The sequence below is a fragment of the Periplaneta americana genome, chromosome 3, assembly GCF_040183065.1.
Source record: "Periplaneta americana isolate PAMFEO1 chromosome 3, P.americana_PAMFEO1_priV1, whole genome shotgun sequence".
Classification (NCBI taxonomy): domain Eukaryota; kingdom Metazoa; phylum Arthropoda; class Insecta; order Blattodea; family Blattidae; genus Periplaneta; species Periplaneta americana.
In genome coordinates, this window is record NC_091119.1 from 105,350,332 (window position 1) to 106,503,764 (window position 1,153,433).

The 1,153,433-nt window shown below is 36.1% G+C and overlaps 1 protein-coding gene across 1 annotated transcript; it reads right to left on the reverse strand.

Annotated features, from left to right (window-relative positions):
• Nucleotides 1-26,533: 26,533 nt before the first annotated feature.
• On the reverse strand, nucleotides 26,534-555,939 carry LOC138696357 (uncharacterized). Its single transcript, XM_069821183.1, has 5 exons — nucleotides 555,736-555,939; nucleotides 357,370-357,505; nucleotides 341,260-341,393; nucleotides 45,259-45,451; nucleotides 26,534-30,802 (listed from the first exon to the last, which is right to left on the reverse strand). The coding sequence occupies exons 1-5, from the start codon at nucleotides 555,934-555,936 to the stop codon at nucleotides 30,714-30,716; spliced, it is 753 nt and encodes a 250-aa protein (XP_069677284.1). The 5' UTR covers nucleotides 555,937-555,939; the 3' UTR covers nucleotides 26,534-30,713.
• Between the last annotated feature and the right edge of the window lie 597,494 nt (nucleotides 555,940-1,153,433).

The following is a 1,153,433-nucleotide window of genomic DNA, read 5'->3' on the forward strand; positions in this document are numbered from 1 at the left end:
TTTGTTCTTAATGGGTTGAGGGAAGAGAAAACACCGGAAAAAAAACCTCAACCATGTCCCAATGAGGATTTCAACTCTGGCCCGTTCGTTTCACGGTCAGGCATTCTAACCATTACTCCACAATGGTGGACCCCTATTCCACCTTTACTCATTCTTTCGAATCAAGTGAAAGTCGTTTCAGTGTTGCCACGTCTTCTTATAGACCTATATGTGTAAATTATTGTTTTAAACGGGTTTTACTAATCAATTTTGCTACCTACATAATTTCTCCTGTTCTACAACTTCATGGGTTTTTCATGGTATACAAAACTGACAGAAGTTTCACGTTGCTTACCTACTGCTACAGTACAGTATGGAGGAATCTAAAAGACGGAACATAACATTTAACATTTAACGATTCACAGCTCGAACTTATTGATCTTCAATGTGACCTAAGGGCTAAAGATCGTTTGAATAATACTACTAGCCTGGTTCAGTTTTACAAGACTAAACATTAGCAATAATATCCACGACTACACAGGCTGGCTGTGAAAATGATTGCTATGTTTGGCTCAACATTTATATGTAATCAACTGTTTTCTATAATCAACTTTAATAAAGGCAGACATCGAACATCTCTAACTGATGTATCATTACGATCAGTAGGCTACTGTTCCTTTCAGCTGCCAACAGCATAAAACCTCGTTTTGATGTACTGATAAATAAAAATATAACAAAATGATATTGTACATTTAAGTAGCTATAGAATTTCTATTACTTCTGTAAAATAAATATTTCTTTATTAATTAATAATAGTCCAAGATAGTTTTGCAAACACTGAAAGGGAATTCATTTCATAAACACTCGTAATAGTACTTCCTTTTGTGTATATTTTGTACGAGATCACCCCTTCTTCCAGTCCACCCTTATACAGAGCGCAGCTAATATCTGCATTCCGCTCATGAGCTGTGAGCCGGCTCGGAGAGCTCAAACCTTGTGCAGGCCTGGTCTAGGCAATGCAACATTATTTTTTTTTCTCTACAGTGTAAAAAATTGAGTTACGAGTACCTAGTTCTCGCGTTCAGGTAAGGTTTGATGATGCTGAAAAAGTTTAATCATGCAGAATACATTCATTCATTCATTTATAGTGTTCTGCCCAAGATAAGACCTTTCACTGCATACCCAGCATTCTCATATTTTCCGCATACGATCCATATATCTTAATGTTGTCTATGCAGATTTATTGTATTTTATTTTCCAGCATATAACTAGAAGATGAAACCGGGATACTTTAGCAATCAATGTACGCAAGCATTGACTATAACTTTTGCACACTCGGTACTGGGCCCACACTGAGGACATAAACAAAGGTAGTACAGCCTGGTTATGATTGAAAATAAAGTACATGAATACATATATTATACATGCAAGGTTCCGTCTTCTTCGGTTTCGTTGCCGGCATTATAATGAACGACAAAATACATCCGAAGATTTGCGAACTGAAACGTCCTGCAGCGATCACTCAAACAGTTTTTATATTTTGAGAAGGACCGTTCAACATCACAGGATGTCAATGGTGAATGCAAATAATACGACTGGTGGTTCAACATTGCACTTGTACACATTACCAAATACAGTAGAGCGTCTCGTTTAGGCACAGTGAAAACGTAAACAAAGTGCAGGTAATGTGTGGGAGAGGACGAGCAATTAATATAATTAATTGTAACTAAAACCTTGTGCATCCCTCGTGTTTATCGTACGGCTCGACCTCCCCCACACGTTACCTGCACTTTGTTTAAGTTTTCACTGTGCCTAAACGAGACGCTCTACTGTAACGTAAACACTAAGGCAAACAACCTCGACACTAACGTCAGACAACTGTCCACTATGACTGTGCACAGTACTCTGCTGGCTTCGGTTCGGTTCCTAGCGCAACGGAACGGCTGACAGGTCATTTTGTGTTCTTAACAAAATGTGCCTACAAGAGTAACGTCACATGTCTAAGCTCCGTTTTGCATCAACCTATTGCAGCCGTAAAGGTATCCCAAGCCTGCCGTCTACATATAACGTATAGACGAAACTATTAATGGTTTACTTTGTAAAGAAGGATGTAAGTCTGTCCAAAGGTTTAGGAAAGGAGACATTTTAATGTTGAAGTACTTATTTAATATTTTCATATTTGCCAAAATAAATGTAATATTTCGGCAAAATTTTCTTCATATTATGCCGGTCTCTAATTATTAAACTATAAATAATTAATTTAGAGATATTCACTGGAGAATTTGGAACTCTGGGTCAAATAAATCTCAACAAAAACACAAAGCTACAAACGTAGACTCCAAAAATATATTACCTAGCCTTGGTGAAATGTGAAAACCTCAAGTTTTAAGACTACGAACGCTTTACCTCAGAATATGAAGTTTGTTTGCATCATATGGGTTAAAAATGTGTCAAGACTCAAGTTCGAAGATTTGCTTTCTCTCACTAAGCAACTACAAGCATAGCTCAGGCGGTAGGGGCGTTTGTCTCCCGATCCGGAGCTGCGCTCGGGCGGGGATTAAATTTCCGCATGGGCTAATTAGACCTACCTGATTTGGTTTTTCCCCAGGTTTTCTCCAGCTGGAGACGAAAATCAGATAATCTCATAGTGAATCATCGGTCTTATCTATAATATTTCACTAATTCTATTGATGATAAATTACCTGGTAGTTCGGTAAAGCGCTGTTAATTTACCATTACAACACTACGCTCATGTTCGCCACATTTGTTATTCAACGTAAGCATGCTAGTTTTCCATCCAGTTGGCCGTGGTTCGGTCCCTAGCCTGCTCATAATGAAATTTGTGGTGGAGAAAAAAAAGTGCAGAAAGTTTACTGGGGCACTCCCGCGTCATTCTTTCATTTCATTAACACATTCCACATCCTCTGTCATCCCCTGTCCTGTCATTTGGCATCTGCAATACTTATAAATACACTGTGATGTTCACACCTGCGGAGTAACGGTTAGCGCGTCTGGCCAGGTGGCTCGGGTTCGAATTCCGGTCGGGGCAAGTTATCTGGTTGAGGTGTATTCCGGGGTTTTCCCTCAACCCAATAAGAGCGAATGCTGCGTAACTATCTGTGCTGAACCCCGGACTCGTTTCACCGGCATTATCACCTGGTGTAACATGAGTTTTGGGACTAGCTCTAATTTATCATGACGAAAAGTAGGCAAAGATACATTTATTTGTTGGATACTACGTTATAAAGTTACAGTAAGCCCCGAATATGAGCTTGGTACAGATAGTTGCTCGGTTCTGTGGCCGGCGTAGATTATGCGTGACAGCACCGTTCCTTCCTTGTCTCTGGGCATGATGGTGCGGCCCTTCTACACCGGTCACAGGAACCAGCAACTGACACTAATAAAGCCAACATAGATGGTTCTTCATTTTTTTGCTACCCCTCATGATGAAATCGATTATTAGCTCTGAAAAGTTTGGTAAAAAGTTTGGGACATGCTGCAAGAATCGAAAATGATGCAGAACGCTCCTCGTAGAAGTCTTAAATTAAATTTATGACTTTTTCTAAGATACGTAAATGACTGAAGTGTATGAAAAGTATTATTATTATTATTATTATTATTATTATTATTATTATTATTATTAGTAGAAGTAGTAGTAGTAATAGTAGTAGTAGTAGTAGTAGTAGTAGTAGTAGTAGTAGTAGTAGTAGTAGTAATTGAAACTGATGAGGCAAAATCTTTCACGTTCAAGTAAACTGGCATATAAATACAATATTCATGCTGACATCCCACAGAAGTTCTGACTTATAGAATATAATAGAATAGAACAGAATTTCTGCATTAATTGTCTCTGTCTAATTACTATACTTGCCAAGAGATAAGGGGTTTACATGTTCAAATCTGGTCCAAGGCGATGCAATTCTACAGTATGACTTTTTTTTTACAAACTGAATAAAGCTGGAAACTATCGGAGCTTACCAAGAGCGCACATTGCACCCTTTTTGCCAATTAGAAACGCACATAACCCAAAGTCACAATTATGTTAAAAGCGCACACGAATTTTCCTTCCCACTTGTACAGATTTAGATCTATCTATTGCTTACGTATTTACAAACGAAGAATTAAGTTAGCAATATGTCTGGTTAAAAATTGGTAAGCGCTCTTGTGATTGAGTTAGTTAAAATTAGTTTAAATTGCGTTATTAGCGCAAAGTTAAATATAACTTACCTTCTTTAAAAATTACAATCTGGTAACCTCTCTTCTACTCTACTTTTCCTGACAATTTCAAATGTAGGTATGTGTTTTCTCCTGCTTTGTTTTGCGCTCTTTCTTGCTGGTACCTCGAATTTTCAAATACGTTTCTGTTTGAGTTTTTATGAAGACATCTATGGCTAAGTGAATTATAAAAATTATCTTCAAAATGTTTATGAAAAGATTCTGCTCCATTGATTGTGCATGGAATACCAGAAGTAGAAAAAGCCCACAGTGCAAGAGGAAAGATACTGTCTTCGGCGTCTAAGTTTCTAGAATATAGTCTCAGGAACTGCTAACTCTGTTCATTTCTGGCACATCACTAATAAGGTCTACAAAGGGTTTCTTCTGAAAAGTTGTATCGAGTCTCTTAATGTAGTGCGATTTAAAAAACATCTAAAACTTTCGAAACAGTGCGCTTTCAAAACCATCTAAAACTTTTGAAATATCGACCTTGTGCACTTTTGATGCGTGCTCGAAAATGTGTTCCTGAATAAGAAAACTTTAGCTCAACATAAAAATATCAGAGCAACACAATACGCCCCTAGGCCTACAAGCGGCTAAAACCACATGGTTTTTTTCATCCCTCCAAATGTAATCCATAACAATCGTGATGCTCTATTATTTAAAGTAATTCAGAGCCACAGGCGCTACTATGGTGAAAGACGCGTTTGCCTGTTGGTCTGGAAGTGCGAGGCGTGGGTTCGATTTCCGATTAGGCTCATTGTCTGTTTTTTTTGAGCTCTTGCTCAATTGTGAAGCGAATGTCAGATAATAACATGGCGATTATAGACAATTGCCATCTCGCCATCACCAATTCTAAAAAACACCAAACAATCTAATAGTTGATAATGTCCTTAAGTAAAATAATTCACTGTCCTTGACTACTGGTTCTCAACGTTTTCCTTAAGATCATCAGACCTTCCTGCAATTTTCTTTTCGCATTTATATTGCCTATATTTAAATCCTATAATAATAATAATAATAATAATAATAATAATAATAATAATAATAATAATAATAATAATAATAATAATAATAATAATAATAATAATATTTATTATTATTTATTTATTTATTTATTTATTTATTCTGGTGAAGTTAAGGCCATCAGGCCTTCTCTTCCACTTTGACAGTAGAGTGAGTCTGGAGATTCATAGTTTCCGGTTCAAAGATATAAATTGTGAAGTCTATTCCTACTAGAAATCATTTTTCTGAAATTTATTTACACTCATTACCTAATACTCGAAAATCTCTTTTATGTTGTATGCCAATCCCTGTGGTCTGGATGTTTCCATGATTTCCCTTAGATGATGGGTTCGCTGTTTCAGACTTCATGAGGACGATGAATGTCTATATATTGGTAAGTAACATTTCTTTCAGAAGAGAAGTAAATCTGAATGTTCTGGCCGGGAATTACGGAAATTAGAACACAAATAAGAGTCAAAAGTGAATTTTTCTAGTCATCGTCTTCACCCACAATTCTATGACGGGAATTTATGTGTTGCATTTTAGAGGTTTACCAAGCCGTAAATAAAACTCTTCATACGTCAAAGTAGTAGAAACCAAGCATATCTCTATCCAATATGTATTTATGGAGACTAGAACTACCAATAAACCAAAATTTTATGAAGGTTTTGTATAAAGTTGTTAAACATAGAACATTTACAACAAGATATAAAATTTTAAGACTTGCTACATTCTGTTAGACCATAAAAGAAATGAAGAAAAAATAAAAAATTGCAAATAAAATCGGATGCACACTAAGAATGGATGAAAGTAGAATCTCCCCACAAAATCTGAATTACTACCAATCTGGAGGGAAAGGAAGACTACTAAGACTTCAGTTCATTCATTCAGTGTTCTGCCCCAGGACAGGTCTTTCACTGCAAACCCACCTTTCTCCAATCTTTCCTATTTTCTGCCTTCCTCTTTGTTTGCTCATGTGATCCAATAATGTCGTCTATTACCTGATATTCTACCCCGAACTCTTCTCTCGTTCACCATTTCTTCCAGTGCATCCTTCTTCTCAACAAGTTCCTTTTCCTCTTCATGATCAGTTTCAGCGTCATTCTTTCTTCACCCACTCTTTCCAACACAACTTCATTTCGTACTCTCTCTGTCCACTTCACACGTTCCATTCTTCTCCATATCCCCATTTCAAATGCTTCTATTCGCTTCTCTTCACTTCGTCGTAATGTCCATGTTTATGTCCCATACAATGCCACATTCCATACGAAGCACTTCACTAGTCTCTTCCTTAGTTCTTTTTCCAGAGGTCCGCAGAAGTTGCTCCTTTTTTATTAAAAGATTCCTTAACCATTGCTGCCCTCTTTTTGACTTCCTGGCAGCATCTCATGTTACTGCTTATAGCCTAGATCAGCCGTGGCGAAAAGGCCATGGTGCGCCGAGCCACTGTGTAAGCTGCAACGTGCATAGCACCTATGGAGGGAGGCGGACAACCGAAGGGGAAGTTAATGTTTAGGACGCGTAACGAAGAAAGAAATGAACAAGAAAACATAGGACACATTATCACAACCTAAAATTAACTGTCTTCAGAATGTCTCTGCGACAAAGTTTCAAAATCAGGAATTATGTCACTTACTGCCAATCGTAGTTGATCACGAAGGTATTTGTCTGTCAGTCGTGATCTAAATTTGATTTTTACTATTTTCATTGTAGAAAATAATTTTTCACAAACGTAAGTTACAGCGAACATGGCTTCAACAGAGCAAGCGAAAGAACGAAGCTTCAAATATTTATTTTTTTCCAAAGATTTGAAAAGTTCAATATCTGTCAAGTCCTTACATCTAGCTTTCATTTAACGTCACATTGTAAATCTGTGAATTTAAATTGAAAATCTAACCGCATTATTCGTACATCTGCTGTAAAAGAATCGACGTACAGAGATGATAATGATAATAATAATAATAATAATAATAATAATAATAATAATAATAATAACACTTAACCTTTTAATGTTTCATCAGTAACATGTAGTAACTTATAATGCCGTTTTATGTTATACAACCGTTTTCCTAGTAATACAGGCTGTTTAAAAAATACGGGGCATAATTTCAGGTATGTATTTCCCACATGTAGACAATCAAAATAGTTCATTACAACATGTGTTCGGAAATGCTACATTTCCGAGTTATGGCCTTCAGAACATTGAAATTCACCGGAACGTTTTTCTTTCCGCAGGTCGTTGTCATTACAGAAAATGTTCAAAATGTCCACCTCCTTCTTGAATACAGACCTCACATCGATGTCTCATTGATCTGCGAACACGATCCCAAACTCCAGGAGTATTGCGTATGTCCTCAGATATGATAAGGATACAATTGATACTCTTTCAACAGTCTCCAGACAGTCGTATGAGGAACATTGACTTGCAACGCTACCCTTCGTGTGCCGATAGAAGGAGTCATGTTCACAGCCTCCAGAATCTCCTCCTGTACTTCTGGAGTTGTAGATCTTGGTCGTCCCCTTCCCAAACCAGGAGAGTTAAATTTTCCATACTCGCACAGACGGTAATGGAGACGTACAAATGTCTTCCGATCTGGACATTGTCGCTGTGGGTACCTCTCCTGGTACAAACGACGAGCCAGCGCAGTATTGCCGTCCGCCTTACTGTACATGAAGTGTATCTCTGCCAGCTCTTGATTTGAACACATGTCGCACAGTCTAACGCCTACACAACACTGAATGTAACCTTCGCCTCGGAATGAACTGTCAGAGTGCCCTCTTAATGTCTCCTTTGACGGCAACGACCTGCGGAAAGAAAAACGTTCCGGTGAATTTCAATGTTGTGAAGGCCATAACTCGGAAATAAAGCATATCCGGACACATGTTGTAATGAACTATTTTGATTGTCTACATGTGGGAAATACATACCTGAAATTATGCCCCGTATTTTTTAAACACCCTGTATTTGCGAACAAATCATACATTTAATATTTTCATCATATTGTAAGCAAAAGAATGAATCCTCCCATCCTACTTGAAACTTTCGTTTTTTATAGAGGTACATTGTTTCGAGAGAGATATTGCGACGATACGGCACTCGCAGGTCCGAGACAAATACAAATAGAACGGAGTTTGACACTCCAGTGAGTAAGAGGGTGGGGGTTGTAGGTAGGAAGCGAGAGAAAAGCACTGCGAGCCACAATGTGCTCGTGAGTCGCATTTTCGCCGCGGCTGGCCTAGATCATATATGTAACAGATAACTCATTGCTATGTTAAAATCGGCAGCACTTTGAAGAGAACAACCGCCAGGATCGCCACTCGCTCGCTGTAAACGAACACGAGATGGCAGTACAGTCGCTAATGCAATTCAAATGGGAATTATGACGTGACTCCTTATGTAACAACTAGATGGCAGCGTAGTAAACCTGACAAATGTTGTTAACGTCAAAGCCTATAAGTCCGACCTATCTGGGTATATATGATCTAGGCTTATAGTACACTCCAAGTATTTGAAGCTGTCCACTTGCTCTACTGCGTCATTTAGAATTCGCAAGTTTATCTTCTCTATTTATCTTCCTATGACCATACTCTTCGTTTTATTTTCATTTATCTTCATCCCATACTGCTCACAACTGTCATTTAGCTCCAGCAGCATATCCTTTAGTGTCATTTCCTCTCCTGCTAACAACACCATATCATCAGCAAATCTTATGCACTTTATTCTTCTTCCTCCCATATTCTGAAAACAGTTCTTCACTATATACTCCAAGTAGATGTTGAACAGGGTAGGTGGTAAAGGACATCCTTGACGTACTCCTCTCCCAATTTCATTTCCTTCTGACATTTCTTCTCCTATCCTGACTTTGGCTCGTTGTTTCATATAAAGATTGCTGCACAGTCTTCTCTCTTTCTTATCCACACCTATTTTCTTTAGGATATGCCTGACGAATTCATTTGTGTACGGACACGGATCACATGGTTTAGTATCTTGAAGGATAGTCCCCTGCGGTGGCTGAGTGGCCAGGCCTTGTAGTGTTTGATTATAATTATTTTCTAGGAGTCTCGCAGGCGATCTGGGTTCGAGTCCCGGTCAGGCCTGTAGCGGACAAGGTCACACTTTAAGTTTTTCTCCGGGATCTCCCGTTTCCCTATATCAGGCACGTAGATCATTCCGTCAACATCTCTCCGTTTCGTTGTCATTCCCTAGCATTCATCGAACGCCGACTGGCGACATGCGGAGGGGCTGGCCTAGGGACGAGTGGGATTGCCTGATTGAAACCCGGGTATGCAGCGAACCTTAGTGTAGTAGTCAGCCAGTGTGGATTTCGGAAATTGCTTAGGTTGAGGATTAGCACAATCGATAATGAAAGGTCGTAGTGCTGGGACGTAGTGTCCCTCACTAAATTAAATTAAAAATAGAGGATAAATATTATTATTATTATTATTATTATTATTATTATTATTATTATTATTATTATTATTATTATTACTGTTACTATTTCGTCAATCATGTTACATTTCGTATTAGAGATAAAGATTAATGCTCTTTAGATACTGTATATTTAGGTCGAAGAATAAATTATTTTGAAGGAAAGCTTTTGAAACATATTATTGGGGAGATTTATTTATTTATTTATTTATTTATTTATTTATTTATTTATTTATTTATTTATTTATTTATTTATTTATTTATTTATTTATATGTAGACGCTGTATAAAGTACTGGGTTATTTAGCGCTGTTGGAATTGATGATAGCGAGATGGTATATGGCGAGATGAGGCCAAATATTCGCCATAGATTACTTGACATTCGCTTTACGATTGGAGAAAAATTCGGAAAAACTGAATCATGTAATCAGGTCAAGAGGGAATCGAACCCACGACCGAGGGCAATTCCGGATCAGCAGGCAAATGCACTACCGCGTGAGATACGCCAGTGGCTTTCGTGAGATGTTATATCACACTTGGTGGAAATAAACCTCACGATATGAATTGCTCTGTACGCAATGTTGGGTACGTTAAGATCTAAGGCTGGCCGTCCACTGGAACCGAAAGCGGCCGTATATGGCCGAATGATCCCACAACAAGAGAATGCATTGGCGAGCGTCCATTACACTCGCCCTATTCGGCCGTTTGCTGCCGAAGACGGCCGAATGACGATTGGATCCAATTCAGATGGGATTTTCCGGTCTCATTCGGCCGAACAGAGCAACACGTGGTCACTGTTTCCATAAATTTCGCCATGAACGCCGAAAAATTAATTAGATCTTGTATTTTTTTTTCATTAAACAAGTGAACTAAAACTTTTAAGGCTTAACAAATTATTGTTCATGTACTACTTACTTTAATATCACTGACAAACGTTTCTCAAGTGGTACAACTTCTTTGAAATTTGACCATTTTGAGACTGATGGACGAATTACATTAAAATATATTGAATTGTATCAACATTCATCCGATAGTAATCGAAAAACTTAGCACTATCTTCTAGAAGTTTATTGTGTAGGTGTAGATGATGAAACTTACCCATGGAGATAGTTACACAACGCAGAACTGCACGCTGTATTCCTTACTTACCTGACATAATTAGGAACATTAAATCCAGACTTTGAGATGGGCAGGGCATGTAGAACGTATGGGCGAATCCAGAAATGCATATAGAGTGTTAGTTGGGAGGCCGGAGGGAAAAAGACCTTTAGAGAGGCCGAGACGTAAATAGGAGAATAATACGAGTATTAAAGGATTTGAGGGAGGTGGGATATGATGATACAGACTGGATTAATCTTGCACAGGATAGGGACCGATGGCGGGCTTATGTGATAGCGACAATGAACCTGTGGGTTCCTTAAAAGCCATTTGTATATATGTATGTACTTTTTAGTTGGTTATTTAACGACGCTGTATCAACTACGAGGTTATTTAGCGTCGATGAGATTGGTGATAGCGCGATGATATTTGGCGAGATAAGCCGAGAATTCGCCATAGATTACCTGGCATTCAACTTACGGTTGGGGAAAACCTCGGAAAAAGCCCAACCAGGTAATCAGCCCAAGCGGGGATCGAACACGCGGTCGAGCGCAACTTCAGACCAGCAGGCAAGCGCCTTAACCGACTGAGCCACGCCGGTGGCTGTATGTATGTATGTATGTATGTATGTATGTATGTATGTATGTATGTATGTATGTATGTATGTATGTATGCATGTATGTAAGTGTTAAGTATAAGCATGTAGCACCACGAGGACATACAACTGGTAATTGACGGCCCAAGTGTCGGCTCCAGTGGACGATCGATCGGCTCTTCTGCCGGTTGTCCGGCATTCGGCCGTATACGGCCTAACAAATATTCGGCCGTTCACGGTGCCAGTGGACGGCTAGGCTAATGTGGATAAAACTCTCAACTTTCTGGAATATATTTATTGAGTACTGTGAAGTAAATAGGAACTGCCATCACGTTACAGCGATTTCATTTTGCCTTGAAAAATAGATCACCCAGTAGGAATTACAAAGTAAAAAAGAAACTTCAAGAAAGTATTGATTTCATGGCGAAATTTTGGAACTTTTTTGTATAATCTGTCACATTCTGACACCAGATAAATTTAGAATAACTCTGTGTCTCCAGGAAGAAACTTAAAAAAAGAAAGAAAGTCTACTGAACAAAAAGGATCAGAATCAAATACATGACAATTAGAATATAACACCAGCTCTACACAATGCTACCGCAGCTGGTCCTCTAGATTCTTTATGATATAGCTCATAATGATGTGAGAATACGGCGATTTTTTTTTTAGTGAAATATGTTTGCTGTGCAATCTCTCTGGTTCCCACGGGATTGAGGCGCATGTCTTGGAGGATTCGAGGTGACAACACAATGACAGATGAGCAAGCGAGATGAAACCTGTTTCCGTCCCAAGGGTAGGTGCCCAAGTAGCCCACAACATGCTCAACAGTCTTTTCTGCCCACTTTCCCTCCACGCGCATAAAAAAATTTAACTCATAGCTACACAGGAAAGTGAAAAATATATTAGCATGTGCTGTAAATCATTCTGCAACAGCGAATAACTCAAGAAATATGGATAGCCAAGATATTAAATTATGCAATGGGTCTTCGAATTGCATTCAACACAACATTCTTTCTCTTATGGCCGGTTTCTTCAAATATTGTCACAACATTTAACGAATGTTAAACTCTAAACAGTTTGTTAAGTATAGTTCTTTCATGTCTTCAACAGTAGTTTGGCTTAACAGATTGTTAAGTGTTTGTTAACTTTAAATAAAGGATTTTAGGCAGTTAACTCATTTGACAGATAGTTAAATATGGCAGATGACATCATAGCTGTTCAAACAGAAGTTGTGAAAATAATATTTTATGTCTCTCTTTAAGGAATGTTTCCTGAATGACTGATAATATAAAATTTAAAAGACACTCGGGAAAGATAATATTCAAAAGTGAACTAATTATCATATTGGCTGCTCATTTTGATACTGAGCTATTATACGTATATTGAATATTTAGAAAATATGGGATCTTAACGTGCCACGTTATATACTATGTATGATACTCAATTTGTGATAATATAGATTTTCAAAACAAGTAGGCCTCAAAATTTTACAAGAAATTTAAACCAGACATGAATATCCTACAAACAGAAATAGACCACTTACTCCAATTCAGCATCTACTATTTCCTCTTGTTTCTATGATACTGACTCTTTTCAACTAACTATAGCCAACGTCAATAATATTTCAAAATACACAGTGAGTAGCCTATTATATTAAACCGGTTTCAGCAAAAATTGCTTCCTTGAGAAGTCATATGTTAGCGTTAGTATTATAACCTTACTTTGTAATAATATTACTATTCAATCGTAGTCACCTATAACTTTAATTTTGTCTTCTTCTTTATAGATCATGCCCTCTGTACCAGGTTATGATTTTATACATGTTTCATGACTTACTCTACAATACAGAACTTAAAGAATAATATCAGCCAATAAAAAATTGCCTTACATGTGTAAAATTATTACCAACTGCTATTGAATGTTTAGAATAGTGTTAACGATTGTTATAGTTAGACTAGTGTTGGTTGTTTTAAACAAAATGATGTTGAAGAAATGGAAAATACATAAACAAAACGTTAAAAATAAACAGGCTATTAATTTAACACTAGTTAAGACAAATTAAACATTTCTTGGAGAAACTAATCATTAGTCTTCTATTTGCGTCATTAAATTAAAGCCAGACAACATATTAAAAGAATGTCTCTAATTCTTTTCATTTTATTGCATATTATTTATAACTTGTTACAAATATACTAGTATATGAAGGGGTGAGAATGATATAGTCCTAAGAGAGACAAATAAAATTCTACAGGAGAGTGTATTGAAGTTTAATGCTATTAGGTGCGGTATCATAATTTCTTCGGCGTAGACTTACGTCATTTTTTAGTGATTTTTATAATATTTTACTAGTGGTTGCCTCATATGTATAAGTGAACTCAAACAAAAAACCTTTTTGTTACAAGTGTGGCTTTGAACTGTCTCATTCTCACCCCTTCATATACTAGCCAGAAACGTATCATTTAATGAATTAAACTTTAGTTCATATTAGACCGTATTACGAAGATACTGTGCTATTTTTTACTGTGTGTACTAAGAAACAAATCTGTAGTTTACATGGTGTGACTAGAGTTCTTGTTGTCGTCAAACTGTCGGGCGGTGTTTTTGTTAATCTAAATTTATTTATATGCGCTTTAACCTCGAGGGTCATATTCCCTGTGTAGAATCTTTGGCTATTTTTCAGTAGGTCGTAAACTGTTGTTGTGATTCTGTTTCTATTACCATTTTTTATAAATGGCTTGTATTTATTTTTAAGGCCTGTAATAATTTTATTGTTGTGAATAAAATGTTAGGTTTCTGGCTCTAGCTCAGAAACAAATGAAAGGTTAGAAAAAAAAGACGGGTATGATTTGTGATCCCATTTGAAATGATGTCCGAAGATAGGTGATGCTATTTTAAATTCAAAAGTGGAGATGGAGGTGAAGGGGTCGAAATGAAAATTCAATCAGCAGTGGTTTTGAACTCTCCCCTCCTTGAAAACTAAATCGAACGACTTTTTCCTCAAAATCGTGTCCCCTGCACATCTAAAATTATTCGAACTTATTAAATGTAGAAAATCTTGAAAAAAAAAAACACATCCTTCATGCTTCATTCCTATAACAAGGAATGTATCTTGTCTTCAGTCTTGTGTGTGTTTGGACCTCCGTTGTTTTGAAAACTTGCTAGGTAATTCTAAGCAATTTGTTAAAATTTTGAATTTTGAGTATTAAACCACATTATTTAAGATAATATGTTAAGTTATAACCTAAACATTAAAATGAGTTTACTTGTTCTACAATAGTAGTGAAGGGCAGTCTATCTATATGATGTTTACTTTCAGGGATGATGGCGAAGGGCACATGTATCAATTTGAGATAAGGAACCTTGGTCCGGAAATGACTGAGTCGAAAGTTATAAGCAAAAATAGTTGTGTGGAAATGAAATTGTAATTTGGCACCACGTGCCCTCCTTCCCTTAACTTTTGGAACAGTCGTGGAAAAATGATTTGGGTCGGATGTCTCCTACGTGGGTACTTGTCCCGATACAATCTGTGAGCTTGTCTACTGTTCCCATTGGGTCATCCGTATTCGAAAATCAGGTCTGCTTATTCCGCTCTCGTGATCCTCCATTTCATTAGGACTGATCGACTGGACAATGCATCTTGTACACATACACTGCTGACTACAGACATGCATATCAGGATCGACCATGTCCGTTACACATTACGCTATCTGCATTGCTTTAGTGTAGTTTCCTGTCCCCATCCCTCGGACAGCGCAGTGAATGGAATGCTGTAAGTAGACAACGTAAACAACGTCAGATGAATACAGTATGTCTAAGATGTACAGATAAATACACATAAATAAGGTGTACACAGGAATAAAATTATTTAATTTCCACAGAACTATTTTTGCTTGTAACTTTCGACTCGGCCATTTCCGGACCAGGGTTCCTTATCTCAAATTGATACATGTGTCCTTCGCCATCATCCCTGAAAATTAGTAACACCACCTCGGAAACAGCCTGTATATCGTCTCCTAATAAAATCCCATCCTCACCTTGACGTGGTATAACTCGTTTCTGAACAAACGAGGATCTGGGGTCAAAATCACGGAGGTATAGCCGTTCCATCGCGATTAGAGGAAATGTTTATCCAATTACAGACCTGTCCTGAGGCTAAAGATAGCAGCCTTACAACTAAACGTAGTACTTCTCGGCTAGCAACCGATTGGTAAGACTCGATTTCAAGTCTCCAAAGAGAAAAAGCCGGTCGGATACAAATAATGATAACTAATTTGTAGGTGTGTGATTTGTTGCTAGGATATTATTGATAGTTACAAGGGAGTTCTGTGTTATTCAGTAACAGGATAGCACACTTACAATTCTGAGTACTGAATTTATCTGTTAGGATTATTTTATGGAATATGAGTAGAGTTTAACTGTTGTTTCAATTTTAAGTCACTTCACACTTTTTCAGAATAATGACGGACATCTGTTGTCTTCATAGTTTTGATCTAGAGGCACTTTTTGTTTCACAGAGTTCTTTGTAATATTTTAACACAATTTATTTTTTATAGATGTAGTATTAGGGATTGCATACAGTTCACCATAACTGAAAAGAGCATGAAAAAATGTATAAGAATCCACATTATCTAAATTTCGATCTGTGGTCAGATGTCCGCCTTTGATATTAAGCTACTCATATGTTTGATTCGTTGTTGAAATACTACTGAGAATTATAAGTGGTCTGTACTCTATCCCTTAATATGAGGAATGGGGATCCAGATCATCCGTAACGAATGATTCATCTTACGGACGATTCGTCACATATTACATTTTCGTCACCGGAAGGTTTGTCACAGATTACACTTTTGTCACCGGATGAGTTGTTACATGTTGATTTTTTTGTTAGTTTCCACTCCAATTAACTTTGTTATTGAAGTGGGGTAAAAATAACTAAGGTTTCCATGGATACTTGCTGAAAAATTTTTAGTAATATTTGGCAATGAAGAGTGAAATTAGATCCACTGTACAAAATTTTAGTATTATTTAGCAATGGAGGGTAAAATTAGATTCACTTCAACCAAACGTGCTGGAATGAAGTTCATATAGCCTACAGAGATTTCATATATGAAAATATAGGATGCAAAAAAGGGGCATCGTATGGCGTTGTGACTAGCGTGAGGAATGTAAATCAACGCTGTTATCTACTCTCTCGCTAGGAAGTCCATTGTTGAACAGCTTATTGGACATTCCCATGCTCCTGACTGGGGAAGAGTTCAAGTAGCAGTCAGTGTGTGTGAATTTGATGAAGGCAGTTTCAAGTGCACTACATCGGCAGAGACTACAGCTCAATTCATACAGAGACATCTTGGCAAGGTATCCAGTGAGGCGGCAATGGAACTTCCGAAAAAGGAATCAATTCAGAAAAAAATACGGCAAAGTAGGAGAAAAAACTACACGCAAGAAAATTAAATACCTTGATTTGGATAAAAGTACACTAAGAATCACGGAAAAATAAAACGATTACAAAAATGAAGACAACATATTTTTGAGGGCCACTGGACACGATGTTGCAGGTAATTTCTAAATTTGTCTATATTCAAATTACAAGAGCCATTCAGTGATACTGTGTCTAATTTTTTTATGAAATATTCCCAATCTTTACTGTAACGAACATTTGATATATGAGCAAAAACGGTGACGCAATCGACGTGGGGACGAACAGTCCACACGACGAATTATTGGGGACGAAACTTCACTGTGACGAAACATTTGTGACGAAACGTCCTAGACCCGATGGAATGCATACTTATCTGTGTTTTGATTGGTTTGTTTGTGGAAGTTTTATTCAATGGAAACGGTTATGTCCTCATTAAGGTTACTTGCACTAAATCTAGCAAATATCAGCAAATCTGTGTTGAACAAAGATATTGTTTTTATTATTATTCTGTGCAGCCACCCCCACCGTCACCACCACCACCGACAAAAGCTCGCCAAAACTCCATCACACAGAACACAGAAAACAAACAAGTACATAGTTGTTATATACACAATAGAGTTATATTAAAGAGCACACGTATTACCAAAATAATTGAACTTTGCTTCACAGTACAATTGTAATAGACATTAGCATACAGGAAGACATGAGTGCCTGACAGTCGGTGTCGACCTTGTTTTGTTTCAGATATCATAGACAGTCAAAATCGTTCACGATAATCAGAGACAGAGAGAGGTGCCAATCATCGATAAGAGAAGCTCTCTAAGTTATATAGGTCGTGCAAACTTCACAAGCTGTGTCCCTCTTCTATTTTTTGTAGAAGTACCGGCAAATGCACAGTGTTGTTGAACGTGAAGCCACTAGGTTTAGTCCCATACTTTATACAGAGAACAGCAAAATCGACCACCAATATATGTATAAGACTAAGACACTCTATACAAAATACTTTGCCCTGCTTACCGGTTAAAATACGGGTTTGAAATATAATAATCTATGTTAAAATCCAGATTAAAAGCAAACGAAATCAAAGTACGCCTCAAATACAAAGCTAAACAATCAAAGAAATGGTGAGTGGTAACAACAAAGTCTAAAAATAATTCTAATGGTGATTTAAAAAGCAAACAACCAAATCCTTCCTATTTGCCAGTGTTTTATAGCTCTCAAGGAAGCTACTCTGTTTGTTTCTATTACTGTTTATTTTTTTCCAGCAAGAATTATATCAACATCCTCATATACAAAACCATTAAGGCGCACAACATTGAACGAATATTGTGGTTCGAATCCCCTTAAGTCACAAATTTTTCTGATGGAAAACTGAATATGTATATACTTAAATAATGCATATATTAGCATGTGGCAGCAGTGTTGCCAATTCAACGGTTTTCCCGCTAAATCTGGCGTTTTTCAGTGTTATTTAGCGGGTAAAATTTATGAAATTAGTATTGCTGATATAGGGATTTAGTGGATATTTTTAGCACTTACACAGGCAAAATAATGCCATTTTACATTGAAAATATAGTAATTATCGGTTTCTGCACTGTTTCACAGAGGGTTTTTAAGAATCGGGTTGGCAACGCTGTGTGGCAGTGTTTGTTGTTAGGTAAGAAGAATGGAAAACAGCTCTCAAGACAAGAGAAGTGAGAAAGTTTGTAATAGCAAAAATACTTAAGTGGTTTTCGAGATGGGATTGAGTTACGAATGATTGTTTCACCTTATTGCAATACCGTAATGTTAAGAGGTTAGGCACAACTTACAGCAGTAACATTTTTGGAAATACCATATTCAACATTTTTTTCCTCCAGTACTGCAACTTGTACAATAATGGAAATTGGTATGTGTAAAACACTGTCTTTCTGCTATATGAAAAAAATATTTTTACGATTTAAAAAAATTATTTATAACATTTCTTTTTCAAAATTCAAAATGATGATAGTTCACTGTGCAGTGGTGAAGCGTTTCCCTCATAACTCATAAACTTGTTAACTTCTTCATGTTCTCTCTCTTTTATTTTATTCCTGAAACACATGTTTGCAATATCATGCACTTTCAACTACATGCCTTAATTAATAATATATTTTTTTTTATTTTGTGTTAGAAGAAAATACTAATATTTGACCATTTTTGTTAATGAATTTATTTTTTATCAGACAATCTATCAAAGGTAGAAAAGTGATCTTGCATGTAGATATGATATGCATAAATACACACAAAAAATTTCATCACAGAATGTTGGATAGTTTTTGAGTTATGTGGGATACGTTTCATCACTGCACAGTGAACTGAATTAAAAAAAAATGTAAATAATTTTTTTTAATCGTAAAAATATTTTTTTCATATAGCATAAGGACAGTGTTTTACACATACTAATTTTCATTGTTGTACAATGATACAATAATGGAAGAAAAAAATGTTGAATATTTCCAAAAATTTTATTGCTGTAAGCTGTACCTAACCTCTTAATGTCATTAAAAGGATGGCTATAAGAAGAAGAGTTAAAGATATTTAAGGATCTTCAGGGAATCTTATCGACTGTTTAAGAGAAATGGAGACTATGGGATAAATGTTCCTCATATTCTCCGTTTTCTGTCCTATGACTTTCAACCATTTCTCTATTACCGCTGCATTATCCTATGAACTCTGAAAAGCCACTCTGATAGTTTATCTATAACCACTCTAGAAAATAAAAGTTACGTTCTCAATAAAATAACTATTACTTAAGATACATTAGAATCCAAATAGCATTGTAAAACTTCATGAAGTGATTGTTGAGGTTTCTCATTTAAAACGAGCATGTATCAGGTAGATGATTTTCTATTTGATGGAGTGACCTGGCAGTTGGTCCCAGCAGAGTATCAGTAAATCATTAGGGCTACTAACATCCATTTCCCTCCACAGAAACTTAGACCAAAATCGTGCAAAATTTAGCACTTTCATTTGTACTATTGCTATTCATGCACGTAATTGCTGGAGTGGGTATATTTACAAGGTACACATTCTATACTATTTAGAGTCCGGACATATGCTAACAGCGTGCTGTACATAACATTCCATAAATTTTGAAAATGTAATATAATTTAGTAATATGATTTCATAGCTAATTTTAAGTTCAAATTGTTGTGCGTGCAAGTGTCTATTTACATGGATAACAGATTACTTTATACACATTGTCATTCAAAATAACTTATTACTAATATATTATCTTTTAAAATCTCAGATTATTGACCAGCCTTATGGTCTAGTGGTCAGAGCTTCTGACTCATGAGGTCCGGGGTTCGATTCCCGGCTAGAGCACAGGAATTTTTCCTTTAAGGGGATTATTCCTGTGTTCGTCCTTGGTCTGGAATTTAGGTTAAGTTTAGATTTAAGACCTCTCCTGGCACCACATTATCATAATTATCCTATCACATCATCGCTTTCCAGGCGCCCCAAACTCAGAAGTGGGTTACAACTAAGCCACTGCCAGGAGAGAAGACCAGAAATGTCGAATAGACAACCTGGTGGCATTGGATTAAAAAAAAATTGCCGCGTTAGTGGCTCGAGTGTTAGCGCGTTAGTCTTCCATCCAGGCTGCCTGGGTTCGATCCACGGCTAGGTCATGGTGGACAAAGCAGACGTTGTAGAGAGTTTTTCTCGGGAGTTTCGTTTCTCTCTCTATCATTCTACCAACACTATCCACCTTGTACTCATTTCATATACTATCTGCAGTAATTAAAATTAGGCTGAGATACAATCTTGTATGGGTTACCGATTTTTATATAGGATGAATTTTAATCTCCGGGCTCCTGAGGTTTATCAGACTATTCATTTGCGGATGGGGCCTGATTATACCAGGGGATGAGACAGGATGACCCACCTGTCAGCATTGGATTCACAAATGCCACCCGGAACACTTGTCGGACTTGGAAAATCATCGCATACACAGGGCTCAAAATGGGTCAAACATGTCTAACAAGCAAAGATTCTGATGGGGACAGATAAAAAAGTTATTTTATTTTCTTTCGCTATGTTAAAAATGTCAAAAGAAGTGCTTATACAAATTTCGGCTACTCTACTACAATTACGAGGGCAGTAAAAAAATAAGTTCGCCAGGACCGTTAACAGAAAGAAAACACAATTTCATTGGGAAAATTTATTGAAACAGACACAGCAAATTGTTGAGCTATTTTTCAACATATTCCCCGTCGGAATTGAGACATTCGTCATATCATGGGATCGACAGATGGTTGTCAAACGCTGGTTCCGATCCCAGGCGGCTGACTTCCACGACACAAGGATATAAAAATTGATCCCATGGTATGACAAATGTCTCAATTCTAGTGGGGGATGTGTTGACAAATAGAGCAACAATTGTTGTATCTGTTTCAATAAATATGTCCATGTAATTGTGTTTTTTTCTGTAAACGGTCCCAGAGGAAATCACTTTATGGACGGCCCTGTAATTGCGGTCGAGTGGTCAAAATTTGTGTAACCACTTCTTTTGATATTATTAACATGGTGGAAGAAAAAAAAGTGAAATTTTTTATCTTCTACCATCAGAAGTGTATGAACCCGTCTCCTCGAAAAGCGAATCCAAACCAAGGTAACATTATGCCTTACTGAAATTGTTACTGAAAAAAATATTATTAACGAAACAGTCGATGCTTGTATATATTTAACATTCTGAATGCTTGCATAAAGCATACTTTCATAACAATAAATCTGTTCAAGGGGAGAGTGACTTTGATTACACATAAAAACAACAAATAAGGTAAATCAACTGATTTGATGACGTTTGTTCTATTAAAATTACATTATGACTAAATGTCAATGCTAAAAATTTTGGTATTTTGTCATGTCTATAACAATAAATGCATTTCATATCCGGACTCTGCTAATAAAATATGCATGAGAAGTTGTTCATGGATGTAGGAAAATTGTAGGAACCACTATAGGCCTACATCGTACAGAATAAAGTTCTTTATTGTCTAACAAAATGTACTTTAGCTTCATTGTGATATAATTTTAATATTTTAGTCTATTATTTTGCAAAAAGGTTTAAGTGAGAGGATTTTTCTTATATTCTATCTTACTGACGATCAATTAAGCAAAACAAGGGACAGGTTGAAATACTTCTCTGTTGCCTAAAATTTCATATTAGTCGGAATACAGTGAGTATTAAGTTTGCACGACCCGTTTGAAAAATGCACTAAACACACTAACGAGTGGCAGCATTCTACTGCTGCCTTCTTAAATTTAAAAATTATCAGATGCAGCAAAGCAGTCTAAGTGAGATAATTTCGCCATTATATATGTATTACTCGACACGACAAGGGATGTACTTCCGGATAAGGTAGCTTCCAAGCTTCAGTTTAATTGTAGGAAATCTTTCTAATTTGGTTCGGTGAGGATTTCAGTGGCGGCTTGTGAGGCAGAGCTTCGTGTATGCTGATTTGACAACGCTCTTACATCAGACACTAACACATATAAGATAAACACAAGATTAGCAACATTATTGAGACTATACATTATGAAATTAAATATCTTTATTACAAGTTCTCTGGATATCGCTTTTAATAGATAACAAATATATAATACAATTAACATTATTTCTTCAAATACTCTCTGAATATCCAACATTTTTGTATACTTAGAGATAGATCATCTTTCTACAACAGAATACTTAAATAGAAATTTTGAGTTTAAAACGTGGCATTTTTTTATTTTAATGTAATTCAATATTATGAATTATGCATCGTTTACAATGACGCGACAGGACACAGCGACGCGACATTGTATAAATTATGGACCAATAGGAATGCAGAATTCCATGACGTCACGACGCAGATCGCGACTCGACGAAAGTTTAAATTGAGTTAACTTTTACAGCGCGACGTTACCGGAATGCGTATGCGTTTTGTTTATGATGGCGTCGTCTGCAGCAAAATTGAATACTTTTTCAGATGAGATGTTGATAGAATTGGTTAAAGGATGCCCTGAATTATACACAATGAACCGAGAGTAATGTTATTAATTTCAAGAGATTACTGTTTAGGATATTTCAAACAAAAAAGTTTAATATAATTTTGCTCGTTTCTACTTCATTTTTGAAAAAAAAAAAATTATGTGAAACATTTCATGGCGTGTTTTGAGAAAGTCATTGAATTAGCTTAATTCCCAACATGCTTAGTCAATTTAAGAGAGCAGTGTATTATGATAAAAATAGTTTTTGTCGTTTAAATATGCAAAAATTTCATCTGAACAATTGTAAATTTTCGTTCTGAAAAGGAATTTTAAAACGTTACATTTGTTAGATCAAATTTCTGCGTATTTATTATCATAATGCAGTGCTCTCTTAAATTGACTGAACATATTGGTAATTAAATCTATGGTTTTTCGAAAAGACAGTAGTTTTGTTTATGAGTATTAATAAGGATGTAACTGTATGTCTTATTTGAACTGTTGTATCAGTGAAGCGTTGTGAGTCAGTGAAGTTATGGTTTTACAGTGTACTTAATAGTTTCGATCAATGATAATTTATAGTGTCAATGAAATGTGTTCTATAGTGTCAGTGAAATGTGTTGTATTGTGTAAGTGAAATGTGTTCTAAAGTGTTAGTGAAATGTGTCATAGTGCCAGTGCAGTGAGTGAGATGAGAGTAAAATGAAAGATTATTATCCGTACCAATCTGAAACTTATGTAGGGCCTATACATATGTAGGTTGTAATGTAAAATTAGGTTCACTTATTAATTAAGTTATTTTATGTATTATTATTAATTGTAATTATTGGTTCGGAATATGTATAAGACTTTCTTGTGTTCAATTCTAACGTACCTTGTTTACATCTTTCAACCTATTTATGGGTCATCCTCAGAACTGGTCGTAGTTGGTCTTGGCGCCTCTTGTTTTGTTTCCTGTGAGGGTGTGTTCGTGTGGTATAATGTAGAGTCAAAGAGTGTGTGTAATTATTGTGTAAAAAATGTTAAAAATGTTATGTTTTATTTAACGACGCTCGCAACTGCAGAGGTTATATCAGCGTCGCCGGATGTGCCGGAATTTTGTCCCGCAGGACTTCTTTTACATGCCAGCAAATCTACTGACATGAGCCTGTCGCATTTAAGCACACTTAAATGCCATCGATCTGGCCTCGGGATCCAACCCGAAATCTTGGGCATAGAAGGCCAGCGCTATACCAACTCGCCAACCAGGTCGACATTATTCTGTAAAATTGTACTGCGTATTCTTACTGTATTGTGTATTCTTATTGTATTGTGTATATAATTGTATTGTGTATTGTAATTTGATTGTGTATTGTTTATATTGTTTGTACCACTGCCACCGGGTGCTTGCCCACTTGCAGTGTAAATAAATACAAATAAATGTTTCATATAAAACAAGTTCTATCTCGGAAAGGAAGCAAAAGGAAAACAATAATTATATTATTTTTTTGTTTAAAATATCTCAAAGAATAAATCTCTGAAATTAATGACATTATTTACGGTTCATTCTTTATATCACGGTTTGTTAACATGAAATACACAATGATTTCCATCCATGGCTCCCATGAAGTTTGGAAAATTTACTTTTTTCCAATATCCTTCTTCCGCCTCCGTGAAATTGTCCTCAGAGAGTTTCCACTTAATGAGGTGCTTTTTAATTTATCCCAGATTACAGGACTTGTTTCTAAAACTATAGGCCTAATAGACATTGTGGAAGTTATAATACGAAAATCGTAAAGAGAGAACATAGAGAGAGAACCAAGTTCTTAAACAGAGGTACCAACTATTAGGGAAACCTAACCTCAAAGTTACGCTTAGACGCTCTGCTGGATGCCTCCCGCATTGGAGGTTTTTGTATTTGAGGGCCAATGATATGCAGGAGATCATCAAATTGCGAAGATGTCATTCGCATATAGTTGTGATATGTTGATTTCTTCTACTTCAAAAATAGAGGAGGCAGGCATCGTTTCATTTTAAGTTTCCTAATCAACACGAACCAGCGATTCAAGTGGCGAATGTCGCGTCATTGTAAATTAAACATTACTATGCATTTCCAATTCAACAAACCGCCACTTCTTACAATGGAAAATAGTGACATAGGTAGTGCAGCAATGAAGACTAGCTTAAAGTGAAGTCAAACTGGTGACAAGTACAGATGTGACATGCCAGTGAAGAAGTCTGGTGTTTCATGTGAGTCCAGATATTCATTTCTTTCGTTTGCCACCAAGTGCAGCAATAGTTTTACTAGGATCCAAAACTGCAAGAAATAGTTAATCTATCTAATTGTGTTTATGCATTATTACAACTTGTCCGGAGAACAGAATATTTCGTAATACAAAATTAATAGTTAAATATTTTCTTTATGTCTTTTGTATCCAGAAACGCACCCTAATCTTGAGCATCATTTAAAATGCATTAAAGCTACTTGGACGAAGCCTACTGATCCTTCATATATCGACCAGAATCTAGGCTACAAGCCGAAAAATGACTGAGTCACTACAATGTAGACGTCAACTCTATGTCAGCTGAACAAACATAAGACTCAAAGTTGACCTCAAATTTTTATTTCATTTATATATAAATCTCTTACACTGTATCACAATGAGATTGCCCCACAAAATCATTCTGATTCACGCTTTCAAGGTAGGAGGAGCTAAGAGACTCACTTGTTCACAAGATACAGTGTCTCTAACAGATCGAGTGCCGACGCGTTCAATTCCAAGGTTGCACGGTTTTTTATCAGAGAAAGTTTAAACTGAAATTAAGGAACATGTGTTTGAAATATACTTCCAAGATTATTTCAATTTCTGAGTGCAGAACATATTAGTTCGTGCAAAAGGATGGAAGTGTAAGAAAGCGGATTCGTTGCTTCAAACTCGGCAATATGTATCTTCATGTAGGAATATTGAATATTCCAGATTGTTACACTTTCGGAAAAGAAACAAGTTTATGAAAGTCTGTATTAGCATCTGGATATGATTCGACGTACATAATGTTCACTTACAATTTTTAGATAAATACTTGGATTTAGTATTATGATTAAAATTAAAGCTATTCAGCTCAACAAGTATAGATAAAGCAATCACAAGAATCAGGTATAACAATGATCATCAGTTGTATCATTTGAGCTTGTAAAACTGTACAGTTTAGGAATTTGATCGAAAATGGGTGAAAGTTTATCACATATCATACAAATGTATTACTTCATATTTGAATATCAGATAGTAATTATTTTATGATGAAGGATGGATAGAACAGAGAAAAATACTCTCCGGCACTGGGACCCGAACCCGGGTTTTCAACTCTACGTGCTGACGCTTTATCCACTAAGCCACACCGGATTTCAGTTCCGATGTCGGATCGAATCCTCTCAGTTTAAGTTCTACCTCTCTGTTCCCCTTTGGTGGCCTACCCTCATATACTGTGTCACAGAATATGTGAAAGTGGCACAATATCCAACGCACTTTGTACAGAGGTGCACTCATTACAAGTGACTAAGTGGCCGGGGTCCGACGGGATGAACGCCGTCTTCAATCACTAAGTGATTACTTACGCGTATCATATTATTATGATGTACCGAAGTCCATATAATATTTCCGTGCAGGAATTTTGCGTTATCATATAATGAAATATATATCATATGTACTGTACTCCGGTTCATCATAATAATATGATATGCGTAAGTAATCACTTAAAGACGGCGCTCATCCCGTCGGATCCCGGCTACTTAGTCACTCGTAATGAGTGGACCTCTGTACATAGTGCGTTGGAAACTGTGCCACTGTCACATATTCTGTGACACAGTACATTAGGGTAGGCCACCAAAGGGAAAACTGAGAGGTGGAACTTGAACTGAAATGATTCGATCCGGCATCGGAATTGGAATCCGGTGTGGCTTAGTGGATAAAGCCTCAGCACGTAGAGTTGAAAATCCTGGTTCGGGTCCCGGTGCCGGAGAGAATTTTTCTCTGTTCTATCCATCCTTCATCATATGATAACGTACAATTCCTGCACGGAAATATTATATGTACTTCGGTACATCATAATAACATTGTAATTATTTGTTTGGTTTTACTAATATATCCATGACATCCTAAGGTATTAGAGGTATGGGAACTGCAATTTGCTGGCTCCCGTATACCTAGAATAAAGTGTACATGGATACCTTACGTAATAACCATTATCATAAATAATACACAGGTTATTTCAAACACATAACACTTGAGCCAGCATATGCAGGACATCATACAATCGAATGTTTAAGACATATTTTTCAAACACACCAAGTTCCATCAAACTCCTCTGAAAAGAGGCAAAAGTCCTTCTAACGGCACTGATCTACCTACCAATTTGTTCATTATTATTGCGAGCAAGATGTTGGTTTTCTAGAATACAACTCGGTACCAGTGAGAATGCAACACTCGTTCTTAGAAGCTCGACATACTAGTCAGATATTAACACCAAGAAATAGAAGGGTCGCCCAGAATGAGAAACCCATTACCAGAGATAGTACTATCAAACGAAGAATGAAGCTATAGTTTGGCGATCATACAACCTCTAACAAGCACATTTTTATTTTTATGTTTTACAACAATATTTTACCCTTTGAAACCAACATATACATGTATACAAAAACATATTACGCACTTCTTAGAATTCAAGGTAGATATATATTCATTTTCCCAAAAATGAATCACTTCAACAACAGTAATGCTCAACACAAATATGATTCAAGAACATTTAATTATCATTTCGAGATATAGCTTGTTTTTCAATTACATAGTATTAATCTTACATTCATTTGCTTTTCATAAGCTCCGACTTATGGTGAAAAATTCCTCGAATTTTTTCACTTCTGAGGAATTCACTTTATGTGTTTTGTGATATATCATGATGGTAACACCTTGTATGATAAACGTTTGTACATTAATGATATTTTTCATGTATGATTGAGTAAAAACGTATCTCTTGTAATATTATTTAGGGTACAAAATCGTATTTCTCCCAATATTTACAGCATTCAAGCAAATTCAACACGTGCAATGTACCTTCCAGATTCTTCACTTTCTCACAGACACACACAAGCACTAAATGATGAGTGTGCTCTATAATTTAAACAAAGGGAACTGTATTACATTCAGAAAATGACTGTTTTGATTACAGGAGCTGCAGCTAAAACATTCATCTTTAAAAGACCTCCGTCTTTGTGGGTGTAGAGTATTCTACGCAAGTCCTATGTACGGGAGAAGTGAACAAACAGATTTAAAAATGAAAATGACACTTGGTAGTAGTGTTATTGGTATTTGCTATGTCAATTGTTACATGAACCACGAAACTGTACTGGAAGAAGTGAAATACGAAGTGTTCGTTTTCTACACCCACACATAACAATGACAACCTTGTACGCGCAATTTATTTTATGAGTGAAATAAATTATTTGAGCAATATTATATCGATGCAATGAACATAATTGTGAATATAAAAGTAACAAGAAAGCACATAGGAAAGAAAAACAGCAACTGTACCCAGCTTCACACTTCATTACATCGAATGCAATCCTCTGTAGTTCTAGATTGACTTCACAGTGTTACGTACAAATATGAACAGAACCACATTTTAAACTCCACTACGAATCAGAATAGCTTTTAATTCAAATGCTGAGAAGGTTATCGACAGCTGAACCCAAGAAAAAATTACAACACATTTATTATATCTAACAGTTTTAACTTAGGATAATTTTAAGACAATCATTAACGATTTCTCTATAATTAATAAACTGTTTATTTTTAATGAATCCCTTGTGTAAGTTATATACTAAATGGGCATGAATAAGGTTCTCAATTTTTAAACGATGCTCTGAAATACGATGAAAGTTCTAAACAAGTTAATTGTTATTAATTTAATTAATCTTAGATACTTTCTATAGTCGAGCAAATTTAAGTAACCCAATTCGAAGATTTCAAAGATTATTTTTTTATATACATCCAAGCTCAACTATGAAAGTTGAAATGAAGTATTCATTCACACAGGATTTTAAAGTTAAAACGAAGAATACATCATCATACAAAATGGATTCACATTGAATGTGACGTATATGAGCATCAATAACATTTCAACAGAAGAAAACGTATTTCTTCCTTGATGTGATGTGATGTTTATGTGTTAAGTAATAGTTTCATACATGTTTCCATTAAAACACAAAAATTAGTAAACATTATTAACATTGCAGTAGGAACCATACCACACAGGGAGTACCTGACTGCTGGCATTTAGATTACGTATATCCAGGCTCTGTTTCCAAATATAATTTGTCATTATCTAATAGACTTTGTACTCTAGTTCTGAAGATAATGTTATCAAAATGACCAACTGGTGGAAGTATATAAACATTTTAGGAAATTTTCCTTAATTACTTAATAAAAATTAACATAACTTACGGTATTGGAAGTTAATATAACGAGCAAATTTATAAAATGAAGTACAGTATTTAACACATTTTTTGCTATTCAACAATTAGTATGATTGAAATATTAACTAATTTTGCATTATCTTGAAACAGCATTTCGTAATATGAAATTGTATATTAAAGAAGGTGCCATTACAATAAAATATTGCACTTGAATGAAGTTAAGTCAAATATGTAATATAAAAATTACTGATAATAAAAAAATAAAATAAATAAAACGATAAGTATTTAAAAAATTACCGTTCGGAGATCATCATTCCTATGAAAGTATCGGTCTGTGAGACGATACATATTTTTTTTTGACTTACAAATTTACGTACGTAGCTCAAGGCAGAATCGTTCGAGGTAGTCTCTGCGAAGATAAACTGGACACATAAAATCTCTTGCTATTGATATTTATGTTCTCCTGCCATACAGTAGAGAAAATTAGAGCTTCGTTACAAGAAAAAACTGAGAATTAATACACTAAATTTATAAATGATTTTAACAATTTTAAATTTTATTTGGAAACAGGGTGCACATTCTGTAGCTCAGTTCCTTGCCCACTTTACTAACTACACTTACAACTCCTATCCTTTCAAGCAAGTGTTACAAGCCTTCACATTTATATTTCGTGAAGGGGTTATTCTGATCAGTTATTCATTTTATACTGAAACAATATGTACAATAGATCATTATACACTATGGTATAATTTATTATTTCGTAATTATGATCAATTGACAATTTCTTAAGTATACATTCCAAAATATTATTCTTCCCATATATAGAGTACATGTCTAAGAACTCAGACAAAATGGCAGAATAATGGGATCTAACAAGATGGCTGAGAATTAAAATCTCTTCTTAGTTGAATATGTTTAATTTAACTATAAACTTTCTCCATAAAGTAATATTGTTTAGTCCAGCTTTATTTGTTTATAATATAATTTCTCATAACATTTTATCTACATTTTCGAAAAAAGGAAGCTTTATTTCCTCTCATCTGCAAAACTTGCAGTAAGTTTCAGAATTAGCAACACTGCATATAAGGGTTTGCGTTTTCCCTAAATAAGTAAGACCTGCTTACTTGAAAATTATTTTCGTCGTGATCATATATTCGTTCGGAATAAATTAGCTACCAGAATTCTGAGGTGAAAGTGAAAATAAGGACATAATCTAGTGTGTAGTAGTTGCAGATCGGAAAGCTTGAGGCATGTTACACTACTGCGTGTTTCATATTTACATTCCTAGTGATTATCCTGAAGTACTTGCAGAATGTCCCGTACGAGCCACTACCGGATCTTCCTCTTCCCGATATCCTTTCCACAGTTCAGTGTCCGTCTCACTTCGCGACGGGGACGTGATTTGAGTTCCGCCTATATGTAAAAAAAAAGAAACTCTCTCTGTCACAATTTGAGTTCGACAGCGAGTGGGAGCTAAACGATCTGGGTCAACATCAAGTTGTAACGGAGCGTGGATCGTGGAGCTGACGTCTTCACCGCAGCAGGATGAAGAGGGAAGCGGCCAGCAAGAGCGCCAGGCAGGAGTCGACCCGGCCACAGGACTGCGTCACTTCTATGTCAACTGCAACACACCACAGAACCGTGATTCTAGCTCATTAGGAGTAACTGTTTTGTGGGTTAAATGTCAACCTCCACAAAGGCTTGTTTGATATTTTTACATTTTCTGAGTTGTTAAAATTCTGTAGCACAGTGCATGAAACCAATAACTCTCACTCAAAAAAAGATAATACTAGCAATGTGATGCTAATCCTTTAATACAGTGATGTCAAAGCAAGCGCATTTTTCTGACCTTGAAGTCGTGCGCGGGCATCAAGCGCTAAGAATGGAAAGAGGAAGGGTTGTGTATAATAAATAAGTAGCCTGTTGGGTTAAGAAAACAGTGGTGCACAAGCTTCAGACGGAACGTGAAATTTTTATGTCTTTTTTTATATGACTTCTTTCTGTTTGATATTATCTATATTGTCTGTAAAACAAAAGTACAAACACTGATTTCTTAATATTGCAGTTGTGTTTCAAAAGTTAATAACATAATAAAGAGTTAAGAAGGAATATTTACATAAATTCCATAGTAGTACAACTATACTGTACTAAATCGATGAAACACATCATTCATAAAGAAAGTGATATCTCAAAAAAAGAGACTGAGTATGACATGATAAGTTGGAATTGATATATTCTGGTACCTTTACCCTTATAAAAGCAATCAATAAACTAATCAAAACAATATTACAGTACAAAGCAAAGTTACCTAGGTGCTGTATATGTTTTAAGTGTAACTAATATTACATAACAAAACTCTTATCGCATTATGCTTTTAAGGTGATATTGGTGAGCAACTTCCTATCATCAGAATATTAAATTATTTTCTCGAAATGTGCTGACGCTATAGAGCTGACATTTTTACAACACGTGGATACGTATATTTTGCTTCTGATGTAACAGCAGTTGCTTTGTTAATTCATTTCCTTACAAACAATTTCCATGCGAATATTTTCAAAATTTTCAATACACTAACTTCAGTAATACGTATTTACGGTATATTATATTTACGAAAACATTCTGTAAGGCTACTAAATAAATATACCTATATCTGAAAATTTGACTTTTCTATAAAAAAGTTGAGAAAATATTTCTTTTGAATAAAAAAATCAAACTTTTGAAAAATGAGCATTAAAATTAAAACTTACATTCTTATAATGCAGTTATACTTCTCAGACAAATCTAAAAATTAACATGGACACATTTTAATACGTTCTCTTTCCTTTATGCATTGAATCAGTGTTGGCCATCCCTGAATATAGCTCAACCAAGCGGCATATACCACCTCTTTCGTCTGTCTCTTTCCTTTACGCTGTAAAGCTCTCAGGCACTCCTGAGCTCTAAAGCGCGCGCTTGCTCCTATGGGCATCAATTGACATGACTGCTTTAATATATCATCCCTCAAATTGTATTATGTACAGTAGTGGCAAAAAAACAGGACCGACGGAATAAACAAAGTCCCCGAAATGAGCCACTGCGCATGCCACGCCAGCATTCACAAGATAGCGAGTAATCTCTTGAAATTGTTGTAGTTTCGACTGCTGACGTAGCCCATTTCTAAAGCCATTAGAACATAAGCTGGTACAATTCATGTTCTGGGAATAATAAGTTAATTAAGTAGTAAAGTATCGCTGCAATCGAAAAGTATTGGGAATACATTTGATGAAGGACCAAAAAAAAAAGTTTCCTTCCCAGGCAGGATTCGAACCACGAAAGTCTTAGGGTGCTATTCATAGACATTTCGCAGCACGCGCTACGAGCGTACTAAGCTAGCCCCGGCTATCCACTGGTTACTACTACAGAATTCAAATCATATTCTATCGCTAACACTGGTTTATGAATACGAAAAACGCTGATCATCCACCGGAAGCCCGCGCTAAAAATGTCTATGAATACGGCCCTTAGTTACCAGTCTATCGTGGCTCTGGAGTGAACAAGGCTCTGAAATCAGCTACAAGGGTCGGTCCGGTTTTTTTTTTTGCCACTGCTGTACAAATTTTAAGTACCCTATATAAGGTGAATGATGACCTCTGCACGAAAATGTAAGAGGAGATTCTACATGAGGAGCATCGTTTCAAAACGTATTAAGTCCCCCAGTGGACGAAATTAAATTTCTTACTTTCTATTTATTTATCTTTCATGCTGTGAAATGTGATGGTTCCAAGTCGTCATATTTGTAAACTGTGAAACCAGTACTTAAAAATAGTTTGGTGTAGTGTTTTGAAAACTTCTCCGGTTTACGAGTAATCCAGTTTTTCGTCGTTCGTGTAAAAAAATTGTAAGTTGCACATAATACGTTTTGAAACGATGCTCCTCACATATTAAGGGATTAGGTACAGCTTACAGCAGTAAAATTTTGGAAATATTCAACACCTTTCCTCCGTTACTGTATCTTGTACAATAATGGAAATTAGTATGTGTAAAACACTGCCCTTCTGCTATATGAAAAAATATTTTTACGATTTTAAAAAATTATTTACGTACATTTTTTTTTCAAAATTGAGTTCACTGTGCAGTGATAAAGCGTTTCCCACATAACTAAAAAACTATCCAACATTCTGTGATGAAATTTTTGTGTGTATTTATGGATGTCATAATGATGCAAGATCACTTCTCTACCTCTGATAGATTGTCTGATAAAAAATAAATTCATTTAAAAACGGTCAAATATCAGTATTTTCTTCTAACAGAAAAAAATATTTCTTTAAGGAATGTAGTTGAAAGAACATGAAAAAGTTAACAAGTTTATGAGTTATGAGGGAAACGCTTGATCACTGCACAGTGAACTGCCAACATTTTGAATTTTGAAAAAAGAATATATAAATATTTTTTTAATCATAAATTTTTTTAGTTTTCATATAGCAGAAAGAAATTATTTTACACATACTAATTTTCATTATTATACAAGATACAGTAATGGAGGAAAAAATGTTGAATATTTCCAAAAATCTTACCGCTGTAAGCTGTACATAACCCTTAAATATGTAACAAAACTTGTATTCCACTTTTCTTCGATGAAGCACTTTAAGCAGAAAAAAATATCTTTGTCCAATGTTTGCAGCCGGGAGAAATGGCTGATTGCTGTACAAGAAGATAGGTAAATCTAATCTGAACAGTTAATCTCGTGAATGTTTGTTTGTAAATTAAACCGTTTAACCATTAATTTGAATTGAATAATTGCGAAAATCGTTCAAACAAATCTTGCAACGCAGTGCACTGTCGCGTCCCACCAACTAAGTATAGCAGAGGAGGAGGGGAAGGTAAGTAGTGCAGGCCGCGCTTGCTTGCATAGTCGTGATGTTGTCAAATGCTTTATGGAAACATAACGATTTCCTTTAAATCGGTGAATGTTACAGAAGAAAACTTATTTAGATTTTTCAAATCTCTCCTTATTATCTATTACCAGTTTCATTTTGGTGAAGAGGTTATCATCCACTTTGTATAAGGATGGCAAGCATACTGTAGGTACATTTAAAACAAAAGACTTCCGTATATTTGTTCAGAACGAGTTAGTGAGGATTATGGATTTCATACACAGCGCCACAGAATTTCAATATACAATCATCTATAAAGATGTTTCAGGATTCGTCTAATCTGGAAGTGCAAATCAATCGATTTTAAATAGAGCACACATAAGGAGATTTCAATTGTTCTCTTACGGTCGGGTGAATGTCGTACTTGTCACTGAAATCGTAGTTCCTAGGCTCAAACTCGTCGGAAAATGATGGATTAATAAGTTATAAATCTTTTACAAGGGAAATTAAACCAGAAGTTTTTCTCGTACATTTATACCACGCGAAATCGAATCTAGATAGAATTTTATTATCAAAGCTATCATTAAGCTGTTATCCCACCAAGTTCCCTTCTGTGAACAGGTATAACTATAGGGTAACGTCTCCATTAAGAGTGCAGATATCTATGCAAGACAATGTCATATGAGACATGATAATTCTGGTGGATGAAACAGCAAATATAGAAAATAATAAATAGGCAACGGATTTTTAGGTACTAAACGCTAATATTCCAAGTAGTTACAGTATAAACAAGCAAGCAATGCCTTCAAATAATGCCGCTGGGTTTGCAAGCGTTAGCCAATTGCAGTGAAAGATAAAACTCTGTTTTCGCTGTTTTCATGCTATTAGCTACAGGTTCTAATGATTTAGCCTTGTGGGTAATTTCAGTAGGCGGTACTCGCGTTTCAAATGCAAATTCAAATGAACAGTCACAACCGTTATTTACAAATAGCAAGCATACTTCGCTAGAATCATTACTCTCCAGCTTTTGTTCAGCTCTTCTCTGATTCTTGTGGAATAATTTTCACTCACAGTATAAGTTAGTAATGAGTAATAAGTTATAATTATGATATGATATGATATGATATATGATATGATATGATGAGGTAACTGATATGATATATGATGTGATGTGATAAATTTTATTTTATTTAAGTAGGTTATTTTACGATGCTGTATCAACATCTTAGGTTATTTAGCGTCTGAATGAGATGAAGGTGATAATTCCGATGAAATGAGTCCGGGGTGCAGTACCGAAAGTTACCCAGCATTTGCTCAAATTGGGTTGAGGGAAAACTTGCCCCGACGGGATTCGTACCCGGGGATGTGGTAAATGATATGATATGATATGATATGATATGATATGATATGATATGATATGGTATGATATGATATGATATGATATGATATGATATGATATGATATAATAGGCCTATATGTGATATATGATATGATATAGGATATGATATGATATATGATTTACGATACGATATGTGATATGTGATATGGTAAATGATATGATATATGATTTATGATATATATTTTATCACAGCATTTCGTATATGTAATGGTGGACCTCACACTTTCCTGTATACAGAGCCACTATTAACAATCATTACAAATAACACTTCTTTTCAGAACACTATATTAGAACTATCTTATTCCCACTAGCTATCTCCCCTCTTACTGGTCAGTCTCTCATATATTTAATACTTATCCTACGGTACCTTTGTTTCGCTATTCATTAGTTCACGTATACTTCGTACCTTACTGTGTATATCAGTTCACTTTTATAGTCGATTCGTTATATTCAGTTCGTTATTTGCTATAACAACTTATTCCACCATCAAATAATTCCTATTCACACCTTCGTTACTCTGATGCCACTAGACAGTTTCTACTACTCTTATCTTGATCTTTTACTAGTTAACTAATGCTAGTCACTCGTTACTCTAAAAATACTATTCATTAGTCTTTTTTTTTTCCTAGCAAAACAAGTCCTTATCAGCATTGATCTCTTCCTCTTTCACTGACCACCCACCCCTCTTCGTAGCTTGCACTTATCTTCCTTATCGCTATCAAATCTCGTCTCCTCCAACACATTTTTCTCGCTTTTCGTTATTTCCATCGTCTCATTTAACTTTTCAATTAATTTCTCGATTTTTTTTATTGCCAACATGCTTCTGAAATGTTCAATATCCCCAGTAGTCATTGGACTTAGTCTTTCAACCCCAACTTTTGAACCACTTCCAATAACTCTTTAATTTTGTCCTTAACTGTCTGATGGCAATAATCTACGTCGAATATTTTTTCATTCATCAATACCGCAAAATGTCCATTCGCTCTCGCTTCTTTTAGAAACAGCATTAACGTCTTCCTCTTGTTTCTCGTTTCCTTGCTGTAGCCCCAATCGATTCCTATCCTTTTCTGTTTGATATTTCTCAAATTATTCATGATGAATTCTATTGAGCTTTCGTATCTAAACTTGACTAGAATTGGTCGACAATTTGCTCCATTTCCTAATCTAACTGCTTCTTCAAACTGGTTCTCATTCAGGTTTAGCCTTAAGCTGTAGCACTGCATTATACGTTCCCCTCTCACCTACTCTCTCTATTCCTTCATTCCGAATATAATAAAACTATGTTTTTCCTTCTCTGATAGTCTTCCAGATTTTTTTACCCTCTTCTGCTATCCAGTGTTGTCTTGTTGTAGTTTCCTAATTTTATCTTCTTTTCCTTCCATTTCTTGTGTTAGTCTTGCTATTACTCGCTTCATATCATTTAGATTTTACATCTTGATTACACAACTTTTAACATTGTATCACTTCGGAATATGTATTATATGACTTTCTTGTGTTAAATTCTATCGTACCTGGTTTACATGTTTCGACTTATTATGGGTTATCCTCAGAACTGGTCGTTGTTGGTCTTCGCGCCTTTTGTTTTGTTTCCTGTGAGGGTGTGTTTGTGTGTGTAATGTGGAGTCAAAGAGTGTGTGTGTGTGTTCTGAAATTGAGTTGTGTCAATTTCAGAACACACACACTCTCTCAACACACAACTCAATTTCAGAACACACACACTCTTTGACTCCACATTACACCACACAAACACACCCTCACAGGAAACAAAGCAAGAGGCGTCACGTCAAGACCAACAACGACCAGCTCTAAGGATGACCCATAATAGGTCGAAATATGTAAACCAGGTACGATACAATTTAACACAAGAAAGTCATATAATACATATTCCGAAGATTTAGATTTTGTTTAAATTCTTATGGTCTTACTAATAAAAACTCTATATATAGACTTTTAACTGTCTTATACAGTGAGTAGCTCGTTTTAAAAAACCGTGTGTAAATTCCTTACTAATGATCACTACATATGTCGTGTATAACAGTATAACTGTTACACAGCTACGTCATAGTTTCGTCATTACTTCATTACGAAAGGTAATAGAATATCTGAGGTTCTCTATTGCATCCGGTAGAGCGCTCTAGTGTGGCGTGTTAAGTATCGATAGTACACCTGGCTCTGATCGATTACCACACTATATTTTGGTCAAAGAGTACAAGTTACAGCAATATTATTCTGATTATTCTGTGCTCTTTGGTTTGTTCTTCTGTGGTTACAAGGCAACCATCATCATAAAATGACAGTCGGTACGAACAGCTGTTAGAGGGGCGGCCATTTTTTCTCTATATACAACGCTTAAACAAGGGGTTAACTACTGCAAAGCAATTCCCATTGTATAGTTACAGACTGTTTATACTTCCTCGCTTATGCATGGATATTGATAATGTTATCTGCCTCAACTCTGCATAAGTCTCGTATAAAAACTGTACACGGTTTATTAGTAAGACCGTTATATTATTGATTTAAAACCCTTCTTCATTTCTTTTCGCAACATTTATAACATCACTGTCTCTGCTCTTTTTGTCGGCCTTGGGTTAAGTTCGACGCCTCCAATTATTATCAATAGTATTGTCAGTATTGCTACTATCGGCCATGTTAGTATATCGTCGCCTACAGATCGCTATATCTTCGGCATTTCCGCATTTTTGCATTCAGTCTTTCCATTCTTGTTATAATTATGGACACATATATCCACACCCATCTTGTTAATTATCTACACTTTCACACTTTCAAAAATTACTTCCTCCTTAATAATATCCTCTCTTTAATAACACAAAATCTTCATAATATTATGCTCTACCTTACGTTGAATGAACCTCCATTGCAGCGTCAGCGTCTGATTCGTGAGAGCTCCGCTACATGTCTGTTACCTTCGATCGGTACTGGATGAATGGTGTAATAGATTATGCATTTCAGAATAAAATTTATAATTGAATATAATAATAATAATAATAATAATAATAATAATAATAATATGCATTATTTTTGTTATTATTTTCATTCTATGTACTGAATAATTTGAATCAAATTCTGATTTAAACCGAAATTAATAATTTCTTTACATTCAATACTTTTCTATTCATTAAAAAACCGAAAGAATTAAAAATGGGTAATGAAATTACTGTCTGATTCGTTTGGGTATGGATAATAATTTATTATTATAAAGCTAGTATGATAATAGGAAATATTTCTTGCTGGTTATATCATGATTAAAAGATGGAAGTTTCCATATTTGACAATCAACAATGCATAAACTGAAAGGACAAATGAAAATAGTAGTTGATTAAAATGGCTACTACAAATCAACGGCGGGTACAATGTGTTCTTTGGTATGCTAAATTTGAGAGTGTTAAAAGAGTTCAAAGGAAATTTCGACGTGAGTATGGTGTGCGTAATATACCTAAATATTATTCCATAATGTTGTGGTATCAATCATTTGTATAAACAGGTTCTGTGTTTAAAAAAACAAGCTGGAGGTCGTAGGCGAAACCCAGTACGAGAAGCAGCCATCTCTTGGCTTGGCCCCCAAACTCACCAGATCTAACCCCTCCTGACTTCTTCGTGTGGGGTTTGTTAAGGACATTGTCTATTCACAGAAACCCAGGAACACTGATGATTCTGAGAGTAAAAATTACTCAACAAATCACCCCTCTTATGTTACAACGGACTTGGGCTGAATTGCATCACCGTTATGAGTTGTGCAGGATGCGCAATGGCGGTCATGTTGAGCTCTGAGGAATCTCCCATCTTTCAGTGTTGTATGCACAAAATTTCAACAAATAAAGTTCAGTAGTAAATGTTTTACGGTGTTTTTATTTTAGCCATACCCAAATGGATCTCCCTGTATATATTTTCTCCCTTAATAGTCAAAACGTTCTGACATGTATGTTCGGAAGTATTTCCCAGAATCAGAGCTACAGTTCTTTAATGCTCTAACATTAATGCTTATTAGCCCAGAGCGTTTGAAGTTGTATAAGACTGATATTGTTTCTCACTCAAAAGTTGTATGTCTTTTTACCCTTTTACACGTTTCTGAAATTTTGAATGAGTCGACATATTATTATAATTTTTGAAGTTATATTATTTTTAATATTTCTTAAACCAAACATTTCAAAGAAATCCTGTTGTGACATTTAAAAGTTTGACGATTGGCAACAGCAAACTGAATCACTGTAGTAGGGTCTTGTCTATTATATTCTGTATATTTGAACTTTCTCTACTAACTTCGCTGTTTGTAAAATCCTCTTTCCAGTTCCTTTCTGATATGCGCATGTTGACAAATGGCGAAGAGAGGTGTGTACACAGAGCCACCGCGTGTGACTTTACAGGGATTCCGCAGCTAGAGAGATTCCCTGCATTACGCATCATCTCTTCAACGAGGCGGGGAGTAGGAGGGACCTCCCGGAACTTTTGTTTCCACTCTCGCGGAGAAGATAAGTCAACTCGGCCGAGTCAGAAGATAATAACAGCATCTGCAAACTTTTATTGCATACGTCAAGAGCATAACTCAAGTTCTGCGTTCAACTTCCAAAATAAGTTCGGATGCTCAAATTTCCTTTTGTCGAGTTTAAATTGCTTTCCTTGGTTCGTGGGCTCATATGATTCGATCATTTACATATCCATCTGGGCACACGGTGTAGTAAGTAAGCCAGGGGATGGGCTGACCAAAAAGTAGGATGTTAAATAAGATAAAAAGCAGATTTCAATGCACACAAATTATGAAAGAAATTTAGTGGGTTACTGAACGACACTGTATCAAATACTGGTTATTTAGTGGCGATGGTGATAGCAAGTTTGTATTTGACGAGATAAGGCCGAAGTTTACCATGAGATTATCTGGTATTTGCTTTAGAGTGAATTGAGGAGAACCTAGGAAAATAATCAACCTGATAATGAGTTCAAGTGGAATTATAACCCAACTCTGGACACAACGAAGCCTTGAATACACACAGTTTCTATCAAACGTTTAAGAACACTCCTTCAAAAGTGATGTTTCACTTCTGTCTTCATACTTATATGAAACCCCCTGATGTTCATAATGGGACCTAATGCCTGTGAAAAAATTAATTTTGGGATACAGTTAGAAATATCTGAAAGGTTTCTTGTGAAAATATGGCTTTTCGTTTAAGCAAATTGTGATACGTTGTTTAAGAATTAAAATCCACATATTTCTATATTTTCTTTAGGAAAAAATGTAATTTTCTAAAATTCAAATTGACCCGGGACCGCTACCGCCTCTTACATCATAACATTGGGAGTTGTTAATACTAGTCAATCAGCGTAGTCCCTCCAATTTAGTAAACAGTTGTGGAGTTTGCTACAAACGTGGAAAGGTTAGTTGATTTCTTGAAAAAAAAGTGACACTGGGTCGAAATTCAGGATATATTATTATTGGAATATGGAAGAATGACTACAGATCTGCAGTACTCGGGAAAAGTGACATAAGTCAGTTTCCACAAACCTTTTTTGAAAATTTATTGACAACTTACACTGGTTTAAGTCGATTTGATTTTTTTCTGTATGAATTATTGTAATGGGAGGAATACTTATGTCTCTTTTTTCAAGCGAGCAGATGTTCCGTAAGTTGTCAATAAATTATCAAAAAAGGTTTGTGGAAACTGACTTGTGTCACTTTTCCCAAGCACTGCAGAGATAATATCTAACTCTATCCCAAAATTCATTCATCTAAATACATCCATTCTGGAATAATGATTTTTTTCCTAGAAAAATGTAATTTTTCAGTAATTTTTCCATGACAGAAAAATTGTTATGTAATCCACAGTTTGAAAGAGAAAAATATTAGGTTTGCAGTAAAAAAAAAATAATTTTTTCACAGGCATTTGATCCCTTTATGATCATTAAAGGATTCCACGTAAGTATAAAGCTACGATTTGTTTACGGCGATTATCACCGGACGCACATCGCCGGCGATTATAAACGCTGGCGATGATCGTCGGCGATGATCGCTATAAAGCAGCGTTGACAGACAGAGACTAAACGGAGTCGGGCACTCCACTATGACTCCTTGCGTGCTTCGGTGCTTCCACAGACATAAGTTCAAAGCATAGCTGCGTCCACAGCAGGAGCGCTGGAAGAATCGAGCTCAAGTTCTAGTTCCTTCTTTGACCCAATCTGGGAGAACGTGTTTTTGTGCACAAAAGTGAGGAATAATGTATAGTGCAGTGTCTAATTTTGTAAACAGTTTCTGTCAATGAAAATACTCAATGTGAAGCGTCATTACGAGAGAAAGCATCAAAATGATTACAAAATGTAGAAGATGAGGAACGTGCTGATCTGGTAAAGCGTATGAAATTGGAAAGTGACGAAGATGAATGCAATATATTTAAACTCTTTTCACTGGAGAATACTATATTACAGTATTATCTGACCTTCGTCACGAACTTAGCAAACTTAGGCAGCCTTGACACTTACTTACTTACTGGCTTTTATGGAACCCGTAGGTTCATTGCCGCATTCACATAAGCCCGCCATTGGTCCCTATTCTGAGCAAGATTAATCCAGTCTCTATCATCATATCCCTCAAGTCCATTTTAATATTATCCTCCCATCTAAGTCTCGGCCTCCCCAAAGATCTTTTTCCCTCTGGACTCCCAATTAACACTCTATATGCATTTCTGGATTCGCCAAATACGTGCTACATGCCCTGTCCATCTCAAACGTCTTTATTTAATGTTCCTAATTATGTCAGGTGAAGAATACAATGCATGCAGTTCTGTGTTGTGTAACTTTCTCCATTCTCCTGTACAACAATCATTATAGTAATAGCAACAATATTATCAAAAAACAGATTGAAGACCGAGAAAAAAGATCACCTTTTGAATACGGATTTTATCCAAAATCAAGAGCCCGATTACCATTTTCACTACGATTCTTCTTAATTGCAGTAATCTTTCTAATCTTTGATGTAGAAATTGCACTATTATTACCAATAACAATTATCCCCCTTAGCCCCAAATATTTTCCTAAGCACCTTATTCTCAAACACCCTTAATCTATTTTTCTCCCTCAAAGTGAGAGTCCAAGTTTCACAACCATAAAGAACAACCAGTAATATAACTGCTTTATAAATTCTAACTTTCAGATTTTTTTACAGCAGACTGGATGATAAAAGCTTCTCAACCGAATAATAACAGCCATTTCCCATATTTATTCGGTATTTAATATCCTGTAAGTTCATACTTTCGTTACGAGAAAGGTCTAAAAAACAGAAATCAAGCGAATGCCGCATACAACTGCATCTGATGTTCAGGATACACTGTTGAACAGACCCAAGCGGAGAACGTAAACAACGGAGCTCACGCTCCGACTGCAGTCTCCAGCTCCACAACCTGTTTTGGAGCTTACAGCTCTGACACTACTGCTATAAAGAGACCGTGCGCATTCATTTTAACTGCTAGCAACTCCAAGCGACAATCGCCAGCAACAAACCGTAACTTAAGGACATGAGTGAAACATCTCTTTCGAAGGGATGTCCTTAAACTTCTGGTAGAACCAGTATATGTAGCTACAGATAATAACTATAGGAAGTAATTTTCATTAGAAAGCATTTTTGACTCAAAAGAGTAATCTATTAAATTGACTGACAAGAAAGAATATACTAATGTACAATAGCTAACAAATTAAAGTGTTGTAAATTTTTAGCATAGTTTTTAATTGTCCACAGAAGGTTTTGGAAATTGCGGCACTGACATCAACGAAGTTACGAAAGTGAAGCGAAGTGTTTCGGTGCACATCCAGGATATATTGTTGTTGACATGAATACACACATCAAGGACACATTGTTGATATCTAACTCGTTGCCACATCCAGGACACAATGTGGAAGTCTGACAGGATGCTATCTAGTACGCACTATTCACATATGAAAGAGTGCCTAATCAGGACGCACTATCTTCAAAAATTTTACATTCCACCGGCATAGCTCACGCTGTAGCTCGTTTGTTTGTTGATAGGGCGTGGGTTTGATTCTCGGTTGGGCAGTTAGGTTTTTTCCGAGGTTTTCTCCAACTGCAAGACGAATGCCAGTTAATAACATGGCAAACATTCGCCTTCATCTCGCCGAATACTATCTCGCTTACATCAATTCCGCTGATGCTAAATAACCCAGTTGATTTGGTGTCATTAAATAACCGATTACAAATAAGAGGCCAGTGATCAGCATTTACTTATGTTTATAGAAGATTTTGCAGCGGCAGTATCAGAGAGTAAATGGTCGCATAATTTGTATGGCAAATAATTCGAGGGCTTAATGTAAAACTAATGTAACTGCAATCGATGTTTTGTTCATAACAAAATTATTAACAGGCAGTACGCTTATTCCACATGAACTGTACCATCATGTTTACCCGAGCACGAGCATATGCTCATTTCGGGTATCTATTCATATGTATTCAATTCAAATGTAAATTGTAAATAAATTTGAATTTGAATGTTTTGTAGTTACGAATTGTATTAGCCTATATACAAGACTGTTCGGAATTGAGTTATAATTTTTTGTGATCAAGTAGAAGAACGAATTTGTTATCGATTTTTGTAGTTACATTAGTTTCACACTAAGCCAGGGCTGGGCATCGGGAGCGGAACTAAACTCTAAACGGGGACGCTTAATATTCATCCGTCACTGCATCAACGCTGCGCGGTGTTCGGAGGAGAAGAAAGGGGATGAAGAGAAATCATATGGCTCCCCCCGCTCTTGCTGCCCAGCCCTGCACTAAGCCCTCGAATTTCATGTTTACTTCTACTCTCAAAATTAAAACAATATTTCAAAATTCAATATTTATTGTTTTCTCAAAATTAGTTCTCTCATTACAGAAAGTGTGCAAGATTGAAATTTTATTAATTCTTATAAAACTATTTTTCGTTAAATTCCAAAGATATGTGAGAAAAAAGCAAAACAAACTTTCGAAGATTGGACCTGTCACCTTCATCAGGCCGCAATGAGGCGGGCTGACTAGTTTTACAATGCTGCATCAGGGACGGGTCAATACACTTGCACGCTTTGGCTCATTGTGCGCCGTATTTAAATTATATGATTGTTGAAGTCCGACAGGTGGCTTGGGTAGTATTCATGAATCCAATGCTGACAAATAGGCCATCCTGTCTCAGCCCCTGATACAGCCAGTCTGGTTTTGCGGACGAGTAGTCTTATAAGTCCCAGAGGTCCGAAGTCTCAACCCTTTCTGTCATCGTCGACTGACAAGTGGGCCATACTGCCTCAGCCCCTGGTAAGCCCTAGGGGTTTGTAGCCTCTAGCCCTTCCTATATCAGCATCGGACATTTTTACTACCCCCAAGATTATGTTTACTATTACAGATGATATACAGGGCGTTTCTAAATTATATCGACAAACTTTGGGATCGGATAGATAATCCTCTTTCGAACAGATTTTGTTAAGGAACCCATGGGTTGCGACACTTCCTTTCCGAGCTTATGTTATTATATGGTTCGATCGTAAAGGAAAGGATTGAAGTAATTAGTTACGTGAAAGCTGAATAAAGAAATCATTAATGTTACATGCACAAGTTATTGATCCCAACATATAGAAAACACAAACAAAACGAACGAATGAAAAGGAAAAACACTCACTTCAGTGTTAAATTAGCAGTATGGATCCATTGCTTTACTGTTTCATTACTACAGTGCTACAGTTCTGCAGGCCTGATAATACTTATAGACATGGCTCGTGTTCTTCACACGTAGTATAGTGATGGAAACATCTCACTTTAAGCACAATTTGGACTATGGCTCGTACCTATTACTGAACTCGTCCTCCTATCGGCGTACTCGGTCTGGTCCGGTCCCAGGAATGCGGGGATCGTGGAGAGACAAGTGAGCTCCAGTTGGCGCTCGGGTCCGACGTGAAGCTCCACTATCTCCAGGCTGAGCTGCGCGGTCAGCCGCTCGCGGTCCCGGTGAGGGAAGATCCTAAGCTGGCTCTCCTCCACCTGCGGGCAACAACACAAGTCACTCAAATAGCCGACTGATACCAAGGAAATACGTGACATTCTGGAAAGCTTCAAACAGAATACGAAAGCTTCACATTTATTTTCCTATACAATATCTTCTTCTTCTTCTTTCTCTACTACTACTACTACTACTACTACTACTACTACTACTACTACTGTCTTCCTCCGACGAGTTTAGTGCAGAGACCTGAGGCATCCTTGCCATCGGTGCGGGGGGGGGGTTTCAGGTTGATTCTTTTGTTGCTACAGCCAAGCCGAGCCGAGCGGAGTGGGAAATATTAATCGTCCAAAAATATGCAGTCTTCAGTTTGTAGTAGTGTGTGACTGTGTGCACGTGTTAGGTACTCTATATACGAGTGAAATGTTTTCAGTATGATTGTACTTCCTTCCAGACTGCCGCTATCACTGTTCTCTCCCACTCCAGTACCGCTCTAGGCTAGTCGGAACCGCATTCCTCTCAGCACTAAACTCCTCAGAGGATGACAGTACTACTGTAGGTCTCGCAAGTACAGATTACCGACGGAAGGAATGCGAATCAAACACTGCGATAAGGAAGAGCGGGCGAGAAGAAAGGTCACGAGATAACTTGAATAATATTCAAGAGTACAGTCGGAAGAGAAATGACATCGATAGAATCAGTCTTGCGTTGTGATAGTTACATTACGACTTTAGTTTGTTCCATTGCTTGTGAATATGTGTCTTGCATCGCACTGTATTATTAATTCATTCGTAAAAATATGTTGCGCATTTAATTAGCTTCGAATTTTTCTCCTGCTACGATCTTTATTTTCACAGCGATGTCCTCATTTGTTCATCTTCTTGGAAGAGACAGTACTTCCATCGGCTCGCACCCCTTCCCCCTCGGCGTGCCTACATACACACATCAAAACAGACAGCAACGCCACCATTGGTTTTCGGTAATCGTTTCTTGCGCGAGCTATACCATACCACCAGGATGCGAATTAACAGAGGGATGGGGAGATTTCTCCCCCTGTTGGAAAGTTATCCCCCTCTCATAAAATTCATATTAACATCCCTACCAGGGATAACTTCTATCACCCCTCACAAAATATAGTATTACTATTTTAATACGAATATACTTTATAAAGTATAAAGTAAGCAAAGAAAATAATATTAATGTATTATCACCACTGACAACCTGACAACAATGAATAATGAATGGATTTATTGAGCAATATTATACATACAGATATTACATTTTCTCTAAAATCCACGCACGGGTCTTCTGACCGTACGTGCTTTGTAACTGAAACAAGTCCTACTTTGTAGGTTTCTCTCCCCTCACCCATGATTATATCCAACCACTCTCTAAAAAGAACATACATATCAAAATGAAAATGGCACAACAAAATACATTATATAATATATCTTAACCTAAAACAGACAAAAGTGTATAATTGGGTAGATACCATTATCCCTTCGTCAGTTCGTATCACAAACTTCCACAGATGTACTTCTAATCTGTGTCGCCTTCAAGAGAAACAATCCAGTGTTTTGTTCGTAATATCTATTCCCCATGAGGTCAAGACATAGAAATTACACATCTTATCTTAAGCATGCTCATAGATACAATTATTATTATGATCAAGATTGCAAGACAAGCAACTCAATGGAACCAAGCGTTGAGCCGTATCGAATGAGGACAGTAATTTTATGTATGGTATTCTCTATCTAGGATTCTATCCCCCCCATCAGAAATCTTAATTCGCACTCTGACTATTGCTATAACAAGATAACCAACATATAAGTTCAATCGGCTGGCGCTTGCCTGCCGATCCGGAGTTGCGCTCGGGCGAGGATTCGATTTCCTCTTGGGCTGATTACCTGGTTGGTTTTTTTCCAATGTTCCCCCAACCGTAAGGCAAATGTCACGTAATCTACGACGAATTCTCGGCCTCATGTCGCCAAATACCATTTCGCTATCACCAATCTCATCGACGCCAAATAGCCCTGTAGTTGATACAGAGTCGTTAAATAATCAAGTAAAAAGAAAACAAAGTTAGATTAAAAGTTATGTTCCGACTCAGAGCGTGTCCTACCATCTCACCATAGGACGGGCAACAGTATGTCGTCTTCTAGGTTTCTATTCTAACATTTGTTTGGCCAGTCTTCCTGAGTTCATCCGGTCTATATGCTAAAGCTACTGTAATTTAAAGTTTGCTATTTTGTCAACCAAAATATAATATTTTGAATTCTTCTGATGCGGCGTGATCTCTTAAAATAGGTACCTATGTATATCTTGGTATTCGTCTTAGAAAGAACATTTCTGCAGCTTCTATTCTTCTTTTATTAGATAGACCTATATTCACTGTCCAGTATTTACTTCCTTTGTTAAAAGTAGAACCTCCAGTATCTTATGCGTAAAATCTCATAATTGTGTCTCTTCTAGTTTTATTGCCTAGTGCCCTCTGAATAGTTCCCCAAATGTGCTGAAATATTGCAAGTTCATTTTCTAAATCTTTTCCTTGTCCAAAGGATATAAGATATAGGATATAAGATACTCTAAATAACTTTAACAACTCACTTTTTTAATTATGTGATTATAAACAGCTAGTCAGTTCCAAAATAGTCATAAATAATTATATATGACTATTTTGGATCTGACTAGCTGTTTCTCTCCACAAACCATAGTTTTAGATTTTTGTATTGACTATATAATACAAAAGTTAAAAATCTGCAGCTTACTTTTACTTGTTAGGGCCTATTACATAGATGGCTGGAAAGGTAGAATGTATAAAACGGAATTTAATACTTCAGGCAATTAGGGCTTGGTGCAAGACGGAGGTAACTCCAAAATTAAGAATAAAAAAATTTTTCTTTTGTTTATAGGCTATATAGGGAAAACATAATGGTACACGAACGAAGTAAATCCCCTGGAAATTGAGAGTATCACAAGAGACTGAAACTTACCTCGCTTATGTGTTTGGCGCAAGAGGGAGACACTTAATTGTCTCTCCTGAGAAATATGGTAAAATGGAGTTACACCCTTCTTGCACCAGACCCTTCAATTATTCTAAAATCCCGAAATGCAGTTTTAAAAGTGACTCTGAAACATTTAATTATATCAATACAGAAGGTATATACAGAATTAGAAAAAGTTTTGTCGCACAGATACTTTATATAACTCCCAGAAATTAGATAGTGCGCATGATCAGAGGATGAGCGATCTGGTTCACATGAGAACGACTAGTTGAAGTAATAAAATTAGTTTTGTTTCGTTGTATGTCTGATCATGCGCACTGCCTCTTTTCTGAGACATTCATTCATTTATTATATTCCATAGAGCTTACATGAGCAATCAAGCTTTAAGATGTGGAACGAGTCAAAATTTTACAATATTACAATTACAATTTTTACAAGTTTTTACAATATTTTACAATTTTTACAGTTTTACAATTTAGTCATTTTCTACAATGATGAGGTGAGATCTGAGGATTCGCCAAAATATTACCCGGCATTTGCCTTTTGGTTGGGGAAAACCGTTGGAAAAACACAACCCGGTAATCAAATCAAAGGGGTGAAATGAAGTGATGCCGAGGATTCGCCATAGACCATCCGGCTTCAGTCCCACGGCTGAGGAAAACCTCGGAAGGAACCATTCAATCAAACCAAACGGGGGATCCAACCCAAGCCCGAACGCAGCTCCGGATCGGCAGCCCAGCGAGCCTGCCGACTGAGCTACATCGATGGCTCTATTAAAAATATACAATACATAGCCAATCAGATTATTAAATTTACAAACGCAAACGATCATCAGTTGATCTATATGTATAATACAAAACAAGTAAGTTAATTAAATTTAAGGCATAAACAATTCAATCAGGTTTGATATACAGAAATTGATAATACATATCATGCAAACAACTTCAAATTACAAACACAAACAATTTATCAATAGAGCTATACAGATTACTATTCAATTTAAAACATATACAATTCATCGGCCAAAACTATACCAACATATACAATACAAAGTAAGCAGATTAATTCAATTTACAAGCATACTTTCATTAAGCTATACAAATTTGTGCAATTAATATCAAGTAGATTAATTCAATTTATAATCATAAACAATTCATCCGTTGAGCTATACAGACTACTATACAATTTACAGCATATACAATTCATCAATTGAGCTATACAGACTACCATTCAATTTACAGCATATACAATTAATCAATTGAGCTATACAGACTACTATTCAATTTAGAGCATATACAATTCATCAGTAGAGCTATATAGACTAGTACTCATTTCAAAAGCATATACAATTCATCAGCCAAACTATATAAACATATACAATCATCATAAAGTATCTGTGTGACAAAACGTATTTCTAAAACTGTACATACACAGAACATAGAAGAAAACTTTAAGGATACTGCACAAGATGTGGAAACAAGGCAACACATTGGCTCAGTATTAATTTACATAAACATAAATTGACCGAAGAATTAATTGCCCAATGCATATCGGCTATCTGTTTATGGCACACACACACACACACACACACACACACACACACACACACACACACACACACACACACACACACACACACACACACACACACACACACACACACACACACACACACACACACACACACACACACACACACACACACACACACACACACACACACACACACACACACACACACACACACACACACACACACACACACACACACACACACACACACACACACACACACACACACACACACACACACACACACACACACACACACACACACACACACACACACACACACACACACACACACACACACACACACACACACACACACACACACACACACACACACACACACACACACACACACACACACACACACACACACACACACACACACACACACACACACACACACACACACACACACACACACACACACACACACACACACACACACACACACACACACACACACACACACACACACACACACACACACACACACACACACACACACACACACACACACACACACACACACACACACACACACACACACACACACACACACACACACACACACACACACACACACACACACACACACACACACACACACACACACACACACACACACACACACACACACACACACACACACACACACACACACACACACACACACACACACACACACACACACACACACACACACACACACACACACACACACACACACACACACACACACACACACACACACACACACACACACACACACACACACACACACACACACACACACACACACACACACACACACACACACACACACACACACACACACACACACACACACACACACACACACACACACACACACACACACACACACACACACACACACACACACACACACACACACACACACACACACACACACACACACACACACACACACACACACACACACACACACACACACACACACACACACACACACACACACACACACACACACACACACACACACACACACACACACACACACACACACACACACACACACACACACACACACACACACACACACACACACACACACACACACACACACACACACACACACACACACACACACACACACACACACACACACACACACACACACACACACACACACACACACACACACACACACACACACACACACACACACACACACACACACACACACACACACACACACACACACACACACACACACACACACACACACACACACACACACACACACACACACACACACACACACACACACACACACACACACACACACACACACACACACACACACACACACACACACACACACACACACACACACACACACACACACACACACACACACACACACACACACACACACACACACACACACACACACACACACACACACACACACACACACACACACACACACACACACACACACACACACACACACACACACACACACACACACACACACACACACACACACACACACACACACACACACACACACACACACACACACACACACACACACACACACACACACACACACACACACACACACACACACACACACACACACACACACACACACACACACACACACACACACACACACACACACACACACACACACACACACACACACACACACACACACACACACACACACACACACACACACACACACACACACACACACACACACACACACACACACACACACACACACACACACACACACACACACACACACACACACACACACACACACACACACACACACACACACACACACACACACACACACACACACACACACACACACACACACACACACACACACACACACACACACACACACACACACACACACACACACACACACACACACACACACACACACACACACACACACACACACACACACACACACACACACACACACACACACACACACACACACACACACACACACACACACACACACACACACACACACACACACACACACACACACACACACACACACACACACACACACACACACACACACACACACACACACACACACACACACACACACACACACACACACACACACACACACACACACACACACACACACACACACACACACACACACACACACACACACACACACACACACACACACACACACACACACACACACACACACACACACACACACACACACACACACACACACACACACACACACACACACACACACACACACACACACACACACACACACACACACACACACACACACACACACACACACACACACACACACACACACACACACACACACACACACACACACACACACACACACACACACACACACACACACACACACACACACACACACACACACACACACACACACACAAAAAAAACTGAATTCCTTGATTAGGAAAACAGAACAGTATGCAGATTACACGAAATCTCAAGTAAATCTAATTTGAGAATTTCGTCAGCGAAAATTAAGGCCTTATTCTTTGTAGGAATTGTTCCCAATGAAAAATTGTAATAAATGGCCTCATATCTTCACAGATTATTACTTTAAATTGCTTAGGACGCAATAAGTTTCATTTTACCGCTACAAACTTTGACAATAAAATTTCTGATAACAGCGAGCACTGTCAAAATAATCCTTGCGAAAAATATGACACCATTTAAAGTTCATAAAATATTAATGATACCAATATTACTGCGTGGATTTGAGATATAGACACAAACAATCTTCCAGCTTAGTTCAGCAGAAGACTTAGAAATGAGACTCTTGGGACCACCGCCAGAACATTCATTACTTGATCAACGAAGACGTGAAGCTGATAGCGACAAGATGTCGTCCTCGGTAATCCAGCGGTTTCATTTCATTTGATTAATTTGATTCCACAGATGTTACATCAACATTGCATCTTTGAGATAAGCAACAAGCAAAAAATTATACCTACCGAATATACAATAAATAGTCAGCAAATCAATTGACTTGTAGGTGTAAACAATTCGTCAGCTGAGTAGAGGGTACGAATGTGGAGACATTTTGTTAAGTCAATTCTGAACTTTTTCTTTTGGCCTTTCAAAGCTTGAGGTCAATATTAGGTTCTGTATTGAAGATTAATACATGAATACTGAAATTCATTTTACAACAGCTGATATTAACAGAGGGTAGATGGACATGTGATTTGTTCTGTATTAAAATTGCGAATCTTATGGTTATTACTAAATAAGTATTTACTTTTTAAAATATAACAACTTCAATGAAAGAATGTACTCACAATGTAAGGTCAGAGTTTTTAGTTTTTGGAAAATAAAATTAGCGTACGGAATAACTTTTCTTCTGTAATGTGTCATTATTCGTAGGGCTTCATTTATGAAACAAAATCATTTCGGAAAACGTGTCATTTGACTTTCTTGTGTTAAATGTTACATTACCTCGTTAATATGTTTCAGCCTGCTATTGGCTATCCTGCCATCCTCAGAACTGGTTGTTGTTGGTCTTGGCGCCTTTCGTTTGTGTATTCTGTGAGGGTGTGTTTGTGCAGTGTAATGTGGAGTCAAAGAGTGTGTGTGTTCTGAAACTGAGATGTGTGTTGAGAATTTCATTTTGATGTGTTTTTGTGTGCCTTTATATTTCGTACTGTTCTAGTGTGTTTAGTTTCTGGCTTTTCGGTTGAATGTGTAGAATTTCCATGTTTGTGTTGATGTCTCTGTAGGTGTGGTTAACATTTGTGATGTGCTCCGCATATGTGGAAATGTTCTGTGATTTTGTTATGGCTGTGATGTGTTCTTTGTAACGTGTTTGAAATGATCTGCCTGTCTGTCCTATGTAGAAGTCGTTGCAGGTGTTGCATTTGAGTTTGTATACGCCTGTGTGACTGTATTTGTTTTTTGTGTTGTTTGTGTGTTGAGATGTTTTTGTAGAGTATTATTTGTTCTGTAAGCGATGTTGTAATTTAATTTCTTGAATGAGGTTGCAATCTTGTGTGCGTTTGTTTTCGTATGTTAGTGTGATGTATTTTTGTGTTTTTGTGTTCGTGTTGTACTCTTATGTTTTTTGTGATTGTGTTTTGTCTTTCTTATTATGTTGTCTATTGTGTTGGGGTTGTGTTCGTTTTCTTGTGCTATGTATTTGATTGTGTTTAGCTGTTCTTTGTAGTCATGTTGGTTCATGGTATGTTGAGTAATCTGTGTACCAAAAAGCCAGAAACTAAACACACTAGAACAATACGAAATATACAGGCAAACAAAAACACATCCAAATGAAATTCTCAACACACAACTCAATTTCAGAACACACACACTCTTTGACTCCACATTACACTACACAAACACAGTCTCACAGAATACACAAACAAAAGGCGCCAAGACCAACAACAATCAGTTCTGAGGATGGCCAATAGCAGGCTGAAACATGTTAACGAAGTAATGTAACATTTAACACAAGAAAGTCAAATAATACGTTTTCCGAAGTGATATAGTGTTAAAAGTAGTGTAATCAAGATGCACAAAAATATTTTTAGCTTCAGATGAGTTTCCCCCGAACATTAATCAATATTTCATTCTATAATGACATAATTATATAAAGTATACCATCTGAAAGATGTTTATATCGCCAGAAGAAGAAAATGATTTTAATGCATAACAGGCAGAATTCAATTTAGGATTAATACATTTTATGTATGTTTTCAATTCAAGTGAATATATGCAGCTCCTAATGATTATTTGAGATTAATTCCATTCATTGCAATATCGTATAAAAAGTGAGCACTGTTATGTATACTAAATTTTATTACTCTGTTCCCATTAATATTAAGTGCTCGTGAAATTTCGGCCAGTGTATGGGACCGGTGCCCACCCAGCATCGAGATGAACTTGGGGAGCTACGATAGGTAGCGAAATCCGGTTACGAAAGCCAGCTACTGATACTCACTATCATGAGATGCTGAGCTTACTTCGAAAACGTCCTCTTGAGCTTGAACCCACGCTCTTCCGGTCCGTAGTATGTTACTAATGACAAAGCTAGCTTCGCCACTAATCCTTGATAGGGTCTCTCATTTTATCTCAATTACACCATTCTTGGATGAACAACTTGGTAATACTGAATACGAATAAATTCTGTTCAATAGTTAACGAGAAGTCTCTGTGTACAGAGTCTATCTAGGAATAGAAGCAAAAAAAAAAAAAAAAAAAAAAAAAAAAAAAAAAAAGTACTTTTGTGAAAACCTAAAAAATATATTTCTTGCATATTAAAATATAGTATCTTTATATTTGCTGCAATGATAAATGCACTTTATCCAAACAGAAAACATAATACGTCGTTTGTTTGCTCGTGGAAGATTTGTGGAAACAATCTCGCACTTTTCCTGTGGGAAGGATTACGCCACGCCTGAGTCAACACTGCTTCTGCACTTTATTCATGTTCAGCTGTGTAAACATTTATGGACCATATTAAAGTGTGATGGGTTCAAGTCGGCCTTGTTATGCAGCTCTCCATACGGCACGAGGGAGACTCCAGCCCATTGTTTTCGGGACAAACGGCCTGGTCTTTGTCGAGATTTGCGCATCACGAAGGGGGTTCCTGCAAAATCTCCCGATCACTGCAGGTGGTGGGAATGCGAATGGCAAACTTCAGGAAACGAGTAATTTTATTTAATGAACCTTGCTATCTATGTGGGGACAATGAAAATGTTATTTTATTTTATATGGCGGAGGCGTACCGTTAGCAAAACAGATAAAGAATTAGTTTTGCACGCCAGAGACCCAAAGTCAAATACCAGGGAGTGGAATTATGGTAGATATAGGCGGTGTTTTGAATAGATTTTCCAGGGAACACCCCCGATGGAACTCCACCGATTCTTCCTTAACCGAACTATAATCGTCTTGTCATTAATATAAACACATCCCCTTCAACAACAGGGGCAACATCAATGTAGACTAAGTGATGCACAGTTTTGGCACTTTATTTCTGGAACAAGAAGTTAGATTTCAATCTATGAAGATCAAAGCTATCGTTTTTAGACAAAAGATACTTTCTACAACGCTTAGAATCTTTGAAGTGCCTTAATTTTAATTTGTCTAGATCTGACAAACTTTATGAACACATGGCGCGACTAAGAGATTTGGGATAAACACGATGCTCAACTGTAATATAAAACAATATACTGAAGAGCATTGACATCAGACACTCATGGTACATACACGACTCGGCCTTACAGCAATGATTTCCATGCAAACTTAAATATGATAAGATTATAACCCATTACTAGACTTCGTGGAATTGCCACGAGAATCGCAAGGTTTACTGCGCACGCGGTATAGACTGTATGAGAAGGAGTCGTGCAAAGGATGGAGTATGCCTCTAATGTAAACACTGAGCAGTATACTGCGGTTACAATAAAACCTGTATCCTGCATTCAAGAAATATAATGAATAATCATTGAATTAGGAAATGTCTAAACATGTAGATACACAATTGTTTTATAATGAGATATATTAACTCTTAAAATTTAATGTGAGATACATCATCCTTGAATATGTGCATTGCAATGAAGAGTTACGTACATTTTGAGCGACTGCAAAGTAACCTCATCCTATAGTCACTTAAACAGTTTTTATTTTGGGAAAATGTACGTTCAACATCATATGATGTAATACGTACATATTTGAAGAACGGAAAGTCACTACTTTTTAGTACACTAACTTCAGACGTCGTATCGTGACCTGATGGTACATCATTTATAATGAGTAGTCGTGAATAGACAGAATTTTTAGCAATAATGTTTCTCAACTTACATTTCACTGTTTCTGAAATTAGTGAATTGATACAGACGTGGACAAATTATTAACAAAATTGACGATTTTTATGATTAATTCTATTTACAAAATTTGACTTTTCAATTTAGACTACAGTTGACAATTTTGCATATTTCTATCATTACAGTAGATAGAAATATGTAAAAATTTCAAATGTAGGCTATTCTAAATTGAAGAGTCAAATTTTATATAAAAATATATATATAATAAAATCTTCAATTTTGCTAATAATTTGTAAATATTATGCAAAAATGTCAACTGCAGTCTAAAGTGAAGAGTAAAATTTTGTAAAAATATATAATAAAAATCTTCAGTTTTGTTAATAATTTGGAAATATCCAAAATGTCACCTGTAGTCCAAATTGAAGAGTCGAATTTTGTAAAAAATATATACAAAAAAATCTTCACTTTTGCTAATAATTTGTAAATATGCGAAAATATCAATTGTAGTCTAAATTGAAGAGTGAAATTTTGTAAAAATATAAAATAAAAATCTTCGATTTTTCTAATAATTTGGAAATACCCAAAGATGTCAACTGTAGTCTAAATTGAAGAATCATAGTTTGTAAAAATATATAATAAAAATCTCCAATTTTGCTAATAATTTGTCCACGTCTGTATTTTGGATAACGTTTGTGATACTTTATCCACTATAGTAAGGGCTTCTGAGAGTTATAGTTTAGACGATTCTAACAGGATGATTCTTTTGGACACGATTTTAAAATTAGAAACAATGAACATAATATCTTCCAATAACTGTTCAGAAGGCAATGATTTTACAGCTGCAACAGCAGAACTGTCTGTGCTATCCAATGCATCAGTTACCTCCATTATTTTGCCGTAATGTTATGCATAATAATTAACAGCATCCAACCACGTTCCCCAACGGATCAAGACTGGCTGCGGGGGTAAGGGTATTCCAGGGGCAATTATTTGGAACAGCAACACACTCATTGTAGTATGTTTTACTGAATCCTTGTCTGCACTGAACAAATGTTAAGCTTTGACTATTCCAACCACAGTAATGCAAAAACAAGTGCTTACATAGGTATACATTAGCTGTAGCTGCTCTATCTCTATCTTAACATGAACTGCTTATACTACGAGACCGGGCGGTCGCTCACCTCCTCTACACTACCGTACATCGGCAACCTGATTGCATGCTGCGTGTGGCAATTCAACGAAGTCTACCCATTACATTATTATTTTTTTTTATTTATTTTTATGAGTCAAAATTTTCTATTATGTTCAAAGTGTGGAAACAAACATGTTCAATTGAAATTGTACTGCATATATGGAAGGTATTTTCTACATGAATTCATGCTCATTTATTATTTACTTACTTAAGGCTTTTAAGGAACCCGGAAATTCTTTGCCGTCCTCACGTAAGCCCGCCATCAGTCCCTATCATGTTCTTTTATTTCATATTAAAATTATGAAATTCATATTTTCAAGCTAATATTACAGTAAATATTTAATTGTCCAATGAGTTCACATATTTGCCCTTCACGGTCACCACATCTCAACCCACTGCAGTTATTTTTGTGAGGGCACTTAATGTCGTTGTTGGTGCATTGTATAAAACGTATCCCAAATATTTCGTTCATTCTTCAAGTTATACTGTGGTATACTCGCATGGCTCACGTGCCTTATTGGATGTATTATGGCATATCAGGAGTGATTAAAGTTATAATCAACTAAGATTTATTTCCTTTTAAGTACAAGCATTGTAACAACATGTGTGTCTATTCCTGATGGCATAGGGTGATTCAGAAAAAAAGGGGTATTAGTATGGACTATAATAATCCGTGGCGCTACAGCCCGTGAAGGGCCTAGACCGACCAGCCGGCTGCTGGCCTCACGCCCACGTGCCTAAGCAGAGGTGGACGATCATCCAATCAGAATGGAGGTATTGTATGGTTAGCACAGCCGTAATAGCCGGTATTCGCAACCGGATTTCGCTACCTATCGTAGCTCCCCAAGTACATCACGATGCTGGGTGGGTACCGGTCCCATACACTGGCCGAAATTTCATGAGAAAATGTCTTCCACCATGATGACTCGAACCAGCGCGCATTCCGTAACGCGAGTCCTAGGCAGGATGCCTTAGACCACGACGCCACGGCGCGGGACAGTATGGACTATACTGAGTAAAAAAAGTTATTATAAACTTGTGCGTAAAAGACTGGATTGTTTCTCTTGAAGGCGAGACAGAATAGAACTTCAGCTGTTGAAGTTTGTGATGCGAACGGACGACGGGATACTCAATTACACGCCTGTTTATGTTAGGATATATTATGTAATGTGTTTTGTTTGTACCATTTTCATTTTAATCTATGTGTTTTTTTTTTTTGGATCTAACCATAGGTGAGGGGCGTGAAACCTACAAAGTAGGACTTGTTTCATACAGCACGTACGGTCAGAAAACCCGTGCATGTGATTTAAGAGAAAATTCTGTTAATATAGCACTTTTGTATGTGTAATATTACTCAATAAATCCATTTATCTATCTAACTTGTGTGCAATGTTCAGAGGGTGTGAAGATAGCCTACTGCTATTTCAATGTTATGAATAACAAGCCTTGTAAGTGGAAAGAAGGAAAGTCAACTGAATTAAAGAGTACATTTCCTGCATATTTACATGATATCAATTGATTTCAACTCATTATTCGGATCTTTATAGGCTAACTGCTATAAACAGCTGTTTCTCTACACTCTTTATGAACAGTACTGTCCTCAGACGAACTCATAAGAGAGACATGTACTATTTCTTTCTGCGTAGTCAACAGTACGTAGTTTGTCGTTCCTTCATAACATTTGCAACGGTTGTTATGCGTAACATTCAAACAGCTGTATCTCCATACCCATAAAAAAATCTGACAATGTGTATGTGAACTTTATTACTATTCCTCCTCAATCACTCTGTTTTATAGGCCTATACATTTACGTCCATAACATGGTATTTGAAAGACAGTGGGCGTTCACCTATTACAATAGAAGATATTTATAGCTATCTGAATTTTCTGGGGTTTTGTACATTGTCCAACTGTAGAAACACTCTAACTTCGGAGATATCTTATTTTTGATCAGAAAAATAGAAGAGAGGGAGACGAATCTGTTAGATCCGTGACCAGTTTTCAGGAATAGTGATTGGTTACGGATTCAAGGTTTATTTTCTCTGGATAGGAGCCGTAAAACTTTGATGTTTTCTGATGAAAACACCCAAAATCTTTGCACTCTGATGAACATCAAGAAAGTCCTGAATCATACAGAACAAGAATAGTAACAACGGATGAAACATTCCTACATAGCCGAGGAAGACTCGTGACCGTAGTAGGCCCATCAAAGAATCCAACTGTTGCTTACGACTGTAAATTACAACTGACTAAAAAGAACACATTCTCTTCTTATGTTGGCTTCTACAAAAATGTGAATCCAAAATTAGACATCCATATTAGATATGGAGTTCCTAGCTCAGGTGGTCAATGACAATGTAGTCGTACTAAATAGTCTCAAAAATCGTTTCATAAAGCTAAAAGTTCTACTTACATGCGTTGGATTGATAGCCAATCGACGATTTGTTTATATCAATTTACTTAATTATGGCTTTTACATAAGCCGGAGGTTCATTGGCGTCTTCACATAAGAGCACTATCGGTCCCTAACCTGACAAAAAATAATCTAGTTCCTACCATCATAGCCTTCTTCCCTCAAATCCATTTTAATATTATCCTTTCATCTACATCTCGGCCTCCCCAAAGGTCTTTTCCTCCCTAGCCTCCCAACTAACATTCTATCAGGGGCGGCCCGTCCTTATGTGCTACAGTGCTACAGCACAATGATAATTTTTTGCTCATATAATGTATTTGCAATACCATAGTATTTGATCTGTCATTTGACAATTTCACATGGTTATGTCCATGACGCGTTATAGAGTGTCTAGTCTTCGCTCTTCGCTCTTTGGTGCCTCAGGGGGTTCGTTGTGCTACTCAAAATCTACATGAGAATGTAGACATTTAATGCGCATGTGCGAAGCTGAAATCACTGCTCTGATTGGCTATTTTTACGCGGGAAAGTGCTGTAGTCAGCTTCAGCACAACACAGCTTGGAGATTGCAAAAGTAAAGCATAACGAAAGAATGCTTGTTTGTGGAAGAACTCGGAACTATTTACAATGTATTTGGTAATTCAAATGTCCGACTGCTGCTGCAGTCTACCGGTTTTTTTAGGTTCCTCCTGAATCAGTCAGCAAGCGACGGAAAATGGAAACCCAGAAAATTGATACCAAGGAAGTATATGACCGTATAAATCAGGAAACTACTTATCGTTTCCAGTCTTTAAGCTACCTAGACGCAACAAAATTGTTAAACAGCAAATTTTTTGACAATTTTTCGCATAATTTTCCTGAACGCGTACTTGAAGTTGCTGTCAACAGCTATTTAAAGACACAACTTGGAGTTCTATACGGAAGACCCGATTTCCGGAATATAGATGGCTGTTCAATTGTTACAATATATAGCCTCCAACAATTCACAGGATCCATTCTGTGAAGTAACGAAGTTGTTAAATATTTTGGTTACAACACCAATAACCACTGCTAAGCCAGAAAGATGTTTTTCATGCTTAAAACGCATAAAAACGTTTTTAAGGAATACTATGTCCCAGGATCGCCTCACTGCTCTTGCAATACTTTCAATAGAAAAGAGTATGATAGTAGATGGAGGGGTTTAACACCAGGGTAAATGACAAGTTCTGCAGTAGGAAGGAACGTCGTATGAACTTCATATTTCGTCACTAGGCGAGTCTCAAATTAAGATAAATACATATAAGTGTATACAGTAGGCCAATATAGAGATTGTAGCACACTCATTATTTTGACCACCAGCCGCTACTGCATTCTATATCAGTGATCGTCAACTCGACTGAAAACGGACACGGGCGCTCACCACTGCTTCCGTGCGGAGCAAGCGTGCATTTCCTCGTGCTCGGCATTATACAACCCTAACACCAGTTCAGTAGCGGCTCTTGACAGAAGCTAGCTGCAATGTTGAATAGAAGTAGTAAGTTATGTCTCAACAGTCGTCAGGAATTTCATTCACAGTTTCAAGAGTTAAACGTATGAAGTCAGATTTCAAGATTTTCATAGCCCAGTGTTGGGAAAAATCGTTCTTTTTCTGGAACTTTTCCAAGAGTTTCGTTTCCAAGGAAGTACTAGTTTCAAAGAACAGTTCAGAAATAACAGCAAGCGTCTGACATAACGTAATAATCACCAAGATTTTATATTGTTTCGGAACTAGTTCAGTTTTCAAAAGTCTTAGACCATAATGCAATTCGAACCACGACAGCTGTTACAGTCAAGTGTAACAGTAATTTATACAAACTATAAAACAACGCAATAACTTGATCATTCCTCTTCTTAAATAAGGGATATTACTACTACGTGATATTAGTCTCTAATAAAGCTTCTTAATTTATTTGTAATAAATATTGAAATTAATTGGGCTACATTTGCGCTAAGCCCGCGCTAAGAATGTCTATGAATAGAGCCCTAAATGCTGTCTGTCATCTGATATTTATTTCTGCCCCAAAATCTTCTCCCGTCCACCATTCCTTTCAGTGTATCTTCAGAAGGCAGATATGTTACAATATACAAATCAAATTTTATAACACAATACAGTGCGGTATATAAATTTGTGTAATTTTTTTCATTTTATATAGTAAAACAGTGACTTTGAAATAGTAATAATAATAATAATAATAATGATAAACACAATCTCACAATTTGATTTTCTTTTCATTCTTATTGCTTGCTATATTAATAGCAAATAATATAACTGAAGCTGATTCGCCAGTCAGATTGATTATTTAATATTGAAACGCGCCCTCCAAATTCATTGTAGTAAAATATTTCACTCTCCTTCCAACATACTCAATTCTGAAGGAACTACTGTACATCCAAGGAGAACATTTAGGCAGGAACTGTTATGGTCTCTGAGAGAGTATCTGGAGTGTTTCAGACAAGATACTTGGACGGTACGTTACACAGCACTCCAGTTACTATGAGAAAGATTCTGTCAGAAACTCCTACTGTTATTTTGGAACAAAGTGTTCCGACCTACAGTTCTTTTTCTGGAACTGTTATTTTCTCGGAACTGTTCCGAAAGTACTGTTATGTTATTTTTCCCTACCTCTATCATAGACCCATCTACTGTGGACGTAGATTGTGCTCCTGCTTAGCTTCAGCTAGAAATGACAGACTGATAGTGTGATAATGAACTGAAGGTGATATACTGTATAAAAGCAGGAAAAGGTCTGTGTGATTTTTATTCACATTTTCCATTAGTCAGATTTCTCAGGCTTCATCAGCATCTTTCGACAGAATGTGCATGTTCGGATCCACATACATATACGAACATTGTTTTCTTTAGTGAAAATAAGTAAATCCCACCACAGAACTAGCTAATTCATCTGACTACAATCTACAAAATTTTCTCAGTTCATGCACTGCCCAGATCATTGTGCATAATATTGAGCAAACAGTACGCAATAAAGAGGCTAAAAATCCCGTAAAATTAGCATTACAGAGGATCATGATATATTTTTACTAACGGTCATGCATTAACAAAATGAAAAGAAAAATTAGAATTTTAAATGCAGTATAGTATTTAGTTTTATTCAGCTTTCATTTCATCCATAACTTATCAACCAATTGCTTTCTTAAATGTAAATACTAGTATTAGGCATTCACATTGCTTTAAGTTTAATTTGATCAGTATGAGAAACATTTATTATCACGAAAAAGCAGCCACTCTCGCAAGTCTCCGCTGTGCCCGCGGCAGCGAAACACGAGCGCAGCGGGCTTCAGAGCTGCCTGAGATGACGTCACAGGGCATCGAGTTGACGACCACTGTTCTATATATATATATATATATATATATATATATATATATATATATATATATATATATATGCCCTGCCCATCTTAAACGTGTGGACTTAATGTTCCTAATTATGTCAGGTGAAGAATACAATTCGTTCAGTTCACCAATGTGTAACTTTTTCCATTCTCCTGTAACATCATCTCTCTTAGCCTAAGAACCTTATTCTCAAACACTCTTAACCTAGGTTCCTCTCTCAAAGTGAGAATCCAAGTTTAACAACCATACAGAACAACCGGTAATATAACTGTTTTATAAATTCTAACTTCCAGATTTTTTGACAGCAGACTGGACGACAAAAGGATTTCAACCTAATAATAACACGTATTTCCCATATTTATTCTGCGTTTAATTTCCTCCCGAGTGTCATTTATATTTGTTACTGTGGCTCCAAGATATTTGAATTTTTCCACCTCTTCAAAGGATAAATTTCCAATTTTTATATTTACATTTCGTACAAAGTTCTGGTCACGAGACATAATCATATACTTTGTTTTTTTTTTTTTTTTTTTTTCGGAATATACTTCCAAACCTATGTCTTTACTTGCTTCAAGTAAAATTCCCGTGTGTGGATTTTCTCATAACATATTCACATCATCCGCAATGACAAGCACCTGATGTAACCCATTCAATTCCAAATCCTCTCTGTAATTCTGTACTTTCCTAATGGTATATTCTAGAGCAAAGTTAAGAGGTAAAGGTGACACTACATCTTCTTGCTTTAGCCGGCAGTGAATTGGAAAAGAAGATACACATAATTAATCAAACTCGTTTCTTGAAAACTGTTGTTGTATTATTAAAAAAAAAATCAAGAAGCATTTACTCACTCTTAGCGAAATATAATGTTTATTGTATTCAGTTATTTATTGGAAATACGCGGTGACATAGTCGTAATTCGAATGCTACAGCTTTGATTTGAAAAAAAGGCATAGTGCGAAATAATAAGCGAAAGGATTATGTCTAAATGAAATGTAAGGCGAAGGTATGGTCAGTAGTAGGACGTCATCAAACTTGTGTAAGCGAATCAGTGATGAAGACCTAAACTTTGAAGATAAAAGATCATCTATTCTTCGGAAAGAGTATATCCAGAAACTGTCAAGAGCAATTGCTTGTCAATAGCAGTAAATTGTTAGCAAGACTTTATGTTTGTAAGACCACAGTCTATCGCCACTTTCTACAATCTGGAGATGTGTCTAAGCGATTAAAATCAGATCCGTTTGAAGTGACCGATGAGAGAAAACTTTTCGGACAACCTATTAATAATTTAATATGTATTATTCCTGTTTAGCTCGCTTATGGTATTGTTATGATGTGCTGAAGTACATATGATATTTCCGTGCAGGAATTCTGCGTTATCACATGATGAAGATTGGGTGGAGCGGAGAAAAAATTCTCTCTGGCATCGGGACTCGAACTCGGGTTTTCAGCTCTACGTGCTGACCTTTATCCACTAAGCCACATCGGATTCCAGTTCTGATACCGGGTTGAATCCTTCTCAATTTAAATTCCACCTCTCAGTTTCCCTCTTGTGGCCCACCCTCATGCACTGTGTCACAGATGTGTGAAAGTGGCACAATGTCCAACACACTATATGCAGAGGTGCACTCATTACGAGTGACTAAGTGGCCGGGATCCGACAGAATGAGCACCATCTTAAATCATTAAGGGTGCTATGCATAGACATTTCGCTACCCACGCTACGAGCGTGCTAAACTAGCCCCGGCTGTCGAGTGATTACTTGTACAGGATTCATATCATATCGCTAACACAGGTTTATGAATACGAAAAACGTTAGTTCGCTGATCATCCACCGGAAGTCCGCACTCAGAATGTCTATGAAACGGCCCTGAGTGATTATTTTACGTATATCATATTATTATGATATACCGAAGTACATACATTTGCGTGCATGAATTCTGCATTTGGCTATTATACGATGAAGGATTGGTGGAGCGAAGAAAAATTGTCTCAGGCACCGGGACTCGAACCCGGGTTTTCAACTCCACGAGCTGACACTTTATCCACTAATCCACAGTCCTTCATCCACATGCTTCAGCAGATAATCCAACCAGAACGGAGGTGTCGTGTGGTCAATCCAATGATATTTCAACCGTTATAGCTGATTTCCGAAACGATATTTCGACGTCTATTTTAGCTCTACGAATTAATCATGATGCTACGTGGGTATCGGTCCCATACACTGGCCAATATTTCATGAGAAAAGAGAAAAATACTCAATCGAAGATCGAATGAGGGACCGTACTGTGCACGATAGTCACAAATTTATAGCGACGGAAGAAAGCAACAAATCGATCAAACTTAGTATGGCATGATGCAGGATAAAAATCAAGGGGAAAAGAAGTAAGATTTATAGTAAACATCGAGAGTTTTGGGCTAGGTTTCCTCGGGGTAGTCTGCAGTCTATCTGTACGAATGCTACGGCTAATCAACGACTCTATACTCCTAAATATCATTCTCATCCGACTTTTACGTCCTTCGCTCGCAATGAGCACGCTTCCATGGCTTCGCGAACGCCCATAATCCGAGATCTGCGAGATATTAATTTTCTTCTTCTCCTAGAAGCCATTCAATTATACAGGATGTAAAAAAATAGACTGCACAAAATGATAAGAGTCATACTGGATTTTAACAGAAGTACAGTATTCCCCCAATATCCGCGGAGAATGCGTTCCGAAACCTACCGCGGATAAGGCTAAAATTCACAAAATCGGACAAAATGAGATACGTTTCACAAATATTTTAAATTATGTATTTATTTAGTTTATTTGTTCTGTATATTGTTAATATGTAGATCAGTGTTACATAACTGGTCATGATTATTTAATAAAACTGTTTTGAATTTGTTATCCCTTAAATCTCATGTTGATTACTATGTTCTCATGTTATGTTAATATACACACCCTCATATCTGACTATTAACATAAATCTACATGACACATTTGAGATACTTTACAGAATGTAACTGTCTCAAAACTGATTGATAATAAATATACTCACCGGAAAACAGATACGTATGTTTTTATTTCTCTCATATAAAAATTACAAATCAACCTTTCACTGCGTACTCCTACACTGTGGCCCATACCAAACAACTGAAGAACTGTTCTAGACTGCTGCTGGCATCCAGTAGATACTCATATCGCTTGTGTTATGTGTCACAGACTGACATAAAATATTAGGGATTGATTTAAATAATATTTAGAGCATTAAAGAAACAATTCAATGACTATATCTAACGTCTTTTTTCCCACCACAAATTTGATCTAGACCAAGCCAGAGTTGAAACCCGGGCCACGTGGATGGAAGATCAACGCGCTATTTTAGAGCAAGAAGCGCCAATATTAGCAATCATAACAGGAACAGTAGTGTTATTAGTATTGTAAGTAGTAGTAATAGGTAGTATATACAGTAAGTAGTGATAACTGTAATAATTTCAATATAAGAAATAGTAGTGCAGGAAGTAGTACTTCTAATAAGTTTCAGTAGTAGTAAGAGTAGTAACACTACTGCAACCTAGTAGCAATACTATTTAAGAAGTAGTAAGAGTAGTAGCAACACTAATGTAACCTATTAGCAAAACTATTTAAGTATTAAGAGTAGTAACAGCAATAGTGTAGCCTAGTACTAATACTATTTAAGTAGTAGTAAGAATAGTAACAACAATAGTGTAACCTAGTAGCAATATTATATAAGTAGTGTAGCCTAGTAATGTGTGTAGCCTAGTACCAACAACACTAGGGTAGCCTAGTATCAATACTTTTTAAGTAGTAGTAAAAGTAGTAACAACACTAATGTAGCCTAGTAGCAATACTATTTAAGTAGTAGTAAAAGTACTAACAACACTAATGTAGCCTAGTATCAATACTTTTTAAGTAGTAGTAAAAGTAGTAACAACAATAGTGTAGCCTAGTACTAATACTATTTAAGTAGTAGTAAGAATAGTAACAATAGTGTAACCTAGTAGCAATATTATATAAGTAGTGTAGCCTAGTAATATGTTGTAGCCTAGTACCAACAACACTAGGGTAGCCTAGTATCAATACTTTTTAAGTAGTAGTAAAAGTAGTAACAATACTAATGTAGCCTAGTAGCAATACTATTTAAGTAGTAGTAAAAGTACTAACAACACTAATGTAGCCTAGTAGCAATACTATTCAAGTAGTAGTAAGAGTAGTAACAACACTGGGGTAGCCTAGTATCAATACTTTTTAAGTAGTAGTAAAAGTAGTAACAACACTAATGTAAACTAGTAGCAATACTATTTAGGTAGTAGTAAGAATGGTAACAACAATAGTGTAACCTAGTACCAATACTATTTAGTTAGTAGTAAGAGTAGTAACACTAATGTAAACTAGTAGCAATATTATTTAGGTAGTAGTAAGAATGGTAACAACAATAGTGTAACCTAGTACCAATACTATTTAGTTAGTAGTAAGAGTAGTAACAACGCTAGTGTAACCTAGTAGCAATACTATTTAAGAAGTAGTAAGAGTAGTAGCAACACTAATGTAAACTAGTAGCAATACTACTTAGGTAGTAGTAATAGTGGTAACAACAATAGTGTAACCTAGTAGCAATACTATTTAAGTTGTTGTAAGAGTAGTAACAACGCTAGTGTAACATAGTAGCAATACTATTTACGTAGTAGCACAGTCTAGTATATAGTCACGAAAGCTCAATACGTAGTAAATATGCATCCATAGATAGTTGCTAACCACTAGGATCGCTACTATAGTCTCATTATAGATAACGCGAAATAGTACAGGCACAGTCTATTGTTCCTAGTAACCTCATACACTCAAGCTTCCTGACTGTATATACTAGACTGTGGTAGTAATAAGAGTCATAGCAACACTAGTGAACCTAGTAGCAATACTATTTAAGTAGCAGTAAGAGTAGTAACAATGCTAGTGTAACATAGTAGCAATACTATTTAAGTAGTAGTAAAAGTAGTAACAACAATAGTGTAACGTAGTAGCAATACTATTTAAGTTGTAGTAAGAGTAATAACAGCTTGCTTACTTACAACGCCCTCATTTCAGCCCGCCATCGGTCCCTGTCCTGAGCAAGATTAATCCAATCCCTACCATCATATCTCACCTCCCTCAAATCCATTTTAATATTATTCTCTCACCCCAAAGGTATTTTTCCTTCCGCTCTCCCAACTAACATTATATATGCATTTTTGGATACGCCCATACGTGCTACATGCCCTGTAGTTGTGTTAGGTGAAGCAGTAATAACACTAGTGCAAATAGTAGCAATACTATTTAATAGTAGTAAAAGTATAAATAGTAATAGCAGTATAAATAGCAATATTAGTAGTATACATAGTAAAGAGATTAGTGGTATAGTGAAAGTAATAGTGAAGTAGTAGTGAGTTATAATTAGTAATAGTAGCAATAACATTGGTAGTAATAGTAATATAAGTGATAATAATAGTAGTAATAGTGATAGTAGTGAAACTAAAAATAGTGTTAGTAGTAGTAATAGTAGTGGTAACAGTAACAGTAGTATTAATAATAGCATTAATATTAGTAGTAATAGTACTACCACTTATATCAGCACAAATATTAGTAACATTACCAGTAGTATTAATAGCACAGCAGTAGTGGTAATAGTACAAACAGTAGTAATAGTAGTAGTAGTAGCAGTAGTACTCTATTAAGTGGTAGTATAATAGTAATACTGTAGCATATGTAATAGCAGTGATAGTTGTAGTAGGGGTATTAATAGTAATAACATTGAAAGTAGTAGTAATAGTAGTATCAGCTGCATTTTATTCAACAACGTATACCTTCGAAATTGCAACTGGGCGGCAAATGAATGACAAAATTAACCTGAAACCCAATAATAAAATTACTGACAGAATTCATTTACTTGTCACAAATCTATGACAGAGGGTTTACAGCTTTATTTCCATCCCGGAAGAAGCCATTGTAAGCAAGTATTTTATCGCCCTTGAAGATCTTGTTTGGTTTTAATTCGCGGCATCGATGTATTGTATCCAGTAAACCACTGAAGACCAACTCGTCATTGTGTTGTAATTCTAGAGAATCTTAAGACTTCTACTTTTTCTCATTTCTAGAGCAAATAATATTTTTTCCTTTATATAAGATATCCAAAGTTCACATCTTCTACCATATTTCCAAATTTTCTGTTTTCAGTTCTATCTTATGAATACGCAGTTCATTTTCGTTCCCAAACAAGTCAGAAAAGTTATTGGTTAGTACATCCTGGAGTTTTAGGGTTAAAACTCTGACCCTAATGCTTACGTCAGGACGTTATGAAAGGTATAGCTAACTAGTTCGGTGCATAATAATAATAATAAAAATAATAATAATAATAATAATAATAATAATAATAATAATAATGGAGCATTACAACTGTAAATGGGATTGCTACTAAACTGAAATGGTCGTCCAGCTACTTTTTAACCATATAAACGCACTAATACTGCGAAACTAGCTCCGTACAAAATATTAGTGCTAAATATGACAGAAACTATAATTAGTTCGATAATACTACTGAACTAGTACGAATATGTACAATATATATCAAATTACTTACTGGGTTTTAAGGAACCCGAGGTTCATTGCCGCCCTCACATAAGCACGCCATTGGTCTCTATCCTGAGCAAGATTAATCCAGTCTCTATCATCATATCCCACCTCCCTCAGATTTATTTTAATATTATCTTCCCATCTACGATCGGCTTCCGCAAAGGTCATTTTCCCTCCGCACTCCCAACTAAAACACTAGGCCTATATGCATTTCTGGATTCGCCCATACGTGCTACATGCCCTGCCCATCTCAAACGTCTAGATTTAATGTTCCTAATTATGTCAGGTGAAGAATACAATGCGTGCAGTTCTGTGTTGTATAACTTTCTCCATTCTCCTGTAACTTCATCCCACTTAGCCCCAAATATTTTCCTAAGCATCTTATTCTCAAACATCCTTAACCTAAGTTCCTCTCTCAAAGTGAGAGTACAAGTTTCACAACCATACAGAACAACCGGTAATATAACTGTTTTATAAGTTCTAACTTTCAGATATTTTGACAGCAGACTGGATGATAAAAGCTTCTCAACCGAATAATAACACGCATTTCTCATATTTATTCCGTGTTTAATTTCCTCCCGAGTATCATTTATATTTGTTACTGTTGCTCCCAGATATTTTAATTTTTCCACCTCTTCAAAGGATAAATTTCCAATTTTTATATTTCCATTTCGCATAATATTCTCGTCACGAGACATAATCATATACTTGTCTTTTCGGGATTTACTTCCGAACCTATCTCTTTACTTGCTTCAAGTAAAAAACCCATATTTTCCCTAATCGTTTGTGGATTTTCTTCTAACATATTCACGGCATCCGCATAGACAAGAAGCTGATGTAACTCGTTCAATAACATAATAGTAAACATGATACACATTAACTGTAAATACTATATATACTCGTATACTAACGAAATCAACTCCGTTACGGTGAACAAGAACATATATTCTAAATTATAAAATTCATATCTGTTACTATAACTGCCAGTAAAAATTTGTTTAAGCTATGAAAATTCTCTTCCTAAGTCACATGACGTTACAGGGACAAATAATAATAACAAAAATCAATACATAAATTATCAATATTTACATTTTACACAATATATAGAAACTAATGGCTTGTGCAGCAAATGCTGCAAACTAAGTTCATGAGATGTTCAAATTAAAATTTTTAAAATTTATTTTCAATGAAGAATACCAGACATTTTGGAAGCTTATGCTTCCATACTAATGAAACATACCCCTCTGAATGGTTTTCTTTATACTAAATACTTTTTATGGAGTCTATACATCTTCAGTTCTTGAGTTTCAATGCGAAAACACAAGTAACAATATCAGGACGATCAGTGGGTTTTTCATGTGGGAGTAAAGCAGTAGCTATTTCAGGTCATTGCGAATTGTAGATGAGAGTTAAGAAAATATCAGGTTGGCATGCTTTCCAACGGTAGACATAGCATCTTGGTATAGCTGCTGCATATTTCGTGAACTGCCTTGAAATGTAGAGGGTAGAATTAAGAGATCTTGCTAAAGTGATCGGGACACTACAACATTTTGTAGGCCTCTTATTTTATCAATAAGTAATACCTTTTGGATTTCCTTACTTACTTATTGGCTTTTAAGGAACCCGGAGGTTCATTGCCGCCCTCACATCAGAGTCCTGCAGACTGGCCCTCCGCGCAGCACTGTTAGTCCTAATGCTTAAGCAGCCCAGCCCACCCAAGACCAACACTGCTTGGCGCGGCCGCTTCGTAGCCCATCACGCTGGGTTACACAGCCCAGCTTAGCCCACCGCACTCCTTAGTGCGGTGACATCATCCCACCAGTTGATTGCATTCTACCAGGGCTATTAGCCCTGGCATTCTACTCCTTTCCTGCTTGCGCTTGGCGTGTGGCATAAGCATACAGGACACACTACAAAATTAAAATTTTTCCACTGCTGTCGAACAAAGATTTAAAAACTGTCCCTATGGTACTTTTTGAAATTTTCATCCGACTTTGTATTTTAAACTTTCTAGCAGCGATTTTCTCCTTCACTACTTTTTATCTAGAGAGACTGTATTTTAGAAAGTATGCTTTCACGGCCGGTGTCTGTGATGAAGTTTTTCCGGGCTGCTATTACACTATCAAAGTTTTTTGCGAAGATCTTTTTCTAAAATATATATTATACAATATATGACAGTGTAATGGGTTTTCTTTTGTAAAAGTTCCTTTGATAAAAGATCTTTCATTAAATGTAAGTGCAGCTTGTTATCTTTGATAAGAGATTTCTATACTTTGAAACAAATATGGCGGAACGCAAGTATAACTAGATTGTTGCTACCACAAATATTCTGATATCGGAGTATGAAGCAAATGAAATGTAAATAAATAATTTTTATAATATAATATTAATAGTATTAGGGCGAATCCGGAAATGCATATAGTGTGTTAGTTGGGAGGCCGAGACGTAGATGGGAGGATAATATTAAAATGGATTTGAGGAAAGTGGGATATGATGATAGAGACTGGATTAATCTTGCACAGGATAGGGACCGATGGCGGGGTTATGTAGGGCGGCAATGAACCTGCGGGTACGTTAAAAGCCATTTGTAAGTAAATAATATTTTATAATAATTTGTATTACTTTTCAAGTCCTCTCATTGTAGCTCTTTCAATAAGTTTAGATGTATACCTCTCTTATCACGTCTTACAATCCATGGTTTAAGCCCTGACCAGATATTTATTCATGGTGTTATAAACTTAACGCGTAAATAACAGTGTAAACAAATCGTAAACTTAACGCGTAAATAATAGTATCAACAAATCCACAGAACGCGTGTTCATTGTTGTGGAACAAGTGTTAGGAGAGATTTGTTCCTAATTTTGGGTCATGTTTGATAAAATCTTCTGAAAAGATTTCTTGTAGTGTAATATACCCCAAATCCTATCTTTTATCAAAGATCTTTGATGTAATATTTTAGCATAATATTCTTTGTCAAAGAATTTTGATAGTGTAATAGCAGCCTCACAGAGACTGTATTTTCTTTGCGATGCACCATTATTTGAACTCATCTTGAAAAACAGAAATCAAATGTTTGAAACAGTAGCTGATCGTTGATCGAACCGTACATATAAGCACAAACCCGCACCAACTCAATTCATAAGTAACTGATAGCGGAAGCTTGGGCTCATGCTTTGATACGAACAAGTCCACCGCACTAAACCTCTCCACAAGCAGTCCGCCGCGACCCGTGCGGTGGTTCAGGGTGACGGCACGGGCTAGTTCCGTGCGACACTGCTCAGCCCGTTGCGGTCAGCGGTGGGGAAGCCCGTGGATTTGGACAAATGTGCAAGACTCTGCCTCACATAAGCCCGCCATTGATCCCTATCCTGAGCAAGATTAATCCAATCTCTACCATCATATCCCACCTCCCTCAAATCCATTTTAATATTATCTTCCCATCTACGTCTCGGCCTCCACAAAGGTCTTTTTCCCGCCGTCCTCCCAACTAACACTCTATATGCATTTCTGGATTCGCCCATACGTGCTACATGCCCTGCCCATCTCAAGCGTCTGGATTTAATGTTCCTAATTATGTCAGGTGAAGAATACAATGCGTGCAGCTCTGCGTTGTGTAACTTTCTCCATTCTCCTGTAATTTCATCCCTCTTAGCCCCAAATATTTTCCTAAGAACCTTATTCTCAAACACCCTTAATCTCTGTTCCTCTCTCAAAGTGAGATCCAAGCTTCACAACTATATAGAACAACCGGTAATATAACTGTTTTATAAATTCTAACTTTCAGATTTTTTGACAGCAGACTAGATGACAAAAGCTTCTCAACCGAATAATAACAGGCGTTTCCCATATTTATTCTGCGTTTAATTTCCTCATGTTTGCTTTTCCTTAGGCATTATAATTTTTGCGCTTCCTCCAGACAATAGTGAAGAGAATCGTACATATAAATATCTATATCACTTACTTACAAATGACTTTTAAGGAACCCGGAGGTTAATTGCCGCCCTCACATAAACCCACTATCGGTCCCTATCCTGAGCAAGATTAATCCAGTTTTTACCATCATATTCCATCTCTCTCAAATCCATTTTAATATTATCCTCCCATCTACGTCTGCCTCCTTCAAGGTCTTCCAACTAACACTCTATATCCATTTCTAGATTAACACTTATGTGTTACATGCGCTACCATCTCAAACGTCTGGATTTAATGTTCCTAATTGTGTTAGGTGAAGAATACAATGCGTGTAGTTCTGCGTTGTGTGACTTTATCCATTCTCCTTTAACTTCATCCCTCTTCGCGCCAAATATTTTCCTAAGCTTCTTATTTTCGAACACCCTTAATGTCTCTTCCTCTCTCAAAGTGAGAGTCCAAGTTTCACAACCATAAAGAACAACCGGTAGCATAACTGTTTTATAAATTCTAACTTTCAGCTTTAAATATTTACACCACACCGCCATTAAGTATATGGAAAAGACCCATACCACTTGATTAATAACTATAAAAATATTTCATTTTAATAACAAAATTGTTATCTTACGTAGGCCTAAGTTTTGTATAAACTACTATATAGGCGTCACTCAGTAAATATTATAGCAATGAAGATCTAACTTCAGATATTCCCTACGCCTGCTTACAGTACATAACCCCAAAAAGGTTTCACTTTCATATCGCCAATAAAGCATTAATCTGTGTAATTAGTGACAAATAGTCACATCATGGCATTCGCTATAATAATATTTCATTTTTAATGGTAATAATGTCATCAAACATTCTTAAGTTTTGTAGTTTTTAATATCCAATACACAGACAGCTGTATTCAGAAAATTACACACCAGAAAATCTGACTTTTAAATTCTTTTTAGTAGCCTAAGTCTTGAAGTTTTTAATAATCAATATTAAAGAAACGTACTGAAAAAGTTACACAAATGAAGATTGACATATTGACATTATGTCAGAGAATCTAAGCCATCTGAACTCTAAATATGTGAGCAATCCTGCAGGTCATAGCCTTCGTGTGATATTGATTATTGTAGTATGTTTGTGTGTTTTTTTAATTCCGAAAAGCCATTATTTCTCAAAACTGACAACAGATGGATTTTGGAAAATAGGAAAATGATGTAGGAAAATTGACATTTCACTGAAAACTACTATTTTTCTGAAAAATTTTGAATTCCAAGCTTCAAAATGAGGGGTCATTTATTAAAATCCGTTCAGCCATTTTCCCGTAATTTCCATTACCAGTTCAAATTATATATATATAGATAATTCATTTATCAAAATCTACCCCGTTGCAGTGAACGAAAACATATATTCTGAGGTTATGAAATGCAAATCTTTTACAAACATCACATAAAATTTGTTTAAACTAAGAGAATGTTCTTTCTGCAGGGGCATATTTGTAATACACCACATCATTGTTATTTAATGACCCCATGCGTACCTGCTTGCAATTCACCCTGCTTATGCATCCACGTGACGTAATAGGTGTACCAGAAGAAACTACTCGATCCGCTGGACGTTTGGGAACGGAAATGCGCTGCCTGCTTATGAATGATATAAATTAGGCAAAATTCTAGTGCCGCTGTGATGCACCCACTGCTCTGGAGAACGAAGACAGACGCAGCAGTTACTAATCCATGAAGGACACTCATCAATCTTAACCAATGATCTGACAATAAGTTACGCGCATGTACAGAATTAGTTTGCACATGGAAGTTAAGAACATGGTATTTCACTTGATTTAGGTTGAACATGACATACATTCCCATCCTGGTTGCCTGTTATAACATTCTCTCAGCTAAGACATTAATATGTGCCTTTGTAATTTTATGAACGCAGGTTTTCCAACTCACTCCATGACGAGGAACTAGAAATTCATTTCTTTTCTTTCGAATTTTGTTTCATAAAGCAGGTAACTTGCACCACAATGTGCACAGATACTCGTAGATGAGTGATCATTCAAAGTAAGGTAACAATCTCTGAAAGAAGAGTGCAGCGACTCCGTACTTGAAACATTAAGGACATTAATAAAATTAATATAATCTGCAAGTGATCATTAACGTAACTCTCCTCCTTTGAATCATCAAGGAGTTCTGCCGGCACCGTGAATCGGGTCTCGGCATAGCTCAGATGGAAAGTGCTCTCAGCGCGCATGGCTGAGAGGTATTGAGTTCGATTCCCGGTGCCGGAACGAATTTTTCTCTAGTAATAAGTATATTCATCAGAAAATTTTAACTTCTTTTCAGAGATCTATCTAACAATAGGGCAAAAGAGAATCATGCTAAATATTTATACAATACATTTCTCTCTTTTTTCTGAAGTGGAAAACTTCAATCAAGTTCCGCCTAAAGGTCATCTTCGGTTTCAAAATTCTTTAGCAATTTTTATGTTTTTTCGTGGATATATATTTTAACAAGAGGGCAAAAGAAAACCATGCTTAATACTTCTTTGGCCTCAAGCAAAAACATTACTCTCTGCAATTCTGAAGTCGGGAACTTTAGTTAAAGTCTGCCTAAAGGTCATCTTCCTTTTCAAGATCCATTCAAGATTACTCTCTGCAATTCTGAAGTCCGAAACTTCAGTCAAAGTCTGCCTAAAGGTCATCTTCCGTTTCAAGATTCTTTCAAGATTACTCTCTGCAGTTCTCAAGTCCGAAACTTCAGTCAAAGTCTGCCTAAAGGTCATCTTCCGTTTCAAGATTCTTTCAAGATTACTCTCTGCAGTTCTGAAGTCCGAAACTTCAGTCAAAGTCTGCCTAAAGGTCAACTTCCATTTCAAGATTCTTTTAAGATTACTCTCTGTAATTCTGAAGTCCTAAACTTCAGTCAAAGTCTGCCTTAAGGTCATCTTCCATTTCAAGATTCTTTCAAGATTACTCTCTGCAATTCTGAAGTCCGAAACTTCCGTCAAAGTCTGCCTAAAGGCCATCTTCCATTTCAAGATTCTTTCAAGATTACTCTCTGCAATTCTGAAGTCCGACACTTCAGTCAAAGTCTGCCTAAAGGTCATCTTCCATTTCAAGAATCTTTTAAGATTATTTTCTGCAATTCTGAAGTCCGAAACTTCAGTCAATGTCTGATTATAGGTCATCTTCCATTTCAAGATTCTTTCAAGATTATTCTCTGCAATTCTGAAGTCCGACACTTCAGTCAAAGTCTGCCTAAAGATCATCTTCCATTTCAAGATTCTTTCAAGATTACTGTCTGCAATTCTGAAGTCCGACACTTCAGTCAAAGTCTGCCTAAAGGTCATCTTCCACTTCAAAATTCTTATTACTTATTTTTTGTCAGAAATTTATCTAAGAACATGGTAAATCCAAGTAGTCTTGATTTAATTACGTCCGTTATACAATGCTCTCCATTAAATTATGAATATATATATATATATATATATATATATATATATATATATATATATATATAGATAACATACCAGTTTAGTGGCATTGCAATGGATTTTAAGTGACACCTGTGAGCTTCGCAAAGATCATCAAGCAATTACGTATATTCACTGTCTGTAAGCGTGGGTGTGAAGGATCATACGTCAAGTTCAGTGGAGCACTTACTCGAACATCTACATTGTGTTATTTACTGCCAGTGTCAGAACAACTCTTCGTCAACCTACACTCTCCTGCAATCAGATTCCTTGATTAGTACAAGCAACAGGCTCATTGAATAATTTCAACAGAGTACCGGGTGTTCCTCAATAGTCAGTCTTCCTTCTCAGCACGTTCAATACTGCAGTACTCAATTAAACTTCAAGCCTAATTTTTCCCTAGATTATGACCGCAAGTTGCGTTTTAAATCAAATATTCCAAGTGTTATCAATTTTTAGTTGGTTATTTAACGATGATGTATAAACTACTAGATTAGCGTCAATGGGATTGGTGATAACGAGATGGTATTTGGCAAGATGAGGTCCATGATTCGCCATAGATTACGTGACATTCGCCTTACGGTTGAGGAAAACATCGGAAAAACCGAACCAGGTAATCAGCCCAAGCTGGAATCGAACCCAAGCCTGAGCGTAATTCCGGATCAGCAGGCAAGCGTCTCAACCGACTGAACTATGCCGGTGGCAGTATAGGCTACCTGTTATCAATACACCAAATTTCCCCAATTTAGTGACGCTGATGACAGTCTTAGCTCAAACTAAAGTGAATCTAAATAATTTCAAGGGAAAAATTGTTTTGCGGCCGGGTATCGATCCCGGGACCCTTCGCTTAGCTCACGAATGCTCTACCAACTGAGCTATCCCAGGAACTATACACGACACCGTCACAATTCTTCGTGCGCTAAGCGAAGGGTCCCGGAATCGATACCCGGCCGCGGAACAGTTTTTCTCTTGAAAGTATTCAAGCCTGCTTCACAGGGAGCTTCTACCTGAAAGCCAGATTTGCATAAAGAGAATCTCTCAAGGACTCTCTCAAATACCGAATAGGTAAACATGTAAAATTATAAGCCAGACGTCTTTACAAAGAAGACGGGTGACAGACTAACCAGAATGTTAAATTGTTACAGGCTCAGAAGGTATGCTAAAGAACAACCTTGATAGCTCAAATATCAGAGCATTGACTGACAATAAATGTGGATTTGGATTCAAGTCCAATGATGGCGTAATCGTAATCATGGTGGACTAAGCCAAATTTCGCGAAGGTCTTTCTCGCGCTTTTCTCTTTATCCGCATCATTTCAACGTTACTTTCCATTTCAATATTAATTTATGTTCATTAATCTGAAACGGTGTGTCGTGATGTGTTATGTGACTAGCGTGCAGACAGCATCAATATGAAGAGACTATTACGCATTCGGAGGGATAAAAGGTCATTCTATTGGAACCTTAAGCCTACACGGATGCATCGACAAGTTACACACATAACTGAGACACGATATCTAGAAAGAGCTAGGGAAAGCATGTGAAACCACTGACTGCTGGACTGAGGCCGATGGTATGACTAGAAGTGTTTTTTCTAGAAATTTTGCAGACGTAAGGCAATTCGTAGAGTTAAAAGTACAGTACGATTATTTAGTCCTGAAAGTCGCCGACAATGTGAGCCTGGGTCAGGCGAGTCCATTAAGTTACGCCAAGGGGTGTTCAGGTTAGTCAGTCGCTTGCTTTCAGAGCGATCGGATGCCACGCATTCGGTAGAGCGGTGTGTTTCCAGTACAGTTAAGCTGTACTGTATTTCTTTACTGACGGCTCGCTCCTATCTCTACTCCGAAGTTCTCCCCACTACTCCTATTACTTCCCCTCTTTCGCGTCGCTGAACTGTCAGGACTAAATAATCGGTCTGTAACACATCTGAACTCAACAATAGAAGAATTTATAACGACGCCTATATTGAAGTGTAGCCATTTACGTCTCTGCCTACTTTTTGCGATTATGATAAAAAAATTCTGTTCTGAGTTTGATACACCCATTAGGACGGATTATGTCAGTCCCGTATCAAAGGACGACATGAGTATGGAAGTAGACAGGATAGCTGAACATAAAGGTGATAATGGCAGCGAAATGAGCCTGGGGTCCGGCGCCGAACGTTTGATCTCAATGGTTCAAGGAAAAACCACGAAAGAAAACCCAACCAGGCAACTTGTCCCAACCAGGATTTGATCCCGGGCCCGCTAGTTTCGCAGCCAGACACGCTAATCACTGCTACAAGTAGTGGACACAACAGAAGAATATACTAAAGGGACATCATTTTATTTTTACTTCAATTTTTATTGTACCTGAGTTTTTGAATGTACTTCACTCTCACCCTCTCTACTAGTAAACTTCCAATCGTCCTCCACACAGAATCAAGGCCGCATATGCAAAGTCGCCTTACGGTCATAGTAAACACTACTGAGGTATTGAGTATAGTACGTTCCAGAAATAAGTTCGCGTTTTCCAGTGACGAAAGAGCTTTCAATATTGAATAATATTATCGCACAGGTACTACCGTCCGTTTGCCTACGTCGCATCCCGGGTTCCTCCATCCGCTTCTGCTCGCACCTCGGTAAAGGCTAGTGGCTGGGCTGTCTCAGCTCTTTTCTGAAAACATTAATTTCTCTTAGGAATTGGACGTCTACGTAATATTATACAACTGTTTAAAATAACTTAAATAAAAGGGCCTCGTTACGTAATTAACTGTCACGTGATTTCCCCCCTTTCTACGACTCAGCGACAAAATCACTTGGATGGACAGTAGATAGCATGTCTGAGTAATTTTATCTTTTCGGGTCGGGCAGAAATGAAGATTCAATTTACAGTACGTAAGATAGGCCTACTCTTTTATAGAGTAGGTACAGAATTATTTCAACATGAGTTACTAGTACAAAGGACGAAACTGGTAATTGGAATTAGATACAATAGTCTATGGTGCGATAATATGCACAAAAGAACTGAAGCCTGTATCGAAATGAAAGGCCACCATCTTCAAAAATGTGTTTAAATATCCATATTATGATTGTTTTTCAATTTAACTTCATTCTCTATATTGTACATTAATATGCTGTAGACAGTATAATATACACTGCATAATGAATACGTCCGAATGGATAGGTCAATTATTGAGTAAAAAGACTTATTGTTAATAAAGTACTGTATTTTGTATAACAATAACCTAATGAAAATTAACAAACTCAAAATCGCGATATTTCCTAGTTTACGTAAATGGATGAACGACTTTTCTTCCCTTTTATACCTAGTAAAGTGATTTGTTTGTATTTTACGCCAGTATCATCGAACGTCAGTCGTTGAAGGGGGTAACAAACGGTGTTTTCGGTTCTCAACCGTTAATCCAAATGTATAGCCAGGTTAATATTAGAAATGTTAGTAAACATAAAATGATGTCCTTGCATAAATAAAAGTATGAATGCGTCCAGCGTATGGTTCATTGATAGAGAAGTGTGGGAGACCCAGGGAAGGGATTGTCGGACGCTTCTTAACAGTTCATAATTTTAACAAAATATGCTCTCAATTATGATTTTAAGTTGTAAAGCTATCCGCCCCCAAATATAAATTGAAAGACGTTTACTTCACATCCATGAACGCGTGGAGAAGCCCCATGCTTTCATGACCTCTGCTCTAGATTGAGGTGGTGTGGTCGGCAACACGTTTCAACTGCCTTTTGCCCTCAGATAAAGACCCAGTACTCAAAATGACGTGATAATGAGTAGGTTTCGGAATCGTTTGTAAATTCTAGTAACGAGAAAAATCCCGATACCACCCGGGATTGAATCTGGGACCTTCCAGTCCGTAGTCAGTTGCTTAACCACTGAATTACCCGGTCGTCGAAAATATAAGTTACTTGTCATTTAAATAAGTTGAATAACCATGTTATTATAATATAGCCTATATGTCATGATTGAAACAGCTTGAACGAACTAATCCATTATGAAAATGATGGCAATATGAAATTTTCGGGTTACACAACGGAACAAATTATTTGCAGAGGTTTTGTGTTATTTCAATGTTAATTAAATTTCTAATCAGAGAATGAAAACTGGAAATATGTGCGGACAGTTGGGCAGACAGACGGATATTCGGACGGGCAGACAACGAGGCAAATAAATATGCTGTGACAAAGACACTCACAGAAATGCAGAAAAGGATAGATGGGTGAGTGAATGCAATGATGGAAGATGCCAGTGTAGGAATAGAAGGATGAATGAAGGAATGAATGAATGAATGAATGAATGAATGAATGAATGAATGAATGAATGAATGAAGGAACGAAAAAGAAGAAGAAGATTTTTTTAACGACTCTCGCAACTGCAGTGGTTATATCAGCGTCGCCGGTGTGCCGGAATTTTGTCCCGCAGGAGTTCTTTTACATGCCAGTAAATCTACTGACCTACTGACATGAGCCTGTCGCATTTAAACACACTTAAATGCCATCGACCTGGGCCGGGATCGAACCCGTAACCTCGAGCATAGAAGGCCAGCGCTATACCAACTACGCTACAAGGGCCGACTGAATGAATGAATGAATGAATGAATGAATGAATGAATGAATGAATGAATGAATGAATGGGTAGGTGGACGGACGAACGAATGTATATATGGATGGATGGATGGATGGATGGGTAAATGGATGAATGGATGAGTAAGTGAATTCATGATACATAAAGATACATAGAAGGGTAGGTGTAGGCTGTAGAGAATTCAACAAATGAATGGATTTAATATTTATATAAGTTAGATTGGTATACAGGGTGAACCGTATGTAATATAATTAATTTCGGCAGGTTGTTCTTTAAGATATTTCAAACTAAAAAAAATACACAATTTTGCCCGTTTTTGCCTCCTTTTCGAGATAAAAATTATTTTATATGAAACATTTCATAGCGTGTTTGGGAAAGCCGTTGATTTAATTCCCAATATGCCCAGTCAGTTTAAGAGAGCAGTGTACTATTATAATAAATTATTGAAAAAAAATTAGTTTTGTCCTTCAAATGTGCAGAAATTTGATTCGAACAAATTTAACTATTCGCTCTGCATAGAAATTTTATTTTCAAGTGTTAAGTTCGAAGCAATTACATTAAAGAAGAATAACTTTAACTATTCGCTCTGCATAGAAATTTTATTTTCAAGTGTTAAGTTCGAAGCAATTACATTAAAGAATAATAACTGTGTTTTTAACGTCAGGAATATTTTATAAACATTTGTAAGTTATCTACATGTTTTATTCTTTTAAAGTACTAGTAATAAAGTGAAGTTCCACTGATGAATTTTAGTAACTTTTGCGTCTTCATACCACAAATCTTGTCCATAAAGTTTTACTGTGTTCACAGGAAAGCGTCGCTTTCTAAGCTAGAGGAATTTCAGTCAATCATAATTTGTGTGGTGACAACACACACTAACATATGCGATAAATATGAAATTGAGAGATCGATTTGGTGTGCATGTACTGTGCAGTAGCCCGGGTTTAGGCTGTGCCTGGCCGCGCTTGTTCGGGTCAGACGGAAGCGGTGTTCACGCCATATCGATTGCACCAGCGAGAGGATCGATAGTCACCTGTTCCCTAAATAACTCGACAGCGCAAACAGCTGCAGCTGTTGAATAATGTATTCAACTGGGGGCAGCACCGCTGCTAATAATATTCTGGAGATGAACCAAGGCCTTTGACACAGAGCTACCTATCAGAATTGGTGTCTAAGTGACAGCTGAAAGTATAGATAGTGATTTGTTATTTTAATTAGGACAGTTGAAATAAAGTATACTATTTTCAATTTAGCTAAAGCTTCCACTTTATTAAAAGTAATGTAGTACGATAAAAACAATAAGGAATACGCCTGTATATTTCATATATTAAATTGATTCTACACTTCTAAGGAGAAATTAGAAGCAAATAATCATCAGAATTAAATGCATCCGAATTATAAATAATAACAAGTTTTAGTTTTCTTTTCATTGCCTGAAGACGCATGTGAAGTTCGTGCAGACAAGCCAACTACAATCTACAGTAGTTTCATGTAGACACACTCAGTTCTTCGGAGCTACATACAAGCTCCATCACGAGAATAAGCAATAAAAGAAGATTCCTAAATACGTTTTCCCCCTATCTTTGATGATGGAGCCAGTACCTTGCTCCGAAACGTTGGATTCCCTACATCTATAATAAAGCGAAAATAGCGAAAACCTCACACCAGATCTAACACAGTAAAAATCTCGAATCATATTATTTTTTTTTAATTTTATTATTTACCGACGCAGTATCAACCACGTAGTTTTCTATAATCGTTTGGTTTAGGCTAGATGAGTATGAGAATTGGGCATTACCACGCTTTCTACTTGTAGAACTTGTCAGCAAGAATTTATACACTGATGGACGAAGAAGAAAATAGCATAAATGTAAATCAAAGTCGCAGAAGAACTTCATCCAATTTCAATGATACTGGATTATGCTATGACATCGCACGAATAATGGAGATTTCAAGTCACTAGACTTTTTTGTATTGATTGCACTTTATCTGCATTTTAATTACGCTAGAGGTTCAGTTTATCAAGTTTTCGAATATATTATATTTTCCTGCTAAATTAATCTACATTATACTGAAAAATCCACACAAGTTTCCCCATTTCTATATTGTAAACGGCTAAACAGAAAATATTCCATTTGTAGCTGATAGTTGAATAAATTGTAATACGTATATCATTTGTAACATAATTTGGTCGCTTTAGGCAGTGTAATGAAAGTTTACAAATATAATGGTTTTATATTTAAAAACTTTTATTTTTCTTGTATTTTTCTATGGCTTAGAAGTGGTAGTGGTTTTTTGTCCTGGTACATACGATACCCAGTTGTGGTATTTAGTGAAGCCAAAGTGAGATAAATTGGTTTCTCTTGTTTCGTTTGTTTTAAAAAGATTGAAAGCTGATTATTTTTAACTCTGCCAACTAAGATGAGGTCATTCATTAGTAATTTTACACCCATTTGCAAATCTGCGTTTCGTAAGAGAAAATGTTAATTATTTAAGAACATTATTTTCTAGATATTTGCGCAAGAAGCTGATTTGTTCACTGATGCCGGCTATGTCCATTATAGAATAGGGTACTGCAAATGAAGGATTCAGAGCCATAATGGGCCAAGCGCCATTTATTAAAAACGGAGAAAACAAGGGTTAAAGTTAAGTGAATACCATAGTTTAATGAAGATTGACATATGAAGAGTCCACTGCAAGAATGATGTATGTAATTTGGAATACATTTTGCAGGGGAAGCAATTGAAAGTTTGAAATGCTTAGTGCTCAAAGCTTAACTGTGAATTTCCGATCATTACTGGACAATGACTATCAGTGTTAATGCCATATAACTCTGTATGTACATTCTATATGCCTTAAGCTATGCATTGACAGTCTTGGTTCATTTTCGACAAGAAAGTGACATGCATCATTCTTGCAGTGGACTCTTCAGATAATTTAGTTTTAATGTGTATACTTCATATTACTTGCTATATGTTTCCATTAAATTATGGTAATAACTTCATTTTAACCCTTGTTTTCTACGGATTTAGTAAATGGCGCTTGGCCCGCTATGGTTGTGAACCCTTCAATTGGTCTCTACATGTACGACAGATTATGTAAGAAATATTTTATAAACCGTGTCAAACTTAAAAAGGAAATAAATGTAAAAAGTACTTACAGGAATGGGCGCACTTTATAGACAGGAGCGACATTGTCTTCAATCATTTCAATTTATAGTTCTTAGGTTTCGCACTGCACAACACAACTTCTCTCTGTGTCGTCCGAAAGAACAATAAAGAAAAAAGCTTAGAGTTCGCAGTTGTCAAAGAAAAATGAAAATGTTAGAACTGAATTTATATCAAATCGACACTTCATCTCGAAGATTAATATAACAAGAATAAAACGGCAATGAACTCGAAAACTAACTAATTTTCTGTTTTCCTATTAGTATAATTCCATCGACAGCCATACAAAAAGAGCTAAAGATCGGATCTGAGTCTGTTACTGTGTCATATGTGGTGTACATAGTGGCAGTATCTCCATATTATCGTCATCATAAACACCTTTACTGACTTCATTGATTAAAGAACGACCGCCATGTAAGAATATGTCTTACAATAAAAATATTTTTGTTGCCCTAAATCCAAATAATTGAGTGATATATCATGAGAAACAAGTACAGACATATATAGGGTTACTAAAATGTCGCGAAAAGATATCGAAGTTAAGAAATAAATTTATATAAAAATAATAATAGTTTTGTTCTTAAAAAAAGTGAGTTTTTTCTATATATATAAATCATTTTTAGGAACACAGCATACTGTTGCATACGTTATCTGGTGTTGCCTCGCAACTTGTTTTGTATTATGTGTTTCATATTTTGAGTTTTGTCTAATTTTCTGGATTTTTTGGTAATAGCATCGCAGCATTCTCATCGTTTTCACCGGACATTGTTCCAATACAAAGTATTTTTTTATCTATCACGGAACCAGTCACTTAAAATTTCTTCACAAACTTCTACAATGACGACAATTTTAGGGTCCATATCTCAAACCATTTATAGTCCTGAATCGTCTCAGTGTACTGGAACAATCTCTATTACATTCACAGTAAAATTGAATAAGTCAAATTTTCATTTGTAGAAGCGAAATAATTATTAATTCGTGGTGTGAATTCGCAAAATAAAAGACACATTAACTCACTCAAGAATTAATTGCTCTTTATTCGTTTCATTTCACATACCTAACAAGAATATTGGAACAATTGAAAATCGAGGGTCTATAGGATTCAGCAGATGATGAAAAAAAAACATCGAAACTAGTCAATCAGGCACAATAACATCACTATATAAAATCTTAACGCAGTGAAGTCGTTATTTATTAATTTAAGTAACCTGTCAGTTAATCAGTAATAATTGTAAAAATAAATCTCATTCTTTTATAAAGAAGACAGTATTATTTTCCTATAACTTTACTTCTTGACAAAGTGTTAGACGACTTAAATTTTTCATGAATTCTGAGTAAATCTACAATACAGGGTTGTTTCCGAGCTCTGATAACGAATTTGAATGACATCATATACGTCAGGAGTCACACGACAGCTGAACTGTGACGCGAGTGAGTGATCTCATAGAGTGCACGGCAACCCACAGCAGAAATTCCCAAGAAAATCAAGCCTTTTTGGGAGGGGCACATTACAACCCTTTCCGATGCCAAGTACAGCTAAGTGAAAATAAAAGAAGCCTGCAATAAACGAGGTTTCGTTATTTCCAAGAAAGGCATCTTCTGTGTACTTAATAAGATTGGCAAAGCTCGAATGGAATTAATTTGTATCATTTCGTGGGGTGCGGCGACCTGTAACGGGGGGTGGATTTGCTCGCTTTTTCCACTCTGGAATTAATCCCATCCGAGTTTTGCCAGTCCCATTAGCTACACACAATATGCCTTCCTTGGAAATAACGAAACCACGTGTTTTGCAGGCTCCTGTGATTTTCACGTAACTGTACTTCGCATCGGAAAGAGTTGTTATGTACCCCTCCCAAAAAGACTCCCAAAAAGACTACTGTGATACACCGTGCACTCTGATTATGAAATCACTCACTACTGGTCTATCACCTCTCGCCGCAATTCAGCTGTCGGTGTGATTCCTGAAACACATGACGTCATTAAAATAAGTTATCAGAGATCGGAAACAACTCTGTATATTATATAAGTAAGTTTATGTTACTTCACATGAGATTGCACGCAAAATAAAAGAAGTAAAATGAGATGCTGCTATCCCACAAGTTCCTTATTAACTGTCTTAAGCTAGTATGTTTGTATACTGGTCTATCAATATATTTATGCGGCAATTGAAACGGAATTCCAGTTTCATTATGGTAAGAGCTCATCTCTTCTGTGAATGAAATGTGCGCCCATTTATATACACTGGAAGGAGAAAATCCAAAGAGAAGAAGTTTCCTTGCAGATGGGTATTACACTCATCTTCACTATTCTCACCAAACAATTACGGGAGAATGTTGAATTAGAGGGTTCTCAAATTACTGTCAGTGAGCACAGATATGACAGTAACTGTCAGCATAAGTTGAGGAACGCGTCTTCAGCGCGGGGATCAGGTGCTTGAAAATCCTATTACTGCTAGAGACACTGCATCTCGGAGTAAGAATTAATAGTAAATTGTAGAAGGACAGCAAGTTTTATTGAGGTTAAATTACACATCAATGAAACACTCTTAACATTACATGAATATGCTAACGTAACTAAATTACACAGAATTTTAGAGTTGGCATAAATATTGACTTAATCGTCTGTATAATAATAATAATAATAATAATAATAATAATAATAATAATAATAATAATAATAATAATAACAACAATAATAATAATAATACTTATAAATGGCATTTAACGAACCCGCAGTTTCATTGCCGCGCTCACATAAGCCCACTTAAGCTCGGTCCCTATCCTGTGCAAGATTAATCCAGTCCCTACCATCATATCCCACCTCCTTCAAATCCATTTTAATATTATGCTCCCACCTGCATCTTTGCCTCCCCAAAGGTCTTTTCCCCTCCGGTCTCCCAACTAACACTCTATATGCATTTCTCGATTCGCCCATACGTGCTACATGCCCTGCCCATCTCAAACTTCTGGATTTAATGTTCCTAATTATGTCAGGTGAAGAATACAATGCCTGCAGTTCTGCGTTGTGTAACTTTCTCCATTCTCCTGTAACTGCATCCCTCTTAGCCGCAAATATTTTCCTAAGGACCTTATTCTCAAACACTACTAATCTCGTTTCCTCTCTCAAAGTGACAGTCCAAGTTTCCTCCTGAGTGTCATTTACATTGGTTATTGTTGCTCCAAGATATTTCAATTTTTCAACCTCTTCAAAGGATAAATCTGGAATTTTTATGTTTCCATTTCGTACAATATTCTGATCCCGAGACATAATCATATACTTTTTTGTATTTTCGGGATTTACTTCCAAACCTACCGCTTTACTTGTTTGAAGTAAAATTTCTGTGTTTTCCCTAATCGTTTGTGGATTTTCTCGTAACATATTCACATCATCCGCATAGACAAGAATATATATTACGGTACTTTAATGTATCGAAGTACATATATATTTCCATGCAGATATTCTGCGTCATCATACGATGAAAGAGTAATGTAACGGAGAAAAACTCTCTCCGGCGCCGGGATTTGAACCCGGGTTTTCAGCTCTACGTGTTGATGCTATATCCACTAAGCCACACCGGATACCCACTCCGGCGTCGGACAGAATCGTCTCAGTTTAAGTTCCAACTCTTGGTTTCCCTCTAGTGGCCGCCCTCTGCATTACGTCATAGACATCAGCACGTAGAGCTGAAAACCCGGGTTCAAATCCCGGCGCCGCACAGTGGTCCAGAATGCAAATTTAGCGGGACAAACCAATAACTTTTCAGCTATGTAACAGATTTTTATGAAATTTTGCACAGTAGTTACAGGTATTATGTTTTGTATACCAACTCCCATTACGTTGGTATAAGGGGAACTACATCTTACATGGGGGAGCAATTAGAAAAAAAATAGCAACTTTTCTCCTATCTCAATGACTTTTATGAAATTTTACGCAGTGGTTACAAGTAGCATATATGTTTTGTATACGAGCTCTGATTACGTTAGTGTAAGGGGAACTACCCCTTATAGGGGGCGCAATTAGACAAAATTAGTAACTTTTCTCATATGTGACAAATTTTTATGAAATTTTACACAGTAGTTACGGGTAGTGTATATGTTTTGTATGCAAGCTCTCATTACGTTGGCATAAAGGGAACTACCCCTTATATAGGGGCGCAATTAGACAAAATCAGTAACTTTTCTTCTAGCTAACAGTCTTTTATGAAATTTTACACAGTAGTTACAGGTAGCATATATGTTTTATATACAAACTCAGATTATGTTCGTATAAGGGAAACTACCCCTTATAGGGGGCGCAATTAGACAAAATTAGTAACTTTTCTCCTATATAACAGATATTTATGAAATTTTACACAGTAGTTACACGTAGTACATTTGTTTTGTGTACAAACTCTGATTACGTTGGTATAAAAGGAACTGCCCCTTATAGGGGGATGCATTTGGACAAAATTAGTAACTTTTCTTCTGTCTAACAGATTTTTATGAAAATTTATACAGTAGTTACAAGTAGTAAACTTGTTTTGTATACAAGCTCTAATTGTCTGGATTGTTTTTGTTTCGACCTCATACTTGCTATAATGGAAAAGCTTTCTTGGGCAGCTACGACTTTTTCCAAAGGTAAATTTTCTCTAAATTTTCATTACTATCACGATGAGAACATACAGTAATTTAATAAGTAGTTCGCTAAGACAATGTTCATTTCATTAAAAAGAAAACTCATATTCTTTATCCTCTTGCTTTCCAACGATAAATTATCTTACGGGGAAAATGTATCATTTTAGGTACTGTTGTACTTTTTTGGCACTCGGGAAGCTTATTTGATACATAATTAACAAGCTGCCACCTTGAATTCCCTAAATTTTACTTCGGAAGCAGATTCAGTTTACAGACATTTAAATAACTGTAGCCCTAATCGAGAAAAATTGCACTCCTGCATCTGGAAAGAAGAGTGCGCATAATTTATTACTTCCGCAAATCTGCGCACCTTAAGACTGCATTTAAAATAGAGTTAAATACTCGAAGTGAAAAAAAATCATTTTTGGGACGGAACAAAGGGTGTTTTTTTTTTTCTCTACCTTAGTCAAGTCTGTACTCAATGGTTACATTTATATTTTGTCCCGTGTCCATTCATGCTAATGTGACATGCTATAATAACATTACATGTAACAAGAACAAACAGTGTTACATACCTAAAGAACTACTTGACAGGTTGATACCAAATATGAATGGAATCGACCACTTACAACAGAGTTACAGCACAAAGAAAACGGCAGACTCGCGGCACTTGCTGAGTAAGAATGCTGGGTGGCGAAATGTGGCATGTTACCGGCCTCTTATCCCGCTTTGCAGCCACCTCCGCTGATTAAGATTATCAATTCAGTGTTTCTCAGTTACATAGGAAAAATAATTTAAGGGTTTTATTTCATTTTTTTTACATGTCATTTTTCTACTTTTGTCCTCTTAAATATGGATTCTGGACACTGTGGGACGTAACAATTTGTTAGAAAAGAGGGAAATTTTACTGCCTATCTCCTCTTCCTTACTTTGAGGAACTGTCGATGTTATGAAGACCACCATTTGCTTCTTTACATCTATAGTATTTGCTCGAGAAAGAAGATTTCCGATGAAAAGGAATTCAAACATGTCCATTCGCGTCACTATCTGACTCATGCCTGGCAACGTAAAACATAAAAAATAGTTAACTTCCGCAGACCCACGCACATTAAGAGGGGTCTTATTACATAGATATGGGTGTAATGAAGAATATTAAACAATTTTTAGCCCGAAAGAAAGGGGGTTATTTTTTTCCCATCCTGTTGAATTCAGTTATAAACTCGCTGAGTCGCATTTTCTCTCTTAATCCTAAAATGAATTGTATTATAGTGATAGAATCAAACGATGTTGATAAAAATAGTACAAAATTTACCTGAAGGACCAGCAACCGTGATGACACTCAAATATTCACAATATACTACAGTAAGCACTTGCTATAAGAAAACGAAAAACCAACTGAAAGCGCTGACAATCAGCGACTGACGGCTGTGTATATTTTGTTCCGTTTAACGGTGTTGTTATTGCTCTTTTTATCTCCGCTGATTTTATTAAAATATACTTAGAAGTGCTACGCAACTATCTGGCTATATTTCTACGTCAGTGTTTTACAATTTGAGCAGTTTGAGTTTTAGGGCAAATGTCCCCGTAAAGTGAGAAACAGACCACTGTGCGCCGGAGAGAGTTTTTCTCCGTTCCATTACTCTTTCGTCGTATAGACAAGAAGCTTATGTAACCCGTTCAATTCCAAATCCTCTCTATTATCCTGAACTTTCCGAATGATATATTCCAGAGCGAAGTTAAAAAGTAAAGATGATAGTGCATCTCCTTGCTTTAGCCCGCAGTGAATTTGAAAAGCATCAGATAGAAACTGGTCTATACGAACTCTGCTGTAAGTTTCACTGAGACACATTTTAATTAATCGAATAATAATAATAATAATAATAATAATAATAATAATAATAATAATAATAATAATAATCATAATCATCATCATATCATCGTCATCGTCATCATCATTATCATCATACACACTATTCTTTCTTGGTAATGCAGAAATAATAAAATGGCTGCGTGACACAAGAAATTCCAAAGCTCTCAGAAGAAACATTTTTCAGCATGTTTAGTGCATTTTAAATTTCATAGGAACTGTTGAAATGAAGCCGCGATTTAAATGACAGAAAGAAATATCGCCACTGTAATCGTAAGTGACAAGGTGTACAATTCTTATCTCATAGAACTCCCTTAGTGACAATGCAGGGACAATGAAAACTTAAAATAGCAAGAATAATGACTGGGGGCAACAGAGTCTGTCAACCCCTTGATAGCGAGATGACCGAGGGTGGTTGATGCAAATGCAGCATGCGAAGTTTAAGGAGCGATCTTCTTGCGTGGGAGATCACATTGATAACACAAGGAGAAAGGGCAATAAAGAATATGGAAATGTTGCATTCACGAGAGTACACTCTTTAATTACATTACTGAATATTAACAACTAGAATAATTACAATTATTATAGTAAAATTTTTCACACTGCGATAAATTATTGAAATCAAGACCAACTTTTAAAATATAACTCGATTTGGATAAAAACACCTCAGATTGAGGTTCTGGCTGATATGTACAGTAGTGGCAAAAAAAAAAAACCCGGACCGACCCTTATAGCTGATTTCAGAGTCTTGTTCACTCCAGAACACGATAGACTGGTAACTAAGACTTTCGTGGTTCGAATCCTGCCTGGGAAGGAAACTTTTTTTTGTACCTTATTCAAATTTATTCCCAATACTTTTCGATTGCTGGTAAAATTCGTGTTCTAGGAATAAAAATTAATTAAGTAGTAAAATATCGTTGCAATCGAAAAGTAATGGAAATAAATTTGAATAAGGAACAAAAAAAAGTTTCCTTCCCAGACAGGATTCGAACCACGAAAGTCTTAGTTACCAGTATATCGTGCTCTGGAGTGAACAAGGCTCTGAAATCATCTACAAGAGTCAGCCCTTTTTTGCCACTATTAGAAACGTGTCCATGTCATCAATTTGATTACATAAATTTATAACCTATGTGTATAAATTAATCAGACTATATTATATTTGTATTCCATAATTTTGGAATATATATATTTTTTTTCATAAATTGTCCTACTTTATTCACGTATGATATTATTCTGCTCTATGTTAATATATTATATAATTTCATTGCAGCCGTAATTTTAATTTTAGTTCCTATTTTTTTTTCTATATTCCTCTTATATTAGTATATTATATAATTTCTCTGTAGCTGTAATTTTAATTTTAGTTCCTATTTTATTTTACTTTGTATATTCTCCTATAGGCCTATTAATAATATATCTGAACTGCGACCGAACACGAGAGCTGCTCATCGGTCCTCAGATTTTGTTAATATTATTGTATCTTCTTTTTTATAATGATGGTATTATTTTATTTCCATTTATATTGTAATTATATTCTGCATTCTGTATATTTAAATAAATAAATAAATAAATAAATAAATAAATAAATAAAGTTATTATCAGGCAGTACATCTTACTTGACGATATGTTAGAGAAAGATGTTTGTATGCATCTGAAGTTAATCGGCGATGTATGCATTGTAGGGAGAAAGGAACTGGCCACCATACGCCATTATCTCCTGGCCTAGTTGCCTCATGAGTAATGCCTTATTGGTGTTACTTATGAGGTTCAAACCAGTCTTCGGACAGTTGACTAAACAACAATATTGGATAAAAAGATTACGAATTGTGATATAACTTATTTCAAATTATGATAAAGAGTTTTAAAATATAAGTCAGTAATTTATGATCTACGATACTAGGTCGGACAATAAAGTAATGAGACTGGTTTAAAACACCCTTTTACTTACATTTTTAACCAACTACAATGTGTTCCCTTGAGACTGCACACACTTATTCTAATATTGCTGCCACTGCTGGCAGCAACTGTGAAAATCATCTTTTGAGGCACTGTTTAATGCCTGTGTTACAACCTTTTGGAGCGTTATTTCTACCAATATATATAAAACTGAACTTTACAAAAATGGGTGTGTAGTAGAGATGAACAAAACTAACTGGCGCTCTCGCTTACTGTGTTCTTTGCATTTGTCTTCCGAGTCTCGACTCGTCATTCTCGTGCGCTTCGAGTCTCGCTCATCATTCTCGAAGTAGCATTAAATTTGATAGCGGTGCAAAGATTTCGTAACTTTGAATAACATACATAATTGAAATAGGTAGCATTATAAATGTTTAAATGAGACAAAACGACAAAACAGGACAGTATCTTAGTTATCAAAATGTTCTATTATATATTACCTATGGTTATATAAATAGAAAAAAAATCTCAAATAAATTTGCATTTCTAAGAAACATAAAACATAACATTAATATATTTTTACTTGAGATTACACACTTGATCTTAAACATATGAAAAAAAAAATCATAGCCTTTTAATAAAGGCCTAGTAATTAAGTAAAGACTGGGGAACGGATTATTATAAACTGAAAGGTAGAGATATTTCAAATAGGTTACTTGATTGCTTATACATATGTAACAGTTGTCAAACTAGATAAAAGTTCAGTTAGGTATAAACAACTGTGGCTATTCAAGGCTGCTTGACTTCGGGACTTCGGGAGTCATCAATATCGAGTCTCGGGACACTCACAACTAGTCTTTACGTCAAGGACGCTACGTATAGAACATTGTCGTGCGGATTTTCGGCTTTGCGGGCGCTGTTAGTCTCGCTTTCTCGATCGTTGTTCATCTCTAGTGTGTAGCCTAGTGAAACCATTAAGCTCTGAATTTGCAGTAATCCTTATAAATGTTCAAGTGTTGAGAGACTATAAATTAAGGTTGAATTTAACACTTTTATACCTAATAATATTTAGAGTTTAAAAATGAAACAATATGTTTTACAGCAAAAATAATATATGAAATATCTTCTTTGAAATCGTTCCAAATATTTGATTGACACTTTTATTCGATTCAAAGTCTTTAGATGGTGAATTATAACTTAATACTAAATCATTGATATCAGTTGAATATGGCACTGCACTCGACTGTTTGTTCATTGTTGGCGGTGTAGGAACATTCACTAAATTGTTGACGCTTTGTAATTGAACTCAAAGCGAGAGGTTAGAAAAGGCCTTTTTCCTTGCCCTGCATTATCTCAACAAATTTTTGGTCCAGTTTTTGGTGACACATTTGCCAGCCTTCTTCACTTTCGTTTTTTCAGTTCCTGATTTCGCCATATTTACTAGCATAAACTTTGTCCACAAGTTAATATCACTCACTAGTTTCGAGTATACATATAAAGTCACAATGATACATAGAAGACGAAATGCCCGTCGGCAGTTCCACTCCCACTAACATGCATTAATTTCTGTACATTGGAGGGAAACCGCAAAGTCAATAATGTTATTCACGCGTTAACACAGCAACGTATAAAATCCCATAGTGACAACACGTAAATACCTCTTAAAACGTCCGTCGCAAAATTTTAATTCGCAGTTGTCGACTCGTATCCGCCTGAAGACGTTTCAATTCAATAATATCCCTTCCCATTTTTATATAGATAAGTTACATCTCAACAAACGCTTGGAATAACATGTATTTGACTATACTGACTTCTTATACTCATCCCTTTAATGTTTCTACAATTACTATTCAACAAAATAAGCATAATTCACTCTGAAGCAATTGAACGTTTTTATTAATCACACAAACAAATATATACTCTCTTCTTAGCCAAAATCTTGAAAATAAAAAAACGAAATTCTTTATCTGATTATTACTCTTTAGTAATGGGTATGCTCTTTCAGCACACGGATGAGTTCATCCACACTGTGAAAGCATGCTCTGAATGAGGTCATGAAGTTGTTCTTGAGATAAATGATCCCACTTCTCTACGCCAGTTTCATTAAGTTTCTGAAGATTACCAGGTGGTTGGAACGATCTAAAATGGTCACTTCCAGGATGTCTCCTGCATGCTCAATTGCATTCATGTCAGGGGACTGTGCAGAGAAGTCCATTCGGTTGATGTTGCTTCTTTGAAGGTACCGAAACGCTGCTATAGTATGATGAGGTTTTGCATTGTCATTTGCTATGATGAACTGTTCGCCGACATCAAGTCTTAAGGCCTCACAACTGCTTCTACAATCTCTTAAATGTATCGGAGGCCAAAGTTCCATGGATGGAAATTAAAGTGGTACGCCGTTCCATCATTATTCCTGCTCAGAACATAATACTTCCAACAGCAAACGGATGGACTTTCTGAACATGTCCGTATTTCTGGTTTCGTCCAGAGTTTCTCCATACTCCATGACGACTGGTGTCAGGTCTCAAACCAATTTTAGTCTTATCAGCAAACATCACATTACTCCATTCTGCAATGGCCCAATGTTGAAGAGCAAGAGCTTAGTTTCTTCGATGAGCTTGATTCTCTTGATTTAGTACAAGTATCTAATTGGCATTCTGGAACGACGACCAACCTGGTGCAGTCATCTGCGCACTATTTGATCTCAGATAAGAACCTCTGTTGCCCGACAGACGTCATATCTATGAGCCCTGGCAGTTGATGATGGGCGCATGCGAAGCAACATTTGAAGAAAACCCCCTGAATTGGTGTTGTAACACGAGGGCGGCCAATGTGAGGCCTACAATTCGTAATGTCCGTCTCTCTGAGCTTTCTCCATACCTTAGACATGCCGTTTTGAGAGAAATTTAACCGAACAGCAACATCTTGTTTTGTACGGTCTGCTGAAAATAAAGCCATTGTTTCGAACATATCAAACTATTGTATTCGTCTACGTCGCAAGTCCATGCAAGGCTGAACACAAAATGAATTAAGCTTATGTTGATAAGATGAACTACTCACCGTGTACCACAGCACTAGAGTTCTTTTTAATTAACTAGGATACGAATACAAAGCACGCCAATAGTAAGCACTATGTAATATACTACAATGAATTAAGTGTCCAAGTAAATGAGGCGTGTAATGTCAGAATACACTTCATAACAATATTCAAAACTTTTGTCTCAGCGATATCCAAATTGGCGCCCGTGATATAATTTCCTGGATTTTAAATTCTAATTTTCGTAAGTAGAAACATAGCATTAAATAAGTATTGCAATATGTCTACATTTGTGAAAATGTAATTGCATATATCTATATTTCGGTCGTACCATGTACATATGAAGTGAAATACCTTAAGTCTTTGCAGTTCATAAAACGAAAATTCATCTTCATATCGGCTTCATTCACCCCCACCTCTCTAAAATGCATAAAATAATATCAATACGACGGTTGCTGTTCGTCTGCAATACAACGAACTTCTTAGTGGACTTCTAGTTCTTTTCTTTTTCTGGTTACTATACACTTTTTTTTTTCAAATTCAAATTTCAGATTTATTCACAATTTACATTTGAAATGAATACATATGAATAGATACCCGAAATGAGCATATGCTCGTGCTCGGGTACAGTCCAGTAGTCTACATAAATGTACTTATATAAATTGTGTTAACTCTCGCTAAGTGGTTTTTATATTTATTTTGTCAATCTTATTGTTAATATTATTGTTAATATTAATATTATACTATTATTATTTAATTGGCATTACTATTTCTGTATTATTTTCCTCACTGTTATTATATTGATTTATTATTATTATTATTATTATTATTATTATTATTATTATTACTATCATCAACATTATTACTGACGTCTGTAAAATTTATGTAATCTCTACTGGACTGTACCCCAGGACGAGCACATGCTCATTTTGTGTAATTATCATACCTTTGAAATGAAAATTGTAAATAAATTTGAATTTGAATTTTAATATAAAAGTAATATACAAACTTTACAATTATATATATATATATATATATATATATATGGTGATGCACGAGGATTTACCGTCCCTTATGGAGTTTATTTCCGAAGAAATTCTGAGCAAAAAAATGACATATAAACATGGGTCCTAATCTCAATATTTTCAGAGTTATACTAATTTGAAGTTGTTTGTAAAATACAATTATTCTTCAGATTTAAGGGTAAAAGAACATTACAGACAAAGAATGAACTATTCAGAAGTATCATTTTTTTAATTACGTAGTATTCTGAAGCTAAACATGTGTTGTGAATTCCATAGTTTCTTCGTAGATTTTTAACTACAAAATTACATTTTCTTATGCATTTATCACAACAAATGTTGCAAATCATGCGACTCTTGTAAATTCTTTAAGACTATACATTAGAATGCATGATTAAACTGTAAAGATTCAAGTTTCTAAAGTCGTGTGATTTGTAACAATTTTTGTGATAGTCTAAGTTCATAAGAATGATGTCATTTTTAGTTAAAAATTGAAAAATAAAATCTGTACAAAGCAATTAACAACAAATGTTTAGATTCAGAACACTAGCCAATTAAAGAAGTGACACTTCTGAATAGTTCATTCTCTATTTTTACCCGTAAAACTAAAGAAAAAAGGTATTTTACTAACAACTTCAAATTAATGTAACTTTGAAAATATTGCGATTAGGACAAATGTTTATATGACACGTTTTGTTCAGAATGACTTCAGAAATAAATTCCGTAAGTGACGGTAAATCCTCGTGAATCACCCTGTATATATAAAGTTTTAAATTTACGTTTCTTTTCATTAACAGCCAGCTTATAGCTTACTTCCTTATACAGTCACATCATCCAGAATATGATAGTCAGTGATGTCAAAACTCCTGTATCACGTGCTCATACTACAAGCAATACAGATCCAACAAAGTTCACTTTTCAGCAAGATAAAGTACAGTCGTCGCTCTTAACGAAATTTTGTGCGGGTTCTCGAGGGCACCAGTGTAGGCACTCTGACGTCCCTGTGTTAGAGAAACCGAATTCTTCGCAGAATGTGTAAAACATATTGTGAGAATGTATGTATCAACTCAATGGTGATCGCTGACATAGTCTCATGATAATGAGTGAGACTCTTGGACCGCAGTTACACTCTGGAGTGAGATCGAATCCCCCTTGGGTCAATTACTTACTTGAGCATGTTACGAGTTTCTCTGAATATCAGGTAATTACATACAGAATCTAAGATTCTGATTCACAAATAATCTTTCGCTATCACTGATTACGACGATGCTAAATAACCTCGCTTAATAACAACTATAATTCACATTACGAAACATTCAAAATCGAAATATTCACCTGAAGTCTTTCTTATGATATTTCTTTATTTATTGCTTTCTTTATTTCTTTGTTTCTTTATTTCTTTATTTATTTCTTTTTTATTTATTTATTTATTTCTTTTTTATTTATTTATTTATTTATTTATTTATTTAACCTAGTAGAGATAAGGCCATCAGGCCTTCTCTTCCCCTCTACCACGGGATTACAACTAGAATATTAAGAATACAATTACAATTTAGTACTTTAGTAGAAATTTGTATTTTAATTTACATTATCAACTACAGTTTTACTTATATATTCCCAACCACCGTTTCATGATTTCATACCAACTTGTGTGATAGGCCTACTCAATAATAAAGATTTTGTATTTGTATGTAGTGATATAACCAAACAGACTGAGAGTTTTATACTAACTTCGCAAGTATTTTTACGTTGCCACTTAGCTCTCTTAAGCTTGGTAAAATGGTGAAGCAGCAGCTGTTAATATGTTCAAACTTAACAGATGACAGGACAAACAATCGTTCCATTCTACCCGGTCGAGTTTCTTTCGACTCCAGAGGACTCAGGACTGGGAGAAGCCTTTCAGATGGTCACATCCTGATCCCCCCCTCCCCCACGCTCCGAGCATTAACTTGAAGAACGTGAAAGAAATTCCCAACAAATTCTTTTTTCTCTCTTGCCCAAACTGTTTGTTTCGCTCGCAGTGGAAATGCACTTTTCGGTCCGCCAAAGTCCTATTCTGTCCTTTTTCTTCGAGTCGTGTACAGTTTAGCGGGAGGTCTCTGTAGTCGGGCGGCACATTAGTCACGTGACACTTGACATTTCTAACAGTGTCGGATTTCTCTTAGACTGGATTAGTAAAGTGTATCAAAGAAAATTTAATGTAAGGAAATAATTGTCGAAATGGGACTAATTTTAGACATCGCTTTTACTATTTCATAATTTACGAAATAATTAATGGATTACAAATAATATAATTAGTTATTTTAGTGTAATGTAATTAACATTACTTGATTAAATACAGATAGCTTCAAATTGTTTTATACAGGGTGCGGCAGTGGAATATGACGATTTTCATAGCCCTGTTCTGAGACACTCGGGACGAATTAAAAGAAAACACATTTACTGGAAGTAAACCAGTACAATGCAATTTATTAATGTCTAATTACTGTTTAGAAACCACATTTGTAAGTAGCCTCCACAGAAACGAAAACATTCCTGCAATCTGCTATGAAAGTTCTGCATAACTCGCCCCAACAAAACAGTTCGATTGCATTCATTTCGTTTCTTATGTTCTGTTTCAGCTAGATGATGGTGTGAGGCTTGTTGCGATACACCCTACTTTTGAGGAAGTAATCAACTGCAGTCAGGTCAGGAGATCTTGGCGGCCAGGCAATGTCTCCAAATCGTGAAATTATTGGTCCTGGAAACATGTGTCGCAGAGAGTTCATTGAATCATGAGCAGTGTGCGCTGATTATGTCTATGGGGTTATCTCAAAAGTAGGGTGTATCGCAACAAGTCTCGCACCATCATCCAGCTGAAGCAAAACATTAGGAACGAAATTAGTGTCATCGGACCTGTTTTGTGGGGTCGAGTTATGCAGAACGTTCTTGCAGATTGCAGGAATGTAATCGTTGTCGTGGAGGATACTTACGAAATGTAGTTTTTAAAAAGTAATTAGACATTAATAAATTGCATTGTACTAGATTACTTCCAGTATAAATTTTCTTTTAATTCATCCTGAGTGTTCCACAACAGGGATATGAAAATCGTCATAATATCCCACTGCCGCACCCTATAGAAAGGAAAATTAGTACTCAAAAAACGAGAAATAAAGTTTGACAGAATCTATAGTATATTTTTCGAAATTTCGTTCTCCAGGGAGTGGGTTTAGACGTTAGACGATCAATTTATTACATGTAAATAAATAAATTACTGACTGTTCTAAACAAATATAATAATAAGAAAAGTATTTCAAAGTTTAAAAGTATTGAGAAAATATTAGAACAACGAATATTAGGTCTATCTTAAAATATGAATTCACAAATCCTCAAAGAGAGGAGGAGAAGAATAAGGAGGTCAGTTACGTCGAAGAACCTCAAAATAGTCCCCATGCTAGTGAACATGAAGTGAGTCGGAGACAGTTCAAAAATATTTATTCCAGTTCTTGGTAGAAATATATAACATTTTATTACAGAGGCTTGTACTGGAATGGGAGTAACACGAAGTAAAAATGCAATTTTCTAACTTAAGAGGATTCCGAACTCCCTGGTCCTGCAATTTAAATTTTCTACACTTCATGGCCAGTTTTCCCATAATAAAATATGTGAATAAAAGTCTATTTTTTCCACAAGTCATGACTGTATTTTATACAACTCTGGTATGAACATTTAGTCATTTTATTAAAATTACGTGAGATTTAATTTTTAAATTAATACTGAAATGAAACAGATACTACAAGTGATAATAAATGAGTTTATAGCTTTTTACAAAAAAAATATTGAGTATAAGTGGAAAATGTTAGGTTATGTTTTATTTAACGACGCTCCCAACTGCCGAGGTTATATCAACGTCGCCGGAATTTTGTCTCGCAGGAGTTCTTTTACATGCCAGTAAATCTACTGACATGAGCCTGTCGCATTTAAGCACACTTAAATGCCATCGACCTGGTCCGGGATCGAACCCGTAATCTCGAGCATAGAAGACCAGCGCTATACCAACTGCGCCAATCAGGCCGACGTATAAATGGAAATCCCTCTTTTTTTTTACTTGGTTGTTTAACGACATTGTATCTACAGCAGGGTTATTTAACTTCGATGGAATTGGTGACAGTGAGATGATATTTGGCCAGATGAAGTCGAGAATTCGCTATAGGGGGCCTGGAATTCGTCTTACGGTTGGGAAAAATATCGGAAAAACCGAACCAAGTAATCACCCCACGCGGGAATCGAACCCGCGCCCGAGCGTAACTCTTGATCGACAGGCAAGAGCCTTAGCCGACTGAGCTACGCCGGTGGCCAAAATTCCTATGTTAAAATTAAGAAGAGTTAAAGGAGGGATGTGTGCTGATGGGGTGAAACAATAAAATGCAATTAACACTGGTTTTAAACTTCCGCCTCAATATATAATTTTATTTTTCTTTTTTTTTTATTAAATTTAATTGAATTCAATAATTACTTAGACTGAGAAGTTTATAATTAGAAGCCTTGTACGTGAAGTCTGGTGTACTTCTAAGACATTCCCAATCCTTTCCCATGAATTGTTTAAGGGTATTTAATTTTCTTTCTGCATTATAATTGAAAAATTGTGCGTGTATTGGTGATGGCGCCATGCTAACTCAGCATTACAGAAACTTTGTCATTTATCCACCTAATATTGGTTAAACAGTCGCTTGTACTTCCATGAATAGTATACTGGATCTCCTTAAAGTCTCCTAGTTGACTACTTCAGAAATAGGGGGCAACTGCGAAACAGAAATCATTACCCCGATGTAATGATTGGTGGCTAGCAGTAGTTGTAAACGGGGACTGAACGGTAAATTTTGCCTGAAGTCATTTCAATGTGGAAAAGGATTCCTTTCCATGGCATAAATGCGCAAAATATGACTTGTAGTATTTATTTTCTTTAAAAGACGACTGTAAAATTTCTATCGTTTTTGAAAATTCATCATCCTCTGTCGTGTTTAAATCTCGAAATCTCAGGTCAAATGGACATTTTACCACTCTATACACAACGACTAACCGTCCCTTGTAGATTCCGGCGGTCATGACAGTGATTCGAACAAACACCATAGCTTTCTATCCCTCGCTACATGTTTCCATGGTAAGTAATACCATTGTCCAACTGAAACAATAGAGGAGCTTTCCGTCATTCTGTTGTCATAGTAATGTACTTCTAGTCACACAGAGCGAGTGGGCGACCGTTTTATTCTTGGTCGCTAAGTTAACTTAACTTATTACTACTGTTTATAATTTTATTATTAGAGCCCGGATGTTTAGCCATTTATTTTGTTTAAAATAAGCAGGTGTACAGGCACTAAAAATAGTAAAAATAAGTAGTGAAATAGGCATTTATTATTCATGCAAACAGACAAAAAATAGACAAATACTTAATAAACTATGCCATACGGTACTCACTTTCCTTGGTTACATGTCACAGCAAGATGCTTTTTTATGTTGTCGACTGTCATAGTGAGCCGCCTTTCAGAGAGAACGTTTTTCATGGTGGAAAAAGAACTTTCTACTTCTACGGAAGTGATTGGAGCAAACTTAAAACAACTTATTTCAGAAGGACTGTCTCTACTTTCTTTCAGAGATCGGGAAAAACGGCTGTATATTGTCTCAAAAAGAGGGGTGTGAGAAGGGATAAGAGACTTCAAAGTATGCGTGACTTGTGCGTGCAAGCGACAACAGTAACGGGGCCTGGAGACTTGCTTTTAATACTTCGCTCATCCCCTTTCTTTCTCTGGTAAACCCCGAAGTGACCTAAGCACTGAGGGTTATACTGTTTAAACATCTTTGTTAAGTGGCATAAAAGATGGAATCGGTAGGGGAGAAAAGTTTACGACTTCTTGAAAACATATGTATTGCTGGCGAATAAGATTCTCAGCATATATTTGTGTGAAGTGAATATATATTTTTAATTTGTAGAACCGTTCTTTTTTGTTTTTTGATATAATTTATGTGCGGTTTATTCTAAATGCATTAAAAATATAAAAAACTAGTGGCTTGTGCAACAAATGCTGCAAACTAAGTTCATTAGACGTTCAAATAAAAATATGTCTCATTTACTTTCAATGAAGAATAGGCCTATCAGACATTTTGAAAGATATTTGCTTCCGTAATAATGAAACATACTCCCTCAGAATGTTTTTTTTTTTATGCCAAATACTTTTTCTTGAACCTATCCACTTTCAGTTTTTGAGTTTCAACGCGAAAACGCAAAACAATGTCAGGACGATCAGTGGGTTTTTCATACTATTTCAGGTCATTGTGGAATGTAGGTGAAAGTTAAAAAAGTGTCAGGTTTGCTATGCTTTCGAACAATAGGCATAGCATCTTGGTATAGCTGTTGCATGTAGAGCTTGAAATGTAGAGAGTAAAATCATTTTATCCTGCTAAGAGATCTTGCTGAAATGATCGGGAGACTACAAAATTTTGTAGGCTTCTTATTTTATCAGTACCGGTAAGTAATACATTTTGGTATGTCTTTAGGAACTGTAATTTTTGCGCTCTCTCGAGCCAATACTGAAGAGAATGACGCATATAAATATCTACACCACACTGCCATTAAGTATATGAAAAAGACCCAACCCCACTTGATTAATAACTATAAAAATATTTTATTTTTAATAACAATATTATTATCTTACGTAAATTTTGTAGTTATACTATAGGAGCCGCCACTGAGTAAACTATATAAATGAAGATCTAATTTAAGATATTCTCTACATTTACTTACTTACATAACCCCAAAACGTTTCACTTTCATAAAATCAATATAGCATTAATATGTATAACTAATGACAAATTGTCACATCATGACATTAACTATACCATAATAATATTTCATTTCTAATGGCAATAATGTCACCAAGTTTTGCAGCTGTATTCAGAAAATTACACACCGGAGAGTCGGACCTGTAAATTATTTTTAGTAAAGTTTTGAAGTTTTTAATAACCAATTGAATTTGAGCTCTAAATATGATAGCAATCCTGCACGTCATGGCCTTCGTGTAATAGTCTATTGTTTATTGTAGTGTGTGTTTTGTTTTACACTGAAATGCAATTAGTTCTCAAAACTGACGAAAGATGGATTTTTGGAAAATAGGAAAATTATGTAGGAAAACTAACGCTTCACTGAAAGTTACTATTTTTCTGAAAATCCTTGGATGCCAAGCTTCAAAATGACGGGTCATTCATTGAAATCCGTTCAGCCGTTTTCCCGTAATTTTCATTCCCAGTTCAAATTATATACATAGATGTATAATATCGACGTAAAAAGGCTAAAAAAAAGGCATTTAACCTTAAAATAGGCAACGGGAGCTAAAAAAGGCAAAATAAAAATTGGGTCTATCGTTCCCAAATGTGTGAAAACGTGTTTATCTCTAATAGGTCTTTCATACATACACTCAGTTTAAAAAATGCATTTTGCCTAACATTCGGGTTCTAATAATTATTTAATCCATGCAGAATACCGTTCTGCAGATTGTTGGTTTCGTATGCTGCTTTTGCAATTCAAGCACGGCACCTTCAAGTGACCTACCTCGTGGGACAACGACTTGTATTGGTCAGCTTATCCATGCAGGCACACGACAGGGAAGTGTAGGATCTTAGTAGAGAGGCAGATATCTAGGCACGCAACAGTCACGCCGGTCACAATCACTTCCATCAAGATAAGCTTGTGTGTGTGACTTGAATGTCACATTCCAGATGTTATCACAACTTGTACACGAGCCTCAAGTATGTGCGAGTAAAGGAAATATTTAAGAGGGTAATGGCTGAATATAGAAGCCAGAGTCTGACATAAAAATATAATATATTACTTATTTCTACCTAAGGTGTCCCTAAGTTCACTTGACCAATTCCATGAGTATCCTGCTCGGATGGGTAAATATCACGTTTCTTGTTGACCACAAGTTCCTTGAGAACATCGCAGTAAGAGTAAGACTCTGCCCATTTTTCTCTTTCATGAGTGACAATGAATTAAGGACGGGCATAATGATGAGGGATACGACGAGAGATAGTCTGCTTCGACATATTTGGCCACCATGAAACCACCTGTATTCTCAAATTTAAGATGGATTCTACAGCGTGGAATACCGAAGATTTTATTCTTCAACTGAAGGTACGGCACAAAATGCAACTATCGTTAACATGGACTGACTTTTCCTTTGTGAATCAGACATTCGGACAATCACCCAGTAAGTCAAGCAATTACAAAGTAAATCTGCTAGTAATCAGTCTATCGGTCAACCAATTCGCCTATTAGACAGCTAGTCAAGCAATCAGTCAACCCACCTGTCAATTGGTCAGTCAGTAGTCAGTCATCTTAGTCGATCAATTAGTGAACCCAACTGTCAGTCGAACAATAAGTCAACCATCTATCAATCGGTCAGTCAGTCATCAGTTAACATCTTAGTCGCTCAATTAGTGAACCCACCTGTCAGTCCAACAATCAGAAACCATCTATCAATCGGTCAGTCAGTCATCAGTTAACATCTTAGTTGCTCAATTAGTGAACCCACCTGTCAGTCCAACAATCAGACAACCATCTGTCAATCGGTCAGTCAGTCATCAGTTAACATCTTAGTTGCTCAATTAGTGAACCCACCTGTCAGTCCAACAATCAGACAACCATCTATCAATCGGTCAGTCAGTCATCAGTTAACATCTTAGTTGCTCAATTAGTGAACCCACCTGTCAGTCCAACAATCAGACAACCATCTATCAATCGGTCAGTCAGTCATCAGTTAACATCTTAGTCGCTCAATTAGTGAACCCACCTGTCAATCGAACAATCAGTCAAGCATCTGTCAATCGGTCAGTCAGTCCTCAGTTAACATCTTAGTTGCTCAATTAGTGAACCCACCTGTCAATCGAACAATCAGTCAAGCATCTGTCAATCGGTCAGTCAGTCCTCAGTTAACATCTTAGTTGCTCAATTAGTGAACCCACCTGTCAATCGAACAATCAGTCAACCATCTATCAATCGGTCAGTCAGTCATCAGTTAACATCTTAGTTGCTCAATTAGTGAACCCACCTGTCAGTCGGACAATCAGTCAACCATCTGTCAATTGGTCAGTCAGTCATCAGTTAACATCTTAGTCGCTCAAATAGTGAACCCACCCCTCAGTCGGACAATCAGTCAACCATCTGTCAAACAGTCAGTCAACCATCTGTCAATAGGTCAGTCAGTCATCAGTTAACATCTTAGTCGCTCAATCAGTGAACCCACCTGTCAATCGGACAATCAGTCAACCTTCTGTCAATCGGTCAGTCAGTCATCAGTTAACATCTTAGTCGCTCAAATAGTGAACCCACCTCTCAGTCGGATAATCAGTCAACCATCTGTCAAACGGTCAGTCAACCATCTGTCAATCGGTCAGTCAGTCATTAGTTAACATCTTAGTCGCTCAATCAGTGAACCACCTGTCAGTCGGACAATCAGTCAAACTTCTGCCAATCGGACAGTCAGTCATCAGTTAACATTTCTGTGGCTCAATCAGTGAACCCACCTGTCAGTCGGACAATCAGTCAACCCATCTATCTTTCGAAGACGTGGGAAAATTCAAATATCTTGGACCAACAGTAGCAAATATAAATAACATTGGAGAGAAAATTAAACGCAGAATAAATATTGGGAATGCGTGTTATTATTCGGTTGAGGAACTTATGTCTTCTACTCTGTGAAAAAATTTGAAAGTTAGAATTTCTAAAACAGTTATATTACCAGTTGATCTGTAGGGTTGTGAAACTTGGACTTGAGAGAGGACCATAGGTTAAGAGTTTTTAACTGAGGTGCTTAGGAAAATATTTGGGGCTAAAAGGGATGAAGTTACAGGAGAATGGATAAAATTACACAACGCAGAACTGCACGCATTGTATTCCTCAAATGACATAGTTAGAAACCTTAAATCCACACGTTTGAGATGGGCAGGGCATGTAGCACGTATGAGCTAATCCAGAAATGCATATAGATTGTTAGTTGGGAGGCCGGAGGGAAAAATGACCTTTGGGGAGTCCGAAACGTAGATGGAAAGATAATATTAAAATGGATTTGAGGGAGGTTGGATGTGATGATAGAGACTGGATTAATCTTTCACAGGATAGGGACTGATGGCTGGCTTATGTGAGGACGGCAATGAACCTGCGGGATCCTTAAAAGCCATTTTTAAGTAAGTATTTTTTTTAACCATTGTAATAGGACACCTTTTTACATAGATTTCCATGTAAATTTATAGGAAAAATAATTGTGTAGAAAAAGAAAGCAGGAGAATATAATTGCTTACGTTATTAGACTTTTAGCCTGCTATTCATAGACATTTCGTTAGTCCGCGCTACGAGGGTGCTAAACTAGCCCCGATTATCGACTGGTTACTTGTACGGGATTCATATCATATCATATCGCTAACACTGGTTTATGAATACGAAAAATGTTAGTTCACTGATCATCCGCCGGAAGCCCGCGCTAAGAATGTTATGAATACGGCCCTTAAGTATCCCGAACGTATTAAATTGAAAAATAACGTTGCGAATGATGGACATGAAAAATACATGACAATAATTTGCTATTGTCTATAATAAGACAATATCTATAAGAATAAGCTAAAAGCTCATTTTTCTGGTCTCTTGTCTGTAGAGTTATACGTTTTAAACACATAATTTTTTTGCAACCCATGAATGAGTAGAGCCATAAAATTCCATTCATTCGGTCAAGTTTACGCTAGCCACATTTTATACTACAAACCGTAGGTTGTAAATTACTATACCATTTCAGTGACTCGGACACATGGATAGACAGTGAAGTAACTGCAAAAATGGAATTCGTTTTCTACAGTAATGAAGTTTTTAATTATACAAACATCAATTTCTGTCGCATAAATTGTGAGGTTTACGAAAAACGAAAACTGCAATTTGTGCCTCGATATTCAAACATGGCAATCACAAAATTGCAATCAAGTTCCTCCCACACACAATTAATTGAACCTAATTGCAGTACAATAATTTGCTTCCAATACATTAACATTTCCGTCGTGTGATTTAAAACAAAAACCCGAGCAAGTACCAGAAACACGAGTTAAGATAGCCTATGACATGATCAGTCCCTATAAGGTTTTAACGTTTTAATAATAGTAATACTGTAATAATAATAATAATAATAATAATAATAATAATAATAATAATAATACTTATCGTTTTTAAGAAACCCGGAATTTCATTGCCGCCCTCACATATGTAAGCCCGCCATTGGTCCCTATCCTGAGCAAGATTAATCCAATCTCTACCATCATATCCCACCTCCCGCAAATCCATTTTAATATTATCCACGTCTCGGCCACTCCAAAGATGTTTTTCCCTCCGGCCTTCAAACTAACACTCTATAGGCATTTCTGGATTTGTCCATACGTGCTACATGTCCTGCCAATTTCAAATGTCTGGATTTAATGTTCCTAATTATGTCAGATGAAGAATAAAATGCATGCAGTTCTGCGTTGTGTAACTTTCTCTATTCTCCTGTAACTTCATCCCTCTTAGCCCCAAAATTCTTTCCTAAGCAACTTATTCTCAAACACTCTTAACCTCTGTTCCTCTCTCAAAGCGAGAGTCCAAGTTTCACAACCATACAGAACAACCGGTAATATAATTGTTTTATAAATTCTAACTTTTAGCTTTTTGAGATCAGATTGCATAATAAAAGCTTCTCAACCAAATAATAACAGTCATTCCCCATATTTATTCTGCGTTTAATTTCCTCCCAAGTAATAGTAATAGTAATAATAATAATAATAATAATAATAATAATAATAATAATCATCATCATCATCATTATCATAATCATCATCATCAGCAGCAGCAGCAGGATCAACATAAGCAGCAACTAATATCATCGTCAATTTGTCCTCTGATTTGAGGGTTGGTTGTAATTTTAGTTTCACTATATTCCCATGTTTTCTCCCTTCTATATTTATCTTATTTTCTTCCTCCTTTGTCTAACGTAATTGTAGGATCTGTAGCCTGTCAGTGGTTCCTTTCGCCTTAATTTTCATATTAAAATTCTTACTTAAATTTTTTGTCGCCAGTATTTGTTGTTCACAACAGGATTACTTCAATTCTATTTTGTGTATAAATTATCTTGGTTTATTTAAAATATTTCTTGGTTTCGAACACATATCTGTGTAAGGTTACATTGTGACTTATAAACTAATTTTTATCTTTTCAAGTCAAGTTCATATTGATTTTATTCCCAATTCAATTTTTTTCCATCAGAATCCATTCTAGATGAATGTTAAGTACTTCACATTGTTATTAGGGCTACATTTTCTCAATCTTAATTTTTAGTTTCTTGTCCGAATTCAGTCTCTTGAGGAAAGATAATGGTAACCATCAACTGGTCTTCAGCATAAACTTAGGTTGTCATTACTCATAAATATAATTAAAAATAATAATTGATATAATATGTTTTCCTGGCTCTTAATTATCAATCAGTTCATACAATTCCTGAACATAAAGCTTGTTTAGGCCCACTTACTTACTTACTTACTTACTGACTGACTTTTAAGGAACCCGGAGGTTCATTGCCGCCCTCACATAAGCCCGCCATTGGTCCCTATCCTGAGCAAGATTAATCCAGTCCCTACCATCATATCCCACCTCCCTCAAATCCATTTTAATATTATCTTCCCATCTACGTCTCGGCCTTCCCAAAGGTCTTTTCCCCTCTGGCCTCCCAACTAACACTCTATATGCATTTCTGGATTCGCCCATACGTGCTACATGCCCAGCCCATCTCAAACGTCTGGATTTAATGTTCCTAATTATGTCACGTGAAGAATACAGTGCGTGCAGCTCTGCGTTGTGCAACTTTCTCCATTCTCTTGTAACTTCATCCCTCTTAGCCCCAAATATTTTCGTAAGAACCTTATTCTCAAAAACCCTCAATCTCTGTTCCTCTCTTAGGCCTACTCTTTTGCAAAGACACTTTTAGAAGCAGAAATCTAATTGTGGGTTACCAAGGGACTGAATGGTTTATTAGACTACTTCAAAACTCTCAAGTCTAATGGCCGGTTTCACCAAATAACGTCTCGTTAAATAATTTAATGATGCGTTAGTCACTTTTTGTGTTTCACTGAGCATCGTTATTGCTGACGCATCTTTAAACACATTGTTAATTTATTAGGACCTATTCGTCGAGTTAAAAATGTAACAATGCCTTAAGAAATCGACAACATGGTGGAAGTATTCGATGCCGTTGTAAGCAGACTGACTGCAACGAGACAGAAACTTATTAGTCGCGTATTGGGATTCTGCAGGAAAAGCGAGCTGCTATGGAACAACAGACATCATAGAGTGAGGACAAGTATTGCAGAAATCCTAAGACACCTTCGTTGGGAAGTTCTCCTAAAGAGGTTCATTGCATCTGGGCCGCAGATTCCAACAGGCATGCGGATATCTTATCTTAAGGATAAGGCCATGGTATTAACTATTAGCTTTGCGAGAAGCAATCAAATGGTGCAGTCAGTCTGGTTACAGCGCTTGCGTTCGCAGTGACTCGCAGTCAGCAGTAATATCAATTAATGATAAATATAACACTAACATTATAGCCTCAGAGATAAGAACTTTAGTAATGCAAAGTGCCGTCCATATTTGTATAATTTGGGTCGGAGGGCACACTGGGATAGTTGGAAATGAGAGAGCCGATGAATTGGCAAAGATGGCAGCCAACTATGATGTGCCGCTGTCGTGCAATTTATGTCCGATATCATATATAAAAAAGTAGCCAAAGAACATTATATGCAAGAATGGAACGAAAGATGGGTCAATAGTGATAAGGGAATTCTTACAAAAGAGCTATATTTTCTAACGGTCTATGATTGAAATAAATGTAAAGTAATAACGCCAAATTTCGTACTGACACAGTTTTTGACTGGGCATGGAAAATTCGGGGAATACTTAAATAGATTCCATATTAAAGACGATACAACTTGCATTTGTGGGGAGGAATCTCAAGATGTCAAACATGTATTATATGACTGTCAAGTCTTTTGCCGTGAAAGATACGAGTTTGAGTTGTTACTGAACACTTTAAATTACACATTTACCAAACCGTTAACCAATATATTTACCACCTCTAAATCATATAATTATTTCATGTCCTTCTTGAGTAGAATATTCGTGAAACTGTAAAATGTTAAATTATTCCGGGAAATAAATCGTATTAGTTCTAATCAACTATTATGAAACTGTATGTCATCAATTTCGCATACTATAATATTGTACTATTGTACCTCCTTATTGCCAATTTTTGTTACTAAAATTGTATTTAATTCGTAAATTTTAAGCCATCTCTTAGTATAGCTATTTATTGCTTTTAAAATAATTCGTTTAATAGCTATGTATTTTATTTTATATATATTTCTTCCTATAACCATTACAGGTTGCCATTGACAAAGAGTACAATGATACAATTAATATGGGGAAATGCCTTGAGACTTTATGAAACATATTTTTGTTGTTACAGTGGAAAATAACAAATTGAAATAGATTGAAACTCAAAATAATATACGAAGTAACGTCAAGAAGATGTGAATTAAAGACATGGTCCATGTATATAATGCCTGAAAATAGCTATTGATCCATTGTGTGTTTGTTTTTAAAATAATGTGTTTAATCAGTAACTACAGTCAGTGTATTGATATTATATCTCTTTGTTGTTACCTATTGCTTTAAAAAGAATCTGTTTTACTTGTAATTTTAAGCCAATTTTTCTACTATTGCTTTATTGTTTACATTTGTTTTTAAATCTTTTGTATTGCCCCTACTATTATATATTGCCCTTCAAGAATTTCGTTATTCCTTAGTTATAACTCATTACTTGTGTTATTATTTTAATCACTGTACTTGTTCCTGAATCACGTGTTTAACTTGTAACCGTAAATCATTGCTTGTAATATCATTTTATTACTCTTAACTGTTCCATTGTTCATGAATTAAGTATTCATTTGAAAGTGAAAGTCAAACTTTGTTATATTAATGTACTATTGTTTATCTTTTTGAGGTCATGTATTTACTCTGAAACGGTTAGACATTCTTGTATATCTTTTACATTGATTATTCCTCAAACATCTCATTAATCTTTAACAGGGTTCATTCTTTCATTAAGGTGCATTCTTCTCCATAATTCATGTGAATTGTAACTGTGACCGCAATTTTATATTATAATTTTACTATAGTTTTTTGGTTATAAAATATGTATTTTGATGCCAATTATAACCCTAATATACCTCAGGGTGAAATAGGGTTCATTAAATTGGATAATACATTAGATCCAACTATCCGCTTTGACAGGAACCTCTCACAAGCGGACGAAGTCAACAAGGAAAAACAAGAAATGTATTTGTTTATTTTAGTGGGTTATTTTACGACGCTTTAAAAACATCTTAGGTTATTTAGCGTCTGAATGGGATGAAGGTGATAATGGCGGTGAAATGAGTCCGGGGTCCAGCACCGAAAGTTACCCAGCATTTGCTCATATTGGGTTGAGGGAAAACCCTGGAAAAAACCTCAACCAGGCAACTTTCCCCAACCGGGAATCGAACCCGGGCCACCTTGTTTCGCGGCCAGACGCGCTAATCGTTACTCCACAGGTGTGGACACAAGAAATATATTAACCATGCCTACCTTTAATCTCCTTTTCACCACTTAAAGCCTCTTCAACATATTCTTCTCGCTTTAAGAGTTTATGTTACAGAAAGTTTTGAAATAGTAATTAGCGATATGAACGAGGTGTCAAAAGATATATTATCTAGATATGTGAATAAAGTATCAGACATACTATCAAAAATTACGACCAAAATATATTCATTCAGAAGTTTTATAATAGGTATAGCTAAATTTCCTGTCGTCATTGACACATTAGAGTGTGTACATATTTCAATCGTATCTCCTGGCAGTAATAAGGCAGAAAGATTCTGAAATAGAAGATATCTTATTTTTCATTCAGTATTCAAACAATTTCATATGCAAAGCCTGGCAAAGAGGAATTGTAAATAGATGGCCAAGATCAGTAGATGAAAGTACTGCACAACATTCCAAATACGTAAGAGGAGAATACCCTTTGAAATGGAAAGGGTGCAAAGAGGTTTGCTTTTAGGAGGCAATGGATACCCTTAAAATCCTATTTAATGACACCTCTTCTGAATCCTACTACACAAGCAGAGTGAAATTGTTACAGGGTACAGTATATAAATATATTCATCGTTTTATTGAATGTTATTGGTTTTTGTCTGATTGTCAATTTATATTAAATGTGTCTTTCTCTCTTTTTCTCTTTCTTTTTTTTCTCTTGTGTGTTAGTTGTCGGTCTGAATTAAGTTAATGAGTGTATTTAGTACACTGCCTTTGTAAATTTTATGTTGTATTATTGACTAAGACCACAGCGTACAGTACACGAACTTGGCTCTTGCGGTAGTGGTTAGAAACATTTTTTTTGCATATTTTTGAATTTGTACTTATTTTGCTTACTAGATAAATAAAAAATAAATAAAAGTCCTAATGAAATACAGTGGAAACTTAGTATGAAAATTATGGAGGATGCGGTTTCCCGTCCTAATGTTAGGCCTCAGAACTGTGTCAGGCTATTTCGGTCCATCTTTTTGGGTCACTTTTATTTTTGGTACTAGACCATTTAGGTAAATAAGACATTTCGGTCCCACGAAATTTTTGGTGCAGCATTTGCGGTAATAGGCCATTTCCGTACCACGAATTTTTTGGTACAGCATTTCGATCACTTGGGTCACTTTATCATTTTTGTAATTACTTTGTTTCAGTCATGTTGCTTGGTCATTGCTTATGAAATACATTTAATTTAAATTACATTTCCTAGCAACGGGAAATACGATTTGCAAAATGCAATACAATTTCTGAGAAGTAAAATCATTTTCTAGCAACGGAAAAAACTATTTGCAAAGAAACGTAAGGCTTCTCCTGAAAAAACATACATAAAGAACCAGGAGCAAAGCATGTCCAATGTGGGATGATACCAGGACTACAAGACCAGAGGACAGTTGGATGTTTATTTAAGGGCATTGGCCTACAAACTGAAGATCAACCCCTGTGAGCTTGCGGCTGATAGTGTTTAGTGAAGAGGAAGAAATGGAATACTACCTAGTCAGGCAGCAAATTCTTGTGCCATTGCTTACAATAAAAATAACACTACTCAACAAGGTTTTCATAACATGGACAAGAACAACTATTTTGATGTAATTAGTATGTCCTGATTACGAATATGGCATTGAAAAAGTGCCTACACGTCACATTTTTTCAGAAACTTATATTTTTTAGTTAGCGAATCGTATAAAAATGTGTTAAAACCTAGCCACTTTGAAAGAGGTTCTTTTCTTCAACGTCGATCTTTTACACAATTATGTAGCATTTCCGTTCTTTTAAGGTACCATTTGAAACATACTTTCACTTTTGTGGGTTGAATGAGTGTTACCCTTAGCGATGGTTTATTGTTTTATTACCCTTATTATGCAGTGGCACGGAGGGTAGGTCACATCTGGCTATAACTGACTAAGGGAAAGGAGGAAATACGCTCGCTGTTGCATCGTTAGACAAGAAATGAATAATTTAGCGATCAGTTCTGATTGTGGAAGTGTTGTGAGCGGTACTAGTTATTCTGTAATACTGTTAAATGGATAGCAATCGTCGTTTCTGTAAACATTTTCCGAATAGTTTCTGCTATGTTTGCGGTGAATTAACTTTGAAATCACAACATCGATAAATAACAGACAATGTAAAAAAGACATATTACTTGTATTTTGGCTATAAAGTTGGTGAACAAGATACAAATTGGACACCACACGTGTGTTATGTAACATGTTACGTGAAGTTAACAGAGTGGTTTCGGGGGGAAAATAACAACATGTATTTTGCTGTTCCAATGATTTGGCTATAGACCACCAGTCATCTGGAAGACTGTTACTTCTGCATTATCAAACCACAGAGATTTTCAAGGAAAACTAAAGATAAAATTGTGTATCCTAATTTTCCACCAGCCATAATACCCGTGCCACATTCTCCTGAACTTCCTACCCCTATCCCTCCGCTCAGTGGAGAAGATTATGTCATTCCAGAGGAAAACGAACTATCAGAATCCTCAGACTACCCTTTAACTTCCGCTGATCCCACCTACATTCCCGAACATCATAGAACACCACATCTGATACGACAGCCAGAACTTAATGACCTAGTTAGGGATTCAGACCTTTCGAAGCAACACGCTGAACTATTAGGTTCTAGATTACAAGAATGGAACTTATTAGCAAAAGATACCAAGTTTTCCGTGTTCAGAAAACGAAACGATAAACTGACTAGTTATTTTGTAATGGAAAATTTTGTTTGTGCTTGCAAAAATATGAATAGGCTTATGAATGAATTATATATTCAATATAATTGAGAAGAATGTAGACTGTTCATCGATTCATCAAAACTAAGCTTAAAAGCAGTTTTATTGCACAATGGCAATACAAAACCTTCTACCAGTGGCTCATTCAGTCACTATGAAAGAAACTTATGAAAAAATGTCACTAATATTGAATGCAGTAAATTGTAATGAACGTCGCTTGGCAATTTGTGGAGATTTGAAAGTAATAGCTTTGTTGCTTGGATTACAATGAGGATTTACTAAGTTATGTTTTTTTTTATATTTGTGCGACAGTCGAGCAACAGCACAACATTATGTGGTGAAGAACTGGCCTATCAGACAAGATTATATTCCTGGTGAGCATAATATTAAATATCCTCCGCTAGTGTAACATGAAAAAGTACTTCTCCCTCCAATGCATATAAAGCTAGGGCTAATGAAAAATTTTGTGAAAGCTCTAGATAAGAGTGGAGAAGCCTTTCAACACTTAAAGACTCTGTTCCCTAAAATCAGTGATGCTAAATTTAAAAAAGGCATATTTGTCGGTCCACAAATTAGAAAACTTTTTAAGGACAGCATTTTTGAGAAAAAACTTAACCCCAAGGAATTACTAGCATGGACATCTTTTACATCAAAGGGTTTTTAGGGAATCACAAGGCACAAAATTATCGCCAATTAATAGAGATGTTACTAAGACACTACAAAAAAAATGGCCTGCAATATCTCACTGAAGATCCACTTCTTACATTCACATTAGGACTTCATTCCTGAGAACTTGGGGACTGTAAGTGATGAGCAGGGAGAGCGATTTCACCAAGACATTGCTACAATGGAGCAACGGTATCAAGGAATATGGGATCCAGCGATGATGGGCGATTATTGCTAGTTTTTAAAAAGGGAAGATTCCAGTTCTCATAAGAGAAAAAATTAAGATATTTTTTTATCTTTCTCTATTTTATTGCACGAAGAGTGGCTTTTATAAGTCTTAATAGCTGGCCAGTTATTGATGTATCAGTTTTATCATATCTAAGCTGCCCTTGAAAATTTTCACACAAAAAATAAGAACAAAATAATTTTTAATAGGTCAAAAATCCTGATTTTTCAATGTATCAAGTAAGTGTCTATAACACAAAAACGTGACGTGTTACGAACTTTTCATTGTTATTTTCGTGTTCAGCGCATGCAAATTAGTTAAGATCAGCCTATTTTATTAATGTTATGGGGAAAAAAGTTCAAATTTGTTGAGTAGTGTAATTATTCCTTCCATTTCATTATATTTTGAGGGTATAATAACCGAAGTAGGTACCAATATGCTATAATTATCCAAAACGTCGTTACCAATATACAGTGACCCAAAGATACCAATGACCAAAAAAGCGTGGCCCAAGTGTCAGGTGCCCATATACCAAAAAACGTGGGACCGAAACATCAGCTAATCCTCAGAACAATTGTTGAAAATGCTATGTATAGAATTGTAGCATCAGTTCTGTAGCTGTTCACTTTATCATCTACAAAATTCTTCTTAGACTTCCTTTTGAAGGTACCATTTAATTGCTCTACATTTTTTCTATTTACATTTGGAAAACTAATGAATAAATATTTTTCATATTTTACCCTTATGTTCATATGTTACATAAATCTTTTTTTAACATTATTCCATTTTTATTTTTAATTACAGTATGACAACATTTTTAGAAAGAATATCAAGAAATAAGAACTTTTAAATATTCCTAAAATTACTGCAATTTACCCGTTTGCCTCTCACTGTTTCCGCATGCAAAAACAAAGTGGCAGTGATCATATGTAACCAATGAAATTCGCGATTTTGAATTCGTGGTCTTATGAGAAGTATAACATTCAAGATACGAGCACAAGTACAGGGACATCATTTTATTTTTAATAACATTTTTAATATTAACCTGTCTATACTTTTAGAGAACCGGAAACACCGTTCGCTACCCCTTTCCACGACTGGAGTTCAATGATACTGGCGTAAAACACAAACACATCACTTTACTAGGTATAGGAGGGACGAAAAATAGTTCATCCATTTACGTATCGATTTTGAGTTCGATAATTTTCATTAGGTTTTTGTTTAATCAAAATGCAGTACTGTATTAAGAATAAGAGTTTTTACTCACGAACTGAGTTATCCATGCGAACGTATTCATTATGCAGTGTATATTATACTGTCTACAGCACATTAGCGTACAATATAGAGAATGAAGTGCAATTGAAAAATAATCATAATATGGATATTTAAACACATTTTTCAAAATGGTGGCCGTTCATTTCGATACAGGCTTCAGTTCTTTTGTGCATATTATGGCACTATAGCCTATTGCATCTAATTCTAATTGCCAGTTTCGTCCTTCGTACTAGTAACTCATGTTGAAATAATTCTGTACCAACTCTGTAAAAGAGTACCTTACGTACTGTAAATTCAATCTTCACTTCTGCCCGACCCGCACAGACAAAATTACTCAGACATGCTATCTACTGTCCGTCCAAGTGGTTATGCCGCAGGATCGTAGAAAGGTGGGAAATCACGTGACAGTTAATTACTTAACGAGGCCCTTTTATTTAAGTTATTTTAAACAGTTGTATAATATTACGTAAACGTCCAATTCCTAACAGAAATTAATCTTTTCAGAAAAGATCTAAGACAGCCCAGCTTTTACAGAGGGGCGTGCAGAAGCAGGTGGGGGAAATCGGGATGCGACGGAGGCAAACGAACAGTACCTGTGCGAAAATATGGTTCAATATTGAAAGCTCTTTCGTCACTGGAAAACGCGAACATATTTCTGGAACGTACTATACTCACTAACTCAGTGCTGTTTACTATATGCAGCCTTGATTCTGTCTGGAGGACAGTTGGAACTTCATTAGTAGACGGGTGGGAGTGAAGTACATTAAAAAACTCAGGTACAATAAAAATTGAAGTAAAAATAAAATGATGTCCCTGTATGAATTTCCCACGTTAATAATCGCATGTTAATTTTAAAGAAATGAGACTTGGTGAAACTGTCAACTTTTAAAGGATTCATCAAAATTAAACGACCCGTTTGTTGACAAGTCGTTTGTCCTGATTTAGAAAAGCTTAGCAAAAGCGGCCATTAGTGTAGTAATTCTCTGATTAAATTCCTTCATATCTTGGTTCTACATTAATATTATAAATGCTGTAATAATCATTATACTGCTGCCTTACTCAGATTCTATAATAATCCACGTATACAGAATGTTAAAAAAATAGGCGGCATAATTTCAGGTATGTATTTCCCACATGTAGACAATCAAAATAGTTCATTACAACATGTGTCCGGAAATGCTTCATTTCCGAGTTATGGCCTTCACAACATTGAAATTCACCGGAACGTTTTTCTTTCCGCAGGTCGTTGTCATTACAGAAGATGTTCAAAATGTCCACCTCCTGCTTGAATACAGACCTCACATCGATGTCTCATTGACCTGCGAACACGATCCCAAACTCCAGGAGTATTGCGTATGTCCTCAGAACATGCCACAATTCGATTCCGAAGGGATTCCAAATCAGGCACCGGAGACGAATAAACCAATTATTTTAAATGGCCCCACAAGTAGAAATCGAGAGGGTTCAGATCAGGTGAGCGTGGAGGCCAAGCAATTGGACCACCTCTACCTACCATCGATCAGGAAACCTTCGATCCAAGTACCGGCGAGCCGTACGACTGAAGTGTGCAGGAGCGCTATCATGCAAGAAGTGAATGTGTTGACGATTGATCAGCGGAGTGTCTTCTAAAACATGAGGTATGGTGTTTTCCAGGAAGTTTGTGTACGCCTGCCCCGTAAATCTGTTTACAAGTACATGGGGTCCAACTAATCGATCACCAATGATACCGACCCACATGTTGAGGGAGAACCGCACCTGGTGATGAGATGGAACAGTTGCACGTGGGTTTTCATACGCCCATACATGCTGATTGTGGAAATTTGCTATGCCATCTCGTGTGAACTGTGCTTCATCTGTAAATAATACTGAGACAGGAAAGTTCGGATTTACACCACACTGCTGCACGAACCACTGACAGAACCTAACTCGTGCAGGGTAATCTGCTGGTGACAGGGCCTGTACACGTTGCAAATGATAAGGATACAATTGATACTCTTTCAACAGTCTCCAGACAGTCGTATGAGGAACATTGACTTGCAACGCTACCCTTCGTATGCTGATAGAAGGAGTCATGTTCACAGCCTCCAGAATCTCCTCCTGTACTTCTGGAGTTGTAGATCTTGGTCGTCCCCTTCCCAAACCAGGAAAGTTAAATTTTCCATACTCGCACAGACGGTAATGGAGACGTACAAATGTCTTCCGATCTGGACATTGTCGCTGTGGGTACCTCTCCTGGTACAAACGACGAGCCAGCGCAGCATTGCCGTCCGCCTTACCGTACATGAAGTGTATCTCTGCCAGCTCTTGATTTGAATACATGTCGCACAGTCTAACGCCTACACAACACTGAATGTAACCTTCGCCTCGGAATGAACTGTCAGAGTGCCCTCTTAATGTCTCCTTTGACGGCAACGACCTGCGGAAAGAAAAACGTTCCGGTGAATTTCAATGTTGTGAAGGCCATAACTCGGAAATAAAGCATTTCCGGACACATGTTGTAATGAACTATTTTGATTGTCTACATGTGGGAAATACATACCTGAAATTATGCCCCGTATTTTTTAAACACCCTGTATTTGTATTAATATTTTCAAGTTGCATAATATGTTACTGTGTTCTACAATTTTATTTCGCAACTTCATTTTCAGTACATTAATGATGAAACTGGAAGAATACTTCCTTGTACGTTTTTGGCTGTTGAAAACAGTCGTTATAACGAACGATGCGTCAAAGAATCCCATATATAATTCCTAAAACTGTCTATTTCCTCCTAACAAACAATTCCCAGTTTGTAATCCCTTCGCTCTTTCCAAACTTTCATTTACTTTACACTGTATTAAGCTTGTCTAAAGCCACAAAAATCCGCAAATATGCGTCCACATTATACGAATTATGAAGACGAAGCATTATGATGGTACAAGATTACATTGAAAGACATTAATGGAAATGTGTGATTCGAGCTTGCCTGTTAACGATATTTTTTGCATGTTGTCTATCCTCCTGTCTGTCTATCCAGCCGCAATACCAACGCAGGAAAAAAATATTGTTCGTTACTTTTCGATCCACCCTGATATCTTAATGTCGTCTGTCATCTGATAGTTTCTTCTGCCACGAACTCTTCTCCCGTTCTTCCAGTGCACCGTTCAGTAGCCAGTTTCTTCTCACCCAGTGACGCAATCAATTCCTTATTCTCTTCCTGATCAGTTTCAGTATAATTCTTTCTTCAGCCTATCTTTCCAACACAGCATAGTTTCTTATTCTGTCTGTCCATATGCACATTTCAAATGCTTCTAATCGCCTCTACTCACTTCGTCGTAATGTGCATGTTTCTGCCACCATAAAATGTCACACTACACACAAAGCACTTCACTAGTCTCTTCTTTAGTTATTTATCCAGAGGTTCGCAGAAGGGTTTCCTATTTTCTATTAAAAGCTTCCTTGGCCATTGCTATCCTCCCTTTGACTTCCTGGTAACAGCTCATGTTACAGCTTATAGTACATCCCAAGTATTTCAGGCTATCCACTTGCTCTACTTCCGCATTTAGAATTCGCAAGTTTACCTTCTTTATTTTTCTTCTGATAACCATGGTCTTCGTCTAGTTTGCGTTTATCTTCATCTCATACTGCTTACACCTATCATTTAGCTCCAGTGGCATATCTGCTAACAATTCCGCAAATCTTATACACTTTATTCTTCTTCCTCCTTTAATCACACATCCCATATTCTGAAGACAGTTCTTCACTAAATCCTCCAAGTAGATATTGAACACGGCATGTGATAGAGAACGTCCTTGTCGTACTTCTCTCCCTGTTTCACTTCCTTCTGGCATTTCTTCTCATATCCTGACTTTGACTCGTTCCATATAAAGATTACAAAACAGCCTCCAATCCATACCTATTTTCTTCAGGATCCCCATCAGTTCATTCTAATCCACTTTATCAAAGCCTTTTCTAAGTCTACAAATGCTATTATACACTAATATATTGAAATTCGCCAATATCTCTCTGATGTTTAAGAAAATGTTAAATAATAGAAGCTTTTTGTTTTTAAATATTGCAGCAATGGTCATAATCGAGCGTCGTTGTTTGATGTAGGTAACCTGTGTGTTTCCATAGCAACTGTAATGTTGATGTGATGCTAAACGAAGCTAAATACTGCAGGGTGCAGGGTGTGAGAGGAACTTGATGAAAATATTAATGGATAATACGCGTGCGGTGCGCAATTAGCAGAATGGTCAGAGTCTGGGTTTTCGACGCTGCGGACATGAGTTCAAGTCCATGTGATGCCAAATGAAATAACAGACAGAAACGGTGAGGGGACAGGTTTATTCGGCAGCAGTACGTTCTTTCCCTTATCGTCTTTTCATTATTGATTATTCCCCTATCTGCCATTATCATGAATGAGTTCTCTCACTGTGACGTGCGCGAGAATCTAATGATTGACGGAAAACTGTCAATAGTCCGCCCATACGGTGTACTTCATTCAGAATTCAAATATATCAACTTAAATAGCATAAAGCGAATATGGATTTTAATCTTCACTCAAAATTGGAGTCGAGAATAGTAGGCCTACATTCAGAAATTTATCATGTTTATCTTACGTACGATCTTAAAATATTTACAACCAGAATAGCAATTTAACGTTAATTGCGTGCACATCTGATTGCAGTTTCTTCTTTAGGAGAAAATGCATAACAGGAATTTTGTTCAGGTCTCATTCACAATTCAAATACTAAAAATGACAGACCATAACCAAGAAAAGATGAAACTGTTTATGGTGAATTACAGTGCCCAAATTCTCTCGCTCATAATCGATAACACTACTCGATTATTAATTCTGAAAAGTGTGCTAATAAACGTAGCCAAATGGAGCTAAGAATATCATACACACAAACGCATGAATTTATTCAAATGTTTTATACTCACAGTTATCCTTTTCTGTATTGCACATTGCCCAAGAGACCAATTTCATGAATCTTGAAAGCAATCTTTTTCTTCGTCAAGATTTACATCTTTTGGTCTGTGCTGATTTAAAGAGGTCATTATTTAATCCATCCACTTTGACACGCAATGGCCTCTGGATCTGCATCGCATTTCTTCAAAATTTATGATTAGCCTACTTTTGGAAGTATATTTTCTTACATACTTTATGTTGAAATTTTTGATTTTCTATTTTCTCGGTCAGTAGAATATTTGTAGTTTATTCTTAGTAGTTATCTGTGTTTTTTTATAATAATAGTTTTTCCTGTATTTAACGGAGAAATCTCACAAAAGCTTCTGATATTTCGCTTATGTCTGAACAATTTAAAGTCCCATGTCTATAACCTTATATCACTGTTATAACCGCATTTAGGTTAGGTCTACATCATTTCAGCTGTGTGCTTTTTGATGTCTTCTGTTCAATTTTTATATTATTCCCCATATAAAATATGGGATTTCAGTATTATTTCCGTGCACGATTTATACTGTTTTTGTTTAGTCAACTGTCCGAAGACAGGTCTGAACCTCACAAGTGATATCAACATAGCACCACTTATGAGGCAACTAGGCCAGGAGATAATGGAGTAGAGTGGCAAGTTCCTTTCCCCCTCCATTGCATACATCGCCAATTAGCTACAAATTACACTATCAGACTTCAGATGTACTATACAAAAAGTTGTTATTCATCTGACACATGTAATCAAGTGAGATAACTGCCTGATAAAAGCCAGAACCTCAATTAGAGGTAACGACTTGTACTAGTGGTAATATAATTTTAGCGAATCCTCTATTTATCAATAATATTCACAATTATAAATAATTTGTTCTTGGAGACCCTACCAAACGTACTCTCGTAATCCACAAATAACATAGAAGTTGGTAAGTTATCACCTTTCAATGAATTATTGCATTATAAATAGATATACAGCTGGCGTCAGCGTTTTTGGCGTTTGTCCTAAAGTATAGTGCCCAGTTTGTGAGCATGTTGCTAGTGCAGCTGAGAATGGTACTACTTTCTATACACGTCACATCAGCCATTTGCCAAACACAGTTGTCAGACTGACTACGGTAAAGGTAAGACACTAGCACTTAACATTCCCATTACTTATTTCACACTCCAGAAACGGTGACGCGGACTGTACTGGATATCGCTCAGAACAAGAGTGTCGTTTTCGAAAGCAAAATATTTTTTAAAAAGTGAATAGCCAGGGGATTTTTGAATTAGGCGCTAATCTCTAAATATTCGAATATGGCACCACGCATATGGCCTAAATACAAAGTTCCTCACATCAACGGTGTTGAAATTATACAAATTGCAAAGAACTCAGAGAAAATATTTTGACAGAGGTATTTATCTTAAAATACTAATGAATCCAAATCAGGGACAGAATCCAAAATACATGAATTCGATGTTCTACGAATACCTCAGAGATGCCAGAGCAAGAATTAATTATTTATTAGAATCCTAGCTCATGTAAGTTACAGCAGACGACAAAGATCTGTAGAGGGAGGGGCAGAATTACTTGTGTCTATGGAGTGTTTACTTTAAGGTCACCACTTTGATTACCACTTTGAGCAGTTGTAGTGAGTTAGAAAAGGTTTGTGCAATGAAACAACAACAATCATCGTACCTAACAATGCACAAAGTGTCACGCTAGTTCGTAAAAGTCGTTAATAGTAAAACAGTTCAAATGATAATTCTCACACAATACGATTAATTTCAGCCTTGACTAGACTTTAATAACATGTTTCATTGAAAAGTTTCATTAAGACACAGTTGACCACATGCATACCATGCGTGTTATTTCCGACTTGGATAACATATTTCATTGAAAAGTGTCATTATGACACGGTTGACCACATACATACCATGTGTGTTATTTCGTACAGAGAAAGGTGAATCAATTGCGTGGTAAATGTTTCTCCTCGACAGGCGCAAATTACACAGTAAATGAAATCTGTCTCTATAGATTCAGAGATCGTGTTACTTTGATAACGTTTTCTTATGTTATTCATTGTCTATCGAAGCGGTCAAAGATCCAATTTCACTACAAACAGCATATAATCTAAGCCGTGTCCGTGACTCAGCACCAGCCTTGCTGGTTTTCCCTCAAGGCGCCATGGATTCGACCCGGCCGATCGTGAAGGGACGTGTGGAGGACTAATCAGATGGTTCAGAAGGTAAAGGTACTCCCATTTGTTTCTTTAATTGCACACATATTCTCCACTTTTCCGTCATTTCATTTATCTTTATAATACACCGTGTCCCGCTTAGAGGGATCGAGAAATAAATGCTCCACTTACAACTAGATAAAAATATCGTTGAGATTTGCATCTGACAAAATAGAGAAACTGTCCAAGTTTACGCAACAAAGTCTGAAAACAGCTGCATGCGTAACTTTCGTTTGTTTGTTGCTAAAACAAGCCTGGTGCCATTTTGTAGAACACGCCAATAGTCAACATGTGGACACCACAACAGAAAGTTCAGTGTGTGCTATGGCTAGCAGAAGAAAAATCTGTTAAGCGAGTACAACGCCGTGTTCGTCGTACTTGGATAAGTGGATCGGAAGACGAGGACCCATTGCCTGGCCAATCAGGCTATCCGATCTGACCCCCTTGGACATTTTTTCTGGGGCTTTGTGAAGGATGCTGTGTACCAAAGAGGAAAAGCTAACACTTTGGAGGAACTGAGACAACGCATCACAAATGCAGCTGCGCTAGTGACTCCACAAATGCCACAGAATACTTGGCGGGAGGTTGAATACCGTTCTTTAAATGTCTGCAGGGCAACTCAAGGCGCACATATCGAATGGTATTCAGCATTCTCGGAAACTCGGAGAGTTTTTAAATCAAGTTATGTGAAACGTTATGTTAATAAACCATTAATTACACTTGGAATTATCAATTACTTCTCGATCCCTCTAAGCGGCACACGGTGTATTTCAACATAGCTAGGATGAAGTCTTAAGATGGTACTGGCTTCGATGGGATGTAAGGGCTTAGGGCTGCATACTCTGAGGTTTATCAGGTCTCCTCTGGAGATGGGACCTGGTTCTCTTAGAACTGACGTAGGATAATCCACCTGTCAGCACCGGATTGACTAATGCCATGCAAGTCATTTATCGGACTGGAACAGTAGTCGCACATACAGCGCACAATGGGCCAATATGGACCTAGATCCATCTCGGATCCTGCCGTCTAAAAACACGTTAGCCAATAGATATTCTATAATATTTATTGGGATAATATGTGATTTATTTGTTGTTTAAGAACAATGTGAAATATATATTCAACGCTTGAAACTATATATATATATATATATATATATATATATATATATATATATATATATACATATATATATATACTACTTTACGATCCTCTGATTGGGTTCTGGCTGATATGTACATCTATTATCAGGCAGTACATCTCACTTGACGATATGTGTCAGAGGAAGAACAACTGTTTGTATGCATCTGAAGTCAAACTAGTATAACATGTAGCTAATTGGCGATGTATACAATGGAGAGGGAAAGGAACTGGCCACCCTACCCCATTATCTCCTGACTCATTTCGCTGGCGTTATCAACCTTCATCTCATTTAGACGTTATAGGGTAAACATTGGTAATTTCGTGGCATTGATTATTTCGTGATACTTTTTCTTTGCTCTTTTGTGAACTAACCAATGGTGTTACGAGATCCAAATTTCCGCCAAGGGATTGCATATGTTGTCCAGTTTCCAGAAACATACAGCTAAGCTTTGTGTGACTATTGTAGTTGCTTCAGTGAGCTTTTATGTTTGGAGAGAGCAAGTTTGCGTCGACTTCTCAGGCATACAAATTTTGTGGATGTTTGTAGTTACATTACAGGCTTATTACTAAAGGTAAGCATATGATATTTGGTACAAAGATTTATTGTATCTTCATAAAATTTTAGGAAATGTTTTTTGGAATTTTAGATAGATCTGTAGTCGCCATATAGGCTTAGCTTTACTAATAGAAATCTTAGCTGTTCGAGGCGAAATTTTGTTGAGCATTAAGTGTTACAATTTTTAAAATAGTATAAAATGTATTACAATATGAATTTTAGAAATCTGAAGACAAGATGTGATAACAAAAAAGAAAACGGAGACGCAATTGGTTCAGTGTAGCTTCTGTTTGATTTGTTATCATGCTAAGTTTCAAAGATAAGTGCTAGATGACTTGCAAGAATTGTGACAGAAGATGGAACATGGCTCCACCATTTTGGACCGGAGACAGAGGCAGACAATGGAGTGGCATCATGCAAATTCACCAAAGAAATAGAAATTCAAAAGTACACCTTCGGCAGGAAACGTTATGGCTACTGTGTTTTTCGATTCAGAAGGACTCTTGCTTGTGGACATCATGCCACACGGAACCACCATTAATTCTGACGGGTATGTTGCAACTCTCAAGAAACTTCAAGTTCGACTGAGTCGTGTTCGACGACATCGGGAGAAGGAGGATGCTCTGCTATTGCACGACAACGCACAGCCATATGTCAGTCACAAGACCACAGACCAGATCAGAAAATTCGGATAGACAACTCTGAAACATCCGCCTTACAGTCCTGAACTGGCACCGTGCGATTACCATCTCTTTGGTAAACTGAAGGATCCCTTCGCGGAACAAGTTTAGAAGATGACTCCCTTGTGCACGCTGCTAAAGAGTGGCTCAGACGTGTTGGTCCAGACTTTTACCGTGCTGGTCTACAGGCCCTCGTTCCTAGGTTACGTAAGGCAGTTGAAAGGGACAGGGATTATGTGGAAAAGTGACATTTTGTTCCTTAAGGATGCATCTACAATATAAATATAATTTTTAAACAAACGTTATGCACTGCTTTTAGAGTTACCCTAGTAATATATGTAGGCTATAGCTTAAGAGTGGGAGTCCGTAATAAAAGTGTTCACCCTTTGAGGGCAAAGAAGATCCCTTTTCAATTTCAATTTTACTTTGATTTCATTCTTATTATGTGTTGATATGTATTTCTGTGTTTTCTTGCTATGAATATTAGACTGAATTACTATGTTTGAAGTCTTGTAACAATAAATGAGAATTTCATTTGACTTTAATGAATTTTTCCACAATTCTTCTACCTCTCACGAAATTATCAATGCAATATCACGAAATTACCAAGGTTATCACGAAATAACCAACCTTTCAGCTTAAGTTGTAAAAGTGATTTTTGGTACATATTCAAGAACGTATCCAATCTTTTATGTCTCCAGATTTGTACAGCAAGTTATCGTCTTTTAGATGAAAAAATCTGAATAAGGATATATTTACACATTTGCATTTTAAATTAGTTTCCATGAAATTATCACGAAATTACTAATGTTTACCCTACAGTATAACCATAGCAGTTGAAAAGTGTCGCAAAATAGCCAAAAAAAATATTGGTTGGAATATGTAAAACCCTTGTATATTATTATTATTATTATTATTATTATTATTATTATTATTATTATTGGAAAAATTCAAATATCTTGGAGCAACACTAACAAATATAAATGACACTAGGGAGGAAATTATACGCAGAATAAATATGGAAAATGCCTGTTATTATTCGGTTGAGAAGCTTTTGTCACCTAGTCTGCTGTCAAAAATTCTGAAATTTGAAATTTATAAAACGTTATATTACCAGTAGTTCTGTATGGTTGTGAAACTTGGACTTTCACTTTGAGAGAGGAACAGATATTAAGGTTGTTTGAGAATAAGGTTCTTAGGAAAATATTTGTGGCTAAGAGGAATGAAGTTACAATAGAATGGAGAAAGTGACACAACGCAGAACTGCACGCATTGTATTTTTCACCTGACATAATTAGAAACATTAAATTCATACGTTTGAGATAGGCAGGGCAAGCAGTACGTATGGGCGAATCCAGAAATGCATATAGAGTGTTAGTTGGGAGACCGGAGGGAAAAAGACCTTTGGGGAGGCCGAGACGTAGATGGGAGGGTAATATTAAAATGTATTTGAGGGAGGTGGGATGTGATGATGAAGACTGGATTAATCTTGCACAGGATAGGGACCGATAACAGGCTTATGTGAAGGCGACAATGAACCTCCGGGTTCCTTAGAATCCATTTGTAAGTATTATTATTATTATTATTATTATTATTATTATTAGTATTATTATTATTACTATTATTATTGCTATTATTATTGTTATTATCATCATTATTGCTAAGCATGTGCTCTACACGAAATACAGTCATTTATACACAGTAAGCAGCCTTCCGTCGCAGAGAAGCACACGTTAGTTAAGGAAATTTAGTCGATATACTGGCAACCTGTTGAAATGTCTCCCAGTCATTGATTACCCTTGAATGTTAAAGCGCCAAATGTCGTCCTCTGATCTTAGCTTACTAATAAACACATCAAAATGAGATATTTGTAGTGTCCTTCACATTAGCTCTGTTGTAGCTTTGTCCTACAATTCCTTGAAAGGAAGCAGTTGTCTGTATTCGAGAGCATTTTTCTTTTCTAATCCCTTAATTAATGACGCTGTATTTAATGAGTCTTTATCTAACCTATGTGAAATATATAACTGGTGATATGACATGATATGATATGATATGATATGATATGATATGATATGATATGATATGATATGATATGATATGATATGATATGATATGATATATGATATGATATATGATATGATTATGACATGACATTATATAATATATGATATGATATGATATGATATGATATGATATGATATGATATGATATGATATATGATATGATATGATATGATATGATATGATATGATATATGATATGCTATGATATGATATATGATTATATACTCGTGAGACAGAGGATTTCTTACATTAGTAAAATAGGCCAAATATGTAAAAGAATATCAGGCCAGGTAATCAATAAAAGCTGGATTCAAACCGGTGCCCAATAGAGATTCCTGAGCTACGCCGCGCCGAAGGCTTATTCTTCTTTGCGTCTATGTTAATAGAAGCGTTTTACTACGAGTTGGGTGAATTATATTTAGGCTTTTAAAATCCGTGATAGTTTTCTTTAATATCTTGTTGTAGGGGGATTACACTGAAACTTTTTACATATTGATGGAATATGTTTAGCAACACAGTAGATTTATTTCATTCGATAATAGACCTAAATACAATTCAGTTTCCAAAACTTCTGCTGTTTACAAATTGTAAAATACTTTCTACTCATTTCAGTCCACTCCGGGCAGCCGTGGTTCAAACGACTAGGAAAAAGATATTCATTTTGCGCCTAATTTACTCCTTGCATATACCTTCGTTCTCAATTATTTATAACACCTATAAGAAGGTAGAAAGAACAAACAAAGAAACAAATGAAAGGAGAGGCAGAGGAAATTTTGCACTCGTAACCTCTCTTTTACTGCACTGCCACGTTAACCCACGTTATGGGTTTCCAGATAATAGTTTGAAGAGTCATTTGAAACATTGACAGCAAATTATTCGCAATTTCCCGCTGCATAAAACATACACGAAAGCACGCAAACTTTTCCAAACAGGGCTTTGATATGGCTGCCAATCATTATTTGCAGCAGTCATCACTGGTTAAATAGAAACGTAGCTAGATGATCATACGTCACAATACGTCATAAGCTTGGCGAGTTATCGCAAACTCGGTGAAAGGCGTAACTACAAAACTGAGCATGTTGTCTTATACAAATGCCCATCTTGCTTAATTCTATAGAGGATTTCACTTTAAGGGAAGTGACAGGTGAAAGTTTAGTCATTTTCAGTCGAAAATCACATTTTCGTTTTCTTGTAAAAAAATTAATCAGCAATCTCTTATTTACATGTTAAACAAGTTTCAATGCTCTGCGGCGGATGTAGCCTTGAACGTTTATTCCATGCAAATTTTACAAACTGTTTTATTTTTCAGCACATTTCGTCATGTTCGACATGTAAAGGTTCTTACAATTTTGATGCTAGGAACATGAAATTTTTACCTCATGTTCTATACATTGTGGTTAACAAAACAGCGCATGAGTTATATAATTAAATGAATAATATTTGGGAATAAAAAATCAAAAGTTTATAATGATAATGGAAAATTTCCACTGTAGGTATGCAGTGGTTATAAAAATTGTTTCCCGCCTTTGTTGTAAAGAGAAAGAAAAACTAATGATGATGATGATGTCATTGATCTTGCAAAAAAATTCAAACATTTTACTGAAAAATTGAGCTACATATTTCGTTTTGAAACATGCAAATTTTTAAAAATAATTTTGTTAATAACTCATAAACTATTTGACTCACAGAAATGAAACTTCACTACATCGTTATCTATTACACAGTCATTTTATGTACAAAAAATTAAGGACGCAGCTTGAAAAATGTAGAAAATAGAAATTTCACCCATCACCCCCTTAAGAAAAAAACATTGAACATATGGAGGACTGTTCCATCAGCAATTTATAAGTCTTTTCTTGAGAATTGGGAATTAATAAGTTTCCTTTAATTCACTAAATACAATTTCATGGAGAACTAGATCGATTTCATGTGCTAAAATATTGTTACACCTCTAAAAGTACCATATATTTAATTTGAGAATAATGGGGTAACAGCTAAATTGGTGGAATAGCAAACCGCTTTCTTGCTAAACAGTCCTGCTGTGGAACTTAACAGACAACTAGGGGTGGTACAGTTGAGGCCAAGGTTTCACACTGTTAAAACATATAGAATATTATTATATAGGCTAAAGTGCACAAAATTTAACTATCAACAAAATAATCAGGGAATTAGGTATATAACTGAAGTTCTTGATTGATTATAGTGTGAACTTAATAACGGAAAACGTGTGCTGCATATAATATTAAATCTGTGTTATAAGCGGTTCTTAACAGTTAAAAACGGAAAACGTGTGCTGCACGTAACAGTGGAAGGCAGAGAGGCTAATCACTCCGTCACGGGAGAAGTAGGCCTATTTTTAGTGCAGCATTTGAAGATAAAGTTTAGACTCAAAGACATTGTAATATTTTGGTTGAAGGAATGAAGAAATTCCCGGGAAAGTAACTGGTTTTATTAAGCACTTGAACGGACAGTAGAAATACAAAAGAGTAGTGTCGCGCGGAAAGATGATTTTGCGCTTATAAAGTGATTCTAACAAAAGGCGAAGTCTCAAAACAGAAAATCTAGACCTAGATAATGATTATGCCATGCAAATTATGAATGTGTTAATATAAAATTTATTAGTTTCTAACTGTAATGTAGAGATCTCTGCATCAGCAGACATAGAGACCAATGAGGCCAATGAATTCATTAATAATAAGTTAATTATTCGTAATTTAAGACACGATAAGAATAAAGTTCCTAACCACAATAATATTTTTGTTGTCTTTGTCACTGTATACCGTAATACTTAATATTCACTAATTATGTGCATCGTTACAGTTATTGTAGTTTGAGTGGGCTAAAACATTTAGGTGCCTAAAATCGTATATCTAGTTGGCTGAAATTGTATTTTTATATACCTAAAACTATTTTAATGCCTATTTTTTCCATTAATTTAGATTCTGATTGAGGTGCCTAAAAGTTGGTTATGATCTAAATGTCCGAAGTCGAGTTATAATGTATAAAAAATATAATGTATATGTTTTTGCAGGATTCATTATGGCATTAATAGGATTTTTTATCATTTGAGCGGATTCGACATACCTATCTTGTGCGATAAACTTGCGAGAACACTGTACGTTTACGTTTAGGAAGAGAGAGAGAGACAGAGAGAGAGGGGGAGACGAAATACCACAGTCTAGTATATACAGTCACGAAGCTCAATACGTAATAAATATGCATCCATAGATAGTTGCTAACCACTAGGATCGCTACTATCGCCTCATTACAGACAATGCGAAATAGTATCTGCACAGTCTATTGTTCCTAGCACCCTCAAAACTCAAGCTTCGTGACTGTATATACTAGACTGTGGAAATACTATACCTCACTCTTTCTTCTAACGGAGGCATCTTGCGGCAACAGTGTACTAGCTAGATCATATATATAACAGATAAGTCATCGCCATGTTTATTTTATTGGGTTATTTTACGACACTGTATCAACATCTAGGTTATTTAGCGTCTGAATGATATGAAGGCGATAATGCTGGTGAAATGAGTCCAGGGTCCAGCACCGAAAGTTACCCAGCATTTGCTCGTATTGGGTTGAGGGAAAACTCGGGAAAAAACCTCAACCAGGTAGCTTGCCCCGACCGGGATTCAAACCCGGGCCACCTGGTTTCGCAACCAGACGCGCTGACCGTTACTCCACAGGTGTGGACTTCGCCATGTTAAAATCGGCAGCACTTTGAAGAGAACAACCGCCAGGATCGCCACCCGTCCGCCATAAACGAACACAGCCGCTAATGCAATTCAAATGGAAATTATGACGAGACTCCTTATGTAATAACTAGATGGCAGCGTAGTAGCCTAAACCTGACAAAAGTTGTTAACGTCAAAGCCTATAAGGCCGACCTATCTGGGGTATATATGATCGAGGGTACTAGACAAAACTCATAAGACCAATGTTTTTTCCTTAAGCTGGAATCCTCTATAACATCCGCTCACGATATACTGTGAGATGTGTAGGCTACTCGCCATGGAAATATTATGATAATAACAATTTTGATTGCGGTGAAAGTAACAGTGAAACGACACTAAACATTTGTGTTGATTTCGCCATCCTCTATCGCTTATAAAACTATCTGATCGTAGGCCTGTATTATTTACGCTGAACCGTATATTATAATTGACATAGAGCGTGCCAACCCAAGACAACAAACAAGACTTGTGACGTGATACTAGGAAGGATCGACTGAGCCGCATATCGATCCCTTCCCAACGGTCGCGTGTGGTGCTCGGGGCCGGGAACTGACCCGGCGAAGTCCGTACTCCAGAGCGACAGTCGGTGTCAGTGCCAAGTAGCGCACGCGTGTGCAGCCACCTGAAGGATTCAGACAGCACCAACCAGAGAATTCAATTCGAGGCACATCGCAACTTTTCTTGTAAAACGACTAGGTCGGGTTCCCTTTAAGAAGTATACTTCAGTTTTAATGTTTTGTTTTTGATAGTACAGTAGTTACTCACTGCGGGCTAAAGGTACGTTTTCCTCGGTGCGACTATTGCGATGATCGTTCAACGGTGATTGTGCAACGATAATCGTTGAGCACCATTTCTTTGTATTTTCTAGAGTCGCGGCAGTCGCTCGGAGGAAAACAGCTCCATAGAAAATACAAAGAAATAGTGCTCAACGATTATCGTTGCACGATCATCGTTGAACGATCATCGCAATAGTCGCACCGAGGAAAACTTACCTTAAAGCAAGGAGATGCACTATCACCTTTACTACTTAACTTCGCTCTAGAATATGCCATTAAGAAACTTCAGGATAACAGACAGGGTTTGGAATTGAACGGGTTACATCAGCTTCTTGTCTATGAGGATGACGTGAATATGTTAGGAGAAAATACACAAACGATTAGGGAAAACACGGAAATGTTACTTGAAGCAAGTAAAACGATAGGTTTGCAAGTAAATACCGAAAAGATAAGGTATATGATTAGGTATGTCTCGTGACCAGAATATCCTACGAAATGGAAATATAAAAATTGCAGATTTATCCTTCGAAGAGGTGGAAAAATTCAAATATCTTGGAGCAACAGTAACAAATATAAATGACACTCGGGAGGAAATTAAACGCAGAAAAAATCTGGGAAATGTCTGTTAATATTCGGTTGGGAAGTTTTTGTCATCCAGTCTGCTGTCAAAATATCTGAAAGTTAGAATTTATAAAACTGTTATATTACCGGTTGTTCTGTATGGTTGTGAAACTTGAACTCTCACTTTGAGATAGGAACAGAGATTAAGGGTGTCTGAGAATGAGATTCTTAGGAAAATATTTGGGGCCAAGAGGGATGAAGTTACAGAAGAATGGAGGAAGTTACACAGCGCAGAACTGCATGCATTGTATTCTTCACCTGACATAATTAGGAAGGTTAAATCCAGACGTTTGAGATGGGCAGGGCATGTAGCACGTATGGGCGAATCCAGAAATGCATATAAAGTGTTAGTTGGGAGACCGAAAGGAAAAATATATTTGGGGATGCCGAGACGTAGATGGGAGGATAATATCAAAATGGATTTGAGGGAGGTGGGATATGATGATAGAGACTGGACTAATGTTGCATAGGATAGGGACCGATGGCGGGCTTATGTGAGGGCGACAATGAACCTCCGGGTTCCTTAAAAGTAATTTGTAAGTAAGTATTACAGTACATACACTTGAAAGCAAAAGATTGCAATATAATTATGGACGTATTAGAAGAATTTATGACCACAATTTAACAAAACTATTTGACAGGGTTGGGCGATTAAATTGTTTTTTTATTGGGTTATTTTACGACGCTGTATCAACATCTAGGTTATTTGGCGTCTGAATGATATGAAGGTGATAATGCCGGTGAAATGAGTCCGGGGTCCAACATCGAAAGTTACCCAGCATTTGCTCGTATTGGATTGAGGAAAAACCCCGGAAAAACGTCAACCAGTTAACTTGCCCCGACCGGGATTCGAACCCGGGCCACCTGGTTTCGCGGCCAGACGCGCTGACCGTTACTCCACAGGTATGGACGCTATTATATTGCCTGTAGTTATTTCACACGCAATGTATATGTAAAATACGTAATTTTAAAAGAGTTTCATACATGATAATGTAATAAACTAACATTTAATTGATTTTAACGAATTTCACAATAATCATAGTAATATTTTTATTTTAAGTCCTAAGTTATACATCAGCTGAACGCGATAACAGACTCGAAAGACATTTCGCGTTCTGATTGGATAGCATGGGCAGAGGTGAGAATATTTGTGGTTTGGGAAGAGACCACAACTGTTATCACAGGTTACCTTTATTTGAAGGACAGAAAATGCGTGTATTCTTTAGTGTATTTTAAACAATGTACGCACGTTGGAACCAGAGCGCGAAATAATCTAGGTGGCAATCATGTTTACCTCCACATTCCATCCAGAACGGCTTCGAGGTCGTTCTGTACGCACTTTTTCCATGACTGTCAGTGAAAGAATTTGGTGGTATGCCACTCAACAATAACCGTACGAGAACTCTCCAGTGGAACAGATATGGCAAGATTAGAGCGATGAAAGAATGAGGCAACCAACCCTCTTGTTGCCGGTGGTTTGGCCTCTTTCGACTTTTGTTGCCTTACCCTCATCTGGAAGATCCATTGTGCCGATTGCCGTTCATTTTCTGACTCATAACAGTAAATCCATATTTCCTCACCTACTATGATGTCAAAAATAGAATTTTACCCTTAAAAATTTTCTTGCGCCAATCAACACGTGTTTGTTTCTCAGCTTCTGTTAAATTATGTAGAATACATCGAGCATACATATTCCTTACATATCATTATGAAGCATTTTTTGTATCCCACTAATACCTAACTCCAAAGATACCCGAATATCGGAGTAGGTAGGCTAATTCCATTATATTCGTTAATCGTTTGACAGAGTACATATTTCTGTCTTGATCCCTGTAGTAGGTACCGTGTCAACTGTCGTAGAAATCTCGCTGATGTACGTCCATAGTTGAATTCCGAAATCTATCATACACAGTTCTTTCTGATGTTACTACATCTGCAAAAGCATTTTGAAGTTGTTGGGTTCTCCCTTTGGCGTCAATGAAGATTTAAAATCATAATTCACAGCACGAAGTCTTTTCGAAAGATTGTTAACTTCAAGAATATCTAGCAACTAAAGTAGGAACAAATGTAACTTTCCGTTGTGCAAAGGAATTTGACAATGTTGCATTTGTTCGGACCAAATGTCTGTAAATTTAAAGAACAAAACTAACATTTTTAAACCATTTATTATCATAATACTTTGATATTTTAAATTGGCTGACCGTTTTGGGAATCCAGTCAATGACTTTCCAACATGCTATGAAATGTTTCATATAAAACCATTTTTATCTCGAAAAGGAAGCAAAAAGGATCAAAATTGTATTACATTTTTTGTTTAAATTGTCTCAAAGAACAATCCCCTGAAATTAATAACATTAGCTACGGTTCACCCAGTGTATGCCATTTTTACAGAAAAGCACGTGTATCGAATACTTTCGAAATCATAAGTTGCCGTGCTGATTTCGTGACACCACTGCCGTAGAGCCCTCAATGCAGAAACAAATATCACATGCAAATATTGAAAGTTTGATCGGTAATGGCTTCTTTGCTAGACCCGACATCATATTAGAAACTAAGCTAAACAACCCAGCAAGTCAGCCAACCAATCGTATTTTGTCTTATCTCCAGGAATTCTTTTACATAAACTGAAAATGTGAAGTTCAAATAAATTCTGCATGAAAGCGAATATTATGTCCTATTTCCAGGAATTCTTTTACATAAACTGAAAATGTGAAGTTCAAATAAATTCTGTATGAAAGCGAATATTAAGTCCTATTTCCAGGAATTGTTTTACATAAACTGAAAATGTGAAGTTTAAATAAATTCTGTGAAGGCGAATATTAAGTCCTATTTCCATGAATTCGTTTACATAAACTGAAAATGTGAAATTCAAATAAATTCTGTATGAAATCGAATAAAATGGCATGAGTTGAGCGGAGTATATTAAAATAGCAGGTTGTGATGATATACAAACATAACCGAAAATATTGGTGCAGCGTATTGTATTTGTTCATCTTCAGAGAAATTTTCTGGCTTTTTGTCCTGTGTTTTGACCAGTGGTGGGCAAAATGAAAGCAACCCATAAGACAGGATTTAAATAGCAACTACATGCTGTGGGAGGAGTTGCACTCTACAGTGCAGTGACGGATTTACAGACAGTTGCGCCATTACACTCCTACCTACCATATATAATTAGAATAGTCCATTTACGTAATATTTAATTAATCATTTTTCAAAGCAATTTCTTCGAAATTGGGATTTATATCTGTGCATGCTACTCTCAGTTGCGCAAGGAGATGAGCATCGCTTAAGCGGGATCTGTGGCTGGACTTTATAAATTTCACTTTAGAAAACAGCTGTTCGCACTGGTAGCTTAATGAATACATACCGTCATTTCCCATAACTATGGTCCTTGAACACAACTATGGTCCACGATACAACCATTCAAATGTCATTGCAGAAGTAACATAGACCGTTTTCTTAGATGGCTGCAGTGACTTGAATTCAAACTACAGTACAGCAAGAATATAGATAAACGAGGTACTACGTTATGGAGTACAAAATTTGAATAGTTGTATCGTGGACAATAGTTATGTTCCAGGACCATATTTATGGGAAATGACGGTACACATTGTTTTTGAAGAAAACTGTCTAAGCAGTGGATATGTAGTACTGGACATCTTTTAAAAAATTTTGGCCTCCAGTAGACCTTCACATTCTGCTTTCAAAGCAATTTCTTCGAAATGACGGTACACATTGTTTTTGAAGCAAACTGTCTAAGCAGTGGATATGTAGTTATGTTCCAGGACCGTATTTATGGGAAATGACGGTACACATTGTTTTTGAAGCAAACTGTCTAAGCAGTGGATATGTAGTACTGGACATCTTTTAAAAAATTTTGGCCCCCAGTAGACCTTCACATTCTGCTTTCAAGAAGCCATCATTCTGCAAATCCAGTACCTCTAACTGCAATTCTGGGATAAGATTTTCAATTTAAACATGAAAAGGAGTGGCAAAAATATTGAAATCTTTTTCCATCCTTTGAAAATCACTGAACCTGTGTTCTTTGAACTCGTATAACACGTGATCTATTTTAAGAATGTACATATTTAAGTTCGCGTCCTGAATATTTGTAACTAATCCTAAACATAAGAAATGAAAGAACCGCCATACTTGTAAGTGTGATATCCTCTCGATTCAAATGATTCTGCGAAAGACATTGCATCACTAATGAAGCTCCGAAGTACAGCAGTCTAGTATAATCCGCCACGTACACGCGCAGTATTTTCATGGAGTGGGGGAAGGGGAAAGTAAGGGGTAAGTTTGATACTTCGCTGAGGTCTGACGACACTGCGGCAATGCCGCAGGAATGCCCACCATTGGTTATGACAATTAAATGTTATTATGTTAATCACGAAATACTAAAATTCTGAATAATTAATATAATGAAAAACATTGAGTGAAATAAAGATAATTAGCCTGTAAACTGTGTAAATTTAAGGGAGAACTATAAAGAATGACATTTTCTCCATTTTTGAAGATAGATCTTCCATTTCTGGTACACTTATGTATCATATCAATGTAAGAGAACTGTCAAAGTTTCATTTCCATCATGCTCTTATTTTTTGGGTTATTTAAATTTTAATAAAATATTAATGCAAATTTTGAAAATTCTATTCGTCATGCAAATTTCTTTCAATCTGTCTAAGAATTTTTATATTGGGAAGAGAAATAAGATCGATTTTTAAGGTAATATCGTATTAAGAATAAAAAATATTTTGCAACATAACAGTCAAATTTCTTTAAATTATTTTCTTTATACCACACAGAATTTTTTTCTCTTAAAATCTAGAGACTTAGAAGAAAACTCAAAACAAAACTTTGTTTAGCATGATAAAGTTACTATACAGAAAATAATTTAGCTCCATAGCTATAAAATTGTAGAATTATTAGCAATTTTAATGAAGAGAAATACATAAATTTATACAGGGTGTTTAAAAAATACGGGGTATAATTTCAGGTATGTATTTCCCACATGTAGACAATCAAAATAGTTCATTACAACATGTGTTCGGAAATGCTTCATTTCCGAGTTATGGCCTTCACAACATTGAAATTCACCGGAACGTTTTTCTTTCCGCAGGTCGTTGTCATTACAGAAGATGTTCAAGATGTCCACCTCCTGCTTGAATACAGACCTCACATCGATGTCTCATTGACCTGCGAACACGATCCCAAACTCCAGGAGTATTATGTCCTCAGAACATGCCACAATTCGATTCCGAAGGGATTCCAACAGTCTCCAGACAGTCGTATGAGGAACATTGACTTGCAACGCTACCCTTCGCGTGCTGATAGAAGGAGTCATGTTCACAGCCTCCAGAATCTCCTCCTGTACTTCTGGAATTGTAGATCTTGGTCGTCCCCTTCCCAAACCAGGAAAGTTAAATTTTCCATACTCGCACAGACGGTAATGGAGACGTACAAATGTCTTTCGATCTGGACATTGTCGCTGTAGGTACCTCTCCTGGTACAAACGACGAGCCAGCGCAGCATTGCCGTCCGCCTTACCGTACATGAAGTGTATCTCTGCCAGCTCTTGATTTGAATACATGTCGCACAGTCTAACGCCTACACAACACTGAATGTAACCTTCGCCTCGGAATGAACTGTCAGAGTGCCCTCTTAATGTCTCCTTTGACGGCAACGACCTGCGGAAAGAAAAACGTTCCGGTGAATTTCAATGTTGTGAAGGCCATAACTCGGAAATAAAGCATATCCGGACACATGTTGTAATTAACTATTTTGATTGTCTACATGTGGGAAATACATACCTGAAATTATGCCCCGTATTTCTGAAACACTCTGTATAACAGGGAAAAACTACTTTTAAGATTGACATACATAAAATAATTACAAACTGTTATAAAAGCCTTATATGAAGTTTCTTTCTATATACGTGGGTCTTTCCTTGTAGGCCTAATTTTCCAATTATATGCTATATCCTGTTGCCAAAGATTATAGTTGGAGTGTTTTCATGGTCATTATGATAATTTGAATTTAGGCCTACTTCTTCAGGGTTGCTGAAATTATTTAGGCCTACACCACTATTTACAGACCGATTATTTAGTCCTGACAGCTCAGCGACGCGAAAGAGGAGAAGTAATAGGAGGAGTGGGGAGAGTTCCAGAGTAGAGATAGGGAGAGCGGTCGGCAAGCGAGTGAATAACCCAAACACCCCTTGGCGTAACTAAATGGACTCCCCTGTTTCACGCGCTCATCTCCGACGATTGTCAGGACTAAATAATCGTACTGTACATCATTCTTTTTCCACGTTTTATTAACTATTTCTACGCAATGTTTTCTTACCACTATCTTTCTAGGCATGTTGATATACAATTTACACTAAATATATATTATAAAAATTCTACCTGACTATATTACACTAATTTATGTACATAAAAACTTTATTTACACTAAGAAAGCTAAATGCATAATTCACAATTGAAACATGAATTATCCTCTTCATTCGCACAAGAAACAAGCATTTCACATTAATCAAAACAACAACATAGGAGATGGTTTTAAAAATTGATACCTAACAGGTATAACACTTTGAAACTCAAAAAAAAAAAAAAAAAAAAAAAAAAATCACATCGTGGACCTTTAATTATGACGTTTTTACCAAGATTTTTAATCGAATTTGGCCCTTGAATTTTTGCAAATACGTATAGAGTAGATTATTGGGTACCATTTTCAGAATAAATTGAAAAATATACTTTTTTGTCCAAAAATGGCGTTTTTTTCTCTCTATAGGCCTCCTTTAAATTCATCTAACGTTCTATATCAAACAATAAAATCAATTTTACTAAAAATTTAAAGGACAGATAATTTTCCCATCGTTTTCGTATTGTACGTATAAAATAAATGCATAAAAAACCAATCATTACCTTAAAGGGTATAGCAATCGTATCGTATTCCCTACTGTACGCATCTCGGTCTGTTTATTTACTTAGTTACCACATATTCAATTATATAAATCAATATTTGTGCACTTATCAAGATTCTGAAAGTGAAATTTTATAGTGTGACATGCTTTGTTACGAACTTAGTGCATTAATGATCAATGTATTTGTGAGCAATACAAGTTTGTTACTACCAGTCACGTAACTTATGTTAATGAATAACAGTCAAAATACCCAACGGTGTGAATATTGTGGTAAACTCTTCAAATGTGTAACCATTCATATAAGTAAAGCGCACCATGATGTTCATCGCAAGGTCATTATATCTAAATATTGTGACAGCCACGTGAGATTCGATCTCACGACCGGCAGAAGAAGGGCAAGGTCGGCCGTGGTTCGGCGCAAGTTGCGCATGAATCTGCTTCCTGGGGCATGTGCTGTGGCGTAGAGAGGAGAGGAGAGGAGAGAGAGCGACCGCGGCAGAGAGGGGAGAATTCCAGAGAATTCGAAAGTGCCATCTCTGGACATCCGTGGAAATTTCTAGCATCGTACATTCTCGTAGCAATGGTTTGGTTATAAATTACGACACGCGAGTGAACATGAGCAGCAGTTGTTGTTGTAGTCGTTGGACAGTAAGCCAGCCAGTCTTGTGTAGCAGTGAAGCCAGCTTCGAGACCGGAGTTCGACTTGAGTTGTGTCCGTAACTGTGGGAGCCGGAAGTCCTGAGTTTGAGAGCAGTGGACCGTAGCTGGGGGGACCTGAGTTCGAAATTCAGTGGACTGTCTCTGAAGGTCTGGGGTTCGAGATACTGTGAATTCGAGTGACTGAGCTAGAAGAACTAGCCAAGGCAAACGAACTGTGAGCTGAGAACTGACAGTTTTGATTTGTAAGTAGTGCTTTGTGAACATTAGTTAAAATTAGCAGTGCACTGTTGTTCTCAATAATCCAAGTAAATTGTCATTGTCGTCTGTGGAGTGCAATAACGAATACCGTGTTACTGTGTGGAGTGGAAATCCCATTGTTGACGGGAGTGTTTACATTCAAATTGTAGAAAGGAGTTATTGTTGTGAGAATAAAACTATATTATTGTTTGAATTAAAAAGTTACAATATGATGTAAACAAAGCAGCTAATCAGTTGAAGGGACATTCCTATGCATCTATTTGTGAGAGAGAGGAAAATGAAAATGATCTTCGAGATACTGAGTCACAGTCTTCAGATACAAGTCAACCAAATGGTAAATCTCAAGGTATTGTAGATTTTGAAAATAAGTTTACGAATATTATTAATAACGGTGACGTGGAGGAGTTTGAGAAAATCGTCGTTGATATCATTGAATAGCCTATTTGGCAAATGCTATTAACAACTTGCCAGGTCCTAGACATCCTGCAGTTTATTATAACAAACGTAAAGCCCATAAGGAAACAAGGCATATTTTCCACTTATCTACGAAAAATCCTGCTAGATTAGCTGCAAGAAAACGAAAACAACATAAAGAGTGATATCAATATGAAGTGGCTCAGTATCATTATTTTAATTAACGACGTAAAGTAGTGAGAAACATAATGAATAGCCAGAATAATAAAATGTGTAAAATATCTATTAATAATATTTCTGAATATTTTACAAATAGGTTTGGTAAAACAAATGACTTAACACCACTAAAAATTATTGACCCTATATCTTCAGAAAAGGATATTCAGATGTCTGAACATGATATAAATATAGCAATCTCAAAAATTAAAGTTAACACATCTTCTGGTCCGGATCGTGTAATCATGAGAACAATCAAGGAACTAAAGACGAGTAAAGTACTTTGCTTACTAGCTAACGCCATGTTGAAGTTTAAAAGATGTCCCCATGTTCATAAGACAGCTAGGACAATTTTACTATTTAAAGGTGGTGAAAAGATCAGTTGACGAACTGGAGGCCGATATCAATATTTTCAGTAGTGGGAAAAATAACAGAGAAGATTCTTGATAAATATCTCCGCAATTTCGTTAACTTGCCAAATCAGCAACGGGGGTTTATATCTATACCGGCACTCATATATATATTCCTCAGTTATCAACGGGTGTCTTCAGGATGCAAAACTGGAGAAGAAGAACTATTGCGTAGCTTTCCTTGATATAAGTAAAGCCTACAATAATATAGGACATGAACATTTAAAACGATCTCTCTACCATACGGATATGCCAAACAATCTCAGAGACTTAATTATTAATTCAATGCAAGATAACAATTATCAAAATAGAAACAGGCTTAAATAAAAGTAGTGACATACACCTTAATAAAGGAGTAGCTCAGGATTCTCCTTTATCCCCGGTTCTCTTCAACTTGGCTATTGATAATATTCTTAAGGAATTAATTGAACCTGAAATAGCCCAAGAATACGGTTACCAGTTATCTCCTACTGTTAGCCCTGCCTCAATTCTTACCTTCGCCGATGATTTGGCCCTCATTAATAAGGACCTTGAGTCAGTTTCTATATATTGATGGATTTTACGATTTAAAATTTATCAAAAATTGGTTTGAATATTAAGCCCATAAATTGTAGTCTCATTAACATTAAAAATGGTAATCTCAGCCAAGACACTATCACTTTGAATTGTGGCAATACAGTTAATTCTATTGGACCGGGTGAAATCGTCAAATATTTGGGAATTACATTTTCTGCAGAAATTGTATTTGATCAACCAAGTATTATTCGAACTTTTGGTAAAGATATTGACAAGTTAACCACTAATTTACTGAAATCTGATCAAAAACTGAATATTATGAATCAGTATACATGACCTAAGATCATTTATTAGCTCCAAAGTACACCATTGAATAAGATTCCAAAATCTTTCTTACATGATACTGATAAAATTATCCGGACAGGTGCTAAGAAAATTGTGAGTTTACCGCGCGATTGTCCGAATGACATGCTATATGCTCCGAAGAATCTTCATGCTGAATGGGGAGTACACCTCCAACACTACAATATTGCCAGAAGTCTTCTAAAAGTAAATGACGAACATCTCCATTTCTGCAGGAATCTTGAAACTGAAAAATAAGAAGCTCTTTCACAATTAAGCTTTCCCAACAACGCAGAAGCGCATTCGATGACAGGACGAAGTTTAAGATCTGAGTTACGGCGGAGGTCGTTTAATAATTGGTGTCGTCTTCCAAAAAAAAAAAAAAAAAAAAGAAAAAAAAAAAAGAAAGGAAATTACAATTAACCTAACAGTCGGTCTGTTAAGTCACGTTAGCCCAATCTATGGTAGCGATCAATGATTTGTAAAACATGAAATAGAACTAATGCCGTTAATATTTAAATGCAAATGGAATCGTGTAAAGTTCAATATTAGTTGTAGATGTGGGTAGAGCGCTGTTGTTGTTGCCGCACCGAGTTGCTTTGCTGTCGAGCTCACACAAGCTTCCTAAGGACTGTCTCAGCGGGTCTCGCTTGTTAACGAACTCTCCGCGATGAATAATTCATTAAGACCGAGGGCTCTTTGATGTCGCTGAGTGAATGTATGCATGCATATGCAACTTTATCGCCCACCCGAGGCTCGAAGCCACAGCCCCCGAGCTAGACGGAGCAATTAAGTCGTGTAGCGATCCCGACTAATGGCAATCCCAGGGAGCTGCTAACTTACCCTATTACAACCCCCCGAGGCGTCCATCCTCCACTGCCCGTCACTCATGAATGAAATCAACCCCCCCGCCGGGGGTTTGGGGTAGTAGCACTGATTAATTGCAACGGGGATAGCCCCGGAGCACACATGGACGGCGGGACAGGAAGGGCACCGAGTCATTCATCCGAAAGCGTGAACACAAGACAAGCACTGTTAGTCACTTCGCTACATGTCAAGTGACTCTAAGTACGGCTTAATTTAAATTTCTTGGAACTGCGTATCGCACAGCTGGCTGCTTTCATGAAAGCAGAAATTTAAGAAGGCACTAATAAGAAACATAATTACGCCAAGTAATGCCAAAAGAAGCCCAAGGAAATAAAGGAAACAATAAAGTATCACATTGCGTGGCAACAAATCCTGGGGCGAAGTACTTTTCTACAGTTAAAAGGCTCGTAAGCACTAGTTGAATGATGAGGCAGTTCTCAGCTTTTATGTGCCTCTCCACGGTTAATTCAACTGTGTAATATCCCGAGACTTTTAAATAAATAGTCCTTTCACAGCTTGCAATGAAAGTTGCATTAAACCCCATTACAACTTCGACTAACGAATTTCCTGGAAACAGACTGAACATATTAATAAATTACTTCAATTTTATACAGCCTTAACAATTTCGGGGTCAAATACACCATTATTTGTTTTATACCTCAGTAGAAATTTGTACTAAAATTTTTCATTCGAATCGGCAACCTTAAGAATATACACAGGCGTAGCGCAAAAGACATACGCATTAGCTTGCTGATTGGTAGCTGCGCTCGAGCATGGGTTCGATTCCCGCTTGGTTTGTTTACCTGATTGGATCTTTCCAAGGATTTTCCTCATCTGTAAGACGAACGTTAGTTACAGCTAGTGCCCCCGTTTCTGGTACCTGAAATAAGTAATGGGAACGTTGAAAGCGAGTATCTTATCTTTGCCACAAAATGTGGGCGAGAAAGCCGACAACTGTGATTGGCAGATTGCTGACGTCACATTTGTTTAGGAGGTGGTACCACTCTCAGCCGAAGTGGCAACAGATGCCACTGACTGGACAGCGTACTCAAGGACACATCCCAGAAACGAGAAGTGTGTTTGTCTTGCCTTTGACACAGTAGGCAGATTGCTGACGTGACGTGTTGGGTGGTACTATTCTCAGCTTCACTGGCAACAAGTGCTCACTGAATGGCTTTTTACTCAAGGACACGCGCCAAAAACGCTGACACTGACTATAATCTATAGCAAATTATCAGTCTCATCTCGCCAAATAACATCTCGCTATCATTAATTCTATCGACGCTAAATAATGTAGTAGTTATAGCGTCGTTAAATAACAAACAATAAGAAGAACGGGAATAGACTACTTCTTCTTTCTTATTTTCAGTAAAATTTAAAATGTTTAAAATCTCATATATTACTACATTAGCAACAAATATACATACAGTTTCTTCAATTCTATTTACTTAGCAGTTTGTCTTAATTTAATTGTATCGGGGAATCTCAGTTGGTAGAGCAACTGGGCTACGAACTGGAAGGCCCTGGGTTGAATCTCGAGTGGAGGTGGGACTTTTTGGATGTCAAACCTTCCAGAATGGTCCCGATTCCACTCAGCCTTCTGTCACATTGAGTACGACAGAGTAAAAAATGCGTCGGAGCGTGATGCTGACCACTCAACTTCATTCTAATAATGCTGTCATGAAACCACGGAGCTCTACTTTCGTAGCCTCCATGAGCCTTCATGAAGTCCGAAGGCCTATGCCATCTATTAAAATAATGATGAATATTGAAACAGAGAGTGACAATAAAATGAAGGACGTAAGTGAATGTCTGGTAATCATATGGCGAATCCCCAGCCTCATTTCACTATCATTAACTCCACTGACGCTAAAGAACCTAATAATAATAATAATAATAATAATAATAATAATAATAATAATAATAATAATAATAATAATAATAATAATAATAATAATCAGTGGCGTCACAGTCTTTGAAAGGCCCAGACCGACCAGCCGGCTTCTAGCCTCACGTTCACATACCGAAGCGAGGTGGACGATCATCCAACCAGACTGGAGGTATCGTTTGGTTAGCAAGATGATCCCCCCAGCCGTTATAACTGGCTTTCGCAACCGGATTTCGCTACCTATCTTACGTCCCCAAGTGCATCACGATGCTGGGTAGGCAACAGTCTTATACACTGGCTGAAATTTCATGAGAAAATTTCTTCCCCCATGAGAACTCGAACCAGCGCGCATGCCATAACGCGAGTCCTAGGCAGAATGCCTTAGAACACGACGCCAGCAGGACATACAGCACCGTTAAATAGTAATTAACTAAAAAGTACATAGGTCATTCAGCATCGAAATTCAAAATTGGCGATGTATGGTCAACAAATTCTGCCTGCAACTCTATAGAACGGCAACAATGTTCCATGTATTCTAGTCCGGATAAAATAATATTAATAATTATTATATTTTAAAATTGTTCACACACGGCTGGGTATGAACCATGGAACTTCGGATCTAAATACTAGCAGAATGACCAATTTTCGTAATTTACAGCTAATACTTACACTGGGTCATTCACGAGGATTTACCGTCCTTTACGGAGCTTATTTCCGAAGACATTCTGAGCAAAAAATGTCATATAAATATGGGTCCTATTCTCAATATTTACAGAGTTACGTTTCGTTATTGGAACGCATTGCTGTGAACGCGTGCAGTCAGCAGGCAGCGCGAGCGCTACGGAAATCAAAGATAGCCGTATTCAGTTACGTAGCGCGACGAATGCAGTTCATAAGCGTGCGGCCAAGTGTACTCAAGCGGACGGCGCCATTTTTTAAAATGTGTTGTAAACTCTCCAAGAATGTAAATCAGGATGCAAAATTGAACTGCAAATAAGTAAGTCGGTGGAAGTGGTGTGACTTGTAATAACAGTGTTGTGATAAGTGCGTAAGAATAATGTAATCTCCTAGTTAAAAATAGACAAAGATGTCTGTACGAAGCAACTATGGAGTTCACAGCACATTTTTGGCTTCATAATACTTGCCAATTAAAGCAATGATACTTCTGAATGGTTCATTCTCTATTTGTATTATTCTTTTATCTTCAAACTAAAGGAAAAACGTATTTTACAAACAACTTTAAATTAATGTAACTCTGAAAATATTGAGAATAGGAACTATATTCATATCACACACATTTTTTTTTGCTCGAAATGTCTTCAGAAATAAGCTCCGTAAAGGACGGTAAATTCTCGTGAATCACCTTGTATAATCCATTACTCTCCAAAACATTTTAAAAAAGACGTGCTCCTCCTCTTTTTTATAATCTATAGTAACTTGTGAATTATGTTTAATGCCTCATTAATGCTAATAAGTAAGTCCAACGGGAATTTTTATCAGCATATCTGCATTCTCTTGTTGAATATTTCCATAACAACTTGTATTATAATTTGTCTTGAAATTGCTCTCAGGATGAAACGCAACGTATGTACTTTGCGACGCCTGGAAACCATCTCCGCCTCACTAATGAAGGTATTTACAGAAGAATTAGTTTGAATAGGGAGAGATATGCAACCTGATATCAGCCACTTTCCTGCAGTGTTGACTGCTACGGAATTGTTGTGTAGCAACCATATCCAACCTGTCTCTCTCAATAGCGTTTTCTATTGTTTCTTCTTCACGCTTTTAATTTCAATTCTATTTCGTTTCACATTTCCTCATTTTAAATCCATAATAGTACCACCACCATCAACGCGACTTCATCTACCATCCATCCAACCATCCATCCATCCATCCATCCATCCATCCATCCATCCATCCATCCATCCACCCATCCATAGCTTATATTTTTATTATTTTTTTTTTTACTAAATCTTGTTTAGGCAGACTAAGAGTCAAAATTTATGAAACAAAATTTTGTCACGGATGTTTTAAGACGGTTTTGGATGCTGTTACTATAGGATTGTTTACGTTGCTATATTATCGCGTAAGTAAGCTTGTTGATGTTTACGGTTTTCCAACTATTTACACCAGCCATGTCAACTGATGCCCGTAAGTGCAAGCGCGCGCTTTATTGCTCAGGAGAGCCTGAGCGCTTTACAGCGGAAGGGAGACAGATGATAGAGGTAGTATACGCCGCTTGGTAGAGCTATATAGAGGGATGGCCAGCACTGATTTAATGGATAAAGGGAAGAGAACTTATTAAAACTGTACCCATGTTAATTTCTAGATTTGTTTGAGAAGTATAAGTGCATTATAAGAATGTAAGTTTTAATTTTAATGCTCATTTTTCACAAGCTCGCTTTTTTATTCAAAAGGAATATTTTCTCAATTTTTTACAGAAGAATGAAATTTTCAGATACCAGTATGTTTATTTGGTAGCCTTACAGTTACTGAAACAATGTTTTCGTAAATCTAATATATCATAAATACGTATTACTGAAGATAGTATATTGAGAAATGCTATGGTCAAAATTCTTACAGTGATCATTGATTCAATAGGATAATATTAACATTTATTTATCATCATACTGAAGATAGTGTATTAAAATTTTTGAAAATATTTGTATGGAAAACGTTTGTAAGGAAATGAATTAACAAATCAACTACTGTTACATCATAAACAAAATATATGTGTCCATGTGTTGTAAAAACATCAGCTCTTTTAGCTTCAGCAAATTTCGAGAAAATAAATTAATAATCTGATGATAGGAAGTTGCTCACCAATATCACCTTAAAAACATAATGCGATAAGAGTTTGGTTATGTAATATTAGTTACAGTTAAAACACAATACAGTACCTAGGTAACTTTGTTTTGTACTATAATATTGTTTTGATTAGTTTTTTGTTTACCTTTATAAGGCTAAAGATACCATCAATATTAATTTTAACTTATCACGTCATACTCAATCTCATTCTTAGGGATATCACTTTCTTTATGAATGATGTGTTTCATTCACTTAGTACAGCATAGTTGTATTACTATGTAATTTATGTGAATACTGCTTCTTAACTCTTTATTATGTTATTAATAGACTTCGTGGAATTGCCACGAGAATCGTAAGGTTTACTGCGCACGCGGTATAGACTGTATGAGAAGGGAGCGTGTAACGGATAGAGTATGCCTCTGATGTAAACACTGAGCAGTATACTGCGGTTATAATAAAACATGTATCCTGCATTCAAGAAATATAATGAATGATCATTGAAGTATGATATGTCTAAACATGTAAATACACAATTATTTTATAGTGAGCTATATTAACTCTTAAAATTTAATGTAAAATACTCGCATCATCCTTGAATATGTGCATTGCAGTGAAGAGTTACGTACGTTTTGAGCGACTGCAAAGTAATCTCATCCGATGGTCACTTAAACAGTTTTTATTTTGGGAAAATGTACGTTCAACATCACACGATGTAATAGGTGCATATTTGAAAAACGGGAAGTCACTACTTTTTAGTACACCGACTTAAGACGTCTTGTCGTGACCTCATGGTACATAATTTATAATACGAAGTTGTGAATAGGCAGAATTTTGAGCAATAACGTTTCTCAACTTACATTTCACTTTTTCTGAAATTAGTGAATTCTTATTTTGGATAACGGTTTGTGATACTTTATCCACTATATTACGGGCTTCTGAGTATTGTAGTTTAGACGATTCTAACAGGATGATGCTTTTGGACACGATTTTAAAATTAGAATCAATGACAATATCTTCCAATAGCTGTTCAGAAGCTGTTCAGCTGCAAGAGCGGAACTGTCTGTGCTATTCAATGCATCAATTACCTCCATTATTTTGCCGTAATATTCTGCATAATAATTAACAGCATCCAACCACGTTCCCCAGCGTGTCAAGACTGGCTGCGGGGGTATGGGTATTCCAGGGGAAATTATTTGGAACGGCAACACTCTCATTGTAGTATGTTTGATTGAATTCTTGTCTGAACTGAACGAATGCTAAGCTTTGACTATTCCAACCACAGTAATGCAAAAGCAAGTTCTTACTTAGGTATATATTAGCTGTAGCTGCTCTATCTATTTGGACCTGTCTCAACTCTTAACATGAACTGCATGTACTACGAGAGCGGGCGGTCGCTCACCTCCTCTATACTACCATACATCGGCAACCTGACTGCATGCTGCGTGTGGCAATTCAACGAAGTCTAGTTATTAGTGTTTAAAACACAACTGCAATAATAAGAAATTGGTGTTAGTAGACTACTTTTGTTCTACAGACAACATAGAAAATATCAAACAGGAAAAAGTCATACAAAATGACATAAAATTTCACGTTCCGTTTGAAGTTTGTGTAACACTGTTTTCTTAGTTCACTGCTGCCTACTCATATACATAATCCTTCCTCCTACCATACCTAGCGCTTAATGCCCGCGCACGACGTCAAGGTCAGAAAAATGCGCTTGCTTTGACATCACTGATTTACACAAATGAATTCATAAACTAGTAAGAGTGTAATGGCTGCCCCGCACACCGACCTTGTCTGTAGTATTGTAAAGTTATATAGCATAAACCAGTGAGTGAAATTACATTGTAGAAATAGGCAAAAATCAGTGGATTTACAAACAAGAGTTGTGTGGAAATGAACAGCCGAAAACTGAGCTAAAAATATAAATAGTAGAATGAAACAAATCACAGAATGCAAGAAAAGGAAAAAGGCACTTGTAATCTCTCTTCTGCAGTTTAGTTACAAAGTGTCAACGATGTAGTGAATGTTCCTACACCGCCAATAATAATTAACGAACAATTTACAAGTGTAATATGTGGTCCAGCTGGTGTGAGTGATTTGGAATTAACATCGTAGTTCACCATAGAAAGTCTTTAAATGAAATAAAAGTCCTCATAAAATATTTGAAAAACAATTTATAAACAATCAATTTGATTTTGTGTGTTTCATTTTTCATATTTTATTTCAGCTGCCATAAACATAATCTTTCATTTTTAAATTCTGAAGAATATTCAGTATAATAGTGTTAAATTTAACCCTAATTTATCGTTTCTCGTTGCACGAACATTTAAAAATTTGACTACTGATTTTCGCCTTGAGTTTTACTTCTGCCGCGCGTAGAGGCTGCGTACTCATTTGATTTTACTTTCTGATTATACAAATAGATTTCGACATTATCACGAAAATAAGCGTTTTCGGTATAATTGAAGCATAAAAAGTGCTTTTGGTAACGTCATTCTGCCTGTCTCTTATTTATCCTAAATTATTGAATAAGCTTATAGGGCCTATATTAAATATTTAATTATCTGCAAATGGTTAAAGATCATGTTGCGATGGATATTTTACATTAAAATTATTGATGGAAAAACACAAGGAATTAAACTTAGAAACACATATTGCTTTCATTTATTTGGAAAAAGCATTCGATAGGATGAACAGAAATAAATTATTAAATGTATTAACTACAGACCATGTTCCACAACAACTTATTGCGAACATATATAATATCTGTAAAACAAATCTTATATGTAATCAAATAATTAGAGAATAGAAACAATTACCTCGTGGATATATAGATCTCAATACACATTTACAACTAGATTCATTACTTTTTGCAGACGATTTAGCTCTGATGGCATCCTCATAAGATGAATTACAACGTTCAATTTTTAATTTTAACAAAATTGTAATTAAATATGGTATGAAAATCGATAAAAAAACTAAAATTATAGCCTTCTGCGGAAAATATCCTGTGCCTAGCAAAATAAGTTTAGATTAAAAAATATTAGAAAGCATAAATTATTTTACATATCTCGGATACACATTATCTTTTTTCGATGAAGTAGACATTTCACAGAAAATTTCTAAATACACCAAAACAATGCGAATAATTAACAACATTATGAAACCTTCCCTAGTACAAAGGCATACTAGAATTCGTATATACAAGACCTTGGCGAGACCTGTACTTTTTTACGGCAGTGAGGCATGGACATTGAGGAAGAAAGACGAAAGCAGAATAACGGCCAATGAAATTAAATTTATAAGACATACAGCGGGATATACGAAATGGGATCACAAACGCAATGAAGATGTAATGGAAGAATTAAAACTAGAACCTGTATTTAGTCACGTAAAACATTATCGGAACAATTGGATAAATCATCTGCATCGCATGCATAGAGATAGGATCCCAAAAGTCATGCTCCACTATCGTTCAAACGGGAAGAGATCTCTAGATCGTCCAAAGAAGCGCTGGGTAGAAAATTCGACTGTAAGCTCGTAACAGGCCATATGGGCTAAAACTTGAAGGGAAGAAGAAGAATTTAATGTGAAATTAACAGTTTCTAGTATAATATTAAATGTGTCATTGTTTTAAATAAATACAAAATGACTATGTACTCAAAATAAATCCAGCGATTTCCTTTGGCATATATTAGTGCCCAAACTAGACTATCATATTAAAGTTATACTTCGTATCAAAGAAAATGCGATTTCCAAAAGGAAAAATAATAGTTGTATACTCGTAAAAAGATATTTGAAAACAAAGTACCGTAATATTCTTATTAATAATTTCAAGGAAAAATTTGCTCCGGGGCCGGATATTGAACCCGGTAACTGTGGAATTGAGCCGGTGTCGGGTACAGTTCCTGAGTAGCTCAATCGGTAGAGCGTTGGCACACTCTACCAAAGGTCCCGGCTTAGATACCCGGCCTCGGAACAATTTTTCCCTTGAAATTATTGTAGTCAGTTTCACAGGGAGCAATACCTGAAAGCCAGATTTGTATAATATAATGTCACTGTTCGTTAAGATATAAAATCACAATTCAAGTCACACAGAGTTTGTGCGCGCTCAATGTTGGGGTTTGACGTCTTGTCAGCTCACCTTGAAGTATGTGGATAAAGGAAAAAATTGAGCCAGTATCGGTTACAGTTCCTGGGTAGCTCAGTCGGTAGAGCGTTGACGCGCTGAGCCAACGTTCCCGAGTTAGATAACCGGTCCCCAAACAATTTTAACTAGAAATTATTGAAGTCAGCTTCACAGGGAGCTATATCTGAAAGTCAGATTTGTATAATATTCTTATATTCATTCCATTACAAACCAATATAGCGTATATATAAACATTTATATTCATATTCTTTCTTTCATATGTTTCTTTACTTCCATTTCTTTTATCCGACTTACAGCTCATCCATTTTGTTAAGACACTCCCCCACTCTTCCTACAGAGCTGAGCACGAGATCGGATGAGTCTACTTACGAATTATAGGGGACACACGCCCGACCTTCCCTTCTACTCCTACCCCCTCCACAGAAACGTTGTTCCCCTACTACGCATCGCGAGTGTCTTGACAAAATGCATGAGCTGTACACACCACTGCGAGAAGGGGAGGTAAATGCATCTCATCAGACATTAGGCATCTCTTGGTTATGAGATCGACATGACGCAGAGCCATTACTGTGACATCGGAGGGCAGTCACAAGACAACGGACAAACCCCCGCTCTTTGGAGGGAAGATAAATTTATTTCATTGCCCACTCTAGGAATTAACCTTCCTGATATACGCCCAGCGTTTCAGTTGCGTCGGCTATTCAACAACATGTAACTCGCTCAATTCTACTTAAATATTTATGACGGAACACTCAACATCGGAACTGGCATCGCAAAACTTTTAAATTAGCGCTACAATATTGCGATATATTTTTTTTTTAATCACGGCTAAAGCTGAACCTCATTTTCCAGAATATTAAACTGTTTAAATAATTATGATTTCCGGAACTCAATGCATTACCAAAACCATCACAACAAACTTCAGACAATTGACTTTATTTCACTTCATTTATTGTATTCCATAGATCTTACATTAGCATTGAAGATTTAAGATGTGGAACAAGACAAAATTTTACAAGTTTACAATTACAATTTTTACAATTTACATTTCAATTTTTTACCATTTTTGGGCGAGATGTAGTGAGATGAGGTGAGGCCCACGATTTGCCAACAGATTACTTGGCATTTGCCTTATGCTTGGGGAAAACCTTGAAAAAACCCAACCAGGTAATCAGACCAAACGGGGGTGGAGTGAAGTGAGGCCGAGGACTCACCATATATCACCGGGCATCAGTCCCACGGCTGGGAAAAACCTCGGAAGAAACCAATTAATCACACCAAACGGGGAATCCAACCCAAGCCAGAAAGCAGCTCCAGATCAGCAGGCCAGCGAGTCTGCCGACTGAGCTACATCGATGGCTCTATTAAAAATATACAGTACATAGCCAATCAGATTATTAAATTTACAAATCGAAACGATTATTCATCAGCTGAGCTATAAAATATAATACATAGGTAGTAAGTTAATTCAATTTAAAGGCATAAACAATTCAATCAGTTGAGATATACAGAAATTAATAATACATATCATGCAAATTACTTCAAATTACAAGCATAAACAATTCATAAGTAGAGCTATGCAGACTACTATTCAATTTAAAGCATACACAATTGATCAGCCAATGTATACAAACATATACATACAATACAAAATAAACAGATTAATTCAATTTACAAGCATATTTTCGTTAAGCTACACAAAATTGTGCAATTCATATCAAGTAGATTAATTCAATTTATAAGCTTAAACAATTCATCAGTTGAAACTATACAGACCACTTACTGTACAATTTACAGCATATTAATTGAACTAGTTCCCCGATATCTCCAGTAGAACGTTTCTTCAATGTGGCTTACATCCTCGGAAGTATTATTGTCGTCATCATGATCACCGTTAACTGGATGGTTCAGAGCTCAAGAAGACCAAGTTCAGCAGGTCATGTTTGGAGAAACATGATGATAAAGTTATTAATCCATAATTAATTCTAGTGAGTTTTTGAAAACTCTGTTATTGTAATTACATTTTAGATTTAAACTTAAACCATGATCTTGGTGAAATGTGGTTAGAATTATTTTAACATTAGATTTTTTCATGAAATAGCACAGTTTTGGACTTGGTCTACATGTGCTCTGAAAATTTATAGATTCTGATTCATAGCACTAACAAAACAAATCAAGCATAGACAACAGTAGTATACATGTAATTATTATTATTACTTTATTACAAACATTGTAATTATTACTTTTATTTGACAATAACTATAAAACAGAAACATACAGAGGGAAATGATATTTATAAAATTCTAAACATAATGACATTCATCAGTTTCATCTTCACAGTCTGGTGTAGAAGCACATGATAACCTTGTAGGTTGTGACACACATGGAAAGTGTTTGTAAAAGCCATGGAATACAGGCGGAATATAGGGCAACAAATCCAGCATATCCTTATTTTTTGCCTCTGTTACATCACGTCTTATGGGATAGAGTGCACTTTTCTTACTATTTTGTAAATTAGCCAGCGGGCGACCAGGAGATTTCTTTTCCAAATTTACAGACTGGAATCCAATAAGAGAATTATTCAGCGTTGTTTTAAATTTGAACATGAACAGACAATCTCTTTCGAATCGTAGCCATCTAATCTCTAAGTTACTACTCTCAGTGGATTTTCTCCTATTTGTCAATGAATCCTGAAGTGAAACAAAATACCTCTTAGTCCGCAGTGCAAGGGAAGCTTCAGAATTTACTGTCTCAGCTTTGTGAATTTCGAAGCATGGAGTTGAAGTTTTTGGTAGCCTCACCTATTAGGTGACGTTGGATTTCATAGGCTGTGAATTCCTCGGAGGTAAGTTTCAAAGGTGGTCAAGCCTACAGTTAGTTTCAAACATTGTTTTGTCTCTTTTTCCCAACATAAATAATATGTTTTAGATATAAAAACTGATTGTAATGAACGAAAACTATACGAGATACAACATTAGGTAAGGTAATGCTCAGTGTAGGTGCAAGAAGTTCGGATACGAGAATTTTGCTTCTGCTAAAAATAAAAAAAAAGGCGAATGGACTTGAACATGTTAGAAACTGTTCGTTAATATTATTCATTTGTCCGGATTATTTTTTGAAGTTAGGATGGGTATACAGGGTTGTTTCCGATCTCTGATAACGAATGTGAATGACATCATGTGCGTCAGGAATCACACCGACAGCTGAATTGCGGCGACAGGTGACAGACCAGTAGTGAGTGATTTCATAATCAGAGTGCACGGTGTATCACAGTAGCAATGCCCAAGAAAATCGAGCCTTTTTGGGAGGGGTACATAACAACCCTTTCCGATGCCAAGTACAGTTACGTGAAAATCATAGGAGCCTGCAAAAACGTAGTTTCGTTATTTCCAAGAAAGACATCTTGTGTGTCCCTAATAAGACTGGCAAAGCTCGGATTCGATTAATTCCAGAGCGGAAAAAGCAAGCAAATCCACCCCCGTCACAAGTCGCCGCACCTCACGAGATGATACAAATTAATTCCATTCGATCTTTACCGATCTTATTAAGTATACAGAAGATGACTTTTTTGGAAATAAAGAAATTTCGTTTACTGCAGGTTTCTTTTATTTTCACTTAACTGTACTTGACATTGGAAAGGGTCGTAATGTACCCCTCCCAAAAAAGGTTCGATTTTCTTGGGAATTTCTGCTGAGAGTCGCCGTGCACTCTGACTATGAGATCACTGACTACTGGTCTGTCACCTCGCTCCACAGTTCAGCTGTCGTGTGACTCCTGACGCACATGTCATTCAAATTCGTTATCAGAGATCGAAAACAACCCTGTTCTATGCAAAAAGGAAGGCGAAAGTACTCAGCCTCAAGTTGATTTGGCTAGCCAGACACAACACGCCATATTTTCGAAACGTCAGAAACATCCATACATTACACGGTTGGAAATCCAAAATTATTTTTCTAAACACAATCGTCTGAAAGCCATAAATATCGAATGAATTGCAACAGTCAGTTTCATCTTCGCAGCATGACTCACTACAAAAAAAAAAAAACGTTTTCTTAGGAAACGATCTCGCTGTGGTAACAGGATTGAGAGGTTTGCGACCCACATCGTAGGAACCTGGCATCGGTTCTTTCCTCACCCCGAGGTCGGCAGTTATGTAGGGATTATCGCGGACTTCGTACTTACGAAGGCTAATTTTTAATGTACTCACCACCCCTTTGCCAATTACACTAACACCATGGTAACAAGGAGCGCGGAAGCCGGGCAGCTTATCGCTTAATATTTCTTACACCCTTGCCTGTATACACGCACTGCGAACAAATTAGCTTGACAAAAGATGCAGATTATGCCTTATCATAAAGGAAGAAAACTACACGCCACACATTTCGCAATTGTTCTTCGTCAAATTGTAGATAGGAATTAGAAATCTGGATGATATTTTATTTGCCACCATGTTGCTATTATGTTTCGACAGAAACTCACAGAAACAAAGTGAAAATCCACCATAACATTGTTTTTTAAACACTTGCTTATAAAATAGGGCCTTTCATTAATGATTAATTATAGTGTCTAAAGAAAACCTTTATTTTTGACAATGAATTAAAATAATTTACTTTACTATGTTCAGATAAATAAAGTACGTACTTTATTTCTCTGTTACAATAAGGCTGACCATGAAGAGATTTAAAGCTGTGAAACTATAATAATTTTTCTATGATATGAATCAAAGAAACTATTAATAGTAGTGACACAGCTAGTAGTTGTATTAATAGAGCGCACAATCCATGATTATTACGTTGTCAGATCCATCCTAATTTGTTTCTATATTTTAAGAGATGTGTATGACAGAATTTTCTGAAAGAAACTGCCCTGCCACCCGGGATGTTATCTCTTTATATAGGCCAGTGGTTCCCAACTGGTGTTTGCGACACACTGGTGTGTCGCGCAGCCCCATGGAGTGTGTCGCGAAATTTTGGAACTGGAACATAAATTTTATGCCATCCAGGAAGCCTCTTTACAACGCATTTTTTTTATTTACAACGAAGTCTTTGATAGGGTACATTTTATTTTGAGACAGACATTGCCAATGAAAAGTAAACACCTGCAACAATGCTCAGTTTACTTTTTCTGCGTGGCGATAATTCGAATGAAAGTGAACACCTCCAAAAATGCTTAGTAATTCGTTGACGATTTCCACTTAGTAATAAACAGAGTTTAGAATCGTCAGAACATACAGTATTGGTCAGTTTCAGATATATGTGTGAGCGGGTGATAGTGCGATTATTTTACCAAAAGTGATTTATTAAGATTTTTATGGACAAATATTTAATTAAAAGAACTCAATCTGAACCAAGTTCTAGGTTAGATGACAGCAGTATTATTCAAATAATGTGAGCGAAAGATCCCTTCAAGATTCGCATAAACGTGCTGTTTTCGTTAATATTATAATGATGAATACTTGCAATGTGGTTTTACGTGGCGTGAGGATGAACATAAACAAAATCCCAGGTGATGAAAGAGTAATGGAACGGAGAAAAATTCTCTCCGGCGCCGAGATTTGAACCCGGGTTTTCAGCTCTACGTGCTGATGCTTTATCCACTAAGCCACACCGGATACAACCTCGACGCCGGTTAGAATCGTCTCAGATTAAGCTCCAACTCTTGGGTTCCATCTAGTGGCCGCCCTCTGCACTACGTCATAGATGTCTATGAACGCAGGACCGAAGTCCACACATGTGCTGAGGTGCACTCGATATGAGTGACTAGTTGGCCGGGATCCGACGGAATAAGCGCCGTCTTAAATCACGAAGTGATTTACGCATATCATATATATTATTTCAATGTACCGAAGTACATATGATATTTCCATGCAGATATTCTGCGTCATCATACGATGAAAGAGTAATGGAACGGAGAAAAATTCTCTCCGGCGCCGGGATTTGAACCCGGGTTTTCAGCTCTACGTGCTGATGCTTTATCCACTAAGCCACACCGGATACAACCCCGACGCCGGTTAGAATCGTCTCAGATTAAGCTCCAACTCTTGGGTTCCATCTAGTGGCCGCCCTCTGCACTACGTCATAGATGTCTATGAACGCAGGACCGAAGTCCACACATGTGGCTGAGGTGCACTCGATATGAGTGACTAGTTGGCCGGGATCCGACGGAATAAGCGCCGTCTTAAATCACGAAGTGATTTACGCATATCATATATATTTTTTTAATGTACCGAAGTACATATGATATTTCCATGCAGATATTCTGCGTCATCATACGATGAAAGAGTAATGGCGCTTATTCCGTCGGATCCCGGCCAACTAGTCACTCATATCGAGTGCACCTCAGCACATGTGTGGACTTCGGTCCTGCGTTCATAGACATCTATGACGTAGTGCAGAGGGCGGCCACTAGAGGGAACCCAAGAGTTGGAGCTTAATCTGAGACGATTCTAACCGGCGTTGGGGTTGTTCCGGTGTGGCTTAGTGGATAAAGCATCAGCACGTAGAGCTGAAAACCCGGGTTCAAATCCCGGCGCCGGAGAGAATTTTTCTCCGTTCCATTACACTTTCATCGTATGATGACGTAGAATATCTGCATGGAAATATCATATGTACTTCGGTACATTAAAATAATATATAAAATCCCAGATGTCTTATGTGCGGAAATATTTTGTCAAATCAGTCGATGGTGCCAAATAAATTAAAAAGACATTTAGAACTGCCATTTTCAACGTCATACTTATGTCAATCAATTAGAATTTTCTACCATGAAATTAGTGAACTTTAAACAAAATAACAGACTGCTGCATCTTGAAGATGATTTACGTGTTGGCCTGTCAATCATAAGGCCACATATAGACAAACTCTGTGCAATCCATCAAGCGCAGATCACATTAATTTAAATAGGTGAGTTTCCAAAAATGATAATAAAAATAGACAGGTTGAGATTTTTGACACATATCTTTGTTTATTTCTAATGCCACTCAAGTTGCCGCTTTTTTTTCCATTGCGTCTTAACATCGACCTATTTACAACAATGAATATCTGACACTACATAGAAATTGTTATTAGTGCTCTTTTCTGACGGCACGCTCTGGTATTCCGGCATCTTTTTGTTACTTTTTCATATGTGAAACCGAAATATGTGTAACTACGTTTTTAATATTATTTTTATTTGAATTCCGCTTAGACCTTAAAAGTCTAGTTGGACGAAAAGGAGGTTAAAAACGACAAAATTCTTGTGCAGTGAACAGTAATCATCTCCCCTTCCGCTATAAAATATTCTACATATAGTTCCACCACCTTTCACTCCACAAGAAAGCGCTGGTTGGTATTATTATATCATTTTTAATAAAAACAAATAAGTGTGTCGCGATACCGTGGGCGTTCAGTAAAGTGTGTCGTCATTCAAAAAAGATTGGGAACCACTGATATAGGCAATTCCAACAATAATGATGACATATTAATTAATAACTGAATTATGTATTTTGTTGCTTCTTTATTTCAGTGTTTAATAATTTTATACAAGGCTGGCCGTATTGCTTCCGAAACTTCATTAACAGTTTCATTCTGGCATCATGTTTTAAACACTCATATTCTCTAGCAACTTAAACGTATCCGGTAGAAGTTTTGCAGTTGCAATATCAGCCGCTTCAAGAATTTCTTCAGGGAAATCGTCAAGTTCAAAACATGCACTTATATTTTTACTTATAAGAACAATCCAGTTTTAATTAGGCCTAAATTATTACCGTTATTTTCTATAGTCTTGGAAACACATCACAAATATTCGATGATCAGTAGTTAAAGAAACAGAAGAAAAGCTATTCAGCTTTCGGGTGCTAGACCTAATATTTTAATTATTAGCTTTAATTTATTAATTTAGACATCTGAAAGTGTTGTAAAAAATCATGTGTACAACTAGAGCCTAAAGTATCTCTACAACTCTCATGAGCCACCGACGTAGCTCAAGCGGTATTGCGTTTGCGTGATGATTCGGAGTTGTGCTTGGGTTCGATTCCCGCTTGAGCTGATTACCTGGTTGGGTTTTATCCGAGATTTATTCCAACGTAAGACGAAAGACAGGAAATTTATAGCAAATCCTCGGCCCCATCTCGCCAAAATATATCGCTATCACAAATTCCATCAACGCTAAAAACACAGTAGTTGATACAATGTCATTAAATACCCAAGTAAAAAAACATTCGTGATATGAAGTTACACTATAGCCAGTAGTTGTATAAATTGCTATTTCTACTATTTCATTGTCGCGTTAATATAAAAAGTAACAGAGACAAAATCGTGGGGGTCCACACCTGTGGAGTAACGGTTAGCGCGTCTGGTCGCGAAACCAGGTGGCCCGGGTTTGAATCCCGGTCGGGGCAAGTTATCTGGTTAAGGTTTTTTTTCCGGGGTTTTCCCTCAACTCAATTTGAGCAAATGCTGGGTAATTTTCGGTGCTGGATCCCGGACTCATTTCACCGACATTATCACCTTCACCTCATTCAGATGCTAAATAACCTAAGATGTCGATACAGCGTCATAAAATAACCTACTTAAATAATAATTGTTCTGCTATAGATATGGGTAAAATATAAAGTGAGCCACAGTATTTTTCTCATAATTACAATGTTTTAGGCGGCCTGCTAGCTCAGTTAGTAGAGCAGAAGACTAGGGACTGGAAGGTCTAGGATTCAATTTCTGGTGGTGACAGGATTTTCTTGTTGCCAAGTTTCCAGAATGGCCCCGAGGTTCACTCAGCACCTTACCAAATTAAATACCGGACCTTTTCCGAGGGTTAAAGGCAGTCTGAGAGTAGTACCAACCACACCACTTCATTCTATAGCCGAGATCATCAAAGCATGCACCTCAAGCGCCTTCAAGGCTTGTAAAGGGGACTTCTTTACCTTTATGTTTTAAGAAGGAACATTATTTGAGTGTGCGTGACAGGAAAGCGCGTTGCTCTCATGACATAACAAAGATAAAGTCATTAGGGTCAATAGTTCAACTGCTGTTAAATAAATCCTGCGCGTGAACATGCCAAGATGCTTCTCTTGTAGGGTAGGGTTGCCTAATTCCGTGACATATTTAATAAAGTCCATATTTATGCCAAAATTGTACTAAAAATTTTCAAATAACACCTAAATGACGTTATTTAGACCTTTAGCTACAGTTTTTACAACATTCAGTGTCAACAGTTTCACAAGTTTGATATATAATATATGATACTTCATTGTTATACAGTGGCTCCTAAATCCGTGACAGCGATCCAATTTCCGTGATACCCTATTGTTTCCTAATTCCGTGAGTGATATCCTTATTCCGTGATACTAAAATAATCCTCATTAACTGCTCAGAAAAACACTTTAAAGTCATAGTATATTGTTTTAATATGGATCAAGCAAGAAATCACAACATAGAAAAAGGGCCTAATGACAAATTTTATAGAAAATACTTGTGTAACTACAGGAATACAAATTACATATTACTATATTATAAAAAAATAAACTGAAAGTTAAATTCAATACAATATTAAATTAGAATAAATTGAATTATAACACAATTATTTTTCATTATTTATATTCCTAATAATAGGAATAATTAAGTTAAATACATGCCCTATTATTTTATTATAATTATAATTGATGTTTTCTATAATTTATTTCTATTATTATTTCCACGAACTATTTTCTTTCATAGACATTAATTTTCACAATTTAGCGTTGGCATCACTGGTCGAGTGAGCCAGGAATCAGAAATATGAAAATAAATCCGAAAATGGGAAAGCTCCTGTAGCATTGTTATTGTCTCACAATGTTTAAATACTCATACATATTGTTTCAGCTGACTATAATCTACAGTAAATATCATTTTTATAATGCTATATTAATTCTTACCTCAAATATAACAAACATATTTCTTCAGGAGCGATCACAAGAGAAAGGAAAACTTACTGGTCAACCACCTTTCACTGAACAAACGCTTCTGCAGTCGTCTGCTTCTATTCAATAGGCGGGTAGTCAATAGAATTGAAAAGAAGACATCTCCTGGCATTTGTTAGATATTTCAAAAACTTAAAAGTCAGAGACCACAACTCCATGGCAGTCAATTGAAATTTTATGACGGGATTAGGGTTATCACGGAATTAGGCACCTTTACCCTATAACAGTACCTGCCAATCCTACCTTACAATAAACGTAAAACCACTATCGTCACTGCAACAAAGGGAAAACAAATAGACCCTAATGGAAATTTTTAATCTTACCTGAAAAAAACACACATAAACAAAAGCAGAAGCCATCAATTTTTTTTTTCCAAAATAACATTCATATGTTACTTGAGGGATGTAAAAAAGTAAGTTGCCAAAACTTATGTACAATGCATAGAGCTATGGACCTACAGATCCGGGACGTGCGGTAAACCGTAGATAAGCCATTGTGCTGCAAGCGAGATTGCGGGTTTCATTCCCTAGGACAGCGTTTCTCAAACTATGGTCCGCGGACCACCTGTGGTCCTCGAGGTCTGATCTTGTGGTCCTTCAAAAAAGACAGAAGAAAAAATAAAATTCAAATGAACTGCGTATCACACTATAGCTTAAAATCTCAGAGTTTGGAAATGACACATGGCAATCGAATTTCACTTTTTCTCTCAGTACTACATTTTATGAAATTTATTACCCTATCCGTCTATCGACTTCCCATTCTACTCTCAGCAACAAAAGAGGGATTTAAAGCACCATATACGTGGTATTTCTCGACATCTTTTCCCTGCACATCTGACGCCGCGCCTGTAGCCCAGCCAGGGATCAGCCGAATTCATAACAGAAGACCAAGATACCGAACCTTAATTCAATTTTAAAATATAAATATAGGCCTATTGGTGTTAAAATATGCTACGAAAATGATAAATTTGCTTTCGAAGGGAACAAGAGTAAGGTGGTCCGCGGAACTGTTCTGACTTTAAAAGTGGTCCCCACTTCAAAAACGTTTGAGGAACGCTGCCCTAGGATATCATAGATTTTCTTTATTGATCTAATACATCCGGCTACCCTATGAGCTTGCGATTCACTCAGCTTCTACCAGAAATAAGTACCAGGGGAAGATCTATTTCCTTGTGAATAAAAACGGCAAGCACAAAGGACTGACATCCCTCCTGCCACTACCGTCGGTTGCTTGTGAAGGTGGGACTTTCAACCTCCTGTTATCCGATTCCTCCATGGTCTGCAGTATGGATACCTTTAACTTTATTGTACAAGTCATTGAACAAATTTTCAGTGATATATTATATATTGTCCTAATTGTAATGGTTTTGCCGCCAAATATTTGTAAAATTCATGTTCGGTATTTATGTAAAAGCGAATAACAATGTAGGATAAAGAAATTTACCCAAAGAAGGTTACGGAAAATGAAATCATGACCGACAAGGCATGCAGTATAAAACAGTTTGTACGAGTGAAAAAGGGCAAGCCACTTGCAATTCTGTAAGACGTAAATGGAGTTGGTTGGTGTTCTGTGCGCAGAGACGAGTATGTCGCAAGGGAGCAGTGTTTCATCTATATGGAGATTTTTTCCGGAGCACTGGCTTCCTTCACATGTTCAACATTTATCGCTTCAGTTCAATCATCATCTTTAAGATGAAATTTGACAACTGATCAGTGGTTAGTATACATCTTACAAATTTCATATTTCAATACAATAAATTTGAAAAGTGAGACAAGAGAAAAATGTATATATTCTACAAATATATATCAATACATTGACGTTAAAGAGTGAGGCAAGAGAAAAATATATAGCCGCTGCGCCTCCAAAATCCGCTACGACATTTAAAAAAGATTTTGCAGGAGAAAGAAAAAAGCATCGTTACTTTTAATACCCTTGACTTTCAAAGCTATTTTCGGTATGGAATTATACCGAAAGCAGTTTTGAAAATCAAATGATATAAAAGTGACAATGATTTTTTTGGGAACACATACATGGAAACTGCTATTTTTCGTAACACTTATTGTTTAGAAAGTTCTTCTTTGCTGTACGCTACAGCAAAAACATTGTTAGACTCATTTTTCATTTCGAATACCGCAAAGTTGTCACAGTAATTTAATATAAGTTACGTACTATAAAGCCAATGATGTATTAGTAGGCCGTCACTCCTAGCCTACAAAAATCTCAATAGTCTGTGATTCATTTCACAGGTTAATTAATTCATTTATAATTTCTATCTAGTTGTGCCAAGAAATATTGTACTTAACTAGTCCGAAAGTGTCTTTAGAGCACTCGTCTCAAAATTCCGGACACGACTAATGCCTCGTCCGTAAACGTCTCACTCGTACACAAAAGTATCACTTTCTATCCTAGTTACGTAATAGTTATTTACGATACTAATGTCGTAACGTTTCATTTTACAATACGAGATTGGAAATTTGTCAAACGAAGCCGCAAGTCGAGTTTGATCACCAGTCGAGTATTGTAATATAAAGTTACGATGTGTGTATTGTACAAAGTTTTATCCGCTTTGATAAAGAAATTAATGTAAAATTGTATAACGTTTACATATAAAATTTTTATGGCTGCATGTAAAATTTTTACGGCCGATATATGAGGGAGAGTCAAAAGTACCTTATTAATTGCTTTATTAATTGAATATGTACAATAAGACTACAAACACTTCACCATTTTTCAACATAGTCCCCACTATGTTCAATGCAAGCGTTCCATGTTGTGTGCGTGCGTGTGTTAGTTACTACGATCCACTATGCGAGTCTGATTTTTTATTTATATATTAAGGTCTCTTTTTTACTCAGCCTCGTACATTTGCTTTTGTAGCTGATCGATTCCACCGGTCCCATACACTGGCCGGAATTTCATGAAAAAATTCCTTACACATAAGGACTATAATCAGCATGCATTCCGTTAATGTGAGTCTTAGGTATGATTCCTTAGACCACTACGCTACGGAGGGGGAATTTTAATTGTTATGCGAGATTGTAATTGATGTTCAGGCATTTTCAAAGATTGTACATAATTTCTTTATTTAATAATAATGACATGAAAACAGTTAATTATTTATCGATGAATATTTCATACTTTATAAATGTAACAGTATTGAAAAAGCAGCATTCAGGCGTCGACCTAATGCAGTTGTATAAAAAGCATCATTACTTACAATCAGAGACCCGAAGATTAGGCATTATGAATCATTAAAATAGGCAGGCAAAAAGGCATTATAAATAGCTAAAATAGGCAGGCAGAAAGGCATTATAAATAGCTAAAATACGCAATAAAAGGCAATTACAAAAACCTTGCACTAGACCCACAACCTTGCAATTTCCACAAAGGGATTTCGGCAGCAAGAAAAGCTTTACGTAAGTCGAATGCAAATTGAGATTTTTGACTCGATGTTGCAATTACTGTTGGAAGCAAAGAAATCCTTCCAGTATACTTGAAAAGTGCATTTTTGTGTTTGGTTGTACTGATCTGTTGCGATATGAAATATTTAGCTAGCTACAACAACGTCGCAATGAAAACTGACAGAAAAATAACCTCGGAATATGTATGATAAGACTTTCTTGTGTTAAATTCTAACGTACCTTGTTTACATGTTTCGACCTATTATGGGTCATCTTCAGAACTGGTCGTTGCTGGTCTTGGCGTAACGACCAGTTATGAAGATGACCCATAATAGGTCGAAACATGTAAACAAGGTACGTTAGAATTTAACACAAGAAAGTCTTATCATACATATTCCGAAGTGATACAGTATTAAAAGTTGTACAATAAAGATAAAAAAACCGTTAAAAATAACGTTAGACCCGAACTCATTGTTGCCTTGTCAAATAAACACAAGCGATAATTAAAACGCTTACTGTTTTACATTTTTGCATGGCAGCTCTCATTGTTGCAAAGAGAATATGAACTGACTGAAAGACAATAATATAACATTCGGTGAAGTCACTTTCATTGTAGCGGTTATAGAAATAAATTAGAATATACCTGTAGGCAATTTTTAATAATAAACTAATAAATAATAGATAAATAATCAAATAAAGGCAAAAAAAAAGCTTTTATTTTGTAAATTAGGCATTTATATTTAAAAAGGCAGAAAAAGGCAACATAAAACTGTGACGTTTCAATCACAAAGGTATAATAAATTCGTACAGATTTACTTTCAAAATGAAGATATATTTAACACATTTAAAAAGGCATTCTGCCAAAGGTCCGGTCTCTGCTTACAATTATTAATGCACTTAGTCGAAAGAACGCTGTAAAATATTAACAAATCTGACGGAATGTTCGGGACTAATAAATTTAAACTTGAAGTTTGCCACATTGTTTCGTGTCTCTCTATGGAAGGGCCGTGTTTGTAACACAATGCCTTAGCTTCTGTTATCAGTTGTGGTTCATCTGTGTTTGTGTGGCTACGGATTGGAAATATCTCTCTTGAGGTCTACTGGTAAAGAAGAGCATGGTGAGCGAATAAGCAAGTAGGGCAGGGCTGGGCACAATACGTGATTCTGAGAAATGAGCGCTGTGTGCTTTAAAGAGCTGGTCTTGCGAGCGCTCTGACGTATGCATACTGTACGTCATTCAGTGTCGGTGCAGTGGTGACTCTGCAGTATGATGACGAACTTTGAAGACGGAGCTTCCGCTCATACACTAAAGCGTCCCGCTATTCCCAATGCTTTTAATGTATCATGGGAGGAGGAGTTCTTTTTGGTAGAGAGCAGTGGATTAGCAAAGTGTTTAATTTGGCATAAAACACTCCAACTGATTAAGAAGTTCAATATCCAACGACATTATTCTTTACAACATGCTACTGAATATGACAAATATGTTGGTAATGAACGCCTAAATTAATACAACTTAAAAGTTTCTCAGGTACATTATATTAGAGTATCTATTTGATATTTGCATTGCATTATAAGTTATTATACATTTAGTAATATATAATTTTAAATTATACAAGTATTATGATATATCATAGTACAGTATATTACAGTTCATGATATATCATATATCATATTATATATCATGAACTGTAATATACTATACTATGATATATCATAATACTTGTATAATTTAAAATTATATATTACTAAATGTACTATAATAACTTATAATGCAATATAAATATCGAATAGATACTCTAATATAATGTAACTGAGAAACATTTTCTTTAAGTTGTATTAATTTATGGTCATATAGGCCTATCATATCATATCATATCATATCATATCATATCATATCATATCATATCATATCATATCATATCATATCGTATCGTATCGTATCGTATCATATATTATATTATATTATATTATATTATATTATATTATATTATATTATATTATATTATATTATATTATATTATATGTTATGTATTAACAGGACGACAATAATGCACTTAGTGAATCGGCTATGAGAATTAGCTACGAAATTGCAAAGGAATTGAAAACATTCAACGAAGGTGAATTCATCAAGCGATGTTTAATTATATTAGCAGATGAACTCTGTCCAAGTAGGGGAAGTGGAAGCCATATGCCTGTCTCGTAGAACCATGGTGAAGAGATTGCAGTATGTGCGTATGGGTTATGTACATAAGCCCAATGAAGTGCCTTGCGGAGCGAGAGCAGCTCTGGCCGACTAAATGGAGCCGCTCTCATGCCCGGCCCTGAAGTAGGGTAATATTAATCTGCAAGATCACGGGCAAAGTTTTTTTACAAAACAACTGAGTTATCTGGGAATAGTTTTATTTTTGGACTGGAAAGTAATTAAAGAATTTATGCTTGCTACATTTGACATGGTGCAAAACACAACGATAAACTATTTTGTTTTACACTGAGAAACTATATCTAGTCCTGTAAAATACACATTACTGTCAATTTTTTTACATTCATAATATTACTACCTGCTTCTCATCAGTTTCTCCCTAGCTTTCCATTCAGACTTTACACACTCATTTCTTCATTGTATAACATCTTCCCTTCATTGCTATATAATAAATTTCTTCTTCTTCTTCTTTGTGTGTGTCATTTAATTTCTCTGCTAAACTCAGTAGTATCTTCTTTCGTTGCATGTATAGTCAGCACTCCGAAGACTGATTAGAACCTCAAAACTGACACCAATAAGGCATCACCCATGAAGAAACTAAGCCAGGAGATAATCTCGTAGGTTGGCAAGTTCCTTTCCCCCTACATTGCATACATCGCTGAACAGTAACATAGTTCGCTAATCAGACTTGAGATGTAAGCAACAATTTTATTATTGTTCTTCCTCTGGTAATTCATATATCGCCAAGTGAGATTTCTTTTTCTTGCATGATATTGCAACCCATGGTGGGCCTCTGCATCCTTATGGCTTTCCTCCATTCATCTCTATCCGCCGATAGTTCCTTCCATCTCCGTAATCCAAATCTTCTCAAATCCTGCTGAACACAATTCCACATCTATTCGTAGGTCTACCCTTTGATCCGAGCCCTTGCGGATGAATAGAAAATAATGTGTTTCACTCTATTAGTCTCTCTCATTCTCTTTACACGCCCCAACTACCTCAGTCTAAAAAATGTAATAAAGGTCACTATATCCTCATCCATACACATTCCCATAATTTCACTATTGTACCTGCACTTCAATTCATCTCCGATCCTAACAGCCCCATTTATATTCTTCCAAGAACTTTTCTTTCAAAAACGGCAATTTGTGAGTATATATCCTTATCCAACGTCCATGTCTCTGCACCATATATCTGTGGTGTTTGGGTAAAGGGAGATAAGTCATAAAAATGAGTTCGGAGATAAATGAAAATTAAACTTGGAACCCTTATTACAAATACATTTCTACACAAATAAAACACATCAACTGCTTGTATTCTTTGATTTTTGCACACCCACTTGTATAATTTAACTTGTGTGTTCATCTGGGGAACAAAATTCCACCTGGACAAAAAAATGACTTATACCTCTTTACCCGAACACCACAGATATTAGTACTGGCCTAATACTACAAAAGTTTAATAAATTTTCTCCTTGATTTTCTTGAAATAATTTTATTATTTGTTACAGGTAAAAGTTCAAAAGTCCATACCCGTGGAGTAACAGTTAGCGCGTCTGGCCGCGAACCCAGGTGGCCCGGGTTCGATTCCCGGTCGGGACAAGTCATCTGATTGAGGTTTTTTCCGGGGTTTTCCCTCAATCCATTATGAGCAAATGCTGGGTAACTTTCGGTGCTGGACACCGGACTCATTTCACTGGCATTATTACCTTCATCTCATTCAGACGCTAAATAACCTAAGATGTTGATAAAGCGTCGTAAAATAACCTACTAAAATAAAAAAATTCAAAATATATGTTCTGTTACCTAAATTATTTCCTCTTTAAATTTCATTTGAATATCATTATTGGATGTGAGAACGAAATTCATTAACTCTGTCAAAAATATAATTCCCATTATCAACTGTATCAGTTGAAAAATGTATTCTTATTGACACTAAGAAGTTCTGTTTACCGGGTTGAGGTATTTTCCGGGGTTTTCTCTCAACCCTTTATTACCAAATGCTGGGTAACTTTCGGCGCTGGACCCTGGATTCATTTCGCTGACATTATCACCTTCATATCGCTTAGACACTAGATACCCATCGCAGTTGGTAATGCGCTATAAAATAAACCAATTAAAATTTTGACTTTGAGATGTACGCCTGATACTATAATTTGCGTCAACCAGAACTTTAGGGTGATCAATATTACTACATATTCTCACCTTTTCACTCATTTTTAATCCTAAATATATTAAAGAAGTACGTTGTGGCAAGGAATCATTTGTAATCTGCGGCATTCTTAGCAATAATTATAAGCAAAATATTTCACAAGATAAAGATAAAGATAGCCTATTGTATCCTGTGAAGGGCAAAGGCTCCCTCCTGCTTTTATAACGCAGTGAGCTAATTCGCGTTAGATGTTGTACTTGATTTTGTAAGGAACTTTATTATTTTTTTGTAGTGAGTTTTTAGTTCATGGTACTGTCTTATTGGCTTTGTATGGTTTTATTTTCCACGCAGTGCTCAGATGTCTCTCGAGGTGTTACCATTCACTTCTTCCTCTTGCTACTCGGGACCACTGTTGGCCTACTCTCTCACTCTCCTTGAAGAAGTCCACCCATCTGCACCTAGGTCTGCCCTGAAGCCGTTTGCCTGCACGGGGGTCCCACGTGGTACTCTTGTATAGTGAGGATCACGTAAGAGCAGTTCCTAAAAGGCTAATTTGGCCGTCTCTTCAGTGTTACCAACTAATACCAGATATCACCAAAGAGGGTAAAATCACAATGACATGTACAATAATAATAATAGTAATAATAATAATAATAATAATAATAATAATAACATAATACTATTAAAAATAACGATGTCTTGCTTAGTTACTTATTTACTACATCTCATCTTTATGTAGCAAGTACCTTTTCTAAATGGCTCAATAATTTGTGAAAGAGTAGGCCTATGTTTTCCATCTGGACCTCTCGCACATTATGTTGGAAATTAGTGGATTAATATGATCTAATATTAAAATGTTTTTTGTCTGACAACATGAAATTCATTGCTTTGACTAAACAGTTTACGATGCACGAGACTAACCTAAAAATGTATTTTGTTTCATCACGTGAAATGATTAGTACCAACTCCGAAAACCGAAGGCCACATTAAAATGTATGTTTAAAAATAGTTATTTACTCCTAATAATTTTTCTATTTTAGTTATAATTGCTGTCTCCGTGCGTATTTTCTATCGATCACCCAAGTGCATGCATCACACCACATGTTACATTTATTAACACTTATCAGACTATAATCTTGAATTGTAACCACAACAACACAACACGTATTAATATGATTCCGATATTAATTCATTATTAGCATGTTCGAATTTCACTAGCTTCCAGGAATCGGCCCAGAAATCTAGAACAATTTGAATTTTCATAATTTCAATTACCGACAACAGCTGTTCCTGTTGCCAACATAACAGTTACAAAATCACTACCAGTTGTAGTATTTCTCAGTATCGAAATTCGAAACGAAGTTGGCAAAAGAAAATTCAACCTTCAAACTAGAAAATCACCATAATCCACTAGCATATGTAGTAATGGGGGAAAAATGCTTAGGTTTCACTCTTATGTATTAAGTAAGCTAATCCGGACTATAACTCTGTCGTCCCTCTGTCTGGCGACGTGACGTCTCAATTTCCATTTTGTTCTGATGGCTAGTTGTGTGATGTCTGTCGTTGATGACAATAAAATTCATGTAGTGTCACGTTTGATATTGTATCTCTCAGAGATACACCTAGGATCTTGCGTTGCATTTTTCGTTGATATATTTTGACCGAGTTCTTCTGTTTTGATAAGAGTACAGGTATAACCTAATTTGTAAGAGTATAGAGCACTTGTTTTCTTCCCTCACGCCATTGACACACAACAATGACTTAACACCACCAGAGTTGGACTAAAACTGGTAAGCTGTCGCCTTTGTTAATTATGAATAGTTTATTGAAAGGAACATGACAGCTGTAACACTGGATACTGGTTTTCTTGCAAAGACGCAAATAAATTAGTGTGGCGTGCGTAAGGCGCCGCGCGACGACTGCAAGGTTAATTAATAATGGCTTACATCTCGGACGTTAATGTTGATGTTGTGACGCTTATCTACAAACTCTGGCATGTTAACAAATCTCTACACAAATGCCCCAAAGTCACTGAGTGTTTATCGATATCACAAACGCCCTGAATACTGATCGTGTTATTGGAGTCCACAGAATTTCACAATCCTACTCTCACACACATAGGGTAAACTAGGTAGTTTTTTCAAGTATATTGTGAATAAACCACGATCGTGATTTCACTTTTTGCTACATATACCTCTAGTAACAACCCTTATTTGTGTTAGTTGTCGCTGTTCATCCCACTGTGTTAGTGTCTGTTGTCTGAGAGGACTGAAATCGATTGGAAATGCAACTGAACGTAAACAAGTGTAAGTAACTAGAGTAATTGCTAAGAATAATGCACACATTAATTTATTTATTCTGCAAAGAATACATAAACTCTGGTGCTCGTTTTTACACTCATAGTGTGAGAAAAGGTATAAGGTTTCCGTCCACAGAATATTATTTTGTAAACGTTTTTATATGACATAAAAATCACTATAAAGTGAATGTCCGCAAACTACAGTGATTGGTCGTTTATATATTATTTGTTAGAATAACAACCAATTTGTTCAAATTTTATATATGTTATCGGTTAAATTATGGGGATTTTTACAGGACTGATACTATATTATAATGCCTAAGCCAGGTAAAGTGCATTATACAGAGGAAGCTTTACGGAACGCTATAGAACCTGTCCGCAGTGGAATTGGTTTAAATGAAGCTGCCAAGAAGTTTGGTGTCCTAAAAGCAACCTTAGCGTCCAGAAACAAATATCCCGTTGAAGGAAAAGTGTCCTTTAGTACTCGCCCAGTATTGGGTGAAGTAATTTGTAATAACATCAGAGAAATGACACACACTTGCTTCTGATAAGGCACAAAAGAGAAAAATGGAAAAAGAGGTAAGAGAAGAAAGGAAGCGAATAAGAGATGAAAGAAAAGGCAGCGAGAAGAGTTTTTTTTATTTTTTTTAACTTGGTTATTTAACGAACTGTATCAACTACGAGGTTATTTAGCGTCGATGGGATTGATGATCGCGAGATGGTATTCGGCGAGATGAGGCCAAGGATTCGTCATAGATTACCTGACATTTGCATTACGGTAGGGCAAAACCTCGGAAAAAACTAACCAGGTAATCAGTCCAAGCGGGAATTGAACCCGCCCCCAAACGAAACTCCGGATCGGCAGGCAAACGCCTTAGCTGACAGAGCTACGCCGGTGGCGAAGAGTTCTTAATGAGAAAGATCAGAACAAGAAAAACGAAACAGACAAGAAAAAAGTGAAAACTGTGAAAATGTGTTGTTCAATCATTAATAAGTGAGTATTCAATAACCGTGCAGTAGACGGTCAATCACTAATAAGTGTGTGGTCAATAACTGTGCAGTACAAGGTCAATAACTGTAAAAGTGGACTTGTTTTGTTTATTTAATTTACCTTTGCATTAAAATTTTCTTTTTCTTTTGTTTATTGATTTTGATTTGTTTCTGAATCTTCACTTGACCCATTGCCTTTAAAATTCTCTCAATAAGTCATCATTGTTCTCCGCTTTTTCATTGTTTTATTATTCATTAGCTTAAGTGGTCAATCACTATACAGTTTACACTACATAAATATGAACTTACACGGACTAGATATCTCCACGGGGTCTCTAAACATATTATATCGTGTACAATTGATTTTGTTTCTTGATTGCCATACTTTCCCCTTAGAGGCTTAGGGAAAATGAGAAGTTTTTCAAGTATTAAATCCCCGAAGTGTTGTAGAACAAGATAGTGTTTGCGAAGTTGAACAACTGGGAACGAAATACAACGATGTGTGTTGGCATGGGCTTGATGCTAAGAAAATAGCGAAACGTTAAAACTTCAGGCACACCCTATACGAGACTGTTTTTGCACGGTTTATATCAGCTGTAACGCGCGTGGTTTCTGCTATTCCAATTTAAAATAACTCACAAATTACATCCCAATTCTACTACAATGAGCCAATTATTCAGTCAACAGAACAAATTAAAAAACCTTCACAATCGACCACCGCGGTGTTTCAAAATCGATGCAATTATCTACACATGAGAGAGTGCTCAATGCAGCGAGCTCTGCTCCCAAAATCTACATATAGTCAATGTCATGCCGGTAAAGTAATAGCTTTCCCTTCACCTATTACAAATTTTACGGTGAATTTGCTCTGTTATTTTGTTTCTTCTTAGTGGATGGCATGTTAATAATAGAATTACTGACCGCACTTCATGGTTTCTTTCATGCAAGCTAGATGGTGGTTTACGACTTAATGTTTCTCTGTTCCTTCAATAAATGGTGTCTACATTAACATACTTCTTATTATAAAATTAGTAGAGTACTATAGCTCAAATGAATTTGTTCATGAAATACTGATTCTATTGCCGTTTCCTGATAGAAATTACAGAAACAGTTCATTCTATCAATTTTAACCAATCCAAATTACCTGTTAATCGGAAATTAAATCATTTTTGACGACCTAATCATTACTTCAGCCACAATTATCTAACAAAGTATACTAACAGTGAAAAACATCCAGAAACTGAAAGGAAGAAAACAACTTAAACAACATCAGACACAGCTTCCAATATGAGTCAGAAGCTATACAGCATGATCTCCACTACCTCACCCATCAAAGGAACAAGATGCGGTTATCATACTTCAGGTGACAGTTTATTTTATAAGATATATTAAACTATTGGACAAATTTTCATCCTAAAATAGCAAAAGCTGCCATTAAAAGATATCAGTTTTCTAGAACGATGATTCCTATGTCAAATTAGTGCGAAACTATAATTTTCAAGAGTGTGCCAAAATAACGGGCAGTAAAATTACGTTATTTTCACTACCTGCACAAAACATTAATCACGTTAAGTACCTTGGAGCCATCCTTGACAAACGCCTTCTGTAAACACGTCACACGAAATCTACTACTGCTACTCGTAACGCCACTACTCATACTATTCAGGTTTATTCATAATTTCGATCTCCAGTCCTGAGCTTAAAACAGAAGACAGTCTCCTCAGACCAGACATCTTCCTACATTCATTACTTACAATTATGATGTTTGGTTTTGTGCACCTCGACTGACCTTTAAGCCACTACAAATAATCTTACAATTCATTTTGATTTTTCAGATAATTCAGTTCAAGATTATGAATTTATTTAAATTTTCTCAATCATATGATTTATCATTTGTTGCAAATTAATATTTGCTAATACATCTTACTAAAGAAAATATATGAACGTTTTCGCCTATATGGCATCATCAGATATTCAAATGTTATAACGATATCTAAAACGTAAGTCCACTATAGTATTCACTGTCATAAACATAACAATAAATTTAAATAATTAAAATTATTAGTTATATGTATTAAGAGTCTAACATCGTTGTAAGAAATGTGTTCAATTTGACTAATTTGTACATGATTTTGCTGACTTGCCGAAAATGTAATATGTAAAAATATAAAATATAAATATAAAATACATAGAACTCACGTTACATATTTTGTGTTTGTTGAATAGCACTATTAATATATAAAACATCGTTAAAAAATTTAAAATGTTTGTACTTATGTGCATGTGATACAGTTTTGACATGAATTTTATGCAAATATTACTGATGTTGCAGTTAATATTTACAATGCAATAATGTATGTTTTGTATTTAATACAATTTGTTTTCGTTGGAATCTTCTACGTATCATTGTTCATCAGATGATTCTTGACTTGTATTATGTACGTGTGGGATGAGTGCAATGTTCATTCATATTGATACGTCTGAAAGTATCCAATTTTGATGTTGGTCGCTTTGGATTCGTAATCAGTGTGTACATGCGATGAACTTATGTGAAGGTCGACTCATGTTTAGTATTTGAAGAGATGAAAAAGTTTCACGTAATTATATTATGTGTATGTGTGCATTGAAGCGTTTGATGATACCGTATAGGCGAAAACGTTCATATATTTTCTTAATTAATTGCTAATTTGCAACAAACGATAAATCATATGATTGAGAAACTTTAAATAAATAAATTCACTACAAATAATGTGAAAAAGAGCTCCCCATATAATATATGCTTGCTGCTGGCGAAGCTAAGGAGTAAATACTGGGTAGGCTGAAAAAAATCTGCTGATCGTGTATCTTTTTATAGAGCGTATCTATATCGGCTTTTCTATGAAAAGTTTTTTGTGACACACACAAAAACTGATGGCCACGCATTTTTATCCCCAAACAGACTAAACGTAAAGTAATATGCCTTATTTGTCTCAGAGCACCCTTTTAGCCAAGAATATCTCTTATGCTATGAAAATTTAAAAGTTCCGTTTTGTCTTTCTCTATCCGCTATTTTATTATGTAAATGTGGTGTCGTTTTCCTAACTTTGTAAGAACATTTTATTTCATACTTCCAACTTGAAAACGGTTTCTCTTTCAGTTCTAATGACAAATAATGACCTCAATGTTCTCTCAGTATGAATCGTTTTACACAAAATTAATATGTAACACACTCACGCATGCACTTATGTTTAAACTAACATTCAACAACGCAGTGCATTCAGAGAACATGGATATAACGCGAGGTATTATTGTGATGTTCTATCGTTTCGTACGGGAATGTAGCGAATCGATACCCCCTATCCGGTCCTTACTCAAGCATGCGAGTTAAGGTTTAACCATGCCTTTAGAGGCTTTCTGCCACAAGCCTCGCATTGAACTCACCATACTGTGTTGACTGGCAACAGTGAACTTAATATATGGAAGGATCGGAGTGCAACCAAGTGTTACGATACATTTTATTGCGAACTTATAGGTCTCGTGTTACTAGGTATAACAACTCAATTTTTTTTGTAGGTTAAGCCTCAAAAGTCTCTTAAGAGAACAATTTCGAGGGAAAAATTGTTCAAATCAACTTTACAGGGAGTTATACCTGAAATCTTGATTTGTCTCTTAAGAGCTTCGCCACTGATTGCAATACATAAAACACACAGTTCATAAAGATCTAAATGTTGATTATCTCTATCCGTATCTCCTTGAAGTTAAAGGAAAGTTCCAACAGAAAATTCAGTCAACAAACAGCTCATTTACTCCATCGGTAAGAAATTATGATCCTCGATAATTCAGAAAAAGGACGCTTAAATCTGTCATTACTGCACATATCGTCAATATTTTTCTGCTATTTTTCCCCTCATTGTTTCAATATTTCTCACTGTCGTCGAATGATAATTTAGTGGCTATTGTTACTCTGATATTTTTTCTTGCAGAATTCATATTCATCCATAGCCAGAAAACCTACTGGGAATGATACTTCAACTATAGAGTATTTGATGCATTTAAGAGGAGAGGGTTGTTAAATATGAATTTTTTTTTTTGTAGAAATATCATTGCTGCAACAACTTAAATTCAAGACTTGTGATGTAATTTCTACTGATTTAATTATATGACGGTAATGAACAGCCACAAGAGGTGTGTCGTGAAAAACAAGTCATATATGAGCCTTGTTGTCAGCATCTGGGAGCACAATACCACATCACACATTGGACAGTTTTTTTACTCATGTTCGGTGCCCGAGGCACGATCCCGCGAGAAACTTTAAATCAACTTCAACAATTTAAAATTTCTGATGCAACGATTGATGCCATAGGATCTCATGTGTTAAAATCATCCTTGGCTATAATTAGTAATCATTTGTACCCAAGAAAACTTTATTGTAAATGATTCCCTATGTTTTCTTATCATTTATCTCAATGTTTTTTTTTCTTTCAAATTGTCACATAATTGTTTTTAATCATTGTTCATTATGAATTGATTAGTAGGCTGATCTATTGAACCCTAATTAAGGGCGGCTTTTTTAATTAAAATTCAATAGTAATAGCAAGGGAACCAATTTTTTGTTATAATTTCTTCAATAATTTTTTTTAACTATTAGTTCAAAATTTTTTACCCAAAGTTAAAAAAAAAAGAATACCAGGATACAATAATTCACTAAACTGAATATATGAGAGCCATTTTTAAAGATAAATTCAAAATTTCTATTAAATTTTACTCCTGAAAACTTACAACTGACAATTTATAAATTCATAATACTTCGAAGTTTTAACACTAAGGAGGTATTACTTCCATGTAAAATTTCATGAATTTATCTAAAAGAAAATGTGAAAGTTAAGAGAAAAATGAAATTGTGGAAAGTAAGTTACGGAAAATGAGCGACAAACTTAACAGAGATAAGTTTTAAAATGGCCAAGTCAATTGACACTGTCTCATGTTTTAGATCATAACTGGAAAAGCATTATTAGAGATATTTAAACATTTTTATAACATAATATTGAGGAACGTACATTAAAAAAGAAAATATGCTTCCGAAAATGTAGCCTATATGGAGACTTAATTCTGCCAGCCTGAATTTACTGTTCACTGGTAGAATTCTAGATTATGTATTTTATTCCTGGAGTAAAGAAAATTAAATATGAAAATATATCTATAGTCTTATGATTATACGAACGGTAAAATGTGAACAAGTTTCAGACTGTGTAGTATAAACTCTGGGGTAGTTAGTCAAATATTAAAGAACTCATTCTTCATCCAGAATTATATACAGTATTGTTAGTATACTGTTTTCGCTGTAAGAAAAATCCTCATGTAAAGACAAGCACATGGCTGTCATATCCGTGATTGGCTCACAGTCGAAACACTCAGACGACGTAGGAAAATATAGTCCGTATTTGGAAACTATCATCTTGTATTATTTGAAAATAAAAACTTGAATTCTAGTTGTTAAATACAATGAAACATATAACTTCACTCATATGTAAAACGATATGTAAAGAAAAGCTACTTTTATATTTTGTTATGTACTTTGAACGCGGATGAATACGAACAGTAATACCGAGGCGTCACTTGAGCTCGTAGTTGTTCATGTAAGCACGTGGTACCGAAGTATGGGTTCTGCATCCTCGGTGTGTGTGGTTATTAAACATAAGAGTGGAAACCCTCTCAAAAGAGGAGAAAAACAAGTAGTCTTAAATGTATATAATAACTTATGTGAGTTTTAATTACAGTAATTATAAAGTAAATGTTTCCTAAGCAAATGAATGCATAGTAGTTAGGTTAGGCCTACTTGACGAGTAACTGGAAATGTTTAACATGAAACAGAATGTACAACAGTAGGCGGGAACACGTACTGAGAATCTATGGCGCCAAACAGCGGCCAATGAAGCCTCACTTCAGTCACGTTCTATTGTTTATATTAGGATTTTTCTTACAGCGAAAAGATTACCTATACATTTCTGACAAATAAGACTTTCATAACATAATTACAGTATGTAGTGTAACTCCATTCTGAATAAGTCCGAGACTATATGAAACTCAGTCATTATTTAAAAAAATACATATTAAAATGCTTAATGTTTCTTTATATAATTACGATATTAGTAAAAATAATGTAATATCAGTCACTGTAAAACAGTGGTTTAATAGATAACAATTATAATATAATCAGGTTAGTAGGGTTACTCTGCACATTCCAACGCCCTCTACGATGGCAGTGTTCTTCGACATGGTTACGTTGAAGTCAAATAGGCCACGAGTGCTCCATGCTAGACAATGAAGTTTGTTACGCTAACACATCTTGCTTTAGTCTTTTTCTCGTCCTTTACAAACTCATTTCCGAGGGAAATTGTCTCTGAAATGAGTTCAAAACTTCGATGAACCTGTTGCCCGGTGTGGAGTACGCATACCACAAGATATGGTGTGCAAAGGAATCTGCTTGTTGCTGCCACATAGTGCAGAGAGGAATGGGGAAAGAAAAAAAAGAGTGAAACGGAGAAATTCAGAAGTAAAGAAACAAACAGTAAAGGAAAATGTCGAGTGAAGGCAGAAATGAAGAAAGGAAGTATGTAAGAACTATATAGAAGAAAAGATAGAGAGACAGACAAATGGGAATAAAGTGAAAGGAAGACGAAAGAAGGAACATAGAAAGGGGCAAAAGAGGATATAAAAGTAAAGAAATGAAATAAGTAAGAAAAAAAAAAGGAAATGGATAACGATGAACAAAAACTAAAGTTAAGAAAATGATGTAGTAAAAGAAGCAACGATGAGAAAGAAGTATTACTGAAATTATAAAATGTACAGAATATCCCAAAATTTGTGAACACGAATTAGGCCTGCTTTTGTGAATCCTGGATGAAAATTGAGACGAAAATATTACTGACAAAATTTCGTCAGAAGTTTTTAATTGCAAAATGTGACAACACTGTGTTTTATGAACAAATGTTACTCCTGGGATCCTAGCTCAAGCTATCAGTATGTTATTTTGAAAATAAACATTGAGGATGTAAACCATATCCCTATAGTTTTCTTAATTTAATTTTTATTTCAATTATATTTCTGTAGTATACGAATTATATCTTTGCTGCAATATGTTTCTTCAATCGGAATAAATTGTTTATCCCTTTTCCATCATCTTATTGCATGTTAGTTACAAGTTAAATACAGTAAAGATTATATTCATTCATTCATAGTGTTCTGCCCAAGGGCAGGTCTTTCACTGCAAATCCAGCATTCTCCAGTCTTTCCTATTTTCTGCCTTCCTCTTTGTCTTCCATATATCTTAATGTCGTTTATCATCTGATATCTTCTTCTGCACCGAACTCTTCTCCCGTTCACCATTTCTTCCAGTACAATTTTCAGTAGTCAGTTTCTTCTCAACCAGTGACCCAGCCAATTCCTTTTCCCTTTCTGATCAGTTTCAGCATCATTCTTTCTTCATCCACTTTTTCAACACATCTTCGTTTCTTACTCTGTCCATTTAACACGCTCCATCCTTCTCCATATACACATTTCAAATGCTTCTAATCGTTTCTCTTCACTTCGTTGTAATGCCCATGTTTCTGCCCCATACAATGCTACACTCCACACAAAGCATTTCACTATTCTCTTCCTTAGTTATTTTTCCAGAGGTCCGTAGAAGATGCTCCCTTTTCTATTAAAAGCTTCCTTTACCATTGCTATTCTCCTTTTGACTTCTTGGCAGCAGCTCATATTACTGCTTATAGTACACCCCAAGTATTTGAAGCTGTTCATTTGCTCTACTGCCTCATTTAGAATTCGCAAGTTTACCTTCTTTACTTCTCTTCCTATGACCATGGTATTCGTCTTGTTGGCATTTATCTTCATTCCATACTGCTCACAGCTATCATTTAGCTCCAGTAGCATATCCCTTAGTATCATCTCCTCTTCTGCTAACAATGCCATATCATCAGCAATCTTATACAGCTTATTCTTCTTCCTCCTACTATTATAATAATATTAAGACTTTTTATGTTGTGCAGTTTTGTCCAATTGTGCAATTGAATTTTTTTTGTGCTACATTTTATCTCTAACATTTTCGTCTCTATTTTCATAAAGACTTAAGGCTGGTTCACAATAAACCGGGAACGGAAACGACAACGAGAACGAGAGAAGAAATAATATTAAAATAAATGCCTTTAAATGTGAGCATTCTCAATAGTTTCCGTTCTCGTTCTCGTTGTCGTTTCCTTTCTCGGTTTATTGTGAACCAGCCTTTAGTCCGTGTGCGGGAATTTCGAGACGCTCTTTATAAAAAGACAAAAACAACAAAGAAAAGTAAAAAATGAATACGACCATTATATTCATCTGTTTCCACACAATTCCTCGCTGAGGATTGCTAAATTCCTATGAAGAAAAATGAGTATATGAAGAAGGGACAGCTCAGACTTCAAAGCGAATGGGTTTGGACTAGGCAAGAAGAGGGTTTTCCCGTTGTTCTTAACTATCGTTCCACCAGCCCAGGGATAACATTGGTTCAGTGTAAAGGTATGCGAGACCTCATGCCTTTCTTTAATACCGAATGAGAATTTTGCTTCATCTTCAAGAAACATGCATCGGGTTTCTCATTTCATGAAGTGAATTGAATGCGGTTTGTGGGTGAAACATGAAGCTAGTCGGAAATTCGAGCCGCAATCCGTTAGAGCGCGGATCACTCTTTTGCGTGCTGCTAGAATTATATTTTTAATATTTTCTTCTGTGTGAACAATCTAGGAAGTATAATCTAGAAAGAATTCTAGCTCAGATTTATGGGCTTCTTTCCGAACTGTGGAAACTGAGACAATGATAATGATGATGAGGATAATAACTACAAATCTATAAACAATGCATCATTCCATTTCCCTCGGCGATATTGCGGCTATGAGTCTAGCCTTTGGAAGCCATATTGAAGAGTTCAACCAGGTCAAGTTTCATGGACTTTAAGGACGATAAAATTTTTAGCATGGCTCCATCCGGAACAGAAGTAGGCCTAAAGCTGGAATTTCTGTGTCGTAGATTCCATTACCATTATCTTTTTCTTTATTTTCTCTTCATTTTCTTCCAGCCAAGTATAAGAACAAGTGGTCCATTACGGTCTCATGCCATCTCTTAACCGGACATCCAACTGATCTCTTTTCTCTAGGACGAAATCGCAGGATCTTCATTGGGATTCTTCTTCTATACCAGGCATACTCACGGCGGGCATATTGCCCACTGGGCGCCTGGTGTAGGAGACGGCATGTGTAGGAAACGTGTTATACACGTAAATAGACAGTGTAGCGCTCTCAGACCTATCGTAACCAAGCAGTAACTCTGCCGGCAATTTGTAACATGGATAAGTCTACTGATCCAATATTTAGTATTTTGTGTTTACGATTTGTTTATTTAACCTGGTAGAGATGAGGCCATCAGGCCTCCTCTTACCCTCTATCAGAGGATTAGAACTACAATATAAAAATACAATTACTATTAAAATTACAATTAATATTACATTCACAGTTACAATAATATTAAAGTACTAAAACATCATCTGATTAATAAAGACAGGACAATTTATTATATAAGTTATTATTGAAAGAATTAGTTACTGAAGTACAAATTCAAATTTAGAATAATTATATAGGGATGAAATCACTGAAGATTGAAGTGACCCTTTTTGTTCAAACAGCCGAATGTGCCAAACGCTTAGTTAGTATGTGCATACATTGTCATAGGGAAAAAAATATTACGTTGGGCTACATTATAACATCAGGCATGCTTAAACATTATAATGATACTATTGGAGATGAGCGTATACAAATAATAGAAAATTTAAAGCAATCCGTCGTCAATAAGGTAAGTTGTTTTACAAAAGTACAATATTGTTCCAGACATTTCCCTGCTTATTGCAAAACATAGAAAAAAATACATATAAGAAAATACATAAAGCAAAATCATAATCGTTGTGTACTTAATGTAAATATATTGTAAAACATATCTCTAATTTGAAAAGACAAATGGAAATGAATTAATTAAATACTATTGTCAAAAATCATAAAAGAAAATGCATAAAGCAAAACATTTTGTTGTGTTGATGATGTAAATATATTATTAATACAACTCTCTAATTTGAAAAATTGAAATAAAGTGAAAAAATACTCTTGTCAATCCCACTAGGACAGTGGTTCTTAATCTTTGTAAACAAGGACCCCTTTTAAAATCTGGTTAAAGCTATGGATCCTCTCCCTACAAAAACATAAAAACCAACAAACATTTTCAGATACACTTCTGTTTTTATGTTGAAATAATAGTAATCGTAGTGAATATACACGTTAATTTTTTATGTGACTTCCACGGATCCCCTGAAAATCATCCATTAATCCCCAAGGGGTCCATGAACCCCGGGTTATGAACCACTGCAATAGGAGTTTAGAGACTGAGAGCTCGCCACTAATTCCTCTTGCCTCATACTAAGAGCAATAATTGCCCAGTACTCGCCCATCTTGCCCAAGGCACGCCCGATTCCTCTCCGCCTGATCGTCTATGATCTATTCATCCTTTCTGTCTGATCCGTCGAGTTTTCCCTTCATTTCCAATGTATTTCAGGACCGGCTCGGTCTTTAATTCTTTCAAATGTCCTCGTTCTTCTTGAGATTTCATGCCGCACAACCAGCAGTATGTCTCACAAAACTCATCTCTCACTGCTATAATTCTAGAGGCGTCGCATTCTCTGCTTTATTCCCATAAGCTAAGATTCCGTTATGTTTCTGTATTAAATAAAGTCTTATAACTGAATTTATTGAGCCTAATTTTTGTAATAAATTTTATAATTGTGTATGGAATATAGAATATCATTTCGTAGATTTATTGCACGCAAATGAACCCAGTTCCTAGCAGAGGGCTCTATGGCAAAATTTGTCGGATATTTTCCGACCACTTTTAATTTTGACACGAATAAACTTTGCAATTAAATGCTTTCCTTATTAAAACACTGCTACTAGTAATACTGAGTCATACTTACTTACTTACAAATGGCTTTTAAGAAACCCGAAGGTTCATTGCCACCCTCACATAAGCCAGCCATCGGTCCCTATCCTGTGCAAGATTAATCCAGTCTCTATCATCATATCCCACCTCCCTCAAATCCATTTTAATATTATCCTCCTATCTACGTCTCGGTCTCCTCAAAGGTCTTTTTCCCTCCGGCCTCCCAACTAACACTCTATATGCATTTCTGGATTCGCCCATACATGCTACATGTCCTGCCCATCTCAAACGTCTGGATTTAATGTTCCTAATTATGTCAGATGAAGAATACAATGCGTGCAGTTCTGCGTTGTGTAATTTTCTCCATTCTCCTGTAACTTCATCCCTCTTAGCCTCAAATATTTTCCTAAGAACATTATTCTCAAACAGCCTTAATCTCTGTTCCTCTCTCAAATTGGGAGTCCAAGTTTCTCAACCATACAGAACAACCGGTAATATAACTGTTTTATAAATTCTAACTTTCAGATTTTTTGACAGCAGACTAGATGACAAAAGCTTCTCAACCGAAAAATAACACGCATTTTCCATATTTATTCTTCGTTTAATTTACTCCCGAGTGTCATTTACTGTATATTTGTTACTATTGCTCCAAGATATTTTAATTTTTCCACCTCTTCGAAGGATAATACATTACTTAAAAGTACTCCTTACATCTATCACCATGTTATCTGTATTGAAAGATTTTTTGTCCTTTTCCACTTTACTACGTCCAGATTTTTTAATAATATTATCATGACGGAGTAAACATGATCTCTCTACTTAACATAGAATACCACGTTAATAACTGGCACACATCCCTACCCAGGCGAGATTCAGTAGCAACTATGACTGTGCTTTACTTGTAATTTTAAAGCCGAGCATCTTAGTCGCTGTACTATATTAGGAGCACCAACCAATACTATGGTAAAGTAAAATATTCCCCTTACTCGCCATGGAGTTAGAACTCGCAAGTTCTCATGACCTCGGTACTAGAAAAGACTCCAACCGCTTTTTACCCCCTGGAAAAAACCGATACTCAGTTTGACAGAAAGCTGAGTTAAATGTGTAAAGGCCCATTCACAATGAAAATTAAACATAACCGTAACATAAATACAGAAGTTTGCGTCCAGGCTACCAAATGGGATCATTCACAATGATTCACATAAGCATTGACATAAACATTACCGTAAGACGTTAACATGAAAGTTTGCAAACTCCAAACTTTCATGCTTATGCTTACGTGATTTGCAAACAGAACACAATCGTGGAGCGCTGAAGTATATGACAGAATATGAGGAAATGGCGTCGTTGTTATGTTTCCATGGTTACCAAGTATGTTTGCGGTTATGTTTAGGCTCCTATCGTGAATAATGGTATGACTTCTTGATTTTACCGTAACGTTTATATTCTTAAATTAACGCTTACGTTAATGTGAATGAGCCTTAACTGTCCTGGAGCTTTTGGCAACGAAAAATCACGCTACTATAATCCGGATTGGAACTTGAGAACCAACGAGCTTCTCTACCAACTGAGCTATCGGGTAAGCATTAATAACTTATATAATATAATTACCAAAATCTATCCTACTGCCATGTGACCATTCTTACATATTTGTGTGTACAATACAAAAACTATCAAATTCTTCCCATGTGAACACACGAAGAGACATTACAATGAGCGTATTCCGAATCTCACCGGTGAGCAATCCGATGGTATCACGGTGTTCCGAATTCCACCGATGACGTCATTTTGATGCTTCACCGGTGTCGCACCGGTGCCATCAACTTGCAGAGTTGGTGGCAGTCTCCATCAGCCGCCATCAGTGAATCTGATTGGTTCTTGTATAGGGCGGGAATTAGCAGACGAATGACATCGAGCACTGTTGTGTCATGGCGGTGTGTTCTGCTTTAGTTCTGCTGTATTGTTTGTAATGAGCACAACGTAAAAACAATATGTTAATGGCTTATGAGCGAACATGTCAACGGACCAGTTATTACTACCGGTTGAAGAAATAATTTGTTTATGATCTCTTTTCTTTGAACGAGATGGCAGTACGCAAAATTTCGCAAAATTTTGCTAGCGTAGCACAGATAACCACTTACACATTCGCCATGACAGCATCGATCCTTCCAGCAGTTTTGTTCCTTATTTTCGTTGCAACGTGACGTCACTGATGCCACCGGACCGGTGAGATTCGGAATACGCTGAATGTATTACCTGTTGTCATTGCTATCAACTATCTTTCTGTGGCATATTAAGATAGCCACATAAAGATAACGTGAAACTATAGAAGAGTTTCAAATCCAAATATAGATATTTGTGACTATTGATAAATAAATATATCAATACTAATAATTATTATATTAACTAAACATGAACACAAAAAAGTCACGGGATGAGAGAAATCATTCCTTATTAATAGGCCTACTTTGGTGCAATTGAGCTTAAAATCTGACGATGTGAGGCCGATTAGAAACACTATTTTTGCTCAAATATGAAAGGAGTAATATACACATAATGTGTGTGTACTCTTCTGAACTAGAGTCACCTGCATGAAGAAATCACTCTCTTGTCTTTCAGAAGAAATGTAGGACCGTACAGTTAATTGACTTCGTCCTTTTCAACAAGATAATAGTGCCTCTTGAAGAAAAGAAAACAGCGTACTTTTCAAGAACTTGAAGAGAAAGATAAGGATAAAACAGTATGAAGCATCAGTGGCGTAGCATTTTTCAAATGGGCCCTCCCGCAAGTAACAATATGGGCCCCTTCAGTGAAACTTTTGAGACATTTTAGCTAACCTTTGGATGGCTCGATCAAGACCTGTGCTAGTCTGCATAGAGGTGTCAAAATTTACTCTACTAGAATATGTTTATAGTTATTGGAAAATAATAATAATAATAATAATAATAATAATAATAATAATAATAATAATAATAATAATAATAATAATAATAATAATAATAATAATAATAATAATAATAGGAGATGGTAAAGAACAAGAAATTACACTGAATAACAAGAATTTTGCTCCGACTTAAAACAATGTGTCCCTTATGGTTTGGTGTGCGCTGAATCCGAAATTGCATATTTTTCTTCGTATCACGTAAGATTTTTAAGATATACTATGATTTCACTTTTTGATAAGCGCTCCTCTATGAAACATCTGACCCGGGTTGGGGGTTGTAAACCAAAACAAAAACTAATGCATTTGATGAGTTTATTAATTATATCCAGTATCTTATGGTTGTTGGCATATTCTTTTGTACTTCTAATAAATAAACAGATATTGGTCCCTTCTATTCAGTAAATTTCATAACAGTTCAAAGTGAGGTCTACGCAATGAACAAACAAGGGTGTGGTTTTCAGTATTTAAAAGAAAAGTTTGCCAGTTTGAGTGAAGGCAAATTAAGAGAGGGAATTTTCATCGGTCCACAACATTAAAAAAGTTATGGCTGACTCTTTGTGTGAGGAAAAACTTTCCGTTACAGAAAAACGACATGACGCGCTTTCAAAGATGTTTGCTCAAATTTCCTTGGAAATTCTAGGGCAGAGAACTACATAGAAATTGTTGTGTAAACCATGTAAAGTGCATATGAGAAAATGGGGTGTAATATGTCTCTCAAAATACACTTTTTACATTCTCATTTGGATTTCTTTCCTCCTAACCTTGGAGCGTTAAGAAACAAGCATGTGGGAAAATATTTCATCAAGAAATATCTGAAATGGGAAGGCGATATAGATGAACATCATCATCCAGCATGCTTATAGGCTATTTTTGGTTCCTTGTAAAGGACAGTCCTCGGTTTAGTTATAAACTGAAGTCATCCAGAAAATTCTTTTAATTGCAAGTTTAAATTCCGAGATTATTCTCATTATAGGCGTGAAATATTTTTATTGTTGTTGTTTTTTAAACTGTGTAACATCATTTTTGTATCCAGTACACATTTTTCAAGTATTATGAGGCATTTTGAATCCCTAGTGTGTTGTAATAAAAAAATAAGTTTTTGCATAAGCAATTCAATTCACTTTCGCCGGAAAATGGTACGCGACGGGGCAATTTGGATTTCAAATTCAGATTTAGGGCACACACATTAGTAATATTCACCTATAGTTATTTCGAAGCAAGACCAAGAAGTAAAAATTTGTTGTTCAGTGTTATCTGCGACATGTACACTTGGGCATGACAGTTTTAACAAACGTACACAACGCAAACTGCATTGTTTGAGCTAGATAATAAATGTGAAAGGAACAAAGAAAATGAAAAGTATTCAGACCTCGAGGTCAGTTAGCATATAGACGCTGCGACAAAGGCGTAATTTGTTAGGGGAATTAGTTTCACCTGTTGCGGAACGAGTGCAGTTCGAACCCCTTTTATTGGGGCTGTAAATTTCACTTCTACTTTTACTTTCTAAAGAGCGAAAGTAGCTAGATCCAACTCTGACTCTGAACGTTCTGAAGCAAAATTTCGAATTGTTCTTTTTAATATGAACTTACTTACTTACTTACAAATGGCTTTAAAGGAACCCGAAGGTTCATTGCCGCCCTCACATAAGCCCGTCAGTGGTCCCTATCCTGTGCAAGATTAATCCAGTCTCTATCATCATACCCCACCTCCCTCAAATCCATTTTAATATTATCCTCCCATCTACGTCTCGGCCTCCCTAAAGGTCTTTTTCCCTCCGGTCTCCCAACTAACACTCTATATGCATTTCTGGATTCGCCCATACGTGCTACATGCCCTGCCCATCTCAAACGTCTGGATTTAATGTTCCTAATTATGTCAAGTGAAGAATACAATGCGTGCAGTTCTGTGTTGTGTAATTTTCTCCATTCTCCTGTAACTTCATCCCGCTTAGCCCCAAATATTTTCCTTAGCACCTTATTCTCAAACACCCTGAACCTATGTTCCTCTCTCAGAGTGAGAGTCCAAGTTTCGCAACCATTCAGAAGAACCGGTAATATAACTGTTTTATAAATTCTAACTTTCAGATTTTTGGACAGCAGACTAGATGATAAGAGCTTCTCAACCGAATAATAACACGCATTTCCCATATTTATTCTGCGTTTAATTTCATTTAATTTAATTAATATGAACACTGTGATAAATATAAAGACTATTCAAATTTACGTTCATTATGTGTACTATTGAACTTTTGTCATCAATAAAATTTTCTTCCAGGAATGTATTCTTTACCTTGTTCTATTTCCTTATTTGTGAGGACTTGACCTTTCGCAAGTGATGGACTTCCTGGTTATGTGGTCAGAATGGTGAAAGACGATACGGAGATAAATGACATAATATACTAAGTTGCTACTTAATTGCACATTCGACTCGTAAATGCGATACTGATAAAGAGATTACAATTTGGGAGAAATGTACGTTTCCAGAATCACTTGTAGCCTAAAGAAAATGGAAGTTTTAGTATTCCAGCTATCTGTAAACTTTATTCCTATACTGATGAAAACATTTTGCCCCCCATTCAACATTTCAAGAGAATAAAATACATTAAAGGAGATATGTCACAGTTATATGAACACTTTATAAGTTTATTGAAGATATTATTCAGACATGTTTCAGAGAATGCTTCTCCATCTTCAGTGATAAGTTACATCGAGAAGTGGTTCGGATGTTCGAACTTTGTTTTTGCTTGGCTTAAAGTAAACTGGGTATGGAATGAATGGGACCGTCAAATGCTTATCGGTTAAAACTACCTGCAAAATGAAAATTAAAGTAAGCTGACAACTACTACTTTAAGCCAACCAAGAACAGTTCGAACATCCGAACCACTTCGTCGATGTAATTTATCACTGAAGATGTAAAAACATTCTCCTAAACATGTCTAAATAACATCTTCAAGGTCAGTCTACTTTAAACCAAGCAAGAACACAGTTCGAATATCCGAACCACTTCGTCGATGTAACTTATCACTGAAGATGGAGAAGCATTCTCCTAAACATGTCTAAATAACATCTTCAAGATCAGTCTACTTTAAGCCAAGCAAGAACGCAGTTCGAATATCCGAACCACTTCGTCGATGTAACTTATCACTGAAGATGGAAGCATTCTCCTAAACATGTCTAAATAACATCTTCAAGGTCAATCTACTTTAATCCAAGCAAGAACACAGTTCGAACATCCGAACCACTTCGTCGATGTAACGTATCACTGAAGATGGAGAAGCATTCTCCTAAACATGTCTAAATAACATCTTCAAGGTCACTCTACTTTAAGTCAAGCAAGAACACAGTTCGAATATCCGAACCACTTCGTCGATGTAACGTATCACTGAAGATGAAGAAGCATTCTCCTAAACATGTCTAAATAACATCTTCAATAAACTTATAAAGTGCTCATATAACTGTGACATATCTCTTTTAATGTTTTTTATGGACTTCATGAACACTGTGTTATTGACAAAATATGTGTATTTTACCATTTCAAGAGAAATTGTTAATGTTATGTTATTGTTCCCCATATATTGTGGATCCATATCATCACGGCATGGCGCGTCCTCAGGTTGCAGATGGAGGAGACGGCCTCCAGATATTGAGGGTAGCTGCGAATATATTGACTAAGCAGTCATGGACAGCCGATAAGGGGTGGTTCTCCAGCTTGGGGGTTGGGCGAAGGACTAACAACCCATCAACGTAAAAAACTGAGCTTGTTACGAAACCATACAATAAGCCTTGGAATGGGGCGGGCTTATGTGAGGGCGGCAATGAACATGCGAGGTCCTTTAAAGTCATTTGTAAGTAAGTTATGTTATTGTTCTATGTACGCCAAAGTCAGTCCAAAAGATATCAATAGTTAATTCCCCAAGTCAGAAGGAATTTGTTAATTAGCTGATGTCTAAGACCTTCCTCAAACTGCGTATATTTATAATCCCAACAAGAGATTGAAACATATGAAGCGATTAATGCTTAAGAAACTTAAGTTTGGATGTAAGATTATCGATTAATTGAGTAGCCTCAGAGCGTGAGTATAAATATTTATGGTTCCCACTCTGCTGACACATCGAGTTGAAAAATTTAGATCTCGCATGTCACGTGACAATGTAGTCGTTCATGTCAGTTGGCAGCTCAAATGATATTCGGATCATCAACAGACATTTTCTTGATCTCCTGAGTAGGACATTCAATTTCATGATCAGTAATCCAATACAATTTATTTAACTTATGGCTCTCTTTAAAAAAGACAAATTCTAGGAAAAATGATCTCCTGCGACACTCGATAAGACTGAAGACCGAGTTTCAAGATAAATTCCAGATAATGCATCAAATTCTGAAAGACTGTTATTTGTTGAGCAAAATTTGGAATTACTTAAATAAATCTCTTTGTTTTGCAAATACAAATACACCCCTTGTGCATTATTTAAGACTTGAAACTATATTTCAATTAAAAGTTAAATTTTTTTTTAATCTTCTACATGTACTAAGATGTTTTGTGGTATTATAGGTTAGGGGAAGGTTTCTCAATACCGGACACTTAAGCTTTTTGAACAATTATGGAATATATAAGTAACTCTTTGCAATGAAGGTAATGCAAAGTGATCAATTGGCTTTTACTCTCACAATCTCCATGAATTGAGTAATCTAAATTTAAGACAAATTACATAAACAATTAAAGTTCAAAAACCTTGATATTACAGTACAGAAAAAAATGGATCCCAGTAACGGACATACAGTAACACTATTTGTCATATTATTTAAAACAAATAGAAGCAATTAAAAATAAGGAATCATTAGCATGAAGATATTTTCAATTGTAAGTGAACATGTTTTTATATTTATAAACAGAAAAGAACGGCATCAGCGTATTGAATATACACACAATACAACTTCTTATTAAACAATCTTTGGTAGTAGGTACTATTTGAAGATATTGATCTACGTGGGACAATTATTGGATTTACTAACAATGATCACACACAAAAAACCGGCTTAGAATGTAAACCTGCTAACCGCCAAAAAGAAAAATTTAAAAGGGAAGCAAAATACTGAGTTTAAATTAACTCTGAAACTTTAGGACCAAATCCAAAGTACAGATAAAAATGCCACCTGTACTTTGGATTTGGTCCTAAAGTTTCAGAGTTAATTTAAACTTAGCTTTTTTCTTCCCTTGTAAGATTTTCTATTTGGCGGTTAGCAGGTTTGCACTCTAAGCCAACGCAATATTATCTGAATCGGTACAGTCCAAATGCTCCCAAATGATTATCTAAGCCTATTAAATAATCTCTCTGTAGTTTTTCAGAAAATGTCACATCAAATCTTTCCATTTTAGGCAGCATGATAATAGAATTCACTGATTCCAGTTCCTTAACTGCCCCCTAAGATACTTTTAGGGACAGAGAAAATGAGCAGCCGCCTCTCTGATGGTCATTCTCTCTTCATCACTTTCTGCAATGCACATTTCATATCCTTCCCTCCCCACTTCCCTCTCTTATTCGTTTCCATGTTCAGAACAAAGACCTAGAAATAAGAAATCTTATCCTTAGTGATACTCTCTTGTCCGGTAATAGGTGAACACACACTGTCCGATACTGGGTAACTCGCACGCTAAACTGAAGCCTCTGGTTTCCACAGCATAATCCCAAATCAAAACCAATTATATAGTACGCAGCCCTTTCAATATACAAGTCAAGAACTACTGTACATACAAGAAATGTTACGTTCACCTAAAGAAATAGTAGAGTCCGATCGCAAACTCGCGGCATCTGCGCGAAAGATGGGGGGGGGGGGGGGTTGAACAGTATAAGCTATAAGAGTAAGCAGTCGCCCTCACACACAGAACCCGCCCCTCCCCCCCATTCCGAAGCCTCAGAAAGAAGTTCGCGCAGATTGGTGCCACGAGTTTGCGATTGGACTCTAAAGGGTGTAGAAAACAAGACACAGCACTTAAAAAACATACACTTCGCAGAAAAACACTCATACAATATACTATAAGGGTTTAACGCGTGTCTCGACCTGTCGAATGCAGTGAATGAGTAAATACTCTGTAACGATTCATAGTAGCCGTCTACTATCTACCGGGCATAGCAAGAACTACGTTTGTCCTATAATGGGAGCTGTCCGAGGCTGGGAGAAGTTTCCCTACTTGTAATAAAAGTAAAAACGTAAATTATACGAAATATTTCAATTACTACACCAATTGAACGATCCTCTTGTGTGTCGAAATGAAGTGATTGTGATTTATACGACATTTCCCCCCGATGTAAGGCTAATGCTAGGTAATTACACTACGAGTCAACGAACTCATCAACTACCACTAATACCACTTCACATTAACCAATTAGTTAACAGCAGGACACCGGTATAGTCTCTGAGCAGTAAGAAAAATTCGTGAATCTGCGGAGAACTCAAGTTGCGCGAATGGTCAACTTTGACCATTTTTACCATACATGAGTTGCGCGTAAATATTTCCAAAACGTGTGCACGAATTTCGCGTAATGGAATATAGACCCACTTCTTTCCTGGGTGTCTTTGGCTTGTTAGAAACGTAATTTCTTCTTTCAGTTGTGTAATGTGCCAGGAGCTGGGACTGTCATTCATTTAGTAGGATTCAACAAGCGAAATTGGAGAGTGGTTGAGATCTACTTTTGGAATGATGCACTTAGATTGAAGTGAAGTGGAGAATGCTTTTGTGTACTATTTTATGTCAAGCCAAACATCGGAAATGTCACAGTTTCCAGACTATCTAGTAGACAGTTACATCGGAGATAATGCAGTTTTCCCACCATACTTATGAGCATCAGAATCTCTTAAGTTCTGACGGAACAACGAATGCTTGTTAATCTGTTCATTCTCATTTCAGTGCCGCTTTTAACAATCCGCACAAAAATATATTTACCTGCACAGAAGTAATACAGTAAAATCATTCCTAACAGAAATATAGACCTATGTCAAGATTCAATGCTCTGACCAGCCCAAAAACACCATAAAGGAGAATTATAAAAATGAAATAAACATTTTGACGGAAGCATTAAATGATTATAAACATGGAACGATAACCAAAATGCAATAGATGTATGTAAAAAGAGCTATCACATCAAATATTTTTACAATTTCAGTGTATTGTTTACTTATCTTATATATCTTCTTATACGATAAACTTACATTGTTTTAAATTCATGCATGTAAAACGTATTGCAATTTATGAACCGCCAGTTTCTTGAACATTTTTATTTTGTTTATGAAACTGCTAGTCATAAGCCTAGACGCTCTAAGTTAGCCTTTATGCATAAATCACTACTTAGAGTAAGTGTGAAGGAGAAATTCCTTAAATTTACATTTTCAATGCGCGTTCAGTTACAAATTTCAGTACATTTGTCCTTAACCACTTCGCGCAATTCATAAGTATATTTACATTCCATTTACGCGCAACTCATGTTGTGTTGCCTTAGATGTTTTCGCGCAACTTAGATACAGATCATGACCACAGCACGCAACTCTGACCCCCGCGATTTGAACTTGAAGAATAGCGAATTCTTTGAGACAATTTGAGAACACATAGAGCGGAGACATAAAAGTGAAGAAATCAGAATGAAATAAGTAGGCTTCCTTTTAATTCATAAATTATTGCACTATATCCAAGAAACAGTCACAATCAACTAGAGAAAATGGAGTCAGAATGATAAGTGAAAATATTTTATCCAAAAGCATCGATCTTGAGAAAGAAACAATGAAAGCATAAAGCTGCAAATGTTCACTCTTAAGTTGGACTGATGTACTAAAGCCAGTTTTTTTTAGGTTATGATAATGATGCTGATGATGATGGTGGTGGGGTAATGTAAATTTTCCAGTGAAGGACAGATCAAATCCGGGAACTGAAGTGTAATATGACACAAGAACGGAGAACTAAATAGATACTGAATTATTGTGAAAGAGAAGTGAATCCTCATTTCCCTCGCCGAAATTCGAACCCATCCCACACTGCATATGTAGCCACGTAACTGCACGCATAATATTTCAACCACTATTGTGGTTCAACCAGAAACTAGACGCAGTGTACACCATTTCGTCGGGCTTTCATTTGAAACATAAATGCCCTCGTTGGAATTCGAATGCATAACGCAGTTTCCACTAATCAACAAACCTCATCCTTAATCGTTGTGCACATTATACAGGATGGAAGTGAAATAACCATGCAGATTTTCATGGCGAATAACTGATGTTGTATCTAACAAAAAGTGTAATACCATTCATAGTTCTTTTCTTAACAGTAATCTCACTAGAGGTTTTGATTTATATAGAGGAAATCAAAACTCGAGTGAGATTTAATTAACTATTACACGATTATAGAAGAAGGTATATAAATATTAGAATAAATAAAGTACTCTCATACAATAAATATTAATTGACTTACTAAAATTATGTTTCACTTAGCTTCACCAAAATGTTTGAATGGAACCACCTTTTCAGTTGACTATCTATGCGGTAAACAAATGACGATCGCAAAGCATGTTTTATAGTACAGATTCCTCGAACTAGAAAGCAGTTTCTTTCGCACAGACGCAAAGAGCACATCTCCCCTACCACTGTCCGCCTACTGCTGTGCACTGTGAACTAGAACTGTACAGTTCAGTTTAATAACAGTTGAGAAGGCTGAATTCTGTGTAAGAACGTTTCTATGTGTGGCTGTTGTTTATGATAGAAGTACCTATTTCTTCTATTATGATGAGTAGTACATTATCGGGCAAAGTTCTTCATAGTCAATCGCTGTAATCTATAATTTGGGCACATATAACTAGAATAATGATGTAACATTTAGGTCGGTCATATATTATGCTAATGAATATATGTTTGAAATTAGAAAATAAATCATAAACACCAATAATATTAAACAAATTATTATATATTGCAACACTGCTCAATATATTATTAGAAGAATGCAACTTGAATACTTTTCCAGGAAGTCAACTTTTCAGATAATATGACTATACATGGATATCGGAGCGTAGGTGGACTCCCTTCTTTAGCAGTACTACCTCCCCTCTCCGGCAGCTTCCTAGCTTGAGTTATCTGTACAGTAAAGAATTTGCAGTTTGAAATGTTGGCAAATAAAGAAACAAATGTTAGGAACACGATAAAACAGAAGAATGTACATAAAGATTAGAAAAAATAAAGTACTACAATAAAAATAAATAAATATTAATTGATTTACTAAAATTCTATTTCACTAATGTTACCTTCACCAAAACGTTTCAACGTAGTCGCCATTTTCAGTTGACTATTTATGCAGGAAACAAATGACGATCCCAAAGCATATTTTATATTACCCTAAAGAATTTGCAGTTTGAAATGTTAGCAAACAATTAAACAAATGCTAGGGAAGTGATAAAACAAATGCTAGGAAAGTGGTAAAAATAAACAAATGCTAGAGAAATTATATAATTATAGCGATAAACAGCCATGATTGGTTGAAACACGTCCTTTCATACCGTCATTTCCCATAACTACGGTCCTGGAACACAACTATGGCCCACGATACAACCATTCAAATTTTATACTCCAAAGCTTAGTACCTCGTTTATCTATATGTTTGCTGTACTGTAGCTTGAAGTCAAGTCACTGCAGCTATCTACGAACGTCTATGTTATTTCTACAATGTTCTTTGAATGGTTGTATTGTGGACCATTGTTATATTCCAGGACAATAGTTATGGGAAATGTCGGTACAGTTTTATTGGTCAAAAGTAGTATGACGTAGTAAAAATGTAATAGAAAAAAAATGTTTTTGTTTCCCAAATGTTTAACACACTACTTCGAGTAGGATCGTGATTTATATCCATATCAATAGATAATCTAATAAAGAATAATTTATCCCTCTGGCGTATTTCAATAGCGTTGACCGTTTTCGTGTAAATTTCATTTAAATGCCACTAGGTAATTTGAAGCCACTGACCGATCGACTAGCTTGCAACATTGTAACCAGAAAGAGAGATAAGAGGTAGCTCGCTAAGAGCGTATTCCGAGTCTCAGCGCTGAGCAATCTGATGGCATCACGGTGTTCCGAATTCCATCCATGGCTTCACTGATGCTCCACCGGTGAAGCACCGGTACCATCAGCTTGTAGAGGCGATAGAAGTCTCCATCAGCCGCCATCAGTGAATTTGATTGGTTCTGATATAGGGCGGGAATTAGCAGACGAAAGACATCGTGCACTGTTGTGTCATGGCAGTGTGTTCTGCTTTAGTTCGCTGTATTATTTTGTAATGAGCACAACGTAAAAACAATATGTTAATGGCTTATGAGCGAACATGTCAACGGACCAGTTATTACTACAAGTTCAAGAAATAAATTGTTTATGCTCTCTTTTCTTTGAACGAGATGGCAGTACGGAAATTTCGCAAAATTTTGCTAGCGTAGCACAGACAACAACTTATACAGTAGCCATGACAACCATCGATCCTTCCAGCAGTTTTCTTCCTATTTCGCTGCAGCGTGACGTCATTGTTGTCCACCGGTCCGGTGAGATTCGGAATACGCTGTGAGGCACACAGACCTAAGTTCGTTGATCTCTTCCATCTGCACCATGAGAAGAAAGAGGCGTCTGTTAGCAGCTATGTTGCCAGACTGCTGAAACTTTCAACTTAATTTTCTAATTAACCGTGCATTTAATCACAAAACGTAATATAGATTTTCTATTCATTTAAGTGTACCCATCGTCCCTCTCAATCTGCAGGATTACTTTGCTTCCACTCTGTATAAATAGAAAATTTCGAATTTCATGTGAATTATATTGAGCCTTCTGTTTCTTGCGTTCCTTAAAAAATTGGAAATTTTACATCCTCATTTTTCATCAAGAAGCGCGGGGTGGGACAGTGATAGAGAAGTCTTGTGGGAGATAGACGGGAACAAAGTGCTGCAATACGTCACAAGGTTTTAATGATGCTCCGTAAAAACATACACATCGTGAATTATCGATGGGATTCAACGCGTGCGATATATTTCCTTTAATGAAGTGTAACAAGCTTGTTTTCGCACATCACCAAATTGAGTGGTTCTGTGACAAAGTGAAGTAACCCACAAAAAAATTTTTAGCATGTTACTAACAAGAGAACTCTTAATGGGTTCATGTCGAAACCTGAAACTCTGGACGCAGATCTCTACAGTCGATACACAAATACAACAAATTAGCTGTCTATACTAACTGTAATTGTGCGAAACATTTCCTGGAATCCTGGATTAGAAACAACGCCACGTTAGGCTGACCAGATGCCCCCAATTTCCGGGGACCGTCCCTGGCTTTGAGTTGTTGTCCCCGGGGAGCAAATGTCCTCGTTTTGTTCCCGGAATTTAATTTTGTCTCCAGAAGCTTCGATTTTGTTTCAATAAAATTTTACACATAAATATTTAAGGATCGTGATGGAACTGCTGCGATTCATGCACATTTCTGAACCAGCGAGCACAGTGTGAGATATTCTGCACTCTTTGAGAAGAACATAGCATCTTTATCTTTGGTCATCTTAGCATTCGCGTTGTGTGGAAGCGTTAGAACTGCCGCAGCGTCCATTTGTAAGTAGTTCAAAAATGAGAAATTTTGTGACTAACCAACAGGTGAAAAGTGGTAGGCCTATATATTTTTCAACATTTTGAGAAAAAATTCATTCCGTTTGAAAATCTTCTCAAAACAGTGTCATTAATCATGTGTCTTTCAGTCCACAGTGAACTCAATATGGACTGATAAAAAGTCAGAAAAAAAAGTTGAAACAGTTAAAACTTTATTAGATCTACAAGTGAAAAAAAAGCTTTCATTCCTTATTTGAAGAACTTAGTGTGAAGTTGTATAGGAATGAACAGATCCTTAAAAAGATACATTCTTCAGACAAGTACTTGTAAAATGTGTGTGTTAGAATTCAGTGTGTACAATAGGCCTATCATGCGGAAGATTTCCATGCATACATCAGTACTGAAATTGAATTCTTACTAACTATAAATAATTATCAAGATACAGGAGTTACGTGTGTTTATGCATTTAATTCAAACCTTTAAAATACCATATAAATTTAATGTGCAAAGTTCTATCTTGTATCTACTGTTGCATGCATTTTCTTTAACATTTCAATGGAGAGTGACTAGGTAAGAGTTTGTGGTTTTCCTTGAAATTGCCGATGTCCCTTGCTGGACCATAAAAAATCTGGTCAGCCTACGGTACGTACCTGTAAATTTTAACCCCTTACCGCATACTGGGACAGATAAGGCACATACCGGTTTTATATTCATCTAACTTATAATATAAGCATACAATATTCTAAAGTGTATACTGGGACAGATATGACACACAGTCAAGAATTGGATTTGACCATATGTGACATCAGTTGAGAAAGAAAGAACTACTTAAGTTATTTGAATATAAAATTGGTATGTGCAAGACTGTCCCATGCGGTAAGGAGTTAATTGAGCTAGTATCCTCTCCAAATGCCTGTGCTGTCACGTGACTTTGTATATCCACAAGCTTCGCCAGCTAAATGAGCACTATCCACTTAAGACATGGGGCTTCTTAGTTTCATCCATGCTTTTTTTTTTCAAGAAAATTTACTTTTAGTGTACATATCAAATTTTTTTTATTTATCTATCTGCTGTGGATATTTAACAACGGACGATACCGTTTCGGAACTGGTAATGTGCCATCGTCAGCGTTTGGTGAACTACTGCATCAGATCGTCTCGCTTCCTTTTCAGTGTTTCTTCTTTTGTCTGCGGTGGGAATAGGATGTTTCGGTAACGGTGGGCGTTGTTGGTATGTTACGTAGTATTATATCGAGTAATACATATAGGCCTACATGCATAGTGTTCTGTCAAATGGCAGGTCTTCCACTGCAAACCCAGCATTCTCCAATCTTTATTATTTTCTGTCTTTCTTTTAGTCTCCGCATAATAATAATCTCGAATAATATGTGTATTACATTGTAATTGATTGTTATGTAGGCCTATATGTTGTGGATATGTTAATGTATGCTTGTACGTACATTTCATATTGCGCCTTTTCCTGGAATCACACCATATGCTCCTTTTGGCTAGTCTTCTTCTCTGATTTTCGAGTAATGCATTTAGTATAAACCTAGATCATATATGTAACAGATAAGTCATCGCTATGTTAAAATCGGCAGCACTTTGAAGAGAACATCCGCCAGGATCGTCACCCGTCCGCCGTGAACAAACACGAGATGGCAGTACAGTCGTTAATGCAATTCAAATGGGATTTATGACGTGACTCCTTATGTAACTACTAGATGGCAGCGTACTAACCTGACAAAATTTGTTAACCTCAAAGTCTATAAGGCCGACCTATCTGGGTATATATGATCTAGGGTATAAATTCCAGGTGTTTTCCTAGATCTAGATAATTACTCTGTTTCCTATGTCCTGTGAGTTGTCTCCATTCAGGGCAGTCCGGAAATGTATTGATTACCCCTTGCATGTACAGTACCTGCTATTATTACATTTATATGAAAAACTAAACTAAGAAATAATACACTACCGTATATACATTAACCTCCTTCAAAACACTTAGTCATACTTAAAAAGGCAATCCCTTCTAAGTTCGTTGCTATGAGCAAACTTATAAATAGCTTTCTAGTTAAAATTGTAAATACTCATGATAAAGCGCTTTTCACAGACAACATGAATAATGCCAAAAACCTATCTTATCTCGTGGTGTATTTTATAGTCTGCTCTAAGTTTAGAGCTTAAATCTTGCTGGCTTTAACATCTGTACAATTTTAATGTCTCACACAACTATTACTTCACGATGATTTTAATTCACAGAGAATAATCGAAGTGTGCGAGAATAATGGATATAGATAACGAAGTATGCTTAAATGCCACCCAAAAGTAGCCTATATTGTTTAACATGAAATCTCACATAATTTTATGCAAAATAAACCAATTCATTACATAAGAATTTAAACTTTTAAAGCTCAATATGTCTTTAATAAAAATAGAAAGGGAAACGTGAAACATCTATTTTAAATTTATTAACCTAATTTCCAGTTTTGTAGCACTCCCACTGAAGTGAAAATGACGTGGAATTACGGTATCGATGTTTAATATCGTTGCAGAGCGCGTAGATTATAAAATCACTTTCACTGCTCGGGTATTATCAACAGTACTTCCAGTTTATTTCCATGACACATGTTCCATAAGTTGACGCCACGACGTTACGGGCTTCTGAGAAATGCTAAATTGCAAGGGATAGAAAACATTACAATGCTCTAGTCCCTCATTTCACAAGAAGGCAGAAATGGCGATAAAATGGCAACAGATTGCTTGTCTTTCATGGAATAACTTTCACTTCTCGTCTATAAAATTCTCACTTTGTGTGTTACCTGTAAACAGAGTTACTGAAGTCGCAAAGATTCATTGAATCCATTGAGTAATTTCACCAGTAGTTTCATTCGTATCCATTTAGTTAGGACTGAAATGAGAGAAAGGTGTTAAACCGCCAAGGTGCCAAACCGTGCAGAACAAAAGAGTGAGCTGTGATTTTGCAGTTACAACCTTGTCATATTAAAAAAAATTATCTATTGCATTGCAGATGGTACAGGACTAATTTCTTTGTTTGTCAACAGATAGCAGCAAAAGTCAGTTTCCCATAAAGAACTGACTGAATGGGAGGCTATGAGTACACAGCCTCAATTTCGCTGATTTTGTCAGTTAGAACCTTGTCAAACCAAGCTCGTGAATTGACGAAATATTATGATGACGATTACAATATAAACTTCACGCAGTTTTCCCAATAGGTTTATTCTACTAATCGCCATAAGGAATAGACTAATGAAATATTTTTCTAACAATTCTTGTTAACAATAATAGCGGTTTCAGGTTTCTCAATGTTTAATGGTTATATATATCACAGAATCAATATTTAAATTATCTCATTATCATTATCATTATTATATTATTATTATTATTATTATTATTATTATTATTATTATTATTATTATTATTATTATCACTATTTTTTACCAATGTTTATTATTGTCACACTAACATTACTTATCCAACTTTCATTATTTATTTCATGTTGTTTTATGGACAAGATATTAATGTAATAACTATGTAACCAAATGTATTCAATTAGAATTAGAGTCTGGCTGGGCGGAAGAGAAGGCCTACTGGCCTTAGCTCTGCCACATTAAATAAATAAATTATTATTATTATTATATCAAGTAATTACAATATATTAATTTTGTCTAGTTTGGAGTTAAATTGTGAACATTTCCCTGTAAACACAAAAACCGTTTCCATGTTTTGCTATTGTAGCCGATTTATACAACAATCTGGAGTGTCATATTTACTTTTAGATCCTCAAGACGGCCTACAACCTCAATCCAGACGAAAGCCCGTGGCGACATCAGAAGACATGTAAGAAACCTTGCCTAATAATAGTTTCAGTTTTATATTAAATATATCGTGGATTACTTTCCATTTATTTAGGTGTGGCACACATTACATGAAACCGATTGAGCGGTAGGGTTTCTAAAAATAATTCCATTTCCTAGTCATTGTCTTCCCACTATTGCTCCTTGTTACAACATAATTAGGCCTATATCATTAACTCTGAATAGAGCCCATAGTTTTAAATTCCTTTAAATAAAGAACTGACGACGTCATCCTCTTTAACAGCAAACATGTCCATTCGAAACTCACTGATCGAACAAGGACGCTAATATGCCTTCTTCACAATGTATTTTTCTAGCATTTCCACGCATTGCAGTTGTGATTACATCTGCTTTTATATTCTAAAGTGTTTCATTTAACTACTTTTCTTCTCAAACTATTTTAACAGTTTGATTTATAACTTTCCATATGAACTCCAATGGTATTCTCACTGAAATATTCTGTGTTACGCTTGACTTCCTTTGTACGAAATATGGAGGTCATAATTTTTAAATGAAAGGTACTGAATTTTCTTGTCGGGATTTAATGTCTCCAATATTTCTGAACTACTAACAGCTTCCATTATCAGGGTATATAGTCCACGACCTGAAGGGTAGCCTAGGGTGCGTTATATCCGGCACCTCAAACTGGATTCAAGCCTTCTGAACTACCTCTTTAAATGGCATGTCCATTCTGGCTTATCGATATTGTGAGGGTCAAATGCGCCAGTTAAATAAAAGTAAGTATTCTACATGAAATATCTAATTTACTTATATGAATATAGCATGATTATTTTCCATGGATATTTAACGATGCTTCATCAACTACGAAGTTTTCTAGCGTCAATGCATAAGACAATAAGATGGTATTTGGTGAGCATTCGCTATGGGATTGCCTTACAATTGCACAAGCTTCAAGAGAACTATACTTACTTACTTTACTTACTTACTTACTTACTTACTTACTTACTTACTTACTGGCTTTTAAGGAACCCGGAGGTTCATTGCCGCCCTCACATATGCCCGCCATTGGTCCCTATCCTGACCAAGATTAATCCAGTCTCTACCATCATAACCTACCTCCCTCAAATCCATTTTAATATTATCCTCCCATCTACGTCTCGGCTTCCCCAAAGGTCTTTTGCCCTCCGGCCCCCCAACTAACACTCTATATGCATTTCTGGATTCGCTCATACGTGCTACATGTCCTGCCTATCTCAAACGTCTGGATTTTATGGTCCTAATTATGTTAGGTGAAGTATACAATGCGTGCAGCTCTGTGTTGTGAACTTTCTCCATTATCCTGTAACTTCATCCCTCTTAGCCCCAAATATTTTCCTAAGAAACTTATTCTCAAAAACCCTTAATCTCTGTTCCTCTCTCAAAGTGAGAGTCCTAGTTTCACAACCATACAGAACAACCGGTAATATAATTGTTTTATAAATTCTAACTAAGATTTTTTGACAGCAGACTAGATGACAAAAGCTTCTCAACCGAATAATAACAGGCATTTACCATATTTATTCTGCGTTTAATTTCCTCCCGAGTGACATTTATGTTTGTTACTGTTGCTCCAAGATATTTGAATTTTTCCACCTCTTCGAAGGATAAATCTCCAATTTTTATAGTTCCATTTCGTACTATATTCTGGTCACGAGACATAATCACATACTTAGTCTTTTCGGAATTTACTTCCAACCCTATCGCTTGACTTGCTTCAACTAGAATTTCCGCGTTTCCCCTAATCGTTTGTGGATTTTCTTCTAGCATATTCACATCATCTGCATAGACATGCAGCTGATGTAACCCGTTCAATTCCAAACCCTCTCTGTTATCCTGGACTTTCCTAATGGCATACTCTAGAGCAAAGTTAAAAAGTAAAGGTGATAGTGCATCTGATTGCTTTAGCCCACAGTGAATTGGAAACGCATCTGACAGAAACTGACCTATACGAACTCTGCTATACGTTTCACTGAGAAACATTTTAATTAATCGAACTAGTTTCTTGGGAATACCAAATTCAATAAGAATATTATATAAAACTTCTCTCTTAACCGAGTCATACGCCTTTTTTAAATCTATGACTAATTGATGTACTGTACCCTTATATTCCCATTTTTTCTCCAATATCTGTCGAATACAAAACATCTTATCAATAGTCGATCTATTACGCCTAAAACCACACTGATGATCCCCAATAATTTCATATACATATGGAGTTAATCTTCTCAAAAGATATTCGACAAAATTTTTTGCAATAGAACTATTTGTAAATCAATTAACAAATTTATATCAACATTAGACAATGACATCCAGGAAAAGCAGCCCATCAAAGCAACTAAGACTACCTACACGAGTATAAAAATATTTCGTAGGCTTTTAATAAACATTACATGAAAACTATCCCACTGCTCAACTGAAGGGTTCAGAGCCATAGAGGCCCAAGCGCCATTTATTAAAAACGGAGAAAGCAATAATTAAATTTACGTGAATACCATACTTTAATGAAGATTAACATATCATTTAGTTTTAATGTGCATAGTTTATATTAGTTGCTATATGTTTCATTGAATGATGCTATTCACTTAATTTTAACTCTTGTTTTCTCCGTTTCTAATATATGGCGCTTGGCCCACTATGGTTCTGAACCCTTCAATTCATGTACAAAATTGAAAAAAATATTCTTTTAAGTTTGAAAAAAGACTGGCAGCGACGCGAAAATGATTTCCTTAATGCAGATTTTAACCTACTGGAACTATGATTAGCAATAAATTCTTTGAAAATGAAAAGAAAAAAAAATCCGGGCCATGATAATATTACGTCAGACTTCCTTAAACACTTAGGCCAAGTCGGATTGACAACCTGTCTCAAACTCTAATCAGATTTCTACGGTTCTAGCGACTTGGAGGAAAACGATCATCATACCTATTCTAAAACTAAAGAAACCTGCAAAAGAATTGAAAAGCCATCGTTCTGATTAGCATCCTTGCAAACGATGGACTAAATATATTCATAGAAACCAAAGTGGTGTGTGTCAAGAACAAGCTGGATTTCGAAGACACCATTCCACCATACAACAGATTTCGCAGTTCAGCCAAGAAGATAAAGGTACACTGGGCAGGAGAGAGACCACAGTGGCTGTTTTTGTGGACTTCAAAAGCGCCTGTGATACGGTTTGGAAAGCGAAGCTAATGAGTAATATACACTATTTACCAAGAAGTAATTGGGCACTGTTTCTGCCCCTTTAGAACCTCGTGGTATCACCTCTTGTTGCTATAACAGCAGCCACCCTTCAGGCATGCTCTCTAGTTTGTGTAGGATATCCACTGGAATGCGTCGCCATTCCTCTTGCAACATGGCACTCAGTTGGATAATGGAAGTTGGCCGCATCTCCCGAGGCCTCAATCGCCGGTCCAATTCGTCCCTAAGGCGCTCAATGGCATTGAGATCAGGACTCTGTGCATACCACTGGATAGTAGTCACCGAAACATGGGGCCAACTTCCATTGTCCAACTGAGAGCCATGTTGCAAGAGGAATGGCGACGCATTCCAGTGGATATCCTACACAAACTAGTGGAGAGCATGCCTGACAGGGTGGCTGCTGTTATAGCAACAAGAGGTAGGTGGTACCACAGGGTTCCAAAGTGGCAAAAACAGTGACCAATTACTTTTTGGTAGATAGGATTTTGTGGCAAAATGCTAAGATGGATTTTCTCTTCATTACACAAAGGTTTTGTGCCACTAGATTCACCAATACCACATCTGGATTCAAAAAATAGAAACTAAGACTCCCGGAAGGTGCGCTTTCAAGCTCTACTTTGTTTAACGTTATGATCAATTATGTATCTGCCTCAGTAACTAAAACAGAAGGAATAAAAGCAGCCTTATTTGCAGATGACCTTGTGGTATGGCTTTCTCTCCCAAAGAGACATCACCGTTAACTCTCCATCAAAATGCAGACAGCCTTAAATCAGTTCATTCCAACACAGCGTTTGAGGGCTAGGGCGCTCTGACGCTGCCCTATGTCTGCCCAGGGCGGATCCCCACTCCTCTCTGTCGATGAGGCTGTGATGGTGTACGAATGCATGCGATCATCAATTCTTCTCGTCTGTTCGAGGACATTCAGCAGACATTGCTGGATTATGCGTTCCATCAGTCATTCTCGAGATCTATACATTTGGCAAAAGTGGACAGGAGTAAAAATGAAGGACTTTTGAGGTACACGATCTCAAAAGAATCAATAATGATATCTGAAGACTGTAAGAATAATTCTTATTCCTACCAGAGTTTCTTTCCAATAAAGTAAAACCTAGGCCAAGAATGACAAGAGATCGCATCAAAGTTATTAGACAAAGCATATTGTCAACGTTCCTCTTCGTAGCGTCGTTGTCTGAGGTAGCATAACCGGACTCGCGTTACGGAAAAAATTGTTAGTTCGAGTTCTCATTTCTCAGGAAATTTCGGTCAGTGTATGAGACCGGTATTCACCCAGCATCGTGATAAATTTGGGAAGCTAAGATAGGAAGAGAAATCCAGTTCCGAAAAGCAGCTATAACGACTAGGAGGTATCGTCACGAACTAGTATCTTACTAATCAAGAAATGTAGAGAGAATTAATAAGAAGAGCAGAGAGCAGAAGAAATTATGAGAGCTGCTGTAATGAAAACATTAAAATGCAGTGTATCCAGGCACCAATTGCACACGGATACTGGAGAGGAAAAAATAAATTGAATTTTGCAACCAGTTCAATGGAAGTTGGATATGGCACTGTTTAAATTACGTAAAATTAGCCTTAAGCTGTCCATTGCCGCGTCCGCTGTACATCCATGAGAGTGGAAAGAAAAAATATTTCACTACACATCTATTTACAAGTTGTTACAATAAATCCGTGGCGCTACAGTCCGTGAAGGGTTCAGACCGACCAGCCGGCTGCTGGCCTCACACCCACATGCCGAAGCAGAAGTGGACGATCATCCAACCAGAATGGAGGTATCGTGTGGTTAGCAGGATGATCCCCCAGCCGTTATAGCTGGCTTTCGCAACCGAATTTCGCTACCTATTGTAGCTCCCCAAGTGCATCACGATGCTGGGTGAGCACCGGTCCCATACACTGGCCATGAGGACTCGAACCAGCGCGCCTTCCGTAACGCGAGTCCTAGGCAGGATGCCTAAAGCCTTGGTTTTTCTGAACCGATGCATGCGACGTGCGTGGTGCAAGGCCCACCTCGAACAAATCTGGACTACATGAGAGATAGTGGGTGGTTTCTATGGCTGCGAGGTGCGCGGTCTGCGGAGGTTCGCAGAGAGGTCTCGCTGAGTCGCCTCGGACAGATTCGTCCGACCGAATTTGTGCGAGACGCGCACTGCGAGGCTTCATCAAATTTCTTTTCTAGAGGGAAGAAAGAATGATGGGTTGTATAGGAGAGATGTAGATTGAATTATTTTTACATTGCTTAATTGTAAATGAATTTACAACGTTTCGGAGAATGGTTTTATCTTCGTCATAGGTGAAAAAAGGAGAGTGAGAAGTTGATTAATATGAGAGTTCACATAAACAGATAAATGAAGAAAATAATGAAGTATATAGGAAAATGAAATTATTAAAATTTAGATATGTTGAGTAGAGAAAACTTCCATTCACGTCCACGTCGTGGTTCCCGGGGCAGTGTAATCTGTGGTTACACTGAACAACAAATTTTTACTTTTTACCTTGCTCCGAAAAAAAAATAGGTGAATATTACTCATATGTGTACCCTAAATCTGAATTTAAAATCCAAATTGCCCCATCACGTACTATTTTTTGCGGAAAATGAATTGAATTTTTTTTTTATGAAACATTCCTTGTTTTTAATTTTTCACTGCTTCTGGTAAAATGACAACACACTTTGGATTCACAACGCCTCATAATACTTGAAAAATGTGTACTGAATACAAACATGTCGTTATATAGTTTAAAACAGAACAAAAATAAAAAGTATTTCATGTATATAATGAGAAAAATTTAGGAATTTGAATTTACATTAAACGAATGTTCTGGATCACTTCTGCTTATAACTAGACCCCGTATTGTGTTTTACATCGAACCAACAATAGTTTCCAAGCATCCTGGATGAGGATCTTTCTTTATATCGTCTTTTCATTTCAGATATTTCTTGATGAACTCTTTTCCCATGCTTGTCGCTTACCGCACCAAGGTTAGGAGAAAAGAAATTCAAATAAGAATGTAAAAAGTGTATTTTGAGAGACATATTACACCCCATTTTCTCATAAGCACGTGACATGGTTTCCACAATAGGTTCTATGTAGTTGTCCGCCATAGAATTTCCAAGGAAATTTCAGCATACATCTTTGAAAGCGCATCATGCCATTTTTCTGTAATGGAAAGTTTTTCCTCAAACAAAGAGTCAGCCATATCTTTGTGAATTTGTGGACAGATGAAAATGCCCTCTTTTAATTTGCTTCAGTCAAACCGTAAAACTTTTCTTTTAAATACTGAAAACCACACCCTTGTTTATTCATTGCGTATACCTCACGTTGAACTGTTATGAAATTTACTGAATAGAAGGGACCAATATCTGTTTATTAATTAGGAGTACAAAATAAAATGCCAACAACCATAAGAAACTGGAAATAAGTTATAAATTCATAAAATGCATTAGCTTTAGTTTCGGTTTACAACTTCCAACCCGCGCCAGATGTTTCCTAGGACAACGCTTATCGAAAAGTGAGATCATAGTATATCTTAAAAACCTTATGTGATACGAAGGAAGGAGATGTATTTTCGGGTTCAGCGCACACAAAACCATAAGGGACACATTGTTTTAAGTCGGAGCAAAATTCTTGTTGTTCAGTGTTAGAGCAAACGGAAGAGAATGAGAGAGAGAATCCGTTCCTCACAAACCGGAATTCTCTGGCAATGGGATCATACTACTGGGTGTTCAGTTCAAAGTGTGTCATGGCTCGCTGTATGCCGTCACGTGGCTAGTCGATGAGCCTAGAGAATTCAATCTTCCTACACTTCCGCAGAGGTGTATTACTTATCTGCCAGAGAAGCTGCCTAGCAAGTACGGCGTTCATTCAGAAGAGTACTTACCGATACGTACTGTAACGCCGGTAGTGGCAGGAATGTGAACTGTTTCGAAACATGTACCGAGGTGAGTTTTTTCTTACTGTCGGGATATGAGGAGAGCGTTAAGACAATTACTTACGTATTTGTTGACAATAACTTCGGCGGTCAACATGGACATGGAGCATTTGATTTGTGTTGTGGAATGTTGCCATACGCAACCGATGATAACAAATACCCTGCGTATCATTTGCCCGCGCAGAACACAGTTCTAAAGACGTTATGGTAGCACACAGACCGTACAGACCGCCCTCTGTTCCTACTACGTTCAAGTTATACCGTACACGTTCTCAAGTTCAGATTGAACGCCTTGATTAATGGGCAACTTCTCTGACACAAAAGCTGAAATTCGCTTCAAATCGCTGACTCATCAACAGTGACGACATGACACACTTTGAAATGAACACCCAGTAGATAGAAAAGCAGGCAGGTTTAGAGGTCTTAAGGTGACAGTCCCACCACGAAACTCACTCATTGAGGGACTAATCCCTATTCTGAGGATATTTTCAAGTACTCGAAATTTTCAGGCGAAAAGTCAGAAGCGGTGGAGAGACCAGCTTTTAACCAGCGTTCAGTCTGAAGCGGAACAGACGAGAAGGCCTAATCCAAGATAATTAATGATGAGGACAGTGATGATGATGACGATGATGATGATGGAGGAGGAGGAGGGGGAGGAGGAGGAGGAGTAAGGAAATATTGTCCACTGGATGCAAATAATCGTGAATCTAGTAGTAGAATAGCATAGGGAAGCGTAAATCTGTAGAAAATGTGTAAAAAAAAAACCGGTAATCGTACCTCAGGAAGGTTTAAACTCGGTCGAAATTTTCAGATGTCCCCATCAAGCAACCGAGTTTAAACCTCCCTGACGTGTGCTGAGCTATCATATAGCAATATTAAAGCTAAATAGAAAATATTACAAAGCCCTTCCACGTGATTCGTTTCGCGGCTGGAAGATGTAGGTTAGTTTATTTTACGACGCTTTATCAATATCTTAGTTTATTTAGCGTCTGAATGAGATGAAGGTGATAATGCCGGTGAAATGAGTCCGGGATCCAGCACCGAGTTACCCAGCATTTGCTCATATTTGGTTGAGGGAAAGCCCTGGAAAAACCTTACCCAGGTAACTTGCCCTAACCGGGAATCGAATCTGGGTCACCTTATTTCGCGGCCAGACACGCTAACCGTTACTCCACAGATGTGGACCACAGATCATAGAGAACTACAGTAAGTACATGGGTTGATTGGAGCATGATAACTGGTTAGCAGGAAAATATGCCACTTCAATCCATGGAAAAGAGTGGTCAGAAAGTTGGATATGGATATAGTAAATGGTTAGATTATCTACAGAGAAATTAATGGGCGAGACTCCCTGGACCTATTTGAATTCCGATGATACTTGGCTGTTCAGTATCTCAAGATGTTTCGAACTGCAAGAGAATGGGTCGCTCTATTTCATCACCTCGAGGAGTGAAATTTGATATGAGGTTTGATAATAGAGGTCATTTCATGGCAAATCGACCCTATCAGAAATACTGCCGGATGGAATGGTGTAAATGCAGAACACAGACTTCTTGCGGAAGCAAGAAGTGTGATGTAACTCTCTATCAAAGATGCTTTGAGCCTTACCACACTCGGTAAAGACAGGCATTACTAAAATAAGTGTTTTTCATTACTTTATTTACTCATTTTATTTATTTATTTATTTAACCTGGTAGAGATAAGGCCATCAGGCCTTCTCTTCCCCTCTACCAAGGGGGGTAAATTGCTGCAGAATTGTATTGTTGCATTAATACTTAAATCTAATAAATAAATTTATTTATATTGGTGTAAATGTTTCTCGTTATAAAACATTAAATATACAAAAAATATATTTACCTTATTGCAAATGAATACACAGATATCATAAGTGCCCAGCGGTCTATTTATAGACTGGGTGATATTCAACTACTTGGTGCACGGGCAGAAGAAACAAAATATATTCTTGACATCTTATGAAATAGATACATTCTTTTAGTTTTTTAAATAAAAATAATTTGGGCTTTAATGGGTTAATTGAAAGCAAAATTCTATAGAAGAGGTCCTTTGAGACTCCAAAATAACTTTTGAATTATGTTTCACTATCAATCAGATGGCGGTTTACAAGAATATTGTAAGCATCCTCGCTTTTAATATTCTTGAAGACATCAATCTTCACCAAAAGGAATATAGGATCATTTCCTCTTCATCATTATCTTCCTCTTCCAGCATTAGCAAACAGGTGTCGAGATCCACCATGCGCTCAGCGACTGATCCACGCGATCTCGCAGCTTGAGAAACCACAGGCCACGCAGCGTCATTGTGAAGATGGTTCGCAGCGGCGGCCTCGCATCTCGCACGTCGCATGCGACGGTTCAGGGAAACCAAGGCTTTAGACCACGACGCCACGGCGAGGGACACAAGTTGTTATACAAACATTAAAAACAGAATACTTCACAATTTCTGAAACTATTAATGATAAACTGAAGTTTACAATTGAGAGGTCAGCACAACAGTGGTCTGAGCCACTCTTTTAAAAGTACCAAGCTATATAATGGTGGATTGGTTTATTCCATTTCGTAGGAAGATAGTTCACGTCAAAATCAACAGAAGACTTAATATTTAATTTTTTGCATTAAGGAGGATTAGACCACTATTGCGCTGACCCCCTCAATTGTTTTGTAAAGAAACGCTGAAAAATCATACCAAAACACAGAATTAACCGTATTATCAGTTAAAGAGGATCCTTAGAACAAACCATCAAACTTTTTCATTAAAATCAAATAAAACTACCTCGTGAAGATGGTTTAAACAACAAACTATGAATGATAATCAACCACAACATACGCTGAATTCCAGAAACTGTCCGAATATGAGCCTTTGAAACAATCTATCTTATGTTATGATAAGAATTCAATAAATCAATCTCATGAGGACAGTGTTTATACCAAAAATTAGAATCATGCGATGTCATTACATACTCACATTGGACCGCAAAAATAAAGAGTGAATCGTTGGAACAATCTATTAGACGTTGTCAGAAGGATAAAATATTTAAAAAAAATGGACATCGTTTTAAATACACACAAGACGTAACAAGTCGTATCACAACATATATTGAATTGCATATCTTTTTCACAAATGGATTTTCGGAACAAACCATGATGTTTGATCAAATTTTAGTGTTATCATAGGCATGGATTAAATTATAAATCTCTGAAAAGAACACAACCATAATATCAGCTTACTACATTCTATCTGCATTGCACCAAAATAACATAATGAAGCTTTGAAATAAACCGTTACCTGCTATCAATTGGACTAAATAAAGTGGTATCATATTTATGATTTGCTATATATCTGAAAATAGGCAATAACCATATTTCATACTAAATTGCACCAACTTTAAAAATGGATAATAAACCATTAGGCCTTATTAGAAAAATTAAACAGAGCTGCGTCAAAGACATGATTTAATTCGAAGCCAAGAAAAGCAATTCAGAACCCTTTATTAGGCATTGCTCTTCTTGGAAAAGTTAAACCTTGTACTACACACTCAATATATGTGGCAGAATTCCGGGGCGGGGAATCACGTTTACAGTTCCTTAAGTTATGGTCGGATAGTCCTACTACACTTAATACAAATGTATGATTTTTTAGACACAGTTGAGTTGCCAACCTTGGAGACTTCATGAGACATGCGGTATAGTGGCAAGCACAGAGATGGAAAGAAAGTAGGAAGAGTGAGAGTCACGTCCGCGGAACTCAAGCAACAGTTCGGTCGGGCGGCCCGGTAATACGATTCCCAGCCTCTGCCTCCTCCTCCTCCGCCTGGTTCGATAGAGCCCGGGCAGGCGCTAGCTGCAACCGGCAGCGCACGGGATTTACTTTACCAATTAAATGCTCAAAGTATGAAAAACTCCGGCACCGCGGCTTTCCGAGGGACTCTCTACGCTGCTGCCATTTGATACGTTGTATCAGCACACAATAAAAACAGTTGAAACACCATTTGCGAAGTTTGCAGTAAAGAACTGCCCCAACGCTACATATTACGGCAGAGGAAAAAGAAAGCACATATGCTCGAGTGTATGTACCCATAATACGGCGAAAAACGCTTGGAGCATTTTTAGTTTCTATAGTGAGAGACCCACGTGGCAAGAGGGAAAAGTAGTTGTAATCATATCCCGCTTTCACGCAAAAATACCTCCCGGAAATCTGCATCATCATCATGCTAATTCGGAACTAAATAAGAACTTAGTTCCATTTACTGCTTTTAAAGACAAACAAATCTCTCTTTTGTTTCTCAACGTCTATCACACACACTGCATTTAATAGTTAATTTATTTAGGCCTATCTGATCAAAACAATCAAGACACAAATTTCCCCATTACAAAATTTACAGTTGTCACATACTATTCAAGGTGTACTTTGGAATAAAAAATCTGGGTGAAATTTCGATATTTTTCCTCACCACTGAAATCATAACAAAATAACTTAACTGAACATACCGGTAACCCTAAATTGCAGTATACCACTATAGAGACACGATATTAGCACTGAGAAAGCTATGAACACTCCTAACCGCCCAAATATCTTTCTTTCTTTTATAGGCCGATCAATGAATTCGTCCGACATTTCCACACACAATGTTGAAATAAACCAGCGATACCATCATGATGTTGCACTCCTTTCTTCGCTATGGTCCAAGGTAAATCTTTGATAATTAAAGCTTGGGCTAATTATCTGGTTGGGTCTTTGCCGAGGTTTTCCACAACCGTAAGGTGAATTCCAGGTAATCTATGGCGAATCTTCGACCTCATCCCGCCAAATACCATCTCGCTATCACCAATCTCATCGACGCTAAAAACCTAGTACATGATACAGCGTCGTTAAATAACCAACTAAAAAAATAATTACAGCTTATGAATGTAACCTACTCCTTTATTCTCTATAGTGTAGGGCAGACATGTCAAGCGCGGAAATTTCTAGCTTTTCAACGAAGTGTAACAGTGACACAGAATCTATTTTAAGCATGTGCCTGCATGCAATTCTGTAAGCGGGCGTTCTCTAGACTCCTTCTCAGAGATTACAATATGCCCATGCTTGACATCCCTGGTCTAGGGTAAATCTATTTATCTAAAAAAAAAACGCGTTATATACAAGCCATACCGAAAGTCTGAACAAACCAATCCTAACGCGTTAGTGATCCTCGATCTCACAAAAACTTTCTTATTTATCTTTTCATATATTGGCGGCACTGTGATACGCATTCTGAGAGCCCTCTGCCGGATATTGTCACAATTGTTCCGAATGTAAAGAATAATTTTGTGTGAAATGTGTCTTCTTGGAATTTTGAAAATATACAGAAAGAGTGTAATATAACTGTACGAACGTTAACATCTTATTCCTCTGATAGAGTACAACAAAAAAGAAAATAGAAAATCATATTCATCCCAAATGAATACTAGGCCTATTCTCAGAAAAAATAATTTTCCCCTAAATGTTAACACTAGGCTAATTTATACGATAAGCACTATATGTACGATTCTGATTTTTACTCTTATTAGAGAAACTCATATGGAATGATTTATACCATGGGTGTCCAAATGCCTATAGAATCAGGAGATAATGCACGTCAAGCATGCTCTGCTAAGATCAATAACTTTCCTTATAAAATAGGAAAAACGACCTTAAAGAATATGGGCTGCGGATTGCTTACGCCAGGGGTTACCTCGTACTAGTTACACTTGGACATCTATGATTTATACTCTTGCAGTATTTAAATAAACTTGACGGTTTCCTTACAAATTAAACTAAAAGATTAACAAGTATCTTTGTTTCCTGCCATTACGAAATCTGGCAACCCTACTACAGTGACTAAAGGATGGAATGCTGCTATCCAGACTTGAGGTCATGTGTGTATTGTTAGGTGAGCTGGCGATGCGCTATTGCCAAACCACGAAGACTTTCAACCTATTTATTAAATTATTTTTATTAGTTAAGTTATGACGCTTCATCAACTGCTATGGTTTCCTATTGTCTGAATAAGATGAAGGTGTTAATGCCAGCGAAATGAGTTCAGGGACCAGCGCTGAAAGTTACCCAGCATCTGCCGTTATTGGTTTGAGGGGAAAACCCCGAAATAAACTTCAACCAGGTAACTTGTCCTAACCGGAATTTGAACCCCGGACCGCTCGTTTTACGGTCGGGCATGATAACCGTTAATCCACAGCGGTGGACAATTTTCTAATTAACCATGAACTTAATTATGAAACGCATAGATTTTTTTTTTTACTTTTTGAAATATATTCTACTGTTCCCTTCAATATGCACAGTTACATCACTTCTACCACAGTCTAGTATATACAGTCACAAAGCTTGCGATAATTTTTTGCATTTCTCGCGATAGTTGCTAGCCGCTTGGAGCGCTGTGACTACTAGGCACAACAGACTGTGCCACTGCCATCGTGATCTGATACAGGCCGTAAGGCAGACCATGTAACTCACTTATCCCGATCACGAAGGACGGCGTTTCAACCATATGAATTAGTTGGAATGCATAAAGAGTAACATATCTCTAAAATGTAGTGTAATTGCAATAATAAAAGTTACAACAATGATTATGAGACACTTCAGACATAATTCACTTGCGAGTTAAGATGTGAAAATTACGTTCGTATGTGTAATACCTGCCTTTATTCGAAATTCTTGTACATTCATTTATGCACGATTCAATAATTTTCAGTTGCACCGAACGGATATTTAGATATGTTGAAATTATAGGTTATCTTTACTGTACCAGTTGCCCCTTTCTGTCTCATTTTAGTGGTCTCCAATGCCCTGCCATTCATATGGAAATTATAGGCTCTGTTTACTATATTTAACTTATATTCCTAAATTCGCAATTATAATTAAGCATAATGTCATGTATGATACTCCGCACATTCAATTTGTCTGTATTTTAATACTACAATTGAGTACTGAATTATTGTATTTATCTACTACCTAAGAGACAGGAGTGGCATGGTATATTTTCTGTCTAGTTGTGCTAAATTAAAATCACAATATAAATTATTTTTTATTAAACTTCAAAATAGCTTCCATTCTAAACTTAAAATGTTGATGCGAACATATTATGTTAACATGTAAAATTCTCTTCACATTAAAATAACACAGTTTTGTCATTATTTCTCCAACATTGCAACAAGAAGTAAACGGAACTAATGGACACATTACACTAAATAAAACTTAGCAAAGATACGCAATAAAGTTATAATATTTCACTGAGCTCCATACGCTGGAATAGAAAACCCGAATATACATTACGGCCTAGTCTAGATCGAAAAGGCATTGACTGTGCCGTATTTCGCATTGTTGTGAAATGTTCGTTATCGGTTCTAATAACAGTACATGGCTAAAATATAATAATAATAATAATAATAATAATAATAATAATAATAATAATAATAATAATAATAATATGGGAGAAGGAGACGTTTGTAGTACTATAAATTGTAAGAAAAACAGGTCAGAGTTATCCTTCTTCTGAAAGATCGAGGAAGGTGAGTTTATAAAATATAATATAGGATACTTTATGAAAATAATGTATAAACCTTATGTATTTCATATTTTAGTAGTGGAAGGTTTTCATTTTTTCAAAAGAACACGATATGGAAAGTATAATACATTTTATCGTCTGCTAGGGAAAGTGTCTGTGATGAGGCGATAGTAGCGATCCTGGTGATTAGCAACTATCTATGGATGCAAATTTATTAAGTATTGAGTTTCGTGACTGTATATACTAGACTGTGCTTCTATTTTGTATTTGTAGATCCCTGTTATTCCATCTCATAGGTTAGTTTTATCATTAAATAATGCAAATCAGAAGTCAGGGTCGTGTGTGTCAGGATACCGAAGTTTAAATCGAAATCTGTTATTTATACGATGCATAAAATGAACTTAAAAATTATTTTCTTATTTAAGTTTGTTAGTAGCAGATGTATCCTGAAGATACATAATACTACACAAAATTTTTTCTGATACCACAAAGTAATACTAACTGTGAGGTCCAGTTGTGAGTTAATGATTAAAATAAAATGTACCACAAAGAGACTTCCTCATTTCAGTTTACTATTATAGTAACAGAGTACGCTATTTTGTCAGACCATCTCACTACTATTGCGTCAGTCGTAAGTACGCTTCCTTCATCTTATATTTTGTCAGTACTACAAATCAAGAGGACAAGATGATCCACAGGATGAAAAAGCGTTCTTCCATAACTTGATCCGACAGCTTCTTCTCTTATACGAAATATTGCTGCTACCTGGAAGGTCAAAACTTTTCTATATTTCCTTTGATTGTACCTCCAGAGAGCCACCGTGAGCTATTGAGCTGGACATTGTGTACAGACCTACTCATAGACAATCAGCTAATGGGTTCCCACTCAGCAGACCAAGACTTTGATCCCCGACAGATTTCATGATTGTTGTAATTGGCTAAGTGGATGTGAAAAGGACTTCTATAAGAAATTGAGGTTACTGCTTCAATTTTACTGCTTCTCATAATCATCATCATTATTACAGTGGTGCCGAGGTCACTCCCTGAGGTTAACAGGAAGAGGAGTATCTAATACAACTACGAAGGTCAAGATTAGAGACCGTTAGGGTAGGCTAAACTGTCCAAGTCCTGGGTCTATGCATGCCACAATGATAATTACTATATGTTTCTTTCCTTTTTGGATCTGTGTTGTTTTGAGATCTATTCTGAGAGTATAGGGCAGATCGGGGCAAGTTCGGCATTAGGGGCAACTTCGTCATACCATTTGTTTCGAAGACCTGAGCAAATAAGGGCTTGTTCAGAGGGTAGTGTATTGAGAAAACATGGCCGCTTGCTGTGAATAACGCTTGTGTGATATGGAGAGATAGTTGCAGATCTGACAGGTAAATATATTTTTTTAACTCACGGCTTATTGTAATTATGATATTGAATGTCTTAAAGAACCCGTAACGATAACATTGACGATATTAGTGAGTGGCATCATTATTTAGAACAACTAAATCTGTTTCAGACTATGAGCTTGGCAAGCAGGTTGGAAGCCCCAAGTAAGGGTACTGATTAATAATTTTTTTCTTGCCAACTGGGGCAACTTCGGCAGTAAGCTGCCGATCTTGCCCTATGGAAAAGAGAAAGAGGATAGTGTTTCTGTATTGTTTGTTAACTATATAAAATAAGTAAGTATAACATTTAAAGTAATTTAAAGCAATTATTCGAAGGTCACTCCAAAAATAATGCACAATATTTGAAAATTACATTTTTATCCTATAGCTAAACTATTTTCACAGAACGTAGATACATCCTTTAGGAACAAAATGTCACTTTTCCACATAATCCCTGTTTCTTTCAACTGCCTTACTCCACATTGGAACAAGGGCCTGTATATCTACACGATAAAAGTCTGAACCACCATGTTTAAGCCACTCTTTAGCAGCGTGCACGAGGGAGTCGTCATCTTCAAAGTTCCGCGAAGGGATTCCTTCAGTTTACCAAAGAGATGATAATCGCATGGTGCCAGATCAGGACTGTAAGGCGGATGTTTCAGTGTTGCCTATCCAATTTTTCTGATCTGATCTGTGATCTTGTGACTGACATGTGACCGTGCGTTGTCGTGCAATAGCAGAACATCCTGCTTCTCCCGATGTGGTCGAACACGACTCAGTCGAGCTTGAAGTTTCTTGACATTTGCCACATACACGTCAGAATTAATGGTGGTTGCGTGTGGCATGATGTCCACAAGCAAGAGCCCTTCTGAATTGTAAAACACAGTAGCCATAACTTTTTCTGCTGAAGGCACAGTTTTGAATTTCTTTTTATTTGGTGAATTAGCATGATGCCGCTCCATTGTCTGCCTCTTTGTCTCCATTTGAAAATGGTGGAGCCATGTTTCATCTCCTTTCACAATTCTTGCAAGAAAGTCATCTCCACCATTCTCATACTTGTCCAGAAGTTCCCTGAACACTGTTTTTCGGGTTTCTTTGTGGGCTTCTGTCAACATCCTCGGAATCCACCCGGCACGAACCTTGGAGTGACAATTCTTTCCCTATTACTCGTTTGTCAGCCACAACCATGTTGTCAAAACGCTGCACATTGTCAGGACTTCGTGCAGTGCAGGGTCTGCCGCTGCGAGGAGTATCCCGAATATTGCTTGTCCTCTTTCACCAGATAATCTGCTTGCCCACCGACTAACCGTACTGCGATCGACAGCTGCATCTCCATACATCTTTTCCAATCTCTTGTGAATTTTTCCCACAGTCTCGTTTTCACAGCACAGGAACTCGATAACAGCACGTTGCTTCTGACGAATTTCAAGTACAGCAACCATCTTGAAGGAGTACTATCATGGAGCCACTAACGAGAACGACTTAAATTTAAAATGAATACAAGCGGGAAGGTCGTATCTGTGGCCTCCATAAATTGCAAAGGTGTAGAATAAAAATAAATTTAAAAAATATTGTGCATTACTTTTTGGAGTGAGCTTCATACATTTTAGTTGCCTATTTCTTACCAGTTAATTGGTTCTAAATTGCAAGTGGAAAACTGAGAACAAATATGTCCAGGACGCACTCAAGAAAGCTCTATGTGAGTATAATAAGAGACGATAAGCCTGACATCTGCCGAAAAAATTATGGAGTACCATGAACTACACATCAGTATTCACTGAAAGTAGATCTTTCAGCACCAGGTGTATAAAATAAAGTCAGGTTTAAAAGAGTGTTTGCTTCAGATATGGCTGAAAATTTGCAGCAGCATGCAATAAATCTGCAGAAAATGTTTTTCGAGTGGAATTTCGAAGATTAGCCTTCGGATTCGCAGAATCCAATCATATAGAGCATCCTTTCAACACAAACCAGAAGATGGCTGGATCTGCCTGACTTGAGGCTTTCATGAAGTCAAAAAACTGTCTAAACAAAGATTAGCCACACATATGATGGGCATATGAACATGTACAGATAAGAAAAATTTATTTGGACACTTCATTTGTGATATGTTCAGATATTCAATTTAGTCCTGTGAGGGTTTGTTATGTTGTAAATGAAATCTGAAATAAGTGCGGGGCAACTTCGGCAAATGTAGCGTCTTTAATTTATTTTTGTTTTTAATTCAATTCTTTACTTTTTTATAAATTCTGATCCATATACATAATATAAATATATCAAGTGTATTTATCATTAAGATTTTGAAACATAAATTGTCTGTTTATTGTACTTATGTGAGTGTTTAGCTTAACGTGCCGAACTTGCCCCGACCTCCCCTACCTTATAGGTCTAGAACTTTGCATTATTTGCTCTGTCGATGGTCATCACATTGACAGATCGACTTAATCCAATTACTCCGTTGATTATTATAACGATTGGACAAATGCGCGTAAATTTGGCATTCTATATTGTCCTAAATGAGCGTTTTCACTCATCTGATACTTAAGGACAGGAAAGGATAGGAAAAACTGTTGGATAAATTAATTTTTTTTCTATTTGAAAACTTTACTATTAAAATTTCCTAGTATTTTAATTCGACTGACATTAGCAAACAGCTTGTTTATTTCCCTTCTCTCAAAGTCATTGCCCTTTACTCAATATACATCTGTTGCTGTTCATTTGGCAAAAATTGTTGGATTCGTGGTTCCAATGTTGGTACTTCAAGATGTAATGTGGCATCAACGTCCACTCGGTGCCTATATTTTAACTTCATTGCAGAAATGGTCGAAGAAGTTTTGTTTGTGTTTGTGGTTGAAACATTTATTTTATCAATAATTATGAAGCTTTCCTGCTGCGCCTGTGTATTCTTCATTCACAGAAATTCAGGAATAATTCAGTGACTTGGTTTTGAATCTGGAGGTCAGAGTTACATCAGAGGAAAGCCCAGAATGAATGAATGAATGAATGAATGAATGAATGAATGAATGAATGAATGAATGAATAAATAAATAAATAAATAAATAAATAAGTAAATAAATAAATAAATAAATAAATAAGTAAGTAAATAAATAATTGTGGTGTTTTGTCAGAACATGATAACCCCAAAATAGCCATTTCCTGCTATCTACACTTACCGGTAAGCTACTTAGAAGCTAAGGAACAACATGGGCATATGCATATAATTTTATGAAACAATGCCCTAATCTAGGTTATTTTCATTCACATTTGTACGTAAACTAGAATTCTGATTTTTAAAGGAAAATTGAAAATAAAACTCACGTTCTGATCAAACATCACAGATATAATATATACTGTTATAGCTACTGTAATCGCAATATTTAGCAATAAATATGCCTTTGCGGTTTTTATTGCAAATGAACTGTATAGTCTGCCAACATTTACTAATCTTAGTCGGAATTTCTATAATTATAACTAACAATATCTTCTTTCACATTTTGTTAGCAGCTTATTTTATAAAATCCTATCCAAAGGGAATATAGCAAGAAATGTGCTTTATGTGACAATCCGCTTACTACGCGTCGTGGTGGCAGGATCTTCCATTCTGTTTGAGCGGATTCTTTCTAATTGTTCGGACATAATACGAAAAAAAGCCAAGAAAATGCAACTGCAAAGAGTTGAAAATGGCAGCAGTAGAATCTTCGCAGTAATCCAACTTCTCGCACAGAGCGACAGATGTTGTTTGCCTGTTTCTAAATGCCTTGCGATAGTGCGTTATAGAGATATAAAGTTGCTTGTCGGACAGGACGTGGATCATCCCTGAACATTTCAGCCGAAGTACGCGTTTTGTGAGGCGGTGGTAAATTGCACTGGAATTCAAACTTCCTGTATGTAAACTGCACTGATTTTACATGTGTTAAATTGTACTGGATGTTGTAAATTGCACTTCTTCTCATTTTATTAAGTTTTGCCTCACATTTTTGCCCGGTCTGTACACTCTCGCCTTGCTTGAAGTTGCCTTTTGTAGCAAATGTGAGGAGAACTTTAATAAGAAATTTGAGCCTGCTAGAGTAATTTCAGATCTCGAAATAGCTATTCATATTGCAGTGAAAAAAGTGTGGGAAAATACTGAAAATTTTCTGTGCAGGTTTCATTTAACCAATTCCTGGTGGAAAAAAAAATCAGGAATTAGTTCTGGCGTGTGAATATAAAACAAGGATTCTATTACTGGACAGTGGTTACACTATGTATTCGAGCTGCTTTACTTACACCCGGATGAAGTAGGAGATGCATTTTGTGCACGATCTGATTCTCATATAACCTGAAACTGAGTCTGTAGTACAATTTTCTTTTCATTTAGTTGACACTTATATTCATGATGATGGTGAGCCATTTCCATCGAATATGTGGGCAGCACAGTCTGCAGATACAGGTCGGACAACGAATGGGTGCGAATCTTTCCATTGGCATTTCAACCATTTTTTTTAATTCTTCACATTCCTCTATACATATTTTTGTGGACCAGTTAATTTTATTAGTCTTCAGACCGAAATTTACATAAAGACAGTGGCGTAGCATGAAATTTTGAGCAGGGGAAGCTAATTCAAGTTGTCTTTCATGCAATATGAGAAAACGTATTACAAAAATATAGTCTTAAAATAAATAGTAGTCAATGTCAAGTCAGCAGTCGAAGATTGGTTGGAACCTCGTAAGTAACACCAATAAGGCATGACCTCAAATGGTACGTAGTAAAATATGATTTCACGGTTTACACATCAAATAGACACGTACAGTATAATACTAGCTCACTCCCTGTCATACTTAGAGAAATCACAATATTAACGGTCAATAGATACAGTATTAGTATCATTACGTAAGTATGCGTCTGTCTTTTGGTTGTGCCCTTCATTGACAGCAAGGGAGTCGGTCATTTATTTTTTTAGATCACACTTCTGTTCGTAAGTCAGTCTTGATAATAGAATTGTCCTAAAAAAATTCAAGTAAATTGGTGTCAGGAACTGTTATTTCACTCATTATTTATTATATCAGCCACAATGCACATTAACACTTCAACTGAACACAACTGACGAAAAGGGATAACTCGGAAACTACTTATTTTCAATGTCAAAGCTACCTTCCTGCGAGCCTTGTGACCAGGGTAGTTTAGTTAGAAAGGGATGGAAAATCTGCGGGGTGGGTTACACAGAAGAATGAGTGTAAGAAACCAGTCTGCTTGGAAGCTGGTGTGTGCAGGCTTCTTGTTTACTGCTGCATCACAAATCATCCTGAGCTGCCGCATCAAAATATTTAACGCGTAAATATAAATTCTATTAAAATTAATAAATAATTTTGTCCATAGACTGCAGATTTATTATGAAATTATTATTAACTGGGGAAGCTGAGCTTTTTAGCTTACATTGACGCTACGCCACTGCATAAAGATCAATAGCATCAATACACCACATTTAGGAAAAAATTCACACACTAAGAAACAAATTTACGTTGAAAGACAAATTTCTGATTACCGCGAAGGAAAAATTGATCGATTCAGATTCATAAAAATTGCATGTTATAGCTTTGCCAAAGTGCAGTACAGTATTACTGTTGAACAAGTGTTCGATAATCGACACGCATAATAAACTGAAGTGGTACAGTACAGTATTAGTTTTGAACAAGTGTTTCGTAATCGGCACGCATAGATAATTTGTAGAAACAAAAGCCGCCCTAAATAAGAGTTCGATAGATCGGCCTACTAATCAATTCATAAAAAATAATAAGTAAACAAAACAATTTTGTGACACTTGGAAAGAAAAATAAAAAAACATTAAGATAAGAAAACGTAGGAAATCATTTACAATAAAAATTTTGTTGGGTACTAATTATAGCTAAGGATGATTTTTAACACGTGAGATCCTATGGCATCAATCGTTGCATCAGAAATTTTATATTGTTTAAGTTGATTTAAAGTTTCGCGTGGGATCGTGCCACGGGCACCTAACATGAACCCAAAAACTGTCCAATGTGTAATGTGGTATTGTGCTCCAAGATGCTGACAACAAGGCTCATATAAATGTTAGTACAGTCTATGCAACTCGTCTGAAGCTAAACACGTTTTTGTTTTACAAAAGAAAGCTATAAGAATAATGGCCGGTATGCCTAAAAGGACATCATGTAAACATATTTTCCGAAACTTAGAAATCTTGACTTTACCTTGTGAATACATTCTTTCCCTAATGATTCTGTATATTAAGAACCAAGATAAATTCAGTACTAATCAAGACATTCATCATTTTAATACAAGGCATAAATCAGATCTTCTTCTACCCTCTGTTAGCCTAAGCTGTTTTAAAAAAGAAATTCGCTATTCATGTATAACAGTCTTCAATGGACTGCCTAATTATCTTAAAGATTGAAGATCCACGAGAAAAGGTTCAGAAAAGAATTAACCAAATTTCTACATACTCATACCTTCTACATAACTGATGAATTGTTCATGCTTGTGATTGAATTATTCTACTTAAATGACATGTACAATTTTATATAGCTCAACTGAAATATGTTTTTATATTGACTTAAGCTGTTTACTATGCATTTTATATTTTTGTTTAGCATAAGTGATGAATTGTAGGTATGTGCTGTAAATTGAATACTATACTGCATAGGTCAACTGATGAATTGTTTAAGCTTATAAATTGAATTAATCTACTTCATATGAATTGTACAATTTTGTATAGCTTAACGAAAATAAGTTCGTAAATTGAACTAATTTGATTGTATATTTTTGCATAGTTTGGCTGATGAATTGTATATGCTTTTAAAATGATTACTAGTCTGTGTAGCTCTACTGATGAATTGTATATAGGCCTACTGTAAATTGAATGGTAGTCTGTATAGCTCAATTGATGAATTGTATATGCTATAAATTGTATAGTAGTCTGTATAGCTCAACTGATGAATTGTTTATGATTATAAATTGAATTAATCTACTTGATATTAAATTAATTGCACAAATTTGTATAGCTTAATGAAATTATTCTACTTTGTATTGTATACATTTGTATAGTTTTGGCCGATGAATTGTATATGCTTTAAATTGAATAGTAATCTATATAGCTCTATTGATAAATTGTTTAAAATTGTAGAAAATTACTAAATAGGTCAAACTATAAAAATTTGTAAAAATTGTAATTAAAATATTGTAAAATTTTTACTTGTTCCACATCTTAAAGCTTCATTGTTCATGTAAGATCTAGGGAATAAAATAAATGAATAAATGCATGAATGAACAAATATCAGCTCATAGCTTCAGTGCAATTCGTATCTTCTACTCCTCGGTCATCCATTGCAGTTTTCATGATGAAGGCTGGTTCACAATAAACCGGGAACGGAAACGACAACTAGAAACATTTCCGTTCTCGTTCTTGTTGTCGTTTCCGTTCCCGGTTTATTGTGATCCAGCCTTAAGTGATTAACCGTCCGGTTTCTTTGCGGTGCAGTTTACTATTTTCCAGTGCAATTTACAATCGCCCGTTTTATGCACCCATGCTGTAGAATCATGTCATTCACTCAAGGTAAGTTAAAAAAGGTCGGCTTACAAATTAAGACTACAGGGGAAAAACCTGTGAAGTCACGTTTTAGTGTTTTTTTCAGGAGAGCATCGAGTAACAAGTTTGAACTCCACAACAGAAGATTATAAGGAGAAGTGGTACAAATATGTACAACGTATGGAGACAATATTACCTGATCAATTAATACTTTACACACGTACAAGCAAGAGAATTGGACATCCTAGGAAAATATAGATAGACGAGATATAACTAAAGAGACTAAATCAACTTAAATCTTATTGATAATGTCCATGATGATGATGATGATGGTGATGATGATGATGATGATGATGATGATAATGGGGATTATGATGACTGTACTAAGGAAGAAATCACTTCCATTATTATTCGTCAGACTGTACATTTTTCTTCAAAATATGCGGGAAAAGTTTACTTTTCAGGACGTTCGAAAATACACAATTTCATTTCGATGCAATCAAATTTTAGTGAATCACAAATAACCCATAAAAGTCAAGACTTGAGAACGAAATAGTGACTATGACAATTAACAATGTACATACAGTTTTAATTACTGAACACGGAAATTAATTTAATGTTCGATGTGCGGAACAAATTTTATAACTAGCCTATACCAGTTGTTGATGACAATGGAACTATTACAAACAAGAGTAAAAACCAGTACAACTACCACATATTAAATTCTGCGCTAATATAAATTGTTTGTAGAAAATAAAACTTACGATGTGATTCCAAATGTGTGTAACACCTATTCCAATATCACAGAATTTCCACGAATATGAAATTGAATATCATACCATGAGAATTTACACAACATACCTACCTTTACACACAGAAGTCAAATACAACACGGCTTCATTAGCCATTTCCCCGTATTTCAATTCGCCGATATATAGTTACCTTATTTTAATATATTTAATGCTTTGAACCTATTGAGATATAGCAAACAACAAAATGAAATCATATTCAGTTCTCTACAAAGTTAATTTTGAAACAAAAGTGCTAACCTGCATTTCGATGCATATGTTAAATTACCATTATTCCAAGAATGGCCATTGATAGAAAATTATTATTGAGGTAGATATGTTTTGTATTATACAAAATGTTCGTTTTGCGAGATATTTGCTTATGATTAAGTCCTGCGTTTGCTTGCCTGGAGTGATCAAGCAACCCGCAACAGTGTAGTTAGATCAGTAGCACCAAATAGCACTGAACCCCAGTGTAGATCTGTTGTGCCTCTTGAGTAAAGCAATCAATATGCCGAAACAAAAAAGAAGTTAGTGTACATAATCATGTTTTTCCTGTGTTTTATGTATTACTGTAAGTTCCATCACTTATTTATGTATTAATTAATTAATTAATTAGTTAATTCATTCATTCATTTATAGACGTGTATAAACACAGCCTGTGTCCAGTTGTAACATACACGTGTAAAACAAGTATTCATAATTTATTTCTGCATTCTGACATTAGAAAGATAATACATGGAGATAAAAAACCCACAAAATATTTCTAAATGGATGAAAGTAAAATCATTAAGGCCGAAATACATTTTATATATTTCAATATTAACTTATTTTCAGTTGTGAATATTCAAATTTCAATCCTTTCAATTACTTATATTATTTACTTCTAAATGAATTTTCAATTTGATAAAAATATATGTTTAATTTAAAAAGTACAATTAAAATATTCAAAACTCTGTAAATAGGACAAAAATAATGAGCATTGGTTTTTACTTTTTGGATGAAAAAATATATTATGGAACAGAAAGTAGAGTAAAGGTTGGCAATATTGTGATACGAATAATATTATGATAGTTCTATTTGAGAATTTATGACAATTTTACTGAGCGAGAGGAAGATCGTTTTTTTTTTTTTTGCGTCAACGTATTAAGGAAATGTTCGTGGACACGTTGCACTAAACCAATCCTCCTCTCGCTCAGTAAAATTGTAATAAACTCTCAAAAAGAACTATCACAATATTACTCGTACCACAGTCAACCAACCTTTACCCTATCTAGAATGTAAATGTGGTTTACTTTTGTGAGAATAATCTTCTGTTTAAAGTTTACTTTAAATAAATACTTAGTTTGTTATATCCACGTCACAGCATATTTTATATGTGAATACTATTCTTATTCTTCAGTGCCTACGCAGGCAAGCTCACGAATAAGATGTACACGCGCGAAACGTTCTGACTCGCAGATATCTAACACCGAACTTGTACCCAAAGTAACCAAACACAGGACTCTACAATAGTGGTGAGATAAACTGCTCTTTTGTGATCACTGTTCGACCTGTGATTGCTCATTTATGATCACAATGTTCTTAGACAGTGAAACTGATTGAACTGCGAACTTGTTCGAGGTGAACACAGAACAGTTCATTCTTCCCCGCTCATCACAGCGTCTCACTGCGATGTTTCAATGCTCTCAATATTTCGCACATGGTAGGTGAGGGCGAGAAAGTGTTGAGGTTGTGTGTTTGTACTTCACAGAAGTCAAGTATAAGCACAATACTGAGATGCAAATACAGGCGTTTCATCACTTTAAAAACAGATTAAAGATTTAAAAGTCAGTATTTATTTACTTATTCATTTATCTAATTATTTATTCATTCATTTAATCTAATGCTATAGACAAACTGAAAATTTTTCGTCTGGTTACCCAATATAATGATTTCCATTTGATGTTGTCCACTATTTCTGAAGTGAAATGTTATAAGGGAAAAAATGAAAAATTAGTAATTTTGACATTGTGTGTGTATGTGTGTGTGTGTGTGTGTGTGTGTGTGTGTGTGTGTGTGTGTGAATTCACACATCACTCAGAAGATGAATGAAACATTGTTATTTTTAAATCATTGTCATATTTGATAAAATTTTGTTATTATTGTAATTTTACTGGTTGATTAGTGTAGGCAATTAATAATATCACTGCTTAAAATAATTGAATCAATTAAACAATGTAAAAACCTGCCAGATTTTCGGCTGTTGGCTGACAATAGTATATTTTCCGGCTATAAGAAATTGAAATCTGCCAGGATCAGCCTGAAATCTACTGAGTTGGCTACACTGAATGTATTGTTAAAATCGAGCGCTCACAGTTCGCGGGCGTAGTTGTTCCCAGTGTTGTCACTAGGTCGCATATGCACAGCAGCGCAGCGCACGCAGTAAGTAAAGAACCTGAACTGTTCAGCTAGTGAGCAGTTTAGCTCTCGAATTGTGATCACTGTTTAAAGAGCTGTTTAATCACAGGTGTGATCGTGATTTTTCGATCACCGTGATGAAATCACAGGTCAGTGACTTTCTGCTCATCACTGCTCTACACATGATATGTTGCAATGCTCGGAAATCCGATAGTTTATGTACATCTAAACATGTTCTCCATGCTGCAATTCTCCGATTCTACGAAAGTGGATGGGAAGACATGTAGAGATTTCCATGTATTATTTGAGAGTGTGTACAGTGCACATCGATGAAATAGGTTATTGACATTTACGTCACTTCCTCTCGCATGGGCTGAGTCACTTTCACGACAAAGCAGCCAGAGGTCATCAAGTAATGTCAGTCATTCTATCGCAATCATTTGGTACAGTATTAAGCAAAGATTTGTCCAGAGTCCGACGACGGTCGCAAAAAGAGCCAAAATTAGTGATACTAGACCTGTAGGTATACAGAGTGTAAGGGGTATAAGTGCCATTATTTTAACTGATGATTGTTAATGTTATAAGGAAGAAAAAAATGTCCTCACAATTTTTTTCTAATAGCAGTATTTAAGTAATTATTAAAGTTTACAATATGGCGTTCGGCAACGTTGCTGGATGGGGAGGAGGGAGTTTACAAGTACACAGTAAAGCTCAAGCGGATACAGACATACCGGTACAAAAGAGATGTTCTGTTCTAATGCAGGGGCGGACCAGAACAACTGTTTTTTTTTACATTAAACTTACAGCAAATACAAACTTTCAATTTTATTAATAGAACATTATGGGTAAATTTCCATTTTATTTAACAATATAAGGTCATTCCATACAAAATTTTAAGAATATGCCAGTGATGTCATGAATTTTTGTTGGGCTTTTAATATAATAATGTTATTATGAAAATAAATTAAACTGCCGAGTATGACCGCCATATCATTTATATTTTAGTCATAGGGATGACTGAAAAATGGATGACAATCACATGCTAGCTATAATTTGAAATATTCTAGACACCCTATATGAAGTGTCATCGAAACTAAACAGACGTCATTGTAAACCTGAACAACGATATTTTAATACCTTAAAGACTAATTCGTATAATATTAAGGGATGCCTATAAGAACACCTCATTGAAAAAAAGAAATAGTTTCATATTCTAACGCACCAATTTAAATTCATGAGAATTTCATTCTCAATCCATCTCTCAAGTTTTATGACGTTATCTCAAAAAACTTATGAACAATTAAATTAATAAAATTATTAATTTTTGTTCCGACGGTTGAAAATTGCTTGCTATGTGTGGCGGTCGCAAAATTCGCGAGACTTCGTAACAATGAGTAATCTCAAACGACCGTCTTCCTGACCTTGATCGCGCAACATTCTGTACGACGGGAGAGCTTATCTGCTGAGCTCCTTTGTTCCAGTGAGTTATTTTTATTAAAAAGTGACATGATATTTAAGTGAATATTCTGAAATTTTCACAGAGGAATCAACATACCCTAAAGAATTAAACACATGTTTCTTTCGTCTGTAAAATGAATTGCATTTTGTGTTCCATGTTATTTTGAATTATTTTACGGCGGGTAACTACTTAAAAATTATACATTTTTTTTCATTTTGAGGGAATTTATAAACAAGGCTCTCTTTCGAATTGCATTGAAATCACTTTTTCATCTTCTTTTACACAGTAAGAAAACTTCAATGAATGAAACCGTGTTCCTTGCTAAACCAATATTTTAAATGGTGATTGCTGCCAAACTATGAAGGATATAAATATAATATTGCGTGAAATTCATATTTAGAACATACAAAATAACCTACTACAATATTTTTAACTTTTGAGACAGCATGGTTGAACCGTGCCCGACATCGTAGCTGTTCATCTAGTACGTCACTTCGTCCGACAGAGTGCTCTCAGACGTCATATTTTAGATAGCGCTATGAATCCCTTCATTTTCTTATCCAAATTATCCTATGGGCCGGTTGATTACGTCAGACAAGGAGAGAGGGAAAGCGAGTTTACTTGGTTACGTGAAGTCTTATGTTACTTCACTCAGGAGCCGGAGGCCGTAGGGATAACATCACTCAGGAGTCGGAGCCTGTATCGACAGTTTCATTGAGGCAATCGACGTGCACTCGGGAAATGGAGCTCGAACTGTATTCTACTTTGGTAACTTAAGTTCATCCTGGTAGATTGTTCGAGAATAGTGTGTCATTATATTTCACTTGAGTATTTACGGACTATATGGAACCTTGTTTGAAATGAATATATTTTGGGGTTTAGCGTGGCATTAGTTGTATCAGATGTGTTTCATTGGAGTAGGCAAATTTGGATTGTGATATTCTCATTTTTTGGTTGTATGTGTTTGAGATATTGTGCTGGATCGTGTATTGGAAATCACTCGCTGATGATACGTCTTGGGTTAAGTAATTGCGATTACGTGAAGTGATGTATTGTGATATAGGAGGTTGTATTGTATTAGGGGATTACGTGAGGAAGTATAATTTGATATGTGAGGTTTTGATGTTCCAAGACGGTTTGGGTAATAGCGTAGTGATTACGATCTCTTGGGTTACATGGTATTTTATGCTGTAATGAACTAGAATGGTATGGACCTCATTTACCTATTCTAGTATTTCCTACTCCATTTTGGTTATTATTGGTTTCCATGCCGGTATTCAGGAATCGAGTGCATTGACTTTCCGTTGCTATTCAAATGATCATTGGTATTTGAAATTATTGTCGGTCATTTATCACATATCGTATCTCTCTCTCTCTCTCTTGGGCATTGTTTTATTGTAAAGTACAGAGATTGTTGTTAGTGTTATTTCCACGGTTTATGTGAGACATATGTGCAATTGGTAATTTAGATAGTGATCAGTCATGTGACGGTTTGTACTGGGTAAATTCTTTGTCTTATACTGAGTTCATGTGTACGTTGAGTTTGGTTAATCAGATGTTATGTTATCTGTAATTGAATGGGGCATGTGTTATGAGTTAGTGTACTGACTGGGTGTTCATGTTGAGGTTTATATCTAGTTGGATATACATATATATATATATATATATATATATATATATATATATTCAGAGAATGTTTTAATGACTAAATGATTAATGGGTCAGTAACTGATTATTGAGAGATGGGCGTATTAGATTCTATTACGACCTATAAGTATGTTTGCCCAGTGTAGTTAAACTCTCCACGATTCAGTCATTGCTTTGGTACTTATTCAGATTAACTTCTTATATTTACATTCATTTAATTTCATGCTTATATATTATTTCATTTATCATTCATGTATATTGTTATCCATTATTGTTAATTATATTTGTTATACAAATTCACACTATTTATTTCTAAAAGTCTTGCACTGCGTACATCTAATCCTCCAATGTACCATCCACCTGGCGAATAACAGCCACTATAAGTAGTAGAGGAGAAGATGATCGTACACCTCGTCCATCTCATAGTTCAAAAGCGTATTTTTTGCATGGAATGATCCAATATTGTGCCATTTTCATTTTATGTCTAAAAATAAACAATAATGGTTTACTGCACAAAATCGTACGGACTTTTTTTCCTAATGCAACATTTTAATCCCTCCAGCTTCCTTAAAGCAGTACCATTTTTAGAGAAATTTCTGGTTGTGTGAATTTCGAAACGAGGTAAGAGACTCCTAGTTTCTAATAATCATTGAGAAACCGCTACAAAAGTTCGCCGATTAGGTAACCTTCTTTGCGGAAAATGCTGACCGTACATCTTCTTGTCTCAGTTGAATTACGACGACTATCTCCATAAATTAATAACGTATCGTCGTCGTTCTTGCAATAACTCCTATGTGCAAAATATGAACATTTTCAGTAGGAAGAAAAAAAACACATTTAATCTGCTTTGGAAGTAGTGCATAGGAGATCGTGAATTCTTAAATTTTCGAAAGAAAGAAATATAATTACATATAAGAGAATTTATTATTTGCTTTATCACTATTTAAGTTACTTAATAGAGCAAAAATTTGAAAATCGATAAGTATGTCACGTAGGAGTTATTGCCGGAACAACGATGATAATGATATTCTTAAACTGTGAATGACATTGTAAGTTGTTTATCGAATACCTGTAGCCTACTGAACTGTCATCCGCTCGGCAGTAGACCTATGGACAGGGAGCTTGAACTCAGCTGACCTGTACCTCTCTGCAGAGTAAATTGTGCTGAACGTTGCTACGTCTCTCAAGCCAGAATATTAAAAAATTAAGCAGGCTTTATTATTCAATTTCACGAAAACGTAATAAAACACACAAATATTTATTTAAACTAATATTAACTCTTTGCTAAATATACCTACTGACGTCATTATTTTCATAATTTTACTAACGATATAAGCAGTATAACGCAAATAAAATAAGGAAAGAAATTTTTTTTTTTCTGAGAAAACTATCAAGTTGTGACCGTATGTTGTGTGGACATTTTTTGATCCTGTAGACTGTCCCAGACGACTGTGAAAAGGACGGCACATATAGGCTACTCCTTATACCTGTACACTCTGTCGGAATGTTGGTAGAAGTAGAAAGGTAAGTATTTAGAGTTATACTAGGTTGAAAGCCATAACGAGTATATTGCACTAGTATTATATTTATAAATTAAGATTGAATTCAATATTGTATGACACTGATCCTTTCATATGTAAAACATGCAAAAAATTATGAGAAGTAGAAACTAGTTTTGAAATCTTATAAAATTGATAAAAATTACATTTATGCACATAATAAAATAAAGAGGAGTGGTATCAACATAGTAGTAGTTGTTCACATATCTTTATAGTTCATAATATTGAGTAACAATACAACGCTTTAATGCAGGGATGTCGAACAGCGCTCTGAAACTGTGAAACGATTAATACTGTTTCCTACTGTAGCTGAGCTGAAACGACAGTCAGTTAGGTCGCTGTAGCAGTGTTCTGTACGCAGTGTGTTTATCAACTCTGGCGGCTGGTATGGATATGGAACGACGATTCTATAGTGAGTGGACAGATAAACATTTATTTACCTTAAAGGACGGAAAGGCACATTGCTTAATAGGTAGAAAAGAACTTGGATACATTAGCCATCATAATATTAAAAGGCATTTTAATTCTACACGTCATGCTGAAGCTTATGGACCAGAAAAGTTATCCGGTTTCACTCGTGTAAAGGCTGTAGAAGAATTAAAATCAAGATTGAATTCAGAAAACCTTCCATCATCATCATCATCATCATCATCATCATCATCATCATCATCATCGGGTGTTAGTAGAACAAGCTTGGTTCGTGCTAGCTACAAAATTTATGAAATTATTGCAACGGCTTCAAAGCTATTTACTAACGAAGAATTTGTGAAAGGCTGTCTCATAGCTGTTGCAAAAGGGATATGTCCGGAATACGTTAATGATTTTAAATCTATATGTTTGTCTCGTAATATTGTTGCAGAGCGCGTATCATAAATGGGGGATAACTTGGAGGAACAACTGATAGCAAGAATGAAAACTTTCACTTATTACTCACTATAGTTCATGATGAAAGTATCGACCGGAAAGATACGGCGCAGCTAGCTACAGTATATTCATAAGGAGTGTCGACTCAGATTTTAATGTTCATCTTATAGGCCTAGATGTCATTTCGCTAAAGGATCGAACTGGAGGAAGAGATATTTTTTAATCTGTAACAAAAACTATGAACAAATTTCAAGTCACGCTAAAAGCAATTGAATTTTATACATTATATCAAAACAGATTACGTTTCTGAACTTGAAGTTGCACTGCTACAACACATACACACAAAGTTGATATTTTAAATGTGATATTAACAACATTATTATTATGATTTACCTATTTCCATCACTAACGAACAACATTCACGGAATGACCCAGTAGATAAAACTCTATTATCATTATCATTATTATCATTATCATCATAGTTCATTCTCATGTAGGCTCCATTCTTTGTTTATCAGAGATCGTCAAGTGCAAATCTAAACTGAGTTCCTAATCAATTAGTAAGATGTACTCGTATCAAAGTTATCAAAGTACCAGCCGCCGCAGTTTCGCTTTTGTTTACTATCATTCGGCCGGACTGCCTGCTATCTGTGTTCAACCGTTGCACGGTAAGGGAGGAGTGAAGGCTCTGCAGTTCACAGCTCGAGAGCGCTGTTCGACATCCCTGCTTTAATGCATCAAACGAAAATAGTCCCTTGCAATCACTTGAACTTTATTTCATGATCAAGTTTTTCGGAATCACATGAAGTGACTAGTGTATAGGCCTAACAGAAAATAGGAATATCAACACTATTAGGCTAGTACTAACTTTTTTAGATTTGAAGTCACTGTTGCAAACCAGTAAAATGTCTTTATACTGTAGGCCTATAACACAGAGTTTCATATCAAACGTTTCTATCTAGAATATTTTTTTTCTCACTCATGTGAGATTTAACATGCCAGTTAGCAATATCTTTCGTAATATTATGGTGTTCTAATATTTTCAACTGATTAATATGTCCCATATTTCCAAGAGCGTGACGTCATAAAATTGTGTGTTGGAGTAACTCGGAATTTTAGTGGTTGAACACTATTGCCGAATCCTAGTGATGTGGAATGTGGGAAAAAAGCATCAACATCAAAACCGTTCCGTAAAAATTGGTGCGTCTGGAGTAATTAGGGCTATGCCACAACTACATAGCTCTGCAATTTCTGCCTGATATTAACCAAACTTAATACTTACTACATAATTTTGATTATTCTAGGTCAAAGATTTAATATAATATTTTATGTTAGATAAAATTATTTCATTTCAATTATTATCTCGAGTCCATTAGAAGGAATTCATGCACCGCAAAATGTAACCATAGCCTTTCACCACAGGATTCTAAAGTCATTTGTTTCAAAATAACGGATCTATGAATAAAATTATACGAGTTCGTAAGCTCTTCATTCGACTTCAGTACATTCATTGCTCTAGACCAGTAGTGTCAGAGTTGCAAGCTCCAAAACCGGTTGTGGAGCTAGAGAGTGCAGTGGGAGAGTGAACTTGCTTATGTCTGTGGAAACACCGGAGCACGCAACGAGTCATAGTGGAGCGCTCCGCTCCGTTTAGTCTCTGTCTGACAACGCTGCTCCAGACTTTGGTATCCAGGGTTCAAACTTCGGATGTTTCGGACAAAAAATTCAAAGTATGATTTCTTTGACAGGAAAATAAAGAAAAAGGTTCTACGTGACAACGATTTTTGTGATGTGTAATAATGACCTTCCAGCATTTTACAAATTAATTATTTTCATATCGTCCACCTACCAGTCTTCCTTTCAAGTCTAAGGGCCATATTCATAGACATTTTTAGCGCGGGCTTCCGGTGGATGATCAGCGTTTTTCGTATTCATAAACCAGTGTTAGCGATAGGATATGATTTGAATTCTGTACTAGTAACCAGTGGATAGCCGGGGCTAGCTTAGTACGCTCGTAGCGCGTGCTGCGAAACGTCTATGAATAGCACCATAAATGTCTGCACGACAGAGGCCCCGTGTACAGCCTGTTGCGTCTCCAAAACTCTTTTATGAGAAATTGTTCTTTAGTACTCCATTGGTCGTCCAACAGATTTCCATCATAAGGTTTATATTTGAATACCCCCGAAATAAGGGTCTAAGACACATTGTTTCACCATTTGAGTAAGATTCTTGTTCCGAAAAGTATTCAATTATTGTTCTTTTTTGAGGTATTCTGTTGGTACCCATTCTCATTGAGTGATTAAGCACTTTGCCTGATTTTTGTGTGTTTTGAAATTATTTTCCATTTATATATCTTGTCTCATTTCTTTACTTTCTTATAATTCAATGGAATATATCGCATTTATCTTCCGTCCGCAAGATTTGATGTACGAGTATGTCCTATAGTTTGTTCTGTTCTGTGTTGTCACAGCAGTGGTCCTGTGCCGTGCTGACGACACGACCAGAGTGCCCCGCAATGTGTACCTGTCTAGTGGTGATCAAAATATACGAGTTCTGTTACAACACACTGAATTTTAAATCGGCACGAAAAGACGAGATAAAGCATAAGAAAGGAAGGAAGAAACAAAGGGTAAGATTATGTTATAAAAAGACCTCAGATATTTCATTTCTGCAGAGTTCATTCATTTCTTTTGTTGATGTATCAAAGTTTATGCAGGGTGAAAAGTAATTAAACCGACAAACGCCGAGAGGTTGTATGGGACACCAATACAAATACTTTTTTTAATGTCACATTGTGCTGTGAGGCACTATTTCGCGAGGACACCAGATCTTAGTGTAACACAAACCATTGCCATGTTTTATTGCTTGAGTCTCTTATAAAACATTTACACATCAAAATCACTGCGAAAGATGTTCAAAAACATTTATACACCAAAACCACTGCAAAAGAAGTTCAAAAAATACCTTCATTGACCTGTACACAAAGGTTACATCTGCGGGACATAGATTGCCTTACGCGGTGAAAGACTTCAGGACTATCGTTTATTTCCCCTGCTGCAGGAAATATCCGCACCGCCAGTCCGGTGTAATAAAACACTGCACTGGGTCAAGACGTACAACAAAATGTGAATTTGCAGAGTCGTCATGAACTGAAGAACGCATACGCCTTCTGCCGGTTTATTAAAGCCTCTGAGGAAAATATGACATTAGAGAAAACCGGTTTTTTTTTTTGGTGTCCCATACAACCTCCCAGAGTTTGTTGGTTTAATTACTTTTCACCTTGTATTTAGGAACCGTATTGCAATGTGCTGAATACCACTGATTGTACGATTGTTTTTCCCTTTATCTTTGTCAATAGAGTATTACATTACTCCAATTAACTAATGATACCTACCTATGTAATTTGTTGCTCAAAGGTAGCAATTATATGGAAACTCCTTTGGTAACATAGTTACCGTAATTAATTGCGGTCCTACGCATCTCTGTAAATATTGTGTAATTAATTAATAACAGGAAAAACAAAACACAGTATGGAATTCTTAAACTTCACAATATAAAGGAAACTGGCAAACATACAACTGCATTGGAGTAAGAATTCTTTGACAACATGGAAGGAACGAACAATATGACAAATGAAGTTTTATTGTGAAATGGAACAACACAATTCAGTACACGAATATGTAATGTCAGACATAGCATCAGGAAAATATGTAAAATATCGTGAGTTTTATACGAGGTAGAAACATTATCAAGACTGATTAAAGGGAACTTGCATTCAGGGCACATTTTTCTCATTCGGAATGTAAAGTAACAGGGAAGTCTTCCAACAAATGTGAATGATGTTTTGTGAAATAACAGAGTGAAACAATGCCGAAAGGCGAACTCGCTCCATGTATCTTATACACACACACGTACGCACGCACGCACACACACACACTTATACAGTTTCAAGGAGACAATCTCCATAGCGATGAGAGTTTTTCATGACTTCATCACATTTGGGAGAATTTACCATGCCCCGCCATCAACGCTGTAAAATATTCTTACTACATAGTTCACAACTGCCTGACAGTATATGCAGAATGATCACGGGACTTTGATGGCTGCAGATAAAGTGAACAGTTAGCAATATCTCTGTGTCGTCATAAAAATGCGGGAGGAGTTACTGCCTTGCAGGTTCCATCATAAAGCGCTGCCTGCAGTGTCAACCGATATCGGCAGCACATACCGGCATTCTACGTTGACGTAGCGTGTTGAAGCCTTTGAAGGTCGCAAAAGCATTCCTGAAGTGTAACGGATACTTGATACAGTGTCGATTAGTTTTCTATCTGTTATCCTGTGACATAATCATTGTGACAGGCTGTACAGGTCTATCAGTATAAATGCAACAAAAATAGTTAATATGGTTCCATGGAATCAGTGTGAGAAAACAAAGAATTCGGAATAAGTTTGCTTCGTTCATTTTTAATTAATGAATTATTCAGCGACGCTTCGATCGTCTATTATCAATGAAACTGATGATGATGGTGATGATGATGATGATAAGATATTTTGGCAACTAAATCTGAGATCCGCCTTAGAATTGCCTGATATTCGCTATATAGTAGTGTGAAACCACGATTAAAACCCATCAGGCATTCGAACTACAACCCAAGTAGAGTTCTAGAACATTTTCTCTACTCGCTACTCTTCTACAATACCGGTAGATTGCTTTGTATAGCGATATAATAATAAAACAGAAACAAAAATGAGGAATTTATTCGCAACGAACCCATCACCCATAGCCCCTTTAGTATGGAATTATTATTGGGTGTTAGTTAACTCTGCCAGGTTAAATAAAACCATTATTATTATTATTATTATTATTATTATTATTACTACTACTACTACTACTACTACTACTACTACTACTACTACTACTACTACTACTACTACTACTATTGTAATAGGAAAGGAACTGGTTATATGTAGTTTATAATTGTTATTGGTCTGGTTTACGGTCCTACGGCATGTAGATCGGTCGGCGCTAGTCAACCATCTGGCGCCCATTCTGCTCCCCGATTCCCCTTCACGTTAAGCTCGCCAATCTAAGTTTTGCAATTGTGCGATTGTTGTGAGTGCAGTTCCGTGTGAGATGCCGCGTAGAAAAGCCCGCTATTTGACTCTAGAATGAAGTGAGTTTGTATGCAATACATATAAGTATGAATCGGTTCGCCGGGTCTTTACTGAGTGTATTACGAAATTTCCTAATACTTGACCGCCGATGAGGCAGATAGTGCATAAGTTAGTGAAGAAATTTCAGACCATGATGTTGGTGTTAAACAAAAAAAGCCCTAGAAACGAATCAGTTTTAGCAGTGGCTAGATTTGATCATATTTGTGCTGTTCTCGAACGTTCACCACAAGAAAGTCTAAAAAAATTAACTCAGCAGACTTGGCGTGTCAGTATCATCTACAAGAAACTAAGACTTTTATTGCATATTAAACCTTATCATTATACCCCAGTGTGTACTCTAAAAGAAGGTGACTCACGTTTGATAGTGCATTATTAGAGTTGGCTTTCAGATTCCGTAGAATGTGGCGTAATCGACCCACAGCTTATGTTTTTCTCAGAATACAGTTTCATGTATAAACGGCCGTGTGAAATTAACAAACATTTAATTGAAAGAACTGTGTAGAGTGAACGACAACATATTTATGCGAATTTACACTTGTGTGGAATAAGAGGGTCGACAATTTCAGCATCTATTATAGGTAGAGTCCTGCGTTTGGTTACCTAAGCCTTTCAAGCGACCCGCAACAGTGTAAGTATGTATGAAGTATAGATCGGCGACACCCAACCCTATTACGAATACACAGATCAGGTCTACCGTTCAGTGAACATGCGAAAACAAAACAAAGCTGGGCGCTTGGAGATCAGTGCTCTAATAGAAGAGTTTGGTACTCAGCACTTAATTAGGAAAGAAGAACAAGCATTTTATCAGAAAGCAGGAGACATTTTTCATTTGAAGCACTTGAAATGTTTAGAGTCATTCATCGTAGACACTCATAAAACACACACTCATGATTCGTTTTATTTTAAGTTTTTGCTGACATCTATATTTTTTCATTTGTTAATTCCAACCTTTAATTAGATCTAAAGTATCTTAATGTGTTTAATTATTGTAAAAATCAGGGATAGACAAATTCCGGACTGCATGTAGACATGGGAACTAAATATTTTTATGCGGTGCCTGAATTGTTCAATTTTTTTCAAGACTTCCATTTCTTTTATGTCACGACGACTAATGCATAATGTTAACAAAAGCGGTTGTAGGAAGAAATTCTAATGTGCTCCTTAGGCCCGGTTTCTTCAACTTTTGTTAAAATGTACCTTACATAGCGTTAATTAACTGTAAGTTAAAAGTATAAATTGCTCTCAAAAACATAGAATTTCTTCAACTTTACATTTCACATTTTAACATTCTGTTTGTTAACTCTATGTTAGGACCAGAGCTTCTAGAGTTTAACCATAACCTATAACCAGGTGTAGGCTCAATTCAGTTTTCTGAACTCTGAAAATTGCGATTGTCGCTTGTTTCCATTGTTTGATTCAGAGAGGATAGAAAGGATAGAAGCACAGTAGTATAATTACCTAGTATATACAGTCACGAAGAGTGAGGTGATTTTTTGCATTTCTCGCGATACAATGCTCCAAGCGGTTAGCAACTGAGAGTACTAGGAACAAGAGACTGTGCGATAGTAGCGATCCTAGTAGCTAGCAACTAAAGTTCAACTGTCATTGGATGCATATTCCCTATGTATTGAGCTTCGTGACTGTATGTACTAGACTGTGATGGAAGTTTTTCTATCCTCTCAGGTTCAATTTATACTTCTTTTCATAGCCTGTATCACAGTAGTGTGAAGCGGCGTATTGGTATTGCTGTTGTGAAATGGAAAACACTAGGACAAAAAGAAATCGTGGGACTAATTTCTCTTCGTTCGAGAGAAGCCTTTTGCTGGATATAATTTCGCAGTACAAACCAATTATTGAGAATAAACAAACAAACAGATGTACGTTGAAAGCGAAAAGTAAGGCTTGGCAGAAAATAGCCTACACCTTTGTATGAACTTCTGTTCTGTCAAATCACAGAAATCATCCGCTCTGTTTATGTATTCACGGATATCATTTTATAAATAATCAAGAAATAAAAGTTCAGCATCTAACACACCAGCCATATTGAATACTTCTATGCTAACTGAGAGTTAAATGATTTAACTGCATGAAATTGGGGAGTTAAACTAACATGGGTTTTAACAGCCTGTTAATACTAACAGTAGTTGAAGAAATGCTTCAACTATTGAGTTTACAGTTGAAATGGAATAACACACTGTTATAATTCAACAAAGGTTGAAGAAACCGGACCTTAGATTAATATTGTTACATGTTTTGCTCACCTCAAGATATTTTCACTAAACAGCTTCAGTGGAGATCACAGAGCGTTTCTGAGAGCGTGTGTTTACATTGCACAGATATTTAATATTGTTTAATATGTTTCAGTAAATGCATCATCTTAGCCCGAATGGTTTTCTCATTGCATGTGTGGGCAAAATCTGCCTTTAAATAAATACTTCCTTATTATTGTTATTAAATTCAAGTGGTATTTTGTACACTAGTACTATTCCTGTTGTTCGCCGACTTATAGACACAGGTATAGGAGTAGATGTAAAGACATACAGTGCGTTCGTAGCTCGGCCGGACTGTTCCGCGGCCTTGGACTGGGTGAAGATTTGCGCGCCTGCCGCCAGAGTAGCGCTAGCTACCGCTGATGCGCCAGTCAGGTCCGGCCGAGCTACGAACACACTGTAGTACCGGAGCGAGAGGGGAAAGACTGCAACGTGAACTGTTGATCGTACCAAACGAACCTAATATGATCAATGTACACGTAACTTGTATTCAAAGTAACCAAACACAGGACTCTAATTGTTTATTATAAGTTAAGCCAACATTTGTATAAGCACTTGTTTTGACATTATTAACATTGTGGAAGAAAAAAACAACTTCTTTATCTGTCCCCATAAGATTTTTTGCTTGTCACTTATTTGCGTTCGTTTTCCTCCTAACAAGAACTGCAACGAAGATTAGGAACGCACATCAACATTCAACGAGCCAAATAATGATGAAGTGGTGATGATGGAGGAAGTTTTTAGAGGAAAATAACGGGTACTACAGCACTCGAAGAAACCGTGTTTTGCAGTCAGTGTCTTCACCACACATCTTACAAGGATGGAATATCTTTGAAAACAAGTCTTCAGTTGGCTGGCTGAATCGACTGTGCATGATTTTTTGAGCAGAAACTTGGATAGACTATACTGATATAGTTTGTCCGCAGAGAGAAACCTCAGTTAATATAGTCGAAATCGGGGGTGGAACCAACACGCCACCGCTGGCAATACGCTCAACTAAAAATATATTTACGGTTTTGTGATTTGAGGTTTTCAGGTGGTTGGGCGTGCTTCAAACATACGGACAACTGCATCAGTAGTTTCATCTGCTTGTAACATGCGCGTCGCTGAAAATATTTTTTTTCAATATAGGCTGAAAGGCGATATTTTTACAAGAGAAGGAATATTCCGCATGAATTATTTACCTATTATTATATTAAGGTTTGTATCAAACAATACGAAATCACTATCGAACTACTAGTAATACAGTTATAAAATATATCTTCTACAAAGATAAGAAACATTTGATAAAGACACTGGATTATCCTGACACTATCTATTACGTTACTCAGGTGGCATATAATGAGTTCAAAGGTGTTTCTGTTCCCTAAATCCTTAGGAAGAAGATCTTTCAATTTAAGATATAGTCAAGAATAAAATATTTGTCTCACGGCACTCTCTGTCTCTCAGAATTTTTAACGGTAAATAATTGTTATCTTCGAGCTGGCGCTACACACAAAATGTAAGTCACGCTGGTGCCTAACATCGTTAAATGTCAAAAGCTCAGTACCTGGGAAAGATAGAGACACAGACATAATGTGCAAATTATAGTGTAATCGTGAACTTTCCATCTAAGTAATTCCTTCTATTCCATAACGGATATTTGACACATTGTTACACAATTACTGAAAACGATCATAATTTTCTCTTATTCGCAATTTTCAATCCTGTTACGCCCAAAGTACAAGAGTTTTAACTACATATTGCGAGTGAAATACTTAAGTAAATACGAGCTTTTTCGATGTTAGCTATCTTTTATGATTTCCGAGTTTCAGTAAAATCAGTTAATTAAGTTTTGTTATACTGAAGATGACTATTACGTAGCCCACAGTGACATGCACAGATACGATATCATGTCGACACGAAACAAGCGTGTCAATATATGCGCGAATATACTACTATAATATATCATATAATTCAAAACATACATAGGCCTACAAATATATTACATAACATAATTTCTTCTTGGGTCAATATTAATAACAAGGATATCCACTTCTTAGGTACAGTACTCAATAACATACATTTATCTCTTCTTATAAAAGTTATTATTATTAATATTTTATGGCACTAAGGCACGTATAATAATTTTTGATCTAAAATGGTAAACAGACACTACTTCTTCATAATTGGTGGCCGGTTAGCTCCGTCGGTAGAAGAACAACTGGGTACGGTCTGGGAAGTCCCACATGGTGGAGGAAATTTTCTTGTTGTCAAAATTTCCAGAAAGAAGCAAGTCTTTGAAAGATTACCCACATTATTTTGGGAGTGTTCTGGTGCTGAAAGAAGGACGTCTTTCGGCAAGACTCGGTTATCAGCAGAGGAATGGTTACGGTGTCATTTCCATACAAAAGGAAATCGTATTTGCCTGTAAGCATTAAATTTACATAATACGAGTAATTATATAGGAATCCTTGGACAGAAAAGAGCGCCTTAAAAATCTATCATCTCCTCCGTGAACGTCGGGAATTTTTTTACATGAGTTGAGAACTGCAATAGAGAAATAAAGCAAGACTAGATTCTATAACGACATTTAATTATTACAGAAAATATAATATGTTTTTAGAAATTATTTCCGAGTAAAATAAATATAGATATAAATTACAATAATTACTGAAATAAAAAAATACGCCGTGTCTCGCTTAGAGGGCTCGAGAAATACGTGCTAATTTAAAGTATAAATAATGGTTTTATAACATAACTTTTTGTATAACTTGATGTAAAAACTCTCCGAGTTTCGAAGAATGGTCAGTGCAACTCGATGTGTGCGCCTCCAGCCACCCCTGAAGACATCCAAAAGTAACTGAACCTTCTGCCAAGTATTCCATAACATTTATGGAGTGATTAGCGCAGCTGCATTTATAATGCGTTGTCTCAGTTTTCAACTGTACCACGTTGGTACACAACATTCGTCATAAAGCCCCAGAAAAAGGTCAATGAGCGTCAAGTCGGGTGACCTAGGCGGCCAGGCAAGGGTTCTCCTTTCCCGATCAACCTATTGTGAAAGTTATCATTCAAGAAGCCACGAACTGCTCCATAGTAATGGGGTGGAGCCCCATGTTTCTGAAAAACCGATCCTGGGGCAGTTGATCAACAACAGAAGTTCAGTCCACACCTGTAGAATGCGTTAGCGCGTCTGGTCGCGAAACCAGGTGGCCCGGGTTCGATTCCTGGTCGGGGAAATTTACTTGGTTAAGGGGTTTTCCCCTCAACCCAATATGAGCAAATGCTGGGAAAATTTCGGTGCTCGACCGCGGACTCATTTCACCTACATTGTCACCTTCATCTTATTCAGACGCTAAATAACGTAGATGTTGCTACAGCGACGTAAAATAATCCAATAAAATAAATAATAAAATAAAATACATTTTCCTAAGAAATAAATACGAACTCATCATCAACGATTCACACATTTAGTAGTGAGCGAGTATTCATGTGTCGCAATAAGTCACAAGGCTTAGGAGTGTGCACACTAAGATCGAGATGTTTCATTCTATGAATATCACTTAAATCTGAAGCGGTTTATTTCTATTTTAGATTAAAGCAAAAATTATCCCATTACACGCTCCATACGTCCCTAGAGTGTTGAGATGTTCACTGAGTAGCAGTAGGGATGTCAGTTCCACTTGTCATCAGCCTTTTCTCTCAAGAAAACACCATGGTAATGATTTCTGTTAGATGGTTGGTGAACTCTAGGGTCAGAGTGCGGACGGAATGAATAGGCTAGATCAAAGAGAAGAACCCATGACTCAATCAGGACTCGATCCTGAGGTCTTTCGGCTTGTAGCTCAATTATCTATGACGCTATGAAGCGCCTATTCCACGTTGTGTAATAGCAGTGAGAAACATTTGAGCAGACAGCAAAACATTTTTATCCCTTCGGAAAGTTTAATTTAATAAAAAAGTTTAAAATGGACTGTTTACATCATCATAGCAATGTTTCTATATCTGATGTAATCAAAATGTAAAAGTGAAAATGCGGTGTTTTATTGTTTTGTTACTCGCCAAACCAAAAGCTTCCTGATTTAAGCTAATATGTTGCTCGGATACACATTTTAACACTGTTAACACTAGAAACAAAGTTGCAATTAATATAACATCCACTGTTTGACATAGTGTCATGTACACTTCACTTGCAGGTGATGACACGTGTGAAGTACAACTAGAAAATTTGTCACATGATTCATGTAACGGACACTTTAGATGTCAACTCGAAGTAGTTTTAATAGGCTCACAACATGAGGACTAGGAGGGAGATTTGATGACGTACCTAATTGAAATACAATAAATTTAAACATTGAAACACATTAGTAACAATAAGAATTTATATGGAAATATACTGTAGTTCTAGAGAAGAAGGATTTGGTTATTATTAGAGGGCGGAAAAATGTGCGTTACCACGCGATGCAGATTAGTTTGTTCTGAAGTATGGATGACGTCACAGGTAAAAGCGCAATAACATAAATGCACTACGAGAGGGAGGCTGTACAAGTAGGAACCAACAAATAACGTTGTGTCAACTTCTCGTCGTATGGGAAAGAAAGTCAGGTATTTAAAATATTGTTTACTGCCTTTGTGCAGGTGTTAGCGTTGTGTAAAATTGATTTAAAATACCTACGTCGAAGGATCTGGAATTAAACAGTCAAGTCGACCTGGTTGGCAAGTTGGTATAGCGCTGGCCTTCTATGCCCAAGGTTGCGGGTTCGATCCCGGGCCAGGTCGATGGCATTTAAGTGTGCGTAAATGCGACAGGCTGATGTCAGTAGATTTACTGGAATGTAAAAGAACTCATGCGGGACAAAATTCCGGCACATCCGGCGACATTGATATAACCTCTGCAGTTGCGAGCGTCGTTAAATAAAACACAACATTTTAAACAGTCAAAGAAATAAATTCGGAAGAGAGATTTTGATTCTGCAAGGGAAAATATTTTCTGTTCCGTGCGCAAATGTGAAATTAAAATACATAGAAAATATTACATAGAGCGACATTGTAACAACAAGAAACATACCGAAAACGTACAAATGTCTTCAACATCAAATAATGAAAAACATACACGATCTGAATTTAATGTGGATTTATGAAATATGATGATTTCTGCAAATATTCCGTTCAATAAACTTGATAATAATCCGCGTTTTAGAGGTGAAAAGGTGAAAGAAAAATTCCACAAATTTTGAAAAAGAAAACGGTTATACAGTTATGTGTAACTTTTGAGTGGAGGGGAAAAACGATGATACTACGGCGCTTTTTTCATTTGCACCTTTAACATCTTATGACACGGAAAGAGTCTTTTCGATGTTCAAAAACTGTTCCAGTGAGAGACGTCGAACTTTCTCTTTCTGTAATTTACGGATGTATATTGTGGTTCAGTGTAATGAATCCTTCATCATTCAAGCGGTGGCAGTTAACATTTGAGGTAAGTTTTTAAATCATCACAACTATATTACAATTTCATTCCAGTATTTATAAATCGATTGCATGGGTAATGAGGTTCTCATTACCAGACTGTACTCTCTTGCCACTGTTTAGGTGAATGAATGACAACAGTATAGTCCGTTGACACTAAACGTAAGGCATAACGCAAAATTTTCCGCCCTTTAGTTATTATAATTCCTGGGGTTTTCGCAATATACAGGATGATTCAGACCACCCATAACAGGTATTTATTTCGGAAATTAGTGCATTAAAATTTTCGAGACAAAAATATTCATAACTAAACCACATGTGAACTTTCACTTGAGCTTGGTTTCATCAATTAGCCCTAATAGGAAGTAAGGTCAGTGGCGTATCACTTTAAAATTTAAAATGGGATCAAATAGGGTACCATTGATAGAGTTCTTCAAAACAACTTTCATAGGAAACGTTTTTATTAATTCCTACTCTTTCAATGAGTAAACATACGAGAAGGCAATGCCATAAATATTGAGACCATTATGGATATAGACATCGCCATTGCTCTGGAATGTCGCTTCATCTCTGCAAAGAATACTGCGATGAAACCGACGGTTTTTACCTCACAATCAATTGCAGAAAACCACAACATTCTGAAAATCTTCTCCTTCAAGCTGCTGGTTCATAATGATGTGGTAAGGATGGTATTTATTGTCATTCAGAACCCTCCGCACCGTTGTTTGACTAATATCAGATTCCCTAGCAATTCTCCTGTTCGAGTCGTGAGGATTGACAAGACCGGATGCAATGACATCAGCTGATCTCTCGTCTTGCACAGGTCGTCTGTTACATCTATTTTCATTAAGGTTAGGCTGCAGCTGTCCAGTTGCTGGTACACGAGCAGCAAGACCCATGAAAACATTGCAAGATTGACGAACACTTTGCAGGTACAGATGCTCGGCAGCCCGGAAGTTTCTACGATATTCGCCCAATATCATCAACATATTAAAACCTTCTTGATTTGTGTAAACCATTACTGTTTGCAGTACGTAGGAGGTATTTGTAACCACACTTAACTTTTAGGTACTTATTTTATTAGTCACAAAAGTAATTGCAATACTTGGAAAATGTACATACGTAGGTACAGAGAAAACAAAACACTTTCCTCTTAATGTAGGCCTACATTATTGGGCAATTCCATCTGAGCTTATTACCTGGCTAAGTGCATTGTACAGGGACATCATTTTATTTTTACTAATTTTTTAATATTAACCTTTCTATACCTTTGGTTTTGAGAACCGTAAACATGTTTGCTACCCCCTTCCACGACTGGAGTTAGATGATACTGGCTTAATATGTAAACAAATCACTTTACTAGGTATAGGAGGGAAGAAACGCAGTTCATCCATTTACGTAAACTAGGAAATATGGCGATTTTGAGTTTGATAATTTTCATTAGGTTTTTGTTTAATCAAAACACAGTACAGTATTAACAGTGAGTGTTTTACTCACGAACTGAGATGTCCATGCGGACGTATTCATTATGCAGTGTATATTATACTGTCTATAGCACATTAGCGTACACTATAGAAAATGAAGTTAAATTGAAAAATAATATGAATATTTAAACACATTTTTGAAAATGGTGGCCGTTCATTTCGATACAGGCTTCAGTTCTAATGTGAATATCGCACTATAGACCATTGCACCTAATTCCAATTACCAGTTTCGTCCTTCGTACCAGCAACTCATGTTGAAATAATTCTGTACCTACTCTATAAAAGAGTACTTTACGTACTGTAAATTGAATCTTCACTTCTGCCCGTACCGAAAAGATAAAATTACTCAGAAATGCTATCTACTGTCCGTCCAAGTGGTTATATCGCAGGGTCGTTTTTTTTTTGTTTTTTTTTAGTAGGTTATTTTACGACGCTTTATCAACATCTTAGATTATTTACCGTCTGAATGTGATGAAGGTGATAATGCAAGTGAAATGAGTCAGGGTCCACCACCGAAAGTTGCCCAGCAATTGCTCATATTGGGTTTGAGGGAAAACCCCGGAAAAAACCTCAACCAGGTAACTTGTCCCGACCGCGAATCGAACCCGGGCCACCTGGTTTCGCGGCTAGATGCGCTAACCGTTAGTCCACAGGTGTGGACGCAGGGTCGTAGAAAGGGGGAAAATCACGTGACAGTTAATTACTTAACGAGGCCCTTTTATTTAAGTTATTTTAAACAGTTATGTAACATTACGTAGAAGTCCAATTCCTAACAGAAATTAGTGTTCTCAGAAAAAAGCTAAGACAGCTCAGCCACTAGCATTTAGAGAGAGGCGAATAGAAGCGTGTGGGGGAAACCGGGATGCGACGTAGTCAAATGGACGACAGTACCTGTGCGAAAATGATTCAATATTGAAAGCTCTTTCGTCACTGGAAAACGCGAACATATTTTTGGAACATACTGTTTACTGTGACCGTAAGGCTACTATGACTGTATTTGCGGTCTTGGTTCTGTGTGGAGGACGGTTGAACTTCATTAGTAGAAGGGGTGGGAGTGAAGTACATTAAAAAATTCAAGTACAATAAAAATTGAAGCAAAAATAAAATGATGTAGACCTGGCCGTACCCACTGTAGGTACTGTATTGCGGGCGAGCAAAGAGGAAGGGGTAATTTAAGGTGCTGCCGGCCACCAGGTCTACACTCAGCCAGGTAATTGTGCGTGTGTACTATGTCAACATTAAATGGGCTTATCTGGTTTTTATTTCCTTCTCAATATTAATGGCATTGCCTTCTCGTACGTTTTCTCATTGAAAGAGTAGAAATTAATAAAAATGTTTCCTATGAAAGTTGTTTGTTTTGAAGAGCTCTATCAAATGGTACCTTTTTTGAACTCGACTCCCATTTGAAATTGTAAAGTGAAACGCCACTGATCCTACTTCCTGTTAGAGCTGATTCAATGAATGTGGGTGCTCATGAATTTTTTTTTTGTTTCCAATGATCTGTTTGATCCTATATGGTGACTTCATTTATGTTATATTCTAGATTTGAAAGCTGGAGTGGAGTGACGGTAGAGTCTGTTTTACATACCACTTTAAACCTGTGATTTGTCTGACTTTGGCGTTGGTAACGTTATGCATTCTACCTGATTTAGGATGACGCATATAGTTCTATTAATGCCCTATAGATCTGTTGGTGACTATTTTATTAGTCCAGATTAGTATATTAATATTGATATGGCATAGGTATTAATAGCTTTTACTTTATTAGAGAAACTTGGTTTGGTATTTAAAATCTTCCATAGTCGTGTTTGGAAGATATTATTATTATTATTATTATTATTACTATTATTATTATTATTATTATTATTATTATTATTATTATTATTATTCGAGGATTTACTGTTGTTCATAGCTTATTTCACTTTGTTCATTATATATATTTAAATCTTACAGTAAATTGTATCGATTTATTTTAATTTCTTTACACTAATTCCTGTATAAATGTTAACACGTCAGCATAGAGATTTCCTCAAATCCGCTGTCAATTTTTTTCTTGCAATACGTAATTTACCGTATCGTTTTTCAGTTTGTTCTAGATAATATACAAGGTTCACAAAGAATTTCGTCGATTTGATTGGACTAAATCGCTACTATGTATTTTGCTTTGAAATTGAGGCCCATTCATTTGTATTAAAACTCTTTATATTTCATATGCAACATTCCTAGGTAGATTTACACATACAATATATATTTAAAAATGTTTACAGCAGTATGGAGAAAATGATCTGTAGACACTTGTAGGCCTAGATAGACAGGCAGATGGACTGATAAACAAATAAACAAACGCATCAGACAGACAGAACACCCAATACAATTTTCCGGGCATCAGATACGCTGAAATCATGCAGGTACATTGATGAAATTCCAGAAAAGTACATTACATGCCATCATAATATTTTTCCTTACACTTCGTATATAATGGGACAGTAATAGAAATGTAATTAGAAAAATTTGTTGCTAAAAATTGAATTCCTGCAGAGAGTAGGCCTACTTTGAACATAGAGTAAAGTTTACGAGTATAGTAGAAATTGCGAAGAAAAATAAAACAATATTATGAAGATATTTGTTGTTCAAAAATCAATTTGACTACAGAAGTATAGATAAAACATTCAACAGAAATTTCAACATAAGCTGCTATTAAATGCAGACCAGAAGGTAGTAGGCCTACATTTCAGTGTATTTGAGCAAAATACTTCATTTATCTGGAAGACATGTTTGCAGTGAAGCTGAACCCATCCTTCCACAATGATCTGTGAGACGGGGAATAACTGCCGTTTAACGTAATGTTGAATTAAGTGTTCTTCTTATTGAATTCATCTTCTTGACTTGGTTTTAGTACAGCAGTACGGTGGGTTGCATACCCAAGAGGAAAGCTCTTGTAACTTTCCGCAGTTTTAGCAACTAAGTTGCTAGGCATCTCGAGCAGCGCCTCGAGGACTTGAGAAACGTTCATTGCATTGTGGTTCCACTTCAAGTCTTCAGATTGCTTCCTTAGACTTTGCTTGCTCTCTATTCCTTGGAAGATGTTCTGCGTCCTATATGAGTAATGCTGCATGGAATACTTTTTGTGAAAATCCCCTTGAAATTAAACAAATATTTCCTAAACTGTTCCTTTTAAACATTTATCAGTTTTAGAAACTACCTTCCTAGAAATAAATTCAAACCACTCAGATCATTGTATAAACGTGTGGAAGGACAGGAGATCTTCAAACTTGCATCCGTGCTTCTTCATATCTTTACAATCAAAATGTGTTGAAGGTGTCTGCCGCACACTTATTGTACGTATTATTGCCACCCATTGCCGCGAGAGACTGGGAAAATACAAATTTAGTGCCCACTTCTCGAAGAATTCACCTCTTGAATACTGCATCACTAATGGACATAATATGCTTTCTAAGCCTCCAGTCTATTTTAAACTTATTTTAACCTTAAACATTGGCACACAAATTGATATGTTTTTATACAAGTAATTATTCTAAGTGTATTCTTACTCTATTTGATTGTTTATTTTATCTGATTGTTTTTAACTTAATACTATGTATGATGCCATGACTCACAACCACACTTAGCTTTAAACTGAGCATGCATGGTTTGAATCACGTATATGTTTCAAGCATTGTATTGCTTTCACCTATGCTCAATTTGTTTGTCTGCCTTACTATGTCACCTGAAGATGACATATGAAAAGTCGAAAATATTTGTGACATATAATATAATATAATTTAATATAATAGAATAGAATAGAATAGAATAGAATAGAATAGAATAGAATAGAATAGAATAGAATAGAATAGAATAGAATAGAATAGAATAGAATAGAATAGAATAGAATAGAATAGAATAGAATACAATACAATACAATACAATACAATACAATACAATACAATACAATACAATATAATATAATATAATATAATATAATATAATATAATATAATATAATATAATATAATATAATTAGTTAAATACACTTTTAATGTGATGTAACAGAATTCATTCTGCTTTCACAATTTTGATGCGTTATTGACTGAAAATTGTACAAAACTATTTATATTACAATTCTGTATGACTTCAGAATTTTTCTCGGTGTGGATTCATAATGATGGATTAACGGGCTATCAGCCGAGTTAAAATTGTGGAGTACTCCAAGCTTTCGGCTACTGACTCTATAGCCATCGTCAGGGAATTGATGCCGATGTGTGTGTTTTTTTTACAGAATATATTTCAACATGCCCCATTACATAGGTTGTAATATTACATGTTTTGACATTTCTAAATAATTACATTTTTAAAATTTCGAATTTACCAATTGCGTAATCAATAAATATCTGTGTTATAAGATATACGAGAATAAAATCATAGTTAAATACCATTCCAAATTATGAATCCCTACACCTTCCTACTTACAAATTTACGAATTACAGCAATATTAATTCAAGATTGTTTCCCTAGTTACAATTTTTCAATTACATTTGCAATAAAGATATATAAACGATAGTATACCGATAGAAAAAAAATACAAATATTTAAATTACAGCAGCAACAATAATTAAAATATATATCACTGCTACGTTTTCCTAGTTACAGATTTCAACTCCATAAGCACTAAACATACAAAATGATAACGATAATATGCCAATAAGTTACACAGATAGGTCAAAAGACAATAAGGACATGGACATATTTCCATACGAGTAGTAACAATTTTTACAAATTACATAAGCACCGACTAAAATAATGAAAACTTACCTTTCCATAATTCCAGATTCACCAATTTGAAAAAAAAATATATATATATATATACAAAAAGAAAACCTAACTACATATTATCAAGCCTTACAATTACAATATAATCACCTTAAAATATAACTGCAAATTACCAAGCCATACCTAAGAACAGAAACACACTAAATTACAATTAAAATTATCAAATCAAGACTTCAATTTTCCAGTTTCTTTATCACCTTGAGTTTATCACTACACTTCACAACCCTATTGAGTTGCATAATTTTTGGAAAGCCATGAGATGTGTGGAAACTAGTTGACATGTGTGTGTGTGTGTGTGTGTGTGTGTGTGTGTGACGATATTCAGACATCGGCATCAGTTCCCTGACGATGACTACAGAGTCAGTAGCCGAAAGCTTGGAGTACTCCACAACTTTGACTCGGCTGATAGCCCGTGAATCTGAACAATTCTGTCTTCAAAACACTCATTACTCTGTTTTGGTCTCTACATTAAAAAAACTCTTAAGAATAATAAATATTTTATTTTATTTATTTATTTGTTTATTTATTTTGCTAATAATTGTAACATAAGAATAATTAATATAAACAGAAAAAGAAACTTTAGCTCGCTCCTAAAAGAGTAGAACTCGTACTCAGAGGCGGTTTACTGAATTGAAATTAAGAAGTATATAATACAATTTGTCTTATATCCATTACGCAATAAGAATATATAAATTTAAATTTACTATTTTTAAATTCTTATAAAATCCATATATAACTTTTTAAATTTAATACCATAACTATTAGAATTGGCAAGATTAGGATATTTAAATATAAATTTGTTATATATTCTTGGCCCTAAATTACTATTATGATTAAATACTATATTTAATGTATATTTAAATTTACTTGTCATGGACTGGTTATAAAATATTGTGATCCCTTTAAACATGTTATACATGTGAAGTTTAGGTATACCGATAAACTTCTAGGGATGACAAAGGGCACTGAATTACACAATATTATTTAGGAAATTCCATTCCGCAAAACTTTATTTGCTGAACTACAGTGTGTTAAAGGTCCCAGGCACAAATCCTTGTTTAAGCTATTCACTGCAATGCACCAGTAAAATTACTGCATTAACAGCATAAATACTGTACAGTACATTGATAACACAATTTTACGGCTTGGAGGCGCTATTTACTAGTCTCTAGCAGACACAGTGCTGATACTCATATTTATACTCTGATAAAACTGGCTTTTAAGATGTATTATTAGTAAATGTTTTATACTTTAATCAGTTATTTAAGTTCCAATAAGTTTTGTAATGGTAAGTACATTATAATTTTTGTCCACTTGTGAGTTCATTTTCTTATAAAATTTAAGAAATTTAGAGCCTGGAAATTCTGATAATATCTGTGGTCTTTCACGTACATATACTTACTTATTTACTTACTTTTAAGAAACCTGGAGGTTCATTGCCGTCCTCACATAAGTCCGCCATAGGTCCCTATCCTGACCAAGATTAATCCAGTCTCTATCATCATATACCACCTCCCTCAAATACATTTTAATATTATCCTTCCATCTACGTCTCGGCCTCCCTAAAGGTCTTTTTTCCTCCGGCCTCCCAACTAACACTCTATATGCATTTCTAGATTCGTCCATACGTGCTACATGCCTTGCCCATCTCAAACGTCTGGATTTTATGTTCCTAATTATGTCAGGTGAAGAATACAATGCATGCAGTTCTGTGTTGTGTAACTTTCTCCATTCTCCTGTAACTTCATCCCTCTTAGCCCCAAATATTTTCCTAAGAACCTTATTCTCAAACACCCTTAACCTATGTTCCTCTCTCAAAGTGAGAGTCCAAGTTTCACAACCATACAGAACAACCGGTAATATAACTGTTATATAAATTCTAACTTTCAGATTTTTTGACAGCAGACTGGATGATAAAAGCTTCTCTACTGAATAATAACAGGCAATTCCCACATTTATTCTGTGTCTAATTTTCTCCCGAGTATCATTTATATTTGTTACTGTTGCTCCCAGGTGTTGTGGAGTGGGGCGGCGGTACGATCATCCACTCCTCCTCTTTATCTTTCTTATATTGTCTGCTTTCGCCAGATGGATGGCACATTGGAAGGATTGGTTGTGCGCAGTGGAAGACTTTTAGAAATGAATAGTGTGAATTTGTAAAACAAATATAATTAACAATAATAAGTAACAATGTACATAAATGAAAAATGAAATAACAATAAATATGAAATGGGTGAGTGAAAATAGGACAAACTAATCTGAAATGATATCCCCAAGATATATAAATCATGTAAGTATCACAAGGCTGAGGCCAACACACTTATAAGTGATTAAACAATCTAATGTGGCCGTCTCTCGACAATCAGTGACTAACCTTTTAGCCATATGTTCATGAACCACTCTTTAATATATATATATATATATATATATATATATATATATATATAAACTATCTGAGTATGAATCTGAACACAACACCCAGCCGGCACATTAACTTAATACATGATCCTTTCGAGCATAGATACCACTCAAACTGAGTAACCAAACTATAAATACATATACACTCAATAAGAGAGAAACTCTACCCAGCATAAGACATTACATGACTGATCACTATACATTACCCATTGCACATATTGCTCACATACTCTGTGCAAATTGCACTAACACAAATCTCTGCACTTTACAAAATGAACACCCAACGGAGAGAGAGAGGGATGGAGACAGATACACGTAATAAGTAACGGACGATAGTTCCAATCTCAAGGATCGTTTAAATAACAAAAAAACTCGACGCATATGATAACAAATAGCGACGAAGGAAACCAAAAATCAAATGGAGCAGGGAATACACTAAAACAAAATGTGAGACCGTAACCGCTGCTTTATCACTCTAACCGTCTCGGAACATGAACTCACGTTTCAAATCAAATCTCATAACATAATTCCCAAATATAATTGACCTCAAACACATATATCTCACAAATATGTTACTCGATGCAAATACTAATACCTGCCCCCAAGACATATCACAAGCAAGCGATGTTTCAAACTACGATCCACTAAAATCCCAAACACACACGACGCAATATAACTACTCCACTGATCTATCTCCTACACGTACAAAGCCCGAGTCTTGTCTATATCTGCCGCGTACCAAAATCCTAAGTCTTGTTAAATGTTTCTGCCACGTACGAGAACTTGATTCTGAGCCAACTGTTTCCGTATATCTCCCGCGTACGAGAGCCTAAGTCTTGTTAAGTGTATCTGCCGCGTACCGGAACCCGAGTGACGTTCCGTGTATTTCCATTAAAACAGGTAAACTCTCTCCCCCTCTATCCTCGTGACACGTAATGAACCGGTCAATAGGGTTATTTGGGAAAGAACAAATGAAGGGATTGATAGCGCTATCTATACTGTGACGTCTGAGAGCGCTCTGACGGATGAAGTGACGTACTAGGTGAACGGCCGTGGTCGTGGGCACGGCTCACAGGCATTTGAATTTTTCCACCTCTTCAAAAGATAAGTTTCCAATTTTTATATTTTCATTTCGTACAATATTCTCGTTACGAGACATAATCATATACTTTGTTTTTTCAGGATTTACTTCCAAACCTATCTCTTTACTTGCTTCCAGAAAAATTCCTGTGTTTTCCCTAATCGTTTGTGAATTTTCTCCTAACATATTCACGTCATCCGCATAGACAAGAAGCTGATGTGACCCGTTCAATTCTAAACCCTCTCTGGACTTTCCTAATGGCATACTCTAGAGCAAAGTTAAAAAGTAAAGGCGATAGTTCATCTCCTTGCTTTAGCCCACAGTGAATTGGAAACGCATCTGACAGAAACTGACCTATACGGCTCTGCTGTACGTTTCACTGTGACACATTTTAATTAATCGAACTAGTTTCTTGGGAATACCAAATTCAATAAGAATATCATATAAAACTTCTCTCTTAACCCAGTCATATGCCTTTTTCACGTACATATACCATTAAAAATTATATAATATGGCATGCGACTATAAAAACGGCATGTGTCACCATCACAAATTGAACACATACTGTCACCTGTTAAAATTAGTCATTTAAATTTTATTTAATGCCATAAAAATCTTCATAATACTTGTTTTTCTATTTATTTCATTACTGTTGACAATAATATTATTATTGTTATTATCATTATAATTATTATTACTATCATCAACATACCATGTATTGTGGGTCCCTATCACCACGGCATGGCGCGTCCTCGGGTTGCGGATAGAGGAGAAGCCTCCAGATATGGAGGGTAGCTGCGAATATATTGAATAAGCAGTCGTGGACAGCCGATAAGGGGTGGACCTCCAGCTTGGGGGTTGGGCAAAGGGCTAACAACCCATCACCGTAAAAACAGCTTGTTACGAAACCTAACAGTAAGCCTCGGAATGGGACTGATTCTCCGGCACGACCACAGCAAAGGAAAAAGGTTGTAAGATATGGTACATGGAACGTAACTAGTCTTTATAGAACAGGTGGGGTAACATTAGTAGCAGAAGAACTAGCTAGATATAGAATAGACTTCGTGGGAGTACAAGAGGTTAGATTAGATGGGAATGGCATATCACAAATAGGCGATTACTTACTGTATTATGGGGAAGGAAACGATAATCACCAATTAGGAACAGGATTCTTTGTACATAAAATAATAAAATCAGCAGTAAAAAAGGTCGAATTTATCAGTGACAGGTTATCGTATTTACTACTTAAGGGTAGATGGTGCGATATCGTAGTTATAAATGCTCACGCCCCTACAGAAGAGAAAGACGACCATATAAAGAATAGCTTCTATGAGGAATTGGAACACACTTTTGATCAGTTACCTAGATATCACATGAAAGTTTTATTGGGGGATCTCAATGCTAAAGTAGGAGGGGACGATATTTTTAAACCAACAATTGGAAAAGAGAGCCTACAAGTAAGTATTAATGACAATGGAATTAGGTTAGTCAACTTTGCCACATCAAAAAATTTAATTGTCAAGAATACAACATTCCCCCATAAGGATATACATAAATATACGTGGACTTCTCCACACGGAATGACACATAACCAGATAGATCACATCTTGGTAGATAAATTTGGCTATTTAACGACGCTGTAGCAACTACTAGGTTATTTAGCGTCGATGAGATTGGTGATAGCGAGATGGTATTTGGCGAGATGAGGTCGAGGATTCGCCATAGATTACCTGGCATTCACCTTACGGTTGGGGAAAACCTCGGAAAAACCCAACCAGGTAATCAGCCCAAGCGGGGATCGAACCCGCTCCCAAGCGCAACTTCAGACTGGCAGGCAAGCGCCTTAACCGACTGAGCCACGCCGGTGGCTTCTTGGTAGATAAAAGAAGGCACACTAGTATAGTAGACATTCGAACTCTCAGGGGGGCAGACTGTAATTCTGACCATTATTTGGTAATTGGAGAATTAAAAGAAAGACTATCAGTAGCCAAGCGAGTAGAGCAACAAGATAATATTAGTAGATTCAATATTTTGAAATTAAAGTACGTGGAAACTAAGCAACGTTATCAGGTTGAAATTTCAAATAGGTTTGCTGCTTTAGCAACTGCTGACGAAGCTGAGGAAGAGTTAGATATTAATAGCGTGTGGGACAATATCCGAGATAATATCAAAATTGCAGCTGAGCAGAGCATAGGTAAACATGAAACTAAGGAAAAGAAACCATGTTTGATGACGATTGTTCCATTGCAGTAGATAGAAGGAAACAGGCAAAATTGAAATTCATACAAAAAGGAAAAACTGAATGAGGTAGAAACAAATAGTAAGAACAAAAACATTCGAGATTTATATAAGGGTATAAAGGAATTCTAAAAACGGATATCAGGCAAGGGTAAACGTGATCAAGGATGAGAATGGTGACTTACTTGCAGACTCTCATTCAATCCTGAACAGATGGAAAAACTATTCTGGGCAACTACTAAATATACATAGGCCAAATAGAAATGATCAGGAAGAAATTCAAATACAAACTGCTGAGTCATTCATACCTGAACCCACATTTTGTGAAGTCGAAATTGCGATAGAAAATCTGAAAAACTACAAGTCTCCAGGTATTGATCAAATTCCAGCAGAATTAATACAAAAGGGTGGAAGGACATTATCTAGCGAAATTTATAAACTTGTACTTGCAATTTGGGAAAAGGAAATTGTACCAGAACAATGGAAGGAGTCCATAATCGTACCTATTTTTAAGAAGGGGGACAAGACTAACTGTAGTAACTTTCGAGCAATATCACTTTTGTTGACGTCGTACAAAATTTTGTCGAATATCCTTTTGAGAAGATTAACTCCATATGTAGATGAAATTATTGGCGATCATCAGTGTGGTTTTAGGCGTAATAGATCGACTATTGATCAGATTTTTTGTATTCGACAGATATTGGAGAAAAAATGGGAGTATAAGGGTACAGTACATCAGTTATTCATAGATTTCAAAAAGGCGTATGACTCGGTTAAGAGAGAAGTTTTGTATAATATTCTCATTGAATTTGGTATTCCCAAGAAAGTAGTTCGATTAATTAAAATGTGTCTTAGTGAAACTTACAGCAGAGTCCGTATAGGCCAGTTTCTATCTGATGCTTTTCCAATTCACTGCGGGCTAAAGCAGGGAGATGCACTATCACCTTTACTTTTTAACTTCGCTCTAGAATATGCCATTAGGAAAGTTCAGGATAATAGACAGGGTTTGGAGTTGAATGGGTTACATCAGCTTCTTGTCTATGCGGATGACGTGAATATGCAAGGAGAAAATCCACAAACGATTAGGGGAAACGCGGAAATTCTAGTTGAAGCAAGTAAAGCGATAGCGTTGGAAGTAAATCCCGAAAAGACAAAGTATATGATTATGTCTCGTGACCAGAATATTGTAGGAAATGGAAATATAAAAATTGGAGATTTATCTTTCGAAGGGGTGGAAAAATTCAAATATCTTGGAGCAACAGTAAACAAATATAAATGACACTCGGGAAGAAATTAAACGCAGAATAAATATGGTAAATGCCTGTTATTATTCGGTTGAGAAGCTTTTGTCATCTAGTCTGCTGTCAAAATATCTGAAAGTTAGAATTTATAAAACAGTTATATTACCGGTTGTTCTGTATGGTTGTGAAACTTGGACTCTCACTTTGAAAGAGGAACATAGGTTAAGGGTGTTTGAGAATAAGGTTCTTAGGAAAATATTTGGGGCTAAGAGGAATGAAGTTACAGGAGAATGGAGAAAGTTACACAACGCAGACCTGCACGCATTGTATTCTTCACCTGACATAATTAGGAACATAAAATCCAGACGTTTGAGATGGGTAGGACATGTAGCACGTATGGGCGAATCCAGAAATGCATATAGAGTGTTAGTTGGGACGCCGGAGGGAAAAAGACGTTTGGGGAAGCCGAGACGTAGGTGGGAAAATAATATTAAAATGGATTTGAGGGAGGTGGGATATGATGGTAGAGACTGGATTAATCTTGGTCGGGATAGGGACCAATGGCGGGCATATGTGAGGGCGGCAATCAACCTCCGGGTTCCTTAAAAGCCAATAAGTAAGTAAGTATCATCAACATAATCATCATCATCATCATCTTCTTCATCATAATTGCTCAATGGCAGATCTTTATGACGTTCACCAGACATCAAACGCGCAAACTCTTCTAACATGGTTAACACAAGTTACTTTCTTCTAGATGATGAGCTCTGTTCTTTCTTAATCACATTCAGTGCTGTGTAGAAAATAAAATGAGCATTCTTCCGATTCTTTATTTAAAATATGTTCCAATTATACAAGTAACTTTCAGATAATACCGTATTTTGTAATATATTATGCAAGATTTATTCACTCAATCATGCCATTGATACCAAAATTATACAATAGCTTACATTTAAAGAAGTAACACTGAATGATAGAGTGGAAAATTATACTTAGGCTGAAGGTGTCGTAAGAAATACATTCCGATTTACAGTTGAAAACATACTACCTGCAGTCCTTGCGGGAAAAATAATCTTGTATTACTAAAACTGAAATATTGTCACTACACTGTTATCCTACGACTACAAAACAATGGGGAAATAAGCATTTGCACACGTATGAAAATCTTAAGATGCGTCATGAAGGTTAATTTTATTTCATTCTAAGTAGTTGAAGAAAGGAAGTTATCTTGTATTAAATGTTGCAGAATCTTTAAAGTTAGTTTCAATAAGTACAAACATCAACCGTGACATTTTCTTGTTATGAGTGTTAAATCCCTCCTCCTTTCCAGTGTTTCGCTTTCAATTACAGTATTTCGCTATATTACGCTTTAAAATGCTTATTTTAGTGACAGCCGCAGTCGGTTACTTTATGTCTCCATAACAACCCGCAGTTTTTATAGTCTAGGTTTAGAGGTACTTGTAAGCTACCTCCGTTTGTTTTATATTCCCATTGCTTGTAGTATTTCCCAATTTCGCGTGTCTTAGCGAAGTGTCTGGCGTTGTCATAGCAACGCTTCAAAAGTTTTTGTGGAGGATTATGGCTTCATGATGATTGCTAGGAAACTTCTGTCCACATTTTAACAGACTTTGAGCGTTAAAAACTTGCGGAATAAAAGAAATCCGAAAAAAAAGTTTCCATTTTCTCCGCTCCCACCACCACGACTAAAACTTTATATATTTTTCAAACATAAGGACGAATTTCAGAACGCTGCAGTTAGAACAGTTAGAGAAATTTCCACTATGAATAAAACATTTGCCAATCAACGGGCGGCGTCTTTTGCCGTGCGCTCCCAGCCTTTTTCTTCTTATTCACGTGAGTTGAAATTTAATAACATGAGAAATACAGAATTACTTTTATTTCGCATTCAAGTATTTTACCACATTTGCAACAGTAAATGTCACAAACTACAAAGAAATAGAGATTTTCAGGTGGTTATTATTTAATAACACAATTGGAAATCCTATATAACAGCAAAACTCACAGGGGAAAGCTGTGTGTTCTGAGGAAGCCTGTTCAAAGGTAATTACACTAGCTGAAATCATGCTCGGAAATAATTCTGGGAATCAATCAAGCCCTTCCCCTTTAAATGACAGCCTGCCATCTGCGTGACTAAGCGGGGGATCAGAGTTAAGCTATGGCTTGGTCAGGTGACGGATTTCACACCGAATGTGTCGGACATCGATTCCCGGCTGATTCTATAAGACAAAGCGGTCATGGCGCTAGTGTTCTCCGAGCAACACGTATTATTCCACATGATCATTTACACGGATATTAAAATATTATCGGTCGTGATAACAAGGAAACTGCACATCTTCCACCATGAAATTTTCCTTTCTTCAGTCTTCTTTTTATTCACTGCATTTATTTTCCTTATTATTGCCCTTTATTTCCTTTCCTTCTTCGTGCGCTTATTTTATTATTTCATTTCTGGGATGTTTTAGTTCAAATCGGAATACCCGAACATTTAATATATACAATCAAGAATATGTACAAAAACACAAAAATCAAATTAAATGTTAATAACACTTTAAGCAAGAAAGCTAGAACAATAAATCTAGGAGTAAAGCAAGGCTGCCCAATGTCACCCACCTTATTTAATATTTATATAAATAACAAAAATTGGGAAGACGAATTGCTCACAAATTTTATGATTGACAACTTCCCACTTAACACATTACTTTAAGCAGATGATCAAATAATCGTAGCAAATTCTGAAGACAATTTACAAAGAGCAATACACACACTACACAAGATAGCAAAAAATTATAATTTGGAAATCTCTATAAATAAAACCAGAATCATGGCCTTCCAAGGAAAGAACCATATAAGATCCAAAATTGCAATCAATAACAATTGTATATAACAAGTCAACACATTCAACTATCTTGGCTGCAATTTTCTTATACAGAGTGATTCACGAGGAAAGGTAAAAAATTTAGGATGTGAATTCTGAAGTAATTCTGAGTCAAAAAGTTCATATGAATATAGGTCCGTTTTCGAACGGTTACAGTGACATGGCTCTTTGATTTCACAAAAACTTCTAAGATTCCATTTTACTAACTCGCATTTAGAGACAGATAACGGACAAATTTAAAGTTTATATTCATGTATACATACATACCTAATATTCTAGACATCGGGGTCGATGTTTTCGCACATTTTCAAAGGTACCTCCTTCTGCTTCAATGCACTTTTGCGCTCATCGCGCTCATCGCGCTCATCGCGCGGGAGAGTTGCACGTAACTGTTCTCTATGCCGCATCCAAAATAGGTCGATTATCGCCTCTCTCGTTTCCCCCTTCCTTTGCTATACCAAGTTTTTCATCCAACCCCATAGACAGTAAGTACTCTTCGATATGGTACCCTTCTGTTCGGAAAGCGTCGTTCATATTCAGCGACGGCACGCAAGGAACTTCCATCACAAAAACCATAAACATACACAATATCGGCGTATTCTGTAGTCGAAAATTTATAAGGCATCTTGAAAAACACAACTTAACACTTCCGATAACTGTACCTGTATAACTACTGTACTGTAGGTAGCTGACTGGACTGCTATGAATTGATCATAGTGTAGGCTATTTGTGTTATCTGCGGGTTCTGTGTCATTACATCAGACAAGGGCAGGTGATTGGACATATGTAATGCCCACCACCCGGTTTCTTCCTCTTATCTACATCGTTCACAATGCAGATTCCAATGTTACGTCATTCATTGTGACCTTGACCTTGTCTCACGCCTCGTCTCACGTCAGTAGCATATGGTAACGTTTGATTCACATTGGGGCGAGACGTTTTACAACAACAACAAAAAAAAATGCATCTAGCTCCGCCATCGTTCGAAAACGAACTTATGTTCATATGAACTTTTTCACTCAAAATGACCTAAGATATCGTGTCCTAAATTTTTTACCTTTCCTCGTGAATCACCCTGTATAAACTCCAGGGACGTAGATATTAAACTAGCAAAATTTCAGCAACTGTTAAGAACAATCAAATCAACTCTATTAAAGAAAGTTCGACCAGAAACAATTTTGAAATTCTATAAAGTTATGGCAGTCCTGACATTATTATATGGATCAGAGACATGGTCAAAAAACGAAAGGGCAACTTCGAAGAATAGAAGCTGCTGAAATGCGATTGCTAAGACCTCTTGCAGGATATACTCTTTACGACCATAAAAGGAACGCTGACATCGGAACAGAATTGAATATCACCGCCATTACGGATACTATAGAATATTACCGCAACAACTGGTATGAACATGTATTAAGAATGCCCAACAATAAGTTACCCAAGAGACTATTGGACTATACACCTCATGGAAAGCGAGATATCGGAAGACCAAGCAAGAGATGGAAAGACCAACTTTTTTCTGGAAGCGGAATAGGCCAGGAGGCTTAATCCAAGATTGTTATTGATGATGATGATGATTATTATTATTTCTGTTTCTCTGCCTCCATTTCTTTCTCTCCTTTAACTTTCTTCTTTCGTTCCTGCTTTATACAGAGCCCTCTTCTATTTATTTCTTCCATTCTGTACTTCTCTTACTACCTATATCTATTTTTCACTTTCTAATTTTCTTTAAAACCGTGGATATATTTAGGCCCTAAATATAAATAGACTAATGCTGAACTTTCTTTCTTATTTTTATAGAAGTTTCCAGATGAAAATGATTTATTTTTTAGTTCCTCACTGCAGGTAAGTAAGTATCAACAGAATATAGTTCATTGTGATGTTGCAAGGAAGTAATCTCTAAATTTACATTGGTATAAACTTTTTAATATGCCAGACAACGAACAATATTGGTTTTGTCTATACTCAGCGGGTTTCTCCTGAACTATTGGATCGATATCACCAGTTTTCTGCTTTCAAGGTAGGCCTAATTGGAATATATAAAATTTCATGACAATATCGGGAAATATAGTGTAATCGGTCAAAGATACCGCAGTTGAACTTCTTTACAATTTTTAACACTGTGGACTATGCTATATTTCTGTTTGAATTCACCTGATTAAATATATCACATACCTCTTCCTTTCACCATAACCAACCATCTTTAAGACTTTCATTCTTTCCCTTTCTAGAGATTCTAGACAAGAATGACTTTCTTTTTTGGTTCAAATTATGAAATGCATTGTTGTAGTTTGTTTTGGCAATGGCATTTATGTTCAACAGGGTGTTAAAAAAGGATCCAGTATTTCAGGAGGTTGTAGTATGCATAAAACAAGAAAATAATGTCTCATAAACATGGATCCTACAACGCATACTTTCTGAGATCTGAACACTTGTTCATAGGAGGTGCTCAATGTGACGTCCATTCATGACAGTGCATTCATCTGTCCTTTGGCGTAAGGAATCACGCAGGAAATTGACCTGGTTGTTCTTGATAATCAAAAGTCTAGGGGATTTGGGTTTGGGCAACGAGCAGCCCAAGGTATGAGGCCTCCCCAGTCAATCCAGCGGTCCTGAAATGTCAGCGTCAGGTGTTCACGCTCATTACGGAAAAAATGTACTGGTGTGCATTCATGCATGAATCACATCTGTAGTCTTTGCTGACATGGCACATACTCCAGGAAGGGAGACAATACGTTAATAAGAAAGTCCTGATAACCATCCCCAGTTAATCTCTTTGGTAGCACGTATGGCACTATTAATCTATCACCAAGAACACCTGCCCATAATTTGATTGAGAATCGGTGCTGATGCCTTGTTTCTTCAACTGCATTGGGATTTTCATCAGCCTACACCAAAGAGTTTGTAATACTTACTAGAGACACATACCCGTGAGTGGCAGGCAAGAAAAATGTCATAAATTGAATCGGCTAGCACCCGCCATTAAAGGGAGTGTTTGCGGCGCGAAATTCGAAAACAGTACCACAATACATTGATGTAACCTGGTGATAGACACTGTTTTAAACATCTTTTACAAAGGATGAGTCGTGATGAAATAAACATGAATGGCAGAGGAGCGCTATATTTATTAAAGTATTATAATGATTCATCTTTGGCGATATTCTAAAAAATAAATTAAATCACCATATACACTCGGGATAAGTATGTGAAATATTGAATAATGGCAATGTCAACATTAATTTTCAGTATTACTAGTATTGTTTTAAAGACATAATAATGGATATTTATTGTAATATTTAAAATGATCTATATTTCAGTCCTTTCATGCAAAGGAAGAGGAAGGTATATGGTGCTTACAAAATATTTAGTGGTGAAATATGAGATCATAAAAATTCTGGAAACTGATTAAAAATATAATGAGAATGAATTTTATCATAAAACAATCTATTCATTGTGTAGTTGATGACAACCAAGTTAGAGGTCAGTACAGACTTTTTAATACAATTAGTAGTGGTAATAGTAGGCCTAGTAGTAGTGGTAATAGTAGACATATTAGTAGTGATAATAGTAGACCTAGTAGTAGTGGTAATAATAGGTCTAGCAGTAGCAGTAATAATAGATCTAGTAGTAGTGGTAATAATAGGCCTAGTAGTAATGGTAATAGTAGGCGTCGTATTAGTGGTAATAGTAGGCGTAGTAGTAGTGGTAATAGCAGGTCTATTAGTAGTGGTAATAGTAGGCCTAGTAGTAGTGGTAATAGTAGGTGTAGTAGTAGTGGTAGTAGTAGGTCTAGTTTTTATGGCAATAGTAGGCCTATTAGTAGTGGTAATAGTAGACCTAGTAGTAGTGGTAATAATAGGCCTAGTAGTTGTTGTAATAGTAGGCCTAGTATTAGTGGTAGTAGGCCCAGTTTTGTGGTAATAGTAGGCCTAGTAGTAGTGGTAATAATAGACCTAGTAGTAGTGGTAATAATAGGCCTAGTAATAGTGGTAATAGTAGGCCTAGTATTAGTGGTAGTAGTAGTCTTAGTATTTGTGGTAATAATAGTAGGCCTAGTAGTAGTGGTAATAGTAGGCCTAGTTTTGGTGGTATTAGTAGGCCTAGTAGTAGTGAGACCTAGTCAGTGGTAGTGGTAATAATAGGCCTAGTAGTAGTGGTAATAGTAGGTATAGTAGTAGTGGTCATAGTAGACCTAGTAGCAGTGGTAATAATAGGCCTAGCTAAGCCATCAGCTATATTCTCACTAATTTCTTTGCATTTAATACAACCAAAAACTAGAAGTACATGCTGTACAAAACAGAAATTACATGATTAATTAATTTATTGTGAAACAAAACAGTTTTAGACAGATATAGTCTGCGGATTTTCTTATGCACTCTTCTATTATAATCCACTGTAATGTGATGGCACCTAACCCTTACATACATTGTTGAAATCAACCTTATAAACCAGATTAATGTGTTTCTGGAAAAACTTTATCTAAGAAATATTCCGACATTCTGTAAACAGATTCAAAGGAGGAACTGCATTTGGAACATTCTTCCAAATAATAAGATATGCATGCTTTCCTGGGCATCCTACAATATTTGCGGCGCAGTATTTAACCATTTTCTTATTATTTCCCTTCAAGTGTACTTATATTTATTCGTACTTCTCAATAAGCATGAACTGCTTGCACTCCCGGTGAAGCATCACCTCCCTTTAATTGCGGCCGAACTGCGGTTCAATTTTGTACGCGAAACTAGCGCCGTTGGTGTGTCTAGTTATATATTACAAACTCTTTGGCCTACACATGCTGATCACGAAAATTCACAACACCATCTCTGCTCAACTTTTGTTTTCAGTATTCCACGCCAGGAGTGTCAACAACGGTATTATTATCTGGTAGTCTGCTGTAATGTAGGGCAGAAAAATTAATTGCCATAAACGGACGGTACATTGAATACCACCTATGAACAAGTGTTCAAATCTCAGAAAGTATGTGTAGTAGGACCCATGTTTATTAGACATTTTTTCCTTGTTTTGATGCATACTATCACCTTCTAAAATATTGGATACTTTTTAATACTCTGTATAACTTCTAAAAATTCACAATTTCCTTTCCACTCGGATACTATTGGATTAGTTAACGTCGATGAATTTGTTACAGCAAAATGGTACTTGGCGAGATGAGGCCGAGGATTCGCAACTGTATTACTTAACATTCTCCTTAAAGTTGGGAAAACATCGGGAAAAAAACAATCACGTAATCAGCCCAACAGGGAATAGGACTCACGTCTGAATGCAGCTCTGGATCAGAAGGCAAACGCTATAATGCTTGATCTATGGTGGTGGTCAATTTACAATTTATTTGTCCTATTCATTTTAATTTGCTTTCGCTTAATGAACTTATTCTGGTCCATATTAATAGCTATAAATAACTTTCTACTATACCAAAATTATTACAGAGAACGTAAATTAAATATCCATACACAGATTTGTGCGCAGCTTTAAAAAAATGTAAAAGTAAACATGGAATACTCTTTACGAAAATTGTGTTTTTCGTCATACCTATACCTTAAATAAATGTTATAATTTATATGTATAATATTGAGTGAGAGCCTATATGCTTAATATGCTTTTATTTAATGTTTGTAATAAAATTCAAATTAAAAAGTTACAAACAATATTCAATACTTTTAGTTTAATCTATATATATTAAAAGTATTAATCTATATACATAAAGAAATGAAACCTATAATAAAATAGTGAGTTTAATTTTCGTGACTCTCACTTCTGAATTATATGGTAGTTACTACTGTAGATATCAATGTATTCTAAAGCGACATTATGTAGTAAAATTGAAATGGAAACGTTAAGAATATGCTTAGACGTTGAGGTATTGTTAAGATTATATAGAATAGCTTCCTCTCTCTCTTTCTCCAATCTTAATTTTTTGAAATCAATAATAATACTGTCAGTATTTATTTCTAATAGAATATCCCATAAAGGGAATAAAAATGTGATCTTCATAGAGCTTAAAAAATTGGAAAGTTAATTTCGGTACTTATAAATGATAGCTATTCGTAGTATCAGTCATTAATACTAAGTACTACTGCAAATTTGGTAGTCAAACTTGGTGCCCCATCATCATTTTTCTGGGAATTTATGGGACACTCAGTATAACTAACTCATGCATATTGATAACGCAACTTGCTGCAGAATATTCATCAGATCACTTAGCAGCAAGCAGAAAGAGATCCAGACTCCGTCTTCTTTTCCGGTAATGTGCGACTTTTTCATCAACCTCTGCCCCCAAGCCAGAATTCACGAGATGACGTACGAGAGAGCCTTGTTAGAGGATGAATAAAATTATCGGTGCCTCGAAGGGTGCGCTTCAACTTTCTAGAGGTATTTCAGCTATTTGCGTCGATAACCTCGACAACAAGGTTTGAGGGGTCTTAAAGAAAACACAAACTTACGCAGCTACAGTGTGGTCGAAAAGTACGGCAACCATGAAATTCTTTTCAATCCTGAGATGCGTTGAGGGCTTGTTAGTTGCGAAGGAACTTGTCAGTCCACATATGCCGGTATTTTCAGCCCATGTCACGACACATAGTCATGGTTGAAGCAATTTCTTTAATACGTGAAGTTGTGCTAACATAGATCTACTAGATAGGGTGCAACAGTGGGATATGACGGTTTTTATGGCCCTGTTGTGGTACACTCAGGACGAATTGAAAGAAAACACATATACTGGAAGTAATCTAGTACAATGCAATTTATTAATGTCTGATTACTTTTTAAAAATTACATTTCGTAAGTAACCTCCACGGCAACGAATACATTCCTGCAATCTGCTATGAAAGTTCTGCATAACTCGCCCCAACAAAACAGTTTTGTTTCAACTGAATGATGGTGTGAGGCTTATTGCGATACACCCTACTTTTGAGATAACCCCATAGGAAGTAATCAACTGCAGCCAGGTCAGGAGATCTTGGCGGCCAGGCAATGTCTCCAAATCGTGAAATTATTCGCCCTGAAAACATGTTTCGCAGACAGTTCATTGAACCATGAGCAGTGTGCGCTGATTACTTCTTTTAGGGTTATCTCAAAAGTAGGGTGTATCGCAACAAGCCTCGCACCATCATCTAGCTGAAACAAAACGTAAGGAACGAAATTAGAGCCATCGAACCTGTTTTGTTGGGTCGAGTTATGCAGAACTTTCATAGCAGATTGCAGGAATGTATTCGTTGCCGTGGAGGCTACTTACGAAATGTAGTTTTTAAAAAATAATCAGACATTAATAAATTGCAATGTACTAGACTACTTCCATTATATGTATTTTCTTTTAATTCGTCCTGAATGTCCCACAACAGGGCTATAAAAACCGTCATATCCTACTGCTGCACCCTATAGTAGAACTATGTTATCACAACTTCACGATATCTATTTTCCTTCCTTTTCGACACTTATCATCCACAGTTCTATTGTGAGTGCACCATTACAAAGGACCAGGAGTAGTGAGTCCTTTTATTTACTAGTAAAACATGCATCTATTTTCTTAAAATGATTTGATTAGAATCCTGGAAAGAACAATGTAAAGCATTAGGACTACTTCTGACTCATCATGCTATTGTGGCGGCTATATTTCAGATCAGATAGGGCATGACCTTTACGAATTAGTCTGCAGTGTGACAGTAACTACGTAGGAATATAGCTGACAATGAGAGTCTATACGCGCAAGAAGGGACTGCGCACAACCCTCTTACGGAGTTCCTAAAAATTATTTTCGACTTATCTCGAACATATTGAAGAAAATGCCGAGACATGCATCCCTTTATTTTTTATTCTCTATTTATTTCTGAATTATGTTAAATTGCATTTTGAATACATACGAATGTTAAAAAAAAATTGCTCTAATATATGAAGAGTCACGGGAAAAACGATGAATGTCACATTTCTGTTAAGGATTAGATAATGATCTAATTGAGTCTATAACTGCAAGATGTAGTGCTGTTTCTATAGAAATAAAGAAAAGGATTCTCCTTTTTACTATTTTTCATAAGAATAACATTAAATTTCGTAGTGATCCATTGAATTAGATAATTACATCAACCTTAACAAAACTGTGACATTTATCGTTTTTCCCGTGAATTCTTTATACTTTTTTTTTTTCAGGAGAAGTAAGGCTAAGGGAGAGAACGCTAAGACACGGGTCTTTTCATTTTTAATTTATTTTCACCAAAAAAATCCCAATACAAAACTGTGACATCGATCTGCCAACCTCTCCTTTTGAGCTACAAGGGCGACTTCTCTTCTATTAGTCCCGCTCATGGAGAATGGCATGGGATGGATACTGCTCTCGCACGTAGGCCGCTTGGATGAATCCACTTCATTACCCGGAATGGAATGATGTGCCTGCTCTAACGCCCGCCACGCTTCAGATTTCTCTACGGGCCGTCCCTAAACTCCTCTACAGCCTGGAAAATAATTTTAACTTCCCACATAGGCATCACCGCGGTCCCTTAACCTTGGCCCCATGACGTGGGAGAGCCCACGGTGCATAACATTATCTTCAGCAACTAATGATCATATAGCACGGGGTCCAAAGTTCGGCGACAGCTAGCAGCCGCCTCTATTTCGGACACAAACCCAAAATATTGGTGGGGGGGGTGAACGAAGATGGTGAGGAAAGAGGGGAAATATAATTATAATGGAAAAATGAGTCCGAAGTCCAACGCTGAAAGTTACCCTGAAATTCTGCTTCATTTAGTTGAGGGAAAACTTCGGAAAAAAACCTAAACCAAGTAAGTTATCCTAACCAGGATTTGAATCCGGGTCCGCTCGTTTCACGGTCAGACATGCTAACCGTTACTTCACAATGGTGAACCTAGGGCGATTTAGTAAATTATGTAGGCCTGTATCTTTAATAAAGGTTAATGGACATGCTAATATCATTCGCAAAACGGTAAAATATTTCAGAAGTTGCGAAACGTGTAAAACTAACATTTCAAGAGTAGGCCTACGTGTTATCTTCGTGGCAATCATTGCTTATTCTTTAAAATTTGAATTGCGCACAATAAAACAATAAGCCTAGTCCAGGATCAACCGTATATGTCACTAAAATTGTGATACACCTAAGTACAGCTCGATTCAACGTTATTGGCCCCTGTCCTTGGTTGTTTGGCTAGTGAACGAGCTGTGTGTTGCGTCATAAGAAAGAAATTTAATCACAAATGTGCATATGAGGGGAAGAGGAAAAATGAAGAATGAAAATAATATCTAAGCTCGTAGCTGAGGGACACTCATGTCAAGAAGATATAAGTCATCATGACATTGTTTAGTCAACAGACGTAATAGTTAGTAACGGGACGTGTGGAAGAATGTTGTTTCAAGACGGAGTGCACAGCGACATGATAAGAAGGAAGTGTTAGGTGCTATGACTGCGCGGCCTGACCTGTGTGACCCAGCCCGCCAGTAGTGAAGAGTATACTTCGGATTTTAGGTAAAAACCTATTTTAAACCTTAAAAGATAAGTTCATAAAAACTTGCAACTACACGTTTCATATACGTAAAACTATGCCTAAAATTGGTATTTTAATAGCACCTAAAATGCCTATTCTGACGACAAAGCCTATTTTGACCTATTAAGTATGTTTTATCTCTAATAGGTCAAAACAGCCATTCTTATTTCGAAAATTTGTATTTTAAATTCGAAATGTGTTCCTGGTTCTGTTGGAAATAAAGTAAGGGATAAACTGGAGCAAGTTCTATAGAGAAATGTAGGACTGAACGACCTGCGTACTGCTTCAGATAACCTAGCAGGGAAGAACACGGTTTTACAATGTAACATTCCTGTACAACTAGTGTCAAAATTGAAATACGCTCATGTTACTTCAGTGGATGTGGAGCATTCATTTTCAGCATAAAAATTTGTGTTGAATGACAGACGGCACTGCTTTTTAGTTGAAAATTTAGAAAAAGTGTTAGTAATTTATATAAGCTAATTATGGGCATTAACGGACAAGGCTTGGTAAAATTGAATATATTTGACTTGTCTGTGTACTGAATTTATATCTAAAACTCATTTTTCACATTTAATTGTTTAGTTTATGTATAACTAGTTAGATATTTGTTGTTCTTTTACTTTTAGTAGTAGTGGTGGTAACGGTGTATAAGCATTTAAAATTATTAAATTCTATACGTGAATTCCTGATGTTTTGGAACATGTTTTTAAAGAAAACAACATTTTAGAGCCTATTTTCAATTCTTTAGAGACTATTTCCTACACTTTTAAGGCTATTTTAGGCACCTAAAATTATATTATTTTAGCGATCTAAAAATCCGTACCATAGTGATGAGTCTCGCTCCTAGTCTACTGTTCTCCAACCAGGAAATTAACCGTGAAAGGAATGCGCTTACTATTGCGTCATGTATTGGAGCGAAGTAGATAGATAATATTACCGTTATAACATCAGTTTAAAAACATGCGCTCTCCTGCATAAGTTATTTCTTGCATGGAGGGATTAAATGACCGGAAGATTAACAGTGATCTAATTTTGTAACTAGGATAGTATAAGTATGTGTGTATGAGTGTTATCGTTTGTGTTTTAAGAGTTAGCCAATGGAGATGCGTGTACCCACGTGTGTAACCTTATGACATCAACATTCATGCACAGCATTACCCCGCTGTCTCTCATTCCCCTGAGACTTTCTCCTGGTTGGAGTACAGTATCTCAGTGGTCGTCAGCACTCGCCCAAATGTGTAAAGGGTAAGCGGAGCCGTCCCGTGTGCCCTGTCGTGCAGCAGGAAGAGGTAGAGAGCATACCCGCTAGCAGCTACGAATGCACCATAGTGCAGTGTGTTCTCCGCGGGTAAGAGATGCTAGCCTCAGGGTGCTCTGTGCTGTCTATCTACTTACTTTTTGCAGGTGCCAAAATCCCTGAATCATGCTGTACTTTGCGTTTACGAAAAGCATTTCTTCGAGAATTTAGTTTTCTACTGCATGTCTCATTGCAATACTGCTCTGTTACTGGCATATCACACCGACCGATTACCTGTCGCTGTTCCTGGCTCTTTAAAGGAAAACAATGCACTTTAATCATGCCTCTAAACGCTTCCAACCCCTGTACCTCGCAGGTCTACTTTCACAAGAAGGTGTGTAACTATGTTTTATATGACGCCCTATTTTTTATATGGCTGGCAAGATGGAAACTTCAGCACTCTCACCCCTCCACTTTTTCATCCCACTAGAAACCCAATTCTCTCCTCCTCTCTTCCTCGAGGTCGACCCAACCTTCAAACATTTGCATTTCTTTCGTACACGAACCAGTTATTATCTCTAGCGGAGCTTCTTGCCTGACTCTGTTAACACTTCATCCCTTAAGCCCGTATTTATCTCGTTCTTTAGCAAGACATCATTTTCTTAAACTTACGTATATGAGTGGTTGTAAAAAAGTGAAGTATTTCAGACTGATATGCAATTCAACTGAAATTTTCTCTCTAGAAATAAAGAAAGGGTGTCGAGGTACGTTATGCTACAAGATGACAAGGTGAGATTATGACAGCATAGTGTAAAGGAAATTAACTTTGTTACTGCTGAAATAAAGTTGTCATATCTCAATAAAATAAATGAAAACAACAGTTTGTGTAATCAGGCATTAAGCAAATAGCAGATGAATCTTTGTTATGTTGGTAGAACATAACTGTGAGATGAATATGTCGCAATGTGCATTACCTTTAGCAATAAAAACATACATGGAACTTTATTTTAAGACAAATACATAGGAGCACAGGAGATAGCGCATTTGCCTACTGATTCAGAGTTGCGCTCGAGCGTGGGTGTGATTTCCTTCTAGCCTGATTACCCGATTGTTTTTTTTTCTAAAGTTTCCCCAACTATAAGGTGAATGTCAGATAATCTATGAGAAATCTTCGGCCTCATCTCGTCAAATATCATCTCGCTATCACCAATTCTATCGACGTTAAATAACCGAGTAGTTGATACAGCTAGGGTGACCAGACGTCCTCTTTTGTCCGGACATGTCCTCCTTTTCAGGTCTTTGTCCGAGGTCCGGGCGGATTTAAAAAAAATCAAGAAATGTTCTCGTTTTCGCAACTTATAGATATGACTGATATTTTGAAATTATCTGATTTTACGCCTTTTTCAAGTAATTTCTCTGTAGGTGGCAGCAACATCGACGGAAAAGCCTTCTATGCCCAAGGTTGCGGGTTCGATTTCGGACCAGGTCGATGACATTTAAGTGTGCTTAAATGCGACAGGCTCATGTCAGTAGATTTACTGGCATGTAAAAGAACTCCTGAGGGACAAAATTCCGGCACATCCGGCGACGCTGATATAACCTCTGCAGTTCCGAGCGTCGTTAAATAAAACATAACATTTAATCGACAGAATATACTCTTTGCTAACGATCATAACTCTCTTAGCTTACAAAGTAATATTAAATTCACATTTTGTGCGGTCTTTTTATGTATTTTGATAATAATTTTATTATAGTTTCCTTGGCTTTCATAGTTAGCTAACTGCAAAATCATTTTATATTATTAAGTTTTATTGAAATAGGCTTGCTGTAATGAAATAGATATTGACATAATTTTAAGTATAATATAAGCCTAAGCCTAAATCTAAATAGATATTTTCTGTCGTCTTTAATAAATAGTTTCCTTGACTTTCATATGTAGCTAACTGTAAAATCAATATTATTAAGTTTTATCATGATTATTTTGTAATATTAACATACTTTTATATATGATATAAGCCTAAATCTGTACTGTAATTATTTTGCAAATAAAATAGATATTGGCGTAATTTATAGTATAATATAGGCCTAAGCCTAAATCTAAGTGCACATTTTCTGTCCTCCTTTTTGAAGCTTTGTGTCCACTTTTGTATCGATGTGAATCTGGTCACCCTAGATACAGCGTCATTAAATAACCAAGTAAAAAAAGACAAATAAATGGCAACTAGGAATTACATGGCTTCATTCTTATTCCACAGAATCTTGTAGCCAATCACGAAGCTTAATTTCTGGCATTTAAATTTACAATCGCATGTTATGAATTTCAATTCGTTGTATTTTGAGTTAACTGGTAACACATGAAATGTCCATCGCTGTGGTTAGCGCGTCTGACTATGGAACGAGCGGGCCCGGGTTCAATCCTGATTGAGACAAGTCACCTGGTTGAGGGTTTTTCCGGAGTTTTGCCTCAACCAATTGAAGCAAAATTGCTGGGTAACTTTCGGAGTTGGATTTTTATTTTATTTTAGTTGGTTATTTAACGATGCTGTATCAACTACTAGGTTATTTAGCGTCGAAGAGATTGGTGATAGCGAAATAATATTTGGCGAGATGAGGCCGAGGTTTCGCCATAGATTACCTTGCATTCACTCGGCGTTGGATTATTTTTTTATTGGGTTATTTTACGACGCTGTATCAACATCTAGGTTATTTAGCGTCTGAATGATATGAAGGTGATAATGCCGGTGAAATGAGTCCGGGGTCCAGCACCGAAAGTTACCCAGCATTTGCTCGTATTGGGTTGAGGGAAAATCCCGGAAAAACCTCAACCAGATAACTTGCCCTGACCGGGATTCGAACCCGGACCACCTGGTTTCACAGCCAGACGCGCTGACCGTTACTCCACAGGTGTAGACCCGGCGTTGGATCTCGGACTCATTTCGCCATCATTAATTCACATATCATCATCATCATCATCATCATCATCATCATCATCATCCATACAATAGCTCGGGTTAAGTTCACGGTGCAGCGTGCTGTACTTGTACAAGAGTGAGGCCGTTCGGCTACCCAATCATTCACAGAATAGGAATGGTAAGCACAACAAGCCTAGGATGCATTGTAAGTCTTCGGGTCCCTCCTCCGTATAAAAGAGAGAGGGGCGAGAGAGAGAGAGAGAGAGACAAAAAATAAGGAAAGAACATGAAGTAAGTGTCTGGAAGTAACAAAATTAGCTACAGATTTGCAGCTCACACAATTTTTCAGCCTTGTCCATTACATTAGCTAATAACAACGTAACAATCCCGCGTATATGAACCAAATGGATCAGTGATTCTCTATCTGGGGGCAGCTGCCCTCTGGGGGCCAAAGAGCAGCTAATGGGGGTCCGCGGCCATAATAACGACAATAATAATAAAAACAATAACAATAATAACTATTATTTTAAAAGCTGTTCTATGAAAATTTAAAACAGCCGACTACTTTGATTGAATTGAAATAGTACATTATGCAACGAGCCTATAATGGTAGTCTTTAAGACGCAAGTATGTTTGTTTATGAAACGAGCGCAAGCGAGTTTCATAATTTTCATACGAGCGTCTTAATTACCATTATAGGCAAGTTTCATTCGACTTTTTATGCTCGACCATATTTCTAACTTGAAATTATTCAAAAGTATGTCATGTTATGGTTATGTAAGTGAGTAGCGAACTGACCTGAATTGTGAGATGTGCGCAGACGCGAACGTATTGATTTTTTCCGAGGCCGAATGTCATTGACCTTGATATAACGTAGAGAATAAGATGCACATTAGTCTTGATATAACCTGGCTACTACCAGGTGTATAATTACTACATTTCGGCATGGTCGAGCATAAATATAATTAAATTATTTTATTTTTAAATAGATATACTTATTGTCTACTAAGTTCCCCTTCGCCGCTAGCATACAAACGCAACATGTTTTCGTTAGAACCACTGCCATCGTTATCTAATGCAGGTAGTAAGGCAGACCACTGACTCGCTTAACAGCTGATCACGAAGGGCGGCATTTCAACCATATGAATTAGTTGGAATGCATAAGAACATATATTTCTCTAAAATGTACTGTGATTGTGTTAATAAAATTTAAAGCAATGATTATGAGCAGGGAAAGGAAGTTAATACCCTAAAAATGTGAGGAATATGTATGCATTTATGCCGTAAAAATAGATAAAATATGCTATAAAATATGCATTATCAGTCTGAGATTATTTTAACAGAATAATAAGGTATAGGTAACTTACGTTTAGTCTATGGATTCTGAAGTGCTTGCCTCATTGCTGAATGCTCCATTTAGGCTGTTACAGTTCAAAACTAAGCAGTGACGCATGTTTTCTATTGTCATTCTTCGCCTGTTGTCTCTCAGCATAGCTTTGTAGCGCGAAAAACTTCGTTCTACGTCACAAGAAGTAAGAGGGGCTTGCACAAAAGCTGTGAGCTGTTCTATAGAAAATTTTGTTGGTTTATAGAGTGTTTTCCTTCGAGAATATGTTGAATTTCTTTAAGTTTATAATAGAAAAAAATATATTTTGCTGTTTTCTCGTTCACTTTATCTCCTACTTTTCCTGGAACTGATGTTAAACTGGATATTGTTCTATCGAAATCTGCTAAAGACTGCAGTAAAGGAATACCAATTGCTAACTTAAGACTCTCCCTATGAAGGCGTCATCGTTACGTTCAAAATTCATAAACATAAATTAGTCGTGTTTACGAGGTTACACACTTTTAAAATGAGGTAAAGACAAATAAACACATATAATATTATGCAGTTTTCCTGCATAAATGTTGAAATATGATGCTTTTATAATTAAAGGCAAAATATGCACTTTTATGCACAATGAAAGTAATATCATTGTACTGAGAAATTTGTGATTCATGTAGATAATCTTTCAGCATATTCACAGAACGATAGAGAACAAATATGCAAATGCATGAATTTTCTTTCTCTAGTTATGAGACACTGCAGACATAATTCACTTGCGAGTTTAGGTGTAATATTATTTTTGGTGTGAAAATTACGTTGATGCAGGAAAAGTTCATTTGTGCAATACCTGCTTTTATTTCGATTAAATATTGCGTCCTTTTATGTGCTTAAGTGAATTTTTGGTGTTACAACAGTAAAAATGTGTAACAATATACATGTGAAAGTGGAAACATTGACTAGCATGTAAATTGTGATTAGGCCTAAGTGCAGCGTTACTGATGTTACTATTGTGTAATTAGACCATAATTGTTTACCGTATTTGTTTTATTAAATATAAATTATTCGCCCTTTTTATGTAAGAATAACCTATATTGTAAATAATACGATGTTTGATAAATAATATACGGTACAAAATTTGAACTAAAAACGAGACAGAAATATTATACGAAAAATAAATGCAATGGAGCCGCATAGTTTTCGTTACTGTTGCAGTATCTAATCTTATAATTAATTGAAATAAAGCACGCTTCATTATGAAATTCTTGCACATTCATTTATGCATGATTCAATAATTTTCAATTGTATCGCACGGATATATAGATATGTTGAAATTATAGGTTATGTTTACTGCACTGTACCTTATTTCAATATTCTCAATTATACATTATAATTAAGCATAAAGTTACGTATAATAACTTATAAATGCAATTTGTCTATATTTCAATTTCGTATGTTCACTTCCGATATCACAAGAACTACCTCAGCGCTAGTTCCATCTGTTACTAGTCAGCGATGTACGCAATGGAGGGGGGAAAGAAACTGGCCACCCTACCCCTTTATCTCTTGGCTTATTTGTTTTATGAGTGATGCTTTATTGGCCTTCGGACAGCTGTTTGCACTGTATTGAAATACGGTAACCCCACAGCGCTATTACTAGAGCAACTAGATTTACAACGTTCATGTTATCATGTAGAATGTGAATGTGGTAGTACAATTATTCAAATTGCAGACCATTGCATTAATATATGTTTAAATATATTGTTGAATAATTATTACAGAGTTAAAACAAGCATTTCTATTGAGAAATCTTCACACAAACTAATTATACACACTAATAAAATTTCCGGAAAAAGATCAAGAATGCTTAATGTACCCAGTTTAAATTAAAGAGTTACATAACCCTTTCTGTCTAATGTCAGTGGCCTCCAATGCCCTCCCATTACATAGTTACGTTATGTGATATAGAAATTATAGGTTATGTTTACTGTATTTACCTTATATTCTTATATTCGCAATTATACATATATAATTAAGTATAATATCATGTGTGATACCCCCACATCCAATTTATCTGTATTTTAGTACTACAGTTGGAAACCTGGGTTGAATTGAATTGTATTAATCTATTACCTACCAGACGAAGTAACATACAACTGTACGTACAATAATTTCACAGGAAAATGGTAAATTTTCTATCTACAATTAAAAAGGTAGATCTGCTAAATTAAATTCACAATGTAAATTCTTCTTTATTAAACCTCAAAATAGCTTCCATCCTAAACTTAAAATGTTAATGCAAACAGGTTATGTTAATTTGTAAAACTCTCTTCACACAGTTTTGTAATTACTCGTATTTCTGCAACATATTATGCAACAAGAAGTGAACGGAACTTATGAACACATTAGGTTACACTAAATAAAACTTAGCACTGATACGCAATACGGTTATATATTTCACTGAGCTTCATACACTCAAATAGAAAAGCCCGACTCCTCGAGTGACGTCACGCAACTTATATTACGGCCTGGTCTACATCGAGAAGGCACTGTTAGAACTGAATAAAAGAGGGAAAAGGAATAAATTTGTCTATGGTGCTTTTCATTCATTGCTGGGATCAATTATAATAGAAGAGTTATCTCCAAAGGGCGGAATTAAAGTGTGTAAGGAAAAAGGGATCTCAGTATGAGAAGTTGAGAAACTCTGGTTTGGATAGTCTTTTTTATGTTTGTACGTTTTAAATTAATTAATCAATCATCTGTTAGAATTATTTACTTAACCAACCGACCTACAGCTATATAATTCCTTCCGCTTACATATGCGCTTTAAGTATATTGTTTCAATCAAGAAGGAATGAGTTCCCTAAATATTTTCTTATAAGGACATTGTAACTATGAACTTAACATATTTTGAAGTCACATATATTTTTCTATTATCAGGCAGTACATCTCACTTGACAGTATGTGTCAGAGGTAGAACAATTTTATTGTTTGTATGCAATGAAGGGGGAAGGAACTGGCCACCTACCCCATTACTTGGTCAGTAATTGAGACTCGTTCAGACATGAAGAGGCCACTGCAAGAATGATGGATGTCATTTGGAATACATTTTTCAGGAGAAGTATTTGAAAGTTTGAAATGCTTAGCGCTCAAAGCTTAACTGTGATTTTCCGATCATTACTAGACAATGAATATCAGTGTTAATGCCATATAACTCTCTATGTACCTACATTCTATATGTCTTAAGCTATGCAGTGACAGTCTTGGTTCACTTTCGACAAGAAAGTGACATCCATCATTCTTGCAGTGGACTCTTCACATGGTTTCTTGTAAATAGTTCTCTTAATATATCACAAAATATTTCAATATCCGGTAATTTCATCACTATACAATTTTGTTATTCTAGGTTTAATTTGTAATTCAATAAATACAAAAATATTCTTTGTTCTTAAGTTCTATGATAAAATGTCTAGCTTTCATTAATCAGGTAATCTTGTAGTACTTTAATTTTTATTGTAATTGTAATTGTAAATTTAATATTAATTTTAATTTTATTCTTCATATTATAGTTGTAATCCCCTGGTAGAGGGGCAGAGAAGACCTGACGGCCTTATCTCTACCAGGTTACATAAATAGATACTAAATACTTACCTCCTGGCTTATTTGCATTATAAGTGATGCCTTATTGGCATCACATGTGAAATTCAAACCTAACTTCAGATAGTTGACTAACAACAACAACAACAACAACAACAATGTATATTTTTGCACTTCAATTTCTACATGAAGTAGTGGCAACATTTACGCGAAAACATTATCCTTAAATTGGACGAACTAAACAGGCGATCACAATCATGATTATTGCAGTTACCACGATATACTGTATAACGTAAAGCAAATTAAATCACTCTCCACATCGTATAAAAAACATCAAATACACATCACTGTCATTTAGAAATATTTCATTCATTAACTTTTATCACGCTTCATGGCAATATTGGCTGAGAGTAATAAACGACTAGTCCTGTATGATCCAGTGATAAATAACAAACAACACAAAACATAACGCAGCAGTAATTTTTCTCTTTTAAACACCCATATAGTCCCAGTACATTATGATATTTCATTCCTCTGACAAATATAGAAATGTAGACAAGTTGGTCCGTATTCTTTTTTTTTTACTTAGTTATTTAACGACGCTGTATCAACTATGAGGTTATTTAGCGTCGATGAAACTGATGATAGCGAGATGATATTTGGCGATATGAGGCCGAGGATTCGCTATAATTTACCTAAAATTTGCTTACGGTTGGGAAAAACCTCGGAAAAAACCCAATCAGGTAATCAGTTCAAGCGGGAATTGAACCCACGTCCGAACGCAACTCCGGATCGGCAGGCGCCTTAGCCGACTGATTTACTTACTTTTCTGAAAAACTGGCACTAATCCGAGCGATGTGGCAAAGCTGCTTAATGACTTCGCTAGAAAAAACTGATTTGAGAAGATTCACATATCTAATGCAGGAACAAGATAAGTTCGTTATAATGAAACTTGTGCACTCGAAGAATTGAAAGCTGAAATTCGGGGATTCGAAAACAGGATACTTCTTTCATTTCAAAACTATATGTTATTTCTCATTGTATGCTAAAATATGCTTATTGCACTGTAACTTGAAGTCTAAGGGTCATTGTAGACTACGTACTTATTTAATTTCAAATACGTCCATTTTCGTTTTTTGTCTTCTAACAAAGATTGTAAAAGAACCTAATTAAGGTATATGAAACAGCAGCGGAAAAGAAATTCGAAATAGGCCCTATACTGTTCTTCCGTTCCATAATATGGTATAGTAATACACAAAACAAGCTTGATCATTGTGCATGCGCGCACGAAATGTTTGCGGTGCGGTATTCTGTTCAATAGTGAAGGGACTATCATACAGTGAGGTTGTGAATGTTTCTAGTCTTCAGTAGTGCATCAAACTATAATATTTAAATAGTTCGTTATGAACAGAAATCAAATGGGCACCTGCTGTGGTGTTCCTGTTGCAGAAAATGTAACACCAACCCAGTCAATTTTGAACAGAACATCTAAGGCACGATATTCGTATAAAAAGGGTTGTAATTTATTGCAGTTTTTATGTTAATTTGCCTCTCTCAAAATAATGTTTGTTTTTCTTTTTTTTTAATATGACATCACACAGAATGAAATATACTTTATTAGTTTTTCTTATGCTGATTTATCAAACAAATAAGTATCTAGAAGATATATTAAAGTTACATTATATTACTCAGAACTTTAACTAATGTATATCATATTTTGGAACGGAGGAAGTATATTACTCAATCTCAAATAATAACTCCAGATTATAACCTACAGTGCAGTACGTTTACCTTGAATTGTAATAAGAAATAAGCCATGAGCGTAACTGAGGGCTTGGGTTCGATTTCCGCTTGGGCTGATTACCTGATTGGGTTTTTTCCAAGATTTTTCCCAAACGTAAGGCGAATGTAAGGTAATCTATGCTGAATACTCGGCTTCACCTCTCCAGATAATGCCATATCACTATCACCAATTTAATTGACGCTAAATAACATAGTGGTTGATACAACGGAGTTAAATAAAAAACTAAAACAATAAGAAATAATAATTGGTCGCAGTAAATAACATAGGCTATAAAAGGAAGCACTAAGTACACTGGTCATGAACACTTGAAATTCAGCATTAAATGCTTCAAGCGTAAACGATTCCCTATACTAGACCAAGTATAGTGAGTTTAAAGTCATATATTCTAGCAACTTTATCACACAGCATTGTAGCATCGCTTAAAATTAAACGCCACTTTTCAGGAAAGGCAAGTCTCGGACCGAAATATTGACAAGGGTATTTTGTATATTATTTATTGCAATGTACCGAAGTACATATATTTCCATGAAGATATTCTGCGTCATCATACGATGAAAAAGTAATGGAACGGAGAAAATTTCTCTCCGGCGCCGGGATTTGAACCCGGGTTTTCAGCTCTACGTGCTGATGCTTCAGTCCTACGTTCATAGACATCTATGACGTAGTGCAGAGGGCGGCCACTAGAGGGAACCCAAGAGTTGGAACTTAATCAGAGACAATTCTGTCCGACGCCGGGGTAGTATCCGGTGTGGCTTAGTGGATGAAGCATCAGCACGTAGAGCTGAAAACCCGGGTTCAAATCCCGGCGCCGGAGAGAATTTTTCTCCGTTCCATTACTCTTTCATCGTAAGGGTATTTTGGATTTACTTTTGCACAAGGACTAAACGTTGCGCTATTCTCTTACGCGAATTATGGATCATTCTGTACATGGTAAGGTTGTCAACAGGTTTGACCAAACCGTCAGGAATATACAGGCGATAGAATTGAACATATTCTTATTAAAAAACCACGTCCCCCCAAGTTAACTCAATGTCATTTCAAGGTTTTATCTCAATGTCATTTCAAGGTTTTATCTCAATGTCATTTCAAGGTTTTATCTCAATGTCATTTCAGGGTTTTATCTCAATGTCATTTCAAGGTTTTATCTCAATGTCATTTCAGAGTTTTATCTCAATGTCATTTCAGAGTTTTATCTCAATGTCATTTCAAGGTATTATATCAATGCCATTTCAAGGTTTTATCTCAATGTCATTTCAGGGTTTTTTCTCAATGTCATTTCAGAGTTTTATCTCAATGTCATTTCAGGGTTTTATCTCAATGTCATTTCAGAGTTTTATCTCAATGTCATGTCAAGGTTTTATCTCAATATCATTTTAGAGTTTTATCTCAATGTCATTTCAGGGTTTTATCTCAATGTAATTTCAGGGTTTTATCTCAATGTCATTTCAGAGTTTTATCCCAATGTAATTTCAGGGTTTTATCTCAACGTCATTTCAGAGTTTTATCTCAATGTAATTTCAGGGTTTTATCTCAACGTCATTTCAGAGTTTTATCTCAATGTAATTTCAGGGTTTTATCTCAATGTCATTTCAGAGTTTTATCTCAATGTAATTTCAGGGTTTTATCTCAATGTCATTTCAGAGTCTTACCTCAATGTAATTTCAGGGTTTTATCTCAATGTCATTTCAGAGTTTTATCTCAATATAATTTCAGGGTTTTATCTCAACGTCATTTCAGAGTTTTATCTCAATGTAATTTCAGGGTTTTATCTCAACGTCATTTCAGAGTTTTATCTCAATGTAATTTCAGGGTTTTATCTCAACGTCATTTCAGAGTTTTATCTCAATGTAATTTCAGGGTTTTATCTCAATATCATTTCAGAGTTTTATCTCAATGTAATTTCAGGGTTTTATCTCAATGTCATTTCAGGGTTTTATCTCAATGTAATTTTAGGGTTTTATCTCAATGTCATTTCAGGGCTTTATCTCAATGTCATTTCAGGGTTTTATCTCAATGTCATTTCAGGGTTTTATCTCAATGTCATTTCAGGGTTTTATCCCAATGTCATTTCAGAGTTTCGAATGCCTACATGACATGCCTAATTAACTGGTAACATATTGCATAATTATTACAGTCCTTACATAAAACGAAATTTGTGTCAATTCAATGTAATAGGTACCAGCAATTTAAGACAGGAAACCAAATCAGGAAAAAATGTTCGTTTCAGTTGACAAAGTAACATAAACAGCTCAAATACGTGAAAGTTATACATTTGGACAATGCTAGAAATAAAATTGGTCTGCTGTTCAATATTGGATTATTGTTCGGGGTGAAATTAAAAAAAACTAATCTTAACCCATTAAATTGGTTACAAAAACGAATATTTACAATTTCTTTAAAAACGTTTTGAATATCAAATTAATTTCATTCATTCTGAATTTAATGTATTTTAAATTGAACAAATTTATAAATATACGTTGTTAAAATTTTATCTTACCCGTCGAAGTAAGTATATATGTTGCAGGCACACGATCATAGTATAGCGTTACTCAAAAGTAAGTTACATTTTGAAATAGATATAACATTTTTTAAATTAACGTATGTACAAAATGGTAACACATTAACGGGATTTTTTCATTTATCACACTCATTTGTTTTGGTCAACAGGTTTTGTTTATAATTTGTCAAAAGTAAATTTAAGTTACTTCTTATTGCATTTTTAAATCACTATCACTGATTGTGTTTTAAAATGGTTTTGACTTAACAAGATCGAATTAGTCTTGTTCAGTGTTATTATGAATGTAAAAAAAGTTTAACAAACAGCAATAAAAATGAAGAACAAAACATAATTTATCTAACACCTGGCCAGCGCGTTCCCCTGATATCAATCCAGCAGATTTTTGGCTGTGGGGTTATTTAAAAGACAGAGGTTTTTTAGCTAATGCTATGACTACCGACGAACTAAAATATGCAAATTCACAAAAAATTGAAGATATTCTACCAGATCGATTAGAAAATGTTGTTCATAACATAGAAGAAAGATTGTGCTTGTTGAAGAACAAAATAGCGGACCTATTCAACATTTAAACTGAATCCAATAAACCCCATATCTTTATGAGTGTAAGTGTGTTCTTGTTTTGTGTACATCTTAATTCCTGAAAAGGTTACGACGACGTCAAAATGTAACTTACTTTTGAATAACCTTATACAGGGACATCATTTTATTTTTACTTCAATTTTTATTGTACCCGAGTTCTTGAATGTACTTCACTCTCACCCCTTCTACTAATGAAGTTCAACCGTCCTCCACACAGTACCAAGACCGCATACACAGTCATAGTAGCCAGACGGTCATAGTAAACAGTATGTTCCAAAAATATGTTCGCGTTTTCCAGTGACGAAAGGGCTTTCAATATTGAATCATTTTCGCACAGGTACTGTCGTTCATTTATCTACGTCGTATCCCGGTTTCCTCCACCAGCTTTTATTCGCCAGCTAGTGGATGGGCAGTCTTAGCTCTTTTCTGAGAACATTAATTTCTGTTAGGAATTGGACGTCTACGTGATATTATACAACTGCTTAAAATAACTTAAATAAAAGGGCCTCGTTAAGTAATTAACTGTCACGTGATTTCCCCCGCCCCCTTTCTACGACCCTGCGACATAACCACTTGGACGGACAGTAGGTAGTATGTCTGAGTAATTTTATCTTTTCGGATCAAGCAGAAGTGAAGATTGAATTTACGTAATGTACTCTTTTATAGAGTAGGTACAGAATTATTTCAACATGAGTTACTAGTACGAAGGACGAAACTGGTAATTGAAATTAGGTGCAATAGTCTATAGTGCGATAATATGCACATTAGAACTGAAGCCTGTATTGAAATGAACGGCCACCATTTTCAAAAATGTGTTTAAATATCCTTATTATGATTATTTTTCAATTTAACTTCATTCTCTATAGTGTACGCTAATGTACTGTAGACGGTATAATATACAGTGCATAATGAATACGTCCACATGGACAGCTCAGTTCGTGAGTAAATATTCTTATTGTTAATACTGTACTGTATTTTGATTAAACAAAAACCTAATGGAAATTATCAAACTCAAAAGCGTGAGATTTCCTAGTTTACGTAAATGGATGAACTACTTTTCTTCCCTCCTATACCTAGTAAATTGATTTGTTTGTATATTACACCAGTATCATCGAACTCCAGTCGTGGAAGGAGGTAGCAAAAGGTGTTTTAGGTTCTCAACAAGGTATAGCCAGGTTAATATTAGAAATGTTAGTAAAAATAAAATGATGTCCCTGTATAAGAGGAGGTAATAATTTAACATTAGTAGAACCTGAATTTTTCACAGCTACTGGTTTAAATCACTAAATTAATTTCGGCCCTCGGTTGTATAACTAATGTATACTCACAAATTTTAATACGTAACCCCGAAAGATATAAGATATTTAAAAATATATTAGTATCTTCAATTCCTTTAACTGACTTTATCTATGTATAAATTAATTATATTATATTTCTATTCTCTAAATTCGGAATAAATTTATGAACCTTACATAATTTTATCTGGGCGGCCGGGTAGCTCAGTTGGTAGAGCAGCTAGCTACGGACTGGAAGGTCCGAGGTTCGATCCCAAGTTGTAACAGATTTTTTTTTTCGTTGCCAAGCTTTCAGAACGGCCCCGAAGTTCAGCCTCCTATAAAACCGAGTACCTGGTCTTTCCCGGGGTAAAAGGCGGTCAGTGCGTGGTGCCGTCGATACCACCTCATTCTAGTTCCGAGGTCATGGAAAGCATGGGGCTCTATCTCCATGCCCCCCAAGTGCCTTCATGGCATGTTACGGGGATACCTTTTACCTTTACCTTTTACATAATTTTATCCACTATTTATCTATTTTCCTTCTCATAAATTATCTTAGTTGTTTAACGTACAAAATTATGTAAAACCTTCTTTATAGTTTATTATTTGTGATTTTTTTGTAGCCCTTACCTTATTTTATTAGTTTCTAATTTATTTCTATATTCAACTTCTAATCAATAATGATTTTGGAAGTTCGAACGAATACAACCACTGCTCATTCTCCTCAAATGCATTATAAATGTAATATTATATCCTCTGTGTTTTCTTATATGTATTATCATTATTTTGTTCTATTGATATTTTGTATTGCAGACCAATCTTAGCTTGTGTTTATTTGCTATTCGTTGTATTTCATCTGTACTTCATCAATAGTTCATATTTATCTAGATAATGTTTAAATGTATAAATGAAAAAAATAAAATTTAAAATATGTCACAGTACCGTAGATTCGTATTGCTTAGTGTGTTCCTCTTCAAAAACTCTCCACTCGACTACTGCTGTATGTTTTCGACTCCTGGGTCATCGCTTTAATACGCCCAGAATATACTCGTATCTTGTACACATATAAAAACAAACTCTACTATTCTACTGTTACAGCTGTACTGGTGACCAACGATGAGCCTAATAGACTTACCTGCCATCTAGAATTCAGCTACCTAACTAGCAGACGATATAGATGGGCCATAGGAGTTCTGCATTGTCAGTGCTGCTATAAAAAAAGTTGGCACAGGTGTTATCAGTGAGTTAGTTACATATCGATAGTGTTTAGGTAAAGGGGCTTAACTCTATTTTTTTTAATGTAACTTTCTTGCTATAACTAGTGTAATTAGTTCAAATTTAATTACAAAACGTAAAGATATTTTTTGACAATCATGTTTATGTTCTTTCATGTAAAGTAACTACTAAGAATGTGTTAAAATTCAATTAGCGTATAGCTGTTTTGGAAAATTTTTCTTTTATGGTATAAGCTCTTTTACCTGAAAACCATCGGTATTATGGTCGCTCTCCAATTTTTCCAAACACGAGTTTGAATAGATGCCAGTCCAAACGCTATGTCCTCGAAAACTTTCTCGGGTATAGCTTGGGATCGAACTCGGAATCTTCTGGTTCAGAGTCAGGCAAATTAATCACTTCACCAAGGACGCAGTATATATGTATATATCAGAGCTAGGAAGTTGGTACCAAAATTGTTAAGTTGTGTGAGCTTGGACTATATCTCTACCGAATGAAAAGTCTAGTAGCGCAGCTCTCAAATGTCAGTGAAGCAGAACGACAAACATGTACAGTCGGGTGGTAACCAAACATATGATCCAATCATCCATAGCCTTGGAACAAGAAAATAATAAACGAATAATCAAATAATAATAATAACAATAATAATAATAATAATACTAATGATAATAAAAATAAATATTATTATTATTATTATTATTATTATTATTATTATTATTTGTAATTATAAACTTCATAACTCCCAATCTGAAATAATTATTTACCCACAGGCTCTACATATAAAAATAACATAATGAACATTTTCATTTTATCACAAGAAATACTTTTTTTATGTTCAGAAAAAAATAAAAACAATATTTGTACTCTGAAAATATTCATTCTACGTCACAATATGTTACTGAAGCAAATATGAAATCTGATACAGTATTTATTACTATCATCAGGTGAACAACAACTTTGTGAATCTAATAGTGTATCTCGTATGTGACACATAATATTAATAAAATAAGTATATAATAAATTTCAATCTTAAGACATATCAACTTGCAAATGTTTATTTGCTATTTAATAACATATGAACGTTTTCGCCGTTTAGGGCATCTTCAGATATAACAAAAAAACATGTAATCTGGACCTATAATAGTAAATTATGCAAATGACAAGGAGTAGAGAACAATATATGTAATACATGAGATTCATGAGCTTTATGTAAAATATGACATAATACAGGATGAATATGTTGTTATTAAATAGCAAATAAACATTTGCAAGTTGATATGTCTTAAGATTGAAATTTATTATATACTTATTTAATAATTTACCAGGCATATTGATATATAAAATGAATTGTAAATTACATAATATCAAGCCCATAAAATAAAATTTTTCATTTCTATTGTATTGACAGCTAGGAAGTTCGTATCGTAATTTCGATGTTGAACTTGGATTGTAACGCAACCGAATGCATAGCAGCACGAGAACGTTTAACGAAGAACACAGGCTGGTTCACAATAAACCTGGAACGGAAACGACAACGAGAACGAGAACGGAAATATTGTTAAAATAAATGTATTCAAATACGAGCATTCACAATTAACTTTAACGTTTTCTTTCACGGGGCTCCGGCAAACTTCTCGTTAATAATTGTGAATGCTCACATTTAAATAAATTTTAACAATATTTCCGTTCTCGTTCTTGTTGTCGTTTCCGTTCCCGGTTTATTCTGGACCAGCCTTAATCCGGGAAAAAATAAACGTGTTACGCATTTCTGTTCGCATAAATATTTAATAACAGATGAGTTTATGTTTTCCGAATCATGCATAATATTAATACGAGTAATACAATATCCCGCGCCGTGGCGTAGTAGTCTAAGGCATCCTGCCTAGGACTCGCGTTACGGAATGCGCTGGTTCAAATACTCTTGGGGGGGGGAAATTTTCTCATGAATTTTCGGCCAAAGTATGGGACTGGTGCCCACCCAGCATCGTGATGCACTACAATAGATAGCTTGCATACAGGATACCGAAAATATAATACAGAGACCTATTATATGCATTAGTATAATGTGTCAATCATTGTATGTATGCATCTGAAGTCTGACTAGTGTGTATGTAGCTATTCGGCGATGCATGCAATAGAGAGGAAATGGAACTGGCCACCCTACCCCATTGTCTCCTGCCTAGTTGCTTCATAAGTGGTGACTTCTTGGTATCACTTGTGAGGTTCAGATCTGTTTTCGGACTGTTGACTAAACAACAAAATCAACTTTTTTTAAATCAGAAAATGGATTTTCTTTTGTTAATAATTATTTTGTATTATTGTTGTGATTTCTGTCAAAGATTTTTAGTTTTACATTACCGGTATATTAAGGAATAAACATTTTATGTTCTTAAACTTCCCTTTATACAGTTCTTAAAAGTGAAAACATTGAGTGTGCCAATACGTTTTGGTGTCAGTGTATAACACAACTTTATTGGCACTGAAATAGGCCTACCCGAAAAACAGGTACGCTCTCTTACATACATGCATGAATTTTTAGATATCTACGCGCGGATAAACTTTATTACCGTCAAAACTAACAACCCTTTCCCAATCCTCAAAATTGCAGAGGGCACACAATGATGTCTATCACCATCATAGTAGTTTGTGTGCTCTCTTTGTTTTGTGTTTATAGTCAAAATGGAAAAGTACACATGGCTGCATACGCTAAGCATGCGGATATGATGTAACGTATATACAGGCTGTCCCATTTATCTTGACCGTCCAAAATAACTTTGTACGCAAGCACCAAATGAAAAACTGTTTTATAATAAAGATCTACAACTGAAAGAGGGAAATAATACTGATGGGGAGACAAATCGTAGCGTTATTTACTCGTATTAATGAGATACGAGTACTAACATTGTTTTTTAAATGACACTATTTATTTATTATTCAATATTTCAATTAAGCTCGTCAAGATCTTTTCAGAAATGTATCACAGTGGGTCTTCTAATGAACAGAACGTTAATAAACGGAACGTTATTTGATGCCTTGACGGCATGGCTCCTGTGCATAGTACGTACAGAGGAAGCAGTTTGACTTTAAGTTGATGTAAAAAATACCTAGTAAATGGCAGATACGCATGGTAACCCACTCTATGTAGGCTTGGTTTACAGTAAACACGTGAAACAAAATGTAGCACAGAACACTCAGTCACAAGTCATAAGTAGAGGCAGGATTTTCATGCACTATCAAATCGTAAAATATGCATGCATTCATGCACTATCAAATGACCAAATATGCACAATGAAGGAAAAAAAACATTGAAAATATGAACTATCAAAATTGAAACTTACATTTTACTTTCGAATGGCACAATGTACTACTAACAATCTTTCCAAATTTCTAAGATATTCTTGTCCCTTGATCCACTGTGCCACAAGATCTCTTCTCGAACATTTAATCGGGGGCATTACAACACTTCCCAGATCACCACAGAACACAAATAAGTAGCTAATTCACAAAACACCTGTACATGTAGCCTACTACAGACCTTCTACCTATCTACTTTTCCAGATTAAAGGCTTATTAGGGGAAGCATGTTAGTGCTATTGTCGCCAAACTACAAAGTACTGTATGGGAGGGAGCAGAAGAGGCATCCTTCTAATAATAATGTTAGCCTCAGGGTAAGATTTGTATAGAACAGGAGTGTGGAATTCCAGTGTAACAATACAATGAGAGGATTAGCTAGTAAGGTTCAAAGTCCTCAGGTAGAAACCCTGCAAACCGTTATCATTTCACTTATATTTTTCAGTACATACACTCAAATATTGTAAGCTCAGAAATACCAAACTCTACGAGACAACGTTTATAAAATGCAGTATCATGCAATTTAATATAAAATATGCAATGAAACTATAAAAATGGACGTAATATGCAACATGAACCTCAAAATATGCATTATTAAACTTAAAATCTGAAAAAAAAAAACATGCATTATGCATGAATTTGCCAATAAAAAGACCAAAACATGCAAATATGCACGGAAAAAGTAAGTTATACATATTTCGAATCACTAAGCCATGAAACGGATATTTACAAAGATTGAGAACTGTAGCAAAACATGCAATTGCATGAAAATCCTCTCTAATCATAAGTGTTCAGCGGAATAAAACCAAAGCTACGTGGAATGGGTTATGCGACCCTGAGTATCTGCAATGTACTACGTATTGTTCACACCAGCTTAGTCAAACCACTTCCTCTCTACGCACTATACACAGAAGCCATGACGTAAAGGCATCAAATAACGTTCCGTTTATTAACGTTCTCTTTGTTAGAGGACCCAGTGTGATACATTTTTGAACGTCTCAAAAACTTCAACCTAATTTCTTTCAACTTTAAATTCAGAAGTAACTTACATAACGAAAAAAATATTAGGTTGGTAAAAATATTAATTTCGAATATATTCCGTAAGTACACAATTTCAGCATCCCCTCCCTACACAATTTCAGTATACTTGAACTAAAGAAAGTGTTTTTGGGGATAACGTCTGTCTGTCTGTCTGTCTGTCTGTCTGTCTCTCTGTATACAGAGATGCATTCTAACAAATGCAAGGTTTTCCAAATATTCACCGGGCTGATTACGTAACACCAACCCTCGAAATGTTGTCCTGGCTCCGTCTAGAAGATCGTAGGAAAATCCACTGTCTTTCCCTCCTCTTTCACATATTGCATTTCTCCACTCCTGTCTATCTTGCGTCTCGTTTTCAAAATTTATCCACTCACTATAACAAAGACACACGATCACAACACTCCTCAATATTATCCATTCCCTCCCACCGAACATCCTCATATTCATCTTCTTTCACTGTGACTGTTACTCGACTTTGGAATTCCCTACCGATTAATGTCAGAGACTGTCAAACATCAAACCAATTTAAGAATAGATTAACGAAATAGTTTTCTAACAATTCTTGTTAACAATCATTGCTGTTTCAGGTTTCTTAATGTTTACTGGTTATATATATTACAGAATAAATATTTAAATTATCTCATTATTATTATTATTATTATTATTATTATTATTATTATTATACATTATAAATCTTCCTCGCCGGTCTCCAGATGTATTAAACATGCTAACTTACATGTAGGCGATTTCGATCCTTTCAATGTATAGAAGTATTAGAATATGGCAGTGTCTTCGCTAATATTATTTGCATAATCCTTATACACAAATTGGTACTATGAATCAAATTCTTTCCCTAATATTTTATAGTTTTAATTCTTGTAAATTAGTTATTGTAATCTATGTTCTTTATTTTGTTGTTAACTCAAGTATTTAATTGTATCACAGTTGTTCATTTTAATGTATTAATTGTATCACTGTGCTGGACTTTTATTGGCTAATGGCTGTTGTCCAGCACATAAATATCTATAAATAAATAAATAAATAAATAAATAAATTATTATTACTAGGCCTATTTCATACCCATGTTTATTATTGTCTCATTAACGTTAAGTTACTTATGCAACTTTCAATATTTACTTTCTTGTTGTTTTATGGTCTAGATATTAATGTAATAACTATGTAACCAATTGTATTCAATTAGAATTAGAGTCTGGCTGGGTGGAAGAGAAGGCCTACTGGCCTTACCTCTGCCAGATTAAATAAATAAATTATTAATTATTATATTTGCAATAAATTCTTTTGAGAATAATTTATATGAGATGCTGTTTTTATACTAAAAAATGAAATATGCTAGTTAGGACACAGACTAACTAGAGTCAAAGTAAAATTTTAAAGCATTTTTTTCAACAGCCGTTTCTCCGAGTGGAGACTACCTGCCTTTTCGTCTATCTTGCAGCATGTGAACTGACGGTCGACAATAAAGAAAGAGCTTTTCCCTGTCGTGATGGGACATCTGAAAATGCTATAAGCCTGTCATCACGAGATGTCGCCAGAAATATGGTAACGGGATGAAGGGAAATTTCGCTATACACTATGTTGAAAGTATTGGGTCACCGTAATAATCAGTACTAATACTAAGAGAAAACAGTAATGAAGAGATTGTACACTATACTATATAAGACGGAATGAAACAAATGGAGCCCATTTTATCATAGAGATACATCATATTACCAGGAACATTTGCTACTCTACTCATAAAAAGAAAGGTGATTGTGGAACAAAATTAAGTTAGTATTGACCACACTGGAACGCACACACACACATGGGCATTTCTCTCTTTTGTTTTGTACACCCAACTCTCTTTTGTTTTAGTCATTTCACATGATTCAACGTATACATTTGAAGAGTACGCTGGAAAAACAATCGAAGTCACAATTCTCATAAGAGTGATGTCTAATTCATTATATTACTTCGGTGGTTTTCTTATCAAAACTGATAAGGAAAATTATCCCCATAGGTACAGTCATCCTTTTCTATTTTTTTCATTAGGAATATCAATAAATTTTGCAGTAATATACAGGGACATCATTTTATTTTTACTTCAATTTTTATTGTAGCTGAGTTTTTTAATGTACTTCACTCCCACCCTTCTACCAGTGACATTCCAACCGCCCTGGACCCAGAACTAAGATAGCGTATGCAGTCAAAGTCGCCTTACGGTCATAGTAAACAGTACTGAGTTGGTGAGTATAGTACGTTCCAGAAATATGTTCGCGTTTTCCAATGACTAAAGAGCTTTCAATATTGAACCATATTTTCGCACAGGTACTGTCGTCCGTTTGCCTACGTTGCATCCCAGTTTACCTCACCCGCTTTTGCTCGCCCCTTTGTAAAGGCTAGTGGCTGGGCTGTCTTGGCTCTTTTCTGAAAACATGAATTTCTGTTAGGAATTGGACGTCTACGTAATATTATATAACTGTTTAAAATAATTTAAATAAAAGGATCTGGTTAAGTAATTAACTGTCACGGAATTTCCCCCCTTTCTACGACCCTGCGACAAAACCACTTGGACGGACAGTAGATAGCATATCTGAGTAATTTTATTTTTTCGGATCGGACAGAAGTAAAGATTGAATTTACAGTACCTAAGGTACTCTTTTATAGAGTAGGTACAGAATTATTTCAACATGAGTTACTAGTAAGAAGGACGAAATTGGTAATTGGAATTAGGTACAATACTCTATGCGATAATATGCACAAAAGAACTGAAGTCTGTATCAAAATTACCGGTCACCATTATAATTGTTTTTCAATTTAACTTCATTCCCTATATTATACACTAATGTGCTGTAGACAGTATAACATACACTGCATAATGAATACGTCCGAATGGATAGCTCAATTCGTGAGTAATAACACTTATTGTTAATACAGTACTGTATTTTGATTAAACAAAAACCTAATGAAAATGATCAAACTCAAAATCGTGATAATTTCTAGTTTACGTAAATGGATGAACTATTTCTCTTCCCTCCTATACCAGTAAAGTGATTTATTTGTATTTTACCCCAGCATCATCGAACTCCAGTCGTGGAAGGGGGTAGCAAACTATGTTTGTGGTTCTCAACCGTTAATCCAAAAGCATAGCCAAATTAATATTAGAAATGTCAGTAAAAATGAAATTATGTCCCAGGATAAAGGCATCACCCTTAAGAAAATTGTAATTTTTAATGTTTTTTCCCTTTACGCTTTGTAGTCTAAGAAGAAATTCTCATGCCGAAACTAGGGAATTAACATCAATTATTCCATACAATGTAATATTACATTAATAAACACGTGAAAAATCTCAACCAATGCTTTAAAAATATAATATGGCGGAAACTTCTTTCTCCGACATTACGTATCAATCGACCGTTGCTTAACAAACGAAGTGTTGACAGATTTGCTAAGAATATGTTTAGAGTATAACTTTTAGGGCAGTGAGTCTTCAGATGCAACTCAATAACTTATAGTGCCGGAAAAATATATATGTGAGGGTAGGAAAAGCTCATTCACGTGGAAGTGGGACAGCGATATATTTGTGACGTTGCAATCTATTCTCCATGGAACACAACGACCCGGAGTCGTTCAAGTCTGAGGTTGGTTTTCGCCGATTGCACTGTCTAGCAGGTGATAAAGAAATATACTAGCATGAAGAGAAATTCTAGTTTCCTTTCAGTTCTTATACCATGTGAAGCCCAATTCTACAAGCAGATATCCTTGGCTCTTTCAACGTTGGTAAAAGGTGTAGACCTGTTCGCTATGTTATTGTGAGATTCAGATATGAAGAACTGGTATATTTTTGTGTAATAACATGATTGTGTAATAACATACATTTCAGACCCTCGATTGTATTATTTAATTAACACAAGATTGTTATCTCAAACTGAAAATTACAGGAAAGTAAACAACACAAATGAAAGGCGTTCACAATTAAATATAAAAAAACGAAAGTATATTAAAGTTCACTGACTACGTCACTCTCTCTATATTAAGACTGATTCTGATTAAAGTGGCATACTACCTCACAGATAACGATTAAAAGGCCCTCTCAATTACAAAACGAAAAAGCGAAGGTAGATTGAAATTTATTGGCCACGTCACTCCCTCTATATTACAGCTGATTCAGATTAAAGTGGCGCTCTATCACGGACACATTGATTCCAATTTGTTCAATCCTGAATTGATTTCTGATCTCTAAAACCTACTTTTCTTTTGAAATTAAAAAAAAAACTCTCACATAATCTTCTCTAGTAATAATCGTTTTATATAGCTGTCAAATTTAAAATGTACTACTTACTGAGTAATATGACAACGGTATTCCATCACAGGCGTGTATAAATAGGCCTATGTGTAATAAAATTATGAAAAAAGTGGAAACGTGTTGGACTAGGAAACTTGTATTTTCATTCAAACCTGGAAATAATTACTTTCAATTGTTCAAGATTTAAAGGACAAGGATCGAGTTTTTACAAAAAATGGTCAAAAAATCAATTTTAGTGTTTTGTATTAAAATATTACTTGGCACTTAGGAGGTTTGTAGTAAGAGTTTTATTTCCTCTACATCTACTTTGAGATCCAGAACCGATATGATACAGAGTGTAAGGGATATAAGTGCCATTATTTTAACTGATGATTATTCATGTCATAAAGAAGAAAAATGTCCTTACAATTTTTTTCTAATTGCAATATTTAACTAATTATTAAAGTGTACAATATTAGACGTTTTGCTGGATGGAGAGGAGAAGGTTTAGAAGTAAACAGTACAGCTCAAGCGGGGAGGAGGGTGTTTAGAAGTACACAGTACAGCTCAAGCGGGTACAGACAGATCAGTACAAAAAGATGCTCTGTTCTAATGCAGGAGCGGAACATTACAATACTGTTGTTTACATAAAACGAGCAGAAAATACAAACTTTCGATCTCATTAATAGAACATTACGGTAAATTTACATTTTATGTAACAATATTGCTCCATTTTTTAATTGTAGGTCTAAAAAATAAGCAATAATAGTTTTCTGCACAAAATCACACAAACTATTTTTCTAATGCAACATTTTAATCTCTCCCGCTTCAGTAAAGCAGTATCATTTTTAAACAAAGTTCTGGTTGTGTGATTTTCAAAACGGGGTAAGAGACTTCTACTTCTAATAATCGCTGAGAAACTGCTACAAAAGTTCGCCGATTAGGTTACCTTCTTTGAGGAAAACGTTGCCTTTGTTGAATTACGACGACTTTCTTCATAAATTAATAACATATGATATTCCTAAACTGTGAATGACATTGTAAGTTGTTTATCGAATATCCTGTACTGAACTGCCATCCGCTCGGCAGTAGAGCTATGGACAGGGAGCTTGAACTCCGCTGATTCGTACTTACGTCAGTGCATAGTACACCGGGGACAGAACAACTAAAGACTTCAGTGACGTCACTACAGAAGAACCCACACACAGCAGAATTGTTCGTTGCACTACAAACTGAAAACATTGACCACTTACTTTCACTGATCCAGCTGCGCTCTCACAATACAATAACTTCTGTTCAGAAAATGTTTTGCAGCTGAATGGTACCGTACCTGCTAGTGCGGCAGGAGGGGGTGGTCGGACCGCTTAAAAGTAATCGTCTCCAAGCTTCTAGATGTTCTGTCCCCAGTTTACTGCCTGCTGAACACGTTGCCACGTCTCTCACATCAGAATATTAACAAATTTAAGCATGCATTTTTACTTAATTTCACGAAAACCTAATAGAACACACAAATTTTATTTAAACTAATATTAAGTCTTTGCTAGATGTATCTACTGATGTAATTGTTTTCGTAATTTTACTAACGACATAAGCAGTATGACGCAAATAAAATAAGGAAAGAAAATTATTTTCTGGGAAAACTATCAAGTTTTGACCCTATGTTATATAGATATTTTTTTATCCTGGAGACCGTCCTCGACGACTGTGAAAAGAACGGTACTATACCCCTTACACTCTGTAAATAACTGCTCGATACGCCAATATTGCATCCCCCCTCGCAAATTTCCTTTTTCTCGAAATTACATTTTTAGATATTCAAAATACATCATGAGCATGAAGTTTTCTCAAAATTCAATGCAAATATTCGTACGTGTCCATACATATATTATTTGAGATTTAATATCGATAAATCTTCAGTATCTTGAAAATTAAGAGCTAAAATAGTATTAATAAATAAATGTCTGGTTTAAAAAAATACTGTGCCTAAACGTTAAAATATTGCCCGTGAATAATTGTCCATAAGTAAAATATGTGAATTTGCTGTATTAAACGTAATGCAACCGAACATTTTGATTTTAATCATTAATTTGCATAATTAAAATAAAATTAACTTTCAAACTAGCAGTCGATTGAGCTGAAAATTTGCACAAACCTTATTCGTAATGCATCAAACAAACAATTTAAGAATGAGGAAAATAGGATTAAAATTGTAAAAAAATTCAATATTCAGCTCTAGTGTTTCTTAAATGTGTCAAGTTGAGCAATTTCAGCGTTTCGTAATTTGTGAATTGTGATGTATTTTATGTGTTTAAATATATATCGGACCAGCTTACGAAGAAACAGTCTCAGAAACAAATCGCAATGTATGTGAAAATAGTACTGCACTGTATGAAGGCTTGTAATTCGATAATTCTCAAACACCACAACTAGAAACAAGTATCGGGATATTTCAATGTGTTTTAGATAGCTGTTAATGATAGTGTAGAGAATGAAAAATGGAGTATAGATATGTATTAAACAATACATTTTGTCACCCAAGAAACAATTTTATGTAGGAACTGCAATTTTAATTTCCGCCGACCAAGTTGTTTTAGTCAACCCGGAAACTAAATTACCATTATTGAGTGTATGTGTGTCTAATGCCTATCCACTTCACTTTGCGTGATTCGGGTTAGTGTATAGAAAATAAATAATATAAGAGTTGTAATATGAAAATTCCCATTTTCGATACAAAAACAGCAGTTTTAGAGACTTAAATCAAACACAGAAAAAATCAGGCACATAAAGAATGAATTTATTAAAATATTAAATAATATTCTTTGGCTTTGCATCATTCTACCTACAAAATGAAAATTATTTCAATAGACTAGAATAAGTAAATTGTAGTAATTATGTGGAAAAATCAGAAAAACGCTTAAGGAAAGATGTCAGGGAACCCTTAAGAGATTTTGTAAAATGATGAAGACAGTTGCCCTGCTTTCATACAACTGAATTTCGCGCATTGATAAAAGAGCATGAACAGAGAATACTCGTAGAAACAGTTGAAATTAAAATGTATTTAACAAACATACTAGGCTATAGAAGTTAGATAAGAAACCAATTAGTAGAATTACATTTATTTGAACTATAAAACAAAATAAATAATATAGAGAAAACTTGCTGGATCATGTTAAAAGAATACTATTCGACCGTGTGTTCAACAGTATCGGCAAAACACTGAACTAAACGTCTTATGTCATTCTCGACAATCACAGACAGCATGAAACAGCAAAACCTCCAACCTGCGAGAGGTGAAATGAGGGACATGGGGGCATTTAGTAAGGGATATCTTTTCAACAACAACAACAACAACAACAACAACAACAACAACAACAACAATAATAATAATAATAATAATAATAATAATAATAATAATAATAATAATGGAACGAAAACGTAATATTATGCGATCACATAAACGTCCCAGAGATTACCGTGTCAATACCGGGGAGCGGAATTCGTTAGCTAATTGCTGGAACTCGGGAATTATGCATGAAACTTAGCAGGTCTGTAATTTAACCACAGATTGATGATAATCTTACAGCAGCGACCTGTATCCGATCAGGTAAAAGAGATAAAATCGTTCATAAGACAAAGGAAAGTGGAAAGGATATATTTGATCTAATCCGTAAACCATTAATGATGATAATGATACCATTAATCTTTCCTCCATTTATCCATCCAATAGCTTCCATACTCTGCATCACTTGAATATGCACTTCAAGGTCAATGCACAGTTGCCGCTTCGGTTCAGTCATAAGATGTTTACGGAAATAGAATTTCCAGCGAACTTCATGCATAACGTGCTATACTCCTGAATGAAAACATTGACCTATATATTTTTTACTACAAAAGTGACACCTGCACAAAATACATTAATTAAATTAATTCCCAGTACAATATAACCGTCCTTGAAGAAATGTACCTGTTATGAAAACATTGACCCCTAATGTTTAATACTGTATAATTTGTATAGGGTTATTTTACGACGCTGTATCAACATCTAGGTTATTTAGCGTCTGAATGATATGAAGGTGATAATGCTGGTGAAATGAGTCCGGGGTCCAGCACCGAAAGTTACCCAGCATTTGCTCGTATTGGGTTGAGGGAAAACCCCGGAAAAACCCTCAACCAGGTAACTTGCCCCGACCGGGATTCGAACCCGGGCCACCTCGTTTCACAGCCAGACGCGCTGACCGTTACTCCACAGGTGTGGACCCTGTATAATATATCTGCATAAAATAGTTTAATACTTTAATACAACCATTCTTTAAAATATGAGAAATATGCACATTATGCAAACGTTGGCTCATACATGTTTAACATACGCTTCCACAAAATAGATTAACCCCCAGTACAATACAGTCATTATTTAAAAATCAGAAATACATGTTTTCGAGATATGAGTCCATATAATACAGTACAGTATATAAGATATTGTGAGACTTCTTGGTAAAAGCGGCAATGAAGCAAATGTTATCCAAAATTCCAATTCATTCTATTAATTTCACAGAGTCTCCAGTATCATACTTCAATGCTATAGAATCTTATTAACCAAGTCGTAAATTAAAATAATCATTGTTCATTTCGGAAAGCAACGGAAACCCGGACGCATTAAGGCCCTCGCTTAAACAATAGAGTCGGAATTGCGAGTCCGCTGCAACTGGTGTGATGGGTAGCTACAAGCGTACAAGTCAAGGGGACAGGGCTTATGCATTACGCGCAACACGTGTTACAACTCGGAATGTCGACTGCCAGACAAATGAAGTGCGCCCTCGTTGCTACGGGACGCTACAGTCACTTCACAAGGGAATACATTTCAGACAGCGTGCCTGATTGTCAGCTGATGCACTCAATGTGTGCTGGTAAGTAATCAATGCAGCCTATATTCATGATCTTCTCACACTAAAGGCAGTTCCCTTTTAATAGACTTTTTCCCATCCTATATTTTTCACCCTTTGCGTTAAGCTGGTCGATATAACACTGATTTTTGTTTTTCCTGTGGACGCCAATTTGTAACCTGTTTAACAATCTTAACCTTTAGGAGCCTTGCGACCATTATAGTGGCCAGTTAGTATTATGGTCATGACGTGATATAATATGTTATAAATTATATGTTTATATATATATATATATATATATATATATATGGTCGCTTCTGTCTGGCGAACGTAAGGGGAGCGTCTGCATGCCGAGAGGGAAAGGGGTGGTGCACTACGGCGTGGGGCAAAGGGGGGACGCAAGGCTGGTGGTGCTTCGCTGTGCGAGGTGAAGGGGGGGGACGGACCCTCCCGAACAGAATCGTCCAGAAGTTTGTAGAAGTAGAAATTTCGAGCATCGTACTTTCTCGTAACTATGGTTTGGTTATAAATTACGACACGCGAGTGAACTTGAGCAGTTGTTGTTATAGTCAGTGAACAGCAAGCCAGCCAGTCTTGTGTCGCAGTGAAGCCAACTTCGAGACCGGAGTTCGACTTGAGTGTGTCCGCAGCTGTATGAGCGTCCGAAATCCTGAGTTCGAGTGCTGTGGACTGCAGTTGGGGGACCTGAGTTCGAAGTTCAGTGGACTGTCTCTGAAGGTCTGGGGTTCGAGATATTGTGAACTCGAGTGACTGAGCTAGAAGAACTAGCCAAGGCAAACGAACTGTGAACTGAGAACTGACAGTTCTGTTTTATAAATAGTGCTTTGTGAACATTAGTTAAGATTAACAGTTCATTGTTGTGCTTAATAATCCAAGTAAATTGTCATTGTCGTCTGTGGAGTGCAATAACGAATACTGTGTTGCTGTGTGGAGTGCGAATCCCATTGTTGACGGGAGTAGAATTAAATTGTAGAAAGTGATTATTGTTGGTGTGAGAATAAAATTACATTATTGTTTTGTATAAAATTACATTATTGTTTTGTACAGTACGTTGATATTCTTTAATTTTATATGACATTAAGAAGATCGCACTTGATTGAAACAAAAAAAAATGTAATTTTTTTTCTTATAAAGGAGCAAAATCATTTCAAATGCAGTCAACTGAAACCCCGTTAGCTTCCATGCGTACTATTATACCGATTGCTTTACATGGGCCCTCCCCATCCTTTACCACAGGCTCAATTCACTGCAGTGGCCGGGACGCGAACCTGCGATCTTAGGCACGATATGCTGGCCGGATATACGTGGTGTGTCTAAAAAGTTCGGTGAATGGTGTCATACCTGAACGGCAACTTGGCGCATGTGCTTGCGCATGCGCATGGTTCTTCAGAGACTTGGGGAGAATCGATACACAGCATGCAATGCATGTGACTGGCAGTATAAACACACTGCGACCAGTTGAACGTAGTCAGTGTGAGAGGAAGTATCACAGCGCAATGGAGCAACGTGTAAACATCAGGTTCTGCTACAAATTGGGGAAGACTGCAACGGAGACACATAGAATGTTGGTGCAGGTGTACGGGAGGGAAGCCGTGAGCAGAAATGTGTTTACGAATGGTTTAAAAGCTTCCGTGAAGGGAAGGAAACAATTGAGGATGAGCCACGTTCAGGTCAGCCATCGACAAGCAGAACCCCAGAAATGATCGAGAAAGTGCGACAAATGCTGGCACAAGATCGGCGACTGACTCTAAGATCGATTGCGGAGGAATTGGACATTAGCAAGGACACGGTGCACACCATCATCCGCGATGATTTGGGTAAGCGGAATATCTGCTCCTGATTTGTGCCGCACAAGCTCACAGACGAGCAGAAAGCAAAACGGATGGAAACTTCTGGTGATTTCATTTCCATGTGTGACCAGGATCCATTGATTCTGAAAACCATCGTCACGGGAGATGAGACCTGTTGCTACCAGTTCGATCCGGAATCAAAACGGCAATCAATGTCATGGTGTTCACCGACTTCCCCGCGACCAAAAAAAAAAAAAAGCCGTCTGCAAAAATCCAAGGTGAAAACACCGTTGATCGCCTCCTTCGACAACAACGGCAACATCCACAAGGAATTTGTTCCTGCAGTTTAAACCATTAATGCTGCATTTTACCAGTCCGTTTTGAACCGATTGCTACAGCGTATCCGGCGGGTTCGGCCAGAGTTGCACAGGACTGGAAAATGGATGCTGCTCCATGAAAATGCCCCTGCACACTGTGCGATCCGTGTGCGCCAATTCCTGACTAAAAAGTTCGGTGAATGCCATCAGAAAACAAACAAAATAAAGATACAAACAAATTTTCTTTATTGCCCTTCAAAATAGTCGCCACCCGCTAAAACACACTTTTGACAACGTTCGTTTAGCTTCTGGAAACTATCAGCAAAGGCCTTCTGTGGAATCGATCGCAAAACGGCTGTCACACGATCTTTGATGTCATTCACGTCCGCAAAACGTTCACCTTTCATGGCCGCCTTCAAGCGGGGAAACAGGATGAAGTCCGCAGGAGCCAGATCAGGGGAGTACGGAGGGTGTTCAAGAACAGTTACCATCTTCTGAGCCAGGAATTGGAAAAGTTCAGTGAATGCTATCAGAAAACAAACAAAACAAAGATACAAACAAATTTTCTTTATTGCCTTTCAAAAAAAAATATTCGCCACCCGCTACAACACACTTTTGACAACGTTCGCACAGCTTCTGGAAACTATCAGCAAAGACCTCCTGTGGAATCGATCGCAGAACGGCTGTCACACGGTCTTTGATGGCATTCACGTCCGCAAAACGTTCACCTTTCATGGCCGCAATCGATCTTAGAGTCAGTCGCCGGTCTTGTGCTAGCATTTGTCGCACTTTCTCGATCATTTCTGGGGTTCTGCTTGTCGATGGCCGACCTGAACTTGGCTCATCCTCAATTGTTTCCTTCCCTTTACGGAAGCTTTTAAACCATTCGTAAACACATTTTCTGCTCACGGCTTCCCTCCCGAACACCTGCATCAACATTCCATGTGTCTCCGTTGCAGTCTTCCCCAATTTGTAGCAGAACTTGATGTTACACGTTGCTCCATTGCGCTGTGACACTTCCTCTTACACTGACTACGTTCAACTGGTCGCAGTGTGTTTACACTGCCAGTCACATGCATTGCATGCTGTGTATTGATTCTCCCCAAGTCTCTGAAGAACCATGCGCATGTGCAAGCACATGCGCCAAGTTGCCGTTCAGATATGACACCATTCACCGAACTTTTTAGACACACCACGTATCTTGTGGTCCACACCTGTGGAGTAACGGCTAGCGCGTCTGGCCGCGAAACCAGGTGGCCCGGGTTCGATTCCCGGTCGGGGCAAGTTACCTGGTTGAGGTTTTTTCCCGGGGTTTTCCCTCAACTCAATACGACCAAATGCTGGGTAACTTTCGGTGCTGGACCCCGGACTCATTTCACCGGCATTATCACCTTCACCTCATTCAGATGCTTAATAACCTAAGATGTTGATAAAGCGTCGTAAAATAACCTTCTAAAGAAATATCTTGTGCGACTTGAACTGCTCGGGTAACGAACCCAACACGAATTAAACCGATTATGGATGCGTATGAACCTCTGGTTTAGAATTAGATATTTGCGTGCAATAGTTGCATAAGTTTTCCGGCTTCTAAGGGTTAATGTACCCTACTGCGTTAGTAAGATCTAGTTATTGGCTTGATTGATTGATTGATTGTGCAATTGATTGATTGATTTCACGAAGGATATATCCGAGATATATCCTTGCATCTAGGCCGAATAAGCCCATTGCCCATTCGTGAATCCGACGCTGACATGCGGGCTATCCTGAAGGTACGGTCCCATCATCTACTGACGAGCCCGAACCCAGAGCCCGGAGTCGCTAGCCATTACAATCTAGATCAGCATCGGAAAACCGTACTACCTCCCAGACATTACTCCTGCCTATTTTCATATTACAGATGATAGATGAAATGAGGGAAGTTGGAGAGTATTGGTGGAATGAAAGAGGGGAACGGCAGTACCCCGAGAAAAACCATCTGCAACGTCCGTTTAATCCACAAATTCCACTCAAGCCTGATCGGGTATCGAATCCGGACCGCCTGGATGAAAGGCTAGCGCATTAGCACTTAAACCACAGTGGCAGCAATTAATGTATGACATTAAGATCTCCTCTCTGACGCTTTCTTAAGCGCTCGGACAAATAATGTCGGGATGAGTCAAGAACCTATATATTGTCCCCGTCATAAGTTCAGGCATCTTCAAAATTAACGCGCTCACAAATCAGTACTTTGGTTTTCGCGGGCCTCCTTGCTGACTTTGAATGAACTTACTCAGTCTCCACTCGCTTAGTCCAAAGGTTCGGTTCTCTTCTCTAGCGAGGTAGAGAGCTACGCCTCTCGCCACTTGTTCCGTCTCGGCTAACAGTTTACGTCACACTGCCCTGCTACTCCTTAGACTTGTTACGGACAGTGCTTTACGATCTCTCTTCCCTTCACGTGATACCTTTTACGTTACATACATTTACGGATTTTCCCTTCATAATTTCTCTAGGTTACTTCAAAAGAACTGAGACTAAATGAGTGAGGCAATTGGCCTACTCGCTTGGAGCTCACATATAGATTCCTTCGCTCAGCTCCACATCTCGCTGCAAGGACGCGCGTTCGCGTAACTTTTAGATATATTTCAACCCTTTATTCTCATTTGATTGACTTTTTCATTGCACCCCGGCCGTAAGGGTCATTTTCTAAATGACCATCTTGGGAAGGAAGGGTGATATAAGTTAAGTAATTTTCTAAAAGAGATTTGAACTCCCGAAAAGCCAAACATCAGAGATTGGCATTTCGTGACTTGCGAGTCAACCCCTTAATATACATGCAGAGCAGAGGGTTAAGACATGATCTCCCTCCCCTTAGCCATCACTTGGTAAGCAGTCTGGGGATCCACCCCACCTACCTTCTCCTTTATTGTGTACTGCAAGCAGTCTTTTACATGTCCGCTTTCTTGGTCTTGAGGTAGCGTACTGGACTCCTGATCAAGGTGGTCCGGGTTCGATTCCTGGTCGTGAAGTCAGGGGGACTTAATTCGGACATCTTCACAGGGACTGGTTGTCTGTCCATTGTCCCAGTATGTGTGGTGTCTCGCAGTGGAGCCCGGGTACCCTGATCCAGTAAACGGGGGAGTCCTGCAGTGTGTGCGTGTGTTCAGTAAAGTTGTGGGTCTAGGCGCAATAAGCCTCAGACTGCGGTGCCGAAATTAGTAAAATAACAATTCAGTATTAATTAGCTCGTGACGTCAACCACAAAGCGTTTGCTAATTGATAGACGAAGCGGGAGACAACATTAGTCACCCGCGACGGAGGGTTGTAAGGGATGCTGATACACAGTAACGGGAGGGTAAAATGGTTTTCAATCTATCTGGGCTCTGGGAAGTTCAAAGTGGGTAGCTCATCAATATCTGGTTGTCTGGAAGTTTTGAAATCCATGGCGAGAACCTTTCTTCAATATAAAAACAGACTATAATATTTGTAATCCCAGAATTTGTACGGATAAATAAGTTATTTGATATGTCATCGAAAATAATATCATTAGTTAAGGTCGCTTTGGCTGTGAGGGGTCTAGATCATGGATGTCAAAACGCATATAGAACCAGGAGATATTACACGTCAAGCATGCTCTGCTAAGGTCAATAATTTTCCATATAAAATAAGAAAAACGACCTTAAAGAATATGCGCTGCTGGTTGCTTACGCCAGGGGTTACCTCGTACGAGTTACATTTGGACATCTATGGTCTAGACGGTCAGCTTGTCACACAGCCGGATCGGGTTCGAACCCTGTTCAGGGCTAGAATTCTTCATTGAATAATTCATAGTGACACTTATCCACTGTGGAGTAACGGCTATTATGCCTGATCTTGAAACCAGCGGGCTTGAGTTCAATTCCTACTTGGAACAAGTTATCTGATTTAAGTTTATTCCGAGGTTTTCCCTCAATTAATCACAATTGCTGGGTAACATTCGGCGTTGGACAACGGAATCATTTGGCTATAATAATTATACTTCCCCTTCTTTCATCATCTTCGTTACTTTTCCATATTTCGGGCTTGCTCCGACGTAGAGTCGACTGGGGACAGCCACCGAACTTAAACCTCTGGTATGTGGTCATTAGTTGCTGGTGGCAGTTTTATGTACCGTGTGATCTTAGCTGTGGCTCATGGTAGCTCGTGGGAGCTGGGGTCGGGGGATCGTGGTGTTGCCTATGCTCCAAAGCAAAGGGATTCTGGAGGTTGTAGGGGAGTTCGGGGGCGGTCCGCGTGGAAATATATATATAGCGCGGGAGGTCTTAGAGAATGCACACAACTTTATTTCGGGTAGAACAATGAGCCCACCCAAGCGGCCTACCTGCAAAGACGGTCTCCAGCACGTGCTACGTTCCTTAAGAGGGACAGATAAATAGTGACACTTACAGCGAGCAAGGTCGAATTTGGGGTCTTCTTGGCACTTCTTCCGTTTCCCCACATTAGGCATCAACATTATTCCTTCCAATTTTCAATTCATTATCTTTAGCACAACACTTCCCGATTGTCGAACCTTAGCTTAGGCTGTTGGTATAGATTAGGAATGCGTCTAGGCAGGGGTCATCGTATTAGTTAGGTTTTTATTCTTTCATGATGACAAAAATCGGTACACAGAAGCTGGTTTCATTCTGGGTTCTACAGCGACATTCATCTTTTTCGTATTCATCTCAAGTTACCGGTCAGATAGGAAGCGCAGAGGATAGCCTGAAGCATGTTGAGGGAGAGGTAATAAGACACGTCTATTCGGCCTGGGTACACCTGATAGAAGTACAAGCTTCGGCAGTCTATCCCTTAGGGGCTGAGTGGGCCGGAACATTATGACGGGCGACCGCAACGCTGGAGGTGGTCACCATGGTTACAAGAGTCGATACGGAACTGGCCGAGCCCCCAAGAGATCCCACCGGTACGGGGTGCCTTTAAACCACTTCATTCCCAATGCATTCCATATTTAGTGAGGCTTTTGAAGGAAGAAGCAATACAAACCTCATATAGGTCATGCAGAACAGAGAGGATAGGAAAGAGAGAGAGCAACATGGAAAGAAAGAGAGAAGAAAAGAGACAAAAAGTATTAATAAAATGAGTAAGAGAGAGAAGAAGTGAATATAAGATAAGCCAAATTAGCAACAAAGAAAGTTGGAAGAAGAGATGGAGGAAATACTTATACAAAGAAAAAATAAAGAGACTTAGAGAGAAGAAGTGAAGCATGCAATGCAGAAAGGGTACATGTTCGAAATTTTGCAAAAATGAGTTAATGTCACTAATGTATTTTACAGACTGTTCTCTATAAACTGTGCAGTAAGCTTGTATTCTGCATACACTCTATAGTGAGATCCAGGGTTTTAAAGATATAAAATCATGCAGAAAGGGTACATCATTACATTTTTCATTGTTTTTCTTGCTCGCACTACTCAATATTTTCTGACCTTCAATTTTATTAGTTTATTGTTGAGTGTTGCTTTTAATAATTCTATCAGTTTACTGTTTATTATTAGACTTCTCTAATGCAGTAACATTTTGAAGCTTCGTTCATTATACTGTAGTATATACAAAGTATAAGCTGTTAATAATGTCGTCCGATAACACTAGCTGGAAAAAGAAAATCTCATCCAGAAATGTGGGAAAGGAACCTTCTGAAAAAAGCTAAAAGAAAAGCCTGTTGTGCATAACTGTTCCGTCAAAGACTGTACTGTTGAACATTTTGTGTCAAGTGAAGAGATTGGTATAACAAGATATTTCAATTTGTCTGTCCTTTTATAATTTTCTTGCAGTGCAAGTGCTGTAGGCCTGTTGTGCACAACTGTTCTCTCAAAGACTAACATAATTTCATTTTCTTAAATAATAATAAAAAAAAACAAATTATGCAAAAAAGATACATTTTTTAATTTTTTTAATTTCATACCTGATCAATAAAAATTGTTTTGGATCAGGTTTTATCGTCTGAAGGTATATAAGTTGACTAACGTACGTAAGAGAGTAATCACATACTGTTAAAAATAATAAATAAATCAACAATCAGTTTTTTGTGTCTTCTGTAAAGTTTGAAAAACATGAGATGTACCCTTTCTGCATTGCATGCTTCACGTGAATATAAGATAAGCCAAAGTAGCAACAAAGAAAGTTAGAAGGAGAGACGGGGGAAATACATACAGAAAGAAAAAATAAAAAGACTTAACTAGAACGAAAAATGAAATAATGACAGAAAGCAAAACGAATGGAATTAATAGAAAAATAAATACAAAATAGAAATAACATTTATGGGAAACAAAAAGGAAATAAATAAAATAGTAAGAAATAAAAAAGAGGACAAATAAACACAGAGGAGGCTACGGCATTTTCGACGAACTATTTTGAAATTTATATTACTAAATAACAAAGGTCATGGAAAAAAAAATGTTTAGGTGGCAACAATTAGTTCATAATTTTAGACTTGGTTTGCAACGGAACTTTGGTCGATGCCGCAACACGTTTTTTTGTATGGAGCAGTTTATAAAAAGAGAAATCAATTTTACAAGTTCAACATGTTTATCGAAGAGAGTTCGATGACCAGGATGGAAGTAGACCAGTTCCTTCTCGCAAAACAATAAATGAGTGCGTAGGACTTTGGTGACAAGGTGAAACAGACAAATCTCATCCTCGTAGAGACAGTAAGCACTGCAAAAAATTTCGAAAGAGAAAGGGTTACAGTGCAGCGTAGCCCTGGCAGTTGAATAAGGTGATACTCTTTAATGTGTAGCTTTCAGGAGGAAGTCTTAGAAGAATTCTGTATTATAATTTAAGATTAGATCCTTACACAATCCAGGTAGCTCAAGAATTGACGCAATATGACAAAGATAATTGTAGGGATTGCTGCCACACTTCGTTAGCTATGACACAGGAATATCCAGATTTGTCACCAATCTTTTAAAGAGCGATGGTGCAAACTTTTACTTGTAAGGTTTTGTTAATAAGTAGAACCTTAGATAACGGTTAGTAGAAAATCTAAGAAAGATCTATAAATTGACACTTTCCTCAGAAGTTATGTGTTCGTGTCATGAGTCTTCAGAAGCGAATTCAGTAATGAATTTTAATTGGAGGAGGTCACCTGATTGATGTAATATGTAAAAATTGACTTCAATTGAAGAGGTGGGTTCCAAAGTGTCCTAAGTCCTTTCTTAAGATTTTAACTTGCTTTATTCACGTTTTAATTTATCCTTTTCAACCCAAATCTTATATATAACTCTGTCAGTTTATTTAACAGACTGTCCTAAGTCTAGAGTTAGTCTCTGCATATGTTTCTTCAAACGGATCTAAGGGAGTCTAATTTATGTTATCAGTTTTTGTCACATTTCTCATAACTTGTCAATTTCACTTATGTCAGTTTGAAATCCACCTCTTCAATAAGGCCTATGTATATAAACAAAATTCAAAAGTATAAATAATAAATTAATCAGTTTGTTTAAATACATATTTGATTCACTCACTAAATGAAGAAGGATGGGTGGAGCGGAGAAAATTCTCTCCGTCAACGGAACTCGAACCCGGGTTTTCAGCTTTGCGTTCTGACGCTTTATTCACTAAGCCACACCGGATTCCAGTTTCGATGCCGGATTGAATCCTCTCAGTTTAAGTTTCATCTCTTAGTTACCCTTTAATTGCAAACGCTCATGCACTGTGTCAAAAATGTGTGACAATGGCACAATGTTCAACACACATTTTGCAGAGGTGCACTCTTTACGAGTGACTAAGTGGCCGGGATCCAACCGAATGAGCGCAGTCTTAAATCACTTAATAAAGTTTTATCACACTTTAACAATACTGAATAAAGAGAAAACTACATAAACGAAAGAAGGAAAGAAGTAACGAATAAGCATGAGAGAAAAGAAAGAAACAGAAGATTAAATAATAACTAAAAGAATTGTCTGAAGTAATTGACATCAAATCTAAGGCGATAGCTTTTAGAGGAATACCGCTATAAAGCTAATTAGTATTAAATAATAGTATAATAAAACAGTTATTTGGGCTGTAACATTTCCTACCTTGTGCAAGACACAGATATATTACAAATAGTCGGCCTGGTTGGCGCAGTTGGTATAGCGCTGGCCTTCTATGCTCGAGGTTGCGGGTTCGATCCCTTGCCAGGTAGATTGCATTTAAGTGTGCTTAAATACGTCAGGCTCATGTCAGTAGATTTACTGGCATGTAAAAGAACTCCTGCGGGACAATATTCCGGCTCACCGGCGACGCTGATATAACCTCGGCAGTTGCGAGCGTCGTTAAATAAATAACTTTTTTTTTTACAAATAAACAGGTTACACAATTTGTGTTGAACTATAGGTAAGAAGATCGCTAAAGAACAGAAAAAGGATTGATAAACAATTAAAATTTTATAAGGTGATGGTAGTGGTCGTTTTAACGTATGGTAGTAAAAATTGGGCATTACGAAGAAGGGACAGACGAAAAGCTGAAAACGCGAAAATAAGATTTGTATGAACAGCAGAATATGCCCTCAGAGACAAAGTCAAAATACAGTGTTAATATAGCCTACATGATCTTTCCGATTACAAACTTTAATAACTATCGTTAGGAGACACTTAGAAACATGATATTGGTATCAATGGAAAGAGAAACTCAAATATTTTTTGTTATCCATTCGGTTAAATCACATGTACTATTCTTAAATTAGCAAACATTAGAAAACATGGAATTGGTATCAACAGAAGCAGAAACTCCAACAATTTTCAAATTTTTTTCACTGGACAACATGAAACATGAAACAGAAAGAGAAACATTTGGTTCACAACCGTAAGTAAGTCATATGTGCTCAATGTGAGTTCCTTGTGTCACACGACACACATCAAGCCTGTAGTCAATTTCCTGCCATATACGTTATAGCATTGGACCATCCACCAGTGCAATGGCCTCTGTGACACGAAGATCCTCAATGGTAGGTGGTAATGGTGACTGATACATTTGTTGTTTTATAAAGCCCCACAGAAAAAATCACAAGGAGTGAGGTCGGGGGAACGTGGAGGCCAATGCAAACATTCTAAATCTTCACGACCAGCACGTCCAATCCATCTCCTTGGAAGTCGTTTATTCAGTTGCATCTCCTCACAGAAAGACTGTCACTTGGCTTTGTTGTCTGATTTCAGAGCCTGCAACAATTGCAGACGATATGGATGGAACTTCAAACGTTTCCGTAAAATCTTCCACACAGTTTGTAGATTTCTGTGGACTTCGTGTGAAACTCTCTCTCACACGCTCCACATTTGCCTCACTTACTGACGGACGACCGGTTGACTTCCGCTTACAGATGCATCCCCTCGTACCACTTAAGGATACTGGGCCCACTGGGTGGATCAACACCAAATTTCCTTCTAAAATTGCGTTGTACAGTGACAACAGACTGGGATATGTGAAAATCTGGCACACAAAATGCCCTCCTGTTTTCGTTTGCAGCCATTTTTCTGTTATATCTTCTCCTAGCAACGAAATTAATAAATATGCGACAAGGTCACCAACATAACAAAAATATTTGAGTTTCTCTTTCCATTGATACCAATATTATATTTCTAATTATCTCCTAACGATAGTTATTCAAGTTTGTAATCGGAAAGATTATTTATAGTAACACTGTACTGTTATAAAGGTTACAGTTACAAGTACATAATTTGACCAATAAAACAGACGAATATAGAGAAAACTGGTGTTTAAGTATACTAATCACCAACGAAAGGGCTTCAGCTACAGATATCGCACATCTAGCTTTTAAAAGTAAGTCGAGCTGGGGAGGCCACGTCGCAAGACTGGAGGACGGCCGATGGACCTACAAGTCTACCATGTGGGACCCCGGGCAGACAGGCGGCCTCGAGGCAGACCTATAATCTGTTTTTTTTTAAGATGGGACATGACAGTTAAGCGGCCGAACTTGGAACTACAGTGCTATGTTGCCAATATGGACTACCACGCTGCCAGCTGATGGAAGGTAGCAATTGACGTTAAAATGGCTGACGATAAAACATTCATTGACAATTGACACGAAGGTAAGAAAACAATACAAAAATCGACAGAGAGTCAAAGACGAAGCGTACCAATGCTAACTTTGTGTGTACAATAAATGTCGCCAAGAGAGCTATTAAGCACTCGCCACGTGGGAACTATAAGTTTGGTAACTCAACCGTTGTTACCATAGCAACAGGCCTACCACGCTATGTGACATTCAGTTATTTTTCCGATCATGTCCCATCTTAAAAAAAAAAAAAAAAAAAAACAAGCACAGGAGAAGATGGGGAGACATCTTCAAAGGACACGGAGGTCGACAATGGTCCAGGATAGGAAGAGGAAGAGGAGAGTGGAAAATTCTAGGGAACAGCCTGAACAGTGTCCACACTAACACGGAGTAGCTCGCCGTGTGAGGTATATACTAAGAGCTAAACCCTTAACAGGAAGCCATAAATAGGTTTATCTTTATCTTTATCTAGGATGCAAGATCATACATTTCCAAAAAAATTGAAATAAAATGTGAATCCAGAGGATATTATAGAGAACCTGAACGACCACTAAATCGCGGAATCGAATATGTCTCTACAGAAATGGAACAGTTCAATAGACGTAAACCTTATCAGTACAAGAAGAAGAAAAATAAAAGAGAAAGAGTAACACATACGGAACGAAAAAGGAAAGAAGAAAATAATTTAATAAATATAAAAGAGAAGGAAAGAAAGAAAGTTAAAATGTAGAAAATAGACAGATAAAAAGTAAAGAAGTAAAACTTCTAGAGAGCGAAAAGGAAAGAAACAAGGAAATGGAACATAAAAAAGAAAATTAAAGTAAGCTGGAGAGTAAATAAAAATGAAAGAAGGAAATTACTGAACGACAAAGATGGAGCAAAGGAGTAAGCAAAGAAGGAAATAAAGAAAACGACGCTAAAAATATATAGAAAAATATAAATTGAAAAATAGATCACAATACAAAGAAAAAAGAGAAGGGAGTAAGTTGAATTTTATTTAACGACACTTTCAACTAGAGAGGTAATTCAGCGTCGGAAGTCAAACTGGGAAAGAAATGGTCATCGAATTTTGCCTGGAGCCCTGTATGACGAACAGGGTTCTTTTACGTTGCCCAGATCTACGATATCGGCATTTCAGATTCACTTTCCTGCCTTGAATTTCATTGCTCTTTAAATTCCATCGTCTTCTATAGGGCAAAACATGAACCTCTTAGCCAAAGCAAGAGTGAAGATAAGAAAGAAAGAAAGAAAGAAAGAAAGAAAGAAAGAAAGAAAGAAAGAAACAAGGAAAGAAAGAGAGAAGGAAGGAAAGAACGAAAGAAGGAAATAAAGAAGGAAAGAAAGAAAGAAGGAAGAAAAGAAAGAAAGAAGGAAAGAAAGAAGGAAAGAAAGAAAGAAGGAAATAAGGAACGAAATAAAGAAAGAAGGAAGGAAAGAAAGAAAGAAAGAAGGAAAGAAAGAAAGAAGGAAATAAGGAACGAAAGAAAGAAGGAAGGAAAGAAAGAAAGAAGGAAATAAGGAACGAAAGAAAGAAAGAAGGAAGGAAAGAAAGAAAGAAGGAAGGGAAGAAAGAAAGAAGGAAATAAGGAACGAAAGAAAGAAGGAAAGAAAGAAAGAAGGAAATAAGGAACGAAAGAAAGAAAGAAGGAAAGAAAGAAAGAAGGAAGGAAAGAAAGAAAGAAGGAAATAAGGAACGAAAGATAGAAAGAAGGAAAGAAAGAAAGAAAGAAAGAAGGAAAGAAAGAAAGAAAGAAGGAAACAAGGAAAAAGAAAGAAAGAAATGTAAGAAAGTAGAGAGATGAAAAGGAAGAAAGAACAGAATGGGAGAAACAAGAAAACTGAAAAGATAAGTGGCAGGGAGGAGAAAATATAAATAAAAGAAATAAAGAAATTCAGACCTTGAACAGACAAGAAAGACATAAATTACATAAAATGGAGATAATCTGGCAATAGCGTGCAAAAAACATTGTCTATAGGCCTAATCTGTGTAATAATATTAGAACGGCCAGCCCATCTGGGACTCAATACAATGCTGTGTAGTGCAGAGTCTGGGTGTCCGGCTGTCTCAGTTCGAAATGTCAGAGCCAGAAGAAGCGACAATCGCGTGTTGCCTATAGACAGGTGTGGGGAACTCATTTCTAAATGTCAGCAGCAGCCGCCCCGTTCATTTATCTCACTTCTAGTTTTCCAAGACTCAAGGCTTACGTTGTGTTGACTGGCGCGTTACATGTCTACTGTGACAATGGGCGTCTTCCTGTTATTGTTACTATGTCTGTTTATTAATAATAATAATAATAATAATAATAATAATAATAATAATAGGCTAACAAAAATGACAATGTTATTAGTGAAAATAAACATAGATCGTAAGTCGGACGTTTAAGTGACATTCTAGTAAATGTTGCAACGCTGTAGGGTGTCGAGTTCTGTAACAACAACCACTGCTTCGGTAGCTTGCTGACGTATTGCACCCCTTCCCCTGGTTTTTCTCCGAGCGAACGTACAATATCTTCCTTCGGTCTATATAAGAACTGTGTGAATCGATATTGCTTAGTGTCCTTTCATTATGATATGGCATGTTATATTATATATTATTATTATTATTATTATTATTATTATTATTATTATTATTATTATATAACAGATTCGACAGATATTGGAGAAAAATGGGAGTACACCAGTTATTCATAGATTTCAAAAAGGTATATGACTCGGTTATGAGAGAAGTTTTATATAATATTCTTATTGAATTTGGTATTCCCAAGAAATTACTTCGATTAATTCAAATGTGTCTCAATGAGCCCGTACAGGCCAGCTTCTGTCCGATGCTTTTTCAATTCACTGCGGGCTAAAGCAAGGAGATGCACTATCACCTTTACTTTTTAATTTTGCTCTAGGATATGCCATTAGGAATGTTCAGTATAACAGACAGACTTTGGAAATGAACGGGTTACATCAGCTTCTTGTCTATGCGGATGACGTGAATATGTTAGGAGAAAATTCACAAACGGTTAGGGAAAACACGGAAATTTTACTTGAAGCAAGGAAAGAGGGGCAGAGAAGGCCTAACGGCCTTACCTCTACCGGGTTAAATAAATAAATACTACTAAAACGATAGGTTTGGAAGTAAATCCCCAAAAGCAAAGTATATGAATATGTCTCGTGACCAGAATATTGTACAAAATGAAAACATAAAAATTGGAGATTTATCTTTCGAAGAGGTGGAAAAATTCAAATATCCTGGAGCAACAGTAACAAATATAAATGACATTCAGGACGAAATTAAACGCAGAATAAATATGGGAAATGCCTGTTATTATTCGGTTAAGAATTTTTTGTCATCTAGGCTGCTGTCAAAAAATCTGAAAGTTATAATTTATAAAACAATTATACTACCGGTTGTTCTGTATGGTTGTGAAACTTGGACTCTCACTTCGAGAGTAGAACAGCTATTAATGGTGTTTGAGAATAAGGTTCTTAGGAAAATATTTGGGGCTAAAAGGGATGAAGTTATAGAAGAATGGAGAAAGTTACACAACACAGAACTGCACGCATTTTATTCTTCACCTGACATAATTAGGAACATTAAATCAAGACGTTTGAGATGGGCAGGGCATGTAGCACGTATGGGCGAATCCAGAAATGCATAGGCCTATAGAGGAGTAGTGTCAGAGTTGTAAGCTCCAAAAGCAGTTGTGGAGCTAGAGTCAGAGCTTGAACTTGCTTATGTTGTGGAAGCACCGGAGCTCGGAACAGGCATAGTGGAGAGCTCCGCTCCGTTTAGGCTGTGTCTGACAACGCTGCTATAGAGTGTTAGTTGAGAGACCGGAGGGAAAAAGACCTTTGGGGAGGCCGAGACGTAGATGGGATGATAATAGTAAAATGGATTTGAGGGAGGTGGGATATGATGATAGAGAGTGGATTAATGTTGCACAGGATAGGAACCGATGGCGGGCATATGTGAGGGCGATAATAAACCTGCGGGTTCCTTAAAAGCCATTTGTAAGTATAAGTATTATTATTATTATTATTATTATTAATATTATCATTATTATTATTATTATTATTATTATTATCATTATTATTATTATTATCACCACCACCACCACCACCACCGTCGTAGTAATCGTCATTTCACGGAGAAAGTAATTTTGCCTTTTCCTACCCCATAGTTCATTCCACTTTTTCCTTGGTCTGGCACAAGATGTATATTTTAGAGGAATTTTTGGCAATCTGTCTCCTTACCCAGTTCTAAATGGAATCTCCAATTTGTTTTCGCTAATTTTCATTTAATGATACACAAGGTGAAGCGTAAGTAATGTAATTAATTTCATAGGGTTATTCTTTGAGATATTTCAAACAAAAAACTTAATACAATTTCGCTCGTTTTTGCTTCATTTCCGAAATAAAAAATGTTTTATATGAAGCATTTCATGGCGTCTTTGGGAAAAGGCACTGATTTAATTCCCAATAACCTCAGTCAATTCAAAAGTGCAGTGTATTACGATAATAAGTGATTAAAAGAATTTTAATTCTGTCCTCTAAATGAACAGAAATTTGATCCGAACAAATGTAACAATGCAAACTTATTCGAATCAAATTTCTGCACATTTAGGGGACAAAAATAAAATTCTTTCAATCATGTATTATCATAATATACTATTATCTTAAATTACCTGACCATATTGGGAATTAAATCAATGGCTTTTCCAGAACACGCGATGAAATGTTTCATATCAAATAATTTTTATCTCAGAAAGTAAGAAAAAACGAGCAAAATTGTATTAAACTTTTTTGTTTGAAATATCTCAAATTACTCCCTGAAATTATTGGCATTACTTACGATTCACCCTGTATGTTGACTTAGTTTTTTATTTATTCATTGCTGAGTCTATCTATTTTTATACAACCATCGGTCTTCCCAAAAACACTATTCCTCCCAATTTGAGATTTCTCTTTTATGTTCCAATCAAATTATCAATGCTTTATGTTAGAACTGTTATAGATATGAGCTTATAATATTTCAGTTTGGTTTGTTTTATTATGTATTCTACATTATTCTCTGTATTATTCCATATATTCTGGAAATTTATCTATAGGCCTAGCTTTTTCTACTACATCTGTTTTCTTTTGCAAGTAATGTTGCAGTCAAGATATTTCAAGTGTGTCACTTGTCCCAGTGTTTGAATACGCATCACAATTTTCAATCTAACCACGTTCTTGCTATGAAATTGAATAATAATAATAATAATAATAATAATAAGAAGAAGAAGAAGAAGAAGAAGAAGAAGAATAAGAAGGATAAGACTATTATTTTATGTTTTATCATTATCATTAAGTAGCATTCCCACAAACTCAAGTATGTGCTTCCAGTTCTACAGTCTGGTCTGCTAATCAGCTATTTAACAACGAACTCAATTTATAAAGGTCAACTGCTTGGAGAAACTTGTATCACATTATATTTGGCTACAGAAACTTTCGGCGCCAGTTGACTTTATGGCCACGATATGCCTTATTTGTTTTTGTTTTTAACTTTTGCATGTTCCCAGTTCATAACATGAGAACAACACGTTTCGATTTATAATATCAGCCTGAACTGTGCCAGGATAGCCCCTACACGTGAACCCTAAAGATGGCGGCGTGTCTGCATGCACGTTCAGGTAATGGGCCTCTCTAGTTTTTTTGTGGATCTTTGTTGAATTCTTAACATTAGAGACTGCCTGGCGTCTAGAAGGTAACAAACATTGCAGATGCTGGCATACTTACATGCACAACCGAGACTTTTCAGCTGGTAAAAACTGTCATTCAATCCTATGAAAGCTATGAGTTTAGTAGGAAGTAAGTTATGAAATAGGCTTCCTCCAATCACTTTGGTTTCAATTTATAGAGTCATTTAATTTCAATTATATTTTACAACAATAGACTCCGAATTGTCTTCATACTTTCAAAGATTATCAAGCAAGGAATTGTCGGTTTGTACCCAAAAATCATAGTCTGTTGCCGAGTAAGTATCTTTGAGTTTAATTTCGACACTCATTATTAGGGACCGGATATTTATGTAATTACATATTATGTTCCTTTCAACCTAACCGTATATAAATAACAAATCTGTGCGAATCTTGTAATTACTATTAATATATATTAAAATCTGATACTACATATTTTTACATATTTATCCCACATTACATATTATGGCTTGGTATTACATAAATCTACATATTTAGGAGTTTTATTCATTTTTACTACTCTAAAAGGAAAAAAAAAAGAAAACCTTCTGCTGGGGAAGTTTACAATTTCATATACACAGATTTAAAAAGCCTTTTTACCTACCCAAGAAAGGATATATTTCGGGACGAAACATAACGTCCTTAGTTCCAGGAAGTAATAAAGGCACTCACCCATACCGTCCACTGTAAATACATATGAGTGAACAAAAGGCAATCTTTCTCATACAATTACCTTGTATTGTATAAATCACTCAGAAAGTAGTGTTGCCTTCATGCATTGGAGTGGGACGAGGACGACATGATTTGTCTCGAACTATAATTGTTCTGCACACGTCTTAACAAGCCGTTTCCATGCAATTTGCAACCTTACCTACCTTCGGAAACCCGTGTCAAGTCTGACATGAGCTGCAATAAAGTAGCCGACTTTTGAAAAGAAGCTGGAGTAAAGGAACAAACTGGAAAGATGTTGAAAGATTAAAATAAATAGCCTTTCAGGTTATTGCTTGGCCTCTTTACTTTAAATTTAGTAGACCTATACGGAATACGGAAATGGGATTTTTCGAGCAATTAGAAAGTATGGTTCTCGGCTGGAATAATCCTACCCTTCTGAATAAGACAGGAATGTCACTTTTCAAAGAACAGTTTGTAAATGCCTATAGTTTGAGGTATTAGTAGATACTTTGTTTCTTACAGGGAGCAGCTAAAATGCATGTGTCTCACATCTCCTCTTATTTTCTCCTAATCCAGTAAAGCGAAACAGTGCTTACATTACTGCTGTGTCATTCACTTCACTCAGTTCTCTAGTTTTAGTACTTACAGTATAGACTGCAAGTGAGTTTATCTACTGCTTTTAACTAACTAAAATGGTCCTTGTATCTTCAACCCTAACGACAAAAATAAAATCATGGATTGCGATGGACGAAGCTTTCACTACAGATGGAAACATAGTAATGTGCCAAGTGTGCGGTAAAAAAAGTCGAGTGCTCTATGAAATCACAACTGGAGAGTCTTACCTATCCTATACCTGCCAGATATTAATATTAAATGTTTTCATGATTTTGCATATTTTGGTACATATTCAGCTTATTTTTCTTACATAAATATGTACATATTTCACATCTTGATATTACATAAAAATCCGGTCCCTACTCATTATATTGATGGTGGCCTATAAAATGGGCTATATAAATTTCAATACATGTGCGGGACTATCAAACGTAGCTACCCTTAAACATTAATGTGGAATTACACTGAATTAAAATTCTAAATAACAATGGTCAAAGCAATGCTGATATTATGGCTGTCAAAGCCAGATAATTAAATAGAGCATAACAGACAAAAATTTAAACCGCAGAAATGAAATTTCTAATAAATGTAGCTGGATATAATAGGTCTACAGTGAAAGAATTCAGTTGTCATGACAATATTAGCTGGCCACTATAATGGACGCACGGCTCCTAAAGGTTAATAATGTCAAAACAAGTGCTTATACAAATTTTGGCCACTCGAGCGCAATTACGAGGGCCGTAAAATAAGTTTTCCTGGGGCCGTTTACAGAAAGAAACACAATTTCATTGGAAAAATTTATTGGAACAGATATAGCAATTGTTGAGTTATTTTTCAACATATTCCCCACCGGAAGTGAAACAATTGTCATACCATGGGATCGACAGAGAGGTGCAGACAGCTGGTTCCGATCTCAGGCTGCAGACTTCTACGACACAGTATATACAGTATATGAAATTTTATCCCATCATATGATAAATGTCTCAATTTCGTTGGGGAATATGTTGAAAAATACCTCAAAAATGTTATTGCTGTACCTGTTCCAATAAATCTTTCCTTGAAATAGTGTTTTCTTTCTGTAAACGGTCCAGCGAAACTTATTTTTACGACCCTCGTAATTGCGTTCGAGTGACCAAAATTTGTGTAACCACTTGTTTTGACATTATTAACACAGTGGACGAAAAGAGACTGATGGCCGGTTTCACCAACATTCTTTAAATCAGCACAAACGACTTGTCAACAAACGGATCGTTTAATTTTAACGAGATCTTTAAAAGTTGACTGCTTCACAAAGTCTCGTAGGCCTACCTTCAAAATTAACGTGCGTTTACTAACGTGGGGATTTTGTACTTGTGCATGTTTTATTTCTCATACGCCCATGGCTTCGAAATCCCGAATTTCATTGCTTTACATATGATCATGGCTGACTTTGATTGGCGTGAGGAAACAATCATAGGTAAACGGGTAAGAGCAGCAATTTTAAGAATATCTGAAAGTTCTTAGTTCTTGATACTGTTCCTAAATACATTATGTTGTCATAACGTAATTAAAAACAAGAAGACAGATGCTTCCAAATGTAGGTCTGAATAGGAGAAATGTAGAGCAGTTGAATTGTAACTTTTAAAGGAAATCTAACAAACTTTCCGGACTATAAGGTCGACAGCTTCAAAATTGATGCCACAATTAATTATATATTCTAAGCAGTTGTTCTTAGGCCTAACTTTAGGACGGGAAATCGCCTCTTCCATAAATTAAATATTACTTTTCCACTCTATTTCATTCAGATTTATGTTCCCTGTAACAATTTTGCCATGCTTGTGTGGCAGGATTCAAGACAGCCGTCATTAAATTGGATTTTAAGAGGTATCCATTGTTTGCTAAAAGAAAACCTCTTTGTACCCTTTTCATAAAAAAAGGCATCATCCTTTGGAATGTTGTGCTATCGTGTACTGACTGTAACATTATCTTAAAGCGAGAAGAATCTGTTCAAGAGGCGTTAAGTGGGTGATTTCTATCTGTTGTATTCTAACCTATATTTCGTGTCTTCTAGAATCATTCTTACTACTTATTTCCTTAATATCTAGCTTTCTTGGAATTCTTTAACACTTAAATCTTCAAAATGTTTTTTTTTTCCGAGGAAAAGACTACCAAATAGAGGAGGAGGTCCATGGTTTGTCTACAAAAGGATCTACAAGGGGCATTGACATCATCGCTATCCCTACAAGATCAACAAGCGGATTCATAATTGATCCAACTGTAAGGCTGGAAACGTGTGAAAATCAACCTGCTGAGATACATCAGGAAAAATGCGACATATACGACACCACTATACCATATTATAAGGAAAAATATCATCTAACGTAGATCGAAGTTATTGGATTACTGACTGGGGCTAGAGGGACCATCACAAAAAGATTCGCGCATTTTTGCAAGCAGTTTGGTCTATAACAAACTCTTGCCACTGAAGTATCTCTATCTGCAGTAAAGGGATCTATAAAAATCCTAAGAAACCATCTCTACACGTAAATAGATTGATCTCTTTCCTGTGGCGATCTGCTCACTTAAGTTGGGTCTTGCAACTAGTGCTAAATAGACGACTGTGATCACCTGATAGCATGTAGATACCGTACTAGGAAATTTTATGTTTCTTCTGGAATTAATGATGTTTTGTTTAGTCGTCTTCAATTATTTATAATTTTGTTATTTCTTTTTCTTTTCCTTCTCTATTGTTTTTTTTTCATTATAATTGTGTACCTACCATTTACTCAAAAATAAAAAGAAAACAACAATTTTTTGGTAAGCTTTGTCTTCTAGGCAGCCTTCACTTGGAGGAAGCTGAATAAAATTCAAATAAATAACAACATATAAGTTCGCCTATATGTTGAAGTTCTAAATAAAGAATTTCAGCATCAAATATGTCCGCCATGTTGTTGACTTCTTAACGAGACGAATAGGTCCTAATAAATTAAAGATGAATTTAAAGATACATTAGCAATAACGATGCTTGGTGAAACACAAAAACTGACTAACGTGTCATTTAATTATTTAACGAGACGTTTTAGTGATGAAGGTTGGTGAAACCGGCCATAACTGTTTGATCTGCCCTCATGAGAATGTTTGCATGTTAGATTATTGGATGTCTGTCCACTGTCAATAAGATGACGTTTTCTGAGGTAGATAATCTGCACAGTACTGACTTCACATGTGAATCTGCGGCACGTAACGTTTAAATTGTTTGAAAAGGTAACAGGCCGAACCATAGAAAGATAGAACAAGTAAAAAGAGAAACATGAGAAGAAGCTCTATATATTTTATTGTTGGTACATGTGTTGCAGTGCTTCGAAAGAAAACGTCACATATACATAAATATACTGAATAATTGCAAGCATTTAACGAGTTCACTGTGGGCGTAATTCCCTTGTGTGTACTAGTGCTGTGTGCTACCCTTAGTGGTCCCTCATTGTTTATTTATCTTGAGCAGCGCTACTTGCCAACCTGCACTGTAATACATCTATCACTAGAGTTGCTTGGGACGTCACTATGCAAGTTCACATTGTCTTCCGTTGTCCTATTGTGGCTGTAAATTGAGAACGGGTCTCGCTATCTACGTGATATGGGAATGAATTGCAGACAGGCTACTTCAATTATCTATTTGTCCATCGTGCATGTAGTGATCCAACAAGGGGATGAAAACATAGCTTCCTGTCATCTCCACGCCGCAATAATGCTTGGTCAGTACTTGGATGGGTAACCGAATCACAAATATGTGAAACGTCGACAGAAATACCATCACTCGGTTTGCCTGTGCCGCTGGAGCTGAGGCCACATGCACACAGGGTGGAATGAAACCTTATGCATTTATCTGAAGTGGGGAACCGTTGAGGTAGTGCAAAAAAAGTCCTCTGGCATTTTGTTCATTCGTGCCTGATTTCTGGTTTTCGAAAAGTACATTCTTTTAACAAACTTTTACGATAGGGCAACATATCAGAAAAAAAAAAAAAAAACTTACTTGATGTATTTCACATTACACACTGAATCGTTGGGATATATTTTTTTTCTAAAATGTACAGGTAAAGGCTGGTCCACAATAAACCGAAAACGAGAACGGGAAGCGGAGGACGTGAAAGTGAATATTTTTTATTCACAATAAACCGAGAACGGAAACGAGTATGCATATTGATACTTGTATGTATATCAGTAACGACATGTAAAGTAGATCTTACGCATTCTGATGGTTATTTGTGTGTAATTGACCAATGGCTCTCTCACGAGTACAAGCCAACCAACATAAACAGAGGTTAACCAACTTCAAAATTTATGGCACGGAATATTTAAGAACACAATTCACGTGGTAGTCTGGTCACATATACACGTGGTATACAGGGTGATTCAAAACCTCTGCAACAAACTCTGAGCGGTGATAGATCTAACAATAAGGAACTCTTTTTGTTAAACAACCTATGTCTTTTGACGCGTCGTTTCGAAGTTACCGTTGAAAAAGTTTTTGCGAGGGTGTACGTTAATGTATGCGAATGTGTGCTCCCCTGCATTTCGGTGATATCTGCTACTTAATCAGCATGCCTTGGTGATGAAGTATCAGATATTACCGAAAAGCATGTGTCCTATTGTTGCCAGACTGGTGGCATAATAAAATTCGTGGGTGCGCAAACGAAAGAGGATGTCACCTTACGCCAAAATTGAGTGAAGTTAACATTTCGATAGACAAATGTGAGAATATCGTGTAGAAGAGCTTAGTCATAGCTTTGAAATTAAATATGAAATAGAATTGTGCGTATGGAGTTCAAAAATTGTTTCAGTGATCCTAAATATTTCTTCAAAGTTTTTTTTTGCAATTATCTCAAAACTTAGGTTTGGTAACATGCCCTTTTGTCCGCGCATTCACAAATTGTAGTATTTATTTAATATTACATAATATGAGTAAACACAGCAATTCTCTATAAAATTAATTATGCAAAACAATGTCCTTGAAAAGTATGATGTTAGAAATAAACTGGATGCTTAAATTTACCTCAGCGCTAGACTTTGGTGCAAGAACTGAAAGGCTTTGCAAGCTAGAGTTTGTGAAATTGCACTCAGAGCTCTTTTCAATAGTGTTTCGTAGTTCTGCAAAAAAAACTGATGAAACATGATACCTGTAAGAATATTTTTCATCCACACTTTATGATGATAATACTACAATTACATATAGTAAGACAGTAAAAAATTTAGGGGTATATTTAGATTCAAATTTAAATTTTCAAAGTCAAGTGACCTACATATGTAAGAAAACTTTTTCCATAATTCATTCCCTCAAACACTTAACCAATGTTTTACCTCTCAGCCTTAAAAAGAACCTGATCCAAACTTTAGTGATGCCCCACTTCGATTATTGCGATTCTTTATTCACGAATCTAAATATTGATCTTGCCCATAGACTACAGCGTGTTCACAATATCTGCGTTCATTTCGTTTGTAACATTAGAAAATTCGATCATGTAACACCGTCACTAGAATTGTTGTCTTGGAGTCCACTTAAAGAAAGAAGATTCTTCAACTCTCTCTTATTACTATTTAAAATCATCCACACCTCCACACCCTCTTACCTAGCATCTCGTTTTGTTTACCTTTCACTACCTCGAACCCGGAACATGTACCTTCCCTCTATTCCTCTGCACAGAACATCCTTCCACTCATCATCTTTGAGCATATCTATTCCACGCCTCTGGAATTCTCTCCCTGACCACGTCAGAGACTGTCGGACAATATCAAAATTCAAATTTAAATTAAAAAATCACATTCTAGTTCGTGGAATTGTTTGTTGAACACATGTCAGGTTGCGCAACTTCACCTTAACCCATGACATATATAGTAAATATTGTAATTATGCTGTTGTGAAATTGAAAATTATTATGTAATGTATTTATTATTATTATTATTATTATTATTATTATTATTATTATTATTATTATTGCTACTATTATTATTATTATTATTATTATTATTATTATTATTATTATTATTATTGTCAGTTATCAATATCATCATTGCTATCTCTGTTTTCTTTCTTTTCGTTGTATTAGCTCGATGAGAGCACTATAATGTACTTTTGACTCTGTTGACCCTCTATAGGGCTTTAACTTAATTTGTATCATTTTCATCAGTGTTTGTATTTCTTTTTTGTATTTATATGTGCTATCTGGTAGGATGGAAGAGAAGGCCTTATGGCCTTAATCCTGTCAGATTAAATAAATTATTATTATTATTATTATTATTATTATTATTATTATTATTATTATTATCTCCCAGCTTTCTTTCATCGTTTCTCGAAAGTGAAGTTACTCTTAAATGTATATGTCTAGTAGGAAAGCGTATTTCCAATAGTAGAGAAAGAAAATGAAATTCCAACGCCAAGATCATAACTTCTATTCACAATGTAACTCAAATTAATTGATAGTATGAATTAAATTAATCATGCCTCAGACACAAATTTGTATCAGTAAGATAAGCTGACAAATTAAAAATTACCCACCTCAGTTTTCATTTTGTACTTCTATCATTTTTTCAGAATAAATTTATTAGAACTGATTTACTTTCCAATATTGGACAGTCTCTGAGTGTGTTACGTACATTAGTAGTATGCCAAATGAGGATCGATTTGCTTAATTCATAAGTTCTATTGAAACTTGAACTAATTCACATCTGACAACCACTCTGAACCGGAATGATTTGAGAAATGAATACATCGGCAATGCATCAATCTGTAAATAGAAGTAAATTTAATGCCAAATATCAGATAATATTTCGATAGGACTGGAAATGCGATTTCCCAACTGTGATAAATTAAAGTTTCTCCAATTAGGTGATACTGTTACATTTCTAAACTACTACAATTTTCTCCTGTATTCCATCAATGATTAATGGATAATCATGATGCTTTTTCATTCGAGATCAATTACGTATAGAATTTGAAACAATTTTCTTTCAACAGAAAGAAATAAAAAAGAAAAATACATTTCACAGAATATATTACTTATAAAAATTATTAGGAGTTAAATAATTCAAATGTTTCCTGAATCCTTCAGACTGTTCCATCTCACAGCGACGACCCCTATTCTGTTGGAAAGAGTTTTTCCTGTATATATACGTAAAAAGTTATTTGAGGAATATGTCTCAAGACTATTTATCAGCACTTGCTTGTGTGTCGATTGGAAAAGGAGTCCTAACTATACTTGAGAACTATTGCACATGGCACGATAACATTGAACGACTTTCTGAGAAGGAGGTCAAATAAATATTTTATTCTACAAATAATGATGATCCATATTTACTCCATGCAAAGTCATACGGGTTATTTTTATAAGTGACGCATAAACTCAATTTTTTTAGAAACCGCTCGGTCATGTCAACTTTATAGTTTAGAAAGGAATACTTTTATGCAAATATTTTTGTGACCGTTGTTGTACAAGGTATGATGCAGTCAGAGAAATTAGTTTATTAACAACAAAAGCCGCCCTGAATAAGGGTTCATAGATCGGCCTATTAATCCATTCACAATGAACAATGATTAAAAACAATTAGCATGTGACAGAATAAAAAGAGAACAATAATTTAAAAAAAATTATAAGATGAATGATGAGAAAACATAGGAACTCATTTACAATAAAAGTTTCCTGAATATAAATGATTACTAATTATAGCTAAGGATGATTTTAACACATGAGATCCTATCAATCGTTGTATCAGAAATTTTAAATTGTTTAAGTTGATTTAAAGTTTCTATTTTAAATGTCATCCTATCTTTTTTCATTTTTATAATATAGAATAATTTTAATTTTTTCCATGGATTATTTTACACTTTTATTTGCACTTGGCGTTTCTCTGAAGTTGTTGAATTTACTAACAAGATACATCACACACCAAAATGTTGGTACAAATAATATTTTATTACTTCAACATTTGTCGTTTAAAGTTTAAAATGCAATTGTACTATCTTTTACGCTAATGTAATATATAAATTAGCGAATAACCTAATTTCTCGAGTTTCCATTTTAAAAAATATTTCAATTTCATTAGATATTTGCAGTGTTCTCATTTACAATCTGATAACATCTAAAACATGTTCAATAATTTCTGGTGGTATTTCTCTGCATCCCATCATTACCTTCCTTTTCAACTCGTTCTTATCATCCCTCTTCGTTGTGTACACCTTATTTTCGAGTATCTAGTAATCAACTGGAGAAAGTTCGCTATCCTCTTCTTCTAATCTATCTATACTATCTTCTATACTGCAAAAGAGGGGCAACAGAATGAGAAAGAGCAGAATGTTGTTGATACCAAATGGAATCGTGCCGTTTGTCTGGACCTTGAGGATTTGGAGATCTTCACAGCGATGGACTAAAATTATAAGTTTTAACAGTTGGATATGAAACTACTAAGATAAAACAGAGATTTGTCAAAAAGTTTCGGAACGGTCACCAGATGCCACGTCTGTGGCTCAAGTGCTAGTATCCAGGCGGTCCAGATTCGATGCCCGGCCGAGTCGTGTGGAATTTGTGCATAAAGCAAACGTTGTAGAGTTTTTCTCAGGATACTTCCATTTTCCTGTGTCACTCCAACTCTCTTCACTTCCCCCTCATTTCAGTTAGTGAGGTTTAAAAAGGGCGCGTCGGCTATTATGGCTATTTGCGTCCTTCCCTCATTTCATCTATCATCTGCAATACCGGTATTAAAAATAAGCTGTTGGGGTGATGAAGTCTTGGGGATAGTACGGGCTTTCGATGCAGATATAGAAAGGGCTTGTGATACTCTTCTGTGTATAGGATATGGTTCTATCATAGGTTGAGGCAGGATGGCCCAACTGTCAGCGTCGGCTGATAATGAAGCTCTTGTGGCTACGGATCCTAGGGCTTATCAGGCTACTACTCTGCAAATGGAACCTGGCTCATCTGGAACTGATGCGGGATGGCCCATCTGTCAGCGTTGGCTTCACTGATACCACCCAGGCCACCTGTTGGATTTAGACCAGTGGTTCTCATTACGCGGCCCGCGGGCCGCATGCCGCTCTAAAAGGCATTTATTGCGGCTCTTGAACTAAAATTACTATTTTCTTCTGAGAATTATTTATTTTGATTTCTATAATAATGCGAAACTGGATACAATTTTGCTTGTCCTGCATCATTACTGTAAGTGAAGGTTTTCAATAGTTACATTTTGTGTAACGTGAATTACTGTGAAATGACCCAAACGATAAAATTTTGCTTATAATTACAAGAGAACTGATCGAAAGATGTAGCTATGTTTTGTTATATTCTCTCGTGGGAGAAGATTTATCTCCATTCTACAGGACTAGGAAACACCCTTTTGTCCTCTGATGTCCCGACAGTGGCCATGCATCGTGCCGACCACATGTTAAGGAAGCCCACCATGGAGAGAGTCTAGTGTTGAGCCATTAAAACATCTAGATGATGAAGTAGAGGATCAAGAAAGAGAAGATTGCATACTATGAGCGAAGACAGAAGCAAGAACCAACCAAGTAGAGCGTGAGATTTTGGGATGCTGTGCTGATAGTGATGAGAGTAATACGTGTGTAACTTAGCGAATTTGCTCTGTTTCTGTAATGTAGTCAGGGAGCGACTAGGTGCCTGATCTGTTTATGTAATATACACAATGACTTCTAATATCACGGAAGGATGGTTAAAGCTACGTTAATCTTAATTTTGAGTGAATCTGTGAGTTTAGGTTCCTTTTTCCTTTCATACGGAGGAGAAGTTCGAAAGTTAGCACTGCAGCCTCTAATGGACCTAGTGTGCCTTACCGCTCCTACATTTGGAATGAGTTTTTTGTGTCCGAATAATCGCGCTCTTGTAGACATCGCGACTCAGTTGTGTGGTGCAGCAGGGTTTTTGGTAATTATTATTGAAATGATAATGAATATGGAAATGGACGAAAACGGAAGAACCCAGAGAAAAACCCTCAGGAACCTTAGTTTTATCCACCACAAATAGGACTTCGCCATCGCCGAGATTCCAACCCGGGTCCGCAATCAATGCCCTGTCAACTGAGCTACCAAGGTGGAAATTTACAAAGATAATAAAATTATTATCCTGGTTTAACTCTGATTTGCTTCTTGGGTGGCATTTTCACAATTATCTATCGTCTATACATAGCTCTACAGTAGTCCACAGTAAAAATGATAAACCTTACTTTAACTAATAAAACTTAGGTTTTAAAAACAATTTTATTAGAAACATGATCAATTTGTTTATTTTAATAATGCACATATTACAAGATTAAATTAAATTTAAAAATAATTATTATAATTGTTCTGGAGACAATCAGCTTTTAAAAACTCAAGTTTGCAGTGAAAGCGGAAACAATCTCTGCTTCTGCTGTACTTTAATACCATCTTGATAATGTCTTTTTGTTGCAACAATTTTGAGGTGATCTATAGGTAATGTATTAATCGTATATTTAATATAGTTCGCGCAATTAACGATTACCGAAAAGCAATGGTGGCGTTGCTGTCTGTTTTAACGTGTGTATGTAGGCACGCCGAGGGGGTGAGAGTTACGGGCCGATGGAAGTACTGTCTCTTCCAAGAAGATGAACAAAAAAGGACATCGCTGTGGAAATAAAGAACATACCAAGAGAAAAACTGGAAGCTAATTAAAGGCGCAACATATGTTTACGAATGAAATAATAATACAGTACCGTGCAATACAAGACACGTATTCAGATGCAATGGAACAAACTAAAGTCGCAATGTAACTATTACAACGCAAGACTGATTCTGTCGATGTCATTTCTCTTCCGACTGTACTCTTGAATATCATTCAAGCTATCTGGTGACCTTTCCTGTCGCCCGCTCTTCCTTACTGCAGTGTTTCCGTCGGTATTCCCTGCTTGCGAGACCTATATACTCTATTTTATTTCAAGGAATGCAGTTCGGTGGCTCCTTTGAACACCCACTTACAGATTTATGACTTCCTACGCAAACATCTCTGACAATTCCATCCTGTCCCCTCGTCCCAACATTGCACAGTTGCCATAATCCTGGTGACCCTCGAAATGAGACTGACGGGATTATTGGAATTCGGAAAAGATGCAGCAACTCTGCCTCCACGTGGATTTGACGTGAGCCTGTCTATTCTTCTGAACAAGGGTTGTGATTGGTTACTGACAGGAGAAGACAAGATTTCCGTCACAGTAAGAAAGACATTTGAAGAGTCCACTGCAAGAATGATGAATGTCACTTTCTTGTCGAAAATGAATCAAGACTGTCAATTCATAGCTTAAGACATATAGAATGTACATAGAGAGTTATATGGCATTAACACTGAAAGTCATTTTCCAGTAATGATCGGAAAATCACAGTTAAGCTTTGAGCGCTAAGCATTTCAAACTTTCAATTGCTTCTCCTGCAAAATATATTCCAAAGGACATCCATCATTCTTGCAGTGGACTCTTAATTTATTTATGACAAGCAATTAGTAGGGGGCAGTAGAAGGTCTGTCGTCAAAGTCCTTTCTATGAAACTGCACTCCATGAAAAAAAAAAAAAATAGAGTATACCAGTTTTCTTGTATTCGGAATGTTTTTCTTCTCATTCTTGTTGTGAAGCTAATTTAAAGCTTTCTTTATTATAAATCGATTCCTTTTACTTTTGTTTCCAGTTTACCACAAATATGTTCAATTATATTTCCATTTTCATTTAATTTATTGTATTCTATAATCGTATATTAGCATTGAAGCTTTAAGGTACTATTTATTTTACCAAATATTAAAAATGTTTCGAGTGATTTGGTAAAATATTAACTTTTCTTGAATCTGTAGTTTTTTTTTAGTAAGACTAGCTTCCAGACTGTATTTAAAAATTTTTAAGACAAGCGATATTGTTTTTCCTGACCCTTTACATGAAATGTACTTTTCCCACAACAGACGTTGCCACAATTCCCACACCATTACAATACCATCGCCGTCTCTAACAGTTGAACGTAAATTTGTTTACAAGAAGCTCTTGTTAAGTCCTTATCACACATTGTTACGTCCATCGGACCCAAATAAATTACGTTCAGCCTATTTGCTTTCATCAGCGAACACAAATTCTCCCCAGAATTCAGAATCCTTGTGTAATTGATTTTCCGCAGTTTCCACTTAAGTTGTTTGATTCTTTCTACTGACAGTCTGTGAAAGTTCTTTCTAGCCACTACTCCACGTAAGTTGTATTTTTATTATAGTTTCAGGAGTGACATTGTTATGTAACCTAATATCTATTTCTCTGGTAGTGTTTTTCGCAATTAATCTCGAACTTTTAGAGTTTCGCCTTAAATCCACCTTCCATTCCTCATTATAATCATATTTTCGAGTGCTTCCTTGAGACTAAGTGGCCAGGAGCGGGTTAGGGATGATCCTTCAGAACGTCCAGCGTATTCCGAAACTCAGCGCTGAGCAATCTGATGGCATCACGGTGTTCCGAATTTCAACGATGACGTCACTGATGCTCCACCGGTGTCGCATCGGTTCCATCAGCTTGCATAGGTTATGCAGTATCCATTAGCCGCATCAGTGAATCTGATTGGTTCTTGTATAGGGCGGGAATTAGCAGACGAATGACATCGTGCACTGTTGTGTCATGGCGGTGTGTTCTGCTTTAGTTCTGCTGTATTGCTTGTAATGAGCACAAGGTAAAAACAATATGTTAATGGCTTATGAGCGAACATGTCAACGGACCAGTTATTAGTACTGGTTCAAGAAATAAATTGTATATGCTCTCTTTTCTTTGAACGAGATGACAGTACGGAAATTTCGCAAAATCTTGCTAGCGTAGCACAGACAACTTGTACAGCCGCCATGTTAGCCATTGAACCTTCCAGCAGTTTTGTTCCTGTTTCGCTGCAGCGTGACGTCATTGATGTCCACCGGTCCGGTGAGAATCGGAATACGCTGGTCGGCTCCTATTGTGTACTCCGAATTATGGGAGAAATGAAAATGAGGTGTATCAGCCCACAGGCCGCAGTTATTTGAAAGATGATGCAGTCTTGTACATGTTCTTGTTTTCGTATGTTATTGTGGTATATTTGTTTTGTTCTTGTGTTTGTGTTGCGTTTTCTTCTTTGCGTTTAGTCTTTCTTGTGATATCTATTACGTTGAGGTTGTATCCATTTTCCTGTGCTATGTAATCTATTTGATAGTGTGTATTTCTTCCTTATAGTCTTGTTGGATCATAGGAATGTTGATGAGTCTATGTATCATGGATCGAAATGCTGCGTGTTTGTGTTGCTTGGAGTGATTGGAGGTATTGTGTATGTGTGTTACCGTGGTAGTGGGTAAGTGTGTTACCGTGATAGTGGGATTTCTGTATATTTTGAATAAATGTTTGTTGTCTGTTTTTGTTATTGTTATGTCTAAGAAATTTATGGATTTGTTGTTTTCTGTTTCTAGTGTGTAGTGTAGTTTTGGATGTGTTTATTTAGGCTATGTATTTGTGTAGATTTTCAATCTGTCCTTTTTTTCCTTTGTACATTATTAGCAGGCTTCGAGACTTGGGACCCGATACAATAAGTTTACTGTGCATGTACTATAGGTTGTTGATTCGCTGCAGATAGTGGAAGGTAGAGATGTGTCGAGGTAACAACGTTGCTATTTAGAATAGAGCAGTCATCGCCAAAAGCTGTGTCGCGACAAATGCCTCTGTCTCCACTCAAGCGTAACCATGACATCATACCTCCACCCTATGTTTACAATTTTCACTTCGATATAAGACAAGGCATTTATCAGCAGCGGACGTCCACATGTAATGTTACAAGTGTGTAGGATAATATTATGTTTCGATATCTTTTCCAGAACAGAAACAGGTAATATGTAAAAACTTAATTTTAAGGAGCATGGGAGCAAAAGTATTTCTTTTGTGCAGATAGCAAAAATACGATATATTTAATTTGTTGTAAAATTTCAAATGAAGTATAAAAGAACAATGTACGTTGTCATTATTATTCTTGATAAAAAGACTAGCTCGTCCTTACCTGTAAATTGAATATTTCATTAATAAACGAACAATAAAAAGTATCGGCTTCTATGTCTTAATAGGGATAAAATAATTCGACGTTTTTTTTTATGTATGCAGTGTAATTTGAATATTTCATTAATAAACGAACATTTAAAAATTATAGGCTTCTATGTCTTCATCGGAGTAAAATACTTCGACTTTTTTTTTTTTTTTGAAGTGTGTAGTGTAATTTACAACTTCGTGACCAGCCTGGTACCTTTTTATAATTTCAAATAAATGCTGATATGAAGTACACGTTCTTTTGATGGCAAATAAGAAAATATATCTTATTTTATTAATAATACAAAAATAATGAATAGAAGAATAAAAGATGACATGGAAAAAACTGTGTGTAGTTAATAAGTAGAAGAATATTATATTGTTTTTGGTTTTTGGTCACAATCCGTCTCTGCACTGTTATTCGCTGCATTACCTGAGGAGATACCCACTCCACCCCTCTCCCTGCGACAGTGGTGTGCGGGTTGCATTTCTATTACGTCACAATTTCGTAATGTTTGGCAACCACTGGAATAGAGTATGGCAGTATGGGGAAACATACGCATATGTGTACATTCTGAAAGCAAATATACATTACATATGTGTACATTCTGAAAGCAAATATACATTACATATGTGTACATTCTGAAAGCAAATATACATTACATATGTGTACATTCTGAAAGCAAATATACATTACATATGTGTACATTCTGAAAGCAAATATACATTACACAATGACAATGTCAAAAGAATGTGAAAAGCATTTGTTCTCCTGTCTTTTATAAGCATTTGTGTTTAATTATACACAGTGTTAATGGTGGAAATAAACATGTAGCAATTTTAATTTCTTCATTTATCCTATTGGTCGTCTTTAGGAAGTGCAGTTACAGTACCGAATTGTAATGTACTACAAGATACATTTTCAGTGTCTCAAACGTAAATCTTTTTCGGTTATCTGCCAAACATAGTTTGTACTGTGAAAAGCTGCGTTCTACGTCGCATGACGTAATAGGAGCAAAACGGAAAAACCTAACATCATTGCAGTCTCTAAGAGACAGTCCTTTATTCTCGGGTGACTCTATGTCCACTAATTTGCTGTTTATATTACATATCCGTTATTTTTACACGTCCAGTAACCGGTGTACTTGGTGTCTAATTAATTCTTCGTGTCATTTCCTCAATTAATTTGAAGGCTTCCGGCATCTCTTGCTCCAACTTTTCTAACCGTGTAATAGTTTCAGACACAGTTTGAAAATAGGTTTGTATAAAAACCAAATTATTTGTCAGAACCTTCAAATCCAGAGCGTTTGCCTTTGCGTATTTGTTGGCATTCATTCCACACCACTATATTCAATACGCCGTTATGCGGATTTCCCACTGAACTGTTCTATTGGGTCCGAAGTCTCGAAGCCTAAATTAGAATGTCGTGTACGTATCTGTGCCAGTAAATGATGATGTCTGCATGTTTGCTGTTGCCCTTGTTTAGGATGTGTGTCTGTTATACATTATGTTATGAATTAATATTACCTTAAACTCTCCAGCAATATCCTAATATTTGCACCGTTTTCTAGGCGTTGAATAATATTTACGTTGTCAAAAATACTGAGACATGAAAGTTTTGTGACATGATGCCTTACCGGTATGCGGGGGAATGGATTTTCACAACAGACTACATTGTCCTGTTTTGATGATTTCTTTAGACTCAAACGCGTCTACTAAATCGGCGGAGATGTGTAGTCGGTTTTAATGGTACAATTACTTTCTTCTCTTTCTAATCGCATCGCCCAACACTCAAAACACATTTGTTGACACAACAGAAGTCGTCGAATCGTTTAAAAAATATAGGATAAGAATTATGAATAGAACGGCTAAGGAAAATCCAATATTCAGAACAAAAACATAGAGTTCAATATATGTATATGAAAAGCCATGGCAATGGCCGTAAAAAACATGTTCATAATATCAAGTGCTCTGTACTCACTGGTCTGCCGTTGACAAGCCAGGTGATGTGCGCCAATGGCCGCGCAGGACTGGAAGTACAGTTGGCTTCGAGTGTGTCCCCCACGCGGTACACGGCCCGCGACATCAGCACCTGCGGCGGGTCCCTCTGTTTCTCTGCATACAAACATCCACACAGCTTATTAGTACACTTCTTCCTCACTCCGAGAGATAGGAGTCTACTTGTTAGCGTACAAACTTTTATTGGATTTAATGGCAACCGTCTAGAGATGTGAAGTACATGATTATTTCTAGTTATTGAATGCTGTTCAAATTGGCATTTACAGACAGGAAGTAACATTTTATGAGTATCTAAGACAGCCATCGTCAACTGGCCTGCATACTAGTTCGGAGCGCTGAGACGCTAGCTGAGGAGGTAGTAGTGTGCAGTGTGTCGAGCCAAACCAACGCATCCCATCACAGAAGCCAACTTTCTGACCATAATTTACAATGCCTTCTTCGATTGTGTTCTACACGAGCATTGACACCTAACATAAACCAGTTAGTGAGGGAAAAACGAATTAAAAATCCAGAAAAACCAATGCTAATGATCGGCGAAAATAATTTTTATCATTTGTTATTTACATTGTAATAAAATAATTTAGGCCTACTTCAGTCTTGTAACAGAAACGATAATTTGTTTCATATGTTATACATAATAACAAATAATTGGTTTTGTGATATATAGTGTCAGATAAAAATGGATAATTAATTTTATTTTATTGACGATACTTGAACAAAGGAATAGGATGACATGATTTAAATATTACTGATGGATTCGATTTGTTTAATATTTCATAATAGTGAAAATACATTAGGCCTATAGGTCTGTAAGTTCTCAATTACTTTAATATAAAAAAAAAACTAGTTACTTTCAAAACCGATACAATACACAACGGCAAAATACATAGGGCCTATTGTTTCTTGTCTTAAACTGAAAAGTGGTTTACTTATTACACAGTTCCTTTTAAAATAAATTAAGTACATGCTTCTTTCGTGTTTATTATAATTATTAAAGACTGATTAAAAGAGTTGAACAAGTGAACGGACGCCACTGCCATCACCTGATACCTTCCCCCCCCCCCACCTCCTGAAGCACAGTTGATGTCTAAGGGATAGAACTGAGCAGCGAGCAAACTGTCCCTGCACCATAGTGCAATGAGTTGACGACTCCTGATCTAAGAGGAAGATTCAATTCAAAGTTTACAGAACTATGACACTTGCGGAAGATTTATGTCTGTGAAACATGGACAAGACGAAAAAATGAAATAGAATTAAAATTAGAGGCGAAAAATTAAATGAATAAGGTCTGGATAATGGGAAGATAAAGAGAACAAGGGAAATAGGGGGAGGAAAGGGCTATACAAGGAAAAGAAGAAAGCAAAGAGAAAAGTAGGAAGACTGGAAGAACGAGGGAGATAAAATGAGAATGGTAAGACAGAGAACAAGGAGAATACAACGACGACAAAAGGATGACAAAGAGAATACAAGACAAGAAAGCAAGCTAAATACAAGGAGAGCGAGGAGAATATAAGATGGACACGTCAGAGGGTGTTGCATTTTACGTGACAAGTCAATTCCAAAGTTCCTCTCCCCCATAGTGAGGAGAAGGAATTAGTTTTACTTTCAAATAATGCAAATGCAAAAAGAAAGCGGGAATAATTTGAACATGATCAAGTAGATTACTGTGACTGTAGAGCTTTATACAGAGTGTTAAAAAGTATCCAATATTTTAGGATGTGATAGCATGCATTAAAACAAGAAAATAATGTCTAATAAGCATAGGTCCTACAGCACATACTTTCTCAGATCTGAACACTTGTTCATAGGAGGTACTCAATGTGACATCCAATGCGTTTTTCTGCCCTACAATACAGCAGGCTACCAGATAATCATACCGTAGTTGACACCCCTGGCATGGAATACTGATATGTCGCAAGGAATACTGAAAAGAAAAGTTTGGTTGCGGATATGAGCGGGGTTCAGCAGAGATTGTGTTGTGAATTTTCGCAGTCCGCACGTGTGGGCTGGTGAAAATTCCCATGCACTTGAAGAAATAAGGCATCAGCACCGATTCTCAATCAACTTATGGGCAGGCGTTATTGGCGATAGATTAAGGGCCATACGTGCTACCACAGAGATTAACTGGGGGTCGTTATCAGGACTTTCTTATTAACATATTGCCTACCTTGCTGGAGTATGTGCCATGTCAGCAAAGACTACAGATGTGGTTCATGCATCATGGCACACCAGCATATTTTTCCGCAATGAGCGTGAACACCTGACGCTGACATTTCAGGACCGCTGCATTGTTTTGATGCATACTAGCACCTCCTAAAATATTGGATACTTATTTTTAACACCCTGTATAGATTCGCGAGTGCTATGTATAATGTCACATCCGGTTTTAGATGCGTCACAAGGAAAAATACAGTAATATATTATTTTCTGCAATACTCAGATGTTTTTATAGAGCTATCTACATTTCTACCTAATTATGGGCCAAAAATTCGTTTAAAGGATACAAAATATAGCATATGTTCCCCAATGAACACAGTCTTCAATTACTGACTGTCAGACAGAATTTTACTAGGAGACAAAATAGACAAAAGTGGAAAAGAAAGATTTAGGCACAGAAGATGCTTCAGCATTACAAACCAATTGATAATAAAATAATTTATTGATTAAAGTTTCCATCTCACTCCAGATTGTATTCATTTTCTAAGTATTAACTGCATGTGGAGTTTCAGAATTCTTTTGTAATTCCATTACCAGATAAATGTAACTGTTACTGATCACGTATATTTAAATTACAAATTATGAAATATAAATCACTCAGTTGCCTCTTATAGCATAATGTGTTCTCTTGACTACTAACAACGAACGTATATCAGAAGTCTGTAACAAGGGAATAGTTTGGAAACTGGAGGAAGGAATGGTTCAGGGCGACAATCACAGCGAAATATCTCTGATACATTATTTTGTAAATGTGAAATGAGACTTCAGATGAGGAAAACCTATAACCTATCTCTAACACTGCTCTTGATGTATGGGTTTAGTGATTCAATCGTAATCGTCATAGAACATCTGTGGTCTAGGTCAGAGCTGGCAATTGGGTTCCAGTATAAGCGTTTTACCCGTACGGGCAAGAGAAATCATGTTTGTTCCCTCGCGAGCAGGACTGCTACCCCTCTCTAAGGTAGCGGTGAAGGGGAAACTAGGCAGTGCGTTTCGTACAGATCAGGGGTGAACTATGTACTACGTGTATCTCCATGTATGTCGCAAAGCAGAGACCTGGAACTGAGTTTAACCATGACTGGAAATTGTTATTCTTTTTTAAATAATCAAAGTATGGAGATGGCTTAAAGAAGCAAAGTATGGAGATGGAACAGTTATTTACCGGTTGTTCTGTATGGTTGTGAAACTTGGACTCTCACTTTGAGAGAGGAACAGACATTAAGGGTGTTTGAGAATAAGGTTCTTAAGAAAATATTTGGGGCTAAAAGGGATGAAGTTATAGGAGAATGGAGAAAGTTACACAACGCAGAACTGCACGCATTGTATTCTTCACCTGACATAATTATTAAAAACATTAAATCCAGACGTTTGAGATGGACAGGACATGTAGCACGTATGGACGAATCCAGAAATACATATAGTGTGTTAGTTGAGAGGCCGGAGAGAAAAAGACCTTTAGGGAGGCCGAGACGTAGCTGGGAGGATCATATTAAAATGGATTTGAGAGAGGTGGGATATGATGATAGAGACTGGATTAATCTTGCACGGGATAGGGTTTATCTGAGGGCGGCAATGAACCTGCGGGTTCCTTAAAAACCATTTGTAAGTAAGTAAATTGTAAGTAAGTGTGGACATGGTCAGTATCGTATTTGTAAAATCATGTCAGGTGCAGAAAATATAATGTAAAGCGGCATTGTGATGTGTTCCATGCTGAAAATATAAAGACATCATTAGTGATGAAAGGATGAATTTACTCACTGTACTAAGTGAGGACGTGTAAGGTTCAGTGGTATTATTTAAATTTGTATTTAATGTGCTTAACAATCTAATGTTCGATCCTGGAGCATAAAATCGAGAACGAAATGAAGACAAATTAAAAGCAAGTGTAACGGATTGCACTTCGTAGATTAAGAGTTGTAGGAAGGCTTGCTGTATCAAAGTCCATTACACCATCCGTTGAAAATATATTAAAAAATGAGAGGAAACGAAAACAAATCTAAGACCTTTGTAAATCTGTTTTTTTCTTTTGCAATAAGATATATTTATTATTTTGTATTCTGATTTTCAATGTTGTGTATGAACTTTATGTATTTGTTCCTGTTACTTTAATTTTATTTTTACGATAATGTGGTTGTTTTCTAGGTACGCTTATGTTGTTTATCAAGTTTTACATTTACAAACTGTAATAATGTTATTTTCTTTGACAAGAAATATAATGTAAAAGCTGTGATTTGGTTACTACTACCACTATTACTACTACTACTACTACCACCACCACCATTACCACTACCACCACCACCACAATCACCATACTGCTGTTACCACTACTACTACTACCACCACCACCATTACCACTACCACCACCACAATCACCATACTGCTGTTACCACTACTACTACTACTACTACTATCACCACCACCATTACCACTACCACCACCACCACAATCACCATACTGCTGTTACCACTACTACTACTACTACTACTACTACTACTACTACCACCATTACCATTACCACCACCACAATCACCATACTGCTGTTACTACTACTACTACTACTACTACTGCTACTACTACTACTACTACTACTACTACTACTACTACTACTACTACTACTACTACTACTATTCAAGCATAGCAAATAGTTTTATAATTTAACACGAGTGGTATAAACATGGTTAGTTACTGTTAATTTGCTTTGTTTCTCTAGTTAACCTACTGCTTATTTTATTAGTTACAATTTATTTGGAATCACACAAGCAGTGGTACTACTGACAAGATATAAGCATGACCTTCCAGCGCCGAGCCGCTAATGTACAGCAGAACTGTACAGCCCTAGTGCACATCATCGCACAGTACTCAGCTACTCAGCTGTGTTCCCATACGGGCATTCTCCAGTTCTGTATTGCCAAAGCGGGGAATATTCCTTGCAGGCCCTGGCCTAGGTGTTTATAAACCTTTTCCGTTTGATGTTCGTGAAGGTGGTCTTGACTCTTTCATATTTGTCGAGGAGTTTAATTTACACGAATTTGCGTAAAAAATATTATGTAAATCTCTTAAAAGTGTTAAAAGTATTTGTCTCTAAGTACTATAAAAATTATTGCTTTTAACTATATAGACCTATTATAAAATTTTAAATATATAATACTTCTCCTTTGTCAGAATAAGGATAATGTATAGCATATGTAGCAAAACAAATTATTTTAAATAATTGTGGTCCGGCTTAATTTCATGAGATCCACCATTAAGAGCTTTTTTACATGAAGATATTATCAGCCTTTCGCTTAATCTTTCAGCAATAGGACTTGGTCTTCTTTCTTTTCATTAAATCAATTTAAGGCTGGTTCACAATAAACGACAACGAGAACGGAAATACATTATTTTTAACAATATTTCTATTCTCGTTCTCGTTGTTTACTGTTTATTGTGAACCATCCTTTACTCGTATATAAGAAAAGTTTCAGAGCTCCACCTACCCTTGTTTTTATTTGTATTTTTTTATTTTTTTGCAGTATTCTCTCTTAGCCTTTGACGTTCTCACGTCTTATCGTGCAACGCAGTAGATCTCTTTCAGTTTGTTCACCGATCCAATTGCCCGCTGGGGTTGGTTGTCCAAACTTCCACTGCGTTACTCGGTTTAGTAGGGTCACCACGTGCAGGTGGAAGAGAAGTTTGTCAAAGTCGGCTTTTTGTGGTTTTATGTTTCAATAAAAAGACAACAAAAATCAATGCCTCAGTTAAATAAAATCGGAGAAATGTGGCTTAAATACGAAATTTCCGTATGCAACACAAAAGTTGTGGAATTCCATGGCAAGATTCCGATGACTACAAAAACTGTTACTAAATCGAAGTAGTGGACAAGTCCCACACGTCAAATATTTAAACTGCGATGTACTACAAAATATGAAATAGACTAAGACACAAATAAACAATAAAATTAAATACCAAGTGTCTGTGACACAATCCAGAGCATCCAAACCAGTATAGCAAAAATAGATCATATAGTAGCTTCAATTTTACTCCACTATGGCGCTATCTGTCTTACATTATCATATGAAGAGTCCACTGCAAGAATGATGATGGATGTCATTTGGAATACATTTTGCAGGAGAAGCAATTGAAAGTTTGAAATGCTTAGCGCTCAAAGCTTAACCGTGATTTTCCGATCATTATTGGAGAATGACTATCAGTGTTAAAGCCATATAACTCGCTATATACATTCTATATGTCTTAAGCTATGCATTGAGAGTCTTGGTTCATTTTCCACAAGAAAGTGACATCCATCATTCTTACAGTGGACACTTCATATGTAATGCAACCGAATTAATCTTGTAATAATTGTTCAAGACGTATCAGAATCGATTTAATAATAATATAACATGATATATCCGAATCAGTCATGTGATATTATCACATGATGTGTGAGAATCAATCTCGTAATAATAGAACAAAAGGTACGAAAATCAACATCGTTAAAGCATAACATGGTGTGTGTGCAAATTAATATTTTAATAATTAGATAGCTTACGGTTCATCCAAATTAATCTTGTGATCAGAAACAGTCCCGCAATAATGTAATTTGGTGTATCTGAATTAATCTTGCGGTAATAATAATAATAATAATAATAATAATAATAATAATAATAATAATAATGGTTTATTTTAACTGGCAGAGTTAAGGCCATTCGGCCTTCTCTTCTACTCAACCAGTATGATAGAAAATTACTACAACGCTATGAATATAACATAATTAATACAATACAATACAATACAATACAAAGCAGTACAATACTACAATACAAGGCAATATAATACATAATTAATATAATACAATGACAATTCTTTTCATCTTCACAACACCAATAAAATAATTACGTAATAATAATAATAATGATAATAATAATAATAATAATAATAGTAGTAATGATAGTCATACCTAAATTAAATTAAATTATTAAACTCGATCACAATTTTATAACTTCAATTTGACTGCGCCCGTAAAATGGAATGCATCCAAATTTATCTTGTAATAATAGAACGTGCTGTATCAGAATCACTCATTTAATAATGTAATAAGGTGTATCTAAATTAATATTAATGTAATGGAATATCAGGTATAGAAATTAATCTCGTCATCATGGAACATACTACATAAGAACCATTCCAATAATAACGTAATATTATGAAGTATCAGAATTAATCTTGCGATAATGAAATACATCCAAATTTATCTTCTGATAATAGAACTTGCTATATTAGAATCACTCCCGTAATAATGTAATATGGTGTAACTAAATTAATATTGTGGTAATGGAATATCATGTATTCAAATTAATATCGTGATAATGGGATATGCTACACCAAAATCACTCCTGTAATAATGTAATATGGTGTATCTAAATTAACATTGTGGTAATGAAATATCACGTATCCAAATTAATCTCGTCATAATGGTACATTGTCTTTCAGAACCACTCTCGTAATACTGTCATGTGGTGTAACTCAATTAATACTCTGGTAATAGAATATCATGTATCCAAATTAATCTTGTGATAATGTAATATAGTGTATCCAAAATAATATTGTGATAATGGAATATAGTTTATCCAAATTTATCTTGCGACAATTTCATATGCTGTATAAGAATCACTTCCTTAATAATGTAATATAATGTATACGAATTAAGAATTAATTTCGTAATAATGGAACTTAGTGTATCCAAATTAAGATTGTGGTACTGGAACACTGAGTATCAGAATCAATCTCGTTATTAAGCTTGAAATATTAATGGAGAATGTGTATCAGAATCATTCTGGTAACAAAACATGGTGTATCCGAAAAATCTGTTATAATCTCTACTTAATACATTAATTTTAGTACACAGAAGATTAATAAAAATTTGTCTAACCAAAAATATAGATTACCCAACAAATTTAATTTATATAGATTTTAAAGTATTACCTATTGAAAGCTTATAAAAGAGAAATTCATAAAATTATTCATGATATACAATATTAACAAACGTGTGTATTTTTTACCTTTTATTTCTGTCGACTATATTTTCTCTCTTTTTGTCTTTCTTCTTTTTTTTTTTTTGGCTCTTGTGTGTTATTTATTGGTTTGGATTAAGTTACTTGCTGTATTTAGTAAACTGTCCTTGTAAATTTTATGTTATATTATTGGCCAAGACCACACCATACACGAGCCTGTCTCTTACGGTAGTGGCTAGAAACATGTTTGTTTTATAATTTTAAGCTTTACTCACTAGCCAGCTAGCTAGTTAAATAAATTAAATAAATAAATGGAAAATGGATTATCGAAAAAAAATTGTGATAACGGAACCGTTTATCTGAAATAATTTTGAAATGTGGAAATGGCGTGTTAGAAATAATTTAATATCTGAACGTGGTTTATCCAAATTAGTCTTATGAAGGAGCATAACGTATCGGAATTATTATAGTCACAATGAAGCATTATGTATCCATATTAATGTTGTGATTTTATTTTATTGGGTTATTTTACGACGCTGTATCAACATCTAGGTTATTTAGCGTCTGAATGAAATGAAGGTGATAATGCCGGTGAAATGAGTCCGGGGTCCAACACCGAAAGTTACCCAGCACTTGCTCATATTGGGTTGAGGGAAAACCCCGGAAAAAACCTCAACCAGGTAACTTGCCCCGACCGGGATTCGAACCCGGGCCACCTGGTTTCGCGGCCAGACCCACTGACCGTTACTCCACAGGTGTGTACTAACGTTGTGATAGTGGAACAGAATCATTCTCGTGATAGTGGAAAAAGATGTATCAGCGTTAATTTGTAATAATTGAACATGGCTATCTGAATGAATATCGAAATTATGGAAAATGTTATACAAAAATAAAACTAGTGATAATGAAGCCTGTCCTATCTAAATTATGTTCGCAATGATAAAACATAGTATGCCGGAACAAAACTCGTGACAATGAAACATGTCGTAGCTGAATCAATGTCGGTAATACCTGAACATCTTACAGCAAAATTAATCTCGCAATAATGAAAAATTTATATCTGAATCGATCTCGTCGCAATTGAATATTCTATACCAGAATAAATGTAATGATAATGGAATATGTATAGGCCATTCGTTATCTCGTGAAACAGACCCACGCGTCAGGGGAAGAAGAAAGTGTACTGAGAAGCTTCTCTTCTTCTCTACGCTTCCGCTTATAGCTAGCGAACACACTCCCACCGTAAGATTCTTACTGTATGCTACGACGCATGAAAGTATTTGGTTTCACGAGATAAGTTAACGAATGACCTATATCAGATTAATCTTGTAATAATAGTAACAAGAATAATCTCGAGATATTGGAACATGGGTATCTGAATCAATCTCGTAATAATGAAATATGCCATACCAGAATATAACTCACGATAATGGAACGTGTACACAATCAAGCTCATAATAATGAACATGGACATCCGAATTAATCTCATAATAATGCAAAATGTTATATGAGAATAGAACACGTGATAATGGAACATGTATCAGAAAAAATCTTACAATAACATTATATCCCTATGTGAAACAATCTCGTATGAATTGAACATAATTATTATACTAGAATAAATCACATGAAATAGAACATGCATATCTACATCAATCTAGTAACAATATAAAATAAGACACAATAATAAATCTCATGGTAATATAAAATATCGTACCTGAATCAATTTCATAATAATGAAACATATTATACCAGTATAACTCTCGTAATACACTGGTAAAAAAATTTTGCATGTTACACAATTTGTTATTTCTGGATCAGATGCGCCAAAAATGTCTATGCATTTCTATTACATGTTAATTGCTTAAGAAAAACCAACCTCTCTGACCATTCTCATAGGCCAGCTCGTTTGAACAGTTGCTTGTCACGAATTGACTTAGTGCTTTAAGAGGTAAACACATTAAACTTGTTTCAAAGATCATAAAAGACAAGATACAATACTTTTTTCTCTGATTTGGGTCTTATATGGATTTTATGACAATATGGAAAACTTTTTTGACCAGTGTAATTGAAAATATTATACTAGAATTTAGTTATAATGAAACATGTACTTGAATCAATCTCCCATTACTGGAACGTGAGTATTTCAAGCAATGTTGCAATAAGGGAAAGTGTTGTAATAGAAGAAAACTCGTGATAATGGAACATGTCCTGTCATAATCAATCTCTTGTAATAGAATATTGCTATCTGAGAAATCTCGTAATGATGTAACACAATACATCTCATGAAAATGAAACGTACTATATGTTTTAGCAGAATATAGCTCGTGATGATGGAAAATGGCTATCTCAATCAATCATTGAATAATGCAACATATTACACCGGGATTAATTTGATAATAATAAATCATAACCAGACTTAGGGGTTCTTAAGCAGTTAGCATGCCTTCGAACTTTCCACTATCAATTAATAGAGTACGAGACACAGAAGAACCTTCGCTTGAGGACAGCAGCGTAATATTTGACTGCAAACGTCAAAAGACTGCGCAAGGGGAGGGGGTTGTTTGTAGCTTGCGACGTCGCTGTGTAAGGTCCAGTAACAACATAACGTCATATCCTATCATTCTGCATTTGCTGCTTAAGAGAAAACCCCTAGGCCTGATCATGACTATCTGAATCAATCTTGTAATACTGGAAAATGTAATAAATGTTGTGATTACGAAACAGATCAGTCACACATAGCTAGATAGATCTGAAACGATCACATAATAATTTTACATATTGTATGACAAATTTCGTGAGAATGGAACCTGTATCTCAATCAGTTTCGTAATAATGGAACCTGTCATACCGGAATAATTCAGTGGTATTGGAACATGTCGTATCTGAATCAATCTCACAATAATGGAGAATGTTATGCTACAATAATATCTAGTCATAATGAAACATGGCGTATCTCAGTCAATCTCGTCAATGGAATACTACGTTATATGATAATAAATCTCGCTATAGTGGAACATGTGCATCTATATATGAAATTAATGGTAATTATCAGTGTGGTTTTAGGCTAATAGATCGACTATTGATCAGATTTTCTGTATTCGACAGATATTGGAGAAAAATTGGGCGTATAAGAGTACAGTACATCGGTTATTGATAGATTAAAAAAAAAAACAAATGACACGTGAAGGGAGAAGTTTTATACGCTATTCATATTGAATTTCATATTCCAAGAAACAAGTTCGATTAATTAAAATGTTTTTCAGTGAAACGTACAGCGGAGTTCGTATAGGCCAATTTCTTTATGATGCTTTTCCAACTCACAGCGGGCTAAAGCCAGGAGATACACTATCACCTTTACTTTTTAACTTTGCTCTAGAGTATGCCATTAGGAAAGTCCAGGATGACAGATAGGGTTTAGAATTAAACGAGTTACATCAGCTTCTTGTTTATGTGGATGGCGTGACTATGTTAGGAGAAATCCACGAACTATTAGGGAAAAGAGGGGAATTTTATTTGAAGAATGTCAAGCGATAGGTTTGGAAGTAAATCCCGAAAAGACGAAGTATATGTTTATGTCTCGTGACTAGAATATTGTACGAAATTGGAACTTTATCCTTTGAGTAGGTGGAAAAATTCAAATATCTTGGAGCAACAGTAATAAATATAAATTGTACTCGGAAGGAAACTAAACGTAGAATAAATATGGGAAATACCTGTTTTTATTCGGTTGAGAAGCTTTTTTCATCCAATCTGCTCTCAAAAAAAAGCTGAAAATTAAAATTTATACAACAATTATAGGCCTGTTACCGCTTGCTCTGTATGATTGTGAAACTTTGAGGGAGAAACAGAGGTTAAGAGTGTTTGAGAATAAGGTGATTAAGAAAATATTTGGATCTAAGAGGGATGAATTTACAGAAGAATGGAGAAAGGTATACAACGCAGAACTGCATTATATTTTTCATCTGACTTAATTAGGAACATTAAATCGAGACGTTTGAGATGGGCAGGGTATATAGCATATATGGGCGAATCCATAAATGCATATAGGGCTATTCCATGTCAAATCAACACAAAAAAAGTGGACTTTTCAACCCGACCACCTCAGATTTTCATTAAATTTGGTGGGATGGTAAAGAACCTTAAGTTAAATAATTATGTAGAATTTTAGCCCTCAATAATGCACGATATCCATACAGCAATTCTGTCAATATGAGAAAAAATGTAAAAATGTCGCATACTACGTCAACAAAAATAATTCATAATTTCTCTTCTAATTCAGGTAGAATCTTAAACTTGGGCTTATTTTAAAGCTAAGGGATCATACATTTCAATAAAAATTGGTTTGCATCAAAGTAATGAATTTTGTATTGAATGGTCACGTGAAACACATTTTAATATTGAATATCTATAAATGCGGGTCATAAATTATTTCGTGAAAAATGTATGTTATAGAGGTAAGAGTATTCTCCCCTTGGTATAAGTTTCATTTTGGAAACGTTTCAGGAATATCAGTAAAAAAATATATCAGTGTATTGGTTTGTAGCACTTAAACCCATCTTACACCAACACTGCGCGCGAGTTCGTACTTGCCTGATTATCTGCGTCGTCGATCTGTCAGGCCGTCATGAGTGGCAGTTTATACAGTCTTCAATTTATACAAAACGTGCGATCTGTTTCATGTGCAGTGTCGTAAGTCTTTGTAGTATGTGGTAGTTTTGTGCGATGTAATGGAGTCGCGTTTTAAGTTATAGGCCTATGATTGCTGCAATCCCTTCAGGGCATTATAATTAGAGGAACAATTTAAAAAGTGTTATATCGTGTTAATGTATTTCCTGATTTAAAACAGGAACAAAAGGTGTGCCCTATGTGTCGCAAAGAAAAAAATAATAATATGATGCTATTACGCAGAATCCTCAGAATGACTCTAGTAATGAAGAATACGTCGATTCTACAGCAAATGTAAGTTAATTAAATACAAGTCTTTTTGACCAAGGTGTGTTCCTTATTAAGCAAAAAAGGCTACAACAAGAGAAATATAAGAGACAGAAATTTGAAAATACTGTAAAAGATAAAGTCTTCGATATTAAAGACGCCGAGGAAATTTCTGAAATTTTGTCTCAGTTGCAGGAAAATTTTCAAAATTCAGGTAAAAGTGAGAAAATCACCATTTTAACACTACTACCTAAAAGCTGGAGCGTAAATAATATAAAAAAGAGTTTCTTTCAGCTTTCGAATATATAATTCGGAAAGCAAAAGTTCTGGCAAAGGGAAAGGGAATTTTGTGTTCACCAAATCCGAAACCTGGAAAACCCTTGCTCGCGGCTGTTGCTGGTAAAGTTAAAGAATTCTGTTGTTCTGACGAGATAAGCAGAATGATGCCTGGTAAGAAATATTTGTTGTGATTAAAGAATCAGGGAGTAAATCACATGAGCAGAAATGAATTATATGCAGTGTTTAAAAATTCTAACCCTGGAATGAAGGTAATATTCTCTAAATTTTCAGCTCTTAGACCAAGAAATTGTATTCTAGCTGGAGTTAGTGGAACTATACTGTCTGTGTTTGTGTCCTTATCAGAATGTAAAACTTATGCCGGAAGCAATTTATTAAAGTTTCAGGTCTACGTGGATTTCTAGAAAATTTTTCTTTATCCCTTCCAACTTATCAACATTTCTTGGCTACTATGGTGTGCAATCCTCCTCATATAAATTGCTTGTTCAGGAAATGTACAAAATGTCCTGAACCATTCAAAATAAGAGAGGATTTAGAGAAATGTTTCGAATAAAACTTCAGTGAATCAGTGACCTACAAGCAGTGGATGACGACTGACCGATCAACGCTTGAGACCATAATGAAACCCACAGACAAATTTTTCGACTGTCTCTTGGAGAAACTTGGTGATTTACTGACTCACTCATTTATATCATCTGAACAAAGTAAGTTTCTACGTGATATGAAATCATTTCTACAGCCATGCCAGCTTCTTGTGTTATGCGACTTCGCTGAAAACTATTTCGTAATCCAAGATGAAATTCAGTCATATCACAGGACTAATGTGCGGACAACCATTCATACTTTCGCAATATATTATAACGAATCGTCATCCGATACGGTCTCTATTAAAAATCTGGTAATAATTTCACACTGCCCGAAATATGACACTACAGCTGTACATCTGTTTCAAAAATATCTAATGGAGTCATTAAAACAAACATCTGTAATTCACCACAAAAATTATGTGTTTCTCCGATGGATTCTCTGCTCAGTATAAAAATAGGAAAAAAATTCCTGAACCTCACATTACATGAAGAAGATTATGGATTTCCAACAGAATTGCATTATTTTTGCATATCGCATGGCAAAAGAGCATGCAACGTTGTAGGTGGGACGCTTAAAAGATTTGCAGCTTGTGCTAGTTTGCAGAGACCATCCGATAAACAAATAACTACACCTAGGGAATTGTACGACTGGACAAGGGATCATCTCCCAAACATTACTACCGTTTATGTGACTGAAAAAAGCTATACTGAAGAGGAAAAAATGCGTGCTCTTCGATTTGCAAAATCCACCGCAGTGCCTGGAACACAAGTTTCATACAGTCCTGCTGTTTAGGATGGGTATTATACTTGCTAAGCAGCTTTAAAATGCAGACGAATCAACGCAGCATCCTGTCTGGAAAGATGATCAGGCTATTTCATCCCAGCAATGAAAGATAAGCATTTCTTACAGAACTTCATATTTAACAAAATCCATGTGACAATAATTTATTTGAGGTAATAATTAAAAAAAAATCGAATTATGTACTACATTTTAAATTACATAGTGACATTCAAGAATACGATCAAATATAATTAAATACAACGAATGTGTGGGACATAATTATCGCGACTTATACGGTTAGCTTACGCTTGCTGTGACATAATAATTTTTATCTTTGTAACCAGTGATGATTCCAAGTTGAAACTTATCAGTTCATTATATCACTAATTGAGGCGTACTATATATTTTTTTCCTTAAAATAGAACCCCCGCATTTTTAAATATGAATATATGAAAATTGTTTCACCATGTTTTTTAGTATAACTGAATACATGCAGAAAACAATATAAGCAATAAAAACTATCACATATTGAGAATGTATCACCCAATGTTTGTAAATTTATCTGGAGACGTTGTTGAGATATATAATTTTAATTGAAGCGGCGTGCTTACAAAAATATGATTTTTCTTCATGTTTGAAACGCCACTGATTGAAAACGAAAAGCATAGGACATATGAAACTCGGCAGTTATAGTTAGCGCAGCAGGTAAAACAAACCCTCAAATTTTGAAAGAAATCTGAGTTGGTCGGGTTGAGCGCCTTGTTGATTTGATATGGAATGACCCTATGGTGTGTTAGTTGGGAGGCCAGAGGGGAGGATAATATTAAAACGGGTTTGAGGGAGGTGGGATATGACTCTAGAGACTGGATGAATCTTGCACAGGATAGGGACCGATAGCGGGCTTAAGCGAGGGCGGCAATGAACCTCCAGGTTCCTTAAAAGCCATAACTAATTAAGTATATTGGAACATAACTATTTGAATAAATGTCATAATACCATAATACTGTATGTTTTACCAGAATAAATGCCGTAATAATGAAACATGACGTATTCATGTCTACATTAGTAATAAGACATGGTGTATCCATATCTGAATCAGTCTAGTAATAATTAACGTTAGAAATTTCAGTTTCTTCTTAGCAAGTGATCCAGCAAATTTCTTCTTCTCTTCCTGATTAGTAAGTTGTTAACATGGTTGAAATAAATGAAGACAATATATCCCGTTACATTATTGGGCACATCAAAACTTCACAGCGGACACTTACGTATGACTGTCAGCTCGTGGTCATTGGACGGTTTGGTGTAGATGGGGGTTTGCGTGGAGACCTCACAGGAGTAGATCCCCGAGGCCTCGAAGTCCATGTTCCGCAGCAGGATCTGACGCTCGTTGCTCTCGCCGAACTGAAACACAACACAGGCTCACATTACATTTACAACTATCGTCATGTAGGCCTAATCCGTGAGCGAGGGAGCCCGTAAATGAGTTAAAGCGAGTGAGTAAAGAGGAAATGGACGGAAGGATAAACGAGTGCAGGAATGAATAAAAGAAAGCGTCATCGTGCGAATGACTCAAGAAATAAGTGACATTGCTCAAATGAGTGAGTACAGGAGTGAGGAAATTGGTGGTTGAATGGATGAATGAGAGCGCGAATGAATGAATAAATGAATGAATGATGAATGAATGAGAGAGCAAATGAATGAATGAATGATAAATGAATGAGAGAGCGAATGAATGAAACAATGAATGAATGAATAAACGAACGAATGAATGATGAATGAATGAGAGAGCGAATGAATGAAACAATGAATGAATGAATGAATGATGAATGAATGGTGAAGAGTACACGGAAAAAGCAATCAAAGTCACAATTCTCATAAGGGTGATATCAAAGTCTAGTATATGCAGTCGCGAAGCTCAATACGTAGTAAATATGCAAACATTAGATAGTTGCTCACCACTAGGATCGCTAATATCGCCTCATTACAGGCAATGCAAAATAGTACCGTCACAGTCTATTGTTTCTAGCACCCTCAAAACTCAAGCTTCGTGACTGTATATAGTCGACTGTGGTGATATCATGTAATTCAGTATTACTGCAGACTTTAGTGTTTTCTTATAAAAACTGATAAAGGCGAATTATCACCACGGATAGTCATCCTTTTCTACTTTTTCATTAGGAACAGCAATAAATTTTGCAGTAATTTAATCAATTAAAATACGACTTCATCCTTAAGATAATTGTGACTTTGATTGTTTTTTCCCCTGTACTCTTCATATGTAGTTGAATAAGTGAGTGATAGAGTGAATGAAATAATTAATTAATGATTAGTTTAATATATGAGTGAGAGAATGAATGAATGAATGAATGAATAGTTGAATGATGAATGAATGAATAGTTGAATGAGTGAATGAATGAGTGAATGAATGAATAAATAGTTGAATGAATGAGTGAGTGAGTGAGTGAGTGAGTGAATGAATGAATGAATATATGAATGAATGAATTGGTTTGTAAGCGAATGAAAGAACTGATGAATGAATGGAGTGGGAGAGTGTGCTAGCGAACGTATGACAGTGTGTGGCTCATCAAGGAAATATTGCTGTTTTTCCACAAGTCTCAAGAAATATGTTTACACCAATAAAACAAGTTCACCCTGGTTTAATCGCCATTATGAAAGTGCATATTTTATTTTTGTTGCGTTTGCTGAAGCTTTTGTGTGGTTTCACACCATGTTGAACAAAGAACTAAACTGTCCAGTGAATATCTAATATTAGTAAAAGTTTTTTTTAAGGACGTGACAGATGAAAGAATCCAATTCTTAAAGTAGAACATGACTAAGATAATAATGATGTTAATAACTGTATTTCCCTGTCTCCAACGCTGGTTAGCTTATCTCAGTCGGTTAGCTGGCGGCTTCTTATCAAAGAGGCTGGAGTTCGATCAACGTTAATTTCTGTTGGCCGTGTGGTGAATAAAGCGCCCCCTCCATTGAAGTAGGTTGTGTCACTACTTGTAAGCTTTGTGGTGTCCTTCTGCACAATTTCCTGCTCTAACGCACGGCATAAAGCAGAAAGTAAAAATGACTTCTAGCTGCGGGAGTCAAAGTGTGTCTCACACACGCGCCATCTGTTTTTGAGAATATCGCCTAAGGGGCAGAAAATTGAGGCAAAAGTAAACCCCAAGCAACGGCATTGCAAAGTTTTCAACCCCTTGCTGTTTGTTCGACCCCGGCACAGAGAGCTGCACTTCCATTCACCGTTTTTCTTTTCTAGATCGAAAAGGCAGGGAGAATCAGTGGCCTTTCCTCCCCTGGGATGAAACTTAACTCTCCAACCCTTTCCCCCACTACTTCAGGTGAAGCGCTAGTTGTGAGGGTAAATAGAGGAGACAACGACAGAAAAAAAATTGAGCAAGTGGGGGCGGGGAGACAACTGGAGTTGCAAACATCTCTGGAGTTATGTCACGCGTCCGAGGGTCGGTCTTGTCCGAGCCACCCCCACCTCCCACCTCCACTTAATTTCCTGCCGTTCTCTAGTGCTGTACATTGTTTACGACTTTTTACAATGGAAAGCGGAACACTGCGCTTGCTTGGCGGAAGTGCGACTTCAAGAGGCTTTGAATTATTGAAATTTCGTTTCCGTGGAAATGGCGGATAGATAAGGCAACGCCGCATCTCTCCTGTCTTCTTGCATAAGACAAGCGTTGCCCATATACGAGGACGGAATTTACATTCCTCTGCATGTGGATTGTACAAAAATTGTTATATGGTTGACGTCTGGAATACGTTGAGTTTCCCGTAACACTTTCCACCTTAATATGAAGAGATCCTTTGGATGTCATATCAGGGCGTGACCACGCTCACATCTTCCCGAGGAATCATCAGTTATCTCGTAGATTAACTGAATGACTTATTGTAAAATCGTACCTAATCCCTTTTTTGTAGTTTTTCTGTTAATAGTGGTTTTCAGTCCCCCATGAGTCAATACGTGTATTAATGTAAAGAGGGTCCTGAAATAGCGAAAGAAACAACTAAAAATCAATAGTAGATTCTGCAATGCAATGCAAAAAGGTGCCCAAGTCATAACTTGAGTCTTTTTCAGAATAAAATCTTGACAGCATTCATATAGGCAATGACCAGTTTTTTTCTTTCCGCATCTGTCATCAAATTATCACGCAGTGAGCTAATTCTGAGATGGCATTTGGCAAGATGAGATCGAGGATTCGCTATAGATTACCTAATATTCACCTTACGAAAACCCTATGAAAAAAACCCACTAGGAAATCAGTCCAGGGGGGAATCGAACCCATGCCCAAGAACAGCTCGGGATCTCATACATACGTTCCCGAATCATACAATACTTTCGAGTGATATAATAACCATATAATAATAATAATAATAATAATAATAATAATAATAATAATAATAATAATACAGGTAATACGAGCAATAATAATAATAATAATACGGGTAATACGAGTAATAATAATAATAATAATAATAATAATAATAATAATAATAATAATGAGATAATTGAAATGTTCATCCTGTGATTATATAACCATTAAACATTGAGAAACTTAAAACAACTATTATTGTTAACGAGAAATGTTTTAAAAATATTTCCTTAGTGTAGGCCTATTCTTAAATTTATTTGATGTCTGACAGTCTCTGACATTATTCGGTAGGAAATTCCAAATTCGAGGAACAGCCACAGTGAAAGAAGATGAGTATAAGATGTTCGATGTGAGGGAATGGATAATACTGAGAAATGTTTTTATCGTGTGTCTAGATTATGGTGGGTGTATAAATTTTGAAAACGAGACGCGAGATAGACAGGAGTGGAGAAATCTAGACGGACCAGGACAACATTTCGAGGAATGGTGTTACGTGATCAACTCGACGAATATTGCAGACGAAACGGACGCACATATTATGAACACGTAATTTCTGCAACAAAATAACGTTTAGGTCAGTAAACAGAATATCACAGTAATCGAAGTGGGGCATCACGAGTATTTGCGCTAAAATCTCTTTCAGAGAAAAGGTTAGAAAGTTCTTCAATCGCCTAAACGAGAGAATTAGTGAGAATACTCTTTTGAAAGTTTCTGCAATTTGAATGTTCCAATTTAAACTTTTATCCACACACACACACACGCACGCACGCACGCACGCACGCACACACACACAATGTTATACAAAATAATGGGTATTAATGGACAAAATATTAAAGAAAATATCAAAGGAAATAAACATTATTTTACAATAATAATTGAGATTTATGGCCAAAATTAAATGAAAATGCCTAAAAAAATAATGACCGAATATAACAAAAGATGCTCTTATGATTTGAAACAGGCAAAAAATGCAAAAAAAAAAAAATGCCCTAACAAATGTGTCTTAAGACACTCAGTTAATCACATAACATATAAATACTAAAGCAGCTATGTTTCTGGCTTACTAGAAAAAAGGTGCAATTTCATCAAAATCCTAGCCCTACTAATTATGAACCAGACCCAAAGAACAGTGAAGCCATACGTGACATGGACATTTATCTAATAGTTATTATCTAATAGTAAGTTAGGATTGTATTGAACGATCAACAAGGCATGTAGTATTACTAACCTTGTAATGGAACATGCTGTCCAATAAAAAAAACACACACACACACATATACCTAAGTTGTTTACTGATTCACTGAATGGAGTTTCGGTGCCGTTCATAATATAATACTGAACAACAATTTAGTTGGAATTTAATAATAATAATCACAATAGATAATAATATGTATTATCATAATTATTCCTTAATGTATCATTTAACGCTTACAAATGTTAAACTAATAGTAATCATATTCACGAAACATGTAATAAATATTACAGAATGCTTCTTGAATGTTTCAAAGAATTATAGAAACTAAATAATTTTTTTTTATTAGCCAAAACATAAATTACAGCGAAATAGTATGAAAGCTAAATAATGGACTACAGAAACATTAGTGAACTAGAAAATATTACTGAAAAACTATCTATTATACGTCATTAATGCGCCTTTTAGAAGAGTTTGATAATCTTCACACTTCAAGCCTACTGGAAAGTGTGACCTTTAAACAGAACTATGCTTCAGAAATCAAATGTTGAGTATTCCACCGTGCTACTCCACAGAACTGAGCCAGAGTAGCCGACAACGAGCTCAACACATTAGTCGAACTTTCCGTCTTACCTACTGTCATGAACATGATAATGGAACGCAAGGAGTTCCTTGATGGAAGCTGTTTGTAGTTCCTAACTTTCGAGATGCCATGTTCCAGGACAAGGTGGAATATTCAAAATTCTATTTCTGAATACATTCACTATCAAAGCCGCAAGTTCATAGAATTATATCTTATATATAAAGTTCAATGTGGCTATGTATGTATGTATGTATGTATGTATGTATGTATGTATGTATGTATGTATGTATGTATGTATGTATGTATGTATGTATGTATGTATGTATGTATGTATGTATGTATGTATGTATGTATGTATGTATGTATGCATGCATGTACGTATGTATGTACTCAATACAAATCTACACTCTTTGACCGATATTTGCCAAAGTTTGCACATTTAACCTTCATAACCCGGAGAAGAACATAGGCTACATTAAAATTGTGCAAATGGACGTTAAATTAATTAAAAAAGTAAAAACATAAAATTAAATACGATCAAACATTCATGTCTAATACTAAAATGCAATCTTCTATAGTCATTTTTTCTTTATTATTGTCTGTTATATTCAACATCGACTCTCACGAGGCCATGGAAATTATAACACGAAATTAAATAACATTGTTGATACACATCATGAACGCTAAAACTGGATAATTCATGCAATAAGTATCTTTACGCAGTCCGGGACCGTATTATGAATTTCTCGATGCAGTTGTAGGTAGTGAGCAGACTGCGTTTTATCCAACTGAATTCTTGAATTCACAAGGATTGCGACCATATAATTTAATATTTAATAGTGAATTACCAATAGTACTATTGCGAAATATTGACCCACCAAAATAATGCAATGGAACAAGAAATGGTGTGAAAAAAAACTCATTCAAAACGTAGTAGTAGGAGTGACAATATTAACTGACAAAAAGAAAAGAGAAGATATTTTTATCCCACGCATTCCTATGATACCCATTAACATGCCTTTCGATTTTAAGTAACAGCAATTTCAGTGCGACTAGCATTTGTAATGTCCATATTAAAATTAAGCTCAAGGACAGTCGCTCAAAGTTGCAGATATTAACTTAAAAACTCCGTGTTTTTCACATTCTTAACTACATTTTATATAAAGAAGTAGGAAAAAAAAATACAAACATCAAAAAGCAATTCAATGACACTTTCGTCATATTGCTAATGTAGTATGTGAATGTACGTATGTCGACTGAAAATAACACTGTATTAATTCTAAAATATACGTCTCTCAAAATATTGTTGTTCATGTCCGAAAATGTGATATTGCGAATTTCTAACTGTATAATCACTTTACCAATGTGGTATGTTAAGCTTTGTGGAAATAACAGTCTCTTAATTTCTAAAAAAAAACGGTATACGTCTCTCAGAATATTAGTCTTTATGTTAAAAAATGACTTCTTGCGATTTTATATTGTATGTTTATTCTGTGTATAACATAAGAATTAATATAATATGTTCTGAATTTGTGAGACATTAAAAAATAGGCGTATAGCGGTCAAGGGGTAAAAAATCTTCCAATATAAATTAAATTATAATATTATATACATACAATATAGTGATTGTTTGGTACGACCGATAGAGAGATAAATCTTGGCTCTCGATGACACCTCAACGGGTTCAGACTGGAAACAAGGGACTTCTCTGTTTATCGTCAGCTGTCTGTGTGAAAGCACACACAGACATGAAATTACGTGAAATGAACAGCTTCAGATCAATGTACAAATCTTATAATTATATTATCTCTGCCTCTGTACGACGTCACATTTGCGGGGGAGGAAAGGAGACTACAGAAAGGTTGTAGTGCTTTTTAATACGTTGACTCCCATGACTAAAATAAGCCACTTGAAATTTAACGGTCACTGATCGACAGAGATAAAATGTAAGATCTGTAAAACATTGATACAATGCTAAGTGGGCCTATAGGGACCGAGGGATGTTTTTGTTTTACTGAACTTCAAGACAATGCTAATTCATTTAATGTCTGTGTGACTGTAACCTATACATATGTTCGTTTGGTTTAATTTATTTATAGTTTGATTTTTTTTTTATTATTTTGTTTGCATTTCTGGCGATGTGGAAGAGAAGGCCTGAAGGCCTTAATTACGCCATAATAAATAAATAAATAAAATAAATAAATAAATAAATAAATAAATAAATAAATAAATAAATAAATAAATAAATAAATAAATAAATAAATAAATAAATAAATAAAAGATTTATTTGAAAGTAAGGCACGTGATGAAATGTTTTCTTTCTTTGCCTCATCTGCAGTTTTTTTTTTAAATTGAGTTAATCCTTTCAGGCATTTGGCTAAGAAGTTCATTAATTCACGTAAAGCTTATTAAAGACAATTCATTTTGGTTGTCTATAGTTGAGTTTCTGAGATTTGCGAAAAGTCTAACAACCAGTTCAATTTAAAAAAGAAGCAAAAAAGGACAACCCGGGCAACGCCGTGTACCTTCAGCTAGTTTCATATAAAAAGGACAAATTCCAGTAAGCACACAATTATTAGGCAACACATTAAAAAAAGTATTTTTAACACACTCGCAAATGGTGTATAAATATTAATCAAATAATTACTGTTATTAATATATTTTGAATGAAAATTTTGAAATTAAGAAATGACTTAAAGAAGAAAATTTTTATTATACATACATTCAATTGCGGTATACTGTGTTTATTTATTTAGTTGTAATAATAATAATAATAATAATAATAATAGTTCCATTTTATTTAATTTCTCCGAATTTTAAATTTATGTACTAATAATCATGGCTATATAATCTTATGTAGAAAACATACAAGTCGTCATTTATAGCGAAAGGATCATTGTACTATATAGTGGTTGTTAAAGTAAAGGTGTGCCTTAAAGAGACTGTAAGATGAAGCGAGCCACCGGGGTAGCTCAGTCGACTAAGGTACTTGCCTGCAGATCTGGTGTTGCGCTCGAGTTGGGGCTCGATTCCCGCTTAGGCTGATTGCCTGATTGGTTTCTTCTGAGGTTTTTCCCGACCGTAAGGCGAATGTCAGTTATCTATGGCGAATTCTCGGCCTCATCTCGTTAAATACCATCTGGTTATCACCAATCCCTTCGACGCTAAATAACCTAGCAGTTGATAGAGCGTCGTTAACTAATAAACTTAAAAAAGAACAAAGCGGAGGGCATGACTATCAAGTCATCTATTGCAGATAACTTTTCAGACTTTCTCTGATTCATTCTATACATTTTATACTCTAATGTTCTCAATAACAAACACATTCAAATTACATGGTAACAGATTTGTTTGCCAGCCTGTAGTTTAATTCCAATACTCATTCATATGCAATTCAGAATTAAATGCCGGATTTTCCAAATGATTTCCATAACGTGAATTACATGTAATTTGAGAGAAATAAAACACAATACCTGGAGTTAGTATTAGTCAGTTGTGGTACAACACATAAATATTCCACTTGCGGATATCCAATTTAGAACAGTATAAATACACTGGGGTGTTTTTATTTCGCTCCCCAGCGTTATGGGCATCACAGAATCTAGAGCGAAAGAAAGATGAGACTGACATTATCTATACAATTAACATCATTACCACCTTGTTTCAAGAACTGGCCCTTTTACTCTGTTTCATTTTTACTCTTGTGAAAGTTATGAACAGATATTAGACATCCATATACAAGCTTTTGTTTATAAGAACACTAAACAAATACAAGCTTAGGAGTATATAATTCGAGAAGCGAATGAAATGGAATGACTTTTCGGAAGGGGGGCACTATGGCCCATCACTGCGATTTATTACGATCTAGTGCGCTAAATCTCAAGCTAGGCGCATTTCCAAACCCACACCGGCAGAACACACTAAGGTTCGCTGCGTACCCAGGTTTCGAGCAGGCAACACTCCCCCCCCCCACTCGTCCCTAGGCCAGCCTCCTCCATGCTTCGCCAACCGGCAATCGGTAATTACTATAGAATGATGACGAAATGGAAAATGGTGACGGAATTATGTAGCTTCTAATATGGGGAAAAATGGGAGAACCCCGATAAAAAATCCCAACTGCGACCTTGTCCGCCACAAGACCGCGACTCGAACCAGGGACTGCGTGACAGGGCGGAGCTCTGACCACTTAGCCACCGCAGGGTTATATCTGAGTAGCAATAGGAAATAAATCTTCACCCTCCTTCAACAATAAAACTTTTGAATATACAAAGTGGTAGGAACTTTATAGGGTATAAGTGCCATTATTTTAGCTGATGATTATTCATGTCATAAGGAAGAAACAAATGTCCTTACAATTTTATTTCTAATTGCAATATTTAACTAATTATTAAAGTTTACAATAACAGACGTTTTGCAACGTTGCTGGATGGGGAAGAGGGAGTTTAGAAGTACACAGTATAGCTCAAGCGGGGAGGAGGGAGTTTAGAAGTACAAAGTACAGCTCAAGCGGGTGCAGACATACCAGTACAAAACAGATGCTCTGTTCTAATGCAGGAGCGACCATGAATTTCCTGTTGTTTACATAAAACGAGCAACAAATACAAACTTTCAATCTCATTAATATAACATTATAGTAAATTTACATTTTATGTGACAATATTGCTCATTTTTAATTGTACGTCTAAAGAAAAAACAATAATGGTTTTCGGCAAATAAAACGAAGTTTTTTTTTCTAATACAACATTTTAATCTCTCCCGCTTCCGTAAAGCAGTATCATTTTTAAACAAATTTCTGGTTGTGTGATTGTCCAAACGGGGTAAGAGACTTCTAGTTTCCAATAATCGTTGAGAAACTGCTACAAAAGTTCGCCGATTAGGTAACTTTCTTTGAGAAAAACGTTGACGGTACATTCTACTTGCCTCACTTGACGACGACTTTATCCATAAATTAATAACATATGATATTCTTAAACTGTGAATGAGATTGTAAGTTGTTTATCGAATACCCTGTACTGAACTGCCATCCGCTCGGCAGTAGAGCTATGGACAGGGAGCTTGAACTCAGCTGACTCGTACTTATACCTGCTAAACGTTGCCACGTCTCTCACGCCAGAATATTAACAAATTTAAGCATGCATTTTTATTTAATTTCACGAAAATGTAATAGAACACACAAATATTTATTTAAACTAATGTTAACTTTTTGCTGGAAATACCTACTGTTTTCGTAATTTTACTAACGATAAACAGTATAACGCAAATAAAAAAACCAAATTAATTTTTTTTTTCTGGGAAAACTATCAAGTTTTAACCCTATGTTGTATGAACATTTTTTGATCCTGTAGACCGTCTCGGACGACTGTGAAAAGGACGGCACTTATACCTCTTAGATCTTGTATATTAGTCCAGGGAACTTCTCGCACTAGATATGCTGAAAAAATGCAAGCAATTATGTAGTAAAACCTGTTGAAATATTCGCTGAAAATACAGTTTAGAGGTTTAATAATACCATATAAATTAAAATAATTTGAAGTAATAAGTGTTAAAAAGCCTTTCCCATCAGTAGAAAGCTTTTGTCTTCAGAAAACCATTTCTTCAATAAATCCGTTTTGCTGCTTTTTTTCTTTCAGCATGTCGGCGGTTAAAATTATAAGAAGATCGATCATGTATCAGTTCTTCGCTTGAATATGTAGTGCAACGTTTTGAAATCAAAATTTATAATCCACGAGACTTCATTATCGCAAGTGTTTATTACCCGACCATTCAGTTTGTGGAACGCAGTTGCTTGTATAATGCACAACGCTCCGCTGTTACGTCACCTGTGCAGTATAATCGCTCTCTTTTTCTAGTTCTCTTTCCCAAGCATAAGAACGTAAGATTTCGGCACCGCTGTTTATGTTCCACATACAAAATTTTCAATTTTGTTTCTATGAAATCAGAGCGCACTAGAAGCATTGTCTTCGCAGCAGTTTCATGATCTCAACAATACGTGACTTTATTGTCGCAGCTGTCTAAATACATTCATTTCTGGTTCTACGAAATCAGAGTAAAAGTATAAAAGTCTGAATGACATCTAGACGACCTGTATTTTCGCCCTGGCTCCTGAAAAATTATTAGTACACTTACAAGGCTAGTGTATAAACAGAGCAGCAGCTAGCCTCTTGGTGAGTGAAAAGCGATCTAACTTCCACACTAAGGACAAGTATCCATTGTAGTGGCAGCATTTTCATGTCCTCAACAATAATAAAATAATTAATGGTTTTATTTGTGACATAATTTTTATATTTAATGGAAAATATTCTTATTTTTATCAGAGAGAAATGTAGAAATTAGATAATAAATTGGGTAAAACAAGGAAAGATGTTAATATTTATGCATTTAAATGTGAAAAATAAAAATTTATAGCCAATGCATTGAAAAGGGAAAATCTTCGAAATATGCCTTTATGCAAAATATAGTTAGCTTCATTCGAACGTAAAAACCACGATCGGTAAAGACTGACTTTCACTTTTTCAACATGCCAAATGAATAAAAACATGTCATTCATTTAGTATTCTGCCCAAAGGCAAATCTTTCACTACAAACCCAGCTTTCTCCAATATTTCCTATTTTCTGCCTTCCTTTTCGTTTCCGCATATGATCCATATTGTATATCAGCTATGGGGACTATCAGCAAAGTAGGGAGGGAACGTTCCTACTCACCCCACTTTCGTTTGATTGACAGACGAGGGGTAACGCAGTTGTTTTGCTAAGTCAAGTGCAGTGGTGGGTTCGACACACCTTGCGCATCAGTAATTTCTCCCCTCTTATTTCTTGTTTCAAAACCTTTACTGTATTTTGTTTATAGGAAGTACACGTATCATACAATAATTATGACGGCCCCTACTGTCATTAGGCAAATTATATATTTTTCAATTTTATAACTATTCCTTTAACATGTGCACAAAAAATTCTTGACCTGCCTTGTGGTCGACATAATAAAGTATTTCTTTTTTAAAAACAGTAAAGAAAAAAGCAAAGCTCCGTTGTCTTTTAACTGCACAATATATTAAAAGACATAGTGCTCAACGTAATAAATTGTTTCTTTTTAAAACCAATAAAGTAACTAAGCTCCATTGTCATTTAACTTGAAAACATATTAAACACAATATAATGATCATCAAAATCAATTGCTTCTTTTTTATGAATACTAATGAAAGTAAAACTAAGCTCCACTGTCATTTAACTTTAAAACATATTAAACAAACTATATGAGATATGAATGAAACGAAATACTACTGTAGACCTATACTGCTGATTTTCATTTTTTTGTTTTTTATTGCCCTCGAAATTTCTTGTTATTAACTAAAAAGGATATATTTGACTCTACAATAGAACAACTCAACCGTAATACTAAATGCATGTCTGTGATCCTAGACCTGGAGATACTTTTGGTCATATTCATTTTGAAAAGAAAAACAGCTCACAACAGTAAGTTGAGCCAAACATGGATACCATATGCATTGCAAATGTGCGCAGGTTAGGGAATTGCTCCTCTGGTAGGTATTTAAAGAGATCTAACCTATTTTTTCCTAAACACTTTAGTGGCGTGCTCTTTTGCATCTCTATAGTGGCTCTGATGCTTGGATAACATCAAATACAAATGGATTATTGAACAGACACATCTCCATGGTCATTGCAGTTACTTCTGAAAATCTTTCTTGGAAAGAGAACGCATCAAGTAGGCCTAATATGCACTCAAAGTTTTAAATAAGTTCAGTTCCAGATACTTAATTAAATAATATCTAAATCCTTAAAATATCATAAACATATCTTGTTTTGTATCTTTTCACAAATATTACGAAAATAGCTTTTAAAATTGTAAATAGATACTGTAAGATCACCGAAGTCCGCTTTATGCTTCCGATCAAAGTGGCGTTTAATATTGAAGCGTTTTATGTGCGCAATTTTAAACCTACATATTAAGCAACAGACTTTCTTCTTTTTGTAAGTAACAAAAAATTCTTTCTGCCACTCTTCCTGAAACTGACGTCCCGAGATCGAAGCCATACTCGCCACTGAATGAAGTGTGTATAGAGAAGCACCAGGCAGAGGAGAGGGTCGGTGGAATGAGTTAAGGCGGCTTTGAGTGCAGTGGCCCTTCGGAGCCATTTTTCTCCATGGTTGCTGTTTATCTTAATGTCGTCTATGATCTGATATCTTCTTCTACCCCGAACTCTTCTCCCGTTCACCATTCCTTCCAGTGCATCCTTCAGTAGCCAGTTTCTTCTCAACCAGTGACCCAACCAATTCCTTTTTCTCTTCTTCACTCACTCTTTTCAATACGGCTTCATTTCTTACTCTCTCTGACCACTTCACACGTTCCATTCTTCTCCATATCCGCATTTCAAATGTTTCTATTCGATTCTCTTCACTTCGTCGTAATGTCCATGTTTCTGCCCCATATAATGCGAAACTCCATACAAAGTACTTCACTAGTATCTTCCTTAGTTCTTTTACCAGAGGTCCGCACAAGATGCTCCTTTTTCTATTAAAAGCTTCCTTGGTCATTGATATCCTCCTTTTGACTTCCTGGTAGCAGCTCATGTTACTTCTTATAGTACACCTTAAGTATTTGAAGCTGTTCACTTCATCTACTATCTCATTTAGAATTCGCAAGTTTAACTTCTGTATTTTTCTTCCTATGACCATACTCTTCGTTTTATTTTCATTTATCTTCATCCTATACTGCTCACAACTGTCATTTAGCTCCAGTAGCATATTCTTTAATATCATTTCCTCTTCTGCTAACAACGCCATATCTTCAATAAATCTTATGCATTTTATTCTTCTTCCCCTTACTATCACTCCTCCCTTTTTCATGTAATTGCAAGAATTTCTGTTGTGTCGATATTACTTTTCTTTTCATGTACGAATTCTTCAAGTGAGACCAACGTGAAATTGATGACATTTTGTGCTTTCGTGGACAATTTATTTTCTTTACTATATTTGGAATTCTGATAAATCGTTTTATTGTATTTTGAGGGAAATAAATGTATTTGTAATATCATTTATCTGTGATTTCTGGGACTAATTACATTGACAACAACTATGACATTAATTTGTGCCTATGAAGTATGGTTTCATAGAAATTGCATGCAAAACAACAGTGAAATTAAGCCTTGCTCATCAATGGTTGATTAAACATTAGGCATTGCATAGCACCGCGGCTCTGAGGGGTCGTGCTAAGTAATCACAGCGTAAGGCGAATTCCGAAATTGTGGAAAATTTTCTCAGTTAAATTTATCAACATGTAACAGAAACTTACTTGATCTTACAAGTTAGAAGCTCTGCAACTTCCTGCTGAGCCCTGAGGAAGGAGCGAGTTGTAGACTGCGTGATTCAAAATATGACTTAAATTCGTCGTTGTATTAAAGACGCCCGACTGTAGAAAATCAGCATATTTTGTAGCAAGTGCTGCATTCTTCAGAGAACTTGGAAGATGCTGTCAAACACCTAGCTACCGTGAAAGCACGCTGAGAGAATTTATTAAAAAAAGGGGGAGAACTTACTTACTTACTTACAAATGGCTTTTAAGGAACCCGAAGGTTCATTGCCGCCCTCACATAAGCCCGCCATCGGTCTCTATCCTGTGCAAGATTAATCCAATCTCTATCATCATATCCCACCTCCCTCAAATCCATTTTAATATTATCTTCCCATCTACGTCTCGGCCTTCCCAAAGGTCTTTTTCCCTCCGGCCTCCCAACTAACACTCTATATGCATTTCTGGATTCGCCCATACGTGCTACATGTCCTGCCCATCTCAAACGTCTGGATTTTATGTTCCTAATTATGTCAGGTGAAGAAAACAATGCGTGTAGTTCTGCGTTGTGCAACTTTCTCCATTCTCCTGTAACTTCATCCCTCTTAGCCCCAAATATTTTCCTAAGCACCTTATTCTCAGACACCCTTAACCTATGTTCCTCTCTCAGAGTGAGAGTTCAAGGGGGAGGACTTGTACTAAGAATTTTGTAATAGGTACTTGTCTTAGTACTACAGTATTTTAACATTTTGGAATTTTAAAACTTAGATAATTTCAGTATTTTTGCGTTCGTTCGTTTCAATTAAAAGTAAATTAATGTTTCTGATTAATTATTAATTTACAAGTTTTATTTCAGCGCAAATAACACATTTTTTCACTAAGTGTTTTTAAAGTTACTATAAAATAGGTACATAATAATCATTTTAATGAAGGGTGCACACCCTAATAAAATAAATGATGCACGAATTGTAAGTAGGATACGAAAGACTCCAAACATGGTTGGTCTGGAGTTGTAACATTTTAAATCATAGCAACTGAAGAGCGACGAACTGTCAACGAAGCACTGAATGCCAATAAAGTAATTCCTAACGTGTATTACTACAATAGGCGACAGCTATATGCCTTAGGTTTATATATTTTAATTTATTTTATTTTATTTTTATTAGATTGCGCTTATAATTTTTGAACATTATCAGTTTCTTATAAGCTGAAAATTATATATATATATATATATATATATATAATATATATATATATATATATATATATATTTATTTATTAAAACTTAATATGATTAGAAATAATTCCGTTCACTTCAAAAGTACCCACTAAGCAAAACTGAACCTCTGGTTGAGGTTCTGGCTGATATGTGCATCCATTATCAGGCAGTACATCTCACTTGACAATATGTATCAGAGGAAGAACAATTGTTTGTATACATCTGGAGTTTGATTAGCGTAATATGTAGCTAATCGGCGATGTATGCAATGGAAGGCGAAAGGAACTGACCACCCTACCCCATTATCTCCTGGTCTAGTTGCCTCATAAGTGGTGCCATGTTGGTATCACTTTTGAGGTTCAGATCTCTCTTCGGACAGTTGATTAAACTTCAAACTACAAGCAACACATTTTTTCATTGAAGTGAAATGGCAACTGTTTTATATTTAAATGATATTTCATAACTAATATTTGTGTCCAGTGGCGTAATCAGTAATTCCAGATGGAGGAGACAAGTTTAGGGAAAATCACTTATCAAATTTGTCCATAAGTTATACGCAACGAATTGGAAATAGAATAATAATAACTGCTATTTTTAATACTGTAAAATTAAAATGAATTTAAACTCCTCTAAAGTTTTTGTAAAACAAAATCCATTCTCCATCGTTGCAGGGGAATCAACAGACGCTGATTATAAATTAATTACTTAATTTACACTGAAACGTGCAAGAAATGCAATACTTCAATTTCTTCTGAACATGAAGATATATTTTATATTTCTCTTATGATTTATGTTGCAGTATTAAGTTATACTCAAATTTAAATTTCTGTTTATGAAAAAGTTTATTTTTATAATAATTTAATTTGATGTTTGCAAGAAGGAGATAAAGAACAAAAAATGTTTACACTGTTTTGTATCGAAAAATCTTTCATTCATTGCCTACTCTAACACTTGTTTTTTTTTTTCTGCACTTCACTGACACTTTCTTCTCATCTTTAGAAATTACATCATTCAACCTCTCCATTATGGTCCTGATCAATGTTACAATGTTATCCTGAGGAATCAGGAGATCCTCCCGCAAAGTGTTGTAGTGTTGAACGATAGGATTCAAAGCCGGACTTCGAGCAGCCATTCCATGACATGAATCCCCACCTAAACTGAAACTGTTGCACACATCGGGCCACATGCGGGCATACGATGTCATTCATCATTAGGAAGCCATCATCAATAAATGGAGAAAATGGCACAATATGCTCTTGAAGCAGAGATGTAAAAATGTGACTCGCGGAGTGGTTTCCCCTCATTACCTCCTCTTACCGATTTAGGTGCGCGTGATGGAATTGAGGGAGGATCGCGTGGCTTTGAATAAACAAACCGTCTCTCAGCGTCACATCAGTGCGGTGGAGGGGGTAATAAATCACGCACGATTTCTCCTCATTTACATCCCTGTTCTAAAGGATTTCCTGCATGTACCGATGTGCTGTAAGGCTCCCATTCTCAATGAAGACCAACCAGGGAAAATGTGAAGGACGCCTTGTGAAAGATATTTCCCTGCACATTTTCGTCCAGAGTCGCTTTCCAAGGTGGTTCTATGATTGAGGCAAGGACAGAGTTTGCATTCATTGAGAATGGGAGCCTTACAGCACATGAGTATGTACAGGAAATTCTTCAGGAGCATGTTGTACCATATGTTCCATTTATTGCTGATGATTTACTACTGATGAAAAACATCGCACGCCCGCATGTGGCTCACTGTGTGCAACAGTTCCAGAATTAGGTGGGGATTCATGTCATGGAATCGCTGCTCGAACTCCGGATTTGAACCCAATCGAACAGCTGTGGGGTGATCTGGGAAGAAGGGTCCGCCAGCACTACCCACACACTCTACAATACCTTGCGGGATGCTCACCAAGAAAAGTGGCAACTGATTCCTCAGGAGAACATTGTAACATTGGTCAGGAGCATAACTGAGAGTTTGAATGACATAATTACTGCTTATAAATGTGAGAAGTGTCAGCGAAGTGCAGTAAAAAAAAACAGCATTGGTAGAGCAGCGATACTAATTACGCGGCTCGCGGGCCGCATGCGGCTCTCGAGGACATTTATTGTGGCTCTTGGAATAATTTTACTTTCATTACATTTACATCTAAATTCCAAAATCTAAATTATAAGTATAAATATATCTTTATTGAAATTCTACAAAACTTGGGATATCCCTTGTATCATTCCTGCAGTGCAGTGTTCAACAATGCGATAATTATATTAAATTTCTATGTTCAGCCTTATTGGTTTTGATGGGGTGTGCCTTTGTTTGGCAAACCGTTTGAATTTGTTTGTTGTCGTCGGAAGCTTTCTAAATGAAATATACATTTTTCTTAGTTTCTATGAACAAGCGACTGAATACTCGGTTACTGTTATACTCCTATTCAGTTGAACAGTTAATTGATAGTGGTAAGTTTATTGCAGTGGAGTGTTGAATAATTGCTGGTGTTTTTTGAAAGGAAAAAAAACTGGAAGCGGAAGGAAGAGTTTTTAAAGATAGTTGCGAACGTGATTTTTTCTTCATACTTGCTACAAAGGAAGGCAGTGTCATGTGTTTATTATATCGTGACATAGTTCAAGGTTATAAACGATTTAATCTTAATAGGCATTATAATACCGTGCATTCAAATTTTGACAGCAAGCATCATAAAGATTCTAAATTGAGAGCAGAAAAACTAAAAACATTAAAAATTACATTGGATGTAACTGGGTTGTCAATTTTTGGGTCTGAGATTAGAAATCTAAAAAATGAACTTATTGATCTCCAGCAGGGTTCAGAACTAGAAGGTGTTTTTCAAAAGAAACTAAAAACAAACTCAGTTTTAGAGTTTTGAAATACATTTCCAGAAAAACAGTTCGGTAACTTGGTGTCGTGTGCATATAAAATGTTGTGTCTTTTTGGATCAACGTATATTTGTGAAATGACTTTCAGCAAGATAGTGTTCATCAAGGGTAAACATAGATCTCGTCTCACCCATGTGAACTTGGAAAACTCGCTGAGGATATGTGTCACAAATCAACCAGCTCGTATTGACAAAATTGTGCAGGAGAGTAGCAGAGTTCGACCTTCAACTTCACAGCCGTAGTCTACATAACTGTAAGTTATGTTAAAATTATGTAATGATGATGATGACAACAACAACAACAACAATAATAATAATAATAATAATAATAATAATAATAATAATAATAATAATAATAATGTAAAACAGTTAACTATTAATATAAAAATCAATGACAGTAATTAATACGGTAATGAATATGTTACTCCATAAATGTAATAAGGCTGCGTGTTACCAAGTTTGAGTACTGTGAAATTTGGTGCGACTCTCCGACAGACACTGTTTCTTATATTCGGCTCTCTTGTAATTTCTAGTGAGTAGGCTACCACTTTGTTAGAGTGAGTAATGAATGAGTTTCAAAACAAAATAGTGTGGCCTTTTGTGTCACTTATGCCCTTCTTGCAAAAATTCAATTAACTTAAAATGTTATGAAAAACTTTTTTCATAAACAGAAATTTAAATTTGACTATAACTTAATACTGCACCATAAAAAATGAGATAATATTCAGAAATATACAATGAGACTTAATGCAAAAAAAATTTTAGTATTGCGTTTTTTGTAGTTACTGTGTTGATAACGGAAGCTTCATAATCCCTTTGAAAATCATCGGTCAATTTAAAGCAATTTGTCGTCACACGTACAGAGGATTTCTCATTCTAAGTATCGGTCACTGTCGGTAAAACAGCTAAACACATATTTCTTTCTGTGTCACACTCGCAGTATTAATAGTGAATTCTTAATTTGTGCCCGGTGACGCCCCCCCCCACCTATGCCGCTGTTAGTGTGTTTTTTTACTTGTTTATTTAACGATGCTGTATCAACTACTCAGTTCTTTAGCGTCGATGCAATTGGTGATAGCGAGATGGTATGTAGCGATATGAGGCCGACGATTCGCCATAGATTACCTGACATTCGCCTTACGGTTGGGGAAAACCTAGGAAAAACCCAACCAGGTAGTCAGCCAAAGCGGGAATCGAACCCATGCCCGAGCGTAACTTCGGATCAGTAGGCAAGCGCCTTAGCCGAACGTGCTACGGTTTGTGTTACAATATGAAATGTAGTGCTGTAGAATTTATGATATGGTCATTTGAGTTATAAAAGATTAAATGTTAAACAACTCTAAATCAATTATGTCCACCGTTGTGGCTGAGGGGTTGGCGAGTCTAACTCCGAATTAAGCGGGTCCAGGTTTGATCCCCGGTCGGGACGAGTTGCCTGGGTGAGGTTTCTTCGGTTTTTTTCCCCTCACTCTTATGGATGAATATGAGATAAATTTATCAGACGATTGGAACTCCACTCATCTTCGCCACTTCCTTTCCTCCCCTATCATCCTTTCATTCATCATCTGGTTTTCAGATCGCTCTACAAGTGGCCCTCCGAAGCTGCTGGCTCTCTCGACCGGCCTCCGTTGATTGTATTCATGCGATGATGGATAGCTTCTACAACGGAACCAGGGGCAGACCTTCTCGGGGGAGGACTTCCGCCTCGGACCGTTAAGGGAGCTATGAGAGGGGAGGTTGCCGAAGCAGGTGTGGTACATGGACTCTGTTGGCTGTAGGGATCGATCGTTAAGGGGTTCAAATGTTTAGGTCGGTGCGCGTAGAGGATCGGTGGGCACGCAACTCATCCCATATCGGGGGGTGTGCAATAGACTTCAGATCGTAGTGCGTGGGATGTTCCCTCCCTCCCTCCTAACAAGGAAGGAAAAAAAAAATCAATGACCAGGCCTACATTATTATATACAGGTCTATCTTCAGGGAAGTTAAGGAAAGGAGAACAGGATCAGAGTTACCAATTCAGCGATTTTTCCGCTAGATCTGGCGTTTTATAATGTTAGTTTAGCGGATAAAATTTATGAAATTTATATTGCTGATATGGGGATTTAGTGGGTATTTTTAGCACTCACAGCGGCAAAAATAATCTCGTTTTACATTGACAATATAGCAATTTAGTGGTTTCTACAGTTTCATGGCGGATTTATATGATTCTAGTTGGCAACGCTGAACAGGATCCGTTACCAAGCGATTTTCTCCGAAGTGTTGGATGTCTCTACTTCTAGGAAAGGTCCGGCAGAGGAAGGGGCGATTGTAAATAGTTGATTATTGATTGAAGAATTTATTTTTGTAATGCCATAGGTACGTGAGATCATATAGTAAATATATTTATTTCTTCACAAGGATGACCTTTAAGTGACTACCGCTGAGATGGGAATGTGCTTCGTCAGACATCCAAAGAATGTCAATAAAATCTTCATCTTCATCCATGCGATTTAAAATCTCACAAGACGGCCTTCGGTTGAGAATATCGCGATGTTTTAATTTGTATACTGCGTGAATTTTGTATAGATGAAAATGTAAGTAATGTAATGAGCAGATAGAATGTGATCATTACGTCATAGACCAAAATTAAAATGAAATTCACGCCTAGTACTCTCAAAATTGTCGTTGTTATTATAAAATCTTTTAATTTGCAAAATCACGTTGAGCACCGCTCCACCTTCTCATGATGACTAAATGGCGTTGTACTGACTGCAAAATGTGAGCGCAGTTCATCGTCCCTCAACTGCGCTGTGGGAGATATACTGTACGCTCCATTTACCCCACAAGACTTCACGTCAGTCTAATTTTAACTATATTAGATATTATATGAAATGAGGGAAAGGTGGAGAGTGCTGGTGGAATGAAAGGAAGAATCGGGATTACAGAGGGAAAACCATTTGAAAGTCTCTTTCGTCCACTAAAATTTCATCACCAACCAAGACGCGAAACGAATCAAATCCTCCTGAACAGAAACTCAGATACTAACACTGAGCCACAGACACGGTCTTATAATATTATACAAACGATGAAAAACAAATGTAGAGTATGGAGAACTGCAGCCATGAATGGACAATGCCCTTTTGACAATAACTGACTCTACATGTACGTTCAGTATTTCATGTAGTTAGAAAGGTCGACGGGTATATCCCCTTGAAACCCCCCCCCCTCCCTAAAAACAGGTTGGGTATTATACGATAAAAAAATCTCGTCCACTGGAAGTTAGTAGAATTGAGGCCAAAACAAACGACAATCTGAGCTTCGCATCAGGGTCGTTCGCCGGCAGCAGTCGTGCAGTGTACATCGTTCCGAGTGACTAGGAAGCGGAGCGGTTGTTGTGATAAGTTATAGTTCGATAGGTAATAGCAATATAATGGCAACTAAAATAGTGCGTCAACATACATTGAGAGCAACATTTGACAAAGAACAACAACGACCTACAGCTTTAGATGTGCACCGTTGGATAGACGAAGTATTGAAGATAAAGGATGAAGAACTACAAACCATTCAGCTTGTTGGTAAGCAAAATGCAGCATATTTAAAATTTACATCCTCTGCAAATTACGAACGCTACGTACAGAGACATACCGGTACATCAGTAGTGGAATTACTTAATGGTGCTACGACGACAGTGACAATTACACCAGCTGAAGATGATTATGTTTCCGTCCGGGTTTTAAATATTCCACCAGAAGTTCCCAATGATAGGATCCGTAATACTTTACAAAATTTTGGGAAAGTGCTTCAAATAGAAAATGAAAAATGGTCTCATAGATATCGTTACAAAATAGATACTGGCATACGAGTAGTGCAAATGGTGATCAAACAATCTATTCCCACGAATCTAACAATTGCCAATTATGAAGCGTATATCACTTACCCTGGGCAAGAACAAACTTGTTTCTTGTGTGGTAGTTCTAGTCATTTGCGGCATACTTGCCCTAACAGAAGTGTCAAAATGCCGATAAACACTGTACGTCGTACGCGACTGACATTTAGTGACATACTCCAGACACATGCTAATGTAACTACTGATGTGAGTGAAGATGGCATCCCACCTGAAATATGTGATGTACCTGGGCCATCTAACATGTCTACAAGATTAGTGAACGCTGATAATCAAAATAAACCAGTGAAAACAAACATCGAAAATGAATTGCATGCAGTTACAGACAAACCAGTAGGCAAAGAGGGTACAAATAGAGTCATCACAACATATGACGTGGATAAAACGCAGAAAGATAATGGGACTGTAACTCAACCAATACCTGATTCGGACACTGATTCAGCTGAAGAACTTCCTTCAGCTGATATGCATGGAAAGCAGAAGACAGAGGACACGAGAGGAACAGAAAAGCAAATGGGAACCAAGTTGAATAACTCTGCCATAGGAAAGATGCCTAAGAAGAAACAAGACAACAGTGCTTCAACAGCTAACACAATGAAAGAGTCCGGTGATTTGAGCAATTCTCCTGACAATATTCAAAACATCAGTAGCCTACAATCTGGTTCGATACCAACATCCACCTCGAAGAACCTGCAGCATACGGAGGATTGGTATCAACAAATGGAGCAGGATGACACGACTAACACACAGTTTGAAGACAAAGGTCAGCAAAATGTAAAGAAAACAATTACTGTTACTAGACACCGTACACATCCTTATAAGGGGGAAGGTAGTAAATTGGGGTTCCCCTTGTTAAAACACAATGAGTAATTTAACTGTTAATATATCATGTTAAGATTTTGCCCGATGTTGTATTTACCGTATTTAAGAATTTAATAGATTCAATCTATGTACAATAGATGTCAAATTAAGTTTTGTATATTAAGTACAAAAGAGTAGAGATATTATAGATTATTGTTATAATATTGTATATATTTTTTTATATAAGAATATGTTACTTGCTATTATTACTTTACAAATGTCACTTGTAGCTATAGTCGGAACACTAAATTTTCACGGAAATTCTTCGCCTGTTAAAATGAAATTGCTGAATATTTTCTTACGAACAAATGATGTTGATGTGCTCTTCCTCCAGGAAGTTAAAACAAATGATTTCTCAGAGATCTATGGTTATACAGCTTATGTCAATGTTGGGTCAGAATCTTTAGGCACTGCTATTTTAACGAGGAACGGGATTGATCTTCACTCTGTTGAAAAACTTCCATCAGGGAAAGGTATCAGTGGTATGTATAAAGACTATATGTTTTTAAATTTATATGCACCTTCGGGGTCTAATAAAAGGAAGGCTCGTAACTTGTTCTTTGCCCAAGATGTGCCATACCTTCTTCGGTCCCTACCAAAATTTCTAATCATGGGTGGAGACTATAATTGTGTTTTAAGACCAGTAGATACGACAGGGCATTTTCTTCCCAGTAATAGTTTACAGACATTAGTTACCGACTTTAAACTTTCAGACGCTTGGATATTAAAAAACAATACGGTTCAATATACTTTTTTCACTGGGAATTCGGCCTCTAGATTAGACAGAATGTATGTAACACCGTTATTAACATCGCACATTAGTTCCATAGAAACGGTTCCGGTTCCTATTTCCGACCACTCTGCTGTGTTATTACGTATTCGTTTAGATGTTCCTTGTCCTGTATTTGGAAGGTCATATTGGAAGCTAAATGTTTCCTGCCTTAGTGATAAATCACTACAACAAAACTTTATAGAACAATGGCATCAATGGCTGACAAGGCAAACTAAATATGATGACTTAGTGGATTGGTGGGAATTTTATGTTAAACCAAAGATTCGTACATTTTTCAAACAATATACCTACCTTAAGCATCAGGATGAGGAAAGACTGATTAATTTTTATTATCGTTGCATATTAGAAGTTCAAAGTAATTATATACCTACTCCTGAGAGTAAGAAAATGATATCCAGATGTCAAGCTAAGATATTGTCTATTTATCGAAAACGTATGCAGGGCCTTATGGTTAGGAGTAGGGAAATGAATTGCACTAACAATGAAAGAAGTAACTTATATTTTCTGTCCAAAGTAGTCAAACGACGTCAACAAAACACGATTCTTGCGATAGCAAATAGAGCAGGCCGGATTGTTACAAATAAATCTGAAATATGTAAAGCAGTGAGAGAACATTATAATGACATTTTTGTAGAACATAAACAGTTAAATGGGTCTATTTCTAACTTGAAGCTACCGGCACAAAAACAGATTTCAGAAACTGAGAATAAAAAATTAGAAAGTTCTGTAACACAAAAGGAAATTTTTATAGCTTTACAGCAAGGGAAAAGATCTAAAACACCAGGAGAGGATGGGATACCCCATGAGTTTTATGCGGTTTTTTGGGAGTGTATAGGACCCACCCTGACAAAAATATTCAATCAAATGTTATGTAAAAAAAAAACTAGGTCCTTCTCAAAGACGTGGAATTATAGTACTTATTCACAAAGGAGGGGATAAAACGGAAATTAATAATTATAGACCGATATCCTTGTTAAATTATGATTACAAACTACTTGCAAGGGTTTTAACAAATAGAATTAAACCTCTGCTTACGGATATAATACATCCCTCTCAAAATTGTGCAGTATCTGGGAGATCAATATTTAACGTAGTATGTCAATTAAGAGACGTTGTAGCAGCTAGCCTACATGGTAAATCCCAAGGATATCTCGTTTCTTTAGATTTCCAACGTGCCTTTGACTGTGTTAGTCACAAGTATCTATTTGAAGTCTTAGCTTGGCATGGGCTCAATCCAACATTTATTGGCTATTTGAAATGTCTATATACTGATATCAGTGCTGTTATACAAATTAATGGGTTTCTTACTGCTGCTTTACCTATTACAAGATCTATTCGACAAGGATGCCCGGCTTCTATGATTCTATTTGCTCTTGCACTAAATCCGCTCCTATATTTATTACATGAAAAACTTTCAGGATATAGGATCGGAAATTCTAGGCTAGTAGCGACAGCGTATGCTGATGATGTAAGTGTAATTATTAATAATGAAGAGGATAAAGCTCAATTGGAGAAAGTATTGAAACCCTTTGCAGCAGTATCAGGGTTAGAAATCAATAAAAGGAAATCGACTGCCTTGCCTATAGGGGTGTGGACAGAGGAACCAAGTTTTGAAAATATAAAAATTGTTGATCAACAAAAAATACTTGGTATATATTTTCATCGCCTTCCCAATACTATGCAGAGTATAAATTGGAGTAAGGTTGTCCAAAAAATAAAAAGACTTACACAGATATATAAATGGAGGGATTTCTGTCTTTATGAAAGAGTATGGTTTATTCATACTTTTATTTTATCTGCCTTATGGTATTTGGCACAAGTATTTCCAATTATGGTGAGTCATAGCAGACAAATCACAAGTGTCATGTTATGGTATTTATGGAAAGGATGTATATTTAAAGTACCACTATCCACCTTGTATCGTGCTACTGACGAAGGTGGGTTAGGGTTATGGAATGTAACTAAAAAATGTACAACGTTATTTCTTTATCGAAATCATATTCTTCAAAATAATACAGATACAATATCAGCGGTGTGGTTTCAACAATGGAGACAAAAGGTCGACCTTAGGAATCCACCCGATTTACGAAACATACCTTCCATGTTAAAATATTTAAGATTATACATGCAGGAAGGGAGTTACATAAATACGTTGGATGTGGGAAATACTTGTCCTACAAAAAAGGAAATCTATGGACACCTACAGCAATATGGGGAGTTGGTAACAATGCGGGTAGTCAACATCCTTCCTGTAGGAGTTAATCTAGTGCAATTGTGGGAAAATATCACGAATAAAATACTAGATGCGCCGGTCAAATCATCGTGGTACTTAGTTATTCACGATTTAATAGCCACCAGATACAGGCGTTATAGGATAAAATTGTTAAATAATCCAAATTGTGAGTTTTGTGGTGAACCTGAAACGTTGACTCACATTTTTGGACGATGCACCAGAACACATGCTATTTGGCAACGTATGGAATACTATTTACAGGGATTGAAAATTGATCGATACCCGTGGTTTAGTCCTTATATACTAACGAGGCCGGATTTTAAAGTAGTCTCTAAGTTTAAACAGGACGCTTGTATTTGGATTCTTGGAAACACGGTGCATTATATTTTACAAAATGAAATATGTGATTGTGATGGCTATGAATTGTACATGAAATATAAAAAGAGTCAAATACAAGTGAGCAGGAACAATGCAAGAATTATACACTATCTTTGCTGTATATAGAGGGGGGGGGGAAAGAAAAGTACCAACAAACTTGTATCATAGTATTAATTTGTATGTAAATACCTATGTATATGATGTAACATAGTGTGTAAAAAAAAAAGTTTGAATGTCCATTGCGACACAATAAAAAAAAATATACAACCTAAAAAAAAAAAAATAAAAAAAAAAAATAAAATAAAATAAAAATAAAAAAAAAAAAAAAAAAGGCCACATACAAAAATATAGCATACACAAAACAAAATAATATTTGAAACGCACCACTAAATAATTTAATAAGTTTCAATAATAGACGTTTACATTTAGAGCTGTCATTTGAACAATGACCTCACAAGAACAACATTACCGTAGTCTATGCGATTTTAGTTTTGCCATTATTTACAAGTTGGCAACAACATTGACTGTAAAATATAAGGAACGACTATTATTTCCTGATGAATGTAAAAAACAAGGGGTCCGTTTCACAATGTTAACAGAATACAAGTCACCAGTAAAAGATTACAAATGCTTGTAAACTCTATTACACAATATAATCTTATGCATCAGTAAAATTTTACAAGCTATTCATTCATTCATTCATTCATTCATTCATTCATTGTGGACGAGATACTAGTCCCCACCACAGACTTTTTTTGAAATTGTTTGTTTTTGTTTATTTAATTATTTATATTTCTGTCAGATGCGTTTCCTATTCACCGTGGGCTAAAGCAAGGAGACGCACTATCACCTTTACTTTTTAACTTTGCTCTAGAGTATGCCATTAGGAAAGTTCAGGATAACGGAGAGGGTTTGGAATTGAACGGGTTACATTAGCTGCTTGTCTATGCGGATGACATGAATATATTAGGAGAAAATCCACAAACGATTAGGGAGAACACGAAAATTTTACTTGAAGCAAGTAAAGAGTTTGGAAGTAAATCCCGAAAAGTCAAAGTATATGATTATGTCTCGTTACGAGAATATTGTACGAAATGGAAATATAAAAATTTTAAATTTATCTTTTGAAGAGGTGGAAAAATTCAAATACCTGGGAGCAACAGTAACAAATATGAATGATACTCGGGAGGAAATTAAATACAGAATAAATATGGGAAATGCCTGTTATTATTCGGTTGAGGAGCTTTTATCATCCAGTCTGCTGTCAAAAAATCTGAAAGTTAGAATTTATAAAGCAGTTATAATACCGGTTGTTCTTTATGATTGTGAAACTTGGACTCTCACTTTGAGAGAGGAACATAGGTTAAGGGTGTTTGAGAATAAGGTGCTTAGGAAAATATTTGGAGTAAGAGGGATGAAGTTACAGGAGAATGGAGAAAGTTACACAACATAGAACTGCACGCATTATATTCTTCACCTGACATAATTAGGAATATAAAATCCAGACGTTTGAGATGGGCAGGGCATGTAGCACGTATGGGCGAATCCAGAAATGCATAGAGTGTTAGTTGGGAGGCTGGAGGGAAAAAGACCTTTGGGGAGGCCGAGATGTAGATGGGAAGATAATATTAAAATGGATTTGAGGGAGGTGGGATATGATGATAGAGACTGGATTAATCTTGCTCAGGATAGGGACCAGTGGCGGGCTTATGTGAGGGCGGCAATGAACCTCCGGGTTCCTTAAAAGCCAGTAAATAAGTAATTATTTATTTATGTTTGATATGCGTCCGGGTTTTTAGGATGTGAAACAAGTATTTTTGTTTATAGAGGCTATTAATAGCCCACAGGTGATGGGCAATAATATTTTTACAAGGCAGGCATAACGAAGTTTATTAACAAATGCCATTTCAATTTAAAGTAATAAATAAAATAAAAACTAAAATATTATATATATACATATACATATATATATATATATATATATATATATATATATATATTACCGTATCGGGAGGCAAACTCACAACCTGGGGTACGGATGTCAGACATCTTACCACTGGGCCACACACAGCTAATGGTTGAATACATTGTAGACGGACGACTTTCAATGAAGAGACATCACAGCAATGCCTTAAAGTGCATTGCGTTTACACGAGTGTACCGCGCGATAGAACTTAGCATTTCTATCGACCAAGAGTAGGCCCGTTCTTTTTTTCGTTAAGTGTACAGTTTCATTTTTTTTTCTTTCGTCAGATCACAAAACTTCTTCCCAACATCAAACCCGAGGTATTTTGAATACCAAAACTTCAGATATACATGTAATAGTTGCGAGATACTTGGCAGTCTGTGGGATCTCATACAATCAATATTATGTATTTCCAGTCTATTTTTTCTAGTGGCAAAGCAGTGAAATAAGAATAACGTGATAACGTGCCCTGATATACCATGAGTGTCGACACGTGACTTCAATAAGATTATACCCTAACCAACTGAGCTATCTGTGCTAGTTTACCTGGGTGTGCAAGGGGAGGAGGCAACAATACTCTGCTGACTCAATCAAAGGCACAAGATTGAGCCCGAATCTTTTGGCTGAGCGATTGCTGGTACTCACGTCTGTGATCTCGCTCAAGTGGATAAAAGTCTCTGTTCCGTCCTCCTTGCTCCCAACTAATGCAAATTTCACCGCAAAGCCGCCGGCAATTCTTTTGATTCTCCGTCTAGGGAGAACCATGTTTATTCTCTCTTTGAATTTAATGCCCATCTGGTTAGGAACTTAAACGAGTAATTTACATTCCACTGTCTCTTAAATTGATTCACCCTCCACTTATATCTTTCTGCTTGTAAGAAACTATATCATTCCATTCGACATTCAAAATGAGCAAAATAAGCTTCCAAGAATTGCACATTTTGTAAAGTATTCTCTTATGATCCAGTGATTAATACGCTGTCTGTGATTGTAGGCCTTATGCTCTACTTATGTTGTACATCTCTTTGATATCCATGTATTTTAGTTTATTTCTTTTTCTTGCATTTCTGTCAACTGAGATAACTAGGTTATACCAATAATTTAACAGGCTTTGGCGATTAGTCATGCATTATAATGTAAGTATAGTTTATTTACATTTATTTTTCTGTCTTTCTATTGCAAAGCCACACAGCACATTTTTCCATTAGTTTTTGTGATGACAACGGCTTCAATATACAGATACCAGAGTTCGTCTCCGGCTTTCCTTTCCTTACGCATAACACAGTTGTTTACATGCATTGTTATGTATCGCAAATATTGGTAATATGGTGCCAATCTAGGATTTCTTTAGAAGATATAATCTACTTATCACTATTTCTTCGAGTTTTTGGCAAAAGGTATTGTTATATATTCTTGAAATTTCTGGCACAATATAGTATCATATGTGGTTCTTATGCGGAGACTAAGAGGAAAGCAGAAAATACGAAAGATTGGAGAATGCTGGGTTTGCAGTGAAAGGCTTGCCCATGAGCAGAACACGTGTATGTATGTATGTATGTATGTATGTATGCATGTATGTATGCATGAAATAATTATAAATTATGGTTTATTTATCGACTCGCAACTGCAGAGGTTATATCAGCGTCGCCGGTACGCCGGAATTTTTGTCCCGCAGGAGTTCTTTTACATGCCAGTAAATCTACTGACATAAGCCTGTCGCATTTAAACACACTTAAATGTCATCGACCTCGGCCGGGATCGAACCCGCAGCCTTGGGCATAGAAGGCCAGCGCTATACCAACTACGCTACCGAGGGCGACGTATGTATGTATGTATGTATGTATGTATGTATGTATGTATGTATGTATGTATGTATGTATGTATGTATGTATGTATGTATAGTATCATTTACTCTTCAAGTTCTTAGCTCAATATATTTTTGAAATTAAACTTCTTCAGACAGGATAAGAATTTTTTTACGGACGTTTCAAGAGAGCTTTGCGTGTTGTTGCCACGCGATTCTGTACGTTGCTATATTTTCGCGTCAATAAAGTTGTTGATATCTGCGGTTTTCCATCAATTACACAACATAGTGCATAAATTGGGTGGAAGTGAGGTTGCTGTCAGGCAGTGCATCTTCTGTGTAGTGTTCTGATGTAGTATAATCAAAACCAGTGTGTGAAATTACATTGTAGAGAAGGTTTTCAATAGAAAGTATATGCCGAAATCAAGAGTTGAACGAATGAAAGCGTGGCGTGTAAGAAATCATACAAGCGAACCACCGAAAATTAAGCCAAAAACGAACAATAGGACACTAAAACGAGTGCGGGAATGAAGACAAGGAAAAAAGCATTTTCTAACTTCTCTTCTGCAGTTCGGTTCCAAAGTGAATGATTTTCTACATGCTAACAATCGACGAGTGCAATGCCTGATGCAACCATACAAAGACCTTAAGTGATATAAAATTGCTCTAGAAATATATATATATATATATATATATATACAATAAATTTAGTTTTTTCTGTGCGTTTCATTTCATTTTTAAATTCTGAAGACTAGTGAGCAAAAATGTGTTACATGTAACCCTAATTTATTGCCCCTTATTCCACGAATATTTATGAGCCTCCTACAGGTTTACAGCTTAAATTACAAATTCATTTTTTAATTTATTAAAGTTCTTGGCGTGTTATATTATTTATTAGTGATTCAATTCTTGGCACAATCTATTATTATCTATTCTTGAAGTTCTTGGCATTATCTATTATTACCTATTCTTCAAGTTGTTGGCACAATCTCTTATTATCTATTCTTCAAGTTCTTGGAACAATCTATTATTATCTATTCTTCAAGTTCTTGGAACAATCTATTATTATCTATTCAAGTTCTTGGCACAATCTATTATGACCTATTCTTAAAGTTGTTGGCACAATCTCTTATTATCTATTCTTCAAGTTCTTGGAGCAATCTATTATTATCTATTCTTCAAGTTCTTGGAACAATCTATTATTATCTATTCTTCAAGTTCTTGGAACAATCTATTATTATCTATTCTTCAAGTTCTTGGCACAATCTATTATTATCTATTCTTCAAGTTCTTGGCACAATATTACTAGTTTAATAGCTCAGATTTACACTAACCTTAAAAAAACTTATTCAAATACATTCATGTATTGGTGTATTACATTTAATGTTTTCGAAGGTTTGGACTGTCCTTCCCCTTGGTGGAAGAAATTACAAGACTATTCTGACCGTATTCAGATGATAAATGTTGAATCCATCTATTGTGGTGTAATTGACGTTTCCTATTTCTAAAGCTCACGGCCTTATCCTGTTTAGTTACTCTTCTCCAAAGAGGTTACTATTCTATTCACTATCACTACCAACGCCTATTCTCCGCTCGATTTCACTAGGCAGGACTTCGAGAAATAGACTGTTTTTTATTCATTTTATTCAAATCAATCTTTGAGTTAAAAAGCTTAAAAATTATTTGAAGTTCACTAGAAAATGTGACTTCGTAAAAATTATTCCTAAATGCCCTAAGGACCTCCACGCTACAGATCCCACTGTGCGCCGCCTACAGCCTACATGATATCTTTAATTTTTCCGCGTAGGCCTCTCCGCAGTTCCTCAGCCTCTGTTCCATGAGTTACCATGAACCCAGAGGAAAGTACTACCACCAGCAACGAATGACCACATAACCACAGAGTCCAAGGCCCATAGTCGATTCTACATCGAAGTAAGCCCGAAATATATTAAAGAAATGGAGATGTATGTATGTATGTATGTATGTATGTATGTATGTATGTATGTATGTATGTATGTATGTATGTATGTATGTATGTATGTATTGACACTGCAAGTGGGCAAGCACCCGGTGGCAGTGGTATATATAATATAAACAATATACAATAAAATGATAAGCAATACACAATAAAATTTACAATACACAATACTTATTTTACAATACATATACAATTTTATACACAATACAATTTAACACAATAATAATAAAACACAAATAAAATACCTAATTTTACAATACAACTTACATAATTATGAATAGGCCTTACATAAGTTTCAATAGTCTTTCACTTTACTCTCATCTCATTCCCTGTAGTGGCACTATGACGCATTTCACTGACACTTTAGCACACATTTCACTGACACTCTGTAACACATTTCACTGACACTATAGAACACATTTCACTGACGCTATAAATTATCACTGATCGGAACTGTTCACTGCACTGTAAAACCATAACTTCACTGACTCACCTCGCTTCACTGATACAACAGTTCAAATAAGTCAAATAATTACATCCTTATGCATACTTATAAACCGAACTACATTTAAACTAAACATTTCTAGTCTGAGGCCCTCTTAAACGCTATTTTTAAATAATTTACAATTCAAACCAAGGAAGTAACTCGTCAGGCTAGATAAATACATGTCACCTTAAAAAATTAAATGTTGAATGTCACCTTAATTTTAATTTGCACTTCATACACAGCTTTTTAAGTTATTCTTGAATCTCCTTAAGGAAGGACAGCCCTCAAAGACCGCTGCAGGTAGGTCATTCCAATCATTTATAGTTCTATTTAAAAATGAGAATTTACCTACATCCGTTTTCTCTTTCCTACATTTGATTTTAAAATCATGATCGTTCCTATCATAGTACGTTGGCTTTTCTAACCGAGCCGTTATGTCTACCCATGCTTTCTGACCTAGATGTGCTCTATACAATGATGTTATTCTAGTTTTCCTACGTCTGTTTTCCAAAGTTTCCCATTTAAGTTCTTTTATCGTATCGTTTCCATCTTCTCTTTTACCTTTAACAAATTTAGCTGTCCTATACTGGATTCTTTCTAAGGAATTTATCTGATATATTCTATAGGGATCCCAACATGTAGTTCCGTATTCCATTAACGGTCGCACTAACGTTAGATATGCTATTTACCTCGATTTGGGGCTAGCCTTTCTCAAGATTCTCATAATAAAGTGAAGTGCCCTCCATGCTTTACCCGTAACATTATCGACATGCTCTCCCCAAGAAAGTTTGGAGTTTAAATACACTCCTAGGTATTTACAACATTGTTCTTGCGGAATTACAACACCACTGAATTCGTAATTAAGACTAGTTTCCTCTCGGGTCTGTCTCAAGTCTGTTTGAATAGCATCTACATCTGAATTATTTCTAATCTTTCTATAGATAATGCAGTCGTCTGCAAATAGCCTCACATTTGATGTAATATTCTGGCATAGGTCATTTACGTATATTATAAAGAGTAATGGACCCAGAACGCTGTTCTGTGGCACCCCTGAACTTATATTTCCAATTTCCGATATTTCATGACCTACTCTAACTCTCTGGGTTCTACCTTTTAAAAATTCTTGGATCCATAGCACCACTCTTTCATCTATTCCTAGCCTACTTAACTTATCTATTAATATGTCATGTGGCACCAAATCAAATGCTTTCGAAAAATCAATCACAACTGCATCGATTCTTCCGCCTCTATCTACCTCTTCAGCTAGATCCTGAACCAGCGACGTAATTTGACTATCACATGAGAAGCCTTCCCTAAAACCATGCTGGCGGTTGTAAAACCAGTCTTTCGCATATGGTGTTGATGAAAGAGGGAAGTGTAATTTTGACGATAAAATGAACCCGACGTCCAACGTCGAAAGTTACCCAGAAATTTTGCTTGAATTGGTTGAGGGAAAATCTTGGGAAAAACTTCAACCAGCTAACTTGTCCCAACTCAACTAGATTTGAATCCGGGAAATATTTGTACATACTATTGTTGCATGTAAAGTGCGCTATTAAATGTTACTATAATTTCTTGTTTTAGGGCATTAAGCGAATTTATTTAGATAGCTATTTATTTGAAGAAAGAAAAAATTGAGTAAACAAAAATGTTATTGCTCTGAGTAGGTCTAAGTTACCAACGCGAAGCAGATGGTTAATGATGTAGATATTAGAATAGAGTTAGGGCTATTATGTCTAATATATATAATAAAACGAGACCGTGTACCACAAGTAATATCAATCTACAGAATTTATGAAAGAAGAAAAGTCGGTAGACTGATGAGGAGATGGTCAGATCAGTTTCCCTAAAGATTGAACAGGCTCCTAGACTTCAATCGTGGCGAAGATTATTATGCTTTAGATGTCTATTTCGTTAGAGTATATCTTATAATAAATCCGTTGCGCGACAGTCCATAGAGGGCCAAGAATTACTATCCGAGTGCTGGTCTCTCGTCCACAAGCCTCAGCAGAGGTGAACGATCATCCAACTATTACGGTGGTAATATGTGATCAGCATGATGAGTCCCCAAGCTTTTATTGCTGGCTTCCATAACCGGAATTCGCTGTTTTTTTCCAAATCCATTACAATTTTGGGCGGATATCGGTCCAATACACTGGCAGAAACTTATTGAGAAAAGTCATCCTTCACTCTAACCAGCGCTAATTTCCTACCTCTAGTCGAATGCATACTACCGCTTTGCACCTCGCTACCACTTCAGTTCACTACATTAGTTCTATAGGCCTTTTTTTTTTTTGTTGGAAGTGATAATCAGATTGCCTCTACAATACAACACACTCATTATCCCGTCACGTGGAAGTGGACAGTTGCATTGATTCTCAAGAGCGTATCAATTTGCGTCAAACTTCATTCGAGGGTACGGATAATGATGATGGTGATAGCAGAGTTATACTGCTGATTTCACAGAAGTTTTACTGCATCGGACAACTTTTATATTTTCTCTTTGTGGTTCTCCTCAACTTTGCCTGCGGATGTAATTGAGGCATCTATGAGAAATGTTCGCTTTAATAGCATAATCATACAATTACAAAGTTGGGTCTAATACGGTCAGTAACTTAATTTTTGCCTACACCTGATTTACTTTTAATATGTTACATGAGTGAGATCGAAATTCGAATATGCATATGTAGTCTGGAATTCTATTACAATTGACTCGGTTGAATTAGATAGTACCCAACGAAAATTCATATCGTTATGTTCATATAGATTTCTCTCCAGTGATTATAAGAACAGTTACGAGAAAAACTGTGATTATTTCAAGTGTCACAGTTTATATTCCAGACAAAAAGGTCTTGATTTCCTATTTGTATTTAAGATCCTTAAAAGTGGTATAACTTTGAATATTTCATGCACAACATTAGCTTCCGTTTTTTTTTTAACTTATGTGAACTCACAAAATTTTAATACAACAGAAGTTCTACTCGTAATTTCTTTCCCCTGCCTCCAGATGCATTAAACTGCGAACATTTACGGCAGTAAATTTCATCTGTTTAATTTACAAACCCATATTTTACATAATATTGTGAAATATTTACCACTATTAATTATTATTATTACAGTTATTTTTTATAATTTCCATTAACATTATTCTGTTATGTAGTAAATAATGAATACTATGCTATTATTGACTAATCGCTGTTGGACATCACATAAATGTTAATATACATAATTTATTTTAAAAAAGAAGTTATGGACCCAGGTATCCTGGGTAGCCAAAACAGAGTAATATACCTATACATAGAGAATAATAATTGACATAATTTACAATAAGTAACTGAAACAAGTTAACGCGAGCCGAAAACAAAAATGCAAAAAACGGGGCAAATTATGATTACAAATAAACTATACAAATTAAAAAATAAAAATGAATAAAAAGTTTAAATTATAGTTTATTTAACGACGCTCGCAACTGCAGAGGTTATATTTTTGCTTATAACTTTCGACTCAGTCATTTCCGGACCAGGGTTCCTTATTTCAAATTGATACATGTGCCCCTCCCCCATCATCCCTGAAAGTTTGTAAAACCAGCCCGGAAACATCCTGTATAGTGATAGTCAGTCAGTACATAATGCGATCGTTTAGGAATCCACCTAGCCGTAGTTAGATGTGGGAAACAGTATTTAGGCTGTTCAGAAATCTGTCTCGGCGCAATTGTGTGTATTGGGATTATATTTGTAGGATACGAATATCATTTTATTGGTAAAGTATAAGCCGTCGTGGAATATGAATATGGTTGTATGGATAATCGTCGAGGATAATGTGGTTATTGTGAAAGGGTAGTTTGGTAAAGTAATAGTCGTCGAGGAAAATAGTGAAAGTATTGTGAGAATACTGTGAAGTAGGCTATATATTGGGTGATTTAATGGTCGTCAAAGGATTCTATTTCACCAATATACTGAGGATCATAGTGTCGGTATATTTATGGTTATTGTCGGTGAATGCTCGTATTTTAAACTCATTCTGTATTCCAAAATGATCCTTCATGAACTAAATATTATGAATTTAGATCTCTTATAACGTTATCCATCGCGGCCTTGCCTGTAATTATTTCTTTTCTTGTAATCTCCCTTTCTGGCTTATCTTGAATTTATTTTGTTACCCTTTAAAATGTAGTAGCAGCAGCAGCAGTAGTAGTAATAGTAGTAGTAGTAGTAGTAGTAGTAGTAGTAGTAGTAGTGGTAGTAGTAGTAGTAGTAGTAGTAGTAGTAGTAGTAGTAGTAGTAGTAGTAGTAGTAGTAGTAGTAGTAGTAGTAGTAGTAGTAGTAGTAGTAGTATCTATTTCCCAGGCACTTAAAAGGTTTCCATTCGCCTTCTAGCTTCCCAGTATAATTTAGAGTCCGAATTAAAAAGATTTGATGCCAAAACTGGACATTTTCGTAAATGTTCTTGATTCATCAAAGAGTCTTCTAGGTTACACAGGATGCATTTTGGTTAACCAAAAATTCCAATTTTACACAGGTGTGCTGCTAAACAGTCATGGCTAGTTAGCATTCGAAATTTTGCTACTGCATCATGTCGAGGAGAAACAGGTATATGTTCTTTTTCAGTAAGCAATACTGACCAAGATTTATTATTACTGTTTTCTTGAAATTTCTTTAGAATTTTGATTTGAAATTGTGTTTGTATGAGCAATTTGGCACTGTGATAAGATATCTTTTTCAAGGGTACTTGTAGTATTTTAGTTCCTTTCTTTGCCAAACAATCTGCTATTTCATTGCTCATAATAACACACTGGGCAGGGATCCATTGGAGATGCAGGTTTTTATTTTGTTTTGCCAGTATGTGTATGGATGATCGAATTTCTACGATTTTGGAATTTCTAGAAACATTGATTGAAGCTATGGCTTGGATTGCAGAAACTGAGTCGCTAAATATAGTAGCATTTTTTAACATATTCATTTGATAAATAAGTTGTGTTAATGCCCTGTTGATTGCTGCAATTTCTCCATCAAAGTGAGTAGAAGGACATCCTGTAGGCAAATTAATAAAACTAAATAATTTGGAATCCCCTTAAAATCTATTCAGCCATAAAAAGAACAGAATACGCCGGACTTATTACTCAAAGAATAAGTACATTGGAATGAAAATTACAATTTAAAACAAAGTAATATTGTCTGTAAATATATCACCACATCAACGCATATTATATCACATGACTTGTTTTAATTACTTCAATGTATATAACAAATGTTAATGCAACCAGGTAAACATGCGACAAAATATTTATTTAAAACCGTTGTTTTGTTACCAATTATGGAAGTAACATTTAATGAAAGGTAAACATTTTTGGAAAACGAGAAGCAAATTTGCTTAACTCTACCACTAATGCAAAAATTGGTTCAGTTAATATAACTCTACTATTTTTTTTCTCTCTTCACACGAGTATGCCATCTATATAAAAATTTGGAGGTACAAGAATATACACCCATGGTTTATATCTCAATATAAATTTATATTATGCCGTAATTGATTTTAAAGACATTAACAATAATACGAGCGAATCGAAGATTGAAACATTCAGTATATCTTGCCTTGTTAAAATCAAGTTTAAATTTTTTCAAACAATATCGAAAATTTTAGCAATGAATTTAGTTTCTTCCTTCATACTTTCATAGCTACATAACTTATGTGTGTATATATTCATTCATTCATTCATTCATTCATTCATTCATTCATTCATTCATTCGTAATGTTCTGCCCAAGGGAAGTTCTTTCACTGCAAACCCACCATTCTCCAGTCTTTCCTATTTTCTGCCTTCCTCTTTGTCTTCTCATATGATCCATATATCTTGATATCGTCTATGATCTGGTATCTCCTTCTACCCCGAACTCTTCTCCCGTTCACCATTCCTTCTAGTGCATCCTTCAGAAGACAGTTTCTTCTCAACCAATGACCCAGTCAATACCTTTTCCTCTTTCTGATCAGTTTCAGCATCATTCTTTCTTCACCCACTCTTTCCAACACAGCTTCGTTTCTTATTCTGTCTGTCCATTCCACAAGCCCCATTCTTCTCCATATCCACATTTCAAATGCCTCTAGTCGCTTCTCTTCACTTCGTCGTAATGTCCATGTTTCTGCCCCGTACAAGGTTACACTCCATCAAAAGCACTTCACTAGTCTCTTCCTTAGTTCTTTCTCCAGAGATCCGCAGAAAATGCTCTTTTTCTATTAAAAGCTTCCTTTGCCATTGTTATTCTCCTTTTGACTTCTTGGCAGCAGCTCATGTTACTGCTTATAGTACACCCCAAGTATTTGAAGCTGTCCACTTGCTCTACTGCCTCATTTAGAGTTCGCTCGTTTACCTTCTTTACTTTTCTTGCGATGACTATTTTCTTCTTCTTGTTGATATTTATCTTCATTCCATACTGCTCACAGCTTCCATTTAGCTCTAGTAGCATATCTCTTAGTATAATCTGTTCTTCTGCTAACAACGCCATATTATCAGCAAATCTTATACACTTTATTCTTCTTCCTCCTACTGTTATTCCTCCCATGTCTGGATCATAATGTGGAAACTAAGAGGAAGACAGAAAATAGAAAAGTTTGGAGAATGCTGGGTTTGCAGTGAAAGACCTGCCCTTACGCAGAATACTATGTATATATTTAAAGCTGCTTCTATACTGATACATCCCAATCGCAAATATTGTAACAAACCTGCTTTCTCTTGTTTCATACTATCGTGACAACCACGACTTTCTACGGGGATAGGACATCGTTGCGTATAAAATTAACAGTGCCGCGCAGACTCTATCAGTAATATCTCGGAATCAGCAGTGGTTACAGAACTGTGAGACCACTCGTTTGAATTACAATCGCGAATTCTACAGTATTAAAATAACAATGAACAGACAGACGTACGCTGCACTTTGAGTGAACCATAGTGAACAATTTGTTGTAAGCAGTTTTGGAATGTCGCTTTATATGAAGGCAAAATATACTGCATGCCCAGTTTTAATTATTTCTCTTACCATAGACCCATATACTCTCCATCTGCAAACCAAAACAAAATAAAACATTCACCCCAATACAACTATAGTTCTATTTTCGAAAATAGGTGACGTATTCTACGTACAGCGCATCTGTGATACAGAGCAGATTTTCTTTTGTCTTTATTTGAGCATTTATTTATTTTCCCTATTTATTTCTTTTCTCTGCATTTGATTTTATATTTCTATTACAGATTTCAAAAAGGCATATGATTCGGTTAAGAAAGAAGTTTTATATAATATTCTTATTGAATTTGGTATTCCCAAGAAACTAGTTCGATTAATTAAAATGTGTCTCAGCAGAGTCCGTATAGGCCAGTTTCAATCTGATGCTTTTCCAATACACTGCGGGCTAAAACAAGGAGATGCACTATCACCTTTATTTTTTAGCTTCGCTCTAGAATATGTCATTAGGAAAGTTCAGGATAACGGACAGGATTTGTAACTGAACGTGTTACATCAGCTTCTTGACTATGCGGATGACGTGAATATGTTAGGAGAAAATACACAAACGACTAGGGAAAATACGGAAACTTTACTTGAAGGAAGTAGAGCGATAGGTTTGGAAGTAAATCCCGAACAGACAAAGTATATTATTGTGTCTCGTGACCAGAATACTTTATGAAATGAGAACATAAAAATTGGAGACTTATTCTTCGATGAGGTGCAAAAATTCAAATATCTTGGAGCAACAATTAAAAAATATAAATGACACGCGGGAGGAAATTAAACGCAGAATAAATATGGGAAATGCGTGTTATTATTTGGTTGAGAAGCTTTTGTCGTCTTGTCTGCTGTCAAAAAATCTGAAAGCTAGAATTTATAAAACAGTTATATTACCGGTTTTCTGTATGGTAGTAAAACTTGGACTCTCACTTTGAGAGAGGAACAGAGATTAAGGATGTTTGAGAATAAGGTTCTTAGGAAAATATTTGGGGCTAAGAGGGATGAACTGACAGAAGAATGGAGAAAGTTACACAACGCAGAACTGCACGCATTGTATTCTTCACCTGACATAATTAGGAACATTAAATCCAGATGTTTGAGATGGGCAGGGCATGTAGCACGCATGGGCGAATCCAGAAATGCATATAGAATGTTAGTTGGGAGACCGGAGGGGAAAAGATCTTTGGGGAGGCCGAGACGTAGATGGAAGAATAATATTAAAATGGATTTGAGGAAGGTGGGATATGATGATAGAGACTGGATTAATCTTGTCCAGGATAGGGACCGATGACGGGCATAAGTGATGGCGGCAATGAATCTGCAGGTTCCTAAAAGCCATTTGTAAGTAAGTAAGTATTATTTTCTAGTGATGTTGTTGAGGAAGCCTAATGACTTATTTTCATAAAAAAATTAAATTATTTTATATTTCCATATATTTGAATAATGCCTCCATAAAGAAACACACTCGACTCTGCCCACCAACAACCAACCAGCAAGGTTCCAAAAGGAAGGAGGGAATAGCTGGGATTGCAAACAGTAATATTACTTCGTTATGAAAGAGATGTATTGTTGCGAAACAATGAAACGTATGAAGGGACATTACGTATTATCTTCGTTGTACTAAATTATTGTTCATATTTTCTGCGACATACATTGTAATTTATATTAAAACATTATACTGATTCATTCTATCGAGGATAACAGCTGCAAGTACACCTTTGAATGTTTTATGCTCTAACGCAGCGTTTCTCAAACTATGGTCCGTGGACCAAAAGGGCCTTTGTGGTCCTTAAAAAAAGTAAAAGAAAAAATAGAATTCAAAAGAATTACGTATCACTCTACAGCTGAAAATCTCAGAGTTTGGAAATGACACATGGCAATCGCCTTTCATTTTTTCTCTCAGTACTTCACTGACATTTTATGAAATTTATTAGCTTATCCGTGTACTGACTTCCTACTCTACTCTCAACAACAAAAGAGGGATTTGAAGCACTATGAACGTGGTTTTTCTCGCCATCCTTTCCCTGTACATCTGACACCGCCCCTGTAACCCAGCCAGGGACCACCCAAATTCATAACAGAGCACCAAACCTTTTCATGTATTTATGACTTTCTTAATAGTTTTACCGACACACAGTCTGATCATTAAAATGGTCACGGACTGTACGTCGTACACCTATAATACAACTCTGAGGTCACAATTTGAAACTTTTTTTCCGAGTAAATATTACGGATCTTCATGGGTTCGTGATCACTTTCATTGCGATATTGAAACTAACAAACTTTCATTGAGTGAAAGAGAACAGTTAATTGAACTCTCGAATGAGACCGGACTTAAAATGAAATTCCAAGCGGAAGGTATGATTAATTTCTGGACTGCATCACAAGTGAAAAGAGAATACAGTAGACTGTACAATTGTGTTTTAGAGATTATAATTCAGTTTGTTTCTACGTATCTGTGCGAGAAAGGGTTTTCATCACTAACTCTAATAAAAACAAGTAGGCTACCGAAATCGACTCGATGTATGTGACAATCTCCGACTTAAGCTTTACCAGCATACGCCCAAATATAGAACAACTGTGCAAGAATCGGCAGGGTCATCCATCTCATTAATGTGAGTACCAACATTTATTTATTTTTTTTTTAGTTAATAAGTTAAAGATTATTCAAACTCTAATAGCCTTGAATTATTAAAGAAACAAAAATGAATTTTCTTCTATTAATATTAGCTGAATTATAGTTAAGTTAATACTCGTATAAATTTAATTTAATTTAATTAATTAATTCTATTTTAAAATATAAGTATATTAATATTAAAATATAGGCCCTACTAAAAATGATAAATTTGCTTTCGAAGGGAACAAGAGTAATGTGGTCCGCGGAACTGTTCTGACTTAACAAAGTGATCCCCACTTCAAAAAAGTTTGAGAAACGCTGCTCTAATGGGTACCTAATACTTAAAACCTTACCCATACTGACTGATCTGTCCCAACAGGAATATTTAGCAACAAATCTGCCTTCTGTTGTTTCATATTTGCATAGTAATGCCTCATCTGTTCTGATGTTCCGCTTCCGCCCCGTGTCGTCCTTCGCTCGGCGCGGTGGGTGAGCAACTTGTCCGGACACATGTTACCCGCAGTAAATAGCTGTGACGTTGCGCTTGTTACTAACTCCAATGAATCTTCAAGAGTCGACTCAAGTTTCAGCGAATTTCAGAAATGTGGCAACTTGCACTGAAATATAGCCGCTGGCGCCCCTCCAAGCGCAAACACTAACTATACACTAAAGTTCAGTGTCGCAAGAAGAGACTTGGGGGGGGGGGGATGGAGAGGACCAAGAAGATGGGAAAGCATGAGTTTATTTCGGAACAGCACAAGATTCTGCGATGAAGATGCTGCGAATACATCCCTTCACACACGCATTTCACGTCTCAATCAGTTTCCAGTATACCGCCAATTTCTTATCGGATGGAGTAAGGATTAATGTTCTACAAATAACGTGAGATTTGTAAAAGAAAAAGCGGCAATGTCAGACGGTTGTGTCCTCCAGAAAGAAGAGGTCCTCTCTAAAGTATAAATACATTTGTGTACTTTCCCTGATGATGATGATGATGATGATGATGATGATGATGATGATGATGATGATAATAATAATAATATTAATAATTCATTCATTTATTGTTCTACCCAAGACCAGGTCTTTCACTGCAAACCCAGCATTCTCCAATCTTTCCTATTTTCTGCCTTCCTCTTTGTTTCCTCATATGATCCATATATCTTAATGTCGTCTATCATCTGATATCTTCTTCTACCCCGAATTTTTCTCCCCTTCACCATACCTTCTGGGCATCCTTCAGTAGGCAGTTCCTTCTCAACCAGTGACCCAACCAATTCCTTTTCCTCTTTCTGATCAGTTTCAGCATCACTCTTTCTTCATCCACTCTTTCCAACACAGCTTCATTTCTTACTCTGTCTGTCCACTTCACACGTTCCATTATTCTCCATATCCACATTTCAAATAATTCTAGTCGCTTCTCTTCACTTCATCGTAATGTCCATGTTTCTGCCCCATACAATGCCACACTCCATACAAAGCACTTCACTTGCCTCTTCCTTTAATAATAATAATAATAATAATAATAATAATAATAATAATAATAATTAATGACCCAACTACGATAAAGATATTGACAAAATAAGCAAAATAACAAATGATGTGCTGCACTATATATATATATATATATATATATATATATATATATATATATATATATATATATATAACTGTTAAAAGCAAAACAAGGAAAGAAACAAAGTTAAAGTTCTGTAAGGTGATGGCTGCTCCCGTTCTGTTGTATGCAGCGAGACTTGGACCATGACAGCAAAACATGTAAGTCTAGTTCAAGCATCGGAAATGAAGTTCCTGAGTGGTGTAAAGTGATGTACTTACTACAGTAAATTAGATAGAATAAAAATCATATACGATATTAACTTTTGAACGAGAAGATTATATCATGTAGAAGGAAGTGGCAGGAACATCTAAAATGAATGTCTACTACCAGATTACCAAAACGAACACTAGTCTGTAACCCAAAAGAGAGACGGTATTTAGGGAGACGAAGAAAAAGATGTTTGGACAACAAATAAAGACGGAACAGGTCAAGAGCCTGATTCATGGATTGATGATGGTGATGATGATGATGATGATGATGATGATGATGATGATGATGATGATGATTAGACCGCGGGAGTGCGGGCCGTAATACGGGGATTGCAGTTGACTATGCAGACGGGTATAGAGTATCACGTAAGTCTCTCTCGCCTTTTGCCATACTGTTCCGTGCATCGAACCCAAAACATTCAGAGTGTGTTTAGCTGTCATACTGAAGAGTTGCGTGTGTGAAATGACACATATTATAATGCCTAAAACAACTCGTTCACGAAGTGCAATACTAAATAATATAGTGGAACAATTCGGACGCGATATGTTTAGGCTATTATAGAAGGAGAAAGTGTTGTATGTGTCGTGTGTAATTTCAGATTATTGCGAACTAAGAAGTACTGTTTTGAAAGACACTGTAGTAGTAAAGCACACAAGGAAAATGTTGAACGCAATTCAAACAAGAACCAATCGAGTTCAAATAGTCGGTCACAATTCAATATATAGACTTATGTGACATGTTGGTACACACAAACATTCCATTCAGAACATTGGACAACCCCACTTTAGATCATTTCTGGAAACATACACAAATCAACATATTCCAGGAGAAGCAACAATACGTAAAGATTATATTTACCAATTTCGTACCAGAATACCATTGCCAAAATTCGAGAAAGCGTGAACGATCAGAAAATACATGCGTTTCAGTTGATGAGTCTACAGACGTCATTGGTAGATATGTGGCAAATGTGGTGGTCGTATACTTTCCGAGAACTGTGTAGGCAAAAAATTTGTGCTAACTTCAGAGAAACTGAAAAAAGTAAACCATGCAACTATTGTCCAAGTTTTTTATAAGGCTTTATGGCCGGAAAGGATTAAATATAATAATGTACTTCTTTTCGTCAAAGATGCAGCGCCATATATTAAGGCAGCAAAACAATTTAAAGAGCGGTATTCCAACATGGTGCATTTAACTTGTCTGGCGCACGGACTGCAAAATTCCGTCGACATCGCATCAAGTACATAAGTACGAAAGGTATGATTATTGTATGTATGCAATTCATATACGCAAGACTGTACTTCTGAAGCACGCACAGTGAGTTGCTTACCTGAGAGTTCAGTACACTCGCCACCGAACGCTCCAGTCATACTTAACTTGACGGTAAAGGGCCCGCACTCCCGCGGTTTAATGTTGATGATGATGATGATGATGATGATGATGATGATGATGATGATGATGACGACGACTGTGCTAACGCTTTGAACCCGATGCTCAAATTTTGGAATAATATTATACGCGTTCAGATATTAATTTATTGTCAATGTCTGACACTCAGATGCCACATAGCGTGGATGGTACTAACGGTTGAGTTGCCAAAGTTACAGTTTTCACATGATTACAGAACGAGTGATACACAGGGACCGGCACTGTAAATCACAGCCCCATCTCTCAGCATTGGAGGGTATTTCTAAGCACTTCCAGTTCGCGAACCAGTAAATGCCCATCCATGGCTTAAGCATGACATTGCAGCCAGAAAAAGGTGGTTGTTGGTGTTGTTGATGGATAATGATATGCATGCAGGATTATGAAAGAAGATATCCAGATATATTTGAACAGCATCATGTCCATATTAACCCTTTGTTACTCGCGTTAAATTTCGTAACACCAGTACTCACCTGGATTACAATGGTAATCCACATTTGTTTTTGTTTACGGACAAGGTTTATACATTGCAATTAGATTTAAATGTTAAGAAATATATTGTTTTCAGTTATTACAGTAATGAGAATGGATGTTACGCATAACGGAACGTATTAAATATAAATATTAATAATGAAATATATTATAGTACACAAATTGCATTCAAATGACATGTTTGTATAATATTTCCACACTGGACGTGTCTTTGAGTCATAATTTATTGTTGCACTATAGTTATGAGTTAGTTCACTATCATCATAATTATGTAGATGAAAAGATTCAGGGATGTAACAATCATTCTCACTTCACTTGTAATATTTTACACAAGTTTTTATGTATTGTAAGAAGGATATTGATGCACTTTAATTTTTATGTTTGCTGTTCACACTTTACACACGTGAGTCTAATCTACATCTGATTCAATTATCTGAGTAGACCTATGCATTTCTTCTACACAGTTCAAACAAATTACATCTGAATGAGTAGGACAAATTCTCTTCAAGCACTGGAAACAAGATTGTCTTGTGCTCTTGTTTCTTGTTCTACCACACATGTAGCACCTATCAATACCTTCTGGCCGTGTTTTTATTTTTGACTTGTTTGTGGAATGCCTAACAGTTGTTCTCCTCTTCTCTTTATTTCTATTGGAATTGTCTGTTGGGTAATACGCTCGAAAATTAGTGGCTTCATTAGGTCCAGAGCAAGGGTTTTTAGGAAGTTTTTCCGTAGAATTCTTTGTTTCTGTTTTCAGAATAAACAACAAGAGCATTGACACATGCTAAGTAAGAAGTCAAAGAAAATAGTCAGAGGCCAGCGGCGTGAATTTCTGTTTACATCATAGGCTGAGCGTAACTGGTCCAGGACATCCACAGCACATTTAGTTCTATTATAGAATGATATTATTTCAGGTTTCTGGCTTCCTCCCGTTTCCTCATGCATTGCCTTATCATAATGCATGGTTGATAATGCTAACACTGTTTTGTTTTTCTTTGGTACATGCGAAATTATTGTGCAGCTTTCATTGAATCCAAACAATGTACAGTTAACTTGCCTGTCTTGACTAGTTGTGAAATGGGGAGGGATTTCTCTTTTGTTTTTTCCAAGGTTCCTACAAGTGTAATTTTATCATTTTCTAGAAGATTTAAACACAGAGGTATGCTCGTGAACCAGTTATCGGTGGTCACATTTCTTCCTGTTCCTTTGATTGGATGAACCAGCCTCTTCACCACTGCATGTGCACTGTTACTTTGGTGAAATGGACCATCTGGTTGAATACCAGCATAAATTTCCAAGTTATGAGTGTAATATGTTTTCACATCCACCATAGCAAAAATTTTAATCCCATATTTTGCTGGTTTAGTAGGTATATACACTTTCATGGGACATCGTTCTCTCAATGCAACCAACTGCTCGTCTATAGTTACATATTCGTTTGGAATGTAGCACCTTTGTGACTTCTGAACAAATAACTCGAACACTTCACGTACAGCAGCCAGTTTATCAATTTTTTTCCTTTCCTGCCTGTTATGAATGTTATCAAAGCGTAGACATCGTAACAAAAATAGGAATCTATTGTAGGTCATAGTCAGGTAAATTGACTCTATACCTGTGCCATTTTTATTCCATAGTTCTCTTACATTCAGTCTTCCCGATTTCAAAGCGCCAGCAAGATACAAAATACCCAAGAGTGCTCGAATTTCAACGTCATTTGTCAATTTGCAATCTCTGTCACGTCCGTAATTACGCTTCACTTTTTCAATATAAATATTAATACGCCTTACAATTACATTATTATCTGATCAGTAAAGCAGTCAAAACACTCTGTGTGTGTCCGCGCATTTTTTGCAGCTCTTTTAGGGCCCGGTAAATGAATCACTATATTTTGTGCTCTTCTTCTCCCTCGTTGAGCTGCTGGTTCTTTCTGCCAAATTGTCGTGTTGTCTCTGCCCGTATAGCAGTTTCCATCATTTATACACATTAGTATTTCATCACCATCATCACCATTATCGTCATTCTCCTCCTCATTGTCTTGTTCTGAATTAGAATCGTGAACTTCATTCAAAAGAACTTCTCTGTTGCTTTCATCATCACTTTCATTTTCAATGCCATCATCCAGATCTTCATCTAGCCACTTGCAAATATTGCTTGTATTTTCCGTACCCATTGCAGCCAATTACAAAGAGGATGGAACGATATCACACATTTTTTTTTTTTTTTCATAAAGTTACTGCATTGTATCACTCAAAACCATATAAAAACAATTTCACTTATCTGATAACGTCAGTACTCGCGTGGATTGCAATGATAATCCACTCGGAAAAATTGTGTATCACTTGATAAAACTCCGTATAACTTTGCAAAGCGTTGCAACAAATACGTCTAAACACCAGTAATGCCTCACTTACACTGTGACGAGAAATTGCATTGACGCTCAACTACGCAGTGCTGCAGGCGGTGACGTGTTCAAAAGTAAGAAGGGATGAGAGAAACGAAAGGAAAGACAAAATGAGACAAAAATCTCACCAAGAAAGTTCTCTTATTAACTGCGGGAGCAAACATGGGACAGAAGTTAATTAAAAAAAGAGTTGTTAAAGTTTGTTTAATAATAATAATAATAATAATAATAATAATAATAATGCTAATAATACAATTTCACACTAATCTACTTTGCAAAATGATAGTAACCGAGAATGAAGCACTGTTTTGTAGTGTCTAATATGGTTTTACTTTGTATTGCATCAAAGTCTCATTTTCTGTTTTATGCTGCTATAAACTGAAAGAAATAACATTAATAAAATCTGACAAGTCTTTCCGTTATTATCACGGATTATGAAAGTCTGGTTTATTTGCTCTATTTTCTGTCGACTTATATTAGAAAATCGCGCGTACATTTCCACTATTTTTCGCCATGACAGGTATCGGATCATGCGGTTACGAATGTTCAGCTATTGGCTTGCTTTTTTTTTTTATACATGTCATATTGTATAAATTTACATATTTTGTTACATCGAGCAACACATTCATTTGTCAGTCTACAATACATATTCCGAGATTAATTGATTTATTGTTTCTTCAGACTTTCGGCATAGTACTTCTACGATCACCACCACCATCACCACTGTTGCTAGAACTACTACCTCTACTGCTACAACATACTACGACCAGTGCTGCCACCACCTCTACTACTACTATTATTAGGAGTCTACTTGTACTTCTATGTAGATACATCTTGAACCTCTTTGACGTATACTAGACGAACCCACGATTGGATTCTCGTGAGGGGAGGAAGTCTCCGTAATCTGGACCTCTACCGAAGACAACACATGAACAAAGGAAAAATATATCGTTCGCTTAATTTAAAATCTCGTAACTACATGTGAGGAAATTGAATAACATAGCAAAATAACTTCTTATACTGTTGATAGTGATTCGTCCGCGGATGGGGACGTTAAGCCTGATGGTCCCCTTGGTGCTATTCTACAGAGGTAGACTTCGTACCGGCACCGGATTTCCCCTTCTCCCTTCCTCATCATCCTCAACCATTCTCTACACTTACTTTAGTACTCGACATAACTCTTCATAGATAGGCCTACACATAATACACAGCGTGGCCTGCCGAATTGGTGTGTAACTTTAAAATGGGTCACAATCCTGCCATCTATTCGCAATATGCGAAACCCGAATCACGCAAGTGAAGTGTGTAGACATTAGATACACACACACACACACACACACACACTCTCTCTCTCTCTCTCTCTCTGTCTCTTTTTTATATCCCAGCTAACAAATGTTGTGCGTTTGTTATTAAATAAATTTGCAGACTTATGTGGTGTTTGTTATTAGGAGACACATTTTGAAAATACACACAGATTTCGACATTGGGCAAAATTTAGACTTACGGGGTATTAGAAGTAAGCCGATGATATCTTCTTTTCGGCGAGATACCACCTCGCAACGCTCTACCTATTGTGTACACTTGGTCAAAATGAAAGTGGCTGGCGTCTGAGAACTAAGTTCAAATCGGGTATTTCCGTGAGCGCTCGGGACAGCCAGGCTTTGTTCAAAAGATTGCGTATATTCTTCTAGTAGTTATAATGAGGAACACAACTATTAATCACTAAAATCTTCCGAGAAAATAATTCATATACGAGATTTAAAACAGACAGATCGTTCAGAGTGTTTAAACATGAATATTGTAACACAAACAATATACACTGTATAACAGGTTCTCAAGTGGAGTATGACTATTGCTCGTTACAATGCCATTCTGACTGTAGTAAATCTCTTAGCATAGTTTGTAGAGCGATAGCTAAGAGTTGGTGAGGTTATAAGTTCAAATGTTCGTGGAGTTACTAAACCTTCCCCCCCCCCCTTTTAAATGCACCAGTGAAAATATAACAGGTTTTCGTTTTTTTTTTATCATTAGAAAATTTTTCGCTGTATTTATTTTTTTTTTCGTGTTAATAGAAACTTTTGACCCTAGATGGAAGTTACATTAAACACGACAATTAGGGGCTTTCATATTAAAATGCTGTGTTAATTATTTTATTAATCCCTGCTGATGTGCACTCTATTGCCTAAGTACATTCAGTAAATATGTCGACGGTTAAATAATTAGCAATCATTAATTTGCAAGTTGTGAATGTGAACTGTGCGCTCACCCGAAGGGACTTAGAAAGATCGGCCACTTTCATTTTGACAAAGTGTACACCTAAGCGGACATATTAATTGGATTATTATTATTATTATTATTATTATTATTATTATTATTATTATTATTAGTAGTAGTAGTAGTAGTAGTAGTAGTAGTAGTAGTAGTAGTAGTAGTAGTAGTAGTAGTAGTAGTGACGCATATTAATTAGGTATGTTTCCCAAGTATATGAGAATAGAATCTAGGGCTACAATTAATTGCACGTGAGCGAAACATTATGACAACAGGTAAGCGGATATTTAATGTGTCCGATATAGGCTACAGACTTTTAGCTTTATGGCTACAGTATAATATTTTAGTAATGATTTTGTGTTACCGCGGTGAACAAAGTTGAATTTATTATTAACACTCATCCATCACTTCTTATCTTTTCACGTAAATACGTAGGACAATTTTTGTGTCGTCATGGATGGCAGGAGTCGGTATTTTTCTCCATTTATTTTTTTATTTTTTTTCTTCATAATATGCAATTGAAACTTTCCCGAATTTTGAAATACAATAATAGTTCCCCCTCTAACCAGACTTCTGGAGGTTTAAACAACGGTATTGGGTGAAGTATTATACATAGATAAAGAAATGATTATACCAGCAACAAAAAGAAATTCTTTTAAATCTAAATTTGTCATTTTTAAGATATGCAATACCCTGTAAGCAAGCCATAGCGGTGAATCTTCCTCTGCCCGGGAAACACGTAATTTACTTTTCGGTACGAATGGAACACATCTTTCTCGTATTCCTAAATAAAATTGACGTACTGTTAAGTCATGTACGCTTCATGTAAGGTAAAAAGATATTTATGGTCTCTTTAATACGAAAGATAATGTACAAGGATATCATTTTATTTTTACTTCAATTTTTACTGTAACCGAATTGTTTAATGTACTTCACTCCCACTCCCTCTACTAGTAAACTTCCAACCGTCCTCCACACAGAACCAACGCCGCGTATGCAGTCGCCTTACGGTCATAGTAAACAGTACTGAGTTAATGAGTATAGTACGTTCCAGAAATATGTTCGCGTTTTCCAGTGACGAAAGACCTTTCAATATTGAATCATATTTTCGCACAGGTACTGTTGTCCGTTTGTCTACGTCGCAGCCCGGTTTCCCCCGCCCCGGTGTAAAGTCTAGTGACAGATGATCTTCAGGACTTCAGGGTTCAGTCCCCAAGCAGGCCTAATTACAAATTGGAAAGCAAGCGGTTAGCTTTAGTGAAAATGTAGTCTAAATGTTTCCTGAAGGACAGCTTTTGATCTAGAATCATTCCAAGATATTTCACGGAATTTGCAATTTGTACGGTAACTCCACCGAGTTTTAATGTCGGTGAGGAGATACTTCTCTTTTTCGTAACTATCATAGCCATGGTTTTAATAGGATTAAACGTTACCTTGTTCTCTTCTCCCCATTTGTGCAATATATGGAGTGCGCAGCAGTTTGCATCATTTTCGATCAGATTTATGTCCTTCGACGTAATCGCCAATAGAGAATCATCAGCATAAGTCAGTATTTCGCATGTGTCAGGCAGAACCAGCTGTAATACATCATCGTAGAGAACTACCCAAAACCTGGACTACAGACTGAACCTTGGGGGCATCCTCAAGTTATATCAGTCGTAACTGTAGATCCTCCTATTGTCAAATTGGCTTTGAGACAGAGGTATATCTTCGTTAGAATATACAGATTCCTAGGGCATCTTTTCTTTTTCAGTTCGCTTAAGGGAACCAGGTGTGATTAGGTGTCAAAAATAATTTTTTTTTTAATTTTGTGTTTTAAAAAAGTACAAAACTTGCTCTTTAAAACAATATAAATATTGTGGGAGATATTTCTGCAGATGAGACCTTAAAATGATCTCTTTAAAATTTGGCGCTGCATTTGATTTATACATTCTTCTTTTTTTTTTAATACAGTTTTCCATAAGTTGACATTTTTCAAACTTATGTGCATTTTTCTCTGAAACTACTGAATAAATTTACATGAAATTTTTACAGTGTTTTCTGCAGTCTGTGTCCTACATAGTAGACCTCCGGGTTTAAGAATATCACACACATAACACGAATATATATATATATATATATATATATATATATATATATACATACATTGAAAAAGTCGACCTGGTTGGCGAGTTGGTATAGCGCTGGCCTTCTATGCCCTAGGTTGCGGGTTCGATCCCGGGCCAGGTCGATGGTATTTAAGTGTGCGACGCTGATATAACCTCTGCAGTTGCGAGCGTCGTTAAATAAAACATAACATTATAACATTATACATTGAAAAAATTGTAAAAAAGTTAAACAAAGTTCAATATATTTTTCTGTTTCACTAGGAGTGAAATATTTAACTAAATTTTGCTTTAGAATTTATAATATACATTACTAGATAACTTTAGAAAATACAAGGTATATGAGTGAAGATTGTAGCAAGTAATGTGCACCTGAAGAATGAGGTACAATTAGCAAAGTGGAAAAACAGGTTATCAGCTAGGGCGTTTGTTTTGCACTTGGATACGAAACTAATTAGTTGTCTTTTAAACCACTGAATTCAAAATGACTGCTTGTAGACTATAAGCATTGGAATTTTTATTCCATTCTGAGCACTAAAAGCATAGAAATATTGAATTAAACTTTTGTACTGAAATATTTTAATCGCTCAGGCATGACTACCCACTCCCTTTAAGATCTTCGGCCAACAAGCGTGATCAATGGCACCATCTGTATCTAGTGAAATAAACAGTAATATTTCTCTTTGCTGGAAAGTTTTTTTCCCCCCATGATGTCGACCACTTTACGCACAGCGTCTTCAAGTTATCCAATAAGTTATTAGAAGAAATGAGAGAGATGAGCACATAATAACAATGACTTAAGACAGTGTTAAAATGTCATGTAGAGGATTTTAGAAAGAAAGAATAACTAAGTTCCGTTATAGAAAGAGCTGAATGGAGATTAATTGCATAATTTTTGAAGATATGACTATGAGTTTAATTAATTCTAATATTATAGTCTTAAGTTTTAAAATGAAGCTGAAGATAAAAGAAGAAATTAGGTATTACTTTATGCACTACCAAGGAAACATAAAAACAAATGAAGTAACATTTATCATCACATTGTGCTGTTTGATGTGGTGAGAATATTCGCGAGGTCATCAATTTCACAGTTTAAAGAAAATAAAGTAAAAAGGAGAAGGCAGCAGCAACAGGCTACGCTGCCACTCCAGTCTACATAAAACTTTGGTAATCTCACAAGTTTCTGCCATATATCATGCTAGCCGTCTGTACAAGGAGTCCAGGAAACTGTGCCCCTTTAAGATATAGCCATCCGTTGTGTGCTGAAATTAATGACCGGTGAGCTTAGGCTTTAACCTAATTAATAACACTACGGCTATAGTCTGCCAACATAAGCTCCGTGGGAACCAAGCTGCTTTCTTCACGGTGTCTAGCTATTATCAAATATTGTAATATGAATGGCTGTTTCCGAACAAGTGATACATTTCTATTGTTTCTGGATTTAAGCATTTTTTGTTACGTAATACTCTACGAGAGACAAAATACAAAATGTGATAGGATATACAGAGTAATTCACGAGGTTTTACCGTTGTTTACGGAGCTTATTTCCGAAGACATTCTAAGCAAAAAATGTCATATAAACATTTGTTCTAATCGCAGTATTTTCAAAGTTACATTAATCTGAAGTTGTTAGTAAAATACCTTTTTCGTCTAGTTCTGCGAGTAAATAATATACATAGAGAATAAACTATTCAGAAGTGTCATTTCTTTTATTGGCTAGAATTCTGAAGTTAAAAATGTGTTGTTATAGGCATCCAACAAGGAAAACTCAGTGCGCAGAAACCAGCGGGCGTGACTGTCTCGCGCAGATGACGTATGCTCCCGTTCCCAGAATGCTCTCACGCCTACTGCAGGGTGGTAAAAGGGGATATAGCATGCGCACGGCGAGGAATTCGAGCTGAGTTTTGCTTGTGGGATACTTATAACGGCTTTATACAGATTGTGTTTTTCAATTTTTAACTAAAAATGATATCACTCTTACGAACTTAACACAAAAATTGTTACAAATCATATATCTTTAGGAACTTAATTCTTCACAGTTTAATAATGCTTTCTAATGTACAGTCTTAAAGAATTTACAAGAGTTGCGTGATTTGTAACAATTGTGATAAATGCGTAAAAGAATGTAATTCTGTAATTAAAAATAAAAAAAAAATTGTACGAAGCAACATTGGAATTCACAACACATTTTTAGCTTCTGAATACTAGCTAATTAAAGGAATGATACTCCTGAATAGTTCATTCTTTATCTGTAATATTCTTTTAACCTTAAAGCTCAAGAATAATGGTAGGCTATTTTACAAACAACCTCAAATTAGTGTAATTATGAAATTATTGAGATTAGGACGAATGTTATATGACTTTTTTTGCTGAGAATGTCTTTGGAAATAAGCTCCGTAAGGAATGGTAAATCCTCGTGAATCGCCCTTATGTTGTTTTTGTAAGCATATTAAGTTTATTATTTTTTAATAAAGCACAATAATGCTACACTAATGTGGTTTATTTCAAACGAAGCTACTAATAAATTTCTTTCTAGTTAACGGTTGAGAAAAAAAATTGTGTGTAGTCAGTGCTTAACCTGAAGTTCTGAATAATGCTTTCAAAATTGTAGATGTCATTTTACTAATATGTTAAGTAAAGCAAATACACTCAGGGACAAAAAAAATCGGACACTTCTATATTTGATTGTATTTTGTTGCCAATTGTTTCAAAATGAAACAAAACCCATTTAAACAAAATAATGTTTCATTTAGCACCTTATACGACAACATTTGAAAAAAAAAACTCTGATGAGAAGATTTAAAAAAAAATACAAAGGGCATATAACTATGGCATCGTTTGGTCTAACTGTTTTTTTCATTTTATGGTGCCTTAAACATTAAAAACTCTTTTTAGTAACGGGTATTACCCCCTCTGGCTTGAATAACTGCATCCATACGTCTTGGCATGCTCTCAATTTGGTTAGCAATGTCTTCTTGAGGAATAAGTTCCCATTCTTCGCCAAGTGCTCGCCTCAACTCTTGTAACGATTCTGGTCTCGGTCGTCTATTCTTAACACGCCGTCCCAGCATGTCCCACACGTGTTCAATTGGGTTCATGTCTGGACTCCTTGCTGGCCATGGAAGAACATGGATTCCCACTTCTTGGAGATAATCTCCGACCGCATGGGCAATATGCGGCCGTGCATTATCATGCATTAAAACAAAATTATCGACTACAAATTGGCCAAATGGCACAACATGATCAGCCAAACATTCATTTATATACCTATCAGCTGTTAGTCTTCCATTTTAAACAAAAACCAACTCTGTACGAGCATCCGTACACACTCCTGCCCAAACCATCACTCCACCACCTCCATACGGCACATTTTCGGAAATGCAACACTGTGAAAATCGTTCTCCACTCCTTCTCCAAACTCTTTCACGTCCATCAGGTGAGCACAGATTGAAACGGGACTCATCAGTGAACAGAACACAGCTCCACTGTCCATTTCTCCAATCCCTGTGATCATTTGCAAAACGCAGTCGTTCAACTTGATGCATCCTGAGAAGTCTGGGACCAGTTGCAGGTCTACTTGATATGTCCACTTGCTTTCAACCTCCTTCTAGCTGTTTTGGCCGAAATTGGGCGTCCATGCGTGTTAACAAATTGCTTGGCTACACTAGTAGCTGGCAGGTTGCGCTCCCTAAGAACTCTCAACACCATATACCTGTCTTCATTTGGATTTGTAGCTCTTGGACGACCCGAACCTGGACTTCTGGTATATTCTAGGGTCTCTCTATACCGTTTATGGCATCATGGGTTGTGCTTCTAGCCATATTCATAACATTTGCAATGTAACGTACACTGCGTCCATCATCGTAAAGGGCTACAGCTCGAGCCACATCTTCAGGTCGCATCTTGTTTTACGACAAATGTTATAACCCCACTTAAACTCAGAAAATGTAAAAATAAAGAAATAACGAATGATAACGATAATGAAGCACAAAATGGTTGAGACAAAATTGTTATAGCTGAGACTCCGAAAGCAAAATTGGAATATTTGGTTGTAATGGCTTGTTTATAAAACAAAAAACAATCAACAATGTATACACGTCTCCATAACAACAGATGGCTACCATAATATTGTATGGGAAGATAATGATTTGCAAAATACCAGCAAATATTAAAGTGTCCGTTTTTTTTGTCCCTGAGTGTATTTTATTTTATATTTTATAAAAAAATTATCGTCTTAAGATAATTTTCAATAACTCAAATGACGGCTCAATTCCTGTATTAGGAGCGGAAGATAAAAGTGGCAACTTATTAGCCTACGAATTTCGCCATATATTTTAAGAAATTCATTACTAATACTTCGTAGTAGAAACGGAAGAATTTTTCTGAAGAACCTAAGAATGGAGTGCAACCAATAATTCATGGCATTGCCAATCTAAAATAGTGTTGTAAAAGTGTGTAATAAAATACCTCAAAACAATTTATATTGTATCATTTTTCATTACATTAAAATAATTTTGACGTTATCCCGTGCATAGTATAATTTAAAATGTAAACATTTAATACTCTTCCAGCGCGCTGCGGCCTAGTGAATTTATTGTCAAAAAATGTGGGCGTAAACATTATTATAGATTGTACTTTTTGTGCTAAATGTAAAAGTTATTTTTTTGACCATTATGTGTTCGTAGACTACTTTACATGAGTGTTATTGTAAATGTAACATATAGTTAGTTGAAAAGATATACTTATTTCTTTCTGACAATTTATTACTTCTAATTGTAAATTATTAGGTCTTGCCAGAGGTCTTTTGTTCCTATCTTTCGATCAATTCAAGTGGATATAATCGTAGCCGTTTAGACACATTCCCAAATTGGTGGCCTGACGACAGATTGTGGCTTATAAAAACCAAAACATACTGACAATTCACTGCTACCGGCGAGTTTGATGGATATAACCTCATTCTCTATAATAGGTAGTCTTCCTGAACTAGACTATCTTCAAGGTTGAGATCTCCGTCACTAAATCGCTTTGCTTTAAAACGTTGCATGCCGTCCTACAATTAACCACACCTTCACTTTCCATTTTACATATTTTTCAGTTACTGATTTTGCACTCATGCCTTTTTAACGTGGAACGTTTATCCGCTTGACAGTCGAGTAATCTCGTCAAACTTCCTGTTAATAGGATAGCGTCATTCATTTTATTATAGTAGGCTTCGGATGACTGGTTTTATTGCGTGTTTAAAATAAAATAGTTTCGAATCCAGCCAGCCATGATAAAACATAAAGGGTAAACAAGTACGTGTGATATCATAATGAATTCATTATATTATTCGAATACAAATGGAGGAGATTTATACGTGCAGAGAGTGTAAAGACAGACATAGCTAATTTAACACATTCTAATTCTAAAATAATTAACTGTATTATTAATTTGCAAATGAATCCTAGTTTCTGTAGCGACATAATTATCATCGATTATAATTTGAAACAACTCCTTGGAGTCCCACTGATGTGTGAATTGTTTCGACAATTAATAGCATTTTTTCTCGAGACTAGACCTTATGGAATGAGGAAGCAATTATGAAGTACCGTATGTAACGAGAAGGCTGCGCCATTTTAATTTGAATGTGGGGGAGTTTAAAAAATGTATATATAATTAAAATTTAAACATTCTGTATTCACTAAAAGGGAATAATATGAATAATAATTGTTAATTTCAATAATACAAATAGATAATGTAATTTCAATATAGAAATAAAAATAGAATGATTTTTTCATAAGAATGTTTTGCCTGAATGAACGTTATTAATTCGTTTCTTCGCTATATATATATATATATATATATATATATATATATATATATATATATATATATATATCTGATGGCGTAGAAGAGAAGGCTTGAAGGCCTTACCACCAGAATAAATAAATTTACTATTATTATAATATATTATATTATATTATATTATATTCAGGGAACGGATTTATATGGACTAAAAATATATGAAATATGTAAATATATATGTAGTTATTTTTACCAAAATATGGAATTAAATATGGATTTTTACCAAAATATGGAATTAAATATGGACTTAAAATTATAAAAAAATGACTATGTACGTTAAATATTGGTACATTTTAATCAAACTAAACAAAAAATATAATGGACGTACCTTATCTTCCAATGTAGTTTCAACAAAACACAATTTTTATTGTCTGTTACCATAACAATAGGTTACAAACATTTCTTTCAAGTGCTGAAAAGTGAATCTTCTTCTATTGTCTCTGAGGATAGATTTATACTGACTAAAAGAGCGTTCGACGTCACAAGAAGTAACTGGTACATAATTCAATTTCACAATGTCTGCTGGGGATAAGTCCAAGTTAATCTTCACTGTTGATTCACCACTCATCACAGCAACAACCTTTTGTAGTTCTTCATATCCAGGGTTTTTTGAAAGTACAGTGTCCACCTTAGCTCTTACTGCATCTGCAACTTTACCTCTACCACGATTCAGTTGTTCCACAGTACTATTTATAATTTCAAAACTTTCAGATAGTGAAAGGTGCCTATTTTGGAGACTTTTGAGCGTTTTTATGATGCATGAAAATGTATGCTGAATGTGAGCTAAGTCATTCTTCACACTTATGTCACAGGTAACTGTTTTCGCAGTATCAATTGAGACTGCATCTTCAGAGTCCAATGCAAGGAGAACATTGTTAATAGAGTCTATATGTTCGGCATAATATTCAACTGCTTCTAGCCATGTACCCCATCTAGTTAAAATTGGCTTTGGTAGCAATGGAATTTCAGGGTACATTTCTTTCAACACGTTAACTCTACTGGGAGCTTTGAGAAATACTTTTTTCACTGATGAAATCAACAAATCTACTTTAGGGAAATTGTCTCTGACCACTTCTGCCACACGATGAAATGCATGCGCCACACAAGTAAAATGAGTCAATTTAGGATATACAACAGATAATGCTTGTCCAGCTTTGACCATATAAGGGGCAGCATCGCTAATAAAGAATAACACATTATCGTACATAATACCCTTTGGCCACAGGATACCCATAGCTTCGTTGAACAGTTTAACTATAGTTTTGTTATTGCACTTTTCTAGAACATCACAATGTAAAAGAATTCGTTCAGAATATTGTTCACTTAACAAACCGATAACTACATTACCAACAAGTCTACCTCCTTTGTCGGGAGTCTCATCAATGGAAACCCAAATTGAACTATCTTTAATTTCATCTCTTATCTTCTGTATTGTCTCATCGTAGATGGATGGAGCATACGTCTTCCTAAGTGTTGACTCATCCGGGATTGTATGTTGAGTATATTTTTCAAGGAATTCCCTGAAGACCTTATTCTTTAGTTTGTAGAGAGGAATATCAGCAGAGATGAGAGAACGGCACAGGTCGATGTTAAACTCAGATCTTACATTCGATGTTGTTGGTTGTGTTAAAAACAATTGTCTCTGCTTGGAATTTAGTTGTTTGTTGGCCTGATGTTTACTAGTTGTAATGTGTTGTTGCACCAGGAACTTTTGTGTAGATGATACTGCACACTGACACAAATTACAAAATAATATTTTATTGTCAGTTGATAAACCATCTTCTTTAAATTCTGAAATGTAACTTGTTAGTTTTGATTTTAAATTGACTGAATGACGTACTTTTGGCATATTTACCGTCTTTATAGTATGATTTACAAAACTGAACCTATGTGTACTCTGACTGGCATTTAACTGTTGAGCTGCACAACTGAAGTCTGTTAAAAATTTTAAATTAAATTAATACAGTTTTGTAACTTACTTTCCCATTGTTGATAGGACTGCTAATTTTCAAATAACTCTGATGTTAAAGGGATTACTGAACATGTGTTTAAATCTCTATTGTTGAAATGTATTTTTAAAAGTTAATGGAATTTTGTTTTGTTTTATTGTTAAACCTAATATAATATGGACTGTTTTATATGAAATATGGAAAATATATGGAAATTAACGAAAATATGTACTAAACTCTAAAATATGGAAAAATATGGAAAATAAAAGTAGGATTTTTCAACCCTACACATTGTGAAACATAAAGATAATGCAAAATATAAATTATATTAGCTTTATAAGTAAATATGTATTTACATATAAATCCTTTCCCTGATTATATTATATTATATTATATTATAAAAGAGATAGGTTTGGAAGTAAATCCCGAAAAGACAAAGTATATGATTATGTCTCGTGATCAGAATATTGTACGAAATGGAAATATAAAAAGTGGAAATTTATCCTTTGAAGAGGTGAAAAAATTCAAATGCCTGGGAGCAACAGTAACAAATATAAATGATACTCGGGAGAAAATTAAACACAGAATAAACATGGGAAATGCCTGTTATTATTCGGTTGAGAAGTTTTTATCATCCAGTCTGCTGTCAAAAAATCTGAAAGTGAGAATGTATAAAACAGTTATATTACTGGTTGTTCTGTATGGTTGTGAAACTTGGACTCCCAATTGGAGAGAGGAACATAGGTTAAGGGTGTTTGAGAATAAGGTGCTTAGGAAAATATTTGGGGCTAAGAGGGATGAAGTTATAGAAGAATGGAGAAAGTTACACAACACAGAACTGCACGCATTTTATTCTTCACCTGACATAATTAGAAACATTAAATCTAGACGTTTGAGATGGGCAGAGCATGTAGCACGTATGAGCGAATCCAGAAATGTATATAGAGTGTTAGTTGGGAGGCCGGAAGGAAAAAGACCTTTGGGGAGGCAGAGACGTAGATGGGAAGATAATATTAAAATGGATTTGAGGGAGGTGGGATATGATGATAGAGACTGGATTAATCTTGCTCAGGATAGGGACCAATGGCGGGCTTATGTGAGGGCGGCAATGAACCTCCGGGTTCCTTAAAAGGAAGTAAGTAAGCATTATATTATATTATATTATAACTACATCATTTGTTACAGAGGTCTCCCGCTAGGGGTAAATATGGTCAGGAAAATGACGAAACTGATGTAAAAAAAGCCCTCAGTAAAATTTTGAATTTTGGCTGGTCTGTTAATAAGAGCAGCAAGGAATTTAATATATCTTTCTACCATCACCCAATTTTTCGTGAAAAGATTTGGTGATATAGTAGGTTAATGCCAACCTCGATCCTAAATGTGGGACAGAAAATGGACATCATCACACTTTGCTGAACAGATAAAAAATATATATATATATAATCAACATTTTATATGAAATCCTAAGTACCCTTATAATTCAAACCATCTTCACAATAAAAACTACGAACAGCATAAACGTTTCACGCGATTATACGAATTTGATCGAGTTCCTGTCGCTTTTCTCCAAAAGAAACACAGAAGCACCCCATTGTCGTCCCACATTTCTAATGACAAACTGATGATAATTGGCACAATATACCGCAAGTGGCTTTGTAATTAAATTGTTCTTAACATGTGTTCCAAACTAATGAGGATACCTAGGTCACTAAATTTGGAATTTTAAGTACAAAATTACACATAAATAACTCGAACCAGATTAGACTCTTGCGTGCAAAGAATAAAATCGGAATATTTCTGTCCAAAGTATTTCCTGTTAAGAATGTGATTTGTATCCCCGAAGGGAGCTTGGGAAAAATGTCTGCAGATCATTATCGTGCAAATGAAGGAACCGGTTGAAGAATGGGAACTAGGAAAGAAGATCGGGGAGGAATAACTGAAAAGAAAATGTAGAATGATTACATCACCATTCTCTTACAACAACGGAATCAAATCTAGATCGTGATGTCCACGCAAAGATAAAGCTTCAGAACTTAGCCGTTATGTACAAGACGGCAGGCCATTTAATATTAGGCCTACAATAACTAATGAGTAGATTCAGTGGGATAAGGTATTATATACAGGGGTATATAAGTAGGTATACAGTAATATAATATAGTTTTGTTAAGTAGAAACGAGGATTACATACCACTTGTACAATAGTTACATGCCATCAATTTAACTGCGTCATCGATCAGTTATCGATTGTAATCCTCATTTGAGGAGCTAGATATCAAAGTTGGACAAATCCACTTTTGCCTTTTTTTTTTTTTTTTTTTTTTTTTTTACAGGAGAGGCGAAAAACTATGTTCTTGGAAACCAATGTCAACCTTATACGTAGATTTGTTTTTTTTTATATTGTCATGGGTCATAAAAACATTTTTTTTAGTCTCAAAATGTGATTAAAATTAATATTCAGGTCGCAATTTAAGTTTAAAAAGTGGAGTTGTCCGTCTGTGAAACTGAGTCATGGAGTTGTCTGTTTTTGGAACCAAACGATGCTTCCTCGCTTCCTTTTGAGAAACTTCTTTGACATGAACTTCCATATTCTTACTGAAATAACGATGTAACATAATTTTACAAAGGGAATTTATGTAAAAGAGTACATTTTATTTGTCCACAAGCCGATTACATAAACAATCAGCCAGGCTGGATTCGCGGTGCGTGATGGGAAAGGGGGTACGAATGTGGGCTTCTCATTGGTTACTGAAGGAATTGTCCAAGTCACAGTAGAGTTTTCTACATTTTGATTCTAAAGCGCACAAATAAGTGCTATTTTCGCTGAGTTCTGTCCTTTTTTAACCTAAACAGTTTAAGAATCGAATTCAGCATAGAAAATTCTATGAGAAACAATGGATATCTCGAAATGGAGTTGTCTAACTTTGATACTATGCTCCTCATTTGTACTTAGTAAAAACTATACTGTATCACTGAATACGTACTTATGTATCACCTTGTATATTTTCTTAATCGGATATCTAATGACTCTGTGTCAACTATAGATTTATTTAGCGTCGATGGAATTTGTGATAATGAGTCGATATTTGGCGAGATGAGACCAAGGATTCGCCATGGGATTATCTGATATTCACTTTATTGTCGGAGAAAATCTCGGAAAAAAGTAAGCATGTAATCATCATTGCAATAGAGAATCGAACTCATGCTAAAGTGGCATATGTATGACTATTATTTTGACTATTATACTTTTACTACGTCATACTACTTTTTACCAATAAAACGGTACGAAAGGACGTCTTTCAACCAATCATGGCTGTTTATCGTACAATTTTATCGCGTCTCTAGCATTTGTTTAATTTTATCGCTTCCCTAGCATTTGTTTGTTTTTATCACTACCCTAGCATTTGTTTCTTTGTTTGCCAACATTTCAAACTGCACTGGTCTGGACGTCAAAAAGACAGAAAATTACAAACCACTCCAGTCGATGCACAGCAGTTTCAAATATGACTCGCAATGGCATTCAAGAACAAGAATTAATAAAGATCAATGGTCATAGCTATGAATCTTCCCTGAAACCCTATTTACAAATAAATTAAGAGCACCATTCGGAAATTCTAAATAAGTTGAGGAATAAACTATGTACATCAACGAGTTCCACTTCTTTTACGCACACGTCCAATATAACATCAACTGAACCATCAACCACTAAAACATTCAAATTTAAAAATTGTACTTTCAATAATTGTTCCTTATAAAATTATTCATGTTAATTTTTTATGTCATCGTCCTTAATTAAAACTTTTCTTGTTTATTTCATCATCCCTAATTACAACTTTTCTAACACTTGTTTATATTATTTAGTTTATGTTATAGCTTCTGCTATATATATAATATTATGGATAGTCACGTATCAGAGATTGTTTAATACTAAGATTTATTGAAAATCATCTGTCAAGTGACATTGATTGCTGGGATCCGGATAACTGAAGTTGAATGCAACTGTTTTAATAAAAATGAAACTGAATCAACGAAACCTTCTTGACTAGTAACAGTCCACAGAGATCAATGAAGATTCCGTAGTTGGAACCACCAATAACAAGAAAACAGCTAATCATAAAACACTACTGCCATCTAGCGTAATGTTGAGATGGTACAATAATAAATTTAAAGACAGTTGTATTTTCGTACAGTAAGTCAATTAAAATTTTATTGTAGTGGAGTACTTCGTTACATCTAATCTTTATATACTTTCTTCTAATCGTGTAATAGTCAATTAAATCCCACTCGAGTTTTGATTTTCTCTAGATAAATCAAAACCTCTATTGAGGTTACTGTTGATAATATAGTCGTTTTACTATTTTCGACAATAACATTCTCTAGTAGGAGTCAAAGAGATAGTATGTGGTCTCAGGGATTCCCTCTATGCTGGAAAAAAAAAGAGTGTCAGTAAAACTTGAGGAACGACACCCTATTCCTGCCCAATCCTATGCATGCACGTCCTCGTTTTGACCCTTGATAACGCTAAGACGTGCACGGGGAAAAGGCCGAATTCCCGACACTCCAAAATTGGGAAAAGTAAGGTAGGGAAGGAAAACTCCTACAGAACACCCGATCCCACTCGTTACGGATTTGTCTGTAGGGCCGGTAACCCAAGCACGTAAAAAGAACCTAACTCGAAAGACTAAATAAAGTGTAATCAGGAATGAGATTGACTGATCAGTACAGAGTTTAGACTCGGAACGGGACTTGAGTTCATTCCTTGATTTTGCAGAAGATGCAGAAGAACTTACTCTAGAGTCCGATACATCATCGCAATAAACATATAAAATTACAAATTTTCTTTTGATTAACTCCGCGCAGCGTGGTTGTGAAAGTTTCTTATGTTGGCGATGGAGAGATCGTCAATGGAAAACAAGTAGTAGTGTAGTGAAGTTTTAGAATAACTCTTCTCGGGTTCTCAGCCAGGTGAGTTGGAGATTAGCTTCCAAGCTTTCGACGGCTAGCTCTGCTATCTTCTTCAGGGATGAAGTGATGGCAGAGCTAGCCGTCGAAAGCTTGGAAGCTAATCTCCAACTCACCTGGCTGAGAACCCGAGAAGAGTTATTCTATATCAAACGCCGGGAAAGCCTCAAGTCATACATAGTGAAGTTTTGTTCACTGTGTAGTAATTTTAACTCTATCGCCATGACACATGTCTTTGCGTGTTCGCATGCGCATTTTATATTAGTATTTGAATAGTAGTTGTTATCATCATTTGAAGCTCTCTTTAATGTCTTCATTAGGAGTGTGAAAGGAATTCTGTGAAATTAAATTAAGAGATGAAGGCTTACCAAATGAGAGAGCTTATACGAACTGTATAAATATTTCTGTTGCGAAAGAGGAATGGAAGATAATAACATAATGAATTATTTATATACATTGGCTACACATTGTAGAGTTAAACGATGAATTACAACTTAAGCAAGTAAATAAATATTAAGGGTTACAATAAACTAGAGTGGTTGAGTCTTACAATGAAACTAGACGCAAGTGTAAGATAAGACAGCTTATATTAAATATTTAATTTTAGAAATTGTGTTAAAAATTGTACATTTATTGTGTACAATTACTAATTGTGTATATGTTAGTTTTAATTATTAAGTTTATGTACTATTTTTTTAACTATTAATAAATATTATATTATTTTAATGTCTTAATTTGAATCACTCTTTCACAATGAAAATTAAACATATCGTAACATAAACACAGAAGTTTGCGGCCAGGCTACCAAATGGGATCATTCACAATGATTCACATAAACATTGACATTAACATTGTCGTTACATGTTAACATGAAAATTTGCAAACTCCAAAGTTTCATGCTTATGCTTACGTGATTTGCGAACAGTGCACAATCGTGGAGCGCTGAAGTATACGATAGAATATGAGGAAATGGCGTCGTTGTTATGTTTCCATGGTTACCAAGTGTCTTTGCGATTATGTTTATGTTCCCATCGTGAATGATGGTATGACTTCTTGATTTTACCGTAACGTTTACATTTTTAAGTTAACGCTTATGTTATGTTTAATTTTCATTGTGAATGAGCCTTTAGTCATAGGACTCATAGGCTAAGAAATACATTATGTATAACAACAAAATGTATAAGAGAGAGAGAGAGAGAGAGAGAGAGAGAGAGAGAGAGAGAGAGATCGTTTCAAAAATAATGTACGAATCTGTATTTTTAAACACATACTGTATATGAGGCACTCAGAAGCAAAGTGATACAAGTGACATTTAGTAAGTTTTGAGATAAGTTACTTTGAAGTTGAAACGGAAATTAAAAAATATGTTACAGGACTATGTTGCTGTAAATTTACAGTTTTATATGTTGGTACCTATATTTTTGAACTTCTAAATAGAAATTATCTATTCTAAAACAATTTAGGTAAAATAGGGTCCTAAAGTCACTTGTATTATTTTGCCACGAAAAATGTTTGTGGAAAAGTAATATAAGTGCAAGGGTTTTCAGTACTTTTATATTATTTAAAATAATAACAAGGGCATTGCTTACAACATTGAAACATTTCTGTCTTAACAGCACTTGCGCTTTCTTATTGTCATAGCCTATTATAACAAAAAATGTGTCTGTATAACCGAAAGAATCAATCAATCAATCAATCTTCTTAATGTATCCAGTTGTTTGCAGACATCATAAAGTCAACTATAGTCCACTGTAGTATTTTCAGTTCTTCTTTTGCATAGTAAATTAGGGGTATTTTGATCGGTGTTCATTATTGACGCCTGTTGCTAGTAGCCAAAGTTGGGGTGTAGTCAATATATACTGCACAGATGTGTCTTCTGGAATTATCCATTTCCATGGAGGAATTTCATTTACAACTGGAGTTTTAGTAATGAGTGTGTCTGTGATATAAACTGGTATTTCTTCTTTGTTTATTTTGTAGAAATTACTTAGGGTATTATCTGACAGTTTGAAGAACATCTGAGACCTGGATGAGGCTTGCAATTCTAAATGTATTTTTAGATCCTTTTTTAATACATAGTGTCTGATTGGTTGAATATTATATTCAATTTCTAGGGCAACAGTTGATGTGGTTTTTGGTACTCCGAAAGAAGAGGGCTAAGAAAATTTCAAATTTTAAATGAAATTCAGCCTTAGTCGTTGTTCATTACGTCACTAGCCTCATCTAATGAAGTCACATCTCTCTCTGCTGAAACATCTATGTTTCTGTCATGAAGTACATCTGTAGTGTTCCTACCGCGAATATTCCTTCAACTTCCTCTTCCACGTCCTACAGTCCTTATTATAGGCACATCCTAATGCTTCAGGTCATCAAGGAAAGAGTGGGATGAATTTCATTAGCTATTGCAAGTTGCTCCACTTAGCAAAAGTTATCCTTATTGGATCACTGTATAGTTGGTCCAGCTCAATGTGTGCAGGCCTTCCACGAAGATGTTTCGAATATGTAATCTATTACCTCTCTCCATTATGGCAAATGAATTAGTCATACACAGAAGAAACACTATGTAAACAACGCACTTGTATTAGTTTGCTTCTCAATCAAAACTCCGTATGCATTGTGATACAAGTGTAAGGCCAACATGGAGCAGCACTGACTGGAACTGCACTTATATTACTTTTTCTCTGAACAGAAGTGACGTTAAAGATTTATAATATACACTTATCTCACGTTTTAAAAAAATGTCACTTATATTACTTTGCTTCTGAGTGCCTCATATATGTTCGCATTTATCTTCAAATTATAGAAATAAATGTACCTTTAAAATCTTTTATCACTTTAAGAAAACTGTTCTGCAATAACCAAAACCAGATAAATGTGTGTCCCGACTAAATACTTATCCTCCATAAATTACTGTACATTTTAATTTTCCTTTATTTAAATATGTATTTTAGATGTTGCAAACTTGTTTTATAATCATTTGAGTAGCGGTATAGAACATCATGAATGCATTTCTATGATTGAGGCGCACATGTTTCACGGACCCCAATGTTCGCCGGTCTGCTAGTGGCAGTTTCTTATTGAAGAAGGAAATGTGCAGACAGAAGCCAGGGTTCTTGCGTTTGAATTTCCCTTAATTAAGTTTTTTCTTCATCTTCTGGTTACTGATTAAAGAGAATTCCATTAACAGTGGGATCTTTTGAAATCCAAGATATGAGAGACCAGATTCCGAGGTGGTGTGAGGTTTATTCTGCTAGTAAGGCTGCTGAACAGAAAAATTCCGCACGAAGCAGAGTGCAGGGTGTGAGACGAGCCACGTTCATTCAAAATATCTACGACTATTTCACGATAACGCTTTTCGACTAGACAAGCTATTGAGCGTCAGAAATTTCATGGCTAGATGGTAATTATAATTATAGGTTTACTGGAATTAAAGAATAATGACTGCAGCACCCCACATTTCTTTCTTGACATGAGATCAGCTCGTTTCTGAACTCCGATATGTCTCTTTATGAAAATACTCTAACAAGCAAACGTTCTGATGGGGGCAGATAAAAAAATTTAAGTTTGTTTCTTCCACCATGTTAATAATGTCAAATGAAGTGCTTATACAAATTTGGACCACTCGACCGCAATTGCGAGGGCCGTAAAAAATAAGTTCGCTAGGGGCCGCTAACAGAAAAACAAAAACACATTTTTATTGGTCAAATTTATTGCAGCGGACACAGCAATTGTTGAGCTAGCTTTCAACATATTTTCCATCGGAAATGAGACATTACTCATATCATGGGATCGACAGAGAGAGGTGCAGACGCAGTTAAACCATAGTCTACTATATAGAGTCGCGAAGCTCAATATGTAGTAAAAATTAAAACATGGGTAGTTGCCCACCACTAGGATCGCTACTATCGCCTCATCATCGCAGATCTCTCTCCTAGCAGCCGACAAAATATGTTACACTTTCGTTGTCGTGTTCTTTTGGAAAAATTAACACCTTCATTCCATTATTGAAATATTAAATGCATAAAGTTAATTTATTATTTTAATGAAGTATATTAAATTCCACCATAAACTCGAAGATACCTGCAAGAAATAAGTTAATATAATTTTATTCGTGTAAAACGAACTGAAATTTACTATAATACCTTCACTCATTCAAGATTATAGCGATAATTAACTATGAAACCAATAAATATTAATTTGCATTTCTCTTTACAACAATAATAATGGAAATATGAATTAATGGAGTAACTTACGTGTACCGGTACTTGTAGTGTAGGCTTACGTAGTTAACAAAGTAGGATGAGGTTAAGAAATAATAATCACACCGGAATTGGAAATCAAACGTGATCAATAAATTTTATTGTAAGAGACTTTTTCTACGTCTCTAGTAAAGCAACAAATAAAAATAACAACAAAATTAAATGCTATAATTAAAAACATATCCTTTGAAGAAAAAAGTAGGCCTAAGCAATAATAATCCCACCAGAATTGAAAATAAAACGTGATTAATAAATTTCATCAAAACAAACTTAATTTTTCTACGTCTTTAGTAAAATAACACATAAAAATAATAACATAATTAACAGCTACAATTAAAAATATATCCTCTGAAACAAAAAGTAGACCTAACCTTTATTTCTCTGGAAATTTAGCAGCCTAAGTGACAGAACTTTGACCGGTATCTAATGTCCTTTCGGTTAGACTGAAACATTTCATTGTGAAATTTAAGGATATAATGTATTCTAACAGTCATAAAGAACTTCAAATTAACAGTTTTGTTTCCGCACAGCATTCTTGTGGAAACCCAGGAACCTTTCTGAATCTTTCGGAAATCGGAAAAAGGATAACTCTGGCCTTTTTCTCTTACTGTTGCTACAATTTATAGCACTACAAACGTCTCCTCCTTGTCCCATATTATTATTCCAATTATTATATTTTAGCCATTAACATTTTCATTATAACCAATAACGAACATTTCACAAGCATCATTGTGAAATACGCAACGAGCTAGCACTCGATAGACATACGACACAGTCCAAAGTCGACCATGGACAGTCTATTGTTTCTAGTTGCTAACCGCTTGGAGCGCTTTATCACGAGATTTGCAAAAAAAAAAAACACCTCACGCTTCGCGACTGTATATAGTAGACTGTGGTTAAACGCTGGTTTCGATCTGAGGCGGCTGACTTCTACGACACAAAAATCGATTCCAGGGTATGACAAGTGTCTCAATTCCAGTGGGGGATATGTTGACAAATAGCGCAACAATTGCTGTATCTTTTTCAATAAATATTTCCAAGCAATTGTGTTTTTTTCTATAAACGGCCTCGTAATTGCGGTCGAGTGGCCAAAATTTGTATAATCACATCTTTTGATATTAACATGGTGGAAGAAAAAAATTAACTTTTATATCTGCCCCCATCAGAACGTTTGCTTGTAAGCTACTCATGAACGGCGTTAATGATAATGATAAATAATAATAATTATTATTATCATCATATCATGATCAGCATTAGCTTTAAGGTTTAAGTCCTTTGCAATAATCTGGCTCCACGTGAAACTGCTAGTTCCATTTCAGTGCAGAACTTCCTCTGTCTCTCCTTCCATGGGCCTATTGAATATAATCCACAGGATATGTTTGAGGATTCTAACGTTCATTCTGTGTAGACGTGAATACCAGTTCTCTTCATATATCTTTACTTACTTACCAGCTTTTAAGGAACCCGGAGGTTCATTGCCGCCCTCACATAAGCCCGCCATTGGTCCCTATCCTGTGCAAGATTAATCCAGTCTCTATCATCATATCCCACCTCCCTCAAATCCATTTTAATATTATCTTCCCATCTACGTCTCGGCCTCCCCAAAGGTCTTTTTCCCTCCGGCCTTCCAACTAACACTCTATATGCATTTCTGGATTCGCCCATATGTGCTACATGCCCTGTCCATCTCAAACGACTGGATTTAATGTTCCTAATTATGTCAGGTGGAATACAATGTATGCAGTTGTGTGTTGTGTAACTTTCTCCATTCTCCTGTAACTTCATCCCTCTTAGCCCCAAGCACCCTCTTCCTAAGCACCTTATTCTCAAAAACCCTTAACTTATGTTTCCATCTTTAATGTTACTAAAATATGTGATAATGTTCTTCCGTTATCGCCTGATTTTGCAGCCTATTTTTTCGTATATATCCCGCAACATATCTTAAAAATTTCATTTCAGCGGCCTTTATCCGCTTTTTCTCTCTTAATGTTAGAGCATAGCATTGAGCCCTGTAAATAAAAAAAAATGGACTGCTAATACTTTGGTATACTTTTGAAATACTTTCTGTTCCTACTTCGTTTAGAAGTGTTTATTTCATAGCGTCACAAAGGAGTCAAAATTTATTTAACTGCATATCTAAATTTTTATTCTTACCCAATTAATCTGGTATCCAAGATAGTTAAAGTGTTTTACTTTTATAATTTTTTTTATTTTCAATTACTGATTTTGTTTGTATTAGTTATTTTGCTTTAGTCTTTTCGTGAAATACTTATCGATACTCTGGGATGATGCACAAAGAGCCATCTTGATTCTACTGCTATGTTTATCCACTTTGATTTGCCGAGTTTCTGTGTCATGCCCTTGCTTTGTGTTCTAGTTTTAGCGTGCATTTTTACTCTGTCAGATCTGTTTGTGTTGTGTTTTCCATAAATAACAATATATAAAGTCAAGATCAAGAGGACAGAATAGTACACGTGTGCAGTAGTTAAGTCGCTATTTTGAAGATTTTTAAGCAAAAAAATGTTAGGTTAGCACATGCTTATGTTTGCTTTGTCATGTCTGTTACCTGTCAGATCTGTTACTCCATGTCATGTCTGTTACATCATTCAAAACAATGCCTTATTATTTTCTGATTATCATTAAAGAAACTAAAGCTCAAATATCTTCGCCTTATTGGCAATCTACTAAGATAATATTGTCGTTGAAAGAATGCTTTTCTGTTAGTTACTGAAGAAATTATTACATTTTATATTATCTTAGGTAACAGATCTGATATTAAGATATTTAAAATATTTGTTCACTTTTGATCTGAAGTTAGTTCTGTTATTATTCTAGGATGCATGCACTGTTTAAAGAATATCTGAGATAAAAATAAAGAAATTCTATTTCTATAAAAGATCCATTGTCTTGTCCTGTAACACACTTGACATTTAGTCGTGTCATCAAAGATTCATTGATACTTGTAGAGAATGCTGTAGAACAAGGTGAGTGCACAGTGGCTGATTACTATGGCAGAGACATTGCACTATATTAATACATGTAGAATATGCACTAAATAGTTCTTTAATTTTGACGTTTATCCATTATCCATTATCCATTTGTTATATAAATTTTGCAAATGACCCAAATATATCATCGGCTTACTTTTAAAACCTCGTAAGTGTATTTGAGAAAATTGTAAAATCATGTAAATTAACTTCTTATTCTTATTATACTCCAGCTAACAAGTGTTATGCATTTCTTATTTATAAAATATAGATACAATTGTACACTCACGAGATGTTAACAGCAGACGCATTTTAAAAATATACGCAGATTTCGATATTCGGTACAAAGTGGACTTAGGGGGTTTTAGAAGTAATCTAACGATATATATACTCCTCTGTCGTTGCAAGGACTACCTGATTGTATCAATAGAATTTTCTCATATAAAAAAATTATATATATGTTAGCTACGTTTGGATTATATCGCCAGTAAAGTCAACCCCACGACAGGCCAAATCGACCCAGGAGGTGGCGAGAGGTTAAGGCTCCCATCTTCACAGACAATCGGGATTTAATGGCAGTAAGGATGGGATGTCAATCCTACGTGCCGTTACAAATGAAAAGTAATAATTATGCCTAGAGAATGATTAATAGTAATTTCCAATATAAGAGAGTAAAATCATGTTTCATCCGCGAGTAGAGAGTTTAGCGTTCGAGGTGAAGCAGAGGATGATAATTTCCATGGGGCATAAAATTTGTTTACTCTCGTGTGCTATATATTATTTAAACCATTGCTGGTATCTAAATTTCATTTCTGGAGTTCTAAATTTAATTTTAAAGTGTATACCTTTTCTTTGTAATTTGTTTGTGAAGAAGTTGCAAATGAATGAAAATATGGATTTTATTGTTGCTAATGGTTTGATTGTTATGGAGAGAGTCGTTTAAAAATTTTAAGTCACTGCTGTTAGTTAAAAACTTCTAATTCTCTGCTGTGAATAAAGTCATTGTTCAGGTTCCTAAAGACTGTGAAAGAAAGACCAGTTTACATATTAGTCACGGATAAAAACCACTGACGTAACCTATTTAAACATTTACATCATTATTTCTTTACCCTCGGGGAGCCTGTGCCCCCACAGAGGGCGCGTCCCTAGGTGGCAGATAGGGGAATTCCCTCATCAGTTCAGCCAAAAGGTAGGAAATAAAATATAATTTTCGAAACAAACAGAGTAGATGAACATGTGGTGACATCAATTAATCCAAAAGAAGTAAATCCGTAATCTTCTACATTTGGGATTTTGGGATGGCTAGTAACCTGCTCTTCTTGAATATTATTTAAACACTATGAACTCTCAAGAAACACGTTCTACATTACTAGGCATGTGGGGAAAAGATTGGGCAGACCTAAGAAAAGCTGATATGAGAGCGGAAGAGGCTTCTCGCCCCAATTTCCCTGACAGGAAGCCCATGACAATATCATTAATTTTAATCGGTGATTTTCTTAAACAGGAAAATGAAATTATAAATCGTTATGGAGAACAGCAATGGCAAAGGAAGATTTTAATAGAAAAAAAAATCATCTTCTGCTGACCTCTAGAAAAAGAACTAAGGAAGGGACTAGTGAGGTGCTTTGTGTCGAGTGTGGCATTCAATGGTGCAGAAACATGGACATTACGACGAAGTGAAAAGAAACGACTAGATGCATTTGAAATGTGGTTATGAAGAAGAATGGAGCGTGTGAAATGGACGGACAGAATAAGAAGCGAAGCTGTGTTGCAAATAGTGGGCGAAAAAGAATGACGCTGAAACTGATCAGGAAGAGGAAAAGAAATTGGTTGGGTCACTGGTTGAGAAGAAACTGCCTTCTGATGGACGCATTGGAAGGAACGGTGAACGGGAGAAGAGCTCAAGGTAGAAGAAGATATCGGACGATAGACGACATTAAGATATATGGATCATTTGCGGAGTATAAGAGGAAGACAGACAATATGAAAACTGAGAATGCTGGGTTTGTAGTGAAAGACCTGCACTTGGGCGAAACACTATGAATAAATGAATGAATTATATACGAATAGCTGCTTTATTGATTTTTGTAAGGAACTGCAGATATTCATTTAGTTAAAACATATTATGTTATATGAAATAAAATGTATTACTTTTGTGTGTAATCCAGAGAACGAAAATTCATCTTCTAATCTGGGAGCATGGTATATTTTGCATCTCTTCAGTAACAAAAAAAAAAAAAATAGAATTATAAATGACAATATCATTCGCAACATCATAAAACAGCTGAATTTTTAAGAATTGCGTGTAAAATATTATGATAATGGTATAGACTAGAGGAAATTATTAGACGGGCCAAGGAGCATCCCTAAGCAACCCATTCTAAGACGACTTGATGATCTCTGAACGAGTTGAGTACGGATTATTGTATGCTGCCGGCAAAGCTTCTCTCACCATTTGTATTACCACGCATTCCTCTCCAGCCAACAATTTCGTGTACTATAACTGTAGTGGCGGTCTGCCATACCTCATAAATACATCTGAGGCGCCACTTCCCAGTCAGGGATGAGATTCCCCGGCTCTACTTTCTCTCTCCAGACATAATAGTTGTTCTTCTACAACTCACTATCGTTGTCATCTTCAAATCTTTGGACAAACTGTAAAGAACAATGACCACGACTGACGAACGATTCTGCACCGCACAAACAGGAGAGGTGCCCTCATTCTCCAGACGGAGATAATAATCGAAGTGAAATTTTGGACAGTGTTGGTGCAATAAAGAAGTAAACACGGGAGAAACCTGAGAAAAATTCTCGCAATTATAGCTTTGTCTACCAAAAATACAACTCCGCCGTCACACAGTGGTCCAAATCAGTAACCTCGAAGGCCAAAAATCGATTTTCTGACCTACTCATAAAATTAAATAATTACGCTGGCTACACTCTCCACTCTTCAGATTTCATGAAAACAAACAAGAAAAAGGCTTGTGTTGCTTGGGGAGAACGTGATGATAGCATAAACATAGGGGAACTAACAGCCTGTATTTTTTCTATGACGATAGGAGGGGAACATCCCTGTGCACCGCGACCTGAGGTCTATTGTGCGTCCTTGGGATGAGTTGCAAGACCACCGACCCCACCTACGCCGAACCGACCTAACCGCTAACACCCCGACGACCAGTCCCGCCATCCTTCCAAATACGTGTACCATTCCCCCCTCAAACGGTCTGAGATGTAAGCCCCCTCTCCCGTCTCCTCTACGATCTGAGGTGTATGCCCCCTCTCCCGTCGGGAAGGGAGTAAGTTCCGCTGCTGGCCACCAGCTACCATGCTTGACATATCCACGGAGGCCGGCTGAGAGTGTCAGCGGCTTGGGAGGGCCGCCGCAGGCGCGATCTGAAAACCAAGGAAGACAACCGGAATGATGAGGAAAGGATGATGATGGAGGAGAGAAAGTGGCGAGAATGACTGGGGTTCCATACACCTGATAAAGCTACCTGATATTCATCCATAGGAGTGAGGGAAAAACCTCGAAAAAAACCTCACGCAAGCAACTCGTCCCAAGCGGGGAATCGAACTCCGGCCCGCTACTACGAGACCACAGCGGTGGACAACAGCCTGCTTTAGTCGCGCGCTCAGATTCAGTGACGGTGGTTGTGTATTGTAGTGTTGTTTTCTTCTGCTATGATTTAAATTGAAATGAAACGAGATGGCAGCTCATCTTAAAGGTATGTTCACTATGTTAAGTAATTGGCATATGTTATTAATTGATGTTTTGTGGTTTATTTAAAATCCGTATAAAATCTCACTTTTTTTTTTCTTAAATTTCTAACTTTGTTTTGAGATTAAAAAAAAAAATAACTCAATTTTAACCTAATAAGCCATATAGTACTTTATACTGAGATATCTCTGCTTCATGTTACCGTAAGTTTCATTTACCTTTAGTCGCTTTCCTAGTATTTATTCGGCATTTCAGGAGTCGGGGTTTCTGTGATCTTAACTAACAGAGAGTCGTGTTCATTATCAAACACCAGAAAAATATTGACGAACATGATAGGGAAAGAAGAAAAATATTGAAATTTGAGAGAGAGAGAGAGAGAGAGAGAGAGAGAGAGAGAGAGAGCATAAAGAATATCTGGCTATTGAAAAAGGTCGGCATAATCTCCATTGCCATCTTTACAGCACAAGCAGAATTCGACTTCTCACGAAACTCCCACATCGAATTTGCAGAAGGCTGTAGCACTTTAAGTGGCACACGAACTAGCTTACTCCCACAAGCCAACTTCTCCGTGGGCGTCTAATGTACATACTACGGTTCTGAGAGACAGAATTATTTTGTGATCATCTACCTTTCTACCCTACGGTATATCCATCTATCTGTCTTCCTGCCCCTCTCCTTATCGATTCAACCGCAGTCTGAACTACCTATCTACTGTATCTATGAATCTGTCCAGATGTCCATCCATCCGTCTTCCCCAAGTCTCTTACATATTGATGTCTTTCTCTTCTTTTAGTTATTATGTACTTCTTAATCAACTGTATATACATGTATTTTTATGTACCCACTCCATGATCCTTGGTTTCCTCCCTTTCGCTATCTCATACACGCAACTAAGTCGTTTTATGAAATTAATATACATACATACATACATACATACATACATATATATCTTTCATTTTCAGTCAAATAAGTTATCATATAGATATGTATTATATATAACCTATATATATATATATATATATATATATATATATATATATATATATACAATCATTAATACAATATGGTATAATAAATTGGGGTGGAGTAGCAACATCTGTACTTACTTCATTAATTTTGTTACACAGAAGATATAAAAATTTGTCCAACCAAAAATATGAATTACCCAACAAATTTAATTTATACAGATTTTAAAGTATTAACTATTGAAGAAATATATAAATACAGTTTACTAACGTATTACCACAGAAATCATATAAAACAAATCTAATCGACATGAATATCATAGGTAGTCGAAGAAAAAAGTCTACTTTCCCATTAATTGAGCCTAAATGTCATACAAGTGTAGCTCTTAAACATGGTTCTAGTTTCGGCCCAAGACTTTATAATAAAATTACAAAACATTTTCCAAATTTGAAATATTTTAAAATTGAAGCTTTTAAAAAAGAAATTTATGAAATTATTCATGATACATAATATTAACAAATGTGTGTATTTTTTTACCCTTTATTTCTGTCGACTATATTCATGTTTTTATTGAATATCACTGGCTTCTGTCTGATTGTCAATTTATATTAAATGTGATTTTTCTCTTTTTTTTCGCACTTGTGTGTTGTTTATTTGTTTGAATAAAGTTACTTACTGTATTTAGTAAACTGTCTTTGTAAATTTTATGTCGTATTATTGGCTAAGGTCCCGCTCCATGGCGTCGTAGTCTAAGGCATCCTGCCTAGGACTCGCGTTACGGAATGCGCGCTGGTTCGAGTCCTCATGGGGGAAGAAATTTTCTCATGAAATTTCTGCCAGTATATGGGACCGGTGCCCACCCAGCATCGTAATGCACTTGGGGAGCTACGATAGGTAGTGAAATTCGGTTGCAAATGCCAGCTATAACGGCTGGGGGATCATCGTGTTGACCACACGATACCTCCATTCTGGTTGGATGATCGTCCACCTCTGCTTCGGCATGTGGGCGCGAGGAAACAGCCTTCTGGTCGGTCTAGGCAAGGTATGCTCAAAATTGTAAAAGCGCCGATTACACGGATGAAGCTGCACTGCATAACACACACAGTGTAGGAACTGGGCTCCGCAACTACATTGCAGCACCGCCCGTGGAATCGCTCTCACTGTCTTACAAATACGGATAATAAACTGAATCTGAAAAAGGAAATATTCATTTATTACATTATTTATTATATTTTATACAGTTATAATACTATTATAACACAGATAATGTTATTTTTATATTCCACATTCAACTTGTGCAGGCCTATTCTTTTCTGCAAGTAATCGGAAATATATTTCCAAGAATTTACTGCAATGCACAAAAGATTCTCATCTGTTAATCGGGATCTATGTTTGGATTTTTGGATTTAGCAACCTTCATTCTCGAAAATAATTGTTTGCACAATATTTCGAGTGACAGCGAATGAGCACATCTTTGGACAGGGCCTATTGTGTTTTGTTTATTTTTTAATACTTCTATGCTTGGCAAGTCATATTCTTCGCATTTAGTTCTGAATTCTACGTGACTTTGTAAATCAATTAATTCGTCCTGGAACTGCACTCTCATGGATTGCACTCAATTTACTATGAAAGGATCAACAAAAGATTAATATCACTTTCCATACGTCTAAAATCATTAAATCTATGTTCTGTGAATTCACATTTGAGCTGTTCCAGTACAGAGATGTAATTAACTATATTTTGTTCGGGCATCATAGATTTCTTTACAAATTCACCATCCGTGAAGGGTTTTTGGTGCCTTAGCTAATTTCCAACATACTACATAACTTGCTCCTAAACGTAGACTCTGAATTGTTCGACTCTCTTCAATGTTTGGCCTTTCATGAAGTGTTTTCAATTCTTGAAACTATAGTGCACGTTGCACCCCTGAAAAATTATTTTATCATAACATGTATTTCTGTTGGAATAAAATCACCACAATAACAATAATTGTACTAGTAATAATAATAATACAAATAATAATAATAATGATAATAATAATGTTGATATATGAATACATATCAAAGAAAACAGCTTCCCTGTCACTTCGGCATGTTCTGGATGGCAGAGCGTATAATGGTTTATGTTGCTCAGTAGTATTCCTGACAATATCTTACAACATAGTAAACACTTTACGCTTTCACAACAAAAATAGTCTTCCTCCCACACTGTACGGAATGATCGTTTGCTTACTCAAGGTTTTTGACTCTGTTATTGTCTCGCACTGTTCGTGCGTTTAATAAGTACTTGAATTGCCTTCCGCAGTCATCCGTCGAGCTTCGAACGAGGAACAGCACGCTCTACATTCGAAGGTTGTGATTACATAACGTAATCGGGAGTCAGAGAATGAGCATACCTGGTCTACGCTCTTCACGGGCTGTAGCGCCACGGATTATTATTGGCTAAGACCACCGTACACGAGCCTGGCTCTTACGGTAATGGCTAGAAACATTTTTGTTTTATAATTTTAATTTGTACTCACTAGGTAGATAGCTAGTTAAATATATATATATATATATATATATATATATATATATATATATATATATATATATAAATAGATTTGTATATGTCAAAACTTTAGGAACATATTCCTCTCATAGAGAGGATGTAAAAATGTTAAATGAACATTAGTTCGGAAACTTTTACTGCTTTACGGAAGCGGGAGAGATTATAATGGTGCATTAGGAAAAAAAGTTCGTGTGATTTTGTGCAGAAAACAATTATTGTTCATTTTTTAAACGTACAATAAAAATGGAGCAATATTGTTGCATAAAATGTAAATTTACCATAATTTTCTATTAATGAGATTGAAAGTTTGTATTTGCTGCTTGTTTTATATAAATAACAGTATTATCATTTCCGGTCCTGCATTAGAAAAGAGCATCTGTTTTGTACCGGTATGTCTGCACCCGCTTGAGGTGTACTGTGTACTTCTAAATCCTCTCCTCCCCGCTTGAGATGTACTGTGTACTTCTAAACCCCTTCCTCCCCCCTTGAGCTGTGGGCTACTGTGTACTTCTAAATCCTCTCCTCCCCGCTTGAGCTGTACTGTGTGCTTCTAAACTTCCTCTTCGCCATCCAGCAACGTTGCAAAACGTCTAATATTGTAAAATTTATGAATTAGTTAAATATTGCAATTAGAAAAAAAATGCAAGTACATTTTTTCCTCCTGATGACATGAATAATCATCAGTTAAAATAATGACACTTATACCCCTTAAACTCTGTATATACTGTAAGTTACTTAACTGAAAATAAAGTGTATATATTCATTTCATAACATTACTAACTTATCTAATATTACCAAATATCAATTATAAATTAAATCGTCTTAATCTTTTCGCGTCCATGTCCTCCATTATGCCAGAATTGACCCCATTTTTACTCTAATTTCCACAGTTTTTACTCTGTCAATCCTCCTCTTTAAGATCGAGATCAAGGATCCGTTTCCATCGCTCTCAATTTCTCAAATGCTTCTTTGTGGAGTTCCACCATTCTTGCTAATTATTCCTAGGTTTTGTGTAGACATATTTGTACTAATTGTTAACTGAAGAATATTGCTGGAGAATCTTTTAAGTGTATTGTAAATATTCATCATTTGAATATGTATGTAACTATTTTATTGATTAACGTTGGTTGGGTGGAAGGGGAGGCCTTATAGCCTTTACTCTGCCAGCGAAAATAAAACATTCTATTCTATTTTAATTCTATTCTATTCTATTTTTAAACTTCATACTGTTTCGTATTAGTGATCTGCCACTATGGTCCCTTGTTTCACAACTTTCTTGACTATCACTCAGTTCCAAATTACTTATTCACAGTCTTTATAATATTGTCCCTGGTAACACGAGAACACAAACAGACATACACCTTCACTTATAATGCCATCTGAAAGGTCAATACTGTACTCCAACTACGAGAAAGTCTCCAGGGAATGAGAGGGAGCGGGGTGATGCTGTGAATGAATGTTGATGTCATAAGATGTCATAAGGTCACACACGTGGGTACTCGTATCTCTATTGGCTAGCTCTCACAGCACAAACAATAACAATGATATACACATTTTTATACTGCCCTAGTTACAAAATTAGATCACGGTTAATCTCCTGGTCTTTTAATCCCTCCATACAGGAAATAACATATGCAGGAGAGCTCATGATTTTTAAACTGGCGTTATAACTCTAATATTATCTATCTACTTCGCTCCAATAGATGACGTAATAGTAAGCGCATTCCTTTCACGGTTTATCTCCTGGTTGGAAAACAGTAGCACTCATCTGCTGACATGGGAATAATGAAAACAATGCCTATATTTGTTTCAGGTTACAATCAAAGAATTTTTTTTATGACTTTTGACATGTTAGTGTGGAAATGAAGGAATGAGCCAAACAGGCCTGGAGAAACCAAAACTAGGGTCAAGGGTACGAGGAGCTGGAATCGGTGAACTAAGCTTCTTACTGCGGTAATGAAAGCTCACTTGTTTATGTGAAGCGCTGGGAAAAGACGACAGCTGCAATGGATACGCCACGGATTTGCAGTGGATAATGAGCAGATCCCGCCATACAGCAAGCAAGCATGCTAAGTGAGCATGCAAAGAAATGTAGTGTGATCATCGGATCATATTTCACTAGAAAATGCCTGAGGAGTTCAAACACGTTCGATTACAAATACGAGTTAGTTTTATTGACGGTTCGCATCCCTCTTGATGTAATTCGTAATGCGATGGTCTCATACCCCGGAAGAGACTTGGGCGGCAATCTAATGGCGGGATTACTGAAGACGATGGGGTAGGACTTGTGGAGATATTGAATCGACGGTCTTGGGCGCATTTTTCTGAATTGCAATAAAATGGAGGCGAAGGAATCATTTCCTTGTTCACTCCGGCGATATTTTAATAATGGATGAATATAAAGTTGCACTGGGCTCAGCCTCCCCCTTAAAGACGTTTAAAGCACCGCGCAGCCTAATCCATTATTAATGGGTACGCGCAGCTACCGCACAGTGCAGCCCAAAAGGGGTGCACAGCGGAGACAGGTGTTAACGAGATTCAGAGGAGGAGGAAAATAGGACAGTTAAAAGTAGCAACGACAGAAAGCACGAAAGGGGAATAAGAGAGAGATAGAAGAAAAGTAAACAAGGGGTAAATAAAGACGAGACGAACGATAGAAATAGAGGAAGGCAAAAAGCGGAAGGTGAAAAGAAAAAAAGAACCAAAGCTAGAAAAGTTAATCGAGGAAAAGAGAGATAGCGGAAGGATAAAAAGAGAGGAAACGAAAGGTAAAGAAACGGAAGATAAACATAACATATTAACAAGAAAAAAGGTCTATTTACGTTGAAAATTATCGGGAAAAGGCTAGGTTGGTAAATAGATGGATACACAGACGGTTGGCAAACAGACAGCAGGAAGACCGACAGTTGAACAGATCGAAAGACCGACGGACCGGTAAACAGTCGGACAGACAAATACGCAGGCATGCAGACAGACAGACAGGGACAGCCCGACTAACTGGCAGACGAACAGACCGACGGAAAGATCGATAGACCGGTAGACAGACGGACAGATAAATCGATGGCCCAGAACCAGACTTTTCCAAGTCCATTTTACTATTTTTTTTTCAGGGGAGCTATTTTAAGCTCCTGACATTCAAAGCTTCATGAAACAATTTGGAATAGCTTCATAGCAACCTTATGGAGAGGAATATTTATAATTTTGTTCGATTCATATATGCAGACAAGAAATGGAACACAATGAAACACAGATTTCTTTCTTATAAAAAGTTAGACTTAGAACAGTCTGGTTCTCAGCCATCGACATATGCAAGCAGACAGACAGACAGACAGGCGTACAGATGGATAGACTGATAGGGAGATGGACGGACAGACAAATAAGCAAGCTGGCAGGGAGACAGGTGGATAGGCGTGTCTGTGCTCAATCGCTAAAGCACTGATTGCACCTAACAAGTCTGGGTTTGAACTCCGGCCAGGTCATGATGAAATTTGTGGTGAATAAAGCAGACGTTACAGAAGATTTTTTTATCGAGGTTCTTCCTTTTCTCTAATAAAGTACATTCTACCAGTACCTGAAATTCCCTTTCATTATTTTCATTAATCATCTGCAATAGTTGAAAATAAGCTAGGGTAATATCTCGATGGAGTATGAGTTTCCGATACTGATATACGTAGATTCTAGGGCTTTTTAGGTACTAGTCTGAGGATGGAACCTGGCTGTCATGGCCATGGGTGGGCAACTCGTACTCCCAAGGCGCTAAAAACCTTGGCACAAAAAAAGCACACACCGAGGCAGCCGCTGCAGTTACAAGCAGCCAATCACTATAGACGCAAGCGAACCAACAACCACTCGTGTTGCAAGGCCACGTACACTGCAGCTAGCACAGAGTTCGTTCTACCTGACTGAGTTTGTTCACAGTTTGAGAGCGCGAGTTGCCCACCCATGGTCATGGCTAATGCAGTATGGGCTCTTGCCAGCATCGGATTCACAAATGTTACCCAGACCATCTGTCGGACTTGGACAATCATCACAGGTATAAGCAGGGACGTCGTTAAGGGGGTTCGAAAGGGTGCGCAAGCACCCCATAAAAATCGGAGCACCCCTTTCCGCACCCCAAAGGGCAATATATTAACAAAATACTAGGCATAAATTATTTTGAAGCACAAAAACAAACAATTTCTTGGATGTGTAAAAACTACGTCCCTTAGTGTATCGTAATGGATGTGATGAGCAATAATAATAATAATAATAATAATAATAATAATAATAATAATAATAATAATAATAATAATAATAATACATAGTAATATTAATAAACACATATATATATGTCGGGGACGATCTACAGGATTAAAAAATGTCCATACAACATAGGGTCAAAACGTGATAGTTTTCCCAGGAAAAGAAAGATATTTCTTTTCTTATTTTATTCGCGTTATACAGCTTATACCGTTACTAAAATTACGAAAACAATTACATCAGTAGGTATATCTAGCAAAGAGTTCATATTAGTTTAAATACATATTTGAGTGTTCTATTACGTTTTCATGAAATTGAGTAAAATTCCATGCTTAAATTGGTTAATATTCTGGTATGAGAGACGTGGCAACGTGTTCAACAGGCAGTACGTACAGTACATGTCAGCAGAGTTCAAGCTCCCTGTCCATAGGTCTACTGCCGAGCGGATGACAGTTCAGTACAGGGTATTTGATAAACAACTTACGATGTCATTCTCACTTTAGGAATATCATAGGTTATTAATTTATGGAGAAAGTCGTCGTAATTCAAGTGAGGCAAGAAGATGTACCATCAATATTTTCCGCAATGAAGGTTACCTAATCGGCGAACTTTTATAGCTGTTTCTCAAATATTATTAGAATCTAGGAGTCTCTTATCTCGATTCCAAAATCACACAAACAGAAATTTATTTAAGAAGGTACTGCTTTTGGAAGCGGGAGAGATTAAAATGTTTCATTTAAAAAAAATTCGTGTGATTTTGTGCAGTAAACCATTATTGTTTATGGACAAATATTGCCAATATTGCTAAATAAAATGGAAATTTACCATAAAGTTCTATTAATGAGATTGAAAGTTCGTATTTGCTGCTCGCTTTATGCAAACAACGGTCCGCCCTGGATTAGAACAGAGCGTCTGTTTTGTACCAGTATGTTTGTATCCGCTTGAGCTGTACTGTGTACTTGTAAATTTTTCCTCCCCATCCAGCAACGTTGCCAAACGCCTAATATTGTAAACTTTAATAATTAGTTAAATATTGAAATTAGAAAAAAATTGTGAGGACATTTTTTCTTCCTTATGACATGAACAATCATCAGTTAAAATTAATGGCACTTATACCCCTTACACTCTGTATATAGGAGATATGAAAAATAAAATAAGATAGAAATAGAATAATAGTGAAAAGGGAATGAAATAAGAATTGCTCATAGGAAGGAGGAAATTAATGACTGATATAAATAATAGAAAGCGAGAGTACTTAAGAAAGGGAAAAGCATAATACCAGGAAGGAAAGGAACAGTATTCAGTATACGTATTTTTTTTTTACAAATATGTCCGCTTACAATACAGAAACTTCTCAGAATCATTGACATAGGAATGAGAAAATGAGAATGTCAAAGGAATTTCTCAGAAGTCCTTCCTAGAATTAGATACTATGTACCTATTACGAAAGGTCTTACGGGATATTTCGTACATTTAATTCCCATTAGTGTTTTGTTAAGAATGGAACAGGGACTGTGCAACAGTTAAAGGAATTGAAGGAAGGAAATAAAATAAACAAGAGGAAGGTGCTTCGTGTGCCGGCACAGGCTGTAGGCCATGAGCCGTGCTCGACATTGTAGCTGTTCACCTAGTACGTCACTTCGCCCGACAGAGTGCTCTCAGACGATATGTCATAGATAGCGCTACTATTTCCTTCATTTTCTTATCCAAATTTTCCTATTGGCCGGTTGGTTACGTCAGACGAAGAGAGAGGGAAAGCGAGGTTACTTGGCTACGCGCAGTTATATGTTACATTACTCTGGAGCCGGAGCCCGTATTGATAACATTACTCAGGAGTCGGAGCTAGTACCGATAACACTACTCAGGCGCCAGGCCGCGTACCGACAACTTCATTCAGGGAATCGACGTGCACTCAGCAAGTAGAGCTCGAATTGTATTCTACACTGGTAACTTAAGTTCATCGTGTTAGATTGTTCGAGAATAGTGTATCATTAAATTTCATTTAGGAATCTATGGATTATATGAAACCTTGTTTGAAATATATTTTGGGATTTAGTGCGGCAATAAGTTGTATCAGATTCGTTATTATTGGAGTAGGCAAATTTGGGTTGTGATATTATTGTTATTTTTGGTTATATGTGTTAGACATATTGTGCTGGATCGTGTATGGAAATCACTCGCTGATGATACGTCTTGGGTTAAGTGATTGGGATTACATGTAGAGATATAATTTTGATATGTAAGGTAGTATTGAAGTTCCAAGACGGCTTGGGTGATAGCGTAGTGATTACGATCTCTTGCCTTACATCGTATTAGACGGTGTAAATGAACTAGAATAGTATGGGCCTCGTTATCTATTCTAGTACTTGCTACTCCATATTGGTTATTATTGGTTTCCACGCCGGTATTCAGGAATCGAGTGCATTGAGTTTCAGTTGCTATTCAAACAACTATTTGTATTTGAAATTATCGTCGGTTACATATCATTTATCGTATCTCTCTTTCTCTCTTGGGTATTGTTTGATTGTAAGGTACAGAGATTATTGTTAGTGCTGTGTGCACAGTTTATGTGAGACATATGTGGAATTGGTAATTTATATAGTGATCAGTCGTGTGACAGTTTGCATTGGGTAAATTCTTTGTGAAATATTGAGTTCATGTGTACGTGAATTTGGTTAATCAGATTTTATGTTATCTGTAATTGAATAGGGCATGTGTTATGAGCTGGCATACTGACTGCGAGTTCATGTTGAGCTTTATATCTTGTTGGCTATATATATTCAGAGAATGTTTTAACGACTAAATGCTTAATAGGTCAGCAACTGATTATTGAGATATGGGTGTATTAGATTCTATTACGACTGTGTAGGTAAAGTCTCCACGATTCAGTGATTGGTTTACTGGTTATTCAGATTAACTTGTAATATTTTCATCACTTAATTTCATATATACATGTTATTTCATTTATCATTCATGTAATATTGTTATCCATTATTTGTTCATTTGTTTTTGCATACAAACAATTCTGAATTTTATTACATTTACATGATTGTACAGAATTTATAAAATAAGTGTGCTACAGTATTACTAAATAAAATACACTATTACACTATCATAAAAGAATGAAGGTTTACATGATCAAACATTATTTACATGTGAATAATTGCATATGAGGCAATCTTCCTGAATAACAATATATAATATACAGCAATATATAAAAGAATCGATCACTATTTCAAAGTGATTTGAAGCACTATATCATAAACAATTTTCACCCCAGTGTTCCTAATAATAAACACAAGACACTGACAACCTGTAGTGTCGCTGTAATGTTACAAACAACTGTAAGGAACAAACTTCGGGACGCGTGAGAATGGGGCACAGTAATGATTCAGCTGATCATTTATGGTCGTTTATGCATTGCTCATAGAATTCTCAAGGGTGTGATACCTGAATATGTTTTTAATATACTGATTAATATCTGTTATACAAATTCACACTATTTATTTCTAAAAGTCTTCCACTGCGCACATCCAATCATCCAATGTACAATACATCTGGCGAATAACAGCCGCTATAAGAAGCAGAGGAGGAGAGGATGATCGTACACCGTACACCTCCTCAGCCAATAGAGGCGTTAGTATGACTAGAACAACACATTGTTTATTAAATACTGAGCAGGAAGTTCCTGAATTTTGAAAATGTTTTACTCCTCTGAAACAAGATGCAGGCACTCTAGAAATTAGCGACAAGATGGCTTCCTTCGATCTCAAGTCTCATGTCGAATTTTCAGTTCTGTTTCTCGTCACAGTAGCGTCATATTACATTCAACTTGTGCAAAACTTTCTCGCGGCGATGCGATTCAATTCTTCAATCTCTATGATAATTTGCTCGGCGTGACGTCATCTTCACGTCGCATTGCAGAGCTCGATGCCATGACAACTTCTGATTGCGTCGTCATGTCCAGCGAATAGCAACAGTCGTCCACGATCCACTAACGTCCCAGCAACGAGTTACACACCTTAATAGAGAGTTACATAAAGCTATTTAAGAAATCTTATTCAACCATTTAGTTGAGTCCCTGCGATGGCTGACTGGTCAGAACTTCAGCCTGTCACCCAGCGGTCCGGATTTGAGTCCTGGTGAAAAATCGACAGACACACTTGTGGCGGACGAGGTCGCAGTTGAGTTTTTCTCGGGGTTCTCTCGTTTTCTCATATTTCCTCATATTCCGCCATCATCTCTCCTATCCGTTATCATCATTCCATAGGATCCCCCGAACGCCGACTGGTGACGCCTAGAGACGAGTGGGGATGCCTGCTCAAAACCTAGATACACAGCGAACTTTAGTGTAGTCAGCCGATGTGAGTTTAGGAATGCGTCTTAACTTGATTAATTCAATAGATCTTGAAAGGTCGCAGTGCCGGCCGAGTCATAGTGCCCCTCCCGAAATGCAATACAACTAATTCATTATTTATTTTAAATATTGAATCTCTTAAAATGATTGCAACAAACGATTCAAATGCTGAAAATTATAAGCGCGCTATTTACGACGCTACTGAATATAACACATTTTTCTCACGTCAGTAGTATCTTAGCAACTAGTTAGGCCTACGTACTTTAATATACAGTTGGACAAAGCAACATAAGAAAAATTTTATTTATTTATGGGTTTATCCTTTCAGAAACCGCCTTGGTAGCTCAACTGACAGAACTTTACAAAGACCGCAAGCTCAGTTTCATATCTAGATAATAGTGAAGTTCCATTTGTGGTGGAAAAACAAGGGGTGATATTGCAAAAATAACTATAACATAATGGAATATTTATCAACAAGCATAATAAAATAAATATGTCAGCATTTTTACATACGTAATCAATGGGATGTGTACCCCTTGAGATAACCCCGCGTACTCCTGAGGGTACACGTTTCATAGATTGAATATCACAGATGTAGAAATGTGTGTCGGTGGTGCGAGAAAAGAAACTATAAGAATATAAGTAAAACAAGGAAAATGCAAGAATAAAATAATACATTGCAACTAGTTTCCATCAATTTTAAATTAAATTGGTTATATTGAGCTACAGAAATTTTATATATTATATTAATGAAAACACTATAACTTTATATGACTTCAAATATGTATATATACAGTACAAATTATGTATATGTATGTGTGTGTGTGTGTGGGAGAGAGAGAGAGAGAGAGAGAGAGAGTGAATGAATACAAGGATAACGGAAAAACTAGAAGTAGAAGAACAAGGGGAAGGCAAATATAACAAGGGAAATGAATGTAAGGAGAAGAAAACGAAGGAAAGAAGAAGAAGACGAAGACAAAAAGTATAATGGAAAAGCAGGAGAAACTAAGGGGATATAAGAAGAACATGGAAAATACGACATCAGTGGGAATGCAAGGAGGATAATAGGGAAAGTAAGGGGAACACAAGGAGAAGGGAACATGAGGAGAATAAGAGGAACACAAGAAGAATAAGGGGAACACAAGGATAACAAAAGCAACATACAGAGCAAAGGCGAACACAAGGAGAACAAGGGGAACACAAGGATAACAAGGGAAACATGAGGAGAATAAGAGGAACAGAAGACGAACAAGGGGAACACAAGGATAACAAAAGCAACATACAGTGCAAAGGCGAACACAAGGAGAACAAGGGGAACACAAGGATAACACGGGGACCACAAGGATAACAAAAGCAACATACAGAGCAAAGGCGAAGACAAGGAGAACAAGGGGAACATGAGGAGAATAAGAGGAACACAAGAAGAACAAGGGGAACACAAGGATAACAAAAGCAACATACAGAGCAAAGGCGAACACAAGGAGAACAAGGGGAACACAAGGATAACAAGGGAAACATGAGGAGAATAAGAGGAACAGAAGACGAACAAGGGGAACACAAGGATAACAAAAGCAACATACAGTGCAAAGGCGAACACAAGGAGAACAAGGGGAACACAAGGATAACAAGGGAAACATGAGGAGAATAAGAGGAACAGAAGACGAACAAGGGGAACACAAGGATAACAAAAGCAACATACAGTGCAAAGGCGAACACAAGGAGAACAAGGGGAACACAAGGATAACAAGGGAAACATGAGGAGAATAAGAGGAACAGAAGACGAACAAGGGGAACACAAGGATAACAAAAGCAACATACAGTGCAAAGGCGAACACAAGGAGAACAAGGGGAACACAAGGATAACACGGGGACCACAAGGATAACAAAAGCAACATACAGAGCAAAGGCGAAGACAAGGAGAACAAGGGGAACATGAGGAGAATAAGAGGAACACAAGAAGAACAAGGGGAACACAAGGATAACAAAAGCAACATACAGAGCAAAGGCGAACACAAGGAGAACAAGGGGAACACAAGGATAACAAGGGAAACATGAGGAGAATAAGAGGAACAGAAGACGAACAAGGGGAACACAAGGATAACAAAAGCAACATACAGTGCAAAGGCGAACACAAGGAGAACAAGGGGAACACAAGGATAACACGGGGACCACAAGGATAACAAAAGCAACATACAGAGCAAAGGCGAAGACAAGGAGAACAAGGGGGACATGAGGAGAATAAGAGGAACACAAGAAGAACAAGGGGAACACAAGGATAACAAAAGCAACATACAGAGCAAAGGCGAACACAAGGAGAAGAAGGGGAACACAAGGATAACATGGGGAACACAAGGATAACAAAAGCAACATACAGAGCAAAGGCGAACACAAGGAGAACAAGGGGAACACAAGGAGAACAAGGGGAACACAAGGATAACAAAAGCAACATACAGGGCAAAGGCGAACACAAGGAGAACAAGGGAAACATGAGGAGAATAAGAGGAACACAAGAAGAACAAGGGGAACACAAGGAGAACAAGGGGAACACAAGGAGAACAAGGGGAACACAAGAATAACAAGGGGAACACAAGGAGAACAAGGGGAACACAAGGATAACAAAAGCAACATACAGAGCAAAGGCGAACACAAGGAGAACAAGGGGAACACAAGGATAACAAGGGAAACATGAGGAGAATAAGAGGAACACAAGGAGAACAAGGGGAACACAAGGAGAACAAGGGGAACACAAGGAGAACAAGGGGAACACAATGATACAAAAGCAACATACAGAGCAAAGGCGAACACAAGGAGAACAAGGGGAACATAAGGAGAACAAGGGGAACACAAGGAGAACAAAGAGAACACAAGTAGAAGAAATGGAATACACTGAGAAAAAGACAAAGAGAACAATCGGAAGACAAGAAGAACAAGCGGAAGATGAACAGAATAAAGAGAAGACAAGAATACGAGATACAATGTAAGGAGAATTTCGTAATTACAAGAAGAACATGGGAAAGAAAAGGAAAACAAGATTGAAACAAGGAAAAAAAGGAAAGTACAAGGAGTACAATGCGAACAAAAAAAGAAAAACAACAAGATGAATTCGAAAAGGAACATAACAAGAACAAGGTGATCACACACAGAAGAAAGATAATATAAAAATAACAAAGGAATACAAGAAGAACAATGGGCAAGGAGAATATAGGAAAGATAAGGAGAACAAGGTGAAAGACAAGGAGTAAAAGGGGAAGGCAAAGAGAACAAAAGAACGACAAGGAGAACAAGGGTAATACGGGAGCAAGGGTAAGAGAAGGAGAACAAGATGAATGCAAAGAGAATAAGGGAAAAGTAATGAGACAAGAGACACACAAGGAGAACAGAAGGGAACACAAGGGGAACGGGGAAGATTTATGTTTGCATGTGATGGTAAATTCCTAAGTTACCCTCCCAATAAACCTCTGCGGTGGCTGAATGGTCAGACCTTCAGACCGTCACCCAGGCGGCCCAGATTCGATTCCCGGTCAGGTCTGGGATTTTTCATTGAAAAAATCCATAGTGACACTTGTGGCGGACAAGGTCGCAGTTGGGGTTTTTCCCCAAATTAGGCATTTACATCATTGCATCACCATTTCTCCATTTCATTATCATTCCGTACCATTCCCCTAACGTCGGATGACGACACATGGAGGGTGCTGGCCTAGGGTCGAGTGGGGTTGCCTGCTCGACACCTGGGCACTCAAAGAACCTTAGTGTGGTCAGCCGGTGTGGGTTTGGGAATGCGTCACCAGAAGGTCAGCGCAATAGATCTTAACAGGTCGCAGTGCTGGGCCATAGTGCCCCCCTCCGTTAAATTCAATTCAATTCAATACCTTTCCAATACCTATTGAGGAGAAAAACGCTGTTCTACGTCAAAATCTGCGCTCTGCTATTGGACTAAAGGTAATTGTAGGGTATTTCTTGCCCACGTAAAATTTTTATGTACCACAATGGGCCATTGAGTGACCTAAGTGTACGTGAACTTTTCAGAGTCTCCTGTCGTAATCATTATCACACTCAAACCTAAATGGAGCTTCATAAATTTAATGAATAATTACACACATTGATAAATAATTAAATAAATAAATTTAATTACATAAAACGATAGCAGAAAGTGAACTGAACTGGCGTTCAGTGCTCCCATTCATGTCAGACATCACGGCAGAACTTGAGGGCACACGGTTTACGTAATTGAACGAGATCGCCGTTGTAATTAATTTACCTGCTCTGTCTCCGGTCATTCTGCATTGAAGTTAATGAAGCCACCGTGTATATACTGCATGGGCCCGAGATCGTAGCCCGCTGGGGCCAGTTTATGCTGTATGCGTTTCAATGTAATACAAGCAATGCTACTGAAGTTTCCATGGAAACCGAGCGTCTCTCTGTGTATGTATTTGTCCGGTCACAGTACACCGAGTATCCGGATAAAGTGGATGAACCACCTCCAGTAAGATTAGTGCGATTTGTAGTGCACAAAGAGACAGATGAAGGTTTTCAATAGCTACCTCGATCAACGCTCTCAATATCATTGAAATTGATTCACTGATATCTTGTCTAGGGTGGCTTTATTGGTAATGAAGCATAACTGCATACACCAGTTGTAGTGAAACATACACTGCTGCGGAACATCTAGAAGAGTATAACAATTTGTTTTTAAAAACGGGTATTATAATTTGCTAACTGTCAACATCAGTAAAACCTTGCTTTGTGTGGATTTATAACATCGCTTCCTTGGTGCTCAAAACATCGGTAGTTTCGATGAGGACAGCTGTCTCTATTCAATTGAAGGCGGTAAACATACGACACGCGCCAGCCTAATTTAAGCAACATATTTATGACTAGGCCTACATAATCACAAGTAAGTCAATGTCCTTCTGTAGAACGCATAAAGAAATTTGTCTCGGATATCAGCTGAATGGTACATCGGTGCCACAAGTGAACACTTGTAAATACCTAGGTATATATTTAAGTAACAAACTGGGTTGGGAGGAACAAGTCACTAATACCAAAAGGAAAGCCTGGAAAGCATTACATTTCTCTATGCGTATTCTGAAGAAATGTAACCGAAAGTCGAAAGAATTAGCGTACAAAACCCTTGTTCGCCCAATTATGGAATATGGAGCAGTAGGTTGGGATTCGTACAGACAAAAACCAAATCGATTCAATAGAAAAGGTCTGACGCAAGGCAGCAAAATATGTAAAAATGGGGAAGGGACACGGTGAGGAGATAGTAAAAGATTTAGGGTGGGAACTTCTCAAGTCAAGGCGACGAAAAACCAGACTCATCGCATTGTTCAAGGCACAAATGGGACACAAAGCATGGACCGATATCAATGCTAGATTAGCAACACCATCATACTTAGGAAGGACTGATCATATTAGGAAGTTTAAATGTAGAAAACAAAGAACGGACGTGGCAAAATTTTCCTTTGTTAACCGCACAATAGTAGACTGGAACAGCTTACCTGCGGCAATCTTTCAGGGTGGTCCTCTTAAAATCAATACATTTAAGGAAAGGTTGAGAAGATTAGACTAAAAATTTAATTGGAGGTGCAGTGTAATTATTTAAGCTGTGTCATGTAATTAATTGAGTTGATATATAATTAATTAAGTTGATATGTAATTAATTAAGATGATATGTAATTACTTAAATTGGTAATAGTTGGGTGAAATAGAAGTACTTATAAGTAAGATTTACTTTTGCTTATCGTAGGCGTTATTATGGAATAGTTTTTATTTATAATCCTAGGTTTATTGCATCTACTATTTATAGATTTACGTTTATTTTATTTCATGTAATTGTAATTATTGTATATTATATACCACTACCACCGGCTGTATACACAATTGTAGTGTTAATAAATACATACATCTATGGTGGAGGGTAATGTTGTTGTTCGCGTCCGTGACTGCCCTTAAGTCACACGCGCTCCCTGGGTGTACCAAATAAACAAGAAACACAGCTCAATGATGGAAAGGTCCAGCATAGAAATTGAATACGGAGGTGAAGCTACCTGTTCGGATATCGGAGGGGAAACATATGTTGAATAATCCATCAGCAATACATCCCAGAGCAACCAAGAATAAAACAGGAAGAGTAAAGAAGCAAATGAACCAGTCAGTGAACAAGGCAATCATAGAAAATGGTTCAATAATAATGAGTCGGATTATGTCAAAATAAAATCGTTTTCTCTTTGTTCCAATTCTAAATTCCAAGAACTAGCCTATTTATGTTATATTTAGCTCTGTGGTTCAAATGGTTTGTGAGGTTCCTGAATTTAACTGATACATTAGGGTCACATTTTCACAGAAATTTTAAGGATTTCAAATTAGAATCGAGTTTAAAACTTCCCTATTATAGGGTAAACTAGGTAGTTATTGACCAGTATACGGTGATTGACCGGTTCCTTTTTTCAAGTATATTGTGAATAAACCACGATCGTGATTTCACTTTTTGCTGCATATACCTCTAGTAACAACCCTTATTTGTGGTTAGTTGTCGCTGTTCATCCCACTGAGTTAGTGTCTGTTGTCTGAGAGGACTGAAATCGATTGGAAATGCAACTGAACTTAAACAAGTGTAAGTAACTAGAGAAATTGCTAAGAATAATGCACGCAATAATTTATTTATTCTGCAAAGGATACATAAATTCTGGTGATCGTTTTTACACTCACAGTGTGAGAAAAGGTATAAGGTTTCCGTCCACAGAATATTATTTTGTAAAAGTTTTTATATGACATAAAAATGCCCCGTGGTCAATCACTATAAAGTGTATGTCCGCAAACTACAGTGATTGGTCGTTCATAAATTATTTGTTAGAATAATGACCAATGTGCTTCAATTCTATATATGTTATCGGTTAAATGATGGGGATTTTTACAGGATTGATACTATATTATAATGCCTAAGCCAGGTAAAGTGCATTATACAGGGGAAGCTTTACGAAACGCTACAGAACCTGTCCGCAGTGGATTTGATTTAAATGAAGCTGCCAAGAAGTTTGGTGTCCTAAAAGCAACCTTAGCGTCCAGAAACAAATATCCCGTTGAAGGAAAAGTGTTCTTTGGTCCTCGTCCAGTGCTGGGTGAAGCCATTTGTAATAACATCAGAGAAATGACACACACTTGCTTCTGATAAGGCACAAAAGAGAAAAATGGAAGAAGAGGCAAGAGAAGAAAGGAAGCGAATAAGAAATTAAAGAAAAGGCAGCGAGAAGAGTTCTTTTCTTATTTTTTTAACTTGGTTATTTAACGACACTGTATCAACTACGAGGTTATTTAGCGTCGATGGGATTGATGATAGCGAGATGGTATTTGGCAAGATGAGGCCGAGGATTCGTCATAGATTACCTGAAATTTGCCTTACGGTTGGGCAAAACCTCGGAAAAACCCAACCAGGTAATCAGCCTAAGCGGGAATTGAACACGCGCCCGAACGAAACTTCGGATCGGCACGCAAACACCTTTGCCGACAGAGCTATGCCGGTGGCGAATAGTTCTTAATGAAAAAGATCAGAAGAAGAGAAACGAAACAGACAAGAAAAAAGTGAAAATTGTGAAAATGTGTTGTTCAATCACTAATAAATGAGTATTCAATAACTGTGCACTAGACGGTCAATCACTAATAAGCGTGTGGTCATTAACTGTGCAGTAGACGGTCAATCACTAATAAGCGTGTGGTCAATAACTGTGCAGTAGACGGTCAATAACTGTAAAAGTGTACTTGTTGTGTTTATTTAATTTATCTTTGCATTAAAATTTTATTTTTTCTTTTGTTTATTGATTTTGATTTGTTTCTGAATCTTCACTTGACCCAATGCCTTTAAAATTCTCTCAATAAGTTACCACTGTTTTCCGCTATTTCATTGTTTTATTATTCATTAGCTTAAGTGGTCAATCACTATACAGTTTACCCTAATTACATTTTTATAATACAGTGAGTATCAGAAATACAGAGCAAATGCAGGAAAAAATATATGGACACTGTTCTTATTGGAGTATTTTCCTGGTCTATGTAAGTAAAATATATTTCGTTAATATTAATTATTACAATCATTTATTTATCTTTAATATTTTCACAGAGACAAGGTTAGGCCTATCGTTCTTGACATTTAAGTTCATATTCTCAATAGTAGTTTAAATTATTGTGTTCAGTTTAACCTTCATGAAATTTAATCCATGGTTTAAACCGTGCTCTATATTTTCAACAATAACAATATAAGTCCAGCATAACAATGCCCATGTTCGTTATAACATGGAACTACAATTTAACATCATACAGTATAGTATGAATTTGGTATTCCCAAAAAACTAGTTCGATTAATTAAAATCTGTCTCAGTGAAATTTTCAGCAGAGTCCGTATAGGCCAGCTTCTGTCTGATGCTTTTCCAATTCACTGTGGGCTACAGCAAGCAGATGCACTATCATCTTTGCCTTTTAACTTTGCTCTAGAATATGCCATTAGGAAAGTTCAGGATAACAGAGGTGGTTTGGAATTGAACAGCTTACATCAGCTATGCGGATGACGTGAATATGTTAGGAGAAAATCCACAAACAATTATTTAGTATTTAGTATTTATTTATTTAACCTAGTAGAGATAAGGCCATCAGGCCTTCTCTGCCCCTCTACCAGGAGATTCCAACTATAATAGGGAAAACACAGAAATTTTACTTGAAGCAAGTAGAACGATAGGTTTGGAAGTAAATCCCGAAAAGACAGAGTATATTATTATGTGTCATGACCAGAATATTGTACAAAATATAAATCTAAAAATTAGGGATTTATCCTTCGAAGAGATGGAACAATTCAAATATCTTGAAGCAATAGTACCAAATATAAATGACACTCGGGAGGAAATTAAACGCAGAAACAATATGGGAAATGCCTGTTATTATTCTGTTGGGAAGCTTTTGTCATCTAGTCTACTATCAAAAAATGTTAAAGTTAGAATTTATAAAACAGTTATATTACCGGTTGTTCTGTATGGTTGTGAAACTTGGACTCTCACTTTGAGAGAGGAACAGAGAATAAGGGTGTTTGAGAATAAGTTTCTTAGGAAAATATTTGGGGCTAAGAGGGATAAAGTTACAGGAGAATGGAGAAAGTTACACAACGCAGAACTGCACGCATTGTATTCTTCACCTGACATAATTAGGAAAATTAAATCCAGACGTTGGAGATGGGCAAGGCATGTAGCACGTATGGGCGAATACAGATATGCATATAGAGTGTTAGTTGGGAGGCCGAAGGGAAAAAGACCTTTGAGGAGGCCGAGACGTAGATGGGAGGATACTATTAAAATAGATTTGAAGGAGGTGCAATATGATTATAGAGACTGGATTAATCTTGCACATGATAGGGACCGATGGCGGCCTTATGTGAGGGCGGCAATGAACCTACGAGTTCCTTAAAAGCCATTTGTAAGTAAGTAAGTAAGTAAGTAAGTAAACAGTATAGTATGCACTCTGGTTGGGTTTTTGACGTTGTCAACTCACTTGAGGTATGTGGACGTGATCATGTATCGTTCCTGGATAGCTCAGTGATAGAGCGTTGGCGCGCTTAGCCAAAGGTCTCGTGTTCGATAGATTCGATATCCGGTCCTGGAACAATTTTTCTCTTTAACATTATTCAAACCACCTTTGCAGGAAGATAAACCTGGAAGCTTATCGGAAATAAAATATTGATTTCTTTATTTAGGCTACATCATATCCTGATTGAGTGTTAGAGAAGGCGGTATGGCCTTAACTCTGCCAGGTTAAATAAACCATTTTTATTATTATTATTATTGCTATTATTATTATTATTATTATTATTATTATATTATCCTTAAAATCGAAGGCCACGCGCCAGAATAAAGAAATATAACATTTTTTTCTAAAGCCACCCCTTCAAATACACCCACATAGATGAAAAGTCTTTTAATGAACTGTATACTACTTGTCTTGCATGACCTAATGTTTACCTTGTGTGTCTTCAGATCAGATGTTCGCAGTTTCAAACCAAGTCGAGGATAATAAATTGTTTAAGGACATTAGAAACAGTCCCTTTCGAAGAGTGATGTAATTTGTACACCATGCTTGTACACTTCAGAAGCACTCTTGAGTTTAAGAGTTACTAGGCCACATTTACGTGTTTTGAAGAGAAGCAGGGCACATTTCATTCCTGTTACTTGAAACGTCATAAGATTTTGTTTCACCCACTCGGAACAAGAGAGATTTACAACTTACGATCACTAATAAGGTACCTGGGGGTAATAAGGCCCACCTGAGGAATATAAGGTTTTTTCTTTGAAATGGAGGCGTTTAGCAATTTTTAAATAATGGAATAGCATACTTTTTTACTTATGCTATAATATTTTACTTGAAATAAATATTCAAACACACACATAAATGCTGTGACCAATGAAAATTAACATATGTCACTGGGCCTTATATCCTGCTGTGACAGATAATGAGGCCCACAATAAAGAATATAAGTATTGAACACAATTTGGGCATACAAATTCTTCAGTTTTTTCTTCAGTGAGACCTACACAGTCATCGTGCACCCAGCATTCACAAGAGACACACACATGTATATCTACAAAAATTCTCTTCGCAGACAGAACACATCCGCGCCCCCTGGATGTTTACAAATCCTGAAGTTGATAGTTCATCCAATGCTCTTTCTGCATTAGGAATTGAAGTCTTTCGTTTGTTTCATTTCTTGCAAAAAGATTATTCTTTAGAGTTTGAACTTTATAGTTCAGGGATTTCTATGAACTTGTGGGCGTTTTCAAGTATTTATTTCATGGGCCTTATTTCCTGCTCTGTTATTCGCGACAATTTTAGTTTATGGAGTGCTCATATGCTCATTAGCGAAAGTTTCACGGTAGCCCCAAACTTCTCAATGTTTACACAATTACATGCATTTAATATTATATTAATAACACTCAGTAAGACGATTAAATATCAACTTAAATTTTGCAAACTTTTATAATGAAAGCAGAAATAATCACACTCAACTTGTTGTCACCAGTCAGCTACAAACAAGAACGAGAATCTAATGTCTTTAAACCTCACTCGAATCCAAGAAGAAATAGGTCTTAAGAGCTGTTGCTCTCTTTTGCAAAAGTGTATAACTAATAGCAAAACTAGATAGAGGGCCTTACAACATGCCGGGCCTTAATACCCCCAGGTACTTTATATAATAAACAAAGCGGTTTTTACAAATTATAAAAGACAAATCAGACTTTAGGCAGCAGTAATAATATTCTTACCAAGTGTAACAATTTTTTATGTATAAGACATGATTTTAAAGCACGAGCGACACTGGACATGTATGTACGATATTTCGTGTTAGTAAAGTAAAGACAGATAGAAACAAAGTAAAGTGGATGGACATTCGTAACTTATGAATGAGGGAAAGACCCCGAGGGAAGATCCGTAACGACATCCAGGAGTAAGTAGAGAACTGAAAACTCGCGTCGTTTGAAAGAGGAAGAGACTCTCTTGAAATGAAACAGACGTCAAGCTATCCATTATTTTAGAACAAGATCATTACAACAGTACCCTTTAACTGTTGCTGCATTATTTCAACGATTCTGAACAACCAGCATATTTAAATATACTTAGGTCCAGATATACGAACTCGGAATAAAATCCTGTTAAAATTAATTACATGGTTATGCCAGAAATGTGTTGTACGAACTTGGAATAGCGCGTTATTCGGAGGATATCTTCCGAATAAGCTATTTCATGCTTTCAGAAGTAGTAACATTTTTATCTAGAGAATAAAATATAGAATGACAGAAGAATTAGACGCGTGTTATCGCAATATTGGTCATTTCATAATGAGTAAGCATCTCACAAATCATCGAAAAAAACGACACTGAATTTGGGTTAAAGTACACATGATATTATAAAAACGGACCTCACCAGAACTTGAACCCAAATCTTCACACGAGCATTCCCTAAACATAATCACTCGGTCCCTTAGTCACATCCTCTATCATTTATTGTTTTGATTATTCTAAAGACATAGTGTTCCTCATCATTAGGAAACGAAGTCTTGACACCAAAATATTGCCTAGTGGTGGATACAGGTTTAAGAAACACTGCTATAGGATGATATAAGTTGTTTACTCTACTGAAGTACCTTGAGGTTCGTATGCAAAATGAAAGGCATCGTTTGAAGACGCTCTGTTCATTCGAAGTTTAATGGGTTAAAGCTTTGTACTGTTTACTGCATTATCATAATTGTTTGGACACAGCACGCCTATTTTCTGTTTAAAAATGTAAACCTTTCGTAAGGGGTTTAATTGTTATCAATTAAAGGTGCTGAAAACATGCATTAAATGCCTACAATGTGCTTGTGAAAGACTTCGGACATAACTATTTTTCAGTCAAAGACGAAAATATATTATGGCTTAAAGTGTGTAAGTTAGACATAAAAGTTAAAGAGTGTCAAGATTTATAAAAAAAATTGTGACTCAAGACACATCAAACATCTGAAATTGTTTAGTGATTTGATTTTTAAATCAGTCCACCTTTTATTATGACTTGTGTCTGATTCTGATATGTGCGAATATTCCGTTCCATAAACTTAAGAATCCATATTTTAAACACTTCAATGTAAAGTATGCGTTTAGAAAACGTCCCACTTCAACGAATATGCGTAAATAATATTTACCTTCGTGTTATGAATTTTATACGACCAGCTGTTGGTAACAATAAAAGTGTTAAACTAAAAATGAAGCGAGTTTTTGAAAAAATATCCTGCATATTCGTAACTCTGTGAAATAGCCCACAATATGAACTAAATAGTGAACAGCCACAGGATTGTAATAAATAAAATCTACGCTATTTCAGATTCGTACCTATGTAAAGTCGAAAGAACATATTTTACAATTTAGAAATGTACACAGTTATATGTTATATCACAGTCTAGTATCCTAATCTTGTCAATTCTAATAGTTCTAGTATTAAATTAAAAAAGTTATGTATGGATTTTATAAAAATTGAAAAATTGTAAATTTAAATTTATATACTATAATTGCACAGTAGACATAAGACAAATTGTATTGTATAATTATTAATTTCAATTCAGGAATCCGCCCCTGAGCACGAGTTCTACTCTTTCAGGGGCGAGCTAAAGTTTTTCTGTATATATTATATTTTACGTTACAATTATTAGCAAAATAATAAATAAATAAATAAAAGTATATACAGTCACGAAGCTCGAGTTTATGAGGGTGCTAGAAACAATAGACTGTGCAGGTACTATTTCGCATTGTCTGTGATGAGGCGATAGTAGAGGTCCTAGTGGTTAGCAACTATCTATGGATACATATTTACTACGTATTGAGCTTCGTGACTGTATATACTAGACTGTGTTTATATTTCAACAAAATCAGTGACACTCAAAGTACCGGTTCATCATTTTTATTTAAAATTACTCACCATTTTCTACAAAAAAAGAGAATGATAAATGTGTGTTATACGCTATTTGTTTTAATCACCTGATCATACCGAGCAATGTTCTGATTCTGGCATATCAGCTCTGCACAAGTCCCTCTACTACCTCGAGTTTATATAAACAACACAAATTGTATAATACACGACGTAGTTGAATTCAGACGTTCGGTGTCCGAACTTCCATCCCTAATCATCATTAGGACTCAAACGTTTATGACATATAATCTTTTTTCTGAGACATCACAGGAGAAGTAGGATGCAATATAAACTCGTTTCACTTCAACACGAAGCAATATATTATACTTTTATTTTGATTTTTCCGTCTTTTTATTATCAATTAATAATTTTTTAGGAAATTTTCTACTTTTTGTTGCGTTTTTGGCCATTTTCTGCTTTTGAACGGACTTTTTTTTACAGTGTAGTCGTAGTCTATATTCGAGAACCTACTACAGATTGCTTACGCAATTCCATTGCGTCATACAGGAATTTTCCTTATGGTTGCATCAGCTTTGACCCGTGATCACGTCTGTTACGTGCTTCCCCCCATTCAACGCAACAGAACAAATACTGCAGCCGCAGTGCCCGCAGTCAGCATTTTGTATCTCACAAGTGAAGACGTAAAAATTCCAAAAGTAAAGCAACCGGTGATCCTTTACGCCCGAGACCTTACGATTGGCGAGGGCTCTTTAATGCAATGCTGAATAAGAGGTATGTCTGGGAATTTCAGTTTCTTCTAATATTTAAATGCACATTGGCGTGCTTTCAAAGACATTCAACAACAATAATAACAATAACAATAATAATATTACTACTATCATTTCCATCACCATTATCACCAACAGGGACTGGAATGTACTATTAGGGACTGGAATGCTTTACCTGCAGACTTACTAAAGGCTTTACCAATAACCAAAAATGTATTTCAAAATAGGTTTAAGGACTTTACTAATAGACGGTAGTATATTATACACACTATTTAAAGGGTGTAATTGATCAGTAGCGTACACTGGTTAAAGGGTTTGGGCTACCACTGACCCTATTATTACACAAAATATATTTTAAAATCCCTATAATAAAATCCCTTACATATTTATGTGAATTCCAGACGTCTTGATTGGGACGAAAATACGTTGATGACTTCGTCCTTGAAATTACAGTTGGGCCACTTGCAAAGTTTCTGTAGAAATGACTTTTCAATGGATATTAGTGCCAAGCCGGATAAACGTTCTTGTGTATGAGTTGATCTACAGTAGGATTTTATTCTCTTCAACGCAGAAAATGTTCTTTCTACCGATGCTGACGTAGCTGGTATTGTCACAATTAATGTTGCCAATTTAAGGACTTCAGGAATAACTTGGTTCAGCTGGTTTTCATATATGGCAGATAATATTTCATGGATAGGTTTGTTCGAAAAATCAAAGACTTCTGCTGAATATATTACACTTAATTCATTTTTCAAACGTACTTGATCAAAGTGACTGTTATAGGACTGAAATAATTTGTTTAGTGCCTCATTCGGGAAGTTTTCTCTATAAGCAGAAAATTTTTGAGAATCTAGAAGATGTGTGAACTGAAGCTTTCCATAATCAGAAAATCTGTCAGTAATTTCTATGTGCATACGATCTAGTATGCTGTAGTACAGCTGCCTGTATTTCAATTCATCATCTCCTTTTCTTCGCTTTAATGGTGGTTCCATTGTATTGGCTGAAGAATTTTCATTTTCCATATTACTCCATATGGACGGAAACCCACTACGTCTGAACTCGGATATAGTTTTTTTTTTTAACTTTGATACCTCTTGCAAGTAGTATGCTATGTCTAGACTTTTTGTCTGAAGAATATTGTAGAGCACATCTGTATGTGTGAACACTCTAGCATAGACTTCAAGAAGAAATATATTCTGAAACTGTGTGAAAAAATTCAAATATCCTTGAGCCTGCACATTTACAGCATCATCCCAGTTTTCTTCAGAGTCATTACAAATTATATTTTTAAAGAAAGCAGTCTGGAATGGATGAAGTAGTTTGTTGCAAACCTAATTGAGAACATGGCTGTAACAATGGACAAATAGTGCTTGAGGATACTTTTCTTGAACTTTTGTTTTTAAGCCATTAATATTTCCCGCCATAACTGAAGCACCATCGTATGTCTGTGCAATTAACTTATTGCCGACATTGTATTCTGCTATAACACCTTCCACATGCTGAAACAAAGCAGCAGCAGTTTTGTACGAACTGACATTTGTGAATCCTATAAACCGTTCTTGAACATTGGCAGTACTGTCGACGTATCTTAAAATAGTGGACAATTGACTCTGATTAGAGCAGTAACTTGTTTCATCAACAACAATGGTCACAAAAGGTTTTATGTTCTTTATCATAACCCCATTTATAGCCAATATTAAGTCATTCTGAATTGCGAGAGAAGTACCACGAAATACTGTTGAACTCTCAAGATGATTGGCCAGTAAATGGTCAAATTCACTTAAGGAACTTAAAAATTCAATATAATTTCCTCTATTGTCTGATTCCACAATCTCGTTATGACCCCGAAAAGCCAATTCTTGTTTTCCTAGAAAGCAGACTGCGTTAATAAGATGCAGTAAAATCTCCAGATTTTTTTTTTTTTCACAAGAGCATTGTGTTGGTTGATGTGTAGAGCTTTTTGCTTATCTAGCTGTAAATCAATTCTTGTCTTCCCAAAGTTTGCAAAGTTCATGCTACTACAAATATGAGCTTTTGATTTGCCGTATTCTAGGACTGCCGTTCGAAGGGAGTTCATATTAGAAAACCCCTCTTTTGACCACACATTAGTTTCGCGGCTAAATAACAAACATGGCCAGCAAAATAGTTTAGACAGTTTAGAAATACCACACAACCAATTCCACTTACCATATGATGTTGAAGTGAAATGGCGTGTGTACTCTCGCTATTTTTCTTTTACGTCCATGGACAAATTTAACTCAGGAGTTGGTCTTTCCATTTTCACAATTTCAACTTTCTCGTTGTATGTACGACGGTTAAAAGGCACTTTTAATAAACCTTCTATTACACAGTCATTTTCAACACAAACCTCTCCAGAAACTTGTTCTGCCATATCTTTCACAATATCCCTTAATTGGGAAATTAAAAACTTAATAATTCACAATTAATATAACTCTTAGACACTCGAACAAATTACAGATTTAAAATAATGCACTGCAAGAACACAATCACATTAATGAGCTAGCGTACTAAGCCTATTGCTGCTTCGTGCCTTCGAAGAAACCGATCATGAGAGCGGCAACTCACCCGCCTACACTGCACGATAGAAACAGAAGGGAGCGGGGGGACGGGCAGTTGTGCGACAGGACAGCGTGCGCGGTACGGTCACAGGCTACCTCACGTAGCAAGCGGTTTCTCCAGCGATGCCGCCTTGACAACTTGTTTCTTTTCGAGAGCAGAGAGCGCATATAAATCTAACAATTACTTCAATTTTAATTACTATGGTAAAACTAATAATACAAAATTATTACATTATGTTATATTATAAACTTTTTCTTTTGTAATTTCCTTGGGCTACCGCCGGTAGCCCCGATAGTTCGCAAAATACGCCCCTGTAATTGATATCTTGTTATTTGAAGTGTTCTATCAGTGAGGAAGTGTGTTGTGTCAGTGAAGTGTGTAGTGTCAGTGAAGTCTATTGTGTAAGTGAAGTGTGTTTGTGTCAGTGAAGTGACTGAGCAAAGTATTTGAACAGTGAAATGGTTAGAAGTGTTAGTGAAATCAGGATAGAATGAGTGCAGTGAGTGAGTTGACAGCGAAATAAGTGTAATGCCAAAAGGTACTTGTGCAGATATGAACCTGTCACACTCGTGGGTCTTAGTTCGAACTTAGGGTTAAGATACAAATTAGATTTACTTTAAATGTTATTTTAAGTGATCATGCTTCATTTAATTTAGGATGCTCCTTGTTGTTGTTATTATTATTATTATTATTATTATTATTATTATTATTATTATTATTATTGTTGTTTTTTATTAGTTGCGTTTATTATTGTCATTATTGAGTGTAATTAGTTACCACTGCCACCGGGTATATACCCATTTGCAGTGTGAATAAACACATACATACATACATAATTATTACCATTATTATTTATATTATTATTATTATTATTATTATTATTATTATTATTATTATTATTATTGGGAGTTTTTTAAATTTTAATCTCATATTTTCAGAAATTTAAGGTCATTTTCTGTAATTTTTAGATTATTAAGTTCCGAATCCTATTCATCATCAAGCATTTTCTCAAGTTTGAACAAAATAATAATAATAATAATTTTATTTATTTATTTATTTATTTATTTATTTATTTATTTATTTATTTATTTATTTAGAATATTAACGTGCAAAAACAACAGCACAAGGCCAATTACAGTTTAGCACGATACAAAACAGAACAAAACAACAAATGATGATGAGAATGAATGATAGAAAATGGCAATGAGATGAAATACAAACAATATAATAGTCTACATCAATCATTAATCAAATAATAATTATAAAATTATAAATTAGTACAATGAGATAATTGAAATAATGGAATAGTCTACATTAATCAATTGACCAAATGCAAGAAATAAAATGGACAAATAATTATAAAATTAGATCAGTGAGTTAAAAACTCAAAGATATACTACACATTAAATGGATCCAAGTTGAATCCATGCAAATTAGCATATTTAATGCATCTGCAGACCGGAGAGAGAGATTTAGGATTCTTATTATAAAACAATTTATGAAATCTTAAACCATTAGCAGGAATACGAAGACTGATATTGCTTATGAAAGATTCACAATCAGTATCACCCTTAATGACTTTGCAAAAAAATAAATAATCAAGATCCTGACGTCTGGTGAACAAACTACCGCAATTGAAATAATTGCATTTAATCTCATAGTTATAATCGGAATTTGGTAAAAATCTATAAGAACATAAGGAAATAAATTTTCTTTGAATATTCTCCAATTTAGCCGAGTTAGTGGAAGTAATGGAGTTCCATACAACAGATGCATATTCAAGCTTGGATCTAACCAACGTATAGTATAAAATTAATAAACACATAGGAGTGGAAAAAGAATAAGTTATAGACCTAATTAGACCAAGTATTCTTAACGAATGGGTATAAATATATTGCACATGATCATGGAAATATAATTTAGAATCAAGTAGGACACCAAGATCTCTAATACAATCTTTCTTAGTAATTACGACATTACTGAGAGAATACCGTAGTTAAATTTTAGGGAGATAGTTTTCCGTGAAAAGGAAATAACAAAAGTTTTTGGATTGATTAATTTTCATTCCATTTTCAACAGACCATTGTGAAATTGAATTAATGTTATTTTGAAGAATTTGACAATCGACCAAACTATTAATTTTGCGAAAGATTTTGAGATCATCCGCAAATAAAAGGCAGCTAGAACTTATTCTTTTACTTATATCATTTATAAATAATAATAAAAATAAGAGAGGTCCCAATATAGACCCTTGAGGAACACCGCATAAACTATTAAATGGAACCGAGAGAGAATTACCTAGTCGAACACAAGACTGCCTATCTGTTAAATAATTTTCAAACCAATTAACGTAGTTAGTGGAGAGACCAAAATTACTTAATTTATTTAATAAAATTTTGTGAGGAACAACATAAAATGCTTTGCTAAAATCAAAATAGATTGAGTCAATTTGACCTTGATTTTCAAATATAGACATTATGAGATTAAGATAGGAAACTGAATTAGTAGGAGTAGATTTCCCTCTTGTAAATCCATGTTGGGCCGAATTGATCTTATTTTTGACATAAAATGAAATGTGTCTGTGAATAATTTTTTCAAAAATTTTAGAAAAATTGTTTAGGATAGAAATGGGTCTATAATTAGTAACACTGTTTTTATTACCATTTTTGAAAACTGGAATAATGGATGCTTCCTTCCAAAGTGACGGGTAAATTCCTGTTTTTAAGCTAAGATTGAATAATAAAGTTAAAACAGGCAAGAGAATATTAGAGCAACCCTTGATTATAAAATTAGGAATGCTATCAGTACGTTTACATTTATTAGGCTTTAGCTTTTTAATAGCTTTATTTACATCATCGAATGTAATATTAGGCAGGGACAAACAGTCAGTAATATTAGAATCATAAGTAATGAAATTAGAGTTACAATTTTGTTGAACAGATTTAAATTGACAAGCAAATGCATTTGCAATTTCTTTTTCATCTGTGATGTGAACGCCATTTATTATTAGTTCTGTGGGATTACTATTAGTTTTTCGAAAAGTTTCTACACATTTCCAAAATTTATTTGGTTCGTGCTTTAGGTTATCATCAGTTGATTGTAACCATTTGAATTTATCAGATTTAATCATGACTTTGACTTGTTTTCTATAATTAGAAAAAATTTGATAATGATGATCAGTTTTATATTTTTTGTAATTTTTATGAGCTTTATTTTTTTTTCTTTATAAGCTGACGTAAATCGTTTGAAAACCATTTAGGATAGTGCGATTTTTTAACAAAGGTGACAGGGACACAAAGGGATATAGCATTGTTTATAATTTGAGACAAGGAATTTGCAGCAGTGTTTACATCAGTAGTCTGATATATGCTAGTCCAATCATAATTGTATAGAATAGAATAAAGATTCAGATAATCGCCTTGAGAATAATTTAAATAAGAACTGATTAGAGAGTGTTCCGGTAACGATAATTTTACTTCAATATAAATAGAGATAGATGGATGATAAGTATCCTCTAAAACTAGAGAGTGATCGGCAAGTTTAACTGTACTGTTTTTATCATTAGTAAAAACCAAATCAAGAAGCTTTTTACTCGTAACGGTAGAGTTAATTTGAATTAATCCAAGAAGGCATATAAATCCTTAGCCTTAATTTTAGAGTAATAATGAGTATCATTAAGATTGGAACCAGTTGTCCAGTCCATACCAGGAGTATTAAAATCACCAAGGATTACTATTCTAAAATTATGAGTGTCGAGATTTTTTTCAAGAAAATTAAGATAAGATTTTAAGTGAATATGATCTGAATCAGGAGAGAAATAATGGTTACCTAATAACAGATTAAAACCATCAGTCAGTCTAAGTTCAACCCAAACGCATTCACTTATAATTTCTAAGTCAAAACGTCTTTTAGTAAAAGGTAACTGGTTGCTAATCGCTGTTAGGACACCACCACCTCTTTTTTTGTTAGTGCCTTCAAACAGTCTATCTGCACGAAACACAGTATAGTTATTTGGAAATAAATTAGAATTAATAACTGACTCAGATAACCATGTTTCAGTGAGACAGATAATGAGATCATTATTACTCACTATATTCTGAAAAATTTCATCAACTTTAGTGTTAAGTCCTCGAACATTTTGGTAGAAAATCTCGAGATGATTAATAGAACTGAACATTGAAAATGAGAGCGAGCAAGACTAAGACTAAGAGGTATTTCCCTGAGAATCAACAGAGTTCAAATTAGCAGAATGCGCAAAGTGTTGCTCAGGCTTTAATTTACCATAAAATGGTGCAATTAGGCAACCAGCAGGCCAAACTTCAGGTTTGTTAATGGAATCGAAATCCCTCACATCAACAGTGATGTGAAAGGAAGAATATGATTGATATTTGGTTTTTAGTTTAGTTACAGCAAGAGATCTTAGCTGAAGTTGATTCTTCAGGGAGTCCTCTATACTATTTGAGTTGACATTGGAATTAAATCTCGAAACAAATAGAGATTTAGTTTTAATTCTCTCAGGGGCCATTTCAATGCTACTCATGGCCAATGTTCCAACTTTAGGTTCTCTTTTTTATATTTTTTGCGAGTAACTAATTGAAAACCATCAGATACGTTGGCAGAAGTTGAAGCATTGGCCTGATTTAGTTCAATATTGTTATGTCTATCATTAGCAGGAGAAGTTGTTGACACAGATTTCCTTGTTGCTGACGCATCAGAATTGCAAGTATGCAAGTTGTCAACAGCTTTGTTCACAGACACTACATTGCTATATGATTTCTTAATGGGGTCATTAGACTGACCCACAGAAGAAATACTGAGATGATTTAGGGGGGGCAGCACCCCTTTGATAACAATTGTGCCATTTGAATATTTAGGATAGAATTTTCATTTGCAAGTTCAGCGTAAGACTTCCTAGGGCCCTTAGCTTGCAGAGATTCATATTGCATTGATTCAGAAGGGACATTACCCTTATTAGTGAGTACATAAGAATTAGTTTTCACAAAAATTTCGGCCACCTGAATTTTCAGAGCCGCATTTTCGTTCTTAAGTTCTATCATCTCCTTTTGGAGACTCTTCACATATTCCAAAATGTTGCTCACTGTGTCCAGAATGTTCACACTATTTAGTCGAACAGTCTCAACCTGGACGGAAAGTGAATCAACTGAAGGCAGGCTCGGTAGGTTGAGATCCCTTGAAGGTGAAACGACTTTTTTTGTAGGCGAAAGTGTAGGTGAGATCACCTTCTTCTCACCTGGAGCAGTAGGACGCACTGGCGTGTTGTCCCCCTGTGTTGATTTCATTGCACTCACACACTTTTTAAACTTAAAAGTAGAACTGCCACTCTGCATGTAGATATCATACTCGGCCTCACCAATATTTAGGCAATCGAGATGATAACGAAGACCACAAGGCCCTGCACACTTCAGAAACTTTTGCCTTCCAAAGAAAGGCAAGTTACACACAAGACAGACGTCTTTACTAGGCGCCATATCCAAGTTACAACTTCGATGCACCTGCTGTACGCTGCAAGTTACGGGAGCTACACGCACATACAACCGAACAGCATGACGGCTCACGACCGAATAATAATAATAATAATAATAATAATAATAATAATAATAATAATAATAATAATAATAATAAAGTTTAATTAAATGAGAAGCCTTTCGCATATACTGCATCCTGATTCTCGACTCTTTCAATTTGTGTTCTACTCAGCAAACGAACACGTTCTATGGTTGCAAGTGTTGTGAAGAGGCGTTTTTGACGCTGGGCATGCGCGATGCTTAATTCTTCGACTTAGTAATATTCTAGACGGGATATCTTTTTGTCCACCATTGTACACAGAGTTGAGTGGATGGCAAGTTAATGAAGTGCTGCAGCAGTTGTTATAAACGACAAAGTTTCGAATCGCAGAGAGCAGAAACTTCCCTCTCAATGGTCCGCTAATCGAGCAGAGCAGGAAGTTGGCGACAACCACTACAACGCTAACGAGAAACAACCACATAGTCCGACAAGGTTTCGTTATGCGGCTATCCAAAGCTTTCGGAAGTGCTGGAACTGATTATAAGCTATACGGTATATACAGTGAGTGTACAAAAACCTTCATACACCAAAATATTTTAACTAAATAGACTAATATGCGGGGTTTAATTACATAGTAAAAACAACATTTTTGCCTGTACACCTAATAAAATAACTAAAATATTTTTACGCACATGATTAATCAGGACCAATTCTGTTAATACAAAATAATTGTTTTATCTAAAAACAAACAAAAAGCAACAAAAAAATTGTTCATACCGTTACAGATTAATGTCCCATTCTTAATTAGGGACTGGAATGCTATAAGAAACTGGAACGCTTTACCTGCAGACTTACTAAAGGCTTTTACAATAACCAAAAATGTATTTAAAAATAGGCTTAAGGACGTTACTAATAGACTGTAGTATATTATACACACTATTTAAAGGATGTAATTGATATTTTGTTATTTGTAGTGTCCTATCAGTGAAGAAGTGTGTTGTGTCAGTGAAGTGTGAAGTGTGTTGTGTCAATGAAGTTTTATAGTTTATAGTGAAAGTGCAAAGTATTTGAACAGTGAAATGTTTTTGAAGTGTTAGTGAAATCAGGATAGAATCAGTGAAATATGTTAGTTCCAGTGTAGTGAGTGAGTTGTCAGCGAAATGAGTGTATTGCTGAAAGGTACAGTTTCCCTGGAAAAGGATAAGACGATTGAATATTCCTAAGTCTCAGATGTAAGATACTGCGCATGATCGGAGACCAGAGCACTGATACACAAGATAACGAATATTGAGTTACTTAAATGCAGGCTATTTGGTTTGTTACTACCATCGTTCCGAAATTCACTTCAAATACTGCAAAAAATATGATATTACGTAAATAAAATATAAATATATACGTAAATCGTGTAGTTAAATCGACAATGGACCTTCATGGCTAGCTCGACACTCCGCACAGAAAGGAAACCTTTCGTGTCGTTTCAATAGCTCAGACGTTAAGACTTCTGCCTGTTGTGTAGAAAAGAGCGAGTTCGATTCTCAGTCTACATCAACCATTTTTTTTTGTCTAAATAATGTTCAATAGCTAAGTAACGTTGAAATAGAGTTTTACAAAGTCCTGAGATTAAGTGTCAATGATCACAGACAATGCAAAATTACAAGTTATAATATTATAAACTTGAATCTAGTGAATGCATTTATATACACACACATATACAATGTAAATGCATATATATTAAAAACTAACAATTAAAATGAAATTTAAAAATATTCCTAAGCCACACAGACAAACTTTTACAAAGGTTTAGAGTCCTTAGGCTGTCATTTGCTGAGTAATTATTACAATATTTTATTAGTAGCTTTCCCATATGTGTAAGAAATGCACTCGCACAAAACACTTTTTGTTAAAAGTGTGGCTTTGGATTATTTCATTCTCACCCCTTCAGTTGATTTTAACTATTTTATCTACGTGTTTCCAATAGTGTTTAATTTAATGTGCATTCAATTTTATTCATGTTATGATTGAATGAAAAAGCAATGTTGCAGTTATTGACTAATTACATATACAGTATTAATACTAATTATTAAATGCAACTATTAAGTAACCAATTGTAGTGTCTTTTGCAAAATCTTTCATGTTTAAGTTGTCAATAATATTTCTGTACCATATACTATAAGACGTTAAAAGAATTTGCAATAGATTTGGAATCTTCTACTTTATAATCACTTGTTTTAATGAAAAAATATTTTCTTTCTTAGAATATCTACAAGTTTAACTTTGATAACATTCCGAATAGCTTTAATTGCATTATCTGCATTTTGTACTTTTCTATTCAAATGTATTCTATTTCCCTCTTTCATAATTTTTGATAAATTACACTGTACTTCTTGTAGTATTTAAGAACATGAGGATCATTACATTGCAGCTCATTACATAGAGATTCTTCTTTTTAATACATGAGATTTTTAAGTCCCTGCTTTATCTACATTTTTTTTTACTTTTGAATTTTTTTTTCACAAAATTGAGTGGAGAACATCCACTGAAGTGATTCTGAAATTAAGTGAAAGATACAATACATTTACTCTTAATATCAGTAGTACCAGTATCATATACGTTTTTCCAAGATTCATTTTGTAGACATAAATGTAAATAATCACTAGATACAGCATTTACGACCCTTTTTTAGTTTTGAAATTAATATTTTGAAATTATTCAGTGACATTGGAAACACTTAGGATTTGTTTATCATGTTCAGACAAGCCATTGATTATAGGTTCTGTCGAATAGAAATTCAGTCTAATTCTGTGTACAAAAATTTTATCAATGACTGTGCTACTTAAGCTTCTATGCTGGTGGAAAAATTACGCTACGACTAAGGTTGTCAGTTTCAAGGAGTGAATTTAATTTACTTTTACGGAAAAGTTCCGAGAGATAATCTATGTTTATGTCACTACAGAATAGCCACCTATGCCCACCGACGCCCTCGAAAGCGAGACGAATTGTGGAATCACGTTGTTGACACCTGGGAAGATCTCGCCGGAGATCAGAACCTATTCCACAATCTCGTGACATCCATGCCTGATTGACTTAGAGCTGTAATAGAAGCTGATGGAATGTGGACAAGATTTTAAGTTAACAGGTCTCTTTTTGTTTCTTATGATTATTGTTTGAGGAAGAATACTAATTTTAACTTCCAAGTAAGATATTTTTTGACGAGGTTCATCCCACTTGTAAGACCCAGAAATTGGGCATAAATTATTCCATATTTTTCGACAAATTAGACAGTCGAAGGAATCTGAAGAAATTAATTACACCTCAATAAAAAAAAAAAGTTTTACCTGGGATCGAACACGAGACGTTTCGGTTATACAGTGGAACCGACACGCTGCTATATGAGCTACCGAGATAAGACAGCGACAGCAGCAGTCCAGAATGTAGTTCCCATAGCAGGCATTTGCCATTCGGTACAGAGAAGCAATGATATTTTGTGACTCGAGCAATGTTGTGAAATCGTCGCCTTAAATGGCTATCTTCTTCGTGATTCTTATTCTGGTCCTTGTCCTTGTTGTGGTCCTTGTAACAATTCTTGTTGTATATGTCATGGTATTTATTGTTAGGCCTACGTCGATATCGAGTGAACCGCGCTGTAGAACTTTAACTTCCGACGACCAAGAGTCGTCTCATTCCTTTTAAGGGTAACTGTACGTGTGCAGGTGTGAACATATCATACTCGTGGGTTTTAGTTCGAACTTAGAGTTAAGATATAAATTAGATTTACTTTAAATGTTATTTTAAGTGATCGTGTTTCATTTAATTTGGGATGCTCCTTATTATTATTATTATTATTATTATTATTATTATTATTATCATAAAGAAAACAATTAATTTGGTACGAACATGTTCAGCGATGGAAAACGAAAGACTGCCGAAAACTATCTTGAAATGGGTTCCAAATGGGAGAAGAAGAAGAGGACGACCGCGAGATACATGGATTAAAGAAGTTAAAAACGCTACGTCACAGAGAGAGTTACAAGACGGTGATTGGGAGGACAGAAGATGATGGCAACTAGGATCCGGAAGGCGACTCTTCTCGCTGTGAAGCCGGATATATAATTATTATCATCATTAGTATTATTATTATTACTATTAATTATTATTAGTATTTATTATTATTAGTATTATTATTAATTGTACTTTTTATTAATTGTTTATTATTAATTGTCATTATCGAGTGTAATTAGTTACCATTCCTACCGGGTATTTAACCATTTGCAGTGTGAATACATACATACATACATACATACATACATACATACATACATACATACATACATACATACATACATACATACATACATACATACATACATACATACATACATACATTTCACCGGCATTATCACATTCATCTCATCCAGACGCTAAATAATTTAAGATGTTGATAAAGCGTCGTAAAAATACCTACTAAAAATTCATGTTATTGTAGCATGAAAATAATTTCTTAGGAAAATTTTTACTGTTGAAGGATTGACATTTAAGTGAATGTCATTGTTTAACTACCAGCCATTTTTGGAGCATCATACGTAGATTTACTTTTATTTTTCTCAATATCAGTGTTTCAGCTAGTTTACTCACTTTTGTTGGACGGCCTGATCTCCTTCAATTTTTGAAAAATTTTAACTTACCAATTCTGCCAATTATAGTCTGTTTGCTGTAGACCTTCCTACAATTTTTTATATTTTGGAGAGAAATTTATATTGATTCTGAAAATTAATTATAATTCTTCATTTCTTTTCAGCCGTTTCACGTCGTTTACATTTCTTATTGCTGCATTACTTCAACACAGTACACAAATACGGCATGCACTGGGTTACACAAGTGTATCTGGGTGCACCATGAACTGAACAGACATTACCCCCACCCCCCCACCTGTAGCAGAGGTTCAGCTGTTTCAGAGGAAAACTTGATCCTGTATGAAGACTTTTGGCGCACCGATTTGAAATGTTTCTTTACGTTTCCATTTTTTTAACGGAATTATAACTATAATTATGTTTCCTTTTTCTTATGCGTTGCATTATATTTGTATCTATCCCTAAACATATTCTACTTATTATAAATTAGCATATTGAAGCTTCTTTGTGACATATTTATGTTATTTTAATAGGTGTGTGGTAACTTTTTACATTCACTGTAAATATAATGAGACCCAATTACTTTTAAAAAGACAATGAGATTTATCTTCTATAATACAACGAGTGTTGATAGTTTTCTGGTAATATAATTGGCGTGTACGAATGTTTGTTATCATGATAATCATTTTGGGACAGGAAGTCGAGAAATAATTATCTGATGACAACAATCATGAGCTTAAAAAGCGAAATTAAATTATCTGAAGATAACGATAACAATTATCACGAATTGTATTCGGCAAGATAATCACAATGTGAATAACTGTAATTCTGAACAAGTAAACATTCGAGGTTATAATAATAAGACCAAGAAAAAAAAAATGGATGGAAACAGAGATGATAGGAATAAAACTCTCCTTGGAATAAAAGCAACTGAAAATTTGAGGTTATAACAACAAATTTATTTTAAGCTCTTTTATCATTGCTTATGTATAATTGTGAACATATGTAATTTTACTGTAAACCATTTTACTTATAAAATTTAATTATGCAATTTACTTCTGCATGTTGAGGCTGCAAGTCAGACGTAAACATTTATTGCTGATACATCGAAACGGAGAAGATAAAAATAAAGAAATGGCCGTAGAGGAAAAAATTATAATTTATTAATTCTGAACAGCATGCTTTGAACTTTCAGTGTAATTCGATACTCATTGGTCTACCGTTCACCTTGTCACGGCGTTTCGGATGGATCCAATATATTATTCAAATATATTTCTTTCAGTGCAACCTTAGTTTCGAGAGGACTAAATAGTCGCAGGACACCAAATATGAAAACTATGTCGGTGTACAGGTATACAAATTTGTTTTCATCAGAAAATCGTGTACAGCTATCGTCCTGTGAGATGAAGTGCTGTAATTGATAAAAAAATTAAGTTAGAACTGTACAAAGTGTCCGACCCAAAAAGGTATGCAGCGCAGCTAACAAGAAATACAGGCTACGGCGCGACGTCACATTCTTAGTCATAACATGGCCAACATTGAACAAGTTTATACAGAGTGTTTCCGAGGTGGTGTTACAAACTTTCAGGAATGAAGACGAAGGGCACATGTATCAATTTGAGATAGGAACCATGGTCCGGAAATGACTGAGTCGAAAGTTATAAGCAAAAATAGTTGTGTGGAAATGGAATTGTAATTTGGCACCACGTGCCCTTCTTCCCTTAACTTTTGGAACACTCGTGGAAAAATGATATAGGCCGGATGTCTCCTACGTGGGTACTTGCCCGATGCAATCTGTGAGCTTGTCTACTGTTCCCATTGGCTCATCCGTATTCGAAAATCACGTCTGCATATTCCGCTCTCGTGTACTCCATTTCACTAGGACTGATCGATTGGACACTGCAACTTGTACACATACACTGCTGACTACAGACGTGCATATATGAGGACCGACCATGTCCGTTACACATTACGCCAACTCCATCGCTTTAATGTTTTTTCCTGTCCCCATCCCTCAGACAGTGCATTGAATGGAATACTGTGAGTAGACAACGTAAACAATGTCAGATGAATACAGTATGTGTAAGATGTACAGATAAATACACATAAATAAGGTGTACAGAGGAATAAAATTATTTCATTTCCACATAACTATTTTTGCTTGTAACTTTCAACTCGGTCATTTCCGAACCAGGGTTCCTTATCTCAAATTGATACATGTGCCCTTCACCATCATCCCTGAAAGTTTGTAACACCACCTCGGAAACGGCCTGTATATAAATGCACGTTTAACGTGAGTTTAATATAGGAATTCCTTTGTTTTTTAGAACTTTGAACATGTATTTATATTAGACGATTGTCAAGATGGCCATGACTAGACCATGATAACCACGTGACTCCGATTCGTGCCGAAGCCTATCTTTCTCGTAAGCCATGTATGCAGCTGATGACGATAATTTTGATTACGAAAATGATGACGATTATGGTGAGTTCCAATTCTTATTTGAAATGTGTTTATTATAAAATTCCTGTGTTTATAAATTTGAAATAGCACCACATTCCACAAAAACTTTGATATAAGCGAGCAAAGTAAATCGAATGCGGGGCACGTTTTATGACCCGCATGATCTCACCCTAACACAGTAAAACTTTTTTTCAAAAGATGCAGTTCAAATCCATTTGCATGTGTTACATCTAAACCCGAAACATCTCTGTGCGGCGTTGTCATTTTTAAAAGAGGTTAGTGGTTAGTGTAGACTTTGTGGTTTCGCTGCGTCATCTACGACCCTAATAAAATGGATTTCACCCCCGGAGTTTGTTTTGAAGAGGATCGCAACTCGTTTCATAATGCCTCAAGACTGGCGAAGTTCCCTCTCTTATAAGATATTCACGTCATAAACCAGAGCTGAGGGGTTGGGGTAGATGAACCGCACTCGCGTATCACAATCCACCCCAACCCTCACGTCTAGCTCTGTACAGATTTCTAGAGTCTGTCTTTGAAGTAGGGCGGCACACCCTCGGCTTCGTTACAGGGTTGTAATACTAGTAGAAGCCTCCTCCTCTACATGAGCATAAAGAAGCGTATTTAAAGATAATCTAGGCACAGAGAGTGAGGAGTTTTAGTCACATACCGTTTGAAACTAGGATAAGGGTAACTATTACTCTCTGAAGACATCCATGCCACCTGTATAGTGCTCTCACCTCCCACAGGTGTTCAGTGGAATTGAGGTCAGCAGGAAATCTTCTCTCAAACCGCAGCACAGGGCACTATCGCTTTGGAATTTCTGTTTTCAGGCAATATGTTAGGCCACGCAAATTCTACCGCATGCTATGTAGTCACTACAACACTGGCATATCTCCTTCTTGAGCCAGTGGTAGCGTACTGAACTCTAGTTCAATTCCTGGAATGTTCTATGAGATTTTCTGGTAAACAAAAGACGGTTTTGGACATGTTTTCTCCAAAGTAATTTGGTATGCATGTCAGGTTCGTTCAATTATTGTCTGTCATCTGAACAATGGAATCCTGTCGCCAATATCATCCGTAGTTCTTGTCAAAAATCCTTAAATAATAACTGCAAATATTTTCAAATATGTTGTACTTATTTTCTCAATTTGTGCTGGATTCTTTATAAGCAGCGACATTCCCAGCAGAAACTAAGACCATGCTTAAGATATCATAGCACAATAGAATATATGGAAAATATTGGAAGGATGGTTTTTTTCCCATTGGCTCACTAATATTGTACCAGTTAGATCAGGTTTAATATCCAGAAACAATATTAGGAACTATCTTCGGCTACAGAAACTCAGTGCTTCTCAATTGCGTAGCATTTCTCGCTTCTATCTCATTCTAAGTACATGGTGAATAAGAACACATCAGTATCAAGTATGTTAATGGAAACTTTCGAGATAAATTCACATTCTGCGATGTTAGTAATCGCTTAAACCTCCTTCACACTTTAAATATAAGTAAGTTCCACGTTCCAGAGAACTGAATCATATTTCCCAATCTGTTCTCTACAAGTTCATGACTAGACCACAAAACTTCATGCGATTGCATGCTTTTATTGATTTGGCATATTGGAAAGCATACTTCGAGGGTTTCTCCTTTTAAATGCGTATGTATTTTTATTTTGCATATTTAAATGAATATGAAGAGCACAAGGAAAAAACTTGATAAGTCCAAAATTATCGATTTTCTGTTTCAGATGTCATGTAATGTGGATTTGTGTAGTTTAGCTTTAAAGAATAACAATTTCTTTAGTACAAAAAAATTTTAAGACAAAGACAATACAATATAATGGGTCTTGAAACTTTTACTTGATCTCCTGTAAAAAATAGTAAAACGTGACTTATCAGGTTTTCCCCTTCTGTAGTCTTCATATATTAACATATTTCCTAGTTTTGCCAGATTTATCATCTAATTTAAAAGTCTCTCTCTGTTAAAAATAAGATTGATTTGGTAGATTAAAATGTTTTCATTTTATTTATTTTTTAAGGTAGACTGATTCCTACTTTATTTTTAATTATTAATACACAAATTCATAATCTCAATAAAATTAAAGGAAAATAAATCAAATCACTACCAAATAAATAACTTAATTACCGTTTATTACGTGTATTTATAATTTTAATTACTTTTTCTGCATTTAACTATATTTGAATTTCTATTAGATTGGTTGGTGGTGTAATTGTTAGTTTAAGTGCAATGAATGTAGAATCTTTAAATATAGATTGTTTTCTATAGATAGTATTTATGTTTAAGGAAGTTTTCGGTTTATTTATTGTTTTTATTTTGTTAGTTATTTTTGTTATGGTTGGAGTTGCTTTTTTGACTCTGTTCGAGCGTAAAGTTCTTGGATATATTCATATTCGTAAAGGACCTGTTTTTGCAGTATTAAGAAATTATATTCTAGAGAAGTTAATTAACGACAAGACACGCAAATCAATTTTTATATTAATAATTTCTTTTGTGTATAATTATGATATTTTTGGTTAAAATACCAATGTTTTTGGCTCACAGAAATAAAATTATTTAATTACTGTTGAGGACATGAAATTGATGCGACAACAACAGGTATTTGTCCCTGGTGTATGAGTTGGGTCATTTTCCACTTTAACATGAGCCTAACTGCTGCTGTGTGTACAAAATACAGTGTAATTATAATTCTGCAGGAGCCAGGACGAGAATACGCGTCGCCTAGAAAATGTTCCGCAACCTGTGTGCCTCCACAAGGTGAAACGTGTGACGCCAACTTTTACCTATTATTGGAAGAAATTAATAAAATTAATTAAAATCGAATTAAAATTAAAGTAAAAGAAATACAATATTTTTAATATAGGACATTCGGTATCTCATGAAACATATCTGCGCGTGAGGGGGGAAGGACAAAGTGGACTGAGAAGCTTCCCTCCCTCGCTACGCTTCGACTTGCAAGCTGGCTAACTCGCTTACCCACAGCGTAAGGTTTTTACTCTGAGTTACGGTGCACGAATGCATTTGGTTTCACGAGATAGCGAATGACCGGGAATATTGTGATAATTATTTATCTTACATGTTTTCTTGGTGTGGTAACAAAACAAGCCCAATCCCCGAGTATGTTGCGTGTGGTGAAAAACTCAGCAATGCTGCTATGATTCCCAGTAAATTGAAACGACATTTGTTAACAAAATATTCCTTTCTGTCAAGCAAAGGTGTGAATTATTTTCGTCGGTTGTTGGAACAAAGTAAAAACAAGTGACGCGCATGAGACGTCGGTACGCGTTTCGCAAAAAAATACAGGAAGCTAGCTATAAGGTAGCCCAGCTTATCATAAAAGCCAAAAAAACACACACAATAACTGAAACATGGTTAATGCCTGCCTGTAAAGAAATGGTGAAAATAATCCTGAGTTCAGAATCTGCTAGTGATATTTAAAAAATTCCTCTCTCTGCCAACAGAATCAGCTGCCGAGTTAGTGACATGTCCAGTGACATCCAAGACATTAAGAAGGAAAAAATAAAGAGCAGTCAGAAGTTCTCATTTAAGATCGACGACTCCACCAATATTGGCGGTCACGCATATAGCCTTGGTTTTTCTGAACAGACGCATGCGACATGCGAAGTGCGAGGCCCGCCTCGCACAAATCCGAACTACACGAGAGATAGTGAGTGGTTTTATAACTGCGAGGTGCGCAGACCTCACATCTCGCACGTCGCATGCGTCTGTTCAGAAAAACCAAGGGTTAACTTCTTTCCTACATTCGGTACATTGATGGATTTGTAAATGCAAGTAATTTTTTTTTTTTTTTGCAAAGAACTGTCCGTGCGAGCAATCGGTGAAGAAATATTTCGTATAACTAATTGAATTGGTCATTGCTAAAAGGCCCTTTCTCCGTATTTTTGCAAAAATGAGTTAACTACAGATTCAACATCCTTACATATAAATGCACAATCTGTGCTAAAAGGACTTTCCTCAAGCCTTCATACACACACACAGTTCAGCGTTTCATTTTTAGTGTCATGCTAAAATGCCCTTTCTCCAGGATAGAGGGTCTTCTAGCTGTGAACTTGTCATTTAGCAGTGTTTCCATCTGATGACAAACCTTTATACTTACTATACTATCAGCTACATTTATTGTTTGAAGCGATCTGTTTATTCTGCTCTGATAGTTATTTGTGTTTTAATACAAATTATTATATTATACGCAATTTCGGCTAATTAAAATGGAGACTGAGAGTTTGAAAATCAAAAAGAGACGTAGTGATACTTGCAGTTGCAAACGAAATACATTAAAGAAAGCCAAAGTTAAAGGCACTGAACATGTGACTTACTCTGGAAAATTGATGGCTGAAAGACGAACTGGTGAGGATTGTAGGTAAGTTCAAAATATTTACACTGAAATCACTGACGTAAATGAATATTGCATAAAAATGTTATTTCCTAAGGGCCACAAAAATCTTTATAGGCTATATAAAATATTTACGCATGCACAAAAATAAAGTCACTCATTAACTGGCGGCCCATGTTTTACAAAAAAGGAGGTCTTTCTGTAGAATCTTATGGTAGAAAGGTACCTCGGTGTTCGAAGTTGTCATTCGCCCCTGCGAGTTTTTATGAATATATGTACAATGCCACTCTTCCTCATATTGTTTCAACATCCAAGTTCATTGATGGTTGTATTAGGCATACCTTTGCTCTTTGTTTACCTGGAATTGAAAACATAGTCCTTCCCCAACGTCCTGCTTATGATGAATTGATTGCAATCAACCCAGACAAAATGCAGGATATCAGGAAAATTCTATGCTACATTCCCCATGAACAGTTAGCTGATTATGAGAAAGTTGTAAATTCTCCACTAGCAGAACATAGAGAAAATACAGAATGAAATCGTCAATTTAGATTTCAAACAAGGGCCTAAAACTTTGTAATACGTAATTAAAATATATTTTAAGAAGAGAAATATACTTTTAACTTGAAATAATGGTAGTTTATTTAATTTAAAATCCTGTATTTTATTACAGTACTCCATTTTTCAAACCAAATATGAAATTATTTTAAGCTCACTGCTAAAAGGCCCTTAAATTTGAATTTTTAATTAATAATATTATACAAACTACACGTGACAAGAAAATAAAAATTGTGCTTCTAGAAAGCACAAATGTACCTTTATGATGGACAGTGACCACATTTCTCTACGAAGATTAGAAAAGGGAGGGGGAGTGTTCGTTTGTACTAAGATAGAAATAAGTAGCAATCTTCTGTGGATACATGGGGAAGTTGAAATATTGAATGTTCAGATAAGAAATGGGCGGGAAACCTTAGATGTAATAGCATGTTACAGACCACCCAGTGAATTAAACAATTTAACTTTGCACAAACTAAATGAATATCTTAATACAGTATCAGAAGACCGAAACGTAGTAATTGCTGGTGATCTAAATCTCCCGAAAATTAACTGGAACAGGATTTCAGGTACAAATTCAGATGCACAGACCCTTGTTAATTAATTGATCTGGCGTAAAGATTTCACGCAGGTAGTAAATGGTCCGACGCGTGACAATGCCCTCTTAGATGTTTATCTACTAAGACCTGTCTCTCTCTTTGTCAACTCTGAAAGTCTTCATAAAATAAGTGATCACAATAGCGTCTTATTAGAAATCTTCTGGGAAAACACAGTAAATCCGAGGTCAAGTCCACTGTCTGTCTGCAATTTTAACAAAACCGATGTCCATGAATTACAAACGTTTCTACGACAAAAGCATGATGACTTTCTAAGGACTGAAGGAAATATGGAAAATGTGTGGCATAAATTTAAGAGTATAATTTTCGAGGCATTAGTAAAATGTGTACCTTCTAAAATAATTAAGAAAAATCCGGACCCAGAATATTACACTAATTATATTCGCTACTTAAAGAAAAAGACAAGGCGCGCATTTAGCAAACGTAAACGAAGCCATGAGCATTGGGAAAAATATGTCGAATTAATTAAGAAACTTGAGTGTGAAAAAAGGTTAGCTCAGGAAAATTTTCTAAAAACTATTTTAAAAGAAGATGAAAGTAACAATTGGAGACAGTTTTATAATTATGTACGCAGGAGAAAAGGAAAAAAACGAAGGAGTAGTGCTTTTACGAAATCAGAACGGAGAAAGTATAACTGATGACAAAGAAAAGGCCGACTTATTAAATTCCTATTTCATTTCTGTTTTCAATAATAATAATAATAATAATAATAATAATAATAATAATAATAATAATAATCCCGCTGATAGGAGTGGTTGTGTCACAGACCATGAATGTGAACCAAATTCGACTTTCAAAATAACTTCCAAAGGGGTTAGAGAGAGAATAACGAAATTAAAAAATCGGAAGTCTCGAGGACCAGATAGTATTGCTACAGAGATTCTTAAATTAGGTTCCGAGGCCATAATTCCATACTTAATGCGTATATTTCATGTTTCCATAAACAATGCAGCTATTCCATGTGACTGGAAATCAGCTATACTGGTACCCATACATAAAGGAGGAAATAAATTAGATGTCGGAAACTACAGACCGATTAGCCTTACATCTGTCGTATGTAAAGTCATGGAGCATTTGATATCGGATTATATTCGTCATGTTCTAAATGCGAAAGACTGGTTTTACAACCGCCAGCATGGTTTTAGGGAAGGCTTCTCATGTGATAGTCAAATTACGTCGCTGGTTCAGGATCTAGCTGAAGAGGTAGATAGAGGCGGAAGAATCGATGCAGTTGTGATTGATTTTTCGAAAGCATTTGATTTGGTGCCACATGACATATTAATAGATAAGTTAAGTAGGCTAGGAATAGATAAAAGAGTGGTGCTATGGATCCAAGAATTCTTAAACGGTAGAACCCAGAGAGTTAGAGTAGGTCATGAAATATCGGAAATTGGAAATATAAGTTCAGGGGTGCCACAGAGCAGCGTTCTGGGTCCATTACTCTTTATAATATACGTAAATGACCTATGCCAGAATATTACATCAAATATGAGGCTATTTGCAGACGACTGCATTATCTATAGAAAGATTAGAAATAATTCAGATGTAGATGCTATTCAAACAGACTTGAATAAAATTTATAACTGGGCGTGAAAGCATAGGATGAAAATAAATGGTTCTAAAAGTAAATCTATAACATTTTGTAAAACCCGAGAGGAAACTAGTCTTAATTACGAATTCAGTGGTGTTGTAATTCCGCAAGAACAATGTTGTAAATACCTAGGAGTGTATTTAAACTCCAAACTTTCTTGGGGAGAGCATGTTGATAATGTTACGGGTAAAGCATGGAGGGCACTTCACTTTATTATGAGAATCTTGAGAAAGGCTAGCCCCAAATCGAGGGAAATAGCATATCTAACGTTAGTGCGACCGTTAATGGAATACGGAACTACATGTTGGGATCCCTATAGAATATACCAGATAAATTCCTTAGAAAGAATCCAGTATAGGGCAGCGAAATTTGTTAAAGGTAAAAGAGAAGATGGAAACGATACGATAAAAGAACTTAAATGGGAAACTTTGGAAAACAGACGTAGGAAAACTAGAATAACATCATTGTATAGAGCACATCTAGGTCAGAAAGCATGGGTAGACATAACGGCTCGGTTAGAAAAGCCAACGTACTATGGTAGGAACGATCATGATTTTAAAATCAAATGCAGGAAACAGAAAACGGATGTAGGTAAATTCTCATTTTTAAATAGAACTATAAATGATTGGAATGACCTACCTGCAGCGGTCTTTGAGGGCTGTCCTTCCTTAAGGAGATTCAAGAATAATTTAAAAAGTTGTATATAAAGTGAAAATTAAAATTAAGGTGACATTCAACATTTAATTTTTTTAAGGTGACATGTATTTATCTAGGGTGACGAGTTTACTTCCTTGTTTTGAATTGTAAATTATTTAAAACTAGCGTGTAAGAGGGCCTTAGACTAGAAGTAGACTAGAAATGTTTAGTTTAAATGTAGTTCTGTTTATAAGTATGCATAAGGATGTAATTATTTGACTTATTTGAACTGTTGTATCAGTGAAGCGAGGTGAGTCAGTGAAGTTATGGTTTTACAGTGCAGTGAACAGTTCCGATCAGTGATAATTTATAGCGTCAGTGAAATGTGTTACAGAGTGTCAGTGAAATGTGTGCTAAAGTGTCAGTGAAATGCGTCATAGTGCCACTACAGGGAATGAGATGAGAGTAAAGTGAAAGACTATTGAAACTTATGTAGGACCTATAGACAATTATGTAGGTTGTATTGTAAAATTAGGTATTTTATTTTATGTTTTATTATTATTGTGTTAAATTGTATTGTGTATTATTATTGTATTGTGTATTATTATTGTATTGTGTGTAAAATTGTATATGTGTTGTAAAATTGTATTGTGTATTGTAAATTTTATTGTGTATTGGTTATCATTTTATTGTGTATTGATAATATTGTATATACCACTGCCACCGGGTGCTTGCCCACTTGCAGTGTAAATAAATACATACATACATACATTTCTTAAAAACAGTTTTTTTTTTCGATTTATTCAGAACTAACATTTTTGGACAAAGGACCTTTTAGCAATTAATATGTGGTCCGTAGTGAATTAACATGGGAGGATTGCGTTAGTGTTTGTACAGACGGAGTCGCTTCTATGACAGGCCGAGTGAAAGGATTCGTGGCTAAAGTACGTGAAGTAAATCCTAACATACGGAGCGACCATTGTCTCATTCACCGCTAAGCCATTTTTGCTAAGTCTTTGTCCTCTCCTGTGAAAATTGTAATAGACGAAGTAGTAAAGTCGTGAACTTCATCAGATCGCGGCCCCTAAATACGCGGCTTTTTTCTGTTTTGTGTCAGAAAATGGGATCAGAGCAACACTCCTGCTACATAGAGAAGTGCAATGGTTATCACGAGGTAAAGTGTTAGCGCGAATGTTTGAACTTAAAGAGGAGGTAGTAGCACTTTTTACTATTGAGGAGCATGAGTACGCGGATTTATTTGCAGATCATGAATGGGTATCTAAGTTGGCATATCTATTTCCGATATTTTCATATATTTTAATGAGCTTAACAGAAAAATGCAAAGCAGGAACGAAAACATTCTGACTAGTACGGATAAGATTCAAGGATTTGTGAATAAGCTGAATTTGTGGAACAGATTATTGAAAATCGGTCGTTTGAGATGTTCCCAACTGTTTGGCCTCTTGGTGACGGTAATAAAGTGTTGATGGACTTAATTAAAGAACATTTAGTAATCTTGCAGCAGAACTTCAAGAATTATTTTGGAAAGAGTGTTCAAGATTTCGACTGGGTTCGTGATCCATTCATTGTGGATTCAAAACATCTTCCCAATAGTATGCTCGTATAAGAGGAACTGGCAGATTTAAAAGCAGACAGAACATTGAAATTAGAATTTCTCGAAGTGCCTTTGGAAACATTTTTGTTCTCAATAAGGAGTGAATATCCGGCTGTCTCCGAGATGGCAGTTAAGATGTTATTGCCATTTTCAACTACATATATGTGTGAACAGAGCTTCTCGACGCTAACTGAAATTAAAACATCAAAGAGGGAGGGAGAGACTCAAACACATCGATGACGAAATGAGGTTTGCACTGTCAACGATTCCGTCACGGGTCAGCCACCTGTGTGCAGCTAAGCAGGCCCAAGTATCGCACTGAAAGTATGAGTAGAGTTATTTAATTTAATATTAGTAATAGAAATGTGTATTTTCTGCAGTTAATTGAAGTTAATAAATTGTTAATAAATTCAAGAGTCGATTTCTGTTTTATAATAATCATATTAATAATAATAATAATAATAACAATAATAATAATAATACATTTTATTACAACCCACCAATCAACCAACCAATCACATGACGTGACACATACGCTAATTTATAGATTTTTGTTTCAAGTATCACACCAAAAGAGGTCTTTGCCTTGTCAGGTTTCCAGATCAAACTTGAGGAGGCCAGCCTCCAATAATACAAAATCATTCTATTAAAAATATTATATGAACACAACAGAAATGATTAGATTAATTAATATACGAGATATATGATATGATGAAGAGGCAATGGGGATTGGGAAGGAGTCCCACCATGGCCTTTTAAGTTAGTACTATCTCAGCATTCGCCTGGAGGGACATGGGAAACCACGAAAAAACCTAAGTCGCGATAGCCAACTCCAAAAGATCGAACCCCGGACCCTCCGAATGCAAAGTAGGAATGATAACCATTACATCAGTATTTTCTGCATAATAATAATAATAATAATAATAATAATAATAATAATAATAATATACATAAAAAACAATGTCTTCAGAGGACAAGCGAAGAAGTGTTTTGAGCCATAGACAATGACAAAAATTAACTGACATACTCGTAAAACTGCAACTTATACAAACATATGAGAATATCCATAAATATTATTTATACATGTGGGTAATAGCCTATGAAGATTGTATTAACTTTCTGCAGTTACGTGTCTGCTTCGAGTCCATGTCAAAGCACAACTGGATGAAATTATTTTTAAAATTTTATTACAACCTCCCATAATTATAATAAAATGTTCCAAGTAGTTTATGATTATATATGGACTCCACTTGTTATATGGGAATGGGATCGTTCGCATTGTTAACGTAAGTATTTCCCTGGCAAAGTCAGTGTAAATTGCATTCCACCAAATCCTTGGCATTATTCACTGAAGAAAGAATGAAAGAATTTATTGTAAAATCTATGTATGTAAGAAAACCGTTGACTGCCCATTTATCTTTACTACCTCTTAGAATTCCTTTTTGAGTTGTTCTATTCTCTCGTTTGAATATGTTAATAATTACATAGAAATCTGCAAGAGTATAATGGCTACTTGGAAATATAAAACGCCACATTAAGCAGTTTTCAATGTATTTTTACGTCCGATCCTCTTCAGAATATTAGATTACACTACCCGTCCCATGTACAATATATACAAACAGATATACAGGCAGACAGTCAGCGCTAGAGAACGCTAGTAAGGGTACATTATGCAAGCTCTGAACTATCGAATTTCCACTGTGGAAGCAGCTGAAATCACCGCAGAGAGCAGAAAGCTCTAATCCATGTGCATATTACACTGTTACAATGTTGCTAGGATACAAGTGACTTGGCAACAGCGCGGCCTGACCGACCTCAACACCCGAGGCATATTCCGTCAGGAAGTTAGAAAGGGAAAGCTGCAAAAAACGGTAGAATATAAGCCTTTATGGAAGTTAAGTTGACTTCGTCTCTCCATATAGCGTATGGCGCGTGGGAGATTTTGAATTTATTAACGCAAAGTCATAAATTTACTTAAAGTTGGTAAGACTGTGATACCGCCATACTGTTCCTTATGTATTGCCATTTTATTTGTCATGAGACAGTGGACGGAAGAGCATCGTGAATTCTCAGTAAAAGTAATTATGGTTGTGAAGCTGCACGACGAGAATTTCGGTTGATCGACGCAATGTTGTAATGAATCCTAGTCTTTAGTTCATTTAGGGTGTGAGGACGACTAGCATACATACGATCCTTTAAAAATTATCCCAAAAATCGCACACTGAAAGGTCAGGCAATAGAGCTAGTCCATGTTGACATTCTTCTTCCAAAGAGCTGTCGTAATGCAGCGATGAATATTGACCTCCCTCACATTTTGCTAAAAACGGTTCATCTCATCTGTTGGCATCGCAGGCTTGCAATTGTTGACGGCCTAAAGCTTGTACGGATGCAATGTGAGATCTAAAGACAATATTCTGGCAACAGTGCGGCGAGGTAAACCTAATGACAGCATGTCGCAGTGCAGAAAGTTGTGGACTCTGCTGGATGGCGGCATTGACTGCTTGGTCCTGGATGCTTCTTGCTCAGGGTAGAACCTGCTGATTCAAATCTTTCAACCCATGTCTCCACAGCGTGAGCTCACGGAGCCGAAACATGACGCCAAAGTTGAAAATGACGCCGAAATTCTCGTCTTGCAGATTCACAACAATCATTGTTTTTACTGCAAATTCACGATGCTCTCCCGTCCACTGCCTCATGGCAACTGAAATCGCATTGCCTAAGGAACAGTATGGCTCTATCACAATCTTACCGAAAGTACAATTTTCAGCTAATCGATTCAAAATCTCAAAAGCTGTAGAATAAGTCATTTCAATATCATGCATGCATGCTTGATAGTATTTATTTTTATTTTTTATTGTTTCCAATAATTTAACATCCATTTGTCGATGTAGCCTATGTTTTTCTCCTGATTATGAAGATTAAATGTGCAAGCTTTGACAAATATCGGTCAAAGTGTGTAGATTTCTATAGAGCGCACACACACAGACATTACATAGCCACATTGACTTTTATATAGAAGATAATAAGGGGAAATAAAATTTACTGACAGAAATTGAAACTGTTATGTAAGTAAGCACGGGTTCAGCCCCGGCTTCAGCGAAGATATACTCATAGAAGTCAAAACAAAGGTTATAATTTATAATTTATTAATTATAATTAATGATTTTTGTTGTCTCTTTTCCCTTTTCATTCCAATAACACACTCCATAATATATCTATTTTCTCTGTTGTACTACAAAAGCACGCATATGTTTAAGTTTATTCCTTTGAATATTCTGTACTTTATTCCGTAACCTTACATCTGACATCTACGACCTTCAAGTATTGTGACAATCATCTTTTGTTTTGCAACAACCATGAAGTGATGACTATGTTGGGACTGCTAATGGAGACTTTTTACTGATGCTTCAAAACACAGTTTGGAGAGTGTCAGAGATGCCTCTGTTCCGGTTAATCATTCTGTATTTCTGAAACAATATTATGCAAATGGGAACTATGTACTGTTCACAAAGACGAAATATCAAGAACGTAACTAGCAAGTGTGTGGATATTTTAAAGTAATCTCTGTTGTTGGGTCAAGAGTTAGGTTACCGGTACACGAAATTTCCGTATTTCATTTGTGACTGGTCAGCAGAGCAAGACCCCAGCACTAGGCTCAGAAGAAATGACCCCCAATATGATGAAATGTTGAGCTAAAAACATAAATAAAGATAGTATAATTGTAGAGTCTGATGTTCTGGCGTTTGGTAAAACTATATGTTGAATGACTTCTGGGAATTTGGATGCAACATTAGCTTCAAGGCTCTTATGTTACAGTTGCACTTGGAATATTTCTCTGGGAAACGTTAAGGCTACAGCAAAGAACAGGAAGAAAGATTTCACCAAGATCTCAAGGATTTCGAAATAAGATGCCAAGACTTATGGCACAGCACAGTGCTCGCCCACTACTGTTGCATGCTGAAAATTGAAACTCTAAAAATAAAAAGTAAGACAATCTAAAGCAGCTTCACATCCAAAAAGAAAAAATAACACATAGATCACATTGACCTGGTTGATTGTTGTGTGAAGGTAAACTGTATATTCCTCATCAATATGCAATACGCCTTCTAGATATTTTTTTACATTTCCACAAGTGACAACAGCCATCAACTTCTCACAAGCATATTGCGTCAAATGTATTTTAGTTTGATTCTGTTTCCATGAACAGGTACGGTATTTATCCATTTTTGTTACTTTTCGCACGTTTCAGACCACAACACGTTGTTTGTATTCTTTTTCTTTTAGTTTTCTGGGTGTCGTGGCAGGTGTTCTGAGAAAATTATTTTTGGATTGGTTATATCCTAAATATTATGGTGATATTTATACGATTTTTTATATTTTGATTATATTAATTTTTATTATAACACATGACTTGAATAAGAGAACAAAAATTGAGATTATGTACGTCTTCAGTTGCTAGGATAGTGAATGCATAATTATTTTGAGGGTTAAAACATGCAAAATAGGGAAAAAATATCTCAGGAAACTCATAAATTTGGCTACTGAATCTTACTTTAATCTCCACTTTACCAACAATTCTGACGTGATACATAAGAACCGATTGCAGATTTCATTTCAGCACACCTGAAGTGAATTATATCCCAATCAAAGTTCGCCTAATGATCGGAGAATCAAAATTTGTTACCAAGTCTAATTAATTCTGGATTAATAAAACTAAGTATTTAGCATAAAGAAGAACAATCCTATATTTAAGTCAAAAAAAAAAGTAATTATAACTGATCAGCGTAGTTTACCTATGGTGTATTCAGGAACATCATCCAGGATGCAAACCAATATGGCGTATAAAGCTACGACGTTACAATGACAGTGATTAACATACTTTATTGTTAGAGTTACGATAGAGCTCAGTATATTATAATATGGTAAAATTCAATTACTTATTGCTAGAGCCAGGATTTAGTCTATATGCACTAAAATGAGATCTATTACATTTGGATAGGCGTGGTGTACATTACGGTTGAGAAAGCATGGTTTAGAACGTTTTATTTTACTAATGGTTGGTACTTGAATATTCTTCATTCACCCATATGAAGCCAATTGTGCAGACCAATTTACCGACAGAGTGTTGCGCAGGGTGCGCCATAGGAATCTGGTCTACGCTAGAGATGAGATGAGATGAGATGAGGTGAGATATGAGATATCAGATAACAGATAACAGATATCAGATATCAGATATCAGATATGAGATGAGATATCAGATAACAGATATCAGATATCAGATATCAGATATGAGAGATGAGATATGAAAGATGAGATGAGATGAGATGAGATATCAGATATCAGATATGAGAGATGAGATGAGATGGAGATGAGATGAGATGAGATGAGATGAGATGAGATGAGATGAGATGAGATGAGATGAGATGAGATGAGATGAGATGAGATGAGATGAGATGAGATGATTTGAGATGAGCATTGGTTAAGAACAACATATCAACCGAAGCAGTGCTGGAATTTACGTACCACAGTCTTGTGGTGATTTGCCTCCGACCAAACATGTGAATTATGCATATTGAAAATTCCATCGCGGTTAAATTGAGCTTCGTCACTAAACAAAATGAACAAACGCAACTCAAGATCACCATTTAGCCACGTACAAGACTGCATTTGTCTAGCTTAAATAAGTTTAAATTTTGCATTCTTTATCTTATTATACCAAAAGGAGGTAAATAGTCACGTATTGAATATCGCGCTGAATATATTACACGTGCAAGTTACCGTAAAGTCCGATCCAGACACAACAGCTTACTTGATGTTTTACTTGCACATGCAAAAAGTTGCAAGAAGGAGCATGTGGACCGTAAAACTGAGTGATTTTTAGAACTGAGTGAAGACTGAACATTGAGTTGGAGGCATACAGCAATTATCAAGATATGCTGAGCTTAAATTTGTTTTGTATTTAAATTCTTTAAAGGCTTCTGTGATTGGACATAATATGCATTGCGTCCCACATCACTCCTAAGTAACGAGAAATATATTATACCTAACCAGACGCATATGAGAGCGTAGTTAAACATAGGTTATAAAGGGACATAATTTTATTTTTACTTCAATTTCTATTGTACCTGAGTTTTTGAATGTACTTCGCTCCCACCCCCTCTACTAGTAAACTTCCAACCGTTCACCACACAGAACCAAGTAATCAGTACTGAGTTAGTCAGTATAGTACGTTCCACAAATATGTTCGCGTTTTCCAGTGACGAAAGAGCTTTAAATATTGAATCATATTTTCGCACAGGTACTGTCTTCCGCTTGCCTGTGTCGCATCCCGGTTTCCCCCATCCGCATCTGCTCGCCCCTCTGTAAAGGCTAGTGGCGAGGTTGTCTTAGCTCTTTTCTGAAAACATTCATTTCTGTTAGGAATTGGGCGTCTATTTAATATTATACAACTGTTTAAAATAACGCAAATAAAAGGGCCTCGTTAAGTAATATTAAATGTCACGTGATTTCCCCCCTTTCTATGGCCCTGCGACTAAACCGCTTAGACGGACAGTAGATAGCATGTCTCAGTAATTTTATCTTTTCAGATCGGGCAGAAGTGACGACTGAATTTACAGTACATAAGGTACTCTTTTATAGAGTAGGTACAGAATTATTTCAACATGAGTTACCAGTAAGAAGGACGAAACTGGTAATTGAAATTAGGTGCAACAGTCTATAGTGCGATAATATGCACAAAAGAACTGAAGCCTGTATCGAAATGAACGGCCACCATTTTCAAAAATGTGTTTATATATCCATATTATGATTATTTTTCAATTTAACTTCATTCTCTATATTGTACGATAATGTGCTGTAGACAGATTAATATACACTGTATAATGAATACGTCCGCATGGGAAGCTAAGTTCGTGAGTAGAAACACTTATTATTAATACAGTATTGTATTTTGATTAAACAAAATCCTAATGAAAATTATCAAACTCAAAATCGCGATATTTTCTAGTTTACGTAAACGGATGAAATACTTTTTCATCCCTCCTATACCTAGTAATGTGATTTGTTTGTATTTTACGCAAGTATTATCGAACTCCAGTCGTGGAAGGGGGTAGCAAACGGTGTTTCCGGTTCTCAACCGTTAATCCAAAGGTATAGCGAGGTTAATATTAGAAATGATAGTAAAAATAAAATGTTCTCCCTGTGCAACACACCCACACACAGAGCTAGTCTCAAACTACCTTATATTTTCAGCCGCAGTATAATTAAACATCATGTGCTGAAGTGATGTCATCTGTTTAATGTCATAAGACCCATAACTCATAACTTATCTTATCTCTGCTTAGTCTAGGACTCTAGGTAGAGCGGTGCTCCATTCATCAATACCTCCCCGCACCGCACCTAATTAAAATAACTTATACCTCGCAGAGACTTTCTCGTCAGCTCTCCGCAGTACGTTATAATATACCTCTATATTCTCATGAAAACGACCGACCGAGGCTCACCAGTTGTATAGAAAGCTACCGAGTAATGATTCACTCGAACGCATAGAATCGAGTATTTTTACCGATTGGTTGAAGCGTTTACTTGGTCGATCGTGAGTGCTTCAGATTGTTGAACTACAATTACATCACCTTTTACTACCTGACATCCAAAACAGCCTACCTAAGAATGTTGCTATTTTGTTTTATTTCAGATAGTACAAAAAACAAGAACTATTTGAACATTTACATAAGGAAACATAACCTTTCAGTAACACGGTTTGTTAAATGAAATATTGCTTCATATTATCAATAATATTATTTTTTTTAATTTTCATAACTCATATTGTAAATACATCGATCGAAGACAGTTTCCAGCTTAAAGCAGCAGTCCGCGATAAAATTAAGTTGGCTTTAATCAAACACGTTTTTCAATCTAAGTAGAATGTAATTTACCGCATGTCAATGTGAGGCATGGTTCTTGAGTTACTGACTCCGCTCAAATACTTATGACGTCACAGCCACTGAACTGGTGTGATTGCGTAGTAGGCCGAGAACATCCCGAGTGCAGCGCTTTGTATTAAATAATCTTCTCGCGCCGTAATACACGTGAACAGAATTTCGGACTTTGTTGTGATTGAGTGAAGTTATATTTTGCTTTTCATTTAATCATAAAACAGCACATACCAACGTTGTGGTTTTATGTAGGGCTATTTTCTTTTATATGAACGACTTTGAACTACAGTAGACTAAACAGAAAAAAATGTATCGTAATACAGTTTAAAATGCCGTGGTGTTGTGATTTTTCGTGTTCGGAGGGAAGAACAAAAGCAGAACATAGAGAAGTCACCGCAAATATTTAAAACATGGGCGAAGAAAATCAACAGAAAAGATTTTACACCATCGAAAACTGCTGTTGTGTGTTCTAATCATTTCCATAAAATTAATTTTGAAGAATCGTGTGTATTAAAAAGACGTTAAATGAAAGACAATAGAACTTCTATGAAAATGAAGAAAACTGCTGTCCCTTATTTTTGAAAGGAGAATCTCCCCAAGATAGTTCTAATACTAAGCGCTCCTCTGCTTATAAATGAAAAAAGATCGTCGAAGAAGTAATAGCAAGTTGCAGTGATGCACCTATAGCTGAAAATAATGACGTATGTGTAGTTCTCGATGAGGCTGAAAATTCACAGAAACCTGATATAAACAAAGCTATGCAGTGTGAGATAGGGTGCGAGACGCTAAGAAATGTGTGTGGTGAATCAGATGTGAGTGAGCCATAAACTGACTTAGACAGATCTTTTCAAATAGAAGAAGAAACTTCATATTCTAATTCATCAGGTATAAGGTACAAAATGTTTGAAAGATTTTCAAAAACTTTGCAACTAGATTTCATCGGCAAGACAACATTTTATAAAATAATTTCAAAATTCGTAGAACCAACAGTAGGCGTAGTTATTTTCTCTTCATGAACAACTTATCAATTCACTAAAAGATAAAAACGTGCGAATCGCGGTGATGACCAATTTGATTCACCCGGTTACAGTGTAAAATATGTGACTTACAGTGCAATGGACCTCGAATCAGATAATCTTATAGACTTCATAGTTCTGCAAAAGGGCCTAATTGTAGGCAATCTTGAAAAAGCAGCATGCGAAAAAGTTCGAGATCGCCTAAAATAAAAAATGAACATTACCCTCTCTCTGTCGGACCGCAATAGAGGAATTAGGAAATTCATGAGGACCAAATATGAATGGTGGACCATCAATTTGACATTTGGCACATTGCAAAAAAGCTTATCTAAAAACCTTAAAGCCGCTGCAAAAAACATATGAGAAAATACAAATGTGGAAAGACAGCATCATAAATCACTCATGGTGGTTATGTGCTACATGTGAAGGTGATCCTGACGACTTAGAAGACAGATTCATTTCTGTATTAAATCATGTTTGTAATATACACGAACAGAGACATATAAAAAATGTGCACACATTCACCCATACAATAGCGAGAGAGAATGGATCGAACCTGGACCCAACGATTACAATGCTCTGAAAAATGTTGTATGCAACCCTGCCCTTTAAAAGACTTATAGCAGACTAATCAGTTTTGTCACACCAGCAAACTTGAACCATATCATAACGAGAGATTGATTTACATTCCTAAGAGAAAACACTTTCCATATGATGGAATAGTAACAAGAACTATGATTGCGATAGTGGGCCATAATTAAAACGTGAAAAGAGATGTAACTGACTCCAGACTCCAGTACTCTAAAGCCACTCAACGATGGGTAGAAAAGAAAACATACAGCAGGAAGGAAAACGCGTGGAGAGAAGATATACAGAGAAATGTGTTGGAAGTAGCTCGTGGTTATCCACTACTGCATTTCGATGATGCACATGTTTCAGAGTATTCTCAAATATAGCCCCTGTGCCTGTGCCTAAACCGTGTGACTCAACAACTATGGTGCAATATAACAATATAAACCATGTACTAATTTATTGCTGACCTGAGATAAACACGTATCTGTAGTCCCTTCATAACGAATATTTCACGTCTCACATACATTCACTCACTCAGTGAAAACGTTGACTTAGGTTATAATTGATCAAAATATTAAACCTTTTCAGTTTGAACCCTTATCAGACCCAAGTCGGTCTAATCACAGAATGGAACAGAATGCATTGTACACGGGATTTAAAGTGGGATAGAGTTTGGTTAAGTTATTATTATTATTATTATTATTATTATTATTATTATTATTATTATTATTATTATTATTATTACTATTACAGTATATGCATGTGACAGGTCCTAAGTGAGTTAATAATAACTGACTGTAACATGAATTTGTATTTACTCGGTCTACACTATATGTCAAACGGAACTACAATGCAATCTTACGAAGCGATCAGTGGTTATGACGTCAGAGCATGCAGTAAGACCTTTAATATTTCACAAACTAAAAGGCGTAGAGAGACGAGACAAACGCCATTAATCTAAGGATTACTTAGGTAAACATCCTATAATATAATCAAAATTTCGAATTTTATCGCGGACTGCTCCTTTAAGATACACTTGAAAGAACAGAGACGACCTGTCGAGCGTGATGCTTCCGTTGGGTGTTTTGCTTTCATGTGGAGTCAGTATATGCGGCAGCCAGCATGCTGCGTATGTGTGTAGCAACCGAAGTGATGTGCTTACTGTGATAGTTAGTTTTTATTGGAATGCAGTCCTCTTCTTTACAGTGCATAATATAAATCCCGTGTCTATTTAGTACATGACTAATTATTAGGAGTAGCCTACATGCCAGTTGACTAGAGTAACCGTACATAATTAGCCCAACAGACTAGGTAACTCCTCTAGTTATATACGTGTCTGCTTTGATTTATGAGATCTGTGTGTTGTGCCGAAACCCCAAAAATATTGAGTTCCAGGGAACTGTGGAATATCCAAAAGTCTGTTCCTAATAGAAAGGAATTAATTATCTGTTCCTTCCTACGTGAGCTTAAAGAAGCGGCGACCAAAATTCGAACTGCAATGATTACATGCAACAGACAGCCTATGAAGTAAGAAGACGGAGGAAAGGTACTTGGCATTAAAACTACAACCAGTAGTGGTTCCTGCACTAACATCTTGATCAATCCCGATGATGAAAATTTCAAGTTGTGCTGTATCAGTATGTCACTGCTGTCATCAAGAGCCACTGAATAATATACGATTTTTCTTGCTTTTTTTTAACCTTCCTCTTGTATATACTCAGGAATTTTTTTAATTATTCTCTCGATACTTGGTCGAGAAATTCGTAGTTTTTCAAAATTAAAAACTTCTTACGGACAAGTTATTTAAGCTATTTTAATCATCACTCTTTTGAGAACTTATGTTCTATTGAAAGGGTTTAGGGCATGAATATTTCAAACCCCATTAGGTAGCTGACTTCCTTACATTTATTTATCTCATCTTTCTCTTCCTGGCTATGATTTAAAACATGTCAATTCCTGCCGTTTAACAGTTCGTTGGCACATAATATTGAACCAGTTTTTCTACAATAGTATTATTAAATGAATAACTAATAAATAGTTACCCTCATCTAAAGATTAAGAAGATTAAAACTGACATAAAATCTAATAATTTTATCCTTTTAGGGAGAAGATCTAACTATATCAATATTCATGCACGTAGAGAAGAATTATAGAAAAAGATACTTAGTGGTCAGTAATAATAATAATAATAATAATAATAATAATAATAATAATAATAATAATAATAATAATAACACATTATTCAGCGTAGCAATTAATATTTCTTGATACTCCTAATTGAACCGTTGAGCAAAGTAAACATATTACATTTCGTCCAACAGAAAAAAAAAAAAGCTCTCCTCATTCTTTACGAAACCACCTCTTACTGCTTGTAGAGACAGAGTTTGTAGAGCGACATGATACCGCCACTGCTTGCCTCCAGTACGTGAATGAAACACACAGCAATGTACAGGAAACTCCTCGTACCCATTTGAATGTCGTGATTACACGATGTAATCACGACACCCGCTTTGGTCACCGCTAGCTTAAAGCGTCTTAAAAGAAAGAAGACAGGAGAGAGAATCGGAGCGGTTTTATTCAAACAGTTTAGTTACAAGAAGAAAAGAGAAATGAATATATTGAAAAGCAAAATAAGACTGTTGTAAGAGCTTAGAATTTTAAAAGAAATTGAAGAAACTTGCACGAGCCCTTAGGTAAAATGATTTATTAAATCACAGAATCCAGAGGAAAAGTTGCAAAGAAGCGGAGAAACGTTTGAAACTATCCCATTTCCACGACGTGCTTGTGTAGGCCTAATGCAGCAAAAATGCATTCACGAATTGCGACCATATAGTCAGATTAACGACGAAAATTGACAACTTAAGAGAACAAGATGGAACTCTTCATCATTAGACTCTTAATGAGAGGAATTCCTTTTCTTCTTTGATGATATTTAGTTCTTCACGTATTTTTAGTGTGCCGTTCAGAATTAAGGCTTCTCATCAGTTCCGGCCTTAAATCCATCTCTTACTAGCTTATTTTGTTTACCTGTTTGTTGTCTTCTCTTTTCGAATACTGGATGCTTGCCTATTACAAGACGAGAATAAGATACTGTTTCCGAAGAAAGTTGATTATTAAAATCGAAATTACTATATAGGTTACAAAACTGACAATTAAAATTGTGATAGGCCGCAATTGTTGTTGATGCACATTCATGTCTACCTTTTTCTCACTTCCGTCATGTAGCATCGGTAGCTCACTATCTGAATATCAAATGCTCCTTGAGAGAAGTTGAATTAATATCTAATGAGTTTATCTTTTTATGTAAGTTACCGAATTTTCATCGGCCGCATTTATAGTTAATATAGGCCTATCTGATTTCTTCTCACTTCCCGTTACGTCGCATCAATAGGTCAGTGCATGGTTCAGAAAATGCTACTGGATCTATTTAGTTTATACAGGGACATCATTTTATTTTTACTTCAATTTTTATTGTACCTGCGTTTCTAAATGTACTTTACTCCCACCACTTTCACTAATGTCCTTGCTAACGTCAGTCACACAAACTTACGGCCGCTGTTGCTAGCAGTGAAATAAACAGTAGACTATAGTACAGTGTGTTTCAGAAATATGTTGCATTTTCTATAGAAGAAAGAGCTTATAATATTGAAGTTTATTTTCACACAGGTATCGTGTGTAGCATAACTGAATTTATCTGTGTGGACTGAGCACAAGTGACGATTAGAGTTACCTAAAGTACGGTACCCTATAATATGGTGCGGTACTTAACAGCATTATTTAAACAAGAGTTTTGTTTTACTGTTTGTAGGTATGAAGGACGATGGTGGAAACTGGAATTACAATGTGAAAAACAGTTTTTTTTTTCACAATTTCCTGATTACATCATTATGGGATATTTTCGTAGAAATGTCATTAATCTGGTAGATAAATTTAGAGCAACAGAATGTACAGAAGGAAGAACATTGTAATATGGCCAACAAAGGTAACAGAAGATGCTGTAGATGATGCTAGAGAAAGGATGCAGCGAGGTCCTAATAAGTCGGTCAAGAAGTTAGCTGTAGAAATTGGGGTTTCTTACGGAAGTGCTCACAAAATTCTCAGGATTAAATTAGGTCAGTAATATGCTGAATAAAGTAGACATTACATAATGAATATAACCGCCTGAAGAGTTGAGTTTTTGAAAAAAAATTGTTACTATTCTACTGTTTTTTGATAAAATACTGCAAAAGTAATGATCAAACTGAAAATCGTAATACTGTATTTCCCTATAACATAAATGGATGCACTACTTTTCTCTCCTCCTATAGCGAGTAAAATGATTTGTTTACATATTGCACTAGCAACTCCAAACTCCTCGTAATGGAAGGGGGGTAGCAGTGTTTCCGAGTATAGCCATGTTAATGTTAAAAATGTTGGTAAAAATAAAGTGATGTCCCTGTACTTTTTATATAGATTACGGAACTGACAAATAATATTTACATTGATAACATTTTTAGTTAATATTGTCATTTCTTTACTGTGTTTGGAATTATTAACCCTTTATGCCACATATGCCACATCTGATCTATCTCTTTATCATAGTGATGTGTCCACACCTGTGGAGTAACAGTTAACACGGCTGGCCGCGAAACCAGGTGGCCCGAGTTCAAATCCCGGTGGGGGACCCTTGTAACTGATTTCAGAGTCACAGATTCAAATTTTGCTAGTCACAAAACACATCCATCTTGTATAATTAATTGTAACAATGAAATTTATTGCATTTGTTCGATTCTTACAGTCTTTTTCTTTCTTCAGTGCCTCAAACTTACAGACGAAAAAACTTTGAGAGTTTTATTTTCATCTGGCATCAATATTACATTTCTACTCTATTCGGCAAAGATAACTGCGTATTTTTAATTAAATAGCAGTATATACCTCTGGCTTCACTATCCATATTGAAATTACCACAGTTTGACACAATACATAGCACAGGACTCTTTTGTATCAGCTACAAGGGTCGGTCCGGTTTTTTTTGCCACTACTGTACGAACATGATCTAAAGATGCCTCATTGAAGCTGAAAACTTGAATGAATAAAATGTAAATTGTAAAAATAATAGTAATAGTTATAATAATAATAATAATAACAATAATAATAATAGTAATAATAATAATAATAATTATTATTATTATTATTATTATTGTTACAATTAAAATGATTAAAAATTACCTTTTTAAACAGTATTTCTTTGTGTAACTCTTTATAGACCTAACAAAATATTATGTTTGTACACCTAAGAGACGATAATACAGTGTATTCTGGTCAACATAATACAGCACGTTTGTCTTCCAGGCGAGAGTTTTATTCATTGATAGCATTCATTTATTTATTTGCTCGGTCTATATTGAAACATTTCCAATTGATGCGAAGCATGTATGATGGAGAAGACTACTTTGCCAGCTCCTCTGTAAACACTGCTTTATCCTGTGCACGTAACTTCAAAGTTTATGTGCCTCAAATTCGAAGTCTAGTTATGATTCGCCACTATATCTAGCCGAAGAACGCATGTTCAAAACTCAGCTACTACTGTAACTGAAAGGTATGATAATGGATGTAGAGGGCGCATGTAAAATTAAAGGAGTATGGCAGCCACTGAAGCTGACGACGTTTCATTTGAGAGCAGGAGAAGTATTTTACTTCTTTCTTATATAAGAAAATTAAAAATTCATTAAAATAAGAATCAAATAAAAAATATACATTCATTCATTCATAGTTCAGGTCTTTCACTGCAAACCCAACATTATCCAGTCTTTTCTATTTTCTACCTCCCTCTTAGTTTACGTATGTGATCCACATATCTTCATGTCGTCTATTATTTGATAACTTCTTCTGTCCGAACTCTTCTCCCGTTCAACATTTCTTTCAGTGCATCCTTCAGTAGGCAGTTTCTTCTCAGCCAGTGACGCAGCCAATTCCTTTTTCTCTTCCTGATCAGTTTCAGCATTATTATTTTTTTTTTTTCAAAAACTCTTTCCAACACAGTTTCATTTCTTATTCTCTCTGTACATTTCACAACCTCCATTCTTATCCATATCCACATTTCAAATGTTTCTAATCACTTCTCTTCACTTCGTCGTAATGTCCATGTTTTTGCCCCAAGCAATGACACATTCCACATAAAGCAGTTCACTAGTCTCTCCCTTAGTTCTTTCTCCAGAGGTCTGCAGAAGATGCTCCTTTTTCTATTAAAAGGTTCCTTGCCCATTGCTATCCTCCTTTTGACTTCCTGACAGCAGCTCGTGTTACTGCTTGTAGTACACCCCAAGTATTTGAAGCTGTCCATTTGCTCTACTGTCCGATTTAAAATTTGTACGTTTACCTTATTTACTTTTCTTTCTATGACCATGGTCTTCTTCTTGTTTGCATTTATTTTCATCCCATTCAGCTCACAGCTGTCATTTAGCTAGTTTCAATAGCATATCCCTTAGAATCGTCTCCTCTTCTGCTAACAATACTATATCATCAGCAAATCTTATGCACTTTATTCTTTCTCCTACTGTTACTCCTCCAAGTTCTGAAGACAGTTCCTCACTAAATCTTCCAAATAGATATTGAACAGGGTAGGTGATAATGGGCATCCTTAATGTTCTCCCCTCGCTATTTCGTTTTCTTCTGACATTTCATCATCTGTCCTAACTTTGACTCGTTGTTTCATATAAATGTTACTAAACGGCCTCCTCTCTTTTCAATCCACATCTATTTTCTTTACGATCGCCATCAGTTTATTGCAATCCACTCTGTTAAACACCTTTTCTAGGTCCACAAATACTATACTGTACACTAACTTTATTCTTCTCTAGGTATTATTCGCCGATTGTTCGCAGCAGGCCACTTGCATTTCTCGTACCTTTTCCCTTCCTCAAGCCGAACTGCTCTTCTTACAACTGTTCTTTCATCTTAGAATACAGGGACATCATTTTATTTTTACTTCAATTTTTATTGTACCTGAGTTTTTGTATGTACTTCACTCCCACCCCTTCTATTAATGAAGTTCCAACTGTCCTCCAACAGAACCAAGGTCGCATATAGTAAACAGTACTGAGCTAGTGAGTATACTACGTTTCCGAAATATGTTCGCATTTTCCAGTGACGAAAGAGCTTTCAATATTGAATCATATTTTCGCACAGGTACTGTCGTCCGTTTGCCTACGTCGCATCCCGATTTCTCCCACCAAATTCTACTCGCCCCTCTGTAAAGCTAGTGGCTGGGCTGTCTTGGCTCTTTTCTGAAAACATTAATTTCTGTTGTAATATTATACAACTGTTTAAAATAACTTAAATAAAAGGGCCTCGTTAAGTAATTAAATGTCACGTGATTCCCCCTCTTTCTACGATCCTGCGACATAACCACTTGGACGAACAGTAGATAGCAAGTCTGAGTAATTTTATCTTTTCGGATCGAGTAGAAGTGAAGATTGAATTTACAGTACGTAAGGTATACTCTTTTATAGAGTAGGTACAGAATTAGTTCGAAGGACGAAACTGGTAATTAAGCCTGTATCAAAATGAACGGCCACCATTTTCAAAAATGTGTTTAAATATCCATATTATGATTATTTTTCAATTTAACTTCATTCTCTACATTGTACGCTGATGTGCTGTAGACAGTATAATGTACATTGCATAATCAATACGTTCGCATGGATAACTCAGTTCGTGAGTAAAAACACTTATTGTTAATGCTGTACTGTATTTTGATTAAACAAAAGCCTAATGAAAATTATCAAACTCAAAATTGCGATATTTCCTAGTTTGCGTAAATGATGAACTACTTTTCTTCCCTCCTATACCTAGGGAAGTATGTTTGTATTTTACGTCAGTATCATCGAACTCTATTCGTGGAAGGGGGTAGCAAACGGTGTTTTCTGTTTTCAACCATTAATCCAAAGGTATAGCCAGGTTAATATTAAAACTGTTAGTAAAAATAAAATGATGTCCCTGTGTAAACGTCGATCCAGTATTCACAGGAGAATCTTCGCCCATTGTGATATCAAGCTGATAGTCCTGAACTCGTTACATCTCTTGGTTTCACTTTTCTTCCGTTTTGGAAGCAATTTTGAGGCCAGCCGCCAGTGTGTGTGTGTGTGTGTGCGTGCGTGTATACACAATATATGCATGTGTTTGTATGTTTAAAATAATGTATGAAACAGGTACTTCTTTTCTTAGTAAAGCGTCTTGCCGCGAGCGATAAAATTTCAACATTGTTAATTGGAAATGTTTAAGTAATCTCAGTACTACAAAAAGAGCCGCATCAGTTCTCGTTTTTACTGCAAAGACAGTTCTTAAGCAGTCCTCATCTAGTGACTAAGATATAGGCAATTCCTCATCTCGTGAAACCAAATGCATCCGTGCACCGTAACTTATAATAAGAACCTTACGGTGGGGGTAAGCGAGCTAGCTAGCTTCCAAGTCGAAGCGTAGAGAGGGAGGGAAGTTTCTCAGTCCACTTTTTCCTTCCCCTCAGGCGCTGATAAGTTTCACGTGATACCGAAAACCTATACTTCTGTCAACATATAAAATATATGGCATGGCTGAGTGGTTATTTTTTCGAAAGGAGAATCCGGGATGAACGCATGCACTTGAGCTCACAATTACGCATTGTGCGCCTTAAATATACTACTCTACGGCTGAGAGCTAGAGTGCTGGTCTTCTATCTAGACGGCTCAGGTTCGATCCCCAACCAGCTCGAGACGGAATTTGTGGTGTACAAACTGGACTTTGCAAAGGGTTTATCTTCGGGAGCTCCCGTTCCCCTCTCTCATTGCACCAACACACTCCACATTCCTCATTTTATCTGTCATCTGCAGTAGTTAATAACAGACCGCAGTGAAGTCTCAAGGTAAGCGTTCACTACATCGTATCGCACGGATCGGAAATAGACAATCTTTGCTGTAATTATTGTTATGTAAGCATATCGCACGCATTGGCTATCGGTAAATCCGTCAACGTTTCTGGGATGAGCAACTTTTCCGATGCTTGCAATCATGGCCTTCTTTAATAAATCAATTTTAATTGCTCAGCTGTTACTATTATGTTGTGCCATGTTCAGTGTCGCGCCAAAACAGCAGACTGAAAACTTATTTCACTTGTAGAAAACTGCGAATAATTATATACTTTGAGGCGTTCCCATTACAGTAATCAAGTCGTTTCTTACATAAATATTATGCAACCAATATCTCTTTCAATGTGCAAACCAAGAAATTTGGTTGTTGGTGTTTCTAGTAGGGGTATATTGTTGATAATTGTGTCTAATGTTTCAGAAATTGAATTTGAAGTAGTTTTAAATTAAATTATGTTGGTTTTATTAATGTTTAATACTAGTTTATTGGTTGTAAATCAGTCATATATTTTAAGAAGAATTTTTTTGTTTTATATTTGAATGTGGCAAAGTTGTCTGTAATTATGATACTTGTGTCATCTGCAAATAGTATAGGATAACCTGTTCCTTTTACTACCGTTTTCTACTGAATTATTTCATATTCTTATGTACGGCTATTGATTTTTAATTAAATTTTTTTTCCTCTTGAAAAATTATTTTCTGTGTTGTCACATAGAAGGTTTCATAAAAACAACGACGATATATTATGTAACCAATATATCTTTCGTTTCTTCCTATTCAATTAATAAGCATGAAACAATTACAATTTCTTTTTCGCTATCACTCAGAATTAATAAACCTTACCTCAAAATTTTCAATGTCAGTGGCGTACGACATATGTTTTAAACCAAACAGCTGATAGAGAATCCGATAAGGCGATGAGGTAGAGCCGTTACAGTGAACGCACTCCATTTAAATATCCGTTTCGTGCGATTCGTCCGAAGAGTGCGATACGATGTAGTGAACGCCTACCTTTAGTGTTAATAATGGTATCCGATGCTGATATAGGAAGTTCATCGGACTCCGCCCTGTAGCTTATTAGGTACTTCTTTGTGGATGTGTTCTGGCTCCACCAGAGCTGAGGCACGATGTCTCTCACAGATGCACCCAGGCCACCCGTCGGACTTGAAACAATCATCCCATATTTATAGGGAGGACAATGGGTCACTGTAAGCAGTCTGGTCCGCACTTGAAAAAGCAAAGCCAAGCCAAGCCAAGCTCACAGTACTGTATATTCCATTATTCAGTTCGCCATGTAGTCCGGTAGCCTGGGTGACATTCGTGAACACCATTCTGACAGGGAGGCCATTCTACAGTACCTCATGTCTGTTGGAGCCAGGTTACATCCTTAGATCACTACCTAGAAGAGGCCAAAGCCCGGATTTCCAAGCGTTTGAAACATACTACATCATCATCATCATCATCATCATCATCATCATCATCATCATCGGACATTTGTACTATTACCAAGATTTCTTCCAGCTTGTTTTAACTATTGCGGATTATATAAGAAGAACTCTATGCAAAATCTGGTTTGTTCAATAGATTTGTTTGGTAGGCCATAATTATGTGGAAATCATTTTCATACTTTTCCATCTCCAATTCAAAAGACAAATAGAGAGTTTGCAAATAGGTTCCATGCACATGTAGACTATACATGTACACTTGTAACTCGTACGAGGTAACCCCTGTCTTAAGCAACCCGTAACACATATTCTTTAAGGTAGTTTTTCCTATTTTCTTATCGAAAGTTATTGACCTTAGCAGAGCATGCTTGACGTGCAATATCTCCTGGTTCTATAGGCGTTTGGACACCCATGATATAGATTATTACAGTAATGCACAATACACCACTTATGAAAATGGTGGAGATTATTTTATGATGACTATAATGATCAGTCCGTTTATTGCTATACAAACTCTGGTAAATTACCATTTTCTACAGTCCACACATACGCCATAGAGTATAAAGTATACGTGATATATGAAGATTAAATTTATAAGGTACTATTGTGTACAAAAAAGTATGTCAAATAAAATATTTGTCATACAGTACAAGAAAATTGATATCTTTAAACGGAAAGTACACAAATTAAATTAACCACTATACTATTTAACGGATTTCTAATATTTCACGTGCTCCTTTCCTTTTCCTTTCAACGCGCTGTATCTTTTCTACTCATCTTCTCACGATTTCTACTCATCTTCTCACGTTTTGCGATTACTTCATCCCCTTGTCATACTATTCTTTAAGACGAACGTTTTAGCCATTACATAGAGGTTTTCCCAATTACGTACAAGGAAGCTCACCAAGTGATAATGGATTTTCACAATGATTTCCTCCCGTATGTCCCATTTGAAGTGAGAAACCTGTCTATAAATTTCTACATCCGGAGAAGCCCTTGTTTTCCAGATATGATTTTTTTCCTTCAAATTTTTCAACCCGGAGCTACAACATCTAATGCAAATAGTGCTATATGCTAGACATATCAGGTAATAAATCTCATCTGTCCAAATCTCCATGAATAATACAAGTTATGAAAATGATATATCAGATATAATATTCATGAAACTGACTATAGAATAGTCTATGAATAAAAATAAGGAAATGTAAGCATACCTGAAATTATTCACTGTACTGATCACAGTAGTGGAAATCGTTGTAGAAATACTGAAAACACAGGGGAAATTTGCACCACGAAAGTTTAAGGAAGATACGTTTATCACAGTCAGCTTTAGAGCAGTTCACATCAATGTGAAAACAGAATTCTACAGTAGTGACAAATTTGTCAGGATTTTTTTTTTTTTGCCAAGGTACCCGGTTTTATGTCAGCCAGAAGTTATTTAATCATGTTCATATATCTAGGAGATGAAAACTGATTAAGTGTTAAGGACTGCAATTTTATCGCATTATCTCTCTGATACAATATAATATTCGTGCCAAGTAACAAAACATTAACAGAGAACTTTCAAATGAAATTTTTCCAAGGCCTAAAGCCATAAAATTCAAGAGGTAGAACAATCGGAGTTGTGTGCTTTGGAATTGTTAACACTTCCACCGTTTTACCTTCTGGAGTTATTTTTTCTGTAGCCTGTCTACCTTGGTAACTGGTCAACGAATCTACAAAAAAATGATATGATCTCTGATAATGGAAATTAAACTTCTTGAAACAACTTGTAGAGGTGAGTTTTCATAAAATTCCATCATTTTGAGGGTAATGCATAAACATTTGGTACCTTAAGGTGTTAGGTGCAGCTTACAGCAGTAAAAGTTTAAATATTCAACATTTTTTTCCTCCATTACTGCATCTTGTACAATAAAACACTGTGTAAAACATGTCCTTCTGATGAAAAAAATCAGTGATGAAGAGTTTCCCTTATAACTCATAAAATTGTTAACTTTTTCATGTTCTCTCTCTTTTATTTTATTGCCGAAACTCATGTTTACAATATCACGCTCTTTCAACTACATTCTGAATAAATAATATATTTTTTCTTAATTTTATGTTAGAAGAAAATACTGATATTTGACCTTTTTTCAAAAACAAATTTTATCAGACAATCTATCAAAGGTAGAGAAGTGATCTTGCATAATATTGTAGATATGGCTAGCATAGATACACACAAAAAATTTCATCACAGAATGTTGGATAGTTTTTGAGTTATGTGCGAAATGCTTCATCACTGCACAGTGAACTGAATTTTGAAAAAAGAATCTACTGTAAATAATTTTCTTCAAATCGTAAAAATATTTTTTCGTATAGCAGGACACAAATTTACACATACTAATTTTCATTATTGTACAAGTTACCGTAATGGAGGAAAAAAAAATGTTGAATATTTCCAACATTTTACTGCTGTAAGCTGTACCTAACCCCTTAAACATTTTATCCTTCACGATGGCAATGGAGATATGAGACTTATTTCAGTGTCAAGCGATTATTTTGAAAAAAAAAAATATTACCTCGAAGACTAGGCCTTCTCCGAATGTAGAAATTTATAGAGAGGTTTCTTATTACGAATGGAACGTATGGGTAAGAATCGTGATGAAAATCCATTATCACTTGGTGAACCTTCCTTCTTAGTCTACTTTATATCCAGTATCTCTAGCCCTAGTCTGTCTTCTTTAAAGGCCAGCGCACACCGGACGCTATACTATATAGCGCTATGCTTTTGTGCGATATTATAGCTACCGAAAAGACATGAACATGCACACACTAGATGCTATGATAATGCTTCATCAGAGACATTTTCTACAAGAATGCCAAGAGGATAGATCCAAAGGGATTGTTATTATTTGCATTGGCTTTAAAACAGAAGCGGAAGAACTGGATTCTCGTTTTCAATATTTGTCCTCATATCACGAAATAGATACTCGCTCACAACACCATATACACTTTCCATTCCTAAACACAGAACATCCTTCTACTCTTCATCTTTCACCGTCTCTGCAGCTCATCTCTGAAACCCTGTACCGCAATATGTCAGAGACTGTCGGACATTATCTAGTTTCAAAAATAAACTAAAATTGCATTTTTTTCAATAAAGATTCCTTTGAATTATAAGCCCTTTTCTCTGCGATAGTTTTGTAAAACATATATTTCTTTTCCTTCCTTTCCCCTTCTTTTGTTCTCTTGATCACCAGATGAATTTATTACCATACTCTTTTTATTGTGCATTTTATTTAATATTCGTAATTATTTTCTTCTTTTTTATTATAATTTTATTACATTCCATTTCTTGTATTTTTCCTTACGTTTTCCCTATTAACTATTTGAAGAGTTCAGAGCCATAGTGGGCCAAGCGACATTTAATAAAAACGGAGAAAGCAAGGTTTAAAGTTAACTGAATACCTTAATTTACTGAAGATTGACATGTCGTTTAGTTTTAATGTCCATACTTTATATTACTTACTGTATGTTTCATTAAATTATGATAATCACTTAATTTCGGCCCTTATTTTCTTCGTTTTAAATATATGGCGCTTGGCCCACTATGGCTGTGAACTCTTCATTTGTTATTTTTAATATATTCCAATCTTTAGATCCGTATTTTACTTTCTTTTATGCTCGACCATGCCGTAATGTAGTAATTATACACCTGGTAGCAGTCCTTTAATGCATGTCATTAAAGTACACATATTCATTAAAGTTCAGGTTTTCGATTATTCTCGGATATGCAATCGAAAGACAACGTGGGAAACGTCACGGAGGCTGGAAATCCAATACTGTCGCAGAAGGTTACGTTCTGTTACTATAATAATTAGCATTAATTGTAAATAATATTCAAATAAATTCAATTTGTCATCTCGTTTTTCAATTCTAAATCAATTTCCAGGTTATATCAAAATTAGTTCATGTTACATTACATCAAGGTCAATGACATTATTGTTCCTCGGAAAAAATCAATACTTTCGCGTCTGCGCACATCTCACAATTTACGAGGTATTGCACAAGGTCACTTCCGATCTTCTGTCAGATACAAATAAAATGAATACTTCTGAATAATTTCAAGTTAGAAATATGGTCGAGCATAAAAAGTCGTATGAAACTTGCCTATAATGGTAATTAAGACGCTCGTATGAAAATTATGAAACGAGCTTGCGCTCGTTTCATAAACAAACATCCTCGCGTCTTAATTACTATCATCATAGGCTCTTTGCATAATGTACTATTTTCAATTTTGTTATTATTTTCATATTGTTTAGTGTCGATTTTGTTACGCTATTATTTTTTTGTGATATGTTAGTATTCTGTTTTTTAACTTTTTGTTAAATTTTCATTACTTGTATACTTTGTGACCTGGTAGTGTGTAAGAGAACGCCCTATGGCCTTAACTCTGCCAGTATAAATAAATAAATAATTATTATTATAACTATTATTATTATTATTATTATTATTATTATTATTATGAACAGATATACTGGCATCTCTGGTGGCTTACTCAATCGCACTTCTTCAAGAGCTGTATTCCAAATATTGAATTATCAAGTTAGCATGTATATCAATAAAACAGTAGTGAAAGTGTAGCAATAATAATAAAAATATGATATAAGCTTATATACTTCATGGGACAATACAAGAGGCGTTCTATTCTGATGAGATAATGGGTGATTCCTCCAACAACTATTCGAAGCGCGTGCCACGAGCACCTGACACACGGCAGCCGTCGAGTCTCGCTGGCGTGGTTACCATAGCTACAGGTGTACGGTATTGGAATCCACATAATCCCACCCCTTCCTCCCCCGACCACAGACCCGGCCGGACTTTGCTACAATTACCTCACAGCCACCCCTAATGGCTATCACAGCCCCATCTTCTTCAGCGCCATGGATGACAAATTAATTGTGCAATACCAACTACTACCGGGTGATCAAATAACGCAGAACTTAGTACATGAGTGCTTCACTGTATCTTATTTACTGAGATTTACAGAACAGTCCAAAAATTAAAGGCAGTCAAATTTATAAGAGGGAACAAGTTTTTTGGAGCAACTGCTTCCGTTTCGTATGATATTAATAATGCGAAATGGAGTACAGTACAGGAGATCAAACATACACAACCCACGAAGATTGCCAAGTGACTGGCAACGAGATTTTTTGTATTAATAGTTAGCTCCGTCAGGAAGTCACATCACAGTAGTTGAGTGCGTAGATAAGGCTAAAATTCACAAAATCGGACAAAATGAGATACGTTTCGCAGATATTTTAAATTATGTATTTATTTATTATATTTTTTCTGTATATTATTATTATTAATAATAATATAGAGATGAGTGTTACAAACTGGCCACAATTATTTAAAAGATTATTTTATTTTATTCTACAATTTAAATAATAATATCCATAAAAAATGTCAATTCTGTGTCGTTTCAGAACTGACAAAACCAATTTTCAATTTGTTATCCCTTAAATCTTGTGTTGATTACTGGATTTAAGATTATGTTGAATATACACATCCTCATATTTGACTGTTAACATAAATCTACATGACACATTTGACATATTTTACAGAATTCAACTATCTCAGAATTGTTTGGTAATAAAGATACTGACCGGAAAACAGTTACGTATGTTTTTCTTTCTCTAATAAACATTGCATATCTACCTTTCACTGCATAATCCTACACTGTGCCTCATACCAAACAACTGAAGAGCTGTTCTGGGCTCTCGCTGTCATCCAGTGGATACTTAGAGCTCTATTACACTAGACAATCTATTGCATGTAACTGATTGCCATCTATGTTCGAAGCAGTTTCACGCTAAGTAAACCGCACTGCAATCAATTTAGCGAGCGTGTCAGAGTGAATGTGAGTCAAGCCGAGGCCCCCGGTATAAGCTCAGTCAGGAAAATGTTGTCTAGTAATGCACAACTACTGCTTCTCGCCTTGTTGATTAAGAAACAGAGAAGGAAGTTACGAAAATTTCATGTTCATCCCATGTTAGCTTTAAGAAGGGAAAAGGGACTGTATTACACATTATTCGAGGATCTCTGTGCCCATGAAAACAAGTTCTTCAATTACTTTCGCACATCGAAATCATCATTTTATGAGTATTGCTGAATTACATAAGAGAAGATGTAACTGGCCAAGATACCAAGTTGAGACAAAATATCCCAGCAGAAGAAAAGTTAGTTGTAACATTGAGATAAGACATATGAATTACTGAATTATGACCACAATGATTTTAACAATGGAAGAAAACAAGATAAACTTGTACTGTATTGTTTAGTATTCATTACACCAGGTATGCTCAAAATTGTAAAAGCTCCGATTACACGGATGATGCTGCACTGCATAACACACACAGTGTACGGACTGGGCTCCGCAACTACATTGCAGCCCCGTCTGTGGCATCGCTCTCATACTCTTACAAATATGGATAATAAACTGAATTTGAAAAAGGAAAAATATACACTGTAATATTCAGTTATTACATTGTTTATTATATTTAATGTAGTTACGATATTATTATTATATCATAGGTAATGCTATTTTCACATTCCACCATACATTGCGGTCTGTTCAACATGTGCATTCTTTTCTGCAAGTAATCGGAAATCTATTTCCAACGAATTTACTCAATGCGCAGCTGGCTCAAAAATGCTCATCTGTTAATCGGGATCTATGTTTGGATTTAGCAACTTTCATTCTCTAAAATAATTCTTCGCACACTAAGTCGAGGCAAAGGTAGCTAATATAGTGGCAGCGAAGAAGCTCATCGTGGGGTATTTCCATTTTGTTAATTTTTTAATACTTCTATGCTTGTCAAGTCATATTCTCTGCATTTAGTTCTCAATTCTACGTTACTTTGTAAATCAATTAACTCGTCCTGGAACTGCACTCTCACGGATTGTACTAAATTTACTACGAAAGGATTAACAAAAAGATTAATACCACTTTCCATACGTCTAAAATCACTAAATCTGTGTTCTGTGAATTCAAATTTCAGTTGTTCCAGTACAGAGATATAATTAACTATAATTTGTTCAGGCACCGTACATCTCTTTACAAGTTCACCATCCGTGAAGGGTTTTAGTGCCTTAGCTAATTCCCAACACACTACATAACTTGCTCCTAAACATAGACAATAAATTCTTCGTCTCTCTTCAATGTTTGGCCTTTCATTAAGTGCTTTCAATTCTTGAAACTGTAGTGCTTCTGAAAAATTATTTTATCATAACATGTATTTCTGTTGAAATAAAATCACCATAATAATAATAATAATAATAATAATAATTGTAATATACCTAACAATAGTAATAACACTATTACTACCACTACTACTACTACTAATAATAATAGTAATAATAATAATAATAATAATAATAATAATAATAATAATAATAATAATAATAATAATAATAATAATAATAACGTTGGTATATGAACACATATTATAGAAAACAGCTTCCCTGTCACTTCGGCATGTTCTGGATGGCAGAGTTATAATGTCATTTTATGTTGCTCAGTAGTATTTCTGACAGTACCTTACAACATAGTAAACACTTTACCGAACGCAAAACAATATGGTATATGTCGTTTGCTTACAGAAGGTTTTGACTCTGTCATTGTCCCGCACTGTTCGTACGTTTACTAAGTACTTGAATTGCCTTCCGCACTCATCCGTCGAGCTTCGAACGAGGAACAGCACGCTCTACATTCGAAGGTTGTGATTACAGAACGTAATCGCGAGTCAGAGAATGAGCATACCTGAATTACACAAAGGAAATTCCATAATAATATATATAATCAGTAAGTGGAAAAAACCAACATAATTTTTCTCGTCAACAGGCTTTTCTTTGAAGTCGGCAAATAAATTTACCTGAACACTTTCTCATGAATTTAATTTTGCACTTTTGTTTGTGTACTCTTCTGATCTGCTGTCCCACAAGGCAGGCGATTTCTCAACTTCACATATAAAATCTTTTGTATTAACTTTGCTCTCAAAAGAGTTCATTAATATTTTCGTCAAATCTTTCTTCTTCGTATGTTCACCGTTGTTATCAGGTCTTCAACCATCGTAATGTTACCTGTTGTCCGCACTTCTTCACTAGTGAAAACACAAAATACATACAGAGAACCAAACGGCACAAAGTGCAGTCCGGGTCAACTGTACCTGCTGAGGATTTGTTGACGAGCCAGGTCTGGGGTCTTTATGCGCGAAGGTGAGTTTCATGCAATCAGTTTCCTAGTGTAATACGCTCCATTTCAGTCAATGCCTCGCAACGGCTGCGTGAAACTAAAGTTGCAAGAGCAGTTTCATGGCCTGCAAGTAACTTGCAATTGATTTCCGACTGTGCAACTAATTGCAGTAAGTGTAATAGCTCCCATTTAAGTCAATGCCCCACAACATTTTTGGAAATCAGTTGCATGCAATTGATTGCCTAGTGTAATAGAGCTCTTACGGTATATCGCTTGTAGTATGTGTCACAGAACTGATGTTAACTATTAGGAACTGATTTAAATAATATTTAGAGCATTAAAGAAAAAATTCAATGACTGTCTTTTGTAACAAACTAATACATGACAGGGGTATGCTAACATTTAATCCTTTGAAATATTGTGATTCACTCTTTTGATTGCTAAATTAGGCTACATTAAAAATGCTTTTGAAGATATAGTAAGAGACACGGCACAGAACTGATATTTACACATTGAGAGTTGCTGCTCAGGAATAATATGGTTTAATTATAACTATCCAAATAATAATTAAATTACAACATTATAGCTGTCATTGTTTTAGTACGTAAAATTCTATAATTTCCAGTCAGTTTCACAATAAATTTCAAGGACATATTTTGGTCAACTGCGAGATTTCTAGCCGTAACCATGTACACTCTAGATTGTAGACGTTCCTAATTCGAGACTTGATATTATTTCTTTCGTTTTTGTACTGCTTTCCTGTATAGAGTAGTCTAAGCGATATTCTCTGAACATATCCTTATCCGATATTTATATTAAAAAGTACGTTTCTGCCTAATAGCGGGAAGCGATATGACATTATATTCTTCAACCACTCACAGCCTATCTATGAATGTAGTCGTGATTGAATACATTTTGTCTCCAAAGTAAAGGCCTTAATTCAACGTCGAGGCTAGTCTTTTTTTAAGCGAAGGATTTGCAAGTTTTCTCCCCATAGAACATGTATCATGGATCGGAACAAATGGTAATCCAAAAGGAGCTACTTCAGTTCTATAAGTTAGATGTAGTAGGAGTTCGATTGCTCCCAGATCCTGAACTTTGTCTGGTAATTCGATCTGTCTGTTATCTTCGTCTCTTTACATTTATCTTTATCACATACTGCTCACAGCTCTCATTTAGCTTCAGTAGCCTACCCCTTAGTATTGTCTCTTCTTCTGCTAACAACGCTATATTATCAGCAAATCTTATGCATTTTATTCTTCTTCCTCCAATTATCACCCCTCCCATATTCTGAAAACAATTTTCACTAAATTCTCCAAGTAGGTACTGAGCAGCATAGGCGATAATGGGCATCCTTGTAGTACTCCTTTCCCTATTCCACTTCTCACTGAATCTCCTATCCTGACTTTGACTCGTCGTTTCATATGAGGATTACATAACAATGCCATGTCTTTGTAAGCCACAACAATTTTCTTCAGGATTGTCATAAGTTTATTCCAGTCCACTCTGTCATAAGCCTTTTCTAGGTCAAATTTTGCCTACACATCTTTATTTTTCTCTAGGTATTTTTCATTAATTGATTGCAGCAGTCTTAAATGCATCTCTCGTACAAGCTAAAATGCTCTTCTTCCAACTCTCCTTTCATTTTAGAATATAAACTTCGATTCAATATTCACAGGAAAACCTTCTGCGAGTGCGGTATCAGGCTGATAGTCCTGAACTCATTACATTGCCTGGTATTGTTTTTCTTGGAATTGGCCGAATCAGTATCTCCGTGAAATCTTCAGGCCATTCGCCTTTGTCATATACTACTTCGTCGCATAATAATATTTTCTTATTGTCTTGACCTAAGCATTTCACTAATTCAACGGAGATTTCATCAACTTCACCTGTTTTCCAATTCTTCATTTCCCTGTGTGCTAGTTAAATTTCTCCTAGTTCACCGCTGTGAAGTAACGGTTTGCATGCCTGACAGTAAAACGAGAGGGCCCAGGTTCAAATCCTGGTTGGGGAAAGTTACCTGATTGTGGTTTTTTCCGTGGTTTTCCCTCAACCCGTTAAGACTAAATGCTGGGTAACTTTCAGCGCTGGACCCTGGACTCATTCCGCTGGTATTATGATCTTTATCTCATTCAGAAGCTAGATAACGTTAGCAGTTGATAAAGAGTTGTAAAATAACTAATTAAAAACTTCTAGTTTAGAAAATCCTTTTTCGTCTTCTGATAAATGCTACTTCATCTTTTATAGCTAAGCAAGCATTCTGATGGGGGCAGATAAAAAAGTTAATTTTTTTCTTCCACCGTGTTAATAATGTCAAAAGAAGTGCTTATACAAATTTTGGCCACTTGACCGCAATTGCTTCCAGAAAGTAATTTTCCCTGGGACAGTTTACAGAAGAAAAGCACAATTGCAAGGAAAGATTTACTGTATTGAAACAGATACAACAATTGTTGCGCTTTTTGTCAACATATTACCCACTGGAACTGAGACATTTGTCATACCATGGGATCAATTTTTATATCCTTCTGCCTGTCAGCCGCCTGGGATCGGAACCAGCGTTTGACAGCCGTCTCCATCTCTCTCTCGAACCTAGGGTATAACAAATGTCTCAATTCCGGTGGGGAATATGTTGAAAAATAGCTCAACAATTGCTGTGTCCGTTCCAATAAATGTTTCCAATGAAATTGTGTTTTCTTTCTGTTTCTGGCGAAGTTATTTTTACGGCCCAGCGTAATTGCGATCGAGTAGCCAAAATTTGTATAAGCACTTCTTTTGGCATTATTAACATGGTGGAAGAAAAAAAAAATTTTTTTTTCTGCCCTCAGCAGAATGTTTGCTTGTAAGTTATTTGGATGATTTCCAATATCATAGTGATGCCTTATTGGTGTTACTTATGAGGTTCAAACCTGTCTTCGGACAGTTGACTAAACAACATAGGTCTTCTACATATTTCGTCCATCTGTTCGTTATACCTTGTGTGTCTGTAATTCATTACGGATTTCGTCATCTATCAACTGCATGGATTTCTCATTTTTATTTGTGAAGTTCAATTGTTTTACTTGGTTTCCATTGCTTTTTAAAATCGATTTTATTTAACAAACTGCTTGAATTGCGAGGTTATTTCAGCGTTTGTGAGATTGGTGTTAGCAAAATGGAATTGGATAGGTATGTCTGATATTTCCCCATAGAATTTCTCTGCTATTTCTATTTCCATCACAAGTGGAACACTGATGTCTTGATAACAATTCAGTCACATGAGGAGGATGAACTCAGAGAGCGCTATGAAATAAAACAAGATGTGGACACCGCCTTCATTTCCTGGTGATGATAATCTCGTTACATCAGCAAGCACGTTAGTCGGGCGGAGTGCAGCCTCTTTCCTGCTAAGCTCACTTCCTCTATTCTTATCCAAACAAAGTAAATTGAAGCAATTTCGTGTTACCATGGAGAAGTTTGGAATTCAATGTGACGTTTGTCTCCAGAGAAGAATTAAACTGGGCGTGGCGCTTGTTCGTGCCCGTGACAGATACGCCTCTACCGGGAAGTGGCTCAACTGAGCTCACTTCAGGTAATAACATTTTCATTCCGTCATTAGTGGGATAAAATTTCTCGCATTAACCTTTGGGATGTGTTCACAAAGACGAGTTTCCAGGACTATAACAAGTAATTCTACCTTGTTTTTTTTTTGCATGCTTTTTAATCGCTTTATTTTATGACGCTTTATCAACTGCTATGTTATATAGTGTGTGAATGATATGTAACAATTTCTTTTGAGCATCGTATATTCCAACAGGATTTTAACAAAATTGTATTGTGATGTTCCGTATTTCTATAATAACAGATTTTAAGAAAGAAATCGTTTGTTTAATCTAATTACCGCAGAAAATTATTTCACAATTTACGCGTTCAACTTTATCTATATACATACAAACATCACAATACGAATTCAACAACAAATCTACGTTTTCTTGTTTTAAGTTTTTCTACCAGCTTAAATTAAAATTTTTGTCCGATTGCTTATTTACATTGATATTTCTTAATTTTATTGGAATTTGACAATAAAATTTTACTTCTCTTGCTTTATATTTCCATAGCAACTACCTACACTTATACAATCTAAATAGCAATATATATATTTTTTAAATAAAATGTGTCTTATCTTGTTTCATATTTCCATAGCAACGTGTCCTTGAGTACAACGCACAGTCTGCGAGCATCTACTCATAGTGTAGCTGAAAATGGTACCAATTCCTATACACGTCACGTCAGCAATCTGCCAACCACAGTTGTCAATCTTGCTAACCAGGCTGCGGCAAAAGTAAGATACTCGCACTTAACTTTCCTGCGGTGTGTCCTTGAGTACAGTGTCCAGTCAGTGAGTTTCTGTTGCCACTGCAGCTGAGAACAGTACCTCCTCCTAAATACACGCCACATCAACAATCTGTTAATCACAATTGTCAGCTTTATCGCCTATAGACTGCCACAAAGTTTAGACACTCGCACTTAAATTTCCCACTACTTATTTCACATGCCAAAATCGGTGGCGCGGCCTATATCCTCAGTATACTAAATATTCCAAATCTAAATGGACTTCCCGTTGCTCTGCATTTCCATAGCAACATAATATAGGCCTAGGGGAGACCCGGGCAAAACGAATAACCCGGGCAAAGAGAATAATGCCTATTTCTTAGAAACGCCAACAGGTAGCGCTTTCTGCTATGTTGGGAAAGAATCCCTACCAGATTTTGCTGCTGGAACTGACTTGTCACCATTCTAGCTAGTGAGAGAAAAAGTCAGCGTGTGTTTGAAGAAAATTGACTGTTTTCTTAAAATATTTCAAGGTAAGAGAAACATATGTACAACATACAGTATTGCAGAAACTCTTTGTTACGTGATAGTAATATATAGGAGATAGAATTAGTTCTAAAATGCCGTACTTATGAAGAAGATTGTTGACGTTTATGTTTGTATAACCTTAAATGAAAAGCGATGTGGCGTCTGCGGGCAAAGTGGATAACTTATCCGCTATATAAGTGTCAGCTGTATTTTTGTATATGTTTGTCTATTGTAATAAAGCGTGTTAGATCATTTTACATAGTGGAGGCATTAAGTCACACTAATTAAATTATAAATCAGCAACACTGATTTTAATTTTTACTTAAAAAGGTCGTAATGTGTTTTCAGATGGTTTAATTTTTCAAGAGGATAACGGAGCAAGCCAAATGGTCGGAGGAAGACATGAAGAAAGCACTTGAAGAAATAAAATCTTCCAATCAGTGGTTCTGCTATCTGGCCATACAACAATAATGTGTTTGTTGATGAAGATTTTGCTCCAGACGAACTTACAGATCGCCCACTTGAGACAGAAATCAGCGAAACAACAGCTGGCTCAGATTTAACAAATTCTGCGGTGCCAGCTTCTTCAGCGGCTGAAGAAACAGTTAATGCTCACTCAGAATCAACCACCTCTGTGATGTCGGCATCTTCAGAGATTGACGAAATATTCAATACCTGTACATCAATTACACTCATTAACATCGTGTTATATGTTGATTTAATTTTATTATCAGTGAACAGAAATTAAATAGAAAGGTGAAAATGTTATAGGATTATTCACTTTGCCCGGGTTAATTATTCGCTTTGCCCGTGTACCCGGGCAAAGCGAATAATTAACTATATTTTCTTTCTCAAATCATATCATTCTCCGTAGGTACGAGAAACGAATTGCTGTTTTGTAGATATGTGAACAACATGTGTCACAACCAAAGTCATGAAGTTTTTATTTCTGTAACACCAAAATATAGCCTGTGGCATTGTTTATTCTTAGCTTATCAGCTTTGTCCGAGTTTCCCCTAATACAATAATTGATGATAACCTTATCAGCATCAACAAATCGGAATCTTAATTCTTAAACAATTCCTACTTCAAGTTTATACATTTGAATTATAAGTAATGAAAAAATGTACTGTTTTTGTTTTCCTCAGGTATCTGTTCCCTGCAGTAAGGCAGACGTTCACTACTATCAAGATTTAACCACGGGTCACCGGACCATCTCCATGACGACGGCCTCGTATGTAGGAACAGTGCTAGAAGCAAAGCTGCACGCTAATTACAGATTGATCATCTCGTCAATCAATGCGCCCAAGACAAATGAACAGCGCGTCGCGTTATCGCTCCTACAGATAACGGGCACAAAAACTTGGCACTCCGAATCATTCTACAGGGTGTTGCGTCAGATTTTATTATTATTTTTGTGCACGTAATAAAAGTCAACATTATAATGTGTTTATAGACCTATAGCATAAAACATGCGAAATTATAATGAATTGAAAGTAAAGAAACCTTAAAATGTTATTGCTCAACGTTAATACACAGAGTGTTGTGTTACTTTGATGTAATTTCATGCTTCATTATGTTGTCTTGCCGACAGTTCAATGTATTTTCATTATGTCGGCATGTCATATTGAGGGATTTGGGTACACGACTGTGAAAGTTTTTGTAGCGCATTGCTCTCTTAGTGGAAGTGGTGGGAAGCAACTTTTGGGGCAGTAAAACTGTGCTCGCGCTGCTCTGCGTTACGCATTTTCGTTACATCCAACTCCGAAATATCACATGTGAGGAATGATCTAAGAGACGTACGTAATTTATTTGCATTTCCATCCTGACGAGACTAGTGACACAGTAAATAAAATAAACAAGGTTCTAATTCCATTTCACTGTGGAGACAAAATTTGGATTAAGGTTAAATCCAGAGAGATCGCAAGTAATCTTAATGGGACATAATCGTCTACGTAGCACTCTTGATAATAGTACTGTATTATAATATTAAATGAGATTGTTGTTAAATACAGTGAAACAGTTAAACATTTTGGCATTTTTATGGATAGCGATCTAAATTGGAACACCCAAGTAACACACATTTGCAAAAAAAATATTTGTTCAACTTCACTCCTTGTTCCATATGAAAGAATTTCTACCACTTACTCTAAAAAAGAATCTTATTCAGACGCTTGTAATGCCCTATTTTGATTATAGCGATTCCTTGCTAACTAATGTAACTTCACTCTTAGCTGATAGACTACAACGTTCATAATATGTGCATACGATTCACCTGCAATACTCGTAAATTTGACCATATAATACCTTCCCTTCAGTTACTTTCATGGGTGCATCTGAAGGAACGAAGAGCAATACGCTATAGTCACTCTCTCTTTTATTTAAATCAGGCATACTTCTACTCCGAATTATCTGTTATCGCGCTTTCAGTTTCTTACAATTCTTCTAAACCGACATCAAGCACTTCTTACTATCCCTCATCCTTTATACTCATCTTCCTATACTGTAGAAATACCTCGTCTCTGGAATTCGTTACCTAATGACTTCAGGGACTGCCGGACTTTATCACAATTCAAAATTAAATTGGAAAATTTTGTCTTGTTTAATGCTTTTAGGTATTGCTAGGAGTGTTGATTTGTGTTTTTCACTCTAGAGTAAAATTGCAAGTTTCTTGTTTATGTTAGTTAATTAGGATATAATTAATTATGATACTTAATCACTCATATAAAGTTTGTGTAACTGCAACCTGTGTATATTTTTGTGTGGCATTACTTTGTTTATAGTGTGATTTTCCTTTTTATTTCTATTATTGTATTTGTATTTCTGGTAGTGTGGAAGAAAAGGTCTGATGACCTTAACTACACCAGAAAGAATAAATAAATAAATAAATAAATAAATAAATAAATAAATAAATAAATAAATAAATAAATAAATAAATAAATAAATAAATAAATAAATAAATAAATAAATAAATAAATCTATGAAAAAAGTACTTTCGCATAAGTAGGCCTACATACTTTGTTGTGAAATTAAAAAAAAATTGCACTGCTTTTATAGACAATGCTTTTGGATTTGAATATACAAAAATTCGGCAGATTTATCTATAAAAGCAAATCTCAAGGTCACTATCGAAGTAATCTCAATTAACGCATTTCTCTTTAGCAGAAATCTTTACAGGCACATGATGAAGGATCGGTGGAGCGGAGAAAAATTCTCGCCGACACCGGGATTCGAACCCGGGTTTTCAGCTCTACGTGCTGACGCTCTATCCACTAAGGCCACACCGGATTCCAATTCCGATGCCGGATTGAATCCTCTCTGTTTAAGCTCCACCTCTTAGTTTCCCTTTAGTGGCCAACCCTCATGCACTGTGTCACAGATGTATGACAGTGGCACAAAGTCCAACACACTAATGTGCAGAGGTGCACTCATTACGAGTGACTAAGTGGCCTGAATCCGACGGAATGAGCGCCGTCTTAAATCACTAAGTGATTATATACGCATATCATATTATAGCGATGTATTGAAGTACACATGATATTTTCACGCAAATATTCTGCGTCATCATGTTGAAGGAAAGATCATATGTAACTCGGTACATCGCTATAATTTACATGCATACTTTATTTACGTGTAAAAATCGCTTTCTTTTGTTTTAAACTTTGAGCTAAGATTTTCTGTATAGTAACTCGGGAACATTATCAAATACTGGTTGTGCCCATACATCTAAGGCACCTCTTCAGTATTGAGAAAAATATTATTTTCCTCGACAAATCTTTCGAAAGAAGGAATATTGGCATATAAACACTAGCATTCATTTTTAGGGGAGACAATGAAAACACAGATGCAGAAAACAAACAAAAGTCGCTCATCACTTTCGCCAACATTATAATTGCGAAATTGATATCTAGCCAAATCATGTACTGGCTAGAGTACTGTGACGCTCTTTCAAATGATTTTTTTTCCATAAATTTAATGGCGTATCACTGGAGTTACGCGTGCCATAGTACCTTTCGTAGATGATAGTGATTATGGTGATGATGGCAATAATAATAATAATAATAATAATAATAATAATAATAATAATAATAATAATGGCAGAGTTAAGGCCGTAAGGCCTTCTCTTCCACCCAACCAGCAAAAAGTATACATACATGATATGTATGAACTTAAAAACTACAAAGAATACAACTATTTGATTTAGATAAAAGTTACGTGTATGCAAGAGTTACTTATGAATTAAACCGTAAAATACTATGAACTATTAATTAAACAATGACATACAAACTGTGTAGCAGAATTAAACTAAAATACATAGAATGTTAATATAATACAAATAATGTTAGATAACAGAAAGATAGTATTATGAGACAATTTTGAAAATACAGCGCTATCAGGATGCATATCTAAAGAAAGAATTTACCATATAGTCAGTGGCCGTTTAAGCCATTATAATTAGAATGAATTACTAAGAAGGTTATCCTTTAAGCTATTTTTTAATGTTATTGTCTTGCAGCCCCCTAATACTTTGTGACAAGGAATTCCATTGTCGCGAAGTGGATAGTGTAAAAGATGATGAATAACGAATATTTTATATCTGCGAATTTTGAACCTACAGTATTTATTCGTAATATAAAAACAACACAATAATTATATTCATAATATTATGAAAAGCTAATTGAGAGAGAATGAATTTTTTCGCTATATTTAAGAAACAGGTAAATATTTTGAGATTCAGACAAATTCTGGCTTCCTTACCAGAGAAAAAGTAATAACAAATTATCGATATAAAGTCTTAAACCATAGGTACTTAAATATTCAATATCTATATTTTTACAGACATTTGTTTAAAAGTGAATGGCTGTTAATTATAATTGTTTCTGTACATTTGTACTTTATTTTTGTTCCTTCTTCATTTCTTCCTAAGTTTTGATGTACTCCACTCGACAAATAAGCAAAGACTGCAATATGAATGTTCATGATTACAGAATGAACAAACTACAAGTAGTATCACAAAACAGAGACAAAGAAAAGGTTTCAAAACTTTCAGGAGAAGATCCATGACTTTTCTCACGACCAGAATAAAGACCGTAAGAGCAGAATAAATACATTTTAATGAATGTGAGTAAACATTCGTGGAACATTAAGAAAGAACTTAGAGGAAGATGCACAGGTCAATTGCATAAAAGTATTGCGAAAACAATTTTCATTTATGGCTTTGGAACTTCGACAATTGTCAAAAAAAAGAAAAGCATTAAGAATATTTTTATTGAACTAAAATTGTATTCTTGGAATCAATAAAAGGTTGTACAAGCTTTAAATTTATTTCTTTACCAGTCTCAGTTCTCCCTGTATTACCGACTTTCAATCAAATGCGGTGTATTGTCTTTTTTACCATCATTAAAGAGGAACACATTGCAGGCCTCACTGCGCACACTATGTTCATTTCCTTCTTTTCCTTTTCTTTCTTTCTTTTCTATTCTTGTTATTTTCTTTTTATTATTAGTTAAACTCATCTTTCATAGGTGGCTTCTCTTCTTCTCCATTTTTAGTCTTTATTTCTCCTTTAGATAGCTTGTTTTATTTCCGCCATTATTGCTCTCTCTTTCCTCACGTATAAGGAGCGAATTTAGTTATCACGTGTCTTGGGGTTTGAATATGATTGGCCATTTTTGCATTAATTATTCATTAGCGTCGGCTTTTCTGGGGGAGCATTTCCATACAGTGCAGTTTCGGGGAGACTCTCGTTGAGGAAGGTTGGACGACAGCTGGGGAGAGCTGTGGGCTGGTGTTACGACTATCCGTGAGGGGACCACGGGTAACCCAGTTCGGGAGGAACGTGGAGTGCTGTAGTCTGGGATCGAACGGGGTTCGTGACTTACTACAGGCGGAAAAGTAGCCGAGCTGCGGTGATGTATGCTGTGTGTATACAGAGGTATGAGTGTCGAAGAGAGACCATTGTTGAGTTGGTTTCGAGACTGGCATACCAGGAAGCTAAACAGGGTTTTAAATGTTAGTAAAGTTAAGTTTATTATGATTCATAGAAGGATTTTGATTTCATATGGAGTATGAAAGAATAAGCTGGCATTCGTCAAGGATTTTACATTGATTGTGTTTGGTTGTGTAATAGTGATTTCTACTATATCAGACAAGTCGGGACTTGTCTAGCAAGCTACTAATAATTACAAACTATGAGTACAGATGGAGTTACTAGTTTGTGTAATGGCGAATGCCAGTTCAGCGTCCTTTAGCGGCAAGCCAGTGTCGAGGTGTTGGTGAATGCTCAGTGATTGTACTTTACTGGAGATCTTGGTTCATTTCCATCTTTTTAAAGTGTTATTAATAAAAGTTGACAGAGACTGTTAATGTTTTATATGGAGTGTTTTCTTTGTATCACCTCACCAAAGAGACAGTCGACCCTATCATACCTTTCTACGGCAGGGTAATACTTAATTGTTTAAGTATTGTTTACTTTTGTTTTTACCAACTATACAAAGTAAAGTTAGGCCCGTTACACAGTCATCCGTATGCTACGCAGTACGCACTACGGATCCGTACGCAGTTTGCTTTCACAGTCACGTGTAGCAAATCCGTAGCAGATTAATTATGTCGGTTGGCTTTTTTTGTTTCAAAATGAGCGTGTTTCAAGGAAAGCTTTTGGTTGTACATTATTTGTATTAAAAAGAGTGCATAATAGACAATATTGTGTTCACCCGCTACTAATTCTAAAAATCCTGAAGAAAGCTTTTATAAATCTACATAGTGACTTGCGCGAGACCGAAAGAAAGTTCCTTTAACTAATTTCGCATGTTCATTCAATCGTTTGATGAACAATTGGAAAAATTACAATAAATGCAGCTTCAACTGGATCTACATAATTATGTCATACCGAGCGGTTTGCTGTTAACATAAGGTGATAAAAATTACTCAGCTGAATAAATTATTTGTAATCGACATTTTATTATTTCTTGTTCATTATAACAAATTGCAAAACCATCAATTATTTTTGTTATTGTCTATATAGATCAGAGTTTCTCATCCTTTCTCATTTCCTCACTTTATTTTAGTGCGGGCCTCTAAGTCTAAGGTGTATTTTTAGCAGGTTATTTTACGACGCTGTATCAACATCTTAGGTTATTTAGCGTCTGAATGAGATAATGCCGGTGAAATGAGTCCGGGGTCCAACACCGAAAGTTATCCAGCATTTGCTCATATTGGGTTGAGGGAAAACCCCGGAAAAAACCTCAACCAGGTAACTTGTCCCGACCGGGAATCGAATCTAAGGTGTAGAGTGTGTAGAATGTACTGTAATGTTTTTCCTTTCTCTTGTACGGGGGAGGGACCCGAAGGCTTGCACTGCAGCCTGAGGCTTATTGTGCTTACCACCCTATTCTTGTGAATGATTGGGTAGCCGAGCTGCCGCGCTCTTGTACAAGTACAGCACGCTGCACCGTGTATGGATGATGATGATATGTGAATTAATAATGGCAGCCACCGGCGTGGCTCAGTCGGTTAAGGCGCTTGCCTGCCGATCTGAAGTTGCGTCCGGGCGCGGGTTCGATCCGCGCTTGGGCTGATTACCTGGTTGGGTTTTTTCCGAGGTTTTCCCCAACCGTAATGTGAATGCAAGGTAATCTATAGCGAATCCTCGGCCTCATCTCATCAAATATCATCTCGCTATCACCAATCTCATCGACGCTAAATAACCTAGTAGTTGATACAGCGTCGTTAAATAACCAACTAAAAAAAAATTAATAATGGCGAAATGAGTCCGAGATCCAACGCTGAAAGTTACTTAACAATTCTGCTTCAATTTGTTGGGGGGAAAACTCCGCAAAAACCCCAACCAGATAAATTTTCCCAACCAGAATTTGAACCCGGGTCCGCTCGTTTCATAGCCAGACGTGCTGACCATTACTCCACAGCTGTGGACTACTGTAGTGTTACTCAACATTTTTATTTTTAGGCTCCTTTTTTCCTCACATTACTTTAGTGCGGCTCCCTGGCCTGAGGTGTAGAGTAGAATGTAGAACATACAAAGTAGTAATATGAAATTTGGTATCAATTCAAAAAGAAAAAACTTAATTAGCTTATTTTAATTTAATATAAAATTGTCAGATAATAAAATGTTCAAAGAACAACTTTTAAAACTGTTATATTGTTATATTATTATTATTATTATTATTATTATTATTATTATTATTATTATTATTATTATTATTATTATTTTCTTTTTTCATTGCATCCCACTACCAGTTGGTCGGTCACCCTCAGGGCTACAGCCCCCCTTCCCGGTTGAGAATCATTTATTTAGATAAAATCTGTTTTAAATACACTGAGGGAATATTTATATTGACTAATTAAATATTCCTTAACCTATTTTGTAGATCAGAGGTTTTATATAGGTATATTATATACAGTAGTGTGTTGCCCATAATAGGTAAATTGCTGTGAGTGAAAGAGTATCTTTGGAGGTTGATGGAGATTGGAGAATTGACATCAAGGAAGACTATTGTTCTGTTTGGGAAATGTTTCCAGTGTGACAATATGAACTGATATTTGTGTATTCTGATGTACGATTTTTCTGACTATTAGCCCACCGAAAAATGGCAAATGAACACACTAAGTAAGTGATGTGAATGGGAAGGACGTAATAAAAGGGGGTGGTTCATGTTTTGTATTCGCAAGACTGTGTTTCCATACATTAAAGTAGTTTCTACTTCTGAAAAAGTCCTAACAGCTAACTAAATTAACGGAAGATTTTTTTTTTCTGGAACTTCTACCATGTCTTCTCTCATCTTCATCACTCACCTGCATTTCATTGTGTGTTATTGTCCATTTCTGCAAAATTTTCAATATAATGTCACACATATCACGCCACAACTTCTACCTGATGCGTCTATTTTTGTATTATTCACAAAAAGGATCCCAGAAACATTGTCTCCTACCTAATTGACTGATAACAGCTGCGCATCCAAAATCATAATGCTTTCAAACATGAATTTTACTGCTTATTATGCCTCTACGCTATGCGCAGTACGCATGACTGTGTAAGCCCACACTTGTCCAAGGTACTCATCTCTTCTCCGTAGTCCGTAGCGCGTAGCGGGACGTCCGTATGGATCCTACGGATGCGTACAGTATGCAGAACTATGTAAGCTCCCATATATGTAAGGTATTTTGCTACGGATCCGTAGTCCGTAGCGCGTAGCATACGGATGACTGTGTGACGGGCCTTAAGCGCACCGTTGCAACTGGTCGTGTGATCAGCATGATACAGGGCCACGTCTGAGAGAACACAGCACAGCACAGGACATGACATGACAAGGGGGGAGAAACACCCATTCCCACAGACGGAAGATAAAACTCTTCCGTTACACACGCCGAGAATATAACTACTGACCGTTTAGATGGGAAACGTGTACGCTATTCACATAGCCAAGGCGCTGTCTCCTAAATTATACAGAGTGTTAAAAAAAAGTATACAATATTTTAGAAGGTGTTAGTATGCATCAAAACAATAATAAAAGTGTCTAATAAACATGGGTGCTACAACACATACTTTCTGACATCTAAACACTTGTTCATATAAGGTGCTCAATATGATGTCCATTCATGACAATGCATTCCTCTGCTCTTTGGCATAAGGAATCACGCACTCTTTGAAATTGACCTGATTGTTCTTGATAACCAAAAGTCTAGGGGATTTAGGTTTGGTGAACGAGCAGGCCAATATGGGGCCTCCCAATCAATCCAGCGGTCATGAAATGTCAGTGTCAGGTCTTCACGCTTATTGCGGAGAAAATGTGCTGGTGTGCCATCATGCGTGAACCACATCTGTAGTCTTTGCTGACATGGCACATACTCCAGCAAGGTAGGCAATTCATTAATAAGACAGTCCTTATAGCGAGCCCCAGTTAATCTCTGTGATAGCACGTATGGCTCTTAATCTAGCCAAGAACGTCTGCCAAAACGTTGATTGAGAATCAGTGCTGATACCTTATTTCTTCAAATGCATGGGAATTTTCCTCGGCCCACACATGCTGATTACGAAAATTCACAACACCATCACTGCTGAACCCCGCTCATATCCAAAACCAAACTTTTGTTTTCAATTTTCCTTGCGATGTATCAGTACTCCATGCCAGGGGTGTCAACTACGGTATGATTATCTAGTAGCCTGCTGTATTCTAGGGCAGAAAAATGCATTGCCATAAACGGACGTCACATGAGCACCTCCTATGAACAAGTGTTCAGATCTCAGAAAGTATGTGTTGTAGGACGCATGTTTATTAGACATTTTTACTTGTTTTGATGCATACTATCACCTCCTAAAATATTGGATACTTTTTAACACCCTGTATACTAAATTTGCATGCAGAAATGAAACTCAAAATTATATTCAGTAGCTGGGAAAATTGAGTAAAATAGAGATATTTTGAATAATCATATTTAAGAAGGAATAATGGAACACTTTCAAAATTGAAGATGAAATATTAGATGCTACAGAAGAGGGAGTGTGAATTTAGCGATTGATATAAAGAATTTATTTTACTGTGCAATAGCAGAGCTCTTAACTTCTTATCCGTCCCGACTCTACGAGTGTGACTCAAAGATGTTGCTAATGCCGAGGATCGTAAACCACTTAGTTTAAGTCCCGGCGATGGCGATGGACAAAGCCAAGGTTGTGAGGGATTACTCGGGAATCTCCCCCTTTTCTCTTTCGTTCCAATCTCCATAATTTCAATTGCATTATTAACACCGTCACAAAAATAGGATCAGGCCGAATTGATTGTCCGCCATTGCGGTATTCCTCGCAATTTTTCGATAGATTAGTCGGCGGCAGTGGTGGTGGGTTCTAGGTGATTCAAAGAACTAACTGCATAAGAGATACCGGAGACTCCAAAGTTCTTGAGTGCCTCACAGGTGTATGACGACTCATATACAGGGATATAATTTTAATTTTACTACAATTTTTATTGTACCCCTATGGAGTAACGGTTAGCGCGTCTAGTCGCGAAACCAGGTGGCCCGGGTTCGAGTCTCGGTCGGGACAAGTTACCTGGTTGAGATTTTCCGGGGTTTTCCCTCAACCCAATATGAGCAAATGCTGGGTACCTTTCGGTGTTGGACCCCGGACTCATTTCACCGGCATTATCACCTTCATCTCATTCAGGCGCTAAATAACCTGAGATGTTGATATATATAATATACAGAAAGAAAGGAAAAAGCATAATAAAATGTGAACAGCAAGTCTAAATAAATGAGACAAACAAAGTATAAAAAATAAGACAATTATTGATAATAATAATAATTTGTATGTATGTATGTATGTATGTATGTATGTATGTATGTATGTATGTATGTATGTATGTATGTATGTATATATGTATGCATGCATGCATGCAATATCTACCCATTTCATTTTGCGTGATTCGGGTTCCGCATACTGCGAGTAGGTGAATCGCACGTTTCACATTAAAAAATAACATAAAAATGAAAAAAGAAAAAAATGTAAGAAAACAAAAATTAATTAGTTATAAAGGAGAGGATTATTGTAGTAATTTCAATTACAGGAAAATTCTTGCGGTGGAACATTGTCTGATTTTAAGTGTAAAATTCAAACTGATCAAGATTCTGCAATGTGAGCAATGAAATGGAAGCGTATCTCCCTGCATAACGATCTCTGCAGCAGCTACACTCTAAGCCCCCTGTGTGTTTCTCGAATTTCATTGCAAAAAATGAGGGACTACACGGTTGTGCTCTCTGTTGAAGCTACGATTGCCGGTCGGCCATGTTACGCTTGTTAAAATAATTACTGCCCATTTTAATTAAAGTAGAAGCAGGGTTCTGTATATATGTATATAAGAGAAACGTAATCAAAGTTTTTCGTCCGGAAAGATGTCGCTTTGGCGACAGTTGGTGACGCTTTTGTACAATTCTTAGCTGGAAAGAGTTGGGATGTATGTTTGTTTTGTAGTATTTCTGGGTTGATTGGAAGAAATCGGAGTCTGAGAAAATATTCACTCCTCCAGACTACTTCCCAAAATTCAACACTATTATTTATGCCTTACAAGTTTCCTTGATACTAGTATCCTAACATACATTCATTTCAGAGTTCAACTCACCAAGATATAGAAGGGACGGAACTTAGAATGTCTCGCGTTCGATTCCCGAATGATAGTTATTGATGTCGCTGTCACTCTGTTAAGACGCGACTTAGTCCTATGACTATGTAAACTGTTCCAATCGTCGTGTTCATTTTTATGTTGGTTATTTAACGACACTGTATCAACTACTAGGTTATTTAGAGTCGGTGAAATTGGTGATAACGAGATGGAATTTGTCGACATGAGGCAGAGGATTCGCCACAGATTACCTGGCATTCGCATTACAATGGGGAAAAGCTCGGAAAAAACTCAACCAAGTAATCAGCCCTAGCGGGAATAGAACCCACGCACGAGCGCAGCTCCGGATCAGAAGGCTAACGCCTGTGCCGACTGAGCTATGCCGGTGGTTGCCTTCGTCGTTTTTTTTAAATAGAGACAGGCTCATGTGAATAAACAACAAATGTATTCACTAGGCTTCCATCAAGACAGCCCAGGTTCGATCCCCAGCCAGGTCGTGATGGAATTTGTAGTGGACAAAGCATATGTTGCATAGGTTTTTTTCTCTGGGTACACCCGTTTCTCTCCACACCACCAACACTCTCCGCCTCCCCATCATTTCATTAATCATCGACAGTATTTGAAAATAGGCTGGCATGAAGCCTTTGAAGTAGTACAGATCCCTATTACTGACATAGGATTTCAGGCTTACTGTTCTCCAACCAGGAGATCAACCGTGAAAGGAATGTGCTTACTATTGCCTCATCTATTGCAACGAAGTAGATAAACAATATTACCATTATAACGCCAGTTTAAAAACCATGCGCTCTCCTGCATATGTTATTTCCTGTATGAAGGGATTAAAAGACCAGGAGATTAACTGTGATCTAATTTTGTAACCAGGATAGTATGAATATGTCTGTATCAATGTTATGGTTTGTGCTGTGAGAGCTAGCCAATAGAGATAAGAGTATCCACGTGTGTGACCTTATGACATCTTATGACATCAACATTCATTCACAGCATTAAGCTCGATTCACATTATACGTCACATCACCGTCACATCACGGACCAGCAGCGTTGCATCAAAACATTGTACAATGCGTTTTGTATGGTAGCGTTCACATATACAGGCAACGTCACAGCCCATCAACGGCACGGACCGTCTGGGATTCTCGAGGAGAATGTTTTGATGTGACGTGGACGGTTTGATAGCGTGAATTGTTTATGCTTTCTTCTTCCTCCCTGTTATTTATACTCGCTTTAACATCTTTAGTCATATTGCTAGTATCTTTTGATTGAAATCCGAAGGTCTGTTCTATTGTTGTGAACTAGATGGTGACTATATGTATTACTGATTTGTTATGAATATGATTTCCGTTGTGACGAATTTCTTCTCGAATTACACGAGATCCTGATATTTCGGACTTCGTGAACCCAAAATTTGTTATAATCTGACCGTCTTACTGTATGATGAATGAAGCCGATTCAATCTTTTCAGGTCCAGAATGCAAAGTGAGGTGGATTTCATTAAGGGATCAGTTTAGAAAGGCATTAAAAAAGAGGAAGACTAAGAGCGGACAGGCAACCAACACCGAAAAAAAATGGAAATATGAAGATTATATGTTATTTCTGATCCCGTTTATTAAAGAAAGAGAAACTATAGGAAACGTTGAACCTCAAGGCAGTGACGATTCGAACAATCAAGGAAAAGAAGAAAGTTTGAACAATGATACAAATGAAGAGACTGCAGAGATTGCTGCTTCACATCCACAGGACTTAAGAAAATCACTACTGCCAGAAGCAAGAACACTGATCCTCTAGTTACAGGGTCACAAAGGCGTCCAAAGAAAAAGGTGCAGGAGAAGGAAACAGCGTCATCTCTCGTTATGAAATATTTATTAGAAAACAATGAAAAATAAAAGCAATTGACGTCTACCTGCAGTGCGGACCCAATAGATGCATTTTTCAACGGCATAGCTGCCACAGTGAAACAATTTTCACCATTAAGACAAAATCTGGCAAAATCAAAAATTTTCAATATAATTTCTAATCTTGAATACGAAGAAATTCAAGAAAGGATGTTCCAGTCCCAAAGCAATGAGCAGCCTTCGATTTCTTCAGCACCACCAGCTCACTATCAGCATCCCGTGCTGCAGCACAATCAGCTGCAAACAGATAGGGTTTCTTATAGGACGACCTCAACTACGTCACATGATCTGACAACTATGCAAACACCGTCGCCTACACCATCACACGTGTCAGGAATATCATCAGTTCAAACCTACTATTAACAATTTTCCCCTGTGGAATAATTAACGTTTTCCTGTGAGTGATTTTATGCAAGGAATGACAAACAATAATTTGTTCTAATTGACATAATTACTTTTCCACTTCATTGTTTAGACTACAATCTAGAAGGACTTACCTTAAACAAACCATCAACTTTTCTTTTGCTGAAATTGCTTCTCTAAATGTTGTGTTTTGTTTTTGTATTTGTATTTCTATTTTTTGAAGCAAAATATAAAACATATTTTGACATTCTAAAATACTTATAGAAGCAACTTTCATCATCCTCCAACTGTCGGTATAGTGTATGATATTCACCTATATTCTTCCTCTTTCTGAGCATTTCTTTCATCCATATTCTGTTTCGTTTTCTTCTTACGGCCTCTTCTTCGTCCAACAAGACAGCAATCATCTCAAGTTTTTGTTTGCTAAATATCGGCATTGTTCGAGAGCACAGTTCCTACAGTCTTGATGGCGGCAAACTGACGGTCACTTGCCGTTAAATGTGAATGAGTCTGCATTGGACGGTGATGGTCCGTGACGGTGATGTGACGTATAATGTGAATCGAGCTTTACCCTCCTTCGTCTCATCCGGCAGAGACTTTCTCGTGGTTGGAGCACAGTAGGGCTCGGAACTCTGCGGTTTATCAAGTATTCGTCTTAGGATGGTACGGTCCTTGATTTAGACCTGATGCCGGTTCAACGCGAGTGAGGAGAAGCGAATTATTGGAGGGGAAAATAGTGTGTGATTGTTCCCAGCGTCCGACTTGCTGTGCAGCGCTACATCCTACATTAGCGGTGACCAAAACTCGAGCTGCAGTGATTACATGCGACCGACACCTGTGAAGTAAGGGGACGGAGGAAAGGTACTTCGCATGGAAACTACAACCAGTGCTGGTTCCTATACTAACATCTTGATCAATCCCGCGGATACAAATCCCGGGCTTTGCTGTATCAGTAATGTCACTGCTGTCATCAAGAGCCACTGAATAATATATAATTTTTCTTGCCTCTTCTTTTAATCTTCCTCTTGAATATAATCAGGAATTTTCTAAATTCTTCTCTCGATACTTGGTCGAGAAATTCGTAGTTTTTCGAAATTGAAAACTTCTTATGGACAAGTTATTTAAATTAATTTAATCATTACTCTTTTGAGAACTGATGTTCTATTGAAAGGCTTTAGGGCACGAGATATTTTAAACTCCATTAGGTAGCTGACTTCCTTACATTTTTTATCTCATCTTTCTCTTCCTGGCTATGATTTAAGACATGTCAATTCCTGCCGTTTAACAGTTCGTTGGCACATAATATTGAATCAGTTTTTCTACAATAGTATTATTAATCGAATAACTAATAAATAGTTACTCTCATCTAAAGATTAAGAAGATTAAAATTGAGATAAAGCCTAATAATTTTATCCTTCTCGGGAGAAGATCCAAAAATATCAATAATCATGCACGTACAGAAGAATTATAGAAACACATACTTAGTGGTCAATAATAATAATAATAATAATAATAATAATAATAATAATAATAATAATAATAATAATAATAATACATTATTCAGCGTGGCAATTAATAATAATAATAATAATAATAATAATAATAATAGTAATACATTATTCAGCGTGGCAATTAATGTTTTTATATACTCCTAATGGAACCGTTAAGCAAAGTAAACATATTACATTTTGTTCGACAAAACAACAAAAAAGTTCTCTTTCTCATTCTTTACGAAATTATCTCTTACTGCTTGTAGAGACAGAGATTGTAGAGAGACATGATACCGCCACTGCTTGCCTCCAGTACGTGAATGAAACACACAGCAATGTACAGGAAACTCCTCGTACCCGTTTGAATGTCTGTGATTACACGATGTAATCAAGACACCCGCTTTGGTCACCGCTGTCCTACATCACACAGAAATTTGACTGCACTGAATACCGTTCCATAACTAATCCAATACCCTTCCAAGTGAACATATTATTCTGACAATGGACTCGTCCGAACCACTGTGCATCAAGCTGAGCACATTGTACCGGTAGTTCTGCCAGGGCTGAGGCAAAATGGTCCGCCTTGTCAGAATCGGTTTTACGAAAGCCATTTGAGTCATGTCGCTCGGAGTGAAATAATCATCGCATATGGGGAGTACAATGGAACCGTACCAGACCCGTCCCTCGAAAAGCCAATCAGTCATAAAATCAAATTTTAGGTAATTAGAAGAGTCACCTTCAATGTTTACTGGCTATATTCTACAAAATCAACTCAAATTTTATAGGATAACGAAAATCCGTATGAAATAAGTTTAGTGACCTTTGGCTTTAAGCTCAAATTCTTTGCCACGTTCTCAAAATCCATAGAATACGATGGTGGGTGGAATCATCTCGTTACTCTCTAATCCCGCATTTTCCCTCTCTATTTCATTTTTCCGTCTCGTCTTCTTTTGTCCTCACTGAGCGGCCGCTCTCTTCCTCTCTCTCCATACTATGATTGTGCTTTTTAATCTTCATCTGTTACACAGTAACTTCTGAGAGAAGATTGTAACGGAAATGAGTTTCTTTAATGCAACTTCAAAACTTTTAATTGTTCGCCATGTTGTTACAATATTCTAACAGTCTAATAAAATATCCTGGCTGCAGCCTATGTTCTTGGCTCGTGTTTGTTTCTTGTCTGCTTTCATCTCTCAGACCAGGTGACTAAAAACCAAGAATTCACTTTCTTTGTGTGAATATATATACATATATATTATATATATACATAGAACTGGTTCCCAATCCTAAATGAGGGAGAAACATGTCTATGGGGCCTAATTCTAAAGATCTTCTTCTCTATTCAAGGGTCAGTTTATGTACAGGGACATCATTATAAGTTTACTTCAATTTTTATTGTACCTGAGTTTTTGAATGTACTTCACTCCCACCCCCTCTACAAGTAAACTTCCAACCATCCTCCACAGAGAACCGAGGCCATGTATGTAAAGTCGCCTTACGGTCATAGTAAACAGTACGAGTATGGTACGTTCCAGCTATATATTCGCGTTTTCCAGTGACGAAAGAGCAATTATATTTCCGCACAGGTACTGTCGTCCGCCTGCCTACGTCACATCCCGGTTTACCCCACACACTTCTGCTCGTCCCTCTGTAAAGGCTAGTGGCTGGGCTGTCTTAGCTCTTTTCTGAAAACATTAATTTGTGTTAGGAATTGGACATCTACGTAATATTATACAACTGCTTAAAATAGCTTAAATAAAAGAGATTCGTTAACTAATTAAATGTCACGTGATTTCCCCCCTATCTACGACCCTGAGAAAAAAACACTTGGATGGACAGCAGATAACACGTCTGAGTAATTTTAGCTTTTCCGATCGGGCAGAAGTGAAGACTGAATGTACAGTACATAAGATACTCTTTTATAGTGTAAGTACAGAATTATTTCAATATGAGTTACTAGTACGAAGAACGAAACTGGTAATTGGAATTGGGTACAATAATCTATAGTGCGATAATATGCACAAAAGAACTGAAGCCTGTATCGAAATAAACGGCCACCATTTTCAAAAATGTGTTTAAATATCCATATTATGATTATTTTTCAATTTAACTTCATTCTCTAAATTTTATGCTAATGTGCTGTAGACATAATGTACACTGCATAATGAATACGTCCGAATGAATAACTCAGTTCGTGAGTAAAAACACTTATTGCTTATACAGTACTGTATTTTCATTAAACAAAAACGTAATGAAAATTGTCAAACACAAGATCGAGATTATTCCTAGTTTACATAAATGGATGAACTACTTTTTTCCCTCCTATACCTAGTAAAGTGATTTGTTTGTATTTTACGCCAATATCATCGAACTCCAGTCGTGGAAGGGGGTAGCAAACGGTGTTTCCGATTCTCAACCGTTAATCCAAAGATATAGCCAGGTTAATAATAGAAATGTTAGTAAAAATAAAATGATGTCCCTATACCTGTTCCATTTTTACTGGTGTACCTTTTCTGTCATGTGGTCTTCTTATGTCTCTACTTTCATTTGGTCTGTAATTATTTCTTTTTTTCAATCTTATTATATACTATGAACTGCACGCATAAAATCCCTTAGGAAATTCTGTACTTCACAATAAGAACTCTATGTAGGAGGCCAGACTTAGGTGTTACTTTTAGTCTAAGTTTTAACTAAGATTTGAATGCTTAAATCACAGTATGACCTTTATTCTCTTACAATCTTACATCATTCCAAGAAAAAATCTTAGCATGCTCTTCTGTAACTTATGCTTCAGTTGTTTAAAGATGAATGCAGACCAATTAATATTCACGAGCAATTTAATAAATCTACAAAATTGGTTTTTTCTCTAGTTCGAGCCAAAGAGACTAAAGAAACCAACCGTCAGATATTGAATTTAAGAAGGTGAAACAGAACGATGAATGGTTAATGGAGTATTTTATCTTCGTTTCTTATATTCAGCGTCTGGTTTATCTTAAAAATCTCATTCCCGACCACTGAATTTTATTCATATACTTCTATGTGTAAGTTTCAGATTCAAATAACAACGCTGGACTGCCCGTTACTTTATACTATAAAACTTCATTTGTGTCTCATTTAATATCTTCCTTCTTACATTCCTTTTAATTTTGTTAAAGAAAATGCTTGAAATGTTATAACCAACTTCTTTTTTAAAAAATCATTTGTAGTAATAGCCTACATCCTAAATATTTAAAGTCACTAACCAGCTGAATAACTTCACTATTTATTAACATTTTAATTGTTATTGGCCATTTTACTATGGCTACCAATACTTTTGTTTTATTGATAGAGTTTTCATGTTATACGTTTTAATATTACCTTGGAGTTTATACAATGCTCTCTGTAGATCATTTCCACTCTGCTCAAAAACTCTTTGATCACCGAAATACAATAGTGCATTTAATTTAATTTCTGGTTTAATGACAATTCCTGTTCTTACACATTTTTCCATTTCTTCATCAGGTCACTTGCGTCTTAGAAAGATGATGAAATTCTCGAATAGAGGTAGGGGAGACCAGTGTAAAGCGGCCTACCTGGGTAAAACGGCCATGTGTAAGCATACCTTTAGCAGCATTGCCATATTGCCGATTATGTAGTGCACTACGTCAGAACAGCTTCTGAAAGTGGTATGTAAAGTCGTGGATGGCTGTCTTCACAATTTATGATTATTTCGATATGATAACTGTTTTTGGAGGTTCTGATCTAAGGTATCTACTTATTATTTGATATAATTTCATACATAATATACATAACGTGAAATGTTTATCTACTGCTTGATATAATAGAGGTTATAAAGTTCAACATGCATGTGTTCGAAACTACTTCAAGATGGCGGTGTTATGCTATAAGCTTGTTTGTTTAGATGCATGTGTTCGGTGTAAAACGGCCACGCACGGTGGCCGTTTCACACAGTGCTTGGCCGTTTTACACCGTGCTTGATGGTTTTACTCTGATATCTCTCACGTAATACATTGAAACACTAGAACTTTTACAAGTAATTCGGTTTCTTTTCCCGTATCAACTAGGCTATAAGTAGACGTATTAGCAACACTGATAGAAATTCTTGGAGCAGGGAAAATATGAGGGAAGCCATTAAAGCTGTTCAGGAAAATAAAATGAGAACTACAAAGACAAGCAAAATGTATGATTTGTCTATAACCAATCTGAGACGGCGAGTCGAAGAAAGAAATATAGATGTCATGTGCTGAAAAACTAAAAGAGAAAGCTGAAACAGCCAGGTTCAAGAAAATAGTTAGAAAAAGAAACATGTATCATAAAATAATTTTGGAAAAGACGAACACTAAGAACATTGAAATTACAAGTAGCGAAGAGAATTTAGACGATGAGGAAGATGCTGAATGCATATTTTGTCAAGAAAATATCCACTCCATTTCAGCTAGTGGTGAAGGATGGGCTCTCTGTATGTCGTGCATGAAATGGGCTCATGAAGAGTTTCCTGGACTTGATCCTGTAGCAGACGATGATTTCACCTGCGGTTTGTATCGCTAGACTATTAAATTTAAATGTCCTAATTCATGTTATAATTGATACCATATTAATGCTTGCTTTTCAATTATATGATCTTAGTTAATTAGATTAACATGTTCCACTTTCACGATAATAAATAATATCGTGTAACTATATGTATTTTTAAACTGAATATGTTTTCTATCATATTTTTTCTAGCGTAATATGCACTGGGCCGTTTTACACAGATGCCAGTGTAAAACAGCCATTATATTACACTTCTGAAAAATTTTAATTTCGACAATATATATATTTTTCAAAATTTAAAAAATGCCATATCACTGCCCTTGGATGATATACAACTCACACCTTTAAATTTAGACTCTTGAGCACACACAAAGTTGTGTAAAGTAACACTTAAAATTAAGGTGGCCGTTTTACATAGGTTTCCCCTAATAGTTCTGAATAACAGAACGTCATCCTGCTTTCCACAATTTTACACACAAAAGGTTAAAAATAGATAGATAGATAGATAGATAGATAGATAGATAGATAGATAGATAGATAGATAGATAGATAGATAGATAGATAGATAGATAGATAGATAGATAGATAGATAGATAGATAGATAGATAGACAGACAGACAGACAGACAGACAGACAGACAGACAGACAGACAGACAGACAGACAGATAGATAGATAGATAGATAGATAGATAGATAGATAGATAGATAGATAGATAGATGGATGGATGGATGGATGGATGGATGGATAGATAGATAAATAGATAGATAAACAGACAGACAGACAGACAGACAGACAGACAGACAGACAGACAGACAGATAGATAGATAGATAGATAGATAGATAGATAGATAGATAGATAGATAGATAGATAGATAGATAGATAGATAGATAGATAGATAGATAGGCAGGCAGGCAGGCAGGCAGGCAGGCAGGCAGGCAGGCAGGCAGGCAGACAGACAGACAGACAGACAGACAGACAGACAGACAGACAGACAGACAGACAGACAGACAGACAGACAGACAGACAGACAGATAGATAGATAGATAGATAGATAGATAGATAGATAGATAGATAGATAGATAGATAGATAGATAGGATTTATTGAGTAATATTATACATTCAGATTTTATATTATTATAATTTTCTCTAAAATCCAATGCACGGGTCTTCTGACCGTACGTGCTTTGTACCCAAAACAAGGCCTCCTTTGTAGGTCCCCCCTCCTATGATTACATCCAATTATTCTCTAAAAGAACACACATATTAAAATGGAAATGGCACAATAAAACACATTATATAATATATCCTAACCTAAAAGATATAAAAGTGTACAATTGGGTGGATACTGTTATCCCTTCCTCAGTTCGCGACACAAACTTCAACAGCTGAAGTTCTAATCTTTCTCGCCTTCAAGAGGAACAATCCAGTCTTTTGTTCCCATTCTCTAGTCTCCATGAGGTCAAGACATGCAAGCGAATTCCTATTCTGACTTAGCATCGAGGGTGGTCGATATTTTCTCCGTACATGTTCCAATTCGACACACTGTAATAAAATATGTTTATAGGAGTCCTTTTCTTTGCAAAGCGGATAAAGACGCTCCCTTGCGCAGTGGCAATATCGTAACCAATGAGGTTAAAACTAACTCCACTTTAGGAATTCACATACCAGTTATTTTTAAATGAAACTAGAAAATCACTGTTCTTAAATGACGCATTAGATAATCTCGCGTGTAATAACGTTCAAAATTCTCTTCTATGTTTATAGTTTACCGTCATAATCTACCTTCAAGATTTGTGCACTATGATCCGTTTCCTCTTCAATCTTGTGTAGGGGAATAGAAAGTGCACATCGCACAGAGGCAACTGCACAATGTGCAGGGTTTTGGCATGACTGCACTAGATACACATCATGCATAACGTGGCCCGCCGAAGTGATGTGCAAACTTGAAAATGGGTCACAGTCTTACCATCTATCCGCAATATGCAGAATCCGAATTACGCAAGTGAAGAGGGTAGGCATTAGACCAGCCGTGGCGAGAACGTGACTCGCGAGACATTGTGGCTCGCAGTGATAGCTGTGCATTTCGCTTGCTTCTAATCTCCGCCAACGCCCATCCTCTCACTCACTGGAGTCAAACTCCGTTCCATTTGTATTTATCTCTGACCTGCGAGTGGCATATGTCTCTCTCGAAACCATGTACGAAAGTTCCAAGTAGGATGGAAGGACGCATTTTTTTGCTGTCAATATGATGAGAATATTAAATGTATGATTTGTTCACAAGTATTACGAGGAAAACGGTTGTATAACATAAAACGGCATTATACTACATGTTACTGATAAACATTAAAAGGTTAAGTGTTATTGTTGTTGTTGTTGTTATCATCATCATCATCGTTATCATCATCATCATCTCTGTACGTCGACCCTTTTTCAGCAATGTACGAATAATGCGGTTAGCTCTTCAATTTGAACTCACTGATTTACTATGTGATGTCAAATGAAAGCTAGATGTAAGGACTTGACAAATGTTGAACTTTCAAATCTTTTCCAAAAAATAAATATCCGAAGCTTCGTTCTTTCTCTTGCTCTGTTGAAGCCATGTTCGCTACAACTTACGTTTGTGAAAAATTATTTTCAACAATTAAAATAGTAAACACCAAATTTAGATCACGACTGACAGACAAATACCTTCGTGATCAACTACGACTGGCAGTAAGTGACATAATTCCTGATTTTGAAACTTTGTCGCAGAAACATTCTGAAGACAGTTAATTTTAGGTTGTGATATTATTCATTTATTGTTCATTTCTTTCTTCGTTACACGTACTAAACATTAGTTTGTAGCCTTGTACTGTATAAAATTATATTTAAGTGCTTGACGTAAGGAAAATGAAAATCCATTAATAAATCAGACAGTTGCTTCACTTGCCCTTCGGGTGTCCGCCTCCCTCCATAGGTGCTATGCACATTGCAGGTTATACAGTGGCTCGGCGCAAGATTACATTTTCGCCACCGCTGCATTAGACACACACACACACACACACACACACACACACGTATACACACAATATCACGACGTGAGCATGGCACGCTGAAAACCGAGCGGACTCGTGCGAGTACGAAGCCGAGGTGCTTCAAACTACAATGAGTTACACAAAAAACATCTTCACTGTAATAGCGGTCTATATGGTTAAACACACTAAAGCCAGGCGGTAGTCCATTTTCCACTCTCTTTCAGTGATACAATAGATATGAATGACACGGTTCAAACACGTCGATAATATTGCCGCTACCTGCAGAGAGGAACACTCCAATCTTTTCAGTCAATATTATGAAGTTGCAAAAAATTTAACGAGACAAAAAAGGCCGCGCTTTAATAATAATCGAAAATCTATTTTCCGATTGCGATTTCCAGCACAAGAGGGCGTTAATTTGTAGAGACGTATTCCACTTCAATTGTTTTATTACGTGCCAATCACAACCGACGCCGGTTGCTAATACGTTTAATCAAAACAATACACGATCACACTACGCAATTTTCTGTCAACCGGGAATATACAATAAAATTAAGAGCAGAAAAAAATGAGTCGGATGTGGTCTTCAATTGCTTTAAAGCGATTATAGATTTGCGCGATATGTGTGTATGTATGTATGGATGTGTGGAGGGAAGCTCATGGCGAAAGAGAAAGGAAAGCAGAAAAACCTGAGGCTACAAAATCTGAACAAAAACAAATATGGACATTGAAAGTTCTCTTCACACAATTTCACAAGAGTAAAAACCTTCTCTGAAGTAGGCATCAAAATAGACATTTCGGAGAGATCTGAAAGTATTTACATACAATATTTGTTTTTAACTGCTAACATGGAAATTTTCTCCCTTAGGTTTAGCGGGTTTGCGAAACTTGAATAAATATTCATCCGTGCATTCGTCCCACTGTCCAGCCATCCGTCACTCTATCCATCTTATAGTCCATCCATCCGTCTCCTCAGTTGTCTGTTGGTTCATCCAACTCCATCTATCCATCCAATCATCTCCGTCTATCAGTACTTCCGTTCATTGTCTAGCCATCTACCCACTCAGTTTCTATGGACTACTTCGGCCGGGATCACATGAAAGCTGTTGATTGAAGTGAAAGATATCTTGCTTAGAGAAACGACATCCTGGAAACTCATATGCGATCTGCCATGCATCTCTGAAAGAGTGCGGCCATGAGGCGATGTTATCAATACTGCCTGTAAGTAGGAGGTGAGAATTTAGAACAGCTGTTATGAAGTAAGTAGCCTAACAAGCGAACCTGAACTAATGAACTTGCTTTGTTATTTGTGCATAAATGTTATAGGTTTGCAATTTGTCCACACGTTGATACTTCATTATTATTGATGAAAGCTCTTCACTACTTCGTGTATCAGTTACGGTACTTGTTAAATTGATCATAAGCGAGCAAGCTGGCTGATGCGTTCCGCACGGGACTCGCATTCGGGAGGGCCGCAGTTCAAATCCCCGGAACGACCAACCTGTGGTTTTCCACAGTAACTTATGCACATGCCAGGTTGGGATTTTCATTGCTACGGTCCATTTCCTTTCCTCTTTCTTGTAGCAAAAGAATTTAGAGTTCATATATTAATCATCATCATCTCATTCATGTCTTCGTCCGCTTGCAAGACGGCGTCCTCTCCAAAACCGTCTCTGGGTTCCAAACCTTTCGCAATATCTCTGCCAGGATTCAATCCGTAAGTGGACTTCCGAAGGCGCTTCGACACCTTAGAAGGGCTGTCGGAATGGATCCTCTGCTGCTTGGTCACTTTGGTGGTAGGCCTATGAACTTAAGGCGGGGGAGAGGGTGTAAGGGGTCTATTAGGTGAGCGGGTGAGGGGTCTCATGCGGTCGCTGGGCTGGTACACCTCATTCTCATTCATACCATAATTCGGGACGCACAATAGGCCACTGTCGAATCGAACGGTCGTCTCTAACCCGACACTAGCCACTCAATATTACTAGTACTACTACTACTACTAAATTGATCATTTATTAATCAATTTATTGATTAATTAAACTCTTAACATGATCACTAATGCATAATACACTACTAAACTGCCTAATAATGAAGTCATTAATGATAGACCTATCTATCCCACGCATTTCTGTTGTCTATATTTCGGAAACACCGTTATTTGTATTTCAGCTTCACTCATTTAAAACATTTGGACGTTCCTTGTATTATATCAGACTCAATGTTCAATCGTTTGCAAATCGTCTGAAGTAAAAATTAGTCGTAAACAGGACTTCGGAGTAGCCCAATCCGCGACTTTTCGCCCAATCTGGCAACCCTGAGCGCAAAGAGTGGGAGAATCACGTGCCTGTGTGGTGACAGTCTTCATATTCACTAACAATAACAACTGTTGGTAGTGTCGGGGGTTGGGGTATGAACACTGATTGAGACGCTCGTTACCAACGAGCCGGAGGGCGAAGATACTGAGGAAGCGAAGATATGATTAAGGGCGCCCCAGGACCTTTCTGATCAGTTGCATGCAGAGTTCGCTACATTGCTCTGCATTCGTCTAAACTCTAGTTTCTAGGAGATGGAGGATTCAAAGTGAACCAATTACAAAATAATGGAGTGCACGTTAACAAGGGGGAAATACAGAGAGGAGACATAAAAGAGAAGAAAGAAAATAATGAAATAAAATAGAATAAACAGGCAAGTTCTGATACTAATAGACAGGTGGGCGTATAGACAGGAAAACAGACTAGTAGGACATACAAGTGTACAAGCAGACTAGAGTCTGGTCACTAGGAAAACAAACGTAGAGCGAGAGGCGAACGGAAGATAGCTAAAGAGAAAGACGAATTGGCAGACGAACGTCGTTGGGGGGAGGGGGGAGAGAAATACGAGTGTATGTCTAATATTCACAGGAAACCTTGTGTAATATGTTCTCTGCATTGTTTCATCTTCCTCAGTTTGTGTTCAGTAAAATGGTTTTGAAAGTGTGACTGTTATTAAAAATGAGGTTAAGTTTGCCACTTGCACACACAATCGGCAATAGGCAGCAGTAGGGATGTCATTTCTACTTTCCCGCTGCTTCTACCCGAAGTAAATACTCCTGGTACTCATTCCTGTTAGATACTGAGTAAACCTAGGGTCATAGTGCGGCCGGAAGAATTATATCAAGAGAGAAACTCTATCACGCATCGAGAATCGAACCCTCGACGTTCCGGCTTGCGATGTTACGCTTTAACTGCGCACCACATACATACATACATACATACATACATACATACATACATACATACATACATACATACATACATACATACATACATACATACGTACGTACGTACGTACATACGTCAGTAGCGAAGCTAAGGTGTAAATACTGGGTAGGCTGAAAAAATCTGCTTACGTTGTATCTTTTTTATAGAGCAGATGTTTCTCGGCTTTTTCTATCAAACATTTTTGTGACACCGACCCCACAAGAAGATGATGACCATTTTCACCCCCCTCTTCCCAGTGAGAATATAGGTAAAACGATATAACTTATTTGTCTGAAAGCACCCTGTTAGCCAAGAATATTTCTTATTTACCTTGGTGAAAACTGAAAATTTATATTTTGTCTTCATCCACCCGCTATTTTAATATATAAATTTAGTGTTGATCTCTTACCTTTGTAAGCACATTTTGTTTCATACGCTCAATTTGAAATAGTATCTCTTTTACTTCTACAAATATTGATCTCAATGTTCTCTCAGTATGAGTCATTTTACACAATAATGATATGCAACACACGCATCCATGACTTTTTATTAAACTAACACTCAACAGCGTAGTGCATTCACAGAACACCAATATAGCGCAAAATATTATTGTGAAGGTGAGGTTAGCCGCCTCGTTTCGTACCGAAATGTAGCAAATCGATACCCCCTTCCCGGTCCCCCCTCGAGTTTGAGAGTCGAACTCGTAATCATGTTTCTAGAGGCTTCTGCCACAAGTCTCGCACTGGACTTTCCATCCTGGAATGACTACCAACAGTGAACTTAGTATAAATGAAGAGTCCACTGCAAGAATGATGGATGTCACTTTCTTGCCGAAAATGAACCAAGACTGTCAATGCATAGCTTAAGGCATATAGAATGTACAGTTACCCTTAAAAAGAATGAGACGATTCTTGGTCGTCGGAAGTTAAAGTTCTGCAACGCGGTTCACCCGATATCGACGTAACGATACATAACATGAGAAATAGTACAAGAATTGTTACAAGGACCACAACAAGGACAAGGACCAGAATAAGGATCACGAAGAAGACTGCCATTTAAGGCCAGGATTTCACAACATAGCTCGAGTCACAAAATATCATTGCTTCACTGTACCGAATGGCAAATGCCTGCTAAGGGATCTACATTCTGGACTGCTGCTGTCACTGTCTTGTCTCGGTAGCTCATATAGTAGCGTGTTGGTTCCGCTGTATAACCGAAACGTCTCGTGTTCGATCCCGGGTAAAACCTTTTTTTTTTATTGAGGTTTAATTAATTTGTTCAGAGTTCCTCGACTGTCTAATTTGTCGAAAAATATGGAATAATTTATGCCCAATTTCTGGGTTTTACAAGTTGGCTGAACCTCGTCAAAAAAAAAAATAAAACTTACTTGGAAGTTAAAAGTATTCTTCCTCAAACAAAAATCATAAGAAACAAAAAGAGACCTGTTAACTTAAAATCTTGTCCACATGCCATCAGCTTCTAATACAGATCTAAGTCGATCCGGCATGGATGTCACGAGTTTGTGAAATAAGCTCTGATCAACGGCGAGATCTTCCCAGGTGTCAACAACTTGATCCCACAATTCGTCTCGATTTCGAGGGCGTCGGTGGGCATAGGGACTATCCTTCTCTTTTTCAATTCCACCCATAAATTTTCGATGACATTCAAAACAGGTGACTTCGAAGGCCAATTAATGATTTCGATCTCGGGTCTCCTTTGAAACCATCTTTGAATGCTTGCAGCATAGTGCACGGGATGGCTATCCTGCTGGAAGAGCAATGTTCCTTCGGGAAAACGTTCTCGGGCGGAGGGAAGGAATATATTTTCCAGAATGTGCTCGTAAGTTCCCGCATTAAACCGGCCATAGATGCTTCTATAACGTCAGGTCCATCGTAAGACATCCACCCCCAACACGATATGCTAAAGCGCCCCGATCTTTCACGTCTGTGCACATAGCGCTGGTCATGTCGGAGACCATCCTCACGATAGACACGGACAGGACTTTCATAATCACTCGAGATGGTTGTTTCGTCGGAGAAAATTACATTTCTCCAATCGAAATCCACTCGATTGGTAGCGAAGGCAAGACGGTCGACAGCTTGTGCTTCCCCCAATATTTCCATTTGCGCAGCCCTCCGGCTCCTAATACCGCTGTTCCTCAACCTGCTGATCACAGTCTGTGAAGAGCCGGGAAAGTTAGATATTGCTCTTATTTCGTTAGCAGTCAGAAAGGGGTCCTGTCGAACTGTCTCGAATAAGAGAGCATCCTCTTCCAATGAAGAAATCCGCTGACGCCCAGGAATAGGGCGATTTTCGACCTCCCCTAAATTTTGGTAACGATAACCCACCTCGCGGCTGTACTTCCAGGAACACCGACCAAACGGCCAGCAGATCTAGCCCCATATCCAGCCTCAACTAGAGCTATAACTCGCTGTCTCATGTCACGTCGGTTCGCCATTACGATGAGAAATGAGGGATGACGATAATACTTTAGTGTAGACAATGACTATTTAACGTGATATAGAATTATTGAAATAAGAGGCATCTTGCATAGTAAGAGTTAATAAATCAACTCTAAATTAAATATCTAAATAACAGGATATAACAGGAAGTCCAACTGTTGCGAAACTAATCAAATTAAATCTATGCTGAAGTAGCACAGCCATTGATAAATGTTTTGTACACAGAATTAGACTGAATTTCTATTCGACAGAACCTATAATCAATGGCTTGTCTGAACATGATAAACAAATCCTAAGTGTTTCCAATGTCACTGAACAATTTCAAAATATTAATTTAAAAACTAAGAAAGGATCGTAAATGTTGTATCTAATGATTATTTACATTTATGTCTACATAATGAATCTTGGAAAAACGTATATGATACTGGTACTACTGATATTAAGAGTTAATGTATTGCATTTTTCACTTAATTTCATAATCACTTCAGTGGATTTTCTCCACTCAATGTTGTGAAAAAATTCAAAAGTAAAAACATGTAGATAACGCAGGGACTTCAAAATCTCATTTATTAAAAAGAAGAATCTATATGTAATGGGTTGCAATGTAATGATCCTCATGTTCTTAAATACTGCAAGGAGTACAGTGTAATTTATCAAAAATTATGAAAGAGGGAAATAGAATATATTTGAATAGAAAGTACAAAATTCAGATAATTCAATTAAATCTATTCGGAATATTATTAAATTTAAACTTGTAGATATCCTAAGAAAGAAAATATTTTTTCACTAAAATCAATGATTATAAAGTAGAGGATCCCAAATCTATTGCAAATTCTTTTAACGTATTATAGTATATAGTACAGAAATATTATTGACAACTTAAACATTCAAGATTTTGCAAAATATACTGCAATTGGTTACTTAACAGATGCATTTAATAATTAGTATTAATATATGTAATTAGTCAATAACTGCAACATTGCTTTTCCATTCAATCATAACATGAATAAAATTGAATGCATACTAAATTAAACACTATTGCAAACACGTAGATAAAATAGTTAAAATTAACTGAAGGTGTGAGAATGAAATAATCTAAAGCCATACTTTTAACAAAAATTGTTTTGTGCGAGTGCATTTCTTACACATATGGGAAAGCTATTAATAAAATATTGTAATAATTACTCAACAAATTACATAGCCTAGGACTCTAAACCTTTGTAAAAGTTTGTCTATTATTATATATATTTTTATAATTTCATTTTGATTGTTAGTTTTTAATATATATGCATTTACATTGTATATGTGTGTGTATAAATGCATTCATTAGATTAACGTTTATAATATTATAACTTGTAATTTTGTATTGTTTGCGATTATTAACACTTAATCTCAGGACTTTGTAAAACTCTATTTCAACGTTACTTAGCTACTTCAACGTTATTTAGACAAAAAAAATCTTTATATAAACTAAGAATCGAACTCGCACTCTTCTACACAACACGCAGAAGTCTTACCGTCTGAGCTATTGCAACGACATGAAAGCTTTCCTTTCTGTGTGGAGTGTCGATCTAGTCATGAAGGTCCATTGTCGATTTAACTACACGATTTATGTATATATTTATCTTTCATTTACGTAATATTATCATATTTTTTGCAGTTTTTGAAGTGAATTTCAAAACGATGCTAGTAACAAACCAAATAGTCTGAATTTAAGTACCTCAATATTCATTATCTTGTGTATCAGTGCTCTGGTCTCCGATCATGCGCAGTGTCTCACATCTGAGACTTAGGAATATTCAATCGTCTCATCCTTTTTCACGGAAACTGTACATAGAGAGTTATATGGCATTAACACTGATAGTGTCCACACCTGTGGAGTAACGGTCAGCGCGTCTGGCTGCGAAACTAGGTGGCCCGGGTTCGAATCCCGGTCGGGGCAAGTTATTTGGTTGAGGTTTTTTCCGGGGTTTTCCCTCAACACAATACGAGCAAATGCTGAGTAACTTTCGGTGCTGGACCCCGGATTCACTTCACCGGCATTATCACCTTCATTTCACTAAGACGCTAAATAACCTGAGATGTTGATACAGTGTCGTAAAATAACCCAATAAAAAAAAACACTGATAGTCATTGTCCAGTAAAGATCGGAAAATCACAGTTAAGCTTTGAGCGCTAAGCATTTCAAACTTTCAATTGCTTCTCCTGCAAAATGTATTCCAAATGACATCCATCATTCTTGCAGTGGACTCTTCATATGGAAGGATCGGAGTGAAATCAAGTGTTACGATACATCGTTATTACGAACTTAAAGACCTATTATCACTAGGTATATAAAAACTCAAAATTTTTTTGGGTAGGCTCAGCCTCAAAAGTCTGTTAAGATCTTCGCCACATACATACATTACATTACATTACATTACATTACATACATATATATATAGAAAAGAGAAAATAAATTGGGAAAGAACAATAAAATAAATAAAGAAGAAAATGAGAAAAAGGGACATAAAGAATGAATGAGAGAAAGGAACAGAGACGGAAAGACAGATTGACTTAACGACTCTTTATTAATTACGTGTGATGTTCCATCTGTGAAATTTATGATAGTGACATTAGGCGATGATTCGACCTGGGAACTTCTCGGGGAAAAGTAAAACTAGATAATCAGCCCAAGTGTGATTCAAATACACGAGTGACCGCAGTAAAAGCTCGAGTCCTGTACACAGTAGGCTACCGAGTCCTCCCCAGTGGACGAAAAGGGAAAAATGAAGAATTAAAGTAAGAAATAAGACAGAAGTAGTTAACAATGATGGCAGGAGAGAACTTCCGCTTTCTCATCAAAAATATCATAGGTCGTGTTAAAATGTTCATACATCTATCTACCATGCACGTAATTAAATACAATTTGTGGAGATTGCCATCAATAAGCTCTGCCTCAGTGTTGCTGATTTAGAAAGTACTTGGCAGTACTCTTTGTGCTACGTGTCTCAGGCATGATAATCAAATTTCAATTAATTATACAAGACATCTTGAAAATGAAGTAAAATAAATTGCCCACAACACTATTGGTTTGTTGCGTGTTTTCGTGCAAGTACTTGGATTACATTTCTGTGAAAGTCTTCAAATAGGTTTTAAAGTTAACGTAATGTACATTCATTTTCTGTTAACTCAGTTAGTGGTAGATTTATTAGTCTGTTATTTAATTTTTTACAAGAAAATTACAGTATAATTCACTTGAAATGTCGTGCGAACATCTTACATAGTCTACTGCTCCTCTGTTGCTAACAAGTGAACTCAATTATTTTCGTCTTCCATTATATGAGTACTCTTACGTATATAAACAAGACAGAAAATTAGTAAAATTGGTTTAGTGAACGAAGAAGGATTAACATTTGTTTATAGTCTGGTTACGATAAGCCAAACTTCAATGAAAATATTAATATGCGGACATACGGAATAGAACACCGAACCAAATACAGGTCAGTTTTAAATATTTATCACGCACATCTTATAAATCAAACATGAGTTAGCAAACGGATTTCCTGTCACAGCTGCCGCAGCATGGCGGGAATAAACTCAAATATTAAATACAACGCTTCATGGAAATACACGATGTTGGCCGGTGTTATTTTTGTGAAGTTCTCTTGGTAAAAATCATCACTGCATCTTACGTCTGGACCTTTGTGAAGGAAATGTGAGAGCTCAAAGCTAAGGAAACTGATGGTCATCTTCCTGACAGCATATATATGATGTAAACCGTGACGTCAATTTAGAAACATCAGACTGTCGCAAAAGGTAACGGGACGTCATACAATTTTCATTACTACATTAAATAAGGTATGCTGTCATCTGCTGAGTGCTTCAAGGAAATAACACTGCAAACCTCTCAAATATAAGCTCATACCGGTGTTCAAAAATAGGACATAATTCAAAACAAGTAATTAATGATACACAAAAGAGATTCAATGTATTCGTCACATTGTCAGAAGCGATCAGTGAAATAAACGAAAAGAGGAGGGGGAGGGGTATCAATATGAACGTTCCATTTTAAATATAGTTTGTTGCAGCCAAAAATGGACACATTGGCTGCGTGTAAATTATGTTCTCCTGCTAGGATAATGATAATTTGACAGGGTGATGTCACAATGCATCACCTTACACGTACCAAATTTGATCCTAATCCGCTTGCTAATTACATGCATTTGGATAATCGCACGGAGAGAGTTTTCGTGTGTGACGTCATACGCCCTGCTCTGTAATTGAAGATTATTAATTTACACGCGCTTGTCACGTGACAGCCGTTGCCCAGGCAACCGTCAGGTATCGCGTTACGGTAGCAAATCCAAACTCCACCGCGGTGCGAATTGTCATACAGAAAGCTATGGGAATAGGATAGGCAAGCCAGAAAGCAACAATGAAGAGAAACAAGGCTGGATGGGGATATAAAAGAAGTAAATCGTAAGGCAGACGAAAGAAAGAAAGAAAGAAAGAAGGAAATGGGAACGAGAGAGAATGAAAGAAAAATAAAATGCCAGAAAAAAAGAAAAATTGCGACGGAAAGAAGAAGAAATAAATAGAAAATTAAAAACAGAACCAGAAAAAGAGAAGAAAGAAAATAGGAAGATAAAGAAAGGGAAGAAAATGAACAAAACAGGAAAGAAATAGGAATTGAAAAAATAAATAAGTAAATCAGAAGGTAAGGGAAGCAGGATATTTAAACGAGTGGAAGAAAGAAAAAACATGTATGGAAAAAGTAAGACATTAGACTAAGAGGAAATTAAATACAAGGAAGAAAATGAAGAATCAAACATGGAAATAAAATGACTGTGTAGCCCAGCCTCGGGTGTAAAGAGGAAGGGAAAAGGAATAGAGATAACCCTGCCCAAATTATTTTCGCTTAATTCGGTTTAGAACAAACACACAGTCAGTCAGTCAGTGTGCATCAGTGGTGGACTTTTGGCGACCATCGAGAGCAGAAAGCTATGATGCCTGCCTTATGCAATCTGTCACTCAGCAACGCTTATCAGCCTGTGTACTCGTATCGGGCCGGGAAAGGTGGAGTGGGGAGTTAAGGAGTGGTCTATAGTAATTCAATCGAGTTAATAACACCCAGGCCTGGTGTAGTCTCTATGCTCGGCAGAAATGAAAATTCTTAAGCTGTAATTGTGTAGTAATCTTTTTAATAATGAGTGTGCAGTCTCTATGCTCGGTAGACATGAAAATTCTTAAGCTGTAAGACTAAATGTGTAGTAACCTGTTTTTAAACGCTCGTGCAGTGAAAAACGATAACAATTAATATAAGGGTTTAATTTAACACTTTATACTCAGTACTCCTCAGAATTAAAAATAAAACTATTGGTTATTGCAGCTAAAATATGAATAATGAATCACACAAAACCGAATTGACTGCATGTGAATTGCTTCTAAAATATCTGATGAACACTTATTTGATTTAAGGGGTTGACGGGTGAAATTTTGGTCGTTTTCAGTCAATAATCGCATTTTCTCTTCGTTTAAAAATGAATCAGCAATCTCTTATTTATATGTTGAGCAAGTTTTTAAATTCTCTGCGGTGCTCGAAAGCATAAAAATTACGCAATATATGAATGGCTGCACCTTTGAACTTTAATTTCGTTCAAATTTTATAAGCTGTTTTCTCGCACGTTTTTAGCACATTTCGTCAGGTTCGAAGTATAAAGGCTATTACAATTTTGATGCTAGGAACATTACATTTTTACTGCATATTCTATACACTGTGATTAATAAAATAGAGCATGGGTTTTATGATTAAATGAATACCTTTTAAAATAAAATATTAAATATTTATAGTGACAATGGAAATTTCTATTTTTTGGTATGCTGTGGTTAGAAAATGTTTTCCCCTTTTGTAGTAAAGATATAGGAAAACTGAAGATTTTTTTATAAATACGCCACTGGTCTTGCAAAAAAAATTTAAATATTTTACTCAAAAATTGAGCGACATATTTCATTTTGAAATATGCAAATTTTTCAGAATATTTTTAATAACTCAGAAACTAATTGACTCACAGAAATGACACTTCACCACATCATTATCTATCACACCGTGATTATGTGTACAAAAATTAAGAACGTAACTTGAAAAATGTAAAAAATAGGAATATCACCCATTACTCCCCTTAAATTCTAAGACAAATGCGGCAAATAGAGAAGATCGGAGAATGTTGGATTTGCAGTAGAAGACCTACCCTTAGGCAAAACACTATGATTGAATGAATGATGAACGGTTTAATTGTAAATCACTGACACCAGTTTGATCAGGCATTGCATTCGTTGATTGTTCGTTGATCATTGATGGAACATTCACTAAAGCGTAGGTGCTTTGTGACTGAACAGTAGAAGATTATGTTAGAAAATGTCATTTCCAAGCCCTGCATTCCCGCAAAGTTTCCAGTCTACTCTTTTCCGTTTTTGGCTGAATTTTTTCGGTGTTTCATTTGCATGCTTTCTTCGTTCGTTCAGCACCTCATTTCGACATATATTCTAGCAAAAACTTCTCTACAGTATAATTTCACTCACTAGTTTCGTTTGTATAATGTCACAACACTATACAAAGACGTACGAGTACTGCACAGATGTAGCCCCATTCCCTCTAATTTATCCATTAATTTGTGTAAATTCCAGGAAAAACTCGAACATCAGCCATTTTACCTACGTGATAATGTAGTTCGTACACAATCCCGCAGTAGCAACACACAAATTCCTCTTAAAACATCCGTCGCAGAATTTTGTTTCCAAGTGTTCAACTCGTACCCTGCCTACAGAAGTTTCATTTCAGAAAGTGAGAAAATAAGTACAAAAAAACGAAAGAATGGAAAAGATGGCAGAGAATATAGATAGTATTCAATATGTCATACATTCATATTCATGAATACGATATGGACCTGTCAGCACATTCAATACGGTTACTCTACATATTTATCTCGCTGAAGTGTACACACAGTTCCTCCATCTTCAATAAATATCACAAATGTTTTCACCATATCAGATAAATATTATACGGTGTTCAATTAGGAGTACATAGTCCTACATGGCTTTTATTTCAAAACTTCCCAATCTGCATAAATATTTATTCCAATTAAATTTAATTTATACAAAAAGAATGTGAATTTTGATACCTAGGGGGAAGTTTAAAATCAGGCCAATTGCATTTTAGCTTTGACCCACTCACCCTCCACCCCTTTGAAATTTCAAATGGTACCCATATATTACGATACTTAAATCACCGTCTAGTTCTAGTATATACAGTCACGAAGCTTGAGTTGAAGAGGGTACTAGGAACAATAGACTATGCCGGTAATTTTTCAAATTTTTTGTGATGAGGGATGGTAGCGATCCTAGTGGTTAGCAACTATCTATGGATGCATATTTCCTACGTATTGAGCTTCGTGATTGTATATGCAACAACTAGACTGTGCTTAAATTTCAAAGATTATTCAATTGCTTATTCATCTCGTTCATTTGTTTCACATCTTTTGTTTTGAATCCTCGCTTGGCTACCTGGATTATTCTTATTGTTAGTTTGTTGCAGAATGAGAAAACAGTTTATATCGGGTAATTTCCTAAATTTAATTAATTAAATTTTCAATGTGTGCTCCATTATTCACTGGACAGTAATGCAGACTATCGTGGAACTCCTCTACATAGCACTGCCACGGTATAAAAACCATGCATAGATGTAAACTTCGGCTTTTATTATCCTCTATACTGTTTAAATTAAAAAAAATAGGTTTATAACACACAACCATAATATTCCTTAATATTTTTTGTTTCTGTTACTACTTGAAATAACCTGTATTTAATAACAGTCTTCATTTACAAATGTAGCTTTCAGGTAAAGCTCGCTGTGAAGCAGACTTGAATAATATCAAGAGAAAAATTGTTCAGGGGCCGGGTATCGATCCCGGAACCTTTGGCTGAAATCACCAACTCTCTACCAACTGAATTATACAGGAACCTCACCCGACTCCACTTGTCTCGTCAGCCCACTCGCGTCATGTGGACATAAAGGGAAAAGTTGAGACGGGTCAATTAAACATCTATAGGCCTAATGTTATTTCAACGAATTTGACTTGAGGCTTTCCCGGCGCTTGATGTAGAATAACTCTTCTCGGGTTCTCAGCCAAGTGAGTAGCTCCTGATTGGTCACCGCTTCGACTAATCAGAATGTGGCAGGCAGTCGAGACTAGGAACTAGATCCAGACGTATATATGCCGGCTAGACATGATCTCACGACACTTTATTCCCTGAAAAGATGGCAGAGCTAGCCATCGAAAACTTGAAAGTAAATGTCCATGAGAATCAGAGAAGAGTTATTCTACTTCAATGATGTATGTTACCCAAAGTTACGAAATCTTTCCAAGCCGACCAAATGTTATTTCGAGAATGATGAGCAAGACTCGAAGCGCACGAGAGATACGAGATGAGACGAGACAAGACTCGAAAAACAAGTGCAACAAACACAGCGAGCGAGAGCGGCAGTTAGTTTTGTTCATCTCTATTTTCTACCCATGATCATTTAACAAAAGAACGTTTGTTTTCATCTCTTGTATCATCTCTAGAAGTTTCAGTATTGAATTTAGATACACTCCGTATAGTAATCAGTTTCACAGCTACCTAATATACATAAGATAGGGCATTATCAGCATTCAGTAGCATTGTATGTTAACAAGTCTTGACATTATTTACGGATTCATTAGATAGTGGTATGTTACTAAGAATTACTACTAAACCTTCCGATTACAACAGGTGTATGTCTATTATTCTCAAGTGTTATACAGGACGTTCACATTATTCGCTTTCGCTATAGAGCGTGATAAATGTTTTACAAGGTGCAGAGTACTTACGTCAAGTTCGGCACCCGGCGTGGTGAAGTTACGGAAAGGTGGAGTGCGGCCCTTCACGAACTGGAACAGCTTCTTTCCGTTGCGCAGCCACTCGACGCGGTGCAGCTGGTCGAGGCGCACATTGTATTCGCACTGCATCAGCGCCGAGCCGCCCAACAGCACGTAGCGCGGCAGCCGCAGCTCCACCGTGAAGCGCACCATCGCTTCTGTAACACAAAATATCGCCACATTAGGCTACTGGATGTGCGGTAACTACGTCGCTTCTGCAATGCAAAATCACATGATATACATTATTGGATCTCTGTAGTTGTATCACTTTCGCAATACATAGCACTTACGTAAATGTATTTGCTGTAATCACATCGCCTGACACGCATTACATACATCATTGAGTGTACAGTAACTGCATCACTGTATCATTTCCCTGACATTCATCAAAATATCGTTAATGGTTGCGCAGTAATTACCACTTATGTAACTTAAGCATCACGTACTTAATGAAGTAACTACCATAAACATACTAATTAAAGGGTTTCAAACCAGATATGACTGATCCATATGAAATAATTGAGGACATGTTCAAGGATTATTTTGTTCAACTGTAAACAGTTAAATCCATATTCTGCCAAATTTTGTCAAATATTTGCAGCCTTTAGCAGTTAAGGAAGCAGACATTCATGCTTACCACACGGAACTTTAAAATAAGGTGTGATTAACACAAGAAACTTAATTTTTTGTGATATTGTGGGGTAATCACGTCTGGCTTGAAACTCTATTTAGCACTAAACTAAGCATGAGCGCTAGTGTAGCGATTCCAAAATGAAAGCTTTGTTGTCCGCCATATTAGTAGACAGACATATGTTATGCATAGTGTACTTATTTATTACAGCGTATTCCAAATTTCACCGCACCGGTGTACATCACTGACATCAAACTGCAGCGAAATAGGAAGAAAATTCTTGGAAGGTTGAGTGGCTATCATGGCGGCATGACAGTACGAGTTGTTGTATGTGCTACGCTAGCAAGATTTTGCGAAATTTTCATACTGTTATCTCAGTAATAGAAAACAGAGCACAAACAATTTATTTCTTGAACCAGTAGTAATAACTAGTCCGTTGACATGTTCGTTCATAAGCCATTAACACAGTTTTGTACGTTGTTCACATTACAAACAACAAAGCAAAACACACCGCCATGACACAACAGTGCACGATGTCATTCGTCTGCCATTTCCCGCTCTTTGCAAGAACCAATCAAATTCACTGATACCGGATGATGGGCACTGCGACCACCTCTGCAAGCTGATGTAAGCTTTCCTACAACGCTGGAGCATCAGTGACGTCATCGCTGAAATTTGGAACAACATGATGTTATCTGATTTCTCAGAGCTGAGATTCCGAATACGCTGTTAGAAAATATTACGGTGTTTTCACCATTACTACGAGTATTTAACTGTTGATTGACGGTTTGAAGACAGTTAAATCGCGTGCAGCGTACAATTTGTAAGAATGGGTTATCTATAATCATATGTATGAAAATGTATTTCCTGGAAACCATGTTTTCAATTAATAAAGTTTGTCATAAAGCAATTTGGTATGTTACTATCAGATGACATATTGCTAGTGAGTTCATTAATAGGTTCCACAAAAACATTATCAGGAACAAGCTAAACAAATCTATTCTTTTTATTAATCAGTAGAAAAAGGTATGTTAATTTGGGGGTAGTGTTACGAGATATTTTGAAGCAGGTTATGTTCGCAATAATAATAATAATAATAATAATAATAATAATAATAATAATAATAATAATAATAATAATAGATTCCAAACACCTTGTTATGTTTTTTACATTATGATAGAATGCTTCTAAGTTTTATAAATAACTCACATATTTATCACTCATATTATATTTCATGCATTTATTTAAACATTCACGTAATATTAAATGCTGACTGTAATCCACCCACATCCCCAAATAATCCATTTGAATCCCTTTTTTTTTTATTTTTTTTTTTTGTAAGAATGTAGACCGAATTTCATTTTGAATAAGGGGGAATCAATTGTTACGAAGCAATACTAATTTAATTACGATAAGAATAACTTAAGTGCTAGATTATAAAAGGGAATTTTTTTAATTTCTACCCGTTATTATTCGTATTTCCATAATAGCATTCATAAAAGTATTATGCAGTAATATAGCCTATTGTAATACTAGTGCGGGAAGGACTTCATTGCAAAATGAGTGTGAAATCATATGAGTTTTGCATTGGCTCTCCTCTCTATGAAAATATTAGAATTAAATGTAGTTAGTTAGTTAATTAATTAGAATTGAAAATATTTTTAAAAGCGTTAAAACGCGTTTTCATCTACGTCATCAGGTTTGTTGCCAAGACACTAGTAGGAATCTATTTCTGATATAAACAGCTATGCAGTTTTGACGACATTTTGTATGCTTAGGCTTAACTCACACGGATCATAGGTCAACCACACCACACCACAAAACAGTGGGTTACTTGTGGGCGGTCAGGAATTAGTAGGATACTAACACGCACCACTAACTGAAGTCAGTGTAGACGTCTGTCGCAATGAGTGGTCGGTATCAACCACAGAATTGCCGCTATCGGTGGTTGAGCACAACTCGCATAGTGCGACACGCTGACCACTCGCCGCCGACACCGTATCCTTGAAAACGAGGTCGTTTCCTTAACTGCTGACGGCAAATAGCACATTTTGGTACTAAGCTTGCGGTGTAGTTGTCTGTGGTCGATACGGACTTCAAACAACCACTAAAAAATGGTCCGCGTGTGGTTGGTTCCGCCAACAGTACAACCACACAAAACTGCAAAATAATCGCAAAGATGTGGTCCGTGTGAGTTCAGCCTTAACGTTCCAATATTTAAGTCGTTCTGAATGGATTTTGAAGACGAAGAGTTCATGGCACACCACCAGACATGGAAGCAATAGTGAATATATCTTCAAGAGAACCGTTGCCTGAAAAATCTGCTGAAATATATAAGAGAGTGCGGAAACTGCGTGCGGGAAAATCTTTCCGCACTGAATGTAGGAATAGTAATATGCGTTACAAGTATGTTGAAGTTTTCATGTTCGAGGAAAAGTTTGAAAAAGCGAAACGTAGTTGAGCTTTTTTAATTTCCGAGAATTGAAATAAAACACACCGCTCGTGTATCGTACATTATTTTGTGCGAAGATCGTTTATTACATACCTGAAAGAGGAATTTCTAATTAGTTGCAATGAAATCTCCATCTTGGTTTCTGTTCAATGACGGCAAATTAGCAAAACAAAAATATCTAGCTTCAACATTGTTGCTTTAAAATGTTTTCTGTGTTTACTATACTCTAGCAGGCCGTGATATACGACTGTCTTTTTTTCCCCCAGTCTATAAATGCGAACTTAAAACAAACGGTAAGGTTATGTAATGAGTCTGAAATCTTGTTGATTTTTTCACTGCTTCCTTAATGTTACTTGCATCACGAATGCAGTAACTTTAGTGGAGTTGTAGAGTTTACTTAATGTTTGCAAATATTTAAAAACAATAATTAACAGTGCAATTTAGGTGAAATTGCAGTGGTAAGTTTCCAATTTATAATTATTACTATATTGAACGTCTCTAAAAATAATATGTTAAAAGCCTAAAGCAGTAAAATCAATATGTCACTTAAGCGGTAAGAAGAGGGAAATTGTTGTGTGTGTTAGGTTGGGAATACTGAATGTGGAATTTTAGACTTTCCGCGGATTGTTTTTGTGCGAAACCAAGCAAATACGCACGATCTCGCACAAAGCTTATTTCTAATGCCAGTTCTGTTGCCAGGAAACCCATCAATCCGCACTGCCGTAAAAAAAAGATAATTTTATTACATCGCGTCGCATTTCTTTTTGCGAAGAACATCGTCCTGTCGTCTGCTTATTTAACAATGTGGCAGAGGCTTATGTAACTACATCGAAGGGTTACCAGATCTAACAGAGTACCTTGCGCGCTCCAGAATAGTTACAGTTAATATGTTATGGTCTCAATGCTAATGTCTATTTGCAACTTTCCAATGGCTAACCGAAACTTTTCCGTCACGTTCCATTGGCCAGAAGGTTTGCCAGATATGTCCTCTTCTTTCTGGCAAGAAATGACAGCTGAATGCTAGCTCTGATTAAATGACCTCTTCTTGATCTACTCACAACTAAACAAACTATGTGAAAGGGGCATTTAGCAACCTGCAGTCAGCAGCAGCTAATCGGCTACTGTTTCTGACACACTACCTTAGCTTTCAATCTTCCTAACTTTCACTCTCACACATTATCCTCTTAACATCCCTAACTTCAATTACACAACACAACACTTGTCTTAACCTTCCTAACTTCGATTCCAGACATTAATTTCGGCTTCTTTTCCCCTCTAGTTTCCCGTGGAACCATCTCTGTGGTCGACAATCGCAGTCCAGTTCTGTTTCAGCCTCGACAGCAGAAGCTTATTCTATTGGTCGACAATCGCCGATCAGGTCTGCTTAGACTCGATAGAAGGAACTAGCGTCTAATACGGATTCTATCGATATTCGTAATATTCGGTGCATCGTACCCCTAGAACAAGCATTTTAACTCCACTCTGACACACTCATTACTGTTTTTTAACGTGAAATGTTTATGCTCGAGTGTGAAATTTATAAAATTCTACGAAGATTTCACCATCTGATGTCAGTTACTAAGAAACAGCAATGACTTAAATATTCCGATGTCACTTATTTAGCTACGGATCAGATCAGCGTGAAACGTTTAGGCTTGAGTGTTAGATGAATAAAATAGATGGAATATTGCATGAATAAATTCTAAAGTTTATAGAGCGACTAAATTAAAAAAATGGACGACTATGTTGAGGTAATTATTTGTATTCTTGAGTAAGAGTGCAAAATGTAGTCACATTTCAATTGCAACTAGATAAACATTCCAGATGTAGTTTTAATGTTTTGTATAATTAATTCTCAGTAATGACATCAGAGAACAAGATGGAATTAAAAGTTTGAAAGAGCTTACACCAGTCGACTCGGAGCTTCATATCAAAATGTTCCCTTTTGTCTCCCACTCCAATCCTATTTAAGGCTTACGAAGTTGGTCACTGCGTTACAGGAAAACAACTTTAAATGGCGCCGCGCCGTGCATTCACAGTCCCACGGGATTACGAAGTTGGCAGCGCGAAACTCCGTTAATTTGACTACAACACCAACCCCATGTTTACATAGCAAATAAACTTCTAGTTTAAGTAATTCTTAATATAAGGGGATTCGAAGAGTAGATGTTGCTACTCGTGCGATCAAGCCATTGTGAAGTGAAAATACCGGAGAACTCAAAATACTGTATGTATGCATGTGGGTGTGAGATATGTGTAGGATAAACTATTATCACATCTGATAGATGATTGTCACACCTGCTGTGGATATTCAAAGCTCTTGGTTCATCACAGTCAGAGCACGTCTTTGCCAATAAACACTTCATTTCATGAATGGAATGGAGAAATGTTACATTTACAGCAGAGGAAAGAGGTTACTCAGACAAAATCCACTTGACCTCGTCAGGATTTGAAGCTTTGTGCCTTGTGTGAAAAATATAACCATTCAGTTAACAGTGTGCAGTACGATTATTTAGTTCTGACAGTCGTCGACAATGTGCGCCTGGGTCAGGCGAGTCCATTAAGTTCCGCTAAGGGATGTTCGGGTTAGTCAGTCGCTTGCATTCAAAACGATGGGATATCACGCATGCGGTAGAGCGATGTGTTTCCAGTACAGTTAAGCTGTACTGCATTCTTTACTGACGGCTCGCTCTTATCTCTACTCCGGAACTCTCCTTACACTACTATTACTTCCCCTCTTTCGCGTCGCTGAGCTGCCAGGACTAAATAATCAATCTGTACCACTCTAAAAGATGAGTTTTTTCCAAGTAAAAAAGGTATTATATTCATTGCACTAGAAGTGATGTGGGAAGATAGACATACCAAGATATCACTCAACCGTATTGTCCTGACTCTAATGAATGTTGAATGTCAACATCTAACAAAACGCAACAACCAACGAAAATCCAAACAATAATAAGTTTTATTTTCTCGCTTGAAATAGAAACAAAAAATACTCTGCACAAGCTCGGTTACTGTACTCCAACCTCTAGAAAGTCTCAGGAGAATGAGACGCAGCGGGATAATGCTGTGAATGAATGTTGATGTCATAAGATGTCATAAAGTCATACACGTGGGTAGACGTATCTCTATTGGCTAACTCTCACAGCACAAACGATAACACTGATTCAAACATACTTATACTACCCTAGTTACAAAATTAGATCACTGTTAATCTCCTGGTCTTTTAATCCGTCCATACAGTAAATAACATATGCAGGAGAGCGCATGGTTTTTAAACTGACGTTATAACGGTAATAATATCTATCTACTTCGCTCCAATAGATGACGCAATAGTAAGCACATTCCTTTCACGGTTGATCTCCTGGTTGGAGAACAGTAGCTTAGTGGATGTCCCCGTCACCTTCAGTTAACACAAACTACAGGCTATAAAAGAGGCCTACATACAAACATTAAGAAGAAGAAGAAGAAGAAGAAAACTTAACAAACGAGGAAATTATTCTAGAGAGGAAACTTTTGTACACAAATTACTGACTCATTTAATGTCAACTGAAGGAGCGAACCTCTTCACCAATGCCAATTGATTACAGTATACAATAATGAATCTTTCACCATTACAGTACACGCATAATAACTGAAAGTGCAAAGCACTAAGGCCGGATGCACACAGACTGAGACGCGTCGCAGCGCGGCTCTTGGCGACGCGACGTTTTGCTTCATGTCTCACAAAGCCTCGCGACAACTGATAAACTGCCCTACACTAGAAATGTCGTTAATAGATGAGGACGATGTGCTTTTATGCTGCATTGTCACCCTTTTGGACTAAGAACAGAATGAAGGTAGATTTTAGGTAGATAAATGAAATAAAAGACGTGATCTAAATTGGTTCATGTAACAGCTGATAAGTGACGAGACGCGTTAAAAAAATTCACTAGAATGAGTATCGCTATTTTTTATTGAGAACTACATTAAATCAATAATGAGTGATGGTATAGACCAAAGGAGCATCTTCTGCGGACCTCTGGAAAAAGAACTAAGGAAGAGACTAGTGAAGTGCTTTGTGTGGATTGTGGCATTGTATGGGGCAGAAAAATTGACATTACGACAAAGTCAAGAGAAACGACTAGAATCATTTGAAATGTGGATATAGAGAACAACGGAGCGTGTGTAGTGTACAGACAGGATAAGAAATGAAGTTGAGTTGGAAAGAGTGAGTGAAGATAGAATTATGCTGAAACTGATCAGAAAGAGAAAAAAGGAATTGGTTGGGTCACTGGCTGAGAAGAAACTGTCTACTGAAGGATGTACTGGAAGGAATGGTGAACGGGAGAAGACTTCGGGGCAGAAGAAGATATCAGATGATAGACGACATTAAGATGCAGTATGTGGATCATATGCGGAGACTAAGAGGAAAGCATTTATGTGATGATTATTGTGACGTCACAGGGCATCGAGTTGACGACCATTGCCCTAGCATCATATCCCACCTCCCTCAAAGCCGTTTTAATATTATCCTGCTATCTACATCTCGACCTCCTCAAAGGTCTTTTCCCTCAAGTCTTCCAACTAACACTTTATATGCATTTCTGTGATGATTATTGCTTCCTGGCATAATTTCCAGCAATTACCCAGCATTTTGTTTCCTCTCAAGTTCCTGTTTACACAGTCTTGTTTCCTCGCTCCTGTCAGACGCCTGGATGACCTGCCAAAAAGGAAAACCGGACGCGCAGCTACACAGTACTGTTTCCTTTCTTGAAACCAGGCGCTGTCAGCTGTCTCACACTCCCTCTGTCTCCTGCCGCGCATTCAAGTGAAAGTTGTCACGCAGTAAGGGTGCTGTTATCTTCAGAAAAGCGTCATTGTCTTTCTTAGAGTTAATTTTATTAAATCCACTTTATGTTCTTTTTATAATATTAAAATACTATACAGCTTTTTGCCTCATTTATAAATCATAGCGTAGTTGATTAGTTAGGAAATAATTATAAAACATAATTTTAATACAGTAACAAATACAAAATTACTAATATAATACTTGTGTTATTAACAGACAGCGGAAAAAAAGTCATTCGGATGTGAAGGTAACTACAACGCGAGTAGTTTGTCTCGTCAGAGGGTTGTTGTTTACGTAAGCACAGTAGGCATACTAGAGGCGCGTGCAGGTAAGAACTGTTTTCGAATCGATGATTCATAAGGTGCCTGATATTTTGTGTACTTTTCTACAAACCCTTTAAAGTGAGGATTGTCCAACGTTTTGAATGGAATATTGTAACTTATCATTCGACACACATCCTGGCAAAAGTCATATTTCATATGTGAGGCGGAATTTGAACTTGAACCCTTATTTTCTTCTAACATAGAACAACATTTTTCATTTTTTTCTGTTATTACATTGATGTTCTAACGATTGTTTTCTTATTTTTTTAATGCACGTGTATTAAAGAATACACTCTATGTTTTTTAACATCTGCCTTCGGCATTATGATCACTTCACTGAACACAAATGAAGAATATGTTTACGTATCTCAATGTTCTCTGTTCACGTACGGAAGAGGACTGACTGAGAACGCAGAGTGGCAGTTGTTTTCAGTGTTTGCGTGGTGCTCTCTGCGGACGGTACCGTGTTGGGAAGCGTGCACACCTCATGCCATAGTCTATGCGTACAGTGCTTGCAAACCGTAAACATGACTTTTATTTGACTTTTTTCCGCTGTCTAGTTATTAACCATTCAACAGTTCCTTATATCAATCTCTTTATGATTCTCTCAAACATTAAAAAAATCTCCGTAGGCTACCTTCAAGTCTTCGTCTTTCAAAGGGCTGTATACAACTAGTGTTTGATAGTTCAGGCTCTGGTTTGGTTCCCCAGTAGCTATAAATCTTCAAGTAGCACATAATTAGGCAAAATTGTCTTCCTCGTATTATATCTTGCTTTTTAAGTGACTTTTCCGCGTAACTGAGAATTTTATTAAAATTACTTTCACTACTTCTCAAATTCTGTAGTTCCAACACGCTAAGACATCTCCTAAACGCAATTTGTTACTTAAAAGCTAAAAACTGCTTGCTTCTTCCATCCTTTTCCTCCACCATTTTATCCAACAAGTTCGCTTCCTTTCTGAGCCAGCTGTTGCAACTAACAATGCCGCTGCTGCTGAAATAGCAATGAAAGGCGCTTGCTCTCGCGCCATGATGAGACACAAGCTGACCGTAGGGCTCTGCGGAGCGACATGCGCGCGTTTGTTGTTTGAGCAACAGCCAATCATCATCATCACGTTCCTGACAGGAAACGAACAGAGAGCCGAGCTCGATTATTTCCTGACACCCGTCTTGGAGAAAAAATGAAGTACGTATGTATGGTCAGTAGAGATGGGAAAAGTTGTTATTTTCTCGTAACAGTTCCAACTGTTCCAGTTCCTTGAAAATACTAGATTCGAAATAACAGTTCCGAAATAACAGTACCATATGTAACTTGTGTGTAACTACAAGGTGCACAGTGCTATCTTGGAACCGCACGGTTGACTAGTATCTGATGGAACAGTAGTATTTTGAAACAGGTACGTACTATTAGTATGTAATGTAACAGTGGTATTTAGGACGCTAAAGATCACATACTTCCCTGTTTGCCATGTGATGCAGTATGATGTCATAGTGAGCCGAGATGTGAATTCGTGGAAAAGAAATGTTTTCTAATGCCAAATTGAATTCGTAGATCAGGTTTGTTCGAAGCAGGAAATGAATCGCAATTTTAAATTATTTGTAAATTGTATTGGTCACGAAATCGAAGTGGATCCCAATGGTAAATAAAATCTAACCTATTCTTTCTATTCTGCTCAGCTCAAGTTTGCAATAGTGTTCAATTTCTCCAAAAATTAGTAAACAAAAGCTATAATCATTTCGGCCGTGCTAAAATTCATATGAATACCGTCATGAAGAGTAATAATTTCATTGTAAAATTTACCGTTTTCTTTTCATAAATAAAAAACTTCGACAATACAGTCATTTTTCAACAGAATTTAGTTTGATTTCAAGAATTGCTAATGAAACTAAAAATGTAAAATATTTGTGAATAAAACATAACCTATATATTTTCATCTCCCTTGATAAAATTAAAAATGTAGTTACTATAGGCTACTCTAATACAGGCATTATGATAATAATTGTTTGATAGAATCCTATACTCAGTAATATTAGTTTCAAGATAATGTGTACATTTTTTTAAAGACGCTCTTCATATCTTTAATATTTATCTTTCACTTTAGATTCCAACATTTCCCAATTCTGCTTTCAAACAGTGGCGCCAACTTATATGGGCTTGTGGGATCCGAGCCCACCCAATAATTTATCGTGTTATCATTATACTTACGGCATTTATTTAACTTGTATCTCAAATTTTTGAGTCCACCCAGTGTTTCTAAAAGTTGGTCCACTGATTTCAATAGTGTCAAAATGTTCCGTTCTGTGGAACAGGCGTTATCATAGTGTAGTTCCAAAGTGAAACGAGTATTTTGTAACAGCAAGTATTTCGTACTAGCGTTATTTTGGAACGTAGTATTCCAAGATGTTGTTACGTTTTGAAACAGTTCCAAGCTAGGAAATGTTCCAAAATAACCGTTACGTTATTTTTTCCCCACCTCTAATGCTCAGTCAGGCGGCTGAAAGCAGGCGAGAAAACAAGAATGTGTAAACAGGGATTAATGGGTTGAGGGAAAACCCTGAAAAAATACCTCAACGACGTAATTTGTCCCAATCAGAACTTGAATTCGATCCCATTTCTTTTCACGGTCAGACACTCTGTTACTCCGCAGCGGTACATTTTATATAGGCCTACTCTTGACATATTTGCAACAGTCCAAAAGTTTCAGCGGGGTGTTTTATGTTACAATGCTTAGACTAAAAGCCGTTAATTTGAACAGTTTCTGTAACAGACTCAAGTAAAAATTAAAATCGGATCTTTGTTGCATACTAATAGTATATTTACATTTTATCAAGGAAGCAATAGGGAACAGTAATAAAATTATACCCTTCACAGACGTCCTATAATGACCGTCACGTAAAAAACAAGATTAAGACGAGTAATTACAAATAGTTGAAGGTGTAGTATTGAATCAATAATATTTATATTAGTACCATTTTGTAACTTTTAATCGGATACATTCTGTGTATAAAGAAGTAACGGTTCTATTGTAATTTATTCATTCGAAATAAGATCTTAAGCCCATGAAACAGTAAACTGAAACACTGGGATTGAAATTGCGAGCATATTTATAGAGAAACTAAGAAGAGATCATACAAAGACTCAAAATACAAGAAAAGTAGCTGTTTACTAATCAGTCTACAATGGAAAGGATTAATTCAGTAAATAGGGAAATGAATGGGACGCATGTAAAACAAGAACAAATATAGAGTAATGAAAATATAAGAAGACAATTCAATAGCCAGGCGAGAAGGAAATGGAAAGAGAGAGATCAGAAAGATTTGTAGATTAATTTTGAAGTATTTACTGTTTGTAAAAAGAACTAAGAAGACTATATTCTTCAAGGATTACGCCTGTACTTATCTGCGTAGTAAGATGTCTTCATATTTGTTTTTGAGTAGGCTATACGTTCTTCGTTTTCATTTTCTCAGAGAACATACAGTGAATCTAGTTCGAAAATTCCACAGATACGTTTCGAGCATCCATGATGTTTTGTCTTTACTCAGTTATATAATGATGCTGTATCAACTACTTGCTTATGATTAGGGCCCGGATTTTAAAGTACTCATCATTTTCAGTGGTGATGGGGTGTGATTTGTAGGCCTGTGATTTTGTCGCTGTGATAGGTTTGTCACTGGTTCCGACTATGACCATAGTTCCAAAGTCACAGCTCTGAGAAATCGCCTTCTCAGGCTGATACGTGATTAATAGGTATGGCGTTTGATGACAATCCAGACAACTGCAAGTGAGAAGATTAACTTGAAGAGACAACATATCTGGAATCTAATTAATTATTAAGCACTCGCTATCGGCTATATTCTTCCATGAATGACCCGCCTTCATAAACATTCTACAAACACATTGGCGCCTAGCTTTAAAGCTAGCAGTCTCCGCTATCAGTGTTACGAAAGACAAGGAAGCTATATGCACAAAGTGGAGCTTGTTTAAAGGCCCTGTAATCTCTCAGCTGACTCACAGCTGATTAGGTCACCTCTTTGGAATCTCTGTGTAGACCTGATATTGCAATGGATTCAAGTGGTGAGGACAAATTTGATTTATTAGACAGGATCAAAGTGGTTAATATTAAAAGAATTCTGTTCCGTTCACCCTATAAATAATGAAAGGGTTGAGTTTTGTGAATATCACCATCTTTTTAAAAATCTGCGGAACTTCCCAGAAAAATTCATTAGCTATCCGAGAATGGAAATCGAAACTTTCGATTATCTTATCTATTTAACTAAAGATTCCATACAGAAGACTTGGAAAAATTTCCACGGAAATCCTATTTTGCAGGAAGAATGGCTTATACTCACACTGAGGTAAATACTGTACAATTCTTACAAATAGTGCCTAGTGAACATCCTCAATAATTTGATTGATATTAGTTATTATTTATTTGTTTTTTTTTTTTCGTGGCATTAAGGTACATACAGAAGAAAGCGATTAAACTCTTAAAATGAGATCGAAGACTCCCATTACATCAATTAGGCTTACTGGTGAACACGTTACACGTGTTTGACGATGTCCATTTGTCCGAATTCACTAGCAGTTGGTAATTTAAAAATTAATTAAATTCCACCTCCAGTTTTGAATCTGTACGAAAAGTTAATGTCATGGCAGGTCTTTCGAACACACGAGCAATCAGTTTTTCTACATCCATTGTGTGCAGTGTTTAAAACTTTACCACCACTGACACAGGATTCCCGCCACGCGTGAAGCAAGAGGTATGCTCAAGGCGGAGCTTGACAGGCCGCTAGCTGATAGTCGGAGTAGCCAAGAATATTTCCCGCTCCGTTTAACATTATCACGTCGTAGCATCTATGATATTCAAACAATCGCGCTACATTTTTTTTTATTGATAGGTCAATGTCCAAGGGAAGTATAGCAAAAAAATTCGAAATGAAAATATTGTTTTTAAAAGTGAGAAAAAAAATACTAACTTTGAAGTGATCTGCTCAAACTAAAAAATGTATGGTAAGCGGCAAACGTTCTTGTTTTTGGCGTTACATGGGGGTCAAAGCGAGAAAAATGTTGAGTAAGAATGGGAATTCGTTTTAAAAGTTATCGCTCCTCAAAATCTTTACTGGTTACTGAGTTACGACCAATTAACGTCAAGACTAAACCAAATGGGCGTAGTTTAAAATAATATACAAATTAGTGTAAATTAAAAAGCACGAATACTTGAGTAAGTTACACAAATATTTGATAAAAGTCGTCCCTACTAATTACAAAAGTCATCATTGACATCTGGTCTACAGACCACCTCTCCCATGTCTCTCTACTCCACGCCGAGACTTGCGCTGCAAGCTTAAAAGAATGACTGAAACCATTCTTGGAGCTTACAGCTTTCTGGAAAGCTAGCGACCATCCATGAGTCAACGTGTGCGGTGCCATATGATTCTAGAGATTTATTTCCCCCACTACCGCTACCAGCTACTCTACCAGCTAGTTTACCATCGTCAACGTGTACGAACACATCGCAGATAACACAGTCCAGAGTGTGGTTTGTTTTTAGTATACTGGCCGCGCTAATCACTATTGTTTATATAAGAATTCAATATCAATTGAATTCGCAGAAGAGGGTTGAACATAAACAACTGTTGGCTCGACATGCAAAACATTGAAATGTTTTGATTAAATATATTGCTAATTTATATAGTCCATATTGCTAAATACCATTCATTTAGAACAATTTAACAATTTGACACTCATTACTGATTTCTATAAAATCTAAAATAATCGAATGGTATGTAAAAGAAAAGATAGAACACATCACTGATCACCAGTTAAGAGTAATGGTTTGTGTCTTAAAACGAAGATTCGTATTCGGTACATTACGGGCTGTATTATGCCTTTTGATTGACGTAATGTTCGGATTCATTCCGATTTTGTTCCGATACACATTTCTCTTCCAAAGAACACTTGTTTTCCTTAATTTTGTAAATGATAACGAATTGAAGACTTGAAGAACCCAGACAAGTTGGGACTTAAGCAACAAGAAACTTCTACATTACGACTAATGATGACATTATCCTTGGAAAGTGGCATGTATTGCCTGCCATCTTCTTTAATGAATGACTCTGTGAATACCAGGGCGTTACAACATTCGCAATCGCTATGAACCATTCGAACATAAAAATCACACTGTGACAAAATCGCTATTATCTATCAGTGATTTTTCCAGAGCTGTCACAGGAGTTGTGACGGTAAAACGTTTCACACGCCAACTCTAAAGCTACGGTATGGCTACGACGATCTTCGCCGAACGAACATCGCTGACGATTGAAATCGCCATCATCGTCAGAGAGTGGTTTCTTTACCGGAGAACTTCGTATGTGGAGAGTAAATTGTTTTATATAGTTGACCATGTCAGATCAGCTGATAAGTGGATGATATGATAACGTTATAATAGCCTATAAGTTTTGCCTTGAAAAACAAGTGTGGATCATTAAATTAGTTAATGTCATGTTTAGAAATAGATATACAGAGGGGTCTTTTAATTAATTGATATTAAGACATCTTGAAAATGATCTCACCAATTTTAAGGAAAATTCAGACTTTCTCCCGAACAATTTCATTTTGTTTTAAGTTCAATTGAAAATGATATTGTGAAATTACTCACAAAATTTAATCACAAACCAATAAGCCCAGCTGAAAGATAAGCATTAACTTTAAGGTAAAAACCAATGATATAAACACTTTATTTTTACTTTTTACAATGTTATTTTTTAAATTTAGGAGCATTTATTTAGGAAATCAAGTTATAAATAAAATAATAGTTTGAGAAGGAGGTTGTTGCTCAGAATTCCACTTCATTTACTATTTCACACTCAAACTTTTGCTTCAGTAGCTAAATCTGCCGCATCGTGTGTCTGCCCAATTATGAATAATTTTACTCAATTGCATTAACAGTTCTGTTGTTGCAAAATATAGATTTGTTATTGTTTACGTTGGTTCTTCTTTTTGGCTCAAGTCGAACAGGGATTTGTGTTTAATCAATTAACATCTCGTCTTCATTAGTGGAGAAATTTCAGAAAGATTTCGGTTTTACCGCCATTATGGTATGTATGATGTATAAATCACATATTATTAAATGATTTAGTTCATCACCTACTGTAATTTTACAATTGGTTTCTCGGCGATCATCGCCAAGTTTTTGCCTCCAAGGCAAACGCCGACGATGTTCGTCAAGCCCAGCGACGTTCGTTGACGTTCATCGCCGTAAAGAAACCATGCCCATTCAAATCAACGGGACAGAATCCTAGCGAAGATCGTCGGCGAAGATCCCCGTAGCCAAACCGTAGCTTAAGCATCAGTAGACGTTTCCACTCAGTTTTGGGTAGTCTCAGAACATAGCCTCCTCCACAAAGTTCTATCTTGCCATAATTCCTCCTCTTGAACTCTTTCTCAATCATGGCCTCTCTCTTTTAAATCTATGCATACTTGATCTAATCATCTAGTTAAGTATTTTCCTAATGTTTTACACCTTTGATTTTCATTTTCAATGCCCTGCTTGGTTCATTCATTCATTCATTCATTCATTCATTAATTCATTCATTCATTCATCCATCCATGCTTTTCAAATGATCGAACCATTTTAATCTCATTTTCACTTATGTATCTTTTAATTTTAGAGCTTCTAATGTATTTCTAATAATTTCATTTCTGACTTTGTCCCTTCTTGTTTTCTCTTCTATGCTTCTTAAAAATTTCATTTCTCCTGTCTGGATTCTACTTAGGCTATGTCCTTCTTAGTCATGGCTCAGGTCTCAGCACCATACGCAACTATAAGTATGTAATAACTAGACTTCGTGGAATTGCCACGAGAATCGCAAGGTTTACTGCGCACGCAGTATAGACTGTATGAGAAGGGGGCATGTAAAGGATTGAGTATGCCTCTGATGTAAACACTGAGCAGTATACTGCGGTTACGATAAAATCTGTATCCTGCATTGAAGAAATATAATGAATGATCTTTGAAGTAGGAAATGTCTAAACAATAAATACACAATTATTTTATAGTGAGATATATTAACTCTTAAAATTTAATGTAAGATACATCATTCTTGAATATGTGCATTGCAGTGAAGTGTTACGTACATTTTGAGCGACTGCAAAGTAATCTCCTCCGATGGTCACTTAAACAGTTTTTATATTGGGAAATGTACGTTTAACATCACACGATGTAATACGTGCATATTTGAAGAACGCAAAGTTACTACTTTTTAGTACACCAATTTCAGACGTCTTGTCATGACCTGATAGTACATCATTTATAATACGAAGGTTGTGAATAGGCAGAATTTTTAGCAATGATGTTTCTCAACTCACATTTCACTTTTTCTGAAATTAGTGAATTCTTATTTTGGATAACGGTTTGTGATACTTATACACTATATTAAGGGCTTCTGAGAGTTGTAGTTAGACGATTCTAACAAAATGATACTTTTGGACACGATTATAAAATTAGAATCAATGAACAGAATATCTTCCAATAGCTGTTCAGAAGGCAATGATTTTATAGCTGCAACAGGAACTGTCTGTCCTATCCAATGCATCAATTACCTCCATTATTTTGCTGTAATGTTCTGCATAATAATTAACAGCATCCAATCACGTTCCCAAACGGGTTAAGACTGGCTGCGGAGATAAGGTTATTCCAGGGGCAATTATTTGGAACAGCAACACTCTCATTGAAGTATGTTTGATTTAATTCTTGTCTACACTGAACAAATGTTAGGCTTTGACTATTCCAACCACAGTAATTCGAAAACAAGTGCTTAAAAAGGTATACATCAGCTGTAGCTGCTATATCTATTTGGACCTGTCACATCTCTTACCATGAACTGCTTATACTACGAGACCGGGAGGTCGCTCACCTCCTCTATACTACCTTACACCGGCAACCTGATTGCATGCTGCGTGTGGCAATTCAACGAAGTCTAGTAATAACATTTATAGCCTACATCATAATATTTATTTCTTTTGACATCTCTCAGTTGCACAAAATTTGTTTTACTGTGTTATAAAATTTAGAATCCAGTCCAATCCTGTTAGTGATTCCTTGTTGAGGTTTTCCTGTGTATGAAATCCTGCTTCCTAAATAATCTACTTCCTCAGCTTCTTTTAAATTGTTATTTCCGAACTTAATGTAACAAGTCCACTATCCTACTGTCATCTTCCAATCCTCATCACTAAACATTTCTCAAGATTTGGATGCGGGCCATATTTTACTAATCCTCCCTGCCATTGTTCCATTTTTTTTGTTATTTCAATTTACTGTCTTCCCTTATTAATATATCATCTTCAGATGTCGAAATGTTTAAATTTTCTTGTGTGTGTCTATTTTTCATAATTTTTAGAATTCTATCTAATGCTACATTAAACAATAATGGAGACAGTACCTCCTGCTAAAAATGACATCCACTGTATTTAGGTATTCGTGGTGTGCAATGCGATTGAGAAAGCCTGTTTTACAACGTTACGAAGTTAAATCATGCAGTCTTTACCTAACAATACTCAACGGAGGCAAATAGTCAGCTATTGAACCACGCGCCGAGCGCATCACATGTGCAAGTTACCGTTACAGCGGTTATGAAGATATGCTGAGCTTAAATTTGTATTGCCTTTAAAGGCTTCTGTGATTAAACATAATGTGTATTTATTCTCACATCATGGATAAGTATCCAGAGATATTAGATATCAGACGTGTCTGGGAGCGTGATTAAATTGATAAAAAGTATCAATATTACCGTACTTCTTGATGCATAAAAACTCCAGGCCTAGTTATGACACGTTGTCGTCGTCGAAATGGTGATAGCGAGGTCACATTTGGCAAGATGAGGCCGAGGATTCGCAATGAGAATACCGATATTTCCCTTAGAGTTGAGAAAAACATCGACAAAAAAATCATGTAGGGCTAAGCAATACAATCGGAAATCGAACCGCCAGAGCGGAAGGGGAGGCAAAAACACCTACCGCCTGAGCTGCAACGGCGGATTCCATGTTGCTGAGAAAATCGTTTTGTTATGTCGTCTGTCTGTCTACCCGTCCGTCGGTCTATGCACAGCCATTCCTCCTGAACTATTGGACATATTTCCTTCATGTGAAATATTTAAGTGCTTAATGAGCTGAGGAATTCAGTTTCTGAACTAGGGACTGTGTACATAGACAAAAGTTGAACTTAAAACTGGTAATTTAATGTATACGATAAAGAGGCTGTTGAAATTATGACCGAATGTTATTCCACTGGTGGCAAAATTTGGAACTACATCTTATGCTACAATATCCGATCGGTATTACAGGTATTCATTATACCAACAATCAATATTATTATTATTATTATTATTATTATTGTATTATAACATTAATTTATTTATACATTCTGGTAGAATTATTAAGGTCTTGCAGTCTTATCTTACACACTACCAGAAGTGAAATGTAGGCTATATTGGAACAATAACAATATATATAATTTCATTGCAGCTGTAGTTTTAATTTTAGCTCCTATTTTATTTTATATATTCCTCTTATATTAGTATACTATATTATATAATTTTAATTTTAGTTTCTATTTTACTTTGTTTTGTATATTTTCTTAGATTAATAAGATATCTGAACTGCTAGTTTGTATCGGACTGGAATTCTAAATGAAAAAGACGATTTTATGATTAGTAATAATATCAATATTATAAAACTGGTAAATCCTGTACATAATGAATAATTTATTTTATCTGCTTAAAATTGTCACATTTAGGCCTATAACCTGGGTTTTCCCATAATTTCCATCAGAACACAGCTGCTCCCTAATGCGGAAAATTAAGGAACCTCCATGATGATATACTGCGCATCATAAGAGTTAAACCCGCTGCTCCTGTAAGGTTGTTTCCTCTTACTTACATACCGCAGATATACGACAAAGGCCTTCAGCTAGGCTATACTTATCTTCCGAAGGAAAACATCCAAAAAATTTTATTGCCTGTAGAAATTCATGGCCTACTGCAGGGTTAGCAGCTGCAAACCTTGTGTACAACGTCAAGTATTGTAACCGCTAACAACTGAGGACGACGAATTCGGCAACCCTACGTTTCTCACTTCCGCGGGGAATGACCGCTTTGAACAGCGGTTGCGGCGAGGCGACATGAGTGGTTTTTGCGTCACGGACATCGTTCCAGTGTATAGCTTTTTATATTGACTGATTACAGACTAAATTCCAGCTAATGGGTATAACCTATTACATTCTTCCATCATAAATTTTCATGACTCGGTAAACATTGTGATCGATGGGACACAAATCCATGCATAAACTTCGTTTCATGCCGGCGCACGATTCCCAGTCCCCGCGGTGCAATTGTCCCCGTATTTATAACGTTTCGTTGTACCGCGTTTCTTTCAATCTCTGCGTTCAGTTGGCGACATGTTAAGAACAGAACTATAATATTTCAGTGTTGTGCATACCATTGTATCGAAATTTGAGTACGATCATATTTTAAGAAGGAAAAATATTGTTTGAGCTTCTTCAAATAGGAAGACAATCCGTGGGGTAATATTTACACATCTCGGAGTATATCTTGAGCACTGAATGGTGTCATCATAGGTAAGAATTAAAGTAAGAACGGGCGCTATTATACGGCAAACTAGGAACATTGATCTCATACCTCACCTGATACAACTGATGTGTTGTAACTGGGTACAGAAATGAGTGTAAGACACAGTACGTATAGGTCTCGCAAGCAGGGATTACCGACTATAGGAATGCGAACGAAAAAATTCGATAAGGAAGAGCGGGCGACAGGGAAGGTCACGAGATAACTTCAATGATATTCAAGAGTACAGTCGGAAGACAAACGACATCGATAGAATCAGTCTTGCATTGTAATATTTACATTACGGTTTTAGTTTCAGATCCACTGGATGTGAATACGTATCTTGTTTCAAGTGCGTTTATTTTATTATACAGTGACGGTGCGTTCCTCTCGCAGAGTATCATTATGTTATTCTTAAACATAATGTTGCGCGTTTAATTCGCTTCGAATTTTTCTCTTGCTACGCTCTTCATTTCCACATCCCATCTGTTCATCTTCTTGGAGGAGGCAGTAATTACATCGGCTCGCATCTCTCGCTCCTTCGGCGTGCCTACACACACACGTCATAACAGACAACGCCACCACTGTTTTTCTGTTATCGTTCCTTGCGCGAGCTATATCACCCACTTGCAACCTAACGGTGGATATTACTCAACATACGTAGTGTGCAGTGTAGTAGATTAAGGCGAGTCGTCAAGCCCTATCTCGCTAAATGTTAAAACAGCAATATTAACGAACCGTTATCTCAGAACATACTAGGTATAGAAATGTGATATTTTTACAGTAGGCTATGTTTATGCATTTTTTCTGAGTGCGCTGATTTGTTTTGTCGATAAAATATCTAATAAAAATATATGATTTTTATAAACCTCTAAAATAAAAAAATAAACATTTTATTTTTTTAATATATTATTACAGCAAACTCAATCAATGGAATTCCACATCATCACAGTGTTATCTGAAATGTATGGCAAAAATTTCAGGCAGATAGACCTAGTAGTTTCTGAGAAAACGGGTCATTTATGTTAAAAATGTAGTTTTAAATAAATCACGTTTAAAGTAAAACTTTCCATAAAAAATGACCTATTACAGAAACATGTTTTGAAACCCTCCTGGTTGGTAGTCCTTACCTTTTTCCCTAACCTGCTCACCTAATACAGTCCTCCTTCTCTTGGCTCTTGCCTCTTTGGCTGTGTTTGTTACTGCTATCTCATTCGCAATGTGTCCAAGTTCGCCATATTTTTCGAGGTATTATATCCCATTTGAATATCTAGATCATTCAACACCTCTACTCTTGCAGTATATCCATCATTAAATGTGAGTAAAGCATCTAGTACACCAAGTTCCAACGTTGACATACCAACTAACACATTTTTAGGGACTCAGTACCAAACAACGTTATTGAACGATTCATTAGTATTCTGAGTTCCTCCTCTTAAATATTTTTTTTTGCAGTAAATCAGGATGGGTAATATCTTGAAACACAGGCTTTATGAATCATTAATTTTATTATAAAACAAGCCAAACTACAACCTTCTGAGACAATTAGTTCCTGAGATTTTTTTGTGAAAGTGGTACATTTTTCTCTCAAACATAAATACACTAATATTTAATATATATATATATATATATATTTAAAATAATAAATATTATAATATTTTAATAAACCAAACACCAAGTTACAGAATGAACCATACTTTCATGAAGTGTAAAAAAATAAAAATGTAAATTTCTTTTTTCATTTTTGGTCTTGATGACTCCCCTTCAATATACATAGGAAACTGTTGTATTGCTTTTGTATATGCACTTCATTCAATCGCTTCGCTTAATTCGGAACACTGTATCTTTAGCTCTACAATACTAAAGTAGCATGCCTATCATTACATTCAAGTTTTCCAATCTTTAACTACACGGAGTGCCATTTTAATTTCCAACAAAATAAACCGTTATCGTAGCTTTCTTCAAAAGAGAAGTACTGGTACATTCAGGTATTGTACGTTTTAGATTTATTGCACATATTATAACTTTTCGAATTTATTAACAGTATGCTTCAACCATTTCGTTCAGTTGGCAACAGTTCATCTCTAAGGGCCGTATTCATAGACACTTTTAGCGCGGGCTTCCGGTGGATGATCAGCGAAACTAACGTTTTTCATATTCATAAACCAATGTTAGCGATATGAATAATTCGTCCCTCCTCTGGCAAAGTCGGGGCTAGTTTAGCACGCTCGTAGCGGGACTAGCGTATTGTCTATGAATAGCGCCCCTAATACTGTAGAGTATTTACTACTATGGTACATCCAAACTTCAGCCACCGGGGTAGCTCAGGTGATAGCGCATTTGTCTGCTGATCCGGAGTTGCGCTCGGACGTGGGTTCGATTTCTGCTTTGGTTGCGGTTTTTCCCACCTGTAAGCTGAATATCAGGTAATCTATGACGAATCCTCTGCCTCATCTCGCCATTATTATTATTATTATTATTATTATTATTATTATTAATTGTCATTATTGCGTGTAATTAGTTACCACTGTCACCGGATATTTACCCATTTGCAGTGTGAATAAATAAATACATACATACGTAAATACAAACATAAATACATACATACGTAAAAAACACACACACCTGTACGTAACACATACATACATACATACATACATACATACATACATACATTACATACATACATACATACATACATACATACATACATACATACATACATACATACATACATACATACATACATACATCTCGCTATCACCAATTCAATCGACACTAAATCGAGTAGTTGATAGAGCGTTGTTAAATAATCAAGTGAAATAAAATACTTCTAAATTTCGCCAGTTTCATCCTTATAGACTGCTATTATCTTAAGAAGAAATTAATTAGTATTAAGGTTACCTTCTGATAAGCAGGAAATCCGTGATTACATATAATACATTTAATACACTCAGAAGTCAACTGCCGTCACCATTACCTCACTCGAAGTTCTTTTTTAATCTGCTGGTTAAGTTGGAAACTCTGTGCCTTAGCAGTACGAGATTTTTTAGTACTTCCACCGTGTCATAAATGTAGAGACGTCAGCTTTTCCATCATCAGGAAATGCAAGGAAGGAGGTAATCTATCCGGTGCACCCGCTGTATTTTCAGTCCTGGAGAGTATCTCGTAGTAACAGATGCAACAGAAAGCTTCCTCCTCCTCTTGTCTTCTCTGGTGATGGAGAGAATATGTAGTTCTGAAACGATGGTGCCTCTAGTAGCATACATCTATGATACTATACTAATACACAAAAACCTCACATCGCTTTGAAAATAGTGAAAGTTAAAATCATTCATTCATTCATTCATTCATTCATTCATTCATTCATTCATTCATTCATTCATTCATTCATTCATTCATTCATTCATTCATTCATTCATTCATTCATTCATTCCCAAGACAGGTCTTTCACTGCAAATTTAGCAATCTTCAATCTTCTCTATTTTCCGCCTTCCTCTTAGTCTTCTAATACGATTAATGAATTTTAATGTTATCCATCATCTGATATCTTCTTATACCCCGAACTTCTGTCCCGTTCACCATTCTTTCCAGTGCATCCTTCACTAGGCAGTTTTCTCTCAGCCAGTGACCCAACAAATTCCTTTTCCTTCTTCCTGATCAGTTTCAGCATCATTGTTTCTTCAGCCACTCTTTCCAACACAGCTTCATTTCTTATTCTGTCTGTCAATTTCACACGCTCCATTCTTCTCCATATCCACTTTTGAAATGCTTCTATGCGTTTCTCTTCACTTCGTCGTAATTTCATGTTCCTTACTCATAAAATGTCACATTCCACAAAAAGCACGTAACTAGTCTCTTCCTTAGTTCTTTTTCCAGATGTCTGCAGAAGATGCTCCTTTTTCTATTAAATGCTTCCTTTGCTATTGCTGTTCTTTGGATTCCTGGCAGCAGCTCCCGTTACTACTTAGGATTAAATCTGAAGTATTTGAAGCTGTCCGTTTGTTACACTGTCTCATTCCGAATTCGCACACTTATCTTCTCTATTTTTCTTCTTATAACCATGATCTTCATCTTGCAGTCATCTTCATCCCATGTTGCTCACAGCTGTCATTTTGCTTCAGCAGCATATCGCTCAGTATCATCTCCTCTTCTGTTAACAAAGCCATATCATCAGAAATTCTTATGCACTTTATTCTTCTTCCTCCATATTGATTCTCAATTCTACAATACCCCAATAGCGTACTTACCTATATTTTCAAGCTTCGTAAATTTCAGTCTGACACTATGCGATTGCACTTCAACAAGAAAAATTAGTCTTATCATACATTCAATCCAAAGGAAAGGAAATTAATGAATTGCATTTAATATACGAAGAAGATAATTGTGATATTACTAACAGCATTCTTTTTAATCGCTCTTTTAATTGGCGTTATCCTTAGATTTCTTCAGAGTAGAGCTCCCTTCACAAAAGCAATTCTTCACACCGCCATATTAGTGGAGGAAGAGGTGTTCGGAAGAATTCTAACAGCTCAGTTGTATGAAGTACATCAAAAGGGTGAATCGCAAAGTAGCGTTCTGTCTTAACACTCAAGAGTGCAGTCATTTAGTCTGGTTCACCTGCTTTTTTTCTAGCACTAACTTATAAAGTCAAAAGAAGTACATTCAAATAATCTATCGCAGTTGACTTCTAAATCGCTTCTTATTTGCGATATGTTTCACAGATTTTCTTATCGAATCAAATTATTATTATTATTATTATTATTATTATTATTATTATTATTATTATTATTATTATTATTAGGCCACAAGGCCTGTTACGGTCTCACATAAAATTTTCACGCCATCTCTTAGTAGGACGACCCACAAATCTTTGGCCATGTGGTACGAGCCTTAAAAATTGCCTTTGGGAGTCTACTATTACTCATTCTTTCCAAATGATGTTTCCAATTAGACTGATATTAATAAGGTAACCTAAAACTGGTTGAGTTTTTAGTTCCTTTAAAATTTCACAATTTCTTTTCAGATCCCATTTAGTATAGCCCGCTGTTCTTCGCATGAATCGCATTCCACAAGCCGTTATTCTGCTTTTATCTGCTTTCCTCAGTGTCCATGCTTCGCTGCCATAGCTAAGCATCGGTCGTGCCAATGTGTTGTAGAGACGTAAGCGAAGTGTGTTTCTGAACCAAGGATGATTTCATCACACTATTTATAATGCCCATTGCTCTTGTGCATTCATTAATTTTCTGTGATATGTCCAATTCTTCAAAAATGGAAAGATTGTAAACTAAATATGGGAAACTATTACATCATTCTAATATTTATTATCGAGACAAATTTTACTTTGTATTATTATTATTATTATTATTATTATTATTATTATTATTATTATTATTATTATTATTATGAGATTAAAGAGAAGACAAATGAACATATGGTAGAGCTGCCTTATTTTTACGATCCTTTTGCGTGGATGTGATTTAATATAGACCGAAAGAAGAAGCCCATCAATATCTCTCACGAATAGGGGTGACTTGTTGCGTCTGTCTCCGGACATCTTATCCGTAGGCACATCAAAGAGATAATAGGACTTTCCACATCTATTTCATTTTAAGAGTGAAGAAATTGTACAATATTTTAAAATCAAATGGAAGTACTATGAGTAAACCTACTCAACACCAAACTAAACTCATCGAGATTTGTACTTGGCTTTGTGACGTCGAAAGTCAACTTTCTAGTATGTGTAAGAGTTCACTATTTCGACTAACAAGGCAACTGTTAAGGCTAGTTCACAATAAATCAGGAACGGAAACGACAATGAGAACGGGAACGGAAATATTGTTAAAATAAATGTATTGTGACAGCGACGTGAGATTCTAACTCACGACCAGCGTCTCGCAAGAGAGAAGATCGTGCGGGCTCCACGGAGCACTGAGGGACGGCGCGCGGCGGAGAGAAGAGAGGGGAAAGAGCCTACGCGGCGAGGGAGTGTGCGCGCGCAACTGCTGCGTGCGGAGTGAAGGGGGGACGGACCCTCCCGACTCTTCGAGAAGTCCGTCGAAGTGGAAAAATCGGGAATTCGAACTTTCCAGGCTACGTCGCTGTGGTTATAAAAGAAGAAGCGCGAGGGAACTCGGACAGTGTGTGTGTGTAATTCATGATTAGTTCCAGTCTCAGTTTCGGTTTCAGTTGATTAGTCAGCCAGTCAGTGAGTAAGCCAGAGCAAGCAAGCCAGTCTTGTGTATCGGAGTTCGGCTCGAGTGTGCGTCCGCAACTGTGTCAGCATCCGAAGGCCTGAGTTCGAGTGCAGTGGACCGCAGTTGGTGGGACCTGAGTTCGAGTACAGTGAACTGTCTCTGAAGGTCTGTGGTTCGAGATACTGTGAACTCGAGTGACTGAGCTAGAAGAACTGTGAACTGAGAACTGACAGCTCTGATTTGTAAATAGTGCTTTGTAAATATTAGTTAAGATTAACAGTTCATTGTTGTTCGTAATAGTCCAAGTAAATTGTCATTGCCGTCAGTGGAGTGCTATAACGAATACTGTGTTGAGTGAAAATCCTATTGTTGACGAGAGCGTTTAAGGTGAATTGTAGAAAGGAATTGTTGTTGGAAGAATAAAATCCTATTGTTGAGTTGAAATAAATTTACAGTATTTAAGTGTAAACATTCACAATTAACTATTTTGAATGCTCACATTTAAATACATTTCAACATTATTTCCGTTCCCGTCCTCATTGTCGTTTCCGTTCCCAGTTTATTGTGAACCAGCCTTTAATGAGCAACTTTCCCTCTATAAATCGCTACATCAAATAGGTAATTTTTAAAAAAATAGCTGCTTATACAGGGTCTGGCACAAACAATTATTAGACGATTTATGATTCGTAAAACAAAACTTAAATTGGAAAATAATATTAAACACCAAATTTAAAATACACCTTACAGTTCATCATTTAAGTTTTACGTTCAATTCTTCAGGATAACGCCACTCAGGTGAGTTCCAACAGACCTGACACAAGTCTCTGCACAGAACCTGATACTGTCGATCATTCTCTGCAGCAAGTCCCGTCAGATTCTTGAATTTCGTTTCGAATTTTGTTCTTCTAATCTTGGATGTTCATTCAACCACCATTTCATCAGTACTTAATGGTACATGTAACTACTCGATACATTGTTATGTAGGTTAAATATAATAATACAATATACAATACAAATGGGGTTTAAGGAACTCGCAGGTTCATTGCCGCTCTCACATAAGACCGCCATCGGTCCTTATCCTGAGCAAGATTAATCCACTCTCCATCATCATATTCCACCTCCTCAAATCCATTTTAATATTATCCTCTCGTCTACGTCTCGGCATCCCCAAAGGTATTTTTCCCTCCGGTCTCCCAAATAACATTCTCCTCTTTCAGGGGCGAGCTAAAGTTTTTTCTGTATATATTGTATTATATTTTATGTTACAATTATTACCAAAATAATAAATAAATAAATAAATTAAATAAATATGCATCTCTGGAATCGCCCATACGTACTACATGCCCTGCCCATCTCATTTGTCTGGATTTAATGTTCCTAATAATGTCAGGTGAAGAATACAATGCGTGCAGTTCTGCGTTGTGTAACTTTCTTCATTCTCCTGTAACTTCATCCCTCTTAACCCCAAATATTTTCCTAAGCACTTTATTCTCAAACATCCTTAACCTCTGTTCCTCTCTCAAAGTAAGAGTCCAAGTTTCACAACCATACAGAACAACCGGTAACATAATTGTTTTATAAATTCTAACTTTCAGATTTTTTGACAGCAGACTAGATGACAAAAGCTTCTCAACCAAATAATAACTATAACTATAAGTCATCTAATAATTTCTGACGGATTTTGTACTAACTATTGTGAATACTTATTTCGAATAGTGGTGGGATCTGACAGTAATGGTATGTTCCGGAAATGTGTGGAAAATGGAGGCAGGCAGTTCCAGTAACTCCTTGCAGCTCTGGCAGCTCCGAACTGTAACAGGTTCGGAAAAAATAGCTGTGGCAGATAATGGTGATTCTGCCATAGTGTGATTTTTGTCTTCGGATGATACTCGGCGATTATGAATGTTTCCCATCACGAACCGGGAGATGTTTATGTTTATCGTTCTTCTGAGGATTATACCGGTACCATATGTATTTTTATTAACAATATACTGATTAGCGCAGCGAATAACAAACACGCTGTGAGCTGTGTTATCGCGACATGTCGGCACCTATATTCGCACATTTATAACTATAGGGTTTGCATTTGGCGATTTGTAGACGTAGCTTGAGTACGAAAGGGTTGAGGTTAACCGTTACAATAAGACAATTATTAGTTCCCAGTGATTTTGTCTTTCAAGTCAGCATGAAACGTATGACTTGTAGTTGTCTGGAGCTGTAACATACGGTCTGGACCTGTCACATTTATGGTCATATACACTTACATCAGTTATCATCGCCGTGATTCACATATCTGCGCAGATGGCGATTTTTCAGAACTGTAATTTTCGAACTATAGGCGCAGTCGGAACCAGCGACAAAATCACAGGTCTTCAAATCGCACCACACCACTAATTTCGAGTGATCATTAAGAGACAACGTAGCTGGTGAGGGTAATTGAGTCTCCATCTCGTGAAAGATCACGTCACATAGGACACATTTTCGTGCACATGACATCCCTTGCCAGCTGAGCATAAGTGTACAACTCAAGCCTGAGGGTTACTTAATTTTTTTAATGATCTTTTGATGAAGTTTTAATATTTCAACGTTGCATTTATTTTGAACAACAATGTTTTTGTATTTGTTCATCTGCTATGGTTACCTAAAAAGGTGCGAAATGAGGAGTGGTTACAACAGGAGTTCATTAATACTTCTCTTATGAATATACAATGGGGTTAGACAAATGTCCATCCTCGAACTAGCAGGTCCACTGATAGTAAAACTCCCAAACTGTGGAGGTGAGATAAATGAATAACTTAATGGGTTGATTTCTTTTTCCCCTGGAGGTGTCGAGAAGTAAATAAAGACATTACCTTAATGATCACCATATAACACAGATCTGTTCCTGAAAACCATCTGGTTGCTGCCCATACATCCCTAGGTCGGCACGATAATCCTACGAACAGACTTATTTACTTACTTACTTACGGCTTTTAAGGAACCCGGAAGTTCATTGCCGCCCTCAAATAAGTCCACCATCGGTCCCTATCCTGAGTAAGATTAATCCAGTCTCTACAAAAGTGTGGAGTGAAATATAAAGTGTATGGAATCAAAATGTAATACCAGGGAAAAGTTGTGGAATAAGATCATAAAGAACGAAAAATATATTTCCTCTAGATTAATATTTAGAGGTGCCCTAAGAAATTTTCACAAAATTATGAGGTTCAGATTTTTTAGCGAGAGGACATTCTCCAGTGATTTAATCTGAACAGGATATCAGGAACATGTTAAAAATAATACATGTTAAAAGACTCTGCATATCTTGGTCCCCTGTTGTTTCATTTTGAAGTGTCACAGAAATATCAATTTATAAGAAAATTGGGAATAATCACAAAACTCTTAGGTATGATATAATTAATATAATAAAATTAATGGAAATTCATTCTTCTTATGTTGCAGGGTATTTAAATCAGAATGTCTCTAATTAATACAAGAAATCTGACCTATCCTGCTTACCATGATTAATAGACAAACTTAATGGACCTTTGTAGGAAACGACATAGTGACAACTAAAATGATAACATTGCAAAATTCAAAGAAAAAGCAAACTATTTGATATATGCAGTTGCAAATGCAAGAAAAAAATAATACTGTAGGCCTAATTGTGTTCCAAAACAAGAAAGAATGTTTTACTAGAGCAAAGAACAGAAAGAAGGATGATAATTGGACCTGTTGATTTTGTTACCACTCAGAAAGAAATGAAAAAGAAAACAAGAATAAATTCCAACTAAAAAATAAATGGGCTGAAATGGAATTTTTTGTCACATTTTATGTAAAATACTATATATTTATCCCTTTGGATCCTCTCAAAAATTACTGTATATTGCAACCCCAATTTCGAGTCTTGCAAATAAAATTTAAATATGTGATTTTACAGCAATTCATTAGGTATGTAATTAAAAACATAATAAAGAACAAATATACAAAGAGGCAAAAAAATGATAATTTTAAGAAACTTCAAAGCCCTTGCGGCACCTCAAAAATTAAATATAGAAAGTCCATATTTTTCACATTCCTATGTTAAGTGAAAATACAGATTTTTGCGACTATTACATTTAGAAAACAGATAAAAAAACAATTTCATGTATAGATTCACTCCACCCTACTCTGCAATCATATCCAACCTCCCTCAAATCCATTTAATATTATCCTCCCATCTACGTCTTTGCCTCACCAAAATGTATTTTTCCCTCCGACCTCTCAACTAAGCAAGAAACACCAGAACGTTTTGCCTTTGAGCAACACAAATACATCTATTCCTACACTACGTAAGGTCTATCGATCATTGCAACACAGCTGTGAGCGTTGCTGACTGACCGACTTCACTCGGCATCGCTGAAACTCGTACTTCTTACCCTGAAACCATATTATTTTAAAGAAATGAAATATGTAATGTTGAGGGAAACGTGAGAAAGTCAAGAATCACCGCCATCGTCGGATATTATTCAGTTACTTCGTTGTCATCTTTTCACCTTCCAAAGCAGGCGATCCACTGTGAGAGAAGTAATTCAACTGGCTGAGTGTGCTTCCCTCTACCGAGAGAAGGGAGCATTAGAGACTGAACCTCCGCTGAAGAGTGAAAAATCTTAACAAAGATGAAAGTAACATTTTAATCAACGCTAAAAACTGAACCCGAGTTTGCTGAAGGTTAATGGTGGAGTGAGCAATGTAACCTTCCTATTATTACAAAATACTTAGGAAGATTTAGAGAAGCTACGATGAACTATGAACGGCAAGGGAACATAAGTCTTCTCAGTAAAGTTATTCCCATCACTCTGTCCACCGAAAACCCAGTGGGCAAGGCAAGTATCGAACACTGAATCTCTTAATGAGAATTCACCAGCTGCCGTCACTCAAACAGACAAACCTTGTGGTCTCAGTGACGTCATTTCTCGGCAGACAGACACACAGAGGGACGACGGCCGGCCAAATCTGGCCCTTCGACACGGATTCCCGAGTTGACGTGACCGAGTGCGCCTGCTGCTGCATCGATCTGCAGCCCGCACAACTCTCCCCCTTTAAAATTTGTCATTGCAGTGGGCAAGGACCAACATCCAGGATCTCTTATATATCTCAAGAGTTAAGACAAAATCAAACGTCAGATTTTAGTTTGATATTATCCTGAGAGTATCATATTATGCAAATTTACTTGTCCTTACACAACAGTGAGAAATTTGAGACAGAAAAGTGCCAGAATTTCCATGAACCTTGCCGTACTATGTACTATGATACGCGTGGATTTCCTTCGCTTTCTTTACGCTTCTTTATGAAGAATGAGTAATATGTTGATTTCTCTACACTTCTCTAGGAAGGAAGGTCAGTATCGTATCTAAAAGGATCGGTTCCGTCCTTTTACACTGTATGCTTTACGCGGTTCGCAAAAACTCCAGTTGTTTTCATGTTACTAGTGATATTCCAATAGATTATTTTATGGCGGTTGGTTATTATTCAGAAGATGTAATGAACTTGAATCTTTAACTGTGAACGCAAATGAAAATGCAAACTCCTGTTTATCGTATTTCACTCAAAATGTGTTTTAGAACCCTCACCAAAGGTAAGATGTTTAATTTTTATATACATTTCACGGTTTAAATAAACATATGTAACTGATTAAAACGCTCAAAATAGCTATTCGTAAATATATCGTCATTTATGCATATCGGTAACTAAAATTAACGCATATTTTAAAAGGTTCCAGTGTTTTATAATGAAAATTTCATACTAACTAGGAACGAAGCTGTGCTGGAAAGAGTGAGTGAAGAAAGAATGATGTTGATACTGATCAGAAAGAGAAGAAGAAAATTGTTGGGTCACTGGCAGAGAACAAACTGTCTACTGAAGGATTCACTGGAAAAAATGGTGAACGGGAGAAGAATGGTGGGGCAGAAGAAGATATCAGATGATAGACGACATTAAGGTATGTTGATCATAAGAGGAGACAAAGAGGAAGACAGAAAATAGAAAAGATTTGTAGTGAAAGACCTGCTCTTGGGCTGAATGAATGAATGAATGAAGTACTTGACAATTATCCCAAAATAAGTCTATTATGACAGGGAATTACTATCTTCATCCTTTTACATTTTACAGCAATTGTCTATTGTGGGCATTAACCCGGCAAGGTATACTAACTTTGCAACCAATTTTAATAAGCTTTTTAAATGACGTAACACCTGAAGCCATGTCTGTTTTATTTAATTAATAATGGTCAAAATGGACATAGCACATACACAATGTACACGTTTTTCTCTAGAAAAATAAAATGTATCCAAAAAGAAAATGATTTTCAACTTTTGAAAGGTAGGATTGAAATGCATTCCTCGAAAACAAAACTCAATAACAGACAGTCAACTAAACGCCTGGATCCTTCGTTGAATATTACAGTTGAAATCTTAAGAATTCAAGAAAAATTCACTGTCCAGGGAGCCGGAATATAAAGACAGATTATTTTAATTTTTCTACAACATATTCATTTGACGAATGTATGTGTGGATAGCAATTTATCATAGGTTTTCAAGCCATTATACATTTTTTGTTCAACCTCATTGTTTAGAATCAATTCAATCTGGAATACAGCTCATAAACAATAATAATGTTAAGCCAGAATAAACTGGCTTTATTTACAAACGTCGATTGCATATAAAAGCGTTCAAACAATTTTTAATAATATTTTAGGAAATATGTAAAGCTTAAAGTAAAATAGTATAATTTACATAATATGCCTTCAAAGTAAAATATGTATAATTTAACTACTCTATATTTATTTATATAATTATGTGTCTAGTCGAGTATTACAAATATAACCAAACCTGTGCAGTAATGACAATATAACGAGAAAGGTTCTTTTATAAAAGAATATTAGACCTAAATTCAACATCTGAGTATTTATTAACCAAATTTAAAACTTCAAAACGAAAATCTAGGATAAAGATATGCACAATAAATATTTATCTTCACTCTTCATGATCAAATTTCCATATTCACACATACGTTCAGACAATGCCGGATAGGAATAGAGTTGTAAAAAAAATTAGATTCGATTGACGTATATACGAGAATAGGACCGAATGAAAATATATATTGCGTGTTATAAATATAAAGAATCCGAGTCTTTCCGCAATATAAGTTTAGGGACAATACCGTCTACTTGCGTGGGTTGCATTGTATTTATGTTCAATCTTCTCACATTTTAACGGGTGTCCAGCAGTCAGATTGATCCGACAGTATTTTTTCGTTGGCAAAGCGGTGTGCCGCTCTGATACTAGTTATAATGTTTATATCTTTCTTCACTAACGCATTTACTTTAGTTACTTATTAGGAATAATCAAATAGTATTCATTATTACATAAAAAATTACCCTCTGTTCTTAAACATGTGACAATTCTGTTAAAAAGAATGCTTGCTGTGCTGGTCGTAAAGATTTCTGGGGAGAGCCGGTTATGAGCTAGCATGATTCACTGCAGCTAATCTTGACTACGCCGGGAATACAATTTGGCCAATTTCGGCTGTTTCTGATCAACCTAGCCGGCGGACACCCGATAGAATTACTTTTTGTGTGATTATTCCTCTAGCCTATATGTAAGAAGTGTAATTACACGAAAGTCTTGGTGTGAGACAAGTTTTACGTATTTTCATAATTTTACAGGAGTAGATACATCCATTCTTTCAGCTCCTTCATCCCGAAAGGCAGGGAGAGGAAAGACCAATCACTTGGAGCCATTGCCGAAAGCTATTCTTTAGCACTAGACCAATAGATAGGTTTCCTCTCCCATCCTTTGCTGATGACGAAATCGACAAGTAACTGAGAAACGTTGGATGTCTCCACAGCCTTAACGCATCTCGTACAAGTGTTAGAACTCGTGAAAGTCTGAAATTATACACATAAAAGTTTGTTTAGCCTCGTGGCTGACCAGAATTGGTTGGATCTGACGACTTTTTTTCCAGCAGGCTATTTCTGAAGCAACCTCGTTTATATGGGAATAAAGCTGAGCCGCTGATGTGCACAATAGCTTGTGAAATCTTATTCAATAGGATGACATTAATTTTATTGTAGGAAACTACGTCCAAAATAGATAAAAAATTAGTAGCTACTTTAATTTCTCAGTATTGAAGCTTTTAACCTGCGAAATTAAATAGAAAGAAACTATCCTTAACTATCGTGCACCACGACTGTGACTCAATCTGTAGCGCGCTGGTCTTCCATCTGGGCGACTCGGGTTCGAAAAGCAGACGTTGTAGAGGATTGTCTCGGTGTACTCCCGTTTCCTGCTATCATTTCATCAAGACTCTCCTCTTTTCGCTGCAATAGTTAAAAATGGGTTACGGTGAAGTCCTGGCGGTAGCACGAGTTTCGGATTATCAGGTACTCATTTAAGAAATGGGACCTGGCTTTGTCAGGGCTGAAGCAGGATAATGTACCTGTCAGCATCTGGTTCACGAATTCTACCCATATCACTTCTCAAAACGGAGCTGATTTTTGTGCAGTGACCAAAAACAAAATATCAGAAATACTAACAAGAGGTGTTCTATTGTTTCATAATAATGTGCGCCTTGTAAATTGCTTATGATCTCCGGAAGACCTTACAGCGAAAGAAATGAGTGAATTTATAGCGCATGCCTTACAGCCTAGATCATATATGTAACAGATAGGTCATCGCTATGTTAAAATCGTTTGCACTTTGAAGAGAACAACTGCCAGGATCGCCACCCGTCCGCCGCAAACGAACACGAGATGGTAGTACAGTCGCTAATGCAATTCAAATAGGAATTATGACGTGACTCCTTATGTAACAACTAGATGGCAGCGTTGTAAACCTGAAAAAGTTGTTAACGTCAAAGCCTATAAGGCCGATCTATCTGGGTTATATATGATATAGGCTTACAGCTATAGCTTGCGGTCGTGTTACTTTCATGAGTTCCTATTGTTCGGAATTTGGAAGAAAGTCTTAAGACATTAGACTGCTTAAGACGACGAGAAAGAGGCGGACGTTGTGCGCAAGTGGCTCAGCTCTTGAGAATAAAAAAGTACAGGAACAAAACCGTTGGACAATACGTCATACGATATGACCGAGAGACGGATAGGTAATCTTCAGAATAATGCAAGATTTCTCCTGTCACAACGCAACCCACGTTACTGCTAGAATCAATACCTGTAGAATCATACACGTGGATGACCTGGAGCTCCGTCAGCTTCCACACAAACGAGTGATTAGTATTTCGAAAGCCAAATAACAGGAATCATACGTGGATATGTCGATGGAGATGAGATAACTTGCAACCACATCGAAAATGAGATATTATTTTGCAATAGAACTGTCTCCAATTCCGAGACGGGAACAGAGATCGATTTTCCTACTATTAAGAATAAAGCTTCATTCAAAATTTAAACTTCAATGTAAAGTGAACTTTGATATGAAGTATAAGAATATTTATTGAATGAGTTTCAGTCACAATGATTTATCAGTATTTAAAAAACAACAAATATACATATAAATAATTCATTGAAGTTAATATGTTACTAACGTTTTCGCCTATTATTATTATTATTATTATTATTATTATTATTATTATTATTATTATTATTATTGTATTATTAACAAATAAATTGGTTTGAATTATGTACCATCTCAGACGTTATTATTATTATTATTATTATTATTATTATTATTATTATTATTATTATTATTATTATTATTATTATTATTATTATTTAGACAAGACAAATGGAGGAAATGCAAGAGAAGACATGTGAAGAACGAGTGAAGGAATGAAGCGACTACCAGATATTAGTAATTGTGAGGACAGAATAGATAGGGCTTTGGAGAGGTTATTAGCGAAGAAGAAGAGTGCTAAAAAGTGAGTGCAAGAAAATTAGGGGGGCAAAAGTGTAGGAAAAGGAACAGAGAAGAAAGTGTTAAGTGTAAGAAGATAGGGTAAGAGTGGAATAAGATAGACTATCAAACAATGAATACAAAAATGTGAAGTGGAATGAGAGAGAACTTGCAAGTGTAATTAAGTGAATTAGATATTTCAGTTTTTCAATGTTATGGGTTGGGAGTAGTATCAGGGGTACTACAACTGTAGGAGTGTTATAGAAATAAATTTATGGAAAGAGGTAATAAAAAAGGAAATTTAGGAGTGAAGCGAAAAGAAAGAGATAAATATGTAAATAAACAGAGGATAGAAAAAAAAGTGATGTAAATGTTGTAAATAAGAGTAAACGGAAAAGTCAGCAAGTAAAGTAGGAGAACATAGCGGGAAAACAATGATTAAGAGTAGGTAGGATTTGAGGGTAGAGAAGAAAATAAATAAATAACGCAAATTATTAAGGAAGGAATATGCAATATTTAATAGGTGAGCGAGAAATGGAAGGGAGACAGCCTAGGTAGGAGGGAGAGAATAGAAGAGGATAGAGGGGGAAGGACATAGAGCAATTCAGTCTTAACAGAACATTACAAAGTAATAAAGAAATACTCGGCAAAGAATACATTAATAGAAAAGAGTTATATGTATTAAAGGGATGGTGGATCGAAAAACAGAAATGTGAAGGTCCACCATAACTGTGAATTGTAAAGTTGATTGACAAATAGATATCATATCATATCATATCATATCATGTCATTATTATTATTATTATTATTATTATTATTATTATTATTATTATTATTATTATTATTATTATTGTATCATTAACAAATAAATTGGTTTGAATTATGTACCATCTCAGACATTATTATTATTATTATTATTATTATTATTATTATTATTATTATTATTATTGTATTATTAACAAATAAATTGGTTTAAATTATGTACCATCTCAGACGTTGTTGTTATTATTATTATTATTATTATTATTATTATTATTATTATTATTACTATTGTATTATTAACAAATAAATTGGTTTGAATTATGTACCATCTCAGACGTTATTATTAATTATTATTATTAACAAACAAATTGGTTTAAATTATATACCATCTCAGACAAATAAGTGACCGGCTGCCATACGCGAAGTCCCCTTCGGAAGACTCCGATGGATTCCATGGAACCTTAAGTTTTACACAAGAACGAAATTCTTACGCACAATTCCGCTCTGTTTTTCCATTGTTTTGTTTGTTTGTTTGTTGCTTTTTGTGTCTCTTTATAGATAAAAAGTGTTATAACTAATCTATAACAAAGATATACTATATTCAAGAGGTAAATTAGATACAAAATAAACATCCTTTCTCTAGTCGTGTGAATCAGGTGCTATCCGAAGTGGACTTAGACAAATTCATGCTACAGGAGTTCGGTAATTTTTTGTGTCTAATGCTGTACAGGTCTAAATGAACAATACATTTAGGCTCACTGCTTGGGAAATATTTTTCAAGTGTAGGATCTAGTTAAAGTATTTTTCTTTCTATTGAAACTTCTGTTTTCTGCCGCACACGACAATGACACGACGCGACGTCTAATTTATTTGATGTGCTACAATTATTGTAGAAGCTATTTTCAATGATTTAAGTAACTTTTCTTTCTTATGTGGTGCGTTAAAGTATCATAGTTTCACATTTATACTTTAAATAATGCCTATAAATATATATTCTATTACTTCGGAAGCAAGGCATGGCTAGAAGCAATGTGTAGGCAAGTCCTAAGAAATTGTACAACAACGTTCGGGCGTGTGCAGACCATTTTGAAGAAAAGTATTCCACAAGTACCCACCGCACACACTTTAGTGAAGCCATATCTTGCCAAGTTCAGACTATCTCCATCGACCCAGGTAACTTAACTGCATGCCTTTTACACACTATAACTGTTAATTTGAAACATGAATATGTATTATATTTATTTATATAAGGCAGTTAAATTAGAATTACGACTGCAATTTTTACTAAGGATGATTTCAAACTATTTTCTTTATAACGCATTAATTATAGTTCTAGCGCTCTATCTGAAAGATTATAAAATTACATTTCAAGCTGACTCTAAAACGAAAATCAGACATTACTTCATGAAAAAATATCTAAAAGACTTAAGCATAATGATTATTACTTATGATCTTTGTGTAACAATTTGCTGTAATAGCTATTGTTGTTCAGGCCAGGATGGGTTGAATGCAGAGTTATTAAAGTATGGAGGGATTTTGTTTAAGCTACGACTACTACATATTTATAATATGTGCTGGAAGAAACAATGTATCGCAGAAGACTGGCTTACGGCCCAGACTATTTCTATTTTCAAGAAAGGGAAAAGGAATGATTGCAATAATTATAGAGGGCTATGTTTATTGGATACTGCCTATAAAATATTTGCAAAAATAATAAATAAAAGATTACAAAATATAGCTGAATATTTGATTTTAGAAGAACAAAACGGGTTCAGAAGAGGTAGATCTTGTACAGATAATATTTTATGGTTAAACAGATAATCGAAAAACACAGGGAGTATAATAAAGAAACGCATATGGCATTTGTCGATTTTGAAAAGGCTTTCGATAGAGTTAACTGATGCAAATTGTGGAAAATATTCGAAGAAAGAGGATATCCCCAACAACTTGTAAGAATGATACAATGCTTCTATTCCCAAACAAAAATAAATGTGAAAAACAGTGGTAAAACGTCTGTAAAAATTGTTACTAATCAGGGTGTCAGACAAGGGTGTACTTTATCACCTACGCTTTTTAGTATTTATATAGACGATCTAGTGAGGAAGAGGAAACAACTAGTGAATGTAGATTTTCAAATTTCAAAGAATAGCTTTTTAAATATACTGTTATTTGCCGATGAATTAGTTGTTATTCAGAATAGTGAGTCTGCCCTACAAAAATATATTTTTAAACTTAATGAAATTGGAGAACAATATAACATGAAAATTTATCTAATAAAGACAAAGGTAATGGCATTTATAGGAAAGGAACCGATTAGAACAAAAAAAAAAATAACTGCTGCATAGAACAGCTAAGCCATTTTAATTATTTGGGAAGTGATACTGGCTTTGATAAAAATATAACGTGGACAATAAAATATGTAATTTTCAAAGAGTTTGTGGAACAATTAATAGAACATTTAGAAACTAAATACGTAAAGAAACAAAATTAAAATTTTATAAAGTCATGGCTATACCTACGCTGGCATACGGAAGTGAGACTTGGACATTAACCAAGAAGCAACAAAGCAAAATACAGACGACAGAAATCAAATTTCTAAGAAATGTGAAGGGATGTACGAAGAGAGACTTAATAACAAATAAAAACATAAGAGAAGAGTTAGAAATGAAATATATATATATATATATATATATATATATATATATATATATATATATATATATATATAAATGAAAGATTAAACGATTTTAAACAAAATTGAAAAGAACATGTCGATAGAATGCCAGATAGTCTACCAGACTTACTAAACAAATAATGCAATATCATCCTAAAGGAAGAAGATCGGTGGCCAGACCTAGGAAACGATGGCTGGAGGACTTTGAAGACGGAACAGGCATTTGATTGCCTATACCACGAAGTGAAGAAGCTATTGTTGTTGTTGCTGCTGCTGCTGGTAATTTTATGGTGAGCTGAGGACCAAGAAATATTTTTCTATTGCAATAAAACAGTAGGAAGCTCATTCGTAAGAAACAGGGAGCGTACTTTGTCCCAGGAAGCTCAAGATTGATTATTACTGGAGTTTTTTTTAAGTGAGCGATGTGGTTCCGTCTAGCATACGAAGTACTTGCCTGGCGATTCACGCTACCCTTGTTCCATCAAGTGGGCAGAACAAAACGTGGACTAATTTAACAATTACACTAATGTTTACCATTATATTATTTAAACTATGTACTATAATCCTGTATAAAATTAGAATAATTGAATCGTAGATTGAAATAAACTGATGAGGACCCTAAAGAAAATTGGTGTGGATTGGAAAGAGCGAAGGCTTTTCAGTAACCTGCAAATGAAACAACGAGTAAAAAAAAAAAAAGAAATTTAATGTCAAGAGCAAGTGAAATAGGGAGAAGAGTACAACAAGGATACCCTTTATCACCTACTCTGTTCAACATCTACTTGGAGGATTTAGTGAAGAACTGTTTCCAGAACACGGGAGGAGTGATAGTAGGAGGAAAAATAATAAAGTGTTTAAAATTTGCTGATATGGCGTTGTTAAATGATACTAAGGAATAAACTACTGGAGCTAAATGACAGCTGTGAGCAGTAAGGAATGAAGATAAATGTCAACAAGACGAAAACCATGATCATAGGAAGAAAAGTAAATAATGTAAACTTACGAATTCTAAATGAGGCAGTAGAGCAAGTGGACACCTTCAAATACTTGGGGTGTATTATAACAGTAACGTGAGCTGCTGCCAGGAAGTCAAAAGGAGAATAGCAATGGCCAAGGAAGCTTTTAATAGAAAAAGGAGCATGTTCTGCGGACCTCTGCAGAAAGAACTAAGGAACAGACTAGTGAAGTACTTTGTGTGGAGTGTAGAATTGTATGGGGGCAGAAACATGGACATTACTACGAAGTGAAGAGAAGCGAATGGAATCATTTGGAATGTGGATATGGAGAAGGATGGAGCGTGTGAAATGGACAGAGAGAATAAAAAACGAAGCTGTGTTGGAAAGAGTGGATGAAGAAAGAATGATGCTGAAACTGATCAGGAAGGGAAAAAGGAATGGCTCGATCACTGGCTGAGAAGAAACTGCCTTGCTGAAGGATACACTGGAAGTAATGGTGAAGGAAGAAGAGTTTGGGACAGAAGAAGATATCAGATGATAGACGACATTAAGATTTATGGATCATATGCGGAGAGAAAGAAGAAGTCAGAAAGTAGGAAGGGTTAGAGAATGCTGGGTTTGCAGTAAAAGATCTGCCTTTGGGTAGAATACTATGAAGGAATGAATATTATATACAACAAAGAGGAAGGCAGGAAGCAGGAAAGACTGGAGAATGATGGGTTTGAAGTGAAAGACTGGCCCTTGTGCAGAACACTATGAATGAATGAATGTTTCAGTATCAAATAATGACCCATATAGAGTTCTCTTAACACTTTCCCATTGTATCATTTAAGCACATCTTGTGTACCTACAACACAATTTTGATTTAGGTTAGGAACTACATAATAATTATGGTATTGAAAATGTATTGTTTTTCGTTGCAATTTTACATTTAATCTTTTGACTGTTATGTTAATTTTATTACTAATAAGAATTAGGCTATTAAAATTTAAGTAACTTTGTTGTAATAAATGTACCTGCAAATGTAATTCCATTAGTATCTATTAATAAAGATGGGAACGATATACAGTATAGATTTTTACGAAATACCGACATTTTCGTTTGGATATATCTGTATATCGATATCGAAATTTTGATTCAATATATCGTACAATATATCGGTTTTCTCATAAATTTATCGTTTTTTTATTTCTTTTTGTGGGATTATTATGGACAACAAATTCCACACTAGTTAACTGCGATAATTCCCTGAGAGATGACGTTAATGAAAGTGGGCAGTTATATAATTGCGCAACCTTGAAATATCCAATTCAGTCACTGCCTTCCTCTGATTGGCTGGTCTTGAATTCGAATTCAAACTGTTTGATGTGCAGTACCAAATTCAAAATGCAACGTATGCGAACGTGAGACTGAGACGGGAGGTTTATCTATACTGTTTCAGTATTAATGTTCTCCAAGGCAGGAGCAACTGCCACTCTGAAAAGGAACGTCTGACTTCAAAACTTTTATTTCTATGTATTGAAATGGAAAGAGAAACAAGGATATAATACTGGTTTGAGATTTGTTTTACGGCTAGGATTTCCATGCGCAACCCAGCACTGACATTGTTTTCTTATTATATATTTTAGTACATAAAAATTCTACCCCTTTCATCATCATCATCATCATCATCATCATCATCATCATCATCATCATCGATGTTTGGAATGTTGGAGTATAACAGTAACTTGCAATGGAACTTACTATAGAAAGACTGTATCAAATCAATTGTGAAGTTTGTTAAAACTTGTAACATTCTAAGTACTGTTTACTTACATTTAAAAATGAATACAAGTACTGTTTACTTACATTTAAAAATTAATACAAGTACTGTTTACTTACATTTAAAAATGATTACGTTGTTATCTAGAAAAGAGCATTATTACATTTGTGTCCTGGATTGAATCCTACATAAATTAGAATAATCGAATCGTGAATTGGAATAAATTGATGGCGATCCTAAAGAAAATTGCCAAGAAGTCAAAAGGAGAATAGCAATGGCAAAGGAAGCGTTTAATAGAAAAAAGAGTATCTTCTGCGGAAGAGACTAGTGAAGTGCTTTGTGTGGAGTGTAGCATTGTATGGTGCAGAAACTTGAACATTACTACGAAGTGAAGAGAAGCGTATAGAAGCATTTGAAATGTGGATATGGAGAATGATGAAGAGTGTGAAATGGACAGAGTAAGAAACGAAGCTGTGTTGGAAAGAGCGGATGAAGAAATAATGATGCTGAAACTGATCAGAAAGCGGAAAAGGAATTGGCTGGGTCACTGGCTGAGAAGAAACTGCCTACTGAAGGTTGTACTGGAAGGAATGGTGAACGGGAGAAGAGTTTGGGGCAGAAGAAGATGTCAGATGCTAGATGACATTAAGATATATCATCGTTGTTCCTGCAATAACTCCTATGTCCAAATATACAATTTTTCAGTAGGCGGAAAAAACACATTAATTCATCCTATGGCAGCCGCAGGTAGGGGATTGAGAATTCCTACGTTTTCGAAAGAAAGAAATATAATTACATATAGGAGATTTTATTATTGCTGTATCACTATTTAAGTTATTTAAGAGGGAAAAATCTGAAAATCGATAAATATGTCACATAGGAGTTATTGCAGGAACAACGACGATATGGATTATATGCGGAGACAAAGAGGAAGGAAGAAAGTAGGAAATACTGGAGAATACTGGGTTTGCAGTGAAAGATCTTCCCTCGTGCAGAACACTGAATGAATGCATGAATGTTTCAATATCAATACTGACCCATATAGAATTCACTTAACACTTTCCCATTATATCATTTAAGCTCATCTTACCTCCACCATAATTTTGATTTATGGTTAGGAACTACATAATAATTATGGTATTGAAAATGTATTGTTTATCGTTGCAATATACATTTAATCTTTTGACTGTTACATTAATTTTAATGCTAATGAGGAATAGGTTACCAAAATTTAAGTAAGTTTATTGTAATAAGTGTACAGTTGCAAATGTAATTGCATTACTATCTAGGTCCATTACTTTGCTAAACGGAATAGTGATATATCATTAATAGTTTCGATATACCGATATATTTTCTGCAATATATATCGTTTATCGAAATTAGGTTTGCAATATATTGCAATATCAACATATCGGTATTTAAATTATTATCCTCCATCTCTATCCATTAATTAGCTACTGGAATAGTGTTTTATCGTTAATTGTTTCGATATACCGATATATTTTCTGCACTACATATAGTTAATCGAAATTAGGTTTAAATATATTGCGATATCAATATATCTGTATTCTAATTATTTTCTCCATCTCTATCCAGAAGGCAGTTAATATTATGCTAAAGTTAAATGAATCATACGACTTAGAAGCGCCAGAATACTACTTAGCACTTCTCATATTCTTGCACAGCTATATCCTACAACAACGGAATGTCACTGTGAGAGGTATCTGTTTGGGAGCGAGGTTTTTAGATGTCTGATATAATTCAATTTTCGATACATAGTAGAGACATAGAATTTATTGAGGTACATGAAATGAATGGACTTTTAAAGAATAAGCATTTCCTTCATATTTATAATTTATTATTAAATTATTTCTGACTTTTCTTATTTCTTGATGATCAGTGAATTCTTCACTGAAGTGTTTAATGTTATTTTTCAAATAGCCTACGAGCATGTAACTACCAAAAATTAGAAAAATTGTACATAGTTGCTTTATATTTAGCAGGTACTTTTGAACTGCGCGATTGTCCGTTCTACAAAAGTATTAGCATTAACTTAACAAAGTTGCAGTTATAGGTATTTACAGAAATATGTTACTATTAAATTTTTGAGGAAGCGATTTATAAAAGAGATATTCTTAACAATGTTTCTACACATCTTCTACAACGAAGTGATAGAAGGTTACTGCCACCTGATATCACTACAGAAGATGTTCGCAATGCATCACACTCATATAGTTCCATACACGCCTTGGCACGACGCTCCAGGGATTCTCGGACGCAGCAGAACATCAATGGCAGCGTCCCCCAAATTGTGTTACATACCTATTTAATACGTCTTTACAAGGTAATTTACATATACCACTTGACACACTGTACATAACCACATCAATGGTCAATAAAAATAATATAAAGAGTTAAGTCTGGCGACTGCGGTGGCCATTCAAGTGTTCTACTACGACTTATCCATCGACGGGGACTTATCCTGGTGACGTCGCATACAGCACTGACAACGACTGGTTATCCCGTTATGCACGAATTACATCGCCTGTTTCAAAGCCAAAGGCATTTCATCCACTGATATAGTTGAAGCGAAGTCAGTTGTAGTAGATTCTTGGGTGACGCAATGGCCAAAACATGTTGTACAACATGAATCGCATAACTGTCGGTTTGCTCTTATCGTTTTCAGAGGATATACGTTGACACAAAAATAAACACAACACACAACTTTACGATAACGAGTCGATACCAATACATCCGCCTTATCATACCCTATGATCCATAGCAGAGGAATTCGACAGATTTTTTCTTCTCTTTGTATGTTTGTATGACTTGTTCCTTATTATCAGGCTTAGAATCCGAGACAACTTAAGAATGAAGTGAAGTTATAGTGCAACAGAGTACAGATGGAGTGAGGTAGCGCATTGAATTTTGTTTACCTGTGCGTCAATACAATCCGGTTCATGATCAGAGATAGAGTATTCTTCCGCCTCTCCCTACCAAACGAATTCAGGCCATCACAGTGCATTTTCAATTAATAGTGAACAGTTTTTTTAGTACTAGTTGCAAGTATGTACTGTATAATGTACATGGTTGTTCATTGTAAAGCTAACGCATTCAATGTCGCCGAGGGACATGAAAACTTATGAGATATGTATCCTACTTCATTTTCCACCGTCACTAGATTGTATACTTGGTCAAAATGAAAGTGGCCGATCTCTTGAGCAGTGACAATTTTCTAAGTTCCTTTGGGTGAGCGCGCAGTTCACTACCGTAAACCTCCGTGCGCCACTTTAGTTACCTTCATAATACAAGGCGCTGATTTGGGCTCCACAGCATGCTTCGAATCTACGTAGACATTTTTTTGTTCTGTCCTTTATTTTATTTTTTACAACTCCTTTTAATGCAATATAATCAAATAATTTTGCTTATGTTAATTCATGTTACTTACACATAATCACAAAATTGGTGGAGATTTGTGGTTATAATTCCAGGATATCAGGATATATCTTGCCATCAGAGTTATGGTTTTTCTTCTTGTTTACAATTACTACGTTTAGGCCCTGATGATCACAAATTTAGATTAGTATAATAGTCATATTCCCTATAGCACAACTTGCAAATTAATTATTGCCAATTATTTAACCATCAACTTATTTACTGAATGTTCCTTAGGCAATAGAGTGCAAAGCAGCAGGGATTAATAAAATAATTAACACAGCATTTTAATACGAAAGCCCTTATTGTCGTCTTTAGTGTTACTTCCATCTACGGTCAAAAGTTTCTATTAACACAAAAAAATAATAAAGCGAAAAGTATTCTAAGTATAAAAAAAATTACGAAAACCTGTTATATTTACACTGACGCATTTAAAAGGCAACAAAAGAAAGTTTAGTAACTCCAAGTTAATTTGAACTTGCAACCTTCTGATTCGATTCTAACGCTCTACCAACTATGCTAAGAGTTGTACTGGGGTCAGAATCACATTGTAACGAATAATGGTCGTACTCCACTTGAGAACCTGTTATAGGTAGCCTACAGTACCGGTATAGTGTTGTGTTACAATATTCACTGTTTAAACAATCTGAACGATGTCTGTTTTAAATCTCGTATATGAATTATTTTCTCGGAAGATTTTAGTGATTAATAGTTGTGTTCCCCATTATAACTACTAGAAGAATATACGCAATCTTTTGAATAAAGCCTGGCCGTCCCGAGCGCTCGCGGAAATATCCGATTTGAACTTAGTCTCTCAGACGACGGCCACTGTCATTTTGACCAAGTGTACTATTAACAATAGTACATTGACTTCGTTGTTTACATTCACAGTATGTCTGTCTACTATGTTCAAGGAACTCTGTAGTCAAGTTCCGCGTACATTGGTTGCTAAAATGTCCAGGATCCTAAGCCTGCTTATTATATTTGGTGAGGGATCACGTCCCAAAATTCGTAATTGTATTTTTCTAACACACTGTAGATAATCCTATCAGTGAAAGAGGAGTCATTATTTGAAGTTTTATTGGTATTTTAAAGTATTTAAATCAGTCTATTTAAATTTATGGCGTAGTGAAAATGATGGAGTTAATGAGATTTGCAACATATTTACATGGGCTCTGCTTTTTTTATTAGAAACCGCGACATCAAAACATTTGCTTGTCACTGTAATTTATATAGGTTAGAATACCGCATACATAGTAATTTATATAGGTTAGAATACCGCATACATAGAAGCAATTGACTGTATGTTACACATGAATTACCACAATAAATAAGCTAACTATATCCTAGTGCTTTAGCTATTAATTATAATTACTACAAAGTCCACAAAACGCTCAAGTTCAATTAATTTAGTAGCAAATGAATGAATACATTTTGACATCACTTGTAATTATTAACTATAAAAATATAGGCTGATTTATTTACTAAAAATATTCAAAACTCCTGTACTATGTACTATGTTGTGGGATAGAAAAATACACTTCAAAATGTACAAGATCTTTTACTTCTTACTCGTAAAATGTTTTTTCTAGGGGGTTATTTAAGACGCTGTATCAACAGCTAGTTTATTTACCGTCGAATATAGGCTAGTATTCTTTTTAATAAAATGAGAGAAAACAAAAATAATCTGTCATTTTGACATTTATATAATAACTAGTGGCTTGTGCAGCAAATACTGCAAACTAAATCCATAAGAAGTTCAAATAAAAATTGTTCAGATTTATTTTCAATGAAGAATACCAGACATTTTGAAGTTATTTGCTTCCATAATAGTGAAACATATTCCCCCTGAATGTTTTTTTTTATGCCAAATACTTTCCTTTGAACCTGTCTTCAGTTCTTGAGTTTTAATGCGAAATAGCAAGTAACAATGTCAGGACGATCAACGAGTTTTTCATGTGGGAGTAATGCAGTAGCTATTTCAGGTCATTGCGGATTGTAGGTGAAAGTTAAGAATGTGTAAGGTTTGTCATGCTTGAACAAAAGACTTAGCATCTTGGTATAGCTGCTGTATGTTTCGTGAACTACCCTGAAATATAGAGGGCAGAATCACTTTTTCCCACTAAGAGATCTTGCTGAGGTGATCAAGAGACTACAAAATCTTGTAGACCTCTTATTTTATTTTATTTTGATCTTTTCTTAGGAATTGTAAATTTTGCGCTTCCTCCAGACAATACTGGCCTATTAAATACTGCTGGATTAATTTGTGTAACAATGAATGTTATCCCTTATATTTTCTGCAATATAGGCTGTTGTGAGGAATCTATTGCTGAGATGCGGAAAATGAGGCGAATGATATGTCAGAGTTGTAGAATCTTATATGCGTCCTAAATAAAATTGCCCATCGTAAATCGTTAGCAGTTTCAGTGTTTCATTCGTTGCTGGTTGCGGGAAATAAACTTACTCATCACGGTAGCAAGACGTGAAGTGGCCTGCTATTTTCCCTACAACAAAGTATGCTAGGCAGCGATCACAAATCTGATCGATTAAACCAAAGAAATATGAAATTAATTTTGATGTAGTTTAAAGACGCAGCTAAAATACGAAGCATGACTCAATTACTACCCAGGAAAATTAGATAATCAGGCATATAAATATCTATATCACACTGCCATTAAATATATGAAAAACACCCACACCACTTGATTAATAACTCTAAAAGTATTTCATTTTTAATAACAATATTGTTACCTTACTTAATTTTTATAGTTTTCAGTAGCATATATAGGCCTATAGCCGTTAGTCAGTAAATTATAGAAATGACGATCTATTTAAGAAAGGAGACAGGAGAGATTGTGGAAATTATCGTGGGATCAGTCTTCTAAATACCGGATATAAAATATATTCTGAAATAATAACAAACCGATTAGCTGTTATAACAGAAAATATATTACTGGAAGAAGAACATGGTTTTAGGAAGAATAGCTCCTGTATCGATTGTGTATTCTCCATAAGCCAGATGATTGAGAAAAATAGGGAATACAACATCCCAACTTATATTGCCTTTATTGATTACAATAAAGCTTTTGACACTGTTAATCGTCAAAAATTGTGGGAAGTATTGAGATCTAAAGGAATACCAGATCATCTAATAAGGGTAATACAAGGCTTATATAGTAACACTAAAATTAGAATTAAACTAAAGAATGGAATAAGCGAAGAAAGCAAAGAAATAACACGAGGTGTTCGACAAGGGTGTTCTTTATCACCTGTTTTATTTAATTTATACATTGACGACGTCACCAGAAGGTGGCTATTACATATGGAAACAATTTTTAACCGAACCAATACACCTCTAAATACAATATTGTTTGCTGATGATCAGGCTATATTTACAACTACAGAAGATGACCTCCAACGAGCTTTGTTTAAACTGAACTGCATCGCCAAAGAATATGATCTTCAGATATCTACTAAAAAGACTAAAGTGATGGGTTTTAAGGGAACAACGCCATTAAGAACAAAAATAATTATTAATAATGAAATCATAGAGCAAGTGAACTGTTTCAATTACCTAGGCTGCATGATATCATATGAACAAATTAACGACACAGATAGGAAGCTCTCTAAATTCCAGCAGTTAATTGGCACGATAAAAAGAACACTAAAGAAGAAAGTTACGACTGACACAATTTTAAAATTTTACAAAACAATGGCGATTCCAACATTAACCTATGGATCCGAAACATGGTGTATGACAACTCAACAAATGAAGAGAATAGAAGCAGCTGAAATGAGACTGCTAAGGCCAATAGCAGGATATAGCTTATTGGACCACAAGCGAAATGAAGACATACGACAGGAACTAAATATGCCAAATATCATAGAAACTATCACAGAATATAGGAATAAATGGCATGAACATATATGTAGGATGGAACCAACTCGCATTCCCTACCGACTACACCATTATAAACCCCAAGGGAGAAGACGAATCGGACGCCCTAGAAAACGCTGGAAATTTTAATATTGCTATGGAGACGAAACGGGCCAATGGGCCCAAATCGTATTGTTGATGATGATGATGATGATGATGATGATGATGATGATGATGACGATCTAATATAAAATATTCTTTCTCTGCGTCTACTTACATAAAACACCAAAAGGTTTCACTTTCATATCATCAGTATAGCATTGTGTTGCATTAACTATAATAATATTTCATTTTTAATGGTAATAATGTCATCAAACATTCTTAAGTTTTATAGTTCTTAATATCCAATACACAGTTGTACTTGGAAAACTGCAGACCAGAGAATCAGACCTGTAAATTATTTTTATACGTTATAAAAAATTACACAATAAAGAAGATCGACATATTGGCATTATGATGTGAAAGAATCTGAGGTCCACATCTGTGGAGTAACGGTCAGCGCGACTGGCCGTGAAACCAGGTGGCCCGGGTTCGAATCCCGGTCGGGGCAAGTTACCTGGTTGAGGATTTTTCCGGGGTTTTCCCTCAACTCAATACGAGCAAATGCTGGGTAACTTTCGGTGCTGGACCGCGGACTCATTTCACCGACATTATCACCTTCATTTCATTCAGACACTAAATAACCTAGACGTTGATACAACGTCGTAAAATAACCCAATAAAAGAATCTGAGCATCCGAACTCTGTGTCAGCAATCCTGTAGGTCATGGCCTTTGTGTAATAGTCTATTGTTTATTGTAGTGTGCGATTTGTTTTATTGTGAAATGCAATTAATTAGTTCTCAAAACTGACGAAAGATGGATTTTGGAAAATAGGAAAATGATGTAGGAAAATTGACATTTCACTGAAAACTACTATTTTTCCAAGCTTCAAAATGAGGGGTCATTTATTAAAATCCGTTCAGCCGTTTTCCCGTAATATATATATATATATATATATATATATATATATATATATATTTACTATATAGCCTAAGTATTTATTTTTATAGAATGCGGTAGTAAAAGTATATTATTGTTGCAAGTTCGTAGAGCAGTGATTTTTTACACGAGTGCGAAGTTTGTTAAACGAGGATCAGGAGCATTTGAAGTTAATTATATTGCAGTTAGGTATGATTTAATATTTATAAACAGTGAAGTAGTAAATTCAGCAGTTAAAATTGCCTATATATTATTATTTTCAGGATTCTTAAAGCCATTCTTAGTGTAGCTCTTCGAACATAAAATAGATAGAAGGGGCAATGCTTGCTGGATAGTGACACCAGAGTTCGATCAGCTGATGTAGGGCAGAAGCGATATGCGATATGGAAAGGTCAATGTATGTCTAATGGAATATGAGTGTTGGATTGTTTCTGGCACAAAAATGAGAAATAACAATAATATTTCGTAGATAGTTACACTTGATGTATATTAATAACCTCAATGCAATGTATTAAAGGGCGATTACGTTATTTAATTATGGTTATTTCAGAAAACTTCAATACCTGTACATTTCCTCACTGCCATCAGTTTATCTTAAAAAAAAAAAAAAAAAAAAAGAGCAGAAGTGTCTGTGTTTGTCGAATGCTCATCACCACGCTTACGAAATTCAAATACAGAAAAACAAATAGGCCTAGGCCTAAGCCTACCTCAAGTTACCAAACTACCTTTGTTCCTGTTTCACTTTTGCAATCGAATCTTCAATAGGTCTCAAGTTATTTCAGCAAAGTAACTATAGTGTCCTATTAAATTGTATAAATGGTGGTGAAACTAGCGTTGAGGTAGTTCCCGTGATTTCGTTTAATTTAGAAGGGATCTTCTTTTTTTGTGGATATGAAGTTGATCGAATATGCAAGGCATAACAAACGTCTAAAGTAACCGAACATAACCTGTCACAGATTCGAATAAGCAAGGTATATAAAGGGAACTACCTCAGCGCTAGTTTAGGCGAAAATTGAATTTATAACACCACCAATTTTCAAAACTATGTCAAGAAAATGGTTTCGAAGTATTTATCAATGATCCAGAAATTACGGCGTTGCCGTTTCCTTTATTTACTTGTCACACTCAGCCAGTTGAGAGGTGCACGAAGCTTGTCAGTGAAGCTTCCGCTTCCACTATGGGTAGAAAACATGGATGATTTAGGCCTATAAGGACATGAATTGATTGAAGAGCTGTTTTACCACAGTCTAGTATATAGTCATGAACCTCAAAACGTCAATATGCATCCATAGATAGTTGCTTACCACTAGGATCGCTAATATCGCCTCATTACAGACAATGCAAAGTAGTACCGACATAGTCTATTGTTCCTAGCACCCTCACAACTTAAGCTTCGTGACTGTATATACTAGACTATGGTTTTACCCAGGTTTGAAACAAAATCAGAATGCAATGTATAAAAATAACAAAGTACTAGGCCTATACTGTTATTTGTTTGTATTCCAGTTTAAATATCCAATTTACATGAAATAACGTAGAAATATTACTTTCCTCTACTTTTTATAGACATAATTATTGTGTCATGATATCATTTGTAAGTTTTCATTTTAACAGTATTATTTTACTTTTATATTTAGTTATAAGGCCTATTGTGAGGATTTAAGTATAATTTATAAAGCATCCATGTTTCATTGTTACCTATGTATAATTACAGAGGAAATTTTAAAACTCTGAAACGTAATGGGTTAACATTTTCATTACATTTTTTCAAATATTCATTTTATGCGAAAGAGCGAAAAACCATGTTCTTTCCCTTACTCTTTGTATAAGTAAGTAGCGGCCCGTTTGTGATCTTTCCCTTTTTATAGGATTACATAATTTTATTGTACTTTTTATTAATCTGTAAATTAAATTATTATAATATAAAGACACGGGAGCCCTATATTCTAGTTTTACTCGTAAATAAACTTACTGAACTTAGAAGAATTTCTAAAATATAAGGCACGGTAGAGCCCTCAAGAAGTTAATCACAAAATCAAAGCTATTATATTTAATGTTTCTACAAGAAACATCTTTCTCACACTATTACAGTTTTCCAATCAATAAAGGTCACATAACCTATGTTTTCACTCATGAATGGTGCTGTCAGACAAAAAAGTGCAAAGTACTGTCAAGTGACTGTAAAGAAATTGCCATGAATAAACATTTTTAAAAAATAAACAGTGTCCTTTATTGTGTCAATTCCTTTGTTTTTTTCAGTAACCTTTAGCTTCAATTTCCTTACAAAAAACGTCGATACTAAAGGAACCAATATTTTCACGAGACATTTATAGCGGACTTATCTTTAAGTTACTTCATGTTGTACTATAAAGCAAGCTATTAAAACAAGACACTTATTAAATTAGGATCTACCAAAACTTTTCTTTTATCGTAATACAGGGACATCATTTTATTTTTACTTCAATTTTTATTGTACCTGATATTTTTAATGTACTTCACTCCCACCCCTTCTACCGTCCTCCACACAGATCGAAGACCGCATATACAGTCATAGTAGCCTTAAGGTCATAGTAAACAGTACGTTCCAAAAATATGTTCGCGTTTTCCAGTGACGAAAGAGCTTTCAATATTGAATCATTTTCGCACAGATAGGCCTACTGTCGTACATTGCCTACGTCGCATCCCGGTTTCCCCCACCAGCTTCTATTCGCCTCTCTGTAAAGACTAATGACGGGGCTGCCTTAGCTCTTTTCTGAGAACATTAATTTCTGTTAGCAATTGGACGTCTACGTAATATTATACCCATACAATTGTTTAAAATAACTTAAATAAAAGGGCCTCGTTAAGTAATTAACTGTGACGTGATTTCCTCCCTTTCTATGACACCTGCGACATAACCACTTGGACGGACAGTAGATAGCATGTCTGAGTAATTTTATCTTTTCGGATCGGGGAGAAGTGAAGATTGAATTTACAGTACGTAAAGTACTCTTTTATAGAGTACATACAGAATTATTTCCACATGAGTTACTGATACGAAGTACGAACCTGGTAATTGGAATTACGTACAATAGTCTATAGTGCGATAATATGCACATTAGAACTGAAGCCTGTATCGAAATTAACGGCCACCATTTTAAAAAATGTGTTTAAATATCCATATTATGATTATTTTTCAACTTAACTTCGGTCCCCATAGTGTACACTAATGTGCTGTAGACAGTATAATATACACTGCATAATGAATACGTCCGCATGGACAGCTCAGTTCGTGAGTAAAAACAGTCATTGTTAATACTGTACTGTATTTTGATTAAACAAAAACCTAATGAAAATTACCAAACTCAAAGCGTGATATTTCCTAGTTTATGTAAATGGGTGAACTACTTTCGTTCCCTCCTATACCTAGTAAAGTGATTTGTTTGTATTTTACGTCAGTATCATCGAACTCCAGTCGTGGAAGGGAGTAGCAAACTATGTTTCCGGGTCTCAATCCTTGATCCAAAGGTATAGCTAGATTAATATTAAAAAAGTCAGGAAAAATAAAATGATGTCCCTGTACATTCTAGGATAGGCTGTCATTTTCGTAATCTTTGTAACAAATTGTTTGTACGTACAGCATACTGTGTAATGTTTTGCCCGAGATCAGCTGATCTAAGAGAGCTGTTATTTTGGTGACGTATTCATCCGATAGAGTAGTATTGAACGCCCTCTCTATTTACTTTGATGCTCGAAGCTGTAGCCACTATGTCTCGTCAGTATGTCCATGAATTCTTGTGTGATATGTGTTGTGAATTTATCACTAAGTCAAAAGAAAGAAACCTTCCGCCTTTGGTGAAGAAGCAAATGAATTCCATTTTCGATGTAAAGTGGGTGATCAGGACGAAAGGTGGGCACCGTGTGTGCTGTAACAGGTGTTCCCGATATTTGAAGGCTAGTTAAATGGTAGTCATCTTTCAATGCCACTTGCTGTTCCCATGGCATGAGAAGAAAAGAAAAACTATGTGTCGGACTGTAACTTCAGTTTAACGCGGGTTCCTGGATTTCCTTAAAGAAAAAAGCCAACATTCCAAAGTCTATCCTAGGGATGGGTTTTTCAATTACGACAAGAGCAGAGACTATTCTCACTTCACTAATGTGACGGCACTATAAATACCCCTCCTGTTATATGTCACGGCCGTTAGTAGTGTCATGTATGGTGGGCGAATATGATGGAAATGCGTAAAACAGCGGTGATCATCTAGTGCTCTTTGTGCAAGAGCGCTCTTCGTAGCACACGTGCGGTATGCGACAGCAGTTCGCACCAATTCTTGCAATGCCAAATTTTGTATTTTTTGTACGTGAGTTCACGAGAGTGCACACAGTGCTTCGTAAGAGCAGCTGAGTTGGCCACTACTGACGTGAAGCATTCGCAAACTATTGCGTTTTTAATTATTCATATCTATAATCTTGATCATAATAAGGAATGACATAAATATTTAGTAGTAGTAGTGGTGGTAGTGGTAGTAGTAGTGGTAGTGGTGGTGGTGGTAGTGGTATTAGTAGTAGTAGTGCTAGTGGTAATAGTAGTAGTAACTTCTATGATAAAATGTCTAGCTTTTATTAATCAGGTAATCTTGTACTTTAATTTATATTGTAATTGTAATTGTAAATTTAATATTAATTGTAATTTTATTCTTCATATTATAGTTGTAATCCCCTGGTAGAGGGGCAGAGAAGGCCTGACGGCCTTATCTCTACCAGGTTAAATAAATAAATACTACTACTACTAGTAGTGGTAGTAGTAGTAGTAGTAGTAGCAGTAGCAATAGCAGCAGGAGCAGTAGCAGCAGCAACAGTAGTAGCAGTATCATCCTCTGACTGATGTTTTATGCGTACATGTAAAATAAATTATGCATAAACAGAGAAGAAACATACAAATTAAAACATGATAAACATAAGCAAAAAGTACTTCTACAGATAGTCCACTTGAAAGTTTTAGTCGTTTATTATTCAGTATTGTGGTGAGAGTAGAACAGACAAGATGGAGCCATGCAGTCACGATGTGGGACCCCTACGTCGGAAGGAGAGGACAGGAAAGACCACGGCTCAGATGATCTGACATGTCCGCCAAAGAGGCGGGAAAACAATGATCAAGGACAGCAAAGAGCAGAGTTTTGCGGAAAGAACTAGGGAAGGTCATGGTAAATAGATAACATAATCAGTGTTAAGATAGTGTAAATAGTAAAGTCAGTATTTGTGAAAGTGTGAGATAAATTTTGTAATTAGTAAAGTCAGTGTTGAGAAAGTGTTAGTTAAATAGTGTAAATAGCAATCAGTGTTTGTCAAAATATGAGGGGGTTCTAACCCTATCACAGGAGGCCTGTGCCCAACATGGGACATCATAGCTAGCATTAATTCATTCACTAACTTATTTATTTTGGGGTGAAGATTTGATGTACACAACGGCATAAATGAAATTAAATGACAATTTAGTTAACTGAGACCCGACATCACACCTGAGCAAGTTTAATTTGAATAGCTTTATTAATGAAAATAAATAGTTTCCCCAAATTTTGACATTAAGCGCGTTGCAAATGAACGTAATTTGGGGAAACTTTCAAGTGATAAATCCTTGTAAAATCCTAATGTATATACTTTCTTAGAATATTGTAAGACAGGATTGGCCCTTTGTTTTGTTTTTCAACATTTCTAGCATTTCAGCCCGCGCCACGTTTATTAAAAACAATAGCAAAAGATCATGTGATTTCATATTATTTACTATTATTCTAATGAATCAGCCAACATCTGTAATAACATAGGCATGCATATTTCAGAAGAAAGTAACAAAATGCCTATCTGGAAGAACTTGAAGCCAATAATTATTTTCATAGGCATTATTAAATACTATAATATGATATATAGGCCTACATATATTATGTTCCAATAAATAAGGTATTTTTCTTTGTGACTGTATTTCTTACAAAAATACGCTTCTTAACATTCTTCACAGAAAACACGCACAATTTATTGTACTATACTCTTATCTACCTCCTACGACAAACCTTCAAACACAACTTTATGTTCACGTCAACTTTGAAGCGGGGAGCGTTCTTGGGAGGGGAATGTAACGTCACATCCAGAGCAGAAATTTCCAGTATCACCCAACCCTGGTCTGTCCACATTTATCTTCAGCCATACGGAATGTTAATTGTAGTGTTTATATTCTGAGTATTTAAACACTTCAAAAATAAGTTAGACCCCCAGACAAGGAAAAGTCGAACTCTTGAACTCTTCCCATTCAACTACAACTTCTTTCACTCTGACTGATTATGAGTTCCTAAAGTCCAAAAAGCTTCATTTAGTCTCACAAGGAACCTAATTCTCACAAAAAAGGCTGTTCTGTCAGCCTCTCGACTACAAGAATGGCATCTATGGTAACTGTCCATCACTGTCCATCATATTTTCTGTAACAAAATGGAAAACTTTTTTATTGTAGTGATATAAAAAAATTATGTTTCAGGGAGAGGGCATATTTCTAACGACTGGCGTCTCTTCATAGATTCCTGAAGTGAAGTCTTAAAGATGTAATAGGGCCTACTACACGCCGGAAACATTGTTCCCTCATAGGCTTATGCTGTGAACATGGAAGGAACACATCAGAACATGGATATTCTCCTGAAAATTGTGAAGAATTCTGAATTTATTTGGAGATTATAGGGACAACTAAATGTTATTCCAACTTGAATTCAACCAGAATGTGTTGGGTTATGTTGCTTTTTATGTATGTACATAAGGTAGAGAGAATAAGAATCGCTATAAAATCAAAGAGTGTTCTTTGAGAAAATGTTGAATGTCAGAACAAAAAAGTGTGAAGTGTCATTCACTGGTTGATCCCAACAAAATGTTCTATCACCACGCTATTTGGAGTTAGTCGCAAGGAAATGAGTCGTCCAAGAAATGTAAAATGGAGGAGTGGATTTAACTACAGCATTATGAGATAAGTTTTCTAGATTGAGTATGAAAAATTTAAAGAAGATATTTCCATTGCTCCTCAAATCCGCACAGCCCTGGAGGACCTTTTATTCGAGGAAAAAGTTGACAAAATACAAAAGCAAGCGTGGTGTGTGTTCAAAGATATGTGCCTGCTCTCAAATTTCTTTGAAGATTTTTGAGGATGTAATTATATCGGATGTGTCCCGCGCCGTGGCGTCGTGGTCTAAGGCATACTGCCTAGTACTCCCGTTACGGAATGCGCTGACCACACGATACCTCCATTCTGGTTGGATGATGGTCCACCTCTGCTTCGGCATGTGAACGTGAGACCAGCAGCCAGCTGGTCAGTATTGGCCCTTCATGGGCTGTACGGCCATGGATTTACTTTACTAACTATATCGGACAGGTAGAAGATACATTTTATAGACACTTGAGGAAATGAGATGTAGACGTAATAATTACATTCTTGAAAATTTATTATCTTCACTCTTAACTGGATTTCATCCCACTGAAACTTCGACAAATACGGAGAGATTCCTTCGGATATAAATTTCATATTGAAGGACGACGTGGGAGGACGACCACGCTGCATGCTTGCTGACTATTGTTACTCTTATTAAGAGAGAGTCTTAGGTACAGGTACTGCTAAAAAGGAAAGTTTTCAGAAAATAATTTAAAAATTATAAGTAGAATTACAATTTTTTCATAATTACATGCAAGCAACAGATATTAATTTAAGTTACTGAATTCCATGACATGATATTTGTATTCTCTACAGCTATTTTAATCAAAACAGAATCATTTCATAATTCTTTCCCTTGTGAAGTAGGCTACTTCTAGAAGAGAAGAAAAAAACGAAAAATGCAATTACATTTTGAAATACTTCTAGCAGAGAAGAAAGTAAAAAAAAATAATAAGTTTTAAGAAAAATGCAATTACAGTTCCCCGGAAAATGATAAATGAAATGGATTTCAAATTCTAATTTAAGGCACACCAATTAGTAAGAATCACCCATTTTTTTTAGCGACAAACCAAATATTAAGTTTTGTTTTTCAGTATAATCGTAAATAGATTTTTGTTCTACCTGAAGGCGAAACTGTAATTTCTAAAATGTCCTTTGTTGAGACATTTACAGTAGTCATACTTTTTCATTTCTTCAAATGAAACATGCATTTTCAAAATAGCAAGATTTGGAACGTAAGCGTCAAGACATCGGTATCATCAAATTTTCTAAATGGCATATCTCTCACGCCCGTACTATCACTCACGCCTAACGGAATAGCTGGCTGGTGTTTACACAACGGTGTTTAAATATTAATGACTGTCAAAGTGGACGTATACAGGATAAATAACGTTTCAAATGCTTTGAACATCACTAATGTCGACACAACAGTTTTTTTCCCTAATTTTAATTTAAATTTCAACATCCCAAAGGGTCTTACACAGAGAGCATATAATAAAAATGGAAATTCGGTCTCTCATCTCTCTGTTGTCATGGCGACGCCCACGCTCCAGAAATTCAAGGTCTTGGCTTGTGTTAATTAGTTCATGCTTCATTGCTATAATAACACAGGCTAGGCTGTGTGGTAATGCAATCTAGTGATACAAACATCAAATGAATTTAACAACGCTTTCTTTATGCAAGTTTTAGTATTAGCAGCATTTAGTAGTCTATCCCAGCAACCACCGCATTGACTAGTAGTGTGAATATATTTTACATGATTGTGTTTTTTGTTGTATGTGCCTCTATTTTTACAGACCTTGTAAGTTGGATTCACAACGCGCGGCCTGGTTGCAAGAGAAACACATTATTGTTGCATCTCACAACAGCACTATAGTGGAGTCCAAATCTCCTGACGTTTGCGAGAGCCAATAAAGTGCAAGCGCGACATTGTCAAACCTATAGAGCTAGTGATGAGTGCTTCACTGAACTCATCTGGCAGGAAGGATGGGCGGCCGGTGTTGAAAACAGGTTCCGTTCTCAATAATAAAAGAGTGTAATACAGTAATAAATAAGACCGAGAAATATATGCCGTTATACTACCAGTGCTCTTCGTGCACCTCTAACTTTGAGTACGTCTCAGAGTTGGGGTGAGTTAACGCAGTGTCTTTCGTTCGTTTGAACTCATGCTTATCATCACGGTAAGTTAGTCCTCAGCATTTGGGTGGTTGAAAGCCACTCCTTTGATTTCGAAACATCTGCTAAAATAAAATAAAGACATCATTTTCTTTGTTAAAGAAATATTGCACTATTTTAAAGACATTTTACTTTCTGTCTGTAGAAAATACACCTAATCGATGGCTTAGTTCACTCATATGTAAAGTACATTTTTTTGGTCAAATTGAGTTAAGTACAAAATCGGCGTCCTCTGAGGTGTAATCTTTACTATGTACAAATGTGGGAAGTGAATGCTAGGAGTTTCCTGTAGTTCTGTGTTGGCAAGATGTTTTTAATGTAGCCCACGTGCACAAATGTGATATGCGCTTGCCACTTCTGTGCATTTAAGAACCAGTAGAAAAATGTGTTAAGTGCACAGTTACACAGTTACAACATTTGTGTTGTTAAGGTTAAACCATTGTACACTTTTTAAACATTTGTGATTTGATTGGTGGCATTTTCATTCATTATTGATTTAACTTCAGATTATTATTTTCAGTTCTAAGCTTTATTTCTAGTGCAGTGTTACTGAAAGACAATCAGCACACAATCCAACCCCTGAAGAACAAAAACTTCACGTAAAAACTCTCATTGATTCATTTCCTCGTTTAGAGTTCCATTACTGTCATAAAGATTCTTGAAAGCTGTATTTAGCACATGATTTAAATTTGGCACTTATGTACCACTTACATCGAGACCAAAACCGTCATGGAAAGAGTGTCACACCTGTCTCTGAATTCGTTTATCGACGTATTTTCAAATCATAAGATCCACCACTGTCCTTTCATATTCCAAAAAACGACTAATGATCTAGGGGAGAGTCGGGTAGTATCGGACATCGGGTAGTATTGGACAGTGCGTTTTTTTCATCTACCACCATAAGGTAGTACCTGAATGAGATGGTTACGTTTCTCTATGTGACATCACAGAAACGTAACCATGTCAATCAGGTACTATCATCGTGTGGTAGATGAAAGAAACTCACTGTCCAATATTACCCGATGTCCGATACTACCCGACTCTCCCCTAAATGTAACGCACATCAAACAGCCAGTAATAAAGAGCCCTTACAAGAAGAGTGGGACAACCACAAAAACGAGAAAATCAGTCCATGCAAATGAAAGCCGAGGACAAGAAAAGAGCCATTGCAGATGGGGGCATAACCTTTAGATTCATCACTTTTTAATATGCAAACTATTCTCAGTGTACCTCATGTAGGTAATTGTGACATTTACTATAAACGTAAATTTAATATTTACTATTAATATTTGAGGAGAAAAATTCGCTCCGGCGCTGGGGATCGAACCCGGGTCCTTGGTTCTACGTACCAAGCGCTCTGACCACTGAGCTACGCCGAATTCAATCCACAGCACCGGACCGAACTCTCCTCCTACAGTGCTATTTCCCTTTTGTGGCCTGACTCCAAGTTTGTGCATATACGTTGACGTTTATATTTCAAGTCAACTGCCATTATACAAGGAGCGCACTCAGCTGAGTGACTAATGGCCGGGATTCCGCAGTAAAGTGCACAGCAATCTGTACAGAATCATGCACTACTAGCTAGACGAATTTACTAATTTGATTTCATTTAATAATACCCAAAAGTGGTGACTGCAACATATTTACTTTGATAAATGTGTTAAGTGTATACAACCATTTATTTAATACATGATTAATTTGTATGCATTGTTAGAGGACTGTATTGTTGTACAGAAAATTAATAACAGACAATGCACACTTTTATATGTTACGATTACTTTCTGAGAATAGATGTTAATTGTTGTGTAATTAGGTATTGAAAATTAAAATTCATTTTTCTCAAAATTAAAAAATTAGTGCTTACAACATGTGTGCACTAAGCCATCGTAATATAACATTGACTAGTATCAGCCTTAATACAGTATTTCACTATGTTAATATGCTGGTGCATTACGTTTTTGTTTTATATAAGTTTTTATTTCATATATTGTTGCAGTGAATAACAAACTACATTTTCACATTTTCAAAGGAGAATGATTGCCTCTTGCTAGAAAACACAGCCTTACATATAGAAAAACTTCGTTGCACTTCTGCAGAAACGATGAGGACATATTTGAAATATTTTACATAAGCATTATTTAAGTTATCTCAAAATCTGTATCTTTATTACAAATTTCCTCATTTGAAATGGTCACAAATTTCACACAGAGTTAAATATCCACAATATTTATCCAATATTTTTTTTCATTTTGTTTGCTACATTTTTTCCCTATTTCGTGTTCCAACTATTCGGTTCGTCACAATATCTTTGACTACACGCTATTTTATGTCTGTGGAAAATACATCTAATATGACATTGACAAGTATCAGCCTTAATATTTCACTATGTTAATATGATGGTGTATTACGTTTTTGTTTTACATAATTTTTCATTTCATACATCAGTGAATAACAAATCATATTTCCATATTTTCAAAGGATAATGGTTTCCTTTTGCTAGAAAACACAGCCTTATATCTAGAGAAAGTTCGATCCACTTCTACAGAAACAACGGGGGAATATTTGAAATATTTTACACAGGCATTATCTATCTCAAAATTTGTATCATTATTACAAATTTCCTCATTTGAAATTAAGTCACAAATTTCGTCTTCGGCATCTTGCTATTATTCTTCTTTACAGGACGTTGAATGTTGCCTGTTACGAATAGTAATATTCGGTCGTAATGTAACCGATGAACTAAAGTTCACTGCTGAACGAAACACACTGAAATCCCCCTCCCCAACGCAATTACGTACTGGTACCTAAAGTCACAGGTGCATGAAGCGCAATGTAACGGCATACAATTCTTAGCCCTAGTAATAAATAATTAATGCATACAATAATATATAATGTATTAAGAAATCATACCTTTAAAGTAATGTTTGCAATTCCAGGGGAAAAGCCAATGGTGTGTTTTCGAAGTCATTAACATTCATCACGCTTTTAGATAGGGCCTAAATTAATATGTTTTCTAGGCGAGACGAACAATTTCTTAGCAGTCTTTTTTTCGCTTTTTGCACTTTTCTGCATACACGTGACACGACTGATACATTGAACGCGCTTCGGCAGTTATATAGCTCTTGACACTTAGAAAAGTTAATATTTTTACGGTTTTCTTCGGATGAATATTTTCTGAAGAAAATGTAGACATTAAGTATAATTTTCCGAACTTTACTACTATACCCACTGGATCTATTACCTTCACTATTATTATTAGCCTTGCTGAATGGCATAATTGAATAATATGTTATAGTATTAACAAACAAATAAAGTAATAAACTGATAAGAACACACAGAACATGTTTATTACATACGAATTATTGATTGCACTGACAGATACAAAGCACGTCGAATACCTACCTACACACAACACAAACAGCAATCGAGCTGGCATTTTCGGCTCTCGCTTCATACTTATTTTTAACTAATGTCTATGTCGCTGAATGGATACTATTTACAGTGCATATAGTCTTGGTGCTTCGAAAGAACTTGTGCGAACGCACGTATTATTTTTACATGCGACGTCAACGAATATCAGTAAGCCGACCCGGGTGGCGCAAGCCGTAGAGGCACGCAATGACTCTACGGCTTGGTCCGAAGGGTTGTGGGTTCGAGTCCCGCCTCGGGCATGGGTGTTGTGTTAGTGTTAGTTAGTAAACAGAAACAGAAAACTGAAAACCTGAAAAACAGAAATATTTCGGAAAATGGCCTCTGGCCGGATGTAGAAAAAAAAAAAAAGTAAGCGGCAACGCAGCGCTGTTGCCGTACAAGTAAACACGTCCCAAACGTCAAGAGATTTGGATCGCACTGTACTGCTCTTATAGCATATAACGGTACCAATTAATCACAGAAAATTTTCCATAACCCTTCAATATTAATTTATGTCTACGGATATGCAGTAATAATTGATTTCGGTCATCTTAGCTGCTATGACGTAACGGATGTAGGATACCACCAACTTTTACTAATCCTTTTAGTAACATAATGCTCTCTTGAATGTATAATAGATACGTTGACTAAAATAGTGGAGCATCAACAAATTCTAATCTTGGGGCTACTTAATTACTTATTGGCCTACAATGGAACAGTACGCAAAAGCCTTGAAAAATAAATGTACTCTATACTTTCAATAGTTTAATCAACATCTATATGAACCAACAAGACTATAATGAAGAAATACACAATATCGAATACATAGCACAGGAGAAAGGATAGCTACAACCAAAAGATAATAGATTCATAAAATATCTAAACACAAACAAAGAAACGCAACAAAAGCACAGGAACATAATTATTAATACATCACACTAACATACGAAAATAAAGACACACACAAGATTGCATCGTCTTTCAAGAAATTATAACAGAACATTGTATATAGAACACAAAACACACTACAAATACATCTCAACACTCATACAAGACAAACAAACAAATACAACCTAACAGTTGTATTCTGGTACAAACTAACAAGCAATAATTGTAATGACATCCATATTGGACAAACTGGATGATATTTTCAAACATGATCCAAAGAACATATTACAGCTATAACTAACTACAATCACACAATAATTCAACCTACGCAGAATATATCAGGAACTCCAACCACAACTATAGGAACACAGAAACTGACATGAAAACCTACACACGAAAACATCAAAATCACGGGGTTTAGCTTTAAAATGAAAATAACAGAATATGAAAATTTTGACCAATGGTTGAGTTAAGAAGAAAAATCTGACTTCTGACAAAGTCAGTAGTCGCCAATTTGAATAATTAAATTATGTATTTGAATTTACGTTAGAAAATTCAAAATTATTTTGATATAGACTATTGAAGAAAGATATGGTTTTCTGTGTATTAATTTCCGACTCTATAACAACTATGTATACTGAGAGAAAAAAAATCATATGTTTAATTCTTCGGTGCTCAAAACTGTACCTATCCCCTTAACACTTTTCACTCAAACTGTACTTAACACATTTGTATAAAATAAATTGAAAGTAACAAATTGGGTGATTTGATATTAACCCAGTTTCGAGTTGGAAGAAAATATGTAGTGTTCTAACGCTACACAGAAATACTGGCTAGAATTCAGTTCCATTCAGCAACCAACATTACATGAACTAGATATGTTTCTTCATATATATTTAAGTAAATTATATGTTAACATAAATACTTTTAACGCCACATAAGTATACTGACTTTAAGATCAAAGCAATTTATTAGTTGTAGTAAAGAAGCACACATTAAATGAAGTTTTTTTCGTCACTTTAAATTCCAACACGATTCTATGTCGTGGCAAGCACTTCTACTTTAACATAAATTAATGGGAAGTATATTTCACTAACAAAATATAACAGTGTTTGCTTTGAGGTTCAATTTAAAATTAATAATCATATAAAATGGACACAAAAACGATTTCATTATCTTAGTTTTGGTATAAATTCAAATTCGTGTCCTACAAACCACACATAATTAACATAGATTATGCAAACACCACATAAACAATACCAACTAAAATGGTTAACTGCAATTAACATTGTGCGTAGAGGTGCGTTTCGCAGCGGTGTATGTATCCAGCAATAAATTACACCTGTACAAACACGTGTTTCAGGGTAGGATGGCGCTGGAATACGAAGTGCAATGTCACGGGAGTGTGGTCCTTACGACCACTATCAGAACAGACCCGGGTGTTGGTACACACATTCCCAGACCGATTATATGACGTCACAATAGCAAGGTGGCTGGTACGGTAGCAACACATTGCAAATTGCCGCATGAATCATTCAAGTTATCACAAAACTGGACTCTGTTATGTTAAAAATTCAATAACGTATTACCATGAAATATTCTACACCGGTTGAATAGGAAGAGGCCATTGTTAGAAAATCCACCCCTCCGATGGCATTTATGGGATGGATGAGAGTTAATACATAGTAGGGTATCCAGGGATTTTATATTTATGTGAAAGGGGTTTTTATTACGAATCGGCAATAATTTTTCATATTACGCAACAGTTAAATGGACAATAAATTCTGAATATGTTTTGTCGAATTGCTAAAAATATCTACAAAAAAATTGGTTGAATTATTTTAAATGCCACTGGCGTGTGGAGTCTGAGCCAGTAACCGTTGAATTTCGTTCTTCATGTTAACACTGAAAGATTTAACAGCAAATCAAAAGAGAACATTAAGGACTTACACCCGTCGACCATGATTTGGTGAACTTTTATACATAACAGCACGTGAAAATGTACTATTTTCAGTTGTTATGTTTGTAAGTGCTAAGTATGTTTTCCTCTAAACTATCTCACTGAAGCTGGATGGTCGATTTGCTGGATCGATCGTTAGTTGGTTCGCCCGTTGGATGGTTGATTTGTTGGATCGATCGTTGGTTGGTTCGCCCGTTGGATGGTTCTTTCCTTGTTTCTTTTGAGTTTAGTTCGTTAGTTCGTTGGCTGTCTGGTTCGTTTGTTGGAAGGTTCGTTGGTTCGTTCGTTGGATGGTTATTTCGTTCGTCCGTTGGGTGATTGGTTCATTCATTGTTTTTGATTGGATAGTTACTCGGTTTGTCGATTCGTTAGTTGGATGATTGGTTCATTCATTAGATGGTTGTTCGTTGGTTCGTTTTTTGGGTAGTTGGTTCGTTGGTTAGATGATGGGTTCGTTGATTCGTTTGTTGGATGATGAATCGTTGATTAATTCGTTGGATGGTGGTTCGTTTGTTTGTTCTTTAGTTCGTTCATTGGTTGAATTGTTAGTTCGTTGTTTTGATAGTGGTTTGTCGGTTTGTTCGTTGACTGGTTGGCTTCTTGTTTCTTTCGTTCGTTGGTTTGTTCATTGGGTGGTTGGTACGTTGAATGTTTGCCCAGTTGAATAATTGGTTCGTTAAATGGTTCGTTAGTTGAATGGTTGACTTGTTGGTTCTTCTGTTAGATGACTGGTTTGTTGGATCGTTCGTTGGACTATTGACTGGCTAGTTCGCTGGATTGTCGATTGGTTCGTTCCTTTGCTTGATCTCTGGATGGTTAGTTATTCCTTTGGTTGATTTATTGGTGCGTTGGTTCGGTGATTGGTTGGTTATTTGATTTGTTCATTGGTTTATTAATTCGTTGGCTAGTTGGATGACTGGTTTCTTAGTATCCAACACTAAGCATTTGGCAACTATTTCTCGACTTAATAAAATTCATATTCGTTTTCAGTTTCTGAACTTCGTACATATGTGTCGGCGAGTACTGTTACATAAAGAAAAGAGTAGATAAGTAAAATTCTAAATCCGTATATTTCCACTCTTCCTCGTCCTCGATCTCGGTGCTGTAGTGTTCGCACGTTAAAATCTGGGTGAGGGCAATAAAATTCGTAGCAAGACTTCATACATATAGGTCCCATGTTGAAGATTTACAGGACGTAAGAGAACCCTGTTCCAGAAATATTACAAATAATTTTGTCATATCTCCCTGATGTTACTTCAAATAGATTATTACTGCCATGTTCTGTATCGCAAAAAATTCTTCTTCACTTCCCCGACGGACATTAAACTAGGGTACGCTACATTTTAGCTAGGAATTTTATCGATTATGATAAACAGTTTTTCATAAAGATGCATGAAGCCACACTACGCACTCATTATGTTTCATACTTCATTCCAATTTTCATATTCTGAATAACGCTCACAAAACTTTCCCCTTTGCACGAGTGGAAGATAATTTTCAAGCACAAAGTTTAGAATACTTCGGCTGGCAATGACCTGACACGAGCACAAGATGTTCACTCTCTGAGCACACAGAGGGGAGAATATCCGAATTTATCAGCAGTCTAGTTCCCATTATCGGATACGAGAGTTGTAACTACTTCAGTGCTCCGCTCCGCTTCCAGTTTATTGACATGATAGGCCGCAGGGTTGCGTTGTGTTTTAGCAACAGGAGTGAACTCTTGTTTGTCTGTCTTGTGCTGAACACTGAACACGTGTAGTGTATCTTACAAGTTCGCAGCGCTTCCCAATACTAAAGCCGCTTCCTTTTGTCTCATCACGTTTCTATAACAGTACGGTATTATAGAATTACTTGCCGTCTCAGGATTTCACAGTGAATATCACCAGAAATAGACTTTTGAATATTCAACTGTCCTGAACTTAATATTTCCAGCGTTTATGAGCTGCATACAGGTTCCATAATCAGAGCTTAATTGTATGTATGTATTTATTCACACTGCAAATGGGTATATACCCGGTAACAGTGGTAACTAATTACACTCGATAATGACAATTAATAATAAACACAACTAATAAAAAACAATAATAATAATAATAATAATAAAGGAGCATCCTAAATTAAATGAAGAATGATCACTTAAAATAACATTTAAAGTAAATATAATTTGTATCTTAACCCTAAGTTCGAACTAAGACCCACGAGTGTGACAGGTTTATACCTGCACAAGTACCTTTCGGTACTACACTTATTTCGCTGTCAACTCACTCACTGCATTGATTCTATCCTGATTTCACTAACACTTCAAAACCATTTCAATGTTCAAATAATTTGCACAGCCACTTCACTGACACAAACACACTTCACTTACACAATAGACTTCGCTGATACAACACAATTCCTCACTGACACAACACACTTCCTCACTGATAGAACACTTCAAACAACAAGATATCAATTACACCCTTTAAATAGTATGTAGAATATACTACTGTCTATTAGTAAAGTCCTTAAGCCTATTTTTAAATACATTTTTGGTTATTGGTAAAGCCTTTAGTAAGTCTGCCGATAAAGCATTCCAGTCTCTGATAGTACGATTGAGGATATGGATATGAGCAGAGGGGTCGTCTGTTCTGTTGGATTCTTTATGTCTGGCTACTTCAGGAAACTGAATATCTTTATAATTCTTCGCTGTTATTGGTATAAAAACAATTAAAGGGTAAGAGAAATAAAGGGAATAAGTCCATTTTCAGATTTTTTTAATGAAACACTGAAACATAAGCTTTGCAATACACGTATCAGATTGGAAATAAAGAGGTTCAGTCCATATGAAAATAAAAGAAAAATAAATGAGCCAATCGGAATAAAGTAGATCAGTTCAACAGACATGTCCAAATAATCGGATCAGTCCATATAGGGGCATGCAACCGGAAACAAAGAGATCAGTCCGCTCGTCTTGGATATAGTTTGATGCTTACTGTATATACAGGGACATCATTTTATTTTTACTTCAATTTTTATTGTACCTAAATTTTTAATGTAGTTCACTCCCACCCCTTCTACTAATGAATTTCAATCGTCCTTCACAAAGAACCAAAGCCGCATATATGCAGTCAAAGTCGCCTTACGTTCATAGCAAACAGTATTTACTTAGTGAGTATAGTACGTTCCAGAAATATCGTCGCCTTTTCCAGTGAAGAAAGAGCATTCATTATTGAATCATATTTTCGCTCAAATACTGTGCCTCCGTTTGCTTACGTCGCATCCCGGTTTCCCCCAGCCGCTTCTGCTCGTCCCTCTGCAAAGGCTAGTGGCTGGGCTGTCTTAGCTCTTTTCTGAAAACATTCATTTCTGTTAGGAATTGGACGTTTACGTAATATTATACAACTGTTTAAAATATCTGAAATAAAAGGGCCTCGTTAAGTGATTAACTGTCTACGATTCTGCGACATAAACATTTGAACGGACAGTAGATAGCATGTCTGAGTAATTTTATCTTTTCGGATCGGACAGAAATGAAGATTGAATTTACAGTATACGTAAGATACTCATTTATAGAGTAGGTACAAAATTATTTCAACATGAGTTACTGGTAGGAAGAGTGAAATTGAAATTTGGAATTAGGTACAATAGTCTACAGTGCGATAATATGCACAAAAGAACTGAAGCCTCCATCGAAATGAACGCCCACCATTTTCAAAAATATGTTTAATATCCATATTATGATTATAGTACAACTCAAATTCACTCTCTATTGTACGCCAAATTTCTGTAATTCTTGTAACAAAGACAGCAGAGCAGGCTTAGCGTGGCTAAGATTGGGGGCATGGAAGGGTAATAAAATTGTCAACGAAAAAGGGGAGCGTATTTGTCCGCTTTGCAGAGAAAAGGACTCCTATAAACATATTTTATTACTGTGTGTCGAATTGGAACATGTACGGAGAAAATATCTACCACCCTCGATGCTAAGTCAGAATAGGAGTTCGCTTGCATGTCTTGACCTCATGGGGAATAGAGAATGGGAACAAAGGACTGGATTGTTCCTCTTGAAGGCGAGAAAGATTAGAACCTTATCTGTTGAAGTTTGTGACACGAACTGAGGAAGGGATAACAGTATCTACCCAACTGTTTACTTTTATGTGTTTTAGGTTAGGATGTATTATATAATGTGTTTTGTTGTGCCATTTTCATTTTAATATGTGTGTTCTTTTAGAGAGTTGTTGGATATAATCAGATGTTGGAAGGGGGGAAACCTACAAAGTAGGACTTGTTTTAGGTACAAAAAACGTACGGTCAGAAGACCCGTGCATCGGATTTTAGAGAAAATTATAATATAAAAGCTGTATGTATAATATTACTCAATAAATCCTTTTATCTTATCTTAAAAAATAAATTGCTGTAAACAGTATAATATACATTGCATAATAAATACGTCAGAATGGATAGCTCAGTTCGTGAGTAAAAACACTTATTGTGAATACTGTACTCTATTTTTATTATAGAAAAACCTAATGAGAATTATTAAACTCAAATTCCTGATATTTCCTAGTTTACGTAAATGAATGAACTACTTTTCTTCCCTCCTATATATAGTAAAGTGATTTGCTTGAATTTTACGCCAGTATCATCAAACTCCAGTCGTGGAAGGGGGTAGTAAACAGTGTTTCCGGTTCTGAACCGTTAATCCAAAGGTATAGCCAGGTTATTATTAGAAATGTTAGTAAAAATAAAATGATGTCTCGGTATAAGTTAAACCTGTATACAATGTTTCATGCAAGAGTCGCTCCACCTCACGTACACAATAATGTAAAAACACTATTCCGCAATACGTTTGGTGACCATGTAATTAATAGTACTATGTTTTACGTTTCCAAATCGTGGACATATTTTCTAGATTATGCCACGCACATGGCTTCATTAAACCCAAAATCGTTGTTGGAAATACCACAGTCCTGGAACCCATCTGATAGATGCGGCGAGTAAGAATAATGAAGAAATCACGGGGCAGCGTATTTTTCTGATCTGGGCCGAACACTTGACACCCTTGTATGCCAAGATAACTTTCCCTGTGAGATCAGTCCGAGATGTCATGCTTTACGAAGATTTTACTGACCTGAAGTTTCGGCCCAACTACTTATGGTGAACGGAAAACAGTGAGGATCGCACAGCGACGACGATTGGTGCCTGATGGAGAATTTACCTTGTGTGGGATCAGCTATGATGGTAAGTTTTGTCTTTATAGGCTTGGAAATATTATGCAATTATATTTTCGCCACTTTTGAGTATTTTTTTAAGTAATGTTTTAGGACCGCTACCAGTGAGTAACAAAGTATCGTGACTTACTCTTGTTGGCGATGTTTTGTGGATTGGACACAAAGGCCTATTTTCAAATCTCAAACATATGAGAAAACAGACTGTCAGAAATTTTTGTTACTTTTGTTTCGATGTGTTCAAGTAAAAGACATTACTGAATGTTGTTTTAAGAATATAACTATAGTCGCGATGCAGTTATTTCCGGCGTGACTCCTCTTTGCTTACGTCTTAGGAAGTGAAGGCTCTATAAAGTCTATGTAGGTAGTATCGTTCGCTATTCTTGTTCTTTCGTTGCCGAGCTACCAGACGAGGAATATATTTGCCGCACCGTTAAACATTATCATGTCGTACCTCCTATAATAATAAATCAAACACACTATAATTCAGCAAATAATTTAACAGCAAATAACGTCCTCGTGTGCATTCTGCGAACGCCAACGAAAGAGCCAAAATAGCGGGTGATTATATTAAGTATTTATCGAGCCTTAGGAAATGCATAACGTCATCACCAGCGAATCACAAGACGCACACGTTTGAATGTAGCTGACCTACCTGCAATGTGATTGGCTGCCGGAAATAAGAGTGACGGGACTATAGCAACATGTTTTTTTTAAATAAAATAAAACGTAATCATTCTCATAACTAAGCAAAGTAAAAAAAAATATATATTTTTACTCTGGATTCCTTTACTAAAGATTACTTTGTTTTTACAGTAGGTTAAATAAAGAAAATAAGTCCATAGGACTGAGTCCCTTTGCACTTGTGTTCTTTTTAAAATTAAAACATTTTGATGGAAACGCTTTTGTTAATTTTGTCTATATACATATAAATATATTAAATGTTTCCAAAAAATTAGACTACAATAAGGGTAAAAAAATTACTGGGTTTCATATGCTTTAAAACGCTCTCCTGAAAAATGATTAAAAAGCGGACTTATTCCCTTTATTTCTACTACCCTTCAATTGTTCAAATGAGACATCCGAATAACATGAACATAAAATGTATATTATAATACAAATGTAGACCCTTTTAAAACAACTATAAATTATTTAGGGGAATTTTCTGGATTAATAAAGCTACTTAATAACATTCTTATTAGTACAAAGAAAAAAATACCAATCTTTAGGTCTCAATAATAAGTTGTAGTTATATTATGATGCAATCGCTTGCATCAGCCGCCGTATAAAGCCAGTATGGCGTAGAACGCTAGGACTCTACAATGACGGTAATTAGAATAGAGACGAAAGTTAAACAAATTGCTGTTGTGCTAAGTGTATATCAAATAGTGAATGCACTGAGTTATTACGCATAAATATTTCTTTAGAATATATATTTTTTCTCTTTGTTCTAAGTGTCTTAGCATTAGGGCAGTGCTAGTCATTTTTATACAGAGACATCATTTTATTTTTACTTCAATTTTTATTGTACAGCTGTCAAAAAAAAAAGTGGCCGCACTCGTGAACAGCGAATATTTTCAAAGTCCACTTCGGGTCGCGGCGATGTTACACGATGCATGTGCTTGTACAAGCAGTTCCGGAACTATGAAAGTGTTCCATATCTACGCCTCGTAGACCAGCGGTAGAGTGCTTGTTTAATGATTCAAAGGTCGTGGGTTCGGGCTTTCTTCAAGTTTTCATTTTATTTTTTAATCTTTCTTTAGCGATGTAAATGATAATCAAATTATCATTTATATCCAGTTATTGTTCTTTATGGATATCACGTTATTTATATTTTGTTATCGTTCTTCAGAGATATGAATAAAATTCAGGTCATCATTTGTATTCTGTTATCGTATTATAACGATATGAATAATAATTATTATTGTATTTCCAATGGGGGTTAGCCGTATTTTACATATGTATGTTAGGGCTATAGTTTTATACACAAAAAAGATATGCATAAAGAGAAATGGAAAAGAAAATTAAATTAGCTTACGCGATGTAAACAAAACATAAACAATCCGTAAATTAGGCATTGCGATTGCAAAACAAATATCAGGTATCAATTTGTAACATACAAAAACATTAACAACACACATACGTAACACTTCTATAACACAAATATGCAGCTTTCCGTACCATACATCATAAATTAATACACAATAGTCACACAAACACAATCAAATTATAATTACGACATTGCAACGACATCAAGCATCCCATAACTGACTCACATACATAACAAATCAAGCATCCGTTACAACACATACACTTCAACATAGTAACCACACTTTTAAAAGTTACAAATTTGGCTCCAAGAAGAATAAATAGGACACTGTTACTATTTACTATTCTTCTACAATTTCTTAAATACATCTGTAATAAATCTGTGAAATTCCGATATGAATAATATTCACGTTTTTTATATTGTTATCGTTCTTTAGCGATTTAAATAATATTCAAGTTATCATTTATATTCTGTTTTCCTTCATTAGCATTATAAAACAGTATTCAAGTTATTTATATTGTTATTGTTCTTTTGCAATATATTAATTAAACAAACCGATATTTATCATTTATATTCTGTTATCGTTCTTTAGTGATACTGTATAAATAATATTCAAGTTATTTATATTGTAATCGTTCTTTAGCGATATAAATAACATAAATTTAATATTAGGTTTGGAAAAATCCAGTTGCATAATACTGGTATTAGTTTTTCTTTTTGTATTATTACATTATACTACCTTGAACCACAATAAAATGAAAAGGAGTAACGAGGAATTGAACCTGAGACGTTGACATCTAAATTCCGACGTTCGTCCGCTGAGCTACGAGAGCAAAAGTGTGGAAACATTTTTGGAAAAATTGGCGCAATCACACTCTAAGATCTTCTGATGATTCGTAGAAGCTAGTCCAGGATGCGGGGGGCAAAGGCTAATTGAGATTTCCCGGTCTCTGACCGGGTCAAACATCCTGATAGAATTAATATTTTTAATACTTGCCGTGACTTTCGGTGAAGTCCGGAGGGCCCAATTAGTCAAATCCACTCTCCTCATCTCCACGCTTGGGCCCCTTGGAATTTAATAAGATGCGAAAGAGATAGTGGTGTGCGGAAAGCAACGGGATGTTACCGCATTTAGGCCTATCCTTCCCAAGAAAACTGCAAACATGAACAAAGGAAGCTTTTAATAGAAGAAGAAGGATCTTCTGCGGACCTCTGGAAAAAGAACTAAGGAAGAGACTAGTGAAGTGCTTTGTGTGGAGTGTGGCATTGTATGGGGAAAGAACATGGACATTACGACGAAATGAAGAGAAACGAATTGAAGCATTTGAAATGTGGATGTGGAGAAGAACGGTGCTTGTAAAGTGGACAGGCAGAATAAGAAATAAAATTGTGTTTGAAAAAGTGAGTGAAGAAAGAATGATGCTGAAACTGATTAGAAAGAGAAAAAGGAATTGGTTGGGTCTCTGGTTGAAAAGAATAATAGACGACATTAGGATATGTGGATCATATGCGGAGACTAAGAGGAAGGCAGAAAATAGGAAAGATTGGAGATTGCTGGGTTTGCAGTTAAAGACCTGCCCATGGACAGAACATTTATGTGTGTATGTTCAGAATGCCTGGAATATCGTGTCTAAGAACAGTCGCTATTTGCAAAGACTAGTCAATTGCATGCCCACTCGACTGCAAGATGATCGAGATAAGAGGAAGATAGACTAAATATTGAATTGTGGCTTTTTGATTTGTTTTTTGAACGCTTAATTGTTTGAATGTTTTAAGGCCGACGCCAGTAAATTTGTTATGTTTATGCCACGAAAGATATTTTATTGAGAATAAAATCTTTTTTCTTTCCATTTGCAGCCACAATATCATAATGATAATGATAAAGTCATGGCATAATATATTAATGAACCTGATGTTAATTACTAAAATAATCATCAAAGAGAAAGGAGCCATTATGTCTAGTTTGTCTCTCTCAAAAACAGAACAAAAAAGGACATAAAAAGCACGAGGTTGTAGTCGAACGCAGGACCTCATGAATAAGAGGCCTGAACGCTACCATTATGCTATCGAATAACATACAGTATACTTAAATTATAAATGTAGATATCAGGCGACGTGGTCCAACAACATGTAACATCGCCTGTCTCCGAATTGTAGCGAAGATATCCGAAGGGAACTTTGATACAGGAGAGCGGCCATTTTTTCTTTTGACAGCTGTACATAAGGTTTAGAATGTACTTCACTCCCACCCCTTGTACTCGTCAACTTCCACTCAATGCTGCATATGCAGTCAAAGACGTCTTACGGTCACAGTATACAGTATTGAGTGAGTGAGTATAGTACGTTCCAAAAATATAGTCGTATTTTCCAGTGAATAAAGTGCATTCATTATTGAATCATATGTATTGTCCACACCTGTGGAGTAAATGTTAGAACGTCTAAACCAGTGGCCCGGGTTCGATTCCCGGTCGGGGCAAGTTACCTGGTTGAGGTTTTTTTCGGGGTTTTCCTCCAACCAAATATGAGCAAATGCTGGGTAATATTCGATGCTGGACCCCGGATTCATTTCACCGGCATTATCACCTTCATCTCATTCAGACGCCAAATAACCAGAGATGTTGATAAAGCGTCGTAAAATAACCTACTAAAATTAATTGAATCATATTTTCGCACAGGTACGTACTATGTCTGTTTGGTTACGTCGCTTCCTGGTCCCCCCCCCCATTCGCTTCTGCTGGTCCCTCTCTACAGGCTAGTGGCTGGGCTGTCAGCTCTTTTCTGAAAACATTTGCTGTCAGGATTTGAACGTCTACGTAATATTATACAACTGCTTAATTTAATTTAAATAAAAGAGTCTCTTTAAGTAACTGTCCCGTGATTTCCCCTCTTTCTACGATCCTGCGACGTAACTACTTAGACGGACATTAAACAGCAATCTGAGTAAATTCATCTGTGCGAATCGGGCAGAAGTGAAGAGATTACTAATTACAATACGTAAGTAAGGTACTCTATTATAGAGTAGGTACAAAATTATTATTTGAAGAGGCACAGGATTATGGCACCCCCATGTCGACTGATTTTTTTTAGTTGGTTATTTAAGTACGCTGTTATCAACTACGAGGTTATTTAGCGTCGATGAGATTGGTGATAGCGAGATGGTATTTGGCGAGATGAGGCTGAGGATTCCCCATAGATTACCTGGCATTTACCTTACGTTTGGGGAAAACCTCGGAAAAAACCAACCAATCAGCCTAAGCAGGGATCAAACCCGCGCCCGAGCGCAACTTCAGGCCGAAGGCAAGCACCTTAACCGACTGAACCACGCCGGTGGCTGTCGACTGATGCTTAGCATTATTTTTTTGAGGGTTACTGTAAAACATTGTGTTTGTTAAACATCCTACAACAATAGAAGAATTAAAGAATTACATTCTAGAAACAATGCATTCAGTTTCAGAAGATATGCTTAAAACGTTTTCGATAATATGCACACAAAAGAACTGAAGCCCGTATAGAAGTGAACGGCCATCATTTTCGACAATTTGTTTAAATATCCAGGTTTTGATTAGTTATCAGTTATTTAATGCACTCTCCATATTGTATGCTAATGTGCTGTAGACAGTCGAGGGCTGCTACAAAAGAATCATTCGTTTTCAAAGTGGTATAATTTCCAAAGCATTACTCGTACAATAATGAGTGATACATCAAAAGAACCGTACACGCAACACATTTATTCCCACACTCTACAAATGTTCTACTGTATGTGTGCCCCTCGGGTGACACGACATACGTCCAGGCGGTAGTCCAGTTCGTTCCACACATTGTGTAGCGTTGGCCATTACTGCATTATTGACGCGCTCCCTCAGCTGTCCCAGTGTTTGTGGCAGTGGAGGTACGTAGACGCAGTCCTTAATGTACCCCCAAAGGTAGAAGTCACATGGCGTTAGGTTTGGTGACCTGGGCGGCCAAGGCAACAGAGCTCGGTCATCTGCACCAACACGCCCTTGAATTGCCGATAATAAATAATAATAATCCGTGGCGCTACAGCCCGTGGATGGCCTAGACCGACCAGCCGGCTGCTGGCCTCACGCCCACATGCCGAAGCAGAGGTGGACGATCATACAACCAGAATGGAGGTATCGTGTGGTTAGCACGATGATCCCCCCAGCCGTTATAGCTGGTATTCGCAACCGGATTTCGCTACCTATCATAGATCCCCAAGTGCATCACGATGCTGGGTGGGCACCGGTCCCATACACTGGCCGAAGTTTTATGAGAAAATTTCTTCCCCCATGAGGACTCGAACCAGCGCGCATTCCGTAACGCGAGTCCTAGGTGAATTGCCGATACCACCGCAAAATTCTTTGTTTACATGGCGGCTCGTGTCGATATTCTCGTCTGAATGCGCGTTGCACTGTTATAACAGACGTACATCTCGCATATTCCAACACACAAAATCTCTTTTCTTTTTTTGTCACCATTTTGTGAGGCACTACACTCGTGCCGCCAACTGTTGTACACAATGCAAACCAGGTGCGTTTCCTGCATCACTCATTGTCGTACGAGTAATACTTTGGAGAATATAGCCTAGTAGTTTGAAAACGAATGATTCTTTTGTAGTAGACCTGTACATTATATATTGCATAATGAATACGTTCGTCTGTATGGTTCAGTTAGTGAGTAAAAACACTTATTATTATTAATACTGTACTGCATTTTTACTTGAATGGATGAACTGCTTTTCTTCCCTCCTATACCTAGTAAAGTGATTTGCTTGTATTTTACACTAGTATCATCGAACTCCGGTCATGGAAGAGGATAACATAATGTTTACGGTTCTCAACCGTTAATCCAAAGGTATAGCCAGGTTAATATTAGAAATGTTAGTAAAAGCAAAATCATAACCCGGTACCTTCAGCAGTTCTAGAATGATCGCAGCAAATGTATCCACCTAGCTCATTCTCCTGTTGGCTTGGCTTGGCTTGGCTTGGCTTGGCTTGACTTTACTTGGACGGAACCCGGAAAAGATCTGTACACTTAGCTACGGTTTGATCCATTGTGCTCCTTTATATTCGATGATTGTCCAAGTGTGACAGGTGGCATTTGTTAATCGACGCTGACAAGTGGGCCATCCTGTTTCAGGCCCTGTTTAGAGGCAGGTCCCGTTTCGCAGATGAGAAGTATGATAAGCAGCAGGGGCTCGGAGTCCCAAGCTCTTCTTAATCAGCCGACCCTGACAGGTTGGTTATCCCACCTTAGTCCCTGATAGAACCAGGGCCCTTCCTATATCAGCATCGGAAACCCGTATTACCTCCAAGAACTATAAAATGTCTTTGCCTCCAAGACTTCATCCAAGCCTATTTTGACTATTGAGGATGATAGATGAAATTAGGAGGACATGGAGAGTGTTCGTGGAATGATAGAGGAAAACGGGAATACCCCGAGAAGAAACCTCTGTAACGTCTGTTTTGTCCATCACAAATTCCATCACGACCTGGCCTGGGCTCATTCACCTCGTACGCTAGACTGCCTCAAACCCTCCTTGCTATTGCTCAGTGATGGCTCGTATTTGTAGTAGTACCAACTCATTGCTATCCTTAATGAAAACATAACTAGTTAATATTTTATTACTAGGAGTAGAAATTAAGAACTCAAATTTATGCCCAAAAAAGTTTTTTTAAATAATGACCTCACCAGAATCGTTAACACATTATTTATTATCATGATCTTTCCAAATTCGACTTTTCTTGAAGACATAGACGTTATGCTGCTATAATAAGGCACTTTTTAATAAGTTTTCCTTATGTTTATGTTTGTTTGCTTTAGCGGTTTCTCACGCAAATTCATAGCTTTCCTCAAAAATGTTTTTCCTCATGAATTCCGGCCCGGTTGTTGTATTTGACTTATTCTACCATATAACTTGCTTTTTTAGTTCTAGTAGCCTATGATCAGCAAGGGATAAAGTGTGTAAATATACAGAGTTAGCACAAAAGAGATACAGGTTTTCAATGTTTTATAAGTACAAACTATTATAGTTATAAAGTAATTCTTCAAGTTTACTTTGGAAACTCAGTGATGTGTAATATGTGCTCTTTATGTACACGGCACACATCAAGAAAATAGTCTAGTTTATCAATAACTCGCTGTAATATAGTACCTGCATTGTCACTAGCCACAGTAATCGTGATGCGTTATTTCAACTCATCTCAAATCACTAGGGAAAGTAAACACTGTGTCTCACAAATACCTAAATATAAATTCAAACGGAGTGAGATTGGGGCTCCTTGGTGGCCCCCGTGCGAGAGTGCGGTAGTCGTCCGTTTCACGGTCAATTCAGTGCTGTGGAAGTGAAACGACCTGCCTCTGTTTAATTTTAATTTTTCGTATTAATTATAATTTTACCCTGCCGCCAACCGTACAATAGGGTCGATAGTCTCATGGGTGAGGTGGAACAAATAAAACACTTAGCACAAGTAATAAACAATCTGATAACATTTATTAGATTGCACTTCCGGTAATAAGAATATAAACAAAATGGATGCAGCTGAAATTAAACCAACTATAAATCTACTGATCCTTCGGGACTGGCTTGCCTAATAATCTACGCTCACTTGACATTCGCCATTACATACAAGAGCCACCCAATCTGTAATAACAGATTATAAGTATAAGTTAACTGATCCACAATCCTATCCTTCATGAATGTGGCAGAAAGTACCAACATCAAAGCAAGAAGAACTAATAGGAAATATACAACTGACGAATGCCAGCGGACTCTTTTAAATAAATGTAAATTACGTAATACCCTGTATGAACGCAAATATATATATATTAATTAAAAGAAACATACAATTACTTATGTTACAATCGTAGGTAGGCCAGTCTCGAACCTAGCAACAATGGTCTCCCTCGAACCATCATGCCGCCACCATCAAAGAATTCCAATACTCCACAGCCCGGCCACGCTTCCACATGTAGTTAACGACCATCCCAGATCGAGTCCCAACTGCAGCAGTGCACTTCTCTGCCCAGTCCAGGTTATCCGTGATTCCATCACAAGCCACTGCTAAACAACCCCCCCCCCAGCTCCCAATGGCTGTCCCACAACCATTCTCTCCGAGCGTCGACCCAAGACTCTCTCCATCGCGTCAACCGTTCCTCACCGGAAAAACGGACGCTAATTAATTAATAATGAGAACAGAGCCAATGAAAATCAAAAACCCATATCACGTGATAAATTAAACTCGCTCCTTATACGTGAGAAGTATCAGATCATGAATGGCGGAAAGAAGAACAAAGCCATCTATGAAAAGGAAGAATGAGACCTAAAATGGCGGATAGGACGCCATCTGTGAGAAGTAAGGGTAACTAACAACAGGAAATAATATGAATAAGGAAGAAGAAAGAAAAAGAATGAAAAACAAGCACAGAGTGCCGAAAATAAATTGGCATAGAAGTGTCCAGATAATTTATAACACCCTGGTGCCAGTCATCCGCTTGGAAAATGGAGTTTCCCCTTTCCCTTTGTAGTTGACGCAATTCCTCAGCCTAACAGCGCAAAATGCATGTCGATATCATATATATATAATCAAAAATAATTTCGAAAGTGCTTGAAATTGTGGAAAAACTGTCGCACTTCACTGATAAGACAGAACCTGAACTGGTTAATGAAAACGTGACGGAAAAGTTTAACAGTGTTCTCCAAAATAATTGTGGTTATTTTGAAATGTGTTCCATAAGCAATGCTCTCTATTCATAACATTTAAATTTGTTCGGGACCGCATTATAATGTCGCGGTTAACGGATTGCACTGCAAGCCAGAAGGTCGCGACTTCATTTCTGGTGAGGTCATGAAATTTTTCCACTAATCTAATCCTGTCGGTCATACTGTGGTTCTGAGGTTTACTCAGTCTCTAACAAAAATGTGTATCAGGAGTTTATCCTGGGAGATAGAGGAGGAAAGCACGTTGAACTGACACCCTTACTGCTACTAATAGAGATGGTCTAGAACAGTGGGAGTCTTTGGAGTTCTGTGACATGTAATTGACATATAGGTCCTATTCGCCTCATTTAAATTGTTTCCTGTTATTCACAGATTTATAATGCAAAACATGTCATACATAACATGACGTAGCATAGCATGGCATAGCACAGCGTTTCTCAAACTATGGTCCGCGGACCACCTGTGGTCCTCGAGAGTAGAATACAAATGACGGGGAGTGACAGGCTAAATGGGCTTTAAGGCTTCAGGGGAGTGACAGGCTTGAGGGGAGTGACAGGCTTGAGGGGGCGTGGCCAAAGTATGACGTCAGAAGTGGGCGGGGCCAAAGTATGACCTCAGAAGTGGGCGTGGCTAAAGTATGACGTCATGGAGGGGGTGGGGCTTAAAGCATGACGTAGGAAAGGGGCGTAACTTAAATTACGTCATAAGAGTTCAAGGTTAAAGTGTGACGTCATGCGGGTATGTAATGGCATGACATGTTCATACATGTTTATCTCCTCAATGTGGGGGGCTTAAATTATGACGTAGGAAAGGGGCGTAACGTCATAAATGGCAATCTAAGAGTTCAAGGTTATAGTATGACGTGTAGGTATGTAATGGCATGACAAGTTCATACATGTTTATCTCATCAATGCAGATGTAATGTCTGCTATGTGTGCAAATATTATGCTGATTCATATCCGGCAATTGTTCTCGGGTGAAAGACACAAGTTCATACATGTTTGAAAATCCCATCTGCTGTGTGTGCAAATATTATGCTGATTCACTCGCACTGCTATGTATGCAAGGTCACATCCGGCGAGTGTCCAAGAATTCATCTATCACACTTAAACACATACATTCTTTTTCTTAAGATTCTAATGTAATGGTAATTTAATTGATGGGGAATGGGTGTTGGAATGTGGGACATAAATGGTTGTATAAAAATTAATCTAGCACATTTGTAAATTAAACAGAATGTGGCTGAAGTTGGAAATGGGGGAGGGGGTAATAATTTGAAATACACACGGCATAACTTAAAGTGTGACGTCATTGACAAGTGCAGGTTGGGGCGTAACGTAATAATTTGAATTACATATGTTCATACAAGTTTGTATAGTTGAAATACACAAGTTCATACATGTCTGAGATTTCATCTACACAATGATGTGATTACACGTGCAAATATTATGCAATCTCACATCCGGTGATGCAATTGCTGAGTAATAATAAAAGCACGTTTTTGAAGCACCTGCAACGTGTCATATTACACAAATATTGCATTATGCAAATAATATGCAAGATGTTAATTCACATCCGGTGAAGACGCAAGTGCTGAATAATGGCCAGCTGTCCAATGGATGTCCTGAAACTGGTTGTACTTTAAGCCAATTGTTGAGTAATTGATAAAAAATATTAAGATTCTAATGTACTGGTAATTGAATTGATAAATAGTAATGGGAAATGGAAATTGGAATGCGGGAATTATTGATGGCGTAAATGGTTGTACTTTAAGCCAATTTATAAAAAAAATTAATCTAGCACACTTGTAAATTAAACACATACATTCTTCTCATATTATTATTATTCCAATGTAATACATTTTGAAGTAAAATTGAGTGGTTTGTTTAGCGTATTTAATTTAAGCCATACATTATTACCAACATTAAATTCATCAGAATGTGACATTATTATGATTTAGAGCAGTAATTGTAGCAGATAAATCAATGTAGATGTATATGTTGTGTAATGCATAAGCGTGCAAATATTATGCAAGCTTGCTTAATCACTTCCGGCGACGATGCAATTGCTGAGTAATGATAAAAACATGTTTTTGAAGCACATGGAACGTGTTATATTACAAAAATATTGCATGATACAAACATCCAGCGATTGTTCTCGCAGCGTCTTATGTTACACAAATATTGCATAAGCGCTTTCTGCTATGTATGCAAATATTATGCAAGGTTGCTAATTTTACATCCGGCGATGAAATTGCTGAGTGATGATAAAAAAAATATTACACTCTATTCATACGTGGTATTTGATTAAAAACAATCGCAGAACATGGCATTATTATTATTATTATTATTATTATTATTATTATTATTATTATTATTATTATTATTATTATTATTATTATGGCTCCAATTTAATACATTTTGAAGTAACATTTATTGGATTTATTTTAAGCCATGCATTATTACCGAAGCAGTTCGTAATACAGTAATTGCTTCTTCTTCTTCTTCTTCTTCTTCTTCTTCTTCTCATTATTATTATTATTATTCGTCATAAAGATGATTAAAGTGCGACGTTATAAATTTCTAATTGAAGTTGGAAATGGGGGGGGGGATTTGATAAAATTCTAATGTAATAGTAATTTAATTGATAAATAGTAATGGGTAAGGGAAATTCGCAAGTACTAATTGAAATTGGAATGGGGGAATTATTGATGGCGTAAATGGTTGTACTTTAAGCCAATTGATAAAAAAATTAATCTAGCACACTTGCAAATTAAACACATACATTCTTCTCATTTTAGTATTATTCCAATGTAATACATTTTGAAGTAAAATTGAGAGATTTGTTTAGCGTATTTAGTACATTATTACCAACATTAAATTCATCAGAATGTGACATCATTATTTCGTAATACAGTAATTGTAGCAGATAAATCAATGTAGATGTATATGTTGTGTAATGCATAAGTGTGGAAATATTATGCAAGCTTGCTGAATCACTTCCGGCGACAATGCAATTGCTGAGTAATGATAAAAACTTGTTTTTGAAGCACCTGGAACGTGTTATATTTCACAAATATTGCATGATGCAAATAATATGCAAGCTGTTAATTGACATCCGGCGATTGTTCTCGCAGCGTCTTATGTTACACAAATATTGTATTGATTACAAGTAAATAATAGCTATCTGCTATATGTGCAAATATTATGCAATGTCACATCCGACGATGAAATTGCTGAGTAATGATAAAAAACTTGTTTTTGATTATGTAGCATAATGACCTTGGAGGTATAATGGCTGGATGATGAGGTGAATTATTTAGAAGTTTTTGGAATAATTGACATTGAACAAGTTTAGACAGGAGTGGGAGGGGGGGCAAGATGATGAATAATACGCTCGAATTTATACAACTATTACACTATCATATATTTTATAATACATATTTTGTAAAAGATCTTTGTCAAAAAAAAAAACTTTGGTAGTGTAATAGCAGCCATAGCGCTAATAATATCTCACAATATTTATTTATTTTTTTAATTTAGATGATACTGCATTTCCAGTCTCGGTTTGAGCTGAAGAAGAAGAAATCACACAATTTAAATGCTCTGAGTGTAAAAAACAGTAACCATGATGAAGCGTGGTGAATGTTAAGCTTGATTATGAAGAATGTTCGAATTGTAATAAATTTTCTTTTTGGAAATAGTTTTGCACTGTAATTTCTTCTATGTCTTAACCATCCATTTCCATCTCACATAACCAAAGGGTTGGGTTCGTTTAGAGTTCCAAATGGGGAACACTTTCCTTTCAAATATTAGGAATCCTTTTCCAATATTAAGAATTGGTAAATAGGTTTTCAAATATTAATAATCCTTAAGAATTGGTGTATAAGCTGAGATTATTCTAAACATATATGTTACAAGAATATATCATAATTCCAGTGGTAGCTTATTGATTTGGGAGTGGTGGAATCATTATATGTTTGTATGATAAAACCTGAGGATGACTGAGAGAATGTGAGAATATCAATGATTAATCTGAACCTAGTCATTGGGGATGGGGATGTGCTTGGCAAAAGAAAATAGTAACATAAAATTATGCGTATATATTTATTCATAAAAAGAAATACAATGCACTGAGTATTGAAATATATTTTCAGTTAGTGAATCCAAATTGTGATAATGTTTTCACCAAAATTGACATTTTTACCCACATTAAATTCATCAGAATGTGACATTATTATTATTATTATTATTATTATTATTATTATTATTATTATTATTATTACAATCTAATGCATTTTATTCATAAAAAGAAATAGAATGTACTGACTATTGAAATATATTTTCAGTTAATGTATCCCAATTGTGATAATGTTTTCACCAAAATTGAAGAAATTTTACATTGTTTCTGCAATGATAGAAGCACATGTTCCTTTTCTTTTTAACATAAATAAATTAGGAAAATCAATTTCTTCCAAATTATACACATAACTGATGATAAATAATTGTTCCAAGAATTCTTTCTTTTCCACGCCCTTTGTATAAACACAACCAATACGAAGGCGCCAAGTGACGGGGTGTTTTCAGCATCCTTGCTGCAAATTGCCATGGAGACGGCGAGTTCATTTAAAATGCAGTTGTTTGTCCAAGCTTCTCGGAAACCATGAACATCATAATAGACATTCTGAAAAAAAAAAACGGTGTAGCATCATACATATTGTAGATTGTATAATGTCACAGAAAATAGTAACACATACTTACATTTTTAAATATATGAAAGCACTTTATACATAATCCAACAGGAAACCTTGTACATCAATGGACGTCCTGAAACAAAATAAAAATGTGTAGCATGGTACTTATTGTAAATTATGTCACAGAAAAAAAGTAACACATACTTACATTTTTAAACATATGATATAAGTAAAAGCACTTTATACATAATCCAATAAGGCACTTTGAACATTGTGTTCGAACAACGCTCTTACACCCTTTTTGCACACATCTCCGACTTTTGAATGGGATATATTGTACCAAATGATTTATACCATCATATCGAGATTCTCTGCTGTTATATGTAATCGGAGTACAAGTTAGTCTCACACCCGCTTTCTTTGTGATAAACATTGCAACTGATACGAAAATGGCATTCTTGTGACATATACGTTACAACTTGTCGAAAATCGTAATCTTGTGACATATATGTTACAACTTGTCGAAAATCGTAATCTTGTGACATATACATTACAACTTGTCGAAAATCGTAATCTTGTGACATATACGTTACAACTTGTCGAAAATCGTAATAATGTGACATATACGTTACAACTTGTCGAAAATCGTAATCTTGTGACATATACGTTACAGCTTGTCGAAAATCGTAATCTTGTGACATATACGTTACAACTTGTCGAAAACCGTAATCTTGTGACATATGTTACAACTTGTCGAAAATCGTATTCTTGTTGCGATAATGCAACACCATGTCGAAAATCGTAATCTTGTGACATATATGTTACAGCTTGTCGAAAATCGTAATCCTGTGACATATACGTTACAACTTGTCGAAAATTGTAATTTTGTGACATATACGTTACAGCTTGTCGAAAATCGTAATCTTGTGATATATACGTTACAACTTGTCGAAAATCGTATTCTTGTTGCGATAATGCAACACCATGTCGAAAATCGTAATCTTGTGACATATATGTAGCAACTTCGACATGTTACTATTTATCAATTAAATTACTATTACATTAGAATTTTATCAAATCCCCCCCATTTCCAACTTCAATTACAAATTTATAACGTCGCACTTTAATCTTCTTTATGACGAATAATAATAATAATGAGAAGAAGAAGAAGAAGAATCAATTACTGTATTACGAACTGCTTTGGTAATAATGCATGGCTTAAAATAAATCCAATAAATGTTACTTCAAAATGTATTAAATTGGAACCATAATAATAATAATAATAATAATAATAATAATAATAATAATAATAATAATAATAATAATAATGCCATGTTCTGCGATTGTTTTTTAATCAACAACCACGTATGAATAGAGTGTAATATTTTTTTTATCATCACTCAGCAATTTCATCGCTGGATGAAAAATTAGCAACCTTGCATAATATTTGCATACACAGCAGAAAGCGCTTATGCAATATTTGTGTAACATAAGACGCTGCGAGAACAATCGCTGGATGTTTGTATCATGCAATATTTGTGTAATATAACACGTTCCAGGTGCTTCAAAAACAAGTTTTTATCATTACTCAGCAATTGCATTGTCGCCGGAAGTGATTCAGCAAGCTTGCATAATATTTCCACACTTATGCATTACACAACATATACATCTACATTGATTTATCTGCTACAATTACTGTATTACGAAATAATAATGTCACATTCTGATGAATTTAATGTTGGTAATAATGTACTAAACACGCCAAACAAATCTCTCAATTTTACTTCAAAATGTATTACATTGGAATAATAGTAATATGAGAAGAATGTATGTGTTTAATTTGCAAGTGTGCTAGATTAATTTTTTTATCAATTGGCTTAAAGTACAACCATTTACGCCATCAATAATTCCCCCATTCCAATTTCAATTAGTACTTGCGAATTTCCCTTACCCATTACTATTTATCAATTAAATTACTATTACATTAGAATTTTATCAAATCCCCCCCCCATTTCCAACTTCAATTACAAATTTATAACGTCGCACTTTAATCATCTTTATGACGAATAATAATAATAATAATAATGAGAAGAAGAAGAAGAAGAAGAAGAAGAAGAAGAAGAAGAAGCAATTACTGTATTACGAACTGCTTCGGTAATAATGCATGGCTTAAAATAAATCCAATAAATGTTACTTCAAAATGTATTAAATTGGAACAATAATAATAATAATAATAATAATAATAATAATAATAATAATAATAATAATAATAATAATAATAATAATGCCATGTTCTGCGATTGTTTTTAATCAAATACCACGCATGAATAGAGTGTAATATTTTTTTTATCATCACTCAGCAATTTCATCGCCGGATGTAAAATTAGCAACCTTGCATAATATTTGCATACATAGCAGAAAGCGCTTATGCAATATTTGTGTAACATAAGACGCTGCGAGAACAATCGCTGGATGTTTGTATCATGCAATATTTTTGTAATATAACACGTTCCATGTGCTTCAAAAACATGTTTTTATCATTACTCAGCAATTGCATCGTCGCCGGAAGTGATTAAGCAAGCTTGCATAATATTTGCACGCTTATGCATTACACAACATATACATCTACATTGATTTATCTGCTACAATTACTGCTCTAAATCATAATAATGTCACATTCTGATGAATTTAATGTTGGTAATAATGTATGGCTTAAATTAAATACGCTAAACAAACCACTCAATTTTACTTCAAAATGTATTACATTGGAATAATAATAATATGAGAAGAATGTATGTGTTTAATTTACAAGTGTGCTAGATTAATTTTTTTTATAAATTGGCTTAAAGTACAACCATTTACGCCATCAATAATTCCCGCATTCCAATTTCCATTTCCCATTACTATTTATCAATTCAATTACCAGTACATTAGAATCTTAATATTTTTTATCAATTACTCAACAATTGGCTTAAAGTACAACCAGTTTCAGGACATCCATTGGACAGCTGGCCATTATTCAGCACTTGCGTCTTCACCGGATGTGAATTAACATCTTGCATATTATTTGCATAATGCAATATTTGTGTAATATGACACGTTGCAGGTGCTTCAAAAACGTGCTTTTATTATTACTCAGCAATTGCATCACCGGATGTGAGATTGCATAATATTTGCACGTGTAATCACATCATTGTGTAGATGAAATCTCAGACATGTATGAACTTGTGTATTTCAACTATACAAACTTGTATGAACATATGTAATTCAAATTATTACGTTACGCCCCAACCTGCACTTGTCAATGACGTCACACTTTAAGTTATGCCGTGTGTATTTCAAATTATTACCCCCTCCCCCATTTCCAACTTCAGCCACATTCTGTTTAATTTACAAATGTGCTAGATTAATTTTTATACAACCATTTATGTCCCACATTCCAACACCCATTCCCCATCAATTAAATTACCATTACATTAGAATCTTAAGAAAAAGAATGTATGTGTTTAAGTGTGATAGATGAATTCTTGGACACTCGCCGGATGTGACCTTGCATACATAGCAGTGCGAGTGAATCAGCATAATATTTGCACACACAGCAGATGGGATTTTCAAACATGTATGAACTTGTGTCTTTCACCCGAGAACAATTGCCGGATATGAATCAGCATAATATTTGCACACATAGCAGACATTACATCTGCATTGATGAGATAAACATGTATGAACTTGTCATGCCATTACATACCTACACGTCATACTATAACCTTGAACTCTTAGATTGCCATTTATGACGTTACGCCCCTTTCCTACGTCATAATTTAAGCCCCCCACATTGAGGAGATAAACATGTATGAACATGTCATGCCATTACATACCCGCATGACGTCACACTTTAACCTTGAACTCTTATGACGTAATTTAAGTTACGCCCCTTTCCTACGTCATGCTTTAAGCCCCACCCCCTCCATGACGTCATACTTTAGCCACGCCCACTTCTGAGGTCATACTTTGGCCCCGCCCACTTCTGACGTCATACTTTGGCCACGCCCCCTCAAGCCTGTCGCTCCCCTCAAGCGCTAAAGCCCATTTAGCCTGTCACTCCACGTCATTTGTATTCTACTCTCGAGGTCTGCCCTTGTGGTCCTTCAAAAAAAGAGAGAAGAAAAATTAAAATTCAATCGAATTGCGTATCACACTGTAGCTGAAAATCTCATAGTTTGTAAAAGACGCATGGCAATCGCCTTTGACTTTTTCTCCCAGTAGTGACATGTTATGAAATTGATTACCCTAACCGTCTATCGCCTTCCGACTCTACTCTCAGCAACAAAAGAGGGATTTAAAGCACTATGAACGTGGTGTTTCTCGCCATCTTTTCCGTGCAAATCTGGCGTTGTGCCTGCTACCCAGCTAGGGACCGCCCGAATTCATAACAGGAACTAGACCAGAATAAATAAATAAATAAATAAATAAATAAATAAATAAATAAATAAATAAATAAATAAAGTACCGAAACTTTTTATGTATTTATGACTTTCTTGATAGTTTTGCTGACACCCAGTTCTGCACATTCAAATGGTCACGTACTGTACGTCGTACATTAATAATAGAACATGCAAAACTGCATCTTTACTTGTTGAAAATTGGGCATGTTTCTGCCTTAATTTCTTTATATCTGTTTTTGCAAATGACGATATAAGAAATTTTCTTCTATTAACATTAATTTAATTAGTTAATACTAATATAAAATTAATTGAACTGAATTAATTTTAATTAATAATTTTTACATTAAAATGTAAATATACTGGTATTAAAATATGCTACACAAATGATAAATTAGCTTTCGAAGGGAACAAGAGTAAGGTGGTCCGCGGAACTGTTCTGACTTAAAAAAGTGGTCCCCACTTCAGAAAAGATTGAGAAGCGCTGGCATAGCATAATATAATAGTATAGCATGACATGATATAACATGGCATAAGAGAACATAGCATAACATAATATCGTCGTTGATTTTATGAAAGCTCCTATGTTACAGTAAAGAGCATATTTTTTCCGAAGGAGGGGAAAAAGTAATTAAATATCAATAGGCCTACACTGATGCTCGATGATGTCATTGATATCCATCATATTAACTAACGTTTCCAACCTAATTAAATAATGTTATTTTGTAGGCCTATAGATATTTAATTACTTTTTTCTTCCGCCTGAAAAAATTGCTCTTTGTACTGTAACATAGGAGGTTTCACAAAATGAACGATCATATGATAGTATGAAATGACATGACATAACATAAAACATAATATATCATAACTTAGTCCATCCATCCGCCTGATACAGAAAGTAACCTACGATTACACTTCGAATTTTTCGGCGTAAATAAATGCCACATTGGTCTCTCATGAAACAGGGTTAGCATAAAGCATAGTAGAAGCAACACAGACTAGAAGAGACATACAGGAAAAATAAAATGTAACAGTTAATTTTTAGAAATTAATTTCGTTCATACAGGATAAGCATACACAACCAAAACTTGGTTTGGCTTTCTGAGATCGAGAATCGAGATGGATGCATGCACCTCGGGCACTCATAGAGTCATTGATAACTTCACATTAGCGAAGGCAAAGTCCAACGGCTGGGCCGAATGGCATTCGCGAATCCGATGCTGACAGGTTTGCCATCCATCGTCGATTCTGGCAGAGATAGATGTCATTCCCAAATGAATAGGCTTATTTGGTAAATACCAGGGCCTCGAGCCCCAAGCCCTTGAATCTTATGTCAGAATTAGAGACCAGGGCTATCCCCATGACTTCATCCGACGATACTTCTTACTATTGCATATGGTTGAGAAAATGAACGAGTAAAAGGAGTGTTGGTAGAATGAAAGAGTAAAACCGAAATACTCTGTACCTAACGTCTAATTAGTATAACAGAATTGTCATCATTATTAGATCGCGGATCGAATCCGCACCGTCTGGATGGAAGACCAGCGCACTAGCTGTAGGCCGCAGCCACACACACATACATACAGACAAAATACGAATAGGCTAATGTATGTTTTAAGGACATTAAGAGAAGTTTTTTTATTGAAATATGAAAACAAATTTATTTACTGTTATTTCTAGACTTCGAAGTGTAGAACATAATGTAAGATTTCCGTAATCAATGGTTATGGGCCCCTTTTCAACTAAATTATTCAGAGATATTTGCTACCAATATCAAGATATATTTGAAAAGAGGAAAATGTTGCGGTGGAGGTTTGGAGAGTTGGATTTATTAGCCATGAAATGAGAACCCATAGAAAAACAAAGACATTCCTCCTCTACATCCACGATTGAGCTGTGGCATCATCCTCCACCGAGATGGGTTTCTTCCACCCAATAAAATACAAAAGACGATCGGGGCCGCATTGAAAGTTGTTGTTTGGGGAGACATTGATGGATGACCCCGCTAAGAGCTCGTAACAATGTTAGATCCACTGTGATGGTTCGAGACGTCACAAAAAGTAAGAGAAGTATCTCGATATAACGCGCCTTGCCGCTTCTTTGTTTCCGCTCCATTTGGGGCAAGATTGGTTACTGACCACATGACAAACGTCTCGCGAGTTACCAAGGTAACGTACTCAGCTCCTTCAAGTTCGCAGCAACAAGTTTCATTGCCAGGCCACCAAATCTCCAATATGCCAATAGCTACAGTACTAGCAGCAGAAGTAGCAATAGTATTAGTAGTAAATACTAGCAGTAGTAGTAGTAGTAGTAGTAGTAGTAGTAGTAGTAGTAGTAGTAGTAGTAGTAGTAGTAGTAGTAGTAATTGGTTACTTAACGAATTTTTATCAACTAATATGACGAGATGAGGCCGAGGATTCGTCATATGATTACCTGACATTCGCCTTATATTTGAGGAACGCACCTGACAAAAAAATCAGATGACCAGCTCAAGCGGGAATGGCACCAACGTCCGAACGCGACTTCAGATCATGAAACTAGTGGGCCCGGGTTCAAATCCTGGTTGGGACAAATTATATGGTTCAAGATTTTTTTCTGGGTTTTTCCTCAACCAATTAAAAGAAAATGCTGAGTAACTTTCGGCGCTAGATCCTGGACTCAATTCGCTGGCATTATCACCTTCATATCATTCATTTGCTAGATAACTATAGCAGTTGATAAAACGTCGTAAAATAGCCCAGTAAAAAGCAGCTTTGAACATAATATTAATGGAAAACATATATATATATATATATATATATATATATATATATATATATATACAGTAGAGCGTCGATTATCCGAAACAATTGGGGACCGGGGGGGTGTTTGGATAACCGATCACTTACGAAAAAATTGTACCGGTGTCATAGGAGCAGTATGAAACAATGAAACACTGATATTAAACACGAAACTGTACATAAAATAAATTTTTCGTATCAAACGTCTTACAAATAACACAGAGAACTGACTAGCCTAGTTTGACAAGTTCAAAATGGCCTTGGAAGTAGGATTACAGTTTAGGAAAAGAAGTCCAATTTTTTTTTTTCCTTCAGAGCTGAGAGTCGTTTTCTACCGCTAAATCTCGCAAACATCGCTAGCGAAATTTCTACATGGCGCGTACGCAAATATGAATTTTCCGACTGGAACGCTTTCGGTTAACCGATGTTTCGGTTGATCGATATTCGGATAAGCGATGCTTTACTGTATACAGTCAAACCGGTTATAACGATTCCGAAGGGACCGCCAGTTTACGGTCATTATAGCTGATACTCGTACAAACCAGGTTTTTGTTCCCCCCCCCCTCAAAATGTAATATCTGTAAATATTACGCTGTACACTTACATGGTTAATGAAAAGTCAAGAAAAGTGAACATAATATGGCGATTAGAAAATAGGAAAACAAACGACAGCATCGAAAAGGAATTGGATTTCTACAATTTGGAAGGATAGAGAGAAAATACAGTCTCTTTTCGAACACAGATAATAATATATTATTCAGCGCATATGAAACTGGCTTATTTTACAAATATGACTCCAGATAAGACACTGAAATTTAAAGGTGAATAGACGAGTTGCTGTCTAAGAAGTGTCTTTGTATGAAGGTTACAAGCCGCGGATTTTCTTAAGGTTGAGGGTCAGTGACAGGTTAGGTTTGGTTTCTTCTGCTTTTGGTATGCGTTATACGCTTTTTGATAGTTAGATGGATAGATAGGAAGTGATTCGTTATCTCGCGCAATGCAAAATGATAGTGGTAGCACTGGGTTTTGTCATTAAAGTCATTATTGTCTAAGAAAATTATTCGTTTGGTAGCCTATACAAGAAACGAAGTTATTTGGGATGAATTTACAGCCAATTGGCTATCTTCTCTTTTGGGACATTTTCCCGGCGATGCTTGTCTTGACTCTTTATCATACTGATTTGAAATCTACAATATAACTGAAAACAAAAGTTTGAAAATAAGCGTTATATTGTTGTCAGTGATCTCCAAATACGTAACGAACATAAATCAACATTGGACGTTATACGTGATAAATTTCCCCGAAAATGTGATAACAATACGTCGTTTTATACGATAAGTCGCAATAAGCGATGTCGTACTAAGCGTTTTTTTTTAATACAGTGTTTATATAGGATTTAGACTGGACCGTTAGATTTCGCCGTTATAGCCAATAGGCCTACATCGTTAAAAGCAATGTCGCTATAAACGGTTTCGACTGTATAATCACACACACACACACACACACACACACACACACACACACACACACATATATATATATATATATATATATATATATATATATATATATATATATAAATTATATGCACTTCTTTTATATCGGGTATTAAATAGAAATAAAAGTATGCGTCTGTTTTCTCGTGTTTGATGATAAAATAAATGGATGAAAGGAAAAGGTTTGGGCAACCCTTACATTATAAGTGCACACTACCTGGGACAGGAGTGAAGGCACAATTTTATTTGCAATTACGCGTTACTTTTGAAACGCTTGCATACACCTATATATATATATATATATATATATATATATATATATATATATATTTATTTATATTTACGTTTCCCATTAATATTATGTTCAGTATTGTTATACAAGCCATTATTTGGCTCTTTACATTATTTTCGCTTCCTCTCAAACCTTTCTCACGTATGAATGACGATCTTACCTTTCCTCGCGTATATAAACCAAACACCCTTCACGAGCACACTCGGTCCTCAGGCCAAAATAAAATATAATCAGACATGCATCGCTTAAAAACATTTGTATAGTTTTCCTGTACAATGCCTATAATTTATACACACTATAGATACTTGTTGCCGAGTTAAATTTGTATGAAGAGCACAGCTCTGCTGTAATATTGAACAAACTGAGGCAGTGGTTATGTAAACACGGATCGCACCGTCTACTATTTCTCAATTATTGGCTTGTCAAGTGCGGAGACAAATGGTCGATCCTGAAGGAAATACTACCTGACTTGCTTGTTTTATATTTCCAGTTTCTAGCACCCACAGGAAATTGCTTAAATATGCCACACGTAGGCACTAAGAATGCTCTATCTGTTTTTGAAACTAGTTTAGTCCAAGTGACAAGTTACTGTAAAATGTTTCAGAAGAAATGTTCAGAGTGTCGAATATAAAGATGGGAATACTTTTTCATAATGAACTAGTGAAATTAGGAATGATCACTGGATTTATAGAAGAAACAAAGGCACCGAGAGAAAACATCTCAATACAATATTTATCTATAAAAATACATTTCAATATGCCAGAATTTGAATCAGGATCACCGTTGTGGAATGATCGAATTGTGAAATTGTTGGTATCCAATGAAGTTACATCATTCGTATTGTCTTGTTCGATTTTGTGTAGAGGTCAGCAGTTCTCTCCTTCGCATTTACCCTTAGAACAGAGTTGGGAATAGAAGTATGCTTCGGGAGTTAAAATACACCGTAATGGTAGATGAAATGTCACTTATCTTCGATTTATAACTTGTATTGGTGAAGCCTGTGTTCCAGAGAGCACAAGGGTTTTCTCCTGGAGTCCAGTTCCCGTGTGGCATCCCAACAAATCTCCATCATCATCTCATCTTATCTCAGTACTCTTATAGCTCCTTGCTTAATCCGTTCAAGTAATTCCGAACAGTTCCACGTTCAATTCGTCGCTGCAGTTCTGCTTTGTCTAGAATGTCAGTTGTGTACATTTTCAACTTCAGATTACCCCATTGATAAAGTTCAAAGAGTTAATGTCCGGTGATCTGGCTGGCCAAATAAGTGGTCCTCTACGACTTAACCATTTCACTATGGGATATTTGTGAAGATATTTCATAAAAATGTTCCAGGGCATGTTAGTACTCAATTTTACTTCTACTTAACAATCATCCAATATTTACACTTATGGACCACTCTGTACACAGAGTCATCTGTAACCATACGGGATGTACAAAACTTTGCCTCCCACAGTTCGTCTGGCGTATGCGCCGAAGTTCAACTGCGTTTGTAAGGCGTTGCATGTATACAGTTCACCTCAGTCTTGTGTGAGCTACTGAAGTGAAAACTCATTCGTACGTGACGTAATGCAAGCCATTATACAGGGTGTAAGGGGTATAAGTGTCATTATTTTAACTATTGATTATTCTTGTCATAAGGAATAAAAAATGTCCTCACAATTTATTTCTAATTGCAATATTTAACTAATTATTAAAGTTTACAATATTAAACGTTTGGTAACGTTCCTGGATGGGGAGGAGAGGGTTTACAAGTACAAAGTACAGCTCAAGCGCGTACAAACATACCGATACAAAACAGATGCTCTGTTCTAATGCAGGGGTGGACCATGGTAATAATGTTGTTTACATAAAACGAGCAGCAAATATAAACTTTCAATCTCATTAATAGAACACTATGGTAAATTTCCATTTTATTTAACAATATTGCTCCATTTTTATTGTACGTCTAAAAAATAAACAATAATGATTTGCTGCACAAAATCACACGAACTGTTTTTTCTAATGGAACATTTTAATCTCTCCCGCTTCCGTAAAGCAGTATCATTTTTAAACAAATTTCTGGTTGTGTGATTCTGGGAACAGTATAAGAGATTCCTAGTTTCTAATAATCGTTGAGAAACTGCTACAAAAGATCGGCGATTAGATAACCTTCTTTGCAGAAAATGTTGACGGTACATCCTTCCTGCCTCACTTGAATTACGACGATTTCTCCATAAATTAATAACATATGGTATTCGTAAACTGTGAATGACATTGCAAGTTGTTTATCGAATACATGTACTGAACTGTCATCCGCTCGTCAGTATAGCTATGGACAGGCAGCTTGAACTCAGCTGACTCGTACTGTACGTCTGTGTAGAGTACTGGCTGCTGAACATGTTGCCACGTCTCTCACGCCAGAATATTAACAAATTTAAGCATGCATTATTATTTAATTTCACGAAAATGTACTAGAGCATACAAATATTTATTTAAACTAATATTAACTCTTTGTTAGATACACCTACTAGTGTAGTTTTCGTAATTTTACTAACGACATAAACAATATAACGCAAATAAAATAAGAAAATAATTTTTTTTTTCTGAGAAAACTATCAAGTTTTGACCCTATGTTGTATGGACATTTTTTGATCCTGTAGACCGTCCCCGACGACTTATACCCCTTACATTCTGTATTATGTTTTTTTTTCTAATTGTTCGTAAACGGTATATGGCATATTGCAGCGAGTTTTTGTAGTTTTAAGTTGTGCAAAAAGTAGAAGAAAATATGCCACAAGTTATTTCGAACATTTCGTAAAAAGGGATTAGTCGAGTGTTTCAAAACAGTCTTCGGAAATGTAAAAAATGTACTGAAGCAGAAGGAGAATCCTTTGAACATCTCTTGTGCCACAGGCAAGATGAACTTGTGTTCACTTTTAAGTTATTTTATTATTAAAACTTTACCGCTAAACTTGTTTTTAGAAACTTTAGTTACCAACGCAGAAACGGCGGCCGATTCCGCGGTTTCTGTGCGAGGTGTATAACAGAAAATACTTCTGAGCTTACGGTGTGAGAAAATCGCCATACATTAACGACCCTCATGTATAGTGACTTAACATCCTGTTTAAAAATGACTCAATATTTTAAAGTTGCAGGCACATTAACTCGGCGTTCCAGGTGTAATTCTGAATCGTTAACTTTGCTGTAAATTTCCTCTCCTTTTCATCAGAAGTAATTTTCGAACAAACCTCTGATTCTCTTGAAATAAATTGTCTTGGCAGTACGAAAATATGATACTCTACGTTGCTCTCTACAGTCTGTAAAAAATTTGTTTTTACACAGAAGCAACGGACGCAGAGCAGATAGTATATCTGAATACATTTCGGTATATCTGCGACGTAGAAATGGAAAGCGGTGCTTAGACCTGAGGTCCGTTTCCTTGAGTTCCCGTCTATAAATAACTTGCTAATATGACACCTATCAGTTTGAAGAACTAGTTCCTAAATTTAATCTCTTTCTTGTGTTAAGCATAAAAACTAAATAGAATTAGACACTTCAGTGTTTTCAAAACAATACTTGTATCGAAGAATGAATGTAGGTACGGAATATTTCCTTTTTGACCGTTGTTCCACTGTTGCACTGTGGCGAGCTATAGCCAGGCGACCCTGTCAGTCGTCTTGGCAACCAGGTCGACCCCCCTACCGATATCGGAGCTCACGACGTCTCCATGAATTTATATGCCTTTGCATTTATCATCCGGCAACCAGTTGCTGCCAGCATGTGCCCCTGGTAATAATTACGCGCTCTGCGTCTCTATAGACTCTCTTCTCTCGTATCCACCTTTCTTATTTTTCTGACTGCCTGCTTTAAGTCTATTCTTCCTTTTTTTACCGTCTACCGCCGTTCTATCATGGTTTACCTCGCTCCTAAATCTTATTGAATCATTCTTTTCACTATGTTTCTATGTCTGTTTTATTTCCTGTATACCTGTATGGATTCGTAACAAGCTGTTTTTATGGTGGTGGGTTGTTAGCCCTTCGCCCAACCCCCAAGCTGGAGGACCGAACCCCCAAACTGAGTATATTAGGAGAAAATCCACAAACGATTAGGGAAAACAAGGAAATTTTACTTGAAGCAAGTAAAACGATGGGTTTGGAAGTAAATCCCGAAAAGACAAAGCATATGGTTATATCTCGTGACCAGAATATTGTACGAAATGGAAATATAAAAATTGGAGATTTATCCTTCCAAGAGGTGGAAAAATTCAAATATCTTGGAGTAATAATAACAAATATAAATGACACTCGGGAGGAAATTAAACGCAGAATAAATATGGGAAATGCCTGTTATTATTCGGTTGAGAAGCTTTTGTCATCTAGTCTACTCTCAAAAAACCTGAAAGAATTTATAAAACAGTTATATTATCGGTTGTTCTTTATGATTGTGAAACTTGGACTCTCACTTTGAGAGAGGAACAGATATTAAGGGTGTTTGAGAATAAGGTTCTTAGGAAAATATTTGGAGCTAAGAGGTGTGAAGTTACAAGAGAATGGAGAAAATTACACAACGCATACATAATTAGGAACATTAAATCCAGACGTTTGATATGGTCAGGGCATGTAGCACGTATGGGCGAATCCAGAAATGCATATAGAGTGTTAGTTGGGACACCGGAGAGATAAAGATCTTTGGGTAGGCCGAGACGTAAATGGGAGGATAATATTAAAATGGATTTGAGGGAGGTGGGATATGATGATAGAGACTAGATTAATCTTGCACAGGATAGGGACCGATGGCGGATTTATGTGAGGACGGCAATGAACCTTAGGTTTCCTTAAAAGCCATTTGTAAGTACGTATACCTGTATTGCCTTATTTTTCTTCCTTTTATTCTCTCTTCCTTCTTACTTGGTACAATTGTGCTTCCGTTCTCTTGTACACTTGCTTCCTTTGTACCCTTTTAACTTTTCCTGACTTCCTACTTGAAGTTTTACCTTTTTCTTTTAACCCCCTGAAGTTACTCTAATCTTTGCTTTCATCACTTTCTTACAAATATATCATTCATATCTGTCCAGCCAATATTATTTAGCTCATATTTTCTTTTCCAGTTTCCCTGTTTCTTCTACCTACTTTTGTTTTTAATTTCAGTCCGTTTTCGTCTTTATCTTTTAATTTATTTTTTTTCTTCTTACTTATTCCATATCGCTTTCTTTATATTCTTTTTACACTTTTACTCCTTTTTCTTCTCCATGTCATTTTCGTTTATTTATTTATTTGTTCCTTCGTTTCTTTGTTTCAACGTCTTATTTTCTTTCACATCTTTTTCTCTCTACTTTCATGAATTTTATAACTTTTGTTTTTGTCTACATCTCTTTTTTATGTTAATACAGGGTTGTTTCCGATCTCTGACAACGAATTTGAATGACGTCATGTGCGTCAGGAATCACACCGACAGCTGAATTCCGGCGAAAGGTGACAGACCAGTAGTGAGTGATTTCATAATCAGAGTGCACGGTGTCTCTCAGTAACAATGCCCAAGAAAATCGAGTCTTTGGAAAGGGGTACATAGCAACTCTTTCCGATGACAAGCATAGTTACGTGAAAATCATAGGAGCCTGCAAAAAAAAAAAAAAAAACGTGATTTCGTTATTTCCAAGTAAAGCATCTTGTGTGTACCTAATAAGACTGGCAAAGCTCGGATGGGATTAATTCCAGAGTGAAAAAAGCAAGCAAATCCACCCCCCGTCACAAGTCGCCGCACCCCACGAGATGATACAAATTAATTCCATTCGAGCTTTACCGATCTTATTAAGTACACAGAAGATGCCTTTCTTGTAAATAACGAAAACTCGTTTCACTTAACTGTACTTGACATTGGAAAGGGTCGTAATGTACCCCTCCCAAAGAGGCTCGATTTTCTTGGGAATTTCTGCTATGAGTCGCCGTGCACTCTGACTGTAAGAACACTCACTACTGGTCTGTCACCTCGCGCCACAGTTCAGCTGTCGTGTGACTCCTTACGCACATGATGCCATTCAAATTCGTTATCAGAGATCGGAAACACCCCTGTACACTCATACTTTCTAGACCACTTGGAAAATGCGAAGCAAGAAAGATATCAGGATAATTCATAACAAGATTGAATCTGAACTGCAATAATCCGCAATAGACGACAGATAGTGTGGACATGTTCAGCGTAACGAAGGCTTATTACCATCAAGCATGGCTTGGACTTCCAGATGACAAAAGATCATTGGGAAAACCAAGACTTCGTTGAAGAGACCGTATTGTAGGATTTTTATCAAGCCTGAGGAAATTATATATCGATGGCTGAGAACCAGACTGTTCTAAGTCCAACTTTTTATAAGAAAGAAATGTGTGTTTCATTGTGTTCCAGTTCTTGTATGCATATGTGAATCGAACAAAATTTTATTGTAAATATTCCTCTCCATAATGTTGCTATGAAGCTATTCCAAATTGTTTCATGAAGCTTTGAGCTTAAAATAGCTCTCCTGAAAAAAAAAAAAAAAAAGTAAAATTGACTTGGAACAGTATGGTTCTGGGCCATCCATATAGTACTGGATAGACGAGCTTAGCTTGTCGGCGAGGCGATTATGTTTTCACTATTACTTCAATTATTGTCCCTGTCATTTTCTTTCTATTACTGCTTCTTTATTGCCTGGGTAGAACAGTTAACATAACTTATTACGCTAAATACAGAACTGATAGTTTCTTTTTGTGACTTACGTAATTATTTTGACTTGATTTCATTAAATTTACAATTTTCAATATTTCCGAGCTCAGAGACGGTCAGTGGGCTAAACTAAAGCAAAAACCAGTTTAATTTATTTTAATGTGTCGTATATTGGTTCCTTTATTTTCTATGTTTCTTTAATGTGATTTATTTTTCTGTTATTCGATCCTCAGTTTAAATATAACACATTATTCATGATGGATGTGTAATTAACTCACAACAGGACTATTTCTCCTCCCATTTCTCTTTAAATGTAAGTTTCTAAATAAATACATTAGTATGACGCAATTACTCTGTTTCGAAAATCAATTAAGCATTTTCGTTCCGGACATGACACACTTTCATTCACAAAAAGTGCCTTTAAATGGGGGAAAAAAAAAAATATATATATATCGAAAAAATCGTTTATATAGTTTTTGATAACAAATTACATTTTCGAAGAGGATATAAAGTTTAAAGAAAACAATCCAACGGTTAACTTTTTATAGAGAAAAAACGTAAATTTCGTTGCGGACATGACGTAGTAGAATAACCTTTAGATATCAAGGACTGAAATTGCAGTCCATAAGATTTCCTAATCAAACTGGCACTCTAATGACAAGGAAAGCTTTAAAGTTCCTTGTGAACTTGGTCCCGATATTAAATCTTAATTCCTAAGCATACATGATCAATTAAACAATGCATTTTTGTCATCTTTTGTAATATAAATTACTTCTACTATAATTCTTCAAATTTACTTCAATATCAGTTTCCCGATGCAAAAACGGTTTTCATATCCGAAAAGTAGAGTGTTCGAGATTTCAGACATATATAACATGATGCGGTTTCGATAGTTTCGCAAATGGACATGGATGTTGATATTTTCATGGAATGACCCTCTTCCGAATAGTTTAAAGAGTTTAGACCATAATACTTTGTCATCGACGTAGCTTAAGCTGCAAACACATTTGTCCGCTGACCCGTAGTTGAGGTCGAGCGTTGGTTCGATTCTGGACTTACGTAATTTGATTTTTCCTAGGTTTTCCCCAAACTGTAGGACATCTTGCTAAATATAGCCAGGCTATTAATGATTGGGAAATAAAATGGCTATCACATATCAATTTTATATAAATTTATTTTTACATAGGCCTAAACATATATTCCTCCTTTGCGAACAAATGATATAATTTTTGTATTCCTCATTTTAAATCATTGGCAATGATTTCGTATACTTACTCAGAATTGATGAGAAGATTGAGAACATACGACTTAACGGGAGAAATAAAAAATTTTATCTTATTGTGAAGAAAATTTTTAGACTGGGGTCTTCCCTTTTACAAAATCTTCATAGAGAGGTATACGATGTTTCGAGGCTTGGATGCACCTTCGTTTTCAATTGGTAAGGAAGAAGAAAAAATATTCCAGCTTATTGAGGATTTCAAATTATATATTAACTTTACTGATCCTTGTCTCAACTTGAGTAGAACATGCTAACGGCTCAAGTAACTGGAAAATTTCTCATTTTCACTTGAAGACTAACATAAATGTAACCTTGCAAAAATCGTAATTTCTACACATTTTCAGTGCGTAATAGTAAAAGTACAACTAAACTCTATTTCGAAAAGCTATGCATAATAGAAATAATAGGAATCTTAAGTGTACCGTTCTCCTGGCTATTTTAGTCCCTCTAATGCATGGGTGTTCAAACGCCTATAGAACCAGGAGATATTGCACGTCAAGCATACTCTGCTAAGGTCAATAACTTTCCATATAAAATAGGAAAAACGACCTTAAAGAATATGCGCTGCGGGTTGCTTATGCCAGGGGTTACGTCGTATGAGTTACAATTGGACATCTATGCTCAAACGTTTTCCCGAATCTGTCGAGAAAGATGCCAGCTCTCTATTCCGTCATAGTCAACTCTCCGATTTTGAGTAGACAACTTATCGGTATTCATTTGACGGCTTGGCTTCAACTTCGTTCTGTTGCTAGGATACGAATCTGCAGTGTTAGTGACAAATGTGACATAAGTAAGCAATATCCGCATGTGCTAAATAAATCTCATGAAAATTAAGGAACTGAGAACGGGATATAAACAACATAGAATATAACAGATGAAAGTAACAGCACATTTCCTTTCGTAGCACCTGCCTCTGCTATAACCATCGATCGTATAATTATAATGAAGTAGTTGATATTATTGCAGCAAGAAAAAGACGTAAAAACATAAAATAACTTCCCGACACTATAAATTCTGAAGTTTAATATTAAACGTATGAGTGGAAATGCAAGATTACCACTGAGGAATTAGAGAATACACGTGAGGCAAAGCAATAACATTCATTGAAAGGGTAAGAATGAGATAGTCCAAAGAACACTTTTAAGACAAATAATTTTTTGTGCGAGTTCATCTCTTACACATTATGGGAAAGCTACTAGTAAAATATTATAAAATGTATATAACAAGTAATATAAGTATACGCTAAAGAAATAAAATTATAATATCGCACCTGATAGCATTGGACTGTAAACTTTTAATATATGTGAAAGTTTGCCTTTGTGACTTAGGATTATATCATTCTCACTCCTTCAATTATTGAATTAATAATAATAATAATAATAATAATAATAATAATAATAATAATAATAATAATAATAATAATAATTTCGATAAGCCATAGTCAGAAACCAGCAGAGTTTGTAACTGATTTTCATAGCGGTCATGTGATATGAGAACACCGGTTTATTGTGCGATTCCCAAAAATGTTTGATAGTAGTTCTTTTAAGCATTGTAAATGTGATACAGGGCGCCGTCTTGCGTAATAATAAAGCTTCCAATGTCGTGATTTGATAATTTCAATATCGCATTATCACGTAGTGAAAAAGCAATCCTACAGTTCTTTGTCACTCCATAATTTCTTCAGAGAAATCAGGTTCTATGACAACATTTTAAGTGAAACCTCATTAATGAGTACCTAACTCAGGCGTCATGTCATTCTGAACGACAGTTTTCGATTCATGTGTTGAATAAAAGCAGCATTTAAATATCAATGCGACTTATTTGTTTACAATATTTATCTACTTATTTTGAATTGACTTCGATTTCTGCTAGTGTTCATGAATCAAAGTTGAACAAATTACTCATAAAATGAAAATTTACTTCGGATTAAAATACACAATTATTTTAATTGATTGCTGAACGGTTACCATGTCTGGCGTGAAAAGAGCGCGCCCGATTGAAATCCTGTTTGGGACAAGTTACCTGGTTTTTCCTGAACCAATTGAAACTTTCGATGTTGGACCTCGGATTCATTTCGCCATCATAATTACACTTCCCCTCTTTCATCATCATCTCCGTTTCTTTTCTATATATTTCGGGCTTGCTCTGATGTAGAGACGGCTGCTGGCCGCCACTGAACTTTGACCCCGTGGATATGTGGTCATTCGTTGCTGGTGGTAGTGCTATGTATTGTGGGATCTCCAATCGGCTCGTGGTAACTTGTGAGACCGGAAATGAGGGACTGCGCTGAGGCCTACGTGGAAAGGTAAAGAGATCATGTAGGCTGTAGGGGAGTTCGGTGGCGACACACAGGGGGATCTGTAGCGCAGGAGCCTTAAGGCGTGCACATATTCTATCCCGGATAGTAGAATGGGCACATTCGAGCGGTTTGCGTGCGAGGACAGCTCCAGTCCGTGCTTTCTCCTGAAGGGGGACTAATAGAATATATATTATTTCTACATATTCGATATGCCGTCAAGTAAAATGTAAAACGAAGTTGATATTCATCACTACATGGGACTCGTTAGATTAAAAAGAACATTTTCTTTTATGAGTACAAGAGTGGTTGAGTAGTTTATATGTAATTGTCAAGCATTTTGTTTCGCGCTGCGTGCCCCATAATTAGAATTTTCACTAATTTTTTAGACTTTATGTAAAATCATGACAGCATATACTGGATGTTCAGTTCAAAATGTGTCATGGCTCGCTGTATGCCGTCATGTGGCTAGCCTATGAGCCTAGAGAATTCAATCTTCCTACACTTCCGCAGAGGCGTATTACCTATACGCCAGAGAAGTTGCCTAGCAAGTACGGCGTTCATTCTGAAGAGTACTTACCGATACGTACGGTAACACCGGGTAGTGGCAGGAATGTGAACTGTTTGGAAACATGTACTGAGATGAGTTTTTTTTTTCTTACTGTCGGGATATGGGGAGAGGGTTAAGACGATTACTTACGTATTTGTTGACATTAACTTCGACGGTCAACATGGACACGGAGCATTTGATTTGTATTGTGGAATGTTGCCGTACGCAATCGGTAACAAATACCCTGCGACGACTTGCCCGCGCAAAACACAGTTCGAAAGAGTTTATGGTAGCACACAGACTGTACAGACCGCCATCTGTTGCTACGACATTCAAGTTATACCGTACACGTTCTCAAGTTCAGATTGAACGCCTTGATTAATAGGCAACTTCTCTGACATAAAAGCTAAAACTCGCTTCAAATCGCTGACTCACAACAGTGACGTCATGACACACTTTGAAATGAACACCCAGTACATCTAGTTGTACATGTTCGGGTTTAAAAAATGTTCTTTATCTGGCACGGCAGAGATCCGGAATGAATCCAGATTACAAGAGCCACACTTAAACCGTTTAAGATCCTAAATGTTCTTAGATCATTGGAAAATTCTTCAATCCGTTCACAATAACGCTAAATAAGACAGAATCGCATGTATAGAAAGAAAACCACTATTTCCAAGAAGACATTCACGATGGAAATGCAGTAACGCAAACAAGAACAGTTGAAACAGGTTTCATTTGCTACATATCAAAACAAAAGTTGCCATGGCAACTTAAATAGAGCAACTGAAATCGAATAACATAGGCTGAGATTCAATCTCATTCCCTTTTGTAGATATCAAATTGTTTTTAAATAAAACTTAAATTTCAGCGATTACAAAACAGTCCGGATTTTTAAATAAGTCCATACATTAAATAAATGAACTCAAACATATAGTGGAAGCTGTTTACTAATTATCATGCACGTGTTCTTACCTTTTTTGTTTCTATTTATATGTTTTCAGCTGAAATGATGAGTATGTCCAGAGGGGAAGTAAGCATGAGTATAACTTTCAGAAATAATACATTTATGCCTTGACGAGTAATAATTAGCTCAGCGGTAGATACAACTTTAATTAATGTAGTATAAAACCAGGGGAACATGATATTTATTTTATTTTGCAATATCTGTTAACAAAAGTAAAGTCATGGCTTTCTGCGCCACACAAACCATTAGACCCACAACAGTAACAGAAAGAAATGCTAATAAGTATAAACATTCAGGATACAAAATACTGTCCTACTCAACAAGAATTTATAAAAGAAAGAGTAAAAATGTAATATTTTAATGAGCAATAAAAACACTATAGTATAAAACAAGAAAAGACGCTACATTAAAATTCTATAAAGTAATGTCACTGTCGAAGCTACTCGTATTATACGGAAATCATGACGAGAGAGACAAAAAGCGAATCGAAAGAAACGAAATGAGCTTTTTTTTAAAGAATATGATACCAAACCACGGGACATGAAATGAATGAAGAAAGATCTAACTAAAAAGTATTCGATTTAAATGAAGAAATAAAGTATTATAAGAGTGAATATTGCAGTTTAATTGACTACTACAGAATGCCAAGAAAACAATAGATAGAGCAAGATAGGCTATGTAAATTGCTACAGGAAAAATACAGGCTAAGAAGTGGATGATGATGACGATGATGATGATGATGATGATGATGATGAATTATATGACTGAATTGTGAAAGGAATAAAACACAGGGAAATTCTTTAACGTAACATACTCGAAATTTGATAGTTTCCTGTAACTGAAAACAAAGAAGTGTGTGTGTGTGTGTGTGTGTGTGTGTGTGTCTCTAATGCCTATCCACTTCACTTCGCGTGATTCGAGTTCCATGTACTGCGGATAGATGGCAGGACAGTGAATCATTTTCAAATTGCACACCACTTTGGCGGGCCACGTTATGCATGATGTGTATCTGTGAAGAGTTGTGAATGTCGTATACTAGGGTGAGTGTATATTAAGTGTTCGTGTAAGTGTAATGTAGAGAATGGGTGAGGATGATGATGAAGGTGAGGAAGGGAGAAGGGAAATCCGGTGCCGACACGTAGCCTACTCCTGTCGAATAGCACCAAGGGGGCCGCCAGGCTCAAAGTCCCCATCCGACAGACGAATCACTATCAACAGTGACATTTGCCTTTCCTTCATATGCACTGCGGAGAGATTTGGGATTTAACCCAGGCATATTGGTGCACAATTTTGTGATTAGAATTTGTGCACCGCCATCTCTCCTAGTCCCGAGGTAGAAATTTTACAAGAAAATTTCTGACCCGCCGGGAAACGAACCCGGACCAGCTAGTCTGGAGACAGAGACGTTACCACAGAGCTAACTCGGTGGACGAAAACAAAAAAGTTGGTGTAATGATTTATTTCATCACAAGAGAACTATGGAAGAAATGTTAGGTTACTCAGGCGCAGAGGTTCCTTTTGAGATAACAACACACTAATCATTAAGAAGAGAATGCTTACTACAACGGTCACATTCACCAATATCACTGTTATTATTACGAATCCAAGATTTAACGGACACTGAAAGCCACGATCGTGGGAAAGAATTCTGCATATTAAAAAATGTCTATCCGACTCATATTATTATGTAGCGTTATAATAGAGAAGTCCACCGTTGTGGAGTAACGGTTAACATGTCCACAGCTGTTGATTAATGGTTAGCACGTCTGACTGTGAAACGAGCGGGCTCGGGTTCAAATCCTGGTTGGGACATGTTACTTGGTTGTGGTTTTTCCGAGGTTTTCTCTCAACCAATTGAAGCAGAATTGCTGGATAACTTTCGGCGTTGGACCTCGGACTCAGTTCACCTTCATTAGTTCACATATCATCATCATTATCATCATCATCATCCATACAAAGTCCTGGTTATGTTCATGGTGCGGCTGTGCTGTATTTTTACAGACCCAGAAACAATGTTTGGGACACTGAGCATGCGCACTATATTCTAATTGGAACTTGAAAAATTCAGGTGACCAAATTTTGTTTCTGGGTCTCCGTTCGGCTATCCAATCATTCACAGATTAGAGGTGAACACAATTTAAGCCTCAGGCTGCAGTGCAAGCCTTCGAGTTCCTATTCCGTACGAGAGGAAAAAAACAGTTAGCATGCTTGACCGGGTCCTGGTTCAAGTCCCGGTTGGGACGAGTTACCTAGTTAAGCTTTATTTCGGGGTTTTCCCTCAACACATTAAGAGGAAATGCTGGATAACTATCGGTGCTCGACCCTGAACTCATTTCTGCTGTCATTATCACCTTCATATCATTCAGACGCTAGATAACCACAGCAGTTGATAACGCGTAGTAAAATAACAATTAAATAGAGAAGAGCATGCGTCGTGTTCAAACCACGTTACGAAAATAGTGTAATTTTCGCAAAGACCCAAGAAAATAGGCCGAAGTGAATTCTGGCACTACTCTGAATCAATAGTCTATATGGATGAACAAAATGAATACTACTCATATAACAATACAAGAGCAATCAGCTAGGAAGTCAGAAAAACAAATGCTCAGAAACATAGATCTAGACTACGTATATATGTGCAGTACATAGTAAATTTATTGATGAATCTACAGATAGACAGAGACACAGAATAGCTGGCAAGAGAGCACACAAAGTGAACAGAATGGCAAATGGCTGGATCGATGGAGGTAAAGATAAATAAACATACAGGTGGACAGACACAGGACAGAGGAACGGAGGGATGGACGGAAAGACACACATGCGGGCAGACAAATGGAAAGAAAGGACAGCACATAAAGGGACGGGACAGACAGACAGAGATGGGTAGATAGGTAGGTAGTTAGACAGGTAGGCACGCAGACAAACAGACAGGTAGATGGACGAACAGAAGGACGGACGGACGCGGGGATAGATAGATAGATAGATAGATAGATAGATAGATAGATAGATAGATAGATAGATAGATAGATAGATAGATAGATAGATAGATAGATAGATAGATAGATAGATAGATAGATAGATAGATAGATAGATAGATAGATAGATAGATAGATAGATAGATAGATAGACGGACGGACAGACAGATAGACAGACAGATGTTAAAATGTTATGTTTTATTTAACGACGCTCGCAACTGCAGAGGTTATATCAGCGTCGCCGGATGTGCCGGAATTTTGTCCCGCAGGAGTTCTTTTACATGCCAGTAAATCTACTGACATAAGCCTGTCGCATTTAAGTACACTTAAATGCCATCGACCTGGTCCGGGACCGAACCCGCAACCTTGGGCATAGAAGGCCAGTGCTATACCAACTCGCCAACCAGGTCGACTAGATAGATAGATAGATAGATAGATAGATAGATAGATAGATAGATAGATAGATAGATAGATAGATAGATAGATAGATAGATAGATAGATAGATAAAATTATTATAGTATTTCCCATATATATTTCTCTGATGTGCGCACTTCTTTGAGTATAAAATATGTCTAGCGATAAAACAGAAAATAAAAAGACAGAGCTGTAATTTAATTAATTTGAAGCATCATCAAGAATTTCAACCAATATTTTGGCTCCTCTTGCCTGTGAAGTGGAATGCTAGCTAGATTAACTCAAAGCAGAACGAAAGATGCGGCATTTAATTTAACACTCATGGACACATTGGGCAATTCAATGGAATTTCTCTTTCATGTTATCACGTTCCTCTATTACTTAGTCCAGGAATTTTGATAATCTATCTTATGATAATCTTGCACTGGCTGTGCAACAACATTGCTACTGCCATATGCCACACCACACTTATAAACCAATAACTTAACAGAGGTTTTCTTATAACAATTTCAGCACTACTAAGATTAATTCAAATTCATCCGTACTCAAGTTAGGTTCACCACTAGGATCCGTAATTACAAACATGAAAATATAAAAAAATATATAGCCTATGACTAAAAGAATTATTAGTTACGTATAATTCAACAAAAAAGTTATGTGTTTACTTATAAATGGTAATGTAGAATTTGAAGAGAGTTTCCACCACAATCTTCGGAATCTCATAAAAGCGGATACTATAAAAATTAACAATATTACAAGTGAATATTGGTAGACATCCCCTTGCTTCATATGGTAACCCTGTAACACCCCAGTTGTAAATGGGAATGCCATATTTTGCTGAGGTATGGAAGACGAGGTACATATTTAGCTCGCTTGTCATTTATCTTCTGTGTCTGATTCGTGTCTCGCTCAAAGCATGTCGTAGAGTCCAAGTCCATCGTGTTCTGAATTCTACTGATGGCGATTATACATACTCTTCTATGAAAATCGTCTTCAGACACAATCTCCTCATGTACTTCCCGCCCTCTTGGTTCTTAGCAGGTTGGCAATTGCTATACGGGCTCGATGGTGTTTCTGTTACTCAGTAGTTCCCCCTTCTTATAGAGCCCCAGTACGTGGCCATGTATTTCAGTCTCGCTGCAATCGGGATGTCGACAAAGTTTCTGACAGGAACAGGTTTCACTGTGGTGACGTTGCAGGACATCTTTATGGCACTGACTTATTCCGAGGGCGAAAGACACTTTTCAGAGCTGACCCAATAGTTGGCTTTGGGGCTTTCTTCATATGTACAAACGCCTTTGCCTTTGTGTGAGAGCTGGCACCATGATTCGAACGATCATTTTTCTGAGAACTTCCCCGGAATGTTTTCTGGTAGATTTAGAAGTGACGTTATTTAGATCAATCTTCAGGCGTTTATGAGATGTTTTCTTCTCCTCTTCTATATTTCTCATATGATATAGATGTGCATCATTTATCTGTGCCAATCGCCTACAGATGTGGAAGTGTTGAATACTTGCTTCCCATTCAGCTCTCAGAATTTCAAGACCTATTACGTTATTCGATGCACACAGCATGGCATTCGGAGTGTCTTCTGGAAGAGACATTATTTCCTTGATTCTACTTTTGATAATTTTATCAATATTGAAAAAGCAATGATCAGAAAGCTGGCAGAGTTGAGCGCATTGAAAAGGATAAACAAAACCTAGCCAGCCCTCAGTTCGATTCCCGGCGGAGTCAGAAATTTTCTTGTAAAATTTTTACCTCGGGACTAGGAGAGATGGCGGTGCACAACTTACAATCACTAAACTGTGCACTAATATGCCTGGGTTAAATCCGAAATCACTCCGCAGTATACATGGAGGGAAAGAATATGTCACTGTTCATAGTGATTCGTCCGTCGGATGGGGATGATAAGTCTGGAGGCCCCCTTGGCGCTATTCGACAGGAGTAGGCTACGTGCTGCCACCGGGTTTCCCCTTCTCCCTTCCTCTCCATCATCATCCTCAACCATTCCCTACAGTATACGAACACTTAGCATACATTCACCCTAGTAGACGACATAACTCTTCACAGATACACATCATGCATAACGTGGCCCGCCAAAGTGGTGTGCAATTTGAAAAATAGGTCACAGTCCTACCATCTATCTGCAGTATGCGGAACCAGAATCACGAAAAGTGAAGTAGGTAGGCATTAGACACAGACACACACACACACAATATGCATCAGACGAGATTATTGAGAACACATTTAAAAAAAAGAAACTGCCTAGAGTACTAAGACTAAATAATTTTCCACGCGATGGTGTGAGGAGGGAACTAAGTCAATCCAATTTGCACAGATTGGCACGTTAGCATTAGAAAATTCATTGGGATGTATGTGCAAAATATATTTCTTTTTCCCACGAAATGAAAACGAACCGTGTTTGTGCAAACTAACTGAAGTAAATTATTTCTATTTTAAAGGTTATACAATTCTATGTGTTATGAGAAAAGCACTTACGGACTATCAATTTAAAATGCCAGTCACACAAAGATATCAAGATTGTTTTGCACGGCCACTGAGGGATTTGAAATGCCATCTTGCGGGATCAATAGAAAGCATCTGGCTTCGCTGAAAAAAAAAAATGTTATTCCACGGTAAGAAGAGTTGGATACAGGCAATCCACGTATTTTCGGGACAGACAGTAACCCTGATAGTCATAACGCACATAAATTAACGCGATTTAATATTCTACTAACAATTCCTTGGTTCTAGAACATTATGAAGTGATCGAAGATACAATAAAGAAGTAGGCCTATAATGTACGCAGGAAGATATGCTCTCAATTCTACATTCCCTTTGAAATTTCATAGCAACGTCTACTTGTCTATCATCTTGCAGGTTAGCTCTGACATGTTGCTCGAGGCATAAGAAATCGGATTTTCCACAAACACAAAAGCTCGCCGAACGCTTTTACAGCATCGACATTGCTCTGATTCAATAAGCGTACAGGTTAACAGCAAGAAAAGGAAACAAGCCCGTATCGACTGTGTGCGGCCTGCGTAAGAAGCAAGTTATCGACACGAGCTCGCTGTTGCACTTTGATGTCTTTCAAACACTGGAAAGTAGACCCTAGTCTAGCTAACTTCGAAGTCGAAATTGCTGTTGCAAGCTTTGAATCTATTATCGATGTACTTACGTCTTAGTAATTGTACCATCCTCGTAGAAGCTATTAAATAAACTGTTGACTTTTATAATCAATGCCTCCAACATTTACAACAAAGGAATTGCATGTGTTTCCGTAAGAACTGGCACGTTCAAAATGGTTATAAGCTTGAGTTGTTATAATTAAAGTATATTATTTGTAATTTTAACCCATTAGGGACAGAAGTTTTCATCTTAACTTATTTTTTTAATTTGGCACAAATGCATAGTAATCCAAGCAGAACAATTTTTTTTATTTAAAAAATGTAGTATTTTAGATACATGCCGTGAAGATATAGTCACGCTAGTCCTATAGGCTACATGTACGCTATAGATGAATAAAACTAACTGCCGCTCTCACTCGCTGTGTTCGTTGCACTTGCCTATCAAGTCTCGTCTCTTAACTCTCGTGCGCTTCGATATCGCTCATCATTCTCGAAATAGCATTAGGTCGTCGTGGAAAGATTTCGTAATTTTGAATAACATACATCATTAAAATAAATAACATTTGATTTATACAAAAACACAAAATAAAATACAGTAGTATCACAGTTATCAAAATGTTCTGGTTCTTTTGTCACATATTACCTATGGTTATATAAATAGAAAAATATTCTCAAATAAATTTGCATTTCTAAGAAACATAAAACATAATGTCAAATAAAGCGTTAATATATATATATATATATATATATATATATATATATATATATATATATATATTTTACTTGAGATTGTACACTCGATCTCAAACATATTAATAAGGTCCTACTAATTAAATAAAGACTAGGGAGGCCACCGGCGTAGCTCGGTCGCTTAAGGCGTTTGCCTGCCAATCCGGAGTAGCGCTCGGATGCGGGTTCCATTCCCGCTTGGGCTGATTATCTGGTTGGGTTTTTCCGAGGTTTTCCCAAACCGTAAGGCAAATGTCAGGTAATCTATGGCAAATCCTCGGCCTCATCTTGCCAAATATTATCTCGCTATCACCAATCCCATCGACGCTAAATAACCTCGTAGTTGATACAGCGTCGTTAAGTAGCCAAGTAAAAAAAAAAAGTAAAAAAAGGCTGGGGAACGGATTATTATACACTGAAAGCTAGAAATGATGTTTCAAATAGGCTACTTGATTGTTTATACATAAATAACAGTTGCCAATAGATAAACAACTGTGACGAATCAAGACTGCTTGACGTTCGAGAGTTCATCATTCCCGATGTCTTGAACGTTCGTTACAAGCGGTCAGCGATGTAGGCAATATTGTCGTGCGGATTTTCGGCCGCTTTAATCTTGATTTCTCGATCGTTATTCAACTCTAATTTATACGGTGTCGGACTCAAGTCGTTCATAAATTGTTTTAGGCATAACGCACAACACGACTAGGGGTGTACACACAATACTTTCCGTCGTTGAAATTCTCTAACTCGCAGCGCTTGTATTATATTATAGTTTAAGTAATAATTCAGAACAGGTAAAATAATAAATAGACATAGGTTCGATGAACTGATTGATATATCAATTCATACGATGTGTCTGAGTAAAGTAATACGCGGGTCGGCTCTTAACTAGAGTGTTGTGTTAGTGTGAATGTTTCGACTGCCTGAAAGAATTCGATTTTCGATCCTTCCTTTCGTACTTTTTAATTTCGAACTTCGATTCCAGGTGATTGTAGAATATTCTAATTAATATTACTTTAAAATGTAAGTACGCAATTCATCGCAACATCAAATGAAAAGTTCGAATTCTACAGTCGGTAATCATTCACGGTTTGAATATCTGAAGCTCGTAACAGCAAAAGTGAAAGATAACGAGAGAAGAATTAAATCTAGTATGTTCCAGCAAGCAAACTACGTCGACATTGTCCAAATACGAGTACATGCGGATTTTTATCGATCATATATATCTTAGACCACATGGTCTGTCACAGTCTGAATCCAAATTTTTTCTTGCTCTATCCAGGTAGTGACGTTCTCATGGTATTGTCACTAGGCGTGATATATTCAAAATATATTTAAATAAATTAATAAACTGTCTTAAAATTCTGCGCTGTCTGTTCTTTAAAGATAAGCCTATGTTACTTATTCCGAATGAAACAAAACAAATTAATTTGAAGAATTGGTTAAATCAAACATACCTCCTACATGTCTCGACTGTTATTTGGGCTGCGAAAGCAAAAAAGAACGGCTTAAGTCAGATACTCTGTACATTTTATGGAAATAAATGTGAACTGTAAGAAATCGATTGTTTTCCGAATAAATTTTTCCCTTTACATGCTTGAATATTACTTCGTGTGGTAAGCCACAAAATATGATTCACCTAGTCAAACTTCACATTTCTTGCATTGTTTGCAGTCCACACTTGAGCGGAATTCGCCTGCACATCTCCATTCATTCCCTGGGACAGGTTCAACGAAATGCTCTAGTCCAGTGACGTCAAAATAAGCGCATTTTTCTGACCTTGACTTCGTGCGCGGGCATCAAGCGCTAGGTATGGAAGGAGGAAGGATTATGTACGTATATGAATAAGAAGTCCGTTGGATTAAGAAAACAGTGGTACACAAACTTCAAACGGAACGAGAAATTTTATGTCATTTTTATATGGCTTCTTTTGTTTGATATTACCTATATTGTCTGTAAAACAAAAGTATTAATTTGATATTACCTATATTGTCTGTAAAACAAACATACTAATTCGATATTACCTGTATTATCTGTAAAAGAAAAGTACTAACACCAATTTCTTAATATTGCAGTTGTTTTTTTAAACATTAGTAACATAATTAAGAGTTAAGAAGGAATATTCACATAAATACCATTGTAGTACAACTATACTGTACTAAGTGGATGAAGCACATCAATCATAAAGCAAGTGATATCCCAAAAAAAAAAAAGATATTGAATATGACATGATAAATTGGAAATTGATATTGATGGTATCTTTAGCCTTATAAAAGTAATCAATGAACTAATCAAAACAATATTATAGTACAAAGCAAAGTAGGTACTGTATATTTTGCAAGTGTAACTAATATTCCGTAACAAAACTCTTATCGCATTATGCTTTTAAGGTGATATTGGTGAGAAACTACCTGTCATCAGAATATTATATTATTTTCTCGAAACCTCCTGAAACTATAGAGCTGGCATTTTTAAAACACATGACACATTTCTTTTGCTTCTGATGTAACAGTAGTTGCTTTGTTAATTCATTTCCTTACAAACATTTTCCAAATGAATATTTTAAAACTTCGTCATAAACTATATCCAGTAATACGTATTTACGATATATTAGATTTACGAAAACATTGTGTGAGCACCTGTAAGGCTAATAAGTAAACAGGCCTAGGTATTTCTGAAAATTTCACTTTTGCATAAAAAGTTGCGAAAATATTCCTTTTGAATAAAAAAACAAACTTGTGAAAAATGAGAATTAAAATTAAAACTTACATCCCTATAATGCACTTATACTTCTCAAACAAATCTAAAAATTAACATGGCTACAGTTTTAAAAATTTCTCTTCCCTTTATCCATTGAATCAGTGCTGGCCATCCCTGTATATAGCTCGACCAAGCTGCATATACTAGCTATTTCTTCTGTCTCTTTCCTTTCCGCTGTAAAGAGCTCAGCTTCTCCTGAGCTCTAAAGCGCGCGCTTGCGCCTATGGGCATCAATTGACTTGACTGCCCTAGTCTATCAAATCTCTCATCAGCAAGATTGTGTGCTCCAAATTTGGAGATCGATTCTTAGGAGTATTTTGATAACACTGGAGGTATGTTTGCGCAATTCTCCTTCGGAAATTCAGATGAGGAATATTAGATCAGCCACCGACGTAGCTCAGTCGGTTGAGGCGCTTTTCTGCCGATCCGTAGGTTGCGTTCGGGAGCGGATTGGATTCTCGCTTCATGTTGGGTTATTTCCGAGGTTTTCCCCAACTGTAAGGCAAATGCCAAGTAATCTATGGCGCATCCTCGGCCTCATCTCGCCAAATATCATCTCGCTATTACCAATCACATCGACGATAAATAACCTTGCAGTTGATACAGCATCGTTACATAACCAAGTAAAAATAAATAATAGATCCAATTTACTCTCATGAGAAGCCAGGCATTATGAATTGCAGTAACCATCATTTAGGTGGATCAAAACGATATGTGCCTACATATGAATCCATTAGGTCAGATTCTCTTCTGTATTTATTATGTAGGCTACATTGTGATTAGACCTGGACGTTGAATTTTGATTCTCTCTTTTCCTGAGCGTGCATATCGATCAGATAATGTTATTGGATTAATTTGATGTACTGTTGAAGCTATAGTTACAACTGAATCGTCATCAACCTTGCTCTACCTTGACGGTAACACTCTTTCACAATTTTTTTTGTAAGTGTAATCATATGCTCTCTGCTTAGTTTTTCTCAAAATCTTTGAATTCTGCATTGGGCACTCCTTAGATGCGATTTTGCCTTATGGTTCTATTTCCACCATATTACAATATTACTTCAAATGACTTAGAAGAGGAAGTCCAGAGAAAAGATTGTCAAAGTAAACGTCTAAAGTTAAAGCCTTTAGTTCTTCAGGAAATGAATCTATCTTCTGTAACATTAGAGCTATTGACTTTCCATACTTTCTCTCGTAATTCACATTTCTGTTTGGAATTTTGCCCCAACTTCTACATTTTGTCTCGTTTTTCCAATGATGTGCTCTCTGCACAGTGCACGCAACGCTTAATCTGAATAAATCTATTCCTTCTCATTGTCTTGCACACCATAAGAATATCATCAGTATCCCAAAAACCTTTCTAACGTGGCAGCGTATTATAACCAGCAACACTAATATTTCCAGAAAATGTCTTCCAGCGTCATTTTAGGATCTGGCAGGTTTTTGAAGAGCGCATACTTATCTGTCTCTTACACAACGAATGGTATCACTTCATAATTCAAAAATAGTTCTATTCATTCACACATGACTCTTCTCTGAACTTACTATAGTCAGAGGTTTGAAATAACACATTTCTATTTAAAATGTCACTTTTTGTCCACTTAGGCGTTTGTCTTATGTCTTCTCGATGAGCACTTTCTTCCTGTTTCTCCACTAATTCGTCAACTCTTTCAATTCTTTTTCCAGATATTACAACAGCCTCTGCAGCTTTACTTAGTTGTTGACCTGTGACGCTCACCTTGCCACCCTCGTCTCTCGGCTCCCATAAACCTTGCGTAAACTCTCGAGTTGTGTTATTGGATAAATGAGATTAAGACAAAAGAGATATGCAGACGCTTGTATTTCCTTATTTTGACTATGCTGACATTTTACTGACCGATCTTTCCAGAGACTACAAAACGAAACTTCAACTTGCTCATAATTTTTGTGTACGTTTTGTAAGCAATGTTCGTAAATATTATCATATTACTCCATCCCTGGAAACAATAGGTTGGCTTAAACTAGATAAGAAAAGAAATTTACATTCACTTCTCCTTCTCTTCGAAATCTTGAACTTTTCTATTCCTTCGTACCTGTCGTCTCGCTTCACTTACCTTTCTTCCCACCACAATCTGAACACACGCTCTCGCCATGAAACAATACTAACAATACCATCCCATCGCACCTCCTCATACTCATCTTCTTTCACAATAGCCCTGCCAAGTCTCTGGAATTCGTTACCTGCTAGCATCAGGGACTGTCGAAATAAAATTGAATTCAAAAGGCAAAATTACTAGGCACTTGGTCAGTAATTGAGACTCGTTCAGACATGGTTTCTTGTAAATAGTTCTCTTAATCTATCACAAAATATCTCAATATATGGTAATTTCATCACTATAGAATTTTGTTATTCTAGGTTTAATTTGTAATTCAGTAAATACAAAAATATTCTTTGTTCTTAACTTCTATGATAAATTGTCTAGCTTTCGTTAATCAGGTAATCTTGTCGTACTTTAATTTTTATTGTAATTGTAATTGTAAATTTAATATTAATTGTAATCCGCTGGTAGAGGGGCAGAGAAGGCCTGATGACCTTATGTCTACCAGGTTAAATAAATAAATACTAAATAAATAAATACTACACTATACACATAACAACTTTAATAAGAAATACAATTAAGGAAATAAGAATATATGTATGTATAATTGAATAATATAAAGAAATGTTACCCCAAGTATACAGCACAGCACACTCCGGTTACAAATATATATAAATGCTTCGGCAAACACTCACGTGAACATATACTCAAAGTGAGAGTCCAAGTTTTACAAACATACAGAACAACTGTTTTATAAATTCTAACTTTCTGAATTTTTGACAGCAGACTGGATGACAAAACCGTCTCAACCAGATAATAATAGGCATTCCCATATTTATTCTTCGTTTAATTTCCTTCCGAGTGTTATATTTTATTATTGTTGCTCCAAGATATTTGAATTTTTCCACCTCTTCGAAGACTAAATCTCCAATTTTTATGCTTTCATTTCGTACAATGTTCTAGTCACGAGACATAGTCTTATACTTTGTTTTTTCGGGATTCACCTCCAAATCTGTAGCTTAAATTAAAATTTCCGTGTTTTTCGTAATCGTTTGTGGATTTTCTGCTAACATATTCACGTCATCCTCATACACAAGAAGCTGATGTAACCCGTTCAATTCCAATCCCTGTCTGTTATTCTGAACTTTCCTAATGGCATATTCTAAAGCGAAGTTAAAAAGTAAATGTGAGAGTGCATCTCCTTGCTTCAGCCCATAGTGATTTGGAAAAGCTTCAAATAGAACCTGACCTTTACGGACTCTGCTGTACGTTTCACTGAGACACATAATACTAATAATAATAATAATAATAATAATAATAATAATAATAATAATAATAATAATAATAATAATAATAATAATAATATGTTGAAATTATTGGAAATAATTGTGCCTTCGCAATCCTGAATGCATAAATGCCGGCCTACACTGACAGTCGCACAAGAGCACAGCTGGGGGAGAGGGTTGTTCATTCTATGAATGTGACGGGTCAAACAGTCGTGTCCAGCAGCCATGTATAATGTAGTTCACCTCCTCCAGTAATTTGAACAGGTTCGCCTAGGGTAATCATGCGATAAACTACATGAAGCCTAAATGATGAAATGCGATATATGCTCTTCCTTCCAGAATTAGATCGAAGCTCTCTTCACAGTTGCATTCTCACTTTTTCACTATATTCGTATAGTGTACGGTATAATAATAAAGATACTCGTAAATGTGTGGGCAATCTGCAACATGAAGTTAAAAGTGTACTGCCCTACTAAATCAAAAGGTCGTATGTGACATGGAGTAAAATTGTCAGGAGAGAACATTTTGTTTAGTTTTATGCCATCCACAAAAAGAATGGTATTTTTTGTTATTTCGTTTATTAATATAATACTTTTAGACAATTTTAGCGATAGTAATACATTAACAAAGCTTCACTCTCTTATATGAGAAACTGTAGATACGGCTATTTGCTTTAGTAATGTTTGAAAATTGTATTATGGGATAAGTCAGAAGTGAAAAGTTTTGCAAAATAATTGATATTAACAATCAACAGAGAATTCCTGGTCAACTAAGAAATTACAACAATGTAATAATTTTATTTATTTAACTAGCTAGCTAGCAAGTACAAAGTAAAATTATAAAACAAAAATGTTTCTAGCCACTACCGTAAGAGCCAGGCTCGTGTACGGTGTGGTCTCAGCCCTGAAGTTTTTCTCTTTGTAGAACGTTTTGCTGTATGTTTGAAAATAAATAAACCACTTTCTGTCCTTAGAAGTCAATGGACAAAATTGATTATTAATTTGTATTTGTTTTTCTCTGCTAATATTGGAAAAAAAAAATTTACAGTCATGTGAACAAGAAGCTTAAATTGAGTGTTTGTGTTTTTGTAATTCTAGTTTAGCTTGTTTTCTCTCTTGCAACGGTGTTTCAAATAATCTTCTTTTACGAATGCCCCCCTTTTTGTAAGACTATTACTATTTTCAGTTATATTTCAGTTGTTTGAGCATTTATGTCAGAATACATTACTTATTGCCACTTTTCCATTTTCACTATCACTAATTGAGGTATCTTCACTTTCTATAGGTTGATAGTCAGGATCAGCCTGATGGGAACCGCCAGTTTGTTACTTTTTAGGTGATGCAGCTAGATTAAGTTTTTCTCCCAGTACTTTATTAAGTGCAAGACTTGCCATACGTTTTCCTCTTGACATATTTCTTAATGGTTTCAGCATCTTCACAGGTCGAGAACACTGCAGCAAAGAAATGGTATTAATACCATTGTTGCGTTACAGTTAACGATTGCCTTGTTCTTGTTAAACAGTCAGGCTATCAGCTATCACTGATTTTAAAATAAAACCTACAGCTTAATTTCTCTTCCCTTATTTGGCTCCATATTCTAAACTGAATTTGTCTGCATTCTATCACATTTGTTTGAAGAAAACTAACACAGAATGAGAGTTTGCAATGCCGGTACTAAAACATTGTTTAACAATGCTGCCAATAGAGGGACTCAAAGGGAAAAAAACAAAGGAATTATGCAAATAAACAATTGTATTCATTTTCAAATAAAGAATACATAATAAGACCAATCAACACTGTGGCTAAAGGAAATACTAAGTAAAAAGTTGTATGTACAATTACGAGAGCAGAAACGACTTTTATCCTTAGTTTATGTAAGATACGACTCTTAACCCTAGCATACTTACTGGCTTTTAAGGAACCCGGAGCTTCATTGCCGCCCTCACATAAGCCCGCCATCGGTCCCTATCCTGAGCAAGATTAATCCAGTCTCTATCTTCATAACCCACCTCCCTCAAATCCATTTTAATATTATCTTCCCATCTACGTCTCGGCCTCCCTAAAGGTATTTTTCCCTTCGGCCTCCCAGCTAACACTCTATACGCATTTCTGGATTCGCCCATACGTGCTACATGCCCTGCCCATCTCAAACGTCTGGATTTAATGTTCCTAATTATGTCAGGTGAAGAATACAACGTGTGCAGTTCTGTGTTGTGTAACTTTCTCCATTCTCCTGTAACTTCATCCCTCTTAGCCCCAAATATTTTCCTAAGCACCTTATTCTCAAACACCCTTAACCTATGTTCTTATCTCAAAGTGAGAGTCCAAGTTTCACAACCATAAAGAACAACCGGTAATATAACTGTTTTAAAAATTCTAACTTTCAGATTTTTCGACAGCAGACTGGATGATAAAAGCTTCTCAACCGAATAATAACAGGCATTTCCCATATTTATTCTGTGCTTAATTTCCTCCCGAGTATCATTTATATTTGTTACTGTTGCTCCCAGATATTTGAACTTCTCCACCTCTTCAAAAGATAAATTTCCAATTTGTATATTTCCATTTCGTACAATATTCAGGTCACGAGACATAATCATATACTTAGTCTTTTCGGGATTTACTTCCAAACCTATCTCTTTACTTGCTTCCAGAAAAATTCCCGTGTTTTCCCTAATCGTTTGTGGATTTTCTTCTAACATATTCACGTCATCCGCATAGACAAGCAGCTGATGTAACCCGTTCAATTCCAAACCCTCTCTGTTATCCTGGACTTTCCTAATGGCATACTCTAGAGCAAAGTTAAAAAGTAAAGGTGATAGTGCATCTCATTGCTTTAGGCCACAGTGAATTGGAAACGCATCTGACAGAAACTGACCATACGAACTCTGCTATACGTTTCACTGAGAAACATTTTAATTAATCGAACTAGTTTCTTGGGAATACCAAATTCAATAAGAATATCATATAAAACTTCTCTCTTAACCGAGTCATACGCATTTTTGAAATCTATGAATAACTGATGCACTGTACCCTTATACTCCCATTTTTTCTCCATTATCTGTCGAATACAAAATATCTGATCAATAGTTAATCAATTACGCCTAAAACCACACTGATGATCCCCAATAATTTCATCTACATATATGGAGTTAATCTTCTAAAAAGAATATTCGACAAAATTTTGTACGACGTCAACAAAAGTGATATTCCTCGAAAGTTACTACAGTTATTCTTGTCCCCCTTCTTAAAGATAGGTACGATTTAACCCTAGCATAGGTGTACTTTTAAATGTAGATACGTCAAAATATTTAGGCGAAAAAACGTAATTTAGAAAGCAGATGTGGCCTTATCTTTGTGTTGTCATGTTTACATCCAAAACTGCTGTTACCTCAAAATACACGAAAACTGCAGATACGATCTTTTGCTTTATAAGGGCAGTATATCTACTCGTTTTAAAATTATTGATAGTTAAGATTTTAACTATTAAATTAAAAGTATTATACGTACGTCAATTACTACAAGATGTTAATTTATAGCAACAGAAACAGATGTTAGAAGCAGAGCTAAATGACTCTATTCCAATATGAGTTCTTTTTAGGAACAAATGCCTTCCGTAATGTTGGCAGTTTCTACTTTGGAATAAAGGAAATTCCTTGCAACACACTGCACCGCTCTTCAAGGCGTTAAGTGTGACTTCCTAATGAACTGTATATTTTTGCTAAGGCATTGTGTACTATTAGCAAGAAAACTGCTTTGACGTTTCCGTGCGCTTTGTTAAATTCTACAGCTCTCAAGTGGTTTAAATACTTGCAATGCGTTCTCTTGTCTTTAACTATCCCTTGACAAAGCCAACTTCAGAGGCCTGCGCCACTGTACAGGGTGTCTCATTTAAGCCGTTCATTTTTGTTTAGCCAGTCAAAATATCAGCCCAGACATGTGGAAGGTATTCAATGGTGTTGCAGGCGGAATCAGGGGTGTGTATTAGCGGCTATGCGAATGTCTTCGTATGATTAAGTTATTTTCATGTTAAGCATCTGCAGTCAATTTATTAATTATTTATCTTTCGGCTTTCGAACGTTACCTATAGTCGCGTTTATCACTGGATAGTGTTTTATTAAGTCATTTCCTCTTCTCATAGTCCCGATATTGTTTCTTAATGCGTAAGTATTCTCCAATTTTTCAGATTGTTCTTGTTTAGTCAATTGTGCGAAGACACGTATGAACCTCACAAGTGATACCAACAAGGCACCACTTATGAGACAACTAGGCCAGGAGATAATGGAATAGGATGGCCAGTTCCTTTCCCCCTCCAGCTCTCAGATTAATTTGTTTTATTTCATTCGGAAGAGGCCTAATTAACGGACATAACAGAAATTATCTTTAAAGAACAGACAATATAGAGTTTCAACACAATTTATTCATTCATTTAAAGAATTTTTTTAGTATGTCACTCCTAGCAACACTACCATGAGACCGTCACAACCTGGCTAGACCAATAAAAACATTGGATTCAGACTACGACACATCATATGGTCTACGACATACCATACCGACGACAACCCGCATAGAGTTGGACCATATTGACCTATTCTGCTGGCTGGAACACGTTATATTCAATTCTTCTCTCGGGATCTTTCATATTTGCTGTGAATAGTTTCAGAGATTCGAAACGTTAGTGATTACTAAGGAGCGGATTTTTATGTGTTAAAAATTTTAAATATATTTATTTTTATGTGCTAAAAAGTACGAAAATATTTGCTAAAAATAAAAAAAATATATATTTCTTTTAAATATGACAAAAATGTCTTGCTTAGCTTGGGGGGAAAAAATGTTACTAAGTACTCACCCACCACACTGGAGTGCTAGTAGTTGACCGAGAATTGCAGTGAACAACAAAGGTCATCTCCAAATTCTCCATCACAAATGCATGCCGATTATCTCCGAACAACGACTTCTACTGTGAAAACGAACTTTCCATATCACAGGACGTCAGACGTGCATATTTAAAGAGAGGAATGTCACAAACGCAAACACCGTCAATTTCACCTACAGGCACACCCTCCAATACTTGAGCAACTTTACACATTTTTTTATATCCACTGTTTTTCCCAAACACATTCTGAAATTTGTCCCTCAGTACTTGTAGGCCTACTTCTGAACCTGGTAGCGAGTCTAGTTTAATTTTCACGGCACGGACCTCCTTGTTTCAGAAAATAGGTTTTTGGATGTTTCGAGTTTTTTTTATGGTGTCTCACAAAAAGCTTAGATTTGCTAATAGGAAAGCCAAATCGTTTTTTAAATAGCCATCTTTCAGTATATCTTGAAGGATATCGATTGACGCTAGAGGCGAGAGATTTGTTTAAATTTAATAATGTTCATACCCGAGCTCTTATCTGCTGTGTTTCACAAACAAAGAGTGGAATGAAATCATCTTCAGCAACAATAAACATTCCTAATTATGTGTTACAAGATCTCACCTCCTTGTCCATGTTAATTTATTCTCTAATAATAACACTGATATGCTGCCTAGCAGTTCTCAGAACTTGTGGCGATACTAATACAAAAATGTATCACGGATACACCACAGAGTGCTTAGAAACACGAAGCAACCAAGAATTCTTAAAAAGATAACGTACTTCTGAGTGACATAATTGATTTAGTTTTAAAATGTTTAAAAGTTCTTGTAAAAATTATTTAAATAAAAAAAACTCCAAGATTTATGTGTTTATAATAGATTTCATGAAAATATGTATTTACATAATTTTTTTTGTGAAAATATGTGTTTTATGTGAAATAGAATTCGGGTTTTAAACTTGAAACTTCATGTTCGGAACTTTTTACTTTGTTAATTGTGTTTTATCACACGCAAAAATAATATTTAATTACATAGGAATCCTCTCCTTAGTGATTACCGAAAGCAGGATTTGAGTTTTTACAGGTACTTTGCGTTTTAAAGTAGTTTTAACTAGAACATTCTAGAATCACCTGGAATCGGAGTTCGAAATTAAAGAGTACGAAAAGATGAACCGGGAATCAAACCCTCACAGGCAGTCAAAATATTCATAGTACCCATTACTCTAGCTGAAAGTTATTAACTATCTTGAGATATCCGCGTATTAGAAATGATTGTTTTTTTTCCTCAAACGCATCGTATGAATCAATATGTTAATTAGTTCACCCGTCTGTTCTTATTTATTAGTTTAGCCGTTTTCAATTATTGTTAAAACTAAAATACAAGAGCTGCGAATTAGAGAATTTCAACGAAGAAAAGTGTCCAACCCTAGTCGTGTTGTGTGATATCGTCCTTATTAAATAATCAATGAATATGTAGTCAATATGTAGATACCTAGTACTGGAGAAAAATTCATTCCGGCACTGAGAATCGAACCCAAGACATCTCAGCTCTGCGCGCTGAACGCTCTTTCCATCTGAGCTATGCCGAGACGTGATTGATGGCGCCCGCAGAACTCTCTTTCTTTGTATCATCAATGCCTTAGCCCTGCGGTGGTTGAGTGGTCATCCCTCTGACCTTCACGCAGTCGGCCTGGGATCGAGCCCAGTCAGGTCTGGGATTTTTTAATTGAAAATCCATAGTGACACTTGTGGCGGACAAGGTCGCAGTTGGGGATTTTGTCGGGGTTCTCCCGTTTTTCCACACATTAAGCATTTACATCATTCCGTCACCATTTTTTCATTTCGTCACCATTCCATAGCATTCCTGGGGCTGGCCTGCCTGCTTAACACCTGGGCACGCAGCGAACCTTAGTGTAGTCAGCCAGTATGGGTTTGGGAATGCGCCTAGCTTGAGGCTTAGCGCAATAGACCTTAACAGGCAGCAGTGCTGGGCCATAGTGCCCCCTCCCGTAAATTCAATTCAATTTAATTCAGTTCAATCATCAATGCCTACTACTTGCATTTAAGACATATAAGTCATGTATGCAGGAGCGCATATTCAAATGACTTTGTGGCCGTTTTCGACAACAGTTTTTGAATCACTGTCAACATTGATACATAGATTCATATATCAGGCCTCACCGTCCTCATTTAATAATGACTTTGTAGTCAACATATAGTTACCCATAATTAGAGCAAAATTCGTTCCGGTACCGAGAATCGAACCCAAGACCTTTCAGCTTTGTGCGCTAGCGGTCTTTCCAGCTAAGCTATGCCGAGATCCGATTGACGGTGCCGGCCGAACTGTAGTGTTTTTCGCAAATCTCCAACAACTTCGATGAGTCTGTTCTTTTATATAGTAAGGAACGTTGCACTGAAATACTTCGGCGTTAAGTCTCACGATAGAATATTTAGAAATCTTCTCTACATACATATTTCCTGTGCATTGATAATTTTGCAACGCATCAGAGGTATATTCTCACAAGCACAGAAATCTGAATCCGATAATAACTTAGATGTATTCATATATCATGACTAATCTAAACTCAGACCAGTTAGACTGTTTTGGAACTTCAAACTATATATTATAAATATCTACCTACATGGAGACAAATAGCCAGCGATATATTAATGGCTGCAATTTCACATTTTGAAAGAGATGAATGACCATGACAAGCTGCATATTATGTAGGTAAGTTGTTACGTCGAAAAATGAATACTATTTCAAAATATGTTTTTGCAAAACAATATGTTTAGCACCACTTTCGAGAGGCTTATCAAGAACAATGGAAAGAACATCTTCTTAAGATCCCACCGACACGGCAAGCAACTTTTATAGACTGATTGGAAAAAAAGATTTGGGTTGCGACCGTAGAATACGAAACAGGTAATTTGTGGCCTAAACTGTATTTTAGAAGAAGAACAAGACGATGTATGGCAACGTAGGTACCTGTCTTCACCTCATAGTTAATATGCGAGAATAATAATAATGATCAGAAATTCTAACTCTTTTAGGCTATAGACTATTATGAAGATATATACTGTAGATGTCAATTCTGCAAGTAAAGCTGACAATTTTCTTATATATTACATATATATAGAAGATTATGTACTGTGCTATGACAAAGATGGAGTTCGTACATTTCAGCACTACAAATCAAGACCCAAGATTTTTTTTAAGTCGGTTACTTAACGACGCTATATTAACTATTGGATTAATTAACTTCGATATACAGAGTCCACCAAAAAATGCAGTGGCGTATACTGGTTTAAGGGTCTGGGCTACCACTGACCCTATTATTACACAAAATATATTTTTAAAACCCTATAATAAAATTCCTTACCTATTTATATGTGAATTCCAGACGTCTTGATTGGGACGAAAATACTTTGATGACTTCGTCATTGAAATTACAGTTGGGCCGCTTGCGAAGTTTCTGTAGAAATGACTTTTCAATTGACATCAGTGCCAAGCCGGATAAACGTTCTTATGTATGAGTTGATCTACAGTAGGATTTTATTCTCTTCAACGCATAAAATGTTCTTTCTACCGATGCTGACGTAGCTGGTATTGTCACAATTAATGTTGCCAATTCAAGGACTTCAGGAATAACTTGGTTCAGCTGGTTTTCATATATGGCAGATAATATTTCATGGATAGGTTTGTTCGAAAAATCAAAGACTTCTGCTGAATATATTACACTTAATTCATTTTTCAAACGTACTTGATCAAAGTGACTGTTATAGGACTGAAATAATTTGTTTAGTGCCTCATTCGGGAAGTTTTCCCTATAAGCAGAAAATTTTTGAGAATTTAGAAGATGTGTGAACTGAAGCTTTCCATAATCAGAAAATCTGTCAGTAATTTCCATGTGCATACGATCGAGTATGCTGTAGTACAGCTGCCTGTATTTCAATTCATCATCTCCTTTTCTTCGCTTTAATGGTGGTTCCATTGTATTTTCTGAAGAATTTTCATTTTCCATATTACTCCATATGGACGGAAACCCACTACGTCTGAACTCGGATATAGTATGTTTTAACTTTGATACCTCTTGCAAGCAGTATGCTATGTCTAGACTTTTTGTCTGAAGAATATTGTAGAGCACATCTGTATGTGCGAACACTCTAGCATAGACTTCAAGAAGAAATATATTCTGAAACTGTGTGAAAAAATACAAATATCCTTGAGCCTGCACAATTACATCATCATCCCAGTTTTCTTCAGAGTCATTACAAATGATATTTTCAAAGAAAGCAGTCAGTTGTTCTCTGTATTCCTTTACTGTATTTACAAGCCGAGATGTAAAATTCCATCTAGTTGGTGCTACTTTTGGGAGTTTCTTTTTCATAAATTCCTTGAGTTTTTCTGATCTTTTAGGAGATGATGAGAAAAATGCAGCTAAACCCGACAGTGTTTTGAAAAAAATGCGGCATTCTGGAATGGATAAAGTAGTTTGTTGCAAAACTAAATTGAGAACATGGCTGTAACAATGGACAAATAGTGCTTGAGAATACTTTTCTTGAACTTTTGTTTTTAAGCCATTAATATTTCCCGCCAAAACTGAAGCACCATCGTATGTCTGTGCAATTAACTTATTGCCGAGATTGTATTCTGCTATAACACCTTCCACATGCTGAAACAAAGCAGCAGCAGTTTTGCCCGAACTAACATTTGTGAATCCTATAAACCGCTCTTGAACATTGGCAGTACTGTCGACGTATCTTAAAACAGTGGACAATTAACTCTGATTAGAGCAGTCACTTGTTTCATCAACAACAATGGCCACAAAAGGTGCTTCTTCTATTTCAGATTTTATGTTCTTTAAGTCATTCTGAATTGCGGGAGAAGTACCACGGAATACTGTTGAACTCTCAAGATGATTGGCCAGTAAATGGTCAAATTCACTTAAGGAACTTAAATATTCAATATAATTTCCTCTATTGTCTGATTCCACACGCTCATTACGACCCCGAAAAGCCAATTCTTGTTTTCCTAGAAAGCAGACTGCGTTAATAAGACGCAGTAAAATCTCCCGATTTTTTTTCACAAGAGCATTGTGTTGGTTGATGTGTAGAACTTTTTGCTTATCTAGCTGTAAATCAATTCTTGTCTTCCCAAAGTTTGCAAAGTTCATGCTACTATAAATATGAGCTTTTGATTTGTCGTGTTTTAGGACTGCCGTTCGAAGGGAATTCATATTAGAAAACCCCTCTTTTGACCACACATTAGTTTCGCGGCTAAATAACAAACATGGCAAGCAAAATAGTTTAGACAGTTTAGAACTACCACACAACCAATTCCACTTACCATATGATGTTGAAGTGAAATGGCGTGTGTACTCACGCTGTTTTTTCTTTTACGTCCATGGACAAATTTAACTCGGGAGTTGGTCTTTCCATTTTCACAATTTCAACTTCCTCGTTATATGTACGACGGTTAAAAGGCACTTTTAATAAACCTTCTGTTACACAGTCATTTTCAACACAAACCTCTCCAGAAACTTGTTCTGCCATATTTTTCACAATATCACTTAATTGGGAAATTAAAAACTTAATAATTCACAATTAATATAACTCTTAGACACTCGAACAAATCACAAATTTAAAATACTGCACTGCAAGAACACAATTACATTCATGAGCTAGCGTGCTAAGCGTATTGTTGCTTCGCGCCTGCGAAGAAACCGATCACGAGAGCGGCAACTCACCCGGCCTACAGTGCACGATGGAAAAAGAAGAGAGCGGGGGGATGGGCAGTTGTGCGACAGGACAGCGTGCGCGGTACGGTCACAGGCTGCCTCACGTAGCAAGCGGTTTCTCCAGCGATGCCGCCTTGACAACTTGTTTCTTTTCGAGAGCAGAGAGCGCATATAAATCTAACAATTACTTTAATTTTAATTACTGTGGTAAAACTAATACGGTAATACAAAATTATTACATTATGTTATATTATAAACTTTTTCTTTTGTAATTTCCTTGGGCTACCGCCGGTAGCCCCGGTAGTCCGCAAAATACGCCCCTGAAAAAATGTATACACTCTTTGTCAGACTATATCGGGATACAGGTATTGTCAATTGATTTGAATTACGAGTATGTTGTAGTATGGTCTTTCGCTCAACAAGATGTCGGTACTTTCATCACGATAGTGAGAAAACAAAATGGCGGGAGCACGCTTGACGTTCGAGCAGTGAAACATGGTGTTGGATAAAAAAATTCTGAAAATGCATACTGAAATGGTTTATGAGGTTTTATAATGCCGTTGAAGGGCAGCGTCAGTGTAGGAGGGAATACGAAACAGAACCCCGACCCGCCTAACAATTAAACGCATTATTGACAAGTTTTAGGCGCATGGAACGATTTGTGATATTCACAAAGGAAGATCGGGAAGACCGCGTACAATTACAAGTCCTGCTTCGTCGGTGAACGCCGAACATTTTGAACATCTAAAGTAACCATATACTTAACTGAAGACAGTACTACATGTGTGATCAATATTTAAATGTAAAACAAACACATAATAAATAGTTTTCGTTCCTTAAAGACTGTATACATTTTTTGACGGGCTCTGCGAGATGTAGTTGGAGATAGCGAGATATTATTTTGTGAGATGAGGTTGAGGACTGATCATGGAACTGCTTTATATCCTAATTTAAGTTATATTTCGAGAAAACATCGAAAAACGCAACCTGCTAATCATCTGATGTGGGCATCGAACCCAGGCTAGAGCGCTTCTCTGGATCAGCAGAAGCGTTAAACAACCGAGGAGGCAAAAAAGTACCCTACTCGTTGGAGTCGTTACAAAGGCTAAACAACTTAATTGATACTTTGTCAAAGAATTTTGTTAGCATACCCATTGGATAAAAGGTAGTAAGAATTTGACATACAAGATCTGAGTTATTGCAGGCAGTAGTAGATCTGTTATTATTGGTTGATGCAATACCTCTTTTCATTTGTGTGGAGTGGATTGAAGTCAAATTTTATGATCCGGATCAGCTTACTTAATACTGTAAGGGTGAAGCCCAACCATTTTCTCCTATTACTACATATGCTAGTGGATTACAGTGATTTTCTAGATGTCAAGTTGAGCTTAAGAATGAAGTGAAGTTACAGTGCAATGAAGTACAGATGGAGTGAAATGGCACGTTGAGTTTTATTTACCTGTGCTTTCACTGTAACGCTAAAGCCTTCAACGTCGTCGAGGAACATGAAAACTTGTGAAATATGTATCCTTCCTCCTTTTCCACTGTCACTAGATTGTACATTGACATTCACAGTTATCTGACCTTACTAATCGATTGTGATCGATAATTTGTTGGTGTAAGTGTGGATTCTTTAGTTATTACTTCCATGAATAGATGGCGAAGATAATAGTCAATGTTCCCAATCCTAGATAAATATGCCCTTTTTATAACATTCAATTTTTCACCCCACACTACTGATTGTAAAACAACACTGAGTTTGGCTGGAAACCACTGTCAATTTGTAATATCTTTGGTTCTGACATATCCCATATGTTCCCAATCGTAGATAAATTCCTTTTTCCTTTTTAGAACATTCAATTTTTCATCCCCCACTACTGATTGTAAAACAACACTGAGTTTGGCTGGAAACCACTGACATTGTGTATTACAACAATAATTTATGCTTAATCTACATAATCATTTTACCTGACAATTTTTCATGGCTCCCATTAGTGGTGCCATCTATTGAGAACTAGCGGAACTCTTTCAGTTTGTCAATTTGTAATATCTTTAGTTCTGACATATCCCGTGGTTGAAAAGTTCGCTTACACGATCATAAAATCGTAGGTCGGATACCTTTGAACGTCAGTGTACTATTAACAGTAGAATATAACGCAGCACATTGACGTCGTTGTTTACATTCACAGTATGTCTGTCTACTATGTTCAAGGAACTCTATAGCCAAGTTGTGCGTACACTAGTTACTAAAGTGTCCCGGATCCTAAGCCTGTTGATAACTATAATAATTAAATGCAATTGTAAAATATAGGGAATATCCGGGTTTTTGGTTGGAAGATCCTACAATCTGCAGTCAAAATGTTCTACCACTGAACTATCCCACCTGTTGCTTTTAATGTGATGAAGTTTCACTAATACAATGAAGGTGAATACAGCAGTGGACAAGTCAGGGAAATTGTTTGTACACCAGCACGGACGAAATGCTTTCTAAAAGTAGTATACGACACATAAGTTAAAAATTATATTTGATAGTCAAAATACTTTCGCTTCATATTATTTCGTATAATGAAGTAAGAGCATAATTTCTATTTGGGGTTAAAGCAATATAAATCAAAATATACATGAAATCTCTTATGTTTAATTAATGAGAAATCAAAAATGGGTAATGAAGTTGTTGAGTCACAAAGTCGAGTAAATATATTATTTTTGCTCATTAAAGTACAAACCAAACGCAATAGAAAATGTACCTTAATTATAAATATGCATGAGACAAAGGATACGATCCCAGTACATCTCTCATTTTAAGTTAGAAAGGAGAGGAAATGCAGAAGATTGGGTACTGTAAGTTACTATTTACAACGTGAAGTCTTTCTCACAACACGACACAATGCGTGGTGTGGGGAATTGCGTCCACTTTAGTGCGATCCGGCAACACGACACATGTGCTAGGGGGCAATCAATTGTGTTCCAATTTGCGAGCTACTGGAAGACGGTGCCGATGTGTACCTGATTTGCATAGGAACGCAATCACTCGCGCAGGCGTGTCAGGACACACCGAGACCCATGTACGAACAGACCGATTCCGTTTAAATTTCAAAATAAACGTTCTTCCTCTGTGAAGTATTAAACCGTACTGTGACCGTGTACAATTTTAATTTAGAGATTTAATAGAAGTTCATAATATTCAAAATACATTCCACAGAAAAGATTCCAATTTTAGATTCAGAATTTGTTCTAAATTATATTTCTTAATTTACAATTGATTCCTTTAATTTGTTATATGATGTCTGAAGATTATTATTCTATATGATAAGAAAAATTATATTACAATTTCAGTCAACAACTTATCAGGTTGGTACAAAAACAAGTTTTGTTACAATGGTCACATGATAATTCTTGGTAGTATCCACGAATATTTTCGATTTTACAAGAAATCATCATCAGGTGGAAGCAATAAATTAGACAAATTGAACAAAAATGAAACACAAAATATAAAATGCATACATAATGAATAAATCATTATAGGAAACACTGTCATATGTCAAAACATTAAAACAACTTATAAAAATTCAATGATAGCATGCATTCAAGAAGTGATGCCCATGCATGTATATCCTTCTTCTCCTTCTTCTTCTCCTTCTTCTACCCTTCAAGTATTAGGCCAAATGGCCTGTTACGATCTCACAGTTGAATTTTCAATCCAGCGCTTCTTTGGACGACCGAAAGATCTCTTCCCGTTTGGACGATAGTGGAGCATGACTTTTGGGATTCTATCTCTATGCATGCCATGCAGATGATTTATCCAGTTGTTCTGATAATTTTTTACGTTATTAATTACAGGTTCTAACTGTAATTCTCCCATTACATCTTCATTGCGTTTGTAATCCCATTTTGTATATCCCGCTGTAGGCTATATCTCGTAAATTTCATTTCATTAGCCGTTATTCTGCTTTCGTCTTCCTTCCTCAATGTCCATGCCTTACTGCCGTAACAAAGTACAGGTCTCGCCAAGGTCTTGTATAGGCGAATTCTAGTATGCCTTTGTACTAGGGAAGGTTTCATAATGTTGTTAATTATTCCCATTGTTTTGGTATATTTAGAAATTTTCTGTGAAATGTCTACTTCATCGAAAAAAGATAATGTGTATCCGAGATATGGAAAATAATTTACTCTTCCTAATATTTTTTAATCTAAACATATTTTGCTAGGCACAGGGTATTTTCCGCAGAAGGCCATAATTTTAGTTTTTTCTTTATTGATTTTCATATCATATTGAATTCCAATTTTGTCAAAATTAAAAATTGAACGTTGTAATTCATCTTCTGAGGATGCCACCAGAGCTAAATCGTCTGCAAAACGTAATGAATCTAGTTGTAAATGTCTACTGAGTTGTATATATCCATGAGGCAATTGTTTCCATTCTCTAATTATTTGATTCATATATATATATATATATATATATATAATAGCAACGGTGAAATGCCGCAGCCTTCTCTTACTCCTGTATGAATTTCTTTCCGATGCGATAATTTATTGTCACACCTTACTGCAATTAGATTTGTTTTATTGATATTATATATGTTTGCTCTAAGTTGTTGTGGAACATGGTCTGTGGCTAATACATTTAATAATTTATTTCTGTTCACTCTATCAAATGCTTTTTTCAAATCAATGAAAGCAATATGTGTTTCTAAGTTGAATTCCCGGTGTTTTACCATCAATAATATTAATGTAAAATATCCATCGCAACATGATCTTTCCTTTCGGAAGCCCAATTTGTTCTTCTCCGAAAATTCATAATGTTTATACAATTTGTTCTTGATTATGCTGGTAAAGATTTTATATCCTGTATTTAATAGACTGATCCCTCTGTAGTTGTCATACGATTTTATGTCTCCTCTTTTGAACGTAGGAACTACGATTGATTTTGTCCAACTTGTTGGTATATCATCTCCTGCCAATATCTTATAGAGAAAGTGAAGGAGTCTATTTATAAATGTCTGGCTGACATATTTAAACGATTCGCTATTGTCGTCAATAGAATTATCAATCCGGTTCATCCGAGGCTTATTGTGACATTTGAAAGCAGTTATGAAATTACTGCCCAACGGGTTGCCGGCCCGAAGGGGTAGAATTGGTGGGGTTTTATATCCTTTGGATTGTTAACAATTACTAGAATATAAACGTAAGATATGTTTATGCTAGGAGTTAAAATTTAATTACATTCTACATAGTACGTACGATCAGTCACAAGGCAAGTCACGTGTCGATGAGTTGACTTCAGCATCTAACTCAGCTCCATCCTCAACATCAAGTCTTAATCTCCTCATCGACTCGAGTGACAAAATATTCCATAGAACTTCAGTCTTCAACTACCATAAAAATATGGCATCATTAAATTTTAATTCCTAGCATACACATATCTTACGTTTACATTCTAGTAATTACTAACAATCCAAAGGATATACATGCATATGCATCACTTCTTGAATGCATGCTATCATTGAATTTTTGTAAGTTGTTTTAATGTTTTGACATATGATAGTGTTTCCTATACTGTTTTATTCATTATGTATGCATTTTATATTTTGTGTTTCACTTGTGGGTTGCTAAAAGGTAGTGATGTGCATTCAATCTACAACCTCTCCTACCCAAATCCCAGCCTCACCTTCCCGTGGTGCAACCCGTTTTGAACGAACGAGGCTCTGGGGACCGAGTATCAGCGGTATAACTGAAATGTCATATGCAGAGGAAATGCTGTATAGGTGGGAACCCCACCAATTGCACCTCTCTGGGCTAGCAACCCATTGAGCGTCATTTTCACATTGCTTTCATGTCTCAACAGAAGCCTTGGATGACAAGGATGGATTATAACGATGTTATACACTATCACCTTATGATGAAGTAGATATTGCTGAAAAAATATGTAACTATAATAAAACAATGGGGATCATTAATAAAATCATGAAACCTTCACTAGTACAAAGTCACATAAGAATAGGCTTGTATAAAACCTTAGCACAGCCAGTATTAAGCTATGGTAGTGAAGCGTGGACTGTGAAGAATAAAGATGTCAGTAGAATAACAGCAAGTGAGATGAGGTTTATGACAGCAACAGCTGGATATACTCGCTAGGATCATAAAAAATGAGGACATAATGCAAGAACTTCAAATAGAACCCATTATACAGTTCATCAGCAAATATAAACTTCAGTGGAAGGGTAATCTCGAACGAATGAATCGATGCAGAATTCCAAAAGCACAGTTTCATTACCATCCATATGGCAAAAGATCTCTAGGCCGTCCAAAGAAGAGATGGACTGAAAATTCTAGTTTGAGACCGTAACAGGCCACTTGGCCTAATACTTGTTAGGAAGATGATGATGATGATGATGATGATGATGATGATGATGTTGTTTCACTTATGTTCAACTTGTCTAATTTATTGCTTGCACCCGATATTCGTGGATACTACCAAGAATCATAATAAGATCATTGTAACAAAACTTGTTTTTGTACCAATCTGATAAGTTTTTGACTGAAATTGTAATATAATTTTTCTTATATATTAGCCTATTCAACTTATCTGAACTTTAACTTCAACATGACGTTTAAATTATTATTCTAGTTATTATCGGAAAAATTGAAGTTTTTACGGGCAAAAGGGGATAAAATAACACCTTTTTAAATCACCTCCAATTATTATTTAGACCTAATAATGAAAATAATAAAGATATATTGTTGAGGAATTGGAAGACCTAAAGTACTTTATAAAACTGAATTTTTGTTACAGCTGAAAAGCACATTCGTCTTACAGTTGCGGGAAATTTCCGGAAGAAACCCCAGCCAGGTAATTAGCTCGAGTGGGAATCGAAATCACGCTCGACCGCAGACAAATACGTTACCGCCTGAACTACGTCGGTAGCCTTTGAAGATGTTTAATTTTCTCGAAGTAGTCTATTAATAACAACATATGCAACATTAATGGTTCAAATTTGTTTAAATTTTAAAGACAGTAGTTGAATGTGTAAAGCGAATTTTACATTAATAGGCCTACACAGAAGAAGAAGAAGAAGAAGAAGAAGAAGAAGAAGAAGAAGAAGAAGTGATATGAACAACTGATCACAAAGACTGATCGATGCGCTATCGGTTTAAAGAGACCACCACTCTACCATAAGAGCAGTGTTTCATATGTCAACACACTAATTTTACGTACACGCGGCACATTGCAATGTAATTGAGTCATTTATTTTAAATTCAGATCACGTGAATCCTAAATATTTTAGACTCGGACAAACAAATCTCTGTAACGTAGTTAGAGCCAGCGTCCCACATTCGGACGGACAAAGGAAATTTGATTCTCAAACCGAAATAAAATGGCAAGGGTGTGGGGTTGATAAAAGTGAAGTGTGCAGCACACAGATGCGCAAGGGTGAGTTTAATTATTACCCTCATTAGAGAGGGATGTGAAGACAGGGAGTGTGATATTGTTACTGACCGCGGCCGCTAGCTATCTCGTGGGTGGTCGGTCCTTTGGGACTCCATTAGAGACGTCAGAGAGTTCCCGAAGAGGCTGCAAGGCCCACGGAATTGAATTCAGACAAGAGCATTGTGTACAGTGACGGAGCTCAATGCCCGGCGCAGAACTGGACTTAGATTCAGTGCTGGGACTATGTCTGAATACACACAGTACCTGCATACATCCAGAAACATATACATATACAGTGTGTTTCCGGCCTAGTGTTACAAACTTTCAGGGATGATGGGGAAGGGCACATGTATCAATTTGAGATGAGGAACCTTGGTCCGGAAATGAGCGACTCGAAAGTTACAAGCAAAAATAGTTCTGTGGAAGTGAAGAAATTTTATTCCTCTGTGCATCTTATTTATGTGTATTTATCTGTATATTTTACACATACTGTATTCATCTGTTTACGTTGTCTACTTACAGTATTCCATTCAGTGCGCTGTCTGAGGGATGGGGACAGGAAACTACACTAAATCAATGCAGATAGCGTAATGTGTAACGGACATGGTCGGTCCTGATATGCACGTCTGTAGACAGCAGTGTATGTGTACAAGTTGCAGTGTCCTGTCGATCAGTCCTAGTGAAATGGAGGAGTACACGAGAGCGGAATATGTAGACCTGAGTTTCGAACACGGGTGAGCCAATGGGAACAGTAGACAAGCTCACAGATTGTATCGGGACAAGTACCTACGTAGGAGACATCCGGCCCATACCATCTTTCCACGACTGTTCCAAAGGTTAAGGGAAGGAGGGCACGTGGTGCGAAATTACAATTCCATTTCCACGCATTTTTTCTTATAACTTTCGACTCAGTCATTTCCGGACCAGGGTTCCTCATCTCAAATTGATTCTTGTGCCCTTCCCCGTCATCCCTGAAAGTTTGTAACACCAGCCCGGAAACACCCTTATAGTGCCCGGCACACTGCAACTGACCGTGTATAAGCCTACAGTATCTAGAATGCGAGAGTAGTGAAAATATGTAATAAACGTATACAAAAAGAAATTTTAGATATCCAGTCGACTCAGGTGGCGATCACAAATTGGATACTTAATAGGGTGAGCGGAGTGAAAATTTTAGAATCAGGCCAATTTACTCCCACGCGCTGGTTGAACGGATAGTGAATCATCTGTGTTTCAAAGTAAGGAATGATGAATTATTCCACATATCTTTCGTAATTAGTAGCACAGCCTAAGATGAAAAATCTTTTTGAGAATTCTAGCCGTCTCTTATGTACTTTTGTGAGCTAAAACAGAAAAGACACTCAAAATGCCACATCACGTATTTCATTTTTCTTCAGAAAAGCGAAACACATGTTGATATGGTATTAATGTACAAAATGGAATTCTGACAATTTGCAGCAGCGTTTTCAGACAGAGACTAAACGGAGCGGAGCGCTCCACTAGACTCGTTGCGTGCTACGGTGTTTCCACAGACATAAGCAAGTTCACGCTCCGACTCTAGCTCCACAACCGGTTTTGGAGCTTACAACTCTGACACTACTGGTTTACAGCATACATGCAGCAGAGCTCTTAGTGACGGCTCTTTGTAACTGCAGCTTCTCAAAAGAATGTGAGATATGATCATAGTATCTAACCTAATGAGATCTGTCAAACGATATAAAATCTATCTTAACTCGCCTTTTACTTTTTTTTCCTCTTGTGCGGAGGAGGAACCCCAGGCTTGCGCTGCAGCCTGAGGCTTATGTACTTACCACTCTTCTTCTACTCCTATGTGAATTATTGGGTAGCTGAACGACCGCGCTCTTGTACAAGTACAGCACACTACACCGTGAATTGAATCTGGGTTATGGTATGGATGATGATGGTATTAATGATGGCGAAATGAGTCCGAGGTCTAACGCCGAAAGTTACCCAGCAATTGTGCTTTAATTGGTTGAGGGAAAACCCAGGAAAAACCCAACCAGGTAACTTGTCCCAACAGGATTTGAACCTGGGTCCGCTCGTTTCATGGTCAGACGTGCTGGCCGTTACTCCACAGCGGTGGATCACGTTTTACTCTCTCATTAGTGAGAGTTAAGAGCATTCGCAAATTAGCTTCGCAAAAGTATGCCGCCATAGCTTCTGGAATCTGGAGTAGTGGCAGGTCAAGTGAGTTTAAAAGTTCCACCGAGTCCTCACGTTCGCTTCACACCCACTCGAGCGCACGAGTCGGTCACGCTACGTTGAAATTCTGTCAGTCATCATGAATCGTACACAGGTGAGAAACATGGTGAGTGGTGTTTGTGGTTTCATGAATCGCGTTCGTCCACTTCTGTTGAAAGAAATTAAGGGCAAAATATCACAAGATACTACTTCAGAGTCCGACTATTTCTGCAAGTTAGAATCGTTTCGTTGAAAGTAGTTGTGTAGCAAACGTAACACGAGATGAAGGTAGACCTCGAGTTGCAAATGAAACAATGCAACAAGTACATGATAAATAGTCTTGCACATTTTTATATATTTGATTTTAGACATATCATATTATAATATCATTATAGGTTAAGGGTGTTTGAGAATAAAGTGCTTAGGAAAATATTTGTGGCTAAGCGGGTTGAAGTTACAGCAGAATGGAGAACTGCACGCATTGTATTCTTCACCTGACATAATTAGGAACATTAAATCCAGACGTTTGAGATGGGCAGGGCATGCAGCACGTATGGGCGAATCCAGAAATGCATATAGAGTGTTAGTTGGGAGACCGGAAGGAAAAAGACCTTTGGGGAGGCCGAGACATAGATGGGAGGATAATATTAAAATGGATTTCAGGGAGGTGGGATATGATGATAGAGACTGGATTAATCTTGCACAGGGCAGGGACCGATGGCGGGCTTGTGTGAGGGCGGCAATGAACCTTCGGGTTCCTTAAAAGCCATTTGTAACTAAGTAAGATATTATAATATTGTTTGTACCTGATGATGCCCCTCGGAGGGTGAAAATGTTCGTACAAAAGTTAATATATAAAACAGTGATATGTGACTTGGTTTAGTTCAATGTGTTAAGCCATAAAGATTGAAAAAAAAGCTTTAATATATTGATATATGTAACAACAAGATATGTAGGCTAAAGAATTTACTACACTAGATAGATGAAAACAGCCAAGATGTCAGACATGAATTTGACATATATTGGGTAAAAGAATAGCCTACGTGGAAAGAACCTACAGTAACATCTACAGCAAATGTCCAATACCGTATCACAAAAATAAATTTTACGTTAGGGTTAGAGAAAATGAACATCGGTAGGAAAATTGAACAAAATATTACTCAAAAATGTAAATTATAAATACGTAATAGGCCGCAATGGTGTACTAAAGATGTTGAAAAGGGAGACTATATAATTAATTCATGCAATAATTAGACGGATTTTTGCAATAATAAACCAACCGACAACTTAAAATAAAGAGAAATTTGCACAAATCTGTTGATGGCAGGCTAATTTAACTCGAAAAAAAAATCAAGAAAGCGATATCTGAATTTTGCTGCTATTTATAAGCAAAAATTCGTTCATTGCATAAAATTCTTTTCTTTTGCTTTGAAATATTAATTCCACTCTGGTTTCTTATTAAAAATCGGTTAGCCTTTGTTGGTATTATTTGTGCTATTTTTTGTAATAGTATGAATATTATAATACTTCTTGCATAAAATGTTTGATAAAAAACAGATTTATTTCAATGGCCCATATCTCAAAACGGGTTTTTGGCGGTTGGATCACTATTGCTAATCACCGTCCTATTGTAACAGGTATTAACTACAGGATTAATGATTCCTTAGGAGTTAACTGTCCGCTTAACCCAGATATGCCTACTGTCCTATTAAAAGGACAGTTGTCAATGTTTAAAATTACCCTCTGTACAGACAACGCATTTAATTTTTCACAAGTGTCACTATTACTGGTCTTAATTAGAGGCTAGCTAGGTGTGTTAAGACTGGTAATTAGAGTTCTTGTCATCGTTGGGTTTGAGATATGGAAGTGAGAATTGTTCGTTTATTTCAGCTATGGCATCCGAGACGCAAATCAGATAAGAATGTTAAGTATTTTTACAGTTCGGAATTATTTTACAAATTGTTGTAGATCAAATGACTCCTAATAAACATAAATATAACGTGAAACCACAATGTGTTCGAAATAGCTATTCATTGCGACAAGACAATGACGAAAACTTATATGTCCTTTTAAAAGGACAGTAGGCATATCTCCATATATTTTGAAATTGTTTCGCCTTTTCTATTTTAGTGGATTTTCCCTGCATGAAATGCTATCTACGTTTGAAAATTATTCTACTGGCGAAATTTCATCTCAAATACAGACATATCACTATAATGCAGCCTACAAATGCCACACAGAGTTCGTGTGCACTCAGAATTGGGTTTCTGGCGTCTTATCAGCCCACTGAGGTGTGTGGATATGAAGGGAAAAGTTGAGACAGTATCGGGTGTAGTTGCTGGGTAGCTAGTCGGCAGAGCGTTGGTGCGCTAAGCCAAAGGTTCCGGGATCGATACCCGGCTGCGGAAAAATTTTTCCTTTGAAATTATTCAAGTCTGCTTCACAGGGAGATATACCTGAAAGCCAGATTTGCACAGTAAGATCTGTTTACAAGTGGAGGACTGGTGACGTTCTGGACGGAGGTATTGAACGGACATATGTTTCTATTGTTTTTCATTTAGTAGTTTTGGAAGAGGTCTTATTTTCTATCTAATTTGTCATTGTCATAACAATGTAGATTTTAGAAAATTAACTGAAACCTGTCTTTCGACATTGCCACAGCAATTGCTTCATTATATGTATCGTCACTTCTCTCCCAATATAACCTCCTCCTCGAAACTTCAACACTCTTTTCACCTATTGCTTATTTATACGTATCAATAGCAATACGGTACTATTCAATGACAAAAGCATTCCAGAGTTAAAACGAATTTAGCTACAGTGCACCGTTCTTCAGAATAATATTAGTAGTAATAATAAAGAAACTATAATAAAATAACAACGTAATAATAATAATAATAATAATAATAATAATAATAACAATAATAATTGTAAATTACAACAATTATATTGTTTACTTTCATGTAAGCATAGTATACAATTATTCTTCAAAATGTATGCTAATATGCATGTCCTTTTAAAAGGACACCTGTTTCTAGCTCAAGCAAGTTACAACTAGAATGTTTCGACACCATACAAATACTTCAGTTATATACTGCATTTAATGAGATTTGAAAAATACACAAAAATTGCAAAAAATATTTCAGGCATATCTGGGTTAAAAGGCAAACTTTAACGAAAGAACTTGACATCAATCGGTCTGTAGAACTGAGGTTACATTGCAATTGCTAGGCGTCTGTTGTTAGTTACTCAGGAGAAGAAGAGCGTGAGATAAACGTCAGGGGGAAGTAGCCTATAACTTATTAGCGACACGGATGCTTACAATATAAGACGCAATATATACATATTCAGTACCACATAAGCAGACTCATCAGTTTATGGTCATTGTTCTTGTGTTTATGAAGTGAAAAGTTAAGTTGTTAATTACTATTTTGTACTAGATTAAAGAAATATTATTAGTTGCTTTTTTTTACATAATCAGTATTCATTAAGTTCCATTAGCTTATAATACGATAATCAATATTTTCGAAATGACTAAATAATCTCGCTACTGGGATGCTTATGTCAGTGATGTTTATTATAATCAGAGCTAAGATTCCTTTAACCTGCGCGGTACTGTAAACGACGCAGCGACTATGTTTGTAGAGGAAAGAAAGAGACAGAATACCTTTACGACCCCATTCGGAAGCAGTGCTCGCGTGTATTCAGGTACAATCGGGTGAAAAATCTTCTAGCAGGTCGATGAAACAAAATGTGTATGTGTACTAAATTTTTCATTATTGATCAACATTTGCACTGGAATTTAACAAGTAAACTCCATATAACTTTAAAAGTAATTAAATAAAATACATAAATACAATACACTTCTATGAATAACAAAAACTAGTAATTACAGTTTGACATACATAAATAAAATGTACTTCTATGCATAACGAATACCAGTATATGATTCACTGATCTTTATGACAATAAATTACAATATACATTCTGATTGTATCAAAAGAAAAAGAGGTGCAGTCGGGTGAAAAATCTTGTTGGGTACTTGTAATCCGTGAGGTGGACGGGAGTTCTTCCTGTTGTGTTTTAACATGAATTTTCTTCTTGAATTACAATGTGACTGAACGAAATTTATTTTGTTCCGCTCTTATTTCCACATTACATACTTTACAATATATATTACACCCTTTCACACAAAAGTACTCACAGCCAAATTAGTTTACCAATATTTATTGCATGTTGTTTTTCCTTATTTTCAGCTTATTTCTGAACAACGTAAGACTATGTTCTGACTAGCGCTTGTATTCGTAATAAATTAAATGTCCATCTGCCTGAGTAAGGAAGACAAACCTTCACGAGACGACTTCTTTTGATATCGTATTCTCGTTGCGGATATACGCTCGTAACTCTATACGTCAGACTGCAGCTATAGTCTGACACCTCTAACCTATTTTCAATGTTAAAGTTTAAAGAAATCGCAACTCTGATTATAATCAACTCCTACAGTGATAAGTGTCACATTCCTTCCACTCTTCATCTCTTCAGTAACGAACAATACTCAGATGATAAGCAGTCCTACTTCTTTTACTATAGGCCTAGATTATATATGTAACAGATAGGTCATCGCTATGTTAAAATCGGCAGAACTTTGAAGAGAACAACAGCCAGGATCGTCGCCCTTCCGCCGTAAACGAACACGAGATTGCAGTACAGTCGCTAATGCAATTCAAATGGGAATTATGACGGGACTTCTTATGTAACAACTAGATGGCTGCATAGTAAACCTGACAAAAGTTGTTAACGTTAAAGCCTATAAGGCCGACCTATCAAGCGGTATATATTATGATCTAGGCCAGTGATGTCAAAGCAAACGCATTTTTCTGACCTTCACGTCGTGCGCGGGCAGCAAGCGCTAAGTATGGAAAGAGGAAGGGTTGTGTATATGAATAAGCAACCTGTTAGATTAAGAAAACAGTGGTGCACAAACTTCAAACGGAACGTGAAATTTTATGTCCTTATTTTTATATGGCTTCTTTCTGTTTAATATTATCTATATTGTCTGTAAAACAAAAGTACTAACACTGATTTCTTAATATTGCACTTGTGTTTTAAATCTTAATAACATAATAGAGAGTTAATTGGAATTTATATAGATGGTGTCTTTAGCCTAGCAAAAGTAATCAATAAACTAATCAAAACAATATTACAGTACAAAGCAAAGTTACCTAGGTACTGTAAATGTTGTAAGTGTAACTAATATTACATAACAAAACTCTTATCGCATTATGCTTTTAAGGTGATATTTGTGAGCAACTTCCTATCATCAGAATATTAAATTATTTTCTCTAAATCTGCTGAAGCTATAGAGCTGACATTTTTACAACACATGGGCACGTATCTTTTGCTTATGATGTAACAGTAGTTGCTTTATTAATTCATTTCCTTACAAACAATTTCCAGGCGAATATTTTCAAAATTTTCAATACACTATCTTCAGTAATACGTATATACGGTATATTAGATTTACGAAAACATTCTGTAAGGCTACTAAATAAATAGGCCTATACCTGAAAATTTCACTTTTCTGTACGAAAAGTTGAGAAAACATTTCTTTTGAATAAAAAAATCAAACTTGTGAAAAATGAACATTAAAATGTAAACTTACATTCTTATAATGCATTTATACTTCTCAGGCAAATCTAAAAATTAACATGGATACAGTATTAATAAGTTCTCTTCCCTTTATCTATTGAATCAGTGCTGGCCATCCCTGAATATAGCTCACCAAGCGGCATATACCACCTCTTTCGTCTGTCTCTTTCCTTTCCGCTGTAAAGCGCTCAGACTCTCCTGGGCTCTAAAGCGCGCGCTTGCTCCTGTGGGCATCAATTGACATGCCTTATCTAGGCTATAGGCCATTTCCATTATGATAAGTAGCATATCATAGGGTTTATTAAATTGGATAATAAAAAAAGTAGCATATCACATACATGAAGTGTTCCACACATATTTATCTGAAACAAATACAGGGTTCGGCACACATTTGGACAAGTATGTATTGTTCCGCTACTTAAAGTAAAGAGGTATGTGATGTCAGATAAACACCTGGACAAGAAAATAGTAGCAGTATATAGATTATAGGAAGCTGTAGGGGTAAACTGCATGCATTGTATCGTTGCATACAAAGACAGTGCTATACAAATGCAGGCTAAAATATGCTTTGGTTAATTATAATGGACATACTAACGCTCCATAACGACAAGTTTTGCTGCAAGCCTGGCTAGAAGAATAGCAGGGTACAGTCTGAATGACGTCACAACCAATACTGGCTCTCAGTTCCGAATCTTAATTAAAACTGGCCGGATTCCTTTTTCTCTCTTTAAACTTCCGCCAGCTCTAATTTCATCAGGGATTCTGTTTAATGAATATTGCATTTCAAAAATACAGTAGGGAAGTGAAAAGGAGAATAAAGTTTGACGTAGGTGGGAGAATTATAACTTGTGCTAAATAAAGTAGAAAAATTCTTCTCTTTAAAGTCTATTGCATAAAAAGTATAAATGCTGTAAATCTTATTGCACTGTGTGATTGCTGCGAATTACATTATTTAACATAATATAAAAGAAAACTGTTCCCTACATTAAAGAGATATTCATGTCCTGGAAATGAAGCCGAAAAAATAATTTACAATTCTTGACCGCTTCCTAAAATTCAGTGCGAACTAAGATTTATTCGCGACGACATGGATTTCAATCGGTAGTACTTAAATTACATTAATACATACACAGTGAACCGTAAGTAATGCCATTAATTTCAGGTAGATATTCTTTGAGATATTTCAAACAAATAAGTTTAATATAATTTTGCTCTTTTTCCTTTCCATTTCGAAATAAAAATTGTTTTATATGAAACATTCCGTACCGGGTGTTGGGAAAGCCATAGATTTAATTCGCAATATACTCAGTCAATTTAAGAGAGCAGTGTATTATGATAATAAATGATTGAAAGAATGTTAGTTCTGTCCTTCAAATGTGCACAAATTTGATCCGAAGAAATGTTATATTGTAAAAATACTGTACAGTGTATATATAGCTTAGCTTTCATATAGTCCTAAGCTCAATCTCATTCTTACTTTCTTATAAGATAGTTACAAGTGATAAGATTATAAGATTGTTAAATATGAGTTTCCTTTTCATGTTAGTAAATATCCTTGACCAAAAGAATATAACTGGCATATTTTTCATATGATTTTCGAATTTATAATTTATTACCGGAAGGGCTATATTTCTGTCAAGTAAAGTTTCCATATCGATAGTCTGAAATATTTTTGCGTTGACTTCGAATTATGACTTTCATTTTGGTGCCTTTAATTTTCAAGAATAATTATATTAATTTGTAGTGATGTATTTTAGTTTACTGCTGCTGCTACTACTATTTCATCTTCTGCAAATACTACTGATCTGTCCTGACCGGTGTCAAGCATGAGGTTGTTGTACTGTGCAGTCGAACTTGCAGCTCGTTCTCGAAGCTGCTAGTAATAAGGCTTGCAGTCGCGTTTCCACTCAATTTGAAATTCATTTCCTCTACAGAATGTGACGTCTACGCGGAACTTTCGTCCCGTATCATGCGTGCTGGGATAGGTGCTCTAGGAACCACATAATATGTATGTAGGCCTTAGCTCCAGAATTTCAGTTGATATATTTTTGCATAATCTTCAGAATTACTGTTCTGTTTCCGTTCAGAATGTATGTGGATCCAAATTATGAAAGCATTAAGCGCACTGGTATTCAATAGATTATAAAAAAATAACTGTAGACCATCGTCTTGTAATCCTTTTTGAGACGTAAGTTCTGGAAAATTTGTCCATAGTGTATGCACTTGACTTCTTAGAATTGTAGTAAAGTATCATGCTAAGTTTCACTGCTTCACTGTTTTCTGCGCCTTCTTTGAAGTGAATGTTACTCAGCTATGTTACCACCTTACCCTTTTTTGGACAATAGGAAACTATATAACCATGTGTCAGAGGAAGAACAATTGTCTTTCTGAATCTGAAGTCTGATAAGTTGAATATGTAGCTAATCGGCGATTGTATGCAACAGAGAAGGAAAGAAACTGGCCACCCTATCCCATTATCTCCTGGCCTAGTTGCCTTATGAGTAATGACTTATTGGTGTCACTTATGAGGTTCAAACCTGTCTTCGGACAATTGACTAAAAAACAACAACAATAACAAGAAACTATAGTAGTATATTCTAGGAAAGCAAGGAGAGAGGAAGGAGAAGTTCTTCTCTTTGTCAAGACAAATAATTCTGTTGGTAGTTCTGGACGACTTTTTCGTACTGTTCCAATAGGATCAACTGGTTTCTATCCAACTCTCTTGTAAAGAAATTATCAGTTGTGACCTTCCTTCCATTTCCTTGTAAACTTGAGACCACGTCCAAAATTACTCATTTTCCCCGATTTACTTCTCTACATCCGTTCTCATTTCTTCCTGTATACACTTGTAGATTCGTGAAGTAGTAAGTAGTGCTGCCACACGTAGCCCGTAAATTTACACCATATTTGCCCGCTTTGAGGGCATGTACTGCCGGAAGGGACATCTGCCTCACAAAAGTCACCAGATGTTCTCAATTGTAACGTTCTCATGACACATATGAATCATCTAACAGGTTTACCAATGTCTCAAACACATCACTTACAGGAGACAGTTCATCATCACTACGATTCTTTGTTTTATAAGATAAGTGGGCGTATTCATTGTTTAAGGCAACTATATAACCAAAAAGACCGTCGTTTGATTTTTATTTTTTTATTTTATTGGGTTATTTTACGACGCTGTATCAACATCTCAGGTCATTTAGCGTCTGAATGATATGAAGGTGATAATGCCTGTGAAATGAGTCCGGGGTCCAACACCGAAAGTTACCCAGCATTTGCTCGTATTGGGTTGAGGGAAAACCCCGGAAAAACCTCAACCAGGTAACTTGCCCCGACCGGGATTCGAACCCGGGCCACCTGGTTTCGCGGCCAGACGCGCTGACCGTTACTCCACAGGTGTTGACGCATCGTTTGATGGTACAATGATAAAATTAATAATTTTTCATGTTTTCAAAATAAAATAAAAAGCGAAAGATCGCTAGATAGAACACACTCAAAGGAATAATGTCAATTTATTTAAACATTTTAAATAAGAAAACAGAAAAAGAGAGGCGACTTTGATTGTTCTCTTTGGGTCTCATACGACCCCATACTAGTAGAAAGGTTAAGATATCTGAAAGTTGTATTATTGACATACAAATCTTAGCAACCGATTTTAGTTCAGACGTCCTGACGTAATATTAGGGATGTTTCCACTGAAGAAAATTTCATCCGCAGCTCAACTGCACTTCAACGCAACTGCAGTTGCTGTTAATACAACAGTGCAAATAAAACGAAAACTGTAGGCCTAATTTCTGTTGAACAACTGGGTTAATAGGAACTGAATCTATTGTGTTTTGGTAGCTGCAATCCTCAGTTGCCGTTTTTATATACAGGATCTCTCTGTCACGTAAGATATGCAGGGTGATTCATGAGATTTACCGTTCTTTACGGAGCTTATATCTGAAGACATTTTGAGCAAAAATTGTCATATAAACTTAGTTCCTATTCTCAATATTTTCAGAGTTACACTAATTTAAAGTTGTGTGTAAAATACGTTTTTTCTTTAGTTTGAAGATAAAAGAATAATACAAATAGAGAATGAACCATTCAGAAGTATCATTTCCTTAATTGGTAAATATTATTTAGCTAAAAATGTGCTGTGAACTCCTTAGTTGCTTCGTACAGACATCTTTTTTCTATTTTTAACTAGAAAATTACATTATTCTTACACACTTATCACAACAATTATTACAAATCACACCACTTCCACCGACTTAATTATTTGCAGTTCAATTTTGCATCCTAATTTACAGTCTTGGAGAGTTTACAACACATTTTAAAAAATGTCGCCGTCCGCTTGAGTACACTTGGCCGCACGCTTGTGAACGGCACCCGTCGCGCTACGTAACTGCATACGGCTATCTTTGATTTCCGTAGCGCTCGCGCTGGGTGCTGACTGCACGCTGACCAAGATCACGCGTTCACAGCAATGCGTTCCAATAACGAAACGTAACCCTGTAAAGATTGAGAATAGGACCCATGTTTATAGGACATGTTTTGCTCAGAATGTCTTCGGAAATAAGCTCTGTAAAGGACGGTAAATCCTCGTGAGTCATCCTGTATATCAAAACATCGAATATTAAAACCCTGCATTTTTTCGACACATTTCTATTGAATTAACTTTCCATAACATTCTTTTGCTTGTGCTAAATCAGACACAGTAAGCTTATGTTAACTAAAGCATGATAAATACTTTCTTATCTAATCGTCTTAGGAACACAGCTTCAATAATGGTACTTCCATTCGTTGTATGCATTGTTCTGTCTTGCTTATTTATATTGTCATTCAGAACTGTATGGTAAGACTTAGTAGTCTCTTAATTTTATAAATTACGTAACATAGGCCTACATAATTTCCATATTCGATTAAATATGGACGTATTGTTTTCTTTGTTATGAATTTTCATACTGATTCTTCTCCGTTTTAAATTAGTTTTAATTTTATTGAAAATAATATCTTTGAAACTATGAATTCACTATATGTGTTAAACCTCACATTTCGAGTCTCCAATGTTGATGTTGATTGCACTTTCAGCAACGCCTGTCTCCCAAAAATGATTTGTTGCATATTTCGTTACGTATCTATTAGATTACGTCCAATTTCTGCTTTTTCTCCTCAAAATTCTATTATCCTCCTTCAAACGGAAGTAAAAACGGAATGAGATAAGTGACCAACAGTCTTTGAATTCACTTAGACGCTTCCTCTAACAAGCAAACATTCTGATGGGGGCAGATAAAGTTAAATTTTTTTCTCCCACCATGTTAATAATGTCGAAACATGTGTTTATAAAAATTTTGGCCACTTGACCGCAATTACGAGGCCGTCCAGAAAGTGATTTTCCCTGGGTCCGTTTACAGAAACAAAGCACAATTGCATGGAAAGATTTATTCAAACAGATACAGCAATTAAGTGTTCGCGTAAGCTTCCGCGCCTGGTGTACATGGTCTGTGGATAAACTTCGGGGCTTCTAGCGCGTTGTCTTGGTGTTGGTGGCTGACATTTCGGCCGCTGTGTTGTGGTCATCTTCAGCCACCAACACCAAGACAACACGGTATAAGCCCCGAAGTTTATCCACGGACCAGATACAGCAATTGTTGCGCTATTTGTCAACATGTCTCCCACTCGAATTGAGACATTTATCATACCATGGGATCAATTTTTGTATCCTTTTGTCGTAGAAGTCAGCTGCCTGGGATCGGAACCAACGTTTGACAGCCTTCTGTAATTCTCTGTCGATCCCATGATATGACAAATGTCTCAAATCCGGTCGGAATATGTTGAAAGATAGCTCAACAATTGCTTATGTGTTCCAATAAATTTTTTCAATGAAATTATGTTTTCTTTCTCTTAACGGCCCCTAGCGAACTTATTTTTTACAGCCCTCATATTGCGGCGAGTGGCCAAAATTTGCATAAGCACTTCTTTCGACATGATTAACATGGTAGAAGAAAAAAATTTAACTTTATCTGCCCCCAAATTCCCTTACAAAAGCGCGGATCATGTAGCTTTTAATAGTTTCTCTTCCCATTTAACCTTCATTCATTAGCCTACTATTGTCATTGCTACAAATTAACGTTGAAGATTTACTCTACGGCTTTCGCATAATAATTTTTTTCGCGTCAAATAATAATAATAATAATAATAATAATAATAATAATAATAATAATAATAATAATAATAATAATAATAATAATAATAATAATAATAATAACAAAAGTGTAACTTTTAAAAGCATCTTTAATAATTTTCTGCCTATGTAGTCATGTTACAAAATGCTGTATGTACATATATAATCTATCACGCTGCCTTTGGCTCTACAGCATTTTAAACCACATCCCTGCTGCCGTGCTCTTGGTTCCGCATATCGATTCGAGTCTTAAGACGTAACGGCTACTGAAATACCGATGCATGCACCACATAAAGGGGATTCAAGTTCATAAATATTTTTTGTTCTAGGGCTTACGAGATATCAGATTATTGATCTTTCCTCGGTAGCAGCTGCTTGTATGAGACTACAGGCTACCCCAATATAAGGAATACAATTATTTTCCGATTATTAAATCCAGATTGGAAAATAAGAGAAACCTACAAGATAAATGTGTATGTGTGCGCGCGCGCTCGTCTTCCGCCTGTTCTAATTACCATATTATAACTTCAAGTTACTGATTTTCTTTTACAGGGTGTAAGGGGTATAAGTGCCGTCCTTTTTACAGTCGTCGGGGACGGTATACAGGATCAAAAAATGTCCATACAACATAGAGTCAAAACTTAATAGTTTTCCCAGAAAAAAATATTTATTTAATTTTTTATTTGCGTTATACTGCTTATATTGTTAGTAAAATTACGAAAATAATTGCATCAGTAAATACATCTAGCAAAGAGTTAATATTATTTTAAATGACTTACATATTTGTGTGTTCTATTACGTTTTCATGAAATTAAATAAAAATGTATGCTTAAATTTGTTAATATTCTGGCGTGAGAGACGGGAACGTTCAGCAGGCAGTGCTGTGCACAGACGTAAGTACGAGTCAGTTGAGTTCAAGCTCCCTGTCCGTAGGTCTACTGCCGAGCGGATGGCAGTTCAGTACAGGGTATTCGATAAACAACTCTCAATGTCATTCACAGTTTAGGAATATCGTAGGTTATTAATTTATGGAGAAAGTCGTCATAATTCAAGTGAGGCAAGAAGGATGTACCGTCAATGTTTTTCTTAAAAAAGGTTACCTAATCGGCGAACTTCTATAGCAGTTTCTCAACGATTATCAGAAACTAGAAGTCTCTTACCCCATTGCGAAAATTACACAACCAGAAAATTGTTTAAAAATGATACTGCTTTACGGAAGCGGTAGAGATTAAAATTTCACATTAGACAAAAATTTCGTGTGTTTTTGTGCAGAAAACCATTATTGTTTATTTTTTAGACTACAATAAAATAATTGAGCAATATTGTTACATAAAATGTAAATTTACCATAATATTCTATTAATGAGATTCAAAGTTTATATTTACTGCTCGTTTTATGTAAACAACAGTATTATCATGGTCCGCTCCTGCATTAGAACAGAGCATCTGTTTTGTACCGGTATATCTGTACCCGTTTGAGCTGTACTGTGTACTTCTAAACCCCCTTCCCCTCACCCAGCAACGTTGCAAAACGTCTAATATTGTAAACTTTAATAGCAAGTTAAATATTCCGATCAGAAAAAAATTGTAAGGACTTTTTTTTCTTCCTTATGACATGAATAATCGTCAGTTAAAATAATGGCCTTACATCCCTTACAGCCTGTACAACATCTATCTTAGTTTCAGCAAGTGATAAGTGTTGCGGATCTTAGTTAAGATATTTTCAGTGAAAACTTATTTTTAGTTCTTAATGTTGACAAACAGGAATAATAATAATAATAATAATAATAATAATAATAATAATAATAATAATGTTAATAATAATAACATCAATAATAATAAACTGTCGATAAACAATTAAAAATGATCATAAATACGTCCCCACTGGAAGATAGATAAGTAATTAATTTAAAATATCATAACCTCATTCCTCGCAATCTATAATCATTAACTTCATATTCTGTGTCTGTAAGAGATAAGTTACACACTTCCTTAAAAACCAGCCTGTATTCTAAAATCCTGAAAGTTCTGAAGACGGTGACTGTGAATGTTGAGATTATAAAATATATAACAAAGACAATAAATTAATAGTGAAACATAATTTTAGGGATCAATAATATACGTGATATTTAGATAGTTACAGAACGTTTGCCGGAAAGAGGTTTCACTCAGATAATTGCTATCGGAATTTTACTGTTATGGAGGGAACGTGACTGCTGAGGAAATATAGTGTACATTTCTCCTGGATTGGGCAGGGAGAGGAATTCAGTTGCGTAGGATGAACAGATTACATAGGCTGGAGGAGCGTCATTGCTAGAGTATTAGTATACAGCTGGCTTCCATTCAGTGCAGTTCAATTTAATTCTAGGCAATGCAGTATACATTAGAACAGCGACTCCTAATTTATGATACGTATATTACGAAGAAGTCGTGTAAAATGTTGTTGTACATTTCTACGGAAATATCTTGGACTTCAAAAACCATCTGGTTAAGTAATTCATAATTTAGTGGAGAAATTCAAAGACATCTACTCATTTTTAAATAAATAGAGGACGATCATAAATCGCGTTCTAACTGAGGAAAAACTCTCGATGACATAGGCTACAGACTAGAAGAGTCGCTCACTATATAATTTAGAAACAGGTAAGTGTATCCAAGACAACAGCTGGAAAGCGACGAAATTGTTAAAACTTAGATCTTGCGTAAAGTGACTGTAGGATTCAGTTCTGTCGATAGAGACGGAATCCAGCGGAAATCTTTTCAAGAGATGTGAAATGTGCTTTAGAGAGAATGGTTGACTGTCTCAGCACTTATGATAAGTTATGCCAATAAATTACATTTGTAATTTAATGTGGCTTATAAGTCGCTTCCCCCCCCCCCCGAAAACTGACCCTCTGAATTGCCTAAGCGGACTGTCACTGCCTCATGTTACTTATTGAAGAGCGAAAGCTATTTCCAGGCGTACATCCGTTGCATGAACAGCATTTACTTCATTCGTTTATTGGGCAATGTTGATTTATTGAATTCCGCGGTAAAATAAGCTCAATTTTAAACTTTAATAAGTGAAATATTTTGCGAGAAACTTTCGAGAAGGTTTCCAGTTTCAAAATGTTAAGTAAAAATGTACATCCCAAGTCTTACCTTGTCACTCAGAAATATTCATTACATTTTTAACATAACTGGTTCTTCTACCCCGCGCTGTGCTTGCGTGGTCTAAGGCGCCATGTCTTAAGCTAGATCATTAAGAATTAAAATGTTTTTGATGATAAGCCTCTCGTATTATGTACTTATGAGTACAGTACGATTATTTAGTCCTGACAGTCGCCGGCGATCTGCGCCTGGGTCAGGCGAGTGCATTTAGTTACGTCAAGGGGTGTTTGGGTTAGTCACTCGCTTGCCTTCGGAGCGATCGGATGTCATGCGTGCGGTAGAGCGGTATGTTTCCAAAACAATTAAGCTGTACTGCATTCCTTTACCGACCGCTCGCCCTTATCTCTACTCCGGAACTTTCCCCACTCCTCCTATTACTTTCCCTCTTTCGCGTCGCTGAGCTGTCAGATTAAATAATCCGTCTGTAGTTATCTAAGCTCTTTGCTGTCTCTTTCAAAATGTACCTACAGGTGTCTATTTAACAGTAACCGTTCAATTACACACTGTTACGAAATTTGAAATAATCTCTAAATTATCAAACGTCTTTTAAAATATTTCACTGCTATTCTTCTAGTAAAAATATGAAGGGCATGGAATAATTACACTGCTCTTTCTAAGGGGAAGGAACAGGAAAGAAATGATTTTTCTGCTTCAAATTTCCTTTATATCTTGGTAATGTTTTATGTTTTTATAACAGCATGAAAACTTAAGAGCTAATGAAAGAATAACAAGAAAAATCTATATTCTTTTCGGCATCCCACACGCAATAATACGCTCTTTGTATTTTCCTTTTTATGTTCCCAAGGTAACAGAAAATTGCTAGCACAGAAGTGGCATTCCTTTGTTCCTACCTCCATAGCAGCTGGCTCGTAAGAACGCAGGCAGACCGCTCTCTTTCTTCTGGTTTTATATTTTCATGGCATCTCATCAAGCCATTTATGAGGAAGGATATAGAACTCGCTGCAGCTAAAAACAAACGACAGCAGAAACCGATATCTCTGCTACTGAGGGAATGCATACAAACGGAAATACTGTCGGGTCACAGTCACTAAATGCATCCGTCTCTTGGAGATCCGGGGTCAGATCCCAAGCGGATACCATGCAAAAATGTACATATATTCAGCACTCGCTTACACATTGCAGTAAATGCCGACGTCTGTGTTTTTTCTCTCTTCACCTATCTGTATTTATTATGTCACCTCTTCCATTCCTCTTATGTTCTCAGTGCATGAAGCAAAAGAGAGCCCTGTGATTTTAAGCAAAGTAAGCCTACATGCCCAAACTTTGACAGAAATAAACATCTGCAACAAATCTGATATTTTATTTCAGTTGTTTATTTTACAACGCTTTATCAACTATTCTGGTTATCTGGGGTCTGAATGAGATGGTGATAATGCGGAGATGAGGCCAGGGTCCATCGTCGAAAGTAGCCCAGAATTTAATCTTAATGGGCTGAGGGAACCCAACCAGGGTTAGAACCGGGGCCCGCTAGTTTCACGGTAAGACGTGCTAACCGTTACTTCACAGTGATGGACAAATCTGATATTGAAAAGTGTATTTTGTAAGTAGTATATTCATATGTGTTTATATATTCATGTATCTTAAACTGCTCTAAAATATTTCTCTGTGGGAGTAGATCTACTAAATAAATAGATACGGGTGAATCATTCCAGAATTTTTCATATATACATTGTCTCCGGTCCCGTGCCGTGGCGTCGTGGTCTAAGGCATCCTGCCTAAGACTCGCGTTACGGAATGTGCGCTAGTTCGAGTCCTCATGGGAAAAGAAATTTTCTCATGAAATTTCGGCCAGTGTATGGGACCGGTGCACACCCAGCATCGTGATGCACTTGGGGAGCTACGATAGGTAGCGAAATCCGGTTGCGAAAGCCAGCTATAACGGCTGGGGGGATCATCGTGCTAACCACACGATACCTCCATTCTGGTTAGATGATCGTCCACCTCTGCTTTGGCATGTGGACGTGAGGTCAGCAGCCGGGTGGTCGGTCTGGGCTCTTCATGGGCAGTAGCGCCACGGATTATTATTATTATTATTATTATTATTATTATTATTATTATTATTATTATTATTATTATTATTATACATTGTCTCCTATTTAAAAACTTACTGCTAGCGGCTTTCATTGGTGCAAGATAGTTGCAAAAGAATCTCTTGGACACTCATTTATAATGACCACTATTAGAATTGTAGATTCAACATAAAGCGACACGAAATTTATGAAACTCACTGGATTGCGTGAAACTTCAGTATTCTTGTTATGTAATTCTTAAATTATGATTGAATGGATTCAAATGTTAAATAAATATTGCCATAGCGCACAGGCAGGAAGAGTACATTCAATGATGATAAAAAGGGCAAATTTTAAGAGAAGCAATGAGATAGTACACGAGGGAAGCGCTATATTGCGCACAAGGGGAAAATTTCGGTAAAAAATTATAGTCATATTGCGCACACGTGAAATATTTATACCTGTGGTAACTGTGAACATTGCGCGCACACGTAGAACTTTTATACTCAAATTCACTGGACTAACGAAATGCAATTTCCTTTCATACTTTCAGATTTTTAGGTTTACGACTAGCGAAAAAAATATCAGAATATACCGCTAATATGTTTTGATATTACTTCGGAAGTTTAAAAATTGCTTATGTATAGTTTTAAAGTAAATTAAATTACAAATAATTTTACGTCATTGAGGTGTTTGATTCTGTTGTCACTGTTTGCTTTAGTGGTAAGCAGCCCGCTTAAATAAATTAAAGCGAGTTATTTGTCCCAGTTGGAGTTGAACAATTATGTTAGTAAGGAAATTCTGTCTCTTGAGGTGTTTACGATTTTTTATAATCCTCGTTGCTTGACACGCACGCACACGCACACGCACCCCCCCCCCGTTTGGATGCTTTTCAAAAGTCAATAAAAGCAAAAATATTTGGATGTGAATTATTAAACTATACCTAACATATGAGTACTATGGAAAGCGTCGCAGGCGTTTGCTGTCTGATCTGATGATAAGTCCTGTGTTGCCCACATGAGCGGTGGAAAACGCCCTTAGGAGTCGATATAATTCTCCACTAAATAATCGGCGAATTGAGTAGCCGCTTCTGGTAGCTCTGACATCAAGTCTTCTGCAAATGCATCTTGCACCTCGCTGGCAGGCAACAAACACAATCCGCAACATAAATGCAGCTATTTTCCGCATTCTGAATCTTTATCCTTATAATACGAAGCTAACCCTACATCCTGTATGTGTCTCTACCAAGCTTGGGTTAAATGGAACCTGCACTCCACGATGGTCGCTTTTATCCAAATTTGTTTCACTGCATTGTGCACGGATATTTCATAATCAACCACCAACTTTTCAGGACTTTATGTTTCGCCAGCTAGGACACACTTACAAGTAGTAGTATTTACTTAACCTGGTAGAGATAAGGCCGTGAGGCCTTCTCTGCTCCTCTACCCGGGGATTACAACTATAATGTGAAGAATAAAATTACAGTTAATATTAAATTTACAATTACAATAAAATCAAAATACGAAAAGATTACCTGATTAATGAAAGCTAGACAATTTATCATAGAAGTTAAAACAAAGAATATTTTTGTATTTACTGAATTACAAATTAAACATAGAATAACAAAATTGCACAGTGATAAAATTACCGGATATTGAAATATTTCGTGATTACATTAAGAGGACTATTTACAAGAAGCCATGTCTGAACGAGTCTCAATTACTGACCAAGTGCCTAGTAAGTCTGCGTTTGAATTCAATTTCATTTCGACAGTCCCCGATGCTAGCAGGTAGCGAATTCCAGAGTCTTGGCAATTACATGACTCAAAGCAATCTCATAAGTAATTTGCTTCTTGTCGGGCAAAAAACAAAATATCAACGGTGTGTAGTTACCATTCTCAATCCCGTGAACTGTGAATAGCTGTAAGGTATTTCTGGCACAAAATTGAAATGTTCCATCCATGAAAATACTTTTGCTTTGCACTAAATATCTTAGATTTGTTTCATAGCGGAATATTATAATATTATTTGTGCAATCGTTCATCGGGCGCGCTTCCGTACAGGGGCAGTGGCATTTTCTCTAAGGTTAGAGCCTAGTTTAGGTGTGTGTGTATTAATCGAAAATCAGGAGCTAATTAAGGCTGTACATTCGTATGTGAGAATGTATCAATAGTAGCCCCTAATTTTCGATTAAAAAAAAACACACGCACGCACGCGCGCGCGCGCACACACACACACACACACACACCTAAACTGGGCTCTAACCTTGGAGAAAATGCCGCTGCTCCTGTACGAAAGCGCGCCCCATTAGTCTATTTGTGCAATCGTTCATCAATAAAAACTATTCACAATAGAAATTTCATTGAACGCGGCATGTAGGCTACATTCATTTTAGGTTTTAGGTAACGGAGGAAAGACACTTCTCCTAGTTCTACCAACTGATTTTCATGCACAAACGACATCTTTTTTTCAGTTTACTACAAAGTTCATTAGAAATATTAAGAATTTCATTTCCCACCAGCTTTGAAGATCTAGCAGAGATATCATCCATGGCCTTGCGTTTAACACTATTCGATAAAACTTGTCTAGGAAAATGTTCACTATTGCTTTGATTATGCTCCCCTACAGATTCTAAAAACTCATCACGCTCGTCAGTAAACATGCGTGCAATACCTTACACCTCAATCAATCTTGTATATCGAAATTTAAAACAGTTGCGAACCAATAACTTATGTTCTCTTTCATTTAGCATTGAGAACACGACACTGCTGCTGCACTGTTTATAGGGACGAATGGCACCACGCACTGCTGCTGCTGCGCTGGGCATGTCAGAGTGCGACAGTTATATTATCTGGTGGCAGTGTGCGCATAGACCGCGATGTTTAAAATAACTTGTGCGCAATATGGTAATTAGAAAGTGTTATTATGCGCGATGTGCCCTCTCCTGTACACGATCGCGTGTCCTTGAAGCGAAATTTGGGGCTGTGAAGAAGAATTTACGTGAGCTCCGTGCCTTACTCCATTTTTACCGCTTAATTTAAGGAACTTCAGAGAAATTTTGATGGAGATGAGTATAGAATGAATAAAAGGGGAAAATAGGAGGAGAAACATTAAAAGGTACGCGAAAACGCGTCCTTGCAAGGGAGTTTTAGCCTGAGAAAAATTGGATACCTGAGCTCCAAGCCTGTTGGACACTTGTCTCACTCCGAGTTCCGCTGTTCCACTGAAGAAACTCCAGAAAATTTAGAAGCGGAAAATCGAAAATGAATGTAACCTAATAGCTACCACATAAAGGGAGGAAGGGTGAGAAGCAACACAGAACAGCATCAGGACAGGGAACGCCGGAAGATGTGAGAAGCCTTTACCTTTGAAGGTACCGAGTCCATTCACAGTGCGAGTGGAACTCGAGTCAACTCGTTCATTTATGGAAGATAATATGCGAAATCCAAGGCTGCCATTTAAAAAGGTCTACATTTGGAAAATGCCGAAACTTTTGTGTTGAAGGGGGTGGAGGTCTGTGATCAGTTTTATTTTAGTTCTCATCACGACAGTTGTCTTAGCGCCTTAGACGAGTATATCACAGTCTAGTAGACTATATACAGTCGCGAAGCTTGAGTTTACGAGGGTACTAGGAACAATAGACTGTGCAGCTACTATTTCGTATTATCTGTAATAAGGCGATAATAGTGATCTAGTGGTTAGCAACTATCTATGGATGCATATTTATTACGTATTGAGCTTCGTGACTGTATATACTAGACTGTGAGTGTACTCTATGCGATAATTAGATAATGGAGCGGAACGGACCGTGTGGAAAACCTCGAGATATTAAATAGATAATGGAGCGATTTTAGACGGATTGCATGGAAAATCACGAGGATTGAAATGCCTCTCACACTTTTGTTTCCATTGTACCACATGTGACATCAGAGACCTTTCATGTCAAAAACATTACAATATTTTTTTCTCGCTTTGCGGTTCCAGTATAAACGTTTCACGTCAAAATAAAAAATAAAATAAAATTCACCGCTTCATTTAAGAGCACTCGCCAGCCTCAAAGGTCTCATTGAAAACGTTGACCCGCAACATTCACACATCTTTTACATCTAAAAGGGAAGTTCTTAATTCCTTATGCAATTTTAACTTTGTTATACATACTGTAGCTGTTTCAGGGTATGGGAATTTTGCAGTAGGTCTACGTTTTTCCTTAAATAATCAACCAAAAATAACAATGAATTAAGTTCGGAGATTAAGATGATCATAGATTTTTCCTTCTTAGCCTGCCATACCTCGGCTCACTGATATATTCGCGTGGCAAACGTTTCATACATAATATCGCCTAGGATTTCTTGAGTGAAAAACATGACACCGCCTCCTAGATATTTTATCTTTTACACTTTCAGTCTTCCTAAATTTTACATGCCATGCACTGTATGTCCCTCGCCGTGACGTCGTGGTCTAAGGAATCCTGCCTAGGACTCGCGCCGTTACGAAATGCGTGCGGGTTCGAGTAGTCATGGGGGAAGAAATTTTCTCATTACATTTCGGCCAGTGTATGGGACCGGTGTCCATCCAGCATCGTGACACACTTGGAAAGCTACGATAGGTAACGAAATCTGGTTACGGAAGCCAGCTATAACGCTGGAGGATCATCGTGGTAACCATACGATACCTTCATTCTGGTTGGATGATCGTCCACCTCTGCTTCGGCATGTGAACGTGATGCCACCGGCTGGTTGGTAATGGTCCTTCAAGGGCTGTCGTTCCTCGGATTATTATTATTTAGGAACTTTTGTACCTTAAATATTCTGAGTAACTTTGCACTTTAGGGCAGAGTCAGCTGTTAATGGGTACATAACAAACACAAACACTCGCTATTGTACAGTAGAGCAAGATAAATATTTATTCCAATCGCATAGTCGTGCGGTTTTCAGAAAGGCAAAGTAGTTCTATAAAGGCTGGTTCACAATAAACCGGGAACGGAAACGACAATCAGAACGAGAACAGAAAAAATGCTAAAATAAATGTATTTAAATGTGAGTATTCGCAATAGTTAATTATGCTCACATTTAAATACATTTATTTTAACAATATTTCCGTTCTCGTTCTCGTTGTCGTTTCCGTTCCCGGTTTATTGTGAACCAGCCTTAACACGTTCACAATTCTTGCTCAGAAGGCTTGTTGGGAAATGCTGGCGAGAAATACATCGCTAATTTTCCTTGAACAATATTTTTTATCGTCCTAGGTCGAGTTTGTGATCTCGACATTCCAATCCAGTAGCAAGCATATTAACCACTAGGCCAGTGAAAATGAATTAAACATCCAGAAGTCGATAATTCCGTTTCCAGAAATTCAACCCAAGCTTTTTTATTTCGCGGTACTATAAATACGTACACATGAGCACTATTACGGCTATCCACCTTTTCACTTCCCGGTTATACATTAGCCTGTCTCTCCAACTTCTTTCATTGTTTTATTCCTCGAAAGCTTCTTGTTTTTTTTTTTTCTTTCCTCATTATTTTTCTTACACTCTCAATCATGCTTCCTCCTCCCTAACTTCATTTGTTGAGTTCCGCGCATATGTTTTCGGTAATCTTGATGTGGCTGCCAATGATAAATAACGTTAACAAAGTATCCGTTTAGCGTGATGAAGATACCAACAAGAAGTTAGAGTCTACTGTGCGACAGTTCAAACATCTTTCTCGTATAATCACGACGACAGATTGTTCACTGTCATCTTCGTAGGACGAGCTTTTCCACCAACAACTGTGTAATATCCTATTGATTTTCATACAGTTTTAAGAATCTTCGCTTCGAAGGGAATGATAACATGCCATATTACTAGTAAATCTGAATCTTTCCGTTATAATTATGAGGATCCAAATATATTAGATTTGCTCCCCATAACACTCTTGTAGCCACTGGCGTAGCTCAGTCGGCTGAGGCGCTTGCCTGCCGATCCGGAGTTGTGCTCGGGCATGGGTTCAATTCCCGTTTGACCTCATTATCTGGATGGGTTTTTCTGAAGTTTTCCCTAAGCGTAAGGCAAATGTCAGGTAAAATATGGCACATCCTCGGCCTCACCTCACCAAATACAGCCTCATTACCATGAATTCCATCGACGCTAAACGAAGGGCTGAGAGCCGTAGTGGGCTAAGTGCCATTTTGATGAAACCGAGAAAAATTTAGGTAAAGTTGAATACATAAAATAATAATTCATTGACTGCATATTACTAAGTAATTATGAATTTAATATATTAAAAGGGTATCGATGAAATTATATATATGACATAAAAAGGAAAAACGTATATTTTGCCCTAATTATATCATGAAATTACACGCATTTCAAAGTCTTGGAGTTAGCCCACTACGGCTCTAAATTTATCTTGTCTAAACAAAAATGTGGTAGTGAGCCATCTCCAAAAGCTGTCTCAATGCCTACTTTTCCATTTCTAAATTTTGGAAAAACTGCTTCTAGCTAAGTTAGAGAATAACGAAATTTAATGTTCATTGGCTCAGCTGATTCGCACCTCAGCTATTTAATTTCCATCCATTGGACCTTGTTACCATCTGTAGTGTCTTCACACACCAAAAATTGCATTTTGCAATACTTTTGATATTAAGGAAGACTGACTGTTCCATTTTCTTTACAACAAAGGTTTTTTCTCCTACAGTTTTGCATTAAACCCACATAATCATCTACGACAAAGAGATGTTTGACTTTGCATTTATCTAATCAATAGTGCTGAAATCCCTGTCAAATAGGGAGGAAAGAATGTCCAAATTTTATATATTTATGGTCTATTCCTTCAACTGTGAATGATGGAGAATGGACGCTCAAAATGAATCTATGTACTGGTTTATATTTTGTCCTCCATACCTTATTTGAATATACTATTAAGTGGTTTGCTCCAGTATTTATAGTTTTAAGGTATGACAACAGATATGATCCCACTTCAGATGCTCCCCTCTGAGCAATGTTTTCTCTCCACAAATAGCCTAACATCATGTTCACAGTTATGCACTCCAACGTTTTATGCGCAAATTAAATAACATCGTTTTGCTTACTCGGATATCAGTGTCATCGTAAAAACAAAAATTAATGTGTACCACAGGTACACACAGGCTACTTTTATAGAGATAACAATTTAAACTTGTTTTCTGGTCCAAAAATTCGCCTTCTTTTCAAATATAATTTTCTAAATTGAATAAAAATTAATTTATTAAATAATTTATATTTTCGTTTCATTATAAATTAAATACTCTAACGAAGTTAGGTAAAATTGTACAGTATACCGCTAAATTAATGAAATGTTAATAGCTCGGATATAAGGTTTTCATATTAAAGGAGACAATTATTTAAATAGGTACCTTGTTTATGAATATACTTCAAGTAGGCTATAATTTCTGAGGTTATGGTACGTATCTTTAACTTTATATATTAGGCTATACGCGTGAATGCTGTTCCTGACTACCTTCTATATCAGCAAATTCTCTGCGCCTCTTTATAGTCATTACATGAACCATTCCTGCAAGATCTGCATTTGCTGGTCAAAATTACTTATTGACGAGAATGTATCATGCACATGTGCTCGATCATTTTCATTATCCAAACGTTCGACACAACATAACCCACATTTGCATTATTTGTCAGTGTACATTTTTCCAGACACAGGATTTCCATTTGCATTGCATACTCTTGGCCATTATTTATTTTCCTTTTTCGTACATTCTTTTCCCACTCATCACAGTTTTCCACACGCTTCCTAGATTTCACCTTAATTGAGTTATTTTCCTTCACTTCGTCTGCCATGTTCTACATCGTCACGTGGCAAGAAGCAGCAGCTTTCTTCGGACGTTTGGATATGGCCCAAAAGAACTGGCATTTGCTTGAGAGACTATTTTTGTTGCTTTAATTATTTCATAGCGTGAGGCATTTGGACCAAATGATGCTATCTGTTGAGTACGCGAGTCAGCAGGCAATCAAAAGATGAGAGAAGCTTCAAAACTCTGAAAACGGATTTGGCCCACTATGGCTCTCAGCCCTTCAAATAACCTAGTAACTTACGTGTTGGTACAGCGTTGTTAAATAACCCACAAAGAACACCGTTGTAACACAACTATTGAGTACGTCATTATTTTTAATTTTACATGCCAATGCATTTATTTCCTACTACACCATTGTGTCACACTACTTTCAAATTCGCTATGACTACACTTTTTTTTCATATCAAAATTATTTTCAATTTTACCACGGCAACACGTTTTCTTCCACACAGCACCGTCATAACAGAAGCGCTTTAAATTTCATTACGACAGCACACCACGACAAATTTCTGTCTTACTCATTATTAATTTTTAACTTAGCGGTAAATATTATCAATTTTTACTATTAATTTTAGCATAACAAGTTTTTTTTTTTCCCCCCATCACTACTGTAAAGGAACGGATATCTCTCATTTTAAAAGGGCTATGTAGTCAAAGTTAGTCTCAGAAGCACTCAGATTTCTAACTAATGTGATGTTTGGGAAAAAATGTGATTTTAATTGTTCAGCCACCGCTAGTCTTACATTTAGAGATTCATGATACATTGTCTACAATAGAACAGTAGGTATTAATTCTTTTTGAGTTTCTTCTTAGTAGGCTTAATTTAAGAATCGATTGCTACCGTTGTCTACAATAACTTAAAACTTAAGTATACGTTGAAACTCAAGTGGTTGTGATGAAAAGTCTTCCGATATTATATAGTCTACCATTATTAATTTATATTCACAATCAGTGTGTGAATTAAGATTTCTAATGAGGGTGATAGAATCCTAGATACAGAATACCATATATAAAATTATTATCCTCATTCAATAAGGCTCAACGCTTGGTCGCACTGAGGCCCGATGCAGACTAGCGTCATAAAGACGCGCGTCCATTGGTTGACGCTGCGTCCCTGTGTCCACCCGTCCACACGTAGCGTCATAATGACGCATATTGTTCCGACTTTTGGAATCTTTCAGAGATCCATGATGGAAGTGTACAGAAGAAAACGTGCTGTTTTTGCGTATTTAGTTTACAAAAACTAGTTGAAGCGCACAGAGAGGCGGTTTTGGGAACATCCATTGGTTGCCAAACGATTCCTTCAAGGTACTTTTACGACAATTTTCGCAGAATTGAGAGAAGATGATACAAAATTCTTCAATTATTTTCGAATGAGTATTAAATCATTTGATGAACTGGCATGTAAGATAAGTGACCTGATCAAAAGTGAAGATACTGTGATGAGACTAGCAATCCCTCCCTTAGAAATGTAAATTTTAAGGCAAGTTCACTCATTCAAAATATATTGATATTGAAAATGAAATATGTTTAGTTTGGTATTATTAGGTTATATTTTCTAAGTTTTAAAGTATAAGTTTTAAAAGTATAAAAGTGAACTTTAGGGAAGACTTAAATAACTGACAAACAACGATATTGATTAGCTATCTAGCATTTGAATACATAATCTATCACTGAAACATTACAAAAATTAATACAATTACACTGCACTTACATGAACAACAATTAGGTCTAAGGAAACTGAAACAAGTCTACAGACTCGGTGGAGTCTTCTAGTGAGTGTGTTGAAATGTTGCTCATCGCAGGAGAACATTGAACAGAGAGGATACTGCCAGGGTACACGTGGCTGGTTTTGGGAAGGAAAATGCTGCTCCTGAGGAACATTGTGCTGTGTATGGGTTGCGGTATGAATAACAGACAGTCTTATTTTCTTGGCAAAGTCCAAAACTCCACTCCTAAAATCCAATTTTTGTTCAACATTAAAAGTACTAACGATTGCAATCAGAGACTAAAAAAAATACCTATCATCGTTAGGCTTAGGAACAGGAACATTAGGGATTGGAGTCTTCATGAAATATATCATAGTATCCTCCAAATCCCTTCGTCGCTTTGCTGGACGCTCAGAGAGGAAAGGTGAGTTAGCTGAGGCATTCCTCACTTGAAACATCTGGGAATTTTTTAATCGCTTCAATAAATAATTCTACGTCGATTTCGCTGTCCATACTAAGCCGATAGACGCACGTGTGAATTGAACAGTCAACAATGAAGTGCCAGAACGCAGCAGCCAGCGGTGACGCTGCGTTTTGGCAGAACCCGCAACTAGAAAATTAACGCTGCGTCACCGCCGTCTATCTTTACCTGACGCTGCGTCCCGGGGACCACGTGTGTATGGGTCACTTTAGAACAATGTACTTCTAAACCGCGCATCAATGGGACGCTGCGTCACAGCGTCCTTTTAACGCTAGTCTGCATCGGGCCTGAGTTGTTTGTCTTGCATCTTGATCATAATAATAATTATATCTATGAACAGGCTTAAGATAAGATGTGTAATTCCTAAGTTATTGATTGCTGTCAGCTTGCCGGTGATGATAACACATCAATATTATTTTCTTTGCTTACTTTATATTGTACTTTATAAAGTATACTCGTATCAAAACAATTATATTTTGCGAGGGGGGATGGCAGTTATCCCTGACAGGAATATTAATATGAATTTACGAGAGGGGAAAAACTTTCCAACAGAGGGAAATCCCCTCCTACCCCGTTAATTCGCACCCTGCTTACAATAAGTTATATGAAATAGTCAAAGTCGTAAGTTTTGCATGCTGTATAGGCAGAAATGAATTTGGGACTAACAATGGGGGCAACAAAATGGTAATAGCCTACAAGTGTTTCAGTGTTACCATGGTAACACGTTTCTTTGGCTATCACTATGGTAATACAAGTACAGTCCCAAAAATAAAAAAGTCTTGAAGCTTCTCACAGAGCACGATTCACACCAAACAATGTTTTTCAATCCAGTATTACAAGAAGGTAATTCACAAGATGCACGAAATTAACCTGAAAATAAGATCAAATCAATGCCTAAGAGTCATTATTAAACAAAAACAGTAACAGAATCTTCATTATGACAGTTCATCCTAAGCATTCCTATAATTCTTTGCTAGCATTCTTGCTCGCAGATTACAAAATTCTGGGTTGAGGTCTGTTTCTTTTTAATTAATTGTGCACGTTAATTCCTTATACCATCATTCTATTTCACTGCACGATTTATAAATATTTATCTACTATTAATACTTTTCGAATTATGACAAAAATGTCGTAAAATGAGTTTCAACAACTGCCAAAGCGACCTCCTACATACCACTGCTTTAGAGCACTAAGCATGCGCAAAGCGTTGAATCTGAATTCAGAAAAGTAATTTGTGTCATTATTTTGTTGAATTGTACATATGTCGAATAATACCATAACAACATATTTTCTGTTCACCGCTGTGGAGTAACGGTTAGCATGCCTGACCGTAAAACAATCGGGATGGGTTCAATTCGTAATTGGGACAAGTTATCTGGTTGAGGTTTCATTCAAGGTTTTCCCTCAACCCATTAAGAGCAAATGCTGGACACTGGACTCATTTCGCTGGTATTATCACCATTTCATTTAGACGCTAGATAACCATAGAAGATGATAAAGCATTGTAAAATGTATAACGAAAACATTTCTTTCGCTATCATTACCCTAATACAAGCATTTAAAAAGTACCATGGTATTACTGACGCCAGCGTTCCTGGTGCGTGTTCTTGAGTATAATGCATAGTCTGCGAGCATCTCTTAATAGTGTAGCTGGGAATGGTACCACCTCCTATACACGTCACGTCAGCAATCTACCAACCACATTTGTCAATCTTACTGCCCAGACTGTGGCAAAAGTAGGATACTCGCACTGAAGTTTTCCTACGCTCGCGTTCCTGCGGTGTGTCCTTGAGTACAGTGTCCAGTCAGTCAGTGAGCTTCTATTGTCACTGCAGCTGAGAACGGTACCTCCACCAAAGACACGACACATCAACAATCTGCCAATCACAATTGCCAGCTTTATTGCCCATACTCTACTACAAATGTAAGACACTCGCACTTAAGGTTCCCATTACTTATTTCACATGTCAAAACCGGTGGCGCGGCCTATAACACATTTATTGATTTCGGTAATTCAAGCATTACCAATTTTACCATATCAGTATGTTTCTTTAACTATCATTGCGGTAACACACATACTTCTAACATCTAACATAACCATCGCAACACGTTTCTTTCCACCTAAGTTCTGTTGTAATACAAATTTTACCAATATTAATGTCACAACATTATCCCTCTGTCACAGTAAAAATACCAGTATTTTGGAAACTGAAATAGCAACATGATTTTCTTTGCCTTCTCCATGCTTAAACAGGTACTACGAACACTGCAATAGCCAACGGTCTAGCACAGACGGTACCGCGTTTGCCTGCTAATCTTGAATTGCGCGCTGGCTTCTGGCGTGGGCTCGATTCCCGCTTGGGCTGATTACCTTGTTGGGTTCCCCCCCCCCCGAGATTTTCTCCAACCGTAAAACGAATGCCAGGTAATCTATGGCGAATCCTCGGCCTCATCTTCCTAAATAGCATCTCGCTATCACCAATTCCATCGAAGATAAATAACCCAGTAGTTGATAAGCGTTATTAAACAATCAAATAAAGAAATTGAAGACATTATTACAAAAACAGCCCTAGTCATTTTTAATGAAATTGAGTTAAGGACACATTTGCTACTACAGGGACATCATTTTATTTTTACTTCAATTTTTATAGTACCTGAGTTTTTGAATGTACTTCACTCCCACCCCTCTACTAGTAAACTCCAAACGTCCTCCACACAGAACCGAGGCCGCGTATGCAGTACTGAGTTAGTGAGTATAGTGCTTTCCAGAAAAATGTTCACGTTTTCCAGTGACGAAAGAGCTTTCAATATTGAATCATATTTTCGCACAGGTACTGTCGTCCGTTTGCCTACTTCGCATCCCGGTTTCCCCCACCTGCTTCTGTTCGCCCCTGTAAAGTCTAGTAGCTGGGTTGTCTTAGCTCTTTTCTGAAAACATTAATTTCTGTTAGGAATTGGACGTCTACGTAATATTACACAACTATTTAAAATAACTTAAATAAAAGGGCCTCGTTAAGTAATTAACTGTCACGTGATTCCCCCCCCTTGCTACGACCCTGCGACAAAACCACTTGAACGGACAGTAGATAGCATTTCTGAGTAATTTTATCTTTTCGGATCGGGCAGAAGTGAAGACTAAATTTACAGTACGTATGGTACTTTTTATAGAGTAGATATAGAATTATTTCAACATGAGTTATTCGTACGAAACTGGTAATTGGAATTAGTCTATAGTGCGATAATATGCAGAAAAGAACTGAAGCCTGTATCGAAATGAACGGTCACCATTTTAAAAAATGTGTTTAAACATCCATATTATGATTATTTTTCAATTTAACTTCGTTCTCTCTATTGCACGCTAATGTGCTGTAACAATACAATATACACTGCATAATGAATACGTCCACATGGGTAGCTCAATTCGTGAGTAAAAACACTAAGTATTAATACAGTACTGTATTTTGATTAATCAAAAACATAATGAAAATTATCAAACTCAAAATTGCGATATTTTCTAGTTTACATTAATGGATGAACTACTTTTCTTCCCTCCTATACGTAGTAAAGAGATTTGTATTTTACGCCAGTATCATCGAACTCCAGTCTTGGAAGGGGGAGCAAGTGGTGTTTCCGGTTCTAGACCTTTAATCCAAAGATATAGCCAGGTTGATATTAAAAATGTTAGTAAAAATAAAATGATGTCCCTGTATTTCAAATGTTTATAGACTCCAAAAATGACATGTCAGGTACAATAGCCACAAGGATAAACACCAGTTGTACGGAAACAGCTGACATGTGTTGTTCTATTTATTTTTATTGTTCTCCCGAAAAATATCAATTTTGACAAGGGTTGTTTTTGTAATAATGTCTTCAATTGCCATAGCAAGACGTTTGTTCCCGTCATCACATCTTCCGACTTTGCAGTGGCCTTCATCATGTTAGTAGAAGTGTTAACAATAATACCAACACCGCAACACGTTTCTGTCCGCTATCACAGTACAAAATATACAAGTGCTCCCTACATTGCAAGGTAACAAGATTCTTTCCACCATCACTGTGGCAAGTGTTGCAGTGCGTGGGCCTCTATCGTGAGCTTCGGCAGTAAACTTTGTCAGCCGTTTTATTTCTCTGGGTCGGGTCTAGCTGCCCTTATTGGCCCTTTCAAACTCATAAAATGACACAAGGCAACATTATGTCCTTCAGTTGTCCCTGCCTTTCCATTCGTGTCGGAGGCCATTACTAAGTATGGGTAATAAGGGTGAAAGCACATGTGTGGTGCAAATTGAATTTATTCACAACAGTCCAAAACATTTTGTAACAATACAATATCCGTTACAATTGTTTTCCTTAAGTCACTTATTTCATCCTCGATATAGGCTATAAATCATCTAATTTCCAGGAACGCAAGTTCCATATTTTCACTTATTACCAGGCAGTGCATTTCGTTCCCAAACAAGTTAGAAGAGTTATCGCTTAGTAGGCTATATCCTGGAGTTTCAGGGTTCAAACCTCAACCTTAAATGCTCATGTCAGGACGCTACGAAAGGTAAACCCTAGTTCGGTAAATAATAATAATAATAATAATAATAATAATAATAATAATAATAATAATAATAATAACAACAACAACAACAACAACAATAATAATAATAATAATAATAATAATAATAATAATAATAATAATAATGGAGCAAGACAACCTGTAAGTGGGATTGCTACTAAATTGAAATGGTCTGTCCAGCTACTTTTTAAACACATAAACGCACTAACACTGCGAAACTAGCGCTCTATAAAATATTAGTGCTACATATGACGGGAAATATAATTAGATCGATGATAATACTGAACTAGTATAAATAATATATATTGTAGAACATAATAGTAACCACGATACACATTAACTGTACATACTCTATAAATACAATTTAATTCATTTAACAAAATCACCTCCGTTATGGTAAACAAAAATATATATTCTGAGGTTAATTCATGTCTTTTACCATAACTATCAGTAGAAATTTGTTTAAGCTAAGAAAGTGTTCTTCCTACGTCACAAAACGTTACAGTGTCACAATTATAATACCAAAAACCAATATACAAATTAGCATTATTTACATTTTACAAAATATATACAAAATACAGATCAAAATGAAATACAATATAACATAGATTGATAAATTAAAATAATATTAACACAACAGCTGAATGAAAATGCAACTTACTCAGTTTTACAGTCAGATCACAATGTAGTCGTAACTTGGTGTTTTATATATATATATATATATATATATATATATATATATATATATATATATATATACAACATTGACGATGGAGCGTCTGTATCGTATTATGATTAATAGTCTATACGTATCTGCTTACAATACTACTCTGCTTATGCATCGATGTGACGTAATAGATGTACCAGAAGAAACTACTCGATCCGCTGTACGTTTGGGAACAAAAATGCGCTGCCTGCTTATTACAAATGAATGGAGCTGGCCTCTCTGAAGTGAATTTTTATGTGTTGAAATCGCTTTTAACATTTCATCCTTACGCACGCATAAATAACAACGTTCATAGTCGATCGTTCAACAATATACTTATGACCTGTACCTTGCCTGGCGCTTGGGCGCTAGTGTCGCGAATGTTGGGAAAAAAAAAAGTGTTGAAGTTGCGCGACTGTATGTATTAGACTGTGGCAATACCGTCTTTTAGAAGATTCGCGGGCAAAATAGCGTCACTCTGTTAAATCACAAAGACGCGATTCGAGAACTTATAAAATGAACACGGAGCGTCCAAAGCGCGGTCATTAGTCTTTGGTCAAGACGGCGGTCATCCAAGAGCGGTCGTAACTTCCCGACATTCAGAAGAAAAGCAGAAAATCACATCATCTCAGAATAGCACCAGGGTTCGCCCTACAGAAACTGTAAGTAAAATTAACTGTTCAATTCTTATACTTTACAACTAGCAGCCATTTTGATTCTTCATAAGTAATCTTTTAATTTCAATACTCTATATTTAACTGTTCTAATTTGATATTTTGTTAATAAACTTAGTACTAGTGAATATTTAAACTTGTGATTATTTCGAAAGCCTGAGATCACATTCTAAATAAGTAATCCCTCCTATCCATAAGAAAGTGTAGTACCAGTATATATAAATCATGTCAGAGAGTTATAAAGTACAATCCAGTGTCTAATCCGTTTGTGTTGTCTTCATAAATTTGTTGCTATGCTTAAAGGGCATTTATCCTTTGAAGGTAAAAGGTAAAAAGGTATTCCCGTAACATGCCATGAAGGCACTTGGGGGGCATGGAGGTAGAGCCCCATGCTTTCCATGACCTCGGCACTAGAATGAGGTGGTGTGGTCGGCACCACGCTCTGACCGCCTTTTACCCCCAGGAAAGACCCGGTACTCAATTTTATAGGAGGCTGAGTGAACCTTGGGGCCGTTCTGAAAGTTTGGCAACGAGAAAAAATCCTGTCACCACCTGGGATCGAACCCCGGACCTTCCAGTCCGTAGCCAGCCGCTCTACCAACTGAGTTACTTTGAAGAGGTGGAAAAATTCAAATACCTGGGAGCAACAGTAACAAATATAAATTATACTCGGGAGGAAATGAAACACAGAAGAAATATGGGAAATGCCTGCTATTATTCGGTTGAGAAGCTTTTATCATCCAGTCTGCTGTCAAAAAATCTGAAAGGAAGAATTTATAAAACAGTTATATTACCGGTTGTTCTTTATGGTTGTGAAACTTGGACTCTCACTTTGAACATAGGTTAAGGGTGTTTGAGAATAAGATGCTTAGGAAAATATATGGGGCTAAGAGGGATGAAGTTACAGGAGAATGGAGAAAGTTACACAACACAGAACTGCACGCATTGTATTCTTCACCTGACATAATTAGGAACATTGAATGCAGACGTTTGAGATGGGCAGGTCATGTGGCACGTATGGGCGAATCCAGAAATGCATATAGAGTGTTAATTGGGAGGCCGGTGGGAAAAAGACCTTTGGGGAGGCCGAGACGTAGATGGGAAGATAATATTAAAATGGATTTGAGGGAGGTGGGATATGATGATAGACTGGATTGATCCTGCTCAGGATAGGGACCGATGGGCTTATGTGAGGGCGGCAATGAACCTTCGGGTTTCTTAGAAGCCAGTAAGTAAGTAAGTAAGTATGCCTCAAGGGCACAACACTATATTACATTACCGGTATCTAAATTAAACCGTAACTGTAACTCATTAAAATTGTAAAGGTTTACTGTATATGGATCGTTCTGTGTTATATTACATACATTACATTCTGTTAGCTACATTACATTACATACCTTACGTTACATTACATTCTGTTAGCTACATTACATTACATACCTTACGTTACATTACATTCTGTTAGCAGCTACATTACATTACATACCTTACGTTACATTACATTCTATTACATACATTATAGTATATTACATACGCTATTTTGCATTACTTAGGTACATTATATACATCCATAATATACGTAAGTACGAATAATGTAATACAAGTTTTGTTTACTGTATTTCCCTTTGTAACTTCAAAGCAATGCAATTGCGGAAGAAGTACACCAACATATAGAAGTTGTTGCTTCAATCAATAGATGTGGAACAAGAGCGAAATGCAAACACACTTTCAAGTTTTACGAGAATATGTACAGTTCTCTGTCTTCTTTCAGCATTCAAGTAAATTGAAATTTAGAAAATTACGTGAACAGAAGTTGGTGGATACTAAGGGAAATATTCTTGGTAAAGGATTGTTATCTATCGGAAACTAGCACAATGAGGGAAGAAGTAGCTATCATTTAGATTCACTTGCATTATCTCTTTCTGTTCTATCTGTTGTAAGTACATAACCGCCACCATGTATTCATAGGCGGAGAGAACCGTTTCCTTGGGGGGGGGGGGGCAAAGCAAAACCGTAGAATCCCCATAGAACGGGGTTACGGGGGACATCATTTATCTCGTAGCTTGACCGTGGTCTGCTACAAATTATAATAGAGCATAACTTAAAAAAAAAATTCCCTCTTTTTCTCTCGTATAGAAACACATGCATACGTCAATAAAACTATGCAACAGTGCTAACAGAGACTTTTTATATGAAGTTTACCTTCCTGAAGATATCATATGAAATGTAAACTCTATTTATTTTATTTAATCTCGACTTTAAGTTTACACATTATACCGGAATCACTGTTCTTTTTTCTGCATTGTTGTGCGGTATGTTATTCATATTTCTCCAAGTGGCAGCCTGAACACCTGCAGACTTCTAACACATGAGTACAGGTTGTTGCAAAAGAAACATTTCACTGCTTCCATTCCTTAAATGAGGTATAGAAATTCTTATATATTCAGAAATTAAAAATAAATAGGCCTATTATAATCCATATGCATGATCTGAAGACATTAATTCATTATTTTAAGCACAGAAACTTAATCATAAACAAAAGCAAAAAAGATCTTTTGAATTCAATATTTTCTAAAGTCAATAGAAAAAAAAAGAGTTTAGACAAGTTTGGGGGGGGCACTGTAACTCCGCCTATGCATGTATTCGAAATTAAGAGCAGTATTTTATTAGGCCTACAACAGCGCATGAGCAATAACACTCCGAAATAAAATTAGGTGAATATTACTAATATATGTGCCCTAAATATGAATTTAAAAACCATATTGCACCATCACGTACCATTTTCCGGGGAAAATGAATTAATTTTTCTATGAAAACAATTTAATTTTTTTTATTTTTCACTGCTACTGGCAAAATTAAAACACACCAGGGATTCAGAATGCCTCATAATACATGAAAAATGTGTACTGGATACAAAAATGATGTTACATAGTTCAAAACACAACAATAAAAATTTTTCATGTGTATAATGAGAAAAATCTCGTAATTTGAACTTACATTTAAAAGAATTTTCTGGATTTCTGTTTATAACTAGACCCGGAACTTTCGCAAGGAACCAACAATAGTCTGAAAGCATGCTGGATCATGATGTTCGTTTATATCGCCTTTCCATTTCAAATATTTGTTGATGAAATCCTTTCCTATGCGTATCGCTTACCGCTCTAAGGTTAGGAGGAAAGAAATCCAAATGAGAATGTAAGGAGTGTATTTTTGAGAGACATATTACACTATTTTCTCATATGTACTTGACATGATTTCCACAACAAGTTCTATGTAGTTGTCTGCCCTAGAAATTCCGAGAAAATTTGAGCAAACACCTTTGAAAGCGCGGCATGCCATTTTTTCTGTAACAGAAAGCCTTTCCTCAAACATATAATCAGCCATAACCTTGTGAATTTGCGGGCCGATGAAAATACTATACCTACATTTTAATTTACCTTCACTCAAAATAGTAAAGTTTTCTTCTAAATACTGAAAACCACATCCTTGTTTATTCATTGCGTGGACTTCACTTTGAGCTGTTATGAAATTTACTGAATAAAAGAGACCAATATCTGTTTATTTATTAGAAGTACAAAAGAGCATGCCAACAACCACAAGAAACCGGAAATAAGTTATAAACTCATAAAATGCATTAGCTTTTGTTTTGGTTTACAACTCCCAACCCGCGCCAGATGTTTCCTGGGGGAGCGATTATCGAAAAGTGAAATCATAGTATTGTGACAGCCGGGAAACGATCTCACGACCGGCAGAAGGAGGGCAAGATCGGCCGTGGCTCGGCGCGGCAAATGAAGGTGCGCGCGCATCTGCTTCCTGGGGCATGTGCTGTGGCTTAGAGAGGAGAGGAGAGACGGCGACCGCGGCAGAGAGGGGGGAGTAATGCGCCTGCGACTGAGGTAAGAAATCCAGAGAATTCGATAGGTGCCATCTTCTGGACATCCGTAGAAATTTCCAGCATCGTACTCTCTGGAAACTATGGTTTGGCTATAAAAGAAGAGACGCAAGTGAGCTGAGCAGTTGTTGTTTTTGTAATCGTTGGACAGCAAGCCAGCCAGTCTTGTGTAGAAGTGAAGCCAGCTTCGAGACCGGAGTTCGACTTGAGTGTGTCCGCAGTTGTGTGAGCGTCCGAAGTCCTGAGTTCGAGTGCAGTGGACCGCAGTTGGGGACCTGAGTTCGAAGTTCAGTGGACTGTCTCTGAAGGTCTTGGCTTCGAGATACTGTGAACTTGAGTGACTGAGCTAGAAGAACTAACCGTTCATTCTTGTTCTCAATAATCAGTAAATTGTCATTCTCGTCTGTGGAGTGCAATAATGAATACTGTGTTACTGTGTGGAGTGGAAATCCCATTGTTGACGGAAGTGTTAACATTCAATTGTAGAAAATAATTATTATTGTTTTGAATAGAAGTTACATTCTTGTTTGAAATAAAAAGTTACAGTATATTTTAAAGACCTTATTTGATACGAAAAAAGAGATGCATTTTCGGATACAGCGCACACCAAAAGGACACACTGTTTTAAGTCGGAGCAAAATTCTTGTTGTTCAGTGTAATTTAAACATAGCACATAGTTTTCAATATATGGAGCAAATATTACAATATAAGGTGAGCATAGTATACTTTCATATTTTATGAAGACGCACAATATTATCCAGTTGTGTGTCGTTCGGTTTGATACTATTAAATACACAAGTACTTAGTTTAAACAGATTTGCTGAAGGATTTTTTGTGCCCTACGCTATTTCTCACTTCATGGAAATGTAAGAATACTACTAGTATGTGGGGACGAGATGAGCATAATGACACGAATGAAGTTCTATTTTTCCCTAGGGACCGTTACAGTTCAAACTGGCGGCCTTCAACTTCAGCACATAAGGTGTAACGACTTGCAAAACGCTTGGAGAATTTCTGACGGCACCGTTACTGACATCGTCTTACTGTTCCATTGGCATTTCGTACACCAAGCTCTTAAATTGATCCCAGAGAAAAAATCCAATTCCATCAGAAGCAGTCTAGACATTTTTAATGAATTCTGTAGTCTCTAGTACAAAATAAACTTTATTTCTTTTATCATCTTATCTTTACATTCTATTAACATATCGATATTTCCTTGCTATGGAAATGGTATATAGGACAAAGAATTTTATAGCGAAAGATAACCATTGTATCTTCCAAATGGAGCGTAACGGAATTATGTACTACCCAGAAAGACGTTTGTATAGGTGTCTTACTCTTAAGCCTGGTTCAGACTGTGCAAGTTTCTGTGATGGATTCCAAGGTGGCTAAGCTGATGGCTGCCCTGCATGGTCACTCGCTGGCTCCCGTGTTGGCTACGGTGATGGTAGTTGTTCACACGGAGCTGGCTCTTTTCACAGTTCAAATTGGAAAATCATCTGCTGTTTCAGCTGTTGCAAACACTCATGGTCAAAAAGAAACTAAACCGTGAGTGGAAGACAACTAAAGTTCTACATTAACAGTAGTAAATGTCGTAATAAAGTAATTAAGCCATAAGTGCAAAACAGCTAAAGTCCGATATATTTGTTGTTGCTTAGAAACTAAAAAATATAGAAAAAAAACAGGTTTAGTTGGAAAACAACGAACATAGCGACATGGTTTCAGAGGTGATATTATATGATCATCTTTGCTTTCCAGCCTGCAAACCATCACGAAAAATAGCAAGAAACCTACCCTCGAAATCCAGCAAGCTGCCATCCACGGAGCCACCAGAGCGCATTAGTTCCGGTGAGTGACCACGCAGGCGACCCATCCGCGCAGCCACCTTGGAATCCATCACAGAAACATGCACCGACTGAACCGGGCTTTACTCAATCTTTTGTAACACACTGTATTTTAGGTAGGCCTACTGGCTTGCAATGGTATATGTTTGTCCACAAGGCTATAAAATTAAAGCGATAATAAAGATATGGTGTGCAATAATGGCAGAAGTACACCAAGAAAATCTGTTCCAGTAAGCTATTATTATATGCTAGAAAATAGAAAAGATTGAAGAATGCTGAGTTTGCAGTGAAAGACCTGTCCTTGGGCAGAACATTATGGATGAATGAATGTATGAATGAAACCATTTTCGTTCGCGGGGATTTGTGCCCGGGTCTCCAACGTAGTTAATGGATCACGGACATTTTCCTTTAATAGGTAGGCCTAATTAATATGCGCGCACATCACATTGGCGAAAGAAAGTGAATAAAGCACATTTTCATCCCGATAAAAGGGTTCATTTCTCATACCAACATCTGAAAAATAAGGTAGAATACCGACATATTTGGAGCAGGTTTTGTACAAATATTTAATTTTACCTAATGTACTCCATCACTTTCCCATTGTAACCACATTACTACTTCCAGTTTACAAGGACCGTTACTTTACATTAATCCAATGCCCATGCTTCTCCACGTAGAGGACAGTATGCTTTTATGCCATTTGCTTACAGAACGAGGTACGGTGGTTCAAGCCAGCATGTCCCTGATGTCCTTTTTAATTAAGTTATATTATTGACACCTGCAGAAAATAATAACCGTGGTGTCGCCATGATGAATTGCCATCCGCATGGTGATCAGTCATCCATGTGATTTATTTAATATGCACAGCCACGCATAAGAAAATATATCTACAATATTCAGTGAAAACAATCACACGTAAATGATCACTGTTTTAGGTTCGAAACACATGAAATATTTACATCACTGACTTTGTTAATTAAAAGCATATTGAACATAACTTGTTATTTGCGTCATCCCAGAACCTAAAATGAAATTATGTGTTATTCTGTATATATCGAGGTTCGTACGAAAAATCTAAGTTTACCAAGTTATTTAAAAGATAGTTATAATTTGAGGGTGGAACCGGGATACCTTAGCAAGCATTGACTATAGCTTTTACACACTGAGGACATAGGTTCCTAAACACAGTTAGTACAGTCTGGTTATGATTGAAAGTAAAGTACATGAATACATACCTCAAGTCCACACCTGTGGAGTCACGGTCAGCGCGTCTGGCCGCGAAACCAGGTGGCTCGGGTTCGATTCCCGGTCGGGGCAAGTTCCCTGGTTGAGGTTTTTTCCGGGGTTTTCTCTCAACCCAATATGAGCAAATGCTGGGTAAATTTCGGTGCTGGACCCCGGACTCATTTCAACATCATTATCACCTTCATCTCATTCAGACCTAAGATGTTGATAGGGCGTCGTAAAATAACCTACTAAAAAAAACTACATACCTCATACATGCAAGGTTCCGTCTTCTTCGGTTTCGTTGCCGGCATTACAATGAACAACAAAATACATCCGAAGATTTACGAACTGGAACGTCCTACGGCGATCACTCAAACAGTTTTTATATTTTGAGAAGGACCGTTCAACATCACAGGATGTCAATGGTGAATGCAAATAATACGACTGGTGTTTCGACATTGCACTTGTACACGTTACAAAATACAGTAGAGCGTCTCATTTAGGCACAGTGAAAATGTAAAGAAAGTGCAGGTAACGTGTGGGAGAGGACGAGCCGTAAGATAAACAAGAGGGATGCACAAGTTTTAGTTACAACTTTTAGGGCGAAGCATTAACTGAAATTATATTTTCCAAAAACACATAAAACAAAAGAACACAAATTGCATATCTTTATCATACACACATTTTAACAAACAAACAATTGTAATGTTGAAATAATTCAATATAACAAATCAAATTTTGCTATTTATATGATGTTGTTTTGAAGCAGCATTTTTTACGGTCATAAATTTCATTCTCTGTATGACTAACATAATATCACCGTCTTCTGTGGCCGAATTAACAAAACTACAGTATATTGGTCTGAAGTGACAACACTATTTCCTAAACATAATAATTATCCCTTCTCAAAGTTCAATTTATTCAGCTACAGTACAGAAGACGGTGATATTATGTAGTCATACAGAGAATGAAATTCGTGACTGTAAAATTGCTGCTTGAAAACAACATCATGCAGACTAAGTAGCAAAATTTCATTTATTATATTGAATTATTTCAACATTACAATTCCTTGTTTGTTAAAATGTGTATATGATAATGTTATGTAATTTGTGTTCTTTTATTTTGTGGTTTTTTTTTTGGAAAATATGTTAATTAATATAATTAATTGTAACTAAAACCTTGTGCATCCCTCGTGTTTATCGTACGGCTCGACCTCCCTCACACGTTACCTACACTTTGTTTAAGTTTTCACTGTGCCTAAACGAGACGCTCTACTGTAACGTAAACACTGAGGCAAACAACCTCGACACTAACGTCAGACAACTGTCCACTATGACTGTGCACAGCATTCTGCTGGCTTAGGTTCGGTTCCTACAGCGCGCAACGGAACGGCTGACAGGCCATTTTGTGTTATTAACAAAATGTACCTTCGAGAGCAACGTCACATGTCTAAGCTCCGTTGTGCATCAACCTATAGCCGCCGTAAAGGTATGCCAAGCCCATCGTCTAGTTATAACTTCATTTTGTCTTTAGAGAGAGTACGTTAATGTTCCGAAAACCGATTTCGTGGAATTAGACACATTTACCACACTAACACCGTAAAACTGGGCCCAATGTTTACTTAAACACAAGTTTACTAACCTCACTGTCCATTCCGAAGGTTAGGTATTTGTGTTGATGATAGTAGTAGTGGTAAGTAGTGGTGGTGGTAGTGCTACTAGTAATAGTAGTAGTAGTAGTAGTAGTAGTAGTAGTTGTGATAGTGGTGGTAGTACTAGTGTTGTTAGTGGTGGTAGTATTGATTCGCCGAAGCTTCATTCTTATGAAACTTTGGTAACACGTTAAGATACGTGGTGTTGGGTCTCTCCAATACTTAAGAACCTACTTAACAACAGTCTCTAATGTTGTCTATAATAACCATTACATTTAAATAGGCTATAGGATATATGTTTGAAAAGCAGACTCACAAATTGAAAAAGTGATTATGAGATATTTGATGAATGATGTGTACCTTTGTACTAGATTTACTGCTACTCGTATCGAAAAAGTTACGTGTCTGAGAGAAGTTTGGCTTTCCACATCGAAAACGCAATTTCAATTTTTTTACAGGAATATGACGAATACAATGATGATAAGCAAATACTCTGCTGGAATAAGATTTCTGTGCGTTCTTTGTGTTCTGGTCATTTCATCGTGACAGTGGGTAACGGATAGAGAACTAACGTTACCATCCAACTAGTTGTCGAATTTCTAGCTCCTCTTCCTCAACAAGTTTCTTTCGTATCCCCCAGAACTGAAAGTTAAATTCATTAACAAAATTGAAAGGAACGTTTAATCGGAATTCAATCTTCCAAAAAATTCCCCACGTGCCATCCTGCTTTACCAACAGTCTTCACATTTGGCCATTTCCTTGAGCCTGTTTACCGTAAGTGAAGGACAACAGAACTCCTTCTGAAACCTCTTCTTTTGAACGTCCCTTCGTTTGTCTCCGTCTTCAACGCAAAAGGGGTTCGAGCCAGGAGCTCCTCAAGACAGGGACTAGGGGGACCGACATGAACCACCCGGATCGCAGCTACCGGGTCGATTTTCCCAGGGTCACAGCCCCTTCGTGCAGGAGCGGGTGCCGTCTACTTGTCGGCAATACAGTTTCCTGTAAACGAGTCAATTTTGTAGGACTCAAATTTATATTGAAGTGAGAAAATTTGTTCTGATCTTTTAATATATAACTTTCTCTTGGTAGTAAGGAGCCTTGTCTTTAGCATGAAGTACTTTCTAATCCTACAGCGATACAATATTCTCTGATTGTTTCATATCAGGAAACAAATTTTCCAACCTAAGGATTTTCTACCTTCACTAACACATCGAAAATAGTTTTCATGCTTCTATTTTAATATTGATCTTATGAAGTTATGCAGAAACTTGAATCTGAAATGTACACAGATTTCAAGTTCCACATAAATGGATGGGGGCGCGCGTTTGTGTCGCGATAAAGGCTTTACGCTGCAAGCCAGGTCACAGGTTCGATTTGCGATGGGGTCTTGATTTTATCCATTGACCTAATCCTTCCAATCGCACTATGACTTAGGGTTTCCTGAGCCTTAAACATAAAACAGTACCTGAGATATTTCCTTGGGGGTAGAGCGGCAAGAACGCAGGACCCACATTCCTACTGCTACTGATACCGGCTGTCTCGAAAAAATGAGAGCCTTAATAATAATAATAATAATAATAATAATAATAATAATAATAATAATAATAATAATAATAATAACAATAATAATAATACATTTATTACTATTTGCTACTAAAATGAACTTTTGGCGGAGAACAGCGAGAAAATGAAGACGAGAAAACATTATAATAAAAGAATTAGAGAAATAATGGAGGTAGAAAATATCGTTATTAAAGTAATTGTAGAGAAAAGAAGATTAAAATGGTTTTAACACGTAAAGACGATGAAAATTACAAGAATACCGAAGATGATGCTGAAGTGGGCTACGGAGGGAAAGAGAAAAGAGGAAGGCCAAGAGAACAATGGATGGATGGCCTCAGAAGGAGTGTCTGTAACTAGAAGAGATATTAGTGAAGAAGAGTCTGAGGACAGAAATTTGTGGGAGGCAATATTTCCTTGGGTGAAGGATAACTACTGTACTGTGGAAAAATCTGAATGAAATAATAATAATAATAATAATAATAATAATAATAACAATAATAACAAGAACAATAATAATAATAACAATAACAATATTTTCTCGTCACTTTCGCATTCACAAGATGTACCTCCAAGGTCATGATCAAGTGGTCAGAATATATTGTGAGAGTCAGCACAGAAACACAAGAGAGACACTGAATCACTCGTAGTTAGATAGCTAAACACATAATAATAATCCCTGGCGCTACAGCCCACGAAGGGCCAAGACTGGCCAGCTGGCTGCTGGCCTCACGGCCACATGCCGAAGCAGAGATGGACGATCATCCAACCAGAATGGAGATATCGTGTGGTTAGCACGATGAGCCTCCCAGCCGTTATAGCTGGTTTGCATAACCGGCTTTCGCTACCTATCGTAGCTCCCCAAGTGCATCACGATGCAGCATCATGAGAAAATTTCTTCCCCCATGAGGATTCGAACCAGCGCGCATTCCGTAAAGCGAGTCCTAGGCAGGATGCCAGGACCACGACGCCACAGCGCGGGACAGCTAAACTAATACTTTCTGAAAATTTAATCTATATCTGCTAAAGTCATAGCTTAATATGCTATTATTTTAGCGACCACGCAGGAAGAGATTTCTCATTGTGTACATACGGACCTCTATTGTATTAACATAAGAATTTCTGTAAAAGTAATCATTCAGTTTAGAAGCGAAATAAATAAAAATACCGCGTCATTATCCCGAAGAGAGAGAGAGAGCGTGAAGCCTTAATGCTACATATATCATATGTCAACTGTTGTGCTAATCTCTGGCAAGGCGTATGCTCACCCATATCAGTGGACTGTGCTGAGATTCACTATTTAATTCAGATTTCATGTAGGCATCCCGTATGTCCCTTGACTAGCCCTCTCCTCACCAATCTCTGATCGTGCGAGTGTTATAAAGATGAGAACCAAATGATGTTGATGTCTATAAATCTGCAAAAGGAATAAACGAATTTATAAAATTAAAAATTCCAAGGTCTGTCCGAGACTCGAATCTCAGACCGAATTTTTGATAGACTTATGATCTACGTAGATCAGACAATCCACACAAAACAATTGTTTATCACACTCACATCGATTCACAGATCACTCATTCATATCATTGTGTACTTATGTAGAACCGTTTAGTTTATATGCAGAATTGGCTTTGATACATTTCCTCACTACAGAGTACCATTTCCTACAGTGATTAATATTTTACTTTGACTTTGTTACAGTACAGCGTCTCGTTTAGGCACAGTGAAAACGTAAACAAAGCGCAGATAACGTGTGGGAGGACGAGCCGTACGATAAATACAAGGGATGCACAAGGTTTTAGTTACAACATTTATGGCCGAGAATATTTTCATATTTTCATGGTTCATATTTTACTTTGACTTTGTTAATCAAATACCGGTTGACATTTTCGGAATGTCAATCACAGCACCAATATTATTACATTACCAGAAGACGTTGAGATGTTAGTGCATCGCCGAGGCGTCCGGCAAGGTTGCAGCCAATGGCCACATCATTTAACATATACAATTTAGAAGTTTTTCAGAGTGGAATTAAAGTAGCATTGTAGTCAGAGGAATTCGTATTAATATAAACATGTACTTTAATACACTGCTACTTGCAGTGTCAGAGGAAGAAGAATTGCAATATAATATGTGTGTGTGCACTACTGAATGAGTAGGGTAGCAAAAACATATGAAGGGTTCAGAGCCATAGTGGGCCAAGCGCCATTTATTAAAATCGGAGAAAGCAAGGGTTAAAGTTAAGTGAATACCATAGTTTAATGAAGATTGATATATCATTTAGTTTTAATGTGTATACTTTATATTACTTGCTATATATTTCAATTGAATTATGATAATAACTTAATTTTAACACTTGTTTTCTACGGATTTAGTAAATGGCGCTTGGCCCACTATGGTTCTGAACCCTTCATATAACTGCAAGATTTCAAGATTAAAATTGAAGTAACTGCTTTCAGAGGAGAGCACCTTGCAGAATAAACATTGTAATAGATTACGATAATGATCTTGTAACATAACTGTCTAGATACCAGCATATGTGCGGCACAATTATGAGAACACTGGCGAGTAAAAGGAGAAAAGAAAGGTGAACTTTTACAGGACTATAGCAGTCCCTACTCTTTTCCACGGCAGTGAAAACTGGGTCCTGAGAAATAAATAAATTCAAAGTATTCAAGAAACGGAATTGACATTTTGCGAGCAGTTAAGGAATGTACAAGACGAAATCATATAAGGAACGAAACTGTAAGGGAGGATAGTAGAAAAGTTTTCCGGGCTATGAGGCCGTGGTCTGTTGGTTGTGAGACCAAACGTTTCGTTCACTGCTGCGGTGAACATCTTCAGTGGTGTCTATTGCTGGTGCGGCTGGTTCTACTGCGTGTGCCGATTACAGTCTGCGCTGAATGAATGAGTGAGTGGGGGAAGTGGGAGGAGAAACTTTAAAGGTACGTGAAAACACGTCCTTTTTGCAAGGGGGGAGTTGGGGCTGTGAAAAACTGAATATGTGAGCTCCAAGCCTCTTGGCCACTTGTCTCACTTCGGGTTTCGCCGCCCCAGTGAAGGAGCGCTAGAAATTTCTAGTGGGTAAGCCGAAAATGGACGTAACTGATTAGCTACAACATACGGGGGGGGAGGAGGGGCAGAAGTACAGGACCTGATCCGGAGGAGAGACGCGATGGAGGAGAAGTCTAGGCACGAAACGGTGATAGCCAGTTTGGCTGTTTGAAGATTCGAACGCGTAGGGATTAATCTTACAATAGCCAATTCAGTCTGCGCTGGCTGCATCGTTGTATATATAGTGCGGGAGGGGGGGGGGGGGCTTGCTGTTGTCGCCTCGGTCCGCGCTCGAATGTGCTTCGCAGGCGGGTTTGCTGTTTTCCACGCGCTCCGCGTCCGGGGTTTTAGATTAGATTTAGATTAGATTTATTTATTTAACCTGGTAGAGATAAGGCCGTCAGGCCTTCTCTGCCCCTCTACCAAGGGATTACAACTATAACATGAACAATTAGATTACAATTAATATTAAATTTACAATTACAATTACAATAAAAATTAAAGTACGACAAGAATACCTGATTAATGAAAGCTAGACATTTTATCATAGAAGTTAAGAACAAAGAATATTTTTGTATTTACTAAATTACAAATTAAACCTACAATAACAAAATTCTATAGTGATGAAATTACCGGATATAGATGGTTGGTGTGATGTTCACCGCAGCAGTGAACAAAACGTTTGGTCTCACAACCAACAGACCACGGCCTCATAGCCCGGAAAACTTTTCTACTATTGACGCCGGCCGTGAAAGCCTACACTCCAATGTAAGGGAGGAGTTAGGAATACTATCATTATATTACACCGAGTTTATAATTATAATAAGTGATGGGTTCAACATCTGCAGAAAATTATAGCAGCAGATTTCCGAAACAGGTGAAAAAAATCTTCTGCAAAGTTTGCTTTGTTCACCAGAAACTCTATTATTACTCGACCAAGGCGAGTGGAGCCGCGGGAGTATTGTGAACTATCGCGATGCGGTATACGAAAGCAGGAGCAGTAGCGCCACGGCTCTGGGCTGCAGGACTCCTCTGGCCTTGGTCGAGTAATACGTCCTGCCTGGGAATCAAATATGGGCTGCGTGGATGAAAGTCCACCGCACTAACTCTCGAGCCACAGATGCGGCTAGCTTCGAACTTGAGAAAAAAAAAGAACGAGGACAGAACCGTTTCTGCATTAACTTTGGCTATGCTACTCTACAATATTAAACGCTGTGTATTGTCATGTTTGTTGACTTTTAACCGATCGAAGAAAAAAAATGTCGTAATAGTTTGTTGAGTGGATAAAAGACTGGCAGGATTAAGAAAAAAACTGAAACATGAAAATCGATCATTCATCACACATCCTTGTTTAACATTCAAAACTGGAAGAGAAAATAAATCACGTGTATCAGAATTTCTAAAGGGAGAAAAAAGATAATATTTCGGCTTTACTTTGTACAGTTTCCCTAGAAAAGGATGAGACGATTGAATATTCCTAAGTCTCAGATGTAAGACACTGCGCATGATCAGAGACCACAGCACTGATACACAAGATAACGAATATTGAGTTACTTAAATTCAGGCTATTTGGTTTGTTACTAGCATCGTTCCGAAATTCACTTCAAAAACTGCAAAAAATATGATAATATTGCGTAAATAAAAGATAAATATATACATAAATCGTGTAGTTAAATCGACAATGGACCTTCATGACTGGATTGACACTCCGCACAGAAAGGAAAGCTTTCGTGTCGTTTCAATAGCTCAGACGCTAAGACTTCTGCGTGTTGTGTAGAAGAGTGCGAGTTCGATTCCTCGTTTACACAACTATTTTTTTGTCTAAATAACTTTGAAATAGCTGAATAACGTTGAAATAGAGTTTTAAAAAGTCCTCAGATTAAGTGTTAATGATCACAGACAACACAAAATTACAAGTTATAATATTATAAACGTTAATCTAATGAGTGCATTTATTCATACACACATACAATGTAAATGCATATATATTAAAAACTAACAATTAAAATGAAATTAAAAAATATTCCTAAGCCACACAGACACACTTTTATAAAGGTTTAGAGTCCTTAGGCTATGTCATTTGCTGAGTAATTATTACAATATTTTATTAGTAGCTTTCCCAAATGTGTAAGAAATGCACTCGCACAAAAACAATTTTTGTTAAAAGTGTGGCTTTGGATTATTTCATTCTCACCCCTTCAGTTGATTTGAACTATTTTATCTACGTGTTTGCAATAGTGTTTAATTTAATGTGAATTCAATTTTATTCATGTTATGAATGAACGAAAAAGCACTTTTGCAGTTATTGACTAATTACATATATTAATACTAATTATTAAATGCATCTGTGAAGTTACCAATTGCAGTGTCTTGCAAAATCTTGAATGTTTAATTTGTCAATAATATTTCTTTACTATATACTATAAGACGTTAAAAGAATTTGCAATAGATTTGGGATCCTCTACTGTATAATCACTGGTTTCAATGAAAAAATATTTTCTTTCTTAGGATATCTACAAGTTTAACTTTAATAATATTCCGAATAGCTTTAATTGCATTATCTGAATTTTGTACTTTTCTATTCAAATGTATTCTATTTCCCTCTTTCATAATTTTTAATAAATTACACTGTACTTCTTGTAGTATTTAAGAACATGAGGATCATTACATTGCAACTCATTACATATAGATTCTTCTTTTTAATACATGAGATTTTTAAGTCCCTGCATTATCTACATGTTTTTACTTTTGAATTTTTTTACAACATTGAGTGGAGAACATCCACTGAAGTGATTCTGAAATTAAGTGAAAAATACAATACATTTACTCTTAATATCAGTAGTATCAGTATCATATAAGTTTTCCCAAGATTCATTTCGTAGACATAAATGTAAATAATCGGTAGCTAGGCTACAGCATTTACGACCCTTTTTTAGTTTTTAAATTAATATTTTGAAATTGTTCAGTGACATTGGAAACACTAAGGATTTGTTTATCATGTTCAGACAAGCCATTGATTATAGGTTCTGTCGAATAGGAATTCAGTCTAATTCTGCGTACAAAACATTTATCAATGGCTGTGCTACTTCAGCTTGTATGCAGGTGGGAAAATGACTCTACGACTATGGTTTCCAGTTTCAAGGAATGAATTTAATTTACTTTTACGGAAAAGTTCCGAGAGATAATCTATGTTAATGTCACTACAGATCACAAATTCCATATTAGCTTTCTAAAGTTTTTCTTTACAAATTCAATGTTGGCTATAAATATTAATAAATGTAAGATATATAAATGTAGTTAGAAGTCTGATTTACATTATACAAAGCAAGAAGTTATATTCCTCGGCAAGATTCGAACTTTCGATGTTTGGTTTTGTCGTCCAACGCATAAGCACGGACCTATTCAATGCTTATGTTAATAACCCACAATTTAGCTGTAGCAATGTGGTGTCATAACTTGGGATTTGTTTACTTAATGTAATTAGATTTAATTTGGTTAGTTTCGCAACAATTGAACTTCCTGTTATATCCTGTTATTTAAATATTTAATTTAGGGTTGATTTATGAACTCTTACTGTGCAAGATGCCCCTTATTTCAATAATTCTATATCACGTTAAATAGTCATGTCTACACTACAGTATTATCGTCATCCCTCATTTCTCATCTCAATGGCGAACCGACGTGACATGAGACAGCGATTTATAGCTCTAGTTGAGGCTGGATATGGGGCTAGATCTGCTGGCCGTTTGGTCGGTGTTCCTGGAAGTACAGCCGCGAGGGGGTTCATCGTTACCAAAATTCAGGGGAGGTCAAAAATCGCCCTATTCCTGGGCGTCCGCGGATTTCTTCATTGGAAGAGGATGCCCTCTTATTGGAGACAGTTCGACAGGACCCCTTTCGGACTGCTAACGAAATAAGAGCAGCATCTAACTTTCCCGGTTCTTCACAGACTGTGATCAGCAGGTTGAGGAACCGCGGTATTAGGAGCCGGAGGGCTGCGAAAATGGAAATATTGGGGGAAGCACAAGCTGTCAACCGTCTTGCCTTCGCTACCAATCGAGTGGATTTCGATTGGAGAAATGTAATTTTCTCCGAAGGAACAACCATCTCGAGTGACTACGAAGGTCCTGTCCGTGTCTATCGTGAGGATGGTCTCCGACATGATCAGCGCTATGTGCACCGACGTGAAAGATCGGGGCACTTTAGCATATCGTGTTGGGGGTGGACCTGGCGTTATAGAACGCATCGATGGCCGGTTTAATGGGGGAACTTACGAGCACATTCTGGAAAATATTTTCCGTCCGGGAACGTTTTTCCGAAGGAACATTGCTGTTCCAGCAGGGTAACCATCCCGTGCACTATGCCGCAAGCATTCAAAGATGGTTTCAAGGAGACCCGAGATCGAAATCATTAATTGGCCTCCGAAGTCACCTGATTTGAATGTCATCGAAAATTTATGGGCGGAATTGAAAAAGAGAAGGATAGTCACTTATGCCCACCGACGCCCTCGAAATCGAGACGAATTGTGGGATCAAGTTGTTGACACCTGGGAAGATCTCGCCGGGAATCAGAACTTATTCCACAATCTCGTGACATTCATGCCGGATCGACTTAGAGCTGTAATAGAAGCTGGTGGTATGTGGACAAGATTTTAAGTTACCAGGTCTCTTTTAGTGTTTTATGATTTTTGTTTGAGGAAGAATACTTTTAACTTCCAAGTAAGATTTATTTTTTTGACGAGGTTCAGCCCACTTGTAAGACCCAAAAATTGGACATAAATTATTCCATATTTGTCAACAAATTAGATAGTAGAGGAACTCTGAACAAATTAATTACAACTCAATAAAAAAAAAGTTTCACCTGGGATCGAACACGAGATGTGTCGGTTATACGGAGGAACCGACACGCTACTATATGAGCTACCGAGACAAGACAGTGACAGCAGCAGTCCAGAATGTAGATCCGATAGCAGGCATTTGCCATTCGTTACAGAGAAGCAATGATATTTTGTTACCCGAGCTAAGTTGTGAAATCGTGGCCTTAAATGGCTGTCTTCTTCGTGATCCTTATTCTGGTCCTTGTCCTTGTGGTCCTTGTAACAATTCTTGTTCTATTTTTCATGGTACTTATCGTTACGTCGATATCGAGTGAACCGCGCTGTAGAACTTTAACTTCCGACGACCAAGAATCGTCTCATTCTTTTTAAGGGTAACTGTACATTCAAAATGTAGATTTAATATTAACGTATTGTAACATGCACTTCAGTAGGCATCATGAAAGATCTGTTTATCAGAATGTGACATTTTTATCTGTAAACCCCTACTATTGATGTCCGTTCGGTTCCATAATTTTATTCAATACATTTCAGAAGCTGAGTGGATACTGTGAATACTCAACATGTTGGAACAGAAGCGAGAAATAGATTTATGAACAATTATTTTATTGTATTCCACAAAATAAAAGAACAACTGGATATTATGCGCCCAAAGAACGAGCTTATCGCAAGCAAGTCGCTGCTGTCCGTTTGTTATTATCAGTTTGTGGTTATATTACAGACCTGCCAACTTTCCTGCATAATGTTACTGTACCCGCAATTATCCCAAGACTTTCGCTTTCCCATATTGATAGCAAAATCTTCCAGATTTAGAGTAGATCGCATAAAATAATAATATTATATAATAATAATAATAATAATATTATATAATAATAATAATATTATATAATAATAATAATATTATTATTATTATCATTATTATTATTATTATTATTATTATTATTATTATTATTATTATGTATTTAATGCTCAACCAGATTGATTCAACATTATTTGGTTTCTCGCAGCCAGTACAAAGTCTCCATTGAGGATTTAAAATTTACAAGTTTTTTTACAAACATTTAAATGTTCCCAGTTCATAGGCTAATAGAATTTTCCTCATTACAAACGACACACTGAGGTGATGGTAAAATAACCAGTCTATATAAATATTCCGCCAGGCAGTCGTGTCCTGTGGCAATCCTTATGGCAGCTACAGTCTCTTTACGGGGGTAATCAGGAAGTATCTCTGACTTGTCAACAAGACCAGCCCATTTCTTGCCATCACTCTTTATTTGAAGATCTGAGAGAAACTCATTCTTAAATGAGCGGTTAACTAATCGCTTCAAATTATGATGAAAGTTGGGAGGTCGTCCGTAACAATATTGCTAGGGAGTCCGTTATCTCATTCCCTGAAATACCAACATGCGAAGGTATCCACTGGAGGACAACGACGACTTGTAACGCTTTGAGTGAGGCAAGGGCTTTTCTGACCTCGACAACTCTTCATGTTACAGGATGAGGGAGAGATGCCACAGCCAAAATGGCAGATTGAGAGTCACAGATAATGACAACATGACTGTGGCAAGTCGATCTTCCAAGCAATTGCTTTAAGGCAAGATTTATGGCCTCCAATTTTCCATCGAAGTGCGACCGATACTGCCCTTGCTACTTGTAGAAGCTAAAGGCTTTGCTGTAGATTCCAGCTCCAGCACATTATTATTATTATTATTATTATTATTATTATTATTATTATTATTATTATTATTATTATTATTATTATTATTATTATTGTAAAGGACATCCCCCACCAAAATTCCAATTTCCCGTATTTCATCTCCCTTACGTTGGTAGATTCAATGTTACATGCGCTCTGTGATTGTCAAGAATGAGATAAGATATTTAGTTCAGTATTTCGCCGATACGGATCCCACGGTAAGTAACCACCAGAGTTTGTGTTAATTTAACATAACACTGACTCTGAGGTTCAATTTAAATTATGTGGATTTGGAAATTTCATTTTCTAGCAAAATAAAAAAATATTTAACTTGGAGCAAACGCTAAAGAAACAATATTAACTCTAAGATTCGTCGTATCCTAATATGCATACAGTTGACATAAATTGTGATAACTAAAAGCCCGGATGTATAGGCATTTATAAAACTTAAAATAGGCAAGCAATAAAGACAATTAAAACATGATAGAAGAAATCTAGAAACAGCACAATAGGCAAGCAACAAGCTATTAAGAAACCTGAAGAAAACACTAAGTTTAAGATGAAGAGGTTTTTTGAAGAAAGGATAAAACTAAATTATATTTTCAGTGAATTTGTATACATGGAAAAATTTCGTATTAACAAAAAAAAAAGCTGAAAATATAAGAGCAAAATAGGAGATTTGCTGCACAAAACAAAAATAAATAAAGCATTTGATCCGTGTTATATGTTATTACATTGGATGGAAAATGGAGCTCAGTATCACCTAACTGCTGATGCATATGGTTTATCGAAATCAACTGTCCACCACTCCGTTATAGAAATGTTAGTGAGTTGTTGGTACAGTCATTACTTGGGGGAAGAGATTTACTGACAGCAAATGTGTATGCCATTCCACAGCTCTTCATGAGAGCAGCCAATTTGCCGAGAGTTTACAGAAATTATTACTCGACCGAGGCGAGTGAAGCCGCGGGAGTAATGTGAACTATCGCGATGCGGTATTACGAAAGCAGGAGCAGTACAATTGGCGCTCTGGGCTGCAGGACTCCACTGGCCTCGGTCGAGTAATACCAATGAGTCCTTGGTAAAAACAATTTATGCTTCTTTTGAAAATGAGGTTATAATTATTGTTAATAGGAATGTCGTTGCTTTCTTTAATAAAATTTAGAATTGTAATTGTTTCGCTGTTCATAATTGATTTTCTAATAGTGGTCACTAATTTTAACAAATTCAGTAATAGGGCGCATTATAAGATCATCCACTTACTCGTCTCGTATCGATTACTTTTAAAAAATATGAAATGAATAAGAAGAAATAATTTGTTATCGATCTTACACGTTACATATAATTTACGTGTCATTGTCATGTTTATGAAACGCTGTTGACAATTCACAAATAGTATATGTTAAAGCAGGTAAGGATTGTCAGAAACCAAATGTTACAATATTCTGACATATTTGTAGAATTGTCATGATTATAGGACTTGTCAACTTTATGAGACAGGGCCCAGGTATATCCAAGACATCAGTTTGTAAAACAACATTTTCAGAACTAAAGTATTGTAAGACAGATAGTATCTAAAGACCTTTTCAAAACATATGAAATGTTCATTAAAGAGTATGGTCGACAGTTGCAGCTCTTATTATAAGGTAAGTCAATAACTTACATCTGTAAAGCAACGTATAAGTCGCGAGATTTTATTTTCAAACATGTAAGTCGGGAGCTGAATGACGACAAAGCCCATGTCAACTCCAACGGCATCGTAACTTGCTTCCAGGCGTACACATTTTATTTGCCCTTTATATTTGTGTCTTAACAGCCTGTAAAAGAGAACGTTTCTATTAAAATACAACAAGTTTGAAATTATTTTTCGAACTTGTTTATATTAAATTAAAGTTGGTATCAATAGTTTTTTGTGTTCAAATATTTTCAAGCATACACCCTTACAACACTTTTAAGATAGGCTTCAAGGTGAAAATTTTCAAAGGTTCTGTTGTCAGTCTTCTCTTACGCTACGGAAAAAATATCATTCATGCGTTTTTATTGTTCATTTGATAAAACGAATATTCAATGAAGTAAAAATATACAATGTGCATTACCATTTCGTTCGGTCGAATCAGTGGTCCGAGGTTAGCATATTGGACATTGGACTCGAAGTTCGAGTTCAAACACGATCGATCGCGACAGATTTTAATGAGTAGAGAGAGAGAGTCCTGATGTTTAGGCACTTATAGTACTTAAAACAGCAGGAAAAAATGAAATTTAAAACATGTAAAAAGATTGTAGATCTGGAAAAACACAATAGGCAGACAAAAAACACAAGAAACATGGGAAAGCACTGTACGTTTAAGAAAAGTTATAATATATTTTATCACTTAGGGGAGAGTTGGGTAGTATCGGACATCGGGTAATATCGGACAGTGCGTTTCTTTCATCTACCACCAGATGGTAGTACCTGAATAACATGGTTACGTTTCTGTGATGTCACATACAGAAACGTAACCATGTTATTCAGGTACTACCATCTGGTGGTAGATGAAAGAAACGCACTGTCCGATATTACCCGATGTCCGATATTACCCGACTCTCCCCTAATTCATACGATAAGAATTCATGCAACACACCTAGCTAGTCGTTCCACATTATCACAGGGTAGGTATTTAGATTTCCTGATCTTAAATTACGCTTCCTGCCGGATAGAACAAATGTTCACTAAAGAAAAAGTCGTTGTACTTCAGCTGACGTATCTCGAGCATTTTTGAAGCAAGATGATGTAGATGGACTTCTGTCCACCACAACTGTAATATTACCTGTAATTATTTGGCATATTTTATTTCCTGTGAGCCAGTTTTAGCGACAATTCAGTTTGCACTTTTCATTAATGGTAATTGACTGGGCGAAAGGAGACTTTAAGTTTACTGGTAATTCAATTTATACAGAGTGATTCAAAAGTTGCGCACAAGTTTTTTTTTTTTTTTTCTTGTAGGTTATTTTACGACGCTTTATCAACATCTTAGGTTATTTAGCGAATGAATGAGATGAAGGTGACAATGCCGGTGAAATGAGTCCGGGGTCCGGCACCGATAGTTACCCAGCATTCGCTCATATTGGGTTGAGGGAAACCCCCGGAAAAAACCTCAATCAGGTAACTTGCCCCCACCCGGAAATCGTACTCGGCCACCTGTTTTCGCGGCCGGACGCGTTAGCCGTTACTCTACAGGTGTGGACCGCACAAAAATTAAATTTTTAATTTATGGTTTATTTAACGACGCTCGCAACTGCAGAAGTTATATCAGCGTCGCCGGTGTGCCGGAAGTTTGTCCCGCAGGAGTTCTTTTACATACCAGTAAATCTACTGACATGAGCCTCTCGCATTTACACACTTAAATTCCATCGACCTGGCCCGGGATCGAACCCGTAACCTCGAACACAGAAGGGCAGCGCTATACCGACTACGCTATCCAGGCCGACTGTTGCGCACAAACTTAAGGACTTTATAGAGGGGTCGAAATACAACTACTTTAGAATAGGAACTTATGGTCTAGAAAGTAATCCTGGGTCAGTGCAAGCCTGGGAATGTCAGTAACTACATAATGGACAATCACACATTTAAATTAAGCAAAGATAATGCTTACTCAACACTTTCTTTTTCACAAAAGTTGTTCAAATTGGCGACCATAACATTCCATGCAATCATAACATGGTCGTAGGAAATTCTGGCGCACTCTATCAAGAATCTCATCAGGTGCTGCAAGTATCCGGGCAAGAAGTGTTTCTTGGTCGGGAGTTCGTACAAAAGGCTTTTGATATGGTCCCAGAAGAAGAAATAAGGAGACGTCAGATCAGGGGAGCGGGGTGGCCAATCAATTGGACCTTCCCTACCGATCCAATGTGTCATTTAGTATGTCACGTGAAGAGAAAAGCATGCAAGTGCTTCGTCTAGTTGCATCCACATCTGACGACGCACGATAAGTGTACATTTTCAAACAGTTCTGGAAGAACGTCTCGTATGAAGACACTGTAGCTCATCCCATTCAAATGTGGTGGCAGAGGAACGTCTTCATCATCTCATAGTGTATCGAATCCAGTGTCTCATTGCAAAGTAAGCTTACATCTGCAATGTAGTTCTTGACATTCCCAAGCGCGCACTGACTCAGGATTACTTCCTAGACCATAAGTTCCTATTCGGAAAGTGTTGTATTTCGACCCCTCTATAACTTCCTTAAGTTTGTGCGCAACCTTTTGAATCACTCTGTATAATAAAATAAGGGTTAGATATACGTGGGACGTCAACATTAAACCTGTACATGAAAAGGTTAAACCGAAGACTATAAAATGTATGTTCTTAAAATAACTTTAAAAAAGAAATAAATAACCTTTAAATTTATTTTCAAAAGCCAAAATAGGTAAAAAAAATAGGCAATTATCCTTAAAATAGGTAGCTGAAAAGCTTAAGTGGCCAAAATAGGCAAATTAAAAATTGACCCTATCACTCTGAAATACTGTACATCGAAATAAATTACATTTACATCTGTATAACATTGACATATGTCAATCCAGTAGTAAAATATGTACTGCTAAACATCCGAGCACAAGTGAAACACAACAAGACGAGATTAATTCCAATATTAAAACGTAAATTATGTTATTTTTAATATTTGGTCGAATTCTAGAAACCACATAGCGTAAGTTAATATTGGATTAGTAGACTATATAAATTCGTAGCGATTTTCTAGCGTTTCTAGTTTTAAGGATTTGTAGAAAATTTTCCATTATTCCATTGTTGTTGTTGATTAGGTACCTGTTTTGTGTTGGTGAGAACAGTATTCTGAACACAAGCTGGATGTTTGAAGTCGAAACAAGATGAAGCGTCAAGTGAAGAAAGTTGAACATTTCCGTCACATTCTACTCTGCGAGTTTAACCGAGGATCAAATGCAACAGCAGCGGCTGAAACAATTTGTGCTGTGTCCGGTCCTAATGCTATTGCTGAAAGTACGGCAAGGGAATGGTTTTCTCGTTTCGTGAAAACAGATTTGACTTATCGGATGATCCACGGGCAGGACGACCGCCAGTTTTTGACGAGGAACGCTGAAATGAGCTTATTCATGAGAATCCCCTTCAATCAACGCGGGAATTGGCAGAAGGCATGAATGACCACTCAACCATAGTGCGTCATTTGCATAAAATGGGTAAGGTGCGTAAGTTGGGTTGCTGGGTACTACTTGTGTTAAGTGAAGATAACAAGAATCAGCGTGTAACAGTATGTGCGTCATTGCTTGCCCGTCACAGGTCAGCTTGTGATCGCCGCCAATCGTTCCTACAGAATATTGTTACTGGGAACGAAAAATGGTGTCAGTATGCCAACATCGGGAAAAGGAAAGAGTGGTTAAACCCAAAAAAAAATGGATTCCCTCGTGCAAAGGACAGTGCACATCCAAAAAAATCATATTATGCGTTTGTTGGGACAAAAATGGTATCCTTCACCATGAATTGCTACCAAGGAACCAAACGATCACTACTACTGTGTATACTATAGCAAACAACTATATAGAAGAGACCTAACGAAAAAGTCCTTAAAATACTTTTGCAAATACAATAGAGTCTCGTTAATTCGAACTAATTGGTACCAAGACCTATTCGGATTACAAGATTTTCGGATTAACCAAAATATTTCCTGTAATGCAATGCATGGTATTCACGAGCGCTGAGGGACTATGGTGGAAGTACCCTGTTGCTATTTTTAGAACCACAACCAACAGGTTCACTTCATTACAACAGAAAATTACTGATTTTATGAGCATGACAGATGTGTAAATTATGTACAGAAAACACTAATTGTTGTAAAGTACCCTTGAATGTGCTATTTTCACAATTTTTAAGTGAAAGAAATTGAATGAATTTATACATTTTTTTTTTCTTTTCGATACTTTGTACTGTTACAATGAATTTGGTTTTTCTTAAAATAATTTTGTTCAGATTAATCAGATTTTCGGATTAGAGTAGTTCGGATAAACGAGACTCTACTGTATGTGAATTCAATTGACTTTACAAACAATTAAAGTAGAATAGAAGACAGAGTAGTAATAAGCATATATCTGTACATACTATAAATACATAATAATAATAATAATAATAATAATAATAATAATAATAATAATAGTAATCCGTAGCGCTACACCCCACGAGGGACCAAGACCGACGAGCCGGCTGCTGGCCTCACGGCCACATGCCGAAGCAGAGATGGGCGATTATCCAACCAGAATGTAGGTATCGTGTGGTTATCACGATGAGCCCTCCATCCGTTATAGCTGGTTTGCGTAACCAGATTTCGCTAACTATCGTAGTTCCCCAAGTGCATCACGATGCTGGGTGGGCAGCGGTCCCATACACTAGCCGAAATTTCATGAGAAAATTTCTTCCCCCATGAGGACTCGAACCGGAGCGCATTCCGTGAGACCTAGGCAGGATGCCTTAGACCACGACGTCACGGCGCAGGACATCAATACACAAACGTAAAATTATGTAAGACAGAATAGGATTTATTAAGAAGTAAAATCTAAATTGTACAAAGTATAAAGTTGACTAAACTCAGGTATGCCAAACAAATAGCGGTATAATACTTGCTTATATTGTAATTTGTCAACAATCAGGTATAGCTAATCAATCATCAACTTAACACAACTGGAATTCAACTTAAGTAATATGTATCCCATGCAATATTGATGTAAACCAACATATAGTAGCCTATTACAAACTGTAATGGAACATGTTTAATAAAGTTCCTAAAAAAAAACACACACACACACACACAAATCAGATTGGTCATTCCCAAGTTATGAAATGACAACATGTAAAACAGAAAAATAAGATTGGCCATTCCCATGATATAGAAACATGTAAAAGAGAACAACCGCTACGATGTCGAAAATGCATTTTCTTGTAACAAGCGCTAGATGGATGTGCTGCTGTAAGCTATTACTCGACGCAATTACATCAGGATTATAACGTGACTTCTATTGCAGTCACTAGACGGCAGCAAAATGAATTTAATAAAAGTTGTTGTTTTGAAAGTGCATTAGGCTGATCAATTTGTTATATGTGATCAGGGATGGGAATGAAGGCAACCAAATATTTTTAGGTTTGCTTCTAGTATTCCTGACGCCCACGATCAAGATAAGACATTCGAAACTCAACCGTCAGTCATAGGCAAAAACATAGGCTAATAAAATAACTGTATCTTTGTTAGGTACAGTAAAGCTTGTTTTATCTTCTTTTATATGCAATAATCATATTTTGGATAATCAGAAATCTTTTTCTGTCATTTAGCAATATTTTCAATTAAGCAACTGCTTACAAAATCGACACGTGGCGCTTTGCACATTGTCTTCGCTATGTGGACAAAAAGTGTGCAGATGCAACACAGTACAACTATGGATTTTACGTAGCCCTTATATGATGAAAATATACGAATTAATGCATGGTGTATTTCTAAATTTTATTCTATTTGTGTCCATAGTTTAAAGCCATAAACTATTTTTATGTTTTTTAAATTTCAATAATGTCAGTATCGAAGTCTCTATTGGGCTTATAATTTTCTTTGTTTTAGTTTTTCATAATATATTACCTGCAATGTTCTAGTCTTATTTTATTATGCATTTCAATATATAAATAAAAATGTGATTCATTTTTTATGTCGTCCATTTGAAAAATAGGCCTACACAAAAATACAGCACCCTGGCAGACATTTTCAGTATTTTACGATATACAGCAATATTATTCTTATTGTAATATTTATGTGAGTTGATAGCAACAGTGTTCATGTTAAATCACTTGACTTATCTGTATAAGATGTTGCTTTATGAACCATATATTACGAGCGGGCCCGAGTTCAAATCCCGGTTTGAACAAGTTATCTGGCTGAGGTTTTTCCGGAATTTTCCCTCAACTCATTAAGAGCAAATGTTGTGTAATTTACCGCTCTGGACTTTGGACTCATTACGCTGGCATTATAACCTCATCTCACTCAGACGCTAGATCACTATAGCAGTTAATAAAGCGTCGTAAAACATCTAATTAAAAATATTCTATTAATTTTTAAAAAGTAAGATTAATTATGTCTAAAATGTTAACTAAAGTTAAGGTGAAGAATTTAGGTCCACTTGCTTTATAATTATTTAGATGAGAATAAAATAAACAGCAATTTATTTTTATACATTTAACACGACTTACTATCTTAGCAGCTACGTTCTTTAATAATAAAATGTTGACTAATACTCTACCATAATTAACAAAATTCGTGAAATTAACTGCACAGTTTTTTCCTTGGACAAGGCATGAAGTACGTTTCACGATAAAAGGAAATAGGATTGACGAACAACGTCGAGAATGAAGTAACATCAAAGAACAACTGATTTGTGGATCTTCGTTATCTGAAACGCACATAAAAGGAATAAATTATTTATTATCCCAAAGTCAAAATTTGGTATATACATCCCACGGTGTAAATAGCGAAATGAGGCCGAAAATTCTCATGAAATTACCTGACATTCGCCTTACAGTTAGGAAAAATCTAAGAAAACAGGCAAATAGCTCAAGTGAGAATCGAACCCACACTCCCGCGCTCTCCAAATGAGCAGGGAAAACCTGAGCCAGGTCGGTGGGTAAGACAACAGACATGATGGAATGCTTTTGTTTCCAATACACCATGTTATGAATGAGAATGTCGGCAGGATTACCAGCGTTCGTTACATATCGCTTGACGAACGTCAAATTAACAAGTGTCAAGTTTCTAACGTCTCGTTAAAATAAGCCTCGTTTCAGCAAAACCTATTGACAAATAATTGATGACCTGTCAATTTGACGATATCTTATTTCATATGTAGAATATTTCAGTGGATGTTCTGCATTGTCCAGTAATACTAAAGAGTCTTTGAATATCACAGAAAATTTGTTGGACGTAAGTACTTGGCTTCTTATAAGAACAACTGGTGAAAATTAACGCTACAACAAATACCAAAAATAATACAGATACAGTAGATAGATGGATATAATTATTGCAAACTTCACTGAGCAGGAGTCGTATAATTCTAATCGTAAAGTACAGGAATATAATTTAATATAAAAGGACGGTTTAGAAAAGCATAAAGTACAAGGAAGTATTACACGTAAAAGAAATTCAACGTACTACGTAAATCTAGAAGTGTTAATAGCAATTCCTACTATTTTCTGATCATAAGAAATTACTAATTGAGCATAAAATGTATTAGATATTTAAAGATCATTATTTGTTTTCCGTCATCTAGACCCTGTTTGTTAAAATGTGACGAGTACAAACTTGTCTGATTTTTACATTTTCTAAACACAGAGACAAGAGATATGTGTCAAGAAATTTATGAATGAATTTTCTTGATAACATTTATTTCTCACATTTCTTTTACATTATTTTGACAAGTCCAAGACGTATGGCCAAACTAAGTCACTCTATAAGTTTGTAATTTTGGAGCAGTGAAGAAGAAATAGTAGGTAGAAAAATATGGTTAAGGGACACCGTTTTTGGCGTGTGAAATAATTAATGAGGACGTTAAGTACGAATGTTTTACATTTGCCGTAGTCAGTATGACAACTGTGTTTGGCAAATGGCTGATGTGACGTGTATGGGAAGTGGTACCATTCTCAACTGCACTAGCAACATGGTACTATAGGCTATATCTAGGACACACGCCAAAAACGCTGGCGTCAGCTGTAGAAGGAAAATAATCTAGAGGAAAGGAGTAGTTTTACTCTGATACGAGAAATACACACGAATTCAATGAGAGATTCAGGTTAATCTCATTAAAAATGGAACAACTTTGAACTGGAAGTGAGTTAAATTTAGAGGACCACTGGTCGAAACAAGGCTTTTATAACCAAGAGGGCAATTTTCATTTTTAGGTTTTTTTTCATATTTTGCCTTTTTAATTCACCATTAGCAATATCCTTATATTCTCTGATTTTATGAAGCAATTCTATATTGTGATCTATCATCTTACTTGTCAAACTTATCAACAATAATTGTCAGCCACTTGACAAGCTTGTCAGAAAATTTAAGAAACACATTTTACTGAATTTATCAGTTGTCTCTCATCTAATTGTCAGTTTGTTAATAGTCAAAGTAGTGGTTTTAAGAAATAGGCCGCTGATAGTTCACTTGATTTTAAAACTTAATTAAGAAATCTGTTTCTAGAAATTATTTTTTGAGTTTATGAAACATTTAATATTATTTGTTTTTTTTAGACGACATAGATTTGTAATTATCCAGAGAATAAAATACATCATTCTGAGTAATGTCTTCATACACTTCAGGCACGACACCTCAGTAACAAAAGCATTTGCTATTTTACTAAAATTGATTATAATATTTGTATAAAGGAGAAAAAAAATAAAATTTACTTTTGTACATAATATTCAACACGCCAAGCAAAATAAGCCTACTATTTTTTCAGTTGTATGATACCAGTCAGTTCAGTTGGAGTACCGAAAATCCGTCGTCAAATTTCACATTTGATCGGACGAATGTCAGAGATAAAGAAAGTTGATGAATAGGAAGTAAGCACGTCGGAAGTCGTTAAACATTTTATATTCGTCAGCTATTCTTGGTCATCGTTAGTGAAACCGTTTGTATAGATTGGTGCATAACTAATAAAATGTAGTGTAAAAATATGGAACTAATACTGATTGCTTCAAAAAACCACCCTCAATATAAATTTCATGTGCTTGTTCCTGTGTATCCAAAAAATGTTAGAGAACACGTGGAAAGTACCCTCTCGCGTTGAAATGTAATTATCTACCTTAATGAGTCAATTCTGGAGATTGCCTAGTTTCTGCGGTATTATCACTGTAATAATAGCTTACTCGTCATTATCCGTAAAACGTACTAGACTGTCTTCGAGTAAGATACAAACTGTGAGGAGTGTTAGGATATGTCTAAAGAAAAAGAGTGTTGGTACTAAACTCATATTCGACGGCGGTACAAGAAGTCGTATATTTATGCCATTAAAAGCGTCGCACTTGGATCAATATTATCCTGGAAGATGTACCGGTACTTGAAAACGAAATCCTACAATTCGGCAACACAGCACCTAGATCAACTTTAGCCTGAAATATTTATTTTAAAAGCGTCGCGCCTAGAACAACGTTAGCCTGGTAGAAGTATATGAAACGGAGATCCTACTGCTTGGCCACCATATCGAATGCGTCATACCTAGACCAACGTTAGACTAAAGATGTATATGAAAAGGAGAACCTACTGCTTGGCCACCATATCAAAAGCGTCGCACCTAGACCAACGTTAGCCTGAAAGATGTATATGAAAAGGAGAACCAACTGCTTGGCCACCATATCGAAAGCGTCATACCTAGACCAACGTTAGCCTGAAAGATGTATATGAAAAGGAGAACCTACTGCTTGGCCACCATATCGAAAGCGTCGCACCTAGACCAACGTTAGCCTGAAAGATGTATATGAAAAGGAGAACCTACTGCTTGGCCACCATATCAAAAGCGTCGCACCTAGACCAACGTTAGCCTGAAAGATGTATATGAAAAGGAGAACCTACTGCTTGGCCACCATATCGAAAGCGTCATACTTAGACCAACGTTAGCCTGAAAGATGTATATGAAAAGGAGAACCTACTTCTTGGCCACCATATCGAAAGCGTCGCACCTAGACCAACGTTAGCCTGAAAAATGTATATGACAAGGAGAACCTACTGCTTGGCCACCATATCGAAAGCGTCATACCTAGACCAACGTTAGCCTGAAACATGTATATAATACTGCTTGGCCACCATATCAAAAGTGTCGCACCTAGACCAACGTTAGCCTGAAAGATGTATATGAAAAGGAGAACCAACTGCTTGGCCACCATATCGAAAGCGTCATACCTAGACCAACGTTAGCCTGAAAGATGTATATGAAAAGGAGAACCTACTGCTTGGCCACCATATCGAAAGCGTCGCACCTAGACCAACGTTAGCCTGAAAGATGTATATGAAAAGGAGAACCTACTGCTTGGCCACCATATCAAAAGCGTCGCACCTAGACCAACGTTAGCCTGAAAGATGTATATGAAAAGGAGAACCTACTGCTTGGCCACCATATCGAAAGCGTCATACTTAGACCAACGTTAGCCTGAAAGATGTATATGAAAAGGAGAACCTACTTCTTGGCCACCATATCGAAAGCGTCGCACCTAGACCAACGTTAGCCTGAAAAATGTATATGACAAGGAGAACCTACTGCTTGGCCACCATATCGAAAGCGTCATACCTAGACCAACGTTAGCCTGAAACATGCATATAATACTGCTTGGCCACCATATCAAAAGTGTCGCACCTAGACCAACGTTAGCCTGAAAGATGTATATGAAAAGGAGAACCTACTGCTTGGCCACCATATCGAAAGCGTCATACCTAGACCAACGTTAGCCTGAAAGATGTATATGAAAAGGAGACCCTACTGCTTGGCCACCATATCGAAAGCGTCATACCTAGAACAACGTTAGCCTGAAAGATGTATATGAAAAGGAGAACCTACTGCTTGGCCACCATATCAAAAGTGTCGCACCTATATCAACGTTAGCCTGAAATATGTATTTAAAAAGGAGATCCTATTGCTTAGGCACCATATTAAAAGCTTCGCACTAGATCAACGTTCGCTTGGAAGATGTGTATGAAGAAGAGATCCTGCTGTTTGTCCACCACGTTAAAAACATCCCACTTAGATCAATGTGAAACTGATTGATGTATGGGTATATGAAACGATGCTACTGCTTGGCCACCATGTTAAAACGCCACTGAATCAAAGTTATCCTGAAAGGTGTATAAGAAAAGGAAATCCTACTGCTTGATCATTATGGTAAAAGTGTCACACCTAAATCAAAGCTAGCGTGAAAAAAGGATATAAAAATAAGATCCTATTGCTTGGTCATCGCTTGGTTAAAAGCATTGTCTCTGAATCAAAGTTGTCCTGAAATTCTACTGGTTGAACTCCATGTTAAGAGCGTCACACCTAGATCAATTTAATTTAATTATGTTTTATTTAACGACGCTCGTAACTTCCGAGATTATAATATCAGCTTTGCCGGTGTGTGCCAGAATTTTGTCCCGCAGGAGTTCTTTTACATTCCAGTAAACCTACCGACATGAGCCTGTCGCATTTAAGCACACTTGATGAGGAAGAGGAAAAGGAATTGGTTGGGTCACTGGCTGAGAAGAAACTGCCTACTGAAGGATGCAATGGAAGGAATGATGAGTGGGAGAAGAGTTCGGGGCAGAAGAAGATATCAGATAATAGACGACATTGAGTTATATGGATCATATGAGGAGACAAAGAGAAAGGCAGAAAATGGGAAAGATTGGAGAAAGCTGGATTTGCAGTAAAAGACCTGCCCTTGATTAGAACACTGAATGAATGAAATGCCATCGACTTGGGCCGGAATCGAACCAACAACCTCGGGCACAGAAGGCCAGCACTCTACCGACTGTGCCACGCAGGTGGACATCTAGCCTGAAAGAGATAGGCCTATACTTAAAAGTATCGCACTTGGAAAATACTATGATGAAAGATATAGGAAAGGAGATCCTACTGCTCGATGACCATGTTACAAGCGTCGCACCTGGATCAAAGTTATCCTGAAATACATATGCCAGGCATTTCCAACTGCTGGCTCTGTGACGTCACACGTCTCTTCTCTCGAAACTCCTTGAGGGGGGGGGGAAATAAAGGTAAAAGAGCAAAGTAGAGGGAGTGGCAGTGGAATGGATGGAGATGTTTACTTAGAGGAGATACTCTACCCTCCCTCACGTGCTCTACCAGCTCTGCTCCGAGAGGGGAAACGCACTCCGATGCCACAGGTTGTCCAGTTGGAAATGATTGATGTGTGTGAAAAGGAGATAATGCTGCTTAGTCACCATATGAAAAGCGTCGCACCTGCATCACAAAATTTTCCTCGAGAATCTTGTAAAAATTCCAGTGAACATAGAGAAACTTTCAGAAAAACTCTTAGCCGCTTCTTATAGCTTCGAAATGAAATTCAGCGTCTTTAAATGAGACAGAGAATCAGCGGTGCGACTTTGCAATATACGCAACGGACTGAATGGACGCGAATTTCAGAACCTATTTATTATCGTATAATTAATAATAACGTATAAACATGTACTACGTGCATAATTAAAACACAATTTAAAAACTGTTGGTGTAGTCTTAAGAAAAGTCACAACTTCATCCCCTCGCTGTACATTCGAACAAGAGAACTGTACGACGGCCAGGCATAAGATGATGTTTCTAAGGATGTTTAACGTTTTGCTGGTGCACTGCTGGGTATGGATTCATTAGAAAAACTTGTTTAATTTAACGTCTTCTATAATACATGAATTTTTAGGCTTTAATGGTGACTAAGATCAGATTTAGGCTTTTGAGTATTTCCCGTGCCCTGAAAATTAATTTGAAATTTTCCAATGTTTCAGAACCACTTACAGGTTCCATCATCAGAGCAGATAGAGCAGGTTCTTAATCCTTCCAACCAGATCACTGCATTCTAACACAGGTCATATTGAATTACACTTGGCTACCTACTGCTTCATGGTAATAATACATAGATTATATTAACTTCTCTTTTTTGTAACATAATGCTCAGATTTTTCTCCTCTGTGATAATAATATTAAAAATTAGTTTCATTAATCTAGAATCAGTTAGTTATTGCTCAGTTTCATATACACTTATATTATAGTAAATGTTCATGTTTTTTTTCTGAGTGTCTCATTTCACTTAAGCAATTAGGGCAGCAGGTTTATTATGTAAACAATAGCCAATTAAGACTGTTACTTAACCAACTCCCCCCTTTCTGTGGTAACTATTAGGTTACGTCCATTTTCGGCATTTCCCCTTCAAAATTTTCTACAGCTCCATTTGTGCAGCAGCAAAAACTCAGAATGAGACAAATGACTAACAAGCTTGGAGCTCACATATTAGTTTTCTCAATCCCGCACTCCCTTGCAAGGACACAATTCTCGCGTTCCTTTCAAAGTTTCTTCTTCTTCTTCTTCTTCTTCTTCTTCCATTTCATTCATTCATTCATTCATACTGTTGCTCAGTTGTGCCGATTACCCTGACGTAACGAGCCCAACAGACTGAGTTCACACCTGTGGAGTAACGGTTAGCGCGTCTGGCCGCGAAACCAGGTGGCCTGGGTTCGATTCCCGGTTGGGGCAATTTACCTTGTTGAGGTTTTTTTCCGGAGTTTTCCCTCAATCCAATATGTGCAAATGCTGGGTAATTACCTGCCTTCATCTCATTCAGACGTTAAATAACCTAAGATGTTGATAAAGCGTCATAAAATAACCTACTAAAAAACCAGCGATCCCTCTGATCTTACATACAGTATCTGCCCAGGTGATGGAAACTGTAAATAGTTCCGAAACATTGAAAATGTAAAATTTCAGGACACTGTGGAATAGCTAAAAGCTTAATTGCGGTATTCTATCACATTTCAAAGTTTCTAACAAACTCATCCGGAGACACTGTATAGTTTTGATACGATTTCGTATTCGAGGAACATATGTTGTAATTAGGCGATAAAACAGGATTTCTTTAAATTTTAAAATCATAACAGCAACTCGCGATATATCATTCTGTACCTTCTAGTTGCGCTTATCAGCTCAGTGACGTATTATACAACGAAGAGATAATCCACCGCTGCATAGTGACCTCGACGTTGAATAAATAAAGTTGGATGTTACCCCATGAGCTGCACGTGACGTATCATCCCGCGTGAGGATTTGTGCAGGGACGAGTCCACGAACAAACATCGCTCTCGGTTGGTAGCGGAAGGATGCAGCCAGGTTCTATCTTATGGCGTTAAAATCCTCATATAAAATTCTCACAAGTGTCACACTACAATCTATGGAAGCAATACGAGTTCTTTGTAAAACTATTTGTCTCCTTTTATCCTTAATGACATGTGTATGAAATTCAATCTTGTTACAAACCAGTGGACTAAGTGTAGAGTACAATGTTTTATTTTCGCTGGCAGAGTTAAGGCTATAAGACCTTCTCTTCCACTCAACCAGCCTTAATCAATACAATAGTTACATACATATTTAAATTATGAATATTTACAATACACTTAAAAGATTCTCCAGCAATACTCTTCAGTTAAGTTTTAACGACTAGTACATGTTTATTTAAATTGAGATAAACCTATAAGAAAAAGTAATAACTTAATTTATGAGCTAATTTAATTCAATTCAGTCTATATGCAATATGTAAAGAATTATAATTAAGTTCAGATAGCTAAATGGTTAAAATGGATAGAATTCATATAAGTTTACTAGAACTAAGTTATAGGGAGCAAAATATCAATCTAAAATATATTGACATAATGAAATTTGCTATTAGAGGTTTTGTATTCTATTTAGAGAAATTAATTGTAATAATAAGAATGGACGGATGTTAGTTTCATTATAAGTAACAAATATTAATCAGTAATTAATCTGTTAAGTAAGAATTTATGTAATTTTGACATTTTGAAGTTATTGTCCAACAACCCCTTACATCACTCGGAAGCGAGTTCCAATTTCTAGCAACTGAAACTGTATAGGATGAAGAATATAAAGATGTCTTATGATAGAATATAATGAGTAAATTGTTATGGTGAGACCTGGTACTTAGCTGATTATATGCGGATAAATTTTAAGAACGAGAAGCCAAATGGACTGGAGTAGCGGTGCGCAGAATTTGAAATAAGAGAATGCAAGACTCGTCGATCGTTTAGCCGTAGCCAAGACAGGGTTTGGAAAGAGGGGAAACATGATCATATTTACGAATATTGTAAATATAAGGACGCACGCATTATGCACACGTTGTAGCCTGCTGCTCAAATTTGCATTTAGGTTACATAATATAACATCACAGTAGTCGAAGTGTGGCATCACGAGTGTTTGTAGAAGGATTAATTTTAGTTTATCAGGAAGAAATTGCTTTAGTCGCTTTAATGAGTGAATAATCCAAAATATTTTTGGAAGTGTGATTCATCTGTTCATTCCATTCCAGGTGACAAACCATATAAATGGCAAGGTTCTTTACAGTCGAGCTGCATGGAATGATAATATTATATACAATTATCGGTGGTAACTTTTGTTTGTTACACTTCGATCTTTGATGTTCTATTAAGATATATTGCGATTTACCTGCATATACATTAAGTCCGTGCGTTTTCGACCATAAGAGTACTGAATTCATGTCATCATTAACTTTAGTTACAGCGTCATTTATGTAGTTAGGATGAGTATGCAGAGAGATTTGTATGTCGTCAGCATAAATAGCCTATGGTGAATATAAGTGTAAATATAAGTGTAGGCAACAGTTTGCAAACAACATTCACGAAAAGATTCTGCTTCGATTGGGAGTTATGTTATAATTTATTCAAGGATAAAAATATGAACTTCGTACTCCAAATATGTCACTCTTTAATTGTAGAAATTCAGAGAACGACAAAACAGAACCGTCTGTTCCCAGTGGCCACCATCATTTTTATTACTGGTATAAACTAAAACCACAACTTCACTCATGTCACTCACTTGAATGGAATAGCGTTTTTGAAATATCCAGTAAACTATTCTGCTTGGATTGAACTTTTCTTTTATCAAAAATAAAGAACCTTAACCTGATGCAATTTAATTCACCTACATCAAAATCAATATAGACTACAGCGAAACACTTTCCCTATATGTATTAGTCTAGTAATCCTGTAAATTTGCCATTACTCGTGGATAAATTTAGCTTCACTGAACTACTCCATTCTTGTTAGTGCAACGCTTTTCTAGGAATATCCAACAAAATATTCACTCTCGATTTAGACTAATCTTTTCAAACTTTCATTATACACGGACAACTTTCACTTCATTAAAATCAATCAGTCTCAGTGCAACAATTGAGGGGTGTTTAGCAAAAACGTCAGTTGTCCAGAATCTGGTAATTTCAGTTAGAGCCACCATCTGATGCTCCTCTGGGACATGCATGAACAAATCTATTAAGTTCTTTAAAAACATCATTAGTACAGTATCGAAATTGTGTTTCTGTTAAAACGTCAGTAGTCCACAATATTTCTTATAAGAATGCCAGTTGTCCAGGTTTCACTGATCTACACAGAGTTGGCAGCACCATCGCACAACAGTAGCTTCTGCAGACGCTAGTGAGTTTTGTTGCATTTTGCATTCTGCATTGTGAATGTGCAACTTTTCAAGTAAAAATGTCATTTGTCCAAAGGATTTTTTGCTCCAAATATCAATCAATCCAATCAATCAATCAATCATTTAATCAATCGATCGATCAATCAATCGTTTATTAATGTCATGAGCAACAGTTTGTTGCGATAGACATGAAATAAAATAATATTTGACATACAATATAAAAACAGATGAATACAACAATACTAATGAAATACAATACTGGTAATAATAATAATAACAACAACAACAACCAATACTAATAATCAGGGAAAGGATTTATATGTAAATACATATTTACTTATAAAGCTAATATAATTTATATTTTGCATTATCTTTATGTTTCACAATGTGTAGGGTTGAAAAATCCTACTTTTATTTTCCATATTTTTCCATATTTTAGAGTTTAGTACATATTTTCGTTAATTTCCATATATTTTCCATATTTCATATAAAACAGTCCATATTATATTAGGTTTAACAATAAAACAAAACAAAATTCCATTAACTTTTAAAAATACATTTCAACAATAGAGATTTAAACACATGTTCAGTAATCCCTTTAACATCAGAGTTATTTGAAAATTAGCAGTCCTATCAACAATGGGAAAGTAAGTTACAAAACTGTATTAATTTAATTTAAAATTTTTAACAGACTTCAGTTGTGCAGCTCAACAGTTAAATGCCAGTCAGAGTACACATAGGTTCAGTTTTGTAAATCATACTATAAAGACGGTAAATATGCCAAAAGTACGTCATTCAGTCAATTTAAAATCAAAACTAACAAGTTACATTTCAGAATTTAAAGAAGATGGTTTATCAACTGACAATAAAATATTATTTTGTAATTTGTGTCAGTGTGCAGTATCATCTACACAAAAGTTCCTGGTGCAACAACACATTACAACTAGTAAACATCAGGCCAACAAACAACTAAATTCCAAGCAGAGACAATTGTTTTTAACACAACCAACAACATCGAATGTAAGATCTGAGTTTAACATCGACCTGTGCCGTTCTCTCATCTCTGCTGATATTCCTCTCTACAAACTAAAGAATAAGGTCTTCAGGGAATTCCTTGAAAAATATACTCAACATACAATCCCGGATGAGTCAACACTTAGGAAGACGTATGCTCCATCCATCTACGATGAGACAATACAGAAGATAAGAGATGAAATTAAAGATAGTTCAATTTGGGTTTCCATTGATGAGACTCCCGACAAAGAAGGTAGACTTGTTGGTAATGTAGTTATCGGTTTGTTAAGTGAACAATATTCTGAACGAATTCTTTTACATTGTGATGTTCTAGAAAAGTGCAATAACAAAACTATAGTTAAACTGTTCAACGAAGCTATGGGTATCCTGTGGCCAAAGGGTATTATGTACGATAATGTGTTATTCTTTATTAGCGATGCTGCCCCTTATATGGTCAAAGCTGGACAAGCATTATCTGTTGTATATCCTAAATTGACTCATTTTACTTGTGTGGCGCATGCATTTCATCGTGTGGCAGAAGTGGTCAGAGACAATTTCCCTAAAGTAGATTTGTTGATTTCATCAGTGAAAAAAGTATTTCTCAAAGCTCCCAGTAGAGTTAACGTGTTGAAAGAAATGTACCCTGAAATTCCATTGCCACCAAAGCCAATTTTAACTAGATGGGGTACATGGCTAGAAGCAGTTGAATATTATGCCGAACATATAGACTCTATTAACAATGTTCTCCTTGCATTGGACTCTGAAGATGTAGTCTCAATTGATACTGCGAAAACAGTTACCTGTGACATAAGTGTGAAGAATGACTTAGCTCACATTCAGCATACATTTTCATGCATCATAAAAACGCTCAAAAGTCTCCAAAATAGGCACCTTTCACTATCTGAAAGTTTTGAAATTATAAATAGTACTGTGGAACAACTGAATCGTGGTAGAGGTAAAGTTGCAGATGCAGTAAGAGCTAAGGTGGACACTGTACTTTCAAAAAACCCTGGATATGAAGAACTACAAAAGGTTGTTGCTGTGATGAGTGGTGAATCAACAGTGAAGATTAACTTGGACTTATCCCCAGCAGACATTGTGAAATTGAATTATGTACCAGTTACTTCTTGTGACGTCGAACGCTCTTTTAGTCAGTATAAATCTATCCTCAGAGACAATAGAAGAAGATTCACTTTTCAGCACTTGAAAGAAATGTTTGTAACCTATTGTTATGGTAACAGACAATAAAAATTGTGTTTTGTTGAAACTACATTGGAAGATAAGGTACGTCTATTATATTTTTTGTTTAGTTTGATTAAAATGTACCAATATTTAACGTACATAGTCATTTTTTTATAATTTTAAGTCCATATTTAATTCCATATTTTGGTAAAAATCCATATTTAATTCCATATTTTGGTAAAAATAACTACATATATATTTACATATTTCATATATTTTTAGTCCATATAAATTCGTTCCCTGCTAATAATAATCGTAATAATGAAGAGCAAATGCAGCTTATAAATTTAGAACATATTTACAGTGGAGTCAATAAATTCACTAATACCATAGAATGGATGGTTGATTAACCAGTTATACAAAACAGATTTAAATTGTATATAACTTGCATCATGTGCCTTTTGTAGTAACTTATTAAATGAACCATTTTTTGGACTTATTTAATCTAACTCTAGGTTCTGAAACACGATAATTGTACCTTGTATTACAGTGATGAACTTCTGTTTTAGGGTGATAAGTATTAAGGTTTTTCTTAATTTTCATTGGAATATATATAAATTTATGACATTTAAAATTTTTTCTTGAATAAATAGTGGTCTACAATGAGCGTCATATGCAGACCCTCTTAAAATGCGTATAGCTCTCTCTCTCTCTCTCTCTCTTTTTTTTTTTTTTTGTAGAATGAGAATCTTGGATATGCTACTGCTATTGCCCCAAATATAAATACCATATGATAATATACTATTGAAAAAAGGCGTAATAAGAATTTGTGAGGTGGAATTTTTGTACTAAAGGTTTTAAATGTCTTAATAAGTAAATTAATCTTGATAGCCTAATACTTAACAAATTAATATGATCATCTCATGCTAGTTTAGAATCCAATACAAGTCCTAACAATTTTATTATATATTATAATATTATGCGTTATGTGTAAACAACATACTGCAGGTAATCCAATAGCTGAGAAGCGTGTCCATACAAATTACTAACGTGAAATTCCAATAATTGCTGATGCCGTGAAGTTATTGTCGAGATTCCCACAAAATATGATTTTGGACAACTGACGTTTTTGCTAAACACCCTCAATTTTTCAGCAATACTCAAAAAATATTTGTCTCGAGTGAGATGAATATTATTATTTTTTATTGTTCTTCAACTTCTTTTAATTTAATGCCTATTAGTGCAATAATTTTAGCAGTAAACTACACAAAACATAATTCTCTATCGACTGATAGTAATTTTGTTATTTCTATAATAATATATAAACTTCCCTGAATTTAATTCATCTTAATTAGTGTCGAGTAACTGTAATTTTGTTTCTTCATAGTATGTTGCGAACTCTAACTTCTCTAATCTTCTATAAGCACTGTAAAATAAATCATTTCTATTTCAGTGAGAAAAATATTGTCAATTTTTATTAAATTTGAGCAAATTTTACCTTACTTAATTCCATCCATCTTAGAAAGACAGCTTTTTTTTTACAACCTTAAGCATAACCTTCTCTTTCGAGTGACCGATAATTTATTCCAAACTTCTTGTAATAACTGACGAAATAAAAGTTGCATAAACACTACAAGGAAATTTTAAAATACAGAATAAGTACCAGTAGATGAAATATGTATAGATGTAATATCGGTGTAGCCTATAACAGTTTCATGCACAACTTGTCCCTCATAAACTTATGGAATAAAGAAATCCTGTGTATTCGTAATATTTCAGTATAATTCATGTCATTTATCCAGTTTTAATAATATATTTTATTTGTATCTCAATATATTGCAATTAACTCAGATAGCGCGGAATTATCTTTAATTTTATTTAATAACCTATAGGCCTATTGTATAAATAAGAAGTGTTTTGAGAACATGGGAGGAGTGATAGTAGGAGGAAAAAGAATAAAGTGCGTAAGATTTTCTGATGATATGGCGTTATTAGCAGAAGAGGAGATGATACTAAAGGATGTGTTACTGAAGCTAAATGACAGCTGTGGGCAGTGTGGGATGAAGATAAATGCAAATAAAACGAAGACCACGGTCACAGGAAGGAAAATATAGAAGATAAACTTGAGATTTCTAAATGAGAGAGTAGAGCAAGTGGACAGCTTCAAATACTTGGGGTGTACTACAAACAGTAACATGAGCTGCTGCCAGGAAGTCAGAAGGAGGATAGCAATGGCCAAGGAAGCTTTTAATAGAAAAAGGAACATCTTCTGCGGACCTCTGGAAAAGAACTACGGAAGAGACTAGTGAAGTGCTTTGTATAGAGTGTGACATTGTATGGGGCAGAAACATGGACATTACGACGAAGTGAAGAGAAGCGAATAGAAGCATTTGAAATGTGGATATGAAGAATAACGGAACGTGTAAAGTGGACAGACAGAATAAGAAATGAAGCTGTGTCGGAAAGAGTAGGTGAAGAAAGAGTAATCCTGATACTGACTAGGAAGAGAAAAATGAATTGGTTGGGTCACTGGCTGAGAAGAAATTGCGTACTGAAGGATGCACTGGAAGAAATGATGAACGGGTGAAGAGTTCGGGGCAGAAGAAGATGTCAGGTGATAGACGACATTAATATATATGGATCATATGAGGAGACAAACAGGAAGGCAGAAAATAGGAAAGATTGAAGAAAGCTGCGTTTGCAGTGAAAGACCTGCTCTTGGGCAGAACACATACCTGAATGAATGAATGAGACACATAAGCATTGTCTTTCTTTTTCTAAACATATTTACATTTCCGTAGGACACTGCTATCCGTAAGTGAATTTCTACACAACTAAGCTTATTTAATAGAAAAATAATTTTCAAATAAATTTGCATTTAGAAGAAACATAAAATATAACGCCAAATAAAACGTTAATATATTTTACTTGAGATTGTACACCTGATCTCAAACATACGAAAAGAAAATTCCTACCCTTTTAATAAGGGCCTAGTAATTCAATAAAGATTAGGGAACGGATTATTATACACTGAAAGGTAGAGAAGATGTTTCAAATAGGCTACTTGATTGTTTATACTTATGTAACAGTTGCCAAAGCAGCTAAAGTTCAGTTTGGTTTGTGAGTATAAACAACTGTGACGATTCAAAGCTTCTTGACGTTCGAGACTTGATCATTTCCGATGTCTTGAAACGCTCACAAGCAGTATTTACGTCAACGACGCGATGTAGTCATTATTGCCGTGCAGGTTTCCGGCTTTCCAGACGCTGTTAGTCTTGCTTTCCCGATCGTTGTTCAACTCTACTACCCCCATGCGGAAAATGATTCGGCATTACGCAAAAATAAAAAGTGCCATATTGTTGGAGATGGAGGTGATAATGAAAGAGAATTATGTTGAGTGTTTGTGGAATGAGCAGGGAAAAACGAGTGAACTTCGATAAAAATTCTCACCACTTTGGCTTGGAGTTAGACCACCAAATACAACGCCAATATCGGAAAAAATTGAACTCAGATCCGCGGTCGTCGTTAGCTCTGACAACTGAACTACCAAGGCGGTTACATCGTTCGGTAGTTAACTTGCCGGCGTGATTGATAACAATTATAACAATTATGTAATATTATAATATAGTGATTCATACTGGATGTCGTGTAGTATATGTAACATGAAAGCTGATTCCCAGTGTACACCAGTGGATGTAATCAGAGTTAGGTGTGCAGAATAGGGATACGCAACTCATGTGTGTCAGGTCTCGAAACAGTATCGAGATCATGTTTTGCACCCTAAAGTGCATCCAGAGCTCTGAATCAGGCTTCGTCACTAACAACATAATAATTATACTGAAACAACGCAACCTCAGAAATCTTTCGTTTCCTTGCATTACATCGTTCTCCTACGTTAGTAAATTAATGACTCATTTTCTATTTTACTGACCCTGCATTATGTTATGTACCACATTCTAGTATATATAGTTCCGAAGCTCAATATGTAGTAAATATGCATCCATAGATAGTTGCTAACCACTAGGATCGCTACTATCGCCTCATTACAGACAATGCGAAATAATACCTGCACAGTCTATTGTTCCTAGCAACCTCAACAACTCACGCTTCCCGACTGTATATACTAGATTGAGTTATGTACCTTATGTTCCGATGTGAAATTTCATCCTCTTTGCTTTGTTGCCATGGAAACTTGTCTGAGCGGGACCATAGCAACAACAAATCTGCGTATACAAATCTCTCTTGTAATGAGAGGGAAGGCTCTCAACTCCTCGTAAATCGCGAGATTTCACGAGACCGAATTTAGCTAGCGCTATTAACATGGAAATTAAATCCTGGTTTTTAATTTAATTTTCTTTTTATTCCTCCAGCCAAGTGCTCAGTTATTTTGTTAAGTTGCAAAACGTTTGGAGGAGTTAATCTATGGAAAGAGAGGGTGTGCCAGCTCACCCCTTTGAGAGCTCTGCCTATTATTAACAGAGATAAGATAAGTGGTGAAAGGCAATTGTGAGGTCCAAGTTTATATCGTCAAGATGGATAATGAAGTTTCAGTGCCTGGAAAACTAACAGCCGTGAAACAAGGTTACTTTCAAACTCTATTTTCTCTAAAAACATTGAAATGTTAAATATCCATGTTGTCAGATTGTTCAATAAGGCAAAAACTGAAACAGAAGAAGATTTTAAATTGTGTGTGTGGCTACACCTTTAAGATATTTTCATGGCAGAAATAATACACTTTATTTCTAACATAATTTTTCAATTCGTTTATCAGTTTGATGTCTAAATTGACGAAAAATTAATTCCGAACAATCATATTAAAGATATTACAAAAAAAAAAGTTTTTTTCAGTTTTATGCTCCCTAACATAAAACATAATCTACACGTTCGCTGAAAAAAAAAAACCATTATCCAAACTCTGATAATGCCTTTATTTGATTACTGTGATGTTTTATTAACATCTACTTTCAAAGTTAGCCATAAAATACAACGGGTCAATAATATGTGTATTAGACTTATATGCAACATTCGGAAATGTAACCCTATTTCACCGTACTTCGAAGTGTTGTCGTGATTCCGACCTAACCGCAGAAAACTATACGCTCTCTCGCTGTTGTAACAAATCTTACATACTTTTTGTCCTGATTGCCTGTCATATCGGTTTCAGAATCTGTCATCTTTTCGCAATTTCGACACCAGATCTAAATAAGAAAATATTTTTCCTATACCTAAGCACAAAACATGCCGTTATTCTGAATCTTTCACAATCTACCTCTTCAATACGAAATTAAGAATCTGTTCCTGCCGATATTAGAATCTGTCGGGCGCTATCGTCTTTCAGACTTAAAACACAGAATTACCTAAATCGACACCTCTAATGAATTATATTCTATCATAAATATAAAACTCGTAAGCGATATTTAGGTAATAATTTTATCTTTCTTTTCAGGTTGCTTTATTGAATTTTTTAATACGTTGAACAGTGATTACATTTAAATACCGAATTAATAATTTTAAGAATGATAAATTTCCAAGTGGTTATCTTCATTTTCTTTACATCAATAACATATTCAGATCAACCAGTGTCTTAGGTAAATTTCAGTACCAATCTTCTCTTACCGGTACGTATCTAATATCATTATAGCATATGTATTTGCATTAATTGTATATCGTTACAATTTACGAATATATTTTATTAACTGTAAACCTAGTTCAACGAAAGAGAAAGCCTCGGACTCACATCGCAGAGTACAATCTCACTATCACCAGTTCTATTGACGCAGACAACCTCGAAGTTAAGGTACGGTCGTTAAATAACAAATGAATGTTGTATATGATGACTTGATGAGCGAACTTTCAAACCCTGACATGTCAATTTTCAGAAAATTACACAAATATATGTCTCTGTAATAAACGAATATTTCACTATGGTAAAATTTGATAAGAATCTATAGTGAGGATCACATAAGTGTAGTTCTTAAAAGTCTAATTTGGCCGTCTCTTCAGTGTTGCCAACTAATATTAGTTATCACCAAAGAGGGAAAAATCACAATGCTATGTAATGAGATAATAATAATAATAATAATAATAATAATAATAGTAATAATAATAACAACAGTAATAATACAGTAATTAACAATAACTACATGTCTTACTTATTTATGCCTATCACATCTCATCTTTATGTTGCGAGGTGTTTTCTATATATATCTCAATAATTTATGAAATAATATATTTTCCTTCGCAGGGCATGTAGCACGTATGGGCGAATCCAGAAATGCATATAGAGTGTTAGTTGGGAGGCCGGAGGGGAAAAAGACCTTTGGGGAGGCCGAGACGTAGGTGGGAAGATAATATTAAAATGGATTTGAGGGAGGTGGGATATGATGATAGAGAATGGATTCATCTTTCTCAGGATAGGGTCCAATGGCGGGCTTATGTGAGGGCGGCAATGAACCTCCGGGTTCCTTAAAAGCCAGTAAGTAAGTAAGTTATATTTTCCTTCTGAAATTCTCGCACATTATGTTGGCAATTAGGATTAGTATGATCTAATATCAAAATGTATTTTGTCTGGCAACATGAAATTCATTGCTTTAACTAAACAGTTTACGATTCACGAGACCTACCTAAAAATATAGTTTTATCAGTAAAATGATTAGTACGAATTCCGAAAACAGAACACCACTTTAAAATGTGTAGTTACTTAAATACTTTCAAGCACTTTCTTTCTTGGAGAAGTCTCTTGTACATTTTAATAAAAATCTAAACACGAAAAACGTTCATTAAAATGTCAATATATTTACATGCATGTTTCATACGAAGTAAGTCTATAAGTTATTTCGTATTTAATTACACTTCCCTGGATATAGAGTTGAATTGGAATCACAACGAAACAGAACTGAATTGTGTATTGATGTTAATATTAATACCGATATTATCAATTAATTATTAATTCACAAGCCTTGGTACTTGCATTTTCATCAGTTTCCCTTACTGAAAACCGAATTCATTGATGCCAACATAGGGTAAACTCATCTAATTCTATGACTCATGTAATTCAGTTATACTGAATATAATGAATAACACTGAATTATGTGTACATGGCAAATTGTTGGTAGTTTGTTCAATGGATAGCACCACTAATAAGCTACCGTCTCAAGAAGTTTGGGCTTCTGGGAACAAGTGCACTTCTAACAGGAAGTCATTTCATAGTGCGCCCTTGCTAAGAAGCTTGGTTTAAGTTGTCCTGCTGTGGTAGGCCTATCCTAAAATAAGTTAAAAAAACAGGTATGTGCATAATTATATGTGTGTATAAATATATATTTATATAGAGATTGCTTTGAAGATTTAGAATGTGTACACAATTGTCAGTTAACTTATATAATTTAGTCTACAAACCTTAAGTTGTCTGCACAATTTCTTAAGGATTTTTAACATTTGGCTGCCATTACTGTATCACGGAATTAAGTGAACAGAAAATGAAAACTCGTTAAATGAACGTCACGTGGCCTGTACGACTAGTTGTCATCTATATTAATTAATTATATCTGCTTAATTTTAAAACAAATTTGAATATATAAAATTTTTTATAATATTTATTTATACTAATTAGATAATTTATATTAAGTAATGGAATATTAACACCAATTAAAATGAAGAAAATTTTGCATACGATATACATATTTAATAATGACCATCTTCACATAGGATCAGCACTCTGTTCTCTGATCCGCACGTGGGTTCGATTCTCGAAACTCTCAGACTTTTTTAGTCTGGAACTGGTCTCAAGCTTTATCTACCCAGATTCTTAAAGATAACTGAGTATCTGACTCTCAGCAAATGGGTGGATAAATTGTGATCTCTTTCTTGATTTATGCGTCACTTTGTGAAGAACATCCCTCCAAGCAGACCTTTCCTTTTGTTGATATACTCACATGGAAGTTACGTAGGTCCTGATGTGTTGGCTTTGGCCAGAGAAAACAAGACCGTCCTCTTCACCATGACCTCTCATAACAGCCATATTCTGCAACCATTAGGTGTCAGTGTTTATCGTCCCTTGAAGCAAGCTTTAGAAATGAGTTGGAGAACTTTCATATGACGAACTCCAATGTTGCACCAACACGATTTGACTTGCAAAAGTTGTTCAGTGTGGCATATGAGAAGGCAATGACATCAACAAATATCCGTTGAGAGTTTTCTGAAACGGGAGTTTATCCATTCAACCCATATTCTTTGACAGATGAAGCCCTTACAACTAGCAAGTTAAAAGACAAGCCAACTCTTGGAAGTCAACAAACACAGGGTGACCTTCCAGAAGAAAGAGTTTGCTCAGCTGTGTTTCATCACAATAAAATGATTCTGTTCAGTTGCCTGTTTCAACACATGAGAAACGGCGTCAGACTGTAACAGAGTTGTTGAAAACACCCACATATGATGCATCAAAGAAAAAGAGAACGGTTAACCGCAAAATAGATGTCAGAGCCAAGTGCCTTACGCTACTAACCAAACCTCCAGCTGATGCTTCACCGCAGAAGTCTACAAAATCTTCTCAAGGACAGCCATCCACATCACGAGTCACTTCTAACGATGAAAATTGAATTTGTGGAGTTTGTAACGGATCCTATAGTGCTGACGTCAAAAAACGAAATAATGAAAATTGGATTGCTTGCTCATTCTGTGGAGAAACATACCATGAGAAGTGTCAAATTGCAGAATCTGATGCTGATGTTTTATGTGTGATAGTTGTGCCACTTCTGATGTTGATCGTGATGATTCAAGTTGATTAAATGAATAATGAATAACTTTAATTAGAGTAATTACGTTCATGTTAATGTTCAAGGTCACAGTGTAAGATTTTTCTGTCTTTATTTTATGTAAACTATTGTGTCACGGAATTAAGTGAAATATCACGGAATTAAATGAAATGTGAGTGATGCTTTTAATTTTTTCTCTCTACGTTAACACAGCTATCAGTTATTACTTCACAGATTGTCATATTACGACGTTTGAACAAATGTTTACAGTAATGAACAATATTATTTTGTGTCTTAATATGGATATACTAGTAATAAAATCTTATTATCATGGAATTAGATGAGTTTACCCTAACAGTTAGAAAATAATTGCCAATTGTGGTATTTATTTATTTATTTATTTATTTATTTATTTATTCTGGTGTAGTTAAGGCCATCAGGCCTTCTCTTCCACAACACCAGGAATACAAATACAATAACAGAAATAAAAAGGAAAAAAAACACTATAAACGAAGTAAAGTCACACAAAAATATACACAGGTTGCAGTCACACAAACTTTAAATGAGTGATTAAGTATAATTAATTGTATCCTAATTAACTAACATAAACAAGAAACTTGCGATTTTAATCTGGAGTAAAAAAAACACAAATCAACACTTCTAGCAATATCTAAAAGCATTAAACAAGACAAAATTTTCCAATTTAATTTTGAATTGTAATAAAGTCCGGCAGTCCCTGACATCATTAGGTAGCGAATTCCAGAGACGAGGTATTTCTACAGTGTAGGAGGATGAGTATAGAGACGTTCTATGATGAGGGATAGAACGAAGTGCTTGATGTCGGTTTCGAAGAGTTGTAAGAAATTGAAAGCGCGATAAGAGATAATTCGGAGTAGAAGTATGCATGATTCTAAATAGAAGAGACAGTGAATGTATTGTTCTTCGTTCCTTCAGACGCACCCATGAAAGTAACTGGAGGGAAGGTGTTATATGGTCAAATTTACGAGTATTGCAGATGAATCGTATGCACACATTATGAACACGTTGTAGTCTCTCAGCTAAGAGTGAACTTACATTAGTTAGTAAGGAATCGCAATAATCAAAATGGGGCATTACAAGCGTCTGAATAAGATTCTTTTTTAGACTAAGTGGTAGAAATTCTTTCATATGAAACAAAGAGTGAAGTTGAGAAAATATTTTTTTGCAAGTATGTGTTACTTGGGTGTTCCAATTTAGATCGCTATCCATAAAAATGACAAGATTTTTAACTGTTTCACTGTATTTAACAATAATCCCATTCAATGTTATATGTGGTATAGTACCACTATCAAGAGTACTTCGTAGACGATTATGTCCCATTACGATTGCTTGCGACTTCTCTGGATTTAACCTTAATCCAAATTTGTGTGACCACAGTGAAATCGAATTTAAGTCTTCGTTTATTTTATTTACTGCGTCACTAGTCTCATCAGGGTGGAAATGCAAGTAAATTTACAAGTCGTCAGCATACATATGGTATTTGCAGTGTTTTATCATTTTAGTCACGTCATTAATATAAATCATGAAGAGTAAAGGTCCGAGAACTGATCCTTGTTGAATTCCAGATTTCACGACACACCATCTTGAAGAATAATCGCATGCAATGACACATTGTTGACGTTCGCGAAGGTAGGATTCAAACCAAGTAACAGAACTTTCAGAAAGATTCAGAAGTCTTAATTTACATAATAGAAGGTCCGTGTCAACTGTATCAAATGCCTTACTGAAGTCAAGTAATGTCAGTAATGTTAATTTACGTTCATCTGTGGCTTCACGTATATCCTCATTCACTTTTAGTAGTGCTGTAGTCGTACTATGTCCATTTCTGAACCCGGATTGGTATTCGTCCAGTAAGGCATGTTCGGTTAGATAGTTCATTAGTTGTTTGTGAACAATACGTTCCAGAGCTTTTGATAGGGCAGGTAGGATACTAATTGGACGGAAATCATTTGCACATAATGGAGTTTTAATTTTAGGGATCGGACGGATAAAGGCTTTCTTCCAGAGGTTCGGGTAGGTAGAAGTTATGAGTGAGGCGTTGAATATATGTGTTAATGTCGGCAGTATTATGTCCCATAGTTTCTTCAATAATATTATACTAATATTATCCACACCTTCAGCTTTAGAAGTAATACGTTTTATTGCCGCTCTCACTTCAGTTTCTGTGACATAAGTGAAGAAAAATATTTCTCTATCCGGAATTGGAGTCATTTGTAATTCGTTAACTGTCTGCTGTTTGTCGACCGTATCCAAGGTTATTGACTGTACAGTTGCAAAATGGTCATTTAGTTCGTCAAGAGAAACTGGCATACTGTCTACCTGAGTCCTGGGATTTCCTAAGCCAATTGTCCGCAAGTTTCTCCACAGTTTGTCAGTACCCGAAATTCGAAACGAAGTTGGTAAAAGAAAATTCAACCTGAGAGCTAGAAAATCACTATAATCCACTAGCATATGTAGTAATAGGTAGGGGAAAAATAGTTAAATTACACCCTTAGGGTATTAAGTAAGCTGACTCGGACTATATAGCCAAAAAATAATCTTTAATATTTCACCACAGAAAATATTTTGTTCATTGCAGAGATGTGGATTTTTGGCATCAGAAGTGTATTTTCTGAAAATGGACATGTCAGGTTTTGAAGGTTTGCTCCTCATATTATAATGTACTAGTAATATTAAGTAACTTGTGTTAATATTAATTCTATTATTAAAGTGTGAAAGCGAAGTTCAATCCTACGGAACCTGTACACAAAAACTGAACACATTGGTAGGTCTAATTCTTACCATGAAAACGCCATCTGCCAGAAATAACCACTGCGTGATGAAATATTAGCGTGGTAAGAAGTTGCAGGCAATTATGCGAGCTTACCGGCTTAATTCTTACCTGCAAAAAATAAACAAACATTAGAAATACCCCACACAGTCGGTAAGACTTAGTCATTTGAAATATGGCATCAAGATATGAAATCGGTCGTACTTGCACTGGAGTTAAAAAGAAAAGAATTACATCAGTATATTGTTTCAACTGCACACACATAGCATGGTAGCAAAAATTATAACCAATTTACTGTTTACATAGTTCACTGTTAATAAATTGTTTACATAGCCTATTTGTTTTGCTCTGTCTTCTTCTGGAGTATAAACAGAAAATGCTATGTTGCTGCAGAAATTTATATATTTTGCGGAGTTCACGGTATCAACATTTATTGTTTTATACCGTCAATACTAAATATAAAATTTTATACATAATTTATCTGTATGTGTAGAGTACATTCAGCGGACTTTATTCATAAATATTAATTCTTTGCGAAGTGATACATACCAATAACTAATTTTACAAAAAGAGTGGGTCACAATAAAATAATTTTATCATGTAACACAAGAACGACGAACTAAAATCAATATCACAGATATTTCTTCTCGAATCTTTCCACATGAAACAAATTGGTCAAGTGAAACGACAAAAGCAATAGACTATATTGTCTGCATATATATTATTTAATGTACCGACGTATATATGTATGATGTTTCCATGCAGATATTCTGTGTCATCGTGCGATGAAAGAGTAGTGGAACGGAGAAAAATTCTCTCCTGCGCAGGGATTTGAACCCAGGTTTTCAGATCTACGTGCTGATGCTGATAAGATAATTTTTCTCCGTTCCACTACTCTTTCATCGTATATTGTCTGCAACCAAAATTTTGATTTCAGAGAAATTAATCACTGGCCACACAGAATTGTGTCTTTAACACAAATATTCTCAGACAATACTGAAATGTTGAATAACGTATATCTAAGAGTAATACCATTGTAACCAAGAATTAAAAAAATGGAATTATCCTCTTTTTGCACCCGTGTCTTCAATTACTCACACTCTAAAGAAGATAAACACATACAATGTCATATAGACAATGAAAAGAGTAAATAAACAGCTTTCCATATGTTCAGTTTGTCTTATTGCATCATAATTATTATATTGTTGTATCATAATTATTACATTATTACTTGCAACAATTTTTACACCAACACATCGATGGCTAAGAAATAATAAGTCATCTACAAAAATGTTAATGTAATTTACCTACATTATTGATTAGATTAATTACATTTTTTTTCCCACAAAATTGGACTGTTAACCGATATTTTCACTTATAGTAGAAGATCTTACAAAGTAGGAACATATATAAAATGTTTGTATAGTTTCAGAAAAATTGATTTTGAAATATCTTTTTGTTTCACCTGCAAAAATTTGCAGAAACCAGTTATCACTTCTTAGCCTTCGATATTAGAAGTCTGCCGTTTACAACCATAAGAGATGGATACATGTTACGAGTGAACTGCATAAATTATTACGGGCTTTCAGAATCTTTAATCAGATTTTGTCTTCATATTATAGTTTTCGAGTTTTTGGCTCGTCAGGTACTGAATGCGAACTCGCTGCATTCGCGTCCAAAATTACTCTGTGTTTTCCTTCATAAAATGTGAACGTTTCGATGGCATCAAGGAAAGGAATGAATGGGAAATATATTACTTCCATGTAGGATATATTTCATCTTTCCAATATTAAGGAAGAAACAACCAGATCCAATTTCTGCTTAGACACGGTGTTTGGAGGAATTGTGGATCGTCTATCACGAATGAACTCTGTCGTATTTCAGTTGCCAAATATCAATCTATTCTTAGTATAAACAAAGCCCCCAACTCAATTAAATATATAAATAAATACCCTGTAAAATGATTAAAGGTTGGTAATACTGTGATACGAGTAATATTGTGATAGTTCTTTTTGAGAATTCATTACAATTTTACTGAGCGAGAGAAGGACCGGATTTTGCAGCAACTTGTCCACGGACATTCCCTTAATACGTTGACGCAAAAAACTGATCTTCCTCTCGCCCAGTAAAATTGTAATACATTCTCAAAAAGAACTGTCACAATATCACGATATTACCAACCTTTATCCTAATCATGTAATGTGCAATAGCAATAATTTTATGGATACATAGCATTTAAATGAAAGTGTGTTATTCCATTTTAATATTATAGTTTCAAAAATGTTATTGAACGTTAAGTTGGGAATAATAGTTCCACTGTCAAATTTTAATGCTGAAAGAGATCTATGCGATCTATTTCTAAAATAAAATCTTATTTTGGAGATAAATGAAGCGTGGTTTTGGTGCTATCTTGAACTTTTTTTATATATTCTATTAATATTTTTGTTAATTCTTTGTATTACTGTCATCGACCAATGCTCGTTATAAAAAAATATCAGCTACCTTGCAACGTAGACTGGTACCATTATTATGGATACTCTCCTTCTCGAGGCATTACAACATCATGGCCTTTCATCGCACTAACACTAGACACTTTCATATGACGAGCCTCCTTGACCGCGTAGTCACACAATATAGGGCTACCGCGGAAGTATCACAGGACAAGTGCAAGACAAGAGACAAACACCCTGTCCCTTGGATTGGAGGTAAATCTCCACCCACATCGGGAATAGAACCACAGACCGCTCGTTTCTGAAGCGCATACGCTATTACTGATCCATAGCGAAGGACTTATTATGGATAGACTTATCTAATAATAATGTACAGTATATGGATATATTACATAATATCCATAAACATGGCCTATTTGAAGGAAAATGGTTTATAGTACAAGAGAGCTGTTCTTTCGCTCTTCCGCCCCCACCCCTTCAGAAGTTAGAGCAAAAAATTCTGAGAGGTCTAATTAAGCTTATTTAATTTTCTGCTGGATTAAATAAACAACATGGTTTAGATTTCAGACGATGCGAGAGAGAAACAAGAGCTGCTTCAGCAATACTTATCGAATGGAAATTTGAATATAACCTAATATTAACTCATAATTTCCATCGATGACCGCATCCTACACATGAGAGTAAAGCCACTAGACTCTAGGGGGCGTATTCATAGACATTCTTAGCGCGGGCTTTCGGTGGGTGATCATAAACCAGTGTTAGCGATATGATATGATATGAATCCTGTTTAGCACGCTCGTAACCCGGGCTAGAGAAATGTCTATGAATAGCACCCTAGAGGATCTGTTACTGTTTTTGCCGTTTATACGCCCGAAGGTCAGAAGAATGAATCGACTGAATTTTTGTAAGAAGCCATTTTAAAGGTATATTCTTTAACGCTAGGCGCGTATTAAAATTGAGTATTAGACCTATATGATTGCGTCTGAAAAGTCCTAAAAAATATGATTTAACGACGCTCGCAAGTGCAGAGGTTATATCAGTGTCGCCGGTGTGCCGGAATTTTGTCCCGCAGGAGTTCGTTTACATGCCAATAAATCTACTGACATGAGCCTGTCGCATTTAAACACACTTAAATGCCATCGACCTCGGAGAGGATCGAACCCGCAACCTCGAGTATAGGAGGACACGCTATACCAACTACGCTACCGAGGGCTACTGTGAAACGTCCTTTCAACACTGGCGTGAAAAGTACTTTTGACTGTTTGCGCCGATTGTCAATTATTTTGCATCACATGTTACACGAAAAAATTGCAACCGATCAACAAAGCGGTTAAAAAAATGATAGGTAGAATTAAAAAAATGCCTATTTTTTGGGTTAAATGTATATATAAATTAAATGAATTTCTTCAACAATTATTTTACTGGTAAATACTATGTGAAACAAATTATAAAAAATAGGTGATTTGAACCTGGGACCTCTCCATTTACAGTCTAATGCTCTACCATTGAGCTATAATACCGACTGGTTATAGTGTATTGAAATTTCATTAGTCCACCGCATGTCTGACTGTTAAACGATCGGGTCCTGGTTGGGACAGTTTACCTGGTTGGGACAGTTTACCTGGTTGGGACAGTTTACCTGGTTGAAACTTTTCCGGAGATTTTTCCTCAATCCATTAAGAGCAAATATTGGGTAATTTTCGGCACTGGACCTTGAATTCATTTGCTGTCATTATCACCTTCATTCCACTCAAACGCTAGATAACCTTCGCAGTTGACAAAGTGTCATAAAATAAACAAAAATATTCGCTATTACAATAAGTAGAGTGGACGTGCTTTGAGAATTCTTCCTATATAACAGCACGAACTGACGGCTGTCTAAAAATAGTGTAGGCCCTACTATACATCATCATCATCATCATCATCAACCACAGGGATTAGGCCTATTGGCCTGTTCCGTTTTCAAAGTTTATGTCGTCTTTCCATCTTGTTCTTGGTCTACCAACATTTCTGTGTCCTCTTGGTTCATAGTTCAGTATTACTTTAGGTAACCGGTCGTCATTCATTCTTCTTATATGTTGGTACCAATTATGTTTTTGTTGTATTTTCTCAGTCAAATTAAAAATATTTAGTTGTCGTATATTTTTGTTCTTTTGATGATCTAAAAGAGTGAGACCAGCAACACTTCGAAGGAATTTCATTTCGCTGGATTCAATTTTCTTTTTAGTTGCTCGGTTTATAGCCCAATTTTCTGAACCATAGGTTAATAGTGGGACAGCTAACGTTGTATAAAATTTTAGTTGTGTTGAACGTTGTGTTTTATTTTTAAGGTCCTTCGTATTGTTCCACACATCTGTTGAAATTTACTCATTTTATTTTTGACGTCTTGTTCTTTTAAGTATGATATATTGCAGCCTAAATAGTTAAATGAGGATACCTGTTCTATGATTTCATGATTTAAAACTATTTTACATCTTCTGTGATCAACTCCTTCAAATGCCATTGTTTTTGTTTTATGATTAGCAATTTTAAGATTATATTTTTCCATTATTAATTGTAGTTGATAAGCTGCCACCTGTAAGTCATCCTCCGATTCTGTCATCAAGATCTGATCGTCAGCAAAAAGCATGGACTTCAATAATGTCGTGCCTATATTTATGCCGGTTGTTATTTTATTCTGCCATTCTTCTGTGGCTTTATCTATGTATATATTGAATAATGTTGGAGATAATGGGCAGCCTTGTTTAACACCCTGATTTACAATTATTGTATCACTCGTTGTGCTTCCTATTCTTACTGATATTCTTCTCTCGTATAAGCTTTTAACCGTTTTCACTAGGTGTGTTGGATATCCTTCTTTGGACAATATATTCCATAACTTATTTCTTAAAACCTTGTCAAAGGTTTTTTCGTAATGACGAACATTATGTATGTAGGGAGATTAAATTCTCTTCTTTTCTGGATTATTTGTTGCATCACAAACACACAATCGGCACAAGACCGTCCTTTCCTCAATCCACATTGTATTTCATCTAATTTTGTTTCACTAATGGTGTTCAAACGGCGAATAATTATTTTAGCGTAGAGTTTGTAAGTGGAGTTCCATAGACTAATGCCTCGATAATTGTTGGGATTTCCGCGGTCACCTTTTTTATATATTGGGTTTACTATTGCTTTTGTCCATTCTTCTGGTATTTTTTATGTTATCCAACAGATGTTTAATATATTCAGTAAGCGTTGTTTTATTCCCACTGGGGCATATTTCAAAAGTTCTATGTTCAGATCGTCGCTACCTGGAGATTTATTATTAGAGAAAGACTGTAGAATTTTTCCATTCCTTCATATTCTATAAGATCAATATCACTTACAGGTACAGAAGTATCTTTGTCGACATGTAAATTTTCCTCATAATGTTGAGTTGTCCATAATTCTTTAAAATACTGAAGCCAATCTTCTGTCCTTACATTATTCAATGCTACTGTGTCTCTCTTTTCTTTATTTAAATGTTTTAAAGCCTTATATGCCATAGTCTGTGCCCCATGTATATCATACTCTATATTACTTATGCAATTATCCCAACTTTGTCTGCTTAATTTTCGTGTTTCTCTTTTAACTATAGCGCATCTATATTTATATTCTGCTCTATCTGCTTCTGATTTCGTTTGGAGAAACTTTAAGTATGCTTTCTGTTTTTCTTCTATAATAAGTTTCGTCTCTTCACTCCATATTTTAATACCTCTTTTACTTCTTTTTTATCTTTTCCCCAAGGACTCATATGCTGCTTTCTGAATTATGCTTTTTAAGTCTTCCCTTCTTGGTTTACATCCATACTTAAGGCTCTATGGTCAATATAATTTTCCAATCTCTTACAGTACAATTTCCTTATACTGTCTTGTCTTAATAGATGTACTTTGTACCAGCTCTGTGTTAATTCGGGTGTAGCGCTCTTTTTACTTTTTTGCCATCTTAGTGGAATTCTAATTTTAGACGTTACTAAATAGTGGTCGGACTGTACGTCTGCTCCTCTATATGCGCGAGTATCCAGAACAGTATGTTTCATTTTCTTGTTTACGAGTATATAGTCTATTAGCGACCTATATCCTCTGGCTGCCCAGGTATACTTGTGAACTTTCTTGTGCTTAAAAAAGAAATTTGTCACTTTCAAGTCTTTAAATATAGCAAAGTTAAGTAGTGACTTGCCATTTTCGTATAATACATTTTCACCAAATGATTCTAGTATGTCTCCTATGGGTTCTTTACCTACCCTAGCGTTGAAGTCGCCGCATATCATTATTTTATCGTTTTTATTGATTTTATTTAGATGCTTCTGTAATGTTTCATAGAATTCTTGACTTAGTTCTTTTCTTCCTTCCTCAGGGGTATATATACTAAAAATCGTTAGGTATCCTCTTGTAGTTTTTAATCTTATATACATCATTCGGTCACTGATGAAATTATAACTTTGTATTCTTGCTTTTAGACTTTGTTTAATTAAGATTCCAACTCACGATGATGCCCTTTGCTTCACTTGTACACCTGAGTAATATAGAGCATAATCTTTCAAATCGATGCTTCCTTTGAGTTTCTTTTTAGTCTCCGTTATGGCTGCAATATCTATATCTAAGTTTTTAAGTTCATTATTAAGTTCTACTTCTTTGTGAGCTAGTCCACGTACGTTCCATGTAGACATTTTCAATATTTGGTTACCCTTTATTCGTTTGACCATTTTCTTAGCATTAGTCGTCATCTTGTTTTCAGTCCGGCTGTTACTTTGAAGATTCTCAGTAATAAAGATGTCCCCTGGCCTCGTTACGAGCGATGCGCAAGGTAAGACTGGTGATAGGGCTGCTACCTTAATGTTTCCAGCCAAACATCGCTGTGTACCAACCCCTACAGCGAGGGTTGCTCCTTCCGCTCCTCAAACCGAACTACGGTAAAATTCCCATGTCGTCCTGGTGACCGTTGGAGACTTCGCACGTTACCCTGTGCAGGGGGTCTCATACCCTGAGACACTAAGTCCCCGACAGAACTTAGCCACCATTAAGGTGCCCACCCCCGCGACTTGGACGCGTCTGTCGAGAATTATCCATGTGTGTACAGTTATGACAACTGTCTGCCCTGTTCACCATGAACCGGGTTAGTAGCCTTGTATAAGACCAAGGCTAGGGGCTGTGTACTATACATAATTATGTTAGTTATTTCATTTTGTTCATAATAGTTGCTTCATTTGGTCTACGATCTCGTTTCACAGCCACCCTAGCCCAGAAATGTTAGTTACAAACGTGTCCTCCAGAAAGCGCCATTTCTGTTCTATGTGTGTTTGCATTGGTATAACAAATATGTGGCAAATTAGTGTGGAGATATTTTTGATATTCTCACAACATGCTGACAATGTTTGTTATATCACAGTTGGAACGAATCTACCTTTTGACTACATAAATAATTTTCCAAGAAGATGGGGCTCCTCCCCATTATGTTCGAACCTTGCTTGACGAAGTTTTTCCGAATAGGTGCATCGGTCGCGCAAGTCCAATTTCTTGCCCACTACGATCTCCAGACTAAACTCCCCTGGATTTCTTTTTATAGGGATTTGTTAAGGATTGTGTGTTAGCAGATAAATCTCTTACCATACCAGAATTGATGGAAAGGATTGTGCATAAGATTAAAATGGTTACTCCTAAAATGCTCTCGAGAGCACATTTGTGCATTCTTCGGAGCGGCAGACATGTTCAGATCTGTGAGCCATAATTAGTGTAAGTTCATTTCAATTCATCATAATTTGTGTTTTTTTGACACTAACCTTAAGTTTTAAATTTTATAACGATAGTTTCTTTCATTTCTACATAGAAAAGTGGAGACTTCTGGCGGGCAAACGCATAGCCAAATCGAGTGTACGACACCGGAAAAGGTTGTTACTAGCAGAGATGTTAAACACAGCCAAAAATCGTAAAAATTAGTCAATTTTCTAGTGATCAGTTACTTATGAAAGATCCTATACATAGTGATTCAGTGACTATGTTATAAACTCTTAGCAACAATAGAGGATAAAGTTATGAACAACTTTGATATAGGAACATATGTCCGGAAACATTCCATTTGGTTGTTGCAAGCCTAGATATGTTATCAGTGTAACCCGCTGCATTCGAGCTCAAGGCCATCCTTTTGAAGTTTTGTTGGAGACAACCTTTTCCTGCAAACGTTGGTGGTTTCTCATAAACATGGTATAATCTAGTTGACATCGTAAATTATAATATTTTGACTGATTAAACCTTGCAACTTTCCTTCCATTGCCTTTTGCTCTTTCATAAATCAAATGCATATCAGCAAGTTGCGAGGAAAGTTGCAAGATTTAATCAGTCAAAATATCATTTACGATGTCAACTAGATTATAACATGTACATGAGAAATCACCAACGTTTGCAGGAACGGGTTTTCTGCAACAAAACTTCAAAAGGATGGCACTGAGTTCGATTCTAGCTGGTTACACTGACTAATATATCTAAGCTTGTAACTACTAATCAGAATATTTCCGGACATAGGTTCCTATATGAAAGTTGTTCATAATTGTATTTTTTATCATCCCTAAGAGTTTGTAACATAGTCACTGAATCACCCTGTATATTCAACTACATATTACATCGTTATAATCCAACATAGTGGTTCGTGGTTCCATTCCTTGCGTGGGCATGGAATTTTTTTTTTTCAGTTCGAACTGACTGGATGTTTGTCCCTTAAGATTCATTTGTCCTGTGTTGTCGCCACGGTTGCTCTCAGCCGTGAACATGTAATATTGGTTGAAATAGACAGGTCTTCACATCTAAAGATAGAGTGGGGATTAGACAAAGAAAGAAAGAAAGAAAGAAAGAAAGAAAGAAAGAAAGAAAGAGAGAAAGAAAGAAAGAAAGGAAGGAAGGAAGGAAGGAAGGAAGATAGCCTATATTCAACTGCCTATTAAAGTCACATTTCGTATATTAATGTGTTTAATTAAGTGCAAGACTTAATTTTCCTAAATCGCTCTGTCTTTAAATTAAGCTTTGTGAATCGTTGCCAGATTACTGATGTGATAAGCGCTCACTAACTGTGGGGATATAATTGGTATGATTGTATTTGGTATGATTGTAATTAATGTTTAGAGTGACATTAATACTGTAAATCTAAAATGTATTCCATCCTCATAACTTGTGCAGACGTAACCTAAAATTTATTGTTTGAGTCATGTATGTACTGGGGTTAATGATCTAAAGAATTATCTGTCCAAAATCCAAAGGCAGGTCATCGCATCGGCCACGGCGTGAGTACGCCATCGAGTAGACGCGGATTACGCGGACTTCAAAGATCACCGTTGCGTCACTGACGCGAGCCTATAAAACGGCGCGGCGATCGCTGGAGGATTCTCAGTCAGTATTTTTATGTAGCTCTGCAGTTAGCAGAGGTGTTGGGGAGGGCGACCAGTGCCCACGTGGCAACGAATAATAATAATAATAATAATAATAATAATAATAATAATAATAATAATAATAATAATAATTATTATTATTATTATTATTATTATTATTATAATCATCATCATCATCATCATCATCCTCATTTCATCACTTGTACTACGCCTTGTATTTCAAGATTGATTAATAAACTTAAGTATTGGCAGCCTATGGTTGTTTAAAGGAGTTAGGTCTTTTACTAACTCACCTACAACGCACTCCAATAGAATTTATACCAACAAACCACCACACTGAGAATTATAATTAGACTTTGTTCTGTCCAGTAACATGGTGAAAAGCTACCTTGTAACTCCCTTGCAAGGTCAATTAGTATCGCTATAATGTTACTTAAAAATTATTATTATACTCAATCACAAGAGTCCATTTTCTTATGTAAATTTACTTATCGGCAACGAGGTTGTATTAAGTTATACAACTCGTTAGGGTAGTACTGACAATTATAAATAAACTGAACCCTAGCAAGTTGTGTGGTGGATTGTAGACTAAAAGTTCTTCTCTCCTTAATCACGATGTTATAAACATGTGATTTATGGACAATTGGTGCACACTTAATTTAGTTTGACATTCTCCTTAGAACTTCATTCGTAGATGAAGACGCCACAAAGCCTTCTAGACAACACATAAAGGAAAACTTTACACCCATCACATGCTTCAAACGAAAGCATATTTTGTCCTACAAAGTTGCTTTGAAAGTCAGGTATACTTTCCTCGCAGTTTATAATGAGTTGGTAACAAGTTACTGCTTCTCAATAGGTTCTAATACAGAGGCAAGGAATCCTGACATCGCTTGTAACGAGGAAACTCCACCTCGGGAAATGTGTCTACATGCTCGCCGGAGAACGTAAGACGTTAATATGCTTATAAGTTTGACAGCTCCGTGTACAATAAAATTTGGCGTGCGACGTAAATTCAATTGTCTTGGAATTAACTTTGAAAGTTATGTTTCTTTCAGTTGCTCATAGCTAGGCGCTTTTTCTTACTTTTATAATTAGTTATAATAAATATTACTGAGGAGATAGAAACCAGTAAAGACTAAGATGTTCTGCTTTTAAACACAGTTCGGATGTATACACAACGCTTTGAAAATAAATTAATCTAGATATTACTAGAAAAATATAAATAAAAGAAGGCAGATTTGCTGATAAAATACCGAACTGAATTGGTTTGAAACTATGAAATAAACCAAAGCAGATATTTTGTAAAAATGTTAAAATATGTGAGAGTACATAAAAATTGATAAGCCTCTAAATCAATGATCTGAAGGTTGTCTTTTGTAAGCCAATACAGAAGAGAGCAACAGATGCATATAAGATTAAAGACTGAAGGAACAGCAAAGAGGAACGACCCTAACATTACCAAACTAACAACTCAACAGATAGTGAAAATAGTTAGAAAAAGGAGAAAGTTAATCAAACTAAATGCGAGATTATACTGTAGAAAAACCAAGAGAGATGACTCTGTGGTAACGCAACAAACTCACTTTCGGGAGGTCTCGGGTTTGATGTCCGGTAACTATCAATCTGGTCAAGGTTTCTTCCGTAGTTTTCCTCGACTGAATTTAACCACTTTTCAGTTAAATGAAGGCAAATTTCGGATTGGACTTCAAATACTGTGAAATAATACATAGATTTCAACAACAACAACAACAACAAACATTCCCAACAGTAAACTACAATCATGATATGATCTAAGAGATAAACCGACAATAAATAAATAGAGGTAAAAATTCAAAAGAAATGACAGTAGAACATTTGTTCCAAACAGATTGACGTAAATACCCCTTCTATTAAAATTACTTTTCACTTATTTACTTACTGAATTCTAAAGAACCCGAAGTTCATTGCCGTCCTCACTTAAGTCCGCCATCGGTCCCTATCCTGAGCAAGATTAATCGGTGGATCGGTGTCGGTTAGAGTTCCCGAGTAGCTCAGTGGTAGAGCGTTGGTACGTTAAACCAAAGGTCCCGGGTTCGATACCCGGCTCCGGAACAATTTTTCCCTCGAAATTATTCAAATCAACTTTACAGGGAGTTATACCTGAAAATCTTGATTTGCATAATACACGTCACTGTTCGTTAACAGAAAACCACAATTTAAGTCACACGGAGTTAGTGTGCACTCGAAGTTGGTTGCTTGACGGTTGTCAGCCCACTTTGAGGTCTGTGGATATAGAGGGAAAAATTGGATCGGTGTCGGTTAGAGTTCCCCCGAGTAGCTCAGTGGTAGAGCGTTGGTACGTTAAACCAAAGGTCCCGGGTTCGATACCCGGCTCCGGAACAATTTTTCCCTCGAAATTATTCAAATCAACTTTACAGGGAGTTATACCTGAAAATCTTGATTTGCAAGATTAATCCAGTCCCTAGCATCATATCCCATCCCCCTCAAATCCCTTTTCACATTAATTTCACATCTACGTCTCTGCCTCTCCAAAGATCTTTGTCCCTCAGGTCTTCCGACTAACACTCTAAATGCATTTCTATATTCATCCATACGCATTACATACCCTGCTCATCTCAAACGTCTGGATTTAATGTTAACGACGTCATTGCATCATATTCTATTGTCAAAACCAGCTCCCTATGATTGTACAGGCCTATGGTTTTAAAATAACGTAAAGATAAAAATGAAAATTTAGAGTTTTCAAGTTTTCATGTTATCGTATTTTATTTAAGTTTAATTTTCCTCCTACGTAATTCATTGTGAATGTTTTCATTAAATGATATAGGTACTATACAAGCTTCTACTCTATTATTATGTTTAATTTTCAATTTTGAAAGTTTAAATATAAATCATAACACCGACTTAATAAAAACACAAATTAATAGAAGACAGATTTTTATGAGTAAAGAATTTGTATTGGACATTTAAGGTTTAATGTCATTTGCCTCACTAATTGTTGGTACTTGTATTGTTATAATGTAAGAAAACTGCAAAAGTGTAAACTTCGCGGGTAACATTGAATTAAAGAATAATCTTGATTTCTTTGAAGAGTTGTACTTAAAACAAAGAAATCTATATCAAATGCATTGTTAATTTTATTTGATGTGACTTTTATCTTTTCAATTTTATATTTACGCAAGTTGGCAATAAAAATTATTTTGTAGTCTAACATATGTTCCCTTAAAGAAGAGAACACTGAGAAAACTTGACTTTTGAGTGTTTAGTTATAAACTTCACGGTTTATCATAATCGTGAAACGTCAGTTTATTTGTTTGGCACTGACATCACACCAGCTAGCAGTAGACACAGCGGAAATATAACACATACAATTAATACATCTAAGTATATTATTTACCCCAATAACATAAATTGAACCGATGAAATAATAAATCCGTCATTAACTGTAATGTCTAGACTCTAGAGTTCCTTTATAATGAGAGTTGAGATACTGACCCCAACAACAATTAAACTATGTAATGATTTGATAGAGCTGAAAATGGAAAAACAAAACTCCTATGATAAGTAAACCCATATACCTATATTATACTATTGTATACAAATATTAAATGACTTTGATACATAATTTTATGATGTATTATATTATTTTATAATGTAATTTATTATATATAAAATATAAAAAATTATTATTACAACTAGTCTGTTACTGAGAAATAAAAAAAAGCTGTTAACTTGAATTTATTTTAAGCAAAGCGTTACTGGATTATGCAACAAGGTAGGCGATGTTTGGATCCTGTATCTCAACTCTTATATTCAATTATCATCTTAAAGTGTGCTCGATTACACGAACCTCTAGCGCTTGAAAGCGACACTAAACGCCGGCGCACAGAGAAACAAAACAGAAACATTTACTGAGTGTTCATTCTGTATAATCTCTATTCGCTGGTGTAACCATAGCGATACGAAGTCTACAGTCAGTTTTTCTTTAAAAGTCTGATTATACTTAGGCCTACTTACAAATGGCTTTTAGAGAACCCGGAGATTCATTGCCGCCCTCACATAAGCCCGCCATCGGTCCCTATCCTGAGCAAAATTAATCCAGTACCTACCATCATATCCCATCTCCCTAAAATCCATTTTTATATTATCTTCCCATCTATGTCTCGGCTTCCCCAAAGATCTTTTTCCCTCCGGTCTCCCAACTAACACCCTATATGCATTTCTGGATTTGCCCATACGAAACCCTGCCCATCTCAAACGTCTGGATTTAATATTTCTAATTATGTCAGGTGAGAAATACAATGCGTGCAGTTCTACTTTGTGCAACTTTCTCCATTCTCCTGTAACTTCATCCCTCTTAGCCCAAATATTTTCCTAAGCACCTTATTCTCGAAGATCCTTAACCTCTGTTCCTCTCTCAAAGTGAGAGTCCAAGTTTCACAACCATACAGAACAACCGGTAATATAATTGTTTTATAAATTCTAACTTTCAGGCTTTTTGAAAGCAGACTGGATGACAAAAGCTTCTCAACTGAATAATGATTATCCTGTAAAAGATAAAGTAATTTAGTACGCTAATTGAATAATTTTATCACATTCTGTAGGTTACATGTAGACCTACACGTTAATTTACTGGAAATTTAAGACTCGAACGTTATTTAATATGATCTATCTACTTTAATTTGCAAGCTATTATATTGACTGGAACAGGTTTATAATTAATGAAAATATTTTAAAATTTAAACACAGAAAGAGAATTAATTCATTTTGTCATAATTAAATTTTTATGGTCTATTGTTATTTATGTTTGTAATAATAATGTGTATCAGGCATAAATCTCGCAGTTGATTTCGCTTCACTGGGATAATTACTCATTCTGAATAGTATAAAAACGTCATTTATTCGTATTAATGAAACCCACCTCCATTCTGTCAAGTCAACATGTTGCGTGTTACTCAGTTTTATGTCATTTTTGTACTTACCACTGTTGACTTAGTAAAAAAAAGTCCTACTTTTTCCTACATAGACCAAATTCTTTGCTCGTGTTACTAAAGCAATTTTGTTTCCAGATCATCAAGTTTTCTTTCCGGAAACAGAGGGGAAATTTCATAAACCAATGCAAAAAATAAAATGAAACGTCCGAAAGATAAAGTGTGTAAATTTAATTTCTTGCTCTAGATATCTTTTGCCGATTATTCGCAGCAGTCCCATTGCATCCCTTCCTACAGCCAAACTGCTCTTATTCAAGCTGTCCTTTCATCTTAGAATATAAACGTCTATTCAGTATTCGCAGGAGAATCTTCGCCGAGTGCGATATCAGGCTGACAGTCCTGAACTCGTTACATTTTTTGCTATTATTTTTCTTCGGTATTGATTTTCCTAATGAAGTAAAAACATTGTCTAAAGCAGAAAGTATAACCCGTCTGACGAAACATTGCAGTTTTCAGATGAGGGCGCTCGTGTGTCGCGAATGCGATCTGCTCAGTCTCGATGCGTGGCGAGTCAGCTGGAGAAATGTTGGTACAGTCTGACAATAACATCAGCATTTGTTATGAACATAATCAAATACAATTACCAATACCATAGTTGAATTTACTTTTTCTGTCATGTACAGTATATAAACGTACTTTATTCCAGAAGTAGCTGTATGCCCGTGGCAAAGGTCTCAATTTCATCTGCACTATCAGTTGAACTGCCTTCGTCTGCTGTATCTGTGCTGCTACCTGGCCTATCATAATCCATCTCTTCTTCATCACACTCTTCAGCACTACTCACAATGCCTATGTTTATTACTACCCTTTCTACTTCCTCTTCCATAAACGCGTCACGACGCCAATATTCGTCCTCGATATGTTTAACAGATTGGCAGCATTTTATCCAGACTTCTTTGCTGATTTCGCTTATTGATTGTGCGGTCATTTGTTTCAAAACTGACAGGCTCCAGAATGTATATTTTTCGTCATTAAACTATATCTTTTTCTTAACAGCATTCAGAAGCTTGCATAGGGTCGGAATTTCTTTTCTCTTCTCATAAAACTCCAAAAAAGTTCTGCGGATGACACATTTTTTTTCAAAATCATAAAGTATAATTTTCCTTGGATGTGGGCGGCTTTCACCAGGACTTGAAAATTGTCCTCCAATGCGCTTTGCTTCCTCGCCTCCTTAGCTATAGTATGTATTATTCTTTCACTCTACCCCACCGCCGTTGCTGTTTTTTTTTTTTTTCACAGCGTTCGTTAATGGAATGATTAGACCTTCCTCTTTCTCTTCTTTATAAAATTTTAGCACATTGTATATAATATTTCTGCTTTGCGAGTGTAAGACTTCGCGTGACGAGTGTCTCGGCGGATTTTCCTTTCGCTCTTGTGTACACACACACTTCCGATACCGACTAACAGACTGAACGAACTGAACTCAGGCATTTCTTTACTGCAGCACTGTGTATAGTACGTCAGAACAGGGTGACGTAATGCAGTATCGATCGCATGTTTATGTCCAAGCTTACTCTACCTGCCGTCTGCAATGATTCTTCAGACGGGTTATACCTAAACTGCACTTCTTAAGGCTACTTTTAGAATTGACATGTTTAGTATACCACAAAAATAGAAATTTAACACATAGGCCTAATAGATTATGTACAAAAATATAAGTGCAACAGTCCTCAACACATTGACAGGTCGTTCAATGATCGACGGAAGACCTAAAAAGGAGACTAGCCATCGGCGGAGCTCAGACTATAGGCGCGTTTGCCTGCTGATCCATAGCTGCCCTCAGGTGTGAATTCTTCAATTGTGTCGATTATATGTTGACAGAAATCACTCCGTCAGAGTCTCGTGTTAATTATTCAATTGTGAAACAAACCATAACACTTACATTATATACCCCGAATTTATAACAACACATCAGCGACAAAGTTAAATTGCAAATCACTTATGAAGTCTGAACTAAAAGAAAAGGCGACATTATAAATTGACAACGGCTCTTAACAGCAATCTTGACTATGAAATAGAACATGTAAGTTAGATTTCTCCTAGAAGCGTAAAGGGTATTCAAAATGACATAGAGTACTACGTGAGATCATAACGTACAGTAGTGGCAAAAAAACCGGACCGACCCTTGTAGCTGATTTCAGAGCCTTGTTCACTCCACAGCACGATAGACTGGTAACTAAGACTTTCGTAGTTCGAATCTTGCCAGGGAAGGAAACTTTATTTTGTTCCTTATTCAAATTTATTCCCAATACTTTTCGATTGCTGATAAAATTCATGTTCTGGGAATAATAAGTTAATGAAGTAGTAAAATATCGCTGCAATCGAAAAGTATTGGGAACAAATTTGAATAAGGATCAAAGAAAAGTTTCCTTCCCAGGCAGGATTCGAACCACGAAAGTCGTAGTTACCAGTCTATCGTGCTCTGGAGTGAACAAGGCTCTGAAATCAGCTACAAGGGTTGGTCCGGTTTTTTTGCCACTACTGTACATAATCTGCCATTTATTTCTTGAAAATGACATCCCTTAAGTCACTACCACTGATAAGCAAACATTCTGATGGGAGTAGATAAAAAAGTTAATATTTTTTCTTTCTTCTGATGTCACTGAAAATATCCCTAGGAACCTGCTTACTAATGCAGCTTATAGCATAGAATAAAGACTATTTCTTCTTGAACAACACGGTGATGGTCATATTTAGGGGAGAGTCGGATAGTATCGGACATCGGGTAGTATCGGACAGTGCGTTTCTTTCATCTACCACCATATGGTAGTACCTGAATGACACGGTTACGTTTCTCTATGCGACATCACAGAAACGTAACCATGTCAGTCAGGTACTATCATCGTTATTCAATATTACCCGATGTCCGATACTACCCGACTCTCCCCTAACTTTTTCGTGTTTTAATAAAATCTCATTTCTTTACGAACAAATTGAGGACCGTTTTTTTGCAAAACTTGCTAACTAAAAAAAAAAAAAACTAAATTTTACAGGAGACACAAAGAACTTTATGGACGCAAGTAGGTTATAGGCGCAACGATCACATTTTGATACACTGCAATGAAGAGAAATAATTCAATTTTACTAAGATGCTATTAACATCGTGCAGAGGCCTGTCTTATGTTAACGAATCCACCAAAATCTCAATTTTGCAAGTTTTGCAAAAAGGTCCTCAATTAGTGTTTTTTTGTGGAATCTAAAATTTGACAAACTTATTACCATTTGTAAATGGGAACTTACTTCTGGATAACCTCATATATTAAGAACTAATGTTAATCCTACTTTCGATATTTTAAGAGGTTTTTGTATATTTTACGAGCAATGGAAAAATCCAATCTAGAATAAAATTGATCTGAGTAATCTAATATTGCTTTATTCCCCAATTGAAACGTTTTCCTTATAGCTAGACAGAAAATTTCATATTTGTAAAAAAACAAATATTGTTATACTACTTTTATCGAACATTATACTATGATACTTAAAAAATTTATTACTAAAGCACCGAGGATATTGTCGATAGGGAAATTAAAAAGTTACTGCACTGCATGATAAATGGAACTGACATTGCTTGGATAAATTTTGATGTGATAAAATTGAATCCGATAAATTATGCTATGTGAAAATCGTACTAAAATAGGCTAATACAGAAAATCATTGAGCTCGTAAGGAAACAAGACAGATATTCATCATTACAATATTTTTAAAATACCAAGAGAATGCATTTATATCTAAGACTACTTATAGGTACGTAAGATTACCTCATTTTTATGAAGATAGTCTGTAACAGGAGGAAAGGAGCAGAATTTTTCGATCACCCTTCAACTGCAGTGTGTTGTCATAGTATTGTTGTAAAGAGATGAAATACAATGCTCTGCACAGATCTGAGTAATGCAAACAGCACCCACAACTGGCCTTTGTGTTGGAGGTATTCATTTTCCACTCCAACTGTTCCGTTCTTATGCATTGAAGGCTGTAATTAATTACACCTGAGACAGGGTTTAAGAAGCTTCAACGTTCCATTAAGTTAATGCCACAATATCCCTCAGAGGCAAATTTAGTGCAATGTCAAACAGGCAATAGTGACGTAGTATACATGTAGGCTATTGTAGCTATTAGCTTAGGTGCGCGAGAATTGAAAGCTAAATGCTGCTGTGACATATTTATATAGCAAATACTCCACCATAGTAGCTCAGCATACTGCTGTATTACGACAATCGAAGATTCGGGTACAAATCCTGTTGATGATGGAGTTGTATTTGTGGTGGACAAAGCCTGATTGTGACTATTTTGTGTTGTCCCGGTTTTCTCTCTTCATTTCACCAACTCTCTCTAGAATTTCCCTGGCATCATGATTTTATTTATAAATTTATTTTATTTAATCTGACAGGCCATAAGGCCTTTTCTTCCTTCCTACCAGATATCACATATAAATACAAAAAAAGAAATACAAACACTGATGAAAATCATACAAATTAAATGAAAGCCGTATAAAGAATCAACAGGGTCAAAAGAACACTATAGAGCTCTCATCGACCTCATACAAGAAAAAAATGAAAAAACCCGCGACCAAGCGCAACTTCAGACCGGCAGGCAAGACCTTAACCGACTAAGCCACGCCGGTGGCTGACCAGTCTTCAACAAGCAATTCCATGAATTAGAATGTGATTCTTTAATTTCAAGTCCACACCTGTGGAGTAACGGTAAGCGTGTCTGGCCGCGAAATCAGGTGGTCCGGGTTCGATTCACGGTCGGGGCAAGTTACCTGGTTGAGGTTTTTTCCGGGGTTTTCCCTCAACTCAATATGAGCAAATGCTGGGTAACTTTCGGTGCTGGATCCCGGAGTCATTTCACCGGCATTATCACCTTCATCTCATTCAGACGCTAAATAACCTAAGCTGTTGATAAAGCGTCGTAAAATAACCTACTAAAATAAAAAAAAATATAATTTCAATTTCAATTTTGATATTGACGGACAGTCTCCGACATGGTCAGGGAGAGAATTCCAGAGGCATGGATTTGATATGCTGAAAGATGATAAGTAGAAGGATGTTCTGTGTAGAGGAATAGAGAGAAGGTACGTATATGTTCCGGGTTCGAGGTAGTGAAAGGTAAACATAACGAGATTCTAGATAAGAGGATGTGGAAGTGTGTATGATTTTAAATAGTAACAAGAGGAAATTGACGAATCTTCTTTCTTTAAGTGGATTCCAAGATTCATCATCTACGTTTATGAAACAAAGCACCTACTTGTATTTGTTCGGCATCATATAGGCTGCCTGCCGTGACAGATTTTTTTCTCCATGATTTGTTCGAATATCTCTAGATGACAGTGGTTGTGGATTCTAGGACACTTATGAGATCTATAAACGATGCCCCGAACCTCCATAACGGGGAACTAGACGACTTAGGACATCGGCATACCTCGGGAGGTAACGTGTTTGCATAAAGATCCAGATCTCAGCTTGAGTGTGAGCTCGATTTCCGGTTGGATTGGTTATCTAGTTGGGTTTTTTGCCGAGATTTTCCTCATTTGTAAGGCGAATGTCAGCTGATCCCACAGCGAATCCTCGGCCTCAAATACCATCACGCTATCGCCAATTCCATCGACGCTAAATAACTGAGCAGTTCATAAAGCGTCATTAAATAATCGCATAAAAATAGATCGCATTGAGGTGGATCTCTGAGGTGCGGTAGACCATCACCAGAGATAAAGTATTCGGACTTGTTGGCTGGAGAGAAATGCGTGGTGCGACAGATGGTGGACTTCGCTTAGTAGAGCAGGAGAATAGGCACGCATCTCATTCCATAACGGGTGCACGAAATGCCTAGAGACGATCCCGTCTAGTCCAGATTGTCAATGGCAACGTCAATTCAATGATATCAACTAAAGAATATATTTTTCATAGCTTTTAAAGGCCAATTATAAAACTTTGATATAAGTCCTACAGTTCCAAAACGTGTCTTATCCACTTTTTAAGTTTTTTTTTGTTTCCACAAATCACGAAAAACATTTTTTCCATTATTTATGTTAAAATAAGAATTTTCTCACTCTTTAAAATAAATATTTTATAGTATATAGATCAGGAATAGAAACTCATTGGGTTACTTTGTTCAGTAAAATTTTTATTTAAATTTTAAAATTAGAGAAGGCAAGTTTTGGAACTATAGGCCTACCTAGGAGAAGGCAAGTTTTGTAAACAACATAGTTGGATAAGGCATGATTTGAAAAAAAACACAAAAATCTTCAATGTAAATTAAATTTTGTATTACAAAACTTCAAATCAAAATTATACATTGTTAATGAAGTAGTTTAATGTCAATGATTAGTAAACAAATTGAAAGCTTAATAAAAACTCAAAATACTCTCATAATTAGAAAGTCAATATAAATTAAATTTTGTATTACAGCAGAGTCCGTATAGGTCAGTTTCTATCTGATGCTTTTCCAATTCACTGCGGGCTAAAGCAGGGAGATGCACTATCACCTTTACTTTTTAACTTCGCGCTAGAATATGCCATTAGGAAAGTTCAGGATAACAGGCAGGGTTTGGAATTGAACGGGGTTACATCAGCTTCTTGTCTATGCGGATGACGTGAATATATTAGGAGAAAATACACAAACGATTAGGGAAAACACGGAAATTTTATTTGAAGCAAGTAGAGCGATCGGTTTGGAAGTAAATCCCGAAAAGACAAAGTACATGATTATGTCTCGTGACCAGAATATTGTACGAAATGGAAATATAAAAATTGGAGATTTATCCTTCGAAGAGGTGGAAAAATTCAAATATCTTGGAGCAACAGTAACAAATATAAATGACACTCGGGAGGAAATTAAACGCAGAATAAATATGGGAAATGCGTGTTATTATTCGGTTGAGAAGCTCTTATCATCCAGTCTGCTGTCCAAAAATCTGAAAGTTAGAATTTATAAAACAGTTATATTACCGGTTCTTCTGTATGGTTGTGAAACTTGGACTCTCACTCTGAGAGAGGAACATAGGTTCAGGATGTTTGAGAATAAGGTGCTTAGGAAAATATTTGGGGCTAAGCGGGATGAAGTTACAGGAGAATGGAGAAAGTTACACAACACAGAACTGCACGCATTGTATTCTTCACCTGACATAATTAGGAACATTAAATCCAGACGTTTGAGATGGGCAGGGCATGTAGCACGTATGGGCGAATCCAGAAATGCATATAGAGTGTTAGTTGGGAGACCGGAGGGAAAAAGACCTTTAGGGAGGCCGAGACGTAGATGGGAGGATAATATTAAAATGGATTTGAGGGAGGTGGGGTATGATGATAGAGACTGGATTAATCTTGCACAGGATAGGGACCGCTGGCGGGCTTATGTGAGGGCGGCAATGAACCTTCGGGTTCCTTAAAAGCTATTTGTAAGTAAGTAAGTATTACAAGACTTCAAATCAAAAGTTATACATTGTTAATGAAGTAGTTTAAGGTTAATCATTATTTTTTAAACAAACTGACAACGTACTACAAAAATTCAAAATACTCTCATAATGAAAAAGTTTTCAAATGAAAAGCACAAGGGAAAAACGTGATAAGTCCAAAATTATCGACTTTCTGTTTCATATGTCATATAATATCTCAGGTAGTGTAGATTTGTGTAGTTTAACTATACAGAATAACAATCTTATTGGCCCAAAAAAAATTGAAGAATGATACCCCCAAAGACAACAGAGTATAATGGATCTCGAAACTTTCAACTTTCTCTTCTGTGAAAAAAGTGAAACGTGACTTACCAGGTTTTTCCCCTGTAGTCTTCAAGGGCCATATTCATAGACATTCTTAGCGAGGAGCCCACACCTGTGGAGTAACAGTCGCGCGTCTGGTCGCGAAACCAGGTGGCCGGGTTCGAATCCCGGTCGGGGCAAGTTACCTGGTTGAGGTTTTTTCTGGGGTTTTCCCTCAACCCAATATGGGGAAATGCTGGGTAACTTTCGGTGCTGGACCCCGGACTCATTTCACCGGCATTATCACCTTCATTTCATTCAGATGCTAAATAACTTAGATGTTGATACAGCGTCGTAAAATAACCCAATAAAATAAATTCTTAACGAAGACTTCCGGTGAATGATTAGCGAACTAAAGTTTTTCGTATTCATAAACCAGTATTTAGCGATATGATATGATATGAATCCTCCCAAATGTTCTTAAGCACAAGAACTGAATCAGAGTCTGGTTCAACACAACAGTCAACATCTGATTCAACATTCTGGGCTTCTTCAGCACGATTGGAATTCAGGAAGTTCATGCAGAACGATAATCCAATGTGATTTTTCCATCCATCGCCGAAATGTTTTGTTAAAAGTTTGTCAATACAATTTAATTTTGCTTTTTTAATGAGTTCCCTTTGCGAATAACTTGAGGCTCAATATAAAAAATGTTCTGCCCCTTTTTGAAAACTCTTCTAAAATTACACGAGTCTGTTCTATAACAAGACTCCCCACGGATATAAACCTTGTTTACTTTTCTATTGGATTGTAAGATAATCCTCTTATAAGGTTTAAGCCGAAAGTGCTAGTACCTGGCTTCAATTGCATTTCGTTTACTGTTGTTTTCCAATCTAGAACTGGACAATCAAACCAACCTAATTGAATTACAGTCCTGTGTTCTTCAAAAATATCAACATACTCCTGAGGACTTATAATTTATTCTTTTTTTTTCTCACTCTCTTCTCAGTTCTTGCAAACACACTATCTGCAGGGAGAAGACCCATTTTGGAAATGTATGGAAAACATTTTTTGAGGATAAGACACATTCTGGAACATCAACCATATTTTTTCTATTAAATTGAGTTGGAGAAATTTTTTTTTTGAACACTATTTTGTGACAGTATATTGCGTATTGATCATAGAGTGCAGTAGTGTACTTAACTGAATTTTCGACATTTCGGAATAAGATACATTTTGAAATTATAGGACTCATATAAAATCTTGACAAACTTTATCTTGACATTACAGATGATAGATCAAGAGAGAAATATATAAATCAAATCAAATGTCTCCTTCCTGCTAAAACAAACGATAAACTGAGAAATTCAACTTTTCCGTTTGTTTGTCAAGAGCTTGATACATGATGCAATCAGATTCGTGATGCGGCGAATGATGGAGGCAGCTTACAAGCAAACATTGTGACGGGAGCAGATAAAAAAAGTTATTTTTTTTTCTTCTACCAGGTTAATAATGTCGAAAGAAGTGTTTATACAAATTTTGGCCATTCGACCGCAATTACGAGGCCGTCCAGAAAGTAATTTTCCCTGGGACCGTTTATAGAAAAAAAGCACAATTGTATGGAAAAATTTATTGAAACAGATACAGCAGCTAATGCACTATTTGTCAACATATCCCCACTGGAATTGAGACATTTGTCATACAATAGGATCAATTTTTGTATCCTTGTATGGTAGAAGTCAGCCGCCTGTGATCGGAACCAGCGTTTGACAGCCGTCTGCTCCTCTCTGTCGATCCCATGATGACAAATGTCTCAATTCCGGTGGGGAATGTTGAAAAATAGCTCAACAATTGCTATGTCGGGTCCAATAATTTTTTCCAATGAAATCGTGTTTTCTTTCTGTTAACGGCCCCTGGCAAACTTACGTTTTTTTACGACCCTGGTAATTACAGTCGAGTGGCCAAAATTTGTATAAGCAGTTCTTCTGACATTATTAACATGGTGGAAGAAAAAAAAAAGTTTTATCTGCCCCCATCAGAATGTTTGCTTTTTAGCGGACTAGCACAATCGAAGTGCAACTCATTCCATAACGGGTGCACAAAAACTTACTTGAGAATCAGTTTTTAGGGACATTTCAGACTTGTCCACTAATTTATAATTTCAGCGCCAAAGTAATAACTTTTCTAAACTAAAGGCTACATTTTCCAAGACTTTCTTACGGTAAAGGGACAATTTTTGAGAACAATTGTAGACGAAATATTTGACACATTAGACGATAAAACAAGTGATAGAAAAAGTGGTAGATTCAATCCGTAAATTTTAAGAAGTAGGCTACTCTATGTTCGTACAGCCTGGCAACGTTGGGCCTTGGTAGTTCACTGCTTCCCACTGAAACGAACAATGAACAGAGAAATCTAATATTTTGACAAGCACTTTAGATATATCAAGGACTTGATACCTTTGTAATCACTTTCTATTGCGAAATTTAGTAATGAATTGCGCTTACACAATGCACTTTTCACACCATAGTAAATTTACGTAGACAATAACGGGTTTATCGAGTGACCAGAAAACGATTGTCTCATAGAACGTCATATGTCCACATGTGCAAAAACATACCAATACTTGCAGTCTTCCAAAATGGGAAATAAGGTAGAAGTTTACAAAAGTTGCGGACCGAATTCCTACTCAAGAACAAGGAAATCCATCAAGTCTCGCTGTTTCTTTCCCATAGCTGTGAGAAGCAGCCCTGCTGTCAGGCAACGAAGAAAAAGTACGATCTGTAATTAGGACTTTTGTTTCGTGGTCCAGTGGCCAACAGACATCATAATATTTTCTTACTCTTTAATCGGAGGTAGGCTTAAGTCAATGGCGTTCTGCAAACTGTGACAGTGACTGTGAAATATATCATGGGCAAGACTAAAATGGTCTTGTGCTCGATGTCCACAATTCACTCGGAAGTGTAGTACGCATAAACACAAATGACTGAAGTGTATATTAGCACACACGAAATATACGTTATAATTGCCAAGTATAAGTTTTTCTTACAACAGCCAAACACTTTCACCGAGCCTGTCTCTGTATATAATAATAATAATAATAATAATAATAATAATAATAATAATAATAATAATAATAATAATAATCTGACAGAGCTAAGGCAGTAGGTCTTCTCTTCCGCCCAGCCAGACTAATTCTAATTAAATATAATAGACACAGTAGTTATTACATAAATATCTAGATCGTAAAAGAACAGAAAAGTGACAATAATAAACATTGATAAGAAATAGTATTTATAATAATAATGATAATAATAGGACCTAATAATAATAATAATAATAATAATAATAATAATAATAGTAGTAGTAATAATAATATAATTTTTATGCTGTGATATTAGCCTATATATACAGAGTGTATCACGAGGTTTTCCCCCGGTTTATTGAGGTGATTCCTGGTGTTATTTAGAACAAAAAATGTTAATACAGTAATGGGGTGACATTCATAATTAAGGAGTTACGGCAACTTGAAAAAAGCAGAAAAATCTTTTTATTTGAGGATGTCACTGACAAAAATGAAAATCATAGTTAGAATACAAAGAAATGTTTCATTTTGTTCCAGTCTCTTGTATGTAGTGTGGATTTAAAGCAAATATTCAAAATTTTCTCTCTGCATCTGAAGAAAAAGATTTGCACGGGTGTGAACCGCGCGTGTAGCATTTCGTAACTTCACATGTAAACAGCGACTGCAATATCAACAACATGCTTGTTGTTATGGGAACGTACCACTCGCTTCGCTTATCTACTGCTTACTGTTTGATCGTTACAGTCATCCTGCGCAAACATGTTTAGCGCTACATACACCATGGCGTGTTTCGAAAATCTGTTGTAACTCCTTAATTATGAATGTTACCCCATTACTGTATTTACATTTTTTGTTCCAAATAACATCAGGAATCACCTCCATAAACCGGGGGAAAACCTCGTGATACACCCTGTATGTATGTATGTATGTATGTATGTATGTATGTATGTATGTATGTATGTATGTATGTATGTATGTATGTGTACGTATATATAGTATAGACTTTAAACATCGAGGAAATTGAAACAACAAGAATTCTTTGAAAAATATTTCCTTAGTCTATCATGAAATTGGTTTGATGTCTGACAGTCTCTGACATTACTCGGAATTCCAAAGCCGAGGAACAGCCACAGTGAAAGAAGATGAATATGAGGATGTTCGGTGGGAGGGAATGGATAATATTGAGGAGTATTGTGATCGTGTGTCTAGTCTAGATTATGGTTGGTGGATAAATTTTGAAAACGAGACGCGAGATAGGCAGGAGTGAAGAAATGCAATATATGAAAGAGGAGGGAGAGACAGTGGATTTTCGTACGATCTTCTAGATCGAGCCAGGACACCATTTCGAGGAATGGTGTTACGTGATCAGCGCGGCGAATACGTCCCTCGTTTTACACATTTCTCCGTACCCAGTATTCTTCTCTAGAATACTTTTAAGTTTATTTGTCACCCTTTCTTTAACAGATCCCGCCTGTACTTGACTCAGCTATTTTGAAATCTGTTCTATTGTCTCAAGAGCATCTGGCATTTTGAGTGTAGAGGGTTGTAAATATGTTATTGCAGTTAGAATATTACTAAAATGTTTCTGAATATATGAAAGATCTTAAAAAAAGCAAGTGAAATTATTTCCTTCACTACACGTATAGCGGCATTTTTCTCCTCGTCAACAACATTCATTATGTTAATAATTTTGTCGTAATATTGAGCATAATACGAGGCGCATCCAGAAAGTAAGTTTCCCTATTTAAAAGAAAAGAACACATACTTTCAGGAAAACATTTATTGGCAACAGGTACGGCAATGTTTCAGCTATTTTTCAACATAGCCACCATCAGAATTGAGACACTTGTCGTATCGTGGGATCAACTTTTGTATCCCTCTGTCGTAGAACTCTGCCGCCTGTGAATGGAACCAGCGTGTGACAGACGTCTTCAGCTCTTCGTCGTTGCCAAAACGCTCACCGGAGGACAGGAATTTCTTGAGGTGCAAAAAAACGTGAAAATCGCTGGGAGCAAGATTAGGACTGTAGGGTGGATGATCAAACAACTACCAGCCAAATTCCGTCAAAACAGCTGCTGTGCGCCGAGCCGTATGTGGACAAGCATTGTCATGGAGGAGCACAACACCTGCAGTAAGCATTCCACGCCTCTTGTTTTCAATGGCACGTCGCAATTTTCGCAGTGTTTCTCAGTAACGGTCAGCGTTCACTGTTTCACCTCTTGAGCAGAATGCCCTTCCTGTCCCAGAACACCGTGCACATCACTTTCCGTACCGACAGCGTCTGTTTGAATTTCGTCCTGACCGGAGATCCACTATGCCGCCAATGCATTGACTGATGTTTGGTTTCCGGGGTGAAGTGCGAAATCCAAGTCTCATCGCCCGTGACGATCCTGTCGTCGCCGTCATCGTGATACCGTTTCAGAAATGTCAGTGCTGCTCCTAAACGTTGCATTTTGTGTTCGGGTGTCAGGTTTTTCGGCACCCATCTGGCACACATTTTTTTGAACAGCAGGTGCTTAGTGACAATCTCATGCAACAAGGATCGCGATATATGCGGAAAATGGCTGCTCAGCTCCGTAATCGTGAAGCGACGGTTCTCCATGATGCACTGCCGCACAAGCTCAACACGATCATCATTGATGAGGGACGGTCGCCCACTGCGCTCTTCATCATGGACACTTTGACGACTTTTGGAAAACTGCCTACACCAGCGACGCACCATCTGCTTACTCATGATGTTCGGCCCATAGACCTGACAAAGCTGCCGATGAATTTCAATTGGCGCAATGCTTTGTGCATCAAAGAACGATAAGAAGCAAGGAAGAAAGAAGAAAGATTAGACTCATCAGACGCTTCGCAGAAGTGTGTCGAAAATAGCACACAAGAAGAAGAAATTTTGCAAGACAAACGAGATGCGACACGCGAACTGCACTCTCCAGACAACTTCCATTTGCGCTCAAGTTCATGGATTGTGTTTGACGTCTACCATGTATTAAGTAGAAAGTTGAATACTGCTAAAGAACTAAATGAAATTATCGAGTTTTAATGAAGACATTTTTCATAAGCGACGCTTTTAAAAGTAACAAATAGAGCGTCTACTTTTCACACCAAGAATCTAGATTAATACTTCTGATTTGTAAAGAAAATGTCCACTGCGACTCTTTCTTTCTTCTTCTTGTGAGACAAACTGCTTGGGATTCAAACGGAGAACTTTATGCGAAATATGCAAGCATATGAAGCCCTGAGCATTCGACAATGACACACTTTAACGATTTTTTAGAAGGAAATTTTGTCACTCTTGTAGTCAATGAGTATCGGGCATCTATCGACGATAAGCGTGGAGAAACCCACCTTCAACTCGTAATCTCCCCTAAGGGTGTCATAAATAACACCCTGACGTGGAGATAGTGAGAGTCGTAAACAACAACAAACCCCGAGCCCATTTCAAAGAGAGAAAAGGCTGGAAATTGCTTCGTTTCCATAGCAACCACGTGTAGCAATGCAAAAACTGCTACCAACATACTGCAGCTAAATCTACAATAGTCACACATCTATGATGCTCGCTTTATAGAAAAAAGAAGTGGATTAAATAAACCTGAATTGTTACAAAATATCCTTAAATCAATGAAATGATAAGTTATACACATTTCTATGTAGACTGACAAAACTCTTATGTTTGTATTGTAATACCAACACACACATTGATATGATATACTTGTATTCCTGGCCCAAAATACATGACACGCCTATAGCCTATTTCTTTGCCAACACCTACACCGACAAAAATAATTGTATTGCTATGCCGACAACCATACCGATATGTTCAAATTGTTATGGCAACACATACACTGACATGAAATGTCTGTATTATTACGTCAGCTTTCACTCCCACATCAAATGCCTGTATCCAACACTTAGACCATCATTAGATGCTGGCATGAATGTACGACGATTTGTCCCAAGCAAATGGTGCCAGTAACTTTCGTCCCAAAGATGCTTAGTCTCTTCTTTTTTGAGACCCAATGATATTCTGGATTTCGCGTCACACAATAAAGGGGAAGCAGCATGAAATATCATCAATTTATTTTAATTGTACTGTGAACAGATTAAATGGATTGGTTCCTAATGAAGAGGAGGCAACTCAAGGACACATAGGACAGTACATATCCAAAGTGCTACTTTCCACATGGCGATGAATGACCGGTAAATATTAGTATTTAGTATTTCGTATTTATTTATTTATTTATTTATTTATTTATTTATTTATTTATTTATTTATTTATTTATTTATTTAACCTGGTAGAGATAAGGCAATCAGGCCTTCTCTGCCCCTCTACCAGGAGATTCCAACTATAATATGAAGAATAAAATTACAATTAGTATTAAATTTACAATTACAATTACAAACAAAATTAAAATTAGTATTAAATTTACAATTACAATTACAATAAAAATCAAAGTACGAAAAGATTACCTGGCTAGGCCTAATTATTAGCTGAAATAAATACTCAAATTCTATGATAAGTTCATTTTAACCAGTGGCGGACATTCCTGCGGCATTGTCGCAGTGACGTCAGACCTCAGCGAAACATCAACCTTACCCCCTACCTTCTCCTTCACCCATCCCACGAAAATGTCGTGGCGGATTATACTTGATTTCTGTACTTCGGAGCTTCATTAGTGATACAATGTCTTTCGCAGAAGCATCTGAATCGAGAGGATATCACACTTACAAGAAAGGTGGTTCTTTCATTTCTCATGTTTAGGATTAGTTACAAATATTCAGGACGCTAACTTAAATAAGTACATCCTTAAAATAAATCACCTATTATACGATTCAAAGAACACAGATTCAGTGATTTTCAAAGGATGGAGAAAGATTTCAATATTTTTGTCACTCCTTTTCATGTTGAAATTGAAAATGCAATCTCAGAATTGCAGTTAGAGGTACTGGACTTGCAGAATGATACCTTCTTGAAAGCAAAATGTGAAGGTCTGCTGGGGGTTAAAATTAAAAAAAAAAATGTTTTATACTACATATCCACTGCTCAGACAGTTTGCTTAAAAAATAATGAGTATGTATTCATCAACCTACCAGTGCGATCAGCTGTTTTCTAAAATTAAATTTATAAAGTCCAGCCACAGATCCCGCTTAAGCGATGATCATTCCTTTCGCAACTGAAAATAGCATGCACAGATATAAATCCCAATTTCGAAGAAATTGCTTTGAAAATGATTAATTAAATATCACGCGAATGAACTCTTCTAATTACATATGGTATGTAGGAGTGTATTCGCGCAACTGTCTGTAAATCTGTCATTGCACTGTAGAGTGCAACCCTTCCACAGTATATAGTTGCCATTTAACTCCTGTCTTTGGGTTGCGTTCATTTTGCCCACCACTGATTTTAACTCCAAAAAAGTCATACAAATAACTTCAGTGACCCTAAAAAAATTAATCGTTTTCGCTCGGGCTTGAAATCGCGAACCTGGAATCCATCAGCTACCATAGTATTCAGTGACTTGGACTTCTTCGTTATTATTTATCAATCCTCTACAGTCCACTAAATGTCACATTCACCTTTAAATTTGAGGTTCACGGCTTTGAACTCCGTCGAAAGTGATAGATTCTTAAGGAAGAGAAAAATAACCAACAGGGCTTCCTGCAGAAGAGAAGCAGAAGTGGATTTCCAAGACGTATATTTAAGACATACGAACAGCTGTGTTCCTGAATCATAGGGCTCTAGGCATTATTACTGGGAATTTCTCTCCTAAATTTCCTAAATCACGCAAATTGAAGTCTCTGCAGGTCGGTCAGACGAATGCTCACGTTAAGGAAATACAATGGTTCTGAACACTCATACAGAGTCATTAAGATTTTGATAAGGCATGGAGCTGGGTTGGTATGCACAAAGAGTCAATAGGATAATTAATACACGTAAAAACTAACTTTTGGACATAAAAATAAGTATTTTCTTAATAATTAATTTTCATTTGTATGTAGACCTATTTGTCTTTAAGCAATATTGAGCACATTAAGCACATTATTAGTATACAGTGTCGTCTCCCGTTTTACAACGCCTCTTGTACAAGTAATTTAGGTCATTATTTATTTCTATTTTATTATTGCAATTCTTCCTCTAGTCTTTACTTGTCTGTCATCAATTCTTTCACTAACTTTATTCATAACCAATTATTATACCAAAAATACTATACTTCTAATTTTTTACCCTCTCCCTCCTGTGTGACACATTTCCCCTCACTTCACATCTCCAACTATTTGCACTTTTCACTGCTAACTTTTCCACATTGCTACTTTATTTAGGTCTTAGTTTTCTTTTCTCACGATTTACTTCCCCTCCATACCATTTCCTAAAGTCATACTATTTTTTCATCTTGTTTTCCCCTCTTCCTTCATCACTGCTCCCTGAACTATATCCTACTTGCGTTACTCTACTTCTCATCAGCCTCAATTTAGATCTTAGTTCCTTCACCCGCTTCGGAATTGCTCCCATATGATGTCCACTATTTCCACTAGCTTGCACTGAGGTCTTGTTCTGCTATGCTTGCTGAATACCAGTTCTTGTCACTCTTGCTTCTTCTTCAGATGACGTCACTGCCTGCTTTACGGAAAATTTCGCTGAGTTTAACATAAAAATGCAAACGCATTTGTCTCGTATACACTCTCCACACTTTTGTCACTAACCTCGCCTTTAGATATGATATTATTGATTTTTTCTTTCAAATATTTTCTGTTCCTTTCCTTTTCATTTGAGCCTACAATCAGTTCCTATAACGTTACTAGACACTCCTCTACACTAAAAACAAAATTGTTTATCTTAATTTTGTCCTTGATAAGTTTCGCGAATTGTCCATTTCTTCGTGCTGCTTTAAGAAAAGGGATTAAAACTCGTCTTCTACTTCTCACTTCTTAGCTCCAGTCGTTACCTATTCTGATCGTTGTGTTCCCTAGCATCCTTCTATTCTTCATAATCCTCTCCTTCGTAACCACACTCTTAAATTTTACTAATATTGGCCTAACTTGTTCTGAATTTTGTATTTGCTTCTTTCCTACTCTAAATGCTTCCTGTACTTGTCCATCGCTCACGTCCATACCAAAACACTCCCAACACACTCCTATTATCTTCTCATATGTATCGATACTCTGTTCTCTATCTTTTTCTTCTATACAGAAAAATAACAAGTTTTTTCTCCTCTTTTCCTCCTCAAATTGATCCCATTTGCTTTTCAGAATTTCGTTTTCCAGTTGAGTTTCTTCCATCTTCTTTCCTAGCTTTGCCATGCTCTCCTTCAATTCCATTATGTCTTGTTTTACTGTACTTTCCTCCATTTCACTATTACGCACACTTATTTATCAGTTTAACACAGGTCAACGCCTCTGGTACACGTTACTATTCCCTGACTTGCACAAAGCGAACCGACTTCCTATGCAACTTGCTTAAGACTGTTTTTCTTAATAAAATATCTTTTGTGGTTCACGTGACTCCTTAAAGATTACTTTTGGACAGACTACGTCATCTGCGGTCTTCTTCTTGGAACACATGTGCAGTCAGACGAGGGAAATCTGTTTGGGTTTGAGCCAGAAAACAGAAAGACTGACAGTTTCGATTGCCAAGCGACTAAATTTATGGAAGAAAATAATATCAGGAGGGTGGATCTTTCCGGTCGGCTTCATGAAGAACTTCGACGTTTGGAGTAACGACAAACTTCACTGGACGGTAATCGTACAGAGTAAGTTACACCTTATTTGTAACATCAAGCACTTTACGCCTCCTACATCGTGCTTGTACAGTGCCTCTCATAAGAGAACTATGATTTCAGTTGTACCTGATCAACACGTGTAGATGGACATTGCCTCCACGTGCAGTATCAGTGTCGACGAGTGGCTGTCCAAAATGGCTGTGATTATTTTCCATGTAATGTTACAACTAGAGACAACATCTCTAATCATGGTTGAAACCGACATATGCGACGTAAGTGTTTTACAGTCTTTGCAGTTCTTGTTAATATTGCCTTTATACAGAGTTGGGCAGATAAAACCGGCCCGTTTCATTTCTTTTGATTTGAAATTATGTTAGGTATCCTTTCTTCCGTATGTTTAGTTACATTGTTGCTTGTTACGTGCTATAACTTACAAATGATTTACAAACTGTTCTGTTTGTTGTTGTAATGTTAAGAGTTGTTTTGTGAATAAGAACAGTTGTTTCAAATCAAATGAGATGAGACGGGCCGGTTTTATCTGCCAAACTCTGTGTAATATGCTATAATAATTTTTTACTTGTTTATTTAACGACGCTGTATTAACTACTGGGTTATCTAGCGTCGATAGCGAGATGGTACTTGACGAGATGAGGCAGAGGATTCGCCACAGACTACCTGACATTCACCTTACGGTTGGGGAAAACATCGGAAGAAATGAAACCAGCTAATCAGATGAAGCGCAACTCTGGATCAGCAAGCAAACGCGCTACCGCTACGCCGGTGGCTGCTATATTATTATTAGTATTATTATTATTATTATTATTATTAACAATAATAATAATAATAATAATAATAATAATAATAATAATAATAATAATAGCAATGATTAGCATACAGATATCACATTTAAAACTTTTACGGATCCGAATTAAAATTACTGGAATATAATTAATAATTATTACTGTTCAACCTAACTTACAAAGGGAGAGTTCTTTGGTTTCTATGATATTTACTTAAGTTTGTGGTTTATTAATTCTAGTTAGATAAATTTATCAGTTTTCCATAGAATATTTCTACACGGCTGGACATAGGTTCGACTCTTTATCATTGGAAGGAGGACTCAATTTCGAAGATTGTGAAACACAAGTTTACCATTCACAAACAAAGCTTACAATTTACAAAGATTGTAAACGTTGTGACTGACTGATTACCTAGTGCCTTCCTTCTCAGATTTCCCCTAACATAAAGGCGAGTGTCTGGTAATCCTATGAGGAATCTTCAGATTCATCTCATTAACCCTCAATCACCATTTTCATCGGTGGTAGAAAAATGCAAAATTGATGCAGCGTCTTTAAAATTTAACTATATAATATTGTATTTAAAATATCAAAGGACTATTGTAGAAAATGTGCTAGCTTTACAAATAAAATGTAGACATTTATAAAATTTCTCCTTTATTGTGAAGCAAAATAATTTATTGTAAAGTGCGAAAAATTTCATTTATCGAAATTTTTTACCATGTACTCGTGTTTTTTTTAATGAATAACTAAGTTTAAATGTGAATTAAATATGTATAAACATAAACAAACCTTTCAGATCTTTACAACATTGTGAAACGATCCCAGGTAAGATGCGAATACAGACTCAAGAACAGCCTTCGAGCACGAATCCTACTCACTATTCTTAGAACAAAGCCATCTTGGGGCTCATTTGGGGGAGCGCTGGCTTACGATGACCGCGGATTCTAATTCCAGTGTCGGCGTTGGCGGAGTTGTACAGGGACATCATTTTATTTTCACTTCAACTTTTATTATACCTGAGTTTTTGAATGTACTACACTCCCACCCCTTCTACTAACGAAGTTCCAGAACCAAGGCCGCAGTACTGAGTTAGTGATTATAGTACGCTTCAGAAATATGTTCGCGTTTTCCAGTGACGAAAACTTCCAATATTGAATCATATTTTCGTACAGCTACTGTCGTCCGTTTGCCTACTTCGCATCCCGATTTCCCCACCTGCTTCTGTTCGCTCCACTGTAATTCTAGTGGCTGGGCTTTCTTAGCTCTTTTCTGAAAACATTAATTTCTGTTAGGAATTAATTGGACGTCTACGTAATATTATGCAACTGTTTAAAATAACTTAAATAAAAGGGCCTCGTTAAGTAATTAACTATCACGTGATCTCCCCCCCCCTTTCTACGATCCTGCGACTTAACCACTTGGACGAACAGTAGATAGCATGTCTGAGTAATTTTATCTGTGCGGGTCGGGCAGAAGTGAAGACTGAATTTACAGTACGTAAGGTACTCTTTTATACAGTAGGTACAGAATTATTTCAACATGAGTTACTAATTATGAAGGACGAAACTGGTAATTGGAATTAGATGCAATAGTCTATAGTGCGATAATCGGCACAAAAGAACTGAAGCCTGTATCGAAATGAACGGCCACCATTTTCAAAAATGTCTTTAAATATCCATATTATGATTATTTTTCATTTTAACTTCATTCTCTATATTGTACGCTAATGTGCTGGTAGACAGTATAATATACACTGCATAATGAATACGTTCGCATGGATAACTCAGTTCGTGATTAAAAACACGTACTGTTAATACTGTACTGTATTTTGATTAAACAAAACCTAATGAAAATATCACACTCAAAATCGCGATATTTCCTACTTTACGTAAATGGATGAACTAATTTTCTTCCCTCCTGTATCTAGTAAAGTGATTTGTTTGTATTTTACGCCAGTATCATCGAACTCCAGTCGTGGAAGGAGGTAGCAAACGGTGTTTCCGGGTCTCAATCATTAATGCAAAGGTATAGCCAGGTTAACATTAAAAATGTTAGTAAAAATAAAATGATATCCCTGTATTTGAGGTGGACAAAGTTAAGGATGTGGGGATTTTTCTCTCGATTCTCCCGTTTTTTTTTCTAGTCATTCCAACAACATCTTCCACAATTCCCCTTTCATTATTATCCCTGTCTCGAAAATGAGATCGTGTGCCGTGCAGAGTGTTTCTAGTGCTTTGTTAAAAGATTGATAGATGGCAGTAGTAATGAATACGGGACTGAAAAAGAGGCACTGAAGTCACAATCGTTCTTGCTTATTTGACGGGGACATAACGGCTCATGTAGATCTAAGAAGTACAGCAGACCATCATCAGAGGTAGGCTATATGGATTAAATTAAATAGATATATAGGAATGCACGTAGATGAGAATATTGCGGTCGACTTACCAATGCAACATTTTCGGGGAGCAACTCCTTCCATAAGAGATGCATAAAGAACCTACTTGGGCTCAATTGCTTAGGTATGGTCCACATCCTAACCTAATCTTGTAAATTCTAATAGTTCTAGTATTAAATTAAAAAAGTTATGTATGGTTTTTATAAATAACGAAGACTTGTAAATTTAAATTCATAAATTCTTATTGCGTAATAGACATAATACAAATTGTGTTACATACTTCTTAATTTTAATTCAGGAATCCGCCCCTGAGCACGAGTTCTACTCTTTCAGGGGCGAGCTAAAGTTTTTTTTTATTATATTTCATGTTACAATTGATAGCAAAATAAATAAATAAATAAATAAGTAAATAAATAAATAAAATATACACCTCGATAAGCTATTCAAAATATTCGACCTACCCCCAACACAATCGGCACGTATTTCATTGAATAATGATGTGCAAAATGCTTATTTGGCCTGAAGTGCTTAAGGATGCTGCATATCCCTACATACAATATTATTATACAACTTACACCTAGCACAATCGGCATGCATTTCATACCATAACGTGTGCGCAAAATTTCTACTTTGACTGAAGAACAGACTAAGAGATTTTCTACATTCCTTCCGATAATACCTACTATATATCTATACTTCTAGGAAGTAGGTTACAATTGACATGCAATTAACCCCATAGCCGGTTCACAAAATACTGCTCAGGCTTAAGTGTTAATGGATGCTCCATATCCCGCCTGATTTCTATACCCTAGTGTAACCGAGTAAGTACAAGTGGCACAGAAATCATTCAATAATGCGTGCAAAGAGCGTGCTTTGGCTGAATTGCTTATAAGAATTAAAGCTTTACAATAGGCCTCCCAATATCATTCTATTTATGTATTTACTATTTACTTATTTGCTTACTTAGTTACTTACTTACGTACGTATTTACTTACGCATTTATTTACTTACTTACGCACTTATTTATTTACTTACTTATGCACTTATTTACTTACTTACTTATTTATTTATTTATTTATTTATTTATTTCTGACAGAGTTAAGGCAATAAAACCTCCTCTTCCAACCAGCATAAGAACAATAGCAAATATAAAAATGGCAGAAATACAGGAACAACATACAATAATTAGTAATAATAATAACATTTAACCATAGATACAGTATTTATCTTAAGAAATTATTGTACTGAATGGAAATTATTCGTTAGCATTATTTACACGGCTGTGAGATTTTATACATACCTTTTCCCCTAAGTAATAATAATAATAATAATAATAATGATTTATTTTAGCTGGCAGAGTTAAGGCCGTAAGGCCTTCTCTTCCACACAACCAGCAAAAAGTGTATATACATATGCATGAACTTACAAAGAATTCAACAAATTGATTTAGATAAGAGTTACATGTATAGAAGAGTTATTTACGAATTAAACAACAAAATACTATGAACTATTAATTAAACACTGAAATAAACTGGGTAGCAGAATTAAACTAAAATACATAGAATGTTAATATATTTCAAATTATATTAGATAATAGAAAGAGATTATTATGAGACAATTTTGACTACCAGATTAAATCTTTGAATATCTCTCATATACACGCCATTTTTATACATGCCATCGATCATCAGATCCGTGGCTAAAAAATACCGTACATTTCCAAACAATACTAAAACGCAATGTACAGTATGCTTTTAGATAATCCTTTTATTACGCATAAAATGCAATGTATGCCGTAAACACTGCTGTGTTCAAGGCTTACTTCCTCAGGCAATGTCCTCTATCGATTACCACAACAAAACAAAAGAACGCATATAAGCGGTTTGGATCACGTAAATAGTTGCTCCTGGATCTCTTGTCAGATAGTACATATTCCATTAGCTGCTAATGCTCCAATAAATTAACATGTCTGTCGTCGACGTCGCCATTGCAGGGAGTAGGCAATGCTGCTTGTTCCGAAATCAGAGGCCACTTCACCTTTTCCCTTGCTGCCTTGGTCACATGTCACGAGTTTTATATCGATTTTTTTTTTGTAATCATAGGCAAAAATTCACCTCCATACAATCTATATGTGATCTTGAATAAAATTATTTCTGCAATCTTCAATTACTTTTATTGAATGGATAAATGTAGAGTTATTTTCTCGTTTCTACAGTCTTGATCCTATCTAGTTTTGTACAGCTCCTGTCTTCCCAAGAACTTTATTTCTGCTGTTTGTCTTTTTGAGAGATATCTTTCTGTTGTAATTCCATTTTCACAGCCGTATTTTAGAACTGGTATAGCCATGAATTTATATAATTTCAATTGTCTTTCTCTTCTTGTTTTACTTGTCAGTGTTCTCTGTATTGTTCCATATATGCTTTGAAACTTCGTAGTTTTCTCTATCATATCTTTTCGTCTTTGAAAGCAATATTATAGTCTAGGTATCTGAAGTGTGTGATCTATTCCAATATTTGATTATCTATACCAGGCGTCGTCAACCGATCGCATAGTCGAGAGGGCTGGAGCTGCACAGTGCACAAGTCTACTCGTGAATCAGTTGCTGTGCAGGAGAGGGGAGGGGAGGGGAGGGGATGATAGTTGAAACCGGCTCAGTGGCGATCTACCAGTACAGTCACTCAAGCATTTTCCGTATCCCTTATACTCTTATAGCCTATTGGTTATGCACCATTCCATGTCTTTCTATTTGCAATATACATAATAAAATGTATCCCATAACTCAAAGAAATTGAAACATACAATCATTAATTTATTCTGGCAAATTAGTAAACAAACCGAGAACATTAAATATGCTGAAATCGCCCAAATAATACACTGAGTATAACGACACATTTTGTTCCTAAAGCTAGAAACAGTTTCTTCAATTTTATGTTTAACTTAAATTATTCCTTCTTTCAACAACCGTAAACTAAATTATTACATGAAAATAAGGGCCACAAATATGTACAACTATTAAAAATTAATAAACTATATTCAATACTTGTTCTCCATCAAACTACAACCTATATAAGAAAATTGTTTTCCTGTACACTATATGTAACAAACATTTTTCCTTTCTAGAAACATAGTAAATGCCAAATGAGCTTACTTTAAGATAAGATAACGAATTGCAAAAATTACTTACTTTTGTACCGATAGAGTTAGGGAAAGAATGTGTATTTTTAGTTTATTATTATCATTAACTTATTATTATTATTATTATTATTATTATTATTATTATTCACATTAGTTATTAGTAATTTTTGGACGAGAGTGATTCGTTCTTCTCCCTTATATTTTTCATTATCATATGAGTGATAGGACGAATAATATCGTTGTAGGTTGAAATTCCTTCTGTTATTCAGAACTTCACCACAAACCAAACACGCGGGCACTCCCGACTTCTCAGCAAATAGAAATGGTTATTCCCATAATAACAAATTCAATGGTGTGGATGGCCTATCGAACATCCCTTCTGACATTTCTGTTCCGCCACTGTGTACTGTGTCCGTGCGCCTGCACAGACATCGCTACACAGTAGGCGAGGCGCTGCACGTAACTAACGCCATGGTCAGTTGAGGACGCCTGATATATACTAATAATAAATCTGCAGTCCATACCTGCTGAGTAACGGTTAGCGAGTCTGAGAGCGAAACCAGATGGCCCGGGTTCGAATCCCGGTTGGGGCAAATTACCTGGTTGAGGTTTTATCCAGGGTTTTCCCTCAACCCAATACGAGCAAATGCTGGGTAACTTTCGGGCTTGGTCCCGGACTCATTTCACCGGCATTATCACCTTCATCTCATTCAGACGTTAAATAGCATTAAATCAGGAATGTAATTACAAAATACCAGTCACATAATATATTTTATGCCCGACCATGCAGAAATGTAGTAATTATACACCTGGTAGCAGTCCTTTAATGCATGTCATTAAAGTACACCTATTCATTAAAGTTCAGGTTTTCGATTATTCTCAGATATGCAATCGAAAGACAACGAGGGAAACGTCACGGAGGCTGGAAATCCAATACTGTCGCAGAAGGTTATGTTCTGTTACTATAATAATTAGCGTTAATTGTAAATAATATTCAAATAAATTCAATTTGTCATCTCGTTTTTCAATTCTAAATCAATTTCCAGGTTATATCAAAATTAGTTCATGTTACATTACATCAAGGTCAATGACATTATTGTTCATCGGAAAAAAATCAATACTTTCGCGTCTGCGCACATCTCACAATTAACGAGCTATGAACAAGGTCACTTCCGATCTTCTGTCAGATACAAATAAAATGAATACTTCTGAATAATTTCAAGTTAGAAATATGGTCGAGCATAAAAAGTCGTATAAAACTTGCCTATAATGGTAATTAAGACGCTCGTATGAAAATTATGAAACTCGCTTGCGCTCGTTTCATAAACAAACATACTTGCGTCTTAATTACTATCATTATAGGCTCGTTGCATAATGTACTAATAGCATTTAAAATATAATTTAAGTATTTTACAATAACATTAGGCAGGTTTAGATTTATATATGTATGTACGTGCTTATCAACCCAAGTAGGCTTTCTGTGCACCCGTTATAGAATGAATTTCGTTCTCAATGTGATATCCGGCTATGTCGGCCCCGTCGCGCGTCGTCCGCTACATGATATATTCCTCACCAACCACAAAATACGAATACCCTATATCTAGTATTGGCCTGTCGTCTCTCATAGATATTTTCAGTAGTGATGTCCCGTCAGGAGAACGGAAGAGCATAGGTGACTTCCGAGTCTCTTTTGTAGATTTGTATATCATTTAGTTTGTCCATGTTATTGCATTTCAATGCCGTAAAAACACAGTGACCTAAGTCAAGAAGAGAAGTCACTTAAGATTTGTTATAGAAACAACTTTCCACTGTTAATGTGAAACTAAAGTATTTTACTAACATAGTTTCACATTAACATAGGAGAGTTGATCTTATAACAACTCTTAAAAGCTAGTTTTAAAAATGTTATAAAAATTTAAAGCAGATAAAAATTTTAGTCTAATTAAATAGAAAATTATAACTTTCAGTTATGTTTTCAAAGGTATATTTCTTTTTATAATTAAACTACATCTAGAAGTATTTCTCCACTTATGCACAGCTCTAGAAATGTAAGCAAAGAAACAATTAAACATAATTTTAACTATAAGTTAATTTTAATTACCTTAGGCGTTAAGTGCAAACTTTTAGATTTGGATCATAACGCATAATGATTAAATTTATTTTTAAAACATGAAACATAATATTGCAAAATTATCACAAAAAGTTATAATTGGAACATTTTAGTCTATTTATGTGTGTACTTTCTTAGAAAACATAATGCTTTGAAAAGCTAGCGAGACAATGAAAATAGAAAAAAAAAAGATTATTTTTATATGAGCTCTCCTGAAAAGTTTTAAAAGTCACTTGCACCTTTATGTATATTTACTGGTGAACTGAGATAAAAAGACGGTGTAGACAGGTCTGAAACAGCGCAAATGTAAGTACTGTACAACTTTATATATTTATTTCATTTTACGGAAGGTCTAGTATATAATGGAAAAGCTGTGAGAATCTGACAAGAGAAACTGCAATAATCCGAGAAAACGTGTTCGAACCGGATTTATCCGTAAAGAATTCCACTTCGTATACTGACATTTGAACTCTGGTCTCCGGAGCGGAAATCCGACGCGTTAGTTGTTCGACTAACTTTTTGTCATGTTATACCAGTATCTCCAGGATAACAGAGAGGGTTTGGAATTGAACGGGTTACATCAGCTGCTTGTCTATGCGGATGACGTGAATATATTAGGAGAAAATCCACAAACGATTAAGGAAAACACGGGAATTTTACTTGAAGCAAGTAAAGGGATAGGTTTGAAAGTAAATCCCGAAAAGACAATGTATATGATTATGTCTCGTGACGAGAATATTATACGAAATGGAACTATAAAAATTGGAAATTTATCTTTTGAAGAGGTGGAAAAATTCAAATACCTGGGAGCAACAGTAACAAATATAAATGACACTCGGGAGGAAATTAAACACAGAATAAATATGGGAACTGTCTGTTATTATTCGGTTGAGAAATTTTTCTCATCCAGTCTGCTGTCAACAAATCTGAAAGTTAGAATTTATAAAACAGTTATATTACCGGTTGTTTTTTTATGGTTGTGAAACTTGGACTCTCACTTTGAGAGAGGAACATAGGTTAAGGGTGTTTGAGAATAAGGTGCTTAGGAAAATATTTTGGGCTAAGAGGGATGAAGTTACAGGAGAATGGAGAAAGTAACACAAACAAAACTGCACGCATTGTATTCTTCACCTGACATAATTAGGAACATTAAATCCAGACGTTTGAGATGGGCAGGACATGTAGCATGTATGGGCGAATCCAGAAATGCATATAGAGTGTTAGTTGGGAAGCCGGAGGGAAAAAGACCTTTGGGGAGGCCAAGACGTAGATGGGAAGATAATATTAAAATGGATTTGAGGGAGGTGAGCTATGATGATAGAGACTGGATTAATCTTGCTCAGAATAGGGACCAATGGCGGACTTATGTGAGGGCGGCAATGAATCTCCGGGTTCCTTAAAAGCCAGTAAGTAAGTAAGTAAGTAAGTAAGTAAGTAAGTAAGTAAGTAAGTAAGTAAGTAATTAAGTAAGTACACCAGTATCTCCTATAATTAACCACTTTTATACAAGACTGTAGAAGAGCCTTTTTAAGGCATTTTGTAAATTATTTTGGTAATTTGCATGCAGTGACACCTCTTAAAAAACTTATTTTCATTGTTAGTGTCTTGTTCATTAATTCGAGCTATAGTAATAATAACAGCAATTATTAAATGTTTTCGTTAATGCAATAGTACAGGGACATTATTTTATTTTTACCAACATTTTTAATATTAACCTGGCTATACCTTTGGATCAACGCCGTTGTCTACTCCTTTCCACGACTGGAGTTCGATGATACTGACGTAATACACAAACAAATCACTTTACTAGGTATAGGAGGGAAGAAAAGTAGTTCATCCATTTACGTAAGCTAGGAAATATCGCGCTTTTGTGTTTGATCATTTTCATTAGGTTTTTGTTTAATTAAAATACAGTACTGTATTAACAATAAGTGTTTTTACTCATGAACTGAGCTATCCACGTGGACGTATTCATTATGCAGTGTATATTATACTGTCTATAGCACATTAGCGTACAATATAGGGAATGAAGTTAAATTGAAAAATAATCATAATATGAATATTTAAACACATTTTTGAAAATGGCAGCCGTTCATTTCGATACAGGCTTCAGTTCTAATGTACATATTATCGCACTATGGGTATAGACTATTGTACTTAATCCCAATTACCAGTTTCGTCCTTCGTAACTAGTAACTCAAGTTGAAATAATTCTGTACCTACTCTATAAATGAGTACACCTTACGTACTGTAAATTCAATCTTCACTTCTGCCCGATCCGAAAAGATAAACTTACTCAGACATACTATCTACTGTTCGTCCAAGTGGTTATGTCGTAGGGTGGTAGAAAGGGAGGAAATCACGTGACAGTTAATTACTTAACGAGGCCCTTTTATTTAAGTTATTTTAAACAGTTGTATAATATAAAGTAGACGTCCAATTCCTAACAGAAATTAATGTTCTGACAAAAGAGCTAAGACGATAGCTCAGCCACTAGCTGGCGAATAAAAGCAGGTGGGGGAAACCGGGATACGACGTAGGCAAATGGACGACAGTACCTGTTCGAAAACGATTCAATATTGACAGCTCTTTCGTCACTGGAAAACGCGAACATATTTTTGGAACGTACTGTTTACTATGATCGTAAAGCTGCTATGACTGTATATGCGGTCTTGGATCTGTGTGCAAGACGGTTGAACTTCATTAGTAGAAGGGGTGGGAGTGAAATACATTAAAAAACTCTGGTACAATAAAAATTGAAGTAAAAATAAAATGATGTCCCTGTATATTGTTCACTATACACAAGAACAGCAACAGTGATTCATGCATAAACGTGAGTCATAAACTTACGAATAAACTACATGTAAATTCATAACCTTTAATGCTAATTATAGACAAAAAAATCTATATAACGCTGTTTCAGCTTTACTAGCTCTTTTCCACACATATTTGATAATACAAGATTAAATGTGGGTACGATCTGTATGCATCCTGTGTCCATGGTCACCCCATTTTCTCCGTCGTTTTATAATGTCATCTAGGATGTTTGGCATTCTTGGCATTTCGAGGACGATATTACATTCTCGACCTAATCTAGTGACGCCCAGCAACGATCGTAAATTTTCATGTTAGTAACGTGTAATTAATTTTTATATACCTATTTTTTTATTCAGCGCTTAAGTCTAACGTCCATATTCAAAATTTAAATGTTACATAATATTGTGTAGTCTATCGTATATTCATTCTTGTGTCTATTTGGTTTTCCAAATGTATCTCTACTTTGCTCTACTTCACTACTCTATCTCATTTACTTACAAATGAACTCTGAAGTTCATTGCCGCCCTCACATAAGCCCGCCATCGGTCCCTATCCTGAGCAAGATTAATCCAGTCTCTACCATCATATCCCACCTCCCTCAAATTAATTTTTATATTATCCTCCGATCTACGTCTCGGTCTCCCGAAAAGATCTTTATCCTTCCGATCTCCCAACTAACACTCTATATACATTTCTGGATTCGTCCATCATGACTCTAATATGTACTTTAACGTATTGTAGTTAAAAACTCCAATTCCAATGGCTTTTCAGTAATTAAGTAACCAAGATACAGTTTAATTGCAATTCTTGGTCTATCATTGTTTCTAAAATCTCTATTCCGGTTTCTATAAATCACTTTCGACAGAAGTAGGCTACGTGCCGGCACCGGGTTTCGCCTTCTCCCTTCCTCACCTTCATCATCATCCTCACCTATTCCCTACATTACACTTACACGAACACTTAACATACACTCACCCTAGTACACGACATAACTCTTCACAGATACACATCATGTATAACGTGGTCCGTCCAAAGTGGTGTGCAATTTGAAAATGGATCACAGTGCTGCCATCTATCCGCAGTATGCGGAACCCGAATCACCCAAAGTGAAGTGGGTAGGCATTAGACACACACACATACACACACTTTTGGTTTAATTTCAATAATATTTCAGTAATCTATCATCATCATTATCCTACATGAATTAGACTTTTGTAGACCTTACAATTCGTTTTTGATTTTTCAGATAAATCAGTTGAAGATTATAAATTTATTTTAAAGTTTTCAATTATATGATTTTTCATTTTTTGCGAAATTATTATTGCTAATACATTTTATAGAAGAAAATTTTTGAACGTTTTCGCCTATACAGCACTATCAGATATTCAAAACGTTTAGATTTCGTTGTAACATTTTGAATATCTGATGATGGCGTATAGGCGAAAACGTTCAAAAATTTTCTTCTGTAAGATGTATTAGCGATAATAATTTCGCAAAAAATGATAAATCATATGATTGAAAACTTTAAAATAAATTCATAATTCTGTAGACCTGTTTCTGCCTCATCCAACAGTCGTTTAAGAGGTCTGCAGTCTTTTGTGTCCTCTTGGTGTTAAGAGATCATGTCCATGTTACACAAGTACGTTTCGTCTTTTGCATTCTCCTTTAAACAAAAATCAATCCTTTTGTTATTGTTTTGGGGTTTAGAATTGCTGGATACTTCTATAGAGAGATTACTAGCCATATCGCTGTGTGGTCCAGTTGAGTGATTGCCACTTTTAACCTCTGGACAAGCATTTTCTGTAGCATTTCCTCTACAGTTGTTGGAAGAGCTACAGCTAAAGTGCTGCAACTATTTTCTCAATCAATTATTTAAATTCAGACGAATATTGTTAATTGCTATCCGTCCTTTGAGATCTTCATTGTCATATTACATAATAGATTGTAGTAATGTATTAAGAATGAACTATAAAAGTAATAAAGCAGTACAGTAGAGCATAGATTATCCGAAACAATTAGGAAAGGGGGGGGTGTTCGGATAACTGATTTTTCGGATAACCGGTCATTTACGAAAACAAATTCTACCGGTGTCATAGGAGCAGTATGAAATAAAGAAACACTGATATTAAACACAAAACTTACAGTTTAGTAAAAGAAGTCCAATTTTTTTCTTTTTTCGCTTCAGAGCTGAGATTCGTTTTTTGCCACTAAATCTCGCAAATAGCCCTAGCAAAACTTCCACATGGCGCGCGCGCAAATTTAATTTGCCGACTGGAAATCTTTCGGTTAACCGATGATTCGGTTGGTCGGTATTCGGATAATCGATGCTCTACTGTAGTAGCACCTTATCTTATGATGTTCTCAACTGCACAGATATTTAGCATTATTGCTCAACAAGGTCGATAAATGAAAGACGAATTTTGTCTGGAGTCGTTTACCTGGAACAGGATTCTTTTTCTTGCTATAGATCTGGACATGAGATTGAAAGCTTTACATTCCTCTCGAAAGAAATTTTACTTAGAATTTTGTAGCTTTTTGAAATCTTTCACCTTCTGCCGGATGTTACGCTGCGAACCTCGAACCCAACGGGTAGCACAATATGAAAGCTGCAAGTGATAAAATGTAGTCTACATAGTCAAAAACAGTTATGTAGTTAGGATCAACATCCTGTTCCTTTGGAACCAAAAGATGACTCAGATCTTTCCAGCATTTTTCAGTCATCCAATATTATCTCCGAACTCTTATATAGGCGTATTGAATAGAAATAATGAGAGACGTTGTTCGTCCTTCATGTCAACATGTACACAATCTCGCTATCGCGTTTGTGGAATACCCTACGCAGTGATATCAGAGACTGTCGGAATTTAACAGCGTTCAAAAACAAACATATTAAGCGTGTTCTTGCTGCGTAGAGTTCAAAGCAGTAAACTAAGAATTCTTATTGTAAATGTTTTGAAATTGTTACTGTTTTGTTTATTCTTGATATTTGCAGAGTCAGTTATTTGTTTCTAGATATTTAGTCATTTTCCTTAATCACTAATGTATTAGGCAGTCAATATAATGTATTAGTACTTTTTGTGCCCACTGTGATCTTATCTTTCTACTTGTAAATTTTTTTATTCCCCTCTTTTTTCATTTTTGCACTTATGCTTATTGTATTTGTGTTTGTAATTTTATTTCTATTTCCTTTTTACCTCTTCTCTCTGCATTTGTTTTTGTATATCCCTACTTTTATTCTGGTAATGTGGTAGAGAAAGCCTGACGTCCTTACTCCAACAGATTAAATAAATAAATAAATAAATAAATAAATAAATAAATAAACAATAAAAATACTTCACCATTTCCGTTGATAAAAACTAATAATAATATAATATGTAATTCAATTAATATAATTAGAGGCAAATCAGAATAAGTCAGTAGGTATACATTTAGAAACTTGCAACATTAAATAACTTTTCATATAATCCTCCACCTCACTACAGATATAGGCTAATATATTTGTTCCATTGTTCTACAAGTTCTGTGAGAATACGTAATTATTCAAGAAGGGATAATCGAAACTGGCGACAATGCGACAAGAGCGGCGAAATTGGAAGCATATATTTCATGTTGAAGGTGTGATGATAAATGCGACAAAAGATAAAAAGCGTCGATTATTATTAAATTGATTTTCGCCGCTCTTATCAAGCAGCATTATCAATTATGTTCAGATTATAATGTGGTAATAAATTATCAGCTATATGAATGAAATCTCCTTTAATCATTTGAATAGTGCGAACATAAATATTGTTTGTATAGGTTGCGAGAAGTTAATTAGCGTAGTATAAAGGGAGCCTTACGGGGTCAAACAGATAAATTCCAATGTAACAATTTAGTTTAGAGAAACTTTTGAACTAAGTGGCTGGTGAAATGAATGCAGTACCCTACATTAATATCCAGTCCAGTTCCTTAGGGTTTACTTATTGTTTAATAATAATGAAAGGCAAAATATATGAAAAAGTGTATTTTTTTACATCTTTTGCAGTCACAGGCTTAGAAATAATCAAATTCACAAGAAAATTTATATAGCGACATCATTTTATTTTTACTAACATTTCTAATATTAACCTGGCTATACCTTTGGATTAACGGTTGAGAACCGGAAATACAGTTTGCTACCCCCTTCCACGATTGGAGTTCGATGATACTGGCGTAAAATACAAACAAATCACTTTACTAGGTATAGGAGGGAAGAAAATTAGTTCATCCATTTACGTAAACTAGGAAATATCGCGATTTTGAGTTTGATAATTTTCATTAGGTTTTTGTTTAATCAAAATACAGTACTGTATTAACAATAAGTGTTTTTACTCACAAATTGAGCTATCCATTCGGACGTATTCATTATGCAGTGAATATTATACTGTCCACAGTACAATAGCATACAATATAGAGAATGAAGTTAAATTGAAAAATAATCATAATATGGATATTTAAACACATTTTTGAAAATGGTGGCCGTTCATTTCGATACAGGCTTCAGTTCTTTTGTGCATATTATCGCACTATAGACTATTGTATCTAATTCAATTAGCAGTTTCGTCCTTCGTATTAGTAACTCATGTTGATATAATTTTGTACCTACTCTATAAAAGAGTAGGCCTACTTTACGTACTGTAAATTCAATGTTCACTTCTGCCCGATCCGAAAACATAAAATCACTGAGACATGCTATCTACTGTCCGTCCAAGTGGTTTTGTCGCAGGGTCGTAGAAAGGGGGGATTCACGTGACAGTTAATTACTTAACGAGGCCCTTTTATTTAAGTTATTTTAAACAGTTGTATAATATTACGTAGACGTCCAATTCCTAACAGAAATTTATGTTTTCAGAAAAGAGCTAAGACAGCCCAGCCTTCACAGAGGGGCAAGCAGAAGCGAGTGAAGGAAACCGGGATGCGACGTACGCAAACGGACGACAGTACCTGTGCGAAAATATGATTCAATATTGAAAGCTCTTTCGTCACTGGAAAACGTGAACACATTTCTGGAACGTACTATACTCACTAACTCAGTACTACTATGACCGCATACGCGGCCTTGGTTCTATGTGGAGAACGGTTGGGAGCTTACTAGTAGAGGGGGTGGGAGTGAAGTACACTAAGAATTCAGGTACAATAAAAATTGAAGTAAAAATAAAATGATGTCCCTGTATATTAATGCACATTAATCAAAGGGAATACTGCAAATGTAGGCATTTAATAACAGTTCACCTATTATTTTCACAGAAAATTGTTCGTTTCGTAGTGCGAGACCCATGGACACCAAGGACCATATTCATAGACATTCTTAGCGCGGGCTTCCGGTGGATGATCAGCGAACTAACGTTTTTCTTATTCATAAACCAGTGTTAGCTATATGATATGATATGAATTCTGTACAAGTAATCAGTCGCGCGCTATTTTAGCGCGCTCTTAGCGCCGGCTAGCGAAATGTCTATGCATAGCATCCTAGCAGACTACTGACCCCAAGTCAATATGTGTCTGAAAGATCATCACCATACGGAGAAAAGTGTGATTACCACGATAATTTCCCACTATGCAGGACATGAAACTCTGATACACTCATTCTCACATAGTCAAAAATTTGTTTGGATGTTGCCGTAATCATATAAAATTAACGGCACTTTCTAAAAATACGTTTTCCTCAAATTAGGATATTCATAAAATCTAAGTTGATTTCAGTTCATTAAGTATCATGCTACCAAAGTGTTGTCCATGAAATGTTATTCGCCAGAATGTAAATGGGTAAATAAAATACTGCAAAAGGAAACGATTAAAAAATAGTAATGGTCCAAATATCTTGTTCATCAGAAATTCTTAATATAAACCGACAAAATGACAGTAATCACTTGATCTATGCCTGTTATTATAATCCCTCTGAAATGGACCTATCTTTAACACGAACACCTGACTCTCTTATATGAAGGCCTTAGGAATCCAATTTTTGCTTCCCTTGTAGCATCGCTGCAGGTGTCTATTATCGCCGTTGCAACATGTACGTACTCTAATACACACAGAGAGAAACTCTTTATCCTGATGTCGTAGCCAATCTTGTACTTTTGCTTTCACTTGATTGCTATAATCCAAATTTATTCCTCTGAGGGCGTCTTTCCTGGGATCAAACTTGTGATAGTGTGATGGTGCAAGAGAGACCTCAGCTGTAAGAAACATGGGAGAATCACCCAGCCCAAATGATCAATGAATTTGACTGTGATATGTGCACTGTGAGGACGAATGTTTCCCTCAACAGGAAAAATCCCCTTGTTCTCATATCTTTGAAAAAAACCATTGCTTCAATACTCTGGTCCTCGGATTCCGGTTCGAAAGGAAATATCTGCGTTACATCACACTTCAAAATTTCTTTCCGAAACTAATTTCTTTCAGTCAAATAGCAATCCTTCAGACCGCTGCATAACCTAAGCCTCGTTTTCCTTCGTCAGCTGTAAGGCTCTCCGAGGTCCATCTGAACAAGTTAGTGATTTTTCAGACGGCTATGGTCAATTGAAGAAACACTTTCTACATTTACATGGTATTTTAGTACTATATCTTAAATATTTATCGTCCCTTCATCCCGAGTCATATTATCAGTATTCCTTTTAATCGTTAGTATTGAAACTTCGACGTTTCCCTCAATGTTCCTCATTCACGATACTCTTCCAAAGATATACGATCTTTTATTTGTACGAGGGTGAGTCAGTAAGCTACAAATTGAAGTAGTGACATGTATTTTTAATGAGGCGCCTCTATCATCGATGGAATTACTATCGATGTGTACACAAGAGATGAGAAAGCAGCAGTTGCAAGATGGCGACATCTCTGCACCAGTGTACCGTTGGCAACTTGATCCGAGTATTCATGAACGTTTTGTCTCTGCCCGGTAATAATGCGGCTAAGACTCAACACCTGTGTTTATCCGGACTAGTACGTCGTTCCCTTAATCCTCTCTGCTTGAATCAAGCCACCAACTTGTTGCATATTTGTCTCCATGATACTCTCCACTGGCCGATCAACTCTGTGTTCGGTACTTATTCACCATTGAGAAAACTTCTGCCTCCAGTTTGAAATAAATGAAGCATTTATTTATTAATACACTTTACAACGAGACATTTGGTCCAGTAAAATCGCATAATGGAACAACGCTCGACAATGGCACACTCTTGCAGAGATGTGGGCATCTTGCAACTGCTTTTTCTTCGTTTCGATTGTGCCGCTTGTGCTCACTTAGAAAGTCTCTTTCTGTTACAAAATGTGGAAAAGTCAGCATATAGTTCTATTGATCTATTTAAGATAGACTGACTTGCAGCTGTATATACGAGATAACCGGTACACCAACATACTTGTATAAATTGACACGGTGTCCATAACTTATGTGGTATAGTTAGCACATACTTACAGTACTTACAAATGGCTTTTAAGGAACCCGAAGGTTCATTGCAGCCCTCACATAAACCCGCCATCGGTCCCTATCCTGAGCAAGATTAATCCAGTCTCTATCATCATAGCCTATCCCACCGCCCTCAAATCCATTTTTATATTATCTTCCCATCAACGTCTCGGCCTCCCCAAAGGTCTTTTCCGCTTCGGCCTTCCAACTAACATTCTATAGGCCTATGCATTTCTGGATTCGCCAATACGTGCTGCATGCCCTGCCCATCTGAAACGTCTGGATTTAATATCCCTAATTATGTAAGGTGGGGAATACAATGCGTGCAGTTCTACGTTGTGTAACTTTCTTAATTCTCCTGTAACTTCATCCCTCTTAGCTCCAAATATTTTCCTAAGCACCTTATTCTTAACCTCCGTTTCCCTCTCAAACAAGTTTTACAACCATACAGAATATCCCGGTAATACAACTGTATTATAAATTTAACTTTCAGCTTTCTTGAGAGCAAACTGGATGACAAAGGCTTCTCAACCGAATAATTATTCAGCGGTTAATTTCCTCCAGAGTGTCATTTATATTTGTTACTGTTGCTCCAAGATATATGAACTTTTCCACCTTTTCAAAGGAAAAATGTCCCATTTTTAGCACATTACTTAAATACATTTATGCAGAAATTAACATATTTCATGTGAAAACATTATATTTCACAATTAATTTATAACATTTTATAAATAATATTTTGGTAGATACTGTGCATCAATGGCCAAGGTTATCCACGAATAGCCACAAAATAATATTTATTTCTTTTTTTATTGTTTTTTGCTCTTTAGTTACTGAATAAAATCATCTATGACCCGTAAGTTTGGAAATTCATACTATACGAAATTTTTGGCATTGAAAGAGACATTGTTTAGAAGAAAAAAAATTAGTTTTACAGTATGTATTTTGGTTTAGTATCTCCTATATTTCCAAACTACTTACAGGTTTGATCAACAGTTGACATAAGGTCTCCTACTTTGTTGTGTTCCGTTATTCGTGACGAATCCTAATAGAGCAGACGACACTTCAGGTCCGGTCCCAAGTGTTGGGAATATTAATTAAAATACAGAAGATAAACTTGCGAATTCCAAATGAGAGAGTAGAGCAAGTGAACAGCTTCATATATTTGGAGTATACTATAAGCAGCAACATGAGCTGCTGCCAGGAAGTCAAAAGGAGGATAACAATGGCCAAAGAAGCTTTAATAGAAAAAAGGAGCATCTTCTGCGACTTCTTGAAAAAGAACTAAGGAAGTGACTTGTGAAGTGCTTTGTATGGAGTGTGGCATTGAATGGGGCAGAAACATGGACATTACGACGAAGTGAAGAAAAGCAAATAGCAGCATTTGAAATGTGAATAAGGAGAGGAATGGAACATGTGAAGTGGACAGACAGAATAAGAAATGAAGTTGTGTTGGAAAGAGTGGGTGAAGAAAGAATGATACTGAAACTGATCAAGAGGAGGAAAAGGAATTGATTGGGTCACTGGCTGAGAAGAAACTGTCTACGAAGGATGCACTGGAAGGAATGGTGAACGGGAGAAGAGTTCGGGGTAGAAGAAGATATCAGATGATGGACGACATCAATATATTATATGGATCATATGAGGAGACAAAGCGGAAGGCAGAAAATAAGAAAGACGTGGGCAGAACACTAAATGAACGAAGGTCATTCAAAAGTTATTTCAAACTCTAAGCTTTATAAATATTATAACTTTTAAATAGAAAAAATCACTTCGTCAGGCAAACAGTGGGATATTTAATTTTTTATTTCTTTGCATTTACACAGATCTACCATTTTGTTGATTTAAACGTTAATGGTTTTATTATGCAAGCAAATATGTAGAATAAGTACAGAATAAAATGATTGTGAAAGTGTACGTATTAGGGTAACCTTCCCATAATCAATTTTCTACCGCAATATTACATACACTGGGAAGTGACTCTGCTAGCCGCTAGCAGCAAAGTAAGTGTATAGTTGTACCGCCATCCCCATGCGCTTTGATTATTTTTCCAATGATGTTTGTGATAGCGTGACGGCCAGCTGCAATTTTCTAGCTAATAGAACTCAGACATTTATTAAAGCTGGCAATGGTGGTTATTACGAATACCAGTACCGTCATTTCTCTTAATTATGGTCCTGGAACACAACTGTGGTTCCCGATACAACCATTCAAAGAACACTGTAAAAGTAACATAGACCGTTCGTAGACAGCTGCAGTGGATTTGACTTCAAACTACAGTGCAGCAAAAATATAGATAAACGAGGTTCTACGATATGGAGTACAAAATTTGAATGGTTGTATCGTGGATCATAGTTGTGTTCCAGGACCACAGTTATGGGAAATGACGGTATCTTTAACGTTGCGTGAAAAATACGACCTTGGGTTCGAATCATGATATAAACCACCGGCGGTGCTCAGTCGGCTGAGGCATATGCCTGCCGATACGGAGTTACGCTCGGGCGTGGGTTCAATTCCCGCTTGGGCTGATTACCTGGATAGATTTTGTCCGAGATTTTTCCCAAATGTAAGGCAAATGTCAGGTAATCTGTGGCGAATCCTCGGCCTCATTTCGCCGAATACCATCTCGCTATCTCCAATCCTCTCGACGTTAATAACCCGAGTATTTGATACAGCATCGTTAAATAACCAATTAAAAAAAGAACATATAACATGAAATGTAATTTTCTGTCTTATCTTAACGGAGGTCCCATACTATGGGAGTCCTAACATGTGTCCGTTCAATGTAAGGCCAAATTGATCCCCAAGGAAGGCTAAGGGAAAAATCCGAAAGCGAACTGAGAAATACAGCACGGTATTGTGGAATAATATCCCGGGCCAGGTCGATGTAAAAAACTCAGTATAGTATGAGACACGCGGTAGTGCTTGTTAAGGCGTTGTGCTGCAAGCCGGAAGGTTGCAAATTCGATTCTCGTTGAGGTTATGAATTTTCGCTACACTGCTCCATCAATTTAGTAGAATGTGTTTAAGTCTAAAGAAAGCAGCAAAACAGGACAACGTGGTCTGTTGCTGTGACGAGAATCAAAGTTCCCACATATCGGTAAGGCATCATGTCACAAACATGTTCACGTCTGAGTATTTCTCACAAAGTAGATATTATTCAACGCCTTGAAAACGGTACAATTATTAAGGGTATTGTTGTAGAGCTTAAGGACATATTTATTTATTTATTTATTTATTTATTTATTTATTTATTACTTTATCTTTATTCATTTTCTTATTTCTTATTTATTTGTTATTGTATTTTATAGAAAGCTGTATTCTAAGAAGTAAAATTAATTTGTATTAACGTTGTATCAGATTCACTTTTTTGTAATGTATTAACAACTCTTAAATACTCATTCCCGTATGATCGATTTTTTACTGTCCATAATATTCCTGGATTTTCATGCTGCACCTAAACATGATGCTTGCCAATTGCAGGGGACTTGCTGCACGTATTATATCTAAGTAAGTAGATAATGACTTTCTCCTATATCGACGGAGCAATGTATTGATGTAATCTTACCGACCTTACTATGGTACTTGTGTTCACTCACTAATAGAAATTCGTAAAAGGGGTACTTCCTTAAGGGTAAGAGCGTCAACAACATAGATTAATATCCTACAGCTATTAATGTCGCTTTCTGCAAAGGTGCGAACCTTAACTTCCCACTACCCCGTGGGTCTCCATGGCTAGTGTATTGTAGTATGGTATTGTGACAGCTACACCGGGGTTCGAACACGTGTCCGTTGGTCGCTTAGGTATGGCGGCGAGGGGAGCGTCTGGATGCTGAGAGGGTAGAGGGGCGGTGTACTACTGCGACGCGCGAGGGGAGGTTGCGCGCGCATCTGGTGCTTGCCGAGAATGGAAGGAAGCAAACTGCTACGTGCGGAGTGAAGGGGGGGACGGACCCTCCCGAATCGTCCAGAAGTCCGTCGAAGTGGAAATCCAGATTATTCGAGAGTGGAATCTTTGGCGAACTCTCCAGAAACTATAGTTTGGTTATAAAAGAGAAGACGCAAGTGAACGTCAGTCAGTCAGTCAGTAAGTCAGTATTGTTGGTCAGTGGACAGCAGCCAGTCTTGTGTAGCAGTGAAGCCAGCTTAGAGACCAGAGCGCGACTTGAGTTGTGTCCGTAACTGTGGAGCCTGAAGCCCGGAGTTCGAGTGCAGTGGACCGCAGCTGGGGACCTGAGTTCGAAGTTCAGCGGATCGTCTCTGAAGGTCTAGGGTTCGAGATTCTGCGAACGCGAGTGACTGAGCTAGAAGAACTAGCCAAGACAAACGAGCTGTGAACTGAGAACTGACAGTTCTGTGTTGTAAACAGTGCTTTGTAAATATTAGTTAAGATTAACAGTTCATTGTTGTTCGTAATAGTCAAGTAAATTGTCACTGTCGTATGTGGAGTGCACTAACGAATACTGTGTTACTGTGTGGAGAGCAAATCCCATTGTTGACGGGAGTGGAATTAAATTGTAGAAAGTGAAGAGTAATTGTTGAAATAATAAAATTACATTGTTGTTCAGTATCAAAATTTACAGTATTTTAGAAGCAGTAATGTAATAGTGGTATTACTAGTACTTATAGGCTGTAATGATGAACATTCACTCTCATAAATTTTTTGTCTTATGGCAGGGTCCTTAACTCGCAGTGATTCGCCCCGACTCTACGGATTGCTCATAGATGCCGCTAGTGTCGGGAATAGATCATAATGATGACAGAGAATTGTTGAAATGTCACAGTGGAGCCGGAGTATTCGGATAAAACTGTTGTGTGACTATGAGCTTTCCCAACACAAGTTATGAATTCATCTGCTCTTGAACCCGGACCTCCTGGCCTACAAGCCCAGCGCACTAACACTAAGCCCAAAACAAAGGCTACTTGCTCCTCCTAGTAAGTGGTCATATTTATTTAAGGGGTTTATACAAAAATTGTTCTTCCATTGGTTCAAAATAGCAATAAAAATTAAGGGGAGAATGTAGGTATGTTTGGTGACATAATATGATAAGTCCAAGGATGATTAAAAACATTCTTGTCTACTAGTGTGCAAAATTGTATGATTCTACCTTAAGTATATTCAGAGAAAAAGGTACATAAAATGCACCAATTTAACATGGCGGAGATAGGGACCTACCGATACCTACATTCTCCTCTTCTTTGCAGTTTCATTTTATGTAATTTTCAATCAACAGAGGAGATATGTATACTCCTGTTACACGTCATATACGTTTCCTCAGAAGGCTTGCTAATTTTTGTTTGAAGTTAAGGAAATATTTATAATTCAGTCACATATTTCTTATGTTAAATAGTAAACTGTAGGTTGACATAGAAATTTATGAGACAAACTTAATTTTAATACTAATATTTGGTTTTCAAAAGCTATGTCACAAATTTCTCCTGACAACCCTTCATTCACGATCAGAGTTCTTTCACGTTTCATAGCAATTAAATTAAATTATGATTTATTTAACGACGGTCGCAACTGCAGAAGTTATATCAGCATCATCGGTGTGCCGAAATTTTGTCCCGCAGGAGCTTATTTACATGCCAGTAAATCTACTGACATGAGACTTGCATTTAAGCACACTTAATATAAGATTGTATTTTAGTATTTAATTACAACTCATTGCATTTCATTCATTCATGTGTATAACTTATAAAACTTTGTACAGATTTGCTGAATATATAGATTTGTTAAATTTTATTAATTTCATAATTGACACGTAAGACTAATTCAATAGGAGACTTCATTAATCTATATCATATTATTATTATTATTATTATTATTATTATTATTATTAGCCTACTATTATATATTTATAACCCTAACATACCTATCTCAGGTAAAATAGGGTTATCTGTAAAATTGGAGTATAATAAATAAACTACCATCGATCTGAGCCGAGATCGAACCCCCAACCTCGAGCACAGAAGGCCAGCGCTATACCGACTACGCTACCGAGGCCGACACGTTCCATAGATCTACGAACCGAACCCTCAGCTTTACTTCTTTTCCGAAGGTAGTCGTGATACAAATTTCTGTTACCCTCCTAAGAGTTCCGCGTATAATAAATCAACGATAGTAGGAAGGAAGAACTTCGCCAGCATTTTAGTTAATAAAAATAGATAATTGTCTCATCATATCTTGTACCCAGAAAGAAAAATAAATCCATGGAATTTATATGTTGAACGTTCCACGGAGTAGCCTAATTAACAATCAAATCTATAGAAATTCTGGCGAGGAGTGTGCATTAAATTACATCATAAGGAGAAAATAAATGTCATTTCTGAAGTTTCGAATGAACGACAGTTCAATTACACAAAAATCTCCTACATTTTCCAAGTCTTCAAATATTGCTTATTTTTTCCTAGGATTCTGCAACGAAAACTTCCAGATGGAGAAGCAAATTTCTGTACGACGTGTCCCTGACGAAGACGTCACTGAAGTGTCACAAGTGCTCATAACGGCGCCAGCTGAGGATGACAGCATGGCGGACTATCTCGCTGCTGCAGTAGACCATGTCCAAGTGATGTATTTTCTGTTGAATGAGGACGAAAATGCATTTCAATGCATTGACAAAATGTTGCAAGCTTCTACAAGGCGCTATTTTATATATATTTTAGCCCCAACAACTACGCTTACGTAATAGAAACTCAAGTCACGCCTCCGTTCTGTACGAAGATGTTCAGGTCTGTCCTCTGGGAGGAAACCCTTCCTGCTCGAGGTGCGAACCCGATAGCCTTGAAGAAGTATGGACGAACACCATTATTCTGAGCAGCACTCTCAGATTAGCTGTCTTTGGTACAAAAGTTTCTAGTATTCGTATGGTGAGACAACTCGCTGTCCAAGAACTACGAGGGATGGATATCCTTTACTTTCTTCGCAGCTACAGTATATCAGTTTCTCTACTTGAGTAGAAGCGGTCATAACTAAAGCTGAGACATGTAGGAGTGCAGGACAATATCAAGTTAACTGTATTGCGATGTTTGTCGAAGGTAAATAGTATGAAGGGGTGGAGGAGTGGTTGCGTACAAGCATGCGACTCAGGCAACAGAACACATTGTAGTGAACATACCTTCAGTGTTGTATTACCTATCTTACTTAACGTATAATATTTGTAATGGCTGAATCATCAAGTATATCAACAGTAAATAAGTTTATGGAGGAATTAGGCACGTAACATTTCGTAGTGAGTGGGGTAAATATTCTATGAAATTTATGTAGCACAGAAATTAAAGGCAAAAAACGTAAATTCGAAACAAGGACAAGAATAGCATGTAAGTTAGAATTAAATGTGTACCACACAAAAAGATTTTTTCACGATTTATCTAAAATGATGGTTGAAAATACACACTTGAAAAGCTTTATACGGAAATACGTGAAAAGGAAACTCCCTAGGCAATCAACTTTACGCATACGACTAAGTATGGGAGATAGTAAAATATGTATTTCATCGATGAAAGCAGAGACGCCGCTGGACCATTTGTTGCAAACGTTGTTACGGGCATTCTTGCACCAGACAAACCCAATATTACTTTTTTATTAAACTATAAAATTCTTGAGAAAGTGGATCATTTAAATATAATCAAAGTTTTCAAACTTCTATTACCCTCTTATGGCCAGACGAAATAAAAAATGATAATGTAGTTATTTTCATCACGCATGCTATATGTTAAAAGCAGGTAAGGAACTTAAACTACTTTAGCCGAAAGTTATCCTATCCCAAGGATTACATCGAATAGTCGAAGAAGTTCCCTCCTGCTACAGTGATGTGAACAGTTTCATATCGAATGTCAAAGAAATATTTGGAAGTCACCAAGTCGGGTTATTAATGCAGTGAAATGGCTCCTGGAGCCCCTCTACCGCCGCAACTCATTGTAACGAGATGGAGGACATGGCTGGATGCTGCAGTCTATTTTGCTACACATTATAAAAGGATTGTAGGAGTAATCTAAACGTGTGGTAGTGTTTACTGCAATGGACTCGAAAATCGAATAATGATGACGTGACCTGAGCTCCAGTTTATTTACCATGTGACTATACACCTTATTCTCTGTTGTTTACTCTATAGGACAGCATACAGAGTCTGTACACTGACCTTCCCCGCTCTCTCTACTTGCTAAGCTGTAGTTTGGGTGCACGTAACTTAACGACAAATGTCCTAGATGTCTCAGCTTTAGTCATAACATGAATTGCGATGAATGCAGAAAACATCGCTATGATTATGTGGCTTTCATACCACATGGTATGAACACATCCCTAAGCGTCACAGTCGCCTACTCCTCAGCCGATAAAGTACTGTCTTTGAGAACATAAAAGCGATGTTGAGAAATGCCACACAAATGATCTGAAGACCGTTTCCTTGCTCAAAGACACAAAGTTAGTGAGGAGTAATCGAAATCACATTTCATATTCCATTTGTATAGGGTGTACAACAGCTTTGAGAGGAATGGAATAGAATAGAATAGAATAGAATAGAATAGAATAGAATAGAATAGAATAGAATGTTTTATTTTCGCTGGCAGAGTCAAGGCCATAAGGCCTTCTCTTCCACTCAACCAGCCTTAATCAATATAATACAGGACCGTAGTACAGCAGTAATTTCAAACAGTTTCTTACTCGTATGGAAGAATTTTATTCTGAACGAAAAAATTTACACATTAAATAAAAAAGATTGTCACAAATATGACACACACTGTCTCGTTCCATGACTTTAAGTTATGCGGTACTTATGTTATGTCCGGCCCTGAAACCTGACTGATAAGAATCGATAAGTTTGTATTTGCTTAAGTAGTCCGTCAGTTGCTTGTGTACAATGCGTCCCAATGCTTTGGATAGTGTAGGTAGGATGCTTATAGGTCTATAGCAGGTCTGCACAAACAGCGCTCATTGAGCCGTAACAGCTCGCCGGAAGGTACGTCGGAATGACGTAAGCCTGCTACAGGAAGAGGATATTTCACGCAGCTATCCGGTGTAGTGTGTATTATCAGTAGCTATTTCACTTTCCCTATCTACGGCTACATAATGGAGGAATCTAAAAGACAGAAAAGTGATCATCAGGAAAATTATTTCAATATTGCATGGGAAAATGCTTATTTTTTTCACAGCAGCTGGAGTCAATACTTATCTGCCACAAAAGTTTGAAAGAAAGAGGAAAATATAATTCAATGCGTCATTACTAGTCCACACATAGAGATACGATGGTTTTGTCGGTGAAGATCGCAGTAAAAAGGTTCAGGAGCTGAAAGTTGCATTATTACATGAGGTAGGATACGTTAGAATTTATTAATCTTCAACAATTTAAATATCTCTCTTCAGGGAAAAGGCCAGCTCATTGTTGATATGTTGAATAAATTACGGGATATCAGTCGTAAACTTATTGTACTTTTCGTAAGTCAGTTTTGGAAGGTAATATGGCTCACTTTCCAACGACAGAAACTGCTCGTGATGAAGCCATGTTAAACGATTAAGTGCAAATATTAATTTAAATTCAAAATGAATTTAATTCTAGGTTCCAAGATCTTGTCTCAATTGGAAAGAAGTTTAAAGTTATCAATACCAGTTGAAACAGTGTCATACAATTTGAAGCTTCAACTTATTCGTCTTCAGTGTGACCTAAGGGCTAAAGACCTCTTGAATAATACTACTAGTCTGGTTGAGTTTTACAAGACTAAACCTCAGCAATAATATCCACGACTACACAAGCTGGCTGTGAAAATGTTTGCTATGATTGGCTCTACATTTATATTTTTGTGAGCAACTGTTTTCTATTATCACCTTAAAAAAAAGACAGACATCGAACACCTGTAACTGATGTTTCATTACGATCAGTACTGTTCCTTTCAGCTGTCAAAAGCATGTACTAATAAATAAAATATAACAAAATGATATGGTATATTATCTAGCTATAGAGTTTATATTATTTCTGTAAAATAAATATTTCTTTATTAATTAATAATAGTCCAAGATGTTTTGCAAACACTGAACGGGAATTCATTTCATGAACCCTCGTACTAATACTTCTTTTTTATGTACATTTTGTACGAGATCACCCCTTCTCCCAGCCCACCATTATCTAAAGCGCAGCCAATATCTGCATTCCGCTCTCGAGCCGTGAGTCGACTCGGAGAGCGCAAATCTTGTGCAGACCTGGCCTATAGTCATTATGAGATGCCGGTGTTTTAGTCTTGGGAAGTGGGTGGACAAAAGCGAGTTTCCATTTCTGTGGATAAGTCGAAGTCATAGGCCTAATTGAGACATTCAAAATGTGAGTCACAACCGGTAGTATTAGGCCTATACGTCTATTATCTTGTTTAATAACGAAATCTTGATGTGGTCTGATCCTTTTGCTTTAGTTGTGATTTGTTTCAAGGCTTTCTTTACGTCAGATTGCGTTATTTACGAAAAATAATTTTTCTCTCTTGAGGGAATGGTCCGTAGGTTTAAGAGTTCAGCGACTGTCTGTTGTTTGTCAATGAGGCTAGGGATTGTCTCCTCTAGATGAGTGGTCGGCAAGGTCGTACTCTGTGACGTCATTCCTAACATCAGCTCCTTTGTTGGGAAGCCGGTGTTCTGGGTTGGCAGGGTAGTACTGATACGCATCAAGTGAATGCTACAGTGGCGGTCTGTACTTAATATGCCCGCGTTAATATTAACATCACAGTGAATTAATCTAAGTTTCAGGGAGAACTATTGATTACAGATTATATTCTGACGTTAGATTTTCTACAACAAAATTAATTAATGTCGTGACTGCAATAGACAAAACATTTCGTTCTAAAATTAAGTTTTATATATTATTTAGTCAACTGTCCGAAGACAGGTCTGAACCTCACAACTGATACCAAGAAGGTATCAGTTATGAGGCAACTAGGCTAGGAGATAATGAGGTAGGGTAGTTAGTTCCTTTCCCCCTCCATTGCGTACATCGATGGCTAGCTACATACGAGGCGCGTCCATAAAGTAACTTTGCCACTCGTCCCACAGCTAGCAAACCATATGTTTCGCGAAGCGACTGCGTGTAAGTGATAGAGTAATGTCCTGGCATGGCGCATGCACTAGCGGAACTTCCCGAGTGCTCTCAGTAGCTTCGTTGCATTGGTTGAAGATGGATGCTACTATTCCAGCTCCCGCCGCGTGTGAAATGCGATCAGTGATAAAGTTTTTGAATGCACAGGCATAGCGCCGATTGAAATTTATCGTCAGCTGTGCCAGGTCTATGGCCCTAACGTCATGAGCAAGCAGATGGTGCGTTGCTCCACAAGGTCGTCTGTGATGATGGTTGGCCTCCCACTGCGCTCCTCGTCATGTACATTTTGGCGTCCTGCTGAAAATTGTCTACACCAGCAACGCACCATCTGCTTGCTCATGACGTTAGGCCCATAGACCTGGCACAGCTGACGATAAATTTCAATCGGCGCTATGCCTGTGCATTCAAAAACTTTATCACTGATCGCATTTCACACGCGGCGGGAGCTGGAATAGTAGCATCCATCTTCAACCAATGCAACGAAGCTACTGAGAGCACTCGGGAAGTTCCGCTAGTGCATGCGCCATGCCAGGACATTACTCTATCACTTACACGCAGTCGCTTCGCGAAACATATGGTTTGCTAGCTGTGGGACGAGTGGCAAAGTTACTTTATGGACGCGCCTCATATTACACTAGTCAGACTTCAGATGCATGCAAACAATTGTTCTTCCTCTGATACATATTGTCAAGTGAGATGTTCTACCTGATAAAAGATGACATATCAGTCAGAACCTGAATCAGTGCATGTTTTATATTATATATAACGTAACATTTTAACAGAAATATAGAAACACTTTTTCACACAAATGAATATGATAAACTCCTACTAACACACTATAAGCCTTACTTACTGGCTTTTAAGGAACCCGAAGGTTCATTGCCGCCTTCACATAAGCCCGGCACTATAAGCCTTAGTGTCAAAATTTATGTTTCTGTAAAAATGAGAACAGAAAAAATTGTCATTTGATTCATACTACCCTTAATCACTATACAAATTACAAAAGAAGACATTATGAGTACGATAACTAAGTTATAAAGAATTTCCTTTACCATACATAATTGACCTACCACAATAATTATTATCATTTATGAGGCACTTTGCCATTCCTACAGATTCCACAAATAGGAATAGATTTTTCTACGCAAATAAAAACGTAGTAGGGGTTGATGGTCTTTCACTAGTGCAATCTGTTCCTGTGTCAACATGTACACACATATTTCAGTATAGAGACAATAACTTCGTATTAGCTTACATCTTCTCTAAATATACCGAACATCTTTATTGATAGGTTTCATTTTCCGATAAGTTACTAAGTTGAGGGAGTAAATTTTTTATTAGGCCTGTCTATAACTTATCATTCACAAATATAGCCCAATATTAGACAGCTTTTGTTTTCATGTTTCAATTTTACAAATGTTTTCGATTAGTAAATACTCATCTTCAAATGTAGCAGATGGAAAAATGGAATATTTGACACCAGATATACGAAGTCGAATACCATTCTTAACATTTATAAGCAGGAGTCTGAGACTGTAAAAGTAGCAGCAATATTTTCTTCATCTCTCAGTTTTCTAAGTTCTTACTCTGTCCCAATACCAATAAGCCAAAACATATATGAACAATGACAACAACAGAAAATATCAGTAATCTAGTACAAGTATACCACAATAAAAATAAATTATCTAGTTTGAACTTCTATGTATTTCTACATTTCTTCCTCTTTTCTTTTTTTTCCCCTATTTCCTTTCATTTTTTCGTTAGTTTTATTTCTTTTCACTTTGCCGCAAGTTAAAGACATTGATTATCTTTGTTTCTGAACCAAGTGTAAAAACAATAAATTACAGCAGTCTGGCAGTATTTGGTTTTTGTTTGAAATGTATTCGTAGAAAATTCCTCTTTCCAACGCCAATAACAGCCACAAACATGGAAAGAGATTACGATGTTAATCTCTCTTAATATTGATAAATTCCTCTAGTTAAGTATCCAGTTGTTTGCGAAAATCCCATTTGTACTTCGTAATATCGCATATCATGTTTTATTTCAGTGAAACTAGTAGCATTTAATACCATAAACCTAGTCTGTTTTCAATACGTTGAAAACAGATGTTCCTGGGTTGTAACAATTTTAACAGTGTGAATTTTATTTCTGAGATGAAAACATATGGGAGATAAAATTGTTCGTTAACACCCAAAGTGTAATGCGTCAAAATGGACACAATCCGAGTTTAATTGAAGAGGTGGATTCCAAACTAAGTACAAATGACAAGTTATGAGAAAAATTACAAAAACTTGTAAAAAAAATGTGACGCCCCTAGTGTCTGCATATATTTTTTTCTAACGGATCTAGGAGAGTCTGTTAAATGAATTATACAGTTATGTATGAGCTTGAAAAGGATAAATAAAAATGTGAATAAAACAAATTTAAAACTTAAAAAAAGACTCAGGACACTTTGGAATTCATCTCTTCAATTCTGGAGTGCTTTATAAATGAGCCATACATTTTGTCTAGAACTCTCTCATCCAGGGTAGGGTTTTTTAATTCAATTTCTCATCACATAAAGTCATTAGAAGTATTCTTATCGATCGCGAACGGGCTTGAAACTGTAACTTCCGACATGTGACTAAGGTGACATGTATTTATTTAGCCTGACGAGTTACTCCCTTGGTTTGAGTTGTAAATTATTTAAAAATAGCTGTTTATAAATATAAATAAGGGTGAAATTATTTGTCTTATTTGAACTGTATCAGTGAAGCGTGGTGAGTCAGTGAAGTTAGGCCTATGGTTTTACAGTGCAGTGAATAGGCTCGATCAGTGATAATTTATAGTGTCAATGAAATGTGTTCTATAGTGTCAGTGAAATGTGTTATATAGTGTCAGTGAAATGTGTTATATAGTGTCAATGAAATGTAGTCTAAAGTGTCAGTGAAATGTATCATAGTAGCAGTACAGTGAGTGAGATGAGAGTAAAGTGAAAGATTATTATCAGTACCAATGTGAAACTTATGTAGGGCCTACACATATGTAGGCTATAATGGAAAATAAGGTTCACTTATTAATTAGGTTATTTTATGTATATTGTAATTATTGTGTATTTAATTGTATTGCGTATTGTAATTTTCTGTGTATTGTTTATATTGTGTGTAGCTTGCCCACTTCCAGTGTAAATAAATACATACAAATACAAATAATGATAAACATCTTACACCTTCAATCAGGAAGAGAATGACTTGACCTGGAATTCTCAAATGTCAATTTTACAAATAGCTAGTTATGCATTGTATGTAAACATAATACGAACGAAGGGTAGGCTACTGAATAGGTATAAATGAGCAGTGAGTTACAGCGCTTCGCCGGATTGAAACTTATGTACTGCCAATATTACATTAATAAATGTAACACTTTTTTTAATTGGACACCCCTGTTTAATGATTAAACCACTAAAAATGTCGATTCTACGTTCTCACGAGTTTGTCTCCTCTTATCTGCATGGTAATGAATCTCTTAATATTCAATTTATTTTATCACTCCTGACTGGTGTTTATGTTATTCTTTAAGAGTAGTTATTTTTTGTAGGACATGCCAAGAGAGGGAATCAGGGAAATAGAGATCATCAGCTGGAAGCTGTATGGTTGGTGAATCTCAGTCTTCGTGTCAGTCTGTTTTTGGTTGCCTGTTTTGAAGGAACGCAGTGTCAGCTAAAATTAGGTGCAGTTTATTACGTTGTTTTTTGTAGTGGTTACATATTCACCGCGTGAACGTGCACATACATATTTCAAAAAATCGTGTCAGAAGAAGGGAAAGTTTTAGATGTAAATTCTCTGGCCACTCAGTTCGTGCAGAAAAACCTTAATAAATTCAGTGAATAAGTTTAATGAAACAGGTTCTGTGAATTATGTAAAGTGACTTATGCATCACACATGATGGACAACACTTCCAACAGCTACTGTGAGGAGGATAAGTACCAATATTATTAATATAACATAGTACGTAACTTTTATCCAGCCATAACGCCTGCGGGATCATCGTGCTAACCATACGATACCTCCATTCTAGTTGGATGATCGTGCACCTCTGCTTCGGCATGTAGACGTGAGGCCAGTAGCTGGTTCGTAGGTTTGGAGCTTTAAAGAGCTATAGCGCAACGGATTATTATTATTATTATTATTATTATTATTATTATTATTATTATTATTAAGAAACTTTTAATCTGGCCTTCAGTTCGCTGGTGCAAACAGCGGTAGTAGTTGGAGAGACCTGCCCGACAGAAACACCTTGGACCCACTGTATGCCAGCATCAAATGGCTACCATAACATTTTATTTTGCGTCAATTACCGATAGGAAATTATGGTGTAGTTTTAGCACATTCGAATGTCCTGCATGGAGATTTCTCCCTCACGTGCAACTCAGAAAGAGACTGAAGCATTCTTCGAAAGGTACCTCATCAATTGCTTATAACTAGAGACCGGGTTTTTAGGTTTTTACCTATTCTTTTCCTTGCTTCTAAACTCCTAATTTCTTCAATACTTTTCCGAATCATGATCATAGGAGTCGTATATGTGAATTCTCTTGAAAAACAAAAAAAAAAAAAAAAAAGAAGTAAATTGGACCTTAGTACCTAAAAAAACCTAAATTATTGTTGATAAGCGTTATCCTGTCTTTACTGCGTTATGTATTAATTTTTGTTCATTTTGATAGAAATATCAATACATTTCCAGAGAGAGAGAGAGAGAGGAAATAACACTCTCGATGTGCAGGATGCTGCCTTAATCCCTAAGGCAAAATCTGAACTTAGCAGTGGCATCATCTATGGCTTCCTTGCTTTCCTCAAGGCACATTTCAGTGACCTTCCAAAATATATTGAGTACTTGGAATCTTCGTTGGTAAAACTGAAAGATGCAATTGGTGTCATTGACTCGCTTCTACAGAAACAAGTGCCAGGACCCATGGGTGAAGCCGTCACATTAAAACTGAAGAAAGTTTTGCAGAGGAATCAAGGGTTTGAGAAAATGAAAAATGTGTGCTCGATTCTCCAGGGAGAAAGTTTAATTGTCAGTTACCGTGGGTACCTGCTGCAGTGGCAGCAATGAAATTTGTACCTATGACGTCATGTGCTGTCAAAAGAATCTTTTTCCTTCTTCAAATGTTCATATTTTGGGAGACAATAGAAAAGTCGAGTATCTTGAGAAGTTTTTGGTCACATATTGCAACCAGGAACAGTACCAGAAAATAATGTTGTTTTGTTTGTTTCTTTGTTTCTTTTTAAAACTATTCCTGGACAAAATGTTAATGGTTACAATAATTTATTCAAACTACAATAGCACATTATGCAACGAGCCTATAATGGTAGTAATTAAGACGCGAGTATGCTCATGAAACGAGCGCAAGCGAGTTTCATAATTTTCATACGAGCGTCTTAATTACCATTATAGTCAAGTTTCATACGACTTTTTATGCTTGACCATATTCCTAACTTGAAATTATTCATAAGTATTCATTTTATTCTTATCTGAGTAGCGGAACTGACCTTGTGCAATACCTCGTAAATTGTGAGACGTGCGCAGACGCGAAAGTATTGATTTTTTCCGAGAAACAAATGTCGAGATTGACCTTGATATAATCTAGAGAGTAAAATAAACATTAATCTTGATATAACCTTGAAATTGAATTAGACATTGAAAAACGAGATGACAAATTGAATTTATTTTAATATTATTTACAATTAACGCTAATTGTTATAGTAACAGAACTGACTTTATTTAAAATATAGGTGATTTATTGTGCAATTGGCTAGTTGTCTTTCGATTGCATATCCGAAAATAATTGATACTTGCGCTTTCATATTGCTACAATGGTATTTTCTGATTGGTGGAACACCTGAACTTTAATGAATAGATGTACTTTAATGAGGTCCATTAAAAGGCTGCTACCAGGTGTATAATTACTACATTTCGGCATGGTCGAGCATAAAAAATATTAAAGGGGAAGAAGCAAAAATTTAGAATTTAATAAATTTGTAAAAATAGTTTGGTTCTTGAAAAGTTCAGTTTCGTGGTCCGTGTTGCCTTAATAAATATATATTTATTTTTTAAGATTAACTGTAAGGATACATTTTTAATGATCCGGCAGTTTTGGCAACCCCTTTCATAGGTTGGACATAAAACCGAGAAAAACCTTTTCACCTATTCAAAAAACCTAAAATTGTCTCTTTAGAAACCTAAAATCCGGTCCCTACTTACAACCGAGCATCTTTACAGGAGATCTATTGACAGGAGTTCAATCTGTAATTAATTTTTCTAAGAGTGTAGGAAATACTTCCAATAAAATTTTCTGAGGACAACCCAGGAATCGAACTCCAGTCCATTTAAGCCATAGCTGAATTTTGAATGAACCTGTCAAGGGAAGAAAAATAACAATTATATATTTAAATGTCATGGAACGAGTTTCTTTTCAGGCAATGAAATGTTGCTAGGTTGCATCATTTCCACAGCTAACAAAACTCCATCAAGTCCGCCGTCCATCTATAGGAACGCTCACGTATGCAGCGTGGATTGTGTGTTATTGCAGCCTGCGGGTCACAAGGGATTTCTTTGTAGTGTGAAACTTCGCACGCATGACAATTAGCAAATGAAGTCGTCCAAAGCCTGCGGCAATTCAGGGCTTTTAATTTGACACGTGCACACTGGGGACCGTGACACCGCTGCAGCGTGCTATGTCAGGAAAGCAAATGAATACAACACATACGAGTACGTAGGGTACGGAAATAATAATTAAAGTAACAGTGACACCATTAATACGCATTACTCAATGAAATTGTGAAAAATAAACTAACAGAATTGTAAAGTCAATAGACCTGATATTTTGATTCCAACATAAAATGAAAAACTATTCTGAACTGACGTGTGACTTAAAACCATTATCAAGTAAAGAAAAGCTACAAAAGTCAGCAAATATGCTAACTCGATGAAGGATGAAACGGATGTCGAAAGCTATACATTAAAAATTTAGAAAACAAGGCTTAAAAGTAATGTTTACCATAATTCAATGAAACATACAGCAAATAATATAAAATGTGCACATTAAAACTAAATTATATGTCAATCTTCATTAAATTATGGTATTCACTTTACTTTAATCCTTGCTTTCTCCTTTTTTAATAAATGGCGCTTGGCCCACTATGGCTCTGAACTTTTCGTATAACTGTTACAGATCTCAAAAATCGAGCATATGGAGGTTTTACGTGATTACTAGTCAAGAAACGTCGTCGTCTAATCTTTTTACAATATCCATATTTGATCATGTTTGAAAACTGGACTTTACACTCAGTAATATGATAGGCTGCGCATGTACAGACATTAATACACAAAAATTACGGTATTTGTTATATAATTCTGTTCATACCAATACAACATCAAGGATTTTTATCTTATTTTAACTCATCATGTTTGTATCGACAATTTTGGAAGACAATGGTTGTTATACATTATTAACACAGTCATTTTTAACATGATTGAAGGTATCATGCCCAGTCTTCATTGCATTTGCGCACACATTTTTCACAACATATGCAATATATTACATTTTATATTTTAAAACTTGATATTGTTATGTACAGCCTGATGATTCCCCAAGAGTGCGAAAACGTTCGTATTTGTAACAAATTCATAACAAATGTTATATAAATATATTTAAAATATTTATACTATGTAACTTGTTTTTTTGTATATTTTGATTGTTAAGACATTAAGATTGATAATTATAGAAACTTGATATAAGTATACATGATAATCGGCTTATCTTAAAAATCAAAATGAATTGTAAATTACTTTTACTGCGTTCATATTTGAAGTTACTATCTTAGCAAACATTTTTTTTTGTGCAATGCCAGCGTATTCTTTCATCTTAGTAGGCATAAGCTTTCCTAAACTTGTATTCACCTTCTAACGTTATCTTCCACTATTAGATCCTTTTTCAACCACCTTCCATAACAGCCGTCACGTCAGTGCAGACACACTTTCTATGCCAATATTCACTTGTCTGTTACGGTCTGCTTGGATAATGCCAACTTTACCAAAAAGTGTTAGTCTAATAAGATAGAATGCCGCTGGGGCAGATGCATACCCCTGCACTAGTGACCGAAGAATTAAACAGCAACACTGGAGCAAATGCAGTGCACCAACCAAGTAATCAGCCCCTGCAGGATGGATCTAAGTCCAAGAGCAGCCCCAGATCAGCAGACTAACGCACCTACCGCCTGAGCTTCGCCGGTGGCTAATATTATTCTCTGGTCCTCCAAAGAGAGATAGCTTAAAGATCTTTAGATTTCAATTAGCTATTCTGTTTATCTCATCAATGCAGGACTATCTAAAGAAACAAGTATAGGTATAGTAGTCTCTGTAATGTAGGTGCGGGAGATCATATTGGCTCTGACAAACCATAATTTCTCCCCAATCCTCCCCAGGAATCAACAATGCGAATTATGGACTGACTTGCATCTACAGTACAGTAAGTAACACAATGCATCAACTATGTAGCCGTATCACTTGAGTTTAAAAATATCCTCTTGTGATACAAAGTTGTTAATAGTTCAGATGAAAGAGTTCCATTATCTGAAGCAGTTTATACACGTCAGATGTTTAGGTCTATGCAAAGATTGCTTGGTGAATACATTTGTTTTGCTTTCTTATCATTTTTATTCGCTATGCCAAATCTGTAACTAGCTGCTAAAGACCTTCTCAAATTACACTAAGCTGAGTATTAAAATAATAATAATAATAATAATAATAATAATAATAATAATAATAATAATAATAATAATATATTATAAAACTTTAGTGTCCGACGTAGTGCGAGATTTCTGGATTTTCGCACCACGTCATAGATGAAGGAACATCCGAACTTCTTGGATTCGATACCTAAGGCTATTCTCCACAAAGAATTTTTATTTTCTTATCTTCCTTGATAACGAAGTCAATATGTACTAGGTCGTTCAAATGAAAGTCGGTCGACCACCTGTTCATTAAAATAGTCGTACAAAATTGCGTACGACATAGAGTTCGGTCGTACCTCGTACAATTAGTGAAAAAAGACGTATGCGTATGACTATAGTCGTACGTATGGCAACTCTGGTTGGGATTCGATTTGCTTGGTTGAGGGTAAACAACTGAACTAAGACTGATTAGTGACACCAAACACTTCCGACTATGAGCTGCTATCTCCACACGTTCTTGATATTCTTATTAGAAGGCTCCAGTTACACAAGCTGTAGTGGTACATGATCAAGTTCCCAACTACCTGATTCAAATATTACATATTTAATTAAGCTGGCAGCAGCCGTTGCTTTCCTACCCAAGCAGTGGAGAAGAGGGATATTTTATAAACACTTCCCTGAGCGAATACCTTACGTCAATAGCATTATCTTGTTATTTGTGCTGCACAAGTTCAATTTGCTTCCTGCTACACCAACTCCTATCCAATTACTAAGACGTTGCTAAGCGACGCGAGACAACCATTAACCAGCGCTGATACTACTGAAATTGTTCTCATTGTGCCAATATTCTGTCCCCGTGTGAAATTCCTTGTACTGCTCTCAATAGAAGAGGAATTTCAGATACGCAAATGTCATGCTTTCCTTATACACAGCGTTCCAATGTTTTAGCGATCTCTTTTGTTTTCTCTACTTGTCAATATACTTAAAAAAAAAACTGATGTTTTGTAGACATTTATTTAGGTTCTTCATTGATGAGTACTGGTGAGTATGATGATCATAAAAATTTGAGGTAACGTAAAAAATATCTTTGCTCATATTTTTCTTTCTGGCCGTCTCACACACAAAATATAAATGCCACCTGTTGTTGCCCTTTGATACGAATGCAGTCTTTACACAGCAATTTAGATAGTTCAGATATAATTATTTTGTGTCATGATTAATTTTTTATGGATTTTGTTCATTTCCCAGAATAGATACTGGTTTAGCTCTTAAAGCAGGGATCGGCAAAAATGTCATCGTGATCACTAGCAATAATAACGTCGCAGGGGCAGCGCACTAAACTGTCTTTGCTTCACTCCCTCCCTTCCGGCCATCTCCCCTACAACTCCAGTTGACAGGCATCTATCAGTGGCGGGTTACCTGATAAGATTTAGATTGTTTCTTTTTCAAACCTTCAACGTCTGTTCAGAAACGTGTGTTTAAGGAAGAATGGGAGGAAAAATATTTGTTGTGCATATGGTGACAATGTAGATGGCTCTTGTGTTCCAAAATTCTAATAATCACTTATAAGTCAAACGTCATTACGGCACGTCATAAGATTATTACGAAATCGTAGATAAGCATCAACATATCCAATGTAACTGTAAACAGAAATGTATACAGTAGAAAATAAATATAAACATAATTTTCTTTTCGTAGGGCTGGACGGAGCGAAGCAATTAAAACATAAAAGAAACTAAATTGAAATAACAGTTCCGGTAGTAAAATATGATGAAACAAGCAGAGTCATGTTATGTTATTGCTTTGGAAATAGCAAAATCATTGAAGTGATATAATGAAGGACAGTTCATTAAAACATGTCTAAATAAAGTTGCTAACAATATTTGTATCGAATAATCTGATGTTTTTAACAGTATGAAATTATCCACACGAACAATACAAAGGAGGATGCGGGATATTGAAACACCAGCTGAACGAGAAATAACATAAAAGATGAATAAACAGTGGTCTAATCTCTCGCTTTAGGTGGAAATGCAGATATTGATACAGTAGAATTGGTAACGTTTATTCGCGGAATTCGAAGGATCTCTCTGTATAAGGATATTTGCTAGAAGTCATTGCATTTAAAAGAAATACAACAGGAGAGGAGTTATTCCAATCATGAAGAAAATGTATACAAGAAATGAATCTGAACATAAAGCAACTTGTATCTGTAGTAACATACGGGACTCGAAATACAACTTTAAAAAAGTCTACTAGGTGGAGTAACGTGTTATTAGGAGAGCTGGAAATAAGTGAGTACATAAAACGTTGTCATCGTATAATACACCAGACTGGCTTAGATTTATTTAAAATGCTCTCCTATCATAGGTCGCCTGCCGCTACCCTACATAGCTCCTATGTTTGGCTCTAAATTAAATATATTTCGGAACACTTGTTTTCTGAATGAAAACTTGTATTATCTCAACAAAGATCGTGATTAACAGACGAAAGTTTACTATTTGTATTAAAGTGGCGATTTGTATTAAAGTGGCAATTTGTGACGTATTTTCCTAGGTTGTTGTAGCACAGTAGAAATAAAAGCGAAACAATATAATCTATACATCTATAAATCAATATTGTGTAGTGTACGTCAGATGTTTGTGTTGAGAGCCCGCCACTGGGGTCCGAACGGAGTGTTCTACACTCCTCGATTCATATTACATCTTATGTATTGCTGGTTGCGTCCAGTGATGTCATAGTGAGTACAAATTTGCCGACGGCTGCCTTAAAGTGTTAATTTGGAAAAACTTTTCAGATATGGCCGTTGTTCCTGCAATAACTCCTATGTGCAAAATATAAAATTGTTCAGTAAGAAGAAAAAACACATTTAATCATCCTATGGCAGCCGTACATAGGAGACTGTGAATTCTTACATTTTCGAAACAAAGAAATATAATTACATACAATAATCCGTGGCGCTACAGCCTAGGCCGACTAGCCGGCTTCACGTTCACATGCCAAAGCAGAGGTGGACGATCATCCAACCAGAATGGAGGTATCGTGTGGTTAACACGATGATCCCCCCAGCCGTTATAGCTGGTATTCGCAACCGGATTTCGCTACCTATCGTAGCTCCCCAAGTGCATCACGATGCTGGGTGGGCACCGTTCCCAGACACTGGCCGAAATTTCATGAGAAAATTTCTTCCCCCATGAGGACTCGAACCAGCGCGCATTCCGTAACGCGAGTCCTAGGCAGGATGTCTTAGACCACGGCGCCACGGCACGGGACATAATTACATATAGGAGATTTTATTATTTGCTGTAGTCTGAAAATCGATGAATATGTCACATAGGAGTTATTGCAGGAACACGACGATATATTTTAAGTGCAACATCTTAATGTAAAATCTCAACATACACTTCGAAATCTGCATAAGAACGGGCATTTGGAATTAACCTTCAATTGTCTAAGAAATTACTTCAGCAAAATCATTCTTATGAATATGGTTGCATGAGTAAATAGAATCCAGACGTAAACACACACATTTAAAGCCTGAGCACTTAAAGAAACATACTAAACGTCTACAAACACCTTAAATCACAGAGAAAATGTTTTATATCCTACTAGAAATTATACAAATTACCACATTGTGTATGGCCGGCTAGATACTGCATCAGTTCTGTCTCTGACCGTTCGATATGACGGTGATTACACGCATCCTTATGAGGCTGCAGCATACTGTATCGGACGAATATCACTGGACGAATGTCCGATAAATATGCTGCATCCTCATAACAATGTGTGCAATCACCGTCACATGGGACGGTCCGAGACAAAACCATTCTGTCTGAGACAGAATGTGCGATGCAGTATGCTGCCAGGCTAACCTTAGACATTTATTGTTTTATTTTTAAAGTTCAATATAATTCTAAACTTCAAGACAAAGTCACTGACTTGAGGAGAAATGCTGAACAATTTTTCAAGTTGCAGTTAGGGCACAAATGTAGGTATATTATACTATACTTCGGATCTCTGCACATAGGCTACATCTTATAAGTTACCTCAATCATGTATGAAGTATGCTATATGGTATAGTATACTATACTCTCAGGACTCAGGAGGCTAAACCAAAACGTTATTCGGAATTAAATGTTATTAAAAACAGAATAATTTACAAAGAACGTTTCTGTTGGTTTTATTACTCATACACTTTCAGTGATATCAGTAATATTATCACAAAATTTTGACTTGGTTTAAAAATAGTCGGTAAATTTTACTTGAAATCCTCTTCCTGTACAAAATAGGGGTAGATAACAGAGACACAGAAGTGTTTATCGGGAAGGACTAGACTAGATTTGCATAATATATACGTCACTGTGTACGTTAACAGAAAACCATAATTCCAAGTCACACACAGTTTGTGTGCACTCGATGTGGGTCTCTGGCGTTTCGTTAGCCCACGCGAGTTGTGTGGATATAAAAGGGAAAAGTTGAGACGGTGTCGGGTGGAGTTCCCGGGTAGTTCAGTTGGCAGAGCGCACAATTTTTCCCTTGAAATTATTCATATAACAGAACCAGAACATTTTAATAACTAAGATACTGTTCTGGTTTGTCTTTTTGTCTCATTTAAACATTTATAATGTTATTTGTTTCAATGATGTATGTTATTCAAAGTTACGAAATCTTCTCACACCGACCAAATGCTATTTTGAGAATGACGAGCGAGACTCGAAGCGCACGAGAATGACGAGACTCGAAAGACAAATGCAACGAACAGAGCGAGCGAGAGCGGCAGTTAGTTTTGTTCATCTCTACCTCTGATGTAGATATGTGATTAGTCTGACCTAGAATTCACCACCACTTCCATCTACCAAGTATGAACAAAAGACAGTAACACTGATCATACAGGACGACCTTTTCCACATCACGCGAATACTGGTTGCTATTTTTTTATTTCGAAACGACTGTTTGTATAATGAGAAAATCCTCACAAACTTGGTTTTCTCCACTACAAATACAATTCCGCCATCGCTGAGATTTAAACTAGATGGTCCGCGGTCGTCGATAGCTAGGATAGCTAGGTCTCTGCCAAATGAACTACACAGGAGGCTTTACTAAACAGGATTCTTTTATACGCCTTACTCTAAAAAAAACTAGTTTCTTATATTTACTTTCTTTCCGAAGTAAACCATGCTCAAACTTTCTTATTCCTTAAAATTTCAACGATGTCGGCAGGGTTTTAACCCACATTACGCGTGATAACCGGTGATAACATAACAACTCGAAGCAAATTTTTACATCTTAATGTGTAGAAATCAGCATGTTAAGGACAATGAATGTTTGTAATTTTATTTTATTCAATTTCCCCAGACGATGGAAAATATATAAACAGAAGCAGGAACTTTGGATTGTCATTTCTCCCTATGTGTACGGCTCCATTCGCTTCCACAGCAGTGTGCCACGCTAATGAGAAAGTGTACCAATCTCTGTAACTGCGAAATCCAGCAGCAAACGGTTTGTGCTTTACTGTATGTATATTATGTCACTGCACTTGACATAAAGTAGATCCATGAAATTACTGTACATCACCACATATAAACTGACTGATTTGCACCTTTTCAGGCAAGAACAGAAGCTGTGAATTTAAAGTTGCGCACCATAACGATCGGAATTTATATTAGAAACCCGCAAAAGTGTCTAACAAATTTGAAAATTTTTGTTCCCCTACATTTCGAAATATATGTTGACATTTTCAAGTATATTTCTTCACTGAAACTCTTTCTGTCAAATTTTATTTATTTATTTATTTATTTATTTATTTATTTATTTATTTATTTATTTATTTATTTATTTATTTATTTATTTATTTATTTATTTATTTATTTATTTATTTATTTATTTATTTATTTAACCTGGTAGAGATAAGGCTATCAGGCCTTCTTTTCCCCTCTACCAGGGGATAACAACTACAATATTAAGAATACAATTACAATTATAATTACAATTAATATTAAATTTACAGATACAATAAAAATCAAAGTAGCGGTACTAAAAGATTAACTGATTAATAAAAGCTAGACAGTTTATTGTGAAAGTTAAGAAGAGAGAAGCATTTCTTTTATTGATAAGTACAAATTAAACCTACTCTACGCAGTAAAAAAATGCTTAATAAGCTTGCTTTTGAACGCTACTAAATTCCGACAGTCTCTGATGTCACTGGGTAGGGTATTCCACAAGCGCGAGAGCGAGATTGTGTAGGATGATGAATACGATGATGTCTTATGTTATGTGTTGGTATGGCTAGTATGCGGCTATTTTGCGTGCGTGTGAAGAGATTATGATATGATGACAGGTAACTGAAACGGGAGGCAAGGTAGGTAGGTGTAGAAGTGTGAAGAACTTGGAAAAGGAGAACAAGAGAGTGAAAATTTCTACGTTCGTTAAGCCGTAGCCAGTTTAGAGTTTGGAAGGATGGGGTAATGTGGTCAGCGCGACGGACATAGCAAACGAAGATAACACAAGAATTATGAACACGTTGTAATCTTTGCGACTGGTTGACATTGAGGCCAGTCAGTAGAAAATCATAATAATCGAAGTGGGACATTACTAGTGTTTCCACTAGTATTTTCTTGAGTGATAGCGGAAGGAATTTTCGAATGCTGTTTAAGGGATGTAGTATGGAAAGCACTTTTTTGATAATATGGGTTACTTGGTTATTCCAGTTTAAATGCGTATCAAAATAAACTCCAAGGTTTTTAACACAGGAAGCAAAATTTTGTGACATATAGCGTATTGTCTTATAAAGGATCCATTGTAAATCAAAATTAACTCAGTTTTTCCTCAATGCCACATGAAAACCGACTTTTACTGGTAAACGGACAAATGCGAGAAAAACGTTATTTAACGATGATACATGATTGTCGAAATATATCAGCTGCTAAAGTGGTGCCATGTTGGTATCACTTGTGAGGTTCAGACCTGTCTTCGGATAGTTGACTAAAGAACAATTTCAGTGTCATTTATGAAATTGACTACTCCCAATCATCCAAGTCATTGTTAAATTCCTTTTTTCGTGCCTGGTACAATTAGCTCAGTTAGTGAAATGACGGATTCTTGACGAATATATTGAATTTGAAATCTATAAAACCCTCAAAATATGAGACTTATAATATACTAATAGCAGATTACTCACAGTATTCATGCTTTAGTCTCACCTTCCATTTTATTTGATTATTGCTTCATTATCTGTATAAATTCCACCGTATGTTACAGATAATCACGCTATCATGCATTCGAGAGGCAGATAAATATCTACGTCTTATTCGTGTATTTTTTCGTTTATCTATGCTTCTATCAAATTCATTCTTTTATTTGTCTATACAATTATATGGTTCATCCATATATCTATTCAATATCGTCAATATCCATAAATTCACGCATTACATCTCTCAATTCATAAAAAAATATTTAATCAAGTCATTAATCAATTCATAGTCCATTCATCTTTCCATTTAATAATATGTTTAAATGAATACTTTCACCCATTCATCCATCCACTAACACATATTTATTCAATGCATACATTCATCCATCTAAACAATGAATATTCATCCTTCTGTCATCGACATAATGCATACATCTATTTTTACACCTAACCACTCATCATTCAAAAAGTATGCATCAATCCACACATTCATTGCAACCATTCTTTCAATGCATATATCCATTAACGGTAGCCAACCATCTATTCTACCAAAAATGTCATCCATCTATACATCCACACATCCACTTACATCTATTGGTCCAGTTATCCATCCACCAACATCTATCAATTCATACATCTATTCATTCACATAATGAATCTACCAATCCTGTAATGCATTCATTCATGCAATTAAAACTTCTATCCATGTTTTCACCCATCTATCCGACCATCCACTTAATGTATTCATCCATTTCAACATATTCATCACCTTATCGAACCATTAAACCACGTAACGCATCAACCACTTCATTAATTAATTCATTCCTTTATTCAATCAGAACTTCCTTCCTATCTATCTATCCATCCATCCATCCATCCATCCATTCACCCACATCCGTAAATCCATACAGTCATTCACCCACAAAAAAACATCAGTCAATCAATGCATTTATTCCTTCATACAGTCAGAACTTCCATTCATTTATCCATCAATCCATCCACTCACTTATTCATTTGTCTCTCCATCCATACATGCATCGATTTGCATCTATTAGTTCATTCATCCATTCACCCACATATATCAATCAATTCATAACTCATCCACATTACATATCTATCAATTCATCAATGCATCCCTTCATTCAAAGTTTTCTTTCATCCTTTCAGCCATCCACTTAACGTATTCATCTACATCCATCATAATATTCATGGATTCAACCACACAAAGCATCGGTCAATCAATTGATGCATCCATTCCTTCCTTTAATAATAACTTCCACCCATTTATGTATTCATTCGTCACTCCATCCATCCATACATCCACTGACATCCATTGGTCCATACATGCATTCACCCAGATATATTAATCATCCGTACTTCTATTCATCCACATAATATCTCTAACAATTCATCAATGCATCCATTCATCCAATCGAAGCTTCCTTTCATCCTTCCATCCATTGAACTATATAACGCAGCAGTAAATTCTAATGCAATAATTCCTTCAGTCAATCAGAATTTCCATCCTCCACCTACTTATCCAATGCAGCAATCCCTCACAACCCCTTTCCTCCCTCTGTCAGTGTTCCGTCTCGTTCATTAGGTGCTGCAAACTGAATTGTTGTCGCTGCTCGCGTTCCGACGACCCTCTCAGTTGATCGACCATTTCAGAGTCTTCTTAGTCTTCTTCGTGTCGCAGGGGAGTGACAGTGAAATTACCATATTCATTAATGAAATCCTCTTCAAGTGACACAAAACTGGGATAATGAGATTTGCTTGGTAACGAGCCGCCTCTGCCCTTGCAACAAGTTGCACCGCAAAGCTGAGTCGACGGTGTCAAGACATGCACAGGCTGTGCACGTGTTGTTACATACTCTAAAGAGGGGCTAATGTGGTGAAGTTTGCGGGAATATGAGGAGCGTAAATTAGACACATTCACGGCAATGTGCGTACAACTTTTTATGAGTACAATGTTGTTAAAGTTTAAGTAACGCTTTCCTCCTCCTGCAAAAGGATGCGAGTTTTTGCTCACATTTCCTCACTAAGTGTGATAATTGTAATGGTGTCTTGAGATAAACTGGAAGAATGTTTAATTGAAAAATTTAGACTCTACAGGTGGATGTTGATTTATGAGAAGCATGAGAACACGAGTTACAGCAAGTATCGAAATGAAGACCTCAACAAAATACTGATTTTCGACATAATTGAATGACTTACCGTTAATAAAAAAATCAAAATTCTTTTCTCTGAATTATATGTGATCAAATGATCCCTATAAATAAAACCATATAAAAAGACCTGTCTGGTTGATCAGGTCGAAACTTCTCTTTAAAAATAGAAGAGAGAGGATTATAAAGAAAAACTTATGCACAGAAATGAGCTGCCTGTATGAATTCTGAGGCACAAAACAACGTCCATAAATGGCGCAGAATCTATACAGAGAAATCTCCTTTTCACGATATTGGAACACATATGCTCAACACTTCGGTCCTTCACTTTCTCTCAATCAGTAGGTCTATATACCAAATATAAACATGTTGTCCTCGAACTTTTACAGTGTATTAAACTAGTTTTCTTGCTGGACGATAGGGAGGAAAATTTCTTACGAGTGTTCGACGAGAATACAGTATAAGCATAGTCTATACAGTCACGAAGCTCAATATGTAATAAATATGCATCCATAGGTAGTTGCTAACCACTAGGATCGCTACTATCGGCTCATTACAGACAATGTGAAATAGTACCTGCACGTCTATTGCTTCTAGCAACCTCATCAACTCAAGCTTCGTGACTGTATATACTAGACTGTGGTATAAGTTCACAGTACACACTGATCTGGTTAAACAGATGTTACATAATGTGCTTCCGTATCTGTACATCTATCGTCGCCATCGCTACGAAAAACAAAGCCAACGACACGTGGAGAACAACACGTAGGGTGTTATATTTCTTACGCTAGTATTTAATCACCAGGAACTAAACAAAAAAACTAGATTATTTATGTCGATTAAACTGAAAACGAACCCACTTCTTCCGAGCGAAGTCCCGCAACGGTAGGCAAACGCGCCACAGCCTGAGCTGCTTCGTGTGCGAGAGAAATATGCTTATAAAAATTTGGAAAGGAAACAGAACGGAGTAGAAAAATAAAATAAATTTAAAAAGCTGAAGGAAGAAAATGCAATTAAGAAGAAAAGAGCAGAAAGGTAGAGAGGAAGAAGAAAGAAGAGTGGAGAGGGAAGAAAGAAAGAAAGAAAGAAAGAAAGAAAGAAAGAAAGAAAGAAAGAAAGAAAGAAAGAAAGAAAGAGAGAAAGAAAGAAAGAAAGAAAAACAGACATGTTGCTACACTATTTGTCTGCCAACGACTGTGGCGTGTGTAGATAATTGAATTTCGTCCTCGCAGTATATCACGTGCATTCATGGGCGACCCACGTCTTCAAAAACGACTTGTGTAGCAAATAAGCTGTATATAATTATTATTTCAGCGTCATGGTCAGTCGTGCTGAATGAATAATATGTGGTTGTCACAAAAAAAAAAGTCTTCCTCCAAAAACTAAAATTGATGTAACGAAATCAGTATTGAGTTAGCATTTCAAAGTCTTATTAATTACAGATTAATATTAAAAATCAGTCTTATCACATAATGTTAACAAAATGTGTGTTCACTATAATGATTCGCAGACAAAGGAATCGTCCTGAATCTAAAATAAAAGTTAGTGAAATCTTCATCTCCGCCCCACCCTCGATGCCAACAGGTTGTCTTTCGACATTTCTGGTCCTCTCTCCTGGCAGTGACATGTGTGATAATTTGATTTCACGCGCATAATAATCATAATATTATTGAACTTCAGAGTCGTTATTGTTATGTGATAGCTAAATCTGAATATGTGGCTACCAAGGATACAAAACAATCATGTTACGAAATGAAGGGTTCAGAACCATAGTGGGAGAAGCGCCATTTACTAAAACCGTAGAAAACTAGGGTTAAAATGAAGTTATCACCATAATTCAATGGAAACAAGTAATATAAAGTGTACACATTAAAACTAAATGATATGTCAATCTTCATTAAACTAAGGTATTCACTTAACTTTAACCCTTGCTTTCTCCGTTTTTAATAAGTGGATCTTGGCCCACTATGGCTTTGAACCTTCCAAATATCGCACTCTCAATAAAATAGTGTCGTAAATTGAAAGCTTGTGTTTTGTAAAGATATGCTATTTCCAAGTAAATTACTGCTGTACAAATATTTTAATAAATAGGCACCAAAATCTTTTACTATTTTATTATTAGAAATTCATACCTCCAACTAGTAAAACAGCTATGAAAATAATTTACGAAAGTAATATGTGATTTTCGACATAAGACAGTATTTTACTGGGTGTGCGAAATAAAGGTAAATAATTTGGAAAACGTATTATGTGTCTTTCACGTGTTAAATTTTATAAATATTTCATGTAAAATTTAACACGTGAAAGACAAATAATAAGTTTTCCAAAGTGTTATAGTATTAAAAGTTTTGTAATCAAGACGGATAAATAACAATTGGTGTTACTTTAGTTTTATGTGAATTATTAGATTTATTACAATTTTAACATTTAGTGGGAATTATTACAACATGTTAGCACAGTCAATTTGAAAAAATAATCCTTGCTAGAATACGAAATCGTGCTTATCCTAAACCAAATATAACACTATTATTGTAACTTCAAGTGTTGCGCATTCTTAGTTCAAAATAAATATAAAGTCAATATTATTGCTCCATGCCCAAACAATCCTTATTAAATATATGTTTTTATTGGTTTACTTTACGACACTTTGTCTACCGTGGTGGTTATCGAGCACCTGAGCAAAATTAAAGTAATAATGCCAGTGAAATAAGTCTAGAATCCAGCGCCGAAAATTACCCAGCATTTTCTTTTAAAGGGTTAAGGGAAACCCCGGAAAAATCTCAATCAGGTAACTAGACCCAACCAGAATTTGAACCCGGGCCCTCTCGTTTCTCTGTCAGACATATTAACCGTTATTCCACAGTGGTCCAACGTGTTGTTTTTTTAAAGCCAAATCTGCTGTTACTAAACTAATACAAAATTCGCTAGTATAGGTCGACTCATTTAAATAGAGTACGTTCTTAATTGCATTGAACTTGAGAGTAAATATTATTTCATCATATTACCAAAATCTTTATTACATATTTGGTGTTCAATTAGTTCGTTTACAACCATTCGGCGACAATAGAATGGGTAAAAAGTAATAGTTTTCATATGTCAGAACAGTCCTGCAAATACGCCGTTTTCTCGCTAGAGGCGCTTGTAGGTTGGCGTAGGAAAAGTTGTTCAAATTTTCTGCCACATATATCACAGTGGCATCTGTGAACAACTGTGTGTTCTACACTTCTACAGTATCTATTGGCGTCTCATAAATCAGATATTTCCCTCCACCAAAAAATAATCCATACTTATGAGATCGGGCGATCGAGGTGGTCAAGATATATGCCCACATCCATCAATCCAACTGTCATGGAATTTGGTATTTAAACAATCCCGACATCGACTGTAAAGTGTGCAGGTACGACCCAATCTGTAACCGCCCCTAACGGGAAAGCGACGCAACTGGCGGGCTGTTCACACGTATGAAAACTGTTCCTCTTTAACTACTCAATCATCACCGAACCGTTGTAAACGAATTTTATTAACCCTTAAATTGGCAAAACTTCATTTCTCACACTAGTTTATTAAACCTTGTCGGACTGTAAACAAAACAACTATCGCAATGTCCATATTTTATATGTTGCACAATATTATAGTATTGTGAAATTTTAATTTTCCTAGCAATTTTTGTCCAGTTGATTACTTCAAAGCAAAATACCAGCTTGAAGAAATTGAGGTGATTGGTCTTCTTATTGGAGCTCGTGGTGTGATTCCCAAGTTCTTTGAAAGCTTCAGGAAGACTTTTGAATTACCACAGACACTTACTGCTGACATCATAACTTCAGTTTTGAAACGCTTTTGCCAAATTCTGAGTCATCATATTCACTCTGTTTAATTTTTTTTATTCACTTTATATTCATATATGTTTATTTTAATTTTCTTTCTACAAAATTTATGTAAACACTTAATATTGTAAAATTCATGTAGGAGAGTATACTGAGTCCTTCTGGGCTACCTCCAATGGGAGGCAATTATTATCTTATCTTATCTAAAATTATAGCATATATCCTATGAACCTGTTGTATCCTATAGGATACTTCATCAATTTAAGGTTATTCTACAACTTTGTATGCATTGTTTCTAGGATATGAATTCGTGCTCATAGTAAAACTAATATAGAGTGAACCAAAGATCTGAAACCATCTCATTGTACATCTGATACTGTATGTTAGGTGAATATAGTTGATGTTCTAATTTGTAACACCAAAGAACAACGAATTACACATTTTCAATTAGAGCCTGTCTGGGTAAAAGAGAAAATGTGGTTCTTAGCTATCCCTGATTAAATATATTATTATTACTACTATTAATATTAATATTATCATCATTATCATTATCATTAATATTAATATTATCATCATCATCATCATTATCGTTATCATTATTATTATTATTATTATTATTATTATTATTATTATTATAACACTCCGCCATCTTCAAACCCGCCATACTGGATACAATTTTGAAATTTCAAACGCAAAAGGGGTTGTGTGACCATTATAAATAGTGTAAAATTTTGTAAAAAAAAATTCAATTGCAAAATCGGCTCTAGATATCTTAATTCCTATAAAAAATATCGCAATTTATATTTTCCATAAAGTTGGAAGCATTTCAGGAGTGACATTAGCCAAGCTTCGACAACGCGGTAACGTTTTTATGGATTATTTTAATGTGCCATTTTTTCTACAAGAATTGTGACACCTTGAAACCGATTCTGCCATTGGATTTTTCACAAATGTTATATCATTTGGAGTGTCACACGACTTCTTTCCATTTCAAATTTCAAACCCGAATCCAATACAGCGACTTCGAAGACGGCAAAGTGTTACAATAACGTACAGTGTAATTATTGTTTCATTCATTGCTGTTGTAATAAATGGGAAGATCTGTACACAGTGTCTGACTTAAGCTGCTCATTTCTGCTTGGACAGCCCAAATAACATTCTAGGCATGTAGGAGGTATTTAATAATTTCTTAGGTGGGATCAGGAAGGGCTATAATGTTCAATGACACCATCATGAGACATCATGTTACGAATACTACTAGACTTCTTATGATAATTTTATGTTAAACACGTCCTGTCAATCTGTTATGTTAATTGTTTAATTTCTTCTTCTTTTCAAAGTTAATCCCAGTATTGAATAATGTTTTATCCAGTCATTTGTTCTTATTGTTCCTATAATATCGTTTTATTAATAAGCAAGTTATATCCAATCATTCTTATTTATTTCTTTGTCTTGTTTCATTCGGAATTAGCAACGTATTTTTAAAGATCAAACAGCGCAGAATTTTCACAAAATGTATTAATTATGTATTATTATATATTTTTTGAATATGTCACGCCTAGTGACACTACCATGAGAACGTCAAAACCTAGGTAGATCAAGAAAAATGTTGTATTCAGACTGTGACAGATCATATGATTTTAGACATGCGAGATCGATAATAACCCGCATGGAATTGGATGATGTCGACGTAGTTTCCTTGCTGAAACATCTTATATTTAATTTTTCTCTCGCTATCTTTCACTTTCGCTGTTACGAGCTTCAGATATTCAAACCGTGAATGGTTACCGACGGTAGAATTCGAGCTTTTATAGCTATTGCCGTGGAACATTCTTGTTCATATGATGTTGCGTTGGATTTTAAAGTGTTATTAATTAGATATTCTACTGTAGAATCACCTGGAATCGAATTTCGAAATTAAAATGTGCAAAAGGAAGGACCGAATATCGAACCCTCTCAAGCAATCGAAACATTCATACGAATATGTCACTCTAGCTAAGAGCCATGAACTGTCCTCCAGAGATCCGCGTGTTATAAATGTTTGTTTCTTTACTCAGACGCATCGTATGAATTGATGTATCAATTAGTCCACCGAACCTATAGGCTATCTAATCATTATTTTAGCGTTACTTAAAATAAAATACAAGCGCTGCGAGTTAGGGAATTTCAATGACGAAAAGTATTGTGTGTTCAACCCTAGTCATGTTATGCGTGACGCTTAAAACAATTTATGAACTGCTTGAGTCAGTCACTCTCTATATTCACGTAACAGACTTTAGATTCAATCTGGACAAGAAAACCGATAGTGAGGCATATTAATCTGATACACATTATTATAGTAAAGGCAGAAGAAATAGGCGGGTTTTTGGTCCTGTGCGGAAACTACTCACTCCAAACTTTCTCTAGCGGTTTATGACCTGAACAAAGAGACCTTCCTGTCGCTGCGTCCGAATGCTAGTTGTTGACAAATGCTCTTCTGTGATATTACTCTGTTACAGCTTGTTCGAAAAAATATATTATAATAACATAATAAACAGTATTTTTAAAAACTAATTACTCATAATAACCAGTATTTCTAAATACTAATCATCAAAGTAATCGCTATAATATCTCAGTCGAGCCCTGATATCAGAAGTCATACAAAAGGCGTTATTTATCAAGTTTGTTGTTTCTTGAAAGAACTTAAAGTTTGTGGCGACATTAAAAGTGTCCTATCATTAACGCAGACAGCCACTGCCAAGGCGTGTAGTTTTCTCTACGATCGGTTAAGAGAACCTGTACAGAACGATCTTTTTAGTCATAGGCTACCTATTGTGTTATTTTTTTTTGTTAAGCTAAGCCATTCTTAAGTGTGCTTCTAATAAGTGAGTATTTTTTATTACGAAACTCGTTCATATTACAATAACGCGTACATTTTCTACACACAGTAGAAATATATTAATTGTTTAATTAATTAATTTTGTCATGATTCATAAAGTTGATAACTGTATGAGCATTATTTATTAGTTACTATTTCAATACAATATTCTGAAAACATAAAAACAAAATACTAATTTTGTGTAATGCTAAATATTTGATTTCTCGTATTAAGTTCACATTACATTTGTGAATGGCTAACTTGCGAAATATTATAAATGATAATCTCATCTAAATATGTTACTATTCAGCGATGAGTGGCATGGAGGGGTAAAGAGAACTGGCCACCATTACCCATTATCTCCTGGCTAAGTTACCTCATTAGTGATGTCTTATTGTTGTCAGAGATTCAGACCTGTGTTCGGACAGTTGACTAAACAAACAACAATATTCAGTAAGTCAGGTATTTGTAATTACTAGAAATCGCGTTATTATTTTATTTGTTCTTTTAAGTTTTCCTATAGTGCAAAACGTGTGAAGGGAGGAGTAAGTTATTTGGGACAGGACCATGCACCAAGCAGGTTCTGAGGGGTATAGGAGTCAGGGTACTGAATGAAGGGTTCGCCATATCCGCCTATTTCTTCTGTCCCTAGTATAGTCACAAGGCGGCCAAGTAGCACGGTCGATAGCATGGCAGCTGCCTACGTACTGTTAAGTTCCCTGGTTCAAACCGGATGATGGCGGGATACTTGTCGTTGCCTAAACTTCCAGGACGATCCCAAGTCCACTCAGCCTTCTGTCAAATTAGATACAGAGTCTTTTCCGATGGTAAAAATGCGGTCATATCGTGGTGACGACCATACCACCTCATTCTAGTGCCGATGTTATAAAATTGTGACGTTTTACATCTCTGCCCATATGTATTTTCATGAGTTTCGCCTCGCACCTTGCACGTCGCATGCGTCGGTTCAGACAAACCAAGAGTTTAAGAGATATAGATGTGCTTATCGGGCAGGACATGAAGTATCTCTAAGCACTTCAGCCTAAAGAGAGCTTCTGTTTACCCGTAGAGAAATGAGTTGCGTACCGACTGTGCTGCACGGCTAAGCTGGCCATACTAAGTATTCCTCTCCAGCCTCCAAATCCGTACGCCAAACCTCCGATGGTGATCATATTTCCGTCAGAGGTGAGTTCCAGGGAGGCTTCAGTGCTTCTTTATACAAAACTATGAGTCGTTTAGATTCTAGAACCCACCCCCACTATCATAACTTATACTGATCTTTCAACAAATAGCGAGGAACGTCTACTGTGGCGGACGGTGGCTTCGATTTTACGCAAACACAGGAGATGGCAGAGGCTATTTTTGGAAACAGATATGATAATGAAAGGAGAGTTGTGTAGTGTATTAATGGAATGACGAGAAAAAAACGGGTTTAACCCTAAGAAGTGTCACAGTCTTGGCTTTGTCCAATAGAAATAGCCTACAACTCTGCCACCTCCGAGTTTTGAAGTCGGGTGCGCGGTAGCCGTAAAACAGCATGTGCCAACTGACCTACCAAGGCGGCTGTCTAAACTTTTATGAACACACTGCAATTGAGCCTTAGAGTCAATATTATTACATCAAGTTAGCATAGTCTTTTTCAAATATCTGTTGCAGCGAGGGTGAGAAATCGTATTAATACTGAAACTCAATTATGGATATCGCTGTTAAATTCCTTTAATGGAAATTATTAGTCGAATTATAGCTGAACACTAGGATCAGTACAGTTAACTCGCATTAATTGTGCCATAGTCCTTCAATAAATTGTTGTTGCTCAGTCAACTGTCCGAAGACAGTGATCCCACAAGTGCTACCAAGAAGACACCAATTATGAGGCAACAAGACCAGGAGATAATGCAGTAGGGTGGCCAGTTCATTTCCCCCTCCATTGCATACATCGCCGAGTAGCTACATATTACACTAGTCAGACTTCAGACGTATAGACTATGAACAATAATAATAATTTATTGTTCTTCCTCTGACACCTATCGTCAAGTGAGATGTACTGTCTGATAATAGATGTACAAATCAGCCAGAACCTCAATCAGAAGACTTCAATAAATTGTGGTTTTATATTGCTTCAAAGTGCCTTACTGATTGCGAGAGTAGAGAATTTTCTAAGACGGGTCGAAGTACCTAGCGAAATACAGATCATAGGAGAGGCGCACGACTCTCTCGCCTCTGGACGCTCGAAAGGGAATCCGTCGACAATTTATAGATGAGGCTCTGTGCGTTCAGTCTCAACAGGTGAGCGCGAATCGCTGGCCTCGTGCCATACCCGCACTCAGTTCTCGCTTTCCATCCTGGAAATCAAATAAAAAAAATAGAGTTCATGCTGGATTTTCTTATGAGTACTGAATGCATGAAAGAAATGTCCTTAGAGCAATTCTGTTTTCCTCTACTACTCTAATTTTTCTGTCTGCTATTTCTTGTATCATCTATTTATTGAAAATGGATTATAAATAAAATAATATACAAGGACAATATTCATCATGTCAAGAAATAAATTCACTAAAATTCGACCGAAAAATCTAGTTCAATTGATGATATTTGTATGTTGATATATAGCTTCGAATGTCAGATGGTAATACAAATATTACGGCACTGACAAGTTCTGTTGGATAATTCGTCTGAGTGATGAAAATTTGTGCATGTGTCGAGATTTCGTCTCTCCGGCGCAGCGTATTGAAACTACTTACAGATCCCACAATTAGAGTTCTGGCTGAAATTCTGAAACGGTAGCTAATTATAATAATCGTATCAATTATGATCATACTTTCTGTAAATCGCTTAATTAGAGTTCTCACTGAAAATCTGAAATGGTCGTTAATTTGTTTATAATCATACCAAATAGATTATTGTTCAGATACATTCTGTAAATCGCTTAATTAGAGTTCTCGTTGAAATTGTGAAATGGTCGCTAATTTGTTTATAATCGTGCCAATAATTATTGCTCTGATACATTCGGTAAAGTTAGTATAATAGAAGGTATTAATACACCACATTTTATTGGACGTGAAAAGATGTTGCCTGTAACAATACTTCTTTTATCAAAATATACAAAATATGTAGCCCTCCCCGCTTGGGCTGATTACCTGGTTGGGTTTTTTCCGAGGTTTTTCCAAACTGTAATGTGAATGCAAGGCAATCTGTGGCGAATCCTCGGCCTCATCTCGCCAAACACCATCTCGCTATCACCAATCTCATCGACGCTAAATAACCTAGTAGTTGATACAGCGTTAAATAATCAACTAAAAAAATATATAGCCCTGCACTTGACGTACTGTAGATTGTGGCCGAAGAGTGGGATAACCACTTTATTTTGAAAATATTTGGTGTGTTAGTAACCTTGTGAATCTTGGTAACCATGCAGTGGGTGTAATAACCAATATTGCAGAACATAGACGTTACGAGCTGCTGTGGGAAATGCCTTCAGGCACGTGACCCCAGATTATTTCCGCAAAACATCTGTCAGAACATGACGTACAATTCAGTGCTACGACAATGTCTCTATACCGATATTCTGGTCCTTTAAACCATCGGGTGAGTGTCCATATCAAGTATTCTTGTAACTATCATAATGGGGTACGCCCACTTCTCGGCCACTCCATACGTAGGTCTATGATACAATTCCTATTAATGATGTTGACTGTTCTGAACATCCTTCCATATTGAAGCTTTCTGTTTCCTGTGTCTAATAACAGATTTACTAACTGTAAGTAATGTAACTATTAAACATAATTTTCAGGAACCTGGAATTTTGCATTCTTCCTGCATGGTTCATCCAACATGCTTTGTTTTCTCTCATTTTTTTCTGTCAATTTATATATAGGCCTATCCAGTTTATTTCGTATGCCTTCGCTGCGTTTAGGATCCTGTAAAGAATATCCAGCGTCTGAGCACGAAAATCTCATTTCTGCTGAGTCCATTTTCCTTTTTTTTTTGGTTCATGATTCATTTGCCTATAATACAATAGGAATCGCCATTGTATTATGAAATTTTACCTTCCTCCGTTCCGCAATCAATAATTGCTCTTTTTATTATTCCACACATATGCTGAAAATTTCAGATTTTATTATCTGTATCTGTGTCCTAGACATCTGCTGTTATACTCGTACGATATCCCAAGTACGTAGGTGATTAAAAAAGTAAGGTAACAAGAGATCTCATAGGTGACATATTCCTCCTCTTGTTCAAATTTTCCGCCAGGGCCGCAGGAGCAGACCACAGCTTTATCATACAGTCATTAGATCCCGCTTATGCTGCGTCAGACCCTCGCAATATCAGTTGTAAGATGGCTACGCGCATGGAAATATGGTCAAATGTGGAAGTACGTAGTGTGATCCGGTTTTTGCTTCTGAAGGGCACTTCACCAACAGAAATTCATCGTCAACTTCTTGATGTGTACGGTGCGAAACAGCGCTGCCAGTGGGAGGTACTGGATCAGTCTCCCTACAGTCCTGATCTGGTACCCAGTGATTTCCATCTCTTCGGCCTATGGAAGAAGCACCTAGTTGGTAAACGATTCAACATCAATGTAACCGTTCAGCAAGCAGTCATGACGTGGCTTAAGAGACTTGAAGCGTATTTCTTCTATGTCGACATCGATGCCTTGGTCTACCGTTAAAACAAATGTTTGGATAAGCATGATGACTACATTGAAAAGTAATGTGTACCAGTGTCCTACTACTGTGTATCGGTATATCTGCCTGTGAAATAAAGTTTATCCTTGAGAGTTCTTGTTACCTTACTTTTTGAATCACCCTCGTAATTGAATGAAGTAACTTGTTCTATTACATTTCCTTCAATTATTATTTTGTTTCTTGCACGAAACTTCCTTTTGAATGGTAAAACTTTCATTTTAATGCGGCATATTTTCAAATAATACAATTTTTCCTCGTAGCAGGCATTTGTTAGTTACCTTCTGTTTCTTCAATCAATACCTGGTCGCTTGTATATAAGATTGTATTGATAATTGTTTATAATTAATTGAATAGCAGCCAAGGTTGTAACCAGCAAATAAGGAGTTCTTCAAAAATGGGGAAAAACACATTTTGTTGTACATTCTTTTAATGTTTAGAGCAAGGTTAACAATTGCTGATTTTAATAGGAGTACAAGTATTACATATAGCGCATCATTAACAGCCACTGTTCACGAAAATGTCTACTTATGAGAAATGAGGGTTACAACCTTGTTCTCAGAGGCTATTCAATATTGTAAATGACTTTCCAAATCATTTTGCCATGTCTTAATGGCTTCGTCTGTATAAAAACTAAATAAAATTCATGACAGCGGACAGTGATTGTTTCTATGATTTAAATTTATTTAAGCTTTGTTTCTGTGAGTAATTTCCTACCTTTTAAATTATGGCCATAACGCGGTTATGTCTTTTTGAAAACCAAGTATACGTTTCTGCTTTTACTGAATGACAAAGAAACCTACGACTAGAATGTGGAATTTCTATGGATAATTCCTATCCATACTGCTCCAGGTGCACGTAAGGAGATCGAATCTAAAAACATAAAATGCAGTTATATAATATAGACTAGAATTTAACTGATAAATTTGGAAACTGAACTGTTATAGAACGCAGTAAACATAGTGAGAAACACTGTGTCATATCCAAGACACATTTCCTTCCTTTCTTCATTTTTTATGCAAATTATAGTCTTCGTTTTTTCTCCTCAACGAATAATATTCCTCAATAGCGATGCAAAAGCAACAGGAAACTATTACACCCTGTCATCTTCTCCAGGACATCAAATCCATGTGACCATACCACAGAGTAAGCAACCAATGGAATCCCTGCACTTGACTATTCCAGTATGTCATCACACCAGCAGTAAGATAGGCTGACACAAAATCAGGAACGGAAACTAAGTACTTTAATATCTGTCCAAACATAACCTCAGGCTCTGCTTGCAGAACCGGGCGTGCCTGTCTGGCTGTGGTAACAGTTTATCAACTTTGTAGTTTCGTGGACGTGATAAATGGACCCCTCGCCTCACTGCCGTCTACAACATCAGCGTGAGGAACACTGTTTCCATACAAAATCTCTTGCCTCTGAACGTTTCGACACTCGGGAAGCACAGTGGCAAACTTCAGAACTGTGGATGATGATAACGGCTGACACAGTTCAGATTTAAAATATCGCATAATACCACGAAAGATAATTTTCTTGTAAAGGAATGCAGGCTTTCTCATCAGAAGTAATTGCTAAGTTACCATAATTTGGTTTAAGAGACCATTACATGCTTTCAGTGATCTGATGATTAATTAAATGAATTTAAAAAATATATTAAACTAAATGGTCAGGCTGGCAGAAAGAATATCACTAGAGACAGGAATTAGACAAGGAGATAGCCTTAGTCTCATTCTATTTAGTGTCATCATGGATGAAATAATAAAGGAAACCAAGAAAGCAAACAGGGGTTATAGATTAGGAAAGAAGACATAAAAAAATAATATGCTTTGCAGACGATGTAGTCCTATTGGCAGAAAATGAAGATGATCTACAGAGGATGCTGTACAAATTCGAAATAGCAGCTCAACGATTCAATATGATAATCTCCAAAAAAAAAAATCACTAACAATCTCAAAACAACCACTTAGATCTAAACTGGCTGTATATAACAAAAGTATAGAACAAATAATGACCTTTAATTACCTTGGATCAAAAATCACAAGTAACGAAAATTTAATAGAAGAAGTAAAGGAACAAGCAACAAAAGCATCAATTATGTCGGTTTTTTGAAGGATAAAACTTGGAGAAATAAAAATATGAATGTTGAAAGTAAAATTAGGATATACTGTATAAAACATGTGTGAGACCGATACTAACATATGCTACAGAAACAAGGGCAGAAACAAAGAGGACTCTACAAATGATGACAACAGTAGAAATGCGAATATTACGAAGTATTTCAGGTTATAGTCTATATGACAGGAAAACAAATGAAGAAATCAAATGAAGAAATCCGAAATAAATGTGGAATACAAGATGTTACTAAGTGGGTTAAAAAGAGAAGAAAAGAATGGAGAGATCATACTTTGAGGATGCAAAATGATCGTCTACCTAAAATCGCCATGAAGGAAAAACCTGACACCACCAGACCGCTGGGACGACCTCCGGAAAGATGGCTGGAAAGTTGATCACCTGTCTCGGGGAATAGCGACACCAATTGTAAACCAACAGGATTCGATCCTAATGAAAGAAGAAGAGAAGAAGAAACTATTTGTTGAAATTGTTTCAATTAGTGTTAATATTGTATAACTTGTTCTAGTAAAAATATGGAAATAAATGTAGAAAATTGTTAAACATACTATCCTCTTCAGTCCGGAATTTATATTTAAAAAAAAATGAAAAAGAAAATCGGTCACGTAATCATTCTGAGTTTCCAAAAATCTCAAATCAAGTCTTCAAAGAAAATCAAATTTTGGGGAAATTTTGACTCTTTGGGCCCCAAAATTTTAAATTTTAATTTATAATTCTGGTATAGAAATATTGAAAAAGTGATATTCTTCATTTCTATTAGGCCTACATTTAATTTTTAAAAAATTTCAAAATTTTCCAAGACACTGCAAAAAATTTAAACAAAATTATTTATCGTATACTCTACAAGAGGACTGAAGAGGTTAATGAAAATAATTGTTTAGATATTGAACGGATTATTTCTCGTCACACCATACGGTACCTTGATTTTAAGACAACTTCCAATAATGAAAGGAAGTTATTTTATGAAATTACTGTAGTTTCGTATTTTAAGGTTGTTTGTCACTACTCAGACTTCGAAACGCATAACATCAGCCGGAATATGATGCAAACGAAAGAAATTCTGTTCATCTGTGGGCGAAGATGCTTATTTGGTGCTTACTCGAAGCTACTTGCAAGCGCCACGCGAGGAAGTAAAGAAACTATCATATTGAAATGATACCGAAAACATGCAATGTCAGAGACGGACACAGAAAATTCTTTGAGTGTTGTGCTCTAAACACAATGTTCAGACACTTCAGTTGTTATAATACAAGGACGGGGAACTCGTATTGTAAACAGAGCAGTCAGCATGAGTATCTACATACAACAGCACTAAGGAAACGGGAGAAGCCAAGCTCTTTGAGAGAGACTGTTCCCAACCACTGTTATGATGCGTACAACTAAATGAGTTCAACGAACTTAAGTGCAAAAAAATATTAATATAGTGCTCAATATAGTAAATTAAAATATAAATTGCGAGGTAATAATGCACATTTCTATGTTCATGACATTCGTATTAAATCACTATTGTAATGCATATGTGTATATCTTATACAGGATGCACTGTAAATAATGTCATTAATTTCAGGGGGTTATTCTCTGAGATATTTAAAAATTCGTTAACGCAATTTTGCTTGTTTTGCTTCCTTTTAGAGATAAAAATTGTTTTATTTGAAACAAGCGTGTTTTGGCAAAGCCATTGAATTAATTCCCAATATGCTCAGTGAATTTAAGAGAGCAGTGTACCTATTACGATAATAAACTATTGAAAGGATTTTAGTTTCGTCCTCTAAATATGCACAAATTTAATCTGAAAAAATGTAACTTTTCATTCTGAAAAGAACTTCTATAATGTTACAATTGTTCCGATCAAATTTATCCACATATCAAGAACAAAGTTAAAATTATTTCAATCATTTATTATTATAATACACTGTTCTCTTAGATCAAGGATCGACAAAAATGTCATCGTGATCATTAGCAATAGTGACATCACATGGGGAGCTCAGTAAACCGTCTTTGTTTCACCCCCACCCTTCCGTCCAACTTCCCTACAATTCCAGTACACAGACATTTATCAGTGGCGAGTTGTCTGATAAAAATTTATATTGCTTCTTTCTCAAAACCTTAAACGTCTGTTCGGAAACATGTGTTTAAGAAAGAATGAGAGGAACAGTATTTGTTGTGCATATGGTGACAATGTAGACTCCTCTTGAGTTCTAATATTCTAATAGGCACTTATAAATACAACATCTAGCGACATTACGATACGTCATAAGATTATCACGAACATATCCAATGTATATTTTAGGAATATTTATTTTTCAGTCACTGACTTTACTGCAATATATGTAAGGTACAAAACCTTTACGTTACATGTTTTAAAAATCGTATGAACGTTTTCGTTGGATTATGCCAACATCATCAGATACGACATTCATTCTAGCAATATCATTAGTCTCTACAATTACAATACATATTAAATAGCACACAGAGTAATAAAAACATACTAAAAACCAACATAATTAAAATACAAAATGTCATTCTTGTGTGACTGCCCTTACTGTCAATAGTTAAAAGTACATGTGTGAATTACAAATATATATATATATATATATATATATATATATATATATATATATATATATATATATCTGTGTGTGTGTTTGCAAGTCTTCACAAGTAAAATAATAAAAAAATAAAAATAGAATGAACTACATATTGTAAAATGTGAAGAGATGCAATTACAGTATTTGAACTATATTAACGAATTTATTTATGTTCGTATTTCGTTGGATGTTGGTTGTGTGATTCTTCACATAGCTTTCATAGTTGGATGTTGGTTGTGTGAAAGCTATGTGAAGAATCACACAACCAACATCCAACGAATACGCACGTCTACATTAATTAAACCTAACAGTTGACTTACACCTTATTACATACTTTACCACAACTACAGCATTTGGATACCGACCATACATTAACCATCTTGGATGAATAGCATCACCATCTAATTAAGCATATACTGCTAATAAACTTAAAACAATCTAACATTGAAATATATCGTCAGACACAAAGTCATCTATAATAATTTTGAACAAGCACTCAAGGCAAACCTACAAGATATACACCACGAAGCACACATATCTAGACAGTGGAAAGACGTGCATCAATAAGAAATACGAACATAAATAAATTCGTTAATATAGTTCAAATACTGCAATTGCATCTCTTCACATTTTACAATATGTAGTTCATTCTATTTTTATTTTTTTTATTATTTTACTTGTGAAGACTTGCAAACACACACACACACACACATATATACACACGTGTACTTTTAACTATTGACACTAAGGGCAGTCACACAAGAATGACATTTTGTATTTTAATTATGTTGGTTTTTAGTATGTTTTTATTACTCTGTATGCTATTTAATATGTATTGTAATTGTAGAGACTAATGATATTGCTAGAATGAATGTCGTATCTGATGATGTTGGCATAATTCAACGAAAACGTTCATATGATTTTTAAAACATGTAACGTAAAGGTTTTGTACCTTACGTATATTGCAGTAAAGTCAGTGACTGAAAAATAAATATTCCTAATATATATTACAGACTTTTCTGAAAATCAATCAAAATAAATTGCAAAATATCCAATGTAATTGTAAACGTAAATGTATTACAGTAGAAAATTTGTATAAATATAATTTTCTTTTTTTAGGGCTGGAAGGGGCGAAGCAATTAATAAATTTACAAAAAACTAAATTCAAGTAATAGTTCCGGTACTAAAATAATGAAACAAGCTATGAGTCAAAGGGAACTCCATGCAAGTTATGTTATTGCTTTGGAAATCGCAAAATCACTGAAGTGCTATAATGAAGGACAGTTCATTAAAACATATTTGAATAAAGTTGCTGACAAAATTTGTCTCAAATAATCTGATGTTTTAACAATATGAAATTATTCACACGAACAATACAAAGGAGGATAAGGTATATTGAAACACTAGCTGAACGAGAAATAAAATCAAAGATGCATAAACAGTGGCCTAATCTCTCTCTTCAGGTGGAAAAACAGATATTGATACAGTAGAATTGATAACGTTCACTCGCGGAGTTATGAAGTATCTCTCTGTATAAAAATATTTGCTAGAAGTCATTGCACTTAAAAGGAAATGCAACAGGAGAGGAGTTATTCCAATCCTGAAGAAAATATACAGAAGAAATGAATCTGAACATAAACCAACTTGTTTCTGTTGTAACATACGGACACGAAATAAGACTTTTAAAGAAGTCTACTAGGTGGAATAACGTGTTATTAAGACAGCTGGAAATAACTGAGGACATAAAACGTTGCCATTATACGAATATAACACATGAGACTGGCTTAGATTTATTTAAAATGCTATCCATAGAAAATATTTGTAGTAGCTACCCTACATAGCTGTTATGTTTGGCTCTATATTCAATATATTTCGGAACACTTGTTTTCTGAATGAAAACTTGTAATATCTAACCAAAAACTGTGACTAGGAGACGAAAATTTACAGTTGTATTAAGAGTTGTAATTTGACTATTTTCCTACGTTGTTGTAGCACAGTAAAAATAAAGATGAAATAAAATATAATCTGTTCATATATAAATCAATATTTTGTAGTCTACGATAGATGCTTGTATTGAGAGTCCGCAACTGGGATCCGAACGGAGTGCTGTGTACTCTTCGATGGGTTTTATGTATTGCGGCTTGCGTTCAGTGATGTCATCGTGAGTACAAAATTGCCGACAGCTATCTTAGATTGACTGAGCATGTTGGAAATTTTAAATCAATGGCTTTCTCAAAACACGCTATGAAATGTTTCATATAAAACATTTTGTGCGAGATCGTGCGTATTTGCTTGATTTCCGCACAAAACCAATCCGCGGTAAGCGTGAAATACCACATTCAGTATTCCCAACATAACACACATAACAATTTCCCTCTTCTTACCGCTTAAGCGCCATATTCATTTTACTGCTTTAGGCTTTTAACATATTATTTTTAGAGACGTTTAACATAGTAATAATTATAAATTGGAAAATTACCATTGCAATTTCACCTAAATTGCACTGTTAATTATTGTTTTTAAATATTTGCAAAAATTAAGTAAACTCTACAACACCACAAAAGTTACTGCATTTGTAATGCAAGTAACATTAAGGAAGCCGTGAAAAAATCAACAAGATTCCAGATGCCGATTTTATTACTGCAATATGTTATATAAATAATAGTGTTAAAATATTAAAATGAAAAATAAATCATTACATAACCTTACCGTTTGTTTTAAGTTCGCATTTATAGACTGGGGGGGAAAAAAAGACAGACGTATATCACGGCCTGCTGGAGTATAGTAAACACAGAAAACATTTTATAGGAACAATGTTGAAGATATTTATATTTGTTTTCCAAAGTTGCCATCATTGAACAGAAACCAAGATGGAGATTTCATTGCAATTAATTAGAAATTCCTCTTTCAGGTATGTAATAAACGATCTTCGCACAAAATAATGTACGATACACGAGCGGTATGTTTGTTTTCCTCGAACATGAAAACGTCAACATACTGCTCTTGTAACGCATATTACTATTTCATCTCGAAAAGAAAGCAAAAACGAGCAAAATTGTATTAAACTTTTTTTTTATATATCTCAAAGAATAAACACCTGAAACTAATGACTTTACTTACAGTTCACTCTGTATATATATATCTCCTATAGCAGAAAGTTTTCGTGAATATCGTTTTGTGCAGCAGACATCCCTCTGAGGTGACGCCCACCAATAATTATGACTAAATCAATTAGGCTATGGCTATCTTCAATCTTCCAGACATTTCTTTCACTATTGTTATTTTTTAATTCTATCATACAAATCTTGTTATCTAGGTATTATGTTTTCCTTCTTTAAAGTGATAATTTTCTGTTTCATACCTTTTCCTGGATATTTTATAGTGACCTGGAATGCCAGCAGGTGACTTTGTAAGTATTTCTCTGTACAATCATTTCGAGGCTTTCCAGTAACAATATTTTCTATTCAACTATCCATTGTAAATTGCTTACTTGTAAACAAAAACTAAAGATTAAATTAAAAACTTGTTTCTATTCCGGGACTATATTTCAAAGCGCAATACTTCACAGTTGTTCGAAGAAATCAGTCCGCCAGTCATAGAAGCTGTTCTACGGTGGTTGAAGCATGACCTTGGATGCGGTGTGGACGAAAATGCATCTGTTCCGTAAGACTTCCACGTGCTGCTGTCCACATAACCTGCGCGAGATGACAAGGCCATGGTTCAACTACGGTGGAACTGCTTCTAAACGAGTAGTAACGCGTGCTTTCGTTTACATCAGAATCAACCTTAGGCGGGCTGGTGTTAGTAAGTTGTTCGTTAGCCACGAGGTTATTAAAGTGATGTAACCATTCTATGTTCATTATTTAACAGTTAGGGGCAGATACAGAACTTTGAGTAAAATGAAATGATGTAAATAGTATGAAAAATCAACAGCCTGTCGAGAATTCCAAATCCTAAACTCTCTCCCAAACAGCATTAAACACTAAACAAAATGTGTGATCTTTGAAACAAAGATAAGCACATCTATTAATTTAATGGTTGTTCGAAATATCCCCCTTGGGCAAGAATGTATTTCTCGGCGTTTAACTTGTACAAGGAAGCATTTATAGTAACATTAAAATTAAATAAAATATTTCGATTCTTTAATAGTAAGATTGTACTTACAATTAGAAACAACTATAACCAACCAGTTAGAAGTAAACTCTTTTGTGCACATTATTATTGATTCACGGAATTATATGAAGTCCTGGAAGACAGTTTGAGATATAATGCTTAGAATCACCAATTAAAAGAAAACTCTCTTCTGCACATTATTAAAGATTCCTGACATTTCATTACATGCATGATAATTCGAGGTCCGATGTTCAAAGAACGCAAGACATTCTAGCTCTTTCCAAACAATTATTTTAATTATTAAATTTTGAATCAAGTTTTGGGTGGAAAATATTGAAGTGAATCAACAGATTTCTTTTCAGATCATCGAAGTGAAATGCAATTTTTCAGTGTTCAGGTTATGTATATGTAAATATATAACAATTTTTAAACAATATTTTGAACACTACACAATAAAATCTGGAGCTTCCCGGGTACATATTTCTAGGAATGCTGCCTCTTTTTCAGTAAGTCTGTAAAACGCAAAATTTAAATACATTGAACCTGTTAAACTTGTAATTGTTATTTAATATTTTTTATTATTCATTGTTTTATACACTCTTTTAACACTTATAAGCCTAGGATTCGGACAATGAAGGATACCACTTCGAAACTAGTCAGTCAGGTAAACTACAAAATTTAACACAGTAAATATATCATAAAGTTATTCAGTTAATACTTTTAATGAAGGATCAGAAAGAGGAAAAGGAATTGGCTGGGTCATTGGTTGAGAAGAAACTGCCTTCTGAAGGATGCACTAGAAGGAATAGTGATCGGGAGAAGAGTTCGTGGCAGAAGAAGATACCAGATAATAGACGACATTAAGATATATGGACCATATGAGGAGACAAAGAGGAATGCAGAAAATAGGAAAGATTGGAGAATGCTGGGTTTGCAGTGAACGACCTGCCCTTGGGCTGAACATTATGAATGAATGAATGAATGAATGAATGAATGAATGAATGAATGAATGAATGAATGAATGAATGAATGTTACATCAACATAGAATCACATGAAAATGAGAGAAAATATTAACAATATTATCAAGGTCAGGTTGGAGAACGAACTGAAACGGGATGTTTTCATTAAGTTAATAGCATAAAGGAAAGAAGAGTGTTGTGTACAACAGTGGTTCCCAAACTTCTTGAAGGCGCGACTCACTTACAGGCGAGACTTCTGTCTGCGACCCACCTTTACTGAACTGGTAGGGTACTTAATCCCATTCAAAAAATACAAATCCCTGTACAATCGAAAACAACGGTAACTTTACTCAAAATTAGTGGAAACCACCCAAAGAACGATTAAATTAGAAAAATATAGTGCAAGAATGACATGAAATATTACATGAAGATCACTTATAGTGCCTACTTTGCTGATATTTTCGAACACCTAAAAACTTTGAATAGCACGAGTGTTTGCAAGGCCAAAATGTTAACATAATAACAACCAGGGATAAAATCAAATGATTTGTTAAGAAACTTGATTTCTGGTCTACATCACTTGTCAAGAGCGATTGTCATGCATTCAGTGCAATAAAGAACTCGTGGAAAATTTAGCTACGTGTGATACGGCAAATAGGCCTATTGAGTTTGTTAAATTAAATTTGTAGAATTAAAACATCAGCTTTTTGAGTATTTTCCGCAAGACACTCAAAAAGACAAAGTATATGATTATGTCTCGTGACCAGAATATTGTACGAAATGGAAATATAAAAATTGGAAATTTATCTTTTGAAGAGGTGGAGAAGTTCAAATATCTTGGAGCAACAGTAACAAATATAAATTATACTCGGGAGGAAATTAAACACAGAATAAATATGGGAAATGTCTGTTATTATTCGGTTGAGAAGCTTTTATCATCCACTCTACTGTCAAAAATTCTGAAAGTTAGAATTTATAAAACAGTTATATTACCGGTTCTTCTGTATGGTTGTGAAAATTGGACTCTCACTATGAGAGAGGAACATAGGTTAAGGGTGTATGAGAATAAGGTGCTTAGGAAAATATTTGGCGCTAAGAGGGATGAAGTTACAGGAGAATGGAGAAAGTTACACAACACAGAACTGCACGTATTGTATTGTTCACCTGACATAATTAGGAACATTAAATCCAGACGTTTGAGATGGGCAGGGCATGTAGCACGTATGGGCGAATCCAGAAATGCATATAGAGTGTTAGTTGGGAGGCCGGAGGGAAAAAGACCTTTAGGGAGGCCAAGACGTAGATGGGAAGATAATATTAAAATGGATTTGAGGGAGGTGGAATATGATAAAGAATGGATTAATCTTGCTCAGGATAGGGACCGATGGCGGGCTTATGTGAGGGCGGCAATGAACCTGCGGGTTCCTTAAAAGTAAGTAAGTAAGCAAGCAAGTAAGTAAGTATTACGTATCTACTGATGGAATGTTGAAACAAGGTTTTTAGGTAGAGTGTAGATTAGTTGTGGATTAAAAGAATGCATGAATACCTCGAGCTTGCTATGAAACCTTTTATAAAATTTGCAACCTCATACTTATGGAAAATAAGCTTCTCGTCTACGATTGCCATGAAAAGAAAGACGAGAAATTCCATTTAACTATTGTGTATCGAATACAGAGTTCAGATTTGAGAGATACTTTCTTAGGAATAGGGACTTTTACCGCATTAATAAAAATATTTTTTACTTTAGTGGATAACTACTCAATTCTTTTATTATGTCGAACGTTTTTTATGTTTCTGAACACTCACTAAGTGTATGCTAATAAGGAGGTTTTGTTTGTTTCATTTTGTAAACCATCTCACGATCTCCTTTAGCTCTTACAGGACCCTCAGTTTGGGAATCACTGATATACATATTACAAGGATGGCAGGGAACCGAATATCTGAAATTGTTTTCCAATATCAAGAGTGATGTGGGTCATTCTAGGAAGATGGGAAAATGATGTTACTTAGCAAAAATGGAACCAAGCAATGGTAATGATAAAATGATTGTTAAGCATTTTGTTGACTTCAAGCTCTATATTGCAACCCAACTCGTTCTCAACATTTAGATGATATTTTAAATTAGGCTCCACCAGGTCGACTCAAGATCGCGAGAGGGCATACAGGCCTGCTTACGGCTTCCACTGCGGGCAGTACAGTTGTACACTGCAGTCTATCAGTGGTGGAACCTATCGAGGTCGCTTGGGGCACCGGTGCACTGCATTTTGCACCAGGAATATTTATGTGCTAAAAACACGACCCTCATCAATGTAAAGGATGTTGTTGTGGGAACAATTAGGCCTAATTTCATAAGATCTAAAGGACTTAATCACATGGGGCCGTATTCATAGACATTCTTAGCGCGGCCTTCGGGTGGATGATCAGCGAACTAACGTTTTTCGTATTCATAAACCAGTGTTAGCGATATGATATGAATCCTGCACAAGTAACCAGTTGATAGCCGAGGCTAGTTTAGCACGCTCATAGCGCGGGCTAGCGAAATGTCTATGAGTAGCACCCTTGAAGTTCAGGGCACTACTTGGTGATATTAGCAGTGAGTATGGGGTATGAGGTAAGGTGGTTAAGTCGAGGAAAAGTTCTGGAACGTTTTCTCTCACTTAGGAATGAAATTGCCTTATTTATGGATGTACAAAGTCACGTCACAGAAGCCAATTAAGTGATGAACACTTGAAAGCATGTTTGCGATTGAGTGGTACTATAACAATAGCTCCACGAATTGAAAAGCTGCTTACTAACAGAAAACTGCAAAAATCGCCGCGGATGTCTGAGGTATAAGAAAAAGTAATATTATTAGAGATTTGAATAACAACGTTTGTACTGTTGTTTTATTTTGTTAATTGAACTGTATAGCAATGAGAGCAAGATAAACAGTGAACAGTTTTATTTCGTAATATGTTAATCTGTATAAAAGTGTATATTTTGTTTTGTTTCGTTGTTATGCAAACATGCAACAAATTTATTTCGTATATAGTTAGTTAACTGTACCAAATTGTATAGAGTACTGTTTTCAGTATAGTGCAATTAACAGTGAAAGTGTGCTTCAATTAATTTATATTCTTATCACAAATTTGGTTCACGTAAAAGTTCTTAGCTCCGCCACTGTGGAAACAGCTACCCTTGCCCGCAGCCGTACGTCAGGGCTTGAGGGTTTGTACGTACGCACGAGAGTGTAGTCACTTGACGCTCCCTGTTTTAAATGATGTTCATGAAAATTAACAATCATAATTAAATCCAAGCGCTGATTTTCTTCTATCCATCTATCGCTTTACCTAACTTCATATTAATTTTGTGACTAGTTTTCTGTGTACTACTCAGTTAGTGGAACATGTTCTATAACTTTATTCGTAATGCTCCACCGTTTCGGGACACCCTGTGTTGGAACATGAATCCACGCTGGAGCGCAATCAATACACTCGTGAGATGTAGGTAACATTCATGTGACCCCAATCATCTGTTACTTCACATGACTTTGTCGGAAATCAGGTGAGGGTGAAAATTTCCAACGCTCACACCCTCGCCTTATGAGGGGTTCTTTGCATATCGCTCAGGGAATTAGAATGAAATTCACGTCTCCTCTAGCAGAGATTCGTCTGGTGACTGACTGATATTGAATTATACACGTGTTAGTTTCCTAAAAATAAAACATAAGCATTAAAGTTGAAATATAATCACATGAATGTCAGTGTCGTTAGCCGAGCAGGTGAAACACGTTGGGTCACAGTGAAATTTTTTACGACCAAAGACTCTGTTAGCTAAGTTTCTCAGGATGCTCTCGCTTTCTCTGTCATAATCATCATCATCATCATCTTCTTCATCATCCTCAACAATTCATAGGTTAAACCAGGTATGTTCAGCGTGGCCATTTCTAGTCTTTAAACGAGGTGCAAAAAGTGACGTAGAATATCTTTTAACCGTGTCCCTATATGCGATTCTGAGATTATACATCTCTGTTGCACCTCGTTTAAAGACTAGGATTGCCCGCGCTGAACATGCCTGGGTTAAGCCGTTAAGGCTCGTTCCGATCTCATAGTTTTCAGATAAATAGTTATGTCCATCGCTTTCTTGGACTTACTCACTGGTTTATAATCTAATATTATTTTTGGTATACAGTATTAAGTCATTCTTTCAACATGTTCCTTTCTGTTTCCCTATAAAACTTTATTTTGTCTCTTAATTTTAAAATATTTAATTCATTCCTAATACAGTCTCAAAGAAATTGTTCTTGTATATTATTTTATCGTAAATTTATAATAGTATGCGAAATGGACCCTACAGTATATTTGTTTGTTTTACACAAAAATTATTTCATATTAGTTTACTGTAAACTTTCGAATAAATGTGCAATATTTTTGTAACATACTTTTACGATAAAACAATGCGCAACAATTTATTTGAGCAATTTATCTTCATTTCGTTTATGTCCAATAGACTGTACACTTCTTAAAAATTTCATATCAGTTACTTGCATAACTTTTTATTCTTTTTTTTGGTTATGGTCCAAAATTCACAACCATGTAATAGTATCAGGACAGCTGTCATCTTATAAAATTTTAATTTAGCTTCCCTTCCACTATTTTTCTATGACCTCTTTATAGTACCACGTATAGAAGTAGATTTGTAAATTTCAGTAAAGATGGCTTCATTTTTAAAATAAGAGGTATTGCAGACAACATACTTAAAACAAGCGATTTGTTCAATGGTTTTATTTACAAATGACTTTTAAAGAACCCGGAGGTTCATGTTAATTCTAAAATAATTTTAACTCTCACAGTATTTGATTCGTCAAAAGCTGCTTTATCTGCGGATATATTCAGATTACACTGTTTAATTATATTATTTAATTTAAATAGGGTCTTCTCTAAACTGTCTTCTGAGCTAGATATGAGGATCCGATAGTCTGCGAAAAGTAACCTATCTAAAAATCTTTTTTCATACGTCATGAGAATTTCTCTACAATTACCAGTCAAGCCTTATATCACCGTACATCGTCAACAGATGTATGGCATGTTACAGAATCCAACAAATTAAGTACTTAAATTATATTCATGATGAAACTACAGTGCACTTTCACTGTCCGCACCCGATTTGGAATTTTTCATTGAAAAATTATCGAGGGCAGGAACTGAATTGGGATTTTTCGCTGGGTTCTCTCGTTTCCCCATGTTAGACATTAAAATAATTCCCTCCCATATTCATTTCATAATCATTCCATCACTCCACGATCAGCGACTGGCGACTCACGGAGAAATGAGATGTAGAGATGAGCGGAGTTTCGTTTTCGAAACGTGGATACTCAGCGAACCTTAGCGTAGTCAGCTGGTGTGTGTTGAAAATTCGCCTAGCTGGAGGGTAAACTCAATAGATCAGCAATAGTTGCAGTATTGAATCATAATAAATCAAATCATAACCCAACAACGTAACAATGAAATACTTACGGTGAACGTCTTTCCAAACTTTGAAACTAGTAAATACGAATTGGCTATATATAGAGTTGGAGCCGTTAACTGAGTCCTCTATGTAGTACGGCATCATGCAAGCAAGATTAACACAGTAACTTATACACAAGTTAGATTAAACTAAATTCCAAGGCGAAAGAGTTCAGACGCCGGGCAAGAATTTGAGCTTTATACTGTTCATTCTCGAGGGTAGTTTTTCCTTTTCATAAAAGACATGAGAAACATGATATTACTATAACTTTTACGGTGATGAGAGACATCAACAATTTCTCCGATCACAAGACAGTTCCAGACCCTATTTGCTTGAAAGATTTCTTCGGTGTAGCCGAGAATGGAAGGAAATACTCCTGGCTCAGAAACAGACAACCTAACCAGTACACCAAGGAAGCAGTCATCGTAACATAATGTATCACATCGTATCATTTACAGTATAATATCATATATACTATATAGGCTATCAATCATATTATATGGCATCATAATATTAAAATAGCATGTCGTATCATATGAGGGGCAGTCAAATGAAAACGGGTCACCATGCGTGTATCTCACGGCGGGAAAGTTGGTATCACTGGAATTTGATTGCTGAGCTGACATCTGGTACGACTCGCGAAAGCACAGTTACAACCTCTGCTTACACACTAATCGTTAGTTCGTTGTGCTGGAAGTGAGGTTAGAGATACGTGTGTTCGTCCAACATCACTAATGGAAGCAGGTAAAGAAGAACAAAGAGGTGTAATGTGATTTTTTATTGCTGAAGGAGTAGGAGGATCAGAAATACATCGTCGCATGTCTGCTGTTTACGACGAACACAGCATGTAGTGTTCGCGTGTACAGGAATGGCGAAAGAGATTCCGAGAGGGACGCGTGTCACTGCAAGACGATGCCCGCCCAGGCCAGGCTGATCGTGCCATCACTCCTGCTGTTGTTGCCGAGGTTGATGTACTTATACGGGAAAATATACGGATCACTGTGGAAGAATTTCGTCGTTTGGTGTGAATAAGTCACGATTACGTACACGTAATTGCGACGAAGTACTTGCATTGCCGAAAAATCTGCACGCAATGGGTTCCACATCACATGACGGAAGAACAAAAAACAAACAGAATGGTTTCTTCAATGGGTCACTTGCAACGATACCACGAGGAAGAGTATGCATTTCTGCCCCGTATTGTCACTGGGGACAAATCGTGGTGTCAACATTTTGAACCGAAGAGCCAACAATGGAAACATATGGATTCTCCCCCACCGAAAAAGTCCAAAGCAATACACAGAAGTTCCGGTAAAGTAATGTTGACATTCTTCTTCGGTCCTAGAGGTCCCCTGCTTCTTGAATTTCTCGAGCATGCACAGCGTTATGAAGAAACTACACAGAAACTGAGACGCGCCATTAAATCAAAACGTCCTGGAATGTTTATCGAATAGCGTTATCCTTCATGATAATACCCGCCCACATACTGTCAACTCCGTGAGGAAGAAATTGGCTGGGAAACGCTTCAATACTCCCTACAGCCCAGATCTCTCCCCATGCGATTTTCACATTTTTGGAGAGTTGAAGAAAGACATTCGTGAACTTCGTTTTGCATCGGACGAAGACGTGTGTGACTGGGTAAAGAACTGGTTCGTTAGACAGCCTACAAGCTTTTTATAGAATGGGATTGATCGTCTTGTCTCGCAGTGGGATAAATGTATAAACAGTTTTTGAGATTACATTTGAGGTAATAAATGTTCTATTATACGTTTTGGCATTTCACACGTTCAAAGGCGCAAATAGCCATAGTTGCTGACGCGCCTTTCTGAAATCTAACTGACTGACTGACTAACTCTGACACGTTTTCATTTGACTACCCCTCATTTATATTGTAATATCGACGGTCCAGGTCAAAAGGGAAAACAACTCAAAACTTAAAGTTTTGAGAAACCTGGATTTCAAATCTTTATGCTGCTGTGAAAAATTAAAGGATCATTGAAATCAGTCCAAATTGTGTTAATGATGACTATAAGTTTCAAATTAGAGTGTGTTAGTTGGATTTTTCACTACAACATAAAACTTTAAAATTCAGGTTTCTCAAAACTTTAATTTTGATTGTTTCCCTTTTGAACTGGCCGTCGATACATCACAGAATGTCATGAAATAACATAGGTCATATCACATCGTATCATGTCTTATGATATACGAGTATAGTATCTTATTTATATCACGTCACACTTCCCTAGCAGTACTGCAATTGATATATGATACGATATGATATGAATTATTACATGATGATATGTTCTGCTATGTCATTTGATATAGTATAACGTGACTGATAGCTGGTAAGATGTACAGATACAGAAATAAACTTTGGAGCTCCCTTATTGTATAAGTTTCGCTTACGATACACTGCGTATGTGCAGTAAACAAGAGCCCTTGTATATATTATAGTGCTTGTGGACAGTTGTGTGAAATTGTTGCCTACATACAGATGGTCTCCCATCAAGACTCGCTCCAAATTTTAATTTCGTATCTGTACACCTCCATCTTTCACTTATTTACACGTGAGTGATTTCTTTCAGTCTAAACATAATTTTCACAGTCTTTACAGTGGTCTGCCAATGATGTAAGCTTACAACATAAAATTTTACAGAAAATTATATTCTTATACAGAGTGTTAAAAAACTATCCAATATTTTAGGAGGTGATAGTATGTATCAAAACAAGAAAATAATGTCTAATAAACAGCGGTTCTACAACACATAGCCTACTTTCTGAGATCTGAACACTTGTTCATAGAAGGTGCTCAATGTGACGTCCAATCATGGCAATGCATTTTTCTGCCTTACAGTACAGCAGACTACCAGTTAATCATACTGTAGTTGACACCCCTGGCATGGAATAATGATCCATCGCAAGGAATACTGAAAACAAAAGTCTGGTTGCGGATATTAGCGGGGTTCAGCAGAGATGGTGTTGTGAATTTTCGTAATCAACATGTGTAGGCTGACGAAAATCCCCATACAGTTTAAGAAACAAGGCATGAGCACCGATTCTCAATCAATTTATGGGCAGACGTTCCTGGTGATAGATTAATAGGGCCATACGTGCTACCTCGGAGATTAACCGGGGATCGTTATCAGGACTTTCTTATTAACGTATTAAAACAAATTTCAAAGAGTGCGTGATTCCTTCCGTCGAGGGACAGATGAATGCATTGCCATGAATTGATGTCACATTCAGCACCTCCTATGAACAAGTGTACAGATCTCAGAAAGTATGTGTTGTAGGACCCATGTTTATTAGACATTATTTTCTTGTTTTAATGCATACTAGCACCTCCTAAAATATTGGATACCTTTTTAACATTCTGTATATTCGTTAGACATACGCATGGGTGGGCAACTCGTACTCCCGAGGCGCTAAAAGCCTTGGCACAAAAAGGCACACACCGAGGCAGCCGCTGCAGTTACAAGCTGTGTGTAGTTTCGTTACAGAAGCAGTTCACTGCATGGTGGACTGTGGCGGCTGGTGCAGGTGATCGTGATATCTAGGCCTACTCCATGATTTGTATTACAGAAAGACGCATGGTACAATAATTACAGTAGTTTTAGACAGGCTGTAACTAAATACTCAAAGCTAAAGAGGCCTACTCCATGATTTGTATTTCAAAATTATGCATGGTACAATAATTAGGGCTACAGTAGTTTTAGACACATGTAACTAAATAAACAAAACTAAAATTCCATTATTGCCAAGCTTTGTAAATTATAATACGTTATTATTTAGTGCTGAAAACATAAATTAAACACAACCCTTTCAAGATACAACAAATATACTTGCAGCACTTATTATACTCTTTGCTAATATTAGTTATTATTTGTCTCCATTGAAACATAGAAAGTAATCAGAGTTTACAAGTGTTCATAGAATAAAGAGATTTCGAAAAGGTATTACATTCCTAAATAATCATAAAATCAAGGAAGTAATCTTATACATATAACAGAAAATGAAATAAACTTACTCCTGAACTCCTTCTGTACATTTAGACGTTTGGCATCTTTTTCTTGCTCTCAGAGCATTAAAATCTGGCTCAAGTTTGGAAACACATAAGCGTAAAACAGCCACTAAATTGTCGTCTGTGACCCTGGATCGCCAAACAGTTTTGTTGTTGGTCATCGTAGTGAAAAACTACTCGCACACATATGTGGAACCAAACATGGCTGCTAGGCGGGAGGCAAACAAGCATAGATTTGAAAATTATGACTTAGACAGCATTACGAACAATTCGATTCCTGATTTCGCTGAAACTCTGAGTGGCGTGCTGTTCTACAGATTTTCAATTCTACTTCCAAATTTTCAGGAGCTTCTATCTGCTGAAACCCAAAAGGATAGCAGAATAATCTCCATTCCTTGTCCATTGTCGCTAACTCTCCAAATCTACCAGTGAACTCTTGTTGAGAGGTATTGAATAAGGGTTTTATATTTGATAAACTGACTCTCTTCATCGCTCTTGAAAACAGTTTCTAGTGAAGGAAAGTGGAGAATGTTGTTTATTTTCTACTTGATACTGCCATTCTTAATTTACCTACAAATGCTCTCAGATGGTCGATCATATTTATGATCAAGTTATCTTTTCCTTATAAATGCACGTTCAGATCATTAAGGTGTATACAAATGTCCGTCAAAAAAAAAAAAAAACGAACAAGATCAGAAATCCATGCTGGGCCTGTTTGTTGTGGAATTTCTATACCTTCGCTTATCGTAAAAATATGTATTTCTTCCTTGAGCATGAAAAACCTGTATAACATGCCACCCCTGCAAAGCTATCTTACTTTAGTGTAATGAATGAGATCAAGGTAATCTCTGTCAATGTTCTTAAGAAATTTGTGACGCGTAAGAAAGTGTAGACGAACATATAAGACACACAGCTTTACCTTCCTTCTTAAAAAAAAAATACTTGTTTTCCCATTCGTTAATAAAGGGAAAATATTTGAACGGATTACATTGTGATTCACTCATTACGAGCCGCCACTCACTATAGACTCAAGCGAACCAGCAACCACTCGTCTTGCAAGGCCACGTACACTGCAGCTAGCACAGAGTTCGTTCTACCTGACTGAGTTTGTTCACAGTTTGGGAGCACGAGTTGCCCACCCATGAACATACGTTATGTGAGATGGAATGATATATCTATAGTATATGACATGATACGGCATGTATATAACAAGAAAACATAGGCAAAATGAAATTAAAATATTCTCTTGGAATGTAACTGATACGACGTCATCATCACAAACACGATATCACGAGACTATACTAGTAAGAAAGTAGGGGTAATGAGAGTCAACTGCCCAGAACCCACACAAAAGCAGAGTGACAGCCTTCACCGGTTTCCGGCTGAGTACACAAAGAATATGACAAGAGAAGACAAATTACTCCGCCATATTTCACAATAAAAGATATTTTAATACGCGAATGTAGATTCAACTGTCGCATTTCCACGGTAACGTGGAAGTGGGAACTGGAATTTAACACTGCCTTCATGAAAAACTTATAGTTCGGTAAAAGTAGAAACTGCTTCATCGATATCGTAAGGTTATAATAATGTAGTTGAAATGAAAACAACGCGGGCTTCCTGTGGATGATCAGCGAACTAACGTTTTTCGTATTCATAAGCCTGTGTCAGATATATGATATGATATGATATGATATGATATGATATGATATGATATGATATGATATGATATGATATGATATGATATGATATGATATGATATGATATGATATGATATGATATGCCATGATATATGATATGATATGATATGATATGATATGATATGATATGATATGATATGATATGATATGATATGATATGATATGATATGGTATGATATGATATGATATGATATGAATCCCGTACAAGTAACCAGTCGATAGCCGGGGCTAGTTTAGCACGCTCACTACTAGCGAAATGTCTATGAATAATACTTCGTTACTACTGTAGCACCGATAAAATACAGGAGTGTTTCCAAGATTACTAAGCGGGAATCGTAGTCCTAGGTTCAGCTGAGGCATGAGTTCGACATCCTGTTAGACTAATTACACGGTTGAAATTTTTTTGGGGATTTTTCCAATTATAAGGCGAATATCATGTAAAGATATGGCAAATTCTCCAACTCATCTCGCTGTCAATATTTCCATCTGAGCTAGATAATCGCACAAGTGATGGCAGTCGTTAAATAACCTATTAAAATGTCACACGCACTAAGAGATGACGGATCACTTTTCATCAGCTTTCAAAGAAAATATATTGCCAATACCAATCTACTGAAAAACTAAATGGACAGAGCAAATTATCATGAAACAATATCACTTTTCTACGTTTTGGTTTTTATCGGAATTCGATCAGCTGTTCACTCTCATTCGTCAAAATAAACACAGATTAAAAAGTGTTATTGTCATAGTGATGCGCAGATACAACAGCTTCTGTATGAGAATTTACTACCCGGAGGGTGAAGACCAGGGATTTACAATTAAACAAATTGTTAGTCTTTAACCGGTTTGACAGAAATCGGTTTTCCAATAATCGGTTAAAAATCTGCAGTCTTCTTTTGATCAAGGCAAAACAATTTTCAGAATTATTGTTGCTGTTTTGTAAACTGTCGGAAGATAGGTCGGAATCTCTTAAGTGACACCAATAAGGCATCACTTATTAGGCAACTAAGTCAGGGAAAATGGGGTAGATATGGGTGTTTACTTAAGTATAACGTTTTCTTGGACTAGAAAAGAGTCAAAGATGTATTATAAACTCCAAATCAATCGACATTACACGTGTTCGAAATAAGGTTTATCAATAGTAATAAAGTGATAACTAATGCTTTGAAATAGTCAAATTTATTTCGTCATTTACGTTAAAGTATCGCTATCTTACTTGTAATTTGCGAAAGCTCATCTGTACCACGCGTTAAAATTTAATACTATCACTACAACGCGGAAAATATCTCTGTACACCATGGTACAAACACAATGATATTTGGCTACAGTTTTACCTTTCCATTTATAGGAATATGTAACAAAACAAGTAGAATAATCTCCAGCATGGAAATTTATTTTAAAATATTAATTGTTTAATCAGTTTTATCTAAGTCACAGTAATATTCTTGAAAAAAAATTCTTCAGTAGTAAGTGTAGGTATATCTATTCTTAATTTGTTGATTTTGAGAAATTGATAAATAATCATATAGATGGAAGTGATTGATAACATCAAATGTTTGATTAGTGATAGGTTTGGTTTATACAGTCATTCAACATAATACCTTACGACGATAAAAATGTATGATTAATTTATGTACGTAAATAATAAAAATCTACGGTAACTACATTCTTGAGGTTAACTCTTATTTTACTCACACCACGCACGAGAACGTAGTTTCCATCTGTCAATGTGAAATTAATATTTTTACGTTTAAGCTGACTATTACACTTTTACTACGTCATAATACTTTTGATCAATAAAACGGCACGAAAGGGTGTCTTTCAACCAATCATGGCTGCTTATCACACGATTTTATCGCGTCCCTAGCATTTGTTCAATTTTATCGCTTCCCTAGCATTTGTTTATTTTTATCACTACCCTAACATTTGTTTCTTTGGTTTCCAACGTTTCAAACTACACTGGTCTGGACGTCAAAAAAAAACAAAAACAAAAACAAAATTACAAACCACTCCAGTCGATGCACAGCAGTTTCAAATATGACTCGCATTGGCATTCAAGAACAAGAATTAATAAAGATCACTGGTCATAGCTATGCATCTTCCCTGAATCCCTATTTACAAATAAATGAAGAGCACTATTAGGAAATTCTGAATAAGTTGAGAAATACACCATTAACATCAACGAGTTCTACTTCTTTTACGCACATGTCCAATATAACATCAACTGAACAACCAACCACTGAAACATTCAAATTTGAAAATTGTACTTTCAATAATTATTCCTTTTTAAGTTATTCATGTTTATGTTTTATTTCATCATCCCTAATTAAAACTTTTCTAACACTTGTTTATATTATTTAGGTTAGGCCTATGTTATAGCTTCTGCTATATGATATTATGGATAGTCACATATCAGAGATTGTTTAATATTAAGATTTATTGAAAATCATCTGTCAAGTGACGTTGATTATTGGGATCCGGATAATTGGAGTGGAATGCAACTGTTTTAATAAAAATGAACTTGAATCAACAAAGCCTTCTTGACTAGTAACCGTCTACAGAGTTTAATGAAGATTCCATAGTTGGCACAACTTATAACAAGAAAACAGCTAACCATAACGCACTACTGCCATCTAGCATGCATCTAGCGTAATATTTGTAATGTTGAGATGGTACAATAATACATTTGAAGACAGTTGTATTTTCGTAAGTCAATTAATATTTTATTGTATTGGAGTACTTCGTTACTTCTAATAGTTATATATTTTCTTCTAATCGTATAATAGTCAATTAAATCCCACTCGAGTTTTGATTTTCTCTAGATAAATCAAAACCTCTAGTGAGATTACTGTTGATAAGATAATGAATTGCTGAACAATAAACTTTTATGAATATCCCATCGTAAATTTATGTTTTACATACCTCATATCGAATTCGCAATTTTACCTTCTTCATTCTCTTCCGATAACCATGGTCTCAGTCTTGTTTGCATTTATTCCATACTCCTCACAGCTGTCAGTTAGCTCCACTAGAATATTTCTATATATTTTCATTCTTTATTTTTAGAATGCAATAGACTGTAACAGCGAATGAAATATAGTACTATGATGAAGTAAGCCTGAATTAAATATCTTATTCAATAACGGCATGTGTTGTTATTTCTATTCTATTATTTATTTACTATACTAGATAGTCTTACAGTATTAATTGGCGCGTGAGGTTTCCATTTCCTTAAATAAATGGTTTAAAATCGAGACTCAGCCGCGCTGCAGAGCCAAGAGCAAAACAGAAGGAACAGGAATTGTGATACTGCAGATATTTCTCATTTAAAGTGCAGAATGCATGTTCTAACTCTATTACTAACTTATGTACTAAGCATAATTTGTATATTAAACTACATACAATACAGTCAAGCACACATATCTGGTTTATATTCGAATGCATTGTCTATTTGTGCATGTGAGAGAGTAATACATTTACAGTCGCACTTAATAAAATTAATATATGCAAATTTATACACATGTTTATGTGGTTAATGCATAACACAGGATTCAGGAGCATTTTAATAATTCTCTCTCTGTTGCGTATAATATTTTAATAGCTTTATGTTTGTTGTAATCCTCTAAGAACCAATCAACTTGTTCACTTCAATGAAATAATAATCCGTTAATTTATTCCTGCATTAAGTTTTAATAGCTAATTAATATGGCAAAATATTTTACTGACAATGCTAATGTACTTAAAGATCCTCATCGTAGTGCTGTGGATGAAAAATCCGTATATGTATACAGGAAGGAAGGAAGGAACCCTGTTACATTAATTGACAGTGGTAATAGATGAAGTCAATGCGAACAAGTTTTGTCCAAGAAGTTTTTTGATACGTCCAATAGTTTTGAAAATACGAAATTTAACGGGATGTGATGCTGCAAACAGTAGCTGTGCTTCCTGAGATCATTGCTCCGCATTGGGGGTGATTATGATTCCAATCATCCACTCCACAAAACTTTCCAGAGGAGAATGTAAACAAAAACGTCTCATAAGATACTTTTGCGATCAAATTACTCTACATCAAAATGTAAAGTATGCAATGAATTAATTACGCAAATTGTTGAGGTCTTTAACATTCTCTATTACGCTATAACCTCTTCAACTGTAAATTTAATACCATCAAACTTATTTAACATTCAGAGTACCTGTAGATTTCTTTTCATTTTACATAATTACTAAATAGTAAAGAATGTACATTCTCATAAAAAATATATTTCCATTAAAGCTTTATTTACATTTGATGTAATCTCAAAATAACATTATTACGAATACACATTCTGTAACTCCATCTGCATTACTTACTTAATTACAAATGGCTTTCAAAGAACTCGCAGGTTCATTGCCGCCCTCATATAAGCCCACCATCGGTCCCTATCTTGAGCAAGATTAATCCAGTCTCTATCATCATATCCCACCTCCCTCAAATCAATTTTAATATTATCCTCCCATCTACATTTCGGCCTCCCCAAAGGTCTTTTCCCCTCCGGCCTCCCAACTAACACCTAACACACTATATGCCTTTCCGGATTCACCCATACGTGCTACATGCGCTGCCCATTCCAAACGTCTGGATTTAATGTTCCTAATTATGTCAGGTGAAGAATACAATATGTGCAGTTCTGCGTTGTGTAACTTTCTCCATCCTCCTGTAGCCCAAATATTTTCCTAAGTACCTTATTCTCAAACACCTTTAATCTCTGCTCCTCTCTCAAAGTGAGAGTCCAAGTTTCACAGCCATACAGAACCGGTAATGTAACTGTTTTATAAATTCCAACTTTCAGATTTTTTGACAGCAGACTAGATGACAAAAGCTTCTCAACCGAATAACAGGCATTTCCCGTATTTATTCTGCATTTAATTTCCTCCCGAGTATCATTCATATTTGTTACTGTTGCTCCAAGATATTTGAATTTTTCCACCTCTTCGAAGGATAAATCTTCAATTTTTTTATATTTGCATTTCGTACAATATTCTCGTCACGAGACATAATTATATATTTTGTCTTTACGAGATTCACTTCCATACCTATCGCTTTACTTGCTTCAAGTAAAATTTCCGTGTTTTCCCTAATAGTTTGTGGATTTTCTCCTAACATATTCACGTCATCCGCATGGACAAGAAGCTGATGTAATCCGTTCAATTCCAAACCTTCTCTGTTATCCTGAAATTTACTAATGGCATATTCTAGTGAAAAGTTAAAAAGTAAAGGTGATAGTGCATCTCCTTGATTTAGCCCGCAGTGAATTGGAAAAAGATCAGATAGAAACTGGCCTATACGGACTCTGCTGTAAGTTTCACTGAGACACATTTTAATTAATCACAACTCAAGCTCCATTTAAGTTATTAACTTTGAAGAAATTAAAAATAAATTAATTTAGACAAGGAATTAAGTTCACAGTAATGTTAAGCAATGTGTTAAGTGTTATACGTATGTACAGTAATTTTATCGATCGTATATGATACGTTTTTATTTACATTCTCCTCTCACTAGTCTTGCGGAGTGGATGATTAGAGTTACACTCAGCCTTAGTAGTAACAATGAGCTTAAGGAGCACTGGTACTCTTTGCAGCATCGGAACATTTCGTTTTCTCAAAACTATTGGACTTATCAAACATCTTATTTGACAAACTTTTTGGTACTGAGTTGATCTATTTTCTCTGTGAATTAATGTAATAGGTCCCCTCAACCCTGTACACTGTGTTTATATTTAATTATATAAACGGGGGGATATACAGTATATACATTTCGACGTGCAATGTATGTGCGTAAAAACATTGTTACTCTTCTGCACAGGGCGAGAGGGATTTCGGACAAAGAGAGTCTCCCTTCTGAGATCCGTCACCTACGTAAGACGTTCCAACAGAACTTCGGCAACAGGGAAATCGGTTTGACCCTCAAAAGGGGCTTTTCGGTCAAACCACCCGCCGAGGAACAAGAGGAGACGAAGGGCATGGCATACATCTCGTTCTATGGCCCCATCTCGGGCAAGATTAGGAGACTGCTAAGAAAACACGGGATTAAGACCATCCATAAGCCGTCCACAAAGATCCAGAACTAGCTGAGACCAGTGAAGGATGACCTTGGTCTCAGGACACCTGGTGTCTACAAAATACCTTGAAAGTGTGGGAAATGCTACATCGAGCAGACGGGACGCACCATTATGAAACGCTGCAAGGAGCATCAACGCAGCATAAGACTATATTACCCCGATATGTCTGCAATAACCCAACACAGGCTAGAAACGGGTCACAAGATAGATTTCGGTGCCACCACCATTTTGGACATCAGGTTACTAGGACTTGGTTATCAAGGAAACCATCGAAATCCAGCTAGATGGCAATAATTTCAAAAGGGACGGTGGTTACGCCTGAGTACAGCATGGAAACCTGCCATCAATACGCTTAGACCACCAGCACACGGCAGACAGTCGGGACCAGCAACTAGCTCCTGATTGGCTACCGCTTCCACCAATCAGAATGCAGCAGGCAGTCGGGACTAGGGACTAGCTCCTGATTGGCCCGCAGCGGGAACCCTACTATTGCATATATAACGGGCTAGACATGGTCCCACATCACTTCATTCCCTGAAGAAGATGGCAGAGCTAGCCGTCGAAAGCTTGGAAGCATATCTCCAACTCACCTGCCTGAGAACCCGAGAAGAGTTATTCTACGTTGTTATTATATTGATACGTAGGCCTACTTCAAGGGATGGAAGTGAGACATATTTAACAACTACTATCACAATAAGTGGTGCTCGGATTGCTTCCCATTAACATCCAGACACTTTTCGGTTTGGCGCAAGCAATGTTTACCATTATGTCCACTATGATAGTTGCACAAAACATTTTAATTTCTTTAAATAGCATCGTCAATGTAACTGTTTTCTGCGATAATTATATATATTTTATAATAATAATAATAATAATAATAATAATAATAATAATAATAATAATAATAATAATAATAATAACATTTCTCCAAAGTTACCAGGATCATAGCCTTCGGATGTGTAAAAAAAATTAAATTGTGGTTTAGTTAACGACGCTCGCAACTGCCGAGGTTATATCAGCGTCGCCGTTGTGCCGGAATTTTGTTCCGCAGGAGTTCTTTTACATGCCTGTAACTCTACAAACATGAATCTCTCGTATTTAAGTACACTTAAATTCCATCGACCTGGACCGGGATCGAACCCGCAACCTCGAGCATAGAAGGCCAGCGCTATACGGACTGCGCTAACTAGGCCGACTCGGATGTGTATGTACAGCTAATTTATCGACCGAAAATACTCCATTTTTGTTCTTTTAGTCCTTGTACATTTATCATTTTTAATGCATTTGAATTGCATTGTTTGGTCTATTTTAAAGGAAAATAGTCAATAAATTAACCAATGAATTAGAGAGTTCTACTTGTTGCTCCAACCATGTTTCTCTTTCCTCCGGTGCTGCTTTTCATAGCTGTTGCATTCATTCCACTGAATATTTAACTTATTTTCTTTCACTTCGCCTCTAGCCAAGTTCTTCTTCCTCCAATATTTATCTAAATTGTGCTTTATCTGATTGTATGATCGATGTATTTTATAATGATGTATTGTATTTTTATTTTGTCTAATTTCTGCATTAATGCTCTATTTTCAGTTGCACTTTTCTAAAATTCTGTAAGTTGACACTAAAATTTTCTTGACAATTTTTAACATTTTGCGCCAGTTTCAAAATTCCGTGACTTGCGTAACTCTGACATGAAATATTAACCTAATACAGACGATTCGACGTACTTTTCAACCAAACCTGACGGCCCTTGATAATTCTGCATCTAGGTCTATGCATGGTGCAAGATTCCGCAAATTCTTACCAATTCGAGTGGAATTTAAAATTATTCGTCTTATTCATCTATTTATCTTAAAATATGTGTGTAATGTATTCAATTAAAATATTTCCTCACACGACGACTGGTAAAATCGTTTTATTTTTAGCTCTTTTCGAGTAGTAGTATATGGCGTAAGCCAACATCACTCACCAACACTAAATCTTAATCTAACCACGTTCATTCGTTCTATGTGTTAACCTATCCTGTCTGGCTCATATTCTGTATCGAATTGTTCGTAACTTGCATAGCTTTACGGATAATTAGACTGATTATCCAAACTTTAAAGTATTCGGATTACGTAAACCAATTTATTAGCCTCATTTTCTAGCCTGCGACGGTCTATTTTCACGAATGTTTTAGACCAATAGCACCGACTGTGGTGAACTAACCTAAATTTGACCATAGGGTTTAACGTGCAAGTAAAAAAAAAAATGTAGTATTGATAAGTAAATCGTTGCCAAAATTACTCCATGTTTATTTAGCAATATCATTACGTATGCAAGTTATATTAAAAATAAGAAAGTAGTCATTAGCCTACAAATGCAGGCGGCCACAAGGACTCTGAATTCTGGAAGACAGTGTATACTCGAAATTTGAACACAGTTGCTTTAACCTAATAATTTTAAAGCACGTCATACAAATGAAAACATGCAATTTAACAATAATATAAATAAAATCACGGATTAATTATAACTTCTTTACTGTGTTATTGTTATAAAAATTATCTGGCTGACTAGTTTCGACGTAGTATCCGTCATTGTCCGAAGCCTAGTGAGGTCCAGCGCTATCTTCTGTTCCTGTTGTGGTGGGGCGTGTTCATGATTGTGTCGATCCAGAAGATAGAGCTGGACCTCATTAGGCTTCGGACAAAAACTAACTTCACGTCGAAGCTACACCTTTTCCCCATGTATTTCAGACCTGGTCAATTTAATTTCAGAAAGCGTTATTTGTATTTCAGATTGGTCAATTGTACTGTATTTCAGAACCCATCAATTGTATTTCAGATTCGCCAATTGTATTTCAGGAAGCATCATTTGTATTTCAGATTCGTCAACTGTATTTCAGAAAGCATCATTTGTATTTCAGATTCGTCAATTGTATTTCAGAAAGCGTCATTTGTATTTCAGATTCGTCAATTGTATTTCAAATTCGTCAATTGTATTTCAGATTCGTCAATTGTATTTCAGAAAGCATCATTTGTGTTTCAGATTCGTAAATTGTATTTCAGAGTCGTCAATTGTATTTCAGATTCGTCAATTGTATTTCAGAAAGCATAATTTGTATTTCAGATTCGTCAATTGTATTTCAGAGTCGTCAATTGTATTTCAGAAAGCATCATTTGTATTTCAGATTCGTCAATTGTATTTCAGATTCGTCAATTGTATTTCAGATTCGTCAATTGTAATTTCAGAAAGCATCATTTGTATTTCAGATTCGTCAATTGTATTTCAGAAAGCATCATTTGTATTTTAGATTCGTCAATTATATTTCAGAACCCGTCAATTTTATTTCAGAAAGCATTATTTGTATTTTAGATTCGTCAATTATATTTCAGAACCCGTCAATTTTATTTCAGATTCGTCAATTGTATTTCAGAAAGCGTCATTTGTATTTCAGAAGTTACCAATAATTGTATTTCAGAAAGTGTTAATTGTATTTCAGAATAGCATGAGCCAACAATTTGCTATATTCATAATTCTAACATTCATAGGATTATGAATAATTGTTTTGAACTACTGTAAAAATTACATTACACATACAGTGGTTTGTAATTCACATTTTTCAATGATATAATTATTTCTTTATTGATACTGACAAAATAACTTATAAAATACAGGAAAGTTAAAGACAAAATGAAGTCTAATAAACTCGTTATTGCAAACTCATAATAAACAATTACGCAGTTTCCATGGCAACAAAAATATATGATTCAATTATTTGAAATACAATTAACGGGTTCTCAAATACAACTGACGAATCGGAAATACAAATGACACTTGCTGAAATACAAATGATGCTTTCTGAAATATATCTGGAAAATGTGTAGTGATCCAGGTAATTTGTATAATATTAGTACAGTAAAGAAGTTAAAACATTAATTAGTGATTAATCAAGTGTTAAAAGAGTGTAACCTGCAATGAATAAATAAAATGATATAAAAGAGTCACAACTTATAACAATTTAGACATAGTGTTAGTATTAGTATTTATTGCGACATACAATACAAAATAAATATAATGGACGTAGTTCGTGTTCAACGGCAGTTCTTCTAAATAACTATATTGTACTAAATGGAACATAACGAAAATCGGAGTGAGATAAGTAGCGAATAGGCTTGGTGCTCACATATGCTTCTTTTCGGCCGCAATTTCCCTTGCAACGACACGTTTTTGCATACGATTTAAATGTTTCTCCTTGCATTTCCGTAATTCATTCATTCATTCATTCATTCATTCATTCATTCATTCATTCATTCATTCATTCATTCATTCATTCATTCATTCAGTTTACTCATTCTGCCTGTGGCAATATTTATTTAATTCTTAAATCCATTCTTAGGCCTACTTGACCTACATTTACATAGTAAGAATAAAAACTTTCAACGCAATCCAAGAGAATTCAGAAATCCCCTGTTACTTTTATTGTAGCATAAACAATGCTATGTGCCAATTTTCAGTAAATGAAATATTTTCCTGGCTTTTAAATAACATTATACAAGGTGGACCAAAAGCCACTATCATTAATTTAAACATCAATTCTGGACCTGAAATCAGTAACTTAAAATTTTTTACAAGCAACTGACTGGAGTCAGTTACTATGCTGGAAAGTATGTTTAAGTGTCCCAGTCGTCTTCAGCTATCATAACAACATAGAAGAAAACCAATTTGAAAAGTACTGGTAGTGGCTACTGGACCACTCTGTAAATACAGTCTGATCCATTTGGGAATGAATAATATTAATTTATTATTATACAGCTATTATGATAGTAGAAAAAATTTATTGATGGTTATATTATGATTAAAAGATGGGAGTTTCCATGTATGACAATCAACAATGCATAATTTTTTTTGTAGGTTATTTTACGACGCTTTATCAACATCTAAGGTTATGTAGCGTCTGAATGAGATGAAAGTGATAATGCCGGTGAAATGAGTCCGGGGTCCAACACCGAAAGTTACCCAGCATTTGCTCATATTGGGTTGAGGGAAAACCCCGGAAAAAACCTCAACCAGGTAACTTGCCCCGACCGGGAATCGAACCCGGGCCACCTGGTTTCGCAGCCAGACGCGCTGACCGTTACTCCACAGGTGTGGACCCAACAATGCATAATCTTAAAGGACAAATGAAAATGGTAAGTGATTAAAATGGCTACTACAAATCAACAGCGGGCACAATGTGTTCTTTGGTATGCTAAATTTGAGAGTGTTAAAAGAGTTCAAGGGGAATTTAGACGCGAGTATGGTGTGCGTAATGTATCTAAATACGATTCCATTATGTTGTGGTATCGCACATTTGTAGAAACAGGTTCTGTGTTTAAAAAAAAAAACATGCAGGAAATCGCAGGCGAAATCCAGTACAAGAAGCAGCTATCTCTTGGCTTGGCCCCCAAACTCCCCAGATCTAACTCCTCCTGACTTCTTCGTGTGGGGTTTTGTTAAAGACATTGTCTATTCACAGAAACCCAGGAACATTTATGATCTGAGAGTAAACATTACTCAAGTTTTTCAACAAATCACCCCTCTAATATTACAACGAACATGGGCTGAATTGCATCACCGTTATGAGTTGTGAAGGGTGCGCAATGGGGGTCATGTTGAGCTCTGAGGAATCTCCCATCTTTCAGTGTTGTATGCATAAAGTTTCAACAAATAAAGTTCAGTAGTTAGTCTAATATTTATGGTGTTTTTATTTTGTCCATACCCAAACGGATCACTCTGTATATTTGAATCGAAAAGCTGTAGTACTCACTTATAGCCTTAGCCAATCGAATCGCTTCGTTCTGGTCGCCAAGCAATAAGAGCTTACCTGAAACAAGATAGAAACAACAGAACTGTCAGGAAAATATTTGACACATGGGAAGTGTAGTTCTGTCTTGTCGATGTGTTAGATGTTTGTTACTTGTGTGTACTGTAGTATGAAAGGAAGGGACATATGTCTTGGATACGATACAACTTTCAGACATGTAGCGAGGGGCGGAAATTTATTTTTATTCGCCATCGATGTATTAGAGAACTTCATACACACATAACGCTACACTACATCTCTTTGGCACCAAACCGTAAAATCTTATGAACAGTTTCACATTTCTAAAAAGAAATATTGAAAGAAAGAAATCGTTTGAATAAATGCCAAGTAGGCTGTTGCCTCGAATAGAGAGACAGTCCAATGTAAATCGCACATACAACTTCACAATGATCTGCTGATAGAGGGATGGAGGGAAAATAATGTTGATGAGTTAATATTGTAAACTATTATCTTGTCTTGGGAGAAAGTGTAAGAAAAACCAGACATTTAATGTATTATTAATTCTTTACTTTCAACTGGCTATTTTCCTCGTATGATAATATGTTTTCGTCTTTGCTAGACAGCTACGTTCACGGTTATTTTAATCAATATCCTACACTGTGAATTCTGAACATTCATATACAATTTTCATACATTAATTTATAGGTCTGCGATGAAAAAAACTAAAAAAAAAAAAAAAAAAAAGATTTATCTCTCCTTTATGCATTTTTGTATATTTAAGTCAGAAATGACAGCAAAAATGACACATCACGCACCAGTTTTACACAAAACTATATTTTATGTTTTATAATATTAATATACTGGTGATTTTGCTGCACTCATAACTCAGTGCTGTAATATAAAATTTTGTACTAACCTCCTGATGAGAATCAGAAACATAATCTAGAAAGTTGTGTGAAGTAGAAAATGAACGTCCTGAAGAGTTCACCAGTTTGAACTCAGTGATTTAATAAGAAATTCAGGATTACCAAAGGAAGAAACTGAGTTCTTACGCTCCAGATTAAAACGAATTTGCTGAGCATTTCTTCATTGGTACAGGAGTAAAGAAGAGGAATTTACTCTACACATTTCACAAGAGGGTGTCTTAATATACTGCAGTGATATTCCTGCTTTGGTACAAAAGTTTAATGTTCAGTACGAATTGGAAGAATGGAGACTTTGATCGATTCCAAAAGAAATCCGAAGGCAGTAATCAGTGCTTTTGCACAATGGAAACAAGTATGCTTCGTTACCTATTGGTCATTCGGTACGCCTTAAATAAACTTATGGAAATATCGAACTGGGTCTTATAAAAATAAATATACAGATCATAACTGGATGATCTGTGGAAATCTGAAAGAGTTGTGCATGCTTCTTGGTCAGCAGAATGGTATACTAAGTTTTCTTATCTCCTCTGTAAACAGGACAGCAGATCAAGTAGTAGTCTATGGGAACAAAAACACTGGCCATAAAGAACATCGCTTGAACCTCACACAAGAGAAAAAGCAATAAATGCAACTTCACCATGAAGAGAAAAAAACGGTATAACGCATTTTAATAAAAGGGACTTATTAATTATAAAAATCTAATGGTTTTTGCAAAATATAGCCTACCTTTAATATTTGCCACAGGATATGGTTCACTTCATCACTTTCCCATACTAAATTCAATAACGCTACATTCACATTGCTAAAAGTGGCTATGCATGTTGCTGAAAAATGGTACGGGATAGAGAAAATCTGAGCTCAGTTTTGAATTCAGCAGCTCAAGAAACTATAATTATAGCATAAATTAAAAAAAATATGACCCTTAATTTTGCAGACCTGTATTATTGTTTCTTAGTTAACTTTCCCAAGACAGGTTAGAACCTCAAAAGTGACAAAAATAACACATCACTCATGATGCAACTAAGCTAGGAGATAATGGACTAGAGTGGCCAGTTCTTTCCCCCTCAATTGCATACATCGCTGACTAGTAGGTAATACCACGAGTGCTGTTAAATTTGCGAGCAGCGCAGCTACGAGTGAATTGATCTGAAGTGAATTAACAGCAGGAGTGATGTTTGCTTAGACTTTAAACTATTTCACGAATTTGATATATAATAACGCTGAGAAACTAGATCTACAAAGAACAAATTCAGTTTGAAACAATAAATTAAGTGCAATAAGAAACTCACGACCTTTCTTTACATCCATTTTCTTTCCAATGCAATTTGACCATCGCCGAACTTACATGCATCTGGTTTGTTAGTTTCTCTTGGACGTCACTCACAGCCAGATGTAAACTGATTTAATAACGTAGCTCACTATTTTATCGTTATCTAAGAGTTGATTGAAATGGCACCGCCGAAAATTGTTATACAGTTATACTATTAAATCATTAAGATATTTAGATACAGCAAAAATGCCATAGCTCTAACTGACCTTTCGTAATATATGTGAAAGATATTCAACTCCCGCAAGGTACATAATCTCTAAATTGTATTATTAAACTAGTCAGTGGCGCAGTGGTTAGCATTGCTGCATTCCGCTGTAACGACCCGGGTTCAATCCCTGTCTGAGTCACGAAGAATTTTGTCACGAACAAAATGGGTGCAAGAAGTTTTCTCGGAGTTCTCCCGTTGCCTTCGGCATTATCATCCCTATTCCACCATATTTCACAATCAGTCTCACTCTGCGAAGTACCGAGTCAGGCCTCCTGAACAAATAAAAAAATGTCTGCAAGTTGTGTGTATATATTTGTGTTTAATGAAGACTACTGAATTAGTTTTTTTTTTCATATTTACTGTGTGACGTAAAAACAACAACAATATTATATACCGTACAAAAATCAATATTTCATCTGTATTACATAAAACAATACATTCACATTATTAACTTAACATAAAGAAGCTATTGTAACATAACAAGTAAAGGTTGGTTCACAATGAACTGGGAACGGACACAACGAGAACGAGAATGGAAATATGTATTTAACATTTCCGTTCTTGTTCTCGTTGTCGTTTCCATTCTCGGTTTATCGTGAACCAGCCTTCATTTAAACTCACAAGACCTTGCGCTTGTAATTATATTTTCTACATTTCCTCCGATCGGTGAGTCATATTTGTCACTGAAATATGACGTGTATTATGACTTATGACTCTAATGTTATTGTTGTTGGATACTAATGATGTTACAAAAAATAACTATAATTCCTTTTCGATAAAATGCAGGTTTATTATAATTAATGACCATATTCTGTCCCAGGACGTACGGAGATAAGGTTAACCATTCATAGACGTGACATCATGTTTTGCACGTGGCACAGGTACTATAAGGAAACTCTTGCTTGTGGTTTGTGATGCAGTTGACGTATTAATGACTCAAAACTAGACCTCTAAGACTGTTTAAAATGCAGTCTAGTGATAATGATTGATACTACGATGAATTTTACTACAATTTAAATTATTTCTTCATTTGTTTATTTATTTGATTTGTTTTTACTGCTACTAGCAAAGTTAAGGCCAAAAGATCTTCTCTTCTGCTCAATCAGTATAAAAATATTACATAGAAAATAGAAATAACGCCAGTAATGGAATAATAATAATAATAATTATAATAATAATAATAATAATAAGAGCAAAATGTACATGCGTTCAGTTACATGTAATTCTAAAAGTTAAACGAGTACAATTTAGTGTTAAATGAGATGGAATTATTAACATAATGATGGAAAATTGGTTTGTTAAAAATAAATATTCTACAAAAATAATAAGAAAGGTCTATTCTAGAGACGAAAAGCAGTATTTCTGACAATCAGCTTTTGAAGTAGTCAATGTCTGACAGCCCTTTACATTATGTACAGTAAAATACGATATTTTCACTGTCATAAAAAATTAAGGTTTACATTGATCAAACATTATTTATACTACCGGTATCGTAGACAATTTACAAAATAAGAGGCTATAGTATTATGTGGAAGTCTGACCACTCAGCCACCGCAGGGGTGTAGTGTACAAAGAGTAAATAATTTAAATTGCAAACATTAGTGTAGGTATTTGTTAAAATGGTCCACGTTTTGTTCTGCCCCATTTTTCGAAACAACAGTCGCTTGAGCCATCACTCAAGTAATTCCCTTGCCAGAGGAACGTGCGTCGTCCAGTTAGAAACTCTAGTAATACTTAATTTTGTAGCCTACTGAGACAAAGTACGGTCTCTAACGATTATACTACGTTGTCCTATTATTAATTCTGAGTCAATGGATTCTTACCTTTGTGAATGACTGTATGAGCAACACAGTCTGATAAATGTTGACCAGGAGAAATAGAGACAAGCTTGTACATAGAAAGAATACATTAAGGCATTCATATGCGGAAAATCAGACGCTATTCATTATCGAAACTCAACGTGGGTAGTAAATGACCGACAAACTGCGCCTCAAGTTTAGTACCAGGAATAAAATGCTTTTATATGACAAATCTACGTCATGGACCTCCTACCTTTACTTCCCTCCTAAAAGACTGGATTGTTCCTCTTGAAGGCGAGATAGATTAGAACTCCAGCTGTTGAAGTTTGTGATGCGAACTGACGAAGGGATACCCAATTATACACTTTTATGCCTGTTTAGGTTAGGATATATTATATAATGTGTTTTGTTTGTGCCATTTTTACATTAATGTGTGTGTTCTTTTGGAGAGTGGTTGGAACTAATCATAGGTGAGGGGGGATGAAACATACAAAGTAGGACTTGTTTTAGGTACAAAGCACGTACGTGCATTGGATTTATGAGATAATTATGATTATATAACATCTGTATGTATAATATTACTCAATAAATCTACCTACCTACTTTCCTCCTGGAGGAATCCATGTTCAGAATTAAGCTATAACTTATCACTACTTAAAATCCATTTTCCTCGGATGAGTTTGAATCCACAAAACTTCGATTTCAATGGCTAGTTCGGCAACCCTAAGATCTCCGAGGACGATATTCTTCAAGAATTATACGTAAAAACATCTAGAGAGGGTCTGAGCAACGGTACAAGAGTGAATTAACGAACGTATACCTGAATAACGTTATAGGCAAAAAAAAAAAAAAGAAGAAGAATAGGCCTAACTTAAGTAAAGAGGGAATATATAATTACAATTATTATTATTGTCAATCAAAAACTTATCATTATATTAAATTTATCAATATGTTAAAGACATATAACTATATTATAAATGTTTTACAATGAACGTTTTCGCCTTATTTAGCATCGTAAGATATGTATGTGAAGGCAATATCTAATACATTAACGATGGTCATTACGTGGGGTTACATATCAATATTGGACATATCAATTGATTAGGTATGTTACATCAAGCGGATATTGACATTCATAACATGAATTCAATATTGAAGTCATGAGTTTCATTAATGTATAATCGAGTCAATGTGATTTTAGTTACGCATAATTTATAATTGAATGTATGATTAAAATTATGATAAAGTTAAAAGTTAAGTTTGAAATTAATTTACACCACAGACAGATGAAACCAACCTCGTCATTGAAAAACGTCAACTAAGAATCAAGAGTTTCGGCATGGATCTGTTTCTGAAACCAAATTAATAAAACGTAAAATCTACAATTTCAAGGGAAAAATTGTTCCGGGGCCGGGTATCGATCCCGGGACCTCTGGTTGAACGTACCAGCGCTCTACCACTGAGCTACCCGGGAACTCCACCCGACACCGTCTCAACTTTTTCCCTTTATATCCACACAACTCGCGTGGGCTGACGAAACGCCAGAGACCCACAACGAGTGCACACAAACTCTGTGTGACTTGGAATTGTGGTTTTCTGTTAACGTCGGGTGGAGTTCCCGGGTAGCTCAGTGGTAGAGCGCTGGTGCGTTCAACCAGAGGTCCTGGGATCGATACCCGGCCCCGGAACAATTTTTCCCTTGAAATTATTCAAATCTGCTTTACAGGGAGCTTCACCTGAAAGACTAGATTTGCGTAAAATCTACAGCTTCAAGGTCATGTGCCTTATATATTGTTGTCTATAAAAATACCATGTGTTTACATTCTTTTTCACTAATTAAATATTACTTTGTGATGATGTAACGTGTATCCCGGAATAATTTACCCTACAACGGAATTCCCTTTTCAGCACTTATAAAAATGTTTGTTCACATAACTGTCATAAATAATATTTTTTTTTAGTTTGCGCCTAGGTCGAATTCTCATTATATCATGCAATATTACACAATTGGCAAAGCGCAGAGCAATAAACGCATCAAACTAGCACCGAACTCAGCAACTCAACTGTCTACGAAATCGATTTTCAGCTAGCATGACTCACAGCGTCCGACTTGGTTGCGCTGAGAACGCAGTTCGACCAGTTTCTGCTGTTTCCTACAAATCTAACCGGAGGACACCCGAATAAACAGAAATATGAATACAGTAAACTAATTAATAAAAATGGATGTATGAGTAAACGAATATCTGCGTAGACAAATGGGTGAATAAATTAATAAACCAATAAACAAACAGATTAATTAGTATACACAATAAACAACCAGGTGAATTTTTGGGTATATGAATAAATGGATATGTCAATATTCGGATAGATAAATAAATGATTGGATAATAAAGCATACTATCTTAAAACACAGGCACATGAACAGATATTATGAATAAATGAATACATTAAAAATTCGATAGACGTTAAATAGATAGGTAGATGAATAAATTAAAAGCTAAAATGTGAATATATGAATAAAAAGTAGGACATCAATGAACTAATACAATGCAGAACAGATAGATGCCAAGTGAATATACAAATATTGTACAGATAAATAACGTAATAACCACCGGCGTAGCTCGGTCGGCTGAGGCGCTTGCCTGCCGATATGAAGTTACGTTCGGACGTTGGTTCTAATCCCGCTTGGGCTGATCGCCTGGTTGGGTTTTTCCGAGGTTTTCCCCAACCGTAAAGCGTATGTCAGGTAATCTACGGCGAATCCTCGACCTCATCTCGCAAATACCATCTCGCTATCACCAATCCCACTGTCACGCTAAATAACCTAGCAGTTAATACAGTGTCGTTAAATAACGAATTAAAAAAATAACGTAATACATTAATAAACGAAGAAAATAGTAAATAATTAAAGAAGACGAGAAACAAATTACAAAAATTCAGTGAAACATTTTAAGTTTAAGTCATTGATTACTGTAAATACAGAAAATAATAAATTTGGAAATGAAAATGTTACTGTAAATAAGAAAGCGGATAAAAGAATAGACTATTTCATTAATTAAGTAACTAATGAATGAACGAGTTAGTAAAAGCGTTAATATATGAAGTAATTGAGAGTGAGTAATGGAATAAATGGGTGAACTAAATAAGAATAATTAGCGGATCGACGTAAGAGTTACTAAACTAGGAATGGATTGATTAAAATAGGGAACAAATGAGGACGAGATTAAATAACACAGAATGAAAGAAAGTTTGTGAATATTTTAGTAAATGTAGAAGGAGTGTTAGTGTGAATTGTTGAATTAATTATGCCTTAGCTTTCGCCGATAACTAGTATTGATTCCTCCATTTACCTGGCTACTGTTTTCGCGAGAAATCTGAAGAATGAATTTGTCACCATAGCAACGCCTCGCTTTAATGCTGAGCTGCTCTTAAATTTGAAGATAAATCTAAGCAAAACCAGTATCCATCTTATATAGGCTACAATTGGATGAGTTCATCATGGACCTAGAAACAAGATTCTTGGAACGATATCTGCATGCTTCAATTGTCCAGCTCATCAAGAAACCACAATCACAAAACACTTTTTGTTACAAAAGAACGGAACATTTAAAATAAAATAAAACTACGTAACAACGAAACACTTCTGCCACTTCCAAATAAGTTGCTTTGGAGATATAAAACAAGGAAAGGCAGATTTATTCATTCCGACACGGAATATCAGAACACAAAATAAAAGCGGCGTCTGTGGCTCAGCGCTACAGCACTAGACTTCAATGTGGGAGGCTCTGGTTCGATTCCTGTTATGGTCACGATGTAATTTGTAGTGGACAAAGTAGAAGTTGCATAGGGTATTTCTCCCCTTCATTCCAGCAATACTCGTCTTCCTATCACTTCATCTATCATCTGCTAGTTAAGAATAGACTGGACGAAGTCTTGAGAGTAGTATGGGTCTCCGATACGGATAAAGGTTGTAAGAGCTTGGAGATCCGGGCTGACAGATTTATCAGATATTCGTTTGGGGATGAGGTCAAGCTTTGTCATGACTTAAGTAGGACGGCTCACCTGTCAGCAACGGATTCACAATAATTACCACCCAGGCTGCCTGTCCGACTAGGAGAATCACCTCATATAGGCCGTAATGTGTCAATGTGAGACTAAATACATACATTCAGGTCCGAGTCTCAAAATGCCGGCCAGTACAGAATGTGAATGAAATAGGCAAGTGAACAGCTTCAAATACTTGGGTTGTACTATAAGCAGTAACATGAGCTGCAGCCAGGAAGTCAAAAGGAGGATAGCAATGGCAAAGGAAGCTTTTAATAGAAAAAGGAGCATCTTCTGCGGACCTCTGAAAAAAAATGTAAGGAAGAGACTTGTGAAGTGCTCTGCGTCGAGTGTAGCATTGTATGGGGCAGAAACATGGGCATTTCGACGAATTGAAGAGAAACGAATAGAAGCATTTGAAATGTGAATATGGGGAAAAATGGAGCGTGTGAAGTGGATAGACAGAATAAGAAATGAAGCTATGTTGGAAAGAGAAGGTGAAGAAAGAATGATGCTGAAACTGATCAGAAAGAGAAATAGGAATTGATTGGGTCACTGACTGAGAAGAAACAGCCTGGAAGGAATGATGAACGAGAGAAGAGTTCGGGGCAGAAGAAGACATCAGATGATAGACGACATATGTGGATCATACTAGGGAAAGTAAGAGAATGCTGGATTTGCAGTGAAATCCTGCCCATGGACAGAACATGTATGTATGTATGTATGTATGTATGTATGTATGTATGTATGTATGTATGTATGTATGCATGCATATAATATGTATGTAGAAAAAATAGAACTCACTGACACAATTGCCGTTCCTATCTTCATCTTAATATTTAAGCAGGAGCAACAAACATCGAGTACGAAGGAAGCCGACACTCAGGAAAGCTTTCATGATAAAGTTAAAGAGTTCCACTCGAAGACAGAGTCGTCTCTTCATAATAAGTAACTATGATGTGGCAAGGAATTCACAAGATCTCTATAACTGAGTGAAACGTTTATGCTTTCTGTCGGGTGTTATTGTGATATTTAGATAGGCCTATATAAGGAATTACTTCTTATGCCTATTTGTAAGAGCTGTGATTATGTTTGAGACAAAAATACATTTAATGCAACTTATGTATTTCGCTAGTAATGTTTATTTTTCATTTATTTCTTTGTTGGATATAATACCATATATCTCCACAAGCGTGTACAATGGAATTACTGTAACTATTTCATCTGAATTGGTTTGTTCGTATACTTTTAGCAGGTATGTGTCACCAAGCGAGGTGGCTCATGTATTCCGTATGGGACTCGCATTCGGGAGGTCCGTGGTTCGATTCCGGGACCGACCAATCTGACTGTGGTTTTTCCGTGGTTTTCCATATCTACTCAGGCAAATGCCAGTTTGGAATTTTCCTTCCCCTCCCATGTAGAAACTAAATTTAGATTTTCCATAGATATATTCAAGTCAAGACGCATGTTTTCGCCCTCTTCCCGTGGGGGGGGGCTGGGAATCCTCTCCGCAAACGTCCTTGGGTTCTGAGCCTTTCGCAATATCTCTGCCAGGATTCATTCCTTTTGAGCAGTTCCAAGGGTGCGTCGATACCTTGGAATGGCAGTTGAAATAGATCCTGTGCTGCTTGGTCACTTTGGCGGTATGAACTTAGAGCGGGTGAGGAGTCACATGTGGCCCGTGGTCTGGTACACCTCATCTTCATTCATTCCATAACTTCGAAGTGCACAATGGGCCTTAGTATGACCGAGTGCAAAGGGTCGTCCCTAACACGCTCCTAGCTACCGTTACCTAACCTAACCTAGTATGTGTCTCTGATAAGAGAAATAAATATAAGCTTAATTCAAGAAAGAAAGGTTTATCTTTCTAGCAACCACCATGTATATCTAAGAGTCTGATCCGTTGGTAAGCAAGTGTCATCAGAATTGTGATAAGCAAGTAACGTGAGCATAAAAATAAATTACATACAATTATTTGTCATCTGAGTGACTTGGCCTTTCTCACTAATACCAGCTGTTCGATAGTCTACTGGTTTAGGACTTTTCAGTAACTACTTCTTCTTGGACAACCGTTGAAATTAGGGTAAACATTACTATAATGCGTTGTCTGACGGGCAAAGTAAACATTGCGGACAGAGGAAGGGAGAAACATAATTGCTACTCAACTACTGGCAGAGGTCGCATTCCAGACTTATCTTGAAGTTAGACGGAGGTAGAACACTTCTCTTGTGTCAGTGTAATTTCCGTTCCACCAAATTCTTTCATTTATTCTATTAATGCAGGTCTAATATGGACGTTACACTCAAAATGTAAGAATCAAAGACAACTAGTGGCTTATGCAGCAAATACTGCAAACTTAGTTAACTGTACTGTAAGTTCAAATAAAAGTTTTTCTCATTTATTTTCCAGGAAGATTACCAGACATTTTGAAAGTTATTTGCTTCCATAATAATGAAGATGTAACATTCAAACTTTTAAAACAACGTCATAACTCAGTAAATTGCAACCCTGTCAAAAATATATATTTTAAAAAGCTTCCCCTTTAATGTTTTTATGCCAAATACCTTTTCTTGAACACATCAATCTTCAGTTCTTTGAATTCTCCCTACAACAAAATGATATGCTTGGCAGCGATCTCAGATCTAATCGATTAAACCTAAGGAACAGAAATTAATTTTGATGTATTTTAAACATGCAGCTAAAATATAAAGCATGACTCAATTTACTAATGCCTCTTCCATGTTACTGCACTATATCCTAGTAAAATTAGACAATCACATGTATCTACACCGCCCAGCTATTAAATATATGAAACAAAAACCCATACCATTTCAGTAATAACTGTAAAAATATTATCTTACTTAAGTTTTGTAGTTTTCAGTAACATTCTGTAGCCGTTACTCTGTAAATTATATAGATAGGCTATTAAGATCTAATTTATGAATTATAATATTCTCTACGTTTATTTATACAACCTCAAAAGGTTTCAATTTCATATCATCAATATATCAATAGCACTAATGTGTATCATTAGGCCTAGCGACAAATACATCATGACATAAACTGTAATAATATTTCATTTTTAATGGTAATAATGTCATAACACCTTAAGTTTTGTAGTTTTTAATATATGATACACAGCTGCAGTCAGAAAATTCCACACCAGAGAATCAGACCTGTACATTATTTTTAGCAAGTCTTGAATGTTCTAAAAATAATTACACAAATGAAGATCGACATATTGGCATTATGACGTCAGAGAATCTGAGCTCTAAATATGTCAGCAATCGTGCAGGTCATGGCCTTCGTGTAATATTATTTATTGTAGTGTTGTGTTTTGTTTTATTCTGAAAAGACATTAGTTCTCAAAACACTGAAGATGGATTTTGGAAAACACGAAAATTATGTAGGAAAATTTACATTTCACTGAAAACTATTATTTTTCTACACATCTTTGAATGTCTAGCTTCAAAATGAGGGATCATTAATTAAAATCCGTTCAGCCGTTTTCCCGTAATTTCCATTATCAGTTCAAATTATATAATATAATACTGACAAAATTCCACTGGTAGATATTAGTACAATTCATTATCGGGAAGTCTGGAAGGAAAAGTTAATACGAAATTAATGTTGAGAATATGCAACCAGTACCGAAAAGTTGATCGTCGCTTGTTTCGCACAGTGACGTGTACGTACCTCGTAAAGCCGACGCGAGCCAGCTCTAATGAACCTCGACCTCGTTGCAATGCAATATCATAATGACTTTAACAGAAAATCCCGATAATCGTGTTCGTTGCGTATGTGCAGGATAGGGCTTACAAAAACCACATCATCTTGTAATGACATTTTACAGTTATCGAAATTATACTGGTATACTGTAACGCTCCCATCCCGTCAGTGACGCGTTGCCAGACAACAGGTCTGCAACAGACAATGACAGAATGCAATTTTTAATGACACATATGTCTCCTCTTATTTTATATTTCCATAGCAACTTTCTATAATATATATGATTACATATTGTAATAATACACATCAGTCTGAAATTTCATTAACGGTATTGCCTTTTATTCTTCTATTTTGATGTGTGATGTCTATATTCGACCTACGTTAATAGAATAAACCAAAGGATTTGGTGGAACGGAAATTACACTGACGTCATTCGCCTTCGGTTATCATGCACATGTCTACTTCATACACGTGACTTAATGTAACATTTACATAGATAATACAAGAGATTGAGCACTGAAAATATTTTATTTCTTTGTTCTGCCAAAAACAGGAATAAATCCCACTTGCGGTTGGCACAATTATTCTAGAGCAGGGATGAGACGATATTAGCTCCCAATCACGGTAGAAGAGCTCGACCTTGATCACGGGCGCATAGCGCATCCACTGTAACGTAGACAAAAGGGATGTACATGCACATTAAGCGAATAAAGGCAGCAATTATTATAATAACTTGCGTTACTAAATTTCTGGCTATGTAATAGGGCTAATTATTCAGTTATTTAATATACATGTACATATATAAACAAATCGAAATGGGAAGGGTGTTTTAGGAACAAAAAGAGAAATAGGAAAAGTTAATTGTATGTAAACCATTTTCTTGTTAAAAGCAATTATTTATTATATAAATACTTCACTTCATTGGTTAGGAGAAACTAATACGGTCTACCTGCTCGACGTGTGTGATCTCTGAGTACTTTTGAGTATCTGTTGAACAAATAATAACGACAATATTGATTGTATGATTGTGAAAATGTAGTCCTTACTCTCCAGTCGTGATTATGTAATGAGTTTTCTTAGAGTGATTTGTGAGATGCACGTAACACAAGAAAGCAAACTGATTAAATTAAGATATTGAGAGCCATCGTAATTTTTGGGATCAATCATTTAAGGGGATATGTATGACTTTTAAAACTTCCACACTTTTCAGCCAAAAATTTGTGAAATTTCAACTATATAAACAGATCTATAATAATATCTGTACAAAATTTGGTGCAATTAGGTCTAATAGTTTTGAAATTATATTTTTAGTATATTTTATATTGACGTTACAAAAAAAGCTCCTTGCATCAAAGTTTTCAAAATGTTTAGTTCATATTTGCTCAAAATCTTGAAAATAGTTATTGGAATAAAAGTGAATTGGCTTTTTGAGCTTAGTAATAGTATAAGTTAAAGTGCAATCAAAGATAAAATATTATTTCTAAATTAAAGAAACACGTAGTCTAATAAAAGTAAATATCCAGAAACAAGCAACAAATAAAACACCAACAATACATTTAAAATAAAGAAATAAAAGGAATCTACATATAATCTACTGACCCAAATGTAAATTAATTTATCTTCGATATCAATTCCGAAATCAATTTATTTCTCTCTTCTCCTGAATAATGCCTATATATTTTTTTAATGTTGCGTCTCATAATGCCGTTTTATGTTGCTTTTTTTTTTTTTTTTTTTTTTTTGCAAATGATATATTTTTTACACAAACACTGGACTTCATCACAATGTTGGAAGCATAAATATTGTATCTTCCACTCTGCCTTGAAACTTTATTGTATGAGCGCTTTTGTTCCGTCATGATGCGCTGTGTTCTAAGATCTGTACATCCTTTAGCAATGTTTACAGGTAAAAGAGCTCCGCGCGCGCGCTGCGGGCAGAAAATAGCTCTCGCCCGCAAATATTAGTCACCATCGCAAGACTGTTCTAGAGCAAAGTTAAAACGTAAAGGTGATTGTGCATCTTCTTGCTTTAGCCCGCAGTGAATTGGGAAAGCGTCAGACAGAAACTGGCCTATACGGACTTTGCTGTATGTTTCACTGAGACATATTTTAATTAATCGAAATAGTTTCTTGAGAATCCCAAATTCAATAAGGATATTATATAAAACTTCTCTCTTAACCGAGTCATATGCCTCTTTCAAATCTATGAATAACTGATTTGCTGTGCACTTATACTCCCATTTTTCTCCAATATCTGTCGAATATAAAAAGTCTGATAAATAGTCGATCTATTACGCCTAAAACCGCAATGATGATCCCTAATACGATTGGAGTGCCCGCTATCATCCTTATTGCCTAATTTTTAGATTGACAAAACCAAAAAAAATTGGCAGATAAACCTTTCGAAGCATTTTGTAATTAATAATTCCATAATTGATATACTATTGTTCACTGACGATCAGATCATTACTGCAAATTCGGATAACAAATTACAGAGAACAGTCCATACACTGAACAGAATATGAAAAGAGTATCATATTCAAATATCAACAACGAAAACGTAAGTAATTGCATTCAAAGAAAGTAAATCCATAAGGTCTAAAGTAGCTATAGACAACAGAATTATTCTAGACCAAGTTAGTATATTCAGCTATTTGGACTATGAAGTCTCTTACAATAAGAATGAAGACATGTCAAAATAAAATAAACAAGTTAATCATACATGTAGAACCATTAGGAAAAATATGAAATTAACAAAAAGAGAAACTAACTTTAAATTATATAAAGTGATGGCTATTCCCATACCTCTCTACGAATCTGAAAATTGGACCTTAATGAAAGACCAATCCAAACGAATCGAAGCTACTGAGATGAGATTTCTCCGAAGTGTGGTTGACTACACCTTTTACGATCGAAGAAGAAGTAAAAATATATGGAAAGAGCTAAAAAAAATACTAGCATATTAGGCAGATAAGTAATCAAAGTAGAACATTAAACAGAATGGACGACTACCGTATCCCGAAAAAGATACTCCTCTACCAGCCAAAAGGACTGAGAAATGTGGGACACCCAAAGAAGCGATGGATCGACCAGTTTTAAAATACTTGAAACCGGAACAAACCTACATGGTTTAAACCATGATGATGATGATGATGATGATGATGATGATGATGATGATGATGGTGGTGGTGGTGGTGGTGGTGGTGGTGGTGGTATAATAGTTGTACTCAGTGTCAAATGAAAAAGTATGTTATATAGCTGGACTTCAAAAACATATTTGGAAGAAAATTTATTTAGTGTCTATAGAATTGCTGTGCTCCAACCACGAGAATGTCTTTGCGGAATGAAACGGAGCGGGGAAATGCTGTGAATGAATGTTGATGTCATAAGATTTCATAAGGTCACACACGTGGGTACTCGTATCTCTATTGGCTCGCTCTCACAGCACAAACAATAACATTGTTACACACATATTTATACTACCCTACTATAAAATTAGATCACTGTTAATCTCCTGGTCTTTTAATCTCTCCATATAAGAAATAACGTATGCAGGAGAGCGCATGGTTTTTAAACTGATGTTATAACGATAATATTATCTGTCTACTTCGCTCCAATAGATGACGCAATAGTAAGCACATTCCTTTCACGGTTGATCTCCTGGTTGGAGAAAAGTATGTCAATCAACAGCGGTTTCTTCTCATGCACATTTAAGCCTTTCGGGGCATTTATTTAAATTAGGTCTACCATGAAAAGTTGACTTAAGAGACTAGCTGCTTTTTCAAATAGAGGAAAAAGTAATTTTAATGTCCGTAATACTCTTCCATATTCAGCAGCATTCGTTTATTTTGTAATTCTGTTTCCTTAACCAATTCTTTTATTTTTTATTTTAATTTAATGTATACCACAGATCATACAGTACATCAGAATTCTTGCTTTAATATGTGGAATAAGTAAAAAAAAAAAAATAAAATAAGTACATTGATTCAATTTACAAGTACAAATAATTCATAAATAGAGGACTAGATATGAGTATGGAGAAACTTTTGTTATTATTTTCCAAACTTTCAAAGCTTTAAGATAATTTGGCAGTGTATTGAAGGCTATAATACAAGAATAGTGAACGTTCTATACAGAGTGAACCGTAAGTAATGCCATTAATTCTGGTGGACGATTCCTTTAGAAAAGAGCGACAAAAGAGTGAAATACCATTTCGCTATATTTTGAATAGTACTCCAGATAAATATACATTTTAAAATAAGTTTTTTTATAACATCGTGCAACGCTGTAATCAGTAGGGAGTGCACATCAGGTTATGTTGCTCTGAACAAGCTCTTCACCTGGCTTCTTCTGAATAGAGAAGTGGAAGGTCATTGCCATGTACATTGTTTTCTATCTCTAAGAAAAAATACAAATTATACACCGTTTAATTTTTCTGTTTACACTATGTTACAGAACGAAGAATGAACACTGAACACTTCACATTAAAGTAAGTCTTGGAAAATTGAAAATAAACTAAAAATAAATTTCATTTAAATGTTCAGGGGAAGACAGGCATTCAGATATGCTTATTTCAAAAGAAATTAAAAGAAAAAGAAAGTTTTCCACACTTATATTTCAATTGCATATTCTAGAGAACGAAAACAATAATGATGCTTATTTCACTTCATAAAAACAAAATTTGGAACATTTAAAACTCTAAATCCAAAGGTAAAAATACGATATGCTTATTTTACGGTAAACGAACGAAATTAAAACTATTATATTTAAACTCTTTCGATTTAATTTTAGTTCAATATTCGGTGAACACAGCTAATAATGAAAGTTTATTTTACGTTAAACAAATCTACTGAATGATTAAAAACCTCAGTTTGTCGTACTGCAAGCTTTCCTTCAGGCAATTAAAATAGTTCCCTCCAACTTTCTTCTTTAAAGTGGTAACCGGTGAACTTGTATACCTACAAGAAATCAAATTTCCCCAGCTGTCTTTTAAATCAATTGTGTGTTAGGTTTACATTAATTTCTCGTTTTCTCATCCGTCGTCTCGAACAGTGTACCTGGGCACAAGTATATCTGTTCTCTCCAGGCAATATCTTTTACAGCGTTGTCAGAGTGCATTACGTTTGAAAATTCCTTTGCAGAAGAGAAACTTACATTTGTTTGAATCAAATTTCTGCACATTTAAAGTACAAAAGTAAAATTATTTCAATCATTTATCACCATACTACACTGCTCTCTTAAATTGACTGAGCATATTGGGAATTAATTCAATACCTTTCTCAAAATGTGCTATGAGATGTTTAATATATTTTTTTTTTCTCGAAAAGAAAGCAAAAACAGGCAAAATTGTATTAAACTTTTTTGTTTGAAATATCTCAAAGAATAACCCCTTGAGATGTTTAATATAATTTTTTTTCTCGAAAAGAAAGCAAAAACAAGCAAAATTGTATGAAACTTTGTTTGAAATATCTCAAAGAATAACCCCTTGAAATTAATGACATTACTTAAGGTTCAACTTGTATAACAACATACTAACCGAGGGTAGAACAAGATCTCATTTTAATATTTTATTAAAATAATTAATGTTATGAATAGTATTAACGAATCTTGGTTTTTACGATAAAACATCATCAGGGGAAAAAATATAGTCACGAGGTACAGTCAAGGTTTCCAAAGTCTCGAATATCTTTCACATGATTACGTTCAATCCATTTATTTACACCTGTGATTATACTTAGACTATCTTTTGTTTCCTTCACATCACTCATTAGGCAACATAGCCCATTCCGTCTTCTATATTCCTTTTTTTTTTAACACAAAAATGTGTTCAACGTCAGACGAGTTGCCCCGCAACATTAATCCATATTTCATTATAGTCAGTAGAGTGAAAATTTGTAATTTTAAGGGTGTTTACATAGCCAGTAGAATATACAAGGCTCTCAATGCGTAACAGGTAGATATCAATTTAGGAGTACTATGTTCAATGTTTGCCTTCCAGTTCAAGTAATTTTCCAATTTCAAACCACAAACCTTTGTGCTTATACATTCTTCGATATCATTTCAATTCAATATAATATTGTAGGAAAACTGAACACTAATATCTGCGCCGGTACTAAATTTTATTATACTAGTTTAATCAACGTTAAGGGCTAGTTTTTTGCACAAAAACATTCATTAGCTTTAACTTTGTATTATAAGTGTTTATAAACTTATGATATTGTTTAGTTAAGACAATCAAGTTACGTCGTATGGATATTTAAGATTATGCTGGGATAAATTATATTTACTATTACTCTTTTACTACGTCATACTACTTTTGACGAATAAAACGGTACGAGAGGATATGTTTCAACTAATTATGGTGTTTGAACCAATCACGGTGATTCAACCAATCATGACTGCTTATCGGCACAATTGTATCACTTCCCTAGCATTTATTCAATTTTATCACTTTCCTAGCATTTGTTTGTTTTTATTACTTCTCTACTATTTGTTTCTTTGTTTGCCAACGTTTAAAACTGCAAATTATTCACAGTACTATAAAACATGTTCTGCAATCTTCATTTGTTTCCCGCATAGATAGTAGACTGAAAATGGTGGCTCCGTTCAAACGTTTTTGTGACGCTACTATTATTGAAACAGAATTTTAGTAAGTCAATTAATATATATTTTATTGTATTAGAGTACTTTATTTCTTGTAATCTTTATTCTACCATTTGTTTCTTTGTTTTCCAACATTTCAAACTGCAAATTCTTTACTGTACTATAAAACATGCTTTGCGATCGTAATTTCTTTACCGCACGGATAATCAACTGAAAATGGCGGCTCCGTTCAGAAGTTTGCGTTAAGCTGACATTAGTGAAATAAAATTTTAGTAAGTCAATATCCTATTGTATTGAGTACTTTATTTCTTCTAATCGCGTAATAGTCAATTAAATCCCACCCGAGTTCTGATTTTCTCTAGATAACTCAAAACCTCTAGTGAGATTACTGTTGATAATTTTGTCTCTATATAAATAAGGTAGAAAACGTAAATTATAATATTCACGCTTTTTCATACAAAAGATCTGAACTCGATCCCTCGTCCTATAGAGTAGGGCCTATGTATGATTGACAAAGCTGCTATTAGGCTGAATACTTCAATTGTTCCTGTTAATTTCCGTATATAATAATGTACTAATGTCGTTACGTCAACATCTCATCCAACTGTATTAAAGATAAAGTTTAAGAGTCGATAAATGGAAGAAATTTCAATTTTTTTCCTTCCACTCTTGTCAATTGTCACTTTCCTATGCTTCCATTTCACTCTATTAAATTATTCTGTTTTCTATCCATTATCTTGTATTCTTTTAATTTTTTCTACGCTAAATATTTTGCTATCTCCTTCTTTTCATAAAACAAAAGCAATAAATACGAAAAAGCTGGATTTAAACAGAAAAAAGTGTTGTAGCTCCCTGAAACATGCTGTCTATACACAGTCTAAATAAATCTTACAGTTAATATTATCCCATTTCTGTCTTTTCACACATAGTTTTGATGAATAAACTATTAAGTTGTTTAATATTTCTCGTCTGATTTTCTCTTCTCCTTTATATCATATGCTATCGGTTTTTTTAATTCTTAAATCATTTTCCATCCAAAGATTATTAAAATAAATATTTAGCAGTTAACGAATTATTTCCTAAACGAGACACATGTCGACAGGTTATTCATAAGTAAAACGTCTATTGCAAACAATCCTTATTTAAAGCGAGTTACTACAATTGCAATCACACAGATACCCACTGATGCTACAAAAAATTTGTATTGTATTGTATTTTCCTGTTTGTGATTATGTATTCGATCTCTCTTTTTTATTATATTTATGTTTTCATTATTATTTTTTAAGTTAATACTGATTGTGTATATGTATTCAATCTCTCTCTTTTTAATTTTATTATTTATTATTATTATTATTATTATTATTATTATTATTATTATTATTATTATTATTATTATTATTTTAAGTTAATATTTGTATATCGGTATGTAATTTTTCTGTATATGATTTGATCCTGGTTGGGTGGAAGAGAAGGCCTGATGGCCTTAACTCTGCCAGGGAAAATAAATAAATAAAACTATTATTATCATTTATCCAGAAGAAAATAGGTGTTAAACTTCTAAAAACAATATTCAATGTCACCACAAAATATTTAAGTAACAACAAATTCTTATTCGAAGTCAGAAGTTACAAACTTGCAATTCTGCATAAACACAGATAACATTTTAATAGTAACGAATTCTTATCAAACGTAACAAGTTGCACACTTATAATTCATAACAGACACAGATAATACATATTTTGACTTATTCAATGTAACAAGTTGCAAACTTGCAATTCAAAAATAGATTCAAATAACATATAAATACCAAGAAATCCTTTATCAATGTAACAAGTTGCAATATTGGAAGTCAGAATAAACCAGTTAATATCTGAATAATAATGATTTCTTATTAAAGATGAAGGTTAGCATTTATAAAACAGTTATATTACCGGGTGTTCTGTATGGTTGTGAAACTTAGATTCTCACTTGGAGAGAGGAACAGAAGCTAAGGGTGTTTGAGAATAAGATGCTTAGAAAAATATTTGAGGCTATGAGAGCTAAAGTTACAGGAAAAGAGAGAATGTTACACAACGCAGAACTGCATGCATTTTATTCTTCACCTGACATAATTAGCAACATTAAATCCAGACGTTTGAGATGGGCAGGGCATGTAGCACATATGAGCGAATTCAGAAATGCATTCTAGAATCTTAGTTGGAAGGCCGGAGGAAAAGACCTTTGGGGAGACCGAGACGTAGGTGGAAGGATAACATTAAAATGGATTTGATGGAGGTGGGATATGATGGTAGAGCTTGGATTAATCTTGCTCAGGATAGACATCGATGGCGGGCTTGTGTGAGGGCGGCAATGAACCTCTGGATTCTCTAAATGCCATTTGTAAATAACTAATTAATTTCTATTCAGAGTAACAAGTTGGAGCCACCGGCGTAGCTCAGTCGGCTAAGGCGCTTGCTTACTGATGCGGAGTTGCGTTCGGGCACGAGTTCGGTTCCCGCTTGGGCTGATTATTTGGTTGGGTTTTATCCGAGGTTTTCCCCAACCGTAAGACGAATGTCAGGTAATCTATTACAAATCCTCGGCCTTATCTCGCCAAATAGCACCTCACTATCACCAATTCCATCTACGCTGAATGACCTAGTAGTTGACACAGAATTGTTAAATAAACAATTAAAAAACATTCTGAAAACTTGAAATCAAAATATATTCATGTAACATTTGAAAAGCAGCGAATCCTTATTCAATGTAACAAGTTGGAAACTTTCAATTAAGAGTCTAGGTAAAGATTAATTTTTTGGTCCTACAGAATGCATCTGTTATGGTAACAATGTGATATTAGAGGAGAAAAATTCGCTCCAGCGCCGGGGATGGCAGTTGACTTAATATAAATGTCAACATAGGCCTACATGTCTAACTTGGAGTCAGGCCACAAAGGGAAAAACACTGGAGGAGAGGGATTCGATCCGGTGCTATGGATTGAACTTCGGTGTAGCTCAATGGTTAGAGCACTTGGTACGTAGAACCAAGGATCCGGGTTCGATCCCCGGCGTCGGAGCGAATTTTTCTCCTCTAATATCAATTTCAATTCAGAGGACACAGGTAATACCTTAATAGCAACGAATTCTTATTCAATGTTATAAGTTGAAAACTTGCTACTCAGAAAAGACGCACTTTTGTCAGATAACAATATTTGAATAGCATAAGATTCTTATTAATATTCTTATTGGCAAATTGCTAAGTTTAAATTCACAATAGACACATACGATCAAGTTATTGGTAAGAAATATTTGTATGAGATATAAGCCTTATTGAAGGAGAAATATTGCTAATTTTACTCAAAGGGATAAACTATTGCCAGGAATGATTTTATACCGAAAGAGTCTTAATCCAATGAAAGACAAGATGCTAAGTATGCAACTCAAAATACAGACACATTGTTAGCAGAAAAACGGATCCAGCAATTCTCCAAGAAAGAAACATTAAATTCTTTAAGAAGAATAACACATTCCACACGCATCGCGCAGTTGCCATAGCAACTCTTTCTGGGCGCGGATCGACCCAAGAGATGCTTGTCCTAAGGGATAGGACCTGAGAGGGTGACGGACCTTAATTGGCCCTGTGGGAATCCTCTAACGAAATGTCCTGCATCGGCCACTTCGTACCTCCGCTCAGCCATCTCTCGGCATATAGATGCGACCAGAATCCACTTTATCCAAGGAGTCACAATGCGGGGGTGTCAAAAGTGTCCTAACAGTCTCCAAATACAAAGGCAGAGTGCAAATCATATATACTGATTTCTTTCTAAAACAGGAGGTATTTTAGACAACATGTAGGCCTATTCTCACTATATTACCAATATATCTAAAAAAAAAAATCTCCTGTCTGTATATAAATAAATGGGATTTATAATAATCTCAAATTTATAACAAATGTTGCATGTGCCTTTTTTCGTTCTTTTAACACTATATATATTTTTTGTAAACATCGCTCTCAGTATGTGAACTGGAAAAGCTACTATATTATTTTGCGTGATAGACGTATCTTCAACTGTCGATTTGATGTACGCATGCCTGAAAGCATCATCCTTAAATGAGGCGTTCAGAGCTAAAGTGGATTAAGTCATAAATTTTCATAAATTGGGTTTTAATTCATTTTCTGATTATCTGAAGTTGGATCTTTTCCAAGCAGTAATGGATCAAGTCTTAATTCCAAGCATTAGCCGGTAGGTGACACCAGTCACTTGTGGCTCAGATTATTTGTTCACGATGTTCTGAGCCATAGTGGATCAAGTCACCAAAGCGTTGCATTAATTAACATCACAATTGTTTATATTTTATAAATCTAGAATGTGAGAATGGAGCAATAAAATTATTAATATTCAAATTAGATAATCCACTAGAGCAAGTTTAATTTAAGTCCTATTATCTCAAAACTAGTATGTTTCATTACTTGATCCACTTTAGCTCTGAATGTCTTAAGTAGCCTTATAATTATAATTTATCAATGTTAATATCTTACGAATTTTCACTACGATTACAGGAAAATGTACATAAATAACAAGATCACCAAAAGCATTACTTAAAAACTGTTTTACATGTTTCAACATGGGGGTCGGTGCATCACCATTATATCTATACGGATTAGGTTATTTGATTTGTTCAGTCTCCTTCATTCACAATTGGTCACGCCACCTCTTACGTGATGTTCCAATATTTCTTCTGGTAGCTCAACTGTAATTAAACATTCTGTACGAAAGACATCGATGTGACATTCGGCTCACATGCTCGTAAAATATCTTTGTTGAAAGATGCGTATTGTATAAAATCTTCCCATATTTCCTCGTGTACACATACTCAACCAGAGAATGTAAAAGTTACATTTCTAGCTTCAATCATCCTCTTTTGTGTTGTGATTGCCCATGATTTGGAACTGTTGAAATGAACATGTATTTTTATTAAACTCTAAAGTTGTGTCAAGGCTAACCTTTTTATTATAGTTCGTTTGATATTTTCTGCAAGACTTTGCAACTTTAACGAATTTTTTATGTATCGGTGAATTTTAAACAAGAGAGATTGTAGCCTAGATAATAAAATAAGTTCACTTTTTCTATAATTTAACTATAAGTATGTTCCAGCACGGTTATACCGATAATATTATGAACTGGGTAAACGGTTTATTAACAGTCTATGTTAACTATACGGCAGCGTTTCTCAAATTGGGAGTCCCGATTCCTTGGGGAGAGGTCATGATGCCACATAAAAAAGTCACGAAAGAACCTTAACGTTTACGGAAGGAATAACACACTTTTTCTAAGAAAAACGAACACATAACAATTATGTTAAAAGCTCATTTGTTATGGACATAATAGGCCTACTGTTAAAACACGTTATTAAAAAGAACAGTCCAAGGTCCAATTTTTAATGTGAAAAAGTGTTCGGTTTTAATTTTAAAAAATCACCATACGTGAATCAACATTAAAAATACACACAAGCAAACTGTTTTGAAGCGATATTAGACTATTCTTGTAGACCTATTTAGTTTTCAATGATGCCATAGACGAACAGTTTCTTTTTCACATAGATAAGACTTGGCGAAAGAAATTAATGTTTTCAATACTTTTGTGACTAAAGTTCCGTACTCATATGACAGGCAAGCCACAATATTCCTACAGTTCTAATCTAAATTGTAGTTGTGATGATACAGTAGTTCTTTGTGAACCTCGTGGACAGTTTTGCAGCTGCAAGAACGTTTTCATGAAACGGACTGAGTTTCTGCAGAGGGTCGCGAAGTATGAATTTTTGTACGTTTTGGAGGGTAGTATAGCTAAAATGTTTTAGAAACACTGGTATACGATATGTGGATGCTAGGAAACAAAACCGTGTTAACTGGTTAACACTAGAACTGAAATAGAGAAATCGTAAAGTTCATTTTATGTGCACTAATAAATGCTTAGTACTCTGAAGCTGCTATTATGGTAATAGTAAAGTTGATATGAGAAGCAAGTATTAAAACCTTGCATAAAGATTTTTAAATTGATAATGTAACGTGGTGTTAGTTTATTTTCCTCACTCTTGCTAAAACCAAATCTACCCCACGCTCAGGTCTAGCTGATTCTTCAACCGTTAGGTGTGTTTATTGAGCGCGAGGGTTAAATTCAGCTTGGGTAACTCTTCCCATTCCGTTAATCAATAAATTAGTTTGCATTGAGGTTTTGAAACCACGCACCTGTCTTACGTTACCCGAAATTCCGGGAGAGGTGAATTGCCAACAGAGCTGAAGCAATTATCTTTTCCTCTTATAAAGAAGGATTAGCACTCAGAGAGGGTTAGAGGTAGGCACGACCTCATTTTGGCCGCATTAGCGTCTGCTAATGTGTCCCCACCGCAGCTCCAGTGATAAAGCGCTTCCTGGTGGTCCCCGAGCATATCCCGGACACAGGGTGACTTGTAACATTGCTTCCCTTCAACATTTTTATAAATTACTGAAAGTATACAGTAAAATACGGCGCACTGATGATCGATACTGATTACTTTCTACCTTATCATCATACATAGTTTTATGTATGCTGTCGCAGTGGCGCATTATATTATGTTTTTGTCTTCCTTGTATAGTTTTCTGACATATAAAGTACTTAGAATATTTTCCAGCTGCTACAAATAAAATAACAGTTTTTCCATAACATATGAAAAGAACATGATCTTCATGTTTCTTTCGTTTCCCTATATTCATTATGCACTACAGAAGCAAGAGACAAGAGAATATTGAAGAATTCTGAACAGTTAACTAGAGAACCCTCATCTTTCTCCTCCACAGCAACGATACCACCCCTACTCTGCGCTCGCGAGTTATTTCTTCGACTCCCCTCCTTCAGCTGAGAGCTCACCTTCAATGAGCACAGTTTAGTCAGGCTTATGTCGGTGCGTCTCAAGCAGTATGTTATGATCGAGTTTTTAACAGCAGAAAATGTGTCCCTGATAGACATTAATCGGAGATTGAAGGCTGTTTATCATGATCAATGTGTCGACAACAGTAGGGGAGTGGGGGTACAGTGAGATACAAAATATTAAGACATATGTATGCAAGTGATAACTGAAGTATTTTTAAAATCGAGTGCAATAGAAATAGACATTAAAACATGGAGCATAATAATACATAAACAAAAATGGTAATAGATGAAGGACATGATATACAATACGTGCTTGTCAAAAAAAATGCAAATGTCTTACTGTTCCCATTCAGGAGGGTACAGTGAGACACCACAGTGTCTATTAACGGACATTGAAATGATTTACATTAATTTCAAAAGAAAACAAAAACTTGCTGTCTCTTTATCTTGACATGTTCTGTAGGCTTATTTATAATCATTTTGATGTCTGACTTCGAAACCATTGAACCATCTGGAACATTTATAAAAGTGAATTTTCCATGACATTTCAAACTTTTGTGAAAAAAATTAAATGAATTTTTGATGACAACAAAGCTTATATTTATAAGAATTTAATGTAATTCTTTATTATTTTTTAACATTTTTTAAATTTTGTGAATAAATTTTTATTTATGAAACCATTAAAATGTAATGTATCCATTATTTTAAGCTACAGTTCCTAAATTGGTTATAGTATGTTCATTTTTAATGTTAGTTACTGGTAAATGTATCATAATTACAGTTTGTTTTTGCAAATCATTGGTACATGGGAACAGTGAGACGTCTCAGTGTACCCTTCAGTGGCATGTCTCACTATTCCCTTTACGCGTAGTTCATTTAAAAATGACGCCATCGCTTCAAAATTAAAACAAGAAAGACGAAACTTTGCCAAACATAATCTAAAATACCATAGTATTAGGTAACAAAACATTCATATTTATATCTCATTTGTATATCCAATATAACCTTCTTTACACACAAGCCAAAATTTTACTTCTACAGTGAAAATTACGAATTATTTTTTCATCACTCACCTTCATAACTAGAATCAAATCGAGTATGAAAATACTGTTACTTTACTCATGCAACATATACCTCCACTGTTACCAACATCTCAACATCAAAATGTACCATCTAATTAAAAAATGTCTCACTGTTCTCCCTGTCTTACTGTACCCACTTCTCCCCTACTGTTGCAACGTTGGTCTGCTCATTCCGATGAGCGTCATTAGTTGCAGGACGTGATCTTCTATTACGTCCTTTGTCACAAAAGTTGAGAATTGCACCAGGTTCATTACGAGCACGAGCAGACCAACGTCACACAGTACTGATGTCTACACATTAATCACATTAAACAGCCTTCAATCTCCAAAGAATGTCTATCGGGGACACACTTTCTGCTGTTAAAAACTCACTCACAGCCGCTGCTTCAGACGCACCGACGTACTGCTGGTACACTGACGTTCAAAGGTATCTGACCTACGAGTTTATGATCGTCTAAGCCAACCATGGGGCAAAATGGCTCCGAAGGGCCACTGCACTCAAAGCCGCCTTACCTCACTCCACCGACCCTCTCCGCCGCCTGGTGCTTCTCTAGACACGCTTCATTCAGTGGCGGGTATGGCTTCGATCTCGGGACGTCCGTTTCAGGAAGAGTGGCAGAATGAATTTTTGTTACTTACAAAAAGAAGAAAGTCTGTTTCTTAATATGTAGGTTTAAAATTGCTCATATAAAACGCTTCAATATTAAACGCCACTTTGATCGGTAGCATAAAGCGGACTTCGGTGATCTTACAATATTTATTTACAATTTTAAAAGCTATTTTCGTAATATTTGTGAAAAGATACAAAACAAGATAAGTTTATGGTATTTTCAGGATTTAGATACTTGTTATTTTATAAATTATCTGGAACTGAACTTATTTAAAACTTTGAGTGCATATTAGGCCTACTTGATGCGTTCTCTTTCCAAGAAAGATTTTCAGAAGTAACTGCAATGGACATGGAGATGTGTCTGTTCAATAATCCATTTGTAGTTGATGTTACCCAAGCATCAGAGCCACTATAGAGATGCAAAAGAGCACGCCACTAAAGTGTTTAGGAAAAAATAGGTTAGATCTCTTTAAATACCTACCAGAGGAGCAATTCCCTAATCTACGCACATTTGCAATGCGTATGGTATCTAAGTTTGGCTCAACTTACTGTTGTCAGCTGTTTTTCTTTTCAAAATGAATATGACCAAAAGTATCTCCAGGTCTAGGATCACAGACATGCATTTAGTTTCAGTATTACGGTTGAGTTGTTCTATTTTAGAGCCTTTTTATTTAATAATAATAAATTTCGAGGACAATCAACAACAAAAAAAAATGAAAACCAGCAGTATAGGCCTACAGTAGTATTTCGTTTCATTCATATCTCATATATTTTGTTTAATATGTTTTAAAGTTAAATGATAGTGGAGCTTAGTTTTACTTTCTTTAATATTTATAAAACGAAAGAATTGATTTTGTTGATCATTATATTGTGTTTAATATGTTTTCAAGTTAAATGACAATGGAGCTTAGTTACTTTATTGGTTTTAAAAAAGAAACAATTTATTATGTTGAGCATTGTATCTTTTAATATATTGTGCAGTTAAAAGACAACGGAGCTTTGCTTTTTTCTTTATTGTTTTTAAAAAAGAAATACTTTATTATGTCGATCACAAGGCAGTTCAAGAATTTTTTGTGCACATGATAAAGGAATGGTTATACAATTGAAAAATATATAATTTGCCTAATGACAGTAGGGGCCGTCATAATTATTGTATGATACGTGTACTTCCTACAAACAAAATACTGTAAAGATTTTGAAACAAGAAATAAGAGCGGAGAAATTACTGATGCGCAAGGTGTGTCGAACCCACCACTGCACTTGACTTAGCAAAACAACTGCATTATCCCTCGCCTGTCAATCAAACGAATGTGGGGTGAGTAGGAACTTTCCCTCCCTACTTTGCTGATAGTCTCCATAGCTGGTCTAAGCGAACTTTTCAACCGCGGGATAAGTCAGAACCAAAGATATGAAATCCCGGGCCAGGTCGATGGCATTTAAATGTGCGTCAATGCGACAGGCTCATGTCAGTAGATTTACTGGCATGTAAAAGAACTCCTGCGGGACAAAATTCCGGCACATCCGGCGACGCTGATATAACCTCTGCGGTTGCGAGCGTCGTTAAATAAAACATAACATTTTTTAACATTCCAAAGGTATGAAAAATTGACAAACTCTGAAAGAGTTCCGCTAGTTCCCAATAGGTGGCACCGTTATTATGAGCCGTTAAAAAGTGTGAGAGAAAATGATTACATATATTTGGCATAAATGATTCTTCTAATAGACAATATCAGCGGTTTCCAGCCAAACTCAGACTTGTTTTACAATCAGTAGAGTGGGATGAAAAATTGAATTCTATAACACGGTTATATTTATCTACGATTGGCAACAGTGAGTATTATCTACGCCATCTATTCATATAGGTAATAACTAAAGAATCTACACTTACACCAACAAATTATCGATCACTGTCGATTAGTATGGTCAGATATCTTTGAAGGACAGTGTACATGCCGGCATGTTTCAGGCCCTAACTCAGAGCTCCCTACCAGCAGAGATACGAAACTTGCGTCACTGAGAGCAGGAAATTCACAAATATTTTTAGCTATATTCACAGCGACAAAAAAAATAGGAGGCATTACTTTTCAGCACGCTCTCGTAAAATAGCTTCTCTTTTGGCAGATTTTAAACTCTATATAACAATCAGTACCGGTACATAAACTTCTCTATATTTTTCTAACTTCTTCATTCGCATAAGATTGACTAAATTATCGCCAAGTTACATTAAATATACGTAAGCGATTTCTATTTAAATGTAACTCAAAGTCTAAGCTAAACTCGCAGATACGTTACGTTACGTTACGTTAAGTTGCTTTATGCAAATGCATTTTGTCGGTAAGACACTACTCGTTGCTATGGAAACTTGCACCTCTCGTTTCGAGTGTTTAATTCTGCTAGACCGACGTCTTTCATTAGCAGCAGTCGTAAAAGCTTGCTACCCCGGAACAGGTGTTAGCAATTATTGTGATTTATGATGCCTAATTACGTCCTCACTTTAATCACAAACGAATTCGTTTCCATTATTCCCCTCTTAGCAGACTACATAAAGTGACAAAGTGAACCTCTCTTTGCTCCTTCTTGCTTTGGCATCAATCGCACAAGGTGCATTTTACCATTGCTGCCCTTTCTATTGCTGCCACTGCAGTCGTTAATATTGTAGTTGCTTTAATTTTTGTCTTTATATTTGTAACAGTCTTTGTTTCTAACATTCTGCATGTCTATCATCAAGATGTAATTGAAGTAAATAAGCTGTAAGAGACGCGAATGACATGTTCTTCCTAGGGTCTGTGGGCAGCATGTAAGAAACTATATTGTGTGCTCCAAGCCTGTTGACCACTTGTATCTCTCCGAGGTACACTGCTCTACTGAAGAAACTAACACATTCTGAAGGAAAGAGTCGAAAGAGGACACAAAAGGAATAGAAATGCAGAGCCTTAAATATGGTATAGTACAGGTCTGCAGAACCCGGAAGTAGGGGAAATATGACGTCAGCCTCACTCCACTTCTATTGAGGATGATTGACTTCTGCGTAGAGTTGTTGACATTCTTTGCTTGTGGTAGGTCCATTAGTGGCGGCACTATAATTTTCAAAAAGGATTATAATAAAGTCATTCTATTTATAATGCATTATGGCGTTTAGGTTTACGATTTTCTGTCGATAGTTTCTTTGAGACTTCTTTGCACCAAGCCTGCTCTAGATTTTCCGAAACTTCCTCCTATCATCACCCAAGGAAACAAATTTGTAGCATTTACGTAATGAATCTTGAAAGTTAATATAAATGTCATTATTCATTTCAACACAAAATGAACACAACGAGTGATGTCCTTAATTTAAAAGTATATAAGTAAATAATCAATATACAGTTCGTAATAATGAACTTACCCGAAAGTTTGTCTATTCCAGAATTCTTAATATGGGCTTTATTGAAATGTCGTTTAATACTGAAATGACGAGTAGAAATAAATTGGATGGGACACAGTAAACAAGCAATTCTTTCGTCTTCTTCAACAACAAAAATTTCATATTCCCATATTCTTTGGAAGTAGTATTTCTTCACGGGTTTAGATTGTGCCATGTTATAGTTCTCGTCAAACTGCAGTACGCGTATTGTGTACCTGTCGTCGCGAGGATGAATGTTAAAATAGCCGAGCGCAACTAGAACGCTATGACCACACTGGTAGAAAAGGTGGGTGGGGTAGGAGGGATACGCAGGCAGTCGCTCTGAGGAGCTACAGTTCTGCAGGTCTGGTCTAGCAACGCAGAGACTAGTATCAATAATGATCGGTGGGTTGAAATGCACGCCCAATAGACACGTGAGGAATAATCACCTCAGGTAGAGGTTCGAACCGCAACTCTTAAAAGCAGTCTATACATGCAGAAATGAACGCGCTTATAATTTGATAAAGGAAAAAATTTAATAGAGTGATGAAGGAACTGAAACACAGAAAACATAGTATCTCCTGTCAAAATGTCTTCTTTCTTGCGATCTATCCTATTCCTAATAGTAACGAGGAACTGGCGATCGGTAATATAAAACTTAATCGGTAGTTATACTAACCGAGATTGATGGATGTGGTCATTCGTCTCACAAGAGCTAAAGAAATGAGGAGAGAACAGAAAGCTTGTTCAGAATCCGATTATGTTACTTTTATCGGGGGATATGACATAGATAATCAATATCTTTCCCTTTCTTTCTGTCTGAAAGACTTATAGTCAATGTGGAAAGACTGGTTGTGAGATTTCCATGAACCAGTACGTTCCACTCTGCTTTTCGTCTTAGTAAGAACATCACCACAACGCCTGTGGTTGACTGCGAACAGTGTCTCCAGTTCAAAAGTGTCGTTAAATAAATAACTACCAACATGCTTAAATGATTCTGAGTTAAGAACGCTTAACGTGCCCATCACAGAGTCAGGAACTTGGCGCAATGAGCCAACCTTGCGGTTAGCGAGTCTTATGAATTATTAACATTCCAACCCCTGCACACCGCTCCTTGTAATTGAGTTAGCGCCTCCTTCATATCGTTACACTAAATTTCCGTTGCTATGGTAACACTGTCCTGCGTAGCGCTTTGTTGTCTCTTTGTTTTCGGCTGAAAGTTACACCGTCGCCACGAACAGCCGTCTCAAGATTTACACGAAATTTCATATTAACAGCTTGATAATATTGCATTGGGAAAATGAATTATGTTTCTAATAACAAAAATAATTTTGATAGCTTTTTTCATGGAAATTGTAAGAAAATGAAATAAAATAGGAAAGAAATAATTTTAAAACTTTGAAGAGAGTTAAAATTATCTAGAGAGAAAGGAAATCTTAAACAGAACCGAACACAAGAGTGAAGAGAATGTTGAAACAAAGAAAGAAGGGATAAAGAAAACAAGGTAAAGAATATAAATGGTAAAAAGTAGAAGAGAGAACAACTAACATCAAATTAATCAAGTAGGCCTATCAATGAAATACACATTAAATTACAGTCTTAATAAATTAATTAATAAAAAGGAATAAATATTAATAAAACAGTATACATTAAGGAGAAAAGGAAAATTAAAACGGTATTCATGACTATAAATGATAATGTTAAATGTAATGGAAAGAATAGTAGTTAAATAAAGTGAATAAATTAATGCAATGAACACTAAGTAAATTCATTAAGAAAAGAAGAATGGACAACTGATACGCAAGTAAGATTTATTAAATATGGAATAAAAGAGAGAGAAATGAAAAAATAATTATAAATAACTTCTGAAATACACGAAAAGTTACATCATTAGCTTACTTACTTTCTTACTTACTTACTTACTTACTGGCTTTTAAGGAACTCGGAGGTTCATTGCCGCCCTCACATAAGTCCCTTCCTGAGCAAGATTAATCCAGTCTCTATCATCATATCCCACTTCCCTCAAATACATTTTAATATTATCTTCTCATCTACGTCTCGGCTTCCCCAAAGGTCTTTTTCCCTCCGGCCTCCCAACTAACATTCTATATGCATTTCTGGATTCGCCCATACGTGCTACATGCCCTGTCCATCTCAAACGTCTGGATTTAATGTTCCTAATTATGTCAGGTGAAGAATACAATGTGTGCAGTTCTGTGTTGTGTAACTTTCTCCATTCTCCTGTAACTTCATCCCTCTTAGCCCCAAATATATTCCTAAGCGCCTTATTCTCAAACACCCTTAACCTATGTTCCTCTCTCAAAGTGAGATTCCAAGATTCACAACCATAAAGAATAACCGGTAATATAACTGTTTTATAAATTCTAACTTTCAGATTTTTTGACAGCAGACTGGATGATAAAAGCTTCTCAACCGAATAATAATAGGCATTTCCCATATTTATTTATTTATTTACTTATTTATTTATTTACTTATTTATTTATTTATTTATATATATTTATTTATTTATTTTTTATTTATTTTTTATTTATTTATTTTTTATTTATTTATATATATATTTATTTATTTAACCTGGTAGACATAAGGCCAACAGGCCTTCTCTTCCCCTCTTTCAGGGGATTACAACTGCAATATTAAGAATACAATTACAATTATAATTACAATTAATATTAAATTTAAAAATGCAATAAAAATCAAAGTACTAAAAGATTAACTGATTAATAAAAGCTAGACAGTTTATTGTAAAAGTTAAGAATAGAGAAGCATTTCTTTTATTGTGTTTATTCTATGTTTACTTTCCTTCCGAGTATCATTTATATTTGTTACTGTTGCTCCCAGGTATTTGAATTCTTCCTTACTTACTGGCTTTTAAGGAAGCCGGAGGTTCATTGCCACCCTCACATAAGCCCGCAATTGGTCCCTATAATTTTAATTCTTCCACTCTTCAAAAGATAAATTTCAAATTTTTATATTTCCATTTCGTACAATATTCTCGTCACGAGACATAATCATATACATCATTAGCTAGGACACAAAATTCAGGGATTCACTAAATGCATGCAAATATGGCAGGAGCAGGATGATTTTTAATTTTTTAATTATACATCTCCCGCAAATATTTAATCTAAATTATGTACTTTATATTATTTTATTGTAAAGGAGAGCCAGTAAATTACAAGTTCAAATAACAATATACATTTCTTAACGAGGCGCCTGAAGTTATCACCGGTACATGACAATGTTATTAATTTGAGCACAAGCGAAAAAAAGATCCAGCAGCTGCAAGATGACCACATCTCTGCACAAGTGTATCATTGGCGACTTTATCCGAGCACTGATGCACCCTTTCTCTCGGGCTGGATATTGAAGCGCCTAAGGCGTATCTTCTCTGACTATCCTGGCTAGTGTATCGTTATCTTCATCCTGTCTGCTCAGATCAAGTCTCCAATCTGTTGTACATTTTTCAACATGACAATCTCCAATGGCCGACCGGGTCAGTTTTCGTTTCTTGTCTACCCTTTAGGAAACATCGGCACCCGATTATAGACTGCTAATGCTAATCATACACGGGCAGCATTTCTTTATGGATATCCTTTATTATCAGATTTTTTTGCCCAGAGAAATCGTAACAACGGAGCCCTGTACAACAATGGTACACTCATCCAGAGTTTGTCATCTTGCAACTGCTGCTTTTTCGCTTCGCTTGTGTGCACTTCAGTCATCTTGACATATGGATAATACTGCCATCTAGCACTGATAGCTACAATTTTCTCGTTAAAAAATATAGATCACTACTTCATTTTGTGAGTTCATATTCCCAGTGCACTTATACACTGATTTGACGAAGTAATTCCCTTTGTGCTTCAGCGGCTGGATATAAATGAACAGCTGAATTATACTCACAAACGTTAGTAAATGAGACATAGCATCAAACTTGTACACTCTTTGGTTTGGAAAATATAGTTATAAACAGACTTAGGATCCGAGACAACTTACGAATGAAGTGAAGTTACAATGAAACGGAGTACAGATAGAATGCGATAGCACGTTGAGTTTTGTTTACCTGTGCGTCAGTGTACAATCCGGTTCGTGATCAGAGGTACAGTATTCTTCCCTCTCTCCCTACTAAACGAACTCAGGCCATCACACTGCATTTTCAATTCATAGTGAACAGTTTCTTTTCAAACTAGTTGCAAGTATGTACATGGCTGTTCATTGTAACGCTTACGCCCTCAACGTCGCCGAGGGACATGAAAACGTGTGAGGTATGTATCCTACTTCATTTTCCACCGTCACTAGACTGTACTATTAAGAGTAGAATATTATAACGCAGCACATTGACGTAGTTGTTTGCATTCACAGCATGTCTGTCTACTATGTTCAAGGAACTCTGTAGTCAAGTTGTGCGTATATTGATTGCTAAAGTGTCCCGGATCCTAAGCCTTGTAATAAAACATTAGTACTGTACTCGGAATTTTTCACTTGCAATGAGTTTTCGTCAATTATGTCGCAAATGTTTTAAGGATATGAGAAAGCAAATAAAGGTTATTGTATGTTTTATAATGTTTAAATAATATTATAATTACACTATTACCAAATATTCCGTACACATTACAAAGAAACAACAATTTTGGAAGCAGTCGCGTAATTTTTTAGCAGTGTATAATGTCTGTGTAAGGCTTAGCGTTGCAAACCGGAAGGTCGCGGGTTCGATTCCCGATGCGGATATGGACTTTTCCATTTATCTAATCCTTTCAGCCGCACTATGGCCCTGGGGTCTACTCAAACTCTAACAGAAAATGATTGCCAAGGAATATCCTTGGGAGTAAAGGCAGTGGGCATGTAGGATTGAAATCCGTACTACCATTAAATGTCGGTTGTATTTAAAGATGGGATTCTTAACCTCTCGCCACTCACCCCCTGGGCCAATTTCGCCTATCATGGGGTTCACTTTATCTTTATGGTGTGAGTGTAGAAGACAAAAAATCGGTAATGATATATTTTCTTGATAATTGTAGTTTCTTGTTTAATAACATTCTCAACATGCTGAGATATGGGAATGAGTAATGATGAAATAAATAACAGAAAACATATCACAATCATGCGGTACTTGTTTCCGTCAGCATACTATAAATTATTAACTGACAAACTTTGAAAAGAAGAGTACGAAATTCTAAATGAAAAGAATCCGAGGATGGAAACAAAATTGCACTTAATTTCATCTGAATCTCGATCGGATTCCTTAGCATATATACAGTACATATTACACACATGCGCAAACTCTTATACAGTTATTATGTAAACTTTTAAGTGCTCGAACAGGAAATTAATTTCAGTCACGTGTGCATATTTTCCACTTCACCTGTCCATAAAATTAATTCTCTTTCGTTTGTGTAGACACCAACGTCTTTTAAAATGAAAACAAAAGAACGCCGTGCCTTGGATAAGACTGAATACAAAAATATGCATTTGTTGCTTTTATTCATGTCTATCATTTGTTTGTGCTAATTGAAAACATTAATATAGCCTGCCTACGTGCCTGCCCGTCTGCAGTGACGTCTTTCAAGTCATTGTTGTCTTTGTTTTCGTCACTGTTTTAGTCGATGAACGAACTATTGTGTTAGAAATGTAGGTTTTGTAACAAAATGTTCGTAGAAAGACGACTGAGAAAAAAGTTCTGTTTTATTTAAACAAGCATTAACACCAGGCTCACATTTCCTATAATAAGATAGTCGCTATTATAAACAGGAGTCGTAGGTTCAAATCTAAAATACTCCAATTGGAGTTTTGTAAAAATACGTTCTGAGGAAGATTGTAGACCAGTTCATACAAAAACTCCAAGTTTTCAATAATTAAAAATCTTCCACACAACTTCAATAACGCAACGGAAATCTCTCCGGGGAGACCATCATAATTTGATTTATGAGCCAAAAAACCTCTTAATATTCATAACAACCCAAATGGAATATCTGATTTTGCCATTAACTATTGGAATTAGCATAGACATAAGGAAAAAACAGAAGATCTTTAACTTTACTTTCTGAATTTACAAAAGGAAAACCATGTTTGCTACACAAATACCTCTACATGCACATTCCCGCGTAAGAAATATATGCAAACATAATAACACACACAAAAAACACACACACATTATCACCCATGTATGTTTTAACCCTTAATTTGTACGCTTAAAATGTTCAATTGACTGTGAGAAGCAACTACTCTTCTTATTTGAGTTCACTTTATTTGTTATCTTCTTGCATTTCTTAATTGTAACAAGTTGACACTTGAATTCTGGTCAGATACTCAAAACGTTAACTTTTGTCTTCTGTTGCTTTTAATTATTCATAATCTCTAACTATTTTAAACTATAATATTTATCCTCCCCCTCCTAGAAAATGACATTATTTCTCAAATTAATTCCCTTGGATTTTAATATACCTTTCTCGTCCATTTTCCTACATTGTTACACTTTCTTTTTAAGAGATTCTAAGAAATCTTGCACGATCATGATACAGTCATCTCTCTCAAACTACTTACCTGTAAGACAGGAATCGGCAAAAATGTTATCGTGATCACTAGCAATAGTGACTTTGCAGGGGCAGCGCAGTAAACTGTCTTTGCGTCACCCCCTCCCTTCCGTCCAACTCCCCTACAATTCAAGTACACAGGCATCTATCTGTTGCGGGTTACCTGATTACATTTAGATTGCTTCTTTCTCAAAACCTTCAACATCTGTTCGGAAACATGTGTTTAAGGAAGAATGGGAGGAACAGTAGGCTATTTTTGTGCATATAGTGACAATGTAGACGCCTCTTGTGTTCTATTCTAATAGGCACTTACAAGTCAAACATCTAGCGACATTACGGCACGTCATAAGTAGACCCCGGAGAAAGTATTGCTTACAGGGAAACGCGCGATGTAGTATAGCTAATGTTTATGAACCGAGGACTCTCGCACGCATCACTGTGTAGGTAGGAATAGTGCCGGCGTAGCTTAGTACAACGCAGTCAAAAGCAATCGACACGGGTCTTCAGAATGCCGGGACCAAAAGTACGCAAGATAGAAGCACTAAGGAAATATGTTCGTCAATATGGAGAAAATGTGTTTTCCATCCATGGTAATGAACTGTTTTGTGAAATTGGCAGCCGACATGGCATGCAAAGTTAAGAAGCATATAAATAGCAATAAGCATATACGCGCCTGTAACAGACAACAGCATTTAAGCAAGGTACAGCAGGAATCTCCTTCACAACTACTTGAACGAACATTTCGAAGATGTGTGACGCGTTTATTGCTTCAAATATTCCGTTAAACCATTTATAAAACGCGAAACTCCGTGACTTTTCAGAAAAGTACACTGGAAGACAAATTCCTAAAGACGCAACACTGCGGAAGAAGTATGTGCAATATACATATTAGAAATGTCTGCGTGAAGTGAAGTGTAAATTACAAAATGAGAAGATATGGGTTTCTTTCTATTGATGAAAGCATGGACTCCGTTGGACGTCACGTGCCCTTAGTGCGGAATATTTGCTATAGACCCTATCTCTTAATGAGTGAAGTGTTAGAGAGCGTTAATTATTCTAACATATGTGAACTTTTTGATAGTGCTATGGAGTTGCTATGGCCATCATGTGTGCAATTCGAAAATGTGTTACTATATGTTATAGATGCTGCAAGCTATATGAAGAAATCTGCTAAGTTTCTTTAAACACATTATCAGAATATGATACACGTTACATGTCTTGCACATGCATGTCATAGTTCATTGCAATGCATCAATACGTAAATAATATTACCAGTATGTCAAGTACAATGAAATATTTAGGTCTCTTAATGAGAATAAATTAGAATTGCACTTTGTAAGCTTCATAGCTAATCACCGGAAACTAGTCAAAAAGACGCACAAATAACGAGACTTTCATGTATTACTTCATTTCTCATGAACCAACCTGTACTACTGTACTGCCAGCGTCACGCTGTCTATCGTTATTTACCCCATCCCTCTCAAAGCAGGTATGCTATGTTGCATACTAAGCTGATAGCAATACTTTTCCCGGGGCCTAGTCATAAGATTATCACGAAATCATAAGTAAGCATGAACATATCCAATGTAATTGTGAACGGAAATGTATGCAGTAGAAAATAAGTAAAAACATAATTTTCTTTTCTTAGAGCTAGACTGAACGAAGCAATTAAAACATAAAAGAAACTAAATTCAAATAACAGTTCCGGTACTAAAACATGATGAAACAAGCTGAGTCAAAGGGAACTCCATGCAAACTATGTTATTGCTTTGGAAACCGCAAAATCATTGAAGTGCTATAATGAAGGACAGTTCATTAAAACATGTATGAATATAGTCGCTAACAATATTTGTTCCAAATAATCTGATGTTTTTAACAGTATTAAATTATCCACACGAACAATACAAAGGAGGATAAAGGATATTGAAACACTAGCTGAACGAGGAGTAAAATCAAAGATGAATAAACAGTGGCCTAATCTCTCGCTTTAGGTGGAAACGCAGATATTGATACAGTAGAATTAGTAATGTTCACTCGCGGAGTTACGAAGGATTTTTCTGTATAAGAATATTGCTCGAAGTCATTGAATTTAAAGGAAATACAACAAGAGAGGAGTTATTCCAAGCATGAAGAAAATATATACAAGAAATGAATCTGAACATAAAGCAACTTGTATCTGTAGTAACATACAGGACTCAAAAAAAGTCTACTAGGTGGAGTAACATGTTATTAAAAGAGCTGGAAATAAGTGAGGACATAAAACGTTGCTATTGTATAACACATCAGACTAGCTTAGATTTATTTAAAATGCTCTCCTATCACAGGTCGTCTGCCGCTACCCTACATAGCTGCTATGTTTGGCACTATATTCAATATACGAGGCGCATCCAGAAAGTAAGTTTCCCGATTTTTTCCCCTTGAAAGTAAACGTAATTAGCCGTGTCAATTGCGCATGCATAACAGATCTATGACGTATCAATCATATGCCAGCCGGACAGGTCCCGCCTGGTGCCAGTAGCGTGGCAGCAGTGGTCTGAAATGGAAGCTCTTAGTCCTCCCTCTCCCCTCCCCCTGCCCTCTACCTCTCCCTCCCTCTCCCTCTCCCTCCCTCTCTCTCGCTCTCTCTCTCTCAAGAAATTCCTGTCCTCCGGTGAGCGTTTTGGCAACGACGAAGAGCTGAAGACGTCTGTCACACGCGGTTCTATTCACAGGCGGCAGAGTTCTACGACAGAGGGATACAAAACTAGATCCCACTATACGACAAGTGTCTCAATTCTGATGGTGGCTATGTTGAAAAATAGCTGAAACATTGCTGTACCTGTTGCCAATAATTTTTTTTCCTAAAAGTGTGTGTTCTTTTTTTTTTTAAATAGGGAAACTTACTTTCTGGATGCGCCTCGTATTTCGGAACATTTCTTTTCTGAACGAAAACTTGTACAGTGATATGCATAGACATTTCGCTAGCCCGCGCTACGAGCGTGCTAAACTAGCCCCGGCTATTGAGTGATTACTTGTACAGGATTCATATCATATCATATCGCTAACACTGGTTTATGAATGCGAAAAACGTTAGATCGCTGATCATCCACCGGAAGCCCGCGCTGAGAATGTCTATGAATATGGCCCGTAATATCTAAGCAAAGATCGTGACTAACAGACGAAATTTAACGAGTTGTATTAAAGTGGCATTTTGTGACGTATTTTCCTAGGTTGTTGTAGCACAATAGAAATAAAGGCGAAACAATATATAATCTGTACATCTATAAATCAATATTGTGTAATCTACGTCAGATGCTTGTGTTTAGACTCCGCCACTGGGATCCGAACGGAGTGCTCTATACTCCTCGATTGATATTACATCTTATGTATTGCGGCTTGCGTCCAGTGATGTCATCGTGAGTACAAATTTGCCGACGGCTGCTTTAAGATGTTCCGTGGGTTTTGAAAGCAAATCAAGATCACGAGATGCAAATTCAGGGGAGGAAAGGATTTTCGAAATGCTCAAATTCAGCATTGTGAATTGCATTCATAACAATGAAACTCTTGTTGAGATCTGTACTAGAAAGTTGTAAGGTGCAGGAGAACCTCGATGCCGCCACTCCATGCTTTGAATTTTAGTCTCTTGATCAAGTACACCCATGTTCCATCTCCTATCACAAAACGACGAAGATAGCTTCCTGTAGTTCACCTGAATAAAATCAAATTGGCTTCAGAGCAAGGCACCATTTCAAGATTTTCATACGAAGACAACGATCTTGGCACCCACCTGGCACAAAATTTACGAAGAATCTAACAATCATTAGAATGATTCAGCTGTGCTCTTTGCGAAGCCTGTTATGTATTAAAAAAAACGATTTCTCATGATTAGGCCTAAGTCATTCACACGGTTAAGATTTGCTTTAGTACAGCGTTTCTCAAACTATTGTCCGCGGACCACCTGTGGTCCTCGAGGTCTGCCCTTGTGGTCCTTCAAAAAAGACAGAAGAAAAAATAAAATTCAAACGAATTGCGTATCACACTATAGCTTAAAATCTCAAAGTTTGGAAATGACACATGGCAATCGAATTTCACTTTTTCTCCCAGTACGGACATTTTATGAAATTTATTACCCTACCCGTCTATCGACTTCCCACTCTACTCTCAGCAACAAAAGAGAGATTTAAAGCACTATACACGTGGTATTTCTCGAAATCTTTTCCCTGCACATCTGGCACCGCGCCTGTAACCCAGCAAGGGACCACCCGGATTCATAACAGAGGACCAAAGTACCGAACCTAAATTCAATTTTAAAATATAAGTATACTGGCATTAAAATATGCTACGAAAATTATAAATTTGCTTTCGAAGGGAACAAGAGTAAGGTGGTCCGCGGAACTGTTCTGACTTTAAAAAGTGGTCCCCACTTCAAAAAAGTTTGGGAAACGCTGCTTTAGTAGGCTACATACAGACTGTAGTCAATCTGTTTCCTTTATATTTTGCATGTTTTCCTTTCACATCTAAGATTGTGGCACCAATTCTTCGCTACTAGACGTGAAGGAACATAATCTCCTCACACACCTACAATATCTGTATGGATTTCACTGAGCGTTAAACCTTTTTTCTTATGAAATGTAAATATTATAGGCTATAAAGGTAATTTTTCACCATATATTAAAAATATCATATAGGCTAATCACTTTCTCTATTCTTCTGAAATAAAAGTGATGAACCTGTGAAAATCTACATAAGAACTAAAGATTTAACAAAGGAACTTCAGTATGTCTAAGAAATAATCGAGAATTTTTACAATATGTATACATTACTGGTTAATACTGTATGTTTCTCAATTAAATTACATGCTCTTTAGTTTCGGTATAATTTATTCTGGGTCGTACTGTACAAAGGTACGCTGAATTCATTGCACTAAATTGTAATAAAGTTTATTTTTCTTTTCTTTAATCTCCAGTTCTTTTTATTCTTTGACTGGTCGCTCTGGCGCAGTTGGTATAGCGCTGGCCTTCTGTGCGCGAGGTTGCGGATTCGATCCCGGCCCAGGTCGATGGCATTTAAGTGTGCTTAAATGCGACAGGCTCATGTCACTAGATTTAGTGACATGTAAAAGAACTCCTACGAGACAAAATCCCGGCACACTGGCCACGCTGATATAACCTCGGCAGTTGCGAGCGTCGTTAAATGAACCATAATTTAATTTTTCTTTGACTATCACCAGATATATATGCCAAATCTTCATATAAGGCCTACTTTCATTTCAGACCGCCAAGAAAATAGGATTGTTACATAGCAGCATTAAATATTCTTTTTGCCACATCCCTTCTGACAATTTTAATCCAAGATCTAATAGCGGCAGAATGTTTCTTTTGACCTTAAAGCAAGCCCTTCTCATTATCTTCGGATTCCACACTCGACATCTCTTACTCCAAATTATTTGAAAACTTTCTCTCCTCCTAGCAGTGTCGGCGGAAGGAAGCAGAACTACTACTACCCTGTCATCTCACACCGAAATACGCACCCCAACCTCTCTTACAGAAATTAACCCTTGACATTAATTTCTTCTACCCCTGAAGTCAAGTATGTCTCTCAGAACAAGGGTTGCACCATATGCTCGTCTTCCTAGCTAAGTGCAAAATTGTCGCTAACACAGCGAACAAAAGAACGTGTTACCAATTACGAAGAGAGTACATATCCTATACCACGTGCTCCGCAGAATGTCTAATTTAATAAACTTAAATTAACAAGGCTATTTTAAATTTCAGGCTACAGTTATTATAAATGATAATTTTGATATCTATTTTGTTTCGAATTAAACTACATCATCACCGAACTTGACTTCTTCATATCTCTGTGATGTCATATACCGCATATGAATAAACAATAAAAAAAACATGGCGCACTATTATATCGTTAACCAGTACTTGAATTGGCACTGTCGAAAGCTGTCGTTATAGTATTAATATAATATCAAAGATATTTAGATGCCAAGTATTGTATACCTTTAACAATGTTATTAATTTGTCACGATACGCTTACGAACTGTAGCTAACATTTAGACTTTGTCTACAACCGACGTAACTTATATACAGATAGAAAAAACAATATTTAAATAATAATTATACTACGTGACAACAATTCGTTTATATTATAATGATTCTTCTTCTTCCCTTCAAGTATTAGGCCCTATAGCCTGCTACGATCTTAGAGTTGAATTTCAAACCCAGCGTTTCATTGGCCGACACTGAGATCTCTCCCGTTTGGGAGATAGTGAAACAAGACTTTTGGTTCTATTTTGTACACATGCGATACAGATGATTCGACTATTTATTCTGATAATGTTCTATGTGATGCATTACAGGTTATAATTTTAATTCTTCCATTACATCCTCATTATGTTTATGACACCATTTGGTATATCCTGCTGTGTACCTCATAAATTTTATTTCATTATGTTAATATTATATAATTTCATTGTAGCTGTAATTTTAATTATAGTTCCTACTTTATTTTCTATATTCCTCTTATATTAATGATATATTATATTATATAATTTCATTGTAGCTGTCATTTTAATTTTAGTTCCTATTTTTTTTTCTATATACCCTTATATTATGTTATATTATATTATATTATATTATATTATATTATATTATATTATATTATATTATATTATATTATATTATATTATATTATATTATATTACATTATACTATTTCATTATAACTGTCATTTTAATTTTAGTCCCTATTTTATTTTCTATATTCCTCATATATTATATTATATTATATTATATTATATTATATTATATTATATTATATTATATTATATTAGATTATATTAGATATTATATTATATATTATATTAGATATTATATTATATTTCATTATAGCTATAATTTTAATTTTAGTTCTTATTTAATTTTATTTTCTATATTCTTCTTATATTAATAATATATTATATTATATACCTATTTTCATTGTAGCTGTCATTTTAATTTTAGTTCCTTTTTTATTTTCTATATTCTCTTACATTTAATAATATATTATCTGAACTGCGACCAAACACGAGTGCTGCTCATTCGGTCCTCAAATTTTGTTAATATTATTATATCCTCTTTTACGTGGGGTGTAACTTTAATAGTGGCAACACTGCTGTAAATGCGAAACGAGACAGAGTTAATTGTTGTCACTTTTACCACATGTTAGTCTATGTCTGCCCTCCTCCCCCCTAAAAGGACCTTTCCATCCGACTCACAGCGCATGCGCTGTGGAGAGTTGAAGTTAGTCTCCTGTTAGTTACAGCTCTAAGCGGTTGTGTTTCGCCATGTTTACAAAGCAGGAACAGCGATTTTGGCTGAAAATTCAATCTCTCCGTGGTCGTACAGCACGACAATGTCATGACGGTCTTATTGAGGCATAACACGACTGTGGCGAGGTGGGTTTGAGCCTTCAACGAGGAGCGTGACCGCGTGGAAAATATGGCTCGGCCGGGTGGTCCGAGTGTTAGTGAAGAGGAAGTGCAAGCTGTTTCCGCGCCATTAGAAAACGATCGACGACAGACTGTATGTGAGTTAGCACAGGAATATCGCATATGCCTGTGTTTCGTATTCTAAAGAATCGCCTAAAGCAGGATAACGCAAGGGCGCACACCGTCGCTGGGGGGTGGGAAGTGCTTTTCCATCCACCACATTCACCGGACTTAAGCCTTTGTGATTATGACTTAATCCCAAAGATGAAGGAATCACTTCGTGACGTTCGATTCCGGACTGTTCCCGACATTCTGCATGCAGTAGGGCGGTCCATCAGAAACATCTACAGAACAGGAGCTACTACAGGGATACTACGACTTCCATATCGCTGGCAACGAGTTGTAGACAATGCTGGTTACTACATTGAAGGACTGTAGAAGTTTCACAGATGTATCACTTGCATCTTCGTAATAAATACATAGTTGTCATTATTAAAGGTACAACCTGTGTATATTGATTGTGTCATTTTATTTCTATGTCTATTGTTGTAATTATATTCTATAGTCTGATGTATTATTCTGTACTTATATGTTCTGTCCTTATTCTTATATAAATTTGTACTTGACCATGTTATAGCATCTTCCGATGCATTTGAAATTTTAAATTAAAAAAAATAAATATAAATTAACCATTATTCTGCTTTCGTCTTTCTCCCTTAATGTTCATGCATCACTACCGTAACAAAGGATTGGTCTCACCAAGGTTCGGTACAGGCGAATTTTATTCTAGCATGTCTTTGTACTATGTAAGCCGTAGGGTTTCGTGATATTGTTGATTATACCCATTTTTCTAGTGTACGGTATTTGAAATTTTTTTCTGGAATATCTACTTCACGGAAAAATGATCATATGTATTCGAGATCTGTAAATGTATTTTCTGTTTTTAATATTTTGTCAGTAGAACACAAAACAGTGAAGTGAAGTGAAGTGAAGTGAAGTGAAGTGAAGCGAAGCGAAGTGAAGTGACTCAACTTTTGAGTAAGGCCCACAGGGACTAGCTCACCCCGTGAGCAAAAGTAGAGCTGTCCTACCGATGGTAGGAGGCCCTTGCCTGCTAAGGATGTAAAGGGATTTTCTAATTTCTAATATTTTTGTATTCAAACATATTTTGTTAGGCACAGGGTATTTTCCGCAGGCCTAATTATTTCTTTTACTGATTTTCACATCATACTGAAACTGATTATCGCTGTATTACTGGTACTTTAGACGCTCTAATAAATTCTTACACTTCCGGGTATGCAGTTTGTATCAAATCTTTGTTTTCACCTCAGTAACTCAACTTTAAATTAACAATTCTCTTTAAACCTCAAAACCTTTCAATTAAACCAGTCTCACAATGGTGAAGATCGAACAAGCTAAATATACATTATTTTTTTAGCAACATTACACTCACACTGAGAATTTGTTTTAACGATAACCCCAAGATTAAAATGCAAGCATTTATCATTATTCATCTCTTATATCTATATACAATAAGCTCTTGATCTTTATCACTCTGTCAATAAGTCACAACCTTAACTAATCATTACATTGTGCAGATTTTTGATGTGGATTCGTTTTAGCCAACAAAATCTTTAAGTGCCACGGCTGATCACCGAAAAGGAAAAGAAAAACATCATTTTTAGAATTTTAATAACTTCACCAAAGATGCCAATAAACTCGGTGGGCTATAATTTAATTTTAGAGAAAACCCCAAGTACAGTTAACCAGTTTACCTTCACATCATTGGTTGAGATACAATATATGGTTCCCGAACAAGGACACCAAGCCTTTCCGGTCTCAGCTGATGCCTCCATCTCTAGTCAACAGCGCACTGACGCTGACTGCTTCATAGAGCTGGCGGTCAAAAGGCCATCTGCGCACGCGCGAAGAAACGAAAGACAGATCAGAATTTGCCACATCGAAAAGGTTTTTTCTGATCGCCCAAGCTGTAAGATTATAAAGAAACACTACTCACAGATGTCATTACATCCTGCTGAATTACAAGAAACTCACTGATCTCATACCCTTACAATATTTGAGTCCAATTTTGTTCAAATTGTTATTATACAAAACGTTGTAAATTACCTTCTGAGGATGCCATCAGAGCTAAGTTGTCACCAAAAATTAGTGAATCTAATTGGAAATTTTTATTCAATTGTAGGCCTATAAATATCCATAAGGTAATTGTTTCCTCTCTAATTAATTTGGATTACATATATATATATATATATATATATATATATATATATATATACACACACACAAACACACACACGAGCATAGTCCAGTACGAACATGTTTCTGACTTCTACTGCAATATATTCTCTGCATATTACAATAAGAATATGCGATATCTCCCCAAAAGTTGTTTTGTGGATATTTAAAATTCAAGTTTAGTGATAAAATATATATTGTAACTTTCCCTGGATAAAAACGCAGGACAAAATATTGTCTCTAGGTGACTTTCATATTTGCATTATGGTAAAAATTCTCCTTTCAAGTAGCCTAGTTTTTGTTTAAATGTAGAATATGTTTGTCATTTTTGAACGAACATCGCCATAAACTAGCCTATATTTCGCCTCTTGTCTCTTTATAAATAATAATTTGCGTGCGAGGACAGTCTCAGTCCGTGCCCCTCCCTAAAGTGGGGTTAATAATAGAATACAGGTAATAATTATATATACACACAAATATATGCCTATATAATACACGTATTGTAGACTTGTTCTATTATATACCTATAATAATACACAAAATGCTATAAAAATGGCACTAGAAAGTTAACCGCTATGGAGTAACGGTTAGAATGCCTGAACGTGAAACGAACGGGCCCGGTTTAAAATCCGGGTTGCGACAAGTAACCTGGTTGAAGTTTTTTCCAGGGTTTTCTTTCAACCCATTAAGAGTGAATGCTGGGTAACTTTTGGCACTGGACCTTGGACTCATTTCGCTGGCATTATCACTTTCATCACACTCAGACGCTAGATAACATTGGCAGTTGATAAAGGTCATAAAAATAATCTAAAGACAATATATATACAGGGTGTTTCAAAAATATGGGGCATAATTTCACGTATGTATTTACCACATGTAGATAATCAAAATAGTTCATTACAACATGTGTCCGGAAATGCTTCATTTCCGAGTTATGGCCTTCACAACATTGAAATTCACCGGAACGTTTTTCTTTCCGCAGGTCATTGTCATTACAGAAGATGTTCAAAATGTCCACCTCCTGCTTGAATACAGACCTCACATCGATGTCTCATTGACCTGCGAACACGATCTCAAACTCCAGGAGTACTGCGTATGTCCTCAGAACATGCCACAATTCGATTCCGAAGGGATTCCAAATCAGGCACCGGAGACGAATAAACCAATGATTTTAAATGGCCCCACAAGTAGAAATCGAGAGGGTTCAGATCAGGTGAGCGTGGAGGCCAAGCAATTGGGCGGCCACCTCTACCTATCCATCGATCAGGAAACCTTCAATCCAAATACCGGCGAGCCGTACGACTGAAGTGTGCAGGAGCACCATCATGCAAGAAGTGAATGTGTTGACGATTGATCAGTGGAGTGTCTTCTAAAACATGAGGTATGGTGTTTTCCAGGAAGTTTGTGTACGCCTGCCCCGTAAGTCTGTTTACAAGTACAGGGGGTCCAACTAATCCATCACCAATGATACCGGCCCACATGTTGAGGGAGAACCGCACCTGGTGATGAGATGGAACAGTTGCACGTGGGTTTTCATACGCCCATACATGCTGATTGTGGAAATTTGTTATGCCACCTCGTGTGAACTGTGCTTCATCTGTAAATAATACTAAGGCAAAGAAAGTTTGGATTTACACCACACTGCTGCAAGAACCACTGACAGAACCTAACTCGTGCAGGGTAATCTGCTGGTGACAGGGCCTGTACACGTTGCAAATGATAAGGATACAATTGATACTCTTTCAACAGTCTCCAGACAGTCGTATGAGGAACATTGACTTGCAACGCTACCCTTCGTGTGCTGATAGAAGGAGTCATGTTCACAGCCTCCAGAGTCCCATCCTGTACTTCTGGAGTCGTAGATCTTGGTCGTCCCCTTCCCACACCAGGAGAGTTAAATTTTCCATACTCGCACAGACGGTAATGGAGACGTACAAATGTCTTCCGATCTGGACATTGTCGCTGTGGATAGGCACCTCTCCTGGTACAAACGACGAGCCAGCGCAGCATTGCCGTCCGCCTTACCATGCATGAAGTGTATCTCTGCCAGCTCTTGATTTGAATACATGTCGCACAGTCTAACGCCTACACAACACTGAATGTAACCTTCGCCTCGGAATGAACTGTCAGAGTGCCCTCTTAATGTCTCCTTTGACGGCAAAGACCTGCGGAAAGAAAAACGTTCCGGTGAATTTCAATGTTGTGAAGGCCATAACTCGGAAATAAAGCATTTCCGGACACATGTTGTAATGAACTATTTTGATTGTCTACTTGTGGGAAATACGTACCTGAAATTATGCCCCGTATTTTTTAAACACCTTGTATAGCATAACAAAAATCAATATTAAATGACTTTGTGAAAGCAACACGAACTCTTGGCATATATTTAAGCATAACTGCAATGTTTTTCTGTTAACATTGGTTGTTGGCTATTCACACTCACAATAGCCAAATTTTTAGGATATACTAGTGACTCAGCGGCACACATCGCCTCATATTCTACGCCAGTGATCGTCAACTCGACTGAAAACGGGCAAGGGCGCTCAGCTCTGCTTCCGTGCGGGGCAAGCGTGCATTACCTCGTGCTCAGCATTATACAACCCTATCTCCCGCTCAGTAGCGGCTCTTGACAGAAGCTGGCTGCAATGTTGAATAGAAGTAGTAGGCTATGTCTCAACAGTCGTCAGGAATTTCATTCACAGTTTCAAGAGTTGAACGTATGATGTCAGATTTCAAGATTATCATAGCCTAGAGTTGGGAAAAATCTTTCTTTTTCTGGAATTTTCCCAGAAAAATCGTTCTTTTTCTGGGACTTTTCCAAGAGTTTCGTTTCCAAGAAAGTACTAGTTTCAAAGAACAGTTCAGAAATAACAGCAAGCATCTGACATAACGTAATAATCACTCAAATTTTATATTGTTTCGGAACTAGTTCCGTTTTCAAAAATCTTAGACCATAATGCAATTCGAACCACGACAGCTGTTACAGTCAGGTGTAACAGTAATTTATACAAACCATAAAACATGGCAATAATTTGATCACTCCTATTAAGTAAGAGATATTACTACTACGTGATATTAGTCTCTATTAAAGTTTCTTAAATTATTTGTAATAAACATTGAGATTAGTTTGGCTACATTTGCACTGTTGTTACCGTAGTCATTCATTTATAGTGTTCTGCCCAAGGGCAGGTATTGGACTGCAAATCCAGCATCCTCCAGTTTTTCTATTTTCTGCCTTCCTCTTAGTCTACCATATGATCCATATAATATCTTAATGTCGTCTTTCATCTGATATCTTCTTCTGCCCCAAACTCTTCTCCCGTTCACCATTCCTTCCAGTGTATCCTTCAGAAGGCAGATACGTTACAATATACGAATTTTATAACACAATACAGTGCGATATATAAATTTGTGTATTTTTTTTCATTTTATATAGTAACTGTTTCGAAAGTACTGTTATCTTATTTTTCCCTATATCATAGACCTAACTACTGTGGATGTAGATTGTGCTCCTGCTTATTTTCAGCTAGAAATGACAGACTGATAGTGTGATAATGACCTGAAGGTGATATACGTACTGTATAAAAGCAGGAAAAAGTCTGTGTGATTTTTATTCACATTTTCCATTAGTCAGATTTCTCAGGCTTCATCAGCTGCTTTCGACAGACTGTACATGTTCGGATCCATATACACAAACAAACATTGTTTTCTTTAACGAAAATAGGTAAATCCCACCACAGAAATAGCTAATTCATCTGACTACAATCTACAAAATTTCCTCAGTTCATGCACTGCCCAGATCATTGTGCATAATATTGAGCAATCAGTACGCAATAAAGATGCTAAAAAATCTCGTAAAATTAGCATTACAGAAGATCACGAAATATGTTTACTAAAGGTCATACATTAACAAAATGAAAAGAAAAAGTAGAAATTTAAAATGCAGTGTCGACCTGGTTGGCAAGTTGGTATAGCGCTGGCCTTCTATGCCCAAGGTTGCGGGTTCGATCCCGGCCCAGGTCGATGGCATTTAAGTGTGCTTAAATGCGACAGGCTCATGTCAGTAGATTTACTGGCATGTAAAAGAACTCCTGCGGGACAAAATTCCGGCACATCCGGCGACGCTGATATAACCTCTGCAGTTGCGAGCGTCGTTAAATAAAACATGTTTATACATTTTTATAAAATGCAGTATAGTATTTAGTTTTATTCAGCTTTCATTTCATCTCTAACTTATCAACCAATTGCTTTCTTAAATGTAAATACCAGTATTAGGCATTCACATTACTTTAAGTTTAATTTGATCAGTATGAGAAACATATATTATCACGAAAAAGCAGCCACCATCGCAAGCCTCCGCTGTGTCCGCGGCAGCGAAACACGAGCGCAGCGGGCTTCAGAGCTGCCTGAGATGACGTCACAGGGCATCGAGTTAACGAGCACTGTTCTACAGCCATGCTGATACGCCTACTCTTGTTTTGACTGACGAGGCTCTGTCGGTAGTACAGGGACATCATTTTATTTTTACTTCAATTTTTATTGTACCTGAGTTTTTGAATGTACTTCACTCCCACCCCTTCTACTAAGGAAGTTCCAACTCCACACAGAACCAAGACCGCAGATAGTAAGCAGTACTGAGTTACTGAGTATAGTACGTTCCAGAAATATGTTCGCGTTTTCCAGTGACATAAGAGCTTTCAATATTGAATCATATTTTCGCACAGGTATTGTCTGTTTGCCTACGTCGCATCCCGATTTCCCCCACCTGCTTCTGCTCGCCCCTCTGTAAAAGCTGGGCTGTCTTAGCTCTTTTCTGAAAACATTAATTTCTCTTAGGAATTGGACGTTTACGTAATATTATACAGCTGTTTAATTTAACTTAAATAAAAGGGCCTCGTTAAGTAATTAACTGTCACGTGATTTCCTCCCTTTCTACAATCCTGCGGCATAACCACTTGGACGGACAGTAGATAGCATGTCTGAGTAATTTTGTCTGTGCGGGTCGGGCAGAAGTGAAGATTCAATTTACAGTACGTAGAGTAGGTACAGAATTATTTCAACATGAGTTACTAGTACGAAGGACGAAACTGGCAATTGGAATTAGAGCAATAGTCTATAGTGCGATAATATGCACAAAAGAACTGAAGCCTGTATCGAAATGAACGGCCACCATTTTCAAAATTGTGTTTAAATATTCGTATTATGATTATTTTTCAATTTAACTTCTTTCTCTATATTGTACGATAATGTCCTGTAGATAGTATACACTGCATAATGAATACGTTCGCATGGATAACTCACTTCGTGAGTAAAAACATTTATTCTTAATACAGTACTGTACTTTGATTAAAGAAAAACCTAATAAAAATCATCAAACTCAAAATCGCGATATTTCCTAGTTTACGTAAATGGATGGACTACTTTTCTTCCATCCTATACCTAGTAGAGTGATTTGTGTTTTACGCCAGTATCATCGAACTCCAGTCTTGGAGGGGGGAGCAAGCGGTGTTTCCGGTTCTCTAAAGGTGTAGACAGGTTAATATTAAAAATGTTAGTACAAATACAATGATGTCCCTGTATAACTATGGGTACGTGCGAAGCCTGGTTGGTAGTTCGTAGCCTGACCTGTTACCTAGTCGGAAGGAATGCCCGAACGTTAAGCATTGGAGACGTGCAAGACAAGACCTGGTCAGTAGACTCCTACATAGCCTGTTAGCCCGTTGGTAGCTCGTAGAATGAATCACTTCATTCTTCCAGCTACCAAAATGTCTTTACTGCGCATGCGTCTCCACGTGCTAAACGCCTACTGCTCGTCATTTCGACGCGTAAAATGGATTGGGAAAGATTAATTTCAAATAATAATAATAATGATAATAATAATAATAATAATAATAATAATAATAATAATAATAATAATAATAATAATAACAACAACAGTGTTTATTGCCAGAAAAATACAATACAAAGAAATTGTAAATTTACAACATTCTAGCACTCGTCTAAAAGAGTGTGTTCTCGTGCTCATGGTAGGATTCGGTACATAATAAATGTAGACGCATAATTACAACATAATAACATCTAAAACTTAATCATTACTCATAACTAGACTTCGTGGAATTGCCACGAGAATCGCAAGGTTTACTGCGCATGCGGTATAGACTGTATGAGAAGGGGGCGTGCAACGGATCGAGTATGCCTCTAATGTAAACACTGAGCAGTATACTGCGGTTACAATAAAACCTGTATCTTGCATTCAAGAAATATAATGAATGATATTTGAAGTAGGAAATGTCTAAACATTTAAATAGACAATTATTTTATAGTGAGATATATTAACTCTTAAAATTTAATGTAAGATACTCACATCATCCTTGAATATGTGCATTGCAGGTAAGAGTTACGTACATTTTGAGCGACTGCAAAGTAATCTTCTCCGATGGTCACGTAAACAGTTTTTATTTTGGGAAAATGTACGTTCAACATCACACGATGTGATACGTACATATTTGAAGAACGGAAAGTCACTACTTTTTAGTACACCAACTTCAGACGTCTTGTCGTGACCTGATGGTGCATAATTTATAATACGAAGTTGTGAATAGGCAGAATTTTTAGCAATAATGTTTCTCAACTTACATTTCACTTTTTCTGAAATTAGTCAATTGTTATTTTGGTTAACGGTTTGTGATTCTTTATCCAGTTTATTAGGGGCTTCTGAGAGTTGTAGTTTAGACGATTCTAACAGGATGATGCTTTTGGATACGGTTTTAAAATTAGAATCAATGAACAGAATATCTTCCAATAGCTGTTCAGAAGCCAATGATTTTACAGCTGCAACAGCGGAGCTGTCTGTGCTATCCAGTGTATAAATTACCTCCATTATTTTGCCGTAATGTTCTGCATAATAATTAACTGCATGCAACCAGGTTCCCCAACGGGTTAAGACTGGCTGCGGGGGTAAGGGTATTCCAGGGGCAATTATTTGTAACAGCAACACTCTCATTGTAGTATGTTTGATTGAATTCTTGTCTGCACTGAACAAATGTTAAGCTTTGACTATTCGAACCACAGTAATGCAAAAACAAGTGCTTACATAGGTATACATTAGCTGTAGCTGCTCTATCTATTTGGACCGGTCACAATTCTTAACATGAACTGCTTATACTACGAGACCGGGCGGTCGCTCACGTCCTCTATACTACCGTACATCGGCAACCTGATTGCATGCTGCGTGTGGCAATTCAACGAAGTCTACTCATAACAAATTACTTACATACATTTTTTAATTTTGAACTGTTGGAGATAAATAAATTTGCGTATTTCTTTATTAATTTGTTATAAATTCTAGGGCAGATATTAGTACTTTGGTTGAAAGCAGTGCTCGTTAAACACTTGTGTTCCAACAAACGTATTGTTGTCATGCTTTTGGTTTTGTTTGTAAGTATATTATCTGAAATATAAATATGTGTGACATTAATATATAACATTTAATAATGCATTGATATAAATTTGATGTATTTTCAAGACTTTAAATTCTAGAAACAATTTTTTGGTAGGATAGTCAATGTTTACAAATTTTGAAATCAGGCTCAACCCGACCAGCAAAGCCCATATCTTATTGTGAAATTGTGAGATAGAATAGGAGTTGAAATGGATACCAATAGAGGTAAAGGTCAGAGACCTGCAAGAGAGCGATGCTTAGCGATATCTGAGATCGGTTTTACCGAATGATCTTCGTGTGTAATCGCTCGAGCTCGGGTTTGGCCTGCGCTCGCTCGAGATCGCCCGGGAGATCGCTCCCCAGTCAGAAAGAGCGCTCGCTTCAACCACTGTACGCGAAGCGGTAAGCTATAGTACTGCGTAGTACAGTACTGGTAAAACTCGAATGAATGCATTCGAATTATTTGATTATCAAAACCATTCCAAATAATAGAAATATTCACAATATCACTCGATTATTCATTGACTTTGCTTACCACCACAAAAAGCCATATGAAGTTATACAAAATACGTACTCGCATAACAGAATATGTTCCATTTTATGATAATGATAAGAGCTTCGAGTTCAGAATCATATGACGCAACAATAGAATGATAAGCTTCGAATGTTCTGTGTGGGTGTTGCGAACTGACTCTTCTAACAGCCCCAGTATCTGACCCTGATCTTCATTAAATTAAACACCTGACCTACATGGCGATAAGAAAAAAGAGCGCTGCTCTCAGGCTATAGGCCTACGTATAGAATGAAATTTTGTTGAACAATTCATTCATGCATTCGAATGATTTAATCCTACAATGGAATAATCATTATAGAAATCATTCGATTGTTCTCAACAATTATATATTTTAGTGGAAATTGAATTAATCACATATTTTTCTTTGTTTAGATTGAAGCAGCCTGAAATGATTTTCTGTATAAATATATTTCATTCCTACTCAGTTTAGCATTTAACTTCAAAAACAAACTGAGACACAAATTTAATCGTGAAATTACTGTAAATGCAAATGAAATGTTTGGTTATATTACTATAAAATGTATATAAAAAAATTACATTTAATACGTGATAACTAAAAATGTCTATTGAAGTATCAAATGCAAATAAAAAATTAGTAGCGATATTTGTTTCATCTCGGACGTAACATGAACTTTACTCATACTAACTTGGGAATATTTTTGTTTTTTACCTTAGTAAGTTATTTTACGACGCTTTATCAACAGCTTATGTTATTTAGCGTCTGAATGAGATGAAGATGATAATGCCGGTGAAATGAGTCCGGGAACCAACACTGAAAGTTACCCAGCACTTGTCCATATTGGGTTGAGGGGAAAACCCCGGAAAAAACGTCGAGTTAATTTGCCCCGACCGGGAATCGAACCCGGGCCACTTGGGTTCGCGGCTAGACGCGCTAACCGTCACTCCACAGGTATGGACACTTGGGAATATATGTGTCTTGCAAGAACAGGGGGCCCAGCTGCCTTTTTGAAAATCTTATATCAGAAGAACTGAACAAATTCTATGTATTTTTTATTTTATTGGGTTATTTTACGACGCTGTATCAACATCTAGGTTATTTAGCGTCTGAATAACCAGCCAGTCTCCGTCTTGTACACTCCGACTTTCTGCCCAAAGACCAACCAGGTTACGAGCGACCAACTCGGTAACGAACCAGGCTCCGTCTTGTACGTACCCTATTTCACCAAGTTCGGAGGAAATACCATCTTACAAGTCCTAAGGCTATAATATAGCAATCCCATCACTTGTCTAACTCTACGATTTGGTTGATAATAGCCCGGCAAACATTTTTATTACTCAAAAGAACAAAGATGAAGAATACCGTATTGATTCAACCTACTGACGATGAGAAAGCTAAGAATGGGTTTACTTCAGAATCTTTTATGTAATTTATCTTCTAAAACTTCGCCCGAACTTTATCACTTCTAGCTTATTTAGCGTCGATGAGATTGATGATAGCAAGATGTTATTTGGCGAGTTGAGGCCGAGAATTCGCCATAGATTACCTGACATTTGCCTTACGTGTGGGAAAAACCTCGGAAAAACCTTACCAGGTAATCAGCCCAAGCAGTAATCGAATCCACATTCCCAGCGCAACTCCGGATCAGCAGGCAAGCGCTTCAGCCGACTGGCAGCCTGACTATATTAACATTAGATAAGTTTTCATTGAAGTTGATCCGAATTGGACAAGGAAAGACTTGTCTGCCTGAGCAATTATGTTTTTAGCCTCGTACTAGGAACCAAATTCCATTATGAATTTTAACAGCTGTTCAAGAATTTAACAAGACTTTGTTTTATAATTCGAACATAGAGATTTTAAATAATTAAAAAGTTGATATAGTGGATTTTGAACATTGTCATATTACTTCAAACAAAAGATTATATGAAAAGTGACGGGGAACTCGTTGGATACAGTACCTATAATTGCAAAAAAATTATGTCCCGATTTGCTGATATTATGAGATTTAAACTATTTTTGGAATTGGTTCTAATTTATAAGAATTTTAAATGTGATTGAAAGTGAAGTAAATTTAATGAAATGTATGTATTGTACTATTAATCATTATTTTTTCCTTACATCTTTATTCAGTATTTACCATATACAAATATTTACAATGGAATTACTGTTTTTCATCCGAATCGGTTTGTTAGAGATCCGTTAGTACGGATCCATTATAAGAAAAATAAAGAAGTATATAAATCATGCAACGAAGTAAGTTTACCTCTCTACCAAACACTAGTATGAATATAAAAGTCTTATCCGCTGTTAAGCTAGTGACTTCAGAATATTGTGACGTACCAACTCATTGTCGTTGCTAAGGAAGTGACGTCATATGATAAAATTTGCAACATAAATATTCGTCACTGACACAGCACAGGATTTTTTAAGTGGAGGTAGAACCTTATAATAATAAGCAAAAGAATAATGATGTTAAAAATTCAATATAATCGTATGGTTCAATGCGAATGAGAAAATTTCCTAATATAATATAGGCTATCTTTAATCAAGAAACGTTCTTAGAAGAGAAAAGGAACCAAAAAGGATAGCTGCCCTTGAAAAATGGGTACCGAGCGGTAACAGCACATAAATTAATTGTAGATCAACAATATTCTATTTTAATTTTAATTTTTATTTTATTTTATTTTTACTTATTTTGGGGGGACAGCTATCCTCGACAGGAATAATTTATTTTTCATATATAGAACTGTACAGATGGTTATTTACAATTAACAAGGAATGTCTTAAAACATTAGTGACTATATCTTGAAGTTCCAAAAGACCGATATGGAAACGATTAAAGAAACTGATACAAAATCTTGCGATAGTGTCCCTTGCACCAAAGAGCAAGCCAATTACTTCCCAGCGACAAATGGGTATGTGGCAGGGTGCTGCATTGGAGTTAAATCGTTCGCTTGAACTCGGTCGAATGTCGCACGCTCGAGTGAGATAAAATCGTTTGTGATACGCCCGTAATAAATAGAAGCACAGTACAAAGTCATCTTATCTTGTATGGAAGGCGACATATAAGATACACATATGTTTTGCTCACATGCTAAAAATAAGGCTTTATTTTCTGCGTTTATGACAAACGTCTAATGGAACGTATCAAAACAGTAACATGAAGTTATAAATAAAATAGTATGAAAAACTTCGATATACATTTATTATTCCTAATTAATAATTATTCAATATTTGATTTACCACATATATAATATGATAGGTCCATAAATAGTATTCCGCCTATATACTGCGACAATGTAGAAATGTTTTACAAAATATTATTATATAGCAGTAGATTAATAACAATATTAGTACAGAGATAACGTCACAGAAAATATAATAAAACGAATAATCATGCTGCACAACTGTTACAGACGCAAAGATTGATACACTGATTATTAGAGATGATGATTATTATTATTACTGGAAAACTTGATACATTTCTTGCATTAGCGTGATTGTGTTCTCCGTATATAATAATTACATTTACATCCAATAACATCTATCAGATATGGAAAAAACAAAATAACTCCTGTGTGGGGGAGGGGGAAATATTTACCTAAAACATTTACATTACATTTTAAAGCAAGTTTTGTAGTTGTAATATGGAGAGGTTAGTTAAACACTGCAAACTTTTGAAATGATAAACATCTATGATGATACTACACAGTTCATCACTGTAACAAGAACAAATGTCTAACGCTCGGCTTATACCGTTCGAGGATTTATCGCTCGCGACAATTTTACCCATCATGCATGTGCGCTACCTATCGGATTATGCTATGAACTACTTGGCGCTCGAGCGAAAACGTCCTATGCAGACCTCTGATATGTGGTATTTCTCTTCCACATAAGTAAAATAATAATCGAAATATAATAAGAGATGTAAAAAAAAAATAAACTGCTGAAACTTATGAACTTGTGGCCTGCAGTTAGAATCGAGAGGTGCGTGTGGTTCTGACAGAAGTGGTCACTTGCCCCCAGTAAGCTTCAAAGCTTCAACATTGTTCAGCTAAGAATTCCAACAGAAAAACAAAGACAGATGTGCATCTTGCAGAATTCTCTAATTGCCCATTGGCTGCGTGGCAGCGAATCACAACTCCTGCAATATCGTTCAACCTTTGCCCGCGGGTCGATATATCGGATCCCGCCCGCAGTAAATTAGACAACTTTTGGCTCTATCGATTCCTTGTAATTCAATGACGTGCTCCAGTAACATATACAGCGCGACGCTTCCAACTAGGATTACAGTCAAGATATATACATTGCCGATTCCAACAAGTTCTACCAGCTCCACAAGTTAAAAAATGTACTTCCCCAACAAGTATTCCAGTCTCGAATAAATAATATTGTTAAGGTATACTGTACAACATTCTGAAGCAAGTTTCAAAGTGCCCATATACAAGAACTCCAGTGAAGATTCACGATGTATAGTGAGGATCACATAAGAGTATTCCTAAAAGACTAATTTGGCCGTCTCTTCAGTGTTGCCAACTAATACTAGATATCACACAATGCCATGTACTATACTAATAATAATTATAATAATAATAATAATAATAATAATAATAATAATAGTAATAATAATATAGTATTAACAATAACGATGTCTTGCTTATTTACCACGTCTCATCTTTATGTTGGGGATGTATTTTCTGAAAGGTTCAATAATTTGTGAAAGAGTATATTTTTCTTCTGGACCTCTGGCACATTATGTTAGTAGTTAGTAGATTAGTGTATGATCTAATATTAAAATGTATTTTGTCTGACAACATGAAATTGATTTGATTTACGAATCACGAGACCTAACCTAAAAATGTATTTTGTTGATCACGTGAAATGATTAGTACCAATTCCGAAAACGAATACCACTTTGAAATGTATGCATAACAATATTTACTCCATTATTTTAATAAAAGTCTAAACACGAAAGAAATTAATTAAAATGTGAAATCGTATAGCCTATGTATCGTTACTCAAGGGCGTGTATCACACGAAATATGTTATATTTATTTACACTTAGCCTACCTGACTTAATCTTGAAATTGTAACCACAACACAAAGCAACACATACAATAACTATTATGTATTAATATTAATATTGCTATTAATTAATTATTAGTATGTTCAAATTTCACTAGCTTCCAGTAATGGGCTCGGAAATCTACAATTTGAATTTTCAGAATTTAAACTACTGACAACTTGTGTCACTGCTACCAACATAACAGTAATAAAATCACTACCAGTTATAGTATTTCTCAGTACCGAAATTCGAAACAAAGTGGCAAAAGAAAATTCAACCTGCCAACTAGAAAATCACCATAATCCACTAGCTTATGTAGTAATGGGGGAAAAATGGTTAGGTTTCACCCTTAGGGTATTAAATAAGCTGACCCGGACCATATATCGTCCAAAAGCAAAACATTTGTGAAGTGCATCGAAATAAAAGGCAAAAGTGGATTCAGAGGATCCCTGTAATAATCTTGCGTTAAACACTTATATTCTCGGTTCGATGTTATTGTGATTTAAATTTTTCCGAATTTGTTATTTATAAGAATAGGGAATATGATTTGAGAGTTGGTAAGCAAGTGGCGGCAGAAAATAGTGTGACGTAACTCATTTTCGAAATACTGTCTTCTAATCATTTGACACTCGCGCATAAATTTTTCAAGTTAAAATGTGTAGGGGAAATGAAATTAAAACAGGGAAGGAAAATATGTATGAAAAAAAATGAAAACGTGAAAGAAAATTAAAGAAAGGAAAGAAGAAACAGTACAATGAATGGAAAGGAAAGAAATAATGACAGAAATAAGATAAAGTGAAAGCAAGGACACAGATTCCGGAGATGAAGTTCCTTATGACAGTGGAAGGATTTGTCATAATAGGCCAAATAAAAAATGTAAACATCATACGAATACCAAATTAGTACAATCCTAGGAGAATAAAAGAAGAAGAGAGGTGTGAAGACACCGAAAAAGATGGATTCCCGACAAGAAATTTTCGGGACAGCCCGAATGAACTAATAAATGTATCTGTTTCACATTGTGTAGTAAAGTAAGCACTGATGTTCCCATTGCGTACACGCCAAACAGGCGCCTGGTTTCAAAACGTGCTGCACGATCCACCCGTTGTTCGGCGTTGAACTAAATCCTAGCAAACCTGTGTGTGGGATGATTAGAGTGACGAAAGTGTAATTTGGCAGTGTGGGATGTTCGACGAGGACATGTTGGAGTTAGGGCCTGAGGTTAACCCGTGCATACAGAAACGTTACCCACGGAAATAATACTTGCCCCATTAGACACTTGAGAAAAATTGCAAGATAGAGTATTAGTTCCTATATTATTTATGCATGTTTTTATGTGATCTATTACGCCCTGGTCTTCGAAGACAGCATTTACTATTCACTCTGTATAACCGTGAATTTAGTTATTTATTCTTTTCTCTTTTTCGGAACATACTAATTTTATTGACGTCACATTGTATGACAACATTATAGCTAGGCAACGCATTTTCGTTCCCGAACAAATTAGGAACCCTAAATGCTTATGTCAGGACGCAACGGAAGATAAAACCTAGTTCGGTACTTAATAATAATAATAATAATAATAATAATAATAATAATAATAATAATAATAATAATAATAATAATAAAGCAAGACAACTGTAAGTGGGATTGCTACTAAATTGAAATGGTCTGCCCAGCTACTTTTTAACCACATAAACGCACTAACACTGCGAAAGTAGCGCTCTACAAAATATTAGTGCTGCATATGACAGGAAATATAATTAGAACGATGATAATACTGAACTAGTATATATAATATATATTATATAACATAAAATAGTAAACATGATCCACATTAATTGTATATACTGTACTCTATAAATACAGTACAGTAGAGCATCGATTATCCGAATACCGATGAACCGAAACATCGGTTAACCGAAAGCGTTCCAGTCAGCAAATTTTACTTTAATGGCCGTTTTGAACTTGTCAAACTAGGCTAGTCAGTTCTCTGTGTTATTTGTAAGACGCGTGATACAAAATATATACGTACGTACAGTTTTGTGTTTAATATCAGTGTTTCTTTGTTTCATACTGCTCCTATGACACCAGTACAATTTGTTTTCGTAAATGATCGGTTATCCGAAAATCAGTTATCCGAACACCCCTGTCCCCAATTGTTTCGGATAATCTATGCTCTACTGTTTATATAATTAATTCATTTAACAAAATGAGCTCCGTTACGATAAACAAAAATATATATTATGATATTATGAAATTCATATCTTTTACCATAACTGTCAGTAACAATTTGTTTAAGCTAAGAAAATGTTCTTCCTGCTCACAAGACGTTACAGTTACACAACTATAATAACAAAAAAAAAAAAAAAAAAAAACAATATACACTACCGGTCAAAAGTTTTCGATCAGCTATGAAAACAACTATAGGCCTATAATTTATTTCAATGTACAAACACATCGGAAAAACTAAATAGACCATTAAAATAAATATTTTCTCTCTCTAGCATTATGATATGATAGAATATTTAAAACGAAATTAGTTTTAATCACAAATCCATAATTGTGATAAGTGATCGAAAACTTTTGACCGGTAGTGTACAAATTAACAACATTTACATTTTACACAATATAGGCTATACAAAATACAGATTAAAATGAAATACAGTGTAACATGGACTGATAAATTAAAATAATATTAACAAAGAAGTTTGAATGAAAATTCAGTTTACTCAGTATTGGAGTCAGATCACAATGTAGTCGTAACTTGGTGTTTTACTTAAACAATTTGACGATGGAGCGCCTGTACTGTATTATGATTTATAATCTATGCGTCCCTTTTTTACTTATGCATCTACGTGACTTAATAGATGTATCAGAAGAAACTACTTTATCCGCTGTACGTTTGGGAACACAGATGAGCTGCCTGATTATTACTTCAAACCTTGGCGGCTAGTTTAAAATCTGTCAGTAATATGGAAATGCGATCTGTTGTACTATTTATAAAAGTAGAAGATGCCAAACTGGCCGAAATCTACAAGCGAATGTCACAATGTACGGTAGACGACATAATGTCGCTACGACAAGTGTATGACAGTAGATGTATTCAAATATGGAGAGGCAAGCGTAGTAGATGTCAAATGACCGGACCGTAGTGTGAGTATTGTGACAGAGGAGTTAATGCAACTGAAGCTGTCATTACGTGAAGACCGTCGCATCACAATTTGTGGAATAAACACCAATATGGAGATCAATAATGGTTCAGGCAAGCAAATCCATGATCAGCTTAGCATTTTTAATGCTACATGACAATGCCAGGCTTCATATTGCTGCTGCCACACTTCGGAAAAATTGATTTCTGTATGAAGGTCCTTTCACATACACCTTATTCATCAAATCTAGCACTCATCGTTTATCTCTTTTGGCCATTAAAAGATGCACTTTCTGAGCATAATTTCTAGTCCGTTGAGAATGTTCAACGTGCAACCCACAACTGAAAGAAGTCAATCCCAAATTTTTTACAAGAGACATAAATGTATTGGTGTCAGAATGGGAGAAATGTTGCGTTTTCTACAGACCCGGAGATGTGTTTGGTCGTGGAATCGATTCCAGTTTGGGTTGATTTTTCCGAGGTTATTCCCAACTTTAAGTAGAATGTCAGATAATTCATGGCGAATTCTATGCTTTCTCTTCAATGCCATCTCCCTATCAGTAATTTCATCAACGCTAAAAACAAACCTAGCAGTTATAGGTCGCGCAAGGAACGATTACCGAAAAAAGTGGTGGCGTTACTGTCTGTTTTGATATGTGTATGTAGGCACGCCGATGGAGCGAGAGGTGCGGGCCGATGGAAGTACTGGCTCTTTCAAGAAGATGAACAGATGAGGACATCGCCTGTGGAAATGAAGAGCGTAGCAAGAGAAAAATTCCAAGCGAATTAAACGCGCAACATTATGTTTACGAATAAAATAATAATACTTTGCGAGGAGAACGCTCCGGCACTACGTAATAAAATAAACGCATTTGGAACAAGATGCGTATTCACATGCAGTGGAACTGAAACTAAAACCGTAATGTAACTATCACAGTGCAAGACTGATTCTATCGATGTTGTTTCTCTTTCGACTCTATAGTGAGGGTCACATAAGAACAGTTCCCAAACAGCAAATATTGGCGTCATGTCAGTGTTGCCAACTGTTACCAGATATCACACGATCCTTCGTACTAAATGACTTATTTACTTACCGTACTTTATGTTGGAAGGTTATTCTAAATAATTCAATAATTTGTGACATGTTTTCGGAGGCAAACTATAAGAGAAAGGGATCAACATATCAAGTATTTTGTTTGACTAAACAATTGACTTATGAAACCTAACCTAAATATGTATTTTGACCACATAAAATTATTAGTACTAACTCCGAAAACTTACCTGACTATAGTCTTGAATTATAACCACAACGCAACACATAAAATAACTATTATGTAAGCTTATTAATATTAATACTGATATTAATTTATTATTAGTATGTTCAAATTTCACTAGCTTCCAGTAACCGGCTCAAAAAATCTAGTACAATTTCAATTTCATGGAACTTCAGTACCGACAAATATTGTCGATATTTGTCTCAGCTGCCATCATACTAGTTACAAAATCACTACCATTTGTAGTATTTGTCAGTATCGAAATTCGAAACAAAGTTGGCAAAAGAAAATTCAACCTGCAAACTAGAAAATCACCACAATCCACTAGCATAATATGTAGTAATGAGGGAAAAATGGTTAGGTTTCACCCTTAGGGTATGAAGTAAGCTGACCCGGACTATACTCTTGAATATCATTCAAGTTATTTCGTGACCTTTCCTGTCGCCCACTCTTCCTTATCGAAGTGATTCGTTCGCACTCCTTCATCGGTAATCCCTGCTTGCGAGACGTATAATAAAGCGTCGTTAAATAGCCAACTAAAATAAACATTATTCTTTTTTACTTGGTTATTTAACGATGCGGTCGATGGGATTGTTGATAGTGAGATGGTATTTTGGTGAGATGAGGCCATAGATTAACTGAAATTCGCCTTACGGTTGGGGAAAACCTCGGGAAAAACCCAACCAGGTAATCAGTCTAAGCGGGAATGGAACCCACGCACGAGCGCAACTACGGATCGGTATGCAAGCGCCTTAGCCGACCGATCTACGCCGGTGGCTAATAAAAATTATTAGTGAGGAGGAGGAAGAGGAGGAGGAGGGGAGGGGGGGAGGAGGAGGACGAAGACGGCGACGATGATGATGACGATCTAGCAGTGTAAAATGAAGCGTTTGGAAAATATCGACATCACGAACCATACAAACCTTGCGAGATATCGAACATAGTCCAATTGGTGAAATTACGTTTTACGCCCTGCAGCTACAGTTCTACAGTCACAGATTTTGCACCGATAATGGAACCACTGAACTGGCAAACTAAAGGTTTAGCAAGCTACTGGAGCGCCGTCACACGATCAAGCTTCAGTCAAAACTTTGTCGATGTTCAACCATTTCATTTCCTAACTTCAAAGCAAAAGAAATGTAAAATATCCATTCTGGCGCCGACTTTTGTTTTCGAGGTTTCTATGGTAACTTTAGTCGTATTACTGACAGCAAACTCATTTCTTTTGCTTTTATTAACCAAAGAAACATGAAGGATTGTGCAGTCATATTGCCGGAAAATTCGGTTCTAATTCAGTTCTTTATTCATAGGCCGGTTTTAATATTTCTCTGCATGCGCAAACCTGAGAAAAAAAGGAAAACCAACCGCATTACAGACCAAATCGGCCCAGAGAGTGGCTGGAGGTTAAGGTTCCAACCGTTACAAAAAATGGGCATTAAGGGCAGTAGGGATGTCTGCCTATTTGTCCGGCACCTTAATCCTCAAGAAAATGTATCTGGTACTCATTTATTAGAGGTTGAGTGAACTCCAGACCGGAAGAATTAGATCAATGGAGAAAATTCACGGCACCATCGGGAATCGAGCCTGTGACCTTCCGACTTGCAGCGTTATGCTTTAATTGCGACGCTACCGCGCGTCCCCTAACTTAAAGAGAGATGTGTACTAAAATAAACAGACACATTATTACAACTTCTTTATCATTTAATTAACTATTCTGTCTCAGCTATGAAATTTAGCTCTGCGGTGGCTGAATGGTCAGACCTTCAGACTGTCACATAGGCGGCCCGGGTTCAATTTCCGGTCAGGTCTGGGATTTTTTTCATTAAAAAATCCAATTCTCCCCTTTTTCCCCAAATTAGGCATTTACATCATTCTGTCACCATTTCTCCATTTCATTATCATTCCATAGCGTTCCCCGAACACCGGCCCGCGAAGCATGGAGGGAATTGGCCTAGGGACGAGAGGGGTTGCCTGCTCGAAATCTGGACCAGAGATCCTTAGTGTGATCGGCCGGTGTGGGTTTGGGAATGCGTCACCAGAGGGCTAGCGCAATAGATCTGAACAAGGTCGCAGTGCTGGGCCATAGTGCCCCCCTCCGTTAAATTCAATTCAATTCAAACTGTGAAATTGATGCTAGCGAGAGTGTACTTTGGCGGCGTGTCACATGAGTCGGTATGGGATCACCTCACATTCGCTTTACAGTTATGAAAAAAATCTCTATAACAACTATGCCAAGCGGAATTATTCGATTCCACATCCAAGCGTAAATTCTGTACACGAGTCCAGCTCGCTAACTCCGAGACTAAGCCAGTGGCCATTATAAAAATAAAATGTGGCCCTTATAAAAATAATATTAACACGATCTTCTCAGATGATATCAAAACATGTAATTGTAATTATGTTAAGAACTAGAAATCTATTTCGGTTGATAACTGCTACACCTTCTGTATACAGCAATATGGAGCGGATTGGCATTTTCTGTCACTTGGCAACTTATAATTGTTTTATACTGCTATTGGACTGCTGTTGGCAACAAGTATTAATCGATCCCGTTGTTTCATCTTTCACAATATCACTCGAAGCAGTGCCGACAACCCTGCGACCGCCTACTATATAAATTATATCCTTTCCTCTAGTTTTCAACTTGATGAATGGATGACGTATTTCCGTGTCCCATCATGCATTTCGTGACAGTGTTACGAGGAGTGGACTTTTTTATCTTCCTGCCATGATAGATCTATTCCTTATCTCTATAAACACACCAACTTCTTTCTGGTTTGGAAGAGCTTGCTTGCTCGCGGAGTCCGACTATTATACCACTATAATGTCTTACTGTGCTAACACTGCAAGGGCGGACTATGACATGAGAGTATTATCTTACTGTTAAAAGAGTTACAATTATTCAAATTCCCTACTGTGATTGCGAGAGGTCAGTGTAGAATGTTCGTCGTCAGAGACATCTGACATCACAGAAGGGAACTCGGTGAGTAATTAAAGGACAATTCACAAGTTGTGCTTACTTTTTTGTCATTACTGGTTCTTCTACACCTGCCGTGGCGAAAATTTGACCATGCGCCAAGCCACTGTGTAACCTGCAACTTGCATAGCACATATGGAGGGAGGCGGATACCCGAAGGGGAAGTGAAGCAACAGTCTGACTTATTAACGAATTTCATTTTCTTTACGTTAAGCACTTAAGTATAATTTTACAAACTAATCTTTAGTACGTGTAACAAAGAAAGAAATGAATAAGAAAACTTAGGACACATTATCACAACCTAAAATTAACTGTCTTCAGAATGTCTCTGCGACAAAGTTTCAAAATAAGAAATTATATCACTTACTGCCAGTTGTAGTTGATCACGAAGATGTTTGTCTGTTGGTCGTGATCTAAATTTGGTTTTTACTATTTTCATTGTTGAAAACAATTTTTGACAAACGTAAGTTGTAGGAAACATGGCTTCAACAGAGCAAGCGAAAGAACGAAGCTTCGGATATTTATTTTTTGGCAAGGATTTGAAAAGTTCAACATTTGTCAAGTCCTTACATCTAGCTTTCATTTAACATCAAATTGTAAATCTGTGAGTTTGAATTGAAGATCTAACCGCATTATTCGTACATCTGCTGAAAAAGGATAAACGTACAGAGATGATGATGATGATGATAATAATAATAACAATAATAATAATAATATTTATCCTTTTAATGTTTCATGAGTAACATATAGTATAATGCCGTTTTATGTTATACAACCGTTTTCCTCGTAATACTTGTGAACAAATCATACATTTAATATTCTCATCATATTGGCAGCAAAAAAATGCGTCCTGCCATCCTACTTGAAACTTTCGTTTTTGTAGCAGTACATGGTTTCGATAGACATTGCGACGATACGCTACTCGTGGATCAGAGACAAATACAAATGGAACGGAGTTTCACTCCAATGAGTGAGAGGGTGGGGGTTGGAGGAGGTAGGAAGCAAGAGAAATGCATAGCTCTCATTTCGAACCACAATGTGCTGGCGAGTCACATTTTCGCCACGACTGTTCTATACCAACCCTGTCCACGTGGCGCTCATTGAAGGCGAGCACTCAGCTGAAGGAGGAGAGTCGAAGAAATAACTCGCGAGCGCAGAGTAGGGGTGGTATCGTTACAGTGGAGGAGGAGTGGAGTGCTCTAGTTAACTGTTTCAGAATTCTTCAACATTATGTTGTCTCTTCAGTTGTGATTATCTGTAGTGCATAATGGACGTAGGAAAACGAAAGAAACGTGAAAGCCAGACTGCGACCTAGGGTCACAGATTCGAGAGACTGAAGCTGGAACGCACGGATTATACATGACCTGTGGGGCAGGATGGCATTGTGAGAGTACAGTTGGTTTCGTAATAAATTAAATTACCGCCTTTTTAATTCTGCTTGGCGTAGGTCCTTGCAATCACCACACGTAGGCCTACTTGAGATCCTATGAGTAGTTTATTTCTTTTAATTTATTTGATTATTTATACAGGCATATTTGTGTTAGTGTTAATTTCGCTGTTTCATAATTCACACTACTGAGAAACATGTCGGAAAACACGAGCACCAACCATTCCCTTCAGAACGAACTTATAGAGAAGTTCGGAAAGGAATATTTTCTCAATAAAGGAAAAAAAAAAAAAAAAAAGACTGAATTTTGCAAATTGTTAAAAAAGTAAAAGGACAGATAGAGCTCGATTCTTTCAAAAGCAGTGTAATAGTAAAAGCTATATGGAAAATATTTAATTATACGGTCAAAACTGGCCTTCAATATAAAATCAGACCTAAAACTTGAAAAATAATTTCATCGAGATTTGTGTATAATGTTGGTACATGCCAACAACCCTTTCAACAATATTTCAAAGAGTTTCTTGAAAAAAGTTTTCTTTTGATACGTTGCGAGTATACCTTGTAATTCGGTGCATCGAATTGTGAAGAAATGTATTTTATATAAGTATTGAATATTTTTTTATTTTTTGCTCACATACAAATGATTATTTTATACTGTTATAACTTGAACAGCATTATATAATATAAATTGAAACATGTAATGTTAGGCATTTAATTTTTGTGATAGAAATGCACTGTATATATTATATTTGTAAATGAGAATATTTATTTTGTGTCCAACTGCGACTGAATGTTTACATGTTGAGGCAAGGAGTAACTGCACTCTCAATCTCCCATTCCTCTCGATCTACACAACACAGTAGTCAGTGCGTTCCTAACTTAAGGCGTTTTGGTACCCTGCGACGCAGTCTGGTGATCACCAACCATGTTCTTTTAATATGTTATGGGAAAGCTGATTTTTTGTAGCAGCTGCAGAATATTTTCAGTACCTTATATATCATAAAATTATAAAACGAAGACGAAAACGTAATATAATGCGCCACTACGACACCATACATAAAGCTGTGCATGATGATTTTGTTGGCTAAGATCGCAAGAGAAAAGTTGGCGAGTTAAAACTATCTCTATACCTTGATGTGAGTTATAAATGTATCGTCACATATTGAGTGGTTTTAAGCATTTAAAATATTGGTACATTTTAGTTTTATTTATAAAATGTTACAAAATTAGAAGCACACAATTTATTTTAATTAGTAATTCTATATTATAATATTTTAAAAGTATTGCAATATTTATTAATTTCTGTGCAATACGTTTCTATAGTTCATAAAAATTATCTATATCAGAAATGCAATAGTTAGAAGCAGATAACACTAAAAAATACTACTAATAATAATGAAACTACTACTACCACTACCACTACTATACCTTATTTTATTTCAAGGAATGCAGTACGGTGGCTCCTTTGAACACCCGCTTACAGATTTATGACTTCCTACACAAACAACTCTGATAATTTCATCCTGTTCCCTCATCCCAACATTGCACAGTTGCCACAATCCTGGTAACCATCGAAGTCAGACTGATGGGATTCTTGGAATTCGGAAAAGATGCGACAACTCTGCCTCCACGTGGATTTGAGAGGAGCCTGTCAATTCTTCTGAACGAAGGTTGTGATTGGTTAATAAGAAGAGAAGACAAGATTTCCGTCACAGTAAGGAAGACATTTATTTATGACAACCAATTAGTAGGGGGCAGTAGAAGGTCTGTCGGCAAAGTCCTTGCTATGAAACTGCACTCCATGAAATAAAATAAAGTATACCACTAATAACAACAACAATAATAATAATAATAATAATAATAATAATAATAACGAAACAGTATCGCATAAACGTAAAATTCATTGCAAAAAATATTTTTCCATCTGGAGTCACAATAAAGTTCATGAAATTACATTCAAAATTGCACAGATAGAAAAATTTATTTCTTTTCATTTATTTCAATAGGGCCTATATAGGACTCGGACCAATTCATTAATTCATTTAGTGTTCTGCCCAAGGGCAGATCTTTCACTGCAAACCCAGCTTTCTCCAACCTTTCCTATTTTCTGCCTTCCTCTTTGTCTCCTCATATTATGTATATATATATATATATATATATATATATATATATATATATATGTATATATACATATATATATATCTTAATGTCGTCTATTATGTGATATTTTCTTCTGCCTCGTATTCTTTTCCCTTTCACTATTCCTTCCAGTGCATCCTTTAGTAGGCAGTTTCTTCTCAACCAGTGACCCAACCAATTCCTCTCGCTCTTCCTAATCAGATTCAACATCATTCTTTATTCACTTACTCTTTTCAGCACAGCTTAATTTCTTATTCTGTCTGTCCACTTCACACGTTCCAGTCTTCTCCAAATCCACATTTCAAATGATTCTATTTCCTTCTTTTCACTTCGTCGTAATGTCCATGTTTCTGCCTCATACAATGCTACACTCCATACAAAGCACTTCACTAGTCTCTTCCTTAGTTCTTTTTCCAGAGGTCCGCAGAAGATGTTATACACATATACCAATGTTGGGGAACAAAGTTATAAACACACACACACACATACATATATATAGGGTGTTTAAAAAATATGGGGCATAATTTCATTTATATATTTCCCACATGTAGACAATCAAAATAGTTCATTGCAACATGTGTCCGGAAATGCTTTATTTCCGAGTTATGGCCTTCACAACATTGAAATTCTCCGGAACGTTTTTCTTTCCGCAGGTCTTTGCCGTCAAAGGAGACATTAAGAGGGCACTCTGACAGTTCATTCCGAGGCGAAGGTTACATTCAGTGTTGTGTAGGCGTTAGACTGTGCGACATGTATTCAAATCAAGAGCTGGCAGAGATACACTTCATGTACGGTAAGGCGGACGGCAATGCAGCGCTGGCTCGTCGTTTGTACCAGGAGAGGTACCCACAGCGACAATGTCCAGATCGGAAGACATTTGTACGTCTCCATTACCGTCTGTGCTAGTATGGAAAATTTAACTCTCCTGGTTTGGGAAGGGGACGACCAAGATCTACAACTCCAGAAGTACCGGATAGGATTCTGGAGGCTGTGAACATGACTCCTCCTATCAGCACACGGAGGGTAGCGTTGCAAGTCAATGTTCCTCATACGACTGTCTGGAGACTGTTGAAAGAGTATCAATTGTATCCTTATCATTTGCAACGTGTACAGCCCTGTCACCAGCAGATTACCCTGCACGAGTTAGGTTCTGTCAGTGGTTCTTGCAGCAGTGTGGTGTAAATCCGAACTTTCCTGCCTTAGTATTATTTACAGATGAAGCACAGTTCACACGAGATGGCGTTACAAATTTCCACTATCAGCATGTATGGGCGTATGAAAACCCACGTGCAACTGTTCCATCTCATCACCAGGTGCGGTTCTCCCTCAACATGTGGGCCGGTATCATTGGTGATCGATTAGTTGGACCCCATGTACTTGTAAACAGACTTACGGGGCAGGCGTACACAAACTTCCTGGAAAACACCATACCTCATGTTTTAGAAGACACTCCACTGATCAATCGTCAACACATTCACTTCTTGCATGATGGTGCTTCTGCACACTTCAGTCGTACGGCTCGCCGGTATTTGGATCGAAGGTTTCCTGATCGATGGATAGATAGAGGTGGCCCAATTGCTTGGCCTCCACGCTCACCTGATCTGAACCCTCTCGATTTCTACTTGTGGGGCCATTTAAAATCATTGGTTTATTCGTCTCCGGTGCCTGATTTGGAATCCCTTCGGAATCGAATTGTGGCATGTTCTGAGGACATATGCAAAACTCCTGGAATTTGGGATCGTGTTCGCAGGTCAGTGAGACATCGATGTGAGGTCTGTATTTAAGCAGGAGGTGGACATTTTGAACATCTTCTGTAATGACAACGACCTGCGGAAAGAAAAACGTTCCTGTGAATTTCAATGTTGTGAAGGCCATAACTCGGAAATGAAGCATTTCCGGACACATGTTGTAATTAACTATTTTGATTGTCTACATGTGGGAAATACATACCTGAAATTATGCACCGTATTTTTTAAACACCCTCTATATACACGTAGGTACAAAGTACTAAATAATGTCATTAATTAAACTTTTCGTTCTGAGAAAGAATTTTAAAAGAATTTTAAAATGTTACATTTATTCAGATCAAATGTCTGTACATTTAAAGGATAAAACTGAAATTCTTTCAATGATTTGTTATCATAATACACTGTTCTCTTAAATTTACTGAGCATATTTGGAATTAAATCAATGGCTTTTCCAAAACACGCAATTAAATATTTCATATAAAACAATATTTATCTCGAAATGAAAGCAAAAACTAATTTTCAATAAGTTTCTTTTGTTTGAAATATATCAAAGAGTAACCCTCTGACATTAATAACATTACTTACGTTTCACCATGTATATAATATGTTACCTACTTTCCTAAAATACATGTTGGGTTATTATAAAGTAACTGACCTAGTTCATATTAATATAATTTCTAAAGAAATTGAGCAATAAAAATGTACTAAGCTGCTATGTCGTGTGTGAAGAACAGGATTTAGTTATTCTGTTCTAAATCAATGCTATGATGCAACAATTAAGCTTTGAAAAAATAAACAGAAGTTTGTTAACAGTTTGGATTTTTTAAACATATTTCCTAAGTTTGAGAAAATGTTTAAATCTGCAAACAAAAAATTGGTTTAATGCAATGTTTTTATGATTGTGGTATAAATTTCACTGCCGGATGACTATTTCTGACAAAAATGCATTATGAGAGACGGCCAGTATACCATGCTTTCTTATCGTGTACTAATTACGACCTTTAAAGAAACTTGTTCAGTTAATAATAAAAAGAAATTGGGAATATCAAGAATTAGTGACATATATTCAGGTCGCAGAGGATTTTCATGAAAGCCTCAACGTAGATATAGAAAACCCGTTATCAGCCAATAGTGCTGCTAAGAAACTGCTTGCAAATGCTATATAGCAATGTTTGAAAATTTTACGCACAATTCTGAAACTCTATTTTTATAAACTGCAATTATTGATAATATGTGAGTTGAAGAAAGCTGATTAAGAAGAAAGAAACAACTTATGATTAGATATCCAGCTATCATATTATTTATGGTTATTCTAAGAGGTGTTATCTTAGTTATTTTCCCTTCTTCTTTAATAAACAATATGTTTGCTTTTTTTAAATTTGATTTTATTTGTTCAGTATTTGTCTATTAAGGTCGCTTTCATGAATTTTATAGTAAATTTATTAAGTGTAGTAATTAAGTTAAAAATCTTTACCCTTACGTTACTTCAACTTTAAATATACAGGATGTTTCCGAGGTGGTGTTACAAACTTTCAGAGATGATGGCGAAGAACACATGTATCAATTTGAGATAAGGAACCTTGGTCCGGAAATGACTGAGTCGAAAGTTATAAGCAAAAATAGTTCTGTGGAAGTGGAATTGTAATTTGGCACCAAATGCCCTCCTTCCCTTAAACTTTGGAACAGCCGTGGAAAGGTGGTATGGGCCGGATGTCTCCTACGTGGGTACTTGCCCCGATACAATCTGTGAGCTTGTCTATTGTTCCCATTGGCTCATCCCTATTAGAAAATAAAGTCTGCTCATTCCGCTCTCGTGTACTCCTCCATTTCACTAGGACTGATCGACTGGACACTGCAACTTGTACACATACACTGCTGTCTACAGACGTGCATATCAGGACCGACCATGTCCGTGACACATTACGCTATCTGCATTGCTTTAGTGTAGTTTCCTGTCCCCATCCCTCAGACAGCGCACTGAATGGAATACTGTAAGTAGACAACGTAAACAACGTCAGATGAATACAGTATGTGTAAGATGTACAGATAAATACACATAAATGAGGTATACAGAGGAATAAAATTATTTCATTTCCACACAACTATTTTTGCTTGTAACTTTCCACTCGGTTATTTCCGGACCAGGGTTCCTTATCTCAAATTGATACATGTACCCTTCCCCATCATCTCTGAAAATTTGTAACACCACCTCGGAAACACCCTGTAGATGTGTGGTTTCATCGCTAAGTTACTATTGTAATTCTATAGGCTTAGTGTTAAGGAAATATATGAAAAGTATAATGATATGTGATTAGAGGAGAAATCGTGTGTAAGTAGAGTTGGTTGTTATAGACGATGTGCGCAGTTGCCGCTCACCTAACAATCTGAAAAGTGTTGCAACGTAAGTGTAGTTTTAATGAATGCATTGTTGTTACTCGTGAGCCATTGTTTTATCCGCGCAATGCGGAAAGTTTGTGCGCTCGCCCGGTTACATTTGTTCGTTGTTTGTGCTCTAATATGATGGATCGGCCGGTGGGGAAGCGTCACACAAAAGCTTTTACGGATTGTAGATAAGAACTTGCTCACGCAAATGGATGTACTCTGTAAAAGACTAGGTTCGTGGCGAGAGACTGGTGAAGTAGGCCCAACCTTCTGCGGAAACCAGGTAAAATTATCACTGATATGATCAGGTGATAAGGTACGAGTAGTGAAATCAGATTATTAACTGGAAGCGAATTTATAAGAAACGTTTCGGGCTTGTTTCTGAATACTTCATCTTAAAGGATTAAAATCTCATTTTTCTGTAATATTGGGGATTTTCAAAAAATTTATGACTAGGAGAGAACAAAATTGTTAGAAATCTTGGTTCCAGGATTAATTAATATTAGAGGAGAAAAATTCGCTCCGGCACCGGGGATCGAAGCCCGGGTCCTTGGTTCTACATACCAAGCGCTCTCACCATTGAGCTACGCCGAAGTCCAATCCCCAGTACCGGATCGAACCCCTCTCCTCCAGTGTTTTGACCTTTGTGGCCTGACTCCAAGTTGGGCATGTATGTTAACATTTAATTAATTTATTTATTTATTTATTTACTTATTTACATACTTACTGACTTACTTACTTATTAATTAATTAATTTATTTATTTATGTTTATAACAGGGCAAAGCCAAAATTACAATAGACAGTATAGATATTTGTTTAAAAAACATAGAATTGCATATAACATGAAAAAAGAGATGAAACAGATACAAATGCAAGATACAAGTGTAAATACAAATTAAAATGGAAAATCAGAAAAGAAAAAAAAAAGACAAATAGATATTACCTAAATAAAAGACACAGATATAGATAGAAATAAAAAATACAAAATAAAATGAATGAAAAATAGTTAAGTATAGATATCATAGCCAAAAATGTATATTGTCAACTGCCATTATGCAAGGAGCGCACTCAGTTGAGTGACTTGGTGGCCGGGATTCCACAGTAATAGCCTATGCACAGTAATCTGTACAGAAATATGCACTTTTGCTAGAAGAATCTACGTAAATATTATTTTATTGGTCCTATAGAATATCCCCGGCGTCGCAGTGAATTTTTCTCCTCTTAATATTAATTGTTACCATAAGAGATATATTCTGTAGGACCAAAAATATAATAATCTTTACGTAGACCCAGGATTAATGTTTAATAGCATAAAATAATAGGATTCGTATTAAAGTAAATTTACGTGGCCATTAACATGGTGTAAGGAGAGCTCACGTACATGTTTGTAATACGTTTTTGCTTGAACTTGCGTTGTTTATACTCAGTTACGTATTCAGCATTAGTGTTTCTTTGTTTGGGTTTATTATTATTATTATTATTATTATTATTATTATTATCATCATCATCATTATCATATATTCTGCGCGACTGCTTCCTCTACGCATTTTTATCTTTGTGTGACGTCTCACGTTTGCAGCTGTTAAGGTTATTTCGTCATATATTCAGTAGGGGAGGTCGGGACAAGTTCGTCTTTAGGGGCAAATTCGTTACAGCATTTCTTTCGAAGACCTTAGCAGATAGGAACTTGTTTAGAGGCTAGCGTATTGAGAAAACATGGCCGCTTGCTGTGAATAACGCTTGTGTGGTATGGAGAGATATTTGCAGTTCTGATAGGTACATACCTTTTTTAAACTCATGCCATCTTATAAATTATGATATTGAATGTTTTAAGGAACTCGTAACAAGAACATTGACGATATTAGTGACTGGCATCATTATTTAGAATGACTAAATCTGTATCAGACTATGAGCTTGACAAGCCGGTTGCAAGCCTCTAATAAGCGTACTGATGAAAAAAAAATACTGCAAATTAGGGCAACTTCGACAATATTTATTATGGTTTATTTAACGACGCTAGCAACTGCAGAGGTTATATAAGCGTCGTCGGTGTGCCGGAATTTTGTCCCGCAGGAGTTCTTTTACATGCCAGTAAATCTACTGACATGAGCCTGTCACATTTAAACACACTTAAATGACATCGACCTAGGCCGGGATCGAACCCGCAAGCTCTAGCATAGAAGGCCAGCGCTATACCGACTACGTTATCAAGGCCGAATATTATATATATATATATATATATATATATATATATATATATATATATATATATATGTGTGTGTGTGTGTGTGTGTGTGTGTGTGTGTGTGGATTTATTGAGCAATCTTATACATACAGATGTACTACATTATCAGATTTTTATCTTAAATCCATTGCAAGGTGAAGTGACGTAAGAAAACTGATTTGTTACTTTTAATTATAGATAATTATGAAATTCCGTGAAACTGTTTTTAAAAGAAAAGCGAAGGGCTGACGGTTATAAGTATCTACCTTACCTGTGATGTTTCTGAATAGGACACAGCGCACTGTGGTCCTCAATAAGATCCTAACCACGAGTTACGCACCTTAATATAAAGTTATAATTATATTGCAGCGCAAGAAAATGGATTTTTGTGACTACCTGCGTGATTATAAACACTTGAATTTTATACATTAAAAGGAGTAACAAAAATTAAAAATATATATAAGTATAGGGTGTTTCCGAGGTGGTGTTACAAACTTTCAGAGATGAGATGACAATTTGAGATAAGGAACCATGGTCCGGAAATGTCTGAGTCGAAAGTTATAAGCAAAAATAGTTATGCGGAAATGGAATTGTAATTTGGCACCACGTGCCCTCCTTCCCTTAACTTTTGGAACAGTCGTGGAAAAATGATATGGGCCGGATGTCTCCTACGTGGGTACTTGCCCCGATACAATCTGTGACCTTGTCTACTGTTCCCATTGGCTCATCCGTATTCGAAAATCAGGTCTGCTTATTCCGCTCTCGTGTACTCCCCCATTTCACTAGGACTGATCGACTGGACACTGCAACTTGTACACATACACTGCTGTCTACAGGCGTGCATATCAGGACCGACCATACCCGTTACACATTACGCTATCTGCATTGCTTTAGTGTAGTTTCCTGTCCCCATTCCTCAGACAACGCACTGAATGGAATACTGTAAGTAGACAACGTAAACAACGTCAGATGAATACAGTATGTGTAAGATGTACAGATAAATACACATAAATAAGGTGTACAGAGGAATAAAATTATTTCATTTCCACACAATTATTTTTGCTTGTTACTTTCGACTCGGTTATTTCCGGACCAGGGTTTCTTATCTCAAATTGATACATGTGCCCTTCGCCATCATCCTTGAAAGTTTGTAACACCACCTCGGAAGCATTCTGTATATGTGAAGAATTATTTTTCAGAGAAAGGTTGAAGTTTATAATAGCGACTTTCACCTTATTTAAATTCAACAATTTTAATAATAAAGAGAGAATTGCGCACAAATGTGCATATATGTCACTGTAGCACAAATTACTTAATCTGACACATTGGTCTTGCCGTTCACTCACTACAGAATTGTGTTAGTGATTCTTTCCATTGTTTGCACGTAAGTACATGGTATCTGTCACAGAAACACTCGCAAAGATCACATATACACATGGAGTTTGGATCATGGTAGCTTTTGGTTTTGCATAGCTTGGAGTGGAAGCCATGTATTACCAGGCGGGAAATTCAACAATTTTTAGATCAAAAATATTTAATTGTTACCAACCATGTCGCATATCATCATGCAGAATACTGTAATTACAATCTTATTCGTAATTTAATATCACTATTCAACATTCGATATTCTGCTAGGCCTAAGTAGGTTTTCCATTGTCACCAGACAGAATACTATTTTAAATAATGTTAAGACATCTGCTATATTCATCTGTTATACAATGCATTTTGAAACAAAACGCATTTAAAATACTGTAATCTGCAGAATACATGTTAAACAACAGTTTGCTTGAAAATGAAAGTGTCTCGTATTTTACGTAGTATGTTGTATCCTGGCAACGAACAGGTGCGATATGGAAGGCAACTTCGCAGCACACCATGTATGTACGGAAATACAGAAGTAGTATAGATGGCGATATCATTGACTGTTTTTCTAGGTAAGTATTCAAATACAATTAATCGGGAACCATCCTACACTGCGCTTTGTAATTTTTTTTTTCTTTTTGTTATTTAGCGCTGCTTGATTCTGTATTGTGTAACTCAGTGTACGCAAACACAGTGTGAACACAATACTGGCGCAAATAATGGATTGTTAATACAACATGGTGCGTTGTTTCCACTGGAATGAAAGCAGGGGAACAATAGGCAACCAGCAATGCCTTCGGCCAGAGCAGGATAACGGCTGTCCGTACCCACGAGAGTAACCAAAGAAAACGAGCGCGCACTCCTGGCGGCACGTTTTCATTTAACGACATTTCAGAAGTAGCCTACAGAGATAATTCAAATAACACTGCTTGCGGCAAAATTATCTTGGACAGTAACTCTTGTTCATTTCATCCTATACATCAGTGATGACAACTAACAAGACAGACATCAGCATTATTTAGTATTATACCATTAAGGATAAGCTTTCATTTGTTTATTTATTTTTTATTTGTTTTCGTCGTCCTCGGTGGTCTAGTGATTGGTTCGAATCCGGTAGGTGGCGATGGATTTTGAAGAACGATAAGATATTTGGCGTGGCTTCTTTCGGGAGGAAAATAAGGTCGTGGATCTCATAATATATTTATGTATGTGTACTGTATGTATGTATGTATGTATGTATGTATGTATGTATGTATGTATGTATGTATGTATGTATGTATTTATTTATTCACACTGCAAATGGGTATATACCCGGTGGCAGTGGTAACTAATTACACTCAATAATGACAATTAATAATAAACACGACTAATAAAAAACAATAATTAATAATAATAATAATAATAATAATAATAATAATAATGAGCATCCTAAATTAAATGAAGCATGATCTCTTAAAATAACATTTAAACTAAATCTAATTTGTATCTTAATCCTAAATTCGAACTAAGACCCACGAGAGTACCTGCACAAGTACCTTTCGGCACTACACTTATTTCGCTGTCAACTCACTCACTGCACTGGTTCTATCCTGATTTCACTAACACTTCAAAACCATTTCACTGTTCAAATACTTTGCACAGCCACTTCACTGAAACGAACACACTTCACTTACACAATAGACTTCACTGACACAAGACACTTCCTCACTGATAGAACACTTCAAATAACAAGATATCAATTACACCCTTTAAGTAGTATGTGTAATATACTACCGTCTATTAGTGAAGTCCTTAAGCCTATTTTTAAACACATTTTTGGTTATTGGTAAAGCCTTTAGTAAGTCTGCAGGTAAAGCATTCCAGTCTTATATGACGCTAATAAATCCCGTTCCTGATAAAGGACTCTAAGTAAAATTTCTTTGCTATTTCTCGCCACGTTGAATTTCGACGATGAATAACATTTTTAATTGAAAATCGTGAAGTAAAATATTACTAGTACTGTAGGCATTTGTTTGCCAATGAGTAGCAAGGCTCAACCTGAGTAGCTAGGCTGTAGCGAGCTGGACTCAGTTTTTCCAGTCTATTTTCTAGCGTGAGTCTGAATCTCTATTGGACTGATTACTTTTTTTTTTTTTTTCCCATCTGTAAGGCAAGTGTGTCGTCATCCGATGGCAAGTTCTCAGACACTCATATCGGCTAATACCATCTCGTTAACTTCAATTCCTGTACCTGTAACAAATATCAGCTATAACGATTGGGGGGGGGATTTTCGTACTAGCCACACGATACCTCCGTTCTGCTCGGATGATCGTTCACCTCTGCTGAGGCATGTGGAAGTGAGGCCAGCAGCCGAATGGTCGGCCTTGGCCCTTCAGTGGCTGTCACACCACGGATTTAATTTGTTTTAACCTCTACCAAATTAATTTAGCCTGATCAACAGGTGCTAGTGTGTGACGCACAATTGCGTGATCCATTGGTATACAAAATTGGTCTATATAACTGATTACAGACAATTTTGTGAGCCAATCCTTGTAGTTATCCAGGATATAAATTCACCATTATTTGTTTCTCGATGCATTCGTCTCTGCCTCGCTTCCTAGAAGTTAAGGTATGTATCCAAGTTTGAACCTAAAATTCACATTTTCCAACAACAAATTATGAAATCTGTTGTGCACATTAAGAGTTCAACTAAACCAATGCAATTAAAATATATATTTAAGCTTTTTGAAAATTAAAATAATAATAATAATAATAATAATAATAATAATAATAATAATAATAATAATAAATATATTTTAAACTCTCTCAGCCCGCAGAAAATGATACAAGGAAATTATTTTTCGCACAGAAATGTTAGTTTTCATCCTCTGATTGTGTTGAACTATGATTATTAGTTTAGCCAGCTTTACTTTAAAAATTATAATTTATTCATTGAAAAATAAGATTTTTATTTCCAAATGGTTAGAAAATATTTTTTTCTATTGTTTCAAACAATATTACAAAGCCCATAGTTTGCAACATTATCTGTTTCATAATTTTTAATTTGGTATATAAATGACTTCTATATTTCAATAATTAGTGTATTTTATCTTGCTTTAAATGCTGAAAAAGTCGAGATTTTTATTCTTGTGATAAATGAAGATGAAAGTTTGGGACAACATAGATATTTTATTTATAGAGATATTTTAAAGATTCTTAGACCACAACATTCACCATTTCATTAGGTTTAATTTCATATACGAATGGAATTTATGTTTTAATTTTTGAAGTTGTGTTTGTGTTTTGGAGTTTTGAAAGAGTGCAGTTAATAAAGCCATTTGTCGAAGTACGTCGAAGTACGTCATTTGCTCCACAAATTTCAATGCATTGACCATATAAAACACCAGGTCGATTAATTAAAAATCTAATTTCGTTTAATCGACCTGGTGTTGCGTGCTTTTCAATTGTTAAACAGTCCTACGCCTAATAAGTCACTTAGATGTCACAATTCAGAAAGAACTCCTCTACCCTACGTAGAAAAATTAAAAGACAATGGATTTTGTCAATTCTTAATTCACTGTCCCAAGTGTCTTGTCATATATTGTTAGCTTCATCCTAGACTAATACAAGTTAAAATGAATAGGTGCGAGAGGATAACACTGTCGGATCCCTTTGGTTCATATCTCTAAGATTAATGGAGGTGTGGGCAATATCACTCGTCTTGATTTTTGTGTATGTATGTATGTATGTATGTATGTATGTATGTATGTATGTATGTATGTATGATAATCTGTATATTCATTACTAAATGTTCATTGATTCCTTTCCTGTCAATGTCTTCCACAACTTATTTTTATGTCCACCGATCCTGTGAAATACTTTCTCAAATTATATGAAAGTCACATAATAGCCTATTTTGGAATTTTAATTTAAATATACCGACCGGTAACTTAAATAATATTGTGCTGCTTCTCCAAAAGTAGGCCTACATTTGAGTTTAATTTGTTCAGTATTCACCATTCACCATCCCTCTTCTTTCAATCAATGTTCACATTCACACTTTTGTTATTAGTGAATATTAAATTTGAGATGATATTTATTGTGATTTTTCTATGTAATATTATTATGTAAGCCACCGATGTCGCTCAGTCGGCTAAGGCGCTTGCCTATCGATCCAGAGTTGCGCTCGGGCGCGAGTTCGATACCCGCTTGGGCTGATTACCTGATTGGGTTTTTTCCGAGTTTTTCCTCAACCGTAAGGCAAATGTCAAGTAATCTATGGCGAATCCTCAGCCTCATCTCGCCAAATACCATCTCGCTATCAACAATTTTATCGACGCTAAATAACCCCGTAGTTGATACAGCGTCGTTAAATAACCAAGTAAAAAATTATACACTAATTCCTAGATTTCTACAATTTATGACAAATTAATAAATAAATAACCTCATCTATTTAACTTAAACAGTTTTAAATTTAAAAATTTATGTAAGCGGCCTACATTGTTATTAACTAATATTAATATTTAGGCATTATTTACTGTAATTGAAGTAATTTTGTTATTATATTGAATCCTCCCCAGAGCAATATCGCTCTCTTTCACGTGAGTGCTAGAATTTTTGTATATTTGCAATAATAAAATTGTTTACAATTTAAAAAAATACACACATCCATATTATTAATTACACAAATGTTCGGAAAATTCCGTCCAATAAGCACATGACATAAGAGGCAGCATCAAGACATATACGTCAGAATGATAGGCCTACCTAGCTTCTATTTGTACTTTCAAATAGTATTCTACAACTTGGCATAATCTTAATCAAGATTTGAAATACTCTAAATATTCCGAACAGAATTCTTCTTAAATTATTTTTTCTATGATACTGCGTAAAGTTGAATCCTACCCGCTATTATCACTGTGTAAATTGGACCTTTAAAACACTAGTGCGAAAATAAGTAAGTAGTAGTAATCATATTATTCACTCCTATTCATTTTACCCACTGCCAAAGAAAATGTAATTTTCAATGTACAAATCTCATTTATCAAGAAATTAATGCATTACCTCTATCTTTCATTGCTTAAATATTACACGTAACACAAATAACTAACAAATTTTGCATTCATATCTACATTTTAGCCCTTATTATTTTGAAGTTACCATGTAGTACTCATTGTAACAAGATTTATCATTCAAAACTGTTCAGAACTCATTATATGACCGATTTAGACGGCCATGAAATCGTGAATATGAAAAAAAAACAAGAGAGATGTACTGCCTGATAATAATAGATGAGCATATCAGCCAAACGATCAATCAGAGGTAGTGATTATCATGTCTGTTAATTGGTGTTCACTGTATTTATTGATGATGGTGGATTAAGAACTACAATGAATCTAATCCTCCCATTACAAGGTTCATATAGGATAAATAAATAAATAAATAAATAAATAAATAAATAAATAAATAAATAAATAAATAAATAAAAAATTAATAAATATCAGCTGTGGCTGTGTCCGCAGATCAGTCACAGGTTGTTAAGACAGAAACGTGGTAGCAATACTGCAGTTTTATCAGCGAAGGAAAAGGTCGAGGTCGAGGCTCATGTTCAGACTTGTATGCAAAGGGATTCAAGTGAGAGAGGTTTGAACTAATGACGTTAGCTAATTATGTCCACCGCATCGAAATTACACTCACACTTAAAGTGAGCAGGAAATCTGAAGCTAACAACCCCTGGAAAATACATCCCCGCAATACACGAGCTCGAGTCTCATAGCTTTGCAACACGCAACTCGCCGAGGTATGCTAATGGAGCGAGTTAGTTGAGTACCACACACATCAGTGCATGGCGGGTAGCACACACAATTCTCAGTCCTTCATTTGTGGCTAGAATCGCTTTCATGTAATTTAGTATTATGATGAGGCCCATGAGTCGATTATGCGTATTTACGTCGCTTCATCTAACATAAAACAAATGAAGCATTTAATAGCGGTACAGAAAATAATATGCTTTGTCACATCGTATGAAAAAGTATAGTGTCATTTAAAGATATCGATTACGGTATGTTATAACTAGACTTCGGATTTTTAGGCTTGAATAGGATAGGTTGCAACAATTTTATGTAAAAATCACAAAATATATGCAACACAAGAAACTCTCGAGCAGTGATACTGCCTAAACCTAGGTGCGTTAAAGAACTAAGTTTCAGCCAATGCTCAATGAGCCTAAAAATCCGAGGTCTCATCATAACTCGCACAATAGTGGCCAAATATTTCGCTTTCATAAATATATGTATTTCAATATATACAGTTTCAATATTTTAAGAGCGTTTTCTCAAAATATTATTCATTTAATTTAGTCTCAATTTATACGTTACATACGGAAATGCATGTATATTAAGATTTTTTATGCTCGACCATGCCGAAATGTAGTAATTATACACCTTGTAGCAGTCCTTTAATCCATGTCATTAAAGTACACCTATTCATTAAGGTTCAGGTTTTCGATTATTCTCGGTTATGGAATCGAAAGATAACGAGGGAAACGTCACGGAGGCTGGAAATTCAATACTGTCGCAGAAGGTTATGTTCTGTTACTATAATAATGAGCGTTAATTGTAAATAATATTGAAATAAATTCAATTTTTCATCTCGTTTTTCAATTGTAAATCAATTTCCAGGTTATATCAAAATTAGTTCATGTATTCTCTACATTATATCAAGGTCAATGACATTATTGTTCCTCGGAAAAAATCAATACTTTCGCGTCTGCGCACATCTCACAATTTACGAGATATGCACAAGGTCACTTCCGATCTTCAGTCAGATACGAATAAAATGAATACTTCTGAATAATTTCAAGTTAGAAATATGGTCGAGCATAAAAAGTCGTATGAAACTTGCCTATAATGGTAATTAAGACGCTCGTATGAAAATTATGAAACTCGCTTGCGCTCGTTTCATAAACAAACATACTCGCGTCTTAATTACTATCATTATAGGCTCGTTGCATAATGTACTATTATCGGTTGCTTGGATACTGCTGAGGATTATTAGTGTGAATTTAATGTTAATCAGTAATCAGAAATGATTCGGATATACCGAAAGTCTTAATGTCTGACATTTTTGGAAAAAAATCCTTCTGAAGCAGAATTTTATTGTGTGTCCATATGAAGTGAAGAATACTTACGGAACAGAATGCAAAAATATCGCAAATTCGGTCGGGATTCCATAAGAATAGCCTATATATTCGAAGTTCGTTTGAAGCAAGATCTAATGAATTTTAGGAATTCTTTAGCCGTAGATTATTGCGTGGTTGTCCTATGCATAGGCCTATTGTGAATAGAATTTCTATCCGCAAATATGCGTTATTACCGAAGAACACTATAGCTATTATTGTTGTTGTTAGCTTTGAATATAGTATTGTGAGTGAAGATTTAAGATTAGGTACTCAAAGTTTAGAAGTAGACTTTTGGATATTACACCTTGTGCTGGAACTTAACATCTCCAACATTTCGAAACTACATACAAGTTCCATTACCAGGAAAAATTAGTACGATCTGAAGAGTCAGCTACTGTGCTGGACCCTATTATGCTTGGCTACTTCAAACAACTGAGTAGTGGCCACACTCTCTGCTAACGCATTACTAAAGCTGTGACATGACAAACAAGCAGACAAGAAGACAATAAAATGCTTCAAATAATAGGCATTTATAAACTAAAATACAAAATAAGCTATTAATAGGTACTTACTACAATTCAGTAAAATTATTATTTCTAAATTAATCTTTGTCATGCTCTTTACAATGTGCAATGCTACTAACATGAAACCTACAACAATATATTTTTCTAAATTCTTAATTGCAAGGTTGTTTCTTCTATCACTAATAGTGTACTGAAATGCAGAAAATGTTCTTTCAACCACACAAGACGTAAGTGGAACATATTTAAAACAAGTAACCTGATGTGGCTTCAGTTCCTCCAGTTCCTGCACCTCTCTATTTAGCTAGTATAGTTCTTATTTTCATTATCATATCAAATCCAGGATTCGTCTTTAAATCTTTTCAATCGTTTCCATAGCAGCAGCCTCAACATTTCGTAACAGTATAGGCCTATTTCCTTAGTGTGGCTGCACAGGGATTTGCATTTTTGTCCATTTCTCAGTGTTTCATTTTCAAGCTTACTGAAAGAAATATTATAATTTTGCTGAAATCATTGCAGCATACAATTCTGAACTGGATTTTTCCTGGATGTCATCGTGTGATGAAAGTTGGAAAACAGATGTTTTTTTTTTTTTAATATTTGTTGCCCGGCAGCGTTGCTTTGATGTCTTGTTTTATTTTTATGTTGCTACAGATGAAATTTTTTCACATTTAACCTGAATATGAAAATAACACATGAACCTAAAATTCATTCCAAGTGGTTAAATATAAAAATCTCACAACAAAATATAAAAAACTCACTACTTACTACCGCTTTGTTTTATTTTTGTGTTGCTGCAGATGATATTTTTTTTCACATTTAACCCTAATTGTGTGACGTGCACCTCACGCCCTCCTCACCTCTCTGTTCCCATGGACCTTTTGCGCAAACTCTCGAGTTGTGTTATTGGATACATGAGATAAACATAGAACAGCTATAATTAACACATAACAACTTTAATAAAAACTACAATTAAGAAAATAAGAAATGTAAATATATACAATTATTAAATAATATAAATAAATGCTACCCCAAGTATATTGCACACTCCAATTACCAATACAAATGCGTCAAGAAACATTCACGTGAACCTACACGATATACTATTGTGACTTTTATTTCACACAACAATGTTACTTTTATTTACAACAATAATGACTTTCTATATTTCTGAATTTAAACACTCCCGTCAACAATGGGTATTTCACTCCACACATCAACACAGTATTCGTTATTGCACTCCACAGATGACAATGACAATTCACTTGGATTATTGAGAACAATAATGTACTCCTTATCTCAACTAATGTTCACAAAGCACTATTTACAATACAAAACTGCCAGTTCTCAGTTCACAGTATATCGAACCCAAGACTTCCAGAGACAGTCCACTGCACTCGAACTCAAGACTTCCGGCCTCGTTGCTTCCGCCTGGATGCTCACTGCTGCCTCACAAACTCACTCTAGTCGAACTCCGGTCTCGAAGGCTGCTTCACAAAAACTGACTGGCTTGCTGTCCAAACTAAACTGGCTTTGGCCTTCTTCGCGTCTTCTATTTATTACTAAACCATAGTTTCCAGAAAGTATTGTTTCGAGTGTCTTCGGGAATAATGTTACTGGAAACGTCTCGAGTTTCTCCACTACCGCCGCAGTCGGCCTCCTTCCCCTCTCGGCATGCAGACGTTCCCCTTACGTCCGTCCCCTCCAGTCCGCGCGGCTTCAGCCTCCTTCTTTTGCCGCGCCGCCTGTCTTCTCGCGCGCCCTGCCTTCTGTGGGACGCGTGATCGACTCCCGAAGCAGCGAGAACTTTCCATCATGGTTGCCACACTATGTTGCACAGTACACTCTTACCTAACCATACCGATACCTACATTGCATAGCCCACTCTTACATGACCACACTCCACTTACAAATATAAGTAAATGTCTCCAAAAACATTCACGTGAAGCATGTACAATATACATCCTAAAACCACACACCATGTGCCATACCACCCATAAAATAATTCATCACCCCGATACCTTTGCTGTAACTCACGTCGGAATAACCACAATAGCAACCGCCGGTGTAGCTCTAAACGGCTAAGGCGCTTGCCTACCGACCCAGAGTTGCGCTTGGGCGCGGGTTCGATTCCCGCTTGGGCTGATTACCTGGTTGGGTTTTTTCCGAGGTTTTCCCCAACCGTAAGGCAAATGTCAGGTAATATATTGCGAATACTCGGCCTCATCTCGCCAAATATAACCTCGCTATCACCAATCTCATCGACGCTAAATAACCTCGTAGTTCATACAGCGTCGTTAAATAACTAAGTAAAAAAATAACCACAATATAAAAACGCCGAGCACACAATACTCAGTTTAATGTACATATTCCAATCAGTAAGTGAAATCCAGATCTCGCCAAATAACGCCATATCACATAAGTATGCGCAAATGGAAATCCCCGAGGACACATATCACTATATTCAAATAGCTGTACTTCCTTACTAGCGTCCACCAGAGAATACATTCCACTCCCGACCGGGCAGACGAAACACTTCCGCATACCGGAACCAAAATCCTAGGCACACGAGTCACTGCACATACATAAAAAATGGCGCAACTCGGACATCACGTAACTTAATGCCATCAGGCAGTGCTGATTGCTACAACAGAAAAGTAATCCATGAACCTTGAATTCATTCTAAGTGGTTAAAAATCAACACCTCACAAAATAAAATATGAAAACCTCTCAATTTACGACCTCTTTGCAACATTGAAAGAAGATGATCGTTATGTTTGTTGTCAAATTAGGATCATTTCCATCATTTGATAACCGGTTTTTTAGCAACACGTTCCTATACAGTGATTGCTTTGCCATTGTTTCGAGTTAAAATTATTCTCTTTTGTTTTGTGGTTTAATGTAAAATCTGTACCAAGCTTACTTGTTTGGTTCAAATGACACAACACTCTCAATAATAATGAAAAATATAAAATGAACCAGAACTACAATGAAATGCTGTTTTAATAACGTCTGCAGGAGAACAGTAATGTCATATTCTACAAACTTAGCTACTATGACGCAATTTCATGTTAAGTATTAAAACAATGTGATTTTCAATGCCATAGAAACGAGCTAAACATCCACCATAATATTTGCCCACAATACTCTTTTAATCATATTATTTTTTCAGTTTCTTTCCTGAAAGAAAGGCCCAACTTTAAACTTTGAAAAGTTAAAAGACTGAAATAGGCATTTATTGGCTTCAATTCCAGGAATAGGCACTTATCATCAAAATAGGCTTCCTTATTTTAATCTGTAGGCTCTATAATTTATATTTAATTAAGAGTTCTTTAATTTTGATTGAAGGAACAAAACAGACGAAAAGGGCAAAGTCACAGCTCTATTCATTATACAATGTCGGCTAATAACCACCTAACTACATAGGACAAATAAGATATCGAAAGGATATAAAAGTAGGACCTGCAGACTATTATAATACAAATATACAGGGTTAGTTAGAAGTCCCGCAGCACTTAAATAACTTTTGAAGCAAGTGGTTCAATGACATGAAACTTGGTATGTGTGGATAACCATATACTAAGAACTCAATAATGGTATTACCGAGTTTTTTTTACTTCCGGTAAGTAACTCCAACTCTCTTATTTTAAATAGAACACCCAATATATATATTTTTTTTTCATTTCTGAATAAAGCTCATTAAGAGCTTTTCAAAAAGTACCCACACTTGATACTTCTGTACAAATTCAGTGTTGCTAAATAAAAAAACAGAAAAGTGTAAGTCTAACGAATAATAGAAGTAAAACGCTTCTTTTGTTTACTGTGATTTGACTGTCCTTTGTTTATATTCATGGAATATGGGTAAAACGCTTCTATTGTTTACTGTCATTTAATTGTCCATTGTTTATATCCAGGTAAAAGAATTCAAATTTTAATGATTTTTGGGTATGGAGACAGACAACGATCTCATCGAGAGGCGGCGAATTTATTTAATTGTAAGCATCCGGATCGCAATGCAATTCCACATATAACATTGACAACGAACGTAAGGAAATTCACTGAAACCGGAAGTGTAAAGGACTGACCAATATCAGGTCGCCCAAAATGTGCAACAGGTGATAATACTTCATTGGACGTTCACCTCCGTATGCAAGAAAATCCATAAGTATCGACTACAAATTTGGCGTTAGAATCTAATATAAACCAAAGTTCCGAGATGAAAACCCTTACAAGCGCCAAGCAACGTCCTTATAAAAAGCAACTTTTGCAGGAACTTTCAGAGGACGAGGACAGAAGAATGCAGTTTTATGAATTTTATTAACCATGGAGGCATTAACAACAATTCGGCTTTTCTTAGACAAATTGTATTCTCAGATGAAGCCACATTCTGCCTGAATGGATTTCTCAACGGACACAATTGCTGATACTGGTAAATGAATGGAGGAATGGAGGAGAACCATACGCAGTAACTTAATGTTTGGGCTGGTATGATTGGTGGCCATATTATTGGTTCTTTCTTCGTTAGACAAACGCTAAATTTTAATAGATACTTGGCTTTGCTCCAAAATCAATTAGTACCGGCCATCGCAAACTTTTTTTCCACATCTAGTCAACCATCGTCTACCCAGAGATAACATCTAATTTCAACAAGATGGAGCTGCAGCTCACAATGGACAGAATGTTCGTGAGCATTTAGACCAGGTTTTTCACAACGATGGATTGGTAGGAGATGTCACATAGAGTGGCCAGCTAGATCCCCAGATTTGTCGCCTTTGGACTTATTTTTGTGGGGTCATTTGAAGTCAGTAGTATATCGAGAAAGACCCAACAACTTAGAAGATCTGTAGCATCGAATAATGGAAGTGGCGCAAGATATTCCTAAAGCCTGGTTAAATCATTCCTTAAATGGTTTCTATGATCGACTGACACATTGTCAAGCAGCTGATGACTACCAGTTTTAACACAGAATTTAGAAGGTGAGGTAGCTTTGTTTTGTTTTTGTTAAGGAAGGAGTATTTTATTATTTTAATATTCGATACACTTTTCTGTCTTCTTGACTTAGCAACACTGAATTTGTATAGAAGTATCAAGTGTGGGTACTTTTTGAAAATCTCTTAATGAGCACTATTCAAAAGTAAAAAAAAAAAAAAAAAAATATCGGGTGTTCCATTTGAAATAAGAGAGTTGGAGTTACTTCCGTTTAACCGGAAGCAGAAAAAACTCGGTAATACCATTATTGAGTTCTTAATATGGTTATCCCCACGTACCAAGTTTCATGTCACTGAATAACATGCTTCAAAAGTTATTTAGATGGTGTGAGACTTTTAACTAACCCTGTATAGGCTACTATGTAGAAAAAAAACATGTACAATTTATTTGAGATCAATAAAACTGTATTTGGTAGAACACATTAGCATATAGAAGAAACAAGAGTAAGTTCCAAAATATGGTGGAATACCCAAAAGTCTACTTCTGAACACAATCTCTGTAAAAGCCTAAAAACGCATGTTTCAGGTAAATTCAAAATCTTATAGCAATTTTACTGATTATATTTTCGTGATTAATATAGTCCCAAGGCCATCTGTTTTACTTCTATCAGAAGAATCAAATTGAAAATTGTAATTGAAATATTGTCTTATTTGTTTGTGCAGTACTCTAGAGTCTCAAAAGTAGTAGTTAGTAGAGATTTATTTGTTTCTCGTTATCCGTAACCATAGCAACGTTCTCCAGTAGTAACACTACGAGTTAGGTATTATCGTGAGTTATAGTTAATATGGATACACGAGCAGATGCCTTGTGTTTTGTTTGCCAAGTGACTCTCACATTGATTTGCATAATGGAGTGTGATATGCGGCTGCAAGACTTCAATCACAACACCCGTAAATAAGCTGTCATTGCAGTGTAACTGTGTGCAGCAAGGGCTCACGTCTACTTAACAATCCAACTGATATAATAATATGTATAAAGACATCATGTCAAAATGTTCAGCTGCAAGAAATAATTCAACTGCCATTTGGCGATTTTTTTTATGAAATCTGAGATTCAGAATTACAGGGAAGTCTGTGTATCTCTTATAAAATACAATTTTGTTTACAAATGGGTGAAAATAAAGCTTTGGAAATAAAGATTGATAACTTTCAAGAAAATGAAGTACTATGGCAAAAGTCCATATATCTTTGACATAATTTATGTATATCTTACGATTTCAAAATTTCATTTAAGAAAACGAAAATAATGGTCTGTAAAAGGAGAGATCTAGTCAGATCAAAGTTTGTAATAGAGAACAACATTTTAGAACAAGTATTACCGGTATATTAAAATCTTGGCTGTGAAATAAGATTTAGGCCTAATAATACGGTCACATAATATTATCAAAACAATGAGTCCAGCTCTCATGTTTGGTTCATAATAATTGTGAAACGTACGCAAGAAAGATAAAAATAGGAAGCACAACAAATGAGATTTCCCACAATTTCCGCTATATATACTTACATTGCGCGATCATAATCTAACCAGCACATAAGTACTGAACCGCAAGTAACCGACCGACAAAATGTACAATATTCGCCATTATAGATATAAATGTAAGAAATATGTTGAGGGAAGACAGGATGGGGTCCCGCGCCGTGGCGTCGTGGTCTAAATTATCTTCCCTAGGATTCGCGTTACGGAATAAGCGCTGCATCGAGTCCTTATGGGGAAGAAATTCTCTCACGAAATTTCAGCTAGTGTATGGGAGCTGTGCCCACCTAGCATCGTGATGAATTTGGGGAATTACGATAGGTAGCGAAAACCGGTTATTGCATCCAGCTATTACGGCTTGGGGAAAGCATCGTGCTAGCCACACGATACCACCATTCTGGTTTCATGGTCATTCACCTCTACAGAGACATGTGGACGTGAAGTCAGCAACCGGCTTGTCGATCCTGCCTCTTAATGGGCTATTGTGCAGCCGATTTATTTAGGGTATCTTAATAGACGTTTGAAGATTACCCAAGTAAGAATTATAATATAATTAGACCTAGAGGAGGATCTATTGGAAGGCTTAAAAGAAGATGTAATGGCTAGTTTATGACCCGGAAGTACCTGGTAATTATGTCTTATTGGCTGTGATGATTATGATGATGTTTCAGTTATTTCGAAATGTTGCCACGAGAAATTTTTCCACTAGCTCTCATTTCAATGGGTTATTTTAACGATGCGTACGAACTGCGCGGTTTTCCAGCATCGTTGGATTTGAATCATCAATTGGTATTTTAACGAGATGTGTCCGAGGATTCGGTATGGGACTACTTGACATTCGTCATATATTTGGCAAAATCCTCAGATAAAACACAACTAGGTAATCACTAGAGATGAACAAAACTAACTGCCGCTCTCGCTCGCTGTGTTCGTTGAATTTGTGTTTCGAGTCTCGTCTCGTCTCGTCATTCTCGTGCGCTTCGAGTCTCGCTCATCATTCTCGAAATGCATTTAGTCGGCGTGGAAAGATTTCGTAACTTCGAATAACATACATCATTGAAATAAATAATATTATCATCATCATCATCTGCATTACGGTATGGACCATAAGATCCGTTGCACTCCAATCAAATCAAAACTGGTCCCGCCATCTTTTTGTGGGTATTCCTGGGTTTCTTCTCCTCGGGTCGTGACTGTATATTGTTCTGGTAATTGACGTTTCTGGCATGCGCTGTAGGCTATATGCTCCCTCCAATTGTTTTGATGTCTTCTTATTATATCTATAATATTGTGCATTTTTAATTCGGATCTAATGTCTTCGCTTCTCTTTTTATCTAATAGTGTATAGCCAGCCACAAACCTCAAAAATTTCATTTCAACAGCCTTAATTCTTCTCTCGTCTTTCTTCCTTAAAACCCAGTTCTCACATCCATACAGTAAAGCTGGTAAAGCCATCACTTTGTAAAACTTTAGTAATGTTTCTTTCCGAACTTTCCTACCTAAAGTTCGACGTATTGTTCCACAAAAATAATTAAAAGCATTTAGCTTATCATCTATTTCTCGGCTCTTGTTATAAGTGACGTTACAGCCTAGATATTTGAACGTGTTCACTTGTTCTATGGTTTTATTGTTTAGTACAATTTTTGTTCTGATTGGATAAGATCCTAGGAATGCCATTACTTTTGTTTTATCTGTGGAGATAATCATATTATATTTACTGGCAACTTCATTCAATTTAATAATTGCTATTTGCAGATCATTTTCGTTACGGCTGACAATTACTTGATCGTCTGCAAATAAAAGTGCTGTAAAATTTACATTGTCAATATTAAAATGTTTAATCTTCTCAAACCAAAGTCTTGTTATTTCATCTATATATATATATTGAAAAGAGTGGGTGAGAGAGGGCACCCTTGTCGAACTCCTTGGTTTATTTCGGCCATTTTTTTTTGTGCTATCTTGTATTTTAATCTGTATGACATTATTTCTGTATAAACTTTGTATTGTTTTGATAAGGTGTGGAGGTACTCCTCTATTAAATAGTATGTCCCATAATAATTCTCGGTCTACTCTGTCGAAAGCCTTCTCGTAGTCTATAAAAGCGAAATATGTTGGCAAATTAAATTCGCGACGTTTTTCTATGAGTTGGGTGATAATAAATAAACAGTCTACACATGACTTGCCTTTTCTAAAACCATGTTGTACATCCAGTATCATGCTATCAGTTATTGGATAGAGTCGTTTTTCTATTATTCGTGCATATAATTTGTAACAAGTATTTAAAAGACTGATGCCACGATAGTTTTCGCATTTATTTCTATCTCATTTTTTTATACAAAGGACATATTTGGCCTACGTGCCATTCATCTGGTATATAATAACTCTGACAGCATACATTAATGAAATCCAAAATTCTTCTTTTCATTGTATCAGGTGCATACTTAATTAATTCTATATTAATTCCGTCGCTTCCTGGAGATTTCTTATTTTTGCTTGAAGCGATTGCTTCTTGTAGTTCTTCTAAAGTGATAGGATCTACATTATCATCCGTTTCTTGTACTATTATGCATCTATCTTCTACACTGGTCCAGAGATGTTTGTAGTATTGTAGCCATTCGTCTTCAGTTATTGAGTTCAGTTTTAACGTATCTTTATCTATTTTATTAAGGTGTTTCATAATCTTATATGCCTTATCTTGTCTTCCATGGGCATCATGTTCAATTTCACTTATATATTTATCCCAACTGTTTCTTTTAATTTGTCTTACTTTTCTTTTCGCTATAGCTGATTTTCTTTTATAGTCAATTTTCAATTCTACTTCATTTGCTGAACTTATCATTTTTAAGTAGGCTTGCTTTTTATTTTCGATTATTTCTTTTAATTCTTCATTCCAAAATTTTAATCCTCTATTGTTATTTCTTTTCTTCCTTCTTCCGAGAGCCTCTCCTGCTGCTTTTGTTATTATTTCTTTGATATTGTTCCATTCAAGATTTATATCATTCCTTTTCGGGGTTATATTTATGTAATTTTCAAGTCGTGTGTCATAAAGTTTGCGAATACTATGATCTTTGAGAAGGTTTACCTTAAATAATGTCGATTCAGTTTGGTTTTCTTTTCTGGAGGACATTTTCTTCCATTTCTCATATATTGCAATTTTGGCAACGACCATGAAATGGTCAGATGATATGTCTGGGCCTCTAAATACTCTCACATCTTGTATCGTGGGCCACATTTTCTTATTTACTATAACGTAGTCTATTATTGTTGAGTAACCTCTTGCTGACCATATGTATTTGTGAATTGTTTTATGTCTAAAGAAAGAGTTTGTTACTCGGTGTTCATTATGTGATGCAAACTCTCTTAGTTTATAACCGTTATTATTTATGACTTCTTCTCCTTCTGTACCAACTATATTTGTTATTAGGATTTTGCCAATTCTTGCATTTAGATCCCCAGCTATAATATAATAATCATTTTTATTAATTTTGTCAAGTAATTTTTGCAACTCTTCGTAACATTCTTCAGAATCTTCATGTCTACCTTCTTCTGGAGCATAGACACCTATTACCGTTAGATATCCCCTTTTTATCTATATTCTAATAGTGAGAATTCTCTCTTTTATAAATGTATATGAATGGATTTTGTTTTTCCAAAATTTATTTATTAGAATGGCGACTCCAGCAGACGCTCTCTTTCCTTGGGGAACTCCACTATAAATCATGTCATATTTGTTTAATTCTTTAGAGCCTTTGAATTTCTTCTTAGTTTCTGTAATAATGGCCAAATCAATATTCATGTTGTATAGTTCATGTTCTAATTCAATCTCTTTATTTGTCAGACCGCGTACATTCCAAGTTGCCAGTTTAAAAAATCTATCAATTCCAAGTTTTCGATTCCTGTTCCTTGCCTTAGTCGTTATAGGTAAATCAGTCCGGCTAATATTTGATTGGAGACTTTGAGTAAGATAATGTCCCCTAAAGAGGTTACCAACCTCTTGTAGGGTAAGATCATGATGGGGTTGCCATCTCAGAGTACATGATCATTACTCCCTGTGTACTAGCCCCATCAGGAGGGTTGCCTCTTCCGCCAGTTTCGCCATGCTGAAGGTCTACTTCTCTGCCGATAATATTATAAATGTTTAAATGAGACAAAAAGACAAAACAGAACAGTATCTTAGTTATCAAAATGTTCTGGTTCTATTATATGATCTTGCCTATGCTTATTACAACTTACTTACAAATGGCTTTTAAGGAACCCGCAGGTTCTTTGCCTATGGTTATATAAATAGAAAAAAAAACAATTCTCAAATAAATTTGCATTTCTAAGAAACATTAAACATAACGTTGATATCTTTTCATTTGAGATTGCACACTCGATCTCAAACGTATGAAAAGAATATTCCTAGCCATTTAATAAGGGCCTAGTAATTAAATAAAGACTGGGGAACGGATTATTATACACTGAAAGGTAGAGATGATGTTTCAAATAGGCTACTTGAGTGTTTATACATATATAACAGTTGCCAAAGTAGATAAAAGTTCAGTCAAATATAAACAACTATGGCGATTCAAGGCTGCTTGACGTTCGGGACTTTGGGAGTGATCAATCTCGAGTCTCGGAACACTCACAAGCAGTCTTTACGTCAACGACGCGACTTATACAACACTGTCGTGCGGATTTTCAGCTTTGCGGGCGCTGTTAGTCTTGCTTTCTCGATCGTTGTTCATCTCTGTTAATCACCCAATACTTAATTCGAACTACTCACCGCACTCAATCGAAAGACTGATCAACAGAGACGTCTGTTTGCAGAACAGGAAACTTTGTTTGTTGGAAAACAGCTGGTACTTAAATTCTGCTATGTAAAGATCCGTTTACTCGTATTGCAATAAATCTACGTCATGGCACTCCCGACTTAACTTCTCTTAAACAGAATCTTTATCTCCTTTTAAAATACCATCACCGGATTTGAACTCGCCAACTTCGGATCGAAAGACAAGCACTAGGTTACTAGGTGGGTAGTAGGTTACGGAGGATCACGGTATCATTTTATGACTTACAAGGAAAACAGGACATATTTTAAGGAAACATGATGCGTAACTTCATTATGTTTCTCTCCATGAAATCTCACAATTTCTTTGGAGCATCGAATCTCGGTCATTTTGGTAAGAACCCATAAGCCAGTAGCAAAGTATAACAAGATGTACCGTTTGGTCACTTAAACTTGTTGCATCTAATTTTGTGGAAGTTCCACTGAGCGCGTTTGACTTCATTAGCCACGCCTGTTGTATTTAAAGTGTGTAGAAACCCGTGTTAATGCAATTAATCTTTCTGGTTCTGCGAAAAACTTTCGAAGTTTCTATCTGCAGAGGGATCTGCAATTAGAAGCCCAATTTAATGAATAAATATAAACTCAAATTACACGCAACACCCAGTGATCTCATGAATTAGTTATACGGCCGAAGGAAAGTTGTAACAACGTTATATATAACACTACTACGTTCCTGAAAAAATAAAAAAATAAAAAAGATCAAGATAAGGAATTGTACGTATCCACAAAATAACTTGTTATGATATTCTTTTGAGTATGTTTTCACATAATAAAGTTGCTCAATTTCCATCTTATCCTTCAAGTTTTAATCTCTCTCTTCCCTCGTCCGTCTGTATTTATCACCATCCGTCTATGTCTGTCTTTCTTTCTCAAGCCGATTTCAACGTGTAGAAGGCAAAAATGAAAACTTATATAAAACATTAGCAAACCTTCTTAACAATGACTTAATTCTATAATATAGGGTGATTCGTTTAAGACAACATAAATAAAATTGCTGTGACATGAGAAAAATTACTATTTCATTTTCAGTAATCTTGCATGGAATGGGAGTTTTGACCACTTTAGACCTCAACATGCCCACCACTGTGTACACAACACAATTCCCATCATGAAGCTAATTCCTCCTATATGTTATCTTACATCTCAGGGAATCTTTTTCAAAAGCTTAAAAAATATTTACTCTTAGATCATCACTATTCCTGGATTCCTTTGTATAGACAATGCCTATTAGACATCCTTCTTTAGAAAATCTCCAACAAAGAAATCAGAAAGTGTCGGGTCTGGAGAAATTGAAGGCCACCACAACCGTTCAAGTTGATGTCAAATATTATTCAGAAAATCACCAACTTCTTTTCCTCCATGAGGTAGTGTGCTATTCTGCTGGAACACCGCGTCCATGTGATTTTTATTCGCTGCTGTGGCATAAAGAGCAAATATGTTTAATCTCTGTTGATCATGTAGGCCTAATTTATTTATTTATTTGTTTATTTATTTATTTATTTATTATTTACTGGTATTTATTTATTTATTATTATTTATTTATTATTTATTTATTTATTTATTTATTTATTTATTTGTCTATAATAGGGCAAAGTCCCAATTACAATAGACAGTACAGATATTTGTTAAAAAAAAACACAATACTTAAATACTTTTCATGCTGTAGAATTAGAGTCTTAGATAATGTTGGAAAATTATATAATGCATAGACATCTATGCGTACAGTTGCCTTATGATCAGACCTGGCGATTTCGGTCCCGTGGCCGTAAAGTTAATGATACATTTACTATAGCATACTACATGTCGGTCGCATCGCCGCATGAGCAGACGGTCATATAAACAGAGACGTGTATGCACTGGTGGACTATTGGCTGTGTGAGCGAAGAGTTCTAGGAGGTTACAACTACATACTACTTATGCAGACTACAAGTTGTTCCTGAAATAGGTAGTTTTTTTAAGTGGGTCATTTTACGACGCTTTATGAACTGAAATAGGTAGTCATATTTAAGGTGAACATCCCTACAAGAATACATAACTTGAAATAGCATGAAATATGATTATTTTCATTTGTCTATCATTTTGTAGCTGAATTTACATATTTACTATATCCATATAAGTATTTCCATGTATGTACATATTTACAGAGCTACATATTTAGATATCTGCAAACCTTACTTAAGATATATCTAGATACTTACAGACGTGGACAAATTATTAGTCTAATCCTTTTTTCTTGGAAACATAATATAGGCCTAATTTGTCATATCAACTATCAGTATAATTCACGGAGTTTCTATTGTTGTAAATATGATTGTTTACATCTTCTGGTATATTTTTCCAATGGTTAAGTATATTTTGTCTGGCTGTGTTCGTACTACTGGTGTTTTAATTATATATTGCAGAAGATATTCAACAGTCTGTTCTCCCATGGCCTGCAAGAAGACCGGACATGAACGAAATTTAAAAATCTGTGATCTATACTGAAGAAGAAAGTGAACAAAAAGAGGCTTACAATAAAACATGAACTCATTTAAGCACTGTCTGATATTTGGCTAAATGATGCTGATATTTTAAGAAAGTGTCAAACTTTGGTTTCCAGTATCCTTGACAAACCAACGTGTTAATAAAGAATAAGGGAATGTTCACAAAATATTAGTAACCTCCAGACTCAATTTTCTGTTCAATATATCTGTGCAAAATGCATTTTTGTTCATTATTTCTGCCGACAAATCCAGTTTTGTTACACATAAAATTAATTTAGTCCAATAATATATATATATATATATATTATGTATATAATTCATCTACAAGTTAAGAATGGACTTTCTGAAAAGCTGTATTATACACACATGTTCGAAATGACTTACAATTGGAATTCGATGTTTCATTCTATTCCTATAGTCTGTAAATGACTTAACCTTGGAAAGGCTCGTGTCTATTACTTACTGAACTTCAAACGTTGAACACTTGAATATGCCTTATAGTAGGATTCGAAAACTTGTGAATATTAAAGTGTTTCAGAAGTCGTCACCTCAAGTGTGTGATATACGAGACAAAACTACGTACAGTATATCGTACAACATGTGTATATGTTCTTATACAGCCACTGAATATGAGTTTTACTCGTTAGGGCATACTCAATAAATTAAAAAAAATTGAAAGTATCAATCTTATATCAGATATGAACTTCTCCACACCTGTATAGCATGCTCATATTATTCTGAGAATCCGTCGAGTGTATGGGTGACACTCGTGTAATGGGCTTGTCTTCCTTTTTCCGGTCTGCGGTGTTCGTTTTTGAGGCGTTTCCGGCACTAACAGTTGGGTTGTTTTCCTTCCCATTGATCTCCGACCCTGGATTTCTCTCTTCTGATGCCACCACGGTATCCTCTGGGCTGACCTCTACATTCCTCTCTCCTGACTTCACTCCATCTTCCTCCAAGCTGTCCACTGTCTCCAGTTCGAATCTGGATCACAGCCTGCGGTTCATGACGAGCTTGTCGTATTGCATGACAGCATGGCATCCCTGACGCCGGGTCTCGAACATATGGCGTTTAAGAAATTCCCTCTCTCGCCTAATCCGCTCACTGAATTAGGGCTGGGGACGGAGCGGTTCGGTTCGGAGCAGTTACTGTGACGTCATTACTCGGTTGAACCGAGTACAGTACCGAGTACAAATTTGTGGCGGCACATTTAAAATTTAGATAGATTGAGTCGATTTTAGAACGTATTTTGAAAGTGAACCCAAGCGTGTTTTAAAAGCGTTGTAGTAAAGCGCTTTCGTTTTGCCAATTGATGAGAAAAAAGTGCTTCTCTTCATTGTAAAATGACGATTGCAAATTTCATTTGCGTGATTACAACTATTTGCGGAGTTTTTTTTTTTTTTTTTTTTTTTTGTATGAAAGGCCTATTTAACTTTCAGTGTTGTTATATATGATAGACGAAATAAAATTTATAAAATAATTTATAATACTAACAGCTAATAAATTAACATGTGAGGTAAACGTTAAATGCTGCAGCTAAGTAAAAAAGAAGATCCATGAAGGGCTGCCTAAAACACTTCAAAATAACACAGAATTATTTACTATTACGGAAAATGGATAAAATAATCAACAAAACGTGGAATCTTAAACTGAAAAACATAATGCTTATTTATTTTATAACATTACTAGCCTTCAATACAACCATTTTCTCTTTGGTGAAGAGTAATATTATTGATAAATTAAAGTAATTAGGTAACATAATTCGTAGAAATAAATACAAATAGAATGATGACTGATGAGTTAACACAAATCAAATAAACACAAATAGAAAAAAATATATAATGCACTTCTTTTAATATTAATCAAACTCTCTAATATTATGATAATAATAATAGTAACAATAATAATAATAATAATAATAATAATAATAATAATAATAACAACAACAACAATACTTATGGCTTTTAAGGAGCCCGGAGGTTCATTGCCGCCCTCACATAAACTCCCCATCGGTCCTATCCTGAGCAAGGCAATTCCAGTCTCTACAATTATATCCCACCTCCCTCAAATACATTTCAATATTATCCTCCCATTTACGTCTCGGCCTTCCCAAAGGTCTTATTTCCTCCGGCCTCTCAACTAACACTTTATATGCATTTCCGGATTCGCCCATACGTGCTACATACCCTGCCTATCTCAAACGTCTGGATTTAATGTTCCTAATTATGTCAGGTGAAGAATAAAATGCATGCAGTTCTGCGTTATGTAACTTTCTCCATTCTCCTGTAACTTCATCCCTCTTAGCTATAAATATTTTCCTAAGCATCTTATTCTCAAACACCCTTAACCTCTGTTCCTCTCTCAAAGTGAGAGTCCAAGTTTCACAACCATATAGAAGAACCGTTACTATAATTGTTTTATAAATTCTAACTTTCAGCTTTTCTGAGAGCAGACTGGATGATAAAAACTTCTCAACCGAATAATAAAACGCATTTCCCATATTTATTCTGCGTTTAATTTCCTCCCGAGTGTCATTTATATTTGTTACTGTTGCTCGAAGATATTTGAAATTTTCCAGCTCTTCAAAGGAAAAATTTCCAACTTTTATATTTCCATTTCGTACAATATTCTGGTCAAGAGACATAATCATATACTTTATCTTTTCGGGATTTACTTTCACACCTCTCTCTTTACTTGCTTCAAGTAAAATTCCCGTGTTTTCCCTATTTTTTTTTGTGGATTTTCTCCTAATATAGTCACGACATCCGCATAAACAAGGAGCTGATGTAACCCGTTCGATGCCATACTTTCTCTGTTATCCTGGACTTTAATAATAATAATAATAATAATAATAATAATAATAATAATAATAATAATACTATATAATAATACATATTATTATTATTATTATTATTATTATTATTATTATTATTATTACGTACAGTCATATGTTCAGACTGTCAGTGTTCATTACGCCCACTTGACAGGTCATATAATAGAATGAACTCCTCTTCAATACTAGAGGCCTTTCAGCCCGCCTTGGGAATAAGGAAATAATTTGTCCTGCATCAGAAAATATTTAAATGCAACAGTACCAACGTTTTTGTCTGCTAGAATTAAGTAAAACACGTGAACTCTGTTTGAACGTTTGAACTGACCGGTAACGGCTACGGTTAACCGAGTAACTTCGGTGCTCCGCTGCCAAGCACATAAACAGATAGAACCGAGTAACTCAACGGATCTACTCGCTCCGTCCCCAACTCTACACTGAATACCCTGGGGTAACGTTTCTATATTTCCTTACTTGTCTCCGACATGTAAGGAGTGCCATCGGTCACCAACAGAAAGACGTTGTCGCGCTGAATTCCATCAGGCCACAAAAGACACAATGATGCTTCAAACAGATTTACCAGGTGAATGTTTGACATGTTTGGAATTCTCAGAATTGAACAAATATGGCTACCTTGGTTCGTTAGAAGGGAGTAGCGCGACAATTTACCTATAAACTTCCATCATCATCTACAATTTTGTCTGTCACAGTTTTTCATAGGCCTGTTGTTTAATACATACTCATAGCAAAAAGGAAATAATCCTGACGTTTTGTAGTTCGACATGGAAGCTTCCTTCCTGTACATTTCTCTATGAGTTTTACAAATTGTTGGTGGCCTATCTGCACACACTATCATTTTACACAAATCTCTGATACAGTCAATTTCGCCGTCCGGTTTCGTTTGCGACGTTGTAAGACATGTCTGCAGCAACCTTATGCAATAGTTTTTTTTAGTAGGCCCTATTATAATGAGCCTATATATTTACAATTTCGTCCTCTTGTAGCTAAACGACAAACTTTGCACTGAATTGATTAGTGTCCAGTTTCTTCACAATATTTTACTTAATATTTATTCGTTGGAGCATATTGTTTGTACTGTATGCACTGAACGACTGAACTTCCGATACCTTCATATAACACCGTCTCCTTAAGATCACTGTAATCAGTGGTTGTCTTATGCTGAGTGTAAACAGGCACTGCATGACGTACCTATACCAGTAGTTTTTTTAATTGTTATTTAACGACGCTGTATCAACTACGAGGTTATTTAGCGTCGATGAGATTGGTGATTTTTTTATTGGGTTATTTTACGACGCTGTATCAACATCTAGGTTATTTAGCGTCTGGATGAAATGAAGGTGATAATGCCGGTGAAATGAGTCCGGGGTCCAGCACCGAAAGTTACCCAGCATTTGCTCGTATTGGGTTGAGGGAAAACACCGGAAAAAACCTCAACCAGGTAACTTGCCCCGACCGGGATTCGAACCCGGGCCACCTGGTTTCGCGGCCAGACGCGCTGACCGTTACTCCACAGATGTGGACGAGATTGGTGATAGCGAGATGGTATTTGACGAAATGAGGCCGAGGATTCGCCATAGATTACCTGGCATTCGCCTTACGGTTGAGGAAAACCTCAGAAAAAACCCAACCAGGTAATCATCCCCAGCAGGGATCGAACCCATGCCCAAGCGCAACTTCAGACCGACAGGCAAACGCCTTAACGGACTGAGCCACGCCGGTGGCTATATATACTAATAGTTACAAGCTTATGCGCACATAACTTCTTTGTTAGAGTTCCGAAACCGCCAGTCCTGCTTATGACTCTTCTTGGGCTTGTTATAGCAGCGCTAACAACAGCTTCGATTTCGAAAACAGCTTCGATTTCGAGAACACGCCTACGTCCACCAATGCGTGGCATGTTAACAGACCCATTCTCTTTAAACATGTTATACCATTAAATTATAGAATTGTAATTCGAACCATTTTCACGACGAAAATGAAATTGAATTCACGTTACACTTTGGAATTCTGTAACACACAACACCCATTTAGCTTATTGTTTTGCAGAAAATTACAACTTTATTTGTTTTTACAGTCGTCGCTAGGTGATTGATTTCATTTGTTCGTAAGAACAATGGTATAAAACTTCTGTATTTTAATATCATATCGAGGCTGAAATAACTTTTGTCACTCCCGATATAATTTTTATAGCAATTATTTAACTTTAGCCGCGAAACCAGGTGGCCCGGGTTCAAATCCCGGTCGGGGCAAGTTACCTGGTTGAGGTTTTTCCGGGGTTTTCCCTCAACCCAATACGAGCAAATGCTGGATAACTTTCGGTGCTGGACCCCGGACTCATTTCACCGGCATTATCACCTTCATTTCATTCAGACGCTAAATAACCTTGATGTTGATACAGCGTCGTAAAATAACCCAATAAAAAATTTAACTTTATGTTTTTCCAAATGAATTAGACTGTATGTTAGAAAAATCTTGAAGTGTATCTTCGGAAGTGTAAAAGAAACTGATAATGGAAAATACGAACAAATGGAGAGGTGTATAGGCTGCTTGGTGATCAAGAGATTGTCTCGCAAATTAAAGAATGAATGAATGAATGAATGAATGAATGAATGAATGAATGAATGAATGAATGAATGAATGAATGGATGGATGGATGGATGGATGGATGGATGGATGGATGGATGGATGGATGGAATGGATGGATGGATGGATGGATGGATGGATGGATGGATGGATGGATGAATGAATGAATGAATGAATGAATGAATGAATGAATGAATGAATGAATGAATGAATGAATGAATGGGATTCGAAAGAGATTCAGAAACGGACAAGCAAGTGTTTAAACAGGGATTCGGCCCACCAAGATTTAAATGTGTAGAAGGTGTTAAACATGATAGGCCTATACGAGTAAGAAAGCTAGAAGTCAGCAATTGGTAGAGACGAGCACAGGATAGGACTATGTAGAGAAGGATTATTCAGAAAGCCAGGATTGACAATTGATTATAGTGTAACTGATGATGATGATGATGGTGATAGTGATGTTGATGATAATGATGGTTCTGTCACTAGTTCTAAAGACAACTTAAGGGGTTAGGTATAGCTTACAGCAGTAAAATTTTGGAAATACTCGTATTCAACATTTTTTTTCCTCCATTACTGTATCTTGTACAATAATGAAAATTAGCATATGTAAAACAATGTGCAGTGTGTTCTCCGAAAGACGAAAGAGCTTTCAATATTGAATCATATTTTCGCACAGGTACTGTCGTCCGTTTGCCTACGTCGCATCCCGGTTTCCCTCACCTGTTTCTGTTCGCTCATCTGTAAAGTCTCGGAGCTGGGCTATCTTATCTCTTTTCTGAAAACGTTAATTTCTGTTAGGAATTGGACGTCTACCTAATATTACACAAGTGTTTAAAAGAACTTAAATAAAAGGGCCTCGTTAAGTAATTAACTGTCACGTGATTCCCCTCCCCCTTTCTACGACCCTGCGACAAAACCACTTGAACGGACAGTAGATAGCATTTCTGAGTAATTTTATCTTTTCGGATCGGGCAGAAGTGAAGATTTAATTTACAATGCGTAAGGTACTCTTTTATAGAGTAGGTACAGAATTATTTCAACATGAGTTACTCGTACGAAGGACGAAACTGGTAATTGGAATTAGGTACAATAGTCTACAGTGTGATAATATGCACAAAAGAACTGAAGCCTGTATCGAAATGAATGGCCACCATTTTAAAAAATGTGTTTAAATATCCATATTATGATAATTTTCAATTTAACTTCCTTCTCTATATTGTACGCTAATGCGCTGCAACAGTACAATATACAATGCATAATCAATACGTTCGAATGGATAGCTAAGTGTTAATACAATACTGTATTTTGATTAAACAAAAACCTAATAAAAATTATCAAACTCGAAATTGCGATATTTCCTAGTTTACATAAATGGATGAACTATTTTTCTTCCCTCCTATACCTACTCCAGTCGTGGAAGGGGTAGCAAACAGTGTTTCCTGTTTTAATCGTTAATAGAAAGGTATAGCCAGATTAATATTAAAAATGTTAGTAAAAATAAAATGATGTCCCTGTACTTTAAAACGATATGAGATTGACCGAAGTTTTACTGAGGTACGATTTTCAGCGTTGTACTGGGTATATTGCTTGATTACTTAGACACCTTCGGTTCACTGGAGCCCTCCTTTGACTTCCAAGAAAGCGTGTGATATCCTGTTGGTTCTGCTTCTGTTCCTCCTTCAGTGAGTCAATGAACCTCCAAAGGGATGGAGATAAGTCAATAACAATAATTTTGAAGATGAAGCATTGGTTTACTTCTGTCACTCTTAACTTCTGTCATATTCAGAACTGAAAATATTAATGATTAGAAAGAAGTTACTGATAATTTACTGCGTTACTGTGGAAATAGAAATTTTAAATTATTGTCAAAACGGAATGACAAGTATATTTGTTCTGTTGGCTAACTATAGGGTGAGACAAAATCATATGGAATGAATAGCAATGGACGAAATGCCTTTCTGGACGAGACAGGTTGTAGACATACATTGCACGAGATTTGAGTTGGACGAAATGTCGTGGAAGCTTTCAGCCTTGATTTTACAAACGTAGGTACGAAAAAAAAATTGTAAAAAACCTTAAAAAGAAGCTCCAATTTCCTCTGCCCACCGACGGCAGTTTTTTTTATTATGTGAGGAATAATCAAAACGGAAGCAGTGCAGTTAAGTTAATAACGGAAACATAAATTTAAACAGGTCCTATATCTTAATAATGGAACTCTCTATATCTGATTATTTAACATCTTAACCTGGACATTTTCCTCTGAGACTTGAACTCTTTCAACAACTCAGTTGAGAAGAATCGAAACAGCAGATATGAGACTGATAAGACTTTCAACAAGACATTTGCTACTAGACCATGTACCATATGGAAAAAAAAACAATCAACAAAAATTAAATATAGACGTCACGCACAAAATTCATACATACACATACAACTGAAATATACAAGGACAGATTGAAGTATTTGGACTATTGCTCGGAGCAAGGGAACAATTCCAAAATTCTCAGTTGAATGTTTTAAGTCTTTTGGAATTTCTTTAAAATTTTTTAAAATTATTGCTATAGACGTAATGAAATAGGTATTCTGTTCAAATTTTACATAATCACCTGTACACCTAAATTTCTTTATATTCTATCTGATTACTAATAATTATTGAATAAACGTATTTTCTCAAGGGTAGTTTCCATTTGAAGATAATAATCATAAATGCTGATAACAAAAATGTTTATTTTTATTTTTATTTGTTTAGTGTGCTGTATCTTTTGGCAACCCTTACTGGAGGGCAGCTACCTTCGTGGGATTTATACTGGGTGTTCAGTTCAAAATGTGTCATGGCTCGCTGTATACCGTCATGTGGCTAGCCGATGAGCCTAGAGAATTCAATCTTCCTACACTTCCGCAGAGGCGTATTACCTATGTGCCAGAGAAGTTGCCTAGCAAGTACGGCGGCCATTCTGAAGAGTACTTACCGATACGTACGGTAAAGCCGGTAGTGGCAGGAATGTGAACTGTTTGGAAACATGTACTGAGGTGAGTTTTTTCTTTCTGCCGGGATATGTGGAGAGGGTTAAGACGATTACTTACGTATTTGTTGACATTAACTTCGACGGTCAGCATGGACAGGGAGCATTTGATTTGTATTTTGGAATGTTGCCGTAAGCAACTGATGATAACAAATACCCTGCGTACGACTTGCCCGCGCAAAACACAGTTCGAAAGAGGTTATGGTAGCACAAAGACTTTACAGACCGCCATCTGTTGCTACGACGTTCAAGTTATACCGTACACGTTCTCAAGTTCAGATTGAATGCCTTGATTAATAGACAACTTCTCTGACATAAAAGCTGACACTCGCTTCAAATCGCTGATTCACAACAGTGACGTCATGACACGTTGAAATGAACACTCAGTATATAGAGAGAATTGCTTCGGAAAGAATCCCAGTCAATCCTACATTATGCACAACATAGCAGAAGAGCAAGAGGATGTTCTAAGAAACGTTGGAATGATCAGTTTTAAACTTGAGGACGAACAGACCGAAAGGTCTACTCCATAAAAATATTGATGATGATGATGATGATGATGATGATGATTATGATGATCATCATCATAATCATCATCATCATCAAATTAATTTTCCCAAAGTTGAGACCTAACCAAATCGCTTTCACGCAGCTAAAAGCGGTAGTCACCCTATTTTATAAAAAATCTTAGACTTGTTTTTCAAGATAGAATTTACAAATATCAAAAAATATTGCTCGTTTAGTAATATAGGATGAAACAACTTAACATTGATTTTCTTGTGTCACTTTCAGTAGTATCACGACTCCATATCTTCACAAGTGAACATAATTTGTGCTGTATAGCGTCAGTGTGCCTGTAAGAACTCTCGCGCTCAGAGTGCCGGTATCAAGTGGTACTGAACGTCGAGGCCTCTGAGAGTCTGGAGTGACACACAACTCCAGCGCGGCCGCGTCGCTGCATTCTTTTGTCAGCAGTCAGGCAACTGTCTAAAGTGAATTCAGTGCGTGGATTAGGTTAAACGACATGCAATAAAAAACGCGGAGATCAATGGATGGAACTACTCTTTCAAATTAAGTAGACTGTTCATAGAATGTTAGATAACAGGTAAAGAAGCAGTGATAGAATGACAACAGAGGTACAGAAATGTTTACATAAATCGTGCTGTTAGTCTCTGTATCGGCAAGAAATCTTATGGAATATGTGCCGCTGTGAAACAAGTCAGAAACTAATTAAATAAGTGAGAAACTAAGTCCATATTAAAGAGAAATTAGAAGTATTTTTTTAATTGCTAGTATCTTTGTCTTTTTCTACAGTATAATACTTCTCAAACTGGATTGTCATGACAACGAGATTGTTTGCTTTATCATTGTAATATTACTAGTGGCTTCTGCAGCAAATACTGCAAACTGAGTCCATAAGAAGTTCAAATAAAAATTGTTCAGATTTATTTTCAATGAAGAATACCAGACATTTTGAAAGTTATTTGCTTCCATAATAGTGAAACATACTCTCTCTTAATGTTTTTTTATGCCAAATACTTTTCCTTGAACCTATCCGTCTTCAGTTCTTGAGTTTCAATGCGAAATCGCAAGTAACAATGTCAAGACTATCAGCGAGTTTTTCATGTGGGAGTAATGAAGTAGCTATTTCAGGTCATTGCGGATTGTAGGTGAAAGTTAAGAAAATGTAAGGTTTGTCATGCTTTGAACAAAAGACTTAGGGTGCTATTCATAGGAATTTCGCAGCACGCGCTACGAACGTGCTAAACTAGCCCCGGCTATCCACTGGTTGCTTGTACAGAATTCAAATCATATCCTATCTCTAACACTGGTTTATGAATGCAAAAAATGCTGATCATCCACCGGAAGCCCGCGCTAAGAATGTCTATGAATACGGTCCTAAGGATCTTGGTATAGCTGCTGCATGTTTCGTGAACTACCCTGAAATGTAGAGGGCAGAATCACTTTTTCCCACTAAGAGATCTTGCTGAGGTGAGTAAGAGACTACAAAATCTTGTAGGCCTCTTATTTTATCAATAAGTAATACCTTTTGGTCTTTTCTTATGAATTGTAATTTTTTGCGCTTCTTCCAGACAATACTGATCTATCAAATACTGCTGGATTAATTTGTGTAACAATGAATGTTATTTCGTATATTTTCTGTAATATAGGCTGTTGTGAGGAATTTATTGCTGAGATGTGGAAAATGAGTCGAATGATATGTCAGAGTTGTAGAATCTTATATGCGCCCTAAATAAAATTGTTCATCGTAAATCGTTAGCAATTTCAGTGTTTCATTTGTTGCTGGTTGGGGGAAATAAACTTACTCATCACGGTTTTTTATTTTATTGGGTTATTTTACGACGCTTTATCAACATCTAGGTTATTTAGCGTCTGAATGAAATGAAGGTGATAATGCCGGTGAAATGAGCCCTGGGTCCAGCACCGCAAGTTATCCAGCATTTGCTCGTATTGGGTTGAGGGAAAACCCCGGAAAAAACCTCAACCAGGTAACTTGCCCCGACCGGGATTCGAACCCGAGCCACCTGGTTTCGCGGCCAGACGCGCTGACCGTTACTCCACAGGTGTGGACTCATCACGGTAACAAGAAGTGAAATTGCATGCTATTTTCCCTACAACAAAATATGCTTGGCAGCGATCACAAATCTAATCAATTAAACCAAAGAAATATGAAATTAATTTTGATCTAGTTTAAAGACGCAGCTAAAATAGGAAGCATGACTCAATTACTACCAAGGAAAGTTAGAGAATCAGACATATAAATATCTATATCACACTGCAATTACATATATGAAAAGGACCCACACCACTTGATTAATAATTGTAAAAGTATTTCATTTTTAATAACAATATTGTTACCTTACGTAAGTTTTATAGATTTCAGTAACATAAGTTTATATAGGCCTATAGCCGTTACTCAGTAAATTATAGAAATGAAGATCTAATATAAAATATTCTTTCTCTGCGTCTACTTACATAAAGCCCCAAAAGGTTTCACTTTCATATATCAGTATAGCATTACGTGTTGCATTAACTATAATAATATTTCATTTTTAATGGTAATAATGTCATCAGACATTCTTAAGTTTTGTAGTTCTTAATATCCAATACACAGCTGTACTCGGAAAACTACAAACCAGAGAATCAGACCTGTAAATTATTTTTATACGTTATCAAAAAATTGCACAAATGAAGATCGACATATTGACATTATGATGGGAAAGAATCTGAGCCGTCTGAACTCTATGTCAGCAATCCTGTAGGTCATGGCCTTCGTGTAATAGCCTATTGTTTATTGTAGCGTGTGTTTTGTTTTATTCTGAAATGCAACACGGCCGAATTTTTTTTTTTCTACATCCGGCCAGAGGCCATTTTCCGAAATATTTCTGTTTTTCAGGTTTTCAGTTTTCTGTTTTCTGTTTTCTGTTTCTGTTTACTAACTAACACTAACACAACACCCATGCCCGAGGCGGGACTCGAACCCACAACCCTTCGGACCAAGCCGTAGAGTCATTGCGTGCCTCTACGGCTTGCGCCACCCGGGTCGGCTAATTGATGCTCGCTTCGCTTAAGGAAGCGAACATCAAGTCGGCGTGAATGCAATTAATTAGTTCTCAAAACTGACGAAAGATGGATTTTGGAAAAAAGGAAAATGATGTAGGAAAATTGATATTTCACTGAAAACTACTATTTTTTCGAAAAACTTTGGGTTCCAAGCTTCAAAATGAAGGGTCATTTATTAAAATCCGTTCAGCCCTTTTCCCGTAATTTCATTTACCAGTTGAAATTATAAATATAGATAATACTTCTCAAATTGGATTGTCATGGCAACGAGATTTTTTGATTTTTCAATGTAATACACTCAGGGACAAAAAAAAAAACCGGACACTTTAATATTTGCTGGTATTTTTCAAAAACATTACCTTCTCATACAATATTATGGTAGCCATCTGTTGTTATGGAGACGTGTATACATTGTTGATTGTTTTTTGTTTTATAAACAAGCCATTACAACCAAATATTCCAATTTTGCTTTCGGAGTCTCAGCTATAACAATTTTGTCTCAACCATATTGTGCTTCATTATCGTTATCATTCGTTATTTCTTTATTTTTACATTTTCTGAGTTTAAGTGGGGTTGTAACATTTGTCTTAAAACAAGATGCGACCTGAAGATGTGGCTCGAGCTGTAGCCCTTTACGATGATGGACGCAGTGTACGTTACATTGCAAATGTTATGAATATGGCTAGAAGCAAAACCCATGATGCCATAAAACGGTATAGAGAGACCCTAGAATATACCAGAAGACCAGGTTCGGGTCGTCCAAGAGCTACAAATCCAAATGAAGACAGGTATATGGTGTTGAGAGTTCTTAGGGAGCGCAACCTGCCAGCTACTAGTGTAGTCCAGCAATTTGTTAACATGCATGGACGCCCAATTTCGGCCAAAACAGCTAGAAGGAGGTTGAAAGCAAGTGGACTGATATCAAGTAGACCTGCAACTGGTCCCAGACTTCTCAGGATGCATCGAGTTGAACGACTGCGTTTTGCAAATGATCACAGGGATTGGAGAAATGGACAGTGGAGCTGTGTTCTGTTCACCGATGAGTCCCGTTTCAATCTGTACTCACTTGATGGACGTGAAAGAGTTTGGAGAAGGAGGGGAAAACGATTTTCACAGTGTTGCATTTCCGAAAATGTGCCGTATGGAGGTGGTGGAGTGATGGTTTGGGCAGGAGTGTGTACGGATGCTCGTACAGAGTTGGTTTTTGTTGAAAATGGAAGACTAACATCTGATAGGTATATAAATGAATGTTTGGCTGATCATGTTGTGCCATTTGGCCAATTTGTAGGCGATAATTTTGTTTTAATGCATGATAATGCACGGCCGCATATTGCCCATGCGGTCGGAGATTATCTCCTAGAAGTGGGAATCCATGTTCTTCCATGGCCAGCAAGGTGTCCAGACATGAACCCAATTGAAAACGTGTGGGGGATGCTGGGACGGAGTATTAAGAATAGACGACCGAGACCAGAATCGTTACAAGAGTTGAGGCGAGCACTTGGCGAAGAATGGGAACTTATTCCTCAAGAAGACATTGCTAACCACATTGAGAGCATGCCAAGACGTATGGATGCAGTTATTCAAGCCAGAGGGGGTAATACCCGTTACTAAAAAGAGTTTTTAATGTTTAAGGCACCATAAAATGAAAAAACAGTTAGACCAAACGATGCCATAGTTATACGCCCTTTGTAATTTTTTGTAAATTTTCTCATCAGAGATTTTTTTTTTCAAATGTTGTCGTATAAGGTGCTAAATGAAACATTGTTTTGTTTAAATGGGTTTTGTTTCATTTTGAAATAATTGGCAACAAAATACAAGCAAATATAGAAGTGTCCGATTTTTTTTTTTGTCCCTGAGTGTATTATGTTCAAGATTGACTATTTCAACGGATTAATTGGAGTAAAGTGGTGTTTTATTTATGTATTGCTAAGTTTTTATTTATACGCGCTTTAACATCCAGATTATATCGCGTGTGTAAGATTACTGGGAATATCAGTAAACCATGAACTATTGGTACGATTATCTTTCTATTGCCAGATGTTTTATATGGCTTGTAATATTTTAATTGATTTAAATTTTAATGATTACGATAATGGCGATTAAGGAGGTAATGAATATGCTATTTAAACTTACAATTCGGCATTTTCGTTTGTAACTGAAGGAAACCATGAAAAACCTGTCAGATTGGCCGGTAATGAGGCTTGAACCCGCGATCTCTCGAACGCGAGTATAGTGCGATACCAAGGAGCCACCTTGCTCCGTTATTATTTTTTATTTGTAAATTGGGAACATTAAATTCAGACGTTTGAGATGGGTAGTGCATGTAACAAGTATGGGTGAATCCAGAAATTTAGTTGGAAGACGTGAGGGAAAAATATCTTTGGGGGGGGGGGCGAGACGGTAGAGGGGGGAAAATATTAAAACTGATTTGATGGAGGTACGATATGATGCTAGGGACTGGATTAATCTTGCTCAAGATAGGGAACTATGACGGACTTATGTGAGGGCGGCAATGAACCTCCGTGTTCCCTAAAAAGCCATTTGTAATTAAGTAAGTAAATGAAGCAATTTGTTCTCTGTAAAATCATACCGAACTTGTTCTATATTATTTCGAACGTGGATACAGTTTTTCGGAGGGGTTTCCTACGGTTTCACACCCATTATAGCTTAATTAAGAGTTGGTCCACGCAGTTCCAGTGCTTTCCAGAACCTTGTATTTAAAGAAACTGGTTTTGTTTTGTTATAGTTGCACAAAAATTACGAAGACCTATAAACAGATGTAATAATTGTTGAAGATTTAAGAAAAAACGCGAAACATTACATAGGACAACCTAAATAAATTAGCGAGGTGTCTGGAGATAAACAGCACAACAGTATGGCGAATACTTAGTAGACAATTTATACCATATCGTTAGAATGCAAGTCTTATTCGAACTGAAAGAAAATAAAGCTGAACGAAATGATTTTGTCATATCAACGATATCTGAAATTCAAGTAGATCCTTAGTGGAAATATTAAGTTTCAGGACAAGATGGAATATCGGAATAGGCTATCCGAAGTCTATTTCCTGTAACATTCGCCGTGAAAGCTCAAAATCGTATAAGAACCACAGTGACTTGAAAATGTTCCTTTTTTTTTACTGTCAATGCTCATAATTTTATTGTAAGAGTTAATCTTCCAATAATCCACATTCAAGCACCGAACAAGGGTTCCACTACTTATAAGTTTACAATTTGATGCTTCGCAAATCGTTTCATAATAATCATACTTGTTGAAGTAGCTGAAGATGGAATAACGAAAATATCACAGTTAATGTAAAACGTGATTATGTGACACTAGTTTTACGACATCTGAGCACTGAAAATGTACAGGGTGTTTCCGAGGTGGCGTTACAAACTTTCAGGGATGATGGAGAAGGGCACATGTATCAATTTGACTTAAGGAACCCTGGTCCGGAAATCACCGAATCGAAAGTTACAAGGAAAAAATAATTCTGTGGAAATGAAATAATTTTATTCCTCTGTACACCTTATTTATATGTATTTATCTGAACATCTTACACATACTGTATTCATCTGACTTTGTTTTCGTTGTCTACTTACAGTATTCCATTCAGTGCGCTGTCTGAGGGGTGGGGACAGGAAACTACACTAAAGCAATGCAGATAGCGTAATGTGTAACGGACATGGTCGGTCTTGATATGCATGTCTGTAGACAGTAGTGTATGTGTACAAGTTGCAGTGTCCAGTCGATCAGTCCTAGTGCAATGGAGGAGTACACGAGAGCGGAATAAGCAGACCTGATTTTCGAATACGGAGGAGCCAATGGGAACAGTAGACAAGCTCACATATTGTATCGGGGCCAGTACCCACGTAGAAGACGTCCGGCCCATACCATCTTTTCACGGCTGTTCCAAAGGTTAAAGGAAGGAGGGCACGTGGTGCCAAATTACAATTCCATTTCCACACAACTATTTTTGCTTATAACTTTCGACTCAGTCATTTCCGGACCATGGTTCCTTATCTCAAATTGATACATGTGCCCTTCGCCATCATCCCTGAAAGTTCGTAACACCACCTCGAAAACACCCTGTATTTATGAAGGACTGTGGGCTTCCTCACATCGTTAACTTAACAAAACAATAAGTTACGTAACATTTTTGTAACCGCAATATCAGTAGATAATTTCCTTCAACTTATCCTGCAAAATCGCCAGATATTAACCCTCTAGATTATTTGTTGTGAGACTATCTAAAGCAGGGGTCGTCAGCACAGAGCACGCTGGGCTAGCCTCTCTTACCCGCAGAAAACGCAGTGCACTATAGTGCTCTCGTAGCTGCTAGCGGGTATACTCTCTATCTCTCCCTGTTGCACGACGGTGCGCAGGGGACGGCACCGCGTACCCATTGCACATTTCAGCGAGTGCTGACGACCACTGATCTAAAGAGAAGAGTGTTTCAGAGCAGACCTGAGACAATTCATCAAGTGAAGGAATTCCAGAGTAAGAGCTCAAATTTACTGTTTGAAATACTTAGAAATGTCGTTACTTGTACAAAACGAATGGTGGACACATACAATATTTACGACGATAACGTTGTGACAATGGACGCTGCAGTAAAACTTTCATTTCTTACGCAGTAAGACAGCATCAGACATTTTAAGATTATATAGAAAATAACAAAGGTATGACAAATAAATTGATAAACCTCACGCACTATTCTTGGCTTTCATAACCATTCTCACAATCATGAACATCATCATCATTTTAATGATGAATGCTTTGTCATTTGGTTCGCATGAAGTCAAAACAATGCTTCTCACGACAATTGCAAATAGAGGGCCAAACTACCAGACGCAACATCCAAAGAAAGGAAGAAATCTGTACTCTCCTGCAGAAAATCGACTCACGGTGGCTTGAATTTATAGATAAAAATCATGCTCCTTGAGGCGTTTCGTTCATATGCTACAAGTTGAGTTAGACTGCCCTACCTTATTCTGGTAGAGTTTCCGTTGTTGCTCTCACTTCTGTTACGTACCTGGAGAAAAAACAAACCAGAAGAACATTATTACATAATTATATAAGATATATATAGGTATATGTATATATTACATATATATATACCTACTTATATGCATAAATAATGGGAAAATTCATTTTGCTGCTGATCAACTTTTACATATTATTTTAAAACTAGATTAAAAAATTATATATGTAACTTACATATACTAAATTAAATTACAAAAAATAGCTACAGTAAAATATACAGAGAAAAACTGACAGGGCATTTATGAAATCCCTTGAATTGCGTGTTATAATTTTAGGTTAGGTAGTGATGGATTTAATGATCAAATAAATACTACCACAGGCAGGATGAGTACATGCTAGCCAATAATTAGACAATGGAGCCAGTCGGAAAAAGCATATTACATAGAGAATATAGCGAGACAAATCGCGTGGAAAATAATGAGTCACGAAGTTTATATTACACTTCTGTTTCCTTAGTTCCACGAGTGACGTCAGAGTATACCTTCAACTACAGTTTTCCTCTATTGTAGGCAGATTATAGAAATTTATTATCAAAATAACATGTCTAGCTTTTAAACACAGAGAACCGAGCAGGAGTGAAACTTGATATTACATTGAAACACGCATTGGGTGTAATATTTATTTCGAAAATTTAAAGAATGCAAAAAAATAAGATCACAAATTTTATTGTTAAAGTAATCGGTCTTACTAATTCAATTTTCAAAACTTCAATAGTGCAGAAGCACTCAAGAATAAAAACATTCAACACTTTGACAAAACTATGATAGAATGGAGAGAAACCTGGACGATCAGAAAGCAAAATAATCATAAATGATATAATTATCACAAAGAAATCTGATGTCCGATGTACAGTGGTAGCCAAAAGTATAGAGCACCACTTTAAAAATTGACACTTTTTAAAATATGATGTTTATATTGAAAGTACTTCCTGAATATTTATTAGTAGACTTCGTGGAATTGCCTCGAGAATCTCAAGGTTTACTGCGCACGCGGTATAGACTTTATGAGAAGGGGCGTGCAACGGATGGAGTATGCCTCTAATGTGAACACTGAGCAGTAGGCCTATACTGCGGTTACAATAAAACCTGTATCCTGCATTCAAGAAATATAATGAATGATCATTGAAGTAGGAAATGTCTAAACGTGTAAAGACACAATTATTTTATAGTGAGATATATTAACTCTTAAAATTTAATGTAAGATACTCACATCATCCTTGAATATGTGCATTGCAGTGAAGAGTTACGAACATTTTGAGTGACTGCAAAATAACCTCATCTGATGGTCACTTAAACATTTTTTATTTTAGGAAAATGTACATTCAACATCACACGATGTAATACGTACATATTTGAAGAACGGAAAGTCACTACTTTTTAGTACACCAACTTCAGATGTCTTGTCGTGACCTGATCGTACATCATTTTGTACGAAGTTGTGAATAGGCAGAATTTTTAGCAATAATGTTTCTCAACTTACATTTCACTTTTTTTAAAATTAGTGAATTGTTATTTTGAATAACGGTTTGTGATACTTTATCCACTATATTAAGGGCTTCTGAGAGTTGTAGTTTAGACGATTCTAACAGGATGATGCTTTTGGACACGATTTTAAAATTAGAATCAATGAACAGAATATCTTCCAATAGCTGTTCAGAAGGCAATGACTTTACAACTGTCTGTGCTATCCAATGCATCAATTACCTCCATTATTTTGCCGTAATGTTCTGCATAATAATTAACACAATCCAACCACGTTCCCCAACGTGTCAAGACTGGCTGCGGGAGTAAGGGTATTCCAGGGGCAATTATTTGTAACAGCAACACTCTCATTGTAGTATGTTTGATTGAATTCTTGTCTGCACTGAACAAATGTTAAGCTTTGACTATTCGAACCACAGTAATGCAAAACAAGTGCTTACATAGGCATACATTAGCTGTAGTTGCTCTATCTATTTGGACCGGTAACAACTCTTAACATGAACTGCTTATACTACGAGACCGGGCGGTCGCTCACCTCCTCTATACTACCGTACATCGGCAACCTGATTGCATGCTGCGTGTGGCAATTCAACGAAGTCTATTTATTAGTATTGAAAATATACTGGTTCCAACTGAATATGTATAAAGTTTTAATTTTTTTAATTTTCAAAAAGTCCACACCTCTGGAGTAACGGTCAGCGCGTCTGACTGCAAAACCAGGTGGCCCGGGTTCGAATCCCGGTCGGGGCAAGTTACCTGGTTGAGGTTTTTTTCCGGGGTTTTCCCTCAACCTAATACGAGCAAATGCTGGGTAACTTTCGGTGCTGGACCCCGGACTCATTTCACCGGCATTATCACCTTCATATCATTCAGACGCTAAATAACCTAGATGTTGATACAGCGTCGTAAAATAACCCAATAAAAATAAAATTTTCAAAAATGATTTTTTTAATATTTTTGTGTTTTTAATTTTTTACATTTTTTTCAGATAAATGAATTTCTTAATAATGTAAATTAATTTCAAAAGCAACGGAAATATGGTTACGAAACAGTTTAAGGATGGATCTGTTATAATGTCGAGAAAAAATAGAGGTTTCTTATGTTTTCTTCAAGCCACAGAGTGACAACTGCGATTTATTGCCTGCAATAAACTTTTATTGTTAGGAGTGATCCCTTTTATTAGGGTTGGATGACTGTAGTTTGGGTGGAAGATATTTTGTTTATATGTCTCTTCACGCAGGTTGTGTGAATTGTAAATATAGATAGATGAAAGGAAATTGTAAAAATATTTGAGAACTTCAGTTGATTAGTTGTGTTCGTCAGAGTAAGTTGTTATCCGATTGTGTAAAAGACATTACACAATGGATAAGAAAGCAGTATCTGAAGCAGTCAAATGGCAAATCATAGGGATGCATAAATCCAGTAGAAATCAAACTTGCATAGCAAAATCACTCGGTGTGAGCAGACATTGCATTCAGAATACTTTGCCCACTTTCAGAAAGACACAATCGGTAACCGAGAAACTGCGTACTGGTCGTCCTCGAGTGACGTCTTCACGTGTGGACAAAACGATTGTGAAACTGGCTAAGAAAAATCGTAGAGTAAGTGCAATAGACATCAGTGGTGAATTAAAATCGAACTTGAATATAGAAGTGAGCAGGCGAACTGTCTCTAGACGCCTCACATCTGCTGGGATGCTGTCTCGTACAGTATTTCCCCAATGTACAAAACAAATTGATTTGTTATTTGTGCTCAGAACAAAATTTTCTCTTCACAATTTCACTTTCCTATTTCGCGTCTATGTATCGTACAACATTGTTTACATAATTTCTGGATCTGCTCTGTATACAAAATTAAAGAAAAACAAGTTTTGTGAAGCTTTTATATTAAGACAATAGACAGATTTCATTATTAGAATCCAGACCATGCCAGTGCTTACCTTGTGACCTTTTTGTTGCATTTCAATAGACGTGAAGTATTAGGAACATATTCGTAATGTGTTATCAGATTGCGTCGTCCTGTATACTTCATAAACCATCGCTTTGATTTTATAATATCGTCGGTTTACAAGTAAAACACCGTTAAGTAAAAGATATTACTTCTGAGAAAAAGGCGTATAATTATAATGTGCATAATGTATGTTTATAAACTTAGAATCGGGAAATTATACACATCTAAAGAGAAACAAGTTACTAAAAATAGTATTTTCAGAATTACGAAATGTTATGAAGAACTTTCAAATGCTTTTTTCTCAGAAGTAATGTTATTAATTTAATGTGTTTTGCTTTTATACACCTTTTCTGAACAGCCAGACTGTGAACACAGTTTTATTCAACGAACAAATAGGACCTAAATTTTGTAGGAAAAGGAATGTGTGGTGTGATGCCTCATGGAAAGAAGTAATCAGATTTTTTTATTATTATTATCATTATCATTATCATCATTATCATTATTATTATTATCATTATTATTATTATTATTATTACTATTATTATTATTACTTAAAACACGCAAATGAGTTCATGAAATTAAATTAAGTCAGTAGAATCTACTAATACAAAAATAGGAATAGATCTATACTGTACTATTTCAAATTCATTATTGTACCAACGCTGGCAGAAATTCCCTGCACCTCAAAAAGAGGACTTTGAAAATAAATGTAGAGAAGATGCCGTTGTGGCTATGTGAATAGTGTGTACACTTGCCAATTAAGTAGTCCGAGTTTCGATTCCCAACGTGGACAGTAGAAGACATTTATCCTTTGTCCACAGGATTGTGTGTTTGTCCTTTACCTTGTGATAGTCCTGTGAAGTCTCTGCGGTGATCCTACGTCATTCCGATCCTATGACGTGGAAGGCCCTGCATTTATGAGAGTCTAGTGTACGATCAGATGAGACTCCTTCCCTTACCCGCAGTGGTAAGTCGGACTTCAAAGAGGGGGTTAAGAAGTGAAAAAAAAGGAAGAAATAACAATGTACGAAAAACAGGGTTTTTCCGGGCTAGTGTTACAAACTTTAAGGGATGATGGGGAAGGGCACATGTATCAATTTGAGGTAAGGAACCCTGGTCCGGAAGTGACTGAATCGAAAGTTATAAGCAAAAATAATTGAGTGGAAATGAAATAATTTTATTCCTCTGTACATCTTATTTATGTGTATTTATCTGTACTTATCTGTACATCTTACACATACTATATTCATCTGACGTTGTTTACGTTGTCTACTTACAGTATTCCATTCAGTGCGCTGTCTGAGGGGTGGGGACAGAAAACTATTCTAAAGCAATGCAGATAACGTAATGTGTAACGGACATGGTCGGTCCTGATATGCACGTCTGTAGACAGCAGTGTATGTGTACAAGTTGCACTGTCCAGTCGATCAGTCCTAGTGAAATGGAGGAGTACACGAGAGCGGAATAAGCAGACCTGATATTCGAATACGGATGAGCCAATGGGAACATTAGACAAGCTCACAGATTGTATCGGGGCAAGTACCCACGTAGGAGACATCCTGCCCTTACTGTCTTTCCACGACTGTTCCAAAAGTTAAGGAAAGGAGGGCACGTGTTGCCAAATTACAATTCCATTTCTACACAACTATTTTTGCTTATAACTTTCGACTCAGTCAGGGTTCCTTATCTCAAATTGATACATGTACCCTTCCCCATCATCCCTGAAAGTTTGTAACACCATCCCGAAAACACCCTGTATATCGCTCTATGTCATCGCTATTGATAGTATAGTCTTAGTCCAAGAAACAGTTTACTATATTACGTATTTATTATATGAGATATATGCGTGGTCTCGGTTCGACCCCCAGTCAAGTTGAGAATTTTTCCTTGAAAAACCCATAGTTGCACTTGTGGTAATACTATAAGATCACAATTAGGATCTTCCTCGGAGTTCTCAGTTTCCTTCATGTTAGGCATGAACATATTTCGTCCTATTTGCATTAACCGCCGATCGGCTGACGCCAGTCAGAGGGAACTGGTCGAGGAACGAGCGAGGATCTTTGAGAATAGCTTATTCACCGACATTTTAATGGCAAATATAATTTTAACATTTGGGTGATTATAGAATGGTCGTTCGGCAAGTAAGCGCAGATATTACATTGATTGAAACTACAGTACAATTACTGTAACTACACAGCAAACATTCAGGAAAGTAGGCCTAATAGATAACAGCTGTTCTAGGGCTATTTCATTCCAGGATTTGAAATTTAGATTTCAATAAATCTAAATTCATGGCTATTCCACTACGAAGTATAATGTATGTCATGATTTTACATCATTTCCGCATTGAACTGTCTTAGAGGGCTTAAGACGATTACGTTCACCATGGATTAGGGAGGGAAGCAGGCCAAAAGAGTTTAAATATAAATATACCTTTGCGTGGTTTTGAAATGTTTCACTCCCTCAGTCGAAGCAGACAGCTGCGAACTCTCTTACTTCCTATTTTATAAGGTTGACCGGTACCTGGCTCCATAAACCACGTTCACGAGGGACGCTTTTTCTGCACACGGCGTCGTCTTTTGTTTTATCGGACATCAGAAATCGCCGGAGCGTAGGAGGCCATCCAGTCGTCAGGTTTCACCACTGAAATTCCCGCACCTAATGAAAATTCCATCCCTGACCGTCACTCCCAACCTCTCACCTCAAGTGCGGCTCCGAACAATAGCGGCTCAAGTCTGTAAGGTTGACAGATGAGTGTGTCATTACCATCAGCACTCTATCGTGACATATTCAGAGACCTTAGCACCGTGATTTATAACCTTCAGTATAATAGCATTATTATCACATTCACTACTATTGTCAAAGCTGTAATCATCACCATTTTAGCCATCATCTATATCACCATCATCATCAGCAACAGTAGTACCGGTTCTTTTGGCATTGGAGATAAAAGCTAAAAGTTACTTAGAGCTACACCAATAAGTAGGTGCAGATTTAGTCTTAAATGTATTAGGGTGATACATAAGTTCCTAGCATTTTTGTTTATCATAACACTACGTTGTTAGCAGATTTTTTTTATCGTTTGTCATTTCTTATTTGGAGTGTTGTGCTTCTAAATACGCCTTGAATTTTGCCAATTTGTAGAAGCTTTGCGTCTTTTGTAGGCTAAAGAAGATAGAGTGTCTAGTGGAAAAAGAACACTAACGACATATTCTTCTGTTTCAATTTAATGGAGGAGCTAAGGCAACAGAGGTGACTCGAAACATTTGTGTGTGTACGAGAAGAATGCCAGTGGAGAAAGAACTGCAAGAAAATTGTTCTGTCGTTTCAACACACAACATCCTGTATAAAAGTTAGTATTCATCCAAAGAAGATTATGTTATGCATCTGGTGAGATAAAGAAGGTGCCGTGTAACCATAACTGCTGACATATATTGTCAAGAACTCAGACGACTTCCGGCCGTAAATGAAGAAAAACGACAGGAAGACTGTATTAAGTACTGCTGAAACACGATACTGCAAGCCCGCACTCCGCTAACATGACAAAGGCAGCTTGGTTGAGAGTGGATTCCACATACCCCATATTTTTCCGATTTTACGCTCTCAGATTTCAACCTTTTCCATTCTCTTTTCAACAGTCTTCAAGGGAACTTTTTTGACAACGAATATGATTTACAAACTTGGCATGACGATTTCTTTAACTCCAAACCAGCAGATTTCTTCAGGCGCAAAATCGAAAAACTACCCCAGCATTGGCATAGAATCATGGATAATGAATGTAGGAGAAGATATTACTGACTAATTTCTATCTTCTATTCGTCTCATATAAAACTTTTGTCACAGGCGAAGAAAATCCTATGAACTTTGGCAACAACCTAGTGTATGATGTATGATAAAGTTCTCACAAAAGTTCGGCAAATATAGCTTATTAGGATCCGAGACAACTTAAGAATGAAGTGAAGTTACACTGCAACGGAGTACAGATAGAGTGAGGTGGCGCGTTGAGTTTTGTTTACCTGTGCGTTAGTGTACAAACCGGTTCGTGATCAGAGGTACAGTATTCTTCCGTCTCTCCCTGCGAAACGAACTCAGGCCATCACAGTGCATTTTCAATTCATAGTGAACAGTTTTTTTTCGAACTAGTTGCAAGTATGTACATGGTTGTTCATTGTAACGCTAGCGTCTTCAACGTCGCCGAGGGAAATGAAAACTGTATCCTACTTCATTTTCCACCGTCTCTAGATTGTACTATTAACAGTAGAATATAACGCAGCACATTAATGTCATTGTTTACATTCACAGTATGTCTGTCTACTATGTTCAGGAAACTCTATAGTCAAGTTGTGCGTACATTGGTTGCTAAAGTCCACGGATTCTTAGCCTGCTTATTACTGAAAATGAAACATCTTTTTTTTTTTTTTTGATAAACTAGAAAAGTTGTGATTTTTAAGCTGCATTTACTTTAGAAATATACCGGTTATACAGACTGGATTCTTATAGGCCTGTTATAAAGGAGAATATTCCAACTAGCTATAGCTATAAATGAACAAGCAATACTCTGCTCTGGTATAAATAATAAGTAATAATCGCCATAACCAATGGGTCTAGGGATTTTCGTCATCCATTGATTTGTCACAATTTATCACAATGCTTGTCGTTTCGGAAGAACGATACGTCACAGTACGAAATACGTCAAAAAATATAGCTACCGATGTAGCTCAGATGGTAGCGTGCTTGTCTATTGATTCGGAGCTGTGCTTCAGCGTGGGTACGACTCCCGCTTTGGCTGATTATATAGTATAGTTCTATCCGAGGTTTCCCCATTGTAAGGCGAATGTCAGGTAATCACCTGGAAAATCCTCGGCCTCGTCTACAAATACTATTTCCTTATCACCAATTCCAACGACATTAAGTAATGTAATAGTTACATCGTCAAATAACCGACTGAAATAAAATAATTCGCCAAAAAATAGCCATATTTCGCCGTTTAAAGTTCTCGTATAACAGCTGTAAGCAATAAATTCCAGTTCATTCAGGCTTCTTGGTTCAGAAGTAGAATTTTTCGTCGACTATACAGTAAAGGCATAGAGTCTGTACACAGATTTCATTTTAGAAAGTTTAATTGCTACTCCGCTCAAGATTCTTGAGAGATGTTGCTGAATAATGTGCCGATGTGCTAGTCGCCGTCCTCAGTAATTGTAAACATTCAGCTGACTATTCTTGTCTAATCAGGAGCATGATCTAAATGTTCTGATAATCCTTTAACTATACTTTCTTATCAGTGAAGTTAACTACCGTAGACCTACATTTATTATGTCGGTCACAGCGCTACACAATACGATTTCCTTGTACCGGGTCTTTCGAGGACATTTACCCTTTGCAACTAAGTTTGTCAACCTTAAGTTTAGCTTTCATTAAACTAATTTCTTTCCCTGAAATCTAATTCAGCCATAAATGTTTTGTGATTGACCTACTAAAATAACAGAAACCATGGAATTACTTTTTATGGTAGGAAAATAAAAACCATGGGAACGTTACGAATGCGTACCATGTGACATACAATCCTGTTACAAAAGCATATTATAGGCCTACTCGTATAATATACAGTACTGTGCGAAAATATAATGTATTTATTTATATTTCTGTATTTTCTGTTATTATTATTATTATTATTATTATTATTATTATTATTATTATTATTATTGTAGGTCTATTGTTAAGGTTATTGTTCAGCGGGACACAGGGCGAAAGATAAACCTGGACGACCAAAATTGATATGGTCAGATGGTGTAACGGACGATTCGGAAAGAAAAGTGTAATCGAAAATTGAGAAGGAGAACACAGGAAAGGAATAATTGATAGAGAGTTGTTGCAGACGCAAAGGCCCACCTCTGGCTAGATATATAAACTTAATATAACAATAAAAAGAGTCCAATATTATGGTATGGACACTCAAACAGAGAGAAACAAATAACTTGTTGGCTACGGACATGGAAACATTTAAGACAATCAATGAGAACATCAAGAATGGACAAAGTAAAAACTAACGCTAAGAAATAAATGGGTGTAAAGCAAAATACATCCCGCGCCGTGGCGTCGTGGTATAAAGGCGTCTTGCCTAGGACTCGCGTTACGGAATGCGCGCTGGTTCGAGTTCTCATGGGGGAAGAAATTCTCTCATGAATTTCACTGTATGAGACCGGTGGCCACCCAGCATCGTGATGCACTTGGGGAGCTACGATAGGTAGCGAAATCCGATTGCTAATGCCAGCTATAACGGCTGGGGGGATCATCGTGCTAACCACACGATACCTCCATTCTGGTTGGATGATCGTCTACCTTTGCTTCGGCATGTGGACGTGAGGCTAGCAGCCGGCTGGTCGGTCTAGGCCCTTCACGGGCTGTAGCGCCACGGATATTATTATTATTATTATTATTATTATTATTACTATTATTATTATTAAAGCAAAATACATTCCGACAAATAGAAGAACTACAATTGCTATGCGATATGTAGAGAGCGGAATTTAGACAAAAACCTATTTTTTTTCCTTGATAGGCTACATACAGGCTTGAGATTTAATATTTACATTTTTAATGGAAATATAGGTATAAATAAAGGGGTTTTATAACGTCTAAAATGGCTATTATGACATTAGTGCTTATTTTCAAGTCTTTTTTTTTTTTTTAAGATTTTGCATCTTTTTCATAACTGTTCACTGTTTTCTTAACAACCTGTACCGTTTACATTCCAAGAAGAATAACAACAACTCCTTCCTAGTAGTGAACAACACAATACTGTAGAAGTACCTCCGGGCCACCCCTTCTCATGCTTACAATCTTTCATCCTAAAATTCCAACTTTCTCGGCCTGGGTAGCGTAGTCGGTATAGCGCTTGCCTTCTGTGCTCGAGGTTGCTGGTTCGATCCCGGCCTAAGTCAATGGCATTTAAGTGTGTTTAAATGCGACAGGATCATGTCAGTAGATTTAATGGCATGTAAAAGAACTCCTGCGGACAAATTATTATTATTATTATTATTATTATTATTATTATTATTATTATTATTATTATTATTATACCGTCCTCTGTCTGTCAGCAATTTAACACAAACTCGCTGGGTTGTACCTGAATAAGGATTCTGTTACGTACCAAGACAGATAACAACCCCTTCCTTTTTTCTCATCATTTGTAAGTACAGCAGTGAGCGACACAATAGACACAATAGTGCTGATCATCTACTGTGAAGCAAACTATGGAAATGTGATTGGTGAATGAAAAATACTAACTGAAAGACAGAATATCTTCATTTTGTGTAGCCTATGCATGTGTAACCTTGTAAAATGCGAAATTTGGGAAGTTTTTTAATCCTAGAATTTTACATGCGGTAAAATAAATGCTGAATCTTATATTAGTGACATTCTTGAACAAGAAGGGCATATTTTTATTTTAAAGAGCCTAAATGAAGTTTAAGAGCCTATTTTAGGCGCCTAAAATGCCACTTTTTAGAGCCTAAAATTCCGCTCTCTAGTGATATGTACATATAAGGGACGATACTCAAGTACAAAGGTCCTTCATTGGACACTGCCAGGAGAAAGGAAACGTGGAAGACCACGAACTATTTGGAATGATTGAAAAAGGAGAACGTGCAGAACAGAACCTTAAAAATTAAGAAATATCTAAATCGCAATGTCTGGAGGAAGAATAGTCTTTCTTTTGGTTGAGGAAACATGTGAAGAACAGAAATATTTCTATGAAATGAGTTATCATATCATTATTATTATTAGTATTAGTATTATTATTACTATTATTATCACTATTACTATTATTATTATTACTACTATTATTATTATTATTATTATTATTATTATTATTATTATTATTAGTACTATTATCATTATTCTGTAATGAAAAGCACTCTGGCGCTTTTCACAATAAATCTCACACGATTTGTCGTGCGCCCCTTTACATAAAGTCTCGTAGATAATGACACAAGTGGCATAAATTTCAAGGTTTAACAATATGGCTTTATGGATTAGCAATGGTGGCCATGAAACCACTCCTAACGGTCAATAAATCCACATTCTAGAATGCGCCCTATACTTCGGATCCGCTACCACAGTAACTGTCATCGCTTGTAATAAATCTATAGGAACGCGCCCCTCTGCCACAAAATGGCCGTCGTAGTCGTAAAGGGACAAAACTTTATCTGTGAAATGCGCAATAAATATTTTGTACTTCACCTCACCTGCCGACCATGTAAAAGGAGGTTATAATACCTATCATTGAGACGAACTACCCTTCTTTATATCTTCAAAAACTGGTATAAATTCATATAAAAATAGACGAATTCTATTTCTTTATTACCTTCTGAAAGATTTAACAATTTCCTCCTTGAAAACGCGTAAACGAGAAATATGATAGATAAAAATGCTGCAGAATGAAAAATGATAGTGACAGGAGAGAACGAGCATTTTATGCAAGAAGGAAATGAGGTGCTGAATACACGTAATACTCCTGCCAATGAATATCGACGGCACAGAAATGTAAAACGCTTGAAGAATACTATCAGAGCTTTTAAATCAGTGACCTGTGTCGTCAGAGATCTCTTCTCTTCCTTTATTAAACAGATTCTACAAAGTTCGAAAGCATACATCTAGCGAATCTGGGTCATCAAAAAAGTTGTCTGAATGAAATATGATTCACAGAATTTTTCTACTACTTCTAGTCACTGTTATTCAAAACATGCTTGAGGGGTTAGGTACAGCTTACAGCAGTAACATTTTGGAAATATTCAACATTTTTTTTTTCTCCATTACTGCATCTTGTACAATAATGAAAATTGGTAGAGTATGTGTAAAACACTGTCCTTCTGCTATATGAAAAAAATATATATATATTTTTTACAATTTCGAGGAGAAGGTGGAAATATGGGCTACCATTTTGTTTTCCTCATAATAATGGAAAACGGTGTGGCATATTGCTTGGAAATCTTTATTGACATACAGAGTAATTATTCATATACAATTTTCCCAGTCTTAAAGATCAAGAGTTGCAATAGATATTTGCATATCATTACTTTTTAAAGAAGGACGAAGTGGTCCTCTATAGGTAGTAAGGTCTAAATATGGGCTACCACAAAAATTTGAAAATAAAATTGAAAAAAGAACAAATAAATATAAGTAGAAAACCTGTATCACATGAATGGCAGTATCCCGTAAAAGTAACGCAAATCACGATAGTGAAAATACGGGCCGTGTTAACGTGCTGGTAATGTGGGCTACCTATCCCACATTTGACACATAGCGACAGCCCATATTAGCAGCATAGACTCATGAAATTATGTAAGATTATGTACAGTATGGCAATTGTTATCCTAAATGAATATTAGTCTTCTGCCATGTGATAGAGCTATTCTTAATCAGTGCAACACATCTAGCGCGATTTCTAAACACGAAATAGGGCCTATATTTCTTTCAATAAATTTGAAACTACATACCTGCAAAAAAACTTTAAAATTGATGAAAAACTCAAAGAACACACCACATCTACACCACAAAAGCAACTGGTTTGTGTCTGTGCACGCAGACTGATGGACACGAGATGTACTTTTAGAGATTTTTCGCTAGGTAACAACACAATATATAGTAAAAAACGAGGTAGCCCATATTACCACTCCTAGCCCATATTTCTACATTCTCCTCTCTCTCTCTCTCTCTCTCTCTATATATATATATATATATATATATATATTTTTTTTTTTTTTTTTTCAAAATTCATTTCACTGTGCAGTGATGAAGAATTTCCCACATAATAACTCAACAATTATCCAACATTTTGTGATGAAATTTTTTGTGTGTATTTATGCATGTCATATCTACAGTATGGTGCAAGATCACTCCTCTACCTTCCATAGATTGTCTGACAAAAAATAAATGCATTTAAAAAATTGGTCAAATATCATTATTTTCTTCAAACACAAAATGAACAAAAATATTGTTTATTAAGGAATGCATTTGAAAGAGCATAATATTGTAAACATCAGTTTCAGCAATAAAATAAAATAGAGAGAACATGAAAAAGTTAACAAGTGTAAGAGTTATGAGGGAAACGCTTCACCACTGCACAGTGAACTGCCACCAATTTGAATTTAAAAAAAATATATAAATAATTTTTTTAAACGTAAAAATATTTTTTTTTTCATATAGCAGAAGGACAGTGTTTTACACATACTAATTTTCATTATTGTACAAGATACAGTAATGGAGGAAAAAAATGTTGAATATTTCCAAAACGTTTACTGCTATAAGCTGTACCTAACCCTTTATGCTACATTAATAATAATAAAATAATAATAATAATAATAATAATAATAATAACAATAATAATAATAATAATAATAATAATAATAATAATAGCCATATAGGTTATTTATAGGTTATTTTATATTTTACGACGCTTTATCAACAGCTTAGGTTATTTAGCGTCTGAATGAGATGAAGGTGATAATGCCGGTGAAATGAGTCCGGGGTCCAGCACCGAAAGTTACCCAGCATTTGCTCATCTTGGGTTGAGGGAAAACCCCGGAAAAAACCTCAACCAGGTAACTTGCCCCGACCGGGAATCGAACCCGGGCCACCTGATTTCGCGGCCAGACGCGCTGGCCGTTACTCCACAATTATAGCCATATATAACAGCAGATAATAATTTAATGAGATCATACTTACTCATATTTCTATTTAAATTTGGAACTGGTAGTTTTAATTCAGTTTTTTCCAATAATCAATTAAATTCAATTTTCATAGTGACAAGTAATTTAATCGTACTAATTTAGTTTTCAGTAAAATCTATCATAAGGACATACAGTTCAGTAACACATAAATATAGACATGTATTAACACATGTCTGGACCATTGTTGCAGTATAATGGTAGTAGGCGGGACTCATGCTCCGGGCTGCGACTGGGCATGGGTTCAAATTCCTATTGATCTCATCGCCAAGATCATTTGAGCCGTTCAGAGCAGAAGTGATGTAGTCTAAGTCAAAATTGGGTGATGAGGTTTAAAGTAAAATTTCTGTATAATATTACGCAAAGTAGCAATTAATATGTCCTTCGTGCTATCCACTGACTACTAATAGTTTAAATAAATTGAATATTAATTGCTACTTTGCACTGTGTTTTACAGAATGTTTACTTTCACCGTCATGATCCATTTTTGACTTACACCACTTCTGCTCTCAACGGCTCAATTTTATTTCGAAGTTTACTTCAACTGTAAGGCGAACATCAGATAATCCCAACGCGAGTCCTTGTACTCGTACCTCCAAAATAACATCTTGCTATAGTAAATTCTATAAACAATAGGTAATCTCACAGTTGATAAAGCGACATTAAATAATCGGTTAAGAAAATGTGTGTTAAGCATAAGCTACATCTTACATAATATTTAACGGACAAAAATTTCAGTTGCACAGTACGACCAAACGAGTCGTATCGGCGAAATACTGTTACGTCATTCTTCAAAATAACATAGCGCATGTAACATCAGACCTGCCAATCTACTAGAGTTGAAATGCGGGACAGAAATTTAGTAGGGGATAGCCTATCCTTTTAACATGTTCACTCTCACACTTTCACAGAGCTGGCCTCGCACAGCCCACTCATTTACTATATTAGCTCGTCTTTCAGCATGACGCTAAAACACCATAGCCTAATGTGTGCGACGGAAGGCACCCTTAATCGACTATGATAGGGATAAAAACATAACGTCAAACGTGAAAGTAATGCGATCATCTCTAAATCCTGGAGATTATCGTGTCACTGAGGGACAGAGGAAGTCGTGAGCTAATTTTGGATGACTCGTAAATTATGCATGAAAGTTGTTAGGTCTGTAATTTAACCGCAAACAGATGACAAGACTACAGTAGAACCTGCTTCCGATAGGTCCCGTCCATTGGCCGCACAGGATGTGTATTTATCGGATCAAATCATGACAAATTAACAAATTACATTGATGTATCTATTAAATTGAGAAAAATTTATTCCGGCACCGGGAATCGAACCCGGGACCTCTCACCTCTGCACGCTGAGCGCTCTTTCCACCTGAGCTATGCCGGGACACGATCCACGGAGCCGGCCGAACTCTTCTCATTCACATCATCAATAGCCTACTACCTGCATTTTAAGACATACAAGTCAGGTATGCAGAAGCGCATATTTAAATGACTTTCTGGCCATTTTCGACAACAGTATTCGACGGGTTCGATTCCCGGTGCCGGAACATTTTTTTTTTCAATTTATTATATTTATCTACAGTATGGCTACATATAGTCAATGTATTGAATGAGGACGGCGAGTTAGCTCTGTGGTAGCGCGTCTGCCTCTAGACTAGGCGGCCCGGTTGGATACCCAGAGAGGTCAGAAATTGTCATGTAAAATTCCTCCTACCTCAGGATTAGGAGAGATGGCGGTGCACAATTTCTAATCACTAAATTGTGCACCAATATGCCTGGATTAAAATCCTAAATCTCTCCGCAGTGCATATGAAGAGAAGACATATGACACTGGTGATAGTGATTCGTCCGTCGGATGGCGAAGTTAAGCTTGACGAGCCCCTTGGTGCTATTAGACAGGAGTAGGCTACGTGCTGGCACCGGGTTTCCCCTTCTCCCTTCCTCATCATCATCATCATCCTCACCCAATTCCTACACTACATTTACACGAACACTTAACATACACTCACCCTAGTACACGACAAAACTCTTCACATCTACACATCATGTATAATATGGCCCGTCGAAATGGTGTGCAACTTTGAAAATGGGTCATATTCCTGCCATCTATCCGCAATATACGGAACCCGAATCACGCAAGTGAAGTGGGTAGGGATTAGAAAGACGCACACAAATGAAAATATTCATAAACAATGGTTAACATAATTTAACAATTGTTTACACACAGTAGTTTCATTAACATTAATTGGAGATTCTATAGACAGTTTCTCTTCGGAACGTGAGCTAACCACTATTTTGTGTCGATGCCCCACGAGGTGGAAAGTAAGTTTATTCTGACGACAATAGTTGGCGAGTTGGAAATCATTTTGAATAATAATAATAATAATAATAATAATAATAATAATAATAATAATAATGAATATAATATTAACAGTAACAGTAATAATTATCAGTAATGAATAACAAATAATTCAATCATAGCTCTTAATTTTCAGATCACAGAGGAAGCCTTTTGTGCGTAAAACAGAAAATGGAGATCGTCGTATTTGAATGCATATTATAATATGACTAGTGGCTTGTGCAGCAAATACTGCTGCAAACTAAGTTCGTTAGACGTTCAAATAAAAATTTTTCAGATTTATTTTCAATGAAGAATACTTGTCTTTTTGATAGTTATTTGCTTCCATAATAATGAAACGTACTCCCTCTGAATGCATTTTTTTAGGCCAAATACTTTTTCTTGAACCTATCCAACTTCAGTTTTTGAGTTTCAACGCGAAAACGCAAGTATCAATGTCAGGACGATAGCAGTAGCTATTTCAGGTCATTGTGGATTGTAGGCAAAAGTTAAAAAAATATCAGGTTTGCTAAGCTTTCGAACAATAGCATTTTCGTATAGATGCTGCATGTAGAACTTGAAATGTAGAGCGTAAAATCATTTTATCCTACTAAGAGGTCTTGCTGAAATGATCTGGAGACCAGAAAATTTTGTAGGCCTCTTATTTTATCAGTAAGTAATACCTTTTGATCTTTCCTTAGGAACTGTAATTTTTGCGCTCTGTCGAGCCAATACTGAAGACAATGACACATATCAATATCTACACTACACCGCCATTAAGTATATGAAAAAAATCCAACCCCACTGGGTTAATAAATATAACAATATTTGATTTTTTTAATAACAATATTATTATTATCTTACTTAAGTTTTGTAGTTATATATAGCAGCCACTCAGTAAATTATAGAAATGAAGATCTAAATTAAGATATTCTCTACATTTACTTACATAACCACAAAACGTTTCACTTTCATGTCATCAATATAGCATCAATATTATGTGCAATTAATGAAAAATAGATGCATCATGATATTAACTACCTGTATAATAATATTTAATTTTTAATGGTAATAATGTCATCAAACCACCTCAAGTTTCGTAGATCTGAATATCCAATACACAGCTGTACTCAGAAAATTATACACTGCATAATCAGTTTTTAATAACAAATTGAATTGAGCTCTAAATATGTCGGCAATCCTGCAGGTCATGGCCTTCGTGTAATAGCCTATTGTTTATTGCAGTGTGTGTTTTGTTCTGAAATTCAATCAAGTCGGCCGTGATTGAATAAAATTAGTTCTCAAAACTGACAACAGATGGATTTTGGAAAATAGGAAAATTATATAGGAAAATTGACATTTCACTGAAAACTACTACTTTTCCGAAAAACTTTGGGTTCCAAGCTTCAAAATGAGGGGCCATTTATTAAAATCCGTTCAGCTGTTTTCCCGTAATTTCCATTACCAGTTCAAATTATATATATATATATATATATATATATATATATATATATATATATATATATAGATTTTATTTGTGAATCCACCTTAGAGAAATGCTTAAGGAAATGAACATAGTATAACGAAGAGCATTAATGTGAGTTGAACGAGGAATAAATTCTTATACAGGGCTTTCATTTAAAAACTTCCCAGTCTAAATAACTAATTATTTAAATTGAATTAAATTATTTTTATACTTAAATATGAAATAGCATTCAATAAATTGTTTATACATCTCATTCATTTGTTTTCGCATCTTTTGTTTTCTATCGTCGCGTGGAAACATGTATTTTTATCAGTTGAATGTAGGATGAAAAACACAGCTTATTTTATGTAATCGCCTAAATTTAATCAACCAAGGATTATTTACGTTCTCTGTAGAAGGGTATACGCCATTTTAAAATAATTTAATACACAAACACAATTATTAAATGAAATGCTCAATAAATGTTTGTAGCTTTATTCTTTTCAGCTCTAATCAACAATAACAAAAATCTAAGTTGCCAGATGACAATAGAAAACAAAAGATGCGAAAACAAATGAATGAGGTGTGTAAACAATTGAATACTCTTTCTTATTTAAGTATAAAATATAGGGGTGCCATTTGAAATTTCAAAGTGGGGGTGGCTGGGGGTGAAATTTAAAATGAAATTAAGCCTGGTTTCAGACTTCCCCCTCAATATCTAAATTGACGTTTTTTTTTTTTTTTTTGTTTAAATTGATGAAATAGAGTGAATCTACTGTTTTATGGGTCGAGAAGGCGATTTAGCTAGGGGTTTATAATGGGAAAATGCATTTAGATGATCAAATAGCAAGATTTATTTCCATGAAATAATAACCTACTATAATAAAATAAACCAAAAGGGCACATTTACAACTCGAACAAAAAGCGATTTACGAAACAGTAATATATGAATGAATGAATGAATCTATTGTGCTCTCAGGACAGCGATTTTGAATTCTCTATGGAACTCGACTGAGAAGAAAGAAAACAAGTGGCGGTAGTTACAGAGCGTAAAGTGTTGTCTGATTCTTCTAAGTTTTGGTGATTTTGATTTAGTGTTACAATCGTTGGAAATAAAATAAGATATATTTATGCTGTGAGCTCCCTTTTACTGAGCGGTGATCAGTTTTCCATATGTGTAGTGAACAAATTATTTTCATTATAATTATTAGACCGCAGGACTGCGGGTCCTAATATGGGGATTGCAGTTGACTATGCAGACGGGTATAGAGTATGACGTAAGTCTCTCTCGCCTTTCGCCGTACTGTTCCGTGCATCGAACCCGAAACATTCAGAGTGTGTTTAGCTGTCATACTGAAGAGGTGCGTGTGTGAAATGACACATATTACAATGCCTAAAACAATTCAGTCACGAAGTGCAATACTAAATAATCTAGTAGAACAATTCGGACGAGATATATTTAGGCTATTATAGAAGGAGAAAGTGTTGTATGTGTCATGTGTAATTTCAGATTATTACGAACTATGAAGTACTATTTTGAAACACACTGTAATAGTAAAACACAGAAGGAAAATGTTGAACGCAATTCAAACAAGAACCAATCGAGTTCAAATAGTCGGTCACAATTCAATATATAGACTTATGTGACATGTTTGTACACACAAACAATCCATTCAGAATTTTAGATTATCCCCATTTTAGAACATTTCTGGAAAAATTCACAAATCAACATATTCCAGGAGAAGCAACAATACTTAAAGAATATTTACCAATTTCGTACCAGAATACGATTGCCAAAATTCGAGAAAGCGTTAACGATCAGAAAATGCATGGGTTTCAGTTGATGAATCTACAGACGTAAGTGGTAGATATGTGGCAAATGTGTTGGTCAGTATATTTTCCGACAACTGTGTAGGGAAAACATTTGTGCTAATGTACATAATTAGGAACATTAAATCCAGACGTTTGAGATGGGTAGGACATGTAGCACGTATGGGCGAATCCAGAAACGCATATAGAGTGTTAGTTGGGAGGCCGGAGGGAAAAAGAACTTTAGGGAGGCCGAGACGTAGATGGGAAGATAATATTAAAATGGATTTGAGGGAGGTGGGATATGATGATAGAGAATGGATTAATTTTGCTCAGGATAGGGACCAATGGCGGGCTTATGTGAGGGCGGCAATGAACCTCCGGGTTCCTTAAAAGCCAGTAAGTAAGTAAGTAATTACTTCTTTTCGTCACTGATTCAGCTTCGTATATTATTAAGGCAGCAAAATAACTTAAAAAGCGATATACCAACATAGTACATTTAACTTTCCTGGCGTACGGACTGCATAGAGTTGCTGAAGTCATTCGTGCTTTATATAGGAATGTGAACTGTTTTATAGCGTCTGTGGAAAAAAAAAATTCAAAGCCCTTTCAAGAATATTAAGATTTCGAGAAATTGCACCAGATACTGCCCTTCCACCTCAACTCATAGTTAGAAGACGGGGCACCTGGCTTGAAGCTGCCTTATACTAGTATTTCGCAGAACATTACAATAAACTAAAACTAGTTATTGAAGCATTAGATGGCGAAGATTCAGCTGCCATTACAACAGCAAAATCCCTGATTTCAGAAAATATGCACCAAAATCTACAATTCATAAATACCAATTACGGAAACTTGCCACAAGTTATAACTCAATTGCAAACGTCTGGCCTACAAATGTCCGGGTGTATTAAATTAATTGTGAAAGTATCGGAAACAATTAGCAAAGTACCCCAAGGACTGTATCCTGATAAGGTAGATGACAAATTACATAGTGTAATAAAAAAATAATGGCTATGCAGCGTTGAACAGTTCGGTGAAGAAAACAGGACAAAAACTTAAATGACAATGTTAACCTTTTCACGTAATCTCCATTAACTTCATCCTTTCGAAAGAAGATTTTCGCAGTACAAACATATTCTAACTGATAAACGCAGAAGTTTCCCTTTGACAATGTATGTAGGCCTATGTACATAGCTGTACATTCTAATTCCTTATTGTAGATTCCGTCGATATCGCATGAATTAGATAAGTACGAAATGTATGATTCAATTCATATACTCAAGACTGCACGTCTGAAGCACGCACAGTGAGTTGCTTGTCTGAGAGTTCAGTACACTCGCCACGAAAAAATAACTTGACGGTAAAGGGCCCCCCTCCCGCAGTTTAATAATAATAATAATAATAATAATAATAATAATAATAATAATAATAATAATAATAATAATTATTATTATTATTATTATTATTATTATTATTATTATTATTATTATTATTATTATTGTGTTTTCGTATTTCATATTCATAGAAAAGTAAAACTTTGTTTCAAAAGTTCTAACTATATTGTAAACAAACAAACAAACAAACAAACCGATCGTTTATCTATGTTTCGATATTGTTTCTTAATTAATTAATCTTTGGAAATAACATAGCAAAATATATTTTTATACCCTCAGTCCAGCTTTTCCTTCCAGGCAACATATTCAGTCTGAAACGCGATGAACATATAATAATATGAAAGTGTTTTCCCATTAAGACTATTACTAGAACGTGATAGCTCCAAAATCATATTTAAAAAAATTATAAACTACCACTTATGATAACTTTATAAAACTTCAAGAACTATCAGGTAACCGCTTCTGTAATGTTTTGACATAAAAATATGTCCTAATTCAACTAAATGTTTTACAGGTGTTCCCAAAAGGAGTACCTACCAAAAAAAATAATAACATAATTTACGTATCACTTTCTCATAAACTTATAGAGATAGAAATCTAGTAGATTAAACAGCTCATTAGAATAAATTCAATGAGTTTTGTTTTTGTTCAAGTAAATTTTAAACGTTTTAAAACTACAAATTTTTCTCCATTCTTGAATACACTCTTTTGGCACTTATGTAATCACTGATGAACGTTATTGAACAAGTAATAAAAACTTCACTGTGTTAGTAATGTAAATTTTTGTGGTAAATTACCTGGATATATAGTTTCGACATGGTTTGCGTCATCCTCTGACTCCTAGTGAGTTCCAGAGCGATCGCTAGGATTCAGAGGATGAACCAAATCACGTCGAATCTAGTCAATCGGCTAATTTACCACTAAAAGTTATTCATAGTGTCAAGTAGTATGTTCTGTTTAAGCTAGAACAAATTGAAGGACCTATAATCAAATCTCTCTGAGAAAAATGTACCTAATTATTCATTAATTGATTGATTGATTGATTCATTCATTCATTCACAGTGTTCTGCTCAAGGGCAGGTCTTTCACTGCAAACTCAGTTTTCTCCAGTCTTTCTTATTTTCCGCCTTCCTCTTAGTCTCCTCATATGATCCATATATCTTACTGTCGTCCATCATCTGATATTTCTTCTGCCCCGAGCTCTGTTCCCTTTCACCATTCCTTCCAGTGCATCCTTCAGAAGGCAGTTTCTTCTCAACCAGTGACCCAGCCAATTCCTTTTCCCCTTTCTGATCAGTTTCAGCATCATTCTTTCTTCATCCACTCTTTCCAACATAGCTTCGTTTCTTATTGTCTGTCTATTTCACATGCTCCACCCTTCTCCATATCCACATTTCAAATGCTTCTATTCGCTTCTCTTCACTTCGTCGTAATGTCCATCTTTCTGCCCCATACAATGCTACACTCTACACAAAGCACTTCACTAATCTCTTCCTTATTTCTTTCTCCAGAGGTCTGCAGAAGATGCTCCTTTTTCTATTAAAAGCTTCCTTTCCCATTGTTATTCTCCTTTTAAGTTCTTGGCAGCAGCTCGGAATTTTCCGAAGGAGGAATGGTATAGGGATTCTGTTGGCTGTAGGGACCGGTTGTTAAGGGAGTCATGTGGTTGGGGCGGTGCGCGTAGGGGATCTGTGGCATGCAACTCATTCCATATCGAGGGATAGCCCAATAGATCTCATTAGGTCGCAGTGCTAGGCCATCCGTGCCCCCCTCAGTTAAATTCTATTCCATTCATATTACTGCTTACAGTACACCCCAAGCATTTGAAGCTGTTCACTTGCCATAGTTTACATACGGAATCTTTTACTATCACGATATGTTCGCAGTTTTTCTTGAAGAAGGTAAATGCAGTAGCTTCCAGTTGTTTTTCGCACACCACTCTCTCTTTCGCATCTTAAAAGATCCTAGGGAGCCCCAGCGAGGAGATGAAGAGAGTGGATTTGACTAATTAGGCCCTCCGAACTTCGCCGAAATTCACCGCAAGGGTTAAATATCAGTTCTATTGTGGTTTTTGACCCGATCAGAAACTGGGAAATCCCAATTAGCCTTTGCCCCCCACGTAATTATTACAAGTGCATATTCATTCTTGGGGAAGTACTCTGCCCTTAAAAATCATTTGGTTGAGTAATGAAGTACTTTTATATAAAAACATTATAGGAAGTTTTGCCTGACGCTTGGTGAAAGTTTTAAATTGTGGACAAATTTTTAAAATGAGTTCACGTTCAATTTATATATATATATATATATATATATATATATATATATATATATATATATATATAATATCTTATATTAATAAATAACCGAATTACCAGCAAATAATAGGAAATTCATTATAAAATATTAATATAGAACCAATAAAGAAAAAATTCTCTTAATGCAAGAAAAGATGTTTTTGATAAACATGCTGAATTATTAACACGATGGCGGACACTTCCAGGCGAGTGTAATGTGGCAGATTGAGGGACAACCATTATAGGGATTCTCCTCGTAGGGATTAGTACACATTGCGCTTTACACCAGAAGCACTTCATCAGCTTCTGCTCGTGCTGCACGTTATCCACACAAATTCACATCCATATTTCTGACGCTAGTATCTGAAACTTCCAGCAGAGGTCAGTATCGTTGCTAGTTTCCAAGACTGAGACACAGGGACAGTTTCCACAAACGTTTATTCCTCCAGTAGTTTGTAGGGAAGGGGGACATGGTCGGTTTGGCACATGAGTTGGTGCATATACATACAAGATATTTCATGCAATGGCATAGTGCCAGAAGAGCGATTTCTCAAGTGATAAGTGGAAACAGCTGTTTAGTGGATACGCAATGCGGCATCTAACAAGCGAAGTTCTTGTGATCACACCCCTTACTTTCTCACTACAAAATGGACGGACAATTCTGGGTTATGACCCTTCGTACTATGTTAGCAAGATATATTATGGAAGAGAAGGAGATATTCTGTCTCACGTCAAGACATCATCTTAAATACATATCAGGAATTCTTCTTCTTGCAGCAATCAGTTTTGTGGTGAACAGAATTGGTGAGTGGAGGATTTTTACGAATAATTTCGTTTCCTCCGCCATTTTGCTTATAATTTAACAAAGGTTATTTAAGTTCAATTCCTGTTCTTTCCGACTTTTTATCTCACCTGTATGACTCTGTATATGGGTTATGTGTCACACTACTGAGAGTTTTAAGTAAGTTATGTTCTCTTCATTACTGCTAAGCAATTTGATGTTATATCAGTTAGATACAATTTAACAATTACGATGGTGATGATGAGGCCTGAGAAATATATGCCGTTATACTATCAGTGCGCTTCGTGTGGCTATAACTTTGGGTAAGTCTCAAAATGGGGGGGGGGGGTGAGTTAACGCAGTGTCTTTCGTTCGTTTGAACTCATGCTTATCATCACGGTAAGTTAGTCCTCAGCATTTGAGTGGTTGAAAGGCACTCCTTTGACTTCGAAACATAACTATCTGCTAAAGAAAAATTTAAAGATTTTTCTTTGCTACAGAAAATTGCAGTATTTTAAAGACATTTTTTCTGTCTGTAGAAAATACACCTAATATAACACTGACAAGTATCAGCTTTTTTATTTCACTATGTTAATATGATGTGTATTACGTTTTTGTTTTACATAATTTTCCATTTCATATATTGTTGCAGTGAATAACAAACCAAAATTTTAAATTTTCAAAGGAGAATGATTACTTGTTGCTAGAAAACGTTTATATGATTGTGTATCACGTTTTGGTTTACGTAATTTTTCATTTCATACATTGTTGCAGTGAAGAAAAAACCAAAATTTCAAATTTTCAAATGAGAATGATTACTTGTTGCTAGAAAACGCAGCCTTAAATATAGAAAAACTTCTGCAGAAATAATGAGAACATATTTGAAATATTTTACACAAGCATTATCTATCTCAAAATCTGTATCATTATTATAAATTTCCTAATTTGAAATTGTCACAAATTTTACATAGAACTAAATATCCATAATGTTTATCCAGTATTTTTTTCATCTAGTTTGCTACATTTTTTCCTGTTTCGTGTTTCAAACTACTCGTATTCAGTTTCGTCACTGTATCATTGATTACATGTTATTTTCTGTCTGTAGAAAATACCCACCTAATATGACATTGACAAATATCAGTCTTGTTATTTCACTATGTTAATATGATAGTGTATTACGTTTTTGTTTTACATAATTTTTCACTTCATATATCGTTGCAGTGAATAACAAACCACATTTTCAAATTTGCAAAGGAGAATGATTGCTTATCGCTAGGAAACACAGCCTTATATCTAGAGAATCTTCGTTCCACTTCTGCAGAAACAATGGGGACATACTTGAAATATTTTACACGAGCATTATTTATCTCAAAATCTGTATCATTATTACAAATTACCTCATTTGAAATTAAGTCATAAATTTCGTCCTCAGCATCTTGCTATTATTCTTTTTTACAATATGCTGAATGTTGCCTGTTACGAATAGCAGTATTCGGTCCCAATGTAACCGATCAACTAAAGTTCACTGGCGAACGAACGAGCAGTCTTATTACACGTAAAGATTAATTTTTGATCCTATAGAATATATGTTATGGTAACAATGATATCGCTCCGGCACCTGGAATCGAACCCGGGTCCTTGGTTCTACGTACCAAGTCCTCTAACCACTGAGCTACGCCGAAGTTCAATCTACAGACCGGATCGAATCCCTCTCCTCTAGTCTTTTTCCCTTTGTGGCCTGATTCCAAGTTCGACATGTATGTTGACATATATATTGAGTCAACTGGTTTACTAGAACAGGTATCGTTTAGGAAAAATGACTTAATAAGGGAATTAAACAAGACAAAGAAAAAAACTGGAAAGATAGATGATCTTTTTATGAAGATTAAAAAGTAATTTCATTGTATGTGTTAATTGTGATGAAGGGAATAACAATATTGGTGAAAGTGTGATAAATTGTAATTGGCTAAAAAGTGGACTGAAATAATTATATTGCTAGGGGATGGGGACAAATGAAATAATCGAAAGAATAGTAGAATGGTGCGAACACTAGAGAAGGACGTGATCTGATCGAGAGAATCCAAAGTGTGCAAATGTGCGCGAAATTCTTATTAGAAATATGTGAATGAACTGTAATAAAGATTAGGGTGGTAGTATTATACAATCGACTTGCAAAACGAATAACAGTTAAGACTAATGTGTGTCAATAGGATGCCCCAGATACTGACTGAAAAAATGAGAAAATTCGTCCGTTATTATGCGGTTACAAATGAAGGGACAAAGCTGTAATTGTAATACCAATAGTAACGAAGTTCTAGTTCTAATAGTTAAGCTATAGTTAGAGTACCTAAAGGATTAATACTTAGGACGTCACTATCATGTAAATGCTTTGACAACGGTATGTAAATGTAAGTATAGTTATGGTGAGTACCTGTATACAGCAATGTGAAGATGCACCATTATTGTATGATTTTTTTGATGACATTAAATATATATCATATTGAGTCAACTGCCATTATACAAGGAGCGCACTCAACCGAGTGAGTTGGTGGCCAAGATTCTACAGTAATATGCACTGTTGGGCGAAGAATTTACGTAAACATTAATTTTTTGTCCTACAGAATATATCTGTTATGGTAGCAATGATTCTTCGTTTCACTGCCATGCAATTTAATAACTTTGACGAATTAAACAATCGATTTTCTGATGTCAGTTTATGAAACATTATTCTGGGCGTAAAACTCGTTGCTATGCTATGTTCTGTCCATTCTGAGTGCTCTTGCTTAATCTCTCTCTCTCTCTCTCTCTCTCTCTCTCTCTCTCTCTTTTCTGCTCTTGAAGAATTTAAATGGCGCCTATCTGGAGGCACTTCATAAGAATGGCCGCAAGTCACGGTAGCTTTCGAACTATCTGTGTATTTTAATCATGCACTATCCACAATCTTTTACGATGCCCTGTGTGGCGGAAATAGAGTCCATGTAAACCAATAGAAGACCAGGTACTTATTAGAACAGTGGCTGTAATTAGTCGTAATAACGAAGTGAACCCAGCCTCAAGTTTGCGTGAGAAATTAGAGCTCCAGCGTCCGTGAGGCTCTCGCGTTACTTACCGATTAAGCCTGGTCCACAATAAATCGGGAACGGAAACGATAACGAGAACGAGACAGGAAATATTTTTAAAATAAATGTATTTAAATGTGTGCGTTCACAATTAATTTCACGTTCCCGTTCCCGGGCTTCGGTAAGCTTCTCGTTAATTGTGAATGTTCACATTTAAATACATTTATTTTGACAATATTTCCGTTTTCGTTCTCGTTGTCGTTTCCGTTCCCGGTTTATTGTGAACCAGCCTTAACACTTTCAACTACTGTCGGATCCATAGAAGATGAGAATAAGGATTTTTTTTTTTTTTGGGCAATACTTTTAAACTGCAGAGACACTACAGAGTTGAAGAGATGGGAACAGGACAATAAGCGAGACTTTTTGGTGATAAAGAATGATGAAAGCCAAGTTCGAAGACAAAACGTGACCTAAAGATTCTTTGTTCACGAGGTCTGTCGAAGACATAACCCTGGAATTGACTATTAAATCCACAATCTTTAATTTCTCATTAAATTAAGTATCAAGGGAAGTTAACCTATTGTAATATCCCAGAAATTTATTTTGAGATGTTAATGGAAATACGGGTTTTCATAGTCCGCAATATCTAAAAAGACATTTATTTTTAGCATGCCATCTGTCTACAATAATAGTTTCTCCTGAACTAACCACGAATCTTTTTTTCATTTAATGTCGGTGACCATGAATTTTAGACTTCTCAACCTCTTCCTTCTTGAAGAGCTGTCCCTCCCGTTGACTTTATCTCAACTTGGTGGGAATATCCAGTAACCGATAAACCAGTTGACTATGATATGCAAATAATTACTCATATTGATTTGCTGTCTATAAGAAGGCGAGTGGAAGCTAAAAGTGGTTCAAAATATTCAGATGCGACATATATTTAACTGTAGAGAAGGTAATGCGTCTAGGAGGAGCAACTCGAACACGCCTCTCAGATTTCGAGGCAGCGAGATAGTAGTCTCACCACCAAACTTACGTTGTATGGGCTAATAACGAAACCAGGGGAACTTGAATTACTATTATGCAAGTCTAGTTTTTCAGGTAAAGCTCCCTGTGAAGCAGACTTGAATAATTTCGAGAGGAAAAATTGTTCCGAGGCCGAGTATCGATCCCGGGACGTCTGGTTGAACGTACTTGCGCTCTACCAACTGAGCTATCCAGGAACTCTACCCTACATCGTCTCAATTTTTCCTCTTATATCCACACAACTCGAATGGGCTGACAGACTCTGTGACTTGGAATTGTGGTTTTCTGTTAATTACTATTATTCTTAAGCGGGCCCAATTAATAGATTAAATACATACTAATCAATTCAATCACTAAATTTCACACCCGAAATATAATTATTACTTTCTAAGAAAAATCATGTGCCTTAATATTATGTAGGCTTAATAGAATAAAATAAATTATTCACAATCAAATTACGGTATTTTCTTCTGATTTGTATGAAGTGAAAATTCTATGGTATATTTTGAGTCATTCGAAAAATTACTCTTTCGGAAAACATAAATAGATTTCTACCAACTTCTAGAATACTCCAACAGGAAAAGTAATGGCGAAGTACCAGTCTAAATTATGAGTCAACTGACAGTCTTTCTACGGTGAAAATACTGTTAGGCGAAAGGCTAGATCATCGGCTTTCCACACTCGTAACCAGAGTTGGGTGTTTAGTTGTAGGTTTTCGTTTTCCCTATCGGCATTACACTACTCCATTCATACATTCTTTGCTATGTAGTTCGCCATCCCCCCATAGAGCACTGAGGTGTCGAAAAGAATTGCACCTTCGGCGCGTCACTCTTAGATGGGGACTTTGAGAAAATGACACGTAATACTTTATGTTAAATTAAAGACTTGCTTAAACCGTCAAATTGATATATGAAGTCAAATATCTTTTTTAATGGCGGGTACTTGACTTCCACATCATTTCTATCTCCTTCTAGGAGGAACACTCCCTACTTGAAGACGCTTTTTCGCAGAGAGTTGTTCTTGATGTACCATTGGAGGTGTACCAGTAATGTAATGAGTATAATGATCAACGGAGCAATGGTGGAATGTCAATAACGAAAACGGGAGTACCTCGCGAAAACCTACCACCGCACTCAATCTTTGTCTACAGCAAATTCACATGTGCTCACCAGAATTCGAATCCGGGTTACCAGTCTGGAAAGCAGATGCAATAACAGTTCAGCTAAAGGTGCGCCAAAGTTATCTTACTTTTAGGGAAAATGTCTTTTGTGGTCAATGCAGTAAACGAGAGTGTATTTCTTATTCGGATACGCAGAATTATTTGTTTTTCTGTACAAACTTGTTGAATGATAATAATTCAATATAATAAACTATAAACAGAAATTATTCTTTTCATACGACAAAGATATTAATTGAGACAGTTAGAACCACAATGATATAAGTAACAAGTTTACGAAAAATGAGAAACGTGTACCCGTGTATACCTAAATGTTGTATCTACTGGGGTTCAGAGTGATATACATAAGCTCTATCACTTACTTGCATTCTCTTGGATAAAAAGATTACTACGTGAACTGAAAATATGCTATCTCCCAACTTTCGAAATTAAATAACTCAGAACTTCTCCCATGCTACTTAGATCACTATGGTTCTACTAGCCTCAATTTATCCCTGCGGTAGCTTAGAGGTCTATCTGTTAAGTCCCGGGTTCCAGAGCACTTTTTATATCAGCATCGGAAACCCGTTGGTACTTCATCCCATTCTAATTTTAAATGTTGCAGATGATAAACGAAATGAGGGGGAGGTGGAGAGTTTTTGTGGAATGATAAAGGAAACTGGAGTACCCCGAGAAAAATCCTTTGTAATATCTGCTTTATCCGTCAGAAATTCCATCACAACGTCAATGGGAATTGAACCCAGACTGCCTCAATGGAAGACCAGTATGTTGGCGCTTGAGTATTAAATGCAGCTAGCTTCGCATATGAATGTTATGAGACAAAATCGAAGACAGAACAGTTTCTACATAAGTTTTGGCTATGCAACTCAACAATATTAAACGTGGTGTATTGCCATGTTTGTTCACTCTTAACCGATCGAAGCAATAAAAACTTCGTAGTTGTTTGGTTGAATGAATAAATGACTGGCAGAGGCTAGGGAAAAAAACTGAAACATGAAATTCGACCATTCATCACAATATTCTCGTTTAACATTGAAAACTGGAAGATAGACAAATTATGATTGTATCAAATAAATAAAAAAGTAAATAAATAAGTAAATAAATAAATAAACAACTAAATGAATAAATAAATAAATAAATACACAAATAAACAAATATATAAATAAATAAATAGTGAAAAAGATACATGTATGAGTGAATGAATGAACGGATGAATATGAATGAAAAAATAAATAAATATATGGATGGATGAATGAATGAATGAATGAATGAACGAATGAACGAACGAACGAATGAATGAATTAATTAATTAACAGGTTAATAAATAAATAATAAATTTTATACGTCACACATTCAAAATATAATTTTAATATTAAAGTGTTTCAACATGCAATTCAAAGGACATCATGAAAACTTATTTCCTCAAAATGTGGAAATTGCCTCTATACTGTTGAATTACTTGCTGTAAGGATCATATTGACAACGAAAAGAGAAAAACAAAATACAGAGTCCTAAGGTACAAAATCAACTGATTTCACTTCGGTAGAACTCTGTTATAAGATTGGCCGTACGCAAAAATAAAGAAGTTCCACAAGTTCATTACACTTCATAGACTTAGGTCAGAAGACGATGGAGAGAGAGAGAGAGTGATTATTCGAGATATTGGAATGGAAGCGAGAAAATCGATATGCGCACGATTATTTTATTGGATTCTACATAGTGGAAAAACAAACTGGGAAAGCTGTCGAAGAGAAATTGTGAAGATACCGGAACGCAGTCAATTGAATATACTCGTAAACAAGTGTCGTGGTCAAGGATATCACGGAACTCTTAATATGAGTGGGAAGTACCGCCATTTTAAAGCGTGAAAGAAAGAGCATCGGCCCGCATGTATGTAAAATACGAGATACACAATATGGATATGGGCTTAAATAAACGCGTAAGTGATATTTCAGAAATACAGGACTATACTAAGTCTGCTTGGGTGCTATTCATAGACATTTCGCAGCACGCGCTACGAGCGTACTAAGCTAGCCCCGGCTATCCACTGGTTACTAGTACAGAATTCAAATCATATTCTTTCGCTAACACTGGTTTATGAATAAACATAAAATTTTCCACTGTCGAAAAGACATTTTTGGTAACGACCGCTAAATGGAAGTACAATTGCTCCATGCAATTCCACATTGGTTATAACGTGACTTCATTTGCAGACGCTAGATAGCAGCATAGTGAAATTGATAAAAGTGGTCTCATGAAAGTCTATTAGGCTGATCAATTTGTTATATGCGATCAGGGGTTAAACCTAATCTAAACGACAATTTAAAATTAATATCGGTATTTTGAAGGAGTACGTTTTACTATTTTCGAAACTAAAAACATTATTTTGCATCAAACGATAGGTAAACTGCACGAGTTTGAATCGACAGCCAAAACATTCTTATTGTAGCCGCTAGTCAGAGCAGTGAACAGAGAAATTAAAATCGCTACGCCTGAGCAAAACTCTTTTTTGACTATTGCAGTATGCCAGGTCACAATCAGTAATCACAGGACAAACTAGATTTACGAGTTCTTCTTGTTGAAAATAATAGTAGTCGGAACGTTGTAGTTTGACATGCTAAAAAACTGGCTGTTCCTTCAATCAAATGGGGAAGGTTTCGATTACGTTTTCCAACAAGATGGGTTACAATTTCATAATAATGTCGCAGATTAAAAACATACGTCTATTTCACAAATTATACAACAATTTGTTCTTCCTCTGACATTTGAGGCGTTCAGAGCTAAAGTGGATCAAGTCCATGAGACGTAGTTTTGAGATAAAAGGACAAAATTAACTTGATCTGGTGGATTATGTAATTTCACTAGCAATAATTTTATCGCTCCATTCTCAAATTCTAGATTTATAAAATACAAACAATTGTGATGTTAATTGATGCAACCCTTTGGTGACTTGATCCACTATGGCTCAAAACATCGTGAACAAATAATCTTAGCCAAAAGCGACTGGTGTCACCTACCGGCGAATGCTTGGAATTAAGACTTGATCCATTACTGCTCAGAAAGATCCAACTTCAGATAATCAGAAAATTAATTAAACTCAATTTATGAAAATTTGTGGCTTGATCCACTTTAGCTCTGAACACCTCGTATATCGTCCTCCACATCGATGGATAAGACGTGCAGGACAAGATTGTCTTACTCTATACTGCTGGCCCCCCAGGTCTCCAGATTAAATACCTTGTGATTTCATTTTATAGAGCTATGTGAAACAAATCTATGTGTCATCTTTATCTTGAGATCTACGAACACTGCAGAATAGAATCACGGTTGCTATGGAAACAATAAACATGGATATGTTCAAGTGAGTGTGGGGTTTCGGGGGGGGGCTACTGATGTGAGAGTCAGTTAGTAACTGTATGTCAGGATTTAGCAGACGGAATAGATTCAAATAGCCAAATAGATGCAGTGATTATTGACTTTAAACGCGCATTCGATGTAGTCCCACATGACATACTGTTGGTTAAACTACAATCAACAGGGGTTGATTTCAGAGTACTCCAGTGGATCAAGGAATTTTTAACTTGTCGCACTCAGAGAGTACAGGTGGGGAAGGAATTATCGAACCCAATAGAAATTACTTCCGGGGTCCCGCAGGGGAGTGTCTTGGGGGCCCCTTCTATTCCTTGCTTTTGTAAATGATCTGCCAGTTAACATCTTGTCCAGGGTTCGATTATTCGCGGATGACTGTATCGTATATAGGGAAATAAAAGTCATGAAGATACTACTCTTCTTCAGAATGACTCAATAGAATAAACGATTGGGTAATGGCCAACAAAATGAAAATAAATTCTCTAAAGAGCAAAACCATTAGCTTTACAAGAAAAAGAAATAAAATAATCGCATCATATATGTTAGGGAGTGAAACCATTCCGGAAGTTAACAAATGTAAATACCTAGGAATAATATTTAGCAGCGATCTCGGCTGGGGGAACACGTTACTGACACAGCGGGAAAGGCATGGAGGGCGTTACACTTTGTGATCAGGATACTAAGGAAAGGCTCTGATAAATCCAAAGAGATTGCATATAAATCACTAGTTCGTCCAGTAATGGAATATGGTGCTGCATGTTGGGATCCTTACAGATTAGAACATATTAAGACACTGGAAAAGATTAAAAAAACGGGCTCTCAAATGTTGTCGTAATAATTAACCATTAAAATGGGACACATTCACGGACCGGAGAACGTGAATTCGATTATGCGCAATGTTCAAAACATACAGAGGTGAGCCTGCCTGGAGAGAAATAAAAAATAGGTTGCAGCTACCTAATTACTCTTCAAGGGAAAAACCACTCACATAAATTGAGGGAAAGAAGGCAGAGGAGGGAAACTGGAAAGTTTTCTTTTCTCAATCGTACTATCACGGACTGGAATGCTTTACCTGCAGACTTACTAAAGGCTTTACCAATAACCAAAAATGTATTTAAAAATAAGCTTAAGGACTTTACTAATAGACGGTAGTAACTATTTAAAGGACGTAATTGATATCTTGTTATTTGACGTGTTCTATCAGTGAGGAAGTGTGTTGTGTCAGTGAAGTGTGTAGTGTCAGTGAAGTGGCTGTGCAAAGTATTTGAACAGTGAAATGGTTAGAAGTGTTAGTGAAATCAGGTAGAATCATCGCAGGGAGTAAGTTGAGAGCGAAATAAGTGTAGTGCCGAAAGGTACTTGTGCAGGTATGAGCCTGTCACACTCGTGGGTCTTAGTTCGAACTTAGGGTTAAGATACAAATTAGATTTACTTCAAATGTTATTTTAAGTGACCATGCTTCATTTAATTTAGGATGATCCTTGTTATTGTTATTATTATTATTATTTTATTATTATTATTATTATTATTATTATTATTAATTATTGTTTTTCATTAGTTGTGTTTATTAATAATTGTCATTATTGAGTGTAATTAGTTACCACTGCCACCGGGTATATACCCATTTGCAGTGTGAATAAATACATACAATACATACAATTGGACTTATTAGGTGTATACCGTATAACACGAGGGCAAACCCTGAGGATCCATATATGAGATGTGTAAGATTTGAGTATAATTTCCTTTCTTACTATTTCCATAGTTTTCGTCTTAATATACCATAGAAATGCCTAAATCTATTATTGTCTTTTATATCAGTGTCATTATTTTCAGTGTAAGAGACCTAACAACCAAACTAATTAGAACAGTTAACTTGTTCAATACTCTCTATTAGCCCTACTACGAGTATTTTATCTCTTGCTCGATTTTTACCATTGAAGATCTTTATTTTTGTTTTATAACTTGTTAAATAAAATTTTGTTACTGGAATTAATTAAGCTATTTAATATTCTTGTTTCATATAGGCTATTATTAATTTTTGTACATTGGATTTGGCAGGTATATAACACTGTAGATTTTGTAAAATATGTCATATATATTTTCTATTAATCGCGAGTGGACGAGCACATTTATAATTTATACTTTCATGATAAGGTAGTCGCATGAAACCCGTCTTTATTTCCAAGTTGATAGGGGAAATTCTTTTTGAAAAAAAAAACACACACACTCTCTCTCTCTCTCTCTCTCTCTCTCTCTCTCACATAGGGTGGAAGCGAATTAATCTTGCAGATTGAAAGGGACAATAGATTTTTTATTTTAGTTGGTTATTTAACGACGCTGTATCAACTATTTAGCATCGATGAGATTGGTGATAGCGAGATGAGGCCGAGGATTCGCCATAGATTACCTTGTATTCACATTACGGTTGGAGAAAACCTCGGAAAAAACCCAACCAGGTAATCAGCCCAAGCGAGAATCGAACCCACGCCCGAACCGACTGAGCTACGCCGGTGACTGAAAGGGACAATAGAGTACACTTTACCTACATGGGTACCAACTGCCATACTAATTTCTACCTCTTATTGAGAATCTGCTTGATACTCTTATCAGGCAGTATATTTTACTTGACGATATGACGTGTCACAAGAAGAACAGTTGTTGCTCACATCTCAAGTCTGATTAGTGAAATAGACCTATGTTACAATTCAGCGATGCACTGGAGGGGGAAAGGGATTGGCCAACCTACCCCATTATATCCTGGCTTGGTTGCCTCATGAGTGATGCTGTATTATGTTTTGATCTCCAACCTCACAGTCTCTCTGATCTAAAAGCCGGTCACTCAAGATAAATCAAATATAAATAACAGAAACCTCCGAAATGTATTTCTTAGAGGCAGTAGCTGGGTATAGGTCTACTCTCCTAGATAAAAAAGAAATAATAGTAGGCCTACACGTACAGAACTAGATATAAATAGCATTAGTGATGTCATGGAAAATTATAAGAATAAATGCAAAAGATATTATATCAAGAATGGAAAAATAATAGTCTACGAAAAGCAAAATTCAAAAACACATAGCTCAGGGATAGACCTGCAGACGTATAGGGAGTCCAAAGACGAGATGGAATGGCTAATAACAGTAGAATTTTAAACGATTACAGATACTATGACTAATACAATTTGAAGGCAGAACGGGCCGAGATGGACCCAAACCATCTTCGTTGTTGTTGATGATGATTATGATGATGATGACGATGACGATAATGACTTCCCATTTTTCTTTTAGAGCTGTCATTCAAACTAGTAATCTAGGCCTAGTGGAACGGTATTTAGCAATTCTGACTACTGTCGTACTGTCATTAACTCATTATCATATAAGTTAGCAATAAATCAAACAAAAAGGTTCATACATTGTTGGTAAGTGTGCACGACCAGATTTATTAATCAGGTTACCATGTCAGTTGCACACGTGCTGGTAGCTTGTATTATTTGTGCATTCTTCGAGATATTCAAACATTTTGGGAGAGTTAATAATTTGGAAGAGAAAATTGTGTCAATGGTTAGACAAGTCATTGAATTGTGGTAATGTACAGTCTTTTCCCATGAATACGAGCACAGATGACCTAGATATACATGGACTGTAATTAAGACTCCCGCATTATTTTCAGAATCATGTTCTTCACAGTTAAAGGCTGAACACATAAGCCTACTATATGAACTTACTTCCAGAAGCGATTGAATGTATGTTTTTCTTTCTAAGAAAACATTAAAATGTCGTAAGTTAGAACAATTTCAGAGGGCATTCGTCATCGAATACTTTTATTTTTGTTGAACGTTTATATTTAGCTTGGTTGTTAAAACGCAAAGACATATACAAGTATAAAAACGTAAAAAAGCGCATGTAAGGAAAGAAACCCTGCAGGCTTCAGAGGTATGAGGAATGTGGAAAATGTTTTCTACATTAAGGTTAGTAAACACTGCATACACGACAACCATGGATAATAATACAAACAATTTAGCCCTATCGTTGTTACTGCGGCTTGTACTGCAAGACGTTAGTAAAATAAGATTAGTAAAGTAGAAACATAGAGTTTTAACATTGGTATTCGTCTGTAAATACTATCTTACCTGCATATTTCACAGAGAAATTTTTATAAGGTAAAATGTTAAACACGAAAAATACACCGAAATGCACTAGCAGCTGTTTTATTTTCTTAATAAGTTCAGAGAAATTAAATAAAATTATAAAATGCAACTTGATTTATTTGGAATTTTACAGGCCTATTTGTTTATTTTACAGTTAATTATTTTTAATTTCTCTTGTATTTAATGTAGTCCGGAGTTCCAGTTTCAAACCCCGCTCTATCCTGAATTTATAGCTTGTATTGACAAGCACGTTCGGCATGTGGCCGTGAGGTCAACAGCCAGCTCAACCAGCTCTTGGCCCTTTGTGGGCTGTAGAGCCACGGATTATTGTTATTTACTGGACAGACACGTAGTCCAGGTAACATAGGGGTTTTCTCCGGACACTCCGGTTCTCCTGTAATATCCCAAAATTTCTCCATCATCATAATCATAATCACTACCATCATTCATTCATTCATTCATTCATTCATTCATTCATTCATTCATTCATTCATTCATTCATTCATTCGTGTAATATGGACACATCGCCTGTGATGCACTCTGGACAATCTCTGGCGAACTAAATGCTTTACGCTTCTCAGCACTAGCGACATCTAAGAGCCACTCTCGTTAGAGTCCAGACAAAAAAAGACAAGTTAAGGGCCTGCTATTGGACAAAAAGAATATTGAATTTCACACTGTTATAAGGAGCCGTGGTAGAAACAATACAATGCTACTTGAAATCTTACTTACTTACGAATGTCTTTTAAAAAACCCAGAAGTTCATTGCCGCCCTCATATAGCCCAACATTGGTCCCTATCCTGAGCAAGATTAATCTAACCCCTACAATCATATCCCACCTCGCTCAAATCAATTTTAATATTATCCTTTCTTCTACATTTCGGCCTTCGCAAAGTGGTACTGTACTTAAAATTACTAAAATTAATGGAAGTAAGTGCCACAAAGCTAATGAAAGCATTACAAAAATTATACATATAACAAAATATTAAGAAATATTAATCATTAATATAATTTCCTTCATCTAATAATTCTTGTTTGTTATAAAAGTAACATTGTAGCCTATAGATGATAATTACTGTTATAAAAATATGGTAACATTCCTATTTTCCTGTAAAACTAGGCTAAATAAAAATAAATGTGTTATTTTTATATTCTGATTCCATTTTTAATTCTTAAAAAATATACTCACATACTTTTTCCTAAAATTAACATGGAAGAGAGAGAATTTAAGAAAAAATTGATTTTCCATATTACATTCCTATGTATACTACGTCGATTTTCACAGTGTCTGTGTAGTCAATTTTTTACAAATTCTCATAAATTATGCATATTGTTACATGTTTTTGTGACAATGAGCATGAAACCGTGATATGAAATATGTCAAGATATTTTTATATCGTTTTAGTGGTAATAACGAGGCATCCACCGCTGTGAAATACTGTAACTGTTAGCATATCTGATAGTGCAATTGGCGGATCCAGATTAAAATTATGTTTGGAACAAGTTTTCCCGGGGTTTTCCTCTCTACTCATTAAGAGAAAATGGTGGCTAAATTTCGGCGTTGGGCCCTGCACTCATTTCGCTGGCATAAACACCTTACTTTCACTCAGACGCTAGACAACCATCGGAGTTGATAAAGCGTCGTAAAATAAATATATTAAAAAACAATGAGACGTTCTCTCCTACACTTCATTGCCTCTTCTGATACTCGTATCCTAATAATTCAAAAGTAATCTATCATAACTCTCAACGGAAGGTATAAATAATTCTATTATAATAATTAAATTGTCTTGGGAAATAGATTTATAGTCGATGCTAACTTCGCCGTGCCATTTGTAAGGTTGTCCTACGAAATAGAGGTATGGAGGTGCTTATCGAGAAGGACCTGGAGCATCCCTTTGCATTTCAGCCCTAAGAGGCTTTTTGTGCAGCCGTGGTGGAATGAGTTACGTGGCGAATGTGCTGCCCGACTAAGCTGGCCTACAATCCATCACGCTACACATTCCTCTTCGACATTTAAAACCGTATGCATGGATCGTCATATTCCCGTCATGCAAGGAAGAACCTACGGGGCTTAGTCAATGAGTAATCTAGAACCCATTACTGCTGCCAAGTACCGATCTTTGTATGAACCGAGAGGAACACCTATAGCCTAGTAGTGGACGGCGAATTCGGAATCACGCACACACAGTACAGGAGATGTCCTATGTTTCTAGACGAAAATGATAATTGAAGGCAAATTGTGACGAGTGTTAGTGAAGATACTGGGGAAAACAGGAGAACCCTGAGAAAAAAACCTACCAACCTGGATTTCGTTCACTACAAATAAAATTCCTCCACGCCAAGACTTGAATTCGGATCCGCGGCAGTCGTATGTTCCGTCGGTAGAGCTACTAAGGCAGCTTATAGTCGTCTATATAGCCTTATGAGGTGAAGAATTCTGATGGAGAAAAGAAAAGTAAGCAGCCTATAAGTTTGTAACAAGAAGATACTTTCAGAATCTCCTTTCTAACTTTCAATAAAAGTTTTTACTACTTATATTTAATATTTTCCATTAATAGTTTGTGATATGTCGCATCTCCGAGATAGCTCTATCTCCGTAACCTGCATGTGGGATCACAACCACCGACGGCCAAAGTTGCAGCTATAAACTGTTCAATCGCTATTTAGAATAAAATTTGTTTCAGTTTACTAAAAAAATATTATGGATTATAAATCGTCGGCTAAAAATGAAAACCTCGTATCTCAATTAAAACCAAACTTTATAGGAGGAACAAGGAACTGTCTGTAGACTTTATTATTATGTTTTTTTTTAATATAATGAACCAAATTTAACTTTTTAATCCGAATCAGAAACAGTTGTTTTTACACTTTTTACGAATGAGTTGCGAGATTATCTTCGATTAAGCCCAAAAACATAAACAAAAATGAGGTACGAGGTTTTCATTCTTAGCCGACGAAATGTCACAACAAAGAAACATTTTACTCTATTTAGAGTATCAACTCAACTCTGTGGTATAACAATGTCACAGAAATTGTTATATTTGTCTTTCTCCTTTTTCAAGAAACGTTGACCAAATATCCCCGAAATATGGAAAATTTATTCTTCTCTTATTGCTACTACGGTGTACCTACGTTATAGCAAATGTAATACTCGTGGAAAACATAATTCTTAGATTCTTTCTCCCCATAAATCTCACTGGAATCGGATGAATTGTTAGCTTACTGTCTCAACGACAGTAGACAGACGGTATTGTACCACTACGAACGCAAACACGCTGTAGAAAGTTTAATGGGGACTTGAGATTACACACTGGGACTTGACGTTCCTCGGATGTTGAATATTTGAACGACTTACAGTTATAACTACTTTCTGTGTCTTGAAATACATCTATTGTGCATTAACTTGAGTTTTGTTGAATTAGTAATTGTGCGAGTTCATGAAAACGAGTAAACCCAATGCATCAAATCGTCTTAGATATGACATTTAGTTTATTCTGAAGCCATTTCTAATTATGTCTCTCAACTTATCAGTGATTATTACTTTCAGTTTTAATGAAGTACTACTTCGTATTCTAGCAGACACAAGTTTCTAAAATATATATTTTATATTATGCTATTTATCAAGAATGACCCTAAGATCCAAATATAGCCGATAATAATAATTTAGATTAAATTTTACCGGCAATATCCCTTTGTCAGCGTTAATTCTAACATATTTTATTTTAATAACTATATAATGTCACAACATAACAGAACCATATAATTAAAATTATATTTATACATTATAATTAACTCGTTTAATGTAAGGTATCCGGCTTTTCCCAGGATTTCTTTTTCTGCTTCTACTCATATTTTTCAAGTAAACTGATTGTTAATACTTTTGGAGAATTCGATAATGCAACTGCAGTAGAACCTCTATTATCCATGGTAATTAATAATTTGTACCACAAAATATTTTCATATTTTAAGTGCATAATACACATTTCCGTAATTCCGCCGTGGTAATGTATTTAATAATCTGGATATGGATCAAAAGTTTACTAATTTTACTCTGGTTGTCAACAATGCATTTTTAAGGGGCAAGGAAATTCCTTGTAATAGTTGCCTGCGGAAATATAGAAATAGTACAGGTCTCATGTTGTGGATTTACATATTTATACGCTTTGTCCTTTTATTATTATTAAATCGCGCATAGTTGTAACGTCAGTACCGTATTCTGATGCGAGACGCGTTACTGTTTCCATTTTTCTCAAACCACTCAACCTTTGGCACGTTTTTCAAACCTTATCAAACACTTTTTTTTACACTTTTGGTAGACATTTTGCGTAAAAGTTACACAGTACGGCCACTGAAACAATAGAGCAAGGACTGAATGGTGCACAGGTTTGTATTAAATTGTGCTGAAATTCTTGATGTCATTTCCTTGAAAGCAAGTAGTGACCATTTTCAAGTTGGAAAAACACCCACAAGTAACTGTTTCTATTAGCAGCAATACTGTGTAAGGGTAATGGCTTGTAATAACACATTCTAGAAAAAGTACGTGCTAATATAAGGTACTGTACAGTACTACAGACTTTTCCTCCAGAAAAAAAAAGAGCGATAGAAAGACAGTCGGCTAATCCACCGATCGGTTAATAGGGTGACGGATAATTGGGGCTCTACTGTATAAAAAACCAAAAGGAATCTTTTTTGTAAGCTGTCCTCGTCCCTGAATGGTAGGGGCACGGCATGTCTCTAACGCTTGGTCCGAAGGGTTGTGGGTTCGAGTCCCGCCTCGGGCATGGGTGTTGTGTTTGTATTAGTGTAAGTAAAACAAAGGAAACAAACGAAAAAGTAAAAACAGAAAAACAAAGCTAACTTTGGTAAACGGCCTCGGGCCGGTCTAAATTAAAAAAGGAATGAGATTCTTTACATAGATGAACTAATGACCTTCTTGGCCAAAATGCCTCCTCTGTTAACTCTAATAAAAGCAGCTGAAAATCAGGCGCCGAATAGAAAACATTTCATAACATCTCTCGTCACAAAATGTTTTTGTTTGAATTATGTATTCTGTTATACTGTTAACGACCATGTTAGTGATCAGGACATTCATTCATAGTGTGCTGCCCAAGGGCAGGTTTTTCACTACGAACCCAACATTTTCCAATGCTTCCTAAGTTCCGCTTTCATCTTAGTCTCCGTATATGATGCATGTATCTTAATGTTGTCTATCGTCTGATAATCTTCTACACCTAACTTTTCTTCCGTTCACCATTCCTTCCAGTGCATCCTTCAATAGGCAGTTTCTTGTTAGCCAGTGACCCAGACAAATTCTTTTTTCTCTTCCTTGTTAATTCCAACATCATACTTCCTTTACCCTCTTTCTAGCACGCTATTTTTATTCTCTCTGTCAATTTCAGACGCTCCATTCTTCTCCATATCCACATTTGAAATGAGTCTAACCGCTTCTCTTCGCTTCGTCGTAATCTCCTTGTTTCTGCCCCATACAATGCCATACTGTACACAAAGCACTTCACTAGCCTCTCCCTTAGTTCTTCTTCCAGAGGTCAGCAGAAGATCGATTCCTCTTATACCCCTAAGAAACTAGCGACGCATCTTCATTTGAAACTGCCTAAGATAACTAAAATATTTTTGGATTGACTATAACTACATATCATATTTTATGAAAGTGAGTCCAACATAAATTTAAGTACTATTCATCGCTGTACTATACACCACACAGATGACATGATTTGGAAATTATTCTGACATTGGTTTGGAATTGGAGTACTGTATTAAAATGTGCTATATATTTCCTCGCAATTTAATGTTTGATGTTCTCAGGATTCGAACGAGGGATAAGTCCTATCCGAAACGCGACTAGGGGCTATATAACCGTGAGAATTGGCAGGATACATATATGGCGGTTCATAATGGCTGATTGCAATCAACTGGTAGCATTCATATTGGAAGCTTTCACACAAATTAAAGGCGATAAATTACAAGCAATCATGCGAATCGTGTGGGCACATTGCCGATAGATTGTCCTTGTTTGCATGTTAAATGAAAGCAAAATTACCCAGGCCGGAATCTATTGTGAAACTGTTACTAGAGCTGTGAACTTCCGTCCCGTCCACCTGCTCCTATCATATTGGATGTCAACTGAACACACATGTTTGGGTGAGGAAGTGTTAGTTGATTCTTCGTATATTTGACAAAAGTAATATAATAATAAAAATACACAGCGCATTTCATAAGATGTGGGGATTCAATTCTAAGAAGATATCAGGACTCGAAGACATCAGTAAAAATATCTGTATATTTCATTATACTATTTAAAGACTCTGTATCAACTGCGAGGTATCTGGCAGAGTTAGTGATAGCGAGATGGTATTTCGCGAGATCAGCCCGATAATTTGCCATGGAATTACCTGATATATAACTTAAATTTGGTGACAAACTGGGAAAACCTTATCATTTAATCAGCACAAGTGGAATAGGGACCCATGAACGAGCGTAGTAAAAATATGCCTAATTTTAAATAAAGTTTTCAGAAAGAAATTCTTACTCATCTCATGAAAAATCTTCTCAAACGTTCAAAAATTCATATCTCTGTCATAATATTGACAATAATGTTCAGCACATTTTGAGAATATTTGAACGTTGAAAATTATTGATTTCAAAATTATTTCAAAGCGATGTTACAAGTAGAAATCAGATTCAGATACAGTGCGCTTTGACCATACAATGAGCTCTTCAAGGTCAGTCTATCTAAGTTATGTAAGAATTGAATGCCCATAAAGTGTCTAAACAGATGCAGCGAATTACACTAAATGGTACTGCATCGAGCTAGTCATTCAAATATGCTCTTAAAACTTACAGTTGAAATCTCCTAAATATTTTGCTCAAGTAGCAATTCACCAATGGAGTGTGAGAATTCGATGAATTTCAACCAATCGGAGTCAGGTATTACAGGAATATTTTCGATTTCATATTGTCACTTGTACTGTATCTTGTCGCTAAAGATCACAATAATTGTTCCTAAAAATCATTAAGGAGCACCATAACGCCCATCATCATCGTCATCGTCATCATCCTTTTATGTTTTGGGCATCTTAACGTAATTATCAATAAACTCAAAAATAATCAATCAACACCAATAATTATATCATCGTCATGTACACCCAATAGATTAACTTTTAAGGGAAGTCACTTTCACAATTTTACCGTCAATTAATTTTTTTTTTTTTTCAAATTACATTGTGTTTAAAATACGAAAGAATATTTAGAATATTTCCATTATTCCATTCTTTCTGTCATTCATGTCTAATTGCAGTAGTTAACACTAGAAATATTTCAATTCGTTCTTCAAAAATACGAATAAAAATGTTAGGTTAAAAGTAAAGAGCATGAGTTATATTTATTTTATTAGCTATTTATTTATTACTCTATACACGAAATAGTCTTATTTAATACTAAACGAGGATTTTATTTCCTTTGATTAAACGTAATTTCTCAGCGAGAACAACATAGCATATTACTTTATTATTGCCAATTAATATTGGATTCTTGTGGGTATATTGGTCCAACAATAGCGTGGAAACTTGAGTCTAGTAATGAATATTATACAGTTTCAGCACAATATTCTTAAGGAATGCGGCTTTATATGTAAGCGATGCAATGGAAATGAAATGCTTATCACGACCGTCGTGAGCATACTGGAAGGAGTGGTACGATACGGTAAGTTATATTATATACATAATACGTGACAATTATATCACATATCAAATCAGATACTGATGGTACGTTCTTTAGTCAACTGTCCGAAGACAGGTTTGAACCTCAGAAGTGGCACCTATAAGAAGACGTCATTCATGAGACAACTAAGCCAGGAGAAAATGGGGAAGAGTGGCCGGTTCCTTCCCCAATAATGGTATTTTTACTATGTTATTTTACGATGCTTTATCAACAGCTTAGGTTATTTAGCATCTGAATGAGATGAAGGTGATAATGCCGGTGAAATGAGTCCTTGGTCCAGCACCGAAAGTTACCCAGCATTTGCTCATATTGGGTTGGTGGAAAACCGCGGAAAAAACCTCAACCAGGTAACTTGCCCCGACCGGGAATCCAACCCGGGCCACCTGATTTCGCGGCCAGATGTGCTAGCCGTTACTCCACAGGTGTGGACTACTAATGGTATGTTTATGCATTATTTGTGTACCATTGGTAATAAGATGAATCCTTAACAATCATTTTAATATACAAGAAATACTGTGGACCTCATAACATATGTTATGATCCTTACAGATTAGAACATAGTAAGACACTGGAAAAGATTAAAAAACGGGCACTCAAGTGTTGTCGGAAAAATTCACCATTAAAATGGGACACACTCACGGACAGGAGAATGCGAATTCGATTATGCGCACTGTTCAAAACATACAGAGGTGAGCCTGCATGGAGAGAAATAAAAAATAGGTTGCAGCCGCCAAATTACTCTTCAAGGAACGACCACTCATATAAATTGAGGGAAAGAAGGCAGAGGACGGACACTGGAAAGTTTTCTTTTCTCAATCGTACTATCAGGGACTGGAATGCTTTACTTGCAGACTTACTAAAGGCTTTACCAACAACCAAAAATGTGTTTAAAAATAGGGTTAAGGACCTTACTAATAGACGGTAATTATACACAGTATTTAATGGTTGTAAATGATATGTTGTTATTGAAGTGTTGTATCAGTGAAGAATTATGTTGTGTCAGTGAAGTGTGTTGTGTAAGTGAAATGTGTTCCTGTCAGTGAAGCTTTATAGTTTATAGTGGCAGTGCAAAGTATTTGAACAGTGAAATGTTTTTGAAGTGTTAGTGAAATCAGGATAGAATCAGTGAAATGTGTCGTAGTTCCAGTGCAGTGAGTGAGTTGACAGCGAAATGAGTGTAATGTGGAAAGGTACTTGTGCAGATATGAACATATCATACTCGTGGGTTTTAGTTCGATCTTAGTTTTAAGATACAAATTAGACTTATTTCAAATGTTATTTTAAGTGATCGTTTCATTTAATTTAGAATATTCTCTCTTATTATTATTATTATTATTATTGTTATTATTATTATTATTATTGTTGTTGTTATTATTATTATAAATTATTGTTAGTATTAATTATTAGTATTATTAATTATATTTTTAATTATTAAGTTTATTATTGTCATTATTGAGTGTAATTAGTTACCACTGCCACCGGGTATATACCCATTTCAGTGTGAATAAATACATACATACATACATACATACATACATACATACATACATACATACATTGTAGAATAATTCAAAACAATGTAGGAGGCTACCAAAAAACTCACAAATATGTATTATATAATATAAAATTAATGAATAGGGAGAATATGATTATTCCCACTTTACTTGTCTCCTACGAAGTTGTATATTATAAAATGTGTTGTGCATTGGATATTACAGCAAGAATCCATTCTCATCTCTCCTAAGAAACTCATGTATGCATTACGTGACCAAAGAGTAAATGGTATTACTGAATTCCATAATTCACTCCAGTCACGTGATGTCTGCCAAGTCATTAAGTGAGAGATATATTAAGACACCTTCAAGCTCCCACAAGGCGAGAACAGAAAAAAATTTAACGAGATCGCATGTAGTTAGATTGCGCTGAAAATATATACAAGACTAAGGTTAAATATTATTATAATTAATAATGCTCATAAAATCAACTTCAGGGATTTTCGCTTATATGAGTTTTAGTATTTTTATCATTTTCTGTTCTAGCATACATATTTAGTTAATTATATTCTGCTAATATGAAACCTAAATTAACAATGTATGTAAAATTAATATAAAGGTGATTTCGTTTTATTGCTTTCAATTCTGATGATAATATTGGAACTCAGAAATCACATACATAAAGTGAGTCTACTGTACGTAAATTGTCACACATATGAAGGCAATATAACACAATTCTTCGAAAAGAAAATCTTAATAATTTTTTAAGAATTTACCCCAATTTTCCAAGTCTTCTATTTTTGTACAAGTTGTGAGCAGTGTAGGATTAGGAAACTCACTTCAGTACGAGTAAAATTTTATGGCGCGAAATATAGCCAACAGTCGCTATTATACAACTAAACAAGCAGTGAGGGTACGTCATTTATAATTAGATGTCATAGTAGGTACTTGTCTTTTCATCACTCATATGAAGTGAGTTGTGCGAGTTGATACCGACAGAGTCGTTGCCAAAGGTGCTCCATAGGAGGTTGGTCTACGCCAGTGACTGGCATGCTCCTTGCTCTGTGACGTCATACAAACAATAAAAAATGATTATTATAGGATCAAAGTTTAATCAACAATTAATACACAATTTACTGAACAGTCATTTCCTTAATTGATTTTTTTAAATTGACTCAATTTTATTCCCCAGCAATCATATATAGTTAACATGAAATCGTATTAAGAATGACTAAATACAATTTATACTCTATTTTTAAAGAAGGAAAAAGTTTAGTCACGTCACAGATGATATATTGCGGGTCAGTCACGTGTGTTGTGGGTCAAAGTGCCCAGGTCGTGCCGTTACAGCATCCTGCATTAAGGTAAATAATTCAGAATGTAAAAGAAAGTTGTGTTCGATGAACAAGTTTAGAAAACTCTGGACTGCTGCATCAGAGAGTTAACGTTCAACTTATTCTGAAGCACAAAAATCAATTGTCGTTTGACAGTATTGTAAAGGTCAAAGCACAAAGCGACTCTATTCCTGGATCCACTACAAAATTCTGAACGCTGCATTTATATTACTTTTCTGCTTTCTATTTCCCACTGCAATCTACTCCCAATTATCCTAAACACTTGGCACTTATGTGCTTATTTTACAATCGTGTGAGATAAAACAGCCGCGTTTACTTTGTAATAAAAGGTGAAAGAAAACGGCTGATACTAGACTGCCATTCCACGAGATCAGAAGTTACAACAACTTCTGTATAGTATGCGCCAAAACAAACAGTAGGCCTATTGAAAAATGAATACTATGATTTTATGTAAATTAGTGATCTATAAACTGCAGTTAAGTGAAGCTCTTTAATAAACTGGAACACAAACATATTTTTGTCAAAATCATATATTCACCGACGCCGTACTTTAAATAAAATACATGTTCAAATGCTTTCCATTACTTTCTATATAACAGTCAAAACAATCACGTACTAATAGATTCTCAAACAGGAACAGGAACGACCACTCATATAAATTAGGGGAAAGAAGACAGAGGACGGACACTGGAAAGTTTTCTTTTCTCAATCGTACTATCAGGGACTGGAATGCTTTACCTGCAGACTTACTAAAGGCTTTACCAGTAACCAAAAATATATTTAAAATAGGTTTAAGGACTTTACTAATAGACGGTAGTATATTATACACACGATTTAAAAGGTGTAATTGATATTTTGTTATTTGAAGTGTTGTATCAGTGAGGAAGTGTGTTGTGTCAGTGAAATGTGAAGTGTGTAGTGTCAGTGAAGTCTATTGTGTAAGTGAAGTGTGTTTGTGTCAGTGAAGTTCTATAGTTCATAGTGGCTGTGCAAAGTATTTGAACAGTGAAATGGTTTTGAAGTGTTAGTGAAATCAGGATAGAATCAGTGCAGTGAGTGAGTTGACAGCGAAATAAGTGTAGTGCAGAAAGGTACTCACTTGTGCAGGCATGAACCTATCACATTCGTGGGTCTTGGTTCGAACTTAGGGTTAAGATACAAATTAGAATTGCTTTAAATGTTATTTTAAGTGATCGTGCTTCATTTAATTTAGGATGCTCATTATTATTATTATTATTATTATTATTATTATTATTATTATTAATCATTATGATTAATTATTAATGTTTTTATTAGTTGTGTTTATTATTGTCATTGTTGAGTGTAATTAGTTACCACTGCCACCGGGTATATACCCATTTGCAGTGTGAATATATACACATACATGTTTTGCAAGTATAGTTTGTTGCAGTTGGCTGGAAGAAAGCCATTATATTATCCACAATTCTATGACTGTTGACGGTGAACTTTCATTCCCCATACGTAGGCATAGGGTGCTATAACATCAAATGAATGCGATAGGTAAGGAGAATGTGCTCCATGTGAAACTATGGGTTCCTCAAATTGTTCCTAGACTGTCATTCCATGAGATCAGAAGTTACAACTTGTCTATAGTATGCACCAAAACAAACAGTAGTGAAAAATGAATACTACGCTTTTATGTAAACTAGAGTTAAGTAAAATTCTTTAATATATTGGAATATAAACATAAACATATTTTTGTAAAACAAATTATATATGAAAATGATTTCCGTTATTTTCTATATAATAGTCTAAACATTCACGTAGGCCTACTAGTAGATTCTTAATACGTTTTACAAATAGAGTTTGTTGCAGTTAGTGAAACAAAGCCACTACATTTTTCCATAATTCTACAACTGTTTTCGGTGAAATTTTCATAAAGATGGACTGATTTAACATTCGCTATGTTCGATCCCCGCTTGAGCCGATTACCCGATTGGGGTTTTTCCGACGTTTTCCCCAACCGTAGGGCGAATGCCAGATAATCTATGCTGAATCATCGGCTTCATATCGCTAAGTATCATCTCGCTATCACCAATCCCATCGACGCTAAATAAGCTAGTAGTTGACAGTGTCGTTAAATAAGCAAAAAAAAAAAAAAAACATTCCCCATACGCAGACATCGGTGGTATAAGGTCAAATGAATGCGATTTATGAGGAAAATGTGTTCCACGGGAAATTATACGTTTCTAAAGTGCACCTGAAGCAAAACGAGTGTGTTTATGGCCATGTGAACAAAATGTAACAGAAGCGTGTTACTCGGTGGCGGCTTGTGAAACATTTCAAGAAAGCCACCTAAACATGTTTCAAACTTGGACCATTTACACCTGCAAGTTCGTAAGATTGGTAATAATAATCAACAACAAAAAATGTTTTCCTTTATTGTGAGAAACATTATTACAGTTCTAAGCCAAGCACTAAATCTACATTACGTCTAAACATTCTGGAAAATAAACACTTCGTTGTTAGGTAAATAATGCGCAGTACCCGAGCAATAATTGCAGTACTGTTTGTTCTGTCGCATCGCATATCGTACTAATTTACTACATTATAACTTGAGTGATACTTTAGTGTGCAGCGTTTATGTCTCAAGTATCACCTCGCTGGTCTTCCATGCAGGTGGCCCGGGTTCGAACTCCGGCTATGTCGTGATGGAATTTGAGGACGAACAAACATTGCAGAGGGTCTTTCTCGGGGTACTCCAGTTTTCTTCTGTTCCTCTCTCATAGTGAGAGTCCAAGGTTCACAAAACTACTACTACTACGGATGCTACTACTGCTGCTGCTGCTGCTGCAACTACTGCTTCTGCCGCCGCTGCTGCTGCTACTACTACTACTACTACTGCTACTGCTGCTACTATAATAATCCGTGGCGCTACAGCCTGTGAAGGGCCTAGACCAGGGCTGGGCACATTACGTGATTCTGAGAAATGAGCGCTGTGTGCTTTAAAGAGCGGGTCTCGCGAGCGGTGCGAGCGGTGCATACTGTACGTCATTCAGTGTCGGTGCAGTGGTGACTGTGCAGTATGACGGCGAACTTTGAAGACGGAGCTTCCCCTCGTACACTAAAGCTTGCCGCTACTCCCAATGCTTTTAATGTATCATGGGAGGAGGAGTTCTTTTTTGTAGAGAGCAGTGGATTAGCAAAGCGTTTAATTTGGCATAAAACACTCCAACTGATTAAGAAATTCAGTATCCAACGGCATTACTCTTTACAACATGCTACTGAATATAACAAATATGTTGGTAATGAACGCCATAAATTAATACTACTTAAAGAAAATGTTTCTCAGGTACATTATATTTGAGTATCTATTTGATATTTACATTGAATTATAAGTTATTATACATTTAGTCATATATAATTTTAAATTATACAAGTATTATGATATATAATATATCATATTATATATCATGAACTGTAATATACTATACTATGATATATCATAATATTTGTATAATATAAAATTATATATTACTAAATGTACTATAATAACTTATAATGCAATATAAATATCGAATAGATACTCTAATATAATGTACCTGATAAACTTTTTCTTTAAGTTGTATTAATTTATGGTCATATCATATCTTATATCGTATCACATCACATCACATCACACCACACACCACACATTAACAGGATGACAATAATGCACTTAGTGAATCGGCTATGAGAATTAGCTACAAAATTTGCCACGAAATTGCAAAGGAATTGGAAACATTCAACGAAGGTGAATTAAACAAGCGATGTTTAATTATATTGGCAGATGAACTCTGTCCACAACAAGTAGGGGAAGTGGAAGCCATACGCCTGTCTCGTAGAACCGTGGTGAGGAGATTGCACAATGTTCGTATGGGTTATGTAAATAAGCGTAATGATTTGTGTGTCTGCATAGAGCGGAGTTTATTTCATTAAATTAATAAGAATGTTGTAAATTCTGTAATGTACAATAGATTGATGTAATATCCTTATAAACTATTATGTACTGACAGACTGAATGACTAGAACAACCGTGGCTCTTGTTATATTAATGCAGGGAAGGTAGCTGTAATGCGAGTCCGCCACTGCGTGAGCGTTCTGCTCTGGCTTGGAATTGAAGTGCCTTGCGGAGCAAGAGCAGCTCTGACCGACTAGACTGAGCCGCTCTCATGCGCGGCCCTGGCCTATACCGTCCAGCCGGCTGCTGGCCTCAAGCCCACATACCGAAACAGAGGTGAACGAACATCCAACCAAAATGGAGGTATCGTTTGGTCATCACGATGATCCCCCAGCCGTTATAGCTGGCTTTCGCAACCGGATTTCGCTACATATAGTAGCTCCCCAAGTGCATCACGATGCTGGGTGGGCACCTGCCCCATAAACTGGCCGAAATTTCAAGAGAAAACATTTTCCCCATGAGGACTCGAACCAGCAAGTATTCCGTAACGCGAGTCCTAGGTAGAATGCCTTAGACCACTACGCCACGGCGCGGGACACTACTACTACTACTACTACTACTACCAATAATAATAATAATAATAATAACACACTTCTCCTCTCACTAGTACTACTACTACCACCAATACCACTACTACTACCATCAATACCACTACTACTACCACCACCAACACCACTACTACTGCTACTACTGTGATTGCTGCTACTCACACATTTGAAAATTGTAGCGTAAGGAAATAATTTTCCGAACATATATAAATCAGAATTTTGAGCTTCTGCAGTGAAATTATTTGTGTAACTATATCTAATTATGAATATAGATATATTGATATGTATCGATGTAGGAAAATCGTAGAAATATACCTCTGAATTCTTCAAAATTAAATTCCAAACTTCTTTCATAACCTCTTCTTCATTGCTTGCTCTATTTGCACGTTCTATAGTTTAATTAGATTTTCAAACACGATCATAATCATAATCATGATCATCAGCGTTATCTTAATCTTCACGGTGTAGGTCCTTGGCGTATTTCGGCAAACTCACAGCTTCATCTTCTTTCGAGTCTTCCTGGGTTTATTCTTCCTTCTGGCTTATACGTATAGCGTCAGAGTGAATAAAGCAGCCTGTCGGTCAGACTTTCGGATATGATCTCCAATATCTCCCTCTTTACTGACAGGCAGTGAAAAAATTCTCACTCCTTTTATAAAGCACGTTTATGATAAATCCATGATCGATATCGTTAAAATCAATTCTGACGGCAATCAAAATTTATGTCGTTTCGCTTTGTAGGATTAAGTTACTAATGATGTGCTTGGCAACACACTCTGCCGAAAAAGCTGATATCCATAGAGGAGTAATTCACCTGTGTAGTAGGCAATTCTTCACTAGGGATACTTGCGACACCAAACGATAATATGGAGAAAGTCAACTGAAATTAAAAGCAGTATTAAGCAACTTACGTTGCGTAGCAGCTATCCTGTTTGCAGAGCGCACACTTCCATATTTCATCTCAAGGTGTAATTCCGCCCCTGACAGGCGTGTCTGACAGGCTGAAGTGTAGTCTTACATACAGAAATGAGTGATGGAGCAGAGGTGAGATAACGCGACCTCCAGGCAGATTGTCGAGAGATTTCTGTCTGTGACATACTTCCAAGAACAAGCAAACTCATTCATTATGTCAAGTCTTTCAATAAACTGTACAGATAGGATTAATTTTTTGTACATGTAGGTAAATCTAGTGCAGAAACTTGAACTACCCAGAAAATGTAAATACTGAAGAAACATAAATTATCATTTTTAAAGAAAATTCTCTAAATATTTCTCAACAGTTGTATGCACTACATAGTCATGTTCTTCAGTTCCGTATTACTTATTACTTTATTGATTCTTCAGTCCAGAATACCATCTATAGGTAGGTAGACAGATGATGTAGCTACCATCTTAAAGTGTCCCTACGAGTATGATTTTTTCATTTAGGAGAGTCGCCTTCTGTTGTTACGAAGCCTTGCTCTCAATTCTTATAAAAGTCTTAAAATAGGTATGCGTGCACTTTCGAAGTCTCAAAAGTAGTCTCCAATTTTGAGTTTTCTTGGTAAATTTACTACATATTGTATTCTGTTTCTACAATGTATGGTATCTGGTTAACCATAAGTTATAGTGTGTAATCTCGATCTTTCTTATTTTGCTTATTTAGCATGCTAACGCAATGAAGCATGGATCCTGTCACTTTATCACTTCTTCTCTGTAATGTACTGTAAGTTCAATCTTCAAATTAAATTTTCTTGAAACTACAGTTAACTTTTTTCGGGATGTAGCCTATATTAGATGTAAGCACTAAATCCTGCACACACATATCAATCATATTTCAAACAAATAATTGCCAAATTATTATAGTATCTTGGGTCTCGGATATTTTTAATTTTTAAAAATTGTCCATATTTTTAACATAAAATAAATGGCACTTGTCTTATTAGAGAACAGAAAAAAATCTCTCACACACAGTCACCTCTAGATTATTTGAAGTAATTACGGGGGTAATAAACACGGATAATTTATCAAGAACAATTCGGACTGCAATGAAAGATGATGCAATAAAGAAAACAAGGAGGAAGATAACACTGTAGGATTATACTTAATAGATTCGTACACTGATCCTTAAAAAAATAACATGACAGACGTTTCTTCTAGGCGTTTCTTTTGAAACAACAAAACTATGACTTTGTTTAGCTTTACATAATATTATGTTGAGAGCTTCTTTACTTTGCGCCCGATAGCCCCTTCGAAAGGTATGATGTTATAGCAATTATTTCATTTTCTCATAATAAGGTCGTGTCTCAAAGCTACATTCACAACTGAAGTGAACTAGATTATTGACTAAATAGCCGGATGTGACGTCAGAAGTCATGATCCAAAGCTACATAGTACGTAGCAATCAACTACGTAGTAGCCAGTAAACGAAAATGCTTGTTTGTACTCTAAACAAACTTGGATACCGTACCTCAGTATTAATTGGGGTTAAGAAATCTGAAGATGCTTTTTAAATAAAATGTAAGCACAATGTAGAATAACACGTTAACTTTGAACATTGATATTGCTAGTACCTCCTATATATATATTTTTTTAAATAATGTAATATTTCAAGTCCTTATCCTTTCCACTTATTTTGAGTGTGGATAGCAAAACGTAATTTTCATAGATATTATTTGAACAAGTTTTACATTTCTGTATCCTTCTATGAATTAAAAGAAAATGTGAGCATGGAAAAGAATGTTGTAACTGTAATTGATATTGATTTGCGTAATTAATATGTCAAGTGTGTTTACATGTATGCTGCAAGATGTATAAATAAGCTAATAACTTGCTGACAAGCATGTAGCAGGAATTTAGACTGACCTACTGTACGCACTGAAAAATACCGATTCAGATATTGCAGTGTGCTGGCTATATGTCAACAACTGCTAACCTGGATGCAGTATGATGACACGGAATAATTAGTTAGCATGCATAAGTGAATCTATCACTAAACATAAATACGAAAGTTATAGAATAAATTTAGATGTAGAAAAAAAATTGATTTTAAAATGTTTCTGGTAGTAAATAGTGAAAAGAAGCAGATAAATAAGTTTTAAAGTTTTAATGGTTATCACGATTGGTTTAAACATGCGCTAAAACCAGACGTAAGTGCAAGTTTGAACCAATAAGTTATTGAGATTTCCGATAAATTAATTAGTTTAGGAAACTGTATATTTATTACGTAGAACTACTTTTGTATATAGATCATTTTTTTAAATTATTAAGTTTGTACATTTGTGAACTAATATCAATAGATCTATCATCTATATCTTTCTATGTTTATTTTCTAGGGCTTGACGAAACTACCATTCATTTCATAAACCTCTAGATAATTGTAAAAGCGTTTGTATTTTATGGTTTGTAATTTTCTAAATGCAACATTTTTGTGAGTCCTGAAATGCGACGTGGTATAAGACCGAAAAAGACGCCATAGTTTTCTCCTCGTAAACAGATGTTGTTTCTTTTTATTTTTCCTCTGCAATCGTTATACCATCAATAATTGAAACACTTGCAAATATCCCCATCACTAAAATTAAACGCAACACCATTCCCATGTAACGATGAAGATATAAACTACTAACAATTACAATTAGTTTCGGTTTCCGTTTAGAGGGAAGATTTTATACGTTCTGAACTGCGATACTATACACTTGGAACAGCCTCCATTCGCAATTATTAGCTCTCATCCGCACGCCCACAGCTTATCCGAGCTGCAAACCAGAATTACCATATCGCTTTTTAAAGCTAATGGATTAAAACCGTTGTTCCATTGTTTCTGTGTGTATGACCACATTAGGTCGTTGCGTGGGACGGCTAGTTTTTTTTCAGCTGTGTACATTTTCGGGGGGATGCCACCCTAATGTGATTCCATGTTGGGGCGTGATCAGCACAACACCGGTAACTGGTTTGGCTCACTAACCGACAAAACACTGCACGTCACCCACCCATTCGTTAATAGAGTTTTCATTAAAACTTACAGCTTGAATACTATTTCAACGAAATTTAAAAAATACGCATAATGATTTCACTAGTAAATTATCTGTAGTAATGTCACGAGAGGTCTGAGATTTATCTGGGAAATATTAGACCTAGGGTAACATTTATTAGGACTATTTCGTGAATAAAATAAAAATGTAAATAATATATCCCCAAAATTCTATCACAAAATGTTAATATTAATTGTATATTAACGAATACTTAACCTATTCAGACACTGTGAAGTTGAAATAGTCGTAAATGAATATCGATTACAGCAATAAAGAAATTATTGCGAAAAGCGAAATACAGGTTTAACAATGTTAATTACATGTACTGCATTTTTCTCTTATTATTATAACATAAATACATTTTCATTATCTGCTGAAATCATAATTTAATTTAACAGTAACTGTGGGGACAGCTATATACCAATGCTTATGTAGTCACAGCGAGACATGTTGCTACACATTGAAGCCATCTCTGTATAGATAGACCTAATTAAAACACGTATTTTATTACGCCGTACGGAAGGCAGTTTGTTCAAAGACATTATTACTATGCAAGGTCTTTGGGTTTTATATGCGATGATGTTACATAAATTTGAACATCTGACTTTCTATTAATTGTTTAATTTCATTCACAAAGTACAAATTTTAGACGCTTCTTATAGGTTATGTTCCCTGTGGGAGCAGGACCAATGTCAGCTGTGCCTTATTTCGACCGTTACAATCAGTGCTACACGAAAGCGCTTATTATAGCTCGACAAACGCATTCTCACTGTAGTGTGTAACGGAACTAAAGCTGCATTTACACAGTTCAATATTCCAATCGCGTATGCGTGCAATCTGGGAAGAATGTTGAAAGAATCAAGTTTAAAAGGTACTGAACGTACCTTTTAAACTTGATTCTTTCAACATGAATATTTTGTGTCTACATGAATATTTTGTGTCTACATGGTGCGCCGTTTTGGACATCGTCTTCACTGCGTAAATATATTAATTAATATTAAATATCACTCCTGCATTCATCGCTTTAAAGTTGAAAGAAAAGTTTAACCGTGTAGTTGCATTTAATGTATTCATGATCATTAATTTACGGGGAAACAGTTGGGGACAACGACTAAACAAAAGAACGACCATGCGATAAATTGATAACGATAAATCTAGCTGCAAAAATTATCGCAAAGTGTGACTGTGATTGGTTGGAATTCAAAATTTCATTACACTTCATTGGTCGAAAATGGAATGACGTCATATAAACGAAATATTCATTTAAAAATATGTCACACGATGCATAGCAACATTTGAACACTTCCGCAGTAAGGAATATTAAAGGAATTCCTTATTCTAGAAACAAATCCAAGTTAATATACCAACTGTAGCCTACTTCTGTCTTTCCGGAATCAGTAAATTATGCCTACAACCAACAACAGTTAAGACAGCAACCGGTAGCATCAATAACTTAAGACTGTTCGTCGGTGATCGATGGTTTTAGATCGATCGAGGGTGCTGGATTAAAAAAAAAAAAATAACATAAAAATCTCTATCATGGCATCTTCTAGAGCAGGCCTGCACAAACGGCGCTCATTGAGCTCGGCCGTTCTTTCGGAGCGGGAGAGTCGTCTAACAGTTCTGCGGAAAGGTACGTCGGAATGACGTAGGTCTGCAGTAGGTAGAGGATAGTCCACGCAGCTATCTGGTGTAGTGTGTATTATCAGTAGCTATTTCACTTTGCCTTTGTACGGCTAGATAATGGAGGAATCTAAAAGATGGAAAAGTGATCATCAGGCAAATTCTTTCGATATTGCATGAGAAAATGCTTATTTTTTCACAGTAGCTGAAGTCAATATTCAGTGCCTTATTTGCCACAAAAGTTCGAAAGAAAGAGAAAAACATAGTATAATGCGTCATTACTAGTCCACACATACAGATACGTTGATTTTGTTGGTGAAGATCGCAGTAAAAAGGTTCAGGAATTGAAAGTTGCATTATTACATGAGGTAGGGTACGTTAGAATTTATTAATCTTAGCCACCGGCGTGGCTCAGTCGGTTAAGGCGCTTGCCTGCCGGTCTGAAGTTGCGCTCGGGCGCGGGTTCGATCCTCGCTTGGGCTGGTTACCTGGTTGGGTTTTTTCCGAGGCTTTTCCCAACCATAAGCTGAATGCCAGGTAATCTATGACGAATCCTCGGCCTCATCTCGCCAAATACCTTCTCGCTATCACTAATCTCATCGACACTAAATAACCTCATAGTTGATATAGCGTCGTTAAATAACCAACTAAAAAAAAAACTAACATCCTAGCGACCAACTACATTTCAGATATCCTTACCCACTGCTGTCAAAAGTATTATAACAATCTTCAGTACTAGCGAACAAATACAGTTAAGATATCCTTACCCACTGTTGAAATGGGTTATTGTAGCAATCAAAATTGCAGTTAATATAATTTACATCTTACAAATAGACTAATTACGATATCCCTGTCCATTATCGGTATGAATATTTCAGCAAGACGTTGCAGGTCACTTATTTGAAGTAGGCCTAATTATGAATACTAACATCCTATCGATCAGCTACAGTTCAAATATCCTTACCCACTTCTGTCGTAAGTATTCTAGCAATCTTCAGTACTAGCAAACAAATACAGTTAAGATATCCTTGCCCACTGCTGGAATGAGTATTGTAGCAATCAAAATTGCAGTTAATATAATTTACATCTTATAAATCGACTAATTACGATATCCCTATCCATTGGCATGAATATTTCAGCAACAAGTTGCAGTTCACTTTTGAAGTAGACCTAATTATGAGTACTACTAATATCCTATCGACCAACTAAAGTTCATATATCCTTACCCACTGCTGTCATAAGTATTCTAGCAATCTTCAGTACGCCTACTAGCAAACAAATACAGTTAAGATATACTTACCCACTGCCGAATTGGGTAGTGTAGCAATCAAAATTGCAAATATGGCTGTCAGGTAGAGGCATCCTGTGAAGCAGGCTTGAATAATTTCAAGGGAAAAATTGTTATCTTGTCAGCCAATTTAAGTTTTGTGGATATAAAGGGAAGATTTGTGACGGTGTCGTGCATGGTTCCCGGGGTAGCTCAGTCGGTAGAGCATTCGTACGCTAAGCAAAGGGTCCCGGGATCGATACCCAGCCCCGGAACAATTTTTCCCTTCAAACTATTCAAAATTGCAGTTAATATAATTTACATCTTACGAATCGACTATCCATTATTGGCATGAATATTTCAGCAAGAAGTTGCAGTTCAATTATTTGAAGTAATTCTGAGTACTACTAACATTCTAGCGACCAACTACAGTTTAGGTATCCTTACCCACTGCTGTCATAAGTATTCTAGTAATCTTCAGTACTAGCAAACAAATACATTTAAGATATATCCTTACCCGCTGCTGGAATGAGTATTGTAGCAATCAAAATTGCAGTTAATATAATTTACATCTTACAAATCGACTAAACTACGATATCCCTGTTCATTATTGGCATGAATATTTCAGCAAGAAGTTGCAGTTCACTTATTTGAAGTAATTCTGAGTACTACTAACATCATATCAACCATCTACAGACAAGATATCCCTACCCACCGCTGGCATGAGTATTGTAACAACCAATTGCAGTTAACACAGTCCTCGTACAGCACCTGGAACCCTCGCACGAGTTATGAGGTTGAAGTTGCTCGGTATTTATTGCCTTCCTGCTGAGCCGTGCCGCACAATAGAGAGTGATAATGGCCGCTGTTGTTGCATTGTTACGTAGTTTCCCGTAACGACAAATAACGCTACGCACACAATCAGACCGATATGCTAACCCAGTCTCTCAGCCTCTCATCCATCTCACAGGGGTGTCCCGGTTCAGTGCTCAGGCAGCCAGGCATCAGTTGCACTTTTGTTATTACTTCGCTCAGTTTTATGAGTGGTTTTATTGAGTACTCCTTAATCTTATTATCATCACTATTAATTTATTAACTTCACTTTCCATAACATCTTCGTATGGAATAATACGGTATATTTTATAATGACACCCTAAATGGAATTTTCTAATAATAATAAAAACTTCTCCACAAATCTAATACTGTGCCTCATTTTCTACCTCCGAAAATAAATATTCACTTTCATACACAGGATTCAATTGACAACCTGAGAATCGTTTAACATCACTCGTGCTAGTCATGTTGTAACTGACTCACAAAAGCTTTGTTTTTATATGTCTACAACATTGGTTATGTATTTAATTTGCCTTTTAAAAGCTGTAATCACTGACAAGAAAGTCAAGAGCGCCTAGAGTTTAGGCAATATTCAGAATTATTCACACGACTGAATGCAGTAAAGCAGTCTTGCGATGGTGACTAATAATTGCGAGCGAGAGCTCTTTTATGCCCGCTGCGCGCGCGAAGCTCTTTTACCTGTAAACATTGCTAAAGGATGTACAAATCTTAGAACACAGCGCATCATGACGGAACGGAAGCGCTTAAAGCTTTCAAGGAAGAGTGGAAGATACAATATTTATGCTTCGAACATGGTGATGAAGTCCAGTGTTCGTTGTGTAAAAAAATTATCATTTGCAAAAAAAAAAAAAGCAACATAAAACGGCATTATGAGACGCAACATGAAAAAAATATATAGGCATTATTCAGGAGAAGAGAGAAATAAATTTATTTCGGAATTGACATCGAAGGTAAATTAATTTACATTTGGGTCTGTAGATTGTATCTAGATTCCTTTTATTTCTTTATTTTAAATGTATTGTTGATGTTTTATTTGTTGCTTGTTTCTGGATATTTACTTTTATTAGACTACGTGTTTCTTCAATTTAGAAATTATATTTTATCTTTGATTGCGCTTTAACTTATACTATTACTAAGCACAAAATGCCAATTCACTTTTATTCCAATAACTATTTTCAGGATTTTGAGCAAATATGAACTAAACATTTTGAAAACTTTGATGCAAGGAGCTTTTTCAGTAACGTCAATATAAAATATACTTAAAGATATAATTTCAAAAGTATTAGACCTAATTGCACCAAATATTGTACAGATGATATTATTATAGATCTGTTTATACAGTTTAAATTTCACAAATTTTGGCCGAAATTGTGGAAGTTTTAATTTTTTATTTTATTTTATTGGGTTACTTTACGACGCTGTATCAACATCTAGGTTCTTTAGCGTCTGAATGAAATGAAGGTGATAATGCCGGTGAAATGAGTCCGGGGTCCAGCGCCGAAAGTTATCCAGCATTTGCTCGTATTGGGTTGAGGGAAAACCCGGGAAAAAACCTCAACCAGGTAACTTGCCCCGACCGGGATTCGAACCCGTGCTAGCTGGTTTCGCGGCCAGACGCGCTGACCGTTACTCCACAGGTGTGGACTGAAAGTTTTAAAAGTCATACATATCCCCTTAAATGATTGACCCCAAGAATTACGATGGCTCTCAATATCTTAATTTAATCAATTTGTTTTTTTCGTGTTACGTGCATCTCACAAATCACTCTAAGAAAACTCATTACATAATCATGACTGGAGAGTAAGGACTATATTTTCACAATCACTCAATCAATATACTCTATTTCAATCAATATTGCCATTATTATTTTTTCAACAAATACTCAAAAGTACTTAGAAATCACACCCGTCGAGCAGGTAGATCCTATTAGTTTCTCCTAACCAATGAAGTGAATTATTTACATAATAAATAATTGCTTTTAACAATAAAATGGTTTACATACAATTAACTTTTCCTATATCTCTTTTTGTTCCTAAAAAACCCTTCCCTTTGCGATTTGTTTATATATGCACATGTATATTAAATAACTTAGTAATTAGCTCTATTACATAGCCAGAAATTTAGTATCGCAATTTATTGTAATAATTGCTGCCTTTATTCGATGTGCTGTATATGCATGTACATCCCTGTTGTCTACGTTACGACGCTACGTAGTGGATGCGCTATGCGCTCGTGATCAAGGTCGAGCTCTTCTGCCATGATTGGGAGCTAATATCGATTCATCCCTGCAGTAAAGACACGCAGTGTAAATGGAGTAAAGGAGTTTTATTTATTCCATTCAGCGTATTCCGAATCTCACCGGACCGGTGGACATTAATGACGTCACGCTGCAGCGAAATAGGAACAAAACTGCTAGAAGGTTCAATGAATATCATGGCGACTGTACAAGTTGTTGTCTGTGCTACGCTAGCAAGATTTTGCAAAATTTCCTTACTGTCATCTCGTTCAAATAAAAGAGAGCATGAACAATTTATTTCTTGAACCAGTAATAACTGGTCCTTTGTCTGTTCGCTTATAAGCCATTAACATATTTTTTTACGTTGTGCTCATTACAAACAATACAGCAGAACACACCGCTATGACACAACAGTGCACGATGTCATTCGTCTGCTAATTCCCGTCCTATACAACAACCAATCAGATTCACTGATGGCCACCGCCTCTGCAAGCTGATGGGACCGGTACAACACCGATGAAGCATAGTGACGTCATCGTTGAAATTCGGAACACAGTGATGCCAACAGATTGCTCAGCGCTGAGATTCGGAATACTCTCATTATATCTGCTGTTTCTTACTCGGTTATTTAACAAAGTTGCATTAGGTTATTTGGCTTCGATATCAAGATGATATGTGGCGAAATGCAAAGGATTTGCCATTGACTACCCGACATTCTCCTTATAGTTGGAGAAGACATTAGAAACAAACCAAGTCCGATATTCTCAGATGAAGAACAGAAATCAAATCAAATCAAAATCAAATTCCTGGATATCAACCAAGAAAGGCCTTTGCAACTTTCAATGGACTAACGCTATAAAAATGAATTGCAATGTCATCGCAGTACGTAGTGTCCCTGGTAGGAGCCAAGAATCCCGTTGCCGCCATTGCAACGAGTATGAAACCCTTCCTCATATTCTTGGTGTCTCCAGAAAAGGGGAACTGTTGCGGAACAATCGTCATCACTGGGTTAGAAGCCGAATTGCAGAATGTCTCAAGAAGTCTGGAAAGTTTGACATTTATGAAGAAGTACATTGTATTTCATCCACTGGCTCCACCAAACGTGCCGACATCATAGCAATTGATAACAATCAAAAGATTGGCTTCATAATCGATCCCACTATAAGATTTGAGGGTGCCGATTTCCAACCATAAGAAGTAGATCTGGAAAAGAAAAGACATTATGAACCCTGCTTTCCTTATGTGGAAGAGAAATACCGCATACACGTTTGTCGCTGGGAAGTAATTGGCTTGCATCGTTTCCATATCGATCTTCTGGAACTTCAAGATATAGCCGTTAATGTTTTAAGACATTCCTTGTTAATTGTAAATAACCATCTGTACAATTCTATATATGAAAAATAAATTATTCATGTCGAGGATAGCTGCCCCCAAAAATAAATTAAATTAAAATAAAATAAAAATAAAATTTAAATTTAAAATAGAATATTGTTGATCTACAATTAATTTAGGTGCTGTTACCGCTCGGTACCCCTTTTTCAAGGGCAGCTATCCTTTTTGGATTCTTCTCTCTGCAGATTTTACTACTTCCAATATTTGCATATCAGTTATTTTCCAGATTTGTATAATTTCACTTACTAAAACAGTATATTATGATATTTTGGCTTACATCCAGACTATAAATATGGTATTTTTGGGATTGTTATTTTGTTACAAAGGTTTTTTTCGTTCATTTTTTCATAAATGTGGTATCTGATCTGTTACGTCCAACTGTTACATATGTCATATTTTTACTCTAGTACAATTTCCTTGAATCACTTTCTGATATCTTGCATAGATTATATTTGATAATACGGTGTAAATGGAGTTCAACTGTTCCCTCCGCAACGCACTACCTGCTTGTAAGACGATACACATTTCTCTTTCTTCCATCATCATCCTTGTAGGATTGGACTTGACTTAGTGCGGACATGCGAAAATGAACCTTAAGAATTACATTTGACCTATCGAGGGATTATTTCAACACACCGTATCATTATGCTATTATCACTTAAACAGTACCTAAATATTAAAGGATATGTTGGTGCAACTAATGGCTATATTACTTTGCTTCAATTTACAATTAATCTCTGTCGCTGAGTGTCATTTTGATTAATTATACTCAATAGTTTCCAATGCATTTTTACATTTACTTCACAAATTACTCTCAGTTTCATCCTATATTATATATTTTCTTTTAGTCAGTAACATCTGATCCGGAATTTAGTGATGTCTGTCACCATACGAGGTTAATTTCACCCCATCGGTTTGACAACAAAGCGGTAATAGACACATAAAGTAATCCCGCAGTCATTCATTAGAGATGTCTCTTTTGCTTCCTCTTTTAATGCCACAGACCTCACAAGAGCGTGGGGTACGCATGTAACTTTTCTATAGAATGATTCAAAATATTCGGGCCAAAAGAATAAGTTCAAGTTTTCTATCGTGTGTTGAAACTTAACATCATCTACGTTTCGGAAATCTCGCAGGTTTTTTGGTGGTTATTTAAATACCTATGGTACTCTATCATCTACTAGGATATTTAACGTCGGTGAAATTGGTACTTTGGCGAGATGAGGTCGAAGATTCGTCATGGATTTCATCATTTCGTTTGAAGAAAGAAAATTTTTAGGAAGAAAGACAAAATGGACGTAACTTAACAACTACCACATGAGGAAGCTATTAGGTTACATGGATTGTGTGGAAAACCTTGAGGCGCAATAAATAAAGAATGGAGATAGACGGACCGCATGTAAAATCATAAGGCACGAAGTTCATCTTACACTTCTGGTTCCATGATACTACGAGTGACATCAGAGTATACCTTTCATGTCAAAACGTTACAATTTTCTCTCCTTGTAGGTCGAGTAAAAACGTTTCACATCAATACATTTGTGCTTGAATATCCGCCCTACTCTTCCGACTTGGTAACCTTCGACTTCTAATTCTTTTCAAACATCAAGTCCGTACTCAGATAGAGGTATTTTTGGTCTGCAAAATGACGGCCACCTTTATCATAATCACATCACAAAAGCAAATGTACAGCACTGTTTTGAGCAGTGCCACCATCGTTTGTAGCAGTGTGAACAAAGAAAGAATTGTTTTGAGTTTGATTACAGTTAATTTATTTCATTACCTACGTGAATATATATTTCAGCATAATTCACTTACTATTCGTTATTTTTCTGAAAGATATATAACACTGATAATTTAGTAACTTGTATTTTTATTCAGTTAAGTACAGTCTTAGAAAGATTTTGTCGCACAGATACTTCAAAGTCCCAGAAAGGAGGCAGTGCGCATAATCAGAGCACGTGCGACCAGGGTCACGAGAGAAGAACTACTCGAGGTAATAAAATTAGTTTTGTTTCGTTATACGTCAGATCATGTTCAAATGCCTTCTTTCTGGGGCTTATGAAGTATTTGTGCAACAAAACTTTTTTCTAAGATTTACATGGTGTGGTTGTTCGAAATGGTACCTACACAGTCAACATTGACATTTCATCTGTAAGTGAAATTCTGTCGCATTGTCTTAAATATCACAGTCCACACAAATTGTGTAGAAAATCGCATGATGAAGACGGGAATCTCACTGTTAAGTAGGAACGGTAACATTTGTATAGACATAGCAGCGAGCACGGGCTAGTATTGGAATGTTGCTGCATTTAGAGCTCCTGTGTTAAATTTTTCGTGTCGTGTTTCCTCTCTGTCCATCAAATTCTGACGATGAGAAGTCCGCATTATATGCTCATGAATTTTGCCCGAAGCATTTAGATTATCACACATACATCCAGAGTTAATTGAGTTTCCTTGTCTCCATCAAAATATTTTAGATAACACAATACAGCATACCAGAGACAAAGAGGGAGAAAAATATCCTTTCCTAGCCCAGAATCTACTATCTAAATACATTTCCATTATTCTCAATGTGATGTGTTTGTATGTGTGTTTGAATCGTGTATAAGTTCAACAGTACTGTAAATGACTGAAGTCATTACAGATTTGAATTCAAGATTTCTGTTACTTTATAGCCTATTATCCTTGGTGGTATTATGATTATCATGATTTCCATTAAATCTGTGGTTAAATTAATAGGCCTAGGAGAAAATGATGGATTTTTTTTGTAGTAATAGTATCAGAGATTTTGTAGCTGTTGCCGTCTCTTTTAGTCCCTTGACTTCTCTGATGCCCTCGTGCCGTGTTCTCCTCCGTCTGCCACGTACTCTCCTTCAGCTGAAGATGAATTGAATTTTTTTTAACCGTCTTTGTTAATCTACCTTTACGAGATGTCCAAAATATTCCATTACACTATTTTTCTTAATTATGACTGCAAAGGTCTACTCTGTTTCCATTCGTCTCATTTCTTCATTCAAAGTGACTATTTATGTACATAGTACAAATAAATTCAATATTCAGTTCGTGAAGTAGGATGTCGCCGACTTCATTATGTTTCACATGAGCAATGACGTATTATTCCAATGTTTAATGGTTTTTATTCTTAATCAATTTTAACTTGTCTCACCTGATATATCACGTTGTATGTTCACAGTTTTATACAAAGGTCACTTACTAAGTCATGGCAATTATTTTTTTAGGCAAATGCTACGTTGTTATACAAGAATTTCATTACACACATATGAAAATACATACCCCGTAATGTACTTCACCAATCATATCTGTTACTTGAGTTTTTCAGGAAATATTGTAGACAAGGGAGAAGAGTAAAAATTAAGAAAATGTTATCTTAAGTCATAATGTTGAGAACAATAATTTGCATGCGCATTAATTTACTTACTTACTTACTTACTTACTTACTTACTTACTTACTTACTGGATTTTAAGGAACCCGGAGGTTCACTGCCGCCCTCACATAAGCCCGCCATTGGTCCCTATCCTGAGCAAGATCAATCCAGTCTCCATCATCATATGCATGCACATTAACACATTGAAAAAAGTCTGCATGCACATTAACACATTTTGAACACATTAAGATCCTTCGAAGTAATCTCCAAGGCAATCAACTGTTCGCTGCCAATGATGAGAAAGACGACCAATACCATCAGCTGCTCCATTGTCCAATCTGACAATCTCGTGTTGTTGCCTGGTCAATACCTGTTTCTGTTGCCAACTCCTGTAGAGACCATCGTCTGTCGTTCTCTAAGCAATGTTCTACAGCGGCACGAGCAACATCGGTACGAACAGTCCTAGGGGTCCCGTACGAGGTTTGTCGTTACTTTTTACTCGTCCACTTTGGAAAGCTGCTACCCATCTTGCAACAGTTCTGTACGGCAGAGCACGACCTTCAACAGCTTCTACGAGTTGTGCGTGACATTCTATCGCGTTTTGACCGCGAAGCACTGCTATTTTTACGTATGCACGTTGTTCTTATTCGACTCATATCCATACTTGAGAAACTACAAACATCAACAATGAGCCGACTAAATTGCGCGCATACCTCCTCTTCTGTCCTTGAATATCTATACCATCTAGCAGCATCTATAATTACTATACATCCTAATGTAAATGTTTCATATTAAAAAATGTGGATTGCGGTCCGGGATTCCGCGGAAAAAAAATAGTTGCCATGACTTAGTAAGTGGTCCTCGTATGTTTTGTCATTCTTGTCCATATTTTATAAACTCAAAGTTGTTTATGCTCTTTTAACATATCTTGTAATAACCTATGTTGTTTATCATACTTTAAGATAACTTTTTAGTACCTACTTTCTATTTTTACGTTCATACGAATTAATTTCTTATGCTACCTGATGATGGCAGATAAGGTGAAAATATTTGCAGCCACTATTTGCTTTCACATGCTGTTCACTTATTGAGTGATTCACAATAAATATGACAGTCAAATGAAGACTCTTTATATAATCATTTATTTGTTTGTATTGACTTGTCGGTCCAATATATTTCCTAAAAAAATGTAGTCAAAAAAATTAGTTAGGTTTATATTCACACTGTTTATGGAAATACGCTTCGTTTAATGCAGAAATTCATTATGCGATCGTTGACTACACTCCCGTTTCATTGCTTTGAAAATCGAGGTTGGTGCAGAAACACCTCAAATGCCTAAACATACAGTGTTTCTGCTCTAAAATACGTACAGTTAGCAGTTAGCCACTGCGTCCCAGTGCGTGGACATTGGCTACTTCCTTGTGACCGCGTTTTTGGTTCAATTAAGAGACTTTTGAGGAAAGCTGACCGAATCTATACTCCTGAACAATATACACAAATCATGGTGAAGATAAATAGAATCAGTCGCTTCTCCGTTCATCAGATGTCGACTGATGAAATTCTGTCTTTCAAAGACTGGTGGCCACGTTGGCATAAAAACATGACAGACTCTAATGAAACTTTTGGAAGAGATAAGTATACCAAAAGACTAGAGATCATCGTTCAAACAGATGGTCTACACTGGTCAAGTTGTCGCAGACTCGTTCTTTAGTGGCTTGTTTTTTCCTAACGTTAATATCCGGAAGAATACTAATGCTCCTGCACTACTATCGCACAAAGCTTATCCTGGTAGAAAGGTCTCAATAAATAAAAAATGGAGGACTTGCAGAAACTATTAGAATATCCATACATCCAAGGGTATGGACATTTCTATGATGACATAGGCTACTGAAGTTGCCGACTACACAAGTTATTGTCATATGTAGACTCAGAATTAGAATGTGAATAAGTATTCTGCTTAAAATAGTTTTCAATATTAAATTTTGCAAAAAACAAAATATTCATTTTTTATTTTATTTCTTTTTTAAAGCAAGTTTTTTGCTGTTTTAAATTGAAACTTGTGTGGCGTAGATATAGGAGTACGCATAAAAACAAGTTATTTTCGCTTTGTTCTCATTAAAATGGCATGTATTAATTTCTTTATCGATAAATATTATTAATTGGAAAGCATTTTATTGCAGAATCGCCATATGTGCACGTTTTAAATATAATTTTTTAGTAGCTGAAAAAGTGTAATAATTTTGAAAACACCACAGCAGTGTTCAAAAAGTGATTTTTTGAAATTAATTACTTTTTAATCACCTAAAAAAATTCATGGCGAAGTAGTTTAGTTTTTATTGATTTTCTCGAAATATGGATATAGGGGGTTTCTGAAATAAACGATTCAAGTGTTAAAATTACATTTTATTTTTTGAGTAGGGATGTATACGAAACGACACAGCAAGTAGAGTGTAGCAACTCTATGAACAAAATGAAACCATTTTTAACATATGTGTCGTACACTATTTTTCAGACAACCGTTCTTTCGTGTTGATATAGAGACCGGTCCCCAGTTTCCTCCAATACTGTATTCCCCCTCATTGACGGCAGATCGGCAGGTTCCTGGTTCAAACTCAGCGTGACCTCTAATTTTTCAATCTTAATTGTTTCAAATAATTACATATGTTGGATAAAAAGTAATGGCAACACTGCCATCACGTGACGATGGTGTATTCGAGAGTTGCTAGCTGTGTGGACATGAACAAAGACTGTTAGATGAGTTAGTGCAGCCAGCGGCGACAGTACTCTGTCAATCTACTCCAATGTGTAGAACGTTGACTTTCATAGGGATAGTGCGAGTGCCCTAAGACCACGTTTACAAAACTAGAGCAACGTTCCTGCATCAAAATTGAAGTGACACGAGGTCGTAGTGCACAAGAATGTTTTCAGGGACTGCATGAAGCGTTGCCATATCGCACAATGGCACGATGGGTTAAACCGTTCCGGGAAGGAAGTGATGCCGTTCAGGACAAACTCCGTACAGGACGACCCCGCGTGGAGGACAACTCCTTGCTTCCCTGTTGGATGCTGATCGCCGATGGCCTGCTCGTGAGTTAGCAGTGGAAGTCGGAGTATGTCACAAAACTGTGCTCCACATTCTGCAAGACATTCTGGGTTACCGAGGTTTAACAATGGCACCGCTATTCAGTCGCACAGGCCTTGTTGGACCGGTACCAAAGGAAAGATGACGACTTTCTTGGACGAATCGTCGCTATGGACGAAACCTGGGCTCGCTCATACGAACCAACCAAACTTGAAACGTTAATCAAATGAATGGAAGCATCCAGGTTCTTCTCGTCCGAAGAAAATGCGCCCTATACAAAGTGCTGTGGAGGTGATGTTCGTTGTGGCGTATGACATTGATGGGGTAATACTGCACCACGCTGTACCTCCAAGGCAGACGGAAAACGCGGACTACTGGAACATCCACCGTACTCACCCGATATGATCCATGCGATTACGATCTTTTCACCAAAGTGAAAGAACCACTGCGAGGGACCAGGTACAATACCAGAGATGAACTTATCCGTGCTTTAGGGCGGCCAATACGGAACATCAACAAAGATGGACGCGCTGATGGTGTACGACGCCTTCCAAAATTTGGCAAAAGGTAATAAATGAGGGGAGCGACTATATAGAAGGTACGTAAAAGTTGTACCCCTGTGAATAAAGCCATGTCAGAAATATCGAACTGTTGCCATTACTTTTTATCCAACCTTAGTATAAATAAAATAGTTATTGAATCAATTTATTTAATCTCTGTACGTTTCTTAACCACAAAGTCATTTTTAAAAGTAAGACTTCCAGTGTTTAGACCATTTTATTGATCGTTTGCGAGTGCTGCCATGTGGCATCTACAGTAGTAGGCAATAATTGACAATAGTCGCAATAGTTGAAAGTCAGTATTAAAACACTTTTGGCACTAGTGTTAGAGTTAATAGTCTTTCTAGAAACGTCTTTGTTCCATCATATTGATTTAGGGCTCCTAAACTTCAGCTTGCCCCCACATCGATGGACTATTGAGGTAAATAAAAAAAATTCATGTCTGAATAGTACATTTGTATGTACTACAATTTGGTTGATTTACAAGAAGCGAAATGAGAGTGCCTGAGACAAACCTTATTAGCCATATGTCACCTACATCCAAATTTTGAGACAGAAAGTGGAAACATATTAGTGACAGAAGTCCGTGAACACTTATTACACCCTCATACTGTAATGTAGACATCCACACTATGGATTGAGTAAGATTTTGGTGACCATATATGACAATTCTTAACAGTATTTGCCGAAGGGTTATGATATAGATAATTTGATGTTAATTCTTGAACTGTAATGTTTTATAATCAAATAGTATTTTGTAGAATTATTTAAATCTGGTAGAAATATGTCAGTTTAAATAGAATTAAAATTTGTGTAAGTGATATACGTAAATTGCAATACAGAGAAATACTAACAACACAATACTTCATAATAATTGTGCATTACCTATCGGATGAAAAATTAAATCCTTGTTTCCATGTAGCACATTTACTGAATTCAAGATTCGTTTGCTTATGAAAGTACTATTCCATTTGTTGATATTTCATTAATTCTACTTGAGTACGTAGCAACAGATTATTAATTGAAAGTAGTCAGATGAAGAAGAGTGGCGCACATCGATTCATAGTCACATTGATCTAAAGTACGCGGCGCACAGATTTGACATGGGTATCAGTTAAATATAATCTGTCGAGAAGACCAAGAGTACCTCAGTATTAAGAACTATCATAAAAATTTCAACAATTATCTACAGACGCAAAATGCAAACCACATTAATTTTAAACTCTAGGGGTGCTAGGCCTATTCATAGACATTTCGCTAGCCCGCGCTACGAGCGTGCTAAACTAGCCCCGGCTATTGACTGGTTACTTGTACGGGATTCATATCATATCGCTAACACTGGTTTATGAATACGAAAAACGTTAGTTCGCTGATCATCCACCGGAAGCCCGCGCTAAGAATGTCTATGAATACGGTAGATTCCTTGCAAGAACAGAGCGTTTGTCAGGAAGCAGGTTTCGCTCAGGTAAACGCCGTCGGCCTTTTTCCTGTTATAGATCGAATGCGACTACTAATGATATCATGCGTACATTTCCTCTGGATCGAGCGTGAGAAAGTTGTATGTTGCGTTTTACGTACAGGTAACATAATTATGATTACGGGACGTCAAGGCAGGTAGGTACTATAACTGAGACACCACATGGAACGCTGCAAAATTGTTAGAACTAAAGCCTTATAAGACAATAGTCGTTCATAAAACCGAATGAACCGGACCTAGGAATCAATTCAATTAGTAGTGTTGAAATAAAGCGTGTGTCTAGAAATCTTTCCAAGTGATGTGAAATGTACATTATACAGTATGGTCGACACACTTATTACAAAGCAAGCCAATAAATTATATCTGTAATGTAATGTTTAAGTCGAGAGATTTTATTGCTGAAAGCTGACGCTCTGAATCACCTCTAAAAGGTCCGTTACTTTATCATTTCTCTTTTCGCAATTGATAGAGTTTATAATGATGTACGGTATCTATTTACTGTACACTCAAGTAAAATTTGCCTTACAAGGGACATTAGAGCTAGCATTATTTTAAAATATTTATCCATAATCAAAATAGATTTGACACAATTATTATGTTAAATGTGATTACAGAAATTCCTGACAAAATGGAAAACGTCATTCCTGTTTATGGATAGTTAAAATTCGTTTGAACTGAAAATATTTTAGATATTTTTAGCATATGTGAATTCGTTTAAAGCTCTATTAACTAGTAAGACGTGTTTCACATTTTTCTTTATCTTAAGAGGTTAAGTACAGCTTACAGCAGTAAAATTTTGGAATTATTCAACATTTTTTTCCTCCATTACTATATCTTGCACAATAATGAAAATTAGTATGTGTAAAACACTGTCCTTCTGCTATATGAAAAAAAATATATTTTTACGATTTAAAAAATATATATATTTACATTTTTTTTTAATTCAGTTCACTGTGCAGTGATGAAGCGTTTCCCACATAACTCAAAAACTATCCAACATTCAATGATGAAATTTCATGTGTGTATTAATGTATGTCATATCTACACTATGATGAAAGATCACTTCCTATCTTTGATAGATTGTCTGATAAAAAATAAATTCATTTTACAAAATGGTCAAGTATCAGTATTTTCTTCTAACACAAAATTAAAAAAAAAAAAACATTATTTACTAAGGAATGTAGTCGAAAGAGCATACTATTGTAAACATGAGTATCAGCAATAAAATAAAAGAGAGAGAACATGAAAAAGTTAACAAAGTTATGAGGGAAACGCTTCACTGCACAGGGAAATTCACATTTTTAATTTTGAAAAAAATAAATATGGACCATATAAATATATTTTTTAATCGTAAAAATATTTTTTTCACATAGCAGAAGGACAGTGTTTTACACAAATAACAATTTTCATTATTGTACAAGATACAATAATGGAGGAAAAAATGTTTAATATTTCGAAAAATTTTACTGCTGTAAAATGTACCTAACCCCTTACAATAGTACACCATCAAAGTAATGAGATCAAATATTCTAGAATTATTGTAAGACCGAAAACTTTATCTAATTTTATTTTGTTCCTCTCCGCGTGAACGTACGGGTATTCGCTACATCACAAAAAAATAAGCCTACTAAATACAAGTTCAGAATACTTTCATTTGGTAGAACATGAAATTTTGTCAGCAAAATGACTTCTTCATTCCCGCATACTGTTTCAAAGCACCATTAACGACACCCATACAATTTATTGTAATTAAAATCAATAGTATCACATACCCCCCTTTAAATATCATACAGAAATATCTGAATTCATTCTGCAGCAATTAAGCGAGTTTAATCATAATCGTATCAGATTTCATTTATTGTTTTTAGCATAGCACATGCAATAGAGAATGTCAAGGAAAACTTATGTGAAGCAGATTGTACTTATACCGTAATAAACACTCAAATTTTGCAAGGCACAATCAACATATTTCAGAATTGTAATTGTATTTATTGTACCGTTAAACATACATGCGCGTGTCACTGAAGATTGTTGCTTCTATGCGTGCTGAGTTAGTCTATCAAACAGCGATAGATTGACTTTAAGAATTGAGCATGTATGCATGATTTTGAGCAAACATGTCAAGAATCTATTTCGATTTTTATCTGGAATCTCTCCATATACGCCTTAAGGCTAGTCTTCTTTTCTGCCATTGTAGTGATGCATAAAGTATATATTGCAGGGTTTTCCTTGTTCTAGATAACTTCTCAGCTTACAAAATTCTGTGTTTCAACTATATTCAGGACAGTCCAGAAACTTATCGATTGTTTCTTTCATTTTAATTTCTTTTAAGTCCAAAACCACAACAATTGAATATAAAGAATTGAATGTAAGACATTTGTAAGTTCTTTGACTTAAAATAATTTTTAATAGTTTTAAGTTATTCAGCAATTCATAATGGAATTTTGGCTGAAGAAATGAGTGGCTATTTTGAATCTTACTTAACCTGAAATATGGAAATATGGAAGATTTATTGTACAGGGTGCGTCAGAAAGAACGGATGGATTTCACATGGCAAGAAAATTGTAAAGATTCATCAAATCAAAAATTTATTGTTATCAACATATTCACCAATACATGCAGTTTATTTATGGAAAACAACATTATCCATATGATGTCCTTGGCTTTCAATACAGGCATCGAGGCGTTTTCTGATGTTCGCCATCACTTTCACAGTCATAGCTGGTGCAATTGCCACGATTTCTTCACGAATCGCTGTCTTCAGTTCGTCCAGTGTATGTGATCGATGTTTACAAACTTACGCCTTCAAATGGTCCCAAAGAAAGAAGTCGCAGGGCGCGAGATCTTACCGTAGCCTCGGACAATCTCAGTGTAATAGAATTTCGTCCAGGTGATTTCTTCTTTAATGTTGAACCTGTGATACGAAATGAAGCCACCCACCGCAAAATTGTATTCCGAGTTGGAATCCTAGCGTGACATCCGATGTCGAAATGAGTCCTGAGTGGCGATCACAGACTCTTCATTTTTCAAAAATGTCTCTACGATGAAAGCACGTTGTACACCAGACCAACACCATATTCTCAACTGAAACTGCATTCTATGGCTGAACCAACAGTCGTGGTCCCCCTCACTATATCTCTCTCCTCGTTGCGTATCGATAGTTTGAAATCCATCCGTTCTTTCTGACGCACCCTTTACTTTATTCCCAAGTCTTGACTGATAACTGCGTTGCTCATTACTTTTCTGTTAGCATTCTTTTCTCACGACAGTCATTATAATTACTGTATATTTGAACTATGGCAAAAAAAAAACGGATCGACCCTTGTAGCTAATACAAAAGAATCCTGTGCTGTGTATTATGTCAAATTGTGGTCATTTCAATATGGATAGTGAAGCCAGAGGTATGTACTGTTATTTAATGTAAAAATACGCAGTTATCTTTGCCGAATAGAGGTAGAAATGTAATATTGATGCCAGATGAAAATGAAACTCTCAAAGTGTTTTCGTCTGTGAGTTTGAGGCACTGAAGGAAACAAAAGATGGTAAGAATCGAACAAATGCAATAAATTTCATTATTACAATTAATTATACAAGATGGATGTGTTTTGTGACTAGCAAAATTAGAATCTATGACTCTGAAATCAGCTACAAGGGTCGTTCCGGGTTTTTTTTTGCCACTCCTGTACAAAGTTGAGAACATACACATCATTGCAAGGTTACCGAATGCTGTGCTACAGTCAATGACTGATTATTTCCTCCTTCACACAAATTAAGTATATTATTAACAATGGTTTAAAGCTCAATGAGATGTTATAACATAATTTCTCTACCTATTTGGCGAATGTCAGGTAATTCCATGACAAATCCTCGACCTTAGCTCGTTATCAATATTTATATCAAAGCTAAATGAGATAGTAATTTTTATAGCATTGTTATACAACCGCAAAAAAATAACTGTGATATGAAGAATCTTTAGTCTTTTAAAAATCCAGTGATAGACAGGGCCAAACACGCTGAGCATTGCAATTATATTATATAAACTGTATAGTCCTGCAACTTGTAACTTTTCTTTGTCCTTTCATGAGACCGGGTGGACACAAGATTCGTTCTCAAATTATCGGACTAAAATGTAATCCTTGCCTTAGCTCGGCGTATCTAATTTTCTACGTGGTGCTTATCCTAGCAATAATATAGTAGGCAGAGAAGACAAATGACAGTCGCCAGTTTCACTGGGATCTGTATCGTAGCAACGAGATCCCAGAGGCTGTGGCTGCACAAAAGTAGTGATTACTTTGATACACGAATTATCTTCTTATCCGAACCGCCACTGAAGTAATATCTTGAGCTAGAGCAATCCCTTGAGAACGTCCTCTGATTGTCTCCACCGTTCTGAACAAGTATCAAGTAATTGGAAGTTCATCAGTGGCGGATCTCTCGTTTCAAACGCCTCTAGTAAAACTATCGGGATTTCCAGAGTAAGACTCCAAGTTCAGAAAGAGAGCCAGAAATAATGCAGCAAGAATGAAACAAAAACGTAACGTTTATTTCGAGAAGTAATCGTTGTAATTCCTTGAAATGGAAACGTTAACTAAACGCAAGAGTTTTTAAGTAGTGATTTTAATAACACACGTGCTTACATTATGAATACGCTGTCATTATAACAAAAACATCACTTAAAACGCTCACTGTTAAGATATAACACGGTACTGATATTACGTGTCTTCGAAAAGTAACGCAAAATATATTTTTTTTTCTGCGTTAGTATTGCGGCTGGGATGTTGACATTTCACCGGTATGTAGTTTGAATTTTTCACTACAGACACAATTTGTTTTGCATGTGCAGCTCTAACGAGAGAAGCGTGAACTACGCAACAAAGATGGCGCGCATGTTACTGTCGTCAACTTGTGAAGAGCAGCGAAGTGTTGTGCGATTTTTGTGGGCTAGAGGACATAACCCGAGTGAAATTCAAAGGTACATGTGTGACGTGTACGGTAAAGACTGTATAGACCGTAGCAACATTTCCAGGTGATGTGCATTCTTCGCAGGCAGCCGTGAGAACCTTTGTGATCCGCCACGTTCCGGGAGGCCGGTAACAGCTGCAACCCAGCGAAATGTCACAGGCAGTGAAGCAGCAATTTTGAACGACCGGCGAATCCAACTGCGAACCTTATCCCAGCAGTTCAACATTTCATACGGAGCGGTGTACGATATCGTGCATGACACATTGAAATTTCGTAAAGTTAGTACTCGCTGGGTGCCTAAGAACCTGACAGACGACCACAAGGGCCAGCTAATGATGACATGCTTGGACTACTTAAGACGTTACGTTGCAGAAGGAAATGATTTTCTAAAAGGAATTGTCACTGGTGATGAGTCCTGGGCGTACCACTTCACGCCCGAAACAAAGCAGGCTCTATAGAGTGAAAACATGCTGCTTCCCCAGCAAAGAAAAAATTCAAAATGACGCAATCTGCTAAAAAAGTGCTTGTGACAGTATCCTGGGATATGCATGGTGTTTTGTCGGTGGACTTTGCTAAACACGGGATCAATGTTAATGCTGCAGCCTACATTAAAACGTTGGTAAAGTTGCGTTGTGCCCTTAGTGACAAACGCCGTAACATAAATAGGCCTACTGACGATGTAAAACTTCATGCCAATGCTCGCCCCCATGTTGCGGCTTCTGTTCGTGAAAAAATCAAAACATTTGGTTGGGAGGTGCTCCACCTTACAGTCGGACTTTCATCTGTTTGGTCCCATGACGAAATTCCTATCCGGCCATCGCTTTGCGATCGTTGCAGAAGTGCAATCAACTGTCCGCATTGGCTATACTCCAACCGAACGGACTTCTATGAACAGGGTATACTGAAACTGGTACTACGATGGGAGAAATATGTTGAGAAACTTGGCGCCTATGTAGAAAAGTAGCTATTTGTATATTTTTTTATTTCTGTTTACCTATTAAACGTTTTTTAATTACTGCGCGTGATTTTGTAGTTTTTTATGGTTAATAGTTTTGTTTCGTATCATTGTCTTATAAACTCTTTTTTATTTAGTTGCTATAAAAGATAACCTAATTATTTTAAAGTGTAAACCATCTTGGCCTATACAGCCAAATTTTCTACTATATTAAAATACCATTTAATATCATCCATACAATAAAGGTTTTTCATGCGGTCAAGGATTCCATATAAATTTTACGGAACAAACGTTTGAGTCTTGAGTCCTGCGCCTTTGTTTAACTCGTCGTTATTCGGAAACGAGAGTGGCGATCACTTTTAAAAGTAATTCCCATTCTTCCTCAACATTTCCCTCGCTTTGACCATCTAAATTGAAAAACAAACAAAAAATTGCTGCTTACCAACTTCTGAAGGTGTAAATGTCTATTCTGAACAGACCACATCAAAGTTAATAATTCATTTCAAATTTTTTCTTTGCTTTCCTTAGATATTGAGCTATCAACTAAAATAAATTACAGTGTAATTCACTGACTATCACAGGAGCTACGACATGATATAGGCTATATTTAAAGGGACGGGAAATATCGTAAAAGTAGGGAGCCTGCCCGAACGGACTGTTCTTCACTAAATGCTCTCTCAACATTATCTCTTACTTTAAACTATCTACACCATGTAAACGGTCCGGAGAGTAACAGAGTTTAGAATTATATAGTTCTAATGAGAGCTCTCTAATGGGCTTAGAGAAGCTATATTCTGTAAACACCCCATTAAATAACTCTCCTGATACTTTAGACCAGCGGCCATCAGCACATTGCACCTTTGGCCTAGCGCCTCTTACCCGCGGAGAAGACACTGCACTATGGTGTATTCGTAGCTGTTGGCGGGTATGCTCTCTACCTCTTCCTGCTGCACGACGGGGCACAACACGTTGATCCGCTTACCCTTTACCCATTTCAATGAGTGCTGGCGACTACCTTCTCTAGCTCTAAATTGTCGCCGTGTAAACGTAGCATTACAACTAGAGATGAACAACGAGCGAGAATGCAAGAGTAAGAGCGCCCACAAAGCCGAAAACCCGCACGTCACTATTGCCTGTCGTTGACTGCTTGCAAGCAAATGCTCCAAGACTTCGGGACTTCGGGAGTGATCAACTCTCGAACGTCAAGCAACCTTGAATTGTCACAGTTGTTTATACCAGACTGAATTTTTATTATTTTTGGCAACTATTATATATGTATAAACAATCAAATAGCGTATTTTAAACATATCTACCTTTCAGTGTAGTAATCCGTTCTGCAATCTTTAATTACTAGGCCCTTATTAAAAAACTAGGAAATTCTTTTTCGAAAGTTTGAGATCAAATATAGAATCTCAAGTAAAACAAAACGTTTTATTTAACGCTATGTTTTGTGTTTCTTAGAAATTCAAATTTATTTTAGACTTTTTATTTATATTACCATAGTTAATATCTGATAGTAGAACCAGAACATTTTGATAACTGTGATACTGTTTTCTTTTGCCTTTTTGTATCAATTAAACATCTCTAATCCTATTTATTTCAATTAGATATGTTATTCAAAGTTACCACGAAATCTTTCCACGTCGACAAAATGCTATTTCGAGAATGATGGACGAGACTCGAAGCGCACAAGAGTTACGAGACGAGACTTGAAAGACAAATGCAACGAACACAGCGAGCGAGAGCGGCAGTTAGTTTTGTTCGTCTCTAATTACAACCTGATTGCCCCTGGCCGGAGTTGAACCCGCCTTGCTTGGTAGCTGTTCGAACACCTAGGGCGACTATTGTAGTTCAGCAAGGAATTTAATCGAGGACTGCTGTGGCAAGTTACCGTGGAAACGAGAAACAAAAGCGCTTTACACTGTGGCTATATAAAAAGGAAAACATTTTGTACTGTGACCGTAACAATATAACGTCGACATGTAAGTGAAAAGAAATAAAAAAATAATGCTGTTACGGAAGCAAACAGAAGTTCAACCTCAAAAAGGATGATCTGCCTCAACGAATAAGCCAGCGTTTCAAAATGGGATGTTAACAAATAAGCGAGGTATGTTACTTCTATTTCACAGGAGGTAGTAGAGATGAGAAATCCTCATATTTTAATGAAATTTATAATAAAATGATAAAAAATTAAAAATATAGCTGTAGTAATAGTAGTAATATCTGTCCACGAGTCAGGTTTATCCGAGAGTGTTTTCCGTCGGCAAAGAGCTGCGCTCCGCCGTTCGGATTTTATTGCTTTATTAACTTACTTTAATATAAACTTACTTTTATTACTAATTAGAAATAATGAAATGGTATTCACCAACACATAAGACGAAGTGTTCACTCCCCGTTCTTAAAAATGTGCCAAAACTGCTGAAAAGATTGCAGAAAACTGTGTGAAGTTCATTTTGTAATCGGGACCTTATGTTAGCCGTGGCGAAAATGTGACTCATGAGTACATTGTGGCCTGCAATGATAGCTATGCATTTCTCTTACTTCTAACCTTGCCCAACCCCCATCCTCTCACTCACTGGAGTCAAACTCCGTTCCATTTATATTTGTCTCTGACCTGCGGGTCGCAATGCCTCTCTTGAAACCATGTACCTCTACAAAAACGAAAGTTCCAAGTAGGATGCTGTCAATATGATGAAAATATTAAATGTATGATTTGTTTACAAATATTACGAGGAAAACGGTTGTATAACGTAAAAAGGCATCATACTACATGTTACTGATCAAACATTAAAAGGTTAAATGTTGTTGTTATTATTATTATTATTATTATTATTATTATCATCATCATCATCTCTGTACGTCGATCCTTTTTCAGCAGATGTACGAATAATGCGGTTAGATCTTCAATTTAAACTCACAGATTTACAATATGATGTTAAATAAAAGCTAGATGTAAGGACTTGACAAATATTGAACTCTTCAAATCTTTGCCAAAAAGTAAATATTCGAAGCTTCGTTCTTTCACTTGCTGTTTTGAAGCCATGTTTGCGACAACTTACGTTTATGAAAAATTACTGTCAACAATGAAAATAGTAAAAACCAAATTTAGATCACGACTGACAGACAAATACCTTCGTGATCAACTACGACTGGTAGCAAGTGTCATAATTCCTCATTTTTAAACTTTGTCGCAGAGACATTCTGAAGACAGTTAATTTTAGGTTGTGATAATGTGTCCTATGTTTTCTTGATAATTTCTTTCTTCGTTACACGTGCTAAACATTAGTTTGTAACCTTACACTGTATAAAATTATATTTAAGTGCTTGACGTAAGGAAAATGAAAATCCGTTAATAGGTGAGACAGTTGCTTCACTTCCCCTTCGGGTGTCCGCTTCCCTCCATGGATGCTATGCAGATTACAGGTTACACAGTGGTTCGGCGCACGATCACATTTTCGCCACGGCTGCTTTATGTCGTCAAATTCTTTCTCTGGTAAAGCAGGATTGGGTCTATATCTTGTATATTTCTTGTATCTGTATTTCACTTGTTAAAAAATTGTTTATGATGATGGAACCTGTATTCTTGGTTAATTAAAACGAAATTTCCTCTTGCAGAATTTGTAAGAACTTTTCTTCTAAATTACACTATATCGATATCAACATATTACACAATATGACACAATGAACTACGCACAAAGCAATAAATATGTCAAACTGGCACCAAACTCGACAACTCAACTTGTTGATAATGATATCCTATGACATCGCTTATTGAATAATATTGAAAGCATTATAATGGCGCTGTAAATTAAATTCTCCTACAGATGTAATAACTTTTTTCACAAACTGAACACTATTACCCAATTTCGCCTCCGAAATACATAAATAATCACTTTTTCACAAAGGATTCAATTGGGATCTGAGCGTCGTTTAATATTACTCTTCCTAGCCATTCTGTAACTGACTCACGAAAGCTTTGAACATTGATTGATTACGTATTTAAGTTTGCTTCTTAAGCATTGAAATTATTGTTTGTCGATCACCGACTTTAGCAAGACAAAGTCAAGAGCGTCTACAGATTAGGCAATCTTCGGAACAGTGGATACGGGTGGAAGAACTGAAGATATGCGGTTCGAATGCAAACTATTGCTTGTCTCTTGTCTAAACTGTACAACTATCAAATTGGATCCTGCATGACTACGTTTTCCTTCTGATCCCTCTATTATTTACGACTTCTTGTAAGTTTTTCACCCAGTGATGCAAATAGCCTGTTTACTTAATTTCACATTTTTTGAACATCTCTTCCACTTACGCCAATCTATGAGACTCCTAGGCTAATGCAGTGGTTCCCAACCGGTGTGTCGAGGTGTCCCATGGAGTGTGTCACGAAATTTTGGAATTGAAAAATAAATTTTACGCCATCCAGAAAGTCTCTTTACAACGCATTTTTTATTTACAACAAAGTCTTTGATATGGTACATTTTATTTGAGACAGACTTTACCAATGAAATATGAAGACTGCAACAATGTTCTGCCTGGCGATAATTTGAATGAAAATGAATACCTGCTACAATGCTTAGTAATTCGTTTACTCTTCCCACTTAGCAATAAACAGAATTTTGAATCGTCAGAACATATTGGCAAGTTTCAGTAGGGCCTATACAATACGTGTGAGAGGGGAATAAAGCACAACAATCGCACTATTTAGATTTTATCAAGAATAAATTTTTAATTCGAAAAAGACAATGTGAATCGAGTTTTGGGTTGTATCGCAGCGGTGCTAATTTAAATAATATGAGCGAAAGTTCCTTCAGGGTTCACAAAAACGTACTGCGTTTCGTAAATATAGCGATGAATACTTGCATTATGGTTTTACGTGACGTGGAGATGCATCCATCCATTCATTCATTCATTATATTCCATACATCTTACATGAGGAATGAAGCTTTAAAATGTGGAAGAAGTCAAAATTTTACAATATTACAATTACAATTTTTACAAATTTTTACAATATTTTACCTTTTTACAGTTTTACAATTTAGTAATTTTCTACAATGATGAGGTGAGGTCCGAGGATTCGCCAAAAGATTACCCGGCATTTGCCTTTTGGTTGGGGAAAACCTCGGAAAAATCCAACCGGGTAATCAAATCAAATGGGTGAAATGAAGTGACGCCGAGATATGCGCAAATGTTTCGTCAAATCCATCGACAGTGTCTAATAAACTAAAAAGACATTTAGAACTGCCGTTTTTAAAGTCATCGTGATTGGTTGTTATTATTATATCAGTATTATTACTAATAAAAAACAAATAAGTGTGTCGCGATATCGTGAACGTTCCGTAAAGTGTGTCGTCAAAAAGGTTGGGAACCACTGGGCTAACGTGATGCACATGTTAAATACATCCTACTAAGTGCGTAAGATATTTAACAGAGAGTATAAATATTATGAAAATATGGAAAAATTACACAACACTAATGAATAATGTAAATGGATTCAATCGATCCTAATCATCATGATGACGACGCTTTTGTTATATCGGCAGCAATGAAACACATATTACCAATGGATTTGTTTTGTAATTAATTATGTTAAGAAATTCGATATACTTGCAAAACGTCACCTTGTTTTATTACATACTTCCATAGTTAGTAGTTTAAATATGTGTGTCAATATTCTTACATGCACAATGTTCGGTGTCTTAGCAACAAAACTATTTCTTGTTCGTATTAGAATAGTAACATCAATATGAGTATAATAAATTTGTACTGAGAACCCTATGAATGCAGAGTTTCTGGTGAGCTTGCTACAAACTTCAGGGAATTACAGAAGGTGTAACAGGGAAGAACTTCTATCAATGAACTCATATTCTGTGCAGTACCACTGCGACGGTACTGACCTTGTAAGGTCTCTGAAACGCATTACTTTACATGCAACTTGTACAAATATATCTGCACGATTTATTACATAACCTCAGGTGTAGACTGCGTAAATATTTATTCGTTTTTAAAGGTATATGTACGTGAACGACCACAATTATTATCAGAAAATGCAGTCTCTAAATTTCTAAAATTTTATAAGGAAATGAAATCACAATTGGACAAAAATTAAAAGGTACCACAACAAGACTTATTAGAAATTAAATATTTAAGTATCTGATAAAAGTATAAATAAAAAGTTTACTAATAATATTTTTAAGAATTCACTTTTTACTTTAAATTAAATTTTCCAAAATTTGAAAATTTTCACATATATTATTTCATAACTCCACTATCATTAGAGAAAAAATTCTGAAATTTTGTACACTGATGTAAACGAATTTATGTAAAAGGTAGACTACAATAATGCTTATTTATTTGAAAATAGAAAAATTAGGTCACAAAACATTATGTAGATTTTAATATATTTTATATAGGACAAATCAAAATTGTATTGCATTAAAATAAACAACTCTACATATCCGAGAGTACTCTACATTTCAGAAATAAATGTTTATTACATGCAGGAAAAATATTAAAGATGTCAGAGAGACCATAAAAATGTTATGGTTACCAAATGATGTAACTGCAAAATTTTATTTTCATTCTCTGATAAAACTTACTTACAAATGGCTTTTAAGGAACCCGCAGGTTCATTGCCGCCCTAGCATAAGCCCGCTATCGGTCCCTATCCCGTGAAAAATTAATCCAGTCTCTATCATCATATCCCACCTCCCTCAAATCCATTTTAATATTATCCTCTCAACTACGTCTCGGCCACCCCAAAGGTCTTTTTTCCTCCAGTCTCCCAACTAACACTCAATATACATTTCTAGATTCGCCTATACGTGCTACATGCCCTGCCGATTTCAAACGTCTGGATTTAATGTTCATAATTACGTCAGGTGAAGAAAACAATGTGTGTAGTTCTCCGTTGTGTAACTTTCAACATTCTCATGTAACTTCATCCCTCTTAGCCCCAAATTACTGTGATATAACTGGTTTTAAAATAGTACATTATGCAACGAGCCTATAATGAAGGTAATTAAGAAGTGAGTATGGATATTTATGAAACGAGCGCAAGCTCGTTTCATAATTTTCACACGAGCTTCTTAATTACCATTATAGGCGAGTTTCATACGACTTTTTATGCTCGACCATATTTCTAACTTGATATTATTAATTTTTTAGCAATGTCGCGTATGTTGTGAGATGTGCGCAGACGCGAAAGTATTGATTTCTTCCGAGGAACAGATGTCCACATTGACCTTGCTAGGCCATAAGAACCTACAGAGATAACATTGAAATTAAATTAGACATTGGAAAACGAGATGAAAAATTGAATTTATTTGAATATTATTTACAATTAACGGTAATTATTATAGTAACATAACATAACCTTCTGCGACAGTATTGGATTTCCAGCCTCCGTGACTTTTCGCTAATTCTTTTTCGATTACATATCCGAGAATAATCGATACTCGCGGTTTTATAACGGTAGAAAGCTGACTTGTCATTGGCTGAACAGTTGTAACCTGAGTCGTCATTGGCTGAAAGACCTGACCTTTAATGAGTAGGTGTACTTTAATGACATGCATTAAAGGTCTGCTTCCAGGTGTGTAATTACTACATTTCGGTATGGTCGAGCATAAATATTATTAGTAATCTTTTTTATACTTTTGTCAGATATTTAAGTTCTAATAAGTCTTGTTGTGGTACCTTGTAATTTTTGTTCAATTGTGAGTTCATTTTCTTATAAAATTTTAGAAATTCAGAGCCTGCATTTTCTGATAATATTTGTGGTCGTTCACGTACACCAGGGATGAGACGATATTAGCTCCCAATCATGATAGAAGAGCTCGACCTTGATCACGAGCGCATAGCGCATCCACTACGTAGCGTCGTAACGTAGACAACAGGGATGTACATGCATATACAGTACATCGAATAAAAGCAGCAATTATTACAATAACTTGCGTTATTAAATTTCTGACTATTTAATAGGGCTAATTACTAAGTTATTTAATATACATGTACATATATAAACAAATCGCAAAGGGAAGGGTTTTTAGGAACAAAAGAGAAAAAGGAAAAGTTAATTGTATGTAAACAATTTTATTGTTAAAAGCAATTATTGATTATGTAAATACTTCACTTCATTCGTTAGGAGAAACTAATAGGGTCTACCTGCTCGACGTGTGTGATCTCTAAGTACTTTTGAGTATTTGTTGAAAAAATAATAATGGCAATATTGATTGAAATAGAGTATATTGATTGTGTGATTGTGAAAATGTAGTCCTTACTCTCCAGTCGTGATTATGTAATGAGTTTTCTTAGAGTGATTTGAGAGATGCACGAAACACGAAAAAAACAAATTGATTAAATTAAGATATTGAGAGTCATCGTAATTTCTGGGGTCAATCATTTAAGGGGATATGTATGACTTTTAAAACTTCCACAATTTCGGCCAAAATTTGTGAAATTTAAACTATAAAACAGATCTATAATTATATCATCTGTACAAAAATTTGTGCAATTAGGTCTATTAGTTCTGAAATTATATTTTTAAGTATATTTTATATTGACTTTACTAAAAAATCTCCTTGCATCAAAGTTTTCTAAATGTTTAGTTCATTTTTGATAAAAATCTTGAAAATAGTTGTTGGAATAAAAGTGAATTAGCATTTTGAGTTTAGTAATAGTATAAGTGAAAGTGCAATCAAAGATAAAATATTATTTCTAAATTAAAGAAACACGTAGTCTAATAAAAGTAAATATCCAGAAACAAGCTACAAATAAAACATCAATAATACATTTAAAATAACGAAATAAAAGGAATCTAGATACTATCTGCTGACCCAAATATAAATTAATTTACCTTCGATGTCAATTCCGAAATGAATTTATTTCTCTCTTCTCGTGAATAATGCCAATATTTTTTCATGTTGCGTCTCATAATACCGTTTTATGTTGCTTTTTTTGCAAATGATTTTTTTTACACAACAAACACTGGACTTCATCACCATGTTCGAAGCATAAATATTGTATCTTCCACTCTTCCTTGAAAGCTTTAAGCTCTTCCGTTCCGTCATGATGCGCTGTGTTCTAAGATCTGTACATCCTTTAGCAATGTATACAGGTAAAAGAGCTCCGCGCGCGCGCAGCGGGCATAAAATAGCTCTCGCCCGCAAATATTAGTCACCATCGCAAGACTGACGTACACATACCTTTAAATGTACTTGACGCGCACATTATTAATGCAAACCATTGAGTCTATTTAAAAAATTCTTGTGAGCAGTAGTTGAAATGAAGCGTTTCACAAATGCATTTTGTTTTATAAGAAATATTTCGGTAACAGATGAAAAATCGAACGTTTCCAAATAGACTTAATTAAGAGCATAATAGCTAGATTCACATTCAAATGAAATTAGCCATTTTAAAGAGTTCTACAGTCGTTACTCGCATATGACGATGCAATGTGTGCAGCGAGATGAGTGTTTGCTGTATTGAAAATCTCCAAATTACGGATGTCAGGTATGAAAACATGTATCTACTACTGCATACATACCACTGAAAATATATGAAGAGAGTAACCCCTGCGGTGGCTGAGTGGACAGACCTCCAGCCTTCCACGCAGGCGTACCGGTTCGAATCCCGGTGAGGTTTGGGATTTTTCATTGAAAAATCCATATTGACACTTGTGGCACATAAGGTGGCATTTGGGGTTTTTCCGGGGTTCTCCCGTTTTCCCCATATTAGGCATTTAAATCATTCCCTCACCATTTTTCCATTCCATAGTATTCCCCGATCGCTGGCTGGCGACGCATGAAGAGATCTGACTTTGGGAAGAGTGAGTTGGCTTGCTCGAAACCTGGATATGCAGCGAATCTTAGTGCAGTCAGCCGGTGTGGGTTTGGGAATGCGCCTAGCTTGAGGTTTAGCGCAATAGATCGTAACAGATCGCAATGCTGGCCCATAGTGTCCCTTTCCGTAAATTCAATTCAATTCAATTCAATTTATTGAAAAATTAACGATAACTGCTAACTACCACCTTGCATCTAACTTTGCATACGAATAAAAAGGGTTGATCAACGACTAGGGAAGAACCGCGACTGTTTCTAGGTCAAGCAGCGTCGTGATAGATCATCTCCAGATAATAGATTCATAAACAAATGTTTTTTCTGACACCTTATATCGCTTCTAAAAGTTTGTAACGAAATCGTATGAAAACTGTACTATTCAATACCAAATAGAAAATTTCTTTTTTGTTTTCTTTACTTTGATAGCAAACTTGTTTATAATTGATGATTATAGCATTATGGATGTATACGTGTCTTGGTAACAAGCGTCTCTTGTATTGTTTTATATTTCTTTGCAAACTTCACAATGGATTTCTTTAGAGAGATCTCAATAACAATAAATTCGCTTTTATTTCTTTTCCGCCATCATAGCGACCCTGTAATTGTATGTTTTCTCCGTCGTAATTTCCACAGCGCTGGAACAGTCTTTGAGCGAGCAGTAATAGCTGCTATTAAGAAAGTTCCCTTCCCTCTAGCCGCCTTGTGTTTGCAGGAGGTGCTAGGGGTGTGTGTATAGATTTTAAAGTTTTAAAACATTCCGAGAGATGTGATTAAATTAACTTTACTCCTGACATATCCCAAGGAGACTTAATTCTATTAAGCGCAGCCTACACTTTCTTGAAATACTCGCTATCCTCGTCTCTCGCCACGCCTTCCCTTTCTTCAAAACGTGGTCGCACTCTGGAATAAGTTGTTTACGCAAAGGAACCGGACTAGCATAGGATCTCCGCATTTCCAACATTGCAATTTTTAACAAAGAAAAGTATAGGCCTATCTGGCTTGCTCTTCAAGGGCAGGACCCGAGATGGACCCATACGCTTAAGCAGATTCAGAATGAAAACAGACATAAACATACCATAAACACAGAAGCTTATGGTCAGGTTATTTAATGGGATCATTCACAATGATTTGCTTTCGCATCTACGTAGACATAACTAATACAGGGTATTAAAAATAACGTTTACAACGTTTCAGGTATGATAGAGGAGGTAAAAACAAACATCTGTTTTAAGTGACAAAACTTTAGCAGATGCGCCGTTTTGCTGACAGATAGCCCGAAGGATGGATGATTTGACTTCCGTCACAACACACACTGGTTAGTTCTGTTTGTGCACGACCATCTTGTAGGGCCTTATCTGTTGTCTAACAGTCTCCGTGGTGGTAATTATTTTGTTTTTCTACGCGACGTCCTACTAGAACTTTTAGAAAATATCCCATTGAACATCAGAGAACGAATATGGTTCAGCATGACTGTGCCCCTCCACACTTTGATCGTCGTGTCAGGAACTACCTAAATGCTACATTCCCCGATCGTTGGATTGGCAGGGGTGGGCCAGTACCGTGGCCACCTCGATCACCGGACCCAACCCCACTGGATTTCTTTTTTTTGGGGGGAGACGTGAAAAGTTTTGTGTATGAGACACCGATCGATACGACAGAAGACTTAGTTGCTCGCGTTGTTGAAGCTGCACATGTTATTCGAGACAATGTTGGCCTTTTTGAGATCTTGCAGACACTCCATAGTACGAAGGTACCAGTTGTGCAGTGCCTTCAATGGACGGCAGTTTGAGTATCACCTCTAAAATGACAATTGGTCTTGTTCTTTACGGATTATACTAACACTTACGTACATAATAAACGGCGCATCTGCTAAAGTTTTGTCACTTACAAAAGATATTTGTGTTTACACCCTCTATTATCCCTGAAACGTTGTAAACGTTATTTTTAACACCAAATAAACATTACTTGTAATTTTAAGCCAATTTTTCTACTATTCCTTTACTGTTTACATTTGTTTTTAAATTTTTTGTACTGCCCCTACTATTATATATTGCCCTTCAAGAATTTCGTTATTCGTTAGTTATAAGTAGACTTCGTGGAATTGCCACGAGAATCGTAAGGTTTACTACGTACGCGGTATAGACTGTATGAGAAGGGGACGTGCGACGGACGGAGTATGCCTCTTATGTAAACACTGAGCAGTATACTGGTGTTACAATAAAACTTGTATTCTGCATTCTAGAAATATAATGAATGATCATTGAAGTAGGAAATGCCTAAACATGTCAATACACAATTATTTTGTAGTGAGATATATTAACTCTTAAAATTTAATGTAATATACTCACATCATCCTTGAAGAGTTACGTACATTTTGAGCGACTGCCAAAGTGAACCTCCTCCGATGGTCACTCAAACAGTTTTTATATTGGGAAAATGTACGTTAAACATCACACGATGTAATTGGAGCAAATTTGAAGAACGGAAATTCACTACTTTTTAGTACACCAACTTCAGATATCTTGTCGTGACCTGATAATACATAATTTACAATACGAAGTTGTGAATAGGCAGACTTTTTAGCAATAATGTTTCTCAACTTACATTTCACTTTTTCTGAAATTAGTTAATTGTTATTTTGGATAACGGTTTGTGATACTTTAAGCACTATATTAAGGGCTTCTGAGAGTTGTAGTTTAGACGATTCTAATAGGATGATGCTTTTGGACACGATTTTAAAATTAGGATCAATGGACAGAATATCTTCCAATAGCTGTTCAGAAGGCAATGATTTTACAGCTGCAACAGCGGAACTGTCTGCGCTATCCAATGCATCAATTACCTCCATTATTTTGCCGTAATGTTGTGCATAATAATTAACAGCTTCCAACCACGTTTCCCAACGGGTCAAGACTAGCTGCGGGGGTAAGGGTATTCCAGGAGAAAATATTATTTGAAACAGCAACACTCTCATTGTGGCATGTTTGATTGAATTTTTGTCTGCACTGAACAAATGTTAAGCTTTGACTGTTTCAACCACAGTAATGCAAAAACAAGTGCTTACATAGATATACATTATCTATAGCTGCTCTATCTATTTGGACCGGTCACAACTCTTTAACATGAACTGCTTGTACTACGAGACCAAGCGGTCTCTCACCTTTTCTATATTACCGTACATCCGCAACCTGATTGCATGCTGCGTGTGGCAATTCAACGAAGTTTAGTTATAAGTCATTACTTGTGTTATTATTTTAATCATTGTACTTGTTCCTGAATCACGTATTTAACTTTTAACCGTAAATCATTGCTTGTAATATCATTTTGTTACTCTTAACTGTTCCACTGTTCATGAATTAAGTATTAATTTGAAAGTGAAAGTCAAACTTTGTTATATTAATGTACTATTGTTTATCTTTTTAAGGTCGTGTATTTACTATGAAACGGTTAGACATTCTTGTATATCTTTTGCATTGATTATTCCTCAAACATCTCATTAATCTTTAACAGGATCCATTCTTTCATTAAGGTGCATTCTTTTACATAATTCATGTGAATTGTAACTGTGACCACAATTTTACATTATAATTTTACTATAGTCTTTTGGTTATAAAATATGTATTTTGATGCCAACTATAACCCTAATATACCTCAGGGTGAAATAGGATTTATTAAATTGGATAATAAAAAAAACATTAGAGTGTACAATGAGCGAATACGGGCAATTGATTCAGTTCATTCTCCGCTTTGGACACGAATGAACCTAGTTTGTAAATGGACTGCACTCGACCAAATAAAATATTGGTACCCAACTCAAACGGAGTTCATACGGAGGCGTTAGAATGGACTGGATGTCCCACTCACCCGCGCGCTCACACATCCAGAGAGACGTTGAATGGTACCATAGCAGAGACTACAACACGCAGTGTTGCCATCCAGCGCATCGAATTTCGTGTAGCTTTTTATATTATTTCGTGAGATATTATGAATGAAATTTGTGAGATTGTAGAAACTAAAGTGAGAGAACAAATTTATTTTTAATATTTCCGTCTTTACTCATCATTAGGTGAAGACATTGAAGTTGCACCTTATTATAGGGTAAAGGTGCCTAATTCCATGATATTCCTAATCCCGTGGTAAAATTTCAATTGACTGCCATGTAGTTGTAGTCTCTGACTTTTAAGTTTTTGAAATATCTAATAGATGCCAAGAGATGTCTTCTTTTCAATTCTATTGACTACCCGTCTTTTGAATAAAAGCAGTCGACTGCAGAAGCTTTTGTTCAGTGAAAGGTGGTTGACCAGTAAGATTTTCTTTCTCTTGTGACCGCTCCTGAAGAAACATTTCATATTTGAGTTAAGAATTAATATAGCATTATAAAAATGATGTGTTACTGTAAATTAAGGTCAGCTGAATCATTGTGTATGATTATTTAAACATTATGAGACAATAACAATGCTACAGGAGCTTTCCCATTTTCGGCTTTATTTTCATATTTCTCCTTCCTGTTTCACTATACCAGTGATGCCAACGCTAAATTGTGAAAATTAATGTCTATGAAAGAAAATAATACATGGAAATAATAATAAAAATAATTTATAGAAAACATCAATTATAATTATAATAAAATAATAGAGCATATATTTGACTTAATTACTGCTGTTGTAAGGAATATAAATAATGATAAGTAATTGTGTTGTAATTAAATTTATTCAAATTTAATTTTGTATTGAATTTAACTTTGTTTATTTTGTTTATAATATATTAATATGTAATATGTATCCCTGTAGTTACACAAGTATTTTCTATGAAATTTCTCACTTAGGCCCTTTTTATATGTTGTAATTTCTTGCTTAATCAATATTAAAACAATATACCATGACTTTAATGTGTTTTTCTAAATTCACGTTTTTTTTTTGAGCAGTTAATAAGGTTTATTTTAGTATCACGGAATTAGGATATCACTCACGGAATTAGGAAACCACTATCACGGAATTTAGATCCCTGTCACGGATTTAGGAGCCACTATATAACAATGAAGAATCATATATTATATACCAAACTTGTGAAACTGTTGACACTGAATGTTGTAAAAACTGTACCTAAAAGGTCCAAAATAACGTCATTTAGGTGTTATTTGAAAATTTTTATTACAAATTTGGAAAAAATATAGACTTTATTAAATATGTCACGGAATTAGGCAACTTTACCTACATTACTATATCTGGAGTAACGTTTTCGTTTTAATTAAAGCATCATTACGTCCTAATTATTATTTATAATGAACACTATGTTATAATTTAATCTAATTATGGATCCTAAAGTTTAGAATTAAAAGATATTACCTTATTACATTGTGCTGAAGGGTCGTCCCTAATCCGCCCTAGCCATCGTTCTCTAATCCCTAATCAATAGATTACATTTTCTTGCTTCACTTGGTTTTTAAATACTTTATGGCAGCGCAGGAATACCCCTGCGGCGACTATTTCCATAGTAGGGGGTTAATTGCTGTCTTAATTTTACATGACTTCATCTCAATGTTACTTTTGGTTGGCATCTTCCGAATATATTCGCTGCACTACACTACATGAACTGCTTTATTTTTTCCACCACTGACTGTACAAATAGTTTTCCTAGAGGTTCGATCCGAGTGTATAATGACGAACTGCTCCACGGATTCTGAAGTGACGTATGGAAATCCCACATCATTATGCGATGACGAATCTCACAAGGGGCAGAGTCAAAGCTTCGATCAATCAATAGGAGCTTGACGTTCGGTAGGCTTACAGCGCAATTACACGTAGGTACCTTATAGAATAAAGTGTTGAGAATCACGACCTGAGAGGTCAGTAACTATAAAGCGTGAAGTAGGGTACTGAAATTATCAATTACATAGTCTAATAATAATTTCAGGTCCTTCATTATGGATCCATAGGTAGGGTAAGGTTGCCTATATCGCACCACTTTAGCATTTATAATTTTTATTGAACAATACAGTTTTTATTTCCTCCAGTCATTTACGAGATAAATTCCCAGAACATTTACCTTTCATGTAAAAAAAAATCCTTCAATTTGATTTAATATTTTTTAATTAAAATGATATTTTCGAAACACATGTCAGTGGTACCATTTATGCAACTAGTTTCCTAAATAGCACCTGCGGTTTCTTAAATCGCACCTCTTTATCTGCAGGGAACAGGATGAAGGAAAGCTTTTAGTATTGAACATATTGAAGAGCATTTGAATGAATAATGTAATAAATACAAATTACAAGTTTATTGAAATTAATGAAACAGAGTAACGCATCTTCAAATGAAATTGAAAAAAATAGAGCGTAAATTACGTAACATTTAAACTTTCTGAATGCGTTTTTTATTGTTACACATTTGCCATGTGCTTCACCAGGCAGTTCAGACTGTAAACTGCGTCACCTTTTCTCCACGATTACCTCGAAACCATCTAAGAACTGCTTCATGATATAGCTGTCTGAAATGATTTGAAGATAGAAACATCTACAGGCTGGGCCTATGAGTATTATGACGAGGAAGCTGAAACAGGAGCATACCATTTTCCCGAGATAATCTAGCTTCTAAATTTTTGGAATGGGTCGTATAGGTGGACATACAGAAGCAGCACTTTTTTCTTTGGCAGGTTTGAGTGGCAAATAAAATATTTGAGCTACTCGACAAATAGTTCACTGTTGATGTAACCTGACTCAGAGCAAACAAATAACGATCCTGGAGGAGCACCAGCTGATAATGAAGGATGCATTGTTTGACGTTTAAAAATTATCACAGGTGGCACAAAATACCTGGAGCACTTGTACAACATACACTTGTTGTATTAACGCCCTTTTTCACCACTTGATATTGCACCCACCTGATGCATTCCTAGTTGAGTTAAAATTTCTGGGGCCTTCTTTTGTACGGTTAGAATTGCTACAGTTGCTCATATCGCACCGGTGCGAATTAGGCACCTACAAAGTGGTGCGAATTGAGAAACTACGCCATAAGTTACTATTTCCTTCATTCTAGCCTATAATCATCACATGTTCGAAAATCCTACAAAGTTAAATGTTTTTTCATATCTCTTTAAACGAATAGCATCTTAAGATTATGGATTTCTTTGCATACAAATCCGTTATTTAGGTACAAAACGTTAGCTAAATATACATCCACCTGAGCGATTATATTAGATACACTATCACCATGCTACTGACATAAAGAAGTGGCAGAAATCAAGTGACATGGTAGAAGTTCATATGGTACATTGTAACAATATCACTAGATGCCACACTACTACAGTAACTTGTTTTAAACTAGCGTTGGTGCGATTTAGGAAGCGGTGCGATTTATGCTATTCTGCCCTATAAAACTACTAAAATTTATATGAATATAATCTTATTCACTACCATAGTAAAAGGTAAAGGTTTTGCCTCTGAAAAAAGAAGACGTTTATGAATACCGTCACATAAAGTATTTTTTGTACACCTGCATTGTAAACAGTCTTTATATTTAGACATTATTATACTACAGGCGTGAATAATTATCGTGCCGAGAAGCGTAGACCACTTACTAGCAAACATTCTAATGGGGGCAGACAAAAGTTAAATTTTTTTCTTTCACAATGTTAATAATGTCAAAAGTAGTGCTTATATAAAGTTTAGCTACCCCGACCGCAATTAGGAGGGCCGTAAAAGAAATAAGTTCGCCAGGGGCAGTTAACAGAAAAGAAACACAATTTCTTTGGAAAAATTTATTAGCACAGACATGGCAATTGTTGAGCTATTTTTCAACATATTCCCCATCAGAATTGAGGCATTAGTCATATCATGGGATCGACAGAGAAGTGCAGACGGCTGGGATCGGAAGCAATTAAAACATTAAAAAAACTAAATTCAAATAACATTCCAATACTAAAATATTACTAAAATATGAAGAAACAAGCTATGAGTCAAAGGGAATCCCATGCAAGTTATGTTATTTCTTTGGAAATCGCAATATCATTGAAGTGCTATAATGAAGGACAATTCATTAAAACATGTCTAAATAATGTTGCTAACATTATTTGTCCCGCATAATCTGATATTTTTAACAGTATGAAATTATTCACACGGACAATACAAAGGAGGATGAGGGATATTAAAACGTTAACTGAACGAGAAATAAAATAAAATATGCATAAACAGTGTTCTAATCTCTCGCTTTATGTGGAAACACAGATATTGATACAGTAGAATTTGTAATGTTCACCCGAGGAGGTACGAAAGATCTCTCTGTATAAGAATAATTGCTCGATATCATTGCACTCGAAGGAAATACAACAGGAGAGGAGTTATTCCAAGCATGAAAAAAATATATAAAAGAAATGAATCTGAACATGAAGCAAATTGTATCTGTAGTAACATACGGGACTCGAAATATGACTTTAAAAACGTCTACTAGGTGAACTAACGTGTTATTTAAGAGCTGGAAATAAGTTAGGAAATAAACGTTGCCATTGTACAACACACCAGACTGGCTTAGATTTATTTAAAATTCTCCCACTGAAAAATATCTATAGGTAGTCCTATCATAGGTCGCCTGCCACGACCCTACATAACTGCTATGTTTGGCTCTACATTCAGTGTATTTTCGAACAACTGTTTTCTAAACGAAAACTTCTGAAATCTAAACAAAATCGTGACTAACAGACGAAATTATACGAGTTGTATTAAGAGAGGCAATTTGTGACGTATTTTCCTACGTTGTTGTAATAAAGTAAAAATAAAAGTGAAATAAAATATAATCTCTCCATCTATAAATCAATATTGTGTAGTCTACGTCAGATGATTGGGTTGACAGTCCGCCATTGGGATCCGAATGGAGTGTGTTCTATATTCCTCGATTGATATTACATCTTATGTATTGCGGCTTGAGTCCAGTGATGTCATCGTGAGTACAAATTTGCCGACGGCTGCTCTATCCCCTCACTTACAATTTTATATTTATTGTTTGGTAACTGCTTTTGCAATTAATTTTCTTTTCCAATAATAGTACAACAGCAAGCGTGTCGTTATGCTTTTGTCACAAATTCTGAACTTAACGACATCCAAACATTGTTTTGCTAGGACAAAATAAAACTTGTATCTCTACCTCCATTATCGATTAGTGCTCTGTCATTCGTACTGTTGTTATGAGAACAATCGATTATCGATTGACCGATGTCACTTCCACAAGTTTACTACTGTGAGAAATACAAATCGTTTCTCCTATCCTCTCTCTATTCGTTCTACGAGAGAGTTCTTGTCTTTCCCATGAATCCTTTCTGCCCTCTTCATAAATCCTTCGTTTCTTATGTCGAAGTTACTATCTTCAACTTGCCATGGTTGGGGAGGTTACCGTAGCCCACCTAAGAAGACTTCCCGTCAGTGCCTTAAAGCCCACCTCCGAAGATGGATCCTGTCAGTGTCTTAAAGCCCACCTCCGAAGATGGATCCCGTCAGTATCTTAAAGCCCACCTCCGAAGATGGATCCCGTCAGTGTCTTAAAGCCCACCTCCGAAGATGGATCCAGTCAGTCTCTTAAAGCCCAACTCCGAAGATGGATCCCGTCAGTGTCTTAAAGCCCACCTCCGAAGATGGATCCCGTCAGTATCTTAAAGCCCACCTCCGAAGATGGATCCAGTCAGTGCCTTATAGCCCACCTCCGAAGACGGATATCGTCAGTGCCTTATAGCCCACCTACGAAGATATAGCCCACCTCCGAAGACGGATCCCGTCAGTGCCTTATAGCCCACCTACGAAGATATAGCCCACCTCCGACGACGGATACCGTCAGTGCCTTATAGCCCACCACCGAAGATATAGCCCACCTCCGAAGACGGATACCGTCAGTGCTTTATACCCCACCTACGAAGATATAGCCCACCTCCGAAGACGGATCCCGTCAGTGCCTTATAGCCCAACACCGAAGATATAGCCCACCTCCGAAGACGAATACCGTCAGTGCCTTATACCCCACCTACGAAGATATAGCCCACCTCCGAAGACGAATACCGTCAGTGCCTTATACCCCACCTACGAAGATATAGCCCACCTCCGAAGACGGATCCCGTCAGTGCCTTATAGCCCACCACCGAAGATATAGCCCACCTCCGAAGACGGATACCGTCAGTGCCTTATAGCCCACCACCGAAGATATAGCCCATCGCCGAAGACGGATACCGCCAGTGCCTTATAGCCCACCTCCGAAGACGGATCCCGTCAGTGCCTTATAGCCCACTTCCGAAGATATAGCCTACCTCCGAAGCCTTATAGCCCACCTCCGAAGACGGATATCGTCAGTGCCTTATAGCCCACCTACGAAGATATAGCCTACCTCCGAAGACGGATCCCATCAGTGCCTTATAGCCCACCTCCGAAGATATAGCCCACCTACGAAGACGGATCCCGTCAGTGCCTTATAGCCCACCTCCCAACACGGATCCCGTCAATGCCTTGTAGCCCACTTCCGAAGATATAGCCTACCTCCGAAGACGGATCCCGTCAGTGCCTTATAGCCCACCTCCGAAGACGGATCCCGTCAGTGCCTTATAACCCACCTCCGAAGACGGATCCCGTCAGTGCCTTATAGCCCACCTCCGAAGACGGATACCGTCAGTGCCTTATAGCCCACCTCCGAAGACGGATACCGTCAGTGCCTTATAGCCCACTTCCGAAGATATAGCCTACCTCTGAAGACGGATCCCGTCAGTGCCTTATAGCCCACCTCCGAAGATATAGCCCACCTCCGAAGACGGATCCCGTCAGTGCCTTATAGCCCACCTCCGAAGACGGATCCCGTCAGTACCTTATAGCCCACCTCCGAAGACGGATCCCGTCAGTGCCTTATAGCCCACCTCCGACGACGGATCCCGTCAGTGCCTTATAGCCCACCTCCGAAGACGGATACCGTATGTGCCTTATACCCACTATCGAAGATATAGCCCACCTCCGAAAACGGATACACATTACTTTATAAGCAAGAAGACGGATCCATTTAAGCTATATTCACTTTCTCTTTTTCAGTCTCTCTCAATGTGATTCTTGGTTGGCCTTTTCGACGTATTATTACGTCTTTCTCATCACTATGTATAGGAGTAGGTAACTTGGGAATTAACTGTTAAATAAAAACGCAACTCTCTATCGCTGCTACTGTTTGTATTCCCTTTATTGTCCTTGCCGTCTCCTTGTTGTTCTAATATTTACCTTGTTCTCCTTCTATTACCCTTGGTCTCTTTGTTTGCCACTTATTCTCCTTGAATTTTACTTGTTCTTCGTCTAGACCTATTCCCTTTTCCTTGTATTCGCCTTGTTTTCCTTGTCTTTCTTTCCTAGTTGTTCCCTTGTTCTCCTGTATTCCCCTTCTTCTCTATGTCGTGGCCTTGTTATCCTTGCAATACCTTCGTTCTCCCGTATTCTTCTCGTTATCCTTGTCTTCTTATTCTTGTCGCATTGCTCTCCTTGTCTTTCTCTTGTTCTCCTTGTATTTCCTTGAAGAAATGATTACACTTAGAAAAATAAGAAAACAAAGAAAATATGGCAGAATAAGAAACGAACGTATTCGGGAATTGTGTTAACTTCAGTGAATAAATGATTGGATAGCAAGAAGGAGACAAGAAAGGAACAGCCTTGAATGGGGACAGACTATCAATCAAAAGTTATACAAGATAATATTCCAACTGGCAAGATATCCCTGGGAAGATTACGGAAAAGATGGAACAACTTGCTTCCTAACAGGCTGGAAGTCTAGGATTAAGAGAAGAAGGAGAAGAAGAAGTAAAATTATGAACACATCGATTTCTTCTTCAATGTAGTGACCATTGGAAAACTTGTTTCGGCTCTCTCTTATGTAGAAATTTTCTTTCGTATCCATTACAATGAACGGCACGACATTCCAGACGTTCTTAGGCCATTTCTTCTGCTGCGTTATTTTGTTAAATAAAATCATTTCTTATTCTCTAACCTCTTTTAAGTCCATTGTTTACCCAGTAATTTTAAAAAGGAAACTGTGTCATGTTTAGAGCCATTTTACTTTCTGTCAGCAGCGAAATTCTGAGCTAAATAATGACAGCACTACAATAAAGTTTAGAGGTCGGTCTGCACCACAGAATTTTGGAAATATAGTGTAGACAACCCACAAAAAATGACAACGGGCTGTCAACTAATTCATAATTATTGATATTATTATAATAAAAAACTATTCTACAATTTTGTTTGCTTTAAATGCCAATTTCATTTGTGATTGACAGAGAGAAACACGACGCATTATTTTTATCGGAATTTTGGAGAGAAAACCTTTAAAAACGGTTCGTAGAAATCGGCAACATCTGTGATTGACCTGGATAAATTTAGTGCTCTGATCGGGAACTGAACCTAGGGACGCTTTCATGCTATTGATCGACCTGCTATTATCACTCCTCCAATAAAATTCTGCCGGTGCTTTCTCCATTACATAGTAAGTTGTCTGTGTTCACATACGTCTTTCAATTCCTCTGTGCTGATCATACTAGAAGGATTTTCAGATTTCATTTGAATGCGTTTTAAATGTGATAGAATTTTTACGATGACGATTTGCTCGATAATTTAGCAAGTGATGTGATATACATTAAACTATTGAAATGAATGAATATGTGGATGAATAAATGAATGAATAGATGGAAGAATAAGTAACTGTGTCCTATGTAGGACTAGGGCCTCCTGCGAGAAGAAGAAACACGTGTATGCGGCTCACGTGGTGAGCTACTCCACATGAGCAGATGATTTACAATCACACTTTAAGCCTTGTGTTAAGATTTACAAATACAGTTTATCAAAGTTTTTTAGTCTTTTTGAGATTGTTCACTAGATGACGCCAGTCCTTCCTGTCACGAGCGATGTTGGACCAGTGAACTCCTATTTTTTGCTTGAATGTGTCCGCCCATCTTCTTCTTGTACTGCTCTGTGTTCTCTTGCCTGCGTAGGGGTGTCACATGGTAGTTTCCTTGCCCATCTGCCTTGTTGCTGCCGCGCCAGGTGACCACCTTATAGTTTGACAACTTCAAATGAAACCCCGTAAAACACGCCAACTTCTGGAATCTCTCTCTTTCTTTCTTCTCTATCCCTCGCTCCTCGTCATTCAGTCACCAATCACCACGTAAATATCTGAGAGGGTGTGTGTGATCATCGCGACCAATAGAAGAACCACTCTCCAGTATTACCACAATAACGGATTCTTCATTTTTGCCTCGACTGTCGGCTAGAAGGTTCCATTATGCTAGCATTGCAGGCAACTAGTCAACCTTTTAATGCTTTTGTTAGCAGGTTTGACAAACTATAAGTGGACCTGCAAGTACATAGTGCATAGTGCGTAGTGCTCTCTCCCTTCCCCCCGTGCTTTCTCACTTGCTCCTCCCCAAGACAGCCAGCGCTCACGTATTAACTCGGTCAGGGTTTCAGTTCGATTTGTCAATCTATATCTCTATTTTATCTCCTTCTTCTCTTAATCCTAGACTTCCAGCCTGTTAGGAAGCAAGTTGTTCCATCTTTTCCGTAATCTTCCCAGGGATATCTTGCCAGTTGGAATATTATCTTGTATAACTTTTGATTGATAGTCTGTCCCCATTCAAGGCTGTTCCTTTCTTGTCTCCTTCTTGCTATCCAATCATTTATTCACTGAAGTTAACACAATTCCCGAATACGTTCGTTTCTTATTCTGCCATATTTTCTTTGTTTTCTTATTTTTCTAAGTGTAATCATTTCTTCAAGGAAATACAAGGAGAACAAGAGAAAGACAAGGAGAGCAATGCGACAAGAATAAGAAGACAAGGATAACGAGGAGAATGCGGGAGAACGAAGGTATTGCAAGGATAACAAGGCCACGACATAGAGAAGAAGGGGAATACAGGAGAACAAGGGAACAACTAGGAAAGAAAGACAAGGAAAACAAGGCGAATACAAGGAAAAGGGAATAGGTCTAGACGAAGAACAAGTAAAATTCAAGGAGAATAAGTGGCAAACAAAGAGACCAAGGGTAATAGAAGGAGAACAAGGTAAATATTAGAACAACAAGGGGACGGCAAGGACAATAAAGGGAATACAAACAGTAGCAGATACAGAGAGTTGCGTTTTTATTTAACAGTTAATTCCCAAGTTACCTACTCCCATACATAGTGATGAGAAAGACGTAATAATACGTCGAAAAGGCCAACCAAAAATCACATTGAGAGACTGAAAAAGAGAAAGTGAATATAGGTTAAATGGAACCGTCTTCTTGTTTATAAAGTAATGTGTAGTCTTATATTATTAATTATGTCACATTTATTGATTGGATGAACGTTTTCGGCAGTTAATCCAATCAATAAATGTCACATAGTTAATAATATAAGATTACACATTACTTGATAAGCAAGACGACGGACCCATTTAACCTATACTCACTTTATTTAATTGCTTATCGGTCTACACCACCTTTTCAAAATGAAAACTGAATAAGAGAGACAATGAGAAAAGGAATTTTCTTACACAACGAATGGGAAAATCAGAACTTTAGATATTGGAATTACAAGACAATCGCGGATAATAGACAGCATTCTAAATCAAACTAAAGACAAAGAAGTCCATACCATTTTTAGACCGACGCTGGATAGAACTTCTATGATTTTAGGTTAGCGAAATGTCACGCTGTCACCAAACGTTACACAGAACATTACACTGGTAACGAACTCTAGTCTGGATTCGAATCGGTGACCGTCCCTTGCACGTATCGTTACAAATGTGCGACTGAAAATATTTCGGAGCACAAACAACTGTCAGTTGTACAAATCCAGATTTCCCGGAATGAAATTGTGAAATGTGCAAGAGAGATATCTTCTTCCTTCTCTCCTCTTTCTTTATTCCTATTCGTCTTCCTTACGTTTCTTTCTTCGTTTTTTTTCCTGCTGTCCTTTGATCCTTCTTCCTTCCCTCCCCTTTTATATCTACTCTTCTCCTAACTTGATTGCTTCCTGCCATCCGGTTTTTTTTTTTCATTTTCTTCCATCCTTAATTTCTTTCTCCCTCTCTCCATCACTTTCTTTCTTATCTTTTGTCATTACACTCTGGTCACTGCTTGTCCCTATGCCTTCCCGGGTAACTTCATCTTTACACGCTCAGAAGACAAGTAGGTAGTATCAGGAATCGTCTGATTTGGTGGTAGCACGAAGATCTACATCTGGGACAACATTGGACACATATGCAAGAACAGAGGTCAGCGTCATAGAAACCTCCCCCTATAACTTGCACTGTAACATAAATTTTGGTCCATCTAATACACTTACAGGTTCATTCGTGCTTCTTCTACTTTTTTTGTGAAGAGAAAACATTCCAGCACATTTGTTAGAGAAAAATGGAAATTTATATGAAAATAAACACTCATGTATTACAGGTGAGAAAATTAAAGTTTCCATAGCAACGGCGACGGGTATGTGAACAGCTGAAAGTCTACAGCAGAGGCCACGGCGATGCTCATATGTTGACATCAAAAAACTCCGTATGCTATGTAAACTCAAAGATAGCCTACATCAAATGATAAAGGCGGAGGCGGATACTGCCCCGCATGCCGGCAGCGATGCACCGCACTAATTAAGCGAGGCGCGTTGTGCGAGGGCACAAAGGGCAGGCGAGCGGGCCTGACGTCACCAGATTTCACTACTTTTCCATGGCCACTTGATGTACAAACGACATGATTTAATAACATCTTAGGCGGGTTATGAAGCTCGACAATGCGCTTCGTGTGTCTTGCCAAGAGAGAAGAAAGCATCCGTTACTACAATTCTGAAGTCCTATTCATTAATTCAGTCATAGTTTCCTGTCCAAGAGCAGGTCCTTAACTGCAAACCCAGCATTCTCCAGTCTTACGAACCCAAAAATCTTAGTATACAAATGCAGTACTTCTCTAAATTAACATTAGTTTAAATAAAATAGGCTATATATTATAGTTTTTACATAATTGGATAAAATAATTTTATTTTATTACGTCCGAAAAAAATATCTTTGGTCTTTAAGGTTATAGACCAGCGATATCAAGGTCAAGAGCACGTGGACAGTTCTGCGTGCGATCAAGCGCTCACTGGTTGCAATGCAGGCAGCAACAGAGAATAAGAACGGGTGAGGAAAGTGAAGTCTATTGGCCTGTCACTGCAAGATGGATTAAACTGTTTTTAAATAATAGATAACGTGTTACATTCATACAAGACAACAAGAAATCAGAACGTGTTTTGTAGAGTGTACCTCTCTAATAAATGCAAAGAATTATAAACTAGTAGGCTACAATAAATAATAAGCATAGCTTTTCCTTAACTTATATATTTTCAGATAATAGCTAGAATATGATTAATTTTTATATAAGTATCTAATAATCCAACTAGTGTAAAAACACTGTTTTCCTGTTTTAAACTTACCAATACAAAAGTGAAAGAAATTACAGGATATTGTGCATACGGAAAAATAAAATAATAGGATTGCAACAAATAATAAACATAGTTTATTTTTTATCTTAGAGGTTTTAGTAATGACGCCTAGCTAATTAAATGCTATGTAACTGTTACACACTTAATAATGTAGGCCTACTTATTATATGAACAGCACATTTCTAGAAACAAATTTAAATTCCTGACTTCTTGTCTAATACAGAAGTGTTTCTTCTTGGTTTACCCGACACCAACCTTCTTATGTCCGGCGAAATTATGTTTCCTGCAGCATGACGTAGCATAGCACGCATATTATCTTAGATAATCGTGGTATTAGTCTTGGTTTTGTGAGGTTCAAAAGTGAGGAAAATTGCTCACATACGTGCTTACTGCCAAATATAGAAATCATTTTCTCCACAAATATTCGTACCCTGGATATATTTCCAGGCAAAGCGAACTTCCAACTTGACTCTGTTCACGCAATTCAAAGAATCTGTAGAGAACTTTTCCTGGGTTTAACCAAAGGACATCACAATGGTAAGGACCACTGTCAAACTGAAAATCTATAGACGACATATCTTCACAACTTTTTAGACAGAATTTATAACGAGTCTACGCTATTAGCATCCATACTTTTTGTACTTTATTCTGTAAACTTTGAAGCGGTTGGCCTTCGTTGGGCGCCAGAATCTGCGACGGTCGGCGGTCGTCGTCGTTGTTGTTGCCCACGACGCCTTTCCTTGCCCTCGGCTGCCAGCTCCGTCGTGTATGGAAAGTATCTCAAGGATGGCACTTTGATGTCAATAATTAACTATGTACACTGATTAATTTGGGCGCCAGCCTCCTCGAGATTACTCCGGTAGAGGATGAGGTTCCCAGGTCAGCTGCAAAAACGGTCGGGACATGGGGTTTGGGAGACGTGCTCGTAGGTTGAAATGATGTAGGCGCACACCAGAAGTTGTTGGTAAGAACTATGAGAACGTTTATTATTATTATTAAGTGTTCGTTTCAGATTAGCAGAAATGCGCGTCCAAGTGTATAATTTACTGCTCTCACTTCCTACAAGTTGGTAGACTAATTTCTGAGTTCACGTAATTATATATTTTGTACTATAAAACACCAGTAATATAACTGACAGTTGATAACGTGATGAGAGAAAAGAATTCAGACTTATAACAATGATGCAACACACGACTTCTTACTAAACCCACTAAAAAATTCAAAGTCCGTAAATTGTTATCCTTCCGAGTTAGATTCGCCGAGAATATGTGGAGTGCGACCTCTCCGTACGCGTTGTATATGCCTTCTGTCTGCCTTCTGTCTATCTGCCAAATCTACCCTCTACTTTCCACCACCAAACATACAATTTCGCCCTCCTATCTATATATCACGTGTCTCTATTAAGAATCCTGATTGGCCATGATTACACTTACGTCACTTAAGACGCGTTCTTCAAAAATTGTTCGTTAACTAGAACATCCCCGTACTTCCGGCGTCCTGACAATTCTCTTACATATACCAGATCATCTCTTTTGGAACCTGGCTTGGCGTCATTTTACTGACCACCCGCAGGCAAAGTCCATACATTCCCTCATCAGTCAACTCCACGCCTGGACACATGTTTCCTGTCCGCCTAGCTTCCCTTCGGCCTTCCTGTCCACCTGTTACTTCCGTCTCACATTCTGAAACTAACTTACACGTCCGCGCATCCTATCCATATAACAATATTAACACGAAATACTAATCTAATGAAAGTCTCCTTATCCTATACGAGGAACCGTCTCAACTTAAATGCAATGCAGCGAGGAAGAACCTCTACAGTACTTCTAAACATATATTTATCACTATTTAATGTCAATAAAACAATAAAATTTCAATATATCATTATGTACATCAATTAATAATTTCAGGCGTTTCACATTGCTCCTCTTCGTAACTAAATGTTTTCCATATATCAGACAAAGAACATGTTCGTCTCTTTCACTCACAAAAAGTCAGGAGTCCAGTCAGCCTAAAACTTACTGAACGACTTCTTCCTCAATGTGTAATGTACAAGCCTTGAGTTCAACAGTGGCTTGTACCTGCGTGCCGTACGTGCAATCCACAGCGCATACGGGCGATGAGGCACGCTTGCGCTCTCGTTGACATCACTGTTAAAGGCCCACTATGAAAGATTAAAAATTAAGTGTAGGTCCATAAGTTCAGAAGATAAATTTATTTCGGAAGATAAATTTGAAATTTAGCCCCTTACCACTCGTACCACAAGTATGTTCAGCGTGGGCATTTCTAGCCTTTAAACGAGGTACAACAGTGACGTAGAATAACATAATCACTTGCAGGCACACGCTTAAAAGATATTCTGCGTAACTGTTGCATCTCTTTTATAGGATAGAATTTCCCGCGCTGAACATCTCTGCCGCACCCCATCATTTTGCGATATTTCTCTCAAAGACCGCTGTAAAGCCGGTAGAATTTGATCTCTTCTTTGAAAGCGGGTGCCCCCTTTAATTTTAGGGAACAGGTCGTAATCACATGGTCTCAGATCTGGTGAATTCGGTGGATCTTCGAGAACTTCCCAAATTCACCATCCCGACAAACACTACACTGTAGCGGCAACATGACAGAGTAATACAACAGGTGCCGACTCCAGGAAACTTTGTCGTGCAGAAACAGTACTGGACAGTTTACATTGCGACCCCAGCTTCTTTGGATATTTTAATGTTTTTTCCAGCGTCAGAAACATTTCACAAGAGCTTTTATAGCCGCAACATAGAACATAGCCACATCAAGAAATTTATTGCTACCACCGCTGGATTTCCTTTAATTTCGAAAGACTTAACCCACCTGGCAACATGGCAGGATCTCCCTTTCCCATACTTCTTGCAATATCCTAAGCATTGCCAAGGGTAGCTTGAATATCGTACATAGGGTGTTTCAGAAATACTTTGACAAACCTTGGGGGCATGTTCCTCACACCAAAACAAGAAAAAAAAGTTCATATAAACTTATGTCCGAAAATCCTTAGTTTTTTTAGTTATTAACGAAAGAACATAATGAAGCATCTGTTAGATATTGCAAATTTAATCAATTCAGAAACTCAAAACAAATGTTCAAAATGTTCTCCTCTTGCTTCCACATACGCATGTACTCGTTGGATTATGGACTGTCGCACCCTTTCATATACTCGTACACGGTATCGACTTGTAGGTTATCGATAACATTATTCGATTATCTAACAAAATGAATATTATTATCGGTTACAAACTTAAGTTAAGTTGTTGGATTGTACCTCGAAACGCATTGAACGTAAACTAGCATTGTTATGAGTTTCTGAATTGATTAAATTTGCAACACTTGCTACCACGCCGACAATATCTAACAGATGTTTCATTATGTTCATTCATTAATAACTAAAAAACTAAGGATTTTCGGACATAAGTGTATATGAACTTTTTTTCTTGTTTTGGTGTGAGGAACATGCCCCCAAGGTTTGTCAAAGTATTCCTGAAACACCCTGTATTACTGCCCACATTTTTTAACTTCTTATTTGCACCATTATTATAGGCAATATCAAAAGCTAGAAAGCTCGGGACCTCGAATGGGATTTATTAAAATTATTTTTCGATGCGATGGAACACTAGAAATTAAATAAAATTCATAAAAATTAGTTACAGTATTTTATATTCATTTACAATTCTAACATCACATGACTGTCTCAGCCACCGGTGTAGCTCAGTCGGCTGAGGCGCTTACCTGCCGATTCAGAGTTTCGCTCGGGCGTGGGTTCGATTCTCGCTTGGGCTCATTGCCTGGTTGGGTTTTTTCCGAGATTTTGACCAACTTTAAGAAAAATGTCAGGTAATCTATGGCGAATCATCTCTCCAAATACCATCTTGCTATCATCAATCCCATTGACACTAAATAACCGTATAGTTGATAGGCCTACAGTGTCATTAAATAACCAACAATACTAATCAACCAATTGTGTAAAAAAATCCACAAATTTTCCTTCCTACGTTTTTATTTACCTATTTATGTTCTGCGTACTGTATATTTAGCTCTGTTTCAATCAATAATTCAGTATGGTATATTAGGTAGGGGAGGAATGGCAAAATCGACACTCCATCCTTTAAATTTGATCCAAAATAGAATTATCAGAATTTGTCTTTATAAAACTTTTCATTACCCAACGAAATTAATGTTTTAGGAATTTGGTATATCAAATCTAGAACAACTTTATAAAAAAACATTGCTGATATAACTCCATAAAAATTACAATAAATTTAAATTTGATCTTCATGAATACCATACAAGACAAAACTACAGTTTCTTTCTAAACACCTCCAAATCCCATACAACTGTGGATTAAAACACAGCAGAAATTGGATCAGAATATATAATTGGACCCAGAATATATAATGCATTAATTAAATACACTGAACACACATAGATTTAGGAAACAAATTATATTAATTATTTAATTGTTTTTTTCTTTTCTTAAGCTAATTTAGACCTAGTTTAAAATTGTGATCTAATACTCGTGTACTTTGTATTTTCTATATTAATTGTATTATGTTATTACATGGTCTGTATTTTACCATGTATTGCTACTATTGAGATGAATGAACACTCTTCAATTTTGTACAACTGAACTGAACTGCACCCGAGCACGAGCTTCTGCTCTTTCGGGCCGCAATGCCTAATGTAGTATAAACCTAGTGTATTAAATAAATAAACTCGAATTAAAAAAAAAACTAAAAAAAGACTGCCTCACTGCATACAGAATAATTCCTTCAGGAACAGTTTCGGCAAATTCTGAAAACTAAAAACATTCAAGTCGACCTGGTAGGCGCAGTCGGTATAGTGTTAGCCTTCTGAGCCCGAGGTTGCGGGTTCGATCTCGGATCAGTTCGATGACATTTATGCGTGCTTAAATGCGACAGGCTCATGTCACTAGATTTACTAGGATGTAAAAGAGCTCCTATGGGACAAAATACCGGCATACCGACGACTTTGATATAACCTCGCCAGTTGCGAGCGTCGTTAAATAAAACATAATTTTAAAAACATTCAAGGTTCGCGTGAAGTAGCGATCTATTTAATCCACACATTCTTACATAAAGTTACATAGCCTATTCGTGATCAACAATAAAATAAACAGATTGCTATACCAAAAGACTTTATTAATTATGAGTACATTTGTATTTAATGTAACTACAGTTTTGGTTATTAAATACACAATTATTGAAAAAAAAAACAGTTTTAAAAATTAAAAGTTAAAAATATACCGCTTTCTGTTCTTATAAGTAAGGATGCAGAAGTATAAGGTGCAGTAGTTCTCAGTTTTGTTAGAATGGCCGACTGGTTTTTCTTGATTTATCTGTAGATATGGCTTGAGAAATGACGTGTTGGCGTAATGTGTTACTTTTATTAATTCCTGTTTCTGTACTCCAATTTGAACCATATGTGGTATTGCTGTTGAATGACCTGAATGACTGATTATTATCTTTTGCTTCCTGGAATCCAAACTAGCTTTCTGAGCGTACACTTTTGTTTTAGCCCAATGGGGCAATTCTTGTACCACACAGCTGTTTCCAGATAGGAAGGATTAAAAATAGAGAAATATGTTCAGTTTTTATTTTATCCATCCATTTATCCCACAAAAGCTCCTACAATCTTACGGGTCATCTATTCGGAGTTTCGTCATTAGTTGCAAGCTATGATACTTAGTATCAGCGAACTTTTGGTTACCTCTTTGGCAAGTTTTTGAAAATACTGAATTGTAGGAATTCTTTTCCGTTAGTGTTTTCATCATTACCTTTTTCTTCTTGGAAATAATATATTAAGCAAAGCGAACATTCTTCTATACGCGATGCTAATTCTAGCGAAGCAATGGAAAAACACGTTATCTGCAAGCCCGCAGGATTATTCTCAACACAAAATCAATCACCAACTAATAGCAAGAAATACTGACATATGACGAAACATGTAGAAAAGCTAGGCCTATATGAAACAGGAAATCGTCCAGATAACTTAGTTAAATAAGATGAAGCAAACCGTATCAGGAGACGAAAAAAGATTTCCTATTCTACGGGAAGAAATTCAGCTAGCGCTTAAGGAAATGAAGAATGTGAAAGCAGTTAATAGAATCCCCACTGAAACAAAGGGTTGTTTCCGATCTCTGATAACGAATTTTAATGAAATCATGTGCGTCAGGAGTCACACGACAGCTTAACTGTGGCACGAGGTGACAAACCAGTAGTGAGTGATCTCATAGTCATAGTGCACGGCGACTCACAGCAGAAATTCCCAAGAAAATCGAGCCTTTTTGGGAGGAGTACATAACAACCCTTTCCGATGCCAAGTACAGTCAAGTGAAAATAAAAGAAGCCTGCAATAAACGAGGTTTCGTTATTTCCAAGAAAGGCATCTTCTGTGTACTTAATAAGATTGGTAAAGCTCGAATGGAATTAATTTGTATCATCTCTTGGGGTGCGGCGACTTGTGACGGGGGGGGGTGGATTTGCTTGCTTTTTTCACTCTCGAATTAATCCCATCCGAGCTTTGACCGTCTTATTAGGTACACACAAGATGCCTTTCTTGGAAATAAGGAAACCACGTTTCTCGCAGGCTCCTACGATTTTCACGTAACTGAACTTGGCATCGGAAAGGGTTATAACGTACTCCTCCCGAAAAGGTTCGATTTTCTTGGGCATTGCTACTGTGATACACCGTGCATTCTGATTATGAAAGTACTCACACTGCTGGTCTGACACCTCTCGCAGCAATTTAGCTGTCGGTGTGATTCCTGACGCACATGACGTCATTTAAATTCGTTATCAGAGATCGGAAACAACCCTGTAGTGAAATGCTTGGGTGAGGCCGAGGACTCGCCATATATTACCTGACATTTGCCTTACGGTTGGGTGAAAGTTCGGGAAAAAAAGCCAACCAGGTAATCGGCCCAAGTGGGAATCGGTAGGTAAGCGTCTCCCGACTGAGCTATAACGGGGATTATGCCGTTGTCAGCGGAAGAAATGATTCTAAGGGATATTCTACTGGATCTTAATGACAGCTGTGAGCAGTATGGGATGAAGACAAATGCAACCAAGACGAAATCCATGATTATCATACGAAAAATAAAGAAAGCGTGTGGATTTGAAATGAGGCAGTAGAACAACTAGTCAGCTTAAAATACTTGGAGTGTACTATAAGTAGTAACATGAGCTGCTGCCAGGAAGCCAAAAGTAGGATAGCAATAAGAATGGAAGCTTTTAATATAAAAATAAGCATCTTCTGCGGACTTTTGGTAAAACAAATGGGCCTAAGAAAGAGACTAGTGAAGTGATTTATGTGAAAGTTTTTGACTACAGTTCATGACGTCTCGGGTTCGATTATCGATCGACAGATGAAAACTGACACAAAATTTATGTATGTAAATTCCTCTCGTCTATCAGAGGATTATCTCTCGCTATACGTAGAAATTATCTCATACATAACTAAATCTTGCAGAACATAATAAGCAGAAGACTGAAGAATGTAGATAGGAAGAAAATACAGCTCAAATTTTATGAAGTCTTAAATGTTGTTGAAACTCTTCGTAACAGTAAGCATCACAAGATTAGGTCTGTAACCGCAACATGCCTTAGGCCTAATTGCAATAACTGCACTACATGCAAAGAAATACATGGAATAGTCGACACTGGAAATCTTCGGCGTATTGAAGTTATAGCATTTAAGCCTGGAGAGACAAAAGTTATATCCTGAACCCGACCATCACATTTGAAACGCATCAGAATCAACCGGAAGAGGTTAATCAAGAGAAAAGGGCACTTTATGAACTACTGTCCCTTATTACAAAATATCGCATAAACTCAAGGATATAGAAATAATCGGTTTAATGGTGGGCGCAAGAGGGACCATAAAAAAAAACAATTCGTGTCATTTTGTCAAAACGTTTGAGTCCCAACAAATTTTACGGCGACACTTTTATTTTAATTCAAATAACAATTGCGTTTTTTCGTTCCATTCTCAATTTAATTTTTATCTTTATCTTTTAATTTTACTGTAAATTTTCATGGCCGTAATCTGTATGTATAATCTACTGCAAATTTCAATTTATGTAAACCAATTTCTTGTGACACATTTAAATGTCACACCTGAAATGTTACTGTTTAACATTCACTGTCTTTGGCAATCTCACCAAGTTGAGAAAGATCAAATATTATTATTAAGCTACCTCAATTTATATTATCACCTGTATTCGCATCTTATTTAATAACATTTTTGTTTCCATACTATAAATCACGTGCTATTTGTACTTACATTTTTATTTCTAGTCATACATTTCATTAAGCGCTTCTAGTATTATGGTTGGTTTTTTCTCTTTTTCAATGGAGGCGAACACTGCATAGCACAATTCTGGACACATATAGGCTTCCTTTGGGACCCATTAACCACCCGCCGCCTCAAGGAAAGCTGATAACATGAGAATAAAGGCTTCCGAAGTGTGGTGTCTTAAATATTCTGCTGAACTCAAGTCGCAAACCGAATAAAAATGAGAAAATTAGAGAACAACTCTACATACTTTAACTTCTTCTTATTTTACATCCACAATTTAAGACGAAGGGAATTTGCTTTCCCTTGCCTTAAAGTTCTTTCATAATCTCATTCTTCTGCCTTGTTGCATTCTAGCTCAATACTCAAGTATTTTAGGTAGTGTTTTGTTTTATTCTTTTAATTTAAGATAACTCTAGTTCTCGCAACATTTATACACCTTCCCCATTTAACGAATTTATTAGAATTCTATTTATGATTGCGTATAAACTAAACGAATTTCTGGATTCATGTACAGTCTTAGGCACAAGAAAATGACAGATCTCTTGTTGCTTGAATTTGTGTAAGTCCACTTTCGGGCAGTGCCCAGTTCAGTAGGGAGAGGATGTCTATTTTGCACCTAAGTTATCTCTTGATTATATCTTTGTTAAAGATTATCTATAACACTTGATCTATAAACAGACGAAAAAAGCAACGAACAAACAAAACAAAGAAAAAACAGAATGGTGTCTTGCATAAAAAACCGTTCACGTGTAAATCTAAGCTCTAACGAAATCAACATATATCTTCATAATAATACAGTAAAATCCCGATTATCCGTCACCGTATTAACCGATTGGTGGATTATCCGACTTTCTTTCTCTCTCGCTTTTTGTTTCAGAAAAATATGAGCACTGTACATTATATTAGTACGAATTTTTTTTTTCTACAGAGTGTTTTTTTACAAACCTTTACACTTACGCAGTATGATCTACTCTTCGAATGGTCATACTAACTAACTTCTATGCAAAATGTATTCCACAGGTGTAAAAAAGAGTGTTTCCTACGAGAAAATGTGAAAGTAATTGAGTGGTTCGGGAAATGAGAATCTGTCTCATAGGAATTACAACTCTGCGCTATTTAATGAAAAACAAAATATAAAGTGCATCAAATTTGTAAATCTACAACATGAGACCTCTACTATTCCTATCTTTCCACAGATAACTATCATGAGGAATTTTCTTGGCCATTAAAAACCTGTGGTTGGAAACTAGACTTAAATTAGTGAACTTATAATCCACTATCTAGTGTGTTAAAAGAAAAGACCACGGGGGAAATGACGAAACTGTATAATAATAATAATAATAATAATAATAATAATAATAATAATAATAATAATAATAATAATAATAAAGGTGCGCCTGATAAGGCATTTCAGATCTTGTTTAGATCAATTCTTTGCGAGTTCATTTAGAGACTTATTGTTATTCTTGCACTTTGTTAGATGGTATCTTTCACATTTTAAATTGCACAATTCACACACACAACTTTCACACTGTATTATGCACTTAGTTTATGAACACTATTTATAGTACGGATTATCCGATTTTTTCGATTAACCTATCGCTCCACCCCCTTCATTACCGCGGATAATAGAGGTTCTACTGTAATAATAATAATAATAATAATTATAATAATAATAGTAATAATAATAACAGTAACAATAATAATAATAATAATAATAATAAGATAATAAAGATCCGCAACGACTGCACTTCCGTTTGGAACAATCTCCCAATGAATCACACCTTCAAAATTCCACCAGACACATAGCATTACTTTCGGACCAAATAGTTTTTAACGACGACTTTGGCAGGCTGACGCGGACCGATTCACTGTTTCGAGGTGTCAGAATTGTGGCAATATATATACCCATTTTCATCACTCTCGTGTCATAATTCTCCTGATAAATATATCATCCATATGATTAGTGATAAGCTGACAACAGATATTCACGCTGCGTTGAGGCTGTTCAGATGTCAATTCATGAGGAACATATGTAAAACTTCTGTATGATTTTCAAAGCGTCTTAATGTGGCGATGTATTCTTTTGAAGCAACAAGTTTTTCTAACATCCTATGAGTACCTTTTTGGTGGATTTTCTTCCAAAACTCTGTATTCTCAATATTCTATACATTGGGTGTTCAAAAAAATATGGTTTATTTAACGACGCTCGCAACTGCATAAGTTATTTCAGCGTCGCGGGTGTGCCGGAATCTTTTCGCGCAGGAGTTCTTTTACATGCCAGTAAATCTACTGACATGAGCCTATCGCATTTAAAGACACTTAAATGCCATCGACCTCGGCCGGGATCGAACCCGCAATCTCGAGCATAGAAGGCCAGCGCTAAACCAACTACGCTACCGAGGGCGACATTAGGTGTTGTAGGACGTTGTAAATCTTGAACTTCTCCTTCACCAATAATGAAACGCTGTACCATCGTTGTGCAACTCGTTCAATAATGACACCTTCACCCTCGATTTCACATATACTTCGAGCCGCGACAGCAGCTTTATAATCTTTACAGTAACGTTTTAGAAGAGCTCTATTCTTAAACTTCCTCACTTCCATTTTATAATCTTTGTATTAACAATTGACGACTGTCACATCCTCGCAATACGCAATAAAAACCAAAGAGTCCTATAAATTTCATTGCCAAACTAAAGAAAATCATTAAAATCTTACAAAACATCAAACTTAAAAACCGATATTCCTTATAAAAAGACCTAATATTTATTTTATCACTACTACATTACCGTACATCTCAAAGGACATAACAGTCTACGTTAGACCGAACTCCTCTTTTAATGTTGGAAACAAGTAAGTAAATACTTTAATGAATGATGACCGAAAAAAATAAGCTGTCAATACAAACTGTAAGAAACAAAACAGACACGAAACACAGTGTAACATTTTTCTTTCTACCAGTATTCAAGTAAAATTTCTACTTGTCGCTAGCGCAGGAGAAACAAATGTCTCGACTAACAAAACAGTATAGACAGACTGATAACTTATAATTCAGAATATAACTTGACAAGTGTCTACAGTTACATCAAAATATATATACCTTTGAAGGATTGTTAGGCTTTCACTCCCCTGTCTGTAAATAATAAAGCATTGTGATGGAGTCGGAGGCAAAATATTCATAGCTGTTAATTTTAGTCTGTAGATGAGAAACACCGTACGATGCATGCGTATTCCTACAGCTAACAAAATCGTTGCAGGTCGTTGGCTGTTTTTAGGATGCGGTTTTTGTGATTTTTTGTTAATATTGAGTGCCAATATTTTTTTTATTTCACCATCCATTCATGATACCTATCCATGGACGACTTTGTCCACCGCTGTTGAGTAATGGTTAGCACGTCTGACCGTGAAACGAGCGGGCTCGTGTTCAAATCCTGGTTGGGTCAAGTTACCTGGTTGAGGTTTGTTCCGAGGTTTTCCCTGAACCGATTAAAGCAGAATTGCTGGGTAACTTTCGGCGTTGTACCTCGGATTCATTTCGCCATCATAATCACACTTCTCCTCTTTCATCATCATCTCCGTTTCTTTTCCATATTTCAGGCTTGCTCCGGTACAGAGTCTGCTGCGAGATACCTCCGAACTTGGACCCCGTGGATATGTGGTCACTCGTTGCTGAGGGTAGTGCTATGCACTGTGGGCTCTCCACTGGGCTCATGGTAAATCGTGGGACCGGGGTTGAAGGACCGCGGTGAGACCTACATGGAAAGATAAAGAAATCATATAAGCCGTAGGGGAGTTCGGAGGCGGCGCGCAAGGGAATCTGTTGAGCGGGGAACCTCAGGGCATGCACACCATTCCATCCCGGGTAGTGCAATGTGCCCAACCAAGCGACCTGCGTGCGAGGGAGGTATTAATAGTACAGTAGAATAGATAATTGGACTGCTTTTTGAGAAGAGTTTCGATCACACAATTTTGAAAGATTCCGTTGTGAGAGCACGGACAATAATCGAGACTCAATCCAAAGACAATGATTTTAACGCAACACCTTCAACCTATGTAGGCCTAGTATAATTAATTAAAAACCGCACTATGCATAATTCAGTGGTATAGCCATCATATGGAGTCAGAATTACGAAGTATCTACCCTAGTAAATATTCTAACTTCTCACGAAAGTATATTGATTTTTCAGAGTCGATGAGTTTACTAAATAAGCAATGATCATTATTTGCAGATGGTAGGATATTTATGTAATTTTAGAAAAACATTTCATGCATAACCTATGTGCTCTAAAAATCATACGCTATTTTCCAGAAATCAACAGTGGATTCGCTAGTAATGTATCCCTTTCATAACCCCCGCCGTGTGGTTTGAAGCCTCCTACTTGGAAGCTCTGCACGTTTACTTCTGTTATTTAGTGGGGTGGGGAGCTGATACTTGAAACTGTTAGCAGATTGTTCCACCACAGATGTAAACCAATGTTACGTCCCCAGTCCCACCCCTTATCGCTGACGCAGGGCTAATCCCGCCTGCTGTAAGCCTATTACCGCCCATTACCACACAGAGCTCTGTTGTTCTCGTCTTCTTCAGCAAGTGGTAACAAGAGCGGCTTAAGTTACATCCGTATTTCTAGTTTCGAAAGAATCAAAGTGTAGAAGTAGTCTGAATGTCAGCGACATAACTCATAGTTTTGGATGGCACAATTTTTATGAAAACCGATTAGGAGAAATCATATTATTTTGTTACATTTTTAAAAAGTATCTTGAGGATACAAAAGTATTCTTTTAAGTTAGTCTGAGACAAAACTTGCTGCCTTTTCTGAAACAAGTTCGATATACAATCTTACTTCCTCTTAAACAACCCTACTTTTCTCTCAAACTTGTTTCGGACACAATCCTACTGTTCTCTTAAATTTGTTGCGGACATAACCTTACTGTTCTCTGAAACTTGTTAGGGACACAATCCTATTGTTTTCTTAAACTTGTTACGGACACAATCCTATTGTTCCCCTAAACTTGTTGCTGACAGAAAACCGGCCCTTCTCTCGCTCAGTAAAATTGTAATAAATTCTCAACAAAAAAAAAAACTATCACAATTTACCAATCTTTACCTTATAACTAATATTAATTATAGCTGATATCCTAAAAGTTTAAGTGATTGTAATATTTTTATCATTGAAAACCACATGCCGATAATTGACGCATATAAAATGGGGAAATATGGTAGGCCTACGTCCTACTTGGAGTCCAATAAAATATCAACCGAAAAAATAAATTATTTTAAGAAAAGGAGAAAAGATGCCTTAAAACAAAATGTTTCCCTATCTTTATTAGGATATCAACTTATAGGGGAATTCAGAGCATTATTTTTGACGAAAATAAATTAATAAAATATAATTACTCGTATTATATTCATCTTGATCTCCTTCTGATAATGGTAGTGTTTTTAATTATGAAAATATGAAGCTGCAAAACAAAACAAGGCAGGAAACAAAAATTAATTTGTACAAGTTAATGGCCGTATTATTTTATGGTAGCGAATCATGGATAATGGGAAAAGGACATATTATTATTGTTATTATTATTGTTATTATTATTATTATTATTATTATTATTATTATTATTATTATTATTATTATTATTATTGCAGCCAGCAGTGATGAGATTTCTGTATAAAGTTGAAGGTTGTATTGTATATAGGCCTACCAAGATCAGATTAGAAGTAACACATTCACGAAGAAATCAATATTTACAGTACATGAGATAAAATAAAAAATATAACTTAAGGAAAATTGGAAAGGGCGGCTAAATGGGACGAACGGCAGAAAAATACCGACAATAGTAAATACGAGTACATATCAACCTGAAGTGAAGAGAGATGTCAGACGTCCTGGGAAAAAATCCAGCTACACAATGTGAAGACACAACAAGCATTAATGTTTAATTTCTGCATTTGAAGGAAGAAGAAGAAGAAGAAGAAGAAGAAGAAGAAGAAGAAGCCAGTAGTATTAGAGTCTATATTTTCTTGGAACATTCAATATGGTAAAAAAAAAAGTCAGTTCGCCGTTTTCTTGGTTGTGTATCAAGACGATAATGATATTGATGCTGACACCTATGGTGATATTAATGTTGCTGCTGTTACTGATGATGATTACGATTAGGCAAGATGCATATAATGATGATGTTTGTGATGAAAGATGGTACGGTACTATTCTGCTGATGAAAATAATGTGGCTGGCGATGATGATAATGATGGTAACAGGATAGATGTATATGTAAATGGCTATGATAACAATGATGATAATAACAATGTCGACGATGATGAATGTAAAAACAACGATGATAAAATTAGGTCAACCGATAGTGTTAAGGACTAATATGATATAAGGTGAATTGAGGTAAGTGCATTTCTGGGGCAAGTGCAACGATCCATGTCATTTGAGATTCGTCCTACCATCTCGGGGAGTGTTAATCTTACTCCCTGAACACCGTTTATTGCCGAAATACGTAACTTATCAGAAAAATTAATAAAATAAAATTAGAAGCTTACATTTGTAGCTCAAAGAACAGTGAATACGCATTTGCCCCTTGATTATGTTCTATCCATTTCCACGGAAAGTTACAGACTGGAGATGCTCTTGCCCCATATCACGGGGCAACTACATACCCTCGGCATTATAATGGTATTTATTTGTTTCATAAAATATGCTTCGACAATTTACACAACAGACAAGATGAAAATACATAGAATTAACCACTTAATATACTAATAAAACATTATTTTAAAATTACAAAGGACTCGGGTGTTACTAATCACCAAAGTTGAACTTACATATTTAGGGGATGCACTTGCTCCAACTTACCTTACTGTAGATTATGCTAATGGTTGTGGTAATACGGTAACAACGAAAACAATGGTGATCTTAATGACGACAATTATGAAGATCATGGTGACGAAGAGTTGATATGAACGATGACAATGACAGCAACGATGACGATATTTAAGATGAAGATGATGATGAAAATTACTTTTAATTGGTCATCTAACTACGCTGCGTCAGCTTCGAGGCTAATAAGCACTGACGCAATTGGAGTTAGGGAGATTATTCGGAGAATTTGCCATGACATAACCTGACACACGCCTTACAGTTGAAAAATCCTCTCACATTTAATGCTCTTACTCCATTCCAGTAGTCACAATGATGATGATGATGATGATGATGATGATGATGATGATGATGATGATAGTGATGTCAATGGTAAAGATTATGATGATCGGACGGTGATGGATTTTAACATACACTTGAACTTCGAAATATCCGAAAGTAAAGTAGGCCTAGTTTAATTTTTTATTATCTTAGCAGAGATTATTGAATTTTACAAACCGTACCTGACGTCAAAAGTCAATTATTACAGAAAAACCTAAGTCGTAGAAATGACTCAGGTTGCGGCTCTATTTTAAACTCGAGGACCTTCCTTTGGAATCTGAGTGTACTCCGTGCATAGTACAGATTCCGACTGTTATTTTAGGTTAAACTGACTTCGTCCGACAGCTGCAATTCTGCGATGTTCAATTATTGAAATCCAGATTCCTTTCGTCGTCGTTGCCAAGGCGACGACTGAAGACTTCTTTTGTCTGTAGGAATCGCTGAGCGCACATTTCGCTCTCTTTTACAACTCAATCGCTCTCTCTTGAGATCCTGATTAAGAGGGAATGTTTCCGCGCTGCCCCATGCAGTTGGCAGCACCTGAACCGACAGCGGTGTAGCACCTGGAGATGACAACACTTCGGAGCGTCGTCACAATACGTATACGCCACCCTCACTTAGACGTTTGAATTGTCACCTTCTATGGTCATCACGTTATTCAATCCCTTCAGCAATTTTATTTTTAGTTTATCATCTTTTTCTTTTACTTTTCTCCTTTTTTTCCTACCATATCTTTGTTTCTTGTTTTCTCTTACTCTTCATACTCATTTCTCTGTTTCTGCACTTAAAGTATATGTACACCCACAAAACGCAACAAATGATGAAAAATTAGAATTTTCAAATTACAACTATTTTAATAGAGAATTTTCTCCCCTTTAATTTTATATAAGAATTTTCGATTTATGCCTTATGGTTTTTCAGATAAGTCCCATTTTCAGAAATTCTGCGTCATCAGCCACGGTCACTTCTACGAAGATCACTCCAAAAGAAATGCACAACATTTTTTTTAAATTTATTTCTTATTCTAAACCTTTGCAATTTATGCAGGCCGTAGATACATCCTTCCCCCTTGTACCCAAATGTAATTTAAGTCGTTCCCGTGAGTGGCGCCAGAGAGTAGCTCAGACATGTTGGTTCAGACTTTTATCATGCAGGTATACAGGCCCTCATTCCAAGGTGGCGTAAGGCGGTTGAAAGGTGCGGGGATTATGTGGAAAAGTGAAGGATGTATCTACATTCTATTAAAATAGCAAAGCTGTAGGCTAAAAATGTAATTTTTAAATAAATGTTGTGGATTACTTTTGGACTGATCGTCGTAGCAGTCAATCGCTTCGTCCAACATTGCTTGTAAAATAAACTTCTTTCTAGTCCCAAAATAGATGCATAGATATCAAGGCACGATCATTAGATTGAAAACATGTTTTTACATAATGAAGTAATTTATAATCTTTTACTGTTAGTCATAAAACTGTAAATTTGTGTGTCAGTGATGTTGTACGTCATTTTAATAAGAGTCCAAAGGGAGAAATTAAAATTCTGAGGAAGATGGGCATAAACCCTGGGACAAACACCATCGCAGGATTTGTTGCATCAATGGAAAATATGGACAAAAATGCCAAAAAACATTCAACACCTGAAGTTAAAACAAGGAGGAGATATTTGAGAGGCAGAAAGAAGCTGAAAGAGGACCGACATGAAGCTGTTTAAGGGGTGACATATGATGATGCAGTCTTCTAGGCTCTGAATGTTTGTGGTTCATTTCCTGTAAATAGTAATTTTAGAATATTTAATTCTTTTAAACATGATATCTCAGTCAAATATGTTGATACCAAGAAGATATTGGTGTCATTTTGAAGCTTGAAATGTCCCCTAGTGCCTGGCAATGAGTAAAATAACATTCATTTAGTTAATAATTATCTATGGATTTTTTACATGATATATGCAACATAAAATATTAACATAAGTTACATGTATGGTAATATTTAATTAATGTAAATGAAAATAAAAAAATAGCTCTATGTCAGGCACTAAAGAATAGTTTTAGCTATAAAACAGTGAAAAAAATGTGGCTCTATCTTAAAAACTGCATGAGCTATCATGTTTCAAGTTGTATGTCAAAATTATAAACAAAATAATTTTTATAAATAATTTAGACATAATTTCAAGGGATTTGTTCACTTCATTCTCTTTCTGGTACCATTCTCAATTGTATAAAAATTTTACACAGCAAAATTATGCAAAACAAAATTATTTGTATGTAAAGGTGTACATATTCCTTAAGTTCAATTTAATGTTCTCTTCTTCCTTAACTGCATTTCCTAAACATTTTTGCATTTCTTTATTTAGACCTAGGGTCTACATCTTTATTATATCAGAAAAGTGGTTTTGGACATGCGTTTGTGTGTCTGTCCGCCTGTCCGAGTGCAGCCATATACTAAATTAGTGGGAGGATTGTGTTCACATTTAGAATTTACGAGTAATTTTTTCCGGGGATAATGCAGATGGCAAATTTTTTAGAAAAAAAAATAGTACTTACTTTTTATCTTATTAGGTTTTAGACTATTTACAGTCGCTTTAACTCTAAAGTCATTTCGCAACTGTTGACTGTCTGGTGTGATACAATGGACTTCTGCAATCTGTCGTCATTTCCGCTAATCCCTATGTCATCTAGTGGTCTCATCAGCAGACATGTCCACCATATACACTCAGTAGGGACTGCAAAACATTCTCTGTTTATTTTCTGGTGGTAATGGAAACTGGTTCCGCAATTTAACTTTGAAATAACTAAGTTCCCAGTTATTTCATTATCCAGGAGACCAATGAAAACTCCGATCAGATTGGCCGCCCTGGGATTTGAACTCAGGGATTACCGAATATGCATCTATTTGGAGTAAAAAAAAATTTTCTAACGATGTAATTTTACTTTTCACTTTTGCATTTAATGAAGAGATGAAATGATCTCAGTATGCCCTCAGATTCCTTCGTTGCGGTGAAATTACTCAGAAGTACTATTCGCTGCGAATACTTTTTAAAGTTCAGTTGCTATCAGTTATAAAAGATACGAACCCTTCATTATTAAGCGAAATTTCGGCTCGATTATGAAAGTATCTGGTATGCGTGGGTGAACGATACAAGGAACATATGAAAAGTTTAAAATGAAAAGAACGGGATTTCTTAGGTGTCTTAGAATAAACCACTAATACAATTTTCTTATTTAAATGCCTTTATTATTATACACAATGTGAAAGTAAAATAGTCCTTGCAGATTTAAAGAGAAGCTAGGGTGGAGTTAAATGAACAAGAGCCCTATATTATGTTTCGAGATTAAATGTACGGTTAATTAGAACATTAATTTGGAAGTTCCAGCAGTCTGGCAACCTCGCCGCCAACAGTCCCCATTCTTCTCGTAATACAGATGTAAGAGATCAACGAACTCTGCCTACGTGAACTGCCTCCCACCTTCGTCTCTGGCTACAACGTTGCAATCTGTTTGCTTGGTTCAGTGGCTTCAAATTGGTGGTTTTTAAATTAAATTTATACAAAACCGTCTTCGCTATTGAAATACGCCAAAGGAATAAATGATTTTTTTTTTGTATCGATATGGACAAAAATCACAATCTTACTCGCAATAGTTACCGAATAAGAGGACATTTGGGAAAAAAAAAACATCCTGTATATAAAAATAACACTGGGAAATATTGAAAAACGAGTATTGTAATAGACAAGCTAAGCATCTGAAATGTAGATATGGAGAACAGAATAAGAAATCAAGCTATGTTACAAAGAGTAGGTGAAGAAAGAGTGATGCTGAAACTGAACAGGAAGAGGAAAAGAAATTGGTTTGGTCACTGGCTGAGAAGAAACTGCGTATGGAAGGATTAACTGGAAGGAATGGTGAACGGGATAAAAGTTCAGGGCAGAAGAAGATATCAGATGATAGACGACGATAAGATATATGGATCATATGCGGAGACTAAGAGGAAGACAGAAAAAAGGAAAGATTGGAGAATGCTTGGTTTGCAATGAAAGACCTGCCCTTGGGCAGAACACTATGAATGAATAAATAATATAGCTAACTTACGTAAACTAAAAAGATATTACATATAACTATGTATAAAGAAGCTCACATGTCTTAGAGGTTATAGAAAATGTTTATCTTGTAATTTGTGTCCATATTAAAATGATTCAGCTTAGGTATTTTAATGTTAATTATGATTTAAAGAGACGTTATTACAGTCTATCATTTACATCATGATAAGGGAACTGAATTGCTTCAAAATACTTAAAACTTACAATGAAGATTTACGTGTCATCTTCAAAACACACTATTCCATAATTTTTCATTTTTCTTTATTTCTTAATTAATTTCTTATTATTATCCTCTCTTTCTCCTTTACATAATTCCACGTCTACATATAAAATGTACGGCACTTTATTAGGGTTTTAAAATTTTGATATTTAGTTTCATTCTTATGCAAGTTCTTACTTACGCATTATGTTGTTTTTCTTGATTCAATGTTTCTTTCTCACGTAAGATCTCTCCGCATACTTCTTTTCTTATTATGTCTGTTTATATTCTGCCTTACAGTGCTTTATTACTTTCTTATCATTTGTCATTATTTAATCACTGGTATCGGGAATTATATGCTATAAAAAGCCTAAATATGCATGCAGATATGCATTTAAGATGCTGAAATGTGCACTTATACACGCATTGAAAGTTGAAGAGCCAGCAAACTTACCATAACATAGGATTCCACGGAAAAAAAGACTAGCCATAGGAAAGAAAAATATTCAAATTATTGGACGTAGAGAAAAACTCGTATTCCCCAATCGGCTATTGATAATTTAAATAAAATCAATTTGATACAGACAATTCATTTTCTTTCATAACTGTATGAAGCTTTGTTACACAATAATCTTTTCCATTTTCTCAGCATATAACTTGTTTCTTCTGTCCGTAAAAATAAACTCTTGTGCTTGAAAAAGTTCTTTCTACATCACATGCATTGAGGGGGCAAAACTTATAATCTAATAACACAAAAGGATTAAGGTCCACATCACTATCGTGTCAATGATTAACTTTGCTAATTTCTCTCATCTTCTTCAAACCAACATTCTGGCGACGTGGTTTCCCGACAAAATTTATTCAGAGCTCCTTGATTTGACTTGCGGAACACGTACAAATTACCCAAATTGAGCGAAAAAGACTGTTTTTTCATTTGCACAAGACAAAATGGCAGACCAACTCATTAATACATCACAACGCCCTCTTTGCATGGAACATCGAAACGTCAGTCGCCCCCTGTCAACTATAGGTACTGTACATTGAGGTTTACCCAAAAATACACACTTCAAGTCGTAAGTACCAACTAACTAGATATTATGAAAATTATTGTTTTCCATTCAATTTTAGTAGTTTATAGTCAAATCAAGGAGTTCTGTATAAATGTTACCAAGAAAACGAGCAGTTAGCTAAAGTAAATAATTTGTACATACTTTACCGAAGTCTAGAAAACTACAAAACAGTTTAACAGCAAAAAAAAAAAAAAAAAAAAAAAAAAAAATGCATGAAATAGGCTTTTAATGTCGAAATACACTCAAACGTTCAGAAAATATAGACGAGCAACCATGGGGCAAGCATGTTAATTAAACGTGCAATATGTAATTACTAAGTTTCGTTAAGATATGCAGCTTCGTTACATACATACGAGTATTATATGGATATACTTATCATCACTATTTATCTACAGTAATCTCAGGTAAGATTTTGATTTACCTAGAGCAAATCAAAACTTCAGCGGGATTTAATTATTTATTACACGAATAGAAGAAATTAGAATAAATAAAGTAGCCTACTCTGTTACAATAAAATATTAATTGACTTACTGAAATAAACTGTTTTCAAAATGTATTATTGTACTTGTATGTATTTATTTACACTGCAAGTGAGCAAGCACCCGGTGGCAGTGGTACACACAATATAAACAATACACAATACAATTAAGCGTGTACAAAACACAATACAATTATATACATAATAATAACAATTAATAATAATACATAAAATAACCTAATTAATAAGAAGTGAACCTAATTTTACATTACAACCTATATTTTATATATATATATATATATATATATATATATATATATATATATATATATATATATATATACACACACACACCCTTCGTAAGTTTCATATTGGTACTGATAATAATCTTTCACTTTACTCTCATGTCACTCACTGTATTGGCACTATGCCACATTTCACTGACACTTTAGAACACATTTTACTGACAATATATAACACATTTCACTGTCACTATAGGACACATTTCATTCACATATATCATTAAAATACGCTAATATGTTTTCGCGGGATATCAGCCGAGTTAAGATTTTGGAATGCTCCAAGCTTTCGACTGCTATCTCTGCAGCCATCTTCAGGGAAGTGATGTCCGAACGACGACGACGACGACGACGACGAATCGAGGAAGGAAGGAGAATTGGGAGGAAAATTTAAAAGGTACGCAAAACGCGTCCTTGCAAGGGGTTGGGGGTTGTACAAAACTAAATATGTGAGCTCCAAGCCTGTTGGCCACTAGTCTCACTCCGGGTTACGCTGCTCCCCTGAAGGAGCTCTAGAAAATTTTGAAGGGGAAGCCGAAATTGGACGTAACCTCTTAGGTACCACATACGCGAGGGGGGCTGAGACTGATCAATTGATCACGGAACGGGGCGAGGAGGAGTTGGCTGGTGTGTGCCGTTAGGATGGCAAGACGCCGTCATCTGTTGTTCGATGACAAAGCAGGTGAAGGCCGTCGAAAGAAGCGCCGTGAAATCTAAGCTGCAATTTGAGAGGTCCCTGTCCTTTCAATTTGCGACTTATTGAGTGACCTCGTATGTTTAATAGACTATTAATATTATCTGAACTAGGGCATACATAATTTATAAGAAAGGTGGAATATATATGGGGAAGGGCATATAGGTCCGTGGCCCATTTCTTATAGGGCTCATCCCGACATTTGTCTTACGCCTGAGGAAAACCACGGAATACCTTAGGCAGGATGAGTTGTCTCATATAAGAGACTAGCCAATTTGGCTATTATGTTGGAGGTCATGAGCCTTGTTGATTTGTCTCAATTTCGAGACCAGCCACTTGGCTATATGATGGCTCAATTGCGAAGATGGTGGAGAGATGTGATTGTTAATTAGGGGGATTCATGGGGATATGAGTGCAGGTCCGTGGCCCATTTCTTTTAGGGCTCATCCCGACATTTGTCTTAGCGCCTTAGGAAAACCACGGAAAAACCTTAGGCAGGATGAGTTGTCTCAATATCAGAGACTAGCCAGTTGGCTCTTAGGTTGAATGACTCTATGAATCGATGGATATATACTAGCCAATTGGCTTTATTAGATTTCCATCGATCAACAAAAGTAGATAATGTTATGGAGGGATTTTGTTTAGCCCAGTTAAGACAAGGTCATTTTACAGCGGTTGCACTATCCAAGGAGTCTCATGGAGTTGAGTCGTGGCTACCAAAACCTGGGAGTAACGCCAGCCTCCCTGTCCTCCTGTCTCAATAGTATAGCTAATGGACCTATCTGGTGTCTACGCCGTAACCTAGGATCATACTGGCCGAGGCCAGATATGAGCGGGTTGGGGTTAGCACGAGCTTCCGCATACAGGTTCCTAGCCAGTCGAGCAATGAACTCGTCTATGGTTGGCAACTCTAGTTCATCATGGAACTTTCTTCTCGAGGCGACTCGGGGGAGATGGGTAATGAGTCGAATCACCTGGTTTTGGACAACTTGGAGTTTACGGAGATGGGACACTGCCGCAAACCCCCATGCGGGTGCGGCATAGGTAATGACAGAGCGAATGAGGGCCTTATACATGGTAAGTCCTACCCTCAGGTTGTCAGGAGTTAAGGCCGCCAGAATGGGATAGTGTCTAACTATCAGCCCGTTGGCCTTACGAAGAAGGGATTGGATGTGATCTCGGAAGTTGAGATGAGAGTCCATAATGATCCCTAAATATTTAATTTGGTTCATCCACGGCATTTCTCGTCCGAAAAGTGTGGGTGGTGGTGGTATGTCTTCGAGCCTCGCTCTTAGTGAAAAGAGTATGGCCTGACATTTCTCTACATTGATCTTGATTCTCCAGTCGTGGAACCACGGCTGGAGGTGATCTAAGATCGACTGTAATCTACGGGACGCTAATCTATAGGTTTTGCCCATCGCCAAGAGGGCAGTGTCGTCTGCATAGATATACAGATGACTACTTCTGCCGTGGATATAGCGAAACGGGAGGTCATTAATGAATATATTGTAAAAGTATGGGCCCGATAATGGAACCCTGTGGGACTCCTGCGTGAATTTCACGGGGGGTGGAGAAACTAGTGCCTACACGGGTTTTGAATGTACGGCCTCGGAGGTAGTTAGAAATGATGCGTATCATTCCATCCGGGACTCCCATGCCCAGTAACTTAACGAGGAGTCCCTCATGCCAAACCTTGTCGAATGCTCGCTCGATGTCCAGGTAAGCTGCAGCTACTACACGCTTCGTGCTCATAGCCCAGGTAATGTCCTCCGTCATGCGGAGTGCCTGGAGTGTAGTGGAACGACCAGGGTGAAAACCGAATTGCTCGTTCCTGATTTGGGGCAACACTACTTCAGTGAGGCGTCTATGTATGACCCGCTCCGCCAGTTTGCTGAGACAACTGAGGAGACTAATAGGCCTATAGTTGCTTGGATTCGTCTTATCCTTTCCGGGCTTTGGAAAGAGAACTACGTGAGCTTCTTTCCAGGGAATGGGATAGTGACCGGAAGCCAAGATGTTATTAATTATCTCTGCTATGCGCTTCATAGCTGACCTTGGGAGATGCTGCAATATAATTCCTTGGATACCGTCGGCTCCTGCGGCCTTATGAGGGCCGAGGCGACGAATGAAATGGGCGACCTCGTGGGTGTTCGTAGGTCGTATCCCATTTTCCGGCTCCCTGCTAAGGAGGTCTCGAACCGATTCCTCAACAGCTCTGATATGGGGCAAGTTTAAATTTTGTTCCACGGGTTGAAAAGTTGTCTCTAGAACGTCTGCCAGTGCGGTAGCCTTCTCCTCAGGAGTAAAGGCCGTGACATCTGGACCGACTACTAATGGGTGAATAGATTGAGACGGATTGGACAGAGCTCGAGATACACGCCAGACATATGTCCGAACAGAAAGTCGAAAGGTTATATAGATGTGGCTGTCTCAGGTGAAACGGGATTGGTTGGCGGGTCGGCCAATCCGGGGCCGGGAATTGTCATCGCTCGTAAGCTCCGCCCCTCCCGGGATTACTGCGTGAAGTTTGGCGGGCGGCGAACCCTGTTCCGCCGGTTGGAATCGGTTGCCGTCCTCGGTCCGTGATCTTCATGACCTTGATTGTAAGAGGGCCTGAGTTGGTCTAAGGCCGGTGTCCATGCCTGACTGAGCTGGAGTCCACTGTCTCTGTTAAAGTTGTTTTTCTCCAGCTTGATCTCTATGGCCTCCTTGATTGTACGATCCCAGTAGTGGCTTGATTTGTTAATGACCTTGGTGTGGTCAAACAGTATTTTATGCTCCTTTTCTATGCTGTGTTGCGCCACTGCAGATTTTTCCGGGTAATACAGCCTCAGGTTCCTCTTATGTTCTTTGATTCTGTCTTCTATTGTGCGGCCAGTCTGCCCTATGTATACTTTGCCACACTCGCATGGAATCTTGTAAATCCCTGGAGTCCTTAAGCCCTGACTGTCTTTAACCTGACGTAGATGACTCCGGATTTTGCTCTGTGGTTTATGGATGGTTTTGATATTAACCTTCTGGAGGATTCTGCTTATTTTGTGTGACACGCTCCCGCAGACTGGAATAAAAGCTTTCTTTGTCGGTTCTTGCTTGCTGTCTAAGTCTATTGTGTTACATCTCGTGGTAACTTGTTTGAGGGCTTTGCTGATGTCTCTCCGGCTGTAGTTGTTTTGTTGTAGTGTTCTACGAAGATGGTCCATTTCTGCAGGCAAGTTACGAACAAACCGACGGCATGGCAATGGGCTCCCCGCTGTCACCTGCTATTGCTAACTTTTACATGCAGCACTTCGAACACCAGGCCCTAGACTCAGCCACACACAAGCCGAGCCACTTCTTCCGCTACGTATACGACACCTTCGTGATCTGGCCGCACGGACAAGACAAGCTACAAGAGTTCCTACAACATCTCAACAGCATCCACGCGAATATCCAGTTCACCATGGAGGTGGAGTCAGAGGGCTCACTGCCGTTCCTGGATATCCACATACACAGGAAAGCAGATGGTACTCTCGGACATGGCGTGTATAGAAAGCCGACGCACACAGATCTGTACCTGAATGCACTCAGCCTCCACCACCCTTCGCAGAAGAAGTCCGTCCTGACTAGTCTACTACATCGCGCCATAGTCATTTCCGATATCAACAACTTGCCTGCAGAAATGGACCATCTTCGTAGAACACTACAACAAAACAACTACAGCCGGAGAGACATCAGCAAAGCCCTCAAACAAGTTACCACGAGATGTAACACAATAGACTTAGACAGCAAGCAAGAACCGACAAAGAAAGCTTTTATTCCAGTCTGCGGGAGCGTGTCACACAAAATAAGCAGAATCCTCCAGAAGGTTAATATCAAAACCATCCATAAACCACAGAGCAAAATCCGGAGTCATCTACGTCAGGTTAAAGACAGTCAGGGCTTAAGGACTCCAGGGATTTACAAGATTCCATGCGAGTGTGGCAAAGTATACATAGGGCAGACTGGCCGCACAATAGAAGACAGAATCAAAGAACATAAGAGGAACCTGAGGCT

Bases quoted from the DNA above. Each gene is read 5' to 3' on its own strand.
- LOC138696357 (XM_069821183.1), bottom strand. From the start codon at position 555,936: ATGGTGCGCTTCACGGTGGAGCTGCGGCTGCCGCGCTACGTGCTGTTG. The intron at 341,394-357,369 runs GTAAGTGTCCGC...GTTTGTATGCAG, and splicing joins CCACGAGCTGACAGTCATAC to AGAAACAGAGGGACCCGCCG. The intron at 30,803-45,258 runs GTACGAGCCATA...GGTGTGTTGCAG, and splicing joins GAGGACGAGTTCAGTAATAG to TTGACATAGAAGTGACGCAG.